The 1,145,397-nt window shown below is 36.0% G+C and overlaps 4 protein-coding genes and 1 long non-coding RNA gene across 9 annotated transcripts; 3 read left to right on the top strand and 2 right to left on the bottom strand.

Moving 5' to 3' along the window:
* The first annotated feature begins 9,143 nt into the window (after nucleotides 1-9,143).
* On the top strand, nucleotides 9,144-248,645 carry Aasdh (Aminoadipate-semialdehyde dehydrogenase). Of its 2 annotated transcripts, none has more exons than XM_090395050.1 (15): nucleotides 9,144-9,333; nucleotides 19,130-19,413; nucleotides 27,551-27,671; nucleotides 41,776-42,020; nucleotides 57,824-58,013; nucleotides 86,611-86,831; nucleotides 110,282-110,391; nucleotides 134,102-134,476; nucleotides 139,071-139,186; nucleotides 166,386-167,047; nucleotides 180,173-180,321; nucleotides 194,850-195,007; nucleotides 207,875-208,000; nucleotides 233,175-233,306; nucleotides 245,325-248,645. In XM_090395050.1, exons 1-15 carry the CDS (start codon nucleotides 9,325-9,327, stop codon nucleotides 245,739-245,741), a joined length of 3,315 nt encoding a protein of 1,104 aa, XP_090251176.1. In that variant the 5' UTR covers nucleotides 9,144-9,324; the 3' UTR covers nucleotides 245,742-248,645. The 2 variants fall into 2 exon arrangements, with proteins under 2 accessions (XP_090251176.1, XP_090251177.1); XM_090395051.1 differs by lacking the exon at nucleotides 9,144-9,333 and adding an exon at nucleotides 9,345-9,470.
* A 38,104-nt stretch (nucleotides 248,646-286,749) lies between these two features.
* Nucleotides 286,750-308,144, top strand: LOC150105743 (uncharacterized). The gene is made up of 4 exons (XM_090395049.1): nucleotides 286,750-286,928; nucleotides 290,768-290,894; nucleotides 303,531-303,618; nucleotides 307,928-308,144. The coding sequence occupies exons 1-4, from the start codon at nucleotides 286,832-286,834 to the stop codon at nucleotides 308,102-308,104; spliced, it is 489 nt and encodes a 162-aa protein (XP_090251175.1). The 5' UTR covers nucleotides 286,750-286,831; the 3' UTR covers nucleotides 308,105-308,144.
* Nucleotides 308,145-530,681: 222,537 nt separating this feature from the next.
* Nucleotides 530,682-1,012,057, top strand: nej (CREB binding protein nejire). Of its 4 annotated transcripts, none has more exons than XM_090394330.1 (29): nucleotides 530,682-531,335; nucleotides 571,506-571,613; nucleotides 595,948-596,828; nucleotides 627,093-627,290; nucleotides 649,037-649,409; nucleotides 682,927-683,082; nucleotides 726,349-726,685; nucleotides 755,702-755,819; nucleotides 755,962-756,121; nucleotides 770,380-770,804; nucleotides 781,834-781,923; nucleotides 783,213-784,038; nucleotides 794,266-794,384; nucleotides 803,465-803,614; nucleotides 809,776-809,933; nucleotides 824,104-824,184; nucleotides 838,009-838,065; nucleotides 848,108-848,185; nucleotides 848,287-848,354; nucleotides 868,677-868,824; nucleotides 885,012-885,158; nucleotides 891,963-892,076; nucleotides 897,258-897,423; nucleotides 911,394-911,615; nucleotides 948,907-948,966; nucleotides 952,758-952,907; nucleotides 984,198-984,479; nucleotides 992,889-993,215; nucleotides 1,009,105-1,012,057. In XM_090394330.1, the coding sequence occupies exons 1-29, from the start codon at nucleotides 531,254-531,256 to the stop codon at nucleotides 1,010,800-1,010,802; spliced, it is 7,779 nt and encodes a 2,592-aa protein (XP_090250456.1). In that variant the 5' UTR covers nucleotides 530,682-531,253; the 3' UTR covers nucleotides 1,010,803-1,012,057. The 4 variants fall into 4 exon arrangements, with proteins under 4 accessions (XP_090250456.1, XP_090250455.1, XP_090250458.1 ...); XM_090394329.1 differs by having other exon boundaries at nucleotides 803,444-803,614; XM_090394332.1 differs by lacking the exon at nucleotides 571,506-571,613 and having other exon boundaries at nucleotides 803,444-803,614.
* A 49,141-nt stretch (nucleotides 1,012,058-1,061,198) lies between these two features.
* On the bottom strand, nucleotides 1,061,199-1,070,745 carry LOC150105741 (uncharacterized). The gene is made up of 2 exons (XR_016548498.1): nucleotides 1,070,337-1,070,745; nucleotides 1,061,199-1,061,339 (listed from the first exon to the last, which is right to left on the bottom strand). It is a non-coding gene; the product is annotated as an uncharacterized LOC150105741 (long non-coding RNA).
* A 14,988-nt stretch (nucleotides 1,070,746-1,085,733) lies between these two features.
* On the bottom strand, nucleotides 1,085,734-1,135,909 carry LOC150105740 (protein toll-like). The gene is made up of 2 exons (XM_090394545.1): nucleotides 1,135,482-1,135,909; nucleotides 1,085,734-1,089,007 (listed from the first exon to the last, which is right to left on the bottom strand). Exon 2 carries the CDS (start codon nucleotides 1,088,968-1,088,970, stop codon nucleotides 1,085,734-1,085,736), a length of 3,237 nt encoding a protein of 1,078 aa, XP_090250671.1. The 5' UTR covers nucleotides 1,088,971-1,089,007; nucleotides 1,135,482-1,135,909.
* Between the last annotated feature and the right edge of the window lie 9,488 nt (nucleotides 1,135,910-1,145,397).

Here is a 1,145,397-nt window from a genome sequence, read left to right as displayed (position 1 = left end):
TATCTAACTTTTGGAGACTGAGTGGGCAGTTCAATCTCCACTGGTACAAATCAGAGATAGATGACCCAAGGGTATCACTAATTAAGCGATACTCAGTGAAGAGAGACGGCTCAAATGTGCCGCCATCTCGTGGTCCCTAACCCTAACACAATATATTTTTAATGTGTGAAATAATGTGGGTTCTACGGTCGATTTTCTTGAGTTTACAGGACGAAAAACCCGAGTTTCCAGGAGGAAAAACCTGCTTGCCCGTGCCAGAGATCGACTAACTCGGGAACCGGTCGAAAAAAGGCTTAGAAAAATTTCCTCTAGTCGCCGACTAGACTCGAAACCAAGTCTTCCTTCGTGTGGCCAAGCGTCGTGGTTGGCAAACGCCACATCCACTGAGCTACACAGGCTCTCCATTTTATTATTATTTCATTTAAGTAGGTATTAAAAAGAGTTGCTGAGAGGGAACATCCCTGTCGGACCCCATGGTTTATCTCTCTTGTATATGATAGCTTGTGATTTAATCTTATTTGTATTTGATTATTTTCATATATACTTGTGATAGCTTTTAGTATATTATTTGGTATTTGTCTTTCTTTTAATATATTAAACAATATGTTTCTTTTAACTTTGTGAAATGCTTTTTCAAAGTCAATAAATGCAATATGTGTTTCTAAATTATATTCTCTTCTTTTCTCTACTATTAATTTTAGGCAAAAGGCTGGGTCTATACATGATCGTCCTTTTCTAAATCCATTCTGTACCTCTAGAATAAAGTTTTCGGAATATTTCATTAGTTTGTTATTTAAGATTTTGCTATATATTTTGTAACAGGAATTTAGTATACTGATACCTCTATAGTTTTCAGGGTCATCTCTATTACCTTTCTTGAAGATAGTAATCACAATTGTTTTTTTTTCCCCATTCTATTGGGGGGGATACCAGTTGAGTAAATTTTATTTAAAAATAATAAGAGTCTTTTTTCTTTAATCTTGTTCCTGCGTATTTATATAGTTCTGAACCAAGCTTATCTTCTCCAGGTGATTTTCCGTTTCTTGTTTCTTTCAGGCTAATTTTTCTAATTCTTCTTCAGTTATATCCTTTTCATTTTCGTTAATTGTTTGCCAGTTGTCTTTTTTAAAATATTTGTCTGTCCACAGTTCTGTGTAGTAATTAAGAAATTCTTCTAATTTTAATTCAGTGTTTAATTTTATGTTTTCTCTGGTATCTGCATTTAAGTGTTTCAAAATCTTATATACATTGGGTCTTATTTTATATAAATCATGTTCTAAATTAGAAACAAATTTATTCCATGATTCTCTATGTCTTTTTCTGACTTACCTTTTAGCTATGGCCCTTATTCTTTTATATTCTATTTCATCTTCTAATCTTTTACTGCTTAACCATTTGTGATAGGCTTCTTTTTTCTTTTTAATTATTTCTTTGATTGTATCATCCCAGATCTTCAGTTTTTTTCTTTTATTAAATTTTTGCTCTTTCCTAAGCTTTCATCTGCTGCTGCATTTAGTATCATTTTTATATTAAGCCATTCTATATCTATTTCTTCATTTTGTTTTATTTTATCGATATTGGTTAATTCTTTGTAGCCATTGTACATTTGTGTCATTCAATAGTCTAGTTTTATAAACAAATATTTCAAATTTTCTTTCTGTTCTTGTTACTTGTAGCCATTTAGGTGGTAATCTTAATTTTATTTTAACAAGGAAGTGGTCACTGCTTATTTCATATTCTCTGTGAACTCTAACATCTAGTGAAAATTTTGATGTCTTTTCATTTAATATAAAGTAATCTAATATTGATTTCCATCCTCTTGCTGCCCAAGTATATTTATGTATGTCTTTATGTTTATAGAAGGAATTCATTATTTTTAAGTTATTATAAACTACAAAGTCAATCAATTTTTTACCATTTCTGTTTAGAGTGTGTTCTCCATGTATTCCTATATTATTATTAATTTTCGTTTTTCCAATTCTTGCATTTAAGTCTCCTGCTAAAATTAGGTAGTCATTTTTATTTATTTTATTATATATGTTTTGTAGCTGATTATAAAAATTAATATTATCCTGTTCTCTTCCTTCTTCTGGGGCATATAAACCAATTATTGTTAAATAGCCTCTATCTATTTTTATTCTAGCTATCTCTATCTATATTTATAAATCCAAACACTTCGAATACCAAACTTTGGAAACTGACTGCTAATTTACAAAGAGAGACCTACCAAAGGCAAGTGAGAGCAAGTGAGACTAACACGCTGAAAGATCCAGATGGAAATATCAAAATTGGAGATAGGGAGATCGCAAAATACCTTGGCATTTTATTTTCAAAATATAAGTAAACTAGAGATGAATACTAGGAAAAACCATCAAATATCCAAACAGGCTCGACCGCAGAAAAATGCTGCAAACTCCCCAAAACATCAAAACAAACTATTCTGGGATCCATTTACAATCTCTGAATTGGGAGATGCCTTTGAGAGATTAGATATAAATAAATCACGTGGACCAGATAACATACAAGGAATTATGATCAAACATCTTCCTTCCCTGCCCTATATTAGCTATTTCGCCTATGCAACAATAGCCTAAAACGAGGAAAAGTTCCAAAAGACTGGAAGACAGCCACAATCATACCAATCTTAAAGCCTAACAACCTGCAAGACCAACCAGGAAGTTATAGACCAATTTCACTGACTTTAATTCCAGGCAAATTAATGGAAAAAATGAAACTCCAACGCTTGAATTACTATCTAAACAAAAATAGTATACTACCACATTTTCAGGCTGCCTTTAGAAGCAATCACTCAACAACTGATCAACTTTTCTACTTAACCCAGACAATTCAAGATAACTTCCAGACCAAACCTACCAAATCCACCATTGCAACTTTTATAGATTTTAGCAATGCCTTTGACAAGGTGTGGAGGCAGAAACTCTTTTCAAAACTTTGTCATATTGGAATAGAAGGGAAAGTTCTTAACTGGATCTTTGACTTTCTAAGAAATAGAACAATACCTTTTCAAAGAAAGTAAAAATAAGACAGGGAACTCACTCCTTTTTTCCATCTACTTAAATGACTTAGACAAAAATATAAATAAAGAAACAAAGATAGCTATGTTTGCTGATGATTTGGTCCTATTCTCAGCTCACAACAACCTAGAAACAGCAGAAGGTTACTTAAACAAAGCCATTGAAAGTTTAGCTACATACTGTGGAAACCAAAAAATCAAAATTAACCATACTAAATCAGAAATCTGTGTTTTTACTAATAATAACCACCTCAGAAAGTGGAGACCAAAAATTAAGCTAAAAAGTCAACTAATTACATTTAATGAAAATCCCAAATACCTTGCAGTTACTCTGGCCCCTTCACTAAGCTTCAATAAACATATTAACAATGTTGCAGTCAGAGCAAAAAGAAGACTAAATATCATGAAACGTATCTCAGATAAAGAGTGGGGAGCCGATGCTAAAACCTTAAATGTCACGTATACCTCCATTATCCGTTCCATAATGGAATATGCTTCACCTATCTGGATGCAAACATCACAAACCAATTTAGACAAGCTTATAAAAATTCAGAAAAATACAGCTAAAATCATATGTGAACTAAGGAATACACCTCCTGGCAAAATAGCTGAATTCGAATCCAACCTTGTTCCTTTAAAATTAGGTGGCAAGAAAATCTTACCAAATTTGTAGAAAAAAGAGCCAACTTGCACATTATAGAACAAGTGAACTTTTTAAGAACTGGAAACCAACAAACAGAATAAAGAAAAAATCGACAATGCATGCAATCATAGAAAATAAAATTCCCTTGGATTGTCCAAATAAAATAGCCGACTACCCAGCATTTCCTCCAAATCAAGAGAGGAAAAATATAGTTATTAACTCTGAAATAGGGAAACATGAGGGGAAAAAAAGCCTAGAAAACCCTGAAATCTTGAGATCATTAGCCCTTTCAAAAATAATGAAATATGGACCTGACTCAATAAAGATCTACACAGATGGCTCCAAAAATCCAAATGGCAGTTCTGGGAGTGGCGTACTCATCTATGGCTCTCATAATATAGAACTAAAAACAACTAACAGTATTGGATGCAACTCATGCCATGCAGAATTAATAGCAATTAACATAGTACCTCAATATTTGGACAAACAAAACTCGAAGGAGTTTATATTTTTCACAGATTCCTTAGCAGCCCTTCAAGCTATTAAGAACTGCTACACTAGCCATCAAGAAATTCTTAAAGACATAGCAAAAAGCATAAACAAACTACATAAGGATTCCGAAATAATCTTCCAATGGATTCCATCCCATGTGGGATTAAAGGGATACGAAACTGCACATAAAGTAGCAAAAATGGCCTCAACATCAAGTGATACCACAGATTTGGATCTTTTTAAAACCACCCAAAAAGAAAACATAAAAAGAACAATTCTTCAAGACATGACTCACTACTGGTACTTAGCAGAAAATCCAGGAGCTACCATCGACTTCAAGTTTAATTGCAGTGCCACTACCATGATCTCTCGCCTCAAGACCGGCCACACAAGACCAATCAAGTTTATCAATGGCATAAAAGTCTTCCCCACTTGCAAAATCTGTAACATCGAGGAAGCATTACCAATGCATTTGCTAAACTTGGAAATATGAACATTTCCAAATGTGAACTCTATAACAACCCAGAAAAGGTGCTGTATAAAATACATGAACTTGACCTCAATGATCTGGTGTAATAATACCATGGGATAATAAAAAATAAAAATAATAATAATAATCCAATTCACCGTCACCCTCGCAAAAAAAAAAGTTCATTATTAAACAATAATTTAAATTAGTTAACTTTCAGCTTTTTTTTTTTTTTTTTTCACAAAAATTTGCTTCTGTAGGTCTTTGGCTGACATTTAGACAAAATTTCTTTCACTACTAAAATTTACTTCCCGTGGTGTTGGGCTTGTCTTTTCAGGCGCTAATCGGCAGCAGCAGGGTCAACATAAATTATTCTCTAAGAATATTGGAGGGGGGGGGGTAAGTTCTTGAAACAGCGATTCACTGGTGGGACAAATCTGTGATTTGTACCGCATTAACAATTTGTATAGATTTGTATTCAGAAATGAAATGACATATGCAATGAAAGGGAGTAACTCATTTCTTGGACTAAGGAGGCGATACTTATAGTTTATCTTGTAAATTCTTTCTCTGCCAAGAAAGAATACTGATTACAGGGTTTTTTTCCTTTTTTCAAAAGGAGAAATTTTATATAGTCTTCAGATTTTTGGGGCAGTTTCTATTTTCAACTTCAGCCTCCTTTTAATTTTAAGATAATGCCAATGTACTTAGTGAAAGGAATTTGAAATTTTAGCATATTAATTACTAAAATAAAAAGCTAAAAGGCTTCAGTTCGGCGATACAAAATTACATAAGCAAAATGGATATTAGATTCAGCATTATTTCAAAGCCGAATGTAAAAACTATAAAAGTTTCGTAAGGTAAGTTGACCAGAGAGAGGTTATAGGAATGAAATCCACAGCATTGACGAGTTGCCTTAGTGTGGACTAGTTAAAAGACATTCGGATTTGAAATAATGCTGTATCTAATATTTACTCTGCTTATGTAATTTAAGCATATATTTAGAATATTTTTTTTCAGTCGGAAATTTATATGTAGAAGTGAAGGATCGAAACAGGATGCTGTTTTATCTTCAAAAAATTAGCTGGGTTAAATTAGACCCACCTCTTTGAGGAAAAAAAATGTGAGAGGGCCTAGAATTTATTTCTTATCTTAAGCACATACTGAAATAAAGTAAAAAAAAAACACAACTAAGGCACAGACAAACCTCGGGGAATAGCTGATATTATGAATTTATCAGAGCAAGTAAGGATATAGATCTTAAAGATTGTGTGTGTGTGTGTGTGTGTGTGTGTGTGTGTGTGTGTGTGTGTGTGTGTGTGTGTGTGTGTGTGTGTGTGTGTGTGTGTGTGTGTGTGTGTGTGTGTGTGTGTGTGTGTGTGCGTGCGTGCGTGCGTGCGTGCACGCACACACGCACACACACACACACACACACACATAATAATACTAGTGCCAAAAGTACTAGTATTATTATTATTCATGATACCTCCAAGGAGTCCGAAGACTCATCGCGGGAAGACACCTACAGCTGTCTCAACCACTACACCGAACCTCTACTACGAATCGTCTCCATCAATGCCGTCTACCGCCCACCTCCACCACAACTGGTATTCTATGTCTGTAAATTGCGTGTGTTCTGAAGGGCCTTTTTGTCTGTATGCTGGATGAAAAACCCGAGTTTCCGGGAGAAAAAACCCTGCTACCTAATATATAATTTTAATTTCCATCTGGATCATTGAAAACTTATATTGGAACCAAAAGGTATTTGTTCAAGCTTATGACATTATTACAAACTCCATTAGCATCAAACGAGGAGTACGGCAAGGATGTGTGCCTTGCCTTAAACGAAGAATGCAATCCAGAAATGAAAATAAAAGTTAGAATTGAAATGACAAAAAAAATTTTCTACTGATTAAATCAACACTGTGTAACTGCAATTTAAATTTAGAGTATGCATAGTTAAATGTTATGTGTGGTCTGTACTGCTGTACGGTATAGAAACTTGGACCTTGAAGACAACATCAATAAATAAAAATATATAAAAAAAACACCAATTAGGAAGTACTGAAACAAATGGGGAAATCACGTGAACTTTTAGATACCATAAAAAAAGAAGGAAAACTGCACATCTTGGTCACCTACTTAGTATTGAAAAATATAAGATATTGGGTTGTTACAAATAAAATGGCAGTTAAATGACTGTCAGGTTTCTACTGGTTGCTGAAGAAAGCAAGCGCTGAGGTATATGCAAATTTTTATGTCATGTGACAGCGTCACACGTGGGATGATGCAATTGTAGTACAGTCATACCCCGACTTACGCGGTTTCTTATATGTACGTAATCCCGTCCCGCTTCACGCCTCACTACTAGTCGTATCTTTCATTAGGCACCGGCCGCATTGCCAGTGTCGCACATGCTGTGAACAAGCACTAACGTGTTTCGCACGGTTTTCATTCATACACGATTTTTATAGTCTACCAACCTTGCGATTGTTTAATGTTCTTGATAAAAATTTTATCACATAAAAAATAATAATGTTGTCCAAAAGAAGCAAGTCCGATTCTTCTACGGCTAGCAAGAAAAGAAAAACATTGACTTTAGAGACAAAACTCAACATTATGAAGGGTTTTGAAGGCGGAATGAAAATTTGTGAGCTAGCAAAGAAGTTCGATCTACAGGAATCCACAGTAAGAATAATCATAAAAGAAAGGTTTATAGATTTTGGAGGACATAGATTCTAACGAGGAATGAACTGTAGCCACAAGGCAAAAGGCAAGGAATAAAAAAAATTATTAGCTTGCTATGAAGAAATTTTGCGTGACAAGAAAAAGACATTATGCCGTCAGACGAATCTATTAGATTTTATGAAACCATCGACATCGAAATAACTTTCTCTTTTTTTATGTACGAGAAACTACAATTATGATTATATTTCTTAAAAAAAAAATTGGGACCAAAGGTTTACAAAAAATTTTTTTGTAAACCTTTGGTCCCAATTGTATGTTTCTATATATATATTACATACAAAATTATACCCCGAGTTACGCGAATTCGACTTACGCGCTTTTTGTTGGTCCCACCTATCACGTAACTTCAGGGTTTTATAGTATTTGTTTCATTCAACGAGCATTAAACAGTGAACACTACCGACATCAATCATGGAAACCAGTCAATGAAGGTTGCTATAACTTTACGAGTTCAAATGGAGAAATTCTGCAGCGGCTGCAGTAAAAAAACATCAATAGAGTATTCTGTGGAGGAACAACTAATGAGAGAGATCCACTCGCCGTTGGTTTGCAAAATTTCGCTCAAAAGATTTGAGGCTAGAAAACGAACCCCGTGGTCATCGTCCTTCCCCCATTGATTCTAATGAATTAAAGGATTTAATCGAATCAGATCCAAGACAAACTATACGAGAGATCGCCCAGACAGTAAATGTGCACTTCTCAACTGCTTCACAGCACTTGGCAATAATAGGAAAAGTAAGGAAGCTCGACAAGTGGGTGCCTCACGAACTCACTGATGAAAACAAAGCACACCGTTTGGAAGTGTGCTCTTCTCTCTTAAGAAATAAAGAAGAAAGATTCCTGCGACGAATTGTGACTGTGAATGAGAGGTGGATATTCTACGACAATCGCATACGTTCGTCGCAGTGGTTGGGAGTGAAAGACGCTCCAGGAAGTACTCCAAAGGCACCTCTGCATCCGATGAAGATGTTTACTGTATGGTGGTCTTCTGCCGGTGTTATTCACTACTCATTCCTTCCACGAGGTGAAACGATAAATTCAGCTCGATATTGTACAGATATGCGGCAAATGCATGACAAATTGTGCCTTAAGCAACCAGCACTTGTTAATAGACATGGAGTCCTATTGCTTCAGGATAACGCCCGACCACATATGGCAGTGTCAGCCATACAGCAAATCAACAATTTGGGATATAAAATTGTGCCTCATCCTCCATGTTCTCCTGACATTTCCCCAACAGATTACCATTTTTTCGGCACTTGAGCCATTTTTTGTCCAAGAAATGATTTGCCAACGACGCAACAATTTATCGGGCAGTGAAGGACTTCATCACTTCCAGGGACACTGATTTTTACAAATGTGGTATAAATGACCTTGCCACACGTTGGCAATAATGCATTGATGCTGCTGGAGATTACTTTGATTAAACAGGTATTCTTCTTCTTTTTATTCTCTTCTCTTTCAATCGTCCTTAAAATCGGCCATTTCATTTGAACAGCCCAATACTTCAATTGGTTATAATTGGGAAGATTACTTAAATTACAAGCTCCTCCAGCCGGCCGAGTGGTTAGCGTATCCGCTCTCCAGCCAAAAGGCTGCCGGTTTGAATCCTGCCGTGGACATGGATGTTTGTGAGTCTGTGAAAATCTAGTGGTGGTGTTGGGAGGTAGATGTTGTTGGTGTAGTGATGATGGTAGTTGTGGTTGGTGGAGACAGAAATATAGAATAGGTGCGCCCTCCCTCGATGAGCCCTTGGACTCCCTAGAGGTGTCATGTCATAATAATAATAATAAATTGTATATGGAATAAGGTCCATTAAATTAAAAAAAAATTAATAGACGTTATTCGATATATAATTTTACCAGGAGGAGCTTGTAATTTAAGTTTGAAATACCTGAGAACGACTCACAGCAGAGGGAGTATCGCTTGAAAATATTTATGTTGCGAGTGTGTGTGTGCTTGTTTTTGGCATGTACTCTTTTGTTTGTTTGAATTTTCATGCATGAATAATCCTTGAACCCATTTATATTTGATACATTCTGAATTACAGAAAAAGGGATTTGTGAACACAGTTATTAACGACTGTTAGTGATTTAGAAAATTCGTTTATGATTGACAGAAATGAATGTGCGCATTAAGTGTATACTGACTGTTTATTAATAACCATTTCTATCCAATTAATTGAGCTTTTACACATGTCGTGTAATTTGCCTATTTTGAGGCTATATACATATACCGATTGTAATTTTTTATATGAACAAAACATAATTAAAATACACATAAACCCACGTTTGCAATTTTCAAGATAATGCTTCAAGGAAAATAGAATCGTTATGCTGTGTAAATAAGACGACGGAAAAACTTTATATATATGTTAAGTAAGTTTGAGCGCGGTTAGTAGTTGGAAGGGACCAATCGTTCGCTGCTGTTGGCACACTCTCCCTCGATGAGTCTTTGGACTCCCTGGAGGTGTCAAATAATAATAATATACATATATATTGACATTTAATATTAAAAGAAATACTTTGAAATGTAAGCTATCCACAAGAACATTTGAACTTGGTACTAGCAGATTTCATTAATTTAATCAAGATATTGTTTCCTGTCAAGATTTAAATCCCATACAATTTACATAGGATAACTGATGAAATGTTGTATTTAAATTTTATGCATTCTGAATTACATCAAAATGCATTTGATAAATACAGTGGGGGAAGGATTACCATCAGTAAACTCATCATATTACCTTAATTTAATTTCAACCTGATCTAAACAATTTCTTGAAATAGAGTTTAACTGCTTTGATTGGCTAAGTGGTTGCATCTCTACTCTAACCAGTGGATTGGAATCCTTCTCTGGACAGTGGCCAACCATCCCATTTTATTTGAGGACAGTACCAGAATTCCTGTATGCATCCCAGATCATCTCTGAAAGCCTTGTATTTTCTGAATGATCCATTAGAATTAAAAAAAAATAAAGCAATAATAATAATAAAAACCCGGAAACTCGGGTTTTTCATCCCGCATACAGACAAATCGGCCCTTCAGAACACACGCAATTTACAGACATAGAATACCAGTTGTGGTGGTGGAGGTGGGTGGTAGATGGCGTTGATAGAGATGATTCATAGTAGAGGTTCAGTGTAGTGGTTGAGACAGTTGTAGGTGTGTCCTCCCACGACGAGTCTTCGGACTCCTTGGAAGTGTCAGGAATAATAATAATAATAATGATAAATAAGGAAAATAAATGTTGTAAACCAGGACTAATTAATAAAGCTCTGAGTAAAGTAGTAATTTCTTGTTTGAGCAGTTGTTGTAACTGTTTTTTTTTTTTTTCAATGAACATGTGGTTCTTATGAAAATGTGAATAACTTATTCATTTATTTCACAGACCAGATTGTAAACAATTTATGTTTTATGTCACCAGAATTGTCATTTATTAAGAATTAATAAATGACAATTCTGATGAGATGCAGCTAACTAGCCAAGTGGCCCATGTGCACCTCTCTTTCACACACAGATATCTATATTAGAGAATGTAAGAAAATAATGGCCTTGTTAGGGAATTTCTAAAGCTCACCACCCAGCTCCAGACATATATGTTAGATAATTTTCATCACTTGGCATGAGACCATCCTGCTTATTGTAAACCTAAAGTGGCAGGGCTGTCTAATTCTGCCCATGGTATTAAAAGTACAATAGGTGTATAAACTTTTGTGTGGACAGGATTCGCATAAAAAATTTGGTTGCAAGCAACTACAAAAGGAATGCCTCCAGTGGAAGCCTTCCATTGTGAGGCAAGAATATATCAAGAATACATTTTATTATTTTTATTTAACATATCAAAAATAAAAAAAAAATGTACATTCTGTCAATTCTTCTTTACTATATTTTTATTTAACATATCAAAAATAAAAAAAAAATGTACATTCTGTCAATTCTTCTTTACTATTTCAGTAATCTCAGACTGTATTTAATTCAAGATTATTTTTAGAAAATATATATATATAAAAAAACATAAATTGTGTTGTGTGTGCACCAATGTATATATACACAGGCACACCTGGGGGAGGGGACCGAGGGGCCCTGCCTCCCCCCAAAAAAAGAAAACGGGAAAAAGACTAGCAAATTTTCCAAAAATCTTTTCCTAATTAAAATTCTTTTCTTTTTTTTTTCATTTATGTTGTGTCGTGTCTTCTATTTCTATACTACTTATGAATTAGCATTCACATAAGGTGGGAATACCCTCTGGCTCTTGGGAATCATGGCCGTTGTGAACCCAAGGCAAATGAAGTAGTGCTCGACCGATACTTTGTTTGCTCGAGCCTGGCCTTAGATTAAGGGTATCATGTATTGGCGATCACTGCAGATGCTCAGTCATAGGTTGTATGCGATGCGTAGTGTGTATTCTCGAATCATCTACTCAATTCCCCCCCTCCCCCCAAGACTAAATCTTGAGTACTCGGCCCCCTCCAAGAGTAAATCCTGAGTGCGCCACCGTATGTATATGTGTTTATAGATATATACAGTGGCGTATGTATATATATATATAGATATAGATATAGATGAATATAGTAAAGAAAGAGAAGTTGGCGTATGAAAAGTGATTGGCCAAAGCCTAAAACAAAACTCTACAGTTATGTTGTTAGTAGAAGAAAAGGTGAATATGGAAGACTGACCTTAATTGCTTCAGATAGAAACATGAGTGATATCTGCTTGAGATTTAGTGGAAATGTTAGATTAATATTTTGTTAATGTATTTCATGTGTATGCATGGGGAAGGAAGGTTAAGTAGTGTCAAATAGCAATATGAAGGCAGACAGAAGACTGACAGTTCAAGAATGAGAAGTGTTTAGAACATTAAGTAACTTGATGTTAATAAAGCTGTGGTGCAAAAGAGCTGGCAGTACTCTCGACTTATTCAACAGAAGTCTCAACAGGAACAGTCCCAGAAGAATGGAAGAAAGAAAAATTAGTGTCGCTGCATAAGGGAAAATCTAAGTCAGTAGTATCAAACTATAGGCCTGTGTGTGTGTGTATCAAGTGTAGTAGGGAAAGTGTTAGGCTAGTTAGAGACAGAATACACACCTCGATTGATGAGAATATAAATCTTTCAAGAGATAGGCATGGGTTTGTTAGAGGGAGATCATGCTCTAGACATAGTTATGTTTTATAATAGGGTGATTAGTGTATTAGACAGAGGATATTCTTTAACAGTGATTTATCTGTATTTTGTAAAACATTTGATTGAGTGCCATGTGATAAACTTTGTTGGTTGAAATTGAGCAGAATGGAGAGTCAGTTGGTAGCTTGATTACAGGGATGGCTGACTGATAGGAGCCAGCAAATTTGTCTATGGAGGTGCAGTGTCCTGAACAAGGAAGGTGGTGAGTGGGGTACCACAGGATTCTTTTCTGAGACTGCTGTTGTTTAACTTATATATCAATGATCAAGGTGTGAAAGGAGATATTCAGTTGTTTGCTGATGATGCTAAATTAGGAAGAGCAATGTCTGGAAGCTCTGACATGTTATAAGAAAATTTGAATAGGTCAGTGCTTTGGGCTAAAGAATGGGGGATGTCATTTCAATGTTGCTAAACGTACTGTGCGACCACAGATGCGAGACCCCTCGACACTTCTGCACATGACAGAAGAAGACAAATCCATTCCAATAATAGGGTAATCAATGCGTTTCAAGGGATGAGCGTTTATTATTATACATCGGGAAATTAACTTTTCTTTTATGAAAATTCTAGTTTTTAAAGTGGTAATTATTTTCCTTGTACAACAGTTGGAAAATTTACGTATAGAGCACGTGATTTTGTGTGTTGGTAACGAATTCATACATTGACTTATTCCTTTCTCCCCTTCAACATGAATTGACTCTTCTTGGCACATTGCCAGCCGAGGGTCTGGCATTTGTGGTCGGACAGTAAAGTTATTCAGTTTATCCAGAGAAGTTGGAATGAGGTTTTTCATAGTGGAGGAACTTTGCTTGAGGAGGTGGAGGAAGCAATGGATAGGGTGGATAGGAAGTGAAATTCAAAGGACACGTTGTGAAATTTGTAAAGGTTACCTAGAAAATTGCTGCTATAATGTAAAGAATGCTGATATGTATTGATAAGGAAGTAATATTTTCACTGTATAAGGTGCTATTATGCCTCATTTGGATTTCTGTGCATAGATCTGGTCACCTGGCTGTATTGGTTATAAGAAAACATTGGAGAGAGAGAGAGTGAGTGTGCAGAGGATCTTAGAATAACTAAGATCTATCTCAGGACCCTGGAATATTGAGGTATGAGGACAGATTGTAGGAATGTGGTCTTCAGAGCTTCGCAGATAAGGAGGAAGGTAATATGATTCAGATATATAAGTTGGTGAGAGTAGCCTGTCAAATAGTTATGGGAGAATTATTGCATAAGTTAAAGGTGATATGAGAACAAGATGTCATCTCTAGAAACTGTACAAAGGTCATGTGAATAAGGAAGTGAAAAGGAGATTTTTTTGCAGGTGGTTAATTAATTGAATGCACTGGCAGAGTGGGTGATGAGTGTTCCAAATTGAATGTGTTCATGGCAAGTATGATAGTTGTCTGTGAGTGTTTAACCTCTCACAACGAGTCTTCTCACTCTGTGTAGGCTTGGAAGTTAAAATGCCAGTACTAATACATGGAAAAAAATATATTGTTTTTACATTTGAGGATGAATTGGTCAAAAATACATGACTTGGTGACCTTACCTAGAAATGTATTATAATAATAATAATGAAAAAGTGGGAGGGGGACATTTCAGAACAGACTTTGAAAGATGTATGTTATTTTATTTATTATCATTATTTTTAAATGCAACAGAGACCAACAGTATCTTTAAGTGAATTAATTGAAAATTTCACATATACATCACTGCTCAAGTTTAAGAAAAAATATAATAGCCGTTTATACATAAAAAATACAGAATAGCTCATTCATGTTGTTATTATTCAACATGCATTATTCCATATTATATATATATATATATATACCATAAAATATTCATTAACATACAAAAGGTATACAGAATTGAAAGTTTTCAAATGATTGATAATTTTATTATTTAACATAAACTTTTAAGAAACATGTAATACATGAATAGTATTAACTTTCTGTTATGTGATGTATAATTTTGATGTATCTCTGGTATGGACTTGTGTTTTTTTTTTCTTTTCTTTTCTTTTCTTTTTGAGGGAAATTTTTCATTAGATTTATATGATTTTCATGAAGAATATTATCCAATCATAAAATTGTGAAAATTGACCAAAATGGTATATTATTATACAATATGGTAATCGTAAAGAATCTTGAAACAGAGAATTTCTAATTGTGAGCTGCGTTGCATCAGTTTTGTTCATTACTCATATCTTTCCACTATTTATTATTATTAGATGACACCTCCAAGGAGTCCAAGGACTCATCACAGGAGGGCACTATACTCTACTTCACTACACAGATCTAATCATCTCCCTTACTAAATTCTCCTACTACACACAACTACCATCAACTCCATCTACTACCCATCATCACCACCAACAACAGTATTTTTTGTCTATAAACTACACATGTTCTGAAGGTCAATTTGTCTCTACGTATATGAAAAACCCAAGTTTCTGGAGGGAAAAAATCCCTGCTACTTCCATATGAAATTGGCTAACTCACCTTCAAATGAAAAAGCCCATATACAGTCATGATGTATACTCTTCCGATGATTATGTATTAGTTTTGGAAAAAAAAAAAAAAAAAGAGATAGTATAATAGATATAGGAGTTATGTAGGCAGAAAGTAATTTGAGTAGGGAGAACGTAAAAGTGGCTACTGGATATAATTATGGCAAGGCTAACAAAAGGCCAGGCATTTGGGGTTAGTGTTGCAGAGTGAGAAAAAGTGGGAAACATTGACACGGACATTATTATTAGGAGAATTTAGTGTATGAAATGAAACAAGGAAATAGTTCTGGGATAGCTATTTCCATAAAGTTAAGAGGAAGGTTTTATAAAATTGTAATAACACCAACAATATTACATGCAAACAGTTCTCTACATGTCACCATAATTTGAATATTTCAATTAATATCTTGAGGATTAACAAAATAGATCAGCTGTGGAAAGGTGTGTTATTGTTGAATAAACTCAAAAGGTGTTCCTGAGAGGAAGTTTAACCATATCTGATGGTTATTAAGCAAATATGCTGTAAATGAAAAAAAAAAAAAAAAAAAAAAGAGATATGTGAAAGAATATAATTTGGCATCTTTAGAACAAAGAAAAAATAAACTCACATAGATCTCAGATATTTCAGAAAAAAGACATTTTGGAACTTACATGCTGTCATTATGACTGTCCTGCTTATCAGTTATATTATTATTATTATCGTCACTATTACACCCTTCATGGAGTTGACAGACTCATCGTGGAGGGTTCATTCAACCGACAACATATTTATCATATAGAATCTTAAAGTCCTTAACACTCCTTGAATTAACAACACATTCCAGCAATGAATTCCATTCACTGACAATTCTCCATGTAAAAAATCTACTCCTCACACACCCTCCTAAACCACACTTTTACATTACTTCCAGGAATGACCTCTGGTTCTTCACTTCTCACCTTCTACTCTTTTTGTAATCCCCTCTGGATTAATCTGATACAATCCTCTCACTAACTTAAACGTCTCTATCATATCACCTCTCTTCCTCTTATCCACTAAACTCTGCAATCCATAGCAGCATTCCAAACTCCTGATATTGTCTTGGTCACTCATCTCTGGACCCTCTCCAATCTCTCTGCAGGTAATCTGATCCAGGTGACCAGATCTGAGCACAATAGTCCTAGTGCCTTATACAGTGGCACAACCACTTCCTTATCCTTGCATGTTAGAGTACTTCTTGTTATCATAGCAGCACTATGATGTGCAACCTTTACAAAACTTCAGTCTACTGTCAACCATCACTCCCAAATCTCTAATCTCATCCACTTCCTGCAGTACGTCACCATCGATATAATACACAGCCTTATATTTCTGCATTCCAAAATGCAACACCTCGCACTTATTGATATTAAAACTACAACCCCACTCTTTTGTCCAAGTAAAAACTCTATTCAAATCTTCCTGAAGAGATTCAGCATCAGCAGTGCTACTTATAATTCTTCCCAACTTTGCATCATCAGCAAATAATTAAAGATCCCCAGTCAGTCCACATGATATATCATTTACAAACAAGTTAAACAGTAGGTGTCCAAGACCAGAACCCTGGGGCATGCCACTGGTTACAATCGTTCTCTGAACGATACCAGCATGGTATCGTTTCGAGAGCCAATCTCTGATCCAACTAACCAATATATACTGTCTATTCCCATCCTCTGCAGCTTGTACACCAACTTATCATTTGGTAATCTATCAAATGCTTTTGCAAAGTCTAAGAATATCACTGTATATATGATTCTTCCTTTTCTAACACACTCGTTACCTTCTCATAAAATGTAAGTAAATTAATAAAACAGGACCTACAATTTACAAATTCATGCTGACCATCATAAAGAATGCCATGTCCATCAACCCAGTTCTGTATTCTATTCCTTACCAATCTCTCCAACACCTTGACTGCAACTGCAGTTATACATGCTGGCCTATAGTTGGAGACTTCTGTCTTAGAACAATTCTTGTAGAGTGGTACTATTTTGCCCTCTTTCCACTCGTTAGAAATCCTACCCACTGCAAGACTTTCATTAAATAACCAACTGGGGCACATTCCTTAAGAATACATGGCGATATGTCATCCATTCCCACAACCTTATTCACATCTAACCCAACCAACATCTGATACACCTCTGTTTCTTTCACTTCCAATTCTGATACTTGCCTCTCTTCTATCTTTCACCTTTCTAGCCTGCACCTTATACTTTTCATGGATCTGATCACCACCAACTGTCTTGTACCTCCTCCATAACATTTTCTTTTCCAGCACAGCTTGCTTGATTTCGATGTTCATCCCTTTCACTCCCACTCTATTTACTTTCTTAACTCTCAGTATGCAGTCATAGATTGCTTTTGTCAGATACTATGCCCTATGAGTTTCTATGCATTGTCAATAGCTTTTCCACTCAGCTCATCTACCCAACATACTGATGCTAATTGACTACAGAGCTTCCTATAATCACCTGCTTTATACTTCCACGTGTATCCAAACAAGTATCTCATAATCACTCTCACTAACTGGTGGCAGTGTCAATACCTCATCATTAACAACTACATCTTGTGAAGTAATCACCAAATCCAAAACATTGAAGCCTCTAGTTGCTTCAGTGGCAGTGTCAACACCTCATCATTAACAACTACATCTTGTGAATTTATCACCAAATCCAAAACATTAAAGCCTCTAGTTGCTTCAGTCACGTGCTGCTTAAGATACTTATCTCTCAGAAATTCCACAAACTCACTCTCCTTGTTCCCATACACTATCTCCTCCTTCCGGTTTATATTCCTGTAATTAAAGTCTCCCATTAGGATCACCTTCTTTTACATGCCCAACTAATTTGTCTAAACATTTCACAATCAGTATTCTCTGCATTCCCTGACCTATAAGAGCATCCTATCAGATATACTAACCTATTTATTTCAACTTTGCACCACACAGATTCAAAATCTGTGCATGCACCATCAACTTCCACATTTTGTGGACACAATTCCTCTTCAATCATTAACAGCACTCCCCCTCCTCTTTTCACATCTTTGTCTTTCCGGAAAATTATACATTGAGAACATCCTACCAGCACCAACATTCTCTGTTCTGGCTGCTATACTACACCGCTCTCTCTTTCTCTCCGGGGAAACGGTTTGATCACTCCCATTTCCCTGATCCTGACTATAATTTCCATTCTTACCTGTCTCATCCTCACCCTTATGCACTCTATCACCTGGTGCTGCTGCAACCACATCTTCAACCTCATATCTGTCCTTCCTCATGCTATGCAATCTGTTGATTTGTGCTATCCTGTTTCACAGGTTGACTCTGATCATTTGCTACATTAACTTCTTGACTCTGCCTTCTCAGAAAAAAATAGCCTTTCTAAATGCCCAACACTAAGCCCATTCAAATGTAATCCATGAGCTTTACCATTTGAACTTCTTACCTCTCTCATCCTCACCCTTATGCACTCCATCACCTGGTGCTGCTGCAACCACATCTTCAACCTCATATATGTCTTCCTCATGCTGTGCAATCTGTTGATTTGTGCTATCCTGTTTCACAGGTTGACTCTGATCATTTGCTACATTAACTTCTTGACTCTGCCTTCTCAGAAAACAATAGCCTTTCTAAATGCCCAGCACTAAGCCCATTCAAATGTAATCCATCAGCTTTACCATTTAAACTTCTTCAAATTCACTCTGCAGATTTACAAATTGAACCCCATATGTTTATAAGTTTGACATTTGTACCACATAATTTAACTTTGGATGTTGATATCAAATAATATTTTACAGTATTCTGATTTCTATATATTATGAATATCACTATCTTAGAGCATGTAGTCTGTTATTATAAAACAGTTATAAATTCAGTTATAAATGAAGTATTGCTTTCAGTTTTTAATTTGTTCGTATAATGTTTATACTTAGCTATTTTTGAACTACTTTATGTATTATGAGATATGCATGTTTTTTTGTTTTTTTTAATATATCTATCCTAAACAAGAACTTATATTTTTGTCTTGTAGGTGTGTACTACAATGGAAAATTCATCAGATACTGCTCAAAAAGATTTGGGATTGTTATATGAAGAAAATACACTACATACACTCTTCATGGAAAACTTAAGAAATCATTTAGATAGAGTTGCAGTAAAATTTTATAGTGGCAACAATTCAGTAACGCTAACTTATCAACAACTTTCAGATTTATCTGCAAGTATTGCAAATACATTAACAATATTTAAAATTCAGAAAGAAGTAATTGGTTGCTTATGTAAGCCAGGCATTCTTGTAACAGCTGCAATCATTGGGTGAGTTTTATTTTAGCCTATAAATTATGTATTTAGTATTTTAGTTTTACTAAATACTTTGATACAGGATATCAAATATATATTTTTTTTTATTCTTAACACCAAACCTTCATGGGTCAAAACACTCATTACAGGAGTATACACAGAGCCCATTAAACCATGCTTTAAACTCATTCTATGTTTCTGTTCTCACCACAATGTCAGGTAGTGCATTCCACTCACCAACCACTCCATGCAAAGAACCTGCTGGTTTATGCCCTTGCTCATACCCTCATTATACAGCTTCCAGGTATGTCCCCCTCTTCCCCGATTCTGGGAAAAATTTCTTCTAGATTAAACTGGTAACAACCCTTTACCAATTTAAATGTCTCAATAATATTTCCTACTCTCTTCTTCTTATTCATAAGGCTTTGCAAACAGCATTCCCACAATCTATCTTTATATCTCACATCCTAAAGACATTTATAATCTTAGTCAGTTTTCTCTGGACCCTTTCCTCATCACCCTGAAAACCAGAGGACCAAATCTGCATATAATCCACATGAGGCTGGATCCTTATACAATGGAACCAGAACTTCTTTATTTCTGCACATTAAGGTCCTCCGCATTCATTGCCATAATCTGATGTGACTTCACAACTTGTGCAGTGTGACCTTTATACTTCAGATCCCTGTACACCATCACTCCAAGGTCTTTTATCTGCTGAACTTTCTCCAAAATTTCCTCACCAAGCATATACTTTGCATCTCATTGTTGCCTACCAAATTTCAGAAACTTACACTTTGCAACATTGAACTGACAGTTCCATACTTCAGAGGGCTACATGGTGTGTAGTGTTTTCAGAGAGCTCCCAAAAGCTAAGTATAATTTTGAGTGAAAATTAGAATATAGGTTTAAATCATAACGTAATATTGTCTAATTTTGGTAGCTTGTTGTGTCTGTATGATTTTGGTGTGAATTCCGTTTTATTTAATTTAGTATTTTAATGATATGTTTCATAGAATAGCACATGACACCAATGTGACGTAAGATAATGGCGTCCAAAAATACGACGCCTTTGTTCAAAAACTGTAATGTGAGGGAGTTTGTCCACTGTGATGTGAGTGTGGGATGTATGCATTCCCGAATGAGGCTGGAGTTTGGATTGAAAGTGATAGTGGTGGGAGAATGTGCAGAAAGTGTAAGCAAAGTGAGAAGTTGAAGTATGTGTCAGGTTGTGAGATAGTTATGGTTGAAGAAAGCCAGAATGTGAGTGAAAATAGTGGCTTGATAGGGAATTGCGATGTCGTACAAGATGGCAATGAGAGCGGTGATCAAAGAAAGAATGAAAACAACTATACAGAGAGAGAAAATGGTTTAAATGATGAAAAAAATGAGGAATTATTTGTAGGGAGTGAGATCGCTAGGTTGCACTCAGTGATACAAAATGTGCAGCGGCAATTAGAACACCTGCAAAACTCTTTCCAGAGTGATTCGGCTAACGTAAATAAACAAGTGTTTGAAAGGAAAAATAAGCATAACAGTGAGAGAGTTTCTGAAATGAAGGAAAGAGTGTTGTATGGTGACTCGTTATTAATAGGAGTGATAGATGGGAGTTTAACTAAATCGTACTTACCGGGTGCGAAATTTAAGGATGTAAGTGAGAGTATAAGAGCGCAAAAACAGAGGGTGAAAGAATTGATAGTTGTGGCGGGTACAAATGAATTGAAAGGAGATAAATTTTTTATGAGAGAGGACCTGAAAGTATTGTTAAAAGTAGCAAAAGAAAAGAGTGACAGAGTTAGAATGGTGAGTCTGTTGCCACGGTATGACAGAGAGGAGTTTAGAAGGAGGGCCATAATCGCAAATGACATTATGTGCAGGTTATGCAGACAGTGTGGTGTGGAATGAGTTTGATGGGCAAAAGGATTTATACAAGATGGATGGCCTGCATTTGAATGGATTTGGTGTGCAAAGACTGGAAAAAGTGTTGCTGAATGAAGTGAAAATGGATGTGCAGAACCAGGGAAACTAGAACTACCAAGGATAGGGGGGGGACAAAGGGACCACTGCATTTCATGTATACTAATGCCAGGAGTATTAGGAACAAGAAGGAAGAATTTTTGGCCTTGATTGGCTCTTCCTGGCCACAGGTTATTGGCATTAGGGAAACTTGGCTGACGGAAGATGATATAGTTAGTGGGATAGAATGTGTAGGCTATAGCGTGTTTAGGAGAGACAGAGAGAATAAAATGGGGAGAGGGGTGTTATTGATGATAGCTGATGAACTGCAGCCAAGGAGAATTGAAGTTGTATGAAAATAGCTCATTTGAGGCTATTTGGTGTGAGATTGAGACTGGCAGAACAAAATATACAGTTGGGTGCTGCTATAGACCAGGTGATGGAATAGATGGCTGAGATAGTATGCATAAACAAATTGATGAAATGAGTGGAAGGAGGGGTAATTGTAACATTGATATTGTAACATAAACTATGATTGGAAGGAGGAGAGGACACATGTGAGGAAGGAAATGGATTTTATTCAATTATTAAGGGATAACTATCTGAGAAAGCATGTAATTGAAAATTCTAGGGATGTGAGAGTGCTTGACCTGGTAATAGCATCTGAGAATTTGACTAATGAATATGACCATGTTGCCACTTATTGGAGAGAGCGATCATAAGGAATTCCACACCTTTAGCCACTTTCCAGGTGGCTAAAGGTGTGGAATTTTCAATTAAGACAGGGGTATATATGGAATTACCATGCTGGCAAGTATGACAAGCTTAGGAGATTGCTTGGATCAGTGTCATGGCATGTACAACTGTAAGGGCTGGACGTCGATAGAGCATGGGAAGTGGTCAAGGAGCATTTACAGGAGGTTATGGCTGATTGTATACATAGGGTCCGAATAATAAAACAAGTAGGGGTTAAATGGATGAATAACACCATTAAGCTTGAGCTGCAAAAAAAGAAACAACTGTGCAAGGAATTTAAAGAAAGAGGTGACCTGCAGGCACACGAAAGGTATAAAGTGCAGGCCAGAAGGGTAACGAGTGTGGTAAAAAAAGCAATAGCGGATTATGAAAGGAAACTAGCTATGCAAGCTAAAGAGAATCCTTCCAAACAGTTCTTTCAATATGCTGCAAGCAAAAAAAAAACTGTACACGGCAAAATGATTTTAAGGAATGACGATGGTAAGGAGGTCACTGAATCAGTCGATATAGTGGAGTTACTGAGCGAGTACTTTGCAAAAGTATATCATCCAGGTGGTGACATTGGAAAAATGAAGGAAGCATTAATTTATACAGGAATTGTGATGAATGAAGTGGAGATGAATAGTCTATTACAGAACCTTAATGTGAACATATCTGTGGGATTGGATGGTATACCGGCATGGGTCTTGCGTGAAGTGGCTAAAGAATTATCAGTGCCCTTGACTATGTTGTTTAATCTGAGTCTCGGGTCTGGTTTAGTCCCGAAGGTGTGGGAAGAGGGGAAAATAGTTCCACTTCATAAAGGAGGATCCAAGAGTATTGTTGCAAATTATCGACCGATCAGCATATCAGGAGTCGTTGTCAAGTCTTGGAGAAAGTAATCAAGGGAAAAATACAGGAATGGATTGATGAAAATGAGATACTGTACAGGGGACAGCATGGCTTTGTGAAGGGTAGATCATGCCTCAGTAACTTGCTCAAGTTTTATAACACAGTGACAGCTGAACTGGATAAGGGTAATGGGTTTACAGTGATACTGCTGGACCTGGCTAAGCCATTTGACAGGATACCAAATGGAATTCTAATCTGTAAACTATAACATATGGGAATGGATATAGGGTTGGTGAGATGGATAGGTGGGTGGTTGATGGAGAGATATCAAAGAGTAGTTTATTCAGGAGTAGAGTTCAAAAGACGCCCTGTGACTAGTGGTGTGCCGCAGGGTTCTGTTCTTGGACCATTGCTGTTTAATTTGTTCATTAACGAAATAGGGAAGGATCTAAGAGAAACAGTTCATTTGTTCACTGATGATGCAAAGTTGGGTAGGACAATAGTGAATGCAGAAGATGTCAAAATCTTGCACAACAACTTGGATAGATTGGAGTTCTGGGCTAAGGAGAATGGATGTCAATTTAATGTGACAAAATGTAAGGTTATTGTTGTGTTGGAAAATGTGATGAGTCATCTCCTTTTTCCGACCCAACATAGAGTTAGCTCAGAAGGAGTGGATAAGGACATACTTGTGCCTCCAAACAGAAAATGCGCTCATTTATGACCCAAGAACATGTGTATATTCCGATTAGTAAATTCTAAGCAATGTTAAAGTATCCCATAATCTAAATAGAGAAGGTTTGTTAAATCTATTAAGGTAGAAAATCATGTATAAATTCTAAAAAGATGTGTACAAGCTAATAATAATTTTTGGCCATGTCGAAGATAGTTCGTGGCCACGGCATCCAATTGGCAGCCGCCGTACGTATGACGACACCACCAAGTGAGGGTGCTGTTTTGGAGTATATAGGTTTTGCCGGGGATTTGAATCGCTCTCTTTTTCTTCTCGTTTCGTCGGTACCTGGTTTCCTGTGCGGAAGGCTGTATAGCTGTGAAAAGCTTGCTGCCATGCATCGCAAGAATCTCCCCTTGCTATGTGTGCTACGTGGATCAAAGCTGCAGCTATAGTGCGTCCAGATTCCTAAGAAGAAAGGGCCACTGATGAGTTAACGTCAGTGTAAGAGTGTTTTGTTTCGTGTGGAACAAGGGAATAGTGAAGCCGCCATTAAAGAAAGTACAGTAAAGAGATCCGAATATTCCAGATAAAGCAAGAGCGGTAAGCAGAAATCTTTTCATATTAATATCGGAGTAACTGTGGAGTAAGGAGAACTGATCTTTAAGAACACAGCCCATTTCCGTGAAGTGTTACAAGAACTGTCTGCAGTTTGGACATTTTGTCTATATCTAAGGAAAAGGCATTTTAGGATTGAGCCAAGTAGGAGACCAAGGCTACGAACTGTTTGTGTCTAAAGAATAATAATGTTATACTGTTAAAACCTAATTGAATGTTAACTAAAATTTTGGGGGAGGATTAAGTCTAAAATATAACAAGGAGCATTGCCTCAAGAAATCTATGTCAGAGTTACTGAATTGACTTGTATATATGTGTAATTAGCATGTGTGATAGATTAGTTATTTAGTATATGTTGCCAGAGTCTGAGGATAGTTATATATATATATAAGTGAAGGAATTTGTGTCAGTATAGAGGATTACAGTGTAGAAATTTTGGATGTGTTAAATTAAGAAAAGGGAGGGAACCCAGACTCTTTTAATTTAAGGATTAACTAACTTGTATTATTATGTTTTGTGCTAAAATAAACGTATTTCTTTATGTGTAATATGAGTTTGTCATGCTTTCTGTGGATTGAATTACCGCTTGGAAAATTACGAACCGTGCATAAAAGGGGAATCCACTAATAATATAAGAAACAGGACCACGACTGCATACTTCATGATCCCTGCATTTTCTTTCTAAATAATCTTGGTTAGTATATCAGAATTTAGTTGTCGGCTGGCACAGTCATTAAATAATATAAATTTGTCAGCAAATGAATTAACTGATAATAAGTAAAGTACTAAAATTTAATGATAATAAAAGATAAAGTTTAAGATAGGACAAATAAGAGATAAGACGCCAATAAGACCAAAGACACCAAGATATAACATTATGCATTTTGGGGTGAAAAGATTAGCAAGCAGTATACCGCATTGGTGGAACTGTACTCCAGGAGATTGATGAGGCCATGGACTTGGGAGTGTTGGTGGATAGGGAGATGAAGTTTAGGGGGCGCATTGCAAAATAGCTAAATCAGCTCATCAACTCACTTGGTTGGTGAAAAATACCTTGACGAGCAGAGACAAGCAAGTTATTGTACCTCTGTACTGAGCCTTGATAAGACCTCATCTCGACTACTGTGCCCAGATTTGGTCACCTAGGTTCCTTCTTGATGGGTAGGAGGTGGAGAAGATCCAGAGGCGAGTGACTAAGATGATAGCAGGTCTATGGAATGAACCATATGAGAACAGGTTGAAGATTTGTGGGTTGCAGAAATTAGTTGATAAGCGGAAAAGGGGAGATATGCTTGAGACATTCAAATTGCTAAAGGGTTTCTATAGGATTAATTCAGAGGATATTTTTGAGATCAGGACTGGTGGTGGGAAAACTAGGGGACACCTATGGAAGCTGGGCAAGAGTGTGTGGTTAGCAGGGGTGTTAGTGCTGATTTCTTTACTTTTAGAGTGGTAAATGAGTGGAATAAGCTGCAAGAATCTGTGGTGGGTGCTATGACGGTGAGTGAGTTCAAGGCAAGGTATGATAGATACTATGAGAATGTCGTATAGTTGTGTGGACATGATGTTTAGGGCCTCCCTCGATTAGTCTAAGGACTCCCTGGAGTTGCCCGTAATAATTATAATAATACTTTTGCCCACTCATGCAATCTATTCAACACCTCCTGCAAGGCCACATCATCTACTTGATTTTCCTCACCACTCTCCTCATCTTTGCATTATCTGCAAACAGTTGTTTATCACCAGTTAAACCCATCCCAATATCATTAATATACAAATTAAATAACAATGGTCCCAAAACACTCCTGTGGCACACCACTAGTGACTTTCCTCTTCTGGGATACTGTACCCCCATACACAGCTTACTGATACCTGAGAGCAGTTGCTATCCAACTCATTAATCTAATCATGGACGAGAATCGAACCCAGGTCTTTCCAACCAAAAGGCTTCGTCTATACTGACTGAGCTACTCTACAGAGACTATTTATCATAATATTATTACAAGACTTTATTTTCTTTGATGATTCAACTACAAATTTTCAGTTATAGTGAGGATGGAAGCAAAGTGAGAATGAGCAAATTTGAGCGTATTTCACTTGATATTAGCATATTATTAATTAGGGATGCACCAAATATTCAGTTTTGCTTCACTAAAGCAGAAATATTTCTGTTATTTTTGTGTCATTACAAATGCAACCAATCAAGAAAAGCCTCCCCATATGAAGAAACCAGATGTTTGCTACTACTAAAATAAATGCTGAAAAATTCATTTTCTTATATCATAATTTATTGCGAATTTATTTCGATTATTAAATCCATAATTATTCTCTTTATTTCACAGTTTAAAAATAAGTTTCGTTAATATTTTTATTTGAAGAAATAAGTGCAATATTTTGTTCTGATTTTTATGCTGTATTATTTTTTAAATAGAATGTTCTCTATGAAATTAAACAATAGTTTTATTATATTGAAATGGTAGATATTATGGATCCGTCTATATTTTATAGCCATGTGCAGAAAAAAAAAAGTGAAGTTTCGAAAATTTACCAGTGAGTTCAGGAGAACAAGACCAGAATCGGAGTTGACTTGGCTTGTACTATTTAAACAACACAAACTCTGCCAACAACCTATATTTGTGTTTTATTAATGTATTGAGTAAGTTTCACCAGCCTACCAGACTTTGAATTGACCAAGTTCAAAAAAAATTACAAGCGGAAGAGAAGACAAAAGCTCATTCAACACGGTAACTAAGCTATGTCAGAAAGTTAAATTCATCATAATGAAGTGATCTCTAGATGGGTACATAATAAATAAAATATTAAACTATAGAGCCAAAATGCTTATATTTGTCTTACATAGACAATATTAGTATCTTCTATATTTCATAGCAAATTGCGGAAACAAGGGAAAGTGAGAAATGTAGAAAAATTTTCTTACTTTCAAAAAATTATTAAAAGAAAATATCTTTTCTTTTAATAATTTCAAATTGTTAAATTTCAAATTTAACAATTTGAAATTTAATCTGATTCTCACCTGATAAATAGCAATCAGCAAATTCACACAACAGAAAACTGAATTCAAAAATCCTTTATTTTCTTAAAATTATATAAATTTGAAACAGTAAGGATTTTAATTTGTTATTAAAATTTTGACTATGTGAAATTTTCAGTGGTAATTTAATTAAACCGTAATAAGTTACCTGATCACTTGAGTTACCAAAATAATAATCATCTGAGTTACTTAAACTCAGGTGATTATTTTGAAAGAATATGATATTTTATGCATTTTCAAATATTCTTAATTTGTGCATTTCATAGTATTTTGCAGGTATCATCAGCATTCACATTTATTGATCTGAAATCATCCAAAAAATGCATAGAAGCTATAAAGAAATACATATGCTTAAGATATATTCTGATAGAAAAAGATATATATCTGGTAAGTATAAATCATTTTAAGGATATGAATTGCTTTGCTTCTAAAAAATTTAATTGAGAAGTCTTTACTTTCTCAGTGTTAAATAAATTTTCTAAAATATTCTTGTCATTCAATTAATATATACAGTACAAGATCTGAGCAATCACTTATGGGGTGAAAACTAGATGACTGAGAGAGGAGAGATCCAAATAGATAGCCTTTTAATGAATGCAGAAAACTGCCTGGTCTTCTGACTTAATGTCCAATCCTTACTTTCCTTCTTGCAGTGCATCTGTTAGTAATCATATACCCAAATACTGAACAAATGAATATGAGCTGAGACTTTGGGCTTTAACTGACCAAATTGTATTCTGTATCGGCTTAAATCAAAAGACAGCGATCATACCACAAACAGGCTGAGGCATTGCATGTTAAATAGGGGGGTCCTTGCAGTTACATCAGGAAACCAGAGGCAAAACAGTGAAAAGTAAGCTACTGGAACAAACTTAACTTGGGAGCAGCAAAATTCATTACAGGCCCCATTAACATGAAACGTATCAATGGAAAAGAAGTATAACTGGCAGAAGAATTAGAAAAGTACCACATAGACATAATTGATGTTATCAAAACAAGATAAAAACAAATGAGATTCTTGTAAATAGCAATACAAGATTTTACATTAATGCAATCATGATTAGGGAAAGGAAGGAGCAACATGAAGATAATTTTTTTGAGTACAAGGAATATCAAGTAGAGTGATGTAAACATATATAAATACAAATCTAAAAATTGGAAATTTGACAATGAGACTTATTTGTGGTTCCACAGAAGCTTCTACTAAGGAAGAAATAGAAGATTTTTCAAGTCATTTGGGAAATAAAATCTAATCCCCGTTAGAACTAAACAGCAATGTAGGAAATGGATACCAGACATATAGAAATGTTTGGAGAAGAAAAAAAAACTCATAGTAGTGATGAGTCCCTGTGGATTTCTGTTAATAACATGAATTAGACATTACTAGTACAATGCTCCAACCAGTGTACTAATATCTATTAGTATTAGTACAAATAGTACACAAATGAATATCGTATCAAAAATTAAAATATAGAAATGTTTCAAAAAGAATCAGAGTTGAGCATCTCTCAGAGTTGAACTGTAGTTTTGATCCAAATATTATTCAAGAATAAATGAAAGTTGATGGAATAGCCTGAATAAAATATGATTCATTCAGACAGAGAGATGTGTTGTGATGTTCTCTGCAAAGATAAACAAATCAGAATTTCATTGTGAACTCAAGAATTTAAAGAAATACTTATGGAAAAGAAGAAGGAATATTGAAATTTCCAATCTGATGCATGTGTGCTCAGAGTGAATACAAGGAAAAATGTAAGAAAGTAAAGTAATGTATAAGTAGCTGAACAAAAGTCATGGGAAGACTGGTAAAAATAGAGAACATAAATAAATATCCTTGATATCCTTTTTGAAAGTGTAGAAACAGAGGAAAGAGTACTGTAAAAGGAATCAGAAATGATAAAGGTAACATAAAAACTGAAGATAAATATTTTTGGGATAGATTACTTTTAATTATTGTTAAATGAACCAATAAGTTTTTGTGATGACCCCACACATGAATGAAAGGTCATAGGACCTAAAACAAAAGAGTGCCTTGTGTAGGTAAGTGTTTATGGAGGAAGAAGTAATTATTGATATGTTTCTTAAAGAGTGAGGCTGTAATTGGTGGGAAAAAAAAGTATGAGGGAGATTGTTCCAAAGAATAAAATTAGATGGAATGAAGGAGGATGATGAGAAGTTTGTTTGGTACTTTGGAGTTGATCAGCATATTGGGTCTGGACCAATGACCGCTCTAGTTCTTGCATGGGTAGAAAAAATGGAGGAATAGTAGTGGCCAATTGAGAGGAGCAAGAAAGTGCCTATAGAAAAGGTACAGTGCAGAAAAGAGTATCTAGGGAAAGTAACTGAAGGAGTCTTTGAAGGAAAGGTCAACTATTAAATGGATTGCCCTCTTCTGTATATCATCAAGAATTCTTAGGGAGGTGTGGTGCACCACCCCAAATGTAGGAACAATATTCCAAGGTTGGTCAGATCTAAGACTTATAAAGTGTTAGGAGTTGAGCAGAAGAGAAGTAATGTTTTGAATGGAAAAGAGCACCAAGTTTTTTTTAGAGGCTGGTGAGGCTATGTATGTAATATGTTTGTGCCAGGATGAACATGGATATGACAGTCAGCCTAAGAAGAGAAAGCTGATCTTGATGTGTGAGTGAAGTAGGATACTTCACTCCCACTTCTTGTGGGTAATAAAGCACACCTGAGTTTTTATAGTATTAAATTTACTAAGTTGTCTTCAACCATTTAAGAATGTAGGATCAGTATTTAAGTCATTGGATATGGAAGATCTTGAGGCTTCTGTCATTTGAGTTTTACTACACAGTTTCTCAAATGAGAAAGAGGAATGAAGAGTACTGTCATTAGCAAAACTGTGAATAGGATTTGAATTCAGAGAGAGAGAGAGAGAGAGAGAGAAGGTCATCAATGTAAAGGAGGAACAGTATGGGTGGAGTACAGATCTAGAGTACTCCAGCATTGATAGAGAAATATGGCAAGATGAAGCCATCCATCCACCATGACATGCAATGAAAGACCAGTGAAAAAGCTGGCATTCCATTGACAGAGTGCAGGAGGGAGGTCATAAAATGGTAGCTTGTTCAGGAGAACTCAATGGCAGACATGATCAAATGCCTTTGAAATACTGAGAGTGACAACATGGGTCTCTTCAAATCTTTCCATAGCCTGTGTCCAAGGATGGGCGAGTTGGAGGAGGTCAGCTGTAGATGTTGATGAGTCTCCAGATTATGAAGAATCTGATTGTTGATAACCTTTTCCATCACTTTTGAAAGTACTGAGGTGAAAGCAATGGGATGATAGTTAGATGGCTGACTTTTGTGCTTTTTTTTTTTAGGTACAGACTGGGTGAAGGCCTGCTTCCATGCTGTTGGGTAGATGCCAGTTGAATGTGATAGCTTATATAGGCAATACAGGATGGGTGTTAATTCTAGGACACAAGTTTTGAGTAACTGGAGGAATACCACTTGGACCAGGAGCCTTATTAATATTGAGATTAATCAAGGTTTTCCTGATGTCTTCTGGCAAAAGTTCAGAGGTGGCATGCATTAGGCAGTTTGTGGTTGTGCTAGAGGCATTTTGCTTTGGTTGTCCAATCAAAAGTTGGAAGAAAAAATTCCAGGAGGTCTGCCTTTTCCTTGGATGAGGTTACCTAGGTACTATCAGAATGCAAGAGAGAGATGGGAACAAGGAAGAGCAGGAGTTATGCCCAACATTATTTGCAAGGGACCAGAAGGCTTGACTGTTAATTGAGTAGGTTCTGATTCTGATTTTTCCTTTCAGTCATTTCTGACCATAGGTGACTTTGCCTACAAAGTATTCCTGGTGAGATTTTTACAGGGTAGTTCACCATTGCTTTCCCCCCCCCCCCCAATATTTTATCTGGGATGTATTGATGACTGACTAAAATTAACACACATGAACCACAGTAGTTGGTTTTTTATTACGTAAATATTTCGTAAATAAATACTTACGCAAAACTTGACTATGATCCCACAAAAAGACAGCTGAAAAAACTGAACAAGATACTCGATGAAACAAAGTCTTTAGATGAAGAAACTTCAAAAAAACTCAAGACATATCATGCTAGACCTCCGAGAATATACGATTTACCCAAGCTTCACAAGAACAACGTCCCACTCAGACCTATCATTGATTCAATTAGCAGCCCGACTTACAAGTTATCAAAATTCTTATCCAACCTTCTCCATCCCCACATAGGCCATTCAACCTCTTCAATAAAAAATTCCACAGAATTTCATGCCAAAATAAAAGATTTTCAACTGCTGAAAACTGACATGCTAATTAGCTTCGACATCGTCTCTCTCTTCACGAATATCCCCCATAAAGAAACTGTAGACCTGTTAAATCAAAAATTTCCGTCGGATATTGTTGAACTTTTCAAATTTGTTATCACTTCTGGTTACTTCACATGGAAAGGAAAAATCTACAAGCAAGAGGAGGGAACAGCAATGGGGTCCAACTTGGCAGACCTGTTTATAGAACATCTTGAAGAAAACATTTTTGCGTTTAAACCCAAACAAAAACTCTGGCTTCGATATGTCGATGATATCTTCGCAGTCTGGAGTCATTCCGAACAAGAGCTACTTCAGTTTTTAGAAAAAATCAACCTTCTTCATTCACGCATCAAATTTTCATTAGAAAAAGAATCCTCATAGGGCATCCCCTTTCTGGATTTACACATCCAAAGAAAAGAAGACGGTTCTATCTCCACCTTTGTCTATTGCAAGCCGACATTTTCAGGTCGCTACATTCACCGTACTTCTGCTCACCATCCCTCTCAAAAATTTGGCATCATTAAATCATTGGTAACCAGAGCACACAGATTTTGCTCCTCCGAGGATTCTCTAAAACAAGATTTGGAAATAATCAAAAAACACAGCCACTCTAAATGGATACAATCTCAAAACAACCCAAAAAATCATCAGCAACTTCTCTACACACATCAACCTAGACAAGAACAAGCCCATAGGATTCCCATACCTTATATCAAAGGCATCTCCGAACGGCTCTCAAAAATTATGAAGAAATACAATCTTACTGCCACCTATAAACCCATCAACCAGATCCACAACCTGTTACCTTCGCCCAAAGACAAACTTTCACCTATGCTACTACCTGGTGTATACAAGGTTCCATGCTCCTGTAAACTCTCTTGTTATGGACAGACAGGCAGATCAGTTTTTAAATGCATTTCGGAACATCAAGACCATATCCACCTCATCAAACCACATTAGGCCAAATTAGGCCACGCTCAACATGGAGTTGAAAAACCCAAACCATGAGATCCACTTGGAAAAGATAAAACTCCTACACAGATCTTCATATAAATATGAACGATTATATAAAGAAAGTGCTGAAGCCGTACTTCACAGGCCAAATCTAAACTGCAATAATATTCTTGCCATCCCTAAAGTATGGGAAATTGTCATACAAAATTCTGTAAAAGTAACAACTGTAATTTAATTTTAATTTAATTCAATTTAATCTAATCTAAGTTCAAGCCGCAACGTGCCACTGCACACAATTTGGATTCCATTGTATGTACGTACCCCTATCCTTTGTGTCATTCCTAGTATTGTTCTACTGTATTGATGATGTCCTAAGATGCCTAGGACGAAATAATTATGTAATAAAACCATACTGCTGTGGTTCATGTGTGTTAATTTTAGTAATGAATTCTCCACAGGTTTCTCTATAAAATCAAGTATTCATGACTGTAATCCATGTGTATTCACGGAGCCGGTTTGCCTGTTCTGGAGAATGTGAAAACCGCATTTCCAGGTGAAAAAACCCCCAGCCTCCATATGAGACCGGCTAACTTACCTTCAGTCGAAAGAGACCGGATAAAGGTTCCTCACGTCAGTGACAGGAATCAAGCCCAGGTCTTTCCGACCAAAGGGCTTTGTCAATATATACTGACTGAGCTATGGAGGCTCAATTGAGTATGAGGCAAGTTTATTCTTATGAAGTTTCTTTGGGATTATTAATAACTTTTCTGCAGTTTCAGGCTGTTGTATAAGCTGAATGAGAAGCTAGAGTTTTTAATTTAAGCCATTGATTATATACTGCATTTTTATCATGGACTTCTGAGGTACATTTTGAGAACCAGGTCTTGGATATGGATTGGAGATTTTCAGTAGAGCAGAGAATGAAGACTCTCACTCCAGTGAAGATTATTACAGTTATTAGTTCAGTGCAGATGTTTGAATCAGCAGAGACACAGTAATCTGACCAGGAAAAGAGACATAAAAATTCCAGTTGGGACAATTGTACTGCTATATTATATGAGACTGAAATTGGCTGGAAGGAGAATGAACTGTAGAAGGAGTCTTGAATAAGATGGTGATCTGGGTTGTCGAAGGGAGAGCAAACATCTACAGTATATTTGGAGAGAGAGAACTAGTTAAGAAAAGGTCTAGAGTGTTGGAAGAATGTGCTGATTATCTGGTATTCTGGTGGGTAGGTTAACTATTTGTGATAGATCATGACTGATGGCAAATGATTCAACTTCCCTTCCTTCTCAAATCAGTAAAGTTGGCGTAGGGTAGCTAGTTTGTGTTATGGACGTTGACCCTAGGAAGACAATCTCACTTAGCTAACCAAACAATGTGATTTGTTTGGTTAGCTAAGTAATAAAGAACCTTTATTGGACTTTTTGACTTAAGGTGGGTTAGCTGGTCAAGTTACTTGGCTACAACTGGCCAATTTCAGGTGTTACATCCTAAGCCACCACAGGTGTCCATAGGGACACCTGTGGTGGCCTAGGATGTAAACTGGGATCTTGAACTATTAATGTTTCCCACCTTTTGGGACATTTTTTATGCAACTATATTTATTCAAATTAGGCTGACTTTAAACAGCAGCAGCAGATTCTAAAAACAGTCTTTGTCTTCTAAATTTACTGTGATGGAGCACAATAATCTTTTTGCAATTGATTTTGTGAGCTGTATCCAAAGCATGGTCTGCAAGGCCAGATTGACTATAGTCCTGACTGCAGATATATTTATGTTCTTCCATACAGATGGTTCTAGGTGTTTATAGAGTTCCTTGTTCTTGCAAGTTGGCCTGTTATGGACAGACAGGAAGATCAGCTACCATCCACATGCGAAGAACATAGAAAATACATCTGCAGTCATAACTGTGGTCAATCTGGTCTTGCAGCCTATTCTTTGAATACAGTGTTAGGACTGTAGTCTTTTGTCCAGTTTTGTGCTGCCTTTGTGTGTGTATTACAAGTCTCATTTTGTACTTCCTGACAATGTCTCTGTAAATGTGATGAAATATTGGAAGAATTAAATATTATTTTTAATCCATTCCTAGTGCTTTTTACTCCATTAAACTACTTTTAATATGTGTTTCTCCCAGTACTTAAGCCTTAACACATATACTTAGATTCTAATCTTCTGCATATGAGGGACATTTATGAGGACCTTTCAACTACTGATGAGTTACGTGTCTCATTCTGAGATAATAGGGGTGTTTCTCCTGGAAAAATTAATTTTTTGACTCTTCTGAACTTATAGACTGGCTAAGAATGCAGACAAACAGATATGCTACATTTACTTCACAATTTCATTTGCTTTGGCGTAATTATAAACAACATGTGATAAGTACAGAGTATTATCTAAACCATTTGCAACTTCAGGATAATAATTTCAGTATTTAAACTTTCTTAAAAATGCACTTTTTTTTTTCCTTTTACAATACCACCTCCTGTTTTGTTGTTTTTAATCGAACCTCACCCATGCAAGACTGTAAACCTATATTACATAAGTACAAGTAGGCTGTGGATTAGATAATCCAGAAATTTGTTCTGAAAGACCAAATACAGAACTTTTTCGAATCACTTCAGACCTCCAGTAATCAGGAAAGTGGTCTCACAACTAGACAGTGAAATTCTTCTGCCACCTAATGACATTCATGGGCATTGTGCCTGCATTGATTTGTTTCAATACTGTGAGTTGGCATAATCAAAAGAAATATAAAAATGGAGGAAAATTCACATTAAAAAAAATCTTTATTAATGTAGAATTTTTGCCTCCATATCATTGGCATTATCAGTGCAGGATTATAGAATGGCAATTAAACAATCACAGATAATTCTAAAAAGTGCCACCTGAGTGACTAATGTAAGATAACTAATAAGGTCAATAATTCCTAACCTAAAAGATACGCGTGCATGCACGCGCACACACACACACACACACACACACAAATAAAGTTAGGGAAAATTAGGATTTAAAAAGTACTATATCCCACAAAGGGGATAAACATAGACCATCAGATCTGTTTAAGTTAGACTATGAAGTAAAGTTTCACATGTTTCTTTATAAAGACATTCTATGAGGAAATGACTTTTATGAAGGACTCTTGTCTTGTTCCAATGAAATCTGTTTAGTGTCGATAGCATGCTCTGCAAATCGAGAATGCACAGACTTATGGTATTTAATATAAGACTTGTGTTCTTCTAGACAAATAAAAGCAGATCTTCCAGTTTGTCCAAAATAAGATAACCACAAGAGCAAGGAATCTGGTAGATGCCTGGAAAAATGAGAGATGAAAGCTTGCCTTTAGGAGAAATGAGAAATGTGGAGATTTTTCTGATGAGGCGAAAGGCAATAGAAATATTCATTGGTTTTAAAACTTTCACTATGGGTTCAATAACGCCTTACACATAAGGGATACAAAGGTGAGTTATTTCATTTGTATTGGAACAGGTAGGAATACCATAACTGTTAAAATCTTTTTTGATGAAAGAATCCTTAAAAGGATTAGATAAAAAGTTGGAATTAATATGTTGTATTATACTTTCTATAAAAATTCATTCAAAGAACATAAAGAATGGGTATGATGTACTAAAGTCTTAATAGTTCCAGCCTTTTGACTAGGATGGTGAGATTCAGTGTGGATATAGCAACCTGTATGAGTTTTCTGAAAACCACACAACGCACCTCATGGTGCATTGTGTGGTTACACAATGATGTTCGATAGCATAGCGGTAGTTTTGAGCTGTGATAAAAAAAAAGTGTTTTTAATTAGTGTACAGTGTGGCTTTTTGTTGCAGATTTTGCTGCATTTTTCTCAGTTTGGATACAAGTTGTCTTCAGTGGTGGTGGTGTTGAAATTTTTTTTTTGTTTATATTGTGTTTTGCTACTTATTTGTTGTACTATGTCAGTTTCTAAAGATGGCGTCCATAAAGAAACATACCTCAGTTGCATGGAAGGCTTCTGTATGAAAGTCTGGCTTTGCCTTGGATTTTTCGCAGTAGATGCATTGCAAAAACTGCTATATGTATGTTCCAAAAAATGTGAAAGATCTGTGGACTCTTTGGGTAAACGAGAAGAAGGAAAGCTTTAACATATGTGGAAAGTGTCTGAATAGATTAGCATGATTAGAAATGGGAGCAAACATCAGGAGCATAGTAGAAGAGCTTCAGCAGGAGTTAATGGAAAGTGAATTGAAAAATCTGGAAGAGGATATTAAATAGTTAATAACTTAGTTGGGGAGAAGAAAAATGTTGAGATTGGCCGATGATAAGGAGGAGGAGGAGGAAGTTAATGTAATAAAGAAAGAATCAAAAGATAGTCGTATATATCAGTGTATGGGGGACTCGATCATTAGAGGTGTGATTACTAATAAAGTGCACAAAACATGCTTTCCTGGTGGAACAATAAAGCAAATAACGGATGCGTTGCAGAAAAAGAAATATGGCATCAAAATTAGTGTTAGTCGAGGGCACAAATGACGTAGTTGGGGAGAAGAGGAATGTTGATAGAAACTTGAGGAAGTTGGTGCAGCAGGTAAAAAAGAATAGTGTTGTTAGGAAAGTCATAGGCGTGTTGAGCAGATATGATAACAGTAAATTCAGAAGGACAGCAGAGATAATGAATAGTAAGATGGCTGAGTTGTGCAAAGGAAGATTCAATATGTAAATCTGTGGAAAGAATTTGAAGGGAACTTCAAATAGTATAAAGCTGATGGATTACATTTGAATGGGTTTAGTACTGGGCATTTAGAAAGGGTATTGTTTTCTGAGTAAGTAGACAGTCAAGAAGTTAATGTAGCAAATGATCAGATCTACTTGTGGAACAGGATAGCACAAATCTACAGATTTGGCAGTAGAAGGAAGATGGATATGAGGTTGAAGATGTGGTTTCAGCAGCACAAGGTGATGGAATGCATAAAGGTGAGAATGAGACAGGTAAAAATGGAAATCACAGTCAGGATCAGGGAAACGGGTGTGGTCAAACTGAAGAGAGAGAGAGAGAGAGAGAGAGAGAGGTGTAGTATAGCAGCCAGAATAGAGAATGTTGGGTACTGGTAGGATGGCCTCAAACACACACACACACAATGATTGTTATGTTTATACACAAATGTAAGGAGTATTCGAAACAAAAGAGCTGAGTTTGTGGCATTGATTGAGATGGTATGCTCGAAAAGTATTTGGAATAAGTGAAACTTGGTTGTCTGAGGATGTGATGTCAGGAATAGAATTAGAAGGATATATAAGTTTTTGGAAGGATAGAGGAGGAGGGGAGTGCTGTTAATAATTGCAGAGGAATTGTGTCTGCAACGTGTGGAAGTTGATGGTGCATGCCCAGATTTTGAATCTGTGGTGCGATGTTGAAATAAACAGGTTAATATATCTGATAGGATGCTGTGATAGGTCAGGGAATGCAGAGAATATCGATTGTGAAATGTTTAGGCAAATTAGTTGGGCATGTAAAAAGAAGGAGATCCTGATGGGAGACTTTAATTACAGGAATGTAGACTGGAAGGAGGAGATAGTGTATGGGAACAAGGAGAGCAAGTTTATGGAATTTCTGAGAGGTAAGTATTTTAAGCAGCACGTGATTAAAGCAACTAGAGGCTTTAATGTTTTGGATTTGGTGATAACTTCACAAGATGCAGTTGTTAATGAGGTGTTGACACTGCCTCCAGTTTGTGAGAGTGATCACAAGGTGCTTGTTTGGGAAGTGATGAGACAAGAAAATGTCACTGCCAAAAAAGGATTCATGTGGAAGTATAAAGCCGGTGATTATAGGAAGCTCTATAGCCAGTTAGCAGTATGTTGGGTAGATGAACTGAGCGGAAAAGATATTGACAATGCATAGAAACTCATAGGGCATGGTATCTGACAAAAGCAATCTATGACTGCATACTGAGGGTTAAGCGAGTAAATAGAGTGGGAGTGAAAGGGATGAACATCGAAATCAAGCAAGCTGTGCTGGAAAAGAAAATGTTATGGAGGAGGTACAAGACAGTTGGTGGTGGTGATCAGATCTATGAAGGTGCAGGCTAGAAATGTGACAAGCATGGTAAAGAAAGAAAAGGTGCAGTATGAGAGGAGATTGGCTGATCAGGCAAAAGTTAACTGAAGGGAATTTTTCCATTACATGGCAAGCAAGAGGAAGAATAATTATGGCAGACAAACATTGATGGATAGTCATGGCAGCAGACTAACAGCCGGAAAGAATTTAGTGGAATTAGTGAACAAACGCTTTATCAGCGTATATCATACTGGTATAAGTGATCCGGTACAATATATAGAAAAGAGGCAAGTATTAGGAGAATTGGAAGTGAAAGAAACAGAGGTGTATCAGACGTTGGTTGGGTTAGATGTATATAAGTCTGTGGGAATGAATGACATATCACCACATATTCTTAAGGAATGTGCACTACAGTTGGTTATGCCCTTGACCTGGTTATTTAATGAAAGTCTTGCAGTGGGTAGGGTTCCTAATGAGTGGAAAAAGGGCAAAATAGTACCACTCCACAAGCTTGGTTCTAAAACAGAAGTCTCCAATTATAGGCTAATATGTATAACTGCAGTTGCAGTTATACATACAAGGTGTTGGAGAGATTGGTAAAGAATAGAATAGAGTACAGAATGGGGTTGATGGACATGGCATTCTTTATGAAGGTCAGCATGGATTTGTAAAGGATAGGCCCTGTTTCAGTAATTTACTTGCATTTTTTGATAAGGTGATGAGTGTGTTAGATAAAGAGAATCATATACAGTGATATTCTTAGACTTTGCAAAAGCATTTTATAGATTACCACATGATAAGTTGGTGTGTGCAAATTGCAGAGGATGGGAATAGATTGGTTAGATGGATCAGAGATTGGCTTTCTGAATGATATAGTAGCTTGTGTATGATTATAGTTTTTTGTCTCAAAAAAGAAAGGTAACCAGTGGCATGCCCCAGGGGTTCTGATCTTGGGCCCCTGTTGTTTAAATTGTTTGTAAATGATGTATCATGTGGACTGACTGGGGATCTTCAGTTATTTGGTGATGATGCAAAGTTGGGAAGAATTATAAGTAGCACTGCTGATGCTGAAGCCCTTCAGGAAGATTTGAATAGACTTTTTACTTGAACACAAGAGTTGGGGGTTGTAGTTTTAATATCAATAATTGCAAGATGTTGCATTTTGGAGTGCAGAAATATAAGGCTGTGTACTATATCGATGGTGCCATACTGCAGGAAGTGGATGAGATTAGAGATTTGGGAGTGATGGCTGACAGTAGACTGAAGTTTAGAGGGCCTATTGCTAGTGTTGCAAAGGTTGCACATCGTAGTGCTGCTATGATAAGAAGAAGAATTCTAACATGCAAGGATAAAGAAGTGGTTGTGCCACTGTATAAAACACTGGTCAGACCACACTTGAACTATTGTGCTCAGATCTGGTCACTTGTTTTTCAATGTGATGTGGAGAGATTGGAGAGGGTCCAGAGACGAGTGACTAAGACAATATCAGGAGTTTGGAATGCTGGCTATGGAGAGAGGTGGAAGAGATGTGATTGCAGAGTTTGGTGGATAAGAGGAAGAGAGGTGATATGATAGAGATGTTTAAGTTAGTGAGAGGATTGTATCAGATTAATCCAGAGTGGATTACAAAAAAAAAAAGAGTAGAAGGTGAGAAGGGAATAACCAGAGGTCATTCCTGGAAAAAGTGTGGTGAAGATGTAAAAGTGTGGTGAAGAAGGGTGTCAGGAGTAAATTTTTTACATGGAGAATTGTCAGTGAATGGAATTCATTGCTGAAATGTGTTGTTAATTCAAGGAGTGTTAAGAACTTTAAGATTCTATGTGATAAATATGTTGTCAGTTGAATGAACCTCCCACAATGAGTCTGTCGACTCCATGGAGGGTGTAATAATAATAAAAACCGAAAAATGTAAGTTTCCATCTGTTAACAAAGAATTAAAAGATCTAAAGAGGCCGATTGGTTATTTTCTTCTTCTTCTAAGATGAATTGGATTCTGAGATGAAGTGCATTTAATTTGAAAAGAAACTAACTCAGAGGAAGAGCCATTCCAAATTGCGAATATATTTTCCACAAATCTGTACCAATGTGCAAGTCTAGGTGAAATGTTATCAAAGATACATTGTTTAAAGTGTTCCATGGGCAATCCTGTTTCTTCTACTATTGCCAACGTCATGGAACACTTTGAACTATGTATCTTTGATAACATTTCACCTCTGATACTTAGGCAAACATTCTTCATTAATGAAGTTTTTACATAAATTTTCCCTCCTTTTTTATATTTCTTTTGATAATGCCTGCTTTGGGATTTGAATCCATGATCCATTAGTTGTTGAATGGAAGCATTATCACTCAGCTAACTAGTTCAAAATTGTACCATGTATAACTGCTATTGGTTGACTATGGATTAGACAATCAAGAAATACTTTTTTAGAGCAAAGTATATTTCCAATAATAAGGGTGGTGGTTTCATACCAGTTGATTTAAAATAAATAAATAAATAAAAAAATACGATACGTCGTTTACAAACATCCATGCCATAGTTTGTAGGTTGGAGATTAGAAATGCTCCCAACTATGCCAACCAGGCTGGAAAAATGAAAACACGGAATGCCACTTGATGCTGAAATTAGCTATATCCAGATTTCAAATCAAAAATAAATCAAAATGCAGATTTATTTTATTTTATTGTTTTTTAAATCAATCCTCTACTTGAAAGATTGTAGAATGTATTGCATCTTCATGTTGTATGTGGAATAGTGGTTGGGAAGAGAGAAAGAACTTGTCAGTGTTCTTTTTTGTAAAAGCTACCTTGGGGGGGACACTAAGTGAAGAAGTCTGAATGAAAGAGGAGTAGAAGTTGGTTTGGTGGGGTTGCATTTGGACTGTGAAATGGTGTTAACTCTCTGTGGCTTGAACTTTTATAGGATTAGAGGAAAGTGAAGGAATGTTCAGTGTAATATCATCTATAGATTTATCTATGAGTCAGCAGTTAAGCTTTATCTAGTTGATCTTTGATGATGAATTACTAAGATGAATTGATTAGGTATTATTTTTGAAGAGTTTTTCTCCCTTTGATAAATAAAAAATTGCTACACATTTTAATGTGCTTTTTTTAATGTATCTGTTTCTGCTTATTAATTGCCACCTTTTATAAAATGATCACTGAAGTTATTTTAAATATCTGTTATTAGGAACTGAAGCAGAATTTTGACCATTTTGTTTATGTTGATGAAATATTAACTCAGCATGGGACACTACTTCTTATTCAACTCAGTTATTATGATAATCCTGTGAGTCAATCATTAGCAGACAGTAGTTATAACCAGAAAAAATCTACATCTTTAGCCTATATAATTCAAACATCAGGCACAACAGGAGATCCAAAAATTGTGCAAGTTCCTCATCAGTGTATTTTGCCAAATATTCTTCATATTAAGTATGTGTAAATCATTCTGTTTTTCATTTGTAAAATTTTAAAGCTTTTAATTTTTAAATTTTAAATTTTAAATTTATGTTAAAGGATGAATAACAATAAGAAATGTATAATTACTTTTCAGTCTAATTTGAACAAATGAATAATGAAATTAATGAAATAAAGAGCCCAAAGGCTTCACTTCGACGATTTAAAAATTATTTAAATTAAGGGGATATTTAATCCCACATTATTTCAGAGCCGAATAAGAAATTCTAAGATAGAAATCAAATCAAAGAGTTTCATGCCAAATATAGCAAACTATAAAAGTTTGGCGAGTCCAAGCATAACCAAATACCTGTGTGGTGCAATACCGGGCAACTCGTAGCGAAGGTGGATAAAGCTAGGATCGCTATTCTTAGTATTTACCCTAATGTAAAACTCATCCCCTAGGAGATGTATGTTGTTTTACATTAAGGGAGATAGGTCACTACCCAGACTGGTTTCAACCTTTATTGAGGTCTCTCATCAGTGAGTGAGTAGGTAGACCAATAATACCAAGATTGTAGCGATAATACGAGTTGAAAAAAGGTGCACAGATAAATTAATGAAATAAAGAGCCAAAAGGCTTCACTTCGGTGATGTAAAAATTATTTAAATTAAGGGAATATTTAATCCCACATTATTTCAGATCCGAATAAGAAACTCTAAGATAGAAATCAAATCAAAGAGTTTCATGCCAAATATAGCAAACTATAAAAGTTTGGTGAGTCCAAGCGTAAGCAAATACCTGGGTGGTGCAATATTGATTTGATTTCTATCTTAGAGTTTCTTATTCGGCTCTGAAATAATGTGGGATTAAATATCCCCTTAATTTAAATAATTTTTACATCGCCGAAGTGATGCCTTTTAGCTCTTTATTTCATTAATTTATCTGTGCATATTTTTGACAACTCGTACTGTAAAGTATTAGAGCTATTATCGCTACAATCTTGGTATTATTTGGTCTACCTACTCGCTGATGAGACCTCAATAAAGGTTGAAACCGGTCTGGGTAGTGACCTATCTCCCTTAATATAAAACAACATACATCTCCTAGGGGATGAGTTTTACATTAGGGTAAATACTAAGAATAGCGATCCTAGCTTTATCCACCTTTGCTACAAGTTGCCTGGTATTTGCTTACGCTTGGACTTGCCGAACTTTTATAGTTTGCTATATTCGGCATGAAACTCTTTGATTTGATTTCTATCTTAGAGTTTCTTATTCAGCTCTGAAATAATGTGGGATTAAATAAAAAAAAATTTAAAAATCAGCTAACGCCTTTTTGTTCCTGTGTAGGGAGTAGGCGAGGCCGTTTTTAAGCCCTATCTAACTTTTGGAGCTGAGTGGGCAGTTCAATCTCCACTGGTAACCAATCAGAGATAGCTGGCTCAAGGCTATCACTAATTAATCGACACGCAGTGAAGAAGACGGCTAGTAAGTGTTGCCATCTGGTGGTCCCTTACCCTAACACAATATATTTAATGTCTGAAAATAGTGTGGGTTCAACAGCTGATTTTCTTGAGTTTATGGGACGAAAAACCTGAGTTTCCAGGAGGGAAAACCCGCTAGCCCATGCCAGAGATCAACTAACTCTGGAACCGGTAGAGAAAAGGCTTAGAAAAAGTTCCTCTAGTTGGCGACTAGATTTGAACACCTTTCGTCGTGCAGTCAAGCACTGTAGAGTGCAAACGCCACTTCTACTGAGCTACACAGGCTCTCTGGGATTAAATATCCCCTTAATTTAAATAAATAATGAAATATTTTGGATATGCCTTCATATTATAAAATTTAAAATGCTTTTTTTTTTATATAAAAAAATGAAGCTTCACTTCTGTTTTACATCCCTTTTATTTCCTCTGACACTCATGCAATTTTTTACTCTGTATTATTAACATAATGTGAACTAGCATGTACTTTGAAACATGAAATTTCTTACAATTTCACTTTTCTTACACTTGAAGTTTATCATAACAAGAACTACTTCCAGTATTTTGCTATCAATTTGACAATACCAGATAACAAAAAACAGTGAAATCAAAACATATTCATGTTTTCATTTCACCGACCATGCAACAGTACTTAACTGGTAAATGGATAGTTTTTCATTAGGGAAGGATCAAAGCTAGATAACTCTAAAGAAATTTCCACATAGCCAGAGCTTGAAAAATGAACTTGAAAAATGAACTGCTTGTCTGTGACAAATAGGAATTTTTAGTTGACGAATAGAAAAAAAAATGAAAGAAGTAATTTCGGTTTAATTGCCAGTTTTATTTATGTAATGTTTTTAACAGGATCATGTTTATATTGTAAATAGTGTCTGTATGTTTACCTTTCTTATCACATGTATTGTGGAATGCTGGTCATTACAAATACCTGTTTTGCCAATTTCTTAATGGAATATGACCAATAAAAGAATAAGATATACATGCATCATTTTAACTTTAGAGGTTTCTCAGTTGTACTATGGGATAACCAGTTAATCACAACATAATTTAATATACAGTGGACAGTGGTAATTAGCTTATTTCTTACCCATTAGTGGATATGCAGAATCTGACCATTAATAGCGGATAATAAATCTTGGAAATTTCAGAAAAAAAGTATTTATTTTTCCAAAATATTTTAATACAGTGGTGCCTTGGTTAACAACGGCCTCAGATAATAATGTACTTGGTTAACGATGAGTGACTGTAAGAAAAAAATCTCTTGGTTAACGACACAGGCTTTGGTTAACGACTCTCGATTATGTGAACCTCTATCCAATCTAAAAAACCGGAATTTTCCGATCGCACTCAGCCACGCGCGGGAAAACATTGTCAAATAGAAAACAGCCATGCAGCATAGCTGTGAAGCTCAGATATGTTTGACCCATCATAGCCAGCTGTTTACGTTTTCGTTTATTGTTTCTTTTCTTGTAGTGTACTGTGCTTTATTTTAAAATTTGTCGTTATAAATGCGTTTTATGATGAAAATTAGTATTTTTTATGTGTTGGTTCATATTGGCAATAAATCGGTGGGTGCATGTCACTGTTCGTTCGCCATCTAAAGGCAAAATCAAATCTCATCTGTATAATAATCGTTGTATCTATAAGCTGCTAATCAGTGTATGTTACGGTAAGTGCTGTATCTAATATCGTCACCTTACAAGCAAAATGCACTAAGTCAAAAATTGCAGGTTTCGAATTTAACTGTTAACTTTTATTTCAAAAAGGTTTTTTTTTTGAACTTTTACTTTTATTTTCAGCTGACGATACGTTTTTTGTATCCCTTGTGTTAGTGTTGTACAATTTGTAATAATACTGTATTTTGCGTATCTTTTTTTTTTTATAGAGTGAATTTTTTTACCGTGTGACAAAATGGGTCCCAAAAAGAAAGCTAGTGAGGGAAAAAAAAAACAGAAAATTTTTCTCTATTGAACAGAAGAAAGAAATAATAGCAAAACATCATGAAAGTGTGAAAGTTATGCAGCTAGCTCGAATATATGAAATCAGTCATTCTACAATATCAACCATTTTGGCTAAGAAAGAAGAACTTATGGTAGCTAAGGGAACTTCAAGGTTGAATGTCAGAGGGCTTCTTTTTGAGCAAATGGAAAATCTATTACTAATTTGGATCAAAGAAAGAGAAATGGCAGGCAATACTACATCTCAAACTGCAATCTGTCAGAAAGCTAAACAGATTTATCAAGATTTGAAAAAGAAGACTTCGGGATCAACTTCTGAGGTAGATGATGATGATTTCAAAGGTAGCAGAGGTTGGTTTGACAACTTTAAAAAAAGAACAGGAATTCATAGTGTGGTCAGACACGGAGAGGCAGCTATTGCTGACAAAGCAGCAGCAGATAAATTTGTCAATAACTTTACAAGAATTATAGAAAGAAGAATTATACCTACCTCAAGTCTTCAGTTGTGATGAGACTGGGTTATTTTGGAAGAAAATGCCCAACAGGACATTTATCACAAAAGAAGAAAAAACATTTCCTGGGTAAACCAATGAATGATAGGTTAACATTGCTTTTAGCAGCAAATGCAAGTGGAGACTGCAAGGTAAAACCAATGTTAATCTACCACTCAGAGAATCTCCAAGCATTCAAAATGTTCAATGTCTCTAATCCAATCTCGGTGTTTTGTGGAAGTCTAACAGCAAAGCCTGTCACAAGAATAGAATTTAGAGACTGGATTCGCAAAGTGTTTGGACCAACTGTCAAAGCCTATCTTGAGCAAAACAGTCGGCCTCTAAAAGCCATTTTAACCTTGGATAACGCACCTGGCCATCCAAGGCATACAAGAAGAGCTACCAGAGGAATTAGATTTTATCAAGATAATTTTTCTTCCTTCCAAGACTGTATCTCTGATTCAACCTATGGATCAGCTGATAATTGCAAATTTTAAAAACTTTACACAAGGGCACAACATAACCCTAAGAAAATTTTGGAAGGAAGAATTCAACATTGTCATAGCAATTAGGCTAATTGTAAAGGCTTGGTAAGAAGTAACAGTGAAATGTCTCAAAGCAGCATGGAAGAAACTGTGTCCTTCCTTTGGTAATGAAGAAACTTCAGATGAAGGACACAAATTGGTAAAGGATATTGTGGCAACTGCTCATGATCTTAACTTGGAAGTAGAGGAAGAAGATGTTGAAGAATTATTGGAGATGCATGACCGAAAACTGACTACTGACGAGCTAAAAGAACTTTTCAAGCAGTAATGTGAAGAAAAGGAAATGGAAATTTCATCTGAAAATGAGGATGGAGAGAAAGAACAAATTACGACCTCTGAAATCAAAAATGTTTTGGCAAAGTGGGAGGAAGTTCAAAATATTGCTATGAAATGGAATCCAAACAAATCTGAGGTTATCAGAACTGCAGATCTATTTAATGAAAAGTCCATGCAGTTTTTCAGAAACATTTTAAAAACGAGGCAGAAGCAAACAATCCTAGACATATTTTTTACAGGTCCATTTGTCAAAAAACTCCGAAGTGAGCCCAATTATCCTTCTGGTGAAGATTGATAATTAAAAACTGTTTTCAGGAACAATTCATTTTATTAATGTTTATTTTTTTGTAGAAAATACATATACACCCCAACTGTATAATAAATAAATAAATGATATTTACAATATTTTTATGACATTTTAAATGAGTTTTATCTGCATTTTTAATATACTATGGTTGTGGGGAGGTGCCGGAACAAATTAATCAATTTTCAATTAAATCTTATGGGGAATCGTGCCTTGGATAACGACAGTTTTGGTTAACGATGGTAATCCTGGAACGGATTAACATCGTTAACCAAGGCACCACTGTATATTGATTCTAAATGTTTTTTAATTGTTTCTGAGTTGCCAATGTATCATATGATATTACTGGCTCTTTCCACCCAACAGTGCTTGAATGATCAAAATTTAGAAATGCCTTTATGTAGTTAAAAATGTGTTGTTGTTATGTTCCATCGAGTCGTTTTCAACTCCTGGTGATTCTATGAACATACATTCTCCATTCAGACCTGTCCCTGGCCATATCTTTCAGAATTTAGGATAACCAAACTCATTCCAGTTGCTTCTTTAACTCCATCCACCCATTCTTGGTCTTCCTCTTCTCCTACTTCCATCAATTAACTTAGCAAGCAGCATCATTTTCTCCAGACTGTCATTTGCTCGCATAATATGTCCGAAGTATGACAATTTTTGCTTGATGATCGTAGCTTTGAGGGAGTAATCTGGCTTTATTCTGTCTATCACTGATTTATTAGTGTGATTTTCAGTCCATGGTATTCTTAGTAAGCATCTCCAAACCCAAATAATTCAAATACATCTATCTTCCTTCTTTTACTCTTTCTCAGGGTTCAACTTTCACATCCATACAGTACCACAGGGAATACCATCGTTTTCACGATTCTGATTTTTGTTGCGTGGCTAATATCTTTATCTTTAAAGATCTTGCTTAAATTTGTCATTGCTTTCTTTCCAAGTAATAATCTTTTAACTTCTTCAGTACAATAACCATCTTTATCAATTCAGGATCCTAGGGGCACAAAATTGTTAACTGCTTCCATTTTCTCCCCATCTAATTCAAAATCATTAAGTTCATATGTTGTGATCATTTTTTTCTTTTTGAGGTTAAGTTTAAGACCATATTATAAGACCACTTTCTTCTTTAACTTTCATAATAAGTTCCTCTAAATCATAATAAGTTCCTCTAATTCTGCTAGGAAGGTGGTATCATCTGCATATCTCAAATTATTAATATTTCCAACTGAAGACTCCTCCAGCCCTGCCATTCTTAAAATGTATTCGCTGTATAAGTTAACAGGTATGGAGATAAAATACATCCTTGTCACACCCCTTTTCCTATTGTGAAATACTCAGTTTCTCCAAGATCTGTTCGGATAGTAGCTTCTTGTTCATAATAAAGATTCCTCAGAAGGATAATGAAATGCTCCGGTACTCCCATTGTTCTTAACACATTCCACAGTTTCACATGATCTACAGAGTCAAAAGCCTTGCTATAGTCAAGGAAACAAAGGTAGACATTCTTTTGATATTCCTATGCTCTTTCTATTATCCATCTCACATTGGTGATTTGATCTCTTGTTCCTCTGCCTTTTCAAAATCCTGCCTGTTCATCTGGCATTTCTTTCTTCATGAATGGTTCCAGTCTTTTTTGAATGATCTTAAGTAAGACTTGACTTTCATGAGAAATCAGTGCTATGGTTCTGTCATTTTCGCACTCTCTTGCATCGCCTTTCTTCAATAAACATATATAAACTGATTTTTTCCATTCCCTAGGCCATTTAGTTGTGATCCAAATTCGCTGACATACAGCTGTTAAAATTTTAACTGTCTCTTCTCCCAGGGCAGCTCAATAGGTATTCCATCTCCTCCTGGTGCCTTCTTACTGGATAGCTGTTGTAGTGCCCACCTCACTTCACTTTCCAGTGGTACTGGCTCCTGTGTATAATCCAGCTCTTCAAATTTCTCAGTAATTTTGGAGTCCTTTCTGTAAAGAGCTTCTGTATACTCTTTCCATCTTTCTTTGATGCCTGCACCTTCTTTAAGATATCCTTTGTGTTTACTTTTCAATATTGTCACCTTGGCACTAAACTTCCCTGTTAGTTCTCTGATATTTTTGAAAAGATCTCTTGTTTTTCCTTTTTTCTTTTGGTCATTTGTTGGCATTCCTGGTTAAAGTATTTTACCTTATCTCTTCTGGCTTCTCATTGAAACTCTGCATTCAAATGCCGTACTTCCTGCAAATTTCCTGTAACCTTCATTTTTTCTCCTTTCCTAAGCAGTTTCGATGGCATCGTCTGACAGCCATCTGACATTCATCTGGTTTTCTTTCACACAAATTGAGTGTGTTGAATCTGTTCTGTATACTAATATTGCATTCAGCTGGTATGTTTCCAAGATCATATCTGATCGACATTTGTGTTGTTTTCAGTTTCCGTAATTTCACATGTATCGTGGCCACTAATAACTCATGGTCTGTTCCACAGTCTGCACCTGGAAAAGTCTTGACAGACTGAATTGTACTTCTCCATCTTCTTTTTCCAAGTATATAGTCAATTTGATTTCTGTATTGTCCATCAGGTGATATCCATGTGTACAATCTTCTTTTGTGCTGTTTAAAGCAGGTGTTATCAACAAACAAAGAATTCGCTGCACAAAACTCAACTAGTCTCTTCCCTGCAGTGTTACGAATACCTGAACCAAAACGACCTATTATTCCTTGTTCCTCAGTCTCTCACACTTTTGCATTCCAGTCTCCGATAAGTAGCCATAAATCGCATTTTGGTGTTGCATCTATCACTTCTTGTAACTTGCCATAAAATTCTTCAATGTCTTCTTCTTTTGGTGCCTCTGTAGTGGGTGCATAAACCTGAGTGACGACTTGTCTCATGTCCTGAGTAATACACCATATAGTCCCCTGACTGAAAATGGCCCATTCCTGTCCAAGTCCACTTATTCCCAATATATCCAGCTTCTTGTGCTCCATTTCCATCTTTATTATTTCCAGCTTACCTTCATACGTCTAACATTCCAAGTTCCAATCCTGTGGTTTCTTGTGAAACAGGGAGCCTTCCTTTTCCAATCAGCAACATCTGTGACCAAGCTTCCTTCCGGGTTTGACCTGGACATATCATAAAAACTAGTTCTACTTGTGGAAGCCCTCTGTTCTTCCCCAGTTGCATGTTGGATGCCTTCAGGCCCAGGGGTTTTACCATCCAGCACCATATCATACTTTCTCATTTTTGGCATGTTCATAGAATGTTCTTGGCAGGGTACAGAGATGGTTTGCCATTGCCTTCCTCTGGAATATTTTTCAACTTTCCAGTCAAGATCCGCACTGTTCTGTGAAAACAGGGGCACCTCTGGAAGGATGTGACTCTTCACCACACAGTACGGTCTTGGTAACGAAGAGGCTAAGTCTCTGTATTAGAGATGTATTGCACATATCTTTACCCTGGAATAATTCCCAGTAAAGAAATTATCCCTTACCCCCCCCCCCCCCCCCAGTTAAAAGTGTACACCTAAGGATTTTAATGTAGATATGTCCTGAAATTTTGTTTCATGTCAACTCCTAATGATTTTATTTTATTGAGAGTTTCTATGATAGTCAATGTTTTCAACTTTTGTTTATAATGGCAGAGAAGAAATTATTATTATTATTTTCTTAAAAGTGATTCAAGACATAAGTGTTAGAAGCAAAAATGTAGTGAAAAATGTTATTATTGTTAATAATAATAAACAGTCTTGTATCACTTCTAAAATGAATACATTTTTTTCTTCATACACTGATAAACACACTAAGTAATTGACATACATGCTTCATCACTGAGTTAAGTTATGCAGAATCAAAATTAGCTATAGCATTAACAAAATCTTATGAACTGATCAGATTCAGAAATAAACAAGACTATGATATATTAGGTGACCAGCAGAGTTTTTTTTCTCCCAGAAACACGGGTTTTTCATCCTGCATACAGACAAATCGGCCCTTCAGAACACATGCAATTTACAGACAAAAAAATACTAGTTGTGGTGGTGGTGGTGGTGGAGATGGGTGGTAGATGGCATTGATGGAGATGATTGGTAGTAGAGGTTCGGTGTAGTACTAGGTTGAGACAGTTGTATAATAGTAGGTGTCCTCCCGTGATGAGTCCTCGGACTCCTTGGAGGTGTCATGAATAATAATAATAATAATAATAATAGAGTACACTCAGTCTAACATAATGCTGAGTGAGATGTTTGTTTGACTGACTCGTGAGCCAGCACAAAGTTTTGCAAGTCCCACACACAGCCTATAAGAAATCAAGAAATATAGAGAATAGACCAGGACTTCTTATCCAATGTTCAGTCTCTGCTTTTTCATTTTGTACCATATTATATATTATTATTACTAATTATTACAAACAAGCAAGCTGTATTTGAAAAGAAAAGGTTATCGAAGAGGTGTAAGAATTAGTGGCAATCAGATCCATGAAGAGTAGAAGGGCGACAAGTCACTGCCATCCAACTGCTGCCCTATTTCTTTCACCTCAGTCCTGCCTAAAGTAATGTAAAAAATCAGATCGGTGACATATGTCACTCATCTCTGGACAAATGTCATGGAGTAGTTTGGTGGATCTCAGGTGATTGCACTTGATATCTCCAAAGTGTTTTGACTGGGTCTGGCACAAAGGCTTACTAAGCAAACTACCATTATTTGGTCTGTCTCAGGACATGTGTAGTTGGTAGTGGATGGTTCCTTCTCTTCTCAACATTCAACTAATTGAGATTCAACTCTGGGATTTCACAGAGTTCTACTTCAGTTGACCTCCAACCCAATACATGGTTTTGCAGATGACAGCACATTGCACTTCTCCCTTTCATTTGATAAACCTTACCCTACACAACTCACCTCAACCTACAGAACATCAACCACCACCACTGCCCTCAATTCTGATCTGCAAGCCATCCTCTGATCGGATTCAGATAACCTCATCAATTTAGATGCTAATAAAACCCAGTCCTATCTTATTTCTCATAAAAAGGAACCATTTTCTTCCAGTATTATTTTTGCCAACACCCAAATTTCCAGACAATTTGAGATTTCTCTTCTTGGAATAACCCTGACATCAAGCCTTTCCTGACATAAACACATCACAACCATTGCATTCTCAACTTCTAAAAAACTGGGATTTCTCTTTTGCTCAAGATGTTACTTCACCTCTAAACAGCTGCTAACCTTATGCAAATCACAAATCTGCCCAGCTATTGAATACTGCTCTCACATATGGGGGGGGGGCACCTAAAAGCTCCCTCAAAATGCTTGACCCAATACACAGGAGAGCAATTAGACTTATTAATGACTCATCTCTTAGCAACTCACTCCCCCCACTTTTGCACAGATGTTTGGTTTCTGCAATATGCGTATTCTAGAAATATTTCCATGGGAAATGTTCATCTGAAATAGCATCAATAATTCTCCCACTTAGTACTAAGCTCATTGGAGGATATTGAGCTTAGTACTAAGCTCAATATCCTTCACAGTGTACCTTGAACCCCACAGAACAAGTTTCTTTTCCTCCTTCTTCATCCCTGCAACTGCTGTACTGTGGAACAGTCTTCTCCCTGTTGGGTTTCCCAAGGAATACAATATACAGTCATTTGAGTCAAATGTAAACAAGTTCCTCCTTTCCCAATCCACTACTCATACATGGTACTAATGTACTATAGGTTGATCAACCAACCTCTCAAGTATGGGCTCAACATAAAAAAATAATAATAATAAATAAAATTTAATTTAAATTTAATTAAATAAAATAAAATTAAAAAATAAAAAATAATAATAATTAGTTCTGCCCTTTTCCTTTAGATTTTTGCACAAGTCATTGCTAATGTTGTTCAATGTCAAAAAAAAATTTTTTTAATGTGATTACCAGCCAGAAAAGGGTGTAAACCTATAATACATCAGTACTGTGGGTGGACATTGTTGTTTTCTATTTTCATTAATTTTATATATTGTGTTCTTATATTTTTTACATAATCCAGAAATCCTGCTTTAGACATGGAACTTTTGAAGCACTTCAGTCTCCAGTACAAAGGCATTGATCTTACATTTGATGAAGTTCATCTCTCACCTAAAGGCAGTCACAAATATCCATGCCATGGTGGGATTTGAACTTATAGCCTATTGGTTGGAGAGCAGATGCGTTAGCTACTCAGCCAACCACGCCAGTGAACACATAGAAAATAAGAGGGAATCATATTGATTATGTTATTGCTATGATAATGATGTGTTCAAATAAAATTTCAACTCGTGTTAACTATAGACATGTTTGCAGTTTATATAAGAAGTGTTTTGTTTTCAAGCTGTTTCACTTTTGGGGAAAAAGGGAAAGAGTTTGAAATAAGCTCTTTTTATATAACCTTAGGAAATGAGTGACAAAATATGAAGAAAATATTTACTGACTTGGTCAGGTAACCACAAGCGAGGTATATTTGTCTACAAAGATAGAAAAACAAGAATTCTATGATGCATTCGGGGAAAGAAGAAGAAATCATATATAAGATTCTGTATATGATCACTTTTTATCAGAATGCGTAAAAGACATGATTTAAGTGACTTTGAGCACAGTATTGATGTTGATGTCAGACATAGCTGGTAACAGTATCTCACAAACATCTACTCTTCTTGACTTTTCATGCACAATAGTGGTTAGGGTGTACCATTAGTGTAATAACCACACAACTTCAAGCCAATGTAGTGTTGTGGATGGAAACAGCCTATTGATGCACGAGGTTAGAAAAGAATGGAAACGATTGTGAAATGCAACAGGAGGTGCCACGACCAGTCAAATCATAGCGCAGTACAACAGTGGTCAGAACATCATCTTGGATCACGGATGGGATACAGGAGCAGATGACTCTCCCACACCCCAATGCTCTCAGCTAATAATAAGAAGATACAGCTTCAATTGGTATGTGATCACTAACACTGGACAGCTGATGACTGGAAAAATATCACCTGGTCTGACAAGTCTTAGTTTGACTGTATCATGCTGATAGCAGAACAAGAATATGGCAGAAACAACATGAAGCCATGGACTCTTTCTGCCAAGTAACAACAGCTGTGTCTTGTTACAGGAATGTAATGGCAAATGTTTTCATGGCATATGTTAGGTCCCCTGTTGAACACTGCCTGGATACCACACTCTATCTTAATATCATTGCTGATCATGTTCATTCATCCATGCATGGCTGCATTTTACCCATTGTCGAATGGGTACTTCCAACAAGACAGTATGCCACACCACAAAGCACATAATGTGTTGATGTGGTTCAAGGAACATGACTGCTAGTTTCCTTTACTTCAGTTGCCAGCTCATTCCCAAGACCTCAATCCAATAGAACATCTCTGGGATGAGGAGGAAACAAGCAGTTTGCAGCAGCACTTGTCACCATCCAATCTGCAACAATTGGGAGATGCCATTGCGACAACTGGACAAACATTCCAGAGAAATATTGGTGCCAGATGGGGGATCCCATTTATTATTAAATGCTGTTCCTAATAAAGTGGCCATCCAGTGTTTGTAGGTAAGCTAAGGTATGTGTGCAAAAGAAGATTTATTAAATTCATAGAAAGAATGTAGAAGACAAACATCATAAACATATCAAAATTCTTGGTGGTTATGAGGAAAGCTTAGCAGTGGAAGAAAGAGTAACAAAAGAAACCAAATTATAAAGGTGGTATAAAAACAGAAAATAAGGATATTTTAGATTTCATGAATAATTACTTTTAAAAAAATTATTAAATGAAATAAGTGGTAGAAAATATCCAGATGGAATGTACTCAAGAATATAATTTCAGTGTCTACTTGAGGTAGAAAAGCCATCAGAAATATGAAATGTAGAAAGGCAAATGGGATATATGACCTGAAATATGGTGGTATAAAAGATTTACAGGCAGCCCTACTGCATAATACAGGGGAAACTTGTTTTAAGATAAATATGAACAAAATGGTTAAATCAACATAAGATGAAGTTGTCTGTAAAGATAGAAAAATCTGAACTTCATGGGGGTGCAAGAAGTTAGAGAGGGAGGAAGGGGTATTATATCTGATCATAGTATATATCATACTAACCATTCAACCAATCAGGCTGGATGGTTAGCTTACTCACTCTCAATGAATATGACAGATTTAATATAGGAATAGACAATAGAATAAGCAAAGCAGGTGAACCAGTTGAATAAATTTATATGGAATAAGAGAGAAATTAACTAAAACACCAACCTAACAGGTATATAAGACAGTGTTCAAAACTGGTTTTAATATATGGATCTGAGAGTTGGGTGGGGATAGACATAAGACACTAGATCAAAGATTGGAGACCAAAAATATGAGAGCTCCTGAGGAAAATTAAGAGAGAGTTTGTAGATTTCATCACTTGTAGAACAGTTATTTAAAAAAAAGGAAGATATTAGAAAAGAACTTGACATTATTAATATTTAAGAAAATAAGTAGAGCTAATCAAAGATGACATAGTCACTTAAACAGGATGGAAGATGAAAGAATAGCAAAAGAAGTTTGTTTGAAGCCAGAATAGCAAGAAAATGCTCTAGAGGAAGACCACATTATAGTTCAGTAGGTGCAGTTAGAATGTTTTAGAAGGGTGAATGAAATATAACAGTTGATCAAATTAGGAACTAGAAAAATAATAGGATCGATTAGGAAGAAAGTTGTTCATAGGAAAGTAGTCATGAAACATTCATTGGATTGTATTATCATAAATATGGTTCACCTCTTGAAGGTTTTTATATATATATATATATATATATATATGTAGTATACATTTTGTGTGTGTGGTCATGCATGCATGTCTGCATGTAGATTGGAATCTTATAGATTGAGAAATCCATATTGTTATTTTACTTTTTGCTGAATTAGCATACCCAAAAATGGAAGGACATTTTCTATTTTCATTAAAAATTTAATTATTAATTTGAGACTGCTGAAGAATGTTTCAAATATATTAATCTCTTGTAAAGTAAATGGCTCATGCCAGGAACTCACCATTTATATACCTGTATGATCATTTTGATTTCTTGCTTAGTGTTTTAGGTCTCAAACGTTTATTGTAAGTTGATTTGCAGTAGAAGGCAATAGCAGTGATGAGCATGTTGTAAGATACTCTGATTCATCATAGAATATTTTATTATGTGTAAGTAATTATTATTTATATACTCCACGGAGTCAAAATACTCATTGCAGAAGACCCACTTTATCCATTAACACAACAGCTGTCATACATCTCCTTAAACCTATTCATTGTTGGGGGCCCTCGTAACCACCTCAAGCAATCCATTCCACTCATTCACCACTCTCCAAGTAAAGAACCTAGTCTACACTCATAGACAACTTCTTAGTGTGACCTTTGTTCCCCCCCCCCACTCCCCATGTATTGAAAAATTTATTTTCTGTCAATCTTATAGAATCTCTTTAGTAACTTATGCTATATTCAGATTGATATTTTTCAATATACTGAGTACCTACAGTTCATCTACCTCAATGCTCACATCAGTCACTTCAGTAACTGCAAAGTCACTACCTGGTTGATATACCTTTGCAAAGTGATCACTTTAATAAAACTATTTCTTCCTCTGTAACTTTCCTACCATCAGCACTGAGTAAAGTTATCTTTCCACAATCATTATTTTTGTTACTTGTTACATAGTGGAAAAAGTCTTTTTGCACATGTCTTTATTTTAAGTTCCTTTGAAGATGGCAACGTGACGTTGCCGAAATATTGGAAATATATATTAAAGTGTAATTTAATTTATATTCTAGTGTACGTTGTGAATTCCTTAAGTTAATTAATAATCATGTACCAACTTAAGTTAATTAATAATCATGTAATCAAGCCTTTCTATGAGAATTATTTTGGGCCTGCTTAGCTAATTTTCTCTTGAAATTTGATTAAGCCTTCCTTACCATAGTGGTTACCCTTTTTGCTTGTCCTTTATACAGCTCGTGGGTATGCTGATCATCTTGATGTTTATATTCCCTCTACAATGCTTTTTTTTTTCTTTTCTTTTTTTTTTTTTTTGCAGCTCCTGTTTTATTATATTATTAGTCATCCACTCACTTGATCCTTTCTCATTTTATCTCTGATCCGGGGCATGCGCTTCAAAACTGCCTTGCTCAAACAATCCTTGCCCACTTCTCATGCATTATTTTAAAGCCAAACATGTGAATTTCAATCTTGCCAAAATAAGTTCTTGGCCAGCAGAAAATTTTCTTATGAAACATAAAAAAAAAGTTTGGTAATATACTAATTTTACTAATTTACAAATCTAAATAGAAAAGGAAAAAGAAAAGTAGAAAGAAGAAGGGAAAAAAATGCAAAACAAAATAGCAGTATTCAGCCATTCTCTCTTATAAATGAATTTAAAGTTGTGGGATGAAATTTTGCTATAAAATGTAATTAATTTTTTGTTTTGTGAAAAAAAAAAATTTTTTTATTTCTCAGATTTTAAAATTTATGTCAGAGTATTATAAGCAGGAAAGTATTAGAAAATCCAACATCTCCAAAAAAACATGATAATGGCATTGTTTTATGTTTAAAACTTCATTTAATGAATTGCGATTAAACATTATACAAATTTTAAATATTAGACCAATAAATTTGGCTGCCATGGTAATTAAAGTTAATTTAAATTATACTTTTTATTTATAAATTTTATTTAATTATAAATTTTTATTAAATTTAAATTAAAAAATGTTTCTTTACTGTTACAGATCATTGTTTTCTATTGAGCCTACAGATGTGATACTTCTATGTTCTCCCTTAACTTTTGATCCTAGTATCATTGATATATTTATAACACTTACTGCAGGAGCAATGCTGCTTATTATTCCAGAGGTTTTGAAAGCAATACCAGTTGAACTTGCAAATGTAATTTCGAGTTGTGGAGTTACAGTTCTGCAGGTAGCTCTTTATACTAAGTTTTATTTTTTTTTGTGATTATTATTTGATAGGTATTTCATTAATACAAATAATATACAAGGCTGTTTCAAAAAATAAACTTACAAGCACTCTTATTCAAAGGACTTGCATATATCTATAAGACATATTTAGTATGCATCAATTTTCCAAATAGTTATCAAAGGTGTTTATGCATTTCTCTCGTTCTAACATTAGGTATCTTTTGCAGCAGACGAAATTGATATATCAGTAACACGCACAGACACAAAATGTTAAAAGTATTTGGACTTTATGTGCCATGCAAATTTCAGGGAGGGTCTGTGTAAGTCTGGTAATAAAAGGTAGAACGTGCTACATGTTTTGCACTATACTCAATGTCAAGATGCCATGTTCCAACATGAAATGGTAGTTGGGTATCACATCAGTGGTCTTTCTGTCCATGACATTGCTGCCCCTCTCAGTATACCAAAATCTACCATTGTTTATGTCATTCGTGAATGGAAAGTTGATGGTGCTGCCACAGAAGAAAATGCCCTGGGTGGCCACTGACACACTTGAGATCAGTGAGCTCTGTCTCAGAATGCTCGAGCATCCTGCACATCATCATCAGCAGACCTCACAGTCAACCTGGAAAATGCTACAGGGATATCTGTCAGCACTAGAACTGTCCTCAGAGAGCATGCCTTAGGTTACCACAACAGAGCTACTGCGAACAAGCCACACATCGCTCCCTTGACTGGTGTCTTTCACACTGTTCCTGGATTGTAGATGATTGAAAAAGGGTCCTGTGGAGTGACAAATTGTGCTTCCAATTGTTTCACTCTGATGGTCATGTTTGGATCTGGAGATTACCCAGGGAATGGTTTCAGCAGGACTGCATCATTTCAACTGTCAAGCTTCGTGGAGACTCAGCAATAGTATGCAAGTTCTTCAGTTACATGGGACTTGGTCCATTGGCGGACATGCCCAAAAGCATGATGTCTGATGGCTACCCCTGGATAACTTCAAGCTACCAATGCTGTAGAAGTACTTTGGTAACAACTCTTGTGTGTTTCAATACAATACTGCTCTATTCCATACTACACTACATGTCTGAGCCTCTGTAGATCAGTTGATATAGACTAAGTCGGAAAGATCTGGGTTCAATTCCCGTCAGTGACGTGAGGAGCCTTTATCTGGTCTCTTTTGCCAAAAGGTGAGTTAGCCGTTCTCATACAAAGGTAGCGTTTTTTTCACCCTAAAACTTGGGGGGTTTTTTGTCCCCCAAGAACTGGCAAACCAGCCTGGTGAACACACACATCTATAGACATAGGACACACCAGGAGGATAACCACCTTATCCTCGAGTTACGGTTATGGTTGCTAAGTCCAAGAATAGTTAGAAGGTCCTGGGCATTTAAGTGCCTGTTAGGACCACTGATGGATGGATAGATGACTGTTCTACTCCATACTACACTATGTGTCTGAGACTGGTTTCCACAAGTCCATACCTCAGTTTTATTTGCAGCAATGCAGCCCCTGATAAAACTTTTATACCTTCATATTTGAGCATTTCTGGTCGAAGTTCATCTACTCCATCTGCCTTTCCATATTTCACTTTTTTTATGACTTTTTCTACTTCAATTATGGATATGTATTCTTGACTGCATTCCTGTTGGGAGTTTTCTACTGCTGTGCTGACTCTGTTTCATTTAGCAGCCATCAGCTAAAGCCAACGCCTTTTTCTTCCAGTATAGGGAATAGGTGAGGCCATTTTATCCCTATCTAACTTTTGGAGACTGAGTGAGCAGTTCAATCTCCACTAGTAGCCAATCAGAGATAGCTGGCCCAAGGCTATCACTAATTAAGTGGCATGCAGTGAAGGAATGGCTCAACAAGTGCTGCCATCTCTAGTGTGGGGTTCTACAGTTGATTTTCTTGAGTTTACAGGATTTTGTAGCCTGCTGACGGTAGCAACATCCCCCCTGTAATTTTCACATTAATTTTTATTTCCCTTGTAATATACTGGAATGATTAGTGATTCTTTCTCTTCTGCGGATATCTCTTTATTTCCCATATTAAATTTACCAGCTTATGCATATAAGTGGTTAATTCACTTCCACCATATTTAATGAGTTTGGCTACTATTTCATCAGTACCTAGTGCCTTGTTATCATTGAGCTGCTTTATACATTCTTCTACTTCAGCTATTGAAAGTTTAAATATTTCTGAGTTACAAATGTGATAAGTATTCTGTTTAAAAGACTCATCAGGTTCATCACAATTTAGGATTGTTAAAGTATTCTCTCTCTCTCTCTCTCTCTCTCTGCTTGTTTGCTGTTTCATATCTAGTGGTCACTGTTTGTGTCCATTACTACTGTTGATTATTGTTGTTTTCATAAGTCAACCTGTTTTTTGGTTTTTAATTTCATAGAAAAATTTTCTGTGGCTATTTAACATAAAGTATTTCTGGATTTTTTTAATCTATTAATGTAAAAACTTTCTTTTTCTGTTGTCTGATTATTTTATTGGCTTCCTTGCTGTTTGTATCTCTGAGTGGCATGAATATATTAAGCCAGGTGCTTCTATTTTTTTTTATTTTTTTTACTACCAATTCAAATTCTTCGGTAAACTATTTTTTTGCTATATTATAATTATTTCAATTGAATTCCAATTGAGTTCTCTGCTGCTACTTTTATGCTCTCTTTGATACGACTCCAGATGTTTCCAATATTTTCATTCTCTTCCAGCTGCATATTTTTCAATTTCTGTTTTAATTCACACTTATTTTCTTCTCTCTTCTGTCTTATTTAGTTTGTTAATATTGTTATCTTAGTTTATTTGCATGTGTCGAAAAATATTTACCATTTATTTTAACCTTAAGAATAGCACAAGTTAGAAAATTATCACTATCACACTAAGTTCTTCTGACCCTCTGGACATTCCTGTGTCTTTTAATGATTATGATATGGTCTATATCAGGGGGTCAGCAACCTTTCAGACTCGCAGGCCACATTCAACTTTTATTTTTAATAATCGGGCCACAAGCCTTTAATTAAGAGAAAATAGTGAGTGTAAAAAATACTCCATTTATCAATTTTTAATATATCAATCTTAAAAAACAGAAATATTTAAAGTACGAGATATGAAACTTATTGAAAACTTATTATCACGTAAAAACAAAGTAATATAGTTTATGCATCACACTATGTGTGTCTCCCTGCTTAATGTACCTTTTGTGATTGTGTTCCCTTAGCAAATTTGAATCAAAGCATGGAAATATTCATCAGTCAGTCGAGAAGAAAATTTACTTTTTCTAAAATTCATGGTAGAAAATGCTTGTTCACAAATGTGTGTGCTTACAAATGCGACCATCATCTTCTTTGTGAAACTGATTAATCCTTCAAATTTTTGCTAAGCGTCAATAAAATTTTTCAACATTTTTCTAACGAAAATGTGTTCTTCAATGCTTCATTCTGTTCCAAAACTTCCACCTGTAGTTGGTTTGATACGTCATCAATGTCGACATTAAGGGTTCAAAAATAATTGCATTTCGATGCTATTTTTATGAAAATCCACAAATCTTGTTGAAAATTCTGTTTGTAAATCTTCAATAATACCAACAAAAGTTTCCTTTTGTGTTTGCCATCCAATTGTTGATGCAGATTTGCAACATATATAATGATGTAGATTTTCTTCTATCATATGTTTCTGTAACAGACATAGTTTGCCCTTCAAAAGCTTTTATGTCAGAAAACAGTTCTACTAGTAATTTACCTTGGCCCTACAGGTTCACTTTAAATTCATTACCATAAATGCAAGAGACGTAATCCATTTTTTATCCAATAGTTGTGAACAGTATTTTCATGTTCCCTCATGAAAATATCTATTTCTTCATGTAAATTAAAAATTGATTTTAGCATGCACCTCTACTTAACCATCTAACAGCTGAGTAGTAGATAACATCCTTACACTCCGATTCTATTTCTATCAAGAATTCTTGAAATTGGTGGTGTTTCAGACCGTTGCATCGGATGTAATTTACAGTTGTATCATGATGTCCATAACATCTTTCATTGACAGAAATAGAATACCCCCATTTTCAATAAAGAAGTACTTGCTGTTCAATTCATCATTAAACCTTCTTCCTTCATCTGCAATTTTACGTTTTCTTGAACCCATTTTTGAAATTATTTTTAACAAATATACATCCTCTGAAAATATTAGTTGATATTATTGAATTATATTAAAAGTCAGACCAAGACGTGACTGCAAAAGTGTGCCAAAATCTTAGTTGTCGTCGGATGAAGTCGCCTTTTTTATCTCCACTCATGATAACTCACACAGTTAACTCGTGCGAAGTTGCACGGCGATATCACGAAGTATAGGTATAAAATTATTTTTAATTTATTATTCATATTATAAAATATGAATAAATTTAAATTCATATGAATATAAATTTAAATAACGCATATTTAAATAATGCAGCATACAGGCCACATGCCATGTAAATGTGGTCAACCTATTATGAGCTGCCAAAAATGCAGGTTTGGGCCGAATGCGGGCTGCCGGTTGCCGACCCTGGTCTATATGATTAAATGTATGTCCATCAGATTTCCATGTGTGTTTCTGTATATTCTTCCTCATAAACATAGTGCTACTTATTATTACATTTTTGGATGTGGCCAAATGAATCTTTCTCTATTAATATTTGTCTTTTCATGAAGGCTTTGGTTTCCAGTAATTTTTTATATATTACTTCTTTTCCAGTGTTTCATTGGACTTTTCTAATATAATGATTATATCCTGTGAGGAACTTTTTCAAAGATTAGTGCCAGTTTTTCTTACAATTCAGTTTTTATTTCCTCTTATGCATCTTTTGTTGGTGCGTGTACATTAATAAAAGTTATTTGAACTATTTTGCCTGTATTCTTAGTTTACTTATTCTTTCATTTAAAAGCTCCAAAGTCAATCAGAGATGACCATAATTTTTTCCTACTGACACACACGACATGTTCCAAATTCATGTTTTGTCAGGGTTGTTTTCACCATAAGGTAGCAAAAAGTTCTCTTTCTTCAAATTACCTTCTCCTCTCTCTCTCTCTCTCTCTCTCTTGCATTGCTACAACAAGGTTGGTCTGAAAAGTTCTCGACCATAGATGGCAACACTATTGGCAAGATTTTTTTTTTTTCTAAGTTGGTACATCTGTCATAATCATCTATGTGAAATTGCAAGTCATTCTATCAAGTAGTTTGTTTTATACAGCTGTCTGAAGCAAAAGTGTTGTCTGCATCCCTTGAAATGGGTAAAATTGAGTATCGTGCAGTTATAAAATTCTTTGTAAAAGAAAGGTTTAATGCCAAAAGAAATTCATTGGAAGCTCATAAAAGGTTATGGGCAATCTTCTCTTTTGTTTTCGACAATTAAGAAATGGGCTGCCAAGTTTAAACGTGGCGTACCAGCCTTATAGATGATCCACGTGAAGGACGTCCAAAAAGTGTAACAACACCAAAAATCATTGATCAAGTGCACGATATGGTATCAGATGACTGCCGAGTCAATGTGCATGAAATTGCTGAGACTATAGGCTTTCAAAAGAACGTGTAGGATATATTTTGCATGAAGAATTGTATATGAAAATGCTTTGTGCAAGATGGGTGCTGCGCATGCTCACAGCATATCAAAAACGCACTCACATGAAAATCTGAACAGTGCTTGGAACGTTTTAACAAGAATAAAACTGATTTTGTGAGTCAATTTATTACTATGGATGAGACTTGTATTCACCATTACACACCAGAATCCAAACAGCAGTCAAAACAGTAGACAGAAGCTGGTTGTTTAGCGCCAAAGAAGACAAAATCGGTTCCGTCAGCAGGAAAGGACGTAGCAGCGGTGTTTTGGGAAGCTAAAGACATTTTGTTTATTAATTATCTTGAAAAGGATAAAACAATAACCGGGGAATATTATTCCGATCTTTTAACCAGAATAGATAAAAAAAATTCATGAGAAAAGACCTAGTTTGCAGAAGAAAAAAATCATCTTTAATCAGGACAATGCACCTGCCCGCAAAAGTGTTTTGACAATGGGAAAATTAAGGGATCTGCACTATGAACATCCACCCTATTCACCAGATTTGGCTCCCTCTGACTTCTATCTCTTTCCAAAACTAAAACTCTTCCTCACTGGTCAGTTTTTTTCTTCGAATCAAGAGGTGCTTGCAGCTGTAGAGGGTATTTTGCAGATCCTTTCTTTTAGGCTTACACGGTGATCAGAATACATTTTGGAAAATTATGGAGACAACTACCGTGTTTGAATAAAATTTTAGTTTAATATAAACCAAAATCAACACTCGACGTTTCGACCTTCATATCAAGGTTATCTTCTGGAGCATATGCACTATATACAGAGAAACAAGCTGCACTACAATCTACATGGTTTACTAAAGTTAGTGACAACCATTACAACAATTATTGGTCTGACCTCTGGTGAGGGAAAAAAAAAAAAAAGAACCTTTACTACATCAACACTAGAGTCCTATTATTATTATTATTATCTATTGGTTACAAAATTACATTGGGCTGGAGAGTAACATGTTGATATGTATATATTAAAAACATGATTATACATATAAATTTCAACCAATTGGTATGGAATAGTTTCCAATACTAGCTGAAGGTTGCTTCAAGTCCTAAAGTATGCTGGATACTAAGTATTAAGTAGGCTGAATATGTACCATCCAGATTCTTGGAATTTTCATGCCACCATTATTGTTGATATTAGGGTGGTTAATCAGAATTTCGCAGGCTTCTTTAAATTTTCTTTCATACCAGGTTTTTGTATGGTGTAGAGAGCATGTACTTTTCCAATCAGTTTGGTGTAAGGTGTTGAGAGCGTGATCTGAGAGGCCTGCGTCACCAAAATTGTTATATTTAATGTGTCTTTTGTGTTCTTTTTTTTTCCTTATAGGGATTGTACGTCCAGTTTCACCAATATAAGGTAAGTTACAGGTGCAGTAGATGCAATAAACTCCAGAATGTGCCTATCGAAGGAGAGGATCCTTAGAGGAGTTGAATATGTTTTTTAATTTTGTAGGTGGTTTAAAGGTGGCATTGAGATTATAATGGTGTAGGATTCTGTTGATTTTTTCTGATAACCCTCTCATATATGGGATGGCTATGGATTTACTGTAATCTAAATTCTTTTTTGATGAAGTTTTATGAAGGACTTTATTAATAGTATTTTTGTTATAGCCGTTATTTATAAATGTGTTGCTAATAATTTTTAATTCTTGTTTAAGAGCTTGCTTATTAGAGCAAACTGTTGTAGCTCTGTTTTTAAGGGTGTTAATGACTCCATATTTTTGTGATGGGTGGTGGTATGATTTAGCATGTATGTATTGGCCAGTATGTGTCGGTTTGCGGTAGACCGTGAAGGATAGATTGCCTGAAGGAAGATGTGTGACCAGTGTATCCAGGAATGGGAGTGAGTTCTGATTTTCATTTTCGATAGTAAAACTAGCAGCAATCAAGTCATTGAAAGCTAATCAAGAGATAATCATAACAAAATTGGATGAAGGTAATGCCACTGTCGTCCTTGACAGGTCAACATCCATCCATCAGATGAATCAACTAGTCACCGATAACAGCACCTATTAGCTTGTAAACTATAACCCAACTAACAGAATAAAGAAAAAAAACTGAGAAATTACTTAAGTCCATCACTTCTTGGCCATCAGACACGGTTAAAAAACTTATACCCCATTATGCTCGTTCTCCCAGAATATGTGGTGTTCCTAAGGTACACAAACAAAACGTGCCACTTCAGCTGATAGTTGAAGGAATAGATAGCCCTAATTATCACCTAGCCAAGAAATTAGCATCAACACTCAAGGAGTTGGTAAGTCATTCCCCTTCCTATATAAAGAACACACAACACTTTATAAACAAAATTAAAAACATAACACTCGGAAAAGAGGATTTATTAGTCAGTTGTGACATTTCTGCCCTTTCACAAATGTCCCAATCAATGACACAATTCTTCTCCTGCAGAACAAATTTCCACCCGACATTATGGCCCTCTTTGTTCGCATACTACATTCCGGTTACTTTCTGTGGCAAAATAAATTTTACGTACAAAAAAGAAGGTATGGCCATGGGCTCACCACTATCCCCCCAATTGCTAACTTGTATATGGAAGCCTTTGAACAAAACAAAGTACTCTTGATTCCTTCACTCTAAAACCTACAGTGTGGCTTAGATACGTTGATGATGTTTTCGTTATCTGGCCACATGGGAGACAAACATTAGACACATTCCTTAGCCACCTGAACAAACAACATGAACGCATACAATTGACTATTGAAATTGAAAATCAGAACTCACTCCACTTGCCATAGTACACAAACAGTAACAGTTAGTTAATTTTGGAAGCAGTTTTAAAATTGTAATGGACATCATAAAGAACTAAAATTTTAATTGGCTATTTATTGTTGGATAAAGAGAGGTTTACAAGCACAGGCAAAGCTTTACTTATGAACTTTCATAATATGAACAGTTCATATTTACGAATATCGCATAGACTAATAAATTACAACTCCAGATTCATGTAATGAACACAGAGTCCCATGATTACAAATTTTTATGTTGCTTGAAGTTCATCGATATTTTACAATGCACAATAGAAAATGTCTAGTCTGGTAATTCCTTCCTCCTTTCTAACCCATTGTGATTATTTTTTAGTTGCTGAATATATTCCACAACATCAATTGTTTTGACAGCTATTATTTTCATATTAATTAATTCTTCTGTATTAATTAATTAATATGAAAGTAACTATATCAGTTGCACTAACAGTTATGTATACTGTACTTTATTTCTTTCAATGCAGAACAAAAAAAAAAAGATTTGTTTCATTAGGCTAATTAATTAATTAGAATCAATTATTTTCAATTCATTGATTTTTACTATTTTCATATGAAGGTAATTTATTTCAAGAATACATTTAAAAGTTAACAATACATATCTACATACATCTTCAAGGCCCACTCTTCCTAATTGGGTTGTGGGGGCAAAAGCTGCAAGAGGAACTTCCAATGGTCACGATCCTCTGCCATCAAGCTCAGGTGTTCTGGTGGGATTCCGAAACGTGTCCACCCAAGGTTTTGGATATAGTCTATCCAGCGAGTCCTTGGCCTTCCACGTGGCCTCCCACCCTCTGGCTTGGCAAAGAGGGCCTGCTGAGGGAGCCTCTCTTGTGGCATTCTAACCAGGTGCCCGTGCCAGCATAACTGTGATCTCTCAACACGGAGAAGCAGCAGTTGAGTATTGAGGGTTTTCCGAATTGCAGAGCTTCTGACTCGGTTGAGTTTTGTCAGCCCCGCAACCCCTCAAAGGAACCTCATTTCAGCCGCTTGGATTCGTGTCCACATTCTTTCGGTCATTACCCAACTCTCATGACCATAGGTGAGGATGGGGACATAGACTGTATTGAAGACAGCCAGCTTTGCCTTCTGGCTTAACTCCCGCTTCAATACTACCGAATGGCCAAGCTCCCGCAATATTGAGCTTGCTAAGCCAATTCGAGTATCTAGCTCTACGTCCCATTTTCCATCATTCGTGAATATGGACCCAAGGTATTTAAACTTCTCCACCTGTCTCATTGGGACTCCACTTACATTTAGAGTGCACTGGGATGGTTGTCTTGAGACCACAAATGTTTCAGTTTTGGCCACACTGATCTTCATTCCGGCATCTGCACAAACAGCTACAAACCTATCCAGGGTCCGCTGGAGGTCATCTGTGGAAGAGCTAAGCAGAACTAGGTCATCTGCAAAAAGCAGACGTCCAATGCTACATTTTCCAATTCTGACACACTCACTGCCTCGGCTGTGCCTATCAATCCAGTCCATAAATATTATGAAAAGGAGGGGTGACAGAACACACCCTTGGCGGAGGCCAACAGAGACTGTGAAAGGTCCAGACTTTGTGCTGTTTACCCTGACACAAAACTCTGGGCATTCATACAGGGACTTGATACTTGCCTTAAAGTGAAGATTTGGTCAGTTGTGCTTCTACCAGGACGAAAGCCACATTGTTCTTCCTGGAACTTTGACTCAACTATGCTCCTGCACCGTCTTTCCAAGCACTTAGCATACACTTTCCCAGGCAGGCTGAGCGAAGAGATGCCACGATAGTTACTGCAAAAGTTAACAATATACTTATCAAAAAAATAAATTCAACTTGCCAATCCAACACATTTCCAAGAGCACATTACATTTACAAGTTGGTCTCACTTGTAATTTGATCTTAAAAGTCTGTCTTTCCAGATTTTTGATACAGCCATATTTGTTAAGGTTTGCAGTATGTTTTAAAGCTCCTACTGATTCCATAAACTGTCTCTCTGACTTGTAATAATTTCTATTACTTTGGTCTCCACCCCCCACCCCCCCTCTAATCTTATGTGAAGGGATGTCCAAAGCATGGTCTGCCAGTCGTAACTTGCCATAATGATGGTGCTGAATGTATTTTTTTTATTTTTTTATGTTCTCCGAAGTGGATGTCAACAGATTTCCATGTCAGGTCACAAGTACAGGACACTTTATATGCTCCTGGATGTGATAAAGGGAAGAGTTTGTTCTTAAGTGAATGGATGAGGGTTTGCTAGTTGGATATATGGTTTAAATATGGTGAGTGCCTATTAGGACTTTAGCCTTTTGTGTTGCCAATTACAATTTTAAACTGTTCCCACTGTTACCTAATTATTGCTAAGTAAATAAATATATTACTTATTTTCTTATTATTGTCCGTGTTACAAATTAAAACTGTTAAAAAGCTTAATATGAACTGCCAACACATATGCCTTTCTACATATCCTGCAGTCATGGTATCCATATAAGTGTCCTTCTGTTCTCTACATCACACAATCTAAACTGTTGTGATGTGTGAATTTTGTACAGATTGTTCTGTATTACTATCTGCAATGCCTTTTATTCTGTGGGAAGTATATATATCCTGTCTATCAACAGTATACATTAATGCTGCTCTGTGGCTGTTGTTCATCTAGGTCTACCACTGTTGTGACAACTTCCTATACACACACTATGCTAGTATATGCTAGTTGATTAGCATTTTGTTCTTGTCCAGGAATGATAAGGACTTTGTTTTCTTATAATTCTCTATCATCTGTCAGACTTTACATGATCTTAACAGCCCTTTGTGAATGTTTTTCTGATGTTATTCCTAAAGTGCTGCTTTTGCTTTGCAGCTGTTTATGTAAAACAAAATATCCTTCACTAGGAGTGGGGCAGCTTGGTACTGATATTAGGATCTTTTCCCACCTACACAGTTGCATTTTGTAAAACATGTTGGTAACAGTATCATATTTATCTGTAATGTTTGAAATGTAAATTAATTTTTTGTTCATTTCAGACAAATTATGGAGACTACAACCGTGTTAGAAATACTTATTTTAATTTTCCGACATTTTGACCTTCATATTAAGGTCATCATCTGGAGTACACCCATATATATATACAGAGACAAGCTATATTACATTTCACACAGTATGCCAGAAAGACAATGATTTGATCAATGGCTATTCTACTGACCTGACCTCTAGTGAAAAATAAATAAATAAAAATAAAATAACTACATTAAAGCTATATTTTATTTATGACAACATCAGAAAACAATTTCATATAGATAGTTTTATAGCAAAAGTGATGTCCTAATTTAACATGGGAGTTTTTATATTAGAGTTAAGATCCTGAATTATCTACAGTCCTATTTATAATTAACTCTAGGCAGAAAGGTTATGTGGGTAGAATATGTGCCTTTCATATTTTTGGGATTTTTTATACTATCATTATTGTTAAGGTTAGGGTGGTTGATAAGAATTTCACAGGCCTCCTTAAATTTACGTTCATACGACGTTTTGGTGTGATGTAAACAACAGATGCCTTTCCAGTCAGTTCTGTGTAGAGTATTCAGGGCTTGATCAGAAAGGCCAGCTTTACCATACTTATTAAATTTAATGTGCTGTTTATGTTCCTTTTTTTTGATAGGAATTGTGCATCCTGTTTCCCTTATATAGGATAAATTACAGGTGCAATGAATACAGTATATTCCAGGGTGGGGCAGCAGAGGAAGTGGACCTTTGGATGAGTTGAGTAAGTTCTTTAATTTTGCAGGAGGTTTAAAGGTGGCTTTAAGATTGTATTTCTGTAGTATACTGTGTATTTTATCTGATATCCCTTTAATGTATGGAATGATTAGTTTTATTGTAATCTAGGTTATTTTTATTTTTTATGAAGAATTTTGTTGATAATATTTTGGCTGTAGCCATTTTTTCAGGAAGCTATTGCTGATAACTTTTAATTCATCCTTAAGTGCTTGTTCATTAGAGAAAATCTTCAAAGCCCTGTTTTTTAGTCTGTTAATGACACCTAGTTTTTGTGTTGGGTGGTAGTAGGAGTTTATGTTTATATATTGGCCAGTATGTGTAGGCTTCCAGTAAACAGTGAAGGGAAGACTCCCAGAAGGTATGTGTGACAAGTGTATCTAGAAAAGGAAGTGTGTTCGGCCTTTAATCTTATTTATGAATTGTATTCATTTGTGTTGTTTGTTTAGGTGGCTGAGGAAAGTATCCAATGTCTGGCAGCCATGAGACCAGATAGCGAAAACATTGTCAATGTATCTAAGCCAGCCTTTGGGTTTTAAAGGAGAGGAGTCTAGAGCATGTTGCTCAAAAGCTTCCATATAAAAGTTAGCAATTGGGGGAGGATAATGGTTGAACCCATGGCTAGATAATTAAAATAATTATTATAATTATTATTATAATAATTAATGTTAATATTTAATATAATATTACTAAATCACTTAAGGAATTGACAACGTAGATAAGAATATAAATGAAATTACACTTTAAAAAATATTTCCAATATTTCGGCAACATCACGTTGCCATCTTCAAAAGGAACTTACAAAAAAGGCACGTGCACGTAGGCACTACAACACAGTTACTGAGAAAGAATGAAGTGATGAAACTATTGTTCTCCTAAAGGTCCTGATAGTGCCCCCTAGCGGGCTAAGTAGGTGTTCTTGGCCATTGGGCTGAAGGTCTGCTGATGTAAGCCTCCCAAATTTGGGACAGTCTCATACAACCAGATTTGTTGAGGTTCCCAAATTGTGTAAAATTCAAGCACCGTTTTGTTTCACAAAAAGCTCTCCGTATCTATAACCACACCAGCTATGCTTTGCTTTGGGAACAAATCGCCGGCACGCGGTTTCTCTTAGTGGACATTAACAAAGCTATTCATACTTTTGAAGAAGAGCTTTCGTGCACTTTAAATCACGAGCTTTGGTCAATTTTACATGACGTCGACAGATGAAAAAATTCGAAAAATTAAAAAAGAACCGTCAATACAAAACTTCCTACCAACACCGTAATCAACCTTTCTTCGGTTACCCTGAAGCCTGAAGCACTCAATGTGCTTTCACATGGCCACAACTTCGCCATTGCTCCCAGAAAAATACCTAGTGAAGATATTATGATCCAGATCGAATGCGGAATCTGCCACCTTCCGAATCAAATTGCCAACAGTGTAAGACTGGATGTAGCTTGTGTCCTCTCCAAAGCAAGACCACCAAAAACCAATATAACCAACAAGGAATATAAAGCTCTGCAGGAAATGAGGAATAATAAAGAAATAGTTATTACCAAAGCAGATAAGGGAAATGCAACTATCGTACTTAACCAAAAGGACTACACAGGTAAGCTTAATGCTCTTCTATTAGATCGGGCTACTTACCTTCCTATCGAATACAATCCCACCAACTCACAAATAAGAAAACTTCACAGGCTTCTTAAGAAAGTCACTTCTTGGCCTGTAGAAGTTACCAACAGATTAAAGCCATTTAACTCTATAACCCCCCCCCCCTGTCGTATTTATGGACTCCCAAAAATACATAAATAAAATGTGGCATTACATCCCATAGTGGATGGCATTGATTCCCCCACATACAAATTAGCTAAACTTTGGCCAAAGTGCTCACACACTATACTGGCAACACACCATCACACATAAAAAACTCAGCCTACTTCAAAGCCAGCATAGAAAACCTTACACTCCACCATACTGACATAATGGTCAGCTTTGACGTCTCCTCCTTATTCACAAATGTCCCACTCAAGGAAACTTTAGAGCTAATCCAAGCTAAATTTTCTCCCGATATCTCAGCCCTATTTTAGTTCACAATGAACTCAGGCTATTTCGTTTGGCAGGGAAAATTCTACAAACAAATAGAGGGGACAGCCATGGGTTCACCACTCTCCCCATCCTTGGCCAATTTCTTTATGGAGACCTTTGAAGAAAAAGCCGTAGCCTCTGCCCCACAAAAACCAACCATATGGCTTCGCTACGTTGATGATGTGTTCGCTATTTGGCCACATGGCTCTGATACACTCCTCTCCTTCTTAACACACTTAAACAACCAACACCCCAGAATCAAGTTCACCCTGGAAAAAAAAGGAAAACAACAGCCTCCCTTTCCTAGACACACACTAGTCACCTGCCAGCCTGATGGAGCTTTGGTTTTCTCAGTTTATAGAAAACCCACCCATACAGGCAGGTACATTCAATCTCTCCCCCCCCCCTCACAACGATATGGAGTGGTGAAAACACTATACAACAGAGTTAAACTAATCTGTTCTAACGACAAAGCCCTAAACACGAACTAAATGACATCCTCAACACTTTCTCAGCCAGTGGCTACCCCTCCCCAAAAAAAAAATCCAAAAAATATTGAAATCTACAAACCACAACCCCCTCCACAACAAGGATTACTTTAAATCCATCACCATTCCCTACATCCGAGGCACCTCGGAAAAAATTACCAAAATCTTAAAAAACATGACTTGACTTCCTGTTACAGACCATACAGAAAATTGGCATTCCTTATCTGCTCCACTAAATACCTACCTGGTGTATACCAGGTCCCTTGCAGCTGTAAACTGTCTTACTTTGGCCAAACAGGCAGGACAGTGAATATCAGAATTTTGGAATACAAGGACTACATCTGTTTTCACAAGTACAGCCCCTCTGTTCTTGCTGACCATGCTCTGGATACACGCCACAGAATACGGTGGAAGAAAGCTACAGTAATATACCATAACAAATACAAATTCTAAAGACTATTTATGGAATCAGCCTCAGACCTAAGAAACTCTCCAAACCTCAACAAATTTGGTTGTATGAGACTGACCCAAATTTGGGAGGCTTACATCAGCAGACCTTCAGCCCAACGGCCAAGAACACCTACTTAGCCCGCTAGGGGGGCACCATCAGGACCTTTAGGAGAACAATAGTTTCATCACTTCATTCTCAGTTATTGTGTTGTAGTGCCTACGTGCACGTGCCTTTTTTTGTAAGTTCCTTTTGAAGATGGCAACGTGACATTCCCAAAATATTGGAAATGTTTATTAAAGTGTAATTTAATTTATATTCTTATCTACGTTGTCAATTCCTTAAGTGATTTAATAATGCATAACCAACGTATAAGCCTGTCTACGAGAATTTAATATAATAATTATTAAAAATTATTATTATTATTATTATTAATATTAATATTTAATATAATAATTATTAAAATAATGAATATTAATATTTAATATAATAATTATTAAAATAATTATTTCTAACACGGTTGTAGTTTCCATAATTTGTCTGAGATGAATACTGATCACCATGTAACACTAAAGGAAAGGATAATTTTTTGTTGTTGTCATCATTGTCTTTTCCCCATGTTTTCCAAATGGATCACTGGAAGAGGTTTGGAGTATCTCTTGAATAGAGATATTTCAGCTATAAAAAATGTGTGTGTGTGTGTTTGTTATTTTATTTTATTTTAGAGCTTTGTTATAAAGTGTGCTTATGAGTTTTGTTAGGCCATCGAGTGTGACTATTTAACCTGAATAGAAGAAATTCATAGACAAGAACACCTTAGCAGATATGAATTTTGTAACTAGTGGGAACAAAGATGTGAAGAATTTGTGACTCTAAGTACATTTCATGGCAATGCTGAACACCTGTTTAACTTTCTTCTTTTCTCCGTGTGCATATAACAGTGCCACTGTGAACACACACATCTACAGTCATAAAAATTGTCCTCCCCCCCCTCCAACGCCACTCTGTGACAAGCTGGTTGGGTATTATTATTACACAACACCTTCAGGGAGTCCAAAGACTCATCGAGGGAGGGTACCTACTCTACAACTCTCCGTCTCCACCAATCCACCAACAGCCACTACCTTCATCATCATCACTAACACCATTTACCGCCGACCGCCACCACTAGTATTTTCACAGACAAACATCATGCCCACGGTGGGATTTGAACCTGCAGCCTAATCACTGCAGACCATGTACCAAATGGGATAAAAATGCTATAAAGAAGAAGACTGTACCTAAACAAATTCTAATGAAATTTGCTGAAATATTTACTAAACTCTGTCATCATTTCAGTTGTTAAAAAAGTAAACGATGTTTAGTACATAACTTACATCTTACACAATTCTATGAGATGTTCAGTGTGTAACTAAAGTACACAGTTATTTTAATTGAATGTGTGCAAGAATATGTTGCATTGAGGTTCAGTATTTTTATTATGAATTGTATTATTTAAACAACTGATGATCACACATTAACCTTGAGTTTTGCAGCAGTCACTGCAGATATCAAATAAGTTATCTGTATGTGGTTTGTTCATGGACTGTCAGAATTTAGCATGTTAATCCTATTAGTTGTGCATTTCTTATATGGACTTGTGAAGATCATGAGCTCCCAACATCTGTGTTGAGAAGATCAAAAAGCAGAATCAGATTTAGTCAGATTTATAATATTTTAAGAAAAGTTAAAAATGAGTTAAAAATGAGAGCCTGTGTAGCTCAGTGGATGTGGCGTTTGCACACCACCGCGCTTGGCCGCACGAAGGAAGGCTTGGTTTCGAGTCTAGTCGGCGACTAGAGGAAATTTTCTAAGCCTTTTTTCGACCGGTTCCCGAGTTAGTCGATCTCTGGCACGGGCAAGCAGGTTTTTCCTCCCGGAAACTCGGGTTTTTCGTCCTGTAAACTCAAGAAAATCGACCGTAGAACCCACATTATTTCAGACATTAAATATATTGTGTTAGGATTAGGGACCATGAGATGGCGGCACATTTGAGCCATCTCTCTTCACTGTGTACCGCTTAATTAGTGATAGCCTTGGGCCATCTGTCTCTGATTGGGTACCAGTGGAGATTGAACTGCCCACTCAGTCTCCAAAAGTTAGATAGGGCTAAATGGCCTCACCTACTCCCGTATACGGGAATAAAAAGGCGTTAGCTGATTTTTTTTTTTTTTTTGAAGTTAAAAATGAAAATAGGCATATTTTATTTTTTAATTAGCAGTATAGACTGATTTCTAGTCATTCTTTCTTTATCAGTGAAATAAGTATAATGAACATGAGAGTGGGTCTTTCAGTTCGGTATGAATTTTCATCAAATTTGATTTGGAGATCCTTATTAAAATTTCATGACTAGATTTCAGGTTTTAGAGATTATGCAGTTTACTCTATACTTAATTAAAAATAGCCACTTTGGAAGAGGCAGTTATGCCTTGTTATATTTGAACCTCTCTGCTCTTAACTTTACTGTGATGATAATATTTGCACCTCTTTGCTCTCACCATTACATTTTTGACTACTGTTGGTTCTCCTATAACATGGTATATGTGTTCCTAAAAATCACAATGTTATAGAATAAAATAAGGGCTTATGGGGAAAATAGGGTTGGGGGGGGGGAGTACAGAACTCAAAAACTGTACAATCTCATAAGTTATTCTGTACACTAAAAAAAAAAATAATAAAAATAAAAAATTCAGTAAAAACGTGTCAACAGATTTAAACATCTTCAATTCCTAATAAATGCCGGTGATATTCAGTCAAAGTTGAAATCAGTCTGGGTTGTGACATAATGTATGGCAATATATATGTCCAAAAGATGCTGTGCATTATAGGATATTAGAGCAATTTGATGTGAAGTCATTTTCCTTCACATACTAGTATTATTTTGTGAAGTTACTTCACATGCTCACTCTTGAGTAAAGGATAAAAAGGAATATAATCTCATTAAGTATAATTTACTTTGTAAATAAGCAAAAAAATTTTCTAAATCCTTAAAGCAATACGTGCCAAAGTCAGTCACTCTCATCTCTCATATACAAATAGTTATCTATGATAACACTTCACCTGCAAACCTGTTATTTTTTTAAACAAAGATAAAATATGAAAATAAAAACAAGAATAATGATGCAAAAAATATTCTATAATAACTATTATTCAGGCTCCTTCAGGGAGTTGAGGACTCATCAAAGAAGGGACCTCTTCCAATTCACACAGTCCCTAATACATATCATAATTGAAAACATTCACTGAAGATGTGCTCGCAACATCCACTGGTGGTCCATGCCTTCTCACATGCCATGAGAAGAATCTGGACCTCACAAACAAATAATTGTTTATTACTATCCAGACCAACTTCAGTATCATTATTATACAATGGTCCAAGTACAGAACCCTGTGGCACCCCAACTTGTCACCTTCCTTCCTTTAGACTCAGCACCTCTATACATTACTCTGATACTTGTCAATCATCCACTCTCCAACACAAGATTGTTTGTACACACACCCCATCCCTTTGAGTCCATATGACGATCTTCCATGTGGAATCCTGTCAAATGCCATGAAAAAAACATTTTAAGTATCATTATTATTATTATCCCAAGACTCCCATGGAGTCAAAGACTACTCTAGGAGGTCCTTTTGTCATTCACACAGCTCATCATACCACTTCTTAAATGCACTCAAATTCTCTGCAGACACCACACTCTCAGGCAAGGCATTCCGATCATTCACAACTCTGCATGCAAATAACCTGCTTCTCCTTCCCTCCCTCCCTTGTTCACAGTCTCTTTATACAGCATTCAGAGATGTCCATTGGTTCTCCCCATCTCCTACCGTTTGCTGTAAACCTCTCCAACATTGATCCTGTAACAACCCCTTACTAACTTGTAGGTCTCTATCATATCACTCCTCTTTCCTATCCACTAGACTCTGTAAATTGTATCTTCTCAACCTTTCCTCATATTCGACATAAACCTTCTCTGGACCCTTTCCAATATCCCTTCATCTTTTTGAAAACCAGGTGACCAAATCTGTGCACAGAAGTCCATGTGTGGCCTAATAAAAGCCTTATACAATGGAACAAGAATCTTCTTACTTCTACAAGTCACTGTTCTCCACATCATTCCCAGAATTCTTTGTGTTGTCCTCACAATTTTTGGCAATGTGTCCCCTAAATTTCAGATCCTTATCCACTATCACCCCCAAGATATTTCCTCCACCTCCAAAAGTATAGCCCACCAAGCATAAATTCTACATCCCATCTTTGTTTCCCAAATTTTAAAACCTTACATTTTGCATCATTGAACTTGCATGCCCATTCACTCAATTTATTCAAGTCTTCTTGTAAGGCCACAACATCTTCTCTACTGTTCATAGTTCATCCCAACTTTGCATCACCTGCAATCAACTGAATATCCCCGTCCAATATCATTAACATACAGGTTAAACAGCAATGAGTCATAAAACAGACCCCTGAGACACACTACTAGTGACTTTCCTCTTCCTGGATATTGCCCCCCCCATACCCAACTTACTGATACCTATCAGATAACCAGTCTCCAATCCAATGCACTAATCTAATTTCCAACTCCATCTGCTCTAATTTGACTATCAACTTGTTATGTGGTAATTTATCAGTAAGCCTTTGCAAAATCTGAGCATACTACTGTGTATCCCTCTCCTCTGTCCAAGGAAAGCTGTCACAATAAATTTAGTTTAATCCTTTATCCAAGTGTGAGCAAACAAAGTTTGCGCCTGAAAGTATCTTCAGGACTGGGGTAAGGTGGTACAACACCAGGCCAACTCATTGCAAAGGTGGAGCAAGCTACCAACACTCCTATCTCAGTATCTCCCATAATGCAAAACACATCTCCTTGCGGATATGTCTAATGTTATGCATTAAGGGAAGGGCCACAACCCAGACTAGTTTCGACCTTTATTGAGGTCTCTTCAGTGGGAGCCAGGCCCAAGTGGAGATACCAGGCAGAAGCATTAGCAGGTCATCTCTACCTATAGGAGTAGAGATGACCTGCTCCCACTGAAGAGACCTCAATAAAGGTGGAAACTAGTCTGGGTTGTGGCCCTTCCCTTAATGCATAACATTAGACATATCCGCAAGGAGATGTGTTTTGCATTATGGGAGATACTGAGATAGGAGTGTTGGTAGCTTGCTCCACCTTTGCAACGAGTTGTCCTGGTGTTGTACCACCTTACCCTAGTCCTGAAGATACTTTCAGGCGCAAACTTTGTTTGCTCACACTTGGATAAAGGATTAAACTAAATTTATTATACTCTAACCAAGTGAAAAATAAACTTTCAACATCAGAAAGCTGTCATCTTATTGTAATAAGTAAGTAGATTACTAAAACATGACCTCCCTTTAGTAAATTCATGCTGTCCATCAAAGATAATTCCATTGTTGTCAACCCACTTCTGGATCCTAGTTCTCACCAGCTTCTCCAACAACTTAACCACAATACCCAAGACACAGATAGGCCTATAATTTGATGTCTGAGTTCTATCAGCTCCCTTATGAAGTGGCACAATCTTGCCCTCCTTCCACTCCTTTTTAACTCAGCCCAGTGAAAGACTCATATTAAGAAAATATGTCAAGGCAGATGTCAACTCCCTGGCACATTCCTTCAGAATACGTGGTGATATATTATCAAGTCCCACAGCCTTATTTACATCTAGTTTGCTCAACTCCTCATACACCTACAAATTTAATAAGCCAGAAGGCTATTTTACCGGCAAAATTGTTAATACAAAGGGGGATGGTAAATCCCTTTTTGTTTTAAAAGCCAGGTACGAAACTCGGATCGAAATCCATAGAGTTTCATGCCGAAAAACTATCGTCAGGCCCAAGTGTAAATGATCACTTGGGTAGTACTACACCAGGGCAACTCCGAGCAAAGGTGGAGCAAGATCCCTCACTAACTTTAATATTCTCTCATAATGTAAAAGCCAGCTCCTAACAGGTGGCTTTTACTCCTCTTAGGAGCTGCTTTTACATTATGAGAGAATATTAAAGTTAGTGAGGGAGCTTGCTCCACCTTTGCTCGCAGTTGCCCTGGTGTAGTACTACCCACGTGATCATTTACACTTGGGCCTGCCGATAGTTTTTTGGCATGAAACTCTATGGATTTCAATCCGAGTTTCGTACCTGGCTTTTAAAACATAAAGGGATTTACCATCCCCCTTTCTATCCTCATACACCTCTTGCTCACTTACAGTTAGTGTCTCTTCCTCTTCCCTTCAACTGCTCTAATCTCTCCATGATGTCACATTCATAAGAATGAAAGACTTTTATGAATTGCTCATTAAATATCTCCACTATATATCTTCTGTAGTAGTTGTCCTTATATCATTTTCTCCAATCAATGTCATTTTTCCATAATCATTCTTTTTGACTTCATTAGCTAACTGCTGCTCATACGTCACTTTTGCTACCCTTACCAACCAAGTCACCCTCCTTGCCTATTCTTTGTAATCCTCATGGAATTGGTTATTACCACTTCTCTTATGCTTCCTCCATATTGCCTTTTTTTTCTCTCTATTACATGTTCATTTCACACCTACCTTATTTAACCTTCCGACCCTTGAAATATATTTAGACATTGCTTCTACTAGATAGTTCTTGAATATCCCCCAAGCTGCATTGATCTCTTTTCCAACTAACTCCTCATTCTATGCTACACCTGCAAGCTGTCTCCTGAGCTCTTCATAATCACCAGCCGCATAGTTCCACATATACCCTTTTCTCACAGAGGACTTCACACTGCTGGCAACCACTTAATCACTTCATGGTCACTCTAACTGACTGGATTGTGATTTGACACCTCATTTATTATTACTTCCTCTGATGAGATGATCAAATCTAAGACCCTCAATCCTTGTGTGCCCTATGTTATATACTGTCTGAGGTAGTTGTCCCTCAAAACTCAAGAAACTCATTTTCTTATTTGCTTGGCTAATTTGATTGTACATTTCATAGTCACTAGCATCCACATTACCAGGTCTATAGAACATCCAACTAAGTATTTCATTCTATCCACCTCTATCTCACTCCATATCATCTGTAAATGAATTCAAGAAGAGGTATAATAGATATTGTTTTGATAGTTTGGATCTCCAGAGATGAGTCTACTGACTCCATGGAGATATCCGTAATAATAATAATAAACAACTGGCACCGTTTCCCTCTTGCATCTTTACTTTGTATGAACATAACTCTTTCTCAATAGCAGGTCACGGGTCTTTTTACCTCTTTTATACCAACATTATTTGTTTTTTCCATTTTAACTCTTCCATACATATATCGAATTCTCTTAACTTCATTTCGCATCCATTTCATCTCTTGCCTCATCTTAACCAACTTTTTAAATAAAAAACATACTTTTTATCCCCTTTATCCTCACAAAACACATCATACCCCTTCCATCTCTATTCCTATCAGAATGTCATCCTCATCCAACTATGTCTCACTTATTCTAACAATTTTTGGGTGAACAGACGCAATTAATGCAACCATTTCATTTTCTTGTTTCTTATGCTTCTAGCATTTGTATACAAACACAGCAGCTGATTCCTGGATCTATAGCTAGTTCCACTGACACCACTTATTTGATGTGACTTCTCCATGCTTAACTTGAGCCATTTCTTTTTCTCCTTATTCATCTTCAAACCTTCTTCAGATCCAACTGTTTTCCTCCTTGATCCCAGGTCATCCCCTTTTTGTCTACAAATGCATTCACATCCTCTTGTAGCATTTACCTTTCTCATGCTGTGTTCCTCTGTCCACCCTGTACCTCCCCATTTACCTGTCTATCTTGCACACCTGCTCTCTCATTCTCTATATTCATGCTGCTCACTCCTTCATTCATTACCATCTCTTCAATCTCTCCTGTCTTACTTTAACATTCTTCAACGTCGCTTACCACTTGATCAGATTCATTCTCTGCAAACTTCTCTATCTTCCAGCAGCAGTCTCTCCAAGTGACCCACACCAAAAACACTGAAATGCAGCCCATTGCTCCTATACAATTCACTTCATCCTTCAAACTCATTCCACACATTAACAAACTACTCCTTTCTCCTCACACATTTCTGCTAACATATCATTCATAATCCTTGCCCTCCATCTCATCTCACCACTGTCATACTTGGGCAACATGCTTACTACCTATCACGCTATTCTCTTTTATCCGTCTCAACAACCTCCTGATATCCAATCTGACGTGTTCTTTGTTTGCAGTCAAGTCATTTATACCTATTACAACTACCAACTCTTTTACTTGCTTACTTCTCATATCTAATGCCTCAATCACTGTACTCATTCTACATCCAGTAAAACATACTTTATGCATTCTCTCATCTAGCACACCTTTAATAATTGAATCACCATACAGTGCCACTCAATGGGTCTTTTATTACCTCTTTTATACCAACATTATTCGTTATCATCATTTTCACTCTTCCATACATATCTCGAATTCTCTTAACTTCATTTCACATCCATTTCATCTCTTGCCTCATCTTAACCAACTGATCTTTCGAATCTTGTGTGGCATTTTCGCTCTCATTCATTCTTTCGAATTTTCAAACTTTTGAACTTCGCCCAATTTTTGTCTCATTTATTCTTTCGAACCTTGCATCGCACTTTCACTTTCATTCTTCCTTTCGAACCTTGCATCATACATGCAAGTTCACAGTCAATGCTGCTCGCCACCTTATCTTTAACTGCATTTTGTTTTGTAACTTCCGCCACATTTGCATCACTTTTGTCTTTCTTACCATCGATTGTTAAATTTTTCAGATCGCTCGTTCTTGTTTTCAAAACTTTTTTAACATTTTTTGCTGCTCTTTTACACTGTCCTTTTCTATCAGACGAGCACTCATCCTCCTCATGACATTCTTGTTACTAACACTTCAATTATCAGCATATTAGCATTCATCAAATTCTCATTCATCTAACACTTCGCACACACCCTCCTTCCATCCGCCTTAAATATCTAGGCCACTTTAAAGTGGCCTGGATATTTAAGGCTGTGCCTACCGTGCGAAGTGAAGATGGCAGCAGCAAAGGCCAACAACGAAAGATTACCTCGAGTCCTGTCAGCGTAGCACCGCCGATCACCAACAAGCCAAATGCCAATACGAAGTGCCGTGGCTGTGAAACCGAAGTTACTGAAAGGAAAAAAAGGTATATTGTGTGATTTCTGTAGCCACTGGCTACATACTTCTTGCACGAAAATAGATAATTGGCACACAAGCTTTTTACCGATCTCAACCAGTCTTACTTCTGTGCAATGTGCCTCCCTTCTGTAAAACAGCTACTAAACCTAGGCAAACGAGTTGAAAACCTCGAATAACACCTTAATACCATGATCGATACTTTCTCCTCCAAAATCCGAAAGTTGGAAACTAAGCTCGAGATACTCAATGACCAGTGCCCGATTGCAAGTGCACCCATCAACGCTAACGAACTTCGCGAACTGATCGCATCAACGGTACACAGGTCGCTTGAGGTCGAAAATAGGAGACTCAACACCGTTATCCTGAACTTTTTTGACGGAAAACGATAAATCATTAAAAGAAGATGTCAGAAAACTAGCATGAGAATGCATCTTTGATCCCAGAAATATTGTCAAATGCCATCATTTCAGATCCATAAACAAAAGAAAGGACGGAACGAACTGTCTAGGTCTCATGAAAGTGATCTGCGACACACCTACAAACACATCCAAATTTATAATGGCAATAAACAGCAAGCTAAAGGACACTTCCCCCCCAGTTGTGTGTACATGCTCTACCTGATTTAACTTTTGCCCAGAGAGAACAAAGATGCCAACTCCGAAGACAACAACTAGAAGAAAAACGCCAAAATGGAGACAACAGTTGGATGATAGACTACAAACAAACCCAACTAGTACAAAAACCAAGTGACACCACTAGTAGCCACCAAAGAGACCAGTATGCAAGCACTGAATAGGAAATGTGTAAGACCCTTGTGGTCAAATCCATGCCTCACGGAACCTTGCATATTCACTTCACCAACGTCCATGGCCTCAACTCCAACCTTAATAGTGTCCACTACCATCTGCAGTCCACCAAGGAAAACTCAAATCTCACCTTTTCCCGGCACTATCCATTTCAACCTTCCTAACTATACACTATTAAACTCCTTTCGACCCAAGGGTGGCGTCTATGCATATATCCACTCTGACATACTCTGCCAGAGAGCACCCAACCTAGAATCGCCCAACTTCGACCTTCTTTGGCTGAAAATATCCCTGCCCCCCCCACTCAGTCAAATTCATCTGCTTTCTCTATTGCTCTCCTAATATCATAAATACATCACAACCATTGCATCCTCAGCTTCCAAAAAACTAGGTTTTCTCTTTTGCTCAAGATGTTACTTCACCTCTAAATAGTTGTTAACCTTATACAAATCACAAATCCGCCCAGCTATCGAATATTGCACTCACATTTGGAGTGGGGCTCCTAAAAGCTCCCTCAAAATGCTTGACTCAGTACAGAGGAGAGCAATTAGACTGATAAATGACCCATCTCTTACCAACTCACTCCCCTCACTTTCACATAGATGTTTGGTCTCTGCAATTTGTATATTCTATAAATATTTCCATGGAAAATGTTCATCTGAAACAGCATCAATAATTCCCCCGCTCTATACTAGGCCCATTGGAACATGTACAGCTGCTGCCCAACATCCTTTCACTGTACACCTTGAAACCCACAGAACAAGTTTCTTCTTCTCCTCCTTCATCCCTGCTACTGCTGTACTGTAGAACAGCCCCCCCCCCCGCCTGACGTATTTCCCAAGGAATACAACATACAGGCTTTTAAATCAAATGTAAACAAGTTTCTCCTTTCCCAACCCACTACCCATATACTGTACTAATGTACTATAGGTTGACCAGCCAACCTCTCGTATAAGGGGCCCAACATAAAAAAAAAAATATATATATATATATATATATATATATACGTAGGCTGTTCAATAAGTTATGACTATATTTATACAGAAAACAGATTACCTTTAATCGTCATCATTTACATGGTCTTTTTCAAAGTAACTACCGTGAGACGCGATGCATTTGTCCCAATGTTGCGTCCACTTCTTAAACACATGTGAAAGTCCGTTTTTTGAGAGTTCTTTCAAAACTGCCTCTGCAGCTTTTACACATGCTTTTTTGCTTTCGAAATGGCAGCCTCTTAGTGGTTTCTTGAGCTGAGGAAACAGCCAGAAATCGCACAGTGCGAGATCAGGACTGTATGGAGGGTGTGGTAGGATATCTATGTTGTTCTTCTGCAAAACATCCACTATGTAACCAGCAATATGTGGCCTTGCATTATTGTGGTGCAATAAGAAGCCATTCTTCAGCAATGGACACTTCCTTTTGACGTGCTGTACCGTTGTCCATAAAACATCCGCATAGTATGAGCCGTTTACAGTATTTCTGGGTTCTACAGCTTGTTGGTAAACAATGCCTTCGTAGTCAAAAAACATTATGGTCATAACTTTACCAGCCGATTTTACAGTTTTTGCTTTCTTGGGGTAGGTGAAGATGGATGCTTCCATTCACTGCTTTGTTGTTTCATTGTAGGGTCATAGGGATACAACCAAGCTTTATCTGCTGTAATGATGCGTTTTAAGAAGTTGTCACCTTCCTGTTCCAGTCTTTCTTTCCATTCTGTGCACACATTCACTCAATGCTGCATTTGTTCCAATGTCAAGAGTTTGGGAATCCATCGGGCGCAAACACGTTTCAGTCCCAAATGTTCAGCCATGATTGAGTGAACACTTCCCACAAAAATATTCAGGACAACATGCAGCTGGTGTACTGTAATTCTGCAATCCTCCTTGATGATAATTGCTGCTGTGTTGATCATTGTCTCTGTGATGGACGTTGAAGGTCTTCCCTCATGTTCAAGATCTTCCACATTTTGCCTTCCTTCCTTAAAAGTTTTATGCCAGCGAAAAACACTTGCCCTCGACATTGCTTCATCATGGAAAGCTTCGCGTATCATGTTAAAAGTGTCTGATGCCAGTTTTTGCAAACGCACACAAAATTTAATCACATAACGCTGTTCCAAGGACGCTGCCATTTCAACGACTGGTCGCGGCTTGTAGGCGCGCTGAAACAAGCTTGCGTTTAGTTACCGTACACTCTGGCATATCAGCCTGTATATGCCATCTATCAACCTCTTTTGTTAATACAGACAGCAACATTTCTTTATTCCACAGAAATTAATATTGTGATGAGTGGTTTCACAATAGTAAAATTAGTCTTATTACTTATTGAACAGGCCTCATATATATATATATATATATATATATATATATATATATATAATATATATATATATATATATATATATATATATACACACACATATATAGCACATTTCATGAAATGACTGAAATCGAAATTGAATTCCTGCATGCCACTACCATCTTTTCCTTCGCCGGTTACTATACTGAGCTCTAATTTCAAAGATCCCACACACTAATAACACTGCAATATTTCAAAAGTGCACAACTTTCATAGCAACTCTTACTCATGCACACACACACTTATATACTATTAATTATTTCAAAAAAAAAAAGTATTCTAGTATATCATTATTCCTATCCAATTCTGCAGTCAATGTTATAAAATTAACCAAATTGCTAAACCACAGTCTGCCTCTAATAAAGCCATTGCATAGAGGATCAAGTTGTTTCAGCCATAGCTTAACTTTTATTTAATGGAATTATCTTGGTTTCCTTCCACTAGTTAGGAACTGTATTTGTCAGTGCATTGCAAGATATTGTTAAGAGATTAGAAGGTTTAAGTAAGATAGATATTTTCTTTATTTGGCTATTTTATTTGCTAAATGCTAATATTATTTTTAAAAAACTGAATAATTCTAAATCATTAGAATTCTAATGGCTCATTGTTCTTTGATTATTAATACTCAAATGGTTTATCTGAGTACTTTAAAATTGGTATTTGTGAGTTTACCACCTTGATCCATTGTAGTGAAGCTAGTCATTTATTTTTGTTATGATAGTTTAATGACTAATAAACCTTCTTTTATCGTTGAACTCTTAGTTATAAAATTTCTTTATTAAATAAGATATGTTGTTTCTATTTTTTTCAGTCCTATTCCAAGAAAAGTTTATTACAATAAGAAACAATAATACCCTTATTGAACTTCTAATTATTAATGATGTCATAAAAATTTGTGGTGCTCGAATCCATTTTAATTTTCTGCATGAAAATAAATGAATTTCTTCATTGCATGGAAATGTTTGTTGTACTAATAACAAATATTAAAATTGAAAATTGCATTTTAGATATATGAGTTAAAGCTAAAATCATTTTATCTTGTACTTCAGTGTACACCTTCCTTAATTCAGAGGTTTTCTATTGATGTGCTTCACAATACCATCCTTTCCAGTGAAAGTAAGCTCCGTATTCTTGCTCTTGGTGGTGAATCTTGTCCATCTCTTTCTACTCTAAGGAAGTGGCAGGGTGTCAGTAACCAGACTCAGTTCTATAATTTGTATGGTCTTACCGAATTGTCTTGTTGGACCATGTATCACAAAATAAATTTAAAGTAAGTAATTTATTATATTTTTTTATAAGTGTGTTTTATATGAGTACTTTAAATACTCATATAAAACATATTACTACTTTAAATAGTATGTCAGCGCCTAAGAAATTAATTAATTAGTGATTAATTATTAATTACTGATTAATTTACTTTGCTTTAAATTATCATTCAAATAGAATTTTGAACATCATGAACCACAAGAACAAATATTGAGCTTGAAAATTATAAGGGGTCTCTCTTAAGCTGTTGTGTAATTCATTTGTTTAAATCAAAAGCTCTTCAGTAAAACATTGTAAACACTTTCAGTTTAAAGTCACATGTAAATTACAATGAGAAGTTTTCATCCATTAACTTAATTGGAAATTCAAGTCATATACTGAGATAACATTCAAATTGAGACTTCACACTTATTGGACATTTGCAGACACCAGAGTTTATTCCCATAAGTCTACCTCTCCAGGTAAATTATACTTACCAAGAAATTTATATTATTTTACTCCTTTATCCAAGCATAAGCAAACAAAAGTTGCATGTGACATATCTTCACAATTAGGTTACTTGTATATAGAGGAAGATGACTTCACATCAACTGCCTTAGTACCCCATAATGCAAAACATGCATCCTTTTGAATGTGTATAATTTATGCATTATGGGAGGGGTCACTACCAGCTTTGACTTTTATTGTGATCCCATAAGAGATACCAAGGTTGAATTAATGTGGAAGTCATATATTTCCCATTTACAGGTAATAAAAACGTTTTATCATCTTATTATTAAAATCTTCTAGATCAGAGATAGTTGTGAAAAGTTTTATTGCTTGATTAAAAAGGTAAATTATACTTGCCAAGAAATTATATTCTTGTTTAATCCTTTATTCAAATGTAACTAAACAAAGTTTGCATATGAAGTATCTTTATGACTAAGCTGCTTGTATATAGAGGCAGATGACTGCACATCATTTGCCTAAGTATCTCATAATGCAAAGTACTTCTTTCCATAATTCAAAGTACAAACTATACGATTCTCTCATACCAATAATAGATGGTGCTACAAGGGGAACTTGATTCCCTCTTATGGATTACTCAAACAATTAGCTAAATCTCTTACCCCCACTCCCACTGGTCATATTTCTTCTTACATTAAAAATTTTACCTATTTTAATGCTTCTGTTGAAAATCTAATTATAAATAATTAAGTTATTTATGAATTTATTGTAAATAATTCATCATCACTCTGAAATGACACATTAACACTTTTAAAAATGCTTTTCTTTCTAATATCTTAAATCTCCTCTTCTTTGTCATCTATCCTGATTACTTGTCTTGGAAGAACAAAATTTACCAACAGACAGAGAGTGCTGCAATGGATTTCTTCCCTTTCATTCTCCTCCCCTCCCTTGCCAGTTTTTTCATGGGGAGTTTTGAAAAGCAATTAACCTCATAATCCAGACACATTGCACTCTTTCCTCCTTCACCTCAATAATCAACATTCATGGATCTGTTTCGCTATGGAAAAAAGAGACCAATAATCTAGCCTCTCTGTATACTTTAGTAACTTGCCTTCCCAATATTAACCTTTCTTTTACAGTATACAGTAGGCAGATATATTCAAAAACATTTCCATACCCTCTAACACAAACAGAAGGTATTATTAAAATTTTCAATAGAGCCATTAATCTCTATTCCAGTGAGAATTCTCTTACAACTTAGCTTAACCAAGTATGCCATACCTTTCTTTCTAATGTCTATAATTCCAACAGAATCAGCAAAATACTTAATCCTTTCCTTAGTCTGCAACCTTCTCTTCTGAAAGATTATAGTAATGTAATCACTATTTCCTTTTTCAGGTGTATATCAGAAAAAAGCTAGAATTTTATAAAAATACTATTTATGCATTACCTTTAAGCTCTACTTAAAACTAGCTGCTTTGTCTGTTTCCCTAAAGATCAGCTCATCACTATCCTGTCTCAGTTCCTGGTGCATGTATATTGAATTCCTTTTTTCCTGTAGGCCTACTACATCCAGACAGACTGGAAGATCAGCCACTATCTGCTTGGAAGAACATAAATACTTCTGTAATCATTACTATGGACAGTCTGGTATAGAGCAGACCATGCCTTGGACAAAAAAAAAAAAAAAAAAAACTTCATTGCAGTGAGTTCAAAAGTGAAAGTTTTTTGTTTTTTTTCGCAGAATATATAGCTGCCCTTAAAACTCCAACCTAGTTTAAATGAATACAGATGTGTTATATTTATAAAATATGAAAATATTAATTCTTAGGCAACGTATGTTACAATCTGGGCTTCTGGCAAACACCCTTATTAGGTGCTTTTCTAGTTGGGATTCTTGACCTGTGCTATTTTCCTTCCTTTAAGCCTCTAAAGTGAGTTCTACCCTGCACTTAACTCTGAACACATTCTCACAAAAAGGATCTTAGTTCACCTTTTCTTTCTTCAGCACGTGAAGTAACTTCATGAGTTTCTTCACATGCTGAAATTATGTTCACAAAAAGGTTGAAACCGGTCTGAGTAGTGACCCTTCTCATAATGCATAGCATTATACATGTTTGTAAGGATATGTGCTTTGCATTATGGTATACTAAGGCAAGTCAGTTTGTGAAGTCATTAGCCTCTATACACGAGTTGTCCACTTGTCAAGTTATTCACGCACAAACTTTGTTTGCTTACACTTGGATAAAGGATTTAACCAAAGAATATAATTTCTTGGCATCTTTAATTTATACTAGTAATACCTATGTTTAAAAATGGAGATAAAACAAAACCTGATAATAATAATAATAGAAGTATTAGTTTATTGAATACATGCTACAAAATATATAGTAGAATACTTAATGAAAAATTTTAAATATACAGTGAAAAAATATTAGAAGGTCAAAATGGATTTAGAAAGGGATGCTCTACAATGGATGCAGCTTTTTTTTTTTGTTTAAAACTACTTATAGAGAAAAGAAGAGAATTTAATTTAGAAACTCATCTTTTGTTTATTGATTATGAAAAATCATTTGACGAAGTAAAAAGATATATACTGTTTGATAAATATTGGGTTGTTGCAAATCAAATGGCCGTTGAATGACTGTCAGGTTTCTACTGGTTGCTGAAGAAAGCAAGTGCTGAGGTATATTCAAATTTTTTATGTCATGTGAGAGCGTCACACGTGGCTGATGCAATCATAGTATTTGTTTTGTTCAACAAGCATTAAACATTGAATACTACTGACATCAAGTCAATCATGGAACCCAGTCAATTAAGGTTGCTATACCTTTACAAGTTCAAATTGGGAAATTCTGTAGCGACTGCAGTAAAAAACATCAATAAAGCATTCGGTGGAGTAATGAGATCTACTATAATAACAAGTAATGAGAGATCCACTCGCTGTTGGTTTGCAAAATTTTGCTCAGGAGATTTGAGGCTACAAAACGAACCCTGTGGCCATCGTCCTTCCTCCATTGATTCGAATGAATTAAAGGATTTAATCGAATCAGATCCACGACAAACTATACGAGAGATTGCCCAGACACCAAATGTACACTTCTCAACTGTTTCACAGCACTTGCCAATAATAGGAAAAGTAAGGAAGCTCGACAAGTGGGTGCCTCACGAACTCACTGATGAAAACAAAGCATGCCATTTGGAAGTGTGCTCTTCTCTCTTAAAAAGTAAAGAAGAAAGGTTCCTGCAACTAACTGTGAATGAGAGGTGGATATTCTACGACAATCGTACACGTTCGTCGCAGTGGTTGGGAGTGGAAGATGCTCCAGGAAGTACTCCAAAGGCACCTCTGCATCCAATGAAGATGTTTACTGTATGGTGGTCTTCTGCTGGTGTTATTCACTACTAATTCCTTCCACGAGGTGAAACGATAAATGCAGCTCGATATTGTACAGATATGCGGCAAATGCATGACAAATTGTGCCTTAAGCAACCAGCACTTGTTAATAGACATGGAGTCCTATTGCTTCAGGATAACGCCCGACCACATATGGCAGTGTCAGCCATACAGCAAATCAACAATTTGGGATATAAAATTGTGCCTCATCCTCCATGTTCTCCTGACATTTCCCCAACAGATTACCATTTTTCGGCACTTGAGCCATTTTTTGTCCAAGAAATGATTTGCCAACGACGCAACAATTTATCGGGCAGTGAAGGACTTCATCACTTCCAGGGACACTGATTTTTACAAATGTGGTATAAATGACCTTGCCACACATTGGCAATAATGCATTGATGCTGCTGGAGATTACTTTGATTAAACAGGTATTCTTCTTCTTTTTATTCTCTTCTTTTTCAATCGTCCTTAAAATCGGCCATTTCATTTGCAACAATCCAATATATTACAATGTTTGATAAATAATACAAAGAATTAATATACCTAATATTTTACTACATGCAATATTGAATATATACAAAGATAATGAAATAAAAATAAACGGAAAAATGACTGAAAAACAATTTATAAACCAAGGAGTAAGACAGTGATGCCTTCTGTCACCAACACTTTTTAATATTAATGAAATATTAATACAATGGAACACCCTAAATAATCCAGATATAGAAAATTCCCAGAATAACAAAATAAATAAGCTATTATTTGCAGATGATCAGATAATAATATCAGATAAGGTAGAAAATTTACAAAGAATAATATATAATTTAAAAATTATAGTATTAATACAATGGAACACCCTAAATAATCCAGATATAGAAAATTCCCAGAATAACAAAATAAATAAGCTATTATTTGCAGATGATCAGATAATAATATCAGATAAGGTAGAAAATTTACAAAGAATAATATATAATTTAAAAATTATAGTAGAATAGTTTGGAATGAAAATATCCATAGATAAAATTAAAACAATGGTGTTGTTTTGTGGACAAACTCCAGTTAGAAGTAAATTAATTATTAATAATAAAATAATAGAACAGATAAATACTTTCAATTATCTTGGATGTGAAATATCATATGAAGGAGAAAAAGACATAAAATTAAAAACTTCAGAATTTTTACAGATTATAGGCTTGATAAATAGAACACTCAATCCAAACATTGTACAAAAAGAAACACACTTAAAAATACACAATACTTGAGCACTGTCTGCATTATTATATGGCAGTGAAATTTTGACAATAAAGAAAGAAGATAAACAAAGAATAAAAACAAGTGAAATGAGATTCATGAGAAGAACTGCAAAATACACATTGTTAGACATAAAAAAGAATGAAGTTCTTTTAAAAGAATTAAAAATAAAATCAATAGAAGAAAAACTAAACAATTAAAAACTGGATAGAACATATAAACTTGAATGGCCAACACCTGATATCCTAAACAATTAATAAAATATAAACCAGTTGGAAAGAGAAGACTGGGTAGACCTCAAAAGAGGACATCAGATGGATAATGATCTATCCATCTTAAATGATCTTAAATGATTTATATCCATAATTAACATTATGATGATGATGATTTGGCTGTAGTTATGAAAATTTTTTCATATACAGTTACACCCCGAGTTACATAACACGTGACTTATATAAATTTGCAGTTACGTAATAAATCTACTAGCACATATGAACACGTTTGTGGCTTTGCACAGGTGCATCTTTGAAAGTCCTATTGCAGTACAGTAGTAGATGCCTCACGCAATTAGCTTAGTCACTTGTTGTTTCTGGTAATAAATCTAAAAAACATAGGTCTGTAATTACTTTAGAAGAAAAGTTGAAAATAATTCGCATGTATGAAGGCAGGAAAATTCTATCAACAATAGCTCGGGAAATAAATCGACCTATTTCAACAGTGAATACAATAGTGAAGGATAAAGTTTGCATTGTTGAAAGCACGAAAGGTGTGCAGTAGCATTGAAGGGCACATCTAATTAATATCTGATTAATGGCAAAACAATTAATGTAAGGCAGCAGTATTGAGTAGCCATTGAATATTTTATTATATGTATGTATGTAATTTACAAATTAGACTTACGTAAAATTCGAGTTACGTAAAGGTTTACAGAACACATTACTTACGTAACTCAGGTTGTAACTGTACAGGTAAAAATATAGTTTGTACTTAGCTTTTGGACACCAGTATATAACAAAAATATTACCACAAAAAATCCACTTCTACTGAATTTACCAACATTTATGGCATTAAATAGAAATATAAATTATGTTCACTTACAGTCATTCATACCTTGTCTCCTGTTTTTAACTGATCCTCAAATAGCAGTTACAACAAGTACATGTTACCTGTACAAATTATGTACTTGATGATTTCTTTTGCCATAAAGGTGGCATTTATTCATTTATAGTCCGATATTCCATTCCAGCAAATACCTGATTACATATTATCTTTGTGGTCCTGGTACATAAAGCTGAGATCTGTGTGTGTGTGTTCTTCAGTTAGCTCAATGTTTAGCAATACTTCTGTTTCTCTCCAGTTTTTGCAACCTCTTTTTCTTCTTCTTCTTCTCTTTTTCTTTCTGGGATGCATGTCAAAGCTACTTTTGGAATTTCTTCCTTCTCGTACTCTTAGTATATGCCCAATCCCCATCTGTCTTTTCATTTCACTGGCGACATTCTTTTGCTATGTCTATTTTATAACCATCAGTTGTTATATGCTGTGGTCAAAATATTTTTAATATTTTATTCAAACACTTTGTTGAAAAACTGACTTGGTTTCTGATTTTTTTTTTTTTTTTTTTTTTTTTTTTTTTTTTGTTGTTAGTTTCCATGTCTCTTATCTATATAATAATATGGCTTTTGCACTATTAAAGATTGTTACTTTACCTTTTATATGATATGGGAATGAGTTCCATGTATATTTGTGAACATCTGGGATGAATTTGATGGATGGATAGAGCTATATAAAAGAGATAGTGCAATAGTTTCTCCAGGGCAGCGGCTCACCCAGAGGGGGGGGGGGGGGCCAAGGGGTCCTAGCTCCCCCCCAAGAAAAAGGAAAAAAAGCACTAGAAAATTTTCCAAAAATATTTTCCTAATTAAAATTTATTTTTTTTTATTTATGTTGTGTCGTGTCTTCTATTTCTATACTACTTATGAATTAGCAATCATTGCAGATGCTCAGTCGTAGGTGATATGCAATGCATAGTGTGTATTCTCAAATTATCTACTCAACTCGCTCCCCCCCCTCCAAGATTAAATACTGAGTGTGCTACTGCTCCAGGGTGACTCACACCAAATCCATTTAAATGGATTTGGTGTGAGTCACCTGGAGAAACTATTGCTGCAAGAGAAAATAATGTGTAAAGTGAACGGAAGACCTGAGGAAGAAGAGATGTTGTGAAAGTGCAGGAGAGTTTGCAAATGGAGAGATGAGGCATGAGTAAAGAGAATGAGAGAGAAGGAACACAGGACAGACAAGGAAATGGGGGGGAACTGAAGTTTAAAAGTCTTTGCACCAATTGTATTGAACTCTTGTAAAATTTACTAACACTTGGCATAAAAATAGTTTCTCTACAGAGAGATTAACATAACTGGTAAGAATTTTAATATAACTGGTACAGCTAACATGATTAATAACATTCTTCATAGTTTCAAAAAGTAATTGAGGTGATGAGTGACTTTTATATCTCTTTCTTTTTTTTTTTTTTTTTGGATGTCTGAATATAAATTTACTTCCATACTGTAGAGTATACGTTAGATGAGTATATGAATGATTATGAAGACTATAAGATTGCTGTGTATTTTGACAAGGCATTCCAAAATCTCTGAATGAAAAATGGTACAATATCTATATCTTACAAACACACTCCAAAACTTTTCGCAGATATTTGATTTTGTTGAGATTCAGAGAATTTGTCAGTCAGTAAAGATAGATAATGCTTTCTGTGTTCCTTGAACTAATTTGTTATGGTAGAAAGTATTTTTAACTTGGGTATAGTTATGTTAAAGATACCAAGCAATTTTAAACCTGGTTTTACTCCATTTTTTCCAAGTAAGCAAACAGACAAAATGTCAAGTTTGCGCATGCAATTTATGCAAGACTAGCTGATCCCACAGGTAGTGCAAGACCAAGGCAACTCGTGGTAAAGGTGGAGCAAGCTCTGATCACTAATCTTAATATTTACCCTTAATGCCAAAACACATCCCCAAGAAGGGGATGTATGATGTTTTGTATTAAAGGCAAGGGGCCACTACCCAGACCGGTTTTGACCTTTATTGAGGTCGAATGGGAGTTCATGTCTCTCATCATAGGCCTTTGGAGAATAAAGCATGCTGAGAGTCAGCAAACAGTAAGAGAGGAGAATAATGAAAGATAGAGTAGGATAGTAGGAGGTAAAAGAGGCCTCAGTCAACCTGTTTAGCCTTATATGGCTAATTGGTCTGTGACACATGTTCTCAATTTATCTGTTCAAAAAAAAAAAGAAAATTTAACCATAAAAATTTTGACTAAAGTTCACTTATAAATTTATCCTTAATAATTTTGTCAGTTATCTATGAAGGAGATCCATTGACCTGTTTTGAAAACAGTATTTTCAGTTAGAACATTTTTTTTTTTTTTTTTTTAAATTACATAAAAATTAAAGGACTTAAGGTCCAGTCAGTTGAACTGAAAGGGAACAAAATAAGGAACTTACAGACCTGGTACCACTGGGACTTAGAATGGGGTAGAAGACTGGCCCGGGAGATGCCGCTCACAAGAAGCAGCACCGCTTCGCAGTAAGCCTTCGCAGCCCGGGTTCTCAGATCTACCCCCTCCCTTATTTGGAGTAAAGGAAACCGTGCCAGCGAAAGCTTTGTGGCGAGGAAGAACAGAGTGGTTGTTACTTTTCCTAGGGAGAGTTAGGTGGAGTTTTGGAGATACTAAAGAAATATACAGGGCTTGATGCGTCCCTGTATAAGAAAGCATATTTTCGGTGGTTTGCAGTATTTATTCACAAATTTAAAGTCGCCTAGTAGATGTACCTCTTGCGCAAGAAATTTAGGAAGGTAAAAAAAGAAACCTTTCCTTATTCCTGCGTACATTAAATTTGTGTCCCGTACCTGGAATTTTTTCCGTACCTTCCAGATGTGATACTTTAAGACGTTAATTAAAAAAATGGCGAATTTTTGGGTCTTGTTGACTGGTGGTGGAAATTGCAGGTGTATGACCTCTTCTAGTGATAGCATCGGGATTCCCAGTGCTGTGCTCAGTCTTTGCCAGACGCGTTGGGCTGGTGGGCAAAAATAAAAGAAATGCTCCACCGTTTCCACGCCCCAGCAGACATCACAAAAGGGATCGCACTGACTGGGTATGTACCTAGATTTAACCTGTTTCACCGGGAGCCGCCCATAAGCTATTCGCCAGGCCAGATCCCGATGAAAAGGCTGTCCCCAGCTATTCTTGATGTTTTTAAAGAGAATTTCATTGTTTGTCCTGAGGTTTGGTGTATCACACCTGGAGTGTTGGAAGAAATCCCAGTATACTGCTTTCGGTTTGTGTGTGACGATTTCTGTTCCTTTGTCTCTAAGTACTGTGAGTGATTTTACTAGTGTGCGGTACCACTTGGGCACAACCCTTGCACGGGGTCCAGCATAGTCCGTGGTTCCAAAGAGGGGGAGGAAAAGTCCTATAAAATATCTAATTAGGAGGCCTGAAATATGGTTTGAGTTTAAGGCCTTCCGTACAGTTTTGAATGTATTTGCATAAAGCAAGCTTTTGAGATCAGGCAGAGCGTACCCGCCCTTCTTCATGTTTTAGTTGCAGGTATTGTTTTTTAACCTCATGTTTTTTTTCATTCCAGAAGAAATCTATGAGTTTTTTGGATAATTGGTTTTCTTGTAGCAGTGAGTGTGATGCCTGTGATATTGACTGTGTGCATCAGCATTGGGGTAATGATTGTTTTTATCACTGTGGCTCTGCCATAAAAGGAGAAAAAGGTCGGTTTGAATAGACTTATCTTTTCCGTACTTATTTCCTGTAATTTTTTAACTGGTAAAGCTAGCGACTCAGAAAAGGGAACTCCTAGTATTGTTAGCGGCTGCGTATGCAGCGCTAATCCATAGGGAAGTCCGATGTTATGGAAATTTCCAAAATTTTTGATTTTGGTTTTTTGTGCATTAACTCGGAGACCACTGACTATGTTGAAGTTTTGCAGTATGTCAAGATAGATGCAGGTAGACTCAGAGTCTCTGAGTGTGGCCACTACATCATCTGCATATGCTACTATTTTGCACTGTTTGGAGACTTGGGGCAGTGGAATACCATTAATTGCAGGGGTGTTCTCTATTCTTTTGATGAGGGGTTCTAATGCTAGGGAAAAGAGAAGGGGGCTTAGTGGACAGCCTTGCCTAACCCCTCTCTTTATACGGATTGGTTGTGTCAGAAACCCATTAATAGACAGTTGTGTCGAGGCCTCCACGTACATATGTTTAATTGTACGCCGAAGTCTCGGGCCTATGCCTACTTTTTTTAGGGTGTCCTGTAAGTACGTGTGGCTGATGCTGTCGAACGCTTTTTCCAGGTCGGTGGAGAGAAGTGCCAGGGGGTATTTTTTTTCCTTGGCCAGTCTGATTAGGTCTCTTAGCAGGAAGAGATTAAATTCCATAGATCTACCTGGGATTCCATAGACCTGTGAACTTGTTATTATGTTTTCTATTCCGCCCTTAATGCATGTACAGATAATTTTTGCGAAAAGTTTATAGTCTAGGTTAGTTAAGGAGATGGGACGCCAGTTATTTGACAAGGTCCGATCTCGGTCTTTTTTGGGGATAAAGATTGTATAGCTCTTAGCGAATTCCTCGGGGATGTTTCCCGAAGTGAGGAATTCGTTAAAGATCTTTACTAGTGCTGGCAGTACAAGGTCCCAGATAGATCTATAGAATTCTATCCCCAGTCCGTCTGGCCCTGGGGTCTTTTTTGTCTTCATTGTTTTGCATGTGGCTTTTATTTCAGCTGCAGTTATTGGCCTGTCATGCAGGGCGCTAAGATGCTCGGGAAAACGTTTGACGTCCCACTCACTGAAGTCATCCGTGCCCTGCTGGTCAGCGAAGATGCCGAGATACTGCTGGTGAAAGTGACAGAGTATTTCATGGGTTGAATTTAGAATCTGGCCTTTCTCCTCGATCTGGTAAATCGTTCTTTCATCGTTTGCTGCCACCCGTTGTTGATTGTAGAATGCGGCGGAGGGTGTTTCCAAATTTCTGAGATAGAGTCTCGTGCGAAAGTCGAGGTCATCGACTCTACTCTGCAGCTCTATTTCTACCTGTCTGATAAGATGTCCGCAGGGAACTCTGCTTCGTTCACTTGACCGGTACCAGCCAAGTTCCCTGTAGAGATCCCTCAGCCGTTTACGTTGTTGGTAGACCCTTTCGTGCCCACATTTTTGAAACAGATCCTTTGCCTGCCACTTAAAGTGCAGCCAGTTTTCCCAGTCCCAGTTGATGTTTGTCCATTCATCACAGAGTTTCTGTAGCTGGTCGCTAAAAAGACTGGGAAAGGTAGGAGGAAGCCTCCAAGGACCTCTGGCTGTTTCCATAACCTCTGGGAGTGTCATTTTTAAAATAACCAATTTGTGGTCTGTTGACATGTTGTGTGCTGTGGTGTGACATGTCCTTTTAACATACTGTTCCAAGTTTTGGGACACGTACACCCTATCTAGTCTCATCGATATCTGACCGCGGCACCACGTTGTTTCTACCTTCGATGGGTTATTCCTCCTCCAGACATCGACGAGATCAAAATTTACACAGCATCTTTTTAGAGCGGCGGTTCCGCAGGTTCCGGAGTTTGCGTTCCCGCCTACTTTGTCCAAACGTGTGTCTTCCACACAATTCCAGTCCCCGGCTACTATTAGGTATTCTGCTCCCAAGAGGTAGTTTTCAAGGGCAGAGAAAAAACCGCTTCTGTGGTATGGGTTGTTTGGGGCGTATACTGCAACAAGCCGGATGATACAGCCACCGTACCTCCAGTCCACAGTTATTAGACGTCCCATGGCATCCTTCTGGACGTTGAAGAACCCCCCCGCGATTGGAGGGCGAATTAGTATCCCCACCCCTTGCGAGTGAGCATCCCCAAAGCACCAGTAGCTGGTGACTAGGTAGCTTCTCGAGAAGTTCTCCACGTCCCAATGCTTATAAAAATGGGTTTCTTGAATCAGGAGGATATTAATTTTGTACCTTAACATTAGCTTCCAGACAGTGCTTTGTGCGAAGGGGTTGCGTAAACCGTTGGTGTTTAAAGTGGCAATTTTAAAATCCATGTTGGTATTTGGAGGAAGGGGGGGGTGTTGTCTGTTTGTTGCTCTACATGTTCCACCTGTGATTCGCTATCGGAGCTGTTTGGAATATCCATAACGAGGTCGTTTTGAAATTCCATTTCTGTGACGCTATAAATGTCCGTGCTGCAGATATGTGAATGGGGTTCTGCAGGTTGGTCCACTACTGGGGATAGGTTTCCTGTCTTTGTTACCGCCTCCTCAAGGGGCTGGGTGCCTTCGCGTTGGCTTGTAGTTTGGATGTTGTCCATTTCATCTTCTGACGAGAGTAGGCTGCTTTGTTTAGCCTTTTTTGCCTCTTCTGTTTCTGCCTCTCTTGTGCGCTTTATTGGGGCGCTGGTTGTTACGACTTCTTCCTCTTTGCCGCGGGTTTCGAAGTTGGCTGTTATTTCCTTGATGTGGCGGGTTGCCCTGGGTGTCTTACCCGTTACGGGTTTCATGGAGGTTGTGTTTTCTGCTAGTGTTTCTTTTTCGGTCTGTTGCCGGAGCTCTGGAAAATCGCTCCCTGATGATACCTCAGGTTTACCGAGGGGTATAGCCCTGATTGGTATTAATGGTCCCTCCAGCTGCTTCTGAGAGTGTTCTCTGCAAGCACGTGTCCACTTTATGGGTCAAGTCCCCACATTTAAGACAAGCTTCTGTGCAGTTTACTATTTTGTGCTCTGTTGATTTGCAATTTCTGCACTGTAGTTTTGGGCATTCTGCCCCTAGGTGACCCTCAGAGTTACATCGGAAACACAATCTTTTAACACCCGGGTAGTTAACCAACAATGAAGTTGGGAACTTCCTTTTTCATATCCATCTGTATTTCAACGTTGCCTGTTTTCCAGCCTTTGTAATCAGCATGTTCAAATGCTTTGATACTAATAATATCGCCCCATTGGCTAACAAATTTCTTGACGTTGTCTTCATTCTCCAGGAATTCCAAGGGAAATCTAGTTATTCTTAACGTTTTCCGTAAACTCCCTATTAAATAAGGTTTGATCGTTTGTCCCGCACAGGGGAAACCCTCTAATAATTTGCTTCTTGTTTGGTCATTTTTGACTACAATTTGGAATCTTTCTTTTGAGTACGGTGTGAAACCATATATGTTTTCTGCCCCTACTGTATCAATCAGAGCTTTCACTAACGTCTGCTCATCTGGGAGCCGCTTGACTTCGATGCCAAGCGTTCTAGTTCTGGGTAAGAATAATGGCATTGTTGTTGGGGGAAGACCTAACTACTGGCTGTAGAAGGGGGGGAGGTAAAGGAGGGCGAAGTCGGGGAATGCCCGGTGTCCCTCACAACAAGCGAAGAGATACCAGAAGGAATGGGTAAAAGAGCCAATAATAAGAAAAAAGGTCTTACCAACGCCGAGGTACTTCTGTAGAAAGTGAGCATGGAGCTCTCTCTTTGGGCCGCGGGAACTGGATCCTCTTTTGGACTGGTAGGCACAGGTTCTTTCTTCTTCGAACTGGAGCTCTCTTTCACGTCTTGGCGAATAAGGTCTCATCAGTGGGAGCTAGGCTAGAAATACCAAGATTTAGTAATGCAGAGCTTGTAAGTATTTTACCAAAACAAGTTACCATAAGGTGTTATAACCTTATTAAATAAAAATCTCAGGAGGAGATATAGATGTAGAAAGTATTTTTAACTTGGGTATAGTTATGTTAAAGATACCAAGCAATTTTAAACCTGGTTTTACTCCATTTTTTCCAAGTAAGCAAACAGACAAAATATCAAGTTTGCGCCTGCAATTTATGCAAGACTAGCTGATCCCACAGGTAGTGCAAGACCTGGAGATTTTTATTTAATAAGGTTATAACACCTTATGATAACTTGTTTTGGTAAAATACTTACAAGCTCTGCATTACTAAATCTTGTTATTTCTAGCCTGGCTCCCACTGATGAGACCTCAATAAAGGTCGAAACCAGTCTGGGTAGTGGCCCCTTGCCTTTAATACAAAACATCATACATCCCCTTCTTGGAGATGTGTTTTGGCATTAAGGGTAAATATTAAGATTAGTGATTCAGAGCTTGCTCCAGCTTTACCACGAGTTGCCTTGGTCTTGCACTACCTGTGGGATCAACTTGTTATTATTATTATTATTATTATTGTTCCGGGAAACTCCAAGGAGTCGACAGACTCATCGAGGGAGGCCCTAACATCATGTCTGGAACAACTATTCAACATTCACACAGTATCTATCATATCTTGCCTTGAACTCATTCACGGTCGTAGCACCCACAACAGACTCTGGAAGCTTATTCCACTCATTCACCACTCTCCAAGTAAAAAACCTAGCTCTAACACCCTTGTCAACCACGCTCTTGCCCAGCTTCCATGCATGGCCCCTAGTCCTCCCACCACCAGTCATATTTTCAAAAATATCTTCTGGATCAATCTTATAAAAACCCTTCGGTAATTTGAATGTCTCAATCTTATCACCCCTCCTTCGCCTATCGTCCAATTTCTGCAACCCACAAGTCCTCAACCTATTCTCATAAGGTTCATTCCACAGACCTGCTATCATCTTGGTCACTCGTCTCTGGACCCTCTCCACTTCCTCCCCATCACGAAGAAACCCTGGTGCCCATAACTGGGCACAGAAGTCCAGATGGGGTCTTATCAAGGCTCGATACAGAGGAACAACACGTGTGGACAGACTTATGTGTTCGTCGAACATGTTGTTTATTATTTTAACGGTATAATAGAACACAAAAACTAAGTAAATAATTAATTTATTAACTTGATGCTGATATTTCGCTGGTATTATAACCAGCATCTTCAGAGCACAAAAACACTGTTTGTCACAATACACGAGACTAAAACAACATGTTGTACTTAAACAAAATTGTAGCAGCAACACAAAGACTAGAGTCCTGATTTTGGCACCGTCTATCTGAAAAAAAAAAAAAAAAAAAAAAAAAAACACGCTATCATATATTACTAGAGTCCTAGAAAAGCGCTAGTTTTTTCTTAATATGGCTGTCTCCCAGATCTTCGGCAAGTTAATACAGCCATATTTGTTGAGATTTGGAGTGTGTTTTAGGGCTTCTGTCGCCTCTAAGAACAATCTCTCTGATTTAAGGACATAAGGAATTCATTGCTATAAAAGAGCTACACAACAACAGCCAGATTACCATAACAAAAGCAGACAAAGGAAATGCAACCGTGGTGATGGACACAACTGAATATGAAAACAAAATGCACACACACTATTACAAGATCAGTCAACATACAAAATTATAGATCGCAATCCCACCAACACACGAAAGAATAAGGCATGAAAATTATTAAAAAAAGTCACTTCCTGGCCCAAAGACACAGTTAACAAACTCAAACCTTTCCATGTTAAAACACCGAGGATCTATGGATCACCAAAAATTCACAAACCAGGCACACCCCTATGCCCAATTGTGGACAGTATAAATAGTCCCACATACAAACGGGCTAGACATTTAGCGAAGCTACTAGCCACTCTCACTAACAATTCTCCCTCCTTTGTCAAAAATTCAGCACACCTAAAAAGCAGCTTACAACACCTCACCCTAAAAAGCTCAGACTTAATAGTAAGCTTTGACATCACTTCACTATTCACAAATGTACCACTAATAGAAACCCTCAATCTACTGAAGTCACACTTCCCCCCCTGATATATTTGAACTATTCAAATTCACAATACATGCAGGATATTTCACATGGAAAGGGAAAATATACAAACAAATTGATGGGACAGCCATGGGCTCCCCCCTTTCCCCCCCTAGCCAACTTTTACATAGAACACCTGGAAAAACAAGCAATCAATACAGCCACTCTCAAACCAACACTTTGGCTACGCTATGTTGATGATGTGCTTGCTATTTGGCCACATGGCCCTGAGACATTGAAAACATTCTTAGCACATTTAAATAGCCAACATCCAAAAATCCACTTTACTATGGAACTGGAAGCCAACAACTGTCTGCCCTTCCTGGATACACTCATCACACGTCTCCCAGATGGTTCCTTATCATTTTCAGTTTTCAGAAAACCCACACATACAGGCAGATACTTACACAAACAATCACACCATCATCCTTCTCAACAATATGGCATATTAAAAACGCTAACCCATAGAGCGAGAGCAATCTGTTCAAATGACAAGGCTCTTACTGCTGAACTGACTCACTTATGCCACACCTTCTTGGCCAATGGCTACAATCCACAAAAAATAAACAAAATACTAAACACTCCTAAGAAACCCCTCCCACCATCCACCACAGAGAACTACAACAAAACAGTCACGATCCCTTACATTAAAGGCACATCCGAAAAGATCTCAAGAATTCTCAATAAACATAAACTACGCACTACATTCAGACCATATAGCAAATTAGCCACCCTCATCTGCTCACCCAAGGACAGCATTCCTCCTTTATCACATCCAGGAGTCTACCAAGTACCCTGCTCATGCAATCAAACCTACTACGGTCAAACAGGAAGAACTGTGAATATCCGCATCAGCGAACATAAACGATACGTCCGGAATTATCATTATGGGAAGTCGGGCCTAGCAGACCATGCTCTGGATACCCCTGCACACAGGATCAACTGGAAAAACACAAAAGTACTACACAGAAACCCATATAAATCAGAGAGATTGTTCTTAGAGGCGACAGAAGCCCTAAAACACACTCCAAATCTCAACAAATATGGCTGTATTAACTTGCCGAAGATCTGGGAGACAGTCATATTAAGAAAAAACTAGCACTTTTCTAGGACTCTAGTAATATATGATAACGGTTTTTTTTTTTTTTTTCAGATAGAGGGCGCCAAAATCAGGACTCTAGTCTTTGTGTTGCTGCTACAATTTTGTTTAAGTACACCATGTTGTTTTAGTCTCACGTATTGTGACAAACAGTGTTTTTGTGCTCTGAAGATGCTGGTTATAATACCAGCGAAATATCAGCATCAAGTTAATAAATTAATTATTTACTTAGTTTCTGTGTTCTATTATACCGTTAAAATAATAAACAACTAATAGGAACAACAACTTGCTTCTCTCTGCATGTTAAAGTATTTTTCATAAGCCAAGTGATTTGGTGAGCTGTTTTAGTTACTTTTGCAATGTGCTCCCTAAACTTCAACTCCCTATCCACCAGCACTCCCAAATCCCTGGCCTCATCAATATCCTGGAGTACGGTTCCATTTTTGCGATATACTGCTGCTATTCTTTTCATCCCAAAGTGCATAACCTTACACTTTGCCACATTAAACTGACATCCATTTTTCCTAGCCCAGTCCTCCAGACTATCCAAATCATCCTGTAAAATTTTGACATCCTGTGCACTCACAATTGCTCTACCCAACTTTTCATCATCAGCAAACAAGTAACACTTCCTCTCAAATCCTTTCCAATATCATTGATGAACAAATTGAAAAGCAGTGGTCCAAGAACAGAGCCCTGTGGCATTCCACTAGTCACAAGACGTCTTTTTGACTCCACTCCTGAATAAACCACTCTCTGGTATCTCTCCTTCAACCATCCTCCTATCCATCTTACCAACCCTATATCTATCCCCATCTGCTCCAGTTTACTGATTAGGGTTCCATGTGGTATCCTGTCAAAGGCCTTGGCAAGGTCCAGTAGTATCACTGTAAACCCATTACCCCTATCCAGTTCAGCTGTCACTGTGTTATAAAACGTGAGCAAGTTACTGAGGCATGATCTACCCTTCACAAAACCATGTTGTCCCCCATACAATATCCCATTTTCATCTATCCAATCCTGTATTCTTTTCTTGACTAATTTCTCTAAGACCTTGACAATGATTCCTGATATGCTAATCGGTCGGTAATTTACAACAGCGGTCTTGGAACCACCTTTATGCAGTGGAACATTTTCCCCTCCTTCCACCCGCTCGGGACTAACCCAGACCCGAGACTCAAATTAAACAAAATGGTCAAGGGTACTGACAATTCATTAGCTGCTTCTCGTACTACACGAGCTGGTATACCATCCAACCCCACAGATGTATTGACATTGAGGTTATGCAATAGACTACTCACCTCCACTTCATTCACCACAATTCCCGTATAATCTACTGGTTTATTCGTTTCTGCAATGTCACCACCTGGATGATATATTCTTGCAAAGTGCTCACTCAGTAACTCAGCTATCTCAACTGATTCAGTTACCTCCCTACCATCGGCATTCTTTAAAATCATTCTGCCATGTACATTTTTCCTTTTACTTGCTACATATCTAAAAAACTGTTTAGGATTCTCTTTAGCCCGCATGGCCAATGTTCTTTCGTAATCCTTTTTTGCTTTTCTTACCACACTCGTCACCCTTCTGGCCTGCACTTTATACCGTTCATGTGCCTGCCGGTCACCTTTCTCCTTAAATTCCCTCCATAGTTGTTTCTTTTTTTGCAGCTCAAGCTTAATGGTGTTATTCATCCATTTAACCCCTACTTGATTTATTATTCGGACTCTAGGTATACAGTCAGCCATTGCTTCATGCAAGCACTTCTTAACCACCTCCCGTGCACTATCAACTTCTAGTCCTTGCAGTTGTACATGCCATGGCACTGAGCCAATCAAACTCCTAAGCTTGTCATACTTTCCAGCCCGATAATTCCACATGTACCCTGTCTTAATTGAAAATTCTACACCTTTAGCCACCTCCCAAGTCAAGACCCTATGTTCACTCTCACCGATTGGTGGCAATGTGGTCATATTTGTTACAGCCAAATCCTCAGATGTAATTACTAGGTCAAGCACTCTCTGACCCCTAGTATTTTCCATTACATGCTGTCGCAGATAGTTATCCCTTAATAACCGCATAAAATCCAATTCCTTCCTCCCGTGTGTCCTCTCCTCACTCCAATCAATGCGACCATAGTTGAAATCTCCCATAATAATCACCCTCCTTCCACTCATTTGTTCTATTTGCTTGTGCATACTGTCACCACCATCTTTTCCATCACCTGGTCTATAGCAGCACCTAATTGTATATTTAGTTCTGCTAACCACAATCTCACACCAAATGGCCTCAAATGTGCTCTTTTCTCTATCCTGCAATTCAACTTTTATTCTCCTTGGCTTTAGCTCATCAGCTATCATCAACAATACTCCTCCCCCCATTTTATTCTCTCTGTCATTCCTGAACACACTATACCCATCACATTCAATGCCACTAGCTATATCATCTACAGTCAGCCATGTTTCACTAATACCAATAACCTGTGTTCTGGAAGTGCCAACCATGGCCAAAAACTCTTCCTTCTTGTTCCTAATACTCCTAGTATTAGTGTACATGAATTTAAGACCACCATTAGCCCCAACCCTACCTTGATGCCTTATATTAACTATCCCACTCTGGTTTGTTGTCCTTATTTGCTCTAGCATATTATATTCATTCTTACATTCAACTGCCTCCCTAAGGACTGTATATCTACTCCCCCCCCCCCCTTAACGAATCTAGTTTCCCTGAATTTGCACATCCACTACATTCAGCAACACTTTCTCAAGTCTTCTTACACCATAACCATTCAAATGCAAGCCATCCATCTTATATAGATCCTTTCGCCCATCAAACTCACTCCACACGTCCACAAATTCCACACCACTCGTCATACATAACCCACGCATAAAGTCATTCGCAATTATTACCCTCCTTTTAAACATTTCACTGTCATACCGCGGCAAAAGACTAATCATTCTAACTCTCTCACTCTTTTCTTTTGCTACCTCAAACAATTCATTCAGGTCTTCTATCATTTCCATTTTATCTCCTTTCAAATCATTTGTACCTGCCACAACAATCATTTCTTTCACCCTTTCCTTTTGCTCTCTAATAGACTCAGTTACATCCTTTATGGTCGCACCAAGTTGGTACGATTTTGTCAAATCCTCTACTAACACACCTCATACTAACGAGTCTCCATACAGCACTCTATCCTTCATTTTGTTCATGTTCACATTCATACGCCTATTTTTCCTGTCATACCTTTTATTATTGGTTGGTTCATTCAGTCGACTTTTGTTCATGCACTCTAGCTGCTGTTTTGCCCTTTCTATCGCACCATTCAACAGCGCGATCTCATTCAATGCATCTATCTCATCTTTTTTATTCTCTGAGAAACCATTAATACTATCATTCACACTTTCTACATTCACACTCTCATAATTCTCATGTACAACCTTGCCGTTTCTTGTCATATCGCTATTTTCTTCATTCTGAAGATTGACAAAAATATCACACTCATGATCCGAAATACACTTCAATTCCTCATTCTCCCTACATTTTCTACACACATTCAATCCTTTATTATCATCTATCCACACTCCAACTGCACTCCGTAAAGTGTACATTTCACAGCTAGTACACTGACTCATTTCTTTTATACTACTGTTCTTTGATAACGATGGCGAACCATTATTACTGGCTGCCATTTTCCTTCGTACAGGTGCCATAATTATTGCAACGTGTTTTATCAAATAATAAGTTATACACACTAAAAACACACAAACAGACGCACTAAAATATGCAAGGCAAACAAAACTACGCAATATTAACTAATTTTATCAACGATAACTGAAAATAATACTTATCTTATCAGGAGCTTGCACGAACACTACACACTACGATGTTATGGTACTTTCCCAGTGACGTAGCATATTAATTATTCTGGAACAGGTACAACATGGCAGAGTACAGTGATCTGCTGCAAGCTCCATTAGGTCACACCAGTGATATATTGGTCAACAGGAAAACTGCTATTCTCAATACCAGTGCACTTTTTTTTTTGCCATTCATCTGTCAATTAGCCAATACAGGTGCTGTACCTTTTACTCACCACAAACATCAACTTTCTATGCTGCTTTTACATTTCTATCAGTTTAAAGGTGGTTTGTTTGTCTGGTTTCATATGCATTGGCATGCTATATCTGAAATAGAGGCATGCAATAATCATGTGCTTTTTGAACACTTTTTTTTTTTTTTTGGACCTTCACAGAACTGGAACTTTAACATTCTGGTTTGCACATTGAATATCCAACTATATCCAACTAGACTAAAGACAAACTAATCTAATTAGATCAACCTAACTAGACTGTAGCAGACTAGGCATATTTTCCTCTTAATATTGTCAAAATCCAATATTATATCAACTATACTTTTCAACACATTTAGCAGATAATCACTAATTTTATTGATTCAATGAGAGGTAGATGTTTCTTCTGTATGCTGCTATATTATAACAACGAAGGCACATCAGTGAAGTATTATATTACATTGAATCATTATGAAGCACGCTTTATTTTTACAAGTGAGAAGTTATTTAGTTTTGAATGAATAGAAAAATCTTTACATAAAATTTTTTAAATTAAAGAGGACTCTGTAGTGATGAAATTTTTATGTACATATGAATGACATTCCAGTGATATCAAGGAATGGAGTATCTATTTGTTTATGTAAACAAGATAAACAGAATCAATGCCGACAAAATGAGCAATGAGATTACATTGATCCTTTAAGGCTCATATGGTTTCTTGCAACATTTTGTTATTCTTTTTAAATGATCTATAAGTGCTGTCATCAGCAAACGATACAAAAATATTCATGGATGAACATCATGAAGATGAGCACATTCTTATATGTGTGCTTCTGACACAAATGATCATCCACACTAGTGGGATAACAGAAGGTAAGAAGACTTACAGCAATAATAAGTAGTGCTTTATTCCAGAGAGAATGTGTCAGAATTTCTTTCTATCACATACCACTTAGAAAAAAATCAGTATGATCTTAATGATCTATTTAAAATCAGTGATGTTATGAGAATGAACAATATATGGTTAAGGTACTTATAAAAAATCAGACTGCTTATTATAACCAAATAATGTAACTTTTTAGAATATTTAATATTTCACTGCTTGCTTCAAGAGTTAAGAAAAATTGTGTCTCACAGGAGAAAGCATTTTGTGTTATCGAATATGCAAAGTGTAATTCTATAATTACAGTTCAATGTAAATTCTGCACTCAATTTAAGAAAGAACCTTCTCATCTTAAGCAGATTTACTCATGGTACAAAAAATTTCAAGAAGAGGGATGCATCTGTAAAGGAAAAAAAAAGCCCAAGTTGTCCTCATTTCTGAAGTTAATATTGAAGGAATTCAACAAACATCTGTATAGTCCAAGAAAATCCAAAACCATGCAAACAAGGAATTAGGAATTCCTCAATATGGTGCATTCTCAGGAAATGATTGCATATGAAAGGCTGCAAGTTGCAGTTAAAGCAAGTACTACACCTCAGGACAAAGAAAAAAAGGTTATACTTTTGCGTAAAAATGTTGATTGACACAGAGGATGATGCCTTTGCAGAATGACTCGTTTTTTTCTGATGAATCAATTTTTCGCTTAAGTGGTGAAGTGTATCGTCATAATGCGAAAATATGGGGGACAAAACATCCATGCACAAACATTGAACATGAAAGAAACCAACTAAAAGTGGATGTGTTTTGTGCCATTTCTTGCAGGAAATTTTATGGACCTTTTTACTTTGCCGAGGCAACAGTAACTGGGATGTCACACTTCGATATGTTAAAAATCCTGGTTGTTCCCTCAACTCGAAGTAGTAGTCAGTAGTTCCCTCAACTACTGACTTCATTTTCATGCAAGATGCCACCTCACTTTCATCATAATGTCCGTAATTATCTCAATGCAACCTTTCCTAACCGCTGGATAGGTTGAAGTGGAACAGATGATCTTATGCTGTGGCCACCCAGATCCCTTGCACTTTTCATTTTTTTGGGGATTCATTAAAGATACTGTTCACTTGCCACCCCTACCCGCCCACATTTCAAGAACTTTGGATAGGATTGTAGCAGCAGTGAATTCAATAATTGTCAACAAGTTACAAAGAGTCTGGCAAGAAATAGACTATTGTTTTGATATGTGTTGTAATACAGAAAGTGCATACATAGAGTGTCAGATATTCAGGCACTCTATATAATACAAAGGTGCATACATAGAGTGCCTGTCAGGTAAAGTATAACTCATGTTTATATTGCTGGAAATAAAAGAATTCATAAACAAGTACACTGCTCCTTCATTTTGAATAACTCTCTATGTATGTATGTGTGTGTGTGTGTGTGTCTTATAAAAATTATATTATAATATTATAAAATATTATATAATAGATATCATACTATATTATAAAGCTATTAAAAACTTCATTATCATTTAGAGATTCAAATGAAGAAGTGTCTTTAGGATTGCCATTATTAGATACTGAAGTTGAAGTGAGGGATGAAAATGGAGAAGTAATTTCTGTAGGAGAAGGTGAATTATTTATAGGTTAGTAAACACCACTAAAACATTAATTTTTTTTTTTTTTTACATATAAATATTACAGTTGACGTTTACTCTGGAAAATGTGTAAAGGCCACCAGAATAGTTTGCTATAGTGCAGAGTTTGTTATGGTGAATTTCTTTTAGAATAGCATTATACCTATGGGACTTGGTTGGGACTTTTCAGTAGGTCATTAAACACCGCTCAAAACAATTTTGGGATATTTTAGTTTCTGTCGGGTAATTATAACTATTAGGTACTTTATACATGAATAAATATTTCTTACTTATGGATAGGGTGTAATTGATGAGATATTGTTTAAATAATCGATATTTATTACAAATTTAACATTTTGGTGTGAAATAATTTTAACAAGAATATCCTCTAATTGTTTTGAGCAGTATAGTAAGTTTGTTATAGCAGTGTTTGCTAAAAAGGTGTATTTGGTTTACTCTATTTTATATAAGTTTATTTTATTGAAAAATATTCTATATGTAAAAAAAAAAAGTATATATATACTAAGAAATCAGGAGATCGACTACAATTTAGCATTATTTTTATTAATAATATTCACAAATAACATTGATCAGATTTCAAACTTGAGAAATTCTGATTAACTCTATTGGTGCTAAAACTTATGGTCATTACAGACATTAATAATTATCAGCTACTTATTTAATCTATGGTTATTATGGTGTTCATTGTGCTTTTGTAGTTAGATTAGATGTAGTTAAATTTATAAATTACACAATTTGAATTCTTCAGTGATAATTTGTTATAATGAAAATGGGTCATCTGCATGAAATTTAGTTATCCTATAGGTTATAAGAGAATTATCACCTGATATTATTAATTTAAAGTTACATTTTTTTAAATTATTTTTTATCCTGATTCATTAACCATTGCCATTACTCCATTTTTTCATCATTTCAGTCATCATTTTCTTCTTTTCTCCTGTGATGATCCCTCTAACAGATATGTATACTAGTTCAAGAAAACATTGCATGAGGACATTAATTTATGTGGTGGTGGTAGTCTCACATCAAGCAAAGAAATTCATCTATTATTTACAAATTTGTACATAGGTGAATTAGTACCATTGGCTGTGGACTACAAACAGAGAATTTTGTTTGTGAATTTTGTATAAATCAAATATCTAGAGAAGAATCTGAAATTTATGTTTATTTTTCACAGACTGGATTTAGTTTGTGACTTCTATTGCCCAGGAAGTTATGTTTTTTTAGAAATCTGTGGAGAATTTTTAATCTGTGTGTAGGCATAACAAGAAGGAAGTGGAATGTTCTTTTTAAGATGACTAACTTTTTAACATTTCTCTTATCAACTTTAGTTATAATTTTTTTTTACTGCTTCATAGGTCTTTCAAGGCTACACATGCTTTACCAAAGGTTCCCTCTTTGTAGGCTTTGCCTGGTTCAGAATACAGTTACATCCAGTCTAATGTTATTAGCTTAATAGTTAGAGAAGCTGTAAATATCTCTCTTCTGTTTTGATTATAAAATCTGCAATATGTATTTTCTTTGGCAATATAACAAATTTGTGACTACATCTTAAGGCATTAATGGCTTGAGCTACAGTCTTTGAGAGTAGCAGATAAGAATGGGCACTGGACTCTGACCGGAATTGTTTCTTAGAAGTAGTATTTTTTGAAGGTTTTTTAGCACTTAAATCATTAGAAATATTTAAAAGGCACATTTAAATATTAGCTCCCTGCTATGCTGAGTTTTAGAACAAATTATCAGAATCATGCAACTTGATGTAATCCTGATGTTCTAGACATATTTGAGTAAACTGACCAACCTATCTGCCCATAATAAGAGAGGCCTCATGAACAAAATACACACAAAATACGAAATTGTTGTTTTAAAGATTATATGGTCCAGTGGCAGTCCTCAAAAATGTAGTTAATATGGCCATGCCAATACCTTATGTTTGAAATTTTGACATAGCTTCCATTTTTATGAATCTTCTTTTTAATGAAACATCTCCTGGTTAAATAAATAAAAAATAATTAAAAAATAATCTAAGTATGGCATCACATTTTGTTTATTTCACAGGACTGCCTTTAGATATAAAACAGAGTGATGGGACACTTTCTTTCTCACTTGAATCCTGCCCATAAAAATATATAACTTTATAAAAAAAATATTCTAAGCCCATAAATAATGGAAGTCACTTACATTAGAAATAAATATTTATGAAAAAGCAAAATTTTTGGTCTAGGTTAAAGACCATTCTTAATATGAACATTTAAAGAGACAAAATACAATAGAATAACAATTGAAAATTATAACACATGGTATAATACATAATGTTATTCATGTATTATACCATGATACATGGAAAAGACACTAGAATTATCATCAAATAAATTATTTAACAGTCATGAAGAGAATTGAAAAACAATTTCCCAAAACTAGGAAAATTTAAGAGTAATTTTTGTCCAGATTAGGATAATGAATGTGAGCTTCACAGTTTTCTTTATACAATTTTTCTAATAAAATCAGCTCCTGCGTAAAATCTTACTCTCATTTCACTAAATTCTGTGTCTAGTAGATATAGCATGACTGACAAGACATGACTTATCAGAATCATGCAATTCAATGTAATCCTGATGTTTTTCTAAACATATTTGAGCAAACTGACCAACCTACTGCCCATAATAATTAGGAGAGTATAAGAATGAATCTAATTTTCATATCAGATGGAGGGAGACTTGAAGGTTAATCTGGAATAGAAGTCTGCCAAGCTTCTCAGTAGATTTTAGCCATCATCCTATTCTTTCTTCAGAGGTGGCAGCTAAAATCAGTTACTTTGGTGATAATATTGAGGTTGTAGCCATTGGAGATGAAAATGTTAATGAAAGTTCTGCTTCCAGAAAAGAGTCAGTGGATCATAAGGAGTGTACATGATTTTCCTCCACATATCATAAAGTAAATTTTACAAGAAAATTAAAGGTGCTGCAGTGAGTTTGCTATCTCTCCCACCTTAGCAAACTGCTACATGGAACGTCGAAAACAGCATATACTTACACCTTCCTATCCAAGCCTTCTATATGACTTTCATCTACCAACAAAAGTTTGTAGTCTGGATCTCTTCTCTATCTGAGGTCTGTCTTCTTTTAATTATTTTTTATTAATTAATTAAATCTACTTTTGAATTATAAGACAGCAGTGACCTTCAATTCTAGGATGTTCTCATCCAAAGACAACCTAATAATTTTTCAGTATAGAGGAAGAAAATAAGCACAGGGAGATGCAATGATGCTGTTTCTTATAATCATCCATGTTGGAAGTCATCCCATCCCATTCTTTTTTTCAGAGAAAGTTTCTAGAGGTTTCTGTTCTTATAATAGGTGTGTCCAAGAAGCCCATCCTACTTTCATGCTAGTTTTTACATTCAAGTCTTCTTCCTTCTGATCTGCAAACTAATATTTTTAATCTCCTAAAGATAAATATCCTCCTCTTCCTTATTCGGAGGTTTACATAATTCCTTGTTTATATAGCATCTCTTGTTATAGTCAAACAGGTCAGTCTGCTCCAAGACATCTAGAAGAACATCAGAGTTTCATCTGGCTCCATGATTCTGATAAGTCAGATCTTGCCAGTCACACCATATTCTGAACAGGATTAATTGGAATCAAAAGAGTCAATTTTTATTAAAAATGTTGTATAAAGAAAGCTGTGAAGCCCATATTTATCATCTTGACTTGAACAAAATCAACTCTTTTAAACTTTCCCAGTTTTGGGCATTACCTTACTCATCACTCCTCATAACTATGTTAAGTAATTTATTAACTGATAATAATTTCAATGTATAATAAAAAATAAAATTTCATGATTGCATGTGTAATTAGCACAATAATGACTCTAAAAACTGCACCTACATCTCATATGTTAAAAGGCAGAGAAAAAATCAACATAACTCATTAAAAATACAAAACTGACAATTACTCACTGCATAAAAATCTCCAGCATCATTAAAACATTTAGGAACTTAGTTCTTCTTAACAAGAAGTCCACTATGCATACAAATTAACATATTTTGGCCAAACAAGATGTACAATATCTAAAAATAATGCAGAAAGATGTTAGTTTTTCCATTACAGTAAATCAGGATTGATTATTTTTCCATCATTATATGCTAATCACAAGATCAAATGAAACAGCACCTAACTACTCTTTATAGAACTGAATATTGGCACAAAAAATTTAGAAGCACAATATATGAGCTTATTCTCAATAAGAATCATCGTTGTCCTATTCCTTATATATACACTTTCAAGAGGTATACGGAATACTGTATATACCCAACTTTAGTTCATTCTCATTATTACTAGATGCTTAGGAGTGTAGGGGCCCACCTTTTATTATTATTATTATTCCTGACATCTCTAAGGATTCTGAAGACTTGTTGCGGGAGGACATCTAGAACTGTCTCAACCACTACACCGAACCTCTACTACGAATCATCTCCATCAACACCATCTACTGCCCACCTCCACTACAACTAGTATTCTATCTCTGTAAATTGTGTGTGTTCTGAAGGGCTGATTTGTCTGTATGCAGGATGAAAAACCCGAGTTTCCGGGAGAAAAAAACCCTGTTACCTCCGTATGAGATCGGCTAACTCACCTTTGATTGAAAATCGTCCAGATAAAGATTCTTCCCGTCGCGACGAGAATCGAACTTAGGCCTATTCCACTCGAAGGGTCCAATGTACCATCGTTCTTCCAATTGCACTATGGAGGTGCTATATTCAGTCTGTCTTGCCACTGTGCCTGCATGTATATGCTTAGTATATTTCTCTGCCTATGAAGATGCCTTAGTGACCAAAGCAAAATATTGACTCTTACTAATGTAATTATCTAAATAAATTTAGTTAATTATTATCTTTTGATGTGTTTTCTCCATTAAACATCAACATGAGTTATTACTGATAAATAACAGATGTTATTTATCAGTTCTCGGTACTGTCTGATGTCACATTTTGATCTGATGTGCTGCCAATGTCAGTCCACAGAGGTGTTAGTATTCCTCTACTCACGTTCTTGAATATTAACAATGACAAGTTCCTTTCTAATATCTTTTTAATATGATTCTGCAATAGATGATATATTTTCATTCATCTAATTTTCCTAAGAACGCTTGTATCTATAGTGTTTGTTCTTCATTTGACAGTTTCATTTTTAACCCAGCTTTCAGATACATATATTAAAATTGACTTGAACACTGTCCTGTATATTGCTAGTTTGGTATTTTGGCTAATTTCTCTCTTATTCCAGTATAAATTGATTCAGCAAACTCCCAACCATACCAGCCTTGCTTATTTTGTGATATATTTCCATATTTAATTTGTCATTGTTATTAATAAAGTGTACCTAAATTTCCAAAATTTAGGTACACTTGTTTTACATATCAGATTTGTTATAGCAGGTTATTCAGTTTAGTTAATGGGTACTGAAGACTTCTGGTGAATTTATTTAGCATTATAATGTCATCTATAATTTTGATATTATGTTTAATGTCACTTTCCTTCATAATGTTTTATACAGATGCAGTAGAGATAGAATGTGATCTTGCCTTATACCTGATTTTACATCAAACTGTCATATATTGCTCTGTATAATGTTCCATTTACACCAGAAATTATTATATCCTAAACAGCTTTGCTCTTGGCACCTTGTCATATACATTGCTTGGAAAGAAGTCAGCAGATATCACCATGGGCAAGGTGCATCATGCCATGTAACAAGTTATGTGTTTGTAGCCGGTATAAATTGCAAGTCAGTGCAACTATGTCTGGGTGAAATGGTTACGAGAAGGGAACAGATGAAGTTTGAAAGAGGTGTTATGATAGTATGCCATGTTGCAGGCCTATCTGTTCAGCACATTGTTGACAAATCATCAACAGTTTACAACTTGACAAGTTGCCAACAATCAGTGATAGCATACTGAGCGCAGGGAGTCAATTGCAGGTGCTACTTGCAGTTGACAACCACCACACTCACTGAATATAACTGTAGGGTGCTGTGAAGGATAATATGTAAAAACCACCATTGTTGGCCAACACGTTGAATGAGTTGCGGAGTTGATGAGGAGTTGCGGGCATCAACTGGAACGTGAATCTGCAAAAAAGACCAGAGCTCACAATATGGATTTCCATGGTAGGACCGCAATATGCAAGTTTCATATTACCCAAACCAACTTGCAGTGATGCAAAGAGTGTGAACAGTGGGACATGAGAGCTTACAAATCTGTGTTATGGAGTGATGAATCACACTACACTCTCTACCAAGCAGATGGACAGGTGTGGGTTTGACAGGTATCTGGTAAACATGTCTTACCAGAGTGCATATCCCCAACTATAATATTTGGAGGTATTAGTGATGATATGGTCCTGTTTTTTCTAGTTTGACCTTAGACCTCTGTTTGTGGTGCCATGAACATTGAACTGCAAGAGGTATCTGAACATTCTGGACAATATGATGATTCCTACTTTGTGCCGTTTCTATGGAGCTGAAATTTTCCATGGAAAATTTTCTCTTTCAGCAAGACAATGCACTCATATCATAAAGCTGTTTCTGTAACTGCATAGTTTGTGGATATGTATGTCTCCACACGACTGGCCTCCACAGAGCCCTGATCTCAACCCTATTGAACATCTGTGGGATGAATTGAATGGCAAGAAAGGTCAAGGGACATCCTCCCTCACACTAGTCCAGGATCTCATTAGGAATGGTCCAAAATACCCATTTATCACCAACGTATGCTTGTGAAAAGTATGTCCCCTTAGGATTACTGCAGTCATCTCAGTGAAAGGAGGTCCTACATCTTATTAAGGCCATGGCTGTTTGTTCCTCACACTATGGTATCTGTTGAATTCTTTCCAAGTGTATTTTTAAGAAGAGTAAAACGTAATTTTTTTTTATATTAACCTTACACACAAGAAGTTTAAAAAGCTATAGCATATTTGTTCTAAAAGTGGACAAACTGAGTTAAATATCAATTGTTACCTTTCCATTTGAGACTTAGCCACCAAACCAAACACAAATCATAGTCTGTGTTATCTGAATTTATATACACCTTATTGTACAAACACAATCAGATATTATGTAATTTAGGCATCACATTGTTATACAAGGAGATCCTGCTTTGTTCATCATAGAACCAGTATGACCTCTGAAAAGTCAGCTACTAGAATGGCCTCACCCTTAAAGAATTGAAGATAGGCCTTTTCATTGTTAGAATCATCAATAAAAAAGAGGTGGAGCTAAGATAATAATTGCAGAAATATCATCAGGGGGAAGCTCGTGCACAGGCACTGCGGAACTGCAGCACCCCCAATTTTTCTCGATATGTAAATATATTTATTAATTTATTTATATTTGTTTGTAATATTTAATTTTATCATCAACATCCTATCATCATCATCACAAACCATGGGCTCACTGCCTGTTGATGTTCGATGCCTGCTTCACTATCTTCCACCTTTCTTTGTCCAGTGCACAGTGTTGCAGTTTTTGTACACCTATTCCACACCAGTCTTTTATATCGTCTATCCATTCTCTGTATGGTCTACCTCTTCTGTTTAAACCATCCAAAATACCAAACATAAATGTCTTTATCTTCCGGTCCTCACTCATTCTACAGATGTGTCCAAATAATTGCAGCTTCCGTTTTATAATCTTCTGGATTAGATTCTGTTTTGGTTGTATCTTCTAATAGATCTCTTCATTGGTGATTTTCTGTACCTATCCTATTCTTAGAATCTTCCTGTAACAAGTTCTTTCAAATGTCAAAATTCTTTTTCTTGATTCCTTATTTATTACCCACGTTTGAGATCCATAGTACACCGCTGAAGATGCATGTTTCCAGTACTCTTAGTTTTGTTTGCAGGCTGATCACTTTACTTTTCCAGATGTTATCCATGGCCTTCAGATTTTTTCTTCTCTTTGCAATCCTGATTTTTATTTCTTTTTTACAGTCCAAGTCATATGTCAGTTTACTTCCCAAATATGTGAATCGTTCTACATTTTCTATATCAGTTCCATCCACTTTTATCTTTTGTTTCATGTTCTTCTCACCAAATACATTGTCTTTGTTTTTTCCAAATTCATAACAAGTCCAAATCGCTTCCCTTCCTCATTTAACAGTTTCAGTGTTTTTTGTAGTTCTCTTTCATCTTCTTCAATAATAACAATGTCATCTGCAAATCTCAGATTGTTAATTCTCATTCCGTGTACAGATATTCCTTTGGCATCTTCCTTCAGTTTGTCCATTGCTCTTTCTAAATGTGCGATGAAAATTCTTGGTGATATTGGCCCTGTCTAGTACCTCTGCTTGTTTTAAACCATTTCCCCAAATCATCACCTATTCTAACTGCTGCAACTGCATTCTGATAAACATCTTTTAATATAGCTATTAGTTTTTTATCAATTCCATAGGATTCCAGAACTGCTAATGTCACTTTCTTGGTCAATACTGTCAAATGCTTTCTGAAAATCAACAAAGCAAGTATATGTTTTTGTTTTTTTCTCCTAGCTTTCTCTGCTATTAACCTCATTGTCAAAATCTGTTGAATTGTAGTTTTATCCTTCCTAAATCCTGCTTGCTCATCTGCAAGGTATGCTTCCAATTGTGTTCTCAATCTTTCTGTCAATATGATCATCATCATCATCACTTTACCAAGGTGACTTATCAAGGCAATTGTTCTATAATTTTTACATTCTAGCTTATTTCCTTTCTTGTATAATGTTACTAATATTGATTTCACCCACTCCTCTGGCATTTTCCCTTCTTTCCATACCATATTACATAGTTGGTGCATTTCTGTAACCATACTTTCACCACCATATTTAATCATTTCTCCAATAATGTTATCGTTACCAGGACTCTTGTTGTGTTTTAGCCGTCCTATTGCTTTTTCTACCTCTCCTCTTAAAATGTCCATATCAGCTCATTACCTGGTGGTGATATCTGCTTCAATTCTTCAGTCAGTTTCCCAACGCTATCTGAATCTAGTTTTTCTTCATATAACTCACTACAGTATCTTGTCCGCCGCTGTACAAATTTTTCTTTATTCATCAATACTTTGCCTTTTTCATCTTTAATTGTGGTATTTTGGTTGCCACTTTCTATTAATGGTTCTCATCATTTTGTATACCTCCCTTGTTTTATGCTCTCCGTAGTACTGTTCTATATTGTTGCATTGGGCTTCTAACCATTTCATCTTATCCATTCTGACTGCTTTTTTCACCTCATTACACTTTCTTCTATATTGCTGTTCTATTTGTTTTAATGTATCCCTTCTTATCTTCAACATTCTTTTCTCATGTACTAACTTCAGTGTTTCTTTTGTAATCCATTTCTTCTTGATCTTCTCTTCTTCTGGTACTGTTTCTTCAACTGCATTTTCTATTGCCTTCATTACTCTTTTCACTCTTAAATTCCAGTTTTTTTCTTTCTCCACACTTTTCAGTTTCTCTTCTAACACTGTTCTGTACCTTCTTCCTATTTCTGCTTCACTTATTCGTGCTGTATCTCTTCTATTCTGACGTTGGGGTTTATATTTCTTTTTTAATTTCAACTTGATGTTTGCAATCACTAAACTATGGTCCGAGTCTATATCCGCTCCTTGAAAAGTTCGACATTGCTGTACCGATGTTATCCATCTTCTTTTAATCATAATCATATCAACCATGTTTTTGGGTTTCCCATCATTTGATCGCCACATCCATATTTTACACTCCTTTTATTGGAATTTTGTGTTACAGATCATCATCTCGTGGTCCACAGCAAATTCTAACAATTTTTAACCTCGTTCATTTCTTTCTCCAAAACCATATTTTCCCATCACTCTTTCCCAACCATCATTATCTATTCCAACTTTGGCATTCCATTGTCCTTCAATAATTAGCACATCTTGCTTTGGTATTGTTCCTATTGTCTCTGTCAGATCTTTGTAGAATAAGTCAGTATCCTCATCTGTGCTGCCAGATGTGGGTGCATATATCTCATCATCATCATCATCATCATCATCATCATCAAATTCCTGCCATTTACCCGCAAGGGGTGTAAAGGATATGATAGTACTACATGAAAAAAATTACATCATTACTTACTTCCTATCTACAATTTTCCTCCAAATCAGTCTGTTACTTGTCAAGACTCCAACATTATCAGATCTTATATTTCAATCGTCTAAGGCACTTTGTGCCTTATCAATCCACCTATATCTTGGTCTTCCTCTGGGTCATTTTGCTGCCAACCTGGCAGAGAACACTTGTTTTTCTAATCTTTCTTCGCCCATTCTGTTTAAGTGACCATACCACCTGAGATTAGCTCTGCTAACGCATTCCTGAATGCTGACAATGTCAAGTTCTTTCCTAATATCCTCGTTTTTAATATGATATTGCCATTGATGCCATCTGTTCACACCTATAATCTTTCTCAGGACTCTCATATCTGCGGTCTCTAGTCTTTGGTCAAGTGTTTTACTTCTGACCCAGCTCTCAGATCCATAAGTTAAAACTAGTTTGAACACTGTCTTGTATACAGCTAATTTAGTGTTCTGACGAATTTCTCTCTTATTCCATATGAATTTATTCACTTGACTTCCTACCATACCAGCTTTGTTGATTCTGTTGTCTAATTCCATGTTTAATTTACCATCTTCACTAAAAATCATGCCTAAGTAGCTGAAATGTTTTACTTGTTCCACAGGTTCTCCATTCACAATGCAGTTGACATTTTCAATAATTCTGCCTATTTTCATTGTCTTTGTCTTTTTATTGCTGACCTTCATACCATATCTATTACAACAGATATTCAATTTAGTCAGAGAATCTTGCAGATTTGTAGCGGATTTATTTAGAAGTATAACATGATCCACATAAAGCAAAGAGCTGACATTAACATCTCCATTTTTGATATCATGTTTAATACCACTTTCCTTCATAATGTGATCCATATAGATAATGAAGAACAGAGAGGATAATGTACATCCTTGTCTCACACCAGATTTAACATTAAACCATCTTCCTGTACTTCCTTCAATTCTAACTGCTGACTTACAACTCAAATAAAGACTTAAGTATTGCTTGATATAATGCCCCATTGACACCATATAACTGTAGTGTATTAAATAGCTTCTCTCTTGGCACCTTGTCATATGCCTTTTCCAAATCGACAAAACTTAAATACAGATCTTTGTTATATTCCCATGCTTTCTCGACTGTTTGTCATAAAGTGACGATTTGATCCTGACGGCCTCTATTTGGCCTAAATCCAGCTTGTTCTTCACCAAGTTTTTCTTCCACAATTCTTTTCAACTGTTTCTCAAGTATACTTGCATAGATCTTGCCAGGAACACTCAGTAGGGAAATACCTCTGTAATTCTCACATTCAGTTTTATTTCCCTTTTTATATATGGGTACTGTGAGAGCTCTACTCCAATCATCAGGAATTCGTCTTTCTGTCCAGGCTTTCTGAACTATGCAGTGCAGCCACTGTAAGACTTTTATACCACCATAATTCAGCATTTCTGGTCTAATATCATCTATTCCTGCTGCCTTTCCACATTTCAAGCCTTTGATGGCTTTTTCTACTTCAAGTATGGATATGTATTCCTGACTGCATGCCTGGTCAGTATTTTTTTACCACTGTGCTGTCATCACAGCTTGTTTCATATAGCAGTTTTTCAAAGTAATTACTCCATACTTCAAGGATATCCTTTTCTCCCGTTTTCATGTCACCTTTATCATCTCTAACTCCTTTTACAGCACTCTTTCCTCCATTCCTAAGCTTCTTCAACAACCTCCAGAATATTTTGCCACCTTCTTGATATTTATTTTCTATATAGTGGCGCTAGTGTCGCTGTAGCACATGGCAGTGAATTTTAGCTGTGGAAGAAAGTGATTTTTAATTGGTGAATAGTCCCTTTTTTTCCTCGTTTTTCTACGTTTTTGAGTGCTAATTGTTTCTCTGAATACGAGTGTACTTCAGTGGTTGTTTTTTGGAAGTTGGTTGCTGTCGCGATATAATATATTTTGGTTACCATCGGAATCGAAGCATAACGGTGGAAGACAAAACGAAGCTAAGTTTTCATTACTGTCTTCTTCTTCTTCTTCTTCTTCTTCTGCAGCTTCTCCCACTTAAGTGAGGTCACTGTTTATAATGAGTTTCCTCCACACCTTCCTGTCTTGGGCTGTCACCACATCCAAGTTCTTCCTCAAGTCCTCTTCTACCAGCTCCCTCCATCTCTTCTTTGGCTGCCCACACTTCGGCCTTCCTTGCACATCCATCTGCATGACCCTTCTTCCCACATATTCGTCCTCCCTCCTCATCACATGACCAACCCATCTCAACCTTACCTCCTGTATTTTCACTCCTAAGTTCGTAACTTTCACTCCCCTGACATAGTCATTTCTCAGACGATCTTTCTGGTCACACCGCACATCGACCTAAGCATTCTCATCTCTGCTACTTCCATCCTGCTGATGTTATTTTTCCTCAGGGCCACAGTTTCTATAGCTTATGTCATAGCTGGCCTCACTACTGACCTATAGATTTTCCTTTCAGATTGATCGGCACCCTCTTATCGCATAACACTCCAGTCATCTCCCTCCAGTTCCTCCAACCCGCTTGTGTCCTGCATCCCGCTTCCTTCTCAGATTCTCCATCTTCTTCCACTGTTGAACCTAAGTATCTAAAGTCTCTCACCTTCCTGATGACATTTCCTTCCAGCTCCAGATCTGTCTCCTGTCCACCGCCCATTGTGCAACACATATACTCTGTCTTACTTCTGCTCAGTCTCATACCTCTCTCTTCCAGTAATTTTCTCCATCTTTCCAGTTTAGTTCCCACTTCTTCTCTTGAATCTGCACACAGCAAGATGTCATCTGCATACAACATTGTCTCCAAGGCGCATCTTCTCTCACCTCCTCTGTTACCACCTCCATCACAATATTAAACAGAAACGGACTTAATGCTGACCCTTGATGCAAGCCAACTGTTACTTGAAAACTTTCTGTCTGTCCCAGACAGGTCCAGACACTTGTCTTCACATTTCTGTACATTTCCCACAACAACCTGATATATTTCTCCGGCACCTTCTTCTCCCTCAGACACCTCCAGACTTCTTGCCTTGGCACTCTATCGTATGCTTTCTCCAGATCAATAAATGCCAGATGTAGCTCCCTTTGTTTCTCTCGATTCTTTTCCATTATCTGCTGTAACCCAAAGATAGCATCTGTTGTTGATCTACCAGGCAGGAAGCCAAATTGTTCCTTTGCAATCTCCATCTCCTTCCTCAATCTACCATCAAGAACCCTTTCTAGGATTTTCATTGTGTGGGACATCAACTTTATTCCTCTGTAATTTTTTCAGTCTTGTTCATCCCCTTTACCCTTGTAGATGGGGACAAGATTACTCTCCCTCCATTCCTCGGGATATTTTCCTGTTGGCAAACTTTCATGAATAGGTCCCACGGCAGGTCAATTCCCTCTTCCTCCAGTGCCTTCCATGCCTCCACTGGAATTCTGTCGGAGCCCACTGATTTTCCATTCCTCATCCTCTTCATGGCCTCCGTCACTTCCATTCTACTGATGTTCTGCACCATCCCCTCAGAAGGCTGCCCATCTCCTCTGTGAGTCCTTGCATTTTTCTCATTCAAAAGTCCCTCAAAGTATATTTTCCATCTGTTTCTTATGTCCACATCCCTCCATAATACTCTTCCTTCATCATCTTTGATCTGCCTCATATGTAAGATGTCCATAGCTGCTTTATTTCTACATTTCGCTAGTTGGTAAATTTTTCTCTGTCCTTCCTTTGTTTCTAATTGATCATACAGATCTTGATATGCCATGGCCTTCACCTGTGCCACAACTCTCTTGGCTTCTTGCTTTCTCTCTTTGTACACCTCTCTGTCCTCTTCCACTCTTGACTCGTTCCACTTTTGCTTTGCCTTCTTGTTCCACTTTTGCTTATGTCCACATCCCTCCATAATACTCTTCCTTCATCATCTTTGATCTGCCTCATATGTAAGATGTCCTTAGCTGCTTTATTTCTACATTTCGCTAGTTGGTAAATTTTTCTCTGTCCTTCCTTTGTTTCTAATTGATCATACAGATCTTGATATGCCATGGCCTTCGCCTGTGCCACAACTCTCTTGGCTTCTTGCTTTCTCTCTTTGTACACCTCTCTGTCCTCTTCCACTCTTGACTCGTTCCACTTTTGCTTTGCCTTCATCTTAGCTGTCACTGCCACTTGTACATTATTATTCCACCACCAACCCTCCTTCTGCTCTCTAATCTTTCCGGATGTCTCACCAAGCACCTCGATTGCACAGCTCAGGATTACTTTTGAATTATGTTTCCACCAATCTTGTACACTTTCCAGTTCATCCAAAATCCTCTCTAACACCCTCTCCCTAAAACGATTCCTTACACTCTCCTCTTCTAAGCGAAACCACTTAATTGTCTTCATCCCATGGCATCCAGAGGTTCTTATCTTCGATCTTATTTTAAAGTCTGCGCACAGCAGTCGGTGTTGCTGTTCTACTTGATCTGTTGGAATTACTTTACAATTTGTCACAACCTTAAGATGTTTTCTTCTAGTCAAAATGTAGTCAATTTGTGAACTGATGTTACCACTCCTAAATGTTATCAAATGTTCTTCCCTCTTGTAGAAAAACGAGTTCACAATTGCCAGATCAAACGCTACTGCAAAGTCCACAACTTTCTCTACTTCCTGGGTCATAATTTCTACTCCGTGGCCACCATGCACCCTTTCACAGTCTCTATTCTGTCTTCATATGTGTCCGTTCAAGTCTCCTCCGACAATCACCATCTCATTTTCTTCCAATTCCCTCATTTCTTCATCTAACACGTCTCAGAATTCATCTTTCTCCTCTGCTGTACAACCAACTTGCAGAGCATATACACATAATACGACCACCCGCTTTTCTCCAAGACCCAATTTCATTCGCATGATCCTGTTGTTCCTTCTACCCACTTCCAGTACTTCACCCTTCATTTTGCCACACACCACAATTCCTACACCATTTCTTCCCTTGTTATTCGCTCCAGAGTAGAACAATTTATATCCATCTCCCAGTTCCTTTGCCTTTTCCCCCCTTCCACCTTGTCTCCTGCACACATAAAATGTCCAACTTCCTCTTCCTCATCATGTCTGCCACCTCTCTTCCCCTTCCAGTCATGCTTCCAACATTCAGTGTTCCCACTCACAACATCCTCTCCACCTGCTGGGCTTGCTTCTTTAACCGCACCCGCCCTTGATGCAGTAGCCCTCGTCCACTTCTCCAGCTGTAGGGCGATGTGGCTGCGCGTCACTTAAGGGGTATGCCCTAGCCCTTAAGACCATCCGACCTTGTTTGAGCAACAAGGTCAGATGCCCTTCCTGACATCAACCCTCGCATTTATCAGGGCTTGGGACCGGCACCTATTGAGGTTAGCTTGCCTCCTTAGGTGGCTGCATAAGACAAAATGACTTAGCAAGATAGGAAAGACTCTCCCCTAACCCTCGAATACTCTAATAGCATCAGGGGGAAGGAGCAAGGAGAGGAGAAAGAAGCAAAGAAAGAAGAGGAGGGACCAGTCTACAGAATAATATAACAGATATATATTACATGAAGTAAGGCATGGTCCAGCATCTGGTACCTCAGGTTTTCCATGCCCGTACTCACTAAAGTGAGCCCTTGAGGTTTCATTACTGTATTTAGTTATATTTCATTTTATTTAATTATATTTAGTGTACTTGAATGTTTTGTTTTGCTTGTAATTGTTTGTACTTTTTTTTTTCTTATTTATTTAACGGAATTTATTAATTGAATAATTATTAAAGATTATGCTAATCGGCAGTAAGGAATGATGGCGGATTCAGCTGCAGTTGAAAGTGGCGTATCGCCAAGTCCTCCGCCATTTAAGAACTCTATTATAAGCAGTATCATAAGGGACTTTATGGCATGTATGCGTCTCGGGAATTTGATATGTAGCTTGTGAAAGAGAGCGGAGAGCGTATGTACACAAAATGCAGGCAGTTGGAGGAAATAAGTGCATTAGAAATATCAATATCCGACCTTGTTGCTCCCGGAACGGGGAATGAATGTAGGAAGACAAGTAGTGTGATAGAAGAGAATGAAAAAAATATATATATGAATGAGAAAATAATAGTTAATAGTGTGGAAGGTGTGAGTGACTGTGAAAGTTTAGGAGATGGTTTTGTTTGGGAGAGTGAATTTAGATTAAGAGTGACTGGCCTGCAGAGGGAGATAGATGAGCTGAAAGAGGAGGTGGAATGTCTTGTGAATGAGAGCAGAAGTATGAAAGATAAGATTAGGAGAATGGAAGAGATAAATGCAAGGCAAATCAGAGTAGGGGAGAGAGAGAATTTTGGGAGTGTTAGAAGAGGAGAGAATGGAAACAGTAGAAGAGAGGGGAATGAGTGAGAGGTATGGGGGTGCTAGAAGAGGAGAGAATGGAAACAGTAGAAGAGAGGGAATGAGAGAGAGGTATGGGAATGCTAGAAGACGAGAGGATGGAAACAGTAGGAGAGATGGAATGAGAGAGGGATATGGAAGTGCTAGAAGTGGAGAAAATGGAAACAGTAGGAGAGAGGGAATGAGAGAGATGTATGGGAGTGCTAGAAGAGGAGAGAATGGAAACAGTAGTAGGAGAGAGAGGTATGGGAATGCTAGAAGAGAGAATAGCAGTAGAGGAAGGGAATGAGAGAGACCTATGGGAATGAAAGAAGAGGAGAGAATGGAAACAATAGGAGAGAGGAAATGGTAAGAGGTATAATGTATGGCAACTCAATGATCCGTGGTGTTCAAGATAAGATGCGTGAGGAGTGTTTGCCAGGAGGAACAATAGAAAGGGTGGCTATGGCAATTAAGAGAGGTGAAAGGGTGGATGAGATGATTGTGATGGTAGGAACAAATGACTTGAGTGGTAATGTAAGTCGGGCAGCGAGAGATATGAGATTTTTGCTTGAGGCTGTACGGAAGAAGACAGAGAGAGGAAAAATAGTGTGCATGTTGCCTAGGTGGGATAATGACGAGCTGAGCAGAAGAGCAGTAATATTGAATGACACATAATAGCTAGAATGTGTGACAAGAGAGGACTGGTATATGTGGATGCTTGGAGTGCATTTGAGGAAAGAGAGGAATTGTATGCGAGAGACCGTTTACATTTGAATGAGGAAGGACATAGGCATCTGGAGAGATTGCTGTTCTGAACGAGTCAGTGTGTCCCAGGGAGGATGATAGCAGGGGTGGCCTCTTGTGGGAATGGATACTTGGGAGAAGGGAGACAATATCAGGTAACACTGAGCCCAGTGGCGTCTAGAGGGGGGATAATGCTGGGTATAGAAACAATGGCATTTATATGCTTTATACTAATGCCAGGAGTATCCGGAATAAGGGAGAGGAATTGGTGGTGCAGTTAGCATCAGCCTGGCCAAAAATTATTGGGATCACTGAGACGTGGTTGACAGAAGAGGATATAATAGCATGAATAGAAGTCGCTGAGTACAGCATTTTTCGGCAGGATAGGAGGGGAAAGCGTGGTGGTGTACTGCTTATGACAAGTGATGACCTATGTCCTCTAAGAGTGGAGGCTTTGGAAGGCAGTGAGACAAATGATTCTGAGAGCATATGGTGTGAGGTGGAGGTGGGCAAGACAGGATATTTAGTGGGGTGTTGCTACAGACCCAGGAGCACAGAGGATAGGAACCCAGGAGATGTTTAGACAGTTAAGTTTGGCAAGTGCAAGAAGAATGATTGTTATGGGAGATTTTAACTACAGTAGTATAAATTGGAGAGAGGACGATGCATGTAGCAATAGGGGAATGGAATTTCTAGAATTCTTGAGGTACAAATGTCTTAGGCAACATGTAACAGAGGGAACAAGAGGTTCAGAAGTTTTGGATTTGGTTATAGCATCAGAAGAGTTGATAATAACTGAGATGACATCTCTCCCACCAGCTGGAGAGAGTGACCATATGGTTTTGACTTGGAAAATGAATAGACATTATTATTATTATTATTATTATTATTATTATTATTACCCAAGACCTCATGGAGTCAAAGACTCATCTGGGAGGTCCTTTTATCACACACACACCTCATCATACCGTGTCTTAAACACACTCAAACTCCTTGCAGACACCACAATCTCTTTCAAGGCATTCCAATCATTCACAACTCTGCAAGAAAAAAACCTGCCTCTCACTCCCCTACTCACACCCTCTTTATGCAGTTTCCAGGGATGACCTCTGGTTCTCCCCTGATCTCCCACTATTAGACGTCAACTTCGGGAAGTTTCATGGAGGGAGGAATTGGATGGCCGGGATATCATTAGTGCTTGGGAAATTGTGAAAGAATATTTGTTAGCAGCAATGGTAAGTTGTATACCACGAGTGAAGAAGACAACACAATTTGGAATAAAGTGGATGACAAACAATATTAAACAGGAATTGCATGCAAAAAAGAGGCTATGGAAGAGATATAATGAGACAGGTGAAGAAAAGATGCATGAAGAATATAAGACACAGGCCTGAAGAGTGACTAGTGTGGTAAGGAAAGCGAAACTGGATTATGAGAGGAGATTGGCCCTAAGATCCAAAGAAAATCCTAGGGAATTTTTTAGCTATGTGGCCAGTAAGAGGAGAAATGACTGTGGAAGAATGATATTGTGGGATAAAAATGGGAATAGAGTGACTGATGCAGAGGACATAGTGCAATTATTCAATGAATACTTTATTGGAGTATTTCATCCAAGAGGAGTCAGTTTTAATACTAGAGGGATAGTGCAGGTTCGAGGTTTAGAGGTACAGGAGGAGAGTGTGTTTCAGATAGTGAGTACTCTGGATGTCAGTAAAGCTTTGGGACTGGATGGTATTTCACCACGAGTTTTGAGAGAATGTGCTAGGGAACTGACAGTGCCTTTAACCTGGCTTTTCCATGAAAGTCTGGCTGCAGGAAAGGTGCCCAAGGAATGGAAGGAAGGTAAGATAGTGCCATCGCATAAGGGTGGTAACAGACTGGAAGTGTCTAATTATAGGCCAGTTTGTGTGTCATCAGTAGTTGTTAAGATCTTGGAGAAAGTAGTGAGGGACCGTATACAGCATTGGGCAGATGAGGGTAATGTTATCTGTGAGAGTCAACATGGATTTGTGAAAGGGCGCTCTTGTTTTAGCAATATGCTAGCCTTTTACAATAAAGTTATAAGAACATTAGATGAGGGAAAGGCATATACTACAATTTTCTTAGACTCAGCGAAGGCATTTGACAGGGTGCCACATGATAACCTGATATTTAAGTTGCAGCACATGGGTCTGGATGTCAGATTGGTTAACTGGATTCAGGATTGGCTGTCTGATAGGCATCAGAGAGTTGTGTATGGTGGAGCAGTTTCAAGGAGGCAGAGGGTTACAAGTGGGACCCCACAAGACTTAGTACTAGGACCTATATTGTTTAACCTTTATATCAATGACATAGCCAGTGGATTTCAGGGGGATATTCAGTTGTTTGTGGATGATGCGAAGCTGGGAAGGATTATTAGTAATAGTGCAGATGTGGTAGCCCTGCAAGAGGATTTGAATAAGCTAGATAGATGGGCAAATGAATGGGGGGTGTGTCAGCTTAATGCAGCAAAATGTAAGGTCTTGAGGTTTGTGAAACATCGATGGGATGCTGCATACTCTGTGGGAGGAGTTATACTGGAGGAAGTAGGGGAGACAAGAGATCTGGGGTTGATGATTGATAGAAACCTGAAATTTAGGGGACATATTGCAAAAGGTGGTGAAGGTAACACAGAGGATTGCTGCAATTATGAGGACACTGACCTGCAGAGATAAGAGGGTTATCATTCCGTTGTATAAGTCTCTGATCAGACCACACTTAAACTATTGTTCTCAGATTTGGTACCTAGGATTTGAAGGGGATAAATTAACTGTGGAAAGGGTACAAAGATGGTTTCAGGACTGTACAATTTTGGTTATGAGGATTGGCTGAGGGAATGTGGACTGCAGAGTTTGGTGGATAGAAGAAGGAGAGGTGATATGATTGAGACTTTTAAACTGTTGAGAGGTGGTTATAGTGTTGACACTGGAGAGTTCTTTCGCTTGGTTGAACAGCGGGAAGGAGTGATGACGACAAGAGGCCATCCCTGGAAGTTACGAAAGGAAACTGTGAGCAAGAGGGTGAGGAGTGGTTTCTTTGCATGGAGGGTGTTGAACCGTCGAATGCATTGCCTGATGGAGTGGTGAGAGTGAGAACAGTCAATGAGTTTAAGGAGTGGTATGATAGACTTTGTGTTTCTTGGGGGGGGGGGACCTCCCCTTGATGAGTCTTGACAGACTTTATGTTCTTAGGAAGGACCTCTCATGATGAGTCTTTTGATTCCATGGAGGCCTAAATAATAATAATAATAATAATATTCTTGCCAAAGTCCTCCCATGACTTTTGTTTAGCTAGTTTTACACACTGTTTAGCATTCTTGCATTTGTCTCTGTATTCTCTAAGAGCACAAGCTGACTTATTTGCCAGGAACTTTTGATATGCTTTCTTATTTTCCTTCACTGCCTCTTTAACTTCCTGTGTCCACCATGGAGTTCTAATTTTTCTATCCTTACAGACAACCTCACCGAATGCCTCTCTGGCTGAATCAATCAGGGCTTGCTTTCTTCAAGGCTTGCCACTGAATCTCCAAGGTTTGATTCCTGTTCTCAAACTCTCATTTTTTCTTCAATAATCTTTGTGTATTTTAGTCTACAGTTCACATCTGAGAGCTGTTCAACTTTTATTTGCTTTAAAACTTTCTTACATGTTATTCTTTTCAATATGAAATTCAATTTTATCCTGCTCAAGACTAAATAGTGATCACTTCCAATTTCAAATCCTGTGTACACTCTGGTATCCTGCACCAGGCAGAAAACATCACTAAAAACAATAACATAGTCAATGAGACTTTTCTTATTCCTTGCCTCTTCTCTCCATGTGAATTTGTGCACATTTTTATGTTGGAACATGGTGTTAGTAATAACCAGTCCATGTCCTGAACAGAAATCCAACAGATATTTGCCATTATTATTAGCTTTGCTCTTTTCTCCAAATTTTCCCAAAATATTTTTGTATGTCTCACAATCATTTCCTACTCTGCTATTTAGATCCCCAACAAGGACCAACTTTTCCTTTTTCATTGTGTCAGTTGCTTTTTCTAAAGCCTCAAAAAATTCCTCCACTTCTACCTTAGTAGAACCTTCTGTGGGACCATAGGCACAAATAAGTCTCATTGTCCAGTTCCCCATTCTCATATTTGCTCACATTACTCTACTTGAGACTGACTGCTATTCAAGAAGATTAGCCTCATATTTTGTGTTGAATACTATGGCTACTCCTTCTTTTCCTTGATTGTCATTGCCTGAATATAACATTTTGTATTTATTGCTCAGAAAGATCTCACCAGTTTTTGTCTTTTTTGTTTCAGTCACCGCTATTATGTCGATCTGATACTTATCTAATTCCTCAGCTAGCTCCATTTCTTTGCCATTCAGGCTTCTTACGTTGATAGTACCGATCTTTAACTCTGGTTATGTTGAGTTGGGGTGTGTTTTCAAATTCTACATCTGGATTATTGATATGTTGAATGGTTTTGCGTAAAATCTTGCTACTATGATTCGTTCATTGACTGGTTTGTAGCCTAACATTGCCTCTCGAGCTCTTTTGCTAAGAAGGAAGCCAACTCCTGCTTCGTGCATGGTGTTATGTCCTGACCATATTACTTCGCATCCATTGATCTCTCCAGATGATGTCCTTCTCATCTCTGCCAATCCTAGTATATCCCACCGATATCTCTTCATTTCCTCACGAAGTAGTTCTAATTTTCCTGACATCCAGAGTGTCCGCACATTCCATGTTCCTACTGATAATAGTTCTGTTAGTTTTAGTTTCTGTTTAAATTAAACAATCCCATACAGTTCTCTTATTTTGTATAAAAAATAATAAAAATCCATCTTGTAGCACCTATGAGGGCAAAGGAAGCTAGCAGCATTGTGTTTACCACGTGTCATATTGCTAGTATTTGCTATGCGCGGCAGCATATGCGCGTCATAGTAAGATGCGAGCTATTAGCGTAATGCAGCACTGTCTGTCGCGCAGTTCCACTGCTGTTTATATGCAGTTTGTGCCAGTAGTAGCTTATCGTGTTTACTCCGTCTCTTTAAATATTTGGACATTACAATTAAAGACATAACATTTGTTATAGTTTTTATTTTAGAACGTTATTGGGGTTATGATAATGGATTTTATTTTTAATTAATTTTGAATTATGCTAAACTGTGTAATTTTATCGAGATAATAAACAATATTTTTTCATGAAACAAAACAAGAAGAATATATTTTATTTTTAAGTAATTTTGAATTATACCAAACTGTATAATTTTATCTATAATAAACAATATTTTTTCATGTTTAATTTTTTTTTAATTTTTACCATAATTTTGATATTTTATCCAAACATATATACACTGTACTTACAGTGTGTATGTCTATTTCAAAAGTTGCAGCACCCCTACGATTTCAAGCAATGACCTGCCACTGAATCATGTCAACATAATTGTGTCACTGAGACTGAAAATACAAAAAAATTGTGAAATACTTCTAAATATTAACTATAAGATGTTTTTCTGAGATCAGGGAAAGGAGGCTTGGATTTGATAGATGATAATGCTATATGATGATGTTCTGATTAAATTTCAAAAATGAGAAGTAAATTGCCACTGAATCATGTCAACATAATTGTGTCACTGAGACTGAAAATACAAAAAAATTGTGAAATACTTCTAAATATTAACTATAAGATGTTTTTCTGAGATCAGGGAAAGGAGGCTTGGATTTGATAGATGATAATGCTATATGATGATGTTCTGATTAAATTTCAAAAATGAGAAGTAAATTGATTCACTTTGATAAAAAAATAATAATAATTGAAGTTTTCATTTCACCTGGGTTTTCACACCACCACCACCACCTTGATATATTTGTCTGTTAAGTGTAGATGGGAGATGGATTTCATGGGTGTGAGTCACATCGAAAGAAAGAAAGAAGGAAAAAAAAGATTATTCTCCCCCCCCCTCCACACACACACACACACACCATGTCATCTTTGTATACTGCCACAAAATCTGAATTGTTCACAAAGAATACCTTTTACATATAAAAAATTAAGAACTGATTTAATAATGTCTAGGATTAACAATAGCAGTGCAAGGAATTATAGTATTAATTATCTATTTACTACTCACTGTCAGATTTCAGGAATGAAGAGCCTTCTGCTCGCTTCCTAATTAAGAATAGCAAGACCTGAAACAGATTTTAACGTTCAAGAAATCATAGGTTGGGATGAAAGTTTTCATGATTTGTTTCCTAAAAATCAAAGTGTATTTGTGTTCTATTAGTTAGCATTATAGTATTTCACTTTATAAGAATCTGTTGCATCAGACCCTGATATGAAACTCTTGTTAGCCCTAAATCTCATTAAATTATATATACACATATAAATATTACATATGTATAATATTTATATTAATTATTACATCCATATTTATATTACAATTACATCCATTCTTTAGACCTCATCTTTAAAATTGTCATCTCTTGTTTTATTATATTTCATAGGTGGCATACAAAGATGGTGTAAGATTAATGATGAAGAAAATCCACCCATTCTGAGAGCAACAGGAGACTGGGTTTCCAAAAAAAGTAAAGAAACTACAATATTTGTTGGTCGACTTGATTCTCTGCTTAAGTATAATGGCAAAAAAATGAGCCTTTTACCATTAGAGAGTGCCATTGCACAAGTTTGTAATGTTAAGGCATATTCATTAGCATATGAGAAAACAGAAGAATTATTATATATCTTCATTAATTCAACAACAGATGCTCAAGAAAAAGATATTCAGAATGCTATTTTGAACACTGTAAAAAGTCTTCAACTTGTGATACCTCCTATTCAAGTTGTCTTTGTTCCATTCATACCTCTCACTTCAAATGGTAAGCATCCCATCATAATCATTAATGCTGTGTTTAGCTAATGAACAGTAGCATTTGTATTTATATTATGTGTCAGTGCAGAAATAGAAGGTATGATTATTGCAGGATAATGAAATTTATATCCATTTCATTAGTCAGAGGTCATAGCTTGCCCTCTCTCTTCCAGTAACTCAATAATGTTTATTACAAAAAAAATCTACTGAACTTGTCTTATCTAATCAAAAAAAAAAAAAAAAAAAAAAAATTTATTTTTTTTACTTGAGTTTATTGGGCATGCACACATGCCCAATAAACTCAAGAAGTGTATTGGCTTGTCCAGAACAAATATCCATGAATTAAACAGGATTCCAACCTGCAACCTTTTTTGTTGGACGAGCAGTGGCTTTTAACATTTGGACTATGGGCATAGACTTGATTGCTTTCTAAATGAATCTGTCCTTTATAAAGAGGAAGAATTTACCAAACTCTTTCAGTTATATTGCAACTGCATCAACTTCACATCACAACAAAATAACTCATTGTTGAGGTAAAAGGTGAAGCCTAAGTAAATAAGACGGCTGAGAACCATAACTTTGGTTTAAAAGGTGCAGAGATTTTCATAATTTTTTACTTACAAGGTCTTGTTATAAATATTGTAATCATGACCTTAGCTTAGAATATTAATAACAAGACCTGGACATTAACTGCTTCTGTTGAACATAGCCTTTTCCCAATATTCAGAATTTCATTTCTGTTCACTAAATATCATATCGGCCGATCAGACCGATGTGATTGGCTGAGTGGTTAGCGTATCTGCTCTCCAGCCAAAAGGCTGTGGGTTCAAACCCCACCATGGGCATGGATGTTTGTGATTGTCTGTGGAAATACTAGTATTGGTGGTCGGCGGTAGATGGCGTTGGTGTAGTTGCGGTTAGTTGAAGTTGGTGGTTGAGTGGTGGAGACAGAGAGTTGTGCAGTGGGTGCCCTCCCTGGAGGTGTCATAATAATAATAATAAATAACAATATTCACTCACAAATAACTACACTATCTGATACTGGTATTATATCCTGTTTGACTCCAATGTTCATATCACATCCTTGATATTTTCATCATTCACATTTAAGTTTCTTTTTTAGAAGGAAGTTATTCCAAAATGCTTGCCAGAATATTCTTGAAATAATGCTTTTCAATATAATTGCATCATTTTTTATAGGTAGCTTTACAAGGGTGTATCAGTTACTGCTGGGTGTTAATTGCAAGGTGGCTGGTGATGAATAGCTAATTTTTATTTTTGCATTCTTTTATGGTTTCTTTAAGTAAAATATAAAAAGTTTAGTAATTAGGGTATGAATGAAGTGGCAGTGAGTATATATAAGATGAAAGTGATGTTTGAGTTGGGTGATTTGAATTACTGTGATTTTCTATAGTGCAGTGTGTGTGAGATGTATTCATCACAAAAATTGAAGGATTTATGGAAGGAGAGTGAAATAGGTTAACAAGTGTGTAATAAGTGTTTAGACAGTGAATACTAGTTAGGTGGCAAGAATGATGCGAATATTAGTAGAGTAGATAGTATCGGGAGTAAAGTGGAAAACGTTAATGTTTTAATTAATATTGGAGATGTGGCCATTGAAATATAGGAGAATAGTGTGCTTGCATGTTATCTTTCATAGGACAAAGCATGAAATTGAAAAGTTGCAGAAGTGGCAAGAGATTATCAGTGCTAAGAAGAAAATGAAGAAGGTGGTCCAAGATAAAAATTGAGATCATGTCAACAAATGAGAAAAACAAGGTAATTAGAAAATTATGTATGGGGACTCTGTAATAAGAGGAGTACTTAACTGAAGTATAACAAAATCATGTTTCCTTGGCACAAAATTTAATGATATTAATCATGCCATCCAGATGCAAAAAAGGTAAGGTGAAAGAACTAATCTTGGTTTACGCTAACGATCTGAGAAGTATTCTATGAGGGAGGATGTGAAGGAGTTGTTGGACAAAGCAAAAATGAAGAGCAAGAAGGAAGATTGTAAATCTCCTGCCATGCTATAATAGAGGTGAATTGAGGAGGAGGGTATTGATAGTAAATGAATCAATGCATGGGTTGTTTGTGCAAAAAGGATGATGCATAGAGGTTTTGGATCTATAGCCTGTGTTTGACAGAAAGAAGGATTTATATAAAGCTGACAGACCGCATCTAAATGGTTTGGTGTTAGTTGTCTAGAGAGAGCTTTGTTCACTGAGCATGCTGAAGTGCAAATAAATTCAGGAAACCTTAAGCAATTAGGGTGGATGCAGATGAATGTGTGCAAAGGCATCCATGAGGCAAGTGAATATATATATATGAGAATGACCAGCAAGTGCAAAATCTAGCCCCAAGCAAAAATATTGAATACGGTAGGGGGCCTAAAGGGATGCTACAGTGTTCGTATACTAATTCTTTCTTTTAAGGTTACACGGTGGTCAGCATTCATAGTGAAGAATTTATGGAGACACAACACACGTGTTAGAATAATTACTTTACTTAACATTAGGAAAGTAACATTCAATGTTTCGACCTCTGTATTGAGGTCATCATCAGGAAAAATACATATGTATAAGATACAAGCTGCATGACACTGCACTATACAAAGATAAAATGAATCTAGATGCTTGTTAATCTTTTAACCTAGCCTGACCTCTTGTGTTAAAAAAAAAAATAATAATAAATAAATACAATAAAATTAAAAAATAAATAAATAAAATAAAAAATTAAAATACCAATAAATTAAAAATGGAACTACATTAAACATTTCCAAAGTCCTCTCATATTGAAATTTTCTTCTAGTCTTGTTCTGGTTGTTATAAGGGTTGCAGATGGGTACTCCACATTCTTGGAATGATAAATCCTTCATTTTGTTCAGGTTTGGATAATGTTTTAGCATTTCACAACCGCTTCTTTGAATTTTCTCTCAAACCATGTTTTGGTGCAGTGTAGAGGCTTGGTACCTTTCCAGTCGATTCTGTGCCATGTTTGGAGTGTGTGTGGTCCACATAGACCATGCACTCCAAAGTGAAGTCAACAGCCTTTGTGTACAGGTAGACTAAGTTTGAAAATACTTCATGTGCAAACTTTATTTCCATACACTTGGGTAAGAATTAAAACAATATAATTTGTATAATATACTTTATAACCAAGTGAGAAAACTTCTTACAAAATATAGACATCTCACAGGGAAGAGGATTTATCTTTTTTGAGTGAAAAATTATGAAGTTTGTACCTTTTTTCATTTTATTATTGAATAAAATAGCTCATTTCAGTTAAGTCAACCTACTTTAAAAATATACTTCATAAATTTCATCATCATTAATTTCCTGATATGTATCCTCAAGGGATGTTCAGGCTACTATGACAGCACTACATTATTAAGTTTACATTATTAATAATCTTGTATCAACAGTTTTTCCTCCAAATTAGTCTGTTACTTGTCAGCACTCCAATATTGTCATATCTAACATTTCATTCTAAGGCCTATGACAGAATCAATCCACTTAGACCTTGGTCTTCTACAGGATCTTTTTCTTTTTCCTGCCATCTTGGAATCAAACACTTGTTTTACTAGCCTTTCCTCTCCCATTCTATGTAAGTGACCATACTGCCTTAGATTAGCCCTGCTCACACATATTTTAATGCAAACAATGTCATGTTCCCTCATAATATCTTCATTTTTAATATGATTCTGCCATTGATGCCATCTGTTCAGGCCCCTAAATTTTCTAAGAACTCTCATATCTGTGGTCTTTAATCTTTGATCAAGTGCTTATTTCTAAACCAATTCTCTGATCCATAACTTAAAACTGGTTTGAACACTGTTTTCTATATTGCTAGTTTATTGTTTTGACTAATTTCTTTTTTATTCCATAATTATTCATCTGGCTCTCCACCATACCAACTTTGCTTATTCTGTTGTCTACAGTATTTCCAGATTTAATTTGCCGTTCTTCACTGTACCTAATTTTTTTTTTTTTTAATTTTTTTTTTATTTTGTGGATCCCACCCACTAAAGGTTATTAGTAAACCTATAGTACATTTGTACTGTGAGTGGACTAAGGATTTTTTTTTCATTTTTTATAAATTAATTATATACATTTTTGTAATTTTTTATTTATTTTTACATAGTCCAGAAACCCTGCTCTAGAGACAAAACATGGAACTTTTTTCAAGCCACTTCAAGCCTCCAATAAGCTGGATAGTGGTCTCGCACACCAGGCGATGAAATTCATCTCCCACTTAAAGACAATCACAAATATCCATACTCACAGCAGGATTTGAATCCATGACCTGTTGGTTGGAGAGTGGATACACTAACCACTTGGCCAACCAGGCAAGCTAATATTTGAAATAGCTGAAGTATTTTACTTGTTCTATAGACTTTCCATTTAGAATGCAACTGATGCTTTTACTTGTTCTATAGACTTTCCATTTAGAATGCTTTTTGCGTTCCTGCCTATTATCATAGTTCATAAATATTATTAATATTAATGTTTTTATTTTTGAAAAACTGAAGAAAAGAGAGTTAAATTAGAATTTTGTAAATAAATTGCATTTTAGAAATAATTTATCAAATATTGCAGGGAAAGTGGATATTGAAATGCTGTTCATGCATGTGCAAAAATGTAAAAAAAGGAAACAAAATCTTGAAATGTTGACCCAACAGTATATCAGCTTGCTGCTTACAGAACACTGGAAGGTTAGTTTTTTTTGGTATACAAGATAATTTGAAAATGCTTAGGTTATGAAAAATGTTTCTGTATCAGCCATTATTAGAATAGGGGTGCTTCTACAAATTAAGAATCATGCAACTTTTTATTAGAATTATTTACAGAACTCAACTTTATGATTACTAATGTGTCCAGCTACCTTCCTCAAGAAGTTGAATAGCAAAATGTTATATAAAAATATCTTAAAGGAAGAATAACACAGTCCTTTGATAGTTTTATTGTCTTAAATATTTTACCTGATGCAGATTCTAAAAATTGTATGTTTTGATGTCATGCAGACATTTCCATGCATTCATTCTCAGCTTCCAAGGATACCCTCTTGTTCTTTCCCAACCCATTCCATCCCATATTCCATTTCATGTTAGGCTCAATGGCCTGTCATGGCCAAGTAACACTTCTTATAAACTTAGTACTACTTATGATAGGGTGGTTAATTCTATCTGCATTGTCTGTAATGGTCAGTATACTTGTTTTGCAGAAAAACCCAAGTTTCTGTGAGGAAAAACCCTGTCACCCCATATGAGACTGGCTAACTCACCTTCAGTTGAAAAACCCTGATAAATGTTCTTTCCTTCCTAGATAGGATCCAAACCCAGGTCTTTCCACTCAGAGGACTTTGTCTATACTACAGAGGTTCTATTGTTGCAAATATTGCAAAAATTTCACAAATAGGTTATTATTACAGATCTGAAGACAGTCATTTCCAATCTTTTGATAAGGACTGACAATCTGTAAGTTTCTCTGATTGCAGAAAGATTGTTTTTACTTTACTTGAATCCATATACCTTACCTAAAAGAATGACACTGCAAATCATATGGATACTGCACAGAAGTATTTGATGTTATTTCTTTTTTATTTTTATTTGGCATATTATTATTATTATTATTATTATTACGTGACACCTCCAGGGAGTCCAAATACTCATTGAGGGAGGATACCTACTCTACAGCTCTATCTCTGCCAATCAATCCACCAACTAACGAACTGCAACTACACCACTGCCATCTACTGCCCACCACCACCACCACAACTAGTATTTTCACAGATAATCACAAACATTCATGCCCATGGTGAGATTCAAACCTGCAGCCTTTTGGCTGGAGCTGATATGCTAACCACTCAGCCAACTAGGCTGGCAATCCTAATAGGTTAATCTGTTCACCTTCAATGCTGCCAAAATGCAGTCCTGCAATTCTCTCACAAATAGGATCTGATCTCACATTTCTTTATGCTCAGTAATACACAAATCACCAGATAGGATCAGATCTCTCTCACTTTGAAATGACATTCATCTCTAGCTTCTTTTGGTATAAACACATCACATCAATAACTTCCTCAGCCTGTAAAAAACTATGCATTATTTTCCATTCAAGAAGCTATTTTACACCCAGCTGCTAACCCTATATAAAACACAAATCTACTGGTTTTAGAATCTAGCTCATAGATGATCCTTTCCTTATAGACACTTCACAATACTTCAACTCTGTATCTCTTATACAGGTATCTCCATGGTTACTGTTCTAGTGAACTGGCAAACATTATTCCTTCACTTGGTGTTGGACCTGTTAAAACAACAGCAGCAGGTACCCAATATCCCTTTTCAGTACAACTGTAGTCAACACTTCAAAACTGCTTCTCCCCTTCTTTCTCATAATGTGTTTTCCAATAACCTGCAACCATTTAAGAAAAGTGTCAATAGATTTCTTCTTTCTCAATTCCTGCCTGCACTTCACATACAGCATTGATATACTATGGATTTTGTGGCTCTCATGTGGACTAATAAATATTATTATTAAGAGAGACCTCCAGGGAGTCAGACACTCATCGAGGGAGGCCATATACTATGCGCACCAGCTACCATACTTATTCTTGAATTCATTCACACTGCTTGCACTCACAACATCCAATGACAATCCATTCCAATCATGCACCACCCTATGAGAGAAAAATTAGTCCTCACCCCCCCCTTCTTAGCAGCATTCATTCTCAGCTTCCAAGGATACCTTCGTTTTCTTTCCCCACCATTCATAAATTGAAAAATTTTATCAATTGAAATCCTTTGATCCTTTCAGAAGTTTGTAAGACTCAATCATATCATCTCCTCTTTCTCCTGTTTGTTAGTTTATGCAGTCTACAAATTATCAATCTGTCTTCATAATCAGTATTCCATAATCCTGATATCATTTTTAACACTCTCCTTTGCACTCTCTCCAATATATCAGAATCACAATGGAAACCAGGAGACCAGACCTGTGCATAATAGTCCAAATGAGGTCTTAGCCTTGTAAAGAGGCAGAATGACATCCTTATCTTTACATGTGAATGTTCATTTCAGCATTGCAATTATCTTTTGAATTGTATTTGCAATCTTTGCTACATGACCCTGAACTTCAACTTCCTATACTACTAACACTCCAAGATCCCTAGTCTCATCAGTTTCTTCAAGCATAATCCCACTAATATAATACAACATTGGATATTTAATCATGCCGAAGTGAATGACTTTACATTTACTGACATTGACTATTAAATTATTTAAAGAATTTACAACGTATACTGGAATATTAATTAAAAGAAACTTTAATAAATACCTCCTATATTTCGGTAATGTCACATTGCCATCTTCATGGGAACATACAACAATGGCACGTGCATGCAGGCACTACAAAAAGCAAATGAAGCAGAAGAGAGAAACTACTGTTGCTCCTAGAGTCCTAAAGGTGCCCCCCTAGCAGACTATATTGGGTTGTCTTGGCTGTTGGGCTGAAGTTCTCAAGATGCAAGCTTCCCAAATTTGGGGCAGTCTCATACACTCAAATTTGTTGAGGTTTGGAAAGTTTTTTAGAGCTGAGGCTGATTCCTTCATATTTAAATTTTCTGCAGTGTATTAACATGGCTTTCTTCCAACATATTCTGTGGCAGGTATCCAGAGCATGGTCTACAAGCCCAGAGTGGCTGTACTGGTGAAACCGGATGTAGTCTTTAATAAATTAAAGACTTAATTCTGCATATTAGCCAAGTAGATAATAGTTTAATATCCGATGTTTCACTGACTGATATCTGTCAGTATTTTGAAAGGATACACTGGTAAGCAATAGAAAGTAACAAAAACTAGGAAACTAACCAACAATTTGAAAAATTATATAAAGTTATCACTGTGCACGATACAGTGATATAATACGCGTGTCGCAAGTACAATGTTTTATTTGTTGAGAAATTTATTGTAATTTTCATGAAAGTTCATTTCTTTTTGGTTAAATGATCTGATTAGAGTTATCCATATATCTGGTAAGATTAGGCCTTGATTCTTATTTAAGTTACCTGTTGAACGGGCGAATGTAGCAGCTTCTTTAAATGTTCTGGAATGGTAGTTCTCTTCTATGTAGGGCATATGGCTCATATCCCATTCAATATTCTGGTTGGTAGAAGCAAAGTGGAAAGAAAGGCCTGATATATCCTGTCTGTTGTTCCTTACATAGCCTATGTGTTCCTTCTTTCTTGTTTCAAAACTTCTAGATGTCTGTTCAATGTAATTAATACCGCATGAACAGGGTATGCTATAAACTCCAGAGTATTTGTAGACAGGATGGCTATCTTTCGGTGATCTTATAAACTTTTGAATGGTCTCAATAGGTTTGAAGGTTACTCTGATATTATATGGTTTTTAGAAGAAGAGCTAATTTTTTGGGTATGGTACTAACAAATGTAATTGTTATAGAGTTGATGTATTGGGTTTCATCTCGTTGTCTTTGCTGTATGTCACTGAAGAGAATCTTGTTGATGATTCTTGTAGGGTAGCCATTTAGGGGTAGATCTCTGGATATTTTCATTAATTCTTCTTGTAAGTCACCAGGGTCTGTGGGACTATTATTAGCAAAGCTAATAATAATGACAAATGTCTGTTGGATTTCTGCTTAGGACATGGACTGGTTATTACTAACACCATGTTCCAACATAAAAATGTGCACAAATTCACATGGAGAGAAGAGGCTAGGAATAAGAAAAGTCTCATTGACTATGTTATTGTTGATAGTGATGTTTTCTCCCTGGTGCAGGACACCAGAGTGTACAGGATTTGAAATTGTAACTGATCACTATTTAGTCTTGAGCAGGATAAAATTGAATTTCATATTGAAAAGAATAACATGTAAGAAAGTTTGAATAAAAGTTGAGCAGCTCTCAGATGTGAACTGTAGACTAAAATACACAAAGATTATTGAAGAAAAAAGGAAAGAGTTTGAGAACAGGAATCAAACCTTGGAGATTCAGTGGCAAACTCTGAAGAAAACTTTGATTGATCTGCCAGAGAGGCATGTGGTGAGGTTGTCTGCAAGGATAAAAAAATCAGAACTCCCTGGTGGACACAGGAAGTTAAAGAGGCAGTGAAAGAAAAGAAGAAAGCATATCAAAAGTTCCTGTCAAATAAGTCAGATTGTGCTCTTAGAGAATACAGAGACAAATGCAAGAATGCTAAACACTGTGTAAAACTAGCTAAACAAAAGTCATGGGAGGACTTTGGCAAGAATATAGAAAATAAATATCAAGAAGGTGGTAAGATATTCTGGAGGTTGTTGAAGAAGCTTAAGAATGGAGGAAAGAGTGCTGTAAAAGGAGTTAGAGATGATAAAGGTGAAATGAAAACAGGAGAAAAAGATATCCTTGAAGCATGGAGTAATTACTTTGAAAGGCTGTTAAATGAAACAAGCAGTGATGATAGCACAGTGGTAAAAAACACTGACCAGGCATGCAGTCAGGAATACATATCCATACTTGAAGTAGAAAAAGCCATCAAAGGCTTGAAATGTGGAAAGGCAGCAGGAGTAGATGATATTCGACCAGAAATGCTGAAGTATGGTGGTATAAGAGTCTTAGAGTGGCTGCACTGCATAGTTCAGAAAGCCTGGATAGAGGGACGAATTCCTGATGATTGGAGTAGAGCTCTCATAGTACCCATATATAAAAAGGGAAATAAAACTGAATGTGAGAATTACAGAGGTATTTCCCTACTGAGTGTTCGTGGCAAGGTCTATGCAAGAATACTTGAGAAACGGTTGAGAAGAATTGTGAAAGAAAAGCTGGGTGAAGAACAAGCTGGATTTAGGCCAAATAGAGGCTGTCAGGATCAGATCTTTACTTTACAACAAATAGTGGAGAAATCATGGGAACATAACAAAGATCCGTATTTAAGTTTTGCCGATTTGGAAAAGGCATAGTACAAGGTGGCAAAAGAGAAGCTATTCAATACGCTACAGTTATATGGTGTCAATGGAGCATTATATCAAGCAATACTTAGTCTTTATTTGAGTTGTCAGTCAGTTAGAATTGAAGGAAGTACAGGAAGATGGTTTAATGTTAAATCTGGTGTGTGACAAGGATATACATTATCCCCTCTGTTATTCAATTTCTATATGGATCACATTATGAAGGAAAGTGGTATTAAACATGATATCGGAATTGGAGATGTTAATGTGAGCTCATTGCTTTATGTGGACGATATTATACTTCTGAATAAATCTGTTACAAGTTTGCAAGATTACCTGACTAAATTGAATAACTGTTGTAATAGATATGGTATGGAGGTCAGCAATAAAAAGACAAAGACAATGAAAATAGGCAGAATCATTGAAAATATCAGCTGTATTGTGAATGGAGAACCTGTGGAACAAGTAAAACAACTCAGCTACTTAGACACGATTTTTAGTGAAGATGGTAAATTCAATATAGAAATAGACAACAGAATCAGCAAAGCTGGTATGGTGGGAAGTCAATTGAATAAATTCATATGGAATAAGAGAGAAATTAGTCGGAACACTAAATTAGCTGTATACAAGACAGTGTTCAAACCCGTTTTAACTTATGGATCTGAGAGCTGGGTCAGAAGTTAAACATTTGACCAAAGACTAGAGACCGCAGATATGAGAGTCCTGAGAAAGATTATAGGTGTGAACAGATGGCATCAATGGCAATATCATATTAAAAACGAGGATATTAGGAAAGAACTTGACATTGTCAGCATTCAGGAATGCGTTAGCAGAGCTAATCTCAGGTGGTATGGTCACTTAAACAGAATGGGCGAAGAAAGATTAGCAAAATAAGTGTTCTCTGCCAGGTTGGCAGCAAAACGACCCAAAGGAAGACCAAGATATAAGTGGATTGATACGGTAAGTGTCTTAGATGATAGAAATATAAGATCTGATAATGTTGGAGTCTTGAAAAGTAACAGACTGATTTGGAGGAAAATTGTAGATAGGAAGTTAGTAATGATGTAATTTTTTTTTCATGTAGTACTATCATATCCTGTACACCCCTTGAGGGTACATGGCAGGAATTTGATGATGATGATGTGTTATCAATGTATAAGCCTATCTACAAGAAATATTGACATTGAACTGACATTCATTTTCCCATGCCCACAGTTCCAGTCTATTCAAATCATTCTGCAAGCACTGCATATCAGCAGTATTCCTGATTACCCTACCTATCTTTGCATCATCAGCAAATAGCTGTATGTCGCTTTTCAAATCCTTACCAATATCATGTATAGATTGAATAACAGTGGATCATGCACTGATCCTTGTGGTACACATATTAGAAAAAAAAAAATAGCATGCGATAATACAACAACCATGAGGCATATATGGGCAGGTGCAGCACCATCTTATTAAATCAATGTATTTCTATTAGTTGGAATGTAATTTTTTTTTTCTGTAAACCTCATTTATTCTCTGGCCAGTTTGTCTGTTTAAAGAATTAAGAACCTAAGTTTCTGTGGGGGGGGAGAACCCTACCACATTTGGTGCTGACTTACCTGTAGATGAAAATATCTTTTATAAATATTCATCACATCCTAGATATGTTATGAATTCAAGTATTTCCAAGAATGGAAAACAGAGCCCTTTGTGAATAGTCCAAGTGTTTTCTGTTATATTTGTGGTAAATTTATTACAAAGAAAAAGCCAAACCATTCCAGAATTCTTCCAAAAATAGCATGTATGCATTAATTACCTTAAATTACCTTGACCATAAATTTAACTGCTCATAATAAAGTTTATTAGTATGCATTTTAATGAAAGACATTAAAAATTGATAACTAAAATCAACTTTAATTATCAATTAAACTAAAGTTATCAATTTAGTTATCAATTAAAACTTTAATTATAAAGTATAATAAAAACAAAGTGGAAATCATAAGAATACTGAATGTTGCACAACTTTATTTCCTAAATGTCTATATTATGCTTATATATATATATTATGAACTTTTTTTTTCTATCCCTAAATTATGAGTTATAAAAAATGTATTTAGGAAAAGAAAAAAAGATGCAAAGTGTATCAGAGTAAAGGAGTTGTACAAGAAAGATAATAATATTGAAGGAGAATTTGAAAGGAGAGAATTTGTTGAGGTACCCATGATAATGAAAACAGAAATGATATCAGAAATGGAACAGCTGCCAAAAGGAAAAGCTCCTGGAGCTGATGGAGTGTCAGTGGAATTATTGAGAGCAGCTGAGGATGAAGTAGTGAATACATTGACTGAAATTTGTCAACAGGTTTTGAGGAAGATATACTGGCCTAGAGATTGGATCCCAATTCCAAAAAAATCAAATCCCAAATGAGAATTATAGAACCATCACTTTAATTTCACATGTAAGTAAAGTTATGTTGAAACTGATCCAGCAAAGGCTGGAACAATATGTGAATAGAGAAATGTCACAAGAACAAGCATGCTTTAGGAGAGGTAGAGAAACTAGAGACCAAATAGCAAACATGAGATGGATTATAGAAAGAACAAGAGATTTTCAGAAGGAAGTAGTCATCTGTTTTATTGATTATAAGAAAGCTTTTGATTACCTGGATCACAACAGACTATTGTAATGAGATCAATGGGAATATCTGAACATCTAATTCTCTTCATAAGAGTGCTATATAGCAACCAAGAAGCTTCAGCAAAAACAGTCTTTGTAGAAACAGATGGTGTTCGAGTAGGAAAAGGGGTGCAGCCAGCTCCTATACTGTTGCTTTATCTTTTTATTATTTACAGTGAATATATTATGAGAATGGCTAACTTAGACAAAGGTCTAGTTGGAATTAAGATTGGTTGCAGAAAAATAAATAATTTAAGATACGCAGATGATACAGCCCTCATAGCAGAAACTAAGGAAGATCTGGAGCAGTTGATTCTATTGGTTAAGAGAGAAAGTAACAGCTGGGATTAATTTAAACATCAGAAAACAAAAGTGATGGCTTCTGGCAATTTAAATGAATTTATAATAGAGGGAGATAAAATAGAAATCGTTGAAAGTTATGATTTACTGAAGTCTAGAATCAGAAATGATGGTAAATGTGAAGATGAAATTAAAAGAAGGATAGTCATGGAAAAAAAAAAAGCTATGTTAAACCTGACAAAAATTTTGAAAGATAGAGGTGTGAGTAAGGCCATGAAAGTTAGAATTGTCAAAGCAATAGTATTTCCAGTAGTGATGTATGAATGTGAAAGTTGGATTATTAAGAAGAAAGACAGCGAATTGATTCATTTGAAGTATGGGTGTGGAGGAGATTATTAAGAATCCCATGGACTGCAAGAATGACCAATGGAGAAGGTTTTAGAGAACATAAAGACAGAATTCTCCTTTGAGGTGATGATCGCTAAACAGAAGTTTATGTACTTTAGACATATTAAGTGAGCATTGGAAAAGCAGTTGTGTTGGGGAAGATTGAGGGAATGATTGGGGGTTGGATGGACAGCATAAAAGCACTTACCAACTTGAATTTACAATTGCTGAAAGAAAAGACAAGAGGCCGAGTGGGATGGAGAGAGTCTTTGTTCACATCACCAGGAGTCAAAAACAACTGGATGGCACATAACAACAACAAATCAGTGTATTTTTTGATGACATCAAGGCTGTCATCTGCATAATCCAGATCTTCCAAATGTGACATAGGATTCAATTTAATTCCTTTTATTACACCTGTGACCTTTCTCATAATCTAATCACTGACCATGTTAAACACTGAATTAGACATTACAACTCTGTCTCACACCAGTCCTTATTTCAAACCATGCAATAACACAGCTTTTACTTCCTTTATACATCTTTTATTATTCTCACATATTTGTAAGGAATTCCATAGCCTCTAATTATTATCCATAATGTTTCTCGATCAATACTGTCAAATGCTTTCTCAAAATCTATAAAATCTAAGGTTCTCTACTTTGTTTAGTGATGCCCCTTAAAGTTAAAATGTGCTGCACATTACTCCCACCTGTTTTAAAACCAACATGCTCATACCTTAATATCTTTTCTACTTTGCTTTTAATTCTCTTTATCATATTTTACAGTAAATGTTTGTAACCATTAACAGTAGACTAATTCCCCTTCTATTTTCATATCTTGTAAGATCTCCCTTGGGATTATAGTCATCATTGCTTCTTTCCACTATTTTATCTTTCCAATCTCTAGCACATTATTAAAAATCAGTTGTAGTTTATCAGCAGCAGCAGTTTCTTTAGTTTTCTCCTAATCATTTTATTGCTATTGGAAGTTTTTTCCAATAGCAATAGAAATGGGATGACGGCGTATAAGACGAGGCCTAAATTTTAGTCTATTTTTGGGTTTTAAGCTTATGTCAGTTGTATAAGATGATCCCCACCCCAATTTCTTCTTTTGTATTAATGCAATGTTAGGTATTGCTGTTATATCCATTATTTTTATATCTATGCATATCCTTTTTTTTTTAATAGCATAGATTTAGTATGCTATTAAAAACCAATTTTAATTAATTATTAATTTTGCATTTTTTTAAATTTTAGGATTATTAAAATTGTTATCATTTAAAATCTTGGAACCAGCAACAAAACAAAGAAAGTATGAAGCTCAATTTAAAATAAGGGTAATTGAAATGGCAAAGCAAACTAATAACTGTGCTGCTGCAAGAAAGTTTGACATAACTGAGAAGATGGTAAGAGAATGGAGGAAGAAAGAAGATATTTAAAAAAAAATTCCAAAGAAAAAATGCACGATGAGAACGGGGATCACTCAATGGCCGCAACTGGAAAATCATCGTTGCAGCATGGGTATTCAAACAAAGGCAGAATGGTTATCTTGTTACAAGAAATATAATTAAAGCATATGCACTAAAATGGTCAAGATTGAATCCGGATGAAAGTATAGAAATTCAAGCTACTTCAGGATGGTGTAATTGTTTTATGAACAGACAAAATCTGGTAGAAAAAAAATGAAAATTGCTCAAAAAACGAAAATTGTGGTCAAGATCTACCAGTAGATCTTGACCACAAACTTACCAGTTTCCATAAATTTATTATTCAGTTGAGACAAGAACATAAATTTCTATTGTCAAATATTGGAAATATGGATGAAACTCCTATGAGCTTTGATATGATAAGCAGTAACACAGTGGAGTCTAAAGGTAGTAAGAGTGTACTAGTTCGAAGTACAGGTCATGAAAAAACAAGGTTTACGGTTGTGTTGTCATGTTTGACTGATGGAACCAAGTTAAAACCAATGTTTTTTAAGACCTACATCTATTGTAATATTTTAAATAAATTTATGTAACAAAAAATTAATCTGATTTGTTTATAAACACTGCCTATTATCTTATATAACGATGTATTGTAATTATAAATGTTCATTCAATAAATTAAGCTTCCCCTTTTATACTTGCATATAAGACGACCCATGATTTCGAGGGGTTTTCTGTAGTATTTGAGAGTCATCTTATACGCCAATATATATGGTATATACTTGGTTTAATCCTTTAATCCAGGTGTAAGCAAACAAAGTTTGCACCTGAAGTACTTTCAGGACTGGGCAACTCGTGGTAAAGGTGGTATGACTTCACATCACTTGCCTTAGTATCCCATAATGCAAAGCACATCTCCTTGCAGACATGTATAATGCTATGCATTATGGGAAGGGTCACTACCCAGACTGGTTTTGACCTTTGTTGAGGTCTTTTGGGGGGGGGGGGGGAGCCAGAGGTGATACCAAGGTTGAAGTAATGCAGAAGTCATATTTTCTTTTCCTATACCAGTTGCCAAAAGTGTAACCCTTTATTATTAAATTACTCTGGATTAGAGAAAGGTTGTTGGAAGTATATGATTTCTTGGTATCTTTAACCTGATAATCTATCCAGACACTTTTCACATTAATGCTTTCCTTCTTCTCATTTACTCAAACAGTCCACAGATCTTTTACATTTTTCAGTGCATACATATAGCAGTTTGTGCAACGCATCCACTGCGAAAAATCCAAGGCAAAGCCAGACTTTCGTACAGAAGCCTTCCGTGCCACTGACATACGTTTCTTTATGGACGCCATCTTTAGAAGCTGAAGTAGTACAACAAACAAGTAGCAATATAAACAACAAAAAAATTTCAACACCACCACTGAAGGACACTTGTATCCAAACCCGAAAAGAATGTAGCACAATTAGCAACGATAGCCACACTATAAACTAATTAAAAACACCTTTTTTTTTATCACTGCTCAAAACTACCGCTATGCTCACTTGTAACACTAGCTCCATCCTTTATTTTTAATTTAGTCATATATGATATCTTATTTTTCCTTTTTGATAATTTTTTTTTTACTCCTCTTCAGTTGTAACCTAAGTTGGGCTGTTACTAAGTAATAATCAGATCCCTCATTCTTGTTCCTTGCCTTACTTTAGCATCTATGAGTGTTCTTAAAATCACTTTGATTGCAAAGGATCGATATGGGTTTTGTTTTTGCCATCAAGTGATTTCCAGTTTAATTTATGTGTGTCTTTATGTTTTAATAAACTTCCTCCAATTACAAGATTATTCATTTCACAAAATTCCATCAGTAGGTAGGTCACCTACTGATGGAATTTTGTATTTAAAATTCTCACTTTTTGACCACATGCTTCACTACCTTCTGCTCTCTCATCTTTCTTATGTCTTTTGCCAGCTTTGGCATTTATATCTCCCATAAGAATAATCATGTTGTGCTTTAGCACTTGTTCTATACATCTCTGTAATTTATCATAAAATATCTCTTTTTCTTCAAGATCCTTCTCATTTCTTTATGTTTGTTACTGAAGATTGTCCATGTTGACATTTTGAAAGATACTTAAGTTATTTTGTTTAAAGATTTCATAACAACTTACAGGTAGATTTAAACAAAAAGAACACTGTGGTAACTACTCTTATTAACTGATTTCAGAATCATGAAAAAAAAAGAATAACAATCATGTGCATAAATCTATTTTAAATACAAAATGGTTAATTCGGATTGTATCCATATTGATATAGGAGCCAATTATTTCAGAATCGTGATACTTGAAGGCTGGATAAAACAGAATCTTAATATATAATATTATATGTTATGATTATCATTTCTTTCTGTTCTTCTGTTTTCTCTCCTTTCTTAAGTTTCGTTCCAGTTATAAATCTTTCTCTTTGGTATGCTAAATTATGTTAATACTGTTTCATATTTGTTACTATTCAAGTATTGTATGTTATTATGTAAACTTTGAATTACTAGCACATAACTTTTGGCATTCTTCAATAATGTCATCTGGTGAATGATACAGGGTATTCATATGATCTGAAGCAAATTTAATGCAGTTTTTTTTTGTTTGTTTTTTATGTTGTTGTTTTGTTTTTTCTTACAAAATTTCAACATATGGATATGTGCTTTTGATATATATCTTTGAATGGCCTCAAAAATATTCATTATGCTTTCAGTTTTAGATATACAGGGTGGCAATAATTAAAGAGGAGGTGTTCAGAGCCCTGTAGAGAAAAATGTATTGGATAAAATTCAACCAAACTTGGTCTAAGTACACTCTGGAACATGCTATAAGTGCATAGTTTAGGATTAATTAAACAATAATGGCTAGAAGAGACACAACAAATCAATTTTTGTTGCCGTATGTTGCCTTACAGATGTGGTTCAAAAAATGTCCTTTCAGATTTCAGAAGAACTGCATTCTGTGAATGACATTTTCTTCAGCAGAACACAACAGATCTGCATTGAATTGCCTCCCATGCTGTGTTATTCTGTCTTTCAAGGTTGCTAAATCAGGAATATGTTCTTCATACACCATGCATTTCAGATGGCCCCACAACCAAAAGTCACAGGGGTTGAGATCAGGCAAACAAGGGGGGGCCATGCTGTGGGAAATGCACGACTAATCACCCTGTGTTCTGTGAAGTGTTTTCATAACATTCACTGTACTGGCAATCCAATGTGAATGGTGCTCCATCCTGCATGAATATGGTAGAGTCAAGGCATCTTTGCTGCTGCAGTTGCAGAACAATAAAGTTGCGCAGCATCTCTCGATACCTAACAGCAGAGATGGTACAAGTCACTGGTCCTGTCAAGCAAAGTTCTTCAAATAAGTATGCAGCAATAATAAGCAATTCAGTGAAACCACACCATGCTGTGACTTTCAGTGAGTGTAAAGGGATCTGATGGAACACATGATGATTATTTGCAGCCCAAATATGGCAATTGAGTGAGTTAATACTACCATTCAAATAAAAATGTGCCTAAATCACTCCAATCTTCCATGGCCATGCATCAGCCACCTCATTTTGAGCTAAAAAACATCAGAATAAACTGCAGTCAAGTTTCCACATCACCATGGAGCAAAGTTGAGTATGTTGGAGGTCTTGTAGGGAAAAATCCTCAGTATTTGATGAAGGATTTTCCACACAGTTGAGTGAGGCATGTCCAGTTGCCTTGATATTGCCTGAGCACTGCTGGAGCCTTGAGTGTTATTCATTCCATGTTGCAACTTTGCCAACTTGTTGATGAATAATCCATTTGTGGCCTCATCCTGGCCTCACTGCTAAAGATCTGCTATTTTCAAATCATAAAATCATTTTTCTAAGATTTGTTATTGTCATTGGACCTTTTCTCTTATCCTTCAAATGCTGGAATTCTTGAACTGCAGCATTAGCATTACTGTGTAGTTGATAATAAAGCTTGACTAGCACAGAATATTCCTGTAAGGTGAAATCCATGGCATTTCAGTCTTATCAGAATGACATGAATCCATTTCAGTCTTACTTATATCCACCAACTCGTCAGTAGAAACGGTGAGAGTATGCAGATACTTTTTTTTTCCTGTAAATCAAAACCTCATGTTCCAGAGTGTACTTACACCAAGTTTGGTTGAATTTCGTCTAATATATTTTTTGCTACAGGGCTCTGTGCACTTCCTCTTTAATTATGGTTATCCTGTACAGTAGACCCTACTTTACTACTGTTCACTTGATGATTCCATGATTTTACTGGTATAAATTCTATCCTGACTGCATGAAATAAAGGGCCTTAGAAGTGAGCAATCAGGATGCAATAGGCTTCCAACTGGCTGAGACTGCATTGTGCAGCAGAGAATAAAACTTGTTAACTATTATGAATGATTTCTAATAACTAAATATATTTCTTCTCCTTGCATTATTAAGCCTAGTTGCTTGTAGTACTAGTGCTTTCAAGACTATCTCCTTCCCCTCCCTACTCTCTTTAACGTGTTCTTCCTCTACCTCTCTTCTTCTGCAGTCATTCTATATAATTTGCCATTTTTCTTTTCAGTTTTGAATCAACAGCATTGGGAAAGCATGAATAGGGCAGGCTGATTATAGGCCAAGAAATTCATTTCTTGGCCTAGAATAACACTGTATAGAGATTCATAAAAGGTGTAGTGAATGAGAGGGTGCATAAGGTATGCTTTTCAGGAGGGAGAATGAACAGAGTGATTGAGGCACTGGATGTGAGAAGTAAACTTGCAAGGGAGTTAGTGGTTGTAGTTGGGCATAGGGATAATGTGAGATTGGATATCAGGAGATTATTGAGGAGAGTGAAAGACAATAGTGTGGTAGGAAGGAAGGATAGTTTGTGTGTTACCCAGGTCCAGGTATGACAATGATGAGTTGCAGTGGAGAGCAAAGATCTTGGATGGAATGTTAGCATAAATTGTGTGTGTGTGTGTGTGTGTGTGTGTGTGTGTGTGTGTGTGTGTGTGTGTGTGTGTGTGTGTGTGTGTGTGTGAAGAAAAAGGAGTACAGTTTGTGAATATGGGACAAGTTTGAGGGACGAATGGAACTGTATAAGCAATGGACTGCATCTGAATAGTTTTGGAGTGAGTCATTTGGGAAGGTTCTGGAAGGAAGTGTAATTGAGTGATTGATGCAGACAAGGTATCAGTGGAAGTAAAAGACAATATGAATGAGAAGGAGAGTGGACTAGGTGAGACTGAGGTGGTTGTGATTGGGAAAGAGAATGCGAGAACAGGAATGCAAGTTGGACAGAGAAAACGAGATGGGCTGAGAAGGTCAGGGGAATATGGTCTAACAAGAGTGGATTGTGAAAGTGGTAGTGAATGCACATATGTGCATTGGGGGTTGGATCTGGGAGGCTGTGTGGGACAGAAGATGCGCAGACAGGAGCAGGTGAGGAGAAGTCACAGATGGGGAACAGCATGAGTAGGACTGGTTATAGACCAAGAAATGAATTGTTATATTTATTTATGAATGCCAGGAGTGGCAGAAATTGACAGGGAGATGAAATTGTTGTATTGATTCAATTTATGTGTCCGAAAATAGTTGGAATAATTGAAACATGGTTGGATGAGAATGACGTCTTATTGCATCATGCATATTGCAAAAATTGATAAAATAGCTCAAGGGATTGCTTGAATATTGAAAAAACACATTGACAATTAAGGTTATTATTTGTCTTTATATGGCTATGATTTGGCTGCATCTTTACTACTGTGCATAGATGTGGTCATCTGGGTTTCTTGGGGATCAGGAGAGATAGTGGAGAAGATTCAGGGAAACGAATTAATTCACTCTATGTGCACTTACAACCTCCTGATATACTCATCAAAGGCAAGTAATTCCATTCATGTACCACTCTGTGAGAGAAAAATCTAGCTCTTACCCCCTTTTTTGATTGGCATTCATTCTCAACTTCCATGGATGTCCTCTCATCTCCCTCCTCACCCTCCATAAAATTATATATCATTTGATATCTATTATGAATTAATTATGGATTCTCCTTTGAAATAAAGCAGCTGTGTTACTAAATATGTTTATTAAAATCCAGCCAGACATGACTCTTGTCTAAGATTGATAAATATACCTTTGAAGTTTCTTCACGTTCTGTTTCAGTGAACTCTTTTGCATTATTTCACCAAACCTCAAAATCTGCCTCAGTATATTGGTATGCTGGTTAGAATGGCAGACTTTATATGGGATTTGGGTTTGAAACCTGAATAGGGCACTTTTGTGGCAGTATCAACATTGTCTTTTTTACTAGGTGATTAGTTGTAGATTTTGGCAGGAGTAATCCCTCAGTGTGGTTATAAAGGACTTTATTGGTTTTAGACCCAAAAATATGCTTTACCTCTGAGCTGTTGGTAAAGTTGCTGGATTTTTCTTTAGCAATCAACCTTGAATGATCATGACAATCTCGCTTCAAAAATGCTGCATCATGAGCATTATCTTATATTCTCATCAGCCTAGGCAGTGCTTTTGTATATTTCTAGTTATTATTATTACAGGTATCTCTATGGAGTCAGTAGACTCATCGCGGAAGACCTAAACTATCAAAACAATATCTATTTGAATTCATTTATAGACAAAGAACTCTCAACTGAATCAGGTAATGCATTCCGCTCATTCACCACCTTCCAGGCAAAAAACGTTGTTCTTACACCCTTGTTACCCACACTGTTCCTTAATTTCCAGGGATGACCTCGCATTCTTCCATCACTATCACACAGCTGAAATATTTCCCCCTGCATCAATCTTATAAAAACCTTTTAGTAATTTAAATGTTTCTCTGCCTATCAACCAACCTCTGCAATCCACAAGCCCTCAATCTATCAATGTAGAGAGCATTTTTTACATCACTCACCAACTTAGTCACTTTCCTCTGAACTCTCTCCACAACCTCTTCATCTCCAAGAAATCCAGGTGATCAGACTTGAGCACAGTAATCCAAATGTGGAAGTAACAACGCCTTATAAAAAGGAATAATAACTTCTTTATCTCTGGATGTTAGTGTGTTCTTCAATAACCAAGTAATCCTGTGTGCAATCTTGGACACCTTAGCAATGTGTCCTCTGAACTTCATCTCCCTATCCACCAACACCCCCAAGTCCCTAGCCTCATCAATGTCTTGGAGTACCGTTCCATCAATGTAGTACACAGCTGGTAATCTTTTAATGCCAAAATGCATAACTTTTTTACTTTTTGAACTGACATCCATTACCTTTTGCCCATTTTGCCAGCTTATTTAAATCATCCTGCAAACGCTCAACATCAGCTTGATTTTTTATTGCACTACCCAATTTTGCATCATCAGAACAACTGGATATCTCCCTTCGAGCCATTTCCTATATCATTTATGTACAAATTAAACAATAACGGCCTAAGCACAGAGCCCTGTGTTGAGGCACACCACTAGTCACCTGCCCCATCCTGGATTCTACTCCTCCATACACTTTCTGGTATCTCTCCCTGAGCTATTCTCTTATCCATATCACCAGTTTAGTATCCATCCCCATCTGTTCCAATTTGCGCAACAGTATTCCATGGGGGTATCCTGTCGAAAGCCTTAGCAAAATCCAGAAGTACCACTGTGTAGCCATTTCCTTAGTGCAACTCACATGTCATTCTATTATAAAAAGTTAATAAATTGCTAAGGCAGGATCGACCTTTAAGGTTATCCTTATAATTTTCCTCTCATTCACAGAAAGTGTATATTAATAGTGTGTAATTATCTTTTCTTTAATTTCTTGAGAAATTCATCAAGTAATATATCATTATTAATTGATGAAAATTCTGAAAAAATTACTCATATAAATTCTGAATAAAAAATTAAGCAAAATAAACAAAGCAACTCAATTAGACATTTTAATATTAACAGTGTTTTATAAAGATTAGAGGCAGTGAGAATTAAACATTTAAAATAAATAAATAAATAATATTCTTAATGGAAATTAGGAGGGTACAATGAGTCACTGATTCTCGTGGGATCTGGAGGAAAGAGGGTGAATGACATAGTTTTCTTACATTGTAATTATGGAATTGTATCAGTTCAATGATTCAAATTCATTTCAGTCTACCATCCTGCTCTTGACATAAAAATATGATCCTACCAACCTCTGTTTGGCTAGATACAGCTTATTCTTGCCAATTTTTTTAGCCTCTTATATTAAAGATTTATGCTTACGTAAATCTTTCCTGGAACACTCGGTAGAGAAATTCGTCTTTCAGTTTTTAAATCCAGGTTTATTTTTATTTTTTTTTATAAATTTTTACAATGAGCTCTCTGCTCTAGTCATCCAAAAACATTTCTATTTCAAATATGAAAGTATAGAGCCAAAAAAATTTCAGTTTAAGATAAGTAAGATATTGAAATGGAAGTTATTATTGAAATGTTGAAATGGAAATTATTATGGGTCTATAAATATTTTATAGCCAAATATAAAAACAAACTTAAAATTTTCAAAACTTACAGAGAGCTAATAGGAATATAACCTTTACCATTAAATGACATATACTCTGTTAAGGAACCATATTAGTGCTTAGATAAAAGCATTAAGCACTAATAAAAGGCATCCATCTTTTATTAGTGTTTAGATCAGATTTTACTGGTCTGACTGCTCTTTCAAACTGGTAGTTTCTCATCTGAGATGAGGTAGAAACCTTAAAGTGAAAACTCTCTATTCATATCATAGTAATCCTATTTCAGAAAGTTAAATGCATCATAAGTGAACTCTCGGTAAGTGCATCCTCAATAACTTTTATGTTTCTATATTTGTCTTAACCACCCTCCAACGTCTTATAAAAATTTCAATAAACTTCTTTCCCCATCTTAACCTATTGTACCCCATACACAGCACTGATGTGTTATTAGTTCTTGTGTATGGGATCAGTATCCATCTATTCATTGGACACCAAGTGTTCAATGAATAGATGATATGCCACACCAATCCTCACCAGATGGTTCTGCTGTATGCTTTTCTGGAGACTTCAGCTCTCTGAAGATCACTCCAGACACATCATTCATCTCTTGAGAAGTCCTTTTTTCCATCCTTTCACTGTGTCCAAAGTATTTCAGTCTTCTTTTAACCTCCTTAAGGAGCCTTAAAGTTCTACTGATCCTTTCTAGCACCCATCTATTTGTCCACCTTTCAGTACAGTATATGATATCCTCAACAGTCTTCTGTTCTCTAAAATTCACTGTAGTAAACTTATCAATATAATGCAAACTGGTTCCTATTTGCAGTTCAAGTTTATTTATTTTATAAGAGTTGGGTTTTTATTTGTCATTAACAAATAAAAAGCATAGAAAGAACACCAATTTTCACCCCAAGGGATGAGGTTTTTTATTTATTTTTTATCTGGTCCCCTCAGATTGAATATACATAAAGATAATGAAAGAAATACAGATTATCATTTAAAAAAATACTGAGAAAAACCATTATATTATTAGCAATCAAGGCACAAGGAGTCAGTGAATTGTGGCTTACATGTTTTCTAGTATTGCTTGTGGATGATGATTAGCTGAAAAGATGAAGTCTGGTATGTTAAGTGATTTAATCAGATTTCCAGATGTCATTTAGGATAAGTTCTTGGTTTTGTTGAGAAAGCCATGTGAATGACATGTTCCTTCTTTCATATTTTAGAACTTCTGCAAATCTGACTATGTAGGGAAGAAGAAGAGAACACAAAAACAAAGAATTCTTGCAGTCCTGTTTGTAGAAGAGGTTACTATCATTTGGTGAATTAAGAAGAAATAGGCTTGAAGGCCATTCTGATATTATGAATGTTAAAGAGGTTGCCAGTTTTAACAGATTGAATGGAGTATCTATAACGAATGTCAAGATTTGGATGTGGAGGAGGATTAAAAAATAGTATTTTTTGGATGGTTATCCTTGAATACTCATTGAGGACAAACTGGCTGTGTAGAAACTGAATTCCTTTTTATGTCTATTTATGATAAGAAAATGCTATTTTCTAATTCTGTTCTTCCATAGTCAAATATTCAAATACCATATGTAGACATAATTGACATTACTGGGACAAGGAAGACAAAAATAGGTGATATCTTACTAAATAATAAGTAAAGAATGTTGTTTTCAGGCAATAACGGTCAAGGAAAGGAAGGGGTAGCAATAGCATTCAACACCAAACATGAAGATAAGCTTCTTGATTGGAAAACAGTTTCAAGTAGAGTTATGTGGGCAAACTTCAAAATGGGGAGACTTGGACAATGGGGCTTATTTGTGCCTATGGTCCCACAGAAGGTTCTTCCAAGGAAGAAGTGGAGGAATTTTTTGAGTCATTAGAAAAGGCAGCTGACATAAAGAAAATGGATCAAGTGGTCCTTGTTGGAGATCTGAACAGATAGGAAATGAAACCCACCAGGTTTATAGGAACATTTTGGGAAAATTTGGAGAAAAGGACAAAACTAATAATAATGGTAAGCATTTACTCAACTTCTGCTCAGAATACAGACTAGTCTTCTCTCCATGTGCACAAGTTCACATGGAGAGAAGACACAAAAAATAAAAAAATCCTCATTGACTACATCATTTTAATAGTGATATCTTCATGCTCATTCAGAATATAAGAGTGTACAGAGGATTTTAAATTGGAAGTGATCATTACTTAGTACTAAGCAGGATAAAAATGGATATCACATTGAAAAGAAGGTATATAAGAAAGTCTTTCCTCTCTTCTTTTGCTATGCCTTTATCGCATGTTAAATCGGGTCGGCATTCCCATCTTTAATCTTCTTCCTCCAGGTTCTCTGGTCCAGGGCGTCTTCCCGACTCCATCCTTTCTCCCTTAGATCCTCTGCCACCGTATCCCTCCACCTGAGCTTGGGCCTGCCTCTTTTCCTCCTTCCCTCCACCTCCATGCACTCTACTCGTTTACCAACATACTGCTCACTCCTCCTCTCTACATGACCAAACCACCTCAGCCTGCTTTCTTGTACCTTCTTACCGATTGGTCCCACCTTGACCGTCCCTCTGATGTAGTCATTCCTTATCCTGTCCTTCTTTGTCACACCACTCATCCATCTCAACATTCGCATTTCCACCACCTCCATCTTCCTCTCCTCTGCCTTTGTTGTAGGCCACGTCTCTGTGCCACGAAGCATCACCTCATCTTATACAGCTTTCCTTTCATCTTACAACTCACTCTCTTGTCGCACAGGGACCCCACTTATCTTCCTCCAGTTCATCCAGCCGCATGTTATTCGGTGCTGTATTTCCTCATCCAGGTCTCCATTCCTCTCGACAATCGCCCCGAGGTACTTGAATTTCTTCCTTGAAATTAACCTTTCATCCTGGAGTCGTATGACCATATCCTCATCACTCCCTGTTGACATATATTCGGTCTTCACCGTATTAATTCTCATGCCTCTCTCCTCCAATACCTTTCTCCACTCTTCCAGGATCTTTTCAAGCTTCTCTCGGGATGATTCACAGAGAACAATATCGTCGGCAAACATCATGCTACATGGCGCCTCCTTATTGACATCCTTCACTAGTACATCCATGACCAGGTCAAAGAGGTAGGGGCTCAGAGCTGTCCCCTGGTGGAGCCCAACAACAATGGGGAACCCCCTCTGTCATGCCGACACTAGACCTGAGTTTTTGCTCCCTCATATGTCTCCTTCACCAACCTCATGTACTTCTCCAACATCCCTCTTCTTCCTCATACACCTCCATACCTCCTGCCTGGCCATTCTGTCGTACGCCTTTTCCAGGTCTATAAACACCATATACAGCTCCACCTGCATCTCCCTATATTTCTCCATCAGTCACCTTAGCACAAATATCGCATCCATTGTCCCTCTTCCTGGCATAAATCCAAACTGCTCCTATATTTCTCCATCAGTCACCTTAGCATAAATATTGCATCCATTGTCCCTCTTCCTGGCATAAATCCAAACTGCTCCTCGCCAATTTTCGTTTCCCACTGTATCTTTCCTTCAATTACTCTTTCCCATATCTTCAACGGGTGTGACATCAGCTTGATCCCTCTATAGTTGCCACAATCCTGAACATCTCCTTTTCCTTTGTAGATTAAGATGAGAATGCTTTTCCTCCATTCCCCCTGGTATCTTTTCCTGTTGGGCTATTTTCCTCATCAGATCCCATAACATGTCTATGCCCTCGCTGCCCAGATTTCTCCACACTTCCCCAGGTATCTGGTCCGTCCTACAGCCTTCCCATTCTTCGTTTTTCTCAGTACCCAAAGCACTTCCTCTCTACTGATGTCCTGCACCAATCCCATGTTTGCCTCTCCATCCTCACACCTCTCTCTCTTGGATTCTCCTCATTTAGCAGATTACAGAAATATTCTTTCCATCTTCCTCTGATTTTGTAGTACTACTCCTGAGGCGTCCTTTATCTGCTTGACTGATGTTATGTCTTTCGAGACCTTATCTCTAGCTTTCACTATTCTCAACAACTGACCTTCACCACCATTTCTCTCCAGTACTTCATAAATCTTATCGACTGCCCTTGCCACAGCTCTCTTTGCATTTTTCTTTGCTAATCTATATGCCTCCTTGTCAGCTCTAGTTCCAGTCATGTCCCATTTTTTCTTTGCCTCTTTCTTTTCCTTGATCTTCAACTGCGCCTCCTCATTCCACCACCATGCCTCCTTATCCTCGGGCAGCCCCTTTCCTGATGTTATACCGAGCACCTCTTCTCCAATTTTTCTAATAATCCGACTATTTAAGTCCCACCATTCTTCCACATACTCTGGTAACATCATTTCTTTCAGTACCTTTTTCTTTAAACTTATTCTTTGGGCCTTCTTCTTCCAATTTCCACCACTTTATTTTCCTATCTTTCTGCCACTTCTGTCTATTCTTCTTTTCCCCTTTAATATCACTGTCTACCACAACCAACTTCTGCTGTGCCACTACACTTTCTCCGTTAATCACTTTACAGTTTTTCACCTCCTTCAGATGTTTCCTACAGCACATAATTTAGTCAATCTGACTCATTCTATCCTCACTCTTATAGGTTATCAGGTGTCCAACTCTCTTCTTAAACCACGTGTTAGCTATAGCCAGGTCAAAGGCCACAGCATGTTCTATGATTCTTTTACCTTCTTCATTTCTTTCGCCACTACTCCAACCCCGTGCACCCTTTCTTCACCACTTCATCGTCTTCCTGCATACCCATTCAGGTCTGCTCTGATGATCACTCTCTCACCGTCAGGGATTCCCATTACCACCTGGTCAAGTTCTCTCCAGAATGCCTCTTTCTCCTCCTCATCACAACCTACTTGTAGAGTGCAGCCACACACACACACTATCGCGGCCATGCTTCCTCCAATCTCAATCTCCGTTTCTTCCATTCTCATTCACCCCGCTGTAAAACAGTTTATATCCTTCACCCAGCTCCTTTGCTTTATTGCCTTCCACCTTGTCTCCTTACAGCAGCCTTGCAAGAAATAGATCCTAATCCTGAACAACAGCTCTATACAAACAAAATCATAGACATAGCCAAAGCAGTACAAGGAGCACACGTAAACATCTAAGGACAAGACAACAACAACCTTGTCTCTTGCATGCACAAGATCTTCAGCTTCCTTCTTCTCATCATGTCTGCTATCTCCCTGCTCTTCTCATTCATCGTACCTACGTTCAGCTACCCGATTCTTACTTTACACACTCTCTCTTTCTGTTGAACTCGCTTCTTTAGCTGAACCCATCCTTGGTTCGGTAGCCCAAGCCCACTTCTCACAGTCCTCGGGTGACAGAACTGCACGTCGCTTACAGGGCACACCCTAGCCATTGTCCTTTCTCCGTTATCCGAAATTTCATCCCTGGTTTTGGCATGTTTTTTTTACGGCTGGATGCCCTTCCTGACGCCAACCCTCCCCATTTATCTGGGCTTGGGACTGGCACTGAGATGGGCTAGTTTGCCCTCCCCGGTGGCTGGGTTAACTTTAATTCTTTTTAATGGCATATAGGAAAGTATTAAAAAGAATTAAAGTTGAGCAGCTTTTACAAGTAAATTGTAGACTCGCCTATGCAAACATTATTGAAGAAAAAATGAAACAAATTGAAAACAAGAACCAAACCTTGAAGTCTCAGTGGCAGACTCTGAAGACAGATTGATTAAATCATCTAGGGAGGCATGTGGTGAAGTCGTCTGCAAGGATACAAAAACAACACCATGGTGGACATAAGAAGTTAAAAAGCAGTCCTCGAAAAGAAGAAAGCATACCAAATGTTGCTAGCAAATAAGTTAGCAAATACCCTAAAAGAATACAGAGAAAAATGTAAGAGAGCTGAGCCATGTGTAAAAGCTAAACAAAAGTCATGGGAAAAGTTTGGTTGGTAAGAATATAGAAAATAATATCAGAAAGGTGGGAAAATGTTCTATATGCTGTCGAAGAAGCTTCAAGATAGAGGAAAGAGTACTGTAAAAGGAATCAAAGATGATAAAGGTGACATGAAAACTGAAGATAAGGATATCCTAGAATACATAGTCTGCATTTAAATTTTTAGTCAGCAGTTAGAATTGAAGGAAATACAGGAAGATGGTTTGAAGTAAAATCAGGGGTAAAACAAGGATGCATATTAACTTCACTTTTATTCATCATCTATATGGATCACATTATGAAAGAAAGTGGCATCAAGCCTGATATTAGAATTGGAGATGTCAAACTTAGCTCTTTGCGTTATGCAGATGATGTTGTACTCCTAAACACATTTAGTGCAGGATTTACTAACTAAATTGAATAACAGCTGTAAAATATTTGGCACTCTCAGATCCATAACTGGTTTAAATACTGTTGAAAGTTTATTTTTCACTTGGTTAGACTATAATAAATTTAATTTAATCCTTTATCCAAGTGTGAGCAAACAAAGTTTGCGCCTAAAAGTATCTTCAGGACTGGGGTAAGGTTGTACAACACCGGGCAACTCGTTGCAAAGGTGGAGCAAACTAACATGTCTCCTATCTCAGTATTAGAATGCTTAATGCATAATATTATACATATCCGCAAGGAGATGTGTTTTGCATTATGGGAGATACTGAGATAGGAGTGATGTTAGCTTGCTCCACCTTTGCAACGAGTTTCCCGGTGTTGCACCACCTTACCCCAGTCCTGAAGACTTTCAAGCGCAAACTTTGTTTACTCACACTTGGATAAAGGATTAAACTAAATTTATTATGGTTTAAATACTGTTTTATATACTGCTAGTTTGGTCTTTTGGCTAATTTTTGTCTCTTATTCCATATAAATTTATCTGGCTACCCACTATACCAGTTTGCTTATTCTGTTGTCTATTTCCAGATTTAACCTGCCATCTTCACTAAAAACTGTGCCTAAATAGCTGAAATATGCTGAAATATTTTACTTGTTCTCCATTCAGAATGCAGCTAAAATTTAAAAATTTTTTAAATTTCAGCTGCATTCTGAATGGAGATCCTATAGAATAAGTAAAATATTTTGGCTAATTAGGCACAATTTTTAATGAAGATGGCAGGTTAAATCTGGAAATAGACAACACGATAAGCAAAGCTGGTATGGTGGGTAACCAGCTGAATAAATTTATATGAAATAAGAGACAAAAATTAGCCAAAAAGACCAAACTAGCAGTATACAAAACAGTGTTTAAACCAGTTTTAAGTTATGGATCTGAGAGTTGGGTCAGAAATAAAGCACTTGAGCAAAGACTAGAGACCACAGATATGAGGGTTCTGAGAAAAATTAGGGTAGCGAACCGATGGCATCAATGGCAGAATCATATTAAAAATGAAGATATTAGAAAGGAACTTGACATTATTAGCATTCAAGAATGTGTCAGCAGAGCTAATTTAAGGTGGTATGGCTACTTAAATAGAATGGACAAAAACAGGTGTTTGATGCCAAGATGGCAGGAAAAAGACTCAGAGGAAGACCGAGGTCTAGGTGGATTGATTCACTCAGAACTGCCTTATAAGCACGTAATGTTAGATATGACAATATTGGAGCGCTCACAAGTAACAGATTGATTTGGAGAAAAATTATTGATAATACAAGATTAATAATAATTTAAACAAACTTAATCATGTGGCCTGAAAACCTCATAGTAGCCTGAAAACCCCCTTGGGTGTGTGGGGGGGTACATATCAGGAAATTGATGATGATGGGACAACTTACAAACATGACTTAGAGAAGAAAAATCATAGCTGACTTACCAGTCTTCCAACACACACACACACACACACACACACACACACACACACACACACACACACACACACACACACACACACACACACACACACACACATCATGTATTGAATGGGAGAAAGCCTCTATGCCAGTGTTTCCCAAACTATGCATGCCAGGATGCCACAGCTTTTGTTGCAAACAGCTGCTGATTTGTTAGGATACAAATACTTATTAAGTGGTTTGGACCTAACAACTTAATAAACAGAACTATGAAGCATTTCTTTTGACCCAGGAGCACTGTGAAAAAATTACTGCGCTACTAAAGGCTCTCTCAACTGAGAAAGTTGGGGAACCTTTGCTCTATGCTATATCTTGAAGAAAACTTTCTTGTTTGTCAGATTAAAAAATATACCACCTTCACTCATTCACATAGTTCTCTCAACAAAAAAACAAGAACTTATCCTAATTGATGTCTGGAAATCAGTGATTAGATTGCTTAACATACCTGACTTCAATTTTTCAGCTAATCACGTCAAAAATATGCTAGAAAACAGAAAACACATGCCACACTTCACTAACTCCTCATTCTTTGATTGTGAATGACAGTATACTGGTTTCCCCTCATCACTTTTAATTCAGAAGTCACTCATCTCTTTTAGTGATATACGTGTTCTTTTGTATGTTTTTTATTTGTTAACAACCAATAAAAGTCCAATTCTTTTATAACTTACTAGTGAACACAAAGTTTACTTTGTCATTTCCATGTTATTTTAAAATCTGATATTAGTGTTATATAATATGAAAATTATTGATTGTGAAAAAAAATCTTTTTATATGTGTATATAAATTTATTGATAGGTATATTTAGAAATATGTAATATATAATTTTTATGTTTTATGTCCTAAATGAAGCATTAAAAATACACTCAGTAATTTTTTTTTCCTTTCCATTCAATTTTAGAAGTTTACAGGTGTTAATGGTCAAGTTTCAGACAGTGCTAATTTTATATTTCATGGTGGAGATTCGATTTCAGCAGTGCAAATGTGTAAGGAAATCGAATGGGAACTTGGAATTTCCTGTTTAACTCTACTTGACAGATTATTAAATACAACATTTGCTAATGTGGTTAATTATTTATGGACATGTGTAGAAGAGCAAAAACATATCATTCAAGCCAAAGGTTTTCTCTTAGATCTAAGTCAAAAACATACTAACTTTGATAAACAAGAAGATGAAGACACAAGCACTTTGAGTGGTGCAACTAGTTTAACTATATCTTTGCAGAAAACAAAAGAAAAAATACTTCCTGGTCCAGAATTAGAAAGAAAAAAATGTTTTAAAAAACGAAAGAGAAAAGCAGATGATGGTGATATAACTGAAATAGCATCTCCAGATCTTAAAACTTCATTTCATTCTACAATATGTATATCATCCTGTTACAAAGCATCCAGCCGACGTGGAATATATGTACACTGTAAATGTAGTGAATGTTCGTGGAATAAGGATTTGTTACATGCTACAGAAACTAATATTAAATATCTTTCTCTTTCGCTTATGCAGACATGGAAATATTATCTCAATAAATGTGTTGATGCATCTCCATTTCTTGTGCATTATGCAAGGTAAGACTAATAAAGTACTTGGATTTCAGTTTTACTTCATTTAGATTAATGTTGATTTTGTGTTATATATGATCATGAAACAGATTTACTTTTCTGGGTTACAATGTTTCTGTCTTTGCTGATGATGTTAAGTTGGACGGAGTAGTCACTTGTTCTGATGACCTTAAAATATTGGAACACAGACAGGAAAGCATGGGCTTAAAATTTAATGTGAATAAAGGCAAGTATATTTGATTCAGTAGGAAGATAATTCTAGATGGAATGGACAGCTGTTAGAAAACGTTAACAGAGGCAGAGATTTGAGTATTTGAGTTTGTTAGATCATAACTTCTTTTCAATCATGTTTTATCGTCTTATAGTTCTCTCTCGTTAGTATTTAACTAGTCGTAGGCTGATATATCATCCGAACATAAAGAAAATTTATATTATACTGCGCTACTCCATGTTCTGAATTGCATGAGCGATTTTGATAAATCAACCTTCAACTGTATTAGGTTATTATAAAACTGATTTTACGCTGAGGTTCTCTATTTTTACTACGTAGGGTTCCTGCTGAGATTTGAATTATTTTAATGAGCGGTGCAATGAAATAATCAGGCAAATACAAGATTCAATTCTAACAAAATTATTTAATGCAGTGTCACATAAATTACATTATAACACAGTATTCCAACAGGGACATTACAATTAAACGAATACAAAGCTCTCGTTAAGATTCTAGTATACTACTCAGCTGAGCTTAAACTTTATAATTAAAGATTATATTTAACAGATCTTATCCTTCTTGTTATAAAGAACTTCTATCATAACTTTACTCTGATCAAGGTTACATTTCAAAACGTTTTAAATATCAAATCAGTTCAAATTATTCACAAAAAATACAACTCATGAACCATCAGACATTCATTTGTAATTCTCTAAGCTCAGTCAATCAATTTTAGTTCATGTAAGTTCGAGATTCCTAACTTACATCGAATAGGCTTCACAGTATTCTCGTTCAGTCAATGAACACTTAATTCAATAATATAGCATTTATCACTTGAAGAGGGAAAAGTCTTAGCACATCACACATTAAATCTTGACTCGCTGAATACAGAAACTAGGAATAATTTACTTTCGGCGGAATTAATTTTCGTAACTTCTCACTAAGTATAGTAAAGGTAATTTTACCAGGATATAGCTTCATCACATCATAAGGAGATTAAACAATAATTTTAAAGTCCTTGCTGACTTTTATTTTGTAGTAACACAAACTTAAAAGAATTTTCCACTTCCGTGACTGATTTATAGACTCGGGAGAATATAACCTTTATGCACTTGGTTTAAATTATCTACCTATTTCTTCTTTTTCTTATACATATTATCCTATTTCCTGCACTATTCCACTGCTAGGCGTTAGGAAGTTTTGGTATAAATCCAACTCAGGAAAAGGAAAATTAAAATACCAAGTGAATCCCGGGCCTTTTAATTCCGTTTTTGGCACGTCAAAATTCCCCTCCAGTCTCCAGCTGTTCTCTATACTCCCCTACTCGATTCTGTCTTTACTTTCGTTTTCATATCCACTCCTTCCTTTTTTCCCGCCAGTAACTGGTTCTCACTGGTTTAGCTCAATTCAAACTTGTTTTTCTCTTCGTATATAATAATTCATGCTCCAACACGCACTAGGAGAAATTTGCATGTTTTCTCACAACAACCAGTCAAATGATATCACAAAGAATCTTCTGGATATATTAAAATTACATACATTACAGTTTCTAATATTATTATTAAAAGAATAAAGCAAATAAAATAAATGACACTGTAATATAGAGGCTTTTCATGTCTATAATATATTTAAAAATTACATAAATAATATTAACTAACAAAACTAAAAAGGAATTCATGAATAACCTTTTATAAGCAAGAGACTAACAAAATAAATTTAAATAAATCCTGCTTATATGGTAGGTCTTGTTAATTATGAATGAAGTATTATTAATTATAAATAATTAATAATACTTCATTAGGTTGATAGGGAATTTAAGTTCAGGAATCATAATTATTAAAGTTGCTATGGATTCTCACTGCTTCAGGACACAAGAGTATACAGAAGATTTGAAATATGAAGTGATCACTATTTAGTTTTGAACAGGATAAAATTGAATTTCATATTGAACAGAAAAGTGTTTAATAAAGTTTAAAATGAATCAAAGTTGAGCAGCTTCCAGAGGTGAACTGTAGACTCAAATACACAAACATTATTCATGAAAAAAATGAAAGAGTTTCACAACAGGAACCAAACCATGGAGATTCAGTGACAAATCCTGAAGAAAACATTGGTTGATTCAGCCAGGAGGCATGTGGTGAGGATGTGTGCAAGAATAGAAAAATCAGAACTCCATGGTGGACACAGGAAGTTAAAGAGGCAGAAAAGGAAAAGAAGAAAGCATTTCAAAAAAGTTCCTGGCAAATAAGTCAGCTTGTACTTTTAGAGAATACAGAGACAAATGTAAGAAAGCTAAACACTGTGTAAAACTAGCTAAACAAAAGTCATGGGAAGACCTCAGTAAGAACATAAAAAATAAATATCTGGAAGGTGACAAAATATTCTAGAGGCTATTGAAAAAGCTTAGAAATCAAGTAAAAAGTACTGTAAAAGGAATCGGAGATGATAAAGGTGACATGAAGTGGAGATAACTCTCAACACGAATGCGATCGGGAATACATATCCATACTTGATGTAGAAAAGCTATCAAAAATCTGAATTGTGGAAAAGCATCTGGAGTAGATGAAATTTGACCAGAAATGCTCAAATATGGAGGTATAAAAGTTTTACAGTGGCTGCATTGCATAATTCAGAAGACCTGTCAGAGGGTCGAATTCTGGATGATTGAAGCAGAGCTCTCATAGTACTGATCTATAAAAAGGGAAATAAAACTGAATGTGAGAATTACAGAGTTATTTCCCTCCCTGAGTGTTCCTGGTAAGATTTATGCAGCTATTATTATTATTATTATCCAGGCCTCCATGGAGTCAAAAGCTTCATCGTGGGAGGTCCTTTCTAAGAAACATAAAGTCTATCAAGACTCATCGAGGGAGGTCCCCCGCCCCCCAAGAAACACAAAGTCTATCATAAACTCATTGATCGTTCTCACTCTCACCACTCCATCAGGCAATGCATTCCATGTTTCAACCACCTCCATTCAAAGAAAACGACTCCTCACCCTCTTGCTCACAGTTTCCTTTCGTAACTTTCAGGGATGGCCTCTTGTCATCACTCCTTCCCGCTGTTCAACCAAGCGAAAGAACTTCCCAGTGTCAACCCTAACCACCTTTCAACAGTTTAAAAGTCTCAATCATAATCAGCTCTCCTTCTTCTATCCACCAAACTCTGCAGTCCACATTCCCTCAGCCGATCCTAATAACTAACATTGTACAGTCCTGAAACCATCTTTGTTATCTGCCTTTGTACCCTTTCCACAGTTAATTTATCCCCTTCAAATCCTGGGGACCAAATCTGAGAACAATAGTCTAAGTGTGGTCTGATCAGGATCTTATACAAAGGAATGATAATTCTTTTATCTCTGCAGGTCAGTGTCCTCCTCCTCGTTATTGCAGCAATCCTCTGTGTTACCTTCACCACCTTTGCAATATGTCCCCTAAATTTCAGGTTTCTATCAATCATCAACCCCAGATTTCTTGTCTCCCCTACTTCCTCCAGTATAACTTCTCCCATAGAGTATGCAGCGTCTCATCGATGTTTCCCAAACCTCGAGACCTTACATTTTGCTGCATTAAACTGACACTCCCCATTCATTTGCCCATCTATCTAGCTTATTCAAATCCTCTTGCAGGGCTACCACATCCGCACACTTACTAATAATCCTTCCCAGCTTCGCATCATCCGTAAACAACTGAATATCCCCTTGAAATCCACTGACAATGTCACTGATATAAAGGTTAAACAATATAGGTCCTAGTACTGAGCCCTGTGGGACCCCACTTGTAACCCTCTGCCTCCTTGAAACTGCCCCACCATACACAACTCTGATACCTATCGGACAGCCAATCCTGAATCCAGTTGACCAACCTGACATCCAAATCTATGTGCTGCAACTTAAATATCAGCTTATCATGTGGCACCCTGTGAAATGCCTTCACTAAATCCAAGAAAATGGCAGTATATGCCTTTCCCTCATTTAATGCTCTTGTAACTTTATTATAAAAGACTAGCATATTGCTAAAACAAGAGCACCCCTTCACAAATCCATGTTGACTCTCACAGATAACATTACCCTCATCTGCCCAATGTTATATACAGTTCCCCCCACTACTTTCTCCAAGATCTTAACAACTACCGATGACACACACACTGGCCTATAATTAGACACTTCCAGTCTGCTACTGCCCTTATGCAATGGCACTGTCTTACCTTCCTTCCATTCCATGGGCACCTTTCCCACAGCCAGACTTTCACTGAAAAGCCAGGTTCCCTAGCACATTCTCTCAAAACTCGTGGTGAAATACCATCCAGTCCCAAAGCTTTACTGACATCCAGAGTATTCAGTATTTGAAACGCCCTCTCCTCCTGTACCTTTTAACCTCGAACCTGCCCTATCCCTCTAGTATTAAAACTGACTCCTCCTGGATGAAATATTCCAATAAAGTGTTCATTGAACAATTGCACTATGTCCTCTGCATCAGTCACTCTATTCCCATTTTGATCCCACAATATCATTCTTCCACAGTCATTTCTCCTCCTACTGGCCACATAGCTATACTTGAGAAATGGCTAAGAACAATTGTGGAAAAGAAGCTTGGTGAAGAACAAACTGAATTCAAACCAAATAGAGGTTGACAGGATCAGATTTTCACCTTAAGACAAATAGTTAAGAAATCCTGGGAATATAACAAGGATTTGTATTTATTTTTTGTTGATCTAGAAATAACATATGACAAGGTGCCAAGAGGAAAGCTCTTCGAAACGCTTTCCAGTACAAGTCTACTTATATGGTGCAAATGGAACATTATATTGAGCAATAGCAATACAGACTATATCACAGTATGTAGTACTATGATAATTAATCTCTATACTCCTGAGGGTACATATTAGGAATTTGATGGTGATGAATCATAATTGACATTTACTGCCATTTCTTTTGGATTTCATAAAGACAAGATTTTATAAGCTGATAATTAAGGTACATCATATGGGTTTAGATATCAGGTTAATGAATTAGATTGGATAGATACCAGAGGTCACAAGTAGTGGCGGGGGGGGGGCTCAATACCACAGCTTCTACTCTTTAACCTTTACATCAATGACCTTATCAGGAGATGGAAAGGGGAAAGTGTTATGATAGTGCTGATATTGTGGCCCTTCAAGAGGATGATTTGAATAAGCTAGCTAGGTGGGCATATGAATGGGAATATCAGTTTAATGCAACAAATTGTAAGGTCTTGAGATTTGGGGATCCATCGATGGAAAGTTGCATACTCTTTTGGTGGAACTATTCTAGAATAAGTGCAGAAGGTAAGAGATCTTGTGGTAATGGTTGATTGAAATTTGAAGTTTTGAAAAGTGATGAACCTAATCACTTTTCATACATAATGAACACAGGACTGCTCCAATACTGAGAAGAACATTGACCAGCAGAAATAAAAGAATTGTGATTCCATTATATAAAACTCTGATCAGACCACATCCAAATTATTTGAAGGAAATTAATTAACCTTGGAGAGGGTATAGAGGTGGATAACAAAAATGATGAATGTTAGTTATGAGGGTAGATCAAGGCATGAAAACTACACAGTTTGATAGATAGAATACTTCATGTCAAGATCATCATGGAACATACATAAATATACAAGACAAGCTGCATTACATTTCAAACCGTAAGCTGGAGAAACAATGATTTCATCATATGCTACTCACTGGCATGACCTCTAGTGAAAAAAAAAAATAATAAAAATTACATCAAGCTAGATTTAATTTATGATTACATGAATAAACATGCTTGCTTACAGATGGTTTTCCTTTGAGTAACAGTGATGTGCTATTTCTATTATTACAATTGTTATTTTTGATTTTAAAAAAAATATTTATACATTGCAACATGAATAAACATTCTTTCTTATAGATTTTTTTCTTTATCAGTGATGTCCTATTTTTTAGTATTAAAGTTGTTATTTTAGATTTAGGATCCTGGATTTTCTACAGTCCTGTTTATAGTTATTCAGAGAGGAAGGATTCATGGGACGAATATATGCCTTCCATTTGTATGAGATTTTTAGACCATTTTAGATTGGATTGGTTGATAACGATCTCACAAGCTTCCTTAAATTTGCGTTCATACCATGTTTTGGTGTGATGTAGACAACTAGTGCTTTTCTAGTCAATTCTATGTAAGGTGTTTAGGGCATGGTCAGAAAGGCCAGATTCACCATAATTATTATATTTGATGTGTCTGATCAGAATTGTGCATCCTATTTCTCCTAAGTACGGTTATGTTGCTGGTGCAGTAAATACGGTATACTCTAGGGTGGCGGAGGGAGTGGGTCTTTGGATGAGTTGAGTAAGATTTTTGCAGGAGGTTTAAAGATGGCTTTGAGGTTCTATTTTTGTAGTACTCTGTTTATTTTGTCTGATGTCCCTTTAATGTAGGGAATGGTTATAGTTTTACCATAGTCTGGTTTGTCTTTGCTTTTTATTGAGGTCTTGTAGAGAATTTTGTTAATAGTGTTTTGGCTGTATCCATTTTTTTGAAAAGTATTGCTGATCACTTTAATCACTTTAAATTCGTTTTTCAGTGCCTGTTCACTGGAGCAGATCTTCAGAGCCCTGTTTTTTAAGGTATTGATGACACCTAGTTTTTGTGGTTGGGTGTCATTTTGTATATTGGCCAGTATGTGTTGGTTTCTGGTAAACAGTGAAGGAAAGATTGCTCGAAGGAAGATGTGTGACAAGTGTATCTAGAAACGGCAGTGTGTCATGTTTTTCAGTCTCAATTGTGAACTGTATACGTTTGTGTTGCTTGTTTAGGTGGCTAAGGAATGTGTCTGGCGGCCATGAGACCAGATCGCGAAAACATCATCAACGTATCTAAGCCAGGGCAGACTTTGGTTTTAAAGGGGGAGGAACCTAAAGCAAGTTGTTCAAAATGTTCCATATAAAAGTTAGCAATCGGGGTGGGGGGAGATGATGGCGAGCCCATGGCTGTGCCCTTCTTTTTGTAGGTAGAAAGCGTTTTGCCATACAAAATAACCAGAATATAATACATGCGCAAAGAGCACCGTGATATCTGGAGGAAATTTGTTCTGTAAAAGAAGAATTGTGTCATTGATTGGGACATTCGTGTTACATCAGTAGTTTATTCAACAGCTCTGAAGGAATTGAAGGAGTTACTGAAGATAAAATGCCACAGGAAACTGAGAAGAAGAAGCGTGTTACTTTTGCAGGACAATGCATCTGCTCACACTGCTCATGAAACCCAACAGACAATATACAACTTGTGCTTTCAATGTTCCTCTCCCACCCTATTTTCCAGACTTGGCCCCATTTGACTATTTACTATTCCTAAATTTAAAGAAACACTTGAAAGAACACAATTTATCACAGATGAAGTCATATCTGCAGCTGAGGACTGGTTTGTGCAACAAGGGAAAGACTTTTTTTCTCAGAGGATTGCAAATGATGCAGTAGCATTGTAACAAGTGTATAATACTTTGTGGGGAATATGTAGAATAATATGTAAGTTACATAGTTCTACCTCTGTTCCTTCATGGTGATTATCACAACTTTTCAGCACACCCTCATACAACAGCTCCCCACCACCCCAGACACACAGATTGACCTATAATTTGCATCTTCAGTTTTATAGCCTCTCTCCTCTTCCCCCCCCCCCCTTTGTTAAGTGGGCCAATTTTACTCTTTCCAGTCCTTTGGGACTTGATCTGCTGCAAGATTCTTGTTAAGCGGGTATTCCAGTGGTGGAATAAATTCCCTGGAGCATTCCTTCAACACATAGTGATGTGTTGTCAAGTCCTACTGCCTTATTAACATCATGTTATTTTGTGGTTCCCACCTACAAAAAGTTGATTTGTAAACCTATCGTACTTCATACCATAGGTGGGCTAAGGATTTTGGTTTTTTTTGTATTTTTATTTATTTTTTATATAGTCCGGAAACCGTATTCTAGAGACTAAACAGAATTTTTTTTTTCAAACCACTTCAAGCCCCTTCAGTAAGCAGGGAAGTGGTCTCACACTGGACAGGGAAATTCATTTACCACTTAGAGACAATCACAAACATCCATATCCACAGCAGGATTCAAGCCTGCAGCCCATTGCTTAGAGAGTGAAGACACTAACCACTTGGCCAACCAGGTTTACTTAATTCCTCTTATTTTCTGCTCACTCATTATCAGTCCCTCCTCCTCCTGCATACTCTCTCTCTCTACACTGAAGCTCCTCATGTCTCATTCACAAGTATTAAATAACCTATAAATTGCTCATTAAATATCTCAATTATATCCTCTGCAGCTGTTACCAGTCTGCCATTTCGACTAAGATCCTTCTTCCATAGTCGGTCTTTCTTCTTTGAAAGAACTCCCAAGGATTTTTCTTGGCATCAATGGCTAATTTCTGTCATATTTCATCTTGTGCTGCCTCCATAAAGCCTTTGTTGATTGCATGCTTAATCTCTTCATTTATTATTTATTCATTCATCTCTTACCTTATTTAGCCATTTCACCTTTGGGATATTCTTAGACATTACTATGGCTGTTAAATAGCTTTTGAACAGTGCCCAAGCAGCATCTGTCTCCTTTTCACTCAACTCCTCTTTCCATACTATATCTGTCCATTGCTGCCGGGCCACCTGGGTTAAGAAGGCTCTTAACGTATTCCCTCCATCTGTGAAGGATATCCTTCTTGGTTGTTAAAAGTGCACCATCAGAGGCCTTAATTGCCCTTGCTGTGCACGATTTCCTTCCTCAAAGGTGGTGGATGGTCTGCCAGAATACCTTGTTTCCATAGGATGAGTCTTATCTTTCTCCAAAGGATTCCCAAGCCCTCTGCTTTGCTGTCTTTACTGCCTCAGCAGCAGCAGCTTTTCATGCCTCAGTGTACCGGAAACACATCTCAGGTGCATTTAGCCTAGATAATCAAGATGGATAATGGAACAGCATGTTGATTTTCATGTTCAATCCATTGGGCGAACATCCTTTCTAATTTCTCCATAATTGGTGCCCTTATCTGTGTTATCTTAGTTGTCGACATTCTCGTCGCACTTTTACAATATTCTTTTATTTTCTCTGCTTGATTTCTTATTGTTCTTAAAGTTGATTCTGAAATTCCTGTAGCTCTGACTATGTCGACTGTGCGCTCATTACATTCATACTCTTTATAACTTCTAATTTTTCCTCCTGTGTTATAGCTTTTCTCTGTCTTTTAGTCTTGGAAGTATTTTGATCACAATTACCTCTTTTTTCCATAATGTTTACATTGCAGAAGACTCCAACAATGGAGCTTACTAGTTCTACACCTTCTGTGAGACTCACATGCAGCACGATGGTGCCTTGTCAAAGCCGTGCATGCACAAAGTCACGTGATCACACACAGGATGACTGCAAAATTGCTACCAGTTGCGATTTTTTAAATAAACTTTTTAAAATTGCATTATAGCAGAAATGCGTAAAGTGAGATTGCATATAACAAGGAATACCTATATCTACAAATCTATGCGTTTATTAATATTATTGAAGAAGACATCACTTGCTGGTTTTAGAAATGCATATCATCCAAACACAGAAAGAAAACATGGAAATAACTAACATAGTTATGGTTTTAAATAACTAACATAGTCCAAAAATTTCATTTTTAAAAAATGTTCATATTCTGTATGGAAGACTTACTATAATGAAAATCATTTAGCAGGGATGAATTTAAGTGTCATTTAACTGTAAAGAAATGCAATCTAAGAATTTATTGTACAGTGATACCCTCGGCTAACGAGTGACTGCTAACAAATTTTTCGGCTAATGAAGATTTTTTTCACTGTTTTTTGGACTCGGCTTAATGAATATGGATTCGGCTAATGAATGTTTTAGTGGATATGCATGCGCTAACATAAAGCAGCAAACATGAGCGGTCGGCCCATTCTAGGAGCTTATCTTTTCCATCTGTATGTGTGTGTGTGAGACAAAGAAATGAGCTGACCACATCACATAGAGGAGACCCACCAACCCGACTGGGTTGTTTGCGTTCAAGACAGCGAGAAGTGAGACGCCTCATACCAGTGTCAGTGCGGTGCACGCTCCGTGTGGCTGTGAATGCGAGAGGTAAGTGTGATAGCATTTATTCTTTACTTGGCTAAAGTCTACTATGAGGGATTAATTTACAATTAGTAAATTCTATTCTTATCTAATTAAATAAATAATATGCTATATGTCATATTTCTTTTATATTTTTCAGAAAAAAATTTTAAAAGTGAAAAAAATTTTCTTGACAATGGGTCCAAAAAAAGTAAGCGACAAACCCAAGGGAAGCAGAAAGTTGCTCACAATTGAGCAAAAGAAAGAAATAATTTCAGCATATGAAAGAAGAGTCAGAATTGTGGATTTATCAGTCAAGCATGGCATAGCATCATCATCAATAGCTACAATTTTGAAGAAGAAGGAGGAGATTAGGACAGCTTCAGTTGCAGCTGGTGTGAAGACCTTGGCCTCTCAATCCCAAAGAAGTTCTGTGAATGAAGAAATGGAAAAGCTTCTGATGATCTGGATAAATGAGCGTCAAATGGCTGGTGACACTATGACTCAAGAGATAATCTGCAGCAAAGCCAGAATGATATATGAATATTTGAAGAAAAATGTGGCAGAACACAGTACAGCAGAGGTAGAGGAAGAATTCAAAGGAAGCAGAGGATGGTTTGAGAAGTTCAAGAGAAGGTCAGGGATATAATGTAATTAGACATGGAGAAGGAGCCAGTGCAAATAAAGAGGAGGCTGAGAAGTTTGTTAGAGAATTTCAGGAGTGGACCATCATTCATGGATATAAACCAGAACAAATGTTTAATTTTGATGAAACTCGGTTGTTCTGGAAGCAAATGCCCAAAAGAACTTTCATCACAGAAGAAGAGAAGTGTATGCCAGGGTACAAACCTATGAAAGATAAAATAACTCTTTTATTTTGTGCTAATGCAAATGGTGATCTCAAAATTAAACCAATGTTGGTCTACCATTCTGAGACACCGAGAATTTTCAAGAAGGAGAATGTTTGCAAGCCTATGTTTAGTGTTTATTGGAAGTCAAACACCAAGGCATGGGTAACAAGAAGCATATTCACAGAGTGGATCGTGGAGGTGTTTGGGCCCACGGTGTAAAAGTACCTGAGAGAAGAAAACTTGCCTGAAAAGGCTGTGCTTCTTCTGGACAATACTCCAGGGCATCCACCTGACTTGGAAGAAGATTTGGAGGCAGAATTTAACTTCATCAAGATAAAATTTCTTCCTGCAAACACATCTATTTTGCAACCCATGGACCAACAGGTCATATCAAACTTTAAGAAATTGTATACAAAACACATGTTCCAAAGATGTTTTGATGCAACTTTATTTACCAGTCTGACTCTGAGGGAATTCTGGAAGGATCATTATAATATCCTTTATGCTATTCAAGTCATTGCCATGGCATGGGACGAAGTGTCAGTTAGGACACTTAATGCTGCCTGGAAAAAGTTATGGCCAGACTGCTGCAAGATTAGAAGTGCTGTTTCCAGTGTTCAAGATGCTGAAAATGCTAATATTGTAGATAAGATAGTCATCTCCTTGGGCAAAGCATTACATTTGGAGGTAAATGAAGAAGATGTAGAAGAATTAGTTGAAGAACACTCAAAAGATCTGACAACATAAGATCTTGAAGAGTTGATAAAGCAACTGAATCAGGAAAGAGACAAGGAAGATAACAAGCGCTCATCAGAGGAGGAGGACAGCAATAAAAAGGGAAGAATGCCAACAGGTGACATTAAAAAAATGCTGCACTACTGGGAAGAGTTTCAGTCTTTGGCTACAAAGTGGCATCCCAACAAAGCTGAAATAAACAGACTTTGTGCCTTGGTTGAAGACAACCAGGGCACAAAGAATCACTTTAAAAACATTCTGAAAACAAGAGAAGTTCAATCAACTTTGGACAGATTTTTGACTTCTCCTTTAGCAAAGAGACAGAGGCCAGCTACTGAAGAAGAGGAGACTTACCTTGAATAAACTTTGAAAATTTGGAAGAAGAATAGTAAAACCATTGTGTACATATTTTCAGTTTAATAAAGTGTATATAATAGTGTAAAGATCGTCAGGTTTTCATTCTACTTTCCATTCTCCTTCATCTAATTGGGTAGCTGTTCATCTCAGCCTTTGGTGAGTTTTTGCCCTTTTATAGCATGCTTTTTACTATTTTATAAAACTTATCTTTAAATAGTAGGCAGCATCTAGAACGAATTAAACGATTTTCTATAGAAACCTACAGGAAATCACGTTTTGGCTAACGAAGATTTCAGCTAACGAATGTGATTCCGGAACGAATTATCTTCGTTTGCCAAGGTATCACTGTATATGTAATACAGGTGACTGCTAGAATCTGAATTTTATATCTATATATGTCTCTCATCTACAGATAGCATATATAAATATTATTAGTCTATCTCTATAACTATTCCTGTTTTTTCATCCATATGTTTTTGAACTACAGATTTTAATTATATGTATCTTCAAAGGCTACTTCTGTCTCTGAAGAGGAAGTAGCCCAGAAAAAGATCTCATGTTCCATGCCCTGAGAACTATGTACTGATTAGAAAGTGGCAGAATTTCCATACAGGCCATCGTAATTAAAATCTGCTAATTGTCATAGTTTATTAAGCATGCAAAATTAGAAAAGTAGATATTGGATAACAATACAAATATCATTAAAAATTTGGCATGTTAGAATTTATTACTGAATTTGATTACTTGAGTTTAAAAACGATTTTATGATAATTAAAAACATTTTAAATAGCCAGATTAGAAAGGAAAAATGTATGCATATTATCTTTCTAATGGAAATAATTAATTAATATATAAAAAATATATAACCAATTGATTTTTTTTACATGTAGAGGAGATGCTGTTGTGTTTATTGGATCTCATTCTGGACACTTTGCTGCAATTAATCTTGCTACAGGTATGTCATTCTGGAAAATATGCCTTAGTGATCGTATCGAGTCATCAGGAACCATATCAACATGTGGACAGTATATTTTGGTTGGTAAGTGGTTCTAAGATTATTTTGAAAACATACCCTGATAAGTGTAACTAAACAAAGTTAAATTGATATCTACAGGTATACCACTGATTTTCTGCAATGCATGATCTAGTACCTCCTTTAGTCTGTGTAAAATTACAAGAGTACACTGAATTCTGTGACCACCCAACTAGTTCACTGGACTGCCACAGATGTCGTTATGTGTGTGTGGCACATGCTTCCTTAATTATTTACATCTGCACTTGATGATGGTCTCTGGATGTTGAGTGATCCTTAGCTTATTTTGCTTACATTTAATCCTGGCTAGGGCTTCTAAGCAAGGGCTAATTCAGAGTGATCGTGGTGTCAAGCATGGACATATCTTGTCCTTATTGATATAACAGAAAGTACACGGGTTGAAACAATTTGACCATGGTATTTCAGTGTAGAAACTGTTGTTGTAAGCATGATATTGGTTCTTCAGAAGTTTATGATATTAAGAAGCAAAGAGAGGAAATACTAAAGTTCTCTGCATACAATGATTCAAAAAAAAGCAAATGAGTTTCAAGGAAACTAGGAAAAATTATAAGAATATTGAGCATGCTCAAGTTATGACAGAATGGGTTTTGACAATGTTGGGGGTGAGGGTGGGATTGTCACAAGTAAAGTTAGTGAAGGATGGCTTCAAAGGCTTAAGAAGTATCATAGAATTTCTGTCCATAAAGTGTGTAGTGAAAAATGGTCTACAAACCACAAAGAGCTCAGAGTATATGGATGAATTTGCTAAACTTGTCGAGCAAGCATATAATGCTGCTGAAACTGAATTATGCTGGCGATACACATTGAGATGGACATTAACAACAGGGGAAAAAGAAGAGCCCACAGGATTCAGACAATCTAAGGATAGAGTTACTGTACTATGATGCTCAAAAGCAGCAGACTCAGACAGATGTAAGCTGCTGCTGTTAATAGAAAAAAACTAAATGCCCTAGGCCCTTGAAAGATGTTAAAATTTATTTATAGTATACTGTGTAAATAAAAATTACCATTGACATTATGTTAGATGGTTTGAAAAGTTTTTTTGGTCTTGATCTCCAAGCACACAGCACATCTGTGGACCTGGCTGATTGCAAAATTCTTCTCATTCTGAATTTTCATCTGATGTATAAAAAATTACAGAGGGAACAATCAAAGTAGAATAAACAACTTCGCTTCAAGATGATCCCTCTCTGCCATATCAGAGATCTGTGATGAATCAGTTAGTTATGAAACATGGTAACGAGGCAACCCTCAACTTCCAGACCTTTGTAATTAGCTCTACAATCCCAGTAAAAATTTTGAACAATACAGTACAATTTGGGGAACAATACTATTGTAACATTCTTTGTAAAAGTAAAACCTCTTTTCATTTATACTATAACTCTGCTGATAAATCTGTATAGTTTCTACCTGTACTAATGTGTGTATTTCATTAAATCATTTAATTCACATTTAATAACTTTTAATTAATAATTCTGTTTCACTGATACTAATAAACTTATATTATTTATGCTAATGTATTTTTAATCACTTAATTTACATTTAATATTGAACTTTATAGTGGTCCATGGTGCTTTAGAGACATAGGAGAGGTATAATTAGTTGGTCAGAAGTGTACTAATGACTTATTATTACATGCCCTCTGTTGGTTTGGCAAAATGATTAATCCAATAAGGCTTTGGAACCAAGGGTGCCCAAAAATTGGTGGTACACCTGTACCATTAAACTTAGTGTTTTTCAGAAACTGCTTTTATCTACATATTATTATGCTATATTTTAAAAGATACCTGTTTTATTGGAGACTAGCAGTTTGTCTCCAGTTATAACGTTTTAAAAGATTTCACTGATTTGGTGAATTTGGTGGTTTTACTGAATTCTTATTAGAGGCTTATATCAAAAATAGTTGACATAACATTCTAGATTTATCTGGTTAATGTTTTCCATGATCCTGCCTATTTTCATAGTTTTTGTCTTTTTATTAATGAGTTTAGGTCATGACTGCTTCTCACTGGTTCTACATCAAATAGGAACACACTTAACTGTATATTTTGACCCTTCCACATTGGTTGGGCACATTTTTACAAACTTTTCTATATACTGTATATATATAGAGAGAGATCATACCAATTTCAATTTTTTAGTAGAATTCTATTTGTAAAATTAATATTTGTGAACTGTCTTAATGATATAGAAAATCTTAATTCTGATGTGTATATGTGTGTCCTATCCATCCCATCTTCCCTTGCATGTTAGGCTCAACAGCCTGTCATGGCCAAGTAATTTGGCTTCTTGGTAACCTAATTAATTGCTCTAATAAGGCAGTTAATCCTGTCTGCATAGTGTATTGTGGCTGTCAATTGCATGTGTTCTTCTGTCCAGTTTGCCTGTTTTTCAGGATGAAAACCCCTGTCATCTTCATATGAGATCAGCTAACTCACCTTTAGTTGAAGAGTCCTGATAAAGATTCTTTACATCCTACAATGGATTTGAATCTATGTCTTTCCAGCCAGAGGGGCATCCAGCCAAACTACAGAGGCTCTGATGTGTAGGTATATATTCATATGAGAGTGTATACACATAGTATGCCTGTCAAATAATGAGACAAATTTTTTAAAGGTATACTGTAAATAAAATTAGGCAAAATATATATCGTTTTAACTGCTAGAGTGTGCTCTTTCCAACAAGCACAAACATGTTGCAATAGCTTAATTAGTTTTTGCTTAGACACTGTTTAAGTGAGATAGTGCCTAGTGTCAAAAATTCAAAAATGGAATGAATAGTAATAAAATTTTATTTTAAACTGGGAAAATCTACCTCAGAAACATTTAATGATTTTAAAAGAGTGTACAAGGATGACTGCCTATCATGTGCATGACTTTTTGAGTGGTACAAGATTTTAAGATGGTAGAGATTCAATAGAAGACAATTCATGAGCATGAAGGCCTGTCTCGGTTTGCACTGATGAAAATGATGGAAAAAAGTTCATGAGCTTGTCAACATCAATCATCAAATCCCTATTCATATGATTGTTCAGAAATTAAATATTGGAGAGTTAGCATCCAATGGAATTTTGCTGGACGATTTAGGGAAAAGAAAGTCATTTTGCTGTTTGTAGCACATTCTTTGACTCCCGAGCAGAGAGATTATCTTGCTGCTCTCTGTAAAAATGTCGACCAAGACCATACCATTTTAGAGAGAATCCTGATGGTAATGAATCATTATATTTGCAATATGATGTGTGAACAAAATAGCAGAGCAGAGAATGCTGATATCTCCAAGACAGCAAAAAGTTCGAATGCAGAAGTCTCAAGCCAAAAAAATGTTGATTTGTTTTCTTCTAAATTCGTGAAATTGTTGATAAGGAATTGGTTCCAGAGGGCTGAACAGTTAACATTCAGTACTATCTTTATGTCATGTAATATCTGAATCAGTGCATGAGACAAACAAGAGGAGAGAAGTACTGAACAAATAAGTGGCTGTTGCTGCACGGAAATTCATCTGCACATTGTGCATTAAAGATGGAAGTTTCTCACTTCCAGATCCACCATAATGCTTGAACACCTGCTATATTCACCAAATTTGGCACTTGCAGCCATTTTATTTATTTATTTATTTTATTTCACTTTTTTTTTTTTTTTTTTTTTTCAAAAATTAAAAATGAAATTCAAAGAATGCCAGTTTACTCACTGGAGGTCATCCAGAAGAACGTGACCCCTGAGCTCAACGCTTTTTGCACTGTGCATGAACAATATAAATGTTGTATTGAGCTAAAGGGAAATTATATATTGACAATAAATGAATTATTCATATTCCTATGGAGCTCTTTATTTTTATGTGTTTTGTCTTATTATTTAATAGACTGTGTGTGTGTGTGTGTGTGTGTGTGTGTGTGTGTGTGTGTGTGTGTGTGTGTGTGTGTGTGTGTGTGTGTGTGTTGAAAATTCTGCATGACTGCATTATGATCAGCTGTGATCAAATGTTTCCTGCAACTTAAAATTTGAAATAGGTTGTTTGGACAATATATTTAGCACTACAATAACACTTCTGTTTGTTTTTCTTATCTGTGCAGTAGTTCATATGCTAATTGTCTCTGTACTTTATTTAGTATACATAAGATCCCTACTTTGTTTTGCTTGTCTTTACAATAGTGTCTGGGGTGGGTGGGGGGGATGTTTTGCATTACACAGGGACATTTTTATTCCAATGTTTGGAAAGGATAGACATAGTGAGTAAAAATCTATTTATTCCTGTGAATAAAAATAAATCCTCCCGCGTTTTACCAGAAAAAGACTATGTCTGGTGATCAACAAAATATTATCATATCCAGGATTTGTTACTATGTAAAAAAAAAAAAAAAAAGTTTGCACTGATCAGATAATCATTAGTGCAATAAAAGAAAATTCTTCTTAGAAAATGAAATGTGACATATAAATAAAAAAATAAAAATAAATGCATGTAACAAGCACAACATATGGTACAAATGATTTGTTTGCTTAGTGTGCCATAGTATACATGTAATTAACACCATGCTGGATGAGTCATCTGATCAACATTATTAGTTCATGGATATGTCTCCTCCTCCTTATTGTAATTTACTAAGCTACCAATATACAGCCACTGGTTATTATTAGTTATTTATATTTCACGAACAGACTCTTTCCCTTCTCTTCATAAATTTGTTTGTTTCTTTTAAATTATATCCATTATAAATGCAAACATGCATGTCTAGAGATGATATAATGGCATATAATTTATTGTGTGCCAATATGCATGTCTTTTTAGACATGCATAATACCACAGCTGTAAATTATTAGTATCTCGCTGCCCTAATAAAGTGTTTCTTTTTACACATTCTTTCCCTTCCTTATACGTACCATCATTACACATGTTCACATCTCATTAATAACTGTTCACACATTTACATCTTTTAGTAATTTAAATATACCACTGATCAGTTGTAAAGATTCCCTTTAGGATATATAAAAAAGAAAACAGCATTCTTTTTCCTTCTATACATAGCTCTGGTTTCAGTTGTAGCACATACCATGATTTGTTTTGTGCCTGCCCAGTATGCAAAGTACATATGAGACAAATTCTCTTCTCCTCCCTCCCCCTCCAAAGTCGAGTACAGCAGGAGATGATTTGTCTTTGCCCTGAATGAACCTGTCAAATACTCCTGAAGACTTGTTATTGTATTTGTTAAGAATAAAACATCACTAACATAAAGTAAAGTGTTGCTTTGAACATCTCCAATTTTGATATCATATAATGCCACCTTCTTTCATAATGTTATCCCATATATAGTTGACTTTCACTATAGCATACTCATAAAGACCACAGGAATAGTTAGTCACAGTGGATAGTTTCCTATAGTGAATTTTCTTTAGAATAACGTTGTGCCTGCAAAGTTTTGGTTTGACTTTTTTGATAGTTTCTTATAGGGAATGAGTTTGTTATAATATTGTTTGCTGTAGCAAAAATCAGCTCTAGATGATGAATAAGAGTGGAGATGGTGCACCCATGTGTTTTCGACTGACTTTATATCAAATTGTCTTCCTATACTTCTTTAATTCAGTTCAATGCTGACTTATAATTTAAATATCGACTATGTACATTTGACCCTTGAACAACGCGAGGTTAGGGGTGCCAACCCCCCCACCCTCATTGTTTGAAAATCCACGTATAACTTTTGACTCCCCCAAAAACTTGACTAAAGCCTAATGTTGACCTGAAGCCTTACCGATAACATAAACAGTTGATTAATGCGTATTTTATATGGTATATATGTATGTATATACATAAACTATATTCTTACAATAAAGTCAAATGGAGAAAAGAAAATCATAAGGAAGTGAAAATACATTTACAGTACTGCACTGTATTTATCGATACCTTAAGTTGACATCATCTGTTTACAAGATGAATCGTATGTCTGTCAGTACCTACATCAATATTATCTTATATGGTACAAAAACTGTAGATGTTATATGTACTACCAACACTAGACATCAAAAATGAAAAGATAATGTGAAAAATAAATAATTCATATTTATTTACAGGTCTAACGATTCATGCATTGATAACAAAGAAGCAGCAATATGATTGCTTCATGAAGCTCAGCCTATACACTAATGAATGAATTCTTATAAAATTTTTATTTTATGCTAATTATTAATTTAACTAATTAACAACAATTAATTTTATGCAGTTGTGATTGAACATGCATCTTTACATTTGTTTACATTTCTCTCAACTGCAATTGGGCATGTATGGTCTGTAAGTGCTTGTCTGTGTAAGTTTTAATAAATTTTAACTTTTTATAATAGATTTGTGTATACCTTATGGTAGTAAATGATAAAATAGACTAGTATCTCTATATATTTTATGCATTCATAACATACCTAACTTTTTCTTAATTCTTTTGATATTTCTAAGTTGCGCTTTGGTGTGATTTAAAGTTGTTTAAATCACACCAAACATGGTATGAACGCAAATTTAAGGAAGCCTGTGCGATTCTTATCAACCACCCCAATCTGAACAATAATGATGGTCTAAAAATCCCAAACATATGCAAGGCACATATTTTACCCACAGAACTTTTCTCCCTAAGAGTTAACTATAAACAGGACTGCAGATAATCCAGAATCCTAAATCTAATATAACAATCGTAATGTTAAAAATAGGACATCGTTGTTACTGTAAGAAAACTATCTATAAGAAAGAATGTTTCTCTCGTGTTACCTTAAATAGAATTTAGCTTTGATGTCGCAAATCTCCAAAAATTTTTCCAATACATTTATTCATAAAAAACCACATATAAGTGGATCCGTGCAGTTAAAGCCCTTGTTCTTCAAGGATTAACTGTATTTCTTTCTATAATGTCCCATTTACCCCATATAACTGTAGCATTTTGAACAGCTTTTCTCTTGGCACTTTGTTGCATGTTTTTTCCAGATCTGCAAAACTTAAATATAGATCCTTGTTTATATTTCCACGATTTCTCAATTTGTCTTAAAGTGAAAATCTGATCCATTTTAGAAATTATGAACTTTACAACTGTGTTATAACTATTTTAATTTCCTGATGTTTCGACCTTCATATTAAGGTCATCATCTGGAGTATATGCAAATATACAAGCACAAGCTGAGTTACATTTCACACAGTAAGCTAACGAAACAATGATCTGATCACTGGTTATTCTACTGGCATGATGTCTAGTGAAAAAAAAAAAAAAACAGATAAAATTACAAATTAATTAATTATTTAGAAACTACATCAAAGCTAAATTCTATTTAAGGTAACATGAGAGAAACATTCTTTCTTATAGATAGTTTTCTTCCAGTAACAATGATGTCCTATTTTTAGCATTACGATTGTTATATTAGATTTAGGATATTGGATTATCTACAGTTCTGTTTATAGTTAACTTGGGGAGAAAGGTTCCGTGGGTAGAATATGTGCCTTCCATATGTTTGAGATTTTTAGACCATCATTATTGTTCAGATTGGGGTGGTTGATAATAATCGCACAGGCTTCCTTAAATTTTCCAGTCAATTCTATGTAAAGTGTTCAGGGCATGATCAGAAAGGCCAGCTCCACACATAGTTATTATATTTAATGTGTCGTTTATGTTCCATTTGTCTAATAGGAATTGTGCGTCCTGTTTCCCCTATATATGGTAGATTACAGGCGCAATAAATACGGTATACTCCAGGATGGGCCAGCAGAGGGAGTGGGTCTTTGGATGAATTGAGTAAACTTTTTAATTTTGCAGGAGGTTTAAAGGTTGTATTTCTGTAGTATTCTGTCTATTTTATCTGATGTTCCTTTAATGTAAGGAATGGTTATAGTTTTATTGTAGTCTGGTTTATATTTGTTTTTGATTGAGGTCTTGTAGAGAATTTTGTTAATAGTGTTTTGGATGTAATCATTTTTTTAGAAAAGTATTGCTGAGAACTTTAAATTCATCTTTCAGCACTTGTTCATTGGAGCAGATCTTCAAAGCCCTGTTTTTTAGAGTATTAATGACACCTAGTTTTTGTGTTGGATGGTGGTGGGATAAACGTGGTGGACATAAACGACATTAAATATAATAACTATAGTGAAGCTGGTCTTTCTGATCATGCCCTGAACACTTTACTTAGAATTGACTGGAAAAGCACCAGTTGTTTAAATCACACCAAACATGGTATGAACGCAAATTTAAGGAAGCCTGTGCGATTCTTATCAACCACCCCAATCTGAACAATAATGATGGTCTAAAAATCCCAAACATATGCAAGGCACATATTTTACCCACAGAACTTTTCTCCCTAAGAGTTAACTATAAACAGGACTGCAGATAATCCAGAATCCTAAATCTAATATAACAATCGTAATGTTAAAAATAGGACATCGTTGTTACTGTAAAAAAACTATCTATAAGAAAGAATGTTTCTCTCATGTTACCTTAAATAGAATTTAGCTTTGATGTAGTTTCTAAATAATTAATTAATTTGTAATTTTATCTGTTTTTTTTTTTTTTTTTTCACTAGACATCATGCCAGTAGAATAACCAGTGATCAGCTCATTGTTTCGTTAGCTTACTGTGTGAAATGTAACTCAGCTTGTGCTTGTATATTTGTATATACTTCAGATGATGATCTTAATATGAAGGTCAAAACGTCAGGAAATTAAAATAGTTATGTATAACATGGTTGTAAAGTCCATAATTTCTAAAATGAATGCTGATCAACCTGCAACACTAAAAGAAAGGAGTCTGATAATTCATGGAGATTCGACCCACAATCGATGCAATCAATACAGTAAGTTGAAGATTCGTGTTTCTGGTTTGATCAATCGACTGGCATTTTTAAAATGTTGTAGGGACATCAATATCATTCTGAATTGCATCAAACTAAAGAGAAAATTTACCTCAATAAAGTGCAATGAATATGCCACTGCATGGAGAAAGCGGTACTCAAAACAAAATGTAAAATCTGAACTTTCAAATAACTTGAAAGTTCAAATTGGATTATCCTCAAAAAGATTATGGACAACACAGCGAACCATATCCTTCAAACTAAGAAAGAAAATTTCGTATCCAAATTTCATAGACTAAAAGATCAAAAAACCAACAGACATATTCGAATTTCTTCATAGTGAACGTTAACAATCAACCAGAAGCAAGAAACAACAGGAGCCACCAGTCGCCTGCAGGTAACAGTAACGTAGTTAACCTATCCAACCACACCTTAGACAAAGATGAATTCTTGCTACTCAGCAAAGTCTAAATTTTCCCATAGCACCCAGATCGATGAACAAACTGGATTCTCTGTAATATTGAAAGAGGCTTAGGATTCATCCCAAATAGCATAGCAGATAATATACATTTTGAAACTGCCAACATTTTAAATATAAATCATAAGAAAACAATAACAAACAACTTAACAGAACATGAATTAACAGAAGTGAAATCATTAAAATCAAATCCGAACATCTTAATAACTAGAGCTGATAAAGGAAGTGCCACCGTTATTCTAAACCGAACCACTTATTTAGAAAAAATGAATCTGCTAGTCTCGGACAACAGTACATACCACCAACTTGTTAACTATGACCCAACCAATAGAATAAAAAAGAAAATAGAGAAACTACTTAAATCGATTACTACATGGCCCGAAGATACAGTCAAAAAATTACTTCCACAATACATTAGAAAAAGATGATTTATTAGTCAATTTTGACATCTCTGTCCTCTTTACGAATGTCCCAATCAATGACACAATCCTTCTTTTACAGAATAACTTCCCTCCAGATATCACTATGCTCTTTGTGCCTGTATTATGTTCTGGTTATTTTGTATGGCAAAACGCTTTCTACCTACAAAAAGAAGGCACAGCCATGGGCTCGCCATTATCCTCACCTATTGCTAACTTTTATATGGAACATTTTGAGCAATATACTCTAGATTCCTCTCCTTTAAAACCCAAAGTCTGGCTTAGATATGTTGACGATGTTTTTGCGATCTTGCCGCCAGACACTAGACACTTTCCTTAGCCACCTAAACATACAACACAAATGCATATAGTTCACAATTGAGATTGAAAAACAGAACACACTTCCGTTTCTAAATACACTTGTCAACGTCTTCCTTCTGGCAGTCTTTCTTTCACTGTTTACCGGAAACTGACAGATACTTGTACACATAAACTCCTATCACCACTACCACCCAACACAAAAACTGGGTGTCATTAATACTCTAAAAAATAGGGCTTTGAAGATCTGCTCCAATGAACAAGTGCTGAAAGACAAATTTAAAGTTCTCAGCAATACTTTTCTAAATGATTTCATCCAAAACACTATTAACAAAATTCTCTACAAGACCTCAATCAAAAACAAATATAAACCAGACTACAATAAAACTATAACCATTCCTTACATTAAAGGGACATTAGATAAAATAAACAGAATACTACAGAAATACAACCTTTAAATCTCCTGAAAAATTAAAAAGCTTACTCAACTCATCCAAAGACCTACTCCCTCCGCTGGCTTACCCTGGAGTATACCGTATTTATTGCACCGGTAATCTACCATATATAGGGGAAACAGTATGCACAATTCCTATTAGACAAATGGAACATAAACGACACATTAAATATAATAACTATGGTGAAGCTGGCCTTTTTGATCATGCCCTGAACACTTTACATAGAATTGACTGGAAAAGCACCAGTTGTTTAAATCACACCAAAACATGGTATGAATGCAAATTTAAGGAAGCCTGTGCGATTCTTATCAACCACCCCAATCTGAACAATAATTATGGTCTAAAAATCCCAAACATATGGAAGGCACATAGTCTACCCATGGAACCTTTCTCCCTAAGAGTTAACTATAAACAGGACTGTAGATAATCCAGAATCCTAAATCTAATATAATTGTAATGCTAAAAATAGGACTTCATTGTTACTGTAAGAATACTGTCTATAAGAAAGAATGTTTCTCTCATGTTATCTTAAATAGAATTTAGCTTTGATGTAGTTTCTAAATAATTAATTAATTTGTAATTTTATCTGCATTTTTATTTTACTAGAGGTCATGCCAGTAGAATAACCAGTGATCAAATCATTGTTATTTAGCTTACTGTGTGAAATGTAACTCAGCTTGTCCTTTTATATTTGTATATACTCCAGATGATGACCTTAATATGAAGGTCAAAACGTCGGGGAAATTAAAATAGTTATTTATAACACGGTTGTAAAGTCCATAATTTCTAAAATGAATGCTAATCACCATGCAACACTAAAAGAAAGGATTATGAAAATCTGATCCTAACACTTCCCTCCTCCCTGAGATTATTTAGCCTGAACTCAATTTGATGTTTTCTAAGTTTCTCTTTTGCAATTTTTCTCATATATGGCTGGAACACTTGAAAGGGAAATTTCTCTTGTAACTTCCCTTTCAGAGTGGCTTAAATTCCTTTAAGCCACTCTGCATTATTTTCCTGCTATCTGGTCATACAAATAGCTGTCTTACTAACCTTTCCTCTCCCATTATTTTTAAGTGACCATATTGTCTTATAGATTAACTCTGCTCGCACATTCTTGAATGTTAATAGTGTCATTTTCCTTTCTAATATTATTCTTAATATGATTTTGCTGTTCTGTTCACCTCTCATTTTCTTTCTTATTTCCATATCTGTAGTTTCTAGTCTTCTTTCAACTCAACTTTCAGCTTCTTATGTTAAAACTGGTTGGAACATTGTACTTGTATACTGCTAGCTGCGTATAAATTTATTTGACTAGCTTCTCACCATATTCTAGATTATTCTGTTATTATTATTAGCTGATACTTAAAGGAGGTTGTACATCACTCATATCAGCTAGCATACCTCCTCTTAAACCCATCGCAGTAGTAGAAACACTAACTACTTCAACAAGCAAACAGTTACACTCACTAATTTCTCTGTGAAAGAAAAATTTAGCTCTTACATTTTTCTTACTGCCCACATACTTAACTTCCATGAATGTCCCATGCTCTCTCTCTCTCTCCTTCTCTCTCCATCTTCCATATTACAAAAAATTTCATCAGATGATATCCTATAACAATTATTCAGAAGTTTAAAGAGTTATATTACTCTGTTAGTCTGCAGTCCACATACTCTCAATTTGTCCTCATCTACATTCCATAATCCCAATATCATCTTTGAAACTAACTCTTCTTTGCACCCCCCTTTCCACAGTTTCTTTATCCCCTCCAAATCTGTGCAGGGTAATCCAGATGCAGTTATATCAAGGTTGTAAAGAGGTAAAACGACTTCCTTATCCTTACATGTCAATGTTCATTTCAACAACAGAATTATCCTCTGAGCTGTGTTGACAGTGGAAGATAAGGGTAAGATAAGTGACCATCCCTAGAAGTTGTGAATGGAAGTGGTAAGAAGTGACTCTTTTTTTTTTTTTGCATGGAAGGTGATTGGACCATGGAATGCATGGCCTGATTAAATGGTGAGAGCACAAACAGTGAACAAGTTTAGGGAGTGGTATGATAGATTTTGGGTTGTCTAATATCGGCATCCTATTATGAGTCCTGTGACTCCATAGAGGTTGTGAATAATGATAATGATAATAATAGCATTTGAATAACTTCCAACACACCTAATGCACATTTCCTTTACTGTTCCTTTATCCAAATTCATTAAATTGAGAACTGACTGAATTTCTAAGTGAAAACAATAATTTGTGCATTAATTCTGTACTTTATTATGCTTTATTATATTCTGTGAAATTTTACTTCACTATATGTTGCTCTATATGTCCATTACAGGTAAAAAATACGTCGCATTTCCTTGCTTCAAAAGTGAATAATACTTGGAAATTAAAAATAATCTTTTAGAAGTATATGATTTTGAATGTCTGCAGTGGACTTCACTTTTACAAGTGATGTTTACATAAGCAAAGCATGCACATGCACACACATATTTACTTGAATTAATACATCATATTGAGAATCACCATCATTTCCTAAAATGCACATCCAGGAGGATTTACAAGATGCTATGATAGCCCAACACAAGATTTCATTACTAATTTCATATCATTAGAAGCTCTTTACGTTTACAGCTCTTACATTTCTACAATAGTTTTTACAAGACAGAAAAGTTCCTATTTTTCTCATCTTGGTCTTTAAGTCTTCCCCCCCCCCCTCCCATCTCTATTCTTTCATATCTCATCTATTTAAACTAGATTATCACTACTTACTTTCCCCAATCAAAATTTCAGCCCCTCTCTGAGTCCTAGTTCTTCAACAAGTATGAAAAGTAGTCCAAGATAAAAATTCAGCATACATTCAGTGGCTCGAATCAAAAACTGCAGTTTCTCGCTTAACCTATGCTATAACCCATAACAACTGCAAAAAAATCATCAATCCAAAACAAACTTCTTATAGGCTGAATGCAAAAACTTGTCTTCTCTTCAAATGGCAGTCTTGCCAAGGCTGTTGGATACAACTCCTTGTTTGCACCTTTCTCACATCCTGATGGTTCTGTGATAAATCGACACCTAAAGATAAGGCAGCTTCCTTGGCATCAGTCTTTTCCTCCAGCTGTCATATTGTATTGACAACCAAACAAATTTCCTCTATATAGCTAACTGCTCACACCATGTTTCCTCTGATCTTTTGACAGGACATCAGTAAAAAACCTCAGTAGTCTTGATACTAATAAATCCACCGATCTAAATGGTATGCCTTGTGCTAAAAACTTATGCTCTGTAATTAATACCTCATCCTGCTCTCCTATGCAAGCTGTCATATTTGTCTGACATGGAAGGAAGAAAATTATCCAGCCTATCACTAGCCTCAAAACTCCTTTTTGGAGGCTTTGGAGAGTTGTGGATGTGGTGTTATTTGTTGGAAGAAAGGCTCTTACTTTTGATAATATTCCAATCTCCAGTCAGGATTATGAGTTGACTTTCACATCTAGCCTATCATGGTACAAACACACCACATCCACAACTCTCCAAAGCCTCCAAAAAAACATTTGTTACTCTTTTTTTTTTTCAAAGCACTTTTTCATTCTTGCACAACTCCTAACAGTTTATAAATTCTCCTAACCTTAGATTATTGCTCTTGTGTTACCTGCCAAAAAATATTGATCGTATCTAGAGGAGGACAGCCCACAATAGATGATCTCCTCTCTTTCATAGACACCCTCCATTCATTGATGGAACATTTTATGCTCACCAAACTGATTACTGTTATTCTTTCACTTTCCTCTAAATCCTTTAAAAACACAAGACAGTTGCTTGTCAGCATCTGTACACAGTTTAGCTCCAAACTTATTAAACCAATATCTCATCCTCTTTCTTCTTTCTCTCTGCTTCTGTTCTTTGGAACAGCCTTCCTCACACCATTTTCTCCAAGGAATACAATCCCCAGCCTTCCAAGAAACATTGATTGTTAATATATTGATTTCGAAACAAATGATAATTTCTGCTTCTTGCTGATGCTCTTTTTTGTAACTAATTTAGGTTGCTATGATCGGCATTTATATTGCTTCAAGGTGCATACAGGAGAACTGCATTGGAGGTTTGAAACAAAAGCTGAGGTGAAAAGCTCTCCTGTTGTTGCAAAGCAAATTGTATACTTTGGATCACATGACCACCACTTGTATGCAGTAGAGATTTCTGTAAGTATATTTTAATGATGAAGAACAGATTTATACAGATGGTATTTCATTTGTGAATTAGGTTTTGAATAGTTTAGATAAAGTAATCAGGGACTACAGTTTGTATGTTTTGAATGTGTATACTGATAAGAATAAAGACAGTTTTGAAATGGTAACATAAGAAAAGAATTTTTTTCTGATTTCTAATTGAAAGAAGTTTGGTTGAACTTTAGAATATCATAATTAGGCAGTATTAGAATAGAATACTCAATTATTAGAATCAGAATATTATTATAAGTTTTTAAAAAAGACAATTTTAAGGTAGAATTAAACCAGTCACACAGAATTACTCATGCTTATAAATGCAAAAATAATTATAGTCAACCCTCACTATATAACAAACCCAAAGGGACTACTTTATCCATATAAGATGGACATTACCAGAGCAAAAAAAGATACCAAATGCAACATGCAACAGAATTATCATTAGAGAGGAGGAAGGTGTCAAGTGACTTAACAGAATATAGAGATTCTTATTAAGTTGAAGGTATTCAAAGGTGGAGACAAAGGACTGCCATGGGTTGTCCTTTGTCTCCACCTTTGGCTAACTATTTTTATAAACAATTCGAAGAGACTATGTTTTCATCCATTCACCCTCAACCATCTCTTTGGTATCGTTATGTCGATGATGTTTTTGCCGTTTGGTCACATACTGAAGATGAGCTTTCCACCTTTCTACAACAGATAAATAGCCTTCATCCTCGTATCCAATTCACCATGGAAAAGGAAAATTTTGATACTTTATCATTTTTGGACATCCTGCTTACTCGAACTTCTTCTGGTACCTTATCTACAAGCATCTTTCGAAAGCCCACATTTACTGGCAGATACATTCATAAAAAGTCTGATCACTATGCATCTGAAAAATTTGGCATTCTTAAATCTCTAATTAATAGGGCACATAAAGTTTGCTCTTCTCCAGAAATCTTACAACAAGAACTTTCCATCATTAAAAAGTTAATGGAATGTAATAATTACCACCCTAATCAAATCCAACAGATAATTGAATCTTATGTTCCAATACCTAAGGTTTCTTCAACAGTTCGCAGAGTTCCAATCCCCTACATTCCAGGAATCTCAGAACCTATAGGTAGAATTTTAAAAAAGTACCAATTGATTCCCACTTATATCAACAAAATTTCTTCCTTATTGCCTTCTACAAAAGATAAACTGTCATCTCTGTCTTTGGCTGGCATTTACCAAATTCCTTGTGAATGCGATGTTTCTTATTTTGGACAAACTGGCCTTTCTGTGGAAAAAAGAATTAAAGAACATCAATATTATATTGATTACAACAAACCTCAGAAGTCTGGTCTAGCACAACACAGTATTACTACTACCGATAATATCCAGTGGGATAAAGATGTTCTCCTTCATAGATGCGGGTTCAAATATGAATGCCTCTTTAAAGAAAGTTGTGAAACTTTTTTACACCGACCGAATTTAAATCAAAATGATTGCCCCTCTCTCTCAAAGATCTGGGAGACTTTTATTTTATGTAATCATTAAAAAAACTAATTATCTTAAATATTAATTATTTATTAATTTCTTTCATTTCCTAGCTCGCGACAACATTGTATTTTAATAGGTGATCCACCGAATGTTCGTTACTTGTATTCTATTCCTATCTGTTTGTAACACTGAAGATGTACTATTAGTTTTAGTATGAAATATCTACCTTATTTATTAATTAAAGTTATGACTGTGGACTTACGTGTTGTTTTTAATAAGAATATAGAGATATTGTAATCTTCTTCTTCTTCTTCCTAACATGGATTTTAGGCCAAGTGGCTTGTTCCAATCTCATGCTGTCTCTTTCTTGGTCTACCGATTCTTCTTTTTCCACGTATTTTGTATCTGTATAATATTTTTGGTAGTCTGCTGTTGTCCATTCGATTTAAATGTTCTAGCCATTTTTGTTTATACTGTCTTATGTAGTAATTAATTGGTTTTATTTTCAGGGATTGTAAGATTTCTTCATTTGTTTTGTGGTCCCACTTGGTATATCCAGCTATTTTTCTGAGGAACTTCATTTCTGCTGTTTGAATTCGTTTTTCATCTTTCCTTTTTATTGTTCATCAATTGACATTATATTGTCAATCAGACTATTTGATGTCTTGTCAAAACCAACTCTACTATACTGAAGCGAAAAGTAGAGTTGGTTTTGACAAGACATTATATAGTCAGTTTCTAGTGTGGTTTTTTGTACTAGGGATGGCTTAAATATATTATTTATTATGCCATTTACTTTGACAAAGTTTGATATTTTAGTGTCTATGTCTTTATCTTCTTCATATGATAGATCACATCCCAAGTATCTGAAAGTGTTTACTTGCTCTAGTATTTTATTCTATCACTGTTTTAGTTCTTATTAGGTTTTCTCCTTTGAATGCCATTATTTTTGTTTTTTCTTTAGATATTGTCATATTGTATTGTTTTGAGATATCATTTAATGATTTTAATGATCTTTGTAAATCATCTTCTGATGTAGCTAATACTATTTGATCATCTGCAAATAGTAGTGTAGTAGAGTATCTATCAATCTTTGTTTGCAGGGTCATTTGTATACCAAATGGGTTATACTGTTTCCAGATTGTTATAATTTTATTTATATATATATTGAAAAGCAAGTGAGAGGGTACGTCCTTGTCGTATTCCTCTTGATATATCTTTCCATTCTGAGATGTGTTCTAATTTAACTGCTATTTTATTTCCTGTATATATTTCTTGAATGGGTTGTAAAAGTTGGTTTGGTATGTTTAAATCGGTTAATATCTTAAACAATTTTTGTCTACTAATTTTGTCAAAGGCTTTTTCATAATCAATAAAGGCCACGTGTGTTTCTTTTTGAAATTTTCTTCTCTTTTCTGTTAATGTTTTTTTAAAGTAAAAATTGGGTCTGTGCAGAATTGGCCTTTTCGGAAACCATTTTGTTCTTCTATTAGTTTGTCCTCTACAATACTGCTTTGTTTCTCTTTTAATATTCCTGCATATATTTTATATCCTGTATTCAGCAGACTAATTCCCCTATAGCTATTGCAATTGTCTTTATTTCCTTTTTATTAGATTGGGATAACAAGTGCTCTTTTCCAAGAGTTAGGAGTTTTTCTGGATATCCAAACCATATTAAAAAATTTCAGAAGTCTTTCATTAAATTTCTCACCTGCATTTTTGTATAGTTCTATATTTATATTGTCTTCTCCTGGTGTTTTTCATCTTCTTTATTATATTTTTCAATTCTAACATTGTGATATTTTCAATTAGGTCATTCTTTGTCTTATAAAATTTTATTTCATTGTTCTCATCTATTTCCAGAGATTTTGGAAATAGGTCACCCATTTATTATTATTATTATTATTATTATTCCATGCGACTCCAGGGAGTCCTTAGACTCATCGAGGGAGGACCTAAACATCATGTCCACACAACTATACAACATTCTCACAATATCTATCATACCTTGCCTTGAACTCGCTCACCGTCATAGCACCCACAACAGACTCTGGCAGCTTATTCCACTCATTTACCACTCTAAAAGTAAAGAACCCAGCTCTAACACCCCTGCTAACCACACTCTTGCCCAGCTTCCATAGATGTCCCCTAGTTCTCCCACCACCAGCCCTGATCTCAAAAATATCCTCTGAATCAATCCTATAGAATCCCTTTAGCAATTTGAATGTCTCAATCATATCTCCCCTTTTCCGCCTATTAACTAGTTTCTGCAACCCACAGATCTTCAACCTGTTCTCATATGGTTCATTACATAGACCTGCTATCATCTTAGTCACTTGCCTCTGGATCCTCTCCACCTCCTCCCCATCAAGAAGAAACCTAGATGACCAAATCTGGGCACAGTAGTCGAGATGAGGTCTTATCAAGGCTCGGTACAGAGGTACAATAACTTGCTTGTCTCTGCTCGTCAAGGTATTTTTCAACAAAAAAGTGAGTTGATGAGCTGATTTAGCTACTTTTGCAATGCGCCCCCTAAACTTCATCTCCCTATCCACCAACACTCCCAAGTCCCTGGCCTCATCAATCTCCTGGAGTACAGTTCCACCAATGTGGTATACTGCTGCTAATCTTTTCACCTCAAAATGCATAACCTTACATTTTGTCACATTAAATTGACATCCATTCTCCTTAGCCCAGAACTCCAATCTCTCCAAGTCATCCTGCAAGATTTTGACATCTTCTGCATTCACTATCACCCTACCCAACTTTGCATCATCAGCGAACAAATGAACTGTTCCACTTAGATCCTTCCCTATATCGTTAACGAACAGATTAAACAGCAATGGTCCAAGAACAGAGCGCTGCGGCACACCACTAGTCACAGGCCGTCTTTTTGGACTCTGCTCCTGAAACTACTCTTTGATATCTCTCCATCAACCACCCACCTATCCATCTCACCAACCCTATATCCTAATCACCATTCCCATATGTTGTAGTTTACGGATTAGAATTCCATGTGGTATCCTGTCAAACGCCTTTGCCAGGTCCAGCAGTATCACTGTAAACCCATTACCCTTATCCAGTTGAGCCGTCACCTTGTTATAAAACTTGAGAAAGTTACTGAGGTATGATCTACTCTTCACAAAGTCATGCAGTCCCCTGTACAGTATCTCATTTTCATCAATCCATTCCTGTATTTTTCCCTTGACTATTTTCTCCAAGACCTTGACAATGACTCCTGATATGCTGATCAGTCAGTAATTTGCAACCGTAGTCTTGGATCCTCATTTATGCAGTGAAACTATTTTCCCCTCTTTCCACACCTTCGGGACTAAACCAGACCTGAGACTCAGATTAAACAACATGGTCAAGGGGACTGATAATTCCTTAGCCGCTTCACGTAAACCCGTGCCGGTATACCATCCAATCCCACAGATGTATTCACATTAAGGTTCTGTAATAGACTATTCACCTCCACTTCATTCATCAATGTATAAACTAATGGTTCCTTCATTTTTTCAATGTCACCACCAGGATGATATACTTTTGCAAAGTGCACGCTCAGTAACTCCACTATATCAACTGATTCAGTGACCTCCTTACCATCGTCATTCCTTAAAATCATTTTGCCGTGTACAGTTTTTCCTTGCTTCCAACATATTGAAAGAACTGTTTGGGATTCTGTTTAGCTTGCATAGCTAGTTTCCTTTCATAATCCACTTTTGCTTTTTTTACTTTTTTTACTCGTTACCCTTCTGGCCTGCACTTTTTACCGTTCGTGTGCCTGCAGGTCACCTTTCTCTTTAAATTCCCTCCACAGTTGTTTCTTTTTTTGCAGCTCAAGCTTAATATTGTTATTCATCCATTTAACCCCTACTTGTTTTACTATTCGGATCCTAGGTATACAATCAGCCATAACCTCCTGTAAATGCTCCTTGACCATTTCCCATGCTCTATCGACATCTAGCCCTTGCAGCTGTACATGCCATGACACTGATCCAAGCAATCTCCTAAGTTTGTCATACTTGCCAGCACAGCAATTCCACATATACCCTGTCTTAATCGAAAATTCCACACCTTTAGCCACCTCCCAGGTCAAGACCTTATGATCACTCTCACTACAGTCTCACTTCATTACAGTCAAATTCTGAGATGTTATTACCAGGTCAAGCACTCTCACACCCCTAGTATTTTCAGTTACATGCTGTCTCAGATAGTCATCCCTTAATAATTGAATAAAATTCATTTCCTTCCTCACATGTGTCCTTTCCTCCTTCCAATCAATGTTACCATAGTTGAAATCCTCCATAATAATTACCCTCCTTCCACTCATTTCATCAATTTTTTTTATGCATACTATCTCCACCATCTATTACATCACCTGGTCTATAGCAGCATCCAACTGTATATTTTATTCTGCCAGTCTCAATCTCACACCAAATAGCCTCAAATGAGCTCCTTTCACTATCCTGCGATACAAATTCAATTCTCCTTGGCTGCAGTTCATCAGCTATCATCAATAACACCCCTCCCCCCATTTTATTCTCTCTTTCCCTCCTAAACACATTATAACCTACACATTCTGTCCCACTAACTATATCATCTTCCGTCAGCCATGTTTCACTAATGCTGATGACCTGTGGTCAGGAAGAGCCAATCAAGGCCAAAAATTCTTCCTTCTTGTTCCTAATACTCCTGGCATTAGTATACATGAAATGCAGTGATCCCTTTGTCCCTCCCCTATCTTGATGTGTTATTCTAAATGTCCCATTCCCATTTTTTGTCCTTAGTGCTGGCTCGGGTACATTATATACATTCTTACATGATGTCCACATATCCATTCCCCCCCCCCTCATTGGTAGTTCTAGTTTCCCTGGTTCTGGACATCCATTTTCACTTCATTCAGGAACACTTTTTCCAGTCTCCACACATCCATTTAAATGCAGGCCATCCATCTTGTATAAATCCTTTCGCCCATCAAACTCATTCCATACCGTCTGCATAACCTGCGCATAATGCTGTTTGCGATTATGGCCCTCCTTCTAAACTCCTCTCTGTCATACCGTGGCAAAAGACTCACCATTCTAACTCTGTCACTCTTTTCTTTCGCTACTTTTAACAATACTTTCAAGTCCTCTCTCATAAAAAATTTATCTCCTTTCAATTCATTTGTACCCGCCACAACTATCAATTCTTTCACCCTCTGTTTTTGCGCTCTAATACTCTCACTTACATCCTTAAATTTCGCACCCGGTAAGTACGATTTAGTTAAACTCCCATCTATCACTCCTCTTAATAACGAGTCACCATACAACACTCTTTCCTTCATTTCAGAAACTCTCCCACTCTTACGCTGTTTATTTACGTTAGCTGAATCACTCCGGAAAGAGTTTTGCAGGTGCTCTAATTGCTGCTGTGCATTTTGTATCACTGCACGCAACCTAGTGATCTCACTTCCTACAAATAATCCTCATTTTTTTTCATCATTTAAACCATTTTCTCTCTCTGTATAGTTGCATTCACTCTTTCTTTGATCACCACTCTCATTGCCATCTTGTACATCGCAATTCCCTATCAAGCCACTATTTTCATTTACATTCTGGCTTTCTTCAACCATAACTGTCTCATAACCTGACACATACTTCAACTCCTCACTTTACTTACACTTTCTGCACATTCTCCCACCACTATCACTTTCAATCCAAACTCCAGCCTCATTCAGGAATGCATACATCCCACACACATCACATTGGACACACTCTCTCACATTATAGTTTTTGAACAATGGCGCCTTTATCTTACGTCGCATTGGTGCCATATTCAAATCTATGATACATATCGTTAAATACTAAATTAAATAACGGAATTCACACCAAAATCACACAGACACAACAAGCTACCAAAATTAGACAATATTACATTATGATTTTAACCTATATTCTAATTTTCACTCAAAATTATACTTAGCTTAGCTTTCGGGAGCTCTCTGAAAACACAACCGACCGTCTAGCCCTCTAGCGGGCTATCTCTAAATCTATTGTTTGTATTTTTATCTTTTCTTTTATTTCTTTATTCATGTATTTCATTACTTTATAGGTTTTGGGTTGTGGCTTAAATAAATCCTTTTCTAGTTCTGTTACGAAATTGTTCCTTTTTTTTCTATGTTTTTTCCTTACTTCTCATTTTGCAATTGCACTATTTCTTTTATACTCTATTTCTGTTTCTATTGTTTAGCCATTACTTGGTAACTGTCCTTTTTTTGTTTTTATTATATTTTCTATTTCTTTGTTCCATTCTCGTAGTCCTCTTTTTCTAATCCATTTGTGCTTTATTCCTAAAGTTTCTGTTGCTGCTTTTGTGAGAATTTGTTTTTAATTTTCCCATTCATCTTCTATGTCACTTCATTCATGTGCAGTTTCTGTTTTTAAGTTTGTGCGTTTTTGATATTGTTGTGTAACTTGAGGATCCTGTAATGAAGAAATTTTGTAGCTTGACTGATAAGAATTTTCAATTTTATGTGTTTTTAGCCACTTTGGTTTAAATCGAATTTTTGCTGATACCATATAATGATCAGAGTTTAATTCAAAACCTTAATATACTCTTACGTCTAAAATTAAATCTGCTGATTTAAAATTAGTGATAATGTACTCAATTACTGATTTGTATCCTCTGGCTGACTAAGTATATTTATGTATTTCCTTGTGTTTAAACATTGAATTCATTATTCTCATATTATTATAAATGACAAAATCGCTCGATCTGTGACTATTTTGATTACATGTATTTTTGCCAAATTTACCTTATTTTTTTTTCTTTTTTTTTCCCCTATTCTGGCATTTAAATCTCTCGCTAGTAGTAAATAGTCAGTTTTGTTTGTTTTATCTATGGATTTCTGTAATTCTTTATAAAATATATTACTGTCTTCTTCTTTTCCCTCTTCTGGTGCATATGCACCAATTATTGTTATGTGGCCTCTTAATGTCTTGAGTCTAATTTCTATTAGTCTTTCATTCAAATAGTTGTAATATACAATATTGTTCTTTAGGGATTTATGTACCATAATCATTATACCTGCTTTTGTGCTTTCTTTTTTTTACCCCACTGTAGATTTGTATATAGTTGTTTGTTTCTTTTGTACCTTTTTGTTTTTTCTGTATTTCTGTTATTATACATATCTTTATGTTAGCTTGGTTTAGTTGTTTATCAAATTCTACTTCTTTGTGTGCAATGCTTCTCACATTCCATGTTGCAATCTTCATTATGTGTTCCTTTTTCCAATTTCGTTTACTGTTTCCCGAATTGTAATCTTTTCCCTGATAGTCAGTCCGGCTTTTCTTTGCATGAAACTTGAAAGTATTTTGAATTTCCCCAGGGCAGGTTACTAACCTGTCGTTGGGTAAGTCCAGTGGTAGGGCTGCTACCTAACACCTCTGGACAAGCAGATCTAACAGCATTTACTCTGTTAGGGTGTTAAGGTTATACCCCTCGTACAAGGTCGCCAGTGCCTCGTGTGTACTTTTAGAACAGGATGGACCACGGGAAGGTGATGTTGACATTTGAGTAGGAGAGGCTATGTATTGCACTTCACCACCCCTTCCAGCCCAGATATTATAATCAAAGTAATTTATTCCAAATGAATCATTAATGTTAAATTTATTAAAGGCTAATTGATTAGATAATTATGAATAATGTTATGCATTAATATATTCATTAAAATGATTACATAATTTAAATCAGTACTTTTTTTTGTTAGATAATAGGTGCCACCATACATTTTTTGCTAGCAGGAAAAGTTGAATAAACTTTTTTAAACTTGTACAAACATTTCAAGGTTGGATCTGCTGTTGTTTTTCCCTGACTGTGTTTCCATTGAGATTCCATTGAAATGTGGTATCCATATTGTTGAGCTGCATGCCATTTAGCTTGCACCTGAACACACACAAAAAAAAACTGCTACCAAAGATTGATCATTTACATAGACTATGAGTTTAAATTATATATTTAGTTTAATCCTTTTTGATTATGAGTTCTTTACAAGCTGTGTGTTCTCTTGTTTCCAGTGAACATCCAGTTCTCTATCAAATAGTACAGTTATTTTATTAAATAAAGGCTATTAATCTAGATGTTTGTATATGAATCTCTAATCACATTAGAACTAGGAAAATGAGATCAAAGATGCATCTGACAGGTAACTCAGATCTTCTTTAGCTGCTGTTTGTCAGTCTGCTGTCTCTATAGATTACAGACATCTATTAAAAACAGAATTAATTTATCAGTGGAAGTCATCACAGCAGGTAGTAACAAAAATTATGAGATGCAAACCTGAAATTAAACATTGACAATCTAGTCAGCATAGGAATCAAAAAAAGAGAGAGCACTACGGCACTTATCTAACCATAATTCGTATTCTTATGGCGTGAAGATCTATCTAACCACTTTATTTGAGAACAGGATTTATTTTTATCACCTTCACTGTTTTGTTCAACCACTTATACTTGGGTAGATCTTATCCAACTCAGGAGCATGAAATTCTTAACTTTTTATCTAGGAATCAGTTAGTATAAAAGTATGGTATTCATTTCATGGTCTGCTATTTAGGTCACCAACAAGAACCAGTTTTTGCTTTTTGTTTATGTTGTTGCCTTTTATAATAACTCGATGAATTTCTCTCCTTCTTTGGCACTCAATTTTTATTGTAAACAAACACATATAAGTTGCTTTACTAATTGCCAGTTTCTGTTTTGAAATTTGCTGATATCACTTTGCTTGTAACTGTGTAAGTTTATCTTCATGTTTGGTGTTAAGTACTATAACTGTACTTATATGATTTGATTTGATCTACTTCATCTCAGTACAAGTTTTATCAACATGATTTTTTACAATTCCTGTGCTAGCTCCTGTTTTCCATTATGATACATCATATGATAATCACTATATGATATATCTTGAATCAGGCATGGCCAACTTCATTCTATACTAGGGCCAATATATGATGAGTAGTAGCGTCACGGGCCGTACACTTTTTAGACAGAACTTAAATAAAAATAAACTGCATTTTTTCAAGGCAATAGTTATATGTATTGAATTATTATATTTATTAAATCATTTTACTACTGGGAGAACAATATAAAATACTTGAAACTGAGTCTCTGAAACTGATCACTGTAACCAGAGCAGCGCAAGTGACTTTCAATGATGCGTTACTTTGGAGTGCATAGAAATCTACCACTCCCACAGAGAAGCAGTAGATTTTATAAATTGAGTAATCTTTTTAAAACAATTTTGATTCCATGTTGAGAATATAAATTATTTCATCATCAGAAATAATGAATATAACTAGTATATCAATCAGAAAATCTGCAGTCGGAACTAATAGCTAAATTGATAATACATATAATTTTATATAGTTTTTATCCTGCCGCAGGCTGCACAAAATCACGTTACGGGCCGCATGCAGCTCATGGGCCTGCTGTTGGCCACCTATGTCTTGAATAATCACTATATGATACATCATATAGTGATTATTCAAGTTTTTATTTCTGTTGATATTATTTAAGTAGATAACTCCTCACTGTTCATCCCACTTCAATGATATAAACAGTGGTGGTCTTATTATTCAGTCAATTCCCTAACTGACGTGATTTTTCATTATATTCTACTATCATAGTGCAAATTTTGATTTAAGACATCACAAAATGCAATTTGGTTTATTAAGTTCCAAACTGGTAGCTCATCCTCATTTTGTTCAGCATCTCTCCAGATACTGGATAAACCAAAGATCTGTAGTTCTATGTAGTTCTATGTGGAAATCTTACAGGGATCTAGCTTCAACCTTTAGCCAGCCTTGCTGATAATAGAAATAAAGGACAAAAAAGTGTAATAATAATAATAATTGGAAATCTAGAATAGCTTTTAAAAAAAACCTTTAATGAAACATTTCCCATTTTTACTAACATACTTCTAGAAGACACTTCGTTTGCTGTCACAAGCTTTTCCATCAGATATAGTGAAATTTTTTTACTTTGTCATTCACTCTGGCTATTTTCTTTGTCAAAACAGAAACTACAAGCAAGTTGAAGGAATTGCCATGGAAAGTCCACTTATTCCTGCTCTCGCCAACTTCTATTTGGAACATTTAGAAGGCTTCCTTTTCTCAACCTTCATTTTGGGTACATTATATAGATGACATATTTGCCATCTGGCCCTTGCAACATAGATATACATTACTTGCCTTTCTAGCAAGCATAAACAATCTACATCCGTGAATTAATTTGACTATGGAAATAGAAAAAGAAAAACTATCCTTCTTAGACATTCTACTCCTCCACCCATCAACAGGTGAACTAATTTACCTAATTTACTTCTGTTTATTGAAACTAGCCTTCACTGGACCTCAACAGCATTTAGCTCCTACCCCTCTCAAAAGATTGGAATTATCAAAATTCCAATTCCACATGACATCTTTTGGATTCCTATATTCCTAGCTTGAATAACAAGGAAACATTACTTAGAGTCCCTATCCCACACATTTCTGGCTTCTTGGAACCAATTTCTAGAATTAAGAAGTGCAATCTAGTGGCTACATTTATTCCAATCAACAAACTATCATCATGGCTCCCATCTTATAAAGATAAACCTTCCCCTCTTGCTCTTCCTGGCATCTACCAAGTTCCTTGTGACTGTCATCTTTTGTATTTTAGACAAACTAGACATTCAATGGAAAAAAAGAGGACAAGAACACCAATCTTACCTTATCGGTAGGAAATCTGAGAAATCTGGCTTTGTCTTTATAATGATTCACGTTTGGAATAGATACAAACCACAGTATCTTACGGTCTGAAACATGCTTACTCTATAAATTCTCTATAAATTCGAAAGTCTATTTAAAGAAAGCACCACATCCTTACTTCATCATCCAAACGTGAATCATATTGACTGCCTCTCAATATCAAAGCTATTGGAGAGTCTTAATTTAATTACCCATCATTAAAGTTTTAGTTAATAATATAATGTCTCCTTATTTATTCCTATGCATTGTTTCATGTATAACATCACACTACTCTAACTGTTTCAGATCAATCCATTGTTCTCATTCTACTTTGTATTAAACTGTCATTTACCACTGATGATGGCCTGTAATCTTCAAGCTGAAATATTTGGCCTTTGAATAAATATTATTCACTTATTTCCTTGTATTATGTATGTTGAATTGAAGAACCCATATGCCATAAGTATCTCCAAAAGAACAAAGTTAATAGATGCTTGTGCATTTTGTGAAACATACCTAAAAAGGACTCTGTGTTTTGGACATTTGAAAGTAAAAAAATAATAATTGGATGTTATTTATTATTTTAATATAAAGTTTACCTTTTACAGAGTGGAAAAGAACTCTGGAAGATTAAAATTGGGACAGGAAGTATCTTCTCGTCACCTTCAGTTTCACCTGATCTATTATTTGTTTGCGCTGCATCTCTAGATGGTACCATAGCTGTTGCACATTCTGTAAGTTACTGTTAAGAAAAAAAATAATAATCATCTGTATTAAAAGAAAAACTTTTGGAAGTTATTTATTCTGTAATTCCTCTGTTTATGTGGCAGCCTGGTTGGCCAAGTGGTTAGCATATCTGCTCTCTAGCCAAGAGGCTGCACTTCAAATCCCGCCAGGGGCATGGATGCTTGTGATTGCCTTACTAACTGTTTACCATATGTACTGCTGTAACCTGTATCCTTGCACAGTATGACCTTTGATGTCTTTGCACCATAAAAATAAAAAATAATTAATCTCTGTTTATATGTCATATAAACATTCCAGAGACCTTTGCATAATCAAAAATTGTGTAAAGAGAACAGGATTATTTTCTGTTCAAGGACATGTAGGGAAGAGTTTTTTATAAATCTGCAAACAAAGCTTAACAAGAGACTTTGGGGGGGGGGGGGATATTAATAAAAAAATTTAATATTATCAATTTAATTATGCACTGATGGTGCCCAAAAATTCTAAAAGTGATAATATTATAATCATTGCAGTGCAATGTTAATATTTTTATTAAGTTTACACTAATAATAGTAATTCACAATTACATATACATAATTATAGGCTTCTGTTAATTAAATTTATGAATTAGTATCAAAATAAAATGACAATAAATGAGCACTTCTTTCAAAGTCAGTTTTCAGCACAGAAGACTAACAGCAGAAAGGCTGAATGTTGGACTGACAAGCATGGAAATTGCATGGAGGATGAGGCATCAGCTCAGCTTACTCATGCTCAACATTTTTCTCAAATTTTGTAAGCATTTACTTCAAGGTGGACAAAATAAAACAAAACTGGCTAAATATCAGTTTACATAAGTTTGAATTCACATAAACAGAGCTTGGTGCAATTATTTAAATTGAAAAATATAAATTCCACGTTTTATAAAATTGATATTCATATGTTATAACTAGGACATGATTTTGGATTACATGGTCACTTAAGAGTTGAAGAGATAACTCAGAGAAGACATATCTATACTATATATCTATATTTAAATTGAAAAATATAAATTCCACGTTTTATAAAATTGATATTCATATGTTATAACTAGGACATGATTTTGGATTACATGGTCACTTAAGAGTTGAAGAGATAACTCAGAGAAGACATATCTATACTATATATCTTATTGCAAAATGTAGAGCTGAGTAGAACCAATTATATGTCTAATGCTTACTTGCTACAGTGCACTCATTGACATGCTGACTTTGCCATTCAAATTATATTCTGTACTGGATGAAATTACCGATTTATTTTAATAGTGCAATGTAATCAGAACTCATTCTAGCCATCTCATCAAGCAAAATAGAGCCTCCGTAGCTCAGTCAGTACAGACGAAGCCCTTTGGTCAGAAAGACCTGTGTTCGATTCCCGTCCAAGACATGAGGAACCTTATCTGATCTCTTGAGACTATAGGTGAATTAGCCAGTCTCATACGGAGGTAGGGTTTTTTTTTTACCCAAAAACTCGGGTTTTTCATCCCCCAGAACAGGTCCCATGAACACATGCATCTACAGACATAAATACATACTTAATCCCTCACTAGGAGGGCTCAACTAGTCTTAAGGGTCAGTTGGAGGAATGGGGGGACCCCCATATGAATCAATTAAAAATCAAACAAAATCTCTGCTTTTTTTTTAAGGACCTATAGTGATAAGCACTACACAATTAAAGCGTTATAAGTTCAACTTAACAAAAGATCAACATTATTATACATTCCATTATAATATCAAACATTTTTTTTCACCTGATAGTCATTTCAAAACTTATTTAATTCACATAATTCACAGATATGATGGACTGACTATACACATAAATTAGGTAAAAGAAAATAAGGCATTTAATGTACAGCACTTATATTTCATGATGAGTATCTCATCATATCATCATCAGAGTGAATACACAAAAAGAACAGATACACGATGCAAGAATGGAATGACTACAGACATTACTGAGGGCTTCCATTCTGCTGCATACAGTCACTTTAGCAAGTCACACAATACTCTTGGGAACCCATTGAAAACTGTAAGCATGGTCAATTAACACAGCAATAAAAATATATAGCCAATAGATAAAGGAGCACACTGCTCACTACAGGTATGAAAAATTACAGGGACAGTTTAAAAAGAAGTATATAGTAAACTAGAATAAAATAAATTTAACAATTAAATTTTAATATCTAGATGGAAATTGCACATTGAGTACATATACATTAATACTGTGTAGGATTTATGGAGACAAAAGATACACACACACACACACACACACACACACACACACACACACACACACACACACACACACACACACACACTAGAGCAATTTTACTTATAATTAAGCAAATAACGCTCAACGTTTTGACCTCTATATTAGGGTCATCATCAGGAAAACATGCATATGAACAAGACACAAGCTACATGACACTACACAAAAGTAAGCTGAATCTAACAGCTTTGTTAATCATTTGTGCTAGCATGACGTCTGGTGAAAAATAAATAAATAATAAAATAAATACATAGATAAATAATGAATAGATAAATTTAAAAAGTATAAAAGAATTACAGCATTACTGCATCAAATGCATCTCTACAGTCCTGTTGTCTTAAGATTTTCTTGTGTTGGGGTTCTACCATCATATTCTGGATGCTATATGGGTTGCAGATGGTTCTACTAGTTTCTTGGAGTTACTAATTTATCATTCTTATTGAGATAAGGATGATGCTTCAGTATCTCGCACACACTTCCTTGAATTTTCTTTCAAACCAAGTTTTGATGTGGTATAGGATGCCGTCCAGTTAATTCTCTGATGTTGGGAGTGCATGGTCTGACAGGCTTATTTTACCATAGCGAAGGAGTTTAATGTGGTATTTGTGTTCATCTCTTCTTGCTGGAATTGTGCTCCCTATTTCCCCAAAACTTAAGATAATGATTAAATTATTAAAACAAGATGCTACTTTACTTTCTACTCCATAGAGATTCATATCTCTATCTACTAATTTCCTATGTTTCCTGTCCAGCTTTTTCAATATCTAGATCACTTCTTCCTATATAGAAACAGAATTAATTAATGGAATAATTTAGATATTCCTTTACTTCTTTCACATATTTTCTTAATACCTACAATAATATAGTGCGAGTGTGTGTGTGTGTCTGAGAGAGAGAGAGAGAGAGAGAGGGGGGGGGGGGGGTAGGAGAGTGAGTGAATAGTGATATGAAAGCAATAGAAAAGGAGGAGTATAGTATGATGTTAGAAATTTCAAGGTTTTGGTGAGTACTTCACAATACTAAGTGGCTAGAGAGAAAGAGAAACTAGAGAAGTGCATACTGTGTATCAAGAAAGATTAAGCAAGGAAACAAAAAAGAAGGTGAGGAAGAACAGAAAAAAGTAAAAAAAAGAAGTGTTATTTTGGAATGGAAGAAAGATTCACATATATAGCCTGTGACTCAAGCTATATATATGTAAGCAAGTAGCAAGTGGAGTAAGTAGAAGATATTATTGTGCTGATAAAAACAGATGACTTAAAATGAGATAAAAATGTTTTGAGAGAAAACATGTATGAAAGCTTCTTGTATAAACTTCTTATATGAAAGATGCATAACATTTTTCTTTTCTCATACCAAGGTATGATAGGAATGAAGTGAAAAGGAGCATTGTGATTGCAAATTATTCATTAAGCATGCTATGTAAGAGAAATTCTGAGCAGTATGTTAATGTTTGGGGTGAATTGACTCATTTGCATTTGACAACAAGAAGGATTTGTGCTTGCAGAATAAATTGCATATGGATTTGGCATAGAACTTTGAGAAATTGTTGTTTAGTGAAGGATTCAGGAAAGCCAGATATGTTGGGATGATTTCATGAGAACTTAATTAAGGTGGATGATTAGCATTGTGATAACAGAAAAGAATAAGTACTCTGCATTCCTGCAATTTTGCAATGCGGAGCACTGACACAGAACTTCTTACTTAATGTATAATCCTCATCTTTTCATGGTGTGCCTGTTATTAGGTATCCACTTGGATATCAAACAATAAAGAATAGGACAGCAATTTGGGACTTAGCCAACTACATTTGTATTCACTCAAACTGCAACAAACATAATGGTACAGTGTGATGAAATACCATGCCAGTTTTGGTGTTGACCTGATAAACAAGGTCTTCTGCTATTTTTTAAGAGAATGAGGACACAAACTCATTCTCAGCAGAATTGAAGATAGACACCATGATGTAAGAAATATCACTAGATAAGAAGTGGAACTCACAGAAGGATTAGAGATGGTATCATATTGACATAATTGGTGTTATTGAATAACATCAATTATGTCAAACTAAGAATAAAACAGTAGATATATACTAGTGTGGAATGGATTGCCAGATGCAGTTGTAAGCACCCCAACAGTGAATAGGTGTATGAAGATGTATGTTAGGTATTATGTTAATGGATAGAGTGAGTCTTTTGACTCCACAGAGTGCCCATATTAATAATAATAATAATAAATATGTGTGGGAAGGCTTATATGTTCATCATACATGTTGATTAATTTTAATGGTATAGATGAGAACACAGACTGATAATAAGTTAATAAATAACTATTAGTTAACAGTTAACAGTTATTAGTTAACAGCAATAAGTTAATAAATAACTATTTATTAACTTATTGCTGATATTTTGCTGATATTCTATCCAGCATCTTCAGAGCACAAAAAAAGTTTGTCACAGTAAGCAAGACAACCACAATCCGGTGGTTGTCTCGCATACATATAACAATGGGACTAGTTTGAACAATTGTAATGTGCAACACAAAGACTAAAGTCCTAATTGGAAATAAAAAAATAACAGAGAGAGAGAAAACAGGTATTAATTTGGTCTTAAGATGACCTTCTCCCAAATCTTTGGAAATTTATACAGCCATACTTGTTGAGGTTTGGAGTATGTTTCAAGACCTGTTGATTCCGTGAACAACCTCTCTGACTTGTCATATCTTCTCTGCAGCACTTTTGTTTTTTTCCAATCGATCCTGTGTGTAGGGGTATCTAAAGCATGATCTACTAGACCTGACTTGCCATAGCGATAGTGCTGGATATATTTTTTATGTTCACTGAGGCAGATGTCCACAGTTCTTTCTGTCTGTCTGTAGTAGGCTTGATGACACGAACAGGGCATTTTCATAGACTCCTGGATGTGATAAAGGAGAGATTCTGTCCTTGGGTGAACAGATGAGAGTTGCCAATTTCCCATATGGTTTAAATATGGTGCGTAGTTGGTGTTTGTTAAGCACTCTAGATATCTTTTCAGATGTGCCTTTAATGTATGGGATGGTGACAGTTTTGTTGTAGTCTTCTGTGGTAGATAGTGGATGGGGGGGATTTCTGGGGATCATTTAGTATTTTGTCTATCTTATGGAGATTATAGCCATTGGCCAAGAAGGTGTGATGTAAGTGAGTGAGTTCAGCAGTGAGAGCAATGTCATTGGAACAAATCGCTCTAGCTCTGTGGGTTAGTGTTTTTAGAATACCATATTGTTGAGATGGGTGATGATGTGATTTGTTTGTATAAATATCTTCCTGTATGTGTGGGTTTTCTATAAACCAAGAATGATTTTTGTGCTCTGAGGATGCTAGATAGAATGCCAGCGAAATATCAGCAGTAAGGCCCTGCCTGGTTGGCCGAGTGGTTAGCATATCCACTCTCCAGCCAAAAGGCTGTGGGGTCGAATCCCACCATGGGCATGGATGTTTGTGATTGTCTGTGAAAATACTAGTGGTGGTGGGCAGTAGTTTGCGTTGGTGTAGATGACGATTGTAGTTGAATTGGGTGGAGACAGAGTTGTAGAGTAGGTGCCCTCCCTCGATCGATGAGTCTTTGAACTCGCATAATAATAATAATAATAATAATAATAAAATAAGTTAATAAATAGTTATTTTCTTATCAGTCTGTGTTTTCATCTATACTGTTAAAATTAATCAACATATAATAATAATAATAATATTTATATACAGGGGTGGTTCTAGCATAGCACAGAGTAATAGTGGTGTTTCACATGTCCTACAGATAAGTCTTTTATTTTTGTGAATATTAATAATTTTAGCAATTAGTTTTGGTCACACCTTATATGTTTTAGACTATACAAGTGAGTGTGTGGGTGAGTGGGTGTGTGTTTCAGAAATCTATTATGGGATATCACTTAGAAAGCATGTTTTTCATGGCATCCAATGCATACAAGGAAAATGGCAGCCAAGGCTTCCTTGTTCATCAAGTTTAATGTGAAAGATTTTGTATCATATATGTTCTATATATTCAATGCCAAGAATAAACAGATTATGGTTTGAAAGCAAGAGTGGAGAGAGAGAGAGAGGGAGAGAGAGTGTGTGTCACAAATGTTTCATATGTGAGTGAAAGAAATGCAAGTTGTTTCGAAAGGAGGAATATGAAGTGATGAATATTAATGATGTAAGGAAAGATAGCAAAAGTGTTCTGGAAAATGTAGAAGTAGTGAATAATAGTGATCGAAATATGAATGAGAGCATAAAAGAAGTGGGTGAAAGTAATGTGGATAATGTAGCACTAAAGAGTGAAATAGCACATTTATGTGGAATCCTTCACAGGACAAAATGTTTATCCAGAACAACTGGAGAAATGATTGTCATATAGTACAGCAGGCAGGAGAATGAAAGAAAAAGTGAATTAGGAAAGTATGAAAGTGCAAGAAACTGGAAATAGGGAAAAGGTATTATGTGAATATTCGATGATAAGAGGTATACTTAATGAGAAAGTGATGAAAGCATATTTCCTAGGTGCAAAGATCAATGATGTTATAGAAGCTGTAAGTTTTCAGAAGAAAGAAGCAAGCGAGTTAATTGTTTTGGTAGGCATAAATGATTTGAAAGGTGAGAAATATGCAGTGAGAGAAGTTATGAAAAAGTTGTTAGAAGGAGCAAAAACTAGGAGTAAGAAAATAAAGATTGTGAGTCTGCTGTCTCAATATGATAGGATAGAATTGAGAGGGGGCCATGATTGTCAATGAGCAGGTTGTGCAGGAGAAATGGTGTGCAGTTTATATATGTGTGGAGTGAATTTGATTGATGCAAGCACCTGTATATGCCTGATGGACCACACTTAAATGGTATTGGAGTTAGGTGATTGGAGAAAGTGTTGTTCAGTGAGACTTTACAAGACCAGGGAATCTAGAAATATTGGGGAAGGGGTTGCAATCAAACATGTGTCTGGCTGCCCATGGGATAAATGAGTGTGAGTACAGAAATGATTATGCAATTTCACAGATTTAGATTTGAATGGGTTGATAATGACATTACACAAGAGTAATTGTAGGATCTGGGGGGGGGGGGTTGAAATGCATGCACACAAATGCCAGAAATAAGGACGAAGAGTTTTTGGCAAACATCAGCTCAACTTGGCCAAACATTATAGGCATCAGTGTGACCTTGGTTGACAGAAAACAATATAATTACAGGGATGGAATGTAATGGGTATTGTATTTTCAGAGAGGATGGAGGGAATAGGACAGGAGGTGGAGTATTGCAGATGATAGCTGAAGAACTACAACTAACAAAATTGGAAATTAAAGAGGATTCATTTAAGGTTCATTTAAGGCTGGGTGTGAGATAGAGGCCAATAAGGCAAAATATATTGTTGGTTGCTGCTATAAACCAAGAAGTCCACAGGAAGATGTAGATACCATGCATCAGCAGATATTAGCATAATAAATGCAGGCCAAAGAATTATTATGGGAGACCAACTATGGGGACATATGGAGGGAGGTAAGGGGTAATTACCTGAAACAGCATGTTAAAGAGAAGATTAGGGGTTTGAGAGTGCTGGATCTGGTAATAGTATGAGAAGTTATATTTGTAACCAAGGGTAGACACTGCCAGGGATGCACTTACACTTTTCTCAAGGTGGACAGGACCCAAGGAACTAGAGTGCTCTGGGGCCCCTCCCTCATTGTTTGGCCCTAATTTTTTGGGCCAGCTAGAGCCTCATGCATAAGTACGGCCCTGCACTCTGCTTCCAATTGCAGAGAGTGACTATGCAGTCTTGTTCTGGGAAGTTGTGAACATATAGAATTCTTTCTTAAGAAGGAGTTTATGTTGACCTATAAAGCTGGTAATTATGACAGACTTGGGAGACATTTTGGAGCAGAACCATGACTTGAGAAGCTGTGTAGAAAATGTCAGTTAGTGCATGGGAACTGGTCCCAGATTGTTTGAGAGAAGCAGTATCAGACTGCATACCAAAGGTCAGCTGGATAAATCAAGTGAGAATTAAGTGGGTGAGTAGAGATATAAAGCAAGAGCTGCAAAAAAAAAAAAAAAAACGAAAACACTGTGGAGGAAAAATAAAGAAAAGCTGATTGGCATACTCATGAGCCAAACAAAGTGCAAGAAAGAAGATTGGCTATTGAGGTGAGTAAAGAGACCATATCAGGTTGAGAAAAAATTAAGTACACCAAAGTAAATCCAAAAGAGTTTTTTTGTTATATAGTAAGAAAGAGGAAGAAGGACAATGGAACAATGACTTTAATCAATATTGATGGTAGGAAGATGACAGAGGCAAAGGAAATAGTAGAGTTATTGAGTGATCATTTTGCAAAGGTGTATCATCCAGGCCGAGATTTTGCAGTTGCTGATGTGACAGAGATGCAAGTCAAAATTTTTCAGTATGATGAACAGGAGGTGTTCATCATATTGAAAAATAACAGTGTGAATACAGCAGTGGGATTGGATGGCATGTCATCCCATGTACCACAAGAATGTGCAAGAGAATTAGCATTGTCTCTGATGAAGTTGTTGAATTTAAGTCTCAGCACTGGCAGGGTTCCAGGGAAGTTGGAAAGAGGTTAAGATAGTTCCTTTACATAAAAGTGGCTCCAAGACAGAAGTAACAAACTTCAGACCAATTAATATATCAGGAGTGGTTGTTAAAGTATTGGAAAAGTTTTAAAGGTAAAATTCAACATCATGATGAAGGTTTAATGGAGTACTGACAGAACTAGGAAAGGATTAAAAACTAATTTTAATGTTTCCAATATTTTGTCTCAGTCACTGAGACATCTTCAGGGAGTACAAATAACATTTGTAACACACACACACACGAAGACAACACAATACTAAATGAAACACGTGGGTGACTCTGAAGTCCTATCTAGGTGGTGCACCCTCTAGGTGGGCATTTGCAGGTGGCCTATGATGTAAAATGGGACCTCTTATGATTATTGTTTCCCAAATTTTGGAAAGTTTTATGCATCTGTATTTATTAAGATTATGTTGATTTCTGACTGTTACTGCAGATTCAAAAATAGTCTTTCCTTTTTAAATTTACTATGGTGGAGCATGGTGGTTTTCTTCCAGAAGATCCTGTGAGTTGTGTCCAATACATCAGTGCTTCCCAAACTTCTGGATGTCACGGCCCCCCTTTGGAAAAATTAAAATATTTCACGGCCCCTCGAAAAAAAAATCGTAATATAGACATATATTTATTGTATTTATATTCAATACAAAACACACACAGCGAATATTGCAAAAATCAAATGCAAATATTACATTTTTAGCATCTTACAAACACTTGACATGGCACATTATCTCATATTTTTATATAGATAGATATATTGTTATTGTACATTTGCAGTACAAGCACATGAAACATAAAACGATTAGTAATAAACAAAGTAAGAATTAAAAAGATAAAAGAAGTTTAATAACAATTTAATGTGATGGATGTGTTTCAATACTGCTACACCAATATCAGGTGAAATATATGAAACTGCAATTCTTAGATATCTGCTTTGAAATGAAACTTATATGAACAAGCATATATTTACTAATATTCATTAAGTCCGAAATACGCAGGAAACAAAATTTGTGAACCCGCACCCATGTGTGATTTTTTTCCATTAAAATATAAAAAATAACAAAAAAGAAATAATAAATAAAAATTAAATACATTTCTTTTAAGATAAAAATCTACTTAGTCTTAAAACATTTTAAATTTGTTTTCATTATTTCACAGCCCCCTCAACAAAACCTATGCCCCCCCCCCCAAGGGGGCTGCAGCCCACAGTTTGGGAAGCGCTGCAATACATGGTCTGCAAGGCCAGATTGACCATAGTCGTGCAGATGTAAGATTTGTGTTCATCTAAATGAACAGTGGCTGATATACCTGTCTGTCCAGAATAGGCCAACTTGCAGGAACAGGACACTTTATATACTCCAGGCAGCGAGAGAGAGAGAGAGAGAGAGAGAGAGATGAGGGAGCTGATCCTTGTCAGAACGGAAAAGGGTAGCAAGTTTCCGGTGAGACTTAAAAGCTGTGTAGAGATCATACTTTTTTAATGACTTGGCTATTTTTTTTTTCCCAATGTACCACAGATGTAGGGATTAGTGATAGCATTTCTGAAATCCTTCTGATGAGGAGATGGCCAAGGAATGGGGAAAGAACTGATTTTTTTTTTTTTTTTTTTTTTTTTAATTCTGTAATCAGTGTAGTCATTGGATAAGAAGGTGCTTTATACAGGGTAGTTCAAAATTCCACGTACAAACTTTGAGGGAAGGTAGAGAACATCAAAATCAACCATATTCATGTAGGAAAGCATGACTGGAAACGCCACCCAAAAGTGATAGGTGGCGCTGTTTGCCAGTGCTCCAAGTGAGCAATTGGGGCTTCCTCATTCAAGCTTTCAACGTCGAAAGCTTGAATGAGGAAGTACGAAGTACATACTTTGTTTTACGAACGCTGAGATGGAAGACATGCACCTCGTTTACCATATTATGTATCCAACTACTATAACTACTATTGAACTGTTCAGTTATGCCTAATAAAGTTTTTTACACTACTTACTGCCTTGTATTATTTCTGTATCTTTTGTGTCCCTGTTAGTACCTTCCAGTAGTGTTTCCGGACATGCTTTCCTATGTGAATATGGTTGATTTTGATGTTCTCTACCTCCCCTCAAAGTTTGTACGTGGAATTTTGAACCACCCTGTATATGGTTGAGTCAGTTAAAAGAGAGGTTCCACTGGAACAAAGATTACAGGCTCTGTTGGTTAGAGTTTTAATGGTGTCATATTGTTGAGAGGGGTGGTGGTGGTGGGAAGGTATGTGGATGTATCTGCTTGTGTGAGTGAATAGAAGGTTTGAGAGGTTAAGTCTATGGCTCATTTTTCAAAATTTTCCATGTAAAAATTGGCAAGTGGGGTGAGAGGGAGGAGTCCCCATAGCAGTTCCCTCTATCTGTTTGTAAATTTTGTTCTTCCAAGAAAAATAACCAGAATTGAGGGCAGAAGAAAAAGAAATCTAAGATATCTGAAGGAAGTATGTTTTTTAGGAGTGTTAAGGTATCATTTAAGGGAATATTGGTAAACAGTGATATGATGTCAAAGCTTATCAATATATCTGTATTATTTAAGTTAGATTCTCAATCAAGTTTTGAAATGGTAGAGTTTTCATTGCTGGTTCATAAATCTGTATTATGGTTACTTTAATACAGCTTGAATATAATCTAGCCATTATTATTTGATGATGTATGAGCTTCCAGTTTATCGAGCTTTTACTTGTCTCCTCACTAAATATAACTGCCACTCCTCCTTCGGGATTTTCATCAGATCCTGAATAGAGTACTTGATATCCATCTACAGTTCTCACTCTTCCAAAGCTTATCCATCTTAGTTTACTTATTCCTAAAAAATCTATTATGTACTTTTGCATTTCATTAATAACTTCTTATGTCTTTCCAGTTTGAAACATAGTTCTAATATTCCATGTTTATTAGTGTTTTCTGTTTAGGTGAAAGTGGTGACCTCATCTGTTTCAAAGTCTTTACCTTTGGAACAGATGAGGTCACACTTCTGTAGGCATTGCTCTTGAAATTTCATCCATGTATTATCCTCTTACCAACTTAAATGGTGGTCATCAAGAATCCTGCAAACCATCACACCTGACAGCTGGTATATTGGCATACTTGGGATCTTACTTTCCATAATCAGGGAATTTTTATAGGGAAGGGTGATTAGCCCGTCATACCCAACCTTTCTTCTTTATCTGGACCAGCATATGAGTAAACCATCCCAAGGCGGTGATAATAATAGACTGAACTATTTAAATTATACATGTTTTGGTCATAAAGTATTACAAAATGAAGATTTATTGTTACATAGACCATATATTTACAACGTACTTAAGCTCTTACAAATTGCCTACCAGTTTCGCTAGTAACTGCAATAAAATAAAATAAAATAAAATTTACTCTAAATTTTATTTTAGAGTAAATACAATAAAATAAAATTTACTCTAGAAGTGTAAAATAACGAACAGTTACACTTCTTGGACTTACTAGTAAAAAGACAAGGAAACAGCATCAAACTGTCGATTTACAAAAAACCAACGGACACTGGAAGATATCTACATTACTCTTCTAACCATCATAGGTCACAGAAACACAGCATCATCCACATGCTAAGAAATCGAGCTAGAAAATTTATCTCTGACGAGGAAGAAGTTCAAACAGAACTGTCTCAAATAGCTACAACTCTATCACAAAATGGTTATCCTAGACACATCATCAACAAATTTCTATACAAAGATAACCAACAAGAAAGAACAGTCACCCAGCATATCTCAACAGCAGCCATCCCCTTTATAGGTTCAACTTCAACAAAAATTGCAAGATTGTTAAAGACACATAACATCAGGGTTGTATTTAAACCAACAAATAGCATAAGACAGGTCCTAAGATCCCCTAAAGACAGTGTGCCATTTTATAAATATCCAGGTGTGTATAATATCCCATGCACGTGCAGTCTTTCCTACATCGGACAGACTTCGAGAAGCCTGGAAATAAGACAGAAAGAACATATAGGTGATGTTAATCACAACAGAACGATCATCTCAGGATTGGCACATCACTTTTCAACTTCGAACCACACTATAGACTGGAATAACAGCTCCATGCCCTACGTAGAAGAGGATTACAGGCATCGAGTATTTAAAGAAACGGCAGTTGTACTACGTACGGGAAGTAACCTAAATAGAAATCAAGGGGCCATTCTGAATGATACCTGGAAAAATCTAATTAACTCCCTCAGTTCAACAGAGCTACAGTACGTAAATAACCATATTACGCGTTTGCATGTAACGCGTGTTCATGATGCTAAGTAGTTATGTCACGCGAACGTGTCACCCTAGCTACCTAACAGGTACTAACGGTTCTTTGTATTTTGAAACCTTTTTTGCATTTACCTCTTTTTTGTACTATGCAAGCCTTGAGAAAGCTGGTCAGTTACTAGCAAAACCGGTAGGCAATTTGTAAGAGCTTAAGTACGTTGTAAATATATGGTCTATGTAACAATAAATCTTCATTTTTTAGACTGAACTATTATCAGAATATAACAGGCTGAACTGTAATGATGTCCATGCTGAGTATGTTGATTTATTTTTTTTACCAAAAAACTAATGTTATAAAAAATAACTAATACTGGGTTTATAGGTCATAATAATCATATAATAAAACCTACTATACTAGTTTCACCACTTAAGCTGGGTCAGGATGAACACACAAATATACAACAAGGATTAAATATGAATCATTACATAACTAAAAACACTGAATGTGTAGGAACCGTTACACAAAAATACAAGTGAAACAGAAACACGTGGAGTTGGAAGGTTTTCCACTTGGTTATACTATAAATTAAAGATGCCAAGAAATTATATTCTTGGTTTAATCCTTTATCCAAGTGTAAGCAAACAAAGTTTGCACCTGAACTATTTTCAGGATTGGGCAACTCATATAAAGCAGCTGATGACTTCTCACTTGCCTTAGTATCCCATAATGCAAAGCACATATCCTTATGGCAGCGATTATTAACCTATGGGGTGCACCACCCCCAAAGGGGGTGCAAAGAAAGTGGAAATCAAAGGAAAAACTAATATTAAAAAATGGGGCACACATGAAAGAAAGTTTAGAAACTGCCTTACAGGCATGTATAATGCTATGCATTATAGGAAGGGTCACTACCCAGACCAATTTCGAATTCTTGGATTCTTTATGCAAGTGTAAGCAAACCCATAATCCATAGCATTATACATGTCCATAAGGATATGTGCTTTGCATTATGGGATACTAAAGCAAGTGATGTGAAGACATCAGCTTCTTTATATGAGTTGTCCAGTCCTGAAAATAGTTCAGGTGCAAACTTTGTTTGCTTACACTTGGATAAAGGATTAAACTAAGTATATAATTTCTTCTCATCTTTAATTTACAGAAACACATGGAGCATGGCATGGAAGCTGACACATGGTCTGTCGTTGTTCAGCAGGTGTGCCCGATAGTTTGCAGAAAAATTAAAGTCTGATGTGCTTAAAGATGTGATAAGTGACTTCCAAATGTCACACAGAATCATTCCTTGGTTTCTGATGAGGGCGCCTTGTAAGTGGATCACCATCATAACCTCCTTGATGTTGCAGGTGTTGAAGTTGTCTTCTATGGAGACAACGTCAACACTATGTTCAGTATGGAGCTCTTGTCCCATTCAATGTTGTGGTGAGTGTGGGAGAAATGGAATGCATGATCCGAGCTGTCTTCTCTGTTGTTATTGACATCTCCCATATGCTCCTTTTGTCTTATTTCTAAACTTCTCGATGTTTGCTTATGCTCTGGGATGTTTGGTGAAAGGGTTGTGGTCCTTTAGTGAGCATAACAGATTTCATACCATCATAATGGGTTTGAAGGCCACTCGAATGTCATGACATTTCAGGAGATCTACGATTTTTAGTGAAAGTTCACTATTAAAAGAGATGGGAACCGAAGCTCTGTAATGAATGTCATGGATCTGTTGTGCAGAGGAATTAGAGAATAGTATTCTTTGTGCCATTTTTTTAGGATATCCATTGCTGATCAGCAGTTGGAGAACATAATGTAATTCTTCTGTTAGTGTTCCTTCATCTCTTATAATACAGATCGCCCTCTTTTCAACGTATGTACAATACCTAATTTTTGTGAAATATGGTACAGCGAGGAGAAATGCAAATAATGACCTGTATGAGTTGGCTTATGGTACACACCAAGCGAAATTTTTCCATCTGCTTTTTTCCTAATTATAATGTATAGAAAAGATAATTTTCCTTCATTTTCAAGTTCTAAAGTGAATTTGATTTCATGGTGGAAGGAGTTAATAGATGACAGAAAATCGTGTAACTCATATTATGCCACTGTGTTTTCATATTATGAATATGTTGTCTACATATCTCCACCAAAGTGAAGGTTTAGGATTTTTAAATAACAAGACATCTTTTTCGAAGTTTTCTCTGAATAAGTCTCCACAAGGAGGAGGTAGAGGGCTTCCCATTGCAAGGCCTGAAAATTGTTTGTAGATTTTCTCTTCCATCAGAAAAAAATGAGTTGAGACAGTGTTTAAATAGTTGAGAGATGTTCTGAGGTAACAGATTATCTATAAGTGCCATAACTTCATCCACAGGGACATTTGTAAATAACGATACAATATCCAGACTAACCAGAATATCTGTTGGTGAGATAGAAATTTCTCCTAGTTTTTCTACAGTGTTGTATTTTTGATGTAGGTATCCATGTGTCTAATGTGTTCCTTTAGAAGATTAGCAAGATGTTTAGATAACAAATAAGTAGGCGAGCTAATACCATCTTGATGGTTTTATTAGGTACAAATGACTTGACGGAGGACAAAGAGCACGTCAGAGTGGATATCAGGAGGCTGCTTAGACAGATAAAAGAGAATAATGTGACAGGAAGGGTAGTAAGCATGTTGCTTAGGTATGACTGTGATGAGATGAGGCAGAGAGCAAGGATTATGAATGATATGTTGGCTGAAATTTGTGAGAAGAGGGGAGTACAGTTTGTTAATGTGTGGAATGAGTTTGAAGGACGAAGTGAACTGTATGGGAGCGATGTACTACATTTGAGTGGTTATGGTGTGAGTCGCTTGGAGAGACTGCTGCTGGAAGGTAAAGAAGTGAATACAGAGAATGAATCAGATCAAGTGAGAAGTGATGTGGAAGAGCAGGTGAGATTGAAGAGGTGGATATGAATGAGGAAGTGAGTGGCATGAGTATGAAAAATGAGAGAATGGGTGTGTAAGATGAACAGGGAAACGGGAGGGCTCAGGGTGGACAGGGGCACACAGCGTGAGAAAGATGGATGCTCCAAGAGGATGTGAGAGCATGTGTAGACATGCTCTCACATCCTCTAGACAGGAAAGGAATGGAATGATCTGGGATCAAGAGGAAACAGTTGGAATTGAAGAGGGTTCTAAAATGAATAAGCAGAAAGGGAAATGGCCCCAGTCCAGCATGGAGAGATCACATCGAATGAGTGGTATCAGTGGAACTAGCTGTTGTGTTTGTATACAAATGCTAGAAGTGTAAGAAACAAGGCAGATGAAATGGTTGCACTAATTGAGTCTGTTTACCCAAAAATTGTTGGAATAAGGGAGACATGGTCATACGAGGATGAGATCCTGACAGGAATAGAGATGGAAGAGTATGATGTGTTTCATGAGGATATAAGGGGTAAAAAGGGAGGGGTAGTGCTATTAATGATAGAGAAGGATTTATGTCCATAAAAAGTAGAGATGCAAGAGGGGAAATAGTGCCAGTGGTTTTGAGGCAGTATGGTGTGAAATAGAGGTGAATGGAATGAAATACTTGGTGGGATGTTGTTATAGACTAGGTAATGTGGATAGTAGTGACTATGAAATGTATAATCATAGCCAAGCAAATAAGAAAAGCATGATCATTATGGGTGATTTTAATTATGGCCATATAGACTGGAATAATGAGATAGCAACTGGAAGTAAAGAAAATGAGTTTTTAAGGGATAACTACTTCAGACAGTATGTAACAGGCATATGATGACTGAGGGTCTTGGATTTGGTCATCTCATCAGAGGATGATGTAATTATAAATGAAGTGTCAAATCACCCACAATTGGTGAGAGTGACCATGAGGTGATTACCTGGGTGGTTGCCAGCAGTGAGAACCTCTGTAAGAAAAGGGTATATGTGGAACTATAAGGGGGGGGGGGGTATTATGAAGAGCTCAGGAAACAGCTTGCAGGTGTAGCATGGAATGAGGAGTTAGCTGGAAAAGAGATCAATGCAGCTTGGGGGGTGGGGGGGATATTCAAGAACTATCTAGTAGATGCAATGTCTAAATGTATTCCAAGGGTGAGAAGGTTAAATAAGGTAGGTGTGAAATGGATGAATAAAGAGATTAAGCATGCGATACTGAGAAAAAGGGCATTATGAAGGCAGCATAAGAGAAGTGGAAATAACCAATGCCATGATGACTACAAACACCAGGCAAGGTGGGTGACTTGGTTGGTGAGGATAGCTAAAGAGAAGTATGAACAGCAGTTAGCTAATGAAGCCAAAAAAAAATCCTAAGGCGTTCTTTCGATGTGTAGCCAGCAAAAGAAAGAATGATTATGGAAGGATGACATTGATTGGAGAAAATGGTGTAAAGACAGCTGTTGCAGAAGGTGTGGTGGAGATCCTTAATGAGCAGTTCATAAAGGTCTTTCAATCTTGTGAATGTGACTTCATGGAGGGATTGAGAGCAGTTGATGATGGGGAAGAGAGACTGACTGTAAGTGAGCAAGAGGTGTATGGGGAGTTGAGGAAACTAGATGTAAATAAGGCTGTGGGACTTGATAATATATCACGTGTTCTGAAGGAATGTGCCAGGGAGTTGACCCCGGCCTTGACATATTTTTTTAATACGAGTTTGCACTGGGTTAAGTTCCTAAGGAGGGGACGGAGGGCAAGATTCTGCCACTTCATAAAGGAGATGATAGAACTCAAGCATCAAACTATAGCCTATCTGTGTGTCAGGTGTTGTAGTTAAGTTGTTGGAGAAGCTTGTGAGAACTAGAATCCAGAATTGGGTTGACAACAATTGTATTATCTTTGATGGATGGACAGCATGAATTTGCTAAAGGGAGGTCATGTTTTACTAATCTACTTACTTATTACAAAAAGATGACTGCTTCCATGGACAGAGGAGAAGGATACACAGTAATATACTTAGATTTTGCAAAGGCTTTTGATAGATTACCACATGATAAGTTGATAGTCAAACTAGAGCGGATGCGGTTGGATATTAGATTGGTGCATTGGATTGTAGATTGGCTATCTGATAGGTATCAAAAAGTTGTGTATGGGGGGGAGCAATATCCAGAAAAAGGAAAGTCACTAGTGGTGTGCCTTAGGGGTCTGTTTTAGGGCCCTACTATTTAACGTGCATATTAATGATATTGGTGAACATTTGAATGGAGATATTCAGTTGTTTGCAGATGATGCGAAGTTGGGATGAACTGTGAAGAGTAGAGAAGATGTTGTGGCCTTACAGGAAGATTTGAATAAATTGAGTGATTGGGCACTGGAATGGGGGATGCAAGTTCAATGTTGCAAAATGTAAGGTTTTAAAATTTGGAAAACAAAAATGGGATGCAGAATTTATGATTGGTGAGGATTTATTGTTGGAGGTGGAGGAAATAAGAGATCTGGGGGATGATAGTGCATAAGGATCTGAAATTTAGGGGACACATAGCCAAAATTGTGAAGACAACACAAAGGCTTCTGGGAATGATACGGAGGACACTGACTTGTAGAAGTAGGGAGATTCTTGTTTGGTTGTATAAGGCTTTAATTAGGCCACACATGGACTATTGTGCCCAGATTTGGTCACCTGGTTTTCAGAAGGACAAAGAGATGTTGGGAAAGGGTCCAGAGGCAACTGACCAAGGTAGTTTCTAACTTCTGGAATGTTGAGCATGAGGAAAGATGAGATGTTCTACAGAAATATTGGATGAACAAAAAAATTCAATGCTGGAGAGGTTCTACAGAAAATAGTGGGAGATCAGGGGAGAACCAGAGGTTATTCTTGGAAATAGTATAAAGAGGGTGTGAATAGGGGGAGTGAGAAGCAGGTTTTTTTCATACAGAGTTGTGAATGATTATAATGCCCTGCTTGAGAGTGTGGTGTCTGCAGAGAATTTGAGTTTAAAGCACAGTGTGATGAACTGTGTGTATGATAAAAGGACCTCCTAGATGAGTCTTTGACTCCATGGGGGTCTTGGGTAATAATAATAAGTACTAGAATATTTTTACTCTACTTTAAATTTAAAAGTGCTCTTTTTTCTAAGGAGCTGATATTCTTTTCAGGAAGCCAAGAAGACGAGAGGAGAATTGCACTCTTTAATCTGTCATTTGCATTGGACATTTTATGTGTGCAGTTGGACATTTTATGTGTGCAGGAGACAAGGTGGAAAGGGGGAAAGGCAAAGGAACTGGGAGATGGATATAAATTGTTCTACTCTGGAGCGAATAACGAGGGAAGAAATGGTGTAGGAATTGTGGTGTGTGGCAGAATGAAGGGTGAAGTACTGGACGTGGGTAGAAGGAACGACAGGATCATGCGAATGAAATCGGGTCTTGGAGAAGAGCGGGTGGTCGTATTATGTGTATATGCTCTGCAAGTTGGTTGTACAGCAGAGGAGAAAGATGAGTTCTGGGACGTGTTAAATGAAGAAATGAGGGAATTGGAAGAAAATGAGATGGTGATTGTCGGAGGAGACTTGAATGGACACGTAGGAAGACAGAATAGAGACTGTGAAAGGGTGCATGGTGGCCACGGAGTAGAAATTATGACCCAGGAAGTAGAGAAAGTTGTGGACTTTGCAGTAGCGTTTGATCTGGCAATTGTGAACTCGTTTTTCTACAAGAGGGAAGAACATTTGATAACATTTAGGAGTGGTAACATCAGTTCACAAATTGACTACATTTTGACTAGAAGAAAACATCTTAAGGTTGTGACAAATTGTAAAGTAATTCCAACAGATCAAGTAGCACAGCAACACCGACTGCTGTCCACAGACTTTAAAATAAGATCGAAGATAAGAACCTCTGGATGCCATGGGATGAAGACAATTAAGTGGTTTCGCTTAGAAGAGGAGAGTGTGAGGAATCGTTTTAGGGAGAGAGTGTTAGAAAGGATTTCGGATGGACTGGAAAGTGTACAAGATTGGCGGAAACATAATTCAAAAGTAATCCTGAGCTGTGCAATCGAGGTGCTTGGTGAGACATCTGGAAAGATTAGAGAGCAGAAGGAGGGTTGGTGGTGGAATAATGATGTACAAGTGGCAGTGACAGCTAAGAGGAAGGCAAAGCAGAAGTGGGATGAGTCAAGAGTGGAAGAGGACAGAGAGGTGTACAAAGAGAGAAAGCAAGAAGCCAAGAGAATTGTGACACAGGCGAAGGCCATGGCATATCAAGATCTGTATGATCAATTAGAAACAAAGGAAGGACAGAGAAAAATATACCAACTAGCGAAATGTAGAAATAAAGCAGCTAAGGACATCTTACATGTGAGGCAGATCAAAGATGATGAAGGAAGAGTATTATGGAGGGATGTGGACATAAGAAACAGATGGAAAATATACTTTGAGGGACTTTTGAATGAGGAAAATGCAAGGACTCACAGAGGAGATGGGCAGCCTTCTGAGGGGATGGTGCAGAACATCAGTAGAATGGAAGTGACGGAGGCCATGAAGAGGATGAGGAATGGAAAAGCGGTGGGCCCCGACAGAATTCCAGTGGAGGCATGGAAGGCACTGGGGGAAGAGGGAATTTACCTGCTGTGGGACCTGTTCATGAAAGTTTGCCAACAGGAAAATATACCCGAGGAATGGAGGGAGAGTACTTTTGTCCCCATCTACAAGGGTAAAGGGGATGCACAAGACTGTAAAAATTACAGAGAAATAAAGTTGATGTCCCACACAATGAAAATCCTAGAAAGGGTTCTTGATGGTAGATTGAGGGAGGAGGTGGAGATTGCAAAGGAACAATTTGGCTTCATGCCTGGTAGATCAACAACAGATGCTATCTTTGGGTTACGACAGATGATGGAAAAATATCGAGAGAAACAAAGGGAGCTACATCTGGTATTTATTGATCTGGAGAAAGCATACGATAGAGTGCCAAGACAAGAAGTCTGGAGATGTCTAAGGGAAAAGAAGGTGCCGGAGAAGTATGTCAGGTTGGTGCAGGAAATGTACAGAAATGTGAAGACAAGTGTTCGGACCTGTCTGGGACAGACAGAAAGTTTTCAAGTAACAGTTGGCTTGCATCAAGGGTCAGCATTAAGTCCGTTTCTGTTTAATATTGTTATGGAGGTGGTAACAGAGTAGGTGAGAGAAGATGCACCCTGGACAATGTTGTATGCAGATGACATCTTGCTGTGTGTAGATTCAAGAGAAGAAGCAGAAACTAAACTGGAAAGATGGAGAAAAGTACTGGAAGAGAGAGGTATGAGACTGAACAGAAGTAAGACAGAGTATATGTGTTGTGCAGTGGGCGGTGGCCAGGAGACAGATCTGGAGCTGGAAGGAAATGTCATTAGGAAGGTGAGAGACTTTAGATACTTAGGGTCAACTGTGGAAGAAGATGGAGGAGCTGAGAAGGAAGTGGGATGCAGGATACAAGCAGGTTGGAGGAACTGGAGGGAGATGGCTGGAGTGTTATGCGATAAGAGGGTGCCGATCAATCTGAAAGGCAAAATTTATAGGACAGTAGTGAGGCCAGCTATGACATATGCTATAGAAACTGTGGTCCTGAGGAAAAATAACATTAGCAGGATGGAAGTAGCAGAGATGAGAATGCTTAGGTGGATGTGCGGTGTGACCAGAAAGGATCATCTGAGAAATGACTATGTCAGGGGAACAGTGAAAGTTACGAACTTAGGAGCGAAAATACAGGAGGCAAGGTTGAGATGGTTTGGTCATGTGATGAGGAGGGAGGATGAATATGTGGGAAGAAGGGTCATGCAGATGGATGTGCAAGGAAGGTGGAAGCGTGGGTGGCCAAAGAAGAGATGGAGGGAGCTGGTAGAAGAGGACTTGAAGATGAAGAACTTGGATGTGGTGACAGCCCAAGACAGGAAGGTGTGGAGGAGACTCATAACAAACAGTAACCCCACTTAAGTGGGAGAAGCTGCAGAAGAAGAAGAAGAATCTGTCATTTGCAACAGGTTGAGGTTGCAAGTAAAGGGCCTTTTCTATGTTGCAAATAATATCTATTTTAGGGATGTGCTCTGGCACAACTGCAAAATTGAACTCTTTCTTTAAAATACTAGCTTCTGCTGATGTCAAGTTGTGATCAGAAAAGTTAAATAGTACCTTTTCATCAGGTAGGGCAGCTCTCGATTCTAAAATCTTCTCATACAAAGCGTTACATTTTTTTATATGCCTGTTTTTTTTGGAGGTTAGATAAGTTTTGTTGTGAGTAGCATTGATCATATTATCTATACAAGACCATAGGTGATCATCTGTCCAGTTAGATTGAGTGTGGTGAAAATCAAGACACAATGAAACTTGGTTCAGTGCATGCCTTGTGGATTGTATTCTCTCATATAGCATAACTAACAACACTTTTCGATAGATCTGTTTAGCTCTTCTACAATGTAAATGAAATTTGAAAAGTAAAAACTTTGGAATTATATTATTGTTCCTACATTTTTTTAGAAACATAACTTGATTCAGAAGTTTGGCTTTCTTGCATTTTAGTTGTTCTAGTTTATGTACCTTTCATGATGAGTATGGGGATTTTTTTGACCAAAAAACTAATGTAATAAAAAATAACTATCACTGGGTTTATAGGTCATAATAATTATTTAATAAAACTTACTAGTCTTTTTTTAGTTTCTTGTTCTGCTGTATAAGGTTTTGATTAGGCCACACATGGACTATTGTGCCCAGATTTGGTCACCTGGTTTTCAGAAAGACGAAGAGATGTCGGAAAGGGTTCAGAGGCGACTGACTAAGATAGTTTCTAACCTCTGGAATGTCGAGTATGAGGAAAGAGTTCATCTGGGTTAGGATGAACATGCAAATATACAACAAGCATTAAATATTAATCATTACATAACTAAAAGCATCAAATGTGTAGGAACCATTACACAAAAAGACAAGTAAAACAGAAACACGTGGAGTGTGGAAGCTGGCACATAGTCATTGTTCAGCAGTTGTGCCCGATAGTTTGCATGAAAACACCACTTAACTGATTAATTAATCCATCAATTAATGCATGCTAAGCGAATGCAATAAGCAATAAGAATAATTATAATTCATCCATCAGTAGAAAAAAATCTAAAAAAAAAATAACAGTGTAATTTTACAGTGAAAAATTTATTTCAGAATAAAATCATCAAAGTTAATAAAAATCAATTGCTTAAATTTTTATTTAATGTCTAAACATTTGATTGAGTTACTTTTTTTACAAAATAAAATTAAGTAAAGCTGTTTGAATAGTACTCGACTTTTTCATCTTGTCATGCAATTTGCGATAGCTGGCGATCGCTTTATAAAGATTTCAGCGGACTTCGAAGCTTCGTTCCATATCAGGATCTGCATCAAACAGAATTTTCTTAGCATGTTCAATGTGATTGAAAATTAGCTCAAGTTATTTTGCAGTTAGTTTCTTAGCTGTAACATTCTCTTCATGTTTGCGCTCCTTATCTTTTTTTTCATATGCATGCTGTTCTTCTAGTTGAAGGAGATCATTCTCGCTTAACTGTTCTGAATCAGAATCGAGCAAGTTTCTGACATCTTTATTATCCAGTTCATTAAATCCAGGTTCATTAAATTCAAATTGTGCTGATTTTTTCAGTAATGTTAGATCTTGGATTTTGCATGATAAACTAACATAGGCTTGAGTTCAAAGTCGCCTTCTGCATTGCCTCCTAATAAAAGCATAAGATGATCTTTGGATACTTTGTATCCTTGTTGAGATGCTTCAGTTTTAGCTAGGAAAGTTTTTGTTGACATATGCTTCCAAAAGAGACCAGTTTCATCGATGTTGTGTTTGATGATCTTCATAATCACTCTCCTGAATTAACCTTTGGAATTCTTCAAGAAACTTGACTGCAGAATCTTTATCAGCACTAGCAGATTCTCCAGTTATTTTTGCATTATGCAGTCCAGCTCGATTTTTAAAATGATCAAACCATCCTGAACTTGTAGTAAAGCTTTCACATTCTTGAAATTAGGCCTCTTTCAATGATGTAAAAATATTGAGAGCCTTTTGCCTGAATATTCCTTGCACTTATAGCAGTAGCAACTTTTCTGTGTATTCTTTTCTCTTATTTAATGTAGTCCGAACTGTAGACCCACTGTATCCCAGGTTTCACACAATCATTGTATTATTAGCGCCACTTTCGTGTTTCTTAATGACTTCTAGCTTTTCCTTTAACATAATTACTTTTCTTCTCTTTTTATTATTGTCAGTCTTTCTCTTTTCCATATCAGGGATTGAATATAATAAAGCCTTATAGGTATCTATATTAAAGCAAAATGAAGGAAAAGTGATTGAGCAAGAGAACGGAGTTTGCACGTCCACTTGCAATGATGGCTTTGAGTCAACTGCTGATTGTCGCCGACCACTGCCACCACCCACTGGCTGTTACATTGACAAGTGCCACCGCTCGCTGCAGATTGGCGACAAAAAATTTCGCATAACGTAAAAAAATTGCGTTAACTGATTAATCACTTGCTTAAAGCAAGAAAATAGTATCATTTCACTCAATCGCTCTAACTGATTATTGTACATATCTGATTCGTGTTAAGTGAAGTTTTCCTATATTTAAAGTTCTGATAAGTGACTTCCAAATGTCACAGACAATCATTTATTGGTTTCTGTTGAGAGTGCCTTGTTGAGTGGATTACCATCATAACCTCTTTGATGTTGCAGGCATTGAAGTTGTCTTCTATGTATGGCATGGAGCTCTTGTCCCATTCAGTGATGTGATGAGTGTGGGAGAAATGGAATGCCAGACCTAGTGGGTTTTATTAAATAATTATTACAACCTGTAAGCTTGGTGTTAGTTATTTTTTGTTATAATGATGTCCATTATCAAAAAGAAACCATTTTTCTTCTTTTTTACATGGTGAATTCTAGAATTTCACTCTGTAATACTAATTTAAAGCAGGAGAAAGTATTTTATGAATAGTATGCTTCTCTGATTTTTATGAAATCATTTACAAAGCATTATGCTTATATATAATATGAATTATGAATTTTTCAATTATTTTGACTTGCAGGAATCAGGTAAAATTCTTATGAAAGTTAACTATGGGAAGCCTGTGTTTTCTTCTCCACTCATTGTATCAAAAGGAATTTATTTTGGAAGTGTTGATGGAACAGTTTCCCTTCTCTCAAGCTCTGGTATAATTGTAAGTCTACTCTTAATTTCTATTTAAAAATAGTTAAAATACACATGTCCACACTTCTCTACTTTATACCTGGATTACAAAACATCTTCACATTAAAATTTAACTTCAGTGGGAACAGCATATCTTTAATGTTCTTTTAGTGCTAATAGAATACTTTTTTATTTTTCAGAATGGAATATCTCAAAAATGTTATTTCATTTACTGCAATGAATGTGCAGTTTCAACATGGCCATTATTATAGCCATTGTTATAGAAAAATATAGATTCTTCTATATTTTTCTGTAAGTGGGGGGGAGCTGATACAGGAATCCCTTGCTTGACATGGTTAATGTATCCCATGAAAATGCTGTACTAAGTGAGAGTGTGTTAAATGAATTTAAAAGAAATGAAAAAAATTTTAACTCTTCAAAATCTTTACTAAATTTTTTAAAATGCATTTGTTTTTACTGCCATATAACTATAAAGAATAATAAAACGTTTTTAAAAGTAATAAAATCTGCTATAAAAATGGCAAAACCATTTACTTTCATTTGCCATTCTCTAGACAGATTTGCAATATCCAGATGGGCATCAAGAATTGGAAATTTCTTAATCTAGTCTTCTGAACTTTTAAAACTTCTTTTTTGATGCATCTTTGAACAAAAGACTTGTGAGACCCAGTTCTTTGTAATTTCTTGCAAACCAGACTTTTTGCAAGTTGTAGTAGAAATGCAACACAACAGGCAATATTTGTGTGTGATATGTGATGGGTCTCATATGATTCAGTTGATAGATCACATCCTACATTGTAATAAACAGGTGTAGATAATTTATCCATCTCTTTTTCTGCTCTGTTGTTGTCAACAGTTCTGTGCAAGTGCAAATACTATGCATTATGGGAAGGGCCACTACCCAGACCACTTTCAACCTTTATTGATGTCTTATCAGTGGGAGCCAGACCCAAAAGTGATGTTGTTGTTGTTGTCGAGTTGAAGAGCTTCTAGATATGGGTATCCAGAGAGTTCATCGAAAAGGCAATTAATCAAATGAACAATTCGTTGATAATGCAATTCATAGAAAAAAAATACAGCTTCAAATAGTGAATATGATTCAGATTTGCTATTTGTAACTTTTACAAGAAAATGTCGAACCGTACCAGTTTTCAGTTCAGCTATATTCAGGGCAACAAAGAAATAACGTGTCCAAATTATGTATTACAATAACTCTCTAACTTAGTGGAATTAGTAGAAGTTGTTGGTACAAGAAGCTGTCTGCATGGTTTAGTTTTTGTTCTAAATGGATCACTTTTATCATAACATTTTCGAAGAAAAGCTTCAAAATGATATTAGCAATTCCACTTTGGCTGGATCAATTTAATGAAATTTTTAGTTAAAATATTCCGTGAATTGTTTTTTCGATGAATTGCATTTTCGACTAATTGCCTTTTCAGTGAATTGTCTTTCGATTAACTGTTTTTTCGATGAATTTTCATGGAACACTAGATATGACGATGGATCTGTAGAACTGTTTTGGCAATCTGTTGAACTTTGATGGAGTAGAGACTTTTCTATAGGGTTATTGTGAATTTTCTGTTACTTTTCAATTGCTGGACAAGAATAGATATGGGCAGGTGTTAGTTCAACTCTTGGATAATTCTTGCATGTTTCATAGCTTCTACTACGTCTGGATGAATTTTCACGCCTTTAAAATGTTCTGTCCATAGTCTGGTGATGATTGTGGTTATTTCTCTATTTTCATTAATTTCGCTGATTTCATTCTTCTTTTTGATAGTTTGTTTTACCAATGTTATTTTGGAGACAGAGTTAGCATCAGTTAGTGATAGTGGGTGTAATTTTTGAGATAGGTATCTTGCTTCTCTGGCTAGCCTGTCTACTCTTTCATTGCCTTCAATATTTACATGGACTGGTATCCATTGCAGTGTACAGTTCTTATTTTTCAAATTTAAAGTTGTTAATTGTTCATGAATTTCCTGTGTGAGTTTTGTTTTTCCATTTTTTAATACCTCAAGTGCAGATTTTGAGTTGCTGTAGATGGTTATCCCTTCTATAATGTTTATTACTGGATTTGAGAGATAGAACTTGAGAGCTGCTAATTCACAAGTGAAGTTTGAAGCTATTTTGCCAGCTGTGGTTTTGATTTGTGTTTCCTTGCCTCCATGTAGAGTTAGAAAGACCCCTAATCCTCCTTGCTTGAGTACTTCATCAGATGATCCATCAGTATAGGCAATGACATGGTGTTAGATTATTTAAGTGATGTATAGTGTCAAGTCCTTTTCTTTTATTTTCTTGCTGTGAATCCTTTTTTGAACAAATTTCTAGGAGATTGAAGTTTATCTTTGTGTTTTATGGTAGAATAGTGGAAAAGAATGGCTTTTTTTTTGCTTATTTCAATGGAAAGGTGTTCTAAGTTGATCTGTTTTCTAATTGCATGATTGTATTGTAAGGTACATGATTTCTTTAGTCTGGATTTTCTTGTCCAGGCATCAAAAGTCCTGAGTGAGATGTAAACCTGTGGTTGGCTCCTGATTCTGTTAGCGAATTTAACTGTGGAGAGTTTTCTTCTGTCCTCTAGTATGTGAAGCCCACACTCTTGTTGAGCTTTTAAATTATTTGTGGATGAGACTGCTCCTATAATAATTTTTGCTGCTCTTGATTGTACCTCCATCAAGTTTTACTTTTGAACTAGTAGAAGCTAGAGCGCAGATTGATGAGGCATATTCCATAGTAGTTCGTATGAGTGCCATATATGTAGTTTTGTGTGCCTTCAGTTTTGCACCCCACTTTGTTTCACAAAGCCTTTTGATGATATTGAACTTTTTAAGAGTTTTATTAGATATATTTTGATATGAGTTGTAAATTTCAGTTCAGCATCTAGGGTTAGGTTATGCCCAAGTATTTTGGAGACTCTGTTTTATTAATTTTGGTATTATATATTTTGATTTGGGAGTTGTAATTGTGTCTATTTTTTCTGTCAGTGGAGAAGATGCTCAGTTTTGTTTTTTCTGAGTTTATCTATAATTTAAGTTCCTTTGCCCATCTTTCTATGCCTTTTTATTGAATTTTTCAAGACTTTTTCAGATTGTTGATTATTACTGCTTGTGTGCTAGATTGCTATATCATCTGCATAGCATGCTATTTTTGTGTCATTTATTATGTGAGGATGGATGTTGTTCATATAGATGAGAAATAGAAGTGGGCTTAAAACAGAACCTTGTGGGACTCCAGTCCAAGTTTGATGCATGTTGGAGTAAATTCCATTAACTTTTACTTTCATTTTTCTTTCTTTCATGAAATCTGAAATCCAAATTAATGCGTTCCCCTTTATTCCAGTATCGTATGCAATTTTTATTAACTTTTGTCTCCAAACACGATTGAAGACTTGGATTATGAGATCCAAGAAAATTGCTATTGTCTTCTTTGGTGGTTTTTCTTGAAATCCATCTGTGACTGATTGGCAACGATATTATTATTATTACGGGTATCTCCATGGAGTCAGTAGACTCATCGCAGGGAACCCAAACTATCAAAACAATATCTATCATATCTCTTCTTGAATTCATTTACAGACGAAGAACTCACAACTAAGTCAGGCAATGCATTCCACTCATTCACCACCCTCCAGGAAAAAAAACCTTGTTCTCACACCCTTGTTAACTATGCTTTTCCTTAATTTCCAAGATGACCTCCCATCACTTTCACACAGCTGAAACATTTCCCCTTCATCAATCTTATAAGAACCGTTTAGTAATTTAAATGTTTTTATCATATCCCCTCTTCTCTACCTATCAACCAACCTCTGCAATCCACAATCTATCAATGTAGGGAGCATTTTTTACATCACTCACCAACTTAGTCACTCTCCTCTGAACCCTCTCCACAACCAACCTCCTCATCTCCAAGGAATCCAGGTGACCAGACTTGAGCACAGTAATCCAAATGTGGAAGTGTCAACGCCTTATAAAGCAGAATAATAACCTCTTTTTCTCTGGATGTTAGTGTGTTCTTCAATAACCAAGTAATCCTATGTGCAATCTTGGACACCTTAGCAATGTGTCCCCTGAACTTCATCTCCCTATCCACCAACACCCCAAAGTCCCTAGTCTCATCAATGTCTTGGAGTACCATTCCATCAATGTAGTACACAGCTGGTAATCTTTTAATCCCAAAATGCATAACTTGACACTTTTCCACATTGAACTGACATCTATTATTTTTGCCAGTTTATTTAAATCATCCTGCAAACACTCAACATCAGCTTGATTTTTTATTGCACTACCCAACTTTGCATCATCAGCAAACAACTGAATATCTCCCTTCAAGCCATTTCCTATATCATTTATGTACAAATTAAACAATAACGGCCCAAACACAGAGCCCCAAAAAAAAACCACTGGCCCATTGGGGACCAAACCCACAACCTTCTCATTATCAGCACGATAAAAGTCAAAGATAAATAATTGATCTTCCGTACTATGTTGAGACCTGTATGCATTTGGTAAAAGTTGATCTTGTTATTTTCTAAGAGCTAATTCATGAGTCTGGTATGTATTATTCTTTGGTGTAGTTTACAGAGAGTGCTAGTCAAAGCTACTGGTCTGTAGCTTTTTCAGTCACTTGGATTTTTGTTAGGTTTTAGTAAGGGTGTAATGACTGATGTTTTCCAGATTTTTGGTAATTTATCTGTATTCCAGGAAGTGTTAAATATCTTCAGAAGGTAGTTTTTGGCTGTTTCTGCCATGTTTTTGATCATATGTCCAAAGATAAGATCAATTTCTGGTGATTTGTTAGGGTCAATTTGACTAATTGCCATTTCTAATTCTGTTATTGTGAGGTCCTAAGTAAAGATGTCTTCAGAAGGATAGGTTCTGAATTATTAGCAGCTGTTTTGCAATTTTCCTGCACTTTTTGTCTTCTTTGTTGTATTGCAGTTTGCTCACTTTAAAGTAATGTTTGACTAGAAGAGTGATCAGTATCCATAAGTGTTGCGTTATTTAATAATCCGATGATGTTCAAGTGTTGCGAGTCTTTTCTTGGATCTATTGCAGAATTCTTCCCACTTTTTTTTGTTTGCAGTTAGAAATTTAATCTTCTATGTTTTGAGTTAATTCTATTAACCTCTTTCTGTTGTCTTCTGTATTATTTTGTTTTAACTGTTCGTTGATAATATATCTTTTGGTGATTATAGCATTGATATTATGATCTTTCCAAAATAGAACCCAATTGTTTTTCCTGACTCCTCTGGGAATTGAATTTTTTGCAGCTCTCTATATGTTATTAGTTAATTCTAGTAATTGCTGATCAAGTTCTTTACTAGTGGGTGTGCCAGTGCAATATGTTTCTAATAGTTTTGTGTATATAGGCTAATTTGATTTTCTGAAGTTCCAAAGATCTCTTTGTCTGTGATTTTTGGTCTAACTGCAAATTAACGGTTGTGGTAATAGGTCTATGATCACTGATGGCATTTTTAAGTATTTTCCACTGCATATCACCAGATAACACAGATATAAGTCAAACAATGTTAGATACAAAGATCCTTTTAGGAGATCTAAATGTGCCAAAGGCCAACTTGGTCCCCACAACTAGATCAGAAAGGAGCACAAATAGAAGACATAATTGATGATCTAAACCTTGAAATCATAAACAAGCAAAACATATAACTTTCAAAAACAACAGGCACAGAATCAGCATTAGACATCACAGCAGTAAATTCTGAGACTGCAAGTCTTAAAAAGTGATACCAAGGTTGATGTAATACAGAAGTCATATTTATGTATAAAAGTACCCAAAAGGTGTCGCTCCTTATTTACTAAAATACTCTCAATTAGAGATAGATGTTAAAAGTTTTTTCACTTGGTTATACTATAAATTAAAGATGCCAAGAAATTATTATTATTATTATGTGACACCTCCAAGGGGTCCAAAGACTCATCGAGGGAGAGTGTGCCAAGAGCATTGAACGATTAACCCCTCCCAACTACTAACCGCACTCAAACTTGCTTAACTTTTTTTGCGAGCCATTAGTAGCAGAAGCTCTACCAATCGACCAACCTTTGCTGGCTTCATCCATTATCCAAGTGTAAGCAAACAAAGTTTGTATGTGAACCTTGGTATCATATCTAGGGTCTGGCTCCCACTGATGAGACCTCAATAAAAGTTGAGACTGGTCTGGGTAGTGGCCCTTCCCATAATGCATAGCATCATATATGTTCGTAAGGATATATGCATTGCATTATGGGATACTAAGGCAATTGATATGAAGTCATTAGCCTCTACATACAGATAACTTAGTCATGAAGTGGCTTCACATGAAGCAAACTTTACTTGCTTACACTTGGATAAAGGATGAAACCAAAAATATAATTTCTTGGCATCTTTAATCTATAATATAACCAAGTGAAGAAATTTTCAACATCTATCTCTAATCCAGAGTATTTGTTCTGATTAAATGTTTTAAACACTGGAAAAATTAACTTTTTTTTTGTGCTCAAGGATAGCGATGGAGTTTTCAGAACAAAAAAAAATGGAACTTGAAAATTATCCTTGTGTTGTATTTCTAAGGAAACAGAAGAATAACTAATATATGTTAGGTATAGTTTCTGGGAAAATTCCCATGCTACTCCTCTTAAACACTATTATTATAATTACGGCTATTATAGCCTGTTTTTGTTTAGGAGTGTCCCTTATTTTAAATACATTGGCTATTATTACTCAAAAAAAGGGGTATATATATTTTAGGGCATTATGGGTGAGTATAGAAGGCAATTATAGCAGAATAAAAGAGGTGGAAAAATTTTGTACATACCTTGTTTTGATTCCAGGATGTCTTCCAATTTCATGATCCTGCTGAAGGTTGTTTATAAAGAGGGGAGAGAAGGAGGAAGGAGCATGGGGGTGTGTTTTGATGCAGGAAAATAAATTTGGAAATCCAGGTTATGTATTAATAATATATATATAAATATATATATATATATATATATATATATTATTGTGTTTAGTGGCACATTTTGTGGGGAGGAAGGAGAGAAGGGGAAGGGAGTGGAATAAGGGATGAAGGCCTTCATTTCTATTATCCAGTTTTTGAGTAGTTGTTTGGATCAGAACAACTGAATGAGTAGTCGGACCATGGGAAGGAGGAGAAGTTATTGCAGTCCTCTCATTTGGCACCCTTGTAGTGTCAAAGGACAGCCTGTAAACTGGTTGGTGAAGGTTGTTCTGTAGCTTAAGAGACTTGTATGAGATTGTTTTCCCAGTTTCCAAGAGGAGGACTGACAAGGAAGAGGTCAAGTGTGTTGGCAAATTGGAGGGGGTTTTCTGGTATTCTGGTAGGAAGATTGATGATCTGAGATAGGTCATTGCTGGTGGCAAACACCTCAGTCTCCCTGCCTGCTTGATCAGTGAAACTGGAGAAGGGGAGCGAATATGAGTTGTGGACATTGAGGTTCCTAAGAAGGTGGCCTCACTATTGGAGGTATTTAGACTTCAAACCAAGCTTTAGAGAGAGAAAGTTGAAGAGGTCAGAGTGGTGATAGCCAGAGTATATGAAAAGGGTAGGTTGATTTGGTAGAGAAATTTTGAGCCAAAGCAGATCAAACATAGTCTCTAGCATGGTATGTAAGTCCTGACGAATGCACAAAGAGCATTCGTCAGGACTTACATACCATGCTAGTGTGCCACCCTTGTGGCAGAAAGAGCTGTGTAATGTGTAGTTTGGGCAAGTAAGTGCACAGTGACTGTTGAGGTTGCCAGTTGGGGTTCTGAAAGGAATAGTAGTTCTGGTTTAGATGTTTGTAGGTGGTGGTGGTGGTGGTGCACATCGTTTATATTGCTGTTTAGGCCACGGATGATGGCGAAGTGGATGTGTATTTTTTTTTTTTTTTTTTTTTTTTTTTTTTTTTTTTTAAGAATTAGTGTTGGTGGATTGTTTGGTTGGATTTCTGTTGTTTTTTCATGATTTTTTGGTTGGATTTTTGATGTTCTTTATGAGTTTTTTTTAAACTATTTTGTTTACAACTACTCTGCAGTGGTAATGCATTTGCAAGAAAAATCCGTTTTTTCTTAAATTTTTTAACTTTATTCAAACAGCTGTCACTGATTTTTCAAAGGGAAAACTCGCTAATAAGTCACACAAAATACCATATTGTCAGTACCTTGAATGCTCTGAAAGCCTTGAGAGAAGCTCTACAATCTTTTGAGAGGAAATTTTTAGATAACATGGTGTAGGTGTATCTACAGGTATTCAGATAATGTGTGCAGATAAAGTTATTCAAATGGTAAATGAGAAAACTAATAGATAAAGGAATAACGTATATCATAAAAAGGTGTAGTGAAAATGAATCAGAAATTGCCCAAGTTGTCTCAGTCATTGATACATTTACCTGGCCTGAAGATCTGAAAGATTTTTGGAAAAAGAAATTAAGATTTTGGGTAAACATTTCAGGAACTATTTTGATGATAATGAAGAAACAGTTTGAAAAAATTTGGTGAAAGAGTGGTACGAGCCTGTATGTTTAAATGCTTACAGAAGCATTTAAACATATAAGACCTTTTTGAAAGAACAGTGAATAATAAGGACAGGTTTCCATTTCTCTCAAACTGCTTGAAATTGGAGCCATTATACCAGCAAGTATGTCATCATGTGAATGAGGCTTTAGTCAAATGAATGTAACAAAAGGGAAGTTAAGTTCATCAATGAATCCCTCCATCCTGAATGACTTACTGATGATACATATGAATGGTCCTTCTTTACAGGATTTTGTTATAGATAAATCAGTTGATAAGTGGTATTTTGCAACCAAGAAGAGACACACTGGAGTCCATATGAAGCCCTTATGTAATGAACTGTGTTGTGGCATACACTTTAATTGCACTAAAAAAGAAAGGATAATTCTGTATAATTTATATGATTCATAAAATTCTGTATAATTCTCTTTCTCGTACATAAATTACCTACTCACAATAACCAGTAATCCTATATCTCACCACTCTATTCAGGCAATCCATTCCACGGTTCAGCCACCCTCCATGCAAAGAAACCACTCCTCACCCTCTTGCTCACAGCTTCCTTTTTTAACTTCCAGGGATCCCCCCCCCTTGTCATCACTCCTTCCCGCTGTTCAACCAAGCGAAAGAACTCCCCAGTGTCAACCCTGTAACCACATCTCAACAGTTTAAAAGTCAGTCATATCACCTCTCCTTCTTCTATCTTCCAAATTCTGCAGTCCACATTCCCTCAGCTGATCCTCATAACTAACATTGTACAGTCCTGAGACCATCTTTGTTATCCGCCTCTGTACCCTTTCCACAGTTAATTTATTCCCTTCAAATCCTGGGGACCAAATTTGAGAACAATAGTCTAAGTGTGGTCTGACCAGGGTCTTATACAATGAAATGATAACTCTTCTATCTCTGCAGGTCAGCATTCTCAGTATTGCAGCAATCCTCTGGGTTACCTTCACCACCTTTGCAATATTCCCCCCTGAATTTCAGTTTTCTATCAATCATCACCCCCCCCAGATCCTACTTCTTCCAGTATGCAGCCTCCCATCAATGTATCCCAAACTTCAAGACTTTACACTTTTGCTGGATTAAACTGACACCCTCATCCCATTCATTTGCCCATCTGTCTAGTGTATTCAAATCCTCTTGCTGGGCCACCATATCTGCACTATCACTAATAACCTTTCCCAGCTTCACATCATCCGCAAACAACTGAATATCCCCTTACAATCCATTGACAATGTCATTGATATAAAGGTTAAACAATATGTCTCAGTACTGAGCCCTGTGGGAAGCCACTTGTAACCTTCTGCTTCCTTGAAATTGCCCCACCATACACATATGGTGTATGGTGATACCTATTGGACAGCCAATCCTGAATCCATTTGACCAACCAGACATCCAAATTCATGTGCTACAACTTAAATATCAGCTTATCATGTGGCACCCTGTCAAATGCCTTCGCTAAATCCAAGAAAATGGGCAGTATATGCCTTTCCCTCATCAACTATTGTAACTTTATTATAAAAGGCTAGCATATTACTAAAATAAGAGCACCTTTAACAAATCCATGTTGACTCTCACAGATAACATTACCCTCATCTGCCCACTGCTGTATACAGTCCCTCACCAATTTCTCCAATACCATCCTTTAATGGGGGAGAAAATAACCTTCTCACATTCAATGATGCCAAAATACAGTCTTATCTTCTCTCATACAAAAGAGATCGCAGCTCACCTACCTTTACCCTCAGTAATTCACAAATTGCTAGACAAGATCAGATCTTTGGTTAGACTAACGTTTACCTCCAGTCTTTCCTGGCATAAATAGCTTGACTTTCTCTTTCATTCAAGAGCCTATTTTACACCCAGCCAACTCTTAACTATATACAAATCCCAAATCCATCAATGTTTAGAGTACTACTCACATGTTTGGAGTGGTTGCACCTAAAGATTCTTTTAAAATCCTTGATGCCATCCATGTGCAAGCAATTAGGTTCATAGATGATCCCTCTCTTATAGATTCACTTCGACCTCTATCTCACAGGCATTGTGTCTGTTCTACTGCCATTTCCATGGTCACTGCTTCAGTGGATTGGCAACTGTCTGTTGCACCTGTTAATACAAGAGCAGCAGCTGCCCAATGCTTCTATACCTGCTTCTGTCTTCACCCTCTGTCCTCTGGAACAGCCTTCCTCATGTATTATTCCCAAACAACTACAACCTGCAACACTTCAAAAAAAAAAAAAAATCAATAAACTTCTATCTGAGTCCTTATCTACAACCCACACATGGCACTGATGTGCTTATGGGTCCCTCAACATGTATGAGATCAGTATATATATATATACTTGGTATCTTTAATACATAATATACCCAAGTTAAAAAACTTTCTACATCTATCTCTCATCCTGAGATATTATTTAATAAGGTCAAAGCACCTTGTGGCAATTTGTTTAGGTAAAATTCATAAGCTCTGTATTACTTCGACCTTGGCATTTTTAGGTCTGGCTCCCACTGACGAAACCTCAATAAAGGTCAAAACCGGTCTGGGTATTGACCCTTCCCTTTAACACATAGCATCATACATCTCCGCAAGGGGATGTGCTTTGCATTAGGGGAAAATTCTAAGGAAAGTGATCGGATCTTACTCCACCTTTACCATGAGTTGCCTCAGACTGGCACGTTACCACGAGTTGCCTCAGACTTGCACTATGTGCAGGTGCAAACATATCTTATATTTATATATATATAAATTATGTGTAATGTATAGTAAGAAATAAAGAATGTATTGCTTTGTTTTGTTATCGATCATAACATTTAGTTGTTGTTTTTTTTTAAAATATCACCTATAACAATATAGGTGAAATTTTACTCACCCAGGCTGAGTAAAATTTTTTTGCAGCTAGTAAATTTAAGTTTTATACTGAATTACTGAATGGAGAATAATAATATTTGCATTCTTTTTAATGCAATTTTTCCAAGACTACTTCTGCTCCACAGACCATAATGTTGCAGTGAGTTCTCAGTATAGCAAAGACTTGCTGTAGTAAGATCTGTAGTGAAATAGTTATAGTTGATCGGTTACTATAGTGAATTAATTTTCTTTGACACACCACTGTGTCATGCTGTTCTTGTGCCAATAGACCATAAACCAACCAACCAACCACTGTGCCATGGGGTTTTGGTTGGAACTTTACAGTAAATTGTTATAACAATGTTCATTATATGAGAGTTAACTGTGCTTAGGCTTCCATTATATCTACCTGTCTTCCTTTAGAAATTGAAAGTTATAGTATGCAGATTTAATTAATTCATTACCAGATTCCATAACAATGTGATAATTTAAATTAAGAACTGAACAGTATATATAGTAAGTACTGTATATGTAATAAATATATATATAAAATGCAAACAACTATGGGAACTGTAATAATAACTATTATAGTTTGAATAGTTATGTTTTATTCAGGATGAAATGCCAAATATAGTTTTCAAAGTTTTTTATTATTATATATTTCAGACTGAAACTTTTAATGCCCATGGTCCAGTGTTTTCTTCACCAGCACTGATTAACTGCATGGCTAAAAAGGAACCACTCGGTAAAGAGGTAGAAACATTTGTAATTGGTTCTCATGATCATACACTTTATTGTCTCTCAGAAGGAACTGTGGTTTGGAAGTTCAGTGGAGATTCTCCTATTTATTCAGTTCCACATCCTTTTAGTATGGCAATCAAGGATAATCCTGCAGGATTGTTGCTTGTTGTTGCTGCATCTACTTATGGAACTATTTATATTTTGGATGGCCTATCAGGAAATTTAATAACTTCTCATTCTTTGCCAGGACAGATTTTTTCCTCACCTGTTGTGCTTGATGGCAGACTTGTGATTGGATGCCGGGATAATAATGTTTATTCCTTTACATTCTTGATTCAGTAATTTATAAGGTAGACATACCATAACTTCAGTTATACAAGATTGCTCATGAAGTTCCAAAAAGTATCTGCTAAGTTTTAGCAAATGCTTGATAAAAATGAAAGCAAATACATTTTGCCGGCCTGGTTGGCCGAGTGGTTAGCATATCCACTCTCCAGCCAAAAGGCTGCAGGTTCGAATCCTGCCATGGGCATGGATGTTTGTGATTATCTGTGAAATTACTACTGGTGGTGGGCGGTAGATAGCATTGGTGTAGTTGCGGTTCATTGTAGTTGGTATATTGAGTGGTGGAGATAGAGAGTTGTATAATAGGTGTCCTCCCTCGATGAGTCTATGGACTCCCTGGAGGTGTCATGTAATAATAATAAGTAAAGTCTGTTACATCTGGGTATAATATATACAAGTAATATGAAACATTTTTAAAAGAAAAATAAATTAAATTAAAAGAAATCAGTTTTCTTTAATGTTATTTATTTATATAATAGCATATTTTTATTAAATAACTAGAAATTATGTTTTTTTAGATCAGCTTTATGTTAATGAATAGAGCAAAATTGTAATTGAAGTAGCTACTTAATCCTATTTTTTAGTGCCACTTCAATTACAATTATAATTTTGCTCTATTCATTAACATAAAGCTGATCTAAAAAAAACAGCATCAGTTTATTTCACATCAGTCACATGTGATTATTTCACATGTGACTGATGTGACATGAAAGTAATGGTCTTTGAATCCTGTTCCATCTTCCTTTTTCATGTTAAACTCATCAGCGTGTAACAGCTAAGTAACTTGGCTTCTTTAAAACCTGATTACTGATTATAATATAACAGTCAGTCCAGTCCTGTCTGAATTATCTGCTATGTCTGTAAATTGTGTGTTCTTCTGACAACTTTGCCTATTTTATTGCTGAAAAACTAAATTTTCTGGGAGGGAAAAACCAAGCAACCTCTGTATGAGACCAGCTAACTAACCTTCACTTGAAAAACCCTGATAAAGGCTTTCTCACATTCTAGATAAGATTTAAACCTGTGTCTTTCCAACCATAGGGCATTGTCAATACTGACAATGCACTGAAAACTATCATGCTGAATTACAAGTAGTAATTCAGTGCAATAATACCCACTCTTGATATGTCTCAAGCTATAGGAAGTGAAATGCATTGGTTTCAAATAAAGAGTTATCACTGATATTATGGTTATGTAGATTTGCACTATTGAAAGTCTTGTAAGCTGTTCTTAGTAGAAAGCAAATTAATTTAATCTTTCATCAAAACCAGCCACAAAAGCATCCTAATACCAGCAGAGCTTCATTTGCAATATGACAAGTTTTATTTGCTTTCTTATTTCCAACCACTGATATCTAGATGACCAAGATGTCATGATGTATATGAGCCTTTGTAACTGCTGTATTATTTCATCATTAGAAGCATAGTGAACTTCATCAGGAAAGTAATATAGCACAAATGTGATGTGCATTCAATTAATTTCCAACAGAAATTTGTAACAGTATACATTATTATTATTACATGACACTCCAAGGAGTCCAATGACTCATCGAGGGAGAACACCTACTCTACAACTCTCCACCTCCACCACTCAACTCCACCAACTACAGCGAACTGCATCATCTACACCAATACCATCTACTGTCCACCACCACAACCACTAGTATTTTCATAGATAATCACAAACATCCATGCCCACGGAAGGATTTCAAACTGGCAGCCTTTTGGCTGAAGAGTGGATGTGTTAACCACTTGGCCAACCAGACCAACCTTATCATTTTTTGAACTACTATGGAAAAGGACTGGGAAGGAGATCTGTTATAGATGGATAACTGAGATAATTGTTGTGAATTGTATTGCAAAATGGTTCAGAAATGAAGGGGCAAAAATGTTATAACTGAAGTTAACTTAATATAAGTAGTGAAATGGCATATATTTTGTACAACATTGTATTATATAAATCCTCTAATGTCTTTTCATATTCCGAAGAGATAAGTGGAACACTTTTGGCACTAACTTTTGAAAATTCACAGACAGTTGGTCTCTACACATCTAGAGGCTAACAAATCTCTATAAATCAACTAGTAGTGACAACTACTAGTTGATTTCCTGGCTGCTAGCTATTTAGATTTATGATACAAGAGTACAATGGGCAGTTGTTTCCATCTCATATTCCTTATTCTAATTGGTATTATTGTTTAAAATGGTGGGAGTTTTGTAATCAGTTTATCTGAGTTTTTGGAATGGATAAAAGCATACTTGCCTGCATCAAAAATTGGTTAACTCAGGAATTAGCTAAAAATAAAAAATTAAATTAGATAAAAAGTCCTACAAAAAGTTCGTCTAGTTGGCAATTAGAATCAAATATATAAATCTTTCTTTCGCTGCCCTAGCATCATGAAAGGCTACAAAGCTACACATAGCAGCCAACATATATAGGAAGAGTCAAAATGATGGGAGCAATTTCTAAATTTTTTTTAATCACTAATTGTTCACATCCTTTTGACTTACCCTGTGTGTGTGTGTGTGTGTGGATAGAAAAGTTTGTGTATATATAAATAAATTTATATTATATGCAATACATATAATGTAATATATTTGTTTATGCATACGTTTTTTTGTGAAACCAATTATTTTTATCATTAAATAAGTTAACAAATAAATTATGTACAAGAAATGGCTTATTTGTGTAAAGTATTTATATATACTTGTCTGTAACAAGGATATATATAATGGGTCATATATATTAACTTTGGCTTGTGAGCAAATTTTATGTGCAAGGGAGTCCAATGTGTATATAGAGTCTATATGTACATTTCTATATATTTGTATATGTGTCTCATTGTATGAGTGGAGAATAAGATAGATGTGCACACACACATATACATATAATTACTATGGAAATAAAGACTTGAATAATTGATTCTGTGGAATGCTAAAGACAATTGTGAATTCTCTGGCATGCTATCTAACCCTTACACTCCTTTAAAGATAATAAGAAAGTCGATCTGGATTTTTGTTATGTTTTCTGTTCATCATCATCATCAAATTCCTGACATGTACCCTCAAGGGGTGTACAGGATATGATAGTACTACATGAAAAATTTACATCATTACTAACTTCCTATCTACAATTTTCCTCCAAATCAGTCTATTACTTGTCAAGACTCCAATATTATCATTATCAGATCTTATATTTCTATCGTCTAAGGCACATTGTATACCATATCAATCCACCTATATCTTGGTCTTCCTCTAGGTTGTTTTCCTGCCAAATTGCAGAGAACACTTGTTTTGCTAATCTTTCCTCGCCCATTCTGTTTAAGTGACCATACCACCTGAGATTAGCTCTGCTAACACACTCCTGGATGCCAACAATGTCAAGTTCTTTCCTAATATCTTCGTTTTTAATATGATATTGCCATTGATGCCATCTGTTCATGCCACTAATCTTTCTCAGGACTCTCATATCTGCGGTCTCTAGTCTTTGGTCAAGTGTTTTACTTCTGACCCAGCTCTCAGATCCATAAGATAAAACTGGTTTAAAAACTGTCTTGTATACAACTAATTTAGTGTTCCGACTAATTTCTCTCTTATTCCATATGAATTTATTCACTTGACTTCCTACCATACCAGCTTTGTTGATTCTGTTGTCTAATTCCATATTTAATTTACCATCTTCACTAAAAATCGTGCCTAAGTAGCTGAAATGTTTTACTTGTACCACAGGTTCCCCGTTCACAACGCAGTTGACATTTTCAACATTTCTACCTATTTTCATTGTCTTTGTCTTTTTAATGCTGACCTTCATACCATATCTATTACAACAGTTATTCAATTTAGTAAAGGAATCTTGCAAACTTGTAGCGGATTTATTCAGAAGTATAACATCGTCCGCATAAAGCAGAGAGCTCACATTAGCATCTCCAATTCTGATATCATGTTTAATACCACTTATCTTCATAATGTGATCCATATAGATAACGAATAACAGAGGGGATAATGTACATCCTTGTCTCACACCAGATTTAACATTAAACCGTCTTCCTGTACTTCCTTCAATTCTAACTGCTGGCTTAAAACTCAAATAAAGACTAAGTATTGCTTGATATAATGCCCCATTGACACCATATAACTGTAGTGTATTGAACAGCTTCTCTCTTGGCACCTTGTCATGTGCCTTTTCCAGATCGACAAAACATAAATACAGATCTTTATTATATTCCCATGCTTTCTCGACTATTTGTCGTAAAGTGAAGATCTGATCCTGACAGCCTCTATTTGGCCAATCCAGCTTGTTCTTGAGCAAGCTTTTCTTCCACAATTCTTCTCAACCGTTTCTCAAGTATTCTTGCATAGACCTTGCCATGAACACTCAGTAGGGAAATACCTCTGTAATTCTCACATTCAGTTTTATTTCCCTTTTTATATATGGGTACTATTAGAACTGTACTCCAATCATCAGGAATTCGTCCCTCTGTCCAGGCTCTCTGAACTATGCAGTGCACCCACTGTAAGACTTTTATACCATCACACTTCAGCATTTCTGATTGAATATCATCCACTCCTGCCTGCCTTTCCACATTTCAAGCCTTTGATGGCTTTTTCTACTTTAAGAATGGGTATGTATTGCTGCCTGTATGCCTGTTGAATTTATTTTACCACTGTGCTATCACTGCTTGTTTCATTTAGCAATTTTTCGAAGTAATTACTCCATACTTCAAGGAAATGCTTTTCTCCTGTTTTCATGTCACCTTTGTCATTTCTAACATCTTTTACAGCACTCTTTCCTTCATTTCTAAGCTTCTTCAACAACCTCCAGAATACCTTACCACCTTCTTTAAATTTATTTTCTACGTTCTTGCCAAAGTCCTCCCATGACTTTTGTTTAGCTAGTTTCACTCAGTGTTTCACTTTCTTACATTTGTCTCTGTATTCTCTAAGAGCAAAAGCTGACTTATTTGCCAGGAACTTTTGATATGCTTTCTTCTTTTCCTTCACTGCCTCTTTAACTTCCTGTATCCACCAAAATGATTTTTCTATCCTTGCAGACAACCTCACCACATGCCTCTCTGGCTGAATCAATCAGGGTTTTCTTCAAAGCTTGCCACTGAATCTCCAAGGTTTGATTCCTGTTCTCAAACTCTTTCATTTTTTCTTCTATAATCGTTGTGTATGTTAGGCTTCAGTTCACATCTGAGAGCTGCTCAACTTTTATTCACTTTAAAACTTTCTTACATGTTATTCTTTTCAATATGAAATTCAATTTTATCCTGCTCAAGACTAAATAGTGATCGCTTCCAATTTCAAATCCTCTGTACACTCTGGTGTCCTGCACCAAGGAGGAAACATCACTATCAACAATAACATTGTCAATATGACTTTTTTTATTCCTTGCCTCTTCTCTCCATGTGAATTTGTGCACATTTTTATGTTGGAACATGGTGTTAGTAATAACCAGTCCATTTCCTGAGCAGAAATCCAACAGATATTTGCCATTATTATTAGCTTTGCTCTTTTCTCCAAATTTTCCCAAAATATTTTTGTATATCTGATAATCATTTCCTACTCTGCTATTTAGATCCCCAACAAGGACCAACTTTTCCTTTTTCATTGTGTCAGTTGCTTTTTCTAAAGCATCAAAAAATTCCCCCACTTCTACCTTAGTAGAACCTTCTTTGGGACCAAGCACAAATAAGTCTCATTGTCCATTTCCCCATTCTCATATTTGCCCACATCACTCTACTTGAGAAAGCCTGCCGTTCAAGAAGATTAGCCTCGTATTTTGTGTTGAATACTATGGCTACCCCTTCTTTTCCTTGATTGTCATTGCCTGAATGTAACATTTTGTATTTATTGCTCAGAAAGATCTCACCAGTTTTTGTCTTTTTTGTTTCAGTCACCCCTATTATGTCGATCTGGTACTTATCTAATTCCTCAGCTAGCTCCATTTCTTTGGCATTCAGCTTCTTATGTTGATAGTACCGATCTTTAACTCTGGTGATGTTGAGTTGGGGCATGTTTTCAGATTTGTTCCAATAACTGACTTTTCACTGTTCGCCCTGGTTTCCTGGCGAAAACACCCGGGGCCTTGTTTAACCGGGCGACGCCCCAGCCAGCATGAAATTTTGTCATGTTGTACCATCATTTTGTATATTGGTTTAACCAATAAGAATACAATTTGGTCGGCTAAATCCCAAATTGCCAGCCTATCCTCATTTGTTCAGTATCTAGGTAGATACCCAACAGGGTGCACCATGAGAAGGTGGGGATTGGACATTAGGTCAGAAGCCCTGGTCAGTTCTTCGCATTCCTTTAAAGGCTATGTGGGGGTCTCCTCTCTGTTATACAGCTTTGACCCTTAAGCATCCCTGTTTTCTGCTATAAGGGTTAAATTAAAGTGAGGTTACTTAAGACTAATAAATTTGATAAATATTGTAACAAGTCATTGAAATGAGCACATAACAAGAGATAAGATATATATATATATATATATACAGGGTGTTCGGGATAAATTTGACAGTTTCGTAAGGAAAAAGAAAATCTTCTTTGTATCTATTAAATTTAATGAATTGACAAAAAAACATTACAGGCAGAGTTAATTACAATACTATCAACAAGATTTACTCAAAATAACCACCATTAGCATCGATCACAGCTTCAATTCTGCTTCGGAACCTCGAACAAGCTGATGCTACAGTCTCCCTGGGAAGGGCCGCAAAAACTGTTTTAATTTTATCCATTAACTGGGCTTTTGTATTACTGGAAGTGCGATTGGTGTCTTTTTCAACTGCGCCCCATACAAAATAATCCATGGGGTTAAGGTCTGGGGAGTTTGGAGGCCAAACATTTGGACTGGTCAAGTCGTAGAAATTTTCAGACAACCATTTTTGACTTTTCCCAGAGGTGTGGCAAGGGGCCGAATCCTGCTGCCATACATACGGCCTACCATTGGCTACCCTTGTTATCCAGGACTTGACTACAGTTAGCAACTCCACGAACAAAGCCCGAATTCCAATGCCAGGGTTCTTCAACACCTGTTCCTGCAGATTTGCGAGGAATTCTGCTGTACGAACGCAATCAGATCGTCTGCTAGGGATCTTTCTTCTTGCTACATCCTCGTAGTCACCATTGCAAGTCTCTAGTTCATGCCTGATTGTTTTTACTGTATTCAGGGAGCATTGGGCAGCAGTCGTAATATCCTTATTTTGATGGCGGGCACGAATCATCATGATACAAGTTATTCTCTTCCATGATTCAGGTGAGTTCCAGCTATCCATCCTTTCTGACATCTTGTATATGAATGAAGAAGGGTCCAAACTTTTAAATGAAGAGAAGTGTGTGTTAATACATGTAACTTACGGAAAAATATAATTAATTATAAATATGTCAAATTTATCCCAAACACCCTGTATATGTCTTCCTTGAATGGAAATATTCAGTCTCATAACTGATTAATACTTCTTCTTCTTATTGTGCTATCTTCTATCGAAGGTCAGCGACCATCTTGGCGAACAAACTGCACTCTTGTGCTAATCTGAGCAGTTGTGCACTGCTCTTTCCTGTCCACATCTTGATGTTGTCAAACTGTGATATTCGTTTTCTTCCTCTAGTTCCTTTGCCATCAATTCTTCCTACCAAAATAGTTTGTAGGAGTTGGTATTTGCTGTTTCTCATGATGTGGCCAAGATATGATGTTTTTCGTTTATTGATTATTTGTGCAAGATGTTTAGCTTTGCCAATGGATTTTAAGATATCATTGGTAATTTTTTCTGTCCATGATATCTTTAGCATTCTTCTGTATAGCCACATCTCAATGGCTTCGATTTTCTTGATGGTTGTCGCCTTCAATGTCCATGTTTCAACTCCATAGAGCAGAATAGACCACACGTAGCATTTCAGCATTCAGCATCTGACTTCCATGTTTAGGTCTTTATTGCAGAATAGTGTTCTCATTTTCATGAAGGACTGCCGTGCAACTTCAATCCTTGTCTTTATATCTATTTCTGGATCCCACCGTTCATTAAGCCAGCAACCAAGATATTTATATCTTGACACTTGATCAATATTTTTCCCATTGAGTGTCAGTTTCATTGATGAGGCTGGATGTTTGCTGATGATCATGTATTTTGTCTTGTTGATGTTTATATTTATTCCCATTCTTTGGCTTTCTATGTATACTCTGTCAATGAGTTTTTGGAGATCCATAATATTATCTGCAATTAGCACAGTGTCATCTGCATATCGTAGGTTGTTAACAATCTTTCCATTTATTGTGATTCCCTCTGGACATTCTTCCAATGCTTTTTTAAAGATTACCTCTGCATATATGTTGAACAGGAGTGGTGAGAGCACGCATCCTTGTCTCAATCCTCTTTTGAAGTTAATATCACTGGTGGTAATGTTATCTAATTGAATGGTAGCTGACTGATTCCAATACAGATTTGTTATTAGTCTTATGTCTTGTTCGTCTAGCCTTATTTGTTGAAGGACTTCTATTAAGTTAGTGTGTCTGACTTTGTCGAATGCTTTTTCAAAATTTATGAAACACATAAAGACAGATTTCTGTTTTTCTTTGCATTTTTGTATCAATATTTGGGTACAGAAAAGGGCCTCTCTAGTACCAAAACCATTCCGAAAGCCGAATTGTGTTTCACTTAGAGTTTCTTTACTTTTTCTATAAATGCAATTCTGAATTACTTTCAAAAATATTTTTAATGTTTGGCTCATTAGACTAATAAGTCGGAAGTCACCACAGGAATTCGCTTTGGGTTTCTTTGGGACAGTGATAAATGTAGATTTGAGCCAATCTGATGGAAATTCATCACTTTCATATATTTTATTAAATAGTTTTTCAAGAAGTTTGATGTTATCTGGTTCTATTAATTTTAAAAATTCTGTTTGCACACCATCTGGTCCACTGGCTTTTCCTGTTTTACTTGTTCGTATAGCATTCTCTATTTCACATTTCATGATTGCTGGTCCTTGAATGTTATCTTTTATATTTATAGGCTTCTGTCTAGTATCATTGAAAAGTTCTGTTACATATTTTATCCAAACCTGTGCTTTATGCTCTTCTTCTAGAACTATTTTTCCATTTTGATCTCTTAGAGACACTATTTGCTTTTTCCTCAGTTTTCCGGAAATTTCGTTGATTTTCTTATACAGATTGAAATTATCATGTTTCTTCTGAAGCAGTTCAATTTCAGTACATAAATTTTTCATCCAATTTTCCTTTGCTTCTTTTATTTTTTTCTTGATGATGTTATGTGTTTCTGTATACCTGGCTAGGTCTTTGTTTGTATATTCTTCTTGTATCAATAAGAGAAAGAATCTCATCTGTCATCCATTCCTGTTGTTTTATATTATTCACATAACTTACTTCTTCAATACTTGTTGTTATGATGGCATTCTTTAAGCTATTCCAAAGAGATTCCACACTTTTATTTTCTTCTATGTTAATCTGTTGTAATCGCAGGTTAAGCTGTGTCTTGGCACTTTTATTTATGTTCGGGTCTTTCAGTTTTTCTACATCAATTTTCTTTTTCTTCTTTTGTGATTTTTTAGCTGATTTTAATCTAAGATGTACTTCTGCAACTATGGGATTGTGGTCTGATGAGATATCTGCTCCAGGATAAGTCTTTGCACTCTTTATACTACTGTGGAATCTTTTATTTATCAGTATATAATCAATTTGATTTCTGACAATGTTATGTTGGTTATCTTGAGGTGATTTCCAAGTGTACAGTCTTCGGGGTGGAAGTTTAAACCAGGTATTTGCTATTGTTAGATCTTATTCCTGACAGAACTGGACTACGCGATCTCCTCTGTCATTTCTGGTGCCTAAGCCATGTTTGCCAACAATTTCACCATCACCCCCTCTTCCCACTTTTGCATTGAAGTCACCCATCACTATGTTTATATCATGTTTCTTTGTTAGGTTTTTAATCTCCTTTAGGTGTTCATAAAACTCTTCAACATCTTCACTTTTGTCAGCTGTGGGTGCATAAGCTTGGATGATATTTATGTTAACAGGGTTTTCCTTAAGTTGTAACAGCATTATCCTTTCAGAAAATGGAATCCAATTTATTACTGATTTATTGATTTCTTCATCTATTATTACAGCTACACCATGTCGATGTTTGTTCTCATCATTCCCAGAGTAATACATTGTCGTATTATCTTGTTGACACTTTCCAGATCCTGGCCATCTTGTCTCGCAAATTCCCAAAATCCAGATGCCCAGCCTCTTCATTTCTCTTGTGGCATTTCTTAATTTGCCAGCTTCATACAGAGTTCTGACATTCCGAGTTGCAATTTTAAAAGTGGACACCATTTTGACCCCGGAGATTCTTCGCACCCCTGTCCCATTTAAGGGACGCCGGGAACTTGGGGCCAATTGTAAGGGTTTGCTCGCCATGGTGGTTGTTCTGGAGATAAGGTAGAGCAGTAGTTTCTCCGTTTGCTTTCTGCTCCGCAGTATTACAGACGTACACAATATAATCATATTGCCATCTGCAAATCTCTGATCACAAGCTTTTCCGTCATCATTTGGCTTCAACCTTGTGTCAGTACTGACAATGCTGCTTCCCAATGTCAGGGGCAGTGACCCCAGCAGGTGCTTATTTAATGGCGGCACTACTCGCCATGTCACCGAGTTGTCATTGGGCTTTGTGAGGTTTTAAGTGAAACAGAGTTGCCACTTCTGCTCCCCTACGCCCTGATAGCTCAGTCACTGTTGGTCCACAGCTGCTTATTCGCCAGATTGCTCTGCTTATATCACAGCTAGCCTCCATATCTGAAGGCTGTTCCCCGATCCATCACCTGGGGATGCACCCAGTAGTAGTCAGCTCTGCCCCAGGTGATTAATACTACATGCAGTTATTATCACTTTAGAGAGATATTTGTGCTGCCAGAAGAATAATGATGGAATATAAAGAAATCTAGTTAAAGAACAATATTTTGCTAAAGAATTCATTCTCAATGCAAAACAGTGCTATTGCACATGAATTGTATTGTATTTTTTGCTTAATATTGTTAGACTTACATAATAATTTGATTCTTGTTCCTTTGCTAAGAAAAAACAATAACAGGAATTATATGTTATTGAAAAGAAAATACTAATAATATTTTGGAAGCAATGGCAAGTTGATAATTGGCTTAGGTAGCTGAATAGGGATATTAGTGTTACTCTTTTCTAATAATCTGATCGCTCCCTGCCCACACAGGGCTTTCAGCCAGTAATATTATTAATATCTGACCTTCATGGAATCAGAGATTCATCATGGAAGGTACACGCTATCACACACACACATATTATCACACACGCACACACACACAAACTCATCCAACCATGCCTTAAACTGATTCAGTGTGTCTACATTCACAACACACTCAGGCAATTCATTTCACTTACCAGTCATTCTCCATGCAAAGAACTTGCTTCTCACCTCTACCTCCTTTCCTATTCTATGAAAAATTTCTTACATGTTAACCTGGTAACAACCCTCGACTAACTTTTATGTCTCAAGCATATCCCTCTGACTCCTCCCTTCTTCCTATTCACAAGGCTTTGCAATTTACATTCTTTCCATCAGTCTTCATACTTCACATTCCAAACGTCACTTACCACCTGTGCAAATCTTCTCTGGATCCTTTATAACATATCCTCTTCACTATGAAAACTTGGTGATCAATCTGTGCATAGTAATCCATATGATGTCTGATCAATGATCAATGCTTTATACAATGGAATTATTATTATTATTATTATTATTATGGGTATCTCCATGGAGTTAGTAGACCCATCGTGGGAGACTCAAACTATCAAAACAATATCTATCATATCAGTTCTTGAATTCATTTACAGACGAAGAACTCACACTGAGTCAGGCAATGCAATCCACTCATTTACCACCCTCAAGGCAAAAAAAAGCTCGTTCTCACAGCCTTGTTAACCACACTTTTCCTTAATTTCCAGGGATGACCTCTTGTTCTTCCATCACTATCACACAGCTGAAACATGTCCCCTGCAATCTTATAAAAATCTTTTAGTAATTTTAATGTTTGTATCATATCTCCTCTTCTCCACTTTTCAACCAACCTCTGCAATCCACAAGCTCTCAATCTATCAATGTAGGGAGCATTTTTTACATCACTCACCAATGTAGTCACTGAACCCTTTCCACAACCTCCTCATCTCCAAGGAATCCAGGTGACCAGACCTAAGCACAGTAATCCAAATGTGGAAGTATCAATGCTTTATAAAGGGGAATAATAACCTCTTTATCTCTGGATATTAGTATGTTCCTCAATAACCAAGTAAACCTATGTGCAATCTTGGACACCTTAGCAATGTGTCCCCTGAACTTCATCTCCCTATCTACCAACACCCCTAAGTCCCTATCCTCATCAATCTCTTGGAGTACCATTCCATCAATGTAGTACACAGCTGGTAATCTTTTAATCCCAAAATGCATAACTGTACACTTTTCCACATTGAACCGACATCCATTACCTTTTGCCCATTTTACCAGTTTATTTAAATAATCCTGCAAACTCTCAACATCAGCAAACAACTGGATATCTAACTTTAAGCCATTTCCTATATCATTTATGTACAAATTTAACAACAATGGCCCAAGCACACAACCCTGAGGCGCAACACTGGTCACCTGCTTCATCCTGGACTCTGCTCCTCCATATACGACCTTCTGGTATCTCTCCCTGAGCCATTCTCCTATCCATATCACCAGTTTAGTATCCATACCCATCTGCTCCAATTTGCACAATGGTATTCCATGGGGGTATCCTGTCAAAAGCCTTAGCAAAATCCAGAAGTACCACTGTGTAGCCATTTCCTTTGTCCAACTCAGATATCATTCTATTATAAAAAGCTAATAAATTGCTAAGGCAGGATCGACCTTTAACAAAACTATGTTGACCCCTATAGAGTATCATATCCTGATCCACCTATTCTTGAATTTTGTATTTAACCAACTTTTCCAATACTTTTACCACCATTCCCGAGATGGTGATTGGTCTGTAATTAACTACTGCAGTTTTAGAGCCATGTTTATGCAAAGGAACTACTTTGCCTTCCTTCCACTCCCTAGGGACCATACCAGAGTTCAAACTTAAGTTAAATAACCAAGTAAGAGGTGTTTGCAATTCCTTTGCACATTCACGCAACACTCGAGCTGATATTCCATCTAAACCTACAGAGTGTTTGCATTTAAATTTTGCAATATACTAAGTACCTCTGATTTCTTAACTTCAATTCTCACATTAGTTTTAATGTGAGGTAGCGGGGTTTTTTTCTCCCGGAAACTCTGGTTTTTCATCCCGCATACAGACAAATCGGCCCTTCAGAACACATGCAATTTACAGACATAGAATACCAGTTGTGGTGGTGGAGGTGGACGGTAGATGGCATTGATGGAGATGATTCATAGTAGAGGTTCGATGTGGTGGTTGAGACAGTTGTAGGTGTGTCCTCCTGCGATGAGTCTTCGGACTCCTTGGAGGTGTCAGGAATAATAATAATAATAATGAGTTATTTCTACAGGTACAGAGATATTCTCACTTGGGTGATAGACTTTTGAAAAGTGATCACGCAGTAACTTTACTATTACATCTGAATTGGTCACTTCGATACCATCAGCACCCACTAAGTTATCCTTCCGAAATCATTCTTCCTTTTACTTGCCACATAGCAGAAGAACTCTTTGGGATTACCCTTGATCTCCTTGGTTAAGGTCTTCTCATAATCTGATTTAACTTTTATTATTATGCTGGACCTTCCTATAAAGCCTTGATCAATAATATTAAGTAACTCTATAATTGCTTTAGTTGACATGTTACTGAGAAAATGATTATTCATTTTTCATTGCATAATCACCAAGGTAATTAAAATTGCAAAAAAAACTCATGGAAGCTGTCGTAATGGAGCTAATTACCCTTTAAGATATACACAATGGCTAGTAAATAACATTATGTTTGAATTTGAATAGAAATGAAAATGTTCAATGAATATGAGTGATTTTTATTTTTAGTACATTTTAAAAGTACAGTGAGTATATTTAAAAGGAAAGAGAAACAGAAGAGAACTTGCATTCAGTATGTCTGCAGTTTTGTTGAATACAAATCAGAATATTTTGCATACTTTGGTATCCTTGAGAGAACCTAAATTAGCTGAAATTTCTCTGAAAAACTACATTTACTGCAACTTGCGATTCCTTAATGCTCTTCTTAATAGCTTTAATGGAACACATGCACTAATATTAAAGTAACTTTCACAGCTTACACATTTAGCAAAAATTATGTAGAATTTATTCAGTTTATTTATTCTCACTATTGACATTAAGCACAGGGTTCTTTGAAACCAGACAAAACTTCTTCACTCCAGCAAGTTCAAATTCGATCATCTTTTCTTTGAAACATGAAATTCTATGAAATTGTCCAAACCTGAACCAATCAGACTATTTTCTAATATCCAAGTTTTTGGAAGTGATCACTATTAATTGTTCATAAGTTTTTTCCCCCTTTCAAAATAATTATTTTAAATATTTTTTTTTATCTACACAACTTGCTACAGTTGTTCCTTTGAACTCTAACAGTGTAATATCTTATATTTTAGCTGTGACTGAGCCACGAACTAATTTATGCGTATGATATATGGCTCATTATTTTGATTCATCTTTTGAATGTAGTTAATGGTGTATTTCCTTGACACTGTCCACATAATGTTGGATGAAATATATTGGAGCTTTTGAACAAATTCTGTATAATTTTTGTTACACATGTAAGCCATGAATGTTACTTTAATTAATGTTCTTCTGTTAACCACTGTACTGGCCTTGACATGTTTATACATCAGTAAATATAATGGATACAAAGGTTGTCTTTTAAAATTTAATAACATTGATACAAAGCATATATTATTTCATATACATATCATCCATATGACTGTTTGGGTGGTTAAGTCTTTTATCATGCTTTATTTTATTTTGTTTATTTTTATGTCTTTTATCATGTCCTACAAGAAAAATTTGTTCACAAGGAGTGAAGTTAGTGAATGTGGAGGCCACTCCATTGGAATTTTTATAAGTGCCTTTTCAGCATGAGCATGCTGGTCCCACAAAGAGGTTCAGTTTCACCTCCTGCAAAATGGACAAACTAGTCAAGAACATATGCGGTTAACAGATAAATATATATATCATCATCAGCAGCAGCAACCATTTCTAATCCACTGCTGGATGAAGGCCTTTCCAAGATTACTCAAACTGTCTGTCCATGGCTCTCCTTTCCCATGTCACTCCTGCAAATCTAATGATATCATCAATTCACTGTGATTTAGGTCGGCATTGTGGTCGTTTTTCCTCTCGTGTAATCCAATCCAGTACTTCTTTTGTCCATTGTTGATCTTGTCTTCAAGCAATATGCCCAGTCTATTCCCACTTGAGATGTTTTACTCTTCCTATGATGTCAAACACTTTAGTTTGATTTTTATCCACATATTCCTTTTGTGATCCAGTCTTGTAATGCCAAGCATACTCCTTTTCATACTAAATTGTGTTGTTCTTAATTTGAATATATATCATCATCATCATCAATTTCCTGACAACTACCCTCAAGGGGGGTGTACAGGATATGATAGTACTACATGAAAAATTTATGTCATTACTAACTTCCTATCTACAATTTTCCTCCAAATCAGTCTGTTACTTGTCAAGACTCCAACATTATCAGATCTTATATTTCTATTATCTAAGCACTTTGTACCGTATCAATCTACCTATATCTTGGTCTTCCTCTGGGGTCGTTTTTCTGCCAACCTGGCAGAGAACACTTCTTTTGCTAATCTTTCCTCGCCCATTCTGTTCAAGTGACCTTACCACCTGAGATTAGCTCTGCTAATACATTCCTGGATGCTGACAATGTCAAGTTCTTTCCTAATATCTTCATTTTTAATATGATATTGCCATTGATGCCATCTGTTCACGGCTTTAATTTTTCTCAGGACTCTCATATCTGCGGTCTCTAGTGTTTGATTAATGTGTTTTACTTCTGACCCTGCTCTCAGATCCATAAGTTAAAACTGGTTTGAACACTGTCTTGTATATAGCTAATTTAGTGTTCTGACTAATTTCTCTCTTATTCCATATGAATTTATTCAATTATTGATTCTGTTGTCTATTTCCATATTTAATTTACCATCTTCACTAAAAATCGTGCCTAAGTAGCTGAAATGTTTTACTTGTACCACAGGTTCCCCGTTCACAACGCAGTTGACATTTTCAACATTTCTACCTATTTTCATTGTCTTTGTCTTTTTAATGCTGACCTTCATACCATATCTATTATAACAGTTACTCAATTTAGTCAGGGAATCTTGCAAACTTGTAGCGGATTTACTTAGAAGTATAACATTGTCTGCATAAAGCAAAGAGCTGACATTGACATCTCCAATTCTGATATCATGTTTAATACCACTTTTCTTCATAATGTGTTCCATATAGATAACGAATAACAGAGGGGATAATGTACATCCTTGTCTCACACCAGATTTAACATTAAACAATCTTCCTGTACTTCCTTCAATTCTAACTGCTAGCTTACAACGCAAATAAAAACTAAGTATTGCTTGATATAATGCCCCATTGACACGATATACCTGTAGCGTATTGAATAGCTTCTCTCTTGGCACCTTGTCGTATGCCTTTTCCAGATCGACAAAACTTAAATACAGATCTTTGTTATATTCCCATGCTTTCTCAACCAATTGTCGTAAAGTGAAGATCTGATCCTGACGGCCTCTATTTGGCCTGAATCCAGCTTGTTCTTCACCAAGCTTTTCTTCCACAATTCTTCTCAACCGTTTCTCAAGTATACTTGCATAGATCTTGCCAGGAACACTCAGTAGGGAAATACTGCTGTAATTTTCACATTCAGTTTTATTTCCCTTTTTATATATGGGTACTATTAGAGCTCTACTCCAATCATCGAGAATTCGTCACTCTGTCCAGGCTTTCTGAACTGTGCAGTGCAGCCACTGTAAGACTTTTATACCACCATATTTCAGCATTTCTGGTCAAATATCATCTACTCCTGTTGCCTTTCAGATTTCAAGCCTTTGATGGCTTTTTCTACTTCAAGTATGGATATGTCTTCCTGACTGTATGCCTGTTGAGTGTTTTTTGCCACTGTGCTGTCACTGCTTGTTTCATTTAGCAAATTTTCAAAGTAATTACTCCATACTTCAAGGATATCATTTTCTTCCGTTTTCATGTCACCTTTATCATCTCTAACTCCTTTTACAGCACTCTTTCCTCCATTCCTAATCTTCTTCAACAACCTCCAGAATATTTTGCGACCTTCTTGATATTTATTTTCTATGTTCTTGCCAAAGTCCTCTCATGACTTTTGTTTAGCTTATTGATCTTTCGATCATAATTTTAACAACTTGATTATACTACAGTAACCAATCTATTTTTTTGAAAATTTTCATCTGGCTTTGATAGTAAAACTTTGTGGATGATTGGTAGTAGAGGTTTGGTGTAGCGGTGGAGACAGAGAGTTGTACAGTAGGTGGTATCCTCCTCCCGCAATTAGTCTTTGGACTCCTTGGAGGTGTCATGAATAATAATAATAAAAACAGATAGGGGAAGTAATCTTTTTTTTTTTTTTTTGTCAACTGATAGTTCAATGATTAACATTGATTAAGTTCAACAGATTATGCAATGATAGTTCCTTTAAAGAAGATTGGTTCAGTTTCATCCATAATTTTTTCCCTCCTTTGTGTATCTTCAATGTCTTCAGTTTCACCAAACTTCAAAATTATTGGCAAAATGTTTGTCCTTTAAAATGGCTTAGAAAAGCAGTTAATAAAAACATTTCTCTTGTTGTAGATATTTAAATTGTTATTTTGGTAAGATATCCTCATCTGTAAAAATCTACAAATGAAAAATAAGGGTTGATATGTTTATGGTAACATATCAGTTTGTTTTGCTAATTCAACATCTATGCAAGAGATTTAATTTTTTTTTTATATTGGCCACACACGAGAATCTGTGTCATGTGCAGGCAAGTGGTTATAGAAAAGAAAGAAATTTGTTATTGCGTTTCTTGAAGAGCTGAGAATTGTAATAATTGAGGAAAACAATATGCAAAAATGTGTTCCAAAGAGCGGAAGTACATGGAATGAAGGAGGATGATGAGAAGGTGGTTCAATAAGTTGAGTTGAACTGTACATTGGTGTTGACCAGCAGCTGCTTTTGTGTATGCACATCATTAGAGGAAAGTGGAGGAATGGTAGTGGTATGTTTAGTGGAACAGCATCCATGGAAATACTTATAGAAAAGAAATAATGTAACAACAGAGCATGGATGGAAAAGAGACTAAATGGAATCATTGAGATATGGAGGTGCACGGGGGGGTATCTATTAAGAGAATAAGTCTCTTCTCCACAATCACACATTCCAAGAGGTGGGGGGGGGTTAAAGACATCACCCTCAATGTGAGAACAGTATTATAAGGCAAGGTAGATTTCAGATTTATAGTGTCAAGAGTTGAGCAAGAAAAAAAATACCGTTTAGAAGGTATAAAAAAAGAATACCCAGCTTTTTGGAGACTAAAGAAGCCGTGGATATGATGTGCTTGTATCAGGATAGGCTAGATGTGAAAGCCAACCCAAGAAAAGAGATCCGATTCTGGTTGGCAGAATATTGTCAAAAGTTTAGGGATGTGAAGCATAATTTTTCTTCTGGAAGATGATACAAGATTGTGTTTTGATAACATTAAAACTCACCAGATTATCCTTGCCCACTTGATTACAAGGAGATCATTGTTTAAGGCACGGGTTAAAAGATCTTTGAGCTTGAATCACATTTTGTAAATGTCAAGACAAAAGCACTGATGTATAGGAGGAAGTGAGTAAGTGAAAGCATATAGCCATGGGAGTACCTCATCATCCACCATGGCCCACAATGGAACAGAGAAGAATCTGGTGATTCACTCCCCTGGTGTTGGAAGAATACTGTAAGATGGTAGCTTGGTAAAAATGCCATGATGCAAGACTCAATTAAATGCCACAGAAATATCAGGAGCAATCACTTGAGTTTCTCCAAACTCTTCTATAACTTGTGTCAAAAGATGAGTAAAATGAACTAGGCAATCTTCTGTGGAGCAAGAATGGCAGAATCAATGAATGTGATCACTAAGTAACTATTGAGTCTCTAAGCTGTGAAAAGTTGGCTATTGATGACTTTTACCATTATTTTCAAGAGTATTGAAGTCAGAGCAGTAAGGGGATAATTTGTTGACTTTGATCTCCCTTTTTTGCGAGTAGGTGTTGAATAAGACTTCTTTCCAAGCTGTTGAATCGTTGCCAGATGAGTATGATAGCCTGTAGAATCCATACAAGATGGGTGTTAGGTCTAGAACATAGTTGGAAGTTTATTTTGCACTTGGTTAGACAATAATAAATTTAGTTTAATCCTTTATCCAAGTGTAAGCAAACAAAGTTTGCACCTGAAAATATCTTAAGGACTAAGGTAAGGTGGTACAACACTTTGGCAACTTGCAGCAAAGGTGGACCAAGATCTCATCACACCTTGTCTCAGTATCTCCCATAATGCAAAGTACATCTCCTTGCGGACATGTATAATGGTATGCATTAAAGTAAGGGTGACTACCCAGACTAGTTTCGACCTTTATTGAGGCTTTTTCAGTGGGAGGCAGACCCAGAAGTGATGATAACAAGTCAGAAGCAATAGGAGAGGTCATATTTACCTATACGAGCTGCCAACAGGTGTACTACCTTATTATTAAATTACTCTGGATTTAGAGAAAGATGTTGGAAGTTTATTTTGCACTTGGTTAGACAATAATAAATTTAGTTTAATCCTTTATCCAAGTGTAAGCAAACAAAGTTTGTGCCTGAAAATATCTTCAGGACTGGGGTAAGGTGGTACAACACTTTGGCAACTTGCTAGCTCATCTGTATCCACCCTCATAGACTTCATTTTCCCTGACTGTGCACCTCATATACAAGTTTTTTATCCCTCAAATTCACTACAGATTTTAGTGAACTGCACATCATTTCTCTTATACAAGCTACATTTTTTGACTTTTACTGTCATGTTCCTTCTTAATTCATTTCTATTATATCTCAACACAGAACTTACAGTTTTTATTCTCTCACTTTTCTTTCATACCTTCTAGTAGCACTTTCATTCATCCTCCTCTCTCATTCAGATATTTATATTCAGAATAAATTTCGTTTAGTATATGATTTAAAATGGTAATAATTCAGATTATACAATTAACCCTGGAAACTATTTTCATAATAAGTATTTTTGTGTCATCTTTTAAATTTAAGACTTCAGTGAGGAGCAAAAGAGCCTCCCTAGTTTAGTCACTTTCAACAATTTCTTTAGTTGGAAAGACCTAAGTTCAAATCCCTTCTGGGGAACGAAAACCCTTTATCAGGGCTTTTCATCTCACGGTGTTTGCCAGTCTCACACAGAGGTGGAAGGGTTGTTCCTCCTAGAAACTTTTTTTTTTCATCTCACCAAACAGCAAACCAAACCTTATTCTATAGGAATAAGGATTAGCCTACCTTTCCCATCAGATCTGATTTCAAAAGCCTCCATAGTACGGTGTGAATTTATGCATAAGTGTAAAACAGAACAGAGTCAGCAAAATTTGTAGTGTATGAAATGAATTAACCATTATCCAATATTTATTCCAGTCATATTTCTTTAGTTATACGCAAAGCATTAAATAGAGACAAACTATCCTCTAAAGATATGCAGTATCACCTAAGAGTGATATTTACTAATTATGTGTATACCTTCACTGGATCTATATATAATGCTTTATTATTTTTGTACAACTGTGTTTGAATGAACAATATAATTCATACTCATATGTTGTTGTTAATAGCAAAGTATATACATAAATGATCCTTCCTTCCTGTTTTATGCATATGCTTTGATCATGCAGGCTTTTGAAACCAGATCCAAAGGAATGGGGGGGGGAGAGTATTCCTTATTCCCACAGCTGTGTCTGTAAATTGCATCTGTTATTCTGTCCAGTTTGCCTGTTTTTCAGGATAAAAAAACAGAAATTTTTATCCTGCTGCCTTGTATGATACTGGCTAACTCACTTTCATATGAAATGTTTTTCACATCCTAGACAGGATGGCATAAATGATAATAAATATTTTTCTGTGTTATATAAGCAATAATACTAACATTTATTGTTATATAAATGTTATTAATGCCACCAGTACAAAGATAACATTTATGTTATCTTTATACTGGTTGCATCATCAGGGTAATATAAATATATAAATAATCTACCAGAAACTAAAGCTAAACAAGATGCACTAAGGTTTGATTCGCAAAAATGATAATATAGTTCACTACGCCAGATGTTAATCTGACCTAATGCATATCATCCCATCTAAGTTAAACTGCCTTATGAGCAGATCGCATGTGCTATTTCATTTGAAATAATCAAGACGAAGCAGTATCTCATCATTGGCAGGTTATGAGTATTCCTGTATAGATACACAAAAAAAAATCACTTTCATTAAAAAGTCCAATGCATTCTTCCATTGAATTCTCCAATCAATTATGCTTGAAATTGGTGCTACAGGATAAACATCCATCCTATGTCACTCATATAGGCTGTTGTGGTCATCTAGATCCAACAGTATGGAATGCAGGCTGTATCCACACCATCCCTAAAGAAGATGAAAATCATCTGTCATCTGTTATCCATTGCCTTACCTTCTCCTCTCCAAAACTATATAAATGGTCATCACCAACCTGTGGTAAGAAGACAAAATAATTCCACTGTGAAGGAGGCTCCATGACAGAAGTTGCAAATCACAGGCTAGGCAGTACCTCAGGGGTGATGGTTTAGGTATTGAAGAAGTTGGTACAAGACAGAATTAATTTGCTTTTTTATAATAAAGTGACAGTTGGGTGTTTTGACTCCACTAGTCAGGTGACTAGTGGAGTGCCACAGGGATTAGTACTTGGTCCTCTGCTGTTTAATTTGTACATCAGTAATATAAGAAATTATTTAAGGCAAAATATTTAGTTGTTTACTTGGTGGTGCATAGTTAAGAGAGCAATAGTCAATGAAGATAATGTAAAGATCCTGCAGGATGACTTACACTGGCAGTATGCACAAAGGTATATGGCTGCCACTTTGGGATGAAAAGATCTCAAGCTATGTACAGTATCAATGGAACTGAATTGTAGGATCACGAGACCAGGGATTTAAGGATTATTGGATAGAGAGAGAGAGAGTTGAAATTTAGAGAACATATTGCAAAAGTTAGCATATAACTCAAAGACTCTTTGATTGTTTGACTAGATATCAAAGGAATAGCTTCTGCTGAACTTTTTAATCAATACCAGGCTACTCTAGAGCTTCATGCTTGCTCAAGCTCTTTTTCCTATATAATAATAACTTCTCTCACTAATCTTGATGCTCTCTGTAGTTTTCCATAGTTTCTATAGTTTTCCACTGATGACTGTATCATCGAATGAAGTGGCTCCATTCCTCTTCTTCATTCAAATGATTTCAGCTTCAAGATCTTCCATAAGCAATGTTTTAAACACTGATCTTCTTACTGTATATGTTTCAATGTGATAATCTGATGAACATCAGTGCTACCAAAACAGTCCTGTCTTATTTCTCATAAGAAAGATCTTACTTTACTGCCCCTTCCTTTTAATAATATGCTGACTTTCATCACTAGCCTTTCCTTGTACAAGCACATAAACTCATCCTTCAGAAAGCTTCATAACACTATTTCTGACCTACAGAACAGTGGCATCCCATGAAATTTTAAGTGTGTGTGGGGGGGGGGGGGTACTGCCTATACAAAATAAAATGTAAAAAATTATTTTTTTCCTAATCAGTAACCAATTTATTAATAAATAAATGTGTACATTTATTTATTAATAAATGTACACATGTACATTTATTAATGTACAAATGTACATTTATTTATTAATAAATTGATTACTAATTAGGAAAAAAATAATTTTTTACATTTTATTTTGTATAGGCAGCGCCCCATTTAAAATTTCACCGGCCACCACTGCTACAGAGCTAACATTATTTAAATGCAAAACTTCACAACCTTGTTTTCACATTTGGTATAGTGCACCAAAAACCTCTATCAATGCTTATTAAATGACTTGTCTTTCACAGACCTCAAGTTGCTTTTACATAATTGCTCTGTTTCTGCATTATGATTTTTCTGTAGGTATTTTCATTGTGCTACTCCACCATACTGGGAACGTCCACTTTCCTCTGTAAACATGTAAACATATCCGCAACTGCTGATCAACATCTAAGCAACTCGGCATCAAACTAAATTTCATCTTCTTTCAATTGATATACCATTGTGCTTTAGAACATTCTTTTATCATACTGTTTTTCCCAATGGACTACAGTCTCCAGTTTTCAATATGTCAACTGGATATATTGTTTATTCTTAACCACTTGACACTTTCTCAAACATGGCACCAGTATGCTTTAGGATGCACATCCTCCACATTTGGGAGAGATACATTACAAAAAGAAATAATAATAAACTGATCAGTATCCTTTGCAATTCTGGCAGTTACATGCATTTCTAGTTGACAATGTAAAGACAACTGCTGCCATCTTGTCTTCTTAGCCAGGACATATCATCTGCATGTATATATTATGGACTACACTTAATTTTTCTGCTACCTGGATAAAGGTAGCAGCACATGTTAATGATAGTTCTAGGAATTTTTATAAGTAGGAATACAATACTTTATAAAAAAAAACACTCAACCACAGAAAATGATGAACAGTAAAACTTGACTGACTATGATTTCCAAAAAGAAAGAAAAAAAGCAGAGCTAAATGAAACTTCAGTGCAGTTTCATTCCCCAAAGAAATAAGTGGCATACTCTTAGCTCTACCTTGTGAATAATGGTAGACAGCCAAGAGACCCTACCTGACCATGCCAGGTAGGGTCTCTTGGCTGGAATGCACCCTCACAATATGCTAGATCAGAGGCATGTTCCTAAACAATAATTAGCATTTATTATATGTAGCCATAATGTTCAATATTCGATTTTGTTGAGCCATGAGATTAAAGAATAAATGCTTGCCAAAGATCAGGTAACATTTGATCTAGTCATAATGTCCTTCCTCGTGGCAAATTACCCACCCGAAAAATCCTACCTCATCCCCTCTCATTTGTGATAATATTCCAGTTTCCTTTCAAGATCATATTTCTCTTCTTGTGCTGACTGTCACATCCAGTTTATCCTGGTACAAAGATATTACTCACATAGCCTCCTTAGTGTCTAAAAAGCTTGGTGTTCTTTTCCATTCTAAACATAACTTCCCTTCCTCTCAACTCTTAACACTATAAGTCTCAGAGCTTTGGTGCTCCACCCCAAATGTGGAGCACTTCTCTGAAAATTCTTGTTTATATTCAGAAGAGCAAAATCCACTTAATAGACTGCCATTCTCTCACAGATTCCCTTCAGTCACTTTATCATAGGTGCTCTATTTCAGCATGTGCCTTTTCTATAGGCGCTGTCATGGGCATGGCATTGTCCTCTGAATTGGCTACTGTCATGGGCATGGCATTGTCCTCTGAATTGGCTACTGTCATTCCTCCACTTTTTTCTAGCCATAGAAGAACTAGGGTAGCTTGGCCAACACCCATACACTGTCCAGCTTTGAACATACCGAACTTCTCATCAGTTTCCTTCATTCCAGCTACCTATATTCTTTGAAGCAATCTTCCCCCCATACTGTTTTTTACACTGAGTACAACCTCTCAGTCTTTAAGAAACATCAACAGGCTAAATTTCTCCTTAATCACTTGCCCGCACATGGCACTGTAGTGTGATAGGTTTTCTGACATTTTATGTCAGTCAACTTAAAAAAAAATTTTTTTTTTTTATTTTAGATGCATTAAGTATATCTTTCTTGCAGAATCTAGAGTACAATTGGAAAAGGCAATAAAAAGTTTAAATGAAGACTGCAGAACTTTTGGAATGAATGTCAATCTAACCAAACTAAAACAGTGAAAATAGGAAGAGATAAGAAAACGTTCAATAACTTAGAAAATCATGTACCTGAACAAGTAAAGCAATTTACATATCTTGGCAGTATCATTATTCATATTCTCGAAAACATAAAACCAGTAAAATACAGAGTTAACAAAGGATGGTCTAATATGAAGAAATTAAACATAATATGGAATAATAACAGCATTTCAAAAATCCACAAGCTAAGACTATAAAATCATTGTTATAACTACAACAATGTATGGAGCTGAAACATGGAGACTCAATCAGAAAGAAATGCAGAAAATGTAAGGTTTTAAAATTTGGAAAACAAAGATGGGATGCAGAATTTATGCTTGGTGAGAATATATTGTTGGAAGTAGAGGAAATAAGAGATCTGGGGGTGATAGTGGATAAGGATCTAAAATTTAGGGGACACATTGCCAAAATTGTGAAGACAACACAAAGACTTCTGGGAATGATGCGGAGGACACTGACATGTAGAAGTAGGGAGATACTTGTTCCAATGTATAAGGCTTTGATTAGGCCGCACTTGGACTATTGTGCCCAGATTTGGTCACCGGGTTTTCAGAAGGATGAAGAGATGTTGGAAAGGGTCCAAAGGCGAATGACTAAGGTAGTTTCTGACCTCTGGAATGTTGAGTATGAGGAAAGATTGAAAAGATGTAATTTGCAGAGTCTCGTGGAGAGAAGGAAGAGGGGAGATATGATAGAGACCTACAAGTTGGTAAGGGGTTGTTATAGGATCAATGGTGGAGAAGTTCTACAGAGAATAGTGGGAGATCAGGGGAGAACCAGAGTCATCCCTGGAAACTGTATAAGGAGGGTGTGAGTAAGGGAGTGAGAGGCAGGTTTTTTTCGTGCAGAGTTGTGAGTGATTGGAATGCCCTGCCTGAGAGCGTGGTGTCTGCAAGTAGTTTGAATGTGTTTAAGACACGGTATGATGAGATGTGTGTGTAAGATAAAAGGACCTCCTAGATGAGTCTTTGACTCCATGAGGTCTTGTTTTAATAATAATAATAATAAATCAAAGCATTTGAAATAAAATTGTTAAGAAAAATAAATAAGACATAATGTTCAGAACACAAAACAAATGAGCAAGTCAAACCCAAACTAAATATACCGAAGATATCCTAGCTATAATTCTTAAACAATTATATTGGCTTAGACACCTCCAGAGAACGTCCTCTCAGAGATTACCAAATATAGTCTTGATTGGAATCATTGGAGAAAGACGCTCAAGATACAATCAGAAAGAATTTGGTCTACATTCTTTCTGAGAATGTTGACCATGTTTCTGGGTGGGATACAATTTTTGAAGGAAAGGTCACAATCATAGAACTTCAGAAACATGACATATGGCCAGAGATCGAGACAGATGGCAAAGATTTGTGCATGGGGGGGGGGACTCAATCTGTCACCTGATGAATGAGAAAAAGAAGTAGTATATATCATTGAAGTTAGTGAGTTTACACTTCCAGATGGTGACTTTGCAGTTATGGAGGTGACAGAGACCAATGTGAGCATTGAGATAAATGAACTAGAGATAGCATATTGAAAAATATCAATGTGAATAAGCCTCCGTAGTTCAGTTCATATAGACAAAGCCCTTTGGTCAGAAAGACCTGGGTTCGATTCCCGTCAGTGATGAGGAACCTTTATCTGGTCTCTTTTGACAAAAGGTGAGTTAGCCGGTGGGGGGGGGGGGGGGGTTCACCCAGAAACTCAGGCTTTTCGTCCCCCGAAACAAGCAAATCAGCCTATGAACACACCCATCTACAGGCACAGAAGACACTGGGAGGCATAGGGCTAACCACCTTATGCTTGATGCAGTAGCAGTTAAGTGAATAGAAAATACTCGACACTGCAAGGTAAAAGAGAAGGAATAAGAATATATAAGGTTAATGTGAATACAGCAGCAGGCCTGGACAATATGTCTGCTTCAAAAGTGTGCAAGTGAATTGGCAGTACCTCTGACGAAGTTGTTTAAATCTCGGCCTGGCAAGGTTCCAAGGGAGTGGAAAGAGAGTAAGATTCAATTACATAAAGGTGGCCCCAACACTAAGTAGCAAATTACGCACGTTAGTATCTCTGGAGTGGTGGTTCAAGTATTGGAAAAGTTGGTTATAAGTGAAATTCAGGAATGGGTGAATAGGAATATGATACTCTCTGGGGGGGGGGGGGGGGAGCATGATTTTGTGAAAGGTAGGTCCTTCCTCAGTAATTTTTTCACATTTTATAATAAAGGGACAGTAGAATTGGATAACCGAAATAGCTACACCTGATACTGCTGGACTTTACAAAGCCATTCGACAGAATATTGCATGGATAACTATTACATAGGTTGGAGCAAATGGAAATTGATATAAGGGTGGGTGGGTAGCTGATAGACATCAGAGGGTAGTGTATGGCAGAGTGGAATCCAGATTAATAAGGTTCACCAGTGGAGTTCTCCAGGGCTCTGGACTAGGACAACTACTCTTTAATTTGTACATTAATGATATAGCAGAAGTTTTGAAGGGGGATATTCAGTTATTTGCCAAGGATGCAATACTATTAAGGGTAATTGTTGATAAAGGCAATGTAGATATTTCAATAGATTGGCAGTGTGGGCAAAGGACAATGGTTGTGGGATCAGGAAGAGGCAGAGAGGAATGATGAAGCTGGTAACAGATCTATGGAATATTTCTTGAGGATAGATTGAGGGTATATTGGTTGCAGAGTTTAGCTGACAAGCAGAGGCATGGAGATATGATAGAAACTTGTTACTAAGGAATTCTATATTGTTATTATTTATATAGGTGCTCATGGAGTTGAAAGACTCATCTCGGGAGAACCACTCTATTCATTTATGTAATAATATCAATTATAGCATCACACATTTCCTTAAACCTATTCACTGTTGGGGTACTCACAACCACTCTGGCAAAACCATTCCACCCATTCACCACTCTCCAAGAAAACACTGCACACTCTTAGACAATTTCCAAGAGTGACCCTTATTTCCCCTCCCCACTCTCAATGTATTGAAAAATTTCTTCTGTCAATCTTATAGTATCCCTTTAATAACTTATGACATATTTAATAATATATTTTATTTAAGCGGCAGTGTAGCTTAGTGGAAGTAGCTTGTGTCATCCACATACTAGGTCATCCAAATAAAGAGCAGCATAAGTTCAATTCTAGTCACCTATTAGAATAATTTTTACTAAGCTTTTTTCAATCGATTCGCGAGTAAGGAGGTCTCTGACATGGGAAAGAGATCGACTTTTGTCTCCCAGAAACTTGGGTTTTTTTGTCCTGTAAACGCAAGAAAATCGACCACAGAACTCACTCTATTTTCAGACAGTAAACATAGTGTTAGGATCATGGACCACGAGATTGCCGCACTTGTCAGCTACCTCTCTTCACCTGATGCCATATATAATTGGTAATAGTCTTGGGCCAGCTATCTCTGATTGGCTACCGGTGAATATTGAGATTCCCCCTCAGTCTCCAAAAGACAGATAGGGCAAAAAACACCTTGCCAACTCCCTATTGGGAAATAACTGATTTCTACTACTATACTACTGTATTAATTAACTCATATAAACACCGAAGTTTTAATGTAATATATGATGATACATCTGATTTGTCTAATGTCCCAAGTTTAAGTGATCATCAAGACTTCACAGTTAGGTGCCATCAGCCTCAATGACATTGATGACATTTTTAAGACCAGTGCAGAAAGGGAGAGAATGAGGGGCCATCCCTGGAGATTATGTAAGAGTGGTTAACAAGGGTGTTAGGACTAGATTTTTTACCTGAAGGTTGTGAAGGGGTGAAATGCGTTGCCAGAGGTGGGATGAATGCTTCATCTGTGAATGAATTTAAGGAAAAGTATGATAGGTATTGTGTAAATAATGGTTAGTGTGTCAATGTGGGGTCTCCCATGATGAATCTTTTGACTCCAGGGAGACACCATTATAATAATAATACTTGCGATATGAATTTTTCAATAGAATCCAACTTTTTTTTTTTTTTTCATTTTCCATTGATTTCTGTAATGGCGCTCGAATTATATGTGGGTGGTCTGAAAAGTTCTCAGCCTCAACCATCAATGGCAACATGATCGGCAAGATTTTTTTTTCTAAGTTGGTACATCTGTCATAAGCATCCATGTGAAATTGCAAGTCATTTTATCAAGTAGTTTGTTTTATACAGCTGTCGGAAGCAAAAGTGTGTCTGTATATCTTGAAATGGATAAAATTGAGTATCGTGCGATTATAAAATTCTTTATAAAATTCTTGAATGCCAAAAGAAATTCATTCGAAGTTCATAAAAGTTTATGGGCACTCTTCTCCTTCGTTTTTGATAATTAAGAAATGGGCTGCCGAGTTTAAACATGGCCTTACCAGCCTTGAAGATGGTCTCCATGCGAAGGACATCCAAAAAGTAACAATACTAGAAATCATTGATCAAGTGCACGATATGGTATTGGATGACTGGCGAGTCAAATTGTGTAAAATTACTGAGACTATAGGCATTTCAAAAGAATGTGTAGGATATATTCTGCGTGAAGAATTTGCAAATGAAAAAGCATTGTGCAAGATGGGTGGCATGCTTGCTCACAGTAGATCAAAAACGCACTCGCATGAAAATCTCTAAGACTAATACATTTATTCCAGTGATGCTCCAACACCATTATCCCGTTCCTGTAGTGGTTCTCAGTAAGATCTGCAAAATTCCTCCCTACAGCTGCAATCACCTCTTGAATCGAATAAAAACGCTGACTAGCGAGGAAGAGTTTTAGTTTTTGGATGGTCAATCTCTCAACGAATTATAGATAGTTGGCCTAAGAGTGCAATAATTTTACATGGCATTCAGTAAAGAGTGTAAGATAGTTAAGTGCTGCCAACATATATAATAGTATAGTTATTTTCTTATTACATGAGATTACTGTCTTGATTGTTCAGCATATTTCCCAGTGAATTAATTGTCATATAAATACAAGGTGGTTAAAAATGCAAAATTTCAGCAACAATATGCAACAATATGATTGGAAACAAAAACATATTGTGTGAGGAACAAATAGCCGTGGCACCCACCTTAACAATATGTAGGACCACCGTTTCCTGTGATCGCTATAGCAATTCTATGGGGCATACATCAGTGGGAATTTTCGACCATTTTGACTCCAGGAAAATAACGAGGTCCTGGACTGTTGTGGAGTGGGTGTCCCTTGACCTCCCCAGATGCTCCAGTTCATCCCACAGGTGTTCAGTAGGATTGTGGTCAGGGCTCTGTTTAGGCCAGTCAAGCGTAGTGACCTTCATATCCAAACCACACATTTACGGCAGTAGCCTTATGACACAGTGCATTCTTTTGGTGAAAGAGATATCTCTTGGAGTTCATGTTCGTGGCACCACAAACAGGGATCTGAGGCCAAAGCTGGGCCATACCATGACACTGCCACCACCGAATTTCATAGTTGAAGTTACACACGCTGGTAAGAGATGTTCACTGGTTATCATGTCCATCTATCTGCTCGGTAAAGATGTAGAATGATTCGTTGCTGCATAACACATCTTTCCAAGCTTCCACATTTCACTGTATACGCTTATTGCAACATTGCATTTTGTTTCGGGTAATGTGGGGCTTGCATATTGCCGTCCTACCATGTCGTGAGTTTTAAAATGAAATAAAATGTAACTCTCATTCCCAGAGAGAGAGAGAGAGAGACTCATTTTGTCCCTAACTTTTTTGAAGATCGATTGACATCCAGTCTCCTTAACCAACTAATGGTTGACTCGAGACTAGCAACGATTGATATCCATCATGAGAGAGGGTATGGCTGCCAGCTGCAACCATGTCATAGTCCATAATTCAAACACTATATTCTTATCTGAAAAAGTGTGAGTTTTAGAGTCTGTTTTATTGAGTTTTGTGTTAAAATTCTGAGGAGAAGAGAACTACTTCCCTGTGCCAAAGATGAAAAAAACTCTGGAGTTAGTTGAAAAAGAAAAAAAGCAAGATCACTTTCCTTCTAGTAGTCTAGCTCTATGAAACTAAGCAGAATAGAATAACAGATTGCATGAATAATTTAATTTATTTAAATGTGAAATGTTTTACTAATAAAATCTGTAATTGCCTTTTATTCCCCATAGGCAGAAGGAGAGGCAGTTTAGCCCTTACCAATTATTTGAGGAAGTTGATGAGCCAACCTCCTCCTCCTTTAGCCAACCCAGATAGCTGGCCCAAGGCTGCCAGGAATTTTAATAATTATCAGCAAAGGAGAGTACAGAAAAAACTACTACAGTCTCTTCCCCCCCCCCCCGAACACTATATATTATTCCCTGAAAAAATGCGAGTTATATGGTTGATTTTCTTCATTTGATGGATTAATATTCCCAGTTTGTGGTGGGAGAAATCTTACTTAACCCTGTGATCAACAAAGTAAGTCGTGAACTGGTCGACGACTTGCTTCAACCAACTGGATGCATACGTCCTTTCCACACAGCTATGCAGGCCTGGAAATAAAGAATATTAAATTAGATATTTCTAAATTTTTGCAAGTTATAGATGTAGTAACTAGAAGTCAATCCTATCAGTTTATCAAGAAAAAGTATATTAAAATATTTTTAAACATCAAAACTTTTAAAATGTTTGAAACTTTCTAAAAATGTAAACACATTTCCTACATAGATCAGTAAAAGTGAAAATCAGGATTAAGACAACATAAAAATAATTGCCGTCTACCTCATTTTCATTCTTTAGATGTAGACATCAAATTTGTTTCAGTCCCAATTTACTTGTAAAAATAGATGGGCAGCCTTCTTCATTCGTAGTCATTACCTGCAGCTTAGTCCATTACTGTTGATGATTATAAAGGCATTTAAGAGAAAGAGAGAGAGAGGGAGCATGACAAAACCCCACCATATCTCGTGATCTTAATCCTAACACTTGGTATGGTGTAAGCTCTATTGTTCTGAGACATGAAATTAAACACTGCCGTGTCCAGTGAAAAATCCTACTTGCCTTTGCTAGAAATCGATTACATCAGGCCCCAGCTGAAAAGAGGCTTGGAAAAATTCCTCTAGTCTGCCACTAGGATGAATAAATTAAAAATAACTGGACAGATCATGAAAACGCTTGATCTATGCGATACCAGAACATATCCAATAATTCAAAATGTGGTCTTATTAAGGATTTATAAAAAGATACCTCCCTTATCTCAGCTTAGTGTGTTCTTCAACAACCAACCAAGAAATCCTGTTAGCTACTTTAGTTACTTTAGTAATGTGGCATCTAAACTTCGACACTCTATCTCAAATAACCCCCAAATACCTTCAACAGTTTCCTGGAGTACAGTTCCTGCAATGTAATACACAGCTTATAATTTTGGTATTCCAAAATGCATAACTGATAATGTTTTTCCCATACTGTCAGCCTATTTAAATCACTCTCCAAGCTCTCTACATCACCTTCTGTAACTATTACCCTACCCACTTTGCCTCATCAGAAAAGAAATAAATATCTCCCTTCAAAATATTTATTATTATTGTTATTATTATTAAATGACACCTCCAGGGAGTTCAAAGACTAATCGCGGGAGGGGAGGCAATTTACTCTACCTGGCTAAATACATCTCATTCTCTCCACTACTATTTAATTCTCCTATTATGACAATAAAACTACCATCAACGTCATCTACTGCCTATCATCACCAGCAACATCATTTTTTGTCTGTAAACTGCATGTGTTCTGAAGGCCGATTTGTCTGTACGTGGGATGAAAAATCCGAGATTCCTGGTGAAAAAACCCTGCTACCGCCATATGAGATCGGATCTGGTAACTCACCTTCAGTTGAAAAGCCCAATGGAAGGATTCCCTTGTCACGACGAGAATCGAACCCAGGGCTTTTCCAATCGATGGGTGCAATGTTCTGCTGTTGTTTCAATTGTCGTACGAAGGCACTGTTTCATTTATCATTTATGTACAAATGATACCAGGTACTCTGTTATCCACATCGCCAGTTTCATGTCAATCTCCATTTATTGCAGTTTGTGTAACACATATCTGTTGGTATATTTAGGTTTGCTGTAGAGATGTTCAACTTTTCTAGAGAACGAATGAAGTTTACATCTATAGAAGGAATAAACCCTTAACTTCTAGCTTGCATCCTCTGTTCTATGCGCCCAAAGATAGACAGAGGTTCCGAGTGAAGGAACTTTTTTTAAGCCTTTCTTATATAAGTTTTCCCGAGTCAGTCGATCTATAACACGGGCAAGCGTTTTTTATCCACGAAACTACAGTTTTTCGTCCCGTAAACTCAAGAAAATCGACAGCAGAATCACATTATTTCAGACAATAACATATCCTCATAAAGCTAGATACCAAGCGATTGCAGCACTTGTTTTCTCTTCCCTTCATAGGTTCCCGCTCATAAATAGTGATAGTCTTGGGCTAGCTTTCTTTGTGCGGCTACCAGTGTAGATTAAACTGTCCGCTCAGTCTCCAAAAGTTAGGGTTAAAAGGCCTTGCCTACTCCCTATAAAGGAATAAAATCCATCAGCTAATTTTTATTAATATATAGTTAATATTAATGTGTGCATATATGTATGTGTATTAATGTTTATGAGTATATACACACACACACACACACACACACACACCCTCTCTGACACCTTGTTGCTCAAGCATATTAGTTCAAAGATGTTCTAGCATTCATTATCTTTTTTAAAGGTTAATGGTCAGTCAATCAGAGGCTTAGCTGGGGGGTGGGGGGGAGAGGAGGCGGTCCACCCCGGACGGCACTTTGAACTTTTTGAACTTTCGCAGTTTATTCCAAAATACAGTCTCGAGAACTCATTTCCAAATATTGTAATACTACTGCGAATTTTCCTGACAATTGCTGCATGTGTTACTAGTTGTGAGAGGAGTTTTTCTAAATGAAATTGATTAAGAATTACCTACATTACTATAAAATAGACTTCGCCAATGTCATCGACGATTTTGCTAACAGAAAAGCAAGAAAAATAATATTTTAGAATGTTGAAATTAAAGTTTTACTTCAAAAATAAATATAGTGTTTTAATTTATTTCCGTATACGTCGTTTTAACTTTTTGTATTTTTGGTATGTATGGAGAGGGACTGCAAACTTAGGGACCGCCCCGGGCGGCAAAAGCTCTAGCTCCACCACTGCAGTCAATCTCCACACTTTTCTTATACCTGGCCTAAAGCTAGCAACAGATCATTTTCTTGAGTTGCAGAATAAAAACTGAAGCTTCCTGAATTAAAATTAAAAATCCCTAGTTGAGATAAAGATTGACTAATTCGGCAACGTGCTGAAGAATAATCCTATTAAAAAGTTTCTCTAATTGGGGACTAGGTTCTATCTTAGAAGGTTTCTTCTAACGGCCTGGCGCAGAGGACAGCAGCATTAAAATACAGCAACAAAAGAAAGTTTGTTTTTTTTAGTTCTCCTCTGTGAGTGAATGACAGTTTTCTTTATTCGTGCAACGCTTAAGAATACTTTCCTGCCTTTGAAATAAAATGAAATTTTTAGAACATCTTGTACTGCTGGACTATGGATATTGTATGAGAGATTGTGTAGGTGTGTGGTATTTGAAAATATCACACCTGCAATAAGCCTTTAGACTCCATGTAGATAACAAGTAAATAATAATTATTATTATTAGAAATGCAGCACTTTAATACATTTTAAAGATCGTTACAAAATATACAGACTACCAATATAATTCAGTGTGATTGTCTCATGACTTCAAAATATGGGCATAGTAATAATAATAATAATAAGACTGGTACTTACAAGCCTTGAATAGCTTCCATAATCATAATATTTTAAGGATAAGGGATTCTTCCTAAATGTATATATTTTGACGTGTTGTCGGATAGCTAATTGTTACCATATACTGGCCCTAAACCATAGAGCTCATATTATTATTGCTAAATAGCTCGAGTTCTATGTTGAGGCGCCTAAAAAACGTACTGTTTCGTGCTAGTGATTGACTAACTCAGGAAACAAAGAAGGGCAGGAAAAAATTTTTTGGACGCTGCTACATACGAACTTATAACCGTCTCTCTTCAGGTGCATATTATTCTTTCAAACTCTTTCCAAACGGATTGATCGGTGCATTTCCAAATATAGTAGTATGGATGTGATTAACAGTGTTATTGAAGTTACAGAAACAGAGATGAAGTTTTCTAGAAATTTTAAATGAAAAAAGAAAAAGTTTCATATATTTACATAAAATGTTTGTTTAGTCCTGAGGAATTGCGTATCCATAGCGCCAGGCCGTCCAAAAAAAAGACATTTCTAAGTTAGATTCTAGTCTTTGACTAGTGAAAAACTTTTCCCCAGCCTTTATTCGGCTAGTTCCTGAGGTAGTCAATCACAAGCTGACAATCTCAAGCAAATATCGTGTGTTCGGTTTGGAAAGTCGAGTTTCAAAATCCGAAACTCAAGAAAGATTGACAGTACAATCACACTATTTCAGTCAATAATATATTGCGTTAATTTTAGAGGGGAGATGGCGGCAGTTCTTTGTCATACTCTATTTACGCGACCTGCGGGATTTGACCATCTGTCTCAGCTTGGCTAAGAATGAAGACTAAATATCCTTCAGTCTCCATAAAGCTAAAACGACCTTGCCTACTCCTTTTGGGGGATTAAAAGGGATTAGTGAGCTTATTTCTTTTATTTACATAAAATTTCCTTTAAGAAGAATGTGTCTCGTGGATTAATGAGATGGGATTCTGAAGATGTGCGGTATTTGTTTTGAGAAAGAAAATATAGGAAAGCGAACAGTCAAGAAATAATGCGATTATTGGAATGATTGAGAACCTGTTTAGCTCAGTGGAATTGGTGTTTACACCCGTCAGGGTTAAACCGCCCGAAGAAAGAGCGTCACGAGTTTGATTTCAGTAGAGGAACTTTTTCTAAGCCTTTTTTCGATCGGTTCCCGAGTTAGTCGATCTCTGACACGGGCAAGCGGTTTTTCCTCCAGGAATCTCGGGTTTTTTCGTCCCATAAACTCAAGAAAACCGACCATAGAACCCACACTATTTCCGGAGATTAAAAATTTAGATGATTTATTTAAAAAAAAAAAAATATTGTATTACAGTTAGATACCACGAGATGGAGGCACTTGTTAGCCGTCTCTTCACTGCGTGCTGCTTAAATAATTATAGCCTTGGGCCAGCTATCTCTGATTGGCTACCAGTGTAGATTGAACCGCTCACTCAATTTTCAAATGTTAGATAGGGCTAAAAATTATTCCAGTATAAGGAGTAGGCCTCGCTTACTCCCTATACTGGAATAAAAGGCGTTAGCTGATTTTTATTATTATTATTATTATTATTGTTATTTGGAATGAATCCTTGCAATTAATCTGTCGCTAAAATTAATGTTTGGGAATGTCATTTTCTGTGAAAATACTAGTGGTGGTGGTGGTGGTGGTGGTCAGCGGTAGATGGCGTTCGTGTAGATGAAAGTAGTTGCGGTTGGTGGAGTGGTGAAGACAGAGAATTGTAGAGTAGTTGCCTTCCCCTCGATGAGTCTTTGGGCTCCCTGGAGGTGTTATGTAATAATAATAATAATAATGTACACACACACACACACACATATATTCGAATTCATTTACTCGGTGAAAATTATATGGAAATTAATAAGGTTTGAATGACTAAACACCGAGAATAATAAAGAATGGGGTTTAATAGGAACACTACTAGTTTCGTTGATAAACAACTCCTTCAGGTGTCTAACTAGAAAGAATTATACAGTATACACAAAACACTACGGAAACATTACATAATAACAACAACAGATCTAGTTAAACTGTGGTATAGTTTTAATTTTATTACGTGCTACAGTTCCAGCTGTATGTAACTGCGTGTGAGAGATATCGCGAGAACGCCGGTACTGAACAGTAGAAATGTGCGTATCAGATAAATTGTAGCTGAGGCTATTATTGAGGTGAGTTGAATCGAGTGAAATTTCTTTAGATTTGAGAATGTGTCTCTCAAGTTCATTATAACACTTATGTATATTTAAAGTTTGAGACAAGTCTATAAGATGTTGGCGGCCTTCGTCTGAGTTTATAGAGAATTGGACATAGCTGGAGAGAGAGCGCTAGCTCTGGATCTGTTGTAGGAAATATCTCTTTGATGTTCCTCAACACGGAAAAGGATAGATTTATCCGTCTGACCGTAGTAATACTTTCCACAATTACACATAATCTTGTAAACTCCTGGGAACTCAAGGAAATTATGCTTTTCTTTAAGTCGACAGAGGATGGAACGGAGTTTAGGAAACGTAGTGAAACATGCTTTAATGTTGAATTCCTTAAGAATTTTAGCCAATTTGGGAGAGAGGGAATTGATAAAAGGCAAAGAGACATCTATGCTCTTGGGGGAGGAAGAGTCTTCCATGGTAGGTTGAACATGGCGGAAAATAAATATTTCAATATTTTTAGAGAGAAACCATTGTTGAGAAAGGTCCTTTTTAGAAAATTAAGTTAATTTTGAAGTTTTATCTCATCGGATAATATTGATCTGGCTCGATGTGCCATGGTGGATATAATGCCAAATTTCTGTGGAGGATAGTGATGGGAGGATGCATGAAGGTATCTGCCGTATGTGTAGGCTTTCTGAAGATGGAGATTTTGATATTGTCAGAGCATCTTGTAAGTTTTAAGTCTAAAAAAGCGCGACAGTTGTAGGTCTTTAGTTCGTAGGTGAATTTAATCTCTGTGGTGAAAGTTGTTGAGATGATCCAGAAAAATGTTAAGGTTACCTAGGCCATGCTCCCAAATGAGGAAAACATCATCTTTCTCAACAATGGTTTCTCTTTATATATATATATATATTTTTTTTTTTTAATAATAATTATACTGACTAGGAACACCGAGAAAGGTATGATAAAAACTTTAATCAAACACGACTAGTTTCGTCGGAACGCTACTTCTTTAGGTGTGTAAATAACTACAAAGAACTGGAAAAAATATGGACTTCTCATGTAAACAAATTGGGAATAGTAACAGTCAAATTTGAACTGGTGTTTGCTTGGCAGGTCTAGAGTGAGGCATACCTGAGTGGTTACTGACTGGAGAGCGCCAGAATTGAATCGTTGCGCTGTGAGAGTCAGGCAAGCTGTAGCTTAAATTATTGTTCATGTGTGATGGGTCGAGAACTATTTCTTTTGATACGCCTCTCTAGTTTGTCACCACATTTATGGATAGTGGTCTTAAGGTTCCAGTCTATCTGGTGTTGGCGTTCTTCTAGATTGGAGTTAGCGGAGAAAAGAACATGATTGGAGAGGGCGCTCGCACGGGGGCTCTTGTAAGAGATGTCACGTTGATGCTCCTCAAGACGTAATGAGACAGACTTATCTCTTTGTCCTTAATAAGGTTTACCGCAGCTGCAGATGATTTTGTAAACTCCTGGAAATTGAAGTTGGTCGTGTTTTTGTTTGGGCTGACTCAGGAAAGAACGAGTTTTGGTAGGTAGTGAAGTAAGTTCTAATGTTTTGAATTTCTTCATAATTTTCACCAGTTTTGGTGATAGAGAGCTTACAAACAGCAATTGAATGTGTGTGTGTGCAATAGGATTAAAGTTATCTTCTTGCTGAGGTTGAGGACGTAGATATAGACGTTTAGTTATGCTTCGAGATGAATAGCCGTTGTTTAAGAATGTGCTTTTGAGGTGGTCAAGTTCTATTCGAAGATCTTCTTCTTCTGAAATAAGAGATCTCGCTCGATGGGCCAGAGTGGAAATAATATCAAGTTTCTGCAGAGGGAAGTGATAAGAGGAGGCTGTAAGTATCTGTCTGTGTGAGCAGTTTTACGAAAAATCGAAAATTTGAGACAATCAGGCAACCTAGTGATCTTTAAATCCAAAAAGGCGAGTATGCTGTTCATCTCGAGTTCTGATGTGAATTTGCTGTTCTGGTGACGATTATTTAAATGATCTAGGAAGGATTGTAACTCCTTTAGACCATATTCCCAGATGAGGAAGATATCATCCATGTATCGTAGCCATAGTTTAGGTTTTAAAGTTGCACTTCAAATAGCTCTTTCTTCAAAGTATTCTAGAAATATATTGGCTAACAACGAGCTGCACATAGCTAGGCCGCTTGTTTGTTTATATATTTTATTTTCAAATGAGAAATTGCCGGAGTTTATGTAATGCAGTAATAGGGCAAAACATTTTTTTTTTTGAAACTTTGCTTTTCAGTAGATTGAGGACTTTCTGTGGGCACATTTATGAAGAGTAAGAAAATATCAAAACTAACCATTCTGTCAGAATCCTTGAGTTTTAAATTTTTTATCTTACATGTGAAATCTTCAGAGTTTTTGATATATGAGAAGGAATTACCACTGAGATGTTTTAAGGAAGAGGCAAGGTATTTGGACAGGTTAGGTTAGATGGGTAGGGTCGACAGCTATTTCTTTGGATACCAAGATACGTCTTTCTAATTCATCAGAGCATTTATGGATGTTTGAAATTTACTTCAAACATCCATAAATGCTCCGATGAATTAGAAAGACGTATCTTGGAATCCAAAGAAATAACACTCGACCCTACCCATCTAAAGAACAATCTCAGTTACAGCTTACTCGATTCACATAGCGCTGTAATCCAGTTTTGACATGCTGATGATATCATTCACACACACAGTGCTTCACGCCAGAACTAACGCTCGGACTCAATTTCAAACACAACCACTACTTGTTCTAAACTCTGTGTTTGTCTAAAGTACAATATATTTTTAAGATGTTGTTTTCTCATTGGTACTGTATTTACCTGACGAAGTCTGCATTTCCGATGAAACTAGTAGTGAAACCTTATTAAATCTCTTATATTTTTTCTCAGTGTTTAAGTCAGTTAATAATTATAAACATATATATCAGAGATCACACATATATAGCCTGTGTAGCTCAGTGGATGTGGCGTTTGCACACCATGGCGCTTGGCCGCACGAAGGAAGACTTGGTTTCGAGTCTAGTCGGCGATTAGAGGAAATTTTTCTAAGCCTTTTTTCGACCGGTTCCCGAGTTAGTCGATCTCTGGCACGGGCAAGCGGGTTTTTCCTCCCGGAAACTCAAGAAAATCGACCGTAGAACCCACATTATTTCAGACAATAAATATATTGTGTTAGGGTTAGGGACCACGAGATGGCGGCACATTTGAGCCGTCTCTCTTCACTGTGTACCGCTTAATTAGTGATAGCCTTGGGCCATCTATCTCTGATTGGTACCAGTGGAGATTGAACTGCCCACTCAGTCTCCAAAAAGTTAGATAGGGCTAAATGGCCTCGCCTACTCCCGTATACGGGAATAAAAAGGCGTTAGCTGATTTTTTTTATATATCAAAGATACCAAGCAATTTAATAAGCTAGGTTTTTTAATCATTTTTCTCAAGTAATCAAACACACAAGTAAGTCAAGTTTGCGGCTGCACGTAGCGCAACACTAGGCAACTCGTGGTAAAGATGGAGTAAGCTCTGATCACTTTCCTTAGAATTTTCCCCTAATGCAAAGCACATTTCCTTTCGGAAATGTATGATGCTATGCATTAAGGTAATGGTCACTACCCATACCGGTTTCGACTTTTATTGGGATCTCGTCAGTGGGAGCCAGACCTAAAAAATGCCAAGGGTGAAGTAACACAGAGCTTATAAATATTTTACCTAAACAAGTTGCCATAAGGTGCTTTGACCTCATTAAATAAAAATCTCAGGATGAGAGTAATATGTAGAAAGTTTTTTACCTTGGATATATATTATGTTAAAGATATGTGGATGTCCACTTCACAGAAATTTTTATTATTTATTTTAAATGAATAAAACTACGTGAGAGGTCGCGCCTATTGCATTGCTTTGATCTATGTCAATAAATGAGCTTGTAAATGCACGTGTGAAAAATAAATATTGTTATTAACAGTTCATATTCGCATAAGCGTATATACATAATTTTAAATGGATCAGTCGGCAATTCATTATAAGAGAAAGCAAAAATTCAAGAAAACCCAGCATAATAGACGACCATCAATTGGAAATTGTAAAACGAAATCAGGTAGATTTGTTTTTATCACGGTAATCTAAGGTATAAATAATATAATAAGAAATATACACAAATGAAACTATACCTTGGAATGGTAATCAGTGAAGACAGTCTGGATTTATGTGATATTTTATCCCTCGTAGTGTAGTAAAGTTCCAAATAACTCCAATGTTGTTTTAATTAGATAGCTTCAACACTAAAGCTATCTAAAAGGCAATGTACACTTTTTGTTGGGGGGGGGCGATTGTGTGTTTATTTATTATTTATTCATTTATTGATATAATAAAATATTAATTTATTATATCATTAATAATATGAGGGTGAGTTGATATCATATGGCAGGGTTCTCTACTGCAAAATGAATAAACCCAGCTAGATGAAATCTCAGTAAACATTAAAATCACTCTGGGAAATGAGTCTTATCACACCAGCCAAGAGGTTGTGGTTTCGAATCCTGCATTGGCATGGATGTTTGTGATCATCTTCAACCTTCATACATTCATTCATACAAGTGAATAAACACTCTCCCAAGATGGAATGGGTCACCATGGGAGAAGTAGGCCCAATCCTCCCACAATAGGCCTTTACCCATGCAGTGAGAAAAAGTTGCAGGCTGATAAAAAAAAAAAATAATTACACACACACACACACACCTACATTAGAATTATATTGCCTTATAGATAGCTTTAATGTGTTATAATGCAGTGTATACTTCATATTTCCTTTTTATCATTATTATTATTATGTGACACCTCCAAGGAGTCCAAAGACCCTTCATGGGAGACACTAATCCATTGGCCTTGGTAGGTAAGGGGGGGGGGGAGATATGAAGTGGATGTATAGATATTTGTTTGCTTGTGCTAGAGTAGAATATGAAGAACGCAAATATACTTCTCATCAAGTGAAGTATTGATTAACAAGTCAGATATGACCTCAGTTAATAGACATAATTATTCACCTTATAAGTTCAATAAGTTATAAGTTAACTATAAGTTAAATTCCTATATAAAATTATGTGATGTTTTGTGTGCTTGTTATCACACTGTCTATGCGTGGATAGGCTTATGTGTTCGTCAGACATGTTGAAATAGATTTCACGGTATGATATGAACACAGATGGATAAGAAAATAACTATTTATTAACTTAGAAGCTAATATTTTGCTGGTATTATATCCAGCATCTTCAGAGCACACAACACAAAGTTTGTTACAAAAGCAAGACAGCCACAATCCGGTGTAACAGTAGGGCTAGTATAAGTAATTGCAGTGTGCAACACAAGACTAAAGTCCTAATATGGCGGCATCTAGGTAAAAAAAATAATAATAATAATAAAAAATTCAAAGTTTTGAAATAGTAGTCCAAATGATAGTCTTAGAAAGTTTTAAAAAATAAAATAAAATAAAAGTAATAAATATTAATTTGGTCTTAGGATGACTCTCTCCCAAATCTTTGGTAGATTTATACAGCCATACTTGTTAAGGTTTGGAATATGTTTTAAGGCTTCTGTTGATTCCAGGAACACCCTCTGACTTGTAGAAGCTTCTGTGCATTACTTTTGTTTCTTTCCAATTGATCCTGTGTGTAGGGGTATCCAAAGCATGGTCTGCCAGACCCGACTTGCTGAAAGTGTCGGATATATTGTTTGTGTTCACTGAGGCGGATGTCCACAGTTCTTCCTGTCTGTCCGTAGTAGGCTTGATGGCAAGAACAGGGCACTTCATAGACTCCTGGATGTGATAAAGGAGTGCATTTGTTCTCAGGTGAACGGATGAGAGTTGCTAATTTTACATAAGGTTTGAATACTGTGCGTAGTTGGTGTTTGTTAAGCACCCTTAACAAACTTTCTAAACTTTCTCACCTACGTCACACCTTTTTAACCAATGGCTATATTCCCCATAAGATAGATAACATACTAAATGCTACCCAGAAATCCCCTCTATCTACCACAAAAGACTACAACAAAACTATCACCATTCTATACATTAAAGGCACATCTGAAAAGATATCTAGGGTGCTTAACAAACACCAACTACACACAGTATTCAAACCTTATGTAAAATTAGCAACTCTCATCCATTTACCTGAGGACAAATGCACTCCTTTATCACATCCAGGAGTCTATGAAGTGCCCTGTTCTTGCCATCAAGCCTACTACGGACAGACAGGAAGAACTGTGGACATCCGCCTCATTGAACACAAAAAATATATCCGACACTTTCACTATGGCAAGTCGGGTCTGGCAGACCATGCTTTGGATGCCCCTGCACACAGGATCAATTGGAAAGAAACAAAAGTAATGCACAGAAGCTTCTACAAGTCAGAGAGGTTGTTCCTGGAATCAACAGAAGCCTTAAAACATACTCCAAACCTTAACAAGTATCTATCCCAATGGCTTTAACAGGCCTTTAAGGCCCACAACCTTCCAAGCATGCTTGAATTTCGTAACCGAATTACGAGGATAGAATGGTCACTCCTATGCCCCAAGGTATTCTTGGCTGTATCCCTGTGTGTTCACGGGGCCGGTTTGCCTGCTTGCGGGATGAAAAACACCAGATAAACTGGCGGGAAAAACCCTACTGCCCGCGCCCAAGACCGGCTAACTTGGCTATGGCTGAGGAAGATCCTTCAGCTCCTCACGTCTCCGACGGGAATCGAACCTAGGACACTCCTTCCCCAGGCATATGGTTGCGAAGCGCAAAGCCACTAAGCTAACCGCGCGGGTCTTAACAAGTATGGCTGTATAAATCTACAGAAGTAGATTTATACAGTCATCCTAAGACCAAATTAATATTTATTACTTTTATTTTATTTTTTAAAACTTTCTAAGACTATCATTTGGACTACTATTTCAAAACTTTGAATTTTTTTTATTATTATTTTTTTTTTACCTAGATGGCACCATATTAGGACTTTAGGCTTGTGTTGCACACTGCAATTACTTATACTAGCTCCACTGTTACACCGGATTGTGGTTGTCTTGCTTTTGTAACAAACTTTGTGTTGTGTGCTCTGAAGATGCTGGATATAATACCAGCAAAATATTAGCTTCTAAGTTAATAAATAGTTATTTTCTTATCCATCTGTGTTCATATCATACCGTGAAATCTATTACAACATCACACTTTCTGCTTATAATAAGTTTTCTAATTCTTGATTGGTTGCATTATTTGAGATACATTATCAAAATTTCCTGTGGAATATTTATTGGCACTGCCTCCAACTAACCCTGTCACAGAGTAGTTTTGGGAAGACTCAGTTGTTGAGTTAATACATTTATGACATATATAGAACACATGGAAAAGAGAAATGGGGAGTCAAGACACTATAAAGTTTGGCATGCTTGTAACATATATTATGTTACAGGCATACTACAACTTTATAGTGATGCTTTATACAGAATATTATGATCTGTTATCTTATGATTGGCACGATAGCAGATCATAAAGTCAGAATGCAACATAAACATCATTATCATGCTCATGTAGTTGTTAATAGAGCACTACTTGATGTGATAAATATCAACCTAAACATCTGTTTCATTCAAACTTCTCTTGCAGTTTTCTAGAAATGTTTGTTGAAATTTATTATGAAGTTTTTTTAAGGTAGAAGAATATAAGAGCATGATACACTAATATGAGATATTGCTTTCTTGATTTTTTTTTTCCTTTAAAAATTTACTATACTAGAGTAGCCACATTTTACTGTTTTGCTTCTAGCTGAATTAGTATTATAGGATGGTATTTTTAATGAGGCAAAGTAGATGATGACATCTCATATAGCTATATAGTAGGCAATCCATTTGCATTAATTTATTATTAAATTAATAAAATTGAATTTTGTATAATTACAGGTGATATTCCAGATAAACAGTCACAAAGAATAATAAGAGAATACAGAAAATTACAACAGAAAGAAAAGCAGGATATTTCTAGGATACAGCATGAAGTATGTGAAATTCAGCAGACAGAAGAACAGAAGTAAGTTTATGAAATTACTGATCATTAGAATTATTGAAATATATATTTTAATGGTTCACAGTGCTTACATTTTTCCAGCCATTTCTTCTATTTATTATGCTATATTAAGGCATGTGTAAAGTTAGCAATTATATATATTTTTAATAACTTACTATTTATTTATTTATTTTTAATGGAAATCTCTCCTATGAGGTGCTACATGGTTTCATTTCATAAAACCACCAAATAGCCTGCTTGCTGACCTAGGTGGTCAAGTGGATACTGTCTCTGTTCTCCAAACCAACTGTAGCATGGATATATAGGTGGTAGATGATTTTCATTGCCTAATGTGAACCTATTGACCTACTTTTTGGAACCTGAAAAAGTTACATCTGATTTTTAAAGCAGCATTATCAAACTGTCTCATCTCTTAGCCCACCCATAATACTTAATGTGTTAATTTTTCAACCTTTCATGTATGAAACTAAAAATACAAAATAAAAGGTAGAGTTTTACACCAATAAGCATTCTTATACTATGAACATGTAACTTTATTTCAGGTAGCTTAAGGATTTAGGTAAGGTATGTCACTTTTTTTAGCCCTCCAAAGAAGGTGGTGATGTTACATACTATGTGATAAAAATTATCTGCTATTTTGTTTTGTTTTTTTAGTGAAAAATTGTAATTAATTTCCAAGCGTCTTGCTAATACCAATGCCATAGCAATTCAAATTCTTATTATGTTGTTAGCAAAGTGAAGCCATTACCCACAGCGAGATTTTCAAATTGATATTATTCAAAAATATAAAATCATATAGATCCCACCATAGCTCAGTCAGCATAGATGAAGCCATTTGGCTGGAAAGACCTAGGTTCGTATCCATCTAGGATGCAAAGAACCCATATCAGGACCTTTCATTTGAAGGAAAATTAAGTGATGTCATATGGGGATGGCTTGGTTTTCCCTCCTGAAAACCAAGTTTTTCATTCTAAAATAGGCAAAGCAGCTTGAAGAACATACACAATTTTCAACACACAATGTAAATTGGATTGACTGCCTCATTGTAAGCAGGGTCAAGTTTATAAGGCATTGATGTACTTGACATGACAGGCCATTGATCCTATCACAAAAAGGAAGATGAAACAAGATAAGATCATATTTTTAAATAAGTAAACTGTGAAATATTATTTTATATGCAGGTACTTCCCACACTGTGTAAGATTTATTTGAATAACATTTTTTCAAGATATGCAAAATTTACAAATAGCATGATGATTTTTTCCTTGTCCTCTGTAATTTTGTTGGATTTCACAAAATAGAAATAAATAATCTGCTAGTGTCCTTTTTTGTTCCCAAAAGGGACTAGGTAAGGCCATTTAGCCAATCACAAATAACTCACCCAAGACTATCACTGATATTTTATCATTGGGTGGGTGGGAGGGGTACAGCAGATAGCTGCCATCATAAGATGGTGGCAGCTGTCTGCTGTATGATGTGTGTGTGTGTGAGAGAGAGAGAGAGGAAGTTAATGCAATGAATTCACAACATTAACTTCCTTATCATTCAATTAAACTGCTTCACCTTTATTAAAATGTAAATACCTTCTCTTAGAAGTTTCTGATAACTTACTTCTGATCATTTGGAGAAAATAATAGAGCAAAAATGTTATTGCCATTTTAATTCATCCCCCAATCCACCAAAAGATTGTAGCAGCTATCTACTGTATGGTGTGTGTGTGTGTGTGTGTGTGTGTGTGTGTGTGTGTGTGTGTGTGTGTGTGTGTGTGTGTGTGTGTGTGTGAGAGAGAGAGAGAGAGAGAGAGAGAGGTTATGCAATGTATGGTACAAAGATATGCAAAAGAGTATATAATTGTACTCATCAATTAGAGATGGAAGGGAAAAGTCATTTGACTCGCTGAGGATCTACTCACCCAACACAAGAGAATAAATGAACATTCCTTTCATCCATCAAACCATACTTACATGGTGCCTCCAACATCATTATGGAAGGTCACTTGAAATGCACAAAATTGGGAGAAGCCTCCACATTGAAAACATTGGTATTAAAGAGCTCAAAATTTGCTGTAGGATCATGAACCTACAAGGAGGGAAAAAAGCCCCAACAACAGAGAAATCACTTGGCTTTATCCATTAACACAAAATGCAATTGGACTGATTCTTTATATCTGCTCATCTGCAATGATGCATTGCAGATGAGCAGATATAAAATTTGATCCAGGGAGCTAACATCACAGATCATACTCAACCAGAACATTAAGGATAAGGTTGCCACTTGCTCAAGACCATGCAAAATACTAGGAAATGTTCCTGAACTTTTTTAAAAACAACTTATGCACAACATGAGCTTCACTAGCTGGAATTGAAAAACTGGCTCTTCTTCAAAACTCCAATTAAAATTATGCCTTATTTGGTGGAGGAAGAAAAGGGCCTTTCAGCAAAAGCGATACCTACAAGAACATCAACACAAATCAGTAGCATATGTGCTATGCTGTTGCATCAGTGTGCAAAGAAATAGAAGCACTCATAGCGGCATTATTAGGGAAATCACTCTTGTTGGGGGGGGGGGGGTAGAATGGAAAGGATGCAGTTTCTAGATCAGGCTACACTGATCTGCTAACACTCTTACTACTGCCTTCTATGATGGACAAATGACCAAATCACAAATAGAGTAATAAGTTTTTTCAGGTGGCTAAGGAATATGTTTAACGTTTGGGGGCTGTGTGGCCAGATAATGAAAAAATCTTCAACGTATCTAAGCCAAACTGCAGGTTTTAGAGTAAAGGAATCAAGAGCACATTGCTCAAAAGCTTCCATATAAAAATTAGCAATTGGGGGGGGGGTAGTGGTGAGCCCATGGCCATACCTTTTTTTGTAAGTAAAATTTATTTTGCCACACAAAACCAGAACGTAGCATGTGGACAAAGAGAGCTGTAGAAGAAGAATTGTGTCATTGATTAGGACATTTGTGAAAAGGGCAAAAATGTCAGAACTGACTAATAAATCATCTTTGCAGAGTGTTATGTTTTTAATTTTGTTTATGAAGTGTTGTGTGTTCTTTACATAGGAGGGGGAATGACCTACCAACTCCTTGAGTGTTGACGCTAATTTCTTGGCTAAGTGATAATTAGGGCTGTCTATTCCCTCGACTATCAGCCAAAGTGGAACGTTATGTTTGTGTACCTTGGGAACACCATATATTCTGGGAGAACGGGCGTAATGGGGTATTAGTTTTTTAACAATGTCTGACAGCCAAGAAGTGACAGACTTAAGTTCACAGTTTTTTTTTCCTTTATCCTGTTGTCGGATTATAGTTCACAAGCAGATAGGTGCTGTTATTGGAGACTAGTTGATTCATCTGATGAATATACAGGGTGTTCGGGATAAATTTGACATATTTATAATTAATTATATTTTTCCGTAAGTTACATGTATTAACACACACTTCTCTTCATTTAAAAGTTTGGACCCTTCTTCATTCATATACAAGATGTCAGAAAGGATGGATAGCTGGAACCCACCTGAATCATGGAAGAGAATAACTTGTATCATGATGATTCGTGCCCGCCATCAAAATAAGGATATTACGACTGCTGCCCAATGCTCCCTGAATACAGTAAAAACAATCAGGCATGAACTAGAGACTTGCAATGGTGACTACGAGGATGTAGCAAGAAGAAAGATCCCTAGCAGACGATCTGATTGCGTTCGTACAGCAGAATTCCTCGCAAATCTGCAGGAACAGGTGTTGAAGAACCCTGGCATTGGAATTCGGGCTTTGTTCGTGGAGTTGCTAACTGTAGTCAAGCCCTGGATAACAAGGGTAGCCAATGGTAGGCCGTATGTATGGCAGCAGGATTCGGCCCCTTGCCACACCTCTGGGAAAAGTCAAAAATGGTTGTCTGAAAATTTCTACGACTTGACCAGTCCAAATGTTTGGCCTCCAAACTCCCCAGACCTTAACCCCATGGATTATTTTGTATGGGGCGCAGTTGAAAAAGACACCAATCGCACTTCCAGTAATACAAAAGCCCAGTTAATGGATAAAATTAAAACAGTTTTTGCGGCCCTTCCCAGGGAGACTGTAGCATCAGCTTGTTCGAGGTTCCGAAGCAGAATTGAAGCTGTGATCGATGCTAATGGTGGTTATTTTGAGTAAATCTTGTTGATAGTATTGTAATTAACTCTGCCTGTAATGTTTTTTTGTCAATTCATTAAATTTAATAGATACAAAGAAGATTTTCTTTTTCCTTACGAAACTGTCAAATTTATCCCGAACACCCTGTAAGTTGATCTGTCAAGGATGACCATGGCATTACCTTTGTCCGATTTTGTTATAATTATATCTTGATTAGCTTTTAATGACTTGATTGCTGCTAGTTCTGTTTTACCTACAAAAAGAAGGTATGGCCATAGACTCACCACTATCTCCCCCCCCCCCACACACACACACATTGCTAATTTTTATATGGAAGCTTTTGAGCAACGTGCTCTTGATTCCTTTACTCTAAAACATACAGTTTGGCTTAGATACATTGAGGTTGTTTTTGTTATCTGGCCACACGGCCCACCAAACATTAAACATATTCCTTAGCCATTTGAACAAACAACATTAGTGCATACAATTTACTATTGAAATTGAAAATCAGAACTCGCTCCCATTCCTGGATACACTAGTCACACGTTTTACCTCAGGCAGTCTATCCTTCACTGTTTACCGTAAGCCTACACACACACACACACACACACACACACACACACCAGCCAATATATATACATGCTAACTCACATCACCACCCTTCGCAAAAATTTGGAGTCATCAACACCCTCAAAAACAGAGCTATAACAATTTGCTCTAATGAACAAGCTCTTAAACAAGAATTAAAAATTATTAGCAATACATTTATAAATAACAGATATAGCAAAAATACTATTTATAAAATTCTTCATAAAACTTCATCAAAAAAGTAATATAGATTACAGTAAAACTATAACACTCCCATACATTAAAGGGTTATCAGAAAAAATTAATAGAATCCTACATCATTATAATCTTAATGTGACTTTTAAACCACCTTTAAAATTAAAAAAATTATTCAGCACGTCTAAGGATCCTCTTTCCCCATTGGCACACCCTGGAGTTTACTGCATCTGTTGCACCTGTAACTTACCTTATATTGGGAAAACTGGATGTATAATCCCTGTCTGTAAAAAAAAGAACACAAACAACACATTAAATATATTAATTTTTGGTGAAGCAGGCCTCTCAGAACACGCTCTTAACACCCTATATCAAATTGATTGGAAAAATACTTCTTCTTTGCATCACACAAAAACTTGATATGAACAGAAATTTAAAGAAGCCTGTGAAATTTTGATTAACCACCCTAATCTTAACAATAATGGAGGCTTTAAAATCCCAAGAATGTGGATAGCTCACATTCAGCCCACTTAGTTTCCAGCAAACCCTGACTTTAGGACTAAGCAATTTTTCATTTTTTATTGGCCACTATCCATACTGGTTGCAATTTATATGTATACTTGTATATAAGTAATTTTATTTTCTGTATGAACATGTTACTTTCCAGCTTAATTTAACTTTGTAACCTAATAGATAATAATAATAACAGAACTATAACTTGGATGTAGTGAGGTTTTTTTTTTTTTTTTAAGCACCAGAGGTCAGGCAAATAGTTTTAATGGCTGATCAGTAACTTTAGCATGCCATGTAGATTGTAGTGCAGTTTGTTTCTTTGTATATATACTCCAGAAGATGACCTTAATGTGAAGGTCGAAACTTCTAATGTATATTTTGGTTTATATTAAACTTCAGCCAGAGAGGCATGTGGTGAGCGAGCTAGCTGAGGAATTAGATAAGTACCAGATCGACATAATAGGGGTGACTGAAACAAAAAAGACAAAAACTGGTGAGATCTTTCTGAGCAATAAATACAAAATGTTATATTCAGGCAATGACAATCAAGGAAAAGAAGGAGTAGCCATAGTATTCAACATAAAATACGAGGCTAATCTTCTTGAATGGCAGGCAGTCTCAAGTAGAGTAATGTGGGCAAATATGAGAATGGGGAACTGGACAATGAGACTTATTTGTGCCTATGGTCCCACAGAAGGTTCTACTAAGGTAGAAGTGGGGGAATTTTTTGATGCTTTAGAAAAAGCAACTGACACAATGAAAAGGGAAAAGTTGGTCCTTGTGGGGAATCTAAATAGCAGAATAGGAAATGATTGTGAGACATACAAAAATATTTTGGGAAAATTTGGAGAAAACAGCAAAGCTAATAATAATGGCAAATGTCTGTTGGATTTCTGCTCAGGACATGGACTGGTTATTACTAACACCATGTTCCAACATAAAAATGTGCACAAATTCACATGGAGAGAAGAGGCAAGGAATAAGTCTCATTGACTATGTTATTGTTGATTGTGATGTTTTCTCCCTGGTGCAGGACACCAGAGTGTACAGAGGATTTGAAATTGGAAGTGATCACTATTTAGTCTTGAGCAGGATAAAATTGAATTTCATATTGAAGAGAATAACATGCAAGAAAGTTTTAAAGCGAATAAAAGTTGAGCGGCTCTCAGATGTGAACTGTGGACTAAAATGCACAAAGAATATTGAAGAAAAAATGAAAGAGTTTGAGAACAGGAATCAAACCTTGGAGATTCAGTGGCAAGCTTTGAAGAAAACCCTGATTGATTCAGCCAGCGAGGCATGTGGTAAGGTTGTCTGCAAGGATAGAAAAATCAGAACTCCATAGTGGACACAGGAAGTTAAAGAGGTGGTGAAGGAAAAGAAGAAAGCATATTAAAAGTTCCTGGCAAATAAATCAGCTTGTGCCCTTAGAGAATACAGAGACAAATGTAAGAAAGCTAAACACTTTGTAAAACTAGCTAAACAAAAGTCATGGGAGGACTTTGGCAAGAACATAGAAAATAAATATCAAGAAGGTGGCAAAATATTCTGGAAGTTGTTGAAGAAGCTTAGAAATAGAGGAAAGAATGCTGTAAAAGGAGTTAGAGATGATAAAGGTGACATGAAAATGGAAGAAAAAAATATCCTTGAAGTATAGAGTAATTACTTCGAAAAAATTGCTAAATGAAACAAGCATTGATAGTACAGTGGTAAATAACACTCAACAATCGTACAGTCAGGAATACATATCCATACTTGAAGTAGAAAAAGCCATCAAAAGCTTGAAATATGGAAAGGCAGCAGGAATAGATGATATCCAACCAGAAATGCTGAAGTATGGTGGTATAAAAGTCTTACAGTGGCTGCACTGCATATTTCAGAAGGCCTGGACAGAGGGGCAAATTCCTGATGATTGGAGTAGAGCTCTCATAGTACCCATATATAAAAAGGAAAATAAAACTGAATATGAGAATTACAGAGGTATTTCCCTACTGAGTGTTCCTGGTAAGATTTATGTCAGTATACTTGAGAAACGGTTGAGAAGAATTGTGGAAGAAAAGCTTGGTGAAGAACAAGCTGGATTCAGGCCAAATAGAGGCTGTCAGGATCAGATCTTCACTTTACGACAAATAGTGGAGAAATGATGAGAATATAACAAAGATCTGTATTTAAATTTCGTCGATCTGGAAAAGGCATATGACAAGGTGACAAGAGAGAAGCTATTCAATACGCTACAGTTATATGGTGTCAATGGGGCATTATATCAAGCAATACTTAGTCTGTATTTGAGTTGTAAGTCAGCAATTCGAATTGAAGGAAGTACAGGAAGATGGTTTAATGTTAAATCTGGTGTGAGACAAGTATGTTATTCGTTATCTATATGGATCACATTATGAAGGAAAGTGGTATTAAACATGATATCAAAATTAGAGATGTTAATGTCAGCTCTTTGCTTTCTGCAGACGATGTTATACTTCTAAATAAATCCGCTGCAAGTCTGTAAGATTCCCTGATTAAATTGAATAACTGTTGTAATAAATATAGCATGAAGGTTAGCAATAAAAAGACAAAGACAATGAAAATAGGCAGAATCGTTAAAAATATCAGCTGCATTGTGAATGGAGAACCTATAGAACAAGTAAAACATTTCAGCTACTTGTGGAATAGTTCGATTTTTAGTGAAGATGGTAAATTAAATATAGAAATAGACAACAGAATCAACAAAGCTGTTGTGGTAGGAAGTCAACTGAATAAATTTATATGGAATAAGAAAGAAATTAGTCAAAACACTAAATTAGCTGTATACAAGACAGCTTTCAAACCAGTTTTAACTTATGGATCTGAGAGCTGGGTTAGAAGTAAAACACTTGACCAAAGACTAGGGACCGCAGATATGAGAGTCTTGAGAAAGATTAGCAGGAGTGAACAGATGGCATCAATGGTAATATCATATTAAAAACGAGGATATTAAGAAAGAACATGACACTGTTAACATCCAGGAATGTGTTAGCAGAGCTAATCTCAGGTGGTATGGTTACTTAAACAGAATGGGAGAGGTAAGATTAGCAAAACAAGTGTTCTCTGCCAGGTTGGCAGAAAAAAGACCCTGAGGAAGACCAAGAGATAGGTGGATTGATTCGGTAAAAAGTGCCTTAGAAGAGAGAAATATAAGATCTGACAATGTTGAAGCCTTGACAGGTAATAGATTGATTTAGAAAAAAATTGTAGATAGGAAGTTAGTAATGATGTAAATTTTTCATGTAGTACTATCATATCCTGTACACCCCATTGAGGGTACATGGCAGGAATTTGATGATGATGATGATGAAATTTGTCAAGTTTGTTGTCATTTCCTAATTTGTCACATCTTGTACTAAAAAGAGCCAAATATTAATCAAAAATAAAAATGTTATATTACCTTCTTCATTATTTGTGACAATTACTGTGTTATTATCCCTTTTCAAATAGCCATTCAAATGTAATTACCAAAAAAACATGGCTTCACCAAGTAATGTGGTTTCTATGAACATGAGTGTATTTCTGCATCCATAAATTTTTATTTTCTATCCAAAATGTGGTATGAACATATGCACACTGAGAAGAAAATGTGAGGGTTTTTGGGGTCCATAAAATTTCAAATTGTTTTTCAAATTTCTTCAGTCAGAGATATTAAATATGTGGTATAATTTTAAAAATTTCTTTTAATCATAGATAAAACACTGGAATAATAATACACTTTAACAGATGGTGTATATAGAGCATAAATGGGAAATGCTTGTCAGAATAACTACTGAAAAGTTTTTTTATACAATTTCCAGGGAGTCTAAAACTTCAAGGGAGGGTACTTGATGGTCATGAAATGCTTGATGCTTATCAGACTTCTCCTTGAAAACATTCACTGAAGATCTACTCATTATGTGTCCACACTGGCAGCTTATTCCATTCACTAAAAGCTGATTACTGAACTTTCGCAATAACTCCAAGTATGCTCCAGTATATTCTAGAGCAGGGGTTGGTGGGCTGCATGCAGTCCAAACGTGCATTTTGGCAGCCCATAAAAGGTTGATCATACTTACATGGCATGTGGCCCGTATGTTGAATTTATTATTTAAATATGATACATTTTATAATATGAATAAAATAAAATAATAAATTAAAAATAATTTTATACCTATACTTTGATATTGCCGTGTGACTCGCGGTTAACAAACATCTAACTCAGCTGTTAGATGGTTAAGTAGAGGTGCTGTGCTAAAAAGATTTTTTTAATTTACGTGAAGAAATAGATATTTGCATGATGGAACACAAAAATCCTGTCCCACAACTATCGGATAAAAAATGGATTATGTCTCTTGCATTTATGGCAGATATTACAACGTACCTTGATGAAGTTAATTTGAACCTGCAGTGGCAAGGTAAATTATTAGCAGAACTGTTTTCTGACATAAAAGCTTTTGAAGGCAAATTATGTCTGTTGAAGAAACATATGATGGAAGAAAATCTACATCATTATTATATATGTTGCAAATCTGCATCTACAGTTGGATGACAAACACAAAAGGAAATTTTTGTTGGTATTCTTGGATATTAACAAACGGAATTTTCAACAAGATTTGTGGATTTTCATAAAAATAGCATAGCATCGAAATGTGATTATTTTTGAACCCTTTTAATGTCGACTTTGATGACGTACCAAACCAACTACAGATGGAAATTTTGGAATTACAACACAATGAAACATTAAAAAATGCATTTTCATTAGAAAATATCCAAATATTTTACCGATGCTTACCAAAAAACTTTGAAGAATTAATCAGTTTCGCAAAGAAGATGATAGTCACATTTGGAAGCCATATATTTGTAAACAAGCATTTTCTGCCATGAGTTTTAGAAAAAATAAATTTTCTTCTTGACTGACTGATGAACATTTGCATGGTTCGATTCGAATTTGCACCTCGGGTTATAAAGTGGATATAGATAATTTGGCTAAGGGAAAATGATCACAAAAGTCACATTAAGCAGGGAGACACACATATTGTGATGCATAAACTATATTAATTTGTTTTTACATGATAATAATTTTTCATTGAGTTTCATTTTTATGCTTGCTTCATATCTTATACTTTAAATATTTCTTGTTTTTTAAGATTGATATAATAAAAATTGACAACCAGTATCTTTTTCACCCACTATTTTCTTTTAATTAAACGCTTGCAGCCCGATTATTAAAAATAAAAGTTGAATGTGGCCCACAAGTCTGAAAAGGTTGCCGACCTCCTGTTCTAGAGGGTGGAGTTTGTCCTTAGAAGAGTGTATTTAAGTTGCTAATCTGACATGTAGTTTGAATGTGATATGAAGGTTATATTTTATTAGTACTTTGAATAGGAATGGTAGTGTTTTTGTTCTGTGCCTGAAGAGGGGGAAGTAGGGAGCCATGTAGTATTTTTTCTGTTTTGTAGGAGTTGTAGCCATTAGCCATAAACTATGAAAGCATAGTGTAGATAGTTGAAGTTCTGTGGAAAGGGCTGCATCATTAGAACAAATAACCCTGGCTCTGTGTGTAAGCGTTTTTTAGAATTCCATACTATTGGGCTGGATGATAATGTGAATCTCTAAAAGTTGATTTCATACAGTTAATTACCCAAATGGGAGATTATCTTCCTAAGAAATTTTAATGTTTCTATCACAAACTGGCTCTCTTCTCTTACTTCATAGATCAAGCTGGAAGGTAAACTGAATTATTCTCTATCAGTCATGATCAACCACAAATAGTAAACCTTGCCAACTAGCATACCAGACAATTCTCATCATTCTTTCAACACTCTGCACTTTGTCTTAACCAGCTCTCCCTCAGAATACACTATAAATATCTGCCCTCCTCTTGGCAGCTCTGACCACAATCTTCTCCATGTCTCCTTTTCCACAGATCAATTTCTTCCCAGGCAATCCAACCCTCATACTTTGTGCTACTACAAGAATGCCATTAGGGATAACCTCTGGTATTTCTAAACCTCTTTTGCTTGGTCAGATTACTATGGTCGTTCTCCTGATCCAAATATCTGCTCTGAACAAATAAGTGAAATAATCCTTACAAAAATGAGAACCTTCATTCCCACTCCACTGCAAATCCCCCAACCAGTATCGATATCCTGGTTCTCTAAAAATTGAGTTTCTGCAGTTCATCATAAAAACAATGCAGCATAGGTTCAGTTGAAGTGTCAAGGTCTGCCTAGCCAATGTCTTAAACAGTGACCTTCTCACCATTCTCAATGGGGTGAATACATTTTAGTGAATTTTAGTGAGATCCTACTTTACTTCATCTTACTTTTGATGATGAGGTTCTAATTTTCATTCAAAGCATTATTTTTTTTTATGCCTCTACTGCTCAACTTCTAACATTATAAATCTCAGAATCAACCAACCTTAGAATGTTGTTCTCACATTTGGGGTGGTGCACATAAAGCTGTGATTTTTATGTGAATTCTTAAGAATTCTTGATTGTATACAGAAGAGGGCATTCCAACTAATGTGACCTCTCTCTCTCTCTTCTCAAACTCCTTCCATTCATTCCATAGGCATAGGCACTGTTTTTTTTTTTTTTTTAATTATTATAGGCACTTGTATGAGCATTGCTTCACTGAACTGGCTTCTACCATTCCTCCACTTTCCTCTAATCATGTAAGAATTAGAACAGCCAGAGGTCCACATCGATATACAGTCCAACCTAAAACATGTATAACCATTTCATCGTGCTTCATCTGTTAGCAATGGCTTCCTGCCCTATACTGTTTTTCCTAATGAGTACCCCCCCCCCCCAAAGCTTTCCAAAAAATTTTTCAATAGATTACTTCTTTCTCCTTAATCACTTGCCCATATAGCACTGTTGTGTCATAGGTCTTGTAACCTCAATTGTGTGGAGTCAGTTTTAAAAAAAAAATAAAAATGCTAGTTTGAATGTTAAAGTCAGCTCATCAGCATGAGCATAATCATGTGGTAGAATTTTAGATAACTGAAATTTACATTTGAGGTATAAAAAAAATATAACTATATTTAATTTTAATGAAAATGTTTCTTTAATATTCAAAGGACATTAAGTTGTCACAACTTTTTTGTGAACACAAAAATACTAGTTCCATTTTTGCATGATTAGCAGGAATGTTTCGATGTTGATTTTTGAAAACTTGTAAATTGTATTTTCACTTACAGATCAAAAAGAAAAAGAAAAATGACAGCACTACAGAAGGCAATGCATGAATATAACAAACAGAAAGAAGAACAAGAAAAACAAAGAAAAGTAAGAACTTAAAAAAACTATATTTAGAAATGTATAGAAACTGAGTGAATAGAATTTCAGGTTGAAACTTTTACAGGTATGGATGTGTGCCCCTTAGTGATAGCACACACAATTATTTAGGCATTACTTCAATTATAGGGTCCTGAAGCACCTCATTAAAATGAGAGTTGTTCATAAAAGAATTATAAATAAGGTCCCCATAAAAGCAGGTGTAGGTGATAATCATATTGATTAATTGATGTTTTAAAAATGTCTTTATTATCTTGTCATTTTTGAGGCTTCTTACTGCCTTGGGTCCAAGGAAAATATGCTATACTCCTGGTTTATGACCACTTGCTTGATGATCCCCCCCCCCCCCACTGTTATGACCGGTATAAATTTTCTATTATGATTGCATGAAATACCATGCCACAGAAGCAGGGTGATTGAGCAGTCTACCAGCTTACAGAGTACAACCGAGAATGAAATATTTTAACTCGTAAAAATGAATTCTAGTGACTAAGTCTACATAGTTTAATTCTTATCCACTAACTAAATTTTATATATCACAAAATATTGTATACATGTATTTTCATTAAAAAAAGAAAAAAGTTGCTTGATTCATTATGGTTAGATAAAGGCAATTGATTAGAAAAAAGCATAGTAAATCCGAGAGTTTTAATAATAATTCCTCACTTGTTTCAAGTTTTTAAATCTTTGGAAAAGGCAATGACTGTGGTTGAAACAGCAAATGAATTGCTGAACTGGAATGAAAAAGGACTCTACCATTGAGGAACTCATTGAAATGACTAAGCAAAGAACTGCCAAAAATGTTGAAAACTTACCCTTACCTTTACATTACAAAGACTTAACTGAAGCTTTTGAAAAAATTAACTCCTTTCAAAAAAAATTAGGAAACTTGATCCAATTTTAAATAAAACAGCCCAAACTCCTTAGCTGGTCAGGAATGCTTTCAATGCTATAGTTAAACTAGAAAAGCTGGGGGATGTCTTAGTTGAGAAGAAATTACATGTATGGTTTTTATTTTAAAAAACTAAATGGTAAATTCTGTAACTTTTTTACATGATTAAATAAATGTCTCGTTATTATTTCATTATTTAAGTCATTCCAGTGTGTTTTGTATAGTTCAAACTGTAATTTCAAAAACGTGACATTGAGCGTATGTTTAGGGTTAAGTTTTGAAAACTTGCTTAATGACAGTTTTCCAGAATCAGTTAGGCTCTAAAAATAGCGTCTAATATACTCTTACTGTGCCTTGTTCTACTTCTGATTATATATGCCTTATACCTAATATAAATGGCCTGAATAGTTGACCAGCTAATCTGAATAGTTTATCAGTTTACCCAATGGATTGTGGATTTGAATCCTACCATTGATTTCATCATCACCTGGTGTCACATCATTATCCTGCTTTTGGCCTGTTGAGTGGGATTCTGGATTGTCTGATGTTTAACCACCAGGTATATACACTGCTTGGCAAGGATGACATTAATGGACACCGTGGTGTGAGGAACAAACCCACCTTAATAAGATGTAGGACCTCCTTTTGCTGCAGTGACTGCAGCAATTCTACGGAGCATACTTTCCTCAAGTGTACAATAGCTACCAGGAATTTTGGGACATTCTTCCTGCAGGCATGTAATGAGGTCCTGGACTATTGTGGGGAGGATGTCTCTCACCTCACCTAATGCTCTAGTTCATCCCACAGGTGTTCAATAGGGTTGAGATCAGGGCTCTGTGGAGGCTTCTAGTCAAATGTGGTGACGTTCATGTCCACAAACCTGTCTTGCTGAAAGAGACAATGGTCAGTTCCATAGAAATGCCACAAACTGGGAAGCATTGCATTGTCTAGAATGCTCAGATAGCTCTTGGAGTTTAATGTTCATACACCACAAACAATGTCCGCGGCCAAACCAGGAAAACCGAGACCATACCATTTATCACACTGCCACCTCCAATTTCATAGTTGGAGTTATGCACTCTGGCAAGAGATATTCACCCGGCATCCACAACACCCACACCTCTGTCTGCTTGGTAGAGGGTGTAGCGTGATTCGTTGCTTCAGAACATAGCTTTCCAAGTTTCCATATCGCACTGTACATGTTCTTTGCACCACTGATGCAAAGATAATGCTGCATGTTGGTTGGACTTTGCATATGGCAGTCCTACCATGAAAACCCATGTTGTGAGCCTTGGTTCTGATTGTTTTTGTGCAGATTCGTGTTCCAGTTGATGTCTGGAACTCCATATTCAACATGCCAGCTGACAAATATCAGTTTTTGAATACCATTCAACAGCCTTGCAGTTGACTCCCTGCACTGTCATCTCAGTATGGTATCACTGATTGTTGACCTGAGAAGACCTAATTTTTCAACAGTTTTCCAAACAGTATAGGCTTCCAACAAGGCATCCTATCACAATGCCTCTTTCAAACTCAGTTCAGTTCCCTTCTTGCAGCCATTTCACCTGGACACAGTTGCACTGACTTGAGAGTCATATTCTTTCAATTTATACTGGTTATATATGACAAGTGACTCATTACATGGCACGATGCACCTTGCCCATGGGGGATGTCTATTCACTTCTCTCCAAGCTGGGTATATGTATACCTGCCATCCTCTATAACTGGGTAGGCAGCTTTCTTTTTGGTCACTCACTACATGTCATGATGTGTGCACTCTTACTGAATAAGCTTTAAATTTCTTAAAATATATTGTGGGTGGCTTCTTCTCTTCAAACTTCACCAGCAGTGCAGGAGTACCTCATGGCTCTTCTGTCACCTATCCTCTTCTATACACAAACAACCTATTATGAGAAGGAAGAAAATGGCAAATACAATCATCAGCAAAGCTGTGGAGAGGATTAGACATGCCATTTTTCTTCTTTCTCATTCAACAAACCATGCATTGCTTAGACATTCCAAGCTTCAAGATCATCTGCAACAGTGCCTCAATGAAGATAACTCTTCAGTGCCACCAAAATGCAGTCTCACCTTTTCTCTCACTAAGGAAATCTCAGCTCCACCTACCTTTATCTTCACTAATACATGGTTACCAGACAGCATCAGATCTTGCTTTCTTCCTGTACTGGCATTTACTTCCATCTAAAAAACCTAGACATTATTTCCCTCTCAAGATGGCATTTTTTACCTATCCAGCTGACTATATATCCCAAATCTGTCCATCCTTAGAATACTTCACATATCAGCCGCTATCTCACAGATATTCTTTCAGCTCTTCATCTTATATATATTTTTTCAGCTCTTCATTATATATATATATATATATATATATATATATATATATATAGTTTCTACAGCCTCCTTTATCAAGAATTTGGATATATTTTGTTTCTGTGATTAAAGACATCCAAAAGGAATGAATTTATAGCATGTTTTGTTGTTGCTTACCTCTTTACTAATGTTTCTACTGAAGAAAATACTTCTACAAAATAAGCTATCTAAAAATATTATGACACTTTTGATACACTGTAATCAATATTTGGGTTACTTCATTATATAATGACACTATCTATAAACAAAATTTTGCTTTGGCCATGGGTAACCCTCTGTCTGCAGTAATGTCAAATATTTACTTGGAAGCATTTGAAGAAAAAGCCATGAACATCTTCCTTTTAAAACCAAGACTGTGGAAGAGATACAGTGATGATATATTTTTGATTTGGAGCGAGGGTTTGGTCATATTCCAAGAGTTCTAGAACAATCTGAACAGACTGCATCCAAAAATAAAATTTACCACAGAGTTAGAAGTCAATGGTTCTCTTCCTTTTCTGGATGTCAAACCTATTTGCTCTTCAGAAAAACTGCATGTAGAGAAAAACTTACCATCAGATATCTTCATGCTCAGTTTCATCATTACCAACCCCTAAAACTAGGTATCATTTCTATGTTGGGAACCCATTGCTAACTACACTCTTACTTACTCAGTTTCCATGAACCCTAGTTATAATTCAGGTAATTTGATAATTACTCAAATTTGTAATCTGAGTAATGTTGATTGATTAAATATTCATTTGTTATGATGATGATGTTTTAATATTTATCTTGATCTTTGCATTTGCTTTCAGTCTTTATTTTATTTATTTTTTTTTTTTTTGCCATTTTTATACCAAATAATTGCTAAATATATACAATATTCACACCTCTTGTGTGAATACTCGAGTCCATTTAGCTTTCACTGTCAGTGATATTTTATGTTTGTTATATAAAAACTTTTAGCCTGATTCTGCTGCAGCTTTTTGTCAGTATAATATCACTCCATTAATAAATTTAACTTTTATGTTAAAACAGGGGAGAGAAATAGTGCAACAGAACCGAAAACAAGCCCTACAAAATTATAAGCAAAGAAAAAATGAAAAATTCAGAATATATTCTGAGAAGACCAGAAAAGGACAACCAGTGATGAAAGGAAGAATAGAACTCTTGCTTGAACAAATTCAAAAACAGGTGGCATATGATGGACCATGATGTATATGTATAATAAAGCTGATATTTATGTGATTTTGAATTATTATATTTTTCGATTATTTCTAAAGTTGTAAGAGCCAGAGATGTTTTCATTCACACAGCTAACCAGAATTTAATCGATATATAAAGGAAATATACTAAACTTAACATGCACACAGTCAGGGCTCAACAAATTATGCAGAATTGTACTTGCAATGAACCTGCCCCTCCCCCAATGATTTTTTAATGATATATCCCATTAAGTCAATAGGAGTTCCATAAAGCACTCAGTGGTGCTGTATCATTGTTTGGAGAACAACAGTTACTGGAATTGTCATTTATATTACATATATTCTTGTGTTTTCTTAAGGTTAAACTTTTTTTTTTTTTATTAAATAAAAAATATTCAATTTTGTTCTGTCTGCAACTATATGCCACAGGTGAATGGACAAGTGTGTTCGTTGAGCCCTACAAGCATTATTCTACTAGTCCTCAGTTTAATTTCCTACCTGTCTACTGCATATGTAAGTATAGAAAGAGGAATGTTTTTTGATTTACTTTGTCACTCCTATCCAAGAAAAAACTAACTCAAGCTTAAAGCACATTTAGTACGGTGGTTGAAGTAAAGTTACATAATCCATGAACTGTGCTTGCTTTAATGATTGGACATTATATTTTTCAAGTAGTTTCACTTCAAGCTTCCAGTACACAGGGTGATGGTCTTGCAGTAGATGATGATTTTACCTATCACCTAAAATCAGTTTAAATCCAGAAGAAAATAATATAGCCCACTTTTTTTCTTTTTTACCAGGTGGGATTTGCACAAATAAATCTGACTGTCTGTTAAAAAAGGAATGAACAGAAAAAAGCATTTAAGGCAATGCTTATGCAGCTTAATTTTTATTTGTTTGAGTTATTATTTTGATTAAGAATATAATCTATGCTGTGAATAGAAAAATAAGCTTGAATTTCCATTCTAGCAGCTCAGTAAAGTTCATAATTAGGATTACCCTTCTGCAATAACATATAAATTCATAAGGTTTCTCATGAAACTAAAACTTATTTTGACATTTCTTTCTTATAGTTGAGGCATAATGCTTGAATTTTTAGAGAATTCACACTGCTTTATGAGAAATATAGCTCCTGATGCTTTATTATCCATATCAGTCAGATCATCATGAGTTAAAGAAATGATTTTAACAAGCCGTTACTAATATTCTCATCTCTTGTATTGAACAGTTGGGTTCAGTTAGATTTCTCTATCATCTTCTCCCTGTCATTGATATTTAAATTTTTTTTTTCTTAATTAAAAAAAAATTTCCATTCTAATTTCTATAGCTTACTAGATTTAAATCTGAATATTTATGAGACCTCTGTTGCATTCTTAAATTTCTTTCGTGCCAATGCAGGTAACCCTTGTATAATGTGGATGTTAGGTTCCATAGAAATGCCACGTTATATAAATCGCGTTATGCGAGACTTAGATCACATAGAAAAAGTAGGGTTATGTTCGGTAATCTTTTTTTTTTTTTAATTATATAAACAACAATGACATATTCAACAAAAATATATTTTTATTTAATTCAGGTAAGTTAAGAAAACATATAAACTATGAAACAATGCATAGTAGAAAATTATAAAAATTACAAATTGTACGTAAACTTCATTGCACATAATGCATAAATGTTTTAGGCACAATAAAATAAAGTACATATTTTAATCGTCATTACTGTCTTCAGAAATAATATTTCATAGATGTTCTTTATTTACGAGTGGCCAGACATTGTCATCTCTTGGACATCATTTCTATAATGCTCATTACATACTTCGGCTGGTTTAGTTATCAAGAAGTCAGTAAGTAATAAGACCTTGCTTACCACTAGGCTGCAATTTTTTTATTAAGTTCATAATATGGAGCTAAACAAATATCCAACTGTCTCATGAATTTTCCCGAGCGCTCCATTGAGAAAAATAACTTCCTAACTTTCTTGCTATTTCCAATCCTTCTGCTAATTTCTTTAAACTGAATTCCTTAATTGTACCAGTTCCTCCTCATTTAAATCTGTTTCCCCATCAGTTAATTCACTAATTTCATTTTCAACCATATCGCAAAAGCCACTCCACCAAAAATGTGTGTGACATTTATTATACGACTTAGCTCAGCATCCACTGGAGGTATGGAATTTTTGGCCTGAAGAATGGCTTCAGGCCATATTTTTTTCCAGCAAGCATTCAGTGTAGAGGGTTGTAATTCCTTAATGGACAGAGAAATAATTTTCACACAATTCAATATTGAAAACTCTTTCCATGCTTGAGGCAGTGTCATGTTTGGATTAGATTCCATTTTTTCCAAAATTAATTGGAATGTTCGACAAATATAATATGAATTAAATGTTGATATTATTCCTTGGCCAAGTGGTTGAATAAGTGAAGTAGTATTAAGCAGCAAAAAAGTTATTTTAATATTCAGAGCTTAAATTTGTTGGGTGGCCTGGTGCATTATTTAAAATTAGTAGAATTTTGAAGTCGATATTCTTTTTTCTTTGTGTAACTTTCTACATCGGGTACAAAATACTTGAAAAACCAATTTTCAACATTCTAGCTGTAACCCATGCCTTTTTTTTTTGTTGGCCCGCCAATAAACAGGTAGGGTGGACTTGTCGAGTCCTTTCATAGCAAAAAGATTTGAGGATCGGTTAATAAACATTGATTGTGTCATGTAATCACCTGATGCATTACTACAAAACAGTAGAGTAATTCTATCTTTGGAAACTTTGAAGCCAGGACCTGATCTTTCATTTTTTGAAATATAGTTATATTTTGGATTTTTTTTTCCAATATAACCTGGATTCATCTGCATTGAACAGCTGGTCTGCACTATAACCAACTTCTTCAATGATTTTTAAAAGTTCTCCTGGGTATTTCCAGGCAGCTTCTACGTCTGCTGATGATGATTCTCCCAGGATTTTAAGATAATGCAAAGAAAACCACTTTTTAAAGTTTTCGAACCAACCCTTACTGGCACAAAATCCATGCTGAGAGCTTTCTTCTGAAGAATCTTGATTAAGTTCTTTTAAATGTTTATAAATTTTCAGAGCTTTTTGTTTAATAAGATTTCTATCCAAAGGAGTTTTCTTTTGAGTGCAAATCTTCTATCCAAATCATTAGAGATTTCTCCATTTTTCCAATTAGAATATCGTGTACACAAGCAATTCGCTTTGCACTTACTGTTGACCCAGCAATAACACTTTCCCGGATTTATGTTCATCTTGTTTGATTGTTCGAATTGTTAATTCATTTAAATTCAGAGTCCTTGCAACAACTCCAGGTTTTTTCTCCATTTTTCAACTGATCCAAGATTTTAATTTTTTTTTGAGAGATCGAAATGAATTTTCTCTTCAATGTTGGCTTTTTCCCTTTCACTACAGTTTTAGTGCCTTTACTATAAAAATAAACTTTTACATAAAAAAGCATTACATATTAATTATGTATGTAATTCACCAGAAAATAAACTGCTCAGCTTGAGATTAACAGACGATTTTTAATGCACTTTCCTGGCAGAAAATGAAGACAATTTTCAACAATAAACACTTTATATGGTAAACAATTGATGTACATGCGTGCAAAAGGGTATTTCCCATAATATAAATTCGCTACTTATAACTACATGTGCAATACGGGCAGACACAAATTTAACGAAGATAAAATTTGATTTTTAAGTCGTGTGGTGAAAAATATAGGAAAAAAATAAAGGGTTACTAGAATTTGTAGACTCTGTTATATCGAAACTGCGTTGAACAAGGATTACTACAATTTGTAGACCACGTTGTATAAGTACTTTGTTATACGAGGGTTACCTGTATTTTGTTTTGTGAAGTATACTGTTGCCCTGAAGGTAAGATCCATTGTGGTCCCTTTAAATTCCAGTATTATAATATTATATATATATATATATATATATATATATATATATATATATATATATATATATATATATAATTTTATAATAATATATAACACTCATTAAAAAAAATCACTCATATCAGGACATGGAATGTACAAGGTCTCCTACATGTTGGAGAAACTTGACATCATACAAAGAGAAATGATACATCAAAAAGTTAGCATATTAGGAATGGCAGACACTCACCAGAAGAACAAAGGATATTTCTCATCCCAAATGGGAAATTGTATTTATTTTGCTGGATTTGATTCATCAAGTAGGAATGGGGTTGCAAGAATAGTCAGCAGATCTTTGAACAAATCAATACTTGGCAGCAATCCCGTTAATGATAGGATGATCTCAATAAGAATCAGCTGTAAGCCTATTCCTGTCACTCTTTCAGATATATGCACCATTTGATGCAGATACAGAAACAATTGAAACTTTCTATGAACAACTTAATGCTAGCATTGACACAGTATCCAAAAAAAAGATATTTTAATTATAAAAGGCAACTTCAATGCAAAAGTTGGAAGATCAATAGATAGTCGCAATAAAAATGTTCTTGGCCATCAAAATCATACAGGAGAAATGCTGATAGACTTCTGCATAGAGAGAGAGAGAAAACTGGCCATAACCAATACCGTCTATAAACATCACAATCATAGACTGTATACATGGAAATCACCTGCAGACAGAACACAAAATCAAATTGACTATATTTTAATCAACCAACGTTGGAAATCGATGATAAAAAATGCAAAAACACTTCCAGGAGCAGATTGTGACTTGGATCATCAACTCCTCATTGCAGACCTGAAAATCCATCTAAGAACAAACAAAGTAATGCATCCACTCAGATTTGATGTGGCCAGAATCAACAGTAATTATATCATCAAAGTAGAAAATAGATTTTCAGAATTAAGAAACTCTGCTATTGAAAAAACTGTGGATAAAACAAGAGATAATCTTGGAAACAGCAAAGGAAAGGAAACGCTATCCAAAAGAAAAAGAACAAATAGCCCATGGATATCTAATGGCACATTAACAAAAATTGAAAACAGGAGGGCACTCAAGACAAAAGGATTATCAGAACTGGATAGACAGAGCTACTCTACAAGTCTAAGCTTATCAAGAAACTGCAAAAAAGACAAAGAAAACTTTTTAAGTAAAATGTGTGAAGAAATAAAAAAACATGCTAACAAAAAACAAGCAAAAGACTTCTTTAATAAGATTAAGCTCATAAATAGAAACTTTAAATATAGCTGATGCCAATAACCAAATTCTAACAGATACTAATGATATCCTCAATCATTATAGAAAAATTACTGTGCTGATCTATATAAAGATAATTCTCTCTCTTATTTGAAGAACCAAATGGAAAGCATATACAAAAAGAACCACATATCTTAAAAGCAGAAATTGAGCTGGCCTTGAAAAACTCAAGAATGGAAAAGCTCTGGGTTATAATGAAATACCAAGTGAACTTCTTAATAATCTAGGATATAATGGAATTGACATTTTGCATAAACTTTGCAACAAAATATGGGAAACAGCAGAATGGCCTGAAGACTGGGCCAGATCTACATAAATGTAGATCTGGCCCTGATCCACTACACAAAAAAAGGGAGCACCAGTGATTGCAACAACTGTAGAACTATTTCCTTAATCTCACACACACAAGTAAAATTTTGTTATATGTAATTAAGAAAAGAATGAAAAATTTTATTGAACATCAGATTCCAAATGAACAGGCAAGTTTCAGAGATGGTAGAGGAGCCAGAGACCAAATTGCAAATTTGAGATATCTAATAGAAAAAACAAGAGTTCAACATCTCTATGTATTATGTGCTTTCTGGATTATATAAAAGGCTTTGGATTGTGTTGGCTGGGATACTCTATGGAAAATCTTAAGAAAAATGGGAATTTCCAAAACATTTGGAGCACTTAATAAAAATTTTACAAGAAGAACACAGCAACAGCAGTGAAAATCTACAAAAATATGTCAGAATGGTTCTGAGCAGGAGTGAGACAAGACTGCATCCTTTCCCCTGATCTATTTGACATCTATGGAGAGCATATAATAAGGAAAGCTTTAGATGGCTGAAGGGTAGAATTTCGATTGGGGAAAGAAAAATGAACCATCTTAGATATGCTGATGACATAGTACTAATAACCACTACCATGGAAGATCTAAAATCACTCATAATGAGAGTTGAATGGGAGAACATAAAATGTGAGCTAAAAATCAACAGTACTAAGACCAAATATACTATCTACCAATAATTGTCCAGACACTAGAAATTTATAACTGATACCAGCAGGTGAATCCTAATATCGGGTATGTCCACCGTTGGCTTTGATTATCTTCTGCACCCTTTGAGGGAGGCTTTCCAATGTGAAGCAGACATCAGGTGGAATTTGTTTCCATTCCTCCATCAAAGCAGCACTGTGTTCAGCGACAGATCAAGAATGTGTTGCTCTGGACCCAATCACTGCTCCAATTCATTCCACGGGTGTTTGATAAGGTTGAGGTCAGGACTCTGCGCAGGCCAGGGCAGTCATTTAACACCTATCTCTTCATACCATTCCATAACAGCTGCAGCTTTGTGACATGGGATATTGTTGTCTTGCTAGTAACATAGGCCCATTCCATAACAACTCCACAGTGTAGGCAGCAACTGATTATCCAGAATATCAAAGTATTGAGCTGCCTTCATGGAACCATGGATAACGACCAGTGGCCCCACTCCAAACTAGCTGAATGCACCCACACCATTACTCCTCCACCACCAAACTTCACTGTGGGTACAACACACTGTGGTAACAAATGTTCAGAATGGAAACAGGTGAACCTTAATTCATCACTCCAGAGTACTGTTTTTCTACTGGTCAATTGTCCACTTCACACACACTGCACCAGATCAGACGAGCCCACCTTGTTCATTATTGTGATATTTGGCTTGTGTGTCCGCTGCTCTTCTGTGGAAACTCAGTAAATGGAGTTCTTTTCGTACAGTATTAATACTTCATAGCATTACCAGTGCTCTGGAACTCATCATGGATGGTCTGTGCCAACTGTAGCCAGTTTTTGCATGCCACCCATTTTAGCACCCTCCTGTCCCTGTTAGTCATTTTCAGCAGCCACCCTGGATGTTTTCCTGCACTAGTGATGCCATGTCTCCATTTGTTGATCACATTGCCAACTGTTGATTTTGGGTGCTCCAGTTGAGCGGCAATGGCACGTATGGACATGACACCTCTCTCAAAGTCAGTGAGTTCACGTCATGTTGCCATACCACCTATATTCAATTGCTACAATGAAACACTGCTTCCTACTATCTGTACACCTGTTTTTATGTTATTAACAAATCTGGAATATTCCATAATTTCAAATAACAGGGGTGTCTGGACAATTATTGGTAGATAGTGTATATGGTGATAGGAAAGGAAGAGAACTCTCAATGTAAATTTGATCCAGAAAAAGTTGAACAGTTTGTATATCATGGAGCACTAATAAAAAATAAAGAAGGCTGCAGATCTGAAATTAAAAGAATTGCTATGGGGAGAGAGAGGCAATGACACAACTACAGAAGATCTGGAAAGACAGAAAGATCTCCCTGCCCACCAAAACTACTGGTCAACAGCCTTCTATTTCCAATTGTCCTATATTGTTCAGGGTCATGGGCACGAAACAAAACAAATGATAATGAAGGGGATACAAATCCTTTGATGTTTATCTGCCAGTAAGCGAAACTCTAAGAACTAGGACTAAGATCTATGAGTTTCATACCGAAAAACTATCAGCAAATCCAAGTGTAAGTAACCACTTCGTAGTACAATACCAAGGCAACTTGTATCAAAGGTGGAGCAAGCTCCCTCACTATTCCTTGATATTTTCTCATAGTGCAAAAACACAGCCCCTAGGGGATGTAATACTGTAATTACATTATGAGGTTATTAATTAATTAATTAACATTAGTCCTAGTTCTTAGAGTTTCGCTTACTGGCAGATAAACATAACGATTTGTATCCCCCCTCATTATTATTAAGGTTGTCAGAAAAATAGCCTTTTGGCTTTTATTCTATGTTATAAAACAGATGATGTTTATATAAGATTCAACTCCTTTCAGATGTGGTGTTGGAGAAGGATGCTAAGAATTTCATCATCATCAAATTCCTGCCATGTACCCTCAAGGGGTGTACAGGATATGATAGTACTACATGAAAAAAAATTTACATTGTTACTAACTTCCTATCTACAATTTTCCTCCAAATCAGTCTGTTACTTGTCAAGACTCTAACATTATCAGATCTTATAATTCAATCGTCTAAGGCACTTTGTGCCGTATCAATCTACCTATATCTTAGTCTTCCTCTGGGTCGTTTTCCTGCCAACCTGGCAGAGAACACTTGTTTTGCTAATCTTTCTTCGCCCATTCTGTTTAAGTGACCATACCACCTGAGATTAGCTCTGCTAATGCATTCCTGGATGCTGACAATGTCAAGTTCTTTTCTAATATCCTCATTTTTAATATGATATTGCCATTGATGCCATCTGTTCACGCCTTAATCTTTCTCAGGACTCTCGTATCTGCGGTTCTCTAGTCTTTGGTCAAGTGTTTTACTTCTGACCCAGCTCTCGGATCCATAAGTTAAAACTGGTTTGAACACTGTCTTGTATACAGCTAATTTAGTGTTCTGACTAATTTCTCTCTTATTCCATATGAATTTATTCAATTGACTTCCCACCATACCAGCTTTGCTGATTCTGTTATCTATTTCTATATTTAATTTACCATCTTCAGTAAAAATCGTGCCTAAATAGCTGAAATGTTTTGCATGTTCCACAGGTTCTCCATTCACAACACAGTTAACATTTTCAATGATTCTGCCTATTTTCATTGTCTTTGTCTTTTTATTGCTGACCTTCATACCATATCTATTACAACAGTTATTCAATTTAGTCAGAGAATCTTACAGACTTGTAGCGGATTTATTTAGAAGTATAACAACATCCACATAAAGTAAAGAAATTTTGATATGTTTAATACCACTTTCCTTCATAATGTGATCCATATAGATAATAACAGAGGGGATAATGTACATCCTTGTCTCACACCATATTTAACATTAAACCATCTTCCTGTACTTCCTTCAATTCTAACTGCTGACTTACAACTCAAATAAAGACCAAATCTTGCTTGATATAATGCCCCATTGACACCATATAACTGTAGCGTATTGAATAGCTTCTCTCTTGTCACATGCCTTTTCCAAATCGACAAAACTTAAATACAGATCTTTGTTATATTCCCATGCTTTCTCGACTATTTGTCGTAAAGTGAAGATCTGATCCTGACAGCCTCTATTTGGCCTGAATCCAGCTTGTTCTTCACCAAGCTTTTCTTCCACAATTCTTCTCAACCGTTTCTCAAGTATACTTGCATAGATCTTGCCAGGAACACTCAGTAGGGAAATACCTCTGTAATTCTCACATTCAGTTTTATTTCCCTTTTTATATATGGGTACTATTAGAGCTCTACTCCAATCATCGGGAATTCGTCCCTCTGTCCAGGCTTTCTGAACCATGCAGTGCAGCCACTGTAAAACTCTTATACCACCATACTTCAGCATTTCTGGTCGAATATCATCTACTCCTGCTGCCTTTCCACATTTCAAGCCTTTGATGGCTTTTTCTACTTCAAGTATGGATATGTATTCCTGACTGCATGCATGGTCAGTGTTTTTTACCACTGTGCTGTCATCACTGCTTGTTTCATTTAGCAGTTTTTCAAAGTAATTACTCCATACTTCAAGGATATCTTTTTTTCTCCCGTTTTCATGTCACCTTTATCATCTCTAACTCCTTTTGCAGCACTCTTTCCTCCATTCCTAAGCTTCTTCAACAACCTCCAGAATATTTTGCCACCTTCTTGATATTTATTTTCTATATTCTTGCCAAAGTCCTACCATGACTTTTGTTTAACTAGTTTTACACAGTGTTTAGCATTCTTACATTTGTCTCTGTATTCTCTAAGAGCATAAGCTGACTTATTTGCCAGGAACTTTTGATATGCTTTCTTCTTTAACTTCCTGTGTCCACCATGGAGTTCTAATTTTCTTTTCCTTGCAGACAACTTCACCATAGCTGAATCAGTCATGGCTTGCCATTGAATCTCCAAGGTTTGATTCCTGTTCTCAAACTCTTTCATTTTTTCTTCAATAATCTTTGTGTATTTTAGTCTACAGTTCACATCTGAGAGCAGCTCAACTTTTATTCGCTTTAAAACTTTCTTACATGTTATTCTTTTCAATATGAAATTCAATTTTATCCTGCTCAAGACTAAATAGTGATCACTTCCAATTTCAAATCCTCTGTACACTCTGGTGTCCTGCACCAGGGAGAAAACATCACTATCAACAAAAACATAGTCAATGAAACTTTTCTTTTCTCTCCATGTGAATTTGTGCACATTTTTATGTTGGAACATGGTGTTAGTAACAGCCAGTCCATGTCCTGAGCAGAAATTCAACAGATATTTGCCATTATTATCAGCTTTGCTCTTTTCTCCAAATTTTCCCAAAATATTTTTGTATGTCTCACAATCATTTCCTACTCTGCTATTTAGATCCCCAACAAGGACCAACTTTTCCTTCTGCATTGTGTCAGTTGCTTTTTCTAAAGCCTCAAAAAATTCCTCCACTTCTACCTTAGTAGAACCTTTTGTGGGACCATAGGCACAAATAAGTCTCATTGTCCAGTTCCCCATTCTCATATTTGCCCACATTACTCTACTTAAGACTGCCTGCCATTCAGGAAGATTAGCCTCGTATTTTGTGTTGAATACTATGGCTACTCCTTTTTTTCCTTGATTGTCATTGCCTGAATATAACATTTTGTATTTATTGCTGAGAAAGATCTCACCAGTTTTTATCTTTTTTGTTTCAGTCACCCCTATTATGTCGATGTGGTACTTATCTAATTATTCAGCTAGCTCCATTTCTTTGCCATTCAGGCTTCTTATGTTGATAGTACCAATCTTTAACTCTGGTGATGTTGAGTTGGGGTGTGTTTTCAGATTTGTTCCAGTAGCTGACTTTTCGCTGTTCGCCCCTGGTTCCCTGGCGAAAACAACGGGGGGCCTTGTTTAACCGGGCGACGCCCCAGCCAGCATGAAATTTTCTCATGTTGTACGATCATTTTTTATTTTGGTTTAACCAATAAGAATACAATTTGGTTGGCTAAATCCCAAATTGCCAGCTTCTTGAAGGAAGAATGATAATCTGGATAAGATGATGATGCAGAGCAACATAGAAGGATAAAGAAAAAGAGGATGCCCATGGTCAAGATGGCAGGATCAAATCCCAAAAATATCACGCTGGAGAAAGCTTCAGCTGCTACACAAGAAAGAAGATGGAGGAACATGGTTAACAAGGTCACGAGTTCTCAGACATGAGGTGGCTGAAGAAGAATTATAATAATAATCCTAAAAACTTGCACAAGTAGCTTCAGTAGTTCTATTTTTTCATTTTAAGTTGATCTACCCAAAATATTTTGTCTTTTTTTCATTGTCTCTGTTTTTAATTACAATTTCTCTGTATTTCAAAATTTTGAAGAGATTGTTCTTCTTTGATTAAGCTATTTGGGAATTTGTCATTGTTTAAAATGTGACCATATGTAATCTGATGTCTTTTGATTATTGTGCTTTTTATTGTGATTGTTTAATATCTATTTATAGTGTACATATATCCAAAATTGCTCATGATTTAAGTATAGTTGTTAAATTAAAAGCCTTTAAAGAGCATGTGTTCTTTTTGTACAAGGCAATAGTTCAAATCTATTTACTATGTCATTAGAGGGTGTTGGTGGTTGTTTCCTGAAGTCTACAGATAAAAGACTAGTGTTACAAGTTATGTCACCATAAATCAAATGTAATAATTCTAGGACTAATTCTTTGGCCATTATTCTATGGCATTCTGTTCATGTCTGTCCAAACTGGATTCAGTATTTTGTAGACTGTTCATTCCTGGTAGTGTTCATTCCTGCATCAGGAAATGCAACACTTTTTTGTTCTTTTTAAAAAAAGAGTTCATTAATATCTCTGTTGTCAGAACCAGCAGTGTATCCTGGAGTAGCAGGGTCTTAATTTTTAAACAAAATGGATATAACAAACAAAGAGCCTGCTACTCCAGGATACACTGCTGGTTCTGACAACAAAACGTTGTGCTCTGCATGAGTTTTTTTTGAAAATGCCTACTTTTTGGGCAGAGTAGTGGTATAAAGTGACATGCAGGGATTTACCATTGTGTATTTAATAAACTGAACACATGAAGCTGCTTTCCCACTGCCTTGTAACAAGGTATCAAATCCTTTCCTTTTTCCATTTTGAAGTTTGGGGGTTGATTAGGGAAAAGACAAAAAGTATGAGAGAGAGAGAGAGAGAGCTTGAGGACCATAGGACCAAAAGTAAAGACAGTCCATATCCTTGGGGGGGATTTACTGGCAGTAAATGACTTAAATTGCCCAAAGTAACATTTCTATCATAATTATTGAAGGCATGAAGTGGCTAATCCATAACTATTTTTAGAACCATTTAGTCTATAGAGCAGAAAAATATCAGACAGTCATTTTAAGATCTAATTAATACTTTTCTCTCTCTTTATCGATATTGAGGCCGCATAATAATAGTGGCACACACAACATCCAAAGAAAACACTGCCACTGCTCGCTCCTAATTTAAACACTGTAGTAGGACAATTTAAAAATGAAAATATCAATTGAAATCACAACAGCAATGGTATTTTGTGAACAAATCCTAGTCAGCAGTACGAGCAATACAATAATGGAACATGAAATATATGAAGGTGAAAAGATATTAAAATAAAAACTTGATTTTTCAAGTTGTAGACATACTAAAGAGAACTCTTAATTCTTATTTATTCCAAAAATGAGTACGTTTAAAAATATATGTTTTTAGTGGTACCCATTATTGTATGGAAATGAAACATGAGCATTAAAATAACAGATAAAGCATAAAAAGTTAAATTTATGAGAATTGCAAAATACGAAGTTTGACCACAAAGAAAATGATTACATATTAAAAGAATTGAAATTGGAGGAAAAAACTGAATAAAAATAAAACAACAGGAGAGAGAGAAAAAAGAGAAGAATGGACAGACCTCGGAAAGAAATGGTTCTTAGATTACCAAAAGAGATTGGAACAGACCAAAAAGTCTATATCTGTGTTAGGAGGTTGATTAAGTTGGGTTGGATCGGATTTTTGGAATTACTAATTATCCTGCATCCATTTTCTGAAGCCTAGGTTCAATTACAAAATACACTTTCTGTGATTCAAAACGATTTTTTTTTAAGTTCTACGTGTTTCCTTGTTGTGGGAGATGGGAAATATGGTATGGTCTTGCTTATGAGCTGTGAAAGTATGCAAAGGGCATAACAGATTCAAATAGGCAGTTAAATATAAAAATATATGGACTGAATGGCATTCAGAACACAGAAGTTGTGAAAGAGTAAATTGTAATTCACTTAAAATAACGAATTAATCCCTTTCTTCACAAATTCAAGTTCTTTTCCATAATCCCACCTTCAAACAATCTACCAGATTAAATGCCAAAATGGATTTAAATGAACACAGTACACTTGATCAAATAATTCTGGAAACAGTTCAAATTAACTGGCTTAAGAAAGAAAAAAAAAAAAAGGAACTAGGAAATGTCCTGTCATGGCACTCCCCCCCCCCCCTCTATGGCCAGATACAAGGAAAGTTATTCAGAGATGTTAGGTTATTAGTGATATTGAAATGAATGTCTCTCAGATCTTTGGTAAATTAACAGCTATACTTATTGAGGTGCTTCATAGCTGATTCTAAATATAGTTTCTCAGACATCTAGATTTCTATACAACTTCCGTGCAGTACAGTAGTTTCTTTCATTTGATCCTGTGTGATGGGGTATCCAAGGTAGCATGGTCTGTCAGGTCTGTCTTGCCATAATGTGATAACAAATGCAGTTATGTTTTTCAAGAGTATGTTAACTGATTTTCCAGTCTGTCTATACAAGACTAAGTTGCGGGCCCATCCTGAATTATATAAAGTTTAGCCTTAGGAGAAGGGTACTCACCCAATAAGGTTGCAAACTTATAGTACATTAGTACTGTGGGTGGTGTATAGATTTTTTTAATTTTGTCATTTTTTTTTATATAATCTGAACGTGGCACTTTTTCAAGCTAATTCAGGTCTCCAAATTCAGTGCCCCAACAAATGGAGCACTGATCTCACACCGGGCGCTGAAATTTATTCCCCACTTAGAGACAATCACATATATTCAAATCCATAGCCTGTTGGATTGGTGCCCAGAGGGTGGCAAGGGGCCTTGCTTCCCCCAAAGAAAAAGGAAAAAAAACACTAGAAAATTTTCCAGAAATCTTTTCCTAATTAAAATTCATTTTGTTATTTATGTTGTGTCTTCTATTTCTGTACTACTTATGAATTATCAATCATTGCAGATGCTCAGACATAGGTCGTATGTGATGAGTAGTGTGTATTCTCAAATCGTCTACTCAACTTGCCCCCCCAAGATTAAATCCTGAGTGCATCGCTAAACTGGTGTATCCACAAAAGGTATACGGTGGGGTGTATTTTTGGATGATGGGTAAATGCTTTTAATGCATTGTTCTGTAGGTTTTTTGTGTAGAAATTGGCTAAATGTAAAATCCTTCCATGCAGAATATACATAAATATATTGTGAATTTGGATAATTCAAAAATGTTAGAGGGAGGGGAGTGTGGCTTAATCAGTTCAAGAGCCTGTGTCAGTGGTACATTAGAAAAGTGATATCAAAATTAAACATGTCTGGATTTTTTATTCAAGTTATGAATTGAATGGAATGTTTAATGATGGGGGAAGAAGATTGGGGACATTTTTTTTTATTACAGTTTTGTAGCTAATAAGATTTTTAATGAAAGGGGGGGGGGTTGCCTGCTTGGGATTAGAAGGGTGAAACAAGTAATTTTGCTAATGTTTGGCAAGTTTATAAGTAGAATGGCCTATAGGATGGGCAAGCAGAGGGTATATGATTTGTGAATGTTCAGGATCCCCAGTATATCTGGGATGGTTTAATGTAGTGTCATTTTATTTTTTTAAATAATTTCTTGGGCCAAGATGTAACTTGAAAACAATTATGCGCCTTTTTCATTTGCGAATGGGATCTTGTTCCATAATCTGGTAAGCTGAGTGATCTTTTAGCTTGTTCATTTCTTTTTTATGTCTGTGTTTGTTCTGTTGAATGTCACAGTCATTCAAAATGACAAGAGCATTACCATTACTAATATGATCCCTATAACATAGACAACATACTACACTAGTTTCCATAAATTAAGGAATAAAGAAAAATCATGATAACATAAATAATGTATAATGAATTTTTATGAATTTGATGAAAAGCAGTATGATATGAGATGTGAAAGAAACACCAACAAAAACTGTAATAAATAGTCTAATTTCAGTAAATGAGTACATGAAGACAGTGGCTGAAATGAGATTGTAAAAGTGCCTCAATAAGGAATATGGTTATCCCTTGCAGCAATACAGCATTCACAACAATGTTTTGTGCTGTTTATAATGCTGTCCAAGATGACCTCAGTTGGTAATAACAACCATTGCTCCTGCAAAACTCAGTCCCTCAAGGTTTTTGGGAAGGGAAGGAGGGTTGAAAGCAACAACACATCTATCGAGACTATCCCAGGCATGCTCAATAGGATTAAGGTCAGGAGACCTGGCTGGTTCAATGAGAACGAGCATTATTGTCTTGTAGGATAAATGTCTGCCCTATCGCTTTTTTATGGCTCCTTTCATATACCACTGACAGCACCACTCATTTGTATATGATAACCAGGCTCAGTGTCACTTTTTACATCATGTACTTGACTTTTATGTTCCCCCCCGTCATTGCAATTTTTCTTTGTTCCTTCATTTATGGAAACCGGTGTAGATGCTTGTCGCATACATGACACATATGCACAGGATCACAGCCAAACTACTTTCATATATCCAATATACATCTGCAAAATAGCTAACTTTCTTCATAACTATAATCTCCATGACACTTTTAAATCTCACATCCAATTATCAACCTTTATCTGTTCTCCTAAAGACAGACTTCATCCACTAACACATTTTGGAGTGCATAAAGTTTTATATATGTGCATGCAGCTTAGCATAGTAGAAACAGACCTGAAGATTTGTTAACATTCAAGCTAAAGAATCGAAAAATTACTTTTTGTTCAGGGAAGTCAGGATTGGCAGACCACACACACACACACACACACTAGTTCATACAGCATTAACTGGAAGAATATTTTGCTGCACACAAGTTGCTAGAAATCTGAGAGAGAGTAGTTTTCAATTCCGCATTGGCTGTGAAACACTCCTAATTTCAAAAAATATGGTTGCATTAATTTACTGAATATTTGGGAAATAATCATTTTAAGATAACCTATAACCCTATCTCCTTTTTTTCAATTGCACTTTGAACTATTTCCACAAATACCTGAACAAATGCTCTGTTCAGTAACAAGTATATTTTGTGCTCTGAAGATGCTAGTTTGAAATTCAGCAAAATATTAGCAATTTAATAAATAATTTAATTACTTTTGCTGCTTTAGTGTTGTTCATATCATGAAGCAAAACTTATGAATAATCAACATGTAGAAACAGAAAGAAAGCTTAAATAACTTTAGGTAGTTTAACATTTACTGATTGTTATCACTATGATTAGGTTAAACCTAAATTTTGTTCAAGTATGATTTATAAAGGACATCCAATGAAGACTTACTGAATCCATAATAACAACTAACCATCATCTACAGAAACAGGAGAAAATTCGAATTCACTTTGAAGGTGCAGAATAGGAGAGAGGAATGAAAGAGATAAAGATTTAAATTTTAAAGATAATTTTGAAAATATTTCAATTAAAAATCCACGTAGAACAAAAAAAATAATAAAAAAAAATCATGTTAATAAAAATACAAAAAAAAAGTATCCAGATCTCATATCATATATTATGAAGACACTCATTGAATGATGCCTTTATAGTTGCTGGCAGTAGCGCACTCAGGATTTAATCTTGGAGGGGGCCGAGCACTCAAGAATTAATCTTCGGGGGGGGGGGGGGGAGTTAGACGATATGAGGATGCATACGACCTATGACTGAGCATCTGCAGTAATTGCAATACATGATACCCGTGATATCCTCTGGCCCAGCTCAGGCAAACGAAGTAGTGCTCGGTCCGCAAGAGCACTACTTCGTTCACCTTGCTTTCGCAGTGGCCGGGATTCCCGAGAGCTATAGGGTATTCCCACCTTATGTGGCCGCTAATTCATAAGTAGTATAGAAATAGAAGCCACGACACAACATAAATAAAAAAAATGAATTTTAATTAGGAAAAGATTTTTGGAAATTTTTCTAGTGTTTTTTCCTTTTTGGGGGGGGGGGGGGGGCCTGGGCCCCTTGGCCCTCTCCCTGGGTGTGCCACTAGTTGTTGGGATATCCCAATTCATTTATGTTCATTTTGAGAGGATGAGCTAATTAGTGCTCATCTTCTCTCATGCAGCTTAGTTTTTTTTATTATTTATTTTTTTCTTCTTTTATATTCTGTTTGTCCTTTGATTTTTTGCAGTTTACCTCAAATAAATGTTGAGCGTTCTCTCCATTTCTTGATCACTCATTATTATTTGAGTTTTATTTATATTTATCTTCACTCCGATTTCATGAGATGCTTTAACTGGGTTTCTTACTTTTATTTCTATACCTTCCTCAAAAAAATAATAATAATAATGATTATTATTATTAGCAACACAAACTTAGTATATTTACATTAATTTTAACTATTTCTTTCTTTCTTCTTGTTCACTTTATGAAAAATTTCCTCATAAAAAGTTTGGAACATACCATATTGCCATGCTTTATTTCCTTTCAGTGAAGACTATTTGCAATTAAGCTGTATAACTGAGAGGAGTTATACACATAGCCTTAAAGGAATGCGGCGAACCGACCAGGGCTTCTGTCCTAATGTCCAATCCTCACCTTCTCGTGGTGCACCCTCTGTTGGGTATCTACCTGGATACTGAACGAACGATGATGGGCTGCCAATTCGGGATTTAGCCTACTAAATTGTATTTCTATTGGTTAAACCAAAATAAAAAATGATGGTACAACATGACAAAATTTCACGCCGGCTGGGGCATCGCCTGGTTAAACAAGGCCACCGTTGTTTTCGGAAGGGAATCAGGGCGAACAGCGAAAAGTCAGCTACTGGAACCAATCTGAAAACACACCCCGACTCAACATCACCAGAGTTAAAGATCGGTGCTATCAACATAAGAAGCCTGAATGGCAAAGAAATGGAGCTAGCTGAGGAATTAAATAAGTACCAAATCGACGTAATAGGGGTGACTGAAACAGAAAAGACAAAAACTGGTGAGATCTTTCTGAGCAATAAATACAAAATGTTATTTTCAGACAATGACAATCAAGGAAAAGAAGCGGTAGCCATAATATTCAACACTAAATACAAGGCTAATCTTCTTGAATGGAAGGCAGTCTCAAGTAGAGCGATGCGGGCAAATATGAGAATGGGGAAACTGGACAATGAGACTAATTTGTGCCTATGGTCCCACAGAAGGTTCTACTAAGGTAGAAGTGGAGGAATTTTTTGAGGCTTTAGAAAAAGCAACTGACACAATGAAAAAGGAAAAGTTGGTCCTTGTTGGGGATCTAAATAGCAGCGTAGGAAATGATTACAGATATACAAAAATATTTTGGGAAAATTTGGAGAAAAGAGCAAAGCTAAAAATAATGGCAAATATCTGTTGGATTTCTGCTCAGGACATGGACTGGTTATTACTAACACCATGTTCCAACATAAAAATGTGCACAAATTCACATGGAGAAGAGGCAAGGAATAAGAAAAGTCTCATTGACTATGTTATTGTTGATAGTGATGTTTTCTCCCTGGTGCAGGACACCAGAGTGTACAGAGGATTTGAAATTGGAAGTGATCACTATTTAGTCTTGAGCAGGATAAAATTGAATTTCATATTGAAAAGAATAACATGTAAGAAAGTTTTTAAGTGAATAAAAGTTCAGCAGCTCTCAGATGGGAACTGTAGTCTAAAATACACAAAGAATATTGAAGAAAAAATGAAAGACTTTGAGAACAGGAACCAAACCTTGGAGATTCGGTGGCATGCCTTGAAGAAAACCCTGATTGATTCAGCTAGAGAGGCATGTGGCAAAGTTGTCTGCAAGGATAGAAAAATTAGAACCCCATGGTGGACACAGGAAGTTAAAGAGGCAGTGAAGGAAAAGAAGAAAGCATATCAAAAGTTCCTGGCAAATAAGTCAGCTTGTGCTCTTAGAGAATACAGAGACAAATGTAAGAAAGCTAAACACTTTGTAAAACTAGCTAAACAAAAGTCATGGGAGGACTTTGGCAAGATCATAGAAAATAAATCTCAAGAAGGTGGCAAAATATTCTGGAGGTTGTTGAAGAAACTTAGAAATGGAGAAAAGAATGCTGTAAAAGGAGATAGAGGTGATAAAGGTGACATGAAAACTAGAGAAAAAGATATCCTTGAAGTATGGATTAATTACTTCGAAAAATTGCTAAATGAAACAAGCAGTGATAGTAATGTGGTAAATAACATTCAAAAATCATACAGTCAGGAATACATATCCATTCTTGAAGTAGAAAAAGCCATCAAAGGAAAAAGCCACCGATGATTGGATGAGAGCTCTAATAGTACCCATATATAAAAAGGGAAATAAAACTGAATGTGAGAATTACAGAGGTATATCCCTACTGAGTGTTCCTGGTGAGATATATGCAAGTATACTTGAGAAATGGTTGAGAGCAATTGTGGAAGAACAAGCTGGATTCATGTCAAATAGAGGCTGTCAGGATCAGATGTTCACTTTATGACAAATAGTGGAGAAATCATGGGAATATAACAAAGATCTGTATTTAAGTTTTGTCGATTTGGAAAAGGCATATTACAAGGTGCCAAGAGAGAAGCTATTCAATATGCTACAGTTATATGGTGTCAATGGGGCATTATATCAAGCAATACTTAGTCTTTATTTGAGTGGTAAATCAGCAGTTAGAATTGAAGGAAGTACAGGAAGATGGTTTAATGTTAAATCTGGTGTGAGACAAGGATGCACATTATTCCCTCTGTTATTCATTATCTATATGGATCACATTATGAAGGAAAGTTATTATTTATTATTATTATTATTCAGGCCTCCAAGGAGTCAAAAGACTCGTTGAGGGAGGTCCTTCCTAAGACATAAAGTCTGTCAAGACTCATCGAGTGGAGGTCCCACCCTGAAAAACACAAAGTCTATCATACCATTCTTTAAACTCACTGACAGTTCTTGCTCCCACCACTCCATCAGGCAATGCATTCCACGGCTCAACCACCCTCCACACAAAGAAACCACTCCTTACCCTCTTGCTCACAGTTTCCTTTTGTAACTTCCAGGGATGGCCTCTTGTCATCACTCCTTCTGTTCAACCAAGCGAAAGAACTCCCCAGTGTCAACCCTGTAACCACCTCTCAACAGTTTAAAAGTCTCAATCATATCACCTCTCCTTCTATCCACCAAACTCTGCAGTCCACATTCTCTCAGCCGATCCTCATAACTAAACTATCCTTGTACAGTCCTAAAACCATCTTTGTCATCCGTCTTTGTATCTTTCCACAGTTAATTTATCCCCTTCAAATCCTGGGGACCAAATCTGAGAACAATAGTCCAAGTGTGGTCTGATCAGAGACTTATACAACGGAATGATAACCCTTTTATCTCTGCAGGTCAGTGTCCTTCTCATAATAGCAGCAATCCTCTGTGTTACCTTCACCACCTTTGCAATATGTCCCCTAAACTTCAGGTTTCTATCAATCATCAACCCCAGATCTCTTGTCTCCTCTACTTCCTCCAGTATAACTCCTCCCATAGAGTATGCAGCATCCCATCGATGTTTCCCAAACCTCAAGACCTTACATTTTGCTGCATTAAACTGACATCCCCCATTCATTTGCCCATCTATCTAGCTTATTTAAATCCTCTTGCAGGGCTACCACATCTGCACTATTACTAATAATCCTTCCCAGCTTCTGAAACACACTCTCCTCCTGTACCTCCAAACTTCGAACCAGTTCTATCCCTCTAGCATTAAAACTGACTCCTCTAGGATGAAATACTCCAATAAAGTGTTCATTGAACAATTCCACTATGTCCTCTGCATCAGTCACTCTATTCCCATTTTTATCCCACAATATCATTCTTCCACAGTCATTTCTCCTCCTACTAGCCACATAGCTAAAAAATTCCCTAGGATTTTCTTTGGATCTTAGGGCCATTCTCCTCTCATATTCCAGTTTCGCTTTCCTTACCACACTAGTCACTCTTCTGGCCTGTGTCTTATATTCGTCATGCATCTCTTCACCTCTCTCCTTATATCTCTTCCATAGCCTCTTTTTTGCATGCAATTCCTGTTTAATATTGTTTGTCATCCACTTTACTCCAATAGCTTATTTAAATCCTCTTGCAGTGGTATTAAACATGATATCAAAATTGGAGATGTTAATGTTAGCTCGCTTTATGCGGACGATGTTATACTTCTAAATAAATCCACTACAAGTCTGCAAGATTCCCTGACTAAATTGAATAACAGTTGTAATAAATATGGTATGAAGGTCAGCAATAGGGGTGCTTAAGGGTCAAAGCTGTATAACTGAGAGGAGACCTCCACATAGCCTTTAAAGGAATGCGGAGAACCGACCAGGGCTTCTGACCTAATGTCCAATCCTCACCTTCTCGTGGTGCACCCTGTTGGGTATCTACTTTGATACTGAACGAACGAGGATGGGCTGGCAATTTGGGATTTAGCCGACCAAATTGTATTCTTATTGGTTAAACCAAAATAAAAAATGATGGTACAACATGACAAAATTTCATGCCGGCTGGGGCGTCGCCCGGTTAAACAAGGCCCCCGTTGTTTTCGCCAGGGAACCAGGACGAACAGCGAAAAGTCAGCTACTGGAACAAATCTGAAAACAAACCCCAACTCAACGTCACCAGAGTTAAAGATCGGTACTATCAATGTAAGAAGCCTGAATGGCAAAGAAATGGAGCTAGCTGAGGAATTAGATAAGTACCAGATCGACATAATAGGGGTGACTGAAACAAAAAAGACCAAAACTGGTGAGATCTTTCTGAGCAATAAATACAAAATGTTATATTCAGGCAATGACAATCAAGGAAAAGAAGGAGTAGCCATAGTATTCAACACAAAATACGAGGCTAATCTTCTTGAATGGCAGTCAGTCTCAAGTAGAGTAATGTGGGCAAATATGAGAATGGGGAACTGGACAATGAGACTTATTTGTGCCTATGGTCCCACAGAAGGTTCTACTAAGGTAGAAGTGGAGGAATTTTTTGAGGCTTTAGAAAAAGCAACTGACACAATGAAAAAGGAAAAGTTGGTCCTTGTTGGGGATCTAAATAGTAGAGTAGGAAATGATTGTGAGACATACAAAAATATTTTGGGAATATTTGGAGAAAAGAGCAAAGCTAATAATAATGGCAAATATCTGTTGGATTTCTGCTCAGGACATGGACTGGTTATTACTAACACCATGTTCCAACATAAAAATGTGCACAAATTTACATGGAGAGAAGAGGCTAGGAATAAGAAAAGTCTCATTGACTATGTTATTGTTGATAGTGATGTTTTCTCCCTGGTGCAGGACACCAGAGTCTACAGAGGATTTGAAATTGGAAGTGATCACTATTTAGTCTTGAGCAGGATAAAATTGAATTTCATATTGAAAAGAATAACATGTAAGAAAGTTTTAAAGCGAATAAAAGTTGAGCAGCTCTCAGATGTGAACTGTAGACTAAAATACAGAAATATTATTGAAAAGAAAATGAAAGAGTTTGAGAACAGGAATCAAACCTTGGAGATTCAGTGGCAAACTCTGAAGGAAACATTGATTGATTCTGCCAGAGAGGCATGTGGTGAGGTTGTGTGAAAGGATAAAAAAATCAGAACTCCCTGGTGGACACAGGAAGTTAAAGAGGCAGTGAAGGAAAAGAAGAAAGCATATCAAAAGTTCCTGGCAAATAAGTCAGCTTTTACTCTTACAGAATACAGAGACAAATGTAAGAAAGCTAAACAGTGTGTAAAACTAGCTAAACAAAAGTCATGGGAGGACTTTGGCAAGAATATAGAAAATAAATATCAAGAAGGTGGCAAAATATTCTGGAGGTTGTTGAAGAAGCTTAGGAATGGAGGAAAGAGTGCTGTAAAAGGAATTAGAGATGATAAAGGTGAAATGAAAACAGGAGAAAAAGATATCCTTGAAGTATGGAGTAATTACTTTGAAAAACTGCTAAATGAAACAAGCAGTGATGACAGCACAGTGATAAAAAACACTGACCAGGCATGCAGTCAGGAATACATATCCATACTTGAAGTAGAAAAAGCCATCAAAGGCTTGAAATGTGGAAAGGCAGCAGGAGTAGATGATATTCGACCAGAAATGCTGAAGTATGGTGGTATAAGAGTCTTAGAGTGGCTGCACTGCATAGTTCAGAAAGCCTGGATAGAGGGACGAATTCCTGATGATTGGAGTAGAGCTCTCATAGTACCCATATATAAAAAGGGAAATAAAACTGAATGTGAGAATTACAGAGGTATTTCCCTACTGAGTGTTCGTGGCAAGGTCTATGCAAGAATACTTGAGAAACGGTTGAGAAGAATTGTGAAAGAAAAGCTGGGTGAAGAACAAGCTGGATTTAGGCCAAATAGAGGCTGTCAGGATCAGATCTTTACTTTACAACAAATAGTGGAGAAATCATGGGAACATAACAAAGATCCGTATTTAAGTTTTGCCGATTTGGAAAAGGCATAGTACAAGGTGGCAAAAGAGAAGCTATTCAATACGCTACAGTTATATGGTGTCAATGGAGCATTATATCAAGCAATACTTAGTCTTTATTTGAGTTGTCAGTCAGTTAGAATTGAAGGAAGTACAGGAAGATGGTTTAATGTTAAATCTGGTGTGTGACAAGGATATACATTATCCCCTCTGTTATTCAATTTCTATATGGATCACATTATGAAGGAAAGTGGTATTAAACATGATATCGGAATTGGAGATGTTAATGTGAGCTCATTGCTTTATGTGGACGATATTATACTTCTGAATAAATCTGTTACAAGTTTGCAAGATTACCTGACTAAATTGAATAACTGTTGTAATAGATATGGTATGGAGGTCAGCAATAAAAAGACAAAGACAATGAAAATAGGCAGAATCATTGAAAATATCAGCTGTATTGTGAATGGAGAACCTGTGGAACAAGTAAAACAACTCAGCTACTTAGACACGATTTTTAGTGAAGATGGTAAATTCAATATAGAAATAGACAACAGAATCAGCAAAGCTGGTATGGTAGGATGTCAATTGAATAAATTCATATGGAATAAGAGAGAAATTAGTCGGAACACTAAATTAGCTGTATACAAGACAGTGTTCAAACCAGTTTTAACTTATGGATCTGAGAGCTGGGTCAGAAGTAAAACACTTGACCAAAAACTAGAGACCGCAGATATGAGAGTCCTGAGAAAGATTAGGGGCGTGAACAGATGGCATCAATGGCAATATCATATTAAAAACGAGTATATTGAGAAAGAACTTGACATTGTCAGCATTCAGGAATGCATTAGCAGAGCTAATCTCAGGTGGTATGGTCACTTAAACAGAATGAGCGAAGAAAGATAAGCAAAACAAGTGTTCTCTTCCAGGTTGGCAGCAAAATGACCCAGAGGAAGACCAAGATATAGGTGGATTGATATGGTACAGTGCCTTAGATGATAGAAATATAAGATCTGATAATGTTGGAGTCTTGACAAGTAACAGACTGATTTGGAGGAAAATTGTAGATAGGAAGTTAGTGATGATGTAAATTTTTTCATGTAGTACTATCATATCCTGTACACCCCTTGAGGGTACATGTCAGGAATTTGATGATGACACCTCCAGAGAGTCAAAAAGACTCATCGAGGGAGGGCGCCTACTCTACAACACTGTCTCCACCAACCGCAACTACCATCATTGTATACACCAACACTATCTACTGTCCACCACTAGATTTTCATAGTCACAAACATCCTTGCCCATGGTAGGATTTGAACCCTCAGCCTTTTGGCTGGAGAGCAGATATGTTAACCACTCGGCCAACGGCTGGCATATTTATTTATTATATTTATTTTATTTTTTATTTAATCCAGAAACCCTGCTGTAGAGACCAAACATGGAACTTTTTCAAGCCACTTCGTGGATGGAGTTTCATTATGATGAATACTACTGTAGTTTTATCTAAATCCTGTGATTTTATGTTAGGCAAGTTGAAGTATTATTTCCTTTTCACCTTTTCTCTTTTTTTTTAATTAATTATTACTGATGCGTTATTCCATTCATCTAAGATTTTCCTCTATCTTAAACAGAGTGTAGAGAATTTTATTCATAATCTCCAGTACATTCATTTCAAATCCCTTGAAATGATTTTCTCTAAAAATTTCTCTTCTTGTCACTGTGGAATTCTTCATATTCTTTACTATCATGCTAGAGTAATAGTAATAACTTAAAATAATTACTCGGTATTTCAACCTTTGACCAGGATTTTGAACATGCTATACAGTATGGGCAAGTGAAGCTAACAGTTGCAAAAGATAAGGTTAAAAAATTTTAAGGCTGGAGTACTACACATTTGATTAGTGGGAATGCATTTCAGGAGGTGAAGGAGATAAAGGATCTAAAAATTTTGCAACTGAAAGAATTATAAAGACAGCACAAAATTATGGAAAGGATGAGGTGGCTAGAAGGTTAAGAAAATAAAGAAGTTATAATTTTACTGTAACAGACCGTCTTTTGGATTTGGACTACTACATAGAGATTTAGTCACTTGAATTTTGGGGCAGTGAAGAGATTTTGGAAAAGATCTAGAGAAGAGTAACTTGAGTAATTTTCTGGAATGTTGAGTATGCAGGCAGAATGAGGGAATGCTATCTTGCACTCAGTAGATAAGAGAGATTGTTGAGAGGGGTTTGTGCCATTTGCAAGAGAATGAAGAGCAGGTTTTTTGTTTGAATAGATAAACAGAAGCATAAACAGAAAATATTCTTTATATGGAAGGAATGAAAGGGGTGGGCAAAGTTGAAAAGAGTACTGTTACTGAAACCTGAGTACCAATGTGAATCAGCAAGCAATGGAAGGGGGGATAATTTTTTGTATGAATGGAGGAACAGTGTATTGGCGACCAATTATATTCCTAAAAAAAGGGCATAAATGCAATACTACTATCTCAGTTACAATCAAATCCTTGGGCACTAAAACCATATCCAAAACTCTTGCTCCCTGTCCTCCCTCTACATGCTACCTATGACAGTTATCCCCTAAAATATCCTATAAATTGAGTTCCCATAATAAGATATGCTAATTTCTCTATCTAACATTTACCATCTCTTCCCCATAGCTGAAATCTCCCATGATGATCACTTGGCTTTTTAACCAACAGGCTGTGGGTTCAAATCTTTTTTATGGCATGGAAATTTGTGAATGTTTAGGAAGTAGTTGATCTTTATCCCCACCATAACATCCTACTTACTGAAGGCCTGAAGTGACTTAGAAACATATGTTTGGTTTCTAGAAAGACCAAAAAGATGGACAGGAGATCTTTACTCTCACTCCTCTTGAACAGAGAGAGAGTAAAGAATGATTCTGATCCCGCATTATGATAGAGGTGAGTTAAGAAGAAAGGATCATGATTGCAAATGAGCCAATGCATAGGTTGTGTGCAGGAGAAATGTTGTGGAGCTTTTGAATGTATGCATTGAGTTTGATGGACAAAAGGACTTATATAGGACTGATAGTTTGTATTTGAATGTATTTGGAGTAGAGTGTCTTAAAAAAGTGTTGTTCAGTGAAAGTTTGAAAGGCTATTCAGGGAAGCTAGTTTTTAGAGGAGATGTAGGCAAGTGTGTACAGGAATCTTTGAGATGAGTGAGCAGGAGAATGATTAAATGTTGATGAATATAGCATCTTGGGTTGTGAAATTGAGTGGGATAGTCAACACAAGGCAAGGAAAGTTTTAAGCCAATGCATAGGTTGTGTGCAGTTTACGTACACTAATGCCAGAAGCATCCAAAATGAGGGACAGGAGTTTTTTGGCATTTGTTTTCTCAGGGATAGACTGCAAGGGATATAATATTTTCAGAGAGGATATATGCTGATGACAACAGAAAACATTGAAGGCAAAAAGAGTAGCAGGACAGGGATACAGAGGACAGTGCATTTTGGGCTATCTTGTGTGAGATTATCATCATCAGGCCTCTATGGAGTTAAAAGACCCATCATGAGAGGTCACACACAGTTCATCATCTCCACACACACACACACTGCATTCCAATCTACCACACTCCATGCAAAAAATCTACTCATCACCTTCTTATACAGCTTCCAGGGATGGCCTGGAATCATTCTCTCCCATCATTCTATGAAAAAAAAAGCCTCATCCAGATTAATCTGTTAATAACCCTATATGTCATACCCATTCATATCCACTAGATTCTGCAAATTGTATTTCCTTGATCTGTCTTCATGCTCAACATTCCAGAAACAACTTGTCAATCATCTCTGGACCCTTTACAGTATCTTTTCATCCTTTTGAAAACCAGATGACCAAATCTGCACAGATTTGGTCATCTGGTTAGGAACAATAATATCCTGCTTCCATATCAATGTCCTTATGATTTTAGCAATGTGTCCCAAAATTTTAAGTCTTTATCCACTATCATTTCCAAATCATTCATCACCACCTCCCCTAATATCCCTACCCTCCAACTATATACTGTATATTCAATCTTTGTTTCCTGAATTTTAAAAATTTACACTTTGCAACATTGAACTGGCAACCCTCCCCTCAAATGTTCATTCATTCAGTCTATTCAAGTCCTAAGCTATATTGCTATACTCCTATATTGCTACATCCTGCTATACTCTTCACTTCTTTCCAGCTCTTGCATTATCTGTAAACAACTGCATAGTACCATTTAAACTATTCCTAGTTATAAGTTAAACAGCAACAGCACCATAAAAGACTTGGGGCATACCACTAGTGAATTCCCTCTTCTGCAATATCATTTCCCCATACACAACTTACTGATACTTATCAGATGGCCAGTTCCCAATCCACCGCTCCCAATTTAATTACCAACTTATCATATGGCAGTCTACCAAAGGCCTTTGCAAAATCTAAATATACCACTGTGTGTTGTGTGCTTTTTGTCCAATTGATTTGTCCTCTTATTATAATGAAGTGAACTGTTAAAACATAGTCATCCTTTAGTAAAGACATCCTGTCTATCAAGGAGAATGCCTGTTGTCAACCCAATTCTGAATCTTGGAGGACAATGCATTTAACCATAACTGTAGATGCATGAAGCAGAACAACTGCTCTCTATCTCCTCCTTTTATTTATATATATATATATATATATATATATATCTTGTTCACTTACTATCATTGCCTTCTCCTCCTCCTTTCTTACTGTCCTCAAGTTCTGCATGATGTCACAGTCATGAGAATGAAATACCTTTATGAATTGTTCATTTGATATCTCAACTACATATCCTCTGTAGGGGTTATCATTCTATCATTTTCACCACCATTATCCTTCCATAATCATTCTTCCTTCTGCTAGGCTGCATATCAAAAGAATTTCCTGTGGTTTTTTTTTGCCTCATTAGCTAAGTGTAACTGGCATTGCACTTACCAAGTAAGTAAGTCACCTTCTTGCCTGCTGTTTGTATTCTTCATTTACTGATTATTACCACTCGTCTTGTGCTGCCTCCACAATGCCCTCTTCTTGAAGACTGCATTTCTGACCTCTTCATTCATCCTCTTATTTAACCTCTTGACCTTTGGAAAGAGGCCAACAAAAGATATAGACTTTGGCTGCTGCTCAGAGATATGGAGGAGAATGTCAATTGCATGCATCCATTAGCTTCAGGAACATAGATCTATGTTCTGGAACATAGATCATCATGCTTGACAAGTATTTAGGCCTAGAGTGGCCTGTTCTGGCCTTAGAAGTTATCGTTGAATCTCTTAAGAGGACGTCCTGGTTTTCTTTTCCCTAATGGTTTGTAATTTAAGGCTTTTGGTAATCTTTCTGTTTTCATTCTTTCAACCTGTTCCATTCATTTATGTTTATAATTTTTAATTTTTTCTATTATTGGTCCTGGTTTAATTCTTTCATAATTTCTTCATTTCTTTTGTGATTGAATAGAGTATACTTTGCAGTTTTTCTCGTTTGTCTTTTTGTTTTGTTATCCAGATTTCACTTCCGTACAATAGGACTGGTAGGGCTAACATATTGTATACTTTTAATCTGGTTTGTTTTTGAACTAGGTTAGGTTTAAATATAGTTAATTGCATGTGTTATTTTTAAATATTTCAAAATTTTTAGGTTTATATCTTTTTCATTTTCATATGTAATCATATTAGAGGTGTCACGAATAATAATAATAATACATCCTAGGTAGTTAAATGAATTCACCTGTTCTAAAATATTATCTATATTAGTTCATAGTGGATCTTGTCCTTTAAAAGCCATCGTTTTTGATTTTTCTGTTATTATCATTCCATAAATTTTGGCTATCTCATTTAAATTTAAAATATCTTTCTGTAATTATCATTTGGTCATCAGCAAAAAGGAGAGTGTTTAAGTTCACGGTAGGAGAAAGTTTAATACCTTGATGGAAACTTTTATTCCATTTTATTATTATTTCATTTAGATAAATATTAAAAAGAGTTGCTGAAAGGGGACATCCTGTCGGACTCCTTGGTTTATCCCTCTCGTACATGATAGTTCATAATTTAATCTTATTTGTATTTGATTATTTTCAAACATAGATTGGAAGGAGAAATGGCCACAGGGTAGGGAAGAAAAGGAAATTTATATAAGCTGCTAAGAGATAATAACCTGAGATAGCATGTAATAGAGGAGATGTGGTTTCAGAGTGCTTGAACAGGTGATAAAATCAAAGAACTTGGTAGTAACCAAGATAGCTGCTTTACTCTGATTGGAAAGAGGAATCATTTGTTCTTGACATGGGAGATAGCCAGACGTTCAATTTTCAGTTAATAAGGAGTATAAATGGAATTACAAAGCAAGTGAGAAGCTAGTTTGAAGTAGTGCCATGACAGAAAAATCTGGAGAGAAAAATGTTAGCAATGCATTGGACATGGTCAAGTAACTTGTGATAAACTAGTATCAGACTATACCCAGAGTCAGGAGGATAAAACAGGTAGTGTAGGTAGATGGACAAGTAGCATCATTAAGCAGGAGTTGCAGTTGTTTTCTTTATATAATATATACTGGGGGGGGGGGGCTCTCTCTTCAGGTTTGAATCCTGCCGTGGGCATGGATGTTTGCGATTGTCTGTGAAAATACTAATGGTGGTGGGCAGCAGATGACATTGGTAGTTGCGGTTTGCTGAAATTAGTGAATTGAGTGATGAAGATGGAGAGTTGTAGAGCAGTTGCCCTCCCTCAATGAGTCTTTGCATTCCTTGGAGGTGTCACGTAATAATAATAATAAACATCTTCATATTTGAGTTTGCAATAATGACAAAAAGAATTTTTTTTATATTGGATCCATACACAAGAGGTTGGTCAATCTGTTGTATGTTATTGCTTAGTACTGTACATGGGAAGAGAACTGGGAAACAAGGAACTTGTTCACATTGGATTTGAAGGTCTGTGCATTGTATTACTTGAGAAACTCATAAAAGGGAAGGCTGTTCCAAAATACAGCAGCAGTAGGAATTATTTAAAAAGAGTAATTTTTACTTTTAATGGAAAGCAGAGATACTATTTAACACACACACACACACACACACACACACACACACACATGTATATATATATATATATATATACATACACACACACACACAACCAGAACATAAGCTGATTGAGTAATGACTAATTTAAAGAAGTTCACAGCACTTGTTAATGCTTAAAAAAATCGCGTTAATTATTTTTCTATGACTGCATAAACTAATAATGCAAACTGTTCAGTATTGTACATTTAAACAGTATACGACGCACGATACTTCTGAACACACAAAAGTGATAGCAAAGAATTAAGAACTGCGATTTGTGTCGTCACTACAGTGTATGGGTAAGGCAACGCTGAATGCGTTCAACGGTGCAGGCTATACTGCACTGTTGCACGAATACTCCACAAAATATTCGATATCACTTATGTTTCACGATTTTTATAGTGTCAAGAAATTCTACGAGTATTTACAACGACCGTGAAAGGTTGGTCGATTGGTAGAGCCTCTGCTACTAATGGCTCACGAAAAAAGTTAAGAGCAAGTTTGAGCGCGGTTAGTAGTTGAAAGGGGTTCAATCGTTGGATGCTGTTGGTACACTCTCCCTCGATGAGAATTTTGAATCTCTGGAGGTATCACATAATAATAATAGCCACGAAAATGTAGCGCCAGTAATAAAACCAATAAATGGGAAAATCTTTCCAAATGCCAATTTGAACATTGAAAAAAAAGACGGATGCTCTCCCACTTATAATGCAATGTTATAATTCCGTTGATTGTTAAAACTGAAAGATCAGCTTATAATATTTGCAACAGTTTATGTTGTTGTTATTATTATTGATTAGATCCAGGCAATGCAACTAGTTGTAATATGAGAAGTTTATGCACTTGCATGGCAGGCCTGTCGAGGCACAACAGAACTATACATTTATATGTATATTTAAAAAGTAATCTCAGACGATAAATCACGATAGTTTGTTTTCGGTGATTTAGATACAGTACTTTTTTATAATTCCTTTACACGTATATTAGAATATTATTTCGTACTCTTCCTCTCACGTACCTATCGAGTGAACCAATCAAAAAACGTAAATGCTAATAAATAGGCTTAGCGATATGTATTTTATAATTCATTTTATAATCCATTCTATTAAATGGCCCAAATGCAAAGAAAACAGTAGAACGAATGTAATGGGACTTATAGTTCCCTAAAGGACGAATATGTTTCTTTAGTAATTAGAAATATTTGTCATAATTAACAAATGGTTATTTCGCTTTTTAAACTGCGTAATTTTAAATATCACTTTTCTCTTCCAATTTAATTCATACTTAATACGGACGTTTCCAAGACGCCTGAAAACAAATGAAAACAAAAACCACCCGCAACATAATTTTTATCATTATGGTATTGCTTATTATCATAAATTAAAAAGTTGTAGCCAAGAATTTAGAAAGATACGTTCCTATTTTCACCACTAGATGGCACGACGTTGCATATAGATGAAGATTGTGACAAGGGGGTGTGTGTGTGCACGTTCTTACGCTTATTAGTACTAGTTGTTTTACTTCATGATGTTCGAAGTGTGAGTGTGCTTCTGGCCTATATTACCACTCGATTGATTAGGCCGAAGTTATTATAGAGGTCATGTTAACAAGCTACTATATGTTTACGATATTAGTTTAAGAATGTGTGTATAAATACCAGTTTCAAATCGTTTATTAAATTATTAGGGGTTGGTACCGAGAAATACAAGTAACTTACATGTTTGAGAGCCTTAATTAATATCATGTTATTAAAATTATAATTTTATTATATTGTTACGATTCCGTATTATGAAAAAGTTGAAAAATTCCAGGGGGATGCATGTATCCTGCATAAATATATGTGATGTTGGGGGTTAGTACTCTAACGACGGAACACACTTATGAATCATCTAATAAGGATAGCGATCTCACGTTAGCCGCGGAGCTCCTCATCTACCACCGAGATATGAGATAACCATATCTGTGTTGATTTATGAAACATGAAATCCGTGATGAAACTAAATTGTTTTTGTCACTTGAGATTTGAGGAGCACACTGCAACACCCCCCCCCTCATTTTATTTTTATTTTATTTTTTGTAGTGCTAAAATTTTCACAGGCACACTATGACTCCCCCCCCCCCCACTTCTAGATTCTGATAACCCTCTTTATGAAATAATTGTAAGTTAATCATTTATCTGTCAATGACTAACTTAAAAGTGCCTCTGCTGAAAGTTTTTCCATTTGGTTCTACTATAAATTAAAGATGCCAAGAAATTATATTCTTGGTTTAATCCTTTATCCAAGTGCAAGTAAAAAAAAAAGTTTGCACATGAAATAACTTCATGACTGGGCAACTTGCATTAGAGGCTATCTCTAATTCAGTAGTAAGGTGTGACACCTTTTGGCTACTTGTATATGGAAATACGACTTCTGTATTACTTCAACCTTGGTATCACTTCTAGGTCTGGCTCCCCACTGATGAGACCTCAATAAAGATCAAAACTGGTCTTAGTAGCAATGCTTCCCATAATGCATATTATGGGAAGCATTGCTACTATACATAGCATTATACATGTCCATAAGGATATGTGTTTTGCATTAATGGGTAGTAAGGCAAGTGATGCAAAGTCATTGACCTCTCTATGCGAGTTGCCCAGTAGTGAATTACTTCAAGTGAAAACTTTGTTTGCTTACACTTGGATAAAGGATTAAACCAAGAATATAATTTCTGGGCATCTAATTTATTTTAAAGTGCCTCTTTGCATTTGGAAGAATGGCAGGGCATTATCCCTTCAATTTGAAAAAGACCTGCATTTGATTCTCATTGTAACAAGAGGAATCTTTCTTTTTCAGTTGAAGGTAAGTTAGCTGATCTCATATAGAGGTAGCAAGCATTTTTTTTTTTTTTTTTTTTTTTTTGAAATTGATTTTTTTTTCTTCCTTCATACAGGCAAATCAGCCAAGAACACCTGTAATTTACACATAGAAATACAGCTATTAGGTGATAGTTATGAGAAGAGATAGCATTGTGTGTAGACAGAGTATTACATAGCACTGTGGATTGTGTGGAGTAGAATGCTCTCCCATGATGAGTTCTTTGATGTGTCACTATAATAATATGACTGATTTAAGAAATCACTAATTAATCAATTCATGATGTTCAAAATATTATTTAATAGGATGGAGTTTATTCATAAACAAACTATATTTTTCAGGTACCCTTGCATAATGTCATTACCCAGTCCCTTCAGATTCGATACCTGGGAAATGCACCAAGCTGTTCACAGTCATTTCTTTGCTGATATTGATTAATCCCAGGGATGACTGGACACATGATTGATTGAGCCTCTCCCCCCCCCCCCCCAATATCTCTAGTTTCTGTGATTTTCCACTTCCAACCTCTCATTTGAATAATGCTTTCTCCAAACATAACTCCTAAATCAAATGCACTTTATCAGACATATACAAGTCCTTTGTCCATCATATTCACCTAGTACATCTGTAAACTGAACACCATTCCTCCTGCACAATCTTCTAATTGACTCACTAGCAATCATGGCTCTTCTTCTTAGTTTCATCCTATCATACTGAAGCAGCAGGCTCACAAACTTTACTTTCTGACTCATCATTTTTGCTTTCAGCAACTCTTTCATATCCTATCTCATTGCATGTTTCCTGCCTTTCAAATCATTTGTGCCTGTCAAAACAATCAACTCTTTCACTTTTCTCTTCTGCAAACTAACAGCTTCCCTAATATCTTTGCACCTGAGAAACATGCTTTCATCACTTTCTCATTAAATACACCTCTTATCATTGAATCTCCTTACTCCCAGTTTCTTGCACTTTTATATTTTACCCATTCACTTTTTCTTTCATTCTCCCTTCTGCTGTACCACTTTCTAATCATTTATCCATTTCTTCAAGCTCAGGTTTTGTCTAGTGAAAGGCTGCATAAGCATTCTATTTCTCTTCTCACTGTCCCCTCATCATCCACGTTATTACTTTCATCCACTTCCTTCATACTCTCATTCATATTTTTGTACACCATTTACTGCTTCCATTGCATTGTCTATGACATTTGCACAATCCTGCCTTACATCGTTAAAGTTTACTTGAAGTAACTTCAATACAATTCACAGTTCTTTCACTTACTCTCTGCTCTTGTACCACAAACCATTTGCATCTGAGAATGAACATACACCACATTGCATTAAATTCCTTATGTATAATATATACACAGTATATTTTATATATATATATATATATATATAGAGAGAGAGAGAGAGAGAGAGAGAGATAGAGAGAGAGAGAGAGAGAGTATATACACGTGTATATGTGTGCACTCCAGATGAAGACTTAATGTGGAGATTGAGAAATTAAAGCAATTACTCCTAACTCAGTAGTAATAGTCACCACAATTTTGGACAAAGTCTCTAATGAACTCATACAGAGAAAAAAGTTATTTGACATCTCTAACAGTATGCCAAGGTACTGTAACACTAATTTGGTCAACAGCTGTACTAGCCTTTTTCCCCCTTTTATCACCAGAAATCAGTCTAGTACAGTCAACCAAAATTAGTGATATGCTGTTCGAAGTTTAAATGTGTATTAAGGCTTAAGCTATTAATTATTAATGGTTAAGCTTATTACTGGTTAAGCTCATAGTTAGGTTTAATAGACTCGAAACAGCACTAAGAAATAATTAAACATGGGCTTAATAGTTCCAATATTTCATCTCTGTCACAGAGACATCTGTGATTCAATATAAAATTGTAATAACACATAAAATACATACTTTAGAATTTTATACTAAAAGCCTCAAATTCTAAGAATTAATGTTTCCCAAATCTGAATAAATATATTTGCGTTTAACTTTCCAAGATTTGGAAAACATTAATTCTTAGATCAACAGCCAAAATTTGGCTCTCAGCCAAAATAATAATAATAATAAATACATAAAAATAAATTGTGTTTTTAAACAGAACTGCATGTCTTGAAAGAGGAAAGCCATGTTTCCAGGAAGAACTGAAATTAGTTAAATTAAACCTGATTGAAAATGTCTATAAAATTTTCTCATATGCAATAGAATTCATATACAGAAAGAAATGAAATTGATAATATGAAACTGGAAGTTTGCATGTTAAATCACATGTTAAGAATTTGCAAAATGAGGTCCACGGCATGAAGCAAACACAATGAGAGTGAAATGTGACCCTTTTTATTCAGAATATAGAAAATATTCTGCATCCAACTAGTATATAGAAAATCATGCAGTGATTTTCTATATACTAGTTGGATGCAGTTCAACATAAAAAGTTCATGAGCACATGTATCTATGACAGTTAAAGGAGATTGTGAATTAAGCTCCTCATTGAACTTATAAATCTCTCATAATATGTAAGAGAATGGAGCCAGGTTGATAAATTTCTGTTGGTGCATCTGTATAATTTAGCTCAAAATGCAAGTTGACTGTACACTCCTCACTATACTTTTGCGTGTATTTTGAATAAGATACAAGATTTGGAAACACTGAAAACCAAATGCAATAAAAAAAAACATGTTTTGAAGCTGCTACAAGAATCATTACTTTTCTTTCAAAAGATTGATTTGCACATCATTATATAAATATGTATAAGAGCAAATGGTAAAAATAAAAGATCCTGGCCTATGTGTATGAAAGACGATGATCTATACTTTTCAAGAATACCTAGGTAAACCATCTCCCAACATCTGTTGGGTCACTGAGAAAAATTGAGACTGAACTGTAAAATTTGATTATTACTGGGTGTAGTATCGAGGGCTATAATGATATAGTGTGCAGGATTTCTAATAGAAATTTTGAATGTAGGCCAAGAAATCTTGTATAACCTCCTCCTCAAAGCAAAAAACTAGTTTGTTCATAGAATGTCTTTGGTTTGGTTGATGTAAATATCACAGATGTGTTTGATTAAGTTCAGAAGGTGGTTATACCATTGAGTGAAAATGCTAAAGAACTTCTCTGAAAGTACAGTATTCCCAAGGTGTAAATATTGCTATAAATAAGTTTGACAGCTAGAAACAGTGTTACCTAATCATTTAGATAAATGGAGAAGTTCGTAAAACCCAAGATAGTTGTCTTTTATAGCTTCAGAACATTTGATCATGCTTGACATAAAGGAATCTTTATGCCAAGCATGATCAACTACTTTTGCAACTGAGTATCCTTCTTCCTCTCTACCTCAGTTGAGTTATTTTTAACCTCCAGTTTTTGCTTCACAGCTGAAATATTGGATGATCAAATTTAAACTATCCTTATTTAAGGCCTTGTGGAACACCACCTAGTGATCCAAATGCTGCAAAGCTTTGCAGGAATAATCCTTTCTTTTAGTGTTACACGGTGATCAGCATTCATTTTAGAAATTATGGACTTTACAATTGTGTTATAAATAACTTTTAATATCCCGACGTTTCGATCTTCATATTAAGATCATCATCTGAAGTATATACAAATATACAGGACAAGCTAAGTTACATTACATACAGTAAGCTAGAGAAACAATGAATTAATCACAAGTTATTCTACTGGCATGACATCTAGTGAAAAAAAAAAATTATAAACTACATGAAGCTAAATTCTATTTATGATAACATGAATAAACATTCTTTCTTACAGATAGTTTTCTTTCAGTAACAATGATGTCCTGCTTTTAGCATTACAATTGTTATTTTTGATTTAGGATCTTGGATTTTTCTACAGTCCTGTATATAGTTGCTCTTAGAGAGGAAGGTTCCGTGGGTCGAATATATGCCTTCCATATGTTTGGGATTTTTAGACCATCATTATTGTTCAGATTGGGGTGGTTGGTAATAATCTCATAGGCTTCCTTGAATAAACAGAATACTACAAAAATACATCCTCAAAGCCACCTTTAAACCTCCTGCAAAATTAAAAAGCTTACTCAACTCATCCAAAGACCCACTCCCTCTGCTGGCTCACCCTGGAGTATACCGTATTTATTGCACTTGTAACACACCATATTACTATTATTACGGGCAACTCCAGGGAGTCATTAGACTCATCGAGGGAGGCCCCAAATCATATTCATTACAACTATCTGACATTCATACAGTATCTATCATACCTCGCCTTAAACTCATTCACTGTCACAGCATCCACTACAGACTCAGGGAGCGCATTCCACTCATTCACTACTCTAAAAGTAAAGAACCCAGCTCTAACACCTTTACTAACCACACTTTTGCCCAGTTTCCATGGATGTCCCCTAGTCCTCCCACAACCAGCCCTGTTCTCAAAAATATCTTCTGAATTAATTTTATAGAAACCCTTCAGTAATTTGAATGTCTCAATCATATCTCCCCTCCTCCGCCTATCAACCAATTTTTGCAACCCACAAATCCTCAACCTGTTCTCATACGGTTCATTCCACAGACCTGCTATCATCTTGGTCACTCGCCTCTGGATCCTCTCCACCTCCTCCCCATCAAGAAGAAACCTAGGTGACCAAATCTGAGCACAGTAGTCTAGATGGGGTCTTATCAAGGCTCGATAGAGAGGAACAATAACCTGCTTGTCTCTGCTTGTCAACGTATTCTTCAGCAACCAAGTGATTTGATGAGCTATTTTGGTCACTTTTGCAATGTGTCCCCTAAATTTCAATTCCTTATCCACCAACACTCCTAAATCTCGTGCCTCATCAATTTCCTGGAGCAGGGTTCCACCAATGCAGTAAACTGCCGCCAATCTTTTCATCCCAAAATGCATAACCTTACATTTTGCCACATTAAACTGACATCCATTCTCCTTAGCCCAGACCTCCAATCTATCCAAATCATCCTGCAAAATTTTGACGTCATCTGCATTCACTATTGCCCTACCCAACTTCGCATCATCCGCAAACAAATGTACTGTTCCTCTCAGATCATTTCCTATATCATTTATGAACAAATTAAACAGCAGTGGTCCAAGAACAGATCCTTGTGGCACACCACTAGTCACAGGCCGTCTTGTGGACTCTACTCCCGAGTAAACCACTCTCTGAAATCTCTCCGTCAACCACCCTCCTATCCATCTCACCAACCCTATGTCCATTCCCATATGCTGCAATTTACTGATTAGAATTCCATGTGGAATCCTGTCAAAGGCCTTGGCAAGGTCCAGTAGAATCACCGTAAACCCATTACCCTTATCCAGTTCAGCCGTCACTGTGTTATAATACGTGAGCAAGTTACTGAGGCATGACCTACCCTTCACAAAACCATGCTGTCCCCGATACAGTATCCCATTTTCTTCTATCCAATCTTGTATTTTCCTCTTGATTATTTTCTCTAAGACCTTGACAATGATTCCTGATATGCTAATCGGTCGGTAATTTACTACAGCAGTCTTGGAACCACCTTTATGCAGTGGAACTATTTTCCCCTCTTTCCACCCGCTCGGGACTAACCCAGACCCGAGACTCAAATTAAACAAAATGGTCAAGGGTACTGACAATTCTTTAGCTGCTTCTCGTACAACACGAGCTGGTATACCATCCAATCCTACAGATGTATTGACATTGAGGTTATGCAATAGACTACTCACCTCCACTTCATTAACCACAATTCCCGTATAATCTACTGGTTTATTCGTTTCTGCAATGTCACCACCTGGATGATATACTTTTGTAAAGTGCTCACTCAGTAACTCAACTATCTCAACTGATTCAGTTACCTCCCTACCATCGGCATTCTTTAAAATCAATCTGCCATGTACATTTTTTCTTTTACTTGCTACATATCTAAAAAACTGTTTAGGATTCTCTTTAGCCTGCATGGCCAATGTTCTTTCGTAATCCTTTTTTGCTTTTCTTACCACACTCGTCACCCTTCTGGCCTGCGCTTTATACCGTTCATGTGCCTGCCGGTCACCCTTCTCCTTAAATTCCCTCCATAGTTGTTTCTTTTTTTGCAACTCAAGCTTAATGGTGTTATTCATCCATTTAACCCCTACTTGATTTATTATTCGGACTCTAGGTATACAGTCAGCCATTGCTTCATGCAAGCACTTCTTAACTACCTCCCATGCACTATCAACTTCTAGTCCTTGCAGTTGTACATGCCATGGCACTGAACCAATCAAACTCCTAAGCTTGTCATACTTTCCCGCCCGATAATTCCACATGTACCCTGTCTTAATTGAAAATTCTACACCTTTAGCCACCTCCCAAGTTAAGACCCTCTGATCACTCTCACCGATTGGTGGCAATGTGGTCATATTTGTTGCAGCCAAATCCTCAGATGTAATTACTAGGTCAAGCACTCTCTGACCCCTAGTATTTTCCATTACATGCTGTCGCAGATAGTTATCCCTTAATAACCGCATAAAATCCAGTTCCTTCCTCCCGTGTGTCCTCTCTTCACTCCAATCAATGCGACCATAGTTGAAATCTCCCATAATAATCACCCTCCTTCCACCCATTTCTTCTATTTGCTTGTGCATACTGTCACCATCTTTTCCATCACCTGGTCTATAGCAGCACCCAATTGTATATTTAGTTCTGCTAGCCACAATCTCACACCAAATGGCCTCAAATGTGCTCTTTTCTCTATCCTGCAATTCAACTTCTATTCTCCTTGGCTGGAGCTCATCAGCTATCATCAACAATACTCCTCCCCCCATTTTATTCTCTCTGTCATTCCTGAACACACTATACCCATCACATTCAATCCCACTAGTTATAACATCTACAGTCAGCCATGTTTCACTAATACCTATAACCTGTGGTCTGGAAGTGCAAACCATGGCCAAAAACTCTTCCTTCTTGTTCCTAATACTCCTAGTATTAGTGTACATGAATTTAAGACCCCCCATTAGCCCCTACCCCACCTTGATGCCTTATATTAACTATCCCACTCAGATTTGTTGTCCTTATTTGCTCTGGCATATTATATTCATTCTTACATTCAACTGCCTCCATAAGGACTGTATCTCTACTCCCCCCCCCCTAACAAATCTAGTTTCCCTGAATTTGCACATCCACTACATTCAGCAACACTTTCTCAAGTCTTCTTACACCGTAACCATTCAAATGCAAGCCATCCATCTTATATAGATCCTTTCGCCCATCAAACTCACTCCACACGTCCACAAATTCCACACCACTCGTCATACATAACCCACGCATAAAGTCATTTGCAATTATAGCCCTCCTTTTAAACATTTCACTGTCATACCGTGGCAAAAGACTAATCATTATAACTCTCTCGCTCTTTTCTTTTGCTACCTCAAACAATTCATTCAGGTCTTCTATCATTTCCATTTTATCTCCTTTCAAATCATTCGTACCTGCCACAACAATCATTTCTTTCACCCTTTCCTTTTGCTCTCTAATAGACGCAGTTACGTCCTTTATGGTCGCACCAGGTTGGTACGATTTTGTCAAATCCTCTACTAACACACCTCGTACTAACGAGTCTCCATACAGCACTCTATCCTTCATTTTGTTCATGTTCACATTCATACGTCTATTTTTCCTGTCATACCTTTTATTATTGCTTGGTTCATTCAGTCTACTTTTGTTCATGCACTCTAGCTGCTGTTTTGCTCTTTCTATCGCACTATTCAACAACGCGATCTCACTCAATGCATCTATCTCATCTTTTTTGTTCTCTGAGAAACCATTTATACTATCATTTACACTCTCACAATTTTCATGTACAACCTTGCCGTTTCTTGTCATATCCCTATTTCCTTCATTTTGAAGGTTGACAAAAATATCACACTCACGATCCGAAATACACTTCAATTCCGCATTCTCCCTACATTTTCTACACTCATTCAAACCTTTATCATCATCTAACCACACTCCGACCGCACTCCGCAAAGCGTACATTTCACAGCTAGTACACTGACTCATTTCTTTTATGCTACCGTTCTTTGATAACGATGGCGAACCTTCATTACTGGCCGCCATTTTCCTACGCACAGGTGCCATATTTATCTGTAACGTGTTTTGTCAAATTAAACGTTATAACACACCAAAAATAGACGCACTAAAATACGCAAGGCAAAAAAACAAAACTACACAATATTAAGTAATTTGTATCGATAACTGAAAATGATACTTATCTTATCTGGAGCTTGCACGAACACTACTCATTACGAATTCATCTAGCGGCGACTTCCGACATAGATTATGTTATAAAACACTTTAGTACATTAACCACGTTAATAAAGCTCTAATAATATACCAAAATTAAACACTTAAGTCCATTAAATTGAATCCAAAACACCAATAAATCAACAAAAAACACAAAAAATATATAAGAGAAACAGGACAAACAATTCTTATCAGACAAAAAAGAACATAAACGACACATCAAATATAATAATTATGGTGAAGCTGGCCTTTCGGATCATGCCCTGAACACCTGTACATAGAATTGACTGGAAAAGCCAGCTTCACCATAATTCTTATATTTGATGTGTCATTTATGTTCTTTGTCTGATAGGAATTGTTCGTCCTGTTTTTCCTATATATTATGTGTTACAAGTGCAATAAATACAGTATACTCCGGGGTGAGCCAGCAGAGGGAGTGGGTCTTTGGATGAGTTGAGTAAGTTTTTTAATTTTGCAGGAGGTTTAAAGGTGGCTTTGAGGTTGTATTTTTGTAATATTCTGTTTATTTTATCTGATGTTCCTTTATTGTAGTCTGGTTTGTCTTTGTTTTTTATTGAGGTGATGTAGAGAATTTTGTTAATAGTGTTTTGGCTGTACCCATTTTTTTGAAAAGTATTGCTGATAACTTTAAATGCATCTTTCAGTGCCTGTTCACTGGAGCAGGAATACATTCTACATCATGCAAAAATGATTAATAATATGAAGAACCAAAGGCTTCAATTCGGCGACAAACTTATTTAAGTTAAGGGATATTACATCCCATATTGTTTCATAGCAGAATAAGAAACTTCAAAGAGTTTCATGCCGAATATAGTAAATATATATAAGCTCTTCATATTATTAATAATTTATTAGGACACCTTCTTGGCAATTCTCATGGTAGGGTATATGTAAGTTCTGTTTGCTACAAACTTGGTATTTCTAGGTCTACCTACTCACTGATGAGACCTCAATAAAGGTTGAAACCGGTCTGGGTAATGACCTTCTCTCACTCATAATGTAGAACAGTAATACAGCTCCTAGGAGCTGGGTTTCACATTATGGGGAAATATCAAGAATAGTGATTGGAGCATGCTCCACCCTTACCATGAGTTGCCTCAGTGTTGCACTCCCTAAAGGGTCAGGTGTAACACTATCCAGGTATTTTGCTTATGCTTGGACTCGGACTCACCGAACTTTATATATTTACTATATTCAGCATGAAACTCTTTGAAGTTTCTTATTCGGCTATGAAACAACATGGGATGTAATATCCCTTAACTTAAATATGCAAAAATGATATTGGGGGAGGGTTCCAAAATTTGCCAACAGGTGGTGCTGTATGGTGTACCAAATATAGATGTATTAATTTTTCTGTGTGTATAAGAAAGAGAAAAGCAACACAAGCATAAATAACACATTTTTATTCACTTCCATTATGCATTCATGGGCTGTACTGTTCAATGTGCTGCCCTTTCCAGTATGTCACAAACTGCATCCTTTGCACAGTGTGTTCGATGGCAGAAGGCAGCTGGTCCAGACTGATGTTGCACACGTTACATTATGCTGTCTTTCGGTGATGGCAAGTTATCAGGATGATCCTGAGAAATCCAGGGTGTAGTATCGAAGTAACATGGGGTCAGAGTAGCTGAACAAAGTGTCTGTGCAGTGGGAAACTCACAGCTGATCACTCCGAGTTCTGTGAAATGTTCTCAAAGAACTTCCTGTATGGGCCAACCGATGTGTGGAGGGAGCCCCATCTTGCATGGAAATAACTGAATCCATGCACAGATGCTGCTGTGGCACAACATTTTTTTATCATATTACGATAACTCTCAGGAGTAACTGAGCATGTCACAGGACCTGACTGACGAATGTCCTCAAAGAAGAATGCTCCATTGATAAACAAAGCTGTAAACCTGCACACGACTAACTTTGGGTGAATGCAAAGGAATTTGTTGGATTGTATGTGGGTTTTGTGTTTAGCCATTACCCAGCAATTGTGGGTATGTATTCACAGCTCTGTTCAGTTGAAAATGAGCTTCATCTCTCCACAAAATCATTTACAGCCATGCAGCATCAACTCCACTCTAACAAGGAATGTTATTCGACTTTCAAAGTCCTCCTGATGCAACTCCTGTGTCAGGGTTATCTTGAATGGCTAGAAATGCAGAATCTTCCAAGATTGGATGTGCCTCATACAACCACATATCATGATACAGCATGTGAACTGCAGGAACCAATGCTGTTATTCATGGCCTGCTCCACAACAGCAGTAGCAACTTCATTCACTTGTTGTGAACTGATTGGTTTGCAACCTCTGCCAGGTCTGACTCCTCCCAATGATCCTGTCTTCAGAACGACTAATCATTTGTCGCAGAGCACATGGAGATGGTGGACATTGTCGACATTTGTTCAGGCAAAGAAATTGGTGGAGTGCAGCAACAGCATTGCAATTGTTTAAGTAGTACAGCATCAAGAGCAAAGTACATTGGGGAAAAAGTTACTGCCATCACTGTGGACAGTATTAAGAAACAGAATGAAGGGAAATTTAATGTGTCCATCTTTTTAAACCCTCCCGGCACCTGTCAAGTTGTGTGATATGCATATTTCATGCATTTGGTGTTTACAGCGCACCTAGTAGTGAATTTTGGAACTTTTTTTTTCTTTCAGATATCGCTTTTGCATGATGCACAATGTATTCTTACAAAGTTTCGCAGCATTTGGATCACCCTGTATTAATATTAAACATCAGACTTTATACAATGGTTCCACTGTATAAAGCCTGATCAAGGCCTCATGTAGTGGATCCATAACCTCTTTTTTCTGCAAGTCAAGGTCCTGCATATCATTGGTGCACCCAGGGAGGGAGCCAAGGGGCCCTGCCCCCCCCTCTCCCCCCCCCCCAAAAAAAAAAAAAGAAAAAGGAAAAAACACTAGAAAAATTTCCAAAAATATTTTTCTAATTAAAATTATTATTTTTTTAATTTATGTTGTGTCTTCTATTTCTATGCTACTTATGAATTAGCGATCACATAAGAAGGGAATACCCTATAGCACTCGGGAATCCTGGCCACTGTGAATGCAAAGTGAATGAAGTAGTGCTCGGGCGCTACTTCATTTGCCTGAGCCAGGCCAGAGGAGATCACAGGTATCATGTATTGGCGATCACTGCAGATACTCAGTCATAGCTCATATGCAATGTGTAGTGTGTATTCTCAAATCGTCTACTCAACTCATCCCCCCTCCTCAAGATTAAATCCTGAGTGCACCACTGCTGCATATCATAGTCATAATCCAATGTGATGGCTTCACAACTTGTGTAATGTGACCCTGAACTTCTCCTTGTCCAACACCATTCCCAGATCTGTCATCTCCTGTATCTCATTCAGAATTTCTTCTCACACCAAGTGTATACTTTGCATTCCATCATTGCTTACCAAATTTCAGAACATTACACTTTGCAACATTGAACTGACTGTTTCACTTGCTTACTCATACAATCCATTCAAGCCTTCCTGTAAGAGCACAACAGCTGCTTGTTTTCTGATTGTTCTCCCCAATTTTGCATCTGCAAACAGTTGCATATCTCAAGTTTAACCCATCCCAATATTATTAATATACAAATTGAACAATTGTCCCAACCCAAAACAGATCCCTGCTGTATACACCACAAGGATATGTTTTGGTGACTTTCCTCTTTACCACAGTATTCCATATAAAACTTGCCTGATACCTATCTCACAGCCAGTCACTTGTCCAACACAGTCTGTTATCCAGTCTCATCTGTTATAATTTAATTACCAGCTTCACATGTGGCAATCTGTCAGAAGCCTTCGCACTCAGGGGCTTGTGTTCAGAGTGTGCTAGGTGTGCACTGCACAGTTATGGAATAGCAATATCACCAATATTATGCTTTTGCAATTATTCCCGTTAAAGACACCCAGAAATCAGGGCTGTTATTGTGTTAACCAATCCAGTTGAACATCATTTGTCATCAGTGTGAACCTGATGTGTTTAGAACATCGATATAGACAAGTTTTTAATATATAATTTTCTATAAATAATTTATAACTTTTTTGTCCATATTTACAATGGGAAACAGTATTGATGATCTACTGAATGTCTCATTTTCTGCCAGAACTTTTGCAGATTGTGTGATTGTAGTCGAAGGAAATCCTCATCCTCCTTATAATTTACTATTATATTTACACCTTTGAGTAATTCAAATATACCAACTCATGGAATCAGTGGTGTAGCTAGGGGGGGAGGGTCCGCCCTGGGCATCACTTTTCAAGTGAGACACGATTTTATTTTTCGACGATTCTTCTATTTATGTTAACTTAGTAATTTTATTACTTAATTAATAATTAGTTTTCAACAACTATACCTTACAACTAAAATAAACAGTATTTTAATTTCTTTCCCTATGTCGTTTTGACTTTTTGTAATATTTTTGGTGTGTACTATGCCACTGCATGGAATAGCAATATCACCAATATTATATTTTTGCAATTATTCCTGTTAAAATACACCCAGAAATCAGGGCTGCATTCTCCTTCATCATTGTTTTCTGATATATCTGGTTACAATTAATTGATAAAGTATTCAAAGTTATCCTGCAATTAATTACATTGGACCAATTAAGATGAGCGCTGATGCGCTATGCCCTCTTAAAACTTTCATACATCAATAAAAATGCAATCATACGGTGAAACTGACATGAATTTTTGTAGCGTGGTTTGCATAAGCCACATTACAGCACACCCAATCGAAATGGACATGCAATGCCACTGATACCACTATATATATGCATCTTCCCTGTACACTTGCCACCTTGTTATAGTACATTAGCAGATTTGCAAAGCATAACGTTCCTTTAACAAACCAGTGCTGCTAATGTTGCTGTTATCAACTCATTTCTGTATCATAGCTCTTACTAATCTCTTCGATATCTTAATCACAACTCCAGATATACAGATGAGTTTGTAATTTGTAGCCATGAAGCAGAACAATTTTACCTTCTTTCCACTCACTTGAAACTTGACTGTATGATTGCATTTTTATCAATGTATGAAAGTTTTAAGAGGGCATCAGCACTTATCTTAATTGGTCCAATGCAATTATTTGTAGGATAACTTTGAATATTTCTGAGCTAAGGCTACCACCAACTTGAGTCTTTTTGCTTTTTTGACATCAGGCTTAATTCTTCATAACTCCTGCTTGCTCACAAGTAAGCCATTCTCTCTCATTTCCTCTACATATGTTCTTCTCATGATTTCACTCTGAGGAGAATGAAACACTCTTATGAATTTTTCACTGAATAAACTTTGTCTTCTACAGCAGTTTTCGATGTACCATTTTCATCCATTCACATCATCTTACCATAATCATTCTTCTTTCTACTTGCCAAATTGCTCATACCACATTTTTGCTGTTCTTATCAACTGAGTGATTTTCTCTCAGTCCATGAACTGATTTGTTACCTCGCTTGTTATAATATGTAAGTAGATTGCTAAAACACAGCCTCTCTAACACCTTAACAACTCAAGATATACAGACTGATCTGAAACTTAAAGCCTGATGTATCACCTTTCCACCTCACCTTGGTGTAAAAATTGTTCTACTTCACCAAGAAAAATCCTTGAGAATTTTTCCAATATTTAGCAAGTAGTTTTTGCTTACACTTGGATAGAGGATTAAACAAGAATAATATAAACTGCCATTGACAAGGGAGAAATTTATTGATCACACATCCTGTTACGTTGCATGACCATGTATGAAACCATATAGCGAAACCCATCAAGTAAATTCTCAACTTTCTTTTTTATGATATTTCTACCTACAGAAGCTTATTAGCACTGTGAATGAGCCATGAATTACATAACTTGGGAACCCTCCTCAAAAATCAGACAGCTACTTTTTCAAGTTAGAGCTTTTTCAAGGCTCCTGGATTAGCTAGTTCAGCCATTGTACTATAGCCAAATTTCATGGTGTAAGATGTCATACAAAAATAAAAATTCTTACTATGTTGACCGAATGCACAGTAGTCCAAATGCTGTTGGATGAAGGCCATATAAAAAATGGCAATTGTCTTCTTATTCGTACCATATGTGTTGTGCTCAACATAAGTTATCATTTGCAGTATGAAATGACTCTGAATTCATTTCTCATTGTTCTTATCCTATGAATAATCAGCACTGAACTGTCGTGTAAAATAAAGTGAATGAACTTTATTATTTATTCACTTATAAGTGAAGGAGAGTTTTGTATATACAGTATGAGTGTGTGTGTGTCCAGTGCTGGATTAAACCCAGTGGAGGCCCCTAGGCAGTCGAAATCTGGGAGGGGGGGAGCCCCTCGCAAATTATCTCCTAATACGTTTTTAATTTTACCAACCAACAATTTTAATAAATCAATTTTATTACATAAAACAAACATTAACAATTATTAATGTTATTAAACAAATAAGCATATTATGTTATTAAACGATTATTATTATGTGACACCTACAGGGAGTCCAAGGACTCATTGTGGGAGGGCACACTACTCTACTTCGCTAAATACAACTCATCCTCTCTACTACTACTTAATTCTCCATCTGCGACACTACTACCATCATCGCCACCTATCGCCCATAACCACCACCAACAGTTTTTTTTTGTCTGTAAATTGTGTGTGTTCTGAAGGCCGATTTGTCTGTAAACAATAATTATTAAATATTACACAATATTATTAAATAAAAAGTAAATTTTTTAATAAACAGACAAAACTTAATTTCTGGAGGTTTCTCGTGTGCGCTTTAGTGGGATGACATTAATGTAAAAGTTTTCGTTTCTTTGAGTTGATTTATTTTTTCTATCTTCTGGAAACAATTTTAAAAAACTTGATTGTAACTTCTTTCAAGATCAAATCAATATTATTTTGATCCGTTGTCGCGGGGCCCACTAAACGGCGTGGGACCATAGCCGGTGCCTTCTCTGCCTATTTGGTAATCCGGCACTGTATGTTATTATTTTTGTGTCGCACCTGTGCATGCGATCACAAAAGAGAATGTGTTTTGTAAGACATGTTTTATGCATCTCTGTAAAATGTGTAAAACAGATATTCTGTGTTTTACACATTGTTTAATGTCCAGTGGTATTTGTGAAATCATGAAGAGGATTAAAAAAAAAGTTCTTAATCGAAAAAATACTTTAATCTCAAATATGTTATAATCAGATATTACTTGTAACATCAATAATATGCTGAAGCGAATTTTTAAAAAACAGGGAAGCCAAAATTGTTTTAGATGAACCAAGAATTATGATGGAATTTTAGTAAAAGTTAATCGAAACCCGTTGGTTGCAGACGTCTTTATAAACGAAAGACTGACGAAAGCAACAGTATACTTATTAGTGGCAAAAAGCTACTAATAAGTATACTGTTGCTGAGGTAGCAGTTTTTTTCCCCCCTGAAAACTCAGGTTGTTCATCCCACAGGCAGACAAATTGGCTTTAGAACACACGCAATTTACAGTCAAAAAATACTGTTGTTGGTGATAATGGGCTGTAGATGGCGGTGATGTAGTAGGAGAATTAAGTATTGGTATAGAGGGTGAAATGTATTTAGCGAAGTAGAGTAGAGTAGAGTAGAGTGCCCTCTTCCAGGAAACTAGTTCTTTCATTCCACATACAGGAAAACCCCTGCCAGAACAAAATACAAAACTAACAGACAGTATGTGGCTATTTACGGTTTTGCCATAATTCCGTCCAATTCGCATCTTTAAATTCCACATAAAAATCATTTAAAAACTTCCTTTGATAGTATCAGATTTGTACTCGTTAAAAGAAGACTTAACATCACAGAATGAAACAGGAATACCGTATAAAATAAAATATCTTACTTTATCCTCCAACACTCCATTCTCTAAGAGAATAGTTTGTTTTACGGGATGAGAAACCCTAATTTCGGAGAAAAAAACCCTTTGCCTTCTTATTAGACTGCTTGACTCACTTTCAGTTGAAAAAGACTTTTAAAGATTATTTTCTTCGTAAACGGGATTCGAATGTACAGTTAGTCTCCCCATCGAAAAATCATGGTCGATATCGACGGAAATATGGCTGCTGCTGCTTGAAGGGAGATGTTGACATATCTTTGGACGATGCAAACCAGAGATATGTACTGGCTCTTCAGGATGATTTGGAGAGGTTGGTGAGCAAGTTAGGATGCCAGCTTAATGTAGTTAGAGCAAGATATTAAATTAAAGATGGGAGGTTGTGTGTTTTGTTAATAGAACTACATTAAAAGTGACAGAGGAAAAGGATCTTGTAGTGGTACTGAATAACTAGTTTGGCTTCATGATATGCCTTTCAAAAAGGTAGTGGGACAACTCACGAGATAGCTGCAATAATGAAGACATTAATCAGTACAGATAAGGTCATGATCGTTCTGCCATCTAATATACTGAATGACTACAGAACACAAGCACAATTTGTGGTTGCAATGCTTGGACCCTTAGACCTTTGGCTCTGGTCTTCCCAGCTGCAGAATATTGCTCACCATTTTGAAGCCAAACTCACCACACGACGCTCGTGGATACACATGGTGACATATCAAGGAAGGGGGGGGGGGTTCCGCCCGGGGCACTTTGAACCTTTTTGAACTTTTGCAGTTTATTCTAAAATACAGTCTCGAAAACTCATTTCCAAATATTGTAATACTACTGCGAATTTTCCTCACAATTGCTGCAAATGTTGCTAGTTGTGAGAGGAGATTTTCTAAATTAAAACTGATTAAGAATTACCTACGTTACTATGAAATAGACTTCGCCAATGTCATTGACAATTTTGCTAACAGAAAAGCAAGAAAAATAACATTTTAGAATGTTGGAATTAAAGTTTTACTTTAAAAATAAACATAGTGTTTTAATTTATTTCCCTATAAATCGTTTTAACTTTTTGTAGTATTTTTTGGTGTGTATTGAGAGGGGGCGACAAACTCGGGGACCGCCCCCAGGCGGCTAAAGCTTTAGCTATGCCACTGTCATACACAGCTTAACATAACAATGAGAATCATCTTCGGTACCTTAAAGGTCTACACCTCTCATGGTTGCCTGTCCTTTCCCACATCACTTTATTCTTCAGAAGAGAAGAAACTATCATTAAAGAAATAAATAAAACCTGGAATAACATCAGTCTTCCCATACATCAAGATATGTCCCCATCTCCAGTCTGACTTGGAGAAATACCAGATCTTATCTTATTCGTGTGGGGTTCCCCCAGTTCCTCGACCGCCCCTTAGAACAGGTTGAGCCTTCGTAATGAGGGATTAAGTACTATATCCAAGAACAAACACACACACACAGACCTGTGTGTGTGTGTGTGTGTGTGTGTGTGTGTGTGTGTGTGTGTGTGTGTGTGTGTGTGTGTTCTTGCGGGATGAAAAACCCCCAGATAAACTGGGGGGTGAAAAAACCCCAGATAGACTTGCTGTCCATGTCCAAGACCGGCTAACTTGGCTATGGCTGAGAAAGATCCTTAAGCTCCTCACATCGTCGACGGGAATCGAACTTAGGACACTCCTTCCCCAGGTTGCGAAGCGCATAGCCACTAGGCTAACCGCGCGGACAATACCAGATGATGGTTCTGAGGACTGGTGGAGAAGACTGGAACGAATTGCAAACAAGTATCTGATCACAGATTCAACTGTCAAACCACAGGATGCAATCTGCCTCGAAACCTCTGAAGCCAGCCAAACAGATTTAGGATAGAATGGGACAAGGGCGCTCTGTCCACTTATTACATCTGTGGGGAATTTCACAGTCATCCTTTTACGCTTGTGGCGGTGTACAGACTATGCATCATATCGCTGATGTATACTCCACACTCCTTTGCTGGAGGCCTCAGGAACTTGCACTTACTCTCCAATAGAGGTTAACTGAACTGCCAATCTATATAGTTTTGCTCATTAATTTCTTGTATTTTTTACTCATATATGCTAAATAAAGTGCCTACAGAATATGCACAATAACTACCCGTTCGATTTTCGATAGAGGAAATAAGTTCAGGAAGAGGCACATAGGCGGTAACAGAGTGATATTGGAATTCTGGGAAGGTGAATATGAGGATAGAGCTTTCGGTGATCCAGATTTATGCTTTTTTTTTTTTTTTTTTCATGCTGGTAGGGGTAATATTCCTGAAATTAAACCTTAATTAAAAATAACCAACGTTGGGAAAAATGAACATCTACAATTACCCCGCAAGAACACATCGATGGAAATATGCTTTATAGATGCGTCTATTATTAACAACAATTTTAACAATCAGTCATTTTAACTGTAGAGTAAATAAAAGATATCATTATTTATTGAACTTGTATTATGCGTATATATTATTATTTGAGACTGCAGCTTAAATATATTTGCTATCTAGTATTTTTATACTAATTTTATACAATGAAAGAAAATACATTATATTAAATTAAAGAGCATATAGCCAATACACATACCTTTTATAAACACATAAAACACAGCAAGCACGAGGTGAAGAGCTGACAAAGCACACTCAAACTGAGGCCGACGCAATGAAAAATATTTGCTGTCTTTGCAATGTATGCAATAGCTCAATACAAAGTTGACTCCGGCTGCACGTGACGATCCCAGGCACATTGAAGCTTAGTTGGGATTCCCAACTAAGCTTCAATGTCCAGTCGCAATATGAAGGATCCGAGCCTATATAATGTATGCGTCGGCCTCACATAACCTGAATAAGAATTATTTTTTTCAGAGTTATTTATTATATTCTTAAATATAAAGTATCCTCGAAAAATGATTTTATTAAAATAGTATAAATTTTAGTTGCATACAGTAATAATATTGCAACTTTATTATATTTTCAAGCTACTAAAAGGTCATTAACATTTTTAACATACTGTGTAATGTTTAAGGGGCCCACTGGCTATCGGGCTAGCTGACACCCTGGCCAGTCTGCCACTGACTTATATATTATTCTACATATTCCCCACAAATTGTTATATATTTGTTAAAACGTTACTGCATAATTTGCAATCCTCTGAGGGAAAAAAAGTCTTTCCCATGTTGCAAAAATCGAGCCTTAGCCGCAGATATGACTTCATCCACTGTGGTAAATTCTGTTCTTTCAATTGTTTCTTTAAATTTAGGAATTGGAAATAGTCAGATGGGGCCAGGTCTGGCGAATAAGGTGGGAGAAGCAGGCATTGAAAATTTATTCAACAGCTCTATAGGAGCTGTTGAATAAACTGTTGCTGTAACGGTTTCACATTTTTGAGGTACTTGGTAAGGATTACATCATCCATATCTCAAAAGACAATGGCAAGAACCTTCCCTGCTAAGTTTTGGGTTCGGAACTTCTTTGACCGTGGAGAACCTTTGTGTTCCAACCCCAATGACTGTTGTTTGGTTTCTGGGTCATAGTGATAAAGCGATGTTTAATCAACAGTCACAATACAAGCCAAAAAATTTCAACCTGATTTCTCAAAATGACCCCAAAATCCCTTGAGATGACAAGTTCACAGCACACGTTCTCTCTTTTGATCGGTATTCAAACATTTGGGACCCACTTCGCTGAGAGCTTCTGCATGTCCAGATGTTGGTGGATAATAACCCCAACTCGTTACCTCGATATCCCCAGTCTTTGCAATGTTTTTGGCTGGTATTCGTCTATCATCATGGATCATGGTATGCACTGCATCGATGTTTTCAGGTGTGATCAGTGTGAAATGTCTTCCTGACATGGGGGGCATCTGTTGTCTCAGGATGCGCAGTTTTAAACTTGACCAATTATTTGGCAACTATTGAATATGCTGGGGCACTCTAAAGTCTCACAAAAAGTTTGGTGAATCTCAGTTCTGGACTTTTCTTGCAGCACGAAAAATTTGTTGACCTCCCGAGGTTTGAGATTGAGAGGTTCGAATTTCTTCAAACCTCTGTCGAGTCTTTTTATATACCTTAAAAGAAAAATAACAAATTTTTTGCAATTTGATGAAACATGGGAGTTAAAGAGCTTTAAGATATGTTCTTTCTTGTGATTATATCAGTTGATTTAATATCATTTTTTGTTCTACGTGTTTATCAGCACTTTTTAGCCTCTCTCCTCATGTGTATTCTAAATCCCAAATATTATAATAATAATTATTATTATTACGTGACACCTCCATGGAGTCCAAGGACATCGCGGGAGGACACACTACTCTACTCCGCTAAATACCTTTCATCTTCTCCACTACTATTGAATTCTCCTACTACCATCTACCGCCCATCATCACCAACAACAGTATTTTTTGTGTATAAATTGCGTGTGTTCTGAAGGCTGATTTGTCTGTGCGTGGGATGAAAATCCCCGACCTCCGTATGAGATCGGCTAACTCATCTTCAATTAAAAAAGCGCTATAAAGATTCACCACGTAACGGCGAAAATCGAACCCGGGTTCCAATCGAAGGGCGCAATGTTCCGCTGTTCTTCCAATAGCGTTACGGAGGCAACTCCATTCCATTCCATTTTACTAACGTATTGCAATATATAATTTTGACACTCTTTGACTTTATGTTCCTACAAATGGTCAAATAGAAACAAAACCTGGAATAAAGAATGTCAGTTGAATCATTGGATTTCGGGAATAATTTGTATATGGATGGACGGATAAAACGATTCTTTAATAAATGCTTATGCATTTTGCGAAAAGTAACTAAAATCTCTCTAAGTTGAACTGTTGTGTAAATGTCCTATTACTGTAAATGATATTTCCTTACTCCCTTGTTGATCATTCTCAAATTTGGCATCCCATATATAGGAGAGAGAGAGAGAGACAAACCCTAGAATCGCCTCTTTGTGGTCTGATATGACTTACTTAAAATTCACTTACTAGATTTTATAGTATTTCGAATGCCAGAGAATACCCAGTTTTTTTTTTTTTTTTTTTAATGCGGCTAATAATTTCCTGACTACATTTGTAATAGCTATTATGGCTTCTCTGATTATTTATCTACGAACAGTACCGCGGCTGGCATGTAAGGCGCCTTTTTGCAAAGAGTTTTTTGTCGCCCTCTTGATAAAAATGTAAAAAAAAAAAAAAAAAGAAAGAAAGAAAGAAAGTATTTAAAGAAATGTAAATGTCATAAAAGATTTATTGAAACGAAAAAATCTTGTAATTTTTTTACTTATCGTTCTTGAAAATCGGACTTACTTGCACAAATACCGCTGCAGCAGAGCTCTGATTACAATCAACGCACGTACAGTAATGAAATTCTTCACACAGCCGTTGCAGACGTTACCGCGAACGCTCCATTATTTCAATAATTGAATATTGAAATAATGGAGCGTTCAAATGACTACAAAGCTTTAACTTAGCGAACCAATAGAAAGACGGAAAGGTGTTGATTGTGTCTGCATAGAAGATTCGGCTCAGCTTGTATTTGTTAGACTGAGCTTCCAGGAAGTGTAACAATATGCTCACGAACAGGTCATCAGCGCCGATAGTTTCAGAATGCGCGATACGTACAGTTTCTGTGAATTGATTCCAGCACTTGTTTCGGAAGAAGTGAAATGTGACGTAAGCGAACACATGTAGATGGTGTTCGGAATGGAGAATTGATATTTAAAACAATTTCACCCCCCCCCCTTTAACTTGCACTCCTACTTGCGACGGCCTTCTCTACGAGGCACTATTTTCTCAATTTCAAAAAACGAGGTCATCTTCCTTGATGACTTTCACCATCTGCAACCTACACTGGTTCCATTCTTCAAGTCCACGGATAAAGTTGAAAGAATCGCTAAGAATTTAGTTGTTAGCAATGCCTTAACACAAATTGTCTTCCTAACTACTAGAATACAAGATAGTTTAGTTATCCTGCATAATGTGGATGCTAGCTCTTTTCTTGATAACTCTGCCCATGCCTCACCCACGTTTCCTTACTATGTCATGTCCACCTAGCCAGTCTATCTCGCATCCTTTAGTAGTGTAATGGTTCCAAATAAGATGATGGCCTCTGTGATTTTTACACCTCCTTTCCACGGTACTATTAGTGCTTTTGTTTTCCTTATCCAAAAAGCTACTCCGATGAAATAACAACAGAATTCTAACTAGAATGAAGGCCTTCACTCTTCCCCATTACAACAAATTACTAACTCCTATTCAAGCTTTAGTTCTTCAACATGTGCGCTAAGACAGTCCAAGAAAAAATTCAATATATCACAAGTGACTTACACTTAGCTTGCAACAGCTGAAAAAATATACAATAAAATAAAATTAAAAAAAAAAAAAAACTCAATCTGATTTCGAACAATCAAAATGCAGAAAAGTTATTTTCTTTTCAAATGGCAGAACTTTCTGATCTGTCACCAGGACCACTGGGAACAACTTTTACCATTACACCTTCTCACATCCGAATTTTAACGTCATCCAAAAGCAAGGCTGTCCTTCTGGTATGATTCTCCTCCAACTCGTAATATCGCCACAGCAAATTACCTTCCCTATACTAAAAAAGCTCACTCCATGCTTCCTCTGACCTTTCATCAGAAGACAAGAAACGTGAATAGAGTGGATAACAATGTATTCTGTTCTTGATGGTTTCTTCCTTCCCAACTATATTTTTTTAAAAACTTGTGCACCAGAAGTAACACCCCATTCTATTATTATTATTATTCGTGACACCTCCAAGGAGTCCGAAGACTCATCGCGAGAGGACACCTACTGAACAACTCTCCATCTCCACCACTACACTGAACCTCTACTACCAATTATCTACATCAGCGCCATCTACCGCCCACCACCACATGCGGGATGAAAAACCCGAGTTTCCGGGAGAAAAAACCCTGCTATCACCGTATGAGATAGGCTAACTCACCTTCGATTGAAAAAGTCCATATAAAGATTCCTCCCGTCAATATCACCTATACAATCCTACTCACGTGACACCTATCCTACAGCATGGAAACAAGCCTATATTTAATTCATTTCATTCTCTACCCATCTGTGCATAAAATTTGTGCTAGAAAATTAACGCCCTTCCTATCATCTATACAATTTCACCTATCCCAGCATGGAAACAAGCCTATATTCAACCCATTTCAAGATGGTAGATAAAACCTGGCCAGCAAGCTATCAGTTCACTGAACTCATTCCAAAAATTATGAAGGTCAGCAACAGTGAACTTCACCAGCTACTTACTGGGCAACAATGGATTCTCACTCTCGATCCATAGCAGATCTAGATATCACCAGTCAACAAACTTATGGAAAAGTTAGGATAAACTCATATTTTTGCTCTTGGCATCTATGCCAGATCCAAACTTCTATCGTATAGTCTATCTTCATTCATATGTAATTAGACATACTCCTAATTAGCTAGTTGCCACCCTCTCCCTGGTCATCTGTGTCATGGTAGATCGCTTCTTCCCTCAGATTTCTCCACTAATGTCAAAGTACCGATGGCACTGTGCTTTCACTCTTATCCTCCTTTACATAAGCCACTAAGCTCAAATCTCATCCATTGCCTTTCCTACCAGTCAAGATTTCTCTACTTGATATGATTCCACTTCTAGTTTTTCTTGGCAGAATCACACCGCTTCTGTAGCTTTGTCAGCTTTATTAAAACTAGATGTCGTTTTCTATTTTACATCTGCTCATATATACATTTGAGTTTGTGTACCAAAAACCTCCCAAAAAAGTCTTTATGCTATCCAGAAGATGGCAATCCAGTTAACTGATAACCTTTCTCTCAAAGGTTCTCTGAAATCACACACACACACTCTCTCTCTCATTGTTTCAGCCTTATGCCACTTCTTTTTCTTCAGGTGTTTTCATAAACAATTTTCTGCTGTTCTGGTACCATCATTCTTCCAACACTGTAAGGGAACGAATACTTCCCGGGCAACAATATCCGACTTGAAATCTACCGAACCAAATTTTCTTTTTCCTCCTCTTTCACTCCATCATCAAATTCCTGATATGTATTCTCAAGGGGTATACGGATATTACGTAGTACTATACACGAAACTTAAATCATTACCAACATCCTATCAACAAATTTCCTCCAAACTTATCTGTTTTCTCTCAAGATTACAATATTATCAAATCTTATATTTCTGCCTTCTAAGGCACATCTTATTGTATCAGTTTACCTAAATTTTAATCTTCCTCCGGGTCTTATTTTTATCTTTCACCCCCCCCCTCCCAATTTGCTATCCACACTCGATACTGATATATTATTGGTTTTGCAATCTTCTGAGGTGTTCAGGTGAGTTTTATATATATCAGGGCCGTCGAAGGGTGGCAAAACACGCAAAATTAAATCACATAAAAACAACATTTTTAAATTTTAAATGTAAATTTTTGCAAAATCAATCAATACACACAGTTCTTTTTTTTTTTTTTTTGCACCTTTATTATTGTCTCGGATTATTTCCATACTTGTTTAACATAAAGTAATTTGCAACTTTAATAAATCAAATGCCCATTCATTATTCCGAAGATAAAACATTATTATGTGAAAAGTTTTATCTGGGTAGAATCTCATGCAAAATTTAGGTTGAATTATCCGAGGTGAGAGTCAAAGTGTATCAGCGAATGAATGCAAAAGAGATAAATGGGAACTGTATTAGAGAAATTCTTTATACATGCACCTTGAAAGAATACGTGGAATTTTTTCCTCTGGGGAGGGGGGGGTAAGCGTTATATATGAACGGCAGAACTGAGGCCTTCCTGTATTGCTTCATCGGTCAAAATATCGTTTGTCTTTATGAACGTTTACTTTTCTTACTGTAAATATTAATACGTATGTATGGGATTTTTAAACACTCAATGTAAATATAACCTGTGTTTGAGCGCCATCTATATTTACTAACAAAGTTACACGTATTACTACGCCCGATCTATATTCGGAGATATTCAAGACCTTGAGATTCAACATTGTTAATATACCACAACTACGCTAATTACTATTGCCCCAGTAAAACAACAGAGGGAATAGGGACGCCAGAATTACTTTTACAGTCAGCGTCATTTAAAGCTGAGCTAACTGAAATCAGGATAGATAGTGTGTAAGGAGTTCTTGGTCGCGCTTCGCTGCTTTCGCCAGCGTCCGATTGCTCGTAATAAAATGCCAGAGGTAAGCGTACGGCACGGTTACATCCCACCCTCCTAATTACTGTCATTTTAGTTGTTCCATACGATGTTGGGAAACACGTAAGAGAATTATTATTCCCCCCCCCCACACACACAGCTAACTTTTCCACGTGTTATGGAGACTTCCAATTGAAAAACAGAACGTAACAGGAAAACATGTTGTCCTCGTTTATCGACTACAGTGGTTATTAAACTATGGGGTAAAGAAACTGGAAGGTGTGTGTATGTAGTGCACCATCCAGTTTTATACAACACACTATAAGAAATAATGCAAAAGTTATAATTAAATAAAGATACGTATTTTCACAGAAAATCTGCCGCGATTGTGGAGAGCAATTTACCTTAAAAATACCTTAAGCGCAATTGAAGTCGGTTTAGCAGAAGAACAAAGCATTAGATTCATTGATGAACAGCTTTAGAGTATATTTATACCCCCATTGGATAATTCTCACTTTAAATACGGAAAGCAGGCTGATTCTGCAGCAAAGGCTTAGCCTGTCGTTATCTACCAAACTCTGCAAGTCAATCAGCGGGTGTTTCGTTCGCCGTCTTTTAAACACTACGGGTGGCAACTAATGACTCACCGGTCGCAATTGGAATCCCCTCTCTCTTGAGAATTACTCGGCAAGCCGAATAAAGAGACATTTGCTTGGTTATAAACTCCACAACTAGTGAAGTGAATACAGAACCAACCCTTTAACAGATCGTTTAAGAGCGATCATGTAAGCATCCGCTGCACACGAGATCGAAGGAATGAATGGGATTACGCTTATCGAAAAAAGCGTACTGCGGCTGTCAGCCGTGGATTACTGACAGCCCGAAAGCGTGCCACGGTGACTAAATTCACTTGTGCGTGGCGCGTGCAAGTCGCGAGCTTTCTCCAGGGTGAATACAATGTCTAAAATATGCCAAAATAAATCCGAAGCCGTTTTTAATTGCACAATTTTAATTAGTAACTTTAAAGTATTAATGCAAAGAAGGGTTAACATTTAGAATTTAAATATTTCCCAAAAACGATGTTTCAAAAGAATGTGTGTTATTTATCTTCCAGACGACTTTTAATTTGACTTGTACGAGAAAACGCGTTTATACAACTTTGTAAAATTATATACATTTCGTATGCAAGCGTATTGATATATTTTTGCTTTGAAAGAAAGCAAGATATAACACGGAGTAGATTAGCTTGGTTTTGCTAGTATCATTTACAAATCAATTATTTATAACATGCATTTAGCAGTACATAATGCAGACAGAGTTTATTCATTATTTTGAAATGTTTTACATTGTGTTTAATTGCACTCTTTCTGCGATTCCTAATGCAAAGCTACGATTAGGAAACCAATGATGACATCAGAAAATAATATATTATGGAAAGTATTAATAAATTGAATTCGTTATGAGAAGTTTGCTGGATTACGTGAACAATAGCTATAGACAATGATTACCATTTGTCTGTCTTGCGTTGAAATATGCTTGTTAGAAATCAGTGTTACTTTTTTTTCCCCTTTCATCATGCAAACGTTCCGTGACTAACGACGTGTAATAAGATGAAAAACAAAACAACGTAATAAGCCAAACTATATGTTTACAATATAATTATAATTCTGCTGCCATTAAGAAAGGTGATGATGCACATTTGAAGAAATGACTCAGTCTGCATTGCACATTTGAAAATTATATATTAAAAAAACCCTAAGATAAATATTCATATACTGTCTATTTTTCTTCTTGAGGCGGGAGTCTGGGTGACAAACTGCTCTTTCTCCCCCTCATCAGAAATAGCCCTTAATAATAAAACCGTTTCTCAAGGATACTCACGATTATCTTTAGAAATATAATCGTGGGTTATCTGGTAAATCGCCGGAAATATTCGAAATAGAAGTGTAGAAGATCACCTAGAATCTTTCGTAGCGCAACTTATGAAGACAATCTTTTGGTTGGAAACACCTGGGTTCAAATTCCACCCGCGATAAAGGATTTTCAAATAAAGGTGAGGTGGCCAATTTTATACGATGGCGGAAGGATTTCTGCTACAAGATTAACGATGTAATTTATCTACTGCATGAAAACATTCATACACATCTATGTCCATGATGATTCGAACCCACCGCTTGTTGGCCAAACAGGTAACTACAGCTGCGATATTAAGTTAACATTTGAAATTATTTGAATATGCTGGCTAGGTTCGCAATTCCAATGTAGAATTTCAGCTAGATGGCACCATAACTATTTCTATCCCCCTCCCTAATGAAGCTTTTTGATGCCATTGTTCCTTTGCAAACTTTCAATGGATTTAACTCTTCCTACTTCCTGATCTCATCGAAAGTAACCGTTTTTATTTATTTATTTTTCTCCTGCTGGAAATGACTGTCAGCAGAACACACTCGTTAACATGTATTTTGGCTTTTTGGTCGTAATCCAAACAACTCTCTTTCTCTCTCGCTGTGCATCATCAACCGTATTACTTGATTTTTTCGCAGTGCAATAATAGTAAAGGCAGTTTGCAATACCAATACCTGTAAGAAGTGAGCTGAACTGAAAGCAAATTAGATCAATGAGTTCAGGCTTGGCACCCTGTTGAATTCAGTGCAAAAATTCCCCCTTTTTTTACGGACTTTGCAGTCAGTTGTTAATTAATCCTCATACAGTGAGTAATGATAGGAGGTAGCAGGGCTTTTTCTCCCGGAAACTCGGATTTTTCATCCCGCATACAGACAAATCGGCCCTTCAGAACACACGCAATTTACAGACAAAAAATACTAGTTGTGGAGGGCGATAGATGGCGTTGATTCGTAGTAGAAGTTCGATGTAGTGGTTGAGACAGTTGTAGGTATCCTCCCGCGATGAGTCTTCGGACTCCTTGGAGGTGTCAGGAATAATAATAATAATAATGATGATCAAGTATGGCTTCTAAAATTTTTGCAATGCGAAACAAAATTTTCTAGGTTAAAAAAATTCGGAATCTTTAGTACACGACCTGACGTCAGATAATAGAAAAAAAAAGGGGGGTGTCTCCATTATCTAATAAGTTTTGCTTATTAGATAATAAGGCTGCGAGAAGAAAACAGAGTTTGAAAGAGTCATTGTGATAGGACGCCATGTTGCAGGCCTATCGTTTCCTCAAACTGTTGATAAACTGGGCCATCCCAGGTCAACCAGTGATACCATACTGAGATGGAAGCACAGGGAGTCAACTACAAGTGCTACTCGCAGTCGACCGCCACCACACTCACCGTACGTGACCATAGGGTTCTACGAAGGATAATTGTAAAAACAGCCATTCGTCCGCCGACACGTTGAATTTGGAGTTTCAAAATCGATTGGAACACGAATCTGCACAAAAGCATTCATAACCGAGGCTCACAACATGGGTTTCCATGGTAGGACCGCAATATGCTAGTCCCATATTACCCAAACCAACATGCACCATCGTTTTCGGTAGTGCAAAGAGCGTGTACAACAGGATATGGAAGCTTAGAAAGCTGTATTATGGAGCGACGTTCACGCTACACTCTCTCCAAAGCAGATGGACGGCTGTGGGACGGCCGGTGAACGTCTCTTACCAGAGTACGAAACTCCAAGTATGAAATTCGGAGGTAGCAATGTAATCTTATGGTCCTGTTTTTCCTGGTTTGGCCTCAGTGGTGCCAATTGAACTCCGAGAGATATCTGAATATTCTGGACAGTGCAATGCTTCCTACTTTGTGACGCTTCTACGAAACTGGCCATTGTCTCTTTCAGCAAGACAATGCACCATGTCATAAGGCTACTGCTATAGCTGTATGGTTTGTAAACCTGAACGTTACCACACTTGACTGGCCTAAACAGAGTCCTGATCTCAATCCTATTGAATATCTGTGGAATGAACTGGAGCATCAGGTGAAATCCATTACTTGCCTACAGGAAGAATGGTCCAAAATTCCCATTGATCGCTATCGTACGCTTGTGGAAGGTGTGTCCCGTAGAATTGCTGCAGTCATCGCAGCGGAAGGGGGGGGGGTCCTACATCTTATTTAGGTGGACACCATGGCTGTTTGTTCCTCACACTAGTATCTGTTAACTTCTTTCCAAGCAGTGAACGTCTATGGGTAGTCACCAATGGCCCGTGTGCTAAAAGTATCACCTGACTCTAAATATAGCACATATATCAACAAGCTACCAAACACAACAATTATCCTTTTTCAATTATTCGTAATTTAGAAGCAAGTTTGAATTTCAATTTATGAACTATGTCGCAATCTATTTTCAACTCCAAACTCATCTTACTAACTATTATTCATTCTTTTCATGCACTCAAGTTACCTCCGTCCTTAGAACTCAGACGGAATTCAACCAAATTCGAATTTGGTTGAATTCCGTCTAGAACGCGAGATACTTTTATAAAGGCTTTACAACTAAAGATGAGTTAGTCGGTCTCATCGTAGAGTTTTCCCTCCGAAAAACTCTGGTTTTTCATCCGCAAAACAGGCAAACCGGCGAGAAGAAAACACACACACACACACACACACACACACACACTCTAGAACGAGAGAGCGGATCAGTTGGCTAAAGAAGCAGCTAGAAACAAGTTACCAGAAATTCTCGAAATCTGCAATAAAAACACTTGCAGAAGAGAAAAGCCTAGACATGTGGGAAGAAGAATGGAAAACATCAAAAAACGGATCAACAACAAAAGAAGTCTTTCCTAGCATCAGAAGCAGATTCCGGCTGAAAAAACATGCATTTTCTCCAGGTTTAACCATGCTACTAACGGGACACGGAAAACTAAGACACTACACAAATTCCATATTCTGGAATCACCATCATGCACTTGCAGTCCACACCTTCAACAGACTGTTGAAGGTGTGGACTGCAAATTTTGACCACATACTTTACGACTGTCAGCTATTAGACTCGATCCGGATGCCCCTAATACGACACGTCATCGCTTCCGGAGACAAGTAGCCAGTGTCAAGACAGAGACTTATCGAAAACTATTACATAGAATTAACTAAATTTGCTAATAAAATCAATTTCCAGTCCCTGTGATCTAACATAAATACAGTTATTATGTGAATTATACTGTGTAGTGTTAATATATGTATATATAAAAATCTAAATGTAAATATGAAAATTGATACAAAAACATAAATAGAAATGTTAATCAGTACTTATAAGCTACATGTAATATAAGCATTGTATGCAATGGAGCATGTAGGAATAAATTACCTCCTGGTAGGGTTACTATTGGGAAGAAAACGCAAACACACACACACACACACACACACACACACACACTTCTCTCAGCCTTAGTTGCTTCGGACATTATTCAAAATAATGCAATCCAGCCCTCTATCCTGGGAAGTGACTCTCCCACCAGCAGTATTTTGAGTCGTAATTCCAGGCAACAACTTGTTTGGAATTACGACTGAAGGATAACCTTTTATTATTATTATTATTATATTCACTTTTTATCTCCTCATAGTGATATCAAGCGCAGAAATTTCACGAAACTAATTGATTCTCTTAATAAACAATTTTGCCACCAGTTGTTTACTGTGGTAGAAATCCCGACAACAATTACATTATGTACTACTACCTATGTAACAATGTACTGTACGTTTGGATCTTTCTTAGGTAGAACTGCTATAAAATATATTTAAGAAATTTATCCGCAATGTAAGGTTGTGTTTTTGAGGCTAATCAGCTATTACGTGTGTGTGTGTGGGGGGGGGGGGGTCAAGGGGTATCATCTTGTTTGATTATTGGTATTAAAAATCATGTGCTGTTATTATTTTTATATCGACAACGTTATTTTTTTTTTTTTGAAACAATGTAACGTTATGTTACCAAGTTAGTTCGATGAAAACGTTTCTTTTTCTTCTCTCTTTTTAAGTGTATCAAATGCCTATAAAATGACAAAAAAAACTGTGATGTATCAGTCATTTCTTACTGAAAATTGCGTTCAGAATAGTGATAGTTTTTACACCACTAACACATCATCATGCTTTTCAAGGATTTAGGCCTAGTGGCCTGTTCCGGCCTTAGAAGTCATCGTTGAATCTCTTTAGAGGACGTCCATTATGCGCAATTCATCTGCGTAACTGAAGTGGATTGATAAGCAAACGATCGAACAACTAACACTACGAATCTAGTATATTATGTGGAATATTACGAAAGTAAAAATAGACAACAGGCCGACTTTTCTGACAAAAAACACTGAGACAACTCCAGTGAGACCATATAATTTAACCTTTAGTTTGAAAAGTATCTGTATGTTTTTTTATCCTCACTTCCAAGACAGGATTTCAATTATGTTTCCATTCAAAGGAAACAGTCGTTCTTCTGAAATTCATTTTGTTTAATAAGAATAATTGAGCCTCAATAAAGATACACAAAGTATGTAAATATAGTTAATACCTAACGAGACCAAAACCTGTTTTAGTGTTAAGATAGGAATGACGGTTTTTTAATTTTTTTTTTTATGTGATTTCCACTCACGAATGGTTGTCAGCCTATAATGCATTAGTGCTGAGAGTGGGTTAAGACTTGTTTTCTATTTTTTTTTTATTAATTTTACAATTTTTATTGCATTTTTATTTATTTATTTAATTTTTACGGAGTCCGGAAACCCTGCTCCAGAGACCAAACATGAAACCTTTCAAGCCTGCAGTAGGGAAATAGAAGAAAACAGCACTATGAAAAATAAACAAAAAGAAAAATCCTCCCACTCCGCATGACTGGTTAACTAATATTCTGTAGCCCTTATAAATGTTCCCTTGGTTATATATAGGACTGTAATCCATGTCGTTCCAACCGATAAATACATGTCGCGTTGTCCAACGGACGGAATTACAGAGGCACCCATAATAAAGATAGAGAAGATAATTTCCACTGTTCTGTATATCACTTCCATGAAACTTAAAAATAAATTATGTTCTATGATATATACACTGAGCATGCATTCAAAAGTAAACATCTGAGACCAAAAATCGTAAACATAGATAAACAAACTTTCTTAAGCTTTTTCTTTCCAAAAAAAAAGGAAGTAGGTAGCATTTTTCTCTAATCAAAACAAAAAATAAATAAATAAACGAAGCTGTAAATCTGCATCAGACAGTAACTTTGGGTAAATACAAATTCACCCAAATTTGTTGGATTGCACAGCTCATACCCAGCAGTTATGGGTATTCACAGCTCCGTTCAGGTGAAAGTGAGCCTCATCTCCCCACAAAATCATCCACGGCCACGAAGCGTCCAGCTCCATTTGAGCAAGGAATGTTAAAGCGAAGGTTATTCGACTTTCAAAGTCCTTCTGACGCAACTCCCATGTCAGGGATCTTGAAAGGATAGAAATGCAGGATCTTCCGTAGAATTTTCTAGACAGTTGTGTAAAGTACATCCATGTATCGTGATACAGCACGTGCACTGCAAGAGCCAACGCTGTTATTCATGGCTTGCTCCACAACGGTAGTAGCAATCTTCATTCACTTGTTGTGAACTGATTGGTTTGCGACCTCTGCCAGGTTTAACTCCCAACGATCCTGTGTCCTCAAAAAGACTAATCATTCGTCGCGAAGCACATGGAGTTAGTGGACCTCGTCGATATTTGTTCAGGTGACAAAATTCGCGGAGTGCAGTAACAGCATTGCAATTGTTTAGGTAATGCAGCTGCACGAGCAAAGCACGCAGGGACAAGGTTAGTGCCATCGCTGTGGACGGTATTAACAACCAGAAAGGAAATAAAAATCCTTTGTCCATCTTTTTAAACTCTTCTGGTTCCTGCTGAGTTGTGTGATATGCGAATTCCATGCATTTGGTGTTTACAACGTCCTTAGTGGCGAATTTTAAAACTGGTTCAGAGAGGAAACGCGATCCCCTTGCAACGAGTAGCAGACATACCATAAGACAATAAAAAATTTGATGAGCAGGCTTCTATGCCAATCTCGATCGAATGTCCTGGTCTTGTGAAACACCCGCCCGTTCCGTAAAACTGCCACAATGTTTGGAAACATTGCATTATCCAGAGGTGTAGCAAACACGCTGACATCTAACCATCCTGGCACTATAATCAAAGGTCTTAACCCATACTGGAATCAGTTCCAGATCACGATACCTCGCACCAGTGGCGGCCCGTACATAAGCACTGTGACACTGCATAACCCCAAAGGAAAAAATGAAAAATTTAAAATTTGTTTGTGTTTATATAAATAATAACAATGCTTACAACATTATATAAATGCAATACAATATGCTAAATGTTACAGTTTATGTTTTGACATTGATTGAATAGTTAATAATTGGAATTGTTCAATTAACGCTTTAGATTACGAAACAAATACACTGCTATATAACGCAGTGTCGATATTATCACGTTCGACTAATCGCAGCCAGACTCGCCGATATTCGTTTGCGCTTGTGATTGCACGTTACAATCATTCCGACACTGCTCGTTTGAGCAGTGTGTCGTATGCTTCTTTTGGTGCGTGTTCGTGGTATTTTTTTGCAAATCTTATTTTATTTTGTTAAAATAACATATAATTATTTGTTTATTATAGATGCAAGGCTGAATTATGACGAGTGTCACTGTTGAAAATATGGAAAGAATTATATTTTTCAATTATCGTTACACGAAACAAATACACTGCGATCAAACGCAGCGTCAGAATTATCGCGTTTTGGGTCAATGCAGCCATCTCGTCGATATTCGTTTGCGCTTGTGATTGCACATTACAAGTCATTCCCGACACTGCTCGTTTGGGCAGTGTATCGTATGTTTGCGCGTTATTTTTGTGAGATACGAAACTTTTATTATTGGTGTTTGTTCGTGGTGAGGGTGAAATATTTTTAATAAAGCAATTTTTTAATATGTAAATTTATTTATTAACAAATTGGTTACTGATTAGGGAAAAAAAGAATTTTATTTTTATTTATTTTTATTTTTTCAATTTGTATATGCAGCACCCCCACTTAAAATTTTCACCGGCCGCCACTGCCTCGCACTAAACTTCAAAGTGGGGATGATAAAATCGGATATAAGGCGTACCTCAGGATCCGCAACATCAACATTTTTTAACCGATCAGAAAAGAGGTTTAGCGTGATTCGTTTTTCCATATCACGCATTTTAACGTTAACAATGTTAACGTTAAAATTCCCCCATGAGGGGAATCAACTCGTCCCAATAGGGACGGCGGAGAAAAAGGGAGGAAATTCCATACGAATAAATAAATATTAATGTAATCTGCACTTTAGATTGCCATTTCGCTCTTCGTAGAAATCGTAACTGCGAAGCTGTTTGTGCAGTGTCCTACTACTAAACTGAATCCCAGTAAATCCTTTGGGGCTACCGATTATCACATTGAGCTGTCGACATTCCCACATCACCCTGTTTGAATAACTTTAGATATGTTTGTTTGCCTTATTTGGCAATAGAAATATACGTGTACATGCTAGTGTGTTTCTAATACGTGAATAATAATAATTATTATGTGACATGGAGTTCAAGGATTCATCGCGGAAGGGCACTCTACCTCGCCCTCTCCACTACTACTTAATTCCCCTACTACCACACTGCTATCATCAACGCCATCTACCGCTCATCATCGCCAAGAACAGTATTTTTTTGTCTGTAAATTGCGCGTGTTCTGAAGGCCGATTTGTCTGTATAGTTCCCGGGAGAAAAAACCCTGCTACCTCCGTATGAGATTGGCTAACTCACTTTCAATTGAAAAAGCCCTATAAGGATTCCCCTCGTAATGATGAGAATCGAACCCAGATCTTTTCCAATCGAAGGGCGCAATGTTCCGCTGTTCTTCCAATTGCGCTACGGAGGCCTTAATAATATCCCAAAATTACTTGTAAAATATATCACATGTTTTACAGATAAAACACGTGATATATTACAGAGGATAAAAATTGCGAGGAGAAAAATCTTGTTTCTTCCAGATATAAAAAACTTACCTGTACAACAAAAAATGTCCTGGAAAACAAAAAATGTCCGGGAAACAGTGTCTTTAGTACAGTGATTCCCAACCTTATTTTTTTACTCCGAATTACTAGCGGCCTTATTAAAAAAAAATGTGGTATCTCTCATTTTTTTCACAGCATCCCTCCTTCTAGCGTATGATGTCAAATAATATCTACAATGGAAATAATAGTAAGAACACAGAGAAGAAAGCAAAGCGTGTTTATGAAGAAATTCAACATAAATTCGCGTTTCATCTTTTACGTTTTTTTTTAAACAAAATATCGAGGTATATCTATTTTTAATAGATATACCTGAATATAAAAAATATCTCGTGGCATCCTGACTGGAAACCACTTTTCTAGTTGACGGTCAGACGTTTCGACATAAAATTTATTACATCAAACCCATAAAGATTTGTTCATGTCATAAATTATCATATAAACTTCAAATCATCTGTAAAACAATATGAAGATCAATCACAAGAAGAAAAAAAATAGAAAAGAAAGAAAGAAACATTAAATTTCACAAAATAATAGGGTATTTCTACTACTACTACTACGACTAATAATAATAATAATAATAATAATAATCAAATACAACACCAGGGATGAAGATCGCTGAAAAATATGAAAAGCTGTCAGAGAAAAGAGAAAATTAAAATATGTGAATATTAGAAAGAAATTAGAGGTTATAGACTAAAATAAGATAGCGAGAACATTCGGAATGACAGAAAGAGGGGGGGGGGGGCGAGCAGATACATGAAGATCGGGATTGAGATAATAAAATTTAGAGTCAAAACAAACATATGAACGCCTATTCAGGAAATAAATTAATTTAAAAAAAGTTTGAAAAAAAGAAAAATGAGAGAAGTGATTGTCTGAAATCTGATGTTAGACACGGCTTATCACCGTTATTATTTAACTTCAGTGGCTGTGTTATCGAATGACTTCACTATAAAAACACTGTTTTATCATTATCTACAATCATTTCCTTACTTTTTGTTTAAAAATGAGAACATGCTGTACATATCATTTAATATGGTCTAATACGTGTGTTGAGGCTTAAGTGCTGTGAAGAATTCATGTTAAAGGTTTAATGGAATATTAACAGCACTGAGAAAGGATTAAAACTAATTTTAATACTTCCAATATTTCGTCTCCGTCACAGAGACATCTTCGGGGATTACAAAAACTTTTGTAACACAGTTCTTACATCTGCAAACACGATTATGGTCAATCTGGCCTTGCAGACCATGTTTTGTGGATACATCCCTCAGGATCTCCTGGAAAAAAAACTACCATGCTCCACCATAGTAAATTCAAAAAACAAAGACTATTCTTTGAATCTGCATCTGCACTCAGGAATCAACCTAATTCAAACAAATACGGTTGCATTAAACTTCCCAAAATTTCGGAAACTTTAATTATAAGAGATCGCTCTTTACATCCCAGACCACTTGCAAATCTCCACAGAGGGCGCACCACCTAGATAGGACTTTAGTTTCGCTTTGTATTGTAATTGTGTGTGTGTTGTTACAAAAAGTTTTCGTAATCCCCGAAGATGTCTCTGTGACGGAGACGAAATATTGGAAGTATTAAAATTAGTTTTAATCCTTTCTCTGCTGTTAATATTCCATTAAACCTCTAACATGTAATATGGTTTAAGTTTGACTTTAATATATATGCCCACTTATGAATAGACAAACAAACGTACAAAGCGGATCGAATTGGTGTTTTTGCATTTTATGAAACGTACTACTGAAACCATGAACTCAGAAATCATCCTGAAACGAAGCATGTGGGACAGTAAATACAGTATTCGATGTGTGATCAATAGTGACGAAAATCACGCGTGCACACGCAACACACTATCAGTCTTTTTAATATCAGTTTAGTTTTCTTTCGTATTCAATTTAATAGCTGAGCAGGGTCTAAGTTGCATTATGAAATATTTACGCCCATCACGTGTTCGTTATGCTAACTACATCAGGTCTGATCAAAACGTATTGTTATTGAGTTTGCTTTGCTGGAAAACCACATAACCCCAGTTGCGTAATCTGCGTGTTTGTGAACAAGTTACTACTTGCGTAGACAAAGTCACGTCTCGTATTGTTCGAGCGATTCGTGATCAGCATTGAAGAATCAAGATTGTTATCGCGAGTCGCATTTTGTAATATCGCACAAATGAAACATGTACACGTCAAGTTTTATATTTTAAAAAATCGATAAGACAATAAAAAAAAAGACATGAATTAATGCCAATAACATGTGGTGATGTCATAGGGGGCCGTGAAAGAGTTTTACGAATGGTTCCTCAGTTCCCTACGAATGACACATGAAGGTTTATGATTCTCCTACTAACTCTGTGTGGAAAGGGCATCTGCGACCCTATTTCTTCTTCTGGCAGAGGGCTTCACGTCTAAAACCCTATAAGGTATGGAAGTGACCATACGGTGTCCACTGACATCAAATGTGAATAACTAATTACATAAGAAAAATTTATAAAAATGAAAAAAAAAAAAAGGCTTGCTCACTACTTATAATCTGTCTCTCCAAGATGACACGACAGCAAACGTCGCTTATTTAGCATCCTCTAGTCGTTTTACGAATGAAAAATATTCGCCGATTACTTTTCGAGAACTATGTTCTGCCGTTCAGAGCATGTTTCGAACTTGGTGATTTTTTTTTTTTTTTTTAATGTCAATCCCACTTACGAAAGATATGATAATCTATAGTATATGTAATACTGCGAGGAGGCTGACGACTAGATAATCTGGGTACTGCCCATTCTTGAAACAAATGTAGAATTTTTTCAGGTCATTGAGAAAGACTAGCCTTGTGGATGCTGAGGAAACTCAGCAGTGTGCTATTTATACCAAGCGAGGTTGTCAATCAGGATTAGTTCAAATAGAAAAGTCTGGTTAATTAATAACAGTAATTATAGATTTTTTCCCCAAAGATTAAACAAGAACGAATTTTATAAATTAAAGATGCCAAGAAATTGTATTCTTAGTTTAATCCTTTATCCAAATGTAAGCAAATAAAAATAAAAATTTCAAACAAGAATGAATTTTACTGGTATTAAATTCATTGCCCTTTGAATCACTGGAGAACGGGTCGGAGATGCATGTTAAGGACTGGTTAATGTTCTCTCGAAGTGTTTGGTAGTTAATATATTATACAAAGCGTGCAACAAAACAGGGAGGGGGTAGAACAACTACTTTTACGAAATTCTCTCCTCCAGTGCGAAGGGGTTCAAAGATATCTTAAAGTTGCCAATGAAAGTACTCAAGGGGGCACGACGAACTGTTGCTTGCTGGTAGGGGTGGTCCACAACTAGTTCACTGAAAAGTATAGCTTACAAGTAACAACCTTGCGGATGGAAAATGTAATCAATGCAGAGATGCTGATACACAGAAAGAAATTAAAAAAAAAGTAAATGAGAACAGCAGTTCGGTATTACAGCATTATCCAAAAGGCTTGATTATAAAGAATCTGCTGTCGTATCCAACAATGCTACTATGGACAATGGACTCTTGGTGCAAAAGGTACAAAACACCTAATAGTTGACTTAGAAAACCCATTCAAAGATATCCAAATGCTTAAGGTACTTGCTGTTAAGTTTCTTCAGTTTTGACAGACCTTTAATTCACAGATCTCAATTATGAATTTTACGCTTTTAGTAATTTCTAATTTGTGGTCCTCTCCAATTTTCGAAATCTTGACAGAACGATAAGTATAAATAAATCGAATTCAAATAAAATTTTCCATTATTTTCGCGTAAATCTTATTAGAAAAAATTAAATTACTTGACTTATAGTCAGATTTTCATCAATTGTAATTAATAATAATTTAAAGCGATAATAAATGATGAAGCTCTATGACAAAGCTTGGAATTTTATATTAAAAACTGCTAAATTAAAAACAAATACTATTAGAGAGAGAAAGAGAGAGATGAAAGAAAGATAACACAATGTGATCTTTTACATTTACATGTTCTTTTGGGTGTATTTTTTTTCTATGTTCGAATAGATTCTAAAACTTCAAACCTGTTAATTTCTGGATTTTGCTCTTTCACAGTGTTAGTTCTTTTAAACACGATAAGGTTCACGTGAAAAATACGTGGGGGGAGGGAAGCTAGAGACAAGGAAATTTCATATACATAATCATACCTACAGCAAAAATGGAGTAGCCCAAGCTGAATTTAAACGTTCATTTCCCATGATTCATTGCAATGAATTTAATACCAATAAACAGAAATTTACAATGAGTTATCCTAGCCGCTTAATGTAAAATACGTAAATAGGTGACAAGTGTAGGATAGCGAAATTGACAGTGAAGGGTTTACATTTTGCTGAACTCCACGATTTGCTAAACATATATAAATTCTACTTTTATTATTTTTAAGTTTCTGACTTTGTTCCCCAATAGTGGGTACATTATATGCGACATAGAATTGTTACTCGTTCTCATTAATCAAAGAACAGACGAAGTCTCCAAAAGAGCTTCCATAAACAGTAACTAATATTACTATTTCTTTTTCTGTGTACTTACGTAAGGAAGACAATGTGTGAACAAGGTAAGCAGATTCAGTATTTATAAATACGCCATGTGTTATATATATTGATTTCATTAAGGCTAATTAGTTTACTTCGATTATTTAGTTCCTCTCCCCGTATAAAAGCAGCGATATTAGTAGTTTTGATTTTACGAAACGAACGCTGCTAAAGCTTTGTTAAACTTGAACGCTGTTTAGAAAGAAAAACGTTATCTGCTAAAAACGTATTCTTGCAAATACAGTACCTTTTCTGGAACTGATTCAAAAAAAAAAAAAAAAAAAAATAGGATTTCCATTATTTTCTCCGAATATGGGAAACGTATTACTTGATAATATTTGGAGTTGGGAAAAAAAAACCTGTTTTATATCTCGGCTTTGTTTTGCAGTAAAAATTACACGAAGATGCATAATGTTGGCTGAATATTCTTGCACATCATTTGCAGGATGTTGCAAGATGGATCAGAAGTCTTTGATGTTCGATTTATACTTGCAGCTTAGCAAATGAATGAATGCAAAACTTGGAAAATCCTTATTCAAAACATTGTCATTTGGGCTTATTTTTGATTGCTCATGGAGCATTTAAAACACTTCTGAAAGTATAACTGATTTGTTTAGGCAAGTAATCTTTGTCTTATACTTTCTTATTGAAATCCAAGAAAGTACTCTAAAATGGTGTTGCAAATCATGTCATTGTGGTCTTCTTCCTTATAGTCTCTGGCCTTGAAGGTAGGTTGAGATATTACTGGAACAGACCGGTATTTCTTCGCATTAGTTCCAATTGTTATGTTTATCACACACCCCGGCAATAAGTGACAATGAGAGACAACAGATTAGAACGATTAAATAAAATTTGTAAATAAAACAGTTCAAGTCACAGCCAGCTAACAAAGTCCCTTTTTTTTCTTTTTCCTTTCTAGATTTTTTCTTTTTTCTTTTGGCGCACAATGGACAAATTTTGAATATTAATTACAAGTGAATCTAAAACCTGCTTTTTATCTTGAAAATTTCGAGATATCAAAACGGTTTATCTGCAATGCGAGTCTCTTCTTGTTGACGGATAAATAATTTACTATCAGTTGGGTTGCGTGGCGTTGCTACGCGTAGGTGATCGTAAGTATTCTTCCGCAGGTACAAAAATAGTACTTTCTCTAGCTACGAAGTAATGTTTGCATAGTAATAGAAAAGTTGTTTAGCATTGCTTAATATTACTATTTCAGGAATAGGTTCACTGTTGCCTTCAATGAATTAGAAGATTAGGTTGGCAAATGACACAGCGAAGGCCTCTGAAGGAAATATTTGCAGTCTTTAAAATTAAGTTTGTTACTATGCGAGTTTATGCTGAAGTCTTTCGAAAATAGTAAATGGTCTGTAAAAGCAATATTCGTGTTTCTGCTCATCATACCTTATCTAGAACTTTATTAATAAAATGACTCCTTGAAACTTTTTATTATTATTTTTTTATCCTCAGCAGAATCTTTCGAGAATTTTTTGAAATACATATTTCGTGTGACTCGGTCGGTTTCGAATCCTGTCTGTGATGCGAAGAATCTTTTTCAGTAGGAGGTGAATTAGGCGGTCTCATATGGGGAGATAGAGGGTTCCCCCCGTCATAAACTCTGGCGAGGGGGGGGGGGGGGGAGGAACACAATGCACCTGCCCACAAAGGTGTTTTGGCCAGGAAAACGCATTAAGTTTTTAACACGAAAATATATAATTAGGCATAAGTCCAATCACTTTATTCTTTGCTTCTTAGTTTTTTGGTTAATAATATCGTTTGTCATTTTAAATTTTGTACGATTTCATGCCTGTATTTTTTAAATTCAGACATGAATCATATATATAAAACTTTGAATATTTCAGGAGAAACAAGTAACTAACTACTTATAGGTTCTGATTTCCATATGTATTAATATATAATCTTTCACCAGTATGTCGAATTATAAAAAATATCAAGAAAAATAAGGCTTTAGCTAAGTAAATTTTTTTTTTCAGCCAGCAAATAATTCATTACATCATCAATCAGCTTGATTGATGAATAATGTATTATTTTTTTCCTTAGCCAGCAGTTTCACTATAATGTACACTTAATTAGGTTAGCAAGGCAACAAGGTCAAAAACTTCCAAAAACCAGGAATATATTATATTTAACTTAATGAGTTTATTCACCAGAAGTCTCAGGATAATTCCGACCAGTTATAAATAAACGTCAAACTATACTGCAAAATATTAAAATAAAAATAACAAAAATGAGAACTGTAAAACACGATATTAACCACCTGCTCCATCTTCAAATATATTTCTAATACAATTATAAATACATACATTTATTATACCGTTATGTATTTTATAGGTACAAACAGAGACTTAGCACGGAAAGCGTGCTCTGACTGCAACACATTACTCATATTGAATCTTAAACTCATTCTAACGTAGGTACTGCATTCCACTCACTCTCCATATATATAAAACCGTATTCACCCCTCTCTTGCGTCACTTCTAAGAATGACTCCTAGTTCTTGTCCCTTCTTTTTTTTTGTCCCATCATCTGAAAAACCCCTTTCATACGAGGGTAATCCGAAAATTTTTGGCCTCGACCATAGATGGCAACACTATCGGCAAGCTTTTTTTTTCCAAGTTGGTACATCTGTCATAAGCATCCATGTGAAATTGCAAGATATTCTATCAAGTAGTTTTTTTATACAGCTGTCTGAAGCAAAAGTGTTGTCTGTATCTCTTGAAATGGATAAAATTGAGTATCGTGCGGTTATAAAATTCTTTGTAAAAGAAAGGTTTAACGCCAAAAGAAAATTCATTGGAAGCTCATAAAAGGTTATGGGCAATCTTCTCCTTCGTTTTCGACAATTAATTTAAACGTGACCGTATCAGCCTTGAAGATGATCTACTTGAAGGGGGGGGGGGGGGTCCAAAAAGTGTAACAACACCAGAAATCATTGATCATTATGATCATCGATCGATATGGTATTGGATGACCAGTGAGTCAAAGTGCGTGAAATTGCTGAGACTATAGGCATTTCAAAAGAACGTGTAGAATACATTTGGCATGAAGCATTGCAAATGAAAAAAACTTTGCGCAAGATGGGTGCCGCGCTTGCTCACAGCAGATCAAAAACGCACTCGCACGAAAATCTCTGAGCAGTGCTTGGAGCGTTTAAACAAGAATAAAACTGATTTTGTGCGTCGATTTATTACTATTGATGAGACTTGGATTCACCATTACACACCAAAATCCAAACAGCAGTCAGAACAGTGGACAGAAGCCGGTTGTTCAGCGCCAAAGACGGTTCCATCAACAGGAAAGGTCATGGCATTGGTGCTAAAGGCATTTTGTTTATTAATTATCTTGAAAAGGATAAAACAATAACTGGGGAATATTATTCCGATCTTTTAACCAGACTAGACGAAAAAATTCACGAGAAAAGACCCGGTTTGCAGAAGGAAAAAAATCATCTTTCATCAGGACAATGCACCTGCCCACAAAGGTGTTTTGTCAATGGGAAAATTAAGGGATCTGCATTATGAATTGTTGGAACATCCACCCTATTCCCCAGATTTGGCTCCCTCTGACTTCTATCTCTTCCGAAAACTAAAACTCTTCCTCGCTGGTCAGCGTTTTCTTCGATTCAAGAGGTGATTGCAGCTGTAGTGGGGTATTTTGCAGATCTTACTGAGAACCACTACAGGGACAAGATAATGGCGCTGAAGCATCGCTGGATGTTGAAAAATAAAAATAATTTTGAAATTATAAATTAATTTTTTCATTGTTAGGCCGAGAACTTTTCAGACCACCCTCGTAAATACACTTAATATTGCAGCAATTCTCTGAGTCGTCTTTCTAACATGCTCATCGGTTTTCAAATTTGGATCCATCGTCATCCCAAGATTCTAATTACAATTTACTCCACATATAGAGTATGTAGTATCCCCATCTGCTAGAGCCGAAGGTTTAAAAAAAAATACATTTGCGATGTCAAACTTTCATCCCCATTCACCTGCGAAACTTTCCAATTCAATTCTTCCCGGATTCACTGCTGCATCAATGAATAGGCTTCCTCAGCTTCGCGTTATCTGGAAATAATTCAATGTCTCCCTGTCCAGTGACAGTATCACTGACGTAAAGGTTGACAGGAATAGAGAGCCCCGCGTAGTCACGCACGCATTTTGGTTAGAAAGATCAGGATTCAAATTCCTTCCAAGAAAATGAACTCCACTTTTTTAAAAGGACTTTTCAATTAACTCCATTTCAAATGGTCTCATACGAAGTTACAGAATTTTTTCCCAGGAAACTCAAGTCGTTACTCCTGCAAAACAATTAATCCTATCCTGTCTGAAAGCATAAAATTTACCTATGATGATTTCATCTTAGTCGCTTTTATATAAGAAAAATGACGCCTTAATCCCAGAAATAATTCTCCATACAGTTAAAGAAATAATTTGTTACACTCTCACTGTGTCATTCCGAAATACTTCTCTCCCTCCTTCTGATTTCTGGTTAGCGTATCCCCCTCTTCACTCAACATGAATTTCATGACCTGATGTGACAACAGCTTATTCAAACGAAGAATCAAAGTTTGTTCATCGGAATTCGACGAACTTGGTTTTCTTCTGGATGTGCAGTTCAAGCCATAGCTGAACGAGAAATCATTACTTCTTCAATGGTTGAGTACTCGAAGGATTTTCAGGTATCTTAGCTACCAACGAAAGTATTTGTACTTTATGTCAAAGTGATGGTCTCACTTTGACATGAAGTCATAAAATTCATCTGTTACTTAAACACATTCACAAGCATCCATGTTCCAGTAAGATTCCAACCTATATCCCCTGCAGAAAGAGAAATCGCTATCCACTCGACCAGCTATGCCGGCAATGGGGACCATTAAATAGAAGGGAAAAAAAAATTTTCTATCCATACCTACGTACAATATACAGGGTGTTTCAAAAAGAATGTCCTGATTTGAAAATTGTATATCTCTGCAACCACGTGCAGCAGATGGAGGGCACATTGAGCATTTGTAATTGTGGCGAGTGAAACTTTAGGCCTTACTTGGTAATTTATTTTGTAACTGTACCACATTTTCATTATTAAATATAATTATTTGAAATCGGTCATTCTTTTTGAAACACCCTGTATTGTATTCAGTATATCTAGCCTGGGGATTATGTCTACACGACTGAATGTTTTTTGTAAATGACTCAATGCTCTGTCGATTGTATGTATCGATATTGTCCTATGATGCTCAGTCACAACTAAAGTAAGGTCAGAAATAAACTCTTTCCGCTGTTTAAAGTAGTTTTCAACATCCGTTAATTTTTGAAGGTTGTCTAAAAGAACTACACGGTATCGTAGATATTTCAAGCACAATGGAACCTCTGTGGATCGATTCTGGTGTTCCACACAATTGACTACTCAAGTCTGTAATTCTAAACTCTTTAGATTATTGTCTGTGGGATTGGCTGAAAGAGTTAATGTGTCGATACAATGGTTGAAACATGTATGGATTGCTCGGTTACACAGTAAGATTTGGACCTCATAATACTCCTAATGAATTAATGCGAACTACAAGCATACATAGATGTACTTGCAGGTGGAGAGGCTGAGAGTAGTATTTTTGAAACCTACAGAAAACATAAATTGTAAATTGAGTCAGTTTATCCCGTACGTGTCTGCTTATTTATTTTTCACCACGGAAAAACCCTACACAGATATTTAAAAAAAAAAAAAAAAACTGGTAGCCATATCCCCATAAACGTTCAGTATCGATCCATGTTCAATGAAGTTTTTTTTTTTTTTTTTTTTTTTTTTTTTCAAAGATCTTTCGTATAATAAACTTCCAAAATTATTCCCATTCCTTGTGACTCAGCCTGAATAAATATTTTTCTAAGCTGACGTTTTCTAAGTCTGTTTTTGTGAATTTGCGTTAAAAGCTACGAAAAAATCAATCTGTTTCTATTGTAAAAATATTACTGCTTTGATGTAATAAGAAACTCCAGTGAATAAAAATTTAATCGATAGACAACTGATGCACGCTAATTATTTTCTTCGTAATTAAGTTTCCTTTGAGCAAGCAGAATATTGAACTTTTATTCCCCCCCCTTTTTTTTTATCGAACACAGAACGTTTAGGAAGTATAAAACATCACCATGCTAAAAGTGGATCCTGTTTTCATAGAAAGATCACATCCGCCTAGAAAAAATGAAACAGTTTTATGTAGACTGTAAAATTTATTATGACCTGTAATACTATTAATAAATTTAACGTTTTTACTCGCCTGAGTCTTTTTCAAATTAAGAATATCTAAATTTCAACAGCTTACAAAATTAATTTTTTTGCCTGTTTGTTGAAGATAGCCGGATTAATTATTATTATTTTTTACTTAATTTTTTTATTTCTTAATAGTATGACAAGTGGCATCGATATTTTTTCGTTTTTAAATATTAATAATTTAAATTCGAAAGGAGAATATAATATCATAAATAAAATTATTTCCTCCTCCCATCTTGTGACTGTATTTACGAAAGCACTATTCCACAGTAGAAGGAATTCCAGTTACAGGAGGCGCAATGTACACGTTTACTTAGGAAAGTAAAGATTTCATGCCATTTTGAATCTAAGATTCTTATTGGTTTTAGACACAGACGTTACAAACGCCTGATTAAATATCTATAATCGATTCTTTTGAAATCAGTATTCAGGGCAAGTATTTCGATGTTTGCAAACTGCTATTTATCAAAAAAAAAAAAAAAAAAAATCGTTATTTGACTTTTCTTTCTTTTAATACTACCTTCAGACCTTTTAGTTTTGCAGTCTCAAAGCAATGGCGTAACTGTACATTCGTTAACCTTGCAGTAATCAGGGGGGGAGGGGTATAATTTTCGAAACAAGTAACGCTATTTAACGCATTTAATATTACTCTCATAACCATTCGTACATCATAACTGCATACATTTAATGTTTATTTACAAACGCCTGAAGTCAGACTCATCGAAAGTAAATATCTTACGAGGAAATGCTGTTCGTTGTTAGGATAGTATTACAATAACATCGAATTAATTTCCATAGTTAATTCTAAAAATATCTTCGTTTTTAGTGCTAACTTCGTTTGATTATATTTTTTACCGGAACTACATAAGTATTGTTTTTTTAATTTCTTCTGCGTATGAGTCATGGTCATTAAGACTTGATGATACAGCTAATAAGGGGAGAAAAGATTAACAAAAATAGTCGACAGTTATAAAGATGTTCAGTGTTTACTTGTCGCGCTTCGTCAACCCGAAAATAATGCTGATGTGGTTAATTCAGCTCTCCTTAACACTCCAGTAATTTTCCAATTACTATTTTAAATATTTCCTAGTTTTGCTATTCCTTATCTTCAGTTATTTAGCTTATTAATGTTTTAGAATTAAACCTTTTTTTTTTTTTTTATTCCAGCGCTAGAGTGTAATGTGTTTAAAGGATTATGTGTTTAAACCCTTTCTAATGTCGACATTGATGACGTACCAAACCAACTACAGATGAAAGTTTTGGAATAACAATACAATGAAACATTAAAGAACGCATTTTCGTTAGAAAATATCCAAAAAATTATTGATGCTTACCAAAAAAATTTGGTAAGCACCAAGTATTAATCACTTTCGCAAAGAAGATGATAGTCGCATTTGGAAGCACATACATTTGCGAATAAGCATTTTCTGACATGAGTTTTAGAAAAAATACATTTTCTTCTCGACTGATGAACATTTGCATGCTTCGATTCGAATTTGCACCTCAGGTTATAAAGTGGACATAGATAATTTGGCTAAAGGAAAACAATCACAAAAGTCACATTTATCTGGGAGACACACATGTTGTGATGCATAAACTATATTACTTTGTTTTTATGTGATAATTTTTCATTCAGTTTCATTTTCATGCTTGTTTTATATCTCGTACTTTAAATATTTCTGTGTTTGTTTGTTTTTTTAATTGATATGATAAAAGTTGATGACTTTAGTATTTTTTTTTTCGCTCACTATTTTCTCTTAATTAAATGCTTGCGTCCCGATTATTAAAAATAAGTTAATGTGGCCCGTGAGTCTGAAAAGGTTGCCGATCCCTGACTTAATAGAGAGATTAAAATGGAATTTAATGAAAAGTGATATAGAAGGGAGGAGAAGATATGATCGAAACATATAAGCGATTAAGAGATTATTACCAGATTAATGTCTGGGAGGTTTTGCACAGAATGGGTGAAGACAAGAAGAGAACAAGAGGTCATCCCTGGAAGGGTGAGGAGCAGATATTTTGAAGGAGAGTGATTGGAATGCATTGTTCGAAAGTGGTGGTGAGCTCAGAGACAGTGAACATATTTAAAACGCGGTATGATAAACTGTGTGTATAACAGTGGGCCTCCCACGATGAGTCTTTGACTCATTTTTTATAATAATAATAATAATACGTAGTTACTTCTGATATTTTAATGAATTTATTTTCAATGAATAAATGTTACTGTGAAAGACCGAAATTAGAGAATGTCGATATTCTCCGGTGAATGTCGACACATACCAAATACGTCGGTGAAAGACCGACGTATTTGGTTATATTATTATACATTCGAACCATCGCCGGTATATGTCGACAAACACAGATAAGCTCTGGGGGGGGGGGATCGAAACGACAAGCCGAGAACCAAACCTAACCTACCACGTCTTCATATCAAGCCCTGACTGAACAACGAGTTTATTTCTATAAAAAGAGCGGCCGCGAAAGAGAATCTTCTACTGCAAGCAACGAAAATGTTACGAACCTCAAAAAGAAAATTTCCTTCTGCTCAATTTGGTGATCTCGTACGAATATAAGTCCCTGATGTCGACCGTGGTTGTACAGATGCCCGAAATGTGTTGGCGGTTGTTGTTGGAATAGAAGACTCCGACTTTTATAAATTAGCAAACAAAAATGGTACCCTCAAGCAGCTTTATACCCGTAATCATTTCGTAATTTGTAAAGAAAAGTTACTTTCCATAGATGAGATTTCTTCTCAAGAAATGTCGCTGAGAGAAGCAGCTGCAACTAATTCGAGAAGTGGAGGACAAGGCTATACACGCTGTAATGCAAAAAGAAGTGTTCCACGACTAAATGCAGTTGTAAAAGCAAACTTTCTCATATTTTGACATATCATATATTAAAATTGCATTTTTGTTTTAACGTAATAAAAATATTTTTATTCAATATTCACCATCAGTGCATGCTGAATGTCGACATTTGCCGGTGTAAGTGAGAAATAATATTTAGCAAATATTTCGTACATACACCAAGCGACTATGTGAATGCTGACATTCACCGGAGAATATCGACATTTGCCAGATATCGGTCTTTCACAGTAACATAGATATGAAAATTATTCGCACATCAAAATTGACTGAAAATTAACTTAACTCACATTTATGCTTTCTTTTACTACTTAAAAAAATGAATTAAATATTTAACGTGTACACGAAACTTGTTTTTCAACATTCATTGATCTGTATAAAATATCATTTGAAACATTCAAATATATTCTCTTTAATTTCAAAAAATTAATAGTATTTTGTAATGCACTATAAGAAGTCATCTCAGTTTAAAGAGGAACAAAAAAAAAAAAAAAAAAGTGAAGGAAGAATTTTTTTTTTATTCTAAGAGTAGTTAAAGTGCATTATCAAATTATACCATGAACTTTATGTTGAATTTATTAGTGCTTAATTAGTTTATTAATTTTATCCATAGTTTATTAATTTTGTAGTTAAAATGTACTATTTATATATTGCATAAATTCTCTAGAAAAAAAAAAGAAAGAAAGAAACATAAGCAGCAGACACAATTTTTAATGGCATGTACAAATTACTTGCAGCACGCGCTCTTGTAAACACGAGAGAGAGAGAGAGAGAGAGAGAGAGAGCGTTTGTTTTAAAAAGAGCAGTATTTTGATGAGATTTGCATTCGTCAAAAAAAGCGGGAAAATCCAAGTTTGCAAATGGCTATTTAAAAGCACGTGTGTAGTTCGTTATTGGATAACATTAGAGTACATAAGTGGTAGCTGTCGCTTTTTTAAAGCGATAATTATAGCCTAATAAGTTTAGTTCATAGTTCTCATGAGGCAGAAATTACTATTCTCGTAAACTAGAAGATTTATGTAGAAAGAATGTCTAAAAACATCTGAAGAGTGAAGTCTGCATTTTTCTAATATAAAATTCTTGCCTTGGAAGCCACAAAAGATTAGAAAAAATTTTATCCGATTATCACTACACAATATTTCACCATTGGGACTACCTGTATAACAGCTAGTGCGATGGCGGAATATTGTGTAGTGTTAAATAGCCAAATTTTCTTCAAGTTGGACATGATAATCAATGGTTTTCTTTCTTTGTGTTTAGTGTTTTAAGTAAAGTTCGTGACATATGGTTACAGTGTGGTATTCAGTGCGCGTGTTTTCAGCCTTAAATAAGTGTGAAAAACGGCACAACCAGTGGTTTTTAAATAGTTTCGCACGTTATTTCCAAAGAATTATTCTATGATAACAGAAGCGTTGAACCACGTTTGACATCTGAAGATTCGTCATTCAGAAAAGGGGATAAGCTGATTCGACGAATCAGGTAAATTTTTGTAAGTGTTTCTGTATACATCACTGCATCAATTATTCCTCCAGTATTACATTATTCCTAAATTTTACGTATTTCATCACAAAAATAAATGCTATAAAAACATCTTAGTAAGAAGAAAAAGTAAGCCACGTATTGAAAAAGGAGGAGGTTGGCCACAACTTGATTGGATTGATTGCTGAGAATGTTAGTTTTTTCCCTTAAAATTCGGAGAAAATACCGTGATAGCAGCAGCAACAATAATAATAATAATAATAAAAAGTGAAGTAGACGCTTATAAAATTATAGCCAACCTCCTGCTTTATTGATGCTTGACTCAGTTTTATTCATCTCGGATCCCGTTTGAGATAGCTACAATTGAATCTCTTCAACAGCATTTAATATTTTATTGGTGTATAGTACGTGTTACGCATTAAATTTTTTAAAATGCAGACGATGATATTCATTAAAACAAAATTGTGATGAATTTATATATATCACTTACATTGCTTGGCCAGCGACAATTCAATTTAGGTATACTGAGAGGCTGCTTTATTTTAATTCAAATAACTGGAGATCGGGCTTGCGATTCAATATTTCAAAGAATGAAAAGCGAATCATAACGGCGGGATGTATTAAAATTTTTCTTCTCTTGTTTTTAAAAACACAGTGAAGAAGTTGACTAAAACATCTTACTTATAACAAATAATTTAAATAGTTTTCCGTATGAAAAGAAATATTCTTCCTTATCGCATGCTATGATTAGGTAAGGAAAAACGTAAATATATACTGTGTAAAAATTGTTTTGTAGCAAATGTGTTTTATCTTTTAACTCGGCAGTTTCGTTTTATTGGTGGAATGTGGTTTAGTCTCTCATTTATGCAATGTTAAGTGCGAGAAGAAAAATTTTTTGAATTGCTTTAATAGATCGCATAATCATCAATAATCTGTTCAGTGTTTCGTAATTGATAGCGCATTTAAATATACAATAACGCAAGAAATATATATATTTTATAAAGTTGTCTAATAGAATAATAATTAACAATTTTAATGTGGTCATTATTATAACACATTGGCTGTAAAAACATGAGTGTGAATCCCGTTTAGGACGCGAAGAATTTTTGAAAAGTTTTTGAAATGAAGGCGAGTTAGTTGGTCTCATACTGAAGTGGCAGAATCACCGCCCCCCTCCTTGCAGAAACTCGGATTTTTCATTACGCAAAATTGTCAGAAGAACGAAAGTGGTCGAGATATAGTTCTCGATCAGCCAGAATATTAAACCCCTGTTGGTTTTCTGGAGAGACTGAGAGTACGGTGGATTGGGTGGTGATGGCGAAACAGAGGGCATGCTGTGGAAAACATCCTTGAATCTTTAACCTACTTTGAATACAGTAACACTGCAGAGGAAAAAAAAACTCACAAAAAGCAATACCGAAACGTTATAACAACACCAAACATGCTTTTGCATTCGCTTCAACATTCGTGGGCCTGCACAAAATTACATAAACGATTGTCTGCGCAATGTCGACAGAAGTCTAAACCCGACCTGTTAATGCTAATAGCATCCCATTTGGCTGCCAGGACATCTACCATGTCCAACTACACTCTGCATGATTGTATTGCATTAAAATACAGCAGGGGATGTTTGTACCTTCATTGATGATATCGCATGTCAAAGAATGCATGCTAAAATCTTTATCTGCTCTGGCGCTTTTTTTTCTGTTGTATTCAAATACCGTCGTTACCTGTAAGCGATGCTTGATTTTTCTATAGTCCAAATTGGAAGTCATCTTCCAACTCTTACATCTCTCTGTGATAACAGTGGTTATCTTGGACTTGTTTGCAACTCGGCTTCAATTCTCCGGTTCCATTGATTAAGCCGGAAGAAATTCCAGGATATTTTCTGTTATTAGTAATCTAACAAATTATTCATTACAAAGCTGCCCAGAAGATCCGATAATCCTTTCCACTACCCCACCACCTTAATATATTCTTAACCAGTTCTCCTTACAAATACAGTGTAGATGTCAGTACTCCTTTTGGTAATGCAGACCATAACATCGTTTCTTTCCATTTTTGACGAAACATTCTCCTATGAATGACTACTCCCTATGAACGCTGCAATATGAAATGACCTCCCTGATTTCTACTGTTCCTTTCCATGATATGATCTGATTAATATTTCCTTGGTCAGGAGCACCTACATTAACCGAATAATTGAAATATTTCTCGTCGTAATGAATGTTTTCCTTTCCCATTCCGATGAAACTCGCTCTCGAGTATTATCCCAAGTTTTATTTTGTATAACGGCAATCCAAGAAACTTCAGCATATCACAGTGGCTTCTTCTTTCTTTGGATGGAAAGATTTGGGTCCGAATTCTGTTTAGGACGCGAAGGACCTTTTATCAGGACTTGTCAGCTAAAGGTGAGTTAACCTGTCCCATTTGGAGTGACAGGTTTTTTTTCTCCTGGAAACTCGGGTTTTTCGTCTCACAATGCAGACAAATCGGTCCCAAGAACACACACAATTAACAGACAATAACTGGCATCATAGACTGAGTTGTTTCAGCCGTAAATCCAGAAACAACCAACCGATCTGTCATTCTTAATGACATTCTCAGAGAAGATTGAGAATGACTTAGTCTTTCTTTATCTTCTCTAACTCTTGCATAATAACCTAGGCAACGGAAATTATTCCCCCTCCCCTGTACTTTAGAACAAGGGGAAGTAATTTTCGTTGTATGGCATTATGCCTGTTTGTTAGGTATTTCCCACGGGACATCTTAAAAATTAAGAGAACCAAAAATAAAACTATATGTTGCACTTGAAATTAAATACTACTATAAACATACATTAACATTAAATCTACTTTTAAAAAGGATTATAAACAAACATATTGAATTAGAAAAATATTTATCAGATTTATGGACCTGTTCAAGAATTTTCTTTTGATATTTGATCATAGAACTCAGCACAAGAGAAATTCTTAAAATATGTCTTGACAATGATTAAAGCTTTTACTGTCTCAATTTTGAGTCTGTTTTTTTTTTTTCATCTGTCCAGAGCGCATTTATTAATATATAAAAAAAAAACACGTTCAACAGCTGCATTAATTCCTGGCAGTGTTAAACAAAAACTAACTAGCCATTTAATACCCCCAGAATTTATACCCTGCTTTGTAAAATGAGCAAACATTTCACGCCATTTATCACTGACACTTTGATCCTTCTGTTCACTCCACACTTCAAATTTGCTTTCACAATATTTTTTCACACATACAAACTCATCAAATAAGTCCTCTTCATTGACACTGTCTGCATGAATTATATAGGTTTCTTGTACGTTCTTCCAAGTCACAGGATCCTTTCCCTTCAAATTAATATAATCCATAAGACTGAAGAGACCAAAGCTATGCAGTAGAAATCTACTGCATAGCTTTCAAACTTTTCAACTGTTATCTTCTTTTTCTAATTCTTGCAACTGTTTTCTCACAGTAGTTGTAAGAAACTTTTCTGGCTTCCTACAATTTAAACTTTCCACCAGTTTGTTTGTTTCATCCTTCACTCAATTACTGTTATATCTTTGCTTTTCAACACATTTAATGGTATCATAAAAAGTTTTTAGCTGGCTGGCAAGGAAATGCAGGAGTGTAACTGAAAGTGGATTTTCAAAGAAATTTTTGAGACTGATAGAACATTTGTCAATGGAAAGAAAATATGACTTCAATGAAGAGAACATGTCAATAACCCTCTGGATTGCAGGCAAAAGAGAGAGAGCCATCTTGTCTTGCTGCTACTCAAAACAGTTTTATACTTTGTTTGTGAATTCACAAAATCATTTAAGTTCCTCAACTCGTATACAATATATGTGGAAATGTTGGTAAATCTTGCTAATTATTAACTGAAGATCGATAGGTAAGCAATCTGAAGCAGTCTGCAGAGCATTATGTATCACATGTGCAGGGCAACCAATTCAAATTAAATTGTTCACATTGTTTTCTTGCATTTTGAAGTACAGATTATCCTTTCCCTTTCTCTTCTTTCCACCAAAATTTGTATTAGTATTATCTGCTAATATAGCAATAACCTTTTTCAGGAGATCTAACTTCTGTAACACTTCCAATAGAAAATAAAAGTTCCGAAGTTTCACCACCTAAATTAACGAACTCCAAAACATTCACCTTCACACCTTTTTCTGGATGATGGTATCTAATGACCAGAGGCACTAATTTCATATCAAAGTGGTTTGATGAATCGATTAGTACTGATATAAAACGAACTTCTTTTAGCTCTTCCTCAATTTGCTTTGTCGCCAATGGCGCAATAACATTGGTTATTATTGCCTTGCACTTTGTTTGCGAACAGCTGAATTTATCGTTGAAAATTTTTTTTCCACGATGGCTGTTGTGCAGTCCATGGAGTTAAATCTGTGGTTATGAACCGCTGTGTGATCCGCGAAGGTATCACAATCCTGCGCTACCAGTGATAACTTTTCACAATTAAAAAATTACTTCGAAAAGTGCCTTACTTCGAAAAGCAGCTTTATGTTTATTCGTTTTCACGTGGTTGACTACGTCTGACTGACAACCATGCGAAATGCAAAATTTACTGTTACATAAAGTATTTTCCACATTTTCATCTACACCTTTTAATGAAAGGAAATTCTCTTCTAATATTATCATTAATACTGTACTTGCGTTTCGGCATTATAGGGGTAGAAACAATAAAAAATTATAACACGCAAAGCATTGATCAAGTAAAGTACTGTTATAACAGAAGCATGGGAAAAAAGAACATCGCTATTAATTATTATTAGTTAGCTATATTATTTATAATACTAATGATTATTATTATTATAAATAATAAATAAAATTTATTAATATCAACATTGTAATTTCTATTACAATGTTGATGATAATTTATCAACATTGTAATTTTGGAATTAACTCGGGACATTTTTATAAAAAAAAAAAAAAAAAAAAAAAAAAAAAAAACGGGACGAATGGGAACCCTATAATATACTAATTTGTCATTTGTTTCTTGTTCGTTTAAGCCTGTGATGATTTTTTTTAAAAAAGTTGTTGAATGCGTAGGTCCTACCCATCGATCAATAAAAATCTATTTAGTTTTATTTATTTGATTTTAATACCATTGAAACAAATTACTAAGCCATAAATATCCAAATGATAACAAAACTCTTCTTTTTATCTCATATTTTACAAACAAATAAGTATTCCCTCCCCCCCAATAAAGTAATGCAATGCCTTATTGAGTTGCACATTTTCCCTTGCGTGTTGGACTGAATGATCCGTCATGGTTTATTGAGATACATCCATTTTAATTTTATCTTACTTGGTAGGCTTCCTATCTGATGTCAGTTTATCGGAAGTAATAGAATCCATTTTCAGAGTAAATTTTAAAGATGCATATAATCTTCGAGAATGTGGGGAAAACCTTTTATAAAGACTTCAATCGAAGGCGATTTAGCTGACTTACCCTCCCTGATCGATGATCCTGCCGCAGAATAACAAACGAACTGACATGATAACACTTAAGTTCGTGGTCCTAGTGGGTATCTCCTCTCCTTGCAAAATTAAACAATCTCATCATTCTTTCTGATCAGTTAAATTCCCCTGAACAGATGGGGGAGAATCCGTCTCTTAGATTTTCCATTAAAAGAAATATTAAGTATTCATTGATTTTTTTTATTTCCAATTAGCCTAGGCTTGAAGATATTTCATGTACAAACATCGTTTGCTTGCACCTGGGTAATGAAGACAAGAATATAAGTATAATATACTTATCAGCCTAGAGAAAGCCTTACTAAATTATTATCTTCTCCAAAGCGTCCGAGGACTCGTTGCGAAAACTATGCACTTCACAACACTACTGTACTTCCTAGCACAGTGATGGCGAACCTTTTTACCCAGGTGTGTCAAACATCTTTTTTTTTTTTTTTTTTTAAATATTGACGTTGTTGATGTGCCACTTGCATACATGCATTATAAATTTAACTACATAATCATAGATGGTGACTTATACATATCATATTAGGCTATTTATTTAATAGGACACTGATATATAATCTATGAATTCATATTATACAATTAATTTGATAGTGAAATTACAAACTTACATTACATTTAATGACTTTTCTGTTGCTGAGTACTGGTAGAAAGGCTTTATAGAAGGGCTATAGTGTGTACATTTTAATGCTACACAGGCAGCGCTCAAATCATTGCTCAATCTATTTCTCCCTTTCGATTTGATATTATTTAAGGCAGAAAATAGAGTTTCACAACAGTATGTAGAAGAGAAAATTGTTAGAGCTTTAGCAAAGATTTTGAGAGCATGAAAGTTTTCGGGAAAGTCATTCCACACGCTTAGAATTTCACGGTCCGATTTTTTACACGCGGTATCATGCAGACGTTCCCGCTCAAGTTCTTCTAATTCATTTCTAAGAGCAATAAACTTTCTTTTCCATATAGGATTACACTGGAAGTCGGCTAGTTGCATTTCTAGATCTTTTAAATCCAACCACTCAAAGCCATCTAATTTAAGATCCATAAATTCTGTTTCATCAGGATACTTTAGAATTGGATTGTTTGTTCCAACATTCGAAATTGTTCAAATTTAGAAGGAAACTTGCTCAGTTATTGACTTTAGAACTTCGATAGATTGGTTGATATGTTGTTGACGATTTTTGAGGCTGGTTTCGTTAAAAACATTTTCACTCTTGGGAAATACTTAAAATCGTTACTTTCTAAATCACGTTGAAATATTTTGAGTTTATTCTCAAAGCTCTTGATCGTGCCAAACATAACATCGACAGATTTTCCGAAACCTTGCAATTGTATATTAAGTTCATTCAGGTGCAATGAAAAATCTGTGAAAAACACCAGCTTACTGAGCCAAGCAGAATCGTTCAACTGAGAAAATTCGTGCTCCATGTCCTTCGTATTTAAATATAATTTAATTTCATTTAAACATTCAACAAACCGTTCAAGTACTTGGCCACGACTCAACCATCAAATATTATTGTACATTAATAGACCATTGTACACTGATTCAACTTCGCTTAAAAGTGAATTAAATTCTCGTTTGTTTAAAGCCCTGGCAGCAATAAATTTAGTTACCTTTGTCACAATTCTCATCACATCATCCAAATCCTTTAAGCCTGATTTCGCACACACTGTCTCCTGATGTATAATACAATGGAAACAAACCAGGGGATGATCAACATATTCTGTAAATTGTTTGATAAAACCGACATTGCGGCCAACCATATTAGACGCGCCATCAGTTGTAATCGAAAATATTTTCGATAAATCTATCTGTTTCTCACGGAAAACTTTAACAACACAGTCGCATATGTCTTTACCTGTCGTGTTTTGAGATAAATGTTCTAACTATCAATTCCTCGTGCATAGAATCACCGTGAACATACCTCGCAATAATAGCCAATCGAGCTGATGACGTAATATCTGTAGTTACTATTACTATTATTACGGGCAACTCCAGGGAGTCATTGGACTCATCGTTTCGTCGAAACAAATGGATAAACAATGCCATGAGTTCAAGTCTTGTTGTATTTGATTTTCTATACTAGCATTCATTGATATAACTCTGTCTTTAATAGTATTCCTACTTAATGGTAACTCTTTCATGCGCTTTACAATAGCTTCCATATTATGAAAGTCCTCAAATAAAAATGGTGCACACTTTACGTAAGCTTCTTTAATATAATCACTAAGTGGTTTCCCATGTTCAACAATAGCATGTGAAATACTGTAACTTGCGGCTACTAAATTTGAAGGCCCTGAAACAAATTTAATTAAAGTCCCTGATTTTGATTCTGCCAGTTTTAGATGTTGCGATATGTATTCTTTGCGTTCTTCAAAAGTTTTTTCTAGGAGCCATTTGTGCTTGCTTACAAAATGTCTTCTTACATTCCAAGTTCTACTCATAGATAGCTCACCACACAATTTACAGAGAACTTTATCACCTCTATTAATAACACCATATTGTTCAGTCCAGGCATCTTGGAAATTTCTTCCACTTCCTTTCTATGATAATTTTAGTTTTTTTATTAGTGCTAGCTGCCATTGTAAAAGGGTTTACAAATTAAAAAAGAGCACAATTATATACAGCGGTAATTAAGCAGTAATAATAAGAACTAACAATTACTGGAAATGAATTATACACCAGCAACTCAAATTACTTAAGTGGCAGACCATGCAAGACTACCACTACTTCTTTCAGCAGGGTTGCCAGATTTATTACCGATACCTTTGTAGCACCCTTGTTACGTTTTACTCTCTGGCATGCTACTAAATAGCAGCTATTTAGTAGGTTTTGTTGCGACGTCATCGTAAGTTGTTGCTATTTGCATTATTTAACAAAATTTACTGAATTTATTGAAACTATAAAAATGTTTTCATTAAATAAAACATAGTTTAAATATGTTTAGGGCTTGTATTACTCAGTCGAGAGACTTGGAATGCATGCATGAACGAATTTCACACAGAAGTCAAATGAAAACTTTAAGTTTATAAGTTTGTATCGTATAATATTGATAATAATTTTTATAAGTGTTTATAATATCACTATGACTATGCAGAAATTATAATGATTAAAAAAAGAAAACGTTAACTTAAAACGCTCGTTGTTTATAGGCTAGTTACAAAATAAAATAGAAATAGGTAACTATAAAATATAATTCTTTCAATGAACCGAAACCTACCTTCGCCTTAACTGAGAGCGATCTTACACGATTTATCGCAGTCTTTTCATCAGAATACCAATATCTTTCAACATCCAAAGTGTGTCACCTGAAACCCTCAAGTGTGTCAGTGCTGACACGCGTGTCATAGGTTCGCCATCACTGTCCTAGCATCATCCACTGCACAGTCCAACTCTGCACTACTCCATCTACCACCCATTACACAATATGATTCATTGAGCATTTACGTCTAGTCGTTTGCAACTATATTGGTGGACATATTTACGCCTAAATAATTGCCTATCATAGGCAGTTAGGTGATTACGCGTAAATATGGCAATCTCTCTCTGCTTTAAAGTTTTAATGTATACAAAGTAATTCTTACTTTGTAAGCATTAAAGTTTAGCTACCAAATCTTATTTTGAGCTACCTTAGTTTAACACCAGAGGTAGAACATTTGAAGATTCTGAAAGGAATTAAATAGTTGACAATATTCGATATTTTCTATCATATTTGCTACAAACCATATGTATTTTAGATACAAATTACAGAAATTCCACATTTGATGCTTATGATAAATAAATGACTATCCCCTCTATCTTCGAATATTTATTTAAGCTGTGTGACTCCTTGAGAAGATGACGTGAGTTGTAGACTAAACAAGAGAGGAGATAAAATTACGACATTTGATAAGAAATAGATTATCGTTCAAGGTATCACAATATTATTCCTTAAGTTTGTATATCAGATAATTGCTTAGCAGCAAAAGAGATAACAAGTTGGTCTTACAGATTATAAGTGGGAGTGGAAATGAAACATTTATGTGAAAATGAACTTTACCGCATTGATATTACTTTAGCATGTCTTGTAGCAATTTGAAAGGAAACAGAAGCGTGAGAATGAAAAAGAATCGATCTGATTATGTTGACCACGAAATGTTACTACACGATTTTGGGATTCTACCATAAGAATTTAGCATTGGTGTGCTGGATTGCTGCATTTGGAGAGCCCATAGATCCAGCTAAAATTACGAATGTGTCTGACGGTCTTTTGCGTATCTGAAACAAATATTTTTGTGGGATTTCTAGTCAAGTAAACGTTGCAGAAAAGTATTGGCAGAATCTGAACATTCACCCAATAAAGTTACTAGTTTGTTTTTTTTCTTGTGTATATCATGTAGTCATTAAAGAATTATTATGTTGACCTTATCATTTCGAATAAAATTAATATAATTTCCCAGTGAATTTAGAAATCACTAATTTTAGCATTTTTTGTGTTCTTTTAATACTTGTACTTGCTGTAAATTTCACGTAACAAACTTATTAAAAATGAAGCTAAAGTTTGCGATGCTCGAATGAAATATTCTATGAAAATTAAGAGTTGGCGCGGGGGCTGCTACTTCTGTAGAATCGGAAACTCGCTATTGTAAAATTAAAACAGGTCATTTCATTCTAAATTGCATTCCAACCATGGTCTGCCAAACGGAAAGATAAATGCCTCCTGTGAGAGAGCCTTACAGAGACTTCCAACGGGACAGACAAGTAGGCTTTATATGTGGAATAAGAATTCATAATATGGAGAAATAAAATTTAGAAACAAATATAGTCGTTTGCTCTCAGTGGAATGCTGTCCATTTGCTGTTAAAATCTTCTTCAAACTTCACTTAACAACTCCATAAACGTTCGACACGGCTTATATATATATATATATATATATATATACACGATGTTTTTTTTTTTTTAATCTTTTGTTCTAATACAGATATTAGACATCGATCAGAAAATACAGTTTCAAATGGAACACCTGATAGGTCATTTGATTTATTTCAGAATGATCCAGATGGGAAAAAATCATATGCAGTTACAACCTCCTTTCGGCATTACTTTAAGCTGGTTCCCAGCTTAATAGTCAGAAAGTTAATGGATAAATATTAATTCAACTTCAGATCCTAATTTTGTACCTAATAATAATTATTTGTAGTTAACTGCATGAATGAATGAATGACATTACAGTTATTAAGTGACATAGCCATCATACTGCGAAACACGGTAATACGAGGAGGTAGAAGGTTTGAACATTCTCATACGTAATGTTTGAGCATGATGGAAACGTGTTTCGAAATAATTAATGCTGCTAATCAACAGCGCCACCTAAGCCGAAATACTATTTATAGATAACCAAATTTAAATATGTTAAAATTCTGCATGAAAACTAGATATTTGAAGCTGATGCCCCGAATCATGCTTAACTGAATACTTTGATAATCGATGATATAAACATTTCAAATATAAATCATATAACATTGCACGACCGACACCGTGATTAGTTATCCACGTATCGCTAGCTATAACCTCATGCACCAGAGAAAACAGTCGGAAATACTATCACCACTTCTTACATAGACCATGGACATATGGGCACCACCAAATAGCTATGTCAGCAGTCACAAAATGCAAAATAGCAGACAGTTATTTCACACCTGCATGCGCATATCCTTTCAATGCTTCGCATTTGAAAAGCAATACGAAAAAATAACAAACGAAGAAACACTCAACCAAGAAATCAGAAAACTGACTGGAAACTCGCATTGGAGGAAATCAGCAACTTCAGTCCACTGCTGGCCGAATGGCTATTCATGCATTTTCATTTTGAAGGATCTTATGCATCTCTCCACCATGAATGTCCATAAGTCTTGATTTCATCGTCTCATTCTATCGCTGGTTAACCTGGTTTCCGATAACCAGTTCATGGTGTCCGTTCTGTTGTTTTTGTTTTGTGTTATCCACTTGAATAACACAAATATAATTTTTACATTTTTTTTTAAATTTCAATTATTTAATTTTTTTTTTAATTTTGAGATAACACAAAACATAATTTTAGATACGCATACTGTAGAAAGGATGGATACCTTTATGGAAACAAAGCAATATCCAAATAATGCAGTTGAAAAAAAAAAAAACGAATATAAGATAACAACGAGAGTAATCTTAGTGCTTTTTTTTTTTTTTTAATTGAAGGTAAATTAGACGATCTCATAGTAGGGTTTTTCATCCCGAGTTTTTCATACTGGCCAGTCGGCTAAAACAAATACTATTGGCGTTGTGTATTGTAGTGTGTAGTTGAAGGTTTAAGTAGGGGGGGGGGGACGGTTACTTGTTTTTAGTGTAGTAGTGTGCCCTTCCGCAATAAGTCCTTGCATGTGTCACGTAATAATAGTAATAACAAGGAATCGCCTTACAACGAATATAAGAAATGCAAAAACAAAGTAATATAGAGAAAATTAATTTCGACACAAAGGTTAGCCTCAATGAGATGCTGGATTATACTCCCAAAAATCACTGTCTTGGAATCCATAAAACAAAGCATCGTGAAAGAGACCAAATCTTTCCAACAGCTAGCAAATGACTTTAACCACTACTTCAAAATTATAAATTAAATAGCAGTGGATGCAAGACAGTTCTGTAGCTCTCCTGGTTGCCCTTATTATTTTTTAATACACTACTCTTAGATACAAGGGGTGGACTGGCTTGGAGGGCTACCGGAAATTTCCGGTAGACCGATGTGTGAATGGGCTTAAATATCTGTTTTTTTTTTTTTTTTTTTTTTTTTTTTTTTTTTTTTTTAAATTATAATGGGTTCGTGAGCCGTTCTCAAGTAATTTCCCGAGCCTATTTTTTTCGCCAGTCTGCCACTGCTTAGATATCTTCCAAGCAGCCACTTATATATAATAACTTATCCATTCCAAACATCCCAATTTATATATATATATATATATATATAAAACATACAGCACAGTATTTTGTTAAAAGCCCTTCCGAAGTCTACTAATATCTCTGTAGGAAACTCTTTATCCAACTCAATGATCATTTTATAATTGCGAATAGATTCCTAAGATAAGACCCCTCGTGACATTCATGCCCTAAAAAGTTTTGTTTCACTCTTTAATTCGCAACTAAAGAGGCCACAGTTTCCTGTTGCTGAAGTTTCTTGTTGGAACTACAAGAATTTTGACAATTCATCAGAAATACCAGGTTTCCTACGTAGCATTCTAGTAACTTTCAAAACGCTAGATTTTGGAAAAAGATTCTATTTGTCAACTAGAGGAATTTTTGCTAGGCCCTTTTCAGTAGTTCTCTAGTTAGTTTTTGGAGTAATTAGTAGTTTTTAGCCCCGAAACTTTTGATTATTTAACCACGCAAATCAACAAAATCGACTGTAGAACTCATTCTATTTCAGGCAGTCATAAATCGGGTTAGAAGCCGGCTCCCTACCGATTTCCAAACAAGATGGGTCTAAACGAGTTCAATTTATTCCTCCTTTAGGGAATAAGGAGACGTTAGAGAAATTGAAGTTAATTCTCCTAACATGGAATTAACTTTATCAATTTTACCTTCCAAACTTTTGTTTCCCATCTGAATATAGTAATTTGATTTTTGTCAGTTAATAACAGATATGCAGCTACTTGTCTCATATCTTAAATGCAACCTGAATTTATTATATATTTATTCATATCTAGATACACGCAGATACATATCTTTTTTGTAAGACTTTTTTTTTTTTAATCAACAAGCCTTTATTATGACCGAACCTTCATTATGCATTGAAATACACATTTTAAGCAAATTGCTTATGTGACATATTAGACGAATATGTGTAGATACTATTCAAGCCGGCTCCCTACCGATTTCCAAACAAGATGGGTCTAAACGAGTTCAATTTATTCCTCCTTTAGGGAATAAGGAGACGTTAGAGAAATTGAAGTTAATTCTCCTAACATGGAATTAACTTTATCAATTTTACCTTCCAAACTTTTGTTTCCCATCTGAATATAGTAATTTGATTTTTGTCAGTTAATAACAGATATGCAGCTACTTGTCTCATATCTTAAATGCAACCTGAATTTATTATATATTTATTCATATCTAGATACACGCAGATACATATCTTTTTTGTAAGACTTTTTTTTTTTTAATCAACAAGCCTTTATTATGACCGAACCTTCATTATGCATTGAAATACACATTTTAAGCAAATTGCTTATGTGACATATTAGACGAATATGTGTAGATACTATTCAATACCTAGATTCTTTCGTGATCTAACTTTAAACTAATTCAGGAATTCTTCTCTTAAACCTATAGACGAATAAATAAACACCTTATTTTATTTATTTAGGTATTGCATTTACAAATACTTGAATTGCAACTCAGAATAATTCTCTTCCGTTTTTAATGCTCTTTTAGTTATGTAAATTGTAAAGAACCTGTTCAGGTTATCAATCTAACAATAACCAACGTGGATAAATTTGTGCCTCTAACCAATAACGTAACTACAATTTTTGCTCACCTAGGAACAGACTTTCGATGATTGGTACATTGAGACCTTGAATTTTTTTGTTGAGCCCACTTACTGTGGAGAGTCCCTCCCATGATCGCAATACAATACTGTAGTTACGTTTTCACGCTGTATGCACCCATGACGAAAAAAAAAAAAAAAAACACAGCGTAGAGTCAGCGGCGTTGCTATAGCTTTCGCCGCCCAGGGCGGTCCCTGAGTTTGCTGCCCCTCTCAATACACATCAAAAATACTACAAAAAAGTCAAAACGACGTATAGGGTAAGGTGTCAAAGTACCGTCCCCCTACGCCTCACCCCCCAGCTACGCCACTGCGTAGAGTATTCCTTCAAATCTTACTTTCTTTTATGATGATTCAAGTCCTTATACGATTTCATGTTTCAAAGTCTACATGATGTTCGTTGTTTTAATAAACAGTTTTGAAGTCTGACGATTATTGAATTAAGTTTTTCCCCACTACTCTTCTTCCTCCTTTCACAAATGTTGGCAGGTGTCCTGTTCCGGTCTCGGCCCAGATTTCATTGGTCTGCCTCTGTTTCCTCTTTCTTTGGTTTTGTAATTCATCTTCCTGAGTATTCTTTTATATGTCATTCGTTCTACATGTTCTGTATTTTTCTGTTATGATTATTACTGCGTTTAGTTTAGTTCTTTCAATATGTATTCATTTTGCTTTTTATCTAACTTGTATGAATTACTGTTCTCATATTTAATTTCTTCTGAAGTGATTCTTTTATCTCTTCTTATTGTTCCTGCTTCACTTCCATATAATAATGTTACTTTAACAGAATATGCATTCTTAGTATGCTTTTTTTTTTTTTTTTTTTTGTGAATATTGCTAGTCTTAATGTTTCATTATGCCATTTACTTTAGAGAATTTATTAGATATCCCAGATAAGTCTTTGACTCCATGAGGTCTTGGGTAATAATATGTCTAAATCTTTATTGTAACTTATTTTAAGCCCCAAATAATTAAAATTGGCTGTTCAATTGTTTTATTGTCTACAATTATTTTAGTTCAGAAGATTTTTTATTTGAAGTCATGTTGGAGGCTTGATGAATTTTTTACAACACTCAAAAAGGATTAAAATAGAATTTAATACTTCCTATATTTCGTCCTAGTCACTAGAACATCTACGGGGATTACAAAAATAACTAATGTAACATAACACAAATATCATACAATACTAAGCCCAACCACGTGGGTGACACTAAAGTCCTATCTAGGGGTGGAGCGCCCTCTAAGGGCGGTTGTAGGTGGCCTGGAATGTAAGGTGGGACCTCTGGTGATGAGTGTTTCCCAAATCTTCGGAAGCTTAATGCAACCGTATTTATTAAGATTTGGTTGGTTTCTGAGAGCTGCTGCTGCTTCTAAGAAAAGTCTCTCTTTCTTAAATTTGCTGTGGTGGAGCATGGTGTTTTTCTTCCATGATACCCTGCGAGTGGAGTCCAAAACATGGTCAGCAAAGCCTGAATGACCATAGTTGTGTTTACAGATGTAAGACGTGTTCCTCCAGGCGGAAGGATGCTGATCTGCCTGTCTGTCCAAAGTACGCCAGCTTACAGGAACAGGGTACTTTGTAAACTCCGGGCAGAGAGAGAGGAATCAGCTGATCTTTCGTAGAACGGATAAGGGTAGCAAGTTTGCGGTGGGGCTTATATGCTGTGTGTAGGTTGTACTTTTTTAGAATTTTGGCTATTTTTTCGGATATGCCACGGATGAAGGGTATGGTGATGGCACTTTTAAAATCTTGTTGACGAGAAGGACGGGGAATGGGGGGAGGAACTGATTATTTTTTTTGATACTTTGATCGCTGTAGCCATTGGAGAGGAAAGTGTTGTGTATGTGGTTAAGCTCAGTAGTGAGGGCGGTTCCACTGAAACAAAGATTGTGGGCTCTCTTGGTAAGAGTTTTAATAATACCATATTGTTGAGAGGGGTGGTGGTGGAAGAGTTTGTGAATGTATCTGCCTGTGTGTGTGTGGGGGGGGGGTTTCTGCATACAGTGAAGGCAAGTGTATCATTAGGCAGGCGTGAAACGGTGTCTAGGAAGGGTAAACAATTGTTCTTTTCCTTTGCCATAGTAAACTGGATTCTTGGACGTAGGCTATTGAGATGACTGAGGAAGGAGTCTAACGTGTCTGGGCCATGAGGCCAAATAGAGAACACATCATCTACATATCTTAGCCAGATAGAAAGTTTGAGTGGGGCTGAGTCTATGGCTCGTTTTTCGAAATCTTCCATATAGAAGTTGGCAAGGGGGGGGTGAGATGGGGGAACCCATGGCGGTTCCCTCTATCTGCTTCTAGATTTTGCCAAGAAAAATACCCAGAGTTAATGGCAAAGGAAAAGAGATCTAAGATGTCAGACGGAAAAACGTTTTCTAAGAGAGAGAGAGAGATAAGCTGTCAGTTAAGGGAATATTGGTAAACAAAGAGGAGATATCAAAGCTTACCAATATGTCTGCATTATTCAAAGTTAAATTTTCTATGAGGGCTTTAAAGTGGGTCGAGCTTTTTTATATAGGAAGTGGACCTTCCAGTGAGGGGGAGTCAGAGAGTTGGCCAGCTGTTTAGACAGTCTGTAGCAAGGTGCATTGGTGGCATCTACTAAAGGCCTGAGTGAGGAATTGGGTTTGTGGATTTTTGGTAAACCGTATATTTGGGGGAGAAGGGAGCGGAAAGGTTTAAGTTTTTTCGTGATGTCAGGGGGCCAGGAAGATACTTTTTTAAGTAAGATTTTTAATTTCTTAACTTGTGTTTTTGTGGGGATCGTCGTATTCTAGCGGGATGTAGGTAGCGAGATCGCGGAGGATAATATTCATTTTACGATTGCATTCACTGGTATTAAGAACGAAATTAATACTCGTTCTTAATTTCTCGTTCAAGAGTGAGAGACTATGTCTCTCACTCATATGTCCGAAATTGTTGGGATGGGAAAAAAAAATAGCATTAGGTGGTGGAAGTGGGTGACAGAGGTCTTCCCTGCAATGCTCCTCACCCCACCCCTAACTCCATCATCCCCCTATTCTCTCCCTCTCCTCCAGAAGATGTCTGCTCAGCCTAGTGGAGATGAGCGAGCTCATCATTTGCGGATATCTTTTAGTGATGTCACCTCCAACTGATACTGATAACTTTGGAGGAAAAAAAATAGCATTAGGTGGTGGAAGTGAAAGGGTAGTCAAGAGGGTGGTAACAGGGGTCTTCCTTGCAATGCTCCCCTCTTCCCCCCTCTCCTCCAGACGATGTCTGCTCAGGCTAGTGAGATGAGTGAGCTCATCATTTGCGAATATCTTTTAGTGATTTTTTTTCTTCTCACCTCCAACTGATACTGATAACTTTGGAGGAAAAAAAAAAACAACGCGTTTTTTAATTTTGATCTCTAAGCTGCCCAGGTAAATTTATGATAATTTTTTAGCATTCATTACTTTAAATATTTATTATTCTTAAAAATGAATACTTTTTAAATATAAAGCATTGGTTATTTTTAAGTTATAAGATGCAAAATCTATAACTCAAAATGCAAAATCCCGTCTCCATTAAGGCAATTTTCTCAAAAATTCCCATTACAGTTTGTATTGATTTATTACCGATTTTTACATTTGTCACCTGATGATAATATAAAATTATTTGGGTTTATTTTATTTAATATATATTGTAACAACTTATAAAATCCTTCACTTTCTTCATATTCTACAAAGTCGTATGCTCCTATAATGTTGAATGGCTTCTTGTTTTTATTCATGTTTCTAATATTTTTTCCCAAACCCCAACGTATCTGTATATAACGTTCTGATTCTTTTGTTCCGCTTGATTTTTTTTTTTTTTTCTTTTTGCCAAATTAGTTCTTGCCTTCTTGAACATCTAGTTCTGCATCCAGTTAAGATTCCAGGAGTACAGTATAGTATACAAAACTTCTGGCATCTTCCCAGATAGCAGTTCGGATTTTTCCATTTATCTATTTTCGGTAACTATTATCCAGTTTTGGATCTTTATCCAAAAGGAATGTCCGAAAAAATTTCCTTCAAGTTGGTTACTAGCCAATAGAGGTAACTCCCGTGATGGTGTTGGGTTTTACCTTGGTCGCTAAGTCGGACTAAATTTTCAAAATTTCACTTAGATTTTGAAACGTATATTTGAAGTATTTGTTTGATACCTTACAGAAGCTGTATATTGAAAACGACAAAATGTACCTTCTCAAACGACTTTTTTGTTGCTGATGGAAGATCGTGCTTATCGTTATGAAATGAAATTACTGCGTTTAACTAGTTAAGAAACTTATCAAACTAAAAGCGTTTTATTTCTAATGATCGCATGTGTTACAATAGTGACTGTAGACAAACTTTTTTGTTTGTTTGTTTTATCTGTCTTGCACCTACACATGCTTTTGATGTAGCAACATCGCTCACCACCACTTCAAGGATCAGGTCTCGAGTCTGTCAATAAATTTGAATGTTTGTCATTCAGCTTTATTGAGTGACAGTGAATACTGGACGAATGCGGAATTGCACTATTGAAGGACACAGCAGATGACATTAATGGAATTTATCAGAACATATATAGTGTTGTTTCTTTCACAATCTCTGCATGTATGCTAGATTCAGTCTCATATGATTGTTTTTTGCATATTCGTATGGTAGTGCATCTACATTTTATAACACAATAAATATATAATACAACTAACAATAAGTACAAGACTAACAATAAATCATTTATTTTATTATTTTTGAATCCAGGAAATGATTAACTCAAAACCAATTAAAAATATATATTTAATAAAAACTATATGCATGGTAAATATTTAAATTAATAACTAAAACTATTTGGATTCAAGGTCTTCTAAATAAAAACTATACTTTAAGATCTCTCATCTTGAAAGGAATATTTTCATTCTCTCACTGACTCATTTTATTAAAAATTAAGCACACAAACATTCCACATGAATGTTTGTGCACTTGATCAGTATATTCGATCTGAACATTGATTTTCACAAAAAATTCCTACAACCAATAAATGTTCATTAGTCAGGTCTTTATCAGGCTTTTTCTCAAAATATAAAACTTAACTTCCATAGAACGGCAGTGTTTCTTATTTAGTATATATTATTCCAATCATCCCCACTGTTTTACTCAAGTATAAATAGTCTTGCCTCAGGCAGTTTAATTACAAGACGCACAGATCACAAATTCATTACCTAAAAATAATATATATATATATATATGTAGAAAGTATTTTACCTTGAGTATAATAAATGTTAAAAATACCAAGCAATTTTAAACCTGGTTTTACTCCATTTCCCAAGTAAGTAAACAGACAAACAAGTCAAGTTTGCGCCTGCAAGTGATGCAAGTCTAGCTGATCCTACAGGTAGTGCAAGACCAAGGCAACTCGTGGTAACGGTGCACCAAGTTAAAAACTTTCTACATATATATATTTTGTAAACACAATATATCAAAGTAGAGCTTTTTCATTAACGCCACTTTACAGTTTCAGATTTTACTACTTCCGTCACTTGTTCCTATAAACAAAATCACTGGCATCCTTGAGACAGAAGATGAAACTTTCCATTTTGCATTTCTTCGAACGTTGAAACAGAACGTCTACCTAATATTTCCTTATCTCCTTTCATGTACTATTCACTTGTTGACAGTCCCAACTTTTCCAGTTAAAGGATTCACCTTTCTACGATTCATTTTTGGAATCATCTATTAATATATTCCGACTGTCACGTTTTCTTAAAAACTTCCTAAAACAAAATTTTCTGGTCAGCGTTCTCAGACTTCCATCCTCGCTTCTTGTTTTCTTCCGTTACCCCGATACTGAAATCTCAGTCAGCTGTCAATCACTCATCAATCTCCTCGGTGAGCATGCGCACTTGTTCAACTAAACGGCTAGCGAGAAGTTCGTCGTTAGCGAAAAGAGAATGTTTACAATGAACGACATAAGCTATCCCAACGCTTAATATATGTGAATTACAATAAACAGCCATTGACATTATTAGTTACCTGGTAAGCACATTAAAGCTCGCATATTTTACACTTCATTTTAACAGAAATATCAATATCAGGCACATCGCAAGTGCCAGTTATACGTGATTACGAAACCAAAATTAATAAAATACGAACATAGAGAAACAATTGTAAAAAAGATGCATAATTGTAAATTATAGCTATTTTTACACAGCCAACAACTTGAGAACGTAGGAAGAACGTGTTGGGAAGAAGATTAATATTATTTGCAAGTTGTTCAAGGCAGGAATGTCAAGTGTATCCCGAAAGTTAGGAGTATAAATAGTGGATGTAAAGTCGTTGAATAATAAAATTGCTCGAGAAGTGCATCACGTTTCGTTGGAGGTATGAACAGGAATGTGGCTACCAGTTTTATGAGTATAAAAATAGGAAAGTGGTAAGTGGTAAGAAAGATGAAAAAAATCAAAAATATGAAAGGCAGGCACAACAAGCTAAGCAAAATCCAGTCGAGTTCTTTAGCTGTCCAGTACAAGTGACACAACAGAAGAATGACCATAGCTGGTTGGCCGAGTGGGTAGCTTATCCGTTCACCAACTAAGGGGCTGCGGGTTCGATTCCCGCCAAATGCATGGATGTTTATTGTCCTACTAACCAATTACCATATGTACTGCTGTGATCTGTGTCCTGGCGCTTGATGTCTTTGTACCATTAAAAAAAAAAAAAAAAAATGAAAGTAAGACGAAGGCAGGAGAAATAGAAACATTCGATAACTTTTGTTATAGCACGCCCACAGTTTCGAGACACTTCTGCGCATGTGAAAAGACGGAGAATCCATTCCCATTATAGGGTAATCAATCCGTCTTGTGGAATGGGTTGTTTATTACTACACGTCGGAAAATTAACTTCTCTTTTATGATCATTGTAGTTTTTAAAGTGATAACTATTTTACTTGTATAATAGTTGAAAGATTTTACGTATAAAGCACGTAAATTCGCGTGTTGGTGACCAACTCGTACATCGCCTTATTTCTTTCTCCCCTTCAACATGAATGGACTCTTCTTGGCAGCCTTCCAACGACAGCTCTCTATACTGTGGGCGGACTATAGCGTACTTCATGCTAATGAAAACATGTTGGCATGCAAGCGGAGGGATATGAAGCGTTTGCTATTTGTGAGCAAATTTGATGTCACTAAGTACCCAAAATGACCACTCCAACAAAATATAGTATAACAAAAATATAGGCTTCGTATTTACGTTATCGCAATAGTATCTAAATGTTACATTAACTCCAATGGACACTTCGCATCCATATAATTACTGATGTATATACGTTAAGGACGGATCGGTGGCTGTTTTGAAAGGTATTAATATGGAATTGGTCCACTTTTGCTGCTGTTATATATTGAAGGCTGTTATAGCCTTCAATCCTATGGAAATGCTTTCCGCTAGATTTTCTTATATTGCTGCAGTAATTCCCTTCCATTCTTCCAGAAGAGCATGGAATACGACTTGAGCAATCACCATGTATTTTACGTGAATACGCCGAGTAGCTAACTTGCCTCTGACTTAGTTGTTCAGAGAAAGTTTAGCAATGAGAAGCCATGGAAGTTAAATAAGTTTGGTTCAGATTTTTCGGTGTGAGTGAAACATCAAGGCAATTCACTTGAAGAGAGATAAGTGACACATCGAGTGAATTTATTGACATATTGAATCTATATTGACACCCATTCTGAGCGACACTCGTATGTAATTCCCAAATGTTGTTACTGCTATTTTAGGCTATATTTTAGGTTTATATTAGCGGTCAATAGCTGATATATATGGTTTTCTGAGACGAGTTCTGAACTCGATAGCAGTGCCATTATAATGACATATTCTGCATATGGAATAATTTAAATATATAGATTTTGTTCTTTTCTTCACCTTTACACTCGAAGAATTCTGATATTAGGAAGAAATAATCATTATGATTATAGTTAACAGTAAATTGCTAGTTTTTTTATAATTAGCCACAGACAAAAATCCAATGGGCGTATTAAATACACAAAGAGGACAGATTAAAAAATAAACGATAATTTACCGATATTCACTGGCATATTTTTTTAAAAAGAGAATGTTCTTTCTTTAGTCCTGATCATACTTCCACCCTTTTACATATATTCTCTAACTACCCGTGATAAGTCAGCTGTTTTGAATCATTCTTCTGTCAACGATTGTTAGTCAGGACCGCAATCGACGTTCCAGTTCTTCCCAGAGGTATTATCTGGACCAAGATTGGGTGCTGTGCAGGCCAGTCGAGTTTTTCCATATTTCCCTTAAGACAGGACTTAATAGCACTTGCAGTATGGCGTGTTGCATCGGTCTGTTTCTTAAAATTGACGAAATGTCAGTAATAGTGGTTTATCCATAAGTATTACATATTAATCGGCATTCATATTTCGAGTCACTGCAACCAAAGGTCCAAGTAAGTACCACGAAGTATTCCAAAACATTATCTCGAGGACCAGTCTTCATACAATATGTGAGATGATACAATAGCATAAGGATATAAATGTGGTAGATTGAAGGTGTGTGGCAATCCACACACCTTCAATCTATGATGGCGAGTGTAGTTCTCACTACATTCGCCATCCGAACGGGAAAGAATGTATTGTAATAATAATAACTATTATTATTATTATACGGGCACCTAGATCGAGTCCGAAGACTCATCACGGGAGACCCAATCTATCCACACAATCTATCATACCTCTGCTTGAACCCATTAACAGACAAAGCACTCACAACCCGATTCTGGCAATCCATTCCTCTTATTCACCATTCTCCAAGCAAAAAATCTAGTTCTCACCCCTCCCCCTACTGACCACACTTTATTCAACTTCCAGAGATGACCCCTTGTTTTGATTCCTCTAGCCAAATGCTGAAACATTTCCCCTTCATCTATCCTATAAAACCCTTTAAGCAACTTAAAGGTTTCTATCATATCCCCTCTTTTTCTCCTATCAACCAACTTCTGCAATCCACACACCTTTCTATTCTCATAGATCACATTCCACAGGGCCATTCACCATTTTGGTCACTCGCCTCTGAATCCTCTCCACTGCTTCCTCATCTCCAAGAAGCTCAGGGGACCAGACTTGAGCACAGTAATCCAGATGTGGGCATATCAAGGCCTTATAAAGAGGAATTACAACTTCTTTTCTCTACTTGTTAATGTGTTCTTCACTAGCCAAGTAATCTTATGGAGTAATTTAGCAACATGTCCTCGAAACTTTCACTCTGTCTACCACCACCACTAAATCTCTAGCTTCATCTATTTCCTGGAGTACAGTGTAGTGCATCAATGTGATACACAGCTTGTAATCTATTTATCCCAAAATACATAACTTTACATTTCTCGACATTAAACTGACACTCATTAACTGTTCCTCATACTGACAGTCTATTTAAATCTTCCTGCAAGCTCTCCACATCATAATTCGGGGAATACTTTATATATACACACACACATATATATATTACATAAAGCGATTATGTAGGGAAAATGGCAAACCTCTGAAAATCACCCAGACTCAATTCTCAAATCTATGTAGTCATATACTTGGGAAGTGATCTGGAATATGTGGTCATACTTCCTATTTATAACCTAATTTTACAAGCAAATTTAATTTTTATCTACAACATTACTCATCTACTTTTCCTAATGACATTAGACCAAATGGGTATGGATCTGAAGCTGGTGATTTTGATTAGAGGATGGCTGGTGGATAGATACCAAAGAGTGGTTTACGGAGGAGCTGAGTCCAGGAGAAGGCAGGTGACTAGTGGTGTATCTCAGTGCTTGGTCCTCTATTGTTTAATTTGTATACATCAATGATATTGGGAATACTTTGAAAGGAAATATCCACTTGTTTGCTGATGATGCAAAATTAGGAAGAGCAATACACAATTCAGATGATGTAGATATCTTGTAGGATGACTTAAATAGGCTGACGATATGGACTAAGGGAAAATGGCTGTCAGTTTAACGTGGCTAAGTGTAAGGTGATGCACTTCGGGAGGATGAGATCACATGCTGTTTACTATATTAACGGAACTGAACTGCAAGAAGTTGATGAGGCAAGGGACTTGGGAGTTATTGTGGACAGAGAACTTAAGTTTAAAGGGCATATTGCAAAGATTGCCAATACATCACATCAAATTACGTGGTTGTTGAAGAACACACTAACAAGCAGGGATAAGGAAGTTATTGTTCCACTTTATAAGGCATTAATAAGATCGCATTTGGACTTGTGCACAGATCTGTTCACCTGGATTTCTTTATTATTATTAAACAAGACCTCATGGAGTCAAAGACTCATCTGGGGATCATCTGGTTCTTGGTGATGAAGAAATGGTGGAGAGGATTCAGAGGCGAGTTACAAAGATTGTTGCAGGTCTGTGGGCTCCAAAAACTATCTGATAGATGTAGTGGAGGAGATATGATAGAAGCATATAAATTATTAAAGGGATTTTACAGGATTGATACTGATGATATTTTTAAGACCAGTGCAGGAAGGGAGAGAAAACAAGGGGCCATCCCTGGAGATTATGTAAGAGTGTGGTTAACATGGGTATTAGGACTAGATTTTTTACTTGGAGGGTTGTGAAGGGGGGGAATGCGTTCCCAGAGGTAGTTGTGAATGCTCCGTCTGTGAATGAATCTAAGGAGACGTATGATAGGTATTGTGTAAATAATGGTTAGTGTGCCAGTGTGGGGTCTCCCGCAATGAGTCTTTTGGCTCCATGGAGACACCGTTATAATAATAATTTTTTTGACTTTTTATTAGAAAAGCGGCATTTCTTCGTGATCGTTCTGCTATCCCATGTCAGAAAATATCCAAATTTAAGTCCCTTTTTCGACCTTCGGATAAATCTTATCTCATTCTATCAAATTCATTTATCGTCTGTTACACCCCGAATGCTGCCAACCATTCTGAACTTATGTCCTAGCTTTAAATGTTAGTTACCTCCTCCTCTAACACTGTCATCTTCCACTGAATGTAAAGTTCACAATTACAGCTAGTGATCTTGCGATAAATGGTCTCAAACTACTTTTGTAACAATCTTGTCTCTACTCCTAGAAACTACGAGTTTTTTCATTACACAAACATGTAAACCAGAGAACACACGCAATTAACAGTCTGACACTAGCCTTTTGGTATCTTGTCCATAATTCATTTTAGCCCATATCTTAATTGCAAACCTGAGCAATGATCTAAGTATACTCAGGTTGTTTTTTGTTCTGTAGTTAGTTCACATCATCTGATGTTGATTTCTTCTCCCATGGAGCAAGACACCCTTCTGAATGCTGCCTTACATTATAGGAATGTTGCGAGTGAGATGATCTTTGAGATTTCTACGTCAGTTGCATTAATGTTACCTACTTCTGATCCACAAATTTAAATTTAATGTATCATTGCCAGACTTCTTGTAAATATGTAACCTTTCATTCCATGTTCCACTTTAATTTTGCATTCTTAATCTAAACTTTTATCTGATCCTCTTGCTTTTCCAGGAAGTTTGTGTGATGGCTGTTTAAGGAAAAATCGAGACTAGTGGATAGCTAGTCTTCATATCTAGTGTAGCCTAACAAGATATATCGGTGTTTTTTAAACTGCGGGTCGCGACCTGTTAGTAGACCTCGAAATCAGTTTCGAGGAATGTGGGTCTTGCCAACATTTTTATTATTATTTTTTGAGTGAAATATAATAGAAAATTGTAAGTCAGATTTCGTAACTTTAACACGTTCACACTGGATGGTGTTAATCCCTCGTTTCCCTTCAAAGGGAACACCCTTGATGGTATATTGTATCCCTTCTGCGTTGTGTGGGAGCCTTTTCACAAAGTTTTAAATATGTTTGGCATGCTGGTTTGAATGTTTTGATTAATCTTAATTTTAAAATTAGTATTGTCTTAATGGTAATGTATAGTGTCTGTGGAAAGGGAGTTGTTTATCATAATGCAGAGTGAAGTCGTTTTTCATTTCAAATGTCTGCTATTTGTACGTATAGTACGCAGACGCTAATTGCGTAGTATACACTAATTCGGTGGTACAATAAAGCTACTTTTTTGTTCTTGCATTTACAGTATGGTGTCTGTCAGGGATTGGATATATCACTGTACAGGAACATTTTCATTCGTCTTCAGAAATAATAGGAGTAGTGAGCAAACATTTCTTATTCAAAAGAATAAAAATGAACGACTCAATGTTTTGATTTTGCTTTATGATATGTAGTAAGAAGACGTTTTGTAAAACTTGTTTCAGTTTATTATGTTTTTCATTTCTCCCCGATGGAAAGAGCTGACCCTAGAGAGGTAGTGCAATTCGTGGCAAAGATGGCGTAAGCTACGCGCACTTCGTCACTTTCCAAAAATAACTTTAATATCTTTGGGACCATATCAGATACCGAACCGATAAGAATAGACTCACCTTTTGCTTCTCAGCTTTTTGTTAAATAAGAGTGTATCTTTTCTTTTCAGCTTAATATCTAATACGTGCTACAAGATATTAAACTGGTATTTGGAAGGCTTGCTTACACGTTTACTATGATTTACCTTGTATTACACAACCTTCAGTCTTCTAGGGCAGGGGTTCTCAAACTTTTTAAATTTTGTACCATTTAAATAAGAATCAAAAAATATATGTACCACCATAAAATACTGTTTCAAAATATTAAATTTCATATTAAATATGAAAACCCTTATGACACGCTAATGAGACTTCGCATCCGAAAATTCTCATAAAACTGCAATAAAATTTATTTGTTCGTTTTTTTTCGATTCGCCAAGCTAAATTTTTGGAACAGTCTACTCGTTATAATATTAAAATACATTTTTCTGAACATTTATTTATATATTTTGTGTAAAAATTGTACCACCAAAAATAACGTAATGTACCATTAGTGGTATATACAAAAGTTTGAGAAACGATGCTCTAGGGAGATCTATCAACTTTACTCACATAAAGGGTGAAGCAAAAGCTTTTCATATTCCCGGCTATCTTGAGAGAAACTGTGAGTGGAGAAAGTTTATGAGCTAATTGCTCGCCCTAAGTGAGCTAGGTGATTAGTCCTCAGTGCTGAAGTTTAGGATGGCTTTAGGTCTTTTATGTTTGAAATAATCCATTGCGTCATAATCTGCAGCCAGTTGGATCAGTTTGTTAGGGTGCACAGATGCTTTTGAGAAGAATTTGATTGCTATAGTCTGCATGAAAGTGTAAATATAGGGGACATTTGTGTCCCGATGTAGCTGGACAGTTCGGATGAACCATGGGGCGCCCAGGATCATTCTGAGACATTTATTCTGGATACGTTGTAATTTGAGAATATTAGAATTTGAAGTATGACTCCAGGCTGGTGAAGCATAGGTGAGTATTGGACGAACCATCAGTTTGTATATGAGAAGTTTGATTCTGGTGCTCAGCTTACTGTTTCTGTTAATTAGCGGATAGAGCTGGGCTATGGATTTTGATGTATTTGCACAGAGTCTTGATATGGGAGCTGATAGTCAGTTTTCTGTCCATTATTACACCAAGATATTTGATCTCATTTTTCCACTGAATTTTAGTGTTGAAAAGGAGAATATCTTCTTTAGGAAGCAGTGATCTTCTGGAGAATAGGACGGCTACGCTCTTCAGGGGATTCACTTGGAGTCGCCATTTGGAAAAATATCGTTCGATTAGCAGTAGGTTTTCTTGCAGTTTCTTGATGGCTAGGTGAGGCTTTAAAGATCTGGCTAATATCGCTGTATCATCAGCGTATAGGGCTTTAATTGAAGACAATGGGTTGTGTGGTATATCATACAAGTATAAGGAGAATAGGATTGGTGCTAGTAAGGATCCTTGTGGAACTCCAGCCAAGATGCGTTTTTGTGTCGAGACTTCCCCACACATCCTGACTTGCATGCGCTTTATAAGATGAATGATTCCGATTGGTACACCAGATGATATCAGTTTGTATAGCAAACCATAATGCCAACCCTTGTCAAATGCACTGTCTATGTCAAGACAAACAGCCCCAGTGCATTGACGCCTGTTAAAACCCGTGATGATGCGTTCCACCAATCTGTGTATTTGCTGCGTGGTGCTATGCGACTATCGGAAGCCAAACTGCTCCTCAGGCAAGATATTTAATCCGAGTACTGAATCTTGAAGTCTGGTAAGAATTACTTTCTCGGCAATTTTGCCGAGATTAGAGATGAGTTTGATTGGTCTGTAATTTTGAGGCAATCTGGGATCTTTTCCAGGTTTATGGATCGGTATTTTGTCTGCCACTTTCCAGTAGGAAGGGAAATGTTTGTAGTGAAGGATGGAGTTAATTATATTTGTCAGATGGACAATAGCTCTACGTGGTAGAAGCTTTATTACTTTGTTAGAGATACCATCGGGTCCAGGAGCCTTTCTGTTCTTGAACTTCTTTATAATAGCATATATTTCAGCAGGTGATGTGGGTGCAATTTGAGTGGAATATGTGAGAGCCGAATTGAGTGAATATCCGACATTATGGTGGGTCTTGTATATATAGTTAAAATCGAGGTGATCGTATGCAGGTTTACATTGTTTTTCAAGATGATTTGCTATTGCTTCAGCTTTATCAGCATCCGTGTGGATGAGACCTGAATCTGTTTGGAGGGGGGGGGGAAGAGGTTTATTTCTGTTTTTAATCTTTCGGATGAGATTCCATATGGAGTGGTTATCAGTAGAGATGGAGGTTAGTTTTTCTTCCCAGAGTTGAGTTCTATGGGCTGCAAGGGCATCGCTCACTGCAGAGTTGAACCTGTTCAAGATCCGTTTGTCTTGCGGTGCTCTGGTGTTGTGATATCTTTTTCTTGCCTTATTTTTTTCTCTAATCAGATTCATAATATCTTCTGGCAAGTGGTTGGACTTGCGGGTAGTTGCAGGGGTAGTAACTGCAGCACAGGCTGCTTTAATCTGTTCTGTTAATTTTTTAACAGCTATTTCAATTTCCTCTTTTGATTTAATGATGGGAACAGGACCAATATATTTTGGAAGTGCCTTGGAGAGCCTTTCCCAAGGAATGAATATGTGTGTGTGGGGGGGGGAATTTTTCAAGGTTTCCCAATTTTAATCGTATTGGGTTATGACCTGATGACAGATCGTTAATCATCATTAAATAGTATTGGAGTCTGATGTGCTGCAATATGGCTATGTCCAACACATCAGCCCGACCATAAGTGTTGTGATGGGTGGGATCAGCGGGACCTATTACAAGAAGGTTGTTGAAACCAGCATAGTTTTGTAGTATCTCTCCATTTTTGTTGGTGGAACGGCTATTCCAGGTTGAATGCTTGGCATTTAAATCACCTGTCACAATGATAGGATCTCCGGTATCGAATAAGGCGTTCAAATCTGAGAACAGTAATGATTTATGTGGAGGATGATATGCTGCGAAGAGTTTTAATTTGCCGACAGAACTCATGAGAATCTCAATGCCGGTGACCTCGAGGTTGGTGGTAGGAGGGATGTTTATGGAGTGATGAGAGATTAAATTTCTAATGAAAATTGCCGTGCCTCCTCCTCTGTGGGACAGTCTATCAGCTCTGTACAGTTGGTATCCACAAATTTTGGGGTTGTCTGAAGGTCTTAGGTGCGTCTCATTTAATAAAAGGACATCTGGCTGATGTCTTTGAACGAAATTTTGAAGTTCTGAAATCTTACTCCTCAGGCCGTTCGCGTTCCACGCAATGATCTCTAGAGATTCTGGCTTTACTTTGTTACTGTTCATTAGTGAGCGCTGAAATAATGGCTTGTGTGTCCTTTAGAAATCTGTTAGTATAACTTTGTGAAGGGTTGGATCTGCTAAAATCCAACAGTATATTTGCGAGAGAAGAGGTAATGATAGCTGCCAGATTTGTGTGTGGTGTTGTCTGTTCACAGGATGACTGTTTAGGACGAGTTACATCCGCATATGTCATAGATTGTTGTTGCGGAATTACTCTTTTGGGAACCTCTGATTTCTTCTGAAGGGCGTCTGACCTTTTATATTGAACTTCAGGAGACTGTGAAGTAGTCTCTGACATAGGTGTGCTGAGTGAGGAAGAAAATGTTTCTGCTTCTGATTTTCTATTTCTTGGATTGTGAGTGCATTCTTTGTAATTGGCAGTGTGAGGACTGCCACAAGTGGCACATTTAGCCGGGGTAGATTTTGGTGTAGTGCATGCATTTGTTGGGTGGGCGAGCCCACATTTTAGACATCTGAATTCAGCCCTGCACATCTTCTTGGCATGGCCAGACATCTGTGGCACTGCCCTGTTGAAGCTTTTTTCTTAGTAATATTTAGACCACAGATGGATGTCAGATCATATTTGTGCTTATAAGCTTAACTGATCTCAATTAGAACCAGTGGCATTGGAGTCTTGTCTTTTTTGGTCATTCGACTGACCTTAACGGGTGGTAGGTCTTGGTGGTGGAGATCTGCAACCACTTCTTCTATGGATACGTCTTCTGAGACACCTCTGATTACTACCTTGAGGTTTCTTTCTGATCCTAGTGAAAAGGTGTGATACTGTATACCTTTGACATCGAATTCACCACTCAACCTTCGATAATCCATCACTGAGCAGGGCTGTATTTTAATACCTGAGACATTCTTTGCTTGACTGTATGAAATCTTTAAATTGGACATCATAGTCCTTAGGGATATCCATTTTTTCTTTTCTCGCAGAATAATCGGAGGTATGTTTTCTCTTGAGGAGGTAGGAGAGTCCGGGTCAGGACCGTCTTCTTCCATTCGATCCGCTTTGGGTGGTTCAGAGGCTGCAGTTTTGCGTTTCTTGCGAGCGCGAACCTCTTGATAATCGCTGTGATCTGCAATGGAATTGTCATCAGCAGTTGTTTCTATTACGCTAGTGCTATCTTGATGGATACTGGGAAGAAATTCAGAGAGTTGAAGGTCATCTGAATCAACCTCTTCTATTTGATGAATTACGACTTTACCTGGCCATTTAGTGCAGTAGATTGCCTACATGCTTGAAGATAGCCAGGAGTTCTTTGAAATTTAGTTCTTCATATGGTGCCTCCATGATAGGCCCTAAAGTCTGTTCTGTGGGGCAGGACATGCCTTGCCCTTGTCACGATAGCAAATAGACAGTTGCTTATGATTACAAGATATGAAACAATGGCGATACTAGTGGCAGTAGGCCTAGAGTATCGTCCTTGTAATTTTAATTGACTTACCTGGATAAATCACTATGGAAAAATAAAGTGTCTGTTTATGGTAGCAAGCAATTAATTACTATTACTAATTAATAAGCATAAAACGCCAAAAAACATATCAATCAAATTCACAATTCACCAACAATAATACACGAAACACTAACACGCGAGCCGCCATCTTTTTCGACAAAGTTCTTCTCTAGGGATATCGCTTCAAGTCATTATATATATATATATTGTGTGTGTGTGTGTGTGCGCGCTCGCACGTGCGTGTTGGCTCAACAGATGAAATGTATCTTTTATGGTGAATCGCAGTCAAAACATTTTGAAAAACACTACCGTATATTATTCTGAAATAGAGGGTTCTAAGGCCAATTTTCTTGAGTTTACAGGATGAAAAATTCTTATTGACCGTGACGGAGATCGACGAACTCTGGTACCGGTTATAGAAAACGAACTCTGGTACCGGTTATAGAATATATAATTTCCGGTATGGGGACTGCGTTTTTAAACCTACAGATTTATTAAAATAAACAGTTTCGTAAGTCGTCAGTTTTACATCATCACGCTACAAGACATATATAAAAAAGACTAGAAAAAAGTTAATTACACACAAACACGTAAAAGATGTTGGACGAAATCACTGATCAAAATTAGCCTCCCACACAAATAAATACAGGCCACCAAGTAGTTACCCCCCCCCCCCCGAAAAAAAAATGCGGTATATATATTGATCATAACTGACTTATAAGAAAATTTAAAGAGGCCTGAGAAACGCTCCATATATCCACACAACGTAACAAAAAAAAAAAAAAAAAAAAAGAGATTTAACCCTACACCAAGTTTGGTCTACATTCATCAAAAATATATCAACTGCAGAACTGCGATATTATGTTTTATGCCACAGAACGTGACGGCAACAACTATTATTGCTTGAACGCTTAGATGTTAGTTAATACAACGTTCTTCATTCTCTTATATATATAATTTTAAAAAGAATTGAATGACTAGAACCGAGATTTAAGTAAAAAGGTTTTAATATAAAAACACGACTAGTTTCGGCTAATATAACAGCCTTCATCAGGTGACATTATAAAAGAAAGAAAAAACATTAAAACACTGAAGCCTAAATAAACTATGAACACCATAGAGAGTCTCTATACATACTTGACATTAAATCGTTGTGGTTGTATTTAAAGCTGTTCTTTCGTTAGCTGTATTGTTGGGAAAGTGAGTGCTAGTAGCATCTCGTGAACGCCAGTACATGATTATAGCTGAATGACAATCTGAGAAGTTGTAGCTCAAGTTATTATTTAGATGAACAGGATTGAAGATGATTTCTCTAGATTCCATGATTTTTCTCTCTAGTTCATCATTGCAACGGAAGATGTTAGTAGATTTTTCCCAGCAGACTTTGTGAGTTTGGTTTTCATCATTAGGATTAGCCGAGAAAAGGATATGACTTGATAATGCACTGGCTAGCTGTCTCTTGTAAGTAATGTCCCTCATGTGTTCTTCCATACGCAATTCGACAGATTTGTCTGTCTGCCCAAAATCTTTTCATGATAAGCATAGTACGACGTTGGCTACGTACGGTGGTGGACATATCCCCTCTCTCCGCGTAGTTTTCTGAAAGCACTGTACATTCGTTTCTTAACTCAGTCCTTAGAAAATTTAACTTTTGCCAAAAACGTATAGCAAGTTAATTTTTATGAAATTTATAACATTTCTTGTATAACATAATTTATTAGTATGTTGGCAATAAATTTATATTCACATTTGGCTGTAGTCATGAAATTTTTTTCACATACACGGAAAAATGTAGTTCGTCCTCAGCCTTTGGAAACTAGTGTAATATAACGGCAATTTAGTTCCGTTTTCTGGGTAGCGTAGAAGCTGATTGGAATTTTCCATTATTGTAATAATAACGGATTTATAAAGCAGCTGGACAGTTATGTCTTTCAAAAATTTGAACTAAAGCTGCAAGAATACACTCAATTCTATCTTTCCCCTATATTCTTCCTTTTATGCTGTCTTTGTATAATTTTATTTCAAATCCTCAGTTTTCTCGGTGTCAAATTGACAAAACTTCTAGAATGTTTTCTGTAACCCTGATTTCGAAACTAATTAATCTTCTTTGAAATTAGAATCTTGTTATTTGCAGTCCTGTCATGTTTCACAAAACAAAACAAAAAATTCTTTGCCTTAATTTTCATAATTAGAACACTATCAATATCTTTGAATAAGATGAGATTTCACTGAGAATAACTCTTAACATGAACGAAGAAATTATTCTGAAGGCAATACATTACTCCTGAACTTCTCTTCTATAGAAATCACAAATCTATCCTACAATGGAATACTCTCTCATTTAGAATAGTGCACGTCTCTAGACTCTTATAATAACCATGACTCGGTACGAATGACAGAGCAGTTAACGTATTTTTCATGGACATTCAGTTGCCGCTGCTGCGTTTATTTCATGCAATGTTTTCATTGTTCCTGTTAATGAGAATTATCGAGTACTTCTCCTTTTCTGTTAGCAAATCACATGCAGTGGCTGTTAAACTTCACAGTTCATTTGCAAACTTGCAGTACATATTCTTCTTACTGTTGTCTTTTGAAGAACTTTCTATTTTATGTAGTTCATAATTTAGAGTATATCCAGGTCTTCACGTTTAACGTTAACATTTTTTTAAAATAATTTTCTTTCACATAAAAATGTGGCATAACATTTTTTTTTTTAGTGGAACACGTTACCAGAATGCATTGTTGAATGCTGGGAGTGTAAAGGATTTTAAGATACAATACGATAATTATGCTTTGAGTGAGCCGTCTGCTAACTCCTTGGAGGGTGTTGGAATTTTCAGGTCATCCCACGAAATGGTTGAACGACCATACGCACTTGACAGAAAGACATACTGGTCTCAGTCGTCGTTTTTCAGGATGTGTGGATGCAGGATGTCCATTTTTCCTTAAGTAATTAAGGCAATGTCTAAGCGCAGCAAGTTTGGAGGACAGCAAACTTGTATTTCCAATTTGATAGTAGTCAACAGACACCATAGGGAGAGGAACAAATAGCCATAGCGGCCATCTTATAAGAGCAGGATGTCCATTTGCCGCGATGACTGCAGCAGTCTTACGGGGCATACTTTCCACAAGTGTACGATAACGCCCAATGGGAATTTTGAATCATTCTTTCTGTAGGTATGTAAGGAGATCATCGACTGTTCTAAGGAGGCCTTCCCTTGACCTCACTTGATACTCCAATTCATCCTACAGGTGTTCAGTAAAGTTGAGATCAGGACTCTGTTTTGTCCAGTCAAGTATGGTAACGTTCCTTTTCACAAAACCACGCAACTACAGCAGCAACTATATGACATGGTACATTATTTTGCTGAAAGAGACGATGATCAGTTCCATAGAAACACCACAAAGTAGAAAGCATGCCTTTTTCAAACTCCGTCAGTTGCCTTCTCCCCAGCACAGTTGCATTGACGTTGGAGCATTGTGTTCCTACAATTTATACTGGCTGCAAGCACGACTTGTTCCATGACTCGATGCACCTTGCCCATGGCGGGGGGGGGGTCCGTTGACTCCTTTCCAAACTGTGTAATCACATGATTTTTAGAAAAGCGAAGCTTTCAACGATATAGAGGGTGATGAAATTCAAAGTATCCCTGTTTAAGGCCTTGAGCAGTGGCGGGCGATGAAAATTAAGTGGGGGTGCTGCATATACAAAATAAAAAAAAATAAAAATTCTTTTTTTTTTCCTAATCAGTAACCAATTTATTAATAAATAAATGTACATATTAAAAAATTGCTTTATTAAAAATATTTCACCCTCACCACGAACAAATACCAATAATAAAAGTTTCGTATCTCACAGAAATAACGCTCGCAAGCATATGATACACTGCTTGTTTGAGCAGTGTCGAAATGACTTGTAACGTGCAATCACGAGGCAAACGAATATCGGCGAGACGCTGCGATTGGTCGAACGTTATAATATCGACACAGCGCTAGATCGCAGTGTATTTGTTTTGTAATCTAAAGCGTTAATCGAACAATTCCAATTATTAACTATTCAATCAATGTCGAAACATAAGCTGTAACCTTTAACATGTTGTATTGCATTTATATAATGTTGTAGGCATTGTTATTATTTAAAAACACAAACAAAATTTAAAATTTTAATTTTTTCCCTTGGTGGTGCTGCAGTGTCGCAGTGCTAATGTACGGGCCGCCACTGGCCTTGAGCGTCACCCAGTGATCCAAATTCCGTGAAACTTTAAAGGGATATATTGTCAGAGAAAAATAGTTCCAAAATTCACCACCGAGGCCACAGTATGATGTATGGAACGTAATTTGTTTGTGTATAATGTGTGGAATGAGTTTGATGGGCGAAAGGATTTATACAAGATGGATGGCCTGTATCTGAATGAACTTGGTGTGTGGAGACTGGAAAAAGTGTTGCTGAATGAAGTGAAAATGGATGTGCAGAACCAGGGAAACTAGAACTATCAAGGGGGTGGGGAGTGGATATGCAGACATCAGTGAGACAGTTGAGTGTAAGAATGTATATAATGTACCCGAGCCAGCACTAAGGACAAAAAATGGGAATGGCACATTTAGAATAACGCATCAAGATAGGGGTGGGACAAAGGGATCACTGCATTTCATGTATACTAATGCCAGGAGTATTAGGAACAAGAAGGAAGCCTTTTTGGCCTTGATTGGCTCTTCCTGGCCACAGGTTATTGGCATTCGTGAAACATGGTGACAGAAGATGATATAGTTAGTGGGATAGAATGTGTAGGTTATAGTGTGTTTAGGAGGGACAGAGAGAATAAAATGGGGGGATGGGGTGTTATTGATGATAGCTGATGAACTGCAGTCAAGGAGAATTGAAGTTGTATTGCAGGATAGTGAAAGGAGCTCCTTTGAGGCTATTTGGTGTGAGATTGAGACTGGCAGAATAAAATATACAGTTGGGTGCTGCTATAGACCAGGTGATGGAATAAATGGTGGAGATAGTATGCATAAACAAATTGATGAAATGAGTGGAAGGAGGGTAATTATTATGGGAGATTTCAACTATGGTAACATTGATTGGAAGGAGGAAAGAACACATGTGAGGAAGGAAATGAATTTTATTAAATTATTAAGGGATAACTATCTGAGACAGCATGTAATTGAAAATACTAGGGGTGTGAAAGTGCTTGACCTGGTAATAACATCTCAGAATTTGACTGTAATGAATATGACCATATTGCCACCTATTGGTGAGAGTGATCATAAGATCTTGGGAGGTGGCTAAAGGTGTGGAATTTTCGATTAAGACAGGGTATATGTGGAATTACCATGCTGGCAAGTATAACAAGATTAGGAGATTGCTTGGATCAGTGCCATGGCATGTACAACTGCAAGGGCTGGACGTCGATAGAGCATGGGAAGTGGTCAAGGAACATTTACAGGAGGTTATGGCTGATTGTATACCTAGAATCCGAATAGTAAAACAAGTAGGGGTTAAATGGATGAATAACACCATTAAGCTTGAGCTGCAAAAAAAGAAACAACTGTGGAAGGAATTTAAAGAAAGGGGTGACCTGCAGGCACACGAACGGTATAAAGTGCAGGCCGGAAGGGTAATGAGTGTGGTAAAAAAAAAACAAAAAAAAACAAAAGCGGATTATGAAAGGAAACTAGCTATGCAAGTTAAGGAGAATCCTAAACAGTTCTTTCAATATGCTGCAAGTAAGAAAAAAAATCTGTACACGGCAAAATGATTTTAAGGCATGACGATGGCAAGGAGGTCATTGAATCAGTAGTTATAGTGGAGATACTGAGCGCGTACTTTGCAAAGTATATCATCCAGAGGGTGACATTGAAAAAATGAAGGAACCATTAGTTTATACGGGAATTGTGATGAATGAAGTGGAGGTGAATAGTTTATTACAGAACCTTAATGTGAATACATCTGTGGGATTGGATGGTATACCAGCATGGGTCTTGCGTGAAGCGGCTAAAGAATTATCATTGCTCTTGACCATGTTGTTTAATCTGAGTCTCGGGTCTGGTTTAGTCCCGAAGGTGTGGAAAGAGGGGGAAAATAGTTTCACTGAATAAAGGAGGATCCAAGACTATGGTTGCAAATTACCGACCGATCAGCATATCAGGAGTCGTTGTCAAGGTCTTGGAGAAAGTAGTCAAGGGAAAAATAGGAATGGATTGATGAAAATGAGATACTGTACAGGGGACAGCATGGCTTTGTGAAGGGAGGGTAGATCATGCCTCAGTATGTAGATCATGCCTCAGAATCCCTTTGACATAAGGGATTCTCATACCTTATGTCAAAGGCATCTCCGAACGTCTTTCAAAAATTATGAAGAAATACAAACTTGTTACTACCTACAAACCGATCAACTAGATCTATAACTTTACCTTCTGCTAAAGACAAACTCTCACTTGATGCTACCTAGCGTGTACGAGGTTCCTTGCCCCTGTCAATTGTCTTACTATGGACAGACAGGTAGAACTGTTCATAAACGCATTTCGGAACATCTACACCATATTCGTCTCATCAAACCGCAGTAATCTGGCGTCGCACAACACGGAGTTGAAAACCCAAACCATAGAATCCATTCTGAAAAGACCAAACTTCTACATAGATCTTTATATAAACATCAACGTTTATACAGGGTGTCCCAAAATTCACGCAATATTTAAATTTAGCGCCATTTGTGCGGTAAAGTGTTGCCAATGAGGAAAAAAAGACAGCGTGACAGCTGACAGTTCACGGTTATTAAAAATGGAGCGCTACACGAAAGAACACATTTTCATTGTTGAGCAATATTTTAAAAATAATGAAGGTTTGGCAGCTACAGTTCGCAATTTTCGTACAAAATATGGTCGGAATAGTGATTTAACTTAAACTGTGAAAAGATTAATTAAAAAATTCAAGGAAACTGGATCAATTAGTGATCTTATACACTCTCGCCGTCCTTCAACAAGTCGTTCAACAGAAAACATCGAAGCAGTTCGTGAGAGTGTTGCTGAGAGTCCAGGAACATTAATTCGGCACCATGGTCTTGAATTGAGCATTTCGTGAAGCTCTCTACAGCGTATTCTCACGAAAGATTTGCATCTTTATGCTTACTAAGTTCAATTGACTCAAGAATTGAAGCCTACTGACCACACACAGCGAAGAGATTTCGTTGAATGGATTATGGAACAACAACAAGTGGATGCCTTATTTTTCGAACAAAATCATCTTCAGCGATGAGGTTCATTTTCATCTTGATGGGTTCGTTAATCGACAAAATTTTCGCATTTGGGGTTCAGAAAATCCACGAGTGATTGTTGAGAAACAAATGCATTCACAACGTGTCACTGTTTGGTGCGGATTTTGGGCTGGAGGCATCATCGGTTCATTCTTCTTCGAAAATGCGGCCGGTAAGGCAGTAACAGTTAATGCTGCTCGCTATCGCGACATGATAATCCAGTTTTTTGTGCCTAAATTGCAAGATATGGATGTGGACGAAATGTGGTTTCAACAAGACGGTGCCACATGCTATACAGCCCGAGAAACAATTCAATTACTGCACGAGTCATTTCCTGGTCGAGTAATTTCCCATTTTGGTGATCAGAATTGGCCGCCCAGATCATGTGACTTAACGCCGTTGGACTTTTTTCTTTGGGGTTTTTTGAAGTCTAAGGTTTATGCCAACAAGCCCACGACCACCTACGCCTTGAAGGCGAAAATTGAGCGCTGTATCAACGAAATTCAGCCACATTTATGCAAAACAGTCATGGAAAATTTCGACAAAAGAGTGCGTATGTGCCAGCAAAGCCGTGGAGACCATTTACCCGATAACCCTATACTGTATACTTTATGAATCAATAAGAAATTCCAATTTTTAATTAAAAACCTGTGTTTTCTATCAAAATTACTTCTTGCGTGAATTTTGGGACACCCTGTATATAGAAAGTGCTGAATCCCTACTCCACAGATCAAATCTAAACCGCAATGACGTTCTTGCTATACTTAAAGTATGGGAAATTGTCATACAAAATTTGTGTCAAATAATTTTTATCTATGTTATCTTATTTTAATGTAATCTTTTTTTTCTCCTCCAGAAATATTTCAATTTAATTCTATAACACGCTACTGCACGCATATTGTAATCTTGCGCCCTAACTGTATGTTATTCCTAGTATTGTTTGAATTAACTGTACTGACGATGTCCTAAAATACTTACGAGACATATCAAAAAAAAAAAAAATCAGCTAACGCCTTTTATTCCCTTATAAGGAGTAGGCGAGGCCTTTTAACCCTATCTAGCTTTTGGAGACTGAGTGGGCAGTTCAATCTCCACCGGTAGCCAATCAGAGATAGCTGGCCCATGTCTATCACTAATTATAGCAGCCACCGATGAAGAGGCTGGCAAACAAGTGCTGCCATCTCTTGGTACCTAACCCTAACAAGATATGTTACTGTCTGACATAATGTGGGTACTACGGTCGATTTTCTTGAGTTTACGGGAGGAAAAACCCGTTTGCCCGTGCCAGAGATCGACTAACTCGGGAATCGGTCGAAGAAAGGCTTAGAAAAAGTTCCTCCAGTCGGAGACTAGACTTGAACTTAAGTCTGACTTCAAGCGACCAAGCGCAGAGGACGCAAGCGCCACTTCCACTGAGCTACACAGGCCTATTTACGAGACATATTTACTTATTAAAGCTTATTACTGTGGTTATTACGTGTGTTTGTTTAGTCACACTAGACAGTAACTTTGGGTGAATGCAAAGGAAATTATTGGATTGCATGGAGGGTTTTGCATACAAAAACGACAATTGTGGGTATTCATAGTTCCATTCAGATGAAAGTGAGACTCATCTTCGAACGAAATTATACGTGGCCACGCAGGCCCAACTTCACTGAAGTTGGACCCTGCATGGAAGGAAGCAAGGAATTTTAAAGTGAATGACAGTCGACTTTCAAAAGTCCTCCTGACACAACTCCTGGGTGATGGATCTTGAATGGGTAGAAATGCAGAATCTTCCATAGAATTTTCTAGACAGTTGTGTACGGCACATTCATATATCTTGATATTTCACGTGCGCGCTAGGAACGAACGCTGTTATTCATGGCCTGTTTAAGCAGTAGCCACTCGTTTGTGACCTCTGTCAAGTCTAACCCCAAACGATTCCATTTGGTGTTAGACCTGAGCAATTAATCATTCGTCGCAGAGCACATGGAGATGGTGAACTTCGTCGACATTTGTTCAGGCCACGAAATTCGCTGAGTGCAGCTACAGCATTTGTAATGGTTTAGGTAGGTACAGCATAAAGAGCAAGGTTGGTGCTATCAGTATGGACGGTATTAATCATTCTGGTTAATACCGTCCATACTGATAATTAACAAATATCTGAGAGAGAGAAAGTTCCAAAATTCAACACCATGGAGTTTTGTAAACAACAAATACATGAAACTTGCATATCATGAAAATCGACAGGTGCCACGAGGGTTTAAAAAGATGGACATAGGCACCTGTCGATTTTCATGATATGCAAGTTTCATGTATTTGTTGTTTACAAAACTCCGTGGTGTTGAATTTTGGAACTTTCTCTCTTTCAGATATTTATTGATTCCTCATGATGCACAATGTATTTCTGCAAGGTTTCTCAGCATTTGGATCACTGGATGGCGCTCCACAAGACCTTGAAGGAATGCTTTAATTTTGATCCCTGTATATATAGTAATTCCCCACCTTACTACACTTTGCTTATGCGACCCTTTACAAGTATGAGTAGTTCCTAGTTATACGACGCTGCTTCACTCATACGATGGTTTTAGCGAACATGCTCGCGTGAATCAAGGAATGGGCAGTTTTCTGAAATGTCTACGATGTTCTACGCTAAATATCTATGTTTTGCTGTTAATCAGGGGGGGTGTGGAGGGGGTCCTCCCCGTACTTTGAACCTTTTTGAAGTTTTGTAGTTAATTGTAAAATACAGTCTCGAGAATTCATTTCCAAATATTGTAATACTACTGCGAATTTACCTCACAATTGCTGTAACTGTTGCTAGTTGTGAGAGGAGTTTTTCTAAACAAAATTGATTAAGAATTACCTACGTTGCTATGAAATAGACTTCGCCAATGTCATCGACGATTTTGCTACAGAAAAGCAAGAAAAATAACATTGTAGAATGTTGAAGTTAAAGTTTCCCTTCAAAAATATATATATAGTGTTTTAATTTATTTCTCTATACGTCGTTTTGACTTTTTGTAGTATTTTTGGTGTCTATTGAGATGTGCGGCAAACTCGGGGACCGCTCCGTACGGCAAAATATCTAGCTACACCACTGCTGTTAATTGTTAACTATTTATAACTTATTTTATTTATATTATTATTATTATTATTACGTGACACCTCCAAAGACCCGAGGTTTTATTTTGTTAATAATGACGAATAAAAATGACTTCATGCGTGGGTTATGCATGACGAGTGGTGTGGAATATGTGGACGTGCGGAGTGAGTTCGATTGGCGAAAGGATCTATATAAGACGGATGGGTTGCATTTGAATGGATTCGGTGTAAGGAGACTTGAAAAAGTGTTGTTGAATGAAGTGGATGTGCAGAATCAGGGAAACTAGATTTATTAAGGGGGGGGGTAGATATGCAGACCTTAGAGAGGCAGTTGAGTGTATGAATGAGTATAATATGCCCGAGCGAATAAGGTCAAGAAATCAGAATAGGATAGTATAAGGCATTAAGGTAGGGATGGGGCTAACGGGGGTCTGCAATTCATGTACACTAATGCTAGGAGTATTAAGAACAAGAAGGAAGAATTTTTGGCCTTGGTTGGCACTTCCAGACCACAGGTTATTGGCATTAGTGAAACATGGCTGACTGTAGATAATATAACCAGTGGGATTGAATGTGATGGGTATAGTGTGCTCAGGAATGACGGAGAATAAAATGGGGGGGGGTATTGTTGATGATAGCTGATGAGCTACAGCCAAGGAGAATAGAAGTTGAATTATAGGATAGAGAAAAGAGCACATTTGAGGTCATTTGGTGTGAGATTGTGTCTAGCAGAACAAAATATACATTTGGGTGCTGCTATAGACCAGGTGATGGAACAGATGCTGGAGATAGTATGCACAAGCAAATAGAAGATATGAGTGGAAGGAGGCTAATTATTATGGGAGATTTCAACTATGGTAGCATTGATTGGAGTGAGAAGAGGACATACGGGAGGAAGGAATTGGATTTTATACGGTTATTAAGGGATAACTATCTGCAACAGCATGTAATGGAAATTACTAGGGGGTCAGAGAGTGCTTGACCTAGCAATTGCATCTGAGGATTTGGCTGTAACTAATATGACAACATTGCCACCAATTGTTGAGAGTGATCATAGGGTCATAATTTGGGAGGTGGCTAAAGGTGTGTAATTTACAATTAAGACAGGGTACATGTGGAATTATCGGGCTGGTAAGTATGACGAGCTTAGAAGTTTGATTGGTTCAGTGGCATGGCATGTACAACTGCAAGCGCTAAAAGTTGATAGTGCATGGGAGGCGGTTAAGAAGTGTTTGCACGAAGCAATGGCTGACTGTATACCTAGAGTCCGAATAATAAATCAAGTAGGGGTTAAATGGATGAAAAACACCATTAAGCTTAAGCTGCAAAAAAAGAAACAACCGTGGAAGGAATTTAAGGATAAGGGTAACCGGCAGGCACATGAACAGTATAAAGTGCAGGCCAGAAGGGTAACGAGTGTGGTAAGAAAAGCAAAAAAGGATTACGAAAGGAAATTGGCCATGCAGGCTAAAGAGAATCCTAAACAGCTTTTTCGATATGTTGCAAGTAAAAGAAAAATTGTATATGGCAGAATGATTTTAAAGAATGCCGATGATATGGAGGTAACCGAATCAGTTGATATAGTTGAGTTACTGAACGAGCACTTTGCAAGAATATATCATCCAGGTGGTGACATTGCGGAAATGAATGAATGAATGAACCAATAGATTATACGGGAAATGTGGTGAATGAAGTGGAGGTGAGTAGTCTATTGCAAAACCTCAATTTCAATACATATGTGGGATTGGATGGTATACCAGCTCGTGTCGTATCTGAGATGGCTAAAGTATTGTCAGTACCCTTGACCATTTTGTTTAATTTGAGTCTCGGGTCTGGGTTAGTCCCGAGGGTGGGGAAGTGGCAAGAGGGGAAAATAGTTCCACTGCGTAAATGAGGTTCCAAGACTGCTGTTGTAAATTACCGACCGATTAGCATATCAGGAATCGTTGTCAGGGTCTTGGAGAAATTAGTCAAGAAAAGAATATAGTATTGGATAGATGAAAATGGGATACTGTATGGGGGACAACATGGTTTTGTGAAGGGTAGATCATGTCTCAGTAACTTGCTCACATTTTATAACACAGTGACAGCTGAACTGGATAAGGGTAATGGGTTTACAGTGATTGTACTAGACCTTGCCAAGGCCTTTGACAGGATACCACATGGAACTCTAATCTGTAAACTGGAGCAGATGGGGATGGATATAGGGATGGTGAGATGGATAAGAGGGTGGTTGATGGAGAGAAACCAGAGAGTGGTTTATTCAGGAGTTGAGTCCAAAAGACGGCTTGGGACTAGTGGTGTACCGCAGGGTTCTGTTCTTGAACCACTACTTTTCAATTTGTTCATCAATGATATAGGAGAGGATCTGAGAGGAAGTGTTCACTTGTTTGCTGATGATGCAAAGTTGGGTAGAGCAATTGTGAGTGCACAGAATGTCAAAATTTTGCAGGATGATTTCTATAGTTTGGAGGACTGGGCTAGGGAAAATGGATGTCAATTTATTGTGGCAAAGTGTAAGGTTATGCATTTTGGGGTGAAAAGATTAGCAGCAGTATATCACATTGGTGGAACTGTACTCCAGGAGATTGATGAGGCCAGGGATATGGGAGTGTTGGTGGATAGGAAATTGAAGTTTATGGGGCACATTGCAAAAGTGGCTAAATCAGCTCATCAAATCACTTTGCTTCTGAAAAATACTTTAACAAGCAGAGAGACAAACAAGTTATTGTTCCTCTGTATCGAGCCTTGATAAGACCCCATCTAGACTACTGTGCCCAGATCTGGGTGCCAAGGTTTCTTCTTGCTGGTTGAGGAGGTGGAGAGGATCCAGAGACGAGTGACCAAGATGATAGCAGGTGCATGGAATGATCAAGTTGAAGATTTGTGGGTTGCAAAAATTGGTCGATAGGCGGAAAAGGGGTGATATGATTGAGACATTCAAATTAGTGAAGAGGTTTCTGTAAGATTAATCCAGAAGATATTTTTGAGTATAGGACTGGTGGTGGGAGGACTAGGGGCCATACATGGAAGCTGGGCAAGAATGTGGTTAGCAGGGGTGTTGGAGCTAGGTTTTTTTTTTTTACTTGGAGAGTAGCGAATGAGTGGAATAAGCTGCCAGAGTCTGTTATGGGTGCTATGACCGTGAATGAGTTAAAGACGAGGTATGATAGATACTCTGTGAATGTCGAATAGTTGTTCTTGAAATGATGTTAGGGCATCCCTCGATGAGTCTGTCGACTCCTTGGAGTTGCCCAGAATAATAATAATAAGGGTACTTTTGCTTTCAGCGAAAAGAAAAAGGCATGTAAACCAACAGCATTCATTTGAAGATTATTAATTTTAGCGACGATGGTTGCACTGAGGCCTCAGTTTAAACTTACCTTAAAAAGAAAGGCCAAGTGAAAAACTGTACACTAGTTGAAAACTACAGTTGTCTGTAAACGTGACAATCTTATTGCAGCCATGGAAAATTTCAAGTAGATTGACCATTGTGGTTGTAGTTTTACTTTAAGCCAAGCTATTAGGAATAACATTTTTGTTTGCGACAATTCTAAAATTTTCGTTTGCGTATCTGACGTAAATAAATAGTTTATTTACACACATATATTACTATTTTGAAATGTTATTAAACCATCGCAAATGCATTTTCAAGTGGGGGGGGTAAGGGTGGGGAAGTGAGTTCTAAAACACCGTCGCTATACAACGGTTGGTTTGGAACCTAATGTGTTGTATGATCGGGGTAAACCTGTAGTTTGTTTTCCTGCCCATTCAACCGGATTTAAAGTCTGTAAAATAGTGCTTGCTTAAGAACGGCGTATACACTAATAACGGTTCTCGTAGTATTTGTTAATTTAGTAATTTTTTTTCAGCTCCAACTTATTCCTTTCCCCACTTTGAATATTCTGGATATCTCATTTTTGCCTCATTATGGTTGTAAATGGTTTATCTGAAGACGACACAAATTTCAGCTTAAAAATACAAATTTAGTTAATCACAAATTAAATCTTAGTAACCAGTTATATTCCTTTACTCAAATTTGATAGGCGCCACCCTGTGTCATTTATTAACGTGAACGTGGTCAATATATTCATATTCAGCAGAAAGCTTGATTATGTGTGCATTGATTTCGGTGCTGGAAACGTTTTCTTTAAGTTCAAAACTGTGTATCCACCAAAGAAATTTTTCAGAACTATAAAACATGTAAAACACTTCTGATATGTAATGGAATAAAATTCGTCATCATGAACATTTTAAAACAACCGATAATTTAATTTACATAGCTCTGCTCACTTTAATACTTGCAACCTGTAATATCTGTAAATTGTTGCATTATTCATAAAGAAAGGAAAACTGTTTCTTTGCAATCGTATTTCTTTCTGTAAAATGTCATCTAAAATAATAAACGTGTTAAAATATCAAGTAATAAAATACTATCTCAATGTGCGTTTGTGTCTGAAGTTTATACCCCCTCCCCACTTTAACACAATTCTAAATGCACACAAATATTGAATTCATTTATAAATCACAGCTACTGCTTTATATAATTTAATTTATGATTTAATACATTTCAGTTGATGAAAAGTGGCCAGCCTCCCAAATGGTATAACTTGATTTTCATTTCAGGAATATTTTTTCATTAATTCTTTATAAAATCAGGATAATTACAATAAAAAAATAAATAAAAAATTATTTTTTTGAGAAATGGCTGACATACATTCATTAACTGCTTGTGAATTAATGAGTTAGCTTCACCATTGATACATTCTCACCTGGGAGGATCTTCCTCCTAGAAACTGTTTTTTCAGGTCAAAAAAAGTGTGCACCACAGTTAATAGAATACATTAGCAATTATAGCCTGTTGCTTCAGTTGTATTTTCTAAATAATAATAACCACTCACTCATCATACACTTACTCCCTAACACCCTTTCATGCAATTTTGATCCTTTCTGTTCTCTTCCAGCATCTTCTCAACTTGTTTCAAGCTTTCTCTTCCATTTATCCAGCCCTGTATATTGCATTCTTTCAGTCTAGCTTCACTTAATATTTCATTCCACAGTCCTATCAGTAACATACCTGGACTTGATTGTTTTTAATTTTTATTTTTGGGGAGAGGAAACAGTTGACAAAAATCTGGAGAAATTGACTGAATAAAAAATGCTAAATAAAATAGAAATAATGCTAAATAAAAAAAAAAATAGTTTTTTTTTTTATTTAGCATTTCCTGTTTTATTAATATAATTTATTTTACTTTTTCACTAATAACGTTCATTTCAAAGTTTAGCTGAAAAATGCACCATATTTGTTTTCTTTTGATTTCTTAAGAAGATGGATGACTACTCATGATCTGCCACTGTATGATATTGCTTCATATATTCCTCTCAACCTTTTCTGAGGTTTCCTTCTCTCCTAAAATTCAGGGCATCATATCTGGCAATCCAAATCTAACAGGACAGTAACTTGTTTCTGCCATTGTCTTTTTCATTATTGTAGGCCAACCAGCCAGCCGAGCGGTTAGCGTATCCGCTCTCCAGCCAAAAGGCTGCGGGTTTAAATTCCACTGTGGGCATGATTGTCTGTGATTGATATTTGTGATTGTCTGTGGAAATAGTAGTGGTGGTAGCGGGCGATAGATGGCGTTGGTGTAGTTGCAGTTAGTGGATCTGAGTGGTGGAGACAAAGAGATGTATAGTAGGCATCCTCCCTCGATGAGTCTTTGGACTCCCTGGAGGTGTCATACAATAATAATTTAGTAAATCTTTCTTTCCAGCTTTTGCAGTGTATCTTCAGACATGTGCAAGGAGTAAAGGAGTGATATTAGCTTTAGCTTTGTCACTAGTCACTCTTCTCATCATCAAATTCCTGACATGTACCCCTCAAGGGGGGGGGTGTACAGGATATGATAGTATTACATGAAAACCTCATTGAAACTTTATCTACAATTTTCCTCCAAATCACCTGTTATCTGTCAAGACTCCAACATTATCAGATCTTATATATCTGTCTTCAAAGGCACTTTTTACTGTATCAATCCGCCTATATCTTGGTCTTCCTCTGTGTCATCTTCCTACCAACTTGGCAGAGAACAGTACTTTTGCTAATCTTTCCTCTCCAATTCTGTTCAAGTGACCGTGCTACCTGAGATTAGCTCTGCTAATACATTCCTAAATGCTAACAATGTCAAGTTCTTTCCTAATATCCTTATTTTTCATATGATATTGCCATTGATGCCATCTGTTCACATCCCTAATCTTTCTCAGGATTCTCATATAAGACCAATCAATATATCTGGAGTGGTGGTTAAGGTTTTGGAGAAATTGGTAATAATTAGAATTCAGGACTGGGTGGACAGCAATATGATACTTTATAAAGGGCAACATGGCTTGCCTCAGTAACTTGCTTACTTTCTATAATAAAGTAACAGTGGAGTTGGATAAAGGAAATCCTTACTCGATGATACTCTGGACTTTGAAAAGGCATTTGACAGGATTCCACATGGAACTCTGTTGCATAAATGAGAGCAAATGGGTATGGGTCAGAAGATAGTGATTTGGATTAGAGGGCGGCTTGTAGATTGATATCAAAGAGCGGTTTATGGAGGAGCTGAGTCCAGGAGAAGGCAGGTGACTAGTGGTGTATCTCAGTGCTTGGTCCTCTATTGTTTAATTTGTATACATCAATGATATTGGGAATACTTTGAAAGGAAATATCCACTTGTTTGCTGATGATGCAAAATTAGGAAGAGCAATACACAATTCAGATGATGTAGATATCTTGTAGGATGACTTAAATAGGCTGACGATATGGACTAAGGGAAAATGGCTGTCAGTTTAACGTGGCTAAGTGTAAGGTGATGCACTTCGGGAGGATGAGATCACATGCTGTTTACTATATTAACGGAACTGAACTGCAAGAAGTTGATGAGGCAAGGGACTTGGGAGTTATTGTGGACAGAGAACTTAAGTTTAAAGGGCATATTGCAAAGATTGCCAATACATCACATCAAATTACGTGGTTGTTGATGAACACACTAACAAGCAGGGATAAGGAAGTTATTGTTCCACTTTGTAAGGCATTAATAAGACCGCATTTGGACTTTTGTGCACAGATCTGTTCACCTGGATTTCTTGGTGATGAAGAAATGGTGGAGAGGATTCAGAGGCGAGTTACAATGATTGTTGCATGTCTGTGGGATGTTCCCTACGAGGATAGATTGAAGATCTGTGGGCTCCAAAAACTAGCTGATAGACGTAGGAGAGGAGATATGCTAGAAGCATATAAATTAATAAAGAGATTTTACAGGATTGATACTGATGACATTTTTAAGACCAGTGCAGGAAGGGAGAGAAAACAAGGGGCCATCCCTGGAGATTATGTAAGAGTGTGGTTAACAAGGATGTTAGGACTAGATTTTTTACTTGGAGGGTTGTGAAGTGGTGGAATGCATTGCCAGAGGTGGTTGTGAATGCTTCGTCTGTGATTGAATTTAAGAAGTATGATTGGTATTGTGCAAGTAATGGTTTTTTTGCCAATGTAGGGTCTCCCGCAATGAGTCTTTTGACTCCATGGAGACACCGTTATTATAATATCATGTTGGAGGCTTAATGGATTGTATACAGCACTCAGAAAGGATTAAAAACAGAATTTAATTCTTCCTATATTTCGTCTCAGTCAATGAGACATCTTCAGGGTTTACAAAAAAACTATCGTAACATAACGATACGTTACGAAAACGTTAATATTAGACCTAGTAACCTGCAGAGAAAAAAAAAAAAAAAAAAAATGGCGGCGGCATTGTCATTTCATGATTTTAATTTGGATTTTAGTCGGTTCGTTAAGTGTGAGGTCTGTTATATGTATTCCTTCGATTACATAAATGATTTGTGGATGTTTAGTGCGGATGGAAGAAGAGTGTGTGTGAAATGTGACCTGAACGAGGAATTGATGAATGCGAATATGAAGTTGATGACAGAAAGTGCTAGTACCGATTGTGTCGCGAGTGCACGTTTGAAAGAGAAGGATGGCGCGAAAGACAGGCGAAAAAATGTTAAAAAATCAGGAAAAAAGAAAAAGAGCGATTTGACAACCGTAACGGATGTTAAAAGGGACAAAAGTGAGGCGGAAAGAAACGAAATTGAGAGAACGAATGAAAGTAGAAATGGCGTAGTGCAGAAATCGCAAGTAAAAAAAATCGAAAGAATGAATGATAGTGAAAAAAGAATGACTGATGGCGAAAGTTGGACGCATGTTGGAACGAAAGTACTGAACCAAAGAAAGATGAATGACAGTAAAAGTGAGAAGAATGATAGCGAAAGTTGGACGCATGTTAGTCCGAAAGTACGGAAACAAAGAAAGATATGTGAGAGTGAAAGTGAGAAGAATGATAGTGAAAGTTGGACGTATGTTGGACCGAAAGTACGGAAACAAAGAAGGATGAATGAGAGGGAAAGTGAGAAGAGGGGGTCGAGGGTTAGAAAGTTAGAAAGATTTAATGATAGAGTGAATGTGTCGCGAGGTTCAGAAGGTGAATTGGATTGGATGAAGCAAGAAATGAAATGGATGCGGAATGAAATTAAGAGAATTCAGGTCAAAACTATTAAAATAAATCATGATGGCATGAAAGAGTTAACAAAAGATGAGCGAGTGGCGTTGTATGGCGACTCCATTATTAAAGGTGTGCTAGAGGATAAAATGCACAAGGTATGTTTTCCAGGCGGTAAAATGAGTAGAGTGATTGAGGCATTGAATATGAGGCGGGAACGAGCAAAAGAGTTAATTGTATTAATTGGTACGAATGATTTGAGAGAGAACAAAGAGCATGTCAAAATGAATGTCAAGAGACTGCTTGGAAAGATAAAGGAGAATAGTGTGACAGGAAGGGTGGTCAGTGTGTTGCCTAGGTATGATTGTGGTGAAATGAGGCGGAGAGCAAGGATTATGAAATATTCTGGCTGAAATGTGTGAGGAGATGGGAGTACAGTTTGTTAATGTGTGGAATGAGTTTGAGGGACGAAGTGAGCTGTATGGGAGCGATGGACTGCATTTGAGTGGTTATGGTGTGAGTCGCTTGGAGAGACTGCTGCTGGAAGGTAGAGAAGTGAATAGAGAGAATGAATCAGATCGAGAGGGGAGTGATGTGGAAGAGCAGGAGAGTAAGACAGGAGAGATTGAAGGAGTGGAAATGAATGTGGAAGTGAGTGGTATGAGTATAGAAAATGAGAGAATGGGTGTGCAAGAGGAGCAGGGAAACGGGGAGGCTCAGGGTGGACAGGGATACACAGCGTGAGAAAGGTGGATGCTCCAAGAGGAGGTGAGAGAATGTGTAGGCAGGAAAGTAATGGGATGATCAGGGATCAAAAGGAAACAGATGGAATTGCAAAGGGTTCTAAAATGAAGAAGCAGAAAGGGAAATGGCCCCAGTCCAGCATGGAGAGATCACATAGAGTGAATGGTATCAGTGGAACTAGCTGTAGATCCAGAAATGAGTTGTTGTGTTTGTATACCAATGCTAGAAGTATAAGAAACAAGGCGGATGAAATGGTTGCACTAATTGCGTCTGTGCACCCAGAGATTGTCGGAATAAGTGAGACATGGTTAGATGAGGATGACATCCTGACAGGAATAGAGATGGAAAGGTATGATGTGTTTCGTGAGGATAGAAGGGGTAAAAAGGGAGGGGGAGTGCTATTGATGATAGAGAAAGAGTTATGTCCATACAAGGTAGAGATGCAAGAGGGAAATGGGGCCAGTGGTTGTGAGGCAGTATGGTGTGAGATAGAGGTGAATAGAATCAAATACTTGGTGGGATGTTGTTATAGACCTGGTAATGTGGATGGTGGTGATAGTGAAATGTATAGTCAAATAACCCAAGCAAATAAGAAAAGGGTGATCATTATGGGTGATTTTAATTATGGCAATTATAGACTGGAATGAAGAGATAGCAACTGGAAGTAAAGAAAATGAGTTTCTTGAGTTTTTGAGGGATAACTACCTCAGACAGTATGTAACAGAGGGCACACGAGGATTAAGTGTCTTGGATTTGGTCATCTCATCGGAGGATGTAATTATCAATGAGGTATCAAATCATCCACCAATTGGTGAAAGTGACCATGAGGTGATTACTTGGGTGGTTGCCAGCAGTGCAAGGACCCCTGTGAAAAAAGGGTATATGTGGAACTACAAGGGGGGTGATTATGAAGAGCTCAGGAGACAGCTTGCAGGTGTAGCATGGAATGAGGAGTTAGCTGGAAAAGAGATCAATGCAGCTTGGGGGATTTTCAAAAAATATTTAGTGGATGCAATGTCTAAATGTATACCACGGGTGAGAAGGTTAAATAAGTTAGGTGTGAGATGGATGAATAAAGAGATTAAGCATGCAATACAGAGAAAAAGGGCATTGTGGAGGCAGCATAAGAGAAGTGGAAGTAACCAATTTCATGAGTTCTACAAAGACCAGGCAAGGAGAGTGACTTGGTTGGTGAGAGTAGCTAAAGAGAGGTATGAACAGCAGTTAGCTAATGAAGCTAAAAAGAATCCTAGAGAGTTCTTTCGATATGTAGCCAGCAAAAGAAAGAATGATTATGGAAGGATGACGTTGATTGGAGAAAATGGTATAAAGACAGCTGTTGCAGAATGTGTGGTGGAGATACTTAATGAGCAGTTCATAAAGATCTTTCAATCTTGTGAATGTGACTTCATGGAGAGATTGAGAGCAGTTGATGATGGGGAGGAGAGACTGACTGTAAGTGAGCAAGAGGTGTTTGGGGAGTTGAGTAAACTAGATGTAAATAAGGCTGTGGGACTTGATAATATATCACCGCGTATTCTGAAGGAATGTGCCAGAGAGTTGACACCTGCCTTGACATATTTTTTTAATATGAGTCTTGCACTTGGTCAAGTCCCTAAAGAGTGGAAGGAGGGCAAGATTGTGCCACTTCATAAAGGAGGTGATCGAACTCAAGCATCAAACTATAGGCCTATCTGTGTGTCAGGTGTTGTGGTTAAGTTGTTGGAGAAGCTTGTGAGAACTAGGATCCAGAGTTGGGTTGACAACAATGGTATAATCTTTGATGGACAGCATGGATTTGCTAAAGGGAGGTCGTGTTTTAGTAATCTACTTACTTATTACAATAAAGTGACTGCTTCCTTGGACAGAGGAGAAGGATACACAGTAATATACTTGGATTTCGCAAAAGCTTTTGATAGAGTACCTCATGATAAGTTGACAGTCAAACTAGAGCAGATGGGGTTGGATATTAGATTAGTGCATTGGATTGGAGACTGGCTATCTGATAGGTATCAACAAGTTGTGTATGGGGGTGCAATATCCAGGAAAAGGAAAGTCACTAGTGGAGTGCCTCAGGGATCTGTTTTAGGGCCATTACTATTTAACTTGTATATTAATGATATTGGCGAAGATTTGGATGGAGATATTCAGTTGTTTGCAGATGATGCAAAGTTGGGACGAACCATAAAGAGTAGTGAAGATGTTGTGGCCTTGCAAGAAGACTTGAATAAATTGAGTGATTGGGTAAGCAAATGGGGATGTGAGTTCAATGTTGCAAAATGTAAGGTTTTAAAATTTGGAAAACAAAGATGGGATACAGAATTTATGCTTGGTGAGAATATATTGTTGGAAGTAGAGGAAATAAGAGATCTGGGAGTGATAGTGGATAAGGATCTAAAATTAGGGGACACATCGCCAAAATTGTGAAGACAACACAAAGACTTCTGGGAATGATGAGGAGGACACTGACGTGTAGAAGTAGGGAGATTCTTGTTCCATTGTATGAGGCTTTGATTAGGCCACACATGGACTATTGTGCCCAGATTTGGTCACCTGGTTTTCAGAAGGATGAAGAGATGTTGGAAAGGCTCCAAAGGCGACTGACTAAGGTAGTTTCTGACCTCTGGAATGTCGAGTATGAGGAAAGATTGAAAAGATGTAATTTGCAGAGTCTAGTAGAGAGAAGGAAGAGGGTAGATATGATAGAGACCTACAAGTTGGTAAGGGGTTGTTATAGGATCAATGGTGGAGAAGTTCTACAGCGAATAGTGGGAGATCAGGGGAGAACCAGAGGTCATCCCTGGAAACTGTATAAAGAGGGTGCGAGTAGGGGAGTGAGAGGCAGGTTTTTTTCGTGCAGAGTTGTGAATGATTGGAATGCCTTGCCTGAGAGTGTGGTGTCTGCAAGGAGTTTGAATGTGTTTAAGACCCGGTATGATGAGATGTGTGTGAGATAAAAGGACCTCCTAGATGAGTCTTTGACTCCGTGAGGTCTTGTTTAATAATAATAATAATAATAAATAAAAACAAATAACAAACAATACTAAGCCCAACCACGTGGGAGACACTAAAGTCCTATCTCGGTGGAGCGCCCTCTAAGGGCGGTTGTAGGTGGCCTGGAATGTAAAGTGGGACCTCTGGTGATAAGCATTTTCCAAATCTTAGGAAGCTTAATGCAACCATATTTGTTAAGATATGGTTGATTCCTAGAGCTGCTTCTGATTCTAAGAATAGTCTTTCTCTTTTGAATTTGCTGTAGTGGAGCATGGTGGTTTTTTTTTCCATGAGATCCTGTGGATTGTATCCAAGACATATTCAGCTAGGCCTGACTGACCATAGTCATGCTTAAAGATGTATAACTTATTTTCTTCCAGGCGGATAGTAGCTGATCTTCCTGTCTGTCCAAAGTATGCCAGTTTACAGGAATAGGGTATTTTATAGACTCTAGGCACTGAGTGAGGAGGGAGCTGATCTTTTGTAGAGCAGATGAGGGTAGCAAGTTTGTGGTGGGGCTTAAATGCTGTGTGTAGGTTGTATTTTTTTAAAACCTTGGCTATTTTTTCAGATGTGCTGCATGATTGTAGGTATGGTGACGGCATTTCTAAACTCTTTTTGAAGAGAAGACCGAGGAATGGGGGAGGAACTGATTATTTTTCTAATGCTGTGATCACTGTAGCCATTGGAGAGGAAAGTGTTGTGTATGTGGTCATGCTCAGTTGTAAGGGCGGTTCCACTGGAACAAAGATTGTGGGCTCTCTTGGTGAGAGTTTTAATAATGCCATATTGTTGTGCAGGGTGGTGGTGGGAGCGATTGTGGATGTATCTGCCTGTGTGCGTGGGTTTTCTATATACCGTGAAGGAAAGTGTACCGTTGGGGAGGTGTGTAACTAAGGTGTTTAGGAAGGGTAAGCAATTGTTCTTTTCCTTTTCCATCGTGAACTGGATTCTTGGATGTAGGCTGTTGGGGTGACTAAGGAAGGCTTATAATGTGTCTGGGCCATGAGGCCAAATAGAGAACACGTCGTCATCTACATATCTTAGCCAGATGGAAGGTTTGAGAGGGGCTGAGTGTATGGCTCGTTTTTCAAAATCTTCCATATAAAAATTGGCAAGGGGGGGGGGGGGAACCCATGGTGGTTCCCTTCTATCTGCTTATAGATTTTGTTCTTCCAAGAAAAATAACCAGAATAGATGGCAAAGGAAAAGAGATCTAAGATGTCAGAAGGAAAAACGTTTTTTAAGAGTGTTAAGGTATGAATTAAGGGAATATTAGTAAACAATGAGGAGATGTCAAAGCTTACCAATATGTCTGTGTTATTTAAGGTTAAATTTTCTATGAGGGTTTTGAAATGGGCAGAGTTTTTTATATAGGATGTGGAAAGTCCAGTTTTCTTTTCCCATGGCGGGGAGGGTCAGAGAGTTGGCCAGCTGTTTTGACAGTTTGTAGCAAGGTGAGTTAGTGGCATCTACTATAGGTCTTAGTGGGGAATTGGATTTGTGAATTTTTGGTAAACCGTATATTCGGGGGGGGGGGGGAACAGAAAGGTTTGAGTTTTTTCGTGATTTCCGGGGGTCAGGAAGACACTTTTTAAGTAAGTTTTTTAACTTGTGTTTTTGTGGTGTCGTGTTCTAGCGGGGTGTAGGTAGAGCGGTCTCGGAGGATAATCTCCATTTTTCAATTGTATTCCGTGGCATTAAGAAAGACTGGCATTACCCTTATCAGCTCTGGTGATAATGATACTTTTTTGCATTTTGTCACTAGAGCTGATAAGGGTAATGCCACCGTCGTTCTTAATGCCACAGAATACAATCAAAAAATGGAGATTATCCTCCGAGACTGCTGTACCTACACCCCGCTAGAAACACGACGCCACAAAAACACAAGTTAAAAAACTAAAAAACTTACTTAAAAAAGTGTCTTCCTGGCCTCCGGAAATCACAAAAAAACTCAAACCTTTCTTTTCCCATGGCCCCCGAATATATACCGTTTACCAAAAATCCACAAATCCAATTCCCCACTAAGACCTATAGTAGATGCCACTAACTCACCTTGCTACAAACTGTCAAAACAGCTGGCCAACTCTCTGACTCCCCCCCCCACTGGACTTTCCACATCCTATATAAAAAAACTCTACCCATTCCAAAACCCTCATAGAAAATTTAACCTTAAATAACACAGACATATTGGTAAGCTTTGACATCTCCTCATTGTTTACCAATATTCCCTTAATTCATACCTTAACACTCATAAAAAACGTTTTTCTTTCTGACATCTTAGATCTCTTTTCCTTTGCCATCTATTCTGGTTATTTTTCTTGGAAGAACAAAATCTATAAGCAGATAGAAGGAACCACCATGGGTTCCCCCCCCCCCCTCACCTGCCGTTGCCAATTTTTATATGGAAGATTTTGAAAAATGAGCCATAGACTCAGCCCCTCTCAAACTTTCCATCTGCCTAAGATATGTAGATGATGATGTGCTCTCTATTTGGCCTCATGGCCCAGACACATTATAAGCCTTCCTTAGTCACCCCAACAGCCTACATCCAAGAATTCAGTTCACGATGGAAAAGGAAAAGAACAATTGCTTACCCTTCCTAAACACCTTAGTTACACACCTCCCCAATGGTACACTTTCCTTCATGGTATATAGAAAACCCCATGCACACAGGCAGATACATCCACAATCGCTCCCACCACCACCTTGCACAACAATATGGCATTATTAAAACTTTTATCAAGAGAGCCCACAATCTTTGTTCCAGTGGAACCACCCTTACAACTGAGCTTGACCACATACACAACACTTTTTTTCTCCAATGGCTACAGTGATCACAGCATTAGAAAAATAATCAGTTCCTCCCCCATTCCCCAGTCTTCTCTTCAAAAAGAGTTTAGAAATGCCGTCACCATACCTACAATCGTGTGACACATCTGAAAAAATAGCCAAGGTTTTAAAAAAATACAACCTACACATAGCATTTAAGCCCCAATGCAAACTTGCTATCATCTGCTCTACAAAAGATCAGCTCCCTCTTCTCTCAGTGCCTAGAGAGGAGGTACTTTGGACAGACAGGCAGATCAGCTATTATCTGCCTGGAAGAACATAAGTCATACATCTGAAAGCACGACTATGGTCAGTCAGGCCTGGCTGACCATGTCTTGGATACAACCCACAGGATCTCATGGAAAAAACCACCATGCTCCACACACAGCAAATTCAAAAGAGAAAGACTATTCTTAGAATCAGCAGCAGCTCTCAGGAATCAACCAAATCTTAACAAATATGGTTGCATTAAGTTTCCTAAGATTTGGGAAATGCTTATCACCAGAGGTCCCACTTTACATTCCAGATCACCTACAACCACCCTTAGAGGGCGCTCCACCTAGATAGAACTTTAGTGTCTCCGACGTGGTTGGGCTTAGTATTGTTTGTTATTTGTTTTTATGTTACATTAGTTTTTTTGTAATTCCTGAAGATGTCTCATTGACTGATACGAAATATGGGAAGAATTAAATTCTGTTTTTAATCCTTTCTGAGTGCTGTATACAATCTATTAAGCCTTCAACACGATGTTCTCACAGCATTTAAGCCTCTACACACGGGTTATTATAATAATAATATTAGCAATAATAATTTCAATATTTAATTTGATAGCAGGTCTATGGAATGAACTTTATGAGAACAGGTTGAGGATTTGTGGGTTGCAGAAATTGGTTGATAGGCTGAAAAGGGGTGAAATGATTGAGACATTCAAATTACTGAATGGTTCTATAAGAATAATTCAGAGGATATTTTTCAGAACAGGACTGGTGGAAGGAGGACTAGGGGAGGAACCATCCATGGAAACTGGGCAAGAGTGTGGTTAGCAAGAATGTAGAAATAGGCTTTTTACTTGGAGAGTGGTGAATGAGTGGAATAAGCTGCCAGAGTCTGTTGTGGGTTCCATGACTGTGAATGAGTTCAAGGCAAAGTATGATAGATACTGTGTGGATGTTGAATATTTGTTCTTGACATAATGTTTAGGGCCTCCCTCGATGAGTCTAAGGACTCCTTGGAGTCCTTAGTAGCCAAAACATTTTACGTTTGCCTTAATAGCCAAAACGTTTTACTTGTTCTCAGGGGCGAATTCTCCATGGTTGCTGCACAAGCTCATTAATTGAGAAAGAAGTTATATTTATTTGTTAATAAATACATGCATTTATAAGCATTCCATTTAGGCTTTTATTTTTGTAGACAGAAGACATCTTAAGGCTGTGCTGCAATAATAGAGCTTTGTGTTGTATATCGAAGGCTGATGCTTGCTCGTCTAGTCAAAGGTACCTTGTCTAGCAGCACTGTGATTTCATACGCGTGCATAGCCATTTCACATAGTCTCACTCACAGGCCATACGCAGTCAACGTAGCTCTAGCCAGTGAGCTTCAGCCAGCCTTTATAAATGTATAAGGAAAAACGTTTTTTAAGAGTGTTAAGGTATGAATTAAGGGAATATTGGTAAACAATGAGGAGATGTCAAAGCTTACCAATATGTCTGTGTTATTTAAGGTTAAATTTTCTATGAGGGTTTTGAAATGGGCAGAGTTTTTTATATAGGATGTGGAAAGTCCAGTGGCGGGGGGGGGGTCAGAGTTGCTTGGGAAAATGAAGTTACAACCAACTTTTTATGATGATGTTATTGACCAGTTCATAAAGAAGAACCATAGGGTAGAATTTGTATTCAAGTAGTTAATTTTTTGGAATCTTTTGTTTTGATTAATCTTTTGTTTTGGTTAATCTTTTGAAAATGTTCCAAAAGATTAACTTTTGGAACATTTTCCAAAAGTTAATCTTTTGGAAAATGATATTTTCCAAAAGAAAAATATCATTTGGAAAATAAATGTTGTATTTGTATGATTAAATGTACATTAATTGCTAAATATATAGTTTTAAATGGTCAGTAATTCATTATTCCGCTAATCAGACGTCAATCACACCTCTCACTCCCTGAATGATAACAAGAGCAAGCGTTAATTGCAAGACCAGCATTTGCCCCTGCTTGTTCTTGAAAGTTTTGAAAGTTTTATTTTTCACTTGGTTAGAGTATAATAAATTTAGTTTAATCCTTTATCCAAGTGTGAGCAAACAAAGTTTGCGCCTGAAAGTATCTTCAGGACTGGGTTAAGGTGGTACAATCCAGAGTACAATCCAGGTAAATCCAGAGTAAATTATTAAAAAAGGGTGGCACACCAACTGGCAATTCCTATAGGTAGAGATGACCTGCTAATGCTTCTGCCTGATATCTCCACTTGGGCCTGGCTCCCACTGAAGAGACCTCAATAAAGGTCGAAACTAGTCTGGGTAGTGGCCCTTCCATTAATGCATAACATTAGACATATTTGCAAGGAGATGTGTTTTGCATTATTGGAGATACCGAGATAGGAAAGTTGGTAGCTTGCTCCACCTTTGCAACGAGTTTTCCTGGTGTTGTACCACCTTAACCCAGTCCTGAAGATACTTTCAGGCGCAAACTTTGTTTGCTCACACTTGGATAAAGGATTAAACTAAATTTATTATACCCGCTTGTTCTATATGTTCTCCATTCACGATGCATTTTGATATTTTCAATGTTTCTGCCTATTTTCATTGTCTTTGTCTTGTCTTGTCATTGCTGATTCTCATACCAAATTTATTACATCAGTTATTCAATTTAGTTAGGGAATCTTTCAGATTTGTACTGGATTTATTTTATTATTATTATTATTATTATGGGCAACTCCAAGGAGTCCTTAGACACTGATCGAGGGAGGCCCTAACATCATGTCAAGAACAACTATTCGACATTCACACAGTATCTATCATACTTTGCCTTGAACTCATTTACAGTCATGGCACCCACAACAGACTGGCAACTTATTCCACTCATTCACTACTCTCTAAGTAAAAAAACCTAGCTCTAACACCCTTCCTAACCACACTCTTGCCCAGCTTCCATCTATGGCCCCCTACTCCTACCACCAGTCCTATTCTCAAAAATATCTTCTGAATTAATCTTATAGAAACCCTTCAGTAATTTGAATGTCTGAATCATATCACTACTTTTCTGCCTATCAACCAATTTTTGCAACCCACAAATCTTCAATCTGTTCTCATAAGGTTCATTCCACAGACCTGCCACCATCTTGGTCACTCGTCTCTGGATCGTCTCCACCTCCTCCCCATCAAGAAGAAAACCTGGCACCCAAATCTGGGCACAGTAGTCTAGATGGGGTCTTATCAAGACTCGATACAGAGGAACAATAACCTGTGTGTCTCTATTTTTCAGCAACCAAGTGATTTGATGAGCTGATTTAGCCACTTTTGCGATGTGCCCCCTAAACTTCAACTCCCTATCCACCAACACTCCCAAATCCCTGGCCTGATCAATCTCCTGGAGTACGGTTCCATCAGTGTGATATACTGCTGCTAATCTTTCCACCCCAAAATGGATAACCTTGCACTTTGCCACATTAAATTGACATCCATTCTCCTTAGCCCAATCCTCCAAACTATCCAAATCATCTTGCAAAATTTCGAGATTCTGTGCACTCACTATTGCTCTACCCAACTTTGCATCATCAGCAAACAAATGAATAGGTCCTCTCAGATCCTTTCCTATATCATTAATGAACAAATTGAAAAGTAGTGGTCCAAGAACAGAATCCGGCAGCACACCACTAGTCACAGGCTGTCTTTTGGACTCTGCTCCTGAATAAACCACTCTCTGATATCTCTCCATCAACCACCCTCCTATCCATCTCACCAACCCTATATCCATCCCCATCTGCTGCAGTTTACTGATTAGAATTCCATGTGGTATCCTATCAAAGGCCTTAGCAATGTAGCCGCTTCACATACAACACGAGCTGGTCTACCATCCAATCCCATAGATGTATTGACATTGAGGTTTTGTAATAGACTATTCACCTCCATTCACCACAATTCCTGTATAAGCTATTGGTCCATTCATTCCTGCAATGTCACCATCTGGATGATATACTCTTGCAAAGTGCTCGCTCAGTATTTCAGCTTTATCAACTGATTCAGTTACCTCCCTATCATCGGCATTCTTTAAAATCATTCTGCCATATACATTTTTTCTTTTACTTGCAAGATATCAAAAAAAACTGTTTGGGATTCTCTTTTTAACCTGCATGGCTAACGTTCTTTCATAATCCGCTTTTGCTTTTCTTATCACACTCGTTACCCTTCTGGCCTGCACTTTATACTGTTCATGTGCCTGCCGGTTACCCTTATCCTTAAATTCCTTCCACGGTTGTTTCTTTTTTTGCAGCTCAAGCTTAATGGTGTTATTCATCCATTTAACCCCTACTTAATTTATTATTCGGACTCTTGGTATACAGTCAGCCATTGCCTCATGCAAACACTTCTTAACCGCCTCTCATGCACTATCAACATCCAGCCCTTGTAGTTTTCAGTGCCATGGCACTGAACCAATCAAACTCCTAAGCTTGTCGTACTTACCAGCCTGATAATTCCACATGTACACTGTCTTAATTGTAAATTCCACACCTTTAGTCACCTCCCAAGTCAAGATCCTATGATCACTCTCACCAATTGGCGGCATTTAGAAGTATAACATCTGCGTAAAGTAAAGAGCTGAGATTAACATCTCCAATTTTGATATTAGGCTTAATACTTTCCCTCATAATGGGATCCATAATGTACATCCTTGTCTGACACCAGATTTAGTATAAAACCATTTTCTTGCACTTTGTTCAATTCTAACTGCTGACTTACAACTCAGATAAAAACTAAGTGTTGCTTGATTGCCGGTCTGAGTGGTCAGTGTATCTGATATCCAGCCAAAAGGCTTAGAGTTCGAATCCTGCCATGGGAATGATTGTTTGTGATTGTCGGTGAAAATATTAGTGGTGGTGGGCAGTAGAGTGCGTTGTTGTAGTTGCAGTTCATTGTAGTGTGTGGGTTGAGTTGAGTGGTGGAGATGGAGAGTTGTAGAGTGGGCCTCCCTCTAAGTGTCCTGTAAAAATAATGCCCCATTGACACCATACAACTGTTGCGTTTTGAATAGTTTTTCTCTTGCCAACTTGTGATATGCTTTTGCTAGATCTCCAAAACTTAAATACAGATCTTTGTTATATTCCCATGATTTCTCAACTATTTGTTGTAAAGTGAAAATCTGATCCTGACATTCTCTATTTGTCTGAATCCTGCTTGTTCTTCACCAAGCTTCCCTTCCACAATTGCTGACCTGCAGAGATAAGAGTTATCATTCCATTGTATAAGACCCTGATCAGACCATACTTAGACTATTGTTCTGAAATTTGGTCCTCAGGATTTGAAGGGGATAAATTAACTGTGGAAAGGGGTACAGAGGCAGATAACAAAGATGATTTCAGGACTGTACAATGTTAGTTATGAGGATTGGGTGAGGGAATGTGGACTGCAGAGTTTGGTAGATAGAAGGAGAGGTGATATGATTAAGACTTTTAAACTGTTGAGAGGTAGTTATAAGGTTGGCACTGGGAAGTTCTTTCGCTTGGTGGAATAGCAAGAAGGAGCGATGACAAGGGGCGTCCCTGGAAGTTACGAAAGGAAGCTGTGAGCAAGAGGGTGAGGAGAGGTTTCTTTTTATGGAGTGTGGTTGAACCATGGAATGCATTGCCTGATAGTGGTGAGAGCAAGAATGCTCAATGAGTTGAAGGAGTGGTATGATAGACTGCGTTTACTAGGAAGGACCTTCCACGATGAGTCTTTTGATTCCATGGAGGCCTGAATAATAATAATACTTGAACATTTCTGGTCAAATGTCATCTATTCCAGCTGCTTTTCCACAATTCAGGATTTTGATGGCTTTTTTTACTTCAAGTTTGGATATATATATATTCCTGATTGCATTCCTGCTGAGTGTTTTTTATCACTGTGCTGTCACTGACTGTTTCATTTAGCAATTTTTTGAAGTAATTACTCCAATTTTAGTAATTACATTAAGGATATCTTTTACTCCAGTTTTTATGTCACCTTTATCATCTGTAATTCCTTTCACAGCACTCTTTCCTCCATTTTTGTGCTTTTTCAACAACCTCCAGAATATTCTGCCACTTTCTCGATATTTATTTTCAGCTGAAACATTTCCTCTGCATTAATCCTATAAACATTTCAGTAATTTAAATGTTTCTATCATATCTCCTCTTCTCTGCCTATCAACCAACCTCTGCAATCCACAAGCTCTCAATCTATCAATGTAGGGAGCATTTTTTTACATTGCTCACCAACTTAGTCGCTCTGCTCTGAACAGCCTCCTCATCTCCAAGGAATCCAGGTGACCAGACCTGAGCACAGTAATCCAAATGTGGAAGTATCAACGCTTTATAAAGGGGAATAATAATCTCTTTATCTCTAGATGTCAGTGTGTTCCTCAACAACCAAGTAATTCTATGTGCAATCTTGGACACCTTAGCAATGTGTCCCCTGAACTTCATCTCCCTATCTACCAACACCTCTGAATACCTAGCCTCATCAATCTCTTGGAGTACCGTTCCATCAATGTAGTACACAGCTGGTAATCTTTTAATTCTAAATTGCATAACTTGACACTTTTCCACATTGAATTGACATCCATTACCTTTTGCCCATTTTACCAGCTTATTTAAATCATCCTGCAAACTTTCAACATCAGCTTGATTATTTATTGTGCTACCCAACTTTGCATAATCAGCAAACAACTGAATATCTCCCTTTTAGCCATTTCCTATATCATTTATATACAAATTAAACAACAATGGCCCAAGCACAGAGCCCTGAGGCATACCACTGGTCACCTGCATCATCCTGGACTCAGCTCCTCCATACACCACCTTCTGGTATCTCTCCCTGAGCCATTCTCCTATCCATATCACCAGTTTAGTATCCATCCCCATCTGCTCCAATTTGTGCAACAGTATTTCATAGGGTATCCTGTCAAAAGCCTTAGCAAAATCCAGAAGTACCACTGTGTAGCCATTTCCTTTGCCCAACTCAGATATCATTCTATTATAAAAAGCTAATAAATTGCTAATGCAGGATCGACCTTTAACAAAACCATGTTGACCCCTATAGAGTATCATATCCTGATCCACCTATTCTTGAATTTTGTATTTAACCAACTTTTCCAATACTTTTAACACCACTCCTGAGATGGTGATTGGTCTGTAATTAACTACTGCAGTTTTAGAGCCACGTTTATGCAAAGGAACTACTTTGCCTTCCTTTCACTCCCTAAGGACCATACCAGAGTTCAAACGTAAGTTAAATAACCAAGTAAGCGATGTTGACGATTCCTTTGCACATTGACGCAACACCTGAGCTGATATTCCATCTAAATTCCTACTACTGTAGGAACTACTGTTCCTACAGCAGTGTTTGCATTTAAATTTTGCAATATATTAAATACCTCTGATTTCTTAGCTTCAATTCTCACATTAGTTATTGCTACAGGTACAGAGATATCTTCACTTGGGTGATAGACTTTTGAAAAGTGATCACTCAGTAACTCAACTATTACATCTGATTTTGTCACCCACTAAAGTTATCCTTCTGAAGTCATTCTTCCTTTTACTTGCCACATAGTGGAAGAACTCTTTGGGATTACCCTTGATCTCATTGGCTAAGGTCTTTTCATAATCTGATTTAGCTTTTCTTACTATGCTGGTAACCTTCTTAGCTTGAGCCTTGTACTGCTCATGGGTGTACTGATCGCATTTCTCCTTGTACATTCTCCATAACATTCTTTTTTTTTTTTTTTTTGCAGATCAAGTTTGATACTACTGCTCATCCATCTAATGCCTACCTTGTTTGTCTTCCTGACCATGTGGACACAATCTGATATTGCTTTCCTCAGATACCCACTGATTTTATCCCATGCACTACTAACATCTTTCCCCTACAATATGTTCTGCCATGGGATGGCTGCAAGCTCACTCCGAAGCTTGTTATAATTGCTTAACCTGTAGTTCCATATATACCCCTTCTTAACAGAAAAATCCACAGATTTTGCAACCTCCCAAGTCGATAGCAAGTAACGAGGACACCTTACTTATGCATATATCCTCTGAACCAATGACCAGGTCCAACACTCTCACACCACGTGTCCCTTCAGTTATGTGCTAAGTCTTTCCATGACTTTTGTTTTACAGTATTTAGCTTTCTTACATTTGTCTCTGTATTCTCTAAGAGTGCAAGCTGACTTATGTGCCAGGAACGTTTGATATGCTTTTTTCTTTTCCTTCACTGCCACTTTTAACTTCCTGTATCCACCATGGAGTTCTGATTTTTCTATCCTTGCACACAACCTCACCACATGCCTCTCTGGCTTAATCAAGCCATGTTTTCTTCTAGGCATGCCACTGAATCTCCAAGGTCTGGTTCCTGTTCTCAAACTCTTTCATTTTTTTTGAATAATGTTTGTGTAATTTAGTCTACAGTTGAGAGCTGCTCAACTTTTATTCACTTTAAAACATTCGTACATGTTCTTCTTTTAAATATGAAATTCAGTTTTATCCTGCTTGAGACTAAATGGTGATCACTTCCAATTTCAAATCCTCTGTACACTCTAGCGTCTTGCACCAGTGAGAAAACATCACTATCAACAATAACACATGTTAATGAGACTTTTCTTATTCCTTGCCTCTTCTCTCCATGTGAATTTTGTGCACATTTTTATGTTGGAACACTGTGTTAATAATATAACCAGTCCATGTCCTGAGCAGAAACCAACAGGTATTTGCTATTATTAGCTTTGCTCTATTCTCCATATTTTCCCAAAATATTTTTGTATATCTGAGAATCATTTCCTCCTCTGCTATTTAGATCCCCAACAAGGACCACCTTTTCATTTTTCATTGTGTCAGTTGCTTTCTCTAAAGCCTCAAAACATTCCTCCACTTCTACCTTAGTAGAACCTTCTCTGGGATCATAGGCACACATAAGTCTTATTGTCCAGTTTCCCCATTCTGATATTTGCCCACATCACTCTACTTGATATTGCCTACCATTCAAGAAGATTAGCCTCATATTTAGTGATGAATACTATACTACTTCTTATCTTTGTCATTGGCTGAATATAACATTTTGTATTAATTTCTCGGAAAGATCTCATCATTTTGTCTTTTTGTTTCAGTCACCACTATTATATACAATCTGGCCATTCAACAAGATTAGCCTCGTATTTAGTATTCAATACTATAGCTGCTACTTTTTTTTACTTGATTGTCATTGGCTGAATATAACATTTTGTATTAATTGTTCAGAAAGATTTCACCAGTTTTTGTCTTTTTTGTTTCAGTCACTCCTATTATGTCAATCTGGTGCTTATCCAATTCCGTAGCTACCTCCATTTCAAGGAGGAGGGTTACAAGTGGGGTCCCACAGGGCTCAGTACTAGGGGCTATATTGTTTAACCTTTATATCAATGACATTGCCAGTGGATTGCAAGGGGATATTCAGTTGTTTGCGGATTATGCGAAGCTAGGAAGGATTATTAGTAATAGTGCAGATGTGGTAGCCCTGCAAGAGGATTTGAATAAGCTAGATAGATGGGCAAATGAATGGGGGTGTCAGTTTAATGCAGCAAAATGTAAGGTCTTGAGGTTTGGGAAACATCGATGGGATGCAGCATATTCTATGGGAGGAGTTATGCTGGAGGAAGTAGAGGAGACAAGAGATCTGGGGTTGATGGTTGATAGAAACCTGAAGTTTAGGGGACATATTGCAAAAGGTGGTGAAGGTGACACAGAGGATTGCTGCAATTATGAGAAGGACACTGACCTGCAGAGATAAGAGAGTTATCATTCCGTTGTATAAGTCTCTGATCAGACCACACTTGGATTATTGTTCTCAGATTTGGTCCCCAGGATTTGAAGGGGATAAATTAACTGTGGAAAGGATACAAAGACTGATGACAAAGATGGTTTCAGGACTGTACAAGGATAGTTATGAGGATCGGCTGAGGGAATGTGGACTGCAGAGCTTGGTGGATAGAAGAAGGAGAGGTGATATGATTGAGACTTTTAAACTATTGAGAGGTGGTTACAGGGTTGACACTGGGGAGTTCTTTCGCTTGGTTGAACAGCGGGAGGGAGCGATGACAAGAGGCCATCACTGGAAGTTACGAAAGGAAACTGTGAACAAGAGGGGGACGAGTAGTTTCTTTGCGTGGAGGGTGGTTGAACCGTGGAATGGATTGCCTGATGGAGTGGTGAGAGCAAGAACGGTCAATGAGTTTAAGGGGTGGTATGATAGACTTTGTTTCTTAGGGGGGGGGGGATCTCCCATCGATGAATCTTGACAGACTTTATGTTCTTAGGAAGGACCTCCCACGATGAGTCTTTCGACTCCATGGAGGCCTGAATAATAATAATTTCTTTGCCATTCAGGCTTCTTATGTTGATAGTACCAATCTTGAACTCCGATGTTGAGTTGGGGTGTGTTTCCGATTTGTACCAGTAGCTAGTTTGACCAGTAGTAGTTTTACCCTTTTGCTGTTTGCCCTGGTTCCCTGGGTGAAAACAACAGGGGCCTTGTTTATCCAGGCGATGCCCCAGCTGGCATGAAATTCTGTCATGTTGCACCATCATTTTATTTGTGGTTTAAACTAATAAGAATACAATTAGGTTGGCTAAATCCAAAATTACCAGCCCATCCTCGTTCGTTCAGTATCCAGATTGATACCTAACAGGGTGCACCACGAGAAGATGAGGACATTAGGCCAAAAGCCCTGGTCGGTTCTCCTCATTCCTTTAAAGGCTATGAGGTCTCCTTCTCTACTCCTCTCAATTATACAGCTTTGACCCTTAAGTACCCCCTATTCAGTCTTCTATTGCTTGTAAATGTTTTTTTAGCCATGAGTGCCTCATGGAAATGCATGCCAGGGATTGTTGGATGTTATGCTGATCATGCATTGGCCTACTCAGTCATTTTGGACTCACTACCCCTGATACAAGTGATCACTGATCCACATGTATCTGCAGAATACAGCTTAGTATGGTGACGAGTGTGGGGGGGGGGATACCAACATATCACTGTTTGTGGGCTTCCCTCACAACTAACATCTCTGAACCCCACAGACACACACTGGGATATTTGACATAATTGAAGAAAAAAGGTTTTTTAAACCAACTCAGTACAATTTTTTTTTTTTTTGGAGAGGGGGGGAGCATTATCAGATGTAATAGAATGCAAAACCTTGTCGGTGTGAAGTTGTATCTAACATGGTATCATTTTTTTACTTTAATTATAATGAACATTTTCTTCACTAATGTAATTGTGGCAGGGGGGCACTCACAAATTTGGAAGACATTCCTTATTAATGTACAGGTACAAAAATATTTTTTTTTTATGGACGTGAAATTTCAGTTGAGCTGACTTTTTAATTCAGTGGTTCACCCTGTTTTAATTGGTTCTCTACTCAGTAGTTCTTTTAATTTAATGGTTCACTCACCATTTTACATATATAATCCTCTCACTGTTATATTTAATGATATCTAGTGACTTTGACATGTCTCATCAATTAAGAACAGTCATAGGTTTATATAAAAATGGATAGACAGATTCTTCATAACATTTTGGAGGGGGGGAGAAATGAGGTAATCTTTTGAAGTTGAGTAAAAGTATGGTCAGCAAGGGAGTGAGGGTTTCGTATGAAGTAAATCAGTAAATGCAGTACTTGGGGGGGGGAGAGCAGCAAGTAGTGGTTTTTTTTTTCTATATTCTACTTGTTATCAATTATCTTATCTTCTCTTGATTGGTGAGTCACCATAAAGTAATCACCTGGGTTGTACCTGGTCATATGAGAATTTCTGTGAAGAAGGGATTTATGTGGAACTACAAGGCTGGTGATTATGAGAAGCTTAGAAAACAACTGGGAGAAAGGACAGATGCTGCTTGGGCATTGATCAAGCGCTATATACAGCAGCAATGTCTTAGTGTATTCCAAAGGTGAAAAGACTAAAATAGCAGTAAAGGGATGAGAGCTTAAGCATGAAATCTGGAAGAAGGCAATGTGTAGCCAACACAAGATAAATGTTTGGTAATAGTCAGTTATGTCAGTTTGCTCTCTTTACCAACCAAATCATTAGGAAGGTGATTTGATTGGTAAAGAGAGCAAAAGTGGGGCAGTATGAGCAACCAAGGATATAGTGGAAATATTCAATGAGCAGTTTATTAGTGTATTTTGTCCTCTTGAAGGTAAACTTCATGAAGTTGGAGTGTAGAGGGTATGGAGGAGGAGGGACTGATGGTGAATGAGAAGAAGATATAATGAGAATTAAGTAAACTTGATGTTAATAAGGCAGATGGACTTGACAATATATTGCTGCATGTTTTGAAGGAATGCTCTAGGACAGGGCTGTCCAACCTTAGGTAATCTGAGGGCCACATTTAAAAAAAAAAATTATCCTAGGGCCGCATCACAATGCTTATCTAGTAATTTGGTGAGCAGCAGTGACACAACTTCGAAAGCTGAACAAACAAACAACACTAATTATGCACTAACACATGCTCATGTTCCCCGTGAGCACCTGGAGCATGCATGTTGTTACAAAACAGTGTAAGAGCACTTCTTTGACACATCTAATATTTTAAAAACACGTGGGTATATAGTGATGTAAAAGCACCAAATAAAATTATCAACATCGAGATTATCGATTAGTGATAGAATTAAAATATCTAATACGCATTAGATTTAAATTGTCATTTTATATTTTGCTTGTGAAAATCAAAACCCACAGGTGGGTTGCACAAAATCTCACTGCAGCCCCCAGGCAGTGCTTTGGACTGCGCTGCTCTAGGAAATTAATGATACCTTTTAGCACACCTGTTTAATGAGTCTTGCAATGGGGGTAAGTCCCAAAAGAGTTTAAGGTAGGAAAAATTGTTCCACTTCACAAGAGAGGGTGATAAGACCGAGACTATAACTATATATCAGTGGTGCACTCAGGATTTAATCTTGGGGGGGGGGGACGAGTCAAGTAGATGATTTGAGAATACACACTAAGCACCACATACAGAGGCATAGCAAGGGGGGGGGGAGGAGGGGCGGTCTGCCCCAGGTGGCACTTGGAACGGTTTTGAGCTTTTGTAGTTAATTCTAAAATACAGTCTCGAGAACTTATTTCCAAATATTGTAATACTACTGCGAATTTTCCTCACAATTTGCTGTAAGTGTTGCTAGTTGTGAGAGGAGTTTTTTTAAATTAAAATTAATTAAGAATTACCTATATTACTATGAAATAGACTGCCAATGTCATCAATGATTTTTCTAACAGAAAAGCAAGAAAAATAACATTTTAGAATGTTGGAATTAAAGTTTTACTTCAAAAATAAACATAGTGTTTTAATTTATTTCTCTATACATCATTTTGACTTTTTGTAGTATTTTTGATGTGTATTGAGAGGGCGGCAAACTCAGGGATGCCCCAGGTGGCAAAAGCTCTAGCTACACCGCTGATCACATACAACCTATGACTGTGCATCTGCAATGATTGCCAATACATGATACCCGTGATCTCCTCTGGTCTGGCTCAGGCAAACGAAGTAGCACTCGGTCTGTCTGAGCACTACTTCGTTCGCCTTGTGTTCAAAGTGGCTGTGATTCCCGAGAGCTATAGAGTATTCCCACCTTATGTGACCACTAATTCATAAGTGGTATAGAAATAGAAGACACAACAGAAATAAAAAAAAATGAATTTTAATTAGGAAAAGATTTTTGGAAAATTTTCTGGTGTTTTTTTCCCTTTTCTTTGGAAAGGTGCCAGGCCCCTTGCCCCCCCCCCTCCAGTGCACCATTGCTACATATTATAGGTCAGTTTATGTGTGTGTGCAGTTGTTAAGGTGTTAAGAAGTTGGTGAGGACTTAGATTAAGAAATAGCTTGATAATAACAGTATTATTTATGATGATCAGCATGGGTTTGTTGAGGGTGGGGGAATCACCCACGTGAAGATGATAGACTGCTTTACAAGAAGCTAGTAGTAAATTGAAACAGATGGGATTAGATAACAGACTAGTGAGTTGGATAGCTGATTGGCTGTCAGATAGGTAACAGCAGCTTGTGTATGGAGAAGTGGCCAGCATCTCAAAAGAGGAAGGTCACTAGTGGAGTACCACAGGGATCTGTTTTGGGACCATTCTTGTTTAACTTATATGTTAATGACATTGGGAATGGCTTCACTGCAGATACGCAGCTGTTTGCCAATGATGCAAAGTTGAGAAGAACTATGAAAAGTTAGAGCAGATGTGGTCTTGCAAGAGGATCTCAATAGACTATTGAAAGTGAGTGGAGCTATCAGTTTAATTTTACAAAGGGCAAGATCTTGAAATTTGGTAGGCAAGGTTGGGATGCAGAGTATACAATTGACAAGGAAATTATGAAGGAGGTGGAGAGAGCCTTGAAGTTAACACTGCTAAAATTGTAAGAATATCATAACAGATTATGGCAATGATGAGGAGCACCTCAGAAGAAAAGAGATTAGGGTTTGCTTGTATAAGCCCTTGGTCAGGCTGCATACAGACTGCTGTGTAGATTTGGTCACCTGGTTTTCAAGGAGATGATGTATTGCAGAGCGGTCAGAGAAAGTTCACTAAGTCAGTGTCAGACTAAGGAATGTCAATGTCTTTACCAACCAAATCATTAGGAAGGTGATTCGATTGGTAAAGAGAGCAAAAGTGGTGCAGTATGAGCAGAAATCAGCCAACCTGCAGAGCCTTGTGGATAGGAGAGGGTATATAATTATATAAGTTGGTGAGGGGGTTGTTACTAGACTGATGTGGAGGAGATTTTTCCTAGAGGGAGACAAGGGTAGACAAAAGGCCATCCCTGGAAGCTGTGTAAGGAGTGTGTGAACAAGAGAGAGAGAGTGGGGGCAGGTTCTGTGTGCATGGAAGGAGTTAGGTGAGTGGAATGCACTGCCTGAAAGTGAGTGGATTTAAGTTATGGTTCAATCTTTTTTGCATGGGAGAGTATGGATTTCCTGTGATGAGTCCTTTGACTCCATGGTTGTCGAATGTTAATAATAATCAGAAGTAACTCAATGTAGGATGATATACACATCCTGGGAAGTATACTCTGCATTATGAAATATTATCATCACATTTCTGATATTTACTCTATCTGATTGTTTACTTTACTTTATCCAATTACTGATATGCACCTTTTACATGATTACAAGCTTCCCGTCACTAATATTTTTCCAAATTAGTTTAGTTTTTTAGGACTCCCTCAGTATTGTATCCAAAACACTAACTACATCAATCCATTTAAATCTAGGTCTTTTTCTGGGTCTTGTCAACCTGGCATCAAATACTGTTTTGCTAATCTTTCCTCTCCCATTCTGTTTAATTAACCATACCACCTTAAATTAGCTCTGCTCACACATTCTTGAATTTTAATGATCAAGTTTCTTCATAATATATCTTTATTTTTCATGATTCTTTTATTGATAACATTGAAAGATGTCATTTTTCACTCCTTATTTTTCTCAGAACCCTCGCATCAATGGCCTCTGGCATTTAATCAACTGTTTATTTTCTCGCAGATCCATAAGTTAAAATTAATTTGAGCACTGTCTCGTAACTACTAGTTTTGTGTTTTTGCTATTTCTCATTTATTCCTTATAAATTTATTCAACTGGTTCCCTACCATACTAGCTTTGCTATTTCCAGATTTAATTTTCCATCTTCACTAAAAATTATGCCTGAATAGCAGAAACATTTCCCATGTTCTGTAGATCTGACATTGAGAATGCAGTTGAAGTTTTTAGTTTAGCATCAATTTAATATAAAAAAAAAATCTTAGATACTTGAATTCAGTTTGTTTGGGAGTATAATATTTGCATAAAATAAAGAACTGAGCTGAATATCTCTCATTTTGATATCAAGTTTAATTCTACTTTCCTTCAAAATGTGATCCATATATACATGATAAATAAGAGTGTGCTTAAGGGTGAAAGCTGTATAACTGAAAGGAGACCTCCACATAGCCTTTAGAGGCATGCGGAGAACCGACCAGGGCTTCTGACCTAATGTCCAATCCTCACCTTCTCGTGGTGCACCCTGTTGGGTATCTACTTTGATACTGAACGAACGAGGATGGGCTGGCAATTTGGGATTTAGCCAACCAAATTGTATTCTTATTGGTTAAACCAAAATAAAAATTGATGGTACAACATGACAAAATTTCATGCCGGCTGGGGCGTTGCCCGGTTAAACAAGGCCCCCGTTGTTTTCGCCAGGGAACCAGGGCAAATAGCGAAAAGTCAGCTACTGGAACAAATCTGAAAACAAACCCCAACTCAACATCACCAGAGTTAAAGATCGGTACTATCAACGTAAGAAGCCTGAATGGCAAAGAAATGGAGCTAGCTGAGGAATTAGATAAGTACCAGATCGACATAATAGGGGTGAGTGAAACAAAAAAGACCAAAACTGGTGAGATCTTTCTGAGCAATAAATACAAAATGTTATATTCAGGCAATGACAATCAAGGAAAAGAAGGAGTAGCAATAGTATTCAACACAAAATACGAGGCTAATCTTCTTGAATGGCAGTCAGTCTCAAGTATAGTAATGTGGGCAAATATGAGAATGGGGAACTGGACATTGAGACTTATTTGTGCCGGAATTAGTTGGAACACTAAATTAGCTGTACACAAGACAGTGTTCAAACCAGTTTTAACTTATGGATCTGAGAGCTGGGTCAGAAGTAAAACACTTGACCAAAGACTAGAGACCGCAGATATGAGATTCCTGAGAAAGATTAGAGGTGTGAACAGATGGCATCAATGGCAATATCATATTAAAAATGAGGATATTAGGAAAGAACTTGACATTGTCAGCATCCAGGAATGCGTTAGCAGAGCTAATCTCAGGTGGTATGGTCACTTAAATAGAATGGGAGAGGAAAGATTAGCAAAACAAGTGTTCTCTGCCAGGTTGGCAGCAAAACGACCCAGAGGAAGACCAAGATATAGGTGAATTGATACAGTACAAAGTGCCTTAGACGATAGAAATATAAGATCTGATAATGTTGGAGTCTTGACAAGTAACAGACTGATTTGGAGGAAAATTGTAGATAGGAAGTTAGTAATAATGTAATTTTTTCATGTAGTACTGTCATATCCTGTACACCCCTTGAGGGTACATGGCAGGAATTTGATGATGATGATAACAGTGTGCACACTTATACCTGATTTTACAACAAACCATCTTCTTGTATCTCTTTTAATTATAGTTGCTGGCTTACAGTTTAAATGTAGACTATTTGTACAATAAATGAATTTCAATTATTATTATTCTAGAACTCCCATGAAGTCGAGACTCATCATGGGAAGCCCATCTTAGATAACATGGTCTATTATACCACCACTATTTGTGCCCAACTACTTATCAACAGTTTGTCTCAATTATATATCACCTCTTAATCTTCTATTCATCAAACTTTGCAGTGCATGGTCTGAATCTATCCTCATAACTAACATTGTAGTCCTGATATAATTTTTATCTGCCTATGTAACCTATCCAAGGTTAATTTATCTTCTATAAATCCCAATGACGACATCTGAGCAAATAATCCAGAGGTGGTCTGATGTGGTCTGAATAATCCAGATGTGGTCTATATACACAATGGAATCGTTACCTTTTTATCTCGGTTACTCTCATTCCTATTGATCACCCCAAGAGCCCTTGCATGTTCTGCATCCTCTGGTGTAGTTCCACCAATGGAACATGCAAATTTCCATCAATGAACACAAATTTCAAAGCCTTGCATCTTATTGCATTAAACTGATGTTCCCCACAGATATATTCACCCATATCTCCAGCTTATTCGAATCCCCCTGAAGGGTCGCAACATCAGCACTATCACTAATAACCTTTAAAAATTAACAAAAGTGTTTTTGGCTCTTATTGTTATTCTTGTTAAAATTATTTCATGCTAAAATGTATAATTTGTTAAATCTGTAATAAATATTGATTATTTAAACAATATCTCATCAATTACTGTGAGAAATTTATTGCAGAGGGGTCCATCAATTTTCTGTGAGACAGGATTTGAAGGATTTAATGATAGCAATGAATGCAAAGAGCGAGATTGGAAAGATTATGAGTGTGCTACCAAGATTTGATAGTGATGAATTAAACAGAAGAGAAATTATAGTAAATGGAATGATGTCAAGATTGTGTAAAAGTTTCTGCAATGAAATGAAACTGAATATTCATTTCATGAATGTCTGGGATGAGTTTGATAAAAGGAAGGAGTATTTTAAGAGAGATGGTTTGCACTTAAATGGATTAGGCGCTTGGCATTTAGAACATTTATTGATAAAGGACAGAAATAGTCAAAAACGGTGAAAACGGGATTTGCTACGGAGGCAGGTGATAGTGTCAACTGTAAATAGTACTGAGGTTATTAATCGCCGTGAATTTGGGACTAATTTAATCGCAAATCTGTTGCTGCGGTATGACAGAGAAGAGTTGAGAAAGAGAGCCATAATTGAAAATGACCTTATGCGCAGGTTATGCAGGAGCAGTGGTGTGGAGTTTGTGGACGTATGAAGTGAGTTTTTTATTATTATTATTCAGGCCTCCATGGAGTCAAAAGACTCATCATGGGAGGTCCTTCCTAAGAACATAAAGTCTGTCAAGACTCATCGAGGGGGAGGTCCCCCCTAAGAAACACAGTCTATCATACCACTCCTTAAACTCATTGACCGTTCTTGCTCTCACCACTCCATCAAGCAATGCATTCCATGGTTCAACTACCCTCCACACAAAGAAACCACTCCTCACCCTCTTGCTCACAGTTTCCTTTCGTAACTTCCAGGGATGGCCTCTTGTCATCGCTCCCTCCCGCTGTTCAACCAAGCGAAAGAACTCCCCAGTGTCAACCCTGTAACCACCTCTCAATAGTTTAAAAGTCTCAATCATATCACCTCTCCTTCTTCTATCCACCAAGCTCTGCAGTCCACATTCCCTCAACTGATCCTAATAACTATCCTTGTACAGTCCTGAAACCATTTTTGTTATTTCCCTTTGTACCCTTTCCACAGTTAATTTATCCCCTTCAAATCCTGGAGACCAAATCTGAGAACAATAATCCAAGTGTGGTCTGATCAGAGACTTATACAACGATAAGAGATAAGAGGGTTATCACTGCAGGTCAGTGTCCTTCTCATAATTGCAGCAATCCTCTGTGTTACCTTCACCACCTTTTGCAATATGTCCCCTAAACTTCAGGTTTCTATCAACCATCAACCCCAGATCTCTTGTCTCCTCTACTTCCTCCAGCATAACTCCTCCCATAGAGTATGCTGCATCCCATCGATGTTTCCCAAACCTCAAGACCTTACTTTTTGCTGCATTAAACTGACACCCCCATTCATTTGCCCATCTATCTAGCTTATTCAAATCCTCTTGCAGGGCTACCACATCTGCACTATTACTAATAATCCTTCCCAGCTTTGCATCATCCTCAAACAACTGAATATCCCCTTGCAATCCACTGGCAATGTCATTGGTATAAAGATTAAACAATATAGGTCCTAGTACTGAGCCCTGTGGGACCCCACTTGTAACCCTCTGCCTCCTGGAAACTGCTCCACCATACACAACTCTCTGATACCTATCAGACAGCCAATTCTGAATCCAGTTGACCAGTCTGACATCCTGACCCATGTGCTGCAACTTAAATATCAGCTTATCATGTAGCACCCTGTCAAATGCCTTTGCTAAGTCTAAGAAAATTGCAGTATATGCCTTTCCCTCATCTAATGTTCTTGTAACTTTATTATAAAAGGCTTGCATATCGGTAAAACAAGAGCGTCCTTTCACAAATCCATGTTGACTCTCACAGATAACATTACCCTCATCTGCCCAATGCTGTATACGGTCCCTCACTACTTTCTCCAAGATCTTAACAACTACTGATGAGTGTTGGTGTATATGATGATGGTAGTTGCGGTTGGTGGAGACAGTGTTGTAGAGTAGGTGTCCTCCCTCGATGAGTCTTTTTGACTCTCTGGAGGTGTCATCATCAAATTGATGATGACACCTGAAGTTTAGGGGACATAGTACACCCCTTGAGGATACAAGGGGTGTACTATCATATCCTGTACACCCCTTGAGGGTACATGTCAGGAATTTGATGATTGTCAGCACATGATAGTACACCCTAGTGAGGGACCGTATATAGCATCTGCCCAATGCTGTATACGGTCCCTCACTACTTTCTCCAAGATCTTAACAACTACTGATGACACACAGACTGGCCTATAATTAGACACTTCAAGTCTGTTACCACCCTTATGCAATGGCACTATCTTACCTTCCTTCCATTCCCTGGGCACCTTTGCCGAAGCCAGACTTTCATTGAAAAGCCAGGTTAAAGGCACTGTCAGTTCCCTAGCACATTCTCTCAAAACTCGTGGTGAAATACCATCCAGTCCCAAAGCTTTACTGACATAAAGAGTACTCAGTATCTGAAACACTCTCCTCTTGTACTTCTAAACCTCGAACCAGCCCTATCCCTCTAGCATTAAAACTGACTCCTCTCAGATGAAATACTCCAATAAAGTGTTCATTGAACAATTCCACTATGTCATCTGCATCAGTCACTCTATTCCCATTTTTATCCCACAATATCATTCTTTCACAGTCATTTCTCCTCCTACTGGCCACATAGCTAAAAAATTCCCTAGGATTTTCTTTGGATCTTAGGGCCAATCTCCTCGCATATTCCAGTTTCGCTTTCCTTACTACACTAGTCACTCTTCTGGCCTGTGTCTTATATTCTTCATGCATTCTCTCATCACCTGTCTCCTTATATCTCTTTCATAGCCTATTTTTCGCATGCAATTCCTGTTTAATATTGTTTGTTTGTCATCCACTTTACTCCAAATTGTGTCCTCTTCTTCACTCGTGGTATACAACTTACCATTGCTGCTAACAAATATTCTTTCACAATTTCTCATGCAATAATGATATCTCGGCCTTCCAATTCCTACCTCCATGAAACATCCCAAAGTTGATTTCTAAGACTATTATAATCATCACTTGCATTATAATTCCACATAAGTCCCCGTCTCTTTGATACTCCTGCATGTCTATTCATATTCCAAGTCAAAACCATATGGTCATTCTCTCCAACTGGTGGGAGAGATGTCATCTCAGTTATCATCAATTCTTCTGACGCTATAACCAAATCCAAAGTTTGATGGGCGAAAGGACTTATATAAGATGAATGGTTTGCATCTGAATGTATTTGGTGTGCAGAGACTGGAAAAAATGTTGCTGAATGAAGTGAAAGTGGATGTGCAGAATCAGGGAAACTAGAGCTATTGGAGGGGGGGGAGTGGATATGCAGACATCAGGGAAGGCATTGAGTGTAAGAATGTGTATAATATGCCTGAGCTAGTACGAAGGACAACAAATCAGAATGGGATAGTTAGTATAAGGTCAAGATAGGGGTGGGACTAACAGGCTTCTGCACTTAATGTACATTAATGCTAGGAGTATTAGGAACAAGAAGGAAGAATTTTTGGCCTTGGTTGGCTCTTCCTGGCCCAGGTTATTGTCATTAGTGAGACATGGCTGACAGAGGATGATATAGCTAGTAGGATAGAATGTGAAGGGTATAGTGTGTTTAGGAAGGACAGAGAGAAAAGAATGGGGGGGGTGTTATTGATGATAGCTGATGAATTGTAGCCAAGGAGAATTGTAGTTGAACTGCAGGATAGTGAAGAGAGCACATTTGAGACTATTTGGTGTGAGATTGAGACTAGTGGAACAAAATATACAGTTCGGTGCTGCTATAGACCAGGTGATGGAATAGATGGTGGAGATAGTATGCATAGACAAATAGATGCAATGAGTGGAAGGAGGGTAATTATTATGGGGGATTTCAACTATGGTAACATTGATCGGAAGGAGGAGAGGACACACGGGAGGAAGGAATTGGATTTTATGCCGTTATTACGGGATAACTACCTGAGACAGCATGTAATGGAATATACTAGGGGTTCGAGAGTGCTTAACCTAGTAATTGCATCTGACAATTTGACTGTAATGAATATGACCATGTTGCCACCAATTGGTGAGAGTGATCATAATGTCTTGACCTGGGAGGTGGCTAAATGTGTGGAATTTTCAATTAAGAAAGGGTACATGGAATTACCGGGCTGGTAAGTATGACAAGCTTAGGAGTTTGATTGGTTCAGTGCCATGGCATGTACAACTGCAAGGGCTGGAGGTTGATAGTGCATGGGAAGCGGTAAAGGAGCATTTGAAGGAAGTAATGGCTGACTGTATACCTGGAGTCCAGATAGTAAATCAAGTAGGGGTTAAATGGATGAATAACACTGTTAAGCTTGAGCTGCAAAAAAAGAAACAAAGGTGAAGGGAATTTAAGGAGAAAGGTGACCTGCAGGCCCATGAACAGTATAAAGCACAGGCCTGAAGGGTAACGAGTGTGGTAAGAAAAGCAAAAGCGGATTATGAAAGGAAATTAGCCACGTAAGCTAAAGAGAATCCCAAACAGTTTTTTCATATGCTACAAGTAAAAGAAAAAATGTATATGGCAGAATGATTTTAGGGAGGTAACCGAATCAATTGATATAGAGGAATTACTGGGCGAGCACTTTGCAAGAGTATATCATCCAGGTGGTGATATTGCAGGAATTAAGGAACTAATAGCTTATACTGGAATTCAGGTGAATAGTATATTACAAAACCTTAATGTGAATACATCTGTGGGATTGGATTGTATACCAGCTCGGGTCTTACGTGAAGCGGCTAAAGAATTGTCAGTGCCTTTGACCATTTTCTTTAATTTGAGTCTCAGGTCTGGGTTAGTCCCAAGGGGGGTGGAAAGAGGGGGAAAATAGTTCCACTGCATAAAGGAGGTTCCAAGACTGCTGTTGAAAATTACTGACCGATCAGCATATCAAGAGTCGTTGTCAAGGTTTTGGAGACAGTAGTCAAGAGAAAAATACAGGAATAGATGGATTAAAATGGGATACTGTATGGGAGACAGCATGGTTTTGTGAAGAGTAGATCATGCCTCACTAACTTGCTTATGTTTTATAACACAGTGACGGCTGAGTGATACTGCTGGACCTTGCTAAGCCCTTTGACAGGATACCACATGAAACTTTAATCAGTAAACTGCAGCATATTGGGATGGATATAGGGTTGTTGAGATGGATAGGAGGGTGGTTGATGGAGAGATATCAGAGAGTAGTTTATTCAGGTGTAGAGTCCAAAAGACGACCTGTGACTAGTGGTGTACTGCAAGGTTCTGTTCTTGGACCACTACTATTTAATTTGTTCATTAACGATATAGGAAAGGATCTGAGAGGAACTATTCATTTGTGTGCTGATGATGCAAAGTTGGGTAGAGCAATAGTGAATGCACATGATGTCAAAATTTTGCAGGATGATTTCGATAGATTGGAGGACTGGGCTAAGGAGAATGGATGTCAGTTTAATGTGGCAAAGTGTAAGGTTATGCATTTTGGGGTGAAAAGATTAGCAGCAATATACCACATTAGAACTGTATTCCTTGACGAGGCCAAGGATTTGGGAGTGTTGGTGGTTAGGGAGTTGAAGTTTAGGGGGGGGGGGGGCAGATTGCAAAAGTGGCTAAATCAGCTCATCAAATCACTTGGTTACTGAAGAATACTTTGACGAGCATAAACAAGCAAGTTATTTTTCCTCTATATCGAGCCTTGATAAGACCCTCATCTTGACTACTGTGCTCAGATCTGGGTGCCAGGGTTTCTTCTTGATGGGGAGGAGGTGGAGAAGATTCAGAGGCGAGTGTCCAAGATGATAGCAAGTCTATGGAATGAACCTTATGAGAAAACAGGTTGAAGATTTGTAGGTTGCAGAAATTGGTTGATAGGTGGAAAAAGGGTGATATGATTGAGACATTCAAATTACTGAAGGGTTTCTATAAGATTAATTCAGAGGATATTTTTCAGAACAGGACTGGTGGTGGGAGGACTAGGGGCCATCCATGGAAACTGGGCAAGAGTGTGGTTAGGAAGGGTGTTAGAACTAGGTTTTTTACTTGGAGAGTGGTGAATGAGTGGAATATTCTGCCAGAGTCTGTTGTGGGTGCCATGACTGTGAATGAGTTCAAGGCAACGTATGATAGATACTATGTGGATGTTGAATAGTTTTTTTTGACATGATGTTTAGGGCCTTCCTCAATGAGTCTAAGGACTCCTTGGAGTTGCCCGTAATAATAATAATTACACTATCCATAAGTAAGAAATATTTATTCATGTATAAAGTACCCAATAGTTATAATTATTTGCAGAAATTTATAATTATCTGAGCAATGTATTTCCCACCACCTCTAGTATTTTTTTGTCTTTAAATTGCATGTTCTCAGGGCCAATTTGTTTGTACACAGGATTAAAAATCCTGCTACCTCGGTATGAGACTGGCTATCTCGCCATCAATTTTAAAAACCTATATAAAGATTCCTCCCATTATGATGAAAATCGATCTTAGGCCTTTTCCAGCTGGAGGGTACAATGTACAGTCATTCTTCCAATTGTGCTATGGAGGCATTATAATTTTTCTCATGCCATTGCCAATACATTATCTCAATCTCTCCTGCTAACAGTCCATAGTTCTAATGTTACTAGACCTTTCTAAATTTTCTGCCCTCATTGTAATGTGGCATGGCCCAGATCTTGACTGATCAAGAACTTGCATTATTGGCCAACCACTTATTTAACTGTTTTGTCCTTATTATTGTAATAATATTCATTTTGTAGTCTCTCAAACCCTTGTTTCTCTCTCTCTCTCTCGGCATTCAAGAGTACACTATTACATGCAGTATCATCTACTTGTTCCATTATATAGATTATTTGCATACCCTTGCAGAGACACTACTTTGGCATCAGCATTGCTCTGTAAAAATGAATATCTATTATTATACTATTCACAGCTACTTTAATAAGAAAACATTTTTTCCCCCATCATGTGTAGCGTATACTGCGATATGAGTCACACAAAGATATTCCTATAGTTGACTGTACATCTATCAGTGGTATAAGAGCATAGTGGGAGATCAAGGGAGAACCAGAGGTCATTCCTGGAAACTGTATAAAGAGGGTGTGAGTAGGGGGGTGAGAAGCAGGTTTTTTTCGTGCAGAGTTGTGAATGATTGAAATGCCTTGCCTGAAGGTGTGTGGTGTCTGCAAGGAGTTTGAGTGTGTTTAAGACACGGTATGATGAGATGTGTGTGTGATAAAAGGACCTCGCAGATTAGTCTTTGACTCCATGAGGTCTTGGGGTGATAATACTAATAAAGAATTTATGGACTTTGAAACAAGTGTTATCATAGGATTAGAGGCATATATGCTAGGTGTGCACTGCACACCCAGAAAATCCATAAGGAAATCATTTTTAAGTAGCTATTTATTTGAAATAAATAGTCATGAACTGCTACAAATATCAGGATATTCAAAGTGTGACTAAATCAGATAAGGCAAATATTACTGTCAAAGCACATATCGACTAGTTATGTATGAAACAGCAATAATGTGATTCCCTACGTGGAGTCTGGGACAAGGTATCTATGTGCATTTTTAATGGCTAAAGGTAAGCAGAGATTATCAGCACACATCCTAGCATATTTGCACTGACTGAAATTTGTGTAGGAAAGGCATATGGGATACCTATGAGTGGCTGACCTGTTTGTTGACAGTGGAAGAAAACAATGTAAACTAAAGTAGATTATAGGAACCAATACCAACTAATAGACATAGGAGGGTACCACCTCAGCCAAGAAATGTGCTAGTTCTAGGAGACTACCACTAATATCAGAATGGTAGTACAGGAATTTCAGTGGTCTGATGGCAACAATCATCCAGGAGTGCAGGTTAGTGGTCAAACACTATGTAAAAAACTGCACAGGATTGGTTTCTATGGAAAGACAAATGCTTCCAAGCCACACATCAACCACAAAAATCATCAATGTGGAGTACTATTGGTTTAAAAAAAAACACCAAGGATGTACGAGGGTAGTCTGAAAAGTTTTCGGCCTAACAATGAAAAAACGAATTTATAATTTCAAAATTTTTATTTTTCAACATAATCTCCCTTAAAACTAATACATCTATTCCAGCGATGCTCCAGCACCATTATCCAATCCCTGTAGTGGTTTTCAGTAAGTTTATTTTCCACTTGGTTAGACTATAATAAATTTAGTTTAATCCTTTATCGAAGTGTATGCAAACAGAGTTTGCGCCTGAAGTATATTCAGGACTGAGGCAACTCGTAAAGGTAGACCAAGCTCTCATCACTCCTTGTCTCAATATCTCCCATAATGCAAAGCACATCTCCTTGCAGACATGTATAATGCTATGCATTAAGGGAAAGTCGTGGTGGTTGCCTCGGTCCTGAAGATACTTCAGGCGCAAACTCTGTTTGCATACACTTGGATAAAGGATTAAACTAAATTTATTATAGTCTAACCAAGTGGAAAATAAACTTCCAACATCTTTTTCTAAATCCAGAGTAATTTAATAATAAGGTGGTACACCTTTTGGCAACTGGTATAAGTGAATATGACCTTTCCATTGCTTCTGCCTTAGTACACTTCTGGGTCTGGCTTCCACTGACAAGACCTCAATAAAGGTCAAAACCGGTCTGGGTAGTGGCCCTTCCCTTAATGCATAGCATTATACATGTCCACAAGGAGATGTGCTTTGCATTATGGGAGATACTGAGATAAGGAGTGATGAGAGCTTGGTCCACCTTTACTACGAGTTGCCTCAGTCCTGAAGATACTTCAGGTGCAAACTCTGTTTGCATACACTTGGATAAAGGATTAAACTAAATTTATTATTTTCTAATTTTCCAGTTAAACTTTGTATGTTCTGAATCTCAGTCCATCTTTGTAGCCAATTTAATTTTTAAATTTCTGTCCAGTTCCATTTTTCTTTTGGAGATATGTAGCAATACATTTTTTCCAAGAGAGGGGTGCCAGCCTTTGCTCAATTCCCTGACCTAGAGGACCAGAGTTTTGTTCTCAGAGTGCACCTTTTCCTAGCCTGTGGGGAGCTAACCCCCAGACTGTACTAGGCCACACAGAGAGGTTAGCATTGAGGACCTTTATTCCTAAGACTGTCTTCACCCTGACTTCAGTTCCTTGTACCCATACAAAAAGAGCTTAGGATGAGAAAAGATAAGATCCTGCCCTTTGCTATTCTAATAGCATTGGGATAAGAAGCAGACAGAACTTGTTGGTGAAGAGAGACCACACAACAAAGGTAAAAGAAAAGGAGCCTGTTTCAAAGTAAGTGGAAGAAGAGAGCAAACCCAGCTAGGAAACCCCAGTGATGCTACTATCTTTACTATCAAGATGATAGCCTTTGGGCTGTGTTGGTGAAGTCCATATTCAATATATTTGGAACACCTAACCATATGATGGCAGGGGCAAATGCTGGTCTTGAAATTCACGCTTGCTCTTGTTATCATTCAGGCAGTGAGAGGTGTGATTGAAGTCTGATTAGCAGAATAATGAATTACTGACCATTTAAAACTATATATTTAGAAATTTATGTACATTTAATCATACAAATACAACATTTATTTTACAAATGATAGTTTATCTTTTTCAATTTAGCTACTTGAATACAAATTCTACCCTATGGTTCTTCTTTATGAACTGGTCAATAACATCATCATAAAAAGTTGGTTGTAACTTAATTTTCCCAAGCAACACGCACACTTGTAAAGGCTGGCTGAAGCTCACTGGCTAGAGCTACTTTGACTGCGTATGGCCTGAGTTTAAGAAGGGAGCAGAAATGGCTATGTGCATGCATGAAATTACAGTGCTGCTGTTGAGGACTTGGAAGCGCCTACAACCGAGCAAGCCAAGGTAGCTTTGACTAGACGAGCAGGAATCGGCCTTCAATACACAACGCAAAGCTCAATTATTGCCGTGCAAGCTTAAGACGTTTTCTGTCTACAAAAATAAAAGCCTAAATGGAATGCTTATAAATGCATGCATTTATTAACAAATAAATATCACTTCTTTCTCAATTAATGAGCTTGTGCAGCAAGCATGGAGAATTCGCCACTGTCTGGTGGGATCCCTCATTTTCCACCTAGCAGACTTGCTCTGTGGAGATCAAGATTATCTGATAGTCTTATTCAGTATTCTATAGTTAAAATAAAATACCATAATTATTTGCTTTTGGACTTTGTTTCTCTATCCCTCTCTCTCCAAGTGATCAGATTTGTGAAGAATAACCAAGACAGAAATCATGTTTTTAATACTTTTTTTTTTTTTTTAATGTTTTAATACCTTACCAGAAGTATCCCTTCCTTGTCAATAGCATTTTTATCATTCAGGATCTGAAATATATATTTGTTATTTTGTATTCATTCCTCCTTTTTCACTGGCTGCATAACTACCTAGGATTGTGCTCCTGACAGATTTTTATTTCTGGTTTGGTCACACAGCTGTAGTTGCTTTTGTAATTCCACCATCTCAACTCAGTTCTTTTCACATTCCATTTTCTTTGCTCTTTTTATAATAACCTCCTCCTGTTTCATTTCTATTATTATTATTTTTTTTATTTTATGACACCTCCAAGGAGTACAAGGACTCATTGAGGGAGGGGACCTACTCTACAACTCCATGTCCACCACATAATCCACCAGCTACACCAAACTGCCACTACCATTATCATCTACACCAATGGCATCTACTGCCCACCAACACCAGTAGTATTTTTTTTATCTGCAAATTGTGTGTGATTTGAAGGCTGATTTATCTGTATGAGGGATGAAAAATTTGAGTTGCCAGGAGGGGGAAAACCCTGCTACCTCCATATGAGATTGGTTCACTCACCTTCAATTGAAAAAAACCATATTAAGATTCCTCCCTTCACGACGAGAATTGAACTTAGGCCTTTTCCATTTGAAGGGTGCAACATACAATTGTTCTTCCAATTGTGCTACGGAGGCACTCATGCCTGAGCTTATTATTTACCTATTCAGTTAATCTTCCTAGTTCAAGGAATGTAGTCTGAAAACTACTTTCAAATGATTTTGAACCAACTCTTTAGTTAGTAATGAAGATTTATTTCCAACTTAGTTCTTCAAGCCAAAATAAGAACCATGTTGCCTCTTTAGCCAGGTTATAATCTTTGTAGTTCCACATAATCCCTTAGCAGAACATGTGCCTATCTCCCATATCAGAATTTCATGATCAATCACCATCAACTATCGGAGGCAGCATTTACTACAAATCTTGAATTACAACTACCAAATTCAGTATGTATCTTGATCTTCCCTCTGCACTCTATTATGTAATGGTTCTAAGTAACTCAATCATTTTTCCTGCTCTTTCCAGTCACTGTCATCATATTTAACATCTCTAATGCTAATAATTACCTTCTAATTGTCATTTTCTGTTTAACTGCCTAGCTGTCTCATAGTTTCCTTCCCAACATTCCCAGACTTATGGCAACAGTCCATCAAATACTGCATCGTCTAAAATCCTTCGTGCTATACAGTTTCAAAGCCACTGATATTGACAATGGTGTTGAATAGCCACTCCGATAAGACAAAATTCATTTGCTGTCATTAGCAGTATTCCATCTTTTCTTTTGTCTTTTCTGAAAATACTAAACCTTCCATATTCTATTCCTGTGAACTCACAAGAACTCTTATCATAAGGCACTTAATTATAGGAGTATATATCAAAAGATCTAAAATTCTTTCTCTAACAATTCATTCTTATATCCTCCTTTAAGATTTTGATCACTCACTGTTACATTTACAGACTTCAGTTACTCTGACTCAAATCTCTCTCTCTCTCTCTCTCACGACAGTTTCCAACCACACTCAAATGAATTTCTCCATATCATATTCGTCCTATATCATATGTCAAATTCCAATCCTTTCTTTCATATTCTAGCCATCATGGTGTTCAAAAATCAATCACTGCTTGTCTCTGCAGTTCCTTACTATCATACCTAGGCAACAGGCTTACCATTCTGTTCCTCACTACTCCCAAAAAATTTCAAATCTGTACCACAATTTACACTGCACTGTGAGTCATTTGTGCCAACCCATACAACCATTCATACATTCTTTATTCCTCTCTATAGCTTCAACTATGTGCTGCAATGTCTCCTTGCAAACACTTTGACATTTACTCATCTGACATCCTTCCCAAAAGTCTTCATATCATCTTTCAATCCTTGTTTACTTGACTTTTTTTCTCCTGATATTCTATCCCTCCCCCACTTCCAGTCTCTTCTCTATTCACCGTGTCATCACCAACACATTCTTCAAATTTTTGTCTTATTCTCTCCTGAATTCATTATTTCACCTACATTCTATTTCCATCTCTTTTGTGCACATTCTATTCACTTACATGCTTAATCTTAACACTCTTATTTTCCTTTTTGTGATTTGCACTCCTCCTTTCATTCATATTATTATTACTACCCAAGACCCCATGGAGAGTCAAGGACTCATCTGGGAGGTTCTTTTATCTCACACACACACACACACACACACACACACACACACACACACACACACACACACACACACACACACACACACACACACACACACACACACACAGCTCATCATACTGTGCTTTAAACACACTCAAATTCTCTGTAGATACCAAACTATCAGGCAAGGCATTCCAATTATTCACAACTCTACATGAAAAAAACCTGCTTCTGACTCCCCTACTCACACCCTCTTTATACAGTTTCCAGGGATGACCTCTGGTTCTCCCCCTAATCTCCCACTATTTTCAGTAGAACCTCTCCAGTACCTATCCGATAACAACTCCTTACTAACTTGTAGGTCTCTATCATACCTCCCCTCTTCTCCTGTCCACCAGACTCTGCAAATTGCATTTTCTCAATCTTTCCTCACACTCAACATTCCAGAGGTTAGAAACTATCTTAGTCAGTCGCCTCTGGACCCTTCCCAACATCTTTGTCCTTCTGAAAACCAGGTGACCAAATCTGGGCCCAATAGTCCATGTGTGGCCTAATCAAAGCCCAATAGTCCATGTGTGGCCTAATCAAAGCCTTATACAATGGAACAAGAATCTCCCTACAAGTCAATGTCCTCCGCATCATTCCCAGAAGCCTTTGTGTTGTCTTCACAATTTTGGCTATGTGTCCCCTAAATTTCAGATCCTTATCCACTATCACCCCCTAGATCTCTTATTTCATTTACCTCCAACAATATATCCTCACCAAGCATAAATTCTGCATCCCATCTTTGTTTTCCAAATTTTAAAACCTTACATTTTGCAATATTGAACTTGCATCCCCCATTCCTATGCCCAATCACTCAATTTATTCAAGTCTTCTTGTAAAGCTACAACATCTTCTATACTTTTTATGGTTCATCCCAACTTTGCATCATCTGCAAACAACTGAATATCTCCATCCAAATCTTCACCAATATCATTAATATACAAGTTAAACAGTAACGGTCCTAAAACAGACCAATGAGGCACGCCACTAGTGACTTTCCTTTTCCTGGATATTGCTCCCTTCACCATTTTCTTCCTTTCTCATTACTTACTCTTACCCCCCCCCTCTCAGTAGTCATCCATTCCATATATTTAATGGACTTTTGCACTTAAACTCCGAGCTAATTTCTAACTTGCTGACACTTATACCCATCCCAACCTCAGAAATCAACTCATCACATATGGGGACATTACAAAAAAGGGATTCTTTACGAACAGTCTTGAACCCAAGTCCAAAACTTAACATGTAATGACATTTGGCCAATATACACACTGCATTCTATAATTTTCGCTTAAACTCTATATTTATTATGAGTACCTTCATTGGAGTCGAGACTCATCATGGAAAGCCTACACTAATCATATTCACCCTTATAACACCTTTTTTTTTCATGCTCATTCACTGTCAGCATTCACCACTCCAAGAAAATGGTCCTCACACCCTAACTAACTACATTCTTACACAATGTCTAGGGGGTGACCTTTCTTCCTTCCTGATTTATACACTTTTGCAAAATGATCACTTAATATCTCAATTATTTCATTTGCTTCTGTTACTTTCTTACCATCAGCACTGATTAATGTTACCCTTTCATAATCATTCTTTTTTCTTACTTGCTACATAACAAAAACACTGTTTAGATTTCCTTTGGCCTGTAAGGCGAATTCCTATGATTTTTAACAGTGAAATGAGATTGCGAGAGGAAACTTGAGTCAAGACTCATTGCATTATTTCCTCTCATAATCTGATTTCATCCTTATCATTGTAGTTGCCCGTCTTCTTGCACTTTGTATTGCTCGTGGGCATGCTGATCACTTTTCTTTTTTTTTCAATTCCTGCTTTATGATACTATTTATCCATTTAACTCCCACTTGACTGAACCACCAGACCCTGGGACTACATCCCTCAATCCCTGACCATTTCCCATGTACTTTCTTCCCTTGTAACTTCTTATGCCATAGCATGCTGCCTTCTAAGTTTAATCATAATACTTGCTTTGTAGTTCCACGTATATTCCTTCTTAACCGAACTCCATATGTTCAGCAACTGCTCAGGACAAGGCAGTCACATTTCCTGATCAGAGGCATGGCTACTTGCTTATGAATATATACATCTTATTCTGTTTCAAGATCAATTCTTTCAGATAATTAACTATTTATTCTAATTTTAATAGAAATATTTTAATTTTTAAAAATTCTAATTTTATCTAATTATTCTTTCAGATAATTATCCATTAGTAACTGTATAAATTAAATTTCCATCATCTCATGTACCTTTTTCTCTCTCCAATTTGTTCCTGTAGTTGTCCCCCCCCCATTGTAATTGTTTGGCCTACACTCAGTGAAACTAATCTGACAGTGAATGACATCCACATCTTCTGTAAACCCCCCCCAGCCTATAGTGACAACCAACAATATATTTTGTGCTATTGTTGGACTCTTCAAATGAACGGCCATTTTTTAAGCTTAAAATCCTCCCTCAACTTCTCTTTTGTTAGTTGCAGTTCTTCAACTATTATTAGTTCTCTATATTTTCCCTAAAATACAAAACCCTTTACATTCTATCTTTATAATGAAATAATTTTCTGTCAACCAAGTCGAGCTTACTGATGCAAAATAAACTCTTCCCCTTTATTTCTGATGCTTCTAGGTATTTGTATATGTGCATTTCACCATCTCTTTGAACTCACAATTACCCTTCTGTAATGTAATTACTAACTCATATTTGAAATCTGGGAAACTGCACTTGGCATTGCATGATTATTTCTGTACACATGCTTATTTGTTCCAGGGGTGGCTGAACCCACAATTGACTGCATCCCCTGCTGTCAACACCTCTAGTTTCCTTGATTTTGCAATTCAAACTTCTCACTGTACATTTTCTTCAATATCTAACTCCAAAACCATTCAAATGTAATTCATTAGACATGCACAAGTCCTTTCTTCTATTAAAATTCACCCCATACATTTATAAATTGCACTCCATTCCAAATGCATAATATTCTCATTGACAATCAATACAGCAACATCAAAATTATATCCTCTCTTCTGTTTACAGTATCCACTAACCAAATTCTTTCATAGCTCTTCTTGACTTTGCATCACTTGCATATAACTAAATATGTTAATTAAAATCAGAGTTCAAAATAAGTTAAAAACAAACAGAATCCTATCTTCAGTTATGAAGTATCTTCTCTAAGTTACTGTCCCTGGGCTATTTAAATAGCCAATCTTTTATCCATTCTCTTTAATATTTCAATCAGATATACTAACCTATTTACTTCACACCACACAGATTCAAAATCTGTGCATGCACTTTCAACTTCAACACTTTGTGGACACAATTTCTCTGCAATCATTAACAGCACCCCCCTTTCCTCTTTTCGCATTTATATCCTTCTGGAAAATTATATATCCTATTTCTATTCTTGACATTACATCCTCCTCAGACAACCAAGTTTCACTTATTCCAATTATCTTTGCATACTGACTCAATCAATGCAACAAATTCAGCTCTCTTGTTTTGAATACTCCTTATATTTGTGAACAAACATAACAATCCCTGTGTCCTTGAGGCCATTCTACCAGCAACAACATTCCCTATTCTAGCTGCTATACTACATCTCTCTCTTTGGTTTGTCCACTCCAGTTTCCTTGAACCTGACTGATTTCCATTCCTACTTGTCTCATCCTCACCTTTATGCATTCCATCACCTTGTGATGCTACAACCACATCTTCGACCTCATATCCATCTTCCTCCTATTGTAAAATCTGTTTAGTTGTACTAATCCTGCTTCACAAGTAGATTCGGATCATTTACTACATTAAATTCTTGACTGTGCCTTCTTAGAAAACAATAGCCTTTCTAAATGCCCAACACCAAACCCATTCAAATGCAATCCATCAACTTTAAACCATTCCAACTTCCCTTCAAATTCACTCCATGGGTTTACAAATTGAACCCTCTTTGTCTCATACAACTCAGCTATCTTACTATTCAGTATCTCTACTCTCCTTCTCAATTCACTGTTGTCATATTTGGGCAACATGTCTATGACTCTTCCAACGCTATTCTTCTTTACCTGCTGCAACAACTTCCTCAAGTCTCTATCAACATTCTTTTTCCCCCCACAACCAAATCATTTGTGCCCACGATACCACTAATTTTGGCGCGCGGTTTTTCCTTTTCTGCAATGCATCAGTTATTTCCTTCATTGTTCCACCATGAAAGCATGTTTTGTGCACTTTATTAGTCATCACACCTCTAATGATAATCCCCATACAATGACATATGACTTTGGGTTGATGGACATGGCATTTTTATGATGGTCAGCATAGATCGAATTCAAGCATCAAACTATAGGCCTATCTGTGTGTCAGGTGTTGTGGTTAAGTTGTTGGAGAAGCTTGTGAGAACTAGAATCCAGATGTTGAAAGTTTATTTTTCACAGATCAGACTATAATAAATTTAGTTTAATCCTTTATCCAAGTGTGTGCAAACAAAGTTTGCGCCTGAAAGTATCTTCAGGACTGGGGTAAAGCGGTACAACACTGGGCGACTCCTTGCAAAGGTGGAGCAAGCTACCAACACTCCTATCTCAGTATCTCCCATAATGCAAAACACATCTCCTTGCAGATATGTATAATGTTATGCATTAAGGGTAGGGGCCACTACCCAGACTAGTTTCGACCTTTATTGAGGTCTCTTCAGTGAGAGCCAGGCCCAAGTGGAGATACCAAGGCAGAAGCATTAGCAAGGTCATCTCCTCCTATAAGAGCTGCCAAATGGTGTGCCACCTTTTTATTAAATTACTCTGGATTTAGAGAAAGATGTTGAAAGTTTAATTTAACTCTAAATCCAGACTAATCCTCTGGGTTAGCTTCACTACCTCTGCAACATGTTTCCTGAACTTTCAGGTTTCTATCAATCACTATCAACAACCATAGATGTATCCCAAACTTCGGAACTTTACATTTAACTGTATTATACTGATATCCCCAATTCATTTACTCATCTGTCCAATTTATTCAATTCCTCTTGCAGGGCTACCACATCTGCACTATTACTAATAACCCTTCCCAGCTTCATATCATCTGCAAACAACTGAATATTCCCCTGCAATCCATTGACATTGTCACTGATATAAAGGTTAAACAATACATGTCCCTGTGGGACCCCCTCCCCACTTGTAACCTTCTGCCTCCTTGATATTGCTCCTTCATGCACAACTCTCTGATACCTATCAGATAGTCAATCCTGTATCCAGTTCACTGACCTGACATCTAAGCTCATGTGCTACGACTTAAATATCAGCTTATGTGTTACTCTGACAAATGCCTTTTTGTCAAATCCAAAAAAAAAAAAAAGAAAAAAAAAAGAAGCAGAATATACCTTTCCCTCATCAACTGCTCTTTACTATTATAAAATGCAATCATATTGCTAAAGCAAGAGCATCCTGTAACAAATCCATGTTGACTCTCGCAGATAACATTACCCTCATCTGCCCAATGCTGTATATATGATCTCTTAGTAATTTTTCCAAGATCTTAACAACTACTGATGAAACACAAATTGGTCTATAGTTTGACACTTCCTGTCTGCTACCACTCTTATGTGATGGCAGTATCTTACTCTGCTTCCATCCCTTGGCCAGATTTCTTTGAAAAGCCAGGTCAAAGAAGTTGTCAGTTCTTAAGCACATTCTCTCAAAACCCATTGCAAAATTCCATCCAGTCCCACTGCTTTATTGAAATCCAGAGTACTCAGTATTTGAATTGCACTCTCCTCTAGGCTCTTCGAAATATCAAACTTGCCCTATCCCTCTAGTATTAAAACCTGCTTCTGCAGGATGAAATACCACAATAAGTAGTTCATTGAACAACTCCACTATGTCTTTTTGCATCAGTCACTCTATTCCCATTTTTATCCAACAATGAGATTGTTCCACAATCATTTCTTCTTTTTCTGGCTATATGGCTAAAAATTCCTTAGGATTTTCTTTGAATTTCTGGGTCAATCTCTTCTCATATTCCAGTTTTGCCTTCCTAGTCACTCTCCTGGCCTGAGTCTCATATTCTTCATGCATCTGCTCTCCACCCCTCTCCTTATCTCTCCATAACCTCTTTTTTACTTGCAGTTCCTATTTGATTTATTGTTTGTCATCCACTTTACACCAAATTGTATTCTCTTCTTCACTTGTGGTACACAGCTTGCTATTGCTGCTAATAAATATTCCTTCACAAGTTCCCAAGCAATAATGATACCTCACTATTCCAATTCCTCCCTCCAGGAAACTGGAGAGAGGAATTGGAATTGGCTTTAGCAATAAAGAGAGGGCATGATGCAGAAAAGATGATAGTTATGGTGGGTACAAATGACCTGAGTGGTGGTATAAATCGGGTAGCGAAAGATTTAAGAACATTGATAGATATCGTGAAGAAGAAAAGTGTCAATGGGAGGATAGTGTGTGTGTGTGTGCGCGCGCGTGCGCTGCTGCCTTGTTTTGACAATTATGAGTTAAGTAGACGACTATGATAATGAATGATATGCAAGAATGTGCCAAAAAAGAGGTCTGGAATTTGTTGATGTCTGGAGTGTGTTTGAAGGTAAAAGACAGCTGTATGCAAGAGCTGGGTTGCATCTGAGCATGGAAGGTCATAAACGATTGAAGAAGTTACTTTCCATGCCCAATTACTTCAGCTTGTTTTCTGAACAAGCTGAAGTAATTGGGCATGGAAACTAAAATTGAAAAGATTGAGTGTAAGAGGGAAAAACTTAAGCAGTGATTGTGTATTTGTTGATCTTTATTCGCGGAATAAATTGCAGAATAGAGTGGATAAAAATTGGCATGGGACTACTGAAATTAGTGACATGCATATCAATTCTAAAGGTGGTACAAGAACTAAAGGGAATCTGCAATTTTTGTATACTAATGCAAGAAGCATTCGAAATAGGAGGGAAGAATTTTTGGCATTAGTCAGTGCAATCTCACCAAAAGTTGTAAGCATTAGTGAAACTTGGCTGTCAGCAGAAGGATGTGGTCACTGGAATTGAATGTGATGGGTATAGTATTTTCAGGGAGGATAGAGAAGATAGAATAGGGGAGGAGTACTGTTGATGATAGCTAATGAGTTGCAGCCAAAGAAAGTAGTATATCAAGATGATAGACATGTGAATGATAGTTCATTTGAGGCGGTCTGGTGTGAAATAGTGACCAACGCAACCAAATATACAGTTGGTTCCTGTTATAGGCCATAGAGTATAGGGGGTGATACTGAATTCATGCATCAGCAAATTAGTGCAGGGTTAGTGATTATTATGGGGGATTTTAATTATGGTGATATCAATTGGAAGGAGGAAATATCACATGGCAAAAAGGAAATGGAATTTGTACATCATCTACGAGATAATTACTTGAAACAGCACATAAGTGAAGGGACACGTGGTGTGAGAGTGGTGGACCTGGTCATTGGTTCAGAGGATATATGCATAAGTAAGGTGTCCTCGTTATCTCCAATTGGTGAGAGCGATCATGTGGTATTGACTTGGGAGGTTGCAAAATTTGTGGATTTCTCTCTTAAGAAGGGGTATATTTGGAACTACAGGTTAGGCAATTATTAACAAGCTTCGGATTGAGCTTGCAGCCATCCCATGGCAGAACATATTGCAGGGGAAAGATGTTAGTAGTGCATGGGATAAAAAGGGCAGGTATCTGAGGTAGGCAATATCAGATTGTGTCCTCATGGTCAGGAAGACAAACAAGGTAGGAGTTAGATGGATGAGTAGTAGTAGTATCAAGCTTGATCTGCAAAAAAGAAAATGATATGGAGAATTTACAAGGAGAAAGGCGATCAGTACACCCATGAGTAGTCAAGCTAGGAAAGTTACCAGCATGGTAAGAAAAGCTAAATCAGATTATGAGAAGACCTTCCAAGGAGATCAAGGATAATCCCAAAGAGTTCTTCCGCTATGTGGCAAGTAAAAGGAAGAATGACTTCGGAAGGATAACTTTAGTGGGTGCTGATGGTATTGAGGTGAAAAATTCAGATGTAATAGTAGAGTAACTGAGTGATCACTTTTCAAAAGTCTATCACCCAAGTGAGGATATCTCTGTAGCAATAACTAATGTGAGAATTGAAGCTAAGAAATCAGAGGTATTTAATATATTGCAAAATTTAAATGCAAACACTGCATTTAAATAGATGGTTTAGATGGAATATCAGCTCGGGTGTGTTGCGTCAATGTGCAAAGGAATTGTAAACCCCCTCTTACTTGGATATTTAACTTAAGTTTGAACTCTGGTATGGTCCCTAGGGAGTGGAAGGAAGGAAGGCAAAGTAGTTCCTTTGCATAAGGGTGGCTCTAAAACTGCTGTGTTTAATTACAGACCAATCACCATCTCGGGAGTGGTAGTAAAAGTATTGGAAAAGTTGGTTAAAGACAAAATTCAAGAATGGGAGGATCAGGATATAATGCTCTATAGGGGCCAACATAGTTTTGTTAAAGGTCGATCCTACCTTAGCAATTTATTAACTTTTTATAGTAGAATGACATCTGAGTTGGACAAAGGAAATGGCTACACAGTGATACTTCTGGATTTTGCTAAGGCTTTTGACAGGATACCCCCATGGAATACTGTTGAGCAAATTGGAGCAGATGGGAATGGACACTAAACTGGTGATATGGATAGGAGAATAGGTCAGTGAGAGATACCAGAAGGTGGTGTATGGAAGAGCAGAGTCCAGGATGAGGCAGGTGACCAGTGGTGTGCCTCAGGGCTCTGTGCTTGGGCCATTGTTTAATTTGTATACAAATGATATAGAAAATGGCTTAAAGGGAGATATTCAGTTGTTTGCTGATGATGCAAAGTTGGGTAGTGCAATAAAAAATCAAGCTCATGTTGAGTTTCCAGGATGATTTAAATAAGCTGGCAAAATGGGCAAAAGGTAATGCATATCAGTTCAATGCTGAACTGATATCCATGAGATTGATGAGGCTAGGGACTTCGGGGTTGTTGGTGGATAAGGAGATGAAGTTCAGATGACACATTGCTAAGGTGTCAAGATTGCACACAGGATTACTTGGTTATTGAGGAACACACTAACATCCAGAGATAAAGAGGTTATTACATCTTTATCCCCTTTATAAAACATTGATACTTCCACATTTAGATTACTGTGCTCAGGTCTGGTCACCTGGATTCCTTCAAGATGAGGAGGTTGTGGAGGCTTCAGAGGAGAGTGACTAAAGTTGGTGAGTGATGTAAAAAATGCTCCTTACATTGAAAGATTGAGAGCTTGTGGATTGCAGAGCTTGGTTGATAGGCAGAGAAGAGGGGATATGATAGAAACATTTAAATTACTAAAAGGTTTTTATAAGATTGGAGGGGAAATGTTTCAGCTGTTTGATAGTGATGGAAGAACAAGAGGTTATCCCTGGAAATTAAGGAAAAGTGTGGTTAACAAGGGTGGGAGAACGAGGTTTTTTGCCTGGAGGGTGGTGAATGAGTGGAATGCGTTGCCTGACTCAATTGTGAGTTCTTAGTCTGTGAATGAATTGAAGAAGAGATATGATAGATATTGTTTTGATAGTTTGGGTCTCCAGTGATGAGTCTACTGACTCTATGGAGATATCCGTAATAATAATTACACACACATTCTTATCTCTTTGATACTCCAGCATTCATGTTCATCTTCAAAGTCAAAACTACATGGTCACTCTCCAACTCGGAGCAGAGATGCCATCTCATAAGAGGAGACCTTCACATAGTCCTTAAAGGAATGCTGAGAACTGACCAGGGTTTCTGACCTAACATCCAATTCTCACCTTCTCGTGGTGCATCCTGTTAGGTATCTACCTGGATACTGAACAAATGAGGATGGGCTGGCAATTTGGGATTTAGCTGAACAAATTTATTCTTATTGGCTTAAAACACAATGTAAAATCACGGTGAAACAAGAGAGAATTTCATGTCTGCTGGAGCTAAACAAGGTCCCCGTTGTTTTCAGGAACCAGGGCGAAAAGTCAGGTACTGATACAAATCCTGAAACACATCGCAACTCAACATCACCAGAGTTCATAGTACAATCAACATAAGAAGCCTAAATGGCAAAGTTATGTCGATCTGTTACTTATCCAATTCCTTATCCAAGGAATTGGATAAGTATACTTATCTGTTACTTATCCAAGGAATTGGATAAGTAACAGATCGACATAATTGGGGGGGGGGGAGGTACTGAAACAAAAAAGACAAACTGGTGAGATCTTTCTAAGAAATAAATATAAAATGCTATATTCAGCAAATAACATTCAGGGAAAAGGAGTAGCTATAGTATTCAACACTAAAGATGAGGCTAATCTTCTTGAATAGCAGGCAATATCAAGTAGAGTAATGTGGGCAAATATCAGAATGACGAACTGGACAATGAGACTTATTTGTGACATATGGTCCCACAGAAGGTTCTACTAAGGTAGAAGTGGAAGAATTTTTTGAGGTTTTAAACAACTGACACAATGAAAAAAGAAAAGTTGGTCCTTATAGTGTAGGAAAGGATTGGCAGAATACAGAAATATTTTGGAAAAATTTGGAGAAAAAGCAAAGCTAATAATAATGGCAAATACCTGTTGGATTTCTGCTCAGGACATGGAGTGGTTATTACTAACACAATGTTCCAACATAAAATGTGGATAATTTCACATGGGAGAAGAAGAGACAAGGAATAAGAAAAATCTCATTAACTATGTGTTATTGTTGATAGTGCTGTTTTCTCACTTGTGCAGGACACTAGAGTGTACAGACGATTTGAAATTGGAAGTGATCACCATTTAGTCTCGAGCAGGATAAAACTGAATTTCATATTGAAAAGAAGAACACGTATGAAAATTTTAAAGTGAATAAAAGTTGAGCAGTTCTCACATGTAAAACTGTAGACTAAAATACATAAACATTATTCAAAAAAAAAACGAAAGAGTTTGAGAACAGAAACTAGACCTTGGAGATTCAGTGGCATGATCTGAACAAAACAAGGCTTGATTAAGGCAGAGAGGCATTTGGTGAGGTTGTATGTAAGGATAGAAAAATTAGAACTCCATGGTGGACATAAGAAGTTAAACAGGCAGCAAAGGAAAAGAAGGCAGCATATGAAAAGTTCCTGGCAAATGAGTCAGCTGATGCTCTTAGAGAAGACAGAGACAACTGTAAGAAAGCTAAACACTGTGTAACACTAGCTAAACAAGTCATAGGCAGAATTATTATTATTACCACCCCAAGACCTCATGGAGTCAGACTCATCTGGGAAGTCCTTTTATCACACAAACAGCTCATCATACCGTGTTTTAAACACATGCAAACTCTTTGCAGACACCACATTCTCAGGCAAGGCATTCCAATCATTCACAACTCTGCACGAAAAAAACCTGCTTCTCACACCCTCTTTATGCAGTTTCCAGGGATGACCTCTGGTTCTCCCCTGATTTCCCACTATTCTCTGTAAAACTTCTCCAGCATTGATCCTATAACAACTCCTTACCAACTTTTTCTTTATCATATCTCTCTTCCTTCTCTCCACTAGACCCTGCAAATTACATCTTCTCAATCTTTCCTCATACTCGACATTCCAGAGGTCAGAAACTACCTTAGTCAGTCTCCTTTGGACCCTTTCCAACATATCTTCATCCTTCTGAAAACCCAGTGACCAAATCTGGGCACAATAGTCCATGTGTGGCCTAATCAAAGCCTTATACAACGGAACAAGAATCTCCCTACTTCTACACGTCAGTGACCTCTGCATCATTCCCAGAAGCCTTTGTGTTGCCTTCACAATTTTGGCGATGTGTCCCCTAAATTTTAGATCCTTATCCACTATCACCCCCAGATCTCTTATTTCCTCTACCTCCAACAATATATTCTCACCAAGCATAAATTCTGCATCCCATCTTTGTTTTCCAAATTTTAAAACCTTACATTTTGTAACATTGAATTCACATCCCCATTTCCATGCCCAATCACTCAATCTATTCAAGTCTTCCTGTAAGACCACAACATCTTCACTACACTTCATGGTTCGTCCCAACTTTGCATCATCTGCAAAGAACTGAATATCTCCATCCAAATCTTCACCTATATCATTAATATACAAGTTAAACAGCAATGGACTTAAAACAGACCCCTGAGGCACTCCACTAGTGACTTTCCTTTTCCTGGATATCGCTCCCCCATACACAACTCGTTGATACCTATCAGATAGCCAGTCTCCAATCCAATGTGCCAATCTAATATCCAATCCCATCTGCTCTAGTTTGACTGTCAACCTATCATGAGGTACTCTATCAAAAGCCTTTGCGAAATCCAAGTATATTACTGTGTATCCTTTTCCTCTGTCCAAGGAAGCAGTCACTTTATTGTAATAAGTAAGTAGATTACTAAAACATGACCTCCCTTTAGCATATCCATGCTGTCCATGAAAGATAATACCATTGTTATCAACTCAGCTCTGGATCCTAGTTCTCACAAGCTTCTCCAACAACTTAACTACAACACCTGACACACAGATAGCCTATAGTGTGATGCTTGAGTTCGATCACCTCCTTTATGAAGTGGCACAATCTTGCCCTCCTTCCACTCCTTAGGAACTTGACCGAGTGCAAGACTCATATTAAAAAAATATGTCAAGGTAGGTGTCAACTCCCTGACACATTCTTTCAGAATATGTGGTGATATATTATCAAGTCTCACAGCCTTATTAACATCTAGTTTACTCAACTCCCCAAACACCTCTTGCTCACCTACAGTCAGTCTCTCCTCCCCATCAACTGCTCTCAATCCCTCCATGAAGTCGCATTCACAAGATTGAAAGATCTTTATGAACTGTTCATTAAGTATCTCCACCACACATTCTGCATCAGCTGTCTTTATACCATTTTCTCCAATCAATGTCATCCTTCCATAATTATTCTTTCTTTTGCTGACTATATATCGAAAGAATTCCTTAGGATTCTTTTTGGCTTCATTAGCCAAGTGCTGTTCATACCTCTCTTTAGCTACCCTCAGCAACCAAGTCATCCTCCTTGCTTGGTCTTTGTAGGCCTCATGGAATTGGTTATTTCCACTTCTCTTATGCTGCCTCCACAATGCCCCTTTTCTCTGTATCGCATACTTAATCTCTTTATTCATCCATCTCGCACCCACCTTATTTAACCTTCTCACCCTTGGAATACATTTAGACATTGCATCTACTAAACAGTTTTTGAAAATCCCCCATTGATCTCTTTTTCCAGCTAACTCCTCATTCCATGCTATACCTGCAAGCTGTTTCCTGAGTCTTCATAATCACCTCCCTTGTAGTTCCACATATACCCTTTTCTCACAGAGGTCCTCGCACTGCTGGCAACTACCCAGGTAATCACTTCATGGTCACTCTCACCAATTGGTGGATGATTTGAAACCTCATTTATAACTACATCCTCTGATGAGATGACCAAATCCAAGACCCTCAATCCTCGTGTGCCTTCTGTTACATACTGTCTGAGGTAATTATCCCTCAAAAACTCAAGAAACTAATTTTTTTTACTTCCAGTTGTTGCTATCTCATCATTCCAGTCTATATTGCCATAATTAAAATCACCCCTAATGATCACTCTTTTCTTATTTACTTGGATAATTTGGTTGTACATTTCATTATCACCACCATCTACATAACCTGGTCTATAACAACATCCCACCAAGTATATGATTCCATTCACTTCTATCTCACACCATACTGCCTCAAAACCACTGGCACTATTTCCCTCTTGTATCTCTACTTTATATGGACATAAATCTTTCTCTATCATCAATAGCACTCCCCCTCCCTTTTTATCCCTTCTGTCCTCACGAAACACATCATACCCTTCCATCTCTATTCCTGTCAGGATGTCATCCTCTTCCAACCATGTCTCACTTATTCCAACAATTTTTGGGTGAACAGACGCAATTAGTGCGACCATTTCATCTGCCTTGTTTCTTATACTTCTAGCATTTGTATACAAACACAACAGCTCATTTCTGGATCTACAGCTAGTTCCACTGATACCACTCACTCGATGTGATCTCTCCGTGCTCAACTGAGGCCATTTCCCTTTCTGCTTCATTTTAAACCCTTTTCAATTCCAACTGTTTCCTCTTGATCCCTGGTCATCCCATCCCTTTCCTGCCTACACATGCTCACCTCCTCTTGGAACATCCACCTTTCTCACCCCTGTCCACCCTGAGCCTCCCCATTTCCCTGCTCCTCTTGCACACCCATTGTCTCTTTTTCTATACTCTTACCACTTACTTCCCCCATTCATAACCACCTCTTCAATCTCTTCTGTCTTACTCTCCTGCTCTTCCACATCACTTCCCACTCGATCTGATTCATTCTCTCTATTCACTTCTCTACCTTCCAGCAGCAGTCCATCGCTCCCATACAGCTCACTTCGTCCCTCAAACTCATTCCACACATTAACAAACTGTACTCTTGTCTCCTCACACCTTTCAGCCAGCATATCATTCATAATCCTTGCTCTCCACCTCATTTCACCACAGTCATAAATAGGCAACATGCTAACTACCCTTCCTGTCATGCTATTCTCTTTTATCCTTCTAAGCAGCCTCCTGATATCCATTCTGACACATCTCTCTCAAATCATTCGTACCTATTAACTCTTTTGCTCGCTCCTCATATACAATGCCTCAATCACTACTCATTTTAGCGCCTCGAAAACATACCTTGTGCATTTTATCCTCCAGCACACCTTTAATAATGGAGTCCCCATATAACGTCACTCGCTCATCTTTCGTTAACTCTTTCATGCCATCATTATTTATTTTAATAGTTTTTACCCGAATTTTCTTAATTTCATTCTGCATCCATTTCATTTCTTGCCTTATCCAATCCATTTCAACTTCCGAATCTCGCGACACATTCTCTCTATCATTCAATCTTTCTAACTCTTGACCCCCCCCCCTCTTCTCACTTTGACTCTCATTCATCCTTCTTTGTTTCAGTACTTTCGGTCCAACATGTGTCCTACTTTCGCTATCATTCTTCCCATTTTCACACTCATTCATCTTTCTTTGATTTCTGTACTTTCAGTCCAACATGTGTCGAACTTTCGCTATCATTCATTCTTTTTTCGCTATCATCCATTCTTTCGATTTTTTTTACTTTCGATTCCTGCATCACGCCATTTCTAGTTTCATTCGTTCTCTCAATTTCGTTTCCTTCCGCCACTCTCACCTCACTTTCGTCCCTTTTAACATCCGTTACGGTTTTCAAATCGCTCTTTTTCTTTTTTACTGATTTTTTTAACATTTTTTAAATCGCCTCTCTTTCTCACCATCCTTCTCTTTGAAACGTGTACTCATTTTCCCTGCGACAATTTCGCTACTAACACTTTGTCGTCAATTTCATATTTGCATTCATCAATTCCTTGTTCAGGTCACACTTTGCACACACACACCCTCCTTCCATCCTCGCCAAATATCCACAAATCATTTATGTAATCAAAAGAATACATATAACAGACCTCACACTTAATAAAACGACTGAAATCTAAATTAAAGTCATGGAATGACAATGCCGCCGCCATTTTTTGCAGGTTACTAAGTCTCATAATAACGATTTAGTAATTAAGTTTTGGCAAAAAAAATCCCCCACTAATAAAACCGGTAGCGCACAACGTTTACAGCCTCTCTTACTCAAACAATTACGCATATATATTTAATTATTCCTAGAAAACCTATCCCAATCAGGAGCTCTTCTTATACATGTCACTGTGCTTGACTCATAAGCGCCCTCTCATGTAATAGATAACAAGATCTTAGAACAGGTGAATTCATTTAACTAATTTAAACGAAATAAAACCTGCCTCTCACTCCGCTACTCACACTCTCTTTATACAGTTTCCAGGGATGACCTCTGGTTCTCCCCCGATCTCCCACTATTTTCTGTAGAACCTCTCCAACATTGATCCTATAACAACCCCTTAACAACTTGTAGGCCTCTATCATATCTCCCCCTCTTCCTCCTGTCCACCAGACTCTGCAAGTTGCATCTTTTCAATCTTTCCTCATACTCAATCCAGAGGTCAGAAACTACCTTAGTCAGTCTTCTTTGGACCCTTTCCAACATCTCTTCATCCTTCTGAAAACCCAGTGACCAAATCTAGGCTCAATAGTCCATGTGTGGCCTAATCAAAGCCTTATACAACGGAACAAGAATCTCTCTACTTCTACACGTCAGTGTCCTCCGCATCATTCCCAGAAGCCTTTGTGTTGTCTTCACAATTTTGGCGATGTGTCCCCTAAATTTTAGATCCTTATCCACTATCAATTCTGCAGCCCATCTTTGTTTTCCAAATTTTAAAACCTTACATTTTGCAACATTGAACTAACATCCCCATTTCCGTGCCCAATCACTCAATCTATTCAAGTCTTCCTGTAAGGCCGCAACATCTTCACTACACTTCATGGTTCGTCTCAACTTTCCATCATCTGCAAAGAACTGAATATCTCCATCCAAATCTTCATCTATATCATTAATATACAAGTTAAACAGCAATGGACCTAAAACAGACCCCTGTGGAACTCCACTAGTGACTTTCCTTTTCCTGGATATCGCTCCCCCATACACAACTCGTTGATACCTATCAGATAGCCAGTCTCCAATCCAATGTGCCAATCTAATATACAATCCCATCTGCTCTAGTTTGACTGTCAACCTATCATGAGGTACTCTATCAAAAGCCTTTGCGAAATCCAAGTATATTACTGTGTATCCTTTTCTTCTGTCCAAGAAAGCAGTCACTTTATTGTAATAAGTAAGTAGATAACTAAAACATGACCTTCGTTTAGCAAATCCATGGTGTCTATCAAAGATAATACCATTGTTATTAACCCAACTCTGGATCCTAGTTCTCACAAGCTTCTCCAACAACTTAACCACAACACTTGACACACAGATAGGCCTATAGTTTGATACTTGAGTTCGATCATCTCCTTTATGAAGTGGCACAATCTTGCCTTCCTTCCAACTCCTTAGGAACATGACAGAGTGGAAGACTCATATTACAAAAATATGTGAAGGCAGGTGTCAATTCCCTGGCACATTCTTTCAGAATACGTGGTGATATATTATCAAGTCCCACAGCCTTATTTACATCTAGTTTCCTCAACTCCCCATACACCTCTTGCTCACTTACAGTCAGTCTCTCTTCCCCATCATCAACTGCTCTCAATCCCTCCATGAAGTCACATTCAAGAGATTGAAAGACCTTTATGAACTGCTCAAAGGATCTCCACCACACCTTCTGCAACAGCTGTCTTTATACCATTTTCTCCAATCAATGTCATCCTTCCATAATCATTCTTTCTTTTGCTGGCTACACATCGAAAGAACGCCTTAGGATTCTTTTTGGCTTCATTAGCTAACTGCTGTTCATACCTCTCTTTAGCTACTCTCACCAACCAAGTCACTCTCCTTACTTGGTCTTTGTAGACCTCATGGAATTGGTTATTTCCCTTCTCTTATGCTTCGTCCACAATGCCCTTTTTCTCTGTATCGCATGCTTAATCTCTTTATTCATCCATCTCACACCCACCTTATTTAACCTTCTCACCCTTGGAATACATTTAGACATTGCCTCTACTAAACAGTTTTTGAAAATCCCCCAAGCTGCATTGATCTCTTTTCCAGCTAACTCCTCATTCCACGCCACACCTGCAAGCTATCTCCTGAGCTCTTCATAATCACCCCCCCCCCTTGTAGTTCCACATATACCCTTTTCTCACAGAGGTCCTTGCACTGCTGGCAACCACCGAGGTAATCACCTCATGGTCACTCTCACTAATTGGTGGATGATTTGACACCTCATTTATAATTACATCCTCTGATGAGATGACCAAATCAATTTATAATACTTAGTGTTTATTCGAGTTGTAAGTTGGCAGTTAGAATTGAAGGAAGTACAGGAAGATGGTTTGAGATTAAATCTGGTATCAGACAAGGATGTACATTATCTCCTCTGTTATTCAATATCTAAATGGATCACATTATGAAGGAAAGCAGTATTAAACCTAATATCAAAATAAAAGTTGTTAATCTCAGCTCTTTAATTATGCAGATGATGTTATACTTCCAAATAAATCTGCTACAAGTCTGCAAGATTCCCTTACTAAATTGAATAACTGTTGTAATAGATATGGTATGAAAATTAATAAAACAAAGCCAATGAAAATAGGCAGAAACTTTGAAAATATCAAATGCATTGTGAATCGAGAATATACAGAAAATAATACATTTCAGCTACTTAAGCACAATTTTTAGGTGAAGACAGTAAATTAAAAATGGAAATAGACAACATAATCAACAAAGCTAATATGGTAGGAAGTCAACTGAATAACTTTATTTGGAATAAAAAAGAAATTAGTCAAAACACTAAATTAGATGTATGCAAGACAGTGCTGAAACCAATTTCAACTTATGGATCTGAGATAGAAACAAAACACTTGACCAAAGACTAGAGACTGCAGATATGAGAGTTCTGAGAAAGATTAGGGGTGTGAACAGATGGCATCAATGGCAGTATCATATTAAAAATGAGGATATTAGGAAAGAACTTGACATTGTTAGCATCCAGGAATGTGTTAGCAGAGCTAATCTCAAGTGGTATGGTCACTTAAACAGAATGGGAGAGGAAAGGTTAGCAAAACAAGTGTTCTCTACCAAGTTGGCAGGAAGAAGACCCAGAGGAAGACCAAGATATAGATGGATTGATGCAGTAAAAAGTACCTTAGAAGACCGAAATATATGATCTGATAATGTTGGAGTGTTGACAAATAACAGATTGATTTGGAGGAAAATTGTTGATAGGAAATTAGTAATGGTGCAAGTTCTTCATGTAGTACTATCATAATATTCTCTTGAGGTTACATGTCAGGAATTTGATGATAAATTCTAGAAATTCCATTCTCTTATTACTACATGTAGTTTCCTCTTTCCAATTTATACTGCTGCAGTTAAAATCTCCCATAACAATCATTCTTCTTGCACTTGCCAAGCTCAACTGCCTAAAGATCTCCTGCTCCTCTTCTTCTATGCTCCTTGGCTTTTAGTAACACCCCACTGAATATCCTATCCTGCCTACCTCTACCTCACACCATATGCTTTCGACATCATTAGTGCCATTGTTTTCCAAATGTTCCACTCTGAGAGGACATAAGTTGTCACTTATCATAAGCAGTACTCCACCACTGCATTTTCCCTTCCTGTCTTGGCAAAAAATGCTGTAACCTGCTACCTCTGTTCCTATTAGTATATCATTCTTCATCAACCACATCTCAGAGATCCCAATAATCTTTGGACATGATAGGCTGATGCTATCAGTACCACCAATTCATCTCCTTTATTCTGGATGCTCTCGGCATTAGTATAAGAATAAAAATATCACTGTTTCTATACTTATCATTATCCCCTCCAGACCCCACTGGACTCACTATTACTTGATGTATTTACCACCCTTCTCCCAAACATCTATTCCCAAGAGAGGCCACCCCTGTTACTATCCACCCTGATAATTCTAGTTTCCGTGCATTAACACACACACATACACATACACACTGACTTGTTCAGAGTAATCTATCCAGATGCCTACATCCTTCCTAATTCAAATGCAAGCTGTCTCTCACATACAGTTCCTTTTTGTCCTCAAGTGCCCTCCAAGCATCCACATATTCCAAACCTCTCAACACAGTCTGGTTATTATACTATTCATTATTAATGCTCTTCTCTTCAGCTCTGCTGCATTATACCTGGGCAACACACATACACTCACTCTTCCCTCTGTCTTCTATTCAATCTCAAGCATTAACCTCAGATCTCTTGTCATCTGATTCATACTGCCTCTCAAGTCACTCGTGTCCACCATCAAAACATCTCATCCAACCTTTCACCTTGCTTAATTGCCATAGCCACACTTTCTATTGTTCCTCCAGGTAAACATTCCCCAGGCATTCTATTTTGCACACCACAGATCATTGAGTCTCCATACATCACACCTCTTACCACTCTGTTCCTTCCTTGTTCACCTGCATCCCTCTCTCTCTCTCTACCATTTTTTCTTTGTTTCCCTACTTACCTGTTGTCCTGGCATCTCTCCATTCCTGGTTCTAGCACTCCTTTGCATTTTTCTCATTCCCTCTCTTCTACTGGTTCTATTTTCTCCTCTTCTATCATTTCCATAAATCTCTCTCACTCTGACTCTGATTTGCATTAACGTTTTCATCATTTCCAGTCACTTAATCTCTTCTTTCATGTGTAACTCATTTCTGAGACATTCCACTTCCTCTTTCAGCACATCTCTCTCTCTCTCTCTCTCTCTCTCTCTCTCTCTCTCTCCAAGCTACCTACTCTTGCTTGTCATTCATCCTCCCAATTAATACCATATTCGAAAACTTCACAATGATAAACTTAGCACACACCCTCTACTTTTATTTTTTCATTTACATTCTGCTCGTTATCCTCATCCTCGATCACGCTAGTCATCTCTCTTGATTGTATTCTCCTGCCTCAATGCTATTGAGGTCTGTTATACTAATCTCCAAATCACAACGTTCTTCCCATTTTCTACATATATGCACTCCCTGATCTCTCGCCTGCCACATATCTAAATGTTGAGATGCATATATGCTGCAAGTATCACATATCACGAAATCCCATAGTATGCTGTGCAAAATGTAGTTATTAAATGGGGGACTTGGTGATAACCATCAGCAAACTGAGCTGCATCTGCTGTCATCATTCAAGTACTGTACAAAGAACCAAGCACTAAGATCTGCTACAACTATACTAAAATATTATGTTTTTAAGTACAAATTCCCAACTGCAAATCACCAATAGACTATACTCTGTGTTGTGTAATTTAACTGGGTGGATGGTAGCAGGGGGTGGCCTCTTGTGGAAATGGATGCTTGGGGGAAGGGGGACGACATTAGGCAACACTGAGTCCAGTAGGGTCTGGAGGGGATAATGATAAGTATAGAAGCAGTAACATTTTTATGCTTTATACTAATGCCAGGAGTATTCGGAATAAAGGAGATCAATAAAGGTAGCGCTGGTAGCATCAGCCTGGCCAAAGATAACAGGAATAGAAGTAGCAGGGTGCAGCATTTTTCAGCAGGATAGGAGGGGAAAACATGGTGATTGAGTACTGCTTATGATACGTGATGACTTACATTCTCTAAGAGTGGAGGCTTTGGAAGGAAGTGACATTAATGGTTTTGAAAGCATATGGTGTGAGGTAGAAGTGGGCAAGACAGGATATTTAGTGCGGTATTGCTACAAGCCAAGGAGTATAGAGAGTGGGGAGCAGGGAATGTTTAGGCAGTTGAGCTTTGCAAGTGCAAGAAGAGTGATTGTTATGAAAGATTTTAACTATAGCTGGGAAGAGGAAAATGCATGTAGTAATAAGGAAATGGAATTTCTAGAATTATTGAGGGACAAATGTCTTAGGCAACATGTACTAGAGGGAACAAGAGGTTCAAGAGTTTGGATTTGGTCATAGCATCAGAAGAGCTGATAATAACTGAGATTACATCGCTCCCCCCCCCCAGTTGGTGAGAGAGAGAGAGAGAGTGGCCATGTGGTTTTGACTTGGAAGATGAATAGCCATGAGAATATCAAAGAAAAGGGAACATATGTGGAATTATAAGGTGGGTGATTATAATAGTCTTAGATATCAACTTGGGGAAGTTCCATGGAGGGCAGAATTGGAAGGCCAGTATATTATTACTGCTTGAGAAATTGTGAAGGAATATTTGTTAGCAGCAATAGTAAGCTGTATTCCACGAGTGAAGAAGCAGACAGAATTTGGTGTAAAGTGGATGACAAACAATATCAAACAGGAACTGCAGGTGAAAAAGAGATTATGGAAGGGATATAAGGAGAGGGGGGAGGGAGAGCAGATGTATGAAGAATATAAGACTCAGGCCAGGAGAGTGACTAGTATGGTGAGGAAGGCTAAACTGGAATATGAGAAGAGATTGGCACTAAGAGCCAAAGAAAATCCTAGGGAATTTTTTAGCTATGTGGCCGGTAGGAGGAGAAATGATTGTGGAAGAATGACATTGTGGGATAAAAATGGGAATAGAGTGACTGATGCAGAGGACATAGTGGAGTTGTTCAATAAGCAATTTATTGGAGTATTTCATCCTGGAGAAGGTTTTAATACTAGAGGGGGTAGATCAGGTTTGAGATATAGAGGTGCAAGAGGAGAGTGTTCCAAATACTGAGGATGTTAGTAAAGCTGTGGGACTGGATGGATGGTATTTTACCATGGGTTTTGCGAGAATGTGCTAAAGAACTGACAGCTCCTTTGACCTGGCTTTTCAATGAAAGGCTGGCTACAGGAAAGGAATGGAAGGAAAGCAAGATAGTGCCATTGCATAAGGGTGGTAGCAGACCAGTTTGTGTTTCATCAGTAGTTGTTAAGATCTTGGAAAAATTAGTGAGTGACCATATCCAGTGTTGGGCAGATAAGGATAATGTTATCTGTGAGAGTCAATATGAATTTGTTAAGGGTGTGCTCTTGCTTTAGTAATATGATTGCCGTTTATAATAAAGTGACAAGAGCATTTGTTGAGGGAAAGGCATATACTACCTTTTTTTGCAAAGGCATTTGACAGGGTGCCACATGATAAGCTGATATTTAAGTGTCAGCACATAGGTTTAGATGTTGGGTTAGTCAACTGGATTCAGGATTGACTGTCTGATAGGTATCAGAGAGTTGTGTATGGTGGGGAAATATCAAGGAAGCAGAAGGTTACAAGTGGGGTTCCATAGGGCTCAGTACTGGGGCCTGTATTAACCGTTATATCAATGACATTGTCAATGAATTGCAAGAGGATATTCAGTTGTTTGCAGATGTGAAGCTGGGAAGGGTTATTAGTAATAGTGAAGATGTGGCAGCCCTGCAAGAGGATTTGAATAAACTAGACAGATGGGCAAATGAATGGGATGTCGGTTTTAATGCAGCAAAGTGTAAAGTCCTGAAGTTTGGGATACATTGATGGGAGGCTGCATACTGGAGGAAGTAGGAGAGACAAAAGATCTGTGGGGTGATGATTGATAGAAAACTGAAATTCAGGGGGACATATTGCAAAGGTGGTGAAGGTAACCCAGAGGGTGCTGCAATACTGAGAATGCTGACCTGCAGAGATAGAAGAGTTATCATTCCAATGTATAAGACCTTGGTCAGACCACTTAGACTATTGTTCTCAAATTTGGTCCCCAGGATTTGAAGGGGATAAATTAACCGTGGAAAGAGTGCAGAGGTGGATAACAAAGATGGCTTCAGGACTATACAATGTTAATTATGAGGATCGGCTGAGAAAATGTGGACTGCAGAGTTTGGTGGATAGAATATGATTGAGACTTTTAAACTGTTGAGAGGCAGTTAGAAGGTGGACACATGATGAAGATTGAGAGAATGCAGTTTGCAAATCCTTGTGAATAAGAGAAGAAATATGAACGAGACATTTAAGTTGGTAAAGGGTTGTTACCAGGTTAATGTTGAAGAAATTTTTCACAGAATCAGGGACGAGGGTAGAACAAGGGGGACATACCTGGATGCTGTGTACAAGGGTGTGAGCAAGGGCATAAGGAGCAGGTTCTTTGTATGGAGAGTGATTGATGAGTGGAATGCATTGCCTGACATTGTGGTGAATGCAGATACAATGAATGAGTTTAAAGCAGGGTTTGATGGGCTTTGTAACAGTGTGTTCTCTCTTGATGAGTCTTTTAATTACATGGAGATCTGGTGTTAATAATAATTACATATGACATTAAAATTGGAGATATCAAACTTAGCTATTTGCTTTATGCAGATGTACTCATAAACACATCCGGTGAATCCAATGTTCTCTAACTAAATTGCTTAACAGCTGTAACAAACTTTGAAAATAGGAAGGAACACAGAAAACTTCAGCTGCATTGTCAGTAGAGAACCTATAAAACAAGTAAAATATTTTAGGGCTCTTTAGGCACAGTTTTTAGTGGCAAATTAAATTTGAAAATAGGCAACAAAATAAGCAAAGCTGGTATGATTGGAAGTCAGTTGAATAAATTTATATAGAATAAGAGAAAAATTAGCCAAAACACTTAACTAGCAGTATATGATAGTGTTCAAATGAATGGCAAAGAAATGGAGCATCTAAGCAATAAATAGAAAATGGTATATTCAGGCAAATAACAATCAGGGAAAAGGAGTAGCTATAGTTTTCAACACTACACGAGGCTAATCTTCTTGAATGGCAGGCAATATCAAGTGGAGTGATGTGTGCAAATGTCAGAATGGGGAACTGAACAATGAGACTTTGTGCCTATGGTCCCACAGAAGGTTCTACTAAGTTAGAAGTGGAGGAATATTTTGAGGCTTTAGAGAAAATAACTGACACAATGAAAAATAAAAAGTTGGTCCTTGTTGGGAATCTAAATAGCAGAGGAGGAAATGATTGTCAGACATACAAAAATATTTTGGGAAAATTTGGGGAATAGAGCAAAGCTAATAATAATGGCAAATACCTGGTGGATTTCTGCTTAGGACATGGACTGGTTATATTACTAACACAATGTTCCAACATAAAAATGTGCACAAATTCACATGGAGAGAAGAGGCAAGGAATAAGAAAAGTCTCATTGACTATGTTATGGTTGATAGTGATGTTTTCTCTCTGGTGCAGGACACTAGGTGTAACAGAGGATTTGAAATTATAGGTAGAAGACAACTGTTTCCATCTAAGTGATAGAGCGGGTTCATTTGTTTTAACATAAAAACTTTGAATGGACAATGTGTGAATATCATGATGGATAGGGGTCCAGCCATTGGCGTGTGCTCTCCCTTTCAAAACTGTAAACCTGGGAACCATAAGTGATTGGGCACGGAAATGGGGATGCGAGTTCAATGTTGCAAAATGTAAGGTTTTAAAATTTGGAAAACAAAGATGGGAAGCAGAATTTATGCTTGGTGAGAATATATTGTTGGAGGTAGAGGAAATAAGAGATCTGGGGGTGATAGTGGATAAGGATCTAAAATTCAGGGGACACACTGCCAAAATTGTGAAGACAACACAAAGATTTCTGGGAATGATGCGGAGGTCACTGACATGTAGAAGTAGGGAGATTCTTGTTCCGTTGTATAAGGCTTTGAAAAGGTGATAAGGCCACACATGGACTATTGTGCCCAGATTTGGTCACCGGGTTTTCAGAAGGATGAAGAGATGTTGGAAAGGGTCCAAAGGCGATTGACTAAGGTAGTTTCTGACCTCTGGAATGTTGAGTATGAGGAAAGATTGAGAAGATGTAATTTGCAGAATCTGGTGGAGAGGAGGAAGAGGGGAGATATGATAGGGACCTACAAGTTGGTAAGGGGTTGTTATAAGATCACTGGTGGAGAAGTTCTACAGAGAATAGTGGGAGACCAGGGGAAAACCAGAGGTCATCCCTGGAAACTGTATAAAGAGGGTGTAAGAGGCAGGTTTTTTTCGTGCAGAGTTGTGAATGATTGGAATGCCTTGCCTGAGAGTGTGGTGTCTGCAAGGAGTTTGAGTGTGTTTAAGACATGGTATGATGAGATGTATGTGTGATAAAAGGACCTTCCAGAAGTCTTTGACTCCATGAGATCTTGGGGTAATAATAATAATAATAATAATAATAAAGCTTTGACTGTATAAGTGCATGATAAAGGTGGAGAAATTAACATTGATCAGCACCATATTCAGTCAAGGATGGTGTGATGGATATTGAATGCTTTTTTGCACTTTTCCCTGAGTTGATGAACATGTGTAAGGAATGTGAGCTTTACATTAAAAATACATCCCAAGAACTTGATCTCTGGTGCTAATGAAATAATACTCTGTTCTATTAATCAATCAGAATTGGGGTGAAGAATACATTTTCAGCAGAAGTGTATACACTCTCTTATTACAGGAATTGACAGTAAATTGTAATGTTATCAACATAAAGAGAATTGCCTACTGTGTGAGAAAGCTGATCAATGATTAGCAAAGAATGTTACACTTAAGACAGCCTCGAGAAATGTCCTCTTCTTATGGTTGAGATATCTGCTTCCTGCTTGGACTTAGACTTGGCTGGACAAAGTTTTTAACAAAAACAGGAAGTAACTAAGATTTGTTTAATACTGCCATGTCTCCAGTTTTTAACAAAAACAGGAAGTAACCAAAATTCATTTAATACTGCCATATCTCCAGGCTGTGTCATAAGATTTTACCAATTCAAAGAACACAAACTAGTTCTCATTTCAGGAATATACATGATTCTAAATAGACCAAATCATCCAATGTCTATGAAAGCCACACTGTGTGTTGAAATTATTATTATTATTATCATCTGACCTCCATGGAGTCAGACTCATTGTGGGAGGTACACACTGTTGCACACAATGCTCATCCAACCGTGCTTTAAACTGATTCAATGCATCTAAATTCACAACACACTCGGTCAATGCATTCCACTCGCCAACCGCTTTCCATGCAAAGGACCTACTTCTCACTCCTCTGCTCGCACCCTTCTTATACAGTTTCTAGCAATGGCCTTTTGTTCTACACCCTCTCCCATTCTATAAAAAATCTCTTCCATGCCAACCTGATAACAACCCCTGACTAGCTTATATGCTTCAATTATATCCCTGCTCTTCCTCCTATTCACAAGGCTTTGCAACTTACATTCTCTCAATCTGTCCTCCTATTCAACATTCCAAAGACCAGTGACCCACTTTATGAATCTTCTCTGGACTCTTTCCAGCACATCCTTGTCACCACGAAAACCTGGCAACAAAATCTGTGCACAATAATCCATATGAGGCCTGATCAAGGTCTTATGCAATGGTATCATAACCTCTCTATTTCTGCATGTCAGGGTCTTCTGCATCATTGCCATTATTTGATATGACGTTTTCACAACTTGTGCAACGTGACCCCTGAATTATAGGTCCTTGTCCACCATCAATCCTAGAGCTCTCATCTCCTCTATTTCCTTTAAATTTTCCCCATCCAGTTTTGCATCATCTGCAAACAGCTGCATATCACTAGTTTAACCCTCCCAATATCATTAATATACGAATTGAACAACAATGGTCCCGAAACCGATCCCTGCAGTACACTACTATAGTGACCTTCCTCCTTTGGGATACTGCACTCCCATATACAACTGCTGAGTTGGATCAGTGACAGTCACTCATCCAACTCAGAAGTCTGTTATCCAATCCCATCTGTTTTAATTTATTTACCAGCTTGTTGTGTGGCAGTCTATCAAAAGATTTTGCAAAATCTTTTATTCTGCAAAATATACACCATTGTATATGCATTTCTTCTGTTCAAGGTATTTCAAGGTATCCTCTGTCACCTTGTTATAGAATGAAAGTTAGTGAAACATTATTATTATTAAACAAGACCTCATGGAGTCAAAGACTCGTCTAGGAGGTCCTTTTATCTCACACACATCTCATCATACCACGTCTTAAACACATGCAAACTACTTGCAGACACAACACTCTCAGGCAAGGTATTCCAATCACTCACAACTCTGCACGAAAAAAACCTGTCTCTCACTCCCATACTCGCACCCTCTTTATACAGTTTCCAGGGATGACCTCTGGTTCTCCCCCGATCTCCCACTATTCTCTGTAGAACTTTTCCACCATTGATCCTATAATAACCCCTTACCAACTTGTAGGTCTCTATCATATCTCCCCTCTTCCTTCTCTCCACTAGACTCTGCAAATTGCATCTTTTCAATCTTTCCTCATACTCGACATTCCAGAGGTCAGAAACTACCTTAGTCAGTCGCCTTTGGACCCTTTCCAACATCTCTTCATCCTTCTGAAAACCAGGTGACCAAATCTGGGCACAATAGTCCATGTGTGGCCTAATCAAAACCTTATACAATGGAACAATGGCGATGTGTCCCCTAAATTTTAGATCCTTATCCACTATCACCCTCAGATCTCATTTCCTCTACTTCCAACAATATATTCTCACCAAGCATAAATTCTGCATTCCATTTTTGTTTTCCAAATTTTAAAACCTTACATTTTGCAACATTGAACTCGCATCCCCATTTGCTTGCCCAATCACTCAATTTATTCAAGCCTTCTTGCAAGGCCACAACATCTTCACTACTCTTTATGGTTCGTCCCAACTTTGCATCATCCGCAAACACCTGAATATCTCCATCCAAATCTTCGCCAATATCATTAATATACAAGTTAAATAGTAATGGCCCTAAAACAGATCCCTGAGGCACTCCACTAGTGACTTTCCTTTTCCTGGATATTGCACTCCCATACACAACTTGTTGATACCTATCAGATAGCCAGTCTCCAATCCAATGCACTAATCTAATATCCAACCCCATCTGCTCTAGTTTGACTGTCAACTTATCATCAGGTACTCTATCAAAAGCTTTTGTGAAATCCAAGTATATTACTGTGTATCCTTCTCCTCTGTCCAAGGAAGCAGTCACTTTATTGTAATAAGTAAGTAGATTACTAAAACATGACCTCCCTTTAGCAAATCCATGCTGTCCATCAAAGATTATACCATTGTTGTCAACCCAACTCTGGATCCTAGTTCTCACAAGCTTCTCCAACAACTTAACCACAACACCTGACACACAGATAGGCCTATAGTTTGATGCTTGAGTTCGATCACCTCCTTTATGAAGTGGCACAATCTTGCCCTCCTTCCACTCTTTAGGGACTTGACCAAGTGCAAGACTTGTATTAAAACAAATATGTCAAGGCAGGTGTCAACTCTCTGGCACATTCCTTCAGAATATGCGGTGATATATTATCAAGTCCCACAGCCTTATTTACATCTAGTTTACTCAACTCTCCAAACACCTCTTGCTCACTTACAGTCAGTCTCTTCTCCTCCCCATCATCAACTGCTCTTAATCTCTCCATGAAGTCACATTCACAAGATTGAAAGATCTTTATGAACTGCTCATTAAGTATCTCCACCACACATTCTGCAACAGCTGTCTTTATACCATTTCCTCCAATCAATGTCATCCTTCCATAATCATTCTTTCTTTTGCTGGCTACATATCGAAAGAACTCCCTAGGATTCTTTTTGGCTTCATTAGCTAACTGCTGTTCATACCTCTCTTTAGCTACTCTCACCAACCAAGTCACCCTCCTTGCCTGGTCTTTGTAGACCTCATGAAATTGGTTACTTCCACTTCTCTTATGCTGCCTCCACAATGAGGCAGCATAAGAGAAGAAAAATACCACCTTTTTCTCTGTATTGCATGCTTAATCTCTTTATTCATCCATCTCACACCTACCTTATTTAACCTTCTCACCCATGGTATACATTTAGACATTGCATCTACTAAATATTTTTTGAAAATCCCCCAAGCTGCATTGATCTCTTTTCCAGCTAACTCCTCATTCCATGCTACACCTGAAAGCTGTCTCCTGAGCTCTTCATAATCCCCCCCCCCTTGTAGTTCCACATATACCCTTTTTTCACAGGGGTTCTTGCACTGCTGGCAACCACCCAAATAATCACCTCATGGTCACTTTCACCAATTGGTGGATGATTTGATACCTCATTGATAATTACATCCTCCGATGAGATGACCAAATCCAAGACCCTTAATCCTCGTGTGCCCTCTGTTACATACTGTCTGAGGTAATTATCCCTCAAAAATTCAAGAAACTCATTTTCTTTACTTCCAGTTGCTATTTCTTCATTCCAGTCTATATTGCCATAATTAAAATCACCCATAATGATCACCCTTTTCTTATTTGCTTGGCTTATTTGAGTATACATTTCACTATCACCACCATCCACATTACCAGGTCTATAAAAACATCCCACCAGTATTTGATTCTATTCACCTCTATCTCACACCATACTGCCTCAAAACCACTGGCCCCATTTCCCTCTTGCATCTCTACCATGTATGGACATAACTCTTTCTCTATCATCAATAGCACTCCCCCTCCCTTTTTACCCCCTTCTATCCTCACGAAACAAATCATACTCTTCCATCTCTATTCCTGTCAGGATGTCATCCTCATCTAACCATGTCTCACTTATTCCGACAATCTCTGGGTGCACAGATGCAATTAGTGCAACCATTTCATCCGCCTTGTTTCTTATACTTCTAACATTGGTATACAAACACAACTCATTTCTGGATCTACAGCTAGTTCCACTGATACCACTCACTCGATGATCTCCTTTTAACAAATCCATGCTGATAACCACAGAGAATACTGCTGTTATCAACCCATTTTTGTTTCCACTTTAAATTTTGCAGAATATGAGCAGGGAGGCATATGGAAGAAGGTACTGAGTTTATTATTCAAAAGGGAGAGGTCATTATCATCAAGCATTCACCCAATGATATAACCTTATCCATTTGTATTGGCATATCCCACAAGAGTGTTGTACCCATTAGAATCAATCATAAGAAATATAGGGTCATGCAGTTGCAAGATAAGGCTATGAATGATTTCATTTAACTCAGAATCCAGTGGTAAATAAACAGAACATAAGGAATCCCACAGATAAGTAAATTGCTATGCTTCCAGAGCAGAAGTAAGCAGGACATGATGGAAAGAAGTATGACTGTCTACCAGGATTGCTATGCCACAGATGGTCCTGGTTATGGGTCCATAAGCAGAACCATCTCCAGTTCTGACCATCAGTGAAGCAAAGACCCCCCCCCCCCTCTCTTTGCTGGTTTAAATATATTTCCAACAGACAGAAATGTTTATCGACATTCTGGTGAAACCCACAACAGGTCCACTGTAAAAATTTTGCTAGTGTTTTGGCTTTGTAGGCTTGTCTAATATCTGAGAGGTTGAGGGTTTACTTTTGTCAGGCTTATATTTATCAACTAATTTTTAGAAGTATCCATCTTCCTCTGGAAAGATGTTCCGTACATCATCTGATCTGTCAAGATCATTTGGTAACTTTAATTTACTTTCTTGTAGATACTGAAGTATCCATTTTTTCTGTGAGAATGTCTGGTGGTTTATCTTTAAGTGATATCCTCACCATAATTTTGACAAAGGGGGGGTGCTCATTGAATGGGATCATTTTTTGAGTTGTTTCAGAAGTGAGACCGTAGGTTATGCAACTGGTGTGCCCTATAGAGAAGCATTTATGATCATAAAGTCCAAGTATGGTGAAATTTTCACACGGTGGAACAGACATAATTTTGAGTTGTAGATATTTTCTTAAGTTGCCTTCTTAGTGTAAGAGGATTTTAGGATAGGTGTGGTGGTGATGGCTAACTTTCTTTTTGCATCCTGATATATTATATTTTGTTCTGTATCTTTTTTTTTTTTTTTTCACCTCTGGCATGCATGGGAGTAGGCTGGATGATCTCCCTTAAAGTTGACACATTTAACTTACTTGTAGAGCAAGTTTTAGTATCATGTACTTTACTGCTACATCAGGGACAAGTGGCAGAGCCATGACAGGCAATTTGGACATGCCCATATTTCTGATATTTAAAACATCTCAGTGGATTAGAGATGTACTGCCTAACAGGACAGTTAAGAGATACTTTGATTTTACAGATGCAGACATTTAAGTATATCAAAAGTAAGGATGATGTTCCTGGTTTAGAACCAGGTGACCATCCATATATCAGGTTGCAACTCATACTTGTCACTCCCTGATCTTTAAGCTCTGAATACATCTCCTAATTTGGTACATCAGGGGGATCCCATTATGATATCACTCCCCTAGAAGAGATTAGTATTTTATAAGCTATTTTACTGTAAAAATCTCTTACCATCTTAAATAAAGAAATTATGGATATAAAAAATGCTCTGGAATCTGTTTTAACTGTTGAAACTTTTACTACTGTAATGCGCATATCTTCGAGTTCTTACTTAAAGGTCTTTAATGATTCTCGTGACAAGCTAAAACACAAATTTGAATCACTAGTCAGCTTACCTAGATCCAGTAATAATACTATTGATATAGATAAAGTAGTCATAAATGTTTCCGGACGTCCACTAACAGACTGTGAACGTTTTGTTTTATCAAAAGGATATGATTTCGCTGTTACGCCGAATAAGGTGCCAATTATGGATTTTTTTCATAACATAGACAGGGTATTCGATCCTTATCCCAAAAAACAGCCAACAGATTACGTTTTGAATGTGCACAAATTCTTTTTCATGCCAAGCCTCCTCGTCCTAATCTTTCTTACTCTGATTTTAAAGCATTGAAATCACTGAAGAATAACAATAATTTAATAATTACGAAAGCTGATAAGGGGAAGGCTATAGTGATTCAAGATAGGAAGGAATATGAGAGAAAAATGTCTCTTTTACTTCGTGACTATTCAACTTATAGGCCTCTTACATCAGATCCTACCCGGAGTCAATTGAAGAGACTTAATTCTCTTATAGATAATGTATCTACATGGAATGAAGATCAAAAGAAAAAACTTAAAACCTTCTTCGGTCGTCTACCTAGATTGTATGGTCTTCCGAAAGTTCATAAACCAGGCATTCCGTTGAGACCAGTCGTAGATTGTATAGGGTGCCCCACTTACAAAATCTCAAAATTTTTATCTAATTTACTCTCCTCTTCAACTAGAAAAACTGATACTTATATAAAAAATACTTTGGATTTCAAAAATAAAATTTCAGATCTTCATTTGGACGTTTCTGATATGATCAGTTTAGATGTTGTTTCTTTATTTACAAATGTGCCTCTTTCGGAAAGTATTGAATTACTACAACAGGAATTTCCTTCGGACATTGTAAACGTATTTGATTTTGTAATAAATTCTGGTTATTTTTCCTTTAAAAATAAGTTGTATCAACAAATTGAAGGAACAGCAATGAGTAATCCTCTTTCTCCTTCTATCTCCAATTTCTTTATGGAACATTTTGAACAACATATCTTTGACAATATTTCTCCCAGACCTACGCATTGGTTCAGATATGTCGATGACATTTTTGCTGTATGGAATGGCTCTTCTGATGAACTTCAACAATTTCTCACTAAGTTAAAAGCATTTCATCCTAGGATCAAGTTTACCCTAGAAATAGAATCAAATAAGCAGTTAGCCTTTTTAGATCTTCTAATTCTTCGCCAACCAGATGGTAACCTACATTTCTCAGTTTATAGAAAGAAGACTCATACAGGCCATTATATCTATGCGGAATCTCATCACCATCCCAGTCAAAAGGCAGGAACTATTAAAACACTGGTTCATCGGGCCCACTCCTTTTGTTCTACAGACGATCTTTTACAGAAAGAACTACAATACATAACTTCTTCCTTTCTATCTAATGGTTATAAGAATTGCTTCATTGAAAGAACTTTGAATAGTTTTAATATGTCTTCCTCTTCAAACACAGAGGAAATAACGCGCATTACTATCCCTTATGTACAAGGCATCAGCGAACGTATAGCAAAAGTTTTAAAACCACTGAATATTTTTGTTGCCTTTCGACCGTTTAGAAAAATCTCCACCTTTCTCACTTCTCCTAAGGACAAGATTCCACATCTTAATCATCCAGGTGTCTACCAGATTCCGTGCTCTTGTGGATTATCTTATTTCGGACAAACGGGAAGATCTGCCTCTATTCGGCTAGAAGAACACCAATCTTATATTGAATACTTTAAACCTGAAAAGTCTGGACTTTCTGAACATGCCATCTTCACTAGACACAGAGTTCATTGGAGAAAGACAAGAGTTCTTCACAAAAGTCAGTTTCTCATGGAACACCTTTATAAAGAAACATGTGAAACTCTACTTCATTCTCCTAACTTAAACAGATCTGACGGCTTACGTCTGTCCCCTTTATGGGAGATAGTACTTTACAAATCAGCTAATCTTTCCTAATTTTTTATTATATTAATTTTTTTTTTTTTTTTTTTTTTTTTTTTTTTTTTTTTTTTTTTTTAAGGAAAGTTATTGACCTTTTTAGTTATCTTACACCAGCTACTTAGGTGGCGCTTTTTGGAATTGTCAGTTCGTGTTTAATTTTGAGCTTAATGAGGATGCCTGTGACACACAGGCGAAAATTATACTAATAAATAATCTTTCTACGTGAGTTTTTTCCGTTATTTATTGTGTACCAACACTGTTTACTCTTCTTGATTAATACTGGCTGAGCCATCTAAGATTGCTGGTTTTCTTGAAGATGAGGCTGAAGTAGTGCAAGACTACTAGGATCCGATCCCCCCCCCCCCCCTTTTTGGATGACTGACACAGGATGGCAAATACAACAGCAGGGTGTTGAATACAAGTGATGGTGGTCAGGAAGATACAATAGACTAAAAAAGTTGAAAGAAGTAGAATAAAGAATATGGGAAGAAAAGCAAAGGAAAATAACAATGAAAAGAGCCAGAACCATCAATTGGAAATTCCCCTCCACTCATGGATAGGTGCTCTCACAGAAGAGCACCTATCCATATAATATGTTTGCATTATGCAATACTAAGTACTAATATGAAGTTAATAGCCTCTATATATTTCAGCAGATTAAATTTTTCATTTTATTATTATTATTTAACACCTCCAGGGAGTCCAAAGACTAATAGAGGGAGGGCACCTCCTCTACAACTCTATCTTCGCTACTCAATCCACCAACTAACTGCAACTACACCAACACCATCTACTGCTTACCACCACTACTAGTATTTCCACAGACAATCACAAACATCCATGCCCATGGCGGTATTCGAACTCGCAGCCTTTTGGCTGGAGAGCAGATATGTTAAACCACTCGGCCAGCCAGGCTGGCAGGTTGGGAAAGGATGAGGGCATTTATAAGAAATTGAAAATGAATGCTGTCAAGAAGGGGATTAGGGCTGGATTTTTTTCTCTCATAGAGTAGTGCATGATTGGAATGGATTGCTTCTGGATATTGTTTGCAAGTAGTGTGAATGAATTCAAAAATAGGTATGACAGCTGGTGCGAGTAGTATGGCCTCCCTATTTTGCTTCTTTACAAGGCCTTGATAAGACCTCACTTGGACTATTGCATGCAGATCTGGTCTCCTGGTTTCTGTGGTGATTCTGATGCAGTAGAGAGAGTGCAAAGGAAAGTGGCAAAAATTATATCAGGATTGTGGAATACTGATTATGAAGACAGATTGAAAATCTGTAGGCTGCAGACACTATCAAACAGTTGAAAGAGCAGTGATATGATCGAGACTTACAAACTTTTGAAAGGGTTATACAGAATTTCAGCAGATGGAAATTTTCATTTCATGGAGGGTGGGGAAAGGATATCCATGGAAGTTGAGAATGAATGCAGTCAAGAAGGGGGTTAAGGCTAGATTTTTCTCTCATAGAGTAGCAAATGATTGGAATGGATTGCCTTTGGATGGGCCGGCAAAGGTTGGTCGATTGGTAGAGCCTCTGCTACTAATAGCTCAGTTAAGTAAGTTTGAGCGCGGTTAGTAGTTGGAAGGGGGCCAATCGTTCGATGCTGTTGGCACACTCTCCCTCGATGAGTCTTTGGACTCCCTGGAGGTGTCAAATAATAATAATAATGTTGTGTGCAAAAAGCGTGAACTTCAAGAATATGACAGCTTTAGCAAATAGTATGGCTTCCTCGATGAGGTCTTGACTCCCTGGAGGTCTCTCTTAATAATATACAAGTAGATGAGCCATGAAAATACTCCATGATTACACTTGTGCTTGTATATTGGATTAAAACAAGAATATAATTTCTTTTCACATATAATACACAATTAATTAGTTATCACCATGTGGTTTTTGCCATTCTTTTTCTAAAGCAGAACTCTACTTATTCTTACTCATCTTTGAACACAGCTATACAAAGATTTAAAAAAAAACTCATGTTGTTGGCATATCTGTCTTCAGTCCTTTGTGATTGCATCAGAGTTTAGTTTCTGGTCTATCAAAGCGAGAGTACTTGAGGGCTATAACGTGCTTTTGTCCATGCTATGTGTATATATATAAATGATCTTCCCTTCCAACTTTAAATTCTATCCATTTAGCTGATGACATTCCTTTCTACTTCATTTGAAAAACCATTGAGTATACAAATAATTCAAGCTTCACATTTTCCCATAATTATTATTACATGATTCCTCCATGAAGTTGCAGCATTCTTTAAAGAGGGACATGCTGCAAATGATATAGGAAATGATATAGGAAAATATAAATGATATAGGAAATGGCTTAAAGGGAGACATTCAGTTGTTTGCTGATGATGCAAAATTGGGTAGCACAATAAAAAATCAAGCTGATGTTGAAAGTTTGCAGGATGATTTAAATAAGCTGGTAAGAATGGGCAAAAGGTAATGGATGTCAATTCAATGTGGAAAAGTGTAAAGTTATGCATTTTGGGATTAAAAGATTACCAGCTGTGTACTACATTAATGGAACAGTACTTCAAGAGATTGATGAGGTTAGGGACTTAGGGGTGTTGGTAGATAGGGAGATGAAGTTCAGGGGGACACATTGCTAAGGTGTCCAAGACTGCACATAGAATTACTTGGTTGTTGAGGAACACACTGACATCTAGAGATAAAGAGGTTATTATTCCCTTTTATAAAGCGTTGATACTTCCACATTTGGATTACTGTGCTCAGGTCTGGTCACCTGGATTCCTTGGAGATGAGGAGGCTGTGGAGAGGGTTCAGAGAAGAGTGACTAAGTTGGTGAGTGATGTAAAAAATGCTCCCTACATTGATAGATTGAGAGCTTGTGGATTGCAGAGGTTGGTTGATAGGCAGAGAAGAGGGGATATGATAGAAACATTTAAATTACTGAAAGGTTTTTATAGGATTTGATGCACGGGAAATGTTTCAGCTGTGTGATAGTGATGGAAGAACAAGAGGCCATCCCTGGAAATTAAAGAAGAGTGTGGTTAACAAGGGTGTGAGAACAAGGTTTTTTGCCTGGAGGGTGGTGAATGAGTGGAATTCATTGCTTGACCTAGTTGTGAGTTCTTCGTCTGTAAATGAATTCAAGAAGAGATATGACAGATATTGTTTTGCTAGTTTGGGTCTCCTGCGATGAGTCTACTGACTCCATGGAGATACCCGTAATAATAATGTTCCTACTACTCTCAATGCAAAAACGTCTTACCCTTGTACTTACTAGTACCACCTTCTTTTGCAACTTCTATGGATTGCCTCTTGTCCTTGCTCCTTTCCCTCATCCTGCAGTGTGCATGCTCTTGGTCTGTCCTTTTAATTAACATTGTCCAGTCCTGATATCATTTTTGTTATCTGTCACTGTATGATCTCCAAAGTTAATTCATCTCCTTCAAATCCTGGTGACCAGATCTGAGCACAGAAATCCTAGATGTGATCTTATCAAAGCTTTATACAATGGGACCAGCACACTTATCTTATCATTGCCACAATTCTCTGGGATATCTTCAACTTTTGCAATATGCTCTCAAAACTTTAAATCTCTATCCACAATCACCCCAAGTTCCTCCAGTTTTTCCAGTATATGAGGGTGGTCTGAAAAGTTCTCGGCCTGGACCATAAATGGCAACACTATCAGCACGATTTTTTTTTTTTTTATAAGTTGGTACATCTGTCATAAGCATCCATGTGAAATTGCAAGTCATTCTATCAAGTAGTTTGTTTTATACAGCTGTCTGAAGCAAAAGTATTGTCTGTATCCCTTGAAATGGAAAAAATTGAGTATCGTGCAGTTATAAAATTCTTTGTAAAAGAAGGTTTAACGGCAAAAGAAATTCATTCGAAGTTCATAAAAGTTTACAGGCACTCTTCTCCTCCTTCATTTTTGACAATTAGGAAATGGACTACCAAGTTTAAATGTGGCCGTACCAGCCTTGAAGATGATCCATGTGACGGACGTCCAAAAAGTGTAAAAAATGTAACAACACCAGAAATCATTGATCAAGTGCACGATATGGTACTGGATGACCGGCAAGTCAGTGCATGAAATTCCTGAGACTATAGGCATTTCAAAAGAACATGTAGGATATATTATTTCGCACGAAGAATTGGAAATGAAAATGTTTTGTGCAAGATGGGTGGCATGCTTCCTCACAGCAGATCAAAAACACACTTGCATGAAAATCTCTGAACAGTGCTTGGAGCGTTTTAAGAAGAATAAAACTGATTTTGTGCTTCGATTTATTAATATGGATGAGACTTGTATTTACCATTACATGCCAGAATCCAAGTCAAAACAGTGGATAGAAGCTGGTTGTTCAGCGCCAAAGAAGATAAAGTTGGTTCCATCAGCAGGAAAGGTCATGCCATTGGTGTTTTCAGATGCTAAAGGCATTTTGTTTATTAATTATCTTGAAAAGAGTAAAACAATAACCAGGGAATATTATTTAGAATTTTTAAACAAGACTAGACAAAAAAATTCATGAGAAAAGACCCAGGCTGCAGAAGAAAAAAATCATCTTTCATCAGGAGAATGCACCTGCGTTTTTTTTTGCAATAGGAAAATTAAGGGATCTGCGCTATGAATTGTTGGAACATCCACCCTATTCCCCCAGATTTGGCTCACTCTGACTTCTATATCTTCCTCGCTGATCAGCACTTTTCTTCAAATCAATAGGTGATTGCAGCTGTAGAGAGGGTATTTTGCTTATCTTACTGAGAACTACTACAGGGATGGGAAATGGCACTGGAGCATAGCTGGAATAAATGTATTAATCTTAAGAGAGATTATGTTGAAAAATAAAAATAATTTTGAAATTATAAATTCGTTTTTTCATTGTTAAGCTGAGAACTTTTCAGACCACCCTCGTAACTCCACCAAGGGAATTTAAAGCATCCTATTTGTGGATCCCAAATTTTTAAAACCATACATTTAGTTGCATTAAACTTGCATCCCCATTCATGTGCCAAATTTTCCAGCTTATTCAAACCCTCTGGAAGAGCCAAAACATTAGCATTATTATTAACAATCCTCCTAAGCTTCACATCATCTACAAACAACTGAACATACTTGCAGTCCAATGAAGATATCATTGACATAAAGACTTGAACAGTAATGGTCCCAGGCCTGAACCCTGTGGAACTCTACTTGTAACCTTCCTACACCCTATGTCCTCCCCCCCCCTCACCCCCATATACAACTCTGATATCAAAGAGCCAATCACCAATCCACTAACTCGATATCCAAACCTGTATGATGCAACTTAAAAATCAACTTATGTGACACCCTGTCAAATGACTTGGAAAAATAAAAAGAAATGACATTGTATGCCTTACCCTCATACATTACTCTTGTTATAAATTAAAGATGCCAAGACATTATATTCTTGGTTTCATCCTTTATCCAAGTCTAAGCAAATCAAAGTTTGCACTTGAAGTAACTTCATGCCTGGACTACTTGTATATAGAGGCTAATGACTTCACATCAATTCCTTGGTATCCCATCATGCAAACCACAAGTATAATACTATGTATTATGGGAAGAGCCACTACCCAGACTGGTTTGAACCCTTATTGAGGTGTCAGTGGGAACCAGAATCAGAAGGGATACAAAGGTTGAGTAATGCAGAATATTATTATGGATTAAAGATTCTCTAATCCTAAAATATTATGGATTAGAGATGTTGAAAGTTTTTTTCACTTGGTTATGCTATAAATTAAAGATGCCAAGAAATTATATTCTTGGTTTCATCTCCTTTATTCAAGTATAAGCAAAACAAATGACTTCTGCATTACTTCAACCGTGGCATCACTTCTAGGTCTGACTCCCATTCAAGAGACCTCAATAAAGGTTGAAACCAGTCTGGGTTGTGGCCCTTCCCATACTGCATAGCATTATGGGATACCGAGGTAACTGAAGTGAAGTCATTAGCCTCTATATACAAGTAACCCAGTCATGAAGGTTGCTTCATGTGCAAACTTTGTTTTGCTTACACTTGGATAAAGGATGAAACCAAGAATATAATTTCTTGGTCTTTAATTTATAGTATAACCAAGTGGAAAAACTTTCAACAACTGCTCTTGTTACTCTATTGTTAAAATTAACCAGAGTACTAAAACAAGGGTGCCCTTTAACAAATCCATGCTCGCCTATATAGATGATATTGCCCTCATTTGCCCAGTTCTGTATACAAGTTCTTATAATTTCTTCAAAATCTTAACAACTACAGAAGAAATACAAACAGGCCTACATTTGATACCTTCATTCTACCACAACCCTTAAACAATGGTATTAACTTATCTCTATCCCCTCTCCAGAATCCTTCTCCATTGCAAGACTTTTATTAAACAGCAAAATTAACGGCAGTGAGTTCCATAGCACATTCCCTTAAAACATGTAGTGAAATTCCATCTAGTCTCCCTGCCTTATTGGTATTTAGCATACTCAGTATTCAGAATACATTCCCTTCCAACACAATGGTCAATATGTTGGGACCTCAGATTGTCAACATTAGTGAGACCTGGCTATCAGAATCAGACATACTAACTGGTATCAAATGTAAGGTACAGGATTTGATACACAAGACAGAATAGGAGAGGGGGGGGGGCTTGCTGTTAATGATATCAGATGGCTTGAATCCAATTAGAGTAGAGATCAATGATTGTAGTACTAGTACTGTTTCATGTGCCAGTGAGTTTGAAGCCATCTGGTGTGAGGTGGACCATTAGTTGCTAGCTTTTAAGAAATGCTTTACCAAATAAATAAGATGGTTGCAAAAAAAGAGTAATCATAATGGGGGACTTTAATTATCCAAACAATGATTGGGGGTAGCTATTAAATCGCATGAGAAGAATGAACCTGAATTTATTGGTGGTTACAAGACAACTTCCTCAGGCAGAATGTAACAGAAGAAACTCTGGGTCAAAGAGTGTTAGATCTGATTATAGTGTCAGAGGGGGGGGAGATTTCAGTTAAAGATGCAACTATTCTACCTCTGGTTAGTGACAGTGATCATGTAGTACACACTTGTGAAGTGGAAAAGCTTATGAATGTTCCATTCAGAAAAAATTACATGCTGAACTGGAAAGCAGGAAATAATGACCACCTGAGGGGTATGCTGGATCCTGTGCCATGGCATCAGTTATTGGATGAGAAGGATATCGACAGTGCATGGGAAGTGTTTAAAAAAATAGTTAAAGGATGCGATATCAGAATGTATCCCCTAGAGTTCGAAGAATAAATAGAGTAGGAGTGAAATGGATGTGTAATCTAATTAAGCAAGATATTTGTAAGAAAAAGATAATGTGGAAGGAATATCACATGCATAAGGATAATGTCCGTTATGATGATTATAAACAGCAGGCCAGAAGAGAGAAGTATTGTATGGAAAGCTAAGTGTGAGCATGAGAAGAAATTGGCTCTGCAAATTGAAGACAACCCAAAAGGAATTCTATTATTATGCTGCAAGTAAATGAAATAATGAATTTGAAAGAATAACTACTGAATGCAGATGATATGTGTGTGACTGATGCAGAAGTGATTGTTCAACTAATGAGCAGCCATTTCTAAAAGCTATCAACTTGGTATATGCAACATTGAACTCACTGCTACCTCTTCACCGTATGAAGAAACTTATGTGGATAAGGAGGAAATACTACAGCTGTTGCACAAACTGAATAAAAATTCTGCAATAGGAAGTGTTGGGATATCAGCACGGATGCTAAAAAAGAGTTCAGCTGAACTTCCCCTGGCCAGGCTATATAATCTGAGGCTTAGAACAGGGAAGATTCTGCCAGAGTGGAAAGAATGTATGGTAATCCCATTGCATAAGGGTGATGCAAAGACGTCAGTATCTCAGGAGTGGTGGTAAACATTTTGAAAAAGTTGGTTAGGTCTCGTATTCAGAAATAGGTTGACAGAGAATCTCTACTTTGCAATGAACAGCATGGGTTTACTAAGGGAAGGTCACGTTTTAGCAACTCCCTCACATTTTATAATGTTACCACTGAGTTATACAAGGGGCATGGATACACTATGATACTTTAAGATTTTCTTAAGGCTTTCGACAGAATACAGCATGGAATACTATTGCATAAATTGGAGAATATGGAATTGGATTATAAACTATTGGCACAAATAAGAGGATGACTGACAGATATCAAAAAGTGGTATATGGGTGTGAATCTGCAAGATTCAAGGTAACCAGTGGTGTGCCTCAAGAATAATTTCTTGGTCAATTGTTATTCAGTCTGTACATTAGTGACATTGGGAAGGATTTGACATGTGAGATACAGCTATTTGCTGATGATGCAAAGAGAGGTAGGGTAATTGGGAGTGCTGCTAATATGCAGTTCTTGCAAAATGATTTGAATAGGCTGGAATTGTGGGCATGTGAAAATGCCTGTCATTTCAATGTTAATAAATGGAATGTTTGGTGTGATTAGATATCAAATGTCATATTATATTGGTGGGATTATGCTTGAAGAAACTGATGAGGCTAGGGATTTTGAAGTTTTAGTAGACAGGAAGTTGAAGTTCAAGAGTCATATAGCAAAAATTCTAAATACAACTTAGAGAATAATGGCAATGCTGAAACAAACCTTGACATGTAAAGATAAGGAAGTAATTTTGCCTGTTTACAAGGCCTTGATAGACCTTGTAAACAGGCAACCATTTACTCACTTGGACTATTGTGTGCAGATCTGGTTTCTGTGGTGATTCTGATACAGTGGAGAGAGTGCAAAGGAGAATGTTTGAAAATGATATCAGGATTGTGGAATACTGATTATGAAGACAGATTGAGAATTTGTAGGCTAGCAAACAGGAGAAAGAGGGGTGATATGATTGAGACTTACAAACTTCTTAAAGGGTTATACAGAATTTAAGTAGATGGAAATTTTCATTTTGTGGAGGGTGGGGAAAGGATGCAAGGACATCTATGGAATTTGAAAATCAATGCTGTCAAGAAGGGGGGGGGGGGGTTAAGACTAGATTTTTCTCTCATAGAGTAGTGCATGATTGGAATGGATTGCTGTTGGTTGTTATGTGTGCAAGTAGCATGAACGAATTCAAGAATAGGCTGGTGTTGAATATAGGCCTCTCTCGATGAGTTCCTGACTCTCTGTAGGTCTCTCTTAATAATAATAAAGGTCAAATGAACAATAGACATGCTTCATGTGCACCATTTATGTGAGAAGCCCAAATGGTTTACACTTCATGGTGAGATTAGATTATCATTGGCAAATACCAGAATGTGACATGGATAATTTGAATTATTACTATTATTATATGACACCTCCAGGGAGTCGAAAGACTCATCGAGGGAGGGTACCAACTCTACAACTCTCCACCACTCAGTCCACCAACTACTCTACTTTCATCATCTGCACCAACTCCATCTACTGCCGACCACCACCACTAGTATTTTGAACAGACAAACACAAACAGCCATGCCCACAGCAGGATTCGAACCTGCAGCCTTTTTGGCTGGATAGCAGATACACTAACCACTCAGCCAACCAGGCCCGCAAACGAAAATTACATCGAATAGGACCTGGAGTTTAACATAAATTGATCTTCGTTAAAATCAAACAAAATACTGAAATATACAATTGTTAAACTATTTCCCCTCTTCCAATTTTGATACAATTTTTAAATAAAGCCATATAATATGCACAGAAACCAGAAAAAGTAATCATTTGGGAAATTATTATTTTTTTTTGGATTCAAACAAACAAAAAAAAAAGCCGATATAACTTGTTTTACTCACTTATTTATACACAAGTTCCAACCTCCTTTGACTATAATCATATAATCCACAAAAGCTCTGGTAGAAAATGGGACATTAAGGAAATTGTCAACACTATTTCCCATTGTAAATATAGGCAAAAAAGTTATAAATTATTTCTAGAAAATTATATATTAAACACTTGTCTATATTGGTGTCCTAAACACTTCACGCATGCAAAACAGATGAAACTCGGAAAACAAAAACAGCAACTCATGACAAATAACATTCAATTGGATTGGTTGATAAAATAACCTATCACAGCCACTGATTTCTGGATGCTATTATCCTAGCACACACCCTGCCTCCCTTTCTGGGTGATTTAAAACCACCAGAACACTAAGTATAATAAATTTAGCTTAATCCTTTATCCAAGTGTGAGCAAACAGGGTTTGTGCCTGAAAGTATCTTCAGGACTGGGGTAAGGTGGTACAACACCAGGGCAACTCCTTGCAAAGGTGGAGCAAGATACCAACACTCCTGTCTCAGTATCTCCCATAATACAAAACACATCTCCTTGCAGATATGCCTAATATTATGCATTAAGGGAAGGGGCCACAACCCAGACTAGTTTCGACCTTTATTGAGGTCTCTTCAGTGGGAGATAGGAGAGATGTTAGCTTGGTCCACCTTTGCTACAAGTTTCCCGGTGTTGTACTACCTTACCCCAGTCCTGAAGATATTTTCAGGCGCAACTTTGTTTGCTCACACTTGGATAAAGGATTAAACTAAATTTATTATAGTCTAACCAAGTGAAAAATAAACTTTCAACATCTTTCTCTAAATCCAGAGTAATTTAATAAAAAGGTGGCACACCTTTTGGCAACTCCTATAGGTAAAGATGACCTCGCTATTGCTTCTGCCTGGTATCTTCACTTCTGGGCCTGGCTCCCACTGAGGAGACCTCAATAAAGGTCGAAACTAGTCTGGGTTGTGGCCCTTCCCTTAATGCATAACATTAGGCATATATGCAAGGAGATGTGTTTTGCATTATGGGAGATACTGAGACAGGAGTGTTGGTAACTTGCTCCACCTTTGCAAGGAGTTGCCCTGGTGTTGTACCACCTTACCCCAGTCCTGAAGATACTTTCAGGCGCAAACCCTGTTTGCTTACACTTGGATAAAGGATTAAACTAAATTTATTATACTCTAACCAAGTGAAAAATAAACTTTCAACAGAACGCTAAGAATTTGACCTACATTGGCATCTATAGATCTGTTCAAAGGACTCAGGGGTGTCTTGTGTTTGTGACCGCCCACCCAAACTATTAATGTGATGTAATGTTTACACGTGATGAAGTATTAGTATATTGTGTGTAATTTTAGGAATCGCACAAAGCCAGGAAACAATTAGGGAAGTCTTTAAATGCAACCATATCACTATAAAAATATATTGCTATTCCATGTGTGTGCAGAGCACACCCTGAATATACACCTCCCCACTGGATAGGAATGATACTTTGAGGAGATAGACAACATGGTTTTGTGAAGTAATTTAGGTTTTGCCTTAGTAATTTACTTCCTTTTTTATAATAAAGTGATAACAGAGGTGGATAGGAAATGGCAATTCAACGATACTGCTAGACTTTGTAAAGGCATTTTATAGGATTCCAAATAGAACTGTGTTGCACGAACTGGAGCAAACTGGGATGAATACGAACACGTTGATTTGGATTAAAGAATGGGTGATGGATAGATATCAGTGGTTTATGGAGGGACTGAGTCCAGGAAAAGGCAGGTAACTAGTGGTGTACCACATGGCTCGGTAATTGATTGTTTGTTTAATTTGTACATCAGTGATAAAGCTAATGATCAGATGGATTATATTCAGTAGTTTGCTGATAATGCAAAACTGGAAAGAGCAACAGTAAATGAACGTGATGTAGAGATCCTACAGTATAGGCTAAGGTAAATGACTATCAGTTTAACATGACCAAGTGTAATGTGATATACTATGGGAAGAAGAGATCACAAGTGTGTAATATATTGATGGAAATGAACTGCAGGAAACTGTTGAAACTAAGGAGTTTAAGTTTACAGGGCATATTGCAAAAGGTAGCCAAAGCAGCACATCAGATAATGTTTATTGAACACACTGAAATCAGGGATAGGGAGGTTACTGTTCCCCCACTTCATAAGGTTACATCTGGACTGGGATGTAACAATCTGGTCTGGGATGAAGAGGATCAGAGGCAAGTGACAGATTGTGGTAGTTCTATGGAATGCTCCCAATTGAAGGAATGTGGGCTTCACAAACTACTTGATAGGTGAAAAAAGAGGAGACATGATAGAAATATAAGTTATTAAAGGGATTTCTAATTATTAACACTCGAGACTTTTTTTGGTAGATGGAAGGAAGGAGAGAACAAGAGGTTACCCATGGAAACTGTGTAAGAGTATGGTTAACAAGTGTTAGGACTAGTTTTGCTTGGAGGGGAGCAAATGGGTGGAGTAAGTTGCCAGAGGCCTCCTGCAATGAGTCTGACTCATGGAGATACCTGTATAATAATAATGAGAAAAATACCAATAAATGTTGAACTTTGGGGTGTAGAGATATAAGGCTGCATACTGTATAAGTGGAGCTGTGCTGCCATGCTTTCAAATTCTTCTCATTTTTTAATTTCCTACTCTATAATTAATGTATCTCTCTCTTTATTGCTGAAACATACATGTATCTGGCTGCTTGCTGTGTTAGAGCCACTCTGTCATTAGTGAAAGCTAACATGTATACTCCATTCAGTGAAATGATCCAAACCTCCAGCATAAAGTTTTAAGGACTATGCTTTACCCACTTGTTCATCAAGAACTAAGCAAAAATAGTTGAATACTATTTTTATCTTGCATTACATTTCTAAATTTATATAAATTCTGTCTCATTTATCCCCAACTCATTTCATATATTCTCAAAACTACTACTGCCTTCTTGATTTCTTTTCTGCAAAGGCATACATCTTCAGACATCAAATCTTCCTTTCCATATACCCTCCATTTATTCTTATTGTCTTGAGAGGATTTTTTTTTTAAATATGTGATCCACACACGAAAGGCCACAAGACCTATATCATATTAGTTGCCGTGTGTGGGAAAGAGGAAAGGAGGAGTCTGTTTGCATTTTGCTTGAACAGCTGAGGGTTATAATCTTTGGGGAAGGCAGAGTGGGGGGAGACTGTTCCAAAGGATAGAAGTAGATGGAATGAAAGAGGATGCAGCGAAGTTGGTTCAGTGAGTTTCAAGACAGACTTGTAAAAGGGTGTTGGTTAGTAGTGGCTCTTGTTTTAATGATTTTGGAGAAGAGTGGAGGAATAATAGTGGCTGAATCAGCAGTGCACCATCTATGAAGTAGATGCAGAAGAGATAAAAGGCTGAAACTGAACATCTGTGAGAGAGTGGAATTATTAATTAGCCAGATTGACCTCTTCTGGATAGAATTGAGCAATCTTAGAGAAGATTTTGGTGCACCACTCCAATACGGGAGCAATTATTCCATGGCTGGGCTTATTTGGGCTTTGTATAGAGCAGGGATTGGCAAACTTTTTAGACCATTGACCCCCTTCATGGAATCCTCGATCCCTCATCGACCCCCATCATGTTGAATAAATGTTATCAATAATAAATTTATCAATTTAAAAATAATAATTCCTTCATCCTTTTACTTCATTACTGCTCGATAAGAAATATTTAAAGAAAATACTTAAAGAAATGTATAAACAACATTAAAAACTTACTTACATGTTATTGATTTATTTGGAATGGTTAATGAGAAAGATGTGTTTGATGAATAGTTGCATATTTACTAGGTGTTACTCAAAATCGTTTTAGGTGTTTATTGACCCCCCCCCCTAGACTTTTATCAATCCCTTGGATAGTCACATTGACCCTCAGGTCGATACCGACCACGTTGCTGACCCCCTGGTATAGAGTTAGTGAAGCAGCTGTGAAGTAGTGTCTTGTGCAAAAAAAAAGTATACCAAATTTTATGATGGCTGCAGAAAGTATAGTTGAAATGTGGTTGTGCCAGAAAGATAGGAGGTGCAGGTCAGTCCAAGAAATCTGATCATGTTTTGATATCTCAGTATTACTGAAGGTACATGGGAGGGATGTAAGAGATCAGACAGAACTGAGTTTTGATGGCATTGAAGTTTACAAGGTTGTCCTTTCCCCACTGGAAATAGCTAGGAGATCTGATTTCAGGTCCCTGGTCATGGTGGATCTTGAGAATTGTAATACTTGAGCATTACAAGGTTTGTTGAATGAGAATGAGGAACGGAGTGTACTGCTGTCAGCAAAGCTATGGATAGGATTGAAAGTCTGTGAGAAGAGGTCATTTATATACAAGAGGAAGAGAGTGGATGAAAGAACAGAATCCTGAGGTAGTTCTGCATTGGTGGGGAAATCTGAGGAGAGTAAACTGTTCTCCATGACATATAGTGAGCAACTAGTGAGGAAGTTGGTGATCCAGTTGCAGAGTGAGGAAGGCAGACCATAGGATGGCAGTTTGGTGAATAGGCTCCTGTGTCAAACCCAATCAAATGCCTTTCAAATGTCAAGGGCAACTACATGAGTTTGTCCATGGCCTGAGTCCATAGGTGGGTGGTGAAAGCAAGATGAGCTGTAGATTGCGAGTGGCAGAATCCACACTGCTGGTCATTGATTAGTTAGTAAGTCTCTAGGCAGTTAAAGAGTTGGTTGCTGATGACCTTCTGCATAATTTTTGAGAGAACAGAAATGACAGCAATTGGACGAACTTATAATTTTCTTTGGAATGGGCTGGATGTAGACCTGTTTCCATATTGTAGGGTACATGCCAGTTGAATAGGATAGTTTGAACAGGTGATACAGGATAGGTGTTGGTTCTGGGGCACAATTTTTTAACACAACAGGTGGGATACTATCAGGAACAGATGCCTTGTTTGTGTTATTAAGGATTCTTCAGGTTTCTTTTTGTCGAAAGACGTGAAGGGAGCCGTTCTTTGTGGATTGGAGGAAACTTTGTCCAGGTCATCAATTGTAGGAATTAGAAGAAAAGAGTGAAGTCAGTAAGTTGGCATTGTCTTTTGGTGAGATGACTACAGTACCATTGGGATATGAGAGTGGTGGGATCCTTGGTGGGCAGAAGTTGCACCCAGTGGCTTTGGCAAGGGACCAGAAGGAGTGAATGCCATTTGGGCAGGAGGCAAGTTTGCAGCATTTATTATTATTATTTTTCGTGACACCTCCAAGGAGTCCAAAGACATTTCATGGGAGGACACCTACTCTACAACTCTCCATCTCCACTAATACTACACAGAACTTCTACTACCTACAACTACCACCACCATCTTCTTTCACTACACGTTATTCCTGCTTCCTATGCAGGGTCTTCGTGTTACTTAGATGCAACTTCTTGTTAGTACCACTCCCAACCGACCTGCCACCTAGCCTGCCGCTGGGGGGGGGGAATATATTTTTGACTGTAGTAGCGTATGTTCACGGGGGTGGTTTGCCTGCTTGTGGGATGAAAAATGCCAGATAAACTGGCAGAAAAAAACCTACTGCCCAAGACTGGATAACTTGGCTATGGCTGAGGAAGATCCTCAAATTCCTCACGTCTTCGACGGGAATCGAACCTGGTGTTTTAAGCCATTGATGCTAAACCTTGACTTTTAAAAAATTTACATCCAAGTCCAAAGACCTTACATAAACTCTTGTCATTTTCAAATTTTAAGTTTTAAAATATTTGGCTAGGAAAGAATAATGGATCTAAAATCTTATTATTTTTTTTAATGTAAGTTTTTTGCTTCATGTTTTATTTAACATTTGTTATTTATGCGAAGTAGAGATGCATATGTATATATGCACAAACTTCAAAATTATTGTGACAGCAAAATCTGCCTGAAATCCGAAGAGTTGGTACAGTGATATTTTATTTATTATGGTTATTTACCTGTAGGATGTTACTGTTGAGATGATTAGTATGCAGATTTGGTTACTTCGTTTATTTATTTTTATTATTTTTTAAATATCTGCTTTCCTACCATCCAAAGATTTTTGGGTTACTCGTGTATTCGTTTGTCTTGTAGGCATCGCAGATAGTGGTTAAAATAAAGCAGCTCATATGCCTTCAACATTAATTAATTCAATCATATTTAAATTGCAAGTTAATTTTTAAACAACTAATCACGCTTAATAGTTCTTTACACCTTTTAGCAGTAAACGTGATAAGTTAAATTGCATTTCCTTCTTTGATGTCAAGGACCCGCGATTAAATGTCACTTTCCTATTTTCTGAGATCTCTGCGCATGCTTTTATTATCATATATATATCCCACCACGAAAGAACTATACTCAAATATCTTTCGTTCCTGTTAATGTCCTTGAAATGAATTTCATTCCAGCAAGTTCTGTATATGTTCACAACTGTTCTAAATTTACAATCATATGGTTACATATAGGTAACGTAAATCTTGGCTACTACAAGTGTTGGTACGCTATAGTCAAAGGAAACCTGTTACTCAGTTTTTATTAGTATAATATTTTAACTACCTGAAGGCTTAGTTTTTCGTATTATGCCAATGTTATGGTAGTTTCTTAAGTGTAAGTAAAGAAGTACAAACACTACATTTAATGAATTAATATTTTTCCGAAAAATTAAGTTACAATTATGTATGCATTACAGCATACTGTTACATACTTCCATCACATCGACGCTTAATCTGAAGTTCACAAATATTGTATCCCCTTACAAATTTCACTCTCGTGTACATTTAATTTTCTTCAACTGACATCGTCCGGTTTGACACTGCAGACTGATAAAAGTTCCTAAGAGCACTACACTGACCACTAGGACAGGTCGCAAGAATACAAAACCTCGTCCCTCTTTTTCTCTCTTTCTCCACGGCAGTGACTAGGTTTGGGATCAGTCCAATTACCCGTACGTCAAATCGTTCCTTCGGATATTATTCGGATCATTTCGGAAGACCAATTACGAAGTGGTAGAAACGAACGAACCAACTGCAATAGACGTTAAATGTCATGTGATTTTAAGTAACGAATAGTGTAGCAGCATCTGAAGTAAGCTGACAAGTCGGTATATTTCGTTGTTTTCTGTGACAAGCGCAGAAAAACTTTTCAGCCATAGCCGCCATTTTGGTTTAGCACAGAAGCGAAATTTTGAGCCTTTTGGGGATTTTTGTATGTTAAAGTTTAGAAGCCAGCTGAGATTATCTTGGGCACAAGAACGGTTATTATTAATATGAAATGGGTGATATCGAATATTGGAGTATTTATTAACAGGTAACGAGCGCCGATAGATTTTTCTCTCCCTAGCAATGCTATCCAGAGCTACGGTAAGCGTAGAACCAAAGCATCGAGTTTGATGGAGGGTCAGCAGCCTACTATTGGTGTATTGCTGCTACCTTGTACCAGCGAGATGCTATAGGCAGAGGCAGGACGTAATCACGATGAAAAGCCGTCTGTGCCTTTACTATGTAAACGTACATCGAACTTCGTTGCACATCGGTCACAAATATGATGGTTGGTTGATTCTAGTAAGCAAGACTTCGTATTGTTGGGATTAAAGTCCTGACAGTTTTCATCGTTTGTGTAATTTATATGCCTTTACTTTAGGCTTAACAAACATGGCTGACCAGCTTGTGGATGGACCGCCGAGCAAGCGGCAGAAGCTCTCCGACGCCGCTCTGTCATCTTCGGACAGCACAGGTGAGTCGAAATGTTAAAGGAGCCGGACTATGCTAACTATAACAATTGTTGTGATATGTTTCACGTGATGCGTTCGTTTGCAACTTTTGATTTTAACTGTACACATTGATGGGTTTTAGTGGAAATTGCTGGTGGAGCTGTCAGTATTTAGTTTTTCGAAATCAGTGTTTTGAGTGGAATATATATAATTGTACATAGAATAGCATTCATAATATCATATACATTCTTAGGCTCGAGTTTCTTTAGCCGGATTTCGTCTTGTTTTGGGTAACATTTTCAAACGTTAGAGATCCGAACTGCTTTTGGCATTGCAATGCTTAAATTAATTTATTTTTATCAGAGCACTGCCATTAAGAATTCATTGCATTAATATAGTGGTTTTTGAATATGCTTTTTCGAAGAATCTTTTCAGTTTATCAACTCTTCGGAATTGAACAATTGTAACTTAAGCGATGTGTCAAATAAAACGGTGTAGTCTAATAATTTTATTTTTCTTAATAAAAATCTTTTAAGATATTACAATTCGATTATTGGTCATTACTAATACAAGGTAGGCATATGAAGTTTCACAAATTCCGTCAGTTTTGCAACAGAATCGCATTTCTTTCCACCGAAAATGCGATATATTTTTTTATTGTCCTATACGAAAGTCATTTTTAGGAATAAAAATCTTGCATTTTTGTCAACTTTTAAAACTGTCATTTAAGGTAAAAATGTGATAAATATGAATTATTTAACAATAAAGTAGGAGTAATGGAATACTATGATGAACTTGGATGTTATTTCTGCATTCTCTGTAATCATGGTTCTTTAAGAGCTATTTGTGGTTGGATGTCCCATACCTTATCCAGGAGCTACAGGTTAAATTATTAGGAATTATCTCTATATTGTCACAAGTTTGCACATTATTATTATTATTACGTTTATTTGCATGAAGTCACTCATCGAAGGAGAGTAAGATTTTGGTCATTAACAATTACATATCGACTAAACAAATTTCTTAGATTTTGACAAGCTTCTTCATCCACATTGTTTTTTTTGTAAACAGACAGTACTGCAGTAAGCAAGCAATCTTTCAAAATTCATAAAATAATAATATGAACTATCAGCCTTTTTTTTTTTAAATCCGAAAATGAAATGGTTGAAAATGTTTTTGAATTTTCCAAGCCAGAATATTTTTATAACATCTTGCCATACCTAATGCTTTTCTTTTAACAGGTGACCAAAAAAAAAAACTTCTAATCATATGTCAAATATACTTCTGTATATTTGTACCTAAAAACATACTTGACAAGCATTTTTATACAGATTTTTCTGTTACATCTCAAGTAAATTTCACTGACCTTCCTGAATTTTGTATACGAGTATAACTTGCTAGACATCATATTATAAATGATTTTCTCTTTAGTGGATATATACTTAAATACACTTCCTCCCCTCTCATATGTATTTTTGAAGTAAGAATGCATTTCAATGTTGCATTGTCTGTGCGGTTAGCCTGGTGACTATGCGCTTTGCAACCATATGCCTTGGGGAAGGAGTGTCCTAGGTTCGATGGAGCTTAAGGATCTTCCTCAGCCATAGCCAAGTTAGCCGATCTTGGGCGTGGACAGCAGGATTTTTCATCCTGCAAACCGGCCCCATGAACACACAGATACAGTCAGGAATACTTAAGACAATCCCTCCAGCCATAGGTCTGAATTGTCAGCTATGCCGGTCCCGAACCGGGATAAAAATAGTGGGGGATTGAGGTGGTGCCATACCGCCCCGTAAAAGGGGCTTATGGCTGTTGAATCACCATACGGAATGAATGAATGGAGCATTATTATATGCTACATTGAAATATAGTGACTTCAACACGAAAAATTTTCTGTTGAAGTCGCTGTTATTTACTGTATATGTAATTCAACACAGGATTGCAAAATCTCATTTTTTCATGTAGAAAACAGTAATCATATCTGCAATGCATATTCTGTTTTCTAATTATTTAATGTGTATATCCCTACCTGCGAATTCAGCCACATCCAAAACTGTGAATGTAGTTTTGTTTTCTGAGGCCTTCACTTCTTTTCTTGAAGTAGTGGTGCACAGGAACTATGGATTATAAATAATTTACACAGCAAAGGATAAATGCAATTTGACATAAATGTGATATCAGGTTTAAGTAGACACCAGAGTTCTAATATTACTGTTGTTTTGGTCCATCAGTAATTTGCTTGTTATATATATTTCCATCATCAGTACACTTCCCCACCCCCATTTTACAGCTGATCTTTGAGATGCTGCTATTACATTTTATGTTTGACTGTAGCAATGACCGGAATTTAGAAAACATGATGTGGCCAGTTTGCTACACATAAGATCTCTATAATTTTGTTCTAAAACTGTTAACTTCAGATCTTGACATTTTTCTGAAGTTTCTTATCAGATTGGAGTTTTTTTTTTTTTTTCCCCTTTCATAATCATTAGTAATTTTTTTTTTTTTTTTTTCACATGAGCATATTGATCCATATATGGTGTTAGCAGTAAAACTTATTTCACTGTCATTATTAGCTCTTCATCAGGTACAGGCATAGTTTATTCTAATTTTTGATGAAGCAGATTGCATCTGCTATGTTGTCTATTCTTGGGCAATAAATATAGTTACAGATAAAATATATAACAGTGGCAATTTATAGACAATGAAATTTTGACTAATCATATGTGATAGACAACACACAAAAAGCAACCACTTGTTTAAAAAAATTATATATTTTCTATAATTGTTTTCAAAGAGGCATATAAAATGGATAATAACAGTGGAATCTAGAAAGCAGTCTGGGAAAGGGTATCGTGGAGGAGGTACAAGACAGTTGTTTGTGATCATATCCATGCAGAATAAAAAAAAAACAGGCTAGGAAAGTGAGTGACAAGCATTATATACAAAGTGCATTATGAGAGAGATTTCTCTTTCTAGGACAGAGGTTTGGAGAAGTCTTATAAAACATTTTGCTCAGTTTATTTCTCAATATTTTTTTTGTCTGTCATAGAGATATCTAAGATAAAGTATAAGTTGTAGCAAATACAATCCACACGAAATAAAAAGTGAAACTTACTAAGTCTGGAGTCCTAGGTAGGAATGCTATCCTTTACTGACACTGACTGATATTGATGCCTAAGAATTATTGTTTCTTATATCTTGGGGAGTGTAACACAACCATTTTTTTAATTTTTTTTTAGATTGGTTTTTAAGGACAGCTGCAGATTCTCTCTCTAAAAAAAAAAAAAAAGAGAGAAAAGCCTTCCCCTCTCAAAAGTGAATTTGCTTATGATAAAACAATGTTTTTTTTTTCCTTCCCCCATTTGATTCTTTGCATATGTCCAAGATGTAGTCAGCTCTACTTTGACCTTCTGTAATCGTGATTGTAAATGTGTATTTTTTAATGTTTGTCTCCTCTAGTCTGCTCATAATGTGACCAAATTGCAGAAATTGTGAATACACCAATAACTCAAAGGAGTTGATCCTTTGAGTTCTTGGGGAATGGATAATAGCAGCTAGTTTCAAATGTGGTATTTGAAGATAGCGTAGAGATTTTAATTTTGGTTACTTTTCTGATTATGCATTGTATTTTGGAACTGTACTTCAGAGGATGATTGAGATTAAAGATTGGAGATGATGTCTGACAGTAGCCTCAAGTTCAGAGGTATGTTGCAAGTACTGTTAAGACTACACATTGTGTTGCTAATTTACACATGAAGAACACTAACAACTAGGGATACTGTGGTAGTCATGCCAACATATTAGACATTGAGCTGCCCTCACATGAACTGTTATGCTCAGATCAAGTCACCTACTTTTTCATTGTGGTGTGGAAACATAGAGGATCCAAAGGCAGGTGATGGTATCAGAACTTTGGTTGTAGCAGTGAGAGGAGAAGAATGAGAGGCTGTTCTAGAAAGTTGAGTAAAGGTTTGATGAGGAGCTGGTTTTTTTAACCCAGGGAGAGTGAATGAGTGAATGGGATGCATTGCCAGAAATGCCACTACTTTATATAATCACATAGTATTCCATGAACTATGACATTTTGAAAATATAATAATACTGAATTCTAGGTTAAGTTTAATCTGTTATTAAATAAATATTCCAAAAGTAATTTTCAGCAGAACTGATTGAATCCCCATATATCTTATTCAAGACAGAACTAAACACATCTTTTGTCTGAATGAAATTCAGCTTAAGAATATTAGGTTAATGAGATATACCTTAATGATTGATGCCATTAAATTTTGAACATTAAAAATATTTGAAGGAAAGTAAATGTACAGAATTCTGTTAAGTTTACTATATATTTGTTAAAAGCAAGTATTTTTTCCCCTTTTTCTTTGCTCAGAAACCATTTTGATCTTTATTAATGCAAAATTTAACTTGAAATGTCTATACATCTAAAGTACTGCAGTCTCATAACTTAACAAACTCAAATAATACATGATACTTATTCATATTTTGATCATCTCTAGTATAAAAATGAATTCTTTATTCTTAACAAAGAATGATCAATTTATTTTTATACTAAAGATAATCAGATGTATGTGAAAAATGTATGGATAGGTGCAATATGGTACCTGAGATCCCATCCCATTCATGTGCCGTTTCCTATCTAGGAGGTTGACTACCATGATGTGACTCATGGTTAACTGTGGGTGTAATGACGTGGTGAGGACCCTATCTCTTCCACATATTGTCATAAGTATTCATGGCTGTAAATTTGTGTGTGTTTGCCTGTTCTGAGGGACGAAAAACCAGTTTCTGGGTGAAAAAAAAACTCCCTCTCCCTCCATATGAGACCAGCTAACTCACCTTTAGTCAAAAGAGACCAGATAAAAGTTCCTCGCATTATGGATGTGAATTGAACCCAGGTCTTTCCAACCAAAGGGCTTCATCTGTACCGACTGAGCTACGGAGTCTCTGTCACCTGAGGTAGCATGATTTAAAACAATCATGCTACCTCAGTGATAACAGTGAGGTTGTTATCATTTATACCTAAATGATAACAACCTCACTGTATAAAAAATTTGAAGTAAACTTCTGTATAAATAAATAAATAAAAGAGAAAAGGTCAATACTTATAAATTATTAGCTTTAAACAATCGAACGTTTGTTTTAAGCCTCTGACTTTCTGTACGTTTGCAGATAAATAAATAAAAGTTCTGCATCATCCTTCTAATTTTGGGAAAATGACTCAATATTCTTTATGATATTATAGTTTGCTCAGAAATCATTTTGATCTTGTTTGCTGAATCACAATTATTAGGATTAACTTTTGGAACAGTAGTTGGATATTATGGGAGGAAAATTTGTGTTCTGTTGTACAAAAGTTGAGCATCTTCAAAGTATTAGTGACTTAGCCTACGAAATCACCTTGTAGATATCTGACTGAGAGGAGATCTGAGAATATTGGTTACCACATCTTGCTGTCAGACATTAGAAAATGTGTTTGGAGACGTGTATAAGAAGCAATCCCATAAGTGATTCAAGGAACACAGTAGTTAGCTGCAAACTATCAATTTTTATGAGAGTGCATTTCCCTTCCTCCTTCTATCACGACTTAACAAATTTGCCACGAGTTCACATGCCACAACATTGAGATTATCAGTTCTATGAAATGTAAATTTAACAACATGACATAGAGATGCATGACTTACTGACAGTTCATCACTGTCATTGTGTAGAAAACCACAGACAGCAAAAAAAATGCATAATTGGTCAAGCAGCACACCTGTTTTTCATTAAAGTGAGTCATATTCTGCGTGATTGTTTTAGCTTGCATACTACGTGATCCATTATGTGGGATGCAAATGCCATATCTGGTTGAAAATGCTTGTTATTTTATTTGTATAACTTATTGATGAAATGTGAACATCACTGGAATGATGTGGAGGTTACTTGCTGCTCTATGGATTGATTGGCAGTTGTAGTGCACTGAATTGGGACTTCTAGGTCCCTTATTGATGTATTGGATAGTTGCCATCATTATCAAATTCCATTATCCTGACATTGAACTATCAGTTGGGGATATAGGATATTATAACAGCACTAAAACAAAAGTTGCATCATTACTAACTTATAATGAATAATTTTCCTCAAAAACCCAATATCTGTCAAGACTCCAGTATCATCAGATGTTATATTTTTGTCTTCTAAGGCACTTTTTTTTATTGTACCTAGATGTAGGTCTTTCTCTGGGTTTTTTTCCTGACAGCCTGGCAAAGAATGCTTGTTTTGCTAATTTTTCTCTACCATATTGTTTAAGTGACTTGACTTATCATATCAACTTTGCTAATTCTGTTGTCTGTTTCCATATTTAATTCATCACTATCATTAAAAATTATCCTAAATAGCTGACATGTTTAACTTATTCCATAGGTTTTCAGCCATCATGAAATTCTGTCATGTTGTACCTAGCGTTCCAGAAATCCACTTGCCAAAGGCAAGTTATCAGAGACAAGTGACAAGCGAATTTTAACCTTGTTCTAAATGCATTCAAAATATGTTTCCTCGTTTTCTTCACATAATTTACACATTTCTTATTTAATTGTAAAAAATCATTTTATTCACTATCAAGTTATTTGATCACTGTAATCTCCAGTGAATATAACAAATAATATTTATTTTCAACCAGGAGACAGTATGTTATATAATTTAATAAATTAATTTCTTTGCAGACTTTGTCCTATCAAAAACTTACTTTGTGCAAAATATAAATATATTCCAACATGAAATAAACAATAGATTTAAAAATCTTATTATAGATGACAATGCTGATCCATCAGAAAGTAATGACATTATTACCCGAAACCTTTTATAATGCTCGCTTAAAATAGCTGGTACCACAGAACAGAAACAAAACAAAATTTCTGAAGAAACAAAGAGAAATAAAACATGCAAATAACCTACAGAATAACATTGAATACACTGAATTGTGCAAAACAATCAGAAAATGTATCACGAAGAAACAAAATTCATTTGTAAATTCATACAACAAACAATTGAAAACCACTATAGTCTCAAAGCCAAACAGCAATAAACAGATGGTTGCAGTCAAACTACAAGATAGGACCATAACCAGAGATAGATTTGCTATAGCAAAAAGAAATGAAGAATTTTACTCCGTATTATATCGGGATGACAAATTAAATGAAGACTACTACAAAATAACTGAAGTGCCACAGATTCTACCAGAAGTTATCTGGAGGATTCAAAGCTTGCAAAATGGAAAAACTGCAGTTGAGGATGGAGTTATAGTTGAACTTCTAAAAGCAGGTGGGGAGATGATCTACAAAATCTTGGCAAAACTATTTACCTTATGTCTGAAGAAAAATGATGTACCAAGAACATGGAAGAAGGCTTCCCTAATTCTGATAATAAAAAAAAAAAAAGGTGAGGTAGAAGACTTGATGAACTTGCCCACCCATCAGTCTACTATTGGTGGTTTACGAAGTGTTCACAAAAGTCTTAGGCTCATAGGCTTTGTAAGACTCGAGACCCAGCATAACCAAAAGAACAAGCAGGCTTTCAAAGTCGCTTTAGTACAATGGACCATATTCAAGTTGTAAACAGATTATCGAACAGTGTAATGAATATCATTTACCATTAAGTTTTGGTTTTATTGATTATGAGAAAGCTCTTTGATTCAGTAAAAACTTGTGCAATGCTTAAAGCATTATGAAACCAACAAGTGAAGGAGCCATATGTCAGGACCATGAAATCAGCATACACTTGATGCAACAGCAGCAATTAATTTCACTGGATATATGTCTACTGTGGAAATACAGATAGGTATAAGACAGGGTGACACAATATCTCCAAAATTATTCACAGCATCCCTAGAAGAAATATTCAAACTTCTTGATTGGGAAGGGAAAGGTCTGAAGATAAATGGAAGATATTTATGCTTTGCAGATGACATAGTTATCTTTAAACTCCAAATTGCTAGCACAACAGCTGGCCCAAAGATAAATCTAAAGAAGACCTATGTTATGTTCAATAGCTATGTCCAACCGGAAATAATAAAAATCAATAATGATGAAATTAAACAAGTAATCGTTATATATACTTAGGACAACAGATATCAATGGAACAAAATATTATTATTATTTGTCACCTTCAGGCAGTCCAAAGACTCATCGAGGGAGGGCATCTACTCTACAACTCTGCCTCCACCGCTCACAATCCACCAACTGACTGCAACTACACCAACGCCATCTACCACCACTAGTATTTCCACAGACAATCACAAACATCCGTGGTAGTGGGCTTGGGCCAGCCAAGTCTGGCTATCATGGATGAAATGGATGCACGATTCTTGGATGGAAAGCATTTGGAAAATTACAGTCAATATTCAAAAGCCAACTACCATTATGCCTGAAGAGAAAGTTTTTAATCAGTTTATTCTTCCTATATTGACATATGGCTGTGAAATATGGATGCTAAATGCAAAGGAAATCCAAAATTTAAGAACACAATTCAGTATGGAATGAAGTATGCTTAGTAATCACAAAAGGAATATGTGGATAAGAAATCAAACCAAAGTCTCTGACATCATAGGAAGAGTGAAACATCTGAAGTGGCAGTGGGCTTGGGCCTGAAGACAAGATCAACAATGGACAAAAGAAGTTCTAGATTGAATTCCACAAGAGGAAAAACGACCACAATGCCAACCTAATTCACGGTGGATTGATGGTATCAGATTTGCACGAGTAACATGGAAAAGGAGAGCCATGGATAGACAGTTTTGGAGTAATCTTGGAAAGGCTTTCGTTCTGCAGTGGATTGACAATGGTTGTTGATGATGATCTATAAAATAATTTAAGGCGGCTAATTTTTATGTTCACTGCCAATTGTAATACGAAATAAACCAAATTTATATTCTTATTTTCCCAACATCCTTTTTTAATAGCTTAAGTAGGTGTGCAGTTGTAATGGAGTCTTAGTATAAGCTTATTTTTACAATGTGAATTGGCTTGGAGCAATTATATTCCTGAATATTCTTACATGATGGAAAGGCTTTTTTAAATAGTGTTATTTAAGAAACGGTTATCTTTCAAAGACCAGTTAGACTGAATCATGAAACATTAGTCTGGTTCCTTTGCTTGTGTTGATCATTTTAAGTTGTTTTTGTACATTTCATTATTTGTCTTTCCTATTGAATTATTTTGTTGAAATTTTTTCGCTTGGTTATCTTATAAGTTAAATATGCCGAGAAATGATATTCTTGGTTTCATCTTTTATCCAAGTGTAAGCAAATAAAGGTTGCATGTGAAGTAACTTCAAGACTAGGCTGCTTGTATATATAGAGGCTAATGATCTCACGTCAGCTGTCTTAGTATCCTATAATGCAAAGCACATATCATTACAGACATGTATAACTATGCATTATGGAAAGGGCTACTACCCAGACTGCTTTAGACTTTTGAAGTCTCATCAGAGCCAGACCCAGAAGAGATGCCAAGGTTGAAGTAATGTAGAAGTCATATATTTCCCATATACAAGCAGTCAAAAGGTGTTGGACCTTATTATTAAAATACTCTGGTTTGGCCTCAGACCTCTGTGATGTATTGAACAAATATTGAACTCTGAGAGATATCTGAACATTCTTGACAATGCAATGCTTCCTATTTTGTGGTGTTTCTATGAACACTTCAGCAAACTTCTGAACTCCAGAGGAGGGTGATTTGGCTTATAGATGGTGCATTCCCCTCCCCCCTTACTAACTTAACTCAGATGTTTTTTTCAGTTGTCTTTTCATTAGTATCTGTTACATTATTGTAACTCTTGGCCTGAACACAAAAGCAGCTACTTGTCATCCTTTTACAGTCAGACTCCAGACATATTTTTATGCTTTCTCTTTTATTTCATTTGTCTCTGTTTTCTAGAACCGCTTTTCTTTTTTTTTTTTCCAAACAGCTACATCCTTCAGCTTTTCAACAAATAAAAATATGCATTGGTTCCTTGTTCCTCAACCTCACCTTACATAAACTATGGCACTAATGTGAGATTTTTTTTTTTAAGCATTTTTCCATTTGAGTATTCCAAAGTTCAAAATCTTATATTTAGTTACATTAACTGCTATTCCCCACTAATTTTCTGATCTCTCCAGCTTATGCAAATCTTCCTGAAGAGTCATGATATCAACACCATTACTAATAACCTCCATTTACTTCAGCTGTAAATAGCTAACAATATTGTAGTATTGGTTATCATATGGCAGCTTGTTATATGATTTGCACATTCCAGAAGAATATTATATACATTCTTCCCAGCTACTCTTTATTATAAATGTGACTAGATTACTGAAACTAGAGGGATCTTGACCAAATCGTGCTACCCTATAAATAATACTGTTCTCATCTGCAAAATTCAATGGCACTGTTTTTAGACTTTTAGGGACTCATTTACAAGACTTTTCATGAAATAACCATGTTGGTGGCATTGTTAATTCTTTGGTGCATTTCTTTAAAATTGAATAATTTCATCTGGTCCCCACTGTTTTGTTGATATTCAGAGTTAGTGTATTCTAAATGTCTTTTTTATCATCATCATCATCAAATTCCTGCCATGTACCCTTAAGAGGTGTACAGGATGTGATAGTACTACATGAAAAAAATTACATCATTATTCATTTCCAATCCTAGGAACATAGTCTGTCCTCTACTTAACATTGGTGTTTCATTCCAACAATCCATTACAAGTAGGAAATCGCTATATAAACTATAAGTGTTAACAATTAACATGCCTGAATACTAAAATGTGTAGGTCAGGTCTGTTACAGTTTTTAACTACCTTTTTCTCTTTGTTTAATGATACAGTAATTTTATTATTTGTAGATTACATCATTTCACTATTAATGTGTTGTAATAATGAAACAGGTGTACAGTGTTTGTATTTACCAGTTAAAATAATTGACTGGAAACACATGGAGTATGAGTTATTCTTCAAACTGTAATATCCCACATTACATAGACCTGAAACAGTCTTAATGAACCTTCTCTGGATCCCTCTCTATACAGTATAACTTTATTCCCTCGAAAACCAAGCGAACAAATCTGCACACAGTAGGCCTTGTGTGACCTGATCAAGGCCTTTACAAGGGGAACCATAACCTCTGTTCTTCTAAGTGACAAGTTGTCATGTTCTTACAGTTTTAGCAATGTGGCTCCTCCTTGAACTTAGTCTCTGTCCACCATCACTCCCAGATCTCTCATTTCCTCCTCATTAAATGTATACTCTGCATCCCAACCTTGCCTACCAGATTTCAATATCTTGCACTTTGCAACATTAAACTGACAGCTCCACTCACTTTTCCTCTCATAGTCTATTAAGATCCTCCTGCAAGCCATATCTGCTTTGCTCCTCATAGTTCTTCTGAACTTTGCATCATCAGCAAACAACTATGTATTCCCAGTTAAGTCTGTCCTAATATCATTTACACACAAGCAATAACAGCTTCAGGACCCACACTGCAGTAATCCACCATTGACCTTCCTTTTTTTGAGATATCACTCTCTCATACACCCTACTGATACCCGACAGCCAATTAGCTGTCCAGCTTATTAGTCTGTTATCCAGTCCCATCTGTTTCAATTTAGTTACTAGCCTGTTGTGTGGCAATCTGTCAAAGGTCTTGGAAAAACAAAGTATGCCACTGCATATTCACCTCCCTTGTCCACTGGATTTCTCACCTTGTAGTATATAAGCAAATTGCTATAGCATGACCTTCTCCTAGCAAACCCATGCTGAATATCATAGAGAATCCTGCTATAAGCAACCTAGTTCTAAATCCTAGTCACCTTAACAATGCAGACACAAATTGACCTATAATTTGTAGTCTTAATCTCACCTCCCCCATTAATGTGAACAATTTTTCCCACTTTGGGACTTGCCATGTTCCAAGACTTGTGTTATGCAGGTGTGCTAATGGTGTTAATTCCTTAGAGCAGTATTTTCCAAAGTATGGTACTTGTACTCCAAGGGGCACACAAGATATCTTTATTGGATATGAGGCATATTTTTTCTTTAATTTGATTACCTTATTTTAAGTGTTATATTTTTGTTGTGTATTGTCATTAATAAATGCAAGTCTTTTATAATTAATTTTTCAATAAATAAAAAATCTGAAGTAGATGTTAAACAAAATATCTCTTGAGATGCTTCAACTGGCTTCTGTTAGGCTGTATGTAATCGATGCACAATTATGTTTCAACTGCATGGTTCAAAATGTTTGCATTAAAAGTTTAAATTGAAATAGTTTTAATGCTACACAGTTGGAGCTCTGTAAATTTTGGAATTATCTGTATCATAAATTGTATCTTATGATCCCCTGATAGTTTCACCACCTGTGTGTCTGCATCTACACGTTTAATCATGTTTGTATCATAAGTTTTGTTTTCTTGATTGACACATCAAGAAAACTTGCCTGTTTTTCACATCACCCATCTATCGCTAAAAATAACAGATATATAGAACTGGACTTCACCAAACTAACTTTGCACCAATAGAAACAATTTCACTCATCTCATTGAACTTTATTATTAAAAATTTAAATGTTCATAATTTTAATTTCTACTTAATATATATTGGATTTGTTTAACTAAAATTGTTAAAAGATAAATACTTGTAATTCATATGGGAATAATTATAACTTCTCCCAGATTGCCTTTTCTGATGGGCTATACACTGATGTTACTAAAATATTAAAAGGGGTATATGGATACAGAAAGCTTGGGACACTGCCCTAGTGCATTCCTTCCAAACACTTGATATTCTGTCAATTCATACTGCCTTATTAATATCATCATCATCAAATTCCTGCCATGTACTCTCAAGGGGTGTACAGGATATGATAGTACTACATGAAAAAAATTACATCATTATTAATTTCCTATCTACAATTTTCCTCCAAATCAATCTGTTACTTGTCAAGACTCTAACATTATCAAATCTTATGTTTCTATCATCTAAAGCACTTTGTACCGTATCAATCCACCTATATCTTGGTCTTCCTCTGGGTCGTTTTGCTGCCAACCTGGCAGAGAACACTTGTTTTGCTAATCTTTCCTCCCCCATTCTGTTTAAGTGACCTTATTAATATAAATTTACTTAATTCCTCACATAGATCTTGGTCACTATTGGTTCCTCTTTCACCATACCCTCCACACCCCCAGCTTCTCATTTTTCCTTTACAAGAATGAAATACTCTGATAAACGTCTTGTTGAATACTTTGACTATATCATCCACATCAGTTACCAAATCTGCAATTGTTATCAAATGATATAATCCTGGCATAATCATTATTTCTTCTATTTGCCATATCAAAACACTTGCTATGATTTTGGCTTGCCTTGACTTGCTAATTTCTGTTCATACTGCATTTTTGCAGTATTTACCAACAGTCACTTTCCTGGCTTGCTCTTTGTACTCCTCATGCAACTTATTATTACAAACATTGATTTAGTGTTGCCTTCTTCCAGATTTTGCTTCTTTTTTGTTGCTCCCACCCATGAAAGCTTATTTGCAAACCTATAGAACATTTTGTACCGTTAGTAGGCTAAAGATTTTTTATTCTGTTTTTATCAATTATATATATACACAGCAATCCCCGATTTTCAATTAGTACATCATTTTTTTTCTATACCCTGATACAATTAATTTTGCCTTTAAAATTCAATTAGTGTGCCTATATACATCGTAAAAATAAATTGTAGATTTTAAAAATTTTCCATCTATACGTTTTTTTTTTATGACTTAACTATTTTAAAAAATCGCTCACCATCCATTACCAATTTAAAACATTTTACAAAGTTATTTTTTAATGGCATTATATTATTCTTATTTGTGACACCTCCAAGGAGTCCGAAGACTCATCACGGGAGGAGGACACCCACTGCACAACTCTCCGCCTCCACCACTACTGAACCTCTACTACAAATCAGTACCATCCACCTCCCACCATCACAAGTATTTATTGTCTGTAAATTGCGTCTGTTCTGAAGGGCTGATTTCTGTATGCGAGATGAAAAACCAGAGTTTCCAGGAGGAAAAAACCCTGCTACCTCTGTATGAGATTGACTAACTCGCCTTCAATTGAAAAAGTCCATATAAAGATTCCTCCCATCATGACAGGAATCGAACTCGGGCCTTTTCCAATCGAAGGGTGCAATGTACCGTCATTCTTCCAATTGCGCTATGGAGGCACTAAAACTATTTCCATGTACACTGTTCAAAATTTATGTCATATGCTAATTACATAGCATTTTGCTGATCATGTCTCGTGCCTCCTCCTTTGCAATTGTTTTCCGTACTTTTTTTATTTTAAAGTATTTTTCCAACCTTTAAACCATGAATAAAATTGGTGAGCAAAAAAGTGGAAGTGTGAGTAATCTCATTGGATGAAAAACTTGAAATAATAAAGAAAAATGAACAAGGTGAGGCCAGAGCAAAGATTGGACAAGAACACAAAATGGATGAATCGACTATAAGAGCAATTTTAAGCAAAGCTGCTGAATACAAAGAGATAGGTAAGGCTGCTCAAGTTCATCATGCATGCAGATTACTTCAAAATCAAGGTATTATAATGATTGAATTAGAGAGAGAGAGAGAGAGAGACTTCTACATGAATTGAAGATTGTAATCAAAAATGGATTCCTGCTAAGCACTGATCTTATTAAATCAAAAGCATTAAGTCTCTTTGCAACCTTGAAAGAAAATGCTATTATTGATGGAATAGAAGAATTCCACCGTAGTGCTTGGGTGATTTAATGTCATTAATATTTAATGTCGAAACTGGCTTTTTTTTTTTTTTGGAAGCGAATGCCTTCCAAGACTTTTCTGGCCAAATAAGAGAAATCTCAGCCTGGTTATAAAGTTGCAAGTCGAATGAAATTACTTCTAGCAATATGCGAGCCGTTTGGAAACACATTGTGCAAATGATTTTAGAGGCTTTTTAAACGAAGTGGATAATGGTTGGGGAAATTGCCAACATTGGGCGTGAACTGGGTTTTGATGAGATCGACAATGATAACATCCAAGAGTTAATTATATTTCATTCTGATGACTTGAGTGATTCCAACCTGCTAAATTTAGATGCACAGTGGGAAGATCCTGAAGAATATGAAGAAAATTTAACCACTGGCAGTCAGCCAAAAGAGATTTCATAGAAACAATTTGAAAATATTTTTCGTACAGTTGAAGTTTTTAAGCAGTATTGCTTAGAGGCTGACTCTGAAGAGAGAAGCAGTAAAATTTGCAGAAGATTAGACGAGTCAATAGGGCTATATCATCAGTTGTATGAAAAAAAGAAAGAGATTGCCTACCTACATTAGCTCAATTCTTTAAGAAGTAGAATAATAAATTTATATTCTGAATATGTTTTATTGTCTTTCAGCTTCATAGTTTTCCTTTAACTAGGCCCTCAGATATACCGTAATTATTTTATTAAAAAAAATTAAGGGTCAAAAAAAAATTTGAGGAATGAATTATACTTTATCCATAGGTTATTATGTTTGATTAGTGTGTTTTCGATTAATGTGCCCATTTTAAAGAACAGATGATGCACATTAATCGAGAGATTGCTCTCTATATTTTTTTTTACATAGTATGGAAACCCTGCTCTAGAGACAGACATGAAACTTTTTCAGGCCTCCAATAAGACAGACGGTAGTCTCACACCATATGATGACATTCATCTCCCACCTTAACATTTTCTTCCACCATCTGTTTTACCATCTCTTATTTAGCCTCTTCAATTTTTGAATACATTTGGATATTGCTGTTAAATAACTCTTGATCAATGCCCAAGCAGCATCTGTCTTTTCCATTGAACTTCTTTTTTCATGCTGTAGCTTCTAGTTGTCTCCTAAGCTTTTTGTAATCACTGGATATGTAGTTAGGTAGGTCTGACCAACATGGAGATCATCACTTCATAGTCCCTCCTGCTAACTGGGAGAAGATTAGACATTCTATTAACAATCACGCCCTCTGATCCGACTCTCAATCAGAGGTGCACTGGCAATTTTTTAACAACTGGCTTGCTTAAAAAAATAAAAAAAACTGCAAGTGGTTCTCTTCCTTTGTGCAAATTACCCCCCCCCCCCCCCAAGCATAAATGCAGTTTTTTTGCCAGATTAGATCGAGCCCTGAGGCAAACAATTAAATATCGTCCCTGATTGATTATAAGACAAAAATATTTAAAAAATCTTCAATTTCTATTTTGTTTTCATTACAAGAGAAACATTAATGCAAAACTATTACATAATAACTGATAGAGAGGGACATCCATGGGTTCACCACTTTCCCCACCCTTGGCCAACTTCTTTTTGGAGACCTTTGAAGAGAAAGCCTTAAACTCTGCCCCATAAAAACCCACTATTTGGCTTCGGTACATGGATGACGTGTTCGCTATTTGGCCACATGGCTCAGATACACTCCACTCCTTCCTAACACACTTAAAACAACCAATACCCCAGAGTATAGTTCACCTTAGAAAAAGAGGAAAACAACACCCTTCCTAGACACTAATCACTCATCAGAGCAAAAATTAATCTGCTCAGATGACGATGCCCTAACCACTGAACTAAACCATACCCTCAACACTTTCTTAGCCAATGACTACAACCCCCAAAAAATCAAAAAAAATACTAAAACCAGTAAACCACAACCCCCCCCCCCACACACACACAATAAAGATTATACCAAATCTATCACCATCATGACCTGACTTCGTGTTATAAACCATATAAAAAGTTGGCATCCCTTATCCGCTCTACCAAAGACCCCCCCCCAGACTGATCTGGTGTATACCAGGTCCTTTGCAGCTGTAAATTGTCCTACTTTGGCCCAAACAGGCAGGACAGCAAATATCAGGATTTCAGAACACAAAGACTACATCCGGTTTCACCAGTACAGCCACCTCTGGACTGGTAGACCATGCGTTAGATACCCGCCATAGAATTCATTGGAAGAAAACTAAAATAATGCGCCACAGCAAGTTCAAGTACAAAAGATTATTCATGGAATCATCAGCAGCTCTAAAATAACGTTCCAAACCTCAACAAATTTGGGTGCAGGAAACTATCCCCAAATTTGGGAAGCCTACATTATGAGAACTTCAGCCCAACGGCCAAGACAACCCAATTAGCCTGCTAGAGGGCACCATTAGGACTTTAGGAACGATATTAGTTTCTTGCCTTCTTTCTTATTTGCTTTTCTTAGTGCCTGCATGCACATATCATATTGTATGTTCCTGAAGATGGCAACGTGACGTTGCCGAAATATTGAAGGTATTCATTAAAGTTTGCTTTAATTAACATCCGTTATATGCATTGTTAATTCCTTAAGCTAATTACCAGTTATGTATGACCAATGTATAAGCCTTGGTAAGTATTACATAATAGTATTAATTAAATGTTTGCTCTAGAGGGATAGGATATTGCACAATAAAACTGTTTATAAGCTCTTCTAAATTTAAATTATAAGCCATGTCTGCCTCAATTGATATAGTTGCTACCAACCAATCTTTCTTGGGTCGTTGTTTGAAAATAATTTTTAATCAGTTTGAGCTTGGAAAAACTTCTTTCTTCACTTGCTACACTGATAGGAATTATTAGTGCAGCAATGGCACTTACCACAATATGGCTGAACGAGCACCCTTATTAAGCTGTGCCGTGAGGCAGGCTGCCTCTATGCTACACCCTGTCGACGGTACTTTATAAATGAACTTCATTATCAGCAAACATTTATGTAATTTTACGTGGACTGCTTCTTAGGGTAATGACCCTTATGTTCATGAAAATTCTAGAAAAGCAAAATTTTTGACAGATATCAAGCATGAAAATATTATGTTAAGAAGTGGCCCACGCAAATTTAAGCAGATATTTGTTGAAAAATATTCTTGTAAAACTACTATAGGAGAATTCCTAAACTGGCTGCCAAGTAGAGAAGAGGGAGTGGGAAGAAGCACAGTGCCAAAATAAGCATGCTCCTTGCTGGATTTTCCATATCATTATAAGCTTATGACCCAAATTCCACTAGCCATTGTGGATTGAAGTGCATGTCACTGTAACTTATATCCATTAATGGTTTAACAACTGGTTCATGCGAGCCAACTCCAGCATATCAGTGCCCCCAATTGCATATGGCCTAATATGATTAATTGTCCCTTAAAACTCAAGAAATTCATTCTCCATATTTCCTGGAATAAAAAGAATTACTATATCTTTTTATTCCATTAAGTTTTACCATAACAATCACCCTTATCTTGCTTACTAAGCCAAGTTTTCAATATGTTTCTCTTGCCTATAGCAACACCCAGCTAAATATTTAATCCCATCAACTTCCACCTCACATTATAATAATGTTCTCTCTAAGCTATGCACTGTGCAAACCAGTCAAGAAAGGGAGGGAGTGCACGTGACTGGTAACTGTGGATAAAATTTTTGCTTTCAGAATTACTAATTTACAGTCAATTTTTGAATGTACTATAAAAATAAATTATGACAAATGTTTGTTTAGTAATTTCTCCAATATCTTGACTCCAGTATTATGCTAACCTATTCCCACTTCATACACTTTAGTTACTTTCAGCTGCACTTTGTGAATGAACTGATGCTGATGTCAGTAAGTTGCAGAGGCATATTTGTTTGGTGTGTTCTGTCTAGAGTCTAGACCGTACAATCACTGGAACTTGTTCTAACAGTGATGGATTTTTATAGCTATGTGGATTTAAGCAAATTAAAAGGTACAGAATTTTTTATTCTATAACTTGGCATTCCACAGAGAGCTGTGGAGTAGGTGCCCTCCCTGGAGGTGTCAAGTAGTAGTAATAATTATTTGTTTATAAACTTCATGTATATATGCTATTAACTAGCTGAAGGAGTAAGAATTTAGGTTGCTCTAATAGAAATGTTTAGCATACAATGTACAGTCTTTTAATAAAGATGTCACCTATTTTATGCATATTAAATTATGAGTTGTGGCTTTTGCTATTGTGAACACAGGCCACTTACACGTTGAGTCTGAGACTAGAAACTTGAACACAAAATGTTTTTCATGCACTTATGCTCTATCCTCAACCTTCTGCAGACAGAATTCTCCTGATAACTTCATGGGCAGAAGGTTCACTCATCCTATCCTCACAGAAGACATATCTTTTTTTTCTATTCTTATCAGGATATCATTTTTATCTAAAGGAGATTAAACTCAATTAATGCAGCAATTTCATTTCCCTTATTTCTGATACTCCTAGCATTCATAAATAAGCATGGCAATTCATTCCTTGGTCCATAATAACCACTCCTATCCATGTCATCCATCATCTGTTACTTCTCACCTTTGTCCTTTATATCTACTCCCACTCAACTACTCCCCATGCATCCTATTCCTATGCTGACAATCCTCACATATGCATTCATTACTGCTTCCAGAACCCACTCTCTTTACACTTCTCCTCATTTACCTGTCATGTCCTCATCTACTTGTAAAATCCTTTAGTAAGTATGTTTGTCTTATCCTGTCTTTATCTGCTTTCAAGCTGTCCTCATAAGGAGCATTTCACAGACCTGTCACTGTCCTGGTCACATGCCCCTGGATCATCTCTACTACTTTATCCTCAAGTAAGTGTGCAACGAATATGAACAGTCTTCCACCTGTTGCCATATCAGAGCTGTATTTTTATTTATTTTTTTTTTAAAAAGAACTTCGATAACCTCTACTTGTCAGGATGTTTTTTTAGTGTCCAAGCAATCATTTGAGATAGTTTAGTTTTGCAATATGTTCTTTGAAATTGTAAAATCCTCATCCTCAATTTTTTTGCAGTCACCCTATCATTGTGATACAAATCTTGTACAGAAACATTTTCTTCTCAAAGTCCATGAAACTAGCACGAGTGACATCCTGTTAAATGTCTCGTTTTTGCACATCCAGTAGATAATCAGTATCCATGTGTAAGCCTCAAGTTACTGACTTTTGTTAGTCTTAATGGAGTGAAACAGCACTAAAAAGGGATTAAGAACTATTCAATTCTTTCACTATTTTGTATGTCACAGTGACATCATCAGGGAGTACAGTATGAGACTTGCAACACACACACACACATGCATGCATGTGACTAAGTGAAACTTGCGGATGAAAGACTAACTAACTTGGTGAGTGGGCACGTGTTGGTGGTCTAGGATGTAAGCTGGAATCATTTGAGTATTTGTGTTTCCCATATGATTGGAAGTTTTGTTTTATGCAATCATATTTTCTTGTTCCTGCAAGTTGGCCTGTGATGGACAGACAGGAAGATAAGTTACCATCCATGTGGAAGAACATTAAATGGTCATTTACAAATGACTATAATGTCATTTGGGCCTTAAAGACCATGCTTTGCATATCTCATAGAATCAGTTAAAACACCATGCTTCATCTTGGTAATTTTGAATCTGTAGCATCTCTCAAAAATTGCCTAATTTGAATAAATATGGTTGCATAAACTTCCCAAAATATGTGAAACACTAATACTTAGTCTTTTTTTTTTATGTTATGCAGTGATCAGCATTCATTATGATAAAATTATGGAGCTCTGTTAAGAATAATTACTCTAATTTCTTGATGCTTCGAACCTCATGTTTAGGTCATCTGGTGCACCTGTGCATGCGCATAGACCGAGACATTACAATCGCTGCATTACAATTCAAACTGTGTGTGAAAGTGACACTGCTTTGATCATCAATTATTTAACTGGCCTGATCTAAAACTAATGTATTTGTTTTTACATGGCCTGAGAATCAATTCATATTCTCTTTTATACTTTTAATACAGTTTTAGTGTGACCTAATCAATAATTTAACAAATGTGAAAATTTATATTAAGCCTGAGATCTATAGTCCTAATTATGATTTAGGATGAACTCTTAGAACAAAAGATTACGTGGGTAGAATATGTGCAATTCATATTCTCGGAATTTTGTAGACAACCATTGTTGAGTTAGGGTGGTTGATTAAAATTTCACAGGCCTCTTTAAATCTGCATTCCCAACAAGTTTTTGTGTGATGTAATGAACAGGTACCACCTTTCCAGTCAGTTCTATATGGAATATCCAGAGCATGATCAGGAAAGCCAGATTTTTACCATAGTTATTTATTAAATTTAATGTATCATTTGTTTCTTTTTTTTCAGATAGGAATATATGGTAGGTTATAGGTGCATTGAATATGGTATATTCCAGGGTGATGCAGGGAGAGAAAGGGATCCTCTGAGGAGTTGAATAAGTTCTTTAATTTTGCAGGTTTTTTTAGGTGGCAGTAAGGTTGTATTTGTGTATTATTTTATTTTATATGATATCCCTTTAATGTATGAAATGTCCTAACATAAAAACTAAATGTCATTAACATACTAAAACAACTGAATTTTGAAGATTTACTTTAATGAACAGGCTCTTAAGCATGGATTAAAAGTATCAGCAGTACTTTCCTAAATAAAAAAAAAAAAAAAATAGCTAAAGCAAAAATACTATCAAAATTTTTCACAAGACTGCACCTAATAAAAATGAACTCGATTAGAGTAAAACTGTATGAAATAAAAGATAATATGAATTTGTTATCTGGCCATATAATAATAGGATGTAACTTTGTAGGATTTTTTCGTCTGCAAGATGTCAGGCCTGTTAAATAATGGTTGATTAAAGTAGTGTCACTTTGATATATTGTTTGAATTGTAATGTAATGTAGCTTGTCACTTATACAGTGTGGTAGGGAAAAAAAAAAGAGTACTGAATAACTACAAAAATATATGTTTACACATGATATGTACATCCACCAGACTGTGGCTTTAGGCAACTGGAACATCTTCTCTCTGACAGGGAAGGAGTTGGAACTGGTTGAGGAAGCCGAGTGCTACCAGCTAGACTTAGTCGGGCCTTCTTCAACCAAGAGGAGAGGCTCTGGAACTGTTGACCTGGATAAGGGGTGGAAGCTCTAATACTCTGGTGTGAGTCCGACAATGTCTGCTCAGGCGGGTGTGGGGATACTCACAAGCCCCCAGCTGTCAGACTGTGTTGCTGAGTGGATCCCACTGGGGGGACGGGTATGCGTGTTAAGGCTTCAGATGAAAACCATGATTTGGCTGTGGTGCAAGCCTATGCACCTAATCTGGAGTCAGAATACTCTGCCTTCCTAGAGGAAGTGGATGCTGCTTTTGACAGGGTGACAGACATGGAATCAGTCCTGCTAATGGGTGACTTCAGTGCACATGTTGGAACAGATGACCAGACATGGAGGGGTGTGGTTGGGAGGAATGTTGCCCCTGACCTTAACGCAAATGGGTTGAAATTATTGGACTTCTGCTGTACTAACAGCTTGTCCATAATGAGTACCTTCTTCCAGCACTGAGAAGTCCACAAGTATACCTGGTACAGGGATACACTAGAACAAAGGTCTCTGATTGATTTCTTTATAGTCTCAGCAGACCTATTTTCCTCAGTGTTGGACGTTCGTGTGAGAAGAGGGGCAGAATTGTCAACTGACCACCACCTTGTTGTGTGCACTCTACGGCTTCAGAAACCAGATGCTACCATCAACGCTAGTAGGCCTAAGCAACTATACCGCTTGAAATGAGAGACGTTGGAAAATGAGGCTGTGAGGAAGAATTTTGCAGATGACATTTTCTCCAGGTTCAAAGAGATTCCCAAGCATACTGCAGATGTTGAGGAGGAATGGAAGCTGTTCAGAACAGCAGTCACTGCCTCTGTACTCTCATGGTGTGGCAGAAAGCGGCTCGCCGTGGCAACGGGCAGTGAGAAAAGGACACCTTGGTGGAACCAAGAAGTCCGAAAAACTGTCCAGGCAAAAAAGGAGTCCTACCTAACATGGCTTAGAATCAGGTCACCTGAGATGCGTTTGCGGTATGCTGAGGCACGAAAAGCTGCTGCTAAGGCAGTAAAGACAGCAAAGCAGAAGTCTTGGGAATCCTTTGGAGAGAGATTAGACTCATCCTATGCAAATGCAAACAAAGTATTCTGGCAGACCATCCGCCGCCTTCGAGGGAGGAAATCGTGCATGCACAGCAAGGGCAATTAAGGCCTCTGATGGTGCACTTTTAACAACCAAGAAGGATATCCTCCCCAGATGGAGGGAATACTTTGAGAGCCTTAACCCGGGTGGCCCAGCAGTTGTGGACATTGAAGAGGTGCAGATCGGGGCAATGAACTAGTCTCACAGCAGAAGAGGTCCATTTAGCAATAAAATCGCTAAAATCGGGGAAGGCTGCTGGCGATGATGAAATTCGGCCTGAAATGCTAAAAGCCTTAAATCGAGACGGTGTTCTCTAGCTGACTCAAGTGTGTCTGGCTGCTTGGATATCTGGGCGAGCACCAGAGCAATGGCAGACAGGCATAATAATACCAGTCTTTAAGAAGGGAGACCAGAAGGATTGCAGTAACTATCGTGGCATCTCTCTGCTCAGCCTGCCTGGGAAAGTGTATGCTAAGTGCTTGGAAAGATGGTGCAGGAGCATAGTTGAGTCAAAGTTCCAGGAAGAACAATGTGGCTTTCGTCCTGGTAGAAGCACAACTGACCAAATCTTCACTTTAAGGCAAGTCTTTGAGAAATCTTGGGAATATGCCAAGAATGTCTACACGTGTTTTGTGGACTTGGAGAAGGCATATGACGGGTTCCTCGGGATAAGCTTTGGCAAGTAGTACAGGAGTATGGAGTGGATGGTCAACTATTAGCTGCCATCAAGTCCCTGTATGAATGCCCAGAGTTTTGTGTCAGGGTAAACAGCACAAAGTCTGAACCTTTTACAGTCTCCGTTGGCCTCCGCCAAGGGTGTGTTCTGTCACCCCTCCTTTTCATAATATTTATGGACTGGATTCATAGGCACAGCCGAGGCAGTGAGTGTGTCAGAATTGGAAAATGTAGCATTGGACGTTTGCTTTTTCAGATGACATAGTTCTGCTTAGCTCTTCCACAGATGACCTCCAGCGGACCCTGGATAGGTTTGTAGCTGTTTCTGCAGATGCCGGAATGAAGATCAGTGTGGCCAAAACTGAAACATTTGTGGTCTCAAGACAACCATCCCAGTGCACTCTAAATGTAAGTGGAGTCCCGATGAGGCAGGTGGAGAAGTTTAAATACCTTGGGTCCATATTCACGAATGATGGAAAATGGGACGTAGAGCTGGATACTCGAATTGGCTTAGCAAGCTCAATATTGCGCGAGCTTGGCCGTTCAGTAGTATTGAAGTGGAAGTTAAGCTAGAAGGCAAAGCTGGCTGTCTTCAATACAGTCTATGTCCCATCCTCACCTATGGTCACGAGAGTTGGGTAATGACCGAAAGAATGCGGACACGAATCCAAGCGGCTGAAATGAGGTTCCTTTGAGGGGTTGAGGGGCTGACAAAACTCGATAGAGTCAGAAGCTCTGCAATTCGGGAAACCCTCAATACTCAGCCAATGCTTCTGTGTTGAGAGATCACAGTTACGCTGGGTACGGGCACCTGGTCAGAATGCCACAAGAGAGGCTTCCTCAGCAGGCCCTCTTTGCCAAGCCAGAGGGTGGAAGGCCAAGGACTCGCTGGATAGATTATATCCAAAACCTTGGGTGGTAACGTTTGGGAATCCCACCAGAACACCTGAGCTTGGTGGCAGAGGATCGTGACCATTGGAAGTTCCTCTTGCAGCTGTTGCCCCCCCCCCCCTCCCACAACCCAATTAGGAAAAGTGGGCCTTGAAGATGTATGTATGTATGTACATCCACAACTATTGGTAGAATCTTGGTTGAATAAAGGTAGATTTTGCTCAAAATGGGCACCTTGTCTCTCAAGACTGGTTTCGTAGCACATCTGAAAGTTCTCTGTTATCTTGAAGAACAAGGGTCAGGACATCTGCTGGACATTGTAATTTTATCTCTTAGTTCATAGGCATTTTGTTTATTAATTGTCTTGAAAAGGGCAAAACAATAGCTTGGGAATATTATTCTGATCTTTTAACCAGACTAGATGAAAAAATTAGTGAGAAAAGACCTGGTTTGCAGAAGAAAAAATCATCTTTCATCAGGACAATGCACCTGCCCACATAAGTGTTTTGGCAATGGGAAAATTAAGGAATCTGCACTATGAATTGTTAGAACATCCACCCTATTCCCCAGATTTAGCTCCTTCTGACTTCTATCTCTTCCCAAAACTAAAACTCTTCCTCACTGGTCAGTGTTTTTCTTTGAATCAAGAGGTGGTTGTAGCTGTAGAGGGATATTTTGCAGATCTTACTGAAAACCACTACAGGGATGAGATAATGGTGCTGGAGCATCACTGGAATAAATGTATCAGTCTTAAGGGAGATTATGTTGAAAAATAAAAATAATTTTGAAATTATAAATTCATTTTTTCATTGTTAGGCTGAGAACTTTTCAGACCGCCTTCGTATGCTACAGAATGAAACTTTGTCTTCATAGCATGACCAGTTGAATTCCTTGAGCCGTTTATCTTGAAAGCATGATTTGATTGCATTTAGTTGACGACATAACAGAAAACTCATTTCTTCTGTATTTTTAATATTTCCTGGTCCCTTATCTTTGCCCTCAGTTTTACACTTGAGGAAAAAAATAAAACTAAATAGTGTATTTGTATTTCCTTTCATTTATTGTCTATAATGAAATGTCAATTTATATAATGTATTCCTATAAAGAATTCAATAGGAAAGACAAATCATTAAGTTTGAGAAAACAACAGAAAATGGTCAATGCTAGCAATGGAGTCAGACTAACTTTTTGCGATGTAATACAGTAATGTAATCTAATCCCTGGCTTGTCTTTGCAAGATAATTGTGTTTCATAACTAAACTATTAAAAAGCCTTTTCATCATGCATGTTCAAGCATATAATTAGATTAAGCAAACTCATGTTGTGAATTGGAAAGATAAGCCAGAACCACTACATACTTACTTAGGATTAAAGAGGTTTGAGGAGAATTAAAGTTGACAGTGAAATAAATGAAAATTCTTTTTATTTTGTAATTTGAATTTGTGACGATTGTTAAATGATTTTTGAGAACACTTGAGTATTTATTTCAAAATTAATACTCTGATGTAGTCAGGCTTTACTTGATAACAAAGTGTGAGAAATAAGTAATGCTACTGGTTATTATAAATTAGAATTACTTCCAATTCTTTTAGAGTATCTTCATGCAAACTAATTTTTGGCAGGAAGAAACACTCCACAAAGGAATTAATTTGGTTCACCTGGGTGAAAATAAAACTTCCTCTATTACATTCACTGGAGGCACCCGTGATCAAATAGCTTGATAGTGAATGAGATGTCTTAAAATGGGGAGGAAAAAGTGTAAATTATGCGAAGAAAGTAAGGCAATACATTTTGAATATATTTAGAATGAGGCTGAAACTTCACTCGCTACTTGTCTCTAACTCACTTGTGGTGAGGGATTTCTGGATCCCTGCTTTCAGCTCTTTGTTTTTGTATTTTCTTGCCATTTGCATTTTGTCATTGTGAATGATCATTTCCTGTTATTCACCACATAACAAAAGGAACTCTTAAGAGTTGCTATCTTTCGTTTTTACTACTTTTGACATGAATTATTTTTTGAGACGAATGTGTTCATGTACTTCATTACGGGCAAAAGAGTTTCACAGGTTCAGTGAAGTAATGAATGTTTCTCAGAATAGACATGAAAATGGCATAGATTGTATGAGTTAGTGAATGAAATACAAACGACAACATGAAAGTACTTGGGGGAGATCAGAACTAGGTGAATTTAGTGTATGTGAGAGAGAGTGGTGTGTGTGTGTGTACATGTGCACACACTTGCATGGGATTTTTTACTAGACATACTTGATAAGTGATTGGAGAATTGTCTGGCAAGTGGAAAATGGAAAGATTAAGAGGTAAAAGAGTGTGAGAAAGTGAGAGGGAGAGTCAGGAGAAATTGCGTACCTGATGAAATTGTTTTTCACGTATAAATGATGCATGTTAGTGACTCAAAATGTAAAAAAAAAGTGAAAGAGCTGATTGCAGTAGATGTGAATGATTTGAAAGATATAAGTATGGAATGAGAGAACTTTGAAAGCATTCTTTGAAGAAACAAAAAAAAGGATGAAAGTTAATATAGTACTTATCAAGGCATGGTGGGAGCTGATATTGAGAAAATAGCTGTGATAGCAAACAGATCACTATAATTGGTTGTAATGGAGGAATGGTATGCATTTTGTAGATGTGTGGGATGTCATCAATGGGATTCACTCCACACACCTACAGTCAGGTTTCATAGTCATCACCAGTATAAATTACATATTGATTGGTACATTCACTCACAGCTCATCATACTTGTTACTTGAATGCATTTACTGTCATCGCGCTCACCACATTTCTAGGCAATGCATTCTGATCACTTGCAGCACTCTATGCAAAAAAACCACCAACATCCCCAGATCCTCCACCTCCTCTAAGATATTTCCACCCATGTTTCTATATGCTTTACAAACTTTAAAACCTACCTTGCTATGTTCAACTGGCAGCCCCATTCATTTGCCCATACAGGAAGTCTGTTCAAGTCTCCTTGCAAGGCTACAACATCCATTGTACTCCTCATAATCCTCACTTTGTATTATCTGCACAACAACTGTATATCACTATTCATACCTGATCATTGCACAAATTAAACAGCAATGATCCCAAAACAGATCCTCAGGGTATACCAGAGAGCACCCAACCTAGAATCACCCAACTTTGACCTTCTTTGGTTGAAAATATCCCTTCCCCATTGAGTCCAATTCATCTGTTGTCTCTATCGCTCCCCTAACACAACCAACCACCCTGAGCTCTTTAATTTCCTCTCCCTAAAAATAGACTTTCTCCAAACCCACTTTCCCAACAGCGAAATCATCCTCCTAGGAGATTTTAATATCCACAACACTAGCTGGCTTTCCTCCTCCAGTTATTCAGATCTTGCAGGCAGAGATGCTGAAACATTTGCCATCACTAATGACCTTACACAACTTGTCCAGATGCCAACCAGATTACCCAAACCACTCCCCAAACACCCTAGATCTCTTCCTCACCAGTGACCCCTCCAAATACACAGTGAAAGTAGTGAGCCCCTGGGCAATTCTGACCACAACCTAGTGCTCATCTCCTCCCCCCATGCAACAACGTTTACCCAGACACTCCCATACAAGAGTAGTTTGGCAGTATAACAGTGCCAAGTGGGACAGCCTCCCAAACTTCTATGCCGCATTCCCATGATTGGATTATTGCTTCCGGCCTTCCAACCCAAACATGTGCACCGAGCTTATTACCAAAGTAATCCTTACAGGCATGAATACATACATTCCACACAGCGATCTGAACTACCGTTCTCTAACGAAACCCTGGTTCTCCAAAAGATGTGCCAAGGCTGTAGAGATGAAACACCAGACTTACAACAACAACTGGCTGAAATCAAGAACCTCATCATCCTTCAAAGCTTACACCAAAACCCGTAATAGATGCAAAAAAAAGCAATCAATGCTTCCAAAACAGTGTTTGAAACTAGCAGCAGCCTATCCAAACTGGAGCTGAGCCTTTTGGTGTCTCGCCAAAGGAATTGGCCATAACTTCTGTCCAACACTTCCCACCCTTATCATACCCAGATGGCTCTACTGCATCATCACCCACAGAAAAAGCCAATCTTCTGGCTTCAAATGCATGCATAACTGACGATGGTAAATGTCCCCCCCCCCCCAACCATTCCAGACACCCAACATACATGCCCCCTATATCCTTTTGCCAGGATGAAATCAGAAAAATACTGTCTAAATTAGACACAAAAAAGTCTCCTGGCCCTGATGGCATTCTCCCAATTGTTCTGAAAGTTTGTGCTCCAGAACTGACCTCCTATTCTATGTCACCTATAAATATACTCTCTTACTCCACTGGAATCTATCCCACAAACTGGAAATTGGCTTATATTCAGCCCATTCCCAAGAAGGGTGACAAACTTCCATCCAATTACCACCCTATCTCGCTTACCTCAGTCCTGTCAAAAGTAATGGAAAAAATCATCAATTCCCAACTCCTACACTATCTTGAAGACCCTCATCAAATAAATGACCACCAGTATGGATTCCGTCACTGCCGATCAACAGGAGATCTACTCGCACATCATCACCCATCTCTGGACAAATGCTATGGAGAGGTTAGGTGAATCTCAAGTGGTTGCACTAGATATCTCCAAAGCCTTTGACCGAGTCTGGCACAAAGGTCTACTCGGCAAACTACCATCATTCAGTATGACCCAGGACTTCTGTAGTTGGATTGACAACTTTCTGTCTGGATGCACACTGTGTATGATGGTGGACGGCTCCCTATCCTCTCATCACTCAATTAATGCTGGAGTCCCACAAAGTTCTGTTCTCTCACCAACCTAGGCTATATATATATCAATGACCTACTGCAATTGACTTCCAACCCAATGCACAGTTTTGCAGATGACAGCACACTTCACTCCATGCTTGCAGATGACAGCACACTTCACTCCATGCTTGCAGATGACAGCACACTTCACTCCATGCTTGCATATGATAAGCCTTACCCTTCATAACTCACATCAACCCCGCCATCAACTCCGATCTCTAAGCCATCCAACAATGGGGTTCAGATAACCTCATAAATTTCAACGCCAATAAAACCCAGTTCTGTACTATTTCCCATAAAAAAAAAAAAAAAAAAAAAAAAAGAACCATTTTTCCCCAGTATCCTTTTTGACGATACCCAAATTTCCAGAGACAGTCATGAGATCTCGCTTCTTGGAATCGCCCTCACATCAAACCTCTCCTGGCATAAACACATCGCAACCATTGCATCCTCAGCCTCAAAAAAAAACACTAGAATTTCTCTTTTACTCAAGATGTTACTTCATCCCCAAACAGCTACTAACATTATACAAATTACAAATCTGTCCAGCTATTGAATACTGCTCCCACATATGGGGTGGGGCCCCTAAAAGCTCTCTCAAAATGGTTGACTCAATACAGATGAGAGCAATTAGACTTATCAATGATCCATCCCTTACCAACTCTCCCACTTTCACACAGACATATGGTCTCTGCAGTATGTATATTCTACGAATATTTCCATGGGAAATGCTCATCTAAAATAACATCAATAATTCCTCTGCTCAGTAAACAGCTCATTGGAACACGTGCAGCTGCTGCACAACATCCCTTCACAGTACACCTAGAAACAAACAACAAGTTTCTTTTCCTCTTCCTTCATCCCTGCAACTGCTGCACTGTAGAACAGTCTCCCACCTGCTGTGTTTCCAAAGGAATATAATTTAAAGTCATTCAAATCAAATGAAACAAATTCCTCCTTTCCCAATCCACTACCCATACATGGTACTAATGTACTATAGGTTTACCAACCAACCTCCTGTGTATGGGCCCAACATAAAAAAAAAAAACCTACCACTCATAATCTTTCTCTAAGATATCGCTTCCACATACAAAACTTGATAACTATCAGACAGCCAAACTCCAATCCAACCTGATCTGTTCCAGTTTAATTACTAACTTGTCACATGGCAATGTATCAAAGGCTTTAGCAAAATCCAAATATACCACCCTGTATGCTTCCCCTTTATCCAATTTGCTTTATTATAGTAAGTAAGTAAATTACTAAAACATGAAATTTCCTTAGCAAACCCATGCTGTCCATCAAAGAGAATATTGTTATCAATCCAATTCTGGTACTCACTGAACTCTCTAACACCTTACTACAACTCCAGACAGATTGGTTTGTAATTTTAAGCCTCCAGTCTTATCACCTCCTTTCTGAAGTGAAACAGTTTTGCTCTTTCCACTCCTTTGGAACTTTGGCAAATCTAACACTCCAGTTAGATTTGCCAAAGGCCTAATATCATCTTGGTCACTTGTCTCTGGATCCTCTCCACCTCCTCCCCATCCAGATGGGGAGGAGGTGGAGAGGATCTGGGCACACCCATATATGGGAACAGATAAAAGGTGCCCAGATATGGGAACACCCATATCTGGGCACCTTTTAGATGGGGTCTTATCAAGGCTCAATACAGAGGAACAATAACCTGTTTGTCTCTGCTTGTTAAAGCAGAGACAAACTGCAGCATATTTACTGATTACAATTCCATGTGGTATCCTGTCAAAGGCCTTAGCAAGGTCCAGTAGAATCACTGTAAACCCATTACCCTTATCCAGTTCAGCCATTACTGTGTTATAAAACGTGAGCAAGTTACTGAGGCATGATCTACCCTCAAAAAAACCATGCTGTCCCCCATACAGTATCCCATTTTCATCTATCTAATCCTGTATTTTCCTCTTGACTATTTTCACCAAGACCTTGACAACGATTCCTGATATGCTGATCAGGAATCGTTAGAAATAATTTACAACAGCAGTCTTGGAACCTCCTTTATGCAGTGGAACTAATTTTCCCCTCTTTCCACCCCTTGGGACTAACCCAGACACAGACTCAAAATTAAACAAAATGGTCAAGGGCACTGACAATTCTTTAGCTGCTTCACGTACGACACGAGCTGGTATACCATCCAATCCCACGGTTGTATTGACATTGAGGTTTTGTAAAAGACTATTCACCTTCACTTCATTCACCACAATTCCTGTGGTGTTGACATCAAGTTTATTCAATTCATCATACCTCCTTCTCACTTGCCATCAGCAGTTCCTCCTACCTTCCCACTGCTTTCAAGTTCTGCTTGATGTTATTACTTTCATGAAGATCTTTTATGACCTGCTCATTCAACAACTCTACTATATCCTCCTCAGTGGTTATCATCTACTTTTCTCTATGATCAGTATCATTCTTTCTTCTACTGGCCAAGTGTGTGTGTGTGTATATATATATATATAAATAAAAGACTCTATTGATTCTTTTTGTTCTCATTAGGCTAACTGCTGTTCATACTGCACTTTTGTTACCCTTACCATGTGTGTCACTTCTCTTGTTTTATCTCTTTGTACTCCTCATGCACCAGACTTATTACCCACTGATATTATGCTTCCTCGATAATGCCTTCTTCCAAATTGCATGCTTCACCTCCTCATTCATCCATTTCACACCCACCTTTGTTCTTTTTTTGACCTTTGGAATGCATTCAGACATTGCTTTTGACAGTTCTTGAACATGTCACAAGCATCATTCATCTCCTTTTCTTCCAATTCTTCATTCCATGATATAGCTGCAAACTGTCTCCTGAGTTTGTCATGCTCACCAGCCGTAAATTTTCACATATATCTTTCTCACAGAAGTCCTCGTGTGACTGGCCACCACCTAAGTAATTACCTCATGGTCACTCTCACAGGGAGATTCAATACCTCATTTACAATAACATCCTCTGATTAGATAATCAATCCAAGACCCTTGATCTGTGTGTATTATCTGTTATGTACTGTCTAAGGTAATTGCTCCTAAAAAACTGAAATTCATTATTTTTTCTCTCAGATGCTGTCTCTTCATTCGTCTGCATTACCATAATATAAATCACCTATAATGATCATCCTTTCTTAGTAGTTTGACTGATTGGCCCCTATTCATCTCTTTCTCACTGCCTTCTGCATCACGAGATCTATAGCAACACCGAAGCTAGATATTTCATTCTCTTCACCTTCACCTAACACATACCTGCTTCAAAATCACTACCACTGTTTGCTTCTTTCATCTTCACCTTAGTTGGAGATAACTCCTCTGCTACTGTAAACATCACCCCCCCCTTTTTTTGTATTGTCTGACTTGATGAAAAACATCCATCCATCTCTATTCCTGTCAGAATGTCATCCTCGTCTAACCTTGTCTCACTTATTGATAATAAAGGATTGAATGTGTGTAGAAAATGTAGGGAGAATGAGGAATTGAAGTGTATTTCGGATCGTGAGTGTGATATTTTTGTCAACCTTCAGAATGAAGAAAATAGCGATATGACAAGAAACAGCAAGGTTGTACATGAGAATTATGAGAGTGTGAATGTAGAAAGTGTGAATGATAGTATTAATGGTTTCTCAGAGAATAAAAAAGATGAGATAGATGCATTGAATGAGATCGTGTTGTTGAATGGTGCGATAGAAAGGGCAAAACAGCAGCTAGAGTGCATGAACAAAAGTCTACTGAATGAACCAACCAATAATAAAAGGTATGACAGGAAAAATAGGCGTATGAATGTGAACATGAACAAAATGAAGGATAGAGTGCTGTATGGAGACTCGTTAGTACGAGGTGTGTTAGTAGAGGATTTGACAAAATCGTATCAACCTGGTGCTACCATAAAGGATGTAACTGAGTCTATTAGAGAGCAAAAGGAAAGGGTGAAAGAAATGATTGTTGTGGCAGGTACAAATGATTTGAAAGGAGATAAAATGAAAATGATAGAACACCTGAATGAATTGTTTGAGGTAGCAAAAGAAAAGAGTGAGAGAGAGTTAGAATGATTAGTCTTTTGCCACGGTATGACAGTGAAATGTTTAAAAGGAGGGCCATAATTGCAAATGACTTTATGCGTGGGTTATGTATGACGAGTGGTGTGGAGTGAGTTTGATGGGCGAAAGGATCTATATAAGATGGATGGCTTGCATTTGAATGGTTATGGTGTAAGAAGACGTGAGAAAGTGTTGCTGAATGTAGTGGATGTGCAAATTCAGAGAAACTAGATTCGTTAAGGGGGGGGGGAGTAGATATATAGTCCTTAGGGAGGCAGTTGAATGTAAGAATGAATATAATATGCTAGAGCAAATAAGGACAACAAACCAGAGTGGGATAGTTAATATAAGGCATCAAGGTAGGGTTGGGGCTAATGGGGGTCTTAAATTCATGTACACTAATACTAGGAGTATTAGGAACAAGAAGGAAGAGTTTTTGGCCATGGTTGGCACTTCCAGACCACAGGTTATTAGTATTAGTGAAACATGGCTGACTGTAGATGATATAGCTAGTGGGATTGAATGTGATGGGAATAGTGTGTTCAGGAATGACAGAGAGAATAAAATGGAGGGAGGAGTATTGTTGATGATAGCTGATGAGCTACAGCCAAGGAGAATAGAAGTTGAATTGCAGGATAGAGAAAAGAGCACATTTGAGGCCATTTGGTGTGAGATTGTGGCTAGCAGAACTAAATATACAATTGGGTGCTGCTATAGACCAGGTGATGGAAAAGATGGTGGTGACAGTATGCACAAGCAAATAGAAAAAATGAGTGGAAGGAGGGTGATTATTATGGGAGATTTCAACTATGGTCGCATTGATTGGAGTGAGGAGAGGACACACGGGAGGAAGGAATTGGATTTTATGCAGTTATTAAGGGATAACTATCTGCGACAACATGTAATGGAAAATACTAGGGATCAGAGAGTGCTTGACCTAGTAATTACATCTGAGGATTTGGCTGTAACAAATATGACCACATTGCCACCAATCGGTGAGAGTGATCATAGGGTCTTGACTTGGGAGGTGGCTAAAGGTGTAGAATTTTCAATTAAGACAGGGTACATGTGGAATTATCGGGCTGGAAAGTATGACAAGCTTAGGAGTTTGATTGGCTCAGTGCCATGGCATGTACAACTGCAAGGACTAGAAGTTGATAGTGCATGGGAGGTGGTTAAGAAGTGCTTGCATGAAGCAATGGCTGACTGTATACCTAGAGTCCGAATAATAAATCAAGTAGGGGTTAAATGGATGAATAACACCATTAAGCTTGAGCTGCAATAAAAGAAACAAGTATGGAGGGAATTTAAGGAGAAAGGTGACCGGCAGGCACATGAACGGTATAAAGCGCAGGCCAGAAGGGTGAGGAGTGTGGTAAGAAAAGCAAAAAAGGATTACGAAAGAACATTGGCCATGCAGGCTAAAGAGAATCCTAAACAGTTTTTTAGATATGTAGCAAGTAAAAGGAAAAATGTACATGGCAGAATGATTTTAAAGAATGCCGATGGTAGGGAGGTAACTGAATCAGTTGAGATAGCTGAGTTACTGAGTGAGCACTTTGCAAGAATATATCATCCAGGTGGTGACATTGCAGAAACGAATAAACCAGTAGATTATACGGGAATTGTGGTGAATGAAGTGGAGGTGAGTAGTCTATTGCATAACCTCAATGTCAATACATCTGTGGGGTTGGATGGTATACCAGCTCGTGTAGTACGAGAAGCAGCTAATGAATTGTCAGTACCCTTGACCATTTTGTTTAATTTGAGTCTCGGGTCTGGGTTAGTCCCGAGCGGGTGGAAGGAGGGGAAAATAGTTACACTGCATAAAGGTGGTTCCAAGACCGCTGTTGTAAATTACCGACCGATTAGCATATCAGGAATCATTGTCAAGGTCTTAGAGAAATTAGTCAAGAAAAGAATACAGGATTGGATAGATGAAAATGGGATATTGTGTGGGGGCAACATGGTTTTGTGAAGTGTAGATCATGCCTCAGTAACTTGCTCACGTTTTATAACACAGTGACAGCTGAACTGGATGGGGGTAATGGGTTTACAGTGATACTACTGGACCTTGCCAAGGGCTTTGACAGGATACCACATGGAACCCTAATCAGTAAACTGGACAGATGGGGATAGATATAGGGTTGGTAAGATGGATAGGAGGGTGGTTGAAGGAGAGATACCAGAGAGTGGTTTATTCAGGAGTGGAGTCAAAAAGACGTCTTGTGACTAGTGGAGTGCCGCAGGGCTCTGTTCTTGGACCACTGCTTTTCAATTTGTTCATCAATGATATTGGAAAGGATTTGAGAGGAAGTGTTCACTTGTTTGCTGATGATGCAAAGTTGGGTAGAGCAATTGTGAGTGCACAGGATGTCAAAATTTTACAGGATGATTTGGATAGTTTGGAGGACTGGACTAGGAAAAATGGATGTCAGTTTAATGTGGCAAAGTGTAAGGTTATGCACTTTGAGGTGAAAAGAATAGCAGCAGTATATCGCATAGGTGGAACCGTACTCCAGGAGATAGATGATGCCAGGGATTTGGGAGTGTTGGTGGATAGGGAGTTGAAGTTTAGGGGGCACATTGCAAAAGTAACTAAAACAGCTCACCAAATCACTTGGCTCATGAAAAATACTTTAACATGCAGAGAGAAGCAAGTTGTTGTTCCTCTGTATCGAGCCTTGATAAGACCCCATCTGGACTTCTGTGCCCAGTTATGGGCACCAGAGTTTCTTCGTGATGGGGAGGAAGTGGAGAGGGTCCAGAGACGAGTGACCAAGATGATAGCAGGTCTGTGGAATGAACCTTATGAGAATAGGTTGAGGATTTGTGGGTTGCAGAAATTTGTGAAGTAGGGGTGATATGATTGAGACATTCAAATTACTGAAGGGTTTTTATAAGATTGATCCAGAAGATATTTTTGAAAATATGACTGGTGGTGGGAGGACTAGGGGCCATGCATGGAAGCTGGGCAAGAGCGTGGTTGAAAAGGGTGTTAGAGCTAGGTTTTTTACTTGGAGGGTGGTGAATGAGTGGAATAAGCTTCCAGAGTCTGTTGTGGGTGCTACGACCGTGAATGAGTTCAAGGCAAGATATGATAGATACTGTGTGAATGTTGAATAGTTGTTCCAGACATGATGTTAGGGCCTCCCTCGATGAGTCTGTCGACTCCTTGGAGTTTCCCGGAACAACAATAATAATAATAGTAATAATTATTCCAACAATTTTGGATGAATACACTCTATTAATGCTACAATTTCATTTCCTTTATTCTAATACTTCTGGCATTTGTAAACATACTTGCTTATTTCTGGTTCTGTAACAAGCTTCCCCAATCCCATTCCTCAGATGTGACTCCTCCATATCCCTCACTTGGCTGCTCAGCTCTTATCACTTCTTATCACTGATCTTACACCTCTCTTTAGACCTTTTTGTTACACCTACATCCCTGCTCATCCCAATCCTTTGTTATACACACATGCATCCACTCTTCTCATGCATTGTCTCCCTGTCCTCCTTGACCTCTCCCATTTCCCTGTCTTTTGATCCTTCTCTCATTCTCTTCACTCATATTACTCGCCTGTGCATAAACAAGCTTTCTTACCTGCTGTTCCATGTTATCTTTTGCTTCCTTGTGTCTTCCATTCACTTCAGTCATCACTCTTGCAGCAACAATTTCTCCAGCTGCCTAACATCAAATCTATTTAAATGTAGCCTGTCTCTGTTATACAACTCCCTCAAATTTATTCCACACAGTCATATAATGAATTCTAGACTACTTTTCCTACGACACTTATCTTTTTATCTCCTCAACAACCTACTGATAATCATCCTTATATTTTACTTGTTGCCATCCAGATCATTTGTGCCTACTACCACTGGTCTCTTGCTTGCTTCTTCCTCATATCTAATGCTTCAATCATTGCTCAATCTACCCCTTCCTCCCTGGAAAGCAAACCTTATGCACTTTCTCATTTTTCACATCTCTAATAATCGAATCCCCATGCATAGTCATTCTCAAATTATTGGACACCTCTTTCACACTACTATCTTTTATTCCAGCCTTTCTCTCCCTTCCATACATACCTGTTAATCTCCTCATTTCACTCCACAATTGCCTCAACTTTGTTTCGTATCCTGAGCTACTTTTTTACTGAACTTCGCTATCTTTACCAGATCGACTGCACCTTCATTCTTGCTACCTATCACACTTGTTATCTTTCAGTCCGTCCATTTAACTTTTGCATACACTATCTCACCACTGCTTTCAAATACCTCATTTATTCTCTTTCATGTGTTTCTTTCACTATTGCTTAAACCTGGAACTCCATTCACACCAATACTTTGTTTCATGGCTTTCAGCACCAACTTCTGTCACTTCATTTTCGCTCTTTCAACAAGCCTCGCATTTCTTGCTTGTAAAACATCTATGACAATACTCTCTTTCTCTACTGTCGCTCTCATATCATTCTCCATGAGAATAAAGAATGCAAGATTAAACACCAAAATGCTCTGTGAGAGAGATCATCTGGTTTTATTCCCAAGCATGTTAAAAGTAGAATGTTGAGAAGATTAAAAAAAAATAAAAATAAAAAGATAGCAATGTGACACTTATCAGGAGGCAATGGGGAAATATACCAAAAACTGGCACCAACATCTGCTAAATCTTCTTATGCTGAGAAGACAGCAGTCATTAGGAATCAAACTCACATGCTGATCCTACCTTCAAACAATTCTAAAATCACTGAATGATATATGACTTGCTTTCCTCTTTTTGAGTGAATGAATGAGGTCGATCTGTGTGAATTTACTCATAAAGACATGTTAAAGATGGCCTGCTACATAAAAATCCATTAATAAAAAGATATTAGAACATGTGCACTGCAGAAGATCAAAGATGTGCCTTGAAACCCTGTAATAGATGGGCCATCTTCAGGTGGCATGGATGCTACTTTTTCCCCCCCTCCTCTCCCTCTTAGAAGATAAAATAATTCACGTATGTAGTGTCCTAGAAGGTGTACAATATGATCGTCTTGGATATTTTTCCTGATGAAGAAATTATGGATACTGGTTGTCCTCATTCTCAAAGAAAAAAAAAAATCCAAGGGTACCAAAACTACTTAACACAGAAAGCCAGATCACCAAAAAAGAAATAACAAAAACATTTCCACAACTCGTTTTTTTTTCTCACCTTGAAAACAGAGCCAAATCTCTATTTTCAAGGTGAGAGATGATCCAGCATTATAAAATGCCACCATCATTCCTAAGGATAGAACAGGGATGAACCTGCTCATGGGAAGTCTCCATGTTTGTTGGCAACCATAACCTTTTTCCAGCAAGTCTTACTCAATACAAACAAATCATTTGCTGTCTGACACTCAGAACTCTATTAACAGTGTACTATATCTGCATTTCTCCTGCTGAGATATCTCAAGATGATTTTGATGTTATATTGCAGTTATCATTCTCCCTATATAACGCTGTGGGATAGTGCTCGAACAAACATCAAAGAAAGAGTTGAGCATATGCTCAACAACATTAATCTCTCCCTTCTAAACACAAACCAACACCTCCCATATGCCTACCCAAACATTCACTGCCATAGACTTAACTTTCTGCTCACTCTCCCTTTTCCTACTTTTCTAGTGGGAAGTCTACAAGAATTTATTTGGGAATGATCACTTTCCTATGATATCCACCTTTCTGTGTAGGCAACCATGCATTCCATCATGGATATCATGATGGAAAATTGAGCAAATTAACAGGCTGAACGTCTCATGATTAGCAGAATTTGATTCTGAAACAGTCAGCTCTTCCATCAGTGATGTAGTGCCAGTATTGCGTAAACTGCAATTCCTGAAACATGTAGTCAGTTTCCACATTTTCCTAATGCCGTGGTGGAATAATGATTGTACAGCAGTCAAAGGGATCCAAAAGAAAGCTTGGGGTATTTTCTGCAGGTATCCCACAACACCAAATTGTTTTCAAGTATGGCCTAGCCTAAGCTAAATATGTCATCAAAACCAGAAAGTATTCTGTATCCAATATACTTCTTTTGTACAGCAAAGAAGTATGGGAAAAAAATCTGGAAAATGGAAGGCAAATATACTGCTTACCAGCTCTCTATCTTGGACCATAATGGTTGCACAGTTTGCTGACACACTTGGGAAGATTTTTGCAAAAATATCAGCAACATCCAGAGTGTGCTATATGCCTGGCCAAGCCAGGCTGGCAGCAATGCATGATATATGCAAATACAGGCTAATACACCATGTACTGCATATATATTATACAATAGGTATATTGCATATGTATCATGTGGAGGGACGGTATTACTAATGGATAGAAGATTGTTGAAGTTTATTTTCCCAAGAACTGTATGTTACAACTCATTTTTATGAGATATTACTCTGCTTCACTTGTTTGACTAAATCTTATTCTTTTGAGTATGGTTTATTCATCACTTTGCTTGATCATCTGTTGAACATTGAATGATAACTAAAATCTCCTCTATTGCTTTGTTGTTCCATAGTTAAGAATTCTTTATTTTGTCTATCACTCTTGTTTCTGGTTTGTCTGTTGGCAGTTCTGTGGTTGTACATTTGGCTCTGTTTGGTCTTTCAAATATTCATTAATGATTTAATTATATGGAAAATAATCTATACTGATTTTCTGCTGGTGGTGATGATGGTGCACTCTTTTCAGGTTTGCCACATGGACAATATTGTAATGATGCATCATCACTGAATAAAGATTTGGTGGCAGTACCAACTTGGCCAAGGTCATGGAATACATCATTCAACACTTTCAAGGGTAAGGTCCCCTGTACCACTTTTCAACTACATTTTTTTCTTTCTTCGCTTGCATTGTATTGCCATCGTTATTGTATTGTTACATTGTTTTTAATCTATCTTTGAAATTCACACGAGATTAGACTGTATAATAGGCATGTTTGAAAGATGTAATGTCTGCAAATGTTTCTCTGGTTCAGCAGTTCTTCAGTTATTTTGGTATTGAGATCATTTATTTATTAACATATAAGTTTTAATAAAATAAACTGCATACCCCAAGTTTCTTAAGTCGTTGGACTTAAATCATCAGGAGTACCAAAACTTATATAAAAAAGACTAGAAAAAATTAATTACACATAGGTGTTATCAGAACTTCACGATTATTACATACAAACCAGTGACGAGAACATGGTTGTATTAATTTCTCTGTATGTATTGGAACAATGCTAATTGTTGCTGTCATGTTCTGCGGCATGATGTATGTCATATCCCAGGTCTGCAGTTGTTATATTTTTGACCAAACTTGGTGTAGGATTAAATCTTGGTTTCTGTGTGGGTGATCCAAAGCATTTCTTAGGCTTCTTCTTTGAGCTTTCTTGTAAAACAGTTATGATTAATATATGACATTTCTGTTTCTTGTCATACAAACATAGGCCAACAAGTAGTTTGGCAAGAAACAGAAATGCCATATATTGAAGATAACTGTTTTACAAGAAAGTTCAAAGAAGAAGCCTCAGAAATGCTTTGAATCCCCCACACAGAAACCAAGGTTTAATCCTGCACCAAGTTTGGTTAAAAAAAAAAAAAAAAAAAAATCTAACAACTGCAGACCTGGGATATGACATACATCATGCTACAGAACATGACAGCAACAACTAGCATTGTTCTTCCAATGCATACAGAACAATAAATACGTATTCTGGTCACTTGTTTATATGTAATAATTGTGAAGTTCTGATAACACTTGCTGTGTGTATTTGAATTGAGTTTTTGTAAAGAATTTTTTTTCTAGTCTTATTTATTTTATGTAAGTTTTGATAACTCTGACAATGTAAGTCCAATGATGAAACTTGTTGGAGTGTATTATTTATTTTATTAAAACTGTTATATGTTAAGAAACACGTGGTCTCGATACCAAAACTTAACCGAAGATGTAATGTCTGGTTAAAAATGACACTTCTTTAATGCGAATCTTACACAGGAAAGGTTATAAACTTCTATTTGCACATTAGTACTGTTAGATAATCTGGAATCCCTACTCTAGAGACCAAGCATGGACTCTTCTCAAGCCACTATAGTCCTTTCATTGCACTGTTATTAGTGGTCTCATCTTGGGCAGTGAAATTTATCTACTCCTAAGAATTCTTACCCAAGAATAAAAGTGGTTTTGTACATCACTTATAAAAATTAAGAAACTTTTTTTTTAAATACCCATTGAATTATTTTGGTGTTTGAGCTTATGTTTCATTGTAGGTAATTGTATCTTGGAAGTGTTTTATGCTTTAAATCTGTAAACCTAATGTAAAGTCACTATCAATTTCTTTTATTTCAGCAAAAACAATGTTTTGTTTTTTTTTAAAGCAAAATCTTTGTCTGCAGTTTAGGATCACTATCTATATAGTAATGTTTACATAGATGGAATAGATTTAAAATTTGCGATCTGTACTAGGATTTATTTTGGCAAAACATGCCAAAATAAATCTTAGTACAGATCCAGTTTTGGAACATAGTTATATGGAACATATAACTGGAAAATTTTGTTTTAAAATTTAATGTTGCAATAAACTGTTTTCTCAGATGTTTAATTTGCATGCACTTTTTGTGATAATGAACAGTGTGTATAAAGTTTATATTTTATTAATTACATCATTTTCTAGTACACTTACTTTTGACCAGATAATCAAGTCTTGTAGAAATTGAGAAAAAAAAAAGTTAATATCCTGGTTTAATATTTAAAAAGCTGTGAGATTGTGTGTTCAGAGTAGAAGCAAGATCCTCCAGCTTGAAATTTCATAAGGGAAAAGCATGTAGTCACCCAAGGTTGCCAGAATACTTTATTTTTTAAACTAAAGTTAATATAACCTCTATTACTGTTTGAATTTTGATTCATCAGCTGTATTGCTCACAAAATAATTACCTTTTACAACTTAAAACTGGATTACATCATGTGGTAATTTAACTGCCCATTTACTGAATTGATAATTCATCTATTCTTCTCCTCCTCTTGCAACCAACACAAAAGATGACAGCAAAACTATTCCTATTCTTCATATTCAGGGTACACCCGAAAGAGAGAAAAGATTCTTTGCAAATATAATCTCTGTGCCACTTTCAAACCATGCATTTGGCTGTCTACCTTCATCCATTTTCTTAAGGATCAGCATCATCGACTTGCATATTCTGAAGTGTGGAAAGTTCTTTGTTTCTGCAGCTTGGCCTACTTCAGATATTCTAGTACATTTGTTAATATTCCCCTTGAACATAAAAATTACATTTGCAACCAGAACTGTAAGGGAAGTTAACTCTTGGAAGACCATGCTCTGGATACTCGCACAGTATTGAAAAACTGTTGCACAGAAGATTCTGCAAGACTGAAATTCTATTCTTAAAATCAGGATTAGCTATGAAGTACTTCCCTAACAAGCTCCAATAATTATAGCTACATTGATTTGCCAAAAATCTGGAGACGATCATTCTAAGATTACAGAATTGCCTGACTTCTCTGAATTAACTTCATTGTTATCTGGCCCTCCTAGAGGGTGTCTTTTTTATGACATGAGATGCTTTTCAATTACAAGTTGTTTCTTCAACCTGTTTGAGCACTATGTGTTAACCACATTTGTGCTTTGATGCCAGTTAGAAAACCAATGAAATATTAGAATGTTCAGTATATTGCTTTTTTTTTTCTAGTTATTCACACTGTGAAGCATTGAGTAATTTGATAGTGTTAAACATATTGGCATTGTTATGTTTCTGTAGAAATATATGTATGGAAAACTTTAAATAAATAGAAAGATGAGAGGGAAAAATAAGCTAAGTGAATATACACACACCAACCTATATGTGGGTGGGGTGGAATTTTATAGTATGTCTATTGATTTAGCTATATTTGTCTTTAGTGATTACGATTCTTCTACTGTTTGTCTCCTCCAGCATCAAGTTAGTTGGTCTTACTGTGGATGTAGGACTGGTTTTACTCCAACTGCTCTGGTAATTCCCTCACAAACATAAAATTGACCTTTAACACATTTCTCAGTAGTTGTGTACATTCAGATATGTATATGCATAATGTGGACATAAGCCTTTTGGTGGAGGATAATAATGTAAACTTAATCACGTAGTACTATCATGGTATCATGTTACTCATTAATGATGATGAAACTATTGCAGTCATAATACAGCAATGATAGCCAGATATCTTATCTTTCCCAATAACGAGCTCTATTATTGTGAACTTTTTAGCACAAACTGCTGAAATGTCCCATTCAAGCCCAATAGATCAGCATTCTGATACAAGAAATTGAGTCAGACCATCCACTATAACGACTTTTATTTATCATAAGTCTCACTCTAGTAAGAGTTGAGTATATGTATTATGTGATAGAACTTTCATTTTTCTTGCTGTTTTTTTGGGAAAACTGAAGGGAGGGAACTAGAAAAAATATTCACTTCTGTGAGTAGTGAAGTAATTATCACAGAAGAACGCTCATGTACAGCAGGCTCTAAACTGTAGTTCACTAATATGGCATAGTTGAACAATGGTAGTAAATAGTTTTTCAGTAGTTATTCTAAAAACTATGTTTAAAATTTATGTGGAATTGCTGTTCCTCACTTCATAGTCCACCCTTCTTTCTTCCTTCTGTTTCATTTTTACATTTGATGTAGTAGGTTATAATGAATAACCTACTACATCATTCCTTTTTTTTTCCTTTGTGAAGGATATGGAAAATATTTTCCTTTTAGAGAGTAAATTAACATCTGAAGAAATCTCTGTTATTGGTAGAGCCATTTAATTTCTCTAGTCATATGTCATACCCAATAATAGTAAATTGGTATACAAAATGTAAATAGCAAATACTTTTCAAAATTATAGCTATATAAGAGGAAAAATTGTGTGTTGCTCAAGTATGATAGCTTGAATTTGTGGATCTGTGGGCTAAATTTAGAGTAGGACAGAGCTAATTGTTGCAGATGGTCAACATATGAGTGATAATGGTAGTGTGAAGCTTGGTAGATTGTTAATGAGAGGTGGTGAATGTGTAACCGGGGGAATGAAAATTTGATGGTGGGATTTGTGTGAGATCATGGATGAAGGAAAACAAGATAGGAGTACAGTTGATGGCCTAAATGGGGCAACAATCATGGAACATGAATAATGGGATAAGAAATTATAGGAAGCAAAGCGGGAACCAGGGAACAGCCAGTGTGCTTATATACACCAGTGCAGAGAATATTAGGAATAGAGGACAGTGTTTTGTGGCCTTGATACAATTAGTCTGTGACACAAATCATTTGTGTCACTGAGATGGATGACGTACTCATTGGAATAGAATGTGATGGTCATAGTGTTTAAATGGTTATTCGATCATAAAAAATGCCATTGATGAGCAGGTTATAATGTCAAGTTTTCCTGGAGCAGAAATTTACATTATAGCACAAGCATTTCAAAAACAAAAGGAAAGGAAAAGAATTTGTAATTCTGGTGGTATCAACGACACTTAACTAGCGATAAATTCAGTATGAGAGAGGATATGAAAAGGTTGTTGGAAGAAGAGAGAAAATAAAAATCATTAGAATATTATCTAGATACAATGGAAATGAATTGCGAAGAAGGGCTATATAATGGCAAACGATTCAATGCATATTCTGCATAAAAAGAATGGATGCGAGTTTTTGGATGTGTGTGTGGGGAATGAGTTTGAGGGAAGAATGGATTTGCATGAGGGGACATATTACACTTAAATGACCTAATACAGAGTCAGGGGGAACTGAATTCTGATGGAATTGTCTGCATAAGTAAGGAACCAGATAAGAACAGAGATCTGCAAGTTGCAGGGCTGTTATGCAGACCAGAGATACGAGCATACAAAAAAAGCATGCAGGTAACTTATGTTCGTACACAAATGCTAGGAGTATCAGAAACAAAAAAATGGTGTTTGTTGCCTTGATTAATGTATTGGGACCTCATATTGTGGGCATTAGTGATCCTGACTGTCAGAAGTAGATATACTAACTGGTATCAAGTGCAAAGTGTGTCTGTGTTGCTAACAATATCAGATGAAGCGAGTCAGGCTAAGTTAAGACCTACGGCTACAATACTAATAAGTTCTTCATATGGCAAGGAATTCGAAGCCATCATCTGTAAGCTAGTCTGACAATATCAAATACAGTTGGGTGTTGTTACAGACTTGGTGGACTGGATGCTAGTGACGAAGAAATTCATCACCAAATTAAGGTGATGCAAAAAGAGCAATCATAATGGAGACTTGAATTATCGAAACATTGATGATTAGGTAGCTGAGAAATCGCATGAGAAGAATGAAACTGAATTTATTGAGCAGTTGCAAGACAGCTTCCTCAAACAGCATGTGACAGAAAGAACTCTTGGTTGAAAAGTGTTAGATCTGATTATAGTGTCAGAGGAGATACCAGTTAAAGACAACTATTCTGACTCTGGTTGGCGACAGTGATCATGTGGCATTGCGAAGTGGCTAACTTTATGAATGTTCCATTCAGAAAAAATTAATTACATTCTGAACTAGAAAGCAGGAAATTATGACCACCTGGGAAGTATGCTGGGGTTTTGCATCATGGTATCAGTTGTTGCATGGGAAGGATATTGACAGTGCTTGGGAAGTGTTTAAAAAATACTTAAATGATGCGATATCAGAATGTGTCTCTGAATTCGAAGAATAAATATATGAGTGAAATGGATATGTAACATAATTTAGCAAGAAATTCCTAAGAAAAAGATGATGTGGAAGAAATACCACGTGTATTGGGATGATATTAGTTATGATAATTATAAGCAGCAGAAAACAGAAGAGTCAAGTGTTGTATGGAAAGCTAAGATCGAACATGAGAAGAAACTGGCTCTGCAGATTAAAGACAACCCAAAAGAATTCTATCATTATGCTTGCAAGTAAATGAAAGAATGACTCTATTGAATGCAGATGGTATGCGTGTCACTGATGCAGAAGAATCCTTTCTTTCATGCTTACACAGTAATCGGAATACATTTTGAAAAATGTATTATGGAGACAACTATCTTGTTAGAGTAAAACTTTAGTTTAATATAAACCAAAATCAACACTCGACGTTTCGACCTTCATATCAAGGTCACCATCTGGAGCATAACACTGCACTACAATCTACATAGTTTGCTAAAGTTACTGATCAGCCTTTACTGCAATTATTGGCCTGACCTCTGGTGGGGAAAAAAAACCATTACCACATCAAAGCTGGAGTCCTTTTATTATTATTATCTGTTAGGTTACAAACTAAATTGGGCTGGAGTATATATTTAAAAAAAATGTAGAAATTGTTCAACTAATGAGTAGCCATTTTGCTAAAAGCTATCAATTTGGTATATGGAACATTGAACTCGCAGCTATCTCTTCACTGTATGAAGAAACTCATGTGCATGAGGAGGAAGTATTAGAGTTGTTGCACAAACAGAATAAGAATTCTGCAATAGGAACTAATGTGATATCAACATGGATGCTAAAAGAGTGTTCAGCTGAAATGGCTGTTTCTTTGATCAGGCTACATAATTTGCGTCTCAGAAGAAGGAAGATTGAAAAGAATCCCATTGCACAAGAGTAGTGCAAAGACTGATGTATCCAACAATCGACAACCAGTATCTCAGGAGTGGTGGTGAAGATTTTGAAAAAGCTGGTTAGGGCTCACATTCAGAAATAGGTTGAGAGAGAATCTCTACTTTGCAATGAACAGCATGATTTTACTAAGGAAGTCATGTTTTGGTAACTTGCTCATATTCTATAATAATGTTACCACTGAGACAACGGGAATGGATACAACTGGCTGAAATTTTTTAATATGTGTCAGTCAGCCATCCTCTTATCCATGCCAATAGTTTATAATCCAATCCCATATTCTGCATGGAAGACTGTCGGATAAATTGCAGAATATGGGATTGGATTATAAACTATTGGCATGGATAAGAGGATGGCTGACTGACAGATATTAAAAAATCGTATATGGGGGGGGGGTAAGTTTCAAGATTCAAGGTAATCAGTGGTGTGCCTCAAGAATCAGTCGTTGGTTCATTGTTATTCAATCTGTTCATTTATGACTTGGAAGGATTTGACATGCAACATTGAGCTATTTGGTGATGATGCAAAGATAGTTATGGTAATCAGAAGTGCTACTGATATGCAGTACTTGTAGAATGATTTGAATAGGCTGAAATTGTAGACATGTAAAAATGGCTGTTGGTTCAATGTTAATAAATGTAAGGTGATTGATGCACTTTGGTGTGAATAGGTATCCAATGTTGTATTATATTGGTGGGATCATGCTAAAAGAAACTGATCAGGCTTTTAAGACTCTTGTAGTTTTAGCAGGCTGGAAGTTGAAGTTCAATGGTTATATAGCAAAAATTGTATATGTGACTAAGAGAATAATTGCAATGCTGAAACAAACCTTGACATGTAAAGATAAGTCATTTTGCTTCTTTACAAGGCCTCAATAAGAGCTCGCTTTGATTATTGCACACACAAGTGGTTGTGATTTTGATACAGTGGACAGATTATAAAGGAAAGTGTCAAAAATGATATCAGGATTGTGGAATATTGATTATAAAGATGGATCGAGAATTCGTAGGCTGCAGCCACTAGCAAACAGGAAAAAGAGAAGTGATATGATTGAGACTAACAAACTTCTGAAAAGGTTATACACAATTTCAATAGATAGAATTTTTAATTCTATGGAGAGTGGGAAAGGGAAACATGAGCATCCCTGGAAGTTGAGGATGAATGCTATCAAAGAAGAGGATGAGGGCTAGATTTTTTTCTCAGAGTGGTGTATAATTTGGAATGGATTGTCATTGGATTTGTTTGTGCAAGTAGTGTGAATGAATTCAAGAATAGGCATGACAGTTGGTGCAAATAGTATGGTCTCCCTCGATGAGTTCTTGATTCTTTGGAGGTCTCTCTTAATAATAATAATTTTTTTTCCTATATAGACTGTATTGCCAATTTTCAGAAGAGTTGTTCTATCATTGTAGAACTTGAATAAAGCAGTAATGATAATGGCTTCGGGGTTGTCTGGTGTGGAATTTGGGTAAAGGTTAGCACAAATTTTACATATTTAGTGGGATTGTTGCTACAGAACAGGGAATGCAGAGGGAAATAATTCTGAAATGTTCATATAGCAACAGAAGAGTGATAAAAATGGGTAACTTTAACTGTATGATCAGGAAATATTGTGTGAGTAAGGAGATTGAATTCTTGGGCTACTTAGAAAAAACTATCTTATGTAACATGTAGTTGAAGCAACACATGGGACTCTAGTGTTGTATATAATAACATCTCATACAGTGATAATAGATGTCTGGGTGTTGATGTGGGGAAGTGACTAAAGAGGTGCAGGCTTCACAAAACAAGACAGATGTGTGGAATTATAGAGCAGGGGATTATGATAAATTAAGGAAACAGATTAGGGATGTGCATTAGCTTAATCAGTGGAGGTGGTGGGGGGGGGAATTGGCAGTGCCTAGGACTTGGTCTAGAATCAATTATTTATGACAGTGTTAGATTGTATTCCTAAGGTTCAGGGAATAAAGTAGGATTGAAATGTTTGGATCATGGAGTTATGCAGGAGCTTTTAAGGAGAAGGACATGGAGATGTAGAACAAGATAGCACATTCCTCAGAGTATAAGGTTCATGCTAAGAAGGTCTTAAGGAAAGAGAAATTGACTTGTGAAAAGAGATTGGCTGAAGCAGTGAAGTAAGTCCTAGAGTTCTACAGTTTTCTTGCTAATAGAAGAAAGGGTAAATATGGAAGACTGACTTTAGTTGTTGGAAATGGAACATGAATCATATTGGCTGAAGATATAGTGGAAATGTTAGGGAACTGAAATTTAGGGGGGGGGGGGTAACCAGAAAGTTGCATTCTATAATGTGAAGAATGTTGGCATGTACAAATAAGGAGGTGATAGCTCCACTGTATGAGGCACTAATTACGCCTCACTTTACCTGGCTATATATAAAAAAAGATTGGGGGGGGATGCACAGGTTAGAATATTAAGTATGATGATGAATTGAAATGTGGCTTTCAGAGCTTGATGAATGGAGGAGGAGGAGGAATGATGTGATAGCAGTATATAAGTTGGTGAGGAGAACTGTCATATAGATAAATGAATTATTGCATAGAATAATGGATGATGCAAGAAAAAAGAGATCAAATCCAAAAACATTGAATAGCCACAGCATTTATGACAACTGGGATCATTAATATTCTGCAATGGATAATATGGAATGTCTTCTAATGATAAAGACATCAAAGTTATATGGGTTAAGGATTTAACAGTAATAAGTATACTGTCATTTTAATTTTTAAACCTTATTATTAAACTGTACTGTGTGTTATTGCCACTAAAAAGCAGGAGAATAATCACAGAAATCTTCCTCCACAATCACATCTTCATTACTTTCCCTATGTGAAGGACCAGGCTATGGCTCTTCTGGTGTAACCTTTTTTTTTTTTTGATGAAAATGTCCGATGTGCTTTGCTTATTCCTCTTCTTTTTTTCATCATAAATTTGTTTATAGCAAGCAAACGCATCATGTACTTTATTTTCTACTAATAAGTAGCATTCAACATTGGTGTCCATGTTTTCAATCATGTTGAGAACCGCTAACTGCAAGATCCTTCACTGTGAATTGTTTAACTACCTCTCCTTGTTTCTCTTTTTCCTATTCCTTTTTTCGTTGTTCCTCCAGTTCAACCAATTCTTCGTTGGTCAACTCTTCATGGGCACTTTCCATGAACTATGTCGTCATCATTCACTTCAATGAAGACAAAGGTCTTCATTTTTTTTTTTTTTTTTTTTTTTTTTTTTCAAAACTTCCAAAATCGTGCACAAACCTTTTTAGTGTCTTTTTCCATATGCCACTCATACACTGAGAGATCACTTAGTCCCAAACTACAGCAATATTTTTATTAGCGTGATAAATATTGAATGCTTCTCCATACATAATAAACCTTAAACAGTACTAGAACTCCCTGATCCATTGGTTGGATAGTGAAGTAGCGTTTGGAAGGAGAAACATGACCTTGAACTTGGTGAAGATCACCGATATAAGATGGATGACCTGCAGCATTATCTAGGATTAATACAATTTTAAATTCTACATTTTCTTTCACACAATAGTTTCAATTTCACTTGCATAACAGTTGATTAAGGCATCCACAAACAATTTTTGAGTCATCCATGACTTCTTATATCTTCACTAATGAATTGGAAGAGTATGCTTCCTAATGTTTTTGAAGGCTCGTGGATTCTCACTGTGCCATATCACAAATGGTTTCAGTTTATATCAAGCCACGCTTTGAAACCGGGTATAGATTTTAGCTTTTTGTGGATGAATTGTCCGCTCGGGCATTTTTTTCCAAAACGAGGTCTCATCCATATTAGATATTTGCTGTGCAAATAATTTTTGTCCATAATTATTTTATCCAATTTCTTCACAAATTCCTTGGCAGCCTTCTCATCAGAACTTGCAGATTCACAATATATTTTCACGTTATACAGTGCAAAATGCTACTTGAATGTCACAAACCAACCGGAAGAAGCGTTGAATTCGTAGTCATAATCGGGTCTGCTTTCTCCTTCAACATGTTGAAGAGACAGTGCCTTTGCAGTTATGGTCATAGTGCAAAGAGGTATGTGCTTTTGGTTCAGGTCCTCTATGCTTGATGGAAGTAGCTTTTCCAATCACTGATAGGACCTTGTCATAGCTTCGTCGCTATTGTTGAACTTGCAACTTCGTTTCAAGATCAATTGCTTGCCTCTTTTTCTGTGAATCTTCACTAGGTATTTTAATTGGGCATGTAGGGACCATGTTGCGCAAAATATCGTGAATTTAATGATAAATACACAAATAACATTTTTCAAACACAAAATCAACAGAGGAACTGTTGAAGCCAAGTGCATACTGCCGAGGGAGATTGCTGCTGAATGCACTTTTTGCTAAATAAAAACCTTACTTTACACTCGCTTGCGTCTTGTTCAAAAGTATAGTCGAAAATGTTATTTATTCCATTATGGGATCACTGACGTATCTACGAAAGGACATAAGTCGAGGAATGACTGTTCTGTAATTGTCTGTTTGGAACACAGTATACAATAACACATTATGTTTTGAACAGTGCAGTTTTGTATAGCATGGAACTTTTTTTTTTGGCATCTATTAACCATGCAATGGGTATTACTGTAGTTCCACGTATCTCAGAGGCCTCTTATTGAATGACTTAGGCAGTGTTAAAGTGCAGAATTTGATAAGAATGTAATCCATGGAGTATTTTCAGAAATAGAAAAAAAAAAGAAACTAAGTCACATTGGGTCCCTGTCAGTTGACTTATATGGCTCAACATTGGATTCCAAACAAAGAAAATGCTTGGTTTCTGAGATGAAAGGAGTCAAAATGCTAAACACACTTAACACTAAAACTAAGTAACAAAACCTCAGAAATTTGAGCACATTTAAAGATGAATTCTGATTACAAACCAATTGCTGACTACTGTTTTGTTGAAGGTATATCTGAAGAAGTATAGATAAGTTTGAGAAGAAATGAGTGATTACTCATAGTAATCTAGAGTGAACTTCAAGAAGCATCAGGAATTAATAGGGAAGACATGGTCACAGAGGACTGTACCACTAAGAAAGATAGAAGAGGTTCACAATTATTACAATTTTGCAATGCGTTGAATTCAAATAACTGCTGAAATATTATTGACCTCAAACATACATTTTTTTAATACATTCACACTGTACAGTGTTGCATACATATTGTGAAGGTTGCTTAACCATATATCCCTTCTGCATTGTATGGGCACAATTCCTTATATGGATATGATATAGAGTATGCCAGTTTCAAGTTTTTTAATGGGGGAGGTGACTTTTTTGTTTAAAACTAATATTTATGAAATGTTATCTCAAAAATAAAATACAATTCTTATTCTGAGTTATAAAACATTTTGATCTTAAACTTATAAATGAGTTGTTTCTTATCCCAAGTGAAGTATATATGAATATTTAGCAGTATTTCTGTTTTATGATTATAATTATCATATATTATTTAAAAATGACACAAAGGCAATTATTACTATCAGTAGTTCCCTTGCCATCTCTAGGAATATAAATTACATTTGCACATTCTAGTAATGAACGCTTGTGACCTGTTCTTTTACTTTTTATTTTCTACAACAATTTTTAAAAATTTTTTATAAAAAATCGCTTTGGGAATTATTGCATGTGTATTCAAATAATTATTTTTTATACTACTATTTCATATTATCTTTTATGTAACGGAATAAATCAATATTATGTAGAAAAACCACAGTCATTCCTTTCATTAAATAATCAATTATATATCATTTGCAGGAGAAAAAATCCTGCAATATGATATCTCATATTTCAGTTCTCATATAGTCTGAAGAGACATCACCACATTTGAAAATGCAGATTTTGCATAAAGCTTTGCAATTCTTAATTTCACCTTTTTACTGTGATTTCCAATCACAATATAAGCCTCACTAATCTTTTAGTATTAGTAGCCAGAAGTGGATTGGATTTCTTGAAAATAAGCTTCAAAAGCTAGTGTCTTCTTTCTTAGGGTTAAAGAATAGAAAGAACAAATGTGAAGTCATTAAATTCTTAGAAAAAAATTTCCCTTGTCCATTATTTTGAAATAGGTTATGAGGGCATTTTACTGTATTTTCTGATACAGTAAAACTTGGTTTTTGCTTGTGTAGTATAGTGGGATGGGAGAGGGAGATATTTATTCACAAATCTCCCTCCTCTGTTGTAAGTTTTTTGATATTTGACTGTAATAAATCTGTCTGCATTCATGCTTATTCATTTCCTTAGACATGGTTCATATCTTATGCAGATAGAAATATAATTACCTACATTTTTAGAAATTTAAAAATACAAACATGGAATTTTTCTTAATCACCAGTTACTTATATAACCTGAAAATAGTCTTCCCTTACATAGCTTTGATTTCTCTGGAAAGCACATGTAACAATTACATCTCACCCATATCCAATGAAATAGTTGGTCCAGTGCCTGGCATGAACTTGTTAATAACATCACCAAACAAACCATCAATCAACAATGTTTAACATTTGTGAGGTTTAGTTTTGAACAGTGCTGTGCTGGTTGACATGACAAATACTTTTTAGTTAGGATAATAAAGTTTTGTCATTTATTATTATCATCCCAAGACTACATGAAGTCAAAGACTCATCTGGGACATCCTTTTGTCATACACACAGCTCATCACACCATGCCTTAAACATGCTAAAATTCTCTGCAGACACCACACTCTCGGGCAGGCATTCCAATCATTCACAACTCTGCATGCAAAAAACCTGCTTCTCACTCCCCCTGCTCGCATCCTCATGCAGCTTCCAGGGATGTCCTCTGGTTCTCCCCGATCTCCCACCCTTTGCTGTGAAACCTCTCTTTTCTAAACAACCCCTTACTAACTTGTAGTTTTCTATCATATCACCCCTCTTCCTCATATCCACTAGACTCTGTTAATTGCATTTCCTCATATTCAACATTCCACTACCTTAGGAAGTGTTCTCTGGACTCTTTCCAACATCCCTTCATCCTTTTGAAAACCAGGTGACCAAATCTGTGCACAGAAGTCCATGTGTGGCCTAATTAAAGCCTTAAACAATGGAACAGGAATCTCCTTACTTCTACAAGCCAGTATCCTCTGCATCATTCCCAGAATTCTTTGTTGTTCTCACAATTTTGGCAGTGTCACCTAAATTTCAGATCCTTATCCACCATCACTGCAAGATCTATTTCTTCCACCTCCAGCAATATATCCCCACCAGGCATAAATTCTACATCCCATCTTTGTTTTCCAAAATTTAAAACCTTACATTTTGCAATATTGAACTTGCATCCCCATTTCTGTGCTCATTCACTCAATTTATTCAAGTCTTCTTGTAAGGCCACAACATCTTCTCTACTCTTCATAGTTCGTCCCAACTTTGCATCGTCTGGAAACAACTGAATATCCCCATCCAAATCTTTGCCAATATCATTAAGATACAGGTTAAACAGCAGTGGCCCTAAAACAGACCCTTGAGGCACACCACTAGTGACTCCTCTTCCTGGATATTGCTCCCCCATACACAACTTGCTGATACCTATCAGATAGACAGTCTCTGATCCAATGCACTAATCTAATATTCAACCACATCTGCTCTAGTTTGACTATCAACTTATCATGTGGTAATCGATCAAAAGCCTTTGCAAAATTTAAGTATGTTACTGTGCATCCCTCTCCTCTGTCCATGGAAGCAGTCACCTTATTGTAATAAGTAAGTAGATTACTAAATCATGACCTCCCTTTAGCAAATCCATGCTGTCCATCAAAGATAATACCATTGTTGTTAACCCACTTCTGGATCCTAGTTCTCACCAGCTTCTTCAACAACTTAACCACAACACCTGACACAGATAGGCCTATAATTTGATCCCTGAGTTCTCCCTTATGAAGTGGCACAATCTTGCCCTCCTTTGGAACTCGATCCAGTGCAAGACTCATATTAAAAAAATGTGTCAAGGCAGATCCCAACTCCCTGGCACATTCCTTCAGAATATATAGTAATATACAGGGTGTTCGGGATAAATTTGACAGTTTCGTAAGGAAAAAGAAAATCTTCTTTGTATCTATTAAATTTAATGAATTGACAAAAAAACATTACAGGCAGAGTTAATTACAATACTATCAACAAGATTTACTCAAAATAACCACCATTAGCATCGATCACAGCTTCAATTCTGCTTCGGAACCTCGAACAAGCTGATGCTACAGTCTCCCTGGGAAGGGCCGCAAAAACTGTTTTAATTTTATCCATTAACTGGGCTTTTGTATTACTGGAAGTGCGATTGGTGTCTTTTTCAACTGCGCCGCATACAAAATAATCCATGGGGTTAAGGTCTGGGGAGTTTGGAGGCCAAACATTTGGACTGGTGAAGTCGTAGAAATTTTCAGACAACCATTTTTGACTTTTCCCAGAGGTGTGGCAAGGGGCCGAATCCTGCTGCCATACATACGGCCTACCATTGGCTACCCTTGTTATCCAGGGCTTGACTACAGTTAGCAACTCCACGAACAAAGCCCGAATTCCAATGCCAGGGTTCTTCAACACCTGTTCCTGCAGATTTGCGAGGAATTCTGCTGTACGAACGCAATCAGATCGTCTGCTAGGGATCTTTCTTCTTGCTACATCCTCGTAGTCACCATTGCAAGTCTTGGGCAGCAGTCGTAATATCCTTATTTTGATGGCGGGCACGAATCATCATGATACAAGTTATTCTCTTCCATGATTCAGGTGGGTTCCAGCTATCCATCCTTTCTGACATCTTGTATATGAATGAAGAAGGGTCCAAACTTTTAAATGAAGAGAAGTGTGTGTTAATACATGTAACTTACGGAAAAATATAATTAATTATAAATATGTCAAATTTATCCCGAACACCCTGTATTATCAAGTCTCACAGCCTTATTAACATAAAGTTTGCTGAATTCCCCATACACTTCTTGCTCACTTACAGTCAGACTTTCCTCCCCATCATCAACTGCTCTCAATCTTTCCATGATGTCATCATATTCACAAGAAGGAAAGACCTTTATGAACTGCTCATTAAGTATCTCCACTATATCTACTGCAGTAGTTGTCCTTATACCATTTACTCCACTCAGTGTCATCTTTCCATAATCTTTTTTTTTTTTTGCTGGCTACATATCGAAAGAACTCCCTAGGAGTCATCCTCCTTGCCTGGTTTTTGTAATCCTTATGGAATTTGTTATTACCACATCCCTTATGCTGCCTCCATAATTATTATTTGACACCTCCAGGGAGTCCAAAGACTCATCGAGGGAGGGCACCCACTCTACAACCCATTCATCACCACTCAATCTACCAACTGACTGCAACTACACCAACACCATCTACCGCCGACCACCACTAGTATTTCCACAGACAATCGCAAACATCCATGCCTATGGCAGGATTCGAACCTGCAGCCTTTAGGCTGGAGAGCGGATACGCTCACCACTTGGCCAGCCTTGCTGGATTTTTTATGTCTTTTTTTTTTCTTTGTATTGCATGAAGAGCTTAATCTCTTCATTCATCCATTTCACACCTACCTTATTTAACCTTCTGACCCTTGGAATACATTTAGACATTGCTTCTACTAGATAGTTTTTGAATATCCTCCAAACTGCATTGATCTCTTTTCCAGCTAACTCTGCATTCCATGTTACACTTGCAAGCTGTCTCCTTAGCTCCTCATAATCACTACCCTTTTAGTTCCACATGTACCCTTTTCTCACAGAGGTCCTCGCACTGCTGGCAACCACCCAGATAATCACTTTATGGTCACTCTCACCAACTGGAGGGTAATTTGTCAACTCATAATTACATCCTCTGATGAGATGATCAAATTCAAGACCCTCAATCCTCATGTGCCCTCTGTTACATCTAAGGTAGTTGTCCCTCAAAAATTCTTCCAGTTATCTCATCATCCCAGTCTATATTGTCATAATTAAAATCACCCTGTTCTTATTTGCTTGGCTAATTTGATTATACATTTCATAGTCACTACCATCCACATTACCATGTCTAAAACAACATCCAAGTATTTCATTCTATTCACCTCTATCTCACACCATACTGCTTCAAAACCACTGGCACTATTTCCCTCTTGCATCTCTCCTTTGTACGGACATAACTCCTCTATCATCAATAGCACTCCTCCCCCCCTTCTTTTTTACCCTTCCTTACCTAATTTGTTAATAAGTGTGTATGGGAAAATTACTGCAGTTAGCCTCAAGTCCATTGGTGGAATGATTATGATTTTTTTATTTTATTTTATTATTATTATTTTTTTTAAGTTCATGCTGCTATTAGTCTATCACTCTGAGAATTAGATTCTGAATTATTAATATATTTAAAAAAAAAAAACTGTTTATGGGAGTACCTCATGTATCTAATAAAGTACAAATTATTCCACATGCTTTAATTAAAGACAAATTGTGTGAGTTATAATCAGAACAGTAGATTCTATGAAATTAATTGTGTAATGCAAGAAATTAGAATATTAATTATATCTGACATTAGAGTGAGGACTGTTTTGGTTACTAGTTCAAGTGCAGATGTTTGGATCATGAGAGTGAAACTAGTAACATGAATTTCTGCATAGAGTAAAGAGGTAGCTGTGAGTTCAGTATTGCATTTACAGGTTGATTACACTTCTATTTCACACCTACCCTATTTATTCTTAGGACTCAGGGACACATTCTGATATTGCATCACTTAAGTATTTTTTAAACACTTCCTAATCATGGTCTATATCCTTCCCTTGAAGCAACTGATACCATGATGCAGAACTCGGCATACTCCTCTGGTAGTCATAATTTCCTGCTTTGTAGTTCAGCATGTAACCTATTCTGAATGGAGCATTCATAAACTTAGCCCCTTCGCAGGTGACTGCCTCATGATCATTGTCACCAACCAAAGGCAGAGTAGTTGCATCTTTAACCCCCCCCCCCCCCCCCCCGACACTATAATCAGATGTAACACATTTTTACTACGAGTTCCTTCTGTCACATACTTCTTGAGGAATTGTCTCTCAACTGCTTTGTAAATTCAATTTAAATTTTCTCTTGATTTCACAGATATCTAATCAATGTTTGGGTAATTAAAGTTCCAATTATGATTACTTTTTTCATACCCATGTTTATTTGGTGATGCATTTCTTTGCCATGAGTAACCAATCCAGACAGTCTGTAATAACACCGCACTATGTCTTTGATCTCGTTAGACTCCACCTCATAGCAGATGGTTTCAAATTCAACGCCACATGAAAAACTATTATTAGTATTTTTAGAAAGGATAGGAGAAATGGGGGTGTGCTAGATTCAAGTCATCTGATATCGTTAGCAGCACACTCCTCCTCTCCTATCCTATCCTTTCTAAAAATACTGTACCTTTTGCACTCAGTACCAGTTAGTATGTCTGTTTCTGATGGCCAAGGTCTTGCTAATGCCTACAATATGAGGTCCCATTATGTTAACTAAGATAACAAACTCTACTCCTTTGTTTCTAATACTCCTAGCATTTGTGTACAGATATAATAAGTTATCTGCATCCTTTTTTTTGTATACTCTTGTCTATGGTCTGCATAACACGGTTCAATAACTTATGAATCTCTGTTCTTGTCTAGTTCCTAACATATGCTTGATAGGTCCAAATCAGCTGAACGCAGGATCGTTCTCTTCATAATCATTTTCATAATAATAACCATTCCCATCATTAACAGTTTCTTAACACTGTTGCTCTTACACACAGATTTTCATGATTCCTCCCATCATAATTCAGTTTCCCTGATGTAGGTCTCGTATCAGTAATTTTTCAAGACTCCTTATGTGAAACGCATTTAAGTGTAGGCTATCCCTCTTATACAAATCCAATTCTTCCCTCATACTCACTCCACACATGCAAAAACTTGCATTCATTCCTTCTACACAGCTTATGCATCGAATCATTTGCCATCTTATCCCTTCATCATAATTAATTTCCATCATATCTAAGTAATATACTAACTATTTTTCTTTCTTACTCTTCACTTACTTCTTTCAACAACCTTTTCATATCGTCTCTCATATTTAGTCATTAGCACCTACCAGAATTACTACCTCTTTTCTTTTCTGTTTTTCAATTGATATTTTAAATTTTGTTCTTTAATTTTTAATTCTGAACAGAGAGACTGTGTCAAAGCATACCAACCTATCTATCTGCCAATAGAATCCACATCAGGTATAAGTGGACAGTTGCTTTTATGTAACAAATCCTATATTTTTAATTTTGTTCTGGGAAATCTTGACATTATAACCTGCTCATCAATGGCATGTTTTGTGATAATCACCATACCAAATAGCATCCTTCTTTTTACAATCAACTTTACTTAACCCAATTTCGTTATTATGCACTAACTTATCTGATTCTGTGCTTCGTTGTTTTTCATTTTGCTTCTGAACTTTTTTTTTATTCTTTCTGTCTTTTAAATGCCACTCAGTTTTCTGCAATTCCCTTGTCATCAGTCTGATAATTTGCTTTAAACATAGCAATTTCAGAGGTTAAACTATTTTCAGTATCCTCTTCAATATTGTCACTATAAAGCACCCATATTGTAAGGAAAAAACACAATAAAACACAAAAAGCACCAATTCTACACAAACTCTCAGACCACCTACAATATAACTTTGATCCTGATGATATCCATTTAGTAATGCTGTTTCTTTGACAATTTCCAGTCCTTATTGTAGAGATTTCTTACAAGAATATGTCTCATGTGCTCTTGATACTAGGGATTTTATGATGTCATATTTTCTAGATGGATGGTGGGCTGATGTAATGTGGATATAATGAACTGAAAAGTTGGCTTTCAGTAGACAGAAGTGGAAATGGATCCATCTTGCTTATGCTGGATGTGTATATCTAGAAAGGAAATACCTTTCGATTTCTTTTTCTAGTGTGAATTTAATATAAGGGTGTAGGGTGTTGAATTTTTGTAGAAATGAGTAGAGATCTGGTTATCATCAATGTACTGCAGCCCAGTTGTTGGTTTTTGATCAACAAAGAAGATTCTTTGTTGATAGGGGTGAGCTCATTACAGTTCCTTTTGTTAATATATTTTATCTTTCCGTATGAAGTAACCAGATGTAATTGAAAAAATTTGAATAAATCCATCATGTCTGATGGGAATTTTTGGACTAGAAATTCTCGTCTCTTTGTAAGAGATATTTGGGAAGAGAGAGAGAGAGAGAGAGAGACAGTGTCAAAGCACACCAACCTATCTGCTTATAGAATCCACGTTAGGTCTAAGTGAACAGTTGCTTTTATGTAATTTTGGTGAGCTGTATATTCTTGGGGGGGGGGGGTCTTGCATGGTATGTTCTGAATTTTATGATGGTTTCTTGATCTACAGATCAAGAAACCATCAATATTTTTCATCAGTACCTTGAGCTTTTTGAGTTGGCTTTTGATAGGATTAGTATTAAGCTGGGAGTATGTATTGCGATCATGAAGAAGTAATTTCTTTTTTCGATCATAGAATTTGGCGTTTAAGACTATGGTGGTGGTGTTTGTCAGCTTTGGTGATAACTGTTATTTTGTTTTAAGGATTTCAGAGCTTTTAATTCTGATGGTAGGATATTTAGTTCTGAATGGCTGTGCATCATAAACCACCTCGACTTTCAAAGCGTAGTCTATTAGCTTCATTACTGGACAGTTGACTGGCATTCTTTTTAATGTTGTGCATGAAATCTAAATTCCACTTCTGTCTCCAAAAGCCAACTTTTTCAGGTCAATTATATCCACAATATATCATCCTACTGTTTATCTCAAAAATATGGCACTGTAAAATCTCTAGTATCAAGGACACACTAGATTTGTTCTGAAGAATCTCTAAAACAAGAGCAGGATATTGTCAAAGAAACAACCTTATTAAACAGGTATAATCCAAGAATAAACCAAAAAATAATTAACCATTATCCTACACAGCAACCCAGACAAGAAGCCCACAGGACTCCTATACCATATATCAAAGGCATCTCTGAATGCGTGGCAAAAATTATGAAAAAAAATACTTGTTCCCTATGAACCTATCAATCAAATTCATAACTTGCTACCTTCTCCCGAAGACGCTTTCCTGGTATATACCAAGTCCATGTTTGTGTAACTTGTCTTACCATGAACAAACAGGAAGATCTGTAAATAAACATATCTCTGAACATCAAAAACTTAACTTCATCAGGAAATAGCATGAATAAATTAAGCCACAAGCAAAGTAATAATATCAGTTAACATTTCTAGTGAAGAATATTTGAAAACATTTAAACAGTGGAAAGTGTGCATTCGTTGTTATGCTGGCTGCTGGTTGCTGTATACTAGCAGGTACAAGCGGATTGTGATGGATTAAGGAAGACCAGATTCGATGTAAAATCATTGCTTTTTTTTTTTTTTTTTTTTTGTTACACTGTAGAGATACTTCATTTCAGCTGATATTTTGAATGCTCTTGAGTAAAAGTGGTAATGAATGTTGAGCATCTAATTTTGTTGCCATTCTACCAGATGTTTTGTATCTTGTTGTATGTACTGCCAGCCCTGATTTGTACTGTCTTTCGTCCTCATTATCCTCGATGTATTCCGATGGCTTTTCTTTCCATATCTGCCAGTTTGTTCTATGTAGTATAGCCCACAACTGCAACTGATCTTGTAGACATCTGGTTTGTGTGGTGGTTTAGGAGGTTTCAGATGATTTGAGATTTCGTTGATTGGATAGAAAGTGGCTTTAGATTTTTTTCTTTTGTTTTTGGCAAAGCAGTTTGCTAAAATCACTGCTCATCAATCACAGATAAAATAGCAAGATTGCTTTGCCATATATAGAAAGATTCCAATTTAACACATGCACTCTACTGTTTCTTTATTCAATTCCTTATTGTTGTGCACTGTTTGAACTGATGATGTTTAATAATTACATAAGACGAAATATTTACATAATAAATTAATTTTTTTACTGTGGTTAACATGTCATTCTATAGTTATGGATACTCCACGGGTCTCATTATACAAGAAATACTCAGCAAGATGTATATAAGCAATGATCTGGTAAATCCTGATTGTCATCAGGTGAGGGAAATTCTGTAGTGTCAACGGTGCCTTTCAGCAAATAATTGATTTGAACAGATAGTTCATCATATGCCACCAAATGTTGCTTTTGTACACACCTAATACTTCCCTGTTGCAATGTTTTTTTTTTTACTAAAATGTGTCTCGATCATTTTTATGACATCTGGTATATATACTATACCAGATGTATGTGTGTGTGTGTGTGTGTGTGTGTGTGTATATATATATATATATATCTGGTATAACAATTTGATGATTTGCAAACTACTTTGAAGACTTCATATAACGCAATTTATCTAATAGGTCACTATATGGACATAGAGGTAAGCAGATTGGCTCCAAGTAGCAGTGAAGGGGAAACATGGATGGCAGATTTTGTAACTAATAAGTAATTTTTAAAATAAGGGTGTACTATTCTCGTTTTATCCCCCTTTTCAGACAAGGTGTTTATTTGACATATTCATGGACGAAATAACAAAATTTAAGAAACAGAAATTAAATGGAATAAAAATTAAATAAAATTAAAATTTTTGGATATGCAGATCATGTAGCATAATGATGTAACTTACAGAACATGAAGATGATTTCCAAAAGCAAGTGTTGAGATTGTAACAGATCTGCTGCAGTTTTAACACACAATGTCAACAGAAGAATCAAAAATAATGGTAATTGCAAAAAAACTAATCAGATGTAAATTAGAACTTAATGGAAAAATACTGGAACAAGTTAATGAAATTTAAATACCTTGCAATAACTGCCAAAAGTTATTTAGGTGTGTGTACCAACAGTGGAAATGAAACACAGTTCCTGACGGCTTTAAATCAACAATCAACAATGTTGTTTTAAATCAACAATTTAAAACAACAATCCCTAAAGGCTTTAAATATCAGGATATTTATACTCAACTATATGGAACAAAGATCAAACAGAAGGATAAAAAAAAAAAAAGTAAGAATATATAAATCTGTTGTCTGACCAATATTGATATATGCATGTGAAACTAGAATAAAAACATCAAAAATATAATATGTAAAATGAAAACATTAAGAAAAATAGTTAATCGAACAAAATTTGATAAAGTAAAAGTGAAAAGATTTTCAGAGAATGTCAGTTACAACTCATAAATGCATGGATAAAAAAGAGATTAGAGTGGAATCAACATGTTAATAGGATGGACCCCAAAAAAGAATAATGAAACTAGTTAGAGACCAGAAACCTTGAAGCTAAAATTCCTACCATTTTTCAGTAATTCCTGATTGAATAACAAAATGCATGCTGTTCTCATGGACATGGCATTTTTTTTTTACATACTTTAATTTTTTTCAGTATTATTTCTGATTGTTCAAAGTGTTGATTCATGAAATAGTCACTAAATTTTTTTCCCTTCATTCCCATATCTTATTTCACAACAGCAAACCTTCTAAGTTTATAGCTTTTCTTTTAAAATTTATTAAAATTCATTTTGCAGTTCACTGAATTGGTTGTAAAATACTAACTACAAAACAGGTGAATTAAAATCTGATCATACCAAGGTTCAAGATAAACACTAAAACCTTAGTGTTAGTTTAATTTGAACCTGGCACATGCCATCCAAAACAGAAATTTCTTAAAAATCACAAGTCACATGCTTAACTTGAGTGTTAAATGTTTAAGTACATTGATTTTTCTATTGAGTTCTCACACTTAATCTCCCTTTGGTTAAGAGTGCAAATCTGTTTTGTTTTCCTTCTATAAACAAGCATGATAAAAAAAATATAAATTTCTTTATTGTTATTGCCTAAAAAATTTGCTTCTAGAACAACACTTCACAGTGCATCAGTCCTGTGAAGAGTGTATTCATAATGGTTTTTATTTGAAAAATTGAAAAATTTTATTTTATGACTAACAATTTCAAAAAATGTTTTAATTTTATCAACTCCTAATAAATCTTACTGTGCTTCCTAAAGTTGAGTAATAAGTACCATCTCAAAACTTTTTATAGTTTCAATGAAAGGGTGCCTTTAAGCTAAATTAGCCATATATTTGCAATTACTGAAAATTGAACTTGTAAATAGTCACTGAATAAATAACTGGCTATACATTCCATCCTTTAAACAGTTCAAAATATATATCTAGTCCAATCTGTTTAAAATCTCTTGAATAAATTTCAGAAATCTATCACCTGTCTTATTGCATTGGAAAATTGGTTTGTCCTCATTATTTTATTTTTAACTAAGTTTAAAGCTGCTATGTTTGCTGTAAGTGAAACTATTTTAGTTAAAATTATAAAAGTTAATTTACACCTGCTGGGCTTTGCTGTGAATTTCTGATTCCAAAAGCAACAATTAATCATTCATTAAAGAAACTTGATTTTTGTTTATAATTTTTTTCTATTTGTTTTTTTCAGATATTACTTTTGGCTGGGAACTGGAAAATGAACTGCCAGAAGAATTAATTGGGCCAGGAGGATTGGGTCCATCAGAACTTTCAGCTCTGCCGTCTCAGTCTTTGCAACCATCCGCTCAAGCAGGTCAGAATATGCATAACGGTGCTGGTGATAGTGGAAATGTACAGGTTGACAGTAGTGTTGTTAGTAGTGTTACTACACAGCGTCACCAACAGTTATCTCAGTTACTTCAAAACAAACCTGTGGTCCCACATAGTAGTGCTCCGACACCTCAGAATCACACTGGCATTCCAACATCACAGGGCATTCCCAGCCCAAATGTATCATTTGCAAGCATGACTGGTGTTAAAAGTTCCCATTCAAATAGCTTAACTCCTCCCAGTGTAACATCAAATAAAAGTGTAGCTCCTGTTTCTTCATCACACAGTGTAAGTACTGATGGTATGACATTAACGAATATTACTAGCAGTATTGTGAATAGCACTTTAAGTACTTCTGGTGCATCACCAACTATGGGAATAGCTGGTAACATGCTTTTGATGACTAGTAAAACGGGACCACTAGGGTCACAAGGAAATTTAGTATCGCTTACTTCCTCTAGTGGTGCCAGCAGTATCTCAATGCAGGTGCAGCCTCAACAGTCCCAGGTGACGCAGCAACAAAATCAACAGCTTGCACCAAATTCAGGTTCTTTAATGAATGGAACTCACATGTCGCTAAATAATCCTGGAACATTAACAATGCCCCGGAGTGTTACATCTAATGTGACTCCAGTTATGTCTCATGGAAATGTCTTAGCAAATACAATTGCTTCAAATTCTTCTCACCAAAGTGTTATTGGTCATCCTTCTCTTAATAATAGTCCAGGTGCTCAAATAAAGGTCTGTATAAATTTTAGTATTTAACATCTTTCAATTAACCTAAACTGTCAAAGGTTATAATGGTGTTCTTCACCTTTATATATAGTTATGTACAGATTTTGCATGGATTCTGGATATTTCATATACAAAAAAAGGGACAGTCCAAACTTGATCAGGAATTAGACCAGAAATATGTGAGTTCTGAGAAAATAAGATGGCGTCAATGGCAGAATCATATTAAAAATGATGATATTAGGAATCATATTTGTAAATTTAGGGACACAAAAACACACGTGTTGAACAGATTATTTTATTAATTACTAATAAAATAAAACTTGGCATTTCGACCCCTGTATCGAGGTCATCATCGGAAGAATACAAGTGTATAAGGAACCAAGCTACATGCTCATGCCCTGTATACCGTAGTTAATTAATCCTTTTCTCTAGCCTGACCTCTAGTGATAAAAAAAAAATAATAATAAAATAAATAAAATAAATAATAAAAAAAAATACAACTACAATAAACTGCTAAAGTCCTCATGTATTAATATTCTTCTGGATAGTTCTGATTGTTATAATATGATTTCTTTCAATTGCTGTTGAATGTTACAAACACTTCATCAGGTTGTCTTCTTGTAGTGGGATTTTTCTGTGGCTAGTTTAGGTTGTAGATGGGTCCTCCACATTCTTGAAATGGTTAGGCCATCATTTTTGTTGAGATTTGGGTTGTGTTTGAGCATTTCACATGACTTGAAATTTTCTCTCAAACCAGGTTTTGGTGCTGTGTAGGGACTTAGTATTTTTCAAATCAATTCTATGCTATGTTTGGAATGCGTGGTCAGAAAGGCCGGTTTTTCCAAAATGGAGGTATTTAATGTGTCGTTTGTGTTCGTCTTGTCTGATTGGGATAGTTCGCCCTGTTTCTCCTATGTATGGTATGTTACATGTGCATTGTATTTTGTATACTCCTGGGTGGGCTAGGTGTGGAAGAGGATCTTTAGAAGAACCAGTAGGTGTCTTAACTTATTTGGGGGTTTAAAGGTGGTTTTAATGTTGTATTTGTGTAGTGTTCTGTCTGTTTTTTCAGAAATGCCTCTAACATAAGGAATGGCAATAGCATTCCTGAAATCTTTTTTTGTTCTTACTGGTATCTTTATGGAGGATCTTGTGAATAGTTTTTTTACTGTATCCATTTTTTATAAATGTTTGGTTGATGATCTTGTATTCTTGGTTTAGAGCCTGTTCATTAGAACAAATAGTTAGAGCTCTGTGTTTAAGGATGCTTATGACACCTAGTTTTTGTGTTGGGTGGTGGTAAGAATTTTTGTGTATGTATTGGCCTGTGTGTGTAGGTTTGCGGTAAACTGAGAAGGAGAGACAGCCAGAGGGAAGATGTGTGTCTAGGAAAGGAAGAGAGTTGTTTTTTTTCCATTTCAATGGTGAATTGGATACATTTGTGTTGTTTGTTTAGGTGGCTAAGGAATGTATTTAGAGCTTCGCGGCCGTGGGGCGAAATGGCAAAAATATCGTTGACGTATCTGAGCCAAATTTTGGGCTTTAGACATGCTGTCTCTAGAGCGCGTTGCTCAAAGTCTTCCATATAAAAGTTAGCTATTGGGGGAGAAAGTGGCGAGTCCGTGGCTGTACCTTCTTTTTGAAAGTAAAAATTGTTTTGCCACACGAAATATCCAGAGCGGAGTACGTGGGCAAAGAGGGCCGTGATGTCGTGTGGAAATATGTTCTGTAGGAGCAAGATAGTGTCATTGATTGGGATATTAGTGAAAAGGGAAGTTATGTCAAAACTGACTAATAAATCTTGGTCGTTGAGTATAATGTTTTTAATTTTATTAATGAAATGTTGTGTATTTTTTATGTAGGAAGGGGACTGACTTACCAATTCCTTGAGTGTGGCTGCTAATTTTTTGGCTAAGTGATAATTTGGGCTGTCAATTCCTTCAACAATTGTTGAAGGAATTGACAGCCCAAAAGAATTGACCAAGATTTATTAGTCAGCTTTGACATAACTTCCCTTTTCACCAATGTCCCAATCAATGACACTATCTTGCTCCTACAGAACATATATCCACACGACATCACGGCCCTCTTTGCCCATGTACTCTGCTCCGGATATTTCGTGTGGCAAAACAATTTTTACCTTCAAAAAGAAGTTACAGCCATGGGCTCACTACTTTCCCCACCAATAGCCAACTTTTATATGGAAGACTTTGAGCAACGTGCTCTAGAGACAGCATGTCTAAAGCCCAAAATTTGGCTCAGATACGTCGACGATATTTTCGCCATTTGGCCCCACGGCCGCGAAGCTCTAAATACATTTCTTAGCCACCTAAACAAACAACACAAATGTATCCAATTCACCATTGAGATGGAAAAAAACAACTCTCTTCCTTTCCTAGACACACTTGTCACACGTCTTCCCTCTGTCTGTCTCTCCTCAGTTTACCGCAAACCTACACACACAGGCCAATACATACACAAAAATTCTTACCACCAACCAACACAAAAACTAGGTGTCATAAGCACCCTTATGACACCTAGTTTCTTACCTTAGATCACCTTATGATCACTGTGTAACCTTAAAAGAAAGGCTGATATTAGGAAGAAACATTGTTAGCATTCAAGGATGTGTGAGCAGGGATAATCTAAGGTAGGAGAGGAAATGTTACCACGACAGGTGTTTGATGCAAAGATGGCAGGGGAAAGACCCAGAGGAAATCCAAGATTTAGGTGGATTACTTTAGTTAAATATGACAATATCCTAGTCCTGACAAGTAATAGACTAATTTGGAGGAAAATTGTTGAATATGAGATTAGTAATAATCTAAAATTAATGTTGTAGTACTGTCATAGTAATCTGTATATCTCTTGAGGAAACAGGTTACTTGATAACTATATGCAAAAAAAACTTAAGCCTTGCATTGGAAATCAGTTTCTCTGGTGCTTGCCAATATCTGTATTGAAACATTTGAGGAAAGCCACTAACCCTTTCCCCTTTCAATAGTCAAACTTTGGAAAAGGCATGTTATGTTTTCTTAGTATGGATTTATGGTCAAAACACCCTCCAGAAGTTTTTAAATCTTCTGAAACTCGGAAATCAAATTTGTGTGAATTAGAAAAAGGTATTTCTTCCTTCTGGATGTCAGCTATCTCAGTCTGTGGGCAATTTACAAAATTGACCTTAAAATAAGTATATCATCATTATGAGTCTAAATGAGCTTCATTAATTTAGAATAATGAACTTCTTTGCTATTTAAGCACTGTCCTATCCTTGCTACCAGATTACAGAAAAATGCTAAAATAAATGATTTACCATCAACTTGTTTCATCCATAAGCATACCGTGAAACATGATAATATTTAGATATTTTTTCTCCCACCCACAAAAAGGCTGTAAAATAGGTTTACACTATTGTACATTACTACCATGTGTGTTAAGGATGTCTTCTATTTTTGTTAAAGTTATGTATTTTTATTTATTTTTTACAAAATCCTCTTTAGAGACCAAACATGGAACTTAATCCAGAAATCCTTCTTTGAATTTATTCAAGCCACTTCAGTGTGGTAAGCAAGGTGGTGGTGGTCTCATTCTAGACATTGAACTTTATTTGCCATCTTAAAGACATTTACATCCATGCTCTCGTTGGATTTGAAATTACAGCTTGTTGGAGAGTTGAGATGCTGTTCACTTAACCAGCCATTTGACCATAATAATATAAAAATGTCAGTGGAGGTCTTGGAGGTATATTGTGCAGATTATAGGAATGAAACAACTTTGTTAAGTAATTACAGAAAATCCTCATAGCTTATTTTCCTTTATGCAGAATTAGTTTTGGAGAATCATTTTTTGAAGATGAATTATATCATCAATTTGAGCTACATATGTCTCGCTGTTATAAGTAATGACCTAGAAATATGTTTGGAGATATTAAAAATGGAATTTAAATATAGTGTATGAAGGCCAGAAAATCAACACAATGAAACTGTTCCAAGCATAAGATATTTTATTGACTTATAAAGTCTTGTGCTGTAGCTTTAAGCTTGTGTGTTACAACCATATGCTGTCGTATTCTGTACATTCTAGAGTGACTTAGGTTTTTTTTTTTTTTCCCCTCATGTTGCAGCTTTATGCTTGTCATGATCATTTGCTTTACCTGTTTGTAGTTATGACATTATATATTGATCCAGAAACTGTCTTGAAGCTTTTGTATTGGTGTCTTAGAAAATATTACCATATCTTTACATTATATTGTGAAGAGTAAAGTTAGCATCATTGTTAAAAAAAAAAAAAAAAAAAAAAAAAAAGCCAACTTGTTATGCATGTTACTGTTTTTATATAATTATTGCTTCCTTTTGTAAAGGAAGGGATGTTACAGTTGCATATCAATGATCAAGGTAATGGCAAAATGCCATCTCAGTGCTTATCTATGCTAACTAAATATTACTAAGGTAAAATAACATTAAATTCAAGAGCATAATTGGAAGTACAGGTATACATGGGTTTGGAATATTCTGACACCTCTCCCCACCAGTATATAATTCGATTTCAAAAATGGCAATGAGAGAGAAAGAAAGAAAACGGTACAACACTATTGGGTGGTGCACAGAACAAAAAGAAAACTGTAGTCATCTTGTGGAGATTTGAAATGCTTTTTTTGAATGAGTGTTAAATGCTGGTTACAGGCTTTCTTGAAAAGTTTCTGTTCCTGAAATCTGTCTGGTAGTAATATGGCTTGTCATCAGCTCTGAAATTGCACACAATATGAACTTTGTAATTTCTTTTGAGAAAGTGTAGCACAATTATATATTAGGGTTACCAAGTAATTTTATAAACTTGGTTATTTTACTCCTAATCCCAAGTAAGCAAACAGTTAAGTTTGCGCCTGAAACGTAGTTCAAGTCTAAGGTGCAATGCAACACTAGGGCAACTCATTGTAAAGGTGGGTAAAGCTCTGATTACTATTCTTAGTATTTTCCATAATGTAAAGCACATTTCACTAAGAGATGTATACTGCAATACATTATGGGTGGGGTCACTACCCAGTCTGGTTTCAACCTTTTTTGAGGCCTCCTCAGTGAGTAGCTAGACCCTAAATACCAAGGTTTTAGTAATACAGAGCCTTATCAACTTTACCCATGCAAGTTGCTAAAAGGTGTTTTTATTTTGAATAATCTCTGGAGGAGATATAGATGTAAATAAGTTTTTTTACCTTGGGAATAATGTATATTAGGGTTACCAAGTAATTTTATAAACTTGATAAGTTTATAAAATTACAAATTGTAGTAACCCTTTATCTTTTCATATATTTTTCACTGCACGACTTAAAAATCAAATTTCATCTTCATTAAATTTGTGTTTGCCTGTATTGTGCATGTTGTTATAGGTAGCGAATTTATATTGCGGGAAATACCCTTTATCATGCACGTACATCAGTTGTTTACCGTATAAAGTGTTTATTGTTGAAAATTGCCTTCGTTTTTTGCTAGAAAGTGTATTAAAAATCATAAGTATGTTAATCTCAAGTTGAGCACTTCATTTTCTGGTGAGTTACATACATAATTAACATTTTTTTTTTTTAATGCAAAAAATTTATTTTAATAGTAATGGCCACTAAAACTGCAACAAAAGGGGTAAAAAAACCAACATTGAAAAGAAAATTGATTTCTCTCGAAGAAAAAATTTAAATCTTGGATCGGTTGAAAAATAGAGATGCCCAGAGTTGTTGTAAGAACTTTGAATTTAAATGAATCAACAATTCGAACAATCAAACAAACTGAACATAAAATCCAAGAAAGTGTTATTGCTGGATATCAACTGTAAGTGCAAAGCGCGTTGCTTGTGTATGTGATATTCTAGTGAAAAAAATTGAGAAATCTAATGATTTGGATAGAAGATTGCACACAAACGAAAATTCCTTTGGATGGAAATCTTATTAAACAAAAGCTCTCAAAGTTTATAAACCTTTAAAAGAACTTGATCAAGATTTTTCAGAAGAAAGCTCTCGGCATGGATTTTGTGCCAGCAAGGGTTGGTTTGAAAACTTGAAAGAGCATTTTCCTTGCATAATCTTAAAATCCAGGGAGAATCAGCGTCAGCAGATGTAGAAGCTGTCTGGAAATATCCAGGAAAACTTTTAAAAAATCATTGAAGAAGGTGGTTATATTGCAGGCTAGGCATTCAATGCGGATGAATCTGGATTATATTGGAAAAAAAAAAAAAGCCAAAACCACCCTATATTTAGAAAAATGAAAGATCAGCTCTTGGATTCAAAGTTTCCAGAGATAGAATTACTCTACTGTTTTGTAGTAATGCATCAGGTGATTACATGACAAAACCAGTGTTATTAACTGATCCTCATGCTATGAAATGGTTCGACAAGCCTGTTTATTAGCAGACTAACAAAAAGGCATGGGTTATAGCTAACATGTTTGAAAATTGGTTTTTCAAGTGTTTTGTACTCGATGTAGATAGTTACATCGAGTACAATAGAATATACGATGTAGATAGTTACATCGAGTACAATAGAATATCGACTTCAAAATTCTACTAATTTTAGATAACGACAAAGGCCACCCAACAAATTTAAGCCATCCGAATATTAAAATAACTTTTTTTTTCTGCCTAACACTACATGTACTTCACTTATTCAACCACTTGACCAAGGAATAATATCAACATTTAAGTCATATTATATTCGTCGAATATTCCAGTTAATTTTGAAAGAAATGGAATCTAATCCAAACATGACTTTACCTCAAGTGCAGACAGAGTTCTCAATATTGAATTGTGTGAAAATTATTTTTCTGTCCATTAAGAAATTACAACTCTCTACACTGAATGCTTGCTGGAAAAAAAATGATATATTTTTTTCCTTGCTGGAAAAAAAAAAATTTATATATATAAAGCTTATCTTTCATATGATTAACTCATGATACATGAAGCCATTATGAATCTCCTTATAGGTTATGAATTTTAGTCAAGCTTTATTAAGAAATACTTAATAAAGGATTATTTTATCATTCATTTAGAAGAATGAAAAAATGAATGTGTTAAATATGTGAAGACAATAACTTGCTATTTTAAACGCTTGGAAATTCATTCATAAAAGGGAATGCAATATATTTTTTGTAAGTGCAGTTGCAATTTATTATGCTTCTAAAAATTCTGTATTCCACCATATGTATTCCACCATATGATTACATTGTGTGCAGTTAGATTTTATTTTTTCATTCTTTTAATTGATAATTGTTAAACTCTGCATAAATTTGTCTAGTGTCTTAGACACTGTTTGCTACAGACCTAATTTGCTGTAGGTGTGCAAACCAGCCAGTTAGGCTAGTTTGCATGTCTGCAAAACCAACCAGCCATTTTTTAGCAGAAAACATCAAATGAAAACTAGAGAAAGAAAAATATTGGACGTTTTAGGTATTTAGTATCAATGAGACTTCTCCTGCATCACTGATGAGATAATTTATATCAGGTTTATATTTTGTAACTTTTAGAGATATGAATGAGACTTAACAAAGTTCATCACTGAGAACAATGATTCACAAGAATATGTAGATGCAAAAATGGATAGTAATGCTGTTACATGGGTTTTTAAATATACAAAAGTTTCTGCAATAGTATTCCAAGTCCTTAGTACCTTGTTTTCCACACTTCTGCTACTCCTGTCTTTAACTGCTCCTTTTCAGTATTTTCCAAGTCAACTCTGATTTCAACAAATTTCTACCTCCAAATTGAGCTACTTTAAAAATCAATCAACAAATCCTATTTATCCACAGAAACATCTGCGTTTAATTTATCCAGTTTTATAATGTGTGGAAACTTAATGAATTTTGCAGTCTCTACTAATTCTCTGAACTTAACAAACCTTTGACAGAACTGCTCAACAATTGACACAATGATGTTTAAAAATATCTTTTGAAGACATTGGTGGGTCTGCTTTGTCATCCTTTTGGAGATCATTGATGTATTTCTTTTAGGTTTGTAAAATATCTAAATCTGTTGCTGTCTACGTGTCTCTTAAAAACTCCTAGTTTCATTTCAAATGCCTTTGTCATCAAACATAACATCAAGAGTCTTACCAGAGGCCCTGTAGTTTAAGGGACAAGTTGTTTAAATGTTTGCAAAAAATCTGCAAAAACATCAGTTTACAAACCCTCACAATGTCATGCATTTCTTCATAAGACATTTCTTGGTTAGTCAAAAAGAGATTTATCTAATCCAGGCATTCAGCAAATCGTTTTAGAACAAGACCTCGACTAATCCAACCAACATTGTTGTTCATTATTAGTCCTTTGTATACCGAATCCACCTCATTCAATAGATTCTGAAATTGTCTTTTATTAAAATTTTGTGCAGAAATTTAATTAACAACCTTGGTTACTGTTTGCATCACTTAAGTTCCTTTAGGTTAGCTTTAGCACATAAATTCTTCTCATGTATGATGCAATGAAAAACCTATCAGTAGATGACCAACATGTTTTTCAAACAGATTTACAAATCATGCTTCCTTGCCAATCATGCTGGGTGCACCATCTGTTGTGACAGATACCACTTTTGAAATATCAATTTGCTGAATAGATAATTTGTTCATAACTGCTTTACATATGGTGTTCAGGTGGTGATATTGCAGGAATGAAAGATCCAACAGGTTATATGGGAATTGAGGAGTATATTACAAAACCTTAATGTGAATACAGCTGTTGGTTTGGATGGTAGTACGTGAAGCGTCAAAAGAATTGTCAGTGCCCTTGACCATTTTGTTTAATTTGATTTTTGGGTCTGGGTTAGTCCCGAGGGGGTGGAAAGAGGGGGAAAACAGTACCACTGCATAAGGCAGGTTCCAAGACTGCAGTTGCAAATTATCGACTGATCAGCATATCAGGAGTCGTTTTCAAGGTTTTGAAGAAAGTAGTCAAGGGAAGAATACAGGGATGGATAGATGATAATGGGATATTGTATTGGGGACAGCATGGCTTTGTGAAGGATAGATCATGCCTCACTAACTTACTCACGTTTTATAACATAGTGACGGCTGAGCTGGATAAGGGTAATGGGTTTACAGTCATACTGCTGGGCTATCCTTGCTAAGGCCTTTGACAGGATACCACATGGAATTCTAATTAGCAAACTGCAGCATATGGGGATGGATATAGGGTTGGTGAGATGGATAGGAGGATGGTCGACAGAGATATCAGAGAGTAGTTTATTCAGGAGTAGAGTCCAAAAGACGGCCTGTGACTAGTGATGTGCCGCAGGATTCTGTTCTTGGACGACTACTATTTAATTTGTTCATTAATGATATCGGAAAAGATCTGTGAGGAACTATTCATTTGTTTGCTGATAATGCAAAGTTGGGTAGAGCAATAGAGAATGCACATGGTGTCAAAATTTTGCAAGATGATTTGGTTAGATTGGGGGACTGGGCTAAGGAGAATGGATGTCAATTTAATGTGGCAAAGTCTAAGGTTATGCATTTTGGAGTGAAAAGATTAGCAGCAGTATACCACATTGGTGGAACTGTACTCCAGGAGATTGACGAAGCCAGGGATTTGGGGGTGTTGGTGGATAGGGAGTTGAAGTTTAGGGGGCACATTGCAAAAGTGGCTAAATCAGCTCATCAAATCACTTGGTTACTGAAGAATACTCTGACGATCAGAGACAAGCAAGTTATTGTTCCTCTGTATCGAGCCTTGATAAGACCCCATCTTGACTACTGTGCCCAGATCTGGGTGCCAGGGTTTCCTCTTGATGGGGAGGAGGTATAGAGGATCCAGAGGCAAGTGACCAAGATGATAACAGGTCTATGGAATGAACCTTATGAGAACAGGTTGAAGATTTGTGGGTTGTAGACATTGGTTGATAGGTGGAAGAGGGGTGATATGATTGAGACATTCAAATTACTGAAGGGTATCTATAAGATTAATTCAGAGGATATTTTTCAGAACAGGTCTGGTGGTGGGAGGACTAGGGGCCATCCATGGAAACTGGGCAGGAGTGTGGTTAGCAAAGGTGTTTGAACTAGGTTTTTTGCATGGAGAGTGGTGAATGAGTGGAATAAGTTGCCCGAGTCTGTTGTGGGTGTCATGACCGTGAGTGGGTTCAAGGCAAGGTATGATAGATACTGTGTGGAAGCTGAATAGTTGTTGACATGGTGTTTAGGGCCTCCCTTGACGAGTCTAAGGACTCCTTGGAGTTGCCCATAATAATATTTCATTCCCAGTGGTACGCTTAGGTATTGTTACCAGGTTAATAATTTCTTTGCATACTTTGTCAACCCTACAGAATTGAGCAGAGATTGCTAGCCTAGCTGATGATGAATGTCTGTGCTCTCATTAACACAAATAAAAAAAGAACTTACATGAAGCCAAATCTTTTGTTAATTGTTCTGCTGTATTCCTTTCCAACTTGAGTATCCTATCCTTAACTGTTTTACTACTCACAGAAATCTTTAATGCACTGAATAATTTTTACCTTTTCTGAAAGATTGTCAAAAAGTAAAGGAACATGATCTAGCAATGCTTCTTCAATATACTCCCTATCACTTAGTGGTTTTCCATTTTGGGCAATAACTTTTGAAACCTCAAAACTAGCAGCAACTAAGTTGGAACTAGACCTACCTGAAATAAATTTCATGAAAACTTTGGATGTTTTTGTTTTGCTCAGTTCATGAGAAATTAATTCTCCTTGTTCTTGCTCAGTTTTATTGCTTAAGTTCTTATGAATAGTTTCATAAGAAATCCTGCAAACAGCTGATTTGGAACATAAAATGCATAATGCTTTATTATCTTTCTTAATCATACCAAAATTTTCAGTTCAGTATTCTTTAAATTCTCTATCCTGTTCATTTGAATGTCTGTTTCTTTGCTGGTGGTTATGGCATTCTGCACAATATGTAAAAGGCAGGAAGCAAATAAAAATATACGATAATGGTATATTTATGTATGTATCATAAATATATGGCAAAAAGTAAATTACAACTGAATGACCACATACAAAAAATAATTGATTTCTTCTTACAGCCTCCAACTTCAATGAAAATCTGATCATGGAATGTAAAAATGTGGATAGAGATGTATGGACACTGACAAAAATTATAATTTGGATTCTGAAAATCTCTGCATACACCTACCAAGTTTAAGTAAACTAAAAATTAGTACAATTATAAGCCTACCTACACACAGCAAATTAAAGAGAAGAGTAACCGTGCCATCTAATTGTATGCAGATAGCACTTCTTAATCTGAATATTGATAATACACTTCGCATAGCTTTAACAATAACTTATGTTTATGGCAACGTAAAGAAAATTTTATTTATATCTAATAAATTAAACATATTAATTGACAATAAATACTTCTCATCCATATTTTAATGACTTACGATTTAAATAAAATCCAAATCCAACACATTAGAAAACTGATAAATTCTTTATGAAATATGAAAAAAAATATAAAATGATGGTAAAGGAGTCACGGCATATCTGGCTCCTGGCAATTGAGGCAACAACTGAACGGGACAAAACTTTACGTCAGTATATTGTGAGATAGATGACTTGAAAAATAGGATGTTTGTTTCATTTTCATATTACTTATTATTACTAAAACAGTTGATAGTGTTTGTTTCTTTATTGCATTTTTATTGGTATTGCTCTACTTAATAAAATTGTATTCTATTAAGTTAAAATATATAACTCAGCAAAGATGTTGGATATATATATATTTGTTTAATTATTTTTAAGGTTAGCCCTGTATTGTATGCTGGAAAAAAGTCGATGGCATGCCATGTTTTGCACTTGTGCCAAGGTTCCCCCACCCCTGGGTATATGCTATGAATTTTTTTTTTTTTCCAAAAGCTTTCTTCTGAAAGGACTAGTACAGGATGTTTTTACTGCAGGATTTTTTTTTGTAATAACAAGCCCATGGAATGCACAAATTAATGTATTGATTCAGTTGAGCTTTTCATTAGTGTGATTGCTGCAATCTTATCTAGTGCTGATAGCCAGTAACTAGCTAAATACACTTAGCCTAGTTGGTGATCTGGATAGTGTCTCTGCTTTTTAACAGAGTGCCGAGTTGGAATCTCACTGCAGGCATGGATGTTTGAAATGCAATGCCATCTAAATAGCTTGAGGTGGTAATGCATTTTGTCGCCTGCTGTGAGGCATCCAGTGATTCAATTACTTGAATTACTGGATGATGAATTACAGGTATCTGGTTATGTAACCCTTAATTTATCCCACCTTTAGTACCAGATATGGTATAGGTTTATAACCATACACGAATGGGAATGTTTTTAATTTAATTTAATTTTTAATTAAAGGGGAGGAGGGAAATGCAGTTAGCTACAAACAGCTATTATGCTCCCATCTGTTTATTTCCAACATGTGGCAGCTTGCCTGCAATCTATAAAACACTGCTCTTTTTTGTACTTTTATCAGTAGAAAATCATGAAAATTGTGGGTTCATTTATTAAAGAAAAAAGAAAGGATGATAAATGTATAGACCAGTGTTTCCCAACCTTTTTTGGATCATGTCCCACCTCAGATTTTGATGCCCCCCTGTAGCATAATTGTCAACCAAGCTCTGAAAAAGTATAATATAAATAGGTACTTCAAATAAAAAAAGGGACATAGGTAAAACTGTTTTTAATTTGATTTTCTTCAATGAATATAAATTTTATATTACACTTTGTATATTATAAAACATAAATCGAACTCAGGAAAATAAAATCCAAGTTAATATGATCCTTGAGCTTGATGTCTGCTGCAAAGAGTTTTTATTTGAGGTGCTAATTTAAATTAGTTTCAATTTCAATCTCAAATCTGCATGGTTTGTGATATCCAGGTGATTTCTTTTTTCAGTAATAAGTAATTTACATTTCCCCCCTTCCTGTTGCCATATTCAACTAAATATGACAACAGGAAGGGCAACAGTAATTTTCTTGCAAAACCACTTGAATTTGGGTATTTCGTTTCTGTCTTGTCACAAAGCCATGCCATTGTTCTTTTTATGTTGAATAAAGTTATAATAAACTCATAATTTTGCATTTCTTCAAGTTAAATTGGCACTGTTTACTTTTCAGAGGTGGCAGATGCCATGATCTAACCTTAACACACTTACGCTACCAAGTATTTATGTTGATTACTATACTAGCATTGCCAGCTTTTTTTCTCGGAAAGTCAGGATTGCAACATCGATAATTTATTGCCAAGAATGGTGATATTTTGAGTATATTGGTGATGAATACAACATCATTTTCTAATTGTTGCCCCCCAAAATATTCGAATTGTCCCCTGTGGGATGTATTCCCCACGTTGGGAAACACTTTTACATGATAAACGCCTATTAACAATTAATTACACATATTACATGTTTTTGATAACTTCAAAACTGCTAAATATAATTGATAAACTAGAATGCAAATTGTAAATTTGTTACTACATGTGCATGTTGGAACATTGCTAGTTGTTGCTATCATGTTCTGTGGTATCACACAGGCTAGGTCCGTGGCAGTTAAATTTTTGATGAAAGCAGACCATACTTGATGTAAAATTAAGCCTTGGTTTTTATTGCATTCTGTAGGGATCCTAAGCATTTGAGAAGCTTCTTTAAATTTTCGTGTAAAGCAGTTACAAACAGTATATGGCATTTTTGTTTATTGCCAGAGTACTTGATGGCCAGTAGTGGTTGTATGGAATGCCAGGCCTGATTTATGCTCTCTTCTTCTTTTTTGACATCTTTAACGTCTTTCTTTCCCAACCTGTTATGTCTGGCGTACATAACAAATGCCACAAGAGCAATGAATCGCATAGACGCCTGGTTTTTTCATGGGGTGATGTGGAGGTTTTGGTGGATGTAGCAACATAGCCATTTTGTCTGTGATATTCTTGAAATTTTGTTTAAGTAAGGGAGTTGCAGGAGATGTATTAAGAATTTTTTTGATCATGTTGGGTTCAAAACCGTCGAGTGTTGAGGTTCTGTTTCAGGTAGTGCAGTTCTTCATTCCCTTTAATTGACGTGCTTGATATATTGTATGCCCTGTCTCGTAAAGTTTTAATTATGCCTATCTTTTGTGATGGATGGTAGTGTGAAGTGGCATTTGAAAATCTTCCCGTTGCGGTAGGTTTTCTGTATACAGAAAAGGATAACTTTTTTCCTCTTCATTTACTTCAAAGGAATGGTAATTTTTTGTGCTGTTCTGGTTCAAGAGTGAATTGTATATTGGAATGCAAGTTTTTCAGGTAAAATTTAAAAGCAGTCCACCATTTCTGACCAAATAATGAAAATATCATTGAAACCAAAAATTTAGTTACAAATTTTTGGTTTCTTCTGATAGGATTTTAATGCATTAGTTTTTGCAATTTTCCACAAACAGGTTGGCTAAGGCTGGAGAAAGGGAAAACCCATGCCAAAGGGAGAATCCAAGTCCTTTTTGTTCTCAATATTGAAATCTATATAAAAAAAATGTTTTCCAATCAGTGTTTGACTAGTTCTACAGTGTTCGGTAGGAAAAGATTTACAAGTAGATCCAGTGTGTCATTTCTGGGTACATGTAAACATTTTTAATGAAATGTAAACTGCTTTTTACAAATGAATCTGTTTTTCCTATGTGTGGTAATATCAGGTCGGTCTGACAGATATTTTGCTAAGTTTGAGGTTAGAGAATCTCTCCCTTCTACAATTTGCCGTAACAGAATATCCTTTTTGTATATTTTTGGTGCACCATAAATTCTTGTGTCCAATGGATGTTTTTATGATAAAGATTTTTTTAAAAATTCTTCTGGCCAATTAGGTAACTTTTTGATCAAGTCATTAGTTTTATTGTGTGTGTGCCCATGTGGGATCCCTGTCTAAGGATGAATAGGCATTGGAATCTTCTAATAGGGGTGTTCATTTTTCTTGCATATTCGTCTGAATTCATAACTACTGTTGTGTTTCCTTTATCTGCTTTGACTGTTACTATGTTTTTATCTCATCTTAATTCTTTAATGGCTATTAATTCCGATTTTGATAAGTTTCTGTGTGGTAATTTACATTTTAGTAATAAGGCTGAAGTTCGTTTGCAGATGAGATCTGCTGAATCTCTAGGAAGATTGTGAATTCCTATTTTAATTTGCACTTATGATGTCTACTTTTGGAATGTTCTATGGAGATAAGCCAAAATTAAAACCTCTCATTAGGAGATTTTTTTTTTTGTTTTAGACAGGACTTTAGAAGAAAGATTAATGACAATTTTAGACTGATCTAGATTTTTTTTTTTTGTTTTTCTTGTTGAAGCAAGTTAAACTTTCTTATCAAATTATATTTCTTTGGATTTGCAACTGCTGTAGCTTTGTTGCAAATCTACAGCAGTTGCTGTAAATTTGAAACATTATATTGACAGAATATAATTCTGTCAATATAATGTTGGTCCCATAGGTTGGATGATAACAATGTAGCCAATTCACTATATATACAGTAAACATATCTTGATTTATCTTTGGAAGCTCTGATCTAGTGGCAGCAATCCATTCTCATAAGATAGTTAGTTCTGTTTTTTTGTTGTTGTTGATTCTATTTGCTTTGGCTGAATAGAATGCCTGTTTAATTCTTACGAATTTAGGGACAATATCATTGTCTCTGCATCGAACCAGAAATGTTAATCGGGTTGATGAAGTTCTTATGTTTAATGCATAATTTTTCTAGTAGTGTAACTTTAGACCACAAGCACTCATCATGAGCTTCCGGGCATAAATGTTAGTTTCTGTGGAAAGTTTTCACTATTGAGACCACATTATAATATAAATAAGGAGTTTAATAAAAATAAGCAATTAAAACCCGACAAGTTTTGTTTATTGTAAGACTTGCATCATCACGGATAGTGGTACATAAGTTTTGCACAACAAAAGCCTATTAACAATTACACCTAGTACATGTTTTTGATAACTTCACAACTGTTAAAAATAATTGACAAACTAGAATGCAAATGTTAAATTCATTACTGTATGCATGATGGAACATTTCTAGTTGTTGCTATCACGTTCCTTAGTATCACGCATGCTATATCCTAGGTCCGTGGCAGTTAAATTTTTATATTTATCTTTAAGATCACCTTATTAAAGTTTACTCTGCAGTCTAAACAGATTCATTACCATTCTGAGATATCTTGATAAACTTCCTTTATGCCAGCTAATGTTTTTGGTTTATAGGAAAAAAAAAAAAAAAAAAAAAAAAAAAAATCTGATACAACATTCAAATAGTGTGAATCATCCAAATGCTGTGTTTGGGGTAGACTGTTAGATTATATATAGTTTAATTATACGCTGTTTAGCAGTGAAGGTCCTCAAATGTCTGAATTCTGTCACTTGAATCTCCCTTTAATAATGGATACTAAGTAAACAGAGAAATGTGGCTTTTATACTAAAACTCAAATCCAGTACCAAAAAAGCAATAATTAGTAAAGCTACATAACCATTCTACATCAAGACATATTGGGAATTTGTATGGTGGGAATATATACACAAATCTTCTCTTTAAATGTTTTTAAGGAATTGCAGTTTGATGAGTAGAGTATTTTTTTTTTTTTTTTTTCAAATTACTCTGATAAGTCAGTTTCTTAATTATTAATTTTTAGTTATACATAGAGATAATATTAAAAAGATAATCATCACATGCCGGCCTGGTTGGCCGAGTGGAAAGCGTATCCGCTCTCCAGCCAAAAGGCTGTGGGTTCGAATCCTGCCTTGCGCATGGATGTTTGCGATTGTCTGTGGAAATACCAGTGGTGGTCAGCGGTAGATGGCATAGTTGTGGTCAGTTCGTGATTGAATGTTGGAGACAGAGTTGTAGAGCAGGTGCCCTCCCTCGATGAGTCCTTGGACTCCCTGGAGGTGTCAAATGATAATAATAATAATTATATACTTTTTCAGTCAGTGACCCATTGGCCAGAGAAAATGCAAATAGGATGCCAATTTTCCCATTTTTCTTAATTTTCTTCTTTAGCTTAACTCTAACTTAAACTGTGCAATTTGTACCAAATTAGTAAAGAAGCTTACCTTGTTTTCAGATGGCACTGTAATCCATTCAGATGTGATTCAGAGGACTTAACATGTTTCTTCAGGTGGCATTATAATGTACATGAGAGTTGAGAATATGTGCAACAACTTTTGTGTATAGCATGGCCAATGTGATAGACTCATGCAAATGAATTCTAATATTTATTTTGGAGTTCAAAGTATTGATGTGTTGGTGGTGGGGTAAACTCTAACATTAATTAAAGTATATTAAAGAAACAAGAATTCCCTATCCTAACTTGGTCGTAATGTTAATGGTCAAGTTTTATGTACTGTTTTTAAAAAGAAGCACAAAAAAAAAGCAGTTACAGCAAAAAGTGCAAGCTGTAAACTGACCTCTTTCATGACAAAACAAGATGTGAATGGAATCTCACTGCACAAGCATTGCTAGCTTTCCATAAATAGTGCTCATAACTATTCATTTAGTCAATGGATTGCACATCTATTATTATGTGAAAGTTATCCTCAAAAAGACACACACATGCAAGAAAAAATGTGAAAGTATAATTGTGAATGTACTGGCCCATGTTGCATTTCATGAAGTGATAAGTGACTGACTTGGGGCAGAATATGTATTTGTTATGGTTGTTATATGTATCTGCCATCAAATCACTTAAGTTGGTCCAGTTTTAGTGAGGTTATTTTATACCTATGAAAGTGTTGGAATTCCAAAATCTTATTATTATTCGTGACACCTCCAAGGACTCCGAAGACTCATCATGGGAGGACACCTAGTGTACAACTCTCAGTCTCCACCACTACTGAACCTCTACTACCAATCAACTACATCAGCGCCATCCACCACCACAACAACAAGTATCTTTTGTCTGTAAATTGCGTGTGTTCTGAAGGGCCGATTTGTCTATGCGGGATGAAAAACCTGAGTTTCCGGGAGGAAGAAACCCTGCTACCTCCATATGAGATCAGCTAACTCACCTTCAGTTGAAAAAGTCCACATAAACATTCCTCCCATCTTGTAGGAGAAATGTTTGAGATATTAGTGGATCACATTCTGTATATCAAAAAAATATAAATTAACTGACAAGATAATACATTTTGTGGTAACAACTGCAACCCTGGTGGCATTGTGAATAAAGGCAACAATGTCTTTCATAAGATACACATGAAAATGAACATCTTGGGAGCAGGCTGTACTGCAGTCATGCATAATGCTTTGCATGCACTTGAGGCACTGAAATCCTGCAATTCATTCAGGAATACAAGCACATTTTAGGAAGCATGTAGTTGAGATGGCTTTTCATGCTACCTGTTGTGGAAAATATGATTGAAATGTTTGGTCTCAAGTTATATTTTCCATCACAAGATAAAAGCCCCAAACTCTTGAGTAATTTTTGTAATAATCCACAGTCCCTTCTCTGGTTCAAGTTCATTTGCAGAAAACTTAAAATGTGTAATAATACTATCAGAAAGCTAGAACAAGGGAACATTTGTGGTAGTGAAATAATACAATCGCTGATTGCCCAAAATAGCTCAATAGAAAGGAGAAGCAATTTTTTTTACACCTGCTGTCCTTTGACCTAAAAAAAAAAACCAGTTGATAGAGGCTGGCGTCATCAGAGATGTTGAATTTACTGAAACTGTCAATTCCTATGTAATTTCCTAGAATGTGAAAAACTGGACTAAGCCTTTTGCAGAGCTATGTGAATTTAAATGGGTTTTATTAAATATATCTCCATTTTGGTGTGTTCAGTAGTGTGTCCAAAACAATATCCTGAATGCTAACATTGAGGAATGTATGAGCAGAGCTAATAAGTGATATGGTCACTTAAACAGTGGGAGAGCAATGGTTAGCACAAGTGCTTTTTTGCCAGAATAACAGGAAAGAAGACCACGATTTAGGTGGATTGATACACCAAGAAATTGACACATTGATACCAAGAAATTATATACTTGGTTTAATCCTTTATCCAAGTGTAAGCAAACAAAGTTTGCACCTGAAATTATTATTATGGGCAACTCCAGGGAGTCCTTAGACTCATCGAGGGAGGCCCTAAACATCATGTCAAGAACAATCATTCAACATCCACACAGTATCTATCATACTTTGCCTTGAACTCATTCACAGTCATGGCACCCACAACAGACTCTGGCAGCTTATTCCACTCATTCACCACTCTCCAAGTAAAAAACCTAGTTCTAACATTCTTTCCCAGTTTCCATGGATGGCCCCTAGTCCTCCCACCACCAGTCCTGTTCTGAAAAATATCCTCTGAATTAATCTTATAGAAACCCTTCAGTAATTTGAATGTCTCAATCATACACCCTTTTTCTGCCTATCAACCAATTTCTGCAACAACCACAAATCTTCAACCTGTTCTCATAAGGTTCATTCCATAGACCTGCTATCACCTTGGTCACTTGCTTCTGGATCCTTTCCACCTCCTCCCCATCAAGAAGAAACCCTGGTGCCCAGATCTGGGCACAGTAGTCAAGATGGGGGTCTTATCAAGGCTCGATATAGAGGAAAAATAACTTGCTTGTCTATGCTCGTCAAAGTATTCTTCAGTAACCAAGTGATTTGATGAGCTGATTTAGCCACTTTTGCAATCTGCTGCCCCTAAACTTCAACTCCCTATTCACCAACACTCCCAAATCCCTGGCCTTGTCAATCTCCTGGAATACAGTTCCACCAATGTGGTATACTGCTGCTAATCTTTTCACTCCAAAATGCATAACCTTAGACTTTGCCACATTAAATTGACATTCATTCTCCTTAGCCCAGTCCTCCAATCTACTTTGCATCATCAGCAAACAAATGAACAGTTCCTCTCAGATCCTTTCCTATATTGTTAATGAACAAATTAAATAGTAGTGGTCCAAGAACAGAACCCTGCAGCACACCACTAGTCACAGGCCATCTTTTGGACTCTACTCTCTGATATTTCTACCACCCTCCTATCCATCTCACCAACCCTATATCCATCCCCATATGCTGCAGTTTACTGATTAGAATTCCATGTGGTATTCTGTCAGAGGCCTTAGCAAGGTCCAGCAGTATCACTGTAAACCCATTATCCTTATCCAGTTCGGCTGTCACTGTATTATAAAACGTGAGCAAGTTACTGAGGCATGATCTACCCTTCACAAAACCATGCTGTCCCCCATACAGTATCCTATATTTTTCTCTTAACTACTTTCTCCAAAACCTCGACGATGACTCCTGATATACTGATTGGTCAGTAATTTGCAACAGCAGTCTTGGAACCTCCTTTATGCAGTGGAACTATTTTCCCCTCTCGTGTATAGAAGCTAATGACTTCACATTACTTGCCATAGTATCCCATAATGCAAAGCACATCCTTAGAGAGTATGTATAATGCTATGCATTATGGGAAAGGTTACTACTCAGTATTTTAATAATAAGGTGGGACTCCTTTTGGCTACTCATATATGAAAATGACTTCGGCATTACTTCAACCTTGGTATGTGTCAATCTCGTCAGTGGGAACCAGACGTGGTTCCCACTGACGAGACCTCCATAAAGGTCGAAACTGGTCTGGGTACCTGTAATTATGGAATACTAAGGCAAGTGATGTGTAGTCATTAGCTTCACGAGTTGCTCCAGTCGTGATTATATTTCAGGTGTAAACTTTGTTTGCTTACAACTTGGATAAAGGATTAAACCATCCTAAAAGAATTGTACTTATAAGTTGACATCCTCTAATGTTGGAAAGTTTATGCACTTTTTTAGTTGGATTGGAGTTGGTTTTGTAATGACTGTCTTCCAAATATTAGTCAGATTATGCAGCGATATTTTTTAAGGATTAGGAGAGTATTTCATTGTTTATGCTGGCTCCAAAAATAGTCTCTTTAACTTGTAATAACTACAATGCATTCTACAACTATGGTAGCATATGCATTACTTGTATTCTCCAGTTAAAAGATCTTCCTGTTGCTGCAGTCCAGTCCAGTTAAAGGTCAAGATGCATGGCACTTTATATATACTCCTGGAAAATTGAGTTTGTCCTTTGCTGAATAGATGAGGTTTGTCACTTTGAAGTGTTGTTTGATATTGGTTTTCCTTTTTTTTTTTTTCAATATTTTTTTCATTTAAAAAAAATAATAAAAAATGAAAAGAAAGGTTTGATATTGGTGTTTTTAGCACTCTATTTTTTGAGAGGTATCTTGGATATAAGAAATAGGAATAGTGTTTGGTCTTATGTGTCTTGGGAAGGAGGATGAGGGCATGTGCTACTATTTTATAAGATTCTGATCAGTTGTTAAAAATGTATGGCCAAAGTGGTTGATTTCTGTATCATTAAAACAACGCTGGCTCTGTGAATAAGAGTGTTTTAAGGATGGCATACTGTTGGTACAAATGGTGCTTTTTTTTTTTTATGTATCTTTCATATCTTGGCTTTTTTATAAATAGAAAATGATAAAAACCTTTTGAAAAGCATGCAACTGACATGCCAAGAAAGGGTAGGCAGTTATTTGATTCTGTTTGTGAAGTTTATTTTAAGGCATTGGCTGTTTAAGTGCATTAAAAATGAGTGCAGTGTAGTTAATCTGTGGGGAGAGGGGAGTCAAATGGCAAGCACATCATTTACTTATCATAGCCTGTCTAAAAGTTTGGATAGAGGGAGGAACCTATTGCATTTCCATCTTCTCCACAGATTTTTAGCCAATTACTACAACCTCTATCAAAATGGATAAAATATGTTCCCTCCTCCCAATTACAAGACCAATTCCTGTTCTGCCAGAGGAATTGGTGATCTCGTAATACATCTTCAGTTTTAACGTTGCGGATTCAAACTGTACTGCAAACCATCAACCATCTGTTCACCAAAGGACATACGTACTCTGTCACATCCAGGAATATAAGAAGTGTCCAATGTTTATAACTCGGCCACATCATGGACGGATAGGAAGATCTTTTGATCTCTCTCTGAGAACACAAGAAATGCATTGGCTATCATCATTATGGCACATAAGGACTAGCAGACCTTTCTTTGGGTGCTATGTATAGTCTCAAATTATTTAACTGTGATTGGTTTTAAGCATTAAAAGGTATTAGATTATAACATAATCTGGGAATGGAGAAGGAAAAAACTAAATCTTATTTCAGACAGTGCTTGATTTTATGCTAAATGATAAACCAGAACTTTCTAAACTCACTATTATAAGATGCAGCTTTGCACTATCAGGTGGCAAAGTTATGAAAAAGCCGCATACTTATGCATTTTGATGAAAGTCCGTTATTTGGTTACCTTATCCTTTAGATCAGTTTTCTCAAAATTTTTGGTACTCACATACCCTTTTACAATTTTACTATTACTGACTTATTCCTTCTCAGGCAAAGGTAATTTTGGGAGAAGTTATAATATTTCAGTTAAACATGAATAATTATAAATATATTTATTTTCTAACATTTCTGTTATAATGAATTACAAACACTTGAAACTTTTTTAATTATTAAATACATTTTAAGTTACATGAATCCAATATACATACAATAGAAGCAAAAGTTCTCTTCAAGGATTAGGCATTTCCCTATTTTGGCTTCACTGGTCTTTTCATGTTGCAGCTGGCTCTCTCTCTCTCTCTCTCTCGTGTCTATATTTATCCACCTCTTTTGGTAGCCAATATATTTCCATCCTAAATAGATGCTCTTTTATTTCTCTCTATATTCCTTGATCTTTTCATTTATGTTGTAAATATCTGGCTCTCTTCTGATGTCTTCATTTTTTATGATCCAATTTTTGCATTGTTTAATTGTTCTTAAAAAACTAATTTCTGCAGCTTGTATTTTACTCTCATCTTTCTTTTTAACAGTCCAAGTTTCTGAACCATATAATATCCATTAGTTGAGTTTCTCATAATTTTTTATTCAGTGTCCCTTTTAATTGTCCCAAAGATTTTCTGAAATTTCTTTATTTTTTTCGTTTATATCTTATCAACAACTATACAGTTATATAGTGTCAATGGGGCATTATATCAAGCAATACTTAGTCTTTATTTGAGTTGTAAGTCAGCAGTTAGAATTGAAGGAAGTACAGGAAGATTGTTTAATGTTAAATCTGGTGTGAGACAAGGATGTACATTATCCCCTCTGTTATTCATTATCTATATGGATCACATTATGAAGGAAAGTGGTATTAAACATGATATCAAAATTGGAGATGTTAATGTCAGCTCTTTGCTTTATGCAGATGATGTTATACTTCTAAATAAATCCGCTACAAGTCTGCAAGATTCTCTGACTAAATTGAACAGCTGTTGTAATAGATATGGTATGAAGGTCAGCAATAAAAAGACAAAGACAATGAAAATAGGCAGAATCATTGAAAATGTCAACTGTGTTGTGAATGGAGAACCTGTGGAACAAGTAAAACATTTCAGCTATTTAGGCACGATTTTTAGTGAAGATGGTAAATTAAATATAGAAATAGACAACAGAATCAGCAAAGCTGGTATGGTGGGAAGTCAATTGAATAAATTCATATGGAATAAGAGAGAAATTAGTCAGAACACTAAATTAGCTGTATACAAGACAGTGTTCAAACCAGTTTTAACTTATGGATCCGAGAGCTGGGTCAGAAGTAAAACACTTGACCAAAGACTAGAGACCACAGATATGAGAGTCCTGAGAAAGATTATAGGTGTGAACAGATGGCATCAATGGCAGTATCATATTAAAAACGAGGATATTAGGAAAGAACTTGGCATTGTCAGCATCCAGGAATGCGTTAGCAGAGCTAATCTCAGGTGGTATGGTCACTTAAACAGAATGGGCGAGGAAAGATTAGCAAAACAAGTGTTCTCTGCCAGGTTGGCAGCAAAACGACCCAGAGGAAGACCAAGATATGGGTGGATTGATACGGTACAAAGTGCCTTAGACGATAGAAATATAAGATCTGATAATGTTGGAGTGATGACAAGTAACAGGTTGATTTGGAGGAAAATTGTAGATAGGAAATTAATAATGATGTAATTTGTTTTTTTTCATGTAGTACTATCATATCCTGTACACCCCTTGAGGGTACATGGCAGGAATTTGATGATGAATGAAGATGATATATTATTATGCAGGCTAAATAATTAATCTGTCACTTATTTATTCTATTATTATATTTTCTATGACTGTTTTTGATCTAACATGATCTCAACCCTCACATGTCATGGCTTTTGTTCTATTTTCTGAACTTTTAAAATTGTATTGTTGGCTTATTTTGTTTTAAGAAACCACTCCTCGCCCTCTTGCTCACAGCTTCGTTTTGCAACTTCCAGGGATGGCCCCTTGTCATCGTTCCTTCCTGCTGTTCCACCAAGCAAAAGAACTCCCAGCATCAACTCTGTAATCTCAGCAGTTTAAAAGTCTCAATCATATCACTTCTCCTATCTATCAAACTCTGCAGTCCACATTCTCTCAGCCGATCCTCATAACTAACATTATACAGTCCTGAAACCATCTTTGTTATCTGCCTCTCTACCCTTTCCACAGTTAATTTATCCCCATCAAATCCTGTGGACCAAATTTGACAATAGCCTAAGGTCTTATACAATGGAATGATAACTCTTTTATCTTTGCAGGTCAGCATCTTTCTCAGTATTGCAGCAATCCTCTGGGTTACCTTCACCACCTTTGCAATATGTTCCCTGAATTTCAAATTTCTATCAATCATGATCCCCAGATCTCTTGTTTCTCCCACTTCCTCCAGTACAGCTCCTCGAATTGAGTATGTATCCTCCCATCACTGTATCCCAAACTTCAAGACTTTATATTTTGCTGCATTAAACCGATACCCTCATTCATTTGCCCATCTGTCTAGTTTATTCAAATCCTTTTGAGGGCTACCACATTTGCACTATTACTAATAACCCTGCTCAGTGCCCAGCTTCACATCTTCTGCGAGCAATTGAATATCCCCTTGCAAACCATTGGCAATGTCATTGATATAAAGGTTAAACAATACAGGTCCCAGTACTGAGCCCTGTGGGATCCCAATTGTAATCTTCTGCCTCCTTGATATTGCCCTACCATATACAACTCTCTGATACTTATCAGACAGATAATCCTGAATCCAGTTGACTAACCCGACATCTAAACCCATGTGCTACATCATGTGGCACCCTGTCAAATGCTTTTGCAGAATCCCAAAAAATGGCAGTATATGCCTTTCCCCTCATCAACTGCTCTTGTCACTTTATTATGAAAGGCAATCATATTACTAAAGCAAGAGTGCCCCTTAACAAATCCATGTTGACTTTCACAGATAACATTGCCCTCATCTGCCCAACGTTGTATATGGTCTCTCACTAATTTCTCTAAGATCTTAACAACTACTGATGAAACACAAACTGGCCTATAGTTTTTTTGAAGGTCATCTTCATTGTCTTGTGATATGATCTTGATCATCTGCATATAGTATTGTATTGATAACAGTTCTGGTTTGCTGGATACTTTGTTTTATTGTTGTTTTTCCATGTTTTAATAATCTGATCTATATATATATATATATATATATATATTTTGAATAGAGTTGGAGATAAGCTATATCCCTGTCTGATACCCTGATTTATTTCAATCTCTTCTGTAAATTTATTAGCTAACTGTAAAGCTAACTACATTTTTATATCTTTATATAAACTTTGTATAGCTTGTACCAAATGTAATGGATATCCTTCTTATTTCATTATATTCCATAATTTTTCTCTGGGTATTTTATCATAAACTTTCTCATAATCTATAAAGTCCAGATTGAGGTCTCAAGATTAAATTTTTGTCTTTTTTTCAATAATTTGTTTCAACACATAAATATTGTCTATGCACGATCTTCCATGTCTGAAACCATTTTGTTCTTCTGAGAGTAGATTGTTTGTGATATTTCTCAGGCTTTTATTCAGGATTTTACTGTAAATTTTGTAATCTGTATTTAATAAACTTATTCCTCTGTAATTTTCACAATCATCTGTCTCCTTTCTTAAATATACAGGGTGATAAAAATTAAAGTGTCCCTATTTAAGGCCTTATGGAGTATGCCATCCAGTGAACCAAATGCTGCAAAATTTTGCAGGAATAAATTGCATCATACAGAAACAATATCTGAGGGGAAAGATGTAACAAAATTTGCCATCGGGGATTGTAAACAGTGCTGTAACTAGCTTTTCATATGTCCTGTTCAAGATTTTATTTTTGGCCTTTTTTTTTTTTTTTTTTTTTTTTGGGGGGGGGGGGGAAGATAGAAATGGATTGGTTATTTTTAACTTAAACCAAAATTGTTATGGAATTGGCTCCCCCATGGTGGCAAAATTTTAAATTCGAAAATGAAAATATAATGCTGATTATTTTTTTGATACTCCATTTCAGGCCTTCTTTGTCCTCCCCCACCCCACCCCTGTGCCTGTGCACCTGTTGCACCTGCTTTGTTACAGCACTGGTTATAAACACTAAATGCATGGAATTTGCATATCATGCAACTCAGCAGGTCCCAGGAGAGTTTAAAAAAGATGGTCATGGGATTTTTCTCTTCATTCTAGTTATTAATACCATCCATATTGATGGTACTAACCTTGCCCGAATGCACTTTGTTCATGAAACTGTACTATGTAAGCATTTACAATGCTGTTGCTTCACTCCATGAATTTCGTCACCTGAACAAATGTCTACAAAGCTCACTATCTTCATGTGGTGTGAAAGAAATGATTAGTCATTTTGAAGAAATGGGAACATTGGGAGTTAAACGTGGCAGCGGTTGCAACCCAGCAGTTCAAACAAGTGAATGAAGTTGCTACTGGCATTGTGGAGAAGGCCACAAATAAGAGTTTTCTTGCAGCACATGCTGTATCAAGTCACATGATGGATGTACTTACACAACTATCTAGAAAATTCTGTGGAAGATTCTGCATTTCTATCCATTCAAGATAACCCCTGACACAGGAGTTCCACCTGCAGGACTTTGATGTTGCTTGAGTTGGACTGTGCCATGGCATTGGATGATTTTCTTTGGGAGAAGAGGCTCACTTTCACCTGAATGAAGCTGTGAATACCATTATTTGCCAGGAATGCAATTCCTTTGTATTCACCCAGAGTTATTGTCTGGTGTAGGTTTACACCTTTGTTTATCATAGGACCATTTTTCTTTGAGAACATTCACCAGTCTGGTCCAGTGACCTGCTCAGTTACTGCTGAGAGGTATTGCAATATCATAAACAATTTTGTGTGCCACAATAACAGCAGTGCCTCTACATGGATTCAGTCATTTTTATGCAGGATTGGGCCCTTCTACACATCGGTTGATCCGTAGGAGGTTCTTCAAGAACATTTTAGTCTTGCGTTTTCCACTGCCTGTCTGCCTTGTTCACCTGATCTTGACCCCCCTTCCCCCTGTGACTTCTGGCTCTGGGAATTTCTGAAAGACAGGGTTTATCGGGATCATCCCTATAATTTGCTAATGCTGAAAGGTAGCATAATGCAGCATGTGTGAAACATCAGTCTCAGCCAGCTGCATTCTGCCATTAAACACATTGTACAAAGGATGTAGTTTGTGACACCTAAAGGGCAGCACATTGAACAGTACAACCATTGAATGCATAATGGAAATGAATAAAAATATTTATGTTTGTGTTGCTTTTCACCGTAATACACACACCACACCACTCACAAATTACATCTACTTTCGGTACATCATAAAATAAATTCCAAAATTCACCATGAGGTATTCCTGGTTAATTTTGGAACTACTTTTTTTCCCCCTCAGATATCACTTCTGTATGACACACAATGTCTTCCTGCAAAGTTTTGCATTATTTGGATCACTGGGTGGCACTTTACAAGGCCTTAAACAATGGATACTTTAATTTTAATCACCCTGTAGATGTAGATATAACCTTAGCTTTTGACCAATCTCATGGAAACTTGCATTTCCTCCAACAGTTATTTATTACTTTTAAGAATATGTTACCATCATTTAATATTGTGGTTTAAGCCAATAAGAATACAATTTGGTTGGCTAAATCCCAAATTGCCAGCCCATCCTCGTTCGTTCAGTATCTAGGTAGATACCTATCAGGATACACCACGAGAAGGTGAGGATTTGGTCAGAATTGGACATTAGGTCAGAAGCCCTGGTCAGTTCTATGCATTCCTTTAAAAGACTATGTGGAGGTCTCCTCTCAGTTATACAGTCAAAGCTGTATTACTGAGGCTTTGACCTTTAAGTACCCCAATTAATTAATATAATTAATTAATCATAATAAAACAAATAATTATTAAGATGTTCCATCCACTTTTATTTGGCAGATCCACTAAATTATTTTCAGTTTTGGATAGTTTATATTTTAACAACAGCTCATTTCCAGATTGTCCACTTTCCAGTTATTTTTTTTGCTGCAATTTTAATGCCCAAAGGTGTGTGTACTTTTTTGATTTCTAATTAGAATTTTCCAAAAAACTAATTTTTTTTTCCCCCCAAGATGACAAAACTTGTTTTAGATCACAGTACTATTTTGTTCCCACTTTACCACTCTTGCTTGAATTTATGGGTCAAATTTTTTGTGTGCTTCTTTCTACGTGTATTTGTGGTATGGAATATGTATACTCTAAATCACTTTGATTCAAGTGTTTCTTTTACAAAAAAAAAATTATCTCAGTATTGAAAGTTTGCAAAAAATTAAAAATGGCTGAATTTGAGGTCCCAGAAAAAGTTGTTGGGACCACTTAAAAATTTGGAATTTTTATGAGAGAAACTCTTGTTAAAAATTTTTGTCCCATTCTGTTATTTTCATCTTTTTGGCCTAGACAGCCTTAAAATGAAGAAAAACTGCAATTTTAGGTTGTATCTTTCAGTATATTTAGTACATCCTCCTGGCAATTTTTGTACTAAATACTGAAGATGAACTAAATATACTGAAAGTTGCATCTTTCAGTATATTTAGTACATCCTCCTCCTCCTGGCAATTTTTCTAACTTCATGAGCGGCATGGGATAGTACCCAATGGGAGCATAAATTAAAGTAAATGCTGAATGGCAGCATGTGTGAAACATCAGTCTCAGCAGCTGCATTCTGCCATTAAACATATTGTGCAAAGAATGTAGTTTGTGGTATACCTGAAGGACAGCACATTGAACAGTACAATCCATGAATGCATAATGGAAATTAATAAAAAAAATATTTGTGTTGCTTTTCTCCTTACACACGCCACACATAAATTACATTGGAATTTTTGCTATGCACAGCTATATAAAGTGTTGAATGTCTAATCAGAGACATCGAACATGAAAGCAAGCTGCTCAAAGAAAGATTTGAAAATGCAGAGAAAAAAATTGGCATCACAAGAATGTATCACACCTGCGATACATTCCTGTTACAGTTACTTGAGCATCTAAAGTTATTTCACCATGACTGAATGATTTTATGCTATGTTTATGATTATAACTATTAGAATTGATTTCGTACTGAACTGCCATTAAAATTGACAAGAACGTATCCTTTGGAAATATAAATTGTATTTAAGTGAGGACTACTAATTATATCTGTTCAGAACAGTTTTTGAATCACTTCAAACTATAGTGCACCTGTTCTTTGCAAACCATGATGATATGAAATTATATTGCTAGCATAGCTAAGTTACTGGTGTAAAAGTAAAAAATTGTTTTCTTTGTTTTATTTTACTTTTACATTAATTCTGGTGACACATAAAAAAAAAAAAAACAGTCTTACTTCACACCACTTAAGCCCTTAAGATTGTCTTAATTCACGGATGCACTAAAAAAAATGCAGTTTACATTCAAAAGGCTATAGTGGTGATGGAATGGGATCATCCCATTCTTCATCAATTCCATTCTTTTTAGTTCAACCTATCTGGAGATAAGTTGATTAATTTTTTTAAACTCTGAAATTGTAAAGTCTCTGGGATTTCAAAATAAAAAATGGCCCATAATTAATAGGCACCAGGAAAAACCTAAATAAAAATATCTGCCCATTAAAAGGATATTGGTGACAAAATAATTCACTTTAATCAAATAAAAATTATACAGCTTCAGCCCACTGAGATTTTGCTTACAATGCCCTATTATAATATTTATTACAGACTATGGTGGGGTGGATTAGCAATGATATTATTCTGTGAAATATTATTGCTAAAATTGTCCATTTTTGATTTTAATGTGATGTTATATTCAATCACATTACTTGTTTTCATGACTTAAAATAAGTTCCCTTCAAATATTGATATGAATTTTGTTAATAGGGTCCAAGTATAAGTCAGCTTGGACAACCAACACCACCCAATAGTGGACCATTCCATGGGTATAGTGCAGCATCACAAATTGGCCTTCCAACTTCAATATCTTCCATAGCACCTGCTGCCCAAAGGCCTCCAATTTCTACAATGGGAATGTCTATTCCTCCAAGATACTCAGCTCCAACAGAGTCGTCAACAGCCAATGTAAGTTATCAGTAGATTTGGATATAAATCAAATACACTATTGGTTATGGTAGATGAAAAGTTAAAGTGCATTATATTCCTTTTACAACAATAGCCTCATGCAGGAAAGAAAAACATATATTCCATCTGAGATCTTATCTCTAGTTCTTACTTGAAATAAAAAAAAAAATGTGTAGAATAATAACAATAGCTCTGCAATTAGAAGCTATGGATGCGTATGCTTTCCACATGCGGTTGTAATATTTCACTAATAAAGTCAAACTTTAACAGTCACATTTGTCTTGTGTTAGTGTTTTTTTTTTTCCTAATGTCTATCTACCAGACATCAATATTTCTAGCTGTTGGTTATATTCAATCACATTACTTGAATATAATCTATAATGGAATGCTATAATATCACATTCCTCTCTATCTCTTGAGTGATAAAGAGGAATGTGATATTATAGCATTCCAAGTTGAAAGCTATAGGTGAGCATTTAGCAGAGCAAGGAAATGATATCAATTGTAATAATTAAAAAAAAAAATAAGCATATTTCTTAGGACAATTGCATCATGTTAGGATAAAAAAGCATAATATATTCCATTTGAGATCTGCAATCTTCTAAGAATATATCTAGTATTTAAATGAAAAAAACTAAAAAAAAAAAAAAACAGGAATAAAGTGAAACAGTGATTATATGCTGCACCTATGAGTTTGCTGACATTTATCTGTAGGTGTTCCACTGTTTATTGAAGCCCTGAAGTGGTTATTGCTGTCTTTGTTCTCCAAAGTGGAATTTGCAGTGTCTGGAAGTCTCTTCAAACATGCAGTTGACACCCTTTGTAATATGCTCAACATGTGGTATTTAATTAGGGAGTTGGTCTTCCCTCAATTTGAGAGTATGGCAGTAAAGCAGCTCTATTATGTAGGCTGTCTGCTAGATAGCACAGTGAGACCAAATTTGATGGTAATGTCAGGTAGCTTCTGACCAGCTGGTGAAAAATCTTGCTGCTGCTTACTATTTCAAATTGTTCTTGGAAGAAGTCTGAGTATAACAGTATGCAAGGAATATTATTGGGTTGTGTTTGGACTGTAGGCTGGCCCTTTCTATCTGGGGTTCATATTCAGTTCTCACTTTTACTGTAATTCTGCTCTTTAAGTTTTGCACATCATCAGTCATGAGAAACTAACAGAAATAAGTGACACATAAAGATATCAAAATCATACTTCTTTCCCTTACAAAAATCTGTATACACAACACATGTACACACACTTTCACATCCATTACACTAACATTCATGCCCTCATTTCAGAATTATGATTCCCGACCATTTTTCTGAATGTTCAATTCCAAATAACAGAATCTAAAATATTAAGTCATGCTAAAATAGATAAGCTTCTTAATAAAATAAACTTAGACTTAGGATACATGAATTTATTGACTCACTAAAAAGTGAAATTGTATCCAATATATCGGAGGTAGTCAAGTCATCGGCCCTCTTCTTTGTACCTTTGATATGATAGAACAATGGTTTTAATCATCTTCTGAACAACTGCCAACTTCTTTTTTGGTGCTGCCTTTACTATTCTACCCATTCTGAACTCGCATATCATTGTTTCAGAGTCAGCTTGTTCTTTTTGTAACTCTGTTATAGCTGAATACAAACTGGGGTGGTGCTTTCCAACTATTTGCTGGAAGCAGTTATGAAACCCTTCACTCAGGTTGTTCATCCGTTGTTGATTATGAATAGTGGACTCATATTGGTTCCACAGAGTACATGGATAACGATTAGGGGGAGTGTTGAACGGCTTCTTTCCTGTGCTCTTCGGCCAGATATATAATTCAAATCAAAGTAATCAAAAATTCTTAAAATATCATCGCAGACCTCTTCTCTCAATTCCTTGGAGGCATTGACGTCATCAACAGGGACAAACGCTAAAGCCAGTTGCATATGTAATTAGTCCTTTAGTCGATGATCTTCAGGGTTGTTGTACAGTTTTTGTAGCTCCTCAACCTGAATCCTTCTGTAGGAAGATTGGGATAAGTGGAAAAGACAGCAAGATACTGTTGAATTTGGGAACATGGCACTTACTATTTATGATGGCCAATTCGAAGTCGCACATTATTCGAGTTGGCTGTGTAACATCAATTGCAAAATCATGTGCTGAAGACAAAATGCTATGCAAAATCTTAGTGTAGCAATTTTGTTCTTTATTTGCTAATAAGGCGTAAATCAATGGAATACATGGTACAATGTCGCCATTTTCTGGATTTACTCCAGGCCTTCTTAGTACTCCCAGAACAGTAAACATTTGCGCAAAAATACTGGGGCAGACTTTGAACATACCATCAAGAAACCACTCTTGCTCATTAAAATCTGTAGATTTTCTTTAGTTCCAAACACAATAACCCTGTTTTCATGACTTTCTTTGTCGTTATAGGAATCATACAGAAGAAACTTTTCACCCTGAAGAGTTTTAGTGTATCTGTCTGAAATCTGGAATTACTCCTGAAGTGATGCAGGATGGATTGGCTGGTTGATCATGTAATCTTTTCCTTCTAATGGATTTTTTTAAAATTTTCTCATTCAGGTAAAAAGCTTAAAATACCTGAGGGCACCCTATGCAATTCATTTTGCAGTATCTGAGCCAGTTTGAAGCTCTGGATATTCTTGGACAATACGTTTTAAATTTTGTCTTACATTTTATGCCTCTGCTTCTTCTCTATTTGGTCGATTGGAGTGAGATGATCAATCGTCCCATTTTGACCATCCATAGTTGTAATAGCTCATACCGAACATTCTTTCGTTCTAAGTTTTTTACACTCCCTATATAGTTTATCCTGTGGACCAGATTTACTCTTGTAATAAATATATCCATTTAGGAGTAGTTTCAACTCTCCTCGCCCCGATGAAATTATCTTAGGTTCATCTTGCATTTTCTCCATGAATTTTAATTCATTTTCTGGCCAATTATTACTTAGCGACGGTGAAACAATTCTTGACACATATTAATGATTATCAATCATGATTCTCTACGTTACTTAAGGCTATACTTGGTATTAAGAAAAGGAAAATTATAAATTTTCATAAAAATATACTCTCATAAAAATATACATTCGGAAAAATGGTTGGGAACGCAGAATTATATATGATGTGTACCACTACTTACATGCATCATACTGTGATCTGTTATTTCTTACAGAACCCCAATGGGCAGCTTTAATAACAAATGTCCACTCCAACCATCTAAACTGCATTTCTGCACAATATGCAAGAAGACTACATACATATGAGACCTGATATGTTATCCCACAGCATCCCCTCTTTGTGATCTGCTGATTCAAAATACCTTTCCATGCTTTGTTGCTTGCCTTATCTGTTGTCTTTACCCTTTTCCTAATTCTAATAGCATCAGTGACCTCTTTGATTAATTATTTTTAAAGGCTGTTTTCTTACATTTCAGTTGTCAAAAAGGTGAGATCATCTTTTTTGATGACTCAGTTCTTTAACTTCATGTTTTAGGCTGGAAGAGATGCAGAAGTATTTGTTGTCAGTATATGATCTAACACAAATTGTCCATCTATGAACTGTAATACAGATAACTAGATACCGAGTATCTATAGTATTTCCTTTTGTAATTTCCAACTATAACTTTGTCCCTTTTTTTTTTAATACAGATAAGATTTTAGCCAACCAATATTAGTCCATTTTCAATTCAATTGTTGTAAAATGTAAGCTAATGCACTTTGGGATGAAAAGATTACTCACTTTGTATCACATTGATGAGACTAGGGATCTGGGGGTAATGGTGGATAGAGATTTCAAATTTAGAGGATATATTGACATGTGAAGGAAGGTTATTGTGCATCTTCATTAGACTGTGTTTTGACCACATATTGATTACTGTGCACAGATTTGGTCACCTGCATTTCTTGGGAATTGGGAGGTGGAGAGGATTCAGAGGTGATTGACCCAGCTGGTGATAGGTCTGTGGAATGCTTCCTATGAGGATAGATTGTGTGTGGGTTGCAGAGTTTAGCTGACAGGCAGAGGAGAGCGGATGTGATAGAAACTTATAAGTTACTAAAGGGATTCTATAAGATTGACACAAAGAAATTTTTCAGTATGTGGGGAGTAGGGATAAACAAGGGATCACACTTGGAAGTTGTCTGTGATGAATGAATTTCCTTGTAGTATTCAACATCTATTCTAATTGCCAAAATACTAACCAGGTTTGGCTCCTATGGAAATGTTTGATTTCAGACTCAAGTATTTAACTCATTTGAAAGAACTTTAATCATTAACTATTATTAGCTTAAGTCAGTAATTGCACCACATATATCCAAAAATTGAATAAATCAGATGTTATTTACAGTAATCATATACACAACTTAATTAATGAATATATAAAAAAAGTCATTATATTGCAAATTATAAATATGAAGTCAATTTGCTCTCAATTTAAATTGTACAAACAATTGACAATGGATATGTATTGAGCTCATCTAGAAATTTAACAAACTCATTGAAAAATATATTGGCCAAGATATCATCACAGTAAGCCTCAGTTGTATACCTTCTATATGTAGTTCTCTCTGAGTGAACTAGACAGAGCAGATAATTATATTAAATGCCTATATTGCATTCTCAGTTCAATATTTATTAGTGGTCATCCATTCCACTTTCAACAAAAAAATAGGAGAATTTAACTGAAGAAGCAAAATAGTCCTATCTTCTAGTACTTGAGAGAAAATTCAAATATAACACTGTTTCCATTCAGAATGAAGAATGAGTTCTTTCATAACATAATGGAAATATAAATATTAGTGTTTTTCTTCTGTTCCAGTCGCCCATGATAGGATTTATCAACTCTTCCTTTACTTCATCAGCTGAAACGGATGCCTGTATAAAGTACTTTGAAAATATCAGCATATTGCTGTTAACAAACATGCACTGTTAATAGATACACTGCTTGGAATCCCTACGGTCACAAAGGTGACCGTAGGGATGCCATGAAGGATATGTAAAAACCACTATTCATGGGCTTACAGTTTGATTGTGGAGTTCTGGGCATCGACTGGAATACGAATCTGCACAAAAACATTCATAACCATGGCTCACAACATGGTTTCCATGGTAGGGCCACAATGTGCAGGCCCTCCACACACACCCGAACCAACATGCAACATCGTCTTCATTGGTGCAAAGAGCATGTACAGTGGGATGTGGAAGCTTAGAAAGATGTGTTATGGAGCAATGAATCACACTAAGCCTCTACCAAGCAGATGGACAGGTGTGGTGGATGCCCAGTGAACATATATTACCAGTGTCCCGTCTATGAAATTCAGAAGTGGTGGCAGTGTAATGCTATGGTCCTGGTTTGGCCACAAACGTTGAACTCTGAGAAGTATCTGAACATTCTGGACAATGCAATGCTTCCTACTTTGTGGCATTTCTATGGAAAACTGAGCATTGCTCTTTCAGCAAGATAATGCATTATAAGGCTACTACTGTAACTGTCTGATTTGTGGACATGAATGTCACTACATTTGACTGGCCTTCACAGAACCCTATTGAACATCTGTGGGATGAACTGAGCATCGAGTGAGGTCAAGAGACGTCCATTCCACAGCAGTCCATGACCTTATTACATGCCTGCAGGAAAACATTCCAAAATTCCCATTAATCATTATCATATGCTTGTGGAAAATATGCCTCGTAGGATTGCTGCAGTCATTGCAGTGAAAGGAGGACCTATATTTTATTAAAGTGGGTGCCATGACTGTTTGTTCCTCACACTGTGGCATCCATTAACTTCTTTGCAAGCAGCTGTATTTCCATGCACTTCTTAAATAAAATATCTTATTTATTCCTTAATTTATGGAAATTACAGATCCATATTATTTCATAACTTTGAGTTTACTTCTCTCTTCTCAGCTCCCTAACTGTTATTTACTAGTGTTCTCTGTTGTTGACCAAAGAAAGATTGCATCGGTCAAATTGGGTTCCTCACTCTGTTCTTGGTGATATGGCTGTCAACATTTCCCTTTGTCCTGAGGTAAATATCTTCTAAAAACTTCACTGAAATATTATTTGCACTTTTCTTCAGTATTTTCTTACTCCATGCATCCAAAAATTCTCCATGTACCAAGGAAATTGTTTTTGGTTTTTGTCACTGCTCTACCATGATGCGAACAACATGAGCTAGCCTAGTGTCAGTTACATAATGTTGTTATGCCATAAATACTTTCATATACATTACATTATTTACAACATATGTAAATATTTTATTGTACATAAATAATAATTCAAGTATACACACCTACTTTCTAAGTATGCCAAAGCTAGTCCAAATTGAAAATTCATCATCATAATCAGTACCACCAGGGAGTGTACAGGATGATAATTACGATAGTAATACATGAAAAAGTTAGACCATTACTAACTTACGATCAACAATTTTCCTTGAAATTAATCTGTTATCTGTCATGATTCCAATATTATCAGATTTTATATTTCTGTCTTTTAAGGTGCTTTTTGCAGTATCAATCCATCTACATCTTTGTCTTCCTCTGGGTCTTTTCTCTGCCAACCTGGAAAAGAACAATTGTTTTGCTTATTTTTTTTCCCCATTAAGTGGCCATACCATGTGAAATTATCTATACCAACACATTCCTGAATGCTAAAAATGGCAAGTTCTTTCTTAATATCCTAATTTTTAATGTGATACTGTCATTGATGCCATTTGTTCACTCCACTAATCTTTCTCAGAACTCTCATATCAGAGGTTGCCAGTCTTTTATCAAAATGTTTTATTTCTAACCCAGCTCTCAGATCTATAAGTTAAAATTGGTTTGAACACTGTCTTGTAAATAGCTAATTTAGTGTTTTGACTAATTTCTTTCTTATTCCAAAATTTATTCATCTGACTTCCTGTAATACCATCTTTAGTAATCCTGTTATTTATTTCCTGATTTAGTTTACCATTTTCACAAAATATTGTGCCTAAATAGCTGAAATGTTTTACTTGTTCTTTAGTTTCGCCATTCAAGATACAGTTGTTTTCAATGTTTCTGCCCAGAGCCTCCATAGCTCAGTCGGTATAGACGAAGTCCTTTGGTCAGAAAGACCCAGGTTCGATTCCCATCCACGACACAAGAAGCCATTATCTGGTCTCTTTCAATTAAAGGTGAGTTAGCCGGTCTCATACGGAGATAGTGTTTTTTTCTCCTGGAAACTCTGGTTTTTCGTCCCTCAGAACAGGCAAAACCGGGTCCATGAACACACACACACACTGATACAGTCAAAAAATATGTATTTAATCCCTCATTAGGAGGGCTCAACCAGTCCTAAGGGGCAGTCGAGGAATGGAGAGAACCCCTCATGAATAAATAAATGTTTCTGCCTATTTTCATTGTCTTTTGATTGCTGATTTTCATACCAAATTTATTAGCTGTTATTCAATTTAGTCAAAACGATCCAGCAATTTTGTATTGAATTTATTTAGAAGTATAATGTCATCTGCATTAAGTAAAGAGCTAAGATTAACAACACCAATTTTGATATCAATTTTAATACCACTTTTCTACATTATGTAATCCATATAGATAATGAATAACAGTGGAGATAATGTGTATCCTTATACATTTTGGAAAATTATGGAGACAACTACCGTGTTAAAACTTTAGTTTAATATAAACTAAGATCCACTTTCGACGTTTCGACCTTTATATCAAGGTCATCTTCTGGAGCGTATGCACTATATACAGAAAACAAGCTACACTACAATCTACATGGTTTGTTAAAGTTACTGATTAACTTTTACAACAATTATTGGCCTGACCTCTGGCAGAAAAAAAAAATAAAATAAATAAATGAAAAATGAAAATATACATCAATGCTAGAGTCCTATTATTAATATTATGTAAAATTACATTGGGAGCAATAACAAGTCTTATGTGTGTGTGTGTGTATATTAACACCATGATCATACATATACATTCCACCCAGTTGGTATGGAATGGTTTCCAATACTGGCTGAAGGTTGCCTAGAGTCCTGACGTATGCTGGATGCTACATGTTAGGTGGGCTGAATGTGTGCCATCCAGATTCTTGAAATTTTCATGCCACCATTATTGTTGATATTTGGGTGGTTTATCAGAATTTCGCAGGCTTCCTTAAATTTTCTTTAATACCAGGTTTTATAGTATGGTGAAGAGCAGGTACTTTTCCAGTCTATTTGTGTAATGTGTATCCTTGTTGCATATCTGATTTTACCTTAAACTATCTTCCTGTACCTCCTTCAACTCTAATTGCTGATTAACAGCTGAAATAGAGACAACATATTGCTTGATATAATGTTCCATTTCCACCATATAACAATTCTCTATATCTCCAATAACTATCAGAAACTCCAGTTATGTACTGATTGTGCACTACATACCACAGCATGTGGAAACAGACCAAGAAATTCAAATCGGACTTTGAAAGCCTAAATGCTTAAAATATTGCCTTTTCCCAGATTGTAGAAGGTCTGTTAGCTGATCTTTTATTGGAAGTGGAAGAGTTTTCTCTCCTGGAAACTTGGGTTTTTCATCCTACAAACTAACCAGAAGAACATGTAATTTATAGACATACTATGTTGGCCTCGTGGGCTTATTTCTTTGGTTATAAATCAAATAACCAGCCAGTAGCAGCAAGGGATAAGTTGGTTGAACGTTCTGATCCCTTGTTGCTACTAGGTTCAACTTGTGTCCCTTTGCATGTTTACCTTTCTCACATCAAGATGTCAACTTGGTAAAATCACTCAAAGATAAGCCTGATCTCTTATTATTATTATTATTATTTTCGGGCTCCTCCAGGGAGTCCTTAGACTCATCGAGGGAGGCCCTAAACATCATGTCCACACAACTATACGACATTCTCACAGTATCTATCATACCTTGCCTTGAACTCGCTCACTGTCATACCACCCACAACAGACTCTGGCAGCTTATTCCACTCATTTACCACTCTAAAAGTAAAGAACCCAGCTCTAACACGACTGCTAACCACACTCTTGCCCAGCTTCCATAGGTGTCCCCTAGTTCTCCCACCACCAGTTCTGATCTCAAAAATATCCTCTAAATTAATCTTATAGAGTCCTTTTAGCAATTTGAATGTCTCAATCATATCTCCCCTTTTCCGCCTATCAACCAGTTTCTGCAACCCACAAATCTTCAACCTGTTCTCATATGGTTCATTCCATAGACCTGCTATCATCTTAGTCACTCGCCTCTGGATCCTCTCCACCTCCTCCCCATCAAGAAGGAACCGAGGTGACCAAATCTGAGCACAGTAGTCAAGATGAGATCTTATTAAGGCTCGGTACAGAGGTACAATAACTTGCTTGTCTCTGCTTGTTAAGGTATTTTTCAACAACCAAGTGAGTTGATGAGCTGATTTAGCTACTTTCGCAATGTGCCCCCCTAAACTTCATCTGCCTATCCACCAACACTCCCAAGTCCCTGGCCTCATCAATCTCTTGGAGTATAGTTGCACCCATGTGGTATACTGCTGCTAATCTTTTCACCCCAAAATGCATAACCTTACATTTTGTCACATTAAATTGACGTCCATTCTCATTAGCCCAAAACTCCAATCTATCTAAGTCATCCTGCAAGACTTCGATATCTTCTGCATTCACTATCGCCCTCCCCAACTTAGCATCAGCTTTTTCCATACAACTTCTATATATGTTTGTGTGTGTGTGTGTGTGAGTGTATATATATATATCATCATCAAATTTTTGCCATGTACCCTCAAGGGGTGTACAGGATATGATAGTACTACATGAAAAAAATTACATCATTACTAACTTCCTATCTACAATTTTCCTCCAAATCAGTCTGTTACTTGTCAAGACTCCAACATTATCAGATCTTATATTTCTATCGTCTAAGGCACTATGTACCGTATCAATCCACCTATATCTTGGTCTTCCTCTGGGTCGTTTTGCTGCCAACCTGGCAGAGAACACTTGTTTTGCTAATCTTTCCTCTCCCATTCTATTTAAGTGACCATACCACCTGAGATTAGCTCTGCTAACGCATTCCTGGATGCTGACAATGTCAAGTTCTTTCCTAATATCCTCGTTTTTAATATGATATTGCCATTGATGCCATATGTTCACGCCTATAATCTTTCTCAGGACTCTCATATCTGTGGTTTCTAGTCTTTGGTCAAGTGTTTTACTTCTGACCCAGCTCTCAGATCCATAAGTTAAAACTGGTTTGAACACAGTCTTGTATACAGCTAATTTAGTGTTCCGACTAATTTCTCTCTTATTCCATATGAATTTATTCAATCGACTTCCCACCATACCAGCTTTGCTGATTCTATTGTCTATTTCTATATTTAATTTACCATCTTCACCAAAAATCGTGCTTAAGTAGCTGAAATGTTTTACTTGTTCCAGAGGTTCTAAATTCACAACACAGTTGACATTTTCAATGATTCTGCCTATTTTCATTGTCTTTGTCTTTTTATTTCTGAACTTGGGTTGCAAGTTTTCCCAACTGGTTGTACTATAAATTAAAGACACCAAGAAATTATATACTTGGTTTAATCCGTTATCCAAGATTAAGCAAACAAAGTTTGGACCTGAAATATTTTCAGAACTTGGGCAACTCGTATAAAGAAGCTAATGACTTCACATCACTTGCCTTAGTATCCCATAATGCAAAGTACACATCCTTATGGACATGTATAATGCTGTGCATTATGGGAAGGGGTCACTACCCAAACCGATCTCAACCTTTGAGGTCTCATCAGTGGGAGTTAGACCTAGAGGTGATACTACGGTTGAAGTAATTCAGAAGTCATATTTTCATATACAAGTAGCCAAATTTAGTAGATTTTAAAACTTTAATTTATAGTAATTTAATTACCATAAATTAAAGATACAGGTGGTATTTTTAATTTATAGTATAACCAAGTGGAAAAACTTCCAACAACTATCTCTAATCCAGAGTATTTTAACAATAAGGTGTAACACCTTTTGGCTACTCGTAATATGAAAATATGACTTCTGCTTTACTTCAACCTTAGTATCACTGATGACACCTCAATAAAGGTCAAAACTGGTCTGGGTAGTGATCCTTCCCATAATGCATAGCATTAGATTGGAGGTCTGGGCTAAGGAGAATGGATGTCAATTTAATGTGGTAAAATGTAAGGTTATGCATTTTGGGGTGAAAAGTTTAGCAGCAGTATATCACATTGGTGGAACTGTACTCCAGGAGATTGATGAGGCCAGGGACTTGGGAGTGTTGGTGGATAGGGAGTTGAAGTTCAGGGGGCACATTGCAAAAGTAGCTAAATCAACTCATCAAATCACTTGGATGCTGAAGAATACTTTGACGAGCAGAGACAAGCAAGTTATTGTTCCTCTGTATCGAACCTTGATAAGACCCCATCTAGACTACTTTGCCCAGATTTGGTCACCTAGGTTTCTTCTTGATGGGGAAGAGGTTGAGAGGATCCACAGGTGAGTGACCAAGATGATAGCAGGTCTATGGAATGAACCTTATGAGAACAGGTTGAAGATTTGTGGGTTGCAAAAATTGGTTGATAGGCAGAAAAGGGGAGACATGATTGAGACATTCAAATTGAGGGTTTCTATAGGATTAATTCAGAGGATATTTTTGAGAACAGGACTGATCGTGGGAGGACTAGGGGACATTCATGGAATTTGGGTAAGAGTGTAGTTAGTAAGGGTGTTAGAGCTAGGTTTTTTACTTTTAGAGTGGTGAATGAGTGGAATAAGCTGCCAGAGTCTGTTGTGGGTGCTATGACAGTGAATGAGTTTAAGGCTACGAATAGTTGTGATAGACATGATGTTTAGGGCCTCCCTCGATGAGTCTAAGGACCCCTTGGAGTTGCCCGTAATAATAATAATTATAAATGTCCGTAAGGATATGTGCTTTGCATTATGGGATGTTAAGGCAAGTGATGTGAAGTCATTAGCTTCTTTATGCGTGCTGTCCCAGTCCTGAAAATATTTAAGGTGCAAACTTTGTTTGCTCACACTTGGATAAAGGATTAAACCAAGTATATAATTTCTTGGTATCTTTAATTTATCTGGATTATGGGATTTAGATTATGAGGACAGATTGCGAGTATGTTGATTGCAGACTCAAATTAACAGGAGAAAGAGGGATGATGTGGTAGAGGTCTATAAACTTCTGAATGGGTGTTATAGGATGTGAACTGATGAAATTGTTTGTTATATGGAAGGTGGCAAAAGAACACGGGAGCATCAATGGAAGTTAAGTTGTTCACAGTCAAGAAAGGGGTAGGAGCTAGGTTTTTCTCCCAGAGAGCAGTGTAGGAGTGGAATAATTTTCCCTTAGGGGGTAGTGAGTGCATCTAGTGTGAATGAATGTAAGGGAAGGTATGATGGCTGGTTCGGGTGATTTATAGCCTCCCTTGACTCCCTGTAGGTCTCAGATAATAATAATAGCAAACTCCATTCCTGTTCTTCATTCACAAACCTTGCAGTGCTCTTGTTCAAGCGTCGACATATTCCATAACCAATGTCTGAATCAGTGGCCTCCTTCTCTAGTGGGATGAGAATCTAGTGAATATCAATCAGAAACAGTTTTATTTTTTTTAAAGAAAGATCTCCCTTCACTCTGCTATGTTTAATAATGTCTTTCTTAGGATCATATCTCTCTTCTTGAGCTGACTTATACCTCTAGCTTTTTTCTGGTACAAACAAGTGACATCCATTCCTTTAGCTTTCAAAAAAAAAAAAAAAAAAAAAAATCTCTTTGCTTTGTGACTCTGTTTCTTTCTTGTACAATTCCAAACACTATATAAATCTCAAATCTTTCAAACCTTAGAATACTGTTCTCACATTTGTGATGGTGCACCAAAAAAACTAAGAATGTTTGCTATCAAGAAGGGGAGCAGTTAGATTCTTTGAATGTTTTGTCTTTTTTGTAGGTATTTTGTTCAGCACTGCTTTCCAAGAACTGGCTACTACCCATTTTACATTTTCTTTTAAGTATGTAAAATCACAAGCAGATGATGATGCATTCATATGTAATTCAGCTTAAAACCAACTTCTCATTCTCCTTTTTTTTATTGTCTGCCATTGTTCTTTGGTGCAGCTTTTCCCATACCATTTTCCCCAAGGACCAGTGAATCCAAGCTGTTAATAAAAAAACCAGACCCCCTCCCCCCCTTCCCATCCTTGCCCATTCTTAGGACTATTGTTATAGGTTTTGTAATCTCTTCTGTGTGAGGTTAGCACCATCTAAATATTTGATCTAGCAGTGCTAAATCCTTGATCTGATATTTATATTGAAAATGCAAAAAGAGAAAAGCATTTGTTTATTGACATTGTTCAAATTAATAACTGTCCACTCATCACTTCATTATTTATTTTACCTGCTTGCTTACCATTGAAATGAAATTTTATTGGTAATTTATATATATTTAGTATGTGCAGGGCCTCCTTATCCGTTAATTCAACAATATTATAAATATTGTTGCTTAAAAATGTGCAATGTTGTTATATTTTAAAATAATTTTTTTTTGCAGTGAAAGTTATTTAATTAATTATATGTATTATTTAATTATTGCTCAATCCAATGATTGAGCAATAATTAAATAATATTAAGGCATCAAATATTTTTTAACCCAAGGTGCTCAAACTTGTTAAGACGGCCCTGAGTATGTGTTATATGTGTACCCCCCCCCCCCTCCCTTAAGGAGTGGAACAAAAAGGATATGATACTGCCATTATATGAGTGTTGGTAAAAATGAAAGCATTAATCTCTAGGACAGTTTGCATTTCTTCAGTAGTGGTTAAGGTGTAAATTATGATTCATACAAAGAATTGATCCAGTAAAACAAGATATAAATCTTGAGCGTAGCATAGATTTGCTCAATGTATGTTTTCAAATTGGTTTGTTTTCTTAAAAGGGGAGCAGGTGGAAACCTTAATTTCTCAGTGGATAAAACTGTTTAAGCCGTGTAAAACTGGCTAGCTGGTCCTTATTTGATAAAACTGTTTAGAAAATCTTTCAGCATTATGAACTCAACTCTTTCCCAAAATATGAAGAAAATTGCATCACAGAACATGAAGAAAACGTGCGTAAACATTAAAATCATGATTATAATCCATAATAGTCTCCCAGATCTTTGGTAAATTAATGCAACCATATGTGTTTAGGCTGGGAGAGTGCTACATAGCTGATGCTAAGAATAGCCTCTCAGATCTGTAACGACTTGTATATAATAAAAATGTTTTTCCTCCATCTGATCCTGTGTGAAGGAGTATCCAGAGCTATCCAGGAGTATCCAGAGGAGTATCTGCCAATTCTGATTTGCCATACAAATGATTTCAGATGTAATTTTTATGTTCTTTAAGGCATATGTTAACTGATCATCTGTATGCAAGTCGAGATTGCAGACCATGCTCTGGATGCTTCTTCACATAGGATCAGATGTAGAAAAACATCTTTATTGCATAGAAGTCGTTACAGGTCTGAGAGGCTATTCTTAGCATCAGCTATTAAGCACTCTCCCGATCTCAGCAAATATGGGATCTGAGAGAATAGCATTTTAAGATCTAATAGCCGAACTTCTCTGAATTTGTAGTTATCTGATCCATAGAGGGTGACATAAGGACATTAGATGTCAGTTATAATTTAAATTGTTTCTACAATTACATGGTTTAGTGCTGTGTGTCTGTCAGTTTCATTGTGCTCTGATGCTGAATAGAAAAGCAGCAAAATACTAGTGAGTTTAATAAATGTATTTTTCCCTCTTTGTGTTAGTTATACCGTTAAGCTTTATTATGGATAATGAACAACACCTAAGCCTTTCTGTACAAATGTCGTTATAATTTTAATGAGCAGCATGTAATTAACATGTTTTGATCAAGCCTCATATTTTGCATCAGTAATCATATAAATTCACTGTACATATTTATAGAAAGGATTGTCCATCATAACATATTTCAGTTTGGAAAATGTCTTTTCACCATAAAACATCTGAGATTAAATCACACAGCATGCATATTTGGATATTCTTTGGACAATTTTTCTGATCTTAGGTATATCTTTAAGATCTCATTGCTTTATTCAGCTAGACATCAATCTTTACTTCTTTTTTTTTGTTAACTTGCACAGCTTCTCTAGATGTTAAATATTAAATTATTTTTAGAAAAGTATTTGGTATTAATTTTTGGTGTAATCATTAAGAACAAATAGCAGTTATGAAAATGTAAATTTCTATGGCTGAGTAGTTCTGTGGGAATCTTCCGGTATTGAGATCACATTTTAAAGTAAATAACGAGTTTAATAAAAATAAACAATCATAACTCTACAAGTTTCGCAAGTTATCAGACTTACATTGCCAGGGGGCACTAGCAAAAAGTCATACACAACAAAGACAAACAATTAATGACACAATGTTATCAGAACTTCACAGTTGGTAAATATAAATATGTAACCAAAATAAAAATGTTAAATTCATTACTGTATACATGTTGGAATAAACACTGATAGTTATTGCAGTCACGTTCTGTGGTATCGTCTGTGTTGTATTCTAGATCCATGGCAGTTAGATTTTTAATGAAAGCAGACTAAATTTGGTATAAGATTAAGCCTCGATTTTTGTTACATTGTGTGTGTGTGTGTGTGAATCCTTTTCTAAGGCTTCCTTGAATGTAAAACAATCAATATAAGGCATTTTTGTTTGTTGGCAGACTACTTGATGGCCTGTGGTAGTTGTGTGTGATGCCAAGCTTGATTTATGTGTTGCTGCCTCCTGTTTCGATGCCTTTTATATGTTCATATATGCTGATCTTCCTGCCTGGCATATATAGCAAATTCCACAAAAGTAATCAACAAATTCCACAATGAATCTTGTAAATGTGGTTTTTTCATGGGATGACGTGGAGGTTTTGGTAGACGTAAGAATCTGGAAAATTTATGCAAGGGTAAAAAAAGTCACTTTGATGTACTCATGGAACAATGTGTCCACTTTGTAACATTCTTTATCTAAGGTAGCATGATTACATTCTTAAAATTAAGTCAAGGAGCTGCAGAAGTTGTATTAAGAATTTTGTTGATAGTCTTGGGTTCACAACCATTGAGTGTGGGGATTCTGTCTCAGGTAGTACAGTTCTTCATTCCTTTTAATTGACATGCTGGATATGTTGTATGCTCTATCTTGTAATGTTTTAATCATGCCTATATTTTGTAATGGATGATGGTGTGAAGCAGCATTTAAAATCCTCCCATTGTCGTATTATTCCAAAAAGGATAATCTTTTTTCTTCTTTTTTATTTCAACAAGGATATCAAGAAATTGTAATTTTTTTCTGATCTTCCAGTTCCTGTGAATTTTATATTAGGATGCCAGCTGTTCAGATAAACTTTGAAATTAATTCACTCATCTATTGTTCCTGACCAAATAACAAAAATAGCGTCGTAACGTGACCAAATTTTTGGTTTATTCTGATAGTTTTTGATTGCATTCATTTCAAAATTTTCCATAAACAGTTTGGCTAAGGCTGTAGAAAGTGGGAAACCCATGACAAGTCCTTTATGTTCCCAATATTTTTCCTGAAATATGAAAAGAGTGTTTTCTAGACGGTGTTTGAATAGTCTTACTGTGTCCTATGGGAAAAGGTTTACAAATAGATTCACTGTTTCATCCCTGGGTACATTAGTGAAAAGACTGACTACATCTAAACTTGCTAAGATGTCTGAAGGCTCTGTATATCTTTTACCTTTTCAATAAAATGTAAGCTATTTTTCATATATGATTCTGTTTTTCCTATGTGTGGTGATACCATGTTTGACAGGTATGTTGAGTTTGAGGCCTGGGAATCTCTTATATCTACATTTGGCCCTAACAGAATATCTCTTTTGTGTATTTTTGGTGCACCATAAATTCTTGGAACTAACGGATGTTTCAATGATAAATATTTTTTAATTCTTCTGGCCAATTAGGTAACTTTTTTTGATCAAGTCATTGGTTTTATTATGTGTGTGCGTGCCATGTGAGATAAGCTGCTCATTTTTCTTACATATTCACCTATTTATAACCACTGTTGCATTTTCTTTGTCTGTCTAAACTATTACAATGTTTTTATCTTGTCGTCATTCTTTAAGAGCTGTTAACTCCAATTTTGGTATGTTTCTGAGTGGTAATTTAGTTTTTAGTAATAAGACTGAAGTTTGTATGCAGATGAGGTCTGCAGAGTGTCTTGAAAAATTGCACATTTCCTTTTCAATGTGTGCTATAATGTCTACTTTTGGATTGTGCATATGTAAACAAGTTTTCTATTTTGAGTACACTGCATTTTGGCAAGTTTATTTACTTTCATACTATAAATAGTGATTCCACCATAAATTGCTTTAAGAATATTCTATAACTGTGGAAGCACATGAAAATGTTAAATGTAGTTGTAAAGAGTTTCAACTGTTTAACTGGGATCATCAGTCAGAAGTTGGAAATCCCAGTAATTATAATTACTTTAACTAACTAGCCCAAGCTATTGTTTTAGCATGTAAAAAATAAACAGGTTGTTGTAATTATTATTTCAGCATATAGTTTATTCTTGTCCTTTTTGCCATTTCTGATGTAACTGGAGGTTGCACTAGTATTTCTTGAATGGAAGTTATGTTGTTGATTAGTTTTATACCTTGTTTTATTGTCATTTTCCTATGTTAACATTTCTTTTTTTGTAATTTATATAATCTCTGAGTTGACTGAGTCAATATAAGAGATCCAGTTCACATTATGATGTATTAATTTTTAATGATAATAAATATAAGGATGGAGGAAAACTCATTTATTGTAAAATTTTCGCTGAAGTGTCATAGCATTCTTCAGTACAGGATTATGCAATTAATAAGCAATAACAAATTTTGTTATACAATAACAAATTTAATGTAAAAGCAAATTTTACATTAAATAAGTTTACAAAAATAATTCTACAAAAGTGCTACCTTAGTAGCTAATTTAAAATGACTAAAACGGTCAATTTCTTAATTAAAAAAAAAGTTATATGGAGTTTATATATCTTTCTTTCTTTCTTTCTTAATTCTCCTCTTCTACCTTTTACGGTGTTCGCGGTTTCTTATTCTTACAACTGTAACCATCTTGAGGATAAGGTGGTTGGCTATATGCCTCCCAGTGTGTCCTATGTCTATAGATGTGTGCGTTCACGGGGCCAGTTTGCCTGTTCTGGGGACGAAAAAATCTGAGTTTCTGGGTGAAAAAACCTTACCTCCGTATGAGACCAGCTAACTCACCTTTCTTCAAAAGAGACCAGATAAAGGTTCCTCACGTCACTGACGGGAATCAAACCCAGGTCTTTTCAACCAAAGGGCTTCATCTATACGACTGAGCTATGGAGGATTGAAGTTTATATATTTATTTATTTTTTCCTTTCTGGTTAGAAAATTATTAACTGTTTTAGTCATCTTACATTAGCTACTATGGTGGTATTTAGAATCGTCTGTTATTGTTTAATTGCCTTTTATAATCCTGAACTGAAGACACCTATAACACTTTGGCTAAAATTTTACATTAAATAAGTTTACACAAGTTTCTCCCTGTTTTTATATTTTTGATTATGCCAACTCATGGTATTCCATTATTGAAAGAATATAAACTCTTTGTATTTCCATATTAAGTTCAACCTTAAATAATACCTTAATAATTTGAAATCCTATAGGTCACATTGAATTTTCAGTATTGAAAACCAACCTTTACTGGCAGATTCATTCACTTGTCCTCACACGATCATTCATCACAGAAGATAGGCATTATTGAAAGTCTTGTATGGTGTTGTACCACCTTACCCCAGTCTTGAAGATACTTTCAGGTGCAAACTTTGTTTGCTCACACTTGGATAAAGGATTAAACTAATTTTATTATACTCTAACCAAGTGAAAAATAAACTTTCAAGATTACTTTGTCTGTGCAGACAAACAGAACTTGCTGTATACAGCAATTGACCAAAGCATTTGATGAAGGATGCCCCCCCTCCCCCTCCATATCTCACCATGCCCAGGGAATTGAACAGAATCTGTGCTGGCAGTCACATGCCTATAAGCAAACCACTAATTTCTGAAAAGAACCAGAAAGTTTGTCTACGGTGATGTCAGGAACACTGACTAGACACTGGAAAAAAGTCATTTGGTCTGACAAGTCATGGTACACCTTGTTCTGTACTAGTGGTAGGCAAAGAGTTTGGTGGGAATCCCATGAAGCAATAAACCCAGTGTGCCTTGTAAAGACAGGGCTCTGGAGTTATCATGTTGTGGGACATATTCTGTTGGTATGAAACAAGTCCCCTGATAGTGTTGAAAGGTTGGGTATCCTCCAAGGAATATCTGGACATTGTTGCCTTCAAGTCCATCCCACAGTGTTGACTTTTTATCCAGCAGGTGATGGTTGTTTCATGGATGACAGTACTCCTGCTCATTGCACAAAATTGTTCAGCAGTAGTTTAACAAGCATGATGCCAACTTCTGGTATTTTCCTTGGTCACCACAAAGTCCGGTTCTGAACCCCATTGAGAATGTATGGGAGATGGTAGAAAAACAGATCAAGGAGCAAAGTCTTCTTCCACCAAATCTGAGTCAGATAAAGAACCATTTGGTTAATGCTTGGTACATTGTAGACATAGATACAATTCAACACCTTGTGGAATCTATGCCAAACTTCATACGAGGTGGGGGCTGAAAAGTTCTGATAAACACCTAGAACAAAAATGATATTAAAGCAACTGATATAGCCACAAGAAAGAACATATCTTAAAACTCTTTAACTCTCCCATGTTTCATGAAATTGTAATATTCTGTTCTTTTTCTTTTAGGATATATAAGAAGACATGGTTCTACCTCAATTCCTTCATAGTAATTATCACAACGTTTCAGCACTCTCTTGTATGTGTTGTAATTCAGGTTGAAGGAGGTACAACATGGTAGTAAATAAAAGTTTCTAATTCCGTGACTGGTGTGTGTAGTGACAATACAGGACTGGTGTTAGTTCTGGTGCATACTGACTGAGAACAGTTGGAGAGAAATGCCATCAGGACCCAGAAGACTTTTTTAGTGTTCAAGTTATTTAATAACGTTCTGATGTGTTTTTGTTAAAAAACTACAGGAGGCATACGGTGCTCAGATTTCAGTATGGTAGGAGGTGATTTCCTGTGGCCATGCAGGAGTTTATGGAAATGAGTGATGCTAGGGATGGAAGTGCAAGTGAGCAGAAGTTGCATCCAATGGCCTTGGTAAGGAACCAGAGGACACGGCTTCTGTTAGGACAGGAGACAAATTTCCTACTGTTGGCCTTTATGAAAGCAGATTTAGAACTACTGATGACTGTTTTGCAATTGTTGTGTGCTTTGGTATAGGCAGAGCTGGAAGGTCATGATGTGAGCCACCTGCAGTAAGATGAATTTTTTTCCTTTGACTGCTTTGATACAGTCCCTGCTGAACCAAGGCTTGGAACATAGATGAGGATTTTGGATAGAATGGGAGATGGTCTTCATGTCAATGAGGATAATTTCTGACTAGTTCAGAGCAGATGACCTTGCTGTTAAGATGGCTGAATTGCAGATTCTCAAGTTTCATAGAAAGGAATGTGAAGAGGTCTGAGTGGTTTTCAGAGTTTGTAGAACAGTAAATACAGCAAATGAGAATAACTAGATGAGGCAAGGAATCCTGGAGCCAGAGGAGGTTGAAAGCGGGGGATTCTAAATTAGTCACTCGCTAGCATGGACTGTCTGATCTTGCAAAGGTACAGGTGCTACCCTTGTGTGAAAGGGACTGTGAGGTGTGTAATTTGGGCATTGGAGGTTGACAGTCACGGATGTAGATGATTTCTGTCAAGAGGTCTTGAAATGACTAAGTGATGGTATATGCCATTAGTGTTGGTGTTAATGACAGAATGTTACTAAAGTGGATGTGAAAGTGAGAGATTCTAGAATAGTTTCTATGTTGTGTTTGGTTGGAATTAGTTTTTGAGGGAGATTCAATATTAGTTCAGTTGATTCAGTATTAGTTTATTATGGTTGGATGAAATGATAGTGGGCACATGAAGGGGAGAGGAGATAGTCTTGGACATGCATTTATGCTATGTCCAGTGTTAAATAGCAACCACTGAATAATCAAAAGAGCTTAATCGTTAATCATTTGATTTTTTTTTTTCTTTTGTGGAGGAGGAAGAGAGACTAAGATTAAAGGAGACATCAGATGTTTGTAATACTTAGGAACAAGGAAGCTGAAATATACTTTAAAAAAAAAGATGATGTGCCTCATTATATTTCTTAAAATCTGGGACTATGCTTTTGTGACAATATTCACCATTTGCATGCCGTTTCTGAAGAAATGGCTATATATTCTCAGAGACTGTATGTTACACTTCGCCTGCATGATAAAGGCCTGTTAAATGTCGTAGGTTGGTTATTATTAAAATAGAAGTGAATTCATTGCTTATCAATCACCACTTATTTGCTTGATAAATTTGTTTCTAAAAAGAAAATCTATAATTTTTTTTTTCCCCTCTACAAATATAGAAACTGAATGGATGTTGATGCATTTAATTCTCATATTGGAAAATATCCTGATTTTAATTTACTGTTGTGTTGTGTATATATGTACTAATTTTTCATTAGTAGGTTAATCAGCAGTAGTCAGATTTGCATAAATAGAAAATAATGCTCAATTATATATTTCTGTTATTTAGTCTCAACAACAGCAAGGACCTCCAGCAGTTAGTACTGCTGGAACACCAGCATCTGTTAGTACAACAGCACCAACTGCTGATCCAGAAAAACGGAAATTAATTCAGCAGCAGTTGGTCCTTTTGTTACATGCTCATAAATGTCAACGAAGGGAAAGTCAGGCAAATGGAGAAGTGCGTCAGTGTTCTTTACCTCATTGTCGAACAATGAAGAATGTACTCAATCATATGACTACTTGCCAGGCAGGGAAGTCTTGTCCTGTTCCCCATTGTTCATCTTCTCGGCAAATTATTTCCCATTGGAAGAATTGTACAAGGAGTGACTGTCCTGTGTGTTTACCCTTAAAACAAGCTTCAGATCGTAGACAACAAGCAGGTAATTGTGATTTTAATTATTCATGGTTGAAATGTCTTCTGATATTTATATTAATATTTTTAAATATTTCACATTATTTATTTCTTCTCTTGGATCACTTTGTCTCATCACATGTAGCAAAATCATTCTGGTTGTTTCGTAATTTGTGACATACTAAAATTTGTTAGCATATTTTAGCTTTGTTGTTAAAATTACATTTAAAAAACTTTTTTTTTTGTTTACAATGAAAAGTTTATTATCATACACAGTATTTACATCTATACAATTAGAACATGATTATTATATTTTCTGTCCAGTACAAAGATTCAGTACATTTGTTTTTGATAAATATATACAATAATATATTTATACATAATTATAGGTTTATTATATTATCTTAAAAGTATTTACATATGTACAGTTAAAACTATATTATTACATTTACTGTTCAGTACAAAAGCTTGAAAACATTCAAGCTTTTGGTAAATATCTATAATCTTTACCCCCCCCCCCCACTGCTGCACCACTGTACTTTTTTTCTTTGTTCTGCTGTTTTCCCTTGAGGCGTGTGCTAAAGCTTATCTGAGGAAGATAATGGTGGTGGTGGTGGGGTTGTGGTTTTGATTCAGCATTCATGACATGCCTGTGTAGATTTAACTGTGTGTGTGTGTGTGTGTGTGTGTGTGTGCGCGCGAGTGTGTTGTGTGTATATGTACTTTTTTTCTGGTTAGCATGAAGATGTGAGTGCATGTATACTTGCATGTGTGCAATTTAACCTTTTTGAAATGTGTGTGTGTGGGGGGGGGGTGCTGGACAGGACATGTTTGTGTCCTTCTATTGGTACTTGAGAGAACTTGTCTTGATTTTTTGTGTAATTTCCTCTAATTTTTCATCTTACTATAATAACTGTATCATGCCTATTTAAGCTCTCTGTAGGTTTCTAGGATTCTCTTATTGAATGACAGTTTTGTTGATCATGTCAGGTATGTGTATAAGCTATGAGTGGCTTTTCCATAGTAATTATTATACTTGTATGTTATGTAGTTTGCCGACTCTGGAGTTGTCCAATATGGTGTAGTTATTCTGTAGTTTGGACTGAAGTAGTGTTTCAGCATTACTGTGTAATCATAAGTGTTCTGCATTGAATATTTTGTGTTTGTTCTGTCATTGTGGCCTGTATGTGCATGGAATCTTCTTTGTTCCCAGAATATCACTTTCACCATTTTATAATGAAACAATTGCAATCTTTGAAGTATGTATGCTGCAAAGAATGTATATGTTGTAATTGCAGATCTTCACATATGTCTTGTAGATTAGTATTTTCATGTATGTGGGAGCAACATCTTTTAAATGGTATAGTTTGATTACTGTTATCTGAAGTATGTTGTGGATGTAGTTTGTAACTATTCCAACTTGGATCGGTTTCGAAGCGAAGTCGAAGGTAACACGTTGTTTTCATCTGCGTGATGAACATGGTTTCCATCAGGATTAGTGCTATTGGGGGGGGGGAATCAGTGTCAAATAGCGAGATGCTTAGTTTCTATAGCTTGGGGCTGGATGTTTTTGAATACCATTAGCTTTGTTTTTTTCTGAGTTTGTGTATGCTGTTTTCATTTAGCCAGCTGGTGACCACATTAATGCTTCCATATTTGTAGGCTGTGTTTACATTATGAATAAACACAATGGCCATGTCATCTGCATGTTGGAAGAGCGATTACTTTTTATGGGAAATTGGTTAATGTTGTGTGTGTGTGTAACAGAATCAGAAATATGAACTCCTTGTACTCTACAAGTTACCAGTAGCTCTCTGCTGTGTGCTGATCCTATACAAGTTACCAGTAGCTCTCTGCTGTGTGCTGATCCTATACATGTTGAGGTGCTTTCTGTTTACCAGGTACACTTTGAACCACAGGAGTAGACATCCTTTGATTCTGATGTTAGTGTTTTGTTAAGTCAATAAAAGAAAGTAATACTATTCTATTTTTATCTAACACAGCATTTATTAGTTCTGTGAAGTCTTCTAGGAGTGTTGTTCCTATATTCTTTTGAAAACTATATTGTGTTTTTGTGATGATGTAGAATTTTTCCTCTGTATGTGGTGAGCTTGTGACATACAATGCGTGCAATAATTTAGTTGATTACCAACAATTTGGCGATTGGTCGGTAGTTATGTCTTTTTCCATGTTTATGTATGGGAATGATTAATATTTGTTAATTATTATTAATGTTTTGGATATGTGTCTCATTTTAAAGATTTTATTTAACAGTTTTAGAATAACAGGACATAATCTGGTTGAATGTCTTTTATGTATTTTGGTCTGATTCTGTCTATATCTGGTCCTTTATTGGGGTTAATTTGATCAATTGCTAGTGACAGTTCCTTTGTTACCATTGGGAACTGTATTGACTGGATTGCTCATAGTCCTAGTGAAGAATATTACCTTATGAGGGATGAGAATGTTTCCTGCATATTTAGGACAGCGTTCATAGAGTTCTGGTTAAAGTTGTTTGCCAACTCTTTGAAGGATTTGTGCTCGCAAGCAAAGCTGTGTTTTATCATTTCAGAGGTGTTGGCTTTACGTGGATTATCAAGAATTTTGTTGATCAAATGCCAGGATTCTTTTATGTTGTTCTGAGCTGTTGTTAGTTTGTTTTTATAATAGTTTCTTTTTGTGGTTCAAATCCGTATTGTAAGATTTTTTCTTTTATATTCAGCATATAATACTATATTGTTAGGAAACCTTGAGTTGTTTCCATAAGGCATTTTTTCTTTGTATTTCTATTAATGTGTTTTCTGTTATCCATGATTCTCTCTGGTTTGAGTGCATATTTTTATTTTTGTTATTGCTTTATGTATTTTATTAAATGCAAGTTTAACATCTTTATATAGATTATCTGCAGAGTTTGAAGATGCTACCAAAACCAGTCTATTTTTTTGATTTCATCATTTAGAGTATTTTGATTTATGATGCTATTATGCTGTTTTGTAGTTTTCAGTACATTTTAAGGGTTCTGATGTAGTATGCAGTTGTAGTGCAGTGAAATGATGGTCTGCTAGTTTTTGGTGGTGGGTTCTTCCAAACAGCTACACTGTTTGGAGGATCCCATATGTTGATATGGTCAACACAGCAGGAGGTGTTTGTGTTTTGACTGCCTCTTCTCTTATATATGACTGTATAGATGGAGCTTGATAGCTGGTCTAGGTATTGTGCTGTGTTGTTATTAGTATTCATAATGTTTATATTTGTCACCTATTATCATCAGGTATTATAATGTGTGTTCTTGTATAGTAGAAAGGCATCTATTTAATTCATCAACAAATATGGTGTTTAAATTGGGTGGTCTGTAGATATTATTGACAAGTTCCATTATTCGGCATTATTTATTTCAATGCATATGTTTTCCACATATTCTAGTTTCCAGTTTATTTCTTCATCATCAAATTCCTCCCATGTACCCTCAAGGGGTGTACACGATATGATAGTACTACATGAAAAATTTACATCATTACTAACTTCCTATCTACAATTTTCCTCCAAATCAGTCTGTTATTTGTCAAGACTACAACATCATCAGATCTTATATTTCTATCGTCTAAGGCACTTTGTATCAATCCACCTATATCTTGGTCTTCCTCTGGGTCGTTTTCCTTCTAACCTGGCAGAGAACTTATTTTGCTAATCTTTCCTCGCCCATTCTGCTTAAGTGACCATACCACCTGAGATTAGCTTTGCTAACGCATTCCTAGATGCTGACAATGTCAAGTTCTTTCCTAATATCCTCATTTTTAATATGATATTGCCATTGATGCCATCTGTTTACGCCTCTAATCTTTCTCAGGACTCTCATATCTGCAGTCTCTAGTCTTTGGGCAAGTGTTTTACTTCTGACCCAGCTCTCAGATCCATAATGTAAAATTGGTTTGAACACTGTCTTGTATACAAGCTAATTTAGTGTTCCGACTAATTTCTTTCTTATTCCATATGAATAAGAAATATGGCAGGAAGTCAATTTATTCAGTTGACTTCCTACCATACCAGCTTTGTTGATTCTGTTGTCTATTTCCATATTTAATTTACCATCTTCACTAAAAATCGTGCCTAAGTAGCTGAAATGTTTTACTTGTAACACAGGTTCTCCGTTCACAACACAGTTGACAATTGCAACGATTCTGCCTATTTTGATTGTCTTTGTCTTTTTATTGCTGACCTTCATACCATATCCATTACAACAATTATTCAATTTAGTCAGGGAATCTTGCAAACTTGTAGTGGATTTATTTAAAGTATAACATCGTCCGCATAAAGCAAAGAGCTGACATTAACATCTCCAATTTTGATATCATGTTTAATACCATTTTCCTTCATAATGTGATCCATATAGATAATGAATAACAGAGGGGATAATGTACATCCTTGTCTGACACCAGATTTAACATTAAACCGTCTTTCTGTACTTCCTTCAATTCTGACTGACAACTCAAATAAAGACTAAGTATTGCTTGATATAATTCCCCATCGACACCAAATAACTGTAGCATATTGAATAGCTTCTCTCTCTCTCTTAGCACTTGTCATGTGCCTTTTCCAAATCGACAAAACTTAAATTCAGATCTTTGTTATATTCCCATGCTTTCTCAACTATTTGTCGTAAAGTGAAGATCTGTTCCTAACAGCCTCTATTTGGCCTGAATCCAGCATGTTCTTCACCAAGCTTTTCTTCCACAATCTTTCTCAACTATTTCCCAAGTACACTTGCATATATCTTACCAGATACACTCAGTAATGAAATGCCTCTGTAATTCTCACATTCAGTTTTATTTCCCTTTTTCATATAAGGGTACTATGAGAGCTCTACTCCAATCATCGGGAATTCATTCCGCTGTCCAGGCCTTCTGAACTATGCAGTGCAGCGACTGTAAGACTTTTATACCACCATACCTTGGCATTTCTGGTCGAATATCATCTACTCCTGTTGCCTTTCCACATTTCAAGCTTTTGATGGCTTTTTCTACTTCAAGTATGGATGTGTATTTCTGACTGTATGCCTGTTGAGTGTTTTTGACCACTGTGCTATCACTGTGTGTTTCATTTAGCAGTTTTTCAAAGTAATTACTCCATACTTCAAGGATATCTTTTTCTTCTGTTTTCATGTCACCTTTATCATCTTTAACTCCTTTTACAGCACTCTTTCCTCCATTTCTATGATTCTTCAACAACCTCCAGAATATTTTGCCACCTTCTCGATATTTATTTTCTATGTTCTTGTTGAAGTCCTCCCATGGCTTTTGTTTAGCTAGTTTTACACAGTGTTTAGCTTTCTTACATTTGTCTCTGTATTCTCTAAGAGCACAAGCTGACTTATTTGCCAGGAACTTTTGATATGCTTTCTTCACTCTCTTTAACTTCCTGTGTCCACCTTGGAGTTCTGATTTTTCTATCCTCGCAGAAAACCTCACCACATGCCCCTCTGGCTGAATCAATCAGGGTTTTCTTCAAGGCTTGCCACTGAATCTCCACGGTTTGGTTCTCAAACCGTTTTATTTTTTCCTTCAATAATCTTTGTGTATTTTAGTCTACAGTTCACATCTGAGAGCTGCTCTACTTTTATTCTCTTTAAAACTTTCTTATGTTCTTTTTTTTCAATATGAAATTCAAAATTATTCTGCTAAAGACTAAATGGTGATCTCTTCCAATTTCAAATCCCCTCTACGCTCTGGTGTCCTGCACCAGTGGGAAAACACTATCAACAATAACATAGTCAATGAGACTTTTCTTATTCCTTGCCTCTTTTCTCCATGTGAATTTGTGCACATTTTTATGTTGGAACATGGTGTTAGTAATAACCAGTCCATGTCCTGAGCAGAAATCCAACAGATATTTGCCATTATTATTAGCTTTGCTCTTTTCTCCAAATTTTCCCAAAATATTTTTGTATGTCTGACAATCATTTCCTACTCTGTTGTTTAGATCTTCAACAAGCATCAACTTTTCCTTTTTCATTGTGTCAGTTGCTTTCTCTAAAGACTCAAAGAATTCCTCCATTTCTAGCTTAGTACAACCTTTTGTGGGACCACAGCCACAAATAAGTCTCATTGTCCAGTTCCCCATTGTGATATTTGCCCACATTACTCTACTTGAGACTGCTTGTCATTCAAGAAGATTAGCCTCATATTTAGTGTTGAATACTATGTCTACTCCTTCTTTTTCTTGATTGTCATTGCCTGAATAAACATTTTGTATTTATTGCTCAGAAAGATCTCACCAGTTTTTGTTGATCACCCCTATTATGTCGATCTGGTACTTATCTAATTCCTCAGCTAGCTCCATTTCTTTGCCATTCAGGCTTATGTTGATAGTAGCAATCTTTAACTCTGGTGATGTTGATTTGGGGTGTGTTTTCAGATTTGCTCCAGTAGCTGACTTTTCGCTGTTCGCTCTGGTTCCCTTGCGAAAACAACAGGGGCCTTGTTTAACTGAGCATTACCCCAGCCGGCATGAAATTTTATCATGTTGTACCATCATTTTGTATTTTGATTTAAGCCAATAAGAATACAATTTGGTCCGCTAAATCCCAAATTGCCAGCCCATCCTCGTTCGTTCAGTATCAAAGTAGATACCCAACAGGGTGCACCACAAGAAGGTGAGGATTGGAAATTAGGTTAGAAGCCCTGGTCGGTTCTCCACATTCCTTTAAAGGCTATGTGGAAGTCTCCTCTCAGTTATATAGCTTTGACCCTTAAGCATCCTAGTTTATTTCTTTTACTTCTAATTTTTGCTTTCTGAATATTGTTATTCTACTGCATTGTTTAGTTTGTTTACAGTGCTTAGGTTGTTGAATATTTGATAATTGGTTGCTTCTTCATTTGTAGTGTATACTTTTGTTAATGTTAAAATATCTATGTTGTCTGTCAATTTCAGAGCTTGAAAAGTAAGCCACTATTTTTGAATACTCCTGGTGTTGGTATGGAGACAATGGACAGTCCTTTTCTTTGGCTAGGTGGTTGTTTCCACTCAGTTATCAAATTTGGAATGTGGCACCTGTCCTATACCAGAGTAATTAGATCTGCTTGGATATTGATATGTATGTTGTTGTTCCGTTCTTTAAGAACTATTCCTTTTAATGTATCAGCTTATTCAGATTTGAGGATTTTATTTGGATTGGTTTTGCATTTTGTATCTTTTTCAGGAATATTTCGCATCTTTTATCCATGGAACAAAATGGGCTGACAATTTGAAGTCTAGCTAACCAAATTGTATTCTTATTGGTGTAAACCACAATGTAAAATGAGGGTACAAAATGAGAGAGAGAGAGAGAGAGAGAATTTCATGCTGGCTGGGGCGTCACCTGGTTAAACAAGGTCCCCATTCTTTTCCTCAGGGAACCAGGGTGAAGAGCGAAAAGTCAGCTACTGGAACAAATTCTGGAACATGTCCCAACTCAACATCAACAGAGTTCAAGATTCTTACTAACAATGTAAGAAGCATCAATGAAAAAGAAATGGACTTAGTAGAAGAATTGGATAAGTACTAGATTGACATAATAGGTGTGACTGAAAACAAAGAAGACAAAAACAGGTGAGATTTTCCTAAGCAACAAATTATATCAGGCACTAACAATCAGGGAAAAGAGGGACTAGCTATAGTATTCAACATTAAATATGACGATAAACTTCTTGAATGGCAGGCAATATCAAGTAGTGGTGTGTGTGGGCAAATATCAGAATGGGGAACTGGACAATGAGACTTTTGTGCTTATGGTCCCAAAGAAGGTTATACCAAGGAAGAAATGCAGGAATTTTTTGAGGCATTAGCGAATGCATCTGTCACAACAAAAAATGAAAAGTTGGTTCTTGTTGTTGTTTTCTTGTCCTTTGAAGAGTCTTAGATGTTTCCGTGTGCTCCTTGTACTGCTTTGGCTATGTCTGTGATTTTGTTTGTATAGAGCTGTTGTTCAGGATTAGGATCTATTTCTTGCAAGGCTGCTGTAATTGCTGGACAGGTGAAGATGTGAGTGGGTGTCAGTTCAGTATTGGGGGGGGGGGGAGAATTCCGACCACACCTCATCTTGCCCCCCCCCCCCCTGGACCCTCAAAACTCTTGATCAAATTTCTTATGGTCTGATTTCAAGGTGACTAACGTGGCAACGGCACCCATTTTCTAATGAAGAGTCATAAAAAGTTGGTTCTTGTTTTTAGATCTAAACAGCAGAGTAGGAAATGATTACCAGATATACAGAAATGTTTGGGGAATATTTGAAGAAAATAGTAAAGCTAACAGTAATGATAAATACCTGCTGGATTTCTGTTTAGGACATGGATTAGTTATGACTAATGTTATGTTCCAACATAATGTGCAAGAAATAAGAAAAGTCTCTTTGACTGTGTTATAGTTGATAGCAATGTTATCCCACAGGTTCAGAGTATACAGAGGGAGTGAAATAGGAAGTGAACACTATTTGGTTTTGAGCAGGATAAAATTGAATTTCATATTTAAAAGAAGTAAGAAAGTTTTAAAACGAATCAAGGTAGAGCAGCTTTCAGAGGTGAACTGTAGACTCAAATACACAAACATTACTGAAGATAAAATGAAAGAATTTGAAATCAAGAACCAAACCTTGGAGATTCATTGGCAGATCCTGAAGAAAACATTGTCTGATTCAGCCAGAGTGCCATGTGGTGAGGTTGTCTGTAAGGATAGAAAAATCAGAACTGCACAGTGGACTCAGGAATTTAAAGAGGCAGTGAAGGAAAAGAAGAAAACATATTGAAAATTCCTGGGAAGTAAGTCAACTCATACTCATAGAGAATACAGACAAAAATGTAAGAAAGCCATGCACTGTGTAAAACTAGCTAAAGAAATAAGTACCAGATCGACATAATAGGTGTTACTGAAAACAAAGAAGACAAAAACAGCTGAGATTTTCCTAAGCAACAAATTATATCAGGCACTAACAATCAGGGAAAAAGAGGGACTAGCTATAGTATTCAACATTAAATATGAGGAAGAACTTCTTGAATGGCAGGCAATATCAAGTAGTGGTGTGTGTAGGCAAATATCAAAATGGGGAACTGGACAATGAGACTTTTGTGCTTATGGTCCCAAAGAAGGTTATACCAAGGAATTTTTTGAGGCATTAGCGAATGCATCTGTCACAACAAAAAATGAAAAGTTGGTTCCTGTTTTTAGATCTAAACAGCAGAGTAGGAAATGATTACCAGATAAAAAGTCCTTGAAGAACATAGAAAATAATATCAGTAATATTGCAAAGTATTCTGGAGTGTTATTTAAAAAGCTTAGAAATGGAGAAAAAAATTCCGTGAAAGGAATCAGAGATGATAAAGGACATGAAAACTGAAGATAAAGATATTCTAGATATCTGGAGTAATTACTTTGAAAGACTGCTAAATATGAAACAAGCAGTGTCAGCATGATGGTAGAAAACTCATCAGCAATGTGTAGTCAGGAATATATATCCATACATGAAGTAGAAGTCATCAAAGACCTGACATGTGGGAAAGGCAACTAGAGATGAAATTTGACCAGAAATGCTCAAGTATGGAGGTATAAAAGTTTTACAGTGGCTGTATTGCATAATTCAGAAGGCTTGGTCAGAAAATTGAATCCAGATGATTGGAGCAGAACTCTCATAGTTTCCATCTATAAAAAGGGAAATAAAACTGAATGTGAGAATTCACTATTTCCCTATTGAGTGTTCCTGGTAAGATTTATGTAAGTATACTTGAGAAAGAGATAAGAAAAATTGTGGAAGGGAAGGTTGATGAAGAATAAGCTGGATCCAAATAGAGGTTGTCAGGATCATATTTTCACTTTAAGACAAATAATTGAGAATTCTTGGGAATCTAACAAGGATTTATATTTAAATTTTGTAGATTTGGAAAAGGCACATGACAAGGTGCCAAGAGGAAAGCTCTTCAAAATGCTACAGTTGTATGGTATAAATGGAACATTATATTGAGCAATACATACTCTCTATTTAAGCTTTAAGTCAGCAGTTAGAATAGAAGGAAGTACAAGAAGATGTTTCAGGTAAAATTAATTGTGCGACAAGGATGTACATTATCTCCATGTTATTCATTATCTATATGGATCACATTATGAAGGAAAGTGGTATTAAATCTATCAAAATTGGTGATGGTAATCTCTTTACTTTATGCAGATGTTATACTACTGAATAAATCCAGTACAAGTCTGCAAGATTCCCTAACTAAAGTGAATAACTGTTGTAATAAATTTGATATGAAAATCAGCAATAAAAGACAATGAAAATAGGCAGAAATATTGAAAACCTCAACTGTATCCTGAATTGGTGAACCTGTAGAACAAGTAAAGCATTTCAGCTATTTAAACACAATACTGTGAAGATGGTAAATTAAACATGGAAAGAGACAATAGAATTAGCATAGCTGGTATGGTAGGAAATTAGTTGAACAAATTTATATAAAATAAGAGAGAAATTAGTCAAAACATTAAATTATCTGTATACAAGACATTGTTCAAGTCTATTTTAATTTATGGATCTTAGAGTGGGTTAGAAATAAAAACATTTGATCAAAGGCTACAGACCTCTGATATGAGAGTTCCGAGAAAGATTACTGGAGTGAACAGATGCCATTAATGACAGTATCACATTAAAAATGAAGATATTAGGAAATAATTTACCATTGTTAGCATTCAGAAATGTATTAGTTAATCTCATGTGGTATCGTTTAAATATGAGATTTTTATTATTTAATCTGTTTGACTGTGCCATTTGTTTAGATAAGATAATATTATTAATTTTTTTTAATCTATCCTCATTTTTATGAGATTTTCTCTATAACCATTATTTCTATTTCTGAGTGTATTTATATATGCACAAGGGTTCACTCAGATTGGTGCAATGACTTTTTTACTGTTTCTTTCAGAATACCAAAAAATTACTGACTCAAGACTAAATACAAAAATCAGACATTTAATAAAACAAAAACAATATATATATATACACTTCAAACAAAATTTCATAACTACCTACAAAATTAACTGTATCCAAGGCCTTTTAAAATAATCTTACACTTAAGAGATTACCCATTTTCTAATTCATTCTATTACTGATTTGTTTAACATATACTTCATCACATCCACTAGACTAAACACTTTGTTTACACAATAACAAAATGTTCATAGCCAGTTTTCCCTGTTAAGGCCCTTTTCCGAAGATATAAGACTCTCTTCTTCTTTTTCATAGGATCCTTTCATATCACTCTCATGTAGCACACATTAATTCTTCCTGACTCAAGTCTGTTTCCTTTTCCAGTAGAAATAACAGTTAGATCCAGCGTCCTTAAGACTGATGAAATTTTCCAATCAGCGTTTCCTCGAACATTCCTTTAGAACATCAATTGCAATATCTTCTTTTATTTACTAATACTTATTGACAGTCTCCCACTTTAAAAACTCACAGTTCTACAATTCCTTTTTTGGAATATACTATTAATTTTCTTCCGACTGTCACATAAAAAAAACTTAATTTCCTAAGAACCCAAGCATCTGCCAGCCTGCTTTCTCTTTCTACCCGAACGTTCCCTTGTTTTCTCCGTTACCACGATACTGAATGCTCTCTCTGTCAGTTGTCAATCACCCATCCAACTCCTCGGCGAGTATGCGCGCTCCATGAAAGTGGCAAGCAAGAAGTTATGTATAATGATTAACATGTTGTCTCCGTTAGCGACAAGAGAATGTCTTCATAAAACACAACACTTAATATTTTAAACTACAATAAAATTTCTGAAAGTAATACAACTATCCAAGTCCAGTAAGTACATGAATTTTTTTAAATGCTTTACATTTCACTTTGACAAAATAACATCAGTAACGGGCGCATTGCAAGTGCCGACAATGCGTGTTATGAAACCAAAACTAATAAACATATTAACATGAACAATTTGTAAAAATATTCAGAATTTTAAATTATGATTATTTTTATAGTATGGTCACTCAAACAGAATGGGAGAGGAATGATTAGCAAATCAAATGTTGTTTGCTAGCTTGGTAGGAAAAAGACCCAGGGATGATGAAGATGTAGATGGATTGATACTGGGAAAAAAAAAAAAAAAAAAAAAAAAAACCTTAAAAGACAGAAAAATATGAGATCTGACAATATTGGAATATTGACAAATAGCAGATTAATTTGGAGGAAAATTATTGATAGGAAGTTAGTAATGGTGTGACTTTTTTCCTGTACACCCCAAGGGTACATATCAGTTATTTGATTGATGATTTATCCATAGAAACTATTAGATTTTAGTTTCTTGTGGGTTCCATTCCGATCTATGAACTACTTTTATTATTATCCTACTAGCTTTCATGCAGATGTCTGTATGTTTTAGGGCTGTTTTTGAGGTACAATACAGTGGAAGGTGGACAGGGCCAACCTTCTCTTTTCCTTTTTTGAGGTAATCAATAAATGGACTGAATATGTTCAATGAAGGTGCTGATTTTGTGACCTAATTCGACTACCATGTCTCTTAACTGTTCAGTTGCTGCCATTTCTCGGATCTTCTATGAGAAGATCGTTTTTATGGTGTTGGCTTAGAAGTTCATATTGAAGTTTTAGGGAATTTAGTTCTTGCTATAGTTCTTCTGTTTCTTTGATTAAATTATTTTCTGTTAGCACTTTTATGCTGTTTTTAATTTCTCTGATGGTTAGCAGTACCTTTACAGATTATAAACAAGAAGAATAAGGAACAGCAATAGGTACTCACCATTATCACCTAACCTAACCAACTTTTTTTCTTTAACACCTAGAAGAAAACTTTCGCTCTCGACTCAAAACCATCAATTTGGCTACAGTACATTGACAGCGTCTTTGCAGTTTGGAGTCACACAGAACCAGAACTCTTCTCATTTCTATGAAAAATCAACACCCTACATCCTCATATCAAGTTCATGCCAGAAAAAGAACCACCAAACAGTATTTCCTTTCTTGATGTACACATCAAGCATAAGCAAGATGAATTCATTTCTACTGCTGTCTACCAAAACCCAACTTTTTCAGGTTGTTTTATTCACAATACATCAGCTGACAATCCATATCAAAAATATCGCATCATAAAATCTTTAGTATCCAAAGCACACAAGATTTGTTCTTCTGAAGAATCTCTAAACCAAGAATTGAAAATTTGTCAAAGAAACAGCCTTACTAAATGGATATAATCCAATAATAACCCCCAAAATAATCAGCCATTCTCCTATAAATCAACCCAGACAAGAAGCAGCCTACAGGACTCCTATACCATATATTAAGGAACTCTGAACGTGTGGCAAAATTATGAAAAAAACAATCAACTCATTCCTACCTATCAACCAGATTTACTTGCTACCTTCTCCAAAAGAAAACTCTAACCTATGATGCTACCAGGCATATACGAAGTATCATGTTCATGTGACTGTAATGCAACTGTATACATAGAGGGGATTTCAATTTAAGCATGTACACTACTGTTTTTATTCAATTCCTATTGTTTGATGATTGTACTGAAATAAAGTTATTTACTACTGCATATATGTTATTCTATAGTTATGGATACTCCAAATTTTGATATTAGAAAAACTAGATAAACTCCTCATATTTGTTAAATTTTTTTTATAGTGTGTGTATGTGTGTGCAGTCTTTTTCAAATAGTTTTCAAACAAATGTGATACAGCGTTTGTTTAATTTTTGTAATCTATATTTGAGTACTAGGTTCAAAATGGGGGTGATTAAGGGCCAAAGCTGTATAACTGAGAGGAGACCTCCACATAGCCTTTAAAGGAATGCAGAGAACCGACCAGGCTTCTGACTTATGTCCAATCCTCACCTTCTCGTGATGCACCCTGTTGGGTATCTATCTGGATACTGAACGAATGAGGATGGGCTGGCAATTTGGGATTTAGCCGACCAAATTGTATTCTTATTGGCTTAAACCAATATACAAAATGATGGTACAACATGCCGGCTGGGGCATGGCCTGGTTAAACAAGTGCCCCCCCCGTTGCTTTCGCTAGGGAACCAGGATGAACAGCGAAAAGTCAGCTATCAACATAAGCCTGAATGGCAAAGAAATGGAGCTAGCTGAGGAATTAGATAAGTACCAGATCGACATAATAGGGGTGACTGAAACATAAAAGATAAAAACTGGTGAGATCTTTCCGAGCAATGAATACAAACTGTTATATTCAGGCAATGACAATCAAGGAAAAGGAGTAGCCATAGTATTCAACACTAAATATGAGGCTAATTTTCTTGAATGGCAGGCAGTCTCAAGTAGAGTGATGTGGGCAAATATCAGAATAGGGAACTGGACAATGAGACTTATTTGTGGCTATGGTCCCACAAAAGGTTCTACTAAGGTAGAAGTGAAGGAATTTTTTGAGGTTCTAGCAAAAGCTACTGACGCAATGAAAAAGGAAAAGTTGGTCCTTGGAGATCTAAATAGCAGAGTAGGAAATGATTGTGAGACATACAAAAATATTTTGGGAAAATTTGGAGAAAAGAGCAAAGCTAATAATAATGGCAAATATCTGTTGGATTTCTGCTCAGGACATGGACTTGTTATTACTAACACCATGTTTCAACATAAAAATGTGCAAAAATTCACATGAAGAGAAGAGGCAAGGAATAAGAAAAGTCTCATTGACTATGTTATTGTTGATAGTGATGTTTTCTCCCTGGTGCAGGACACCGGAGTGTACAGAGGATTTGAAATTGGAAGCGATCACTTAGTCTTGAGCAGGATAAAATCGAATTTCATATCGAAAAGAATGACATTAAAGAAAGTTTGAAAGTGAATAGAAGTTGAGCAGCTCTCAGATGTGAACTGTAGACTAAAATACACAAAGATTATTGAAGGAAAAATGAAAGAGTTTGGGAACAGGAACCAAACCTTGGAGATTCAGTGGCAAGCCTCGAAGAAAACCCTGATTGATTCAGTTAGAGAAGCATGTGGTGAGGTTGTCTGCAAGGATAGAAAAATCAGAACTCCATGGTGAACACAGGAAGTTAAAGAGGCAGTGAAGGAAAGAAGAAAGCATATCAAAAGTTACTGGCAAATAAGTCAGCTTGTGCTCTTAGAGAATACAGAGACAAATGTAAGAGAGCTAAACACTGTAAAACTGGCTAAACAAAAGTCATGAAGGACTTTGGCAAAAACATAGAAAATAAATATCAAGAAGGTGATAAGATATTCTAGAGGTTGAAGAAGCTTAGAAATTGAGGAAAGAGTGCTGTAAAAGGAGTTAGAGATGATACAGGTGACATGAAAATGGGTGCTTAAGGGTCAAAGCTGTATAACTGAGAGGAGACCTCCACATAGCCTTTAAAGGAATGTGGTGAACCGACCAGGGCTTCTGACCTAATGTCCAATCCTCACCTTCTCGTGGTGCACCCTGTTGGGTATCTACTTGGATTCTGAACGAATGAGGATGGGCTGGCAATTTGGGACTTACCCGACCAAATAGTATTCTTATTGGTTAAACCAAAATAAAAAATGATGGTACAACATGACAAAATTTCATGCTGGCTGGGGCGTCGCCCGGTTAAACAAGGCCCCCGTTGTTTTCGCCAGGGAACCAGGGCGAACAGCGAAACGTCATCTACTGGAACAAATCTGAAAACACACCCCAACTCGACATCACCAGAGTTGAAGATTGGTACTATCAACATAAGAAGCCTGAATGGCAAAGAAATGGAGCTAGCAGAGGAATTAGATAAGTACCAGATCGACATAATAGGGGTGACTGAAATAAAAAAGACAAAAACTGGTGAGATCTCTCTGAGCAATAAATACAAAATGTTATATTCAGGAAATGACATTCAAGGAAAAAGGAGTAGCCATAGTATTCAACACAAAATACGAGGCTCATCTTCTTGAATGGTAGGCAGTGTCAAGTAGAGTAATGTGGGCAAATATGAGAATGGGGAACTGGACAATGAGACTTATTTGTGCCTATGGTCCCACAGATGGTTTTACTAAGGTAGAAGTGGAGGAATTTTTTGATGCTTTAGAAAAAGCAACTGACACAATGAAAAAGGAAAAGTTGGTCCTTGTTGGGGATCTAAATAGCAGAGTAGGAAATGATTGTGAGACATACAAAAATATTTTGGGAAAATTTTTGTATTGGGAAAAAAGAGCAAAGCTAATAATAATGGCAAATATCTGTTGGATTTCTGCTCAGGACATGGACTTGTTATTACTAACACCATGTTCAAACATAGAAATGTGCACAAATTCACATGGATAGAAAAGGCAAGGAAAAAGAAAAGTGTCATTGACTATGTTATTGTTGATAGCGATGTTTTCTTCCTGGTGCAGGACACCAGAGTGTACAGAGGATTTGAAATTGGAAGTGATCACTATTTAGTCTTGAGCAGGATAAAATTGAATTTCATATTGAAAAGAATAACGTGTAAGAAAGTTTTAAAGCGAATAAAAGTTGAGCAGCTCTCAGATGTGAACTGTAGACTAAAATACATAAAGATTATTGAAGGAAAAATGAAAGAGTTTGAGAACAGGAATCAAACCTTGGAGATTCAGTGGCAAGCCTTGAAGAAAACCCTGATTGATTCAGTTAGAGAAGCATGTGGTGAAGTTGTCTGCAAGGATAGAAAAATTAGAACTCCATGGTGGACACAGGAAGTTAAAGAGGCAGTGAAGGAAAAGAAGAATGCATATCAAAAGTTCCTGGCAAATAAGTCAGCTGGTGCTCTTAGAGAATACAGAGACAAATGCAAGAATGCTAAACACTGTGTAAAACTAGCTAAACAAAAGTCATGAGAGGACTTTGGCAAGAATATAGAAAATAAATATCAAGAAGGTGGCAAAATATTCTGGAGGTTGTTGAAGAAGCTTAGGAATGGAGGAAAGAGTGCTGTAAAAGGGGTTAGAAATGATAAAGGTGACCTGAAAACGGGAGAAAAAGATATCCTTGAAGTATGGGGTAATTTTTTGGAAAAACTGCTAAATGAAACAAGCAGTGATGACAGCACAGTGGTAAAAAACACTGACCAGGCATGCAGTCAAGAATACATATGTATACTTGAAGTAGGAAAAAAAGCCATCAAAGGCTTGAAATGTGGAAAGGCAGCAGGAGTAGATGATATTCGACCAGAAATGCTGAAGTATGGTGGTTTAAAAGTCTTAGTGGCTGCACTGCATAGTTCAGAAAGCCTGGATAGAGGGACGAATTCCCGATGATTGGAGTAGAGCTCTCATAATACCCCTATATAAAACGAGAAATAAAACTGAATGTGAGAATTACAGAGGTATTTCCCTACTAAGTGTTCCTGGCAAGATCTATGCAAGTATACTTGAGAAACGATTGAAAAGAATTGTGGAAGAAAAGCTTGGTGAAGAACAAGCTGGATTCGGCCAAATAGAGGCTGTCAGGATCAGATCTTCACTTTACGACAAATAGTTGAGAAATCATGGGAATATAACAAAGATCTGTATTTAAGTTTTGTAGATCTGGAAAAGGCATATGATAAGGTGCCAAGAGAGAAGCTATTCAATACGCTACAGTTATATGGTGTCAATGGGGCATTATATCAAGCAATACTTAGTCTTTATTTGAGTTGTAAGTCAGCAGTTAGAATTCAGGGAAGTACAGGAAGATGGTTTAATGTTAAATCTGGTGTGAAACAAGGATGTATATTATCCCCTCTGTTATTCATTATCTATATGGATCACATTATGAAGGAAAGTGGTATTAAACATGATATCAAAATTGGAGATGTTAATGTCAGCTCTTTGCTTTATACAGATGATGATATATTTCTAAATAAATCTGCTACAAGTCTGTAAGATTCCCTGACTAAATTGAATAACTGTTTTAATAGATATGGTATGAAGGTCAGCATTAAAAAGACAAACACAATGAAAGTAGGCAGAAACATTTGAAAATATCAACTGCATTATGAATGGAGAACTTATAGAACAAGTAAAACATTTCAGCTACTTAGGCACAATTTTTAGTGAAGATGGTAAATTAAATATGGAAATAGAGAACAGAATCAACAAAGCTGGTATAGTAGGAAGTCAACTGAATAAATTTATGTGGAATAAGAGAGAAATTAGCCAAAACACTAAATTAGCTGTATACAAGACAGTGTTTGAACTACATTTAACTTATGGATCTGAGAGCTGGGTCAGAAGTAAAACACTTGACCAAAGACTAGGGTCTGCTGATATGATAGTCCTGAGAAAGATTAGGGGCATGAACAGATTGCATTAATGGCAATATCATATTAAAAACGAGGATATTAGGAAAGAACTTGATATTTTCAGCATCCAGGAATGCATTAGTAGAGCTAATCTTAGGTGGTATGGTCACTTAAGTAGAATGGGAGAGGGAAGATTAGCAAAACAAGTGTTCTCTTCCAGGTCGGCAGGAAAAAGACCCAGAGGAAGACCAAGATATAGGTGGATTAATACAGTAAAAAGTGCCTTAGAAGACAAAAATATAAAACCTGATAAAATTGGAGTCTTGACATGTAACTGAATGATTTGGAGAAAAATTGTGGATAGGAAGATAGTAATGATGTAAATTTTTCATGTAGTACTATCATATCCTGTAAACCCCTTGAGGGTATATATTAGAATTTGATGGTGAAATTTTGCAGGTGATACTATCTTGGAGCATCTGTTACTTAGTCAGTATAGACAAACCCATATGGTTGGAAAGACCTTGGTTCAATTCCCATCCAAGACGTGAGGAACCTTTATTTGGTCTCTTTTGACTAAAGGTGAGTTAGCCAGTCTCATACAGAAGTATGGGTTTTTTCCACCCTGAAACCTGTTTTTTTTTTTCCCAAGAACAGGCAAATGGGCCCCCTGAAAACACATACTTCTACAGACATAGGACACTAGGAGGCACAGGGCCAACCGTTTTATCCTCAAGACGGTTGTAGTTGTGAAGTCCACAGCTGAAGAACCTCGATGGTTATCTTGAGCCATAAAGATATGTTTTTTTTTTTTTTTTGGCAGATGGAGGAGACTTTGGATGTGATGTGCTTATGCCAAGAAGACTAGAGGTGTGAGTCAGTTCAAGAAAAGAGATGTGGGTATTAGCAAAGGCAAAGTGTGATCTTTATTGCTTGATATAAGAGAGCAATATGTTTTTGTAGCATTTTTCTTATGTTGATTCATTAGTTAATGAGGAGGATCTTTTAGCACTATTACAAGATTTGTCAAATTAAGAGGAAAGGAGTTTATCGTCATTAGGGAAATTAAGATTTGAGGTTAGTGTGAGAGGGTCATTTTTGTTTAGGATTAAAAGCTGGGTGTAGAGTAAGAACAGAAAGCGGTCACTGATTTCAGCAATACTACAGAATCCCTGCAGGATTCTGTAGTATTGCTGAAATCATCATCTGAAGAAAGGTTAATGCTTCATCTACACTAGGGGCCTGCAAAGTAGTTGATATCGACCCTTGAGGTTGATGTGGCTATCCAAGGAATCGATAAATGTCTAGGGGATCAATAAACATCTAAAACAATTTTGAGTAACACCTAGTAAACATGCAACACCAACTGGCTGATTGGCTTAGCCAACGAGGGAGAAGTGCATGCTCTTCCTGATGAAGACATTTAGAACAGAGACAATTGGGACTAGTGTGCATTTATCACCCATAGCTATCAGAATGGTGTTCAGTGATTGTTAACTTTGAATTTACTATAAGTTTTTTAAAGTTTTAGTGCCCATTATGGCAGCCCCTGATGATAGTAAGAAGTGCTGACAGTATTCACAAGAGTATTTAATATTTGGATTTATACCATTTACCAATGAAACAATGGCTATGTGCCTATTATGTGAAAAGACTTTCAGTAATGATCTCATGAAGCCTACAAAGATGAAAGACCATCTTGAAAGAGTTTACTCTGATAAGAGTGAACCCTCACAGATTCTTAAAATCAATAAATAACTGGTGGAGGAAATGTGAGGTTCCATCAGATTGGTTAAAAGCTTACAATCTATTATCAGAAGAACAAAATGGTTTCAGACATGGAAGAACATGTATAGATAATATTTGTGCTAAAAAAATTATTGAAAAAAAAGATGAATTTGATTTAGAGACTCATATGGTCTTCATAGATTACGAAAGCTTTTGATAAAATACACAGAGGAAAAACTATGGAATGGAATGAAAAAAAACAAGGACATCCATTACATTTGGTACAAGCTATACAAAGGTTATATAAAGATACAAAAATTCAATTTGTTAATAAATTAACAGAAGAGATTATAATAAAACAGGGTGTCAGATAGGGATGTAGTTTTTCACCAGCTCTATTCAATATATATATATATATATATATATATACTGATCAGATTATTAAAATATGGAAAGCAAAGTCAAACAAGGTATCCAGTAAACCAGAAAAACTGTTATCAATACAATACTGTATGCAGATGATGAAGATCATATTACAAGACAATGAAGATGACCTTCAAAAATAAGTTTATGAATTAAAACAAAATAAGCCAACAATATAATTTAAAAATTTCATAAAAGAAAACGAAAGTCAGGCATTTAAAGTTCGGGATCATGTTAGATCAGAAATAGTATAGAAAATAAAATAATAGAACAGATGACACAGTTTAATTATTTAGACTTCATAATAGCATATCTTAAAGATATAGTTGAAGAAATAAAGAAATTAATTGTTCCACAGAGAATATTGATCTTGAACAATTAAAAGGACGCTGAATAAACAAACAAGACGAGAAACTTGGCTAAAATTTTATAAAATAATGGCCACTCCCACTTTGTTATATGGTTCAGAAACATGGATGGTTAAAAAGAAAGATGAAAGTAAAATACAAGCTGCAGAGATGAGATTTTTAAGAAAAATTAAAAAATGCACAAAATTGGACCACATAAGAAATTAGGACACCATAAAAGAACTAGATGTTTATAACATAAATGAAAAGATCAAGGAATATAGAGAGAAATGGAAAGATATTGGCTACCAAAAGAGGTGGATAGATGTGTGTGTGTATATATATGAGAGAGAGAGAGAGGGGGGGGGGGGAAGACTAGTGACAAGATGAAAAGACCAGTGAAATCAGAACAGGCAAATGTCTTATCCTTGAAGGGAGGATAATCTTCATTATAGATTATGTCTAAATAGCTGAATTGTTTTCTTTTTTCTTTGGTGAAGTTTATTTTAGGATGTTAGATGTTAAGATGCACTAAAAATGTATCCAGTGTGTCTGGACCATTAATTCAAATAACAAATCATTATCATCATAACTCAAACTATTGAATTAAGTATTCCTGTGTTGAGTGCTTGGTTTTCAAAATGTTACATATAGAAGTTAGCTGGAGGAGGAGGAGGGGGGGGGGGCATTGTAGTCCATTCCCACTGTTTACATATTTTTCCTTTTCATAAGAAATAATCTGAATACATGGTGAATGTGAATAATTCAGTTATGTCAGGAAGGAAATGTTTCTTAATGAAGTGAAGGGTTTCTTTCCAAGGTACATTAGTTAATATCAAAACTGATCATGATGTCACTATCTGTCAAGGTTGGATTTTTTTTATTTATGTTGTAAAGTGTAGCAATTTTTTTAAATTTTTTTTTTATTTTTTTAAAATTTATTTTTACAGATGGGGGAGTTGCTTGTGAGAGTGGAAAGTGATTTGAATAACTGTTTGATCATTTTGTGGGGCAGGCTGTCTACTAATTGGAGGATATTAGGTTTGTAAACTTTGGGGGAACCTCATATATCTGTGGTAGTTGGACATAATAAGATTCAAGCTTTTTGGTAATCTCTTTGATCTAAGATGTAACTTAATTTATACTTTTTTTTCATTTTAGATCCTAATCTATAATCTGATAAGTAGAGGAGTCCTTACGGAGGCAACTTATTTTTTGGTTGTAATCTGCTTGGTCCATAATAACAGTTGCATTTCCTTTATTTGCTTTTGTTACATTAATTTTTAAATACTGATATTTCTTTAGATGGATTTTATGGTTAAGAATTTAGGGAGACAACACAAGGACTTTACTTAATATTAGGAAAGTAACATTTGACGTTTGGACCTGTGTATTGAGGTCATCATCAGAAAAATGCATAAGTATAAGAACCAAGCTACATGCTATTGCATTACAAAGGTAAAATGAATGTGAGCTGCTTATTAATCTTTTTATCTAGCCTCAGCTCTAGTGGGAAAAGAAAAAAAAATAAAATAAAATAAAGTTAAAAAAAATTAGATATAAAAATAAATTAAAAACAGAACTACTTTACACATTTCTAAAGTCCTCCCATATCGATATTTCCTTCTGGGCTTGTTCTGGTTGCTCTAAGGGTTACAGATGGGTCCTCCACATTCTTAGAATGATTAGTCTGTCATTTTTGTTCAGGTTTGGATTGTGTTTTAGTATTTCACAGACTTCTTTAAATTTTTTCTCAAAACAGGTTTTAGTGCAGTGTAGGAACTTGGTGCCTTTCCAGTCAATTCTATGGTATGTTTGGAGTGCATGGTCTGATAGGCTTGTTTTTCCATAATATAAGTTAATGTGTTGTTTGTGTTTGTCTTTTCTAATTAGATTGTGCGTCCTGTTTCCCCTATGTAGGGTAAGTTGCATGTACATTGGATTTTGTAAACCCCTGGGTGGCCAGGTGTGGAAGAGGATCTTTGGAAGAATTGAGTAAATTTCTTAATTTTGTCGGGGGTTTGAAGGTAGTCGTGATGTTGTATTTATGTAGTGTTCTGTCTATTTTTTCTGGAATGCCTCTAACATATGGTATGGCATTCTTATAATCTTTTTTGTTTTTAGTGGTATTTTTATGGAGGATCTTGTGAACTGTTTTTTTATTATAGCCATTTTTCATAAAAGTACGGTTAATGATTTAGAATTCTTTGTTTAGAGCTTGTTCATTCAAGCAAATAGTTAGTGCTCTGTGTTTGAGGGTGCTTATGACTCATAGTTTTTGTGTTGAGTGGCGGTATGAATTTTTATGTATGTACTGTCATCTGTGTGTGTGTGTGTGTGTGTGTGTGTGTGTGTGTGTGTGTGTAGGTTTGCGATAGACTGAGTAGGAGAGAGACAGCCTGAGGAAAGACGTGTGATGAGTGTGTCTAGAAAAGGAAGCGAGTTGTTGTTTTCGATTTCAATGGTGAATTGGATATGTTTGTGTTGTTTGTTCAGGTGGCTAAGGAATGTATTTAATGTTTCGTGGCCATGGGGGAACAAATGGTGAAATTATCATCGACATATCTGAGCCAGACTTTAGGCTGGCTGAATCTAGAGCTCGTTGCTCAGTCTTTCATGTAAAAGATAGCTATTGGGGGAGGGGGGGCGTGAGCACATGGCCATATTTCCTTCTTTTTGTAGGTAAAAATTGCTTTGCCACACGAAATACCTGGAGTGGAGTATGTGTGTGCAAAGAGGGCTGTGATGTCAGGCTGAAATATGTTTTGCAGGAGAATAATAGTATCATTAATCGGGACATTGGTGAAAAGGGCAGTTATGTCAAAGCTGACTAATAAATCTTGGTCATTGAATCCAATAATTCTTTATCATCTGCATCAACGCCATCCAACCAAGGTCTTCACCAATTGCAATGATTTCTTCAATCACGTTGTTCACAGGATTTTGAAAACAACCTAAGTCATTATTGCGTTCTGGAAAAATGTTTTTCCAAACAGCATTCATGCAGCTAGAAGATGCTTGCTTCCATGAGTCATGAATGTTTTCAGTTGTGTGTTTAATGTTAAATTTTTTCCAAAATTCTTGGAGCGTCATCGCATTTTCTCCTGTTGTTGTTTCTACTGCCTTTGAGAATGTCTTTTTAAGAAAATAGGCTTTGAAAGTTGCAGTGATGGCCATGCCCATAGGTCGTAGCAATGATGTCTTTTTGGTGAGAAAAATAAAAGTTTCACATTCTCACACAGATCATTAAGAGAATTTGGATGACCAGGTGTGTTATCTAAAAGCAAAAGAGCTTTGAAAGCTAAGTTAAATAAGACTTAAACCAATCTTTGAATAGACTTTGGGTAATCCAAGCCTTCTGATTCGCCCAAATTACAGGTAAAGAGTTCTTGTTACATCCTTTTAAAGCTTTTGGGTTCTGAGTTCGATAGACAACCAGTGGCTTCAATTTAAAATCTCCATTAGCATTTTCCCTCCAAGCATAACAGTTAAGCGGTCTTTTGATACTTTATAGCCGGACTGCTTCTTTTTTTTTGATATAAAAGTTCTAGATGCCATTTTTTTTCAATAGAGGCCAGTTTCATCTACATTGAAAATTTGGCGGTAATCGTAATAATTTTCTTCGATAATTTTCTGCAGCTCAGCAGGAAATGTAGATGCAGCATCTTCATTGCCACTTGCAGCTTCGCCTGTTATTTTCACATTCTTTAGTCCAACCCTAGATTTTAAATTTCCAAGCCAGCCTTTGCTAGTTGCGAATTTTGAATTGTCTTCTTTATATTTAGTCTAGTCTTGGAAACAGGCTTAGAGCTTTGGCCATGATATTATAGGCACTAATTGGAATTCTCTTTTGATTGCAGTCTTCCAGCCAAATAATCAACAGATTTTCCATTTCAACCATTATAGCACTCCGGTATGCATTGCATGCTTGCAGATGTAGATGCAACTTTACCTTTCTCGCAATACTCATCAGCTTTGGATAAAATAGTCTGTATTGTAGACTCTTTAAAACCAAATTCACTTCTGATCTTACTTTTACTTTCACCACGTTTAAATCTTTTAATTATATCAGGTCTTGTATCTAAGGTAATTACTTTCCTCTTCTTTTTTTTCACTTAATGACCCGGTTGTAGGATTGCTCTTATCTTCAACATGATTAATGGGCTGTAAAATTTACGAAGAATGTAATTTGTAAATACAGTAGAACAACTGGAGCTTGTAATACACCCACTCTTAATGCTGGCAGTGAAGTAATTGGCTGGCACTCAGGCTTTGGGAGCACGACTGCATGGGAGGAATGACGTCATCATGCTTACGCCACGAGGCTTGCATGTTTTTGCGCGGTAAATTTAAAGGCGTGTTAATCAAAACTCTTGCTATGTATATCAAGGGATTGTCGCAATTAATTTTGCCGCATTCATTTTGTCCCATTAATCAAATCCCGCGAGGGATAATAACCTGTAATGGGTATCTTCTCCTCTCCTGTAGCTAACTTCTATATGGGCCATTTTGAAAACTAAGCACTCAACATAGGCACACTTAAACCAATCGTTTGGCTGAGCTAAGATCATGTTTGCTATTTGACCTCATGGTCCAGACATGTTCAATACATTTTTTAGCACATCTTAACAGCCAATATCCTAACATAAATTCATCATTATAAAAGGAATAATGGTTCTCACTTTCTTTCTAGATACACTAGTGATGACTTTTTAATAGCCATTATCCATTTTAATTTACAGAAAACCCCAGATATTTGCATAAGCAGTCATGCCACCACCTTCCTCAAAACTTTCTTATTCTCTGAATGAGGGCTATTTGTTCAAATGACACAGTTCATGTGAAAGAGAGAAAATACTTCATGCACCCATCCCATCCCATCCCACTTGCAACCAACACATAGAATCACTGCAAAATTATTCCCATCCCATATATTAATGGTACATCAGAAAAATAGTGAAAGTTTGCTACAAGTATGATCTCCATGTCACTTTCAAACCTCTCGTTTAGCTATCAACCTTTATCTGTTTTTCTAAAGATCAACTTCATTCTCTTGAACATCCTGGATTGTATAAAGTTGCTTGTACCTGCAATTTGTCCTACTTTGGACAGACTGGTAGATCAGTTAGCATCTGCCTTGAAGAGTATAAAAATTACATTCACGATCATCTGTATGGCAAGCTGGGATTGGTAGATCTGGATATTCCTTCACACATGATTAGATGGAGGAAGACATTGATAGTATGTAGCAGTTGCTATAGATTTGAGATATTATTTTAGAATCAGCATCAGCTATGAATAATTTTGTCAACCTCAAGTATGGTTGTATTAATTTGCTGAAGATCTGAGATTTGAGACCTTATGGCCTGACTTCTCCAGATTAACTTTATGGTTTTATATGGTCTGTTGCAATTTGAATTGTTTACTACAATTATTTAGTTCAGTGCTGTGTGCTTGTCATAGTTATAATTTGTGCTGTGAAGATGCTGGTTAGAAAACCAGTGAAATATTAGTAAGTGTAATGAATGTATCTTACTTTTCTTGGTGTTGTTAATGCTGTGAAGTGTTATTAAAGATAATCAGTGACTCCTAAGCCTTTCTATATGCTGTCTACATCATTTTTATAGTTTGCACAATCCTAAGCTGGAATAAAAAAGTGTTGCAAAAACATATGGTAAATGACAATTTCATTTTGTAATGCTTTCTAATAGTTTTTTTCTGTTTAGGAGATAAAAAAAAAAAAACAATAACAAAACTATTACTATAAATTTTTGGTATTTGTGTGCTGGACCATACCTTATTCATGTAATATATATATCTGTTATATTATCTATAGGATGGTCCCTACTCTTATTTCTTCCTATCCTTTTCTTCTTTCTTGTTCCTTCCCCCCAATGCTATTAGAGTAATCGAGGGCTAGGGGATGATTCTTTCAATGTTTCTACTTTTTTCATCTCTTCATGCATAGAAGGCAACGGGAAACCACTATGCTTCTACTTTTTTCCCTAGTTTTGATGAGCAGTAAAGATCAAAATGACGAGCAATGCACAGCTCAGGATGGGTCCCCTGGGTCTGGAACTGCGCAATTGGCTACCAGGGAGGTCACTTGTTCCCGTATGGATACGGACCAGATTGCATGTCAGTCATATGAATCTTCTTTACTAAAGCCTGTGGGAGGTGGAGAAGTGGAAGATGGAAAGTATTCATGTGGAAAAGGGACTAAAAGTAATTTTCGCATTGGATCTTGGAATGTGAATACCTTACATCAAACTGGAAGATTGGAGATTGTAAAGATGGAGATGCTAAGATTGAAAATAGATGTTCTGGGAATGACTGAGGTGAGATGGAAAGGAAAAGGAGATTTTAGAACAGAGGATGGAATAAGAATAATTTACTCAGGAGGGGAAGAGCAACATCAAGCAGGTGTTGGAATAATATTGAATAAACGAGTGGCAGGATGTGTGGAAGGCTACTGGCACATCTCAGATAGAATTTTAGTGGTAAAGTTGAAAGCAAAACCAAGAAATATTCTACTTATCCAGATATATTTACCTACTTGTGATTATGAGGATGAGAAGGTAGAGAGAGTTTATGGCGATATAGAACAGGGCTTGAAATGTAAAGAAACAAAAGATATAATTATAATACAAGGCGATATGAATGCAAAAATCAGAAGAGGAAGGGAGGAAGATATTGTTGGGATATTTGGATTGGGAGTGAGAAATGAAAGAGGAGATATGTTGTTGGATTTCTGTAGAAAGCATGATTTAGCAGTTATGAACACTTGGTTTAAGAAATATCCAATAAGATTGTACACATGGAAAGCCCCAGGGGAGGATATAAATAGTAGAAGAAATCAGATAGATTATATTTTGATAAACAAAAGATATAGAAACATTATAAAAGATGTGACAACATATCCAGGAGCAGACTGTGATACAGATCACATATTGTTGTCAACTAAAATAAGGATTAATCTAAAAAAGGTAACTACAGGGAAACGGAACAAATCATGGAACATGGAGCGGCTGAAGATACCAAGTACGGTGAATGAATTCTCAAAGAAAGTAGAGGAAGAAATGAACGAGAGAAATATACAAGAAAATGATGATGCAAGTGAAAAATGGAAGATTCTGAAGGAAAGCATAATTACTGCTACAGAATTGCATTTAGTCAAAAAAGAAGAAGAAAGAGAGAAAAGAAAGAAACCATGGAAGACGGAAAATATTTTGAGGAAAATAACACAAAGAAGAAAGTTAATAGTAAAACATAGGAGAAAAAAAGCAGTATAAAGACTCGAGTAGGGAGATACAAAGAGAGATAAGAAGGAAAAAGGAAGAGTGGTTAGATGAAATAAGTAAAGATATAACAGCAAAGGCAGAAAGAAAGGACATAAAAGGTGTTTATAAAAACATTAATATGATGACAGGAAGGAGAAAGATGCTAAGGACTGGAGCAGTCAAGAATGAAAGAGGTGAAATTCTGATAGAAAAAGAGAAGATATTACAGAGATGGGAAGAATATGTAAGTAAACTTTATAAAGGCAGGGAAAGAGGGGAAAATCAAAGGAAAGAACATAATGGACAGAGACTGTGCATCATGAGGGAGGAATTGAATCTAGCAATTCAAAAGATGAAAGAAGGAAAATCGCCTGGAATAGATGGTATACAGATAGAACTTATAAGGAATATAGGTGAAAAAGGTATGAAAGTGTTATGGCAAATTATTAATGGAATTTATGAACGACAAGAAACCAGAGGAGTTTAGAAGATCAATTTTTATCCCCATTCCAAAAAAGACAGGAGTTTTAGACTGTAACAATTTTAGAATGATAAGGCTTATAACTCACACAGCAAAAATTCTGGTGCAAATAATTTTAGAGAGAATTAGGAATAAAATAGAAAAACAAATGAACGAGGAACAGTTTGGATTCAGAACCAACAGAGGAACTAGAGAGGCTATAACTTGTCTAAGAATTATTGGGGAGAAAACACTAAACCATGGTGGAAAGTTGTTTTTGGGATTTCTAGATTTTGAAAAGGCATTTGATACAGTGAAACATGAAAGGCTTTTCGATATTCTAGAAAATACTGATATTGACTCTTATGACTTGGAAATTTTAAAGAGATTGATTATATTGGTTACAAATAACATCAGTATGTGTAAATGGAGAGGAAACAGGAGAATTCCAGGTGGAGAGAGAGGAGTCAGACAAGGATGCAAGTTATCACCATTATTGTTTAACTTTTATAGTGAACAGATGTTTAGAGAGGCACTTGAGGATGTAGAAGAAGGAATAAAAATAAACGGAAGAATCATTAATAACTTAAGATATGCGGATGATGTAGTGGTGATGGCAGAAAGTGAAAATGGGTTACAACAAATTATTCAAAGAATTGAAAACTCTTGTAAAGAGTATGGACTAAGAATTAACACAAAAAACCAAGATAATGATAGTGGGTAGAAAAATAGGAGATAATGTAAAAATAAGATGTGGAGGAAAGATTTTAGAAGAAGTGGAAAGATTTCAATATTTAGGTAGCTGAATCTCAGAGAAAGGAACTTCAGAGTTGGACATTAGAAATAGAATAGGCAAAGCTAAATCGGCATTTATGGAAATAAAGAAAATTTTAATAAACAAGAACACTAAAATAGGCATTAGAATTGGAATAGTTAAAGCAACAGTTTGGAGTATTGCAAGTTATGGAAGTGAGTCGTGGACACTCAGAAAGAGAGATATAGAAAGAATTAATGCATTGGAAATGTGGTGTTATAGAAAGATGGAAAAGATTAGCTATACAGAAAGAATATAAAATCAAGAAGTTTTAAGACTAGTTGGGATGGAAAGAACACTGCTAAAGAATATTACGCAAAGAAAGACTAGATTTGCAGGACATCTTCTGAGAGGTTCTTCGGGACACCTGACAAGAACTATATTACAAGGGAAGGTTGAGGATATGAGAAGACATGGAAGACCAACTAGAGAGTGGTTTAATGACATCGTGGAATGGACTGGTTTAAGAATGACGGAAGCGACAGACAGAGAGAAATGGAGAAGAGCTGCTCACCTGCTGCAATCCTCTTGCTAGAGGATGCTACCGGATGACGTATTTCTGGTATTTTTAATCCTTAGAATTACATCTCAGCCTCCCACCCATGAAACATATGGGTTGGGAGGCTGAGAAGTAATTCTAAGGATTAAATTCTTGTAGATAACCATGAGTAAGCATTATCAAATATGATCAGCTTACTGTAGGTGATAAGTGTGATATCTAATATATGAGGCTACTATTGTAAGACATGACATGCAACCTAGAGTTTTTCTTGTGCAAAATATGAACACTGTTTATCAATAATATATATCAGTTCATATTTTTGAAGACAATGCATGTGTACTTATTTATTCTTTTGTCTCTTCATTTGTACACTTTTGTCATTATCCTGTCTGAATTAATAAAATTTTTTATTCATCATCATCATCATCATCAAATTCCTGCCATGTACCCTCAAGGGGTGTACAGGATATGATAGTACTACATGAAAAATTTACATCATTACTAACTTCCTATCTATAATTTTCCTCCATATCAGTCAGTTACATGTCAAGACTCCAACATTATCAGATCTTATATTTCTATCATCTAAGGCACTTTGTACCGTATCAATCCACCTATATCTTGGTCTTCCTCTGGGTCGTTTTCCTGCCAAGCTGGCAGAGAACGCTTGTTTTGCTAATCTTCCCTCTCCCATTCTACTTAAGTGAGCATACCACCTAAGATTAGCTCTACTAATGCATTCCTGGATGCTGAAAATATCAAGTTCTTTCCTAATATCCTTGTTTTTAATATAATATTGCCATTGATGCGATCTGTTCACGCCTCTAATCGTTCTCAGGACTCTCATATTTGCGGTCTCTAGTCTTTGGTCAAGTGTTTTACTTCTGACCCAGCTCTCAGATCCATAAGTTAAAATTGGCTTGAATACTGTCTTATATACAGCTAATTTAGTGTTCTGACTAATTTCTCTCTTATTCCATATGAATTTATTCAATTGACTTCCTACCATACCAGCTTCTGTTGATTCTGTTGTCTATTTCTATATTTAATTTACCATCTTCAGTAAAAATCGTGTCTAAGTAGCCGAAATGTTTTACTTGTTCTTCCACAGGTTCTCCATTCACAACACAGTTGACATTTGCAACGATTCTGCCTATTTTCATTGTCTTTGTCTTTTTATTGCTGACCTTCATACCATATCTATTACAACAGTTATTCAATTTAGTCAGGGAATCTTGCAAACTTGTAGTGGATTTATTTAGAAGTATAACATCGTCCGCATAAAGCAAAGAGCTGACATTAACATCTCCAATTTTGATATCATGTTTAATACCACTTTTCTTCATAATGTGATCCATATAGATAATGAATAACAGAGGGGATTATGTACATCCTTGTCTCACACCAGATTTAACATTAAACCATCTTCCTGCATACTTCTTTGAATTCTAACTGCTGACTTACAACTCAAATAAAGACTAAGTATTGCTCGTTATAATGCCTCATCGACACCATATAACTGTAGCATATTGAATAGCTTCTCTCTTGGCACTTTGTCGTATGCCTTTTCCAAATCGACAAAACTTAAATAAATACATATCTTTGTTATATTCCCATTATTTCTCTACTATTTCTCATAAAGTAAAGATCTGATCCTGACAACCTCTATTTGACATGAATCCAGCTTGCTCTTCACCAAGCTTTTCTTCCACAATTCTTCTCAACCGTTTCTCAAGTATACTTGCATATATCTTACCAGGAACACTCAGTAGGGATATACCTCTGTAATTCTCACATTCAGTTTTATTTCCCTTTTTATATATGGGTACTATGAGAGCTCTACTCCAATCATCAGGAATTCATCCCTCTGTCCAGGCTTTCTGAACTATGCAGTGTAGCCACTGTAAGACTTTAATACCACCATACTTCAGCATTTCTGGTCGAACATCATCTACTCCTGCTGCCTTTCCACATTTCAAGCCTTTGATGGCTTTTTCTACTTCAAGTATGGATATGTATTTCTGAATGCATGCCTGGTCAGTGTTTTTTATCACTGTGCTGTCATCACTGCTCGTTTCATTTAGCAAATTTTCAAAGTAATTACTCCATACTTCAAGGATATCTTTTTCTTCTGCTTTCATGTCACCTTTATCATCTCTAACTCCTTTTACAGCACTCTTTCCTCCATTTCTAAGCTTCTTCAATAACCTCCAGAATATTTTGCCACCTTCTTGATATTTATTTTCTATATTCTTGCCAAAGTCCTCTCATGACTTTTGTTTAGCTAGTTTTACACAGTGTTTAGCATTCTTGCATTTGTCTCTGTATTCTCTAAAGCACAAGCTGATTTATTTGCCAGGAACTTTTGATATGCTTTCTTCTTTTCCTTCACTGCCTCTTTAACTTTCTTCAAGGCTTGCCACTGAATCTCCAAGGTTTGGTTCCTGTTCTCAAACTCTTCTTTTTCCTTCAATAATCTTTGTGTATTTTAGTTTACAGTTCACATCTGAGAGCTGCTCAACTTTTATTTGCTTTAAAACTTTCTTACATGTCATTCTTTTCAATATGAAATTCAATTTTATCCTGCTCAAGACTAAATAGTGATCACTTCCAATTTCAAATCCTCTGTACACTCTGGTGTCCTGCAACAGGGAGAAAACATCACTATCAACAATAACATAGTCAATGAGACTTTTCTTATTCTTTGCGTCTTCTCTCCATTTGTGCATATTTTTATGTTGGAACATGGTGTTAGTAATAACCAGTCCATCTCCTGAGCAGAAATCCAACAGATATTTGTCATTATTATTAGCTTTGCTCTTTTCTCCAAATTTTCCCAAAACATTTTTGTATGTCTGACAATCACTTCCTACTCTGCTGTTTAGATCCCCAAGAAGGACCAACTTTTCCTTTTTCATTGTGTCAGTAGCTTTCGCCAGAGCATCAAAAAATTCCTCCACTTCTACCTTAGTAGAACCCTCTGTGGGATCATAGGCACAAATAAGTCTCTTTGTCTAGTTCCCCATTCTGATATTTGCCCAAATCACTCTACTTGACACTGCCTGCCATTCAAGAAGATTAGCCTCGTATTTTGTGTTGAATACTATGGCTACTCCTTCTTTTCCTTGATTTACATAGCCTGAACATAACATTTTGTATTTATTGCTTAGAAAGATCTCACCAGTTTTTGTCTTTTTTGTTTCAGTCATCCCTATTATGTCGATCTGGTACTTATCTAATTCCTCAGCTAGCTCCATTTCTTTGCCATTCAGGTTTCTTATGTTGATAGTACTGATCTTTAACTCTGGTGATGTTGAGTTGGGATGTGTTTTCATGTTTGTTCCAGTAGGTGACTTTTCGCTATTCGCTCTGGTTCCCTGGCGAAAACAACAGGGGGGGGGGGGGGGGGCCTTGTTTAACTTGGCGACGTCCCAGCCATCATGAAATTTTGTCATGTTGTACCATCATTTTGTATTTGGAATTTTTAAAATTTTTTATTTGGAATACTTAAAAAATTAACACTGTAATTATTGACTATGGGCATGGCCAAGATTGTACACATTTCAAAATGGTGCACATTAAAGTTCCCTTTGATTAATGAAATTAGATAAAATTTTTGAAATAGGAACACGTCTCTTGTTGTGAATAACTGTTGTATTACTGAAAGAAATGGATGCTTCATTGGTGTATTTGTTATAACTATCCAATGTATTAAATGCTAATATGGAATGAATTTGCATATATTCTTTAGTGAGTTTCATTAAAAGCTTTTGTTTTCTTATCTAGCTGCAGCTGTGCAGCAAAGTCAACCAAGCCAAGGACCAGCACCTGCTGATATGCAACGGGCATATGCTGCTTTAGGACTCCCCTATAATGCTGCTCCGGGAAATTCAAATGTGAATCAAGTATTGCAGAGAACTCAAGCAGTTGGAGTTCCTCATGGTAAGATTTGCTGAATTTTTAGTAATATTTCTCTCTCTCTCTCTCTTCCTCCATTAATTTGGGATTTGAATTTCTGTAAGCAGAACCTTATATTCTAACAGACCCATCATCATCAATTTCCTGATATGTATCCTCAAGGGGTGTACATGCCACTGACAGCACTACATGATTAAGTTTACATTATTATTAATCTCCTGTCCACAATTTTTCTCCAAATTAGTCTATTACTTGTAGCCACTCCATTATGTTATATCTAACACTTCATGCTTTTAAGGAACCTTATGACTGAATCAATCGGCATACACCTTGGTCTTCCTCTGGGTCTCTTTTCTTGCTATCTTGACATTAAACACCTGTTTTGCTAACTTTTTCTCTCGTGTTCTGTTTAAGTGATCTATGCAAATGGTCATGAAGTTTTTATGAAAGATAGGTCTAGTAAACACAATTTATTAGATTTACATGTACACAGACACAAAAACAATGTCCAAAAATTATGGTTACAAATAAAACAAATTATATTGGTTATAAAAGTTTCATTTTTTTTAAATAAGAAAATGACTTTTCAGTTCCACCTTAGATCAGCTCTGCTTATTCATTATTGAATGCTAACAATGTCAATTCCTTTATAATATCTTCATTTTAATATGATTCTGCCATTGATATCATATGTTCACTCTCCTAATTTTTCTCAGAACTCTCATATCTGTGATCTCTAGTCTTTATTTATAACTTTTTCTCAAGTGCTTTATTTCTGACCCAACTTTCAGATCCATAACTTAAATAGTTTGAACACTGTTTTATATACTGCTGGTTTGATGTTTTGACTAATTTCTCTCTTATTCCATATAAATTTATTCAGTTGGCTACCCATCATACCCGTTTTGATTATTCTGTTGTCTATTTACAGATTTAACGTGCCATCTTTACTAAAAACTGCCTTCTTCTGTTGCATCAGTCTTTATGACTGGTAGCTCCGCAGCATTTCCTTCCATTCTTCTCTTCTGTTTGCTTTTCTCTTTATTTCATAGTATGTTTTTAGTCCAGTGCTTTGTTTTATTTGATCCAAGTATCGTTTCCTTGGTCTTCATCTTTTCCCTTTGATTTTGCCTTCCATTATTCTTCTCGTCAGACTTTCATATCGTAAGATATGTCCAGTCCATCTGTCTCTTCTTGTTATTAATATCTTTATCAGTGTTCTGGGTTCATTTACTTCCTTAAGCTCTTGCTTAGATTTTTTGTCTGTCCATTTCATCTTTTGCATTCGTTTCCAATACCACATTTCAAATGCCTCCAGTTTTCTAATATCTTCTGTTCCCATTGTCCATGTTTCGCTGCCATAAAGTGCTATACTTCATACATAAGTTTTTAGAAGTTTTTTCCTTAGTTGTAGACTTAAGTTTTTTTGTAGTACCTTTTCCATTTTATTGAATTGGATTTTTGCTATGCCTATTCTTATCTTTGTCTTCTTTTGATCTTCCTTCCTCATTTATTGTACTCTCTAGGGATTTGTAATTCTTTACTTGTTTTATCTCTTTCCCATTTAATTTAATTTTCTTTATGATCTTTGGTTTCTTGCTTGCCAGTAGGATTTTGATTTTTTCAGCATTTATTTTCATGTCATATTTGTTTAATATTTCATATGTTGTTTTGATTAACTTTTTTTAATCTCTTCTGCTGTTGGCTATGAATGCAATATCATCTGCAAATCTGAGGCAAAATATCTCCTCTCCACCAATCTTTATGCCGCTGCTTGTCTTTTCTTTAACTTCTCTGATGGCATTTTCAATATATATGTTGAAGAGCAAGGATAATAATATGCACCCTTGTCTCACTCCACATCTAATATGTACAGTTTCTTCCTTATTATTTGTTCTTATGTATCCCATTTGTCTTACATATATATGTTTGATCACTCTTCTATCATTATGGTCATATAGATACAGAATATATAGATACATAGCATGTGATCTTAGCTACTTCATCCACATCACCAGCATGTTTAAGTCAAGATCTCTTCATCATCTTCGTTGCCTATCTTTTCTCATTTTTGCATCATCAGCAAACAAGTGGATATTTCATGAAATTATTCCACTTTCATTATTGTACAAATTAAACAATAGAACACTGAGTACTGAGCTTTGAGGTACACCACTGGTCCCCTCCATAAACCATTCTTTGATATCTATCCATCAGGCACACTAATTCAAATCATCAATTTCAGATTCATTCCCATTTGCTCTAATTTATGCAACAGCTTTATTCAAATGCATTTGCAAAGCCCAGCAGTATCACTGAGTATGCATTTCCTTTTTCCAACTCAACTGTTACTTTATTATAGAAAGTAAGTAAAATATTAAGGCAAGAACTACCCCTGAACCATGTTGCCCCTTATAAATTATCTTATCTATCTACCCAGTCCTGAATTCTAATTTTTATCAACTCTTTTTCAAAACTTTAACCACTACTCCTGATATACTGATTGGCCTATAATTTGTTATTTCTGTCTTGGAGCTTCCTTTATGCAGTGGGATTATTTTCCCTCTTTCCACTTTATTGGAACTTGACCAGAACTAAGGCTTAAACAGCATGGTCAGAATAGATGCTAATTCTCTTGCACATTTTTCTAACGAATGGGCTGGTATGCCATCTAGCATTATGGCAGTGTTTACATTAAGGTTCTGGATGATAAGTGCTTCTATTTCTTCCATCTCTTGTCTTTCATCACTCAGTGACACATCTTGGCATTGCAGTATCACAACCAAAATGGTACACTTTTGCTAAATGATCACTTAGTAACTCAACTATTTGATTTGCTTCTGTTACTCCCCTATCATCAATGCTTTTCTAAAGTCATCCATCCATAGTTATTCCTCCTTTTAACTGCCAAGTAGCAAAAGAACTCTTTAGGATTTCTTTTGGATTCATCACCTAGTTTCCTCATAATTAGCTTTGGCCTTCCTTACCATACATGTCACCTCCTTGCCCATACCTTGTACTGCTCATGGGTATGCCGATCACCTTTTACTTTATACCCTCTCTCCACAAGCTTTTCTTTATCTGCAACTCCTGCTTAATAATGCTATTCATCCATCTTACTCCTACTTGATTTATCCTCCTGGCTCTGGGTATACAGTCTGATACTGCTTTCATTAAACCTCCCTTGACAACCTCCCATGTACTATCAACATCTCTCTCTCTCTCTCCCTCCCCTCCAAATTCTCATGCCATGGCACTGTCGAAAACTGACTTCTCAGCTTGCCTTAATCACCAGCTTTGTAATTACATTTACACCCTTTCTTAATAGAAAATTCTGCATGTCTGACAATCTCATTGGATATGGTCATAGTATAACAGAATATATCAATAACCAATTTAGCCATGCTGTCTCCACTTCGGGAAAGCAATCATGTGGTCTTGACCTGTGAGATTGTCAGATGTGCATAATTACCTAGAAAATCCCATTGAGTCAGCTGTTAATAGTATGAAGATCAATAATCTCTGTGAATGGAATTAAATGTCAGAAAGTAAACTGTACACAGAATGGGCTAATTCCTTCCTTCCTTCCTTGTCACCATTCCTTCTCCCAATCTGTCTCTGTAGTTAAAATCCATCATAGTAATTACTTGACCTGCACTCATCATTTTATGTATCCTAATGCCAGAAGTATTTGGAATAATGTTGAGAAGTTTTTGGCATTGGTTAGTATAACTTGGCCAAAAATTATAGGAATAGTGAGACTTGGTTGACTAAGGATGATATAATCATAGGGATAGAATGTAAGGGATACAGTATTTTCAGGGAGGACAGAATGGTGGGATGGGTTTTGCTAATGATAGCTGAAGAACTGAAGCCAAAAAGAGCGAGAGGCATGCAGAGGGCAGTTCTTTGAGACTTTTTATGAGATAGAGATCAACAAGGTGAAATATATAACTGGTTGCTGCTATAATCCAAGGGATATAATAGAGAATGTAGATGGTATGCATTGGCAAATTTGCATGATGAGTGCAGGTCAAGTAATTACTATGATGGGTTTTAACTATGGAGACATAGATTGGAGAAAGAATGGTGACAAGGAAGGAAGAAAATGTAGTTTTATATGGTTGTTAAGGGTAATTACCTGAGTCAGCATGTAATGGAAGGGACAAGAGGTTGAAGAGCGTTGAATCTGGTCATAGCATCACAGAATATATCAATAACCAATTTAGCCACACTGTCTCCACTTGGGGAAAATATTCGTGTGATCTTGACCCGAGAGATTGTCAGACGTGCAGAATTATCTAGCCAATCCCATTTCCTGTTTTTGACCATTTACTATATCCTTTATCAATACATGTTCTAAATGCCATGTGCCCAACTCTTAAAAAAATATAAAAAATACATTGCGTTTAATATATATAAAACATAAAAAATTATATTAAAACTATAGTTACCTTCTTTTTTTTCTTTTTCTTTTTTTATGCTCTCTCACACACACATTCATAAATATTGGGTGGAATATATTCTACCATTAATTACAGTATATTTGCAAAGGCAGAAGTTAACATATTGCAGTCAGAGTATGAACAGACATAACACAAAACTTGGTAAATCTTATCGTGTCAAGTCAAAATGCATATCTTCTATTAATCAAGTGTTTTCAGTTTTAATGGAAGTTCTCTAAAGGGAAACAGCGACAATAGATTTCCTTGCACACAGCCACACAAGAAAATGCCAACTCATACCTGCATTTTCAACTACTTCGTTTGAGTTTCTTTTTAAAGCAGACATTAAAAATGTGAATGATGTTATCTCATAAGCATCAACTTTTTAAACAGAAAAAAACTATTTTGGTTTGTCTCTGCATTTTACTTGACCTGGGCATAGGAATATAATACTCTGTAATGGACACCATGGTTTTGTGGAGGGTGGTTCTTGCCTTAGTAATTTGATTACTTTTTTGTAATAAAGTGACAAAGAGTTGGATAAGGGAAATGGCTACTCAGCGATATTGCTGAACATTTCAAATCATTTAACAAGATTCCACATAGAACTATGTTGCGTAAATTGGAGCAAATTGGGATGGATATGAATCTAGTGAGTTGGATTAAAGGGTAGCTGATGGAAGATATTTAAGTGTTTTATGGAGAGATTGAGCCCAGAAGAAAGCAAGTGACTAGTGGTGTACCCAGTACTTGGTCCTTTTTTTGTTTAATTTGTATATCAATGATACAGAAAATGATTTGGTAGGAAATATTCAGTTGTTTGCTGATGATGATGCTAAACTGGGAAGAGCAATGGTAAATAAAGGTGATGTAAAGATCCTGCAGAAAGACCTGATTAGACTAGCATTATGGGCAAAGGTAAATGACTATCAATTTAATGCGATGCACTTTGTGAAGAAGAGTACACAAACTTTGTACTATATCGATGGAACTGAATTGCAGGAAGCTAATGAGGCCAGGGACTTGGGGATGATTGTGAACAGAGAATTGAAGTTTAGAAGGAATATTGCAAAGGTAACCAAAACTGCACATCAGATTTCATGGTCATTGCAGAACACACTGATAAGCAGGGATAGAGAAGTTATTGTTTCCTTGTATAATTATGGGAGTAATAGAATAAGGGAATAAAGACAATGGGTATGAAAAGAGTTTTAATCATAACAGGGAACTTTAATTATCCAAACATTGATTGGGCAGCAGAAAAATGTCATGAGAAGAATGAAACTGAATTTATTGAGCTGCAGTGAGAACTTTCTCAAGTAGCATATGACAGGAGGAACTCGAGGTCAAAGAGTGTTAGATTTGATTCTAGCATCAGAGGGTGTTTCAGTTAAAGATGCTACTATTCTGCATCTGGTTGGTGACAGTGATCATGTAGTTCATAAACTTAGTCACTTGGGAAGTGACTAAGTTTATGAATGTTCCATTCAGGAAAAGTTACATGATGAGCTATACATGATGAGTATACTGGGTTCAGTGCAATGGAATCGGTTGCTAGATGGGAAAAATTTAAAAAAAATACTTAAATGATGCAATATCAGAATGTGTCTCGAGAGTTCAAAGAATAAATAGGGCAGGAGCCAAATGGATGTGTAATCTTATCAAGCAAGAGATTTGTAAGAAAAGGATGATGTGGAAAGAATACAGTGTGCATAAGGATGATTGCTGTTATGAAAATTATAAGCAGCAGGCCAGAAGAGTTGCAACTGTTGTACGGAAAGCTAAGTCTGAGTGTGAAAAGAAAATGGCTCTACAAGCTAAAGATAATCCCAAATAATTCTATTCATGTGCTGCAAGTAAAAGAAATAATGAATATGAAAGAATAACTCTGCTGAATGCAGATGGCATTGAAGGTGACAGATGCAGAAGAGGCTGTTCAACTAATGAGTGCCCATTTTGCTAAAAGCTCTCAACCTGGTGTATGCAACACCAGGTTGAGAGCTTCAAGTTCACTGGTATCTCTTCTCTGGATGAAGAAACTCAGGTGCATGAAGAGGAGGTATTAGAACTGTTGCACAAATTGAATAAGAATTTAGCAATAGGGACTGATGGGGTATCAGCATGGGTGCTAAGAGTGTTCAGCTGAACACTATTCCTTTAACCAGGCTATGTAATTTGAGTCTCAGAACAGAGAAAATTCCAGAGGAGTGGAAAGAGTGTATGGTAATCCCATTGCACAAGGGTGGTGCAAGGACTGAGGTATCCAACTATCGACCAAACACTATTTCATGAGTTGGTAGTGAAGATTTTGGGAAAGTTGGTTAGGGCTTGCATTCAGAAATGGGTTTACAGAGAATTTCTACTTACATTGAACAGCATGGATTTACTAAGGGAAGGTCATGTTTTAGCAACTTGCTCACATTCTATAATGTTACCATTGAGTTAGACAAGGGGAATGGATACACCATGATACTTTGGATATTGCTAAGGCTTTTGACAGAATACAGAATGGAAGACTATTGCATAGATTGGAGAATATGGGTTTAGATTATAAATTATTAATGAGGTTAACAGGATGGCTGACTGATAGATATCAAAAGGTGGTATATGGGGGTGGATGTGAGACTGCAAGATTCAAGATAAATAGTGGTGTACCACAAGGGTCAGTCCTTGGTCCACTGTTATTCAGTCTGTATATTAATGACATTGGCTGATATGCAGTACTTGCAGAATTTCAATTAGGCTGGAATTGTGTGCATGCAAAAATATTTGTCATTTCAGTATCAGTAAATGTAAAGTCGTACTTTGCCATGATTAGATATCCAATGTTGTATTGGTGGGATTATGCTAGAAGAAACTGATCATGCTAGGGATCTTGGAGTGTTAATATATAGGAAGTTGAAGTTCAGGGGCCATGTAGCAAAGTTTGCAATTCAGCCCTCGATGAGAACTCCGATTATTGTGCACAGATCTGGTCTCCATTGTGATGCTGATACAGTGAAGAGTGTTAAAAATGATACCAGGATTGTGGAATACTGATTATGAAGATAGATTGAGAATTTGTAGACTGTAGATACTAGCAAACAGGAGAAAGAGGGGGGGGTGATGTGATTGACTTTCAAACTTAGAGTCATAGAGGATTTCAGTTTATGGAATTTTTTATTTTATTGGGTGCAGAAAGGACAGCAGGGCATCCTTGGAAAATGAGAATGAATTCTGCTAATAAGGGGGTGAGATCTAGATTTTTCTCTCATTGAGTGATGCATGATTATAATGCATTGCCAGTGGATATTGTGTGTGCAAGCAGTGTGAATGAATTCAAGAACAAGTATGACAGCTGGTGTGTGTAGTATGTGACATCCCTCGATGAGTCCCTGACTCCTTGGAGGTCTCGCTTATTAATAATACTCATAAGGCCACATCTGGATTACTGGATTCTGTGAGAGTGAAGGATCAGAATAGATTGATCGTCTGGGCTTCAAAAACTAGCTAATATACGAAAAAGAGGAGACACGAAAGAAGCATTTAAGTTATTAAACAGGTTTTATAGGATTGAAACAAGACTTTTCTGTACATGACAAGAAAGGAGAGAACAAGAGGTCACAAGTGTAAATTATGTAAGAGTGTGGTTAGCATGTTAGGAATAGATTTTTTCTGTGGAGAGTGGTAAATAGGTGCAGTGGTGTCAGAGTTTATTGTTGTAAGTGCTTCATTACTGAATGAGTTTAAAAAGGTATGGTAGCTATTGTGTGAATAAAGGCTAGCGTGTCAATATAAAGGTTTCTCACGATGAGTTTTCTTTCTCCATCGAGATACCTGTATAATAACAACTGTTAGTTCCATAAACACAGAGAATAGCTTTCTATCTAAATCTTCAATCAAAAAAAACCATAAATGATAAGAGTAAAAGATGAATTTAACTTCTCAATAGGAACTTGAATAATCAAAATTCCACAAAAAACAAGTTATATTTAATATTTTTGTTTATATTTTTCTTTATTTCTTAAAGAGAATCATTCACAACTTTCCCCTTTTATACATTCCATTTTTGCTCTCTCACACACACACACACACACACCAATTTATTTGTTTCATATCATATCACATTAGATCATACACTGTATTTTTGAATGATGTCATGACAGCAGGTATCACAGATAGCAGTTTTTCCAGTAATGATGGACTTGGATATGTTTGTGGTTCAGTGAAGTTTCTTTTCAACTTGATGACTATTTCATGCACTTAATATTTAAAAAAAAATAAAAATCTACAGCTATTGTAATTCTAATGATATAAGAAGGTACCGTATTTTCCAGTGTCTAAGACGCACTTTTTACCTTAAAAATTCATCTTAAAAATGGGGTGCGTCTTATATAATGAAGATAAAGATTGTTTCCTCTTTTCAAAGTCATACGCACTCCCTTTTATGTTCCAAGATCTTTGTAGGCAGTTAATGGTGCAATCAAATTGATGCGTGACCTTCACATGACTTCTAGCGCGTCATTGACTAAGAACGGGGAGTTCCTATTTAAGTTTGTCTGTCTCTGACTTGAGGATTCGGAGATAATTGAGATGTAATTTTACTTTTTAAGTGATCAGCATTTCCACCAACTAGCCCTACCTGGTGAGATGACTGTGGATCTTACTTCAGTGATATGAGAGCTAGAATTTGAGTTTTCTAATCTTAGATGTCAGCCACTGAGCTCTTTGATAAAATATATCAAAATCTTGATCTGATAATGTCTGAGTTCCACAAGCATTTTGATTCATAAATGTTTTCTGATTAGGCATATTCAATATTGATTTATTCTTAGAGGGATTAGAAGTTTACTTCTCTCTTTTTATAAAGAGAGATTGCAGGTATCATTGTAGTGACCTTTTGATAGTAATACTTTTTATCCTATCTGAATGTGGAGCAATGAATCTATTAGGGTGATTGATATCGACATATAAATTACAGGAGATATTCTCTACAACTCTGTGTGGTCCTGAAGCTTTACCACCCAAGCTGCTTCTTTTCCTTTTATCTCTCTAGTCATGTATTAAGACTTATTTAATACTACTGTTTTCAGATGAAGCTTTACTTTCTTCTTCTATTTAGTGCCCGAGATGTATTAAACCTCTGTACCATATCCCTTAAAAATTGACCAGTCTTGGTATCTCGCATTAGGATTAAGATATGATATCTGAAGGAAAAAAGGAACCAAAATCATACAATGCAAACATGAGTTTTTCTCTCTGATACTGCTGTGTATAGCAGACCAAAGAGAGAGAATAAGGCTGTAGGAGGGTGTAAATTCCTATCTTTTGCCTTAGATAGGCTTGAGAGAATCAGTTTCAATTTGTTCATTCTCTCACAGTTTTAGATTGGCCTCAATGTAAGTACGTTGAGGCCAATATGGAGTTGTGAATGTTTTCTTGTTATTCAGAACCTTATAAACTTGTAGAAGCAATTCTGATGGTTTGGATCTTTGTTAGTCAAGAATGACTTCGGCAACCATATCTACAAATGATGTTGTGCCCAAAACACTGAGCTAAATTTTATGCCATCTTCTTCATGCATTCTCCTGAGGATGTTGATGCTTTTTACCTGGTAAAAGAGCAGAATGCTGGTTTCACCAGGATATTGCTCACATTTCTTTTTCTAGATCATCTTTCTCCCAGCCATTCTCAGCCTTGTATCCTATTATTATTGTACAAGCACTTCCATGGAGTCCGAAGGCTCATGGTGGGAGACCCAAACTATCCATACAATCTATCATACCTCTCCTTCAACCCATTAACCAACAAAGCACTTACCACTGATTGTGGCAACCCATTTCTCTCATTCACAACTCTAAAAAATCAAAGCAAAAAATTAGTCCTCATGCCCCAACTAACCACACCTTTATTCAACTTCCAGGTATGACCTCTTGTTCTGGCCCTTCTCAAGTGCTGAAACATTTCCCTTGCAACAATCCTATAAAACCTTCAAGTAACTTAAAGAGGGGATGTGATAGAAACATTTTTCTCCTATCAGCCAACTTCTGCAGTCAACACATCCTCAATCTATCCTCATATGGAACATCCCACAGACCACTCACCATCTTGGTTGCTTGCCTCTGAATCTTCTCTACAGCTTCCTCATCCAGAAGAAACCCAGGAATCTAGACTTGAGCAGTTACCAGATATGGATGTATCGAGACCTTATAAAGTAGAATAACAACTTTGTTATCTCTGCTTGTTAGTTTGTTCTTCAATAGCCAAGTAATCGTATGAACTAGTTGAGAAACCTTAGCAACATGTCCTCTTAAACTTTAACTCTCTGTCTACCACCATCCCTAAATCTCTAGCTTCATCTATTTCCTGCACTTCCTCGATATGGTACACTGCTTATAATCTATTTATCCCCAAATGCATAACTTTACATTTCTCCACATTAAACTGATAGCCATTATCATTTGCCTATATTGACAGTCTGTTCAAATTGTCCTGAAAGTGCTCCACATTGTCTTGATTAACTATTACTTTACCTAATTTTGCAACATCAGCAAACAACTGAATATTTCCTTTCAGGTTATTTTCTATATCATTTATGTACCAAGTAAACAGTAGTAGTCCCAGCACTTAACTTTGCAGCACACCACTAGTCACCTGCTTTTGCCTCAATTCTGCCCCTCCATATACCACTTTTTAATATCTGTACAGCAGCCACCCTCTTATCCACTTAACCAGTGTCGTATCCATCTCCATTTGTTCTAATTTGCATAACAGATTTCCATGTGATATTCTGTCAAATGTCTTTTGCAGAATCATTGTGTAGCCGTTTCATTTATCCAACTCAGCTGTCACTCTGTTATAAGTTAGTATATTACTAAATCATGACTGACTTTTAACAAAGCCATGTTGCCAATTTTTCTGGTACTTTTACCACTCCTGAGATACTGATTGGTCTATAATTTGCTACTGCGGTCTTAGAACCTCCCTTATGCAAGGGAATTATTCTGCCCTCTTTCCACTCCCGTGGAACTCTACCAGAGCTGAGACTTAAAGAGCCTTGTCAGAGGCATTGTTAGTTCCCTTGCACATTCTTGCAAAAACCCGAGCTGATATCCTATCAGAATCTCCAGTAACATTCATTCACTTGGATGATATACTTGCTAAGTGGTCACTCAGTAACTCAACTATTTTCTGTGACCATCTGCACTCGCTCATTAAAGTTAGTCTTCCATAGTTATTCTTCCTCTTACTTGCCACATGATAAAAGAACTCTTTGGGATTTCCTTTGGCCTGCTCTGCTATTTTCTTCTTGTAATCTGATTTTGCCTTGTACTGTTCATTAGTTTGCTGGTCGCCTTTCTCCTTATATACTCTTCACATCATTTTCTTTTCTGCAGCTCATGCTTAATGATATTACTCATCCATCTAACTCCTACTTGATTAACAATCCTTACCTTAGGTATACGAGGTGTGGCTATTGAAGAACGAGACTGGTTGTAAAAATGTGGTTTATTATTACAATTGTGCAACTTAATTGCTATCCCCTTCAACATACTCCCCTCCTCTATCTATATGCCGTTACATATGAATTTTCCATTGTTGTAAGCAGTGCTGCAAGTCATCAGGTGTTTATCTGCTTCAGTAGCTCTGCCGTTTTCTCCTTTACCTTATCCACTGACTGAAAATGGTGCCCTTCAATGTGAATTTCAATTTTGGAAAAAGGTAAAAATCGCACGGAGGTAAGTCCGGTGAGTAAGGTGGATGATCCAACACTGGGATCTTCTTATCAGCCAGATACTACTTTACAGACAGTGCACTATGGGCTGGAGTGTTGTCCTGATGGAGAATCCAAGTGTTGTTCTTCTACAGATCAGGTCTCTTCCTCACTCGTTCTCTCAGCTTTGCTAGAACCTCAAGGTAATAACGTTGGTTAACTGTCTGACCCTCAGTTACCCATTCAACCATTACCATGGCATTGATATATATATTAAAAAAAAAAAAAAAAAAAAAAAAAAAATCAGCATTGCCTTCAGTCATCTTTAACATTTTTTCGACCTTCAGCAAAGCGTTTGTGCCATTCAAGCATTCGCCCACATGACATTACATTATCACCTTACACCTCCTGCAACAGTTTCAAAAACTTGGTTGGCGATTTCTTCAATTTCACAAGGAATTTGAGATTAATGCACTGCTCGAGTTTAATGAGAAAACGGCAGTGCTACTGAAGCAGATAACACACCTGATGACTTGCAGCACTGATTCCAACAATAGAAAATTCATATGCAACGGTGTATAGATAGAGAAGGGGAGTATGTTGAAAGGGATAACAATTAAGTTGCAATTGTAATAATAAACCACATTTTTGCAACCAGTCTCATTATTTAATAGCCACACCTCGTACAATTTAATATTGCTTCCTGTAGATGCCCTTTAACTATCTCCCATGTACTATTAATATCCTTACCCTGCAGTGTTTTATGCAGTGGCACAGATTTAAGCTCCCTCCTAAGCTTGTCGTAATCACCTGCCTTATAGTTGCAATAATACCCCTTCTTGACAGAATATTCCTCATGTTTTACAATCTCCCAAGTCAAGACTGCATGGTCACTTTCGCTGATTGAAGGCAATGCAGCCACTTCGTTATGGATAGCTCTTTTGATCTTGTGACCAGGACCAATACTCTCACTACCCTAGTCCCCTCCATCAAATGCTGCCTCAAGTAATTATCTCTCAGTATGTGTATAGATTCTATTTCTTTCTTGCCATGCTATCTTTTCTCCTTCCAGTCAATATCTCCATAGTCAAAGTCCCCCATAATAATTACTTGACCTGCACTTATTGTACTAATTTGCTGATGCATGTCTTTCAAAGCAACAACCAAGTGTATATTTTGTACTGACCTTGATATCACACCGGACTGCTTCAAATGAACAGCAACCATCCTGCTTATCTCATTTTTTTTTTTTTTTGGCTGCAATTCATCTGCTATCATTAGCAATGTCCCTTCCTCCCCTATCTTATCTTCTCTGTCTTCCTTGAAAATACTAAACCCATCATATTCTATCCCTGTAACTACATTATCTGCTGTTAGCCAAGTTTCAGTAATGCCTATAACTTTTGGGGAGGTTGCACTAACCAATGCCAAAAACTTCTCCCTCTTGTTCCTGATACTTCTGGCATTAGTTTATAGAAAATGAAGCATTCCTTTAGGACCTCTATGGTACCAATAGACGCTCAGCTGAAAATTTCTGATCCTTATTCAAGCTTTGGTTTTCTAACAAATGTGCCAAGGCAGTGCAAGCTAAAAATGCATACACTTCTTGTTCAGCTTATGTTGTTGCCTGTAACAACTTGGAGCAGGGGGGGGAATTCACAACCTTGTGAATTCCCAGCATTAATTGAATGGTGAGAGGATAGGGAGCCATCCATCTCTCTCTCTCTCTCTCTCTCTCTCTCTCTCTCTCTCTCTCTCTCTCACACACACACACACACACAGTGTGCATCCAGTCAAAAAGCTGGCAATCCAACTACAGAAGTCTTGGGTCAGACTGAATGATGGTAGTTTGCTTAGTAAGCCTTTGTGCCAGACCTGGTCAAAGGCTTTGGAGATATCAGGTGCAATCACTTGAGATTCGCCAAACTTCTGCATGGCAGTTTTTGTCCAGAGATGGGTGACATGTGAGCAAATCTGTTGATCGGCAGCAACGGATCCATACTGGTGGTTGTTGGTTGTTTATTAGGTGGGTATCTTCAAGGTAGTGTAGGAGTTGGGAATTGATTATTTTTTCCATTACTTTTGACAGGACTGAGGAAAGCAAGATACGGCAGTGACTTGTCACTCTTCTTGGGAATGGGCTGAATATAGGCATATTTCCAGTTTTTAGGATAGATTCCAGTGGAGTAAGAGAGTATATATAGGTTACATAGGATAGTTCTGGTGCACAAACTTTCAGGACAATTGGAGAAATGGCATCAGGGCAAGGAGACTTTATTTGTGTCTAATTGGTTAGCCGAGTGGTTAGCTTATCCACTCTCCAGCCAAAAGGCTGCAGGTTTGAATCCTGCTATGGGCATGGATTTGTGATTGTCTGTGAAGATACTAGTGGTCATGGTTGGCGTAGATTATAAAGGTCATTGCGGTTGGTGGAGCTGGAGAGTTGTAAAGTAGGTACCACTCCCTTGATGAGTCTTTGGACTCCCTGAAGGTGTTATGTAATAATAATTTAGACAGTATTTTTCTGATCTCATCCTGGCAAAAGGAAATAGGGGGCATTGTATGTTGGGTGTCTGGAATGTTTGGGAGACATTTACCATTGTCAGTCATGCATGCATTGGAAGCAAAGTGTGAAGCCAGAAGATTGGCTTTTTCTATGGGTGATGATGCAATAGAGCCATCTGAGTATGATAAGGGTGGGAATAGTGTTGGGCAGAAGTTACGGCCAATTGTTTTGGCGAGAGACCAAAATGCTCAGCTTCCGTTTGGACAGGCTGCTAGTTTCCTGCTTTTTGCTCTTTCGAACTCTGTTTTGGAAGCATTGATTTGTTTTTTTGCATCTATCTCGGGCTTTGATATAAGCTCTAAAGGAGGATGAGGTTCTTGATTTCATCCAGTTTGGTATGTCTGGTGTTTCATCTGTACAGCCTTGGCACATCTTTTGGAGAACCAGGGTTTAGTTAGGGAATGGCAGTTCAGAGTACTGTGTGGAATGATTGTTTCCATGCAGGTGAGGATTACTTTAGTAATAAGTTCAGTGCATATATTTGGGTTGGAAGGCTGGAAGCAATAGTTCAACCATGGGAATGTGGCATAAAAGTTGCAGAGGCTGTCCCACTTGGCACTGTTATAATGCCAAACTACTTTTGTGTGGGAGTGTCTGTGTGAGCGTTGTTGCATGCGGGAGGAGATGAGCACTAGACTGTGGTCAGAATTACTTTCACTGTGTATTTGGAGGGGTCATTGGTGAGGCAGAGATTGGTGTTTGGGGAGGGGTTTGGGTTATCTGGTATTCTGGTTGGCATCTGAACAAGTTGTGCAAGGTCATTAATGATGGCAAATATTTCAACATCTCTGCCTGCAAGATCTGTACAACTGGAGGAGGAAAGCCAGCTAGTGTTGTGGACATTAAAATCTCCTAGGAGGATAATTTTGCTGTTGGGAAAGTGGGATTGGAGAAAGTCAATTTTTAAGCAGAAGAAATTAAAGGGCTCAGAGTGGTTGGTTGTGTTGGGAGTGCAATAGAGACAGCAAATGAATTTGACTGAGTGTGGAAGGGATATTTTCAACCAAAGAAGGTCAAAGTGGGTGATTCTAGGTTGGATGTTCTCTGGCAAGCTATGTCAGAGTGATGTATGCGCAGACACCACCCTTGGAACGAAAGTTGTTAAAGAGTGAGTAGTTTGGAAGGTTGAGATAAATAGTGCTGGGGGAGGTGAGATTTGAGTTTCTGCCAGAAAGAGTATGTGGAGTTTCGTAGATTGAAGGTGGTAGTGGACACTATTAAGGTAGGAGTTTAGGCCACGGATGTTGGTGAAGTGGATGTGTAGGGTTTTGTGAGTCATATGTTTGACTGCAAGGGTCTTGCACATTTCCTATGCAGTGCCTGCTTGTGACATCACTTGGTTTTTGCACCAGTTTAACTTGTCTGTAGTCGATGATCCAACTGTTGTCACCATTTTGACATTTTTCTTCGAGTTGTTTTCGAAGCTGGCATCTTTGTTCCCTTTTTGCAAATGATAAATCTGGTCGAGCACATGTGCACAATTGGGGACACGTGTCTTTGAACCTGTTGTTGATTGCTGTTATTAGTTTTGGTATTTGTTTGTTGGCGTGTTGCAAGTCACTTTTACTAGGTGTGGAAAGTTCGTTCGTTCCATCCTTTCTTTAATTTATAGGCCTAAAATGATGGCACCTGATGATATTCTTATCATTGATGTTGCATTCTTCAGCTAGTTTTTTAATGTTCTCTTTTAATGATTTTCCATATTTTCTCGGAAAGTTCAAAATGACGCTGCTGAATTTTTTGTTTTTGGCCTCCAAGTCTTTTACCATTGATGCGATTAGATCGCAGAATTCATTCATAGGCAAAGGTGAGCTTGCATTGCGCTGATTGTCAATTTGTTCAAGTTTAGCTTCCACTGCACATATTTTGGAGGTAAAAGTTTCATTTAAAGCATTGATGTGCTGTTCGAGGTTTTCGAAGTGTTTACCTATGTTCAGAAGTTGTTTTACCGAAGGGAGGCAAGACATAGCAAACAGAAGAACAGCTGGTTAAGTTCGTTAAGTAGCTTTTGCACAGATTCGTCTATTTTGGCGCACGAAGCATGCAACCAATGGCAACAGAACTCGCAGAATATACCCTTTTTTTTTTTCTATCTGTAACACCAGTTTTGCAGCTGCGGCAGGTAATAGGTTTGTCGGCAGCGATCGCTGGCACTGTGCTGGCAAGACACGGGTTGCTCGTTCGCCTTTGGCTTTTGTTGCCCATCTTTGCTGCTTACTAGGCATAGTGAGCACTTACACATGGCTGATTTAGAATTGGAAAGATAGCTGATTTAATGCACTATAAATACTTTCAGGTTGTGCAAAAATATTCTGCTCCTCAGTACTCACTGTTAAGGTTTCCGTTTGATGATTAATTTAGATGAAAAACACTCACAAATGCACCAATCTTGCCTTCTGGTCACTTACAATGCCACAAAGTAAAACTTCTGCCCTACTGCGTTTCCACTCATCTTATCCTTATGGAACAATAGTAACATCTAAAGATAAGGCAGACCTTGGCATAAGTTTTTCCTTCAGTTCTTGTTTAGATGATTAAGGCAAATCTTCTCTTACTATTCCACAAGCCACTCATAGTATATGTTCTCTGATTTTTCATCAGAAGGACACCAAAAAAATATCCAGTTACATTGATATTAGTAAGTTCCCAGCCTAACCATTCACTAGATGAGCATGACAGTTTACATGTTATCATACACATCATCTGGCATCTATCTAACAGCATGGAAGAAAAAAAATCCAGCCTGTTTCTAAAAAAAAAAAAAAAAAAAAAAAAAAAAATCAACCATCAGTGTATCATCCCATTGCCCTGAACTCATGAAAGTGGTCAACAACCAGATTCTTTGCTGCTTACAGACATATTGCTTAATTAGCAATCATTAATATGGATTCTTTCATTCTTATTCTTTTGGACCATGCTAACCTTATCTATTTTTGGATAGGAAAAATCTGGAGAAATTCGTGTTTACTCTTGATTTTTTTTGTCCTTCTCACCATGCTGCCATCTTATTGTCTTCCTCCTTTTCTGAGTAGATTACCAACTTCCTCTCTGGGTTGTTCACTGCATATCATAATAGATAGTTTCCTCTCATTTGATTTTTCCATCAATGCATAAGTATTCCAAGGCTGCATGTTTTCGACTCTTCCTCTTATACATCAGTGATAATTTTCTCACTAACATCTAATCCTATTTCTACCCTTGCTTATATTCTTTATCTTTATACATTATTTCTTGATAAACTTTGATAAGTCCAAAATGCTATAGCTCTGGTGCAAATCTCAAGTACTATCTCTAGTTTTTGTCCAGCTAAGATCATGGATTTATATTGCTCTGAAGGACTGAAGTCAATTCTTATATCAAATTTCCCTGGAAGATGGGTATTACATGCTGGACAGATTAATGCTTTTTCAAATTCTCTTAAACCATAACTGAGTTCAGCCCTAGATTTTGTTCATAATAATGTTCCAGTTGAGTTACTCTCTCCTTTGCTTTGCTTGATATGAATTCTTGATACATTATTTCTTGATAAACTTGATAAGACCAAAATGCTATAGCTCTGGTGCAAATCTCAAGTACTATCTCTGGTTTTTGTCCAGCTAAGATCATGGACTTATATTACTCTGAAGGATTCAAGTCAATTCTTATTATATCAAATTTCCCTGGAAGATGGGTATTTATTTATTTATGGGTATTCTTTATCTTTTACAAAACCTTAGTGCTCAGATGATTCAAGTTTACATGATATTGAATAGCCAATGCCTTAACACTGATTCTCTAGCCATTCTCAAATGAGAAGAAGATAATTTAATGAATTTTAGTTCTGTTGGAACACATTCCTGTTTTCTTTCCCAAAATAAAGACCATGTTTCAATTTCCAATGTTTGATAACATTCTGCTAACACCAACCAAAATCACTTTTCTTTTCTCTGGCTGACTTTCACATTTAGCCTGTCCTGGCATAAACACATCGCATCCATAGTCCCTTTAGTCCCCAAAAAGTTTGACGTTCTTTTGCATTCTAAACATCTCTTTTCTGCTGTTTTCCTAATGCTGAGCCTAAATCCCAAATCTGTCCAATCTTAGAATATTCTTGTAACATCTGGAGTGCTGCACCAAAAACTCCTCTCAGAATTGTTGGTTTATGTCCAGAAGAAAGGTATTTGCTTAATAGACAAATGCCCCTCCTCTCTCTCCCCCCCCCCCCCCACCCTCTCTGATTGCTTTCTCATGGATGATTTTTTTTTCTGCATTGTTTTTCTCTGTAGTTATTAAACTAAACTTTCTCCCACCATTTGTCCAATTTTTCAAATCATATGTGAACACAGGCAGCTGCTGGTCTACATCTGTTGGGAAGGTGGGGGATGCAGAAAAATGCATCCATGGGAAAGTAGTTCTTACACATAGAGAGAGAGAGGTATTCATCTATTAAGCAACTCACCAAACCAACTTTTCATCATCTTTCTTTATTCCATACATTATTGCCCTTTGGAACAGTCTTTCCCATATTATTTTCATTAATGAATATGACCTTTTCAACTCTACAAGAAACACATCAATAGATTCTCTTTGAACACTTGCTCACGCATCTGTCTTGTTAGTTCTTAAGACCACTCTTGTGGAGTTTATATTAAATATGTATATAGAAGCAGTTGGAAGGAGGTGCCATTGTATGCTGCAATGTCAGTATTTTGGCTAATTGCTTTTTTTTCTTTTTTTTTAATGAGATCAGTATTTAAAGACAGAACAAGATTTTCATTTTTCTTCTTTGAGTGCTGTCTTCTATCAGAGATCAGCGACCACCTTGGCAAATTTTGAGTGATCTTCAGTAATTCTGAATAGTCTTTCAGAGCTCATGTTAGTCTGCTGTATGATGTTTGCCAGCCAAGATAATCTTCTTCTTCCATTCATCTTCCATTTTATAATCAATTGTAATCAATTTTATAATCAATCTTATATTTTTCATTACGATGTAGGTGACCAGATATGCAGTTTTACTTCTTTTTATGGTATCTGAAAGTTCACTTGATTTCCCTATTTGTTCCAGTACTACTTGATTGAACATTTTTGCTCTCCATAGGATTTTTAACATTGTCTGTATAATCACATCTCAAAGGCTTAATCTTCAAGGTCCAATTCTAACTTTTATTTCCATTTCTGGGTTGCATTTTCATTTAACCAGCATCCGAGATATTTGAATTTTGTCACAATTTTTATTTGTTTTCCATTTAAAGAAAGTGCTGAATTAAGAATTGGTTTCTTGCTTATGACTATGAATTTAGTTTTGGTGATATTTATTCTTAATCCCAATTTTTTACTCTCTTCGTTCACTAGTTTGAGAAGATTTTGAATATCTTGAATATTGTCAGCCAGGAGAGCTGTGTCATCAGCATATTGGATGCTGATGACACAGATTTTTTTGAAATATGGCTTCTGACTATATGTTAAAAGGGAGAGGCGACAGCACGCATCCTTGCTACTCCTCGTTTGATGTTAATGGAGTCTGTAATAATGTCATCAACTTGAACAGATGCCTTTGGGTTCCAATATAAGTTTTCAATGATCCTAATGTTCTTACCATCTAATCCAATTCTTTTTGATAATTCAACAATTTTAGTGCACTTGATTCTGTCAAATGCTTTCTCTGAATGCTTTCCTCCATGAAGGAAATGAGTACTTCCTTGTTTGGTCACTACATTTTTTGGAATAAGATTTGAGAACAGAAAAGAGCCTCTCTTTTTCCCAAACCGCTTCTAAAGCTGAATTTTCTGTATATTCTCTTTTGAATTATTTTCAGAAACATTTTGAGAACATGTTTCACTCATTACACTGATCATTCTATAGTCATTACAAGTTTTGGCATTTGCTTTTAGGTAGCATGATGAAGGTTGACTGTAACGTCTTGAGGGATTATGCCTGTATTGTAGATCTTATTAAATAGCTTTACTAATATTTAATTTATATTAATTTTATTTTTAATTAAATTAAATTTTTGCCTTCTAATAACTTTACTATTTCTGCTGGTATTCTATTAGGGCCTATGACTTTAACAATTTTAATTGAGTTCAGCACATATTCTACCTCTGATCTTAGAATGCATGGACCTTTGATCTGTTCATAAATATTTTCTGAATTTTGTCTGTTATCAGTAAAGAGTTCCACACATTTCATTCATTCTTGTATTTTATCATCCTTTTCGGATATTATTTCTCCCTTTTTGTTTCGAAGGATACATAGTTGTTTTTTTCTTAATATACCTGAGGTCTCTTTCAGCTTTTTTTGTGTAGATTAAAACTGTCATGCTTTTCCTGTAGAAATTCTATTTCTTTACATCTTTCATTCATCCAGATTTCTTTTGCTTCTTTGAACTTGTCTTTAATAATTTTCTGAACTCCTTTAGATTTTATTGGATTATGATTTTTATGTGATCTGCGTTGATCCACGAGAGAGAATTTCATCAGTTATCCGATCGTTCTTTTTTACTGCTCTATCAGGACACCGAGTATTGACACATTTCTCTATGAAGACAGATTTTAATTTGTTCCATGATTCATCAACCCTCATGATGCCATTATTCTTGATAAGTGCTATCTCTTGATTCAAGATCTTGACTCAATAGTTTTTTTCTTATTTCTGGACTTTTAACTTTCCTAATCAAACTTTTTTTTTTTTTAATTTTATTTTTTTAATTAATTTTTTTTTGATGTTTCTTAAATCCCGATCGTGTCTTCACCTTGTCGTGGTGGCAGGGCTTGCATGTCCCAGTGACCCTGAGAGCAATGCTGGTGGTAGTTATTCTACCAGTAGGGCCTCCCAAGCTGGACTGGTCAAAGGTGAGGGTCCAGACTAAGAGAGAGACACCCTGGTCCTCCAGGTTTGGGATTAAGCATGAGGTCGACAATCTCATCTTATAAAAATCTTACTTGTTAGGAACCAAGCACCAAATAAGCCTTAATATCGGATTGTACAAGATGGAACTCAACCTGTTGCTTGGAATAAAGGATTAAGATTTGGAATGTCAGAAGCTTATATAGAGCAGGAGCACTGCAAACTATAAGTGATGAACTCAAAAAATTCAAATCAGGAAACTAGATGGATTGATAGTGGTGAACATAAATTAGGAGATTATTTGTTGTTATATGGTGGAAATATCACAGGAAGACATGAACTAGGAATAGAATTTATGATACAAAGAAGGCTATGGGAGTCACTCATAAGTTTTGAGACTATCAACGAAAGACTCAGTAAAATAAGACTGCTAACAAAAAGTTTAAAATAACCTTAATTAATGCACATGCACCCACAGAGGAAACTGATCAGGATACCAAGGATGAATTCTATGATACTCTGGAAGGAATAATTGATAAAATACCAAATACTGACATTATTATACTTTTAGACCTTGATGCAATAATAGGAAGAGAAGAAATCTATAGATAATCGGAAATAATAGCCTACATGAAATCTCAAACAATAATGGGATGAGATTAATTAATTTAGCAATATCCAAGAATCTGCTAACAAGTAGCACAACATTTATGAGAAAAGACATCCATAAGCAAATATGGGCATCACCTGATGGATTAACCCACAACCAAATTGATCATATTTTAATAGAAAAAAGATTTAGAAGCAATATTCAAACTGATTCAGATCATTATTTGGTAGGATCAGTAATGAAAGTAAAATTTAACAAAAACTATTTCAATAAAAATAAAAAAATATCCTAAACTCAATATTGATAATCTGAAAAACAATAACAAAAGATCAAACTACTCTAGTGAAATAAAAGCAGAGCTTAATAATATTGAAGAAACTGAAAATATTGATACTCTATGGAATGAAATTAAGTGTTGTATACACAGAGCATCTGAAAAAGTTCAAAAATACTTCGTACCATAATAAATGGTTTAATAACATATGCAAAGAAGCAATAGAAATGAAAAAAGAAGCTAAGCTTAAATGGTTTCAGAACCAACAGGACAACAATGACTATCAAAACTATAGATCTGCCAGCAGAGAATCAAACAAAATTATTAGGCAAGAAAAATAAGACTATATTTAAAAGAATTAATTGATAAAACTTATAAAGAGAATAGATATAAAAATGCAAGGAACTTTTTTAAGGTATAAATAAACTAAAGACAGTATCAGTCAAGAACTGCAATAATTAATGATAATAAAGGTCAGATTATTGCAAATGACAAACAGATGGCTGAAAGGTGGAGGGAATATTTCAAACAGCTACTAAACTGCCAAAATCCCAAAGCAACATTCCTAGCCAGAATTTACTCTACTTTTGAACCAGAAGTCAAAGAGCCATCATTTAGTGAAGTAGAAACAAGCATTAAAACTCTTAAAAATAATAAAGCTGCAGGATTTGATAAAGTCACATCTGAACAAATTAAATATGGAGGAAAAGAATTAACTAACAAACTGTTCACACTAATTAAACTCATTTTTCCATATGAGTTTAATTAGTGTGAACAGTTTGTTAATTCTTTTCCTCCATATTAATAATATAATAATATAATAAAAACTGCCAGAAGACTTTAAAGAATCAATAATAATCTCCAGCCACAAAAAAGGGATAAAAGGAAATGTGAAACTATAGAGGCATCTCACTTTTAAATGCTAGTTACAAAATCCTGTCTGATATTATCCTAAAAAGAATTATACCATATGCAGAGATGATTCTTGGAGAATTATCAGGCAGGATTCAGAAGAAATCGGTCAACCATTGATCACCTTTTTACCTTGAGACATATTCTAGAGAAAAATTGGAATAGAATAAAGAAAGTCATGATCTCCTCATTGACTTCCAAAAAGCATATGATAGTATATATCAAGAAAGTCTATGGAATATCTTAAAGGAATTTGGAATATCAGAAAAACTAATCAGATTGATCAAAATGTGTATACAGGAAAATCAATGTAGAGTCCTCGCTAACAACATATTGTCAGAGCCATTCAATCTCTCCACAGGTTTAAAACAAGAAGATGCAATATCACCTATACCAGTGGTGTTCAACCTTTTTTACTACGCGAGCTACTTTTCTATAATAAGTTATTCGGCGATTTACTCTCTTATATAGATCACGTTCCCCCAACCTGATATCTGATTACGCACAAATAAACAACTTAAAAAAAAATACACAACTAAAAACTTTATTTATGTATTTACAAATTTATTTATCACTTTTAATTATTTTAATTCAACAAATATATTGGAATAAAATATTTATTTCTCTATTTTGGAAAACCAAAGTTAGAAAAAACAACAGATTGATTACAACTCACAAGATACAGGAAATGCTGGTTGATTTAAAAAAAAAAAAAGTTAATGTGAAATTTGGCATTGTTTGGACCTCGCAATATTTTCATAGTCAAGTTGATACGAAGAAGTGGCCAATTGCAGACAATCATCCAAATGATCATTTGTAATTTGGTTTCTTAATTGATTTTTTATGACTTCATATTTGAAAAAGCGGATTCTGACAAGTATGTCGATCTGAAACACAACAGAATTTTTCATGCAATATCAGTTAATATTGGGAATTTTTCATGTGCATACTTTCAAATGACTTCATTGTTTATTGATTTTAAATGTAAACTATTCTGAATGTTTATTATCTCAAGTTCTCTACTTCAGCTTGGTTTATATCAAACAGCCCACTAATTTTATTTGAAATTTCTGTGATGTTCAAGTTTTCTTGAGATGGATTATTCATGAAAGATAATCATTTCAGTTTTATTAAAATCTTTAAATCTTGAATTTATTTCTTCCTCAACTAATTCTATTTCACGAATAAATTCTTTTAAATCATAGCGAAGCATTTCTTGATTTTGTTCAAAAAATTTTAATAAATATGGGAGATGTCTAAATTCGCGGTCATTTATATTTTTCTTTAATAAAAGTAAGTATTGTTGGAAAGTTTTTATTGAACTTAACATGTCAATTAAATTTTTATCTCTACCTTGTAACTCTAAATTTAAATTGCTTAATTTCGTACAGAAATCTACTAAAATGATAAGTGTAACAACCATCTTTTATCACTCAATTGTGGATAAATATTTCCTTTTTAATCAAGAAAATTTTTATATCATTAATTAATACAAGAAATCTTTCTAAAAATTGACTTCTGCTGAGCCAGCGAAGATTATTTTACAACAGAAGTTCCCTATCATCATCTGCCTGTAATTTAAATAACCGCCGTTGCAGGGCCCTCGAACAGAATTTACAATTTTAAATGTAATATCCAAAACATCTTTTGTGTTTAATCTTTTACTACACAGTACTTGTCGGTGAATAATACAGTGGTACGTTAAAAAATCTGGATGTTTGTCATCATTTTTACATAATGAAAGGAAGCCTGATTTATTACCTATCATTGCAGGAACACCATCAGTAGTAATAGACACAAGTTTAAAAAGCAGAAGTTTGTGTTGTTTCACAAATTCATCAAATGCCGAAAAAATGTCTTCTCCCGTAGTTCTTCCCAATAATGGTATAATTTTCAAAAGTTCTTCTTTACTTGAATAATCTTGAAATACCATGCGAATAAATACCATTAACTGAGCAATATCAGTGAAGTCATTTAAATCATCAAATTGTAATGAAAACGCAAAACATTGGTGAATGTTTGACATTAACCTGTCCTGGAAACTTTTCTCTGGCAATTGGAACTCTTCCTTTCGGCAATTTGAAACCTTGTCTGCAGCCTAGAAGTAGTCTCTCTCTAGCGACGTCTCGAACCGAGAAGCTCCTTTCTGGAAGCGGGAAACTCTTCTCTCAAGCAGCGTGGATCCGGGCAGTCTCTCTGACAGCGACTCTGGACTGGGAGGCCTCCTCTCTGACAGCAATTCTGGAACCGGGACCCCTTCTGCTTGCTCCAGTCCCTTTTTATTAGGCCTCGCATGAAGTTTGGCAACCCCCAAAGAATCGGTATGAGTCTTTCATCTTAAGTTTCAAGTTAGGCACGCCTTTTGTTCTCCTCAGTTTTCTTTTGATTGTAAGTTGCCAGCCATCGGAAAGTTGTTTGAACACTTTCTGACTGACTTCGGAGATGCTTACACTTAGATCCTGCAAGCCTTTCTCATACATACATACAAGTTTCAATAACAATCTTTCTAATGCCGCCATGTACAGCTTCGGCGACAAAAACATTACCTTTGTTTTTAACACTCTAACATATTCTTATTAAAGCAGTATATGCAGTTAGCTTCAAAAGAGTTATTTACAAAAACATATAATACAAACTATGCCGAGACAAACAAAGTTTATTTTTTTTACAATATTCACAATTGAATATTTTTTTACAATATTCACATGTGACTTAACCTAAGTAAAAAATCGATGTAATGTGCTTTGGAATATTTAATATTTAAGCTACAATCGAGTTTTTACACTTTGCTTATAATCGTATTCACTCGGCTTGCTGTTTGACTTCCACTGATCCAAATTAATTCATTTACCTGGACTTATAAGAAAATTACTGATTTGACTATTTTAACGAAAAATGAATAAACAATAGCAATACATTTAAAGCGAATTTAAAATAATGATAAATAAAATATTATGTTTTCAGTTTTAATTAAATTTGTAAGGAGGAATACACGAGAGATCGACCAAAAATCTCTCCACGATCAACCGGTTGATCGTGATCGACAGGTTGAAAACCCCTGACCTATACTATTCAACATAGCCTTAGAAAAAGTAATTCGAGAAACAACGAAAAGTACTGTCTGCATACCCCAGGAATGATGCTCTGCATCATTCCTGTGGTATGCAGATATATAGTGCAGATATATATACAGGGTATGCAGACGATACTGATATTATAGCAGAAAGTGCAGATGATATATAACTGAAACTTTTATAAACCTTAAAACCTCTTCCGAAAAAATAGGTCTTAATATTAACCAAAATAAAACAGACTATTTAAAAGTATCTAGACATAATGATCTCAATAAGCCATCACCTATTCAATTTGCTGACATGTATTCAAAATACTCAATACAATTTAAATATCTAGGCTCTATAATAACTAAAGATAATAAGATCCAAACAGAAATCAAGATGAGAATCCAAGCAAGTAATAAATCATATTTCTCACTTCAGCATCTCCTCTCATCTAAAAATCTGTCATGCTAATTAGACCAGTTGTAGTATATGGTGCAGAGACATTGAATATAACAAAAGCTGATGAAGATCAATTACAAAGGTTTCGAAAACAAAATCTTAAGAAAAATATTTGGTCTGGTGAAAGATCCTGTGACAGATGAATGGAGAAGGCGAACGAATGAAGAACTCTATGAACTTTATAAGAAGCCACTAATAATGAATGAATCAGAGCTAGTCGCATGAGATGGTTAGGTCACCTGGAAAGAATGAAGGATAACAGGCTAGTGAGAAGTACCTTTCTACAACACCCAAATGGAAGACATCCTAGAGGAAGACCCCCCCCCCCCCCCCACAGAAGATGGATGGATAACATTGAAATGGACATGAAAGAGCTGAAGCTGCAAAACTGGAAGGAGTTGGCTAAAGATAGGAAAAAATGGAGAACTGTGGTGCTTGCAGCTAAGAACTTTAAGGGTCTGCCGTGAAGCGCAAGAAGAAGATGTTTCTTAAATATAACTTTCAGTCTAAGTCTGTTATTAGTAGATTATGATCAGAAGCAATATCCACACTAGGATATGTTTTTGTGCTCTTTATGGAACTTTGGAAGCATTGATTAATTAGCAAGTAATCAATTTGGTTTCCGACTATATTTGAATTATCCTGTAGTGATCGCCAAGTATATAGCGTTCGGGGTGTTATCATAAACCATGTGTTTGTGATTATTAGTTCATATTCTTGGCAGAATTGAATAACACAGTCGCATCTCTCTCTCTCATTTCTTGTTCCCAGTCCATGTTCAATATCTATATCTCCACTTCTACTTTTCCCAACTTTCCCATGACAGTGCTAATATCTTGTTTCTTTGTATTTTTCATTAGTTCTTTTTAATTGACAATAAAATTCTTCGATCTTGGTATCATTCTTGTTTGTAGTAGGGGCATAGACCTGTATATGATTGATATCTAGTAGTTGACCTTTCAGTTTTAATATCATCCTATCTGAGTAGGGGATGAAGGTCAAAATATTATTCCAACTGTTTTGATGATTGTTTTCACTATTCCAGGGTGGTACATTGTCATGTCATCAACTTGGGTTTTGTCTGATCCTGGCCACCTAACTTTGCTCATTCCTAAAATCCCAATTCCAAGTCTTGGATGGTGTTTCTTAGCTTACCTGCTTCCTACAGGGTTTTGACATTCCAGGTTTCTCGTTTTAGCGGGCACACCATTTTTAGGCCAGAGATTCTTTGCACTCTTGTCCCATTTAAGAGATGCCGGTAACTTGTGGCCATTTGTGTAGATTTGCTTGCCATGGTGGTTAGTCTGGAGAGAATAGAGCAGTAGTTTCTCCATTTGCTTTCTGCTCTGCAGCATTATGATACACATAATAAAATGTATTGCCATCAGCAATTTTCTAATCACAAGCTTTACTGTCATCATGAGGCCTCAATCTTATGTCAGTGCTGACAAAGCTGCTTCCCTTTGTCAGAGGATTGAATCCTTTAATTTTCATTGTAACACTAGGTAGGGACCCTAATCAGGTACTGACAGCCAAAGCCAGCTGAGTCCACATTGTTTATAGTGGTGTGCTCCTCTGAAGATTCTTCTGCACATTTCACCATTGGAATATGAATCCTCTTCTGCTGATTTGTCCATTGTTCTTCACAGAGGTCTGTTAGCATCCTTGTAGGGAGTGTATCCTACGGAAGGTCCCAGGGAGCGCAATGGGGATGTGCTCCCTGGGAGATTTTTGTTAGAAAGAAAAAAATACAGATTCTGATTGAATAAGACAGTCTCATCTCTCTCTCTCATTTCTTGTTCCAAGTCCATGTTCAATATCTATATCTCCACTTCTACTTTTCCCAACTTTCCCATGACAGTGCTAATATCTTGTTTCTTTGTATTTTTCATTAGTTCTTTTTAATTGACAATAAAATTCTTTGATCTTGGTATCATTCTTGTTTGTAGTAGGGGCATAGAAATAAATTTACTTTTATATAATTATTTTCTTGTGCTTCTAGTTTATTCCTCATTTTATAAAATAGTACTTATTTTATCATTAAATTAATTGGGGGAAAAAAACTTGGGTGTGAAAAATAAGGATGTAAGGGAGAGTATTAGAGCGCAAAAGCAGAGGGTGAAAAAAATGATAGTTGTAGCAGGAACGAATGATTTGAAAGGAGATAAATTTGATATGAGAGAGAACTTAAAGGAGGTAGCAAAAGAAAAGAGTTGATAGAGTTAGGATAGTGAGTCTGTTGCCGTGGTGTAAGAATGTATATAATGAGCCCGAGCCAGTATGAACGACAGGAAATCAGAATGGGATAGTTTGGAGTGGGACAAATGCATTTCATGTATACGAATGCCAGGAGTATTAGGAACAAGAAGGAAGAATTTTTGGCCTTGGTTGGCTCTTCCTGGCCACAGGTTATTGGTGTTATATCTTCGTTTTTACTTTTGCTGTTGTTATTTAATATACTAACTTACTTCCTTAACAATGCCCTACACAACTCTACCTAGGAATTCTTCCTTTTCGGAGACTAGCAAATTTATTTTTTTATTGCTGCACCAGCCAAAGTCCTATAATATGAGCTTATTCAAAATTCAGGGAAGTAATCCTAGGTTAACTGGCATTCATTCTAATATGCACTAAATAGATACTGGTTCTAATTGCAGTCATGACCAATAAATCTATTACTCAAACACTCTCATTAAATTCCCTCCCGCTATGGTTCTAAATTTTTTCAAGTGGTAATTTGAATTCTCGAATCAAGCACGAATCAGGCATATACAATAAAACATGTTTATTTATTGGAACGAATTCACTTTACAACTATAATTGAAATGGGATATTAAGCCTTACAAAATCTCTTACTAAGTTAGTTACTCAATACTAATTTAAGGAAACACTCTATGCAACAATCAACTTGGCAATTACTCACACTCTGTGCAACATTAAAACAAGCTAACTATGTTATTCTAAATCAAACTCTTAATTCTTGCTACATTAAAATACATTTTTCAACCCGTTACTATTCTGATATAAATCATCTACAAAATGTCATATTCACATATAATCTCAGTCACATGCAGCTAAAACTTCACTCCTGACATTCCTTTGTTTAGCAGAATTACTCTATCTCAAAATTCAAATCCTTATTATAGTCCACTATGAAATGTCCACTTAATATGATCTAACATTAAATTCTGTCTCATTTAAACATACAACTAAGGTCTTTACGTTACCCAATCTTTTTCTTCCGAAGGTCCTCCTTCCGTCGGTAGCTTACACAATGGGCTTATGACTACACCGTCCATTTTACATTCTTCCCAGACTCGAAATTTTCACTGCCTCGATACAGTGCATTCTCTGCTCCTACTAGAGTGGTACATCTCTCTCGCTCGTCCCTACTCCATTTGCTATTCAGGAATCCTCGAAGTGAAGTCAGGAACAACCAGAAAAAAAGCCCTGCATTATCGTGCGCATTCTGCTTATGTTTCGTTCCTTCTTTCCCATACGACCCTTCGTTTTCATGCCCTTAAGGTGACCCTCAAGTCCTAGCTGCCGTTTAGGTGCTGTATTCTCGGGAATCCCGCTTACATCACCTTCCTCTTATGTTGTAGCTGGCGGCATTATGGCCGATACGTGCGTATGTAACTCGACCTTTGCACTCGTACTCTTAACTTCTTTGGCGACTTATTAAGTTTGAGACAGCATAATGGGACAAGATTATACTACAATTTCCTTATTAAAATTTCACTAATCCTATAATCCCTCAGTTTAACTTTCAACTACAAGATTTTTTTAGTACGATTTACATGTTATTATACAAATTCCTTTGCAACATAAATTCAGAACTGTGTGCTGTCAACCAGGTATTATCTGAGTTAGCCAAATTCTTATGTTAGATTCTGAATGAATAATTTCTAAAAATCATCCATTCAGGATCTAACATTGGCATTAGTGAAACATGGCAGACAGAAGACGATATAGTTATTGGGATAGAATGTGTAGGGTATAGTGTGTTCAGGAGGGACAGAGAGAATAAAATGGCGGGTGGAGGAGTGTTATTGATGATAGCTGATGAACTGCAGCAAAGGAGAATAGAAGTTGTATTGCAGGATAGTGAAAAGAGTTCATTTGAGGCTATTTGGTGTGAGATTGAGACTAACGGAACAAAATGTACAGTTGGGTGCTGCTATAGACCAGGTGATGGAATAAATGGTGGAGATAGTATGCATAGACAAATTGATGGAAGGAGGGTAATTATTATGGGGGATTTCAACTATGGTAACATTGATTGGAAGGAGGAGAGGACACATGCAAGGAAGGAACTGGATTTTATTCAGTTACTAAGGGATAACTATCTGAGATAGCATGTAATGGAAAATACTAGGGGTTCCTAGTAATAGCATCTCAGAATTTGACTGTAATGAATATGACCATGTTGCCTCCTATTTGTGAGAGTGATCAGTAGGGTCTTGACCTGAGAGGTGGCTAAATGTGTGAAATTTTCGATTAAGACAGGGTACATGTAGAATTACCATGCTGGCAAGTATGACAAGCTTAGGAGATTGCTGTGCCATGTGATAGGAGTGCCATGGCATGTAAAACTGCAAGGGCTGGATGTTGATTGGGCATGGGAAGAGGTCAAGGAGCATTTCAGGAGGTTATGGCTGACTGTATACCTAGAGTCCGAATAGTAAATCACGTAGGGGTTAAATGGATGAATAACACCATTAAACTTGAGTTGCAAAAAAAGAAACAACCGTGGAAGGAATTTAAGGAGAAAGGTGACCTGCAGGCACATGACCGGTATAAAGCACAGGCCAGAAGGGTAACAAGTGTGGTAAGAAAAGCAAAATCAGTTTATGAAAGGAAATTAGTCATGCAAGCTAAAGAGAATCCCAAACAGTTCTTTCAGTATGCTGCAAGTAAAAGAAAAACTGTACACGGCAGAATTATTTTAAGGAATGCCGATGGTGGGGGAGGTCACTGAATCAGTAGATATAGTGGAATTACTGAGTGAGCACTTTGCAAGAGTATATCATCCAGGTGGTGACATTGCAGGAATGAAAGAACCAATAGCTTATATGGGAATTGTGGTGAATGAAGTGGAGGTGAATAGTCTATTACAGAACCTTAATGTGAATACATCTGTGGGATTGTATACCAGCATGGGTCTTACGTGAAGCGGCTGAAGAATTGTCAGTGCCCTTGACCATATTGTTTAATCTGAGTCTTGGGTCTGGTTTAGTCCCAAAGGGGTGGAAAGAGGGGAAAATAGTTCTACTGCATAAAGGAGGATCCAAGATTATGGTTGCAAATTACCGACTGATCAGCATATCAGGAGTCGTTGTCAAGGTCTTGGAGAAAGTTGTGAAGGGAAAAATACAGGAATGGATTGATGAAAATGAGATACTGTATGGGGGAACAGCATGGTTTTGTGAAGGGTAGATCATGCCTCAGTAACCTTGCTCAGGTTTTATAACACAGTGACGACTGAACTGGATAAGGGTAAAGGGTTTACAGTGATACTGCTGGACCTGCCTAAGGCCTTTGACAGGATACCACATTTAATTCTAATCCGTAAACTGCATCATATGGGAATGGATATATACGGTTGGTGAGATGGATAGGAGGGTGGTTGATGGAGAGATACCAGAGAGTAGTTTATTCAGGTGTAGAGTCCAAAAGACGGCCTGTGACTAGTGGTGTGCCGCAGGGTTCTGTTCTTGGACCACTGGTGTTTAATTTGTTCATTAATGATATAAGGAAGGAACTGAGAGGAATGGTTCATTTATTTGCTGATGATGCAAAGTTGGGTAGGGTAATAGTGAATGCAGAAGATGTCAAAATTTTGCACTATGATTTGGATAGATTGGAGGTCTGGGCTAAGGAGAATGGATGTCAATTTAATGTGGCAAAATGTAAGGTTATGCATTTTGGGGTGAAAAGATTAGCAGCAGTATACCACATTGGTGGAACTGTACTCCAGGAGATTGACGAGGCCAGGGACTTGGGAGTGTTGGTGGATAAGGAGTTGAAGTTTAGGGGGCACATTGCAAAAGTGGCTAAATCAGCTCATCAAATCACTTGGATGCTGAAAAATACTTTGAGCAGAGATAAGGAAGTTTCTTCTTGATGGGGAGGAGGTTGAGAGAATCCAGAGGCGAGTGACCAAGATGATAGCAGGTCTATGGAATGAACCTTATGAGAACAGTTGGAAGATTTGTGGGTTGCAAAAATTACTTGATAGGCAGAAAAGGGGAGATATGATTGAGACATTCAAATTGCTTGAAGGGTTTCTATAGGATTAATTCAGAGGATATTTTTGAGAACAGGACTGGTGGTGGGAGGACTAGGGGACATCCATGGAAGCTGGACAAGAGTGTGGTTAGCAAGGGTGTTAGAGCTGGTTTTTTTTTTTTTTTTTTTACTTTTAGAGTGGTGAATACGTGGAATAAGCTGCCACACTCTGTTGTGGATGCTATGACAGTGAATGAGTTCGAGGAAAAGTATGATAGATACTGTGTGAATGTCGAATAGTTGTGATGGACATGATGTTTAGGGCCTCCCTCAATGAGTCTAAGGACTCCCTGGAGTCGTCTATAATAATAATAAAATTGAGTTTATAGAAAATCTTTGTGATTCCCCATGCACATGTACACAAAAATGTCATTTTTTGAAACCGTTGTAGCAAATAGGTTATTTCTTAGGTATCAAATTTAGTCATTGAAAATAGTCCTTATTTTATTAAATGATATATATATATATATCTTACTCTTTTTTATGATCCTTTCCTGCCCGTTTTGTTTTGTCACTTGTTACTTACTAGTTTCAGTTAGTTCTGCTTGCACCATCTTGAATCTTAGCATTATTAGTATTCAAATGATGCAAGCAGAACTAACATAAGGTAGTAAGCAACCATTGACAAGACAAAAATGGGAGGAAAGGATCAGAAAAGGAACTAAGATATATATCAACTGATGCACTTAGGTTCTTTTCAGAAATTCTTAAATTTCTCATGAATGTAGCATTGAGAATGCCCCCCTCCCCCCACCACCAAGAGCTTCACATCAGTGGTTGCCAAGTTAACTATTTCCAGTTCACTTCTCAAATCCATATTTCATACCACTTTTATTTATGTCTTGTATAGTTCTAAATTTGTGTTTTGGATTTACCACTTTTATCCATATCACCATCATACCTTTTCTTTCCATGGTTAGTTTCTGAACAAACTTTTTTTTTTAAAATGAAATAGTCTTTAAACATTTATATATTTTTATTTTATTTCAATAAATGCAAGTCATTTATCTTTACTTATTTCAGTCAGAATTTATGTTCATTAGCAATAGTTATAATGACATCTCTCGATAATGTACTTCATCTGCTTGAAGAAAATGACAGGCTGGCTGTTGTGCATGTGAGAACAGATGAAGGTATTGACTGGACTTTATAATGCTATCTGTTCAAAATTACGAGTTTATACCATGTTTCTTTTAACTGCTAGCTCTTCTTCCTTTTAATTTGAGATTCATCCTTTAACTCATTATATTCAAACATAATAGGAAAACAGAAACAAAAAATAAAAGATATGGTAGTTCTTGTTGGAAACAAAAAATAAAAGATATGGTAGTTCTTGTTGGAACTAATGATTTAGGTAGTGAAAAATAGTGTAGAGATAGTATGAAAGGTCTGTTGGAAGAAGTGAGAAAGAAAAGTGAGAGAATAAAATTTGTAGGTTTGCTACTGAGATACGCCACCTGAGTTAAGGAGGGCTATAATATCAAATGATTCACTTTTCAGGCTGTGGAAAAGGATGCAAGTTTTTTAGATGTGTGGAGCGTGTTTGATGGCAGAAAAGACTTGTATAAGATAGATTTAGCATCAGAAGCCTGGAAAAATTTATTGAGGTGAGATCTAATGCAGAGAGTCAGGGGATAGATCATCATGGGAGAAATGGCAAGAATGTGTGTGGAAGTTCACCTGTCAACTTGTCAAAATTAGATGTTGTAACTGGGAATTGAGTGTAAAGGGTATAGTATTTTGTACATGGTTATGCATCTAGCAAGGGGATGAAAATGTACGTTTTGGGTTCAGACCTTTTGAGCACATCTGTGGAGGGAAAAGATAAAGGTCACGTGGTGAGTCTTTACACAAATACCAGGAGCATCAGGAACAAAGGAGTTGAGTTTGGTACTTTATTGAATACGTTGTGGCCTAAGATCGTTGGCATAGTGAAACTTGTGAGAATCAGATGCTGTAATTGCGATCAAGTGTAAAGGGTATAGCATTTTAGGAATGGTAGAAGAGATAGGAGAGGAGGAGTACTACTAATATCAGACAACTTGAGTCCTGTTGGAATAGAAATGCATGAAAGCAATAATGGTAATGTCCCATGTAGCAGTGAGTAAGGTAGAGGCTAATAGGATCTAATATATGGTGATATGTTGTTACAGACCTGACAGTTCAATTGCAGGGTATGATAAAATTAATTGCCAAATTATCCTGATAGGTACTAAACAAGTGATCATTCGTTATGGGTGACTTTAATTAGCTAAACAGTGATTGGGTAGTAGAGAAATCTCATGATAAGAATAAAGTTGAATTTATTGAGTTATTTTGAAACGACTTTCTCAAGCAGCATGTGAAAGAAGGAACTTGAGGTCAAAAATTGTTAATTTATTCATGGTGTTAGAAGGGGTCTTTGTTAAGAATACGACTGTTTTATCACGATTGTGACAGTGATCATGTCATACTTTCTTGGGAAGCAGCTAAGTATATAGACGTTCCAATTGGAACAGGTTACATGCTGAATTACAAAATTGAAAATTGGGATCAAAGATAGTATTCTCATAAGTTGGTCCTAACTTCCAGCTTTGTAGTTCAGCAAATGCATTTGGAATCTGAATGTGTCTCTAGAGTTGAGAGGAGTTATGAAATATATAAAGCATATTGAGTATTGCGCAGAAAGCTAAATCAGAGTATGGAAAGAAATTGGATATGCAGACTAAAGGCAATCCAAAAGAGTTTTATCGTTATACTGCAGGTAAAAGAAATGAATGAACATGGAAGAATAATTTTACTGAATGCTGATGCTACTCTAATGTTAGAAGCTAATGGGATTGTTCAGTTAATTATTATTATTACGTGACACCTTCAGGGAGTCCAAAGACTCATCGAGGGAGGGCACCTACTCTACAGCTGTCTCCACCAACTATGCCAACACCATCTACCGTCCACCATCGCCACTAGCATTTCCACAGACAATCGCAAACATCCATGCCCACGGCAGAGGATTCGAACGCAGCCTTTTGACTGGAGAGCAGATATGCTAACCACTCAGCCAAACAGACCAACAATGAGTTGTCACTTTGCTAAGATATATCAAATAGGTATATGTAACATGGTGCACAGTGCTACTACTACTACATTAGAGAGTTAAAGGTGCCTGAGAATGAAGTCGAAGAGATGTTTCATAGCCTGGATAAGAATTTGGCATTAGAGATAGATGGAATATCAGCACATATGCTAAAGGCATGTTCAGCCAAATTGACTAGACATTTAATGTTTGTCAAACTTGAGCCTTGGCTCAGGAAAGATACCACAGCAATGGAAAGAATGTATGATAGTTCCATTGTACAAGGGTGGGACAAAAACTTATGTCTGACTACTGACATATCAATATCTCTGTTAGATCAGTAGTTGTGGTGGTGAAAGATTTTAGAGAAGTTGGGAAGAACCGACATACAGATATAGGTAGACAAACAAGCTATGCTGTGCAAGGAACAGCATGAATTTACTAAAGGAAAGTCATGTTTTAGCAATTCATATTTTATAAGTGTACAATGTTATATCCGAGTTGGTTAAAGGGAATGGATACATTATGATATGTTGGATTTTGCTAAGTCATTTGATAGGATATCACATGAAAGGCTGTTTCATAAACTGGAGAATATGGGTTTGGAATATAAACTCTTGACTTGGATAAATGATAGTTGACTGACAGGCATCAAAAAGTGGTATACAGTGGATGAGAATCTGCCAGATTTAAGGTAACCAATGATATATCCCAGGGTTCAGTCTTTGGACCATTGTTGTTCAATCAATACATTAATGATATTAGGAAAGATCTAACAGGAGATGTTCAGTTGTTTGCTGATGATGCAAAGATAGGCAGGGCAGTCAGGGATATCCAGCATTTGAATGAGCTGGAAATTTGGGTAAATGAAAATCGCTATCAGTTCAATGTTAGTAAGTGTAAAGTTATGCATTTTGGCGTGATAAGATTTTCAACAGTGTATTATATTAGGGAAATTATGGTACAAGAAGCTGATGAGACTGGGGATCTCTTGGCATAATGATAGATAGGAATTTGATGTTCAAAGGTTGCATAGCAAAAACTGCACATACCGCTCAGAGGATAATTGAGAGGTTGAAGCCATTTTGCCTCTTTACAGGGCCTTGATAAGACTGTACCTGGATTATTGTGTGCAGATTTGGTCTTCTGGGTTCCAAGGAGATAAAGAAGGTATGGAAAGAGTGCAAAGAAGAGTTACAAAGATTATATTGGGATTATGGAATTTATATTGAGGATAGATTGCATATATGTGGACTACAGACTTTGGTTAATAGGAGAAAGAGGGGTGATATAATAAAGGCCTGTACACTTTTGAATGGGTGTTATAGGGTATCATCTGAAAATTTTCATTATATGGAAGGTGTGGAGAGATTGTGTGGGCATCATAGCTACTAAGTTTGTTTGCAGTTAAAGAGGGGGTAAGATCTAGATTTTTCTCTCATAAAGCAGTGAGTGAGTAGAATAGTTTGCCTGTTGAAGTAATGAGTGTGAATGAGTTTAAGGGTAGGTGTGACAGCTGTATAGCCTCCCTCAATGAATCCTTGACTTCCTGGAGGTCTCAGATAATAATAATTTTATTTAAAATTTGAAACATACTATTTGATTTTTAAGACCATGGATTTAATAAACATTTATACAAATCGTCTACTATTTTTGTTAGCTGTAACTGTCTAGTTTTGTCAAGACGAGAAAGGTTATGCTAGTATTAAATGCAAACAACAAAAGAATGAAGTAACGGTTTAAAAACAGTTAGACAAATTGGAGAGCATGCGTGACCACACGCATAAGGCGTGAAGACTTAGTTATTGTTATTAAGTCGTATTTTATAATTTTTCGCGTAATTTCGTTCTGTTAAACTTAATCAATTTAACAGATTTTTCCACGTCTTTTAATATTATTCCGTGGTTTCTATTCAGATTATTTCCTGTTCGTAGGACTACTGCAGCTTCTTTAACACGTTCGTTGCCAAGCTGAAAATTGGAATTTCGTGTGGTGGCCAAATTTTTTTTACTTGATATCGTGTGATTGGCAATGAACATGTTAAAGATTCTACATCTAAAATCCGCTTCGATATATGGCATGGAATTGTTGTCTCAATCTATTGAATGGTTTGAAGTTGAGAAATGATGTGCTAACTCTGAGGTGTCTGTTCTATTATGATTGACATCTCTGACATGTTCCTTCTTTCGAATTTCTTAGGCTTCTTGAAGTTTGGCCTATGTAAGTAAGTCCACACGTACATGGTATGCTATAAACACCTGCGTATTTGTAGAAAGCGACGCTATCCTTAGTGGATCTTAATAACTGTCTTGTAGTTGTGGTAGGTTTAAAAACAACTCTGATGTTAAAAGGTCTCATGATTCTTGCTATTTTGGTGGAGACTGATCCAGCGTAGGGTATGACAATGGATGATACATACTGGGTCGTCCAAGGTTGTTGCTGGAGGTTGTTTCTATAGAGAATTTTGTTGATTATATTTTGAGGATAACCATTTTGTGATAGAGTTTTTGATATATAAGGGAAAGCTCAACAAATACGTCTTTTTCCTCTGTGATAATATTTTTGGCTCTATTTTTTAGCATATGTATAATGCTCAGTTTCTGTGCATAGTGATGATTGGATGTATAATGGAGATAATGTCCTGTATCTGTAGGTTTACGATATATTGTAAGTTTGATATTTCCATTATCTTGCTTTTTAACTAGTACATCTAAAAAGGATAATTGATGATTGTTTTCCAATTCTAATGTGAATTTAATTTTACGATGGAAGGAGTTAATTTTTTGGAGGAACTCATGTAAGGTATCTTCCTTATCTTTCCAGATAATGAGCACATCATCAGCATATCTTCACCAGACTGATGGTTTTTGATTTATTTTTGCTAGTATGTCATTTTCTAATTTTTCCAAGAACAGGTCTGCACACGGCTAAGCCTTCTAGTTCTTGGTATACTAAGTTGTTAACTTTAAAGTAGTTGGACTTGAGACAGTGGCAGAATAGTTGCGTAATATCATTTGGAAAGCGATCTTTTATAATCTTAATGATTATAAAAATATTAAACTAAAGTTATATTAAACTAAAGTTTTTATTCAAACACGGTAGTTGTCTCCATAATTTTCAAAAATGCATACGGATCACCGTGCAAGCCTAAAAGAAAGGATAATCTTAATGACTTCTTCAATTGGTACATTTGTGAACAAAGAGACCACATCCAGTTGCCAATAAGTCTGTGGATATATTAATGTTTTTAAGTTTTTCAACGAAGTGTTGAGAATTCCCTATATATGAAGCTGATTTCCTTATCTTCTCTTTTAATATGATATGATATTATGCAACTATTCTGCCACTGTCTCAAGTTCAACTACTTTAAAGTTAACAACTTAGTATACCAAGAACTAGAAGGCTTAGCCATGGGCAGTCCCCTGTCACCACCCTGTGCAGACCTGTTCATGGAAAAATTAGAAAATGACATCCTAGCAAAAATAAATCCAAAACCATCAGTCTGGTGGAGATATGTTGATGATGTGTTCATTATCTGACAAGATAAGGAAGATGCCTTACATGAGTTCCTCCGAAAAATTAACTCCTTCCATCATAAAATTGTTTTCCAATTCTAATGGGAATTTAATCATCAATTACCCTTTTTAGATGTACTAGTTAAAAAAAAACAAGATAATGGAAATGTCAATCTTACAATATATCGTAAACCTGCAGATACAGGATGTTATCTCCATTATACATCCAATCATTGCTATGTACAGAAACTGAGCGTTATACGTATGCTAAAAAACAGAACCAAAAATATCATCACAGAGGAAAAAGACGTACTTGCTGAGCTTTCCCTTGTATCAAAAACTATCACAAAATGGTTATTCTCAAAATATAATCAACAAAATTCTCTATAGAAACAACCTCCAACAACAACCTTGGACTATACAGTACGTATCATCCATTGTCATACCCTACGCTGGATCAGTCTCCACCACAATAGCAAGAATCATGATACCTTTTAACATCAGAGCTTTTTTTAAACCTACCACAACTACAAGACAGTTATTAAGATCCACTAAGGATAGCGTCGCTTTCTACAAATACGCAGGTGTTTATAGCATACCATGTATGTGTGGACTTACTTACATAGGCCAAACTTCAAGAAGCCTAGAAATTCAAAAGAAGGAACATGTCGGAGATGTCAATCATAATAGAACAGACACCTCAGGGGTTAGCACATCATTTCTCAACTTCAAACCATTCAATAGATTGGGACAACAACAGTTCCATGCCATATATCGAAGAGGATTTTAGATGTAGAACCTTTAAAGAAGCTGCAGTAGTCCTATGAACAGGAAATAATGTTAATAGAAACCAGGGAATAATATTAAAAGACGTGAAAAAAAATCTCTTAAATTGATTAAGTTTAACAGAACTAAATTACGTGAAAAATAATAAAACGCGACATAATAACAATAACTAAGTCTTCACGCCTTATGCATGTGATGTCACGTGTGCTCTCCAATTTGTTTAACTGTTTTTAAACCGTTACTTCATTCTTTTGTTGTTTGCATTTAATACTAGCATAACCTTTCACGTCTTGACAAAGCTAGACAGTTACAGCTAGTGAAACTAGTAGACGATTTGTATAAATGTTTATTAAATCCATGGTCTTAAAAAGTATGGTGGTATAAAAGTCTTACAGTGGCTGCACTGCATAGTTCAGAAAGCCTGGACAGAGGGACGAATTCCCGATGATTGGAGTAGAGCTCTCATAGTACCCATATATAAAAAGGGAAATAAAACTGAATGTGAGAATTACAGAGGTATTTCCCTACTGAGTGTTCCTGGCAAGATCTATGCAAGTATACATGAGAAACGGTTGAGAAGAATTGTGGAAGAAAAGCTTGGTGAAGAACAAGCTGGATTCACGCGAAATAGAGGCTGTCAGGATCAGATTTTCACTTTACGACAAATAGTCAAAAAAGCATGGGAATATAACAAAGATCTGTATTTAAGTTTTGTCGATTTGGAAAAGGCATATGACAAGGTGCCAAGAGGGAAGCTATTCAATACACTGCAGTTATATGGTGTCAATGGGGCATTATATCAAGCAATACTTAGTCTTTATTTGAGTTGTAAGTCAGCAGTTAGAATTGAAGGAAGTACAGAAAGATGGTTTAATGTTAAATCTGGTGTGAGACAAGGATGTACATTATCCCCTCTGTTATTCATTATCTATATGGATCACATTATGAAGGAATGTGGTGTTAAACCTGATATCAAAATTGGAGATGTTAATGTCAGCTCTTTGCTTTATGCGGATGATGTTATACTTCTAAATAAATCCACTACAAATCTGCAAGATTCTCTGACTAAATTGAATAGCTGTTGTAATAAATATGGTATGAAGGTCAGCAATAAAAAGACAAAGACAATGAAAATAGGCAGAATCATTGAAAATGTCAACTGTGTTGCGAATGGAGAACCTGTGGAACAAGTAAAACATTTCAGCTACTTAGGCACGATTTTTACTGAAGATGGTAAATTAAATATAGAAATAGACAACAGAATCAGCAAAACTGGTATGGTAGGAAGTCAATTGAATAAATTCATATGGAATAAGAAAGAAATTAGTCGGAACACTAAATTAGCTGTATACAAGACGGTGTTCAAACCAGTTTTGACTTATGGATCCGAGAGCTGGGTCAGAAGTAAAACACTTGACCAAAGACTAGAGACCGCAGATATGAGAGTCCTGAGAAAGATTAGAGACGTGAACAGATGGCATCAATGGCAATATCATATTAAAAATGAGGATATTAGGAAAGAACTTGACATTGTCAGCATCCAGGAATGCGTTAGCAGAGGTAATCTCAGGTGATACGGTCACTTAAATAGAATGGGAGAGGAAAGATTAGCAAAACAAGTGTTCTCTGCCAGGTTGGCAGGAAAACGACCCAGAGGAAGACCAAGATATAGATGGATTGATACGGTACAAAGTACCTTAGACAATAGAAATATAAGATCTGGTAATGTTGGAGTCTTAACAAGTAACAGACTGATTTGGAGGAAAATTGTAGATAGGAAGTTAGTAATGATGTAATTTTTTCATGTAGTACTGTCATATCCTGTACACCCCTTGAGGGTACATGGCAGGAATTTGATGATGATGATCTTAAAAATCAAATAGTATGTTTCAATTTTTAATGAAAATGACCAAATAATAACTTTCAATAATTTTATTTATTTATTTTTTTAAAGCCAAGCATTATAAACTCAAGGAATCTATATACATGCTTGTCGAGAGCAAGCTTTTACAGACACTAATGCCCGTGATGGTACTCAAACCCATGATCTCTTGGTTAGAGCTAGTCTACTCAGACAGTGAGGCCGCCTAATCTTTGCTAATTTCTCTTCTAATCAACAACATGGAATTCCTTTTAGTCACAGTCAAGTATATTTTTCATGGCAGTAGTTGTAACAATAGATTCTCTGAAGATTGCCTTCCTCTACCAAAGACCAACAGCTGACTCTTAAAAAAAGGAAAGATTTCTTTTCCCTAAAATCCTTCCCCATAAACAGCATCAATTTTCTATGGATTCTGCAACCTCTAGTATGTTTGAAGTAATTTATGTATGTATAAAAAAAGTTGAAGATGCTTTATGTGCAAACATATGTTGTTTATTTATTCTATGGTATAATATGGAGTCAAAACAAAATATTTCTAGTCAAGGATAATATATTATCCAATGGGATAATATATTATCCTTGACTTATTTGATTCACTATCTCTTTGCATTTTTCATCCATGTATCCTTCGTGGATAATATAATATACCCATTTCTACTGTTCCAAAGTATCATTTACAGACACTGCTTGGATTCCGTATATTTATTAATGCATTTAACCCTGTCAACTCAAGTGTGTTAACTATGTAGTGCTATACAGTTTTTTTTTTTAATTCCAAATAGAAATTCAATAAGTTAAATGGTGATTAAATTGCAACTAATATGCATATTTGTTGCAATTTAATATAATAATTTAATTTTAGGTGGATTATATTATAAATCAGTTTACATAATCAGAGTTTGTTATTGTTTGTTATAGTAAATGATGTTCAGGCAACCCAATGTCAACCACAGACCCTAAATCACATTGGGCAATCACAACAGCCATCTCAAACACAGCCTCAACAAGGTCAGCTTCGGCCTGTTGTACCCCCAACAGGCCAGTCACCTCAGGGGTTTCTTCTTACAACTGATAGTGGACAGATGAATTTGGCAGCCAAAGTAAAGGCAGCAAGTGTTACTGGCTTGCTGACAGCTGTCACTGCTAGTCAGATTGCTCCAGCCATGCAAGGAGTAATACCACAAGTACCAACAGCTACCAAAGACTGGCATCAGTTTGTTACTCGTGATTTAAGGCATCATTTAGTGCAGAAAATGTGAGTTTTATAGATGGATTTCACTGGTATAATTTTAGTTTATTCCTCTTAATATATTTAGAAAGTATATTTTATCTTTCTTTACAAAATGAAACATCTCATCTTAAGAATTTAATTGATGTTGTATACTATGTATATCTTAAGGTAGCAATATCCTAATTGTAATATCTTCATCACTGGCAAGGGTAACGTGAGGGCTTATGTATTCACTTGTAAAATTGTAATTTGTAAAAGCTAAATATAAAATTAGTTTTAATGCAACAGTTCAAGAACAAATTATCAGTGATTGTTTTTGAATAGGTTAGATATAAAATCTTCTCTAGCTGAACTGTATCAACCGTCTGTTATTGTTCTAGCAATAACAGAAGGTTGACTACGAGAATAGTTACTATTTTTCCATCGGCTACTAATGAATCAATGCAAGCACTTATTACCATTATTATCCATTATTAATTGTCATTTATTTTATTATTTTTTCTTTGAAGGATAGTTCTTATTACATCAAGCATACATTTGAACTAGGGTTCCTAAATGAATTCATAGGGTATATCAGATATTGTGCACCAGTAATTTTTTGAGAATGCATTATCACCATTGATTTATTGTAAGGATTTGTCTTACATATACAGTTGAAATGCATGGGACTGATTCCCATTATAGACGGTAGATATTTGTAGATGTCTTTAGATTGTAGATGAATTTCATTGCTCCTTGTGAGATTTCCACTTATTGCGCAGGCCTGAAATAGCTTGAAAGTTCATGTTGGGTCTCCAGAGCAGGGTTTCTGAATTATCCAACCACTAGCCCACCCACTATTAAAATATACAACAAGTAAATGAAAACTGGTTGTGTGTGGAATGCATATAAAACACATTAATAAATAATAATAACTGGGATTGTTTAAAGGTCAGAATTAGATAACTGGGAAGAGACTTCCACACAGTCTATAAGGATTGTAGATACCTGACCAGGGTTTAGAACCAGTGTATGGCCATTACTTTCAAATGGTGCAACCCATTCTTAGGTCTCTGTCTGGATACAGAATCAAAGAAGGATATGCTGATAATTTGAAACTTGGGACAAATTGTATTCTATATTAGCTTAAAGCTCAGATAAATGTTTTTTTAATTTCGTATGATGATACAACAGCCGTGAGCCCCTTTTACGGGGAGATATAGCACAATCTCAATCCCCCCTATTTATCCTATGATGAATCAGACCTGTGCATGGAGGGGGGACCGTCTTAAGTATTCTTGTCTGTAATCCGTGTGTGTGTGTGTTCACTGGGCCAGTTTGCCTGTTCTGGGGGACGAAAAAACTAAGTTTCCGAGGGGACCCTACCTCTGTATGAGACTGGCTAACTCACCTTTCGTTAAAAGAGACGAGATAATGGTTCCTTACATCACAGACAGGAATCGAACCCATATCTTTTCGACCAAAAGCTTTGTCTGTATTGACTGAGCTACGGAGGCTCCATAAATGTGGTGATATAATATGACAAAATTTCATGAAATATTCAATTTGGAAAAGTAACATAAGGGAAAAATCTGTTCAAAATTTCTACAATTATATGGTGTCAATTGGATGTCATACAGGGTTAATACATAAATAAAATAAATCAGCTAATGCCTTTTAGTAGGTGAGGCCTTTTAACCCTATCTAGGTTTTGGAGACAGAGTGGGAGTTTAGTCTCCACCGAAAGCCAGTCAGAGATAGCTGGCCCAAATACTATCACTATTAGCAGCAACTGATGAAGAAACAATGCTGCCATCTCTTTGTACCTGACCTTAACTGGATAATGTTACTGTTTGAAATAGTGTGGATTCTACGGTCTATTTTCTTGGGTTTACAGGACGGAAAACTCAAGTTTCTTGGATCCCCCGCCCATGCCAGAGATGACTAACTCGAGGAACTGGTCAAAGAAAGGCTTAGAAAAAGTTCCTCCACTCAGTGATTAGACTTGAACTTGTCTATCTTCAGGCAGCCTAATGCCACTTCCACTGAACTACACAGGCCTGCTAGCACCTTACAAAGGTGCACACTAATCTCCACTCTTATTCACCATCCGTATAAATCACCTTATGGATGAAAGTGGCATTACAACATATTAAAACTTAGCTGTTTGATGTTTTCTCCTTTAAGGAATCTAGTATAACTCTTCAGTATTCTTCATGTTGAAAAATTGCTATTGTAAATTTGTCATGAAAATCTGCAATAAAAACAGGCAGGATGGAAAACATTATGAATACATTTGATATACAGTGGAGAATGTACAGCACTTATGAAAATACACCTGCAATTAGCACAAATTGTGAAGATGGTAGACAGCATCACTGGTATAATAATGTTAAAAAAGAATTCCTGATGTCATTGCCACTCAGGAATGTCTCAACAGATTCTTCATTGGTAATGATGTGGTCACTTGAGCAGAATAGAAGAGGAAAGGCTAGCAGAAGTGCTTGATTCTAGGATAGCCAATAAAAGCCCAGAGGGAGGTGATCTTGGTGAAAAATAGATTAGTTTCAAGAAAATTGAGGAATTTGATGGTCCCTTACTGAAGTGCAATTTCTCCAACTTATTTTCTTTTGATGTTACTTATGCTATTCACTCTAATTTTGCATATCAATTAACAAAGTATGAAAGTCCACTATTCAAATTCATTCATGAAATCAGTTGTTCAAACATACATACAATGTATGTAATGTATGTCAGCAAGTTGCTACCAGTTAGGTTGAGAGTGATGGCATCAGTTTTATATAGAGTTAATTCACAAGAGATGCAACTGTCTCTGTAACTAGCCAGTCAACTCTTGCATTTTTGCTTTTTCTAATTTTTGAGTGATATGGTTCCAGTAAACTGCAAATATTGCTGATTTCCAAAAATTTTAATTCTAGAAGTGTTCTGAAAATTGTTATCAGTAAAAAAAAAATTTTGCACATCATTAATGGTACAAGTTTGCAAATGTTACCATTGTTCATATAAGAAATACCATTATATTTATTTCTCCTATGAACATGCATGGGATTTGTACTGTTCTGTTATATATGTAATACTGTACTGTTAAAAGCTTGTTTGATATAGTCAAAAGAAATATCAAAAGATTGCTTGAATACCAAGGTTACAAATGGCTTTTCTAAAGCCACAAATTAATAAGAGAAGGTGATATAAGAAAACACATTAGAAAAACCACCAAAATCCTTCCTTGTAACCAAAATTATCATAATTAATGTAAAAACTTGCATTGTCACGAATTTTTGCATTGATCATTTCCTCCAGCTCATGTACACATTTGTTTCATATTATGAATTTGCAGACTACTACTGCATGAAAGTTTTATATAAGTTTACATTATTGCTAGTATTCTGTCAACAATTTTTTGCCAAATTAATCTTTTTTTGCATCCCCAACATTCTTAAATCAAACATTAGCCTTCTGAGGTAATATTGTTAGTCTCCCTAGATCTTCTGGGGTTTCTTCCTGCAATCAGATGTCTGCTTTATAACCTTTCATTCTGTGTAAGGGATGCAATCACATTAAATCTTCTTTTCTCACTTGAATGTTAAATATCTTCCTGTCTTCATTTTTAATATGACAAACTTTAAGTTTTAAAAGAGGTATACCGTGAGTAGACATATCAATACAAAATTAATAACGGAAAAAATTCACGTACAAATATTATTTAATAGTATAATTTTTGCCTGTGTGTCACAGGCATCTTCAGTACATTTTAAGCTCAAATTAAACAATAACTGACAATTCCAAAAAGCGCCACCTAAGTAGCTGGTGTAAGTTATCTTACACTGTACTGAATGAAGATGGCTGTGACACACAAGTGAAAATTATACTATTAAATAATCTTTGTATGCGAGTTTTTTCCGTTATTAATTTTGTATCGATATGATGAACTTTGTTAGTCTTTGTTCTTGAACTGTTCTATTTAAATAAATACTTCAGACTTATTCCACCTAACTATACCAGTTATGTTTATTCTTTTATCTGTTTTCATACTTATTTAGCCATCTTTAATGAATTTTGATTAAAGTGCTGAAATGTTGTCCATTAACTCTCACTGTAGCAAACTCACAGGAATACTTTATGTATAGGTGAATAGTTAGAGTGAATTTTCTTGAAAATAGCATAGTGTTGCATTAGGCTTCTGTCAGATATTACGGTACTTTTTTTTTAGAATAACTGTACTGTTAAAAGCTTGTTTGATATAGTCAAAAGAAATATCAAAAGATTGCTTGAATACCAAGGTTACAAATGGCTTTTCTAAAGCCACAAATTAATAAGAGAAGGTGATATAAGAAAACACATTAGAAAAACCACCAAAATCCTTCCTTGTAACCAAAATTATCATAATTAATGTAAAAACTTGCATTGTCACGAATTTTTGCATTGATCATTTCCTCCAGCTCATGTACACATTTGTTTCATATTATGAATTTGCAGACTACTACTGCATGAAAGTTTTATATAAGTTTACATTATTGCTAGTATTCTGTCAACAATTTTTTGCCAGATTAATCTTTTTTTGCATCCCCAACATTCTTAAATCAAACATTAGCCTTCTGAGGTAATATTGTTAGTCTCCCTAGATCTTCTGGGGTTTCTTCCTGCAATCAGATGTCTGCTTTATAACCTTTCATTCTGTGTAAGGGATGCAATCACATTAAATCTTCTTTTCTCACTTGAATGTTAAATATCTTCCTGTCTTCATTTTTAATATGACAAACTTTAAGTTTTAAAAGAGGTATACCGTGAGTAGACATATCAATACAAAATTAATAACGGAAAAAATTCACGTACAAATATTATTTAATAGTATAATTTTTGCCTGTGTGTCACAGGCATCTTCAGTACATTTTAAGCTCAAATTAAACAATAACTGACAATTCCAAAAAGCGCCACCTAAGTAGCTGGTGTAAGTTATCTTACACTGTACTGAATGAAGATGGCTGTGACACACAAGTGAAAATTATACTATTAAATAATCTTTGTATGCGAGTTTTTTCCGTTATTAATTTTGTATCGATATGATGAACTTTGTTAGTCTTTGTTCTTGAACTGTTCTATTTAAATAAATACTTCAGACTTATTCCACCTAACTATACCAGTTATGTTTATTCTTCTATCTGTTTTCATACTTATTTAGCCATCTTTAATGAATTTTGATTAAAGTGCTGAAATGTTGTCCATTAACTCTCACTGTAGCAAACTCACAGGAATACTTTATGTATAGGTGAATAGTTAGAGTGAATTTTCTTGAAAATAGCATAGTGTTGCATTAGGCTTCTGTCAGATATTACGGTACTTTTTTTTTAGAATACTGTTTTGTGCTAATGACTCACTGTACTTGTTTTTTAAAAGGTCACCATTATAAGGTAATCGGTGTTTCATGTTTTCTTCCCCTTTTTTTTTGCAATTTCGGTTTAGTTTGATGACTTGTAGTGGATTTATTTAGTGGCAAATATCCGAATGGGGAACTGGACAATGAGACTTATTTGTGCCTATGGTCCCACAGAAGGCTCTACTAAGGTAGAAGTGGAGGAATTTTTTGAGGCTTTAGAAAAAGCAACTGACACAATGAAAAAGGAAAAGTTGGTCCTTGTTGGGGATCTAAATAGTAGAGTAGGAAATGATTGTGAGACATACAAAAATATTTTGGGAAAATTTGGAGAAAAGAGCAAAGCTAATAATAATGGCAAATATCTGTTGGATTTCTGCTCAGGACATGGACTGGTTATTACTAACACCATGTTCCAACATAAAAATGTGCACAAATTCACATGGAGAGAAGAGGCTAGGAATAAGAAAAGTCTCATTGACTATGTTATTGTTGATAGTGATGTTTTCTCCCTGGTGCAGGACACCAGAGTGTACAGAGGATTTGAAATTGGAAGTGATCACTATTTAGTCTTGAGCAGGATAAAATTCAATTTCATATTGAAAAGAATAACATGTAAGAAAGTTTTAAAGCGAATAAAAGTTGAGCAGCTCTCAGATGTAAACTGTAGACTAAAATACAGAAATATTATTGAAAAGAAAATGAAAGAGTTTGAGAACAGGAATCAAACCTTGGAGATTCAGTGGCAAACTCTGAAGGAAACATTGATTGATTCTGCCAGAGAGGCATGTGGTGAGGTTGTGTGCAAAGATAAAAAAATCAGAACTCCCTGGTGGACACAGGAAGTTAAAGAGGCAGTGAAGGAAAAGAAGAAAGCATATCAAAAGTTCCTGGTAAATAAGTCAGCTTGTGATATTAGAGAATACAGAGACAAATGTAAGAAAGCTAAACAGTGTGTAAAACTAGCTAAACAAAAGTCATGGGAGGACTTTGGCAAGAATATAGAAAATAAATATCAAGAAGGTGGCAAAATATTCTGGAGGTTGTTGAAGAAGCTTAGGAATGGAGGAAAGAGTGCTGTAAAAGGAATTAGAGATGATAAAGGTGAAATGAAAACAGGAGAAAAAGATATCCTTGAAGTATGGAGTAATTACTTTGAAAAACTGCTAAATGAAACAAGCTGTGATGACAGCACAGTGATAAAAAACACTGACCAGGCATGCAGTCAGGAATACATATCCATACTTGAAGTAGAAAAAGCCATCAAAGGCTTGAAATGTGGAAAGGCAGCAGGAGTAGATGATATTCGACCAGAAATGCTGAAGTATGGTGGTATAAGAGTCTTACAGTGGCTGCACTGCATAGTTCAGAAAGCCTGGACAGAGGGACGAATTCCTGATGATTGGAGTAGAGCTCTCATAGTACCCATATATAAAAAGGGAAATAAAACTGAATGTGAGAATTACAGAGGTATTTCCCTACTGAGTGTTCCTGGCAAGATCTATGCAAGTATACTTGAGAAACGGTTGAGAAGAATTGTGGAAGAAAAGCTTGGTGAAGAACAAGCTGGATTCAGGCCAAATAGAGGCTGTCAGGATCAGATCTTCACTTTACGACAAATAGTCGAGAAAGCATGGGAATATAACAAAGATCTGTATTTAAGTTTTGTTGATTTGGAAAAGGCATATGACAAGGTGCCAAGAGAGAAGCTATTCAATACGCTGCAGTTATATGGTGTCAATGGGGCATTATATCAAGCAATACTTAGTCTGTATTTGAGTTGTGAGTCAGCAGTTAGAATTGAAGGAAGTACAGGAAGATGGTTTAATGTTAAATCTGGTGTGAGACAAGGATGTACATTATCCCCTCTGTTATTCATTATCTATATGGATCACATTATGAAGGAATGTGGTATTAAACCTGATATCAAAATTGGAGATGTTAATGTCAGCTCTTTGCTTTATGCGGATGATGTTATACTTCTAAATAAATCCGCTACAAGTCTGCAAGATTCTCTGACTAAATTGAATAGCTGTTGTAATAGATATGGTATGAAGGTTAGCAAAAAAAAGACAAAGACAATGAAAATAAGCAGAATCATTGAAAATGTCAACTGTGTTGTGAATGGAGAACCTGTGGAACAAGTAAAACATTTTAGCTACTTGGGCACAATTTTTACTGAAGATGGTAAACTAAATATAGAAATAGACAACAGAATCAGCAAAGCTGGTATCGTGGGAAGTCAATTGAATAAATTCATATGGAATAAGAAAGAAATTAGTCGGAACACTAAATTAGCTGTATACAAAACTGCGTTCAAACCAATTTTAACTTATGGATCTGAGAGCTGGGTCAGAAGTAAAACACTTGACCAAAGACTAGAGACCGTAGATATGAGAGTCCTGAGAAAGATTAGAGGCGTGAACAGATGGCATCAATGGCAATATCATATTAAAAATGAGGATATTAGGAAAGAACTTGACATTGTCAGCATCCAGGAATGCGTTAGCAGAGCTAATCTCAGATGGTATGGTCACTTAAATAGAATGGGAGAGGAAAGATTAGCAAAACAAGTGTTCTCTGCCAGGTTGGCAGGAAAACGACCCAGAGGAAGACCAAGATATAGGTGGATTGATACGGTACAAAGTGCCTTAGACGATAGAAATATAAGATCTGATAATGTTGGAGTCTTGACAAGTAACAGACTGATTTGGAGGAAAATTGTAGATAGGAAGTTAGTAATGATGTAATTTTTTCATGTAGTACTGTCATATCCTGTACACCCCTTGAGGGTACATGGCAGGAATTTGATGATGATGATGATGATGATGATGATGAATAGTTAGAGTGAATTTTCTTGAAAATAGCATAGTGTTGCATTAGGCTTCTGTCAGATATTACGGTACTTTTTTTTTAGAATACTGTTTTGTGCTAATGACTCACTGTACTTGTTTTTTAAAAGGTCACCATTATAAGGTAATCGGTGTTTCATGTTTTCTTCCCCTTTTTTTTTGCAATTTCGGTTTAGTTTGATGACTTGTAGTGGATTTATTTGTGTGAAAGAGAACCAGATGAACTATGGAAAGAGATTAAAGATATAATTAAAACAAAAGCAAAGAAGAATTTTCCAACAGTTTGTAAGAAGAAGTCCAAATGGCTGTCAGAAGGTGCCATCAAAACTGCTCAGGAAAGGAGGAAAATGAAGGCCACAGGAAATTTGCAGGAAGTATGGCATTTGAATGCAGAGTTTCAATGACGAGACAAGGAAAAAATACTTTAACCAGGAATGCCAACAAATAGAAGACCAAAACAAGAAAGGAAAAACAAGACATCTTTTCAAAAAGATCAGAGAACTAATAGGGAAGTTTAGTGCCAAGGTGACAATATTGAAAATTAAACACAAAGGATATCTTACAGAAGCTGCAGACATCAAAGAAAGATGGAAAGAGTATACAGAAGACCTTTACAGAAAGGACTCCAAAATTACTGAGAAATTTGAAGAGCAGAATTATACACAGGAACTAGTACCAGTGGAGAGAGTGAAGTGAGGTGGGCACTGTAACAGATTTCCAGTAAGAAAGCACCAGGAGGAAATGGAATACCCATTGAGCTGCTCAAAGCCCTGGGAGAAGAGGCAGTTAAAATTTTCACAGCTCTATGTCAGCAAATTTGGATCACAACATGGCCTATGGAATGGAAAAAATCAGTTTATATACCTTTATTGAAGAAAGACGATGCAAGAGAGTGCAAAAATTACAGAACTATAGCATTGATTTCTCATGCAAGTAAAGTCCTACAAAAGATCATTCAGAAAAGACTGGAACCATTCATGAAGAGGGAAATGCCAGATGAACAGGCAGGATTTCGAAAAGGAGAGGAACGAGATCAAATCGCCAATGTAAGATGGATAAGAAAGAGCACAGGAATATCACAATGTCTACCTTTGTTTCCTTGACTATAGCAAGGCTTTTGACTGTAGATCATGGGAAACTGTGGAATGTGCTAAGAACAATGGGAGTCCCAGATCATTTCATTATCCTTCTGAGAAATTTTTATTATGAACAAGAAGCTACTGTCCAAACAGATCTTAGAGAAACTGAGTATTTCATGATAGGTAAAGGGGTACGACAAGGATATATTTTATCTCCATACCTGTTTAACTTGTACAGTGAATACATTTTAAGAATACCAGGGCTGGAGGAGTCTTCAGTTGGAATTAAAATAGTTGGAAAAAATATTAATAATTTCAGGTATGCAGATGATACCATCTTGCTAGCAGAATGCAAAGAAGATTTGAAGGAACTTATTATGAAAGTTAAAGAAGAAAGTGCTAAATATGGTCTTAAACTTAACCTCAAAGACGAAAGTTATGGTGACATGTGAACTTAATGATTTTGAAGTAGATGGGGAGAAAATGGAAGCAGTTAACAATTTTGTGCTCCTAGGATCCCGAATTGATAAAGATGGTTATTGTACCGAAGAAGTTAGAAGAAGATTATTACTCGGGAAAAAAAGCAATGACAAATTTAAGTAAGATCTTTAAAAATATTAGCCGCACAACAAAAATCAGAATTGTGAAAGCAATGGTATTCCCTGTGGTGCTGTATGGATGTGAAAGTTGGACCCTGAGAAAGAGTGAAAGAAGGAAGGTAGATGCGTTTGAATTATGGGTTTGGAGACGCTTACTAAGAATACCATGGACTGCAAAGCAAACCAATAAATCAGTGATAGACAGAATAAAGCCAGATTGGTCCCTTGAAGCTATGGTCATCAAGCAAAAATTGTCATACTTCGGACATATTATGCGAGCAAATGACAGTCTGGAGAAGATGATGATGCTTGCTAAAGGTGATGGAAGCAGGAAAAGAGGAAGACCAAGAATTAGATGGGTGGATGGAGTGGAGTGCGCTTGGAGGTTCTGAAAGACATGGTCAGGAACAGATTGGAATGGCCAGTGTATGTTCGTGGAGTCACCAGGAGTCGGAAATGACTCGATGGATCATAATACAAGTGGATTTATTTAAGTATATAACAAATCCTCACAAAGAAAAGAATCTGAATTTATTCAATTTTGATATTAGGTTTAATACTCTTCATCATCCAGTTTGTATAGATGATGAATAACAATTGAGATAAAGTGTCTCACTGCATCCCTTACACCTAATTTTACATCAAACAATTGTCCTTGCACACTCTTCAGTTGGAACCTGACTTGCATCTTATTATTATTATATAGGCATCTCAATGGAGTCACGACATCACAGAAGACCCATACTAGACTTTATTCATGCAATACCTCATGCTTTTCCTTATTCACAGTTGGGACACTCATGACTACACTTGGCAGTTCATTCCAACCATTCATCACTCTCCAAGGAAAGAAAATAGTCTGTACACCCTTACTGACTACACTGTTACACAGCTTCTATCGGTGATCTCTTGTTCTTCCCCACCTCATCTATTGAATGATTTGTGGCAATGTTATACAATCCTTTTAGTAATGAGAGGAACATGATAAGTTTTTATCATGTTCCTCTCATGGGAGAACAGAAAAAAACTGAAATTACTTAAGTCTGTCACTTCTTGGCCGTCAGACACTGTTAAAAAAACTAATACCCCATTACGCCCGTTCTCCCAGAATACCTGGTGTTCCCAAGGTACACAAACATAAAGTTCCGCTTCCCGCTTCAGCCGATAGTTGAGGGAATAGACAGCTCTAATTATCACCTAGCCAAGAAATTAGTGTCAACACTCAAGGAATTAGTAGGTCATTCCTCCTCGTATATAAAGAACATACAACACTTCATAAATAAAATTAAAAACATAAATAACACTCGGTAAAGATGATTTATTAGTTAGTTTTGACTTTTCCGCCCTTTTCACAAACGTCCTAATCACTGACACAATTCTTCTCCTACAGAACAAATTTCTACGCGATATTATGGCTCTCTTTCTCCATGTACTACATTCCGGTTACTTCGTGTGGCAAAATAAATTTTACCTACAAAAAGAAGGTATGGCCATGGGCTCACCACTATTCCCCCAATTGCTAACTTTTATATGGAAGCTTTTGAGTGACATGCTCTTGATTCCTTTACTCTAAAACCTACAGTTTGGCTTAGATATGTTGACGATGTTTTTGTTATCTGGCCACATGGCCACCAAACATTAAACACATTGCTTAGCCACCTGGATAAACAACACGAGCGCATACAATTTACTATTGAAATTGATAATCAGAACTCGCTCTCTCTTTCCTGGATACACTGGTCACATGCCATCCCCCAGGCAGTTCTATCCTTCACTGTTTACCGCAAGCCTACACATACCGGCCAATATATACATGCTAACTCATATCACCACCCTTCTCAAAAGTTTGGGGTCATTAACACCCTCAAAAACAGAGCTATAACAATTTGCTCTAATGAACAAGCTCTTAAACAAGAATTAAACATTATTAGCAATATATTTATAAATAATGGCTATAGTAGAAATACTATTAATAAAATTCTTCATAAAACTTCATCAAAAAATAATATGGATTACAGTAAAACCATAGCTATCCCATACATTAAAGAGTTATCAGAAAAAATTAATAGAATCCTACACCATTATGATAACTAATAATTAAGGAATTGACAGCATACACTAGAAATATAAATTAAATAAACTTGAATATATACTTTCCGATATTTCGGCAAACATCACGTTACCATCTTCTTAATACAAAGATACGTGCACACAAGTACTACATAACGGCAAATGAGAACCGAAGCTAGGAAGCTAACGTTATCAGAAGAACTTCAGCCCAAAGGCCAAGAACTACCAATATAGCCCACCAGGTGGGCACCATCAGGACTTTAGGAAAACGTTAGCTTCCTAGCTCCTGTTCTCATTTGCCGTTATGTAGTACTTGTGTACACGTGTCTTTGTATTAAGTTCCCAAGAAGATGGCAACGTGACATTTGCCGAAATATCGGAAAGTATATATTAAAGTTTATTTAATTTATATTTCTATTGTATGCTGTCAATTCCTTAATTATTAGTTATCATGTTTAACCAGCGTATAAGCCTCTCTACAAGAACTACACCATTATAATCTTAATGCCACTTTTAAACCACCTTTAAAATTAAAAAACATATTCAACTCCTCTCCCCCAATTGGCACACCCTGGAGTTTATTGCATCTATTGCTTAATTTAATTATGTAACCTAATAGATAATAATAACAGGACTCTGACTTTGATGTAGTAAGGTTTTTTCCACCAGAGGTTAGGCCAATAGTTTTTAACAGTTGATCAGTAACTTTAGCATACCATGTAGATTGTAGTGCAGTTTGTTTCTTTGTATATATATGTGTATACTCCAGATGATGACCTTTGCATTATCAGCAAACAACTAAATATCCCCCTTAAATTATTAACTATATCATTAATATACAAATTAAAGAGGAGGGAGCACTAGTATGGAATATTGAGGCACTTCACTAGCCCTCATTTGCCTTGATTCCACTCCACCCACTTCACCTTAATGTGATGGTTGAAACGTCAAGTGTTTATTTTGGTTTATATTAAACTAAAGTTTTACTCTAACACAGTAGTTGTTTCCATAATTTTCATGATGTATTCTGATCACAGTGTAAGCATGCAAGAAAAAATGACCTCTCTATCTTTACTTATCAATGTGTTCTTCAACATCGAAGTGATCCTTTAAGTTGCTTTACCAACTTTGCAATATATCTTCTGAACTTCAAACTTCTGTCCACCACCATTCCCAGATCCCTAGCCTCATCAATTTCCTCTGATTACCATCCGTATGATACAAAGTATGTAATCTTTTCTTCCCAAAGTGTATTACCTTACATTCTGCAACTTTAAATTGACAACCATTGCCCACATTGCCAATTTATTTAAATCATTCTTCAGGATATGTACACCTTTATCAACTATTGGCCTCCCTAGTTTTCATCATCAGCAAACAACTAAATATCTCCCTTAAATTAATAGCTATATCATTAATATACAAATTAAAGAGGAGGACACTAGTATGGAATATTGAGGCACTTCACCAGCCCTCATTTGCCTTGATTCCACTTCACCCTCTGCTGCCTGTGTGTAGCTTTTGTCTGTGGTACCCCCAGCAGGCCAGTCACCTCAGGGGTTTCTCCTAACAACTGATAGTGGACAGATAAATTTGGCAGACAAAGTAAAGGCAGCAAGTGTTACTGGCTTACTCACTGCTAGATTGCTCCAGCCATGCAAGGAGTAATACCACAGGTATCAACAGGCACCCCCCCCCCATTCATGCCATCTACTTCATATCCATTCCCATTTGCTCCAACTTATGTAATAGTTTTCCAAGCAGTATTCTGTCAAATGCCTTTGTAAAGTCAATCAGTATTATGGTGTAGCCATTTCTTTTATCTAATTCTGCTGTCGCCTTATTATAAAATGTGAGTAAATTACTAAGACAGGACCTACCTTTTATAGAGGCTTTACTACCCCTGTAGAGTAACATATTCCTATTCACCCATTCCTGAATTTTACCTTTAATCAACTTTTTCAATACTCTAACCACCCACTCCAGAGATTATGATTGATCTGTAATTTGCTACTTCTGTCTTGGAGCCACCTTTATGTAATGGTTGAGCTATATTACCTTCTTTCCACTCCCTTGGAACCTTGCCAGAGTTAAGACTTAGATTAAGCAACTTGTCAGATGCACTGCCAATTCTCATGCACATTCTTGTACCATATGAGCTGACATACCATCTGTTCTGACTACTGCATTCACATTGATATTTTTTCAATACACTGAGTACGTTCAGTTCATCTACCTCAATTCTGACATCAGCCTTTTTGCATCAGTAAACTGCAACATTCCCACTTGGATGACACATCCTTGCAAAATGATCACTTAGTAACTCAACTTCTGCTTCTGTCACCATCAGCACTGAATAAAGTTATCCTTATTATTCTTTCTCTTAATTGCTACATAGTGAAAAAACTCTTGGAATTACTTTGGCCTGCTTAGCTAATTTTTCTTATAAACGATTTAGCCTTCTTGCCTGCATTTTGTGTTGCTCATGAGTTTTACTGATCACCTTTTTTTGTGTTTAATTTATTTATTTATTTTGCACCTCCTGCTTTATATTGCTACTTATCTACTTAATCCTTAATCGCCATTTGGTTTATCCTCCAGGCTCGGGGTATGCAGTCTGAAACTGCCTCGCCCTCAAATAATCCCTGACCACTTCCCATGCATTATTGACATTCGTTCCCTGTAGCTTCTTATGCCATGGCACTGCTCCAAGCTGCCACTTGTTTGTCACAATTGCCTGCTTTGTAGTGCCACACAACTCTTTCTTAACTGAGAATTCTGCATGTTGAGCAATCTCTCAGAACAAGACTTGCCACGTTTACTTTGCCCAATCTTAGATAGATGCTGTAGTTATAGATCTTTTAATGCTATTACCAGATCCAACACTCTTAAACACCTGGTCTCCTCTGTTATGTGCTGCTTTTGGCAATTATTCCTTAATAACTGTATAAATTCTATTTCCATCTTGCCAGGTTCCCTTTTCTCCTTCCAGTCTGTATCCCTATAGTTGAAATCTTCCATGATAATTGCTCAGTCTGCACTCATTGTGCCAGTCCACTGATGCATATCCACATCTTCCTCACCTGGGGCATCACATGGCCACTGTTGTGTTTGTCAGAGAACTAGGGTGAACTGTGAACAGTCAACTATTGGAACAAATGCAAGCTCAACTTATAGAACAACAAACCCAACATCAGATGAACTGAAGATAGCAACCATCAATGTAAGGAGTATTAATGGAAAGAAAATCGAGCTTACAGAAGAACTGGAAAAATAACACATGGACATAATGGCATCACTGAAACAAAGAAGACAAAAACATGTGAGATTTTACTAAATAATAAGTATAGGATATAATTCGGGCAATAATGATCAAGAAAAGGAAGGAGCAACGATAGAATTCGACACCAGACATGAAGATAAACTTCTTGATTGAAAGATGGGAAAATGCCAATGAAACTTATTCATTCCTATGGTCTGACAGAAGGATCTAAGGAAGAAGTAGAGGAATTTTTTGAGTCACTAGAACAGGTAGCTGACATAATGGGGGGGGGGGGGTTCGTGTTTGAGATCTAAACAGCAGAGTGGGAAGTGAATCCCAACAGGCATATAGGAAAGTTTTGGGAAAAAGGGCGAGGCTGTAGTCTTCTCATGTGTAGAGAAGACAAGAAATAAGAAAAGCTCTATTGACTATGTTATTTTTGATAGTAATATTTTCATGCTGGTTAGGATACAAGAGTGTATAGAAGAATTGAAATTGGAAATCACATCACATAGTTTTAAGTAGGATAAAACTGAATAGCACATTAAAAAGAAAAGTATGTAAAAATATTTAAAATAAGTTGAGCAGCTTGTACAGCTAAACTGGACTCAACTATACAAACATTATTGAAGAAAGAATGAAACGTTTCGAAAACAGGAACTAAAAAAACTCATGGGAACACTTTGGTAATAAAATAAATATCAGGAAGGTGGCAAAACATTCTGGAGGTTATTGAAAATTCTTAAGAATGGAGGAAAGAGTGCTATAAAAGGAATCAAAGATGATAAAGGTAATATGAAAAGTGAATATAAGGATATCCTGGATGTCTTGAGTAATTATTTTGAAAGACTGTTAAATGATACAAGCAGTGGCAGAACTGTAGTAGAACATTTTCAAGAGGAATGTGAAGAAGAGTACATATCAAGACTAGAGGTAAACAAAGCCACCAAAAACTTGAAATCTGGAAATACAACTGAAATAGATGATATTTGACCAGAAATGCTTAAGGATGTATAAAAGTTTTGCATTGGCTACACTGCCTGGTCAGAATGTTGAATACCAGATGATTGGATTAGTCCTCTATTTTTAGGACTTTGAGATGTGTTCAAAGATGCTTTTTATATAAAGATGGAGATTCTCTTGGTATCTGATGGATTATTTGTAGGAGAACAATTGTCCAAGATATGCTGTAATATTTATGGAAAATATCCATTCAAAATCATGTTGTCTTTTAGAGTGTAATTCTTTTCTCATTGTCCTCAGAGGAATAGATATGTGCTGTAATATCTGTGCCAAGTTTTTGTGAAGGTGCATATCCCTGAAGATGTGTTTTCTGGAAAGCAGGGTTCTTATAAACTGAAAAGCTGAGATTACATTCACTCCTCTTTATCAGTGAATCCAGAAAAAAAAAAAAAAAAAAAGAGAAAAAAAAAGACTCCATTATTTTCCTTTTCTACCATAAATTTAATTCTGGGGAAAGGGTTTTAATTTCATCCAAGAAATTGTAATTCTACATTTGTTTATGGTCAAATAGTGAACATATCATCATAATGAAACCAAGTAGAGGGACAAGAGGTGATAGTAATGAAGTGCTGTTCCTCCAACAAGTGTTCCATGAAGTAATTTGATAGAAGTGGTGCAACCTTCCACCTATTTGTATAGATTTCCTTGCCATGGAAGGTATCCAGAATGCTTCGCAAAATCAAATAATTTAAGAATGTCAGCTGGAAAGTCTTTAGAAAGCAGCAAAGCTTGGGAATCTTTAACTTTAGTGATGAAATCTGCTGTATTCTTTATTTATCTTCTGTTCACATTGCATGTTTTTCACTCAGAGTGAGAACATGGGATATTGTTGAATTGCTTATGTCCAATCTGGCATAGATCTGATTGTATCTTATAAAGTATGTGTACTTTCAAACAATATAGAATACAAATTCTCTACCCTCTTTGGGACTTTGAATAAATTCCAGATTGCCAGTACTTTCTCATTCCTTCACTATTCAAATTGGCACGAAATGAGAAATATTCTATCAAGGTAAGGATGAGACATTAAGTAGAAATCCTCGTCAATTCTTAGCATTTCTGGTGCCATGGAGTTCTCTTTTCTCTTAACAGCCACTAATCTCCAACCATAGAATACTGTTTGCACATGTAGGACTGCTTCTAAGAACTCCTTATAAACAATTGACTCAATTAGTCGAGCATTTGTATTATCTCTAAATACAGATGATGATAGCACTTGTTCTTATCTAGCTTCTCCAATTTGGATATTAACAATTATGGTTTGCCAGAGTGTCCGTTCTTCTGCCATTCTTTTGATCTCGTAGCAGCTCTTGTTACCCATTCATTTCTTTGCACCATCAACCCAAGAAGTTCTTGGCCCACCAGGAGATCTTCTTCCTTCTAATTTTTCCTCCATAGCAATTAGACTGATTAATTATCCATTTCTCACAACTCCAGTCCATTCTCTTTCACATGGATGTTTAGTTTCTGCTGTGTTTGCTACAAATATATTTTCACAGTCATTTTTCATCTGAATTGGCATGAATTCCTCCACTCTTCCCAAAATCTTAACACATTGCACCATCCTCAACTTCCTTTTCCTTCCTTCCTCCCTCCAGTCATTCCTTGTACTGCTGTGTTTTGGAACTAGTCTCTTATTTCTAAAAGAATGATCTATAGCTTTTCAACTCCCAGTTACTAAGTCTTCCCCCCCCCCCTTCCCACTAGTTTTCTTCCCATGCACAGTAATATTGTACTGTGGATTGTATTGGGAGTTGGGGGGAGGTGTACTGGGTTTTTTTAATCCTCCCATGATTTAAAATGATCAAATTCCTGATGTATCATTAAGAGATGTACAGGATACTATAATAGTATCATTATTGCTGACATTTTGTCAGCAATAATGATAAAATATGATTTAAATTTAGTTATATTGAATAAGTGAGTGAGGAAACTACACATCTAGTCTGAAGATATATATCTAGCATTGTTCTGCTTTGTGAAATAACATTACTAGTGTAAATTAATGCAAATCTCCTGCTATCTGTTATCAGTCACATGACTACCTGATTTGTTCCATTAAAAAAAAAAAAAAAAAAAAAAAATCAAATAGCAATTCATCTATCAGGACTGTTGCTGTGAAGTGTTGATTTCCATGGAGTCAAAAAATTCATTGTGAGAGGTCTATGCTAACAGTTAATCACGGTGCTTATGTAATACCTCTTGTGAACTCATTCAGTGACAGAGCACTGATAGCTATTTCTGGCAATGCACTCACTACTCTCAAAGCAAATCCTCATACACTTGCTAATTACGCTGTTACCTTCCAGACAACTACACTATCATCTTCCAAAGGTGATTCTTTATTTTCTTCTTATTTTTTATTTTATTTTATTATATATTGAAAATTTCCTGTGTATTTACCATATAAAACCATTTAATAATAACTTGTTTTTCTGTCATATTCTATCCTTTTCTTCCTATCAACCAAATTTTGTATCCTGGAAATTTTTAATCTTCAAATAATCTTAATCATTTGAGCAGTTTTACACAGAATTTTGCAGTGTGTCATCTGAATTTAGCCTTATTCATCTTAGCCTTATTCATGAGCTGCATTCCACTTCCATCACTATAATAATAATAAGAGTGTGGCTGATAGATTATCATCAATGTCCATCAACCAACTACCCTCTTATCTATGTCATCAGCTTCATAATTACTGCAAATAAATTAATCTTAAATTATAAATGCAACATTTCATCTATTTCTTTTTTTTAATTTGGAGATAGTTAAGGAGATGTTTATAGATCTCGAAGAGTGAAATTTCAAAATTACCCTCAATATTTATTTATTAAATATAGTCAATCCTCAACTTAGGACACATTTTCATTCTGATGATGCAATTCAAAAAAAAGTCAGAAATCACTATATTAACCATGATAAACCACAAAGATATATTATGTTTACAGCATTCAGACATGTCAACTGTTATGTGTGGATCTGTTTGTTATATTTTAAACTAATTTTACTTTTTTTTTTATAGTGAAAAATTTGCAGTGCGCAAATTATAACAATTTCCATATGTAGTGCTTTACTGTAACAAATAATGAAACATGGATGCATAGTTCTTCTTTTCACTTACTAGTAAAATAATTAGATAGAAACATGTGGAGCAAGAGTAATTCTTCAAATCTGCTGCTTTATTAATTGGATGATTCATTGGAGATGGAAGAAGAGGCTAGGGTATCAAGAAATTCTTCACATTCAGGAATTGCAACAAAGTGTTCAGAGGATGGCTCATCAGATACATAACTTTTGGTTGGTCTTAGTTGATCTTCAGGGGATGAGGTGACACCAGGAGTGCACATCTTTAAAAATTTGTACATTACACCCAACTTAGCTTGCAGAGGTTTCGTTTTCTTTTCTGCATAAATTTCTCTGTAGCAAGCAATTGCAAATAAGATCAATGTCAGTCTCCAACTCTTTTGTTAATAGTTAGTCAAATGCTGAATGTAGGAACATATACAGTGTGGTCCATAAGTCGCAAAGGGATTTAAACATTCAATAGCTTTATTTATTATTTTTATTTTTTGTTATAATGAAATATACAACCTGGATTTTTTTTATTAGTTATGAGTTAACTCACAAAAGAGTTTAAAATGTGAATAACTCATAACTAATAAAAAAACAAAATAAAACTCCAGATTCTGTATTTCATTATAATACACACACACACGCACACAAAAAAAATAAAAATAATAAGTTATTAAATGTTTAAATCCCTTTATGACTTATGGACCATGTATTTTCAGCAACTTCTTCCAAACAACGTTCATATACAGCTCTGCTGTCACCTTCCTCCTGATGCACCTGTAAAATATATTCATTCCAAAAGACTGAAGATTTTCTAATCCGTGTGTAGAGGCTTAAGTGCTGTGAGGACATCATGTTGGAGGCTTAATGGATTGTATACAGCACTCGGAAAGGATTAAAACAGAATTTTAATTCTTCCTATATTTTGTCTCAGTCAATGAGACATCTTCAGGGATTACAAAAAAAAAAAAAAAAAAAAAAAAAAAAAAAAAACTAATGTAACATAAATACAAATAACAAACAATACTAAGCCCAACCACTATATAGAGGATTTTGAAAAACGAGCCATAGACTTAGCCCCTCTCAAACCTTCTATCTGGCTAAGATATGTAGATGATGTGTTCTCTATTTGGCCTCATGGCCCAGACACATTAGACTCCTTCCTCAGTTACCTCAACAGCCTACATCCAAGAATCCAGTTCACGATGGCAAAGGAAAAGAACAATTGTTTACCCTTCCTAGACACCTTAGTTACATGCCTTCCCAACGGTACACTTTCCTTCACAGTATATAGAAAACCCACGCACACAGGCAGATACATTCACAAACTCTCCCACCACCACCCCGCTCAACAATATGGCATTATTAAAACTCTTACCAAGAGAGCCCACAATCTTTGTTTCAGTGGAACCACCCTTACAACTGAGCTTGACCACATACACAACACTTTCCTCTCCAATGGCTACAGTGATCACAGCATTAAAAAAAAATAATCAGGTCCTCCCCCATTCCCCGTCTTTTCTCCAGAAAGAGTTCAGAAATGCTGTCACCATACCCTACATCCGAAAATATAGCCAAGATTTTAAAAAAGTACAACCTACACACAAAGCATTTAAGTCCCACCGCAAACTTGCTACCCTTATCCGCTCTACAAAAGATTAGCTCCCTCCTCTCTCAGTGCCTGGAGTCTATAAAGTACCCTGTTCCTGTAAACTGGCATACTTTGGACAGACAGGCAGATCAGCTACTATCTGTCTGGAGGAACATAAGTCATACACACTTTAGTTACATTTAGTAACAGTACATTTGCAACCACGACTATGGTCAGTCAGGTATGTCTTGAATGCAACCCACAGGATCTCATGGAAAAAAACCACCATGCTCCACAGCAAATTCAAAAGAGAGAGACTATTTTTAGAATCAGCAGCAGCTCTCAGGAATCAACCAAATCTTAACAAATATGGTTGCATTAAGCTTCCTAAGATTTGGGAAACACTTATCACCAGATGTCCCACTTTACATTCCAGGCCACCTACAACCTCCCTTAGAGGGGAGCTCCACCTAGATAGTAGGACTTTAGTGATTGGACTTAGTATTGTTTGTTATTTGTATTTATGTTACATTAGTTTTTTTTTTTTGTAATCCCTGAAGATGTCTCATTGACTGAGACGAAATATAGGAAGAATTAAATACTGTTTTAATCCTTTCTGAGTGCTGTATACAATCCATTAAGCCTCCAACATGATTTTTTAATCCTCAGTAGCAACAATAGCCTGAGCAAAAGTATTTCTTAAATATGCTTTGATGATAGCAGTAATATCCTAGTCATGAGTTTCAGGAGTTGATTGTATTTGGTGGAATTATTAATTGAATGGCTATCATTAATACAAGTGATGGTTGAGTCACATACACTGTAACTCGAGGTTTGACTGTATTACCATTACAATTCTACAAAAGAAGTCTTATTGCATTAAATGTTTATTTTTTTAAATTTTTTAAAAAAGTTTACATATCTTTAATTGAATATTTATAGTGAAACATTTTTCTTTAGGGTAGAAGTTACAAATACTTCTGTTCTTGTTAAACCAATTCCCTTACTTCTGTTATATTGATGTCCATGTCCCCACCTCCCTAACTCTTTCAGGGTAGGTTTCCAAATTAAAAGTGCTTATTTATTTTAGAAAAGGAAAATAACGAATTCACCAGTTAAGTGCATGTCACATTCTGTTCACATTCTTTACTGTTTCTAAAAATGAAATATCATTGGAAAAACAGTTTTTTTAGGGGGTGAGGAGCATGTGTCGTAATCTTAAGAGGTGAATAGGATCTGATTGATTGTACTACACAAATTTATCTGCAGTAACATCCTGTTGAGTTTCCCTCCAAATTAGTCTTATTGCTTCAGGACTCAAATCTTGTCACACCTTATATTTTGATCTTTTAAGACACTTTTAACTGTATCAATCCACTTAGATCTTGGACTTCCTCTGCATCTTTTTCCTGCCATTGTAATATTAAACACTTGTTTTCTTCTCCCATTCTGTTACTATACTGCCTAAAAATATTCTTTAGTGCTAACAATATCAAGCTGCTTCCTTATCTCATCATCAAATTCCTGACATGTACCTTCAAGGGGTGTACAGGGGTTTTCATATTATGATAGTACTACATGAAAAGTTACATCATTACTAACTTCTGATCAACAATTTTCCTCCAAATTAATCTGTTATCTGTCAAGACTCCAGTATTATCATATCTTATATTTTTGTCTTCTAAGGCACTTTTTACTGTATCAGTCCACCTAGATGTTGGTCTAGGTCTTTTCCTGTCAGCCTGGCAAAGAACACTTGGTTTATTCCCTCTTCTATTCTGCTTAAATGTGACCATACCACCCGAGATTAGTTTTGCTAACACATTCCTGAATGCTAACAATGACAAGTTCTTTCCTTAATATTTTCATTTTTAATATGATATTGCCACTGATGTTATCTGTTTACTTCCCTAATCTTCCTTAGAACTCTCATATCTGTGGTCTTCAATCTTTGGTCAAGTGTCTTATTTATAACCCATCTCTCAGATCCATAAGTTAAAATTGGTTTGAACACTGTCTTCTATATAGCTAATTTAACATTTTGACTAATTTCTCTTATTTTATATAAATTTTTGTTCAGTTGATTTCCTACCATTCTATTGTATATTTCCTTATTTAATTTGACATCTTCACTAAAAATTGTGCCTAAATTGCAGAAATGTTTTACCTGTTGTATAGGTTCTCCATTCAGGATGCAGTTGATGTTTTCAGTGTTTCTGCCTATTTTCTTATCTTGTCATTGCTGATTTTCAAACCAAATTTATTACAACAGTTTTTAATTTAGTGAGGGAATCTTGCAGACTTGTACTAGATTTATTTAGAAGTATAACATAAAGAACTGAGATTATCATCTCCAATTTTGATACCAGGTTTTTAAACCCTTTTTCTTCATAATACGATCCATATAGATGATGAATAACATAGGGAATAATGTATCCTTGTCTCACACCTGATTTAACATCAAAGACCAAGTATTGCTTGATATAGTGCACCATTTACACGTATAACTGTATTGTTTTAAACATTCTCTCTCTCTCAGCATCCTGATCATATGCCTTTTGCGGATCTTCAAAACTTCTCAACTATTTGTCATGAAGTGAAAATCTATTCCTGACAACCTATATTTGGCCTGAATCCAGCTTGTTCTCCAGAAATTATCTCTGTGATTCTCACATTGTTTTATTTCCCTTTTTATAGATGGGTACAATGAGAGCTCTACTCTAATCATCTGAAATTTGACCATCTCTCCAGGCTTTCTGAATAATGCACACTCTTTGAAGAGGATGATCTTAATATAAAGGTTGAAATGTTAGGAAATTAATTATTCTTTACATGGTGACCTTAATTATTCTTTACATGATAGTGGTCTCCATCACTTACCAAAATGAAGTGCTGGCTTGCCATTCACATTCCTGATTGCTGTGTATATCTTTCCACCCAGTGAACACTATCCTTCCTGATATTATTAATGTAAAAATTGAACAGCGGACCCAGGAGCAATCCTCAAGATAATGCTACTGGTCACCTTAAATGCTGCTTCACACCTGTCATTTTCCACTTTTTGATATGTCAGCCAGCCATCCTTTTAAAGGTAATTAGTGATGGTAATCCCACATCTTCTAGTGCAGCAACAGCCTTCCATGCTGTATCTTATTTTGCCTTAGCAAAGACCAAAAATATGGTATAATCATTCCTCTTGTCTAACTCAACCATAAGATTATAATATGAGCAAGTTACTCAAACATGACCGTCCCTTAGTAAACCTTTTCAGTTCATTTCAAAATATAGATTCTGTTGACACATTTTTGTGTGTGGGCTTGTTAATTTGAAATTTTTATATAGAGGATATTATCATAATATTAATCCTACCGGCTGCGCCATTATTTAAATATAGGATTTTTATTAATTTTATCCTGTATATAGAAATGATCTCTGTTCAACAATTATTTTTTTAATTCCGAGTGTACATATATATGCACAAGGGTTCACTCTGATTGATGCAATGACCTCCTTTTTTTACTATTGCTTTCAGAATCCAAATAAATCACTGACTCAAGACTCAAATACAAAATAAACACATTTAATAAAACAAAAACAATATATATATATATACACTTCAAATAATTTTACGAAACTATAACTAACTACAGAATTAATTGGATCCAAGGCCTTTTTAAAATTAAACTTGCACTTAAGACTAGACTAAACACTTTGTTTGCACAATGACAAAATGTTCATAGTTTCTCTCTCTGTCAAGGCTCTTCTCCGAAGACATATGACTTTAGTCTTCATTTTCATAGGATCCTTTCTATATACGCACATTAATTCTTTCTGACTCAATTCTGTCTCCTCTTTTTAGTAGAAATAACAGCTAGATTCGGCATCCTTAAGACAGATGAAACTTCCTAATCAGAGTTTTCTCGAACATGCCTTTAGAACTTAAATAGCAACTTATTTTTTTCACTAATACTTATTGACAGTCTTAACTCTCCCACTTTAAAAAAAAACTCGCAGTTCTACGATTCCCTTTTCGGAATCTACTACTAATCTTCCAATTAGTGTTTCCTCGAATATTCCTTTTAAAGCATCTATAGCAATATTTTATCTTATTTACCAATACTTATTCTACTTTAACTTCATAGTTCCACGATTCCTTTTTCGGAATATACTATTAATTTTCCTCCAACTGGCACATAAAAAAAACTTAGGTTCCTCTGAACCTAAATGTCTGCCAGCCTGTGTTTTAATTTTCACCCGAACGCTGTCTTGTTTTTTTCTCGTTGCTTCGATACCGAACTTGTCAGATGTCAATCACACATCAAACTTCTCGGCGAGCATGTGCACTCCATGAAAGCGGTAAACAAGAAACTAAATACAATGGCTGACACAATGTGTCCGTTAGTGACAAGAGAATGTCTTCATAAAAACACAAAACTTAATATTTTAAATTACAATACATTTGTTTAAAGTAACACAACTATTCAAATCCGGTAAGTACATACATTTTTAACTGCTTTACATATAATTTTTGACAAAACAATTTCAATAATGGGCACATCGCAAGTGCTGTCAATGCGTGTTATGAAACTAAAACTAATAAACGTTCTAACAAAAACAATATGTAAAAATATCCAGAATTTTAAATTATGATTATTTTTACAGCCTCTTATCAACTTTTCCCAAATTTGACCACACTAGAGATACCAATTAGTTGATAGACTCTGCACTACCCTTGTGCAATTACTGATATCCCATCCAGCCCCTATTGCTGAATTTGAACCTGAATTTGAATTCAATGTCTGCAACAGGTGTAGTACCTTCTCCTGATACACACCTGAGTTTCTTCATCCCGTGCAGAGGTTGTATTACGTGCCATGTTGCATATACTTGCTTGATGGCTCTTTATCCTAAAAAGTGCTCATTTTGCAATCTCTGCAAATCTTTTTGGCATGTGTTACCTGCATATCATTTGTATTCAGTAAAATTATTTTTTCACATTCATTCTTTCTTTTAATTTTCAGCAAAAAAACAAAACAAAAACAATCTTTTGTTCGTCTTTCTATACTCAGCTTTCAGTAAAACACTAGTAATTTTTCTGGCCTGTGGCTTATAATTTTCATAACTGATACAGTCTTATGAATCCTTATGGTATTCCTTTTGCATATTTTCTTTAAATGTCTTGCTTATTAACTCTAGGGATGTATTCTGATATTGTATAATTTTTTTTTTTCCATGCACTCCAATAACCCTCCCATCCAGCAACTGATACCATGAGACTAAACTTATTCTCCTCAGTTTGTCATAACTGGTAATTAGTTTACGGAATTAACAACACATATAAAGTATATTAATTAAAGGTAACTTTAATAAATAACTTCTATATTTCGGCAACGTCACGTTGCCATCTTCAAGAACATAAAGATATGGTATGTGCACGCAGGCACTAACAAAAGCAAATGAGGAAGAAAATAAGAAACTAATATTGTTCCTAAAGTCCTAATGGTGCCCTCTGGTGGGCTAATTTGGTTGACTTGGCAGTTGGGCTGAAGTTCTCAAAATGTAAGTCTCCCAAATTTGGGGTAGTTTCATGCACCCAAATTTGTTGAGGTTAGGAACGTTTTTTAGAGCTACTGAAGATTCCTTGAATAATCTTTTGTATTTAAACTTGCTGCGGTGTATTATTTTTGTTTTCTTCCAACGAATTCTATGGTGGGTATCTAAGGCATGGTCTGCCATGAACTTTATGTTCCTGAAGATGGCAACGTGATGTTGCTGAAATATAGAAGTTATTTATTAAAGTTACCTTTAATCAATATATTTTATATACGTTGTTAATTCCGTAAACTAATTACCAGTTATGTATGACAACGTATAAGCCTTTCTACTAGACAGTTTGTCATAATTTCCTGCTTTGCAGTTTAGCATGTAAGCCCCCCCTTTTTTTTTTTGAACATTTGGAACATCCATATATATAGCTAATTCACAGGTCATTGTAGTTTGATTGTTATCACCATCCATACACAGAATGGAGATGACTTTCTAACACTATTCATTAGGCCTTACTCTTTGACCCTGTTCCTTCTGTAATGCTGCCTGGGAAAGTTATCTTGCAATAGCCCTAATAAATTTGACTTCATTATTCTCAGGAGATTTTACTGCCACCCTATTATGGATCGGATAATGAGTTACCCATGATCGTCACTTGTTTAGCACCATCAGGCATTTATTTGGTGATGCACTGTCATCAGCTACTGATACACCAGGTGTATAACAGCTCCTGCTGTATTTGATCTTGTTAGACTCCATTTCACATCAGGCTTTGTGCTCATTGCTATGTGGAAAATTGTTACTTCTATTTTAGTCATAACTTTCTACCCTAACTACACTTATATCATCAGATGTCATTCACACCCCTTCTGTATTCTGTCGTTGAAAGAATGTATTAGTGTTCCTTCTTCTTCTTCATTAATAAATATTCTGCCATTATTATATCAAAATCTACTATCTAAAGACATTTCACAAACATCCATAGCCATAGTGGGATTTGAATCCAGCCTTTTTAGTTTCAATAAGGGAATACATGTAACCACATTAATAATAATAATAATATGTCAAGATCATGCATGTTTATTTCTGGTGGAGTATTGCAAGCCCATCTTCAAAGGCAAACAGTTGACACAAGTAGAACAAACACTTCATATTTTGGCAGGTGTCAAAATTCATGTCAGACATTAAAATTTTCACCTAATTGTTTGCTTTTACTCTGAAGATGGACTGTAATATTTCATCAAAAATGTGAAATATGTTTAAGTATTATTAAATAATTTATATGATTTTTTTTGTTACTGCTGTGGTTACATGTATTTACTTGATGTTCGTCACAGATTCCTTTTGAAAGTTCAGCATGTTGGTTGGACAGCAGAGATACCATATGTATAAATACATATATGTGAATATTAGGCCATAATATATACATATATAAAATCACAGTATTATGTATTGATTGAGAGTTCACTTATAATTGCTACAATATTGAAGAGGATTCTTGCCTCCCTAGTCCCTCTGTGTGGTCTCTGATATGAGAACCAGCAGTTTAACAGAGTTGTTAGGCCAATGAAACCTTAAAATCACTAATAAAAGGTGAGCATATGAGCTCCTGGGAAGATTGTCTTTTTTGAGTAGTGCAATACAAGGGCAATTCCTATGCTAAATGATATTTGCATAAACTCTGTAGTCAGTTTTGAAATGTAAGTTTCAGGTTTAATTATTTGGCTGTGAAGTGGGGATGTATCCAAAATATTCCTTATTTCTATAAGATATCACTTAAAAAACTTGTATGCTAGAAATTAAATTGTCAAACTGATTTAAAATTACTTTTTTTAAATTGATTAAAATTATTTCAATTGTTCTAGTGTAAATATTTACATGTAAAATAAAAATAATGAAACAGCAGTCTGAAGTAGGAATTAGTTTTTCTTAAATTAGCTATTAGCACCATATCTTAAACTGTTAGTGAATGGGTTTAAGAAGAAACCTGATGTGTTTCTCCTTAAACCCATTCAGGAGAAACATGATGTGTTCTGGTTAATAAAAGTGTGGGCTATTGCAATGCAGCTTCAGATTTCATAGAGATGCCCATGTTGTAGTAGTAATAATAATGAGTTAAAAAAATCAATTCTTAGAAAACTGATAAAGAAAGGAAAGCAAAGATTTGGTGAATTTATATGTAACTTTTTGAAAGTTCATTAAGTTCAAATTAATAAATAACTATATGCTGTATTTTGCCAGCAAAGGTTGGTCAATTGGTGGTCTCTGCTACTAATAGCTCACGCCAAACGTTAAACAAGTCAGTCATTCGATGCTGCTGGCACTCTGCTGAGGACTGGCCATTCTCACAGGAAAGTGAGAATGGCTTGTAAACTGACATATGTCAGACCTCTGCACCCATGAGGGCATGTGGGCATATGACAATATGCTATATTTTAAAAAATACTTCAAAAACATTCTCAGGTTAATTACTGGAGACATTCTTTGTATAATTCTTTGTTCTCTTTTGAAAATTGGTAATAGCATTTTATTTAAAAATGCTTCATCTTAATGTTTTTGTATCTCATTTTTTAGAGTGCAAGCAATATTTCCAACAACTGATATTTCAGCATTACAAGATAAGAGAATGTTCAATCTAGTCGCATATGCCAAGAAAGTTGAAGGTGATATGTATGAAATGGCAAACAGCAGGGTAAGTATTTTTCATGTATCCTGCTTGATAGCCCATGTATGTACAGTATATGACTGTTAAAACAAAAAAAAATTTCCCTGTTAAAATTGTAATAGAAATTAGTGAATTATATGCTTAAAAATTACTCATCTTTCTGTTTCAGGAAGAATATTATCAACTTTTGGCCGAAAAAATTTATAAAATACAAAAAGAACTTGAAGAGAAAAGACAAAAAAGGAAAGAACAGCAACAAATGCAGCAAATTCAGCAGATTGGTACTATGGCTACACTAATAAGTAATACTCAAGGTACTCATAGTCCCAGTAAGTAAAATATTAATACTTATGTACTTGTTTTATGTGAAATTTCCTTACTTTGTATCTGAAAGCATCTTTTTCCCCACACAGTTCCTTAGGTAACGAGAAAGAAATTATATGTACAACTTTACTTAACAGTTTGAACCGGTTAAACCTGTATACTACTAAATATTACCATTACCATAGTATTTAGCAATACAGTATATGGTGATGTTTGTACGTATTACTCATGTTGGTATTTCATCATGATGGTACAAACAACATGATGAGATTTCATGTTGTCTGGGGCATTGCCTTGGTTAAACAAGCCCTCCCCCTCTGTTTTCGTCAGGGAACAGGTTGAACAGTGAAAATTCAGCTAATTCAACTAGCTCTAACTCAGTATCTATAAGAAGAATAATAAACCCAACATCAGAAGAACCGAAGATGGGAACCATCAATATAAGGAGTATTAATGGAAAGGAAATGAAACATTCAGTAGAATTGGAAAAGTACCACATGGGCATTTTGCCATTATTGAGACAAAGACAAAAACAGGCTAGATCTTATTAAATAATAAATATAGGATATTGATCAAGGAAAGGACAGGAAGGAGTAGCGATAGCATTCAACACCAAACATGAAGATAAACTTCTTGATTGGAAGATAGTTTCAAGTAGAGTTATGTGGGCAAACTTCAAAATGGAGACATGGACAAGGAAATTGAAAAAGTGGTCCTTATTGGAGATCTGAACAGCAGAGTATAGGAAATGAATCCCACCACGCTCATATTGAAACAATTTGGGAAAATTTGGAGAAAAGGGCAAAACTAATAATGGTAAGTAACTGAGAGAGACCTCCACATAGCCTTTAAAGGAATGCAGAGAACCGACCAGGGCTTCTGACCTAATGTCCAATCCTCACCTTCTCGTGGTGCACCCTGTTGGGTATCTACTTGGATACTGAACGAACGAGGATGGGCTGGCAGTTTGGGATTTAGCCAACCAAATTGTATTCTTATTGGTTAAACCAAAATAAAAATTGATAGTACAATATGACAAAATTTCATGCCGGCTAGGGTCGCCCGGTTAAACAAGGCCACCGTTGTTTTCACCAGGGAACCAGGGCGAACAGCGAAAAGTCAGCTACTGGAACAAATCTGAAAACACACCCCAACTCAACATCACCAGAGTTAAAGATCGGTACTATCAACATAAGAAGCCTGAATGGCAAAGAAATGGAGCTACCTGAGGAATTAGATAAGTACCAGATTGACATAATAGGGGTGACTGAAACAAAAAAGATAAAAACTGGTGAGATCTTTCTGAGCAATAAATACAAAATGTTTATTCAGGCAATGACAATCAAGGAAAAGAAGGAGTAGCCATAGTATTCAACACTAGATATGAGGCTAATCTTCTTGAATGACAGGCAGTCTCAAGTAGAGTGATGTGGGCAAATATCAGAATGGGGAACTGGACAATGAGACTTATTTGTGCCTATGGTTCCACAGAAGGCTCTACTAAGGTAGAAGGTGGAGGAATTCTTTGAGGCTTTAGAGAAAGCAACTGACACAATGAAAAAGGAAAAGTTGGTCCTTGTTGGGGATCTAAATAGCAGAGTAGGAAATGATTGTCAGACATACAAAAATGTTTTGGGAAAATTTGGAGAAAAGAGCAAAGTTAATAATAATGGCATATACCTGTTGGATTTCTGCTCAGGAGATGGATTGGTTATTACTTACACCATGTTCCAACATAAAAATGTGCACAAATTCACATAGAGAGAAGAGGCAAGGAATAAGAAAAGTCTCATTGACTATGTTATTGTTGATAGTGATGTTTTCTCCCTGGTGCAGGACACCAGAGTGTACAGAGGATTTGAAATTGGAAGTGATCGCTATTTAGTCTTGAGCAGGATAAAATTGAATTTCATATTGAAAAGAATAACATGTAAGAAAGTTTTAAAGCGAATAAAAGTTGAGCAGCTCTCAGATGTGAACTGTAGACTAATATATACAAAGATTATTGGAAAAAATGAAAGAGTTTGAGAACAGGAATTAAACCTTGGAGATTCAGTGGCAAGGCTTGAAAAAAGCCCTGATTGATTCAGCTAGAGAAGCATGTGCTGAAGTTGTCTGCAAGGGTAGGAAAATTAGAACTCCATGATGGACACAGGAAGTTAAAGAGGCAGTGATGGAAAAGAAGAAAGCATATCAAAAGTTCCTGGCAAATAAGTCAGCTTGTGATATTAGAGAATACAGAGACAAATGCAAGAATGCTGAACACTGTGTAAAACTAGCTAAACAAAAGTCATCGGAGGACTTTGGAAAGAATATAGAATATAAATATCAAGAAGGTGGCAAAATATTCTGGAGGTTGTTGAAGAAGCTTAGGAATGGAGGAAAGAGTGTTGTAAAAGGAGTTAAAGATGATAAAGGTGACATGAAAACGGGAGAAAAAGATATCCTTGAAGTATGGAGTAATTACTTTGAAAAACTGCTAAACGATGACAGCACAGTGGTAAAAAAACACTGACCAGTCATGCAGTCAGGAATATATATCCATACTTGAAGTAGAAAAAGCCATCAAAGGCTTGAAATGTGGAAAGGCAGCAGGAGTAGATGATATTCGACCAGAATTGCTGAAGTATGGTGGTATAAAAGTCTTACAGTGGCTGCACTGCATAGTTCAGAAAGCCTGGAAGGAGGGATGAATTCCCAATGATTGGAGTAGAGCTCTCATAGTACCCATATATAAAAAGGGAAATAAAACTGAATGTGAGAATTACAGAGGTATTTCCCTACTGAGTGTTCCTGGCAAGATCTATGCAATTATACTTGAGAAACAGTTGAGAAGAATTGTGGAAGAAAAGCTTGGTGAAGAACAAGCTGGATTCAGGCCAAATAGAGGCTGTCAGGATCAGATCTTCACTTTACGACAAATAGTCGAGAAAGCATGGAAATATAACAAAGATCTGTATTTAAGTTTTGTCGATTGGTACCTTGTGAAAAGTCATATCACAAGGTACCAAGAGAGAAGCTATTCAATATGCTACAGTTATAAGGTGTCAATGGGGCATTATATCAAGCAATACTTAGTCTTTATTTGAGTTGTAAGTCAGCAGTTAAAATTGAAGGAAGTACAGGAAGATGGTTTAATGTTAAATCTGGTGTGAGACAAGGATGTACATTATCTCCTCTGTTATTCATTATCTATATGGATTGCATTATGAAGGAAAGTGGTATTAAACATGATATCAAAATTGGAGATGTTAATGTCAGCTCTTTGCTTTATGCGGATGATGTTATACTTCTAAATAAATCCGCTACAAGTCTGCAAGATTCTCTGACTAAATTGAATAACTGTTGTAATAGATATGGTATGAAGGTCAGCAAAAAAATGACAAAGACAATGAAAATAGGCAGAATCATTGAAAATGTCGACTGTTTTGTGAATGGAGAACCTTGGAACATGTAAAACATTTCATTTCAGCTACTTAGGCACGATTTTTGGTGAAGATGGTAAATTAAATATAGAAATAGACAACAGAATCAGCAAAGCTAGTATGGTGGGAAGTCAATTGAATAAATTCATATGGAATAAGAGAGAAATTATGGATCTGAGAGCTGGGTCAGAACTAAAACACTTGACCAAAGACTAGAGACCGCAGATACGAGAGTCCTGAGAAAGATTAGAGGCGTGAACAGATGGCATCAATGCCAGTATCATATTAAAAACAAGGATATTAGGAAAAAACTTGACATTGTCAGCATCCAAGAATGTGTTAGCAGAGCTAATCTCAGGCGGTATGGTCACTTAAACAGAATGGGCAAAGAAAGATTAGCAAAACAAGTGTTCTCTGCCAGGTTGGCAGGAAAACGACCCAGAGGAAGACCAAGATATAGGTGGATTGATACGGTACAAAGTGCCTTAGATGATAGAAATATAATATCTGATAATGTTGGAGTCTTGACAAGTAACAGACTGATTTGGAGGAAAATTGTAGATAGGAAGTTAGTAAAGATGTAAATTTTTTTTCATGTAGTACTATCATATCCTGTACACCCTTGAGGGTACATGGCAGGAATTTGATGATGATGATGAAGTATTTACTTTACTTCTGCTCAGGACATGGACTAGTCATTACTCTAACACTATGTTTAAACATAAAGATGTGCACAAGTTCACATGGAAAGAAGAAAGCCTCATTGACTACATCATTGTTGATAGTGGTATCTTCAAGCTCATTCAGAAGATGAGTGTACAGAGGATTTGAAATTGGAAGTGACCATTACTGAAATTGAAAGCAGGATAAAAATGGATATCACACTGACAAGAACGATATAAAAAAAGTTTTAAAAAGAATTAAAGTTGAGCAGCTACACTTGACTATACAAACATTATTAAAGAAAAAATGAAACTAATTGAAAACAAGAACCAAAACTTGGAGTCTCAGTGGCAAATTTATTGATTCAGCTAAGTAGGTATGTGGTTGTGAAGTTGTCTCCAAGGATTAAAAAAAAATAAGCGCACCATAGTGGACACAAGAAGTTAAAGAAGCAGTCCTGGAAAAGAAGAAAGCATACCAAAAGTTCCTAGCAAATAAGTCAGCAAATGCCCTAAAAGAATACAGAGAAAAATGTAAGAGAACTAAGCTATGTGTGAAAAGTAGCTAAACAAAAGTCATGGAAAGACTGGTAAGAGTATGGAAATAAATATCAGGAAGGTGACAAAATGTTCTGGAGGCTATTGAAGAAGCTTAAAAATGGAGGAAAGAGTACTTTAAAAGGAATCGAAGATAATAAAGGTGACATGAAAACTGAAGATAAGGATATTCTAGAATACATAGTCTATATTTAAGTTGTTGGTCAGCAGTTAGAATTGAAGGAAATACAAGAAGATGGTTTGATGTGAAATCAGGAGTAAGACAAGGATGCATATTATCTCCACTTTTATTCATCTATATGAATCACATTATGTAAGAAAGTGATATTAGAAATGTCAAACTTAGCACTTTGCTTTATGCAGGTGATGTACTCCTAAACACATCTAATGCAAGTCTCCAGGATTCACTAACTAAATTTAATAACACCTGTAACAAATTTGGTGTGAAAATCAGCAATAAAAAGACCACAACTATGAAAATAGGCAGGAGCATAGAAAATTTTCTATGGCAGGTTAAATCTGGAAATAGACAACAGCATAAGCAGAGCTAGTATGATGGGTAGCCAACTGAATAAATTTATATGGAATAACAGAGAAATTAGCCAAAACACCAAACGAGCAGTATAGAAGATGGTGTTTAAAACAGTTATGGATCTGAGAGTTGGGCTAGAATAAAGCACTTGATGAAAGATTAGATACCAGAGATATGTGGTTTCTGAGAAAAATTAGAGGAGTGAACTGATGGTTTCAATGACAGAATCATACTTGATATTACGAGGATTCAAGAATGTGTCAACAGAGCTAATCTGAGGTGCTATGATTACTTAAATAGAATGGGTGAGGAAAGGTTAGCAAAACTGTGCCCCACTTATTGAAAGCTTGAAGTGGCTTGAAAAGTCCCAGGTGTTTGATGGCAGGAAAGAGGTCCAGAGAAAGACTTCTGATTCGATCAGAAGTGCCTTAGAATAACGAAATATTAGTTATGACAATATTGGAGGGCTCATAAGTAATAGATTGACTTGGAAGAAAATTGTTGATAGGAGATTAATAATAATATGAACTTAATCATCTAGGAATCGTGTTGGCTGTCATAGTAACCTGAACACCCCTTTGGGGTAAATATCAGGAAATCGATGATGGTATTTCAAAATCAGTGACAACAGATATGGTATGAAAACTAGCAAAAACTGTAATTGCTGTTTTCATTATTTTATCAAAATCAAGTCTGCATTATTAGAGAAATGATGCACTGCCATATAGATTTGTGCACACAGGCACACATGGGTAAGAGAGATGAATGCAGGAAAAAGTGAAGAAAGAAGCCCTCTGCTGGTGTAGTTAGCTGTTGGGCTTTGATCACCTTAGGATTCATCTCCTAAACATCAGGAGCACAGGCTGATTCATGAATGGTAATGGCTTCTTTTCAGTGTTATATGGGAGATAGATTCAAGTAATCTGCTCCAGTTTCAAAATGCAAAATTACAAATTGTCCAGTGGTCCATTAAAGGTGCTGTAATACAATAACAGACTTCTTTGAGTCATTAGTGAGTGATCTTCTTATCCTGTCATTATTAAAAAAAAAATCAACTTAATACATATGATCTTGTATGAACATCAAATTAAATATTCTTATTTTGGATAACTGTAATTCAAATTTCAGAAATTGACATGAAGAAAGTCTTCAAGATTTCTTGAATAATTTGTGAATTTAAAATTGTGATTCCTGCTGTTTGGTACAAACGAATAGCAGTTTTGCTGTGGTTATGCTATGCAGATTACATAATTTTTGAAGCCACCATATCAAATGGCTCTTCATTGTGACTCCTTGAAGATTATTTATGTAAGCACTCTTGTGAAAATTTTCAGTACCAGCCAAATCTGAACAAGACTGATTCTGTGTCAGTTGCTCACATTTGGAATGGTTTGCTGGCTTATTTGGCTGAGTGGTTAAGTATATCCACTCTCCAGCTAACATGCTGTGGATTCAATTCATGCCCCACGCAAGAATGTTTGTGATCGTCTTTAGATGGTAAATGAATTTCATTGCCCTGTGTGAGACAGCTGCCCCACTTTTTGAAAGCCTGTGAAGTGGGAGCCACATAAAAAAAAAAAAAAAAGCTTATCCTGATAATGAACATTTAATTTGCTAATCTTAAATTAATTTCTTTTTCTATATTTAGGAAATTTCTTACATAATTCCTGGTATTTCTGTCATAATTCTCTAATTGACTAGATTTTTAATGCTTACTCTTTACTCTGACAATACTAATGTTGATTAGCACCCGCCAGAGCAAACTAATGGTAACGTTTGGTTTTAATCTCACCATTAGATATGATATAACATCTATGTTTCTCTCCATTTCATTAAAATAATGGATTACTTCAGTAAATAATATTAACCCTGGATATCAATAAAAAGTGCACATAAATTCACAGGACAAGAATGCCAACTCTTATGTTATTGATGACAGTTATAATTTTATTGGTTCTTGATACAAGAGTATGTAGGCATTTTGAAATAGGAGTGACCACCATTTTAGTTTTGATCATTGAGTGACTCAGTTAGGGAAGAATGTAGTTAAGTCATATATTAAGATAGAAAGATAGTAGAAAGGTGTGTGGTCGACTGAAGTAAACTTTTAAGATAAAGATTTCTTCTTTTTCTGGAGGCTATTCCAGAAAAATATACGAAGAATATAGAAGATAAATACATTAAGATAGCAAAATTGTTGTGGAACTTGTTCAGAAACAAAAATGGAAGGTATGGATATCTGAATAGTTAGAATAATTGCTTTGAAAATTTATGAAATGAAGATTAACTTCATTTAACACCGAAAGAAAATATATTAGGAATGCAGTACAGGTATCCCTCGATGTTACCGCGTTAATCAAATCTAATAAACAATGGGAAAAGTTGCAATTCGTCCATGATCGATTACTGTATTAATAATTTTGTTTTATATGGTACTCTTTTAGGAAAGATAAAAAATGAATGCAAAGTAAATGTTCAATAAATACTTGTACCTACATTATTTACTGCAATTATTTTATCAAAAGAAGTTATCAAGAGTCGTTTGAACAGTTTTAGTTTTTTTCTTATCAGCATAAATTCTACTAAAAAGCAAAATGACTCTCTAGACCTATGCAAACAAGCAATAAATATAATACTGCAAATATAATACATGATGGTACAGATTAAGTGGATATTGAATCCAACATTATTTCATAGCTGAATAGAAACTACAAGAGTTTCATGCTGAATATATAGAAACTAAAAGTTTCGGCAGATGCAAGCATAAGCAAACTTATGGGCAACTCATAGTAAAGGTGGAGTAAGCTCCGGATCACTTTCCTTAGTATTTTCCATAATGTAAAGCACATCTGCTAGAGGACATGTATGATAAATAAGCCTTTGGCTCTCTATTTCAGTAATACATGATGGTTTATTTATTTTCAGTTACAAATCTAGAAATTATTGAACAAAGAATAAAAAAAAAATTAACCATACTATATACTGACATCGGAAGTCGCGGTATATCTCTCTCTCTCAGATACAATTTACTGTCAAATATCACAAACCTTTACATAATGCGTTAAACCAAACTGACAGCAAAAAACAGTGCGGAATAGCACTCTTAACATATGAATGCACAGCTACTCATAACCTCCAAGCTATACACTGAATTATGTAAGAATATTTGTATTAAACATTTTGAATGTATCTGTCAGATCAGCTGCAAGCTCCGCAGGGTTAAAGACGCATTAATCAAAATTTTTGCCGCGTATATCAAAGGAATTGCCACAGTTAATTTCGCCATGTTAATCAAATCCCACGTTAAGCAAAACTGCGTTAAGCAAGGGATACCTGTAATTGAGTGCATTTCAGGTGTGTGTGGGGGGTGGGGGAAACTGTTCAAAATGTGGAAATAGAGCTGGAGTACATAAATATTTGAATAGCAGTTCCAAAATATATAAGGTATAAAATTTTTATACACTGCATAATTGACAAGGTGAAATTCCTGATGATTGGAGAGTTTTTTCCCCATCTATAAAAAAGAGTTAAAACTATATAAGAATTTCCAGCTGTGTTCAAAGTACCTTCATGCAAGCATACTTAGAAGAATCTAGAGTTAGGCCTCTTTGTTCTTTTCGAAGTTCATCACTTTTCCGATATATTCAAGGCAATGCACAAAATACAGGAATAGTGTTATAAAATCACATCAGCTGTTCCAGTTATGTTAAAAATCCTGTCTGTTGCACCATTTATGTTCTATCTCCATAGAGAGAGAGACTGTTTTATTACAAAGTGATAGGTACGTTACAAGAGTTTGTCCAATTGGTGCAGTGATTTTTAACTTTGTTCCTTTTAGAATCCAGGAAATAATTGACTCGAGACCAAATTAAAACACACACACACACACACACACACACACACACACATGGAAAATATAATTAAATGAATAACTGTAAAACTTATAGGATCCAAGGCCATCTGAAAAAGAAACTTTACTTTGAGATCTCTATCTTTAGAGGATAAATTCATTCTCTCACCAACTCATTCTATTAATAGTTTGTTTTAATGTGCTTAATCAGTCTATTGGATAACATCTTGTTTTCCACAATAAATTCCTTCAAACAATAAATGTACATGAGTCAGTTCTTTATTAGGCGTTTTCTCAAAACATAAAACTTCTTATTAACTTCCCTGGGATTATGCAGTGTTTCCTCATTTAGCATAAATTGTTCATTCACCCCTCACTATTTCACTGGAGCATATTCTTACCTCAGGCAGTTTTATTACATGATGCACAAAATCAATAATTCATTACCAGAGAAAAACAGTTTTCTTTATTACTTTATAAACATTGTATCAAAGTAGAACTCTTCATTAAAGTCACTTTTCAGGTTCAGATTCCTGTAATTACATCACTTGTTCCAATAAATTAGTCACCAGCATCATTGAGACAGAAGACAACTTTCCATTTTTTTTTGTTTCTTTGAACATTGAAAGAAAAAATCTACTTAATATCTCCTTTTATTTATTCACTTGTTGACAGACTCACCCTTCCAGTTAAAGGAAGGTATGATTTGAAGGTACCTTGCTACGATTCCCTTTCAGAATCTTCTATTTATATATTCTGACTGTCACGTTTTTTAAACTTCCCTAAAACAAAAATTCTCTGGTCTGCATTCTGAAACTTCCATTCTCTCTCTCTTATTTTCTTCTGTTACCTAGGTACCACCAAACAATCTGTCAGCTGTCAATCGCCCATCAGTCTCCTCAGTGAGCATGTGCACTTGTTCATCTACAGGATGGGCCAAAAGTCACGAAGGGGTTTCAATATTTAATAACTCCTTTATTTTTTGTTTTAAATTTATAATACCATAGCATCATATACAGTATATATAGGAAATAAATTTACACTAGGTGTGAAAAATCAAATCTTGTAAATGGCATCAATTTTCTGCTTAGTATAAACGTGTCCTTTCTAAAGCATTTTTCATGACACCTTAGTGTTTCAGGTTCCAGTGCTCTGATTTCAGCCCGAATATTGTTCTTCAGCTGTTGGAGTGTCTGAGGTTTGTTAATGTAAACTTTTTCTTTGAGACAGCTCCCATAGGAAGAAATCAGGAGTTGTCAGATCTGGAGAATGCGATGGCCAGCTTATGTCGCAACCGCAGGAAATTATTCTTCCCTCAAAAATTTCCCTGAGCAATTGGATTGAGGATAGATGGCATAAAAAAGGCAGTAAAACAAACAATTCCCAAATTTGAGAAGAAAATGAGTAAACCCCTGGATGAATGATAAGATACTTAAAATGATGGTGGAAAGAAAGTAACACAAAAATTGTCCTGAATACAAGAACTTAAACAAGGAGATCAAGAAAGGATGGTGGATTGCAAAAGAACTATGGCTCAATAACAAATGCAAGGAAATTGAACTTCTGGACAAAAAGCACAAAATCAGAGAACTTCATGAAAAAGTTAGGGAGCTAACTAACAAATCTTGCAAAAGGGTAGGCTCTCGTTGCATTGGCGATACCAGTTTAACATCCTAATGGAGAATGACAAAATCAGGGATAGATGGATAGAGTATTCAAAGGAACTCTACAATCATGATAGAATAGATAAGCCAATGCAAGAAGATTTGTAGGGGCCTGGGAAGTAACAAATGCCATTAGGAAACTGAAACTAGGAAAAGCTCCAGGAATGGATGGAATTATGGCAGAATATCTAAAGGCTTTAGATGATAAGGCTATAAGATCACTGACTGACATATGTAACAAAATATACGAAACTGGACACCTTCCAAAAGATTTTAAGCACGCAACGTTCCTACCAATACCTAAAAAATCGAAGACAATCAAATGTGAAGAATACAGAACAATCAGTCTGATCAGTCAGATAGCAAAAGTTATGATATATATCATCCTAGAAAGAAATAAACATAAAATCAAAATGGAAATTAATGAAACGCAATCTGGTTTCAGGAAAATAAAGGAACTAGAGAAGGACTTCAATATTAGAACTATCATAGAAGATATCTGGAGAAGCAGAAAGAAGTCTACTTATCTTTTGACTACATGAAGGCCTTTGACAATATACATGAATACCTAATCAAATGCATCAGAAATTTAGGAGTAGAGATGGTAAAGATACCAGATTACTGATAAATCTATATTGGGAGCAAACTGCCTCAATAAAAATATCGGGAGGAATTCCCAGTAAAGAAGGGTGTCAGACAAGGCTGTGTTCTTTCTCCTATATTGTTCAACCTTTATACTGAAAATATCTTCCAGCAATTAGAAGAATTTAAAGGAGTAGCATAGGAGGCAGGAATATAAACAACTTAAGATATGCAGATGATACAGTACTGCTAGCTGAAAATAAAAAAAGATCTTCAAAACCTACTAGAAGAGATGCTGAAACTAAGTGAAAAATATGAACTTCATTTCAACTTCAAAAAAACCAAACCCATGCTGGTAACAAGAGAAAAAGGGAAAATGCCTGATATAATGTTAAGATCAGAGGAAATACTTTAGATCAAATAGAGAGTTATATATATTTGGGTCAACTAATTACTGAGAATGGAAAGTGTGATAAGGAAATATTAAGAAGAATAGAAATTGCTAGATCAACCTTCATTAGCATGAAAAACATTTTGACCTCAAGGGAAATTCACACAAAAACAAGAATTAGGCTGTCCAAATGCTACGTATGGTCAACACTGCTATATGAAGCAGAAACCTGGACAATATCAAAATATTGTGAAAATAAACTAAAAGCCTTTGAGTTGTGGATCCTCAGAAGAATTCTTAGAATCCCATGGACTGCCAAAAAACTAATTTAGAAATGTTAGAGATGATTGGAGAAGATACAAATCTGTTGAAAACCATTAAGAAAAGGAAAACCACCTACCTTGGTCACATACTAAGGCATGAATCCCTACAAAAAACACTTCTAGAAGGAATGATACAAGGAAAAAGAAGAAGAGGAAGACAAAGAACAGATTGGATGGGAAATATTAAGGACTAGACCTTTTTGTCCTATGAAGAATGCAAAAGAGAAGCACAAAACCATACATGGTGGAAGCTCATGGTAGTCAACCTCCTGGAAGGAGATGATATCTGACAAGACAAGAAAACTATTAAAGTCAACAAACAAAAAAAAAACCAAGACTTGGGATAAAACAGGCAGTAAATCAGAAAACAGTAATTGTATTTTTAGTACTGCATGTATAGATCAAATATGCATTTTATGTGCAATTTTTAGTCACTATGGCAAACCAGTTATGATTTTTGTGAAAAATCATACCCAAATCAATAGTTTTTATATATATCATTATTTTATTACTACATGGGAAATCTATTCAATTATAAAGTATAATCACATAATTTGTCTAGGTATGGCATCAGTTACACATATGTTGATTGAGCTCTCAGTAATCAAATCAATATATAAGATTTTGTTGGCGGCTACCAATCAGTCTTATTTTTTTATATAAAACATAGGATTTATTTTTATGTACTAAGATTAATTTTTATTTACAATGCAAAGTATACAAACCCCCTCCACCCACACGCTACCACAACTGTACTCCAGAGGTACAAGCAAAACAACTTAAATGTATATTTAGCAGGAAATTTGGTAAGTGAAGGTTAGTCGAAAATTTTTTGATTATCTCACATCTGTTCCTTCGGTTCTTTAAACCCAAGAAAACCTGATCTGCAAAGCTGACCTTGTTTTTGAAAATCAGCTGAGGAATAAAGAATTGTGAAGCTTTATGCAAAATCTGCATTTCAAAACCTGTTGAAGTATCCTAGACTTTACTTGAGACTGAAAGAAACAACTGTAGTTTTCTGTATGTTTAATTTATTTCTGATGATTGTCCTCTAGGGAAATTAAAATGAAAACTATATTTACATAAAAAGTAACGTTCAGCACCAGTATATAAAAAATGCAAATGCGACTCTGTTTCTATTTCAAGAGGGATAAGAGGTGGGAAAATACTGATTATAATGATTCTTTGTCTATCTTTTGATGATTTTCTTAGATAATGTGCAGTGGTGTGACTATAAATTTTTAAAATATTTGAAAAAGCAAATGTTATATAAACTTAAAAATAAAAATTGCCAGGACACACACACACAAAGTTGAGTGGTTAATGTATCTGCTGTCCAGCCAAAAGTCTGCAGACTTTTGGCTGGACAGCAGATACACACTTTATCCCGCTGTGGGCATGGATGTTTGTGATTGTCTTTGAAAATGCTAGTGGTGGTGGTGGATAGTAGATGGCGTTGGTGTCGATGATATGGTTCACTGCAGTTGGTGGATTTGAGTAGTGGAGACGGAAAGTTGTAGAGTAGGTGCCCTCCCTCAATGAGTCTTTGGACTTCTTGGAAGTCATATAATAATAAAAATGTGCCTTCTGGCTTGCCTGAAGCATAAGGAACATATAAGGTCAAGTGAACAACTGCCAAATGTGCAATATGTGAAAAATAGCCTAACATGAACATGTCAAATGGTAATTTTTTTTTACATCTACACTCTATAGAAAAGCATGTATAATGAGCTCGGAAATGCTGTATATTTTCTGAAGATTACACTATTAGATCCAGGTTAATAATAATGCAGTTACAGAATGCCATTAAATAACATCCGTTAAAAATATTTTTCATGAACCAATGCAAAATCAGGGGTAAATAATTTTCTTGAATTTTTACTCACCATTTGAAATTTTAACTTAACAGCCTTTGATAATTTGATCACTTAATTATTTGTATATTTTATCTTGTATAATTAGAAATTTTGTGATGACTATGATATTTCAATGCACATTATGCTTTTACCATGTCATCAGAATTGTGGGGGAAAAATTAACTGTTCTTCAGCAGTGGTTCATATTGAAGCATAAAGACTGATCACTTTTATTTCTGTTGACTTTTGACTACTTTAAAAGTATTTTAGATAGAATGCATCAGGAAAATATTTGTTTATATGATTTGTGCTTTATCAAGAGTTTCCTTTGTATTGAATGCATGTATATAATTTGATATATATTTACCTTAAGATGATATAATGGGTATAATGTAAATGCTTAGAAATTTTTATTTTTAGATCTGCCATCTTCAGGAGGAGTATCACAGCCTCATATTCCAAATCTTGCCCTCTCTACTGCTCAGCAACGAATTCCACCACCTAATATTACAGTTCCAAATAATAGCAGTCCAAGAGGAGATTTATTTTCAGTTCCCAGTGGGCAACTACCAAATGTCCTTCCTAGTGGTATGAACATAACTTTAAATCAAAGTCAGTTCCCCCAACCACCACCACCTATTCGAAGTCCTGTTTCTTCAGTTGGTTTGCAGCAGCAGCATTTCAATCTTTCAAATAATTCGGTTACTGCAATGACAACTACTTCTCTAGATATGACATCCATTCCTACTACCCTTCCTGGTGTATCTTTAGCACATTTTAACTCAGCAGCTTTACAGCAAGGACATCCTCAGTTCAGTGATGCATTTAAAACACGACAGTTACCTGTAAGTAAATGTGTGTGTGTGTTCAAAAATTTTCTGTGAAGGTACTTTGGTTATTTCAAATCATAAAAGTAATAGTTTGGAATAGTAGCATATTGGATGCATAGAAATATGTTACTGATTACGTTTTAGCCAATTTCACTATGGCAGATAACACTGCCGGCAGTTCCCAACTTAAGTCAATTCAGACTTACTCTAATAACAAATTTTACTTACCATGCATACGTTACTTGCACGCCACCTGATAGCAGTTCTTCACAAGGCAGACGGCCTATTTATGCACCTTCCTTACTATTCAACATAGACATGCTGTGTATTTGAATTCATGTGTGTTCATAATTTTTAGTGTGTGTGTGTACTGGGGTAGGTGCCATAATGACGGGAAAAAGGAACTGGAAAAGTGAAAAATGTGAACCCATGAATAAATGTATTAAAAATTATTTGCTACTTATCTGATAATTATCTTTTAAAACTGATTTTTATATCATGGAAGGCATTAAAAATGTCAAAGTTTCCTTTACTTTTTATGCACACTACATTCTTGTACATGACCCTTCTGTAATGCAATGCTTTTCATGATGAACATTTCTGCATAACAGCTGTAAAAGACATTTTTAGCATCAATGTGAATGTGGACAAAGTTAATGGAGGATGTGTCCTAAATAGTTCATGATCTTAAAAATACAAAGAGAAATAGATGGCACTTTAAGCCTGTTATCAGTTGCTTTATGAAGAGAAGAAAGAGGCCACTGCTTAGTCATCACTTTGTAATTTCATTCAGAAGGTCATCATCATCAAATTCCTGACATGTACCCTTAAGGGGTGTACAGGATATGATAGTACTACATGAAAAATTTACATAATTATTAACTTCCAATCTACAATTTTCCTCCAAATCAGTCTATTACTTGTCAAGACACCAATATTATCATTATCAGATCTTATATTTCTATCGTCTAAGGCACATTGTACCATATCAATCCACCTATATCTTGGTCTTCCTGTGGGTCGTTTTCCTGCTAACCTGGCAGAGAACACTTATTTTGCTAATCTTTCCTCGCCCATTCTGTTTAAGTGACCATATCACCTGAGATTAGCTCTGCTAACGCATTCCTGGATGCTGACAATATCAAGTTCTTTCCTAATATCCTCATTTTTAATATGATATTGCCATTGATGCCATCTGTTCACGCCTATAATCTTTCTCGGGACTCTCATATCTGCGGTCTCTAGTCTTTGGTCAAGTGTTTTACTTCTGACCCAGCTCTCAGATCCATAAGTTAAAACTGGTTTGAACACTGTCTTGTATACAGCTAATTTAGTGTTCCGACTAATTTCTCTCTTATTCCATATAAATTTATTCAATTGACTTCCTACTATACCAGCTTTGTTGATTCTTTTGTCTATTTCCATATTTAATTTACCATCTTCACTAAAAATCGTGCCTAAGTAGCTGAAATGTTTTACTTGTTCCACAGGTTCCATGTTCACAACACAGTTGACATTTTCAACAATTCTACCTATTTTCATTGTCTTTGTCTTTTTTAATGCTGACCTTCATACCGCATCTATTACAACAGTTATTCAATTTAGTCAGGGAATCTTGCAAACTTGTAGCGGATTTATTCAAAATTATAACATTGTCTGCATAAAGCAAAGAGCTGACATGATATCCAAATCAATATTATTAAACATGATATCCAATTCTGATATCATGTTTAATACCACTTTCCTTCATAATGTGATCCATGTAGATAATGAATAACAGATGGGATAATGTACATCCTTGTCTCACACCAGATTTAACATTAAACCATCTTCCTGTACATCCTTCAATTCTAACTGCCGATTTACAATAATAACTCAAATACAGACTAAGTATTGCTTGATATTATGCCCCATTGACACCATATAACTGTAGCGTATTGAATAGCTTCTCTCTTTGCCCCTTGTCATATGCCTTTTCCAGATCGACAAAATTTAAATACAGATCTTTGTTATATTCCCATGCTTTCTCGACTATTTGTCGTAAAGTGAAGATCTGATCCTGACAGCCTCTATTTGGCCTGAATCCAGCTTGTTCTTCACCAAGCTTTTCTTCCACAATTCTTCTCAACCGTTTCTCAAGTATACTTGCATAGATCTTGCCAGGAACACTTAGTAGGGAAATACCTCTGTAATTCTCACATTCAGTTTTATTTCCCTTTTTACATATGGGCACTATTAGAGCGCTACTCCAATCATCGGGAATTCGTCTCTCTGTCCAGGATTTCTGAACTATGCAGTGCAGCCACTGTAAGACTTTTATACCACCATACTTCAGCATTTCTGATCGAATATCATCTACTCCTGCTGCTTTTCCACATTTCAAGCCTTTGATGGCTTTTTCTACTTCAAGTATGGATATGTATTCCTGACTTTATGCCTGTTGAGTGTTTTTTTATCACTGTGCTATCACTGCTTGTTTCATTTAGCAATTTTTCAAAGTAATTACTCCATATTTCAAGGATATCTTTTTCTCCCATGTTCATGTCACCTTTATCATCTTTAACTCCTTTCACAGCACTCTTTCCTCCATTTCTAAGATTCTTTAACAACCTCCAGAATATTTTGCCACCTTCTTGATATTTATTTTCTACGTTCTTGCCAAAGTCTTCCCATGACTTTTGTTTAGCTAGTTTTACACAGTGTTTCGCTTTCTTACATTTGTCTCTGTATTCTCTAAGAGCCAAAACTGACTTTTTTGCCAGGAACTTTTGATATTTCTTCTTTTCCTTCATTGCCTCTTTAACTTCCAGTGTCCACCATGAGTTCTGATTTTTCTATCCTTGCAGACAACCTCACCACATGCCTAAGGTTGAACAGTCAAAATATTTTTTTCTTTTCTATTTTCTCATATTATTTATTCTTTAGCCACTAGGCTAACCATGCGGTTAGCCTAATGACTATGCGCTTCGCAACGATATGCCTGGGGAAAGAGTGTCCTAGGTTCAATTTCTGCTGACGACGCGAGGCACTCAAGGATCTTCCTCAGCCATAGCCAAGTTAGCCGGTCTTGAGCGTCGTCAGCAAGGTTTTTTCCACCAGTTTATCTGGGGGTTTTCATCCCACAAGCAGGCAAACCGATCCAGTGAACACACACGGATTACAGTCAGGAATACTGACCCAGCCATAAGTCTGATTCGTCAGCTATGCCGGTTCCAAAGCCCAGATAAAATTTATGGGACTGAAATGTGCCGTACCTCTCCTTAAAGGGGACTCACGGCCGTGTACCATCATACGATTATTATTATTCTTTATTATATTCCTTTGCATTAATAATTATACTGAAATCTAATTTGTGTATTCATCCTGTGAATGAAACTAACGAAATAATCTTGTATAATAGGAGTATGATTGAGGAGAGAAGGTTAAATTCTGATTTACATAAAATTAGTTTTATGTAAAGATTGTGTAACATAACTCTTGCTTAAATTCGGGAACTCTTTGTATGTGATCTCATTTCTTATCACAAACTTAAAAGTCTTGACTTAAATCTTAATTTAAAAAAAACAAAAAAACTACTAGAGTGAAATATTCTTTGGTCCCTGTGACTTCCCTATAAGTTTTGTAGAAGTGTTTTTATTATTCTTAATGTAATTATTTAAATAAATGCACTTCATTTCAGCAGATTTTCTCCTGCCCTCATATATTTTTCCAAATCTTCAAAACTCCAGTACATACATAGTTATATGTACTGGAGTTTTGACCCTTGAAGAACACTGGTTTGAAAAGTACGGATCCATTTATACACACTTATTATGAATAAATGTATTGGTAAATTTTTTGGTGATTGGCGACAATTTGAAAAAACTAGTAGTGACGTAGCTTAGAAATATTGAAAAAAATAAAAAGTTGGGTATGTTAGGAATCCATGAAATATATGTAGATACTAGTTTATTTTATCATTTACTATCAAATAGTATACACAAATCTATTATAAAAAGTTAAAATTTATCAAAACTTATGCATATAAACACTTACAGACCATACATGGCCATTTGCAGTCAAGAGAAATGTAAACAAACATAAACATGCAGTGTTAAATCATAAAATTAACTGTTATTAATTAGTTCAATTGATTCATTATCATAAAATAAAATTTTTATAACAATTAATTTTTAGTGTGTAGACTATGCTACCACAAACCAATCATATCGATTGCACTACACAAAGTAATCATATTGCTGCTTCTTCGTTATCACTGCATGAATTGTTATACCTGTAAATAAATATGAATTTATTTTTCACATTATCTTTTCATTTTTGATATCTAGTATTACTAATGCATATAACATCTGCAGTGTGTATCACGTAAGACAATATTGATGTGGGAACTGGCAGACATGATTCATCTTGTAAACGGATGATGTAAACTTATGGTATTGATAAATACAGTACTTACGTATTTAAAATAAGCAAAAATACATTATAAAAGGTATTTTTGCTTCCTTATGATTTTCTTTAATAACATTTTCTTTTCTCTAGCATACTTTATTCTAAGAATATAGTATATATATATTCATACATACCATATAAAATGTGTTAATCAACCCTTTATGTTATTGTAAGTACTAATAAGTAGTTATGTTTTTGGGAGTCAGAAGTTATACATGGATTTTTGAACAATGTGAAAGATCGGTACTCCAACCCATGCTTTGTTCAAGGGTCAACCATACTTGTTATGGTCCCACAATTTCTCAGCTATTTGTTGTAGAGTAAAAATATATCCTTAGAGTACTTGTTTGGCTTGATCCCATCATGTTCTTCCTACAGTTTTTCTTAGTTCCCCTGCCATGCGAGGCACTTGTTTGCAGTGGAGGGGACCTCCAACTGATGGAACTTTTTCCTTTTCATTCTTCCTCTTTTTCTATGCCTTTTTTCATGTATTTCTTCTCTATCTTTCAGACACTGGGATTCAATGGCCGTGTTTGCTGTGCGGTGCAATCCGTGGGCATTGGGAAAGCGGGATCCTGATAGTCTTGCACTACTTTGACTTCTGCTTCAGCAAGATGGGTAGACCTAGATGATCTAGCCAGGATCAGTTGGTTAGTCGGCTTACCTGAAAGAGTCGAGGATGTTGCAGTGTCTCCTTCCCCATGTTCCGGGGACAGAACCCAAGGCTTGCTGTGGTGCTCTTGTAGCATCCAGGGTAACTCTGGCATTCCACTCCCTAGAGCAATCATGGCTTGCCAGATAGTGGACATCCATTGTGGGTGGGGAGCTCTGGTGCCAAACAAAAAACCACTCGAGCATGAATTTGTCATCCTTAATTGTTTCAGCTGTCCTAACAAAATCCCAGCCAAATATTGATACACCTTTTGATAACAGAAGTAAGAAATAAACGACATGATACCAGTACAGATTTTCTAACCATGCAACAGGCGCAAAGCCAATAGAGAAAATGCCTTCATTCAAAAGGGTCCGACAGGTTCTTCCAAAACTGTCAGTGTCCCCATAGAAAAATGTCAGCATCATTCTGACATTTTTGGAAATAGGGTGACCATCCATATGGATCAGGATGTGCTTCAAATCTGTCACTCCTGATCTTTTAAGATGGTCACCTGCTTCTAACCAGAAACATCATCCTTACATTTATACCGCTAAGCCTCCAACATCTGTTAAAACAGGGTATCTCATCTCAAATCTCCTGTTAGACTGGATTAGGGATGTACAGTCTAACAGGACTATCTCAATTGTCCTGTTAGACTGTACATCCCTAATCCACTAACATACTTCAAATGCCAAAAATACGGACATGTCCACACTACCTGTCGTGGCTCTGCCGCCTTCCACATTCTTACCTGCTTTTATTCAGCAATCAATATTAAAATCTGCTCTGCTATCTACTTTTCACTGCTCACATGAGATGTTGATGAAAACATAAATGGGATAATTTTCTCTTGTCAGCACTGTCTTCACAGGAACCATGTCTTCCTACATGGATGATCATATGGAAAATGGACCAGACTGACTGGAATACTTCCAATCTTGCAAAATTTATTATTGAAGCAGTCAGCCAAACACCTGTTAATGAAGCAGTGAAGTATGTTACAGATTGTACTGTCCATGTAGCCACCTCAGCATTTTCAAAAACATCATCCCAGTTTCCACAACATCCAACGCCTCAGTGGAACTGAGAGTACCAAGCAGCCAAAAAAAGATCAACATAAGAGCATGGGATATATTTCATAGATATACAGTGGTACCTCGACTTACAAACATAATTCATTCCTGACCGTGGTTCATATCTCAAAGTATGTATCTTGAAACCCAGTTTTCCATTATATCTTATGGGAAATCAATTAATCTGTTCCCAGATTCAAAAATTCAAAAAAAATTCAAAAAAAAAAAAAAACTATTCTCAACTAAATGAAGAAAATGCAAAGAAATGGAGGAGTGAGAAGGAGCATTTTTGCACTGTAAATATGTATTTTGTATACCATTACATATTAATTTTTATTTATGAAATCTTTGGTTTTACATGATTAGTATGAGAATCCTCTTTCATTAAATTGTAAAAAAAAAAAATTAATTTTCTTGTGGCTGGTTTTGTGGTTCAGGAGTTTTTGATTTGTTGTCATCAGTTGCTTCTTTTGGTCTCTTAGGTGAGGGAGGTTTAAAAAACCTTTCCAACGTTGACTGAATCTGTCATTTCTTTAACACTCTTCTAAAGTGATTAATGACATTGTCATTGAAGATATTGGTGGCTCTAGAAACAACACCTTGATTTGGATGCCACTTGCTAACCAATTCATGCAATTCACCCCAGTGCTGCAATATTTTTTTTACATCACTTGTTGGAATTGCTCCCTTTTTGTTGTCTTCTTCGTCCTCTGAAGACATTTGCTTTTTCCTCCTCATCCCTTTCTTTTTCCTGCTCTCTTCTTAACTCCTGTAACTCTTCAGTGGTCAGCTCAACATTGTGCTCCTCTATGTCTGCTTCATCAACTTCCAAATGCATGGTCTTGCCCAGGGAGATAACTGTATCTACAATGTCAATTTCACTTTCAGGTCCTTCCAATGCAGTTCCTCAGACAGTCGGTTTTGGAGTTCTCACAGAAACATCTTCCCGTGCCTGACTAATAAGACGCAAACAGTGAAGAATATTGAAGTGATTCTTCCAGCCCTGAGGGTTAATTCTATGTCGGTGATAACTTCGAAACATCTTTGGAAAAGAGCTTTGGCATAAAGCTTTTTGAAGTTGGAAATAACATATTGATTCATTGGTTGTAGGAGGGGTGTGCATTAGTATTAGCAAATCTTCAAAATGAGCATAAATTTTGAGTTATTCTGTATATAATAGCCTTCGTATTATATTTTCAACATATCTACGGTTGTTACACACTGGATATTATAGTAATGTGCATCCTAAAAAAAAAAAAAGCGAAGAATCCCTGCTAAAACATCATTGGATATAAATTTTCGATACTAAAAAGATTCACAATCAGAAACTGAGTTATGCAATATAACATCGTTGTTGTTCATAAAACAAAAAAAAAAAAAATCGTTTCTAGAACTGAAATGTGATAATCCATATAACGGTATTTTGCTAGGAAAGAAAGCAAAAGGTCGTATTTATTTCAATAAATATTATTTAAAAATATAAATATGTGACATAATATGTTCAATGCAAACATCTGAAAATTTGCGAAAAAAGTTGTTTCTATATTGGAACAACCAGTGCAACTGTTCCGTTGCGTTGATTTGAAGAATAAATTTATAATACAGCAAATTTGCTACTACTAAATAGATTCATTGCAAAGGCTGATCGATGGTCATATCAGGATTGATTATTTTCAGACGTGAAATTCGTTTCAATTTTTGGAAAGAAACACAATAAATCATTTTAGAGGCAAAAAAGTCAAATATTTTAGGACAGTAAAGAAAATTCCAAGTAAAACAGTGTGTGTGTAAAGACAGGTGACACAAACTGTTAGGAACTAACAGTTAATCCACGAATGGCTTTAAATAGCCATAAAGGGATTAATGGTGAAGGGAGGTAATGGCATGATGAAAGGTACAATGCCGATGAAGTTTTGATCCATGCAGAATGCTATGGTGGGCTGGATATTGCATCCACCTCAGCCGGTAGGAAGGTTAATATATCCTCAGATTCTATTAGTAATTTTCCATTTTCATCTTTGATGGCATTGTTTTTGCTGTTCTTATTAAATTTGAAAGTCAGTTTGTTAATTTCTTTATAGACTTTCTCTATGTTTTAAATAATTCATCTATGTTATTACACTGTTCTTCCAGGTATTCTTTTTTGGCTTGTCTACATTTTCTTGTAATTTGATTTTTAAGATATTTGTATTTGGGCACATCTTCTTCTTTGACAGCATTTTTATATTTTCTTCTTTCATCTGAATACCGAAACAGATACACAAAAAAGCAAATACGTGCAGCGTTCATCATATTTCAGATAAATACGACGTAGTAACAACATTCGTTACACTAGAGACAGTTCAGCGCATGTGCTCAGCTAAACATGCATAAAAAGTTTTAAAAAAAATATATGTAAAACGATCTTTAGTTCATTTGAAAAGAAAATCATCACGGTTTATATCTTGTCTATATTCGTATCTAGAGGTCAAAATGGGATATGAAAAAAGTTTGTATCTCAAAAAGTTCATATGCCGAGCTGTTCATAAGTCGAGGTACCACTGTAACCGGAACAGCTATTTCATGGAAATGGAAGTTTGAATGGGTTCTACTATGAGAAATCCCTCTGCGGGCGAAGATCAAGGAAAGTGTTTTGTTCATTTCCAGTCACTGGAACTGAAATATAAATGACGGTGAACTATTTGATGAAGTTTCTTGTATTAAAAGTCATGTCACCAGTGAAAAGATCGAAGAATGGTGACAAAATGACGAGTCCTGCCGACGTAAATGAGTTGAAAATTTTAAATATTTTGCAGATAAACATGTATCTTTTAAAAACATTTTTTAAAAGTCGTTGAATTTTGCTTATGTCTTCCTGGATCTAATGTCCCCCACTGAACGAGTATTTCCATTAGTGAACAATATGCGGACCGAAACATTGAAAGCATGCATTTATACCAAATGCAACTTTGACATGAATTGTATACAGTTTTATGAATTTTTAAAACACAAACCTGATTTATTAAAAAAAAGTTCATTCTTGTGAAAAGTATCAAAATTAAATTTTTTAAGTAATAATATCATTGTTTAAAATGCTATGTATATGCTTATATTTTACAATAAATGTTATTAAGCTTTTTTAGTTTTAGTGAAACAAATAAAAGCAACCTTGTTTTATTTATTTATTTATTTATTTATTATGAAACAATTTCTGATTTGTTCTTTATTTTCTCCAAAAAATATGATCACTGTACATATAATGCATGTATGAGTTCGCTTGCCAGCTCAAATGCAAACAAGCAGGAATAAAATTCAACCAAGGGTTGAAACTTTTTGTGAGTTGAGCCCGCCAGTAACGAGAAGTTACTTTGGAACGATAAATGATATCCCGTCGTGAATGTGTTAAAACTAAGAAATATATAGTGAATGTTGTTATGACAATTTCAGATGTTATGGAATTCGGTCGAAGAGAATTAGCATTTCAACTCAACACTTGTCAGTTACCTTTGTCTTTGGGTCGTGCGATCTTTTGTTAATACCACACCATAGATGTGGTATTAACCAATCATATGCACGTCTTCATAGCTGCTCTCTCGTGTAAAGCAAAATTTAACTTGTACATATTGTAATAATTAAAAAAAAAAAGTTGAATAATTTATAAGCATATAAAAGGATATCACCTGTAAATCGTTGATGTGCCAGCAAAATTCTCGGATGTGCCCCACCTCTGGCACGCGTGCCATTGGTTCGCCATCTATGGTCTAGAATAATAAAATGCTTTTAAAAGTACTATTAAAACTCATTGGACAGTTTTAGGTAAATAGCAGGTATTGTTGTCACACTGGTATAGGTAACTTTGTAGTGGGACAAGTGTACGACATTCAGTTCTTGGCTGCTTGATAATTCATTTGTTATTTATTATCATTAAGTTGATAATTAGTTTTGGTTCTGTTGTGGTCTTAAGAGGATGTTGTTAATGTCTGTGTATATTGTGAGTAGCATGGAGTAGATTTAGTCTGCATTTGATATCTTGCTCAGTGGATAGGTTACAAATGTTACAAATCTGCTGTGCATGAAATTAAATTTTACACTAACCCACTTATGATATTTGCATATTAGAAAGTTATTACAGCTGTTTTAATCTATTCTGACTTTTATTGTTATTCTTCTTAGGGTAGTCTTTGACTTCTTTCTTGTTTTATTCTATTTGATATTGATGAAATTTCCATTAGATAAATGTATTTGTGTTGTGAAAAGAGTAACTCATGGTACTATTCCTTGAGGAATTATATTTGGCATTTGAATAATCTGATTATTATTTTTACCTATTCTTGTCACATAGTGAACTATAAAAAGTTTTTGAGCTGCTTTATCAGCAAGTACTCTGAAACACCAGACAATAAGTTTTGTGATTCTTTAATGCTTTAAAATATCTATCCAGCCAGATTTGGTCAAGTGGTTAGCATATGTACTCTCCAACCAACAGGCTGTGGGTTTGAATCCCATCAAAAGCAAGGGTGTTTGTGATAATGTTTCAGTGTGTGATGAATTTCATCATACATTGTGAAATCACAGTACAGTCCTGCTTCTTGGAGGCCTAAAGGAACTTGAAAAGTTCCTTGTTTGGAGGCAAGAACAGGATTTCTGGATCAGATAAAAATAGAAAAATCGATAAAAAAAATTGAAAAAATCCTTACCCCAATCAGTATTAATGCACTATAGCTTTATACACTTTCATGGTAGAAATTTAATTAAAAGATCATAGTTAATGTGACATTTGAAGGATTTGTTTTGCATATTTCATTTGGATTAATATTTGACATGCAGTAATTATGTTCATAAAAAGAGAAATAATTAATACTTTAAATAAATCCTCTTTGTCTTACAGATGCAACAACAGCAACAAACCACACCATTAATAAGTCAGACTAGCCAGGGTCAGTTAATTGTAAGCACAGCTAGCCTAACAAACACTCAGGTGAGTGCATATATGTATCATATATATTTATTCATTATCAGTTTCCTAAGTACCCTCAAGGGATGTATACAGGATACTATGGCAGTCTTCTTCCTAGCATTTGTCCTGCTTTAAGGCAAGGTCTACTTGTGTGCATTGCTTCCTCCATACAATCTTAGGCATGCCTCTTGCATTTTCCCTGTTATTGGTGCGACGCCAAGGATTTTACAGTGTTTGGTATTCGGTCGAGTCTGGTGATGCCAAGTGTCCACCTCAGCATTCCCATGGCATGGAGGATTTGCTCGTGTTTCTTTGTTGTTGGCCAGCATTCTGCTCCTTAAATGGCTACTGGTCTGATGACTGTTCTGTAGATCTTTGATTTTAGGTATAGTGGGATCTTCTTATCACAGAGAACTCCACTGACATCGATCTAATCACAGAGAACTCCACTGCCACTTCATCCAGGCAGCATTGGCTCAGGTTTCAGCATCTGTTGTTGTTGTAGTATTGCCATTGGAACTAATGCTGGACCCTAGGTATTTGAGCTGGGTGCTTTTGTTCTGCTCCATGGTAAAAGTATGTACTTTTACCATACATGCTTTTTGATGCTGTGCATAATATCACACCATACATTAGTTGGAAGTAGAATGAAAACAATTCAGATAAGTGACTTAAGCAGCACCTGTTTGTTTATAGGAGTTTCTTTCAAAGAAAGAAAAGAGATAAAAATGAAAACATTCTTTTTTCCCGATGTATGCATTTTCTGCACTAATTCGTGAATATTTGTGGTTTTGATTATTTTTCACTTGGAGTCAAAAAAAAAAGTGTACACAAACATTAAAAAAAAAAAAAAAAATGTATACATGCTTTATTCCTCACCCCAAGCAGCACAGTAATGGATTTCTGTTCTAATTGGATGTATTGCAGGAGGTAGTGTTTAGCAAGGAGATTGTTGCAACCACTTTCCCTCCCTGCATATTAATAATATGTTGTAGATGAACAGTTTATTTTGCAAATAATAAAGTATATCTGAAACCTGATTATGAACTGGGATTTTGTTCTTACTGCAAATAATCACATTGAAATGGCATGTTTTATTCTTGGTGTCTTCTGGCATTGAGTGTCATTTACCAACATGTTTTTCATTAGGATTTTAAATGTTTGTTGCATTTGAAAATAACTATATAATAAAATAAGTTATTATATTATATTTCATTAGTTAATATTGAGAATAGTTTCATATGCTTCATAACATTGTTTGTTTTTTAATATTAATATTTTAAAGAATATTGCTGTGATTTTCTTTGTAGATTCAAATGTTACAATCTCCTCAGCAACCTCTACAGTTACCAGCTCAGCAGCAGCAGCAGCATCTGAATCAACTTTTAGGTAAAGCACGTAGTATATCTCCTCAATTGCAACCCCATTCTTTACTGCCCTCAATTCCCCAGTCATCAACTCCACAACCACAGTCTCAACAAACTCCAATACAGCAACCTCCAAGAGCAGCATCAGTTCCAGGAACACATTTCCAGACTCCATCTACTCCTCAACCTCAACAGACAAATCATGTACAGCTTCCTCCACAGTTGCAACAACACCTTCCCAGTGAAACAGGACTAGAAAATAGAGATTCAAGTGATGAACTGAAGTCTTTAGTTCCACAAATTTCTCAGCATTCACAAGATGCTCTCACAGTTGTAGGTACTGCAGAAAATCAACCATCGGTTAGTGTAATTCCTGAAAATAGTTCAGCACAAAATAGTATATCGTTTAATTCTCAAAAACAAGATGATGACATGGTAGATTCAAAAATGGAAGTAGATAGTATTAGCTGTAAAAATGAAATAAAAGAAGAAATAAAATTGGAGATTAAGACTGAGATAAAAGAAGAAGAAATACCTGAAATAAAGCAAGAAATAAAACAAGAAATAAAACAAGAACCGATGGAGGAGGAAAGTATTCCACCACCATGTTCAAATTCTGCTGTTAAAGAAGAGCTTCCACCCGTCAAAGAGGAGCCATCAACTCCTTTATCAGCAGGAGGTACGGGAGAGCTAGCAAATACTGATGCAAAATCTGAATTAAGTACTGAACTTTCACAGCCTCCTCCAAAGCCAAAACCAAACAAGAAAGGTTAGTAAACATTTGACATGATTTAATTTTTTTCTTATGCTTAGGATTGTGAGTAAATTCAAAGAAACTCAAAGGATTCTTTGATAGACAAAATTGTTAATCAGTATTTTCATAAATTTTCTCTAATTTTCTATAAACAGTAGAGATTGAAAATTATCAATATTTATTTATTAATTTTTTTTCAAAAAAAAGCATTTTTCCTTTTTATTTTATTTTTTTATTTGAAGTTCTGCTAATCCTTCAAGAATTCCTCATATATGAAATTTTGAATATTAAGTTATCATATACCAACCTGAATTATAGAAATAATTATTTTTCTCCTTCTAAACAATCAGGAGTTCTGGCAGTATTTAGGTTGAAGATGTTTAGCTTCTTGGAGAAAGAGCTTTTTTTTTTAAAGCTTGAGTTTTTAACTCATTTCTCTAAGTGAGAAGTCATACTTTGCTTACTCTCTGAATGTATTATAGTTAAGAGCTTGAATTTATTATTTTATTTTTATTTTTACAAAATTCTGGTTTATTTTTTACAAAACAAGTGAATTTAATTATTGGAAAATTGCATGCCAGGCCTGATGCGATGTACTTCAGGGGCCAAAAAATATTAAGGTCATGTTATGAAATTTTATTTTTATGAACCTAAAAAGAAATTATTTGAGCAGATTTTAGAGTGCAACCTATACACTAAAATATATGAATATTATTCAATGTAAAAAATGAAAGAATTATAACCAGTAAAGAAAACACTAAACTTAGGAGACATGGTAAATTTTTTGGAAGAGTAGAATAATCCAAACTTAATGCGTACCTGAGAGGTTAGAAGCAGTCCTGGAAAACAATAACACACATGTTTAAAGTTTCTAGAAAGTAAGTCAGCATGTGCTATGAGAGAATATAGAGAAAAATGTAGGAAGACTAAATTGTTTGTAGAAGTAGCTAAACAAAAGTCATAAGACTGGTAAGAATATATAAGGCAGGAAGGTGGCAGAATGTTTTGGAGGCCACTAAAAAAGCTTAGAAATTGAGAAAATACGCTAATAGTAATTACATGTCAGAGAGAACATTAAAAACCGACATAAAGATATTCTGGATGTCTCAAGTAATGTAAAAGATTCTTAAATGAAACCAGCAGTGACAGAACATTGGTAGTAGAAAATATACAAGCAGAATACATTTAGGATTATACATATACAAATTTGTGGTAGAGGGATCAGAAATACTGAATAAGCAGCTGGAGTGGATGATGTGTGGGTATAAAAGTTTCACGATGATTGTTGTACTGTGCATAATCAAGGCCTAATCAAAAGGATGAATTTTAACAAATTGGAGTAAAGCTCTCACATGTCATTTAAAAAAAAAAAAAACGTGAGAATTAGAGAAGAATTTTCCTACTGAGTGTTCTAGGTAAGATTTATGCAAACATACCTGAGTTTGTCATCATCAGTTTCTTGATATGTACACTCAAGGGGGGGGGGGGGGGAGTGTTCAGACTACTATTACATGATTAAGTCTGCATTTTACTAATCTCTTATCAACAGTTTTACTCCAAATTAGTCTGTTACTTGTCAGCACTTGAGTATTTGTTCTTCTAGGGTACTTTGATTGAATCAAATCCATTTAGATCTTGGTCTTCCTGTGGGTCTTTTTTCCTGCCACTTCAGCATCAAACACTTGTTTTTGCTGTTTTCTCTCTAATTCTGTTTAGGTGCCATACCACCTTAGATTAGCTCTTCTCACATAGAGCTCCAAGATTTTATAAATAAAATTGTCATTTATGAAAGGATAGTTTATTCTTTATACTGAAAATCACAGCTCTGTTGCTTACTTATACACTGCCAACTGGGTGGAGGAATTGATTTCTGGGAATTTTTTGTAAGAAGACAGTGAATGTTTATATACAGATGGCCATTATTAAAGAGCTGTTCAAAGTCCTGTAGCAAAAAATGTATTGGACAAAATTCAACCCAACTTGGTGTAAGTACATTCTGGAACATGGGGGTTTTGATTTAGGGGTGTAAAAATTCTGCCACTAGTGGACAAGTGCGTGATATTTGCATAATTGTACTGTTTCTGCTGATGAGTTAGTAGATATAAGGAAATCTGATAAGACTGAAGTACTATGGATCTCACCTTACTGGAACGTGTTGCTAATCAAGCTTTACTATTGACAACGTGGCAACGATAAGGCATGCCACCCTTAGAGAATTCTAGTGTTTGAAGGATAGGAGAAAAGGTCTAATGACATGACAATAATAAATCTTAGAAAAATGATTTTATGATTTGAATAGCGGATCTTTAGTAGTGAGACCAGGACCAATGGTACAAACAGATTATTCCTCAACAAGTTGATGACAGTTGCAACTGCCGTCATAGAACATGGAATGAATAATACACAAGGGTCTAACAGTGCTCATGCAGTATCAAGGCAACTGGCATGCCATACTCAACTATGTGGAAAATCCCTTTTCAAATGCTGAGGCTTTTCCTGTACAAAATCTCCCATACTCAAGATTTGCTTGCATGGTAATCTGTGAAACTCGACTGCAGTTTGCCCTAAAATTCTTAGCCCAAATGAAGATGGATGATGCATGGCCACTGAAGATCTTGTGGCGTGATGAGGCACAACATTTTTATCTGAATAGTAGTTTAATTCACACAATTGCTGCATTTGGGCTGTGAATAATCCTCGTGTTTCATCAGACCCTTTTACACTCACCAAAAGCCATAATGTGGTGTGGTTTCACCACATCATTTATTATCAGTCCATACTTTTTCAAAGAACTTGGCCCAACAGGGCCAGTGACTCGTACCGTCTCTGCTATTAGATATCGAGAAATTAATATTATAATTATTATTATCCCAAGACCCCATGGAGTTAAGGACTCATCTAAGAGGTCCTTTTGTCATACACAGCTCATCATACCATGCCTTAAACACTCGTATTCTCTGCAGACACCACACTCTCAGGCAAGGCATTCCAATCATTCACAACTCTGCATGCAAAAAACCTGCTTCTCACTCCTCTGCTCACACCCTCCTTAAATGCTGTGCGACTTTGTTGTTCAGCAGCAAAGATGCCTTGACTCTACCATATTTATGCAGGATGGAGCACTACTTCACATTGGATTGCTGGTACAGCGAATGTTATGAAAGCATCCAAGAACACAGAATGATTAGTCATGCATTTCTCGTAGCATGGCCACCTCGTTCACCTGTTCTCACCCCCCCCCCGTGACTTTTGGTTGTGGGGGCCATTTGAAATCCGTGGTGTAAAGGACATGTTTCTGATTTAGCAACCGTGAAAGACAGAATAATGTAGTATGTGAGGCAAGTCAATGCAGATCTGTTGCATTCCACTGAAGAAAATGTCATTCACAGAATGTAATTAGAATATCTGAAAGGAGGACATATTGAATCACTGGCTAATACTGTTTAATTAATCCCAAACCATGCGCTTATAGTGCCAAATGTCTCCTGGTGGCAGAATTTTGAACTAATTTTTATCTTCTATAAATCAAAACTGCATGTTCCAGAGTGTACTTACACCAAGTTTGTTTGAATTTTTTGCTACAGGGCTCTGAACACCCCCTCTTTAATTATGGCCACACTGTATGTATGTATGTGTGTGTGAGAGAGATCTTATTATCATTTATCTCAAAAATAGCAATATATGGACTCTCATCTATTGAGTGCATCCTCTTCCACTGAAATTTCATTGCAAAATTAATTTCTAGTAACATGAAAGGTCTCACAACCTTTTATGTGTGGGTGAGATAAAAAATTTTATATACTGTATTTTCCAGTGTATAAAACGCACTTTTTACCTTAAAAATTCATTTTAAAAATGGGGTGCGTCTTATATAATGAAGATAAAGATTGTTTCCTCTTTTCAAAGTCATATGCACTCCCTTTTATGTTCCAAGATCTTTGTAGGCAGTTAATGGTGCAATCAAATTGATGCATGACCTTCACGTGACTTCTAGCACGTCATTGGCTAAGAACGAGGAGCCCCTATTCAAGTTTCATAATATCTTATCCAAATAATCAGTTACCGATGTTTATCAGTATTGAGTTGACGTGTTGAGATATTTTGTGTTCAGTTTGATATATTTCCCCATAGATTTTAGTGATGGAAAAAAACGGGCGACATTCATATACTTCAAGTTACAAATTGCAGGTTGTAAAATATGCAGAAGAACAAGGGAATAGGGAAGCTGAAAGACATTTTGGACCTCCGCCCACAGAAAAAATGATTAGAACTTGGCATGGTCAGAAGGAGGTTTGTACAATTTGCTGAAAGAAAAGTGTGCGGAACGTGGAAAAATTGCGAAGTGGCCAGAACTAGAGACTGAAGTATTGAAATGGGTGCAAGAAAATCGGCAAAATGGCATTGCCATTTCAACAAAAATGATTCGTTATGTTATCCATTTTTTTTTTTAAATCATACTTTAAAGTTTAGGTTTTTTCCAGAAAATTGTATTAAATTTCTTGGGTGCGTCTTATGCATAGGAGCATCTTATACACCGGAAAATATGGTATATATATTTATATAGAAAAATCCACCCAAGGTACTAATATACTATAGGTTTATTTGTGCACAGTTATATATTTCAAAAGGTTTTTCTTTCTTTGTTATGAAAAAAAAAAGTAGTCTACTTTTTGATCCAGTCGTTTAGTGATGGTGTGTTTTTTTTTTTTTTCAGCAAATCAAAAAAAAAAAAATAAATAAATAAATAAATAATCCCATCTGTGAATGCTCATGAAGAGGTTAACCATTTAGCCTCTTTTTTTTTTTAATGTGACTTCCTCCCATGAACAGTTGTAAACCATATAGTACAATAGCACCATGGGGATGAACTAAGGATGTTTTCTATTTTTTTTTTTTAAATTAATTTTACATATTTCAGTATTTTATATTTCTTACATAAAATGGAAACTGCTCTAGAGACTAAAACAGTAAGTGGGGCAGTGATGCCACACTGGGTAATGAATTTCATCTATATAAAGACAAACACAAACATCCATGTACATAGCAGATTTGAATCTACAACCTGTTAACTGGAAAGTGGATTTGCTAACCACTCGGCTTCCCAAGCTGGCTATACCTGATAAATCTCTAACAATGCCGTGATACGTAAAATTATTCACTTGTAAGTTGCATTCCATCTTATTTCTTCTTGAGTTCTGTGAAGAATGAGCTATCTCCATTGGAATTCCCTACTATTTATCAGATCCCATGCACTTGTAGTTTTTCTTTCTTTAACCAATTAGGTCTGTAGCTATTCATCAGGATGACATAAGAAATACATAAAATTTGAGCTGGAACTGTTTTTCTTTCTCACATTGTTTCTTGGAAAAAGATTATTACATTAATTATGTAAGACATCCATATAATATTTTTGTTTACATTTTTGATGAACTTTGCTGTTACCTTATTTACTCCAATATAACCTACACTTTTTTTCCTAAAATGAAAGCTAAAAAATCATGGTCTGAGATATATATGTGGGGATTTTCAGAACCTAAAGTTTTCAGGAACAAACTGAAAATGGGTACGACTTACCAAGAATCTCCTATTTGCTATCGCTACTTCCAACCTCGAGAGCAGTTTCCTTGTGTGCATCGTCAAAGTCACCTACCCAAATAGCATCGTCTTATTTCCCATTATTTCAAGTAAAAATTACCAGTAATTTACAAGACTTGAGATATGTAATGAACAATCCTTCATGAATGATAATGAGAATTGAAAGCAGAGCATGAAACAAACAGCAATGTTAGGCCAGTAGAGATAGAGCAGCTATGAAGACACACATAAGATTGGCGCAGTTAACAAAAGATTGCACGACCCAACGTCAAAGACATACCGATAATCGTTGAGTTGAAATGCTAATTCTCTTTAACCCAATTCCATAATATTTGGAACTGCCATAACAACATTCACTGTATATTTCTTAGTTTTAACATGTTAGTGACAGGATTGTGAATATGTTATCGTTCACCGCTCATTTATTGTTTCGAGTTCCGACGGAACTTCTCATTATCATTTGTGTACCGCTTCTGCATTGTGCAGGCAGGCTCAATTCACACAAAGTTGACCCTTCAGTTAAATTATTTTATTGCTGGTTTGCATACTGAGACTGTATCGAGCTGGCAGGACACACACTCACACACAGCATGTTTCAATTCACAATAGAATTTTATTTGAAGTTGGCCTTTGTGATTTGTCATAATGACATTGAAAATTTCAAATGCAATCAAACACTTTTTTCATGTATTTGAAAAATTAGACAATAGTTTTTAGTTAGAAACTGTTTGCCAGTGTAACATGTGGTTTTGCTTGAGTCTATACAGTATAGTTTCTGTGGGAGAGGACATGTGATTCATTAGTTAGTGCCGTTTATATCCTGGTTGTCTCTAATTGCACTATTTGTTGAGAAATATATTACGCAGACTGCAAATGTCTCTGTACCTTATTCAGTGATACAATAAAATTACTGTTTTTCTTGCATCTGCAGTATAGTGGCTGTTGGAGATGGTGTGTTGTTTACCACGAGAGGAACTCCAAATAATTTAAATCAAATGGTGAGTGCTGGTCTCATACAAAGGTAGATTGTTTTTGTCCCCAGAACAGGCAAATTGACTCCATTTGCCTAAATACCCTAATCAGAGGGACAGATGAGAAATGGATGAATGGGATTGTTCCATCATTTAAATCATACCAAGGATGCTCGCAACATTTTGAGAGAGAGAGAGAGGGGGGGGGGGATCAGGATTCAAATCCTCTAGGTCAGAGAGAACCTTTAAGTTTTCCACCTGAAAGTGAGTTAAGTAGTCTCATATGGATGAGATAGAACTACATCCTCCTGGAAACTGATGTTTCCAGGAGGATGAGTTCTATCCTCCTGTAGTTTTACCCCTCTCTTCCAAAATAAAAAAAAAAAGAAGCAAACAACAGATAGGATAAAATTTTTTTATACATTTGTTTAGTATTTTGTCAGCTTATGTTCTATTAAAAATACAAATAACCACAATCACTGTAAAGGTAGTTAATCCTGTCTGTTGTTTGCTTTTTTTTGGAGGAGAGGGATAAAAAAATCATTTCCAGGCGGATGTAGTTCTATCTCATACAATGAGACTACTTAACTCATTTTCAGATGAAAACTTATAAAGGTTCCTTGTGACTTAGAGGATTTTATTTATTTTTTTTTTTATTTTACTGCATTCTTAAATTAATGTTTCTGTTATCACCAGCCATAAAAGATTGTAAACCAAAGTATTGAAAGGTTAGATACCTTAAAGACTAAGCATACTTTTTTGATCCAAAGTAGTGTTAGGAGTACAAATAGTTTGGTATAGCAGATAGTTATTGTGAATTTGTTTTAGAATAGAATTGTGCATATTGGGTTTCTCAAGACATTTTGGTAGTTTGTTATAGTTGAGTGATTTGTTATAATGATGTTCACAATTGTTGACTATACAGAAGTAGTCTTTTTTTTTTTTTTTTTTTTTTTTTTAATTGCATGTAATGCAGCCTGCAGACATCCAGAAAGGGTGTGTGTGTGTGTGTGGGGGGGTCATGGTAGTTTCTCTTTGCTTTTCTGTCTACTTCTATAAGACTCATGATCCTGGATGGTCTTGTCAAGAATAATTCAACCAGGGGACTTGCTTAGTCAATAGTCTTGCAATAAGTCCATCCCCAGGGACAAAGCCCAAAGCTTGCTATGGTGGCAATTCCTCCTGTGAGCATAATTATTACTTTCAGGATATGATCATCCTTTTTGTTGCTCAGTGGTGCATTGGGAGCTCTGGTACTGCATGCACTCTTCATTGGGGAATGAATCTCATCCTTGTTTATAGGTGGGGGGGGGGGTCAAGTCCACTCACATGGATGGAACTCTCACACCCTCCCCACTAACAGACAGAGACTGATTGTGAAAATGCCATCCTTGTTTATCCATAAGGTTTTAGGTCAGTAGGATCTCCATAATTAGTGAAAAAAATACTCAATTCAGAAGACATTCTTATTGAAACATCTAGGAAGCAATTGATTAAATTTCTCCATGCAACACCAAGTGCAGTAATAGTCAATGCCCCCCCCCCCCCCAAAAAAAAAAAAAACTTTTATTTTTATCAGAGTGGGACTTGAAATTCATGACAAGTGACAGCCACATAATTAATTCTCATACGTAGGGATGGTATTCTAGTACCAACTAGGAATATCATTCTTATGTTTAACACCTTGCAACTCTCAGTATCACCAAAAGCATATGGTATCTTAATTGCCTCTCATGCTTCATATTTTGAAACCTTTGTGCTTCTTAAAATCATAACCCATTAGTTAAAGGTGGGGGAAGGGAATTAAATGTGCAATACTTGGAATAAGGGACATGTCATTTTTATCCATTGATAGATGGGGTGGATATCCCCCCCCTTCACACACACACACACACACACACACACACACACACACACACACACACACACACACACACACACACACACACACACAGGAAAATAAAACCATTAAAATGTAGTATTCTGTCTATAATTCTCCCAGAAGGGAATAAATCCAAGGAAAATAAAAAAGATTTACAATATTGGAAGCTAGATAGATCTGCCAAAAATAAATAACAGAAGCATTCTACAATGCAACTATCATGTGTTCCACCAAAACATTGACAACATGAAAGTCCCTTGCAAAAGTATAAGCCAGCTTTTGCCTACTGGAGACGGTTAAAGCCTAGTGAAGAACCTACATTACAGAGCCTTTACTATCATTCATATGACTTGCTGGACCTGCACATGTGCAGGGAGCCATACTCCCTATCAACTCTTCAACACAGACATAAATGTAGCTGCCATCCAACTTCAGTAGGACCTCTTATTACAATATGCTGTATCTATTTCCCATCTGGTGCAAATTTTTCCCAAAGAAACATTGATTCCATCGCATTGCAGTTGCTATCCCATCCCTACTCTTAATGGAGGATTTAAATGGCCACAACACTATCAGATAGCTTATACTAGCGTCAGAGGGAGTGTTGTGAGGTGTATGTGCAACAACAGGAAGCTGCACATATGTGCTTATCCAAATTTCACAGCCAGTGATTTAACAATCCATTCCCTCTTTTCTCACCGAAGGAAGAAATTCATAATATTTCTCATTATATCTGCTCTTCTACATGGGCAACCATGTACTTTGCTGTGGATATCATGATGGTAAATAGAGCAAGCATTATCTCCTACAATGCCACAACTACAATGGTCAAAACATTCAGTTGGTTTCCACCTTTCTTCCCTAAACCATGGTGTGGAACGCTGAGTGCACATTAGCCAGGAATGCTCCAATCAAAGATTGCGGCATCTTCCACAGAACTCCAACATTAAATCTGATTTCTGAATTCTTTCAAATTGCTTGAGCTTGAGAATGTCTGTCATCAGAGCCAAAATTTTGTTCTTTTTGTCAGCTACTCTCTGTAAGACCATAGGCACAAATAATCTCCATTGTTCAGTTTTCCAGTTTGATGTGTGCTTAACATCACTCCACTTGATGTTTCCTGCAATTCAAGATGGTTGATCACTGTAGCTAAACCTTACTTTCTCTGATCATTGGCAGCATTTTGCTCATATTTTTTTCTTTCTTCAAGTAACACTAATTATGTTGACCTGCTATTTCTGTAATTCTTCTGCCAGCTGCACTGTTTTTATATCAGCGCATCTTATGTTGATGCTACCTGTCAATAGCTGACTTTTCTCTATTCTTTGACAAAACTGGCAGGGTGGGAGTAGCTTGTCAAATGGTTAAACACCTGGCACGAAATTCTATCAGATTGTACTCTTGATTTTAGTTTGATTTAAGCCAATGAGAAGACAGTTTATCATTGTCATCCTCTTTTGTTCAGTATCTGGTAGATACTTACTGACTGGATGCATCATGAGAATGGCAGTACACTGAAAAACTATTTACCATTTGTTTTCCCTCACATCCCATGCTCTGAAACATAATGTTCCCCGACTTAACAGAAATGTTACATTTTAGAACATTTAAAATATGTTTACCTGTGTTTTAGATAATATATTTTGATAATGTATATATAGTATTTGAGGTATATACACATTGTCAAGTGGTACTACTACTTCAAGCTTTTGTATCAAAATATATCAAATTTATGAAATTATATGCAGAACAGGATATTGTGTAAGTGTGTGTTTAAATTTTTTTTCCTCTTAGTTTTCAAGCCTGATGAATTACGGCAAGCTCTTATGCCTACTCTGGAAAAGCTTTATCGACAGGATCCTGAATCTTTGCCTTTTCGGCAGCCAGTCGATCCACAACTTTTACAGATACCTGTAAGTGTTTGTTTATCATGGAATTTATTGTTCATATATGTGCATATATGTGCATAATGTGAATTTTCATTAGTTTTAACATTCAAAATTGTTACTCATCTATTTTTAGACAAGTAACAATGAATTGTTAAATTATGAGTAGAAAAATGCAGAATGAAAACAGAAGCAGCCATTCACTAAATAAACAGAATTGTTTACTAAAATCAATTTACCCTATAAGTTACATGTATTTCTTAACTTCAGAAAGTCAATTTAAATTATATTCAACAAACAATTAAAAGGATCCATGTGCTGCTTACTTTTTTCCCTGCTTTTCCTACTTTTTAGATAGATATCATTCCTACTTTTCTTGCTTTGGTTTTTTATAATGCAGCCAAACCTTTTACATGCTAAGACACAAATCAAATTAATTGTTTAAGATTAACGGGATTGTTAGTTTTAATAAAGTCCATATCCTGAAGAGAAACATATACCCTCCCCCCCACACACACACTATTATTATTATTTTTTTAAAATTAAGTATTGTTTTTGAGTTATTTTGAAATATAATTTGTAGGATTAATTTACTCTTGTTTAAGGATTGAATGCTGAAATAAAGCATGTTATTAAATTTCTTGTATTTTAAAATAATATTGCAGGATTTTTCCAATATAACCATCATCTTTTATGGTTTCTAGAAAGCTACAACCAAAGTACTTGCCAAGGTACAACTTCTTTTAGCTTTACAACTCTGAGTTTTAGCTAGCAAAACAATTTTTAGCCATTCTTTTCTTTGCTGTGCAACTTCCAATTCTTAACTTTTAAAGTTGCAAGATCTTTAAGGTACAATCTAGTTTCTGAAAATATCATCAGAAATTTAGATCAGCATCCATCAGATGTTCTCGTCAAATCCAGAAAATCAGATCTTATTTCAGAGGCTTTGCTAAAAAAAAAAAATAATAAGCATTTGGTGTCTGTATATTCTTTAATATGGAAAAAAATATGTGATACAGTTTCGAGGTTCATTACACATAGATCTACACAGCCACGGTCTTAGAGAGTGATCCTCTTTCTTTTCATCAGATACTTGTGACCAAAGCTTCCAGTTGGGATCTGTTCTTTCCTTACCATTTGTTTAAGATGAAGATTCCCATATAGTTCTGATTTAAGTTTCATGCTATTTGCTGTCAATGTTAACTTGATAATAGAGTTGCTTCCTACTACCATGAACAATGTGTTCTCTATGTGTAAGACTTTACTGTCCTTTGTCATTCTTGCAATAGGATGATCAGGTCTTAGAAAGGCAGTTGCTGCAAGCTATTTACCATCTTTTTACTGGAACTTGCATAGAATTAAATTCTCCCCACAGAAGATGGCTTATGTGTATTTTTGCCACATACATAATCTTCCTCCTGACTCAGAACTAAGGCCATGTCACCATTCATCCCAGGTATGGACCCATTTTCAAGTAAAATTTTTTATTTTTATTCCATATATGCCAGCTGTAATATGTGCCAGGGAGAGAGCATCTTTTATATGGCAGACTTATATTCTTTGCTCCATCTAGACCGAGCACTCAGAATTTTAAGACTCAATTATGGATTTCAAGTCTGTGCTTCTACTATGTATTCTTTGATGGTCAGATCTTGTTTGCATTTCAGTGATACAGCTGTCTTTGCAGCACACAATTAAAATTCTGTCAGATCACATTCCATGGACGTTTTTTCTTGTTAGAAAAACAAACCTGTGTAACACCCATCAGGTTGCTATATGCTCCTTTCATCTGCATATCACAGCACTCTTACAATCACTAGACATCATAGTGGATAATATTGCATGGTCAAAATACCTTACTATACTTGCATTTCATCAGTTTCTCAGTTTAAGTACATTGTGTCTTTCTCTCTCTCTAACAGCTCTTTAAAATGCATGCAGCAGAATAAATACTCTGATTTTCTATTGATCTATACAATTGGTTCAAAATTCATATCTTGTGGAGCCTGTTACTATCTTTTCATATAGTGTAATCTCTATAAACGAGATCCCACTGGAATGTAGTAGCTACAGAACTTGAGCTGCTTGCCATAGAGCTTGCAATTATACTTCATCAGATTCCTGCCATGTACCCTTAAAGGTTATACAGGATATGATAGTACGGCATGAAAAATTTACATCATTACTAACTTCCTATCTACAATTTTCCTCCAAATCAGTCTGTTACCTGTCAAGACTCCAGCATTGTCAGATATTATATTTCTATCTTCTAAGGCACTTTTTACTGTATCAATCCACCTATATTTTGGTCTTCCTCTGGGTCTTTTTTACTGCCAACCTGGAACTTGTTTTGCTAATCTTTTCTCTTCCATTCTGTTTAAGTGACCATACCACCCGAGATTAGCTCTACCAACCAACGCATTCCTGAATGTTGACAATGTCAAGTTCTTTCCTCATATCCTCGTTTTTAATATGATATTGCCATTGATGATATCTGTTGATGTTATCCCCTAATCTTTCTCAGGACTCATATCTGTGGTCTCCAGTCTTTGGTCAAGTGTTTTACTTCTGACCCGGCTCTCAGATCCATAAGTTAAAATTGGTTTGAACACTGTCTTGTATACAGCTAATTTAGTGTTTTGACTAATTTCTCTTTTATTCCATATAAATTTATTCATTTGACTTCCTACCATACCAGCTTTATTGATTCTGTTTATTTCCATATTTAATTTACCGTCTTCACTAAAAATCGTGCCTAAGTAGCTGAAATGTTTCGCTTGTTCTATAGGTTCTCCGTTCACAACGCAGTTGATATTTTCAATGCTTCTGCCTATTTTCATTGTCTTTGTCTTGTTATTTCTGACCTTCATACCATATCTATTACAATAGTTATTCAATTTAGTCAGGGAATCTTGCAGACTTGTAGTGGATTTATTTAGAAGTATAATATCATCTGTATAAAGCAAAGAGCTTGAGGTTAACATCTCCAATTTTGATATCATGTTTAATACCACTTTCCTTCATAATGTGATCCATATGGATAATGAATAACAGAGGGGATAATGTATTTCCTTGTCTGACACTAGATTTAACATTAAACCACTCTCCTGTACTTCCTTTAATTCTAACTGCTGACTTACAACTCAAATAAAGACTAAGTACAGGCAGCCCTCGGTTTACGCCTCACTTCCGTTGCTGAAAAAAAAAAAAAAAAAAACGGTCGTAAACCGAATCGGCGTAAAATGAACCCAATTTTAACAGGAGGTACAAGTTATGTTCCACACAGTCAAAAAAATATGCACATGAAGTATGTGTAACATTATTATATTTAAAGCTTTGATAATACATACATATATATTTGTTAAAAAAAATTGTTAATAACGTAAACAAAACAAAATTTATATACAAAAAATATGAAACTTCAAAAAGATATATATTTCTATGTTGAAGTTCCTGGTTTCGGATCACCTGCATTTTTTTTGAAAAAAGTATCCAGTGTTAACTGCCTAGATTTTCTTTTTCTTTCTTTAAGTTGTTCAGTGTAAAGTCAAATAGATGCGATTACACTCCTTTTTACGTTCGCACTCTGTTCCCAATTGTGGTCCATTTCTCAGAGTTCATCAATGTCTCTATGCTTGCAAGGATACACTGTAAATTGGCCGTTTTTATATCTCTCAGAGGATCTTCATTTTCTTTCTCCTCCTTTGGATGTTGACGTAATTGTTTAGCTAATTCTTTTAAGTCTTCATTGGAAAGCGGTTTATCATGGCTCTCTAAGAGTTCTGTCATAAATGCTGGAAGAAGTTTTCACCATGCTCCTTTTAAACACTTTACTGACACTTCATTCCGAGCTGTCTTGATGTTGTTAATGCCCTTCAAAATATCGAATGACCACCAATAGTCATTAATAGTTTTTCCTGAAGTTTCCAAGACACTTAACATTTCCATAAATGTTATACGGAGGTAATAGGCTTTGAAGATTGATATAATCCCCTGATCCATTGGTTGCAAAAGTGATGCTGTGTTTGGGGGGGGGGGGGCATGTAAACAATCTTGACATCCAATGGTGTTCAAATGCCACGCACCTTTCAAGGTGCGTGGCATTTGAAGCTTAAACCAATGTTGGTATACACCAACATTGGTTTAAGCTTCAAAGTTCTGGAGACATTTGCACCCAACAAAAGCATAAGTATCTTTTGCAGCTTTAAAACCTGGAGTGGAACGTTCTTCACAGGAAATGAAGGTGCGTGACGGCAATTTTTTCCAGCAGAGCCCAGTCTCATCAACATTAAAAATGAGATTAGGAGGATAACTTCCTTGTTCTACACAGACTTGAAATTCTTTAGGAAAAGCAGGTGCTGTTGCAACATCTGCATTTGCTGCCTCACGAAATAATTAGACACTGTGGCACTTATTTCAAGACTTAAATCTCATGAACCAACCTTTTCTTCCTAAAAATGTTTCTTCGCCTCCATCTGTCTTTTTAAGATCCTCAAAAATTGTTTTTGCTTTCTCAGTTATAACAGCCTGCGTCAGAGGAATGTTTTCTGATTCAAGTCATCCACCCATAATGATAATTTTTTCATGAAGTTTACCCCTGCTATAACTTGCATGTTTTGCATTTAGTACTGTTGTAGATTGTTGTGCAGTTATTTTTCATAATTGTAGTAACAGTCGATGGAGGTAAGTTCATACTTCTGCAGACATTAGCATGTGTCTGCCCATTTTCCATTCTTTGAATCACCTCCATCTTCTTTTCAAGTGTGATTGATTCCACACCTTCTTAACACCAAGTTCTAATTTTTCTGCACTTCTTTTATGAGACATTGTATGAAATTATGTACTTTATTAGAATTTAAATACGTATCTTTGTAAAAAAAATTAAATGGAACAATTAGGTAGATTCAACAGTAAAACTAGGTTGATACATATACGTCATAGTAGGCCGGTAAACACTGAAACACTAGAGTGCTTGCCAGCGTCATTTCTCAGTCAGACCACGCTATGTAAGAAAGTACACGCAGGCATCTGCCGTTATTGTGAATCAGCGTAAATTGAACCGTCATAAACTGAGAGCTGCCTGTATTGCTTGATATAATGTTCCACTGACACCATATAACGGTAGTGTTTTGAATAGCTTCTTTCTTGGCATCTTGTCATATGCCTTTTCCAGATCTACAAAATTTAAATACAGATCTTTGTTATGTTCCCATGATTTCTCAACTATTTATCGTAAAGTGAAAATCTGATCCTGACAGCCTCTATTTGGCCTGAATCCAGCTTGTTCTCCACCAAGTTTTTCTTCTGCAATCCTTCTCAACCGTTTCTCAAGTATACTTGCATAAATCTTACCAGGAACACTCAGTAGAGAAATACCTCGTAATTCAGTTTTATTTCCCTTTTTATATATGGGTACTATGAGAGCTCTACTCCAATCATCAGGAATTCGTTCCCTCTGTCCAGGCCTTCTGAACTATGCAGTGCAGCCACTGTAAGACTTTTATACTTGAGCATTTCTATTGAATATCATCTACTCCAGCTGCCTTTCCACAGTTCAGACTTTTGATGACTTTTTCTACTTCAAGTATTGATATGTATTCCTGACTGCATGCCTGGTCAGTGTTTTTTACCACTGTGCTGTCACTGATTGTTTCATTTAGTAATTTTTCAAAGTAATTACTTCATATTTCAAGGATATCTTTTTCTCCCGTTTTCATGTCACCTTTATCATCTCTAATTTCTTTTGCAGCACTCTTTCCTCCATTTCTGAGCTTCATCAACAACCTCCAGAATATTTTCCCACCTTCTTGATATTTATTTTCTATGTTATTACCAATGCCCTCCCATGACTTTTGTTTAGCTAGTTTTACAGTGTTTAGCTTTCTTACATTTGTCTCTGTATTCTCTAAGAGCACAAGCTGACTTATTTGCCAGGAACTTCTGATATGCTTTCTTCTTTTCTTTCATTGCCTCTTTAACTTCCTGTGTCCACCATGGAGTTCTGATTTTTCTATCCTTACAGACAACCTCACTACATGCCTCTCTGGCTGAATCAACCAGGGTTTTCTTCAAGGCTTGCCTCTGAATCTCCAAGGTCTGGTTCCTGTTCTCAAATTGTTCCATTTTTTTCTTGAATAATAATAATAATAATAATTATTATTATTATTATTCGTGACAACTCCAAGGAGTCCGAAGACTCATCGTGAGAGGACATCTACTATACAACTGTTTCACCACTACACTGAAACTCTACCGATCATCTCCATCAACGCCATCTATCGCCCACCACAACCAGTATTTTTTGTCTGTAAATTGCGTGTGTTCTGAAGGGCCGATTTATCTGCATGCGAGATGAAAAACCTGAGTTTCCGGGAGAAAAAACCCTGCTACCTCCGTATGAGATCGGCTAACTCACCTTTGATTGAAAAAGTCCACATGAAGATTCCTCACGTTGCGACGAGAATCGAACTTAGGCTTATTCCAATCGAAGGGCGCATTGTACAGTCGTTCTTCCAATTGCGCTACGGAGGCGCTTGCGTATTGTTTGCGTAGTTTAGTCTACAGTTTATACCTGAGAGCTGCTCAACTTTTATTTGCTTTAAAACTTATTCTTCTTTTCAATATGAAATTCAGTTTTATCCTGTTCAAGACTAAATAGTGATCACTTCCAATTTCAAATCCTCTGTACACTCTGGCGTCCTGCACCAGGGAAGAAACATTACTATACAATAACATAGTCAATGAGACTTCTTATTCCTTGCCTCTTCTCTCCATGTGAATTTTTGCACATTTTTATGTTGGAGCATGGTGTTAGTAATAACCAATCCATCTCCTGAGCAGAAATCCAACAGGTATATGCCATTATTATTAACTTTGCTCTTTTCTCCAAATTTTCCCAAAACATTTTTGTATGTCTGACAATCATTTCCTATTCTGCTATTTAGATCCCCAACAAGGACCAACTTTTCCTTTTTCATTGTGTCAGTTGCTTTTTCTAAAGCATCAAAAAATTCCTCCACCTTCTACCTTAGTAGAGCCTTCTGTGGAACCATAGGCACAAATAAGTCTCATTGTCCAGTTCCCTATTCTGATATTTGCCCACATCACTCTACTTGAGACTGCCTGTCATTCAAGAAGATTAGCCTCATATCTAGTGTTGAATACTATGGCTACTCCTTCTTGTCCTTGATTGTCATTGCCTGAATAAACATTTTGTATTTATTACTCAGAAAGATCTCATCAGTTTTTGTCTTTTTTGTTTCAGTCATCCCTATTATATCGTTCTGGTTACTTATCTAATTCCTCAGCTAGCTCCATTTCCTTGCCATTCAGTCTTCTTATGTTGATAGTAGCGATCTTTAACTCTGGTGATGTTGATTTGGGGTTTGTTTTCAGATTTTCAGCTTTTGCAGCTGTTGTAAGCTGCAGCATAAGCTGATTGCAAAAACACAAGTGAATGTGAATTTTGAGCCAGAAGCTGGAATTTTTGTCTAAGCTTAGTAATCAGCTTGTGATATGCTTTTTTTTTTTCTTGAACTTCCTTGGCACACTCCTTTGCTGAAGTGGAATAGAGGACTGGAATGAAGACTAATTCTAGCATGAATTATAAGCAGTATTATGACCTAACATCCACACTTTATTTGGAAGAACTATTTATGAAAAGCTCAGAAGATGTTGGAAGCATGGAGAAGTTTATCTGGTATTCTGATAAGTAGATCGATTCTTCAGACGATCACTAATAGCAAAATATCTTGACCACTACCAAGTTGATGATTAGTGAAACCAGAGAAGGGAAATATACTTTGAATTTTGAACATTGAAGACTCCAAGGAGGGGAGAGCTTCACTGCTTGGGTAGAACTACAGAAAACCTTTGAATTGTAGAGTTACACGAATTTGGTGCTTGATGAAGATAAAAAATGAATTCAAGAGACTAGTACAAGAAAAATTTCGAGCCAGTGCAAATAAAAAATATATAAAAAAAAAGATTCTATGTTTGGCATTCTCTGATATGTGTCAGAGAATGCCAAAGCAATGAATTCAGAAGAGAAAGGTACCAGTAGTGTGTGATAGAAAGCATCAACATAGCATAATTTGGAAATTTTCTATAGTTGTAGCTATGTTTAGAAATAAGTTGATCTTAAGTGCCTAACTAAGTAGGCCATGAATATTGGTGAGGTGGGTGTGGAAGTATTTTTGTATCTCCCTCCCAAGTTGAATTTTTATGATTTTTTTATTTTTTATTTTACTCTGTTGTCAGACACTTATCTGATAAGTAGAATGATTTGTCAGACCATCACTAATATAATATCTTGGTTTCACTACCAACTTGATGATTGGTGAAACCAGAGAAGGAAATATACTTTGAATCGTAAACATTGAATGTGTTTGAGATTTTGGTTTGAGAACCCCATCACTCGCTTTACTTCTCCATTAAGCAAGATGGCAATGTGTACAAGACAATAATGTAATTTACAACATGAAGTTCTAATTGACTTCTTCTAGCCAAGAAACTTGTGTTTCTGCCACTAGTATTTACTATAACCTTATTTGTGGAAATGGGCCACCACACTTGCAGGTAAGTGAGGTTAAGCTGGCCGAGAGAGAGAGATGCTATATATTGCATTTCACAACCCATTAGCCAGCAAAATTGCTCTTGGAAATATATTTGAGTGATAGCCATACCACATGGATGCGTTATATCCAGATAATCTAGTCAATTACAGTCAGCTTGTTTTTAATCTACAATTGTTGCAAATCTTATGATTGTTATTGTATGACAACTTGATCCCTGAGTTTATTGCATAACAGTGCCATAGTACTGTTAGATGTAGTAACTCTTGATTAGTAAAATAGTAACTGCCTCTCCCATATTGCTAATATCAATAAAGTTTCATGCAGTATGATTTCATGTAATTTCATTGGCTGTGAAACTGCATGTTACGAATTGGTCAGTATTAAAAAATATTTAAAAAAAATTATGTAATTGGTTTTTATTAGAAATGATATTAAAGCCACTTAAACTGCTTTAATTTTTTTAACTTTGTGACTGTTATTGCTGATTTAATAGGATATTTACCTTTTCAGGATTATTTTGAAATTATAAAGAAGCCAATGGATTTATCAACAATCAAGCGTAAACTAGATACTGGGCAGTACCAAGATCCATGGCAGTATGTGGATGATGTATGGCTGATGTTTGATAATGCATGGCTGTATAATAGGAAAACTTCACGTGTATATAGATATTGTACAAAGGTAAGAACTTTATCTCTGGTATCTTTTAAATTACTGTTATCTGAATTGTTTATAATATATTTCTAAATATATATATATATATATATATATATATATATATATATATATATTGCTCAAAATTTTAAATATCTTGGTACTTTGTAGAATAAGCAAAGCTGGTATTTTCAAAAAACAAATTTGCTTTATTATACTAATTTAGTAAAGTTATTTGCATACTTTCACAATTTTTTTATAAACTTCATCCTCGTATCCAGTATTTTGGATCTATGGCTCATTTGGATTCAGTGGCATGCTTTGGTTGGAAAGACCTATGTTTGAATCCTCTGATGTGAGGAACATTATCAGGTTTTTTCATCTGAAGGTGAATTTGTTGGTCTCATACAGAAGCGGCAGGTTTCTCATCCTGCATAATAAGCAAACTGGCCAGAAGACCATGCAATATACTGATATAGGAGATTACAGGAATAAAGGTTAACTATCCTATTCTGTCAGTTTCATTTCAAAAGCCTGCATGATACAGTGTATAGATCTATGTGCAAACAAGAACAGAACAGTCAAGTATTTAAAGCCATCCCTTGAGTATTTCAAATAAAAGTTGTTTAGCAAGTCTCAAAGAATATAACGAGAAAAGAGAAAAAGGAAATTTTTCATTGTCTTACAAGCATTTAATTACTCTTGCTAATTGAACTAATGGTATTGTTTAATTAACAAGTTAGATCCTATAATATAGTAAATTGCAAGGATATAATTATCTTTTGAAGATTATAATTTTTTATATGAAGCTGTATTTTTTTTTATTTTTATTTTTTTAAAAACAAACTTGTTTTTATTAAGAATATTTCTTAAGTTTTTTAGGTAATAATTTAGCTTTTAAAATGTATTTTAATTTATCAGTGTGGGAAAAATTACACATTTCAGCTATGTACACAAATATTTAGTAAAAATTGCAATTTAAATATGGAAAACAGCTGCTTGAAAGTTGGAAGGAAGTCAGTTGAATTAATATATGTGAAACCACTGAGAAATTAACAAAATATGTTAAATTCAGATTATTAGATTATATCATTCAAACCATTATTAACATTAAATTACATATCTGGAATAGAAGCAGCACAAGGGGTCAAAGACTAGAGACCACAGAATAATAAGAATTCTGAGGTGAAAAAGGGAGAGGTGACAAACAACTGACATCAATAGCACAGTTATATTTAAAATCAAGTGATTAGAAAAGATCCTGATATTGTGTTAATATTGGAGAGCAACAGTATATCTAAGATGGCATGGTCACTTCAACAGTTTAGAATGGGAGATTTTTCAAATACAGAATTTAATGCCGGCTGGGACATCACCAGGTTAAACAATACCTCCATTGTTTTCGCATGGGAACCAGGGCAAACAGCGAAAGGTCAGCTACTGGAACAAATCTGAAAACACACCCCAACTCAACATTGCCAGAGTTAAAGATTGGTACTATCAACATAAGAAGCCTGAATGGCAAAGAAATGGAGCTAGCTGAGGAATTAGATAAGTACCAGATCAATATAATAGGGGTGACTGAAACAAAAAAGACAAAAACTGGTGAGATCTTTCTGAAGCAGTAAATACAAAATGTTATATTCAGGCAATGACAATCAAGGAAAACGGTGGTCATAGTATTCAACACAAAATACAAGGCTAATCTTCTTGAATGACAAGCAGTCTCAAGTGGAGTGATGTGGGCAAATATGAGAATGGGGAACTGGACAGTGAGACTTATTTGTGCCTATGGTCCCACAGAAGGTTCTACTAAGGTAGAAATGGAGGAATTTTTTGAGACTTTAGAGAAAGCAACTGACACAATTAAAAAGGAAAAGTTGGTCCTTGTTGGAGATCTAAATAGCAGAGTAGGAAGTGATTGTGAGACATACAAAAATATTTTGGGAAAACTTGGAGAAAAGAGCAAAGCTAATAATAATGGCAAATATCTGTTAGATTTCTGCTCAGGACATGGACTGGTTATTACTAACACCATATTCCAACATAAAAATGTGCATGAATTCACATGGAGAGAAGAGGCAAGGAATAAGAAAAGTCTCATTGACTATGTTATTGTTGATAGTGATGTTTTCTCCCTGGTGCAGGACACCAGGGTGTACAGAGGATTTGAAATTGGAAGTGATCACTATTTAGACTTGAGCAGGATAAAATTGAATTTCATATTGAAAAGAATAACATGTAAGAAAGTTTTAAAGCGAATAAAAGTTGAGCTGCTCTCAGATGTGAACTGTAGACTAAAATACACAAAGATTATTGAAGAAAAAATGAAAGAGTTTGAGAACAGGAACCAAACCTTTGGAGATTCAGTGGCAAACCTTGAAGAAAATCCTTATTGATTCAGCCAGAGAAGCATGTGGTGAGGTTGTCTGCAAGGATAGAAAAATTAGAACTCCATGCTGGACACAGGAAGTTAAAGAGGCAGTGAAGGAAAAGAAGAATGCATATCAAAAGTTCCTGGCAAATAAGTCAGCTTGTGCTCTTAGAGAATACAGAGACAAATGTAAGAAAGCTAAACACTGTGTAAAACTAGCTAAACAAAGTAATGGGAAGACTTTGGTAAGAAAGAAAATACATATCAAGAAGGTAGCAAGATTGTTGACGAAGCTCAGAAATGGTGGAAAGAGTATTGTAAAAGGAATTAGAGATGATAAAGGTGACATGAAAACTGGAGTAAAAGATATCCTTGAAGTATGGAGTAATTACTTCGAGAAATTGCCAAATGAAACGAGCAGTGATAGCAAAGTGGTAAAGAGCACTCAACAGGCATACAGTCAGGAATATATATCCATACTTGAAGTAGAAAAAGGCCATCAAAGGCTTGAAATGTGGAAAGGCAGCAGGAATAGATGATATTCGACCAGAAATGCTGAAGTATGGAGGTATAAAACTCCTACAGTGGCTGCACTGCATTGTTCAGAAGGCCTGGACAGAGGGACGAATTCCTGATGATTGGAGTAGATCTCTCATAGTACCCATACACTAGTGGCCAGAATTGTGGAAACCTTTTTGAAAATGTGTATTTCTAAGGTTTGATGGCTCATAACACCACTTTGTTTGGAGTAATACCATAAAATTATATATCAATGGAAAGATAATTTAATCAAGAATGTAATGGAATAACTTTTATGAAGGATTTTTTATTAGAACAGCAGTTATAAAGAAAAAAAGTGAAACAGATAGAAGAAATGAGATATACAAAAATTCTCACAATGCGAGTTACTACTTAGTTGGGTAACCTTTAGCATTAATTATGCCTTACAATGCCTTCCCATGGAGTGAACAAAGTTTTTTAGTTCTGCAGCTGTTATAATGTGAAACCAATTATTACTTCTATTAAGTGGATTTTATTGCTGGGTTGCTTCTGACTAACAAGTTTCTTTAGTCAGCTCCATAGATTTTCGATTGGGTTAAAGTCTGGGCTATTCCTAGGCCATTCCAGCAGTGGAATATGATTATCTCGAAACCACTTTTTGCACACAGCAGCAACATGACATGGAGCTGAATCCTGTTGAAATATAAATGCGTCATTATCTTGGAAAAAATCACGTGTGGAAGGCTTCAGTTTGGGCTGACGTATTTGATTTATGTATTTTGGGGCATTTATATTCCCATTAATCACACAAATTCTGCCCACACCTTTTGATGTCATACAACCCCAGATCATAACAAATGAAAGTGTTATAACTCATAACACTAAGTGGGTGTTTCACGGTAGGGGAATGCAATCAGAATGCAAATCTTCTGTGATTCTTCTCCTTACGTATTTTATGCCATCACTACCAAACAGGGAGATTTTGGTCTCATCACTCCAAATAACACTGTCCCATTGTTCTGCTGTCTAGTTTAACATGGGTTTATACCAGTTTAATCTTTTCAACCTTTGTTTGAGAGATAAAAATGGCTTTTTTCCTGGAATTCTAGCATTTAGACCAAATTTCTGCAGTCTGCAACGAACAGTCCTTGCACTCAACTTCACATTGTATTGTGCCATTTCATCTTGTATACACGAAGATGATTTTCTTCTGTTACGTAGGCACAGTCTCTCAATTCTTCTATCATTACTTGCTGTTGTGCATCTTTTTCTGCCTTTACCAGTCTGGTTTTGTAGTGACTGAGTCTCCTTATACCTCTTCAAAAATTTAGAAATGCCACCTTTGGTTAAGTTTCCACCAATAATTTCTTCATAACTGTAGCCTTGTTCACTTAATAGTACTATTTTGCATAGCTTTCTGGGTGACCAGTCAACTCTTTGCGCAATTTGTTTAATTTTATTACATCTTACAAGCTCACTAAATGAAAGAACACAAAAAAAACCCCCAACCAACTTGGTAGCAATCACATATCACACTGACAAATGTCCTCCTCTCAGCTCCAATACATGACATCAACAGCTGAATTCTACTGTGACCTTATTGGCTCATTGCCAAAACAAGATGACACCTAATTGGTTCTCTAAACACTCATGCTCATTGGCTACATTCAAAGGAAGGAAAGCTACTTCATATCAACCTAAGCAAGTTGTGCTTCTGTTTTCTGGTTATTTGGCTTTATAACCTTTCATAGAATACAGATAATTGAACAAATTATCTGTATCTTTGTTGCATTACATTCTTGATTAAATTATCTTTCCATTGATATAATTTTATGGTATTACACCAAAAACAAAGTGGTGTTATGAGCCATGAAACCTAAAAAATACACTTTTTCCAAAAGGTTTCCACAATTTTGGCCACTAGTGTATATAAAAAGGGAAATAAAACTGAATGTGAGAATTACTGAGGTATATCTCTACAGATAATTGAACCTGGTGTGATTTATGCAAATATACTTGAGAAACGGTTGAGAAGAATTGTGTGAAGAAAAGCTTGGTGAAGAACAAGCTGGATTCAGGCCAACTAGAGGCTGTCAGGAACCGATCTTCACCTTATGACAAATAGTTGAGAAATCATGGGAATATAACAGTGATCTGTATTTAAGTTTTGTAGATCTGGAAAAGGCATATGACAAGGCGTCAATAGAGAAGCTATTCAATATGCTACAGTTATATGGTGTCAATGGGGCATTATATCAAGCAATACTTAGGATGAAATATTTGCTTATTAAAAAAATCTTATTACTGTGGTTGCGCGCGCGCGTGTGTGTGTGTGTGTATGTTTAGTCATGAATGCTCCACAGGTTTCATTATACAACAAAATAAAATGGTATATAAAGCCCTAGATCAAGACCAAGATATTGTGATGCATTTAAAATGGTTTAGAATAATAAAGGCAGATTAAACTGGATGTCTAGAACATAATTGGAGGGATGTTATGGATAGAAAAACCCATAATGAAGAATCATATTTTTGCTAATGTTAACACGTTCGCTGCCAACTACGAGTATACTTGTATTTGGTAAACCAGCTACGAGTATACTCGTATGACGCTTACCGCTGGCAACGAGATTACTGTACTGACCTTGAAGAAGTGAAAATGCTTGGTTTGTGGAGCTAGCATCAAAACTGTGTATTCTAATAGATGGTATATGCTCTGCACAAGCCAATTACGAGTATACTCATATGATGCTTACCACCGGCAACGAGATTACTGTACTGACCTTAAAGAAGTGAAATTGCTCGCCGTACGGGAACAGACTATGCCGAAGTAGCATGGCAGCGAACGTGTTAATTTTCTTCTTGTGAAAGTATATTTCAGAAGATTATTCGTAAAATTTATTCTAGATTTGTTTTGTGTGTCTGTGTGTGTAATCAGTTTTTAGATGTAATTCATAAACAGTACATGCCTATTTAATGATATATCACAGAATAAAACAGTTGTACTCTATGGAACGATTTGGATGAATATTATTGGAGAATATTTCCATTATTAAAAACTTTGTCAGCATGTCCTTCATAATTTAGTATCATTTTCATATTGAATTATATCAGGAAAACTTTATTAATGAATTTTAGAAAAAGTAAGGAAGTCTAAAAGCACTACACGCATTTTGTGATATAGATGGTTATTAATTGTAGATAAACTTTTTTTTACTGCTATTGTTTAGCAGAATGGAATACTGATAACCAAGTGGGTGTTGTTTTGTTTGCTAATTTTTTTAATATTTTGTTCCTTCTTTTATCTCTGCAGTTGGCAGAGGTATTTGAACAGGAAATTGATCCAGTAATGCAGTCATTAGGATACTGTTGTGGTCGCAAATATGTCTTCCAGCCTCAAGTATTGTGTTGTTATGGAAAGCAATTATGTACTATCCCAAGGGATGCCAAATATTGGAGTTACCAAAATAGGTGAATATTTATATGGTTGTCATTTGCTTTAAAATTTTACTATTATGAAAACTTCATTTTCAAGATTATTCATCATTTCAGCGATTGTTAGTAGTCAGTTATTGATATTTTAAGTACTTTTTTAAATAATGTTATAGAAAGTAAATAATGAAATCTGAATGGAAACAGTTTTCCTTGTATCTAGTTTATCTAGATGAATTCTTATATAGTTTTTGGATTAGAAAGTGCCTAGAGATAAGTTCATTTGTTGCTGTCAAGATTTTTATTTTTATTTATTTTTTATTAATATTTCTATTTAGTTAAATATTTCTATTAAGATTTTTATTTAGTTAAAAGCACTAGTTTAATTTGCGCTTAATTGTTTAATTAAATGTAAATAAGGATGTAATTTTATTACATTTTTACATACTGTTGAATTTGTTAGTCTAAGCAGCGGAGACAAATAGCCTTTTGTATGATTTTTGATATTGATATGAGCAGGTTTGTGTAATGTGTGAATTACAAGTAGTTTATGGTAGAAGGAGGAGGAGGGGGTAGTAAGATAATTTGTCAGAAATGTGTGCTAACTAGCTGGATGTGACTGGGAGGTTTTCATTGCAAGTTTTCTAATGAAAAATTACATGAGCTGACATGTAAGTGATAGAGTGCATGGCATACTTAATGAAAACTTGTGTGTGTGTGTGTGTGTGTGTGTGTGTGTGTGTGTGTGTGAAACTATGTATAATTAGGTATAACTTCCATATTACCTATAGAAGATGTAGATATAAAAACAGAGCATTTTATATAATAAATTTAGTTTAATCCTTTATCCAAGTGTGAGCAAACAAAGTTTGTACCTGGAAGTATCTTCAGGACTGGGGTAAGGTGGTACAACACCAGGAAACTAGTTGCAAAGGTGGAGCAAGCTAACCACTCCTACCTCAGTATCTCCCATAATGCAAAACACATCTCCTTGCGGATATGTATAATGCTATGCATTAAGGGAAGGGCCACTTCCCAGACTAGTTTCGACCTTTATTGAGGTCTCTTCAGTGGGAGCCAGCCCAAGTGGAGATACCAGGCAGAAGCATTAGCAAGGTCATCTCTACCTATAGGAGTTGCCAAACAGTGTGCCACCTTTTTAATAAATTACTCTGGATTTAGAGAAAGATGTTGAAAGTTTATTTTTCACTTGGTTAGAGTATAATAAAATTAGTTTAATCCTTTATCCAAGTGTGAGCAAACAAAGTTTGCACCTGAAAGTATCTTCAGGACTGGGGTAAGGTGGTACAACACCAGGAAACTTGTTGCAAAGCATTTTATAACATGAAGTGGGAATTGCAGAGACTAAGTGGTTCAGATAATTAACACATGGTTTTTCCAACTATGTAGTAATTATTAGGGGGAAAAAAAGATTTAAATAAGGGGAGGTAAAAGTGCAAAAGGGCACAAAGGTGAATATGATTAAGGGATGTTCCAAATGGGTGAATCACAAATGTGTTTTTCAGGTGCAGAGATTCATGATGTTACTCATTTTATACACAAGCAGGTGGAATCGAATAAGTGAAAGATATAATCATATTAGATGAACAGATGACGTGAAAAGAGATAACCAGTATTGAAAGGAGATATGAAAGATGTTGAATAAGGTGGGGAGGACTTGTAACACTCTTACCATTGTATAATGTGAGTGAACTAAGATGTAAAATTGTAATTTCTAATGATATAGTATGCAAATTATATATAGTAGAAACATTTCTGCTTTAGTCAGCCTGTGCAAATGATTATATGTAAATGAATTTGGTGCTAGGTTCTTGGAGAAATTATTTAGTGGAAGAGTGAATACACACATGGTGAATCAAGAAGGTGACCAGGTAGCCAGATTAAGTTGGCGTGACAGAGTATTTACTTGAGAGCTTAAACACTTGCACTAAGGTGGGACTATTATGATGGTGAAAGAGAATGATGGTATGGAAAAGATGACCCTGAGAATGATGGGACTGAATTTGCCAGGCAATAAGAGTGATATTTGTGGCACTGGGATAAGAAATTTAGTTGATAAATCATCTTGGATTACTTACTTGAACCAGTCAGGTTTTTCAGAGTTACTTGAATATACATCAGCCTGGTAGTTGGTTATCGTGCATGTTCACTAATGCCAGAAACATCAGGAATGAAGTTAATGAATTTTTGACATTGGTGAATGATATGGGACCAAAAATTATTGGTATTCAATAAGACCTAAACTCACCAATCTATTCCCCTTATCAAACTCTGCAGTATTTGATAAGGGGAATAGATATGCCATTATACTTTGGTCTTTTGCTAAGTCATTTAATGCCCTGTCAAATGCTTTGGCAAAATGTCACACTTGGTTGTTATATGAACTCAAATATAGAATGGATGGGAATGCAAAACAGGCTTTTGGCATTAATAGGTGAATGGCTGACTGAGGAAGTAATGTATGGAGGTGCCAAGTCTTAGAGAAAGAGGGTGACCAGTGCAATGGGATTCAGTACCTAGCCCATTGTTTTTTAACTTGTATATTAAGTTAATATTGGGATTAGTCAATTGTAATAATGATTTGTTGATGATACAGAGCAGGATAAGTGACATTTCCTGTGCAGAATCTTTGCAGGATGATCTGAACAAATTAGTTCTGTGGGTGAAATTCTGGTTCTATGGGCAAATGAGAGTGCATGTCTGATGTGTTGCTAAGTGTAAGGTGATCAATGAAGTTAGAAACCTGGAGTGATGCTAGAGTTCAGGACTACATCACTGAGGTAGTTAAGTTATCACATTAGAAAACCACATTGCTGAAGAGACATTAACTTGTAGAAACAAGTTACTCTTTCCCTGTAAAAGGGAAGTTACTCTTCTCCTGTAAAACATTCTGTTAATGTCACATAATGAATACTGTGATCAGATCTGGTCACTTGTGTTCAGAGGAGATGAGGAAACAGTTGAAAAAATCTACATTTGGTAGATTTTTTCAAAGCAGAGGTTAACCAAGATGATATCTTGCCTATGGAATTGTTCATGTGAGGAATGGAATATCATCAAAATTTGAGTAATAGATGGAAGAGAGAGGACATGATAGAAACATTTAAGTTGGTAAAAGGTACCTTACAGTATTAGATACAAGTGAGATTTTACGGTTTATGGTAGGCAGGGAGAACTCAGTCATTCTAGAAACTGAGTAGAAAGCATGTGGGGTCCAGGTTCTTTTCATGGCATATGTAGCAATAACTGCCAGTGGATGTTGTGAGTGTATCATCAATGAATCTCATACAAGTTTCATTTCATAACCTCATCTATTCACAACCTTATTTCCTTCGGTAGTTACAGTATTACCAAGTAGAAAGATCTCAGAGACTACACTTCTCCTTTCTGTAGTGATACTACAGTTTACATATCTCAGATGCTTGTGATCATGTTACAAGCCATGGTTTTCCAAGAAGTGTGCCAGGACGGTTTAAAAAAAAAACAAAAAAACAACATTGTAAGTTGATCAAAACAAAAATTCCATCCTAATTCAGCTTACATTGATAATTGACCTGCATCTACAAAAGATTTATTAACAGGATAGGCCAACTCTGAAAGGACTACATGTAGGAAACTTTCCTCTTACCCAAATGACAGTTATGCTTTCTAGACCCTTATGAAAACTGAGTGCATTTTCTGTTGATATGTGCTTCCACTTCTCTCTCTCTCCCTCTCACATACCCAGATGCTAATATTGTAACACAACCTAACGATAAAACTGACCTCTCCTCATCTTCTTATCCTTTTTTATTTTTTATTTTTTTACTAAATAATTTAAGGAAATTACAACGTAAACTAGGATATACATTTAAATAAATGTTAATATACTTCAATATTTCGGCAACGTCACGTTGCCATTTTCAAGGAACTTAAGAACAAGACACGTGCATGCAGGCACAACAAACAGTGAGTGAGGAAGAAGCAGAAAGCTATTATTTCTCCTAAAGTCCTGATGGTGCCCCCTAGCGGGCAATGTTGGTATTCTTGGGCGATTGGGCTGAAGGTCTTCTGATGTAGGTTTCCCAAATTTGAAGCAGTCTCATGCAGCCAAATTTGTTGAGGTTTGGATTGTTTCTTAGGGCTGAAGCTGATTCCATGAAAAGCCATTCATATTTGTATTTACTACGGTATATTATCATGGCTTTCTTCCATCGTATTCTATGGCAGGTATCCAGCGCATGGTCAGCAAGACCAGAGTGACTGTATTGGTGAAACTGGATGTAGTCCTTGTGTTCTGAAATTCTAAGCCGACCGTGCGCTGGATACCTGCCATAGAATATGGTGGAAGAAAGCCACGATAATACACCGTAGTAAATACAAATATGAAAGGCTTTTCGTGGAATCAGCTTCATCCCTAAGAAACAATCCAAACCTCAATAAATTTGGCTGCATGAGACTGCCTCAAATTTGGGAAACCTACATCAGAAGACCAGCCCAATCGCCCAAGAATACCAACATTGCCCGCTAGGGGGCACCATCGGGACGACTTGAGGAGAAATAATAGCTTCCTGCTTCTTCCTCACTTACTGTTTGTTGTGCCTGCGTGCACGTGTGTTGTTCTTAAGTTCCTTGAAAATGGCAACGTGACGTTGCCGAAATATTGAAGTATATTAAAATTTGTTTTAATGTATATCCAGTTTACGTTGTAATTTCCTTAAATTATTTAGTAAAAAATGCATAACCAACGTCTAAGCCTTTCCACGAGAATTCTTCTTATCCATCTGCTTGACCAAGGCAAATCACTTCCACTTTACTCTGGAATGATGTTGCATCTCCACAAAGACATCAGATACATCTTGATCAATTTGAAAACCATGAAACCCCCTGGTCCTGATGGTATCCTATTAGTTGATTGGAGGATAGATACCACCTGTCTCTTTATTTTCTCTACACTGTTATACACCTAGTACTCGTATTTAGGGCTCCACAAATTATACAAAACCCTACTCACCATGTAAAAAATTTACTCGTCCAAGACTGGCCCATTTTTTTGAACAATATGTTTCAATAAGTCAATACTGCTGTATACTGTGATCAGAGAATTTTATCTGGTCTGCATCTTCTCACTAGCTAGTAAAATCTACTTGACACAGATGAGTGGTCAAGTTTATTTGTCGAGCCATTCTCATATTCATACTCTCTGTTGGGAGATTCTTTTACTGTTAAATGAAAAAACCATATCTATTTATATTCGTCTCACTGCATTTTTGGATTCAGCTATTTAAATTATTAAAAATATGTATATTGTGTCTGGAGCATCGGGTCTAAATTATCATGCCACTTCCAAGTGCAGTCATTGCTTACCAGTTGGTGGATAACCATTTGTGGCTCTTGGGTGGGTATGGGAATGGTGGTAGTAATCCTTTTCTGTTTTGAATATATTTCACCTTTAATTTTATCAGAAGTTCTGAACAAATCCCAACCAAGTCAAGAAACCATATCCACATCAGCTGTTGGGGGGGGGGGGGTATAATGGAACATATGAGACACCTGCTAATATACCAACTACTTTTTTTTTCATTGTATACTTGTCAGGTGAACATCTAGTATGAAAAATGCCACTCTTCTTTATTCCAAAGAATTTAGAAGAGTTGACAGATTGCTGAAATCCATCAAGAATCTCTGGTCAAAGCATCCTGCCAGAAACATTCAGAGCATCTCCTCTCTGCAACATCAAGTGGGAATACCTGTCATAGTAATAGTAACTACCTGCAAAACTGAACTTTTCCTGAAGAGTGATTTTAGAGTGGAACCTCCTTGATGTTCCTTATGTGGTGATTTGTTCTGAATTTAAAGATTAAGGAGTAATAGCCATAAGCAGAATTTTCATATATTGGTCTCCTCACAGCTTGCTCATCTTTCTTCTTACTGTTTACATCGGAAGCAGAAGATAAAATTTATGGGAGCAGTAATTTTTCTATGATATCCACTGTCTTTCATGAGCAACCATCTAAGAGAGTGGATATCATAGCATGAGCAACCATGGAACCTCTTTGATGTTCCTTATGTGGAGATTTGCTCTGAATTTAAAGGTTAAGGAGTGACAACCAATAAGCAGAATTTTCATATCTTGATCTCCTTGCAGCTTGTTCACATCCTTCTTCCCACTGTTTGCATTGGAAGCAGAAGATAAAATCTGTGGGAGCAATCATTTTTCTATGATATCTGCTTGCTTACATGAGAGCAACCATGTTTTCATTATGGATTCCATAATGGACAATAGATCAAGCTAAATATCTTATCATTAGCTGAATTTGATTCTGCAACAGTCAGATCCTCTCCTAATGAAGCAGTGAATCATATTTTTCTTTTTCTTTAGCTTCTTTCCATCTACTGGTGGATATAGACCTCCCCCTTCCCTCTTTTCCATTTTTGTCTTTAGCCAAAGAAAAAATTTAGACTCCTGTCTCAAACGTCTGTAGACAATCCCTATATCTCATTCTTTGGTGACCTTTCCTTCTCTTTGTATCTATTAAGGTTAGCCCATCTCCATTTACACACTTTATAATACATTATAGTATCTTCTATTCCGGTCATCTTGCTTATTCTAGTATTTCTTATTTTATCCCTCTTTATGTGAGGCATTCTTTTCTCTCCGAGGCTCATTGGGCCACATGCAACCTGTCTTCCTGTTTGTATTTTTAATCATTATCTTGTCTCACTTCCATATGTAAACACTGGAATAATGCACATATCAAAGAGCTTTCTTTTTAGGCATACAGGTAAAGCTTCTAACAGATAATATTTATATAGCCAAAATGCTTTGTTTCCTCAGTGATTCGTCTAGCTTTTGTTTATCTTCTTTTTCCTTAAACTAATTGACCAAGGTAAATATAGTCCTCCACAATTTCAATACAGTAATCTATTAATTTTAGTTCAATTTGACCTGAATTTCTCATCAGTTTGGTTTTAATTATTAGTCTTTGAACCTTTTTTCCTGCTTTCTATGTCAAGGTCATTTAGCATTTCCTTAACCTTTTTTTTCTTTCTTAAAAGAACAATATCATCTGCAAAACGTGATTGAGAATTTTTCTATTGATTTTAAATCCATTTTTCACATAAGATATTATTAAAGACTTCTAATGTAGCAGAAAAAGGTTTGGATGATATAGGACTCCTTGCCTTTACTCCCTTCTCAGTACCAAATTCCTTTTCCTGATATAGAACAAAAGCATTTTTCAAAATCTACAAATGCTAAATATGCAGGAGTATATTCATTCGCTTTTTCTGTTATGTGGTTAATATGATGTGGATATGATCTATTATAGAGAATCTTCTTGTTCATATGGCTCTGCATCATCCAAAAATCTTGGTTATTCTATTTAATATAATGGTTATAAACATTTTTTACAATTGTGATAGCAAAGTGAATTATATTAGAGTGTATAATATACAAGCTGTACAACTGCAGTATCTGAAACATCAAGTTGGTTTCCACCTTTCCTTAAATTATGGTGGAACAACAGCCAATTGGTGCAAGTGTTTGGCTTCAAAAAAATTTTCATGTCTTCCTAAATATAACATAGACTTCTGCCGAGCTGTACCAAAATCTGGCTACCCTTATCCACTTAACAAAAGATCCTCTCCATCATCTAGACCAGTGGTTCTTAACCTTTTCGAAGTCATGGAACACTTTTGATTATAAGAAAATAGTGGGGAACACCAAAAGCATTAGGGTCATAAAACTAACAATAAAAATATGCATGGACTTGCTTTTTATAAAAATGGCACTTATTTTAATGCAATATTTGAGCTTGTCAGCTTTTGCAGATTTCATCAATATCAGGTGTAATATATGATATAGCTACCCTCATCTCTTTGTCTATATTAGCAAGTCTTTCACACTTTTTAGTTTTTATATTGGTTAATATTGAAAAAACGAGCTCACACAAATATGATGTTGAAAACTGTAACAAAATTTTCAGTGCAGAGAGCTGGGTATTCGGCATAGACAAAAATCCAAAATTCCTCAAGTGTTATTTCAGAGAATTTAATTTTTAGAGTACGATCTGTTGACAAGGTAACTAATTGTTCTTCTTGTAAAAAAAATTCGCAACTCGATGTATTAACTGTGCCAAATGGATTTCTTATCCAGTCATAATTGTGTGTATTTAAGGAAGGAAAGTAACTCAATCTTTTCTTCCAGTATTGTTAAATGTTCTTTAACAATACTGGAAGAAAAAATAATAAATAATAAAAAAAAAATAAATGTCGCAGGAATTATTTCTGTTATAACAGAAATAATTCCTGCGACATTTTTATAATATTATGGAGTGAAGGAAACCTATCTACTGTATTTTTTTTTTTCTGATATGTGGTTTTTCCAAAGAAATACGTATGTTTTTCTGAAAAGTTGACAGTTTGTCAGTGGATGTCAAAATATTTTCATTTTTCCCGTTCATTAACCGACCATAGATTTTTATGGGAATTTGATTAATTTGTTCTGGAGACCCAAAAATCTTACTATGTTTATTTATAATAACAATAATACATACATACACAGTCTTGCATTTTCATCAGTCATGTTTTTTTTTCCATTTGTGGGATGTTAAAGAATCTGTCCAATGTCAATTGCTTTTCTCTCTTCAGGATTTTTCGGAAGTGATTAATAGCATTGTCGTTGTAGAGATCTCCAAGCCTATTGACCTCAACCTGGTTTGGGTGCCATTCTGAGACCGTAGTTCTGACATCCTCCCACTTCTTCCAAAGATCTTTAATAGCAGATGTCGGCATTGGTCCTCTTTCGTCTTCCTCTTTTTCACAAGAAAACACATCTCGCTGAGTTTTTGGTGTTCTTCATTCAAGAGTTCTTGGAGTTCTTCTGTCGTCAGATCATTTTCATGTTCCATTATGAGCTCTTCAATGTCATCTTCATTCACCTCCAATTCCAGATCTCTAGCAGTTGTCACAATTTCATCCATAATTTCAGGGACATCATCTCTGTCTCCCTGAATGCAGGATGGACACAGCTTTCGCCAAGCAGAATTCGACTGTCGTTGAGTGACTTCTGACCACACCTTTTGAATGAGCCTGATAGCTTCAAGAATATCAAATTTTTCTTTCCAAAACGTTTTTAATGTCATTGTTGAGGAGAACTGGCATGTTTCAAAACACCGACGAAACAGCGCGCGAGTGTACAATTTCTTGAAACCCGCAATAACCTCCTGATTGATTGGCTGAATCAACGAAGTGGTATTTGGAGGCAGAAACAACTGTCAGCAGGGAAAGTCTTCCAGCAAATTAACTTCATGGTCTTTTGGGTGTCCTGGTGCATTGTCCAATAGCAACAGTGCTTTCAATGGCAATTCATTGGTCTGAAGGTAATCCTTGTTGCTTGGGGCACAAACGTTAAACAGCCATTCTTTGAAAAGAACCTGCATGACCCATGCCCTTTCATTCGATCTCCACATCATTGGCAGTCTTTCTTTAATTATGGAATTTTTGTTGAATGCTCTAGGGTTCTCAGAGTGATAGACAAGAAGCAGTTTAAGCTTCATATCACCACTAGCGTTAGCTTCCAAAAGTAACATGAATCGGTCTTTCATGGGTTTATGCCCAGGAATATTTTTCGTGATGTAGGTACGGTTCGGCATGCGCTTACAAAATAAACTAGTTTCATGATTGAAAATTTGTTGTGGACAATATCTTCTTTTTTTTTTAATGAATTCTTGAAATTTGAGACAGAACTTCTCAGCTTCTTCTTTATCTGCACTAGCAGACTCACCATGCATTACCACATGTTTAATGCCAGATCTCCTAAACTTTGCAAACCATCCAGTGGTAGCCTTGAATTCTATCTCCTCATGTGACGAATGTGGAGTTTTTTTCTTCAGTTCTTCAAAAATTTCTCTAGCCTTCTCTTGAAAGATAGTCATACTATTTATATCTCTCTTCATTTCCCTTTCTTTTATCCAAACTAAAAGCAATCTTTCAATTTTTTCATGGATTGCACATCTTTGTTTCTCAGATGTGATTTTCGTTACTCCTTTAGTTGCTTGAGTCTTCTTGATTATATCTTTCTTAGCTAAGATTGTGCCTACTGTAGACCTGTTCAAGCCATACTGCTTAGCATCATAAGCCATCTTCTGTCCACTCTCTACTTTAGCTATTATCTCTTGCTTGGTTTCTATGGTGAGCACAGTTCTTGACACTCCACTCTTTTTAGGCCCCATAATATTATCAGTTTTTTTTTTACATAAAAAGTTCAGAAAAGCACTTACAAAAATTCAGAGAACAGAAATCAACTAGCGCACAAAAAGGTTATGTATACAATTGTCAAAGTCTCGTTCCAGAAACCGTTCATAGATGGCAGTAAAATACAGTTCTAAAAATCTTGCACACAGCGTTGCTTCTTCTTGTGTTTGTTCTGTGAGGTGTTCATTATCCGAACATAAAAATCTTTCACGAAAGTGTTCGTTGTCTGATTTGTTCGCAGTCCGAACTGTTCGTTAACCGATCACCCACTGTACCATTTTAGCACACCAAATATCAATTTGCAAAAGCATCTGTACCTTCATTTTGAATAAAAGCCAATAATTCATTCTTAAGTTCTAAAATTCGGAATAGCACTTTATCTCTTGATAACCATCTTGTTTCAGTCTGCAAAAGCAAAGATTTGTACTTGGCTTCCATAGATATGCAAAGTTTTTTAAAAAGGCGTGCTTTTAAAGGTCTTGACTTGATTTAATTTACCATATTTACATCTTGGTCTAGTACAGGTAATGTTTATCAAACTACGGATTCTCTGTGTGAAAAACAGTGCATAGATATAATATATCCTGCAAACACATAACCTATAAACGATATTCTATTGGTTTAGAAATCAACGTTCATAGCAATCTTCAGTTGTTAGGATCAAAGTAGCCAATTACAGTCAGAACTGTGTCATGTGATATCCTTCACCAGCGGAACACTTAACCAGTTTGTGGAACACGAGTGTTCCGGGGAACACCGGTTAAGAAACACTGCTCTAGACTGTCCTGTGGTCTGCTGCATCTCTTGCTCCTGTAAACTATCCTACTGTGGATAAACAGGAAGAGCCCTTGTTCTGTGTTCATTGTGGATATTGTATCCATTACCTACACTACAGCTATTCTGGAGTAGCAGACCATGCTACTGATATGGATAACTGAATTCAGCAGGGAACTCCCCCTATTCGGGAAAAGATATGAACCTAAGAAATTATTCCTAGAATGTGTTGCAGCATTACAATGCATGCCAAATCTAAACAAATTTGACTGCCTCACTTTGTCAAAGATCTGGGAGACTGTCACCTTGAGACCTTCAGTAAGTCACCATGATTGCACTTATAGGATGCCAGTTGTGCCTACATGCACATGCTGAGTTTTTTCTGTGCCCTTGAAGATGCTGTGGTGATAAAGATGAAATATTGATGTAAAAATTTATGAAGTAAATACATGTAGTTCAGTATTTTATTACCTATAGATGTGTTTATTTTACTAAACAACAACATGAATTATAATCAATGTCTAAGCATATTCATACCAGAATTTTCTGTAGTAGTGCATTTCTGGAATCCTGGCAAAAGACTACTTTTGCTTTTCAAAATCCAGGTAAGGATCTGAAATACCAACATATTAACTCTTTTGTTTGTCATTTCTAGGAAGCAACAACCTTTCTTCCATAACAAATTAGACTTCCAAAAACATCATTCTATACTAGATTATTTAATTTGGAATCATCCTTCCTAAAACCTATGCATCTAGCATTGGTTTTCCTTGACATGGAAAAAAGATATGACACTTGGATGGTTCATGTATTTATAGACATACAATTTTGATCCGAAGAGGGGACCTCCTGCTCTTTAAAAACTTCTGCCAATCTTCCAAGTCTTGGTTGGATTAAACCTCTCTCTCAATCTTTTTTTTTTTTTTCCAAAAAGGAGGGAGTCCCACAAAGTTCTGCATTAAGTGTCACTATTTGATGTCACAGTTAATTTAATAACAGACAACTTCATGCAGCTAAGTAACACCCTTTGTAATGACAACTTTACCTCATTTGTGATTTTCATATGAAAGTCACTGAGAGATAGTTACAGCAAACTATTGACTACCTTTCCTACTAAATGTTTGCAAAGGAGTTCAGTTTTTGTCATGGTATCATTTAACAGAGTATGAACAGCACTGGAAAAGGATTAAACTATTTTAATTCTTCTATTATTTCTCAGATTTCTTATTTCTCTCTATACTGGCAGTTTGAGATCTGAGTTGTCTGTTGGATGTGCTGATGAACACTGCTCCCTCTAATTTTTTATTTATTTTTAATTTTTTTTATAGTTGCATAAACATGCTACTACAACAATGATAAAATTCAATAATAGTAAACACTTGCATATGAAAAAAATTAATATTTAATACACAATTTTTTGGCTAGGTTTCCTAGCTGAAAATTATGCAAGTACAGTATTACAATATTCTTTTCAACACTCCCTTATGGAATGGAAATTCTAGCAACTTCTAGAATGTGGTTTTCTGGTAAGCTATTTTTTTTTTTGGTACAGATATGTTGTTGATATTCTTACTGTCTGGAACTCTTCCTTGTCAGAGCTTCATAAATTTCTCAAGAAAAGTAATTTTGGTAAACCCAAGAATTAATTTACTCTGGAAGTAGAAGAAAATGAAATGAAATGTGTTCTGCTAATTATTTTTTACTTTAAGAAACTTACAGTGGAGCCTCCGTAGCTCAGTCAGTATGGATGAAGCCCTTTGGTCGGGAAAGACCTGGGTTTGATTCCCATCAGTGATGTGAGAAACGTTTATCTGGTCTCTTTCGACTAAAGGTGAGTTAACCGTCTCATACAGAGGTAGGGGTTTTTTTTCACTTGGAAACTCAGGTTTTTAATAAGCTACCACCATAGCATGGCTGCATTTCTTTATGCAGATTAACTAACCCTGCCCTTTCATCAACAGCTCTTTCAAACACAGTTCTCTGATTTTGTACTGATTACAGAGATAGCTCAAAATCAGAATAGTAGGATCTGCTGTTTCTCAGACAGCATAGCTTTTAATCAGATCCCACTGGATTGTGGCAATTATACTATCAAGCTGCTTACCACCATAGAGTTTGGCGTTGCATTATATAAAGATGTCAAAGGTGCATTATTAATTAGATAGCAACCTATGAAGTACTGTACAGCCCTTGAAATTGGTATACCACACACAGTCCAGTGTTCTCTTGGATCCAGTGTCATTTCCATCAAATCTGGATGCTTCACTTGGATGTTCACCTGTGTTGGATCTGAAGCCATCTTGGAATCAAGAGAAATGATGCTGTGGCTAGGTCTGCTCATTCCCTAAGCTATCTTCCTCTGTCTGTTCTCTTTGCTGATTAGAGGCAGATTATATGATGAAAGCTAATATCTCAGTAGCATATGTTGTACCAGATTAAACCTGTAACCAGACTGTGGCAGTCCAGTCTGTAGGGTTCATAGAGAAGTTATTCTTGCTTGACACATAGGTCATTTATTAATATAATTATATTAATAAATAATATATATTAATATAAATACAATGTAAAGATAGTTAGCAGTAGTTCTAGAATTCTGAATCTAGAAGGAATGGCCCAAAGTATTTGTTTTAAATTTATAAATTCGGAAGTATTTTTGATTAAATGAGAAATTACTAGTGTTTGCCACATCTGTGTAAAATATCTGAACAGATATTGTACAGCTCATGTAGAAAGCTTATATTGAGAATACAGCATTGAGTAACATAAAGCGTACATGACAAGTAAGGAAAAAATTGCAGAAGTTAGAAAAAGGTGTAGTTCATAATAGCATTCTTTCATAATGACTTCATTTGTTATTGCAAAAATTGAAACGAGAGCCATTTGTGGTTTAACGTAGTGCAGAAATTTTATTTTGTCTAATTTTGTTGCTAAAAATGGTTGTTGAAAAAGCACTAGTTAAAAACAAAATCAGAATTACTCAATCCTGAATATACGTTTATAACAAGTTCATTAAAAAAAAAATGAACAGTATGGTAATTTTCAATTACAGCATTTGTTATTCTTAATACCATTCATTCATAAGTTCAAAAACAAAACCTCTTGAAAAAAGATTTATGTACTGTATAAATCTTCCTATTTCTTCTTAAAGCATTTTCCTCTCTCTCTCTCTCTCTGACAGGTATACATATTGCCAAAAGTGTTTTTCTGAAATACCTGGTGATGCCGTAACACTTGGAGATGATCCAACACAGCCACAAACGTAAGCAGTTAATAAATTATAATTAATGATTTTATGATTATTTTTTATTATTTACTACTTGATTATTTTTCATTGTTTTATGTTCCATAGAAGCTCTTTGTTAAATTTGAAATTTAATTGGGAGGAATTAAAAGCTTCACACACACACACACAGTAGATGTCATCTAGGACAAGCAGTTATCACATAGTCGTATTGGATCAATATCTTAAACCTTGGGATAAAATAATTAGAAATGTCCCTCTGTTTTGGGAAAAGCCATTTTGTTTGACATGGTCAGTAATACAGTTAATAAATGCCATTGACAGCAGATAGTTTACATGGTAATGGTACTAGTCCTTTTCATCCTTGCTCTTTTTCTGTGCTTTACTTCTCTTCTAAAGCATAATGCCTTGCTGGTGTGTTTGCCATGCAGTTCAACCTGTGGACTTCTGGAAAAGGGAATCCTGGTAGTCTTGCACTGCTTTGGCTTCTACTTTGGTAATATGGGCAGTCCTTGGATATCTTGGCCATGATCACTTGGTGGGCTTACCTGCAAGAGTCAAGGGTATTGCAATAAGTCATTACTTTGCCTTCAAACAGATGCTAATCTTATACAAACCAAAAATCTACTCAACTATTGAATACTGCTCTCACATTTGGGGTGAGACCCTAAGAACTCCCTAAAAGTACTTGATTCACTACAGAAGAAGGCAATCAGATTGATTAATAACCCATCTCTTATGAGCTCACTCCATCCACTTTCTCATAGGCATTTGGTTTCTGCAATATGTATATTATCTGCTCTATAAACATTTCCATGGCAGATGTTCATATGAAATAGCATCAATAATTCCTCCACTCTATACTAAAATCCATCGAAACATATATAACTGCCACCCAACATTCCTTTACAGTAGCCAAGAGGTTAGTATCCTCTCTCCAGCCAAGAGGTTCTGGGTTCGAATCCCACCAAGGACATGGATCTTTGTGATTGTCCTACTAACCAATTACCATATGTACTGCTGTGACCTTTGATGCCTTTGTGCCATTAAAAAAAAAGAAAAAAAAAAAAGAAACTCCCTCCTTCATAGTACAACTTGAAATCCACAAGTTTCTTTTCCCCCTCCATCCCTGCTGCTGCTATATTGTGGAACAGTCTCTCACCTTATGTGTTTCCAAGAAATAGAATATATAGACCTTCAAATTGAATGTAAACAAGTTTTTCCTATCCCATCACTCATGTAATGTACTATAGGTTGATCAACCAACCTCTTGTGTATGAGCTTAATATATATACAGAGGCTGTTCAATAGGTTATAAGACTATATTTATATAGAAAACAGATTACCTTTAATCGTTATCATTTACATGGTCTTTTTCAAAGTAACTACCGTGAAACGCGATGCATTTGTCCCAACATTGCGTCCACTTCTTAAACACGTGAAAGTCTGTTTTTTGAGAGTTCTTTCAAAACTGCCTCCGCAGCTTTTACACATGCTTTGTTGCTTTCGAAATGGCGGCCTCTTAGTGGTTTCTTGAGCTGAGGAAACAGCCAGAAATCGCACGGTGCGAGATCAGGACTGTATGGAGGGTGTGGTAGGATATCTATGTTGTTGTTCTGCAAAACGTCCACTACACAACCAGCAATATGTGGCCTTGCATTATCGTGGTGCAATAAGAAGCCATTCTTCAGCAATGGATGCTTCCTTTTGACGTGCTGTACCATTGTCCGTAAAACATCCGCATAGCATAAGCCGTTTACAGTATTCCCGGGTTCTACAGCGTGTTGGTAAACAATGCCTTCGTAGTCAAAAAAACATTATGGTCATAACTTGACCAGCCGATTTTACAGTTTTTGCTTTCTTGGGGGTAGGCGAAGACGGATGCTTCCATTCACTGCGTTGTTGTTTCATTGTAGGGTCATAGTGATACAACCAAGCTTCATCTGCTGTAATGATGCGTTTTAAGAAGTTGTTGCCTTCTTGTTCCAGTCTTTCTTTCCATTCTGTGCACACATCCACTCGATGCTGCATTTGCTCCGGTGTCAAGAGTTTGGGATTCCATCGGGCGCAAACACGTTTCAGTCCCAAATGTTCAGCCATGATTGAGTGAACACTTCCCACAGACATATTCAGGACAACATGCAGCTGGCATACTGTAATTTGCAGCTGACATACTGTAATTCTGCGATCCTCCTTGATGATAATCGCTGCTGTGTTGATCATTGTCTCTGTAATGGACGTTGAAGGTCTTCCCTCATGTTCAAGATCTTCCACATTTTGCCTTCCTTCCTTAAAAGTTTTATGCCAGCGAAAAACACTTGTCTTCGACATTGCTTCGTCATGGAAAGCTTTGCGTATCATGTTAAAAGTGTCTGATGCCAATTTTTGCAAACGCACACAAAATTTAATCGCATAATGCTGTTCCAAGGATGCTTCCATTTCGACGACTGGTCATGGCTCGTAGGCGCGCCGAAACAAGCTTGCGTTTAGTCACGTGATGACACTCTGCACATCAGCCCGTATACGCCATCTATCAACCTCTTTTGTTAATGCAGACAGCAAAATTTCTTTATTCCACAGATATTAATATTGTGATGAGTGATTTTGCGACAGTAAAATTAATCTTATTACTTATTGAACAGCCCTTGTATAAACGGTTATCAGCAAGCACATGACCATACCAAAGCACAAGCAAATAAGAGCAACCAGCATGGTAAGGAAGGCAAAAATTGGATTGAACGGAAATTACCTGGGCATCCATATGAAATCCCAAAGAGTTTTTTTTTGCATGAGAAGTAAAAGGAAGAATGACCATGTAAGCCAATTAAATAGTAATTCTGAGCCACTTTTCGAGTCTGCACCATCCTTGTGGAGATATTGAGATCCTAAGTATACATATTCCTCTATTTCGTCAAGGTGATTATTTTAATTTATATAGATGTGCCCATCTATTTGATTTTTTAATATCTTTGTTTTTTAAGGGTTTATTTTTAGTCCAAATATTTCTGCAGTTCTCCTAAGGCTGTTGGAGTGGTCTTGGGCATCTGTAATGTTAGAATCAATGAGGACTATATCATCTGCAAAGCTCAGGTCTTCAAGGTGCATCTGTATATATATATATATATATATATATATATATATATATATATATATATATATATGGGTCTTTGATGAGGATTCCAGATTTAATTTGAATCAATTTAAAAATATAATCAATCACTATGATGAATAGATACGGGGGCCAGAGTATCTCCCTGTAGGATTCCTGTGGTGATTGGAAAGCTGTTTTGTCTCCATTAACTAGTACTGTGGCTTGATATCTTTGGTAGGGTGCTTTTGATTGCCCTGATAATTTTAGGTGGAATGCCATAAAGTTTGAGTGTTTCCCATAGTCATTCCCTGTCAACAGAATCAAATGCTTTAGTAAAGTCAATAAAGTTCAAAAGCAAATAGTAAGTTCTTGTCCTTTGAACCCTCTATTATTCTCCTGATGCAGTGAATGTGTTCTAGAGTACCACATTTTTTGAGGAATAACCTGGTTTGTATGAAGTAATGGAGTTATATGTGGTTCAATTCTATTTAATATCATTCTATTGTAGATTTTTAGTGGAGTAGAAAGGAGTGCAATTCCTCTGTAGTTTTCGGGTTTGTTCCGGTTACCCTTTTTTGGAATTGGAATTATTAAGACCCCTCTTTTCGCTGTTCAGGAACTTTCCCGGAGGATAGCACAAAGTTATATATGTGTAGGAGTTGTTCTTTGATGTCTATAGAGTGCTTTAAAGCCTCAACTGCAATACCATCTGCTCCTGGTGATTTTCCTGCTTTTTCTTGTTGAAGGGCCATTGTGAACTCCTGCATGGTGAAATCGTTGCAGTTGATGCTAAGAGTTTTCGGTATGAAATCAGTGTTTGGGGTTGGTGTGTTTAGAAGAGTTCGGAAGTGTGCCTTCCATTCAAGTTCTTCAGTCTTGTTTTCTAACAAAGTTCTATCTTTCTTCTTGATTCTCAATACTTTGGGTTTTCTTTCTGCTACCAGGTTTACTTTCTCAGAGACTTGGCTATTTTGTAAGTTTCTCTTATCCTGTATAATTTTTGACAGTTTTCTAGCTCTTGGCAGAAGTTCTGGATGTAGGCTTATCTTTTGAGAGAGCTTCATATACCTCTGTGTAGTTGCTTTAGTCATTTTTATATTGAAGGGAATCTTGGGTTTTTACTTTGCATATTATTTTATTGCATTTGTCAATCAGTGAGTTTGTTTCTTTGGTTACCCAGTCTTTATCTACACTTTTTTGTGTTTGATTGAAGAATTGTTTGAGAGGCTGCTTGATGAATGATACTAGTTATTGCTTTAAATATATTGTCTGTGCTATCATTTGATACTGCCTGTGGATGGTTATTCTTTGTGAGTTGCTGATGTTGATACCAAGTGGGCAGAACAATAGTTAATAAAGGTGACCTGGAGATCTTGTAGGATGATTGATGCCAGTTTGGGACATCAATCTGCTTAGTAGAATGGCAGTTTGAGACAAAGGATAACAGATAAAAGAATATGCACTTTAGAATGAAAGGATCAAAAGCTGTGTACTACAGGAAATTGATGTGGCTAAGGATTTGCAGATGATGTCGACAATAAGTTAGTTTTGCAGGGCACTTTGCCCTCCTCATCGGATTACTGGTATATTGAGGAACACAGAACTGGTAAGCAGAGATAAGGAGATTGTTCTTAAAACTGTGCGCATTCCTAAAATGTATGACATGTGGTCCTCCTTTATTGAGGCCCCACCCAAATAATCAGTTATTTTTATTTGCTTAAAAAAAAAAATAGATCATCCTTGTGTCTATACCCTCCCCCCTCCTTCTTGCAAACTCACTTTGGACAAACTGGAAGAACACTTAAAATCTGTCTTGAGGAACATAGAAACTATCCATTATCTTCTGCTTTGGAGAAGTAGAACATGTCATTGATAAAGATCACTGGATCCAGTGAGTAGAAACCTCTCTTGTATTAAAAAGTAGATATAAATCTAAGGGATTATTTGTACAATCTGAAATTCACCACAGCACTAGAACACTGCAAAGCTTAAGAAATTTGGCTACCTCACTTTACCAACAATCTGGAAGACCACAGTTATCAAGATTCCATCATTACACCCATATAGAGCACCAGGTAGGACTCTAAGTTTCTACCTTTTATGTTGCCTTCTTGTTGGTGTGCAACCTGCATGTGCTTAGTGTATTTCTTTGTGCACATGAAGATGTCTTGGTGCACTATGCAAAATACTGGCATAATCCAGAAATAGAACTTAAATCTGCTAGACAGAAGAAGTTTACTTGCCCAAGGTATCAGTATTGTTATAGGTGATCTTAAAAAAAAGTACTAAATATTATGATGAAAAAACAAAATAATATATTCTTTAATCCTTACTATACATTACACCTAATTATATCAAAATACGCTTTCCTTTAAGATGGATTTAACATGTATGTCATAACATGGCTCATCTTACAAAAGAAATGTCAACTCAGTTTACATTTCTTTTGTTTATTTTTCATAATGATGGGTGAATTTATGTAAATTATCCATGAACAGTAATTTGACTGGGAAGACAAATAATAAAATTCACGAAAGCAAGAAAGGTAGCACTCAATATGGTGGCAGCCTCACTTTTCACAGTGCACTTAGTCACATGATCCATTATTTTACTTGTGTTTGCAAGATAATTGTATTTTTTAAAATAACTAAGCTAATTCATGTTGTGAACTGTGAAAATAAGTTTAGGACAATACCATATCACAATTGTGTACTTAAGAGGTAAAAGTGTCCGAAGAATAAGATATAGATGTACTGCAGTATTTAATTAGATTGTGCCAATTTTAATTTTTGTATTTATAACTACTGATTTATTTTGTTAATTAAATTATATTGCAAGAAAAGCACAAGTAATTTAATTGTCTATTACATATGTTGTGTACACACACACATGTATGTAGGGTTAATATTGAACTAAATTAATGCATATATTTGATTAAAAATTTATTTATTGGAAATGATTTAATTTAAATGCATGTATGATGTGAAAAACGTACATAATTTCTTGCACACTGTGCAAGATTTACTATTTTCAAGTAAAGTGCCCTGACTATAACATGTAATGGGATATCTTTTCATGCATGAAATGAAAACTGGCAGTGTGTTATATACTGGAGCATGTGTGGAGTGAAAAGAACCCTAATATTGCTGCGAGAAAGATGAGATTATTGGAACTCAAACTGATATTCATGAAGTATTTCATATAGAAAGTAAAAGGTTTAAAAGTTATCAAGAGTGATGTTATGGCAATGATGACAGAACAACTGTTGGGGGAGAGGGTAAGTTATGGTAGGTTGAATTTAATTACTACAAAATAATAGTGTTCCATATAGTGTACCAAAAAATAAAAGTTCTGAACCTTAAATGAGATAAAAGTAAGGAAGAAATTGAAGACAATTGGCTTATATTATGACTTGTAGAGAAAAACCAGCAACTAATAATTATAAATGTTTTGGCAAAGATTCTTTAAAGAGACATCTGTAGTGTTCAAATTAAGGATTTCAGATCCAGAAGTTTTATTTCCAATTCTCTGGAAATAAAACCTTTCTAATGAATTTGCTAGCAGCCATCAGTGATCAAATAACTTCTCAGTGAATGAGATGTTTTAAGAAAAATAAAAAAAAGTGTAAATTCTTCTTCTTCTCTTCTGTCTAAGATGGGTTGAGTCTTTCATTGAAAAATTTGCAAGCAAAACAAGTGTAAATTACGCAAAAAAAAAAAAAAATTATATATTTTGAATGCATTTAGAATGAGGCCAAAAAAAGTCTCTCGCCACTTCTCTGGTTTACTTGCATTTTGCAAGTGGATTTCTGGAGCCCTGGTCATAATGATTCATTTAGCTAAATAAATTTAGTTACTTATCTGTAGAATCTATTTTTTCCTCTAAACATCAACATAGTGATGGTCAGTGTCTAAGCATTCATATGGAATGATAGATGTTTCCCTGCTGAATGTTCCAAGCAAGATCTTGAAAAATATATGAAGAGAAATTTGGGTAAGCAGAGCCTGGCTCCATGCCAGGTTAGAACTGGTTATTTACTTACACAAATAATCAAGAAATCATGGTAAAATATAATAATAGTTAAAAAGGATAAACTTTTATAATTGACAGGATTTTGTCGAGTCTTTTCGTTATCAATGAAAAGAGAACAGTATAATTAAATGAAAAAGCACGCATTACAAGGAAGAGGTGCATTTAGGAAGATTAATTTTCTGAATTTAAATTACAGTGATATAGTTAAATTGCTACATCAAATTTCTTTTATGTAGCATGTCATTTTTTTTTTCTCAGTAGATCCTGTGTCTGCAAAAATATAGTATGTTCATCATGGCCTGACTAATCAAACTTAAGGAAACAGATTTAATCCTAGTGCTCCCTTCTAAGCGTAGTATCTACCCATAATATGAAAGATCACAGGAACACAGAATCTAACGTACTTCTGGATGGGATAGAGGAAAAAAATAATGTTTTAGAGAGAATAGAAAGTTAACTAACTTCTGTATTGGGAAGGAGAAGACTTGCAGGTAGTCCACAGAAAGAAAAGATAGTTTTCTTATAAACCCATTTGCATGAAGAATGAAAACCTAAAGATATCATCTTGAGGAGAATGGGAATAGAGGCTATTTATTATTGTAGAAATGCAATTAGAATTATAAATTAGAGAGGAAACTGTTTAATAATCAGCAGTTCCTGTTGTAAAAGAGTGATGGAGGAACTCTCTTCTTTCTTTCTGTGGACTGAAAGATGTGTTGATCTTAGAGGAAGCAAATCTAAGAAAGGAAGACTATTTTACTTATTGAGGGAATTTGGTTCTTTGTACTCAATTAATTCTTTACAGAAAAATATGTAAATACATGTGTTGCTCAAAATGCCCCATGATTGCATGGAGCTAGGCTAGAAGATATTGGAGAACCCATTGCTATTTTTTCACTTTATTTTTAAGAAGTTTAAAAAAAAAAAAAAAAAAAACGAGAAATGAATATTAATGGCAAAATAGCATAATTTCACATTATCAAGAAAAGATCTTTCTGAAGCAATTGTAATATATCTGTGAGAGGAATATTACTGAAAAGTCAGACTACATCAAAAATGGTGATCGGTGCTCAGTAAAACCGTACTATAGGTTTTTTTTTTTAATGCATTAATCTTCGTAATGTTTTCTAGGAAGAAAATGCTGTAGACGGACAGACACTAACTTGTGACATGACTGCCTTTAGAATTATCCACTAGTTTTAGGTACACTTTATGTACTTTGGGATGCTTCTCATGCTGTAGGAACTTGACTGCAGTGAACGGGGATTTTTTTTGTATTTTCTTTATCTTAGTTTTTGATCTAATCTCTAGAACTATTCAATTTGTTGATTTGAAATTATGTAGGATATCTAAAAATGCAATATATAGTAAATTCATTGAGTAATAAAAGGTTCAGCTTTCTAAATGTCCATATCATTTTGTACTTTAATAATTTGACTTTTGTTAGACCTAAAATTATTGTTATTCTGTCCAAGAGAGCTAAAACTTCATTTTAAGTTGTTAGGAGGAGAAATTGTTGCTGTGAACATTATATGTGCTGCTTCAAAAATATTTTTTAGCACAATGATAAAACCATTATCAGTTATAAAAAAATAAAATTTGTTACTGGAACTTTTAGGAGTAATAGCATAATTGAGTGTTAATTGAGCATACTTAACAATAGTTTTCCTACTGTAAAAACAAGTATGAAGGAGACGAACCATTTATTCAACAAGGAGCTAAATTTACAGATGAGATGGTTTCTTTGTAATTATAAAAACCTTGTCCTGAGTTGCATGATATTTGGTACTTAGTATCAAAAGTATTGGTAGACTAGATTGCTGGAAGTTCAGAGGAAGCAGTAGGAACATGTTTGTTGGTTGCTAACTGCTGAAAGTTTAATTGGGTTGGAATGCAAATATATAAGGTGAGTTTAAATAAACAAATGCATGTTTAATATGGTATACTACCAAGTAGGAATTATTTGTGCTTCTCTGCATAAAAAGTATTTTAAAAAAAGTTAATTGTATTCATTCACTTGGTTCTTTTAATGAACAGTTTCCTAGTATGATGTTTATTTAGTCATTACCTAGCTATGGAGGTTATGAATAAGTGAAAGACACCTAAAACACAGTTAAAACAGAAAACTTAAGTAAACTTTTATCACCATCAGAATTTTATCATTGTTGGTTAGATGATGACATGGATGTTATTAATGAATTTATATGGTTAAATAGAAAACAGATTAACAGAAGTTTAAACAGTCTGTTACAAAATGAGATGTTACAAGATTGAAGAGAGCTTGCTGTATTATGAGCAGGTGTATTTAACAAGGTTCCTCCATAGACTAGGTAAATTTTAGGCAGTTATTCTTTTTTAAATCTGGCTTATGAATGAATTATAACTGTCTTCTGTTCATATATATCTTGATACAATATTGTATCAGCAAAGCTACTATGGTGAGTGAGTGTTGAATGCATTTATATGGAATAAGAGAAATTTCTCCAAGAAAGTAGCAGTATATAAGGCCAGTGTTCAAAGCAATTTAACATATTGATATGAGAGTTTGGTTGGAAATAAAAAGTTGATCAAATACCAGATACACTGTGCAAGAGAAGTGAGAAATTTTGCAAATGAACAGAATCATTAGAATTGAATTTGGTTATTAGCATTCAGTATGAGAGAGGAAAGGATAGTGAAACAATCTTTCCTCTTTCATTCCATCTCGATCTTGGTCTTCCTCTGGATCTTGACTTTGTCTTTCTAGCAGGGTAAAGACCCAGCAGAAAACCAAGAACTGGATGGAACTGTTTTCTCTTCATAAAATAACGTATCAAGAGAGTTGTGCGCAGAAGACAGTTTTTATTCATTCATCAGCCAGGTTTAAATGAGAATAACTGCCTAAAACTTTAAGTTTTTCATTTTAATTGTTACAGTAATTTTCTGTTGCATTTTACACTTCTGTTAAATCTAGTACAGTAATCTTCTGTACATTAAGTATACTGAATAACTCTTGTAACAAACTTGAATGAAAATCTGCAAAAAAAAAAATAGAAAAGTATGAAAATAAGCAGGAACATGGAGAAAATGAACTGCATTATCAGTGGAGAAAACACACACACACACACACACACACACACACACACACACACACACATACACAACAAATAAAACATTTCAGCTATTTAGCCTCCAATTTTGAGTGAAGATCAAATGTGAAAATGGTAATAGAATAAACACAGCTAATATGTTAGGGGACAAGTTGATTCCTATGGAATAAGAGAAATAACTGAAACACTAAAAGTAGCAATTTTGTGGCCAGTTTTAATGGTGAGAGGGATGAAAATGGCATAAGGATCATCATCATGTTACGTAGAGGGTATTTGAGCATTTCATTATCAGTGTTCAAGAATATGCGAGTATGAAAGAAAATTTAAAGAAGCCTGTGAAATTCTGATTAACCACCCTAATCTCAACAATAATGGTGGCATAAAAAATTCCAAGAATTTGGATGGCACATATTCAGCCTACTTAGTTAACAGTACTTTAGGACTTTAAGCAATTTTCAACTTTTATTGGGAACTATTCCATACCAATTGGTTGAAATTTATATGTATAATCACATAGTTTTTTTTATTTATATATATATATATATATAAACATGTTGCTCTCCAGCCCAATTTAATTTTGTAACTTGGAAGTTTTTTTTTCCATTTGGTTAGACTAATAAATTTAGTTTAATCCTTTATCCAAGTGTAAGCAAACAAAGTTTGCGCCTGAAGTATCTTCAGGACTGAGGCAACTCGTGGTAAAGGTGGACCAAGCTCTCATCACTCCTTTTCTTAGTATCTCCCATAATGCAAAGCACATCTCCTTGCAGACACGTATATTGCTATGCATTAAGGGAAGGGCCACTACCCAGAACGGTTTTGACCTTTATTGAGGTGTTGTCAGTGGGAGCAGACCCAGAGGTGGTGATACCAAGGTGGAAGCAATGGCAAAGTCATCTTTACCTATATGAGTTGCCAAAAGGTGTCTCACTTTTACCTATATGAGTTGCCAAATAAGGTGAGACACCTTTTGGCAACTCATATAGGTAAAGATGACTTCTCCAAAATGAGTTGCGAAAAGGTGTCTCAACTTTACCTATACGAGTTGCCAAATAAGGTGAGATGCCTTTTGGCAACTCGTTTAGGTAAAGATGACTTTTCCATTGCTTCCACCTTGGTATCACCACCTCTGGGTCTGCTCCCACTGATGAGACCTCAATAAAGGTCGAAACCGGTCTGGGTAGTGGCCCTTCCCTTAATGCATAGCATTATACATATCTGTATAATGCTATGCATTAAGGGAAGAATGCCTTGCATTATGGGAGATACTAAGACGAGGAGTGATGAGACCTTGGTCCACCTTTACCACGAGTTGCCCCAGTCCTGAAGATACTTCAGGCACAAACTTTGTTTGCTTACACTTGGATAAGGGATTAAACTAAATTTATTAATTTATAAATTTATTATCTATTTGTAATAGATAATAATAGGACTCTTGCTTTGATGTAGTAAAAGTTTTTTTTTTCTCACCAGAGGTCAGGCCAATAATTGTTGTAACAGTTGGTCAGTAACTTTAGCAAACCATAGTTGCAGCTTGTTTCTTTGTATATATATATATGTGTATGCTCCAGATGATGACCTTGATATGAAGGTTGAAATGTCAAGTGTTCATTTTGATGTATATTAAACTGAAGTTTTGCTCTAATACGGTAGTTGTCTCCATAATTTTTCATACTGTAATATGTGAGTAGAGTTAATCTAAAAGTTAGTCATTTAAACAGAATGGTAAAGGAAAAGGTCTTTGACCTGGGTTAGTGTTGAAAAGATAACTCAGCATATAGATTCATTTAGTAATGCTTTAAAAGATTGAATCAAAATGTAAGACCTTACAAATAACATAATTTAGAAGAAATTTGATTGGAACCTAGTAATAGCATATAACATAGTTATGGTATACTATCATGGTATCTGTTACACCTCTGGAATGTACATGTCAAATTTTTTGGAGGTAAAAATAATGTTTGATTTAATTAAGAGTTAAAATGTAATTTAATTAAGAGTTAAAAGTGAGGAGTAAAGCTTATTCAATATCATGATTTTAAGCAGCCATTTCAAATATAATATAAAAAAAGAAAATTTTATTTATAAAATACAAAGTAAAAAATGCATAAAAACATATAATAATATATGCTGTATTATATTCAAAGTTGATAGGTGATTTTCTTGCATGTTGCGAGATCATAATCTCTTCTTTTCAGAGTTTCTAGGTTTATCTAATCCTTAACTTGAACTCTCCATGGGTTTTATTTATTTTTTAAATTACTGATACGAAAGGCAGTCACCATTTGGTCTGATTTTTAATCTGATGGAGAACAGTAAAAATCACTTCTACTGTCTGTGGCTACTGAATTTTTTATTCTCATAGTTACTAGTAAAATCCATTGAACTTATAATTTTTAAGGAGAAAAAAAAATATATATAAACTATAGATTTCCAGGTAGTGTACTCTTGGTTGAAATTTGACAACAAATTTTTGTACTAATCATCTAAGTGCTTGAGCTGAAATCTTGAGTTTATTTCATTTTCATGCCCAACTTACAGCTTGACTAGTTTACATTCACATAAACTGAATTCAGACTGAACAGTAATTTGTATTCACTTTGGGAATTCAGTATACCATTGAATTCAGTTTGAATAATAAGCAGATGTCCCAACCCTGAGCCCTGTGTGGGCTGAGGGTTGGGACATCTGGGAATCATATGCCATTGATCAAACACACACACACTCATGTTGTTGGGTAATTTTCATTGTCCTAGGAGACATCAGGATGGTTGTGATATCTCATGTTGGGTGATGAAAATCACCTAATGACTAAGATGTCCACTGTCCTCATATTGGAGACTATGAAGTGAAACAGTTCTAAGAAAGGAAAGTTTAATTCCTCCAATATTGGGACGTAACATGTGTGCACACATACACACAGGTAACAAAACTAAGCAAAATATGGACAAAAGACTAGCATTCTAACTAGGCAGGGGGCCATCTGCAAGCACATGTTGTAGCCTAGCAACCATATTTATTCAAATTAGGTAAATTTTTGAGAGTAGCTGCAGATTCCAAAAAACAGTTGTTCTCTTCTAAATTTGCTGTTTTGGAGTATGGAGATCTGTTTTTCCAATTTGATTCTATAAGCTGTATTCAAAGTGTGGATACAGCTTTGTGGTGTATATGCTTGAGTTTGACTGCAAGAGGCCTCATCGTAATGAAGGTTATACTCCATTAATTAGCGTTTTAATGATACCATATTTTTGGGAGGTGGCAGGGCATTGGGAAAGTTTGAATGTATCTGTCTGTGTTGAGTGGCTTTCCTGTGTATTGAAAAGGACAAGTTACCATTAGGTAAGTGTGTATACAATAATGAATATTGCTATAGGTTGAAGCAACTCTTATCCAAATTACCTGAAATATGGGTCTTCATATTCCTTAAGATTAACAGTCACTGCCTTAAATTAAGTTCAGCATTTTTAGAAATAAGTTGTCCTCACAAATTTTTATCCTTGAAATTTTTTAAATTTAAAATATCTTCTGTTTTCTACAAATCAATGAAGTGACTTCTGTTCTCATTAATAACTACTGATACCAAATTGGAAACAAGAAATTTAAGTTTTATGGATCTTATTGCTTTTTTAGCACTATACGAAAAGACCAGTTCGAAGAAATGAAAAATGACCATTTAGAACTTGAACTGTAAGTATTATGTACTTTCCTTTTTGATATATTCTTGTGTATAGTTATCTTTTGTGTTTGCAATTTTTATTTTATTGTTTCTGTAAATCTCATTAATTGTGCATGGAAATAAATTATCTAATTCCCATTAAATAAAACTTAATATGAATTATACTTATATAATTTTTATTTTAACAAGCATAGAAATTTTCCCCATTGTCAAGGGCATCTTTGTATAATTTTTTGAATTAAGCAAATAGAATAGAAATCAGAAGATTCAACAATATATTTGATATAGTTATCTTTTGTGCTTGCAATTTTTATTTTATTGTTTATGTAAATCTTATTAATTGTGCATGGAAATAAATTATCTAATTCCCATTAAATAAAACTTAATATGAATTATACTTACATAATTTTTAGCTTAACAAGCATAGAAATTTTTCCCCATTGTTAAGGTCATCTTCATTTTTGAAGTTGCCCTTGAAGTATGATTTTTGAATTAAGCAAATAGAATAGAAATTAGAAGATTCAACAATGAAAAAGTGTTAACCACATGTATGTGATGTAGTGTCACATTCTGAAATACATTAAGGTCCTGACCAATCAACTTAAACAAGACTTGATTAATTTAAAAAGAAAAAAAAAATATTTGCATAATGTGTGGAGAAGTACTATATCCTATAAAAGGGATAATTTCAGTCCATTGCTTTTGTTTAGATTCAGGCGATGTAACAAGATTTCACAACTTTCTTTATATAAGCATTCCATCAATTAATTACTTTTATGAAGAACCTTAATTTTCTTAATCTTTGAATCCTTTGGAAGAAGATTAAGATTCTTCATAAAAGTATTTATCTGATGGAACACATATAAAGAAAACTGTGAAACCTTGTTATACCATCCGAATCCCTTTTATTGGAAATAGTACTTCTCTCCATGTTCTTCAAATAATTTTTATGTATGTGTAGTTCGTGCAATTTCATTGATAATCTTTCGATCTCTATTCTGCTTGTTTGAAAATCAGTGATTGACACTGAGACAAAAATTCTATGCTTGTTAAAATAATTAAGTAAGCAAAATCCATATTAAGTTTTATTTAGTTATCATGGCTTATATTGCAGTTAAAGTTACTAATTTCCATTCAGATAGTGAGTTAATTTATATAATGAATTAAGGTTATTACCAAATTTGTTGTAGTTCTTTGTAGTATCCCCATAAAAAAAAAAAATTACAGTATTTGAAGAGTACTATAAATTAATATGAATGTGTGTTGGTGATATTGCTTATAAGTTATATAAAACATTAGATATTTAAATCTTTGAGTAATTATGGAAAGAAAAAAAAAATTAAAGAATTTTTTTTCTCTTTCAATAAAAGTTGGTTTCATTTTACAATGCATTTGAGTTCTAGAAAAGTCAGCAATTCTTGTTTTGCATAAACAAACATACCTGTCAGTTATTGAGAGATAGCAAACCCATAATTTTGCTTATGAATTCAACAAAAAAATCTAATCCCTTTTTATTTCCTTAAGGAAATAGGTGGAGATTCAGTAGTCCTAACTGACTTAAATCATCAGGCGCTTATCTTTCACCTTTAGCTGTCTACAACAGCTGAGCTCATGGCTGCATCTTGTAGTTCTAATCTATCTTGCATTGTGTGAAATAGCATGGGTTCTACTCAATTTTTCTGAGTTGTAGTTAAAATCAGACTTTTCAATAGAAAAAACTCTACTTGCATGTATCAAAGATCATCTAACTCAGGAAAATGGCTGGAACAACTAAAATTGAACCTTTAATTCTGGTGGGTTAGCATTACAGAATTCAAAAATCTTGCCATGAGGCTACACAGATAGTTATTATTCAAGTATAAAAATGGCAATTCACTATGTTTTCAAGAATAATGTTGAATGAAGAGAGCATCAGCAAGCATGATTCCCATAAGTATAGTTTGTGTTACAGTAATTTAAGTCCACATAAATTATTTTAAACTATGATCATGATTTTCAGTTTCAAGACTATTTTCAGTGCAACTTTAAGATTAATAAAAGATCAGAATTGCAATAAAAAGAATGGGAGAGAAATTGCATGTTACATTGGGGGAGAATTGCATGTTACAAGCATGAGGAAATATAATTAGACTCCAAAGCAAAAAGTAAATTGAGTTGTAGTAGACCACATAAAATATATATACATATAACAACAAAATAAATTATCTAAAATGATGACTTCTTTACCAAAATTGGAAAATCAGCACTTCAGAATTGTTTATCCAATCTTTATATTGGAAAAGGAGCTTTTATGTAGCACTTTTACTCTTTTCCAATAGCTCTTGTGTCTGGAAGATATAGCATCTTTGCAAGACTTGATTTGCCAGACTGAAGGAAAGCAGTGTGATTCTGATACATTTCTAAGTGTGTACCATCTGAGATCTCCCCATAGTGATAATATCAAAGACCACAGGAGGGGAGAATGAGGATAGAGTCCAAAGTTATTTATTATCTTAGGAATGTGATGAAAAGTTATAAGAATTAAAGAGGAAAGTGAATTTTATAGGCAGCAGTTAGTTTTGTAAAAAGCTTCAGTGGATCAGAGTGAATTTGATTCTCATATAGATTACTTTAAAGAAGTCATCTAAATTTGACAAGGAACAGTTCCAAACTGCAAAAATGTCCTCCACACAATATAACCATATGAATGGAGAGAAAATGAAGGTATTCACTAAGGTTTGTTGTAAATGTCTCATAATAAGTAGCCACGATAGGAGATTAGATAAGATAATTCATTGCCCTTTGTTTGATTTGGTTATAAATTTTTCTGACATGAGAATAATTGCCATTAATAGCAAAATCAAATGATTTCATATTTATTTTCCTACAATTGTTCTAATATCTCTCAGTAGAATATTAGTAAAGATTAAAATCATATTCTACATTAAATGTTCAGCAGGCAAGAAAATAGTACCACAAACCTTGTTTTTAAATAATTAATTGTTTTCATCCAGAAGTAGTCACTGTGAAGGCAGAAAGTACTGTTGACAGATGTATGCAATTCCCTATGTAATTTTCTGATAGTCTTAGTGGCACGTTTTCTTTATGTACTTAGACTATTTAGGAAACCCTACTGCATAGGAATTCTGGCATAATCATGGATCTTTTTGTTATTTTGCTGTCAGTTTGTATCTCAACTTGTGAATTTGGGTGTGTACCATATATCTGGAAATTCAACACTAAGTAGAGTAGTCATGTAATATAATATTAAGCTTTCTAAAATATTCATTTTCATTGTCTGCTGCCACAGCATGTCCTCCTTTGCTGGTATTTGAGAGAAGAAAGATAGCTTAAACTCCAGCTCTTAAATTGGAAGGAGAAATTGTAGCTCTAATATTGACTGGTTTAAAACAAGTTACGTTCTTTTGTTTTGAGAATAAAATGCAAAGAAATTGGAAATTAGCACACTGAGGACAATGCTGTGCATTGTCCTCAGTGTGCATTGTCCTCATTGTCCTTAGCACACTGAGGACAATGCACAGCATTTGTGAGGAACATACATAAAGGAGAACATACAAAGAAATGAACTGCTTCAAAATGGTTTATGCTATTTCTTCTATTTTTGGAAGAAATAGCAGAAAGAGATCTATTAGTGATCTCTTTTCTGGTGTCACTGCTAGTTTTCTTTCAAAAAAAAAAAAAAATTATGTAGTTTCATCAAAATGTTGAGATAGTAATGTTTATATCATTTCCTCAAAATAAAGTTACTCTGCAGTTGTACTAACTTGAAATAGTCATAATGAACTATAAATATACCTAGTATTTGAGCCAAGTAGGCAAAGTCTCTGAGACATTGTGGGCTGCTTCAAGTCCATGAAGAGCAATAACTATTAAGTAAAAAAAATTGAGGATGCTCTTTAAGGACAGTAAGTAAAGAAATTGGTAGGAATTCATACATTAAGGGCAAATTGAACAAGATTTCACAGCAACAGTACATAAAAGAAACATGAGAATGAAGAGAGAATGAAAATTAATTAATATCAATTACTTGAAATCTTCATAGTGAACTGAAATGAAAAATAACTTTAAAACTGTGTTCCAATTTGCAGGATGTCATCACTGAAGAAATGAATTGATAGAAAATCCTATATATATATATATATATATATATATATAGTGGCCTCAGTCACACAGTTAAGAGGAAAGTGATTATTACAGCTGGGCATGCATCAATGTTTTTTCATGCTGCAGGAGTGGGGAACCCGGTGATGGGCAGCTAACATAAATTACTACTGTTTTTCTCAGAACATAAGGAAATACTATATAATACATAACATAAAATTTGTGTAAGGACATCTCTTTTTGTGTTTGAAAGGCTATTCTTTATCCACAAGGTAAAACAACAACTCTGAATTTTTATTTAATAGGAAAGGAATTAACCAGTGAAAAAGTATATTAGATACTTAATTTTGATATTTATATAATAGTTGCAAACAAGTTTATCCAGTTGGGTTTTTGATATCTTCTAAATCAAATGATTTCCTCCCCCATGAGTCTTTCTTCTGAAGGCTTAGAATAAATGTTTTAAGATCTTTGAATTGCACTTAATTTAAATTAAAATATTTTAAAATGGTTGTAATTATCCAGCAAGCAAGCAAGCACAGAGCATTCACTATAACTAATTTGCATTTGAGAATATAATATATGAACCAAATTAAAATAATGTGACATGCTGAAGTTAAAATCTAAAACTGTGGTGTAAAGTACTATACACACATCTAAAACTGTGGTGTAAAGTACTATACACACGATTTTGTAGAGGAATAAGCAGCTTCTGTGTTCAGTATTCTATACATTGAATCAGTTTAATGGCATGCACATGTGCCATTTAAATTTATTTATTGTCCTTAGCAAAAAAAAAAAAAAACTTCATTCCTTAAATTACTTGCAGGAGACAAGTGTTCATATCTCCTGGCTTAGCAAAATACACATGAACTAGAAAATTGGCCCGAAGTAAATAATGGAAGCAGTCATTACTCTCAAAATAGTTATTCTACAATTATACTTATCAAGTGCAAAACAGAAGTAACCTTCCTGCTGGTTAATTATTTATTTGAGAGGGGTGATGTAGATGGTAATTCTCAGTTGTTTATAATAGGAAAGGAAGGGAGTCAGATCAGGGCTTGTTTCTGGTGGAGATTCACCTACAACCAAAACACTTTCTAAGATGAGCGTGACATTACCAAAATTCTGCTCTTGGCACTTTGTGTTTAGTGTCCTTGTAACCAATCTTCTTTTTCAGTGCATGTTTCAGGGCTTCACATAAAGAATGTACTAAAAATTGCTTTGATAGTATGTTTTATCATTTGTGCATGCTAACCAAGTTAATCTTATACCCCCCCCCCCACACACACACTAATGTTTCAAAGTTCTTTTACTAGATTTATAAAATGAACCTTCCCTGTATAAGCAAACATAAAAGAATAACAAAGGGAAGAAGAAAGAAAGAAAGACAACACTCATACAAAACATTATAATCAAAGGCAAAGAAAGGAGAATATGGAGTAACAAACAATGACCAAAGACAAATGTGAACATCGGCATGTTATAATAAAAATAATATGCACTAACATAAAGTTTATGCCATCGTTATACTATAATTGCTTTTTTAATTACTCATATATGAGCATTCAGATTTTCAAAAATCATAGTTTAATCTGACAACAAATAAATACATAAGACAAGGACATAATTATTGACTAGTAAAATTTTCAGCCTGGTTTCTTAGTGGAAAATAAGCAAGTTGAGTTCAATACAGTAATAATGAAAAATCAGAGCAGAATATTATGAAGATACTATCAAGACAAGAGCCTTAATGAAATACGAAAGTTAATATATGATGTGACTATGGAAATAGACAAAAAAAATATTGGAAACATGTACTGAATTCCTGAATGGAAACCTATAGAACAAGTAAAATATAAGACTTATTATTGTTTATGTGACCATAGGTTATTTTAATTACTATATATGTTCATATAATAACGCCCATCAGTTTCGCTTTATTATATGAGCAACTGTCTAGCTTTCTCAAGGCTTTAACGGTAAACGCAAAAAAATGATAAATGCACAAAATATAAAGAATACAAAACAGTTAGTAACTATAAGGTAGCTAAGTTGATACGTTCGCGTGACAATGTCAGCATGTATTGCGAATCATTAGTCCGTGTCCTGAACATGCGTTGCATGAGCACGTGTTATGTGATTGTTGGCGTACTATAGTTCCGTCAAACTGAGTGAATTGATTAAATTTTTCCAAGTCTCATTCAATATGGCACCCTGATTTCTGTTTAGGTTGCTGCTTGTTCATAGGACTACTGTTGCTTCTTTGAATAATCAGTGTCTGAAATCGTCTATGTGGGGCATAGAACTATTTTCCCGGTCTATAGAATGGTTAGAAGTTGAAAAGTGATACGCTAAACCGAGGTGATCATCCTGTTATGATTGACATCTCCAACATGTTCTTTCTGTCTGATTTCGAGGCTTCTTGAAGTTTGTCCATTGTAGGAGAGGCGACACGTACATGGAATACTGGAATACACACCTGGATATTTGTAAAATGGAACACTATCCTTAGGAGATCTTAACACCTGTCTAATGCTAGTAGTTGGTTTAAATACAACTCTGATGTTATGAGCTTTTGACAATCTCGCTATATTGGTGGAAACCGAACCCATAAAGAGGATGACGACCATTGAAACCTGCTGGAAGACTTTCTTGTTGTCGGTGGTTATCTTTATACAGAAATTTGTTGATAATGTTTAGAGGATATCCATTTTGAGATAGTGTTGTAACAATTTGAGACAGTTCTGTCTGAATCTCGTCTTTGTCTGAGACAAATTTGCAGACTGTTTCTCAACATGTGGATGATGCTATGTTTATGTGACCTATGATGGTTTGAAGAAGAATAATGTAGATATCATCCAGTATCTGTAGGCTTTTTGTAAAGGGACAGTTTGAAATTGTTATCTTGTCTCTTTACCAGTATGTCTAAGAAGTGCAGTTGTTTGTTATTTTCCACTTCTAGGGTAAATTTGATTTTGTTGTGGAGCGAGTTGATTCTATCAACAAACATATCTATGTTTTCTATGCTTTCTTGCTATATGATGAAGATATCATCTACATATCTCCACCATATTGATGGTTTAGGAATAATATTGGTTAAGATTTCATTTTCTAATTTCTCCACGAAAAGGTCTGCACATGGTGGTGACAGAGGGCTGCCCATGGCCTTCTAATTGTTGGTATACCTTGTTGTTTACCTTAAAAGAATTTGATTTTAGGCAGTGCTTGAATATCTGTGTAATATCTACAGGAAAGAGACCTTTGATAATGTTAATTACTTCTTCTATTGGTACATTTGCAAATAAGGATACTACATCCAGATTGGCCATTGTCTATATTTGTTGGTTTCACATTCTTCAGTTTTTCAACAAATCGTTGAGAATTTTCAAACTTCAAGAAGCCTCGAAATCAGACAGAAAGAACATGTTGGAGATGTCAATCATAACAGGATGATCACCTCCGGTTTAGCACATCACTTTTCAACTTCTAACCATTCTATAGACTGTGAACATAGACGATGATTTCAGACGCCGATTATTCAAAGAAGCAACAGTAGTCCTATGAACAGGCAGCAACCTAAACAGAAATCAAGGTGCCATATTGAATGAGACTTGGAAAAATTTAATCAATTCACTCAGTTTGACGGAACTACAGTACGCCAACAATCATATAACGTGTGCTCATGCAACGCGTGTTCAGGACACGGACTAAAGATTCACAATACATGCTGACATTGTCATGCGAATGTATCACTTAGCTACCTTATAGTTACTAACGGTTTTGTATTCTTTATACTTTGTGCATTTACCGTTAAAGCCTCGAACAGTTGCTAGCGAAACTGGTAGGCGTTATTATATGAACATATATAGTAATAAAAAAACCTATGGTCACATAAACAATAATAAATCTTATATTTTAACACTTCATGACCAAATATGAATACTTTTAAATAAAACAAGTAAAAATTTCAACTATTCAGGAATAATTTTTAGTGAAGATGGCTGTTTAAATATGTAAATTGACAACAGAATAAGCAACACTGGTTTGGTGGAGAATTAACAGAATAAATCTATATGGAATACAAGAAATTAGTCATACATTAAACTAGATTAAACTGAGAGCTGGATTAGAAATAAGACACTTGATGAGTGACTGGAGACCACAGACATGAGTGTTCTGAGAAAAATTACTAGATGACATCAATGGCAGAACCATATTAAAAATGATATTAGGAAGGAACTTTGTTTAAACAGTGTTTAAACTTTTTTTATGACAATATCCTTGTGGGTAGGTGAAATCATGCAATAGTTTAGAAAATTAAGGTGTGCAACAGTTGTTTTGTGTGGAAAAGACATATGACAAGGTGCCAGGAGAGAAGTTATTCAATAACCTACAGTTATATAGTGTCAATGGGGCATTATATCAAGCAATACTTAGTCTTTATTTGAGTTGTAAGTCAGCAGTTAGAATTGAAGGAAGTACAGGAAGATGGTTTAATGTTAAATCTGATGTCAGACAAGGATGTACATTATCCCCTCTGTTATTCATTATCTATACATTATGAAGGAAAGTGGTATTAAACGTGATATTAAAATTGGAGACGTTAATGTCTGCTCTTTGCTTTATGCAGATGATGTTATACTTCTAAATAAATCCGCTACAAGTCTGCAAGATTCACTGACTAAATTGAATAACTGTTGTAATAGATATAGTATGAAGGTCAGCAATAAAAAGACAAAGACAATGAAAATAGGCAGAATCATTGAAAATGTCAACTGTGTTATGATTGGAGAACCTGTGGCACAAGTAAAACATTTCAACTACTTAGGCATGATTTATAGTGAATATGGTAAATTAAATATAGAAATAGATAACAGAATCAACAAAGCTGGTATGGTAGGAAGTCAATTGAATAAATTCACATGGAAGAAGAGAGAAATTAGTCGGAACACTAAATTAGCTGTATACAACAGTGTTCAAACCAGTTTTAACTTATGGATCTGAGAGCTGGGTCAGAAGCAAAACACTTGACCAAAGACTAGAGACAGCAGATATGAGAGTCCTGAGAAAGATTATAGGCATGAACAGATGGCATCAATGGCAATATCATATTAAAAACGAGAATATTAGGAAAGAACTTGATGTTGTCACCATCCAGGAATGCGTTAGCAGAGCTAATCTCAGGTATGGTCACTTAAACAGGATGGGCAATGAAAGATTAGCAAAACAAGTGTTCTCTGCCAGGTTGGCAGGAAAACAACCCAGAGGAAGGCCAAGATATAGGTGGATTGATATAGTACAAAGTGCCTTAGACGATAGAAATATGAGATCTGATAATGTTGGAGTCTTGACAAGTAACAGACTGATTTGGAGGAAAATTGTAGATAGGAAGTTAGTAATGATGTAAATTTTTCATGTAGTACTATCATATACTGTACACCCCCCTTGAGGCTACATGGCAGGAATTTGACGGTGATGATGATGTCTAGTTGAGGTTCTGTTAAAAATAATAGGTTCAAATATTTAATTTTTGTAGGAAGAACATTGTGCAGAATTTCAGATAATGTAGAGAAAAGGGGACTGATATATAGATAGCAACCTATTTCACAATAGGTTGTGAAATAGGTTGCTATCTATTGTTATTATTGTAAGGAATCAGAATTTTTTTTTCATATTTAAAAATTAAGTTCCCAGAACATCTGTCTCAAATACACTGCTAGAGACTAACTTCCAGCATTTTTTTTTTTTTTAATTTGCTTAGCAGAACTTGTTTATTACTGTGCTTCCATATGCATATAGGGATAATTTTTAAGGAAAAAATAATTACAATAATTCAGATGTCTATTTTTAAGAGCTACTCTGAGATTTGGCTGTATTATATAGGAAGAACTGTATTTTTTCATGTCTCACACAATTCAGCTTTATGTGTTTATTACCTCTTTGTTTCAGCTTTGTTGAATGCACAGAATGTGGAAGAAAACTACACCAAGTATGTGTTCTGCATCTGGAGACAATATGGCCAGAAGGGTATGTTATATAATTTTTATATTATATAAATGAAAATAATAAATTTTCTTTTTTTTTTTTTGGTATGGATAAGGTATTTAATTAATTTGTTTATTTTTCAGATTCACTTGTGAGAACTGCTTAAAAGCCAAAGGACGAAAAAGGAAGGAAAACAAGTTTACAGCAAAGCGTAAGTCACCTAAGGTTTTTAATCATCCCATAGATGTGTGTTTGGCATATTTCACTTCTGTATTCATTGAACTACCATCTAATTGATGAAACAGCCAGAGCAGTTTGCAGTGGGAATATATTCTAAATATTCAAGGGTAATGTTTATTACAGATTTTATTAAGCAGAAGAGGGGATAAAACACAAAGCTGAAAACCAGTGAGAGATGTAAAAAGTGACCAATAATTCTGTTTTTAGCAAATTGGAAACATTTTAATATTATGTATATATGTTCAGTTTTGTAGATATTTAATTTTTTGGAGTTTTGGTAATTAAGTCACCCATTCACCTGTTTTTAAATGCTACCAATGCCCTAAATGCCATTTTTTACTTTCACCTACTCCCAAATTCAATGAACTATAATAGTGTCCTTAACCACCTACATTATGCCTACTATTACAGCAAATCTATGATGTGGAAATTAAAAATAAATATTTTATTTGTATATTTTAACCTACTGAAATGATGCCCCTGAAAAATGTATGAATTTATCACTTGAACCATTTCTCTTTAAATTATAAGCCCTTCATCTTGCAACAACAGTCCTCTATTTAAATTTTGAAAGTTAGTGATGATGGCAATGAGCCTGATGTCATGAACTTAGCTTGCAACACTGCTATTAGACCCACTAGGTCTAATAGCAGTGTTGCATCTTTACCTCAATACAAATGTCACAAGGAAGTTGTAGAAAAGAATTGCATTGGCAATATGTTTTTTCACCAGAAGACCATCTGGAGTTGTGAAGATAATGCAACATTTGCCCTTTGGTCAGGAAGACTTGGATTTGTTTCCTATCTAGGAGACCAAAGAAACTTTATAAGAGCCTTTTGACAAACTGAGATAGCTATTCCCATATGCTGATGGCAATGATTTTTCCTTCCAGAAACATGGGTGTTTCATCCTGCAAATCAGCTAGAGAACACACAATTAAGACATAATATATTAGCTTCATAGCCTTAATTGCTTTGACCAAAATTCTATTCAAACCCAATCCATTTAAAGTTTCAACATTATGAAATCTATTTGAGGTCAGATTTTACTTTTGAGTAGGAAACTGAGCATCCCTGCAGCCCAGCACATACTGTGTGCTGGGGAAATAATGAATTGTGAGCCACATCCTCATGAATTGTTATTGTGGCTAAACTGAAAAATGTAAGATGAAATTTTATACTAAACATATATGCTGGCTTGTGTTATTCACATTGATAACGCCTCTTTCATTTTCTTACATCCTTTATTTTTTTATACAGATATTTATACACAAGCATGATAACAAAACCAACTATTACAATTTCTGGCCTTCAGTTAACTGGAATGAATCTAATCTCGTTTTTAGATTCATTAGTTAAAATTGATTTAAAAACTCATCATCATCATCATCAATTCCTGCCATGTACCCTCAAGGGGTGTACAGGATATGACAGTACTACATGAAAAAATTACATCATTACTAACTTCCTATCTACAATTTTCCTCCAAATCAGTCTGTTACTTGTCAAGACTCCAACATTATCAGATCTTATATTTCTATCGTCTAAGGCACTTTGTACCGTATCAATCCACCTATATCTTGGTCTTCCTCTGGGTCGTTTTCCTGCCAACCTGGCAGAGAACACTTGTTTTGCTAATCTTTCCTCTCCCATTCTATTTAAGTGACCATACCATCTGAGATTAGCTCTGCTAACGCATTCCTGGATGCTGACAATGTCAAGTTCTTTCCTAATATCCTCATTTTTAATATGATATTGCCATTGATGCCATCTGTTCATGCCTCTAATCTTTCTCAGGACTCTCATATCTGCGGTCTCTAGTCTTTGGTCAAGTGTTTTACTTCTGACCCAGCTCTCAGATCCATAAGTTAAAATTGGTTTGTACACAGTCTTGTATACAGCTAATTTAGTGTTCCGACTAATTTCTTTCTTATTCCATATGAATTTATTCAATTGACTTCCCACAATACCAGCTTTGCTGATTCTGTTGTCTATTTCTATATTTAGTTTACCATCTTCAGTAAAAATTGTGCCTAAGTAGCTGAAATGTTTTACTTGTTCCACAGGTTCTCCATTCACAACACAGTTGACATTTTCAATGATTCTGCCTATTTTCATTGTCTTTGTCTTTTTATTGCTGACCTTCATACCATATCTATTACAACAGCTATTCAATTTAGTCAGAGAATCTTGCAGACTTGTAGCGGATTTATTTAGAAGTATAACATCATCCGCATAAAGCAAAGAGCTGACATTAACATCTCCAATTTTGATATCAGGTTTAATACCACATTCCTTCATAATGTGATCCATATAGATAATGAATAACAGAGGGGATAATGTACATCCTTGTCTCACACCAGATTTAACATTAAACCATCTTCCTGTACTTCCTTCAATTCTAACTGCTGACTCACAATTCAAATAAAGACTAAGTATTGCTTGATATAATGCCCCATTGACACCATATAACTGCAGCGTATTGAATAGCTTCTCTCTTGGCACCTTATCATATGCCTTTTCCAAATCGACAAAACTTAAATACAGATCTTTGTTATATTCCCATGCTTTCTCGACTATTTGTCGTAAAGTGAAGATCTGATCCTGACAGCCTCTATTTGGCCTGAATCCAGCTTGTTCTTCACCAAGCTTTTCTTCCACAATTCTTCTCAACCGTTTCTCAAGTATACTTGCATAGATCTTGCCAGGAACACTCAGTAGGGAAATACCTCTGTAATTCTCACATTCAGTTTTATTTCCCTTTTTATATATGGGTACTATGAGAGCTCTACTCCAATCATCGGGAATTCGTCCCTCTGTCCGGGCTTTCTGAACTATGCAGTGCAGCCACTGTAAGACTCTTATACCACCATACTTCAGCATTTCTGGTCGAATATCATCTACTCCTGCTGCCTTTCCACATTTCAAGCCTTTGATGGCTTTTTCTACTTCAAGTATGGATATGTATTCCTGACTGCATGCCTGGTCAGTGTTTTTTATCACTGTGCTGTCATCACTGCTTGTTTCATTTAGCAGTTTTTCAAAGTAATTACTCCATACTTCAAGGATATCTTTTTCTCCTGTTTTCATTTCACCTTTATCATCTCTAATTCCTTTTACAGCACTCTTTCCTCCATTCCTAAGCTTCTTCAACAACCTCCAGAATATTTTGCCACCTTCTTGATATTTATTTTCTATATTCTTGCCAAAGTCCTCCCATGACTTTTGTTTAGCTAGTTTTACACACTGTTTAGATTTAAAAACTGTCTTGTGTATTTGTTTAGTATTTTGCTAAATTGTTTCTTATTCCATCTAAATTTATTTTTAGATCCCTATCGTACCATCTTTGTTGATTCTGTTATTTCCATATTTAATTTGCCATCTCTTGCCAAAAATTGTGCCTAAATACCTGAAATATAATATTTGACTTGTTTTGGAGATTCTCCATCAGAAAATGCAATTGCTTGCTTTAGTCTTGTTTTTTTTTATATTATATTCTAAATTATATGTTTGGAAAACATATAATTCACAATAATTTTGAATTTATGTTATATAAATAAACCCACTGTGTAAAGCTCTCTATGCAGATTGAATTTAACTTTTCATCATTATCATCATCATCAAATTCCTGATATATATATATATATATACATATACATATATATATATATATATATATATATATATATATATATATATATATATATATATATATACATACCCTCAAGGTGGGGGATGTACAGGATATGATAGCATTACATGAGCAATTACATCATTACTAACTTTATATCTACAATTTTCCTCCAAATCAGTCTGTTACCTGTCAAGACTCCAACATTATCGGATCCTTATATTTCTATCTTCTAAGGCACTTTTTTACTGTATCAATCCACCTATCTTGGTCTTGAATTTAACTTTTAATCAATTAATATTATATAGATAATCAAGTCACAAAAAAAAAACAAACATCACATGTGTCATGGGATGGTATGCTGATATCATTAGTTTATTTATAACACTGTAATGCTTTCAAAATGCTACTGCCATGCTGTGGATTAAACCAATCAGTTATTAGCATAGTCATGCAAGTATAGAATAGCATTTAATTGTGTGGTGGGCATTTATTATTACAGTAATTGAGCACTGTACTCCCCTCCCTGTCATGATTTTTTGAATCTTAATTTATTAAGTCATCTTCTCTTCATGTTGTTAGGCTCAATGGCATGTCATGGCAAAGTAACAGATTCATAGAAACCTAATACATACTCTGACATGACAGTTAATACTATCTGCATGGTTTACTATGCCATGACAGGCCATTGAGCATAAGAAGCCTAGTAGTCTTAATAAATTTTCAATACAATGCAATCCTATATGTCAGATTTCATTAAAATTCAATCAGAGATATGGACAAAACATGGGTGCTTACCCATCACTGTGAAGCATATCTAAAATGAAAGAAAACTGGTAAATAAAAAGGTAAATGTTCCAGAGCATTTCAGTTCACACTAATTAGTTAATTTTTATATTGCACATCTTAATCTATAAATAAAATCCTCTGCTGATAATTAACTGTCCTGCTTCATTTTTTCATGAATTAAGATAGAATTATGGAGATGTTATGCTCTATTCTATAGCAAACCCTGTTAAAACAAGATTACTTTTACATCTACTGAAAATCTCAACCAGAATGTACTCATTGTTGCAGATAATTTTATTCGGAATAATATACTTCACCATTACATGCTATTCCTGTAGTCCCTATAAGCCATTTATAGTGAGCAGTTGAATATCAAATTAGGTATTCAGTACCTTCATGAAGTGTATTTAGTTATTAGACGATTAGCCAGTACACTCGCCAACAACAAGCTGCAGGTTCATATTCCGCCATGGACATGGGTGTTTGTGGTTGTATTTTTAGAGGTGAATTTTATTGCACAGTTTGTGAGACCACCACTGCTCTGCTTATTGGAGACCTGAAGTTGCATAAAGAAAGTTCCATGTTTGTTTTCTAAAACAAGGTTTCTATATTATGTTAAAAAAAATAAAAATACAAAAATATGAAATTAATAAAACAAAAATCATCCTTAGCCAATCCATTTTTTTCTTATATAATTAAATATGTTGATTATCCATAATTATAGAATCACATATGCCACAGTTAATGACTATTTTATTATGTAAACATTTTGTCATATGTATCATAAAACATCAATATATCAAACAATAGGAATTGAATTCAAAAAAACAGTAGCACACATGCTTAAATTGGAATCCCTCTACGTATACAGTCACGTGTTCATGGATTAAACCTAATGAGCTGAAATTAAAACTAATTAAATTTAAATATTACTGATAAATTTATTTAATACAATTGAAGATAATTTCCCGAACTTTTGGAATAATGAGACAGTCATTTTGATTCAGATTAGGTCTATGAAGTAAGGCTTCAGCACTTTCTTTATATAAACATTCATTTATATATGAATCTATGTAGCAGTTTGTCAATGGATACTGTAGTTAGTGATTTCATGTTGTCCAGATTTGTGAGGTTTGGTAAGGTGGATGTGGTCTTGATGTTCAGAGATATGTTTATTTATAGATGCCCCTTTGTCCATAGTAAGACAAGTTACACCAACATGGTACTTCGTATATGCCAGGTAGCATCATTGGTGAGAGTTGCCATTTGTAAAAGGTAGCAAGTTGCGAATTTGGTTGATGGGTAACAATGAGCCAATATTTTTTTCATTTTTCATAGTAATCACCAAAGCTGACAAAGACAATACCACTGTAGTATTAGATTTCTGTCTAACCCTCTCCATTCCCTCATTGGTCACTCAGTCTCTTTGATAGAAAATTCCATAGAATTTCATACATGAATAATAAGCTTTGACATTCTCTCTTTCTTCACTAATATCCCTCACTAAGAGATGATAGAATTTTTGACCCAAAAATTTCCATCAGACATAGTATAATTATTCAAATTTGCAATCACATCAAATTACTTCACATGGAAAGATAAAATATATAAACAAGAAGAACAGCAATCGACTCACCCTTATCATCTAACTTAGCCAACTTTTTTTCTTGAATATTTTCTTCCTAGAAAGAATTTTCACTCTTGATCCAAAACTAACAATTTCGCAATGATGCGTTGATGATGTATTTGCAGTTTGGAGCTGCACAGAACAACCAGAACTATACTCATTTCTACAAAAAAATCAACTGCCTACATCCTCATATCAAATTCATGCTAAGAAAAGAATCATCAAAAGGTATTTCCTTTCTTGATATACACATATAGCATAAACAAGATGGATCTATTTCCACTACTATCTACCGAAAACCAATTTTTTCAGATCATTTAATCTGTGATATATCAGCTCACCATCCATCTCAAAAATATAGCATCATAAAATATTTAGTACCCAGAGCGCACAAGATTTGTTCTTCTGAAGAATCTCTAAAACAAGAACTGTAAATTATCAAAGAAACAGCTTTACTAAATGGATATAATCCAATACTTACCCAAAAAATAATTAACTACTCCTCTGCAAATCAACCCACACAGGAAGAATGATATATTAAAGGCATCTCTGAATGTTTGGAAAAATTATGAAAAAATGTCAACTCATTGCTACCTATAAGCCCATCGACGAAATTCACAACTTGCTTTCTGTCATATACTATGGACAGCCAGGAAGATCAATAAATAAGCATCTCTGAACATCAACACCATATCTGTCTTATCAAACCTCACAAATCTGGCTTTGCACAACATGGAATCGAAAACACTAACCACAGTATCCATTGACAAACTGCTAAGCTGCTACATAGATCCATATATAAATGAACGTTTATATAAAGTGCTGAAGCCTTACTTCATAGACCTAATCTGAATCAGAATGACTGTCTCACTATTCCAAAAGTTTGGGAAATTGTTATCCTCAATTGTATCAAATAAATTTTTCAGTTATTTTAATTTCAGCTCATTAGGTTTAATGCATGACTGTATACGTAGAGGGATTCTGATTTAAGCATGCATGCTACTGTTTTTTTGAATTGAATTCCTATTGTTATTCGATAATTGTACTGATGATGTCTTATGTTACATAAGATGAAATACTTATATAATATAAAAGTTATTAACTGTGGCATGTCTGTGATTCTATAGTTTAGCTGACCCGTGGCTTATGTGTACTATAGATTTACAACCTTTTGTAGGTGGGAATAATATATTAAAAAAGCATTATTTAATTTATGCTTCATCTAAACATACATTGGAAGACTGTATGATCTTCATGGATTAATGCAATTATGACCTTTACAGAAGTGCAAGAGCTGATCAGATTAGAAAACTTACCAAGTAATAGTCCAGTTAGGAGCAAAATTGTTAACTGGTTGAGTGAGTAAATTCCTTCCTTTGCTACCAACAAGTTGTTGGTTTGCATTACACTAATAAATCCCCCCCCCCCCCCCCCCCCAAAAAAAAATTGATGCTTTATGAATTTAAGTTGTTCAGAAGGGGGAGATTAAAAAAAATTAATTACAGTGATAAGTATAAGCTAGATGGCATGAAGTTTTCATTGCCCTGAGATTTTTCATCCTAAAAAGCTGACAAATTGACTTGAGAACCCAGTCAAGAAACATAACATGCTACTATGATAGATTAATTGCCTTATTCATGTGTTCTAACTAATACATCCCAATCTCGTGGGACATTACCAAATCAGAGATCTGAAGTGTCAAATTAACACAAGATTTTAGCTTTTGATTTGTGGTGCTGACATAAAGAACATAATAAACTATTTACTGTATTAATGATAACTTTAAAAGAATGATTATGTAATAACTTTAGCACAATGGTTTTGATGTTTGTATACAAGAAAAATTGACTTTCTCTTATAGAAAAGGCACTATGAAAATTGCATTTGGGCTGTGTGGGGAATTTGAAAGTATTAAATATTTTACTTGATCAGTTATTTACCTGCACTAAATTTCACCAACTCTTTTGTAAATGGGATGGTCATGTACACCTGACACTTGAAGAAACTTGGCCTGTGTGACTTGTCTGCTTTAAAACATCTTCAGGAATATATAGTGAACCTGAAAAAAAAATGTCTCTCTCTACTACACATTGTACTTGGGATTAAATGAGCATTTTAAGAAGGCTTTGAACATTTTCAAATTTGAAGAAATGCTTGAATTTTTAAGTCTCATCAAAGAAATGCTGTCAGCATATAATATGTTAGTACTGTGGGTTGCTTAAAGGTAAGAGTTAATGGTCCTGTTCTAGGAGACCAAACAGTCCTTTTTTCAAACCACTTTTAGGCATCCTGTAAGCAGGGTGTTTGTCTCAAGACATGTGATAAAATTACTTGCTGCCCAAAGTTTACATCCAATTCTCTAGCATCACACATGAAAAGGTGAACAGGGAAAATTTTCATTAATTCTCAAATAAGAAAATTAATGCAGGATAGGTACTAGCCTTTTTCCTTCTTCCTCTTTTCTTTGCTTTTTATCCTGTATTCTTTGTTCTACTTCTCTTGAGTCTTTTTTACTATTCTTTCTTACAGACCACCATCGCTGGGATCCAGTGCCCTGCCACTTGTGTTTGCCATTCAGTGCGAACCCCCTCCCGCATGGAGGTTTAGAAGAGGGAGTCTTGCATGACTTTAGCTTCTGCTTCGGTGCAAGATTGGTGGTCCTGGATGGCTCAGCCAGGATCAAGTGTTGCAGTAAGTCTCCCACCCAATGGTCTGGGGTTGGGGCACAAGGCTTGCTATGGTGCCGTATAACATCTGGGGGTAGCTCTGATGTTTCCCTACTGAGCACAGTTATTGCTTGCCAGTGAGTGGCCATTCACGTGCAACTCCATCGTGGGAAGGGGAAAAAATCCTTTGAACATGAATTCTTCATCCTCAACTGTTTCAGGGGGGCCCTAATAAAGTTCCAACTAAGTACCGATGCCATCAATACATTATTTGATAACAGAAGTAAGAAACAAAAGATGAGATGTATAAATACAGGGTGACCATAATTAAAGAGGTACTCAGAGCCCTTTAGTGACAAACGTAATGGACAAAATTCAACTGAAATTTTTGGTAAGCCCTGGAACATGGGATTTTTTATTTACAGAAGATAAAAAATAGTACACAATTCTGCCAGCAAGGGACATTTTGTACTGTTCATAATCACTGTTTCTACTGACTAGTTGGTAGATATAAGGAAGACTGAAATGGATTCATGTGTCTGATAAGACTGAAGCTATGGATCTCACATTACCAGAACATGCATTGCTTGTCAAGCATTTTCTATTAAAAATGCTAATGCTAATAGTGCTGCAGTTCAGAATTCTGGTGTTTGAAGGATAGGTGAAAAGGTCCAGTGACAATAACAAATCTTAGAAAAATGATTTTACGATTTGAAAATAGCAGATCTTTAGCAGTGAGGCTAGGATGAGGGCATAAATGGATTATTCCTCAACAAGTTGATGAAGTTGCAACTGCGTCGTGTAACATGGAATGAATAACACACGTGGATGCAGCAGTGTTCAGGCAACATCAAGCTAACTGGATATGCCAGACTCAATTGTGTGGAAAATCCTGAGGTTTCCCTTATACAAGATCTCCCACACTCAATCTTTGCTTCATCGTGATGTGGAAACTTGACTGCAGTTTGCCCTGATGTTCTTAGCTCTAATGGATGTTGATGATGCATGGCCATGGAAGATCTTGTGGAGTGACAAGGCACATTTTTATCTGAACGGTAGTGTTAACTCACTCACACAATTGCCACATTTAGGCTGTGAATAACCCTCATGTTCCATCAGACCTGTTTACAGTCACTGAAAGTCAGTGCGGTGTGGTTTCACTGCTTGGTTTATTATCAGTCCTTATTTTTTTTCAACGACTTTGCTTGACAGGACCAGTGACTTGTATCGTCTCTGCTGTTAGGTATCAAGAGATGCTGCACAACTTTGTTGTTCTGCAGCAGCAAAGATGCCTTGACTCCACTATACTCATGCAGATGGAGCACCATCTCATATTGGATTACTGATACAGCAAATGTTACAAAAACACTTTACAGAATGCAGAGTGATTACTCATGCATTTCCCACAGAATGGCCACCTTGTTTGCCTGATCTCAGCCTTTATGACTTTTGGTTGTGGGGGCCATCTGAATAGTGTATGAAGGACATGTTCCTAATTTAGCAACCTTGAAAGACAGAATAACGCATCATGTGAGGCAGATCTCTTGCATTCACCTGTAGAAAATGTCATTCACAGAATGCAGTTCTTAGTATATCTGAAAGGAGGATATATTGAACCACATCTGTAAGTTATATGAGTATGAAAATTGATTTGTTGTTTCTCTTCTAGTTATTACTGTTTAATTAATCCCAAACCTCACATTTATAGTGCCAAATGTCCCCTAGTGGCAGAATTTTGTACTATTTTTATCTTCTGTAAATAAAAATCGATGTTCCACAGTGTACTTTATTATTATTATTATTATGTGGCACCTACTCTACAACTCTGTTTCCACCACTCATTCCACCAACTATAAAGAATCCACAACTACATCAACATCATCTACACCAACTGCTCACCACCACTAGTATTTTCACAGACAATCACAAACACCCATGCCTATGGTGGGATTCAAACCTGCAGCCTTTTGGCTGGAGAGTGGTATGCTAACCACTCAGCCAAACAGGCCGGCACCAAGTTTGGTTGAATTTTGTCAAATACATTTTTCGCTACAGGGACCTGAACATGTCCTCCTTAATTATGGCCATCCTGTATACCATCTCTGCTGATCATTCAAGTTAATGGGTAAAATGTCACCATTCTTTATTCAGAAGAGTTTTAATGGACTGGCTGGTTCTCCCAAAACAACTAAGAAACAGTGTTCTCGTAATTTCCTTGTGGAAATATGTCGGCAACATTCCGAAAAACTGAGAGCAACAACAATGGGTGGAATATCAATCATGCTCATAAAATCACACAATTTTTGTAAAGGAGTGATATTAGAGGGTAGTTTCCTTGATGTTCTTGAGGAGTAGGTATGTTTATGCTGATCATCCAAGTTAATGGGTAAAATGTCACCATTCTTTATTCAGAAGAGTTTTAATGGACTGGCTGGTTCTCCCAAAACAACTAAGAAACAGAGTTCTCATAATTTCCTTGTGGAAATATGTCCGCAACATTCCGAAAAACGGAGAGCAACAACAGCAATGGGTGGAATATCAATCGTGCTCATAAAATCACACAATTTTTGTAAAGGAGCGATATTAGAGGGTAGTTTCCTTGATGTTCTTGAGGAGTAGGTATGTTTAGAGCTTAATAATCAGGGAGAGATGGGTATGAGGTGCATCTTGATATGTAGGGATGGTCACATGGTTTCAACCAGGAACATCAACCTCTTTTGATACACCTAACCATCCAACATCTGTAAAAACCATGGTTATCTCGCTATTCTATTTGACTCTACATCCCTAAACACCACTAAGATGCTTTAAATGTCAAAAATATGGACATGTCTGAACTGCCTGTCGTGGCTTTACCACCTGTGCCCAATATGTTAGTAAAGTGCATGATGATAAAAATCTTGCTCTGCAAAGAAAGCTAAATGTATCAACTGTCAGGGAGATCATCTAGATTACTCTCATGCATTTCAGAAGTGGGAAGATGAAAAAGAAATACGAAAGATTAAAACAAACAAAATATATATCGGGAAGCAAAAAGGAAGTTTTTGCTTTCACCTTGCCTGTTCTGAGATCCTCTTATGCTGAGAAGGTGGCAGTTAAAAAATATATCAACAGCAGTTTGAATTTGTGTGTGTATCCCACATCTAGAAATTTCACCATATTCGAACTTTATTCTGACAAATAAGCTGTCCCAAACCAACAGCATCATTACCATCACGGGTGGTGGAGTGGTCGTTTGCAAGGCCTCTCAAACCAAAATGCCACAGAACCCTAAAATGACAATGTGATATGGTACCCAATGCTGCCATTAAATAAGCATATCCCTGGGGAGGTACCCGATGATCAACCACAGCAACCTGTCAATCAGGTAAGGTGTGGCTGCACAGCCATCTGCTTCATGTCAAGAGTGGTCTGTTTTGGGGATTGGTGGTGGCCTGCATTGGCCCCACCTAGGAAGCAGGCAGCACCTCACCGTGGTATCCAAATGCCAACTATAGTATCCTGGACGTTACAAGAAGTGATCTGTCTGCTTGTAATTATTTAATGCACACAGGGCAATCCACTCTGATTTCTTGCTCATTTGATGGTTCAAGATCTGAGTCCTCTATTGGTTGTGCTGCTGTTTTTCTTGACATTACTATATTCAAACAGATCCCACTTGACTGTCGTAATTATACAGAAGAGCTGCATGCCATTCAGCTTGTGGTTGTTCAGAGCAGTACATCATCTATATCAGTGGCAGCCGGTGAAAATTTTAAGTGGGGGGTGCTGCATATACAAAAAACAAACAAAAAAAAAAACTTTTTTTCCCCTAATCAGTACGAATTTATTAATAAATAAATTCACATATTAAAAATTACTTTATTAAAAATATTTCATCCTCACCACGAACAAACACCAATAATAAAAATTTCGTATAAATAGCAATGACAAGTGCAAATGAATATCAGCATTAGATCAAAGTGCACTTGTTTCGTATAACGATAATTGAAAAAATATAATTCTTTTCCATATTTTCAAAAGTGATACTCGTCATAATTCAGCTTTGTATCTATAATAAATAAATATGTTATTTTAACAAAATAAAATGAGATTTACAAAATAATAGTTCACCACGAACACGCACCAATAATAAACGTATCTTATCTCGCAGAAATAACGAGTGCAGGCATAAGATACGCTGCCCAAGTGGCAGTGTATCTAATGACGTAACGTGCAACGACAGCAAATGAATATCGGCGTTAGATCGCAGTGCATTTGTTTCGTGTAACGATAATTGAAAAAATATTATTTTCATGTTTTCAACAGTGACACTTGTCATAATTCAGCCTTGTATCTATAATAAATAAATATGTTATTTTAACAAAATAAAATATTTACAAAAAATAGTTCACCACGCACACTTATTAACTATTCAATCAGTGTCAAAACATAAGCTGTAACCTTTAACATGTTGTACTGCATTTATATAATGTTGTAAGCATTATTATTATTTATAAACACAAACAAAAAAATTTTTCCTTGGGGGTGCTGCAGTGTCGCAGTGCTTATGTACGGGCCACCACTGATCTATATTTAAGTTGCAATTCATTTAGAATTGAAGGAGGTACAAGATAGCTTGATATGAAATCAGGTGTATCAGGTGCACAACTCTGCTCATTCGTAATCTATATTGATCATATTATGAAGGAAAGTGCATTTAACATGAAATCAAAACCGAGGATGTTGATGTTTGACATCTGAAATAAAAATATTTTATTAAACCTTATATCTGAAATAAAAATATTTTATTAAACCTTATATCTGAAATAAAACATTTTAAAAATATTTAAGTGAATTTTAATGAAAAATTTAGTGACAAATTAAATAAGAAAATTGACAGACTGGTATGGTAGGGAGTCAACTGAATCAGACAAAATAAGTTGAAATAACAGTTGATTAAGGATTAGAAAACCCAGATATGCGAGTTCTCCAAGAAAAGATAGGGAATCATTTGCACCACCAGCAAAATTATGTTGAAAATGAAGATATGGGAAGGAGTTTGACATTGTTAGTGTTCAAGAATGTGTGAATAAAGCTCGTCTCATGTGGTGCGATTTCTTAAACAGACTTGTGTTTGATGACAGGAAAAAGACTTCGAGGTCCATCAAAATATAGATGGATTCAGGCAGCTAGAAATTTCTTAAAAGTTAAGAAATATATGAGCATGATTGCTTAAGGGTCAAAGCTGTATAACTGAGAGGAGACCTCCACATAGCCTTTAAAGGAATGCGGAGAACCGACCAGGGCTTCTGACCTAATGTCCAATCCTCACCTTCTCGTGGTGCACCCTGTTGGGTATCTACTTTGATACTGAACGAACGAGGATGGGCTGGCAATTTGGGATTTAGCCGACCAAATTGTATTCTTATTGGTTAAACCAAAATAAAAAATGATGGTACAACATGACAAAATTTCATGCCGGCTGGGGCGTCGCCCGGTTAAACAAGGCCCCCGTTGTTTTCGCCAGGGAACCAGGGCGAACAGCGAAAAGTCAGCTACTGGAACAAATCTGAAAACAAACCCCAACTCAACATCACCAGAGTTAAAGATCGGTACTATCAACGTAAGAAGCCTGAATGGCAAAGAAATGGAGCTAGCTGAGGAATTAGATAAGTACCAGATCGACATAATAGGGGTGACTGAAACAAAAAAGACCAAAACTGGTGAGATCTTTCTGAGCAATAAATACAAAATGTTATATTCAGGCAATAACAATCAAGGAAAAGGAGTAGCCATAGTATTCAACACAAAACACGAGGCTAATCTTCTTGAATGGCAGTCAGTCTCAAGTAGAGTAATGTGGGCAAATATGAGAATGGGGAACTGGACAATGAGACTTATTTGTGCCTATGGTCCCACAGAAGGTTCTACTAAGGTAGAAGTGGAGGAATTTTTTGAGGCTTTAGAAAAAGCAACTGACACAATGAAAAAGGAAAAGTTGGTCCTTGTTGGGGATCTAAATAGTAGAGTAGGAAATGATTGTGAGACATACAAAAATATTTTGGGAAAATTTGGAGAAAAGAGCAAAGCTAATAATAATGGCAAATATCTGTTAGATTTCTGCTCAGGATATGGACTGGTTATTACTAACACCATGTTCCAACATAAAAATGTGCACAAATTCACATGGAGAGAAGAGGCTAGGAATAAGAAAAGTCTCATTGACTATGTTATTGTTGATAGTGATGTTTTCTCCCTGGTGCAGGACACCAGAGTGTACAGAGGATTTGAAATCGGAAGTGATCACTATTTAGTCTTGAGCAGGATAAAATTGAATTTCATGTTGAAAAGAATAACATGTAAGAAAGTTTTAAAGCGAATAAAAGTTGAGCAGCTCTCAGATGTAAACTGTAGACTAAAATACAGAAATATTATTGAAAAGAAAATGAAAGAGTTTGAGAACAGGAATCAAACCTTGGAGATTCAGTGGCAAGCTCTGAAGGAAACATTGATTGATTCTGCCAGAGAGGCATGTGGTGAGGTTGTGTGCAAAGATAAAAAAATCAGAACTCCCTGGTGGACACAGGAAGTTAAAGAGGCAGTGAAGGAAAAGAAGAAAGCATATCAAAAGTTTCTGGCAAATAAGTCAGCTTTTACTCTTACAGAATACAGAGACAAATGTAAGAAAGCTAAACAGTGTGTAAAACTAGCTAAACAAAAGTCATGGGAGGACTTTGGCAAGAATATAGAAAATAAATATCAAGAAGGTGGCAAAATATTCTGGAGGTTGTTGAAGAAGCTTAGGAATGGAGGAAAGAGTGCTGTAAAAGGAATTAGAGATGATAAAGGTGAAATGAAAACAGGAGAAAAAGATATCCTTGAAGTATGGAGTAATTACTTTGAAAAACTGCTAAATGAAACAAGCAGTGATGACAGCACAGTGATAAAAAACACTGACCAGGCATGCAGTCAGGAATACATATCCATACTTGAAGTAGAAAAAGCCATCAAAGGCTTGAAATGTGGAAAGGCAGCAGGAGTAGATGATATTCGACCAGAAATGCTGAAGTATGGTGGTATAAGAGTCTTACAGTGGCTGCACTGCATAGTTCAGAAAGCCTGGACAGAGGGACGAATTCCCGATGATTGGAGTAGAGCTCTCATAGTACCCATATATAAAAAGGGAAATAAAACTGAATGTGAGAATTACAGAGGTATTTCCCTACTGAGTGTTCCTGGCAAGATCTATGCAAGCATACTTGAGAAACGGTTGAGAAGAATTGTGGAGGAAAAGCTTGGTGAAGAACAAGCTGGATTCAGGCCAAATAGAGGCTGTCAGGATCAGATCTTCACTTTACGACAAATAGTCGAGAAAGCATGGGAATATAACAAAGATCTGTATTTAAGTTTTGTCGATTTGGAAAAGGCATATGACAAGGTGCCAAGAGAGAAGCTATTCAATACGCTACAGTTATATGGTGTCAATGGAGCATTATATCAAGCAATACTTAGTCTTTATTTGAGTTGTGAGTCAGCAGTTAGAATTGAAGGAAGTACAGGAAGATGGTTTAATGTTAAATCTGGTGTGAGACAAGGATGTACATTATCCCCTCTGTTATTCATTATCTATATGGATCACATTATGAAGGAATGTGGTATTAAACCTGATATCAAAATTGGAGATGTTAATGTCAGCTCTTTGCTTTATGCGGATGATGTTATACTTCTAAATAAATCCGCTACAAGTCTGCAAGATTCTCTGACTAAATTGAACAGCTGTTGTAATAGATATGGTATGAAGGTCAGCAATAAAAAGACAAAGACCCTGAAAATAGGCAGAATCATTGAAAATGTCAACTGTATTGTGAATGGAGAACCTGTGGAACAAGTAAAACATTTCAGCTACTTAGGCACAATTTTTACTGAAGATGGTAAACTAAATATAGAAATAGACAACAGAATCAGCAAAGCTGGTATCGTGGGAAGTCAATTGAATAAATTCATATGGAATAAGAAAGAAATTAGTCTGAACACTAAATTAGCTGTATACAAGACTGTGTTCAAACCAATTTTAACTTATGGATCTGAGAGCTGGGTCAGAAGTAAAACACTTGACCAAAGACTAGAGACCGCAGATATGAGAGTCCTGAGAAAGATTAGAGGCGTGAACAGATGGCATCAATGGCAATATCATATTAAAAATGAGGATATTAGGAAAGAACTTGACATTGTCAGCATCCAGGAATGCGTTAGCAGAGCTAATCTCAGATGGTATGGTCACTTAAATAGAATGGGAGAGGAAAGATTAGCAAAACAAGTGTTCTCTGCCAGCTTGGCAGGAAAACGACCCAGAGGAAGACCAAGATATATGTGGATTGATACGGTACAAAGTGCCTTAGACGATAGAAATATAAGATCTGATAATATTGGAGTCTTGACAAGTAACAGACTGATTTGGAGGAAAATTGTAGATAGGAAGTTAGTAATGATGTAATTTTTTCATGTAGTACTGTCATATCCTGTACACCCCTTGAGGGTACATGGCAGGAATTTGATGATGATGATGATAATATTGGTGTCCCTTGAGATGAACCAAATGATTTGGGGAGAGGGGAGTCAACAAACAGTTAGTACTATAGTTTATATCATTACTATCTTGTGCACAACTGAGGATACTTATTAGGAATTGCATGATTAAAACCACTTCGTTGAAACAGTCGGCTAATTAAGCATATTTAATTTTCGGTTTTGTCAAATGACCTAATAACAGAAGGTATTGAAACAAGAATCAAATTGAATGATCTGCCTATTTGATAGGATGCTGTACAGCAGGGGGAGGGGAAGCCATGCATATTACTAATGCCTGTTGCTCAGTAAAATATATTAAGATACAAGTTATATCTTTCATATATAACTTAAATCAAGCATTTGATGCATCCTATCAAATGGACCAATAATAGTTAATTATTTCAGCCAGTAGTTGTTGAACTGCAGAATTTATTAAAAAATAATAATTACTAGCTAGATAAATTTTTTATATATAATCAATATTTTGTATTTGGGGGTGGGGTTAGAATTTTATTATAACATCACAGAAATGAGAAACTTCAGTTGTTATTAAGGAGTGGTATTGTAAATATTTATATACTTAATATTTCTTGTAGATAGGCTTATATGTTGGTAACACATGACTATTAAATTATTTCAGGAATTTACAATGTATACTAGAATATTAATTAAAAGAAACTTTAATAAATACTTCCTATATTTCAGCATGTCACATCGCCATGTTCATGGGAACATGCAACTATGACATGTGCATGCAGGCACTACAAAAAGCAAATGAGGCAGAAGAGAGAAAACTAATGCTGTTCCTAGAGCCCTGAAGGTGACCTTAGCAGGCTACATTGGATTGTCTTGGCTGTTAGGCTGAAGTTCTCAAGATGCAAGCTTCCCAAAATATGGGGCAGTCTCATGCACCCAAATTTGTTGAGGTTTGGAAAGTTTTTAGAGTTGAGGCTGATTCCATGAACAATCTTTCGTATTTAAATTTACTGCAGTATAATAATGTGGCTTTCTTCAACGTATTCTGTGGCTGGTATCCAGATCATGGTCTGTAAGCCCAGAATGGCTGTATTGGTGAAACCGGATGTAGTCTTTGTGTTCCGATATCTTGGCATTTGCTGTCCTGCCTGTTTGGCCAAAGTAGGACAGTTTACAGCTGCAACAGATCTGGTATACTCCAGGTAGGTCTAGGGGAAGTGGCTGGTCTTTGGTGGAGCAGATATGGGATGCCAATTTCTTATATCGTTTGTAACAAGAAGTCAGGTCATATTTTTTTTAAGATTTTGGTTAACTTTTCAGAGGTGCTCCAGATATAAGGAATGGTGATAGATTTACTGTAATCTTTGTTATGGGGGGGGGGTAACTGGTTTTAATATTTTTTGGGGGTTGTAGTCATTGCTAAGAAGGTGTTAAGGATGTGGTTTAGTTCAGTGGTTAGGGCATTGTCGTCTGAACAGATTAATTTTACCATGTTATATAGTGTTTTCAAAATCCCATATTGTTGTGGGGGTACAGGGGGATTGCTGGTGAATGTATCTGCCTGTATGGGTAAGTTTTCTGTAAACAGAGAAAGCCAGGGATCCATCAGGCTGGCGAGTATTAGAGCATCTAGGAAAGGGAGACTGTTGTTTTTCTCTTTTTCCAAGGTGAACTGGATTCTGGGGTGTTGGTTGGTTGGTTGCTTCTTTATGGAGACTTTTGAAGAGAAAGCCTTAAACTCAGTCCCACAAAAACCTACTGTTTGGCTTTGCTACGTTGATGATGTGTGTGCTATTTGGCCACATGGCTCAGATACACTCCTCTCCTTCTCAACACACTTAAACAACCAAATCCAGTTCACCTTGGAAAAAGAGAAAAACAACAGTCTCCCTTTCCTAGACACTCTAATACTCACCATCCTGATGGATCCCTGGCTTTCTCTGTTTACAGAAAACTTACCCATACAGGCAGATACATTCACCAGCAATCCCCCTCTCTTCCCACAACAATATGGGGTTATGAAAACACTATATAACATGGCAAAATTAATCTGTTCAGATGACAATGCCCTAACCACTAAACTAAACCACATCCTTAACGCTTTCTTAGCAATGGCTACAACCCCCAAAAAATTTTAAAACCAGTTACCCCCCCCCTCCCCTCCTAACAAAGATGACAGTAAATCCATCACCATTCCCTATATCCTGGGAACCTCTGAAAAGTTAACCAAAATCTTAAAAAATATGACCTGACTTCTTGTTACAAACCATATAAGAAATTGGCATCCCTTATCCACTCCACCAAAGACCAGCCACTTTCCCTAGACCTACCTGGAGTATTCCTTGCAGCTGTAAACCGTCCTACTTTGGCTAAACAAGCAGGAAAGCAAATGTCAGGATATTGGAACACAAAGACTACATCCGGTTTCACCAATACAGCAACTCTGGGCTAGTGACCATGCTCTGGATACCCGCCACAGAATATGTTGGAAGAAACCATGTTATTACACTGCAGCAAATTTAAATACGAAAGATTGTTCATGGAATCAGCCTCAGCTCTAAAAAAACTTTTCGAACCTCAACAAATTTGGGTGCATGAGACTGCCCCAAATTTGGGAAGCTTGCATCTTGAGAACTTCCGCCCAACAGCCACGGCAATATAGCTTGCTGGGGTGAGGGGGGGGGGGGGGCAGCTTTAGGACTCTAGAAAAGTGTTAGCTTTCTCTCTTCTGCCTCATTTGCTTTTTGTAGTGCCTGCCGGCACGTTGTATGTTTCCATGAAGATGGCAATGTCACATTCCCATCTTCATGGAAACATACAACGTGCCGGCACACATACACCAAAGAAACTTTATTAAAGTTTCTTTTAATTAATATTCTAGTATACGTTGTAAATTCCTGAAATAATTTAGTAGTCATACTTAATATTTATAATTAAATCATATTGACCTTTTAAGGTCCTTTTTTTGGTGGTGGTGGGGGAGAATTACTAGTTTTTTGTATAAACTTGATTTATGCATATTGAGCAAATAAATAAATATATTGAATTTCTCTAGGGTTACCACAAACCAAACTTGGCAGTTATATTGAAAATCGTGTTAATATCTTCTTAAAGAAAAAAGAAACGGGGGCTGGAGAAGTAACCATTAGAGTAGTATCTAGTTCAGATAAAATTGTTGAAGTAAAGCCAGGTATGAGAAGCAGGTGAGTCTGTTTACTTTGAATTTCATTCATATTTAATAAATTAGGTCACTGATTATAATAGTCTCCTTTAAATTTGTTAGAAATAATTTTGTTTCCTGAAAATTTTAAGAAATCTTGTGTATAATATGTAGAAAGGATTAAAATTTGATATTCAACATCTGAGTGGCTTGAGGATTTCATCACAAGAATGTTATGGTATATATTATAGTACTGAAAAATGAAATCCCTGAAAGGTTCCACATATTAGTTTTGTTTATATTTGTTTATATGTGCAAGCAAAACTTCTCTGTTGGGTTTCACATGTGGGATATCTGTATTAAAATTTAGGAAATCCTACAAGTTTAAAAAAAAATAAATGAAGTGAATTTAAAGTTAAGAAAATGAATAGTGCAGTATTTGTAAAGTAGTTAATTAACATTTTTCATTTTGTCTCATGGATAGGATGTTTTTGAGATATTGTATTTGTCTTTGTCTACTAAAGTACTTAGATATAAAATAAGTGTATTTAGATTAATTATTATTTTCAGGTATTTCTTCAAACACTTTTATATAGAAGGCAAGGGTGTTCTGAAGTGATCTAACTGTCGATGAAGTTTTCAGAGGAATGTTGAGACTTTCATATAGAAAGTTAATTCATTCTAAAGTAATGGTTGATAAGATTTTAGTAGTGTATTCAGTGTTTGGTGTTACTTATATAGAAAGTAAAATTGTAAAAGTGTCTTAGATGAAGATGTTTTTTGTTTTTTTTTCAGTGTTCTGGGATTTTAAAATGCAAGAATTTGATTCTTATGTTGCTGTCATATAGAGAGCAGTTTTTTGTTCCAGGATGATAACTGAAAGGAAGTTGTGTAGTTATTGTTTTTCATGTTGTTTGAAGTTGTGATGGAAAGAATATATTGCTGCTTGTTGTAGTTAAGTAAAATCTGCAAAGTAGAAAAGTTATAAATATCTATATGATATTTATACTGTGTGTGTATATGTATATATACACATCAGGGCGTCCACTGCCTACCAGTCACCTCCCTCGATGGTGGATAGGTGGCAGGGGAAACCCCTGGCTACCATCCATTGTATATCAGGGTAGATCTGAACATACTGAATCAAGATGCAGACTAGTATTTTTTTTGGAACTGATGATCCCATGTGAAAATATTGCCATTCACCAATCTGCAGTAGGCCATTCTTCCCAGATGAATCAAGCAAGAATAAAATGACCCTCATTCTTCAGAGGCCAGATTGTTACTACCTACGGCAGCATGCAGTTGAACATGAATGTAGACCCCAGGTAACCAGATCTCGCTGCAGTTGGAAACTAGCCCTTGGAGCTCTAAACTATAGATCTCTGAGCAGTGAAGCATGCTAACTGAACTAACTTGAAGAGCTAAAGCAACGATAATGGAATATTCTTAGTTAGACAGAATGGCAAAGAAATTCTTCAATTAAAAAATGGAGACATAGTGTATTATAGAGGCCAAGATAAGGAAGAGTTGTGGAGTTGGATTCATGATTAACAAACAATTGAAGAAGAACATAACAGAATTTGACAGTATATTTGAATGAATAGCAAGTATTGTTGTCCAAATCTCAAAGATATACTCAAGATCATCCAGGTCTATGCACCAACAATAAGTTACACTGATATAGAAATTGAAGACTTTTATCATGATGCATCCCAACTTTTAGTACAAAGTAAAACATAATTTCAAAATATGCCAGAATTGGTATACAACAACCAGATGATAACTTCATCTGACTCATGCCATACACAAAATTTCCAAGGGAAATTTTGGATATGGCATGAGATGATAGAGGAGCAAGGCTAATAGAATTTGCAGAAAAAGAAAACCTGTATGTCATGAATGTCCCCCCCCCTCCCCAAGGGGAAAAAAGAAGGAAAATGTTTCGAAGATCAAAGCAAAACATGGATGTACATAAACTCAGGATTAAAAAAAAATATATTCCAATAGGAACTAAACAATAGATTTAAAAATCTTATTATAGGTGACATTGCTGATCCAACAGATCCAAAACCTTTTACAATGCTCACTTGAAATAGCTGGTACCACAGAAGAGAAACATGAAAAAATTTCTGAGGAAACCTAACAACTTATGAAGAAATGAAGAGAAATGAAACAGGCAGATAACTCACAGAATTAAATTCTATACAATAAATTATGCAAAACAATCAGAAAATGTATCATGGAAGAAATAAGAAAATTCAGTTGTCAATTCATACAACAAACAATTGAAAACAATAGTCTCAGAAAAGCCAAACTACAAGATGAGACCATAACCAGAGATAAATATGCTACAGCAAAAATAATTAAAGAATTTTACTCAGTGTTATATCAGGATGATGAAACAAAGAAGAAGACAACTACGAAATAACTGAAGTGCCACAGATTTTACCAGAATTTATGTAGAGCATCCAAGGCTTGCAAAATGGAAAAGCTGCAGGTGAGGATAGAGTTATATCCCCACCAGCTGAACTTTTAAAAGCAGGTAGGAAAATGATCTATGTAATCTAGGCAAAGCTATATCTCCAAAACTATTCGCAGCATGCCTAGAAGAAATGTTCAAACTTCTTGATTGGGAAGAGAAAGTCTGAAGATAAATAGAAGATATTTAAACCATTTATGCTTTGCAGACAACATAGTATCTTCAACTCTACATGAATTACAGACCGGTATCCATGAACTCTTAATTGGTAACAAAACACTGGCCTAAAGAAGATCTAAGTTATGTTCAATAGCTATGTCTAACCAGAAATAATCAAAATCAATAATGATGAAATTGAACAAATAAATCATTACATATACTTAGGACAAAGGATATCAATGGAACAAAATATCATGGACAAAATAAAAAATGCACTATGCTTAGGTGGAAAGCATTTGGAAAATTACAGTCAATATTCAAAAGCAAATTATCATTATGTCTGAAAAGAAAACATTTTAACCAATGCATTCTTCCCTATATTGGCATATGGCTGTGAAACATGGATAATAAATGCAAAAGAAATTCAAAAATTAAGACCAGTACAATTTATGGAAAGCAGTATGCTTGGTATCACAAGACTGGATCACAAGAGAAGTATGTGGATAAGAAATCAAACCAAAGTCTCTGACATAGAAAGAGTGAAACATCTGAAGTGGCAATGGGCTCGGCATATTGCTCGAAGACAAGCTCAACAATGGAAAATGACGATGACACCAACTCAAATTACAGTAGATTGATGATATCATCAAATGCAGGAGTGACTTAGGGAAGGAGAGCCATTGACAGACAGCTTTGGAGTAATCTTGGAAAGGTTTCATCTGGCAGTGGATTGACAATGGCTGATAATGTGTGTGTGTGTGTGTGTGAGAGAGAGAGAGAGAGAGAGATGTTTGTATGTATATTTGATTCAATAGATTTACTTGGCTATATGATAATCAGAAAATCAGTAATTGTCCTCAATCCAGTCCATCTTAATACTAACCTTAGCTATAACCTATCTAATTGTCACTCTTCAGCTATCCATCTTTGGCATACACAAGATCATGCTCATGTGAACATGCACAACAATACTAGGGCATCCAGAATGCCTTCAGATGTCAGCAATACATATGCAAGTTAACATAGCTATTGTTTTCTTGTAATGTATATTTCTGTATTTCTCTTTTCATGCTATGCATCGGATGAAGTCTTCTAAGAAGACGAAACATTGTGCGGTAAAATAATAGTTTCTCTATTTTTGGTATTTCTCGGCTTCCAGTCATTAAATTTTATTAATTGTGTGTGTGTCCAGTCTAGCTATATATACTGCTGCAACTTGGATAGCACACAAGCCTTTAATCTATCAGTAAATCATTTACAGATTTTAGCATATACAAACTACATGTTTAATGTGCATATAGCAGCACTCAATGTTCGGAATGTCCCCTTTTGCCTCCATGCACACCTGAAGTCTGTAAGACCACATATCGATTGTGACGTACACAACACTGTACGCCAATGAAAACACTGCCACTTCTCGCTCCAAATCCAACTTCAGGCTGGCGATTTAGGTGTCATTTCTTTAGGCTACTCTCTCAAGCTCTAGCCACAATTTGAAGTCCAACAGATTTAGATCAGGACTTTTATACAGCCAATTAGATGGTGATATGTGGTCAGGCACATTTGCCTCCAACTACTTATGTGCAGATGCTGTCCTGTTGGAAAGTCTACTGCCCACCGTGAAACAAGTTGTTCGGGACCATACCAAGGTTCCAGCATGTTGTCTTGATACATTTTGGCAGAGGTTTTGATCCCTTTCCGCTCAGAAATGCAATTTGGATACCCCATGATAAGTTTCCCCCCCCCCCCCCCCCCCAACACACACACACTAAGCTATCACTGGCACATCATGATAATCTCTCGGAATCCTGGGTGCTATGACACATCCTTTGTGACCATCTGGGGCATATACTTGATTGTTTTGGCAGTTAAATGACTTTAATGGCCTTGACACAAATAAAAATCTTCTAATTTCTGAAGAGAATATCTCTGTGTCTGTTGTTCATGTACCACTGGAGAAGTGCTTTTGATTTTATCATCCTCTGCCACATAAGTTCTGGTGTTAGGAAGTGTCTAGTAGAACGACTATAGGCTTCAACCCCAGGTCATCAGTTAGTATACGTAACATTGTTCTCTGCGAAACATTCATCTCTCATGACATCACTTTTTGCGTTCTTATAGGATTACAGCAGAGGCGTGCTTCACAGCCCTCACAAGGTGTTTCATCCTAATGCGTCATGGTTGACCTGTTCTTTGGTGGTCAGATACATCTTCTGTATCATTATAACAGTTAATAGTCTGATATAGAAACATATTTTTAGCCTGTTGAAAATAGCAGGTGGCTGCATGTTAACCTGCTCAGCTAGACAACTCTCTCTCTCTACTAATAAACACACGAATGTTGACTGTGCACAATGTGCCACCACCTGAACTGGGCTTGCTCAATTCTGTGGTCAGTGCAGGAATGTGTACAGAAATTGTAGCTGTATTTATGACAATATGTGTATAATTAATTTATTTTTTGTAAATTAAAAATTTTTATTTTGGTTATAAGAGTGTGAACACGCAACCTCTTAATGAGTTAATTTAGAAGATAAGATGTTTATGTGGGATATGAACACATATGCAAGCTAGATTTGGAGCTTAACTACAGTGTTTTGTTTTTAATTTGAAATTAAGAGTTTTTAACCAGTGGCATAGCTAGAGCTTTTGCTGTCCGGGGAGCGGTTCCCGAGTTTGCTGCCTCTCAAAGTACACACCAAAAATACTACAAAAAGTCAAAACAACGCATAGAGAAATAAATGAAAAAACTATGTTTATTTTAGTTGTTAAAAACTTTTTATTAAGTAATAAAAATTACTAAGTTAACATAAATAAAAGAATCGTTGAAGCGGGTTAGGGTTGCTGACTTCCTCCCCCCTACGTTGTTTGAAAATCCGCACATAACTTTTGACTCCCCAAAACTTAACTACTAATTGGCTACTCTTGACCAGAAGCCTTACCAATAACATAAACAGTCAATTAACACATATTTTATATAGTATGTATGTATTCTTACAATAAAATAAACTAGAGAAAAGAAAATGTTATTAAACAAAATCATAAAGTGAAAATACATTTAGAGTACTGAATTTATTAATACTGCAAGTTTAAATTGCATGTTTACAAGATTGCTAACACTAGACATCAAAAATGAAAAGCTAATGTGAAAATGAAATTATTCTTTAAAAAAAGAAAATATATTTATTTACAGGTATAACGATTCATTCATTGATAACAAAGCAGCAGCAGCATGATTGCTTTATGATAGCCTAGGGCAATCAATACGATTGCTTCATGGTATCCTAGCCTATACACTAATGAATGAATCATTATAAAATTTTTATTTTATGCTAATTAATTTAACTATTGAACTAATTAATAACAGTTAATTTTATACAGTTATGATTTAACACTGCATCTTCACGTTTGTTTACATTTCTCTCAACTGCAAATAGCTTACTTTCTCATAAATGCCAGAACTTCAGTTAGAATAAAAGTTTTGTTAGAATAAAACAATATTTTGATTGTGTTAGCTTTGTATTAAATCCAAATCTTTTATTTAATATCTGTTAAATTTCTAAAGAAATGTTGTTTGAAATGCTTTAAAACGTATGGGTGGGGTGATCTGTTGATATTAATCCCAACAGTGAAGAATTTATCCAAACTTATTGCTTTAATCTATAAGGCCTTCAGTTAGTCTCTAAGATTTTTTGTTTTGTTAAGAGGAAACTATCATAGAAGATGATTCCTAACTGTTATACTACTTCGAGTTATGAGAGGAAGCTATGTTCTGAATTTGATACATTGTCTATATGGGATAATAAAAAACTTAAATTGCAGAGCACGTCCTTATCTTAAGTACTAATGAAAGGAGATTGTATGCTATATTTTGCATCCATGGCTATTCAGAAGTGGTTCTTGATCATATGAACAGATAAACTAAAAGTAAGTTGCTTTAATATTTGTGATTGCACCTCCAAAGACATGTTAAATGGGCTACCATCTAATGGTGGCAAATTCTGCATGTTACTGTGGAATAATTTTTGCCATACGCCATGAAAACCTGGACCTCATTCTCCCTAACATCCCTAGCCAGTTTCCATTACATCAGTCTGGTTATTGTACACAAATGAGTGATACTGTCCGCAGTATATGTAAATCAGCCACAGCATAAAAGCAGGCATTTTGGAGTAGTTTTTCATTTCATGTCTGGAGTTAGAACAAGACATTTCGTGATACCAAAATTCTTGGATATGCTCAACCATCATTTAATCAGTGAATTCAGGTGGCAAGCCATTGTAAGACTAGAGGCTGGCCAAAGTCAGGCAGAGGTAGCCAATTGGTTCACAAACTGTGAAACTAATTTTAATAGTCACAAAGCAACCCTGGGATACGGTGAAGGAAAGCCATGGGCTGTAATGGTAGTGGATGACTGACATCTCAGATTATATATTCTTGTTGAAACAGGAGGGCTACCCTGAAGCAGCTATGATCTGACCTTGCATCTGCTATATTGGTATCTTCTGCTTCCACTGTGCACAGAAGGCATCACAAACGTGGTATATATGCTAGGCAGACTACCAGTCTGCCTAGCATATTTGGCATATACAAGATGATAATGCTCGTCTGTAAAATAAGATCGGCTGCGGCATTTGTAAAATATTTATCTCTACTTTAATTTATACTCTATCTTTCAAAATTTTTGCTTTATTTCTTTGCCCACTAAAATTTCCTTTAAGTTCTATTCATTTCTCTTATACACATGCATTTAATACCTTATTCAACTTAGCAATAATCTGCTTATCTTAGGCCCTGCAGTTAATCTTTTCTAATCTTACATATGTTCACACTGTTAGTGAAAGAACCTTGGTTTTAGTCTGTCCACTATAACAGGTTACCAACTCCCACACTGTGTAATTTTGAGAAATTTATTTGTTTTACGACTGCACCATTCTATGTATACAGCATGAGAATTTAAGTTTGAACATATGTAAGATCTGAATCTTAATTTACTCAATTCCTTAAAAGCTAGTCGTGGCAATTCTTACTTTAATCAGGCTCGCAGGTTCGATATTTATTTGGAAACAGTGCATTGGCTGATAGATCAGGCAAGAGATTTACACAAACAAAACACGTTTATTTTAAACTAAATCAACTGTACAATGTGTTGGATAAATATGAAGCATAAGCTTCCAAAATCTCATCACTTACTCAACATGTAGCACACATATGGATAACCCCCGGCCCTCTACTTCTTTTGATCTGGCCCTAATCTATTTCAGCAAAGTTTGTCTGATTCATGGTGGGAGAAAACATCATGTGTGTTCTACTAACACACATTAAGCTGACGTGATATGATTTGCGCAAAACACACTATGTTTTCTCCAACCAAGGTCTCTTTCTCACTTTGACTAGCGGCGTGTGAGAACGTGTTACAACGTGTCAGTTCGGTACTTGTGTTGGTGTTGTGCTTTGTTCAGTGCCTGCATTGATGTTCTGTTCGGTGCCTGCGTTGATGTTGTGTTCTGTTCAGTGCCTGCGGTGTAGAAGACAGTTTTGTTTGACAATTCTGAATATCGCTTATAAATTTGGGACAATGTCAGGGGTTATTGCAAAAAAAAGAAAAGTAGATGCAGAGAATCGTCAATTTCAAGACAACTGGACGGAGGATTATTATTTTATTCTGAATAAAGGTTTGCCTGTATGTTTGTTGTGCAACAAATCCTTATCCATCAACAAAGAATACAACTTGAAGAGACACTTTACTTTGAGACATGCGGATCACCCAAAAATTGGACAACTACGAAAAGATGAAATACAGAAGTTGAAGAACTTGGATACCCAGCAGCAAATGTTCAACAAGCAAAGAACGCAGCACCACAGCATTGTCAAAGGCAACTTTGTGGTAAGCGAAAAAATTGCTATGCATTCTAAGTCATTTGGTGAAGGAGAATTTATCAAAGAATGTCTGCTGGATGTTGCAAGTATAATATGTCCTGGAAAGAAAAAAGACTTCGAGAATATTCGTTTGTCGAGACGTACTGTTGTCTGACAGATAGAAATTATGGCTGATGATATCAAAAAAAAGTTTAAAAGAGAAGATTGCTAGATTGGAAGCATTTTCAATTGCTTTGGATGACAGCACCGATGCCTCCGATGCAGCACAACTACCAATATTTATTCGAAGAGTTGATGCAGATTTCAACATCACAGAAGAATTATTGCCGCTTCGGCCGTTAAAAGGAACAACTACCAGTGAAGATATATTTGAAACAGTCAACACAGGCTTTGAGAGATTTGGGCTTAAATGGAGTTCACTATCTGGCATATGCACTGATGGAGCCCCTGCAATGGTTGGTGCACAGAAGGGATTTATTGGAATAGTTCATGAAAGAGCAATAGAACTACAAATCCATCTGGAAAATTTAAGAAATTTTCACTGCATTATCCACCAACAAAATCTGTGTGCCACATCGATTAAATTCACAAATGTTATGGAAGTTGTAGTAGCCAGTATTAACTTTATTTAGTCACGTGCACTTAATCACCGCCAATTTAAGGAGTATTTGGCAGACCTATTTTCAGATTATGAAGATGTGTCTCGTTATTGTGAAGTGAGGTGGTTGAGTAAAGGTAAAATGATTTTATGATATTATGAGACAAGACATTGCAGATTTTATGGACATGAAAGGAAACACAATTAACCAAGTAAAAGATGATGAGTGCATGTGTGATTTAGCATTCCTTGTCACCGGATACCTAAACGAACCGAATCTTAAATTTCAAAAACAAGGACAATTGATTCATGAACTGCATGACATGTCAAAGCTTTTTGTAATAAACCAAGATTGTTGGAAAGTCAGATAAGAGCTAAAAATTGTTATCATTTTCCTACTCTAGCAAATCAGAAAAATATCCTTTATAATTGTTATAAGGGATATTTGAACTGAAGGCACTAATAGAGCAATTTGATACAAGGTTTGATACTTTGTTTTTGACTTCAAAAACAAAGACTCCACATTCGCTATATTTGCTCGTCCAATGGATGCTGATATAAATAATGTGCCAGAAAACTTACAGATGGAACTTATTGAGCTGCAGGCGGATTTAGTGCTAAAATCTCAATTTAACAACATTGCTTTGACGGATTTTTATAAATTTTATTTGGTGGAAGAAAAATATACAAATTTACACTCCTTTTCAAGAAAAATCATTTGTCTTTTCAGCAGCACATATATGTGTGAACAATTTTTTTCGAGGATGAAATACAATAAATCAAAAATTCGGACAAGAATAACGGACGACAACCTCAAAAATTCTATGCGATTATCCTTAAGTAATATTAACATCAATATTGATAGTCTCGTAGTTGAAGTACAAGGCCAATCTTCACATTAAATTGTTATGTCATTCATTATATTATAAAATTTTATGTAGCTTTATATGTTGCATTTATCAAAGCATTATATTATAAATAAATGAAATATGAAGTAGCAACTTGTTTTAATTCATTTAATATTAATTTATTTTATTTAATAATTTGGTCCGGCCCTTGACTCGGAGACAGAATGATAATTTGGCCCCCGAACTAGGAAAGGTTGCCCGTGCCTGATGTAACATATACATTTGGACATAACATATACAATACTTAATCAACCATTTTACAACACTTGGCTATCTAGAGCTATCTCTTACGTTATTGTTAATTAAGCAATCTACCTAGATACACATAAGTAAACATTTTCCTTCTCTCTCTCTCTCTATTCTTGTAACTTAATAGCTAATTAATCACAGTCTACCTTCAGCAAGGATACATACAATCCTTAAGTACAACTACTTCAACAATAACAGAGCAGAGCATACTCACATTTGCATTTCATATACAGTCCTGACAACTTGAACGAAACTCCTGAAAATTCTGTTACACTTTGCCTTTCTTCCTGGGCGCTGTCTATAATCTGGACAGCTCTTGCCGGTTCTACTGTGGTAGTTTTCCCAGGAAAGTGTAGGTTGAATCTCCATTGGTAAACTGGAACCACTGTTGATGCCGCGAAATCCACACATTCGTAGCCCATCCAGCAGCTACTGGAAATACATCGGACGGTAACTGCCTCTCCTAGATCCCCCCCCATGCCCGGGGTCACACACACACACACACCTGGAGCCAAAGGCTCAACACAAACAAAACTGAGAGAGAGAGAGAGCTCCTTTATAGCCCTGTTCATTCTTTGTTCTTTGGCTATAACTCCCTGGATCTTCTGCGTCTATGATGACGTCACCTGGACTACCTTCGTTTTTGGTGGCATTTTCTACATTTGTATGACCTTTCGAACTTTTGTTCTTACTGGGTCAAGCATAATCCAGACTAATCCCTCATTTTCCGTTACACATACTTTCAATACACATCGTTATATACAACTTTAACAATAGAATTATTACATTTGTTTTAAAACCTTACAATTTCTGATTTTCTACATGTTTTGACAACTATGTAAAAGCAATGGCAAAAAATGTTTATAAAAATTTACCCCAAGAGATTTTACACGTCCACATTAAGCAAAGATTGTAGACCAATTTCTTCAGTAGAGCCTATCTTACATATGGATTGGCTAGTCAAGTCCCCTGATGTTAAATCTGTTGAGCATGTCTAGGTAGATGTGTTGCTGCTGCCATCAACCACCATCCACAAAACCTTGAGAGACTTAAGAGAGCTTTGTAGGAGCAATGGTTATTACTAATTGAGCTCCTGGATACCATTATTAAAGGTGTGAAATATCATTGTGAGTGCTGGATTGCTGTGAAGGGAGTAACCATATTCCTTATTGAGAGCCCTCTGATATTCTTATTTGAACATTGATTTCATGAATCCATTTGTTACTGAATTAAACTATTTACAACTTTTGTGGGTATTTTCTTTACATACCATACTGCTTTTTGCTGGGGGTGGCATAAAAATTCAGTATACAGTTTTTGAGTTATGATTTTTTGTTTCTTCCTTAATTTATGGAAAGCAATGTATATTATACATAATGAAAATCAGATGCAACACAATGTATTCTTCCCCCCCCCCCAATGTTTTAAATAATCTGTACTAGTAGCAAAGCTTATATTTATTGTTTATATCTCTTACAAGCCTTCTCCTGCAGGTTTATTGCAGATCATTGCTGAGTGTGGACATGAGCAGAGAAAAATAATCTGTAGTACTCTTTTTTGAAGAGCTGGAGGTTGTGATCTTTGGAGAATAATTCATGGGGAAGGCTGTGTCATGATAACAAGGTAGATTGAATAAAAGATGAATTGTGAGTAGTAGGTTCCATGAGCCAGCAGTTCAAATGTAAAAGGATGTTTAGTAGCCATTCATGTTATTTTGGGTTTATCAGAAATGGGATGCATGATGGACACTAATTCTACTGAAAAGTTCCTGTGAAAGTGTGTGTGTAGAAGATACAGTGCAGAAAAGTGGCCGTCTGTGAGATTGTTGCTGAAGAAACTATGAGATAAAGGGTCATTAATTAGCCAGATAGCACTTTTCTGAATGGCTTCAAGAATTTTTTCAGCTGTTCAGCTGAAAAAATTCTTGATGCCATTCAGAAATTTGTTTTTTTCAAAAACAAAATTTTGGTTTTTTTTTCCTAAGAAAAAAACAGTTATGTTTGCTCGCAGCAAACATAACTATCTGGTGAAGCTAATGAAATTACCGGCAATTTCGTTCTCGCGTGTTGTTGAACACTCCTCTTTTCATAATGGCTTTTTCGATTGTACTTAATTTTTTTGCCATTAATCAGATGTTTTCCATTTTTAATATTTTTCATTTTTGGGGTGATTAAAAAAAATTCAATTATAAAAATATTTATCAATTGTATTTGAATAATATACATACTGTATATATATATATATAAAAGTATGAAAAATACATAATATAAAAGAATATAAAAACAAACTGAAATATTCACTTTTCAAATAAAAAAAAAGTCTTGTGATGGCTAAGTTGGCTGTTCTGTGGGAAGTTTTACTCCCTTTCGATGTTCAAGGCTGAAGGTAGTCGGGGTTGTCTGATTTGTCATCTTAACTTTGTTGTGAACAGCATCTCACAAACATGTCTAGAGTAGATTGTGTAGTCACACTCTTCTTGTCTTCGTAGATGGCCTTATAGCTAGACATATCAGAATAGATACAGCAGCTAACATTTTCGAACCGCTCAGTGTTCGGATCCATTGATTCTAATTTTGCTAACGCCATGTCTATCAAGTTAAAAACCTTGGCTAGTCCCTTCATTGTAAATTTCTTTACATCTGGCGGTTCAATCGGCTTAGTATTTTCTTCGGAATTTTGGAATGCCTCCAACTGAATAAGGTCATTATTAGTAATAATATATATATATATATATATATATTAAGGTCATTATTAGTTAGCTCTTCACCGTGACTCAAAAGAAACTCATTAATGTCAACATTATTCACTTCCAGCTCTAATTGCACATACGTCTCCTTAGCCTGCTGTAATTCTTGTGTCAACTCAGCACCCGTATTAGTCATTGTTTGCTCTCCTTCTGTGAAACGCTTAAAATTATGGGCCATTTCTGGGCAGAGTCTCTTCCACACAGAATTCATTGTTGTCTGCTTGATTTCATCCCAAGCCACCCCTGATGTTTTTGATAGCGTTAAGGATATTATAGTTCTTCCAGAAATCACGTAGAGTAATGCCCTTACCACTATCAATAGCCTTGATTGCTTGGGAAAATGTATGCCACAGATAGTAAGCTTTAAAGGTCGCAATAATGACTTGATCCATAGGTTGCAATAGTGAGGTGGTTCTAGGAGGAAGGTAAACAACTTTTACGTCAGGATGAAAGTCATCCAACTCTTCTGGGTGACCAGGGACGTTGTCCAGGAGGAGACCCATTTAAACGGGATTCCTTTCTCGGCACAATATTCCTTGATCTGGTGAACGAAGTGGTTATTGAACCAGTCTCCGAACAGCGCATCCTTGGTGTTGGATTTCCAGATTACGGCAGCATACTCGCGTCAATGTTGTTAAAAGCGCACGGTCTCTGGGAATAGTACGCTGTAAGCAGTTTAAGTTTTAGGTCCCCTGAAATGTTGCTGCCAATCATAACAGTGATCCAATCTTTTGCAATCTTGAATCCAGGCATAGATTTTTCCTCTTTTGCAATAAATGCCCATGTTGGCATCCTCTTTCAAAACAGAGCTGTCAATTTGCCTGAGCATTAAATATTTGCTCAGGCAAATATTTTGCCTCCTCATCTGTATCTGCACTTGCTGCCTCACCTGTGATTTTGATGTTATGCAGATTTGTACATTTCTTGAATCGATCGAACCATCCAGCACTAACTTTAAATGTACTCACCGTGTCTGTGATGCTGGCCTTCTCTCTTTCTCTCTCTATTGTATTCACTGTCGAAATAGGTTGATTTATTTTCTGCACTATTGTTGATAGAATTTTCCTGCCTTCATACATATGAATTATTTTCAACTTTTCTTCTAAAGTAATTGCAGACCTTTGTTTTTTAGATTTAGATTTATTACCAGCGCATTTGGTTTTGCATTTACATTCCATTTTAAGGGTAACAAACAATAAAACTAGCAGTGATAGCAAGTGACTGAGCTAACTGCATGAGGCATCTACTACTGTACTGCAATAAGGCTGTCAAAGATGCACCTGTGCTAAGCCTCAAATGTGTACTCAAACGCACTAGTAGATTTATTATGTAACTCTGAATTTACGTAAGTCACGTGTTACATAATTCGGGGTGTAACTATGTGTGTGTGTGTGTGTGTGTGTGTATATATTCTTGGTGCAGGATCCTATGTTGTATTTGATCCTCCATTTCATTCAGTTTGCAGCATCAATAGGGTGGACACCCATAACCTGCATGTCTTCTTTTATGTTTCACTTCCATCATTATGTGTGCCATGGCCATTTAAATCTCCACCAATAAGTAGTGGTTCATCAGATTTGGAATTAATTGCATAGATGTATGATTCCAAGTGTACCCAAAATTTGTCATAATCATCAGTTTTGGCATCTTGGCCGAGGTGTGTTATCAGGAGATACTGTTTGCAGGTGTGGTCTCTGTAGCAATTTGGATGCTCATCAGGCGGTCAGAGAAATGGTAAATTTCAGTAATGCAGTCCTGTAGGCACTCACAAACTATGGTTACTCCATTTTGACTAGTTGTTGTTCCATAGTATAAGATCTTATATCCTTCATTAATATCAAGTACCTTTGTCCCTTTCCATTTTGTTTCTTGGATGCAAGTGATGTCAACATGTCTGTGCTTGAGTATATGCCAGTTTGCAGCTTTGTCCAGTCAATGTTCCAATGTGAATTGTTGCAAATTGAGAGATATGGCCTAGCTTCTTTGGCCTGAGGTAGCCTTGTCCATTTGTTGCCCCTCCCTATTGGGTGAGTTTGTTTTTTTGTTTCCTGGAATCTGGTTCTTTTTTTTTTAAAGTTTTCTAGACCTCAATAAATTTGGATACTTGAAAATGCTTCAAATCTGGGATATGTTCAGCCTCATACCAGCAGCTCAAGAATCAGGAACACCCCAATCAAGCTTGTAGGACTTTACTGTTTAGGACTTTATTATTTGTTTGCTCTGCTTAAGTCTCACACCCAACATAGTGCTTATATATGTGTATCTTATTATATTGTTCCCTGATTAAGCCAATTTGTTAGAATTTGTTATATGTTAGAAACATTAAATTATTTTAATTAATATTATATATTATCTACATTGTAATATTACCGGCATTTTTAAAAATAATAATCTGTATTGATTCGTATTGGTTTAAAAAATAAACTTCTGCCATCAAGTGAGATTCAACTTAACTGTTAGCTTACTTGGAATTGTTTTAAATACTTTGTAAATATGGATATTGGATTCAAAAAGTGTTTTTAAAATGCTCTTTTGATAAACTTACCTCTAAGATATAGTTTTAAATATTGTTATGACAACTACAAATAATAATTTCCAGAATTAAGTGAGGAGTTTATTACAGAAGTTGGTATTTGTAATGGAAATGCATATAGCATAATTGATGATCTGTTTACTTTTTCATGTTCTTTGTTTACATAATTTATTTTTTAGCAGTTCTGTAAGAACTTGAAACTAGTGGCTACTTTAGCTTAAGTAACTTGAGGAAAAAATGCCTGAACATGGGCCATTTCTAAAATGCACATCATTTGTATTAAATGAAATATTTAGACCTTGACCAATCTGTTTTACTGAATGGTGGGTTGCTCTTCTGCATTTGAGCAGATTCATAAATTCAAAAATGAACATATGAATAACCATAATTTCTGCTCATTATTTGAAAAAATTATCATGATATGAATGTAAATTGTCCATTCTGGATCTCAGTACAGCCAACTCTCACATAGTAAACGTATAAGTTTACTAAAAAGATAAGGGTGATATAAGAAATTTCAAAAAGTTCCTTCCAATTCTTATGAATAGTAAGATCACTAATAACTAATTTTCCACTACAATAAAATATAGTGAGAGTTGACATTACATGTTATTCAGTAAACATCCTTTTCATGGAGAATATATATATAACATCTGTGTGCAATAATCTTTACAGGTATGTTGAGACTGGTAAGTGGCCTGAACAGTTTCCATATAGGGCAAAGGCACTGTTTGCATTTGAAGATATAGATGGTGTCGATGTGTGTTTTTTTGGAATGCATGTTCAGGAATATGGATCAGAGTGTTCTCCTCCAAATACCAGGTATGAATTCATATTGGATAATTATTTTTCATGATGCTAAAAAATAAATATTTTCTCTGGACATTAAGTAGCAAAAAAAAGAGGATGCTGTACGTTGCGCTGCGGTGCTGTAGGCTTTGAAACCTCTCCTCTGTGGAGTTGTTATTAAGTCTGTCCATTCTCTTTTAGATGATCCTAGTTACAATTTGAGAGGAATAAATGTTTATCATTGTTTTCTGGTGAATACTCAGAAGTACCAGATGTTAGAATGGTCAACAAATTAAGATATCATGGTTTATTTTTGCTCAGCTTTCTTCATCATGAGCCTGTTATTTTTGGGATCTCAGATTTGTCACCTCTTTCATTTTCTAAAGAACTAATTGTATCAAAATCCTATACTATGATCTTTCTTTAGGTTTTTTCCTATCATCCTGGCATTGCACATCTTCTTTGTCAAGTGTGTGATGCATCCTTTGTAATATGACTACTCTGTTGCCACCTGTTCAATCCACCAATTCTCAAACCTCATATCTGCTGTCTCCAGTCTTTCACCAGTTGTTTTTTCATCTAAGCTCTCTCAATCGGTATGATACAATTGGTTTAAATGAAGATTTTTATACTGCTGGCTTGGTCTTTTGATTTCTTAATTCATATAAATTTATTCAGCGGGTTTCTCACCACCCAGTCTTACCTCTGTTCACTGCATGTTGGGCATTGTGAAAATAGTCAATTTGACACTGATGTTTTAATGACATGATTATATGTATATTTTTATACAAAACATAAGTATTGAAATTGTGAATAAATTTATAAATTACCTCTTTGTCATGCATAAATCCAGTTATCTGCGCATTAGAAAGAGAGATGTTTGATTTCATCAAGTGAGATTGAACTTAATTATTAGCTTACTTGGAATTGTTTTAAATACTTTGTAAATATGGATATTGGATTCAATATCCATTTCTCATGCTGTCCTTGGGACTGCATGAGAAATCATATTGAATCTGTTTGGTAAGGAATGCATTCTGTAGCTTAACCCTGCGGAGGTTGCGGTCAAAAAAAAAAATTGTGGTGTAGGTTGCGTGTATCTGAAAGATACATTCATTACTAGTATGTGCTAAAATCCGATAAAACTTTAAGCAAAAAAACATACATAATACATGGTTTATTTTCAGTTACAATCTAGAAATTATTGAACAAAGAAAAGAACAACTAAACCAATACTATACTGACATCGGAGGTCGCAGTATCTCTCGGATACAATTTACTATGAAATATCACACACCTTTACATAACACATGTTAAACCAAAACTGACTGTATAAACAACGTTGAATATCACTCATAATATGTGCATGCACAGCTACTCAGCATGCCAAGCTATACACTGGATATGTGTAAGAATATTTATATTAAACAATTTGTTTGTATCTGGAAGATCAGCTGCAATCTCCACAGGGTTAAATGTGCCTAAAACAAGTACTCTCAGAAACTTGCATTTGATTTTGAAGGAAGAAACAAAAAAGTCTTACTCATTTAAATGTTGCATAACTGACTTACATGAAGATGATTCAGAATGAGTAGTAATGTGTGTTGTGTGTAAGATTCTGTGAAAAACATCAGTAGTGAACTCAAACCTATTTCAACATGTTTAAGTTCACTACTGAGAATGCAGTTGATATTGGTGATATTTTCTGTTTTCCGGCTTATTTTCCTAGTATGGTGGATTTTCTTACCATTGTTAAAAGTTCTAAAGGTAATCCATAATTTCACTGGTCTTCAGTAAATACTGTATGGTCACTCTGCACCTCAGTGATGTGTGACATGAATTTTTACCAGGTGGTCCCATTGTAGTCTTTTCTGGAGGTTTCAACTCTCTTAAGACAAGAGAGGAGTTGATTTCAGCTTTTTTTTGGTCAGTGCTCTTAAGTATGTTAATGTTTTCTAAGGCCCATCCATTTGTCTGCCTTTCAGCATATGAGTTGCTCACAGTCATTCCTGCGAAGACTTCTGCGGTTAAGAAATTCAATATAATTATTCCGGTTTTGTGACCACATGTTTAAGGGTCAAAGCTGTATAACTGAGAGGAGACCTCCACATAGCCTTTAAAGGAATGCAGAGAACTGACCAGGGCTTCCGACCTAATGTCCAATCCTCACCTTCTCGTGGTGCACCCTGTTGAGTACCTACTTGGATACTGAACGAACGAGGATGGGCTAGCAATTTGGGATTATGCCAACCAAATTGTATTCTTATTGGGTTAAACCAAAATAAAAAATGACGGTACAACATGACAAAATTTCATGCCGGCTGGGGCGTCGCCCGGTTAAACAAGGCCCCCGTTGTTTTCGCCAGGGAACCAGGGCGAACAGCGAAAAGTCAGCTACTGGAACAAATCCGAAAACACACCCCAACTCAACATTACCAGAGTTAAAGATCAGTACTGTCAACATAAGAAGCCTGCATGGCAAAGAAATGGAGCTAGCTGAGGAATTAGATAAGTACCAGATCGACATAATACGGTGACTGAAACAAAAAAGACTTTAACTAGTGAGATCTTTCTGAGCAATAAATACAAAATGTTATATTCAGGCAATGACAATCAAGGAAAAGAAGGAGTAGCCATAGTATTCAATACAAAATACAAGGCTAATCTTCTTGAATGGCAGTCAGTCTCAAATAGAGTAATGTGGGCAAATATGAGAATGGGGAACTGGACAATGAGACTTGTTTGTGCCTATGGTCCCACAGAAGGCTCTACTAAGGTAGAAGTGGAGGAATTTTTTGAGGCATTAGAAAAAGCAACTGACACAATGAAAAAGGAAAAGTTGGTCCTTGTTAGAGATCTAAATAGCAGAGTAGGAAATGATTGTCAGACATACAAAATTATTTTGGGAAAATTTGGAGAAAAGAGCAAAGCTAATAATAATGGCAAATATCTGTTAGATTTCTGCTCAGGATATGGACTGGTTATTACTAACACCATGTTCCAACATAAAAATGTGCACAAATTCACATGGAGAGAAGAGGCAAGGAATAAGAAAAGTCTCATTGACTATATTATTGTTGATAGTGATGTTTTCTCCTTGGTGCAGGACACCAGAGTGTACAGAGGATTTGAAATTGGAAGTGACCGCTATTTAGTCTTGAGCAGGATAAAATTGAATTTCATATTGAAAAGAATAACATGTAAGAAAGTTTTAAAGCGAATAAAAGTTGAGCAGCTCTCAGATGTGAACTGTAGACTAAAATACACAAAGATTATTGAAGAAAAAATGAAAGAGTTTGAGAACAGGAATCAAACCTTGGAGATTCAGTGGCAAACTCTGAAGAAAACATTGATTGATTCTGCCAGAGAGGCATGTGGTGAGGTTGTCTGCAAGGATAAAAAAATCAGAACTCCATGGTGGACACAGGAAGTTAAAGAGGCAGTGAAGGAAAAGAAGAAAGCATATCAAAAGTTCCTGGCAAATAAGTCAGCTTGTGCTCTTAGAGAATACAGATACAAATGCAAGAATGCTAGACACTGTATAAAACTAACTAAACAAAAGTCATGGGAGGACTTTGGCAAGAATATAGAAAATAAATATCAAGAAGTGGCAAAATATTCTGGAGGTTGTTGAAGAAGCTTAGGAATGGAGGAAAAAGTGCTGTAAAAGGAGTTAGAGATGATAAAGATGACATGAAAACAGAAGAAAAAGATATCCTTGAAGTATGGAGTAATTACTTTGAAAAACTGCTAAATGAAACAAGCAGTGATGACAGCACAGTGGTAAAAAAACACTGACCAGGCATGCAGTCAGGAATACATATATATACTTGAAGTAGAAAAAGTCATCAAAGGCTTAAAATGTGGAAAGGCAGCAGGAGTAGATGATATTCGACCAGAAATGCTGAAATATGGTGGTATAAAAGTCTTACAGTGGCTGCACTGCATAGTTCAGAAAGCCTGGATAGAGGGACGAATTCCCGATGATTGGAGTAGAGCTCTCATAGTACCCATATATAAAAAGGGAAATAAAACTGAATGTGAGAATTTCAGAGGTATTTCCCTACTGAGTGTTCCTGGCAAGATCTATGCAAGTATATTTGAGAAACAGCTGAGAAAAATTGTGGAAGAAAAGCTTGGTGAAGAACAAGCTGGATTCAGGCCAAATAGAGTATGTCAGGATCAGATCTTCACTTTACGAGAAATAGTCGAGAAAGCATGGGAATATAACAAAGATCTGTATTTAAGTTTTGTCGATTTGGAAAAGGCATATGACAAGGTGCCAGGAGAGAAGTTATTCAATAACCTACAGTTATATAGTGTCAATGGGGCATTATATCAAGCAATACTTAGTCTTTATTTGAGTTGTAAGTCAGCAGTTAGAATTGAAGGAAGTACAGGAAGATGGTTTAATGTTAAATCTGGTGTCAGACAAGGATGTACATTATCCCCTCTGTTATTCATTATCTATATGGATCACATTATGAAGGAAAGTGGTATTAAACTTGATATCAAAATTGGAGATGTTAATGTCAGCTCTTTGGTTTATGCAGGTGGTGTTATACTTCTAAATAAATCCGCTACAAGTCTGCAAGATTCTCTGACTAAATTGAATAACTGTTGTAATAGATATGGTATGAAGGTCAGCAATAAAAAGACAAAAACAATGAAAATAGGCAGAATCATTGAAAATGTCAACTGTGTTGTGAATGGAGAACCTGTGGAATAAAAACATTTCAGCTACTTAGGCATGATTTTTAGTGAAGATGGTAAATTAAATATAGAAATAGACAACAGAATCAGCAAATCTGGTATGGTGGGAAGTCAATTGAATAAATTCACATGGAATAAGAGAGAAATTAGTCGGAACACTAAATTAGCTATACAAGACAGTGTTCAAACCAGTTTTAACTTATGGATCTGAGAGCTGGGTCAGAAGTTAAACACTTGACCAAAGACTAGAGACAAATCTGCTACAAGTCTGCAAGGTTCCCTGACTTAATTGAATAACTGTTGTAATAGATATGGTATGAAGGTCAGCAATAAAAAGACAAAGACAATGAAAATAGGCAGAATCGTAAGAAAATGTCAACTTTGTTGTGAATGGAGAACCTGTGGAACAAGTAAAACATTTCAGCTATTTAGGCATGATTTTTAGTGAAGAATTTAACTTTACACTGGTTGCTATAATTCCTTGTATATTTACATCTTTTTTAAGAACGCTTGCTTACTAGATTCCTGGATAAATGGAGTTTCCACTTACTGCATTGTGCTTGCTTTCATGCAATACATTTTTCATGAAAAATTAAGTCGTATTTAGGCTTCGATGCTGGCTAAAGGTTCTATTATGGTTTAGCGGAATAAAGACACGCAAAAAATGGATTAAACTGTGTCCAGTTCATTTCCCTTGCTCTCTTCTTTCAATTAAACCATAATATAAGCAACAACCTAGAACCTAAGAAGCCTATATACATGTCTATAGTGTAGTCACTGCATAATTCAGAAACTATTGTCAGAAGATTAAATTCCAGATGATTGGAGTAGACACATCATAAGGCTTAGGTGTTGTTTATACCATAAAGCATTATTATGAATGTTTGGAGTAGAGCTCTCATATACCCATCTATAAAAGAAAGGAAAATAATGCTGAAACGAGAATTAAGACTTGGATTGTTCCAGGAAAACTTATTCATGCATATTTAAGAATAGGAACAAGCTGGTTCAGAAATGAAGGAAGTAGAGGAAGATGATGTAATGTAAAAATAGATATCAACTTTATCATAATCAGATATAAGCTCTGCGCTTTATTTTATGCAGGTGACATTATGCACCTAAATAAATCCACTAAATTATGGAGGATTCAGCTAAATTGAATATCTAGTACTTGTATATAGTATCAGTTCAGAAACTATGTTGAATTTTAGTTAGTAATAGCATGTTTAGTATGATGTCATTACCTCTGTGCTGAGAAGTACTATATGTAAGAGAATTCCAAGAAAATATGTGAAGGCTTTGTAGGCATTTTCCATTCCTCATATTTTCATACGACATTACGCTGAACTTAGTCTTTCCACAGTGGGGTATTTTACCAGATTTGTTACAAGGTTTTGTAACCAATTAATTGCTGAAAGCAAAATATCTAAGAAGAATATTGTACTCGGAGCTCTAGTATGATGAATACTTTGTCAAATCAAGATGTTTTTCCATTCTGATGCATGCTACTGTGAATGTGCTGTTGTGACTTGATGGTGTTATATTATGCACCTGTAGGACAAGCTGAAATACTGAAAATTTATCTTGAAAATGAATTGTCAGTAATGCAAAACATCATTTACATAATTTTCTGATTAAAGAAATGGCCTTGTATTACTGATGTTTCTTTACAGAATTGTCATAAAGATAAATCTCAGAATTTGTCATAATTTCCAGATTTGTTATCACCAGATTTTTACATGCAAATTTTGTTTGTATATTTAAAATTTAAAAAAAAAAAAAGTGTAAAGAATAAAACCTGTATGTCTAATAGGTTGCAAGTTTTTATTCCAGTTTTATGTAGGGAGGAAGCTCAAATCTAATAAATTTAAATACACGCTGTTAAAATTTTATCAAGTTATTCAAAAATGATTTACAAATGTGCCTTGGGTGAGATTTTCTGCTACATTTTATTTTTACCCAGAAGATTCCATTGTACTATTTGTATAAAAAGTTTTTATTAAACTTTTTGACCACTCTGAAGCAATGCATTTCACTTAATATGTTATAATTTCAAAATAGAAGCTACTTAAAGTTATTTATGTATATCTCACAATAATGTAAATTATATTTATTTTGTTATAGGCGGGTATATATTGCATATCTAGATAGTGTTCATTTTTTTCGACCAAAGCAATATAGGACAGCTGTCTACCATGAAATTCTTTTAGGCTACCTAGACTATGCAAAACAGCTTGGGTAAGTTGGCTCTCATTGATGCAGAAATTTTGAAATAGTTTTTCTGATTGTGCAGTTTTTGATCTTGTTAACAGTTCATCGTTTAAAGTTTAAGAAAGGATATGTTTACTTGAAAGAATTATGGTGGTTAACATGAATTAAATATGTAATATATTTTTAATCCAATTATCCTAATAAGTTTCCTTACACTTCACAATATCATAATTAGGTTTTTTTTTTTAATTATAATCTAAACAAGCATGATAGCTCTGAGCCTTATAAGGCTCAGAGCTATCATGCTTGTTTAATATAAGTTTCCTTACACTTCGCAATATCATATCATAATGAAGTTTTTTTTTTTTTTTAAATTATAATCTAAACAAGCATGATAGCAAGCTTTTTCTAAACAATTCATGCTCAAAATGGGATTCAAACCCATAAGCTGTTGGTTGAAGAGCAGGTGTACTATCCACTTGGGTAAAGATCTACCTGATTGTCTCACAACTGATATATCAAAGAAGGGTAGATACATTTAATTAGACAGAAAAGGCATTGTTATCCTAAGGTGAATTGGAGTTGATTTTTATAAGAAATTCAAGTTCAGTCAAATTAAAGGGAAGAGAAGAAACAATTTGCTACATGCTATCAACATTGCTAAATGAAATAGTTGGCTGAAGTGAGCAGGACTGGTGCTTCTTTTGCTGAATGGGATTAATAAATTCTAGGTACCAACCTCTATTGCAACTAATAACAAAAACTACCAGGATATTGATTGTTATCTTGAGGTAAAATCCTCCCCCCCCCCGATATAGTATTGTGTGAATGTTGGCATAAGCTCTAAAAAAAAAACACACCATTGCTTAAGCTGGAAAGCTAGATGAATATTTTTCTTAAGATGTATTAAAATAAAATTACAGTTAAACTAAAAAAGCTGAAAAGTTTTCATTTTGGAACTGTTAAAAGAACCATCCATCATTGTTTCTGCATAAGAGGGAATCTTCCTCTTTCCACAGCTTCTTTATCTCTTTAGAACCTGGGAGACCAAATCTGTGCACAGTATAATCCAGATGTCTCATCAAGGCCTTCTGAAGATGGCTTGTTGTATCCTTATGTGTCAATATTCATTTCAACTCCTACTATGCAACCCTTGAACTTCAACTTACTATCCACCATATCTCCAAGAACTCTAGCCTTGTCAGTCACTCCAAGCATAATCCCACTGATATAATATGCTTTTGGATATCTCATCGTACCAAAGTGGTGCATAATTACACTAACATTGAATTAACAGCTGTTATCATTTGTGCTGGATTTGTTTACCATTTGTTCTGAATGGAATATAATCAAATTGGATATATACACACACACTAGGGGTATTCCGCACCCCGATACATATATCCCCCCCCCCCTCCAGTTCTGGACTGGTAGGCTGGTTCTCTGAATTCTGATGACTCGAATTTTGAGGACTCGACACTCAGGGTAGCCCCTGAGTTTCAAAATGTATCAAATAACTTAACAAAAAACGTGCCACAAAACGTTACAAAAAAAGCTTATCATTTTATATTATATGGTAGATATTAACAAGATTAGTAATAAACAGAGGACTCAACTCAATCCTAGAAAGACAAATATTATGGTTTTCAAAGGAAATACAAACAGGGAAGCTCTTGAGAAACAAGCGTACCTTAATGGAGAAAGAATTGAGGAAGTCGGCAAGTTTTGAGTACCTGGAATCCATTATTAATGTGAAGAATTGCTGTTCAGAAGAAGATTAGGAATGGCTAAAACAACTGTCAGAGACTTGTCAAAAATCAGGATGGATGGATCTATCTCCATGGGAACAAAGTTGAGGATTTTGGATGCAGTTGTTTTTCCAACAGTGACTTATGGATGTGAGACTTGGAACCTAAAGAAGTCAGATAAGTAAATAATATCTTCTTTTGAGATGTGGTGTTACAGAAAGCTGTTGAGGATATCATACAAAAGGCATACAAATGAATGGGTGTTAGAAAAGATCAGTAGAACTTTAAGGCTCCTTAAGGATATTGACAGAAGAAAGTTAAATTATTTTGCACACATTGAAGGGATGGAAGGAGGACTTCTTAGAACAGTAATAGAAGGTACTCCTTCCTCTTTTCTGGTAAAAGAGGAAGGAGTAGACTGTCAATGAGATGGTTGGATGGTGTGTGTGGAACGACTGATTTTCAAAAAGTTAAACCCTCCAGAAAAGCATACAACAGGACTACATGGCAAGGCCTGGTGTGTCACATCACCGAGCATCAGAGCGACCGTACGGCATCTGTGGATGTCAAGTGAACATATGAATGAATCATTTGCCCATACTTCTAGCCTATGCAAATCATTCTGTAAATGCTGTATATCAGTAGCATCTCTGATTGTCCTGCCTACCAATATCATTAATATGTAGATTAAACAACAATAGTCCAAGGAGGGATCCCTGGGGCACACCACTGGTCACCTTTAATCTGACAGATTCACCTAACACATTGATTCTTGTCAGCCATCCACTTATCCAAGCCAATAGTTTATATTTCTAATCCGATATTCTACAGTTTATGCAACAGCCTTTCATCAGTATCCTACCATATGCCTTGGCAAAGTCCAACAGTATCACAGTGTGTCCATTCCTTTACTCAGCTCTGACATTATTATAAAATATGAGCAATTAAGCACAATGATATAAATTATATGTGATGAATAACTTCCTGTGGCACATAGGCAAGAAATGTTCAGGATTTAATTCTTGCAATAATAAAAATAATATAATTATGGATATTATTTCTGGGAAAACTCTCATGTTACTCCTCTTAACAAACTATTACATTCACGGCTATTTTGCCTGCTTCTGTTTAGGAGCCGCTGTTTAAATGTCATTGGCTTTTTTACTCACGGATTCTTAGGGCATTGTTGATGTATATTTACCAATAAATATATGTAGCATAGAGGACAAGAAATTTGCACATACTTTTTTTCTGGGTGATGTGGCTTTTCTTCTTTCAGCATTGTCCAAACTACTGTGTGTGTGTTGGGGGGGGGGGATTAGGCAATGTGGGAGAATTGAAATACAAATGGAAAAAACCTGTTTTTTTTTTTTTTTTTTTTTTTTTTTTTTTTTTTTTTTTTTTTTTGAATAACATATATTATAAGAGATGGGCAGAGCGTTTTTTATATTTATATAAGGTGGGAAAGGGTGAAAGGGGTTGAAAACAGCAACTGATTTTTAGAGGGGGGGGGGAAGAGGGGTTGGCAGGGTGTGGTCCGTTTCGACTATTCTTGGTTGTCGTCTGAACACATGGAGGAAGTGGATGCTATGTCAGGTCGGGTAGGTGCTTCTGCTTTTGAAGTGTTTGTGAAGAGAAGTGTTTGTTAGGTCACAACCCCGACCAATAGGCGATAACACAAACACTTCAAAAGCAGAAGCACCTACCCTGACCTGACATAGCATCCACTTCCTCCATGTGTTCAGACGACAACCAAGAATAGTCGAAACGGACCGCACCCCGTCAACCCCCTTTCCCCCCCTCTGAAAATCAGTTGCTGTTTTCAACTCCTTTCACCTTTTCCCACCTTATATAAATAAAAAAAAAAAAAACGCTCTGCCCATCCCTTATAATATATATGTATATATATGTTATTAAAAAAAAACCGTTTTTTTTTTTCATTTGTATTTCAATTCTCCCACATTGCCTACCCCCCCCCCCCCCCCACACACACGCACACAGTAGTTTGGACAACGCTGAAAGAAGAAAAGCCACAGCACCCATAAAAAGGTATGTGCAAATTTCTTGTCCTCTATGCTACATACATTTATTGGTAAATATACATCTACAGTGCCCTAAGAATCCGTGAGTAGCCAGTGACATTTAAACATGGGCACTCCTAAACAGAAGCAGGCAAAATAGCCGTAAATGTAATGAAGAATATAATTATTTTGATCAGTTCCATAAATGTTTTCTTTCTACTTTCATTTATTTACACTTTATTTAGTCATATGAGTGCACCATACTTTAAGTATACCTACAACAAACATTAGTATATTGTTGTCAAGATCAGTCTGCAGTACTTATTAATAGAAGATATGAAATTCTTATTGAAGCTCATTCAATTTGGTGATTTTTGTATTCTCCAGTAGTTTTCAAAGTAGAAACTAATTAATTAAGGTTATTACTTAGAAAAGTGGGTATTAATGACTAGAACATTTGAAAGATACAACAGAGTTTGTATATGTAAAGATGATAGCACATAGCTTGGACTTGATGGTATGTATATATGTATCATCATCAAATTCCTGATATATACCCTCAAGGAGTGTACAGGATATGATAGTACTACATGAAAAATTTACATCATTACTAACTTCCTATCTACAATTTTCCTCCAAATCAGTCTGTCACCTGTCAAGACTCCAACATTATCAGATCTTATATTTCTATCTTCTAAGGCACTTTTTCCAACTGTATCTTGGTCTTCCTCTGGGTCTTTTTCCTGCCAACCTGGAAGAGGACACTTGTTTTGCCAATCTTTCGTCTTCCATTCTGTTTAAGTGACCATACCACCTGAGATTAGCTCTGCAAATGCATTCCTGGATGCTGACAATGTCAAGTTCTCTCCTAATATCCTCATTTTTAATATGATATTTCCATTGATGCCATCTATTCATCCCCTAATTTTTCTCAGGACTCTCATATCTGCGGTCTCTAGTCTTTGGTCAAGTTTTACTTCTGATCCAGCTCTCAGATCCATAAGTTAAAATTGGCTTGAATATTGTCTTGTATACAGCTAATTTAGTGTTTTGGCTAATTTTTCTCTAATTATATATATATATATATATATATAAATTTATTCAGTTGACTGCCTACCATACCAGCTTTGTTGATTCTATTGTCTATTTCCATATTTAATTTATCATTTTCACTAAAAATCGTGCTAAGTATGTACATACTTACATCTATAATCTCTTGTTATCTTCACAATGTTATTTTCATTAATTCATGCCGGGCTTTCTCTTTATTAGTTTCCCTTTTCATAGTGAATATTTATACATAACCATTACTGAATTTAACAATCTCAACAAAAGTATATTCCATGCTATTTTATATGTTACATTGGTATATATATGATTGTACAGAAGGTAGTGTATAATATAATGCCATTCTAAAGTGAATTTATTTGATGTTTTAGGTATACAATGGCTCACATTTGGGCCTGTCCACCTAGTGAAGGAGATGATTATATATTTCATTGTCATCCACCAGAGCAAAAAATTCCAAAACCAAAGAGACTACAAGAATGGTATAAGAAAATGCTAGACAAAGGAATTATTGAGAGGATAGTTTTAGATTATAAGGTATGACTTGTATCAGAATTTGTTTAATGCCATCATCATTACCATTTCTTGTTATGTACTTATTACCACTTCCAGGGTGTAGAGCAGGGGTTCCCAACCTTTTTGTTTCCTAGAGCACATTCTAAAATACCGATAGGGCGACGGGCACCATCTATTTTTTCATTTTTTCAAATTTTTTGAATTCGTTTGTTAAATGAATACATACAAAGTTTACATTATAATCAAATGTTTTATTACTTAAAAGTTTACATTATATAAAAATTTAAATATATATATGTAAGTTAGCGTGATCTTTGGCATTGCATTTCATTGGCTGGTGCTTCATAATTAGGAGAATACGATGATATTCCAGTTCTTAAACTGCAATGAACAACTTTGAATGCGCATCTATTTTACATTTTATGCATTTAATACTCGTCATGGGTCATTAACGCATGCGTCATATAGTATGCCATGAATTGTTCTTTGATTATTTCAAACTATATGGCACATGGTTGAACAGCGGCGAGCACATACAAATTGGTCGACGGGCGCCATGGTGCCTGCGGGCATAGGGTTGGGAACCCCTGGTGTAGAGGATACAGTGGTACTTCTGTTGTGTCCTCTTTACCCAGGTGGTACTGATACTGCTTGACCAATTCATTAATAGTTTTCTTTTTCAATCTTTGTAATGATTTCACTACATGTCACTTGGTCAGAAAAGTAATCATGTTCAAATCTCACCTGCGATGAGTGGGTCATAGCGAAGTTAACTATTACTATTCTGAGATGTCAGAATCTTTATCTCTTGATCAAAATTGAATTTCTTGCACTCGAACGAGTACAAGAAACAAGTTATGTTCAAAGTGGGAGAATGAAGTAACTAATATTAATGATGTAAGGCAGGATAGTGAAAGGAGTGAATGATAGTAGATGAATATGAATGAGAGCAGGAAGGAAGGAAGTGGCTGAAGGTAATGTTGATGATGTGGTGACAGTGACGATAGAAATGATGTACTTATGGGTTGAAGTGAGTTGTATAGGGTAGGGTTTGTCAAATGAAAAGGAGGAATGTAGTGTGCTGTCATCTGCAGAACTGTGTATTGGGTTAGAGGTCAACTGAAGTTGGTCATTGATATATAGAAGGAAGAGGGTCAGTGAGAGAACTGAGCCTTGAGGGGACCCCGGCATTAGTTGGATGGTGAGAGGATAGGGAGCTGTCTACCATCACACATAGTGCGCGTCCAGGCGGGAAGCTAGCAGTCCATCTGCAGAAGTCCTGAGGCAGTACAAATGATGGGAGTTTGCTTAGTAAGCTGTTGGATTGTGATAGAGTGGAATTTTATGAACTCCTATCTTATCACAATCTAACATGCTTTTCCAAACAAAAAAAGGGAGATAAATACAGTAAATTGCCTCTAAGTGTAGAATAAGTTATATGTATATCAAGTGTGTTCTGTTATGAAAAGATTAAATAAGTATATATTTTGTGCCATTCGCGAATGAGGTTAAATTAATATTGAAAATGTAAAACATCAGAGCTTTATAAAATATAAATGGCACAGCTGTGTCGCTTTCTTACATTTACAACTATTTTCAACCTTTGTGCTATATCTCCGTAATGCACTCTATCGGGTAACACCTCTGAGGGACAATGATATCTGACACTCTGACAAATCTGACACTCTGATACTCTGGTACTGCCTCGAGATCGAGGCAGTACCAGAGTGTCAGATTCACTCCTCGTAAAACACCAAGAAATTTATTTGTTTCGCTGCGCCACTTAGCGCTATTAGATTATTAATATTAACAACCAAGAGGTAATCTCAGGACAGTACTTAATGATACCTATCAACTCTGCAGACGTGGCCATAATATACCTGTTTCTAATATTCCGCATAGGTTCGCAATAATATTTTATAAGCGGTGCATCGGATTCCAGAAATCACAGAAAGTCTTTGTTAGAATCAAAAGCAAGGTTTATTAATTCTCAAAAGTAGATACGCTTAATAACATTAATTCAAATCCCATCTTAAGGGAGATCCATACAAAGCATAAAACATTCAAACACTACTATTATACTTATAACATATTATGTAGCAGCTATCTAAAGTAAAAACTATATTAACACTCTCTAATGCATTATTTATGTATTATTATCATGGTTATTCCAAAAACTCCGTAGCTCTGTCAGACTACTCAAGATAACATTCATATCTTTCACAATCTCTTTATAATTTGTCAATTCTTCACTCTAAACATATCCTTAATTTCATTCAATATAAAAGCGAACTTTAACACATCGACAGACAATAAAATTAAATTCAATATCCTTCTAAAGTGATAGCAATACAACCTTATCCTATATCATTAATGTTCCTTTTTTTTTTATAACATATTAACATGGCACAAATCTTTCATTCATATTCAGTGAAACACAAACAAAGTCTACTTATCTTCCTTTATGGTTCTTTATGGCATCATAGGTTCACAGGAAACTGGCCTTCTGTGGACAGCCGGACTTGCTTCTTTTCGCGGAGAATATGGCTGCCAAGACCTGTAGCTGCCTATCGGGGTCCCTCCGATACCGAGGCACTCTCACCCTACGCCACCACGAGAGAGAGAGGAACACCCAGGAGATCCAGGAACAAAAAGCCTTGTTTCAGGGTCGCATGACCCTTATATTTCCCTCTTTTCTTCTCGGCGTTTCTCGCCCTATTCGATGTCCAGCAAACTCTCACGTGCTATTACATCACAGGGTCCATCCTCTCCCCCGCTATCGCACGTACGCGAGGGGGCGAGCTGCTCCCTCGCATACGGCTCTGTAACCTTTGGACTCGACTCCCCCCCCAACAGTTGAATTTGTATTTACATTCTATAATTCTTTTATACATGTTATTTTATAAAGCTCTGATGTTTTACATTTTCAATATTAATTTAACCTCATTTGCAAATGGCACAAAATATATACTTATTTAATCTTTTCATAACAGAACACACTTGATATACATATTACTTATTCTACACTTTAGGCAATTTACTGTATTTATCTCCCTAAAAGCATGTTAGATTGTGATAAGATAGTTCATAAAATTCCACTCTATCACAATCCAACAAAGCCTTTGTGCCAGACTCGGTCAAAGGTTTTGGAGATATCAAGTGCAACTACACTACTTGGGATTCGCAGATTTTCTCAATAGCATTTGTCCAATGATGGGTGATGTATGAGAGTAGATCTCCTGTTGAACAACTTTGGCAGAATCCGTACTGGTGGTCACTTAATAGCCGGGTACCTTCAAGGTAGATTAGGAGTTGAGAGTTGATGATTTTCTCCATTACTTGAGATAGGACTGAAGTGAGTGAGATAGGGCAGTAGTTAGATGGTAGTGATTTGTCACCCTTTTTAGGAATTGGTTGAATATAGGCCGGTTTCCAGGTTTTGGGATATATACCAGTGTAGTAAGAGATTGTGTACAGCTGACATAGGATAGGAGTCAGTTCAGATGCACAGACCTTCAGGATAATTGGAGGAATTCCGTCTGGGCCAGGAGATTTTTTTGTGTCTAATTTATACAACAGATTTGTGATGTCTTTTTGGCAAAAGGATATAGGGGGCATTGTATGTTGGGCAGTTGGAATGACTGGAGGGCACTTGCCATTGTCAGTTATGTGTGCATTGGAGGCAAAGTGTGATTCTAGGAGGTTAGCTTTTTCTATGGGTGATGTTGCAAATGAGCCATCTGGATATGTTAGAGGTGGGAATAGTGTAGGGAAAAAGTTACGGCCAATTGCCTTGGCAAGGGACCAAAAGGCATGGCTGCCATTTGGACAGGCTGCAAGCTTCCTGCTTTTTGCCTGTTCAAAATCTGTTTTGGAAGCATTGAAAGTTTTCTTGCATTTGTGTCAGGCTTCAGTGTAGGCATTGATTGAGGATGGGGTTCTTGATTTGAGCCAGTTGTGGTATGCCTGATTTTTCATTTGTACAGCCTTGGAACGTTTTTTGGAGAACCAGGGTTTAGTTAGGGGATGGGAGGTCTGAGTAGTGTGGGGAATATATGCTTTCATGCCAGCGAGGATCACTTTGGTGATGCGTTCGGTACATATGTCTGGACTGGAAGACCGGAAACAATAGTCTAACCATGGGAATGAAGCATAGTAGTCTCAGAGACTGTCCCATTCACTATTATAATGCCAAACTATTGTGTGGGAGTAACTGTGTAGGCATTGTTGCATGGGGGAGGAGATGAGCACCATGTTGTGGTCAGAATTACCAAGGGGGCTTACTACATTTACTGCATGTTTGGAGGGGTCATTAGTAAGGAAGAGATCTAGGGTATTTGGGGAGTGGTTTGGGTTATCTGATATTCTGGTCGGGTTTTGAACAATTTGCGTGAGGTCATTAGTTGCAAATGTTTCAGCATCTCTGCCTGCAGGATCTGTATGACTGGAAGAGGAAAGCCAATTGGTGTTATGGACATTGAAATTACCCAGGAGGATGATTTCGCTGTTTGGGGGAGTGGGACTGGAGAAAATCAACTTTTAAGGAGAGGAAATGAAAGAGCTCTGAGTGATTGATAGTATTAGGAGAGCAATAGAGACAGCAGATGAATTTGACTGAGTGGGGGGAGGGATATCTTCAGCCAAAGAAGGTTGAAGTCGGGCGATTCCAAGCTAGTTGTTCTCTGGCAGGGTATGTCAGAGCGGATATATGCACAGACGCTGCCCTTAGGTCGAAAGGAGTTAAATAGTGTATAGTTAGGAAGGTTGAGATGAACAGTGCTTGGGGGAGGTGAGATTTGAGTTTCAGTTAAAAAGGGTAGGTGGAGTGGTAGTGGATGCTGTTGAGGTTAGAGTTGAGGCCACGGATGTTGGTGAAGTGGTTTTGTAAGGTTCTGTGAGGCATGGATTTGACCCCAAGGGTCCTGCACGTTTCCTATGCGGTGCCTGCATGCTGGTGTTCTTGGTGGCTACTGATGTCACTTGGTTTTTGTACTAGTTTGGATTGTTTGTAGTTTATTACCAAACTGTTGTCCATTTTGGCGTTTTTCTTCTAGTTGTTTTTGGAGTTGGTGTCTTTGTTCTCTCTGGGCAAAGATTAAATCAGTTCGAGCATGTATGAGCGACTGGGGGGCAAGTGTCCTTTAGCTTGTTGTTTATTACTGTTGTTATAAATTTGGTTGTGTTTATTAGTGAGTCACAGGTCACTTTCACTAGACGTGGATAGTTCCTTCCGTCCTTTCTTTTGTTTATGGGTACAATACGATGGCATTTGACAATGTTTCTGGGATCGAAATTGCATTCTCCTGCAAGTTTGCCGATGTCTTCTTTTAGGGATTTACCGTTTTCTGTCAGAAAGTTCAGAATAACAGCGTTGAGTTTCCTATTTTCAGCCTCAAGTGACTTGTGTACCGATGATGTGATTAGTTCACGAAGTTCGTTAGCAGGCACGGGCACACTTACGGTCAGGCGGTGATCGTTGAGTATCTCGAGCTTAGTTTCCAACTTTCCTATTTTGGAGGAGACGGTATCAATCACAATATTAAGCTGCTGCTCAAGGTTTGTGACTTTTACCTAGGTTTAGTATCTGTTTTACGGAAGGAAGGCACATCCTACAGAAGTAGGGTTGGTTTAGATCAGTGAAAAGCTTGTGCACCGATTCATTTATTTTGTGCAAGAAATATGTATCCAGTTGCAGCAGAAATCGCACAATATACCTTTTTTCCTTCTTTGCCTTCGTTTTCACAGCTGTGGCACTTCATAATGTCATTTGGTTTGTTGGTGAACGGCGACGCTGTGCTGATGGGACTCGAGGTTGTTGTCTTCTGTTGCTGGCTTTTGTTGCCGCCATCTTTATTTCAACGGTAGGCATAGCGCTTTCACATGGCTGTTTTTTAGTTGTAAAATATAGCAGATTTAATGGACTATGGGTGCTCAAGAGTATTACTGCAGTAGTCAGCTGCTTTAGCACCTTCTGTTTCTTTTCTGTTTGCTGCTTATTTTATATAAAAAAACACTTGCAGTTGCTCTAATAACACATCGGATGCTAAAAAATACTTGGTAAGAGCTTGAGTATTGTTTTGACATCTGTTGAACTACAAAAGGTGCCCGCTTTTTTTTTTTTATTGAGATATATGTGCATATTTTTGGATACCTCTAGCCTGGACAGACACCCTGTATTATGTGTGTGTGTGTGTAAGATAGACTGCATGAAAGTACAACTCATGACCCTTTTTTTTTTAAGTAAGCCTATGGAAGAACTTAAATTTCCTGCTTGTTATATGTATTTAATACCCCCAATTTATTTGTCTGGTTCTAAAAACAGTACTGTAAATGCCTTACAGGACTCTAGATGCTGTGTAGAGGTAAGATATAAAGAGGCTCATTGTTGAAGTATGTTGTGTGTATAGTGCTAATTATCAGAATGTATATCTAAGTTTTGTTAATATAGTCATGTTATACATGCAGTGCTGTTATTATGGGAACTTGTATATGTAAGTTAAATAACCTAGTTAAACTACATATATGAGGGTGGTCTGAAAAGTTCTCAGCCTAACAACGAAAAAACAAATTTATCATTTCAAAATTTTTATTTTTCAACATAATCTCCCTTAAGACCTAATACATTTATTCCAGTGCCATTATTCCATCCCTGTAGTGGTTCTCAGTAAGATCTGCAAAATATCCCTCTACATCTGCAATCACCTCTTAATTTGAAAAAAAAAAAGCTTTACCAGCGAGGAAGAGTTTTAGTTTTGGGAAGAGATAAATAGAAATCAGAGGGAGCCAAATCTGGGAAATAGGGTGGATGTTCCAGCAATTCATAGTGCAGATCCCTTAATTTTCCCATTGCAAAAAAACTCCAGTGTACAACTTTAATAATGGCCCATGCAAAACAAGTCCAATGGAGTCGTATCCAGAGATCTGAGTGGCCAGGCAGTTGGGCCTCTTCCAATCCAACATCCAGGCAATAGCCATTCTCGTGTCATTTTTGCACATGCACAAATATTTCCCATTGCCAAAACACCTTTGTGGGCAGGTGCATTGTCGTGATGAAAGATGATTTTTTTTTCTTCTGCAAACCAGGTCTTTTCTCACGAATTTTTTCATCTAGTCTGGTTAAAAGATCAGAATAATATTCCCCGGTTATTGTTTTACCCTTTTCAAGATAATTAATAACCAAAATGCCTTTAGCACCTGAAAACACCTTTCCTGTTGATGGGAACCGACTTTGTCTTCTTTGGCGCTGAACAACCGGCTTCTGTCCACTGTTCCAACTGTTGTTTGGATTCTGGTGTGTAATGGTGAATCCAAGTCTCATCCATAATAATAAATTGAAGCACAAAATCAGTTTTATTCTTGTTAAAGCATTCCAAGCACTGCTCAGAGATTTTCATGCGAGTGTGTTTTTGATCTGCTGTGAGCAAGCGCGGCACCCATCCTGCGCAAAGCTTTTTCATTTGCAATTCCTCATGCAAAGTATATCCTTCACGTTCTTTTGAAATGCCTATAGTCTCAGCAATTTGACTCACCAGTCATCTGATACCATATTGTACACTTGATCAATGATTTCTGGTGGTGTTACACTTTTTGGACATCCTTCATGTGGATCATCTTCAAGTTTGGTGCGATCACATTTAAACTCGGCAGCCCATTTACTAGTTGTCGAAAATGAAGAAGAGTGCGCATAAACTTTTATGAACTTCGAATGAATTTCTTTTGCCGTTAAACCTTCTTTTACAAAGAATTTTATAATTGCACGATACTCAATTTTATCCATTTCAAAGGATACAGACTACATTTTTGCTTCAGACAGCTGTATAAAACTAAGTACTTATAGGATGACTTCCAATTTCACATGGATGCTTATGACAGATGTACCAACTTAGGGAGAAAAAAAAAATCGTGCCGATAGTGTTGCCATCTATGGTCGAGGTTAAGAACTTTTCAGACCAACCTCGTATCTGTTCACTCCCATAATTTTTCCCAGAACTATGACCTATGTGATCTCTCATCTTTTATCAACTGTTTTATTTCTAACCAAATTCTCATATCTGTTTTAAACATTACCTTGTATATAAATGCTACTAGTTTACTGTTTTGGCTAATTTTGCTCATTTCATATAAATTTATTCAGTTGACTTCCCACCACTTCAACATTGCTAATTCTGTTGTCTATTTCCATATTTAATTTTCCTTCACTAAAAATTGTACCTAAATAGATGAAATATTTTACTTGCTCTATAAGTTCTGCATTGAGAAGGCAGCTGATGTTTTTCATGTTCCTGCCTATTTTTGCAGTATTTGTCTTTATTATTTCTGATTTTCTTGCCAAATTTATTGCAGTAGTTATTTGCTTAAGAGTCTTGAGGACGTAAACTGATTTATTTAGATGTTGAATATCTCCAGTTTTGATTTTATAATTGATCCTTTACACAAGAGGTTGAAAGACCTGTATGCATATCAGTGCCATGTCTGGGATGCAGATGAAGAGTCAGAAGTTTGTCGAACTGTTTTTTTGAAGAGTTCCAGGTTGTATCTGATTGGAAATTCTTGTGGTAGGCTGTACCAGAGAATGGAAGTAGATGGAATAAAAGAGGAAGAGGAGAGCCAGGTTTGGTGTATCTTCATTTGCACAGTAGAGGGATGCTGGGCAGCTGTTGGTCTTTTATTATCAGGTGCAGCAGGAAGTGGTGCAACGATAGTTGCTAGTTCAGTGAACCATTGCTAATTCTATTGTTTATTTCCATATTTAATTTTCCTTCAATAAAACTTTTACCTAAATAGATAAAATATTTTACTTGCTGTATATACTATATATGATATTAGTGGGACTTTTTTCTTCATAATGTGATTCTTATAAATGAATAAGTATTAGAGATATTGCACCATTATTTACACCTGATTTTACATCAAACCATCATCTACCTTCAGTTCTAAATGCTGCCTTACAACTTAAATACAGACTGTATTAGTCTTGGTATTGTCTCATTTACACCATATAATTATTATTTTAAAAGCTTTCCTCCTGTCATCTTGTCATATGCCTTTTCCAGATTAATAGATTGATATAGTTTGGATTTTTCTACTCTGTCTTAAAGTGAAAACCTAATATTGACAACCCTCTATTTGGGCTGAACCTTGCTTGCTCTTTACAAAATTTCATGTTGACAATTTTTCTAGCCTCTTCTTAAGTATGCTTACATAAATCGTAACTGAATACGCCTCTCTAATTTTTACGTTCGGTGTTTTTTTTTTTTTTTTAATAGATGGGAGCTATGAGAACTCTTCTCCAATCATTCAGAATTTGACCTTCTGAATTATGCAATGTAGCCACTATAATCATTTTATACTTCTGTACATGAAGATTTCTGCCTTGAATATCATCTACTTCAGCTCTTTTTCTACGTTTCATTTTTGATGTTTTTTTTCTAACTCAAGTACTGATATACACCTGATTGCATTCCTCTTGAATATTTTCTGCCACTGTTTTTCATTCTGTCTCTTGTTTCATTTAATAATCTTTCAAAGCAATTACTCCATACAGTGAAAAGTATATACGTTCAGTTTTTAAGTCACCTTTATCATCTCTAATTTCTTTTATGGCACTTATTTATTTTTTCCTTAGATTCCAAGCTTCTTCATTACCCTGTATGTATAACGTTTTGCCATCTTGATTATATTTATCTGCCATAATCTTACCAAAGCCCTTCATTTGACTTTTGGAGGAGATCACAAGAAAGATTGAAACAGTTTGGGTAGTAGCCTTCCCATAATGCATAGTATAATCACCTGAAAGGGAGTGTGTTATGCATTAGCAGATACCGAGACAATGGAAGTCAGTAGTCTCTGTACACAAATAGTCTAGTCATAAAGATACATGAAAACTTTGCTTACACTTGTGTAAAGATTTATAAGAATATAATTTGTCTGATATAATATACCTTTTAACCAGGCATGTTTCCTCTGTCTGGGTTCATTTCTGTTTAGATCTCCAACAGAAACCACCCTTTTCTTTGTCAACAGAAGCTGCCTTCTTGAATGAGAAAAATGACTCTTCTTCCTTAGCAAAACTTTCTTTGCTACTATAATCACAAATAAGTCATTATCCAATACTCCATTTTGATAAGTTTAGTTTAATCCTTTATCCAAGTGTGAGCAAACAAAATTTGCACCTGAAAGTATCTTCAGAACTGGGGTAAGATAGTACAACACCGAGCAACTCATTGCAAAGGTGGAGAAAGCTCTCATCACTTCTATCTCATCTTAGTATCTCCCATAATGCAAAGCACATCTCCTTGCGGAGATGTGTAATGCTATGCATTAAGGCAAGGGCCACTATCCATACCGGTTTCGACCTTTGAGGTCTCGTCAGTGGGAGCCAGGCCCAGTAGCGGAGACACCAAGACAGAAGCAATGAGAGGTCATACCAACCTATAGGAGTTGCCAAAGGGTGTACAACCTTATTATTAAATTACTTCGAATTCAGAGAAAAATGTTGAGAGTTTATTTTTCACTTGGTTAGACTATAATAAGTTTAGTTTAATCCTTTATCCAAGTGTGAGCAAACAAAGTTTGCACCTGATAGTATCTTCAGGATTGGGGTGAGGTAGTACAACACCGGGCAACTCGTTGCAAAGGTGGAGAAAGCTCTCATCACTCCTATCTCATCTCAGTGTCTCTCATAATGCAAAGCACATCTCCTTGCAGATATGTGTAATGCTATGCATTAAGGCAAGGGCCACTACCCATACCGGTTTCGACCTTTATTGAGGTCTCGTCAGTGGGAGCCAGGCCCAGTAGTGGAGCCATCAAGGCAGAAGCAATGAGAGGTCATCCCAACCTATAGTTATACATCTCCTTGCAGATATTACACATATCTGCAAGGAGATGTGCTTTGCATTATGGGAGATACTGAGATGAGATAGGAGTGATGAGATCTTTCTCCACCTTTGCAACGAGTTGCTCGTTGTTGTACTACCTTACCCCAGTCCTGAAGATACTTTCAGGCCCAAACTTTGTTTGCTCACACTTGGATAAAGGATTAAACTAAACTTATTATAGTCTAACCAAGTGAAAAATAAACTCTCAACTCCATTTTGATGTTCGCACACATCACCATTCAACATAATACTCATATTTAGCATTGAATGTTATAGCTACTCCTTCCTTTCCCCAATAATTACTCCCTGAAAGTAATGTCACATGTTTGTTATGTGTTAGAAGAATCTCACCTGTTTGTCTTTTTTGTTTTGGTAATACCAATTATATCAACATGCTACTTGTCTAATTCTTCTGCCTTTTCCACTTCTTTTCAATTAATACTTCATATGGTGTCTATTTGAATTCTGCTTATGTCGAGTTAGTGTTTATTTCCTATTTTATATATCTTTCTTCTCCATAATTTAGTGATAGATTTAATTGTCATGCTGCTCTCAAATTATTGCATGCAAATCAAAGTAATTGCTATGTTCTACAGACTGAATTGGGGCCACCACATAATAACAGGTTTAAGTACATCTTTTTAAGTACCTTCCTCTTTGGAAAGAGTACTTTTAACATAAAAGTAAATCGAGATTATTATAATTTAGAAATTATATTCTCAATTTCCATTAATAGAAAGGATGAAATTTTATTTTATCCTCTATATTTATGCAACATTTAAAATGCTACATAGACAAATAGTATAGCTACTGTGAAAGACATATTGCAAGAAAATGCTGGGGGAACAGGTTCAAAGCTTTGGAAAAGGTATTAACAATGTGTCATTGTTTTCATTCCCAAGAATGAAACTAGGAAGGAAACTCTTCTCCTATAGTTCACTGTATTATTTGTATTTAACAAAATCAAAAACTAATTAAAATGCTTCAAACACTCTTTCATAAGATAACTTTAAAGTCTCAGTAGATAACAACAATGCTCTTTGGATGGAAAGTCTTGGGTTCAAATCTCATCCAGGATGCAAAAGGTCTTTCATCTTCAAAAAAGGCTCTTCATATCATAGATGGGGAACACACACATCTAAAGGGCAAATTATCAGGTCTCATAACAAGATAAGACTGCTGAGATGGCAGGGTTTGCCTCCTGGAAACTCCTGTTTTTTTTTTTTTTTTTTTTTTTTTTTTTTCCTCCTTGCAAAACAAACTGATCATGGGAATATGTACAATTTACAGGTATGGCATACTATACAGATAGGATTAACTGCCCCGTCAGAGTATTAATAATTTCTCTAAAGCCATGTTATTTGACTGTGGCAGGAGCTTAACTCATACTGGGAAGCTGGGAAAATATCTTTCATATGGTTTATGAAATATATGTATATATAATGAAATAGAGGATATTATGAATCCACACATGTTTTATAGTCAAACATAGAAAGAAAGCGAAAAGTTTTCAAAATTACCAGAGAGTTTATTAGAATATAACCTTCAGCATTGGAGTTGCCTTGATTTGCTTTATCTAAGACACTGACTCTGTTATCTTATGAGAGAGTGTTTTAAGCATTTTAATTAGTTTTTGATTTCGTTAGAATACAAATAATACATTGAAATATAGGAGAAGAGTTTCTTTCCTAGTTTGTTTCATTCGTGGCAATGAAAACAATGACATATTGTTAATACCTTTTCCAGCAAAGCTTTGAACCTGTCCCCCAGCATTTTCTTTCAATATGTCTTCCACAGTAGCTATACCATTTGTCTATGTAGCATTTTAAATGTTGAATAAATATAGAGGATAAAATAAAATTCTTTTATATTCATCTTTTATTAATGGATTGATTAGGTTTTGTTGACCTGACAGCTATTTCAAACTATTGATTGAAACAGCTGTCAGGTTTCACTCACTTCTGTTGAATACCATAGCAATCGTATGTCAGAAAGTTAAATTCATCACGAGTAAACTCTCTATAGGTACATAATCAAATAGTATAGATCCGAAAGGCTACCATTTTTGGCATAATTAAGATATTGAAATTGAGGATATTATGAAACTACAGTTAGACCCCGAGTTATATAACACACGACTTATGTAAATTCACAGTTATGTAATAAATCTACTAACGTGTATGAACACGTTTGTGGCTTTGCGCAGGTGTCACTGCTAGTTTCGTTGTTTTTTTACCCTTAAAATGGAATGCAAACACAAAATCCCAAAAATGAAAAATATTAAAAATGGAAAATATCTGATTAATGGCAAAAAAATTAATGTAAGACAGCGGTATGAGTAGCCATCGAACATTTTATTTATGTATGTAATTTACAAATTTGACTTACATAAAATTCTAGTTACGTAAAGGTTTACGGAACGCATTACGTATGTAACTCAGGGTGTAACTGTACTCATGTTTTATAGCTAAATATAGAAAACAACTTAGTAATTCAAAATTTACCAGAGAGCTTATGTATCTTTTAGCATCGTAGTTACCTTTGCTTCCATAACTTAAGACATGAACTCTGCCCAAGGAGCCCATATATTTCCTTTTTATTGGTGCACTGATTGGGTTCACTGGCCTGACAGCTGTTTTGAAGTATTAGTTCTCATCAGAGACCAGACAGAAACCACAGGCTGAACTTTCAGGTTTCTTTGCATATTTCGCTATGAAACATGGACAGATTTGCAGTATTTCCATTTCAGTATCTAATTATGTCAAATTGAACCCTTCCAGATCAGTACTTTCGCCTGTAGCACATTAGTGCCATGAGTGGGATATTCTTTTCTATTTTTATTAATTTTATATGTTTTTTTATTTATTTACCTAATCTGGAAACCTTGTTCTAGAGACCAAACATGGATCTTTTGCAAGCAATATCAGTCCTTTAGCAAGCTGGATAGTAGTCTCACACCAGATGATGAATTTCATTTAGGTTTTAATGATTTACTTTACAACAGATTAATAGAGGTGTTTAAAATTAACAATACAATTTTTTTTCCCCTCAGTGATTCATAGTTACAGCCATTTAATAACACAGTCTCTCATAATTGGGATCTTTTATTAGGATATTCTGAAACAAGCAACGGAGGATAATCTTAAAAGTGCATCGGAATTGCCATATTTTGAAGGAGATTTTTGGCCTAATGTATTAGAAGAAAGTATAAAAGAGATTGATCAAGAAGAGGAAGAAAAGCGAAAAGCAGCTGAAGCATCTGCTGCAGCAGCAGCTGCTGCTGCTGCGGCTGTTTCAGAAGCCAGTGGAGATGGTGAAACAGAGGGGCTTGATGTAAGACTGATTTTTATTATATTGTTACAGTCAGTATTATGTAGTTAAATTTTTAAGCATTATGTGTTAAAATGGATTTTTTTTTAACTTTTAAATGTTGTTCATTTTTAATAAATCCAGTACTTTATATATTATTAACTTAGCCATTATGCTGCAATGAAATGTGATGTTAGCTCTTGTATCATAACTAAGTCAGAAGGCAAGAATTATTAGTGAGGAAATATACATCAAAAGCAAAAAGAATTTGACTGAGCTCAATTCAAGATCAAAAGTCCAACAAATAGTCTCCATCACTGCTCAAGCACATTCTAGTCCTTTCTATTATATTTGCCATGCTCCTTCTCAAAGATTTTTCTGATGGTCTGGCAGTTTTGGTTTGGATGTTAACTTTCAGCTCTGCTATAGTTGCTGGTTTGTTTACATAACAGTTTCCTCCAGATACACACACACACAATCATCAAATCGGCAAAGCACACAGGCTAACTCAAATTTCATATATTTTGAGATTGTGTAGTTTGGAAAAAATCTCTCAAAATGCTTATTGTTGCTCAAGCACTGGAAGCATAGCATCATCCTGTTTGAACTACATATTCTTCAGAGCTAATTGTTCTTGCACTAAAAATTTTTGCTATCCTTTCTTCCAGACCATCATTACTGGGATGCAACACCCTGCTACCATGTTTGCCATACAGCATGACCTGTGGACATCAGGAAAGGGAATCCTGGTGGTCTTGCACAACTTTGGCCTCTGCTTCGGCAAGATGGGCAGTCCAGAATGGCTTGGCCTGAATCAGTTGGCTAGTGGGCTTATCTGCAAGGATCAAACAGTGTTGCAGTAAGTCTCTCTCACCCAGCAGTCAATGCTTGGCAGTGAATGGTCATCCATGGTGGGTGGAAAAGTTCTGGTGAAAAAAAAAAAAAAAAAAAAAAAAAAAAACAGAAGACATGATGACACTGTAAATGTATGTTTTTCTCTTCATTCATGTGAAACAGACAAAAATTCAACAGGGAAAATGTCATCCCTCTTTATTCAAAAGGGTTTAAGACGCAGGATTTACCAGAACAGTTAAACTATGATCTGGTGATATCCTTGTGGAAACATTATGATAGCAACACCCAGAAAAACTACTCACTGCAATGCCAATGGGTGGAATACTAGTTACAGTAACACCTCATAAATTGTTAAACTTTTCTAGAGGAATAATATCAGAATCGAATCTTCTTGATGTTTCAGATGAAATATATTCAGAGCTTAAAGATCAGGGAGTGACTTGTATGAGGCATATCCTGACATGTAGAGATGGTCACCTGGTTCTGACCAGGACCATCATCCTTACTTCTGATACACCTAAACCTCTAATATCTGTAAAGGCAGGGTATCTCAGGTATCCTGCTGGGCTATACATCTCTAATCCACTGAGATGTTTTAAATATCAGACATATGAGCATGCCCAAACTGCCATGTGCCCAATGTGGTAGTATACAGAGCATGATACAAAAATCTTTCTTTGCAAAGAAAGCTAAGTGTGTCAACTTTCAGGGATATCATCTAGCCTACTCCTCTGCATGTCAGAGGTGGAAAGATAAAAAATGAAATAAAACGAAACAAAATTATATCAGGATGCAAAGAGCAATTAGTCGCTATCACCACACTTATCCTGAAATCTTATGCTGAAAAGGTGACAGTTAAGAAAATATCAATAGCAACTCAAACCCATACCTGAATAAATATAAGCCTGACAAAGGTAAGGTAATTCTTCAACATATCAAAAATTGGCTAAACCTACAAAGCCAAAATGACAGAAAAAGTTGTACAGTTGAACTGTCTTGGGTTTTGCCATAATATTGATGGTTATCAAAGTTCTTCTGCAGAAACACAAATCCTACTGTTTCTGTCTGCAGGAAACCTTAAGGTTAGAGTCCCCTATTAGGGAATCGAACCTCAAGGCATTTTAGCATTCTTCGTAAGAGGACAGAACTGGAGATGGTCCAGCTAACATAGTGGACAACCATACTCCTTTCCAACATGTCCAGTTTAATACTGTTCTGGAAGCAGTAACAATTTACATAACTGTGGGATTTCTTATTAGAGTGTTTTGTTTATTTATTTACATGAAATTGAACTCGATAATATAACTGCCTCAACCCATACTTCTCATGGGTGACTTTAATGGACGCAGTGCACTGTGAGGTAGCACCGACATGAATGGACAAGATCATATCGCGAATGCTAAACAATCACGACCGCTCCCTTCTTAAAAATAGTCAGCACCTTTTTCCATATACCTGCCTGCTCATATTCTGAGTAGATCTAATAGTCTGTTTCTCTACCATTTTTCCACTGCTCTTTTGGGATGTTGAAAAGAACATCCCTGGAAGTGATAATTTTCCTATTATTTGCACCATGTCTTCACAGGAAGCATGTTTTCCTACACTCATCTCATGACTCAATAACAGTTGTGTTTACTCTTGCCAGTTGACAGGGGTAAGCATGGCTCTCATTGAGGCAGACATTGTAATACACGCTAAATAGAGCTCTGGTTCTGTTGGTCAAATAAGATAGCCAATTTAATAACTTTGAAGGATAGGTCTGGCACACATCCTTATGTGGATGATCCTGTAGAGAGAAGAATGCTGAATGCTACTCTTGGAAACACATGGAGTTAGTCACCTACTCTGGTATCAGACAATTAAGACCACTGTTAATGACATTGTTATAGTTGGGAGTGCCTAAAAGCTTCCCACCATGTCCCTATGCACACAGTCTCTAGAGATTAACTTTCTGACTCTCCAGTGATGGTGGACCATTAGATTGGGTTGTGGTCTCTTTTAGGGTAGAATAGTTAAGTAGGTTAAGGAAGGGGGAGTGCCTAAAAGCTTCCCACCATGTCCCTATGCACACAGTCTCTAGAGATTAACTTTCTGACTCTCCAGTGATGGTGGACTCATTAGATTGGGTTGTGGTCTCTTTTAGGGTAGAATAGTTAAGTAGGTTAAGGAAGGTAGTTAAATTAGTATGTAAGTTAGCTATATATGTTAGAGTGGAGTTCATGTGCTTGGTCAAAGTAATATCAAATTAAGGTGAGCATTTGAGTGGCTGAATTAGCCCCAGATTTGACCTAGTATTAGTAGTACCATCACTGCAAAAAACACATAGCTGATTATCCTGAGACCCTCTAATTAGATGGTCCTTCAACAGATTGCATGGATATCTTTGCTCTCCCTTGGGATGATAAAACAATTAAGGCCATAGTGAAGTGGCAAGATGCAGAACTTTAGATTCATGCTTCACATGCATTGAGAACTGAAATGCCTCTAAGTTTCAGAACCCCATCTAACCACTACAGCAATACCATTCATGCCTCACAGGTTGAAAGGCAGCACTAGCTAAAGTTACTTTTGTACTATTACAGTGTGATTGCTCTGGCGATGCGACCATTAGAACAGAAGTATTAAAGTAGCTGTTCAGACCATTATGAAGACACTGCTTCCTATGTGACGTACCATTCAGGTGATTGATATGTAGGCACCAAATTGTCTGCAGTACAGCCTTTGAACTATCCTATTGTGATCTATTGAGACTTATCCTCTGGGTCACTGGATGAGTGAGGTGAAGCAAAGTGGCAGTATACTGCAACAGGAGCAGCAACATCTGCTCACTGAGAAGGTAACTGTAAAAAAAAGTGCCAGTCAGGATGTTGACATGTATGTCAATCCTGCCTTCTCACAGCTACAATGTTCCTGAAAGATATAAATTACTCTCTATCTCTTTAGAGTGAATCAAAGAGAAAAATCTATATGGACTCACTCTTGAAGATGGCCAAAAATGGTCCCACTATATGAAAATCCTCTTATTAAAAAAATAATGGAACATGCACTACGGAAGATCAAAGATGCTTCTAGACCCTCTAATTAGATGGTCTTCAACAGATTGCATGGATATCTTTGCTCTCCCTTGGGATGATAAAACAATTAATATACCAAGTACTCCAGAGGGAGTGGAATTTGACAATGTCTTGGATATTTTTCCGGAAGAAGAAATGATAAATACTGGCCATTCACATTTGTTAGAAGAAGAAGAAAAAAAATCAAGCCAAATCAAAACATTCCTACAATGGAATTGTCATGGATTCCTACAAAACATAGACAACAGAAGTACAAACTAATATGCTTCTGCTTGCAGGAAATATACCTGAAGCCAAGTGATGATCTGGCACTCCGTAATGTTATCATTGTTTGTAAGGACATGAAAGGGGATGAACCTGCCCACAGTGGAGTCACCATCCTTGAGGACAACTTCCAGCAAGTCCCACTTAACATCAACATAGAAGCACTTGCTATCCGATTCTGTCAGAAATCTAATAAGAGTATACTGTATCTACCTTTATCCTGCCACCGATATTTCTCAAGAAGACCTTGATGATGTAATATTGCAGTCACCACCTCCCTTCCATTTAATGGGAGATTTAAAGAAACAATAATCTGTGGGGTAGTGTCCACACAAACATGAGAAGGGTTGTGGAGTGTATGTTAACAAGAACAATCTCTCCCTGTTAACACAGGAAGCAACACCTTCTTCCATATGCCTACCCAAACTTACTTCCATTCACTGCCATCAACTTAGCTGTCTGTTCTCTTCTACCCCATTCCCTTTTCTCACTATTTAAATAGGAAACTGACAACATATTTGGGAGGGACCATTTTCCATTGCTATCCACTATTCTGCTTGTGTAACCATGTACTACATCATAGATATTATGGCAGAAAATTTGAGCAAACTGACTGGTCCACCTTTTCCTCAGCAGAATTTGATTCTGTAGCAGTCAGCTCATCTCCTATCACTGATGCAGTGAATCATGTAACAGTGTATGTTATACAGTCTGACAGAACTGCAGTTCCTAAAACATCTGGTTGGCTTCCACATTTCCCTAAGCCATAGTGAAATGATGATTGCACACAGCCAAAGAACCCAGAAGATATCTTGGGATGTTATGGGATATCTGCAGATATCCCACAACAACAAGCCTAATTGCTTTCAAATGTGCCCAAGCAAGATACACTCATCATCAGAACTAGAAGAAATCCTGAATCCAATATACTTCTTCTATATCGTATCCACCAGCAGCAAAGAAGTATGGGAGGAAAAAAAAAATCCAGAAAATGAAAGACAGATACATAACCCTTCAACTCTCTATTCTAGAACATAATGGTCGCACAGTTCGGATCAGGTCATATCCATTAGGAGGTAGTAAAATATCTGTCACTGTCATCCATTAACTGTTGCACCTTTAAAACATAATTTTCTATGAGAACATTCCCGAATGCTTGGCAAAAGGTAATTATTGCCCTTTCCTGAACCTTGGAAGGATCTAAATTTTCCTAAACACACCACTGTCCAATTGGTTTGATCAGCTGCTTGTGCAGGATTCTGGAAAAAAATGGCTTACTCTTGTAAGCCATTTTTTTTTTTTTTTTTCAAGAACACAATCTGGTTTTCAAAAATATTCTACTACTGATCTAGTCAGGCTGTCTGGAGGCATCAATTACTGATGCCTTCCTAAAATGTAGGCATCTCGTATCAGTTTTCTTTGATATGAAAAAGCATATGACACAGGTAGGAGATACTGAAAGACCTACACAACTGAATCTTCCAAGTCCTGAGTGGGAACTGCTCTCTCCTGACTATACTCAAGAGGAGGAGTCCAAGGTTCAGTTTTAAAGTGTTGCACTTTTTTGCAGTCAAGGTCAACTTGATAACGGAACAATTTCTGCCAACAGTAAAGTAATGCTCTCTCTATGTGAATGACTACACCATCTTCTGTCAGTCATGTAATCTGAGGGTCATAGATTATTCTTCATCTTAACTCAAATTAGGACAAACATTAATGCCATTTGCACCAGTAGTTCTTGAGAATTACCCTCCATGTGAGGCACCTGTTTGTGTTGGAGGGGATCTCCAGTGATAATACTGGCCCTTTTCGTTCTTCCTCTTTTTCTTTGCTTTTCTAACCATATTCTTCACTCAACATCTCCTGAGTCTTTTTTTAATATCCTATCTTCCAGACTACCATCACTGGGATCCAACACCTTGCTGCCATGTTTGCTATGTGAACTCTCGCATAGACATCTAGAAAGGGATCCTGGTAGTCTTTCACTACTTTGCCTCTGCTTTGGCAAGACAGGCAGTCCTGGATGGCCTGGCCAGGATCAATCAGTTAATGGGCTTGCCTACAAGGGTCAAGAGGGCTGCAATAGGTATCCTTCCCCATAGTATAGGGATAGAGCCAAAGGCTTGCTGTGGAGATATTATAGCATCTGGGGTAACCCTAGCATTCCACTCCTGAACACAGTCATTGCTTGCCAGGCAGTGGGCATTCACGTGTGGCTACATGGTGGGTGGGGAGCTCTGACGCTGAACAAAAAACATTCGAACATGAATCTTTCATCCTCCATCATTTCAGAGACCCTAACAACGTCCCATCCAAGTAACAATATCATTGATATACCTTGCAATAACAAAAATAAGAAACAAAAAACACAATACTAGTACAAACGTAGCAGTTTTTCTAATCATCTGTGCAACAGGTGAAAAGCCAATAGGGAAAATGTCACCCTTCTTCATTCAAAAGGGTCTAGAAAGGACTTGCAGGTTCTCCAAAAACAGTTTCTTAACTAATTTGGGAGAACCTGCTGATGTCCTCATAGAAACATGTGAACACATTCTGAAAACCTACTCGGAGCTACGTCAGTAGGTGGAATACCAATAACAGCCTGTAGAGGAGTGATCTCAGAATGGGATCTCCTAGATGTTCCTTATGAGGAGATATGTTCAGAAGGGGGGTTGACAAGTGTGAGGTGCATCCTGATCTGTAGGGATGGTCACCTGGTTCCATCCAGAAGTATCATCCTTATATTTGATATTCTTAAGCTTCCAACATCTGTTAAAGCATTTATCTCAATTGTCATGTTAGACTGTACATCCTTAAACCACTGAGATGCTTCAAATACCTGAAATATGGATATGCCCAAACTGCCTGTTGTAGCTTTGCCACCTGTGCCTGATGTGGTAGTAAAGCACGTGATAACCAGTCATGCTCTGCCAAGAAAGCCAAATTTGTAAACTGTCAATGAGATCATCCAGTATATGCCCATGCATGTCAGAAGCGGGAAGATGAGAAAGAAATAAAAAAAAGCAGAATAAAACATATATCAGGATCCAAAAAAAAAAGTTGGCTGCCACCACAACTGCTCTGGGATCCTATCATGCTGAGAGGGTAACAATTAAGAAAAGTCAACAGCAACTTAAACTCATCTATTCCATCATGTGATAATTTCACCATACTTGAACTTTACTATCGTGACTGTTTCTCTGTTGTTGTTTCTATTCAATGAGAACCCACTTGTGAAAAAATTGTGGCAAGGTTACCACTTAAAGACAAACCACCATCCCCTTCCATGGGGGGAAAAAAAAAAAGATACTTCAGTATCCACTGAAAGTAAGGATTCTGCCATCAGGAATATCACTCCTGTATGCAAGGACAGAATTGGAGATGGTCCTGCATATGGTGGAGTAGCTATTCTCACTGGCAGTCATACTCCATTCTGTCATGTTCAACTTAATATTGCTCTGGAAGCAGTAGTGATTTTCTTATCTGTGGGATTTTTCATCACAGTATGCTCAATATATATATATATATATCACTGAGTTCTGAATTCAATGAAATATAACTCAATCTCATAATGCAACTGTCTCAGTCCGTAATATGTCACTTTAATGGACATAACAGTCTGTGGGGTAGCACCAACACAGATGAGGTCGACTCATTGAGTGAATGCCGAACAATGATGTCTCCCTTATTAATAGCAGTACAAATATCTTCTTCCACATGTCTACCCACTCTTATTTGGCAAGCAATCTTGCAATCTGCTCCCTTGCCTTTTTTCCACTGCTCACATGGAATGTTGATGAAAACATATATGGAAGTGATAATTTTCCTCTTATCAGCACTGTCTTCACAGGGACTAGGCTTGACTGGAATACATTTTCCCATCTTGCTAAATTTAATACCGAAGCAGTCAGCCAAACACCTATTAATGAAGCAGTGAAGTATGCTACAGATTTTATTATTCAAGCAGCAACTGCAGCAATTCCATTAACATCCTGATTTCCACTCCATCCAAAGCCTTGGTGCAACTGAGAGTGCCAAGCAGCCAAACAAGATAGCACATGGGATCTATTTCATAGATATCCTATCACAAAAACTTAATGGCATTTAAATGTGTTCAGGCCAAAGCATGTTACATGAGATGTCAGTAAAGAGCAATCCTGGCTTAATTTACGTCATAGATTACATCAAGAGAAAGAGTGGCTAAGCTTTTGCACCAAAGGGATTGAGCTGTGTACAATAGGTCATTTGTTAAAGAGCAACTAAAAAGAGTACTTCTCCTCTCTCACTCAGTTGGATATCAACTGCAGTTGGCCTTGATGATATCCATTATGAGATGATAAAACATCTTCTATGGATCTCCTTTCACTATACAACAGAATATTTACAGAGGAAGAGTTTCTGAACTCTTGGCATAAGTCGATTGTCATTGTTATCCCAAAGCCAGGCAAAGACTAGCTGTCTTTGTAAGGCCTTGAAAAAAGTGGTAAATGCAAAACTTCTCTGGTACCTAGAGATAGCAACAAACTTTTTTTTACTAACACAAAATGTGGCTTTCGTAGATCCTGATCAACCATGTTTCTAAATGAACCATTTGGTCCATTTAGAAATATGTATACGAGAGCTTTCCTGAAATGAGAAATGTTCAGTTTCAGTGTTCTTCGACATGAAAAAAGCCTATTGCACAACCTGGAAGTGTGGCATATTAAAACACTTGTTTAATCTTGGATTGAGAAGGTACTTTCCTGTTTTTATTAAGAACTTTGTATCCAGCTGTGTCTTCCAACTCCAATTGGGAATCACATTAAATTGGCCATGTCATCAAAAGGATGGGGGGTCAAGGCTCTGTCTTAAGTGTTGACCCACTTTGCTATTAAAGTAAACTCAATTATTGAGCAGCTTCCTGCAGTAGGCAATTGCCTTTATGTCAGTGACTTCATAATTTAGTGTCACTCCTGTAATATGAGGGTCATTGATGGACAACTTCAACCTGCAATTAGTCATGTCTCTTCATGAGCCCTTTGTGATGGGTTCAGATTTTCTGCAGAAAAAACTGTGTGTACACTTCTGCCAGAAATGCCCTCTCCATCCCAATACTGATATAAGAATTGGACAAACTATTATCCCCCATAGTTCCATAGGCTAAATTTTTGGGACTCATCTTTGACAGAAAGTTAACTTTTTTTTTACACATTCATCATTTTCAGGATAAGTGCAAAAAAGCATTGAACATCCTCTGCACTCTATCCTCTACACATAATGGGGTGCTGATCAATATTCCTTGCCCTGCATTTATCGTGGTACATTCTAAACTTGATTATGGGTCCTAGATTTACAGGTCTGCAAGGGAGAGCACGCTCCAGTGGAAGACATGATTGTTCACCAGGGTATCTGATTAACTACTGGTGCTTTTTTTTGCACATCACTCATTTGCACAACATAAGCCTTTATGTTGAATCAAAAGAACACCCACTCTCCTTCGACCACTTAGATGAAAACATTTCTCTTATTATTCCCTAAAAATAAAGTCCATTTCAGATCATCCTACATGGACTAGTTTCTTTTTCTTCAAATGGGAGGTCCTATATCACACACATCAGACTGCCACCTGGCCTTTTGGTATGCACATTAAGTTATGGAAGCTACTGGCATGAGCATTCACAACATTACTTGCACTAAACAAAACCACATTCCTTCATGGCAGGCTTGCACCCCATCCTGCAACCTCTCACTTTGTTAAGTGCAAAAGTCTCTTGCATCCTCATCTGTCTACCTTCAATTGTTCAATGCACATAGAGCACTCACTCTGATTTCTCTCCACTATATTGATGGTTCAAGATCAGAGATTTGTGTGTTGGCTGGGTCGCTGTTTCATGAACATATAGCATTACAATCTCCAACCAGATCCTACTCGATTTCAGTAACTATACAGTAGAGTTGCATACCAAAGAAAGCTCCTACCAAAATGTATGTAAAAACTCTTTGAGTTCTTTACAGGCTATCTCTTCTTCAGTATAAAATCCACATCCAGTGCTTGATGAGTTCTTTATCTCTTGTACAAAATAAAGACTTCTTTTGATGTTATGTTGAATTCCCAGCCAGATCAGAATTAAGAGAAATAACATTGCTGAACTAGCAGCTGCATGTTCAGCTCACTTTTTCAACATTCTGTTTGACGGTCCCCTTATACCGACAACACACTGATTATAAAATCAAAGTTAATTGCATGAAATTAAGCTTGAAATTAAGTACTGGCAATCTAGTCAACGTACGAACAAAAGAGAGGAAGTTGTTCTTGCTAGACTCCACATAGGTCAGTCATTTCACACATTCTTATTTATTAATGGCTAATGACCCTTCTTTGTTCAGGAAATGCAATACCCATCTTACTATTATTCCTATTCTAGTGGAGTTGAGTGTTTCACATGAGAGAGAGAGAGAGAAATGGCACTTTTACTTATCTGACCAAGCCCTATACACTCAGCCAGATGTTATCAGAACTTAGATGGATTGTTTGATGTTTTTAGATTTTTACAAAACATCAATTTATTCAAAGACATTTGAATGTACATTTGTTTATGTGTAGATACTGCATTGTAGATAATAAACTTTATATATACATTTTATTTACTCATTTATCTTATAACTTTGTCCACATATTTTATATTATTCACTAACTTATTTCCTAATAGCTATTTATTTACTCATCAACATCCTGTGGGGGTATGTGACAACTGAGTGACAGTCAACTGGGCGATTGCCAAGTGGGCAACGGTTAATTGGGTGGCAGAAACTTACAAATTTTTGCACGCTTAGCAGGGATACGATTTGGCAGATTTTTTTTTTGTTTGTTTGTTAATATTGGTGAAATATATACAAACATGGTTATGACTTATGAGGTATGATCATAAGTTATGAACTATGAGTTACGAGTTATTTCCACATAATTGGGGGAAAAAAAAAACTATAAATAATCCAGAACCTAACGACCTAAGCTTACCTGCGTGAATTTACCTCCAATTTTCAAATTTTCGATAAATAAAAAAATTGTATTTTTTCGAAGAGCTGATCATTCTAAAAACTTACTTTCGAAGAATTATATCATATATCAAAATTTATAGGATCATTTAAGAAAGATGGTTAAAAAGAGTGGTCCAAAAATGATTTAAAAATGAAAAGGTATAATTGCAAATATTAACCATGCTACTGGCCAAGACGTATATATATATGTCCACATTACCATGGATGCGAAGTGCATATTAAAATTGTAATATCATTGATATTACATTGAAATTTATGATGGATACGAAGCTTTTGAGGATGCATATTTGATCTTTAAGGTGGTTAAAATAAAGAAAAAAATAGTTTTTTAATTCATTTATTAATATTATTTTGTAATTAACAAACATATTTATACATGTTACATATATACATTAAAACAAAAAGGTTATGAAATTCAAAACAAAATTTTTATTTTAAATTTATCAATTCATATTATAGTTATATGCAACACCGTGTAAATATTCTATTATATTTTCCCTATTGTAATTTATAACTTTTTTCAAAATTCTTTGGTGAGCTTCATCATAACATGTACACTTGTGCTGATGTTGAAAACCTGCTACTGCTCTTTCATAATCAACATCATATGTTTTTTTTGAATTTTTTTTTGTAGTCCATTTATAAAAATCCATAAATTTGGGTGACTTGTGCTCCTGCCAAAGCTCAATTGCAGTTTTGGATAACAGGCCTCCTCAAAATTGTTTGTCCTATCGCTTCCATTTATTGTTCTTTGGTACACAGACCAAACATTTGAGAAACCATTCTAAAATTGGTTCAAATTCATTGGATAAATGATTCTTAAGTTCAGAAATAGCATAAATAATATCTTGTTCTTTGATCACCTTTGAATTTAAAGCGAATTGCACATCAGAATTGTATCTGGTTAAAAGTTTGCATGAAGCTAAATGCTTACGAAGATTTTGTATGAGATGAAAAAAAGCAACCATTTATGTTAGCTTGCGGAAATACTATATGTAAAGCTTGATGAATGGCAATTTCATAATCAACATATTTTCGGGATCAAGTAATGGCCACATTTCATGTATCATATAAAATAATTTTGTGTATGTTTCAAGAGTCTTATTAGGTAGTAAGCAATATAAAACAGGGAAAACAGGACCTCCATCCTTTCTAACCAAAATAACAAACATTTGAGCAAAAAGAGGGGGAGAAAGTAAAAATGTGCCATCCACAAATAATTCATTCATGCTTTGGCTCTACATTGCATAACTTTCACGACCAAAAATTAATATTGTCATTATGATATAAACGATAATATTTATCAACTAGCTGACTCATTTTTGCATGGGAAATTTCAATATAACTTCTATACAATTTCACAATTCTACACAATAAAAATAAACTTAATTATAAGCGAGATTTTTCAAATTTTATGTTTATATACTATTCTTTTAACTTGTTTCTCAAAAAAAAAATATTATTTAAATTTACTGAGTAGTAGATCAATAGAATAGCATTGCATATTTGATCTATTATTTTGTCGTCCAGATGTCCGGCACCCACTTGGCCCATCGCCCAGTTGACCATGTCCCATTCTGTGTACTGCTGTAACATGTATCCTGGTGCAGTATGGCTTTTGCTGTCCTTGCACCATAAAACTCCAAATCAATCAATCAATGATTGATTTCCTTTCTAGTGAATCATATCTAACAGCAAACACTTCTTTCTCACATATTTCAGATATGAGACAAGTGCTGTAAAGCAATGAACATCCTTTTCATCCAACCTCCACCTCTTATGGTTCTAACAGATGTCCTTTGCCCCCCCCATGCACTTATAAGAATCAGAACTTAATTGTGGGTCACAAATCTATGCATCTTGACATATAGACTAGGAATTGGTGAAGTTCCAAATACACTAGTTGCATTTCTTATTGCTTCCTGGTGGTGAACAGAGTGTAGCCTTCGAGCAATAAGAATTGCAACTAGTGCATCTGGAACTTCACCAATTCCCTAGTCTATACATCAAGGCAAATGGAACTACCTTTGTGCTATGTCGTCAACAATTGTCTCCATTATATGTTACAGAAATAAAATTCCTGCCAAACTCTCTAACTTGGCCAACTGTTTTTTTTTTTTTTTTGTTCATCGCAGAAGAATCTTTACAACATCCGTCAAACTGTGTACATCCTTTTGGTTTGTGAATAAAAGCTCTCTTAGAAGCTGTAAATATTGGGAGTAGACAACATGTCCTAGACACCACTGAATACACTGTCTCCATGGCATTCATGCACACTTACTTGTAGTTTTTCTTTCTGTAAGCTGCCAAAATATTCCATCCCTTCCATTGTCTACCAGCAGCTTTTTCAAGCTCCCAGAAGGAATACTCTGTTTTTGTGCCTGTGTATACACAGATGGCTCAAAAATCAGAAGACCCAATCTTTTCTGATAGCATTATATCTGCACAAATCCCATCAGAGTGTAACAACTTTACAGTTGAGGTGCATAATATATACACATTCACAGCCATACTGCAATAGAAAGGCTAGGACTTCCAAAACATCCAGTGCTCTCTTGTATTTAATGTCTATCCTCTGTTATGAAAGGTACTCAGATGTATGTTTCTGTTAGATTCCAAGCCCCACTGGGACTAAAAATAAATAAAAAATACAATAATAATGGGGGTGGTGGAAATATTCCTACTCATGGTACAAAATGCACTGTAGGTTTTCAAATAATCTTTCGTAAGTAATAGCAGCATAGAGAGAGATGTATATATTCAAGCTTTTACCATCTGCCTGTACCCTACACTGATTAAAGGCATATCATCAGACACAAACTCTTATCTCAGTGGCAGTCATCATGGAATAGAAAGAAAAATAAGCTGTATCAAATCAAGCCTGAAATTAAATTGTGGCAATCTATTCTTTGCAGATGTTGTAAAGAGGAAGTTGTTCTTGCTTGGCTCCAAATAGGTCTTACACACACTCCTTCCTATTGAGGGGTGATGACATGCCTATATATGAGTTTTGTGATGTCAGGCCATCACTTATGCAGGCACTAATTTAGTCACTTTCATAACATAACTTGCCTGAGACTTATACAGGGTGTCCCAAAATTCACGCAAGAAGTAATTTTGATAGAAAACACAGGTTTTTAATTAAAAATTGTAATTTCTTATTGATTCATAAAGTATACAGTATAGGGTTATGCATGGAATAATAGCATATCGGGTAAATGGCCTCCACGGCTTTGCTGGCACATACACACTCTTTTGTCAAAATTTTCCATGACCGTTTTGCATAAATGTGGCTGAATTTCGTTGATACAGTGCTCAATTTCCTCCTTCAAGGCGTGGGTGGTCATGGGCTTGTTGGCATAAACCTTAGACTTCAAAAACCCCAAAGAAAAAAGTCCAACGGTGTTAAGTCACATGATCTGGGCAGCCAATTCTGATCACCAAAACAGGAAATTACACGACCAGGAAATGACTCGTGCAGTAATTGAATTGTTTCTCGGCTGTATGGCATGTGGCATCGTCTTGTTGAAACCACATGTCGTCCACATCCATATCTTGCAATTTAGGCACAAAAAAACTGGATTATCATGTCGCAATAGCGAGCACCATTAACTGTTATTGCCTTACCAGCCGCATTTTTGAAGAAGAATGGACCGATGATGCCTCCAGCCAAAATCCGCACCAAACAGTGACACGTTGTGGATGCATTTGTTTCTCAACAATCACTCGTGGATTTTCTGAACCCCAAATGCGACAATTTTGTCGATTAACGAAGCCATCAAGATGAAAATGAGCCTCATCGCTGAAGATGATTTTGTTCGAAAAATAAGCATCCAGTTGTTGTTGTTCCATAACCCATTCAACAAACTCTCTTCGCTGTGTGTGGTCAGTAGGCTTCAGTTCTTGAGTCAATTGAACTTTGTAAGCATAAAGATGCAAATCTTTCGTGAGAATGCGCTGTAGAGAGCTTCTTGAAATGCCCAATTCAAAACCACGGTGCCGAATTGATGTTCCTGGACTCTCAGCAACACTCTCACGAACTGCTTCAATGTTTTCTGTTGAACGACTTGTTGAAGGACGGCCAGAGTGTATAAGATCACTAATTGATCCAGTTGCCTTGAATTTTTTAATTAATCTTTTCACAGTTGATGAAGTTAAATCACTATTCTGACCATATTTTGTACGAAAATTGCGAACTGTAGCTGCCAAACCTTCATTATTTTTAAAATATGCTCAACAATGAAAATGCGCTGTTCTTTCATGTAGCGTTCCATTTTTAATAACCCTGAACTGTCAGCTGTCACGCTGTCTTTTTTTTCTCGTTGGCAACACTTTACCGCACAAATAGCGCTAAATTTAAATCTTGCGTGAATTTTGGGACACCCTGTACATTCAGGCCGATTTTATCAGGCTCATCGAATATCATTCTGATTTTTAAATTTTTACAAAGCATTAATGTTTACCATATCATATAAATTATATACCTATTATGGAGTTCATTCCCATGGCTTGTATTACTCATAATTATGAAATTAATACTAGCAAAAAGCACATAAAGTAAGAATTTAATAAATCAGTGACTAGTTTCATACAGCAGTAATTCTTCAGATTTATATAATAAAACAGAAATATAAAGAGATATTAACATGGAAATTTCTAAATACCGAAGTCATTCTTTTTAATTCATTCAGCGCGTGACAGGCATTGAATGCAGGAAAAATAAGCATAGATCATTGTTACAGGATATACCATATTTTGTCTCATAGCCTAATTCATTCACACATAGATATCTTTTGTATGCTGACCAGAATTGATTTAATTAATATTATTAGGCCTTGATTTTTATTACACTGGGTTGTACATCATAGCATCCCACTAGCTTCTTTAAATTTGCCCACATAAGTATTAAATTCTATGTATGGTATTTTTGTGATATACCAATTGACTTCATGGTTTTCATGGGTGGTGTGAAATCCAATCCAGATTTATGCACTTGTTTTTTCTCCACATCTTTCGCAATCTTTTTGAAGGGTTTTTAAAGAACGACCCATCTGTCGACATAACAAACTGCAATTGTAAGAGATTTTATAAATTCCTGGTCTTTTCATAAGTTGATGTGGTTGTTTTAGGCAGTTTTATCATCTTGGAGGTTTTTTGTAGAGGTCTAAAGGAAACTTTTAAATTGTATTCTTTAGCACTTTTACTATTTTTTTCTGTAATGTTCTTAATGTAGGGTAAAGATAGCGCACCTTTGTAGTCGTCTGCTTGTCATATTGGAGCCTGGTGATAGTTTATTTAATACATTATTAATAGTTTTTTTTTTTTTTTTTCCGAAGGATATCTTTAATGTGGGTCATTTCCTTGTTTCTTTTATTTTCATCACTTGATAACATAATGCCTCTCTCTTTTAATGGTTTCCCAGGATGATATCCCATTTTTTGTGCCAGGCAGTGGTGGGAACCATTATGTAGATGCCACCCTATATTAAAAGATAGATCCATTTTCTTTCTTGGATGTTCTCACCTCATTTGAAGTACAGGTAACCCTCATACAATGCAGATTTTAGGTTCCATAGAAATGCCGCGTTATATAAATCTCGTTATGCGAGAGTCAGATCACATAGAAAAGGTAGGGTTATGTTCCAAAATCTTTTTTTTTTTTTTTTAAATTATAGAAATAACAATGAGATACCCAACAAAAATATATTTTTATTTAATTCAGGTAGTTCATGTAAGGTAAGAAAACATATTAACTATGAAACAAATACATAGTTTAAATTTATAAAAGTTACAAATTGTACATAAACTTCATTGCACATAATACATAAATGTTTTAGGCAAAATAAAACGAAGTGCTTATTTTAATTGTCATCACTGTCTTCAAAAATAACATTTTGTAGATGTTCTTTATTTACAAGTGGCCGAATGTAGTCATCACTTGAAATCCGTGGACATCATTTGTATAATTCTCATTGCATACTTTGGATGGTTTAATTATCAAGAAGTCAATAATAAAACCTTGCTTACCACTATGCTGCAATTTTTTATTAAGTTCATAATATGGAGCTAAACAAATATCCAATTGTCTCATGAATTTTCCAGAGTGCTCCGTTGAGGGGATCATTATCCATAAAATAACTTCCTAACTTTTTTGCCAAGTTCAATCCTTCTGCTAATTTCTTTAAACTGAATTCTTTAACGGATTCATTACAATCAGAATCTTTGGCAGAACCTTCCCTGCCATTTGGTTCGACGTCATCTATTAATTGTACCAGTTCCTCCTAATTTAAATCTATTTCTCCATCAGTTAATTCACTAATTTCATTTTCAACCATATCGTAAAAGCCCTCTAAGTGGCCATTGTTATAAAAATAACATTTTTACATTTAAAAAAAAAAAAAGCATTACATATTATATGTAACTCACCAGAAAATAAAGTGCTCAGCTTGAGATTAACACACTTATGATATTTAATGTTTCTTTTCTGGCAGAAAATGAAAACAATTTTCAACTATAAACACATTATATGATAAACAATTGATTGACGTATTGGAGGTGCTTAAGGGTCAAAGCTGTATAACTGAGAGGAGACCTCCACATAGCCTTTAAAGGAATGCGGAGAACCGACCAGGGCTTCTGACCTAATGTCCAATCCTCACCTTCTCGTGGTGCACCCTGTTGGGTATCTACTTGGATACTGAACGGACGAGGATGGGCTGGCAATTTGGGATTTAGCTGACCAAATTGTATTCTTATTGGTTAAACCAAAATATAGAATGATGGTACAACATGACAAAATTTCATGCCGGCTGGGGCGTCGCCCGGTTAAACAAGGCCCCCGTTGTTTTCGCCAGGGAACCAGGGCTAACAGCGAAAAGTCAGCTACTGGAACAAATCTGAAAATAAACCCCAACTCAACATCACCAGAGTTAAAGATTGGTACTATCAATGTAAGAAGCCTGAATGGCAAAGAAATGGAGCTAGCTGAGGAATTAGATAAGTACCAGATCGACATAATAGGGCTGACTGAAACAAAAAAGACCAAAACTGGTGAGATCTTTCTGAGCAATAAATACAAAATGTTATATTCAGGCAATGACAATCAAGGAAAAGAAGGAGTAGCCATAGTATTCAACACAAAATACGAGGCTAATCTTCTTGAATGGCAGTCAGTCTCAAGTAGAGTAATATGGGCAAATATGAGAATGGGAAACTGGACAATGAGACTTATTTGTGCCTATGGTCCCACAGAAGGTTCTACTAAAGTAGAAGTGGGGGGATTTTTTGAGGCTTTAGAAAAAGCAACTGACACAATGAAAAATGAAAAGTTGGTCCTTGTTGGGGATCTAAATAGCAGAGTAGGAAATGATTGTGAGACATACAAAAATATTTTGGGAAAATTTGGAGAAAAGAGCAAAGCTAATAATAATGGCAAATATCTGTTGGATTTCTGCTCAGGACATGGATTGGTTATTACTAACACCATGTTCCAACATAAAAATGTGCACAAATTTACATGGAGAGAAGATGCTAGGAATAAGAAAAGTCTCATTGACTATGTTATTGTTGATAGTGATGTTTTCTCCCTGGTGCAGGACACCAGAGTGTACAGAGGATTTGAAATTGGAAGTGATCACTATTTAGTCTTGAGCGGGATAAAATTGAATTTCATATTGAAAAGAATAACATGTAAGAAAGTTTTAAAGCGAATAAAAGTTGAGCAGCTCTCAGATGTGAGCTGTAGACTAAAATACACAAATATTATTGAAGGAAAAATGAAAGAGTTTGAGAACAGGAATCAAACCTTGGAGATTCATTGGCAAACTCTGAAGAAAACATTGATTGATTCTGCCAGAGAGGCATGTGGTGAGATTGTTTGTAAGGATAAAAAAATCAGAACTCCCTGGTGGACACAGGAGGTTAAAGAGGCAGTGAAGGAAAAGAAGAAAGCATACCAAAAGTTCCTGTCAAATAAGTCGGCTTGTGCTCTTAGAGAATATAGAGACAAATGCAAGAATGCTAAACACTGTGTAAAACTAGCTAAACAAAAGTCATGGAAGGACTTTGGCAAGAATATAGAAAATAAATATCAAGAAGGTGGCAAAATATTCTGGAGGTTGTTGAAGAAGCTTAAGAATGGAGGAAAGAGTGCTATAAAAGGAATTAGAGATGATAAAGGTGACATGAAAACGGGAAAAAAAGATATCCTTGAAGTATGGAGTAATTACTTTGAAAAACTGCTAAATGAAACAAGCAGTGATGACAGCACAGTGGTAAAAAACACTGACCAGGCATGCAGTCAGGAATACATTTCCATACTTGAAGTAGAAAAAGCCATCAAAGGCTTGAAATGTGGAAAGGCAGCAGGAGATAGATGATATTCGACCAGAAATGCTGAAGTATGTGGTATAAGAGTCTTACAGTGGATGCACTGCATAGTTCAGAAAGCCTGGACAGAGGGACGAATTCCCAATGATTGGAGTAGAGCTCTCATAGTACCCATATATAAAAAGGGAAATAAAACTGCATGTGAGAATTACAGAGGTATTTCCCTACTGAGTGTTCCTGGCAAGATCTATGCAAGTATACTTGAGAAACGGTTGAGAAGAATTGTGGAAGAAAAGCTTGGTGAAGAACAAGCTGGATTCAGGCCAAATAGAGGCTGTCAGGATCAGATCTTCACTTTATGACAAATAGTCGAGAAAGCATGGGAATATAACAAAGATCTGTATTTAAGTTTTGTCGATCTGGGAAAGGCATATGACAAGGTGCCAAGAGAGAAGCTATTCAATACGCTGCAGTTATATGGTGTCAATGGGACATTATTTCAAGCAATACTTAGTCTTTATTTGAGTTGTAAGTCAGCAGTTAGAATTGAAGGAAGCACAGGAAGATGGTTTAATGTTAAATCTGGTGTGAGACAAGGATGTACATTATCCCCTCTGTTATTCATTATCTATATGGATCGCATTATGAAGGAAAGTGGTATTAAACATGATATCGAAATTGGAGATGTTAATGTCAGCTCTTTGCTTTATGCGGATGATGTTATACTTCTAAATAAATCCGCTACAAGTCTGCAAGAATCTCTGACTAAATTGAATAGCTCTTGTAATAGATATGGTATGAAGGTCAGCAATAAAAAGACAAAGACAATGAAAATAGGCAGAATCATTGAAAATGTCAACTGTGTTGTGAATGGAGAACCTGTGGAACAAGTAAAACATTTCAGCTATTTAGGCACGATTTTTACTGAAGATGGTAAATTAAATATAGAAATAGACAACAGAATCAGCAAAGCTGGTATGGTGGGAAGTCAATTGAATAAATTCACATGGAATAAGAGAGAAATTAGTCGCAACACTAAATTAGCTGTATACAAGACAGTGTTCAAACTAGTTTTAACTTATGGATCTGAGAGCTGGGTCAGAAGTAAAACACTTGACCAAAAACTAGAGACAGCAGATATGAGAGTCCTGAGAAAGATTATAGGCGTGAACAGGTGGCATTAATGGCAGTATCATATTAAAAACGAGGATATTAGGAAAGAATTTGACATTGTCAGCATCCAGGAATGCGTTAGCAGAGCTAATCTCAGGTGGTATGGTCACTTAAACAGAATGGGCGAGGAAAGATTAGCAAAACAAGTGTTCTCTGCCAGGTTGGCAGGAAAACGACCGAGAGGAAGACCAAGATATAGGTGGATTGATACGGTACAAAGTGCTTTAGACGATAGAAATATAAGAGCTGATAATATTGGAGTGTTGACAAGTAACAGACTGATTTGGAGGAAAATTGTAGATAGGAAATTAATAATGATGTAATTTTTTTCATGTAGTACTATCATATCCTGTTCACCCCTTGAGGGTACATGGCAGGAATTTGATGATGATGATGATGTTTTTTATTGATTGACATGCATGCTAAAGGGTATTTCCCCTAAAATAAATTTGCTACTTATAACTACATGCTCAATACTGGCAGACGAAAATAAAATTTGATTTTTAAGTCGCTCGGTGAAAAATGTATGAAAAGATAAAAGGTTAATAAAATTTGTAGACCGTGTTTCTATCGAAACCGTGTTGAACAAAGGGGTACTACAATTTGTAGATCATGTTATATCAAAACTGTGTTGTATAAGTACCGTGTTATACAAGGGTTACCTGTATATAGAAGAAAAAAAAGTTTAATACTTCAAGACATTCTTCAAAAAAAGGGTTCCGTCATCAAGACTATTAATAACATTGAATAAGTCATCACAGCTCCAAGATAACAAGCAGACTACAAAGATGCAGTGCATTACAGACAAAATAGCAAAAGTTGTACAAGAATATAACTTAAAAGGTTGCCTTTAGACCTCTACAAAAAAAAAAAAAAAATCTTGCCTACTCCACCACATCAACTTATGAAGAGACCAGGAGTTTGTAAAATCTATTGCAATTGCAGCGTTTGTTATTGTTGGACAGATGGATTCTTTAGAAACTCTTCAAAAAGAACATGTGAAAGATGTGGAGAAAAAAAAAAGAGAAATAAATCTGGATTGGCCTTTCACACCATCCACAAAAACAAATCAAGTCATTTGGCAAATCACAAAAATACTATACATAGAATTTTGCTATTTTGTCTGTAATGTATGCAAATTTAAAGAAGCTATGTGGTGATATGATGTGCAACTCAGTGTAATAAAAACCAAGTCCTAATATTAATTAAATCAACTTTGGACAGCATACAGAAGCGATCTACATGTAGATGAATTAGGCTATGAGAAAATATGGCTATGAGAAAATATTAATTCTTCCTAACTTAATTCTGTCTCTTTTTATTAGAAATAATAGTTAGATCAGGCGTCCTTAATACAGATGAAACTTCCTAATCAGAGTTTTCTCGAACATTCCTTTAGAACGTAAATAGCAGTTTCGTCTTTTATTCACTGCTAGTGCTTATTGACAGTCTTAACTCTTCCATTTAAAAAAAACTTAGTTCTACGATTCCCTTTTCAGAATCTCCTATAAATCTTCCAATTAGTGTTTCCTTCAATATTCCTTTAAAAATGCCTATAGCAATATTTCCCTTTTATTTATCAATACTTATTCCACTTTGAAACTTAATAGTTCCACGATTCCTTTTTCGCAATATACTATTAATTTTCCTCCGACTGTCACATAAAAAAAATCAATTTCCTCCGAATCTAAATGTCTGCCGGCCTGTGTTCTAATTTCTTTCCGAAAGCTTTCCTTGTCAGCTGTCAATCACACATCAAACTTCTCAGCGAGCATGCGCACTCCTTAAAAATGGCAAGCGAGAAACTAAATACCGTACTGTATAATGGCTGACACGGTTGTTTCCGTTAGCGAAAGGAGAATGTCTTCATAAAACACAAAACTTAATATTTTAAACTACTATAAAAAAATTTTTACAGTAATACAACTATTCAAATCCAGTAAGTACATAAACTTTTTAACTGCTTTACATGTCACTTTTGACAAAATTTTCCATAACGGGCACATATCAAGTGCCGACAATGCGTGTTATTAAAACAAAACTAATAAACATACTAACATAAACAATATGTAAAAATATTCAGAATTTTAAATTATGATTATTTTTACAGTATATCCTGTAACAATAGCCTATGCTTATGATAGCTTGTTCCTGCATTCAACATCTGTTTGAATCAATTAAAAAAAAAAAATGACAGTTTATTTAGAAATCTTCATGTGAAATACTCTTTATATTTGTTTTATTGTATCAATCTGAAGAAGTATACAATATTGTTGTATGAAACTAGTCATTGATTTATTAAATTCTCTTCCTTTTTAATGTGGTTTTTACCTTTATTAACCTCTCTGCCGGCCGAGGTGGATGAAATAGTGAGCCCAACTTGCACTTATCTATGTTATTCAATAGGTGTTACAGAATCGTATCCAAATTTATCTGGATGTGTATATACGTCCTGGTCTGTTGGGAGGGGGAGGTAATTTCATAATTATATATAGCTATTAGTTTTTATTAAGTAAGTAAAACAGCATAAACAGATAAAAAATCTGTAGAAAAACAAATGTAAACAGAAGTAGAAAGAGTATTAGAATTCATAAAACGTTTGTAAAAAGTTTTTCTCTTTTTTGTAGGTAGGCTAAGGATTTTTCCCCCCTCCATTTTTATCAATTTTATATATTTGTAATTTTTATTTATTTATTTTTACATGGTTCCAGAAACCTTGCTCTAGACACCAAACATGGAACTTTTTCAAGCCACTTTAGAACACCAATAAGCGGGGTGGTGGTCTCACACCGGAAGATGAAATTTGTCTCCCACCTAATATTTTAAATTTGCATGTGTGTATACAGTTGGGTCCTCCTGAGAGAATCTGAAAGGAGGATATTAGCATTCGAGAGGAAGTTCTATAGAAAGATCTTGAGGATAAGCTGGATCCAGAAAGTGAACAATGAGGAAATCTATAGACGAATACAACCAAAAGAAAACCTAATACAGAAAATAATCAAACGGAAACTACGTCTATTTGGCCATATATACGTAGAATGAACGATGAGAGAAAATTAAAAATGCTGTTTGGAATGATTGAAGGAAAGAACAAAAGAAGACCAAACAGAGAATGGGGCGATGACATCGTCAAATTGTGCGGAAACTCTATATACAAACTGAGTGATCTTGTGATATAGAATGCAGTGGAAGAATCTTATTAAGATGGCATCAGACACCTATGGGCGTTGAACCCATTGTGGTGGTGGTTGTTGTGTACACACGCAATCTACCAGTAATTATCCAGATACCCCGTTATTTGAAGTTATGGAGCATTCCAGGTTTGTTAATAACATAAAAACTGGTGTACAAATAGTAAGAGCAGTATTTCATCATAGCAGTTGAATACAGGTGATATAACAATGCAATGTGAACTCAGTGACTTCGAAAGAGAGGTGTCATATTGGGGGCATGTTCATGTGTGCCATTGCTGCTCAACTGGAGCATCCAAAATCAACAGTTGGTGATGTGATCAACAAATGGATACATACTGGCATCACTAGTGCAGGAAAACATCTAGAATGGCTGCCAAAAATGACGGCTACATTCGGCACAGACCATCCACGATGAGTTCCAGAACACCATGGTGAGCACTAATACTGTACGAAAAGAACTCTATTTACTGGGTTTCCATGGAAGAGCAGTACACAAGCTGAACATCACAACAATGAACAAGGTGGCTCGTCTGGTCTGGTGCAAAGAGCTTGTGAACTAGACAATTGACCAGTGGAAAACAGTACTCTGGAGCAATGAAGCAAGGCTCACCTGTTTCCAGTCTGATGGCAGGGTGTGAAGGCAGCCTGGTGAATGCTTGTTACCACAGTAAAGTTTGGTGGTGGTGGAGGAGTAATGGTGTGAGGCTGCTGCATTCAACTAGTTTGGAGTGGGACCACTGGTCATTAGTCCATGGTTCCATGAAGGCAACTCAATACCTTGATATTCTGGATAATCAGGTGCCGCCTACACTGTGGAGTTTTTATAGAACAGACCCATGTTACTATCAAGACAACAATACCCATGCCACAAAGCTGCAGCAGTTATGGAATGGTATGAAGAAATGGGTGTTAAATGACTGCCCTGGCCTGTGCAGAGTCCTGACCCTCAACTCCATTGAACACCTGTGGAACGAATTGGAGTGGCAGTTGAGGTTCAGAGCAGTACATCCTTGATCTGTCGCTGAACTCAGTGCTGCTTTGATGAAGGAATGAAGACAAATTCCGTGTCTGCTACACCTGATATTAGGGTTAGCCTGCTGGTATCAGTTGTAAATTGCTAGTGTCCAGACAATTATTGGTAGAGAGAGAGAGAGAGAGAGAGTGTGTGTGTGTGTGTGTGTGTGTGTGTGTGTGTGTGTGTGTGATAAATTCGTCTAAAAACCTGTTTTTTTATGAACATTATGAATTTTAATTCTGGTACACCATGACCATAGATATCCTTGCAACATTAAAAATAAAAAAATAAAAAACTTGCCCTTTGAAATTGGATTGCCAGCTTCCTCTCATCTCATTCTGTGCATGTCATTCTGAATGCTCGCTATCATCAGATTTCTTTATCAATTTAAGCGTATCCTATGGTTCTGTATTCTTACCTGCAATCTTTCTCCCTTCCATCAGTGACCTCATTTATCTGATTTCAAATCTTATTTATAGTTTTGTTGAGAACAGTACTCTCTAGTCCTTTTCTTCATTTGAAAAACTCAGTAGTATTCAAACAACTGATGTTTCAAGATTGCCATAACCGATGTTGTAATACTGAACTCACATTCTTAAGTGGAATGAAGATAACTCAACCAAGTTCAGTGCTATTAAAATGTAGTCCCTGTGTTATTACCTGCAAGTAAGATCCTGTTCTATTCTTCCTCTTACTTTTAATAACATTCTTCATCCTTTCAGGATCAGTTTCTTCCTTCTTTGGACTAACTTTCACATCTAACTTACCTTGGCATACTTTTTTGATCAAAACACTGCTTCTCTCTTGCTGAATTCCTAACACTTTATAAAATCTCATATCCAAGCAACGTTGAATATAGTTCCTGCATTTCGGGTGATGCATCCATTCCTCTACTTTCCTGTAATCATGTAAGAACTAGAGTAGCCACTGGCCAGCATTTGTCATATGGTCCAATGCTAGCTTCAAAGCAGTATTTCATCTTCTTTCATTCCATCTGCCTGTAGAATAGTTTTCCCCAATAGGTACCCCTTAGCTTTTCAAGAAACTTGTTACTAGATTATTTCTTTCCCCTTAATTCCTTGTCCACACACGACACCGTTTGTACTATGGATCTTGTGACCTCTCATAGTGTGTGTTTGTGTATTTAACATTACATGAAAACTAATTGGCAAAAAATTATATTACTGCTGTCTGTTATATATAAGCACCTATTTAATAGTAATTTCAAAGGAATAGTGGTGAGCTCTTTAATGTAATATAATAAGATGGGGCATATGTGGAACTATAAAACAGATGATTATAATAAATGTTTCAAGTAGCATGCTGCTGTGCTATGATATGGGAAACTCTATAGTAGAGCATAGGAGGTGGTGTCAAGAGAACTAATTGTAGGGGTGTGAAATGCTACAAAACATGAGTTAGATTTAAAAAAAAAAAAGTATAAGAAATGTAAAGAGCAGTTTAAAAAAAAAAAAGCGAGGTGAGTAACAGTCATGGTGATGAAAGTGAAATCATAGTATGAAAAGAGGTCAGCTGAGCAGTTTAAAGGAAATCTGAGCATTCTTTTACCATGTGGTGGGTGGTGGTGGTGAGTAAAAGGAAGAATGAACATGAATAGGGTAATCTTAATAAATTGTCTGTAAGTGTCTATTTTTTTTTACTTACTCCACTACAATTCAAGTGGTTTGTCTTAATTTCAAAACAAAAGGTAAACACTGAAACTAAATATGATTCACTTTCCACATGGATTCATATCCATGGATATCACATAAACATCTTATCTTCAAGTTAACCCATTAATTCATTAAACCAGTAAGAGATTGAGTCTTTGGTTATAACCAAAATAAAAAATCTTTAACTGACAAATTACAAATATATACAACAACAAATCAACTACTAAACTACATAAGTGCCCATACATATATTTCGGTCACAACCTCAAATAAAAAGAAAGTCATCTTTATACACAGCCACTCTCAGTGACATAAGCCAACAGTTTATGGATAAAACTTCTGAAATTTGTTTCTTTCTTCCTACAGAACTTTAGTTCTTTACTGAGTTCACACAGGAGAAAGACCAACATAAAAACTGATCTCTATGTGACAGCAACATGAGTCAAATTCTTCTTGCATCTTAAAATAACAGAACACTGAAGAAAATGTGTTATTTTCATCCAAAACAGTTCAGTAACTTGGTTCACTTTTTATATATACAGGGTGTTTGGGATAAATTTGACAGTTTCGTAAGGAAAAAGAAAATCTTCTTTGTATCTATTAAATTTAATGAATTGACAAAAAAACATTACAGGCAGAGTTAATTACAATACTATCAACAAGATTTACTCAAAATAACCACCATTAGCATCGATCACAGCTTCAATTCTGCTTCGGAACCTCGAACAAGCTGATGCTACAGTCTACCTGGGAAGGGCCGCAAAAACTGTTTTAATTTTATCCATTAACTGGGCTTTTGTATTACTGGAAGTGCGATTGGTGTCTTTTTCAACTGCGCCCCATACAAAATAATCCATGGGGTTAAGGTCTGGGGAGTTTGGAGGCCAAACATTTGGACTGGTGAAGTCGTAGAAATTTTCAGACAACCATTTTTGACTTTTCCCAGAGGTGTGGCAAGGGGCCGAATCCTGCTGCTATACATACGGCCTACCATTGGCTACCCTTGTTATCCAGGGCTTGACTACAGTTAGCAACTCCACGAACAAAGCCCGAATTCCAATGCCAGGGTTCTTCAACACCTGTTCCTGCAGATTTGCGAGGAATTCTGCTGTATGAACACAATCAGATCGTCTGCTAGGGATCTTTCTTCTTGCTACATCCTCGTAGTCACCATTGCAAGTCTCTAGTTCATGCCTGATTGTTTTTACTGTATTCAGGGAGCATTGGGCAGCAGTCGTAATATCCTTATTTTGATGGCGGGCACGAATCATCATGATACAAGTTATTCTCTTCCATGATTCAGGTGGGTTCCAGCTATCCATCCTTTCTGACATCTTGTATATGAATGAAGAAGGGTCCAAACTTTTAAATGAAGAGAAGTGTGTGTTAATACATGTAACTTACGGAAAAATATAATTAATTATAAATATGTCAAATTTATCCCGAACACCCTGTATATATATTTTTTTTTTTATGAAGAATTGAATGACTAGAATAGAGATTTAAGTAAAAAGGTTTTAATATAAAAACACTACTAGTTTCGACCTGTAACAGCCTTCATCAGGTGACATTATAAAAAAAAGAAGAAACACTAAACACTAATGGTTAAAAGACTATGAACAACATAGAGAGTCTCTATACATAATTAGCATGAAAATGTAGTTGTATTTAAAGCTGTTCTTTCGTTTGTTGCATTGTTGGGAGAGTGCGTATTGCAGCATCACATGAACACCAGTACATGATTACAGCTGAATGACTATCTGGGAGGTTGTAGCTGAAGTTATTATTTAGATGAACAGGATTGAAGATGATTTCTCTAGATTCCACGATTTTTCTTTCAAGTTCATCATTGCAATGGAAGATGTTATTAAATTTTTCCCAGCAGACTTTGTGACTTTGGTTTTCATCATTAGGATTAGCCGAGAAAAGGATATGACTTGATAATGCACTGGCTAGCTGTCTCTTGTAAGTAATGTCCCTCATGTGTTCTTCCATACGCAATTCGACAGATTTGTCTGTCTGCCCAAAATAAGGAATATCACAATCACACAATATTTTATATACACCAGGGTATTTGAGTTGATGACAAGGTTTTGGGTGGCTTATTAAGAACCGGATCTTTGGAAGTGGAGTGAACAAGGTTCTGATATTGTATTTTCTTAGAACTTTTGCTAATTTATGTGAAACTGTACTTATGTAAGGAATAGATATATTGCCTTTAAATCTATTTGTTTCTTCTGAGTGATGTCTAGGAGGATTAAGAAGGAATTTTTCAATGATTCTCTTGGAATATCCATTAACTTCGAAAGAAGTTTTCAGATGGCTATTTTCTGTAAGAAGTTCATTTCGGTCATCCAGAAGAGAACGGGCTCTCTGTCCCAAGGTGGAAATTATTCCAAGCTTATGAGGAGGGAAATGATGGGATTGACTATGCAGATATCTGTTGGTATGTGTGGGCTTTCTATATATCGATATTTTGAGTTTACCAGAAGAGCGAGTCAGTTTGACATCAAGAAAAGGCAAGGAATTATCCGTTTCAAGCTCGGCAGTAAACTTAATACTTTGATGTCTGCTATTGAGATGTTCGAGGAAATCCATAAGGGATTCATGTCTTTCATGTCATTCATTCATTCATGTCCACAAAAAAAAAAAAAAAAAAAAAATGTTAGCCTTGCTTACACATTGCATCAGGTCCGGTTACTTCAAATTTCAAGATAATATATACAAACAAAATCATGGACTGGCTATGGGTAATCCTTTATCCCCTGTACTCGCGAATATTTACTTAGAGGATTTTGAAACCAAGGCTATCTCTTCCTTTATTTTAACACCTAAAGTTTGGGAACGCTATGTAGATGTCTTCATTATTTGGAGCCATGGACATGAATCCCTTATAGTTTTCCTCGAACATCTCAATAGCAGACATCAAAGTATTAAGTTTACTGCCTAGCTTGAAACGGATAATTCCTTGTCTTTTCTTGATGTCAAGCTGACTCGCTCTTCTGGTAAACTCAAAATATCGATATATAGAAAGCCCACACACACCAACAGATATCTGCATAGTCAATCCCATCATTTCTCTCCTCATAAGCTTGGAATAATTTCCATCTTGGGACAGAGAGCCCGTTCTCTTCTGGATGACCGAAATGAACTTCTTACAGAAAATAACCATCTGAAAACTTCTTTCCAAGTTGATGGATATTCCAAGAGAATCATTGAAAAATTCCTTCTTAATCCTCCTAGACATCGCTCAGAAGAAACAAATAGATTCAAAGGCAATATATCTATTCCTTATATAAGTACAGTTTCACATAAATTAGCAAAAGTTCTAAGAAAATACAATATCAGAACCTTGTTCACTCCACTTCCAAAGATCCGTTTCTTAATAAGCCACCCAAAACCTTGTCATCATCAACTCAAATACCCTGGTGTATATAAAATATTGTGTGATTGTGATATTCCTTATTTTGGGCAGACAGACAAATCTGTCGAATTGCGTATGGAAGAACACATGACGGACATTACTTACAAGAGACAGCTAGCCAGTGCATTATCAAGTCATATCCTTTTCTCGGCTAATCCTAATGATGAAAACCAAAGTCACAAAGTTTGCTGGGAAAAATTTACTAACATCTTCCATTGCAATGATGAACTTGAGAGGAAAAAAATCGTGGAATCTAGAGAAATCATCTTCAATCCTGTTCATCTAAATAATAACTTGAGCTACAACCTCCCAGATAGTCATTCAGCTGTAATCATGTACTGGTGTTCATGTGATGCTGCAATACGCACTCTCCCAACAATGCAACAAACGAAAGAACAGCTTTAAATACAACTACATTTTCATGCTAATTATGTATAGAGACTCTCTATGTTGTTCATAGTCTTTTAACCATTAGTGTTTGGTGTTTTTATATTAAAACCTTTTTACTTAAATCTCGGTTCTAGTCATTCAATTCTTCATAAAAATATGTATGTTGACCGAGTTAATGATCATTCTTTCATATATGTATATATATATATGTATATATATATAAAAGCAGCAACAAATTCCACTGAAGACATTACTAATCAGTTTCTTCTCTTTAAAATGAATTCACTTTCTATATAAAAGCTTCAACATACTTCATTGAATAAATCACTTAAAACCATATTGACAATTTCAGTAGCTTTTAAGACTGAGAATCCTAAGTAAACAAGCTTTACTGCATCCATTTCTATATAAATTGGCAAGCAATAAAGTTTCTTTCAGTTTTCACTGAATAAATCCCATATAAATTAATGACTGCTTGTTATGCACTTAGCTTGTTAACAATATAACAAGCTATGTTATTATTTATATTAACAATAATTGTCAGCCTGGTTAGCTGAGTGGTTGGCGCACTTGCTCCCCAAGAACTAGGCCACAAGCTTGAATCCTACCCTGGACATTTGTGATTGTCTTTAGGGGAAGATGAATTTCACTGCCCAATGTGAGACCACCTCCCTACTTATTGGAGGCCTGAAGTGGCTGAAAAAGTTCCATGTTTGGTCTTTAGAGCAGGGTTTCCGGACTAGTTAAATATAACTAAAAAATTACAAAAATATATAAAATTGATTTAAAAAAAAAAAAAAATGGGGTGGGGGAATCCTCAGCCCTCCCATGTTACAAATGTGCTATAAGTTTAGTAATAACCTTTCATGGGTGGTAAACACAAAAAAAAATAAAATTAAAAAAAAAATTAATTAATAGCTATTTGAGAGAGAGAGAATATAAAGGATATTCTCTCTCTCTGTTTTCCATTTCTAAACATTCTAATTTCTGTTCAGTCTTCATATTGAAGCCACAGAAACTCCACTGTTTTGTCCTGCCATGCTCCTCTCTTACTCTTTGAACACCTGAACGATTAGCAACATCCAATAATGTTCTTTTTCACTCGTTTGTATGCTTGGAAATACAGCTAAGTAACTTCTGGTCTGGTTTACTATTGTGTGCTGGCATTACTACTTTCAGTGCTGTACTTGAAATAAGAGTTCTTTTTCATAGTGCAGAAAAATTTTATTTTTGTAATGAAATGGCCAAAATTAAGAATTAAATGAACTTACTAAGGTAAGTTCATTTAATCACTTCCAAAAATATGGTAACCTTTGCATCTCTCGTAAGTGATACAAACACTACACCAGTATTTCAACTTTTGACATTTCATGCAAAATTATAATTACACCATAATATATAACTTGAATAAATTTATTTTATATCTAAAAGCAAGACTTCATTAGTCAAAAATAATAACATTGCAAAACGTCTGCTTGTGACATACAAAAAGAAATATTGAGGCTGGTGAAAAATCATATCTGGAGGTTGGTAGTTAATACTTTGATCTCTTATATTTAAATAACTACTTTTATAAAATGCTTTATTACTAACTTCTTAACTTTAATTCATTTTTATATATTTAATTTGTGGGATATTTGAATTTTAATACACATATCCTACAATATATAGATGGCAGTAATGTATTGAATGCAGTAAGGTATTGAAGTGTTGAATTTCTAGAATTATCAAAATTTATGTTTGCATGATCAAAGTTTTTAGGGTGTCATAAATGAGAATTACTTTATATATTATAGTTACATACATGTTGAATACAATTATATATCTGAATTCTAATACAGATATCCTACAATATACAGATGGCAGTAAAGTATTGAATATGCTGGAAATTGTTGAGTTATGGAGTAATCATTTTGGTAAAGTATGCATTCCTGATGGACCCATTAGTTCTCTGGAAGCTGGGGTGGATCTGGATGAAAAGATAAGAGGTAGATGTGTGTTAAAAATATTACAAGAGCTTGAATGCCCACAAAGAGCAATGAATTTGGATAAGATATCATCATACACATTAAAGAATGTGCTAGAGAATTATCTGTGCCCTTTAATCTCGTTATTTAACTTGTCCCAATACAAACATGATTACTAATGAGTGGGAGGAGGGCAAGGTAATTTTACTTACAAATGTTTGGGCTAGCACTGATGCAGTCAGTTATAGAGCAGTGTCTCTGAAGTAGTCATTAAGGTATTAGAGGCTGGTGAGAAATCGTATCTGGAGGTTGGTAGTTAATACTTTGATCTCTTATAGAGGACAGCATGTCTTTGTTAAAGGTAGGTCTTATTTTACCAATATATTCACATTTTGCAATAGAGTGACAGCAGAGTTGGATAAGGGGAATGGATACACACTGATTATTTTTAGATTTTGTCAAGGCATTTGACAGAATTCCACACTGCAAACTATGCAAACTCAAAGGGATGGGTATGCAAGATATATGCTTGTGGCATATATTGGAGTTTCGTTAACTAACAGGTATCAGAGTGATGTGGAGTTACCAAATCTAAGAAAATGAAGGTGACTCTTAGGGATACCACATGGTTCTCTCCTTGGACCACTCCTATTTAATTTGTATATTAATGACTTTGCAAATGGCTTGGAGGGAAACATTGTTATATGCTGATGATGCTAAGTTGGATGAAGTGATAAGGACATATTTATCTTTGTCAGCAAACTTGAACAGGCCAATTCTATGGACAAATGTTGATGAGTTTTAGTTTCATGCTGTTAACTATAAAGGTTTTGCATTTGGACTGAAGACATAGCCAACTGAATATTATAGTAAGCAGAATTTACAGAAAGTGATTGATGAAGCTGGAGAGTTGGGGTAATGGTGGACATTGACTGAAAGTTTAGACACCACTTTGGCAAGATTAAGGCATATTGTCTAACATTGCAGTTATCCAATGTAATGTCTTATCTTTAAGAATAAAGAAGTTATTCTGTTATTTAAATTAAGGGGATATTAAATCCCACATTGTTTTAAAACCGAATAAGAAACTCAAAGATCGGAATCAAAGAGTTTCATGCCGAATATAGTAACTATAAACGTATCGGTGACTACTAGCGTAAGCTAAAGCATGTAGTAGTAGTAGTCGCCGATACATTTATAGTTACTATATTCAGCATGAAACTCTTTGATTCCGATCTTTGAGTTTCTTATTTGGTTTTAAAACAATGTGGGATTTAATATCCCCTTAATTTAAATAATGTTTTACATTGTCGAAATGAAGCCTATTGGCTCTTTACTTTAAATAAGTTATTCTGTTATTCTCCCACTTTACAAGACTTGGATAAGACCACATCTGGACTATCCTTCTTGGATATGGCCACCTGGGTCATCCTTGGAGATGAAAACAGTGGAAAAGGTGCAGCATTGACCAACCAAAATCATATCTGGCTTGTGGAACTTTGCATATCAAGATAAACTGAAGGAGTGTGGACTTCAGAGTTTGAGAAATAGGAGGGGATCAGGATATGATAGATACAAGCTAATAAGGGATTCTTAAAGTATAGATAAGGATGAAATTTTGCAGCTCATGATAAGTGGGGAAAACTTGGATCATTCTTGGAAGCTAAGTAAGAGTAAGGAATATTTTTAAGGAGAGATTTGATAGGTACCAAGGAATTGCATTTTCCAGGGTCTTCCCTTGATGAGTCCTTGACTCCAAGGAGCTATCTACTTATAATAATTCATCTTAACAAGAGTTATGATTTTTTCCCCCTCATATTACTTGTTTCATGTTATAGCATACTGCTTCATATATATAAAAAGTGACAGACATTTTTTTTAACTTAACTGTGTGTTACAAGGAAGGTATAATTTCTGGAATTAATGGAATTTAGGTTAGAAGGTTGCATAATCAAAGTTTTGAGGGCTACATGAAAATTGCTTTATATATTACAGTTACATACATGTCGAATACAATTATTTTTTGTAAATAAGTTTTCTTGAGAGTATTATTTGCAGTTGATCAAGCATGTTCATTAACTTGTTAAATAAAATTAAATCTGATAATGAGTGAAAATTATTATAATTTTAATATAACTGTAGTCCAAGAATATTATAGAAAGTAATACTGCTTTTTTTTTTTTTTTAATTAATTTAAAAGTTCTTTTAAGTATGTCTCACAGCAATGTATAAACACATTAAATTTCCTTCAGCCATCTATAACATGTTAATGGCCACTCTGGCCAGATGGATTTTGATGAAATTTTTGGAATCTTACAAAATATTTCCAGATGTCTTTATTTTGGTTTAAATTTGATCCTTTTAATTCCAAGATAATTCAAAGTGAAATGAAATTACATGCACATGTACATATTTAACATATTGACTAAATACATTGTAGAGCAATGCTTCAGTACTCTAATTTTTATTCTGCATTACATCTTGTCATTTTTTATTTAAATTTTTTGTCACTCATTGAGCACCAAACCTCCTTCTGTGCAATATGTCTCATAATTCTCTCACTGTTGTATATATTAACAAAAATTGCAAATATGTTCCGCAATCTATATTTACAGAGAACAAAGTCAGCAGTCAGATCTTTAAACATGATAAATATTCATTAGTAGCAACTGATTACTAATGTACTTGGAGATAACTTAAATACTATATAGTAGCATGATTAATGGCCCATCAGAAGTTTTAATTCATTCTGAATGTTTATTTCTTAATCTTAGAAATATTTCCTGTCCATACCATCAAGGAGCATGCTGAGGGGAAATTGACCACATTACTGAATACCATGATAAACCAATACACTTGAAGTTTCATTATTATTAGTCCCTCATCAGCAATTTTCTTAGATTAATCTTATTTATCAGTCTTCAGTATTGTCAGATTTTTACATTCTGTCTTCTAAGTAACTGCATCACTCTGCTTAGATGTTGGTCTTTTTGCCATTCTTACATTAAACCACCTGCTTTGTTAATTTTTCTTCTCTCTCATTCTGTTTAAGTGATCATACCACTTTAGAATAGCTCCACTTACACATTCTTAAATGTTATCATTTCCTTTCTGATAAAATCTTCATTTTTAATCAGAAAGGAAATGATACAATTTTGCTGTTGCTGCCATCTATTTACTTTCCTGATTTCCCCCAGAATACTTATATGTAGTGATTTCTGTTCTCTTCAAGTAAAAATGTGATCCTGACTGTTGGATTGATCATAGAAAGGCTTGTTCTTTCCAAAGTTTCTCTTAACTGATTTTCTTAGGCTTATTCTCAGATATCTTTGCTACTTGAAAATCTTATCCAGAACACCCAGTAGGAAAATTCATCATTGCACTGTTTTATTTCCATTTTTATAGATACAATTCAAAGCTTTGGTGTAATCATTTGGAATTTTACTACGTAATTACACATCCAGAATATCCTTACATCCAGTTTTTTTGTCATTTTTCACCTTTCTGCTGTCATTATATTTCGTATTTTTCCTGAAATATTTTCATGATTTTGGTTGAGTTGCTACTTCACATTAGCTTTCTTACATTCTTTTTTCTCTCCTTTTCTTTAAGAGCACATTTGCAAACTCACGCAGGTTACTGTATTCTCTTAACAGTACTGCTAACCCAATTAACCTACTGCCCACAATCCTCTTTCATGCCATTTACTACATTCTTTCTTAAAGTGCCCCTTCCCAATGCTACAACCCCCATTTATTGGAGAGCGGGTCATAATGAGTATACATCATTATCTTTCTTGTTCCCCATGAGTTTGTAACAGGGCTTTATTGGTTTCTTGAACGAGTGGTAAAGAACCATGTGGTTGTTTTTAGTGTGCATGTGTAAGATAGTCTCTCACTGGGACTATGGAAACAATTTGTTATAGTGGGTAGTTTCCTAGAATGCATCAGCATAGCATTGTACCTATGAGACATTAGTTAAGACTTTTCATCAGTTGCTATAATATTTCATTAGCTATGAAATATTATAGCAATATTTGCTGTAGAAAGAAAGAGAGAGAATAAACGAAATATTGATCTGTCCTAACCCAGTTGATGACTTGGCCTCCCTTCATCAGTTTCCATTAAGAAAAGGAGCAGTTGTACTTTCTGTTCCAGAAGGCTTTAGTAACCATTCCATGTGACATGCAGGATTCATATAAATCACATGCAATCATTTGGTATCTTTGATTTAATATTCTGTGGTTTCATGAGAATGAAATATTTGAAAAGCTTAGGTTCCCATGGCCTATTAGTCTATATATCTGAGAATAAAAACTATTTGGTGTGAAATTGTTTTGAACTATAAATTCATAAATGAAATAACTTTAGTGAACTAGAATTCAAGGTAATGTAAATAAGCTTACTTCATTCTGATTCATACCCAGTTTTTTGTATAACATATGTGTAGTTTGTTCACTCACTTCATGGAAATTGAGGCACTGGAATGTTTTCAAGGATTAGATGTTTTATGAAAAGCAAAGAAGGAAAGCATTCCTTTATTTTCCAGCACTTTTTAAAAGTTGCATGTGTTCCAAAGATTCTTTATCTTCACTCACACATACATACCTAATTCAAAATTTGATTGTCTTGAGATAACTATAATGACTTGCAACTTCAAAAATGCTCTTTCTTGCTATATGAGACATGTACCTTCCCATATTTGTGCCACTGTTTGCAAAATAAATAAATTATAAATATTAAATTAAGTTTATTTAGAATTGCTCTCTAGTTAAAGGTAAAAGGCAAGACTTTGAAGTCTTGCCACTACCGCATCTGTATTTCCCCTGGAAGGTTTGTCATCCCCCTTATCTGATCTGCTGTACTCACCATAGAACGTCAACTCTCTTAACACATACATAAGTCATGGCTTCTCATTTCAGGTCAGCTGTGCTGTACATGCAATGACTACACCTCAAAACTTGGAATGCAGATTACATCAGGTAAAGACCCTTTTTGCATTAAGCAGGTGTTTTCAAACCTGGGACCTAGAATTTAATTTGTTGCCCTCTTTTTCATTAAAAAAAGGGTTTGTATTAACCATTGTACTTAGTAATATATTCATAGGAATTTTGACAGGCCTTTGCTGGTTATTATTCAGAGGCACCACAAATTATTTGAGATTAAATAATGTGATATTACTGTTGTAATAAATTATGCTTGTTTGAATAAATTTAAAGGTTATTGCAGATGGATGATTGAAATATTGAGTATGTGCCAAGTATATCATGAAAACAGTAATTTTAATGCTGCTACTGCTTAGATTCTCTCTTTCTCTCTTTCAATAGCTTATAGGCATGAAAATAAAAACACTACTCTATTTTTCCTCTTATAAATTTTTCAATTAAAAAATTACTGGCATTTTTTAAAAAATGAATGAAAAGAATTCTTTTATTTTAAAGACCACCAGTTCCATTTATCAACATAAGCAGTCATGCAGATAATTCTTTCTAGGATATGCATTGAATGAATTTGGTACTTTATCTAATTTTTTAACTGTATCGTTATTAATTCATTTATGACATAAACATTGCTTCAGGCAGTGTTTAAACCTGCTTGCACATGTGATAGTATATGTTCATCGTTCCACAACCTTTAAGTATCTGAACTTCATCAAATTTAGTATTCATTTGTTGTAGGTAGCAAATCTAGTTCCTATAAAATTTTATTATGTGCAAGGTTAAGTCCTTTGTTTTCCACCTTCTTTCCAGTGCCTCTTTGTTTTTTGAATTCCTTTTCATAGTATTTCATAATAATAAAACTCTTAAACTACCCTAAACTATCCAGTGTAAGCAAATACAGTAGCACATAATAGACAGTTTTGAGTTTGTAGATTGGCCATTTTTCATGTTTCTAAGAATTTCTTATATGAAACTGGTCTCTGTTAATGATTGTTATACTTTCTAAATTTGTGAAATTTTTTTTTAAATACTTTTCCGCTGTGTTTTTCATTCACATGAAAATTTTAAAAATTTCCACTTACTCTCACTACAGAATATATCCATTTCTTATATAAATTTGTTGTCACATTAAAACCATTCTCAGGGATATAGTGTAATGAAACTTTGTTCCTTTAATATTTAAAAGTAAGCAGTGATTTGAAGTTTTTACTTGTTTGGTGACCCTTTGTAGTTCAGTTGGTATAGACAACTCCTTTGGTGGGAAAAACCCAAGTTTGAATCATCTGATGTGAGTAGCCTTTATCATTTATTTTTAATCAAATGGTGATCAGTCTCCTATGGAGTTAATAGGTTTTTTTCCCTTCCCCTTATAACAGGCAAATTAGCCCAGGAACACACAGATCTATAGGTATAAATATTTCCCTTAGGTGAGTTGAATGCCAGCTGCAATAATTTTCCATGTCCCATAATTAGGGGCTCTACCCATCCTAAAGGACTGTTGGATTGAAGATGATGACATGGTTGGAACTTTCATGAACAGATATATATATTTTTAGTATGAAAAACATGCAAATTGCACACTTTACAAACAACACAAATAATGACCATAGTTTGCTTTAGTATGAACTAAATAAAACAATCTAACAGTACTTTTGGTAAAGGTGATCCTAATTAAATATGGATCACCTTTCAATCTTGTCCTCCCTATAGTTACTTTTCCTTATACATGCAGATCTCATATGGGATTTTTATTCAAATTTTCGTTTAAATTTGACTGTTTAATGAGAGAATTAGGCAAAATGATTCAGACCAGTATAAAATTGTTCAAATAACACTGTCTAAACTGCATATGCCAGGAACAGCTATGGGTTTCAGTTTCTGTTGATAATGAGTGTCATTATGTGTGACAATGCTATTGTGGTAGTAATTTTTTTTTTTAGGGTGGGGGGGGGAATTGTCTTGGATCATTTCCATACTTGGTGCCTGACCTCTATAAAAATAGCATTGCCTTCATCTACTTATTATATTCCTTGTCTATACTCATTTCTGACGAGTACATATGGTAATGAACCTAAATTTTTCTACATGTGGGTTTAGATTTACTCATAAAAAATTAGCATTAACTTGGGCATAGAACACTGGTCATAGAATTATTTTTGTTAGTTTTGTTTATTTATTTTGGTAAGTATGATTTTCAGTTTGATTTCAGGCTAAGAATATTCATTACTTTATCTATACATTGCTCAAAACTTATTTGAGAAAGTGAATTGAAATTTCTGAACTGAAACTGAATGTTAATTGCGAGACTTGGCATATACAGAATGCTATTTTACAAATTGTTTCACTTATTACCATTTAGCTGTTATACTATTACCAGAATCATTTTTATACAATATCAGTGTCCCTACACAAGACTGTATCTTGATGGTGTTTGATGAGTAGAAGTTGGTTTCACATATAAAATAACTCCATGAAGCCCAATTTACTCATTTTGACCAATAGTATCCTAAACAAGAGGTTGCAAAACCTCAAATACATCAGTACCATGTATGGGCTAAGTTGAAGGGAGTCTTGACATATGAACTAATTTGTTTTCAAAAGAATTGTTCATTCTGAATACAGTAACCTTTTGGTTCAGCAAAATGCTACCATAGCTGTGGAAGCCTCTTGTGTTTTATGTGCCTTGAGTTGGCAAAAGAAAATATAAAGCTTTGTGTGTTATGTTCTCCTGAATATTTTAGGAACAACCACATTTTTTTTTTTTTTTTTTAATTTCACATCTCTTGTGTTATCAATATTGCACAGAATTTTGTGGTAACTTAGTTATTAAAGGTTGAAAACCTAAAGCAATGTGTAGCATGGGTGGACTGAGGGTTAGGTTTTTTTTTTTTTTCCAAGCCACTTCAGCATTTCAAATAAATGGAACGGTCATTTCATGTAGCACCATATATCTATCCTTGGTAATAGAGGATGATATAAAGTGTCATAACCGTTGAGAAATAATTTTTTCATGTACTCTATTGATAAACAATTCCAGTATAAATGTAATCCAGTAAAATGAAACCTGTTTTATTATTTGTCAAATAGAATCATTTAGGTGCAGAAGATAAATATTTTTCAAGAGATGTTCATGATTAATTACTTGAAAAAGTTGATAATCATTGATCAATATAGTAAACTTTCAGTGGATAGTTTGCTGTAAGGAATTTTTTTTAGCATAGCATTGTATTTCATTCTGAGATTTCAGTAGTCTGTTATAGTGAGTGAGTTTGCTTTAATGGTATTTGTTATAATGAAAGTAGACTATAGCCACTTTTTTGGGGGTTGACTTAGCTTTAATCCTTTTATCGTGCAGATATCATTTGCTTTTGTTAAAACTGAATCTTTTAGGGGAGAATACATGTCTTGCGAACTGATTGTTCATAAAAACTATTTGAAGCATATACATATAATAATGTGGTTACTGCCCTTTTGCCATCAAAATTCCTATTGTGCTGCTGCAATACTTAAGAATTTATAATTGTAATTAAATAAATAACAGTGAGATAAATGTAATGTTTAAGGATAATTGCAAGGGCTCTATAAGATAAAAGTGGAATCATTAAATCAATATTTCCTTATTTAACAGTAAATAGTTTTATTACAATTTGTTCCCAAAGATATACTTTTATGTTTGTATTTATGATGCATAGGCCATGACCAGTTTACCTATAATCTTTTGAATAACATCATCCTTTATTGATCCTCTCCTGCATCTGTTTGTAGTATATTACTAAAACTGCTTATAAAGTGTGCATATTAGAAAATAGTTAATGCAATTTAATTTTGATTAGGGGAAAAAGAAAGGTCAAAAAAGTGGTCGAAACAAAAAGTCGAATAAAAATAAAAACAACCAAAGGAAAAACAACAAGAAATCAAATGTTGCTCATACAGGAAATGATCTTTCGGCAAAAATTTATTCTACCATGGAAAAACATAAAGAGGTATGTTATTTCTTTTGTCTTGAGTCACTTAGTATGCTCCTTGATATTTTAACATGCAACAGTATTTATAAATGTTGATGTTATTTATTAACTGTTCATTAAATGGGATCAACAGAAAATTCATTAAAAAAATATCATTGATTGTTAGACATACTTCTTTTGAAGATATTGTTTGCAGTTCTGTACCTTATAGTAATCAGTAAAATATCAGTAAAAAAATTACCTTGAAAAGTAATTTTGCAGTTGCATTATTAATGTTTAGGTGTCATGTAGGTTTCAATGGAGTATTGACAGCATTAAAAAAGGATTAAAAACTAATTTTAGTGCTTCCAATATTTCGTCTATCACTGAGACATCAGGGAGTGTAAATCTTCTTCTTATTGTGCTATCTTCTATCGAAGGTCAGCGACCATCTTGGCGAACAAACTGTGCTCTTGTGCTAATCTGAGCAGTTGTGCACTGCTCTTTCCTGTCCACGTCTTGATGTTGTCAAACCATGATATTCTTTTTCTTCCTCTAGTTCCTTTGCCATCAATTCTTCCTACCAAAATAGTTTGTAGAAGTTGGTATTTGCTGTTTCTCATGATGTGTCCAAGATATGATGTTTTTCGTTTCTTGATTATTTGTACAAGATGTTTAGCTTTGCCAATGGATTTTAAGACATCTGCATTGGTAATTTTTTCTGTCCATGATATCTTTAGCATTCTTCTGTATAGCCACATCTCAAAGGCTTCGATTTTCTTGATGGTTGTCGCCTTCAATGTCCATGTTTCAACTCCATAGAGCAGAATAGACCACATGTAGCATTTCAGCATTCGGCTTCCATGTTTAGGTCTTTATTGCAGAATAGTGTTCTCATTTTCATGAAGGACTGCCGTGCAACTTCAATCCTTGTCTTTATATCTATTTCTGGATCCCACCGTTCATTAAGCCAGCAACCAAGATATTTATATCTTGACACTTGATCAATATTTTTCCCATTGAGTGTCAGTTTCATTGATGAGGTTGGATGTTTGCTGATGATCATGTATTTTGTCTTGTTGATGTTTATATTTATTCCCATTCTTTGGCTTTCTATGTATACTCTGTCAACGAGTTTTTGGAGATCCATAATGTTATCTACAATTAGCACGGTGTCATCTGCATATCGTAGGTTGTTAACAATCTTTCCATTTATTGTGATTCCCTCTGGACATTCTTCCAATGCTTTTTTAAAGATTACCTCTGCATATATGTTGAACAGGAGTGGTGAGAGCACACATCCTTGTCTCACTCCTCTTTTGATGTTAATATCACTGGTGGTAATGTTGTCTAATTGAACGGTAGCTGACTGATTCCAATACAGATTTGTTATTAGTCTTATGTCTTGTTCGTCTAGCCTTATTTGTTGAAGGATTTCTATTAAGTTGGTGTGTCTGACTTTGTCGAATGCTTTTTCAAAATCTATGAAACACATAAAGACAGATTTCTGTTTTTCTATGCATTTTTGTATCAATATTTGGGTACAGAAAAGGGCCTCTCTAGTACCAAAACCATTCCGAAAGCCGAATTGTGTTTCACTTAGAGTTTCTTCACTTTTTCTATAAATGCGATTCTGAATTACTTTCAAAAATATTTTTAATGTTTGGCTCATTAGACTAATAAGTCTGAAGTCACCACAGGAATTCGCTTTGGGTTTCTTTGGGATAGTGATAAATGTAGATTTGAGCCAATCTGATGGAAATTCATCACTTTCATATATTTTATTAAATAGTTTTTCAAGAAGTTTGATGTTATTTGGTTCGATTAATTTTAAAAATTCTGTTTGCACACCATCTGGTCCACTGGCTTTTCCTGTTTTACTTGTTTGTATAGCATTCTCTATTTCGCATTTCATGATTGCTGGTCCTTGAATGTTATCTTTTATATTTATAGGCTTCTGTCTAGTATCATTGCAAATAAAACTTGTAATAGTTCATCCATATGTTTCATCGAGTATTGTGTTGTCTTTATGTGTGTTTCAAGTGTTATTTGTACGCCCTAAAGAAATCTCAGTAACAAATGAAAAATAATCCTTAGTGCTGTCAATACTCCATTAAAACTCCATGTCCTCTCAGCACTTAAGCCTTAACGCACAAATCTGTAGGATGTTTCATCCATTGTTCAAGTTGTCTTAATTTTTACATTTTCTCATCATCATCATCATCATCAAATTCCTGCCATGTACTCAAGGGGTGTACAGGATATGACAGTACTACATGAAAAAATTACATCATTACTAACTTCCTATCTACAATTTTCCTCCAAATCAGTCTGTTACTTGTCAAGACTCCAACATTATTAGATCTTATATTTCTATTTAAATATAACCAAAATAAAATAATTTACATTTTCTGCATAGGATAAAGCAGATTCATTATCTCTTATTGGTGTGCACACACGTCCATGCTTGTTTTGATTGTCTTCAGTCAAAAACTGGAAGATTAGTTAATGTCTGTCTTTTAGTTAATATACTACCAAGATTCTAAGAAATTACAAATTTTAGTCTTGCAGGGCATGCTCTTTCCTCCCATCACATCCATTGGAACAAACTAGTTATCCATAATGTTTCCTGATTTAAATAGAAATGACTGTTTAATTAAGGAAAAAAAAGTTTAAAGATTAATATAACTCTATAATTATGCCTCTTAGGGGTTTTAATTATCCTGTACACTCCCTGAGGGTACATATCAAGAATTTGATGATGATATGACTAAAACCGAATTGATGACATTTAGATCAAGTTGAATTAAAATTAATAGATTATCCTATTGAAATTGTGAAGGACTATATTTAGTCCTCCACATTATCTGTTAACCTCAGTTAGGATAGTTTTGAGGAAAAGCAAGATAAAGAAATAGAAGAATCACACAAAGGAAACAAAGCATTTTGGCTGTATAAAGATTATCTGTTAGGAGATATGCCTGTATGCTTAAAACAAGCTATTAATATGTGCATTATTACAATTAAAAATTCTTACCTTTTAAAGTGAGGTGTAGACAATGACCAAAAAATGGGAAGAAAGGTTGCATGTTGAGAGATGACCTGAATTGCAGATATTGTTATGTATTGTAAAGCATATAAGTAGGGATGGGCTGGCCAGATTAGTAGAACTGAGTGGATACCAAGAGAAGCAGATGGAGGAATGATCTACAAAGATTCGACATGAGATATCTCAGTGGATATTGGCTAAAGACAGAAAGAATTGGAAATTTAAGGGGAACCTATATCCAGCAGTAGATGGAAGGCTAAAGAAGAAGACTGAGATTATTCCAATTCTGGGAAGTGATTTTGTTCAGGAAATTCACAAAATCAGAATATGCTTGTTTGCAGTAAGTTTACCCCAATTTATTGGGGTATTATCCACATTTAAAATCTAAAATGCAGGTTTTTGTGATAACTCATTTAGCATTTTGAATTCAAATTCTTCCATGAAAACTTTTTCCATAAGAGGGGACAGAGATGAGACTGTAACTTGAGGGGAAAAAAAAAAGTATCTTCCCCTCCCATCTTTCCTCAAGCTTGAAGACCACATTCCTTCAGTCTGTCTTCTTATACACAATTCCATAGGTCAGTTATCTCAATTACTTGCTGCTGAATCCTCTTCCCTCATCTCCTTGGAACTGTGACTATATCTTTACATAGTAGTTCAGATTGTGGTCTTATCAAAGCCTTGAATAGGAAGAATAACTTATTTATTCTTACAAGTTAGTGTTCTCTTTAACAGTACTGTTATTGAATACAATGAGATGACTTTGCAGTCTGTAGTGTTTCCTGATTCTCTAGCTTCATTGACTACTTCTAACAAATTCTATACAAAATGCATAACCTTACACTTGCAACATTGAACTGATATTTGTTGTCATTTGCACATATAACCAGTCTATTCAAATTAATCAGCCTGCCTGCAGAGATTCTTTATCAGCTATATTCCTTATCACACTCAAGGCCCTTCTGAATATCATTAATATACATTTTAAACAACAATAGCTAAAGTATAGTACCATGCAGTACGCCATGGGTCACTTCCTTCTCATAAACTCTGCACCACCACCACTTTTGCAATACCTGTCAGTGACCTACTCCAATCTGTGTCAAATTTTATTTTGTAAACTCTTCCCTTTGAATTTATATAACAAACACTGTTAGAATTCTGTCAAATACCTTGGCAAAATCCAGAAATATCTTATATATCCCTTCCATCCAGCTCTGTCACTATTATAGAACATGAGTAGATTGCTAACGTAAGACCTTCTTTTAACAAAATCATGGCTGCAAAAGGATCCTAGTGTTGTCTTTCCCACCTTTCGATGCAATTCCTGACCAAACAGGAATACTAATTGATCTGGAATTATTTATCTTGCTTCATTGGGAATCTTGCATGTGCTGAGACTAAGTTGAACAATCAGATCAGGGGCAAAACATGTTAAACAGAAGAGTTAAATAAAATATTTCAGATATTTATTCTGATCAGCACTGTATTTCCATTCAATTCTTGTACATTCAAAACAAGTTGAGTCTCCTCATTAGTGGTTTTAGGCAAATTAATGCAGCCTTCCTACCATACTTCTGCTGCATCCCACTTAGGATAAGTATTTTATGCCTGTAGATATATATGTTCACAGGGCTGGTTTGCCTTTTTCAGGATAAAAACCCAAGTTTCCTGGAGAGGAAACCCTGTCACCTCCATGTGAGACTGGTTAACTCACCTTCATTTGAAAGTCCTGATAAAGGTCCTCTGAATCCTAGATGGGATTCAAACCAGGTCTTTCTGACCAGCACTGTATTTACATTAAAGTAATTTCTAGTTAATTATATGACAAAAAAGGGAGAAAAAAAATTAGTGATAGAATAAAATTAACTTAAATTTATCACTTTACTTCCTTAGAAAAAATAAAATAAAGGAAAAGTTGATCCTTGGAGATCTTAACAGCTGAGTAGGTAATCATTACTAGACAGAAAATTGTTTTGAGAAAATTTAGAGAAAGTTAAATAATAATGGTAAGTACCTGCTAGATTTCTGTGCAGGACATGGACTAGTTATGACTAACACTATGTTCCAACGTAAAAATGTGCATAAATTCACAGAGAAAACACAAGAAATAAGAAATGTTCCATTGGCTATGTTATTGTTAATGGTTGATGTTTCATGCTTGTTCAGGACTCAGTGGTATATGGAGGATTTGAAGGTAGTGATTGCCATTTTGAGCAGGATAAAATTGAATATTATATTAAAAAGAAAAAGATTAAAAAAATTTAAAGAATCAGTCGATCAGCTTTCAGAGGGGAAATGTAGACTCGAATACACAAATATTATTCAATAAAAAGTGGACCCGTGAAATTATAGAGGCAGTCGTAGAAAACATGAAAGTCGTTAGAAATAAATCAGCATGTTTTCTCAGAGAGTACAGAGAAAATATAAGTTAGTACTACATGAAAAGATTACATCATTAATATCATGATATCCTATATTCCACCTTAGGGTACATATTAGGAATTTGACTATTGATGGTGTTATGTTTCCAAACTATAAATGTTGCCACTATATCTCCATACGAAAACACAACCACTAATATAAACAAAAGCATCATAATGTGTAAGGCCAATAAAAGTGATTCAGTAGTTGTCTTAAAACCGTTATGTTTATGTAGAAAAATTTTATGAAAAAGTGAATATTTTCCCAGAAACTATACCTAATAATAATATATGTGTGTATTACGAATTTTTTTTTCAATGGGGGCCATGAAATATTTAAATTTTTCCAAGGGGGCCTTGACATCCATAAGTTTGGGAAGCACTGGTCTAGAGGGAAATCACTCTGCTCATAGATCGATATTACTTTACCTTTTAATAGAATATTTGATTCTGATATACTATGTTTTCCTCATACTTTCATGATTTTGTGTTAAAAATGCAAATAAAGTATGCGATGTGACACAAGTCCCTCCAAAAACACGTAGCTAATAGCATAACTAGATTTCTTTGCGATTGGCACTTTTATTCACTCCCATTATACTTGGTTATATGCTTCTGTTGGATTCCAAGCCGCATTGTGATTAAGGGAAACAAGGCTGCAGAAACTGCAGCTAGCTTCTGTCTCAAGCTGCTACCACCATCTGTCTGTCTCATACAATTGCTGGCAGATAATCAGACACAAACATTTATCCCAATGGCAGTCATTATGGAATAGAGAAACCAATAATAAGCCATATCAAATCACCTACCCAAGGACCATAAGATGAAGTTGTTCTTGCCCAGCTTTACATAGCTCCTAGTCATCTTACACAGTCCTTCCTATTGAGGGGTAATGCCATGACTGTGTATGAGGTTTGTGGTGTTGGACTAACCATCAGTTATATTTTGAGTGTTCTCATTTTGTTAATGTGCACAGTTACTATTTTAGTCATAATCTATCTGAGCTCTATATACTGAGGCAGATATTTTACAGACCTCGTCACCTCTTTTTTTTTTTTAATTTTTACAGAAAATCAGTATTTTTCATTATGTATAGATCATTTACATTATTTTTTATTTATGCACTCTCTTTGTATATAGCCTTTTAATAATTGGTTATTTTATCTATACATTGTATTTTTAGACTTGTTTTTGTTCACTATTTTTTACTTACCTTTTATGTGTTATGTATACTTGTTTCCTCTTTTGTTTAATTCTCAAGTCATTTTGACATGATATGATGTTATATCCCTGAAGTGATAGCTGGCATTAACACGGACTACAGCTCAAGTTCATAATAACTGTAATTTATAGTCGAATATTATAGCTTTATAATTGTATAGCTTTAGAGTGTCTCATTTTTTTTTTTTTTTTCAGTGTCTTTTAATAGCATTCTATGTTCTTAACGCCCGATGAAGTCAATCTCAACGAAACATGTTGCGTTTGCAAATAAATCTCAATTTGTTATAATTCTCTGATTTTTAGTCAGTTTATATTAAAATGAACATATCCCAACTCAGAGTTAATATTAGTAGTCATCATATATATGTGTGTGTGTGTGTGTGTGTGTGTTTAAAATTATTAACTGACTTAAACACCGAGAAAAAATGCAAGAGATTTAATTAAGGTTTCACTACTAGTTTCATCGGAAATGCCGACTTCGTCAGGTGAATACAGTACCATGGAGCACACATCTTAAAATATATTGTACTTTAGGCAAAACAGAGTTTAGAACAAATAGTAGGCACTATGTGAATCGGGCAGGCTGTAACTGAGATTGCTGTTTAGACGGGCAGGGTCGAGAGCTATTTCTTTTGATTCCAAGATACATCTTTCTAATTCATCGGAGCATTTATGGATGTTTGAAGTTGAGTTCCAGTCTATTTGATGTTGTTGTCCTTCAACATTAGTATTGTGGCCGAGAATAAAACATGACTGGATAGGGCACTAGCACGGACTCTGTTATAAGAAATGTCATGTTGGTGTTCTAGGCAGAGAGAGTGATGGACTTTTCTGTCTGGTCATAATATGGTTTGCCACAGCTGCTAATGATTTTGTATACTCCTGGGAACTGAAGAAGGTTGTGTTTTACTTTAGGTTGACTGAGGTAAGATCGGAGTTTTGGAAAGGTGGAGAAATATGTTTTAACATTAAATTTCTGCAGGATTTTTGCTAGTTTATTATATACAGTAAGGAGATGCAGGCTGTTGGTTTTGAGTTATCTTCATTACTATGTTGATTATGTACACTAAGATGATTATAGATATTTTTAGGAGAGTAACCATTATTTAAGAAAGTCCTTTTGAGGTAACTAAGTTCTTGTCGAAGTTCCTCTTCTTCTGACAACAAGGATCTTGCCTGATGAGCTAGTGTAAAAATAATTCCTAATTTCTGAGGGGGGGGGGGGGGGGTGAGACGAAGCATGTAGGTATCTATCGGTGTGCGTTGGCTTTCTAAAGATAGAAATCTTGAGACCATCCGTTTTTCTAATAAGTTTTATATCTGGAAAAGCTAAAACACCATTAACTTCTGGTTCGGATGTGAAGTTTATATTTGATGAAAATTGTTTAAATGATCCAAAAAAAAAGTTTGTAAGTTTTCTGGGCCATTCTCCCAAATTAGGAAAATGTCATCCATGTAACGTAGCCAGATTTTGGGTTTTAGTGTTGCTGAGAAAATGGCCTTTTCCTGAAAATTTTCCAGAAAAACGTTGGTTAGCACCGGAGACCACCGGCTACCCATTGTTAAACTGCTGTTCTGTTTGTGGATCTTGTCTTCAAATAAGAAGTAGCCTGATTCCACATAATGCATAAGTAAGGTGAAAATCTTTATAGATAACTTATTTTTAAAAGACTAAAGACTTCCTGGGTTGGAACGTTGGTGAATAGTGAGACTATGTAAGCTTACCATTCTCTCTGCTTCATTAAGTTGGATGTTCTTTACCTTCAAGACAAAATCAGCCGAGTTTGTCTCGGCTGATTTTGTTTTAAGGAGTAAGTGAGATATTTCGAGAGATTGTAAGTAGGGGATCAATGCCTTCAACTATTGGTGTAAGAGGAGTGTTTTTAGAGAAGCTATATCTGCAATCAACAACAGTAGACTTCCCACTGACGACATCTCCCATTCAGAGAGAAAAGCTATTCATCAACTGGTGAATAATAAAGATATCATAATTTTGCCAGCTGACGAAGGGTACACCACTGTCATCCTAAGTAGATCCGATTATCGCCTCAAGATCTGTGACTTATTAGAATGTGTACTTAATCTGAACTTCAAAGAGACCCCACATAACCTGACAAATAATCTCCTCAGAATTACCTAGGAATATCCACCTATCGCTCTGCTCTGCTCTCTTCATCCACTTATTCCCTGTTTATATGGTCTTCTGAAGATCCACAAAGAAAACACTCATCTTAGACCAATAGTTGAAGGCATTGACTCCCCTACTTACAATCTCTCAAAATATCTTGCTTCCTCCTTAAGACATGTCGCAGGAAAATCCTTTTCATATATCAAAAACTCGGCTGATTTTGTCTCAAAGATAAAGAACATCCAACTTAACGAAGCAAACAGAATGGTAAACTTCGATATAGTCTCACTATTCACCAACATTCCAACCCAGGAAGTCTTTAGTCTTTTAAAAACAAGTTATCTAAAAGGATTTTCACCTTACTTGTGCATTGTGTGGAATCAGGCTACTTCTTATTTGAAGACAAGATCCACAAACAGAACAGCGGTTTGGCAATGGGTAGCCAGTGGTTTCCGGTGCTAGTCAACATTTTTCTGGAAGATTTTTAGGAAAAGGCCATCTCCTCAGTGACACTGAAACCCAAAATCTGGCTATGTTGCATGATGCCATTTTCCTAATTTGGGAGCACGGCCCAGAAAACTTGCAAACCTTTCTGGATCATTTAAACAATTTTCATCAAAATATAAACTTCACATCCGAACCAGAAGTTAATGGTGTTTTAGCTTTTCTAGATATAAAACTTACTAGAACAACAGATGGTCTCAAGATTTCTATCTTTAGAAAGCCAACACACACACACACACACTGATAGATACCTACATGCTTCATCTCACCACTACCCCCATCAGAAATTAGGAATTATTTTCACACTAGTTCATCAGGCAAGATTCTTGTTGTCAGAAGAAGAGGAACTTCAACAAGAACTTAGTTACCTCAAAAGGACTTTCTTAAATAATGGTTGCTCTCCTAAAAATAGCTATAATCGTCTTAGTGTATGTAATCAACATAGTGATGAAGATAACTCAAACCCAACAGCCTACATCTCCTTACTGTATATAAGTTCTCTTTCTCCTAAACTAGCTAAAATCCTGTAGAAATTTAATGTTAAAATATTTCTTCACCTTTCCAAAACTCCAATCTCACTTCAGTCAATCTGAAGTAAAACACAACCTTCTTCAGTTCCCAGGAGTATACAAAATCATTTGCAGCTGCGGCAAACCATATTATGGCCAGACAGAAAAGTCCATCTCTCTCTCTTCTCCACCTAGAAAAACACCAACGTGACATTTCTTATAACAGAGTCCATGCTAGTGTCCTATCCAGCCACGTTTTATTCTCGGCCAATACCAATGTTGAAGGACGACAACATCAAATAGACTGGAACTCAACTTCAAACATCCATAAATGCTGCGATGAATTAGAAAGATGTATCTTGGAATCAAAAGAAATAGCTGTTGACCCTGCCCCATCTAAACAGCAATCTCAGTTACAGCCTGCCCGATTTACATAGTGCCATAATCCAGTTTTGGCATGCTAGAACTAACGCTAAGACTCAATTTCAAACACAGCTACTACTACTTGTTCTAAACTCTGTTTTGTCTAAAGTACAATATATTTTTAAGATGTTGTTCTCCATGGTACTGTATTCACCTGATGAAGTCGGCATTTCCGATGAAACTAGTAGTGAAACCTTATTTAAATCTCTTTCTCAGTGTTTAAGTTAGTTAATAATTTTAAACATGTCATTTAACCGAGTCAATTACTCTGTAAAAAAAAAATATATATATATATATATATATATATATATATATATATATATATATATATATATATGCATGGAGGTTCATTTACTCAGTTGTTAAACATATTTTTTAAAAGAATTGAATGACATAAACCGAGGGAAAAGGAAAAAGGTTTAATGGTAACACACTACTAGTTTCGGCTTTTTACAGCCTTCTTCAGGTGTTTTCATAAAAGAAAAGAAAAAACATTAAAGATTGAAGAAAAAACTGTGAACAGCACAGGAAAGTCACTATACTACATGTTTAATGTGAAAACATTGTAGTTAACGTAATCAAAGCTGTTCCTTCATTGGCTACATTGTTGGTTGAGTGCGTGCGTATAGCATCTCATGAGTGCCAGTATTTGATCACAGCAGAATGACAGTCTGGGAGGTTATAGCTTAAATTATTATTTAAATGTACAGGATTGAGGATGATTTTTCTAGATTCTATAATTTTTCTCTCCAATTCATCATGGCAATGGAAAATGCTGTTAGATCTATCCCAAAGGATTGTATGACTATGGTTTTCATCATCAGAATCGGCCGAAAAAAGGATATGGCTGGATAAAGCACTGGCTGGTGTTCTCTTGTAAGCAATGTTCCTCCTGTGCTCCTCGATACGCAATTCAATAGACTTATCTGTCTGGCCAAAGTAAGGAATGTTGCAGTCACACCATATCTTATACACATCAGGATATTTTAGATTGTGATGGCTAGGCTTTGGACGGCTCACTAGAGACCGGATCTTAGGAAGCGGAGTAAATAAAGTTCCAGGTTATTTTTTTTGAGAACCTTGACTAATTTTTGAGATACTGAGCTTATGTGTGGTATAGATATATTGCCTTTAACATTATTCATTTCTTCAGTATGGCGACTAGGAGGATTAAAAAGGAATTTTTTAGCAATTTTTTGAGAATAACCATTCAGTCTGAAAGTAGATCTAAGAAAATTGATTTCCTTACGAAGTTCATCTGGGTCGTCAAGAAGAGAGCGAGCTCTATGTCCCAAAGTAGAAATAATTCCAAGTTTGTGAGGAGGGAAATGATGGGACTAACTATGGAGATATCTATTGGTGTGTGTGTGTGTGTGTGTGTGTGTGTGTGTGTGTGTGTGTGTGTGTAGGTTTTCTGTACATCGAAATTTTAAGTTTTTCAGAAGAATGGGTCAGTTTCACGTCCAGGAAAGGCAGGGAACCATTAGTTTCGAACTCAGCCATGAATTGGATTCGGGTGTTGACTATTGAGATGTTCAAGGAAATCCAGGAGAGAATCACGTCCATGGCTCCAAATGAGGAAAATGTTGTCCACATATCTTTTCCAAATTCTAGGTGCTTTGAATAGGAAGAGATTGCTTTAACTTCAATTATCTTTGAGTAGTGTCAGGACTTCGTCTGTAGGAACATTTGTGAACAAGGATACTATGTCAAAGCTAGCCATGATTTCATTTTCTTTAACAGTAATATCCTTTATGTATGATACAAAATCTGCAGAGTTATTAATAAAAGGCTATATATATATATATATATATATAGCCTTTACTGTTTTCCTCATGGGAAAGTATAAGTATGCTTACAGAATACCCAATTCCACCCACCATAGACAGATAGCTGGCTTAAATAAATGCTCGTTATCACTCAACTGACTTCAAAGAATGAAATTAAAGTGAAAAGATCAGATGACTATAAAATTCTAAATTATTATAAATGTTATGTCATGATTTGTCTATAGATAAAACCTCTAGGTGAAACTATGCATTTATTCATTCTGTGAAGTAATTTTTAACTAAGTTTGGGAATAAACAATAAAACAAAACTTAATTTATAACAGACAGCAACTTTTTTTGTTGTGTTAATTTAATTTGGGCCAAAAGTAATTATTTCATGATTATCAGAAATAGAATTCTACAGGAATCAAAAATCTGCTTTCAGCTAAGTATAATTATGCAAAATTAACAAATAATTCTGAAATTACTTTTTTCCAGGTAGATACAATATTTATGGAATTATAAATATTGTATCATTTTGTATAGTTTTACAATTATTTGCACATACTCATCAATGGTCCCTTTTTATTGGTAAAAAAAATCATATTACAGTATGGAAGTTTTTCTTATTTTTCCTGCCATTACAAACAAACTAAGATAACAGGACTTGAAATATAAAAATAATATAGTTTAGTTTCATATTTTTTTTTATATATATTTTTAAATATAGCTGTATTGTAAGGAAATACACGTTTCTTGCTTTCAGTAGCACTAGTTCTGAGGCACAGCTACAAAACTGAGTTAATAGCAAGCCAGTAAATTGGTACCCCCCCCCCCCCCCACACACACACACATTATTAACAATAGAAAACACAGCTGACATTACCAATCAGTTTGATCAGGAACAAGTCTGAGTATGGATTACAGCTTAGCAAGAAATTTTAACTGTGTAAAAAATGCTTTGTATGAACATGGAATAGATTTATATCTTACTTTACTGCAAAATGGCAGGGTTCCTCCCATGCCCCTTTTATTTTTTTTATGAAAGTATTGGGAAAATGGTGTTAAAAAATGGTAATAATAATAATAGACAAAGGGCAGTTTTGAAATAAGTCTCTTTGTTTATAGTTAATATCTTCATGCTGGATCAGGACATTGGTGTATACACTAAATCTGAGATAGGAAGCTATCACCATTTAGTTTTGAGTGGGATAAAAGTTAATTTCATGTTAAAAAGAAAAGTATATATACGAAAGATTTAAAATGGATTCAAGTCTTTCAGAGGTGAACTATGTACAATAGTTCACCTCTGAACTATTTTGAATAACAATTATATAATTGTTATTCAAGAGGGGGATAAAAAATAAGAACCAAGCCTCGAAGACCGAGAAGAAAACATTTCTTGATTCAAAAACAAAGAAGGCATGTGGGGAAATTGTTTGCAAAGGTAGAAAACCAGAACTCTCTCTCTAGGTTTATGAAGTTAGAAGTAGTCCTGGGAAAGAAGAGATGTATAACAAACGTTTCTAGCAAGTAAGTCAGAACATTCTCTGAGAGAATCTAGACAAAAATGTAGGAAAGTGAAGTAATGTGTAAACGTATCCAAACAATAATCACAGGAATGCTTTGGCTAGAATATAAAAGACAAATATCAGGACAGTGGCAAAATGTTCTGGATGCTATGAAAACTTAAAGATCTCGTGATACCCATTATGATATCTCTCATAATACCCAGATTTATGCATTCATACTTGAGTCTAAGAAAAACTCTGGAAGAGAAAGGACAATCTGGATTCAGACCAAATAGAGGATGTCATGAACATAGTCTAAAATGTAAGACAATAGTGCACTCTGTGCACTATTGTCTTACATTTTAGACTTTTATTCATCTGTATGTATTCCATTAGGAAAGAAAGTGACATTAAACCTAATATCAAAATTGAATATGTTAATCTCAGCTTTTTACTTTATTGTTATATATTGTTATAAATAAATCCAATACAAGTCTGCAGGAATCCTTAACTAAACTGAACAGTTGCTGTAACAAATTTATCATATAAATAATATATCATATTTATCATATCAGACTGTGAAATAGACCAAAAAAAAAATCAGCATGCAGATACAGAATAAAACAACTGAAGATACAGTTCAGTTGTTTTAGGCATAGTTTAAAGTGAAGATGGCAAATTATGTATATAAATTTATCTGGAATAAAACAAAAATTAATTTGGTAGTAAGGAAATCACAACATAAAATAAATTTAATTACCGTATATTCCGGTGTATAAGTCGACTTTTCAGCATTGAAAAAAAGTACTAAATTTTTTGGGTCGACTTATATGCCGGGTCAAAAATTGATTGCTTTCCAAAAAAAAACTAGTACGTATCATACTCGGTTAAATTTATTAGCAATATACAAAAAGGGTAAATAAGTAAAAATATTTCAACTTATATCAAATTTATTTACAGAAAAAGTTATTTACATATTATATAATTACCTGTTTACAAAAGAAAATAGGTAGGTAACTACATAATTAAAATTTAATTTTCACTGTCTGAATGTATGAAAAGTTCATTGTACTCTGGTTCTGTAATTTCTTCCGGTACATCGTCATATAAATTGTATTCGTTTTCTCCATCAGATTTAGCATCAATTTTGTCATCATCATCAAATTCCTGCCATGTACCCTCAAGGGGTGTACAGGATATGACAGTACTACATGAAAAAATTACATCATTACTAACTTCCTATCTACAATTTTCCTCCAAATCAGTCTGTTACTTGTCAAGACTCCAACATTATCAGATCTTATATTTCTATCGTCTAAGGCACTTTGTACCGTATCAATCCACCTATATCTTGGTCTTCCTCTGGGTCGTTTTCCTGCCAACCTGGCAGAGAACACTTGTTTTGCTAATCTTTCCTCTCCCATTCTATTTAAGTGACCATACCATCTGAGATTAGCTCTGCTAACGCATTCCTGGATGCTGACAATGTCAAGTTCTCATCATCATCATCATCATCATCAAATTCCTGCCATGTACCCTCAAGGGGTGTACAGGATATGACAGTACTACATGAAAAAATTACATCATTACTAACTTCCTATCTACAATTTTCCTCCAAATCAGTCTGTTACTTGTCAAGACTCCAACATTATCAGATCTTATATTTCTATCGTCTAAGGCACTTTGTACCGTATCAATCCACCTATATCTTGGTCTTCCTCTGGGTCGTTTTCCTGCCAACCTGGCAGAGAACACTTGTTTTGCTAATCTTTCCTCTCCCATTCTATTTAAGTGACCATACCATCTGAGATTAGCTCTGCTAACGCATTCCTGGATGCTGACAATGTCAAGTTCTTTCCTAATATCCTCATTTTTAATATGATATTGCCATTGATGCCATCTGTTCACGCCTCTAATCTTTCTCAGGACTCTCATATCTGCGGTCTCTAGTCTTTGGTCAAGTGTTTTACTTCTGACCCAGCTCTCAGATCCATAAGTTAAAATTGGTTTGAACACTGTCTTGTATACAGCTAATTTAGTGTTCCGACTAATTTCTCTCTTATTCCATATGAATTTATTCAATTGACTTCCCACCATACCAGCTTTGCTGATTCTGTTGTCTATTTCTATATTTAGTTTACCATCTTCAGTGAAAATTGTGCCTAAGTAGCTGAAATGTTTTACTTGTTCCACAGGTTCTCCATTCACAACACAGTTGACATTTTCAATGATTCTGCCTATTTTCATTGTCTTTGTCTTTTTATTGCTGACCTTCATACCATATCTATTACAACAGCTATTCAATTTAGTCAGAGAATCTTGCAGACTTGTAGCGGATTTATTTAGAAGTATAACATCGTCCGCATAAAGCAAAGAGCTGACATTAACATATCCAATTTTGATATCAGGTTTAATACCACATTCCTTCATAATGTGATCCATATAGATAATGAATAACAGAGGGGATAATGTACATCCTTGTCTCACACCAGATTTAACATTAAACCATCTTCCTGTACTTCCTTCAATTCTAACTGTTGACTCACAACTCAAATAAAGACTAAGTATTGCTTGATATAATGCCCCATCGACACCATATAACTGCAGCGTATTGAATAGCTTCTCTCTTGGCACCTTGTCATATGCCTTTTCCAAATCGACAAAACTCAAATACAGATCTTTGTTATATTCCCATGCTTTCTCGACTATTTGTCGTAAAGTGAAGATCTGATCCTGACAGCCTCTATTTGGCCTGAATCCAGCTTGTTCTTCACCAAGCTTTTCTTCCACAATTCTTCTCAACCGTTTCTCAAGTATACTTGCATAGATCTTGCCAGGAACACTCAGTAGGGAAATACCTCTGTAATTCTCACATTCAGTTTTATTTCCCTTTTTTATATATGGGTACTATGAGAGCTCTACTCCAATCATCGGGATTTCGTCCCTCTGTCCAGGCTTTCTGAACTATGCAGTGCAGCCACTGTGAGACTCTCATACCACCATACTTCAGCATTTCTGGTCGAATATCATCTACTCCTGCTGCCTTTCCACATTTCAAGCCTTTGATGGCTTTTTCTACTTCAAGTTGGATATGTATTCCTGACTGCATGCCTGGTCAATGTTTTTTATCACTGTGCTGTCATCACTGCTTGTTTCATTTAGCAGTTTTTCAAAGTAATTACTCCATACTTCAAGGATATCTCTTTCTCCTGTTTTCATTTCACCTTTATCATCTCTAATTCCTTTTACAGCACTCTTTCCTCCATTCCTAAGCTTCTTCAACAACCTCCAGAATATTTTGCCACCTTCTTGATATTTATTTTCTATATTCTTGCCAAAGTCCTCCCATGACTTTTGTTTAGCTAGTTTTACACACTGTTTAGCTTTCTTACATTTGTCTCTGTATTCTGTAAGAGTAAAAGCTGACTTATTTGCCAGGAACTTTTGATATGCTTTCTTCTTTTCCTTCACTGCCTCTTTAACTTCCTGTGTCCACCAGGGAGTTCTGATTTTTTTATCTTTGCACACAACCTCACCACATGCCTCTCTGGCAGAATCAATCAATGTTTCCTTCAGAGTTTGCCACTGAATCTCCAAGGTTTGATTCCTGTTCTCAAACTCTTTCATTTTCTTTTCAATAATATTTCTGTATTTTAGTCTACAGTTTACATCTGAGAGCTGCTCAACTTTTATTCGCTTTAAAACTTTCTTACATGTTATTCTTTTCAATACGAAATTCAATTTTATTCTGCTCAAGACTAAATAGTGATCACTTCCAATTTCAAATCCTCTGTACACTCTGGTGTCCTGCACCAGGGAGAAAACATCACTATCAACAATAACATAGTCAATGAGACTTTTCTTATTCCTAGCCTCTTCTCTCCATGTGAATTTGTGCACATTTTTATGTTGGAACATGGTTGTTAGTAATAACCAGTCCATGTCCTGAGCAGAAATCCAACAGATATTTGCCATTATTATTAGCTTTGTTCTTTTCTCCAAATTTTCCCAAAATATTTTTGTATGTCTCACAATCATTTCCTACTCTACTATTTAGATCCCCAACAAGGACCAACTTTTCCTTTTTCATTGTGTCAGTTGCTTTTTCTAAAGCCTCAAAAAATTCCTCTACTTCTACCTTAGTAGAATCTTCTGTGGGACCATAGGCACAAATAAGTCTCATTATCCAGTTCCCCATTCTCATATTTGCCCACATTACTCTACTTGAGACTGACTGCCATTCAATAAGATTAGCCTCGTATTTTGTGTTGAATACTATGGCTACTCCTTCTTTTCCTTGATTGTTATTGCCTGAATATAACATTTTGTATTTATTGCTCAGAAAGATCTCACCAGTTTTGGTCTTTTTTGTTTCAGTCACCCCTATTATGTCGATCTGGTACTTATCTAATTCCTCAGCTAGCTCCATTTCTTTGCCATTCAGGCTTCTTACGTTGATAGTACCGATCTTTAACTCTGGTGATGTTGAGTTGGGGTTTGTTTTCAGATTTGTTCCAGTAGCTGACTTTTCGCTGTTCGCCCTAGTTCCCTGGCGAAAACAACGGGGGCCTTGTTTAACCGGGCGACACCCCAGCCAGCATGAAATTTTGTCATGTTGTACTATCAATTTTTATTTTGGTTTAACCAATAAGAATACAATTTGGTCGGCTGAATCCCAAATTGCCAGCCCATCCTCGTTCGTTCAGTATCAAAGTAGATACCCAACAGGGTGCACCACGAGAAGGTGAGGATTGGACATTAGGTCAGAAGCCCTGGTCGGTTCTCCGCATTCCTTTAAAGGCTATGTGGAGGTCTCCTCTCAGTTATACAGCTTTGACCCTTAAGCACCCCATTTTGTCATCTTTGTAAACAAAATCATCTTCTGAGCCATCTAATTTGTTAGATATAGCACATTTTTTAAAATATTTTATTACTGTATCTGGTTTTATTTCATCCCATGCTTTTGCTACCCATTCACACATAGTCACCAAAGACGCATGCCGCATTTGTCCTCCTTTTGTGTAACTTTTCTCTCCTTGCATCCATGCATTCCACTGTTTTCCTAAACTGTCTTTAAATGGCTTATTTATACAAACATCCAACAGTTGCACTAGTGATTCCAAGTTAACTCACTTGGAATCACTGCCATATTGGTATTATTCTCTCTTAACCCCCCCCCAACCGGCCACGATATCTATAGACATCAAGCTAAATCTGGATACGAAGCTCTAAAACCCATTGAATAACATGGATAAGGAGTGTAATTTGGTGGCACTATTTCATCCACATTGTCCGGTAGGAAGGTTAATAAAGATTTTGTGCTCTCCGTTAAATGGGATTTGAACATGTCCCACACTAAAAGACTGCTTGGATTTTTTAATGCACCTTTTCATATATTCCAAATATTTTTTATCCACAGCTTAACTCCTGCTTCGTCCATCCAACCATTCTCATGAATATGGACAAAAACGTTTCTTGGAATTTTGATTTTTGGCTTTGTTTTTCTTTTAAAAATTATCACAGGTTTTAATTTAGTACCATCAGCCATACAAGCAAGTACAACTGCGAAACGGCTTTTTTCATGTCCAGTTGTTTATAAAGAAATAGTTTTACTTCCTTTCAATTCTACTGTTCTATCTGATCATGTCAAACATAACTGAAGTTTCATCCATATTTCCAATTTGAGACAATAATTTTTTTGCTTTCTTTTAGCAATTATAAATCTTTGAAAACTTAATAACTTATTATCCAAATGCTTTGGCAGCTTCTGTGCAATTTTCGTTTTTAGTCAAAGCACTAAATTTTTCCTTTCCATAAACCGGCTATACCAACTCACTGTAGCTTTGAAGTTTTCGCTATCCTTTTTATTTGCTTTGCCCCACTTCAAAGCAAATAAACGAATATTATTTCTCATTATAATGAGTCCATTTTGGCGATTTTCTCGAACCCAATCCGCAACATTATTTTCCAGAATAGGCCACTTACAAATTCCTTTCCTAATGCACACTTATTTTTTGGCATTTTCATTATTAAAGTTTCATTTTTTCTCCAATCATGAACTAGTTTTTTGTTTACTCCGAACTGACATGCAGCAACAGTATTTTCTTTTGCAAATTTAATCACTTTGCACTTAAAACTCGTGTCATATTTCATCCTTTTAAAAGGAGCCATTGCACTTTAGTTCACTATTGGTCAACTGGTCAATATGAAAAAGAAATTTTTCGAGTCGATTTATACGACGAGTGTACTATAAAAACTCAAATAAACTCAAAAAATTCCAATATCGACTTATACGCCGGGTCGACTTGTACACCGGAATATACGGTAATGTCTAATATTTCAGCAAATTGCCATCATCAGGAAACATGGTATAATAAGATGCACATACAGGCACTTGAGTTTAGGCACTCAAGGCACTACAGTTGAGTGCCTATACAGGCACTCAAGTAATAAAGTTGAAGAATTTGTTTTTTAAAAACAAATTAATGAAAAATTCAATATGGTCTTTTAAACAGAATGGGAGAGAAAAGCTTAAAAAAAACAGGTGTTTGGTTAACCTTTCCTTCCTCTCCCATTCTGCTTAATTGACTATAGTATCCTATAAACCTGTTGAGGATACATATCAGGAATTTGATGATGATGATGAGATGTCCTTTAAAATGCAATGAATTCAAACCTTGGACTGTGATGTTTAGTGTTTCTCAGTGATTCAGTCTGATAGCAAAATCGTATGTATTTGAAGCATTTAAGATACTGTATGAATGACTGAGAAGAAATTATTAAAAAATATATAATTAAAAATATATAGCTTACAGATATGACTTGTCCAGAAGAAAACTTAACATTATGTGACCCTTTTAGTGCTATGTAACGGCAACGGTGCATGTTATCCTCACAAATATAGTATATCATGTTTACTTCAGAGATATCTGTGTTACATCAGTAAGCATTATCAGTTTCACATATGGAATAGTTATCTACAGATTTTCAGATTAAATTACAATACACTGACCTTGATTTGATGCTGCCTCCTAGCTGAATTCACAAGAAGTTAAAGCAGCAGTTATGGAAAAGAAGAAAGCACATTGAAAGGGCCTAGCAAATAAGTCAACAGATTTTCCTTAAAAGATGTACAGAGAAAAATGTTAGAGAGCTAGGTTACATGTGAAAGTAGCTAAACACAAGTCATAGGAAGACTTTGGTAAGAATATAGAAAGTAAATATAAGGAAGGTGGTAAAATGTTCTGGAGACTATTGAAAAAGCTTAGAAATGGAGGAAAGATGATAAAGGTGACACGAAAATTAAAAATAAGATATCCTGATGTCTAAAGTAATTACTTTGAAAAAAAAAAAAAGTTAAATGAAACAAAAAGTGACAGAAACATATGAGAAAATTTTCAAGAGAAATGCAAAGAGGAGTACATATCAATAGTTGCGAGGTAGAAAAGCCGTCAAAAACTTGCAATGTGGAAAGGCAGCTGGACTAGATGATATCTGATCAGAAATGCTCGAGTATATACAGTATCTGTGGAGTCCAGAGACTCAATTTGGGAGACCCAAAACTAAATATTTTACACACAAAAATTATCATACCTCTCCTTAACCACGCTACCGTCCAGGACGTATATATACGTCCAAGTTAGCATAGATGCGAAGTGCATATTAAAATTGTGACACCATTGATGTTACATTGAAATATATGATCGATACGAAGCGTATGAGGATGCGTGTTTGATCCATAATGGCCGGTAAGGTGGTTAAACTCATTTGCTGTCAGGGAACTTATAACTAATTCTGGCAATCCATTCTGCTCATTCACTACTCTCCATACAAAAAATATAGGCTACACATCCTTACTAACCACACTCTTACACAATTTCCATGAATGACCCCTAGTTCTCTATTTATCATGTATTGAAAAATTTCCTTAGCATCCATTTTATAAAACCAATTTAATATCTTATATGTTTCTATCATAATTCCGTCTTTCAACTAAAATTTGTATCCTACATATCGCATGCAAAATTCCCTCTGAACTTCAACTCTCTGTCCACCATTATACCCAAGTCCCTAGCCACATCTATTTCCTGCAATCCATACCATCAATATGACACTGCATGTAACATTTCCAACCTGCAGTGAACAACCTTACATTTTGCACCATTAAATTGACATTGATATCCCTTGCTCAGAATGTCAATTTATTTATCATCCTGCAGGATATCTACATCACCTTTATCAGCTATTGCTCTATCCAGTTTTGCATCATCAGGAAACAACTGAATAACCCACCCACCCCCGGCACACACACACACGCAAATCTTTCCCTATATCATTGATATATAAATTAGATTAGCAGCCCCAGTACAGAACTCAGGAGTACACAGTTAGTCATCCTCATTCTCCTAGATGGCACCCCACCATATACTGTCTCTGGTGTCTCTTAGCCACTCTCCTATCCATACTATTATTTTATATCTATTCCCATTTGCTCCAACTTTTGTAATAGCTTTACATGTAGTATTCTATCAGATGCCTTTGCAAAGTTCCAGCAGTAGCATGGTGTAGCCATTTCTTTATCCAGTTCTGCTGTCACATTTATTATAAAATGTGAATAAATTCTTAAGACTTGCCTTTTACAATGCTGTGCTGCCCACAATAATCATCCCTATCTACCCACTGTTGAATTTTACCTTTAACTAGCTTTTACAGTACTTTAACAACCACTCCTGATGTAGTTTGCTATCTCTGTCTTGGAGCCACCTTTATGCAATGAACTATCTTACCCTCTTTCCATTCTCCTGGAACCCCGCCAGAGCTGAGACTTATATCGAACAACTTTATCAGAAGCAATGCCAATTCTCTTGCACATTCATATAGTACATGGGCTGACTTGTCATCCAGTCTCACTGCTATATTCAGATTGATATTTTTCGATATGCTGAATGCCTCCTGTTCATCTACCTCAATTTTGATATGCATCTCTGTCGCATCAGTCACTACAAAATCTCTACCTCCATGGATGATACACCTTTGCAAAAATTATTACTCAGCAATTCAACTATTTCTTTTGCCTCTTTCACCTTCCTACCATGAGCATTGGTTAGTCATCCTTCCGTAGTCAGTTTTCCTTTTACCTACTACTCAATGAAAAAATTCTTTTGGATTTCCTTTGGCCTGCTTAACTAATTTTTTCTCATAATCTGATTTGGCCTTTCTTACAATTATAGTCACCCTTCTTTCTTGCACTTTGTACTGCTCATGAGTATGCTGATCACTTTTATCTTTATATTCCCTCCACAGTTTTGCAGCTCTTACTGTATATCTCTACTCATCCACTTAATCCCTACTTGGTTTATCCTCCTGACCTTGTATGTGCAGTCTGATACTGCTTCTCATACTGACCACTTCCCATGCACTAGTGATATTCTTTCCTTGTAGCTTCTCAAGCCATGACACTGCTTCAAGATGCCTCCTAAGTCTGTCATAATTATCAGCTTTATAGTTAATCATAAACCCTTTCTTGACAAAGAATTCCACATGTTTGGCAACTTCATAAAACAATACTGCTTGCCCACTATCTCAACTGGAGGCAGTGGATCTACCTTGGTTATGGATATATTTTCTGATACTATTACCAGATCCAACACTCTCAAACCCCTGGTTCCATCTATAACATGTTTCAGGTAATTCTCCCTTATCAAATATATAAATTCCACTTCCATCTTCCCATGCCTTTCCTCCATCCAGTCGATGTCCCCATAGTTAAAGTCTCCCATAATAATTGTTCTGCATACATCGTGCTAATCTACCAATACATGGCATCTACATCTTCCTATGGACCCCCCCCCCCCCCCAGTCTATAGCAGCACCCAAAAACATATTTTGTCCTATTTGCCTCTATTTCACACCAGACAGTCCCAAATGAACCATCTCTCTCACACCTAAAATCCTCTTTAACTTCTAATTTTGTTGGTTGTAGTTCTTCAGCTATCATCAGCAATACCCCACCTCCTGTCCTATCCCCTCTATCCTCCCTGAAAATACAGCCCCCCCCCCTTTACATTCTATCCTCGTAACTATATCATTTTTTGTCAACCAGGTCTCACTGATGCCTATAATTTTTTGCCAAGTTGAGCTTACAATGCCAAAAATTTCTCTATCTTATTTCTGATACTTCTTGCAGTCATGTGCATGCATTTCAACATCCCCTTGTACCCACAGTTACCCTTGTGTAAAGTCATTACCAACCAATTTGAATCAGAAAACTATGTTCAGCATTGCATAATCATTTCTGTACATATGCTCATTTATCCCACTAGTGCTAGACACATACTGATTGCATTCCTTCCCAGTATCTCTAGTTTTCTTGATTTTGCACTTCCAGACTCTTGCAAAACAACTTTCTCCAAACAGCTAACTCCAAAACCATTTACATGTAGTCCGTCCAGTATATATATATGTCCTTTCATCCATTAAATTCACTTCATACATCTATAAGCTGCATACCATTCTTCCTGCATAATCTTCTCATTGACTCATTAGCAATCATTGCCTTTCTTTTTAACTCTGTCCAATCATATCATGGCTGCAGACTCATAATCTTTACTTCTTACTTTTCATTTTTTGCTTCTTTCAACAATTCTTTCATCTCTTCTCTCGTTGCATATTTCTCTCCTTCTGCAAACTAACATCCCCTGATCTTTACACCTGAGAAACATGCTTTTGTGACTTTTTCATTAAGTATACTGCTTATCATTGAATCTTAATACAAGACCTTATTCTCGTTTCAAGTTTCTTGCACTTTCATACTTTCCCATTCAATTTTTCTTTCACTGTCCCATTTGCCGTACCACAACAATCATTTTTCAAGTTGCTCTAGCTCTTATGAAGGATGCCATGTAAGCATGCTGTTTCACTTCTTACTGTGACTTTGTCACCCACATTACTTTCAGCCACTTCTTTCATGCTCTCATTCACTACTTCCACATTCGTCATAACACCCTCGCTATGTTTCCTTATATCGTTAACATTTGTCACTTAGATTTCCTGCTTTCTACACAACTTGCACACAAAACGTTTATGACAAACTCTCTCTCTCTGTTCTTGTATTCATAGCACCAATACATACAAGGAAAATGGCAATGAAAGATTTCTTGTTCACCAAATTGAGCATGTTGGATTTTGCACAATGTAGTATATGTTCTATGTATTCATTGCCAAGAGTGAACATGCTATGGTACGAAAGAAAGAACAGAGAGAGTGTCATAAATGTTTTGATATGTCTACACATATCACAAGCTGTGTTGCACTAGCACCAGAGGTATAAAAGTTTTACGGTGCATAATTCAGAAAGTCTAATTCTAGATGATTGGAGTAAAGCTCTCTTAGTTCCCATGCATAAAAAGGGAATCAAGCTAAATGTGGGAATTAGAGGAATTTCTTTACTAAGTATTCCAAGTAAGATTTATGTAAGCATACCCGAAAAAATGGTGAAAAAAATTTGGAAAAGAAACTGCAAAAAGAACAAGCTGGATTCAGCCAATAGAGGTTGTCAGAATTAGATTTTCAATTTATGATAAATACAGAAAAACCTCGTTTAATGCAATTAATTAATTCGCGCTAAGCGAAATTGTGTTAAGCGAATACAGTAAACAATAGGAATACCATATTTTTCCGTGTATAAGACGATACTTTTTTCTAAAATTAGGAGTTGTCTTATATACGGGGAGTAACCGGTTGAGAGACCTGCGGTTGCCTTGGTGAAACTTCAGGCACCTTGTCTCTGCGAACAGGCTTCCGCCAATCACTAGCCTTTGTTAATTTTGTCGATTGATGTCATTAACAGCTGATTCAGAATAAACCAATCAGAACTCTGAAAGCATTCATACGTCTGCAACTCGTTGGCGGGGTAATTACGCAAAAAAAACCTGGAAGCTTCCGATAGACAGTTTGGACATCCTCCCATGGAGTGTATTGATTTGATTTCTTGTTGATTTCTTAATTTTGGGTTTGAAAAAGTAGGGTTCATCTTACATGGAAAAATATGGTAATTATAATTCATCCATCAGTTAGTGTAAATTTGAGGGGAAAAAAATACAATATAAATTATATTAGAGGATAAAATCATTGGAGTTAATAAAAATCAATTGCTTACATTTTTATGTAATGTCTACACATTTGATTGAGCTACTTTTTTACAAAAAAAATTAAGTAAAGATGTTTGAATAGCACTTGACTTTTTCATCTTGTCATGTAGTTTGCGATAGCTGGCAATCACTTTATCAAGATTTCGGCAGACTTTGAAGCTTCGTTCCATATTATGATCAGCATCAAATAAATTTTCCTTAGCATGTCCAATGTGATTGAAAACTAGTTCAAGTTCTTTTGCAGTTAGCTTCTTTGTCGTAATGTTCTCTTCTTGTTCACACTCCTTATCTTCTTCATGTGCACACTGTTCTTCTAGTTGAAGGAGATCATTCTCTCTTAAATGTTCTGAATGGGAATCGAGCAAGTTTCTCACATCTTCATTATCCAGTTCATTAAATCCAGGTTCTTTTCCAATTGTGCTGATTTCTTCAATAATGTTAGATCTTGGATTTTGCCCATGATAAATTAACATTGGCTTGAGTTTAAAGTCGCCTTCTGCATTGCCTCCTAATAAAAGCGTAAAATGATCTTTAGATACTTTGTATCCTCGTTGAGATGCTTCAGTTTTAGCTAGGAAAGTTTTTGTTGGCATACGTTTCCGAAAGAGACCAATTTTGCCAATCGTCATAATCACCCTCCTGAATTATCCTTTGCAATTCTTTAGGAAACTTGGCCGCAGAATGTTTATCAGCACTAGCAGATTCCCCAGTTATTCTTACATTATGCAGTCGAGTTTGGTTTTTAAAAACGGTCAAACCATCCTAAACTTTCAGTAAAGCTTTCACATTCCTCTTGAAATTTGGTCTCTTTCAATGAGGTAAAATATTGAGAGCTTTTGCCTGAATATTCTCTGTACTAAGAAGTATTATTTTTTGATTATAATCCTCAATCCAGAGTGACAGAAGACGCTCCATCTCAATCATTAAATGTCTTCTATTTCTGCTGATCTGCATTCTTAAAGAAGCAGTAGCAACCTTTCCTTGATCTTTGTATTCTTTGCCCTTATTTAATAAAGTTTGACCTGTAGATTCGCTGTATCCTATCCCAGATCTCTCACAATCATTGTATTACTAATGCCACTTTTATGTCTTTTAATGACTTCCAGCTTTCCGTTTGCTGTAGATTGGCGACAAAAAATTTCGCATAATGTAAAAAAAAGTCACGTTAACTGATTAATCACTTGCTTAAAGCGAGAAATGGTATCATTTCGCTCAATCACACTAACTGATTATCGTGCATATCGAGTTTGCGTTAAGCAAGGTTTTCCTGTAGTTTAGAAATCATGTCAATAAGACAAGGATCTCTTCCTAAGTTTTGTAGATCTGGAAATGGCATGTGACATGTTGCTCAGAGAAAGTTTTTTAAAACACTACAATTATATAGTATAGATAGAACATTATATCAAGCAATACATAGTGTTATTTAAGTTTACGTCAGCAGTTAGAATTGAAGGAAATACAGGAAGATGGTTTGATGGAAAATCAGGTGTAACAGAAGGATGCACATTGTTTCCACTCTTATATTCATCATCTGTATATGGATCACATTATGAAAGAAAGTGGCATTAACCTAATTTTACATTTGGAGATATCAAACTTAGCTCTCTACTTCATGCAGATGTACTCCTAAACAAACATATCCAGTGCAAGACTCCAGAATTCTCTAACTAAATTGAAAAATGCTGTGACAGTATACAGGAACACAGAACACAGTCCTATGGGCTCCCCATTCAGCTGCATTCTGAATGGGGAGCCCATAGAACAAGTAAAATATTTCAGCTACTTAGGCACAGTTTTTACTGAAAATGGCAAATAAAATCTGGAATTTGGCAACAGAATAAGCAAAGCCAATATGGTGGGATCAGTTGAATAAATTTATATGATATGAGAGAGAAATTTGGCAAAATACTAAACTAGTAGTATACAATAACTGTTCAAACCAGTTTCAAGTTATGGATCTGATAGTTGATCATTGCAAAATGCTTGATCAAGGCACTTTATCAAAGATTAGGGACTGCAGATGTGAGAGGTCTTAGAAGAATTAGAAGCCTGAACAGATGGCATCAATGGCAAAATCATATTAAAAATGAAGACATTAGGAAGTAACTTGACATTGTTTGCATTCAAGAATGCATGAACTGGACTAATGTAAGGTAGTAAGTCACTTAAATCAAATGAGAAAGAGGAAAGATTAGCAAAACAGATGTTTGATGCCAGGTAGCAGAAAAAAAGACCTAGAGGAAGAAGATGGTAACCAGCATACGTTTAATGCACTCAAAAACTGTAAATTTTCCAGATGGAGTAAAATGTTCTTTTGTGTTATATTTTGAAGATGTTTATTTGTAATACATTGGCACCCAGCCTTACCCCAATTCAGTATTCCAATCCTTTCATTAACTGTGATCTGATGGATGGGTGACTTCTGTGCAAAACCAGTGTCTTCTTCCACTTGATCCTATGCAAAGGAGTATCCAGAACAATGTCTGCTATTCAGGATTTGCCATAAATGTGGTGGTTTCAAAGTGGAGAAAACTTGTAGAGAAATGATGTGTACTTAATATATGGGATTGGAATAGCTTTGTTGTGATCCTGTGTGTAAGTTGTAGGAAGGTTAAGGTGTGTTGTATTTTATCTATTTTGGACTGGCTGTACCATCATACATTTGTGATTTAAGACAGTAGAGGGTACAATTTGGTCAACTAAATTATAAATTTCTAGCCCATTCTCATTTATTCAGTACCTAATAATGGGGGCACACCACATGACGGTGAGGATTGGACATTAGGTCAGAAGCCCTAGTTAGTTCTCTGCATTCCTTAAAGGTAATGTGGAGGTCTCGTCACAGTTATTTGGCTTTGATATCCTTAAGCAATCCCATGGTTGGAAGAAGTCAGTTGAAGAAATTTATATGGAATAAGAGAGAAATTAACCAAAACACCAAACCAGGATTATACAAGACAGTGTTCGAACTAGTTTTAAGTTACGAGAGTTTGGTTAGAAATAAAGCACTTGATGACAGACTAGAAACCACAGATATGAGAGTTAAAAGACAAATTAGAAGAATGAACAGATGGCAGCAACAACAGAATCATGAAGACATTAGGAACTTTACATTGTTTGCATTCAAGAATGTGTATGTGTGTAGGGCTAATCTAAGGTGGTTTTGGTAACTTAAATAGAGTGAGAGAGGAAAGGTTAGCAAAACAGGTTCTAATTTTTAGTTAAATAATAAAGTAATACGTAAAAACCACAGTGATATCTTTAATTAGTAAAGGACATATATTTTGTACTAAAATTAATAGTACCTCTTCAGTGTCTGTAATAGGAATGGAATATAGGCAAAATGTTCAATGGATCACCTATTAAAATACAATTGTTACTGTGTGCTAGGAAATAATAGAAATAACAAATTTAATCTATTAAGATAACTGGTTTTTTACATAAGTTAAAAGTCTCCCAGATCTTTGAGAGAGACATAGTCATTTCTATTTAAATTCAGTCGGTGTAAGATAGTTTTCACAACTTTCTTTGAATAAGAATTCATATTTGAATCTGCATCTATGGAGGAGAACTGCTTTATCCTGCTGGACACTATGAGTAGAGTCAATACTGCGCTGCGCCAGACTAGACTTCAGAGGTTGATGTTCTTTTATTATTTTTTCCAAAGAACAGCCAGTTTGTCCAAAATAAGACACAACACATTCACAAGGTGTTTGATGTCAAGATGGCAGGAAAGACAACCAGAGGAAGACCAAGGTCTAGGTGGATTGATTCAGTCATAAGTGCCTTAGAAGAACGAAATGTTAGATACAACAATATTAGATTGGAGACAAGTAATAGAATTCAAGTGTTAAGGTTTAAGTGCTGGGAGGACATTGCATTGGATGTTTAATGGAATATTTACAACACTAGGAAAGGATTAAAAACTAATTTTAATGCTTCCAGTATTTCATCTCAGTCACTGAGACATCTTCAGGGATTATAAAAAACTGTTTTAACACACACACACAAAGACAACACAATACTAAATGAAACACGTGGGTGACTCTTAAAGTCCTATCTAGGTGGTGCACCCTCTAAAGGTGTTTGTAGGTGGCCTAGGATGTAAAGTGGGACCTCTGACAAATATTGTATTCCAAATTTTGGGAAGTTTTATGCATCCGTATTTAAGTTAGGTTGATTTCTGAGTGCCACTTCAGATTCTAAAAGCAGTCTTTCCTTTTTAAATTTTCTATGGTGGAGCAAGGTAGTTTTCTTCCAGGAGATCCTGCAGGTGTAGACCATGTATTGGATACATGGTCTACAGGAGATCCTGTAGACCATGTATCCAATACATGGTCTACAAGGCCAGATTGATCATGGTTTGTGATTGCAGATGTACGATTTGTGTTTTTTGGATAGTTGCTGAATTGCTTGTCTGTCCAAAGTAAGCCAACTTGCAGGAACAGGGTACTTTATAAACTCCATGCACTGAGAGACGAGAGAGCAGATCTTTGATAGAATGGATAAGGGTAGCAAGTTTCCTGTGGGGCTCAAAAGCTGTGTTTTTTTTTTTTTTTTTTAAGGCCTGGCTGTTTTTTCCCTATGTGCCATGGATGTAGGGAAATTGATAGCATTTCTGAAATCCTAGATAGGACTATAGAGTCACTCATGTGTTTCATTTAGCATTGTGTTTTCATTTTGTGTGTGTGTTACAAGAGCTATTTGTAATTCCTGAAAATCTCTGTGACTGCGACGAAATATTGGAAGCATTAAAATTTGTTTTTAGTCCTTTTCCTATTGCTGTAAATATTCCATTAAACCTCCAACATGACAAGTAGTAGACTAATTTGGAAGAAAATTGTTGATAGGAGATTATTAATAATGTAAACTTAATCATGTAGTTTTACCATGGTAGCCTGAACACCCTTTGAGGGTACATATCAGGAAATTGATGATGATGAATTGTTACTCTCAGGTATAGTGGTAATAGCGATCATCCAATTATGTAATAAATATTCCCTTTCAATCAACAAATGTAAGAAACTTCTACTAGCTTTTAATGGAATATCTCACTTGCCTTTTTAATTCCTTTGCTTTCAGAAATCAGTTTATGAAATATACGGTGTAAATGCAGTTCATATACCTTTTTTTTTAATTTAAGGCTATGCATAAATAATTCTATAAATAAATAAAAACATCACATTGTAAAAAATCCATTTGTTATAATGCAGAGATTTTCTATCTTTCCCGCCATTGTTTTTAAGATACCCCTTGAAGTATTAAAAATTACCAACTGATTAAAATTTGCTGTGTTTTGACAAATATAGTCCTTCCAAATGGTAGCAGTTAAAGAAATCCTTGAAATATTGGAGTGTTGGATATCTTATGACTTTGAATAGTTTGTGTGAGAACATCAAAATGTCTTTAATAATCATTAAGCAAAATGATCTTAATCAAGATCATTTTGCTCTTGAGTATTCATGCCATGCTTGATGTTTGTGCTGTATTCATTTGACTTCCTTGCAGAATCAGATTTCATTTCATATTAATGTTGGTATGTATTGTATGTAACACGTTCATTTGTGATCCAGTACATGTAATTCACTCAAAAACTGGAGCTTTTCAGGATGGAGTATAATATTCTTTTATTATATTTTGCAGGTATTTTTTGTAATACGTTTGCATTCAGTACAAGCCGCAGTCAGCCTTACCTCAATTCAGGATCCTGATCCTTTCATTAACTGTGATCTGATGGATGGGCGAGATGCCTTCCTTACCATTGCACGTGAAAAACATTATGAATTTTCCTCTCTGCGGCGAGCGAAATATTCAACCATGGCCATGTTGTATGAATTGCACAATCAAGGTCAAGATCGTTTTGTATATACATGTAATCATTGCAAAACACACGTGGAGACGAGATACCACTGTACAGTGTGTGACGTAAGTTTCCTCATGTTAAATATGTTTTCACTATTTTTTATTAACATGATTTGGATTTTAGAATACTGACTTTAAAATACATAGTTGAGGAGATTATGTCTAATCATTTCTATTAGTAATTTGATGTATTTCTTATATAATAAGAATATATCACTATCTAGTGAAATTAGATTATCAAGGAGACGGGAATTCTTTTGACTTCTGCACTTCTTGAGAAATAGCTGTACTTGTCTGTTTATTAAATCTTCATGTTGAACAAAATTTGTATTTGCTTTCCAGAAAGTATAATACTAGAGGAATGGATGGGGAGATGAGTTTATTAATACACTAGAGGTTGCAAAATAGATGGTTCATCAGTACTGTGGGCAGTAGGTTAAGGAGAAAGTAGGAACCTATTGATGTATTAAACAACTACTGGTTGTAGGCTTTGAGAAAACATGAGGAAGACTGGATATGTAAATAGAATGAAAGAGGACAACATGAAGTTGGTTCTATGAGTTTTAAGAACGACAGTAAATGGATGTTGACCAGCAGTTGCTTGTGTTAATAATTGGTGGATTTTTATATAGATAAGGATATTCATAGATATTAAATCTTAATATTAATCCTACCATAGAGAATGATATCTGTTTCTAACAATTATTTTTTAAATTCCGAGTGCACCTATATGTTATTATATGCACAAGGGTTCACTCCAATTGGTGCAATGATCTTAACTCTTTCTTTCAGAATCCAAATAATCACTGACTCAAGACCAAAATACAAAATAAACACATTTAATAAAACAAAAACAATATATATATATACACTTCAAACAAATATTACATAACTAACTACAAATTAATTGGATCCAAGGCCTTTTAAAAATAAACTTACACTTAAGACTAGACTAAACACTTTGTTTGCACAATCACAAAATGTTCATAGCCACTTTCTTTCTCTGTCAAGGCCCTTTTCTGAAGATATATAACTCCATTCATTTTTACAGGATCCTTTCTCATCACTTATGTAGCGCACATTAATTCTTCCAAACTTAATTCCATCTCTTTTCTTCAGTAGAAATAATAGTCAGATCCGGCGTCCTTAATACAGATGAAACTTCCTAATCAGAGTTTTCTCGAACATTCCTTTAGAACGTAAATAGCAAATTCTTCTTTTATTCACTAAATGCTTATTGACAGTCTTACTCTTCCAATTAAAAAAAACTTACAGTTCTACGATTCCCTTTTCGGAATCTACTATAAATCTTTTAATTAGTGTTTCCTCCAATATTCCGTTTAAAACGCATATAGCAATATTTTCTTTTATTTATCCACATACTTATTCCACATTAAAACTTAATAGTTCCACGATTCCTTTTTCGGAATATACTATTAATTTTCCTCCGACTGTCACATAAAAAACTTAAGTTCCTTCGAACCTAAATATCTGCAGGCCTATGTTCTAAATTCCTTCCGAATGCTCTCTTGTTTACAGGCGTTACTGCGTTACTCAGATGCCGAACGCTTTCTTGTCAGCTGTCAATCACTCATCAGACCTCTTGGCGAGCATGCGCACTCCGTGGCAAGCGAGGAACTAAGTACTGTATAATGGCTGACACGTTGTCTCCGTTAGCGACAAGAGAATGTCCTCATAAAACACAAAACTTAATATTTCAAAACATAATAAATTTGTTTAAAGTAACACAACTATTCAAATCCGGTAAGTACATTAAAATTTTAACTGCTTTACATATCACTTTTAACAAAACAATTTCCATAACGGGCACATCGCAAGTGCTGACAATGCGTGTTATGAAAACAAAACTAATAAACATATTAACATAAACAATACGTAAAAATATTCAGAATTTTAAATTATGATTATTTTTACACTTGTATTCATGCTTGTTTAAAAGAAAGGAGAGGAATGACTTGGTCAGTTTACAGGAATACTGCCCCATGGAAATACCTATAGAAAATCCATAAGAAGAAGCAGAACATGTAAGAAAAATGATTGGAGTGAATCTTTTAGTTGAGGGGTCATATCGGTTAATCGGATTGCCTTTGTCTGGGTTGTCAACTTTTAGGGAAGATTTTGTTACCCCATCCCCATATATTGAACAGTATTCTAAAGTCAAACAGATTTTGGATTTATATAATGATAGCAGTCCCTTCATCTGGGGTGCCTGTTAGTAGTGAAAGGAACCTCCTTTGGCTGGGTTGTCAACTTCTAGGGAAGATTTTGTTACCCCATCCCCATATATTGAACAGTATTCTAAAATCAAACAGATTTTGGATTTATATAACGATAACATTTGCATATCCCTTCATCTGGGGTGCCTGTTAGTAGTGAAAGGGACCTCCCATTGATAATACTGGCTATTCCCCCCCCCCCATTTTTTATAATTCTCTTTCTATTTTCTTTGCAGTACTTCTGAGTCCTTTTTTGCTTTATCTTCAATCCAGATCACCATAACTGAGATCAGACACCTTGCTGCCATGTTTGCCATTGCTAGCCATGCACCTCTGGAAAGGGAAGGGTGAGGATCCTGATAATCTCAAGCTACTGTCGCTCCTGTTTTGGCAAAGCAGGTGGTTTTTCTGGATGTCCCGACAAGATCATTTGGCTAGTGGGCTTTCCTGCAAGGTTCATTGGTGTTGCAGTAAGTCTCTTTTCCCATGGTCCAGGAACAGAGCCTACAGCTTTGCTATGGTGCTGGTATGGTATCAGGAGTAACCCTGTGTTTGACTCCTGTGCACAGTCATCATTTTCTTGCTAGAGAGTGAAGGTGTATGTGTGTGTGACTCTGTGATCGGCAGTTAGCTCTGGTGCTGAGCCAACTTCCTTTTGAGAATGAGTAAGTTTTCATTCTCATGTTTATCAATTTTACCAACAAGCTCCAAATACAGAAGCAATTTGCATATCATGGAAAACAAAAACAAGAAACAGAAAACATCAGGCTGCAACAAATGTACCAACATTTCTAATTATACAGGGCATTTCAAATTAAAATAGTAGCCCTATTCAAAGCAATCTGTAGAGAGAACCAGTAGATGAAATACCCAAATACTTGGTGAGTACCCTAACAACATCATGGGGAAGTGATTTTGACAGTCAAAAAATATTTTAAAAAATAATCAACAGGGAAAATATGGCATGTGAATGAAAATAGATAGGGAATTATGCATACTCCATAAGGTGGTATAAACGAACTAGTGAGACTGACTCTGCAGTCATTCATCTTGCACGATGGGTCTCACTTTGCTCTGAATGTGCCCTGCTTGTGAAGTGTTTCTGTAAGAATGGGGAAAATGCAGCAGCAACACTTCACCAGTAAAGATGACTAAAGATTTGCAAAAACGTCTAATGATACCATGTGACATGTGTTTTGGTGATTTGAAGAGGCAAGCAGTTCCAGTGCAACCAGGAAGAGGCTGTAACTTTGAAATTCTGCAAATGACTGAAAATGTTGCAACTGCAGTTATTGTGCAGTCAAATGGAATGATATAGTTTCATGCAGTGCATGTGCCATAGCAAAACAATTAGATTTGCAGCTTGGAGAACTTTGCCTATAATGTTGTGTTGCTACCCGTATAAACTACTGAGCCACAGTCAAGAGTTGCAAACAGGAGATGCCAGTGTTCAAGAAAGGTTTGTATTGACATTTCTGGCACCCACAGAGGTGGACGAGGATTGGATTGGGAATATCCTATGGAGTGAAGAAGTGTAATTTCATGTTTTGTGGAATAGTAAACGCTCAAAACTGCCACATTTGGGCTATAGAGAATCCCTGTGCATTTCAACAAGTTTTCTTACAGTCACTAAAGGTAAGGTCACAGTATGATAGGATTTATGACCAAGTTCATTATTGAGCAGCTTTGCTTCAAAAAAATCCACTGAACCAGACCTCTGACCTTCATGGTCATAGCAGTACATTACTGGGAAATGTTAAGCAGTTTCATCGTTCCGCAACTGCAGTAAAGAGATAGCCTGGACATAACTGTGTTGATGCAAGATGGAGCACCTCCCCACATAAGATGTGAAGTTCAACAATTATTGCATCAATATTTCTTAGAGGATAGATTAATCAATTGCTCATTTTCTATGAAATGGCCAACATATTCACTAGACCTTAACCCATGTGACATTTGGCTGTGAGTTTTCTTCAAAACATGGTGTATTGGGGACAAAGTTCTTCACCTTCATGTAGTGTGCCCCATTATTAGGTACTGAATGAATGAGGATGGGCTGGCAATTTATGATTTAGCTGACCAAATTGTATCCTCTATTGGCTTAAACCATAAATATATGATGATACTACATACACCATAACCCTCCTACAAGTTACACACAGAATCACAACAAAGCTATTCCACTCTCATATATTAAGGATACATCATTTCTCTACAAGTACGATCTCCATGGCACTTTTAAGCAACTCATGCAGCTACCTTCATCCATTCTCCTAAAGATTAGCTTCATCCTCTTACACATCCTGGAGTGTATAAAGATCCTTGTGCCTATTGTTTGGCCCACTTTGTACAGACATAGCACAAATTACATCTCTGATCATCTATGGTAAATCTGGACTAGCAGACCATGCTCTGAATACTCCTTCATATAGGATTAAATGGAGGAAGACATTAGTTTTGCACAGAAGTTGCTATAGGTCCAAAATACTATTTTTAGTATTTTGAAGCAATGCCCAACCTCAAGTATGGTTGTGTTAATTTCCCAAAGATCTGGGAGACACATTCTAAGATCATATAGCAACTTTTGTGCAAAACTAATGTCTTGTACAGAAGTTAACTTCATGGTTAACTGGCCCATGGAGGGCACTTAGGACAATCATTCTGTGTCAGTTACAAATTGAATTGTTTCTAATGCTTTATTGTTTGTTATTAAATATTAATAACAAAATCTAAATCTAAATCTTATTATCATTATTAAAATTTGTTCTCTGATGAAGATTCTGGGTAGAAAACAGCAATATATTAGTAAGTTCAAAAATTAATTTTTTTTTTCTTGGTGGTGTTTATACCATGAAGCACTATTATGATATTCATTTAACAGGTGAATAGCCACCAGAGAAAATGTAACCATAATCCAGAACGATTTCGAAGTGTAGGCAGGATTGCCAAAATATGTTAATTCGTTTCAGGGGACATTCTTGTCAAAACAGCTGCGTAGACACAATCAGAGCAATTGTCATTGCAGATATACCAATCACTGTCATCTCCACAAAAATTGAGCTTTTCTTAAAGAGTAACGTCGGAATTGAGACCTTATTTTTTCGATGACACCCAAACTGGAAAACTAAGGAGTGATAGCAATACAGAGAATCCTCATGTAGTAGTGGCCACCTGGTTCAGATAAGGAATATCATCCTTTCATTCAACACACTGAAATCTCCAATGTCAGTGAAAGTGGGAATTTCAGCTGGCCTGCTAGGCTCTACATCTAGACACCTTTGCACTGCTTTAACTATCAGAAACATGATTGTTCTTAGACTGCCTGTTGCACCTCTACTATTTATGCTCAAATGGAGTTCAGTTTGATGTCTTGAATATTTTTCCTGGGGAGGAAGAAACAGTGGATACTAGCCTGCAGACGAAATGAAGACCTCACAGCATCAGACACTAGATGGTTCCACAAAAAATAAATAATGAAAGTTGTTTTGCATTGGATTATCATGGATTCAGTGACATCAGTCATCCTCACAAAATCATAAACCAGTGTCCTTGTACTTCCATTTGACATACCCGAAGCCATTTAATGATCCCACACTACACAAATGTTACCATTTGTGAGAACGATCTATCCACAGAGAGGGTGCTGTTCTCGTGAGCAACCATACTCCTTCCAGCAAGTCCTACTCAAACATAGAAGCAGCTGCCATTCAACTCTCAGTTGGATGTCTTACCAGAGTATGCTGCATCTTCTTACCTCCCAGTGCAGATATCTCACAAGATGACCTTATATTCCTTGTATATTTAATGAGGGATTTACTTAGACAACCAAGTGTAAGCAAACAAAATTTGCATGTGAAGTAACTTCACGACTGGACTACTTGTATATATAGACTTCACATCCATTGCCTTAGTATCCCATAATGCAATGCACCTATCCTTACAGGCATGTATAATGCCTGTAAGGATAGGTATTATGGATTCCCATAATACCTACCCTTCCCATAATATGCATTATGGGAAGGGCCACTACCCAGCTGTGGTTTGACCTTTATGAGGTCTCATCAACAAGAGCTTGGAGATTTGGAATATTTGAAAGACTTGTACAACCTGTCTAATAAGGGAACACCCTCCTTTTATTAAGAGTTTTTAACAGTTGCACCTTTGAGTGTTAATTACTCTCTTTTCTTTTCTGATCATACACCGTAGAGGAGAGAGCTCCACAAGATTCAGTTTTAAATGTCATGTTTTTTTGCAATCAAAGTTAACTTGATAACTGAACTGCTTCCTCCAACTGTAGATAATACTCTCTATGTGGATGGCTTTGCCATTTGTGCAATATGATGGTTATAGAAATGCAGTAACAGCAAGTCATGTTTCCAAATGAGTACTGACAAATGAATCGTATATTCACCACAGAAGACTGCTTGTGTACATTTTTGCTGCAAAACATGGTTTCCACTCTTATCCAGAACTAAAACCAGGAGAAACTTTAATCCCTGTTGCAACATAAGCCAATTTCTTGGGATTTGTATTTGACATAAAAAAACTCTTTTCTTCCTCATATACACCAGTTGTGTGATAAGTTGACTGTTGAGAGATGAACAGTATTTGCATCTTAGCTTTCACCTCTTGGGGTGCTGACAGATGTTCCTTACTGTGCCTTTGCTAGAGAATGGTACTAGGTGGTTGGATCCTGTTGTGGTACATTTCAAACTTTATCGACTGATTTCTAGTCTTTACATCGAAGCAAATAAAATTAAGTTTGTCACATCTACAGAAGAGATAAAAGAAATCGATTAAGATATGCTATGAAGCAAATCTTAATCGACTTCTCTTATCTCATCAGTGAGTGCATCGACTATTTTAGTTATTTTAATAATCTGTCTGAGCCCTATATACTCAATTTTATCATTCTTCAAGTTCATTTTGTGTTTAAATTTCTACACAGCATTAATGTTTATAATTATATATAGTATGTATATCTGTTTTATTTATAGAATGTGTATCTTGTGTAAAGATCAGACTTTTTTAATACCTGTTTTTATACTTTTCCCACACACACACACAGAAAGAGAGAGAGAGTAGTGTAGGCACTTGGCCTACACTAAAGCTCAACTAAAACCATCATGAAAATCAGTGTTTCCATGCTTTGCTAGTCTTGAGTTCTGTTGTGACATGCTGAATATTTTCATTGGACTGCTTCGGAACACTAGTTGAACTGTGGCTTGAAGAGTGGTCAGAGGGTTTTGAATGAAATGAGAGAAATCCTTTAATTTTATTATGAATGATTTCAGTTATTTGGTCAGAGCAGATGTTTGGATCAAAAGAGTGGAAGCGATAATCAGCTGACAGAGAGAAGTAAAGATAGCAAGGTCATCCTGTTTGGCATTGTAATGCCAAAAGACAAGAACTGGCTGTGGGAAGAACTTTCTATAATGAAGGAAAACTTCAATAAGGTTATGGTCTGAGTTACCAAGAGGAGAATAGGCATATTTAGAAAGAGAACTGAAGAAAAAGTCAATTTTATTGGAAGTTTAGAGTGGTTATCAGAATTTAGGGAAGTGATAAAGATAGTAAATGAATGCTGCAAAAGACAGTAAGGAAATTTTGAAAGTTCTGATCACGAAGGAATTCTAGGTTTTACATCCTTTGGTATGGGATGTGAGATCTGAAGAATGCACATATAAAGGCTTCTTAACTGAATATGAGTTGGTCCCATGTGATGGTTGTGTTGGCAAAGTTTTCTCTCCTTGAAAATCCTGCAATCATGAGATAACTTCAGTTTTAAGAGAAATTATGAGACCTCTGATTAGACCACTATTGGATTACAGCTCATGACTTGAGTTGCGGCTTTTTTTTGGATATCAAGAGAATGGGAGGATTCTCTTGACACCGATTAGAAAGATTCATCGTGTGTGGGTGGATTGCATCATAATAGTTATGAGAATTGTTTGGTTAGTTATAATTTGTCAAATTGTCTAACAGAAGATGAAGAGATTTAATTGAGACAACAGTGAAGAGTAGATTTAGAAAAAATGTGGTTCATCTTGAAAAATCTAATAAGCACTTGTGAATATGTTGATATTATAGTTATATTTGTATATATGTATGAAAAAAATATAAAAATGTAAATAAATATTAAAATTTTTACTTTTTTAAAATAAACATACCAAAAAATTTAAACAATTAAGTCCTATTTTGTTTATTGCTACTCACTGCTTTCTATTATAAACAGGATTTTGACTTATGTATCACATGTTTTGAGAAAGAAGGTCATCCTCATAAGATGGAAAAGCTTGGCTTTGACTTAGATGATGGTTCTTCAACTGCTGACCAAAAACAGACTAATCCGCAAGAGTCTCGTCGTCTTTCTATTCAGAGGTGCATCCAGTCTCTGGTACATGCCTGCCAGTGTCGTGATGCAAATTGTAGGTTACCAAGTTGTCAGAAAATGAAAAGAGTTGTTCAGCATGCAAAAAGTTGCAAAAGAAAAACAAACGGAGGATGTCCTATTTGCAAGCAACTTATTGCTTTGTGTTGCTATCATGCTAAGCATTGTCAGGTAAGTGTTTACTTAACTGTTTTGAAAAATGAAAATTGAATCTCATAATCAACAAAACTTCTCGTCATCATATTCAGTACTTGTTTAAAGTTCTCATTGCTTATGCTGTATTTAGCTTTTTGTCTGCATTCAAGAAAAAGCATGCACTATCCATGTTATTAGAATCATTAAGTGTAGCAACCTAATATGTGAAAGCGCTGACTAAAACTTCCAGACACACAAATTATGAACTGTCATATCAACTATTTTATTTTTTGAACATGCGTTTATTCAAAAAGTTGCCTTGGCAGACTATTTCCTTTCCACCAAATAACTTTAATTGACAGCAATGGCAACATGTCCATTTATGGCAAGTTATACTCTGCTGCTGCTCACAGTGCATCATTTTCCATCATTGCTGAAGCCACATCAGTGATTGCAAAGGTTTAATTCTAAAATGTTAATATAACTAAATGAACTTTGATGCTTATAAATTGAGCCTTAGAGAGAAAAATTGTTTTTATAAAAATTAATTTCATTTAAAATTACATTTCAGTCATGTATAAATTTAAGATAGTATAGCTCACATGCTCATTAAATAGAATCAATTATGCTTATGCAGTATGCATTACACCCCCCTCATAATTAAATTATGATTTATTAATATTAACTAAGGGTAATCCTTAAATAATGTTGCATTTTGAGGGATTTTTGGATCTCCTCTCACCTCTATCATACCTGTTTCATGTCACATTATAAAAATTCTAATGTGACATTATATAAATTAGGTATTTTATAATTTATACAAAAAGTTTATCCTCTCCCCCTCTTTTTTTTTTTTTTTTTGTTGATGATTGATGAATAAAAAAAAATTATATTTTTTTATTCATCAATATAAGCTTTGAAGTGTAATTAAATAATTAAACCTTCCATAGCTGAAGCAGAGAAAAGTATAAAGCTGTTCAAAACAACAAGGCACCAGGTACTGATGGGATAGTAGCTGAACTCATTAAATAATGGGGATAATGAATTAACCATTCATATACATATGCTGGTAAATTTAATATGGAAAAAAGAAGGGATAAGGGATACCTGCAGAATGGAAAGAATTGCTAATCATTTCAGTTTATAAAAAGGGAAACAAATATGAATGTGAAAATTACAGGAGAAAATCACTACTGTCAGCAGGTTACAAAATTTTATCTAATATTATACTTAAAAAGAATCTTACCTTATGCTTAAGAAAATATTTGTGAATATCAAGAGGGATTTCAAAGAAATAGATCAACAGTTGACCAAATATTTACACTTAGACAGATACTAGAAAAAAAAATGGGAATACGATCTGCAGGTCCATATTTTATTTGTAGACTTTAGAAAAACGTATATCATTCGTAGAGGACTTTGGGGAATATTAGATGAACTAGGAATACTTCATAAGACAACATGGCTAATCTCAATTGTAAAAGATAACATAAACAGAACAGTAATATTAGGATATGCAAATGATATATGCCTTGTTGGAGAAAATGCTGGCTGAAAAATTAGAATGACAAATCAATCAGGATAAAGCTGAATATTTAAATGTATGCAGAAATCACAATCACGGGGAAAATGAACATTTTACCATTGATAACGAGAAATTTAAAAGTGCCACCTCTTCCAAATATCTTGGAACATTGATTACTCAAGATAATAAAATTAGTACAGAAATAAAAGCTAGAATACATGCCTCCAACAGATCTTATCATTTATTATCTTTCAAAATTCTATCAAGCAGAATTAAAACAAAAATATACAAGACAATCATAGACCTGTTGTTTTGTATGAAGCAGAAACCTGGAGTATAATAGACCAAGATGCAAAAGTATTACAGATCTTTGAAAATAAAATCCTCAAAAAAAGCCATTGACCTGTAAGAGAACACAACAGGAGAATGGAAAAGAATACATAACCAAGAACTATATGAACTGTATAGATCTCCACTTCTAATTGATGAGATTTGAGCAAGCAGATTGAGATGGCTTGGTGGACATGTGGAAAGAATGGGTGAGGAGAGAATTGTTCAAGGCCCAGAGGTAGACTGTGGATGCATTGGAAGAAGAATAATATCTGGGATGAAAAAGCTCAAGAGAGAGAAAGGAATGGAAGAAGCTGGTGCATGCAGTTAAGAACCTTAGCGGTTCAACTAGCTAAAGAAGAAGTTTTGAAGTGCATGTAAACAATATCAAATTCATGATTTCAAGGGATGTAAAGGATAAAGGATACTTTATCATGTAGTACTATAATTATACTACATGATTAAGTTTACATTATTACTAGCTTCCTATCAACAATTTTTTTCCAAATTAATTTCCTTTTTTGTTTAGGATTTCAGTAATATCAGATCTTACATTGCAGCCAGTAGCACTAACTGCATTAGTACAGTTTTATTTTAGGGCTTTTTCTTATAATTTTGATGTCAGATATATGTTTTGTTGAGTGCTAACATTTCCTCTCCAGTTTTGTTTGACATGTGTATGCTGGGCACCATACAAATTGTTTAATTCAGAACTTGCCCATCTGGTAGGACATGACAAATCTTGTACTTTTCTTTAGCCAGCTGTGTTAGGTATGCAGTGAAACATTGCATGAGTTTTCTAGAGAAACCAGTTATGATAGAAGGGAAAAGGCTTCTTGCTTTCCAGTTATATATTTTGCCAATAATCAAGACAAATTTTATAATTCTTTTGTATTTTTAAATTACTAAAGTTATAGGTGATTATATTTCAGTCTGCTTTAATCAGATATGAGTCCTTTGCGTATATGACTGGCATTTCTGAGGAAAAGAATAGGCATGAATATAAATAAATAACAGTCATAAGAATATCCATAATTTACAGTTGTGGTATTATGAGTGGTGCAATAAATTACTCTGGTAGGAAATGAATTATGTCATCCTATGAACTTCAGTTATGCATATGAGAATTTACGAAGGGCACATCTTGGGGAAGAAGAATGGGAAGTAGTTGCAAAAAATTGGTTTTGCAAAAATTAAGTAACCAGTAATATATTCTTTTTTTGTATATACATCACTGCTCCCCTGAGGTTACATATCTGGAATTTGATGATGGTGTATATATATATATATATACACCATTAGCTGAATGCTTAAAAATGTGCTTGAAGTGGAAGGGACATGTTACAAGACCAAGCGAGATACACCAGATGCATGATGCGTGTGATGAAACATAACCACCTTAGATGTTCTGGTCTGAATGCTGTCAAATTCCTTTCTAATATCTTCATTTTTCATGTAATTTTGCCACTGAAAAACCGAGCAAAATTAAAGTTAATGTTAGAGGTTAAAAATTAAACCAAGTAAAATTGGATTGAACCCCATTTTATATAATGTTGCTTTAGTGTTTGACTTATTTCTCTCTTATTCCATATAAATTTATTTAACTCCTCATCATATAACCTTTGCTTTATTCTGTTATTGCTTTATTTTCATATTTAATTTGCCATCTTCTAAAAATATTTCCTGAATTTGATATATTTTACTTGTTCTGTAGGTTTGCTACTGAGAATACATCAGATGTTTTCTGCTTACCTGATTAGTTTTTGTGTTTGTTAATTAGTTTTTTGCCTTTTTTTATGCAGATTTTCATACTAAATCTGTTATAGCATTTATTTGTTTTAGTTAGGTTCCTAAATACTCAAGTGAGAACCTTGAGGATGGAGAAGTGGACAAATTTTATGGATATCTTTCAGGAGCACTTGTCATTAGAGGAAGCCTATATAGCTACTGATAGTTAATAACTGATAGCTACTGAAAGTTAATTCCTGGTGAACCACTTTCGTGATACCAGGTCTGGCTGGCCTAGTAAGAGGTCATGAAGAGATATGCCAGCCTCATTGCAAAATCCGAGAAGGATTGAGCCATAGTGCTGCCTTTAATGTGGGGAATTGCCATCCCACCTACGCACACAAGCTTTTCGTAGGGAATTTGGCTATCTAGCGACCATCATTAGAATCTGAGGAGAGGTGTGCTCCATTAATCCAATACCCTGTCCCAGCACAGTTGTTGGGAACCATCTTTCGGAATGTCTGATGATGGTTGTCTCATTAGGTTGAGTTGGTGGTTCAATAGTATGAACCTATGACAAATGTGTTACTCTGTGAAATGAATATAAGTATATTTGAACTTCGCAAATAGGACTAGTTGTGAACATAGCTACTAGATATAAGATAGAGTAGGTTAGACATAAGGTAGTACTTAAGTTACGAAATCATGTGCTTGGTGAAATATATATATATATATGAAAGATACAGAAAAGGTGCAAATTAATGCCTCAAGCATTGAAAGGCAGCAGTGCTAGCTGGAGTTGCTTTCATACTGTTATGATACGATCGCTCTGGCGATGAGGCCACGAGAACGGAAGCATCAAGGCAGCTGTTTGAAACTATGCTGCAGCTGCTTCCTACGTGGCACCATTCAGGTGAGACATGTGGGCACCAAATCATCCACAGATAACTTAGATACAGGTCTGGGTGTCGTACTTGCTTAGAAGAGCAGCCACCATACTGTGATCTATTGAGACACATCCTCTTAAATACAGGGTCCTGAAGCCTTCAGGACCCTGTATTTAAGACTGCAATATCATTTGCATGAAGGCAAGAGCTGAGTTGAATATCCCTGATTTTTGCCAAGTTTAACGCCACTCTCCTTCATAAGGTGATGAAGAATAATGGAGATAATGTGTATCCTTGATTTTACATCTTCCGGCACCTCCTTTAGTCTACTGACTCACAACTGAAGTATGTTGCTCTATATAATGTCTCATTTATACTGTATAATTGTAGTAAATTAAAGAGCTTTTCTCTTAGCACCTTATCATATGTGTTTTGTAGATTGGGATGTATGAAACGTAATGATGGTAATGGTTTTTGCCTTTCAGTTGTTTCTGACCCTAGGTGACTTTGTAGGCATTGCCCATAAAGTGTTCCTGGTTATCCGGGCTCGGGACCAGCATATGGCTCAGACATGTTCACGACTGTAATCCATATGTGTTCATGGGGTCAGTTTGCCTGTTCTGGGGGAATGAAAAACCCAAGTTTCTTGGTGAAAAAACCTACCTTCGTATGAGTCCGGCTAACTGACCTTTTGTTGAAAGAGACCAGATAAACATTCGATACCCATCACTGACAGGTATCGAACCCAGGTCTTTCCGACCAAAGGACTTTGTCTATAATGAGCTACGGAAGCTCATGAAACATGAGCATTTGTCTTAAAGTAAAAATCCTGACAACCTCTATTTAGCCCGAATCTAGTTTGCTCTTCCAGAACTTTTTTTTTTCCTTCAAAATTTTTCTTAGCATCATCCCACATACTTGTGAAAGTTTTGCATAAAACAGAGTATCACAATCCCTCTGTAATTCTCACATTATTTCCTTTTCATAGTGGGTACTTATGAGAGCTCTAATCAAGTCATCTAACATAAGTTCTGACCAAGTTCTGTAAACACTGTATGAATTTTATCCTCCATATTTGAGAATTTTTTGTCAAATATCATTTACTTTATCTTTCCCCATTTCATGTTAATAATAATGTAGATATGGCTACATTCCCCTAAATATTGCCCCTCTGTGTTATATTCATATCTGGAAGATAAAAATATCATCATCATCAAATTCCTGCCATGTACCCTCAAGGGGTGTACAGGATATGATAGTACTACATGCAAAAAAAATTACATCATTATAACTTCCTATCTACAATTTTCCTCCAAATCAGTCTGTTACTTCTCAAGACTCCAACATTATCAGATCTTATATTTCTATCGTCTAAGGCACTTTGTACCATATCAATCCACCTATATCTTGGTCCTCCTCTGGGTCGTTTTGCTGCCAATCTGGCAGAAAACTTGTTTTGCTAATCTTTCCTCGCCCATTCTGTTTAAGTGACCATACCACCTGAGATTAGTTAGCTCTGCTAACTCATTCCTGGATGCTGACAATGTCAAGTTCTTTCCTAATATCCTGGTTTTTAATATGATATTGCCATCGATGCAATCTGTTCATGCCTATAATCTTTCTCAGGACTTTCATATCTGCGGTCTCTACTCTTTGGTCAAGTGTTTTACTTCTGACCCAGCTCTCAGATCCATAAGTTAAAACTGGTTTGAACACTGTCTTGTATACAGCTAATTTCGTGTTCCGACTAATTTCTCTCTTATTCCATATGAATTCATTCAGTTGACTTCCCACCATACCAGCTTTGTTGATTCTGTTGTCTACTTCTATATTTAATTTACCATCTTCACTAAAAATCGTGCCTAAGTATCTGAAATGTTTTACTTGTTCCACAGGTTCTCCATTCACAACACAGTTGACATTTTCAATGATTCTGCCTATTTTCATTGTCTTTATCTTTTTATTGCTGACCTTCATACCATATCTATTACAACAGCTATTCAATTTAGTCAGAGAATCTTGCAGGCTTGTAGCAGATTTATTTAGAAGTATAACATCATCTGCATAAAGCAAAGAGCTGACATTAACATCTCCAATTTTGATATCATGTTTAATACCACTTTCCTTCATAATGTGATCCATATAGATAATGAATAACAGAGGGGATAATGTACATCCTTGTCTCACACCAGATTTAACATTAAACCATCTTCCTGTACTTCCTTCAATTCTAACTGCTCAAGACTGACAACTCAAATATAATGATATAATGCTTGATATAATGCCCCATTGACACCATATAACTGCAGCGTATTGAATAGCTTCTCTCTTGGCACCTTGTTATATGCCTTTTCCAAATCGACAAAACGTAAATACAGATCTTTGTTATATTCCCATGTTTTCTCAACTATTTGTCGTAAAGTGAAGATCTGATACTGACAGCCTCTATTTGGCCTGAATCCAGCTTGTTCTTCACCAAGCTTTTCTTCCACAATTCTTCTCAACCGTTTCTCAAGTATACTTGCATAGATCTTGCCAGGAACACTCAGTAGGGAAATACCTCTGTAATTCTCACATTCAGTTTTATTTCTCTTTTTATATATGGGTACTATGAGAGCTCTACTCCAATCATCGGGAATTCATCCCTCTGTCCAGGCTTTCTGAACTGTGCAGTGCAGCCACTGTAAGACTTTTATACCACCATATTTCAGCATTTCTGGTCGAATATCATCTACTCCTGCTGCCTTTCCACGTTTCAAGCCTTTGATTGCTTTTTCTACTTCAAGTATGGATATGTATTCCTGACTGCATGCCTGGTCGGTGTTTTTTACCACTGCTGTCATCACTGCTTGTTTCATTTAGCAGTTTTTCAAAGTAATTACTCCATACTTCAAGGATATCTTTTTCTACCGTTTTCATGTCACCTTTATCATCTCTAACTCCTTTTATAGCACTCTTTCCTCCATTCCTAAGCTTCTTCAACAACCTCCAGAATATTTTGCCACCTTCTTGATATTTATTTGCTATATTCTTGCCAAAGTCCTCCCATGACTTTTGTTTAGCTAGTTTTACACAGTGTTTAGCATTCTTGCATTTGTCTCTATATTCTCTAAGAGCACAAGCTGACTTATTTGCCAGGAACTTTTGATATGCTTTCTTCTTTTCCTTCACTGCCTCTTTAACTTCCTGTGTCCACCAGGGAGTTCTGATTTTTTTATCCTTGCAGACAACCTCACCAGATGCCTCTCTGGCAGAATCAATCAATGTTTTTTTCAGAGTTTGCCAATGAATCTCCAAGGTTTGATTCCTGTTCTCAAACTCTTTCATTTTTTCTTCGATAATCTTTGTTTATTTTAGTCTACAGTTCACATTTGAAAGCTGCTCAACTTTTATTCGCTTTAAAACTTTCTTACATGTTATTCTTTTCAATATGAAATTCAATTTTATCCTGCTCAAGACTAAATAGTGGTCACTTCCAATTTCAAATCCTCTGTACACCCTGGTGTCCTGCACTAGGGAGAAAACATCACTATCAACAATAACATAGTCAATGAGATTTTTCTTATTCCTAGCCTCTTCTCTCCATGTGAATTTGTGCACATTTTTATGTTGGAACATGGTGTTAGTAATAACCAGTCCATGTCCTGAGCAGAAATCCAACAGATATTTGCCATTATTATTAGCTTTGCTCTTTTCTCCAAATTTTCTCAAAATATTTTTGTATGTCTCACAATCATTTCCTACTCTGCTATTTAGATCCCCAACAAGGACCAACTTTTCCTTTTTCATTGTGTCAGTTGCTTTCTCTAAAGCCTCAAAAAATTCCTCCACTTCTACCTTAGTAGACCCTTCTGTGGGACCATAGGCACAAATAAGTCTCATTGTCCAGTTCCCCATTCTCATATTTGCCCACATTACTCTACTTGAGACTGACTGCTATTCAAGAAGATTAGCCTCGTATTTTGTGTTGAATACTATGGCTACTCCTTCTTTTCCTTGATTGTCATTGCCTGAATATAACATTTTGTATTTATTGCTCAGAAAGATCTCACCAGTTTTGGTTTTTTTTGTTTCAGTCACCCCTATTATATCGATCTGGTACTTATCTAATTCCTCAGCTAGCTCCATTTCTTTGTTCAGGCTTCTTACGTTGACAGTACCGATGTTTAACTCTGGTGATGTTGAGTTGGGGTTTGTTTTCAGCTTTGTTCCAGTAGCTGACTTTTCGCTGTTCGCCCTGGCGAAAACAAAAAATGATTGTACGGGGGCCTTGTTTAACCGGGCGACGCCCCAGCCGGCATGAAATTTTGTCATGTTGTACCATCATTTTTTTATTTTGGTTTAACCAATTAGAATACAATTTGGTCAGCTAAATCCCAAATTGCCAGCCCATCCTCGTTCGTTCAGTATCAAAGTAGATATCCAACAGGGTGCACCACGAGAAGGTGAGGATTGGACATTAGGTCAGAAGCCCTGTTCGGTTAACCGCATTCCTTTTAAAGGCTATGTGGAGGTCTCCTCTCAGTTATACAGCTTTGACCCTTAAGCATCCCTAATCATTTTAAACTATCCTTTCCTCCATTTCTAATTTCATTCAGTTACCTCTAGACCATATTTCTGCCTTTGTGATATGTATCTTTGATATTCTTCTCATGGTTAAGAAAATGCAAAGAAAAATATAAGAATGCTAAAGATGGCATGCCTTGCTTTCCAGAAACTTTCTGTATGATTTATTTTTTCTCCAGAACTACCTGGAAATATATAGCTATATTTGTGTGTGTGTGTGTGTGTGTACACTGAAATATAGAATAAATATTGCCTGATATAATATTCTATTTGTATCATATAACTGTAGTTTTTTGAATTCCTCTTGGCACATTGTCATGTGCATTTTCCAGATCTATGAACTTAAATACAGATCCTCGTTATATTCCTGTGATTTCTCAACTATTTTGTCTTAAAGTGAAAATCTGATCCTGACAACCTCTGTTTGTCCTAAACCCAGCTCGTTCTTCACCAAGCCTCCTTTCCACAATTGTTCTTAGCGTTTTTGTAAAGTATACTTGCATACATCTTACCAGGAACATCCACCAGGGAAATTCCTCTGTAATTCTCACATTTAGTTTTATTTCTCTTTTTTATAGATGGGGTACTATGAGAACTCTGCTCTAATCATTCAGTATTTTGATTATCTGACTAGGCCTTCTGATTTATGCAGCACAGCCACTGTAAAACTTTTGTACCTCCATATTTGAGTATTTCTGGTCGAATATCATCTATTCCAGCTACCTTTCCATATTAGGTTTATGATGGCTTTTTCTACTTCAAGTATTGATATATATTCCTGATTGCATACCTGTTGAGTGATTTCTAACACCATGCTGTCAGTGCTTGTTTCAATCTTTCAAAATAATTACTCTGAAACATTTAGAATATCTCTGTCTTCAGTTTTTCTTATCATATCACCTTTATCATTTCTGATTCCTTTTACAGTACTCTTTCCTCCATTTCTAAGCTTTTTCAAAAGCCTCGAGAATATTTTGTCACCTTCTTGCTGTTTAAGCTTTGTGGCATTAAAACCTGATATCAAACTTAGTTTCTTGCTTTATTCAGATGAAGTGTCCCTAAGCCAATTCAAGTCTTCAATATTCTTCAACTAAATTGAATAACTCTGTAACAAATTTGTTATGAAATTCAGTAATAAAAAGACCAAAATTATGACATTTGACAAGAATGTAGAAATCTAACTGCATTCTCAATGGCAAACCTATGCAACAAGTAAAATATTTTGCCTATTTAGGCACACAGTTTTTAGTGATAAGTTAAATATGGAAGTTGATTGCAGAATGAGGAAATCTGGAATGGTGGGATGCCACTTGGTTAAATTTATATGGAATAAGAGAAAAATGAGTCAGTAAACCATGAATATGAATTTAGAGAAAAATTAGAGGATATGTCAAAATAATATTAAAAATTAAAATCTTAGGAAGGAACTTGTCAGCATTCAAGAATGTGTAAGCAGAACTAACATGGCATGGTCGCCTAAACACAATTGGAGAATAAAAGATAGCAAAACAGTGCCAAGATGGCAGGTAAAGGACCCATAGGAAGGAAGACCTCATTTGGGTGGATTGATGTCAGAAGTGACCTAGAAGATCGAAACATGAGATCTGACAATATTGGAGTGCAGATAAGTGATAACTAATTTGGAGGAACGTTATTGACAGGAAAACTTCATTGTGTAGTACATATCAGGAAATTAATTATGATGATATTGTCTCGACTATCCTCATTTTGCGTAATTCATCTGTGATCCCTTGGTTTCTATTACAATTATATATGTATACACACAGTGGTACCTCAATTTACGAAATTTTTTCATATCCCATTTTTACCTCTAGATATGAACCGTGATTCTTTTCTTTTCAAATAAACTAAAGACTGTTTTTTTTTTTATATTATACTTTTTTAAACTTTTTTATGCATGTTTAGCTGAGCTTGCCCTGAACTGTCTCTAGTGTAACAATTGTTGTTACTACATCGTATTTATCTGAAATACGACAAATGCTGCATGTTTTTTTTTTTTTTTTTTTTTTTTTTTTTTTTTTTTTTTTTTTTTGTGTATCTATTTCGGTATTTGTGTAAACAATACACTTCATGAAGATTTTTTTAGGTTTGTATTTGTTATGTGTACTGTATGTATTTCTTTTTATAAGTCGTGTTTTATTGTAGCTTCACGTTTATTTTCTGAATAATCTACTAGATAAGTGTCATTTCATTGATCCGCATATTATTTTCAACATGGGGCCAAAGAAAACTAAGAAAGAACAGAAGAAGAAAATCACAATAGAAATTAAGCAAGAGATTGTGGGAAAATATGAAAAAGGAGTCAGGCAAAGTGATCTGTGCAAGCAGTATGACTTGTCCAAATCCACCATAGCTACAGTTGTCAAGAAAGCAGATTTTTATAAGGAACTGGATGTGGCCAAAGAAGTATCTATCGTGTCGTCTCGAAGAAATAAAGTTATGGAAGAAATGGAAACTTTATTACTCATCTGGATTAATGACATGCAACTGAAAGGAGATAGTGTATCTCAAAACATGATTTGTTTACAAGCTCAAACTATTTACAAAGATCTTTCGCAGAACCTGCCATCCACTAGCAAAGACATCGGCAAAGAGTTTAAAGCTAGCAAAGGATGGTTTGAGGAATTCAAGAATAAAACTATTATCCATAGTGTTGTTAGACATGGAGAAGGTGCTAGTGCTGACAAAGAAGGCCACTGAAAGGTTCATGAAGGAATTTCAGAAACTGATGGAGTCAGAAGGTTACAGACCAGAACAAGTTTTCAATTGTGATGGAAACTGGGCTTTTCTGGAAGAAAATGCACAAGAGAATGTTCATCACTAAGGAGGAAATGGCATTGCCAGGACACAAGCCAATGAAAGACAGATTAACTTTGCTTTTTTGTGACAATGCCAGTGGTGACCTGAAGATAAAATCTCTGTTGGTTTACCACTCTGAAAATCCCAGAGTCTTTAAAAAGCAGAAAGTTAACAGGCACAAACTCAGCGTTATGTGGAGAGATAACAGCAGCAGAGCCTGGGTAACCAGGCAGTTCTTCTGTGAGTGAATGACAGAGGTCTTTGCTCCCACAGTGAAATGGTATATACAAGAAAAGGGTATAATAAATTTAGTTTAATCCTTTATCCAAGTATAAGCAAACAAAGTTTGCGCCTGAAAATATCTTCAGGACTGAGGTAAGGTGGTACATCCCTTGGCAACTCGTAGCAAAGGTGGACCATGCGCTCATCACTCCTTGTCTCAGTATCTCCCATAATGCAAAGCACATCTCCTTGCAGACATGTATACTGCTATGTATTAAGGGAAGGGCCACTACCCAGACCGGTTGCGTCCTTTATTGAGGTCTCGTCAGTGGGAGGCAGACCCAGAGTTGCTACGAATTGCCAAGGGATGTACCACCTTACCTCAGTCCTGAAGATATTTTCAGGTGCAAACTTTGTTTGCTTACACTTGGATAAAGGATTAAACTAAATTTATTATATTGCCAGGACACAAACCAATGAAAGACAGACTAACTTTGCTTTTTTTGTGACAATGCCAGTGGTGACCTGAAGATAAAATCTCTGTTGGTTTACCACTCTGAAAATCCCAGAGTCTTGAAAAAGCAAAACGTTTGTTACAAGAATTGAATTTATTATAGTCTAACCAAGTGCAAAATCAACTTCCAACATCTTTCTCTAAATCCAGAGTAATTTAATAATAAGGTGGTACAACTGTTGGCAACTCGTATAGGTAAATATGACCTCTCCACTGCTTCTGCCTTAGTATCACCACTCTGGGTCTGCCTCCCACTGACGAGACCTCAATAAAGGATGAAACCGGTCTGGGTAGTGGCCCTTCCCTTAATGCATAGCAGTATACATGTCCGCAAGGAGATGTACTTTACATTATGGGAGATACTGAGACAAGGAGTGATGAGAGCTTGGTCCACCTTTGCTACGAGTTTGCCAAGGGATGTACTTACCTCAGTCCTGAAGATATTTTCAGGCGCAAACTTTGGTTGCTTACACTTGGATAAAGGATTTATTATAGTCTAACCAAGTGCAAAATAAACTTCCAACAAGAAAAGGGTCTGCCTGAGAAAGTTCTTCTTATAATGGACAGTGCAACAGCACATACACCATAGTTGGAAGAAGATTTGGATGAAGAGTTTAATTTCATCAAAATTAAGTTCTTGCCTCCTAATACCACACCACTCCTACAACATGTTATTTCCAACATCAAAAAACTTTATACCAAAGCTCTTTTCCAAAGATGTTTCGAAGTTATCACTGACACACAATTAATCCTCGGGGAATTTTGGAAGAATTACTTCAATATTCATAATTGTTTGTCTTATTAGTCAGGCATGGTTTCTGTTATAACTCTAACATCAGCCTGGAAAAAGTTATGGCCTGATTGTTTCCGAGCAACTGCATTGGAAGGACCTGAAAGCGAAATTGACATTGTAGATACAGTTGTCTCCCTGAGCAAGACCATGCATTTGGAAGTTGATGAAGCAGATGTAGAGGAGCACAACGTTGAGCTGACCACTGAAGAGCTATGGGAGTTAGGAAGAGAGCAGGAAAAAGAAAGGGGTGAGGGGTAAAAGCAAATGTCTTCAGAGGATGAAGAAGACAGCAACAAAAAGGGAGCAATTCCAACAAGTGACGTAAAAAAATGTTGCAGCACTGGGGCGAATTGCAAGAATTGGTTAACAAGTGACGTCCAAATCAAGGTGTTGTTTCTAGAGCCACCAATATTGATTTTTTTTTTTTTTTTTTTTTTTTTTACAATTTAATGAAAGACGATTTTCATACTAATCACGTAAAACCAAAGATTCCATAAATAAAAATTAATATGTAATGGTATACAAAATGCATATTTATAGTTTAAAAATGCTTCTTCTCACTCCTCCATTTCTTTGTATTTTCTTCATTTAGTTGAGAATAGTTTTTTTATTTTTTTTTTTATTTTTGAATCTGGGAATGGATTAATTGATTTCCCATAGTTGGAAAATTGGATTTCGAGATACGAACCGCCGTCAGGAACGAATTAAGTTCGTAAGTCGAGGTACCACTGTGTGTGTGTGTGTGTGTGTGTGTGTGTGTGTGTGTGTGTGTTCAAGATACCAAGTAATTTTATATAAACTTGGTTTTTATTCCTATTTCCCAAGTAGGCAAACAGACAAGTAAGTCAAGTTTGCACCTGCATGTAGTGCAACTCATGGTAAAGGTGGATTTAGCTCTGCTCACTTTCCTTAGTATTTTTCCCTTAATGTAAAGCATATCCCCTTGCAGAGATGTATGATGCTATGATTAAAGGCAATGATCACTACCCATACTGGTTTCGACCTTTATTGAGGTCTCGTCAGTGGGAGCCAGACCTGACAATGCTAAGGTTGAAGTAATGCAGAGCTTATGAATTTTACCTAAACAATTTGCCACAAGGTGCTTTGACCTTATTAAATAAACTCTCAGGATGAGAGATAGATGTAGAAAGTTTTTTAACTTGGGTATATTATGTATTTCAGATACCAAGTAATTTTATATAAACTTGGTTTTTAATCCTATTTCCCAAGTAGGCGAACAGACAAGTAAGTCAAGTTTGCGCCTGCACGTAGTACAAGTCTGAGGCAACTCGTGGTAAAGGTGGATTAAGACTTCAACCTTAGCATTGTCACTGCTCCCACTAACGAGACTTCAATAAAGGTCGAAACCAGTATGGGTAGTGACCATTGCCTTTAATGCATAGCATCATACATCTCTGCAAGGGGATGTGCTTTACATTAAGGGAAAAATACTAAGGAAAGTGATCAGAGCTTAATCCACCTTTACCATGAGTTGCCTAGAGTGGCACTACCATGAGTTGCCTCAGACCTGCACTACGTGCAGATGCAAACTTGACTTACTTGTCTGTTTGCCTACTTGGGAATTAGGATTAAAAACCAAGTTTATATAAAATTACTTGGTATCTTGAATACATAATATACCCAAGTTAAACACGTTCATTGCCAAGCTGAAAATTGGAATTTCGTGTGGTGGCCAAATTTTTTTATTTGATAGCGACGTCCACGCGCTAACGCGTGATCGGCCGCCCGGTGAGAACTCGCATCACGCGATATCACGTGCTTGGCAATGAACGTGTGAAAAAAACTTTCTACACACATATATATATATATATATATATATATATATATATATCTTAATAGTGCTTTGGTCAGTTTTTTCCAACCAGGTGGCCTAATCAGCCAACTAAATAGTGTTTTCACTTTTCGACTAACACTCTTGGTTTAGATCTCACTGTAAGAATTAATATTTGTGAATGTTTTGGTAGTAGATTTTGTTATCTGTGTGAGACCATATTTCTTATTTGGTAGCCTGAAGTGGCTTGAAGTTTGGTCTTTAAAGTAGAGAAAATTTTCTAGATATTAGCTCATTCATGGTACTAAGTGTACAATGGGTTTACAAACTTTTGTGGATAGGACAGGATACACATAAAGGTTACACGTTTTAAAGAAATGTGCATTTCTGGTTTAAGCCAATAGAGAGTACAATTTGGTCAGCTAAGTTCCAAATTGCCAGCCCATACTCATTCGTTCAGTACCCATTAGAAAAACTACTAATGGGTCACATTACATGAGTGTGAGGAATGGACATTAGTTCTGAAGCCTTAGTTGCTTCGTCACATTCCTTAAAGGTAATGTGGAGGTCTCCTCCCAGTTACCTTAACTTTGACCTTTAAGTGAGTCCATTTTTAATTCTGTCATTCAAAATATTATTATTATTATTATTATTTTTTTATTTTATTTTTTTTTTTTTTTGCAAAGATTATTTTTCTTTTTATAAATTCTTAAATATTTCCATTAATTCTCTCCTTTTTCTTTATTAGGAGGCCAAATGTCCTGTACCTTTCTGCTTGAACATCAAGCACAAGTTAAGACAACAACAACTACAGCAGAGGTTACAGCAAGCTCAGATCCTTAAACGTCGTATTGCTAGTATGGCCACTATGCAGAACCGTGGAATGGCTGGACAGATCCCTCAGACTAGTCCTGGAAATTCAAGTAGCCAAGCTTCTCCAAATTCTCAGCCTCATACCTCTCCACATCAACCACAACCTGGTATTGGTATGAAACCTACTACCACAGGGCCTCCTGCAGGTGCACTTCAAGCAGTTCAACAAGTACAAGCAGCAGCGGCGCGTCAGCAAGCACCACATATGGTGGCTGCAGTCAACTATGGGAAAGGAAATCCGGTGGTAAGCAGTGCAACAGGGGGACAAGTGATGATTCCGTCACCTCAAATGCAACCTCAAATGCAAAAGCCAATGGCTCAGATGATGCCTAGTGTAACAAATCGGATGCTGCAAGGAATGAATACTATGGGTTGTTGGGATGGGTCTTCTTTCGGACAACAAGGTATCCAGGCACAACCTCATCAACCTCAACAACAGCAGCCTCCGCAGCAGCAGCAGCAGTTAGGTCTTCGCCAGCCGTCTCAGATGATAAACCCTGCTTCTGCTGTTGGGGGTGGTATGGGAAACCCTGCAGCTCCAATGGGACCACCACAAGGTATTACTTCATCTGCACCTTCACCTAGTATGCAAAAGACTCAAGCACTACATCAATTGCTTCAAACTTTGAAATCCCCCTCCTCTCCACAACAACAGCAACAAGTGTTAAATATTCTTAAATCAAATCCTCAGTTAATGGCTGCATTTATTAAACAAAGGACACAGCAACAACAAGCACAACAACAACAACAGCAACAACAGCAGCAAATGATGGTTACTGGTCAAGGCAATCTTATTGGTCCTCCTTCTGCAGGAGCTGGAATTTCTCAGCAACAGCAGTGGTATCAAAAACAGCAGCAAATATTAGCTATCCAGAGGCAACAACAACAACAACAACAGCAGCAACAACAACAACAACAACAGCAAGCACAGTTCCCTCCTCCACAGCCTCCAATTTATGCTCAACGTCAAAGAGCTACACATCCAATGGCTTTTAATCCACATCATCAGAACTTTCAAAGTGATCCTGCAGGACAGTTTCAGTTTCAACAACAGCAGCAGCAAATGCTGATGCAGCCTCAGCAGCTAAAGCAACAAATGACTTCTCCAACACATCAACCTGTTAGTCCTCAGCAGGTTATGATGGGCCATCCACAACCCCCAGTGCCATCACCATCTCCCCAACAGTTGATGCAACAGGTGCGGTCGCCCCCTCCAATACAACTATCTCGTGCCGTGAGGTCTCCACAACCTATTGCATCACCAAGGACCACACCCCAAGCAATTCCTTCCCCTCTCCAGCAGCCTATCCCATCTCCACACTATCCTGCCCAAACACATTCCCCCCATCCAAATTTATCTGCTGCCACACAAGGACTAACAGGACCAGACCAAATGACTACTGGAAATGACATGATGCTAACTCAACTTTCAAATACAGCATCAGCTCATGCGAGTATGAGCAGTCAGTTACAAAGTCCTGCAAACCAAGAACTTAGACTTTCACGAGATGATGCAGATATTAGTCATCTTACGCCACAGGAACAGCTCAATAAATTTGTGGAAAACTTGTAATGTTATGAGCGTCCATGTAGGCTAATGTAAACTCAGTTGAAAATGACAGACTGTTATTTTGACAGAACAAAAAAAAAAAAAAAAAAAAAAAAAAAAAGACATTTTTGGCAACAGAAGTTTTATTACTGTAATTTTATATCCATCTTATGGTGGTGTACTACAGAACTATGGGCTGTCTTTGAAAAAGCAGATACTATAATTTTTTTTACAGAAAAGCACTTATATACCCTTAACTGTGTTAAAATGTGGAGTTTTGTATAGTTCAAGTTTACTATGTTTATCACTGCATAAAATGTCAGACTTAAAATGTTTCTTTTATTGTTTTGTAGATACCTAAACCTGTGGTTGGTAGCTGCTCTCTTCTTTCTGCCCCTTAATGTTTGAAAATAATAGTCTGCCATAGTAACCCAACTGTTTATTTCATGTTATCTCTTACTCAGCCATTTCATTGTCATGTTTGTATATTCATTTTTATTGTACCCTGGAGTAAATTATGTAATGCGCACATCATATCTTTCCTTACTTGCTTAACATGCTTCCCTTTTCTGTTAATTAATAATTTCAGACAGACTAGCATTTGTATATTGTTGGGTCACATGGCATTTTTGTGATACTTGAGGGGAGGGGAAGAGGCTGTTGCCCAACTGTGCAACCTTCATCTTCCACAGTAAGGCAATGTATTTATTGAAATAGTGATAGTGTAATAAGACTTAAAGTTTCTTTATGACGTGACATTCCAAGCGTTTGAATATCATTCTCATAAAAACCTAAGCTAATCATGATTTGCTACAAATAGAATGATTTAATACATCAATGTTGCCAAACCACTGCCACAGCACTCTGTGGCAAGGTATATTTTTGTTTTCCTTTCGTTCTTCAGCTGGTTGTGGCTGTGCAAATTTTCTAGAATCTTACTTAGATATATTCGTGTCATCTGAAGAATGGGGAGGTTGTAAAGTGATATGCAGGTATGCAAAAAAAGAAAAAAAAAATGTGGTCTAGGCAATGCTGTTTCTGGAACTCGGCTTTCCTGTGCAAAACAGCTTGTCAGAAAGGTGGTGGTTATTGGTCCAGTATATCTGCTATGGTTTTGTCTTGGAGTTGGCTGAATGTTGAAAGCTTGTTGTCTCGCACCCTGTGTGTCTGTACATTGCTACCTGTTAGGTTACCAAACAGTTGAAAAAAACTGTACTGTACATAGTGTAAACATTTTCGTCTCAGTTTGAATAAATCTAGGAATGTTAAGGTCTCTTTAGCCAAGTTTGTTTATTATGGAAACACACACACGTTTTTTGTTAAATAAAATATCCCGATGTTGCCTTTCTTTTTAAATTACAGAAAGTATCTAAGAATCAATATATTTGCTAGTTGATGGTATGATTAACTATTTTATTTGTGTTCTGTTGCAAGAAATTCAGAAATTGTCTTTTCATAATTGAAAGAATGTTGCATATTGAAAGAAGAAAGGAAAATCGTACAACTTTATGTAGTTATTTTTATGTAGTTTTACAATAGAGATTTTATGGAATCTAAATTATTTATTTAATAATAAATGACAAAACTTTTGCATTTCTTAGTTTATATATTAGTTTTCAAAATGTTTTTATGTATGCAAAAGTTGTACACAGAAATGAAAACATTTACTTGAAGTAGTTATTGCAATACATCATTATTCAAACTAGAATGTTTAAAGATAATACAGTATCCCAAAGTGAAAGGAATTCTAATGATTCATTAATTTTTTGCTAATGATTGAAACAGTATCTTCATGTGAGGGTCCATATTATCATCATAGACAAATTCTCAGAAATTGAAAGAAATCATGGAATAGAAAGAAAATAGTGCAAGAATAGTTTCATTTTGTTAATTACACGCAGTAAGTTACATAACATTCAACCACCTCTAGAGTAGGAAAGGCCAGAAGATTGGAATGATCAGATACTAGGTTGTGAAAAAAAGCAAAATGAAACATACAAAGTAAATTTAAAGCCAGCAAAGAACAGAAGCAAAACTCCTGGAGGATTGACAGGGGCAGTAATTGTAACATAGAATTGTTATATATTCATACATTCACGTTTTAAATTAATATTTGGTTTCACTATATATATTAAAAAAAAAAGTAACTATGTAGTTGGGTGTGGTACAGTAATGATAAAACAGTATTTTTGAGGATGTTATACTTTTTTTTTTTTTTTGGTAAATTCTGTATAGCTCATTTGCCATATCTCCATTATAAAAATAAATTATTTATTATATTAAATTTAAATCTTGATGTAAATTTATTTGATAATTATTGGTTATCCTCCAAGGAGAATCGGTAATTATTGTTTGTTTATAATATATTATCCCTACCAATATAAATGTGTCTTTTAAAATGAGAATGCCATATCAGTTGGACTTAACCAGAATCAAAAGAAAGAACAATTAAGATTTTGCCTAGACAATACAGTTGTTAAAATAACTGTTCCTCCTTCCCTTTAGGATAATTGTGGTTTCTGAAAAGACTGTTTCAAAAGGGGGCGGGGGGAATCCTTTAAAAAAAGTTTCCTTTTTCTCTCCATTCTGATGTTTAAAATTTTGGGGCAAGGTTTTTTATTTTTAAATGAAATGGACAATTTCAATACGGAAATGTATTATGTTTCATATGCACACAGCACTAATGTGCTATATATAGTTTTTGAAACCCTTGTGTATGGAATTGATATTAAAAAATATATATAATACAGTCCTCTCATTCCTGACAAGTGCATTTTGGTGATACCAAGCAATGCCATACTTTATTATTATTATTATTATTATTATTTTGTGTCCTTGAAAAAGGCTATGTTTTCATTTGATTTGTGATCCTCAATAAATTTCATTTATTAAATAGCATAATTTGAAGAAATGATAACTCATCTCTTTATTGGGTTCAAGAGTAGATGTTTCTATTTAAACGCTACTAATATAAACTTTTTCTGAACAAATTTTAGACATTCAAATTCACTCAAGGAAATTTTTCATTGTGCAGTATTTTGCTGTAGTCAGAATTACATGCTTGTTTTGTCTAGATATATCTGAGTAAAGAATTTTGAGCAAGGTTTATGCCATTGGATCATTTTGAGTGAAATCATCAAGGGCTGAAGCTGCATAATTTTTGATTTTGATGAAAGCAAATTATTTTGTTATCCTGTCCTCTGAATGGAAGAAAATATTAATTATTTTCTGGCATTCCATTAATTATGACGGTCATTTTTATTTAGTCAATCTGCAGAATTTTCAAATTTTCAGAGATTTTATTAACTAATAATTAAGGGGATATAAATCCCTTATTGTTCAACCGCCAGTAAGCAAAACTCTAAGATCGAGAACTACGAATCTATGAGTTTCATATATATACTGAAAAACTATTGGCGAATCCAAGTGTAAATGACCACATGGTAGTACAACACCAAGGCACCTCGAAGCAAAAGTGGAGCAAGCTCCCTCGCTATCCTTGATATTTTCTCATAATGTAAAAACACAGCCCCTAGGGGATGTAATACTGTAATTACATTATGAGGAGAGGTCACTACCTAGGGAGCTTGCTCCACCTTTGCTTCAAGTTGCCTTGGTGTTGTACTACCAAGTGGTCATTTACACTTGGATTCACCGATAGTTTTTCGGTATGTGTGTATATATATATATATATATATATATATATATGAAACTCATAGATTCGTAGTTCTCGATCTTAGAGTTTTGCTTACTATCAGTTGAACAACAAGGGATTTATATCCCTTTAATTATTATTAAAGATGCCAGAAAAATAGCCGTTTGGCTTTCAATTTATGATTTTATTAACTGCCATTTTTATGTCCAAGGTATGTACTTAGTGCCTCCATAATTCCATTAGCATTGACAATGCCCTTTAGTTGGAAAGACCTAGGTTCAAATCACATCTAGGATGCAAAGAATATTTATCAGGACTTTTCCTGATTGTGAGTTGGCTGGTCTCATACTTGGTAGTAGGATTTTTCATCTCCTAAAACAGGCAAATTGGCCAGAATGCATGTGATTTACAGACATAGCACACAATATAAATAGGATTATCTGCCCTGTCATAAACAGTAACCATCTTTCAAAGTAGTTCAAGTTACTTGGCTGTGACAGGTCAAGCAAGTTTGCAAAAAAAAAAAAAAAAAAAATTGTTCTTGCAGTAGATCATTCAGGCTGAATTTGAAGCCCAAAAAATTTGAAATGTTTATGACAGATAGTCTTGATAGTTGGTTATAAAGTAAAAGTGGTCCCATTCTGTTATTTTCATCCCTTCAACCTAGATAGCCTTTTGTGAAAATTTATTGTTGTTACATCTTTCAGTATATTTAGTACATCCTCCTATCCTGACATGATTTTTATGAACTCCTGAATTGTATAAAGTACATTGAGACTTTTTGTAACCAGAACATTAAAAAAAAAATTTTTTTTCTACCACTCACTCAGTTATGTAGGCAATCAATATAATTTCATATTGCTAGGTCTGCATAAAACAGATACACTGCACTTTACCTTTTATTGTGAAGTGCTTATAAAATTTTGAGTTTTAACTTAATAATAAAAATAACTAGCCATTTTAATGTAATCTATTTTTCCAAAGATTGTAGATTTTAAGCAATTCTTATGGGATTGGACATCAGAATTTGTTTTTTTTTTATATAATTCCTGTTCATATCCTACTCTTTCCTTAATCAAGTTACTTACCATTTCTAATTTTAAAACCAGATTATGAACTATATTACCCTCAATGACCGTATTTTTTTTTTACTTAAGTTATCAAAATGTTATACTTTCTTAAAAATGAAATGAATGTGGTGACTTTTTTTTTTTTTAAATTAAATTACAGATTAGAGCTCTTCCAATTTGATGCTTTATACATCTTAACATATAAAGGGTCTCCCCTCTTTTTTAAGCAACTTTTTTAATACTCTCCCCATATGCAGTTGTATTATAGGCACGCCACTCATGATCTTGAAAGAAATTGCCTTAGGAAGATTTCCTTAGTGTGTAATAAAAAGAAGCTATTTTTCTTCATTTTCAAAAAACTGTCTGATAACAGAATGTGACCAATTTTGACGTAGTATCTCATAAAAATTTGAAATTTTTATTTTATTTATTGTGAGCATTGTGGTAGTTAGAAAAATAGAATATTCATTAGAAGAATAGCTTCTAAGGTGATGTGGAGCATATACATTTTCCACTACATCTTCTTCTTTGAGTGCCATCTCCTATCAGAGGTCAACGACCACCTTGACAAATTTTGAGCGATCCTCAGCCACTCTGAGCAGTCTCTCAGAGTTTGTGTCAGTCAACTCTCTGATGTCTGCCAGCCAAGATTTTCTTCATCTTCCTTGTACTCTTCTTCCATTTATCTTCCCTTTTATAATCAATTGAAGTACTGTATCTTATATTTTTCATTACGAAGTAGGTGACCAAGATATGCAGTTTTCCTTCTTTTTATGGTATCTAAAAGTTCACATGATTTCTCCATTTGTTCCAGTACTTCCTGATTGGACATTTTTGCTTTCCATGGGATTTTTAATATTCTTCTGTATAACCACATCTCAAAGGCTTCAAGTCTTTTTATTGATGTTGATATGGTCTGCTGCACCGTACAGCTGTACAGACCATACATAGCATTTAACCTTGTGTACTCTAAACTCTAAATTTAAATTGTAGTTACACAGTGTTGATTTCATCAAGAGAATTTTTTTTTTTCTCGCCATTTCAATTTTAACTTTTATTTCCATTTCTGGATTGCAATCTTCATTTAACCAGCATCCGAGACATTTAAACTTTGCCACTCTTTCTATTTGTTTTCCCATTTAAAAAAAGTTCTGAATTAAGAATTGGTTTCTTGCTTATGACCATGAATTTAGTTTGTGATATTTATTTTTAATCTCATTTTTTCACTCTCTTCATTCACTAGTTCCAGAAGATTTTGAAGATCCTGAATATTGTCAGCCAGGAGAGCTGTGTCATCAGCATATCGGATGTTACTGATGATTTCACCATTTACATTAATCCCTTCCTTTTAAGACTTTTTGAAATATGGCTTCTGAGTATATGTTAAAAAGAAGAGGTGACAGCACACATCCTTGCCTCATTTGATGTTAATGGAGTCTGTAATAATGTCATCAACTTGAACAGATGCCTTTTGCTTCCAATGTAAGTTTTCAATGATCCTGATGTCTTTACCATCTTATTCAATTCTTTTTAACAGTGCAATCATTTTAGCATGTTGGACTTTGTGAAATGCTTTCTTGAAGCCGATGAAGCAAATGAATATTTCTTGTTTTGGTCAATACATTTTTGGAATAAGATTTGAGAACAGAAAAGAGCCTCTCTTGTTCCCAAACCGTTTCTAAAGCCAAATTCATTCCACTACATGGATAAATGAAATACAAAAATTTAGACTGGTGTATTAAGCACATTGATGTTAGAGTTTTTTAATTCTCGTAGACAGGCTTATATGTTGGTTATGCATTATTAAAACACTTAAAGAATTGAACAACGTAGTTAAGGATATAAATTAAATTAAACTTTAATAAATATTTTCCGATATTTCGGCAACGTCACGTTGCTATCTTCTAAAGGAACTTACAAAAAAAGTTACGTGCACGTAGGCACTACAACACAGAAACTGGGAATGAAGAGATGAAGCTATTGTTCTCCTAACAGTCCAGATGGTGCCCTCTAGCAGGCTAAGTAGGTGTTCTTGGCCGTTGGGCTGAGGGTCTGCTGATGTAGGCCTCCCAAATTTGGGGCAGTCGCATACAACCAAATTTGTTGAGATTTGGAGAATTTCTTAGGGCTGAGGCTGATTCCATAAAGAGTCTTTCAAATTTGTATTTGCTACGGTGTATCACTGTAGCTTTCTTCCACCGTATTCTGTGGCGTGTATCCAGAGCATGGTCCGCAAGTCCAGAATGACTGTATTTGTGAAAACGGATGTAGTCCTTGTGTTCCGAAATTCTGATATTTGCTGTCCTGCCTGTTTGACCAAAGTAAGACATTTTACAACTGCAAGGGACCTGGTAAACATCAGGTAGGTCTAGGGGAAGTGGTTGGTCTTTAGTGGAGCGGATAAGGGATGCCAATTTTCTGTAAGGTTTGTAACAGGAGGTCAGGTCATGTTTTTTTAAGATTTTGGTAATCTTTTCTGAGGTGCCTTGGATGTAGGGAATGGTGATGGATTTAGAGTAATCCTTGTTGTGGAGGGGGGGAGGGGATCTGTGGTTTGTAGGTTCTAATATTTTTTGGATTTTGGGGGGGGGTAGCCATTGGCTGAGAAAGTGTTGAGGATGTGATTTAGTTCAGCGTTTAGGGCCAAGTCGTTTGAACAGATTAGCTTAGCCCTGTTGTATAGTGTTTTCACTACTCCATATTGTTGTGAGGGGGGATGGTGGGATTGTTGGTGAATGTATCTGCCTGTATGGGTGGGTTTTCTGTAAACTGAGAGAACCAAGGATCCATTAGGCTGGCGGGTGACTAGTGTGTCTAGGAAAGGGAGGCTGTTGTTTTCCTCTTTTTCCAGAGTGAATTTGATCCTGGGGTGTTGGTTGTTTAAGTGTATTAAGAAGGAGAGAAGTGTTTCAGAGCTATGTGGCCAAATAGCGAACACATCGTCAACGTAGCAAAGCCATATGGTTGGTTTTTGTGGGTCAGAGGCTAAGGCTTTTTCTTCCAAGGTCTCCATAAAGAAATTGGCCAAGGGTGGGGAGAGTGGTGAACCCATGGCTGTCCCCTCTATTTGTTTGTAGAATTTTCCCTGCCAAACGAAATAGCCTGAGTTCATTGTGAACTGAAATAAGGCTGAGATGTCGGGAGAAAATTTAGCTTGGATTAGCTCTAAAGTTTCCTTGAGTGGGACATTTGTAAATAAAGAGGAGACATCAAAGCTGACCATTATGTCAGTATGTTGGAGTGTAAGGTTTTCTATGCTGGCTTTGAAATGGGCTGAGTTTTTTATGTGTGATGGTGTGTTGCCAGTATAGTGTGTGAGCTCTTTGGCCAAATGTTTAGCTAATTTGTATGTGGGGGAATCAATGCCATCCACTATGGGACGTAATGGCACATTTTCTTTGTGTATTTTTGGGAGTCTGTAAATACGGGGGGGGGGGGGGGGTTATATTATACAAAGTGATGTCTATAGCAACTATACAAAACCATGAGTTAGTTTTGTATTCACTAAATGATTTTACACAGATTCCTAGAAATAAGAAAATAGCTATTTTTCAAAGAAAATGACTGGTATAAATGCAGTGTTTCTAAAATTTGTAGTTTGAATGCAAAGCAGCAGTATGGTGTTAGGAAAGTCAGAATACAAAATAGAATAGAATATGTGGAAAGGAAAATTAGAGAAAAAATGACCAAATGGATAGATTTCTGAGTTCAAGCTCATTGTGGATTATTGATATTTGTAAATGTATTTTAGGTGGTAGGTAAATTTCATCTGGTACAAGACAACTCTGCTTATTATATCTCTCACAGTTTAAAAAGTACCATGTTTGGTCTGTAGATTAAGTTGCCAGATTATTTGACCCTTAGCTCACCCACAGTACTAACATCTGATAGGTTTGCAAAATTTGTAGCTTGGATTCACATGAAAAAACTGGACAACAACAGGCCTACTGTGGTACCCCACCCCTTTTACCAAGTGTGCTATGGTGGAAGTTTAACTTTGTACATAACATGAAATTAAGTTTGCACAAATATCTCATATATATACATATGTGTGTGTAAATAAGTTTTTTTATCTTGAGAATAATGTATATTAGGGTTACCAAGTAATTTTATAAACCTGGTTAAGTTTGCGCCTGAAACATAGTTCATCTAAAGGTGGTGCAACACCAGGGCAACTCATTGTAAAGGTGGGTAAAGCTCTGATCACTATTCTTAGTATTTTCCATAATGTAAAGCACATCTCACTAAGAGATATATACTGTAGGTATAGGTAGGGCCACTACCCAGACCGGTTTCAACCTTTTTTGAGATCTCCTCAGTGAGTAGCTAGAACCTAAATACCAAGGTTTTAGTAATACAGAGCCTTACCAACTTTACCTATGCAAGTTGCTAAAAGGTGTTTTTATTTTGAATAATCTCTGGAGGAGATATAGATGTAAATAAGTTTTTTTACCTTGGGAATAATGTATATTAGGGTTATCAAGTAATTTTATAAACTTGGTTATTTTACTCCTAATCCCAAGTTTATAAAATTACTTGGTAACCCTAATACTGTTGCGTCATATATCTCTGATATTGATATGTCGAGGCAATATATTTAACTTTATCCTTTCCTACTTCAGCCGCTATATCAAATTCTATCACATGTACCTCTTTGTTAAGTCGGTTGCGCCATTGTTATGTGATCTTCGTTAATATTAATCTTAACATTATGTCTCACTTCTCTTATACCTTTTCTTACGTAATTTAACCTTCTAAGGGCCACCAGAAATTACCTGTTCCGTGAATTCCATGAATTATCCTGGTCACTCAGGCAAAATTTATTTTTTATCTGGCACTAATAATGTTAATTAAATTCTTAGAAGCCTTGGGTTCTCTGGCTTATTTTATTTGCAGTCGTGCCCTACTATTTTCAATTGGGGTATCCCCGAACACACACACAAACACACACGATCACAGGTTCGATGTTTTCCATGAATTATCCTGGTCACTCAGGCAAAATTTATTTTTTATCTGCGCCTGCCTGGGCCTTAAGATTAGAGATAAACTCAGCCTTTAGGATAATCATAGAATATCAGGTGGCACTAATAATGTTAATTAAATTCTTAGAAGCCTTGGGTTCTCTGGCTTATTTTATTTGCAGTCGTGCCCTACTATTTTCAATTGGGGTATCCCCGAACACACACACACACACACGATCACAGGTTCGATGTTTTATGAAGGTCAGTCATCATGATCAGAAACACATGTAAGCAAGGAATCAAAATATTTATTAAACTCATTATATAATGCCATACAAGTTAAAGTAGTTATCAAATCTAATTTAAGCTTCTACCATTCTTTCACTCTCTCACTCTTAAAACCATTATGCATTGACTTCAAAATGTTAGCAAATTCAATAACTTAACATATAATACATTCTTAATTACAGCTAAATTGGACATTTTGGCATTTTAGCGCACAAATAATCTCTCGGATTAATTACGACAGAATCTCTATCTAACTGAAAGTTCTTAAAGTTCATTTCGAAAGCATAGTCATTTACATAAATCTTAGTTCTTCACTCTTTCTTCCATTACAAATTTTAAGATGCACTCTCTTAACACTGTTAGTCAATTCTCTAAAGGGGCTAGAACAAGTGAGAGTATACTTATCTATTCTTTATCGGTTTTCTTCCGTCCTTCCTTCTTTGTTATGACTCTGGTTGTCTCGATCTTATCGCCACGTGGGTTACTGTGCTCGCCTGAGCTGGGCGCTATCTCTCTGCTAAGGTTTTACATCGATGACCTTCTCATTGACGGCCTACGGTTGATCTTGCCGAAAATCTGCTGCGGTGTCATGCCAGAACTTTTCGTAAGTCAGCCCTGAAAAATGCGATCAAGAACTGTGATGAACTCTTGGAGCACACGAAGAGAAATGCAGGAACAAGAAAAAACGGGGGGGGGGGGGGGATTTACTTCTGTGTCGCAGGTTTTATATGCTCCCCTAGAGCGCCACCTTTCCGAGCTTGAATTTCTCTTATCGTCTCACCCATTGGTCTCAGGCTGGGTGACTTCACCGATCAACATATGGGACTTCTTGTTTCCGGGAACGTATGTGTCATGATATCTTCTCAGATGTGATGCCCGCGGGTGCTTATGCTGCTCTTATAGTATTAGGGCAATCTTTGCCCTATGTTGCTGAATAATACACATTCTTTCATTTATAATATTTCACTAATGATTTCTCTCATATCTGCCCCTTTTTGCTGACTTACATTCATGCTAGACATATAGATACATTAATTTAAATTCACATAATTCACAGTTTATCATACAAGATGTTACAAAAAAAAAAAAACTAGTTACACTGCGCTAAAAGACAAGTATGCATATATATTTCTTTTTGTTGATTGTTAGATTCTGGAATGGCGACGTCATGTAAAATTGAAGTCGCCTATTTCAGATCTAATAAAGGCCATTCCTTCTAAAAAAATTTTGTCCTCAAGAAAATTGTCCTTCTCGGCCCCCCTCTTTTAGATCCATTTCATTGTCAGGTCTTGAACTTTTTGCTTGGGTTTGCTGAGTGTTTTGTTATGATCCCCACAACTCTGTTCACTCTGATTAGGGCATTCATTCTTGACTACATTAATTTCTTCCGTTTTTTCTTTTGACTCTTTCCCTTCTCTGACCTCTGCGATGTCTGATTCTGGCTGAGTATCAGCTACTTGCCTCTTACCCTTTTTTTTTTTTTTTTTGGTTTCTGGTTTCCTACAGCGTTCTTTTCTTTTCCTTTGAACCTAATGCTTTCCTTGGGGTACTCACAAGGGAACCCATGCTTCCTCAAAAAATCCTCTCCCAGTATCAGTTCTTCATTAGACGATGAGTCTTCAGGAAGGATTAGGAAGTTGTGCCAGACATGTGGACCATACCCCAGTATCTCTAGTCTTATGTACCTTTTTGCATATGTTGTAGTAACAGATATGCCCAATAGCTTGACTGGGTTCCTTATCCACATAGCCCTCCCACTTATACTAGACCACAGTTTCCCAAGACTTTTTTCTGAGATCAGGGAAACCTGAGAACCAGTATCGAGGAGCTCTGAGATTTCTCCTGCCAATCCTTGCTGTTGTTTCCTTAAATCGTCCATCATCTTGACTTGCCTCGCTATCAACTGGTCTTGCACAAATATGGGACGTGGCTTTGGGCTGATATCTGTGTCTCAAGGAGTCCGATGCTGCAAAGCAATCTCAGGCCAAATGTCCTAGCTTGTTGCACTTGTAGCATCGGGGAATCCCTCGATAGTAGCCTCTTCTACCCTCTCTGTCTGAGGACAAATGAGAGTCCGACCCACACTTTGCTGACAATTCACTTAACTTTTTTCGTCATCTCTTCCATTCTGTCTATTAGCGGTTTTTGTAATCTCTGAACTTTCTCATGGATTAGGTCACTGATCTTGTTCTCTCGTGACTCCAGAGGTTTCTGTTCATTGGAGCTATTTATTGTCAACATGTTTACCACTTGATCGAGCCGTTGTATAAGAGGTTGCTGTAATCTCTCTACCTCCTTTTCAATCAGGGAGCCGATTTCGCTTGGTTTGCAGGTATCGGTAGTGATACTGCAAACTGCTTGGTTTTTATTTCTTTCAGTACTCTCTTGTAACTTCCGACAATTCTCTTTCTTTGTTGAATTCTGGCATTTATTCTCTTTACCACTGCCCCTTATAGCATTCACTTGGCTCGGAACTGTAGAAGGATATATGTCCCCAAGGAGTTGCTCCTTTTCAATCACGGCGTCATAGCACTTTTTTAAATCCACAATTACCTTTGCATATGCTGCTTCCTTTAGCTCGTTTCTCAGAAGTGCTGAAAAACAGCCCACTCTAAATGGCGTTTTTCATCCTCAGGTACACTCAAAGAATTCGCAAAACTGAGTAATCTGTTGTGGTAGTCTGAGACACATTCTTTCTCCTTCTGAATGATCTGGAGTTTCCAGAGATTCGGGTGCTATGCTCTTGGCCTTTGCAAATTGAGAGATAAACATTGATTTGAAGGCGAGGAGTAGAAAAAACTCTTTGCTCTTCCAGAAAACTGAGGGAAAATTTGCTGGGGGTTGATGCCTCTGAAAAATTCCAGGTCGCTAAGTTCTGTGATGGTTGCTAGCGCCATACTTATCCTTTTGCTTACAAAATTTTTTTAAAATTCCAAACTTTCCCTTCCAAAATTTAGTTCTTTTATTTTCTTCTCATGTGACTGACACCACTTCACTGTGTTTGATTAATTTACTTCCTTTTTAGTTGATTAAACACATCCTGTCGACTGCTGCACCATTTGTTACGTCGGATATCTCTGATATTGATATGTCAATATATTTAACTTTATATTTAACAATATATTTAACTTTATCCTTTCCTACTTCAGCTGCTATATCAAATTCTATCGCATGTACCTCTTTGTTAAGTCGGTTGCACCATTGTTATGCGATCTTTATTAATGTTAACGTTATGTCTCGCTTCTCTTATACCTTTTCTTACGTAACCTTCTAAGGGCCACCAGAAATTACCTGTTCCCTGAATTCCATGAATTATCCTAGTCACTCAGGCAAAATTTATTTTTTAACTGCGCAAGCCTTAAGGTTAGAGATAAACTCAGCCTTTAGGATAATTACAGAATATCAGGTGCCACTGATAATGTTAATTGAACTCTTAGAAACCTTGGGTTCTCTGGCTTATTTTATTTGCAGTCGTGCCCTACTATTTTCAATTGGGGTATCCCCGAACACACACACACACACGATCACAGGTTCGATGTTTTATGAAGGTCAGTCATCATGATCAGAAACACATGTAAGCAAGGAATCAAAATATTTATTAAACTCATTATATAATGCCATACAAGTTAAAGTAGTTATCAAATCTAATTTAAGCTTCTACCATTCTTTCACTCTCTCATTCTTAATTACAGCTAAATTGGACATTTTGGCATTTTAGCGCACAAATAATCTCTCGGATTAATTACGACAGAATCTCTATCTAACTGAAAGTTCTTAAAGTTCATTTCGAAAGCATAGTCATTTACATAAATCTTAGTTCTTCACTCTCTCTTCCATTACAAATTTTAAGATGCACTCTCTTAACACTGTTAGTCAATTCTCTAAAGGGGCTAGAACAAGTGAGAGTATACTTATCTATTCTTTATCCGTTTTCTTCCGTCCTTCCTTCTTTGTTATGACTCTGGTTGTCTCGATCTTATCGCCACGTGGGTTACACGTGCTCGCCTGAGCTGGGCGCTATCTCTCTGCTAAGGTTTTACATCGATGACCTTCTCATTGACGGCCTATGGTTGATCTTGCCGAAAATCTGCTGCGGTGTCATGCCGGAACTTTTCGTAAGTCAGTCCTCAAAAATGAGAGCTGAACTGCGATGAACTCTTGGAGCACACGAAGAGAAATGCAGGAACAAGAAAAAACGGTGGGATTTACTTCTGTGTCGCAGGTTTTATACGCTCCCCTAGAGCGCCACCTTTCCGAGCTTGAATTTCTCTTATCGTCTCACCCATTGGTCTCAGGCTGGGTGACTTCACCGATCAACATATGGGACTTCTTGTTTCCGGGAACGTATGCGTCATGATGTCTTCTCAGATGTGATACCCGCGGGTGCTTACGCTGCTCTTATAGTATTAGGGCAATCTTTGCCCTATGTTGCTGAATAATATGCATTCTTTCATTTATAATATTTCACTAATGATTTCTCTCATATCTGCTCCTTTTTGCTGACTTACATTCATGCTAGACATATAGATACATTAATTTAAATTCACATAATTCACAGTTTATCAAAGAAGATTTTGTTACCAAAAAAAAAAAAACATAGTTATACTGCTAAAAGATAAGTATGCATATATATTTCTTTTTGTTGATTGTTAGATTCTGGAATGGTGATGTCATGTAAAATTGAATTCGCCTATTTCAGATCTAACAATACATTATTCCCAAGGTAAAAAATTATTTACATCTATATCTCCAGAGATTATTCAAAATAAAAACACCTTTTAGCAACTTGCATAGGTAAAGTTGATAAGGCTCTGTATTACTAAAACCTTGGTATTTAGGGTCTAGCTACTCACTGAGGAGACCTCAAAAAAGGTTGAAACCAGTCTGGGTAGTGACCCCACCCATAATGTATTGCAGTATACATCTGTTAGTGAGATGTGCTTTACATTATGGAAAATACTAAGAATAGTGATCAGAGCTTTACCCACCTTTACAATGAGTTGCTCTAGTGTTGCACCACCTTTAGACTTGAACTACGTTCAGGCGTAAACTTAACTGTTTGCTTACTTGGGATTAGGAGTAAAATAACCAAGTTTATAAAATTACCTGACCCTACCTTTTTTTTAAAAATAAAACTACAAATATAAGGCCTGTCTTCCATAAAGCAAAATAAAAAAGGAAGTGCATATGTATGAATATTCAATGCTTTAACACTCAGAGATGTATATGCTAGCAATGATTGATCATTAAGATAAAGACCAAAACTGGAAATTCACTTGATAAGGTCTGATGTTGTGTAAATTGCATTTATGCATAGTTGACTAAGTATAGTAAACTCATAGGAAATAAAGAACTGTTTGTTGTGGTGTAACAAACAGTTCTTTATTTCCTATGAGAAAATTCACTTTAGTGAATTTTCTGTAAACTAGTTGGTATTGTTGGTTTACAGAAATTATTGATATTGTTGGTATAGAACTTTAATGGTTTATAGTAAGTAGGTTTTCTAAGAACTGTTTGTTGTGGTGTAACAAACAGTTCTTTATTTCCTATGAGAAAATTCACTTTAGTGAATTTTCTGTAAACTAGTTGGTATTGTTGGTTTACAGAAATTATTGATATTGTTGGTATAGAACTTTAATGGTTTATAGTAAGTAGGTTTTCTATGACTGAATAATAAGCAATGAGTTATCCTAAGTTGACTAAAACAAAAGGAGATAGTGAAAATGCTTCTCAATTTCTGAAACAATTGACACAATAAGAAAAGTTTGTATTAACTGGAATTTCCAGCTACCTTAGGTTTATCAAATCTTCGTTTTCTGGCATACGTTTTGATCCTGCTAACAATGAATTATAAGAATGTTATAAATATGCTTGAAACCACTTGAATATCCACTGACAAACTAATATTTAATCACTCTTTAAGTCATCTGGTTTTGAAGGAAATGGAGAAAAAATAGCTTTATCTTAATGAACAATGGGTGATATTTTACCTGAATGTCATTTTATAAGGATAATCAAAATTTTACTTATGAAGTTTCTTGTGTTTTAGTCATGAGTATGCCATCAGTAAGGGAAATGTTAAAACCAAACTCCATGGAAGAAAGGTCATCAAATTTCTGTTCCTGATATGTATCCTCAGTGTGTTCATGCATGATATGGTGGTATACTACATAAAAAGTTCACATCATTACCAACCTTCCTATGAATAGTTTTCCTCTAGATTAATCTTTTCTTTTAGAGTTACACGGTGATCAGCATTCATTTTAAAATTTATGGACTTTACAACCGTGTTAAAAAAAAAAAAAAAAAAAAAAAAAAAAAAAAAAAAAAAAAAAAAAAAAAAAAAACTTTTTTATTATCCCGACGTTACGATCTTCATATCAAGATCATCATCTGGAGCATACAAGACAATATACAAGTCATATACAAGACAAGCTGAAGAAATTTATTAACTGTAAGCTTAAGAAACAACGATTTGATCACATATTATTCTACTGGCATGATCTCTAGTGAAAAAAAAAATGACCAAGCTAAATTCTATTTACGATGACAGGAATAAACATTCTTTCAGATGGTTTTCTTTCAGAAACAGTGATGTCCTATTTTTTGTATTACAATATTTATTTTAAGATACTGGATTTTCTACAGTCCTGTTTATAGTTGTTCTTAGTGATGAACGTTCCGTGGGTTGAATATATATACCTTCCATATGTTTGGGATTTTTAGACCATCATTATTGTTCAGATTGGATTGGTTGATAATAATCTCACATGCTTCCTTAAATTTCCGTTTACCATGTTTTAGTGCGATGTAGACAGCTAGTGACCACTATGAAAATCTGGTATCTTAAAAGAAAAAATAAGAATTGTAATACAAAAAATAGGGCATCATTGTTTCTGAAAGAAAACCATCTGAAAGAATGTTTATTCCTGTCATTGTAAATTGTAAATAGAATTTAGCTTGATGTCATTTTTCCCCCACTAGAGGTCATGCCAGTAGAATAATGATGAAATTGTTGTTTCTTTAGCTTACAGTTAATAATGCAACTCAACTTGTCTTGTATATATATTGATGTATGCTCCAGAGATGATCTTGATGTGAAGATCGAAACGTCGGGATAATAAAAAAAGTTTTTTAACACGGTTGTGAAGTCCATAAATTTAAAAAAAAAAAAAAAATCATCTAACGCCTTTTTATTCCCGTATACGGGGAGTAGGCGAGGCCATTTAGCCCTATCTAACTTTTGGAGACTGAGTGGGCAGTTCAATCTCCACTGGTACCAATCATGATAGATTCCCCCAGGCTATCACTAATTAAGCGGTACACAGTGAAGAGAGACGGCTCAAATGTGCCGCCATCTCGTGGTCCCTAACACAATATATTTAATGTCTGAAATAATGTGGGTTCTACGGTCGATTTTCTTGAGTTTACAGGACGAAAAACCCGAGTTTCCGGGAGGAAAAACCTGGTTGCCCATGCCAGAGATCGACTAACTCGGGAACTGGTCGAAAAAAGGCTTAGAAAAATTTCCTCTAGTCGCCGACTAGACTCGAAACCAAGTCTTCCTTCGTGCGGCCAAGCGCAGTGGTGTGCAAACGCCACATCCACTGAGCTACACAGGCTCATTTTTAAAATGAATCTAAATTAATCTGTTCTCTGTTTTGGACTCCAGTATCATCAGTCTTCTAAGGCACAAATACTGTATCACTCTACCTAAAATGTTTTACTAATTTAGCCCCTCCTGTTTTGTTTCAACATGTTTGGATATATGAACAGAGCTAACTTAAGGTTTGCTCTGTTCACATATTCCTGAATGATAACATTGTCAAGTTCCTAATATTCTCATGTTTAATATATTCACTTTAATTTTTCTTGGAACTCTCATATCTGTGGTTTCCAGTCTTTGAAGTCATTTCTAACCTAGAAATGACTTCAAATCCACAAGGTAAATGTTTAAACACTGCCTTGTATACTGCTAGTTATTATTATGTGACACCTCCAGGGAGTCCAAAGACTCATCGAGGGGGAGTGTGCCAACAGCATCGTACGATTGATTTCCTTCCAACTACTAACCGTTCTCAAACTTGCTTAACTTTTTTCGTCAGCTGTTAGTAGCAGAGGTTCTACCAATCGACTAACCTTTGCTATTTCTAGCTTATTCCATATAAATTTTTATTCATTTCACTTGCTACCATACCAGCTTTGCTAAAGCTATTTTTCATATTTAATATGCCATTTTCATTCAAAATTGTAAAAAAAAAATTCACTGAAATATTTTACTCCTTCTATATAGATTCCCCATTCAGGAGTTTTCATTGTTCTGTCTATTGTCAGTATTTTTATTGTTATTCAATTTAGTGTACAATTTGCAGACTTCTGTTGTATTTGTTTACAAGTGTATCTGCATAAAGTAAAGAGCTGCGATTAATATCTCCAACCGAGCTCTCACAAATATCATGTTCAAAACTGTAATAAAATTTTCAGTGCCATTGTGGAGGAGAGCTGGATATTTGGCTTGCACAAAAATCCAAAATTCCTCAAGAGTTATTTCAGAGAATTTCATTTTTAAAGTACGATTCGTTGACAAGGTAACTACTTTTTCTTCTTGTAACGAAAATTCACACCTCGCTGTATTAAATGTACCAAATGGATTTCGTATGCAGTCATAATTGTGTGCATTTAAGGAAGGAAAGTAGCTTAATCTTTTCTTCCAATATTGTTAAATGTTCTTATAACGGAAATAATTCCCTCGACGTTTTTATTATGGAGCGAAGGAAACATCTACTGTATTTTTGTTCTTTCTTTCTGATATACGGTTTTTCCAAAGAGATACTTTTTTTTTTTTCGGAAAAGCTGACAATTTGTCAGTGGATGTCAAAATATTTTCATTTTTCCCTTGGATACTTGTATTAACGTTATTTAAGTAATTAAAAATATCAACTAAATATGCTATTTTAGCACACCAAATATCATTTTGAAGACATTTTACAAAATCATGTGTACTTTTATTTTGAAAAAAAAAAGCCAATAATTAAGTTCCAAAATTTCGGAAGAGCACTTTACCCCTGGATAACCATCTTATTTCAGTGTACAAAGATTCGCACTTGGCTTCCATAGATATGCAAAGTTTTTTTCTAAAAAAAGGCGTGCTTTTAAAGGTCTTGACTCGATGTAATTTACCATATATTTACAACTTGGTCTAGTACCGGTTTTAATATTGCTGGTAATGTTTTTGAAACTAGATATTCTTTGTGCAAAAAACAGTGCATAGATATAACAGGGTTTATTTTCTTTGCAAGGGTAACAAAACCTTTAATAGAGAAGAACCTACCATTGATGGAGCACCGTCCATACGAATTCCTACACAGCTCCCATGAAATTTTAAAAAAAATTAAAATTTGGCGTAATAGTCAAAAATATCTTGTCCTGTTGTGAGTCCGGTAAGTTCTCTGCAGCATAGAAATTGATTCACTATTTCGTTTTGAAGCGAACGAATCCTAGTATATGAGCTTTACCGCTAAAATCAGTCGACTCATCAATTTGTAAAGCAAACTGTTTGGAAAGTTTATTGGTAACTGTTTTCTCAATATCATCTGACATATCTTTAATTTTATTTTTTATTGTATCGTCCGAATGAATCGGAAAATTTAAGTCTTCCAAATATTTTACTTGTTTAATTTGCATGTCCAACAATCTTGAAATAATCTTTAGTTTTTGAAGCGAGATTGGCGTGCTTCGTAGTAAAGTGGCGTTTCAACTTAGCAGGAACCATTGTGTTATTGGATAGTTTTCCCCACATACAAGACACAGGGGAATTGGATATTCTTCCTCACAGCATTGAAGAAGTAAACAGTGTCCCTTGGCAGTACTCAGCATAGACAGAAAAAGCATCTGATCAAGTCTGCTATGAATTTCCCTTCTACCTCGCAGTGTTTGTCAAAAGTTTATGCTGGGCAATCAGGGGAGTTTACGCTGAAGCCAAAGAAGCTTGATAGTAAACGGCTACATATCAGATCCTATTCCCTTTGCAAAGGAGTGCGCTAAGGATGTCCTTTGAGTCCACTACTTTTCTCCCTAGTATTAGAACCGTTTCTGAGATGGGTGAGCAATACTACGATAAGAGGAATACCACTACCATCAACCCCCACAAGAGTGCAAAACCATCGCCTATGCAGATGATTAACTCTGTACCTTCAGTGATAATAGTTCTATCAACACGTTCTTTAACATTCACTATCTGTTCGGAGAAAGTAGAGGACAGCAGATGGCTGCCAACTTATCATGTAGCTTAATTCCAAAGAAAAATCTTATATCCTAAGAGTGGCATTCCTGGAAGCTCCAATGCTGACTGCAAAAGACTTGACCACCAAGAGCAGAATCACTTTACTTGAATGGGTCATCAGTCTTCTCTCCTTTTGTACAGCAGACATATTGACTTGATGTCTGCTGTACTGCTTTTTGCAAATCTATATATAACTCCTCAATATCTTCTTCTGATGTCGAAGTTGGTGAGTATACTTGAATAATAGACAGTGATCCATTTGATGTTTTAAATCTTGCTTTAATTATCCTAGGTGAGATAGGATTGTAAGACAATAGAGAGTTTTGAGTCTTTGGTTTTAATATAAGTGCTACTCCTTGGTGTCTGTTGTCCTCCCTGCCTGAAGTTAAGGTTTTGTACTGTCCTTGGTGGAATTCTTTTCCAGTCCATCTGGTTTTGCAGAGTCCAATCACTTCTCATCGGTAGTTGTCCAATTCATGTAGTAGTATTTCCAATGCTCCTTCCTGGTGAAGAGCTCTTACATTCCATGTTCCTATGCTTGTTATGTTTTGTTCCAATAGCATATTTTTCGCCTTCACTATCTTGGTTCCCCAATAGTGGGCGCGACCCTTGTTTGACCGGGCGACGGTCGAGCCTGCATGTATCTTTAGGTTGGTTAGAGTTCATTCAGTTTCATTGGTTAAGTTTCGTCAAGTGTCAACCATCACTCCTTGACCTGAATTCAGCCGCTCCTAACATGGAGTACAGACACTGTTTGCAGCCGATTCACCGAATACAGTCGCTGCTTGAGATCGCCATATCTGGCCATCCTCACTTAGGATAACCCACTTTAGCCTGTGGGTCGACACAGTTTACCGGGATGTGGCCGCTACAGTAGCTTCTTGGAGCCATAAGTGAGAGTTGGGTGTCCAGTGAAAACTAATCCATCTGAACCACAATTATGTGCGACCATCCAGGTGGATAGGTACTATCTCTCCTCGACACCCCATCTCGAAGTATTAGTGTTTACCATATTTTGGGAAGTTTAATGCAACTGTATTTCTTTAAATTAAGCTGACTTCTGAGAGTTGTTTGAATCAGAGATACAATTCAGCATTAATTATTATTATCATCAGATATTCCGTATCATTCATATTACACCACATATAACCAAATGATTTTGATTTCTGTGTAAATAATTTTGGAATTGGTGTTTCTGATAGCAAACAAGAAATATGAATGAATAAATAAATGTGAACTGATCAAAAATTAAGATTTAATATAAAATGAATTGCCCTTCCGTTCTGAGTTACAATCGCGCGCGCACACACACATATATATATATATATATATATATATATATATATATACACACACACACAATATATATATATACAATCTTAGTTTTTATTCAATATCTTTAACTTAATGCTTTGCACACATCAGAATGACCTTCGCCTGATTCGATGCGTCAAATCACTTTTTCCTCAATGGCAAGTTGGGTCTCCCATGAACTATTAAATTAACAATTAAATAGGTCTTAGAACTATTTAATTGGCCATACAATAATTAATTTCATCAGATTTAAGGATAATAAATTTATTGATAAAAGGGTGGGTTACAATAAAAAAGGATGTTTTATTATTGTTTGGAATTTTGATATTCGAAATGGTTGTAAATCAGTTAAACTTAAAATATATTATATACACAATTTTTTTAGTGAGCCAGATGTTAAAAATTTATCAGCACACCTGTGCCTATAATTATCAGGTCATTCTGAGTTGAGTGAGAACTGAGTGGTAAATAAATGACACGATCGAATAAGGAATATCCGCTGAGAGTCAGATGGTTGCCACTTCCAGAACAGTGTTAGGATGTGCTGAAAAGGAGTATGGCGTTCCACAAGGATAGTGACTCCACCATGAGCAGGTAAATTTTTAGAGTGAAATGCGTTAAGGTGGGCACTCACTGGGTTTAAAATATGTATCGTGCAGACCAAAACAGTTTGAGTTTGTGTTTCTGCAGACCTTCCATTTTGATGAAATCGACTGTTCCACTGTAAGAAATTTTGTCATAATCACCATGAAGAAACTGAGGTAGAACCATGTAACTTACACTTTGTTCTACATATTCCCTAGTGTTATACACTTTTACAAGACTACTGCATCATTTGCAATCTCCCTTGTTGCACAAGCCAGTCCTGAGATGTAGATATGACTTCATCATATCACCCACCCCATCGAACTATTTCTTTAAATAGTGCGATGGGGGTGGGTGAGGCAGACATTGAAAGCCCAAGTTGTGTATTGTCTGTTGGGTTTCACGAGCAGTGTGAGCTCTGATGGAATTGTTTATTCAACAATTCCTTCAGAGCTGTTGAATAAATTGCTGCTGCTGTAACAGTTTCAGCTTTTATGAAGTACTTGGTAAGGATATCACCATCCATATCCCAAAAGACAATGGCAAGAACCTTCCCTGCTGACTTTTGGGTTTGGAATTTCGTTGGCTGTGGAGAACCTTTGTGTCTCCACTCCATCGACTGTTGTTTGGTCTGTAGGTCATAGTGATGAAACCATGTTTCATCAACAGTCACAATACAAGCAAAAAAATTTGCACCCGATTTCTCAAAATGATCCAAAATCCCTTTAGATGACAGCACACATTCTCTCCGTTGTTTGGCATTCAAATATTTGGGGGTCCCACTTCACGGAGAGCTTCTGCATGTTCAGATGTTGGTAGATAATGACCCCAACTTGTTTCCTAGATATCCCAGATACTTAGCAACGTTTTTGGTTGGTATTTGTCTATCAAGAATCATGGCATACACTGCATTGATGTTTTCAGGTGTGATCACTGTGGAGGTTCTTCCTGACCTGGGGGGAGGGGGGGGTTGTTGTTCTCAGGTTAGTGGCGCACTCAGGATTTAATCTTGGAGGAGGCCGAGCGCTCAAGATTTAACCTTTGGGGGGGGGGGGGCCGAGTTGATTAGATGATTTGTGAATATACACTACGCATCGCATACGACCTATGACTGAGCATCTGCAGTGATCGCTAATTCATAAGTAGTATAGAAATAGAAGACACGACACAACATAAATAAAAAAAAAATGAATTTTAATTAGGAAAAGATTTTTGGAAATTTTTCTAGTGTTTTTTCCTTTTCTTTGGGGGTGCCTGGGCCCCGTGGCCTCCCCTCTGGGTGCGCCACTGTCTCAGGATGTTCAGTTTTAAACTTGGGCAAACATAGTCTCACACAAAGTTTGGTGAATCTCAGTTGCAGACCGCAATGTTTAATTTGCCATCTACGACTTCAAAATAACAAATCAAGTAATGTCGAACGACATTTTCGAGGAAAACATTGAGACTTCAGTAAAAAATATCCTGAGGATAATAATAGAAAAAAAGCTATTGAAGAATTACATTGCTTCAGCAAAGAATTTGTCAACTTGGACGAAATCTTCGTCGAATACTACTGAAGCAAGTTTTTTGTTATCTTGAAATAGCAAAAGCGGGAAAACCATTTTCCGAAGGTGAATGTCTAAAAAATTGCACGTATAATGTCTGAAATTCTATTTAAGGATATGAAAAATAAAGACGAGATACGTAAAAAAATTAAAGATTTATCTCTTTCAGCTAGAACTGTCAAGGAACAGATTGTAACAATTTCTGCAGAAGTTTCAAATATGCAAATTATGGATATTAATTCTGCCGATTTTATATCTATTGCGGTTATTGAATCAAATGATATTTCCGATATGGCACAATGCTGCGTGATGGTTAAATATATCACATCTTCCGGTATTCGAGAAAAACATCTTGATCTGCTAACACTTAAACACTACAGGTCAAGATATTTCAGAAAACCTTCTAACAAGTTTACAGAATAAAAATAATAATATAGCATGCATTGCGACCAATGGCGCGCCTTCTATGATTGCGAAAAATAAGGGATTTGTTAAATTATTCTCCCACTCATATTCCACATGGAGTTATTTCATTTCATTGCATTTTGCATCATGAAGAAGCTTTAGTTGCAAATTCTTTGGGATTATTACCACAACTAAAAAGAGTGATGGATGTTGTTGTGCCAATGATCAATTTCATCCGATTTCAGGCGTTGAATCACAGATTTTTGACACATTTTTAGAGGAACTAGGTAGTCAACATAAAGATCATTTACATCTGTACGATGGTTATCAAGAGGAAAATAACATGCTTGTCTTGAGACAAGCAGGTTATTGTTCCTCTGTATCGAGCCTTGATAAGACCCCATCTCGACTACCGTGCCCAGATTTGGTCACCTACGTTTCTTCTTGATGGGGAGGAGGTGGAGAGGATCCAGAGGCGAGTGACCAAGATGATAGCAGGTCTGTGGAATGAACCTTATGAGAACAGGTTGAGGATTTGTGGGTTGCAAAAATTGGTTGATAGGCGGAGAGATATGATTGAGACATTTAAATTACTGAAGGGTTTCTATAAAATTAATTCAGAAGATATTTTTGAGAACAGGGCTGGTTGTGGGAGGACTAGGGGACATCCATGGAAACTGGGCCAAAGTGTGGTTAGTAAAGGTGTTAGAGCTGGGTTCTTTACTTTTAGAGTGGTGAATGAGTGGAATGGGCTGCCAGAGTCTGTGGTGGATGCTGTGACAGTGAATGAGTTTAAGGCAAAGTATGATAGATACTGTGTGGATGTTGAATAGTTGTGATGAATATGATTTGGGGCTCCCTCGATGAGTCCAATGACTCCCTGGAGTTGCCCGTAATAATAATAATAAAAAGCATTAAAACGTTTTTCAGTGCTTAAAAGAAGTAACAGTTTTCTTAACCACTAAAAATTATAACGTAAATCATGTGGAACTTCTCAGTAATCCCGAATGGATACAAAATTTTTGTTTTTTGCTTGATATGACAGAACATTTTAATAAGCTAAATTTGAAGTTGCAAGGGAAGTGAAACACACCCTTACAATTACTAGAGGAAGTCCTTAGCTTTGAACAGAAACTGAGGGCGTTTTTCGAAGATGTTACTGAAGAAAAATTTACATATTTTGAAAATCTAAAAAAAATATAGATTGAATCTAAATCAAGCAAAAGTTTATTGCAAAATATTCGCTGAAATGATTACTGTAATTTTAGATTCATTTACCAGCAGATTTCAGGATTTTAAAAAACATCAGGAGATGATGAAATTTATATTACATCTGTTAAATTGCAATTTAACACGTTCATTGCCAAGCTGAAAATTGGAATTTCGTGTGGTGGCCAAATTTTTTATATTTTTTTATTTAGTTTTTATTGTGCTCAAAATAAGTTAATATATTATTTATATGCTTTTATTATTATGTACATAGGATTTATGTACTCTAAATATCTATTACGCGATATCGCGTGATATGTAATTCGGTCAAATAAGTTATATATTTTACAAATAAAAAACATTTAAATATAATACTTATAATCACATAGAATTTTTAAAACTAACGTACAAATAGAAAAAAATAATTATCAAAAATCAACATTTATAGGGAACTTACTAAAAAAAAAAAAATAAAAAAAAAAACAATACTCAAAATAAATAAAAACCAAACTTCAAGCACGCTAAATCAACGAATAACTAAAGAAAATCGTCGCGTCGTTGCCTTGTCCGAACGCCGCCACTGTGCGCACTGGCTAACATAAACAATAGACAATGGCTGGCGGCCATCCCCACTCCACTAAAGTCGATCCCTTCCCTAGTGGCCAATATAAATATTACGCGCAGTTTCGCTGTGGCCGCTATTTCGCTTAGAAACTCGCCCACGCGATAACGCGTGATCGGCCGACCGGTGAGAGCTCGCATCACGCGATGTCGCGTGATTGGCAATGAACGTGTTAATTTTAATAGATATGGAAGCTTTTCCCGGAATATCAATTGCAGAACTACAAATGCGTTTCTGGAAATTAAGAATAAAAGCATCTCGGTACAAAAACTTCAGGAAATGGTAGCACAAAAAGAAAATGAGAAAACTATGGAAGAAACACCACAGGAAATTATATTTAAATGTTGGAATTCTTTCCCAACTAATTATTCAAATGCCAGGCGACTTGCTTTTGGGGTTTTGACTCTTTTCGGTTCAACGTACAATTGCGAATAATTTTTCTCTTCAATGAATTACATTAAAATTAACTATAGAAACAAATTGACTGATGAAAGTTTGAAAGCCGAATTACTATTCACGTGCACGACATGCAATTCAGATTTAAGTAAATTGGTTGAGAAGATGCAAAATCAAAAGTCTCATTAGTGAATTTTAAATAAAAACAATCAAATATCTATTAAAATACATAATATTGTATTTTTGTTCGGACTAATTCTTTTTGCAATACAAATTCTGACTTTTTTACAATATTATACTTAAACATATTTTGTAATTAAAAACTTAATCGAACTTAATGTTGTTTTATTTATTGAACATATACAAATTTATATACAAACATAAAAGTGGTATTTGATATCTGGAAGTACTGAATTAAAAACAAATTTAATTAAGTTTGAACTAACTACAACTTTGAATCACCAGAATAAATCCAATTGAAGTTGCAGCTCCCAAAATTTTGTTTTAATTTTTTTGGTGGAATGGCTCTTTGGTTCAAAAAGGTTCCCAATCCCTGTTATATATCCTAAAGAAAAAGAACAAATTTTTATAATTTGATGAAACATGGGGATTAAAAGGTTTTAAGATATGTTCTTTCTTGTGGTTATATCAGTTGCTTTAATATCATTTTTGTCCTAAGTGTTTATCAGAGCTTTTTTAGCTCCCTTCCCTCGTAGACATTTGATTTCTCAGAGGTGGAGAGCTTACCTTTATCTAGATTGTTTTTGTCAAATGATTTTTGAATGGCCAGTGCCATTCCTTCCTCTGAAAAAGTGTTTAATACGCCATCGAACATTTCAAGGTCAATTTTTGTGTTTATTTTACATTCAGCAGATACAGAAAGTATGTTTTTTCAATGGTCATGTCTGGCAGGCTTTCTTTCGGTGATGCATTTGCCATAAATTGACAGGAAAATTCTCGTTCAGCAAGATTATTTTAGGAAAGGTTCCAGAATGAGACCATATTAAGTTGGGTAAACTAATGCAATCTGAAAGAAGCATTTATCATCATAAATAAAGTTCAAGTATGCTGAGATTTTCGATAGTGAACGATTCAAAGGTTTTTATTGCTTTTATTTTCTTATTTGCCATTTTCTCAGTATAAGAGGATTTCTTAATGGATGTTGGTAGCTAGCTTCCTCTTTTCATTTTGATATGATATTCTATTCAGTTTTTATCTCTTGTATCTCTCACTCATACTTTTAGCATGCATGGGGGTAGGCTGGATAGGTTCCCTCACTATTGACACATTTAAGTTTCTTTGTGGGGAAAGATTATCATTCTGTTTATTACTACATCAGACAGATGGTAGAGCATCAACAGGAAGTTGCAGCATGTCCATATTTTTGAACATTTAAAGTATTTTAGTGGATTATGGATGTGGATTCTAACAGACCAGTTGAGATATTTTAATTTTACCGAAGATAAAATTAAAATATCTCAATATTTTAATTTTATTGAGATATTTTAATTATATCTCAAGTCGTCATATGAGGGATATGACAACTGAGGGATAGTCACAAAACCAGGTGACTATCCCTCAGTTGCAGCAAGTTCATAAGGGCTGCAGGGTTGCATCCGTTATTTACTCATAAACATGACACTTCCAGTATAAAATGAAAGTTCCTGTTTTATTATCGCCGTTCTTAAATTTTTATATATTCATCTAAAAACCGTTGTTTTCTTGTTTGTAACACAATACCGCTCGATAGTATTTTACATAATTCATTTTCTAACAATAGTTGTATTTTGCAATAGTCTATGTGCTGTGCGGGCTAGAGCTAGTATCAGTCTTCTTCTACTACGCGTTGTTCCCGCTTCCCATGCAGGGTCCGCGTGTTACTTTAGATGCGACTTCTTGTTAGTACTACTCCCAACCGACCCGTCGCCTGGTCTGCCGCTGGCGGGATATATTTTTGACTGTAGAGGCGTATGTTCATAGGGCCGGTTTGCCTGTTTGCGGGATGAAAAACGCCAGATAAACTGGCGGAAAAAACCCTACTGACCGCGCCCAAGACCGGCTAACTTGGCTAAGCCTGAGGAAGATCCTCAAATTCCTCACGTCTACAACGGGAATCGAACCTAGGACACTCCTTCCCCAGGCATATGGTTGCGAAGCGCAAAGCCACTAGGCTAACCGCGCGGGTAGAGCTAGTATCAGTACTGGCTAGTATATACTCCACGCTGGAGCTGCATTCAATGCAGACCGCACCAAACCGCTACCTAGTGTGGATAGCATAGTGGGGGAGAGAAAACGCGTGATTTACCTGCAGTTTGGGCTTTTAGCATTGCAGCCAAGATACGTTGCTACTACACGAGCACAAACACAAATTGATGATGATGATGATGAACAGCATATTTTTCTATCCACTGCAGGATGAAGGCCTCTCCTATTGAGGGAAGTTTAGGTCTACTACTCCCATGATGACCCAGTCCATATTGGGAGAGTGTATCTATACTTGGGTGAACGAATGTATGAAGGTGGAAGACAATCACAAACATCCATGCCTACGCGAGATTCGAACCCACAGCCTCTTGGCTGGAGAGCGGATACGCTAACCACTCGGCAAACACAAATTATCGTACGTAAATATCATGCGGTTTTCCTTTTTTCTTTTAATTCTAACATTTAATTTATATGTTTGTAGAAATGAACGAAGAGAAGAATTCTATTAAATATTGTTAAATTCTGTTATATTTTGGTTTTATTAATGCTATAATTTTTTCAATCTATATTGATTTCTTTTTAGTTTTATTGCTACAGCCCAACCACAAATTCTTACGAGCTGTCGCTGGATGTTAAAACGGAAATAAATTCCGGATGTTAAAACGTAACAATAAGGAATCCCTTCCTTTTTTTTTTTTTTTTCTTTCAGATTTAATTTCTGTTGATTGAATAGCATGATTATTATCCATTGGTTCCAGTACGCCTGTTAATATCTGCTTTCAGGATTGAATACTGAGAATGACGTTTTTTACTTCACCTATAATTCCATTGATCGATAGAAATTAAATGGACATTTGATATTGCTCTAGGCTGCAGTTATATTTAAAAATACATAAAAATAAAGAGCGAAAGTATCCACAGTTTAATTGTTTAACTTACAACTGGTTTGTGAGAAACGATCATATGGAATCAAGAAAGCGTTTATATTCGTTTTGCCTAAAACATTTCATGAAACACATTCTACGTAGAATATCCCGTTCTTCATGAAAGGTTTGCATCGTGGTAACACTGATAGTCACACATTCCGCAATACTAATCTGAAATCCATAAACCAAATGCTTGGACTACAAATCAGCCACCCACCTGCGGTTCTCCCGACGTCGTGTACAATTCGTGCACTTAATATCCGCTGGCCCTCTCCACTCCGCTCCATTTCCTTTAACGGACATTCACGTGTCTCCAATCCTTCTGTACACTTCGAATCCCAATGCATGACCCATAAGCGTATGAACCACCATTGCAGGCTACTTGTGCCCTTCTAGAGCGTTACGACTCTCAACAAACCAAAGATTAATCAGTTTAAAAGTACCAATCATTGAATTCGAGCATGCAGTGTCACTCAGCAGCACCGATTTTTATCATGGTGGGCTATTTTTCTGATACCTTTTGATTATGATGCAACAATTATTGGAATGAGTTTCTCTGTTTAACAATTAGATTTCCAATGAAATTCTCGATTCATCAGAAATGGCAAACTTTTTATATTTTCATTGTGATATCACTTTGGCTTTCTTGCACACTCTAATAATCCTTCTGCTGAATTGGAATTTTTCCAATGTGATGGGATCTGCACTTTTAATTTACAGCTAGACCTTTTATAAAACGCTAATTTAAAAATCCAGTCTTTGTACACCCTTGTTATAAAACACTCGGACTGGTTAGTAGAGCCCAGTCAAATTAATAGCTGTACTTTATAATTTCTAAGATACAGTTACAGGAATTATATATAATTCATAGATTCAATATAATTGCTTACGATATAATGTTGAGCATAACTTGGATTACCAACCTTGATGGTTTATGGAATTCCTGTTCTAATAATCATAATTAGCAGATGCAGCTGAAATAGATGTATTTTCGTTTACCAACGCATTCCAAGAACATGTGAATAAAAGCAATAAACATATAAACAAAGTCCTGTGGCACTTTCGCATTGCTGAAGAAGGACGAAGAAACGTAACTCACCATGACTCAGCGAATGGTCAAAGAGAAATCTGACTGTCCAGCTACGGAAGAAGGAAAGCAGATAAATTAGAAGAAATTTGTTTCATACGATACAACTGATAGTGTTAGAAAGACGTGGAACGTCTCAAGAACTAGGAAAGTGAAGTGAAGATGAATTAAAGCCAGTCCTCTGAGCTGAGGATTCCGCTTCCCCCAGCACAAAGATATTTCCTGATCGTTCAGGAATTTCAGAATTCTGTCCCTCGCATTTATTCCGAATGCCGTGCTCATACTTTCTTATCCCCCCCCCCTTCCCATTCACCCAATGAATGTTAGAGAAATGGCAAAGCCCCAAACATTTGAGCAACTCAAGCAAAAGTTTTAATTTCTCTTGGGGCTGTTTTGCTATGCACTAAGCAGGAGAGAACTGTTTAGATGAATGGCAGATAATCCGTTTATAAAGCCCAGATATATCCAGCTTGATATCCCGTTTTTAATTCGAAGAAAAAACATCTCTTACTTGAAAATCAAGATATATTAACTACTATGTATACAATTCAACAAGGATTTCCATGGGGTTACTTCTGATTCGAAGGATGCGTATCTTCCTCAAAAATTGAAACTGCAGAATATTACAACATAAAATTCGTTCAGGAGTTGAATACTTTTTTATATTGTAAATCCTTACACAAATGATGAAATAAAAAACTTTTTTGTTTAGTTTATTATGCCAGTTTATTGTGTAACTCAAACACTCTAGAAAAGCCAATCTACCTGAGTACGTACTGTTAACTCAGCTTTTTTTTCCTCATCGAAGAGAAATCTAGAAACCAGATTTACCCAGAACACTTTTATCCGCTTATTTGGACGAGTGAATAGCAGATTAAATTTGCAAACAACAGACTGACGTTCGTAGTTTGGTAGTTCAGAATCATCCGTCCTTTAAATAGAATCATCCATTCTATCTAAAGACATCTGAATGGTTTTAGATAGAATGATTTTCATCACATGTGATAGTGCTACTCTGCTATTGTGTAAGGTGTTTGCAAGAAGTGCTGAATGGTGTCCATAAAGTGCGGTTTCCTGATTGTTTATCATTTAACCAACCAGAGGTATTAATGTTGCATGATGAAAAATATCACAAAGTGCATCTCGATTTCTTTAGTGGATCGAGGCTTACAATTTGGAATTCACATCAAAAACAGCTACCTTTGTAAACACGAAGCTATTTTGAGTATCATGAAATTTTATATAATGCAACAAAACTCATAGGTTTGTTGTATCATTAAAATCGCAAGAAAATGCTTAGAAAGAAGTCAATGACACCACAGTGTGAGGAAAAACATCCATAGCGTCCGTGGTGTCCATATTTTGTCGCTTCCTTGTAGCGGAATGCGACGATTTTTAATTATTTTATTTTTTTCATCTTTGCTCTGGCATTTCGATTAACTCCAAGCGACCAGAAAACTGCATATAGTGAGCGAAATGTTATATTTTACTACATTCGGCTCGTTTGTTGATATGTAATTAGCGTTATTTAACATGTACATAATTACTCTTTATAGATCTTAGTACATAGGAACTATTTTGAAGTTGAATAGAAAGTGGATTTATTAAATCTTTATTTGAGATATTTCATGTTTTTAATTTCATGTTTCTTATTTCTCTTATTTTGATATGATTTTATTCTAATGAGTAAGCAGTTGGGTAGACGTGTAAATTTCATTGATCGTTGTTTACATCGGACTAAAATTAATACACCTTTCTGACATTTCTCCATTGCTCTCTCTCTCTCTCTCTCTCTAATGTTCGGCTTTGTGGTTCCACAGAATAATATTTTTTATGAATTTCATTCGTGTTTCAAACATGGTATCAACTAGATATAAATCATTCCAAGTTAAACATTTGTGGCCTCATCATCATCATCATCATCAAATTCCTGCCATGTACCCTCAAGGGGTGTACAGGATATGACAGTACTACATGAAAAAATTACATCATTACTAACTTCCTATCTACAATTTTCCTCCAAATCAGTCTGTTACTTGTCAAGACTCCAACATTATCAGATCTTATATTTCTATCGTCTAAGGCACTTTGTACCGTATCAATCCACCTATATCTTGGTCTTCCTCTGGGTCGTTTTCCTGCCAACCTGGCAGAGAACACTTGTTTTGCTAATCTTTCCTCTCCCATTCTATTTAAGTGACCATACCACCTGAGATTAGCTCTGCTAACACATTCCTGGATGCTGACAATGTCAAGTTCTTTCCTAATATCCTCATTTTTAATATGATATTGCCATTGATGCCATCTGTTCACGCCTCTAATCTTTCTCAGGACTCTCATATCTGCGGTCTCTAGTCTTTGGTCGAGTGTTTTACTTCTGACCCAGCTCTCAGATCCATAAGTTAAAACTGGTTTGAACACTGTCTTGTATACAGCTAATTTAGTGTTCCGACTAATTTCTTTTTTTATTCCATATGAATTTATTCAATTGACTTCCCACCATACCAGCTTTGCTGATTCTGTTGTCTATTTCTATATTTAATTTACCATCTTCAGTAAAAATTGTGCCTAAGTAGCTGAAATGTTTTACTTGTTCCACAGGTTCTCCATTCACAACACAGTTGACATTTTCAATGATTCTGCCTATTTTCATTGTCTTTGTCTTTTTATTGCTGACCTTCATACCATATCTATTACAACAGCTATTCAATTTAGTCAGAGAATCTTGCAGACTTGTAGCGGATTTATTTAGAAGTATAACATCATCCGCATAAAGCAAAGAGCTGACATTAACATAAATACCGCATTCCTTCATAATGTGATCCATATAGATAATGAATAACAGAGGGGATAATGTACATCCTTGTCTCACACCAGATTTAACATTAAACCATCTTCCTGTACTTCCTTCAATTCTAACTGCTGACTTACAACTCAAATAAAGACTAAGTATTGCTTGATATAATGCCCCATTGACACCATATAACTGCAGCGTATTGAATAGCTTCTCTCTTGTCACCTTGTCATATGCCTTTTCCAAATCGACAACACTTAAATACAGATCTTTGTTATATTCCCATGCTTTCTCGACTATTTGTCGTAAAGTGAAGATCTGATCCTGACAGCCTCTATTTGGCCTGAATCCAGCTTGTTCTTCACCAAGCTTTTCTTCCACAATTCTTCTCAACCGTTTCTCAAGTATACTTGCATAGATCTTGCCAGGAACACTCAGTAGGGAAATACCTCTGTAATTCTCACATTCAGTTTTATTTCCCTTTTTATATATGGGTACTATGAGAGCTCTACTCCAATCATCAGGAATTCGTCCCTCTGTCCAGGCTTTCTGAACTATGCAGTGCAGCCACTGTAAGACTCTTATACCACCATGCTTCAGTTTTCTGGTCGAATATCATCTACTCCTGCTGCCTTTCCACATTTCAAGCCTTTGATGGCTTATTCTAGTTCAAGTATGGATATGTATTCCTGACTGCATGCCTGGTTAGTGTTTTTTATCACTGTGCTCTCATCACTGCTTGTTTCATTTAGCAGTTTTTCAAAGTAATTACTCCATACTTCAAGGATATCTTTTTCTCCTGTTTTCATGTCACCTTTATCATCCCTAATTCCTTTTACAGCACTCTTTCCTCCATTCCTAAGCTTCTTCAACAACCTCCAGAATATTTTGCCACCTTCTTGATATTTATTTTCTATATTCTTGCCAAAGTCCTCCCATGACTTTTGTTTAGCTAGTTTTACACACTGTTTAGCTTTCTTACATTTGTCTCTGTATTCTGTAAGAATAAAAGCTGACTTATTTGCCAGGAACTTTTGATATGCTTTCTTCTTTTCCTACACAGCCTCTTTAACTTCCTGTGTCCACCAGGGAGTTCTGATTTTTTTATCCTTGCACACCACCTCACCACATGCCTCTCTGGCAGAATCAATCAATGTTTTCTTCAGAGTTTGCCACTGAATCTCCAAGGTTTGATTCCTGTTCTCAAACTCTTTCATTTTCTTTTCAATAATCTTTCTGCATTTTAGTCTACAGTTCACATCTGAGAGCTGCTCAACTTTTACTCGCTTTAAAACTTTCTTACATGTTTTTCTTTTCAATATGAAATTCAATTTTATCCTGCTCAAGACTAAATAGTGATCACTTCCAATTTCAAATCCTCTGTACACTCTGGTGTCCTGCACCAGGGAGAAAACATCACTATCAACAATAACATAGTCAATGAGACTTTTCTTATTCCTAGCCTCTTCTCTCCATGTGAATTTGTGCACATTTTTATGTTGGAACATGGTGTTAGTAATAACCAGTCCATGTCCTGAGCAGAAATCCAACAGTTATTTGCCATTATTATTAGCTTTGCTCTTTTCTCCAAATTTTCCCAAAATATTTTTGTATGTCTCACAATCATTTCCTACTCTGCTATTTAGATCCCCAACAAGGACCAACTTTTCCTTTTTCATTGTGTCAGTTGCTTTTTCTAAAGCCTCAAAAAATTCCTCCACTTCTACCTTAGTAGAATCTTCTGTGGGACCATAGGCACAAATAAGTCTCATTGTCCAGTTCCCCATTCTCATATTTGCCCACATTACTCTACTTGAGACTGACTGCCATTCAATAAGATTAGCCTCGTATTTTGTGTTGAATACTATGGCTACTCCTTCTTTTCCTTGATTGTCATTGCTTGAATATAACATTTTGTATTTATTGCTCAGAAAGATCTCACCAGTTTTGGTCTTTTTTGTTTCAGTCAGCCCTATTATGTCGATCTGGTACTTATCTAATTCCTCAGCTAGCTCCATTTCTTTGCCATTCAGGCTTCTTACATTGATAGTACCGATCTTTAACTCTGGTGATGTTGAGTTGGGGTTTGTTTTCATATTTGTTCCAGTAGCTGACTTTTTGCTGTTCGCCCTGGTTCCCTGGCGAAAACAACGGGGCCTTGTTTAACCGGGCGACGCCCCAGCCAGCATGAAATTTTGTCATGTTGTACCATCATTTTCTATTTTGGTTTAACCAATAAGAATACAATTTGTCGGCTAAATCCCAAATTGCTAGCCCATCCTCGTTCGTTCAGTATCAAAGTAGATACCCAACATGGTGCACCACGAGAAGGTGAGGATTGGACATTAGGTCAGAAGCCCTGGTCGGTTCTCCGCATTCCTTTAAAGGCTATGTGGAGGTCTCCTCTCAGTTATACAGCTTTGACCCTTAAGCACCCCCAAGGTCACAATTTGTGGCCTTGGAAATCTAAATAAATAAGTGGAAGTACGTTTGATGTTCAGATGAGTGTAAGGGTGTATTCAATGTTCTGCAGATCACGTCCAACTTATCGATTGCTTCGACAAAAATCCACATCTTCATTTTCTCCATTTTTCATATATTCTATTCTTTCTGAATTTAGTCTTCCAAACAGTTAAATAAATTTGTCAAGAGCAAGAGAATTGAAAAGTAAGTAATGAGTCCAATGAGATTGGCTCTTTTCGATTTCAGAATTCTTTATTTCTCTGCGTTATTTTTATTAGCATAGAGCCTGTGCTGAAGTTGGGTGTGTCAGATTTCTCAGATGACGAATCGAATGAATATTATTTTATAATGGAAGCAATTTTCGTTTTTAAAAAGAGTGGAGTAATTCACTTGTCAAGAAATTAGCTATGAAACATTTTAAAGTACAGTACAGCTAACGCCTTTATATTCCCGTATATAGGGAGTAGGCGAGGCCGTTTAGCCCTATCTAACTTTTGGAGACTCAGTGGGCAGTTCAATCTCCACTGGTACCTAATCAGAGATAGCGAGCCCAAGGCTGTCACTAATTAAGCAGCACGCATTGAAGAGAGACGGCTCAACAAGTGTCGCCATCTCGTGGTATCTAACACTCGTATTTAATGTCTGAAATAATGTAGGTTCTACGGTCGATTTTCGCGAGTTTACGGGACGAAAAACCTGAGTTTCCGGGAGAAAAAACCCGCTTGCCCGTGCCAGAGATCGACTAACTGGGGAACCGGTCGAAAAAAGACAGAAAAATTTCTTCTAGTCGCCGACTAGATTCGAAACCAAGAAGTCTTCCTTCGTGCGGTTAAGCGCCGTAGTATGCAAACGCCACATCCACTGATTTACATAGGCTCTATGAAACATTTTCATAATGGGAAAACGAAAAGGAAAATGTGCAAATATTTTAGGAAAACAAGCAACAAAAGAGGTGACACAAATGGAATGAATTGCAATAAAACTTTTGTATGCAGAAAAAAATAAAAAAAACACGCTCGTTACTTGATCAGGAATATCTTAATTTGAGTTTTCTTTAAGTGCCGAAGATGTAAATAACAATTTTATGACCGTAGAGAAAAAAAATATATATATTGAATCGTTGCAAATCGTACCCAGAATATACTCAACGTTGCAAGTCAAATCAATGATATTTGTGGTCATACAATAGTGTCTCGTTTAAATTATTGCCTACTTAGACATTGGGAAGACGATATGTATCACAAGTCATATTTAGCAAATACCTTAATCATAATCAAGTGGAGATTGGCAAGTGGAAGTACGCAACGTAAAACAAATAATGAAAAAGTATATTTGTATACTTCTCTAGTTTTTGGAAGGAAAATGACTGCAATCCCCATATAGGAACAGAGAACTCACCTTCACTCTTTGAAAAAGTATTTACTTTAGTCAAGGAACTGTAACATAGATGTGAAGCGTCTTCATGCATAATGGAATACTGTTGTGTCCCAATTTACGATTTCTACTCTAATCTTACAAATTCCTTTTATCTATATTCTTCTAACTTCTATGCCCAAGATTTTACCAAAACTTATACCAATATCTAAGTTAATGCTCCCCGTAGTACCCCTAATATTTGTATTTATACTGCGCCTTTTGGGATATTTAGTTTAGGATATTACATACATAAACAAGGAGAAAGAACTCAAATATATCTGAAAGTGTAACTATTGCACTCGTGACACTTAACTCGATTCTCAACTTAAATTTTCCTCATGACTAAGTACAATATTTTCAAGTGGTTATCAACTGCACCATTTATGTTTTCATAAATAGGGAGAAAGTCAATCTCGAATATATCTCTTAGTATTTAAATATTATTGCAGTCGTGACTCTTAATCTCTTTCCTCAACATTAAATTTCCCGCATGATTAGGTACAATGATTGTAAGCGGTGCATTGGATTAGCAACATCAGACAACTCTTTTATCATTGAACAAAAGGTTTATTAAGTTTCTAAATATGGTACAATTCAAATACTAAACTAAAATACTTATAGACTAGCATTAAATCATTACAAGTAATATGGCTATTTGTGATTATGCCGCCATACACATTAATTCATAAATTCACCTGATGTGAACAAATTAGATCAATTCACACTATCTGATTTTTCATACTGAAGTAGATTAACAAATTATTCACTGCTAACACATACTTGTGATATTTCAATTATTTTATACATTACATTAGGCATTCAATTCTTAGGATACGTAATTACTTAATTCACACTGTTCCGTTATACCGTTATTTGCACTAACACACAATTATGTCATTTAAATATCTTGTGCAATATAATAGACATGCAAAATTACCTTTGGACTCTTAATCATTCACAAATCTTTAACACTAGTCAATCTACACATAACACATTCTATCATATACTAAAGTCCTAGTATAACTTCAACAGTTCTGTATTGGAATCACGATACTTTTCACAGACAAATTTCTAGCTAACATAGGTTATGATTTACAGTACCTTTCTTGAGCTCTTCGTATGGGCCTTTATTCTTTTCCAAACGAACCTCTGATATAACTTCTCGTAACTGGAATACTTTAACACACATATATTTGCTCTACTATCAGCAACGAGGACATCGATTTCTCCACAGCTTTCTGCTTTTGCGTAGTTATCACTGGCGTCAAAACGAAGAAGATCCCTCCTTTTCTAGGACTCTATGGCATTTTTTTTTTCTACTCGGGAAAACGGGAATCGAAATCCCGCTCACTTTTGTTTCCGTGTTGTGACGAGGAGATATCACCCCTGTCTCCACTCAGGAAAACCCTGTGAACTCCACCGGAACCAAAACCAAACTCCAAAGCCAAAAGCGACTATCCAAAAAAAGTCCCCCTCCGTGGGTTACCAACCCTTTTATAGCTGCTTCCCTAACGGCACCTTTTCTTACTTCCTTTCTCCTCCTTCTACTTGTTTTTTAATCATCGACCAATTAGGGTGGCGTTTTCTCTCGCCAAACGTCATTTGATCGGCAAGCCTGTTCTCAATGTTTCAATCCGGGGATCGGCCCTAAGCGATAGCTTTGCTTTTCTTGTGCTAGCCTGACTTAATCCCCTTTCAAACCTTTTCTATGAATTCTACTTAATAACTTAATCTCTCAGATAACGTATTTTATGACTCACCCCTTTCTACTTATTTACTTAACTCTCTCATTTTTTATCGTATTACAATATTAATCTATACTTTCCTTTGTTAGCTACTTATTTAGTTAGAATTCCTTATTTTAAGTCATATTACAATATTAATACATTCCTTCCTTTATCAGCTACTTTGACAACAACCCTTACATTTTATACATATTACTGGATGCAAGAAATTTTCCATTAAATAATTCATTTTTTTTTGTAGGGGTTTTAATTTATGATATTTATTCTTCATGTTACACCATGATGGCTGAGAATACTATATTCCTAATCAGGTGTAACAATACTTCTAGTCAGTTTTGCAGTTAATTCTAAAATACAGTCTCGAGAACTCAGTTCTAACTATTATAATACTACAGCGAATTTTCCCCACTGCTGTAAGTGTTGCTATTTGTGAGAGGAGTTTTTTCTAAATAAAATTTATTAAGAATTGCCTCCATAACTATGAAATAGACTTCGACAATGTCATCAATGATTTTGCTAACAGAAAAGCAAGAAAAAATAACATTTTAGAATGTTGAAATTAAAATTTTATTTCAAAAATAAACATAGTGTTTTAATTTATTTCCCTATACGTCGTTTTGACTTTTTCTAGTATTTTTGGTGTGTATTAAGAGGGGCGGCAAAAACTCTGGCTACACCACTGTAAACAACATAAAACATTTGAACGAATTAAATATAAATCTTCAAGGACAAAAGAAATTTATTAATGGAATATTCGATAAAGCCTATGAAAATATACTAAAAATTTGGAAGCGGCAAGTGGAATCTAATAATATGGCTCATTTTCCAAGTTTGAGAAAAGAAAATCCACCTGAAACGAAAACTTAAGCAGAGGAAATACAGACACACTACAAGAATTTATTTCGCAGTTCGAAAACTTACGCGAAAATGAAACTAATTTTGATATTTTCTCATCACCTTTTAATATAGACGTTGAAAGGGTATTCATTCCAGCAATGGAACCTGGTATTCATTGCTGCAATGAATACCAGGTTCCCTGGTATTCATTCCAACAATGGAAACGTTCCAGCCTTAACGAACGACTAAAAATTTTATTAGAGTATCAATTTCAAATATGACTCCCAATCTTGAAGAGCTTGTTGATGAGAAACAGAGACAAATATCTCATTAATTTCTTTTGATTAAAAAAAATATGTACGTATACCTGCGTATATATCGAAAGCATTATTAATAAAAATTAAATCAAATTAAAAAAAAAATTCATTGTAAATCTATGTCCAAAATAACAAATTCCGAAATTAACATTCCACAAAATAACCCTAAAAATATTTTGAATATATTCAAGTATTTAATATTGTGTTTGTTGCGGCCCGTATGGAAGATTAGGTTTTCAATCGTGGCCCACTGAAGAAGCAAGGTTGTTCATCACTGGTATAACGAATCACTGCCTTTTTTTTTTTTTTTTTGATCACTTGCAGAATGCATGTAATGGCTAAGTAACGTTTCAAGTATTCATATATGTGCGCGAAAATGACGTAAATAAAGCATTCGTTTTCGTCAGTTACGCAAAAGAAATATTTAGAATAATTTTCGGAAATGTGAAATTTATTCTGAATCGCGTGGCTTGAAGGAATACACTGATCTGTGTAGACTCCAATCTGCATTAAACGTTTTCCCATTTCGTCAAGAATTTTACGTTTACGGATAACTGTAGTATTAACACTTTCATTGCCAAGCTGAAAATTGGAATTTCGTGTGGTGACCAAATATTTTTTATTTTTTTATTTAGTTAGCGACGTCCACGTGATAACGCGTGATCGGCCGTTTGGTGAGAACTCACATCGCGTGATTGGCAATGAACGTGGACGAGAAGCATCTGGAATAAGAAGAAATGCAGCCGATATATAGCTAAATATTAATTGCTATAAACGTTTATAAAACTCGATTAGGAGGAGGAAAGCATCTCACTGGTACCTAACCAACGAGAACCGCTGAAAGCTATCGCGGCAGAGCTTCACATCACGGCGACGTCAACTTGGCGTCACATCCGGTTGCTGCCATGTTAACGCACTGTCCGTTGGTCCGATTTTTGAAATGAATTAAAAAAAAAAAAACTACATTATGAGCGCCAATTTTTATGTGTTGCGTTGTAATTAACGAAAGGTAAGAAATTGTCTTATATGGTACGTTTCGGATATTGAGAGGAATAATCCAAAGGAAATTATAGCCATTTCCTTGAGAGAATTGAGATGGCAAAAAGTATGGGGGTTACATAATATTCTGTATTCAATGAAAAGTAAGATAAAAAAAAAGTTTTACTTTGCTCAGTATGAATGGTGATGAAACACTGGTAATTATTGCTTCTGATTTGGTACGTGATAAACAAAATTTTGGTTCATAAATTTTATTTATCAATGTCGAAAAGCAGTCATTTGCACGAAAACTTTGACCGTGACGCAAAGTTGATAAGCAACAAGAGTTGCAATTTTATCGCTTTCACTATCAGCATCACGTCTCACCATAAACGAGCTAATGTTTTTAACTGAAGCCAGAGTCTTATGTTTCTGGCTAAGTAAATGTTGGTCAATGTCGCTTCTGTCTCCATGAGCAATGGAAAAATGGTCATTAAAATGTTGGCATACCACTTTTGCTCCATCACTGTCCAGCTTAGTAAATTTGATTTCTTCCTGGAAATCGTCATTAAAACTGCAGTTTCGCCTCTTTGACATTGCAAGAATCAACTTAAACCTTTACAAAATAAAACTTAAAACGTTAAAAATATGAAATTTAAACCATCAGCATTGAATAACAAAGCCACTGGTTAGCACATAGGCAAAACAAAGACTAATGCTACTGCAGAAGAGATGCCGCGTCTGAGAAGTACATGTGTTGCCAACATGTACTTTTTTTTTTCTCTGAATAAATCACTGCAGATATCAATATTTAGTATCGAACAATGCGACTCCATGGCTATACAAATTACTGATATCCATGATGTTGGAAGTTTTTTTTTTTCCCACTTGGTGTTCATAGAGGGCGCCTCACCTAGTTAGGACTAGTCTTTCATCCATGTTTGTTAGTTTTGTGTTGCCTTTGTGTATTATAGTTCGCCCACCGATTAGAGATCCTTCGACACTTCTGCGCATGTCAGAAAAAGGAGAATCCATTCCGATAATAGGGTAATCTGTTTTCTGGGATGAGTTTGTTTATTATTACAGGTCAGAATATTTAGCTTTCCTTTTACGAACATTGCTGTTTTTATAGTGTAACTATTTTGCTTGTATAACAGTTGGAAAAATGTACGTAGAGTATTAACAAAATTAAAAAAGGTATAGCATAAAAGAAAAATTTAACTAAGTTTATTTTTAAGAAAGTTTTCTATAAAATAAAAATAATTATACAGTAAACAGAAATTTTTTCAAATGAACTTAGATATTCTAAACTTACAGTTGAGAGAACTGAGACAATTTAATGTCCTAAACCGATTAATTATTTATGACTTGTTGTGCCTCTTTTAACAAACCCATGCAAAAAAAATGTTGGAAAAAAATACCATCATCAAATCCTTTTAATCTTCACAGTCATCTCATCTGTATCGGTGTCCGAATCGCCATAACTTTCACTTAAACTGATCACCAAAGGTTACATAATTCTTCGATAATTCCGTCTCTGTCCCAATACATATTTTCCAATGAGGTGTCATGAGAGCAATATTTTTCCCAATTTTGAACTGGGAAAAATAAAAAAATTTAATACTTTCAATTGCCTGTTCTGAAAGCTTAAAAAGTTTTGACGTGTCGATATCCCTGGTTACGTTGCGATGGCGAATGAAACTTTTCACTTCTGCCCAAACATACTCAATAGCATTAATATCACAATGATATGGTGGTAGCCTCAAAGCTAGAAATCCATGCTCTTTGAGCATCGTGTCGAATTTAAATAGTTTAGTTGCGGGAGAGTATCTTTTGACCAAATTAAGCAATTAAATTTTTCGCATATCTGGGGAATGAGGAATATTATTATTTGCAGAGAGCCAATCCATAAGAACTTGCTTCTGATTAGAGCAATTTGGAACTTTGTTTAATCGAATAGTGATATGAAGCGTTATCAATTATAACAACAGCATTTTTAGGAAGGTTTGGAATCAGTTTTTCTTCTGCCCACTTTTCGAAGATCGTAGAATTCATTTGCCCATGGTTATCTCCAGTAGTTGAATTGGCTTTGTATAGTAAGTTTGAATTCGGTAAAAAACCCATTTCTCCACCCGCACACAAAATTATGCGTCGCGAGGCATTTCGGTTTGTAACACTCCACATTCTTCTTTAGACTGCCAACATTTTCCATAAGTTAAATTACTATCAATTCAAGTTTCATCTAGATACACAATCGGTCTTTTCTCCTTCCTGAAACGTCTTATTGCTCTCAAATACTGTGTTCTAGATAAAATAATGTCACTTCGCTCCATGATAAGTTTCCTTTTATTCTGGGACTTTTTAAAACAAAATCCGATTTCGTGAAGTATTTTCCTTAAAGTTTCTTTTTTCCAAGGAAAATTAATTTTTTCTTTAAACACAGAAATCAATTTTGGAACAGTTGGACTCTTTTCTCGACCACGTAAAATTCGTGAATAGTTCTTATAACGTCTACATCAAAATCATTCAAAACTACGGTTTCGATGGTTTTCTTTCTTTGGCGCTTTTTTTAGATTTAAATTTTGGTTTAACTTTACCTTTTGATTCCTTACGAATTCGTTTAACAGTCGACCTCGATACGCCCGCAATTGCACTTGCACGTTTTATGACTTGAGAAAGGGCAACAAGGAGACGGCCTTCTGATGATTCTTTTTCGCAGAATGTCAGCGCATTATTTAATATTCTTTTGCATGAGCTACTGAAATGTTTAACAACGTAACTTGTTGACTGTACTGGATCCATCATACAAATTAATAAAAAAATAATGCAAAAAAAGCGACAACAAAAATCATCAGAAGGCCGACAGACAAGAAAGCACATGATTTCGCATGTTGGGGACCAATTCGTACATCCTTCATATCTTTCTCCCCTTCAGCATGAATCGACTATTCTTGGCAAAATGCCAAGGAGACCTACAAACAGTGGGCACACTATAATGCAAAAAAAAAGCGACAACAAAAATCATCAGAAGGCCGACAGACAAGAAAGCACATGATTTCGCATGTTGGCGACCAATTCGTACATCCTTCATATCTTTCTCCCCTTCAGCATGAATCGACTATTCTTGGCAAAATGCCAAGGAGACCTACAAACAGTGGGCACACTATAATGCAAAAAAAAAGCAACAACAAAAATCATCAGAAGGCCGACAGACAAGAAAGCACATGATTTCGCATGTTGGCGACCAATTCGTACATCCTTCATATCTTTCTCCCATTCAGCATGAATCGACTATTCTTGGCAAAATGCCAAGGAGACCTACAAACAGTGGGCACACTATATTAGGCTAATTTTGCACTCCCTGATGATGTCTCTGTAACTGAGATGAAATATTGGAAGCATTAAATACCATTTTTAATCGTTTTCTAAGTGTTGTTTTACTCCATTAAACTTTTATGAGGTTTTCCCAGCACTTAATGCTTGAAGAAGTTGAATTTCTGCCTCGTAAATGTAGTTTTCAATTGGAGACAAACATCATCATCAAATTCCTACCATGTACCCACAAGGGGTGTACAGGATATGATAGTACTACATGAAAAAATTGGAGACAAACAATGGAAAGAAAATGACTATCTACAATTTTCCTCCAAATCAATGTTACCTGTTAAGACCCCAACATTATCAGATCTTATATTTCTGTCTTCTAAGGCACGTTTTACCATATCAATCCACCTATATCTTGGTCTTCCTCTGGATCTTTTTCCTGCCAACCTGGCAGAGAACACTTGTTTTGCTAATCTTTCCTCTCCCATTCTATTTAAGTGACCATACTACCTGAGATTAGCTCTGCAAATGCATTCCGGGATGCTGACGATGTCAGGTTCTTTCCTAATACCGTTTTTAATATGATATTGCCATTGATGCCATCTGTTCATGTCTCTACTCTTTCTCAGGACTCTCATACCTGCTGTCTCTAGTCAAGTGTTTTATTTCTAACCCAGCTCTCATAACTGTAAGTTAAAATTGGCTCGAACACTATCTTGTATACAGCTAATTTAGTGTTTTGACTAATTTCTCTCTTATTCCATATAAATTTATTCAACTGATTTCCAACCATACGTTTTGTTGATTCTGTTATCTATTTCCATATTTAACTTACCATCTTAAATATTGAAATGAACCTAGAAGGCTTTTGGGAAGTTTGCCTTTTTCTTCATTTAAACAACAAAGTGGATTCTTTACTAAGCTATACAGCAGCTGATTCCTTTGCGAATTGTAGCATTAGCAACATATCCCCCCCCCCCCCAAAAAAAAAAAACAAAAAAAAAAATATCAAGCCTCCCTCTAGACACTCTTAGCAGAACAGTCGCAGCAAGATCATTTGATAGTAGACCTTAAAGCCTCCTAAGTCATTAGTGTTTGCAAGAACAGAATATATATGGCTGCAATGAAGAATAACTATTTTAAAACTGTACCCTTGAAAAAGAAGAAATGCTGAATCCTATGATCTGATGAAAGTGAAAGCATAGTGCATTCTGAAAGAAATGGGGATAAAGCAAACTAGGTCTCTGCTCTGGAGTCTAAACACAATAATTACAGACATATCCCATATTTGGTTCCAGACCATTGATGTATATTGAATCGATGCATTCTCCCCACTCGTAGATGCATGTAATGGTTTTAATGTTTTTAAGCAGTCACATATGTGCATAAATAAAGCATTTATTTATGTTAGATACACAAACGAAAAATTTTGCAAACAAAAAACTCAATGAGTAGCTTGGCTACTCATTAAGTTATCAAGTCATCAAACTACACCATTAAAAGTTTTTCCATTTTGGCAATAAGATTGTCACATTTACAGATAACTGTAGTAACAACTAGTGCAGAACTTTTCACTTTGCATCTTTGCAACACAGTAGTGCAAGGTAAGTTTAGCCTGCACCCTTATTCTCAGTGTTTGATAAACAATCGTCACTAAATTTAATAATCTTAATCTTAGCATGTAATAGATTTGCGCATCATCTTTTCACTGGAAACAACAGCACTTTTATTGTGAATTTTATCTGCTATTATTAATAAGAAAATAAAATAGTTATAAACCGTTTATAATTCACAACGAAATACCAAACACATGAAATGAACAAACAGTTCACATAAATTCTGCATCAGTTAATTCTTGGGAGCAGCGTATAAATGAGCATTGGTCATAATTGAAGAGTAAGGCAGGTTGAGGTGATGCTATCCAATCTGAAATATAGTGTCATAAAAGTTTTGCAGTGATTGAACTACATAATCCAGAAGGCTTTACAAGGTCAAATCCCAGATGATCAGAGTTAGAGTTCATATGAGTATATATATATATAAAAAGAGAAATAAAACTTGAATGTGCAAATTATAAAGGAGAATGGACTGTTCAAAAGAAGAAACCTGTATGAGGTAAATTGAAACTATATATTACAGTTTTATACATATTTTATATATATAGAAATCGAAGGATATACAGGAGGGCAGTTTTGATGTTAAATAAGATATATAAGGTAAGGTTGCATGCAGTCTCCACTATTACACTTGACTCTCCTTAAAGAGAATTCATATGGAATGAAGAAATAGTTTGTTGCAGAGTATCACAAATCTAATATGAAAATCAGCAGATAACATTCGATGGTTCCCAGAAGTGAACCTAAAGAATAAGCAACATATTTTAGCTATTAAGCCCAATTTTTAATGTAGACTAAAAATTAAACAACAAAGCACTAGATTAACAGAATAAGTAAAGCTGATGTAGTGAGAAGTCAGTTAAATTTATATGAAACAAAGAAAATCAGCCAAAAAATCACCAATTTTAACATATGAATTAAAGAAGTAGGAAAGAATATAATAAATTTAGTTTAATCCTTTATTCAAGTGTAAGCAAACAAAGTTTGCACCTGAAGTATCTTCAGGACTGAGGCAACTAGTGGTAAAGGTGGACTAAGCTCTTATCACTTGTCTTAGTATCTCTCATAATGCAAAGCACATCTCCTTGCAGACATGTATAATGCTATGCATCAAGGGAAGGCCACTACCCAGACTGGTTTTGACCTTTATCGAGGTCTCGTCGGGAGCCTGACCCAGAGGTGGTAATACTAAGGTGGAACCCACTATACAGAAGAAGGAAAAAAAAAAAAAAACTTTGAAGTAGGAAATAAACCGAACGATTGATCATCATAATATATCAGTTTCCTGATATATATATATATATAGATATATATATCCTCAAGGAGCATTCACACAACGGAGACTAAAAAAATTAAACTATACAAAAACTGATATTAGCATTCAAAAATGTGTAAATACAGCTAAGTTAAGATGGAATAGTCACAAAATTGCAGTTTAGGAATGCTTTAGAATTTAAGAGGTGATCAAACCAAAGACCTAACAAATAGCATAGCAATTTGGAATAAAGTTGACCAGAAACTAGTCATGTAATCTTAATTGTTAGAATATACGCCCCATGAAAGTATGCTTTACAAAATGATGTGAATATATTGATACATAAGAGGGCAGTAAAGCTTATTTAGGTAACTGTAACAAACCAGAATAAGTTACCACCATTCAAACAGTGAGAGTAGGATGGAGATGGAAATTTGATATAGGCTAAGATACAAGGAAAATCAAAGCATACTTATGAGAAGATTAGGGGTAAATCTTCGGTAGATTTCTTTCTTTCATTCTGGATAGCAATTTATCTAAAGGGTTCAAAACAGCACACACTTTAAATGCATCTGAGTTGATAGAATATGGTTCAATTTGCAATGTAATAAATTACCCTATTAAAAAAGAAAAAAGTCTACTTTAGTGTTAACCTGGCCTTAGTAAGGTGGGGTGTCACAGACTCCAAAGATTTTAAATTGACTATAACTTCTTAACAACACATGGCAGTGAGTCATGCCTCAATATAGCTTCCCCTCCCGTAACCCGCTACTCGATGCTATAGACGACAGGCTGTTGTGTGCAAGCAAGTTTAATGTGGGACCCCACCTTACCACTTTTGTTACATTTTCCCACCTTACTAATGCCGGGTTAAGAATAAAAATTATTTGCTATAAGATTGTTGACAATCTTACAGAAAACTTACATTAAAATTAAGTATTTAAATGCAGAATCTTCATTAATGTATCACAGGCACACACAGAAAGATTAAAAAAAAAGTATGACAACTTTAAAGTAGTACAGTAACAGATGGCTATTAAATCCTAGATTAAAAAGATTAAAAAACATCAAATATGTTCAAGTTAGAACAATGTAATAATGCTTCACAGCTTTTTTTTATAAAGACACTCCACATAAGAATCTGCTCTTATGGACATGTGGCCTTGAAGAACATGCCATGTTTAGTAGACATGGCATGTTCTGGTATGTGATACTAAAATATATGTTTTATGTTGCTTGTGACAAAGTGGCAGATCTTTCAGATTCTAAATCTTAACATAAGCAAAGAATCTGGTAGACACCTGGAAAATTTAATGATGCCTGTTTTTTTAAGTGATGAAAGAAAAGTAGATTTTCCAGACAGGACGAAATGCTATATATATATATATAGAAGAGTGGTTTGAGAATTTTAGTATGTTCTGATATTCCATACTCCTTTACACATGAAAGTAGAATGCCAATAATTTCTTCTTGAGCAGAAACAGCTAGAATTCTATACCTGTTGATGCTCCACTGATAAGTTTTACTGAAACCATTAACTGTATTTAATGTATCTCTTGATGTAGTAAGTCATCTGGAAAATACAGAGCACAGGTATAACATACTCAGATTTTTAATAGTCACAGTTTTTGCATAGTGAAAATACACCATTTCGCAATTTGGAAATTTTGTGTTCAAGATAACTGCAGTTATCTTGAGAAAAAAATAAATTAGCCTTTTTAGATTTGCTCATTTCTTCAATTGGATGGAAGTACTCACACGCTTCTCTGTATTCTGGAAGAAAACTCAGAGGATATTGCATTCATTTGTCTCACCTAGTAGTCAGAAAAGTGGGATTATTAAATCTAAATGTACCGTCTCTTTGCTCTGTGATCTACAGATGACTTACTGCTTCAAGAGTTACAATACATTAAATCAACAGTCTTCACTAACAGTTGCAATGAGATCTTTATCAACAAAGCGTTCAACAGTTAAATACAAGTAATCTCTTGTTCAACAGTGAAATACAAGTAATCTCTTGAGTAGAACAGCAGAATTCCTGCTGTTCTACTCAAGAGATTACTTGTATTTCACTTCAAAGGAATATCAGAACATATTGTTAAGTCTCAAGTCATTATGTAGTATTTATGGAGCATTTCATCCTATCAAGAAACATCTACTTTTCTTTCTTTACCTAAAATCAAGCTTTATCCACTAGCCATTTACTAGATTCCTTGCACTTGTGGCATATCATATTTTGGACAATATTAAGTATCACAAACCTGAACAATATGGTCTTACTTAACATGCAGTCTTTACTAAGCATAGGGTCCTGTGAACTAATCTACACACATGAGTAGCCTTATGGAACATCTTTATTAAAAGAAAACTGTGGAGTATTGGTACATCATCCAAACTTGAACAGATCTGGTAGCCCATGCTTAACTTGCTAATCTTTACTAGTTTTTTATCTAGAAATTTAATTTGTAACCTTACTAAAACTGTTGTGGTGCTTTATGGAATTTTTTTGGTTAATCTTTGTTTAACAGAAAGATTCTATCTTTTGTGTAATGAAGGCACCTGTGATACGCAGACAAAAATTACACACTCATACTTAATTTTCATGCTAGTCTTCTGTTCTTTATTTTCTAAGAATAGAGAAGTATTTTGTATGTTTATAATAATCACTTTGTGTATTTGGTATTCTTTGGATGCTGATTTATGTTTTAAGTTTAAAAGACTAAGAATAACAAGTTCCATGGCGAGGTGGACCGTGATTAGGATATTGAAACTTTCAGGATTAATAAGATATCTAAAAGGAATAAGATTAAAAACTAATTCTTAATAATGGCTCCAACTCTGTCTAATTTTTCAACATCTCCCTCTTCCCCTCCCCTGGATGTATAAAACGACTGAAATTTTGGAATCACTATTTACAGAAAAATAGTTTTTAATCAGGTTTGTTTTCAATTAGAAAATTAGCCAAAAAAAACAACAAAATATCATAGGTAATACATACAAGTATACCTGCAAAGAAAAGGCATTCATTCATTCATTCATCATATTTATGGGCATAAAATGTCTGGGTGATAATAATTTGGGGATTTAGCACAGTGTATTTTTTTTTTTTTTTAAGTACAAATGAAATTAAATAAAATGATTTTTATTTAATTGCAACAAATTTTTACACTGCTGCAATTAACAGCAATATACAATATTCAGAAGAATTAATCCATAGTCAAAACTTCAACTGTGGCTCCTACTTCAGCTGCTGAACTACATATGGTACTAAAAGAGAATGAAACAGAAATAAGCAATCAACATTTTTAAATTTTGCATAAATATTTATATCTAGGTTATTCTATTTATGATCATTACATCATCCAAAGAATGTTTTGTAATACAATATTAAAATTAAACTTTTCAATATGGTAGATAAATGTTGTGAGACTAATCTCTTATGGCTAGACTCGCCATTTTGCTCAATTCAACTTGAAAACCAACAAAATCAAAAGTTGGAATAATGAAAGATATTTTATTCTATATTCTACTCTGCAAAAATTATACAGATGCCAGTGTTTTTGTTATTATTATTATTCGTAGTATGGCTCTTTCAAGGACTCATCAATGGAGTCTCTTTTAGCCACTCAAACCTAAATATCATATCTCCACCTGAAGAGATTCACCAAAGAAACACTAACAGTAGCCTATTACACACACACATACATTACATCCCATAAGAAGAAATTAGACCTCCCATGCTTCCAGAGATGACTTAAGTTGACATACCACCTGCTATAAGCTGGAAAGGGAAAAAAAAACTCATCTGTATCTATACTATAAAATCACCTTACTAACTTGTATATTATGTTTCTATTATATCTACCTCTCTGTTACCATCCCAGTTACCTATCACTCCTGGGAAGACTTGCCATTAAATGTTTGAAAAACAGATAATATTTTGATCCTGACCAAAACCAATACTCAACCATTTTCAGGAGTGCTCCTATAGGGTTCAAAGTGGCAGGTTTATGCGGACCTGCATTCATGTTAGGGGCTTAATGAAGTGAAAGAGCACTAAGAAAGGATTAAAAATGTCATTTAATTCTCCCAATATTTCACCTCAGTCACTCAGACAGCTTCAGGGATTACAATACAACTTGTAACACACACAAAGCTATGTGACACACATGGACTACAGTTCTAACTAGGTGGGGGATGTAAACTGGGATCTCGAAGTACTAGTGATTTTCCATATTTTGGGAAGTTTAATGCAACCATATTTATTTAGATTAGGCTGATTTTTGAGAGCAACTGCAAATTCCAAAAATAATCTTTCTTCTTCTAAATTTACTACAGTGGAGCATAGTGGTCTTTTTCCAATCGATTCTATGAACTGTATCTAAAGCATGATCTGATTGACTATAGTTAAAACTGCAGATAAATTTTTTGTGTTCTTCCAAGCAGATGTTGACTGATCTTCTTGTCTGTCTATGACACAGAAAGAGGAGGGTGATCTTAGTAGAACGTATGAGTGTAACAAGCTTTTGGCAGGGCTTGGAAGCCATGCAGAGATTATATTTCTTTAAGATCCTGGCTATTTTTTCTGAAGTGCCTTGGACATATGGAATGGTGATATATTACTAAAATCGTTCTGAAGAGAAGGTTGAGGATTGGTTATTTTTTTGATACTGTGAGAACTGTAGTCATTAGATAAGGTGTGGTGTATATGATTAAGTTCTGCTGTAAGAGAGGCTTCACTGGAAAAGTTATGGGCTGTATTGGTTAGTGTTTTAATGATACCATATTGTTGAGGGGGGGGGGGCGATGAGAATGTTTTCGAATGTATCTGCTTGTGTGGGTGGGCTTTCTGTATACTGAAAATGACAGGATACAGTAATATTACAGGAGAGAGATTAATATCAGAAGGCAAAAAGCTTTTTTATAAGTGATAAGGTGTCATTTAAAGGAATATCGATGAACAATGAGATGATATCTAAGCTAACTAAAATATCTGTATTATTAAACTTTAAATTCTCAACACAAAGTTTTAAAATTGATAGTTTTTTGTTTTTTTAACTACAGGAAGTAGTATAAGGGGATAGGGAAGAGCTTGCTAAATGTGTTGCAAATTGATAGCAGGGAGAATCTGTAGCATCTACTACAGGTCTTAGGGGAGAATCGGTTTTGTGTATTTTTGGTAATCCACATAAATGGCAAGAGTGAGTTTTTTTGTGATTTCAGAAGGCTAGGAAGAAACTTTTTTTGAGCAGACTTCAATTTTTTTTTTTAATCTGAAATTTGATGAGTACATAATTTAAATGTCTGTAGTGGAACAGTCTCTGAGAATGATGTCTGTTTTTCTATTATATTCACTGATATTAAGAATAACAGTAGTACTCCCTATACTGCTATTTTTGCATATTTTCTTGAGGACACTGAATTAGCAAGAAGAAGACAGATTTCCTTTAGAAGGCAAAGATCAAAAAAGAATGCTGGCGACATCAAGCCCAGTGTTGTTAGCTACTTAAGAGCTAAGTTATGGATGCTGCATTCAATGTTAAACATTATCTAGTGCCTGTACTTGCTTTGAAGCAACGGCAAAATTATGGCTGAGACTAAGGATACTAATGATAGTATTGCTAAGCCTTTTTGATGATTTGTTAACTGCAGTTTGAAGAGGTTGAACTATAGGAATGGTTTTAGAATCCGGAAGACTGTCTCACTTTCAGAATGTCAAAATCTCAGAAGAATCTCTCATTCCCCTCACACCACCAATTTTTTTATGGAAGATTTTGAAAAACAAGCCCTTGACTCAGTCCCTCTCAAACCTATCTGGTTAAGATATGTTCTCCATCTGTCCTCATGGTCCAAACATATTTAGATTCTTCACTCTCTCACCTCAATACCCGAGAACTCAGTTTGCCATGGAAAAAGAAACTAATAATAGTTTAGCCTTTCTAGACACCTTGATAACATGCCTATCCAATGGAAACCTGTCTGTTTCAGTATACAGAAAGCCCACCCACACAGGCAGATACATTCACAAACTTTCTTGTCACCCACCCTCAACAATATGGTATCATTAAAACACTAACCATTGAAGTCTAATAAAGGCCGTGAGTGCAAATCCCTGTGTAAAAAGCCTTCTCTGAATAAACAGATGAGTTTATATAAGACTCATATTTATTTAAAAAAGAAAAAACAAGATTCTCGTGTCGTTTACTTCAAAAGTTGGTGAACAATTGATAATCAAATTGGAAAAGAATGGGTTGGATATCAGATTTGTGCACTGCATTGGATATTGACGTAAATTGTGTATGGGGAAGCGACATCCTGGAAGTGACTGTTTTAGGGCCACTGTTGTTTATCTTGTATGTTAATGATACTGAGGAAGGTTTGAATGGAGATATTCAGATATATGTAGAAGTTGCAAATAATACTAATAAGCAGCTGGCTATGGGAATCTGAAAAGAGGGCTGGCAATATTTTTTTTGAGATAGCTGAGGTAGAATATATAACTTGTTGCAACTAATTAGTTTAAATCTTGGTTGTCTAAAATGCTGAGGGAACTGATGTTCATGCCATCACAAACTAGATGTTGAACTTTGATGAGGTCTGGTAGATAAACAAATCTTCTACTTACATCTTCACACTGGCAGACCTGTTGTCAGCAACAGATACATCTCTTAGATGACAAGCATTAAGCCATCAGACTGGAGTAAACCATCCAAAAGTGAGCCAGTGAAGAGAAGGTACAAATCACTATATGAAGACATTCATTAGTCTTTAAAAAGAATAGGCATAGTGAGCAAAAAATCAAGATATTCAGAGATGTGTATTAGACACAAATGGTTTTAATAATGGCTTCCGACATGTAAGAGAAAACTAAACAGAATTTATTACTCCTATATACACCAAATTCTCCATTTACACAATAGATTGGTTCCAGAAAAAAATTGTTTAAGAAAAGAATAGAGTGCATATGAAAAAAATAGAAGAATGGTTCCAGATGGAAAACCTGATACAAACAAGTTATTTTCAAACAAAACATGAAAATCATTGAATAAAACTATTTAATTTTAATGGAATATTTTTATTTTTAATTATTCTTAAATATTTATTTAAAGTATATACAAATATCATTCTTAAACAAAATAGTGTGTCACTAATAAAACAGAAATTTGAAGAGGCCCAAATACACCTGCACATATGGTTATTAGTTAAATTTTATTTGCAATCACTTTCTGACAGTAGCTGCATTCTTTTGTGTGAGACTGGAATTAAATCACTTCCATCACTTGAAACACTTTGGCCATCCTATTCATATTGCAATGGCAAAACGTTTTCTTCAGTAAAAGGAATTAAATTAGCTAATTTCCAATTTTCTGAAGGTTCATTTTTTTTTTTTTTTTTTTTTTTACCATGAACTCTGTAATTAATCATTGAGATCCTGTTTTGACTAGATCTTTGTATAATTCTTGATATCGCACCATACATGACATCAGTATTTGGATCATGTGTAAGAAAATGACTTTGCAAAATGACTTTTCAAGCCGGCCTGGTTGGCCGAGTGGTTAGCATATCTGTTCGAATCCTGCCATGGACATGGATGTTTGTGAAATCACAGACAATGTCGGGATTCGAACAGATACGCTAACCACTAGTGGTGGTGGTTGGCAGTAGATGTTGAATGTAATTGTAGTTGGTGGATTGAGTGGTGGAGATGGAGAGTTGTGGAGTAGGTGCCCTCCCTCAATGAGTTGTTGGTCTCCCTGGAGGTGCTATGTAATAATAATAATAATTTACTAGCCATTCGAAACCTTTCTTTAATCCTACAGTGAGTGGAATCTCTTCATTATCATAGCTTTTTTCTTTTTCATCGAGATTCTCAAGGACAGCTTCTATTATTTCATCATTACTAACAACCTTGTCAACCATCAATTCTTCAATATCTGCAGATGAAAAATTATCAAATCCTTCTCTGCCAACTGCATGTGCTAACCTGATGATATTGGGATTCAGTTGTATGCAAAGGTACAGGGTTTTTCTTTTTCACACGTTCTGGCCAAGTAGCTTTCCAGCTACTTAGCCAGCATGCATTTAAAGTTAATGGTTTCAATTCTGATAGCACCCACTTTGCAAGTTTGATGCAATCCAAATTAGAAAATTTTTTCCACACATCAATAACTGTCAGTAAATTATCCTTATCTAGTGTATCCAAAATGTATTGGAGTGTTCTTCTCATGTAGCAAGTTTTGAGGGTATCGATCACACGTCTAGTGATTGTATTAGGTGGCAGAAAACAAAATTCCACATTCGGGTGTTCTAAAACAAGATGGCTAGGTGCAGTGTCTATAATCAAAACTTTAAAGTCCGGTTTTTTTCCATCAAATAGCATTTAACTTTTGGAACAAAACACTGATGGAACCATTCATTAAAAATTTCTTTTGTAATCCAAGCATTTTTGTTTGCCTTCGAGTGCACTGGTAAGTGTTAAAATCCACATCTTTCACTAGCTGTGGTCTTAGGGATTGATTAATGAGTAAAGGTTTTAATATAATATCTCCTAAAGCATTGCTGCAAAATAATAGTCACACGATCCTTAACTACTTTAAAGCCACCAACACTTTTTTGTGATTTCGCTATATAAGTTCTACTTGGCATTATTTTCCAAAAAAAGCAGGTCTCATCGCTGTTCCAAACTTGATCAGGAGAGTAGCCACCATTTTCAATAATTTTGGGCAGTTTTGAAAGAAATTCCCTAGCTGCCAGCTCATCTGTAGATGTGGCTTCTCCTTTTATTTTTACATTATGAAGCACGTATCTTTTGAGAAATTTTGTAAGCTAACCTGTGCTTAGAGAAGAGAAAAATCACAATTGTTGTTTGATGTTGTTGGCTCCTTTTTCCTGATGACATTTCCTTTTTGTGAGCAATCTTCTATCCACATTAGTAGGGCCTTTTCCATCTTCATTTTTATAATATCTCTCGCCACCTAATTCTGTTCCATAAAGAACAGATTTTCTAATGGCCTCTTCATTTTTCTTAATCGTTCTCACGGTGGCCTTATTCAATCCAAAATATTTCCCTAAGAATGTTGAATCTTCTCCAGCTGCTAAACAATCTAAAATCTGGATCTTAGTTTCTAAAGAAATAGCTTTTCTTTTCTTTTTCTGTCTAACTGAATTATCTAACATCGTGATTAATGAGATAATTTTACTAAAATATCTGAAAATAATAATTAATTTTACTAATTTGATATTAGGTGTACAAAACTCCAAAATTTAATATATACCTGAATAACTCTATTCCACAAACAAAACTTTCATGAACAAAACACAAGATGTGTAAACATTTTGAATTATAAACAAGAAATGATTGTTTAGCAAACAGATTAACTCCTTCCAAGCAGCCTTATATAGGTGGGCCTCCCGAGCAGACCAGTTTAACTTCAAGGAATCAGCATAGCACTCTTTTTAACAGAACTGAATTCAAACAGAAATTTTAAAAATAAGTGCCATTTGAACCGTGTTAAATCAAAATATTCCGTGTAAAAATAGAATTGCTTTTGTTTTCTAAACCATGTTATTTCGAAATCATGTAGAAAAAAAGCTGTGTAAAAAGAGAATTAGCTGTATTTCACTCAATATGTCATGAGCTTTATTCAGAGAGAAAGCAGAATTGGTTACAACATTTATATTATGAATACAAGAAAGAGTCATGAAGTATGTATATAACATCACTTCTTGGTCACAGCTGTACAGTAGGAAGAAACACTAAGAGTTCCTCATATAGGATTCATATAGGGTTATTAAAAGTCAACACTGTCAAATATACATAAAAATTTGAAAGAGATAGACTTTCTGGGAGACCAAGGGCTGGATGCAACCTGCGAGTTGGGGACTACTGATGAAGGTTAGCCAGTCTCATACAGAGGTGGTAGTGCGTTTTTTAATCCCACGAGACAAGCAAACTGGCAGAAGAGCAAGTGCAATTTACAGACAGAGCAGACAATGTAGACAGAATTAATTGTCTCATTGTAAGCAGGTTTTAAAAAGCCAAGTCACTTGGCCATGACAGACCACTGAGCCTAATAAGCAAGGGATGATGGGAGGTCTGAAATCAGAACGAGTGTAACATACTGTCATCAACAAAACTGGATAATGAATTTGAGGGAGGGAGGGCACACTACAAATCTCTGCTTCCACTACTTAATCCACCAACTACATAGAATGCCACTACCACCTACTGTCCTCCACCACACTAGCATTAGCTGCAAAGTTTGAAGATAAAAATTCATCTACTATTGCATTTAATGTGAATACCAACAGAATGCTAGGCAACCCAGCTGCAAACATCAAAACAACAGAGGAACTTGTTTAATAAGTCTTTGTGTTTCATCACAAGCCTCAGTGATATCAAAAACCTTAACTTTTCCATAGCATTTGTAAATCAATGGAACCTGTGTATTATTATTAAAAATTGCATTGTTAAATAAGCAGTCATTTGAATGGATGAAAAAGTCTTTGACTTTTTCATCCATTCAAATGGGCAGGTGTCTTGAAGTATTGCATTTGAAATAAATTGTGTGTGTGTGTGAGAGAGAGAGAGAGAGAAAGAAAGCAGTTTTATAGCATTTTAAATCCAACATTTTTCTAAGAAAACTATTTATCACACAGTCTCTTCCCACCCTCTCACATATGCACTACAACTGAAAAATCATCTCAGATGTTTAATCTGGTTTAATGTAACATTAACAGCCTGATGCAAACTCTTATCATGAGGCTCGAATATTAAAGTTTTTAATGAATATTTTGCTTTCCTCCACTTTGCTCTAGTTGACATTCAAGTGTCATTGTGGGTTGCTTTGGCTCATTGAGCAGTTGCTAATGCTTACCATAATTTTAGGACTACATGCATAACTCTTCTTCTCTAGCTTAGTGAACTTCTAAGATTCTCTGCTACAAATACTAACTTCTTCCAATTTTTTGTCTTGAGCTCTTTCCAGTCAAGGATTTCCATCTCAGCTAAACCTTTCTGGAATGTATCCCCCCCCCCAATGATTGTCTATCTGCCAGCCTGGTTGGCTGAGTGGTTAGCATATCCCCTCTCCAGCCAAAAGGCTGTGGATTCGAATCTCGCCGTGGGCATGGATGTTTGTGATTGTCTGTGAAAATACTAGTGGTGGTGGGCAGTAGATGGCATTGGTGTAGATGATGTGGTTCGCTGTAGTTGGTGGAGACAGTTGTAGAGTAGGTGCCCTCCCTCGATGAGTCTTTGGACTCCTTGGAGGTGTCACGTAATAATAATAATAATGATACCACGGTCTTCTTCTAGGTTGCTGTCCATCAGGTTTCACTGTGAATGTATGTTATTTCATATGTCCAAGTCATCTCACAATCTACAAACTCAGATTTCATCAGTTAAGATAGGGATCTATAGTTTGTAAAATTCTTGACTGTTCTATTCATCTGTTGTGTTATCTCTTACAGGCCAAAGATTTTCCTAAGGCTTTTATTCTCAAACATCTGCAGAATTTTTGCATCTTCGTCTGTTATGCTCCATGTTTCTGCTCAATATAAAACAATAGATCTAATGATTATCATGTATATTTCTATTTTAACTCAACTTTTCTTGGAAGATAAATTATGTACTGAATGATAAGATCTATTGGAGGCATATAGTCTTGCTTGATTTCTGTAAAAATTTTATTATATTGAGTTATGTTCCAAAATACTTGAACAGAAAAGTGGCATTTTTAAATTTCAGATTTTCAATGGCAAACTGGTCATTTCCCCTTCGTTTCTACCTACTTTTATATATTGTTTTATGCTGTTCGATTTGTAATCCAAGTTTTTTAGCAGAAGTTTTGAGTTTTCTAAATGTTATTTCAGCATTTTCTTCAACTAGGCAGATATCTGTATATCCTAATATTACTGTTTGTAATATAGGAGGTTACCTTTTACAGTTTCTTTAATATATTTTTCTAAAACTAAATAGTATGGTTGAAAGGGCATCGCCAATACCCTGCTTCGGTAGTTTGTGGTGCAAATTTTGTTTAAATTTATCTTATGAGGTATTCCAAGTCTATTTAATACTCCCCAAAGGCCTTTTTCTACGAATACTATATGATTTTCTAAAATCTATAAATAAAATATGAACGAGTCCGAAAATAACTTCAAACACAACTTAAAAATTAATGGAGGAGTGAGTTCCAGAAAAGATTAGATCAGCAAAGGTAGATTATTCACTAATGTACTAATGAATATTACAAATGGACATACCTGCTCTTATCAGTCCAATCACCACAAAAAAACTAATAATATTGCCGATGCACATTTCTCTAGCTTTTTTCTTCTGTTCAATAGGATCTGTTCTATCAGCCTTTATAGGTATTCGAATCATAACTATTAAGTGAAATTCAAATATTCCAAAAACTTTATTTGCTAGATAATGCAACACAACTTCTCTTTGCCACCAACACAAGCACGTTTAGAAAAGTTCACTCATGCTAGAAGCATTGCGCTGGTGCTGGCATCTAGTTTTATTTATTTATTTATTTATTTATTTTGAAAAATAATTTTGAATTAAGTGAAATTTTAGTAAATGGAGTGGAAAAAAATCTGCTGGAGATAAAATTTGGCAGGGAGATTTTAGAAATGATTTCAGTCTATTAGAAATGTCATTACTACGTTAAAGCAACATACTGAACGTCCCGGTGAGCCCAAATTGTCATGTCGCTCAGTTGAAACTGGTTCTCTACAATATCTATCGGCTGGTTTTTCTCCAGCAACGCATATACGGTTGCAAACTCCATTTATGTGTGTGCGTGCGCATCCTACAACTTCAACAGAATAAAAATGACAAGACATTAATATGCAACATATTAACTGCATCTGAAAATCATGAAAATCATGAAATCGACAATGAGAAATCATTGTCGATTTCAGGTCATTCTCTATGTTTAAGAGCCTACTAACAGCGAATCGGTCCTAAAAGAAATAATTGCACAATGGAACTGTACATGTCTCCTGAAAAGAGAGAGAAAATAGCACACCGATAGATACAGTATTTTGTTATGTATTTATTTAATTTATTTAAACAGTTGTTCTATGTGGAATGAATAGGAAAGTGGAACTTTCTGAAGCGCACGCTGGTGAAATTATAAATAAAGAAAGCTTTATTTATAAAGTGGCCAGATGTATACGTAAATCCATCTTTAATGATATATATGTTAACTTGAAGATTCTCCAAAAGAATATCAAAAGTATATATTGTGATACTTTAGCTATAGACGTTCTAAATTATTATTATTATTATTATTATTATTATTATTATTATTATTATTATTATTATTATTATTATTATTATTATTATTATTATTATTATTATTATTATTATTATTATTATTAATTGGTTTATTCACATAATTGATACACGCTCAAAACAATATACCATTCAAACAACAATTGGCTGGTGATAATACAGAGCAATTCAAATTCTGCCCAAGAATCTAAAAATAGTCTGTCAGGTAGCGTCGTAAAATATGGACTGTTCCAAGTAATGCCGTTTTTTTTTTTGTAGATTATATGGGGTCACTTCGTTGATGTTTAATTCTTGTAAATAGTTGGATAGCTTTTTTGAAATTTCACCAAGTGCACTGATAACTATTGGAATGATTTTGGTGTCGTTAAGCCACAGTCGACCAACGGCGATTCCTGTTTCGTTTTCCAGTACTGTCTCTGTGCTGCCATCAAAAATATGGCTTTCCTACTTCTGATAATTATCAGAAGTAGGAAAGCCATATTTTTTGCATGCATACCAATGAATTATTTTGGCCACTTGACCATGGTGGTATTTATAATCACTTTGAGATATTTTGCTGCAGGCACTGATCAGATGTCCTGTAGTCTTATCTTTCTGATCGCATTATCTGCATTTGCTATTATCATTGATGTTAAAATTTTTTGCTTTGATTGCATTAGTTTGCGATGCCTGTTCTTAAGCTACTAGAATAAATCCTTCTGTTTCTTTTTTAATGCATCCATATTGTAGCCATTGCCACGTCTTGTTCATGTCAATTTTTTGTTCAGTATCTCGCCATCCAACGATTTATTTTTCCATCGCACATATAGGTTATTTTGCTGTTCCTTTTTGTAATCGGATTTGTTTCATGTTGCTTTTAGAAGGCCCTCTTGTGTAATTTCTGGAAGCATTTGCTCAGAGCTATTGTTGATGTAACTTTTTAAACTAATTTCTTTTTTTTCCACATTCTGTCTCACTTGCAACAGACTCCATGCACCTATTCTCCTTTGTAAGTATAATCGGTCAACATCACCTCGTGGATGTAATGCATGATACATAATAATTAATTTTTAGTTTTGAGTCCAATTTGTCCAGGCCTTCTTTTATCCAATCTATTATGCCAGCTGTGAATCGGATCACTAGTATAGCCCAAGAGTTCATTGGTCTAATTGTGTTGAATCCATTTAGTTTTGTTTCAGAATATTTTGCTGCTGCTGCTTGTTGTTTAACTTTCGAGTGGTGAATCTCACTGACTTCTAATATTCCTAGGTATTTACAGTGTTTGCTAGCTGAAACTGCTTTTATATGTTTCTCTTGATCAAAATTAAAATTGCTAGTGTCATTAATTTTTCTTTCTTTTAATATATAAAACTGCGCATTTTTCTAAACCAAATTCATTTTGATGTTCTGACTGAAAATACGAACTGTATTCAGTAAAGAGTATTTTTCATGTGCCAATTTTCCATATAACTTCAAGTCATCAATATACAGCGCTTTGGAAGTTTCAATATTATAGGAAAGGCCAGCAAAGATTGGTCGATTGGTAGAGCCTCTGCTACTAATGGCTCACGCAAAAGTTAAACAAGTTTCATCGCGATTAGTAGTTGGAAGGGGATCAATCGTTCGATGCTGTTGGTACACACTCCCTCGATGAGTCTGTGTCACATAATAATAATATTTAGGAATTTCGTGTCCAAGTTTTTTTTTTTTTTTAAATCATAGACAAAGGTATCAAGAAATGTTGAAGAGCAATGGTGACAAGGAATCACCTGGAAATTTCTATGTTTAATGCTAATATCTCCGAATTGCTCATTATTGACTATTAAAGTTATTTTTCATGATTTCATTGAGTGTCGACTGGTCCGATATGGATTTTTTCTTACTTTTCTATATTAAGATGGGGGATATAATAACGGTTTATTATTATTATTATTATTATTAGTAGTAGTAGTAGTAGTAGTAGTAGTGGTAGTAGTAGCAGTAGTAATAGCAGTAGTAGTACGTACTGTACTTATATACTTGTCCTACAAGCTCCTATCATACCAAAATCCGAGCATTACATGTCTAATGTGGATTTTGAAAAAGCGACATCGGAAGATTAGTAAAAAAAAAAATTACTAATCGGTCGCTAAAACGACTGTTACTGATGGAGCAGAAGACTTTTTAGTGTCCCATTTTACTCGAATAATGTGCTCCAGAGATAACTGCTATTCTGTGTTGTCTCTACAGTCTTCTACTAACATGTCAGTTATTCCAACGGATGCAACCATACATTCAGGCTATTCAAAAAAAAAAAAAAAAACGCTGCAGAAATCTTCCATCAAATTATTAACGAGGCGCCATCACTTCAACCCTCTCCAAAATCATGGAGAAAAAAAGTCATCAGCAGTCAACTTCTTTACACCAACAGACCCTCCAGTTAATCAAAGACCAGCAATATGGATTCCTCCATTCAAGGTTCATGGCCTTCCCCTTAGGCCTACATCTTCCGCTGGATATAGAAGTCTAGAGAAGCATGTGCTATCGATTTTCACATTTATACAGCTTTTGATGGCTTCTGATATCAAGATCTGCTGAACAAATTGCTATCCTTTGGTCTGTTTGTCACCCTCTATAACTGTGGGGTAAGCTTTCTGTGTGATTGATTTTCACTACTTCTTATGGTGGACAGTTCCATGTCTTCGAACTTGATACCATAAGGAATCGTTTAAGGCTTTATTTTATCGTGTATCCTCTTCCTCCTATAAGGAAATAACTAACTCTCAGTCACTAGTAATACTATTCACTGTTATAGATAAACTTCAACCACTGTCTCACAGGTTCAGCACTGCGTATGTTTTACAAGGACTTCTTGTAAATAAGAAGCAGCAGCTGCTCAGCGTCCCTTGACAGGCCAACTCCAAACACATAGAACCCACTTTTTGTTACTTCCTCTTTGTTACAACTTCCTATCATGAAATATTTCCAAACAATGACAACTCCTGCAGCTCTTCAAGAAAAATGGCAATAGATATTTTCTTTCTGAATCGTCATCTGTATTCTATACACTGCATTGTTGTGCTTAAAGGTTCTTCGACTTCTCGTGAATGGGGTCATTATATTAATGAATAATAACAATAATAAAACGCCATGACATATCCAAGAAATTTGAGGACCTATTGTAAGCGGCCAGTTTATTACATTATGCAATCCATCATCTGAGATACACTACACCGTATTTTATATATTAATTGTTATTGGACGGGTTTATTCTTTTTCAGGAATAAAAAATTGAGTTTCTGGGACGGGGAGGGGGGGCCTTCCACCTCCTGATGAAACAGTATAACATGCATTCTGCTGAGAACCATGTTCAAAGAAGTCCTGTGAGACCACAAATGCGAGACCCCCCCCCTCAACATTTCGGTGCATGGAAGAAGAAGGTGAATCCATTCCGATAATAGGATATCGTATAATAATAAATCCCACGAAACACATTGATTAGTGGATGAGTGTTTATTATTATACGTCGTAAAATTAGCTTTTCTTCTAAGAAAATTCTACTTTTTAAAGTGGTAACTATTTTGCTTGTACAACAGTTGAAATTTTACGTATAAAGCATGTGATTTCGCTTGTTGGTAACGAATTCGTACATCGCCTTATTCCTTTCTCCCCTTCAACATTAATTGACTCTTCTTAGCACATTGCCAACCGAAGGTCTTGCATCAGTGGTGGGACAGTACTTACAAATTGAAGAAAAATGACTGAATGTGTTATTGTTTATCAATGACTGGGATGTTAAAAACATCTAAAACAAATATAATAAAAAATAAAATATAAATAATAAATAGAAGAAACTAAAAGAAAGTATGAACAGTTAATAGTAATAGTTTCTCAAAGTTGTATTTTATGTTTTATTCTTTTATATTTATACTTTTATTTATTTATTATTCTTATTATTTTCTCATTTTTTTTAATCTGCACATCTTTGATAATAATTCCTTTGAATTCTAATAGTGTAATCCTATCAACTCTCAACTGTGACCGACCTACGAGCCTAGTAAGCGCATCTTACATTACTCATCCTTATGATTTATGTTTTGAATGCAGATACTATTCTTTCTCCCTGATCGTGTCCATGTTTCATTAGACGACATTGGAGTTTTTTAATAAAGTTCCTTATTTTTCCTACACATGTAAGCCATATAAGTATCTATAAGAATTAATATGACTGACAAAACTACATCGCTAAAGTATTTCAAGATTTATGGTGACATACTAAAAAAATTGCAAATAAGGCAATCCAAAAATACTTTGGTAGAACACCTTTCTATACAGCTAATCAGCTAAAGCCTTTTATTCTCGTATAAGGAGTAGGCGAGGCCATTTATCCCCTATCTAACTTTTGGAGACTGAGTGGGCTGTTCAATCTCCACTAGTACCCAATCAGAGATAGCTGGCCCAATGCTATCACTAATTAAGCAGCACGCAGTGAAGAGAGACGGCTCAACTAGTGCCGCAATCTTGTGATCCCTAACCTTAACACAATATATTTAATGTCTGAAATAATCTGGGTTCTACGGTCGATTTTGTTGAGTTTACGGGACGAAAAACCCGAGTTTCCATAAAGAAAAAACCCGCTTGCCCGTGCCAGAGATCGACTAACTCAGAAACCGGTCGGAAAAAAGCTTAGAAAAATTTCCTCTAGTCGCCGACTAGATTGGAAAGCAAGTCTTCTTTCTTGCAGTTAAGCGCTGTGGTATGCAAACGCCACATCCACTGCGCTACACAGGCTCTGTCTATAAAGCAATTAAATGTATATTAAATAAATTTAATAAATCACCCTGAGAAGTTGTTATTAACGTGGAATTATTCAAATATGCTGAAGTACTATTAAATAAAAGTTTACAGATTTCTTGATAGACTATAGGATGGGGAAGACCTATCGAATTCTAGTAGAAAGCAAGAGTTATTCCAGTTTATAAGAAATGCAACAGAAAAGAATATGAAAGTTATTGAAGAAATGCCTTCTCAATAGTAGCTATAAAATAAATGAAAAATCATAAAAAGCAAACTAAAGAGTCATTACAATGATAAGATGAGGAAAAAATGGATTCAGCAATTTTACTTTGAAATTACTAATTGAAAAGCACAAATAATTCAATAAATCAACATGCATAGCATTTATAGACTACAGCAAAGCCTATGACTGTGGAAACAGAAATTAACTTTTCAAAATACATGCTGATGATCAAATCCCAAAACGAATACCAGTAATATATAATTTTAAATATATAATATATAACTTTATAGCAGTAAAACTGAGAAATGAAATATCAGTGTGGAATTTGGTAAATCGTCGATTCTAACGAGATTAACGCTAATAAAGGGAAACCTTGTTGCAAATATCCTATTAAAGGCATAGTCATTTAATGTGCTGTTATATACATACGAATAGGATCTTCATATTATCCAATTATGAAGATAAATATCAATGTTCTATACAATATTTAATGTTTATCACTGAAAAGTTTAAATAAATAAATAAAAGTTTAAATGAAAGTATCAACTCAAACTTTCACGGAATGGAATGAGTTCTAAATAACGCCATGAAAAAAAATTAGCTGACGGCTTATATTCCATTATAGGAAATGGGTGAGGGTGTTTTAGCCCTATCTAACTTTTGGAAGCTGAGTGGGCAGTTTAGGCTACACTGAGTGGACATTTCAGTCTCCACAGCTAATCAGAGATATCTGGAACAAGACTATCACTAATTTTAGAGGCATTCAGTGAAGAAGAGACTGGTAAACAAGTGCTGCCATCTTGTGATCCCTAATCCTAACACGATATTTTATTGTGTAAAATAGTATGAGTACTATTGTCTATTTTTTGAGTTTACAGACGAAAACCATGAGTTTCTAGGAGAACAAACCAATTTGCCCATGCCAGAGATCGTCTAACTTGAGAACCAGTAAAAGGAAGGATTAGAAAAAGTTCCTCTATTCGACGATTAGAATTGAACTCAAGTCTGTTTTTGGGCCGCCTAGCTCTGAGAAAGCAAACGTCACTTCCACTGGGCTAGACAGGCCTGCTAAATAAAACATGTACAAAAAGATTCGTGAGCAAATAAGCTACTTTAACTTCTTTACTATGACTTAAAAAGAAAAAAAAATGACTTTAATAATAAAATTCAGAAGTATTAGAGCACTTCCAATAATTATTCAAGTTTTCAACCCCAAAAATATCGAGAGGCATACCAGAATGTGATTCCTAGACATCACACACACACAAGAAAGTTGAACAATGGTTTTGATCAGTTAAAATGAAATTTATGAGAACTGCAAGACATTCGTTATTGGACCGGATGCAAAACAAAGAGATGATGAATAAACTAAAAACGACATCTGTAATACAATACATAATAAAATTAAACCATACAAAACTTTAACAAAAACCAACTCTTGCTTGTGGAATTGATGCTTGGATATCATAAAAAAGCTGAGCAATGACTTTTGCCAGTTGAAATTAAATTTATAGGAAATACTGGACATACATTATGGAAGATGATGAAAAACAAAGAGATCATGAATGATGAATAAAATATATATCCCTAAAGGAAGGAGACTTCCAGGATGATCATTCAAGAAATGGTTGAGACCTAACAGGATGCTAGGCTTACTACTGAAAGGATGATGTTCATAATGACATTATAGAACTAAAGCATTGCCAACACGCTATACAGGACCTTGGGAAGTTTTATTCTTTTAAAACTGCCTAACATTATCTCAAAATTCACTGAATCCACTATTCGTTTGCACAAAACCAATATGGTAGAGATTATGACATTTCTGGGGGTTCCTAAGTACAAAAGCTTACATTTATATATAACTATATAAATACATTTATTTCTCTATTCAGGGATATCTAATCTTTTAAGGATTATCAGTAGAAGTGGCGTTTGCACTCTACTAGGTTTGACCGTACGACGAAAAACTCGGGTTCGAATGTAGTTGCCTACTAGAGGAACATTTTCTAAGCCTTTTCTAGACCAGTTCCCGAGTTTGTCACGGGCATGGGCAAGCGGGTTTTTTTCTTCCGGAAAATTGGATTTTTCGTCCCGTAAAATCAAGAAAATCGGCAGTCGAACCCACACTATTTTCAGACATTAAAAATATTATGTTAGGGTTAGGGACCACGAGATGGCGGCACTTGTTAGCCGTCTTCTTCACTGCGTACGATTAATTAGTGATAGCCTTCGGCCAGCTATCTCTAATTGGCTATTAGCTGCGTTTGAAATGCCCACTCAGTCTCCAAAAGTTAGACAGCTCTAAAACGGTCTAGCCTACTCCCTATGCGGGAATAAAAAGGCGTTAGCTGATATATATACATAGAGTATACAACAGATCCACATATGAGAGTTCCCAAGACCTATGACACTATTGTGCCTTGCATGGGCAGGGGTTAAAAGAAGAAGAAAGGAATTTATTAATGTATTTGTTGAAGACCTGAGGGTTGTAATGACTGAAATAAACAGTATGGAGAAGACTGTACCTAAGTGTGAAGGGAATGAAGGAGGATGAAGATAAATAATTGGCTCGGTGAGTTTGGAGATGAACTGCTATATGGGTGAACCTGTACCTGCTGATTATTGATTAGGAGAGAGTGGAGGAACGCTACGGACTAGTTCAGAAGATCAGTACTCATCGAAATACCTATAGACATGATGAAGCAACAGAACGATGATGGAAAACTGTCATATAATATATATATAAACAAGTGGCCTGTTCCGGTCTCATGCCATCTCTTTCTTGGTCTTCCGATTCTTCTTTTTCTACTTATTTTGTATCTGTATAATATTTTTGGTAGTCTGCTGTTGTCTATTCGATTTAAATGTTGTAGCCATTTTTGTTTATACTGTCTTATGTAGTAATTAATTGGTTTTGTTTTCAGGGATTGTAAGATTTCTTCATTTGTTTTGTGGTCCCACTTGGTATATCCAGCTGTTTTTCTGAGGAACTTCATTTCTGCTGTTTGAATTCGTTTTTCATCTTTCCATTTCATGGTCCATGTTTCGCTTCCGTATAGTAGAGTTGGTTTTGACAAGACATTATATAGTCTGATTCTAGTGTGTTTTTGTACTAGGGATGGCTTAAATATATTATTTATTATGCCATTTACTTTGACAAAGTTTGATATTTTAGTGTCTATGTCTTTTTCTTCTTCGTATGATAGATCACATCCCAAGTATCTGAAAGTGTTTACTTGTTCTAGTATTTTATTATCTATCACTGTTTTACTTCTCATTGGGTTTTCTCCTTTGAATGCCATTATTTTTGTTCTTTCTTTAGATATTGTCATATTATATTGCTTTGGGATATCACTTAATGATTTTAATGATCTTTGTAAGTCATCTTCTGATGTAGCTAATACTATTTGATCATCTGCAAAGAGTAGTGTATTTATCTTCATTTGCGGGGTCATTTGTATACCAAATGGGTTATGCTGTTTCCAGATTGTTAATATTTCATTTATATATATATTGAAAAGCAGAGGTGAGCGGGTACATCCTTGTCGTACTCCTCTTGATATATCTTTCCATTCTGAGGTGTGTTCTAATTTAACTGCTATTTTATTTCCTGTATATATTTCTTGAATAGATTGTAAAAGTTGGTTTGGTATGTTTAAATCGATTAATATTTTAAACAGTTTTTGTCTACTAATTTTGTCAAAGTCTTTTTCATAATCAATGAAGGCCACGTGAAATTCTCTTGAAATTCTTTTTGAAATTCTCTTCTCTTTTCTATTAATAATTTTAAAGTAAAAATTGGATCTATGCAGGATTTGCCTTTTCGGAAACCATTTTGTATAGTAATTTGTAATTTTTGTGTAGTAATTTGTCTTCTACAATGCTGCTTAGTTTCTCTTTTAATATTCCTGCATATATTTTGTATCCTGTATTCAGCAGGCTAATTCCCCTATAATTATTGCAATTGTCTTTGTTTCCTTTTTTCTAGATTGGGATAACCAGTGCTTTTTTACCGGACATCCAAGCCATATTAAAAAATTTCAGAAATCTTTCATTAAATTTTTCACCTGCATTTTTGTATAGTTCTATATTTATATTGTCTTCTCCTGGTGTTTTCCTATTTTTCATCTTCTTTATTACATTTTTCAGTTCTAACATTGTGATATTTTCTATTAGGTCATTCTTTGTGTTATAAAATTTTATTTCATTATTCTCATCTGTCCAGAGATTTTGGAAATAGGTCACCCGTTTTTCTAAATCTATTGTTTGTATTTTTCTTTTTTCTTTTATTTCTTTATTCATGTATTTTATTACTTTATAGGTTTTGGGTTGTGGCTTAAATAAATCCTTTTCTAGTTCTGTTACGAAATTGTTCCATCTTTCTCTATGTTTTTTCCTTACTTCTCGTTTTGCAATTGCACTATTTCTTTTATACTCTATTTCTGCTTCTATTGTTTTGGAATTTAGCCATTTCTGATAACTGTCCTTTTTGGTTTTTATTATATTTTCTATTTCTTTGTTCCAGTCTCGTAGTACTCTTTTTCTAATCCATATCCATTTGTGCTTTATTCCTAAGGTTTCTGTTGCTGCTTTTGTGAGAATTTGTTTCAAATTTTCCCATTCATCTTCTATGTCACTTGATTCATGTGTGGTTTCTGTTTTTAAGTTTGTGCATTTTTGATATTGTTGTCTAACTTGAGGATCCTGTAATGAAGAAATTTTGTAGCTTGGCTGGTAAGATATTCAATTCTATGTGTTTTTAGCCACTTTGGTGTAAAACGAATTTTTGCTGATACCATATAATGATCAGAGTTTAATTCAAAGCCTCGATGTGCTCTTTACGTCTAAAATTAACTCCGCTAATTTAAAATTTGTGATAACGTAGTCAATTACTGATTTGTATCCTCTGACTGACCAAGTATATTTATGTATTTCCTTGTGTTTAAACATTGAATTCATTATTCTCGTATTATTATAAATGACAAAATCGCGCAATCTACGACCATTTTGATTACATGTATCTTCGCCCAATTTACCTATGTTTGTTTTGTATTTTCTGTTTCCTATTCTGGCATTTAAATCTCCTGCTAGCAGTAAATAGAAATAGTCAGTTTTGTTTGTTTTATCTATGGCATTCTGTAATTCGTTATAAAATATATTACTGTTTTCTTTTTTTCCCTCTTCTGGTGCATATGTACCAATTATTGTTATGTGGCCTCTTAATGTCTTGAATCTAATTTCTATTAGTCTTTCATTGAAATGGTTGTAATATACAATATTGTTCTTTAGAGATTTATGTACCATAATCATTATACCTGCTTTTGCTCTTTCTTCTTTTTTTACCCCACCTTAGATTTGTATATAGTTGATTGTTTCTTTTGTACCTTTTTGTTTTTTCTTTGTTTCTGTTATTATACATATCTTTATGTTAGCTTGGTTTAGTTATTTATCAAATTCTACTTCTTTGTGTGCAGTGCTACTCACATTCCATGTTGCAATCTTCATTATGTGTTCCTTTTTCCAATTTCGTTTACCGTTTCCTGGATTGTGGTCTTTTCCCTGACAGTCCATCCGGCTTTTCTTGCATGAAACTTGAAAGTATTTTGAATTTCTCCAGGGCAGGTTACTAACCTGTCGCTGGGTACGTCCAGTGGTAGGGCTGCTACCTAACGCCTCTAGACAGGCAGATCTAACAGCATTTACTCTGTTAGGGTGTTAAGGTTATACCGCCCATACTCGGTCCTTGGAATATGCTTCCTGACCTTGGAATATGCTTCCCACATTTGTGGTGGCGGTTTACCTACGATCTTCCACAGAATACTTAATTTTATCCAGACAGCAATCGACTTAATTGATGATCCCTCTTTCAACGAGTTTCTCCAGTCGGTTTTCCATCATCGTTCTGTTGCTGCATCATGTCTATAGGTATTCCGATGGGTACTACTTCTCTGAACTAGTCCCTAGCTTTCCTCCACTCTCTTCAAATCAACAACCAGCGTTTATTCCCTTATAGGGAGCAGACGAGGCCGTTTTAGCCCTATCTCAGTTTTGGAGACTGAGCACTTCAATCTCCACTGATAGCCCATCAGAGAGTGCTCGCCCAAGGCAATCTAATCGTCACGCAGTGAAGAGACGACTAATAAGTGCCGCCATGTCGTCATATTTAATCCTGTAAACTCAAGAAAATCGACCATCGAAAGCACACCATTTTTAGACATTATAAATATTATGTTAGGGTTAGAGATTGAAAATGGTGTGTTTTAGACTTTCGATTTTCTTGAGTTTAAAGGATGAAATACATCAGTTTCCCTTAGAAAAAAATACCGCTTGCCAGTGTCACAGATCGACTAACTTGCGAACCGGTTGAAAAAAGGCTTACAAATGTTCCTCTACTTGACGACTAAATTTGAACCCAAGTATTCCTTTGTGCAGTGAAGTGCCATGGAGTGGAAGGTTGTGTGAAAGCGCCAACACCACTTCCACTGAGCTACACATGTATATAAAATGTTTATAAAATTCATTTGATATCGTTTCATTGCAGAATTATTCTCCCTTCCCCCCATAAAAAAATCAGTTAACGCCTGTTATTCCTGTATAGGGAGTAGGCGAGGCCGTTTAAGCTCTATCTAACTTTTGGAGACTGATGGGGCAGTTCAGTCTCCACTGGTAGTCAATCAGAGAGAACTGCCCCAAGACTATCACTAATTATACATGGTCCAGTGAAGAGAGGCAACTTTCAAGTGCCTCATCTCGTGGTTCCTTATCATAACATATATATTTACTGTTTGAAAACAGTGTTGGTTTTACGGTCGATTTTTGTTAGGGTAAGCGACGAAAAACCCGAGTTTCTGTGAGAAAAAACTGCTTGCCCGTGCCAGAGATCTCTGGAAATGGTTGATAAGAGGCTTAATGAAAGTTCCCCTAGTTAACTAGAAACGAACTTACGACGCTTTCTCTTCGTGTGCCTTTCTATGAAAGGCACACGCCATCTCCGCTGAGCTACACAAGCGCTAATTCTCAGTTTCAAGAAAAATTTCCATTCTCATTAAGTTCAACCTTTTGTTACAATAACAAAAAACGATGTACGTAAGCGTAAAATCAGAGAATGGTTGATATCCCAAGTAACACAAAATAATGTATGCATCTGAAATTTAAAACGTTTTAAAAGTTACCTAGAGCTTACATGAATAAAACCTTTTGAATGAGATTGCTTTGATATTGTATTACTTTAAAGTGAGTGAATTTTACTGAACCCATATATGTGTGTGCTTTATTACTCTTAATTAAGAGATTCACTCGAGCAGTTTTTGAACTGCTGGTGCTCACCAGGAGATATGGAGACATGTGGATTAAATTACATTGGTCAGACCTCAAGAAGTTTGGAAATAAGAAAAAGAGAACATGTTGGAGATGTAAACAACAACAGAGAAAACAACTCTGGGTTAGCCCTTCATTTCTCGAGGACAAACAATACCATCGAATGGGACAAAAGCTACATACCCTATTTAGACGAAGATTTCCTCTCCCGAAACATAAAAGAAGCTATTGCAGTCATCCGTTCTAAACGCAACCTCAATAGAAATCAAGGTTCAATTCTAGCTGATATTTGGAAGACCCTCATAAGATCATTAAGCACACCAGAGTTAAATTTCACTGCTAATTACAGAACGTTCCTGCATAACAACAGTTGATATCATACACGTTCCGTGCGTTTGATGTAAACGTTCTTCTGTATTTGTAATTAATACAATTGTATTCGGTTCATCCCTTCACGAACAGTTTAAGTTATTCTGTATCTCTTTTATATACACTCTGACGAAGCCAGACAGCTAAGTTCGCGAAACTTCTTGGTGTTTTTTTACTTAGTATCAATTATTGAAATCCTTCGGCCAATATACAACCCAGTTTATGTTAATTTCTTGCATTCATGAGATGGTCGAAAATAATATAGAATCGTTATTAAAGTATCTCTGCTTGAGGGCTTGTGGAACTCCACCTAGTTATCAAAGAGCTGCGAAACTTTGCAGGAACACATTGTGCGACAATGCAGAAGCAATATCTGAGGGAGACGGAGAATATTCACTACCAGGGGCGCTGTATGATGTACTGAATGTGGATGTGGTAATTTTTCTGTGTGTGTGTGTGTGTGTGTGTGTGTGTGTGTGTGTGTGTGTGTGTGTGTGTGTGTGTGTGTGTGTGTGTGTGTGTGTGTGTGTGTGTGTGTGTGTGTGTGTGTGTGTGTGTGTGTGTGTGTGTGTGTGTGTGTGTGTGTGTGTGTGTGTGTGTGTGTGTGTGTGTGTGTGTGTGTGTGTGTGTGTGTGTGTGTGTGTGTGTGTGTGTGTGTGTGTGTGTGTGTGTGTGTGTGTGTGTGTGTGTGTGTGTGTGAGTGAAAAGAAAAGCAACACAATCATAAATAACACATTTTTATTCACTTCCGGTATGCACTAACGGGCCGTACTGCTCAGTGTGCTGGCGTTCCTGTACGCCACAAAGTGCATCCTTTGCACAGTGTGCTTAACAGCAGAACACAACGCAGCTGAATCGGGATTGATGTTTCACACTTGCTACGTTATGCTGTCTTTCAACACTGGCAAGTTATCAGGATGATCCCGATAAACCTTGTCTTTGAGAAATCCCCATACCCAGAAGTCACAAGGGGTCAAATCAAGTGAATGAGGTGTTTATTCAGGGAATAAAACGCACGGCTGATCACCCTGGCTTCCATGAAATATTCTCGAAGAGCTTCCTGTACGGATCGACCGATGTGTGTAGGAGCCCTGTCCTGTATGAAAATTATTGAATCTGAATCCATGCACAAGCTCTTCTGTAGCACTAATTAGTACCGGGTTTCAGAAACCGTAAAAAAAATCGTTACAATGAATGAAGAAGAGATAAATTAAGGTTTCTTTCTCTCTCTCTCTTTCTCTATGGTCTCTGAACAGTTCGAAACAGACTAGTGAAACCCTTAATTAAAATCACTGATACACAGCGAATGTATAGGTTTCCGGGAAAAAGTTTATCTTCTCTTAAACAGTGCAACATCAAGAAAACTCTCATAAACTCTCGTTCACATTCATATTTTTTTTAGTTTCAATGACAAACGTTGCTTTGACACTTGCTAGATTATGTGTGGTTTCTGTAACATATCGAGATATGTATCGATATAAAAATTCTGTAACATATCGAGATATGTTACAGAATTTTTGGTGTGTCTTAGGTACTTCACATGTGTCTCGAAGCAATATAATAAAATTATATGACAACTTTATACAAAATTTATTTATTATTTCCCACGACTGGATACTATACAATGAGTAAAGTTTGAATATATACAAATGGTTATGTACAAGATGAATTTTTCTCATTTGACAATCTCAGACACGGGCTGATAATATTAGACTTCCATCTCCCAGTACTAATCTTCCTCTTTTATAATTTTCAAGCTGGTTTGGAGTAATACCCAGTGTCTGCAGTTTGTTATTATTTGTTGAGCTATGATTTTCACAAGTTATAATGGGCGGATTTCCATTCTCTGTGTGTGTTCTTTCTGTATTTTCGTCTTTTTTATCGCAAGATGTGTAAACTGCGATCTGGCTCTCCACTGTTTTCAACAGTTCTGTGTTAGGTCTATTTCTTAGAGCTAATTTTTCCTCAATTTGTTTTCTGTGAGGCATAGCATAACGTAATTTTTCCCAGAACCACCTTTCACCCCACACAAGATACGTTTTGGTTGACAACAAGAATTGTAAGTCTTTATCTAACGTGTCCTTCGGTGGTAATTCTCCTTTCACAATAACGATCAATCTGTCGATTCTATCTTCAAGCATCTGATAATAGGCTGTGTGGAATTCTACTTGAAACCACATACTCTCTAAAAAGTCTTTTGAGAGAATCAAAATAGTTCTTTTACTGTTCTGCACTGAGTTGACGATGCTCCAGCTAATCAAGTTACCAGGCAGCCAATCGCGTTCGTGAATACAAAGACGAAAGGATGGTTCTTTACTTTCTAATTCGGTTAACAAGGACATTGCAACATCCCTGTCTGCACTACTGTAACTAACGAACGCATCAAAAATTTTATCTTCATCCAGGTCATGTTCGCTAAAGAAACAAACGAAGAAATTATGAAAATGTATGTACACATATGCAATCACGGTCTGTTTGTTTCGGTAATACAGAACAGAAACTACAAACAATAATAAAGCGAGGATTACACATACAGTCGTCACAGAGATCAGCTGAATGCGATAAGAATTGTTATCTATAGGACACATCACTTCTTCAGGAACTCTGCTTACAGGACTTCGAACCAGTGTTTCATTTAGTTTAATTAAACTACCGCAATAAACGTTCTTGTAATCGATGATCTTCTGGTAATTTTCTGTTATCCAACGCTTAAATGGCATCGCAGAACAGTTGCAATCCCAAGAGTTACCTGCAAGTTTTATTTGTAGATTAGAATTGGCACTTGCAAAGGACATTAACTCTTGAGATATTTGCTTTAGTTCATTTCCTTTTAACGACAGCACTTTTAGCCCGACTGGAAACCTTTTCCAAACATCAATACTAGAAATAGAATTGTTATCCAGATACAGTTCAGTGAGATTATCCCATAAAGGAGAATTTAAATCTTCTAACGATTCAATGTCATTGTTTTTTATCCTAAACAACAACCCAGTATGAGAGGGTAATGTCGTTGGAAAGCTGGTGAAATGTTGATCGCTGCAGTCAACAATCAAGCTGTTGTCCGACGTTCTCGTATGACAGATGCAAGAAGAAGGGCATTTTTCGAAAACGGCACATAAGAAATCATTTTCTGTTAAGGACATAACAAATTTATCTGTCAAGGAATGCGGCCCACTACACACGAGATCATTGGCTCCAACGAACTGTACCAGCTGTTTCACCAGTCTTCTACTATTTTTCAAATACTTTGAAAATTCCAGCAAGCGACAATCGCACGAGAGAGGATTATTATTCAAATATACTCTCATTGGAACTCCATAATTTTCCACTTGTTGAAGAGATAAATTATTCACTAAAATATCGTTAAATGATATATCGAGAACGTTCACTGTAGTGATGTTATTAAAGCCAAGAAGTAGTTTTGTTTCGTTTTTAGAATAGGTAACAGGAATTACAGCTTGAGTTATCACATTATGCTCAAAGTTTAACTTTTCGAGATTCAAATATTGAGCCCATACCAGATTAGGAATTTCACTAAGATTATTCCCCGACAAATCAATTTCCTTTATTTTACGAAGGAAAGGAAACTCAAAAGAAGTTAGTTCGTTTCTATTCAGGCTAAGTCTTTCAAGACTGGTCAAAGGGCGAAAAACATCTCCGTAGATATATTCCAAAAAATTAGAGTCGAGTTTTAAAACTTTTAAATTTAAGTTTTTTCTGAATAGGTCTTCAGGCAATTCCGTGAGGTTGTTTTTCATAATACGAAGTTCCTCTAACTTTTCGTTTCCTACAAAGGCATTCATTTGGAGTGAAGTTAAATCATTAAAACTCAGTTCAAGAATCTGTAGTTCGTAATTATGATTAAAAAGGCCTGGAGGTAAGCTGGTGAGTCTGTTATTCAACAAATTAATATTTTTTACCTTTGGAGTATAAGTAAATAGATTTGAAGGGATGCTTTTTAAATGACAGAAACTCAAGGAAATACGTTCAAGCATTACTAAACCTCGAAATGCATCTTCAGGAAGAGATTCGTTAAAATTGTTCTCGCTAATGTCCAAAATTTGCAACTGACTGACTGGCAAGAAGATATTAGGAGGAAGAGATTTTAATTGATTATTTTTCAAGCGAACTTTTTTCAGTTTGGGTGTACCCATAAAGAGATTTGAAGGCAGTTCTGTCAACTGATTTTCCGAAAGATCAATCGTAGTTATAAATTCCAAATTGCGAAAGGTATCTTCTGCCAAATTCTCTAATTGGTTTTTGTAGAGGTAGATGATTTGAAGATGTACAACATTTTGGAAGATTTTTTCTGGCAAGAACTTTATTTGATTAGCACTCAGATCTAAATAAGTGAGATTCACAAGATTTTCGAAAAGCTTCTCTGGCAAAGTGAAAAGATAATTGTCTTTCACATCTAAAAAATGGATGTGGGTTAAATTACTGAATATATTTTCAGGCAGTTCGTAAATTGAGTTGTCTGGTAAACGCAACTTCTCCAGTGTATCTTCCAGTCCACTGAATAAGGATGAGTCAAATTTAGAATCACTGTTGGCGTTGTTCTGAAAGAGTAGATTTTTAATGTTAAACCCACTTAATAGCTCAGCGAAAGAAGAATTCGGCAGAGGGCAGTAATTAAAGGTTGCACTTACTACCTCCTGGATACCAAACTGCTGTAACATTGATGGCTTATATGGGTAAATATCATTACAAGTGAGGCTTGTTCGTTTTTGAGTCTCTTCATAATGAATCGTAAAAACACTTTCGTAACTCTGAGATGAAGGACAGTCCATTGTCCACATGGTCATTTCGTTCAGCACACAATAACAACTAATGTTTGAATCAAGTAGAGTAGGGCAATCCCCATTCGTTACTGTCAGCAACCATAGGAGGAGTAAAAACCTTTTGAGCAATCGGAAGTCATCCATGTTGTCTTTCTGCGTTGCATATGCAGTTCACATTGTTCTGTATAAAGGGAAGAAAAGAAAAAGAATTATTATTTAAACATCAGTATTAAAGTAATTCATATTATATTCAATTTTACTAAACGTTTGATTTGCACAATTAAATGTCCATAAGTTTTGAGTCAAAAATTATAAAAAATCAAAAACACATGCGAGAAAGATAAAACATATTCGTTATTCGAAATATGATCTATTGGCATCTATACAGGGTTTAGTGCGATCGTACAGTTTTCGGAGAGCTGCAAAAAAATTCCTTTTGTTGACTGTCTTTAATGTACCAATTTAAAGACATTCATTTGCGGACCTTTTCTTCATTTTCAACTTGGAAAACAGAAAATAGCGTATCCCGTAAAGGGTGGGGACATTTTTGTGGTGCAAAAAGTCACGAACAGTTTGTAATCTGCCACGCGAGAGTTTTTCCTGTTGTACAACAACAGGAAAAACTTTCAAAGAAAGAAATTTTCGTCTGCATCCGTCATGGCGATAATGTCCTGATAAAACGTGACTCAATCTTTTCGCAGCTGTCATGTGGGCAAAACGCGTGCACAACTTTCTCTTCCCAAAATTTTCACTCAAAATGGAAAGAACGACGCTCTTAGGGATGCTTGAAGCCTCGGCTATCATGAGCGATGTGATTCAACGATCGTTTTTCACAACTCAGCGACAGCGACAATGTTTTCTTGAGTTCGAGTCGATGTGAAACAGCTACTTCTCTCGTCATCTTGTACCGACTTCCTTCCCTCACGAAATCGTGAAATGCCACTTGAAGATGTCAGATCGATTCTAGGGTTTTTGTAATAGAAACCCTAGACTCTAAGACAATTTTAATCGCGATTCTGTTCACTTTTTCATATCCATAACGTACAAAAACAAAAAAAAAGTACTTTACGCTACACATAATCACTTGTTCACTACTGAACGTAAATTTGAAATGTAGACATTAGTTGGTATTACTTAGCGCGTTTGCCAATAGATCGCTCCAGTGCTGTATGCGGAACAAATCAACTCCTAAAACTTACGGACCGCAGTGTACGTTATGGCAACAACTACTTTCCACGAATGATATTTTAAGAACGCTTTTAAAATTCGTATTTCTAAGTATTTGGAAATATGGCAGCTCTGTCAATGGAAATACGACCCCTCTATCGTTGTTTGACATATCAAAAAAAAAAAAAAAAAAAAAAAAAAAAATCATCTAACACCTTTTTGTCCCCGTATAAGGAGTAGGCCGTTTTAGCCCTATCTAACTTTTGGAGACTGAGTGGGCAGTTCAATATCCACTGTTAGCCAATCACAGATAGCTGGCCCAAGGCTATCACTAATTAATCGGTAGTGAAGAAGGCGGCTAGCAATTATTATTATTATGTAACACCTCCAGGGAGTCCAAAGACTCATCGAGGAAAAATGAAAGCAGCAGCACCCGGTGTTCCCAGGTGGCTACCCTCCCAAGTACTGACCGAGCTCAACGTTAGTTGCTTAACTTCGGTGATCGAATGGGAACCAGTATATTCAGCTTAGTCTGGCCGCTGGCTCAGCAAGTGCCGATATCTCGTGGTCCCTATCCGTAACACCGTATTTTTAATGTCTGAAAATAGTGTGTGTTCGACGGCCGATTTTCTTGAGTTTACGCTACGAAAAACCTGAGTTTCCGGGAGAAAAAACCCTCTTACCCATGCCAGAGATCGACTAGCTAGGGAAACGGTCGTAAAAAGGCTTAGAAAATGTTCCTTTAGTCAGCGATTAGATCTGAACACGAGCCTTTCTTCGTGCGGTCATGTGTCGTAGAGTAAAAAACTCCACTTCTACTGAGCTACACAGGCTCTTTTGTTTGACATATTTATGGTGAAAAATAAAATTGCTTTGCAAATAATAGAAATATATATTAGAATACATTTATTTAAAAAAACATGAGCTTAAATGTTTATATCTATATATTATAAAAAATTTCTTTTTAAAAAACAAATGATGTTTCCATGGCAACAATAAATTTATACTTCGATTAGCGATACGTACTTTTTTCAAACGTTTTGCATTTGTTCCAGTCAACGCCATGAACATTATTTTTAATTGGAGTTTGTGATTGAGTGTTTGCGCATATGTATGAGGTGGATAACGTTATCTGTACATGATTTCTGATATGAGAATAAACCATTTTATTCACAAAGGTTTACTCATAGAACAGAAATCACGTACTCGTATTGTTACATTAGTATACATTAGTTAAACATAGTATAAATTACGTGTCTTTTTCTATATTTTGACATGAAAAAAAAAAAAAAGAATTGACCAAAACTAGAACCGCTTTCTCGACGAGATTACTTTTTATAGAAAATCGCCCGTTTTGATAGAAGTTATTGGACAGGATAAAGAGGATAAAGCCGGCCTGGTTGGCCGAGTGGTTAGCATATCCGCTCTCCATCCAAAAGGCTGCGGGTTCGAATCCCGCCGTGAACATGGATGTTTGTGATTGTCTGTGAAAGCACTAGTGGTGGTAGTCAGCGATAGATGGCGTTGGTGTTAGATGATGAAGGTTGGTGGACTAGGGAGACAAAGAGTTGTAGAGTCGATTCCCTCCCTCGATGAGTTTTTGGACTCCCTGGAGGTGTGATATAATAATTATCGGTGTATGCTTTCTACAGCAATGGTATGTGGCAACGGACTCTCAGATAGTTCCTAACCACACTACAACTTCGCTCGCAGATCACATTAAGCACTTGCATATTACTATTTGCAATTATGCAATATGAAATACTGTTATTGCATACTGCATAATTGTTTCAATATCAGGACTATTTCATTCGAATCAATAAGTATTTAAAAAATTTTTTTTTATAAATATTGATTTTTATAAAAGGATGCTACTGGAGGGGGCCTCAGGCTACCTTCAGGTGTGCCTATAAATTAAACCGCCTGAAATCCTCGGACTAGTTCCAGCTTTCATTGCGTGTCATCAATGATTTAGCAGTTGAGATACTGAAATTAACTCGATAGCAGAAGACATATTTCTCATATGCAAATAAGTAAGTACAAGCTCAAATAAATATACATATATACTTATATTATAGTCATTCAGTTTTAGAGTAATCAAAATTAAATATTTATTTAGGTTTGATAAATTTGCAATTATTTGCAATTTTTTCAAACGTTTTGCATTTGTTCCAGTCAACGCCATACAACTAATGTATTAATGTTCGAACATACCCATCTCTCCCAACAGGTAACGACCACAATGCCAATATTTGAAAAAGAGAGACGCAATGGAATGCGCTCTTGTGCTATGTAGACATCTATGAACACATTTTATAGCACAAATAATTCATACACTGCGTACAATAATTCACGCAGGCGTGTGAATTATTCTACGCAGAAAATAGTTCATATTTTATGTACGAACTAAAGTGTGCCCCCCCCTACACACACACCAATATATCTATCTACTTTTAGTGGCAATGACTAACTTATATATACACTTATAGTAGCGCATTGCCATTCAAATTGCTGGACAGGAAGGTGGTGGTGGTGGTGGGGGGTAAGTATTATAAATACCAAAACATTTTTTTTTTTTTTAAATACGGAAAACTACTTATTGCACAGTATGTCTTTCTATGACCCACGTTTGAAACAATCATTAACAATAAATACATTGCTAAGGCTTCTGTGGTGTTATGAGGACACGATGAAATTGTAATGCTGGTATTGAACCACATAGAATCACTTAATAGTAAAAAAAAAAATCTTTATTTATGCACTCTGCTAGTTTCGGGAAATGAACTGTATTTCACATCATCAAGAGATATAGTGAATAAAAAAAAAAAAAAATTAAGCTACAAACAGGTAACGACCACGATGCCAGTATTTGAAAAAGAGAGACGCAATGGAATGCGCTCTTATTCTATGTAGACGTCTATCGGTTGGTGTTATTATGTGCGCTACTGGCTTCCACGTGCGCTAAATGTTTTATGAGAGATCCTATTTGGTTTAATATCATACATTGTTTCTTGTTCCACAGATGTGGATGTTTTGTCATTTCCACCAACTCTTTGAATTTTCTGTTATATCTTCTTCCAATCCTGATTTGTGTTTCCTTTCTTTCTCCAAGTCTTTGAAATGTTCGAACATACCCATCTCTCCCGACATTCTTGTGTCTCCTGTATAACACAAACCACAGCTACAGGTGATCCTATAAATGGCAGTTTCCTTAAGTGGTGGATGGAGAGATTTTGGAGGCCTAAGAAATTAGAAATCGTATTGATGTGGTAAAAGGAACTCGATACCCTGTTGACGTAGCAACTTTGAAATCTTGTCCCTGATTGACCGATTATAGGGAAGAATTAATGCTTCTGTCGTTTGTCATATTCATCTGGAAGGGGGGAGGGAAGTCGAAGCAGGATTTTATTGACCAATTCTGCCATTCTTTGGTAGGATGAAATTGAGGCAATCTAGATCGTGATTTCTTATATGCTCTATCTCTTAGAATTATTATGATGCCAGTTCTTTGCACAGGATGGTGATGGAATGTGGCATGCAAGTATCGTCCCATATGAGTTGGCTTCCTGTAAACTAAGTAATTGTTTGCTCGGATGTCTCTACAAGCATGTCAAAAAAATGAGAATGATTGTTTCTGAATTCGAAAGTGAATTTGATTCTAGGATAAAAAAAATATTTCAGCATGAGATAAATTCTTGTAATTGGTTAGTAGAGCTGGTGACATGATGAAAATATCATAAACATAACTCAGCCACACTGTAGGTCACGTTCCACGGTGTTTTTTTTTTTTTTTTAATTACTTGATGAAAATTTTTCTAACAGGGGGAAGAGGAGAGAGAGAGTCATTCCTTCTGTTCAAAAAATTCTTAGAATTTAAAGAAACAGTTGTTGATACAATGCTTAAAAAGTCCCACGTTAGCTGATGAAAATAGATCTTGGAGTAAATATAAAGTTTCCACGCTAGGCACATTGGTAAACAAATTATTGATGTCAAGATTTGGAAGTAGGTCAGTTGGCTTTACTGTACGATCATTTGTACCTTCAGTGAAGGGTACTGTTTCTTTATAAAAAAGGCTAGGAGTGTCTTGATATTAGATGTTGTTTTGGTGTCTTTGAGCTAATTAATCAGGTCTTTAATCATGTTATTTGTCTTGTTGTGACATTATCCTCTCGAATCGAAGTCGTTTTGTACAGATATTTGTATCATTTAGCAGAATTTGTATTTTTTTTTCTTCCCGTATTCTGTTGCATCTATGATAAATATTGTGTTGCCCTTGTCTGCTCTCAAGACTACTACAATATTTTCGTCCTGTCTAATATTCAGTAGAGTTAACCGTTCCATTTTCGAAGTGCTTTTGTCTGAAACTTTTTGGCTGAAGGAGTTTGGAAATCCGTTTTTAAGTGAATAAAGTGTACTACGTCTTTCGGAACTGTTTGAAGTTCTTTCTCTCCTTTTTCGAACAACGTTAATTTTTGAATAAAAATTAGAGATAAATAATTATGCAAAATTACGTCCATCTTTCCGCCAGGCGGCCTATCGCGTACCATGGTTTTAATAGACAGGACCACACAACCTATATTGATCACAGCAGTGAGTCACTTATACTCTTAGGATTCAGCTGCAGAAAAATATTCTTTCTTCAATTACGTAACAAGACAGAAGTATTTATTTTGTAGGAAGAGTAGAGCAGAGTTCTATCTACTGCACTTCCGGTTATTTATGTTATTTGATTTTAGAGAGTGTCACTGTATCGTCCCACATAAATAGCTCAACGATACATGACGTTAGTTTGAATTTGATTATTTATGACTAGAAGAAAAATCTTGGATGGAAAGCTGTCACAGTAGAAGAATTACTTTCAGGACTCCTCACGTATATACAATTACAATTATTTATTTATGCATTTATAATTACAATTCCATAACAGGAACTTCCAGTTATGACTAATTATAAATTCCCTTTCATTCAGAATGGATTCATATATCTCTGAAGATGATGTGCAACAGAAGCACTTTTCACATCTGAGCCAAAATGAGCTCTGCTTCATCGGTATTAACTCTCGTAAACACTGCTACTCGCATTGTTGATTTTCATTACATTCATTTCATTTTCATTGGCTGTTGTCAATACTGTGCTTGAGATAAGGGTTACATAATCTGGAAGCACTGCTCTAGAGACTAAGCAGAAAACGTTTTCAAGGCATTCCAGGCCTTCAAAAACAAGGTATTGACTCCGTCACTCACACTGAGTGATGAAATTCATGTACAACTACCATATTTTTTATTTAAAAAAAAAAAGCAAAGCAAAATTTTAGTCAATATTTAAAGTGTGGCCGTAAAATTTCCAGATAAATATACTGCTAATTTTGTAACTTACAATAATTGCAAATGCAGTAGCAGTTCATAGCGAGAGTTCATAACACGCGAAATTAATGTAGTTGTAATGAATGCTTCTTATCCAATTAAACATCTGGAAAGATAACGAGCGACCTAGGCTTATGCCATATATATATCGTAGTTAGAATGAATACCTTTACAGTGTATTTACCTTATTAATACTTAAGCAAGATTCATCTCACAGTCTGCACCTCAAAAAATACGATGGCATAAACATTTGAACAAATATGAATTCAATTGAAGAATAACGATGACCGTAGATCATGATCATTCACAACTTACTCCTATCTCTTTAAGTGTTTATTATTATTTTATTCACATAAATCAGAATACCTATATTAATCACAACAATTTGATTTGATCAGTTCAATTCAGATTCTACCCAAGGATCTACGAATATTCTGTAAGCTTCATCGTAAAATAGGGCTGTTTCTAAATTTGTTTTTGGCAAATCATGTGTTTGAATCGTCGATGTTTATTTTTTGTAAATAATTTCACCAAGTGTACCAATAATAAGTGGGACGATCTTGATATGTTTAAGCCACATCACAAACAATTTCGATATTTTCTGTTGTTACTGTTGTCACTGGGTGCTAAGATGTCAATAATCAAAACTCGCCGATATTCAATAATTGTAATGTCAGGTCTATTGTGGTTTAAAGGCCAAATATTTTACATTCTAAAATCTCGTAAAGTATTCACATCTTCGTTTACCAGTATTTTATTGATTTTATGAGGTAGGAGAGCTGTAATTTTTTGCGTAGATGCTAATTATCTTGGTCACTTGAACATGGTAGTTTAAGGAATGCACCTAATCAATATTCTACGTTTCAGCTATCTGATTGCATAATCTTGCATTTATTATTACTGATGCTCTCAGTTTTTTTTTTTTTTTGTTGCTTTAATTGCATTAATTTGTAATGCCTGTTCTTGAGCTGCTAGAATAAAACCCTTAGTTTCATATTTTGGTATATCCATACTGCAACCATTACGTCTTGGTCTTATTAGCTTGTCTCGCAAATATTGGCTATGTAAAGATTTATTTTTCTTTATTTAATTGTTCTTTCTTATAATCGCATGTATTTCCAATTGTGCTTTTAGAACCTTCTTGTAAATGGCTTGGAGCATTTGTTCAATGCTATTGTCGATGCAATTTTTTAAACCAATTTCTTTTGTTTGCTTTTTCAGCTGTTTGTCTCGCTTGCAGCAGAAGCCTTCCACCTAATCTTCAATTATAGTAGATACAATGGGTCAGCATTTACAAAAGAGCAAAAATTATTTTCCAAAACACGTCACTGAGTCTCTTTAGTTCCGCAACGTTTGTTGTTCGATTGTAAAGATCTGAGTTGGAATTCTTTTGATGATCCAAGAACCTTTTATAGAACTTTAAATCCGAAGATCAGTTAGCCAGTCTCATGCAGAGGTGGTAGGTTTTCCTTCCAGAAACTCAAGTGTTTCATTCTGAAGAACGTGCAAACCAGCCAGAGAACACGCGCAGCCTACAGACATAGCAGACTAACGAGGGTGATAGTTGTACTGTCGCTATGCGGTATTTTCTGACTCACGTTAGATGTACTAAGTCCACTATGGGGGAGACAAACAACAACATTAAGAAAGAATGAAAAATTATTACACTGCAGATATAATGACTATCGAACATTAATTCGCTAACACAGAATGAACAAACTCAAAGAGTAAAGCAAATGGAAATCAGTTTATTGAACGTGAGATCGTTATTAAAATCTTTCAGAAGTTATAGACTATGGCAACAAAAGCAATTATGGGCCGGACAAGAAAAAAAAAAAAAAAAGTGTTCCCGTAATCGGCAGAATTAGGATTCCGAAAAGTCGGTGCAATAGCATAATCACAGGTATTTTTCGTTTATTGCATACACAGTGTCTTATTATGCGCAATTAAATAAATATTGGTATATAATATAATGCATGTTGTTAATTCATTTCTAGTATTTGCTGTCTCAAATAACCAACCTACCTAGCTTTTTACCATGCGCTCCTATTATTTAAAAGCTTCCGGTAATATTTCCCAATCGTTCTATCCTTGTTGCGGCATTTGCGATAGAGAACACATTATTTTTATTATCCTAAGTTCGAATCACGTCGATGACACAAGAAAGCCTAAGATGTTTCATGAAAATAAAGTTCTTCATTATAGTCGAAAATCTCCTTACTAACCGTGCATGTAATGAATCTTAAAAAAAATAAGAAAGGAAAAAGAAAAGAAAAGAAACCTCGTTATAACGGACTTTTATTGTAACATTTTAAAGACATAAGATAAATAATCTGCTCACTACTCTCTGGCCATCACTGATAGCGAGCTTCTAACAATGAATCAAGGCTTTCAGGGTGAGGGATTACTGTAGATAAGTGACGCCATCTAGAGGGTTTTTTTTTTTAATTAAAAGAAAATTTTAAGCCCAAATTTCAGGGAGGGAAAATTCTACTCCAAAGATCGACTAACTCGGTAACTGGTCGAGGAAAAGCTTCCTCTAATTGATCACTAGAATCGAAACTTGGATCTATGGAAGCAAACACTATTCCCGCAAGTTCCTTGTTTAAGGCTTCATTTTGGCATATTTATCTTCTTGGTTATTAATATCAGTTCATTTCATTCGTCAAAAGCGCCAAACATTAATTTCCTCTTCTAAAATTTTCCTTTTAATTTTCTCGGTTTTTGTTTTGTTTTCAAGAAATTGTACTTTCAGAGAATTGCTATTTCCAAGAACTGTTTTCTCAAATAAGTGTTTTGGACGAATTGTTTTCAAGGAATTTTCCGTAAAACCCTCAATTAACTTTTGTGACGTAAAACACTTTGCATGTTTTGTGTGTTGTCGTTGCGATTGGCCAGGGCGTTGACACACTGACCTAATTTTTTTCTTACCAACGAAAAAAGAATCCTTCAAATAACTCGTCTACCTTGAGAAAATGTTAAAGTGATTTGCTTTGATCGTTGTTGAAGTTCATATTTTGCTTTCACTTTATAAATTTAAATCGTAAGTTTTTTTTGTTTTTTTTTTTAATTAAGGATTTTTCCTGTCTTTGTTTCATTTCATGATGTTTCATTGATTATCTATCTGTTTCAACAGTCAAGAACCTTTAGTGGACCAAAGGCTGTAATAGCACACCAGACATCCTGTTATAACCTTTCATTGCGGTATGACCGCGATAACACGTGCAAAAAAAAAAAAAAAAACCTTTTTATGGCTGATTGTATCATTGTAAAATATAAGCATAGTCAAGTAAAGGAATAAAAAATGCGAATGCAATTCTCTAAATCACTTTTTTTTTTTTGGCGATTTTGCAAGCGAAACATTCTCCTATTTTATTAGAGATTGTTATTTTACTTCATCCTATGTTATATTTTCATTGTTCACAGTTCTTCCTAGGTATTTAAATTTCAGTACTTGTTCCAATATTTTTCCATTTTCGTTCTAATTAAGATCTGATTGATTCTTTTTTGCAATTAACATTGGGTTTTTTTTTTCTCTGTCGATAAAAGATGATCGCTTTTGGAGATCATCTTCATTTTCTGCAAGTAATGCTACATCACCTGCGTATCTAACCAAATTTAAATTTTCTTAAAATTTTTTTTTTATTCCATTTAATTTCTATTTCTTAAATTCTGTTATTATCTCATCCTTGTCTTGTCCTTTTCTTTTAATAGGGATTTTTTGTGTATTTTGTGTTCTGATATCTTATTCTGCATTCATTTTTAGTGTACAGCAATCCCTCGATTAGTGCACCTAATGCGTTCTTTAAAACAGGAGCATTAATCGAAAACGCACTAATCGACTATAATAACCTATGGAAAAAAGTATAATTCATTCCTCAAATTTCTTTTTTTTACCCTTGATTTTTTTTTTTTTTATAAAAGAATTAGGGTATGTCTAAGGGCTTAGTTAAATAAAAACTATGAAGCTGAAAGACAATAAAACATATTCAAAATATAAATCTATTATTCTGGCTGGCATTCTGTTTCTTTTTTTCATACAACTGCCTCTTCTGCAAATTTTCCTGCTTCTCTCTTCACAAGGGCCAGTCTCTAAGCATTGCTACTTAAAACTTTCGGTTGCAAGAAAAATATTTTAAATTTGTTTCTGTGAAATCTTTTTGGGCTTGTCAGTGATTAAATTTTCTTCATATTCTTCAGGATCTTCCCGCTGTGCATCTAAATTTAGCAGATCGGAATCACCTCAGTTTCTCAGAATGAGATTTAATTAACTTAGATTCATTTGAAAAGCCTCTAAAATCATTTGCACGATGTGGAAGAATGTGCTTCCAAATGGAGATCGAATATTGCTAGCAGTAATTTCATTCGACTTTGCGACTTTACAACCAGTCTGAAATTTCTCTGATTTAGCCAGAAAAGTCTTGGAAGGCATTGGCTTCCAAAAAAAAAAAAAAAGGTCAGTTTCATCGACATTAAATATTTGTTGGTCACAATAGCCTTCCCCCCCCCCCCCTTCTTATACAATTTTCTTCAAATCTCTGGATAATTTGCAGCCACATCCTTATCGGCACTTGCAGCTTCGCCTGTGATCAGAACATTATGTAGGCTATTTCTCAAACCACCCATCATTAACATGGAATTCCTCTTTTCTATCATTGATAGCCCTTTCTTTCAAGGTTGCAAAGTGACTTAATGCTTTTGATTTAATAAGGTCAGTTCTTAGCAGGATCCGTTTTTGGTTGCAATCTTCAATCCGTATACAAAGAAGTCTCCCTAATTCAATCATTATAATACTTTGTATTCAGCAGCTTTGCGTAAAATTGCTCTTATAGTTGATTCACCCATTTTTGTGTTCTTGTCCTATCTTTGCTATGGACTCGCCTTGTTCACCTTCTTTATTATTTCAAATTTTTCTTCCAATGAGATTACTTTTCGAATCATTTTCACACTTCCACTTTTTTTCTCACTAATTCTTTTACTTATGATAAAAGGCTGGGAAAATACTTTAAAATAATAATAAAAAAAAATGTAACGAAAATAATTGCAAAGGAGGTACGAGATATGATCAGGAAAATGCTATGTAATTAGCAGACGGCATAAATTTTGGTGGTAAAAATTTGGCACATAGTATACACAGCGTACATGGAAGTAGTGTAGTGTGCCATTAAAAATAACTTTGTAAAATGTTTTAAATCGGTAAACTAAATTATTTCATTCTGGTGAGTGATTTTTTAAAATCATTAGCCCTAAAAAATGCATAGATAGAAAAATTTTTAAATCTGTATGTATATATAGGCGCACAAATCGAATTTTAGAGGCTCACTAATCGAATTTGGGTATCGAAAAAAAATGACATACTAATCGAAAGCGCACTAATCGGGGACGCATTAATCGAGGGATTACTGTATATATCTTTGATGATTCTGCTGATTTGCTGTGGTATATATCTTTCTTGATGCTGGTATTTTCAGGACACCCTGTAAGCATTCTGTCGAAAGCACTCTCTAAACCAATGAAAACGATAAATATTGTTTTTTTAAATTCTCTTTCTTTTTCTGTTATTTGCTTGATAACAAATATAGCATCAGTACCTGATCTTCCCTTACGGAATCCGTGCCTTTTATTATTATAATTTAGTCTTGATTCTAATTCTTCTTGGATAATTCTTGTAATATTTTTAGGGTGACGCACAGTCAGTTTATTCTTCAATAGTTTTTGGGTTCGGATGTTGTTTCCTTTTTAAATATTGGTATTGTAATATTCATTCTCCATTCATTGGGAATCTGTCTATTCTCGAAGATATGTTCAATTAAATTTCTCATATTTTCGCTCATTTCTTTATCCTCATATTTTAGCATTTCATTATAAATTCCATCAGTTCCAGCTGACTTCCTATTTCGCAATTTTGCGATGACTAATTCTATTAAGTTATTATTTATTTCAATCTCCTCTTGTGTTTTCAGGCTGTGATATTTCAGACATTTTGATTTCTTCTTAGCTTTCGTATAATTTGGTAAAATAGTTTTCCCATTGTTCACATTCCACGAATGGTATATTTCGTTTCTTTGATTTCAGATAATTTCTCATACTTATTTCTGTTCTCCGTAAAAGTCATATTACAGTTAAATGTTTAGAATAGCGTTCTCTAGTCCTTATCTAGTTTGCGCGGTTAGCCGAGTGGCTATGCCTGGGAAAGGAGTGTCCTGGGTTCGATTCCCGTCGCTGACGCGAGGAGCTTAGGATCTTTCTCAGACATAGCCAAGTTAGCCGGTCTTGGGCGTGGACTGCAGGGTTTTTCTCCCCAGTTTATCTGGGGGTTTTTCCTCCCGCAAGAAGGCAAACTGTCATTGGGAACTCAACGCTTCTACAGACATGGGATACACCGGAAGGAATAGGGCCATCCACCTTATCCTTGTGCACAATTGCGATTAAATGAATAGAAACCCTCGACACCGCAAGGTAAAAGGGGGAAGAGGAAGAAGACTAGCCTTCACAATACTTTTGTTAAATTTATGAGCCTTATTCTGTTCCTTATTTGATTTCTTATTCATTTATATTCTTCATATTATAGCCAAATCAATAAACTAAATAAGTAAGCCTCGTTATAAGAAATAAAGACAGTCATAACATTGCATTTTTCTGCATTGACTTGTAAGTTACGGCAATAAATAATCAAACCTAAAACCTACATCATAACGATATTAATAAAATTCATAAAATTAATAATTTTTCACACTTTGTGTGGGTGTGTGTGCGCGTGCGGTATAAATGTTACGTGCTAAACCGATTTTAATGAAATTTGGAAATTGGACAAATTACTAAAATTTATCAACTAAATTGAGGTTTTGGAGTGAACACTGGAAAATCTGATTCACTTTACAAGGTGAGATTAAAATATTTGCACACTGACCTCCAGTTGCCGCCACTGCAGTTAATATCGAGCTCCTAAGGAGAGGTATAAGTAAAGTATAATTTGTTGAGTCATTTACCATTTATTTTTAACTTTAACTTGCGACCTTGACAGGTAATGCTTTGTAAAGTGATTGTATGTTGCGTCTTTCGTAACTTTCATGCCATCAAAAAATAGCAGAGTTCAAAAATCTCGAAAAAAATCACACAAAAATATCCAAGATGTTAAAAGTTGTTTTCATAGAGGAAATAATGAGCATAATTGAAACGTTTGATTGGTTTACTCAACCTAAAAAAGTGGAGTTGTGTCTCTTGATAATGCCGAACGTGTTTTTGACATTTACTGAATTGTGAAGTACAGATTTATTCCCAAGGAGTACAAAACTGGAGAGTCCATAATCCAGTCAGTTTTGACGATGCCACTTAGGCTTAAAAGTCCTAGGTAATTCTTCTTCAAGAGTTCGAATTCGAACGCGTCAAGAGGATATTTCAACTGAAGGTGGGTTAGCCAGTCTCAAACTGGATAGAAGAAAACTCACGCAAATGGTTACCATGATACAATATGCAGATAGCATTATCCGTCCCATCACAGCATTAATTAGGTTTCAAAAGACAAAACCGTGAGTTAACATATCTATGGGGATGTTTTCAGATATGGAAGAATATAGGCAGAGAGAAAAAATGAAGTAAGCACGAAACCTCGAACTGTCATTATGGAAAAATAAGGTTTTTCCATCATGACAATGAACCTGCTCATTCCGTTTTGTCTTGACAGAAATTTCTGGCCAAAATGCAGGGTTCTTCTTCCATACCAATCTACTGGATCTCAGATTTATCCGCTGTGGCTGATTATATGATTTTTTTTCTGTCTAGATAATAATTATTATCTAGACAGAAAAAAATCATATGTTTAAGGCAGTAATGTTCTGTGAATTTCCGCTAAGTAAAATTGTTGTTTATTATTAATGATAGTGTCTATTAATGTAATAATTTGATTGATATGATATTGATAAATTACTTATTACAAAATTGATGTATTACTTATTAACAAAGCCCCCTCGTCCTGCAATGAGTTTGTTGACTTTGTGTGGGAGTAGTATAATGATATTGCTGCTACCTACTAGTCTAGCTTGTGTAGACATAATGACATGTAATTAGCTGCAATAAATTTTATTATATAACGTATTTTGCTATTTTAATGTTCAGTAATAATGATCTTTATTTTTCATATTTAGTTCGTACTAATTCCCATTTTCCCTTGCCTGTAAGGCAAAATGACATGTCATTTAGCTTGGCTTCTTCGAAACGAGATTATTGTTTGTATTGCGGGATGAAAGACCCGAGTTTCGGGGAAGAAAAATCCTTCCATTTCTGTATGAGACCGGCTAACTCACCTAACGATAAGTAACCAAAGGATAGCCTCGAAACCGACGGAGCTATGGAGGATCATACTATTTCGTAACTATTAAAGTTTACACAGGGGGTAGAAATTATTTCAGCATCTAGAGCAGCGTTCTTCAACCTTTTTTCACCTGAGGACCGGGGAAAATAGGAGAAATATTTCGCGGACTGGCTGCCGGCTAAGACAGAAACCTAAATCAATGTAGATAGTATTTTATTTATTAAATCCAATGTTATAAAATTACGATTTTTAGCTAGTGCGACATTTGCTGCTGCTTAGAGGTTAGAAAATTTGATATACGTGGCTGGAGCGTTGTTTGTGAAAGATGAAGACATTTTTGGCGGACTGCCAGGAAATTTCCGCGGACCACAGGTTGAAGAACAACGATCTAAAGGACAACATAATTAGCAGTCAGTATCCGACGACCTTTGGTTGGAGAGAAGAACCTTTAGGCTTTTTCAGCTGTAGATGAGTCTCATAGCCGTAGTGGTTTCGGCCATTATCCAAACAACAATAATGCTGATGGAAGATTTCGTTACATGATTGAGGGGGGGGGGGAAATAAACAATAAAAAAAACGTTACTATACTTGCTGAGTTTAAAATCTGACTTCTGCAAATGTTTTCATTCTGTATTGTAATAATATGCTTTTCTCGTTGCCAGTGAAGATTTTTTAAAGTGTGAGATTAATGATTAACATGAGTAACAACTGCTTATTTTGTAAAAACATTTTGAATGACTTTATCGCGTGATAGTAAAATGGAATACATTTTGACCTTGGAGATTTAATAGAAAGTCATTTAAAAAAAAAAAAGATAAATAAAACCTGAAACACAGTTCATTCGTCATGTTTATGTTTTCTTTGCTCACAAATTTGGATGTCTCATACATGAGGTTCGTGCTGCCGTAGGCTTCGCAATAAAAAGTCCTATGAAGAAACCACAAAAAATGGGCTTTTCCCCGTCCCTACATGTTTGACGGAGAAATTCTCAGTGTGTGTGTGTGTGTGTGTGTGTGTGTGTGTTTCATTATTCATCACTTAGAACGTTCTTCTGTTCCGTTATGTAATTATTAGCTTCCGGCCACTGTCTTCCCAGCCACGGTGATTGCGAACACCGATAATAATCAATCGCCAAGGGAGTGTCCCGAAACGTAAAATTGAACACAAGATGCCAGCTGAGAGATGATGCTCATTAAGTCTTTCTGTCTGATGACTTCGATCACGACAACGTAGATCCAAAGTACAAGCGACCCGCCTGGGGTCGATTGTACTTGGAAATCCCGCACGTGCTTTCGGCTCAATGATCTGCATTCGTTGTGTCGTAAAAAAAACCTTGATTGAAGCCCGTTGAATACTGATTCAATCTGTCGAATACTTTCTGTTTTAGGATGAGCTATTGACTTATGTCAAACACCATTCGTGGATTTGTGTTTGTCATACGAGTTTAATTGTCACATAAATCGTGAAGCAGTGCTTCGCTGAATATCTAATTGGAAGATGTTTAATCCCGATTTCCAGTATTAAGGGTTAAAGCTCTGTTGATCGATAAAATAAAATAAAAACATTGTCTCTTTGCCTCCAGTGATGGGAAATAAATAGCGGTATCTGTATTCTAGAAAGGTATTATATTATTACAGTAAGTTTTGCCATTTGTAGTTTTTAATGATGCGTCATTGATAGTTTAGAGATCTTGAACGTGGATGGATAGTAAGATGGCGTTTTCAGGCTTTATATTTTCCTAAGAGAACGACAAGTGTTACATGCAAATACCAGGAGTCAATTTCACGTTTGAAATAAAGAGAACCACTCCCCCCTTGACAAACATAGCCACACAAACGAACACCAAACTTTTCGTGGGCAAACTTTGTCTAAAGAGTCTTCTGGGTCAAATTAGTTCATCGGGAAATACTCCAGTAGTTGTAATAATGTAACAGCGCATAAAAAAGTTCTGGGTAGTCCATCACGTCATAAAATTCATAGCGTGTCATTTTTTCATTTGTCGTAATGTTCTGCAATAGTTAAGTTTATAAGGATGGTTGAGAAGACGTTTTCTAACAATATTTCGTATTATTGACACTTCTCAGAGCCTCCGTAGCTCAGTCAGTATAGACGAAACCCTTTGATGGGAAAGACCCGAGTTCGATCCCGGCAGTGACGTGAGGAACCTTTCTCTGGTCTCTTTCGACTAAAGTTGAGTTAGCCGGTCTCATACGGAGGTAGGTTTTTTTTTTAAAAAAAAACAAAAAAAACAGGCAAACCGGCCCCATAAACACACGTGGATTACAGTCAGGAATATTTCCAAACCATATGCCGGTCCCGAGTTCGGATAAAATTGGGGAATTGGGGGGGGGGGGGGTTTGAGGGAAATCAATGGTGAATTACCCTGTAAATATCTCACCAGGAATACTTTGTGGGCAATGCCTGCAAAGTCACCTACGGTCGGAAACGACTGAAGGGGAAAACCGGACACTTCTTAATGGCCATTCTGAACCAGGAGTTTTTGAAATGATCCATACAACTCTCGAATCCAGAATTTCTTTTGATGATAAAAATGAGTAAGAATAACAGACAAGAAAAAAAAAAGAAAAAAGAGGAAGATAAACAAGAAGCTTAATCATTAGCAGAAGAGAACAACTTGAATCCCCACTCATACGAAGTGTACACTAAAATAATCGTATAGCCTAATACAGTAAACATATATTTCTTACAAAAATCTGCTCATACAAATTTGTCCATATAAAAATTGCTGTGGAAAATTAAAATTATTTATTAGTTGATGGGTATTTAGAATTTGTTCTTTTCCTATTCCAAACCCTCATACGTTTTCTTGAGATTTCTAATTTAGATCATTGACAATATCAGTGGCGTACCCAGAGGGGGGGGCGCCACTGGTATTGTCAATGGTGTGCCTCCCAAAGAAAAAGGGAAAAAATACTAGAGAATTTTCCAAAAATCTTTTCCTAATTAAAATTCATTTTTCTTTTTTTTTTTTATTTATGTTGTGTCGTGTCTTCTGTTTCTATACTACTTATGAATTAGCGATCATTGCAAATGCTCAGTCATAGGTCGTATGCGATGTATAGTGTGTATTCTCAAATCGTCTACTCAACTCGCCCCCCCCCAAGAATAAATCCTGAGTACGCTACTGGACAATACACATATGTAACAGGATATGACAGAGTATTTAAACACTACTGAGTCACATTATTTTCACTGTTTCCTTGTGGCAACGAAGCACATTGAATCTGTTTTTATTTAATATTTTATGTTCTTTAACTATCCAATAATAGTTTCTGGATTTGACTTGAGATGAGACCTGAATAAAGGTCGAAACCGGTCTGGATAGGGACCCTTCCCATAATGCATAGCAATATACAAGTCCATAAAGAAGTGTGTTTTGCAGTATAAGATACTGAGGCAATTGATGCGAAGTTAACAGTCTCTGTATACAAATTGGAGATACTTAGCAAGTATCTCCAATTTAATAATGAAACGCTTTAATGTGTTTTTAATAATGAAACGCTTTAATTTTTATTTATTTTTTAAATAAAAATTTCACCCATGTGACGGTTATAAACTTATAGTACTTGAGCCATGGCAAGGATCCAGATAAACAAACTTGTACGAGAACAAACATGGCCTTTTTTCATATAGCATTATAGTGGTGATCTGATATCGGAAGATAAAAATCAGTACGCTATCGTAGTAGTAGTATTTTCGTTTATCTTTAACTGCTGGAATACTTCATTTTTTTTTTATCTATATACATTTTTTATTCCAGAATATATACAAACAAAACAAGTGTATCTGGAGGTATTCAATTGCCATGGGATTCATATAATACACATACATGTTAAAATGATTCCCCCACACACCTCTCCCTTAATTTCTTGGATAAAGATGTTATTTTTCAGAGAGAGAGAGAGAGAGACCCAAACGCTTGTTGAGTAGCTTTAAAAAAAAAAAAGTTCTGAGTCCTTCACGAATAATAGTCAGGTCTGCCTCGATATTCTAGTTGTTAAGAGCATGCTTAGCCCAAAGGATGCTGGTTTGAATTCTGAGTATGACACGAGCATTTTTAAAAGTCGCTCTGGATAAACTAATATAATTTCTCCATTCCATAAGGCTTGTCTTAAAAACAAAACAACAAACATGCATCATATAAATGCCTGTGATTATATTGGGACACCATCTAAAGTGGGGCGAAAGACAAGCACTGACATTCTCTATTCAAACTGATCTGCTCAAGTGTTAAAAACAAAATATTTTATACTCGAGCAACAACAACATACGTATATATTTTTATTTAAAAAAAAAAGTTACATGAAATTACTCTTTGACATAAAATCCACGTGTATTTATTAGAACTCTAGTATTCAAATATTTCGTAGAATAATTTTCAAGAGTACTTGTTTTGGCAAGCTGTTGCTACATTAGTAGGCAAGTAACTATTCAGTTCAATGGTTGAGAGCACTCATACATACACCCACCCACCCACAAACATTCTAAGCACAATGCCACTGTATTCATAGCTACCCGATTGTGCGCGAAAGGGAAAAGGTTTGTCTCCCGTTGTCACGGTAACCTTGAACTTTTTACAAAATATACGCATGCGTTAGATATTTCATGCAGCTGCTTAACAAAAAGCAATCTCCATACGCATTAAAATGGAAATTAGGGGTTATCCGCAATAATTTCCTGTCGTTCGTCATGCAGTGATTGAACGCTTCAAATCTTTTGTTTTCACTACCACTAATAATAATAATAAAAAGAAGGGTTAGGTTCTTATTAATTTCATAATACTGTTTTTGAAATATTACTACAAGTCAATGCGCTTATTGAAGTTACTTTTTGATTCCTCGGTAGGGGGAGTTATATGTAAAGTGTGGTAACCAAAAATTACATCATATGTTGTCTCATATTAGGCTTAGCTGCTTATATATTACTACTGCGTAAATTGTTCTTTAGTTATAAAGTTGTAAGTTTTCTATATTTTATTACAGTTTAATTGTTGTTTTAGATATTCACATAAATAATGAAAAATAAAATAATTTATTGAAAGAATTTGTATCATCTATAAGATAGTAAAATTAATTTATTGACTAAATTTAATATGCACGCAATTTATTAACTAGAAAGTCTAACAATAGCATTTGTTCTTACAATGCATACCAACAGAATGACAGTCTATGTTTGCAAAAAACTAATTGTGACTGCCCTAATCACTTTCATCATAAAGAACCAGAAGAAAAATTTTAATATGTATTCTTATACGTCCATTTTTAAGTTTTGTTTTGAATAATGTTATATTTATTTATATTTATATTAATATTATATAATAATATTTATAATAATGTTATATATATATATATTTTTTTTTATTTTATTATTATTTTTTTAAGATCCGCGCTCTAGTGAGCCGTCCAAAGCCTAGCCATCACAATCTAAAATATCCCAGTGTGTATAAGATATGGTGTGACTGCAACATTCCTTACTTTGGCCAGACGGGATAAGTCTATTGAATTGCGTATGGAGGAGCACAGGAGGGATATCGCTTACTAGCGATGTCCACAGGATAAAGCACTGGCACGTGTGCCAGTGCTTTATACAGCCATATCCTTTTTTCAGCCGATTCTGATGATGAAAATCATAGTCATACAATCCTTTGGGATAGATCTAACAACATTTTCCGTTGCCATGACGAATTGGAGAGAAAAATTGTAGAATCTAGAGAAATCATCCTCAACCCTGTGCATTTAATTTAAGCTATAACCTCCCAGACTGTCATTCTGCTGTGATCACATACTGGCGCTCACGAGATGCTATACGCACGCACTCACCCACCAATGTGCCCAATGAAGGAACTACTTTGAATACGTTAACTAACGTTTTCACGTTAAACATGTATAGTGACTTTCCTGTGCTGTGCACAGTTTTTTTTTTTTTATTTTCAATGTTTAATGTTTTTTCTTTTCTTTTATAAAAACACCTGAAGAAGGCTGTAAAAAGCCTAAACTAATCGTGTGATACTATTAAACCTTTTTCCTTTTCTCTCGATTTATATCATTCAATTCTTTTCAAAAATATGTTTAACAACCGAGTAAATAAACCTCCATGCATATATATATAAAATATAAAAGATAAAAAATATATTGACCCTTAAAAACAGCTAATAAATAAAATATTAATATGCAAAGGCGATCCAAATGAAAATAAATTATCTTTGTATTAATGCGAATCTAATGGGCAATACCGGAGGGGAATGTAAATACCCCCACATGAGAACGTGGAGATAAAGTATTAAGCTTCTTAGTCATTTTCCTGCGAGATTAAAATGAAACTAATAAAAATTCATTATAATTTATGATATGCACTTTTCAGGTGAGTTAGCAAAATGCATAGTACTCTCTAAAGTTCTGTTTGTCCTTTCGTAAGTATGCATGTTATTTAACTCTCCTTTAGATGGATAGATTTTAGCAAAATTTTATATTTTTGATCTCTCTAAAATTTTGTTCAGTTAGCTCAATATTTAGTGAAATTTCGCATTTAGAATCTCTATTAAAATTTGTCCAGTAATTTCAATTTCGGCTTCTGTCACACCATAATTTACTGGCAAAATTAAGCAAAGTAGTATATATCTCATATAAATGATCTGATAAACAGTTTACATTGCATACCCCAATAGTTGTTGCCTAAGTTTACATTGCATAAGTCCCCAACTGTTGTGATAATAATAATAATATCGTTGCGAAATAATGCTATTACATGCCTCTTTTTATAATTGAATAATCGTATACGTGTAAACCGCCGATTTTTCGATACCTCTTTTAGTCCGGACTGAATTACGAGAGCGCACTTGAAATACTCGCGATCACCTGACTAGTTTACTGGACTACCATATATGGCATTGCTTGTATAAGTCCAAGCTCTCTTATGTATTTATATCTGCATATGATGGTGATCGCTTGTTTTTAAGTGCTTATTTTGCTTTCTTTTAGCCTAGCTATGGCTTCTAAGCAAGGGCCAGTTCAAAATGGCGGAAGCAGTAATGGTGGTGATTTAATCACTTAAAATGATCATTAGTGAGCACTTTAAATGATTAAATGAATTAAATGAGATGTAATGCCAGTAAATACCCATGAATTAGTATTACGTGACATCCATTGGTCCAGTAAAACGGCTAATCGGGCAAGGCTCTGGAACCAAGGATGCCGGAAAATCGGTGGAGTACCTGTACTTGTTATTTGAATATATAAAAGAAAAATATATTTAATGAAATATAAATGGCCTGATTAAATATGACGTGCAGGATTTTGAGCTTTTCTTTTTAATTGGCCTTTGTGTAAAATAAATAAATAAATAATTGAAGCGTGCATTCTGCAAGATCTATAAAAATCCAAATGGAACTTCCGAGGTTTAAATGATTCAAGAATGGCCCACTAGGAAAAAAAATAAAAAGCAAAACAAAAACATTGCTTTCTACTATTGTAGAAAAAGCATAACAAAATTGAGAATTATTTCTTTATACAAAAGCGAAAAGGATACTTACGTAATAATAGTCATAATAAATCATAATAAATTTAGTCTCTCTCTCTCTCTCTCTCTCTGGTCTCAAAAGAATGGTGTTTCGATTTCGTATCTGCTACATATTTTATACTGAACTATTTTCAGGTTACACATTTTAAAAAACTCATGCCTTCTTTGCCTTTCGAAGCAGCAATTTTCTGAATTAACAGTTGCATTTATGGAATAAACAGTTGAATCTTCTCCTCGACCGTTTATATAGCGCAACTTTTTTCTCTTAAAAATTTCTTAACAGTTCTCTGTACTAAAAGTGAGTGGCGCAATTATGCTGCAGCCATCAGCTTTGCTATTGTCATAAATTAACTTCGTTTAGATTATCTAGGACTATCTATTCATCGACTAAAATATTTATTTTATCGTTTAGAAAAGCATAATTTTGAGAGCTTCCATTTCTCAAAATAGACAGGAATTCATATAATTAATCTTCACCAATGGACTTAAATAGTTTTGTTAGTTATAACTCTGTCACTTCTCATTAATCTGATATCTAATTATAAAGCTCTTAAGCTATTTTGCAAGTTTTTCTAGATGCTACCGTTTTCTACCGTCTGTGTGCCTATTAAAGGTTGCTTTGGTTGAAGGCATTTTTGAAACTTTTTTTTTCTCCGCAGAAGAAAGAAATTGGGGTTTTTAATTTAATTAATGACTTCAGTTTTTACGACATTGTCGTATTCTCGTCACCTGTAGTTCAGTACGCTAACTGTTTGAGAATTCGAAAGCTTACCTATTAAATGTAAATAAATAAGGATCAAAAGAGCGCTGCTTAATTTTATTTTAATTAAGACCGCGATATGCAGTTGCTGAATATTCAATGTACAATTTTTAATAATGGATATTCAGTATTATACATTAGATATTCAATTATAGGTATTTAAATTTTAGATAATTTGTTTTTTCCCGGAAGCTGCAATACGATAACACCTCTCTATCCTTTATGTGTAAAATTAAAATTAATTAAAATTAATTAAAATTTTAATTTTAATTTTAATTTTAATTTAATTTTAATTAATTAATTAAAATTAAAATTAAAATGATCATAATCTCGCTTAAGGGCACTTTTGGAAATTAATCTTATTATCGTTTTATAATAAGACCATACAAGCACAAAAACAAATACAAAACAGTTAAATCGTACTTAAATTCTAACATTTAAATAATATTTTGTTAATAAGAGTGAGATTCTCTGATTCTCATTCATCAATAACCCCACTTCCTCAATTAAAGGACTGACATTTTCACCTTCGATCATAGCGCCCTCACACAGATAGCTCATTATAGCCTGACCATTCCATACGGATGTCATAACAGTTTTTTTATTGCATGTACAGCATTAAATTACAAGCAGATTGGTTATCCAAAATGAGTAACTGTTTTCTACTTTCTACATGAAGGAGATCGTGTCAAAGGAAATCAAATAACTTGAAAATATTTTATTAAACATTTCTTCATAATGGCCTGTAAATATGAAACTGCGCAGGAATTTTAAAAGGAGATTACGAATAAGAACACACACACACACACACTCCCAAGATGGAATAGGTCTCCATGGGAGAAGTAGACCCAACTCTCGCGCCAAAAGGGCAGCAGTGGGAGATTCTACAGGTGGATCCATAAACAGATCTTTTGAAATTACATATTATATCTTCTGTTAAAATGTTTAATGAATACTGAACAATAACCTTACTGTTCATTCATTATCTTCATAGTTCCGCAAAGACTCGCAGAATTGCATCGGTATGCGTTCTTTTTCAGTAACATATTCAACAAGTTCAATAGGTAAACGTAATTGTTAAACATTACAATTTGGTTTTTGAGAATGACAGTTAGCAGCAATGATCTGGAAATTTTTTAAATTCGGACTTAAATTATGATATTTTTTTATCACCATCAGAATGAGTACTGCATTTGTATTTATTGACAAGTTTTATAGTTTTTATAAAAGTTTCTTTAAAAATCTTTCCTTAGAATTCAAGATTTGATATTTTTGTTATAATGTGTTCGAGTTTAAGGGTTGATTTATTTTATTTTATTTACAACCCCGCCCCTCAAATCACTGAAGTTAATATCACGCTTCCGATTTCATATTCAGTTTCCGCTAAAACTTTATTACGCTTCGTCCATGGTTACGTTATGTTTAAACATTACGAGTGAATTGCCAAGAAGTTGTTGTTGTTGTAGTAAGGTATTTTGTTCACATAAATAATACTTTTTTTTGGTTTTTTTTTCTTTTGATCATTAACTAGATCATTAGAATGACTAGATAATAATAATTCCTCCTGTTAATAAAAAAAAAAAATCTCTAGATGACGAATGGCGTCATGTTCTTCATGACGTTGTAATCATCCTATTTTTCAGCACCTCATTCAGCAACATGCTTATCACCTATCAGAATCATAACACCCTAATCTTTAGGATGGAGTACGGACGTCATTGTGGGAGATGATATATTAAATAAGCAGGGCTTTTGCGAAGAATTCGGGATGTGGTAAGAAACTTCTTCTTCTTTTTTTTTTTTTTTTTTTTTTTTTTTAAGTCTAAACTAGCTACCTAAGAAATTGTGTTTCCAAATCAATCACCCACAAGCAATTTTATTACTACCAGAGTGCTTTTGTTTTTAACTACATACTACTGTAATGTGCATGTGTTAGGATAGTCTGTACTGATTAGAGCACCTCTGCCATTAAAGTTATACTATCTTTACATCTCTTTTCATGAATATCCAACATTGAAAAGCCATTCTTATCTGAGATATTCTTATAATACAAAATGTTTAATGGCTGCAGCTTTCTAGAACACTCATCTATATTATGAGCGTTCGTAGGAATCACGTACTTTAATTAAATGTGGAATCATTTCTTTACATTTGATCATAATATCGGCACTGCATGGCGTTTTCCATTTCTTATTTAGGGAAAGATATTGCTTTAGCTCTTGAAATTATCAGCTAAACAGTGCTCAGTTTAAAAACCTAATTTAATTCCCCTTTCAGTATATGAATAAATAATAACGCCCTTGTACTCTGGCAGCATAAACAATTTTTTCTTTTCTTTTTCTCTGCCAGCAATAATGCTGGTCTTGTTTTTTGATAAATTTGCATAGTGACAGAGTTGCAGTCTCCTGTTTCTCATGATTGCGGAAGTTTAACACCTTGATCTAGAATTCCAGTTACAGTATGGTAACTTAACATTTCAAACTGGCAAACTGTCGATACAAGGATATCACTTAAACATTTTTTATTCAGTGCAAAATTCTACTATTGGGTTACTCATCGTACCGTTTTTATTTCCAGATTCTACTAGAATTTTTTAAAACTTGATTTTGTTTATGCTTTATAAATATACTATTTGCAAAGTAATTAGCATAGTATTTAGTAGTTATTTGTTATTACACTAGATTTTCTGTGCGACTTTTTCTCATTTACAAATTTAATCATTATATGTTAGAGGTATGAATTTGAATCCTTCTTTGGCATGGATATTTTGTAAATGTCCTCAGATGGTAGATGGATTTCATTACCCGGTGTGAAACCGCTACCCAATCTAAAGTAGCTTAAAAAAATAAGTCATAGATTTGGTTTTTAGAGTTCTGGGATTATCTAACCCTTTGCCCACTCATGCTACTTAATATGCTACACGATGCAACCTTTCGTGGATGGGATTGTCATGAAGAAATAATAAGTAAATAAAACATTGCATTAAAATAATCTGTCTTCCTCAATCATATGTCTGTATTTGACGAGGGGGGGGGAGCACGACATATTATTTGTGCCCACAATTTTTCTGCTATATTACTGCAATCTTAATATTGGACTTATTATTTATGAAACATATTTTCAACGCTCCCAGCAAGAATTAAGTTGTCATTGCTGCTAATTGCGATATCAATCATGCTTCCATATCCACTATTCATGCTAGAGTCCAAAGAACGTCGAGTCAGCAAGCGCGCGCGCGCGCACACACACACACACACACTGAAACAAATGGTTTTAGTGAGCATAGATGTTATTTTGCTGCCAAGTAGGTTAGATCAGCTAAGCTGATCTAACCTACTTGGCAGCAAAATAACATCTATACTCACTAAAATACATGAAAGTAGATTTACCCTTCTCCACATACTAGGATATCCGAAATGTTTCGTTGCTATTGAATGCCTTTTCTGTCTTTTTTCCGATCTAAATACATTTTTATTGATCTTTCTTTAGCCGGAATTGGTCAACTTTATATTTTCAATGAGTTGGAATTTAGCTTTTTTTTTTTTTTTTTTTTTTTTTTTTTTTTTAAGTACTGTCTGTTTGAAAATTACGCTGTTTCTTTGTCTTGACGTTGTTTTTAGCTATAATGATGTCAACATCTGCAGAGGGCAAAATTTATTACCCTCTGCGTGTTTTTTTTGCTTCACGTTCTCCTTAGATTTACGGAGAAAAAAATGCTGAATATTTAGAATGCACGAAAGCGTGAAATATTTTCTGATCTACGATAACGTGGTAAAATATGCAAAATAAGCATTCGCTTGAATATCCAGTCGCTATTAATGAATGCAAATCGCTAATCGATTTTACTATTCACCTGCATCTTCAAAGGAGACAACAGGATATTAATATATTAAATATGAATAAAAAATAGAGTAAAAAAACAATTAAAAATAATACCTTACTCTTCTGGCATCTCGAAAATATAAACCATTTATCAAACGGTCAAAAAAGAGTTCGAAAATAGTCGAAGACAAAAAGAATAAGTAAATAAAAATCTAGTCTTTCATAAGACAGTATAATTAATTGTTTATAAAGGCAACGTTTTTTTTTTTAATTTATCAAAACTACCTACGATGAGCGATATCTTTGTTGATGTATAATAATTATGCTTATAATTAAAAAACTAATAAGTATAATTAATATTACCGTCTTGGAAATTTGCTACAGTGATTGCATTTTGCAGTCACCAGAGCAGGCTGCATTTGCGTTGGTTTGGTGACCACTGGCTATTATTTCTCTGAGATGAATAAGGTTATTCGCCGATTGTTCACCTAGCGTAATTACATAATTATGAGGCACATCGGGAAGAAAAATGAAAAAAGGAATAACTTAATTACAGTTGCCGATTCTGCTATTAATAAAATAACCGGTTTCTGTTCGCCATCGAATAATTGTCTCGTTTGTTCAGTAGAAGATTATAATCTGCTCTCGAATGAACTGTAGATGATAATGGAATACAGACTATCAAAAGTAGTTATTATGCGATAATATAAAGACACAAATATAAAATGCAGCATGTATGCTAATATGTACGAAAAGGAAGTCTTCTATGTACGAAAAGTTGTAAACCCACGCACGATGCTAATGTACTGTGCGTGGGCTATAGATTTCTTCTATTTTTTTTAATAATAAATATCTATATTTTTGTATTTTTATTTCCTTTTTTTTACATAATCTGGAAACGCTGTTATAGAAAAACGAACCTTTCTCAGGCAACTTCAGATTGTCGTGGTCTCACACGGGGTAATGAAATTCACTTCCCATCTGAACATAATAACAAATATCTATGCATACGGCGAGAGTCGAACCCGCTGCCTCTTCCTTGGAGAGTAGATATATTACCATTCGCCAAACCACATGCCAGCAGTGGCGCACCCAGAGGGAGGGGGGGGCCTCTGGCCCCCAAAAGACAAAGGAAAAAAAACTAGAAAATTTTCCAAAAATCTTTTCTTAATTAATAATATATCTTTTTTTTATTTATTTATGTCGTGTCTTCTATTTCTATACTACTTATGAATTAGCGTCATTGCAGATGCTCAGTTATAGGTCGTATGCGATGCGTAACGTGTATTCTCAAATCGTCTACTCAATTCGCCCCCCCCCGCCCAAGATTAAACCCTAAGTGCGCTATTGCATGATAACATGTGTTATTGGGTTTCGATGGTTTTATTTTCCCTTCATAAATCATATTTTATTTTGTACTATTGCATTCCCATCCTTCTAATTGTTAACCATTTAACAAGAAGAGGGTGATGGCTAGATTTTTCTCTCATAGGGTGTTCCGTGATTAGAATGGTTTGCCATTGGATGTGTGTGCAAGCAATATGAATGAATTCAAGAATAAGTATGATAGCTGGTGCGTGTAGTATGTGACTTCCCTCGATGAGTCCCTGAATCCCTGGAGGTCTCTCTCTCTCTTAATAATAATAATAATAATAATAATAATAATAGTAAAAGGATTCCAGTCACATAAAGTTCCCATGAATACTGGGATACGCATCCCATAGCAGGGAGCGAATGTTTTCCTGAAAGAATTCCATAGTTCCCTGGTTAAAACTATCGCACGACATTTCTACGTCCGATTGGAAATGCGTTTTAAGCCCATTATTATTAGAGACCGAAGATAATATGAAAATCGTATGGGAAGAAGTCCGATTGTATGAGGCATAGTCTAACGCATTCGAATCACAAAAGACAAAATGCAGTGGAAGCATCCAGAGTTTACAGAGATTAGGGGACATTTATTTGCAAGCTAACTTTCGATTTAAATTTATTTAATTGTCGCGAAAGAGGGGATTCTGTACTGCCGATTTTTTCAGGTGGTTCTACCAGTATCGTTCAGTATAGTGAACCTTTTTGAATAACTGAATCCAGTCATCAAGAATATATTTCTAGGAAAGTCTAAGGATTCTTCTTGACCATACAAACTTATAGATGTATAAATCATTCAATAAACTATTTTCCAAATGGGTTAACAGGTGTTAGAACGGCCTATATGTATTACGAATCTCTTTTCATGCGATTTACATTTATTTTGGGGTTATTGCTATCTAATTTCCAACATTCGTGTATACTTTGAAGTAATAAATTTTACTTTCCGAACTGACAATCGAAAGAGTGACATTTCTCCCCCTTTCTTCTGATCCATCTGAGTTCAATCTTGTCATGTACGAAAATATTTTCTAGATATTTTCAGCTGACCCAAAGTTATCGGGTTTTACACGTAGTTAGAAAATCGTATATCGCCTCATGGCCTCAGCAGTTTTGATGTTAATTCTAAGTAATATAATCCTTCCATCAGAGTTGAGTTCATACGTTTTCAAACGTTTTAGAAGAAAATTTAGTCTTCAACCAAATGCTTATTACAGTGTAAATGAGAGAGAGAGAGAGAGAGAAGGATGCACTAGTGTCATAATATAGGTGTATATGACAGTTGTTTGCTTACATTAGTTTGGAAACACAGCAGATGAAATTAATGATGGCAAAACCTTATTTAACCTACACGCTCTATAATCACGGAGTTACTAGGGACCGTGAGAGATTATTCGCAAGTTATCGATAAACGGCAAATCGGTAAATGATAATGAATCAGTATATTATTATTAGGTGGCGTTTCGTTGAATGACTAGGCATTCATAATATATATATCATGGAAAAGGAAAATATCTCTCTCTCTCTCTCTCTCTCTCTCTCTCTCTCTCTCTCTATATATATATATATATATATATATATATATATAGAGAGAGAGAGAGAGAGAGAGAGAGAGAGATAATATATATATATATATATTAGAGTTACCAAGTAATTTTATAAACTTGGTTATTTTACTCCTAATCCCAAGTAAGCAAACAGTTAAGTTTGCGCCTGACCGTAGTTCAAGTCTAAAGGTAGTGCAACACCAGGGCAACTCATTGTAAAGGTGGGTAAAGCTCTGATCACTATTCTTACTATTTTCCATAATGTAAAGCACATCTCACTAAGAGATGTATACTGCAATACATTATGGGTGGGATCACTACCCAGACCGGTTTCAACCTTTTTTGAGATCTCCTCAGTGAGTAGCTCGATTTTATTTTTATTTTTATTTTATTTTACTTTTTATTTTTCAAAATAAAAACACCTTGTAGCAACTTGTATAGGTAAAGTTGATAAGGCTCTGTATTACTAAACCTTGGTATTTAGGGTCTAGCTATTTACTGAGGAGACCTCAAAAAAGGTTGAAACCGGTCTGGGTAGTGACCCCACCCATAATGTATTGCAGTATACATCTCTTAGTGAGATGTGCTTTACATTATGGAAAATACTAAGAATAGTGATCAGATCTTTACCCACCTTTACAATGAGTTGTCCTGGTGTTGCACCACCTTTAGACTTGAACTACGTTCAAGCGCAAACTTAACTGTTTACTTACTTGGGATTAGGAGTAAAATAACCAAGTTTATAAAATGACTTGGTAACCCTAATATACATTATTCCCAAGGTAAAAAAACTTGGTAATAATGTTTGGAAAAATTTATTTGTCCATTTGCTGGACAAATAAACTGTGCAATATATGTGGAGATTATATACAGCAATAATTTCGCTCTGACTTATGGAATGAAATAAAACTTGGAATTTAGAATATATATAAAAATATGTCAATATGAATCGATTTAGATTTTCAATTAAATTATTTTTCAATGTCAAAAATGATGTGAATTGATATTAATTGGCTTAATTGGTCGATAATTAATATCACTGGTCCTCTAACCAGCAGGCTGTGCATTCGTATTCCCACTGGCGTGAATGTTTTTGAATGTCTCACATCATCTAGTGACTAGAGGACGTGAGGCATCGTCAAAGTGGCTTGAAAAAGTTCCATCTTTGATTTCTAGAGCAAGGTTTGCCTAGTCCACTGACGGTATTAATATACCATTGCTTTACAACCTGGGTTGGATGAGATTCGAATAATAAAAAAAAAAATAATTCTGTAATGAACGGATGGAATTTAATGGTTTGGTTTGATTTAAATTACTGAAGAAACTAAAGTTATGAAACTTCGCTTTTATGTCTGTTAATTGCGTGTATTCTATGCATCTGTTTTGCTCTACGTCTTACGTAGAGAAAAAAACCGGCTAACTCCTCTTCAGGTGAAAAGCCATAAACGTTTCTCTCTCTCTACTTGCATGGAATTCCAATCTCAGGTCTTTCTAGCCGAAGGACACCGTTTCCTCGTGACTGGTACGAGGCGTTGGAATTTAATGAAATTGGTTTACGATCATCTACTAAAATGTATCGAATTGTTTCGATTTTGATTTCAATCCGATGATCATTTACAGTACGGAAATTAGTCGATTCAAACATTTTTTGCAGCCCATATTTCACAGTATGGGCTATAGAAATTACGGTTCCGTGTTAATTGTTTTGTTGTCGTAATGTATAACGTCACTACAGAATAATGGTATTGAGAACACACCTTCGTATGATAATCTACAATATTTTCCTTATTATTGTTAGTAATACAATTGGTATAATTACATGAATACCTCCCGCCATTTCGAAAAATATGCGTATGAGTCACACCGACTGAACAAAATGTTATCCTATCCTATTCCCCTCAGGCATACGGCTGGTGGGGGTAGCTATATGCTACCATACTAGAGGGATGATTATGAGCACGGTGGTTTCCCATTGCCTTCCTTGCCGTAGTATATTTTATGACTTTAGCCATGTGTGTGTTCACGGGACCGGTTTGCCTGTTTTGAGGGATGAAAAACCCGGGTTACTGGGAGAAAAAAACTCCACTTCTGTACAAGACTAGTTAACTCACCTTTAGTCGAAAGAGACCAGATAAAGTTCCTCACGTCATAGACGGGAATCGTACCTAGGTCTTTCCGACCAAAGGGCTTTGTCTACACTGACTGAGCTACGGAGGCTCCGAACAAGATGTTAGATCATTTGAAAGTCTTACTTAAGTATTTTATATTAGAATAAGGGCGAAATGTTTTGATTATGTTAATTATTATTATTACTAGCAACATAAGTACATAGTCATTTAATGTCGATGCTTTTTTAACTTTTTTTTTTCTAAATTGGTCTCAGTCAAGTTCATGTTTTTTAATAAGTTTTATGGTAATTGGATAAATTTTCCCCCTTTTGGGCCGCTTTCACATTTGTTTCTCATAACAAGGATCACAAGAAAAAATATTTGAAGAATAATGACATCAACATTATCAGTATTTTTCAATTCTTTTTTTTTTCTAAAAAATAATATTTGGATTTGGTATTGCATAGTTTATCTTTTGAATCTGTGCTTGATGACATTACTATTTCTGACATTTATTTCTGTATTATTATTTTTTATTTATTTATGCTTCTATTATTATTATTATTTTTATCTTTACAGAGAAATAAATAAATAAATAGTATTTATTTATTTATTATTCCTATTTATATTATTCGCGAACAAAATACATCATTAACTTTCAATATGATATGACATGTTATGCGGTCGTGATTTGCGACTTTAGAATACCACAACGCATACACTGGTGTAGATTATTTCTTAGAAATTTTCCTTTCTGATAAGGGAGTGTAAATGCATGAGACGCCTCTTTATCAATTGGCCTTTCGTCAGGCAACGCCACGATTGAGTCATGCTACGCGAGTTAATACACGCAGAGGACGGATAGCTGGCAAGTCACGCATTAATGATTCGGAAAGGCTACCGAGGCTTTTGAGTCCGAGAAACAGGAAAAGTGTCAGCTGAAAAAAAAAGAAAAAAAAACATTCCTGGATTTATTTCCTAACATAAGTGACTTTTCAAACTTTTTTTTTTTTTTTTTTTTGCTTTTTATACACGATTCCTTGCTAGTGCACTGACTGAACGTTAAGTTGGCAACACTACAGTAGAGTCAGGAAACTCGGCATGCATAACCTCCCTTTGAATAAGAGCAGTGATATTTGGTGAGTTCTTTGCAGGTTCAAGGCCTGACGGTTTGAGGTTGGTGCGCGTGTAATAAGTAAATCTAGAGATTCGTTAATAAAACGAAGGCGAATCCTATACTTTTCTCCCTTCCTCACATGCTAGGTGCATGAAAGCTGAAATCATACATGTTTTAATTTGTGGACAACCTTGCAGATATCTAATGGATTTTTATGACATCCAATAAGGGATTATTCCAGCAGCCTTCACTCCCATTCATTTTTGTAAGAGCATCTGCGTAGGACAGTCGTGAGAATGTCGCTATACTTGCTTTCGGTCTGAAAGATCTGGGTTTGAATACTGTCCAGGACGTGATGAACCTTTATAAGGAAACTGAAAGTTTTTTCCTCCTCCAGGAAATTCGTGTTTTTCATTTCCCCAAAGTAGTAGCAGGAAAAATAAATAAATAAATAGCAGACATAATAATTCCTAAACAACAAAGCAGGAAATTATGACCAACTGAGGAGTATACTGAGTTCAGCGGAATGCTATCGGTTTCTGGAGGAATATCGACTTAAATTATGCAATATCAGAATGCGTCCCGAGAGTTCGAAGAATAAATAGAGTAGGAGTCAAATGGATGTCTAATCCTTATTAAGCACGATATTCGTAAGAAATAGATTATGTGGAAGGAATACGAATGTGCGCACGGATGATGTCAGTTATGATAATTATAAGCGGTATACCAGAAGTGTCACAAGTGTTTTACGGAAAGCTAAGTCCAAGTATGAAAAGAAACTGCAAGCTAAACACAACCCACGAGAATTCTTTTGACATGCTGCAAGTAAAAGAAAGAATGAATATGAAAGAATAACTCTTCGGAATGCAGATGATTGTTCAACTAATGTGTCCACTTTGCTAAAAGATATCAACCTGGTGTATGCAACATTGAGTTCACTGCCTACCTCTTCACTGAGTGAAGAAACTGAGGAATATGAAAAATAGGTATTAGAGCTGTTGCGCAAACTGAATAAGAATTCATCAATAGGGACTGATGGGATATCAGCACGGGTGCTAAAAGAGTGTTCAGCTGAACTGGCTATTCCTTTGACCAGGCTGTTTAATACGAGTCTCAGAACACGGAAGATTCCGCAGGAATGGAAAGAATGTATGATAATCCCATTGCCTAATGGTAGTGCAAAGACCGGTGTATCTAACTATCGACCAATTAGTATCTCAGAACTGGTAGTGGTGAAGATTTTGAAAAAAAAAAAAATGGTCAGGGCTTGCATTCAGAAATGGGTTGACAGTGAATCTCTACTTTGCAATGAGCAACATGGATTTACTAAGGGAAAGTCATGCTCACCATCTATAATAATGTTACCGTTGAACTAGACAAGGGAAATGGATACCCATGATACTTTTGGATTTTGCTAAGGCTTTTGACGGAATACAGCATGGTAGACTGTTGCATAAATTGGAGACTATGGGTTTTGATTATAAACTATTGGCATGGATAAGAGGATGGCTAACTGACAGGTATCAAAAAGTATACCGGCGGGGTGTGAGTCTGCAAGATTTAAGGTAAACAGTGGTGTACCACAAGGATTGTCCTTGGTTCACTGTTATTCAATCTGTACATTAATGATAGCCGTCCTGGCTGGCCGAGTGGTTAGCCTGTCCGCTCTCCAGCCAAGAGGCTGCGAGTTCGAATCCCGCCGTGGGCATGGATGTTTGAGATTGTCCTACAAACTTTGTGTGGAAAGGGAATCTGCGACCCTACCACTTATTCTAGCAGAAGACATCATTGCCAAAACCATGTGAGGTACGGCAGTGATCATACAGAGTCTACGGACGTCAAATGTGAAAATTATTTTCATCAATGATATTGGGAAGGATTTGACTGGCGACATAGAGCTATTTGCTGATGATGCAAAAATAGGAAGGATTATTAGGAATGCTGCTGATATGCAATACTTGCAAAATGATTTGAATAGCTGGAATTGTGGACTTGGGAAAATAGATCTCTCAGTTCAATGTCAGTAAATGTAAAGTTATCCACTTCGTCGTAATTAGATATCCAATGTCATATTATATTGGTGGGATTATACTAGAAGAAACTGATGAGGCTAGGAATCTAATCTCATCAGTTTCTTCTAGAAAACTAACGCTCCAAGCAATCTTGTAGTGTTAGTAGATAGGAAGTTGAAGTTCAGGGCAATGCAGCAAAGATTGCAAATACAACTCAAAAAGATAATTGCAATGCTAAAACGAACATGTAAAGATACGGATGCCAATTTTGCCTCTGTACAAGGCCTTGATAAGACCTTACTTAGACTATTTTGCGCAGATCTTGTGTCCTGGTTGCCGTTATGATTCTGATACAGTAGAGAGAGAGAGAGAGAGAGAGAGAGAGAGAGAGAGAGAACAAAGGAGAATGTTAAAATGATATCAGGTTTGTGGAATACTGATTATTAAGACAGATTGAGAATTTGTAGACTCCAAACAGTAGCAAATAGGAGAAAGAGGGGGGTGATACGATTGAAACGTACAAACTTCTGAAAGGGTCATACAGGATTTCAGTTGATGGAATTTTTCATTTTATGGAAGGTGGGGAAAGGACAAGAGAACATCCTTGGAAGCTGAGAATGAATTCTGCTACAAGGGGATGAGGGCTAGATTTTTTTTCTCATAGGGTGGTGTGTGATTGGAATGGATTGCCATTGGATGTGGTATCTGCAGGCAGTGTGAATGAATTCAAGAATAAGTATGATAGCTAGTGCGTGTAGTATGTGGCCTCCCTCGATGAGTCCCCTGAAGGTCTCTCTTAATAATACTACTAATAATAGTAAACGGTATACAGTTAAAGACATGGTTTAAGCGGCTTGGAAAAAATTGAACAAGAATATCTTTTATCTCGTGTCTGTCTGTGCTGACATTTTTTTCTAAAACTAATAAAAAAAAAAACGGCCTATTAACATTAAATCAAAAAGTTACTTGACAAATCTTTCATTTATAAAAAGCACCGAAAAATTGATTTGTACTCCGACCATCCCAGAAATCACTTAAGCACTACATGCAATAATATGGAAGGATAAGAATTCTTTCTTTATTTATTTTTATGGAAACTAAAACCCACTACTGAAGCATATTCTTGCCTTTAGCTGACCTTCTCATACTGCCGTGACTAACTTGGTTTGCAATTTCTAGCATGAAGAGGAAACTATCTATTACCGTGCTGCATCAAAATTTAATTGAGTTTGATTGAACCAATCATTATTATTATTAGTGACACCTCCAGGGAGTCCAAAGACTCATCGAGAGAGGGCACCTACTCCACAGTTCTCTGTCTCCACCACTCAATCCACCAACTACACCAACGCCATCTACTGCCCACCACCACTACTAGTATTTTTCACAGACAATCACAAACATACATGCCCACGGCGGGATTCGAACCCGCAGCCTTTTGACTGGAGAGCGGATACACTAATCACTCGGTCAACGAGGCCGCCAAAAGATTTTCAGAAATTCATGTTTCTGTAATGATGGCAAGCTTTTACTATGCTTAAAACAAATTTGCCAAGTGAGATTTTTTATAAGTTGGGGATCTTGCTTCACAAGTAATTCACGTTAACGAAGTGTTACTTGATGATGCATCGCTGGACTGGAGAGGCTGTATATCACTTCCATGAGACTTCATAGGGAATGTTTTCTTTTCCATATCATGCATGTGGTTTTCCACCAATGTCATTCTTTGCTCCAATAATGATACAGTCTCAGTTAGATGATCCATTTGAGATCCCATGTATATTTCAGTGTTTTCGTAAGGTGTAATGGAAGAATCATTTTTTGTTCTTGTTTTAAGTTGGTGAAAATTTTATCACCGTGTTTCTGAATAGGGTGGCACCTCTCACAGGTTCAGTATCGTTTTCTTGTAAGCAATGAAAAACACGTCTGACATCAGTAACAGAAGGGTCTGCAGTCACCTTATCCTTAAGAGCATTTCAGTCATCCACCGCTGTTGATCTTCCCAATTTGTGACATGTATGTTGCTCAGTAATTGATGATGGTATATCAGGAATGCAAGACTTCTGATGATCGATTAACGTATACGTGGTTTCCGTAATTAAGGATTGGCACATTTTTTCTCTGGATGAGATAGTAATGTCCATTGAAATAACTGTAAATTGTGATTAATTTGTAAAATTGTAGCTATCGGAAGGAGCGAAGAAGCTCCAATAACTAAGCTGTTGACTTGCTTGTCCGAGTGGTTAAGGAATACGCTCTCCAACTAGCAGATTGTGGGTTCGAATCCCACCGTGTTTGTGATTGTCTTTAGGTGAGGAATGAATTTCATCGCCTGATGAGAGACTTCCTTCCCACTTATTGGAAGCCTGAAACGGCTTTAAAAAGTTTTATGTGTTTTTCTCTAGAGTAAGATTGCCGGATACGCAAAAAAATTAAATAAAAAATACAAAAAATAAATTAAAATTTAAAAAAATAGAAATCTTTATTGTATATGGAAAGAAGTACTATAGGTTTAAAACCTTCCGTTGGAGGAGATATAAAAAAAAAAACGAATTTCTTAAAGGCCACACATGCACATGGCGTTTAAAAGAGGCTGTTATTTTTTATCAGTTCCATAATGTATGAGTAATGAATGAATATGCTGTATACTGAGTTTGTAAACATTTATATATTTACAGAACAAGAATTAATTTTTGTATTTCTTATATATTTATTGGTTAATTTCTTGATGTCGTTGGGGAAGATAGCATGTGAAAAAAAAAAAAAAAAAAGAGCCATTCCCCATTAAAGAGTGTTAAGTTAAAGGAGCCGTATTCCGACTGATAGAAAATTAGGCTTGATTCCTTCTGTTTTGCAACACTGTATTACATTACAATACAATACATTAGCCAGGCGCTATCAGTCCGGGGGGACTTTTGGTCTCAAGCACTACATGTCGCCACTGGGCACGGTCCTCTGCAACTGTCCGCCACGTTCTGGTCTCCAGCCCGACAGCCTGCAGGTCTTCCTTCTCCTGATCCGCCCATCTCTTTCTCGGTCTCCCTGGCGGCCTCCCTGATCGGGGTCGGGCCTCCCACATTTGTCTCACAGTCCTTTCGGGGCCCATACGGCACAGGTGCCCCAGCCACTGAAGACGCTGGGCTCGCAGCTCCATCAAGATGTCTGCCGAGTTGTATAAAGCGTGTATGGCAGCATTGGACCGCATCCTCCAGACTCCGTCTGCCATGACCCCTCCATAGATACGTCGTAGCATCTTGTTCTCGAATACTCTCAGGTGATTGGCTTGTCTCGCCGTGAAAGTCCACGCTTCAGCACTGTAGAGGAGAACAGGCCTGATTAAAGTCTTGTATAGTCCCACCTTTGTAGTCCAAGACAGCAAGTGCGAGGCGAAAAGGGGATGCACCTGATAATAGGCCACATTCGCAGCATTTACCCGACTCTGGACATCAGCCTCAACTTTATCTTCAGTCACGAAAGAACCCAAGTACCTAAATACCTTCACCCTCTCAAACTGTGCAGCTCCCTCTGGATCTTGAGCAGCATGGCGACTCATAAAAAGGTATTTTGTCTTCTCGGCATTTATTTTCAGGCCAACTTCTTCTGCAGCTTCTTCAATAGCAGTTACCAATGCCACCGCGTCGTCCCGTTGATGCGCCATAACGTTCAGGTCGTCAGCGTAGCCAAGAATCCTAACTTGCACCCCCATGTCGATTCCACCTGCCACTTGCTGTGTGTTTCTAATTACTTTTTCCAACACTAGATTGAAGAGAATCGGAGAAAGCCCATCACCCAGCTTCACACCGGTCTGTACTTGAAACGGGTCCGAAAGGTCATTTTCTGCTTTCACTCTTGCTCTCGAACCAGCTACGCACACCTGCGCCATTTTTCGGAGTTTTCGAGGAATTCCCAGCCCTTGTACACCTGCCATATTTTTGGGCGTATTATTGAGTCATAGGCTTTAGAAAAGTCTATGAAAATATTACGAACTTCCCGGTTATATTCCCAGCACTTTTCAAAAACTTGGCGCAGCATGAAGAGTTGGTCTATTGTAGAACGGTTCCTCCTGAAGCCCGTCTGGTAGTCACCAAGGCAGTCTTCTGCATATGGTGTGAGGCGCATTAACATGATGTTAGACAGCACCTTGTAGCCAATCGACAGCAGTGAGATGCCTCTATAGTTGCCGCATTGAGTCTTATCTCCTTTTTTATATACTGGGGTGATCAGCGACTCCTTCCACTCGTCCGGCAGCATTTCTTCTCGCCAGATCATCAAGATGAGTCGGTGCAGCTGCTCCAGCAGGACGTCCCCACCATTCTTCAGGAGCTCCGCCGGTATACAGTCCACTCCTGGAGCCTTATTATTTTTCAGCATGCGGATAGCACGAGTAATCTCACCAAATGTCGGCTCTTCAATAAATTCAGCAGTTTGATAAGGAGTATAATCCTCCGATATTGACGTTCCACCATTGACATTCAGCAAGTTCGCAAAATATCTACGCCACCGAGCGAGAGCATCTTTTGAGTCTCTTAATAGATTTCCACTCTCGTCTCTTATGGTTGCCGCTTGTGTCTGGGCAACTCGCATGGCTTTTATCGTCCGGTACATCTCCCGTCCATTATTCGTCACCCTATTTCTCTCTATACTAGCCACTTTCTCATTAAGACACTTCCGCTTTTCCCTGCATAAACATGTATTCACCACTCTTCTCACCCTCTCATATGCAACTTTCTTCCTGCTATCCGCTAGGTAGTTCAATAGTGCTTCCCTTCGTTTCGCTACAGCTTCTTCACACTGTCTATTAAACCATGCTTTTCTTCACCTCTTTCCCACAGATTTCGAGGCAGCTAACGCGACAGTATTTTTGATGGTGTCCCACATCCCATCCGGATCATCCTCTTCCTCTTGTAACTCCCCAAAACGATTCTGCAAGTCTAACTGGAAAGCCCGCTTGCCTTCCTCTGTTTTCAACTTGTCCAGGTCCCATGCCGATCGTATGGTAGAACACGCGGGCTTCTGAACTGCAGTTCTATGCCTGAAATCGTAGGCTACCAGATAGTGGTCGCTATCTCCATCTGCTCCTCTGAAACTTCTCACATCCGAGATGGAGCTGTGGTGATACATATACCAAATAGACCATGTACACTAGTACATGGTCTATTTGGTTAGCTGTTCTACCGTCCGGCGATCTCCAGGTCTGTTTGTGGACGTTTTTATGCGCAAACATAGTGCTCTTTACAAAGCATCTTGTAGCAGCGGCAAAACTCGCAAGTCGGATCCCGTTATCATTGCACTCCTCATTTGGCTCTCACTACCCACGAAAGGGCGCCATACACGCTCTCTCTCCCCAGCTTCGCGTTGAAATCTCCCACCACTAGATTGACGTCATAGGACGGTAGATTATTACAAGTACGCTCAAGCACTTCGTAGAAACAATCTTTAGCCCTCCTCCGAGCTCTCTTCAGTAGGCGCATAACAGTTCACAATAGACACATTTTGAAAATCCCTTAACTCTAATAGTACACAGCCGATTGTTCACAGGTTTAAAATTTAAAATATTACACAAAAAGTTATCTTTTTGTGTAATATAATATCTAACAATATCTAACTAAAAACGCAGTTCCGCGGACTCTTCGTCCTCTGTCGTCACCACTATAGTATAGCGTGTACCCCTGATTGCGGGTCGAGCCTTGTCCCGGCCAACGCGCTTCTTGTACAGCACAAAGTCCAATTTTATACTGTCGTAAGACATTCGTCACATTAAAAAGAGCCCCCTTTCTTTCACCAAACTACGTACATTCCAGGTCCCAAAACGATTAATAATCATAGTCGCAAAGGCGTCCGAAATTCCGAGGCTTCTGTGGTGCTTGTTTCGTAACCAATAGGGTTTTTACAGGAGGGGGTGGTTGGCCTCTCGCTAACCCTCCACTTATATTAGGATTCCTTAACTAAATTGAACAGCATAGTACTAGCGACAGAAATTCTTAAGCAGTTGCATACAACAAAGTACTATAATAAGCTTCTACTCAAATTAGGCTTAGTTGTTCGCACATTCTCTACCGCTACAGTTTCATAAAGTATACTCACTAAAAACCAGTAGACAATTTACACAAACCTATATGCAATGTGCTCAACCTAAACATCATACTTTTAAAAGAAATACTCCTCAACAAAAATATTGCACTAAAACGCGTAAACAACTTTATACACTGTATTAGAAACTTTTATTTTACGTATCGACATGCGACTGCCAATACCGACCCTCTTCGATTCCCTGTGCAAGTTCGGTGAGACATGGTTCGGGAACATCCTTCAGTAAATGTTTCGGTCAATTGCTGCACACAAGAAGTTGTTTGTCCGTACAAGCTTTCTCAGACGACAGCGATTTCGTTCTGGACTATAGTTACGCCTCTTAGACAAGCAATGGGATTATTTTACCACTGATTAAACACTCAGGATATCTCGCCTTTTGCGAAACCAGCTCTGCTGATTTCAAAATCGTGACTCCAGCCAGACGGACATCCACAATCGGAGTTTATCGATCTCCGAAAGATCCTTTGTTTTTTTCAATTGTAATTATTACCTTGCAGCATTCTTAAATAGTTGTCAAGAGCACACGGCGACGCACGTGATCATCTAGGTGAGATATGACGTTTCTTGATACTAACTGGTATTCATTTGTAGGCACTGGGGAACATAGTTTAAGAAACACTTCTCTAAAAACCAAACCAAAACAAAACTATTTACGGCATAAAGCATGAAACAGAATCGGCGTTACGTAAATGAAAACTGACGCGCCGAAACTTGGTGACTGGGTCAATCTTCTAATATATCTCAATTCATCGCGCGTGTGTGTGTGTGTGGGGGGGGGGGGTGGCCCACTCACGAAAGCCCATGTGAGGATACAACACACTCTAATTTCGTCACAATTTGTGGATTGTCACTTTCTCCTCAGATTCGGCAGTTGTGATGTACCCTACTAGCAACAAGAAGGTAACTTCATAAAATGCAGTGGTCGCGAAATTCATCGCCATCATCAATCCTCGATGATTTTTCCAATGTGAACTTGCTACGGTTTAAAGTTTGTCACTTACTTGTAACTTTTGAAACCAACTGAATCCTTAAGCTCTAATCCACAGTCTTTTGTGCACAATATCATATATGATATGCCAAGGATTTGTGGCATAACGAGTGGAACTATGTTGCAAAGCTTCCAGTAATGTTTCAAGTCCATTCTAATCCCCTTCTCGATTCCCGCTTCATATCTTCGCCAATACAGAACTAATTTCTAACAACTGTTCGTATTATGTTGCTCATATAGTTCCTGTTTTCATGCCTGCATGAATTTCAGCAAGGCGAAACAGTATTGCACTTTCTGTTACATTCTGGACTACGCCATTTTAACACTCAGTCACGCATGCACAACGGAGCAGGAATATTACTTCCTTTTTTTGTGAATCACTAAAATTTGGTGAGTTACTGCTTCTAATATATACGTTCAGTATACAAACGATTTCAGTTTTACTTTCTTTCTTTCTTTCTCTTTTTTTAATTCTGCCCACAGAAAATTGTAAACTTGTTGTGCATTAGTCCGGCGGATTGATTGAGGATTCATTAATGATTCCTTTAAAAAAGAAAAAGAAGGAAAGAAAGAAAAACTGAAATCGTTTGTATAATTTTAGCTAGCCGGTCTTGGGCGTAGATAGCAGGGTTTTTTCCCCAGTTTTTTTTTGGGGTTTTCCTCCCGCAAGCTGGCAAACCGACCCTTTGAACACACACGGATTACAGTCAGAAATACTTAAGCCCCAGCCATAGGTCTGATTCGTCAGCTGTACCGGTTCCGAGCCTGGATAAAATTTGGGGGGGGGGATTGAGATGATACCGTACTCCCTCGTAAAAGGGGCCCCACGGCCGTTATATCATCATACGCTAAATAAATAAATTGAGGATTAAATAATCCCAAAAGCCTATTCTAGAGACCAAACTGTACTTTTTTTTCAGCCCAATTTAGATCTCCAGTTAAGCTTCAGTTCACCAGGCGGTGAAGATTATCTTCCAGCTAAAATTACACGTCTGTAAAGGATTTTAATATTTTATTTTAGGAATGCCCCAAATAAAATACAAATTTATAGCTGATATATTTTTAAATTAATTTTTAGTACAAAATTTGAATCGTTCTGTAACCTCAAAGTATCACGGGATTTCCCATTCATTAAACAATGGTATTTCCATATTCCCACTGTTTGATGAATGGTTTTTTTAATAGCAGAATGTAGAGACGTTTTTCATTTATCGTGTATTTTATAAAATGCTGGCAAATCTCCAACTCTAATGACAATACATTACACTATAATTTCGAGGTAGGATTTTCCGCCAATATTGTCAACTAATCTCATTAAATATCATAGTCACGTGATGACTGGACAAAACTATTTTTATTTTTCTTCTGAAATATTCATCTGTTATACAACTTAGCTTTAGATGGCATTCTCAAAAAAGACGATTGGGACTTTTACAGTATTTTGTTTGCCATTACTGCTACTTTGAACGTGATTCCTGCGCAAAACTGTATAAGCTGTGTCAGTCGGTTATTTGCAAGTTGACTGAGTTCTATTGACTAAATTCATAATATTTCGCAACACAGTAGGAAGATTTTCGATGATGATAGGATGGCTAACATTTAAGAGATGCAGTGAGTTGAAGAAAATTACCAGAGATAAACGAAACATAATAAATAATTGTAACCGTAGATGATTTGTGAAAACCTGTTGTGACTAAATAAGTACGGACTGTATGCCAGTCAAAGTCATTTTCCTTCATTAGCCTTAGGTAATCGTGCATGTATATACGTCAGAATACGCATGAGCGAAGAAAAAAAACAAGTATGCATGGCACGTTTGCTAGTATAGCTACACAGTCATGTGATTTAGAAAAGTAGAAAAACAATTGAAAAGAGTGTAGGAACGCAGATCTTAGTATCAGAAAATACTAATTTATTGATAGCTGTATTTCATGGATGACCACCATCTTTATGTTCTCTAGCTACTTTTTACCAAGCTTTTGGTTTTGATCGGAGGAGAGGAGCGCGCTGTAAGATGAAAACATTGTCAGATATTTTATTTATTTATTTATTTTTGTTATTATTTCTGTACGCTGTGTGTAATCTCTTCATCATTAATTACAACGTACTTAGAATCATAATATTTTCGAATGTCTAGTTCATTTTAAGACCTTACTGAAATAATATCCATCGTATTTATATAATACACATGAATATTCAAAGATTAGCAAATAACTATTATTTCTTCCATATAAATGCAAACATTAATAAATAACATTAATTCATATTAACAACTTAAAAACGTATTAATTTATTAAAATTAAGAGACACAATAGAATAGAAGGAGCGCATTGACGATATTCCTTATATGGAGGAATGTAACGAAAAGTTCTTAAGAGTTGGATCCCGACCTAGGTTGCTATCTTTGTTATGTCCATTTTTTGTCATCAAAGAAAGAGAGAGAGAGAAATGAAGAATTTAGATAGAAAATGATCAGATAAATTTTGGTATTAGGGGAAAGTCAGTTTTAATATTATAAAATATTACATAACCAGTTAGCTAGTAACTTAGTGATAATTCCTTATCTTCCCGGAATGCAGGACCCAGAGTACGATATGTGTGGGATGAAATCCTTATAGTTTACTTTTGTTTAAGACTAATAGATTTTTTCCAACAATTATTTATTATTTAGCGTACGATAATATGCAAATCATACTATAAGCAGAACAACATTATTAATATCTAGGGGCGGCTCGTGCATAGGCACTACGGAACTGCAGCACCCCCCAGTTTTTCTCGATATATAAATATATTTATGAATTTATTTATATTTGCTTGTAATATTTAATTTTATCATCAACAATCCTATACAATTCTCTTATTTTGTATAAAAAATAATAAAAATTCATCTTGTAGCACTTAGGAGGGTGAAGGACTCTAGCAGCACTTATTTAAATATTAAACAATATTTAAAGAGACGGAGTAAATATTTGGACATTACAATTAAATCCTTTAATTGTAATGTCCAAAAATTGTAAATGCATTCCTTTAATTACAATTAATGGAATGGATTTTATTTTTAAGTAATTTTGAATTATACTAAACTGTTTAATTTTATTGATAATAAACAATATTTTTTCATGAAACAAAACAAGAAGAATATATTTTATTTTTAAGTAATTTTGAATTATACCAAACTGTATAATTTTATCGATAATAAACAATATTTTTTCATGTTTAATTTTTTTTAAAATTTTTATCATAATTTTGATATTTTATCCAAACACGTATACACTGTACTTACAGTGTGTGTGTGTGTGTATATTTCGAAAGTTGCAGCACCCCCACGATTTCAAGACACGAGCCGCCACTGTTAATATCAATACAAAATTGTTTCTTAAAATGTTTAATCCAGTCAGTTGCTGCTGAAAATGCTTTGTGCAAATCTCTATAGACTCGTAAAGGAATGTGCAGTTTTTGTTATTGGTCTGATGGTTGGACAGTTTTAGTTATTGCCTGTAAGTCTGATAGTTGGAATGAGCTTCTACAGCGGCCATGAAGGGAAAAGAGAAGGAGGAGGTCAGTGCAAGCCAATGAAGGTGACATCTCTCATATCCGATTCTGATGAGAATAAAGATGGATCAGAAATGTCAAGTGAAGTCAAATTCTATAGGTCTCAAAATAGGATCAGGGATATTAAGTTGCATTCCCAAGGATAATTCGTTCTTCCTGAGTGTCTGGTTTCTCCAACTGGGAAAGTCCTCATGCGAGATATCTTGATTTAAGCCTTTGTATTTGAGGATTCTGAATATATTTCATGCTTCGCAAGGAATATCTCTTAGCTACTGGATTGGAGTAGATCTAATTTTGCCAGGATGGATGATTCTCATAAAATCATCTCTCATAGTATTCTTTATTTGTTTGCTTGCAATAAGGGAAAATCGTTAATTATAAATCTTTTAGATATTTTTATTAGAATAAATCCTTAGGATAGTGTTGCTATTATAAAGATCTTGTAGGGGAAAAAGTTGGAGGATATGTAGAATTTAATTGGGAAAACAGTTATATTTTTTTCATTTCACTGCTCGTAGCATAACGGAAAGATAAAAAAAAAATCAACATAATACTCATACAGTATTTACATATAAAGGAAATATTAAATGCATACTATGTAATTAAACTGTTATTTTTCAACTTGCTAATTTTATAAATAATTAACAAAATAAGTTGGTCATTCCGTTATCATCTACTGTTATAACTAATCGATAAAACTGCGATTAAATGGTCATTTAAAAATAAAAGTGTGCCATAAAAAAAGACCGACTTTATATTTTAAAAAGTTAAAAGTGCCTTAAAGTCACTATAAGTATTTGAAATTATGGCAACCAAAGCAACGACTTAACCAAAGTATTGTACAGCCATTGTAGTCCTTAATAATACAAAATATAAAAATTAAATATTTACGAAAAGAAAATCAGCTACTCACTTGAAATGATCAAACAGAATTGGTTGAGAGGACGGGAGTAAACAGATGATTCTCCCACATTTGAACAGGTACGAGCGACCTGCAGTGGCGAGTATTTCAACAATGCAGTCTACATCCGGATGACTTACAGATAACTTGGTCAGCATTTACGTGCCCAGTGGCTTCTTACTTCGATGCGTTTCATAACTGCCCAATGATTTTTAACTTCCCTCGACTAAGCAACAATAATGCAAGTATTTGAAAAGCTCCAAAAGTCAAACTGATCTTAAGATCTGTGTGAAGGTGATTGATAAGTACCCGCTTCTCAAAAGACCTTGACTTCGACTCTTGGTTGTTTGTGTTCACCCGCCGAACTAACGACGCTCAGTAGTAACCCTTAGGCATAGAATGAACGTCGAAGGAGTGGCAAAGTGAAGGCGACCGTCATCCAAAACTGGTTTCGCAAGTTTTCTCTCTCTCTAACTAGCGGAGTGATTGAGACAACCACATACGTCAGGAGATAGAGTATGTTGGGATAGTTATCTATGTCTTGCTATTGGTGGCTCCAATGACTGTTGTTAAAGCAGCGCTAGAATAGTTGGGACTCCTAACGGCATGTGGGCGGGTATTTTTAAAGAACATTTCTGCCTTGTTCAGAAATCTTTCTAAGTATTGACTGATGTAAACCAAATCTCATTAGTGGAATACAGCATCGCGGAAGTTAAGAATGTCTTTACACTTTACATGTAAGGAGATTATCGTCTTAAGTGTTCTAGTAACCAAGTGCAAGTCACTCTTCAGTAATACAGTACTTGATTTCAAGTGGTCAAGCTAGTTTCATGCAGTTATCAACAGACTATCAGAACTGCAATGTGATGCTATTTATAGTTTTTGTATAAGCTTTATAAACAGGTGAACACTCAATGAAATGCAAATTTGAATATATTAGTGAACATCCAGTAAGCAAACGAAAAAAAAAAAAGAAGTAGAATTTAGCTAACGTGTTATCGTTTGAACAATAAGAATTATTTCATTTATAATTTTATTATAATTTACCTAAGTAAAGGGATAAAATTTAATTACTGTTTTAGGGATTCACATTAAATATAATAATTTGTGAAATATATTATTAAAATGATTTCGAACCAATTATGTAAACAGTTCTCCCTCAAGCATACGAACTAGTTTTCCTTACTACATGAGCAAAAACTGCCTAAGGAAATAGCCGAGCTAAAGGAAATGCCAAGAAAGTAGAGCACGGCTCGCAAAATCTCAAATCGTAGAACGATGACCGCGTTTGAGTCTTTTAAGCATAGAATTAGTTCAAACATGAGAACAATCACCCTCTCTTTCTCTGTTTTTTTTTCTTTTAATATCCGGTTAATTAAAAGCATTTTAATGGTATTAGTTATCTTATTATTCATTCTTAATGTGCTGTTTATGATTTGTATGAATAACGGAGCGCCCTCTAACAACGCTGTGTATTATAGAATGCTATAATTAAATTGCAAAGTTTATTCGTCTGCGTTTTCATTAACATTACTACTTCTGATATGATAAACCTAATTTACCCAATATTTTAATCGGGATTTAAAAAATGCAGGTAATACTTTGATTTCTTAAATGTCTGATATCAATATGTTTAAATGTTCAATATATTTAAGGGTTTGTGATCTCCGTTTAAGTTATGTTAGCAAAGCTATTTTATTTCGATATAGTCATTAATCCTGCAATCCCATTTCAATGAATAATGTTAAAATATTGATAAATTGTTCTAAAACGAAAAAAAAAAAAAAAAGATGAGGGGGAGATTATTAAGTACGTTAGGTGTTTAGGGTGCCATCTTCAAGATTTCGAAGCTCTAATATATTACGAAACAAGTTTTTCGTTACAGTAATCAGTTAAATGATTATTTTTACTTTTCGCAGGCCTAAACTTTTGTGATTAAGAAAGAGGTGTCTGAGATCTAAGCGAAGAGGTGACTCGGCCTGATAGTATTTTTCGACTTCGATATCTATTCTAATCAAAATTTGATGTTTTACCATCAAATTGACTTACTTGTTGTGTTGCCCCCATGGGTTCGAATCTCTCTCTCTGTAGGCATGGATGTTTGTGATTTCTTACTTTCTTTGGGATGCCTTACTTTGCTATAACCTTTGATATGGGGCAATATGGTATTAAAATTATTATAATCCTTGTAAACAAAAACAAAAAAAAAATCCTTTTAAAAAAAATTATTTAAAATCGCGCACTTCTTTGTGGTCAGCTATAAATGAGCGATCCCAACCTCACTGTTTTATTATCGGCGATCGATTACTTATAAGGGTTGGAGGCTAAATAAGATCAAGCTCTCTCTCTCTAATAACTGAATGCAAAAGAAATAATGATATTAGGCAAGCTATCATCATCATCATGCTTGTCAAGGATTTAGGCCTAAAGTGGCCTGTTACGGCCTTAGAAGTCATTGTCGAATCTCTTAAGGTGACGTCCTGGTTTTCTTTTTCCTAATGGTTTGTAATTTAGGCTTGTTTTGCTAATCTTTCTGTTTTGATCAACGTGTTCCATCCATTTATGTTTATTTTACTGATTCTTGGTTTAATTCTTTCATAATTTCTTCATTTCTTTCGAGGGACCCTGTAACCTCTAAAGAGCGCGTCCCCTGGGTAGCGGGTAGGGGAGCCCACCAGATATGGTGGGGTGGTCCAAATATATCGAATAAGGATTCGTGGACCAACAAGGCCATAAGGGGCAATCATCTTGATTGTAAAGGGAAGTGGCGCTCCCATGGTCCCCTAGCTGGTTCCATCCTCTTCTTTTTCCTCTACTTTGAGGAAGATCCACTCATTTTGATCTTTCCTATAAGGCCTTATCAGCCAACTCTTCTTATTTTATGTCCCTTATGCTATTAGAGTACTCGAGGGCTATGGGGTCTTTCCATTTCTGGCCTATATCTATGTCCCCTCTATAATCTACTCTTTCCCTTTCAATATATCCTATTCGTCCTATGGATTTAAAGTTGAAAGAAGGCTAGTTCAGAAGCTTTAAGGTAGCAGCCCTACCACTGGATTATCCATCGCCAGACTAGTCTCCATGTCACCTGACATGGAGAACATTATTCTACTTTTAAGCCAACAGAGAAAGGCAAGCTGTTACTGTATGAATTTTTCTTAAAATATAAAGTCATTTGCCTTCGATCTTCAGATACACCAGGATTAGTTGATTATAAACTCCAATGTTTCGGCATCTATAATTACTTGAATTTCTTCTTTCCTTGATAAATGACGAGCAGATAAATTATGTATGATTATTTACAATCATTATTATTGTCAAATAATGCAAATTTTAATCACGAACATTCATATTCTTCAATCAACAGTTTTAAAGAATGTTGTTAAATAATAAAATTCGATAAGTAAAATATAACAAATAATTACAGGAATATTATGAAATATTTTTAAATTACATTTTACTGATTAATGGATTTAATGAAATAAACAGTATTATTTTCTTTTTTTTTTTACCAATCGAACTAAAATTATGAATTAAAATTATAATAGCCTCGACACTTTTTATACAAAATATGAAGATGCATCTCTCTCTCTCTCTCTCTCTCTCTCATTGCCAAAATAAGGTTTAAAAGATGCCAGTTATTGCACCATAACAATCTTTGCGCTTAATATGTAAAAAAAAAAAAAAAAAAAAAAGATAGATGGGATATATAATTTCCTTCTGTTAGAAATTTTCTATCTAAGAATACACGAATAATTATAAATATATGTTTTATCCCCCCCCCCTCTCTTCCAAACCTGCAATTTATTCCTTTTCTTTTTACGCATTATAATAAGCAAACCACAAAAAAAAAACAAAAAAACTATTTACTGTTTACTATTTGATCTTCCACGAAATTATATTTGCTAATGGTGTGCTATCTTTGCATTTTCTTTTCCGTTCCTGATTTTTTTTTTTTTTTTTTTGAAACATATATTCCATAAAGTTGGCAAATTGGTCCACGATGTGTACTCTCTTTTGATTCCTAAATCAGCTAAACAGAAAACAAAATAACGAATTTTATTATCCACGTATTTCTTATTATCCATCCTCATCTCATACTTGTATCATTCAGTTAACGTTCCGCATTCTTTCGCATACACCTGGATAATATATCTATTCTTAGTCCGAAGATCCCGCTGGAGGAGTATAAACGTCATTGTCCGGTCTAACAAATGCCTTACATCAACGGTATGTTGCGGTGTTTGCGCCTTTTCATGGAACTAGAAAGTGTACGGGGACTGCTTTTTTTAACTATTGTTATTTCGCTAGCTGTCCTACAAATGTGAATAACATGGGATGAGGAAAAGGTCTGAATTCTTGTCATCCTAGGCGAAATGTTTAAGGCGCATATGAGATGTTTGTGTCCTTCTGTTCAAGGCTATTTGAATAACCAGTAATCTTGTTAGGTCAGTGGTTATTACAGCATATTCTATTGTGTTCACTGGTGTTTTCTTTTTTATTTTTTCTTCTAAGGCGCTCATCCCTTTAGAATTGTAAACCAGGTTCCATTAATGTGTGAGATAATTAGATAACAGCTACACTAACAGAAAGATATGTTCTGTGGCAAAATAATTTAATAACTTAAAGTGGCCTTGGAGAGAATTGGTTGCATTGACGGGTTGTTTGTTTTGTAGTTGTTGTTCAGACTAACCTTAGACTCATCCATTTGACCACATCTTGTTGTAAAAATTCAATGTTTCCTTAAAATATCAATTTATTGTGAAATATGACATGAAATAATATTGAAATTTAGGTTGAGACTTGGGTAAATCCGTCAGGGAAATTAACACCATCGTCTATGAAAAGAAGCAGTGTTACCTACGATAATTTATAAAAGCACATCAAAAACATTTTAAAAATGTAAAAAAAAAGTTAGCCAAAAAGTTGGAAGTTTGAAGTTTAGAAGAGAATTTTGGAATTTTTATGCTGCTGTTTATGATATTGTTCGAATTTCCGAAAGACACATAATTTCAACAATTTTCAAAAATTAAAATAAATTAAAATTAAAATGTCAGCCAACTAGCTACTCCCAAATTACACAAACATCCTGCTTCCTTGGTTCATTTTTAATGAACCAAGTACATTTTCAATGTACTTGGTTCATTTTTTTTACATATAAGATTTTTTTAAGATGAACTCATCATTATCATCATCATGTATCGTCTCCATCCACGAGGTTGACTACCATGATGTGACTCATGGTTGACTACGGGAGTAAAGATAATATAGTAAGGACCATATCCCTTCCACATTGTTGTAAGTAATCAAGACTGTAAATCCGTGTGTGTTCACGGGACTGGTTTACCTGTTCTGAGAGACGAAAATCCTGAGTTTCCTGGTGAAAAAACGTATGAGATTGGCTACCTCACCTTTAGTTGAAAGAGACCAGATAAAGGTTCTTCACATTATGGACGGAATCGAACCCAGGTCTTTCCGAACAAAGGGCTTCGGCTATACGATGCGACATGATCTTCTTCCTCTTTTTCACCACCCCCTTCTTTTTATTCCGATTTTGCCGAAATTTTGAAGGAAACTTTAAGCAGCTTAAGAAACACTGTACTTCAAATTTGGCCGCAGTCTGTTCAACGACCGGTTTTTATCACCTTTCATATTACATCAGGGAGACCTTGTAAGTCTGATTAAGTTGATATTCTCGGGGAATTTTAATCAACACGAGAAACAATTATATTCCAAATTTGGCTGTAAGCAGTTTGAACACTGGGATCTCTAGAGATGTCTACGGAGAAATATCCCAGTGGTGTAGCTAGAGCTTTTGTTGCCTGGGCGGTCTCTGAGTTTGCCGCCCTCTTAATACACACCAAAAATACTACAAAAAGTCAAAACAACGTATAGAGAAATAAATTAAAAGACTATGTTTATTTTTGAAGTAAAACTTTAATTCCAACATTCTAAAATGTTATTTTTCTTGCTTTTCTGTTAGCAAAATCGTCGATGACATTGGCGAAGTCCATTTTATAGCAATGTAGGTAATTCTTAATCAGTTTTATTTAGAAAAACTCCTCTCACAACTAACAACACTTACAGCAATTGTGAGGAAAATTTGCAGTAGTATTACAATATTGGAAAATGAGTTCTCGAGACTGTATTTTAGAATTAACTACAAAAGTTCAAAAAGGTTCAAAGTGCCTCCCGGGGGGATGACTTCCCCCTCCATCCCCTCTAGCTACGCCTCTGAATACCCCCCCCCACCCAATACTGCTTCTTCAAGTCGATTTGGATGAAATTCTCAGAGAACCTTAAGCTGTATTCCAAATTTGAATGCGACTTGTAGTCTACGAGGGCAACTATTCATCTTTATAACCCCCCCCCCGTTTTTTTTTTTTCCCCTGACTGGGTGGAACTTCTCAGGGGAACACAAACAAAGGAAATAGCTACTATATTTCAAATTCATCGAAATCTGTTGGACGATTCGATCTGTCTGCGGAGGTAGGGAACAACAACCAGTTCCTTTGCTGTTTTAATACTCTAGTCACTTCATTAACTGGTTTTAGCACTTGAAATCTGGGAAGCTTAGAATTTGGGAAAATTAGAGTTACAGTAGGTCGAATTTGAGTCCTTGTAATAAGAACAGTCAGCGACTTTCAACAGTACTTGGCCTAAGAGTCACAGCCGTGACTTTTGATTTAATTCCCCGCCGGAAGTTTATTAATGTCCCTTGGTAAGAGATTTCACTTCCATAGTACTGTGTAGAAATATAGAGAACTTTATTTTATTGACTTCTGCTGTTATATTCGGTGCAGTGTCATGGAAAGCAAACAAAAGTAACGCGAATAAAGGCATAACCAAACTTCATAACGTAATCATTTCATGGTAAAGTAAGGTATGCACCCACGATGATGTAACAATGCTTCAATTATTACACACCGGATGAAGCTAGTTTTCAAGGAACGATGGCCAGCAGTTGTTCTGTTACGAACACACAGCAAACACCGTTTAGAATAGGAGCAACAGGTTTGATGGAACTTACTGCATCCTACGGGAAATGCATTGATTTTTTAAAGTTCTGGACGAAGAGACAGAGAGGAAATTGTGATAACGCACGAATCTTTCGTTGTAGAATTATTAAAGGATGTAGGTTTGTATGCTTAGAAACAGGACAAAATATATTTAACGCTGTTTTCGACTACACGCAAGGAAGCCAAAAATGATACAATGACAGCAAAAACCACATTTCAATTGATAAAATAATAAATATACTGAGAAATCATTACCGTAGGATGAAGAAATGGTCGGAATTCTTGTGATCCTGACGAGGTGACTGAGCTATGTATAAAAAAAATATAAAAATATGAAGAACAGTTAAAGGATGGAATAGTGAGCGTTCACAGTAGCACATTCTGTTAATCAGCAATGGTATTGTTTTACTTAAAGTGTGAACACGATCAAACGTCGACATTTCCTGAAGGACAAACACAATGATTTCTTCCTATTGTGTTGCATATCTAAGGGGAGAAAAATAATAATTAATACAACTTTTCAGAATTGGGAAAGAAAAGGCAGTCATTTCTGTTAAGATCTGATCAGATTTATGTAGCGGGGCCTGACAACTTTATAGTCTTTCAACCAGAAAATAGGAGTTGTGAATGACTGATGTTTTTCCGACTGACCTGTGAATAGCATAAACAGGATGCGCTCTTCAAGACCAGAGTAATGTTCATCAAAACAGATGCAGTTTTATGTTCTTCGATCCGGAAAGCGACCTTCCAGTTTGACTAACATAACACAATTCACAGGAACAGGATACCATTAACTCCTGCATAATAACAAGAGCTCAAGAACAAGATAATTGAGGGAAAAAGCCAAGTTTATCTGGGTGAAACTTGGCTTTTTTCTTTTTTCAAATTACAACTACTTGTAATTTGATTAAATGTAAAAATATTAACTTTCCATTCTCAGCTATCTATTGGACATATGGAAGAGATATATGAGTAATCTTCGTCGAATGACTTCGACGATTTTATGGATAAATGTATTATTGTATCCATTAGATATAATAATAAATCTATTATTGCATACATTAAAGTATATTTTGTGATACTCAATCCTTATTTTTTAATAATATAGCTGTGTAACACAAAGCACCGAATCCCATGGATTAAGGTCTAGAAAGTACTGGACTGTGTTGATAATACGAAGTGACATTAAAGTAATGCTTCGTTGGCTTTACTTTACTCAAACACATGCTTTCCTTTTCTTAACCTCATTATCCTCAAACAATCCGATGGCATTTTTCAGCTTTCTGTGTATAACAAGAAGGCCAGTACGGAAGGGTTAAAATAATGCCATCTGTCATCAGACTTGGAATTCTGGCATAATCAAGATTAATCCATAGGATTCATACAATGTGTTCCACAAATGCCTTCTTAAACAAAGAATTGGATATCGCCAAATCTACCATCATTTGTAATTGGCTAAACCAATAAATTCATGTAAAAAGTCATCGCTGGACTCTCACCTTGCAAGTTAGTCGTAGAAGATATTGCTAATACGAGTATATTGCTTCCTTACGTCACATCATAAGGAACATATCGTATTGCCATTCTTTTTTATTTAATCGATTCAAGTAGGTAGTATTCCGTCCTCTCAGAAGATCAGCTTTCCTCACTGATTTTCTCCCTGATGACAGATTTGAATCATTGTTTCTATTTTATTCTGGAATTTATAGAGAAACTTTTTTCTGTGATTTCTATTATTTTGGACAAACTAGAAGATTAGCCGCTGTTTGAATTGAAAAATATAAAGATGGTATCTATTTTCGTAACCTTCACGCCTCTTTCATTAGTCATAGGGTCAGTTGGAAATCTAAGTTATCCACAAGTCCCGTTTTTTGATTGAAAGACTAAATGAAGGAAGTTCTGACTCCTGTTACATAAATCAGATCTTGACAGAAATAACTGCCTTCTCCTTTCCCAATTTTGGGAACTTGCCTTGTTAGATTTTCATCGTTATTATCTTTTTTTTTATTGATATAAAGTGCTGTTTTCTCTTTCCTCAGACTTTAATGCCAACGTTGGATTGTTCTTGAAAAGAGTTATTTTCAAGCCTATATCATAATTTAATTTTGGCATCACAGATGGAAATATGAAAAAATACGGCTTTATTGCAAAGTCAAATTTTCGTGACAAATTAAATATATTTATTATCGCTTAAATTCCAGTTTTTATTTAATTCTGTAATGTGCTTATCACTTGCATCTCTGTTGCTTCACATCTAGTAAGTAAATCACACAATGCAACGCAGTGACGTAGCGGAAGGACAGGACTCGCAATGTCAGAGAAGCTGAATATAAAGGGGAAACCCCCAAAATTTGGAGAGCATGTGACAAAAAAAGTATTCTTGCACAAATATCGAAGTAATAAATTTGTTTCATTGCTCTTTTATATGTCTCACATCCTTGCAGTTCCACGAAAGAAACCCATCTAAGTCGTAAAGAAAGGAATAACAGGAAGTGCATAATGTGTGCACCAGATTGCTGTTGTGTTTCTCTGTTTCTCTGACATAACTTCTCCGACATAACGCTTTAACTTCAATTTCTATTGTGACATGGACGTTTGTGAATGTCTTTAAGTGTTAAATTACTTTCATCACCCAGTGTGACACTATATTTGTGAGATCGCCTTTCTTACTGAAGGCCTGAAGTTGGCTATAAAGGTGCTATCTTTGGTTTGGAGAGCACTAGTATTAATGTTTTCAAAATATAATAAAAAAGTTATATATTAATAAATGAAAAATTAACACCCGTCTTCTTCAACCATCTGTCTATATTTGCAGGGCATACATCATACCACTCCACATACCATTTGCAGCAAAAACCCATGATTTTTCCTCTACGCCACTGCTTATAATCTGATTTTTTTTTTTCATA

Source organism: Typopeltis vanoorti, chromosome 6 (assembly GCF_054136105.1).
Source record: "Typopeltis vanoorti isolate ZY-2024b chromosome 6, IOZ_Tvanoo_1.0, whole genome shotgun sequence".
NCBI classification, from domain to species: Eukaryota; Metazoa; Arthropoda; class Arachnida; order Uropygi; family Thelyphonidae; genus Typopeltis; species Typopeltis vanoorti.
The sequence above is the reverse complement of the archived record's forward strand: the minus strand, read 5'-3'. Positions and strand labels throughout refer to the sequence as shown.

Coding starts and splice junctions, on each gene's coding strand:
- Aasdh (XM_090395050.1), top strand. Junction 19,414..27,550: donor GTAACAGCTGCAATCATTGG/GTGAGTTTTATT, acceptor TGCATTTCATAG/TATTTTGCAGGTATCATCAG. Junction 208,001..233,174: donor CCATAGCTGTTGCACATTCT/GTAAGTTACTGT, acceptor TTTGACTTGCAG/GAATCAGGTAAAATTCTTAT.
- LOC150105743 (XM_090395049.1), top strand. CDS start 286,832: ATGGATCAGTCGGCAATTCATTATAAGAGAAAGCAAAAATTCAAGAAA. Junction 286,929..290,767: donor AAATTGTAAAACGAAATCAG/GTAGATTTGTTT, acceptor GTATAATTACAG/GTGATATTCCAGATAAACAG. Junction 303,619..307,927: donor AACAAGAAAAACAAAGAAAA/GTAAGAACTTAA, acceptor ATGTTAAAACAG/GGGAGAGAAATAGTGCAACA.
- nej (XM_090394329.1), top strand. CDS start 531,254: ATGGCTGACCAGCTTGTGGATGGACCGCCGAGCAAGCGGCAGAAGCTC. Junction 838,066..848,107: donor GACCATTTAGAACTTGAACT/GTAAGTATTATG, acceptor TCTTTGTTTCAG/CTTTGTTGAATGCACAGAAT. Junction 911,616..948,906: donor GTGAAACAGAGGGGCTTGAT/GTAAGACTGATT, acceptor TTCTCATTTCAG/GTCAGCTGTGCTGTACATGC.
- LOC150105740 (XM_090394545.1), bottom strand. CDS start 1,088,970: ATGGATGACTTCCGATTGCTCAAAAGGTTTTTACTCCTCCTATGGTTG.